This window comes from Peromyscus leucopus, chromosome X (genome assembly GCF_004664715.2).
Source record: "Peromyscus leucopus breed LL Stock chromosome X, UCI_PerLeu_2.1, whole genome shotgun sequence".
Taxonomy (NCBI): domain Eukaryota; kingdom Metazoa; phylum Chordata; class Mammalia; order Rodentia; family Cricetidae; genus Peromyscus; species Peromyscus leucopus.
In genome coordinates, this window is record NC_051083.1 from 25,087,405 (window position 1) to 26,240,837 (window position 1,153,433).

Consider the following 1,153,433-nt stretch of genomic DNA (forward strand, 5'->3'; position numbering starts at 1 on the left):
CCCCATCACCTGAAAAATATCAAAACATTTCCAAAAAGGTTCAAGGAAAAGCAAGAAAGATTCATTGGAAAAAAATCCCAGGAAGTTAATAGACAGCAATATCAAGGGGATTAAAACTGAGTGCAGAGTCTGAGTGACAGCAGTGTAAATTCAAAAGGGGAAAAATTAAAATGATTGCTTGGTATCATCAGAATTATTGTCTATGAAAAGCCAAAGAGTAAGTAGTTTGATCTGTGTAGGCTTTCCAGTCTCTGCTCACGAGCTCAAATCTGGAACTCTTATTGTAGATAATACATGAAGGAATAAGGATGCTGAACCCACAGTGGTGGATCATAGTCTGTCAAATCCAAAACAGTATGCCTTGTGTCCTCAATTTGCAGTTTTCTTCTGTCTTGTCTTGGCACATCTATGAAGAGGCTGAAAATAATAACAAAAACATTGACCATAGTAATTTAAAACAAAGCCCAGCAATCTGGGAATGCTGGATAAGAATGGGTCTTTATTTTTTTCTAGACAGAGGAGTAAGCATTACTTTGGAGTTTAACTAAATAACTTGTTTATAATTGATTTCCCTAACTATTATACACTCATTTGGAAGTTAGACTTTAGAAGTACTTCATATGAAGGATTTTTGAGATGGTTTGATCCAAACTGACTACAATCCACTGTTATTAAATGGCCTCTTAACTTGGAATTTTATGATATGAGTAATTTGAACCAAGTTCTTGCTTTAAATTATTTCAGTAAGTTGAAGTAAAGGAAACACTAACATTCTCTCCATCCTTTGATTCATCTCTGGCCTGCCGTTTTGTGTAATGTTCTCCTTAAACATTATACCTTTGAAATATAAGCTTTTAAAGTATAACGGTGGCTAAATAGAAGAGGATGAACCAGAGGAGGACTTCAAATAATTTAACTCTAGGAGGGTTAAAATATATATAAAATGTTAAACTAACCCTTTTGAGAGTGAAGTATCAGTTCTATTTTTCTTTTACCCTCTGGGCTTTCCTTGAATCTTTGAAATCCTTTCACTAGAACTGGAATCCCTGTGAAGATATGTCTGTGTATTTATTCTCAAGTAGCAAAAAAACACTTTAGAATTCTTTGTTAACTTAATATGATATTATACAATTTTAACAAACTTGGAAGTTTTATAGTTGCAAACAAAATGCAAGATAGGCAAAAATGTGGGGCCATTAACTAGAGGGAATAAAAAGAGAAAAATAATTGAATATTTTTAGTTTCCACAATGTCCTATCAGGTGTCTAGAAATTCAGTTTCAACCCATGCCACACTTTGTATAGATGTGATTTGAAGTAAGAGAATCAATTTCAGTAAAATATCAAATAGCTGCTTTCATATCTTATATTTCATCAGAGTAAATATTGGTATAAGACATACAGGATCCATGTCTTTTGCAATATTGGAATCGAAATACTAACTAAATTGTTTTTCACCTAAGAATTTTGTCAGCAATTTGCTTTTACCTCATGAGAAACAAAATATTCTCAGCACCAAACAGGAAACAGACTAGAGACTCATTCTAATGATCATATTCATGCATTCCTTTGGGTAGAAACGAAGTAAGCCACAGGCCAGATTTGGAGACTGACCACAGCAAACCTCATGGTTCAGCAAATGTGGTTGGAAGTTGTGGCTTTACTGAAAAATATTCACCACTAAGCAATTTGAGGACTTCTAAGGATTCGGTTTAAAAACTTGGACTTTTCAATAGATAAGCAGTGGGATCACCTCCATATTGGCTTTGGGGAACAGAGATATTGAGTTGTCTTAAGTAAACCATTGTGTGAATCAACAAAGTTTTCCAAATTATAAGATTTTTGCTAATCTGTGAGTCATAGGCTGAGAAAGTTTTTAGCATATACAGTGAGTGGGTTTCCATTTTGTTTTGCTGACTTTTTCTAAGGTGGTATTTGGAGTGAAATCCAGGGTCATTTGCCTACTAGACAAGTACTATGCCACTGTGGTACAATTGCATTCTTTTTTTTTTAAAGTAGTTTCACTATGTCGTCTAGGATGACCTCAAACTTGAGATCTCCATGTTTCAGTCTCCTGGGTACGGAAATAACAGGAATGGTTCATTGCTGCATATATTAAAAAGCCTTAATGAGAAGGCATTCATGTTGAAAAAATGCTTAATGTTTGAGTATATCATTTGAATAATGTATTGTGTGGTAAGAAATATGTGTATTTTCTGATCTATACCAAAGCTTCCCACTCTTAATTTCTTGGTTGTAAGGGAAAGTGATTTTTCAGAGTTCCATTATTACAAGAAAAAAAAAAAGATAAACCTGAAAAATGCTGACATTTATTCAGTGATTTTGAAAATTGTAGTAGTGGAATGTATAAAATCTGTTAGGTTGTCATATTACAATCTATCATTTCCCTTAAATGGAGATGCAGTGCTGAAGAAATTAGCATAACTAAAAGTTGCAAAGAAAATATCAGAAGCAAGATGGAAGCACTGTGTCTTCAGGGTGTGCCGCTTCCTGAGACAGGAGCTAACTCTAGCTGGCTGAAGCAACCACAGATCTCCTGAGTGGTGTCACTTTCAGATTTATACTCTTGTGGAGTGCTCACAATATTGATTCCTGGTTTTATTCATTAGGGCTCTTTGGTTGCCAACTCACGGTATTTATTTTTTAATGTTTCTATTTACTTTTCATATTATTGAAAATGAAAATATGAAACCCACTTTACTTACTCATATAGACAAATGAGTGAAGACTAGGATGAACAGAAGTCTTATTTCCACCGTGTAGGAGTTATCTCTGTTTCTTCATTAGATTCTAAGCTCTTTGAGGAACATTATTATCAGCATTACTATCATTATTTGCACATAAGTTAGGAACTCAGTAAGCATTTTAGTTTGATTGATTTAATCTTGGGCTATCAGCTCCTATTCATGGTGTTTCTTCTCCTTATTATCAGTTGACATTCCCAAGGTCACACAGCAGAACAAGAGAATTGAGAATGGAACCCATGGCTTTTTATTAAAAATTTATAATCTTGCTTTTATCAGTTCTTTGAAGGAATGTCCACAGGAAATGAATAAGCTCAAAGTCATTTCTTAGTAAATAAAATAAAATAATAAAACGTTCTGGTTCTCTCTGTCTCTTTCTCTTCCCCCATCTCTCACCAAGATATTTACCATAGGAATCCTTCCCTTGATCACAGAAAACCAGAAGTTTTGAAATTCATTGTTTCTTTCAATTTTGAAGGAGCAGAAAAGGCCCCTGAATCCCCAGGTCAGTATTTTCCCAATCATGTTCCTGGTTGGAACATAGACAGTGAATTTGGAACCTGGAGCCCATTTCCTGTCTAAAATGGGCTTCATTCCTTGATACAAACACTTGTTTTTTATTGAAAAGTTGTTTATAAAGCTAAACTTCTGGAATGGATTTTTTTTAATGAACAAAAGAGTGATGGAATATTTAGCTGGAAGGAATTCACAGAGAGTTGCATGCAACTAGCAAATACTTTTAAGATTAAAAAATTTCAGCTTCAGTGCAGGCTCTGATTCCAAACTGGAAGAACATGCAGGTAAAATCTTCTAATGAAATCATTGAAAATTTTGAAAAGAAACTTGGCAATCTCTTTCAACTATGTTGCTTGCTCTTATCCCCAAGAATCATTCACTCAGTAAGTACTAATGGATATAAACTCTGGGCTACATGCTTCAAGACACAAAGTTAACTAACATGGATCCCAAACAAAAAATAAATGTTATATTGTACTTTCATAAAGTGGTAAATAACTGTTAATAATTTTATTTACATTTTATTGATATGTATTAACTATACCAGTTAATTAAAGTCACTCCATTTCCATACCTGCATAGGTTAACTGTGTGCATCTCACCTTCTTATACACAATGCTCTTTCCTCCAACACCCTTCTCAGTCCCTATTAGTCCTTTTTAATTTCTTTCTGTATCTTTACCTTTCCCTGTCTCAAATTCAGCATAATATTGTCCAGCTCCATCCATGCTGCTCTAAATTTTAAGATTTCCTTTTTCCCTAAGGCTGAATAATATCCGTGTGTGTGTGTGTGTGTGTGTGTGTGTGTGTGTGTGTGTGTGTGTGTTTGGTGATAGGCATTCTATCTGGTATATGATAATATCTCATTGTAGTTCTGGTTTCCATTTCATTCATGATTAGTGAAATTAAGCACTGATTCATATATTTGGTGGCCATTTTTATATGTTCTTTTGAGATGCCTCTATTTAATGCTTTAGCCTATTTTCAAAGCTGGATTTTGTTCTTTGAGGGGCATTATTTGGAATTCTTTACATTTCTGAATGCACTAACTTGTTTGGTGTGCCATTTGCAGGTATTTTCTCTCCTTCTGCAGACTGTGTATTAATTCTCTCGAGTGTTTCCTTTGCTATGGAGAGGCTTCTTAGTTTGAGCAATTCCATTTGTCTACTTGGATTTTGTTGCCTTTGCCAATGCCTTGAAGTGTGTCATACTTTCATGTTTGAGGTTTAGATCTTAGATCAAATTTGAGTTTTTAATGTATGCTGAAAGTGGTTGGTCTAGTTTCATTCTTCTGCAGGTCCATATTTACTTTTGTCAGTACCATTTTTGCCAAGACTCTTTCCTTCACAATGTTTTCTGGGAGCCTTTATTAAAAATCAGATGGCTGGATGAGCATGGATGAATTTCTAGACTCTCTACTTAGTTTCATTGGTCTGAGTGTTTGTTGTTATAGCGATAGCATGCTGTTTCAATAACTATACCTTTGTAGTAGGTTCTGAAGTTAGGTTATTATGATGCCCCCACTCTTTACTATTTGTTGTTTGCTCAGGATCTCTTTGGCTACTGTGTCCCTTTAGTGGTTTTCTCTCAATTTTAAGAAAATCAATGTCATTTTAGGGGAATTAGATTGGATCTAGCGATTGTTTTGAGTACTATGGTTACTTTAACAATATTTATACTTCTGATCCATGAACATTGATTATATTTCTACTTCTGTGTACCCTATAATATATTTCATCCAGTTTTGTAGCTTTTACTATATAGTATTTTCATTTTCTTGGTGAAATTTTTCCTAAATATTTTTAGATTTTTAGTTACTATGAACATGATTGGTTTCATTTCTTTTCCAAAAACTCCATTACTTGTGTAGAAATATGCTACTGTTTTTGTGTGTTGATTTTCTATCCAGCTATGTTCTGTAATTTGTTTATAAGTTCTAAAGATTTGTGGATGGAATAGGAAGGCTTTCCTATATAGAGAATTGCATCATTTGTGAATATGGATAATTTACTGTCAACCTTTACTACTATACTTCTTTATTTGCTAAGACTTGCAATGCTATATTAAATAAGTGGTGAAAGTGAACATTTTCTTCTTATTTCCAATTATAAAGGAGACATTTTCTGTTTTTTTTTTCCATGCACCATGATATTTTCTGTGTAGTCGTCATTTACAGCCTTTATTATTATGAGCATAATTTTTTTCTATACCTAATTCATTGAGAGTTTCTATCATAACATGATGTTGAGCCTTATCAGATATTTTTCTGAACTGACTGAAATGTCCTTCATTCTAAATGTTTATATTTGTATCACATTAATTGATTTACATATGGCAAACCATTGTTATAGCACTAAGATAAATCCTACCTGATCATGGTATATGATCTACTTGATATCCTGTTAAATTCATTTGCATCATGTGGGTGCTGGGAACCAAACACAGGTCCTCTGCAAAAGCAACGTGCGCTCTTAATTACTGAGCCACCTCTCCAGTCTCTTAATGATTATTCATTTCTTTACATTTTATTGAAAATAGATTCTGGTCTAATACAATATATCCTGATTAGAATTTCCCCTCCCTCTACTCCTCCCAGAGAGACACATGTCTGTAGCTGTGTATTTTATTGTGTCTATGCCTGGTTTGGGTTATCAGAGTAATGCCTCATAAAAGTTTTTCAAGGTTCCTTCCATTTCAATTACAAGAAGAATTGAGATTACTTCTTGATTCTCTTTTTAAATGTTTCATTGTATTTATTTATTTGGGGTTTGTGTGTTTGACACAGGCCATGGCACGTGTTTGGAAATCAGAGGACAACTTACAGGAGTCAGTTTTCTCTTTCTACCATGTGAATTCTGAGGATCAAACTCTAGTCATCTGGCATGGCTGTAAGCATCATTACACCGTAGGTTAGCTTGCTAATTCTCCACCAATTGTAAAGCCACCAGATTCTGATTATTTTTTATGTCAAAGCATTTTTTTAAAATTTAGTCTTCTACAATTTCACACATGTAATGTTCTTTGATCAAAATCCTTCCTAAATTGTCCTCTAGCATTCCCTTCCACCCCCACCCAAATCCCCTTCTTTTCCTAGTCTCTCTTCTGTTTTTGTGATGCCCCTGTGTGTAATTGGGTTGTGTCTACACAGCATGGGTAGGGTTTATTTACTTGAATGAGGAATGATTCCCCTCCCCCACAAACCTTTAACTGTTGCTAGCTTCTCAGGGAGGGGTGGAGTCTCATGGTCTCCATCCCCACCCACAGTATTGTATTGATGGTCCAAGTCTAGTGCAGGTCTTGGGCAGGTAGCCACTGCTGTGTGAGTTCATTGGTGCAACATGTGTGCTATGTCCAGAAGAGATCATTTTACAGCATTCCTTCCCATCCTCCAACTCTTACATTTTTTTCAGTCCCCTTTCCACGATGCTCCTTGAGCCTTGGAATGGTGACATAATTGTCCCATTTAGGGATGAGATCTTAACAGACACTTGCTTTCAGCATAGTGACCAGGTATTAGTCTCTGCGTGAACTGTCATTCCTTATAAACAGAAGCTTCTCTGAACAAGGCTGAGAGCGGCACCAACCTATGGTTATAAGCATATGTATTTAGAGAGCAATATAAGAATAGTAGCTTCCCAAATATGGCCTATGACCTCCCTGCTATGAGCTTTATGTTTTTTTTTTAATTGGGTTACAAGACAAAAAGACTCTTTATGACTTTTTCATGCATCATGTGATTCGGTTAACCCTTTCTCCTCACTCTCTCATCTCCCCTATTCTCCTATCCTTTCCATTCCCCCATATTTTCTGTCTCTACTTTCGTGTTAGTTACATTCTGGGTGAGGTCACTTGAAGCGCCATCCTAATCAGTCTTATTAAATAAAAAACCCGGAGTCAGATATTAAGGTGAAAGCTGAAAGATCAGAGAAGCAGAACAGCCAGCCACTAGGGATTTCTTACCTCTATGAAATCCCAGACCAAATGGGGCGAGATCCTGTCTCTACGAATCCTCAGACTGAATGGACAGCCGAGATCCTGTCTTCACTCACCTTATATTCCTGTTTCGACCTCCTTAGTGCTGGGATTAAAGGCTTGACCATCCCAAGTGCTGGGATTAAAGGTGTGTGCCACCACTGCCTTGCCCTATTGTTAACGAGTGGCTAGCTCCACTCTCTGATCTCCAGGCAAGCTTTATTTGTCAGAACATAAACAAAATACCATATAGCAGTCACTCAGGAACAGATATAACAAATGTTGCATGCTCTTTCTCTTTGTGGATTTCTACTTTTCAAAACTCTAATTTTGTGTGTTCCATTTGTAGTAAATGTAGAAGGGAGGAAACTACAAAGAAACCATGGAGAATAGATGCCATAAGGTAGGGTATATAGTGGAATGGAGGTTAAATGAAAGCAGGTTTTTAGTTCAAAGATTTCTGACTTGTTCCTCTTATGATTTTATTTGTTTGTTTTGAGGCAGAGTCTCACCATGTAGCCTTGGCTAACCTGATACTCCCTATGTAAGACCAGGCTGGAACTCGGAGAGATCTGCCTGTCTCTTTCTGAATGCTAGGAATAAAGGTGTGTTCCCTTAATTTATGATTTGTACCTCTTTGGTGAGTTTCTGATTTATACCCTTCACTAATTTTCTGATTTATTTGTATTATTTATCTGAATTATCTTACATCTCACTGTGTTTCTTTAGGATCACTGATTCAAATTACTTCTCAAGTGTCTCATAGGTTCCCTTTGAACTAGGGTTTAAGCCGGGCGGTGGTGGCGCACGCCTTTAATCCCAGCACTCGGGAGGCAGAGCCAGGAGGATCTCTGTGAGTTCGAGGCCAGCCTGGGCTACCAAGTGAGCTCCAGGAAAGGTGCAAAGCTACGCAGAGAGAAAAAAAAAATGAACTAAGGTTTTAATTCTGAAGAATTATTGCATTAAATGGCCTTCACCTGATCCTCATGGGCAAACTAGAGTGATGCCAGGGCTTCAGGAGTTCCAAGATTGGTGAGAACCTGCTAATTACGTGCAAGTGTCATTAAGGGTTGTGGCTCCCGGTTATTGCATTTGTACAGCTATGGAGATGGGTCATCAGTCCTTTCAGCTCCTGATACATGAACAAAGATCTTACTGCAGTGGCCACTGTCCTGAGGCTGGAGATGCAGGGAATTACTTCTCTTAGGCTACACCAGTAAAGAGAGCTACTTCCGAATCACTGATTTTAAACAGAAATATCTTCTCATCCCCTGCAAACCTCAGACTGGGCTTTCTGTTCCTCTCTTACCAAGATTTCCTTTTGGTTTCATATTCGATTTTTGTATGATTATAAAATTTAATTTTGCCTGGGTAAGTACCTAAAAGTGATACTGTTGCACTGCATAAATAATTTTCTATTTGAATTTATAAGAAACTGCTAAAATAAGGGGCGCTTGGCTCAATCTGGGAGGAGGGGACTGGACCTGCGTGGACTGAGTCTATCAGGTCGATCTCAGTCCTCCAGGGAGGCTTTACCCTGGATGAGGTGGGAATGGGGGGTGGACTGGGGGAAGGGGAGAGGGGCAGGGGAGGGGGCAGGAAGGGGGGAGAACAAGGGAATCTGTGGCTGTTATGTAGAACTGAATGGTATTGTAAAATAAAATTAAATTTAAAAAAGGAAAAATAAAAAAAGAAACTGCTAAAATAGTTTTAAAGATGCCCCACTACTTTGCATCTTCAATAACAATATTTAAGAGTTCCAAGTGTGTTGCATCCTTGCTGATATTTAATATCAGGTTCTGTAGAGATCCCTTGTTTTAGGGATATAGGTATTCTGTTTTTGTTTTTTGTTTGTTTTTTTGTTTTTTTGAGACAAGGTTTCTCTGTGCAGCTCTGGCTGTCCTGGAACTCACTTTGTAGACCAGGTCGGCTTTGAACTCACAGAGACCCACCTGCCTCTGCCTTCCCAATGCAGTTAAAAGTGTGTGCCACCGCCACCTGGATATTCTGTATGATAGCATGCTATTATGATTTCTTTAATATTTTTAGGTTACATTTTATTTATTTATTTATTTGATTATTTCTCTCTCTCTCTCTCTCTCTCTCTCTCTCTCTCTCTCTCTGTGTGTGTGTGTGTGTGTGTGTATGTACATGTCATAAGTGTGGAGGTCAGAGGAAAACTTGTGGGAATTGGCTATCTCCTTCCACTATATAAGTCCCAGGGACAGAACTCGCATTGTCGTACTTGGTGGCAAGTACTTTACAGACTACATCTCAATGCCAACTCTCCCTTTATGTTTTAATTACACAAACTATTGTAGATTGTTTTATCCTTGTACTTTCTTTCTAGAAAATAATCTAAGTTGATATTATTGTTATTTTAAAAACATATGCAGAAATAGGAATATATAATTAGTCAATGTGAGCTGACCAGTTTAAATAATTGTCAATATTAATCAATTTATTTCATCAATCATCTCTATCTGTTATTGTTTTTGTTTTTGTTTTTACTGGAATCCTTTAAAGCATATCTTGGTCTAGGAGTGTAGCTCAGTAGTAAAGCACTTGTCTAGTATGTACCAGCTCTTAGGTTCAACCCCTAGCACCACAACATATACATAAATATCCTACTTTGTTTAGTTTCATTAGTAAATGATTCAGGGTGAATCCACAAAGGACTTTAAAGAAAATTTAATCACATATAAGAAAGCTAATAATCATTTGTTAGTGTCCTCTGGTATTGTGTCCAAATATCTCCAATGACAAAAACAGGATCTTTTAAAATATTGCTTTGTTTAAATTTAATTTGCTTATAACATGAAGTGAAAGCTAAAATTCCAAGGTTCTACTTTTCTCAAATCATTGTGGTTACACTCAATTTTCAGAAATGGTTTGAAGTTAATTCAGATTTTACTCAAGCTATGGTTTATCTATCACAAATTATATTTTTATTACACAACAGCATTTGAGGATTATAAGGCAGATATTAAGAATACTGAGTTGGCATATCATCTAACCCACAAGTCAAAATACGTAAAAGATGTCTGTTACAATTGGACAGTGTAGCCAATTGATTCTGTTGGCAGTAAATGCATGGCTTGGCACTACCAGCCTCGAGTAGCAGGGAGAGGACAAATTCAGTGGTGGAGGACAGAGGAAGGAATTCTTTTTGTATTACCAGACAGAAGGACTTACTTCTTCTATTTGGCATCCTTTCCAACATATATTCTTCATAGTAGCTCTCCAACACAACTATAAAATGGATAAAACATGCTATCAAGTGTTGTGCTTGTCTCTCTGTGTGCTGTATGAGGGACTCCAGCCTAATGGAATTTGAAGTTTATTTTACTTAAAGGATTTCTTTCGCAGCAGTTTCATTTCACTGTAGTTAGGAGGAAGATGAGATTTTATTTCAAAGTGGCTCTCATCTTTATACATTAGCTAATTCATAGTTAAGTCACACAAGCACCATGAAATTAATCTTCAGGTTTGAAGATCAGCAGATTGATGTTTTCTAATTTTTCAAATTGATTGTTCAGTTTAAATTTCTGCTTGAACAAGACTTTTCTTTAGTCTAAAACTTAGTTGTGTGTTACATGGATCCCTCTAGCTTCTGGGCTAATTTTCAACATTGGCAAAAATGTATTTGCTTGCTCTATAACCACTGAGTGCAGATAACAAGGCTCAAGCAAATGCGGACTGCACAATAAGAGTATAATCATTGTTGAAAATCAACTTCAGAGCGGGTCAACATGGCATAATCTGCTGTCCATATGATCTGTAATTTGCCTCTAGATAATCATCTTGGCCCTGGAGTAGTTTAAAACGTAGTAGCTGCCAAAAATTGTTAACCATTAAACAAAGATTTGCTTTTCTTTTATGTGGCAGGAACAAAGGTGCACTTCTAAGTCTGTGTCTGAAAAATACATTGGTTTTCAATTCAGTCCTCTTTATACACCTTGCTTTTGGTTTCCAGGGAGATATTTTTAAGTGGGTTTGGATGAAGGGGTGGCATCTTTTGGTGCATGCTGTTGTTGTCTTTGTTTTGTTTCTGCTTTCATTGGATGACTTGTGCCAAAGAACATGAGTTTTATTCCTGGAGGTAAAGTTGATATAAAGAAAACTTGGAAAATGCAGAGTCCTAAAAGGACAGTGCATAATCAAAGTGTAGCCCATCCATTAAGAGAGTATTTATGAACAATGCATCATCATGGAGAGTAGCCCTTTACTGAGGGAACTGGTATGTTTTTACCAAAGAATATGCCAATCTCCTATTGAACCATGGTGCAATTTAACAATGCTCATATTTGACTTTTAGAGAAGCTGAAAGGGATGGTACATTAGCATTTCTTGCTCCTTCCTAATTTTACAAAGTTGTTTTCTGCATTGCTTCAAGCCTCACAGAATCCTGTACTTTTATTTTTCAGGCAACCTCAGAAAATGCAGCATGTTAAACATCAGGGGACTCAAGATACATATACACCAAGCTTTTCATGGATTAAATTAGGTACCATCAGGAGCTGAAGGTCCACGATTCTATTTAGATATCTGTTCTCAAGGCAGGCTTCTCCCAAGGCAGTGGGTCTTTTCATAATTACATTGTGTCTCTGCCAAGTTCTCCTTTTGGGATTCAAAATGTCTATTTCAACCTTTATTGGTGAAAGGACAATGCCAGGTTTTTCATTAGAGTAATGAACCCATATGCCAAAGCCAATGAAATATCATGTTGCTTGTCAAATTCTTTGGAGTAAACATGTTGGCATAATCGCTGCCTTCTTCTAATTATTAGTGCTTTCCTATCAGATGAAAGAGAAAAATATACATAAGTAATTCTTTCCCTTCTTTCTTTTCCTCCTTCCCTGCTATCCTTCCATTTCTTTCAGTTTACATTTGAGTCTGTGTCTTGCTGCATATCCTAGGTGAGCCTGGAACTTGCTAAATATTGTAGGCTGATTTGAAATTTATGATTTTCCTTCCTATGCCTCTTGAGTGATAGCATTACAGGTGTGTACAACCATGTCCTACTGAAATGATGTTTTTCATAAATAGAGTTTTTCACCAAAACACTCTGAACATTTTGGAGCTATAAAATTATTTGCTGTAAGGGGGACATCCTGTTTGTTATAGGCTGTTTAGTGTCATCTCTGGCCTCTAATACCTACATGCCATAGAGACTACCAAATCACAGAAACCACAAATGTCTTCAGACATTGTCAAGTGTCCCTTGGATGTCAAATTTTCTGTCTTCTGAGAAGTATTTTATGAACAGCAAATCAGGTATTCATGTAAATGCATTTATTAATATATTAACAAGTATTGTAAAACAAGTGGTACTTGACATGTTAGATATGACCTTTGGGCTTAAGGTGTGCTCAGTGGTAAAGCAGATATTTATCATGCATGTGGCTCTGGGGTTCCTTCCCAAGCAATACACACACACACACACACACACACACACACACACACACACACACACACAGGCTCTGTTAGTACATGTATGCACACTGAATTTCTAGATAGGATCCCTACACAATGCTTGTCCTCACAGAGCTTAACCTGAAAACTCACAACCTAACCTTCACTTAGAATGTCTCTAGCAAAATTACTGAACTGGGTCAATATAGGTGAGGACACGTTCTATGAACTCCCATCTTGTCTTGGCTCATGATCTCTCTATTTTTCCACAAATCTCAAAACAAGAGTTCCTATATGGCTTCATTCAAAGCTTCTTGAGGAGTGATCTGACTGTTTTGAGCACTTTAGGGATACTGGACTTGTGTTTTTGATAGTCTATTTCCTAGTTTATAGATACTAATGCATGGTGTATCATTTTCATCTTTCTAATAACCTTTTGAGAAAAGATGCCTGGATGGCTGCCTGGATGGTTGGTTGGGTTGATTATTGTGGAATAATTTGGCACCATACTAAAAGTGTTTGGAGACATTTTAAAATATGAGCATGATACAGTTGATTACTAAGTAATGTTATTCATGATTCATTGTCCCGGGAAGACTTGGATAATGGAAAAACTGAAGCCAAAGAGATTATTTTATATTGTTCCTAAGGATAAACAAAATATAATACCAGAACAGTGACAATGTTGATGAGAAACAAAAGAATAAAAGGGAGAATCATTTCAGAGAAATAATAAGCAAGATTTTGAAAGAGGAAAAAACCATCACAGAGTATTGTAAAGTTAAAGGGACTCTTAAGTTTAGAGTGAAAGGATTGATAAATATGGTTTTCCCATTATATACAAATAGACATATGGACATGAGTCACAAATGTTCTAGTATACTGAGGTTATCATTCCTCATGCAACTTTCTTCACTTGAAAATAATATTCCTATGGTCTTTTTACTCTAACATTGAGTTCACCATCCACAGGGGTAGAATCAATCACTTTTGGATAAATAGTACAGGTAAAAAGAATAAATAAAGCAATAAAATATGAGTGAAAGAAGCTGAGACTCACAGTTCATATAACTTGGATCCCCAGATGATCTGTGTAAAGCCTTACGTGACATTATTCACCTCTCCACACTGAAAAAAAAAAAAAAAACTGCCGACTTATCAGAAGTGCTCCTTAAGATGTAATAATTTTTACAAAATTCTATTATACTGTTGTATCTCCATTATCGATATTCAAATAATGATTTATGGTGCAGAATCATTAGACACTAATTTTAAGTAAATGAATAGTGAATGAGTGTCCAAAACATTTCTTAGGCCCTAGGAATACAGTGGCTAATGAAGTAAAGCCCTTGACCTTATCTTCATGGAGTGTGCATTCTGATAGGAATGATAATAAACAGATGAAGGAATGAGTATGTGATGTGTCACGTAGCTGTGAGTGCAATGAAGAAAACTGGAGCACCCTAATAGGACTGGGGGCAACTGAAGTGCTATTTTCAATCAAATAAATGACATGCGAGTAGAGATAAGAACGAGGTTAGGAAGCTGTTCATACAAGTGACCTGAAGAAGATCACTCTGCACAAAACAATCCCAGCAGGTACAAGGGACCATTTGGCCTATTAGGGAAGTGTATGAGAGGCCAGGTGGCTACAGCAGTATGAATGACAGAGGGAAAAAATGAAGTCAAGAAGAAATAAAATCTGTTGAGGGTTTTGTAAACCATGGGATAAACAAGTTTTTTTTTTTTTCTAAATGTGATTTTAAAACAGATATTGGAGGATTTTGAGCACTTCATTCAAAGAAATTCAGCCGCTTGTCATTACTCTAGTTTTATATAAAAGCATACCAATTTAGCTTTACAGGCTCTGTAATATTGGAAGGTAAGCTAGAGGGGTCTAAAATGAGTGTTAAATAATTCAGCTTGCTGTGCTGGCCTCGAAGGGGCATTAAGGTACAGTTGGTATTTGCATTTCTGTTGAGAGGACCTACAGAAAGAAAAGGGATAGTTGATGGGATGACTCCTGAGGCATCTCAATATTTAGAGATCCAGTAAGGAGATTAAAAGGGGGGTGGGTAGAAAAGTGTCCTAGAAGTCAAACCAGAAATGTGTTCCAGGGATTAATTGACCAACTTTATTGAATGCTGGTGTTAGATCAATTGAGAATACAAAACTAACCATTAACCAATGAATTTGAAAATAACGAAGTCATTAAACCTTGTAAGTTCAATGAAATTAGTAGGATGGGTGCAGCAGACTTCAGGAGAGAGTGAAGTAGAGACCTTAAATACAAAAGGAAAAAAGATGTGGTCTGGGGAGTAGGAGATGAGAATAAAGAAAACCTTTTTCTCAAATGTGACATGATCATCAGATGTCTGTCACTGTAACAAGGGTACCTGAGATAAATCAACTCACAGAAATAAAAATTTCCTGTGCTTTATGATTTCAGAGATTTCAGCCCAGTGTTCCTTGTCTTCATTTTTTACCTGGATTTATGCTGAGGCATTACATAGTGAAGAAGATACAATGGCCCAGAGGAAATGAGAAAAAGGAAGGGACAGGACTTCAATATATCTTCAAAGGAATAGATAGCCCCAGTGACTTCTTCCTCCAATTAGGCCCTACCTCCTAACTTTCTACCACCTACTAACCATTAAACTAGAATATATAAATGGTTTAATTCACAGATGAAGTCAAAGCCATCATGATGCAATTATTTTCCAAAAGTCTCATTCTGAACACTGCTGTATTTGGATCTAACCCACAAGAGGGAGAAATTTTAAATTAATATGTGTAGGGGTGGGGGAAAAATAAAATAAAATTAATATGTGAAAATTAAACATTAAGAGAAGGGTATAACAAAGCCATGTTTTCAATCAACTTAAGTTATATTTTTAAAATTCTTTTTTTTCACATAAGTTGGTTGGTTTCCTGATCTTTGCAAATATTGTGGTCTTAAACATTGGCTCCAATCATTTGAAAGGTCCTCATGGGGATCGTCAAGGGATTTCTGGTTATGAACTCATTTGACCTCTGTACAACACAAAGATAATCATCCTTTTGCAACTAAGTCCTCTGATCCTTTTCAACCTTCTCCTGAAATTGACCTGATTTTAGCTTTGTCTACCTTTGATAAACAAGCCTCATCAGAAAGTACACTCTGTTATCCATAAGAGCTCACCACAGAAAGTCCTTGAATATGAACTTGCTTTAATAACATGTTTCATTGCCCACTGAAACACAACTACAATGAAAGGAGAATGAATTAACTACTTTTACTCACCTCTCCCTACTGTACCTAAAGGGATATATTTGGAAGATTGCATGATTTGGTCACATTTAATACATTTTCATTTCCATGATACTTGACAATTCATGTACAATCAATTCTTTATGTCTTCCATTAGGCACCTCTATCTTTTCAGTAAATATTTTTAGTTACATTATCTTGCCTATAGAGACTAGGTTTATTGCTATAATATAACAGAGAAGATTTTAAAACATTACAGTGGTTTAGCAATTTTAGGAGTATTCACTCATATCTTTAAATATCAAATGGACCAGAAGAGTTATTTGGGTTGCTTCCCTCAAATTTTTGGGTAGTAACCCTGTATTAGATACATGGCTTGCAAATCTCCCCTTTCCTTTTCTAAGTTTTGTTGCACTTCATGGATGGGTTTCCTTTGCTGTGAAGAAGCTATATAGTTGGATGTACTCCCCCATCCTTATTGTTATTTGAATTGTTTGTGTTTCTGGTATCATGACTGAAAACCATTACCAATATCAAGTCAAAGGAGTTTTCTCCTATGTTTTCTAGGGTCTTATGATGCCATGTCTTGCATGTACATGAATTGTTTTCGTTATGGTAGAGCCAAATTTCATTCTTTTGTATATGAACATCAGATTTTTCACCACCATATATTGAAAATACTATCTATTCTCTCTTATTATCTATTTGTGGAGGCCCACAAAGTTTTCCTAGTGAGATCTGAGCTTGCTTTACCCAGCAGAACTGCATTAGATGATTGCTTGACCATGTGCTCGGTTACTAGGTTATTGGAAGGGTCTACACTTGGCTGAACTAGGGGGAAGCCATTTGCTCCACCCCCTTGGCATTGCTATAAATAGCTTTTTAGAAGAGAAAGAAGGGATGGGTGGATAAGGATCCAGGCCCTCCCGAGGCTATCCTGTATTTTTATTTGTTTCTCTCCTCTCTATCCTTCTATCTAGCATCTCTTATCCCTCTCTCCTCAAGAGTACCCTGTTGTAAAATGTGGAAGCTGGTCTCCCAGCTGGGCTCTCACATCTATTCTTGACAATTTTGTCAAATATGAATTGACCATCATGGGTTTATTTTCTGTCCCAGATTTTGTTTTATTGGCATATATGTATATTTTATACCATAATAATACTATTTTGATTCTAGTTTTATAATATATTTTAAATTAGGAAGTATGGTCCCTCCAGCTTAATGCTTTTCTCTTCCTATTTGAGATCTATTATGGTTTCATAGGATTATTTTTTTTATTTCCAAGAAAAGTGCCACTGGAATCTTGTAAGAAACTGCACTGACTCTACAGATCACTTTGAGTAGTTATGTGTTCTTTTGTAATGTTAATTCTTCTGTTTTTTTAACAAAGGATATCTTGTAGATGTAACCAACCGTCTTATTAAAATAAGAAACACAGAACCAATGTAAAAGAGAAAGCCTAGAGGTCAGAGCTCAGAGCTAAAATCTTACCTCCTGCAGTGCTCCTAGCTTCCCCGAGAGAGAGCTACTTCCTGTTTGTCTGTGTTTAAATAGTCATTCTGTTCTGTCTTCTCATTGGTTGTAAACCCAACCACATGACTGCCTCATCACTGCCTGTAAGTACCGCCCTCCAGGTCTTAAAGGCATATGTCTCCAATGCTGGCTCTATCCCTGAACACAGAGAAATCTACCTAGCTCTTCTACCAAGTGCTGGGATTAAAGGCATGCACCACCACCACCACCACCACCACCACCACCACCACCACCACCACGTTCTTGCTATGGCTCTAATAGCTCTGATCCGCAGGGCAACTTTATTTATTAACATACAATTAAAATCACATTTCAGTACAAATAAAATACCACCATAATATCTCTTCCTTTTTTGCTTTCAATTTCCTTTTAATTTCTTTTTAGTTCTTAGTACACATATTTCCACTTCTTGAGCACAGTTTACTTCTAAATACTTTATTATGTTTATGGTATTATAAGTTGGATTTTTAATTTTTCATTCTCTCTTATAGTGCTGGCACTTAAACCCAGGGCCTTTCGTATGCTAAGCAAATAGTATACTACTGAACTACGTCCTGGGATCTGTTTTATTCTACTTTCAGATAATTTGTTATATATAGAAATGCAGTGGGTGTTAGTTTTATGCAGCACTGTTTACCCTGCGAGAAAAAGTCACAAGGCACAACAAAACCCATCATAAGAATTTATTTGGAGAAGGAAAGGAGAGGAAAGGATGTGCTTTGGCCTACTGGGAAGACATGTGCAGAAGAGGGAGGAGGAGGAAGAAGAGGAAGAAGAGGAGGAGGAGGAGGAGGAGGGAGGAGTCAGTGATTGCTTTTATTGGATTCCCCTGCACACACGCATATGGATTTATATAGCTATGCCACGCATGCACATAGATTATGTGATCTCGCTGCTTGCAAATTACGTGATCACACAGTGCATGGATTATGTAGGATGTAAGGGATGACTAAGCCTCTTGCTTGGTTACTGGATAGTGTATGTGCAGTCATGTAGCAACAGAGGGTATATGGATGTTGCTTTTGTATTCATCAACTTCACTGTAATCATTTATTTTATCAGTTTGGGGGTTAGAATCTTTAAGGTTTTTCTACATATAAAATAATTTCACCTGCAACAGACTAATTTCTTTCTTTATAACCTGGATATTTTCATTCTCTCTCTCTCTAAATTGTTCAGACTAGGATTTTCAATAATATGTTGAAGAGAAGTTGACAGTAGGTTTTATTTCCATCTTCAGAAGAAAAGCTTTCAGTTATCTGCCATTGTGCCTTAGGTGAAAGATGGGCTGGTCGTACAGAGCTTTTACTATTTTGATGTATACTATTACTGTTATTTTGTATATATTTTCAATTCTATTGCATTTGTTGAGACTAATTTTATGGCCCAGAGTAAAGTCTGTAAGTATTGTTTATCATTTACTATATAAGCATATGATCAATTTCTTTTTTTAACTTTTATTGATACTTGTGGATTGCATTCTGATCCCACTTACCTCCCTGACCCTTCGAATTCGCCCTCTGGCCTTGCCAACCCTCCAAACAAAACCAAATTTAAAAGAAAAAACAAAAACCAAAAACCAAACAAAATAAACAAGAGAGAGAGAGAGAGAGAGAGAGAGAGAGAGAGAGAGAGAGAGAGAGAATGAGAGAGAGAATGAGAGAGAGAAGCTGATGTTGTGGAAGCTGAGTTGAGTCAAACAGTTTACCTTTTAGTCCATTCATCTTTACTTGCAAGTGTTCTTTGCTATTGGTCATTGGTCTGGCTCAAGGCCCCTGGCTTCTACTATGCCACTGATGAAGGACTCTCACTAGAACTCCTCTTGGAGATCCTGTTATTCTGTGTCCTAGAGATCCTGCTGTTTTGAATCTGTAGGTTCATCCCCTTCACATACTCTAACAGTTCATAGATAAGGTGGATATTGAGATGGGCCAACTCTTAGCACTGGTTCTGGGTCTGGGTGGTAGTTAGAATGGTCAGTCTGCCAGCTTTCCCTCATCATCACTACCCAATCAAGCTCACCAGCACCACCTCAGCTAGCTGAACCCAATGCAACCTGCAGCAAGGAGTGGTGGATCCAGTTCTCCTGCTCTCAGGTCCTTAAATCTGGCTCACCCACACTCAAAACACCAGGTCCAGCACCACTGTTTTTCTCAGATGAGGTGCAGGGCTCTCTCTCCTAATTGCTGTGGGGGACATACAAGGAGGAGTCAGCTCTCCTGCTCTCATGCCCTCAGGACTGGCTCACCTGCACAGTGGACAACAGGGTCAGCTCTACTCTGCTGCCCAAATGGGGTGCATGAACAGTTTTCTTGTGTGCTGCAGCTGGTGTCAGTCTAGCTCTCCAACTCTTGTGACTCTGGGGCCAGCTCTCTCACCTGGCAAAATCTTGAGCTACTACTGACTTCATTATGGACTTTGTATTATACATAGTACAGGCATGATATAACATCCCCAAGGTCAGAGCAATGGTGACTTCTAAAATACACATGATTCTGATGAGAAAAAGAGATGTAATTTGTTTAAGGATAGGGATCTTGATTCTCTATTCTCATCATACTTTCTAGGTTATCAGACAAGGAGGTGGATGAGGGAGGAGTCAGTCCATCCTCAGTGAACCTCCTGCTTCTCTGGTAACCAAGAAAGGGAGTCTTCTCAATTGTACCCTTAATATTTTGATTGCCATGTGAAAAGGTTTTGAGCCTCTGTTGAGGCCCATTAAGGGAAAGCTACTTCGTCCTACTCAAGAGAATAGAGTTTGAGTTCTATATCTGGCCAAAAGTGGAAACATGACATACTGATCTACTCCAAAGAGTAGAATATTACATACTATTGTCTCCCTCCTTAAGAGTTAATTTAGCTAGACTTGTCTATTGCCTGGCCAGGAGACCACCCCACAAAAAAAGGTGATTCAACTGAAGACATGCTAAGAAGATGGGATGAACAATTATCCCCTAAATGATTTCTAACTAAAAAACAAAAACAAATTCCAAACTGTAATTTTTATCTTTTTTACTTCTTTTGGATATTAGAACTTAAGTTCCTTGACACTCTGGACTTTCCTCACTCATTCTCTGATGCCCTCCTCTTGCCATGCAGCTGCTTGTTGATCTTCATTGCTGATTCTATCAGTTTGCTTGTCTCCTTACTCAAAAGGAATGATTTTCTCTCTTCCTCTTCTCTATCCCCGCCCCTGCCCCCAGCAGCTGCAGAGATTTACAGTTTGCCTGTCTTGTTGGTTTTCTCTCAAATTCTGCTGCTAAAATGGTCCTGGAACTTCCTTCTAATTATGTTTCTATTTTTTTTTATTAATGAAACTAAGAATTCAAAAAGTAACTCCAATTTCCCTGAAGCTTCAGAGCTTTGAAATAAGAGTCCTTGGTTTTCTTATTATCTTTGTGATCTGGAATATGTTATATAGCCTTTAGATAGTCAACAACACAAAAACACATACATTTAAGACTTTCATGGGAGATGTGGAGGTTTGAATGAAAATGGTCCCCTTAGTCTCATAGAGAGTGGCACTATTAGGAGATGTGGTCTTATTGGGGTGAACATGGCCTTGTTGGAAGAAGTGTGCCACTGGGGGTGGGCTTTGAGGTCTCAGAAGCTCAAGCCAGGAGCACTGCTCTTCCTGCTGTGTGCCAATCCAGATGTAGAAGAACTCTCAGCTCCTTCTCCAACACCTATATGCTGCCATGCTTCCTGCCATGATGACAATGAACCAGACCTCTGAATCTGTAAGCCAGCCCCAATTAACAAATGTTTTCCTTTATAAGAGTTGCCATGGTTATGGTGTCTCTTCAAAGCAATAGAAACTCTAACTAGGAACAGAGAACTTACAGACTTTAATGAATATTTTCATGGACTATGAGGTTTGTGGTTTCTAAATGAACAATGATCAATTTATAACATAGTAATGTTGATTTTTCTATGGTTATAGCTGTTTTCCTCAACAAAGATGTCCTTTGAAATGCTATACTAGTTATCAGGCAAGCTTGGTTGGCACTTTATGTGTGTGCGGGTGTAGGGGGTATGATCAGAACTGTCAAAAGTAATTTTCCTGGCTTACTGTGATGATTACCAAAAATTTCATGGAAATCCTTGAGGGCATAGCAAATATCAGTTTCATTTATATCAGAACCCTCTTGCTTATGGCAATCCCGTAATTGTCTGTTGAAACTAAGAAAATTTGTTATTGAAACAAGAAAAGTTGGCAGTTTTAGAAGAACTTTTACTAACACTATTCTGATATTTTTGGTAATGAACAAGAGGCTCATTTAAATGCCCTTATAATTATAAACATTAGCTCACACTTAAAATAATATTAATTTTTATAAAAAAATATTTAGTGAAAATGATCCATCAGGGAGTTTTTATTCTACTGAAAGGAGGAAATGCCTCACAATTAGTTATTAGGAGTTATACCAATATATTTTATAGAGATTGTGAAGGTCAGTCAAATCTTCATGTAGGAAAAAGGCAAGAAATTGAGAGAAAATAGGCAAATTTGTGATATAATTTAAGTATTTTAGTCACAAGAATTTGTGGGAGCCAAAGGTCTCAAGGGAAACAGCATAGATCTAAAAAAAAAAAAGTTGATATCACAACTACTCTGTACATTTTCAATTTCTAGTTGCTCAGAATCTAAGATATTCACCTTATTTCAACAACATAATTGAGAAATTCACTTAATAATGAGGACAGCAACTGTTGGTGGAACCATAGGTTGAAACCAGTAACTTGATTGACTCCATCTTGATGAAGTTTGAGCCAAGAGTTTCACTTTGATGTCATCAAAAAGAATGTTACAAGTGACTCTTAATTGAGTATTGATGATGTGCTGCTTCTCCTCAGGACTCAGGGTGGACTTCATGCTAAGTGAAAAAAGTGATGTGGTTAGGCTTTGAAGTTGAATTGCATGATAGCTTTGGATTTCTGTTAATAAAGAAAATATATAGGAAGCTATACCCAGGACTAGTAACATATAGAAGCCTCATTTCATGGAGCTCTGTGCAATATATAGAACAGGTGTCAGTTCCTCCATTATTATGATGCTTCCTACCCACATCTTTGAAATCACGGGAAGGTGTTATCTGGAAAGTTTACAGGGCTGATATCGTATTTTTGACTGGGCACTTACTTTATTTTGTATTTCACCTAAGTTTTAAAAACAGCAACAATGACTACAACAGCACTTTCAAAGAATCTGTTAGTAAATCCAGCCCTTCGTCAGATATGTGACATAAAAAACCTATTCTAGCTGGGCAGTGGTGGCTGCACTCAGGAGGCAGAAGCAGGCAGATCTCTGTGAGTTCGAGGCCAGCCTGGTCTACAGAGTGAGATCCAGGAAAGGCACAAAACTACACAGAGAAACCCTGACTCGAAAAACCAAAAAAAAAAAAAACCTGTTCTGAGAATCTACTTATTTCAAATTTAAGAAACATGTTTACTGCTCTGCCTCATTTTCCTTCTCTAGATGGAATACATGGCTGAGGCAGAATGGAGGTTTGGTTGACTAAATGGTAGGTATGCATATTATGCTTTAAAGAGGGCAATAGGCCAAGTTAGTGTTAGAGGCAGTCACGAGAAAAATTCTTATGTCCCATGAGAAAACAACCTGAGCATGATTCTGCCCTGTGCTGACTGCTCTTGGTTGCAGTAAGTGGCCACTTCTAGTGAAAGCAAAAATCACCTCCCCCAAATGAACTGTGCACCTGAAAGCTCTGGAAAGTGCTCTTTATTGCCTTTTTCTTCAAAACCTACAGCCGGTTGGCCAGGTAAAATAATAGAACATATGGTCTTCGTTTAGTTCTTCCGTGCTCACCGCCAAGACTAAGAGCAGGGTGAAGAGTGAAGATCTCTTGGCTGTCTCCGTTGCTTTCCTTTAATCTTACTTTATTTACTAAGAGCTAATAAAAATCTGAAGTGCTTAACTCTCAAGTGTTGCTTTTCTTCTGGGCATTAGTGTTTGATTTGTTCCTTGGCTTCAGCCCCATCCCCCTTTTACTATCAAACGTGCCATTGTTAACAAATATCCCTTTTAATGTTATAACGTTATGGGCATTCATTCTCTCTCTCTCTCTCTCTCTCTCTCTCTCTCTCTCTCTCTCTCTCTCTCTCTCTCCTCTCTCCTCTCTCCTCTCTCCACTTCTTGTTTTTATATCGGTTTGTAATTTGTTTTTTAAACAGTATTTTTTATATTCATTTTTTACATGTATACAGTGTATTTTGATTACATCTACCCACCACTCCCCACCCCCCACTCTAACTCCCCTGGGACCCGCTAACCATAATATCTCCCTCCCCACTTCATGTCTTCTTTTATTTTTATTATACAAATAGTGCTTTCCATATGTATGTGGGTGTAGGGCCATGCACTGGAGAATGGATAATCTATCAGTGGTCACATCCCCGTACTGCCTTGCCAAAATGATTTCCCTTCCCCCAGCAACATCAACTGCTAATGCCACTCAGAGAGAGGTCTGGCCTCATGAACATCTTCCTTTCTATTGCAGAATTTTGACTGAATTGATCTTGTCCAAGTCTTATGAGTTCATGAGTATAATGACCACTTGTCATATCCAGGAGACAGTGTTTCATAGAATTCCTCCCCTCCTTCTGGCTCTTAAATTCTTTCTGTCCACTCTTTCATGAAGTTCTTTGAACCTTAGAAGGGAGATTAATATCGCTGTCCCATTTAGGCCTGATCATTTGAAATCACTCATTCTCAGTACCTTTACCAGTTATGAGTCTGCATTAACTGCAGCTCACTGTAAAAAGAAACTTCTCTGATCAAGGATGAGAGCAGAAGAGATCTTTCCCAATTCTTTTGTCCACTATCATTTCTTGAGTATTTTTTAACTTTTGAGAGCTGATGTCCTTTTTCTTTGTGGTTTAAATCATGCTTATTTTACAACACAATTACACTGGATTTATAAAAGTGAAATCATTTAATTATAAAAGTAATAAGTCATAGTTTTGGAAAAGAGAGAGAGATTTCTGATCTTATCACTGCTTGCAGCAGCTCTTTATTCTCCTTTAATATGTTACATATTCCATTTTGATAGTGTTCATAGAATTTCACTGAAACTGTCTTTGACCCACATTATCCTATCAATATGAATGCCAGTTCACCAACATGCCTTTGTAATTATTAGATTTGATGCTCCAGTCAGTGGCATTGCCTCAGTTTACTTAACCAACTTGCTGTCAATGTGGCATTTAGACAGGTAGTATCTCCATGTAAAACTCTGCTAACACAAACAGGAATTTTGTAAAGCAATCAGATTTGTACATAATTCACATGTAAAGGCTAACAATTAATTAGTCTTTGAATATGATAATGACAAATTGAAAAAAAAAACTTTGGTGGCATACAATCCACCTGAAAATGACTCTCCTTGATCCTTTTCCAGACACCAAATAGTAAGTAGATCAAGGAAGTGAGCATGGACATAATAATAGTATCAGCATTCTTTTAAAGATATTATGAATATTACCATGCATACTCATGAAATTTATTTGCTGCCATATGTTCTCCGTAATGTATCCTTGAAAGTACATTAAATCTCCATGTCAAACTCATTATCTCTTTATCAAAACTTTTAATTTTTGTACAAGATAAATGTTTTCTTGTAAAATGCTTAATGACAGCAGGGAGCTTGATGTGAGATTGTGTATCTTAGTAATGTCAGAAGCAATATTCACAAAGTCTCACCAACATGACCTCTTAGACAAGAAATAACAATTAGGGGGAATGCTGTAATTATAATCTGAAAAAAGTAAAAGAAATAATTAAAAATGCTTAATGAAAAGCCTTTTCAATGTATCTCTACAGTCTAATACCCATACAATATAGTGTTGTATTTGGAGTTTTCTAAGCTTTAATTTCTATTTTAAAAGTTTACATTTCTGTGTAGACACTCCTAACATGAAAATCAAAGATGAATAAACCTGGGGGCTTTGTTATTATCAATCGTAAAAACCTTTCTTTTATTATAATCAGGAAACTGCAAAAAATACAAAAGCATGCTTTTCATCATTTGTATGTTATCCACTGCACTCCTCATTTAAAATATTATGCTTTTTACTTAGTCTGAATAGCATTATTCTTTGTGTTCAAGATTCTGATAACTTGTTAGCAAATCCTTGAACTGTATAGAAATCCTTGAGACTCTTGGTGCAGTCATCTTCAAGTCAAGCACATCTAACACCCACACCCTTTAATGATTTTAGGAAATGGTTCCCTTTTCCTTATTCATTATTTTATTTTCCCTTTTAATATAGTTTCCTTCAATTTGTTGTCATTCATTAACATCCCTCTTTTAGCAAATGGATCCTCCTCTGGCTATCTTTGTACAGCCTTTTATTCTAAAATATTTTCTTCATTTTGTTTTGGGTACTTGTCTTCTGTGTAGCATATAGACCACTTTTATTATTTTTATTCCACAAATGTAACAAATTTTTGCATTATTTTTACTTCTAATATGTTGTTTGCACCATCTTTGTCTCTTAACTTTTATTTTATTATATTGTGTGTTGGTACTTTCCTGCATATATGTTTTCATACCACGTACATCCAGTGGCTAGAAGAGAGTGTCAGACCCATAAAACTGGAGTTACATATTGTTGTGATCCACCATGTGGGTGCTGGGAATCTAACCCAGATCCTGTGGAAGAGAAGTCAATGCTCTTAACTACAGAGCCATCTCTCTAGTCCCACATTTTTTCCTCTTTACCATTTTTCTGTATTATTACTCTTGTTTTATTTTCCTGGTTTTTGTAGGGTTGTTAACTTTTAAAACGATCATTTTAAAGAGATAAAATTTTACTTATAGTACTTTAGCAGATACTCATACATGCTAGTATATATACAAATCTTAAATGTTTCTAACCTCTATTATTCTGTATAATTAGTGTTCATTAATAAAGCAAAAAATAGTCAGAGAATGAATTTCTTATAAACAACATCAAGGTTATTTTATAGCACCATCTTTCTCTAGACTATGGGAAGTACTTAATTCTTTAACTCTCTAGAAACTTCTACTTCCTCTCTTATCAGTATCTATAATTCTACTTTCATTTCTTTAATAAAATTTATTTTTGTCACAGTTATATTTATTTCCTTTACTTTTTGTAATGATGGAAACATATATGCTAAGCAAGTGCTCTGCCACTGAGGTATACATCCAGCCACTATTTTCATATTTATTAGCCTTATATTTCCTATTGTTTCTTGTATATTCATGGGTCACAAGCATATTTCCTTTATCATGAGCTCTTTTCTATGTTTTCTGTTCCTCACTGCTATGTTGACAGTAGACACTCTATTCTAAAGTGAACTTTCTGGGTAATCTTAATGGAAAATTTAAACATCTTTGGAAACACAGGAAATAGCTTATAGAACATAATGAGCTGCAAAACCTCAAATTGGCTCAGATCAAGTTAATTTCATAATAAAACCAGCTTTAGGGTAATATCATCTATTTAGTAGACATTTTGAGTGTGTGTGTGTGTGTGTGTGTGTGTGTGTGTGTGTGTGTGTAATTATGTAGTTTTCTTATATCCTCCTTCACCTAAGTCATCATTCAAGTACAGGTGGAGTATAACCTTGTGTTAATTGTTATACAGTATTATTGGGCAAATGTAAACTAAATGTATGCTATGATTAAACTAATTTTCTTGTAAGCTGGTCACTGTTTCATTTTCTTTTGCTTAGTTGTCTTTATTCTTATTGTTAATTCTTCTTGTAATCTACAGTACGACAAGGTAAAGGTAATCCATCCAATCAAATCTCCCAGTTCATACATCAGTCACCCTTTTCTTCTCCAACTTCTTCCCTAATATCCTCCGTCTTCATGTTCCATGAAGGCAAGTTGGTTTTCTTGAATCTTTAATTGTTGCTTTTTAAAAGCTTTTCTTTACCATTAATTTGGGGGAATTCTTCCTTCTGTGTTTGATCTATTATTTCAAAACATTATTTATTTCTTGATTTACTATAGTGTGGCTCATGCTCCAGGCACTTTCTAAGGAAAAATATAGGAAATGTGAAAGAAAAAAAGCCCTTATTTCACTCTTACTCTCAGTGAGTAGGATATCTTATAAAGGAGTATAGTTGGAAATTCTTTTCCTGTATAGTGTTTGGAAGGCACTGTTCCACCTCCTTCCAGATACAGAGTTGCTAAAAATGGTTTTATCCTTTTTTGGATATCTCATATTGGACTTGACTTTGTTCCCTGGACAATGTTAGAATTTTTTCCTAACTATCTAAAATCTGTGATTTTGTAATCATACATCATAATGTAGGTTACTTTTATTATTTGAATCATGTTCTCTGGAGATCTTCTTGACTCATGTGGCAGAGACAGCTTAACTCCCATTGAAATTTATTTTCTCCTTCCTGAGAGAGTGTAGTCCCTCAGACCCTACTCCTTGGACCCAGTTAAGCAAGATGGTATCTTCTCACAAACAGGTTAGCAGAAACAATATGTGTCATTTTGGTCTAAGGCAATGAGGAAATGAGTGAATTGCTCTTTCTTCCCCTTTCTGGATAAATTCATGAATGCCCACATGCAGGGATGGTAGAAAAGCATAGATTAGAAAGGTGATGGCTCCCTTAGTCATATGAAAAGGAGCTTTATGAACTGAGAAATTGCAACTGTCTATAACCACAAGAATTACGTGCTACGTAAGAATGAGCAGAATCAACTTATATTAGACTGGGGATGTTTAGCCCTTCCTTGTAAACTTCTATCAGGAATGTGAGCAGTAAGAAATGATGTTGCATTTTGGTAGCTATAGTGATTTTCCTTATTTGACCACTATGTATCTTCTACCCTCCCTCACTCTGACAGATCGTATTTCCAAAATTAAACAGAAATGTGATGAAGAATGGAACAGCCCCAAATATCTTGATACAGGCTGTAAGAAACTTTTTTCCAGCACTCATATGACCTGAATCATGTTATCATTCTGTGTGGCCTTTCTTCTTCACATTATGCATTGTGCCATTACTTCCTGCAGAATGCCTTCAGGCCTCCATGTTATTGTATTTTTCTTCTCTCTTTCCCCTTTCAAGTACACTTCCTGTCCATATCATAATATCTGAGATGTGTTAGGTTCATGTCTGTATCTCCAGAATCTAGAATATTTTCTGGTATATAGTGGAATTTAATGTTGAGTGAATTAAGTTGTTTGTGTGTTTACATAAAACATCTGACAGATGTACACAAAATAAGATAGAGATTTCATGCAGGTGTTTGTGTATATGGAATCGCATGTGTATGTGTGGGTGTGCTTTTATGCACATGTGTGTATATGTGCATGGAGGCCAGAGATCAGCAACTGTAGATGTCCTGTCTCTGGCATGGACCACCTTGCCTTTTAAAAAGAGAGTTTCTTCTTCACCTTAAAGTTGCCAACTAGGCTAGGTTGGCTAGCAAGCAAGCCCCATGAACCCACCTATCTTAACTTCCCAATAGTGCCTGCCAACACACCTGGATTTTGTTATGTGTATTCTGGGGATTGAACTCATGTCCTAGTGTTTGGAAGGCACTTTACTAACTGAACTACCTCTTCAACTTTATAGAACGAAATGACAAGGTCTTAAAACTATCCTGAAATTTTTAGGATTTTTGATGACCATGAAGAATATATCACTTACGGAAATATTTCTCAAAGTGTGATCTGTAAAGCAGTATGATCACCCTGGGAGTTTGTTGAAAACATAAATGATCTGCCTAGCATACAGCCCCACTCAGAAACTATGATGAGGGGGCTGAGCATCTGTATTTTATAAACCATTCAGGTCATGATCAAGTTTAAGGATCACCATTCCAATATTTGAAATGCTTCCCCCAACCCTGCAAAGTGCTTAAGTTATTTTTGGGAGAAGATGATAGATATATCAGTTAAACATGCCAGAAAATTAAAACCTATATGGCCCCATTCTCCTTAATGCCATTCAAGCAAACCATCCAAAACTAAAGACTGTCCAACACAGTCCATTACAAGTGGACTCAGCTGGATAGGATTACAAATGAACACTATTGTCAACATCTACAAACGGTCTCCAGGTGTGTGCATCTGGTAATCCTGTCTAGGAAATCACAGGATTACTCGCTTCATTTAGTTTTACTTTTTAACAGTCTGACATTTTTAACTGCATGGCTGGATTTTTAATCAGATAGACTGATTTCTGTTCCTATCTTTGTACAATTTACGTTGTGGGAGAGTTGAATTAGCAAGTGTTAAGCCCGAAGTGTGAACAAGGAGAGAGGAAGTGACAGTTAACATGTATGGTCAATCCACATGGGACCTGAGATCAGAGTCTCTGGTTAGACAAAGATAGTGAAGATCCATACAGAAATTAACAAGAAACTTCAACTAGTATTTGTTGGTCCCTTCGCCCATGGAAGTGATATATTCTTAAATTTCTATAAACTAAAGAAGAAGGGACATCTTAGACCACAAGACATCTATTTTGTCCATTAGCTTCACCAACAGGACCTAGCAGACAGACCAAAAACACAGGAGAAAAATATAGTTTTTGATTAAGGTAAACAAGATAGACAAAAAAATAAAAGGAACCAGTCAAAACAGGACCCAGTAGACAGATTAAAAAAACATGGGAGAAAAACAGTTTTTTTGATTAAAGAAAATAACAACATAGACAAAAAACAAAACAAAACAAAATGAAAAAACAAGAGGAGCCAGTCAGCTAGGTGAACAAAATTTCTAAATAATAAACCAATTTAAAATACCAGCCACGATGGAGGGGAGGAATGAAGAATGGTGGATAAAAGTGCCCATCACCTAGGTGTCAAAGGCATCTGTTCATCCTTGGAGAAACTCTGTCCAATAAGGAAGCTGCTAGCTACATGAGGATACTGAAATCAAAATAAATGAAAATTTCATAAAATTAAATTTCCAGTGCTCAAACCAAATTTTAATTGCTAAATGGCCGGCCACATGTGGCTTCCATATGGAATAGAGTAGTTTCAAACATTCTCATCATTGTAGAAAACATTACTGGATTGTGCTGCTCTAGGATCAAATATACTTTTCTGTACAATTCCAAGGATACTTACATTCATAGCATATGGACAATCAAAAGGCCAATGGTCAGTGTGCACATAATTTTCCTTGTTTATAAATTACAATCCCCATGAAATTCAATGCAATTATGCCCTCTTTTCTATATTTACACATTTCTCAAGCACATATTCAACAGAAATGTTAAGTTACATGACTGCTCAGGGAAGACACTCATCCGAGGCCATGTACGCCTAAAGAGTAAAGACATAGACTGTATTCTTTAGGGACACATTTGTTATATCCTAAAAGACCAAGACAAAATGAAATTATGAAATGAGAAAAATCGGCATGTTAAGAGATGTATAAATTAAGGCACATGTCTCCAGTTTTAATCTCTATATAATTGCATGGGCATAAAGTCCCACCACTATCAAAGGAGCTAAAGCCAATTGATAGCTGATGGTATAGAGAGAGTCGATTTTCTTTAAGAGTGTAGGCCCTGATAAATTGATCACACTTCATTGAAAGGCCATACATAAAAGTATATATGGGCAGCACAAATTGGACTTGATGGATATTAAAAAAAGAAGAAAGAGGTTATAAAGTTGGATGAATATTAAAAGAGGATGGATTTGGGAGGAGCTGGGGGAAGGGATGAATATGGTTAAAACACGTTGCACAAAATTCTCAAAGAACTAATGCAGTCTTTTAATTTAAAAAAAATACAGATATTCCAACTCTTTATCCAGGCAAGTGTATTTGTTAGCTTTACAGGAGGCTTCTAGCATCAGGCTTATACATCTTTCATAAAGGCATATACTTGCAAGGTGTCTGCTAGATATGAAAACAAAGAGCAGTATAAGCGAATGAGGACTGGTATGAAGGTCAAGAGAGGGGAGATTTATAAACTAGCTTGGTTAAAAAAAAAGTGTGTTGCCGATCAAACTACTTCATTCTCTTAAGCAGCAGCTCTTATAAAATAGCTGGTTGTATTCTAGCACAGAAGGAGAGATGGATTCATTAGCCTCTTTCCCTACCTGAGGAGCTATGGACAGGTAATGACTTCTGGGAGAGAAGGAGATGGTTTTCTTTAAGGGTGTGGTCCAGAAGAATAGGGGCAGCACAAATAGGACTAAGTATTCAAATAATGAGGACCTGAAATCAGGAGAGGTGGGTACATGAGGGTGGATCTGGAAAGAATGGGAGTGAATATGATCAGAACACATTGTATGAAATTCTCAAAGAAATAATAAAAACATTTTATCACAAAAGGAAATTGCTGGCTGTTATTTCCTTTAAAATTCTCAGGTTCCAAAATAATAAGGCATTGGTAGGAAAATAAACTCAGGAGTGAGTGAGATCTCAATTGAATTAACTGAGAAACCAAGTCTAAAGTCATTAGTGTCATTCAAAGGCCTAAAGCCAAATTAGATAACAATATTGAGAATTTTTTGAGGATACATGAGTCATTTATTAGACATTTTAATCTATTAATCAAAAAATCGAAAGAGTCATTAAGGCAAAGACATAGTATTTATAGGTAGAACAACTTTGGAATACAATATAAGGCTGGCAGTTGCTGGAAAAATTATATCCCAAGATGCTGCATTTATTAGTTAACAATATATCAGCAGTCTGAAGCTATGAATAACTTCCTAATCTCACACTGTCAATATTATCTCCTATGTTATCTCTTTGCACATGACTAATTGACTTTGGCCAGTATCATATGCATTTTTTCTGAGAAAAGTCAGAGAAATTGGCACTAAATTTATAGTTGGCATCAATAACACTGTATCCTAAAAACACTTAAATATTAAAATCTGAACTAAATTCTCTAGTTTCTTTCTGTTTTTCATTATTTGTGTGTGTGTGTGTGTGTGTGTGTGCATGTGTGTGTGTGTGTGTGTGTGTTTATTCCAGGATATTACAGCATTTCTCTCTTTACCTCCCTTCCTTGCTCTCTCCCTCCCAACTCCTCCTTCTTTTGTGTGAGTGTATGTGTGTGTGTATGTGTACACACACATTTGTGTTTGTATTTGCATGTGTGTATTGTATGCATGTGTGTGCATGATACATGGTGGATGCATGTGTGCATATAAAATGCATTTTTAAAATTGGGGTAAGGAAGATAATGCTGTTCTAATTTCCTCTGTATTTCTGTTTTGTTCACCACAATCAGAATACCTTCTCCAACGACAAACAATTTCCTCCTGTTCCAGATTCCAAAACATTAATCCTCAGGAAGGGCCAGCAAATGTTAGATTGGTACGTTATATGCAGTTTTCTAAGGAATTTTTATTGAGTTTTAGTGGATATGCAGGCTAAAATGCCATTTCTGTCTTTTATTACACACTAAAAGTCTGTATTTCAACCAACTCAGCAAAGAAAAATTTAGTTGCAACACACAGCAGATGGGAGGAAGGCTATCATGTAAGACCATGTCAGTGGTACAATATACAATTACAAAAGGCATCTACAAAGCCTTGGATGTGATCAGTATCTCCTAGAGTTGTATTACTCAACTACTCATGACCATCATAAGAAAAATCTTTCTATATAATTGTTTCATGTTATTTGTTCATGCAAATAAGTATTTATTGGGCGCTGATCATAGGTCAGGCTCTGTGCAAGAGGATGGTAAGTTATAGTGATGAAGTTTCTGTCCTCATGGAGTTAAGACTATATTAGAAGGTAAAAAACAGTAAAGCAAACACTCATGCTAAAACACACTAGGAATGATGACCCGACAAATATAGAATGAAATGAAGTACAGAGGCAGGGAGTTTCACTTGGAAAGGAGCCAGGTGAGATTCCTAAAGGAATTGATGGTTAATTTGAAATACTAGAAATGAATGGGGTTAGGTTAGTTAACTGATACAGTGGGCATGGGGAGGAGGTATAGGGAGGGAAGGTGATACTGTTCCAGTCAGAACCTTGTTCTTGACAAAGACTCAACTGTGCTTGAAGCATCAATTTATCAGTTATTTCCTGACATGCTTTTGTTGTATCCCAGTATATTTGTATCAGTGCCCATGTCAGAGTCACTCCTGGGTCATACTTGGAAAAGATGACATCTTTATGTGGAACATGGGTGGTTGTACTTTGCATTTGCTTGGTGACAACTGTCCCTAATATTATGCTTTGTTCCAAAGTAATTGGAGTATTTTATATCCCACTCAATGGTGGGTGGGAGCCCAGTTAAAACAGAAGGTGTCTTTTATGTTGTCTTTGAATGTGGCAGGTATCCAAAACTATTGATAGGAAATAATGGATAATAAGTCATCTATCATAAGCTAAATTAATGTAAGATAAGATCTTGAGGTTTTTCCCTTTTTCTAACCTTTCAATAAATTAAATCAACATGGATTTCCAAGCCAGGCAGAGTTTGAGACTTCTTTTTCTTGATTGATCAATGACAATAACCATTGCCTTGACCCTATGGAAGTATCTTTTGTGAAATTTCATAAAATATCTTCATATCCCCACTGAAATGTTTCCAATGAGAGTGGAGGGAGTTCTTATTATTAAACTCAGTTTAAGCTTTTTGTGTGTGGTTGTTAAAATAGATTTCATGAAGACAAACCTGGCCAGGAACTAACTATGTAGCCAAGGATGGCCTTGAAATCCTGATCCTATGTTAGGATTAAAAGTGTGCACTACCATACATGGTTCATGCACCTGTTTTATGTGGTGCTAAGGACTGAACTCGGGGCTTCATCTATGCTAAGTGTGCACTCTACCAACTCAGCTACATCCTCAGCCCTTAAATAGGCTGCTATGGACAGGGAAGCTTTTTTTGTGGTGGTATTGATGGCTGCGGACTCATAATTGAGAATGAGAAACATTAAAGGCTTCTGTGACAACCCACCCATCCCCACTCAAAAAAGAAAGTTGAGACAGAAAACTATTGAAGAGAGACCTTAAAATTGTGATAAAGACACTAAAGTGTAGCTCTTCACAGTTGATGGTTTCAGGCGATGAGTAGGGGGCGGGGAAGGACTCAGTTTTCTTTAAGGGGCTGGCCACTGAGAGTTTTAACAAGCTCCAATGAGTATATGGGCAGCACAAACTATACTTGGTGGGTCTTGGGGAGTGTGGCACAAGGATGGGAGAGTGGACCTGGGAAGAATGAGAAGTGAGTGTGATTGGGAGTATACTGTATGAAATCCCCAAAAATTAATAAAAATATTTTGGGAAAAATGCAATTTAACCCACTAAGCAATTTTAGTCCTCATAGGTCTTCCTGGATCTTTCACATGTTAGACCAGTATCCAAAAGTAGTCATCTCAGTTGATGTCCCCATTCTCCAGGCCACATACATGTTACCATGAAGCTTCAAATTAAATTCCTTCTCTCCCAGGACCGAACCACCACATTTCATACAAAATTCCTTTAGCACTCACCTGAAGTCCTTCAGTGTCTAGACTCAACTTTGATCTCCAGTGGGAAGATTTAAGGATATCTAGATTAATCTCCAGAACATCATTTCATATCTTTGGGCTGCCACTTTGATTCTGAACTCATTTCTAGATCTTATAATTACATTTCTTCTCTGTGCCTAGTATGGCTACCTCAACTATTACTCTCCAAGATCATCTTGTTTGCAGTACTCCAGAATCAACTCAGCCTCTTAAGAACTATGTATTCTTCATCCAGCCAACAACCTTCAACCAATCTCCTGCCATCCTGTTAGTGAGAATGCTAAATGCCTCACAGGCACTAGCACCCTTTGCTAACATTTCCCCCATTTTTATACGTTCCAGCATATCACCATCTGTACTCCTGTTTTCTCTAGCTACCGTGCTTGTTATCTATTGTTATTTATTGTTATCTATATCTGTGTTAGTTCGAATTCTCTCAGAAACAGAATGAAGTGTGTGAGAACTAAAGGAGCACATCTAAACAAACATAACTAGAATTGGAAATGGAAAAGACTGGGAGTAAGTTCAGTTGTAATGCACTCTGACTTCCAAAGGAAAAGAGGGAGAAATTATGCCCCAAATCCACTAGGATAAGTAAAAATAATCCATTAAAAGGATACTACGTGTCTCAGGGATAAGAATCCCCCATTACATTTAGGCATTGTTAGGGAATATACTCTGGGAAGCAGGTCTGGTGAAAACTCAGAAATGAACATCAGAGTGCAGGGGATCCTCAGTCAGTTATGCACCCAAATGCAGCAAATTTGCCAGTATATGCACATGGCTTTCATAACATACCAAGCGTTCTTCAAAAAAATCGGGATCTAAACCCACAACAGCTTACTCTGCCCATCAAATGAGATGGTTTGTCTCCAGATTCCAGTCTCTCTGTCTTGCCTTATCTAGTAAAGTCAGCAGACAATACCACAAATAGTATTTTCAGCCTCCCGACACATCTCGTCATTTATATGTAGCTTTTAAAATTATTTTTGTACTGCTAGGGATCATAACCAAGGGTTGTTTGTTGGTCAATACTTCACCAATGAAGCATCACACCAGCGATATGCAGTTAAATTCTGGGAAAAATAAACCTAGACATCCAGGAAATGAGAAAAGCTGATATAATTCTCTCCTGCAAATTAAAACAGAAAAGTCTACATAGACACAGATCAGATTTGGAGGAAGCTACTGACACAAAGCCAAAAAAGCAAGAGCAGGAAACTCTGACATAGAGAATCAAAGATCAAGGTCAAGATTTCTGAATCAGGACAGAAGTTCAAAAAAAGTGATCATGAGTTAATCAGTCAGCCTTGCTCACAGCTGGTGCCATGTTACATGAATGAGTTCATTACAAATAAAAGGAATCTTAGAAAGTTTATATGCCTAGTATTCTTTACTCAATGTCAATGTGCTGACCAGTTGGTTTCTGGTGAATTTTGTCTTCATGCCTTGCAGATGGGCAAATTTGTGCTGTGGCCTCACATAGTGGGGAGGGAGGGAAGGAAAAAGAAGAGAGGGAGAGAGTGAGCTAGTTTTTTTTAAAATCTTTTCTTAACACAGCACTCGTCCCGCCATGAGGACCCCACCCTATGACCTCATCTTAGCTAATTACCTCCCAAGAGCTCACTAAATAACCATAGCATGAAGGTTAAGACTACAACATGTAAATTTGAGAGAGATCCAAAGACTCAGCCCTGAACATCCAACTCTCCAGAGACCACAACAGCTCAGAGAAGAAGAAAAAAATCCCAGCCCAATTAGGGAAAAGTGACTGAACAGTTTCCACCCCCTCTCCTTAGTACTTCTTATTCCTCTGCATACATAAATAGTAGTATCTCCATGGAAGCCCCTCTCTGAGACTGGGGTAGCAAGTCATGAGGGGGCCACAGATTCCCTTGTTTTGAGAGCAGGTTTTGTACAAGGATTTCACAGCCTGAAATTGCATCTGGCCAGGATGTCTTGTGAGTCCCTCTTTCATTTTATAGAAGTAAGATATTTGAGCTTCCACCAGTCTTAATAATTTACATGCTCAGATCACACATTAAGCAAGGGCTAGACCTATTTTTTTTCAAGATATAATACACATACTGTAAAATTCAGCCTTCTGAAGTATACACTTCAGTGGTTTTTAATATAGTCACAAAGTTCTATGACAGAACATTTACATCACCCCCAATAGAACCTCATACTCATTATCAATCACTCCCTGTCCCCTTATGTCCAAACTGATGGCGACTAATATACTTTTGCCTTTATGGAATTGTTTGTTTAGGTATATTTTGTATAAATTAAATTATACAATATTTGATCTTTTGTGCACTTAGCATTATATTCAAAGTTCATTCATGTTGTAGCATGAATCACTACTTCATTCCTGCATATGGTTGAATAATATTCCATTGTATGATGAATATATCACATCCCACTTGTCCATTCATCAATAGATAGTCATTCGGATTATTTCAATCATCTTGGCTCTTATGAAAAATGTACTTGTACTGCCACTTTGGAAATCAGTATGGTGGTTTCTCAGAAAATTGGAAATCAATCTTCCTCAAAATCCAGTTATACCACTCTTGGGAATATATCTAAGGAATGCTCAATAATACCACAAGGACATATGCTCAACTATGTTCATAGCAGCATTATTTGTAATAACCAGAACCTGGAAACAACCTTGATGCTCCTCAACTGAAGAATGATAAAGAAAATGTGGTACATATATATACAACGAGTACTACTCATCAGAGAAAAAACAATGACATCATGAAATTTGCAGGCAAATGGATGGAACTAGAAAATATCATCCTGAGTGAGGCAACCCACACTCAGAAAGACAAACACGGTATGTACTCACTCATAAGTGGATACTAGATATAAAGCAAAGGATAACCAGACTGCAACCCACAGCTCCAGGGAGGCTACCTAGCAGGAAGGACCCTAGGACGGTCACATTTATCGCCCCGCGAAGGAGAAATAGGTGAGATCTACATGAGCAAACTGGGGGTGGGAGGGTAATGGAGGGCAAGGAATAGGGGATGAGAACATAGGGGAATGGGAGGTTCGAACTAGAACAGGGACAGAGTGGGAGAGCAAGGAAAGAGATACCATGATAAATGAAGACATCAGGGGAATAGGGAGAAACAGAGTGCTAAAGTTCCCAGGAATTGACAAGGATGACCCTACCTTAGACTACTGGCAATAGTCGAGAGGGTGCCTGAACTGGCCTACTCTGGTGATCAGATGGCTGAATACCCTAACTGTCATCATAGAGCCCTCATCCAGTGACTGATGGAAGCAGATGCAGAGATCCATGGCCAGGCACCAGGCTGAGCTCCAGAAGTCCAATCGATGAGAGAGAGGAGGGATTCTATTAGCAAGAGACATGGAGATCATGATGAGAAAATGCACAGAGAAGGCCAGCCAAACTAGTGGAAACACATGAACTGTGGACCAATAGCTGAGAAGCCCCCATAATTCTGGACTAGGCCCTCTGGATAGGCAAGACAGTTGTTTAGCTTGAACTGTTTAGGAGGGCCCCACACAGTGGGATCAGACCTGTCCCTGGTGCATGAGCAGCTTTTTGGAGCCCAGTGCCTATGGTGGGACACTTTGTGCAGCCTTGGTGCAGGGAGGAGGGACTTGGACCTGCCTCAACTGAATGTATCAGGCTCTGCTGACTCCCAATGGGAGACCTTGCTTTGGAGGAGGTGGGAATGGGGGATGGGTTGGGGGGAAAGGCTAGAGGGGCTGGAGGAGGCAGGAGAGGAGCATCTGTGCTTGGTATGCAAATAGGGCTCAAGCATAGGCATCTCAAAGCTCAGAACAGATTCTACAGGGAAGCCAAGGATAAGAACACCTATAATCCCAGCCCTCAGAAGCCTGAGGCAGGGTGACTGACAAGAGGTTGAAGTTAGACAGGGCTATATATTGAGTTTCTGGGTAGAGACACTGCTTCAGAAAGAATGAGTGGAGAGGATAGCTCATGGTAGAAAGGTAACTGCCATTGAGCCTGGTAATCTGATCTTGATTCCAAGAATCCATATGGTGGAAGGACAGAACCAACTCCTGCAAGTTGTATTCTGACTTTCACATACACTCTATGGTACATGTACATGTGCAATTGTACACACACACACACACACATACACACACACACACACACACACACAATTGTATTCACATACAATAAATAAATCAAAATTTAATAAATAAAAATTTAAAAACACAAAAAGAAAATGAAAAAGATGCATCTCATTTTGCTTTACGCATTTCAGCTCTGTGGATCTTTCAGCTGAGCTTGGAAAAGACAAGTTCCCAGCTAACAGAGACTGTGTAAGTTTTAGTTCTCTCTTGGCCACATTATATTTTAATGAAGTAAGAGATTCACAGGCACATTATGGAGCATTAGAGTTATCTCTGAAGCATGATGAAAACACAATCTGCCAGAAGCCCCTTGTTGACTCATGTACATCCCTAGAGGTAAGTGCTCATTCTTTTTCTTGACTTAATGTCATAAAATTATTGAAAGACATTATCATGTGCTCATAACTCTCTAAACTAATAATAACCATGACCCATATTTTATAGACAAAAGCATAAAATCTTGGAGAGTTTCATAACCTTTTTCAACATCCTCAAGTGTAGAGGTTAGATTCAAATATCATCTAGCACCAATCTTAACTCATCTGTGATATTCATTCATTTCCAGTATCTAAATTCCCATGGTCTGAATATAGATTAGGCAAGGTTCCTATATTAGCAACTTGTTCTACAATGTGGGAATTATGGAAAGTTTAAGAGGTATAGCTAAATAAGATGTCCTTAGGTTTTTGGGAGTACTGCCCTAAGAATGGAATTCTTTTCTCTGCAAGTGAGTTCTCATAATGGCAACTTGGCATATCTAAGCCTGACCCCTGAATCCTTTTGTAGCTTATTAGCCAAGGGTTCTCTCTCTCCAGCATATGCTCCTTCCCAACATCAGAGCTGAGCTTATGATGTTATCATGTTTTTGACCCTCCAAAACTGTAAACAAAATAAATTTCTATTCTTAATGAAGTTAGCCTATCTCAAGTGTTTTGTTATAGTGATATGAATGAACTGATATGCAACTTTAACAATGAAAGCAAACATTTCATCTTAATTACTACAAAAGTATCACAAAACACAGTCCTCTAATTAACCAAAACACTGATAAAAACTGAACTAAATAATTCAACTGAACCAAATAAGTTCAAATTTGACTAAAGGCATTAAAAATAACTAATAGTAATATAAGACGATTTAAGATGCTCTGGACATCAAGTTATACTTGGGATATGAACCTACAGAATTGGATGTATTTTGTCTGTATCAACTATGGACATATTTAGTATATGATATGTGTTCTGAGTATTCTGATTATAATAGTGTGTCATACATGATAGCATAGCCCTTTCTGAGTCTAGGAGGAGTTTTGAAAGTTGTAAAGCTTACTAAATTTGTCCATCAGTGTGTGGACTGCTTTGCCATCTCCTTCCACAACCAAACCATATCAGTTTCAAAACCATTCTTCTTGGTTGCCTATGCTTTTATTTAATTTACTCCTCTTGGAATTGATAAGCTCTTGAGTAGCTTTCACATTCTTTTACTTCTTTATAATTTCCATATTGTCTTTCAGCTGTTGTCTCTTTAAAAGTTTCTAGTGATTCCTAGAAAAAAACTACCTTAAGAGTTTTATCCATATAATGCCATGAAAACATGTAGTCAAACATAGATATATATCCTTACTTGGGAATATCATTTGGGTCTATACATTCACTCTGGGAGTCAGGGCAGACAACAGGATGCTGTAAAACAATGAAAACATAATGATATATCTTTTAGCTGGTACAATCTAAACTTATGACTAATGCCTCTTGCATATACTATAGACTTCAAGAAGGAAATTGTATTGTAGCTTGTGTGATTTGAAATGCAAAGAAGGAGGAGGAGGAGGAAGAGGAGGAGGAGAAGGAGAAGGAGAAGGAGAAGGAGAAGGAGAAGGAGAAGGAGAAGGAGAAGGAGAAGGAGAAGGAGAAGGAGAAGGAGAAGAAAGCATTCCAAGAGGCAGGTGGTTATCCGCCAAGGTGTCAGATTATTCGGGCATAGATTATTTTTTTTCTGACATGGACTGATGACACATAAAAATGACTAGTCCTTATATGGTCTAACTATGTGCAATTTAAAGGGTTGTTTTTTGTAATAATACCCACTAATCTTCTCAGTCCCTGGGAGGTATGGATTACAATTTACTCACTCAAGAGGTGAGGAAACTAAGGAAGAATGAATGCTCAACAAGGTATGCAACTAGGGATTCAAACCCAGGCAACCTTCAGCTAAAGTCAACAATTTAATTCCACCAAGGTGGCACAGAGAATATACATTAGATTGGGAATAACATTGCAGTTCATCCTAGTCAAGCATTCATTTGTTTATTCATTCAGTCCATTTGTACTCACTGACATAGAGGACAAAACAGATCCTTAAATTCTATCTTCATGCAGTGGTATAGATAGGGCATGGGTGATTCATCATTTGATTAAGATGCAAACAGAATACATTCACCCCCTCTTCGCGGTGCTCAAAGTCTAACAAGAAAGAATCCTGGAAGCATAGGAAGTATTCCAGCAAATCAGTTCATACAAAATTATGGAAAGAAATTTAAGTCTTACCATTGATTCTAATAAAGAAAATTTCACAATGTATAAGTGGACTAAAATTGGGAAAAAATGTTTTGCATAAAGAAGAAGAAGGAATGAAGTTCAAAGATGGCTGGTGTAATGCTTTGGGATGTTCTATATGCTGTGAATCTATGTTGTTCTGATTGGTTGATAAATAAAATGCTGATTGGCTAGTAGCCAGGCAGGAAGTATAAGCAGGATCAGCAGACAAGGAGAATTCTGAGAAGAAAAAGGCTGAGTAAGGAGATGCCAGCCTGCCGTCCAGGGAGCAGCATGTAATGACACACAGGTAACATGGTAACATATAGATTAACAAAAATTGGCTGAATTTAAGTGTAAGAGCTAGTCAGTAGAAAGCCTGAACTAATGGCCGAGCAGTTTTAATTAATATAAGCCTTTGTGTGTTTACTTGGGTCTGAGCAGCTGCAGACCTGGCAGACACAGGAAAACTTTCAGCTACAGTGTAATAGTAAAGGGAATGTGATTTGCCACTAAGAATTATTCAGGATGAACAGCAGGGCGAGCTTGCTAGACTAAAAAATGGCACCCAAAGTACCAAGAACACTTGAGTCTCTGTCTAAATCCATCATGGCTTCTCCTGAAGTATCTGAGGATGCTGCCAACACATACTAACATCTGGAGGCCAGGCTTGAAATCTTCTCCTTTCTGGATGACCAATGAAAGTACTGACCTAATGGAATATAATAATGAATTCCCTCATGAACGTACCCAATTCTTATACTCTGGCCTCAAATGATAATGATTTCAGCAGACTAGGAAGAAAACATGTGATCTCATCAATGCCTGACAGACTAACTTGATTCCAAATGAACCTTCTATGACCTCCCCTTCCTCCTCTCCAACTTACCAATGACAAAATAGAGGAAACTACTAAGTTTCTCTAAAATAAAATTAAAAAGAAAATGAAAGTAAGGAAGAAAGGGAAAGGGAGAAAGAAAATGTTTCTAAAGCTCCTTTCTGAACTCAAGCTGCGACAACACTTTGAGAAACTATTTCCAAAGCAATTTTTTTTCCTGCTTGACCAAAGGTATAATTTTTCCTCCAGGAAGTTAAGGCACCTCATGCTGGTGTAATTGAGTTTCCCCTGGAAGAAGCTGCTGCCCCCTGGGTGGTCACTGCTGTTGAAAAATTAAAAGCAGATGTTTGGCAGGTTGACTCCCCATGCATCACACTCTATGTTTTTCCTATTTTAGATGGAGAAAGTGGATTCAGGACACCCTTAATGCTAGGCCTCCATACTCATCAGTGGCATGTCCATACAATGTGTTTTTATTGAAGCTTAGAAAACAAACTGCTCAAAGAACCTTTCAGTCATTATCTTACTGTTTATCCTTTCTTCTTGCCATTGATATAACCAAGGTACACAACAGTCTTACTTGAAGGATTTTCAGGAAAAAACACAAATTGGTCAAATGAAGCTTTTCAAGGAAGTGTTCATATGTATACATTAGAAAACAAATATCTATGATTTTAATCTTTCATATAAAGAGAGGAAACCAAAGATGATCCTTGTTTCCTTCACATGGTACTATTAGGTGGGGATGATGTATGTTGATGTGTTAGTGCATTCATCTACTATAGTGCTTAAAAAACTATACTTTGAAAAGGAGTAGGCTAACATTTTACAACTCAGCTTTACACATATATTACTATTTCTTCTAACTTTAAAATACATATTTACTATAATTTCCCTCTAGTTACCACATCTTGGTTTCTAGTCATTTATAACAAAACTCTTCTAAAGAATTGTCAGTGTTCCCTGGCTCAAGTTCTTTCTTTGTATTTTAGAGCTCCTTGAATTTCCTTATCTTATAATAAACCCATTTGCAAACTAAACCTTCATTCTACAACAAAAATATTAATGCATTGTCAGCTAGTATTTGTAAGCAGCAATATTTCCCAACATCAACAAGCCTGTCTACATAGGGTACTTTGTCAAGAAAACACATCATAATGCACAATTAAAATAATGTGTTTCTTCCCATTTTACTAAGGGTTAATAAATACAGTGCATGTTCATTTGTGTTCTATATACATGTTAAGTACGAAAATGTCACTTGATCATCTTGTGAGTCTATAATTATGCTCACTTAATGTCTTGCTTCCTTAAATAATAATTGTAGTCTAGGTGATGGATTGATTTGAAAGAATATTCAGTCTTCAATGTTAAACTCTGATAGCAACATTTGACTAATTATGGGATGTGGAGAGGAATAACCCAAAGCTTTGAAATCATATTCAAAACTTGAAATTATTTTGCTCCTTATTCTCTCCTTCTCCAGATCCTTTGGTATCTTTCTAATTCCATTTACAAGACTTCTTGCCAGTGTCCTCCCTGCTTCCTGTTTCCAGTTTTGATCTTTTCAGGTTGCCTCAGTCAGTCTCAATAGAAGCTGTTCTAATAAGGGTCCATTCACATACACATTACTAAACCCAATGTTGATTTTTTAGCCCCTTTTTGTCATGTGTAGCTCATTGAAAACATTTTTACAAAGCTCTTCTTGTCATCACTAAAACACACTATATACCTTGCTGCCAGGATACCATGCCATCAAAATTTTTTTCTGTCCCTCTTATTGCTGTTTTTGGGGCTCATCATCTTCCTGAATTACTCTTTCTGTTTTATTTCCAACCCTACTCTAGTAGATTTCTTTTCAAAATATTAATATCATATGAATATATTTTATCACTTATATTTTATTATATATAACATGTATTGTTATATATATTATACATTTTATATAATATATAATATAATTTATTATACATCATATAATATAATAATATATACATATCCATGTATATATATATCTACATTAGATCTCTGTTCTAAAACACATACTCATATCTGACTGCATTCTTGGTATTTATTGGTAAATAAAGGGTAAATTTTAAAAGTTGAGATCTTGTTCTATGCTCAGGCTGACCTTGAATGCCTGGACTCAAATTAACTTCTCATCTCATTCTCCCCAGTAGTTGGAATTATAGACATTCACCACCACACCCAGTTTCAAAAATGGAATTTATATTAGTTACTGTTCTGGTGTTTTGCTAAAACATAATGACTAAAGGCAATGCAAAAAGTAGTTTATTTTAACATATGGTTCAAAGGGCTAGCTGTCCATAATGGTGGGAAAACCATGACAGCAGGAGCATTACACTGGGAGATTACATGCCTATCCACACTTAGTCACTGCTCTATTGCTGTGCAGAGACACCATGACCAAGGCAACTCTTATAAGAAAAAGCATTGAATAGTTTCAAAGGATTAGTCCATAATTATGGCAGGGAGCATGGTGGCATGGTGACAGTCATAGTTGTAGAGAAGTTGTGGAGAGATACATCCTGATCTGCAGGCAGAGAGAGAGAGAGAGAGAGAGAGAGAGAGAGAGAGAGAGAGAGAGAGAGAGAGAGAGAGAGAGAGAGATGGGTGGTGGTAGGGAGAAATAATAACTGGGTCTAGCATGGGCTTTTGAAAGCTGAAAACCCACCTCCAGTGACACACTTCCTTCAATAACACCACACCTAATGCAACAAGGCCACAACTCTGAATCCTTTTCAAACAATGCCACTCCCTAATGACTAAGCATTTAAATATATGAACCCATGCAAACCAACACACTCAAGAAATCAAGAGAGTAAACTAGATATAAGAGAAGGCTATAAAAATCTCAAATCCTGCCCCCAGTGACATACTTTCTTCAGCAAGGCCACATATCCTAACAGTTCTATACTTATCCCAAGTAGTACCATGACCTGCGAGTCAAGTGTTCACATTCATGAGCCTAGAAGGATATTTCTTTTAAAACTATATTATTATTTTCCATATTCTCCCCACTTGCCATTGGCTGCCATTCCTTTTCCTCCTGCACTTCTCTGTTGAAGTTCATGACACCTTTCATTTAACCAGTTTCTTCAGCTGAAGAACTTGGAGACATCCTGGACTTGTCCCATATTTACATTTGATCCATTGAAAATTCTGTCATCTATGCTCATAACCTTCTCTCATCACTCTGTTCTAAAGTACAATGCCTCTATTTAGATGATCACAGTGGTTCCAACTGGTCTCTCTGATTCTGCCAAGGATCACAACAAACAAACAAAACAACAACAACAACACAAAAAGAAATCAGATATACTTTACACCCAAACATGATCTACTCTGGACCTTATCTTTTTTAGATATTTTAACAACTGTTATCTTGCATCATATCATAAAAATTTTCTTACACGAAAGTATTATTATGACCTTTCAGGAAAGATTTATTACATTATCAGTTGTTAGAACTTCTCTTCCCAAATGAAGTGAGTGTGAAAGAACTGACTTTGATTTATTTATTTATATTTATTTATTTATTTGTTTGTTTGTTTTTCGAGACAGGGTTTCTCTGTGTAGCTTTGTGCCTTTCCTGGAACTCACTTGGTAGCCCAGGCTGGCCTTGAACTCACAGAGATCCGCCTGCCTCTGCCTCCCAAGTGCTGGGATTAAAGGCGTGCGCCACCACCGCCCGGCTGATTTATTTATTTTTAAATGCACTTGTTTTCTGCCTTTATGTTCCTTGCTTCTAATACTATAGGGGGAAAGCCCCACGTAAATTAAGCTCCCTTGGTCTACTCCAAGGGAAAGGAGCAAATTCTTTTGTCTAATCTTGATTGTAATCTTCCCCCAACTGTTTTAATTTATGGACTAACTCCTAATTCCCTGTCTAGCTTCTATTCCACATTTACAAAATGATTCCATGTTGTCTAAATATTTTAAAAAGTAATAACTTAATGTTACTAACCCCACTCACGAATAGAGTTAAAAATGTCAGCACTGAAAACGTAAGTCAGAGTTCAATTAGCAATTAGCAACAATTTCTCTTGTCAAATGTATGATTATACCATCATTATATTCAAGAAAATAGAAATCATGATGTAATATCATTGCCAAATTTACCTTGCCATGAAACAGTGATTTTTGAATGGGTGGGGCGGGGGAGGGACAGGGGGCAATTCTGCCTACTAGTGACATTTGGCAATATATAGATACATGTTTTTATATGTCAAGATGAGTCTTGTTCTACTGGAATCTAGTGTATAGAAACTAGGAATGTTGCTAACTATCCTATAGTATGTAGGACAGCATAACAACAAAACTAAATTACCTAGTCCCAAATGTCAAAAACATCAAGGTTGAAAAACTCTTAATAATATGTTTATCAATCTATGGGCCCATAGATGATAATATAACCCTTATTAAAAATTTTTAAATTTTATAGACTTTTGGATGTTTACATTGAAGGTGCAGCTTTTTTCTTATTTCTGAAAATATTTTATGTATTAAAATATGTCATTTAAATGACATCCAGGCAGCACTAATTTGACTTTTAGAACTACTCTGACAAAAAATTAGTGGCAACTAAATTCTTCTACCATCAAGCAGATATCCTAGAGATAAATCTTAAAGCATGAAGCAAAGTGCATTGCACCTAGGATGTATGGACAAACAATGTATAATGACTTAATAACTCCAACTCAAAGTATGATTGTGGTATGGTTTCTAAATGGTTTGTTAATGCTTATTTTTAGCAGTATGTTTCTCAACTTGATGTATTCTAATCCTTTTTGTGTCTAGTGGGGTCCTATAATTTCTATAATTAAAGTTGATGTGAGATAACTTAAAAAGCTTTTATTCCCACATACTCCAATCTCAAGGGTTGGAAGTATATTTAAGTTTTGGCTCTCTGATAGAACACTTGCCTGGCATGGATAAAGCTCTGGATATGATATTCAGTACTATATCCAAAACTGTCTCTTTCTGACCTTGTGTTGCATATATAAGCAAAAGATTTAGTGTAATCTGTAGCCAGTGGGGGCCATATCAAATTAGAAATCCCACATGTATTGTAGTCTCCATTTTAAGAGGCTAAACAAAATATTAGCTCCACAAAACATGGATATTTGGACTTTAATGAGTATCTACTTCAACCATTCCCTTTCTATTGCAAATGAGGAAAGAGGGTTTCCCTGAGGACATGAGACTTTTCCAAGGCCACAGAGCTGGTTAGCGGCCAATCCTGGACAACAGCTCTGTTTTTCAGTTAGAGTATTCTGGGATTTTTCCAGCAGACTAATCTTTCTTTGCTAGAGTTATTTGGAGTCAGTCTTTCCAAAACTGCCGTGTAAAGTTGTGTTGGCTAATTTATTATGGGTATATAAAATTGGCCTAATTCCCTGAGCAAGTTATTTACTTCCATTCTTTTGTCTCAAAGTCTTTCCATTAAGCAAACAGTACAATGCTCTCTAAGGTAAGCTGAAGAGTATTTATACTATAGACTTTAAAAGAATAGTATATAACACATAATATTTAATATATAATACTGTGTAGTTAATAACTTTTGTCATAACAATTTTCAAAAAGTTATATTGTTTTTTTGTACAATTTGCTTTTCTCCCCAGAATATGAAAACATCCATTTTAAAACACAATAAATATCATAAGAAGTGATTTGTCAAATTTAGGCAAACACGTACTTGCTAATTTTACTTTATATAATTTTGGTCAAAGAGTTCAATGATATGGAACAAGTTTCATGTATACTATGTTTGAATGAACCTAAAGAATCTTGCCAAGCAAAAGGGATGAAGATGCTGATGGCTGTTGACCACATGTACAGTTTCTTTATTTTGAAATATAATCACATTTAACTTTAATGTTTACCTCAGAACATATTTCTGTGTTATAACCTTGTTGAGAATAATGCAGCCATGAGCCCTAAATGATGAAAATTTGGAAACAAAAATAGGCTAGCAAAAATAAATATCACAACAAAGCTGTATAACATTATATTTTTGTTTCAAAGTCCATATTATTCATCTATTTAGTATACATTTAATCTAGTTAATGGAATTTAGCTTTAATTAAATAATTTTTAGGAATGAATTAATGAAAGTAACATTGGGTTTTCATCTTATAGTTTAGTAGCCATGTGCCCTCCATACTTAAATTCTATGAGTTACCCCTGCTTGGACCTCTGTAGAACTAATTATTAGAACTTTGGATTCCAGATCTTTCCTTATTGTATTTTCCTATCTTCTCTTTGTATCTTTTCTTGTGAGCTAGACACTGAAACATTGTAACAGATACTTCAAAAATGCCTGGAGTCAGGCATGCAACTTTATTAGAAGACTCTGGCTCAAGCTTTTTGCAATGAAAACCAAATAATTCTGTGTTCAAATGGAAATGGAAATATTTCATCTTGAATTATCTTTACAAGATGATTCCAGCTCTTACATATGAAAATAACAGTTGAGATTTTATCTGTGAATTTCTCAGGAGCTCCATTTTCAGACTATGTGGTCTATTTTAAACACACCATATGGATTATGTACTCTAAGAACTACTTTCAACTAAAAAAAAAAAACTGTGCAAACACAAACCACCCAGCTCTAAAGTCCCAGCTGGCACTTCTGTTACCCATAAGTGCTCTTTTGTGTTTATGTTTCTTACACCCACATGTATATATGTTTGCAGTTGGAATCCTTCACCCTTGTCTCTTAAAAATTCCTAGAGCAACAAGGCAGTCCAGAGCAGGACTTTGTTCCATATCTTGAATCACTGAAAGGGCCAGCACTACAGAGAGAGGGCTACTGTGAGAATCAAGTTCAGCACTTTCTCTTCCTCCTTTTCTATCTGAATTTCTCTCACTTCTGTTTTGTTTCCTTAAAGCTGAACTCTTCTTTTACAGACGCCATTTTGTGCAATATACCAGAATTTCCCCCAAATACAAGTTCTTTACTGGCCTTCAAGAAAAGGTCCTATGGAAAGACTTCCATGGATTAAGTGCGAGGAGTCAAAATTTCTTTAAAATGTTTATGAACAGAACTCTCCATGTTAAGGTACATTGTAAATATGTTAATTGAGAAAGTATAATTTATTTCTTCATTAATGTATTTAATCCTAAAACCTCCTATTTTTCTTCTGAGCTTCCACTAGAGAGAATATGTCACAGGATTCATTTGTAAAGCTACTAATAATGCTAATGTCATAAAATACATTTCACCAATAATATAACATCATCCAGTTATGGTATCTTTAGTATGATTTTCTGGTTTCCCAGATAGTCCACTCAGGAGGCTTTTTATTTATTTATTTTTTATAATTTTATTTTTACCTCATCCATCATCCCACCCACAGCCCTCTCTCCCAAGCCACCTTACATCCCCACATTCCCAAAATCAAGGTCTCCCATGGTGAGTCAGCTGAGCCCAGCATACTGAACCTAGGCAGGTCCAAGCCCCTTCCCACTGCACCAAGGCTAAGCAAGGCGTCACACCACAGGCACTGGATTTCTGAAAGCCCCTCCCACCCCCCATGTACCAGGGATAGATCCCGATCCCCTGCCTGGGTGGCCCCCAAACAGTTTGAGCCAAACAACAGTTCCGTGGGAGCTCCACAGCTAGTAGTCTACAGTTCATGGGCTTCCACTAGTGTGGCCGGTCATCTCTGCACGTCCCCTGCCTGCAGAATCCCTCCTCTCTCCCATGGATTGGACTCCCGGAGCTCAGCCTGGTGCCTGGCTGTGGACTTCTGCATCTGCATTCAGGAGGCTTTTTAATTAAGGAGAGTGATTAGCAGGGGTGATGGCCAATTTCACCTCTGATAATGGACTCTTCCTTGGCATAGTCACATTGTCACACATCTAGGAACAGAAATAATAATTTTTAGGATAATGAACTACATGACAGACAATGCAGAAAACAGATGGAACTTTTAGTGGTATCATTTAGTGTTAATGAATTGCAAAAGAAAAATTATTTTGCTCTTTGTTTTCCCACCACATGATCCATCATCCTGAGAACAAGGACCACACTGTCCCTTGCTATTGCCCTTGGCTGTAATTCAGAGGGGGCATATGTGTGCACTCAGTGAAAATTCTGTAATGATACAGTGAATTGGTGATCCTCAGATTTGGGCACTGCATTCAATTTCCAAGTTTTTCTCTTCCTTTCTGCAATTTCAATAAGTAGTTTCAGAGATGACGATAGGAATCTGTAGTTATAAGACCCCATAAAAACATCTGGTTGGTTGCATGGCACTCACTACTCTGAAAGCTGCCTATATTAAACATTAGTTAATGATCATCTCTTTTACTTTTAAAATCTCCAGTCAAAATGGCTTCAAAACATCCTTAGTATCCCATTCCCAAGCTAAAGGACACACACTAGCAGAAAAATCATCATTAATCACAATTTCTACCTTGTGCAACTGTTCAAAGTCAATTGAAAGATGGTAGCTACTTCTCTGGATGCATCAAGACTAAAGAGCCATAAATACTTGGGCAAAAACATCAAAGAACAAGTTGTTGTTGATATATGAACAGACAAAAGAAATTCACTGAAGTCTCATTTCTGATCTCACTTTAAGATATATATGTGTTACTGGAAGAAAAACACAGCATCTTCAACAAATGGTTCTGGTCAATCTGCATGACTGCATGTAAAAGAATGCAAATGGAGCCATACTTATCACTTTGAACAAAACTCAACTCTAAAGGAATCAAAGCCCTCAACATAAAACAATATAAACTGAACCTGATTGAAGAGAAAGTGGGAAATAACCTTGAGCTCATTGGCATAGGAAGAGACTTCCTGAACAGAACACCATTAATGTAGGCACTAAGATCAACAATTAATAAATAGGACCTCATGAAACTGAGAAGCTTCTGCACAGCAAATAACACTGTTGTTGTGACAAAGTGACAGCCTACAGAATGGGAAAAGTTTATTTTTTGCTTGTTTTATTTTTTATTTTTTTATTTTTTTTACCAACTAACATCTGATATCAGGCTAATATCCAAAATATATAAAAACTCAAAAAAACTAGATATCAAGAAAATAAATAAGCTAACTAAAAATGGGATACAGATCTTAAACAAAGAATTATTAATAGAGGAAACACAGATGAATGAGAAACACTTAAAGAAATTTGCAACATCCATAGCCATCAGGGAAATGCAAATCAAAATTACTTTGACATTTCATCCTTAAACCTGTCAGGATGGCTAATATCAACAAAACAAGTGAAAGCTCATGCTGGCAAGAATGAGGAGTAAGAGAAACACTCATACATTGATGGTAGGAGTGCAAATTTATACAGTCACTATGGAAATCAGTGTGGTGGTTCCTCAGGAAGATGGAAATCTGTCTCAAGATCCAGCTATACCACTCTTGGGTATATACTCAAAGGATTCTTCATCCTACCACAGAGAAACTTGCTCAACAATGTTCATTGCTGCTCTATTCATAATAGCCAGAATTTGGCAACAATCTACATGTCCCTCAAGAGAAGAATAGATAATGAAAATGTGTAATTTACACAATGGATTATTACTCAGCCATTAAAAATATGACACTATGAAATCTTCAGGCAAATGGATAGAACTAGAAAAAAAGTATCCTGAGTGAGGTATCCTTGATTCAGAAAGATGAATATGGTATGTATTTACTTATATGTGGATATTAGCTGTGAAGGCAATTATAACCAAGCTACAATCCATAGAATCACAGAGGGTAGTCCTAGAGTAAGGGACCAGAGGGAACACACAGATCCCATTAGGAAAGGGAAATAGAATATATAGCTATGGATAGATGGCCGGGAAAGGGGCGGGGGTGGCTGGAATAGGAGGGTCAAGTGGGGAGGGGGAAGATGGAGGGGTTGTGGGAGGGAATAGAGGGAAAGACAGCTAAAATTAGAGGACATTTGAAGGGTAGTAGGAAACCTAATACAGTAGAACCTTACTAAAATATATACATATATGAAGGTGATCTAAATAAAATCAATAAATAATGGGGAAGACAGAGTCCCCAATGGAAATAACTTGTCACTAAATGAAGCTTCCAATACTAGGATTGGGTTACATCTAATTGAATTGTTGGCTAAAGGGGCCCCACAGGAATCCCCAAACACCCAGGCTGTTGCCAAAACTATAGGTTGCTCTCCACAAACTGACAGCGAGGCCTCATTGCTGAAGACAACACTTACACAACTCATTGAACATGGAGATGTCAAGTAGGTGCCTACATAAATCCTTTAACCCTATGTTCCAGCGTCCTTGGCACAGGAAGGTACTCTGCATGATCTCAAAAGAGAAACATAAACACCAAGCCAGCCATGAACCCTTTATCTACAATGGCGTACTTCCTGCAAGATAGGCTAGTGCCATGGTGACACAAAGCCTGTAGGAGTACCCAACCAATAACTGACTTGACTTAAGGCACGTTCCACGAGGTGGAACCCAGACCTGACACTGCTTGAGTGACCAAGAACCTGAGACTAGATCGCTCAGGGACCTAGGGTAAAACTATGTAATAGTGATCTAAAAAAAAAAAAAAAGAAAGAAAGAAAGAAAGAAAAGAAAAAAAAAGCTTAGTGCTAAAACGACTCCTAATGATATTCTGCTGTACTCGTAGATCAGTGCCATCATAAGAGAAGTTTTCTCCTTCAGCCGATGGGAACAAATACAGAAACCCGAATCTGGACATTATGCAGAGACTGACAGACCTTGGAACACTCAGCCCTAAATGGGATGTCTCCATCAAATCTCTCCCCTCAAAGCTCAGGGAACCCTGCAAAAGAGGAGGCACAAAGAGTGTAAGAGCCAGAGGACCCCAAGAAAACAAGGCCCTGTAAATCAACATGAGCAAATTTTATATAAACTCAAAGAGATTGAGGCAGCACTCAAAGCACCTGCAAGGGTCTGCACCAGGTCCTCTGCATATATATAATGTCTTGTAGTTTCGTGTTGTAATGGGATTCCAGAGTGTTCAAATGAGGGGAATCTCTGATTCTTGTGCCTTTTCTTGGGCCCTTTTACTTTTGTTGGTTTGTCTTGCCTAACTTCAAAGTGACAATTTTGTTTTATAATATATTTTATTTTGTTATATTTGTTATATATATTCATGTATGCATGCATGAATGAATGAAAACTTAGCCACAGTACAGTAATGGTTAACAACTGAACTCTCACTTATACCTGCTGGGAGAGGGAAAATCAGTTTTCTCCAATAGGATGACACTAGGTACATCAACTACTCCAGGACAGGCCTCATGTTCACGGGGTAGCTGACTAGCATATAATTGGACAGCACAGTTTATGTGTGTGTGCTTTTATTTGGTTACAGATTGGTGGGTGTTGTTGTTGTTGCTTTTCTTTTTGGATGAGATTTTATTTTGTTTTCTTGGTTTTTTTGGGGGGGGTATTTTATTGGATTTTTTTTATTTTTTGAGAAAGAACTTAAAGTTGGGTGGGTATGGAGGGGCAGAGCAACTGGAGGGACGTGGGGAGGGGAAGAATATGATCAAAATATATTTGAATTTGAAGATGTTTTAAATAATGAAAATATAATAATAACAAGAAAAAATAATGTGTATGAATGTGCTATGTCATTGTTGAATCATATAGCCTTATGAGTTTAGTCATATTGTCCTCTTGTTCTATAAACTTTGCTCATTTTGTTGCTCAGTGAATTAGATATACACTGTTTCTTAAATGATGCTCAGATCCATTGGACCTTCTCCAAATTATTACATTAGTTCCTGCCTTCATTTTCTCTTATACATTAGGAAACAAACCATTGTAGGTATGTTTCCAAAGTCTCTATCCAGTATCTGCATGGTACTTTGTAACTGCTAAAGTATTTCCCCATATATAATATAATATCTGTAACAATTCATTGACTAGGCATATATATATATATATATATATATATATATATATATATATATATGAGGTTGTAATGAATGGTAAACAGTGAACTCAATACTCTACTGCTAGTACTTTCGCTGTCAACTGATTATGCTTCTCTCTATAGTCCTTTCAGATATTTTTAAGGTAAATTTTAAAGAATGACTCAAGAGAAAGAGATAAACTTTGTCTATATCATTAGTAAAGTCACATATATTCACTAATACTTATTGACAGTTGAGATCTGCAAAAATAAGCATATACTGTTTAAAAGTATAAGTTCATCCTATTTAAAAACAGTTAATTCACATTATGAAAAATTATGCATTCTCTAATTACTAAGGGCATGTTAAAAGCAATACATTTCCATGAAAAGATTCTGATTTCCTAATGCCTTGGATTGACTTGTAGGTCTTACCAACAACAAATGCCTCCTGGGTGCAAATAATATATTTGTCCATGATTTTCCCTCAGGATATGATGGTATTTTCTAGTATCTCAACTTGATAAACCCTGTCCAACCTACATGCCTCCATTCATTCGCCCTTTCCCTGTAGCCTGCTGTTAGATTTCAAAAGGATTCAACTAATTTTATCCTAAATTATGGCTATCTAAATACATACCACATACTCTTAGAAAATCATTCATTCATTCACCAAGTTAACAAATAAGCTTTCAGCATTGCTATCATACTGAGCACAATTCTTGGCTACAAAGTAATAAGAAATAAATCTTGGGCTGGAGAGATGGCTCAGAGCTTAAGAGCACTGACTGCTCTTCCAGAGGTCCTGAGTTCAATTCCCAGCAACCACATGGTGGCTCACAACCATCTGTAATGAGATCTGGTGCCCTCTTCTGTATCCATAATAAATCAAATAAATAAATCTTTTTTTAAAAAAAAAAGAAAGAAAGAAATCTTGCATCAAGAGTATGATCTTCCCGGGCAGTGGTGGGGCATGCCTTTAATCCCAGCACTCAGGAGGCAGAGCCAGATGGATTTTTGTGAGTTCGAGGCCAGCCTGGTCTACAAAGCAAGATCCAGGGCAGGCAACAAAACTACATAGAAACCCTGTCTCGAAAAACAAAACAAAAACAAAACAAACAAACAAAAAAAGAGTACAATCTTAGACAAGAAGCTACCATGTTGTTATGTCAAGTACAGAAATGAACAGTGTACTGTACCTGGTCAGGCACATCTGATTGCAAACTCCAGTTTAGACAGTGCTATTTACTCTTTCAGTTCACTAGTATAGCCAGAAAGAAGCCTAGCATTTCAGTTTTGCATGTAGAATCTAATAGCAAAATATGCTTTAGAGTGATGCTTCTGCTGAGAAAAAGATAGGGCCAGCCCCACATAAACCAAGAAAAGAAAGAGTTATTCATATATGCCACACACTCTTAATTTCTTCCCTTAATTATGAAGCTCAAAGTAATGATATTAGTGGAGAAATGTGTCACAGGCAAAGTTCTCTTTCACTCACAAAATAATTTATATTTTAATTTATGTATGAGAATGAGCTAATTTCACAAGTACAACAATTGATTGAAGATAAGACATGTCCATGTCATCCTTAACAATTCAAAGCAATTGTTCGGGTGTTTGGTGTTAATTCTTATTGTAATTTATGATTTATGTACCAAAGTTTTAGAGTTTGTTTCCAAACTCATCACAAACCAGCATGCTAACAGTTGAGCAAAGAGCAAAACAATTTATAAGCAGACTTAACACTAAAAACTCTAGCATTACTTTATGTTTTGTCCAGTTTTTTCAAAGTGCAATTTGAGACATCTTACAAGTGAAAAATATATTTTAAATAAACCAAAACAGTGATTATAGAATAAAGTATAGAGAAAATGTGTACAATACTTTTAATGAAACTATAAACAAGAAGTTTAATGTAGAGCTTCCAGTTGGCCGAAGCAAGAAGAGTCATTCCTAGTAATTGAGATTTTAGTATAAAGGACCTCATTTATGTGTTTTCTCTTGGAAATTGTATGAGGATTTACTCATCTAAGGGGCTAGGGAGATGTCTCAGTGGCTAACAACTGAGTGCCCCTCCAGAGGACCCAGGTTCAAGTCCTAGCACCCATATGGCAGCTCATCTTTGCCTCTTCCCTTATGAACTGGATCTCTCTTTCCAAATAGAAGTTGAGGATGTTACAATGTTACAAATTTACCATTGTAATTGCAGATAGTATTGTGTTTGTAGCTAACAACAGTGGTGTCTGTCTCACCTCTTGATCCTTGTAATTCCTACTTTGGAGAAAAAAGGTCTATCCTCACAAACACATCAGAGCAGTTCTCTTCCACACTCATCCTCCTCCCAAGACTTTTCATTGCACTTTACATAAATTATAGACTCCTGTACCCTGTCCCACCGGACTCACAGTATCTGGTCTCTGACTTACTATCCATCTCTCTAAACTTTTGTTCAATTCTGCTTTAAACACTGTAGACATTTATTGTTTTGGGGAACACACTAGCTTATTTTTTCCTGTAGGTCTTATCTCTTGCTCCCTCTTCTACCTAGAACACTGCTGATTTTCATACAACTTCCCTTTCATATGTTCAGATGTACTGCAAATGTTCACTCTAAAAGTACTCTCCTGAATACAATAGGACCATTCCATGCATCACTTTTTATCACACCACTGGTTTTACTTTCTCCACCTTACCATCTGGAGTGATTTGATTCCTGTCTTTGTTTGCTACTTTGTCAGTATTATGACCCTATCATAGAAACCCAAAGAAAAGTCATGTACTCTTTCTCCTTGTATTTCCCTCCAGAGCTGTTCACGGCATATGGTATATCAAATAAATTAATAATTAATGCTATTATATAAAAACTGATTTTAATTTAAAATGTACAAAATGAAAGAGAAGTATAAATCCATCCTAGTTAATTCCCTTATCACACTATATGGTTAATGTACAAATCTATGTATTCATTTAGCAAACTTCCTGTAAAAGCTTAGAGAGTAAATATGCCAGACTCTGTGCACCATATGGTCTTGTTCTTGACTATTCAATTCTGTCCTAGCACAAAGCAAGAACTCACATATGCTGTAAACACATAGGTGTGTCTATGCTTCAAAACAACGTTCATTTTTTTAAATCAGCTTTTGTATTTGGTTTGCATGTCATAGTTTATCAGCTGGTAATGTAACATGTGCATCACAGTTTGTATTAGTAAAATGATAGTTGCTGTTAAAGGAAAAATCAAAGTCACAAAAATGTCAGCAGTTTTAAAGAAGTCTGGAACACAGGTATTCCTCCCTTATAAGCCCTCCCACTCTTCAAAGTTATTTCTTGCTATTCCTTAATAAATCTATGTTTACTCTGATAAAAAAAAATAATTCAGTATGGCACAGTGACGTAAAACTTTATGTATAGAAAAAAAGAAACAATGATAAGAATAATAAAATGAAAAGCAAATAGCAACAATGTCAATAGTGACATCTTTAGTTAGACCACACTCATAAGCTTAATTGTTAATTGTATGGAGTTGAGGAAGTTACTCTCACTCTGGTAGATGCTCTTGAAATCACACTTAAAAAATATAGACAGGTCAAGCCACTTCAATGAAGAAAAATGTAAAAAACATGCCCTGCCACCTGAAATGTATTCATGGTCAGTAGAATGTGTTCAGAGGCACATAGCCAGGAAGCCAACAGGTTGAAGAATGATTTAAAACACCCCAAGGAGGGCTATGGGTGTAGCTCAGTCTTCAGAAAGACTGCGTGACGTGCTAGTGAAAAAATCCTATAATTTAAGCACTTGGAAGATGGAGGAAGGAGGATCAGAGGTTCAAGGTCATAGTCAAACATAGTGAGTTCAAAATCAGCTTCGGATACATGAGACCATATCTCAAACACACACACCACCCCAAGATATGCAAAAGTATACACTAAATGAAGATGACAAAAGACATGAAGGTATTTGTATAAGAGTATTGTACACACCATAAAACTCAATATACATGCTATTAATTTTATGTGAATATTTAGAAATATTAAATGAATAAAACTTGAAAAACAGATACCTAATCCAAGTTTTCTTTCCATAGTTTAGGGTAAACCTGATAATATCTGTTCATTTAAATATTTTCATTTGAGTCCTGAAAAAGTTCACAAGAATATATTTACATTTATTTATTCTTGGTGGTTTTTCTTTTCTGAGACAAGTTTCTCTGTATAACAGCCCTAGCTGTCCTGGAACTCACTCTGTAGATGAGCCTGGCCTTGAATTCACAGAGATCCTCCTGCTTCTGCCTCCTGAGTGCTGGCATTAAAGGCATTTGCCACCACCCCGGCATTTCTTGGTGGTTTTACAGTATATTTGAACAACCCATCTCAATTTGCTCATTGAAACAGATAAGAAAAAAATTGTTACACTCATTTTAGTATTTGTGGGGAGGTGCTTAAATTTTATGAGAATTTCATACATGCATATAATGTATTTTGATCAAATATACTCCCATTCCTTGTCCTCCAATTTCTTTCCTATCCCCATCTACTTTGCCCTCCCAACTTCATATGCTGTCATTTTTCAAAACCCAGTGAATCCACTTAGTGCCATCTACAGTGAATCTGTGTAGGACCATCTACTGAAGCTTGGGTATCCTTTCAGGGGCTATATCCCTACAGAAAATGGACTCTCCCTCATCCACAATTGCTAATAGCTTTCAGAAGGGTGGGACTTCCTGAGCCTCTTCCTGAGTCACGCTAGGATTTGGGCTAGTTTGATCTTGTGCATGTCTATTATCTTTGTTTTACAAATGAAGAAACATGGGATCATGGGAGTGTAGTAAATAGGCTGGTAAGTAGTGGTAATGAGCCTGGGTTTTGGAATTGAGTAGATCTGGGTTCAAGTTGTGATTTGGCTATCAATTAGCTTAAGAAAGATCTTTCCCTGATCACACACACACATCCTCCTAGCCTCAAATAATAATACTTTCAGAATTTCTGCTCTACATAAGATTTTTCTGAATTACTTAGAAAAAAAAAGACTGCCAGGACTCTGCCTCAGACCAATTAAATAAAGATTTCTGGATATGGAACTTGGAAATGATCAATTTTTATATATTCTAAGTTACCAGACTTAGGAATAGAATGGTTCCAATACAAGATTTGGCAATCTGTCCTTCAACCCTTCCCCAGGCCCCAACCCCAGCAGACTTCTGCCATTGAGCCCCAGACAACACCAGCCAGAATGGGTGAGTGACCTGCCTACCACCGGAACTGTACCCTTTCCCCATGTCTGCCCTGGCTACTCTGCTGGGCCCTCCCCACAATCCCAGAAGACTTCTGCCAAATAGGCCCAAGCTACATCATCCAATTAAGAACACGTGAGTGACCCAGATGCCAGTGGAACTGCTCCCTTCCCTGGACTTTGTCCCCCTTGATGCTTCCCCAGGCCTATACCATCCCAGATGTCCCTGGCCCTGCAACTGCTGGGTCCTGCCCCTAACCCCAGCAGACTTCCACCCCTGAAGCACAGACCACACCAGCCACAATCAATGAGTGACCCTCTTGTCCTGTGACCTGCCTCCTCCCATCTCAGTACCAGCACCACTGGTGATCAAGTGGATACCAATTGGAAAAGAAGTCAAAGCATCACTATTTGCAGATGACATGATAGTATACATAAATGACCCTTAAAATTCTACCGGGGAACTCCTGCAGCTGATAAACACCTTTAGTGAAGTGAATGGATGCAAGATTAACTGGAAAAAAATCAATAGAATCAATAGCCCTCTTACATACAATAATAAAAGGACTAAGACGGAAGTCAAGGAAACAACACACTTCGCAATACTCTCAAATAAGACAAAATATCTTGGGGTAACTCTAAACAAGTGAAGTACCTTGAAGCAAGCAAAAGTCTTTATGACAAGAACTTCAAGTCTTTGAAGAAAGAAATTGGAGAAGATATCAGAAGATGGAAATATCTTCCATGCTCATGGACATGGATCTGTAGGATTAACAGTAAAATAGCCATGCTACCAAAAGCAATACACAGATTCAATGCAATCCCCATCAAAATTCCAATACAATTCTTTACAGACCTTGAAAGAATAATACTCAACTTCATATGGAAAAAAAAAACAGAATAGCTAAAACAGTTCTGTATAATAAAAGCACTGTTGGAGGTATCACCATCCCTGACTTCAAGCTCTACTATGGAGCTGTAGTAACAAAAACAGCATGATATTAGCATAAAAACAGACAAGAGGATCAATGGAATTGAATTGAAGATCCTGACATTAACCTACACACCTATGGACACCTGATTTTTGACAAAGAAGCCAAAATTATACAATGGAAAAAAGAAAGCATCTTCAACAAATGGTACTGGTCTAACTGGATGTTGGCATGTAGAAGAATACAAATAGATTCATATCTGTAACCCTGCACAAAACTCAAGTCCAAGTGGATCAAAGGCCTCAACATAAATCCAGATACACTGAACCTGATAGAAGAGAAAGTGCGAAATAGCCTGGAACACATTGGCACAGGAAACAACTTCCTGAATAGAACACCAGTAGCACAGACACTAAGATTGACCATTAATAACTGGGACCTTATGAAACTAAAAAGCTTTTATAAGGCAAAGGACACTGTTAAAAGGATAAAATGACAGCCTACAGAATGGGAAAAGATCTTCACCAACCCTGCATCCACAGAGGATTGATCTCTAAAATATATAAAGAACTCAAGAAACTAGACATCAAAAAAAACCCAAATAATCTTATTTTAAAATGGGGTACAGACCTAAACAGAGAATTCTCAACAGAAGAATCTCAAATTGCAGAAAAACACCTAAAGAAATGTTCAACATTCTTAGTTATCAGGGAAATACAAATCAAAACGACTCTGAGATTCCATCTTATACCTGTCAAAATGCCTATGATCAAAAACACAAATGACAGGAGCTGGCTTTTTGGAGCCCATTCCCTATAGTGAGATACCATGCTCAGCCTTGAGGTAAAGGGGAGGGCTTAGTCCTGCCTCAACTTGGTATGACAACCTTTGTTGACTCCCCAAGGGAGGCCTTACCCTCTCTGAGGAGTGGATGGGGGAGGAATGGGAAGGAGATAGGGAGAAGGTAGAGGGGAGTGGGAGAATGGGAGGGAGAAGGAACTGTGGTTGGTATGTAAAATGAAAAAAATAGAGAAAAAAGGAAAAAACAAAGCACAAATGACAGCTTATGCTAGAGAGGATTTGGAGTAAAGGTAACACTTATCCATTGCTGGTGGGAGTGCAAACTTATACAGCCACTTTGGAAATCAATATGGTGATTTTTCAGAAAATTGGAAATCAATCTACCTCAAGATCTAGCTTTGCCACTCTTTGGCATGTACCCAAAGGATGCTCAATCATACTACAATGATACTTGTCAAATATGTTCCATAGCAGCTTTATTTGTAATAGCCAAAACCGGAAAACAACCGTAGATACCCCTCAACTGAAGAATGGATAAAGAAATGTGGCAATTTACACAATGGAGTATTATTCAGCTGTTACAAAAAAAAAAAAAAAGAAAAAAAGAAAAACGAAAAACAATGACATCAGGAAATTTAAAGGCAAATGGATTGTGGGAGCCCGTTCTGGGGTTCCTCGTGGCTTTAACGCCCACCCAGCAGGTCCGAATAGAGGATGATCACAGAGACACACGGGCCTGAGATGCAGTGTGATCTGAGATGGCCTGCAACTTGGCTGTGCTGGGGGAAGCAGAGAGTCTTTTGCTCCAACCCCTTGGACTGTCTCTATAATAGAAAAAACCCTGGAACCAGAGATGACAGTCCGGGCTCCGCGTTGGAATATAGGTATTCCAGAGGCCCCATCTCGAGGCTATCCTTTATTATTTTCTTATCTGTTTTATCTCCACAAGAGTTCTCAGCGTGCTATATAAATTCCTTCTATCTAATATTTCCTGCTGCTCGCACTCAAGAAAACTCTGGGAAGCTGTGGGGGTGGTGGGTAAACGCCCCACATCCAATGAAAGAAACAAATTTATTAGACAGGCAGTGGTGGTGTACACCTTTAATCCAGCACTTGGGATGGCAGAGGAAGGAGGATCTCTGTGAGATCGAGGTCAGCCTGGGCTACAAAGCGAGTTCCAGGACTATACAGAGAAAATCTGTCTCAAAAAGCAAAAAGAAGGAAAGAAACAAATTTATGGCTTTAAAAATAATACAGATTATAAATTATTTCTCTCATCTTAACATTTGAACTTCCTGTATTCATTCACTCCACAAATACTGAGCTTGTACTATGTGTTGAATATATACAATACAGAAATAAATTCAAAATCAGTCCCTTAAGAGGATCAGAGGCCATCTCCCCATAGGAACACTGGGATTACATACAGGAGTATGCTACCTACCATGCCTTGATTTATGTGGCTTCTGGCAATTCCCACTCATGTCCTCACACTTGCATGACAAGGACTTTATCTACTGAGCTATCTTTCCAGCCTGCATTTAGTTTTAATGGGCTGCATTTTATTTATTTTTTATTATTTTTAATGAACAATTTTGATTAATATAGTAATCGTTCACATTTATGGGGTATAGTGCAATAGTCAATACCTGTATTCAATATATACTGAGAAAGTTTGGTAATTAAATTTTCTGTCTTATCATTACCTTGTATTTAGAGTATTTATTCTCCTCTTTTCTGGTGAACTATAAAACATATAACACAGGGCTAGGGATATGGTTCAGTGTAAAGAATGCTTCCTATTCTTTAAGAGGATCTGAGTTATGTGCCCATATTTGATAGCTCACATAAGCAAAAACAAATATTTCAAAGTATTTATATATAATAGGCTATTAAGAACTCTAGTCCCCCACTGGGCACATAACAACTATAAATTTAAGTCTGAACTTAAATAGCTACATGTGCCTATGGCCCACCATGTTGGATCATGTAAGTCTGGTTGGTAAAGGAGACAAGAAAATCAAAAGTGATGATATACTGTGATTAGCACCACAAAATGAAATATTCATGCTCTTCAAAGTAGGACTAGTAAAATGGCAGCTACGTAATTCTGTCTGGGGCTAGAAATCAAGATTAGAAAACACATCTGAAGAAAGTAAGACTGGATCTAGTACCAAAGCATTGGAGAAGTTGATCACTAAGTCCAATTTCTGTCTCCCTAACATTAAAAACAAAATTGTAAGAAGGTGTAGCAGTATAGCACTCTGGATCCTAATGGAGGACTGAGTTCAAGGCTAGTCTAAGATACATATTTGAGTCTTTCTCACTTTTCATTGTCATGAAAATAGTATATTCATTTTCTTTCATTCACTAATTAACTTCATGCATTCATCTATTTGCACCCAGTGTATTCATTGCATACTAGCATAAGAGAGTTTTCAAATCACTCACTCCACATTTGATCTAGAAAGATTTTATATTCAACATATTTAAATTAAATACATGTGTGAAAGACACATGCTAGTTTAAACTGTAAGTTTAAACAGTAGGTATCTGCTGACTTTCTGCCAAGTGAATAACTAATACTTCCAAAATAATTTTATTTGAGCCTGATCAATGCACATTTCCCTGTCTATTCTAAGCATGAAATTTCAAATTACTGTTCAAAATGTATATTTGAAAAATCATGTGTCTAGTAAGAAATATTAAGTGTCCTACATTCTTTAAGACCCCTTAGCTCTTTCTGAAACCATGAAGCCTACTTTCCTATAAATCAGCACAGGAGTGGTGATCTCCATGAGTTGATTCCAGGTAGTAGGTCCTATCATGCTCTTATGAGAATCTTGAGTGAGGGGTGGTCATCTGGTGACAATCTAGAGTTTATTCAGTGGGAAGGAAAAAGAATTGTTCATCCTGGAAAGAAGATCCATTCAAACAGGAAAGTGAAATGACAGTTGGAGAGTGAGGGGCCACTGAAAGACTGTGGCAGTTAGATATCTTAGACAGGTAGTAAAACAAGCCCAGGGTCCCTGACAAAAAAAAACCAAAAAAAACAACCAGTTACAGATTTGAGACCAAGAAGCCAAAATGGCAGCAGTCATTGCCCTGAGAGTTAGAGATCCTGATAGTCTCAGACACAAAGTAACTGCTACAGATCTCAAGCAGGAACACTAAAGTAGGGGCCACCAGCCCCAGAGTAGAAGTAGAGAGCCTTTGGGTCCCAGATACAAAGTTACATTTCAGATCTGAGACCAGAAGAGAACATTACAACCTCCCACAGTGAAAGTAGACATCCTGAGGGACTGAACACAAATTTATAGATGAACAGGAAAAGAAATATGAGTCATAGAGAGAACAAAAGGACAAACTATTAGAACAAATAGCTCTTATTAAGGGGTTGGGAAGGGCTCCATAGGTAGGAGTTCCTCTGGGGCCTCTGGGAGTGACTATTTACAGGCTCCTGGGAGCCCTGCACACTCCTGACTTCCTCTCATTCCTGATTGATTGGTCCTGCCCTGGGAATTCTCTCTCACATAGGCTCTTTTAACCCTACCCAACAACGTTTTGGAATAAAGTTGCAATTGGGGAGGGGCACCTGAGCAAGGAGCTGCCCTTTGTTAAGCGACCAACCTTTGTTCCTAGATCAGCCCGAGATCCCCTTCAATGCCTTCCATGGTTCCTAAGTACTTATCTTGTGTCTCCCCCCAAAAAAGGTGCTAAGAAATAGTTGAGTTTCTAAGTAAAATGAACTTCAAAGGCTAATATGTGTGGAGTAGGGAGAAAGAATATAAATAGGAGCGCTGGAGACAGGAGAGTTAGGGGGAGGTCCTCATAAGTGCTGGAACTCAGTAGAATGAAAAGGCATGGGGCAAAGATGAGGACATGATTAGAGGTAGCATTATCAATTGGAGATATGGAATTATGTAAGACAGACAATATTTAAGTTTTAGAGTAGATACTGGAGAGGGCGTGTGTTCATTACTATAAAACTACTTTTTAAAGGTATGGTGTGATTTTGCCAGATTTGAAATGTAGTGAGCTATGAGAATGCAAATGTGGACGTCAGTGACAAAGAATTTAGAGACTGCTTTGAAAAGGGCAATACAGACAGATGGATAGAAGAAAATAAGGTGTAAGACACAACAGAGAGGGTAACCATGCAAAAAAACTGAATTTATGCTCTTAGGAATATCTATGGATTACAACAGAGGTTCTCCCACCAACAGTCACCGAGTGTTCCCCTTGTTCCACATCCTCTCCAACATAAACTGTATTCAGTGTTTTTGATCTTAGCCATTCTGACAGGTGTAAGATGGTGTCTCAGAGTTGTTTTGATTTGTATTTCCCTGATGACTAAGGATGTTGAGCAAATTCTTAAATGTCTTTCAGTCATTTAAGGTCCTTCCATTGAGAAATCTCTATTTAGCTCTGTAGCCCATTTTTTAATTGGATTGTTCATTATTTTGATGTTTAGTTTCTTGAGTTCTTTATATATTTTGGAGATCAGCCTTCTGTCAGATGTGGGGTTGAAGATCTTTTCCCATTCTGTAGGCTGTCATTTTGTCTTATTTACCATGTCCTTCGCCTTATAGAAGCTTCCCAGTTTCAGGATGTCCAATTTATTAATTGTTGCTCTCGGGATCTGTGCTACATGTGGTACATACACAAAATGGGGTACTACTCAGCAGTAAAAAAACAATGACATCATGAAATTTGCAGGCAAATGAATGGAACTAGAAAATATCATTCTGAGCGAAGTAATCCAGACTCAGAAAGACAAACATGGTATGTCCTCACTCATAAGTGGATACCAGATATAAAGCAAAGGATAACCAGACTACAACCCACAGCTTCAGAGAAGCTAGACAACAGGGAGCACCCTCGGAGGGATGCATGGATCACCCTGGGAAGGGGAAATAGATGAGATCTCCTGAGTAAACTGGGGATGAGGGGCACAATAGAGGGTAGGCGATGGGGGATGAGAACATAAGGGAACAGGATGGTCGAGCTGGAACATGGACAGAGTGGGAGAGCAATGAAAGAGATACCATGATTGAGGGAGAAATCATGGAGATAGGGAGAAACCTGATGCTAGGGAAGTTCCCAGGAATCCACAAGGATGACCCCAACTTAGACTACTAGCAATAGAGGAAAGGGTGCCTGAACTGGCCTACCCTGGTAATCAGATTGGTGAATACCCTGTCATCATAGAGCCTTCATCCAGCAACTGGTGGAAACAGATGCAGAGATCCACAGTCAAGCACCAGGCTGTGCACCAGAAGTCCAGCTGAAGAGAGGGAGGAGGGATTCTATGAGCAAGGGTCATCAAGATCATGATGAGGAAACTTACAGATACAATTGAACCAAGCTAGTGGGAACTCATGAACTTTAGATCAACTGCTGTGGAGCCTGCATGGGACTGGACTAGGCCCTCTGCATAAGCGAGACAGTTGTATAGTTTTGTTTAAGGGACCCCTGGCAGTGGGATCGGGATCTATCCCTGGTGTATGAGAGGGCTTCTTGGAGCCCATTCCTTATGGTGGGATGCCTTGCTCAGCCTTGATGCAGCAGGGAGGGACTTTGGCCTGCCTCAACTGAATGTACCAGGCTTTGCTGACTCCCCATAGGAGGTCTTACCTTTTTTGAGTAAGGGATGGGGGATGTGCTGGGGGTAATGCTGCAGGGGAGTAGAAGGAGTGGAAGTGTAAAATGAATAAAAACTTCTTTTATTAAAAAAAGAAAAAAATAACAGTTTCTCAATCTGGGTTGAACAACCCTTTCACAAGAGACACCTAATACCAACAGAAAAAGATATTTACATTACGCTTCATAACAGTAGTAAAATTATAGTTATGAAGTAGTAATGAAAATAATTTTATGGTGGGGGTAACTGTATTAAAGAGTTGCAGCATTGAAGGTTGAAAACCACTGTCTTAGAAGAACCAATGAGACCTGGATGAAAGCACTGAATGAGTCATTTGGGTTAAGGGGAGAGCTGAAATAGGGATGGATGAGAAATCTCAGTTCTGAGTTTCCCAATGCAAAACTGGAGGCTATAATTCTGGAACACCCTCTCCAAGTAGAGGAGCATGAAGCAAAGGCTAAAAGCACAGCCAGTTAAATCCCTTTGGGATTCTATCTCTGCTTTTTCCTGGCTATGTGACCTTAAAGATGGCACTTCTTCATCTTTCTGTTCCTCAGTTTCCTCATCTCTAAAAGAGCTCTAGCAATTACATTCCATGAATGAAGTGAATTAATATTTATAATACACGGAAGAGTTGGTAAATGGGACAGAAAAGGAGAAATGATCTTTCACAGCTGGAGATTTGAAAGCTCAAATGATTTATTTAAAATGCCAAAGAGCCACACATAGGGCATGAAGATCAGCCCTGCTGTGTGACTTTTCCTAGGGAGATATAAACAAACAATTATTCACTCCAGATAGGGCATTGACAACAGACCAAAGAAACAATTCCACCCAATTTTAGCTTGGTGATCTGACAAGTTTATCAGGGTTACTTACAGGACTCTAGATAGCAGATAAGTATGGGTGACACAAAGGCAGCCGTGTCACCTAAAAGCCCACTGCAGCTTGGGTGGATGACTCATGAAAACCACATCCATGGAGTTTACTATCTAGCATTCAGGCAGCTCCACTGAAGAACATTCTCTCCTTTAGCAGTTGTTTCCTGATTATAGCAATTTGGGGAGGGAACTTGCTAATCTTGTAACTTTTTGAGCTTCTCATGGCTTGTACATTTTGTGATCTTCCTGAGCCTTATCAATCACCTTCCTTCCTCACTCTAGGAAGTAATGTTTTCATTCCAGGGAAATAATTGCACCAGGACCTAAGCAGCTAGGCTTGGTGATGTCAGTGGAGAAATGGGAATTTGAAACTGTAGTTTGAACCTCCAAAGTGGAGTCTTTGTTGAGCCATGATGACAATGCCAACAGGATGGCAAGAAAGCATGCAGAAAAGAATAATGTACACAATGTAAGGATTTTCACTGTTGCTTTATGTATCAAAATCCTAAAAGAGAACCTAGTAGTTTGCATGCATCTCTTTTATTATTGCAGTTTTTCATTGAACTGGGAAAACTCTTTGCTTTGAGGAAAGGATAGAATTATCTTTCTGATTTGCTTTAGTCTGGCAGTATTTAATATACTCTAATTTCCTAGCTTAAATTAATTCCCCATGTAATATTTCCATATTCATCTTGGAATGTACAGAATGATATACCTACCTCCTTCCTAACAACATGTCCTTTGTGATATATGGATTTCATCCCATTAGCAATTGGAAAATTAATTTCTGGAAACCAGCCTCTTAGCAATTGAGGTGCTATTTTTTATCCATTAAAGAGAATATCCATGAATTCACTAAGAATTGCAGCTGTAAAGTGTTTGGTAATGAACTCTGGTTACTTGTCAAGTAGCATTTCTGTCTGAACATGAAAATATAACATTAATATGATTTGTAACCATTCTACTGGTTCCTAATTTCTTCCAGCAACACAGAATTATTTTTGCCTCATGTCTAAATTTTATTATAGGTACTGACTGCATTTGGTCTCTTCAGGAGGTACATCTTCTAAGTCTGACAAAGGAAAGGTAAAAACTAAAATGACCCAAGTAATCCCTCCAACTCCACCATCTTTTAACTCTGATTGATTCCAAAGCTGAAAACATCCATCATTCTTTGAGCTAAAGTAAACTAATTCTTGTGACATATAATTAAATTACTGACAGAAATAAAATCTAAAATTTCCCCAGAGTAGTTCACATAAACATTAGCAGAATAATTGAGTTGAGGTAAAAATTTTTCACTGAAAGGCCAAAAAAAGTCATCTGTAGGAATTTTCCCCTAATCTCAGACATCATTTAATTTGCCTCATGATAATTTACAGAAAAAATCTTTTCATGTAAAATACTCTTTTCTTTTAAGCTATTCTTTACCACCCTTCTTTTTCCATATCTTTACCAGAATGAGAAATAAAGCAGTAAGGAAAGGTTTAAACCTTTGCCTTACAGCTTCTCAAAATCTCACTAAACTTTAGTGACTAAAGGAAAAAAATATCTCTATCTATTCGTTATTCACAATAGCTAAGTTGAGATTCTAGAAAGGGCATAATGTACTATTTCCATTTTGTCCATCTGAATTTCCATTTAGTTGGCTAAAGAACGGATTCAATTATACCATGTACTTCAAATGAGTCTGTCAGATATGCTAAGCCTATAGGCTGAAGATGATGCCCCAACACTGCAGAGAAACCTCTGGTGACTGTCCAGGCAGCTGGCTGTTTCTGTCAACTCACAAGTTTTTTGGAAGTTGCTTGCATGTACTTCCTGTTTTTATTTTTTATTAGGTAATATTATTTTCCTTCTTGGATCTCTGAGGGAGTTGAAGATTAGTTAGTTATAGTTGAAGATTAATTAGAATAGAAAGTGAATTAGATACATTTTGGACTTACCAAAATAAGGATAGATAATGGAATTATTTTCTCTGAATTTGTCAAATACAAATGGACTAGACATTGTTTAGGTATTTATTACATATATATATATATATATAATATATATATATATATATATAGTTATTGTACTTTTGTATATAGTTTTTCTTATGTTAGTTATATGCTGGCAATGTGCAAAGAGTGAGAATGCTCAGTCCTAAATATGAGGAATTCTGCCTTAAGGTAAGGATCATCATCCCAGTAAATTGGTGACTCAATAATATTCTAATCATTGTTTAATTTTATCACATTGTTTCCCATTTGGAAACAATTATATTGCTGACACTAACATATGCTTGCCATAGGCTTCAGAAAACCTTACATTTTTAGTTTTAACCATTTTTTATGGTAGTTTAAGTCCCTAGATGAAGATAAAGAGGCATACAAATAAAAGAAATTTTATGCATACATATACATGTACATGTACACAATGCACATATGCACACACACACATATATATATAAATATATGTAATGTATAGATAACTGATATATGGATGTTAAAAATATAAACATTCTTTTAAACTGCTTATTTTAAAATGTCAAATATTACTTTAGACAATGTCAAATATTATTTTAGGAAAATAAAGAATTTCTTGCAGAAATATAATCCTTGTAGAAAATAGACATAATTTTTATATCACTGTTTTCTCTTTGTTTAAATTAGTTTCTATGTATACCAAATGCATACACACTATATTTTAAAGTGTATTAAATATACTAAACCTCTCAAAATTTTTATTTTCAATCTATAAACTTAAATATATGTGGAATATGTAGTATATTTCAGTGATACTATCAGAGTACATTTAAACTCCCAATTGATGAAAATATAGTAAATAACTTATAAAGACTTTTAAATAAGAGAAGTAATACAGATTAGTAAAAAGAATGCATGTGGAGCTCGGTGATGGTGGCACATGCCTTCAATCCCAGCACTCTGGAGACAGAGGCAGAACTTACAGAACTCTATGAGTTCCAGAACAGCCTGGTTTACAAAGCAAGTTTCAGCACAGCCAGGGCTACACAGAGACACCTTGTCTCAACAAAACAAACAAACAAACAAAAATCCATGTGTTTGAGGCAAGACAGTTTGGATTTGAATTTTTATAACTTTCTATGTAATATTTAAGAAGGTCAAGCCCATTAACACCAAAACTTGTATAGATTGTTATAATTCTCATTTTCTCTACATATTTTGAGGGCTTAAGTCAGCCACAGTTTCTCCAAAAACATATTTACCTTCTTATTTCTATGCAAGGACTGTGTCTAAATGCTTTTTTTCCAAAAAGTGCAAAAAATAATACTTTGAACAAAACAGACATTCAATAAATGTTTGCTGAGTAAATCAATGTCTTCAAAAATCACCTGGTAATGTACATTTTATACTTTCGTTCACACTGAAGAGCACTCCAAATCAATAGAATTATTTATTTCCTTCACCTAAGACATGTACCTCAATAAAAAAAAAAACTTTGTTTTTAATTTCTTTTAAATTATTTGTCTTCTATGGCACTCCTCAAACATGTCGCTTAAAAGAAAAGCCACCCTATTTAAGGGGAATATACTCCATTTTAGCTGTGCTGCTGCTGCACAAAGTGTCATACACTTGAACTTACATGAGCATGCTATCTGTCCAAAGAATTACTTATGATTCTATTTTAGCATGGTTTTTCTGAGACCAGAAGCAGCTCATGAGAAGAATCCACTGGGGAAGTGAAACCAGACAATTTGCACCCTTTCTCCTTGGTTCTATTTATTTCCATGGAAGAACTGCATTATTGGTGTTCTTTGAGACCTTCCCCTGGAATATGGGGAGAAAGTCAGGAGGGCAGAACAGTTCCATGTACTGTAGGCAGATCATGTATGGTGCATAAATTACACTTGTTGTAAATAGTCTAGTCTGTGCCTAATCTTTACAATTTGGGTGATGTGAGGATATGAATTATGGAATCTGACTGAACCTCAAATGTGTTTCTTCTGTAAAAGGGAGGTGGAGTTTCCAGAAAGGATATTTGAAAGGATAAAATCAACCACTAATCTACTTTCCATCTGTATGGGTTTAGCTATTGAATATTATTCATATAAATACATTCATATAATGTGTGATCTTTTGGGACTGGCTTCTTTCACTTAGCATAACATTTTTAAAGTTTACCCGTGTCACAGCTTGTATCAGTACTTTGTTCCTTTTATGGCTAAACAATACTCATTATAAGAGAAATATTTTAAAACATTATACTACTTAACAAAAGCTAGGGTCATAAAGTTCAAATGTCTTTTTGCATTGAATATATAAATCAAAACACCAAAAATTTTAGCTCTAAGATTGGATTAAAAAATATGTAAGCCTTAATTATTTGAACCCACCTCCTAACATCATTATCACTGGATTTAGGATTTAACATAAAAGTCTGGATATATAAGCATTTAGCCTTTAGCAATTTAAGAAAGGGAAGGTGAAGAGATTCTAAAGGTAAGAGGGACTCAATCATATAGAAGAAGGTCACAGAATAGTGACTCTCAACCTGTGTGTTGCCAACTCCTTTGGCAAACCTCTATTCCAAAAATATTTATATTACAATTCATAACAGTAGCAAAATTACAATTATGAAGTAGTAATGAAAAATAATTTTATGTTTGGAGTCACCACAACATGAAGAACTGTATTAAAGGGCTACAACATGAGGAAGGATGAAAACCACTAACTTAGAGAAAAATGAAAAAAAAACACAGGCAGTTTCTGGGAGCAGAGGATGGTCTGACTTGATACCCGCTAAGAAAAGAGGGCTGAGGGCCTCCAAACACAAGGAGCTGAATTGAACAACAACTCAAATAAGCTTGGAAGTAGATCCTTCTAAGCCTTCCCGAGGAGAACCCAGTTAAAAGACCTTGATTTCAGCTTTGTCGTCTGCTGAGCAGGAAAAGCAGACATGCTGACTTCCACTTCTTTCCTGTAGAGCTGGAGATGTTTGTGCTACTCTAGTCAATGTGCATGGCAACACATTCCAGGAGCAATGGAAAAGCAATAACTGTATGAGTATCTTAGTGATGTTTACTTTTATAACAGATAGATTTAAAGCTAGTGACAATCCAAATAGACTACATTAAGGTAGTTGAAAATAAGGTTTACTGGTGGAATGATTATGTAACAAAAAATTCCTACAAGTTTTGTTTTGTGTACCTACACGTAAATAATTTAACTGTGAAAACTGTAATTTTGACAAAAATCCCCTGGGTAGAAAGGCTATCTGTTAAAACCTGAATGACAATCTTATTTTCCTAATTGCCCCTGTCCCATAAACCCAAAGCCTTCACTATATACAAAAGATATCTGGATATCAACATGATTTCTTTAACTCACATAAAGTTAGTTAAAAGTGACAACATTGAAATTGATGAGCTCTAAACAGACAGATATTTGGATTAAAGGAGAATGTTTGCCTTGACTAACTCAAATGTCTGAAGGTTAACTGTGCACTCTGTCTAACCTTTAACCACACAATTCTTTCTTTGGTATTTGGCTTGGTCCAGGGTTTTCTAATGAATTTATTGCTCTTACACGGAAAAAAAGTAAAACAAACGTTCTTTAATACAGAAATAAGATGAAAGTTCTAAGGACAGCAGTTATTTTCATTATAATTTATCTTTTACTAGCCAAACAATTATATGAAACAAAAATCTTCTAAAGATGACTGTCTTCTGTTAAAAAAAAAAAAGACAGAAGAAGAGATCTCCTTCCTAATTAGTTAGCAAACTTAAAATAATTGTGTTTATTAATGTGGGGGAGATCCTACCAATTAAAATCATTGCTGGGTAAAATATATTTAATTTCAAGCCATCTCTTCTAAGTCCCCTTCTTGGTCCCCTTTGCTCATCAATATCTATTAGAATAGTTCTTGGATGGGGGAAAGTTTTCCCTCTCTGGAATATGATATTGTTTGGAGACATTTTTGGTTGCCACAACAGCTAATTTGCTATTGATGTCATTGTACACAGAGGTTAGCACCCAAATACCAGTATTACCAAAGCTGAGAAACCCTTGTCTAAAAAGATCTAGACATAGATAAGCAATGAACAAAGACATGGGTTCTATATTTAGGGGAAGTAGTAAATGTTATATTAGCACAAAAATCTCTGGGAGTTGGGGAAAGGACAATGAAAGGCAAAAGAACTGTGAAAAAAGAGGAGGCAAAACTAACTAACCAAGAAAATTGTAAGAGAAAGGTGATTGTCACAAAAATAAGGAGGGAGACAGTTTTGTTTTGTTGAGATGGAGTTTCTCTGTGTAGCTGTGGCTGTCCTAGAACTCACTTTGTAGACCAGGCTGTCCTCAAACTCACAGAGATCCACTTGCCTCTGTCTCCTGAGTGCTGGGATTAAAGGAATGTGCCACCACCACTGGGATAAAAGAGACACTTTTAAACAGGATTTGGCCAACAAAGTATACTGTCCTGGGGCAGGAATATGGAGTGAGAAAGAAAAGGCAATGCTGTGGGTGATCCCTGAATAAAAGCTTTAAGTGAACTGATATTAGAGAAAATTTTATGTCTTGAAGTACTAGAAATAAAAGGCTACTTTTTGTTGCTACATTTAATTTGCTTTCTTTTTAAGTCTACAGCAAAAAATATGGAACCTATGACTACTAATCAGGCCCTAAAACATCATGTCCAACCTTCTCTGAAATAACAAGAATTTCTTTAGTAATTTCAAATGTGTATGCTTTAAACAATTTTAACATTTAAATAGGCTTTTTCAAGTACCCTAGTTAGCTAGCCTTACATTGCTGTGACAAAATACCCAGCAAAATCAACTTTAAAGGAAGAAAGATTTTCTTTGGTTCACAGTTTCAAAACTCTTAGTCCATTGGCTCCATTGCTTCTTGGCTGTGGCAAAGCAGAACACCATAGAAGGGAGAATGTGGTAGAATAAAACTGCTTATCTCCTGATAACTAGGAAGCAAAGAAAAAAGGAATGAGCCAGGGTCAAAATATAGGCCCCAAACATATTCCTAAAAATCCATTCCCTTTAAATGAGTCCTCACCTCTTAACTTTGCACTGAACTATAAATTCATCATTTGATGCACCATAATTATCCAATACTCTTCTAAAGGTTCTATCTTTGAAAATTGTTATGGGGACCAAGACTTACATATATGACTCTTTTGGGGACATTCCAAACCCAAAGCACAACATTATTTAAAGTAAGGTATGACCCATAGATACGTGTAGTCTTAACAAGGAAATTTCTCTTTGCAACAGACAAAGACCAGTCCAGATGGTACCACAACCAATCAAAATGCAAAGTTGTGGAGCCCACTTCCAATGAAGACATCTACAAAGCACTTCCACACCTAAGGCTCAGGGAACATTGCAGAAGATGGGGCAGAAAGAGTGGAAGAGCCAGAGGATCCCGGAGTGTGCTGTGAGAGTGTGCCTTTTAGAAATATCAGAAACTACATGACTGCTGAAATGTGATCTGAACAAGGATGACACCAATGGACATACCAAATTAAATGGGGAAAAGTTCCTTAGGCCTCCAACCTACATGAAGTACTACAGGCAACTGATAAAAACTGGGAGTGGGAGAGAGGGTCTTCCTCAGGGAAGAGTGCAACAATTGGTTGTCCAGTACCAAACAGCTCTGAAAATATACATGTAAGTAACATTATATGGACCAAGCAGGTTATATTTAATAATATATATGTTGCCTGGTGGTGGTGGCACACACCTTTAATCCCAGCACTCGGGAGGTAGAGCCAGGCATATCTTTGTGAGTTCAAGGCCAGCCTGGTCTACAGAGCGAGATCCAGGAAAGGTACAAAGCTACACAGGGAAACTCTGTCTCAAAAAAAAAAAAGAAGAAGGAGGAGGAGGGAGAAGAGGAGGAGGAGGAGAAGAAGAAGAAGGAGGAGGAGAAGGAGGAGGAGAGTAGGTAGAGATATACCTAAGGTAGGTAGAGATATAATTAAACTATAATCTCAAAAATAATCTCAAAAATAAATAAGGAGAAGGAGGAGGAGGAGGAGAGTAGGTAGAGATAAATGGGATGGTTTGGGGAGGAAAGGGAAGGGAGAAATACTGTAATTAAACTATAATCTGAAAAATAAATAAATAGAGTCAATTGAGGAAGAAAAAATAAGAAAAATAAAATAAGGTGTGAATTATTCAGTAAAAAGAGGGGGCAATGGAGATAGCTTAGTAAGTAAGTGTGTTTGTCCTACAGGCATAAAGATATGAGTTGAAATATTCAGCCCCATGTAAAAATCCATACATGTTTGCCCACACCTGTAATCCTAGCACTGGAGGAAGAGACAGGCAAATCTAAGACCTCAGTAGCTAGCCAGCCTACTGAAAAGACAAGATTTTGGTACACTGAGAGACCCTGTCTCAAAGCAATAAGGCAGTAATTAATAGAAGGAGGTACTCAGCATTCATGTCTGGCCATCTGCATATGTGTGGGCACCCACACACTCATATTTATACAGGGAGGAGGGATATAAATTAAATACTCTCCTCTCCCCCTATTTCCCTTCTACCAAGTTATAAAATCCAGTTCATGCATTATCCATAAAACAAACGCCAATTACATTTCAACAATTAGCCAAGTGAGATGAAGGGAATGCAAAAAGAAAGAAAGATCATTGGTTATATTGGTGCTTAGCCTGAAAAGACCCAACTGTCAAGCTGTCTTTTTTCACACTCTAGCTGTTTTGTTTTTGGTTTTTTGGTGTTTTTGTTTGTTTGTTTGTTTTTTGTCTGAATGATATAGAGAGTTTAACTCTGATTCTCCCAGTGGAACCTTACATTTGACATTACAATGAATTCTTTGCATAAAGCACAAAAAGTAATTCATTTAGCTACCTGTTTCCTCCATGTTGAATTGCAAACTAGAATGCCAACTATTAAGCCAAGCTTGAAAAGTTGTTTCTTTACAAAACCCAAGCATGCTCCCTTGGGCCCTAGCAGTCCCCTTGTAGGATTTTTGTGTTAGTAATTTTTCTTATTGTGTGACAGACCACCTGACAGAAACAAGTTGAGGAATGAAGGGTTTGTTTCGGCTCATAGTTCAGGGCATACAGGCTATCATGTTGGGGAAGGCATGGTGGTAGCTTATGACAGTGGGAACATGCCTCTACCTAGGAAGCAAAGCCTGCTCAGGAAGTGTAACCATCTATAACCCTCAAGCTCTGTCCCTAGCAGCCTTATGTCTGCAATCTAAGATCCAACCAAGTTTAAACTGTTGGACAACTTCCTCAAAGTGCCATTGGCTAGGGACTAATACATGAGCCCATGGGGGAAATTTCTCAATCAAACCATTACAAGGGTCATTTTCTATGACAGCTCCCTGGAATGGATCTATGAGCTGGCAAGTCACTATGAGGCAGCAGACATAAGTTACTGAAGTAAAATCTTTTCCGTTTGGGGGAGTGCAACTACAGAAATCAATGATCATTTTTCTATTTTGATGTGGGCAAGATGCACCCCTCATCTATTTTCTACAGGTGAATGATTTTTGCCTAACCTTTGAGACAATTTGGATCCAGAATATCTTACCTTTGGGTGATATAATCTAGTGGAGTGAAAAACAGCATGTAACATGATATAGACTCTCCCTAAAAATCTCTATTATATCTGTTTGGGGCTACATGTATGTATTTCAATCCTTATAGTTTGATTGATTTCTTCCTGTATCATATCATAGTGTCTTATCCTAAACAGGTGTACATGAAGAAGTGTGCTAAGAAAAGTATTTTTGCCAGGCCTGGTGCCGCATGCCTTTAATCCCAGCACTCAGGAGACAGAGGCATGTAGATCTCTGAGTTCCAAGACAGCCTGGTCTACAGAGAGTTCCAGGGTAGCCAGAGCTACACAGAGAAACCCTGTCTTGAAAAACCAAAACCAAAGAAGAAAAAAAATATTTTCATGGAAATTATTGGAAGATAAAGTATATACCATTTGTAGTATGAAGTCTGCAGCACCTTCCATGGAAGGAGAGATTGTTCTATTATTCTTTGTCAACACAGAGAATATTCACATGAACACCTCTAGTAACAATCCATTAGCACTGGTGCAGGTTGTTCCCAGCATGCAACACTCCCTCACTGGCCATGCCTATCCACAATCAAGTCTGATCATTCTTTAACTTTATATGCACTTCTGTTTCTCCCCTTTTCCCATCTACCACCTAATTCAACACTTTACAAAGACACAGTGGGATCTTGGCATTTAGCTTGTAGAAAGTCACCAGGCCTAACTGTATCAATGGCCATGCTGAATGCTCATACAAACAAATGATAGCTTAGTGCATAAACCCCTATTGCCTTTATAAATACTGTGATAACACTCATTACATCAGCATGGAGCAAGAGAAAGGCATTCAGACTTAATCCACTTTAATCTCAGGTATTTCCTAATATAAAAACTGAGCCTTTTCACATTCTTTAGAAGGATTAGCAAAGGCCAACATGAATAACAAATTGACATTTCTGAAGTTTTGGAAGAGCCAAAAGCAATACAAAAGGAAGGCAAACAGATCAAATTTCTGAACAGAATTATTTTTCTAAGCAAAGTTTAAAAGTTAACATTAGGAACAAATGTTAAACAGTTCTGTGTGGTTATTTTGCTTTACCTGGAACATATTTTGCCAATCAGTTAAATCGACAATATATAAAGACATATTTTGATGTTATAGAGACAAAAGCACTTCTTGTATGTAGCAGTCTTGGTAAGAGATTAAAGAAATAAAACTCCATAACTTACATAATTGTTTTTACATTATTTTACTCATTATTCTGTCTGAAATATCCTGAAAGTAATGGTATTAATTTTTCTAAAGTGAAGAATATGTTGGCGTCTGTCAAGTAATTGTATAATGACATTGAAAAGATTTTGAAATAAGTGACTTTGGCCACTCCCATTGTGAATGAGGAAAGTCAGATCAAAAAAGTTTTCCAGAATCCTATGTCATCGAGTCAGAAATTCACAGAAGTTCAGGACTGATTTTCTGATGTCTCATCCAGTTGTGCTTTTTTTTTTTCCAGTCTGTGTATGAATGTGTTTGTGTATATGTGGGTACACCTGTGTGTGTGTTTCTATATATTTCTGTGTGCATACATGTGTACAGGCCAGATGAAAAACCATGGGTTCCATTCTCAAAAATGCCACTATCTCTTTTGAGACAGGGTCTCTCACTGGCCTGGAGCTTACCAATTAGGTCATGGAAGTCCTGCAAACCCCATAAACCGACCTATGCCTGTTTCCCCAGCACATGGACCCCCATGCCTGGTTTTTCTTATATGAGTTCTGTGTATTGAACTCAGGTCCTCATACTTGCAAGCAAGCACTTTACTCATTGAACTATTGCCCCAGTCCCAGTAATCTTTTAATGTACCATTCTCCCTCCTCTGGAGCATATTATATTTTCTTGCTGTACAATATTACTAGCCTGCTTCTCTGTTATAACTCCACTCTAGTTTTTCTTTTCATGTCTTGAATACTGTGAGTTATGGGTTAACCCAAGCCCTTTGACAGTAAGCCTTATCTAAAATGAAAATATCTCCAAGAAAAGGTTCATGTGAGGATTCTAGATGCGCATACATTCTAAAGTCACACTTAGTCCTAAACAAAGGGTTTGGTCTAGATTTCTTAATATGAATACTATTGAATTCAGGGCTAGATTATTCTTTGGGTTGAGAGCTAACCTGTTCATTTAAGGTGCTTGGCAACATCCCTGGCTTCTACCCACTAGATTCCAGTACTACCTTACTCCTTATTATGTAGGGCCAAATCATCCAAGATTAAGAACCACTGGCAAAACCCTTCAGTGTCTACATAAACCTTAACACAAAATAGGAGAAAACAGCCACAAAAGGGGAGAGACAAACTCACTAACACCTCATATACCATGGGGTGAATGGGTCAAATTTCAAAATGATCTAGTGAGTCCACTTCAAACATCAAATTTTCCTCCTCTTCATTTCCTTCCTTAGCTAGAAGTTGGGGGAAGGGAAGGAATGAAAGAAGAGTGATTTGTGTCCTCAGCTCTGACTTTATCCTGATGCTTGCTCTCAGTACAGACATTTAAAGACTTCAGCATCTGTAAAACAAACTTTCCAAAACTGCTTTCTCTCTTTTCTGTATCATTGGCTCAGTGCTTTTACCCAGAAGAAATAGGAACAAACATCAAACCAAACCCGAAAAAGAATGGTGAAGACTCAACAATATCGGTGATCACAAAGAATGGAAAAACAGTTAACAATCACTTCTTAATCAAGAAGAGCTATGAGGAGGACTTGAGTTGGATTCCCACAACCCACTTGAAAAAAAAAAAAAGCCAGGAGTGGTGGTGTTCACTTAGAATCCCAGTGCTGGGGAAGTGGAAACAGGCTGATCCCTGGAGCTCACTGGCCAACCAGCCATCCTAGATTAACTTGCCATGTTCCTGGCCAATGCAGGATCCTGGCGCGCGCGCGTGCGCGCACACACACACACACATACACACACACACACACAAAGGTGGCAGTTCCTGAGGATTGGCATTCAAGGTTATGCTCTGGCACATGTGACATACATACATACAAAATTATGGGTTGGCTGGGACATGGAGGTACATACCTGTAATTATAGCACCCAGAATGCTAAAGCAGGAGGATTTCTGTGAGTTGGAGCCATCTTGGGCTACATACAGTGTAAGGTCAGCCAGGGTTACATAGCAAGATCCCGTCTCAGAGACAAAGAAAAAAAGGACTTCTAATTGTAGCTTTGTCATAGTTTCTGCTACTTCCTTGAATATAGCTATGGTTACCACACCATAAAAAATTTAACAGAAATGCTTAATGGATGCAATTCTTGTATAATTTCTTCTCTAGAATTTTATATACTAAGATACAATGTTAAGATAAAATGCTCAAATCTGAACTATAAAGCTTTATGGATTTTTACATGTGCATACATTTGTGCTACTGTCTCCCAGATGAATATATTAAATATTCTCGTTACCGTTGAAAAGTTTTCCTTGTACCTCCAAGCTAGCTAATAACACTTCCTTCACTCAAGGCAAACAATTCTATGATTTCTGCAAAGAGGATTAGTTTGTTCTGTTTCTTAGTCTATAATTAAATTGCACAACACATACTCTTTGTACATTTTTATCATACATACAATGTTGCTAAAGTTCATACATGCACTTTCATATAAGTGATTTGTTCTTTTATGTTGACATTTTGCATTGCTTCATGTAGTGGGTAGCTATTCCAGCTTGGTTCTAGAAGTTCCAACCCCCATTGAGACTCTGGCAACTGTCACGCCTACGAGGCGGGGCCAAGGGAGGTGTCTGGAGACCCAAGACCTGGATGGGCAAGCGCTCTCTCTGTTCTGGGACCCTGGACGGTGGAGGTTGACTGAGCAGAGCTCCAGAGAACACCGCTGGATTGCGATACACCTTCCCCAGACCCCCGCAACCTATCTATTCCTTCATTTGTAAGTCACCCACTAAATAAATCTTCCTTTTAACTACGTGGAGTGGCCTTTATAATTTCCCCAATAGCTTCATACATCACAGACCTTTGTCAATAGATACTTGTATGCATGGGCTATTATGAATAAAACTACAAAGAAAAACATTGTACAAATCATTGTATGAACATATGTAGCTGTTTCTCCTAGCTATATAAACAAGAGTGAAATTCTAATACTGAATAACAATAACAACTACCAAATTGAATTTTTTGTGTTTGTAGAAAGATTTGAAGGAGACAGTGATCTTTTCTCATTTATTTTATACACAAAAGAACAAGAGATAGATGAGCTGATGAATTATTAACATGTCATTAGAGCTTAGCATTAAGTCAAAAGTAGAATTTCTCTTGAAATTGGGGAGACTTTCATATAGAAAGTGGTACTTTTAATCTTTACACTGGAACCATTTAATTTGGACTTTGCTGAGAAAACTGGTTCTTCGAGGTACTCAAGAAAATTCTGGCTGAGAAGATGGGAGCTGGGGCCATATATCTAATCCCAACTTCAGTATTAAATTGTTTTTTGACCTTGGCCAAATTGTTTAAACTCTTGTCTTCTATCGTGACATTGGTCAGAGTCTTCTCCACTGAAATTTTATAGGGGTTCCATAAATGGCAAGTCATAAATTCCAAGATTGCAAGCTAATAAAACTGTCAAGGAAGGATTGAGAGCTGGAGTACAGACTTCAGAGTTGAGATGTATGCTTACAAGAGCCAGGCTATACCTGCATCTAAAGTGCCACCAAGTTAATTTATGAGGTTCTCTCTCCCCTTTCATTTTCTCTTCCAGTTCTGAATACATATTGACTTAAAATAAGTCTCAGCTAGGCACATATGCTCGATGTTATTTCATGAAAAAGAAGTGAGCTGCAAATTACATCAGCGATGGTGACACATTTGGCAATATCTTTCTTCTTCATGCTTCAGTCACTGGACTTGCTGTATGATGAGAATCCCAGAAGCCTAGTGCGACAGTCCTTGAAATTTTCTCTGGGTCAACTACCATGAAATTATTTCGTATTGCTGAATCTCAACATTGAGTGGACTTCACCAAAGCCATTTTTCTTAAGTTTCTCATGTGGGAGAACATTTTTTTTTATTCCTGCCATATTTAAAAGCTTGAAAACAAGATATGACAATAAGCCTAAAGCTGAAATGCCTTTGGAACAGGAAGACTGATAGATTTTGAAAGCATTTAAAGTAATATTCATCACTAACCTGGGGAAGTAAATTAGTGTCTCTTGAAGAGAAAACAACATACATTGTCCATTTTACCACATTCTGGCACCATTTATTGAAATATTTAATTGTACATGAATGGTCAACTTAAGTGAACAAAGGATAAGCTGCTACTCAGGATAGTGATTCCTACTGCAACCATCCCATATGAATTCACTAGGAGCCATACTATATCACACAATCATAGGTTAAAATAGAGACTAGAGCTATAGTATAAAATTTGAAAACTACTATAATATTTATAACATGAATTTTATGGAGAAACACTTGTTTTATAAAACTGTCATCACTACAATGTTAAATTCACCTCTTCAAACAAAGTGTAAACACTTTGGGATGGATCTATACCATCTGGATAATATTTAAGAATTAACTAATGTGGTAACATTTTATATTTTAAAAATCTACATCCATACTAATATGCAGTCCAGTAATCACACTTTTGGCCAGTCATCTCAAAAAAATGGAAATGAAGGTCTACATAGACATCTTTTTATTTGTACCAGTTAAAAAAATGAAAACAGCTTCTCCATGCATCACCTGATAAACAGATAAAGTGTGACATATCAATACTATGGAATATATCTGTGCAATTAACAAACTCTTAATGCCAATAGCAATTTGAATAGATATCCACGGAAATATGAGTATAAAAAAAGCTCATTTGAAAGGTCATGCATGATATGATTTCATTTCTAGGGAGCATTTTAGTGCATTTATTCTACTATTACAAAATTACTGGCATTAGGAAATTTATAAAGAACAGACAGTTTTGATCAAAGCATTAGCAGGGTTGGTGTCTGGTAAAATCTCCGGTCTCTATTTACAAGGTTTTCCTTGAACACTGTATACTTACTTGGAAGAAGAATGGAAAGGACAAAAACTGTTTTCATGTGGAACATGAGCCCATTCCCCAAATTCCTTCTACAAGGTTCCTAATCCCTTATGTGAGCGTTCTGACTTAATTATCTTCTAAAGGCCCCACCTCTTGATTCTACCATGGTAGCAATAAAATTGCAGTTCAAGAACTTGGGAAAACCCATTCTAACAGTAGCATAAAGTGATCAAACTAACAAAATGTAATATAGAGGACAAGTTAGTGATCATCAAGGACTTGAGACCATATTATATGGCTTATGGGTATGGTTATAAAGATGAAGCATAAAAAGTTTTATAATAGAAAAGTTTTATATGTTGACTATAGTAGTAATTACACCTTTACATGTGATAAAATAGAAATAAATATATTGTACCAGTATCAATTTCCTGACTTTTGATCACATTTTGTGTAAAATAGAAATTAAGAGGAAAGAGGGAATGCTAGAGTACACGGTATCTCTCTAGTATTTTTACAACTGCCTACATATCTACAATTATTTTAAATATTTTAAGGATCACATATCTTTATCAGTCTCTAAACACATACACACATATCACACAGACACACAAATATACATACACAAGAAAGCAACATCCTATTTTTATTTTACTTTTATTTTTTTTGGGGGGGTGCAAAGTCTCACTATGTAGCCTTGGATGGTCTAGGTCTGGTATTCACCCTGTAGACGAGACTGACCTCAAATTCACAGAGATATGCCTACCTCTGCCTCCCAAGTGTTGGGATTAAAGTTGCATGCCACCATGTCTGGCTTCCCACTATTTATTGAAAGTCATTACCTTCTGAATAAATATCCTTCATAAGATGATGAATTTTCATAAGTAAAATATAAAATCACTGTTAATATCAAAGGGAAGAGGTTTTTTTTTTGGTGGTGGTGTTTTTTTTAACAAGTAGCAGCCATTCACATTAACATGAAACTAGTGATGTCAATATTTGTAGGTAAGTACCCATGTGTTTATGTATACATGTGTATGTTGGTGCATTTATATGTGTGTGTACATGCATGTATAGGCCAGAGTTTGACATTAGGTATCTGCTTCAGTATTCTACATTCATTTTTGAGGCAGAGTCTTTCACTGATTCAGAAGGGTTAGCCACCCAAGGAGCTTCAGCACCTTCCTGTCTTTGCTTCTCCAGCAGTAAGATTATAGATATGTGCCACTACATGACTTTTTACATGAGTGGTAGGGATCCAAACTCAATTCCTCATGCTTGCAAATTTAATACAAGTTGTTATAACAAAACAAGAAAATGGCACTCTGTTTAATCACCAACATGGATATATTTTTGTGTATGTACCATGTTATTAATCTGGAAGTTAAGTATCATATACTGAATAAGCCTATGCTATAATGCATGCATTTGATCTTCAATAATTAATGACTGCCTATTTAAATAAAAGTAAAAAACAACAATAAAATGATCTATGATAAACATGCAAATGGTGCCTAAGGTCATAATTGTTCCAAACTAGCTAACACAAAATTCTGTTGAAAGAAGGGATAAGGAGGGCTATGAAACCAACGATTACTCTAATAGAAACATTAGCCATTCATATTTTTGTGCCATCAGATAAGCACTCAAAATTCCTTTTTACCCATCCTCCACTAAACTCAAGCCATCAAGACTAACTTGTTCTTCTCTAGTGTTCTTTAAAGACAGCTCAGCAGACACAAGAATGCTGTCTGCAGAGAATGGTGAGGATCTGATCAAAGATGAGGTGAATTTTGAAGCTGTTCCACATTAAGAGGTGTCTAGATAAGGCAATAGCATACAGGAACAAAAATATACTGTTTTACTTGGAGCAAAAGGATCGCTCTCTGTTTAAACACATGCGTCCATGTGTGCTATGATGCATCTAATCACAGTTATCAAGTGCTGCCATGATATTGGCTGAGCTAAGAGAGCTGTTGTCATTGGGAGGAAGTAAAGCTAATGTAAAGGATGTAACACTTCCTTTGATACACAAATTTCATCTCACCAGGACAAGTCTTTTCAAAATCTCCAAGAAATGGCAAAGTAAGAAAAAGGTGAGGGAAACAGGAAACCCAGGGCTAAGATGTCACAATAACTTCAGATAAAAGTTCAAACCCATGGAGGATGGGGATGAAAGAGGATCAATAACAGGCAGGCTCTTAAATGGTCCTCTCTCCATTTTTCTGACTAAGGAGGGAAGAATGAAGAAAAGAAAGGCACTAGGGTACCATCTGTTCATTCACAGAGATTCCTGACAGTCAACTCCATCTGGCCCACCTCTCATTCTGCAGTCTTTCACTTTCATTCACACTTAAGCACCGATCTCTGCACCCTCTTCTGAAAAAAGCCAGGTATCGATATGACAAATGTAACTATAGTATGTGGTAAGCATTAGTGGAGCAGAGTGGAGTAGAGGAGTCATCTTGGTGAGATGCTTTGGACTGGAATTCTTCAATCAGTGGTTTTCAAGCAGGGGCAATTTGATCACTAGGCAATACAGGATAGTGTGTGGTTTAGGCTGTCACAACTCAGCAAAAGTGGGGGGAGATGTCACTGGCTTCTAATAACTAGAAACCCTGATCTTAAAAAAAAAAAAAAACAATAATTCCAGTTGAGCATGGTGGTATGTGCTTGTAATCCTAGCTTTCAGGATGTGGGGGAAGGAATACCAGAAGTTTAAGGACATCCTCACTTCCACAGTAAGTTCAAGGCCTGCCTGGGCTGCATGAGACCCTGCCCTAAGAAAATAAAATAAGCAATTCCTGAAGGTCAGCCTAATGATACAGCTCAAGCCTAATTATGTAACCAAGAAGTACCAAGTAAGGTTTGGGGACATTTCTGGGCTACAGAAAGAGTTCTAAATGAATGTATACATCGAACAAAAAGTCAGAAACATCAAAGGCTTCACAGTCAGAACCCAGAATGCACCTCTAATCAGCAGCATGAGATCAGCCAACTACTTAACATTTCCCTTTCTTAATATCTATACCAACAAGGCTGGAATCCTAATATCAGAACAACAAGAATTTTTAAGGACTAAAGAAGATATTGACCATGAAACATTTGTCACTAGTGATGCAAATATCAAGCAGTCCCAGGACTCCCAAAGAATTTTCCTTCACTTCCCATGCTCTTTATAACCTCTTCAATGAAAACCATATAGGCAGAGAAAATAAGGGATTAACTGATCTTCCCACAGCTCAACATTTTCCAGGCTCCTTGATCCTTTTTTGCCTTCTTTTAATTTTCTTTCTGCTGCAGAAGTGAGACTTCCTATCCATCAGTAGTCATGGACTTTGAAAAGGGCTTGAAATAACACTTTTTTCACATGGTTACCCTCAAAAGATAGAGTACAATAATGCCACCAAGAATCTGTGAACTTAAGGACTTAAAGAAACTCTTGGGACATTGTTTACTCTGTGAAGACAAAGGGTCAACAGGAAATGTATACTTCAAACAGCAGCCAGCCTTTAAAGATAAGAGTCATTCTAAGCACACCATAAATCTTGTCTTTAGAACTTCTCTTTCAGTCACATCAAATCACTCTTAAGTCTTTGCAGAAGGAAGCATTAATAAATAAATAGCCATAAAACCCTAATATTTGTTCTGAAAACTCCCAAAGGCTAATGAAAGGCAAAAATCAGCAGATACATACTTATGGGAAAGGAGCTACTGACATTAGTGGAAGCATAGGTAAGTACGGCCCCAACATCACTTTGGTGACCAGACTAATGGTATGGTGGACTCTGTTCATCTCATATTCTTCATAAGGAACACTGACTACAACTACAGCCGCAACATCCACAAGAAACTCCAGCCGTGGAAGTAGTTCATTTGCGGGCATTAAAAGCAAGCAAATTCCTCCTAACAAAGGCCCAGAGAATGGGAGGAGAGAGATGGCATGTGGCTCACACGCCCACAGCACCGAGAGAAAAGATAGTAAGAATATAGGAGCTATGTTCCAGGAATTTCCAATACTATGCAGAAACAACGTGAATAGTGGAGACAAAATAGCTAGAGAAATACTTTTTAGGTCATTGTTTGACACTTCTTATTTAAATAAGTATAACCAAGGTTACATTATAAAGAGTGAACAGCTGTTATCCCCAAATGTCCCATAGGTCTACTTCTGTGTTGCCACAAAATATGACACTGGGCTTCAACAGTAATGATGGGACATTTGTTAAGTCCATAGAGTCATTTATATTCTGAAGAGCCTAAACCTAACTTGCAAACCGTTGACAGGCTAGTCCCACCGTAGTGCTGGGTGGTCTTGAAGGTAGGGCACAAAGGAGTTACTATCCTACCAGCTTTATTGACCCCATTGATGTTTCTGTTACTGCATCCTTGCTTCCTTACTTCAGTTAAGAAAACTTATCAAGTCCAGACCTTTCTGCTTTGGACACAAAAAACTGAGGCCATTCAACATGCTTACAAGGTGCTAGAAGGCATGTACTAACATGTCTTGCTCACCTCATCCCTGATGCTCATGGTTTCCCATCAAATAACACAGCATGGAATATACACAGTGTAAATAAAGATCTAAAGAGACATAAGCCCTGGATTTCTGCCATATTTCTGTTGAATGCAAAATATTAGACCTAAGACTTTCATGCTGAGATGCCCATATCCATTTATTCTGAGCTGGAGCGCCTTTTGGTGTATATGTTTGTGTGTGTGTGTATGTGTGTGTGTGTGTGTGTGTGTGTGTGTGTGTGTGTGTCCTTGCAGACAAATATTTATCCTGAAACAAGATTGCAAAGCTAAACCAAATAAAATACATTCATTCTCAGCAAACAGATTTAAAATTCAAGAATCTGTCTTTTTATTGACTTTCTGTTCTGCCTTCTCATTGGCTCTAAGCCCAGCCACATCATTTCCTCATCACTGCCTGTCTATACAGACCTCCAGGTCTCCATGGTTGGTACTGGGATTAAAGGCATGTATCACCAGCTTGGCTGTGTCCTTGACCACACAGAAACTCTGTCTGCCATGTGATCAGATTAAGGGCATGTGCTACCACCACCTAACTTCTATTTATGGCTTGCTATAACATCTGATCTAAAGGCAAACATTATTTATTAACATACAAATAAAATATCACATTTCAGCACAAATAAAATATCACCACAGGCATTCTCTCCCCTATTATTTGGTAATTCCATTTAGATCCATTCAATATATGTATGTATTTTAGGAAGCTTCTGCAGTTGTAGGTTTTTTTTTAATAGCCTTTAGTGTTAGTTGTTCCTTCCTGTAGTCCCTTCTTTATCCTTCTCTCCCATCCTCTTCCCATTTTAGTCCTCTTATTCTAATTTCCCCCTCTTTCTTCATCACTCTATATTCTATTTCCACCTCCTTGAGAGATCCTCTCCCTTTCCCCAAGTCCTTTAGTAAATACCTAACCTCTAGTTATTTAGAAAACTTTAAAAGCTAACATCCATATACAAGATAAAACATACAATATTTTTCTGTTGGGGTCTATGTTACTTCACTCGGGGTGTTTGTTTTTTTTTCCCCCTAGCTCTACCCATTTATCTGAAAATTTCATAACTTAATTTTTTTAGTTGATGAATAATATTTCATTGTGTAAATATACCACATTTTCATTATCCATTCATCACTTGGACATCTAGGCTGTTTCTAATATTTGACTATTGTGAATAGAGCAACAATGAACAGGATGAGCAAGTACCTTTGTAGTAGGATGTAGAATCCTTTGGGCATATGGCCAAGAGTGGTATAGTTGGATCTTGAAATAGATCTATTCCCAGCCTCCTGAGAAAGCACCTCATTGATTTTCATAGTGGCTGTACCAGTTTTCACTTCCACCATCAATGAATAAGTGTTCTCCTTTCCATGCCAGTGTATGTAGTCATTTGTTTGATTGATCTTGTCCATTTTGACTGGTGTAACATGAAATCTCATAAGGGTTTAAATTTGCATTTCCCTAATGACCAAGGACGTTGAACACTTCCTTAAGTATTTCTTAGCCAATTGTGTTTCATCTTTTGAGAACTCTCGGCTTAGCTATGTACTCCATTTTTTAAGTGGCTTATTTTCTTGATGTTTAGTTTTTTCTAGTACTTTATATATTTTAGGTACTTATCTTCTATCAGATGTATAATTGGCAAAGATCTTTTCCCACTATGTAGGCTGTCACTTTGCACAAATGATGATATCTTTTGCCATACAGAAGATTTTCATCTTCATAAGATACAATTTATTAATTATTGATGCTTATGATATTGGTGTCCTGTTCAGAAAATACTTTCCAATACACTCTCATTAAAAAAAATTACATCTTGGCCGGGCAGTGGCGGTGCATGCCTTTGATCTCAGCACTTGGGAGGCAGAGACAGGCAGATCTCTGTGAGTTCTAGGCCAGTTTGGTCTATAGAGTGAGTTTCAGGACAGCCAGAACTGTTTCACAGAGAAACACTGTCTCAAAAAGCCAAAAAAATTACATCTTCAGTAACACTGTTTAGTTTGAACAAAAAATATTTAAAATGTATTATGAATTTTCATATATTATGGAGTATGAATAAATTGGTTCTAACTTTACAGAGGAAAATTTGGAAATATGTATCAAAATTAACATTCTTTTCTAGTAAAATATTCTTCTTCTAAATATCTTACAAAATAATGTGGGTGAAATAATGAATGCTCAATAACCATTGAACCATTATAATATTGCAAGCCACATTACATGCCCATCAATATATGACTAATAAAAAAGAGACATGCAGTAGAATTCTGTATAGTTATTTTTTTGTTGTTGTTGGGTTTTTTTCCTTTTTTTGTTTTGGTTTTGGTTTTTGGGTTTTTTGTTTGTTTGTTTTTTCAAGACAGGGTTTCTCTATGTAGTTTTGGTGCCTGTCCTGGATCTCACTCTGTAGACCAGGCTGGCCTCGAACTCACAGAGATCCACGTGGCTCTGCCTCCTGAGTGCTGGGATTAAAGGTGTGTGCCACCACTGCCCAGCTCTGTGCAGTTATTTTTAAAAGGTTTTTACATTTATTTATCTTGTGTGTATAAATGTTTACTGCATGTATATATGTGTACCACATGTGTGCCTTGTGCCCTTGGAAGCCATAAAAGGGTGTCATATTGCCTGGAACTGGAGATACTGATAGTTATGATCCAGCATGTGGATGCTTGGAATTGAACACAGGTCTTCTACAAGAGCAACAGGGGGTCTTAATCACTGAGCCATATCTCTAGCCCCAGCATAGTAGTTATATTTAAATGAACAGTTCTATGTAGAATGAGTTCACAAATATAATGACAAGTTTAAAAACACAGTGTATAAACTGTGAATGGGAAAAGGCACGCATGTGTATTTCAAAATGTCTCCTAAGACATGGATATTAAATAGGAAAATAAAAGTATGTGACTTGGGAGCCAGGGATTTTGACCATGGCCTAGATATACCATATCCATTACCCACCAGGATCTGATAGTCTGTTTCTACATGGGCACTCCAAGTTTTCAATATAGTGAGAGACCTGCCTTAAACAGCTAAGAGAGAAGCCTTCATGTCATCACTTCTCTTTTCCCAAATTGTCTGCACTGGCCTTCTTTAAAACCTCCATCCTTTGTCACTAAATACTGACTAAATTATGGCAGCTCCCATACAAAACCTTCATTTTTCTTGTATCCTGGAGTATCAAGGAATGGTCTACTACTGCCATTCTCTTCTGAAACAAGGATCTCTAAGACAAGATCAAAACACCTAGCATAAGGCAAGACTACTACTCCGGGAAGCATAAGAATCTCATTACTGCTAAGCTTAGTGGCACATGCCTGTAATCCTAGCACTCAAGAAGATAAGACAGACTGATCACAAGTTCAGGGTCAGACTGGTCTACATAGCAAAATCCTGTCTTTAAAAATAACAAATAAAAAATATAATCTTTATTATTAAGCTTATTAATCTTAATCTTATTGTTAATTTGGTCAAATAATTATTAAAATGCTGCATATAATTGCAGATTTATAATACAAGCACACTATCATAATAAAGACTGAAAAGAGCTCTGCATTATAAGCAAATCATTACCTTCTGTTTCTTCAGTAGTCACTGGAGATTATTTAACTATTATTTTACAATACCATTCAGTTCTACATATCAGCCATGGGTTCCCCTATTCTCCCCCTCCCACCCCCTCCCCTTACCCCCAGCCTACCCCCCATTCCCACCTCCTCCAGGACAAGTCCTCCCCGAGGACTGCGATCAACCTGGTAGACTCAGTCCAGGCAGGTCCAGTCCCTTCCTCCCAGACTGAGCCAAGAATTCTACTTTTGTTTAACATCTATAAGCACTGTAAAAACTCCTGTATTCTAGTGTGTAAAAAAAACTTGGGAAAATGATTCTAGCCCATTAGGATCCATCCTTTTCTTTTTTAATTTAATTTTATTTTATTTTACAATATAATTTAATTCTACATATCAGCCATGGATTCCCTTGTTCTCCCCCCTCCCGCCGCCCTCCCCTTCCCCCCAGCCCATCCCCCATTCCCATCTTATCCAGGGCAAAGATTCCTGCCCCCCCCAGGATTGAGATCAACCTGGTAGACTCAGTCCAGGCAGGTCCAGTACCCTCCTCCCAGGTTGAGCCAAGCGTCCCTGCATAAGCCCCAGGTTTCAAACAGGCAACTCATGCACTGAGTACAGGACCTGGTCCCAGTGCCTGGATGCCTCCCAAACAGATCAAGCCAATCAACTGTCTCAACTATTCAGAGGGCCTGATCCAGTTGGGGGCCCCTCAGCCATTGGTTCATAGTTCATGTGTTTCCATTTGTTTGGCTATTTGTCCCTGTGCTTTATCCAACCTTGGTCTCAACAATTCTCGCTCATATACACCCTCCTCTTTCTCGCCAATTGGACTCCTGGAGCTCCACCAGGGGCCTAGCCATGGATCTCTGCATCCAGTTCCCTCAGTCATTGGATGGGGTTTCTAGCACGACAATTAGGGTGTTTGACCATCCTATCACCAGAGTAGGTCAGTTCAGGCTGTCTCTCGACCATTGCCAGCAGTCTATTTTGGGGGTATCTTTGTGGATTTCTGTGGGCCTCTCTAGCACTTTGCTTCTTCCTATTCTCATGTTGTCTTCATTTACCATAGTCTCTTATTCCTTGTTCTCCCTCTTTGTTCTTGATCCAGCTGGGAACTCCCGCTCCCCCAAGCTCTCTTTCCCTCGACCCTTGCCCTTCATTACCCCCACTCATGTCCAGGCTGTTCATGTAGATCTCAGCCATTTCTCCATCATTGGGTGACCCCCGTGGGGTCCTGTTTTCCAGGTAGCCTCCCTGGTGATGTGAGTAGCAGTGCAATCATCCTTGTTCCACATCTAGGATCCTCGTATGAGTGAGTACATACCATGTTTGCCTTTCTGAGTCTGGGTTACCTCACTCAGGATGATTTTTTTCTAGATCCATCCATTTGCTTTTGTAGAGCAAAGGACACGGTCAACAAGACAAAGCGACAGCTTACAGAATGGAAAAAGATCTTCACCAATCCCACATCTGACAGAGGACTGATATCCCGAATACATAAGGAACTCAAGAAATTAGACATCAAAATGCCCAACAGTCCAATTAAGAAATGGGCTATAGAACTAAACAGAGAATTCTCAACAGAGGAAGCTCAAATGGCTGAAAGACATTTAAGGAATTGCTCAACATCCCTAATCATCAGGGAAATGCAAATCAAAACAACTCTGAGATACCACCTTACCCCTGTCAGAATAGCTAAGATCAAAAACACTGAAGACACCTTATGCTGGAGAGGATGTGGAGCTAGGGGAACTCTTCTCCACTGCTGGTGGGAATGCAAGCTTGTACAACCACTTTGGAAATCAATATGGTGCTTTCTTAGAAAATTGGGAATTAATCTCCCCCAAGATCCAGCTATACCACTGTTGGGCATATACCCAAGGAAAGCTCAATTATACCACAAAGGCACTTGCTTAGCTATGTTCATATCAGCATTGTTTATAATAGCCAGAACCTGGAAACAACCTAGATGCCCTTCAATTGAAGAATGGATACATAAAATGTGGTACATATACACAATGGAATACTACTCAGCAGAGAAAAACAATGACATCATGAGGTTTGCAGGCAAATGGATGGATCTAGAAAAAATCATCCATCCTTTTCTTTATGGAAGAGGCTCCAGTAATCCCAAACAAGGCTGCAAATATGACCATTCATAAAATGCAAGCTCTAAATGGGAGAAGGAAAGAAACCCAGTAAGGAGGCAAAATTTAAAATTTCATTTCTTATTCTATGAGTTGATGGAGATTTTCACTTCATATGGAGAAAATGGGCTCAATCACAGAAATCAATAAACCATCCAATACAAGGCCATAGAAGCAATGGTAGGAGGCTGTTGTAGAATAATATTTTAAGATGTATTATCTTTGTTTATGTTGTGGAACATTTGTTTAATGATGCAATGATATGTTGCATTCTTTTTATGTTGCATTTGTTTAACTCTGTGAAGCTGTGTTACTTTGCCTGTCTAAAACACCTGATTGGCCTAAAAGTTGAATGGCCAATAGTGAGACAGAAGAAAGGATAGGTGAGGCTAGCAGGCAGAGAGAATAAATAGAAGGAGAAATCTGGAAAGAAAAAGATCAGGGAGCAAGAAAAGAATGGGCTAGCCACCCAGCTACACAGTTCTGTTCTCTAGTCTTCAGACAAATTTTATTAGGGTATACAATATATCACCACATACATGTCTACAATTTATTTAGGAGATGGGTAGCAGACCCCGCAAAAAAGCCAAAAGAATAAAAAACTAACAACCGGAGGCCAGTTCTTGAATTCAGATGACCTGCTTTCTACATGTAGCACCAATGGACATTTGGCTTTCTGCAACTTTCTGGTACTGAATGTTCTCATTCAGCTAAATGAAATGTGGTTTTAACTGATGTTTCAGTTTTTTGGCTATGTTATGTACTTCTTTACCTCTGGCTTTACACACATGTTATTGCTTTTACTTGGAATCCTTGAATTTCCATATCCTTCATAAATACCAAATCTTCTGGAAGGTTTTTACTTTTACCTTGACTAGGTCTTTTCTAGAGCATTTCTGTGTACTGTACTCCATCTACCATGAAAATTCACAAAAGATTTCACTGGAGTCACTTATTTTAAGGTTTATTTGTCCCACTAGCCTTTGAATAATAAGAGGGCTGGAAACATTTCTATGTCGTTCAGAGATCTGTCTCTGCTTATACAAAAGGATCTCATTATCTGTTAGGAGAAGCCATCAATGATCTCAAAGTATATATGGAAATCAGTGAGTCTCAGTTTCCATGAATGATCTCAAGGTGTATATGGAAATCAGTAAGTCTCAGTTTCTATAAATGATCTCAAAGTGTATATGGAAATCAGTGAGTCTCAATTTCCATGAGTGATCTCAAGGTGTATATGGAAACCAGTAAGTCTCAGTTTCTATGAATGATATCAAAGTGTATATGGAAATCAGTGAATCTCAGTTTCCGTGAATGATCTGAAGGTGTATATGGGAATCAGTAGGTGAGTCTCAGTTTTGAGATTTTTCTGGATTTTGTATACTACTTCATATAAGTTTATCAAAATTAACAAGATCCACTTATCTCCTGCTTTTAAAAAGCTCAATATTTGAATTGTCACTTCTTATCTCTACATATTTCTCTAAAATGAAAGTGCTATACAGCTATAAATATATTTCTTCAAAGCTATGCATGTTTTTAATATGTAAAAAGTAATTTCCATTTTAATTGTACTCAGTAAATCAAAGAGAATGGAGCCATAAGCAACCTTCTTTCCAATATACCTATTTAATAAATTCTGACAAATTAGAATAATGTTACCTTCAAAGAATGTGATCTTGATATTAAAAGTGGAAAGGAGGGGCAAGCTATCTGATTATTGATGTAAAACTGCCTTGATCGTTTCTTTCAGTGATAAAATGGAGATAAAGAACACCAGAGGTATTATTTATATGGATGCCAATAAGATCAGAAGGAATTCTCACAGCCTTGGTGAGAGTCTTCTGGTTTCCTGACCTTGTGTGTGGCAGTCATGTCTTGGGAGATCAGAATAGATCCTGTGGTACTAGAAGGGAGTAGACAGATTAGACCATTTAAATATGACAAAGAGCAGGGACAGACTTTAGGGAGAAACAGCATATGTCCCTGTAGGAGGGAGAAGTCACTCTGTGGGCGGCAAGAGCTTCAGCAAATAAAGCTGGAGCACAAACTCTAAACCTGGATGCCCTGAGCTCTAGCCCTACCTCTTGCTATGTGGGAAGTCTTAGGGAAATTAGCTTTCTGAGGCCCTAATTCCCTCATCTGCAACATCAGGAGAGTGGACTACAGTTGATGACTGTCCTACAAACAGAACAAAGTCATACTTTCAAGCACTTACAGAAACACTTAATCGATACCTGATTTTCAATTGTTTTTAGCTCCATATTCAGGGGCAGGGAAGAAGTTGTGTTTGAAAAGCATACTGTACACAAGGATTCTCTAATCTAGCTCGAGGCAACTGGCAAAACTAGTGAAATTGTGAAATTCCTTTGGGTGGGGTAGCCAAAAGAGCTGTTTAGCTGAGGTTACTTAAAGGCCAGACTATAATCCCTTAGGGATTCTCCAAATCCTCTGACTTTGATGCAGGCAGAGGCAGTAAGAGACAAGAGAAAGCAGGGTGAAGGCAGCAGTTAACACAGTCAGGGTGGCACAAAGAGGAGACAGCAGCAGGCAGGCAGGGAGCAGATGTGGAAAATGTCACGTGACGACCCTAAGAGTCCCTCTCAAATGACTGTCAGGCTTTCCTTTCAGCTGTCTCCTAGAGAACAGAATGAGAAGTGCCTCACAGGAAGAAGAAGCGTCTAGAACCCCAAGCCTGGAGAGTTGTCCAATATTTCTTTAACTCGATGAAGAAAATCCCCTTGGAAAATTTAAAATGATCCAAACAGCCTTTCTCCCAATAGTGCTTCCTAGAATTGTGCAACACAAGCCCTGAGCTGGGAGACCATAAACTGTAGTTCTACATCAGTCAGTGGATTTTGAGCCTGTTATTCGCACTTCGTTAATTCTGTTTCTTGTCACTAAATAGTAGAAACTAACTTTCATCTGAAAAGTCCTAACACCTTTGACTCATCACTAAATTCTCAGAAGGAATGTCTACATAAAGCCCTCTAAAGCCATTTAGAGGAAGAAGACATGAATACTGACATCATTTATAACGGTTGATCTAGCCCAGTGTTTGTTCTTCTCACAACCATCCAGAACATTGTTGAAACTTGTCATGAAGTCACTTGGCAGAGGCTCTATCTCGGAATTTTGACTGGCAATGGCTTCTTACTGCCCCGCTTTCTCATGCATCTCCACAAGCTGTAACCTAACTTTGTGACTGGGCTTGCATATGTAATTTGAGTTGTGTCTCTCTGCCAGGTGGTTTCTCCCTCCTCAGTTAATTAGTCCAGATTTCCCTTTAAGGCATGTAGGAACTATCAGTTAACTTAAAAGAACACAATAGGTCGGTGATGTCAGTTTTTGAAACTACTGATTGCTTTCCTTATTATATCATATGGTCGTGAGGATTATTCTACACATATGGGTAAATTATTCAGTTACTCATTAACTCAGTTCAGACATATCAAGGCTTGTCCTGGTTTAACTAACCTTTTAAGCCATGTGACATGGAAAAAGCACATTCTTCTCAATAAGGTGTTAAATTGGTATACTAAAACCTAACTATCCAAGTAGTTTTTCTAATAATTTTGTTCACAATTTAACAGTTCCAAAATGAGGGTTTGAAACAAAAATTATGGTACTTGAGGTCATGTTTTAACTATAATATTGGTCCATCTTTCACAGTTTTTAACAGGGGGACAATGACAGATTCAATCAGCTTTTTGAGAGTAATGGGGGTTGCTCCAACACTTCAACACTCCTACAGATTTGATGGAGACCTTAGTAGAAGGACTAACAGCTTCAGATGTTGGGCATTGGGGCATTTGTTATTTCCTCCTTTAAAAAAAAAAACTGTGGTCCAGAGAAAACAGCATCAATATTGCTTAGAAGCTGGTGAGGCAGATTTGTATGGCTTACCTCAGAAACACCAAATCAGAAACTGTGCGGGGGTGGGGGGTGGGTTGGGGCTTGGGGAGGTGGTCAGCAAGCTGAGCTTTAAAAACTGTGTAGCTGATTCTGGTTCATCTCCATCTATTGCTAAGCATATGTCCAAATGGATATGAGCAAAGCCTGTACGCACATATTTCAACTAAATCCTTAAGGCTGAGCCCATTATCAAGAATCTCAGATCACAGAAAATGGTGTTAGGATCATTGCTACTTCTGTGAAGGAAAGAACGAAGGAAAAAAAATGCATCAATTTCCTGGTAAATTTCCCCAATGGTTTTAACAATCTTTACCATATGCAAAATATAATGTTCTCAAAGATTAAATACCACTCCTGGGACTTAAAGAAAAGAGGAATAGAAGACCATACCTGGGAAAAGAAATCTCTTTCCTGCTATGGAAGAAATATAACACTTATTATTGGGTCATTCCAAAATCTGTTACATTGATTTTCAGACAAAGAAACTTTGTAGACAGAGTGGCTAAGATAAATGAGAATACCTTTCGCAGTGACTTTCCCAGTGTTGACACACAACTTTAACAAGAAATTTTCCTTGAAGAGAATAACCTAATCACTAAAGTTCTCTTTACTTCAGCCACAAAGGGGAATGAAGTTCAGGTGAAAATGCCTTGAAATCAGAGTCCCAGACTCTCGCACATTCTTGACATTCATGGAATTCCTGAGACCATCGGAAGACCACCCCTTAGACAGAGAAAAAAAGGTTGACTGCAGGAAGCTCAGGCACCAATTATCAACTCCTTTTCCAGGTGCCTAGCCCAAGGAAACACTTGGCTTCACAGTCACCAAGTAGCACTAAAGATAAGTGAGAGTCTGCCAACCAATGGATACAGGAGAACTGAGTTAGCCTCTTTTTCAACTTATCTGCAGGAAGGGCTGAAGATGCCTGGGCACTGATGTCACCAAAACTCTAGTGGCCACCCTACTGGCCCCATCCTCTCTAAACTAAAATGCTTATTTGAATTAGCTCTGCCACTTTGTGATGCTTGGAGGAAATCAAAATAATTTTATGTGTTAAGCGAAATTATATGACCAGGACTAGCCAGATAATTTAACTTGGAGGTACAGGCATGAGTCCAACGAAAAATATTATCACCAACTTATTACTAGAAGACTCTTGAGAGAAATGCATAAGAATTGTTAAGTTTTGCTCTACCACATTTTGGGGGTGAATTTTTATTCTTAAGAATAAATTAGAAATAATCTATATTTTAATCCCTTCTTCAAGAAACCACCAAGCCAGTAAGCAAACATTACATTTTGCTTAACATCAAATATTCAAAAGAGAACAATCAGGGCTAAGGAGATAGTTTAGTGGGTAACTGCTGTGTAAGCATGAGGACATGGAAATGATCCCCAGAACCCATATCAAATAAGAACTGTAAAGCAAACATGGTAGTATGCACTTGTAATGCTAATGCAGGAAGGCAGAAACAGGAAGTCCCTGGGGCTCACTGGCCAGTCAGCCTAACCTAACAATGGAGTGTCAGGTCTCAGTGAGGGACTCCTTTTCTAAAAAACAGATAGAGGGACAGCTCCTGAAAAACAACATTCTAAGGATGGAACTCCATCTGCGTGCGCGCGCGTGCGTGCGCGCGCGTGCGTGCGCGCGCGCGCACACACACACACACACACACACACAGACACACACACATCTGCACATAGACATGTGCACTCATGAGCACATACTGGCATCTGCACATGAATGTACACTCATGAGTACATATATATACACATACACAAACACAATGAGTGAAAAAGTCCTCTGCTGTTAACAGAAACATTTGATTTGCTTAATCTCCTGGTGTGTGTGTGTGTGTGTGTGTGTGTGCGCGCGCGGCGCGCGCGCGCGCGTCTGTCTGTCTGTCTGTTTGTCTTTCTCTCTCTCTCTCTCTCTCTCTCTCTCTCTCTCTCTCTCTCTCTGTGTGTGTGTGTGTGTGTGTATAGGAACCAATAATTTAAGGTAACGCAAAAGGCTGAATTGTCTACAGCTCCTGGGTATCTGAGAAATGTGAGATGAGTGAAAGTGACATTAAAAACTATTAACATTGAAACAATTAGAATAAATATTTTATAGCTCCTTTATAAATTTTATAAGCCAAGATTTCAAAGGTGAAAGTCACAGATTCAGTGACATAGATGCCATGTTCTTGGTCAGCAAGACAGCCCTGCACTCACCCTTTACCTATTAATGGCATTTTTTCAGCTCCCACTGATCCTTTCCCCAAGAAGCACCAGTCCTTCAGGCTTGTCCAGCTGAGGCTGCTGTGCTAGGGCCCAGGGGCAGGCCAATTAAGATTCATTATGTCACATCAAGGAAAGAATTCCAAACGCTGGCCCTCTACCAAGAATGTAGCATCCTCACCCTTCCACTTCAAGTCCTGAGATGTTCTCAGTAAAAATAACCTTAGCTAATCATAACTGCTGGGGAGGATAGAGATAATCTCTATGAGGTCACAAAGAGCTAAAAAAAAAAAGTCTTTAGAGATCAAACAACTCTTACTAAGAAAAGGTCAGAAAATTCAGGATATGATCACTCATCCTTTTTCTGAGCCTCAGACAGAGATGCTGAGATGCTGGGATGGAGTGTCTGTCATAAAGATGAAGCAGCATGTTCAACCAATTCCTAGTTCCACACTGACTAAAACTCTCATTTTAGAGTCCTGGGTAAATGAGTAGTATGCATCTAAATAACTCAAAACAGACAGTCATCGTAGTGACAGACTTGTAAAAGGCAGTTGCAGGAAATTGCACAAAATATGCAGAATAAAATATTTCTGGAGAGAATTGGATGTTTTATCCAACAACCACCTGACAGCCCAACTTTCTTTCAAATTTTACTTTTTCTCCCCCTCTCTTCTTAACCAGATGAATGTACTTCCAGCTGGATTTAGGAGAGGCAACGGTGTCAACCAATGACTCGTTAAGAAATACACACCTGTCATAAATGCAAGAGTCTCTCAAGGGATATATTGAATTGCGTTCTCTGCTTCCTATGAAAAGGTGCAATGAAAAAAATGAATTAACTATCAACTACCAGATGTTTCTAGCATCTCTATTAGTTTGAGTAAGATGAAACAAATGCTACATTGTACAGATGTTAGCTCACATAAACATAAGTATTTAGGATGTGGGAGGAAGGCTCAACTAAATGTGTCTTGAGAATAATTGATATATTTCTTTTTGGCAATGATTTATAATGAGAGGAAGAATTCCTTCTTTCACTGACATATTGTAGCAACACATGTAAGAATAAGTGGGCATATATTTAAGGGTGCAAACTTGAGGATATGCACTTTTAGTTTGATGTTGCTTGATGGCATTCACTATACTTATCTCAAACTTCCTAGTGATACTCATATATGTACACCTCAGGATTCAAAAGCATTCTGGTTACAGAAAGTTCTAAATATTGCAAGCCATATTCTGCAGACAAGACTGGAGTCTAGTAAAGAGACATGATACAGCAATGATATACAGAAGGACAGAGCTGCTGGCACTCTAAAAATATTAAGAGGAAATATGGACAAAATGTTTGGGTTACTCCTGGCCTTGTAATAAAATGCCTGATGTTCAAGTGTATAGAACACTCACCAACATAGCAAGACTTCTTAAGCTTTTTATCCTGAAGATTCCTTTCTGCCTGATAAATTTTTATAGAACCCCAGGTACATAAAATAGAAACAAAAATCAAATATTTACTGATAACAAATCATAAGGAAATTGACTTAAAATGTTATTTGGTATAAGTTTATCATTTACTAAAAGCAAAACAGACTTGCATATTAATGGATGTGCTCATTTATTTTGACCATTTTGTATAAATGCATAGTATAAAATGGTAGAAGTATGTTTAAGGCTATTACAAAAATTGTTGAAAATTCTGTCCTAGTTACAATCCAAAAATTCCTTTAATGATTTTTTTATGCAATTCAACTGAGCAACTCATATAGCAAATTTTAAAACAAACATGCTAATGCAATGCAATCCAAAAACATATTAATTGGATACTTACATGATGATGAATGACAATGGGAAAATATTAAAACTAGTCTCCATAATTAAATTATGTTTTTGTGTAAAAGTAGAAAAATGGTATGTACAGTAAAAAAAAACATTGCAATGCATGATATCCAATAGTCTTGAGTGTGACCGAGGTGTTTTAGGCAGCATGCATTTGCAGTGTGTGGTGTGACAGTATGAGCAGTTCAAAGTGTGCTCAAAGGCAAGGTTTCAGAGAAGTAGCACAACACAACAGAGACAAGCTCTGAAAGAAACACCTTGAGTTCATTACCCATTTGGTTTTGCATTCATATTTGGTCACTGTACATCCAGAAAAGATCTACAGTGTAAGGAACTATGCTGTATAACAGAAAGAGCCTCAGATGAGTGGAGATTGGATTCAGCTCTCTCATCTCAACATCAGAGAGAACCCTAGAACGGAAGGTGAAGGGAAGACACCATTTTGTGTTTTGTCATATAGGCCTCATAAACAGGGTTTCACTCCCATGCTACATCTGATGAGTTTTCCCCTAGGGGCTCCTGAGAACATTCTGGAGGATTCTGAGAGATTATATCTAGGATTGTGCATAAAGAAGGCTGAAGTCTATTAACAACATTTGCTAGTATTCCACAGAGAGATAACTCAGCTCACATGCAAGAATACTTCAGCCTGAAGCTCTACTAAGAGAATGAGCTCTTTGGTTAAGTAGACTGAGATTCAAATACTATAACTTCATAGCTTACAATCCCTTTTACACTAGGGAATTTGTTCAGCTTCCTTAAGATTCTATTTCTTCTCTCTCTCTTCGTAAAAGGCTGAAGAATATTCACCCAGAATATAACAAATGAAATAAATACATGGAAAGAGGTACATTTATTTTATAGCACTGACTAAGAGCCACACGAATGACAACTATGACTATCACAAATAGTAATAACAATAAAATACAGCTTCATTAACTAACTATCTGCTTTAAAGACATAGACCTGCAATTTTCCTTGTGTGGTTAGAGATGAACAATAATGAGAAGATATATTGAGGGAAATGAGAAGGAGGAAGAAATGGAGAGAGAGAGGGGAGAGGGAAAGTGAGAAGGAGAGGGAGGGGGAGGGAGGAAAGGAGAGAGGGGAGAGAGAGAGAGAAAGAGAGAGAGAGAGAGAGAGAAAGAGAGAGAGAGAGAGAGAGAGAGAGAGAGAGAGAGAGAGAGAGAGAGAGAGAGAATGATCTGAGTTTATTCTTATTAACCAAGTAAAGTGGAACCAGAAGCACTGGAGTTTATAGCCCAAAGTTCTTTGGTTGAGTAAGTTCTTTGGTTGAGTGACTTCTTCAGCCCCTGAGCCCTTTCTTAATTTCTCTTAGTATAGCAGGAGCTGCATCTATTTCTGTGACATTTAGTGATAAAGAAAGTGCCCTGACCTCTCCAAGTAACATATGAGCAAAGAAACAGATGAAGCAATAAAATATAGTCAAGGAGTACTGAAAATCTTTAAAAGGTAAAGGAAAAACAATGGAGTGATAGAAAACATATCTTATTCTCTCTGATTCTGGCACTATGACCCCACATCCTGAAGGGTATCCAAAAGGTATGTATCCTGTAGCTTAAAGAATTCAGTCTGCGTGTGTGTGTGTGTGTGTGTGTGTGTGTGTGTGTGTGTGTGTGTGTGTGTAAGAAAGGAATTGATGAGCACTCAGATGCTGAGAACAGAGGTGATGACTCTGTTCCCTATGGATACTGAGGCCACCAATTACAAAAGAGGAGATTATAGAGGATCACCAATGATGCATGCTTTAGAAAGACTTGTGCTCCAGGAAACTATAGTTCAAATGGCTAGCTTCCAGATCAATAGTGGGGGGGGCATTTTCAGAGGGAGGAGAGGAAAAGAATTTTAAAGAGCATTGCTCATGGAATAATAAAAGAATAACAGCTATAGATCATGGACTTTTATTCCTGGAATAAACCTTCAAGATCATTTAATCCAACCTCATTACTTACAGATGAAGAAATGTACATCTTATGAATAACAGACCTGAGGAAGTAACCTATTAAAACCAGGAGTTATTGTACTATAGAGAGCGAGAGAGTCCAGAATTGGATGTGCAGACTGAGGAGTAATTGAAATCCTATATGATGATATAACTGAATCTAGTAGAGTGAACAGTTGCACTTAAGCTTCCAAGCAAAGCTGGTAGAGAGTGATACACCCATAATAAAAGGGTCAAATGGTTATCACCCAAAAGTAGAGTACTATATATTTCAAACCGTGTGGATAAATGGAACTAGCATTTATATTTCAAGTTTTTTGCATATCAAACTTAATTATTTTAATAATTAATTACTATTTTCCATTGGGATGAATCCCCCCACAACACTGTTAAGGAAATAAAGCAAGTTTAATGTGTGAGGCTATTCGGTTTAAGTTGTTGTAATATAAAGAACAAAAAAAATTAGAGAGAATTAAAAGATCTGGTGACGAACATCAATCCTTAAATACATGATGAGTTAAATACTTAATATTATATTTCATAATGAAAACAAACAACAATTTTAAATTAAAACTATATGAGTTAAAGATAGACTTTAAAATGACATAACCCTACAATCTCAGATGACACCAATAAAAATCATGAAATGCGCATATCAGGTGTGTGTGGAGTACATGAAACAAAAAGTTCATGATTTCATCTTCCATGGAATTTATCTTTGTAACTGACAAGTAGCAATACATAAGCAGCATATGTTTTTTAATTTGATAATAACCATTTAATAAAAAAAAATCAGCATTTCTAGAGGCAAAACAGACCAGGAAATGACTAATAACAGTTATGAGAACCTACTATGTTCTAGGCACATTCAAAATGTCTTTCACAGAGCCCTTTCAATTATCCTGTGTCATGGAGACTATTTTTAGCCCAGTTTTCAAATTTTATAAGGAAGGACCCGTAGGCACAAAGAATTTAACAGTTCCTGATTCTTAACACGCTCAAATGGGATCTGTGCCCAAGCAGGCATATGCTTGAACTTATGGTTTTAACTAATATTCTACACATGGATCAGAAGATGAAAACCCAGTGCAACAATACGAAAATCGTTTTAAAAACCATAGATCAGGACATCAAAAGATCAAACATATTACAATGAAAATAAACATGAATTTATTAAACTCATTTTAAAAATAGTTCAGTAATAGATTCACATATTATTTATAAGAAACAATAAAATAGACAAAATTATTGAAAAGTATTAAAAGGGCTGGAGTGCCAGGAATGAAGGTATATGCCTTAAATCTCAGAATTTAAGAAGCAGAAACCAGAGATCTCTGTGAGTTCAAGGTTGGTATGATCTACATGAGTTCTAGATCAGCCAGGGCTACATATTAAGACCCTGTCTTAAAAAAAAAAAGCAAGACCTGGGAGATTACTTGGTGATCAAAGCACTCCTTGGACAACCCTGATGACCTCAGTTCAGGTCCCCAGAACCTAGGTAAAAGCACAAGGCAAAAGCAATACTGATACAAATAAAAACAGGAAATGGAAGTACCTTGATGAAAAACACGAGACTGTGAAATATTTATTAACATAATGTAACAAATGTCACAGTTATCATTGAAGGAATGTTGGAAATAATCTTAATATGGGGTGTAGGTAAATCATTAAAATAGATTATAAGATAAATATTTGAAAACATAAAAGGCATTCTGGTTTCTGAGATAGAATATTTAGTTGGTAAAATATTAATTATTCCCCAATAAGATTATAATTCCAGTTAAAATAGCATCAGAACACATGAAAAGTCTTTAACAAATGACCCAAATCATATGAAGATTAAATAATATTTTAAAAGAAGATATCCAAAAACTAAGAGAAAATATCCACCTGATATTAATTATATTATAATGTGTATATATATTAATATATATACAAACTGATTTTGTAATTATTTTAAATTTAATTTATTGTATATCATGACACATTAATGACAAAGTGAAACATCCATTAAATAGTACTGATAAATTATAAATTATATTATATTATAAAACATAAATTATAGCTTCTTGACATATATATTCTCAACTTATATGTGTTCATATGCAAATTATATAGATGTATGATTTGAGTATCAGGCTAGGAACATGGCTGAGTCAGCTAAGTGCTTTGTCTTATAAGCATGGGGACTGGAATCCAATCGTCAGTACCCACATAAAAATGCTGGAGGTGGTAGCATGCACTTTTAATCACAGCGCTGGAAAATAGAAAATGGGAGCACCTCTCAGGTTTGCTGGCTAACTAGTTTAGCCTAATTGAACTCTAGGCCAATGCACACAGGTGTATTTGTACACACACACACACATATACTTATACACACACAGTATCCATACATGTACATATCTAGTTCAAATGAAGTTATCCCACTTTGGCTGACAATACTCCTTACAAGAACCTTAGGCTATTTAAAGAAAAACAAAACAAACAAAAAGTCCCAAAACCCTAACACCAGGCATGGGAAATTTCTTCTTGAGTTGTTGGTCAAGGGGGTCTAGGGGACTCTGAAAACAATACCGGTTATTGTTGTTGCCTTTGGTTGACTCCCAGAAGATCTGAGCTATATCTGACTTGAAAACCTCCTCTCTGAAGACACATTTTATGGTGCCAGAAGGTTCTATGCAAGCTTCCAAAGGAGGGAAGCAACCAATAGTCTTATATTGCTGCAATGCTTATGAACCACAATTTATGACCAGCATGCCAAGAATACCCTATGGGTACAATATTGTCCCTCCTATCTTGGTGGTAACCAACATCAGTTTAATTGAACTAGAGGCATGATGAAGAGGAGGAAGATCATGCCTGATATTGGGAAATCTAGCCAAAACCTAGGAATAAGAAATGGGAATGAAAACTTCTCAAAGTTATCGGTCTGCAGAGACTGATAGGCTGATTAGAATTTCAGGACTGTGGAAAGACTAGAATGTTGCAGGTCCAGAGGCTAATTCCCTTATCTTGGGCTAAATTTTGGTCCTCCTCTGTGCCAAAACTAACAATAGATTAAAGCCCTTTTGGAATCTATTAACTTAGCCTACCACTTGTTTCTACAAACCCAAAAGCTAAGAATGTCATCAGATAGCACCTCAGGCCTATAAAAAAAGTTCCATACATCTCTCTATACCCACTGTACCTCCCTTATGTACCCACCAATGCATTTTTAAATTTATTTTTATTTATTTTCTTGTTTTTACATCCTAACCAAAGCTTCCCTTCCCTCCCCTCTTCCAACTCCCCCTCCCTGAAGAGGGGAAGGAAGGATTATTGGACCCAGTGGTATCAAGGGAACCACAAGAAAACCCACAGAACCAGCTAACCTGGGCTCATAGGGGCTCACGGAGACTGAACCCATGAAGCCTGCATGGGACCTACCTAGGTCCTCTGCATATGTTACAGTTGTGTAACTTGGTCTTCATGTGCAATTCCTAGCAGTGAGAGCAAAGGCTGTCTCTGACTCTGTTGCCTGCTTTTGGGACCCATTCCTCCTCCTGGATTGCCTCATCCAACCTTGGTTGAGGAGGGGAAGTCTGGTTACCAATGCATTTTAAACTTGTTTTGATTTATTACTTTCTTTGTTCTGCAAAACTATAAAAACTTCATGAAACTGCTTACATGTTGGAACGTGGAATTTAGGGTAACCTAAATCTGTACTCCTGGGCCATGGTCACTGAAAATAGCTCCAGAATAACTATCTATTGTTTTCCTTTAAGACGAGAGCTATGGTTTGTCTCAGTTTACAGAGGTCATGGATTTCATAGGAGAACCTACTATACTATACTAAACCAACACAATTTCCAATGGCCTTCTAAATAGCCTTATATCCATAGATAAGTGTAGCTCTTAAGCCTCATCAAAGAAACTTCTTATTGCAACAGAATGAGAGCATTACAGCAAACCACAACTGGACAAGATACAGATAACAAGTGATAGTGTTGTTACATCTACAGCATAACTCCTACACCTGAGGCTAGAGAACATCATGGAAGGAGGGGGCAGAAAGATTATGAAAGCCAAAGTACCAGGAAAGCTGCTATGAGATTGTGTCTCCTTGAAGTGACAAGGAAGCTTCACCCATGATAGCTCAACAATATGGCTACCTGAAGACCTAAAGAAGTACAAACAGATATGCTAGCATGAAAGGGGGACTATCATGGGGCTTCAACTCTTTTAAAAAAGAAAAAAGAAAAAAAAAACTACAAGCAAGTAAGGAATGCTGAGAGTGGGAGAAATAGTTTTCCCAGGGATGAGTCTCCTAATTGGTTATCCAATACAGAGTGGTCAGTCCTAAAATCACACACATATATGTACACACACATATTGCACACAAGTAATACCAAATGGACTGAGCAGATTGTATTTACAAATTTAGGTGCCTGTACACAAACAAGCATTTTAAAAAATTTATTAATTTATTTATTTTACATCCAGACCACAGCCTCCCCTCCCTCCTCTCCTTCCACTCCCTCCCCGCTCCTCCGTCCACCCCTCTCAGTAACCACTCCTAAAGGAGCAGGCCTCCCATGGACTTCAGCAAAGCATGGAATATCAAGCTACCATAAAACCAAGCACCTCCCCCTGTATTCAGGCTGGGCAAGGCAATCCATCATGAGGAATTGGCTCCCAAGAGCCAGCCAAAGCACCAGGGACAGCCCCTGCTTCTGTTACCAGGAGTCCCACAAATAGACCAAGCTACACAACTGCCTCATATATGCAGAGGGCCTAGGTCAGTCCCATGGAGGCACCCTGGTTGTTGGTTCAGACTCTGTGAGTTCCCATGAGCCAGGCTAGCTGTTTTTTGGATTTTCCTGTGATGCCCCTTACCTCATCCCCACCCCTCCCACCCCTGGTTCCTAAGTCCCTCCTCCATCTCCACAGCAGGACTTCCTGAGTTTAGCCCAATGTTTGGCCATGAATGTGCCTCTATCAGTCACTGGATGAAGGCTCTCCGATGACAACTGGGGTAGTCACTAATCTGGTCATAGGGGATGGCCAGTTCAGGCTATGCATCCACTGCTGCCAGGAGTCTTAGCTGGGGCCATCCTTATAGACTCGTGGGAGTTTCCCTTGCATCAGGCTTCTACCTCATCCCATAAAGTCTCCCTCTCCAGTCATCTCTATCAGCACTGCCCCCTCATTCTACCGCCAAACTGATTCCTCAAGTTCCCATGCCCACCTGCCCCCAATCCACCTAGAAGATCTCCTCTATTTCCCTTTTCCAGGTAGATCCAAGTGTCTTCCCTTGGGACGTCTGTGGATTGTAGCATGGTCATCCTTTACTTTACAGCTAATATCCACTTATGAGTGAGTATATACCATGTTTATCTTTCTGGATCTGGGTTACCTCACTCAGGATGATTTTTTTTTCTAGTTCCATCCATTTGCCTATAATGGTCATTTTCATGATGTCATTGTACAAACAAGCTTTTCTGTGTGTGTGCACGTGTGTGTGCACGTGTGTGTGTGTGTGTGTTGTGTGTGTGCGTACACAAACATGAGTGCATGTATGTATGTGTTTGTACAAGTACATGTTGGTATCAATAACAACTAAAGAAAAAGTTGCCATTATTTCAAGAGGGAGAAAGGGGAAGGGTACATGGGAGTGAGTAAAGGCAAGGGGAAAACTGACAAATCATATTTTCATTTATTTTTTTTTTTAAAAAAAGATTAAAGTATAGCCAGGCCAGGTAGTGGTGCTGTACGCCTTTAATCCCAGCACTCGGGAGGCAGATGCAGGCAGATCTCTGTGAGGTAAAGGCCAGCCTGGTCTACAGAGTGGGTTCCAGAACAGCTAGGACTACACAGAGAAACTCTGTCTCAAAAACAAAACAAAACAAAACAAAACAAAACAAAACAAAAAGGATTTAAGTACATAAACAAACAAACAAACAAACAAAACCAAAAAACTTCTGGCTATGGTAGTATCAAAGTGGTATACTTATTCATAGATAAATGATGAACATTCAAAACCAACTTTGAAAGAAAAGAATGGAAGAAAGAAGGGAAAGAAAAAGAATCTTCAGGTAACAGGCAAAAAGGAGAACAACGTTAAAGTAAACTGAGAGCAGACAACCTCAAGAAAACATAGACCATATTAGGAACCAGAGTAGGATCTGGCCAACCTTGTCTGCCACTCTGTAAGATGTCCTTCATTAGGTCCAAATACAAAGGGTCCAACCAACCATGGATGGAAACGGAAGAAAAATAAACCTTTCCTCATAACTTGATTATTTTTTGTCACGTTAACAGAAAGTTAATTAATGCCATCTAGAATCAGGATACATGAAAAGCAGTCTGTGGCATCTTTGTATCAATAGGCAACCAACTTCCCTTTGTTGCCATACATCTTTGTATCAACAGTTCTAGAAATGCTCTGCTATTTAAAAATTACAAGGCACTAAACTGTACATTCAGAAAGATTAAACGCTAAGCTAAAGCCAGTTACAATTTCAGCATGGCTAGGGGAAAGCTCCCAGAGGCCCCACCTCTACTGAAGCAGTTCTTGGCAGTTGACAGCTGCTGAGGAAGGGTCACTATTGGGGGGTTTGGCCACTGGTGGGTTACCCATGTGCATTTAGGCAGCACTAACTGGGCTAAAATGGTTATTAATAACAAAAAAACATAATACAAAGAGAACATGAAACTGGGTGGGAAATGGAGTAGGAGGCACCAGAGCAAGTTTGAGGGAGGTAGTAGTGGCTAGATATGATCAATAAACTTTGTATAAATGTATGGAACTTTCAAAGAATACAAATTATTTAAATTTTTGTTATGTATATTTTACCACAAAATTTTAAAAATGGCCTGGCAAAATGGATCAGAAGGTAAATGTTCCATCTTACATAGTGAAAGGAGAAACCTAACTTCCACAAGTTGTCTACTGGCCTCCATATATATATACTGTGGCACATATACTCCCCACATGTATACATGCACACACAATTAATTATTTAATAGCTAAATAAATGTTAAAAATTAAGGTAAGATTGTTAGGGAACTATTATAAAGTCAAACATTTAAACTGTTCCCATTCTTTAAAAAAAGAACAAATAAAAAAAAGCTAAGCCATTTAACATTTCCAACTATGTATGTACTTATATACACACATCTGAAAGCACATATGTGTAGGTTTTTAGTCAATATTGAACATTGTGTCCATACTTCACATCAATCTAAAGTACACAAGATTTCATGTGGTTAATCATGTGGCTGTATGTGGTAACTTGGGCTATAATTTTACTTAAAATGCCTTTAAGTTTATAGTATTCACAATTATAATTAACCTAGCATCATTTGCCTTACAATTATATGGCCCAGCATAAATTACTAATGTACAGACATTAAACATAAAAATAGGAGCACTTGGGTGGTCTTAGGAGCTTTGCATCCTCTAAGTAGAATGTTCCAGGATGTTAACTTTACAATTGCATATGTTTAGAATACAAATCAATGAAAGAATGTGTCCTATGGTTTTCTCTGATGAATGACTCTCCTTATCTTTCTCCTGTCCTGCTATTATCCTTTTATCTGGTTGGAAGCAAACTAGAAAAAGTTATCTTCAAACCCATCTCAACCCTGAAAGAGGGCTGGCATTACATCAACAGTTGGTGGGGATGTATCTATTTATGGCCTTTAAGTAGAAGATTTTATGAGCCTCCCTGATAACACAGGTCCCTGCTGACAATCTCCTGCTCTTAAGTAATCAAAGTCCTTCACTCTTTCTTTTACTTTTCTTTCTTTCTTTTTTTTTTTTGGCTTGGACTTAAATGGAAAAAGAAACAATTGAAATCTGTGTCTTAGGTTCCAACCATTGTTTAATTTTGTCATTAAAGAAATATGTTTAAACCAATTAAAGCTTAAAAACTATTATCTCATAAGCACCATTATTCTATTTCTGTGAAATTCTAGAGAAGGCAAAATTTCAGTTGCAGTAAGAAGACCAGCAGTTGTCTGGAGGCATGGAGAGGAGATTCACCTTGAAATGCCACATGGTAAAATTTTCAGTGGAAGTTGTGGTAACAGATTTTATATATAATATTACAATTCTCCATAATTATACACTTGAAAATGGGTGAATATTATTTTGTAATCTTCAAAATTGCCATTTTCAGAGTATACCTAAGGTTCAATTAAGTGACAGGAATTATTTCAGGGTAAGAATGTTTCACCATTTGCAGAGGGTTAGTCACACTTGCTGTCAGCAATTATTTCATTATTTCAATATATAAATGTTACCGAGGAGAATTTTTTATCCCTTCCAAAATTCAAAACTGTTTGGAGATACATTTCCAGAAAGATAATATTAGACTAAAGGATACAGGCATTTTTAATGCTCTTGCCAAAGTGGATTCTTATAAAAAATTTATACTAATTTACATTGTCTCTAGAATTACTTAATGTCATTTTCATGTCTCTAGAATTGAGTATTACTGCCTTTTTTCTCAATGACTTCATAATGACCTTTCCTTATGGCCTTCAACATCCTCCAATTTTCGTGTGTCAAGCTTTTAAAACCTATCCTTTTATTGTCTTTTTTTATCCCGTTTTCCATTCCCTATTCTCTGTCTCTGTCTCTGTCTCTGTCTCTGTCTCTCTCTCCTCATTTCAACTACCCTAGATTTTTTCTTCTTTATCAGGAGGAGCATCTACTAACTATATTCATTTTTTGAAGGGAGGTTTCCCTTTGATTCAAGCAGGTAGAACTCAGGGCAGTGGAATAACAGTACTCTTTTCTGAAACATAGTAGGTGAAAGAGGGCATTGCATTTTGGAGACTAGAGCTTCTGAGACTAGAAATGTGATGGTCTTAGAAACAGTGAGCCTGCAAAGAAAACATAGATCTGAACAGTGGAGAACGAAGATTGTCAAAGCCAATGGCTGCTGTGACAGGGCAAGACAATGAAAAGGTTCCTCCATCTTGGATTTTTGCTGATGAAGAATCCCATGGGAAATTACCCAGCCCTATTCTAGGAACCAAAGGTCAGGATGTCCTAGCTAACTTATCTTAGCATCTATTAAACTGCTGTTTTGTATGGACACCCCTCCAACTGTTTATCTTAGCTTCTGTTAAAAATGCCTATTTGTATGAAGCCCCTAACCCCCCTCCAACTAACCACTTATCTAAGCTTCTGTTAAAACTGCTTGCTTCAAAATGCTTACTTTTTTGAAGTCCCCTATACAGCTGCAGAGTGAAATTCCAGGATGTGGTTTCTGCCTTTAAAAACCCGTGTTCTGAACACTCAGTGCTATACCCAGGTCTTGAATACTTGCTTGGGTGTGGTTCCAGTCAGCAGGAACAAAGAATTCAATTGGCTAGAAATTGTCCCTGAGTGGTCATCTCTACTGGGCTACTCATAACACTACATCCCTATTTTAGTTTTGACCTGAAGACCTTCCTTTAGTAGCTCTTACATACATTACACACATTAACTTCTCTGGACCTCTGTCTCCTTGTCTATGAAATACTTTCTTGTCCTTATTTCTTTGAAGAAAGCAAAAGCTTGAGGAAGGAGGAGAATCTGACCTTGACAGAAAACAGAAATACAATAATCAACTAATGGAAGAAACTTAGTTTCTCCTCATAATTTGGACTACAGAGTCAATCATTTCAGTGGCTCTCCCAGAATGCTTCAATTTGTCCCCTCTGACCTCTCCTGCCAAGCTCTAACTGGTAGTCATTATTTACACTGTCCACTAGTAATGTGAAGTAGAACCAAAATTAGTTCTATATTTTCCTTCCTCATTACCGTATTCAATGTCATAATGCCCTACTGATCAAATAATACTCATTAAAATTCTCGAAAAATCCATTTCCCAGTGCCAGTCACACTCCATTGTCTTCACTATCACTGCCTTGCTAAGCTCTCCATTATCTTTCAAATGGATGTGGTAGCAACCTGCAAAAGGTCTCTTCACCATGAGGCCCACTTCACTTGCACCATCTTCCCACTTGAGAATACAAACTGCACCTTTCCCATGGAAAAACCTTCTAAGGGTTCCTCATTGTTTATGAAGTAAAGTGTAGACAGTTTAGAACTGCCTCCTACTGACTCCTGAACCTGAGACTTTCTTTCATCTCACCTCCTTATATCACTCCTTACTTATTGGCCATATCAAAAGCATCACTATTATGCAGCAAATTTACTCCACTTCTTTAGCCCCTGTTTTCTTTTCATATATTCTTTACTCTGCCTAATTCAGATCACAATACCTCCATATTTCTATCAGTCAAGACCCTATGGTCCAAATTATGTCCACCTAAGGCGCCATTAAAGGACATCAGTGGCTCATACAATATTCTGAATGGTAATGGGGGAATCTATGAAATCTCCAGAAGATCCATGAACCAGCTTATATACTTTCTTCCCAGGAAAACTACAGAAGTACTCTTTCCTCCACGATAGGACTCCAGTGTTGCAGCTTTTCCCACCCCTGCATCCCTCACTGTAAAGCTCTGCCTCTAACATCAGAAGGCAAAACTCACAATCTGCTACCTATGTGGCTCTTTTGCACATCAGTGTTTCTTGGGGGAGGCTCTTACTGCAGGAATCTAGGCCACAGAGAAGCATTGAGCTATAAGTGACACTGGAGAAGAACAACTTAAAGGCTCAGTACTAGGGAGTAAAAGAAATTTCCCAGTGACTTCAAGAGAATCAACCCTGAGTCTAGGCAGCTAGAAAATTTGTCAGCCATCTACTACATTCTTGTATTTTGTAAAAATGTTGTTTCTGAGACAGTCTTAAGATGTAGCCCAGGCTGTCCTTGAGCTTCTTGTCTTCCTGTCTCTGCTCTTTAGTGCTGGGGTTATAAGCATGTTTTTTTTTTCCTCTTTGTGGACTACATTCATAATTTTCCTTTAAAGCTTGTCACTGTTTTCCCAAGCATTTGGCTCCCAATTTCATGGAGAATATTCCTACTATTGCTGTGGGATGGTCTGTATGTCAAATTGCTCTGATTGGTCAATAAATAAAACACTGATTGGCCAGTGGCCAGGCAGGAAGTAGGTGGGACAAAGAGAGAGGAGAATTCTGGGAAGCGGAAGGCTGAGGCAGAGAGACACTGCCAGTTGCCGCCTTGATAAACAGCATGTGAAGACTCCGGTAAGCCACAAGCCACATGGCAAGGTATAGATTTATATAAATGGATTAATTTAAGATATAAGAACAGTTAGCAAGAAGCCTGCCATGGCCATACAGTTTGTAAGCAATATAAGTCTCTGTGTTTACTTGGTTGGGTCTGAGCGGCTATGGGACTGGCAGGTGACAAAGATTTTTCCTGACTGTGGGCAAAGCAGGAAAACTCTAGCTACATACTATAGTCCTTAAGATACTCTGATACAATTCTGCATTTCCTTCATAAACTCCATAAAACCCTTGATTATCATGGCTGCGTCTAGTTTTTCCTCTGCATTATTCTCTTACCTCATGTAGCCAATGCCTGGCACATGGCACAGAATTAATAAATGTTCTTTGAGGGGTGGATGAGTAATGCTTAAGGAAGCACTAATTTAAATTATCTTTATCTATAAGTATTTTAGTAATGTAAGTTTACCTGAAATGATTTTTCCCATATCTCCCAAATCAAGGGAAACATTAACTTCTATTCTAATAATACAACAATGTATAGAGTACTTAACCAATATTAAAAGGTTTTTAAATAGTATGTAGTTCTCTAGAATAAGCAAGAGAAATTAGAGCTCTAACATGAGTCTTCCCAAGATTTATTAAAACATCAGGATTCCCTGATGAAGTTAACAAAGATGTAACTTTGAAATGGAACAGAATAGTAGAGAAGACATCAGAGTAGAGACCTCAACTGTAAAAGTAATTTTAAATGAATTCTGTACATTTTGTTAATAACCATGGGATTCATATTGATATTATTTCCTTTTACTTTGCCATCATAAAGTGGTCTCCATGGATTTGCTGACAGCTTCATGAGCTGATTGTGACAATAGTCTATGTCCAATGAAAAGGAATAGGCAAGTAGGGAATACATATCTTTTAACATGAACACAAAGAGTACAGTCAATAATTAAGTTCCCCTTCAATCTTAGAAAAATGTATGTTTAACTTATTGAAAGAGCATTTGGTCATCCAAAGCCAATTCGAAGTATTTAACATCTATCTTTGCTAGCCATTCAGAATAGAGCTTTTAAAAAAGATTTTCCACTAGTGGGCTGGCAGAATGGTTCATAGGGTAAGAGTGCTTACTTATTGGTAATCCTGATGACCTAAGTTCGATTACCAGGTCTCAAATGGTAGAAGGAGAAAGCTAACTCCCACAAGTAATCTTCTAATTTCCAAATGTGCACATACACAAAATACACAAAATAAATAAAATAACTGTATTATTAAATTTTAAAAATTTTTTCTACTGTTTACCTCCCTCTCAACTAAGGTACTTTTATACATAGATGGGTACACAGATACATAAAGTAGATATGTTTTTAAAACTACCAGTAATGAATCATAAAAAAAATTAATTTTAAAACAATCACAACTATACAGATAATTTTACCACATTTTAAAAAGTAAGGCAAATTTGTATACCATTGATGTTTATTTACAAAAAGAAAAAAAATTGTGTCTGAATGCTTGCTAATGAAAGTCATAGAGCATCTCCACTGTTTTTCAAATTTGACTAATATTTTGATTTTAGAACCATCAATACGGAGAATACTACTTTGTATAAATACCAAGCATGAAATGACAAAAATATATTGAAAGCCATTTCAGAAAATATTAGAAATTCTGTCCTGAACCATTTTTTTTGCATGTGCACCTAAAGTTAGCAAGCTTTAAAACAAAACATTCCAATACAATTCAACCCACAGACATATCAATTAGATATTTGCATGCAGAGAAATAATGGTATTCAAAAATTAAAATTCTTTTCTCCATAATTAAAGCACTATGCTCTCATAAGCACAACAATCATTGTATATACAATAAAAGCAGTGCAATTGATAATGTACACTTACCTCAGATCCAAGCCACAGTATTTTATACAGCATTCATTCCAGTTGTATGCTATGATAGTCTCTCAGTTCCTTTTCTGTTGTTGTGATAAAATACCCACAACACCAACCACGGGAGAACGGGTATATTCTAGCTCATAGTTCCAGTCCATCATGATAAGGAAGATAGGCATCAGGAGTTTGGTGGTCACATGATGTCCACAAAGAAATGAATACATGCCTGATAGCAATCAGCTTGCTTTTCCTACTTTTACACAATCCAGGTTCCCCTGCTCAGGGAACGCCCCCCACCCCCTGCATTTAAGATGGAGCTTCCCACATCAATTAACATGATAAAGACAATCTCTCCCTCATAGATATTCTTAGATGTTAATCTTAATCTAGATAACTCCTCACAGATATGCACGGAGGCTTGACTCCTAGGTCTCAAGATGACAGCTAGTACTGCTCATAACAGACAGCCTATGGCATCCATGTGTGTCTTGTGTGTTCAAAACTCAGCATGCAGTAGTGTCATGCAATGCAACAGGGATGAGTAGTGCCAGAAACACATTCGATTAATTATACATTTGATTTTGAGTTTAATTTGGCATTTTTGTACATTGAGAAATATTTTACTACTGTCCAATTTTTTGTGACACTTCAGCTCCAGTCCAAAGACCCACAGATTAATTAACTGGGGCTTAGAAAATAATGGAGGTAGATTCTTTAATTCTATGAGGACAACTTACATGGAGCCTGAGTAATAAGCCCTGCTCACCATGGTCCTAGCAGTCCTTGTCCATGCAGTCTTAGAGAGAAGACAGTGAATGGGAGTGAAGCAGAGAAGGAATAACAGGAAAATGTCAAGTTTATTAGAAAATACTGGCTTGAGAAAAATACATTTTGGCTACAAACTGATTATAGATAAAATGGTAGATTATTCTATTCTTCCTTCCACATTTTAAAGAATGTAACAATTAAAAGAAAATGAAAAACTTGATGCTGAACCTAGATCATCCATTTCCTCTCAAGTAATGAACCTTCTATAACTTAAGGGAAGTCATATGAACTTCCCCAGGCTAAGGCATTTACTATATTCATGAGTTTCTCATTAAAGAGCAGAAAAGAATCCCGTTTAAAATTCTTGCAGTGGTAAGTTTAATGTTGCAGGTAGTATGCAGAGCTACTTTAAACATATGGAGAGTGTTGCATTACAATAGAGATCACTTAGTTTCCAATTATGAAAGCTTCGGTTTGATTTCATAGAAGACTTGGCTAGTGAGGAAGAATGAACTAGCATTCATTGGTGGTCTCAGTACAGTTCTTCATGTAATTTCACTAAGGACAAGCTATAAAGGATCATTAATTAAAATCTGAAAGGCAATACAGAAGATGGTTGTTTATTTAAACTACTATTTTCACTGCCTGTCATCACAGTGTTTAAATGAGGATATTTCCATTAATTGAAGGAAAGAACACTTTATAAATATCTGTGCTTCCAAATATTAAGCTGAAATTCAAGCATTTCTTATCAAATTTGACAATGTTTATATGTTCATTTAAAAAATAGTCACTTACATATTTTTCATTCTAAAATGACTAATCTGCTAATGCCTTGAGGCTTTGGCATATAAGCAGAGGTTCAAGCTTATGCATACTTACAATCTCTGTTTTCCAACAATATATCAATATGAGATGTCTCTTTTTCATCCTTTCATCCAACAATCACCTTGTCCTATGTATCTTCCTTTTCTCTTTCCCTTCCCTCCTCTGTCTCTATTATCAACTTTAGTAATTTGTTTCTATTTATAAATTACCTTACACCATATATGATAAAAATAACAATATTGCTAACTTCATACAAGGCTTATAATTCAATAAGAACTAGATGCAGTCAGTTTTTCATAGACATGGAATATTCATCTGCAGATTCAACTCATATTGTATGAAAATTATTTTTTTATCTGCATTTAGGGCTGGGATGATAGACCAGTCAGTAAATGCTTGGCACCTGAGGTTGGGTTCCCAGAATCCATGTAAAAAGGCAAGCAGAGCACTGGGAAAGTAGAGATAGGAGGATCCTGGGATTTGCTGGCCAGCCAGTCTAGTAAAATCAGAGGTCTCCTGAGTCAGTGTGAGACTCTCAAATAATAAATTGGAACTTTGACCAAAGGACATAGAGAAATCAAGTTGGTACTGATCAGGAAGATTCCTACCTACTAGCTAGCTCACATAGCATCAGCGGGTATTATGCGGGCTGCTGCAGGGTGGGAAATCAACAGTCTTATTCAGCTGTGAATTGTTTGAATTATAACAATGACCAATATGGCAAGATATGCCTATGTGGGCAATAATGGTATAAAAGCTATAGGAGTAACAAATCATTTTATGAGTATATTGAAGACCCACTCCACAAGTAGAAGAGCATGACTGGTACTGCAAATGTGGCTAAGAATCTATGGGTGTAGATCTCATAGGTCCCAGGAGTGAGCATACTATTCTCCTTCTATAAGGGCACAGGGTCAAACTGCCCTCTAAATTTATATCTCTTTACTCATAGTTTAGTGTAGATCTTAGACTTCATCAGAGAAGTTTCTTTGTGCAATGGATGGTGACTAATGCAACAACTGGTCAAAGTGTAGAAAGTAGTAAGTAAGGAGTGTTCAGCCACTAGTGGGAAATCTGTATCACATTCCTTCCCCAAGCTCTGGGACAACTGAGGAAGAGGGTGTGGAGAAATTGTAAAAGCCAAAGATCAAGGAGAACCAGAGTAAAATAGTAACTTTCGGACATGACAGGGCTTCTGTGCTCCTGAATTCACAGCAACTATAGTTTTCTGTACAAGACCTACACAAGATCAAGCCATTCAACAATGTAGCATGATGTGGGAATGGAGCCATGAGCTCACATGAATAATTGAGGAGATATTGGAAACTGATAGTTTCTAGGGGAAGGAGAGTCAGTTTTCTTGAAGGATGTGGCTCCTGGTCGGTTGACCATGCTCTGGCGGAGGGCTCTATATGCAGAAATATATGGGCAGCACAAGTTAGAGTCAATGAGTTATTAAAGTATTTTTAAGAAGAGGACATGGAGTTGTGGGGGTAGAGAAGTGGGTGTGGATCTGGGGAGAATATAAGGGAGGAGTTGGGGGCAAATATGATAAGAATACATTAGATAAATACTTAAAGAATAAAACTATTTTAAAACAAACATTGAATTTAATGTTAAGGCATGGAATTTATATGTAATATCAAATATTTCTTCCAAAAAGTATTTGTTGAACATCTAGTACAGCATCAATATTAAGCAATAAGGATATAACAGAAGATAAGTGCATTTGGTGTCCTTTTTATATGAACCAACTAAGAAGATTATTATATAATTTAATAGGTTGTGATACAACAAGTACAATGTTATCAACATATATCTAGTACCAGCACACATCTAGGAATTTGCTAGTAAATGGTGAATTTTTTCTAGAAATAAGATATTAACATTACAAGAGAAAGAAGTGGAAATGATTCTTAAAAGGTGCGAGTATACTAGATTCTTAGACCCTCCCTCTACTAAAGAAACTTGGAGCTATTACTTAAAGCAGAAGCTTTAATTCATTGAACTGCCAACAATGGAATAGACAATTTTAAATTCAGGGAACTGGAATAGAACCACAGAAATATAAGCACATTATCTGGATGCTTTTTCTTTAGTCATGTGGAAAATAAGTGAACATCCACATGTTGAGAAACTGGGCAAAACCTTTGATAGTGTCCTACAGCTAAGAGAATGGAATTGACAGTGGAAGATCACTAAAATGACAAGTCTGGTAGCCATGCCATCTCTGGAAGAGACTTTGAATTTGCCTAAAAAGTTTCAGAGTGAACTGGTAACAACCTCCGCAGGTATTGTAATAAATGTTGCAGGTATATGTGATATATAATAAATACTTGAATAACAGGTTAAATGATCAGGAGATGGTGGAACATAGCTCAGTGGGAGAACCCTTTCCTAGTCTGCACAAATACTTTGATTCCACCCCTAGAATCATACATATGCTCTTGCACACACAAAGAAGCTCAACTGACTAAATGATCCTATCTGTGAATCAATGGGCTCAAGGCCCCTCTTTTGGCCAGCTGCCCATTTAGGAATACATAGTGGCTGGGTAGTAATATGGCAAAGGCAACTGGATGCCAAGGCTCAAAATAATGTTAATCTGTGAAGGCAACTGGATGCCAAGGCTCAAAATAATGTTAATCTGTAAAGTTCTCAAGTGGATAAACTAGGGAAGAACAGAAAGAGAGTGGGAAGGCAATGCAGCTAAGCCAATCACTTCTGACCACTTCTGCCCTTTTTCATAATGCATAAACAAAGAGAAGGGGGAGAGAGAAGAAAGTGGGAGCAAAGGAGGCAGGGGAGGGAAAGAACCAAGTTAAAAAATGAGGGGAAGTCCCCCCTATTATACATCAATCACAGTTTCCTACACTTATGGGAGAAATGTGTTGTCAATGATGATATTAACTAATTATATTTATATCAATTTTGCTTGGTATTATATTAGAACTGATTTTGTTTGAAATGTAGTTTATGGGGATTGCTGATCTCCCTCAATTTCCAATCTCTTTCTAGATCCTCATTATTTAATTAGTTAGATTATTTCTTCATATTGTTGAAATTGCTTTCTGAATCATAAAAAGTGAAGGTGTCATATTGATCTCCCAGAAAAAAAAAAAGAGTTCTTTAAATACAAGCATATGTGTGCTGGAAAAAAATTGAGTTGTAAGTGAACAAAGAGCCAAGTTTTTATTCTGTGCTGAATGATAAATGAGGTGATCATAGCACAGCTTTTATATATACCAAAGTTTTGTCTTTCTCTTCCTTTCATCAAACTTAAAAGAACAAACTCACTTCCCTAAAAAGCATATTTATTCAAGCAACAGACCTGGAAATATTGAACTGTGTTCTGCAGATGCCATGTATTTATACATATTCTAATCTTTGTTTTCTTTTCCTCTTTCAAGGAGATATTTTGTGTGGTGTACATCAATGCAAAATTGTTTGAGGGGTGAGAAGCACAAAGTCAGGAAATGCCTCATTAAGGATCTTAGAAGCAGGGAGAACATGGCCACACTACATACCCTGGGAAAATTGTGACACAGTTTTTATCACATAAACAGAATTGCATTGAAGGTATAAATTCAGTAATGAAAAAAAGCAATAGAAAAATTACATTCAAGCAATAGCCGACATTATTATGCTGTATAGCCTTTGGAACTTCCTGACAACTGAAGTTTCTGAAGTTTAGGCTTAGCACAGACATTGTGGTGGCATGATGTTTACTTTTAATTTTCATCAGTTAAAGAAATCAATTAAAATTCCATAACCTGAACATCCTTTAGTCATGTGTCTACATGGGATTGCAATGGAATAAAACCAATCAAAACAAAAGGTTAATGTAGCTAGAGTTTTCCTGCCTTGCCCACAGTCAGGACAAATCTTTGTCACCCGCCAGTCCCACAGCCGCTCAGACCCAACCAAGTAAACACAGAGACTTATATTGCATACAAACTGTATAGCCATGGCAGGCTTCTTGCTAACTGTTCTTATAGCTTAAATTAATCCATTTCCATAAATCTATACCTTGCCACGTGGCTGGTGGCTTACCGGCATCTTCACATGCTGCTGGTCATGGCGGCGGCTGCAGTGTCTCTCCACTTCAGCCTTCCGCTTCCCAGAATTCTCCTCTCTCCTTGTCCCACCTACTTCCTGCCTGGCCACTGGCCAACCAGTGTTTTATTTATTGACCAATCAGAGCAATTTGACATACAGACCGTCCCACAGCACTTCCCCTTTCTTTTTTTTTAAAAGGAAGGTTTTAACTTTTACACATCTCCAAAGTCAGCTTGGTATATTTGGGAATTTGGGCGTAGCTTCTCTTACTACTTCCTGCTGGAGGGGGGCGCTCTATCTTATGGGGACACAAAGAAAATTTTAGGATCATGGAGCAGTCCGTGAGACCGTATCGTCTGAGCCAGTTGCCTTGAAACGATTCTGGATGTTGGATCATCTGGGCCATGGTGTCATTGGAGACCTTTCAGGTGGTCTTGGCTGGTCAAACCTGATGTATCTTAATCTGGAACAAATCCATAGCCTCTGGCTTTCTGTGGAAACAAAAGCAGAGCCTCCTTTCCAAAGCAACATATCCTTACATCCAAATTTTGAAGTTAAGGTACCTTTAAAATACACATTTTGGCATAATTCAACAGCTTTTGCAATCAAATGTTTCTCTTCAGTTACGAATATCAAAGAGAACATAATCCAGATTCTCTGTGTGGTAGCCATCTTTATGTGGCTTATGTTTTATATTACCTTGAGCCTATTGCTTTAAACTGCAGCCTTCTAAGCCTGAAATGGCGCTATGGCTGCTGGCTCCTCCCACTTCAGCTTCCCAACATGGAGGTGGTAAGTTTTCCGCCAGCTCTGGGAGCCATCGTGGGTCTATGCTTTTATCCAAGCAGCGTGTAGCCCAGAAACCTCTTTTTGTTTTGTACTAGCAAAGGCTAAATCCACCATGCAGCTTAATGTGCCAATTGCAGAGGCCTCATTCCTGCCATACTGCAGATCAAGCGCACACGCCAGGAACCCGCCAGTAACTCAAACCGGCAGCTGCTGCTCATTTGAGAGAGACAATTAGGAAGCTGTTTTTAGCTCCGTTTTAGAATCTTTTCTCAGGTTTTAGGTGGAAACTCTTGCCCTCTCGTTGGGCGCCATTTGTAGCTAGAGTTTTCCTGCCTTGCCCACAGTCAGGACAAATCTTTGTCACCCGCCAGTCCCACAGCCGCTCAGACCCAACCAAGTAAACACAGAGACTTATATTGCATACAAACTGTATAGCCATGGCAGGCTTCTTGCTAACTGTTCTTATAGCTTAAATTAATCCATTTCCATAAATCTATACCTTGCCACGTGGCTGGTGGCTTACTGGCATCTTCACATGCTGCTGGTCATGGCGGCGGCTGCAGTGTCTCTCCACCTCAGCCTTCTGCTTCCCAGAATTCTCCTCTCTCCTTGTCCCACCTACTTCCTGCCTGGCCACTGGCCAACCAGTGTTTTATTTATTGACCAATCAGAGCAATTTGACATACAGACCGTCCCACAGCAGGTTAATATGTTGCTATAGGATTTTATTATTTACCTTAAAAGAAGGATTTAATGTTTTTCTACATTTTGCATGCATGCACATGTGTTTGTGGTGTGTGTGTGTGTGTGTGTGTGTGTGTGTGTGTGTGTGTGTGTGTGCTCACATCTCTGGAATCCAGAAGAGAGTGCTGAATCCAGAAGAGGGTGTTGGACGTTGTGGAGATGGAATTACAGGTGGTTGTGAGCTGGGTGGTATTGATACCAAAAACTGAACTTCAGTCCTCTGCTAGGACAGCAAGTGCTCTTATTTTATTTTTAATTACATTTTTATGCAATATATTTTGATCATATTTTTCCTGTCCCCAAATCTTCCCAGATCCTCCCCATTTCCCTATCCACCCAAATATATGTTCTCTTATTTTCTCTCTCTATCTCTGTCTTTCTCTGTCTCTCTCTCCTCTTCTCCCTATATCTCTATCTCAAGAAAAAAAACCAAACAAAAAAGAAAATCAAAACAAATAAAACCCAGTAAGAAGAAAAATTCTATAACAAAAGCTCCTAAAGTAAACAAAAACAAACAAACAAAAGAACATAGAGTTTCTTTTGTGTTCTCCAACTACTCCTGACAATAAGGCCTGCCCTAGAGTGTGGTTGTTATACCCAGTGAGACTCCAAAAAACCCTGATTTTCTCTTTGCTAACAGATATCAATTGCACACAGCTTTTGTTTAGGGGTGGGAATCCATGACCACTTCCCTCTCTCAGTGCTGTGATTTTTGTCTGGTTTGAACCTGTGAAAAAGATCTTGTGTGTAACAGCAAGCACTCTTAACCACTGACCACTCACTGTGGCTATTTATTCTTTACTTAACTTTTTTTCCCCTGAGCAATTGATAAGCATGCTATTCAAATAAAACATTAATATTTCACTCTTTGGAAATCCAAAAACAAAAGAATCTCTACTTTCAAAAGAAGTTTTGAGCAAGAAATACATAGCAAAGATGGGGACTGGTGAGTTCAGTTGCCCAGTACTCATATAAAAGCCAACAACAGTGCCAAATCTATAATCCTGGACACAGAGGCAGGTAGATTTCTGGAACTCACTGTCCAGACAGCCTAGCAGAATTGTCAAGCTCCAGATTCTGGGAGAGCTCTACTCCAAAACAATAAGGTGGAAAGCTGTCAAAGACATCCAGTCTTAACCTCTAACCTCCACTAGCACACACATACAGGTGCGTGTGCCCCTGCATGTACACTTGAATACACCCACAAAATCATGTACCTATACTTCAACACACACACACACACACAACACACACACACACACACACACACACACACACACGAGGGGTTGCATAAGTAAAGCTGGAGGGGAAGAGTCTGAACTATGGAACCATCATTACACTCTTTTTTTTTCTCCCCTTAATCAAAGTCTAAATAATAAATGAACTAAGTATGCACAAAAGTTGATCTTAAGTATGCCCCCTTATTCTGCAGTTGCAAGTAATAACCATGTGTGTCAATATAGTGTTCAAGATAAAGTTAAATGAAATGTCTGCTGAGAGAGAATTAGAAATCATTGGCTACCGATATATAATTTCTCTATTAATTTCCTGAAAAGCTTGGGATTTTAGATACAATTTTTAGTGAAATTCTAAGCTTAAAAATTATATTTTCATAGCTGTATATACATGGCATAAAATTATCTTCTTAATTACAGATTCAGATAGTTAAGAAAAGAAAATGTAAATTACTTGCTTTACAAGTTTAATTTAGTATAAGACAAATAGTGGAAACTTTAACTATTTAACATTTGGACTGGATAAGAAAATTTAAAGTGGAAAATTAAAAAACCATGTTTAAAATAGAATTTTGCTTTTAAACTTATCAAGGATGAGTGCAAATGCTTAGAACTAGTGACATTTTTGTGAGTGAGAGTAGTAGCTAATGCTTGTTGACATGTCACTTTGTGTTAGTTACTGTAGTTAGCTTTTTGTTGTTTTTGTTTTTTGTTTGAGACAGGGTTTCTCTCTGTAGTTTTGGTGCCTGTCCTGGATCTTGCTCTGTAGACCAGGCTGGCCACCACCACCCTGCTTGCAGTTAGCTTTTTACCTTTTTTTCAAGCTCCTCAAAAGTCCTGAGTTAGAGAAGCTAGAGCTCTTTTTGATGAAAATAGCATTAACTGCCTAACAAGGTTTAAGAACATGCATAATAAATTTGTATAATGTCAAGAGGTACACACTGCATCTCTTCACTGTCCTCTGGCATATTATTAGAAATATTATTTAGGCCAGGTGGTGGTGGCGCACGCCTTAAATCCCAGCACTCACAAGGCAGAGTCAGACGGATCTTTATGAGTTCGAGGCCAGCCTGGTCTACAGAGTGAGACCCAGGACAGGCTCCAAAGCTACACAGAGAAACCCTGTCTCGAAAAACAAAATAAAACAAAAAAGAGTTGGAAAACTAGTCTTCTCCAGGGACTAGACCCCTGATAGGTTATCTAATCCCAAACTGTCAGCCCTAAACACGTGAACAAAAAAGCAACTATAAATGAACATATCAAGTTGTATTTGTGTGTGTGTGTGTGTGTGTGTGTGTGTGTGTGTGTGTGTGTGTGTGTGTGTAACAACAATAATTAAATAAGAGGTCATGAATTTGAGAGGGAGTTGGGGGCACAGGAGTTGGAAAGGGAGAGTGCGGAATGGAAATGATGTAAATATGAAGTTCATACGCATGTATGAACTTCTCAAAATGATAAAATAAATGTTAACAAATGGACACAGTCATGAGACAAAATCCTATTTGAATGACAGCATCTGGGGATAATAATGTATGATAAAAGTTCACTTTATATGCCAGCTACTCCAAATAAGAAGTTGGTTGTTGAAGAAACACTGAACATTTCGGTCGTTCACTGAGGGTTGCTAATATGGCGAAACTATTTAATTACTCTCATGGACTTGGGCAAGCAGAAACCACACACTCACTTTAGAATGTGCTAAAAACTTAAAAATGGCAGTACTTGTTTACTTGATAAGGTTATTTCCTGAAGGTCATTTTTTCCATGAAACTTATTTTTTAAGTGACTTGGACTAAGAAAAGGAAATTCTTTTCTTTTGTGTCATGTGTTCATACATGGAATAAGCTAAATGAATCTTACAGTATATAATCTTGTTAATTTATAAACAGTGAATAATGTTTGAAAATATGACTAAATGAAAATGTCACCTCAAGAATTAATCTTCAGTATATTTAGTTTAAATATACTTAATCGATTGAACTTTGAATTCATTCACCTCATTTAAATTACTTACATGTTCATGGGGTGTATTATTATTACTGGCCTGTGTATGAGAGAGACACAGAGAAAAAAGAGAGATGAGGGAGGGAGGGAGGAGAAAGGAGAGAGGGGGAGAGGGAGAGAGAGAGATTGTGTGCATGCATGGTGCTTGTGTAGAGGTCAGAGGAAATATTGTGGAATCACTTCTCTCTTTGGACCTTCTCATGGGTTTTTGGGGTCAAATTCAGCTTACCATGCTTGAACGGCAATTGCCTTGACTCACTGAATGATCTTGCCAGCCCTCGAATTCATATATCTTAAAGAGTCAAGTACTACAAACTTATAACAAGAAATGAAGGCTACCTGATTCCCTAATTTGAACATTTCCCTCCCTAGAGACACGACAGAAATATATCACTTGTTCTAAATCTTTCCATACAAGTAAGTATCCATCCCTCTGTGTATAAAGATGAAGACGTTCTCCCAATTTCTCTGCCCTCATGCACACCTCCCATCTCCATCTTCCCATTCATTATGTAATTTTGCTTTCTCTGTCATTTGGTTTTTACATTATAATGACACAGTAAATCCTATTCCTGGGGATGCATAATTTTGCTTTTCTTACAGTTAGCCATGGTCCTGTATTTGATTGCTCAGCTTTGGTATTCTTGCTAAACTAACCTATTTCCCAATTGTCTTCAAGTTGTGTGTGTTTCTCAAGACATTAAAACAATTTTAGAAGTCTGGATAAATTCCTTCACAGTTTCCTGAGCTGCTGCAATCTGGCTCATTAGCCATCCACACCTACATTAGCAATCTATTGTCATAATTTAGGGCCTTAAAACAGCACATATTGATTATCTCACAATTTTCCCCAGGCAGGAATCCAGGCACAGCAGAGTTGAATTTCCAATTCAGAATCTCACTGGGAAGAAATCAACAAGCTAACCAGGGCTCAGTTCTCATCTGAAGCCCATGTCTTCTGCCAAGTTCTCCGGTTCTTGGAGGGATTCAGTTCCTTCCGTTGTGATTGTAGAACTGAGATCTATAGACCACTACCCTATATTCCCTGACGTATACTGCTAACCATGTGAGTGACTGTCTCCTTCCTGAAGTGAAGAGGACGATATCTTTGATACCTCCAACTTCTTCCTTTATCATCCTTTTTTAAAAAGATTCATTTGATTGGGTCAGACCTCAGAAAAGATAATCTATCCTTGAAGAAACATAGAATCAATTTACTCCAGACTTACATTTGAAAAATCTCATCATTACTGTATAACACAATTATGGAAGTAATATCCTATAATATTCACAGGCCCCACCCATACTTAGGGAGGGTATTATACAACCATATATATCAGGCGTGGAATATTGGAATTCATTTTAGCCACTATACCTAATAACAAGAAGCCATCAAGGAACCCCTCTCCACTATTATTATGGGTATTTTCTCAGTCTTTCTCTGAAATCGGATTCCTAGTTCCTAGAATCCATGCTTATTTTCTTGGTTCACTACATGAGGTTGTATAGCATGTCTTCAAATGGTTTCCTAAAATGGTCTATGTGTGGTTTATTAGACATTGAATAGGGAACTGTTGGTTTGAAGTTGTTTTTTCCTCAGAATTCTGAACACTTCATTGCCCACTAGCCTTTACTAAGTGATAATAAATCTGTTGTAATCTAATCCTTGATGCTTTTCATGAAACTAGGTTTTGCCCCCTGAGAGTTTATAGAATATATTTATCTGCCCCCAGCTTTGTGAATTCTTGTGATAATTTGCCTTGGAGTTTGTCTACTTTATCTATTGTTCTTAGTACCCAGTAACTCCTTTCACTCAGATCATTTGTGTTCTTCATAAATTCTAGGAAAAAAAATTAGAATTATTTTATTACTGATTTTCTTCCCTGGATATTCTCTGTCCTCTATTCATAAGACTTTTAATTAATTTGCATTCTACATAGATCTCTTATTTTGAAATGATATAATTCTATTTTCTACTCTGTCTTATATATGGGGGATTCTATCTTTTATTTTTTAATAAATTTTTGTTTTGGTTTTGGTTTTTTGAGACAGGGCCTCACTATATAGCTCTGGATGTCCTGAAACTCACTATGTAGAGAACAGGCTTGTCTCCAACTCACAGAGATCCACCTGCCTCTGCCTCCTGAGTGCTGGGGGATGTATTTCTGTATGCTGTAAATGTATGTTGTTCCTATTGGTTAATAAATAAGCTGATTTGGCCTATGACAAGGCAGCTTAGAGGCAGGCAGTAAATCCAGGGAGAGAAAACAGGAAAGAGAAAGGCAGAGTGAGAGAGACCCCAGCTGCCGCCTAAGGAGCAGCAAGATGCCAGCAGACTGTGAATGCCATGGCCTCATGGCAACTTATAGGTTAATAGAAATGGGTTAAGTTATAAGAGCTAGCTAGCAAGAAGCCTGATATCAGCCTTACAATTGGTAATTAATATAAGCCTCTGAATGATTATTTTAGAAGTGGTCATGGGACTGCAGGGTAGAGTGAGACCAGAGAAATGCGGGACCAGGGGGCCGGGCAGGACCAGAGAAACATTCCAGCTACACCTGAGTGCAGAGATTAAAGGTGTGTGCCACAACACTGGCCCTATTTTTGGAAAATTGTTAATCTTTGAGAATTTCATACATGTATACAGTGAAATATGTCACATCCACTTCTCATTTTCTCCTTCCAATTCCTCAATGTCACTTCAATATATCCTCTAGTATAGTGGGTCTCAACCTGAGGGTCAAGCAACTCTTTCATAGGAGTCACATATCAGATATCCTGCATATCAGCTATTTACATTATGATTCATAACAGTAACAAAATTATAGTTATGAAATAGCAATGAAAATAATCTTATAGTTTGGATCACCACAACATGAGGAACTATATTAAAGGGTGGTAGCATTATTATTTCAATTTCTAAGGTTTTGTGTTCACTGTCTCTTTTCAATATATTATTTTATTCTGTGTATATAAGTGAGTGCCTACATACCCATGTGTGCACCATGTGTGTATCTGGTGCCTATAGAGTCCAGAAGAGGACTTTGTATCCTCAGGAGCTGGAGTTACAGATGGTTGTGGAACACCTGATATGGGAACTGAACTCGGGTCCTCTGGAAGAGCAAGTATTCTTTAAATGCCTAGTCATCTCTATAGCCCTTTGACCAAATGCTTCTGTTTTGTAGCTGCTCCTTCTTGCTTCAGATTCCTATTTGCTCTGTTCATTATGAAGTTTTTCTTCCCATTTCTATTGACATTTCATGTTAGATTTTTCCCCCCAAATCCCAGGTGTCCTTGGGTATGTGCTTAGGTATGGAGCTCTTAGGAGATGACATGAGTTTGGGGATAGTACTGTTCTCTTTGGGATGATATGTGAAAAGCCTCTGATCAGAGTGCCTAGAGCTCATTTATTCTAGAAATCAGATTCTCTAGTGAAGATGCTTTTGACATCATGTATAGAAAGTACATCTCTTAACTGACAACATTCTTGAGCCATATGAAAAAAAAAAAAAGATGGCTGAAGATCTCAAGTACTATATAGAAGGTTCATGTTAGTCCTCATGTCTTTTTTGGTGCCTCTGTTTAGCTGAGCCCAGTATTGCTGTACTCAGAGATGATCTTACCATGTTTATGGAATAAACTTCAAGTCTCCTGTTAGAATGGTGGATGAATATCTGTTCACATGTCTAAATCTGGAACGGAGATGGGAGGAACTGAATTCTAAAACAGATTTTCAACCACTTCTTCTGCCTGTCAAATTCTTTCCTTTTGGAATGTTCTGCACACTAGGTTTAGTTCTCCCTTTCCCCAACTTTTAAATGAAGATTTAGTTTTCTTCAGCCCGTTGAGTCATTTAACTCCCACATATTTACCTACTAGTAGTCAAAATATTTATTAGATTTTAAAATTAGTTTACAAAGTAATGACTTTCATTATGCCATTGTGAAATATTGTTTTTATTGGTCCTTCTTCCTCATTCTCCTATCCCTCTGCCAGTTGTTTTCATCATTCCCAATAGCTGTCTTCCTGAACTCATGTCACATATCCATCAACTGCCCCCTTAAGATCTTTTGCTCTTCTTCTCTCATAGTTCCATTTCTAGCATCATGACAAAATTTTGTCATTGTTATCTCTTATCTTGTACTTTGTCTTTGTGTATTTATGCCATTCTTTTTAGATGAGGCATCACAATGCAATCTTAGAATTCACTATGTAGCCCAAGCTGGCCTCAAAAGCACAATAATTATCCTACCTCAGCTTCTGAGTATTGGGATTACAGTTGTGAGCCAATATATTTATGTCTTTTTTTAAAAGATTTATTTATTTATTACATATACAGCATGTTTGCCTGCAGGCCAGAAGAGGGCATCATTACAGATGGTTGTGAGCCACCATATGGGTGCTGGGAATTGAACTCAGGACCTCTGAAAGAGCAGCCAGTGTTCTTAACCTCTGAGCCATCCCTCCAGCCCTATTTATGTCTTTTGAAAGCATGTTTTGTCATGAAGTAGACTACTTGAAGAAAGAGGAACCATTTGTGTGTTCTTTCTACCATTCTTAGCTATTTATAGGGCAGACAATGCCAATCCAAGGGAGAAACTCAACAAATGATTTAAAAGCCTGTCTGCAATAACACACTTGATAAAAAGCTAAGTTCTGTAAAAAAATTCATAAACTTGACCCTATAATATCTCATACTATATATTAAATATATAATCACTAAAATTAAATCATATTGGCAGTTGCAAACAGATTAGTGGAATAAAACAGAGAAAAATAAATACATAAAATATTTAACATAAAATAACAAAATAATTCAAGTTAGTAAAAAAATGACTAATATGTTATTTATCTCACCAGTAAATAATAATAGATTAAATAGCTAAATATTTTGAATATATGCTTATAGGTTTATCAGAAAAAAGTCTAAGGGTCATTAATATCTAAAATAAGACAAGAGTTAAATTTGCACATTTAACAACAACAACCCCTATTTTACTCAGAAACCTGGGGCTGCTTAAAGGCTGAGGACTGGTGTCTTAGGGTCACTATTGCTGTGATGACACACCATGACCAAAGAAACTTGGGGAGAAAAGGGTTTATTTGACTTATACTTCTATATCACTGTTCATCATTGATGGAAGTCAGGACAGGAATTAAAAACAAGGCAGGAACCTGGAAGCAGGAGCTGATGCAGAGGCCACGGAGGGGTGCTGCTTACTGGCTTGCTTTTCATGGCTTGCTCAGCCTACTTTCTTATAGAACCCAGGGGTGGCATCATTCACAATGGTCCCTCTCACATCAGTCACTAATTAAGAAAACGTTTTACAGCTGGATCTTATATAAGAGTTTTCTAAATTGAGGTTCCTTGTAGCACAAATCCTAATTGGTCTTAATAAAAACCCAGAGCCAGATATCGGGGTAAATGCTGAAAGATCAGAGAGAAAAAGGAACAATCCACAGCCACCTCTTACCTCACCAACTCCTCAGCTTAAAAGACTGAGTTCCTTTCTCCACCCGCCTTGTATTCCTCTCTCTGCCCAGACATATCACTTCCTGTCTCAACTCCCAAGTGCTAGGATTAAAGGCATGTGTGCCTCCCAAATACTGGGAGCAAAGGCATGAGATCCCAAGTGCTGGGATTAAAGGTGTGTGTCACCACTGCCTGGCTCTGTTTCTCTTTTAGACTGGATCAATCTTGTGCACCCTAGGGTGGCCTTGAACTCACAGAGATCCTTCTGCCTCTGCTTTCTAAGTGCTGGGATTAAAGGTGTGTGCCACCACTGCCTGGCCTCTATGGCTAACTAGTGGCTGGCTTTGCCCTTTGATCTTCAGCCAAGCTTTATTTGTTAGAGCATACACAAAATATCACAGTTCCTCCATTCAGATGACTTTAGCTTGTGTCAAGTTGACATAAAACTAGCCAGGACAACTGGAATATGAAATTATTTAAAGTCTAGCTCAGTAATAGTATTGGTGGCTGAGGCTGGCTGTCAGTAAGAGGCTCTCAGTCACAGCATATCTGGTCTTCTGGTGTAGCTGAGGTTTCCTCGGTTTTTAGTAATGAGTGTTCCCAAAATAAAGAGCTAAGCAAAGGACAATCATTTCACATTGGATGCTTTTTGTTGAATGAGTCCCAAAGTACCACTGAGGTTCAAGGGAGAAGACATGGATAATGTCTCTTGATGGGAGTGTGGTGTGGTTCTGGTAGAACCTGTGGGACAGGATAAATTGCTGTGGCAGGTATTTGAAACTACAATCTACCACACTTGTTTTTCTACATGAATAAGAAGAGTAAAGACAATTGAAAAGGCTCAGTGGGTAAAACACTTGACACACAAACCCAATGGCTTGAATGTGATCCCCAGATACCATGGTGAAAGGAGAATCAACTCCTCCAAATTATCCAAATTGTTCTTTGACCTCCACACAGGCACCTTAGCATGTGTCTTTGCCCCACAATTACAACAACAATAATAATGAAGGAGGAGGAGGAGGAGGAGGAGGAGGAGGAGGGTGAAAGAGGGACAGGAGGAGCTTTCTATTATTTTTGTGTAAAACCAAACCCCAGAACAACAATGGAAGAGGAGAAGGAGAAGAAGAAGATATAGCTAATCTCTTGGTCAGAGAACCCTGCCCGTATGGCTTTATAGTTGAAAGACAAATGCTAATGAAACCACTGCTTTATCAATTAACTCTGATTTGCTTTAAGGTGATAGATGAAATCCCCAAGTCTAGACAATCACCAACAAAGTCAACCAGACACCATCTTCCCATCACCACCAAAATAAAAAGAATGGTTGCTGCAAATACATTTCCACTAGCATATGGAAATACTACTAAAAGTAAATCAGTAACATATCCTGTGGCAAATTTACAAACAAAACAAAATGAGGCAATCCATAAACATATAAGTGATAGGACAGAATATTAATTTGCTTTCTCTTCAAACAAATCATTTAACATTACTTCTCTATTGAAGCAATTTATAGAAGACTAGTTCATTCTTTGTTTATAACTAAACACAAGCCACATTAAGATGCACCATTATTTGTCTCTCAGCTATACTGACCTATATATTTTTGGGGGCACTTTGATTTTTCTATCATTATCATACTTAAAAAAATTATATTCATAAACATTTAGCAATTGCATGTCATATTTTTTCCATCAGAAACTTGGAAGTCTGCTTAGGGAATACCGACACATAGATTAACTACAGTTCCATTAGATATTATGCGATACACATTTGATAACCCAAGTCAAATTCTAGGTTACTTTTAGTAAACTGTATGTCAGAGATAGTGTAAGAGTAGTTTCTAAGCTTCATGGGTGATACATTCGCATCTAAGGTTGGAAGAAAGAGGTAGAAGCAAATGTTGCATGACAGATGGCTTCCTGAAAGGGTAACTTAGAGCTTCGCCTGTTCCAAGGATTTCAACTAAGTAAACAAAATTTGTACAATCAATTGAAAGTGGTTTTTCCCTTAAGAAAATAATTTAGTGATATCCTCACATCTATTGGGAATCAGAAACATGGCACATTTAATTCTAAAATCTGGCTCTGCCTAATGAAATTCCCTGGAAGATTTATTAGAAAAAGCAGTTCCCAGAGCTCCTCTTAAAAATGTGAAAGGTCGAGAGACCGGCCCCCAGCTCCCATCCTGCCCCGGACTTCCCTTCTGGACAAGAGACCCCCCCCCCAGACCCTGCAATCTCCAAGCCCTGCCCCCATGCCCATCCGCCCTAGACCCCAGCCACTTCCTGAGACTTAGAGACCAGTCCCCAGCTCCCATCCTGCCCCCGGACTTCCCTTCTGTACCAGAGGTGAGTATCCGTGCCCAACCCGGACCCCATCCCTGGGCACCAGCCACTCTGGGAAGACCTGCCCAACTTGGCCCCAGGTTCTGGCCACCAGGCAGGTTCCCTTCTAGCCCTACTGTGAAGGCTCCCCTTCTCCAAGATCCCCGGCAGACCCTCAATCTCCACGCCCTGCCCCCACGCCCATCTGCCCAAGACCCCAGCCACTTCCTGAGACTTAGAGACCAGCCCCCAGCTCCCATCCTACCCCCAACTTCCCTTCTGGACAAGAGAGCTCCCATCTGGACAAGAGAGAGAGACTTCCTGAATCTGTCAGCTCTGTCTGGACCAAGTGCGCTGATAAGACCAAGAACGAACAACAAGGAGATGGGCAAACACCAAGGCAGAAGTACATACAACAAAATGAAGAGCAATACAGCATCACCAGAACCTAGCCCTCCTCCAACATCTAGACCTGAACATCAAAAATTGGAAGAAGCAGAAGAAAACAGCCTTATGAATAACATCATGAAGATGGTAGAGGCTTATATAGAGGAAAAGACAAACAAAAAAATGGGAAGAACGCTATAAAAAACTAGAGGAAAGGACAAATAAAGTAGAAGAAAACAATAAAGCCCTGAAGAAAACAATAAAGCCCTGAAAGAAAATCATGAAAAAGCAATAAAACAGAAGAAGGAAACAGTCCAAGACCTAAAAAGGGAAATAGAAAAAATGAAGGAGACACAAACAGAGGGAATGCTGGAAATAGAAAATCTGAGTAAATGAACAGGAAACACAGATTCAAGCATAACCAGCAGAATACAAGAGATGGAAGAGATAATCTCTGGTGTAGAGGATACAATAGAGGAAGTGGATTCGTCACTCAAAGAAAATACCAGAGCCAAAAAAGTCACAACACAAAATGTCCAAGAAATTTGGGACACCAAACTTAAGAATAATAGGGGTAGAGGAAGGAGAAGAATACCAATTCAAAGGTACAGAAAATATATCAACAAGGTCATAGAAGAAAACTTTCCCAACATAAATAAGGAAATACCTATGGAAGATACAAGAAGCCTATAGAACATCAAACAGACTAGATCCCCCCCCAAAAGTCTCCTTGCCACATAATAATTAAACAACTAAACCTACAAAATAAAGAAAGAATATTAAGAGCAGCAAAGGAAAAAGGCCAAGTGACTTATAAAGGCAAACCAAAGAGAATAACACCCGATTTCTCAATGGAGACTTTGAAAGCCAGAAGGACCTGGACAGATGTAATGCAGACACTAAGAGACCATGGATGCCAACCTAGACTGATATACCCAGCAAAACTTTCAATCATCATAGATGGAGTGAACAAGACATTTTAAGACAAAGTCAGATTTAAACAATACTTATCCACAAACCCAGACCTACAGAAAGCACTAGAAGGAAAGTTCCAACCTAAGGAAGTCAGATACACCATCAAAAACACAGGCAATAGATAAAGCCACAGCAGTAAACCCCAAAGAAGAGAAGTACACACACACTACCACCAAAAATAGTAGGAATGAACAATCACTGGTCATTAATATCCCTTAATATCAATGGACTTAATTCACCTATAAAAAGACCTAGGCTTACAGAATGGATATGAAAGCAGGACCCATCTTTCTGCTGCATACAAGAAACACATCTCAAATTCAAAGACAGACACTACTTAAGAATAAAATGTTGGGAAAAGACTTTCCAATCAAATGGTCTTAAGAAACAAGCGGGTGTAGCCATCCTGATATCCAGCAAAATAGACTTCAAACTAAAAACAATCAAAAGAGATCAAGAAGGGCATTATATACTCATCACAGGAAAGATCTACCAAGATGAAGTTTCAATTCTGACCATTTATGCCCCAAACACAAGGGTACCCACATATGTAAAAGAAACATTACTAAAGCTTAAACCACATATAACCCCCCCGCACATTAATAGTGGGAGATCGCAACACCCCACTTTCACCACTGGACCGATCTCCCAAATCAAAACTTAGCAGAGAAATAAAGGACTTAACTGATGTCATGACACAATTGGACCTAATAGATATCTACAAAACATTCCATCCTAACAAAAAAGAATATACCTTCTTCTCAGCACCCCATGGAACTTTCTCTAAAATCTACCAAATACTTGGCCACAAAGCAAATCTCAACAGATACAAAACAATTGGAATAATCTCCTGTGTTCTATCAGACCACCATGGTTTAAAGTTAGAGTTCAACAACAACAAAAACTACAGAAAACCTACAATCTCATGGAAACTGAATAATGCTCAACTGAATCACCAATGGGTTAAGGAAGAAATAAAGAAAGAAATTAAAGACTTCCTAGAGATCAACAAAAATGAAGACACCACATACCCAAACTTATGGGACACTATGAAAGCAGTGCTAAGAGGGAAATTCATAGCACTAAATGCCCACATAAAGAAGTTGGAGAAATCTCACACTAGTGACTTAACACCACACCTGAAAGCTCTAGAACAAGAGAAGCAAAGTCTCCCAGGAAGAATAGATGCCAGGAAATTATCAAAGTGAGAGCTGAAATCAATAAAATAGAAACAAAGAGAACAATACAAAAAATTAATGAAACAAAGAGTTGGTTTTTTGAGAAAATCAACAAGATAGACAAGCCCTTATCCAAACTAACCACAAGACAGAGAGAGAGCATCCAGATTAACAATATCAGAAATGAAAAGGGGGAAATAAAAACAGACATTGAGGAAATCCAGAGAATCCTCAGGTCATACTTCAAAAACCTCTACTCCACAAAACTGGAAAATCTAAAAGAAATGGATAATTTTCTGAATAGGTACCACATACCTAAGTTAAATTAAGACCAGATAAACTATTTAAATAGTCCAATAACCCCTAAGGAATTAGAAACAGTCATTAAAAGTCTCCCAAACAAACAAACAAAAAAAGCCCAGGACCAGATGGTTTCAGGGTAGAATTCTACCAGATCTTCAAAGAAGAGTTAATACCAATACTCTCTAAATTGTTCCACACAATAGAAACAGAAGGAACATTACCAAACCCCTTCTATGAGACTACAATTACCCTGATTCCTAAACCAAACAAGGATACAACAAAGAAAGAGAACTACCGATCTCCCTCATGAACATTAATGCAAAATACTCAATAAAATACTGGCAAACAGACTCCAAGAACACATCAAACAAATTATCCACCATGATCAAGTAGGCTTTATCCCAGGGATGCAAGGGTGGTTCAACATACGGAAGTCTGTCAATATAATACACCATATAAACAAACTGAAAGAAAAAAAAAACCACATGACCATCTCATTAGATGCAGAAAAGGCATTTGACAAAATCCAACACCCCTTTATGATAAAGGTCTTGGAGTGATCAGGAATACAGGGAACATACCTAAACAAAATAAAGGCAATTTACAGCAAGTCAACAGCCAACATCAAATTAAATGGAGAGAAACTCAAAGCAATTCCACTAAAATCAGGAATGAGGCAAGGCTGTCTGCTCTCCCCATACTTATTGAATATAGTACTTGAAGTTCTAGCCAGAGCAATAAGACAACATAAGGAGATAAAGGAATACAAATTGGAAAGGAAGAATTCAAGCTTTCCCTATTTGCAGATGACATGATAGTATACTTGAGTGACCCCAAAGATTCAACCAAGGAACTGATAAAGCTTATAAACACCTTCAGCAACATAGCAAGATACAAGATCAACTCAAAAAAATCAGTAGCCCTCCTATATACAATTGACAAACAGGCTGAGAAGGAAATCAGAGATACATCATCCTTTACAATAGCCACAAATGACATAAAATACCTTGGGGGTAACACTAACCAAGCAAGTGAAGGACCTATATGACAAGAACTTTAAGTCCCTGAAAAAAGAAATTGAAGAAGATTCTAATTGTATTTATACCATTCATTTAACAATGTAATGCAAATTTCTGATCCTTGAATATTATTACCAATTATTAGGATATAAAGAAATGAAAGTTAGTAGTTAGACATTACAATAGAACTTGTAGTCATATTAGATATGTTTTAAAAATTGAGCAGAGACGTTTTAGACAGGTCATCTTCAAACCCTTCAGAGATCTACAGAATATGGCATTTAAAATGTTTTAATAACTTAGAAAATTTTTCTTTTTTGTGACATGTCGGCTCCTGGCAGTACCAATCTACTTCAGAGAAAATACGGGCATTGAAGAAACTGCATATGGAGTCAACTTTCATTGTGGCAAAAATTAGCCACTGGACAACAAAGAATCCTCAAATCAACAGGACAAAATCGACAGACAGAACACGAAACAAAGGACTACTGATTCTTGCCAAAACAAGTGTGGTTATGGCTTTGTCAAAAGGCATCTTCTGAGGCCAGGACAATATGGCTCCATCCCTGAAGTGGCCTTCGAAATCCAGAAAAGGTACAGTGCCCTTTTCTTTGAAGGCAGCTTAACAGGCAGAGGGCCGATGGCTTCTGTTGTGCAATGGAACAGCAGCTGAAAGCTCACGCCTCTCGATAGTAGACTGGCATTTAATAGAGGAATGTGGAGAAGAAGGGGATGTTGAGATGAAGCCATATATACACAGCCAAGAAGAATGGAAAGCTGAATTAAAAAACTGTCAACAATTTCCAGAATTTAAAATCCTGAATCATGACAGGACACTAGTGGAATTCAGGTGTTTCTGGTACATGGACTGCTCTCACCCAATGTGAGGTTGAACTGTTGACCTTGTGTACATCCTACTTCACAAATGAGTCTGTCAGATACACTAAGCCTATAGGCTGAAGATGATGCCCCAACACTGCGGAGAAACCTCAGGTGACTGCCCAGGCAACTGACTGTTTCTGTCAACTCACAAAATTTTTTGGAAGTTGCTTGCATGCACTTCCTGTTTTTATTTTTGTTAGCTAATATTATTTCCTTCTTGGGTCTCTGAGGGAGTTGAAGATTAGTTAGTTATGGTTGAAAATTAGTTAGTTATAGTTGAAAATTATTAGGATAGAAAGTGCATTAGATACATCTTGGATTTACCAAAATAAGATAGATAATGGATTTATTTTCTCTGATTTGTCAAATACCTGTTTAGGTATTTATTACTTGTATATATTGTATATAGTTATTATACTTTTGTATATAGTTTTTATTTTGTTAGTTATAACCTTTTGCTTTTTTTTCTTTTTATTAAAATAGAAAAGGGGAAATGTGGTGGTATTCTAATTGTACTGAAATGTGATTTTGATTGAATGTTAATAAATAAAGTTGCCCGGGGGTCAGAGCTATTAGAGCCATAGATAGAGTGTGGCGGTGGTGGCACATGCCTTTAATCCCATAGATCTCTGTGTGTTCAGGGATACAGCCAGCATTGGAGACATATGCCTTTAAGACCTAGGGGGCTGTACATTCAGACAGTGACGAGGCAGTCACGTGTTTGGATTTACAACCAATGAGAAGGCAGAATGACTGGAAAATTGATTTACACACAGGAAATAGCTCTCTTTTCGAGAAGCTGGGACACAGAGGAGGAAAGGTGAGATTTTAGCTCTGAGCTCTGATCTCTTGGCTTTCCCTTTTACATTGTTTCTGTGTTTCTTATTTAATAAGACGATTGGTTACACCTACAGAAGATGTCAGAAAATGGAAAGATCTCCCATGCTCATGGATAGGCAGGACTAACATAGTAAAAATGGCAATTTTACCAAAAGCAGTCCACAGATTCAATGCAATCCCCATCAAAATACCAACACAATTCTTCACAGACCTGGAAAGAATAATACTCAACTTCATATGGAAAAAAAAAAACCCCAGGATAGCCAAAAGAATCCTGTACAATAAAACAACTTCTGGAGGCATCACCATCCCTGACTTCAAGCTCTACTATAGAGCTACAGTAATAAAAACAGCTTGGTATTGGCATAAAAACAGACATGTGGACCAATGGAATTGAATTGGAGACCCTGACATTAACCTGCACACCTATGAACATATAATTTTTGACAAAGAAGCCAAAAGTGTACAATGGAAAAAAGAAAGCATCTTCAACAAATGGTGCTGGCATAACTGGATATCAACGTGTAGAAGGCTGCAAATAGATTCATATCTATCACCATGCACAAAACTTAAGTCCAAGTGGATCAAAGACCTCAACATAAATCCAGCTACTCTGAACCTGCTAGAAGAGAAAGTAGGAAGTACTCTTGAACGCATTGGCTCTGGAGATCACTTCCTAAATATAACACCAGTAGCTCAGACACTGAGAAAAACAATCAATCAATGGGACCTCTTGAAACTGAGAAGCTTTGGAGAGCAAAGGATACGGTCAACAAGGCAAGGTGACAGCCTACAGAAAAAGATGGGAAAAGATCTTCAACAACCCTACATCTGACAGAGGACTGATATCCTGAATACATAAGGAACTCAAGAAATTAGACATCAAAATGCCCAACAGTCCAATTAAGAAATGGGCTATAGAACTAAACAGAGAATTTTCAACTGAGGAAACTCAAATGGCTGAAAGACATTTATGGAATTGCTCAACATCCCTAATTATCAGGGAAATGCAAATCAAAACAACTCTGAGATACCACCTTACACCTGTCAGAATGACTAAGATCAAAAACACTGAAGGCACCTTATGCTGGAGAGGATGTGGAGCTAGGGGAACTCTTCTCCACTGCTGGTGGGAATGCAAGCTTGTACAACCACTTTGGAAATCAATATGGCACTTTCTTAGAAAACTGGGAATCAATCTCCCCCAAGATCCAGCTATAACACTCTTGGGCATATACCCAAGGAAAGGTCAGTCATACCACAAGGGCACTTGCTCAGCTATGCTCATATTAGCATTGTTTGTAATAGCCAGGACCTGGAAACAACCTAGATGCCCTTCAACTGAAGAATGGATAAATAAAATGTGGTACATATACACAATGGAATACTACTCAGCAGAGAAAAACAATGACATCATGAGGTTTGCAGGCAAATGGATGGATCTAGGAAAAAATCATCCTGAGTGAGGTAACACAGACTCAGAAAGGCAAACATGGTATGTACTCATTCATACGAGGATCCTAGATGTGGAACAAGGATGACTGCACTGCTACATTTCTGCAGGTATAATCACTGTCTAGAACCAAACCAGTATCTTTCCCCAATGGAAATTGTCTTATAGTACAAGTTCTCCACAAGCACCATTGGGAACCTTCCAATGATACACATGTAGCTGGTACTACCCCTCTCCCATTGGCTCTTGCCAAATTTGTACCTGGGTAATGGATGTCATTTTCTACAGACCCACAGCTAATGTTAGGGAAGAGTTCTATAAGGGCTCATCATCTACTACCATAAAGATTATCATTTCAGTGCCTATCACTCTGACTCAGCAACCAGTCCACATTTCTGCAGGTATAATCACTGTCTAGAACCAAACCAGTATCTTTCTTAGGCTTGATGCCCTCAACTTCATACTTCAGAGTACACATATCCAGCAATAAGATAAACTGTTTCACAGGGGTACTTTATGGAGACAATTCTATACCCTAGTAACTAGAAACAAGTTGATATTTCACATAACTATACTTAAAACTTACCTGACCCAATATTATCTTTTCTTTTTTTCTCTGGAGATGAGAACAAGTTCCAACTAAAAGTAAAAAAAAAAATTAGCTTACATAGAAATAATTTATGATGTATTTGAATTACACATTTTCAACTTTTCCCTTAAATACATTGCATCTGTCAGATCTCACAAGCTGGCTTTGGAAGTTTAACTCCACAAACTGACTTTATATAAAATATTGATAAACATTAGAGATGTGTTACTGAAGGAAAATTCATGACAGCCCTACTCTGCTCATCACAAGTTGCATTAGGAAAGCAGGACCCATTCTTAGTTGTTAGTATGAAATATGAATAGGTAACAGGTGAAGTTTTTCATTCTTAGATACTTGGCTCATACAAAATTAATTGGATATTGTATGTTTTCTTTTATTTTTTTCTGCATAATTATATGGATGCACCATAGAAAATATCATAAAGAATGTCAATTATTCATTATTACAAATAAAAATTTGAAGAGAAAGTTAATTTGTCAAGATCCTATGATGAAAGAGTGGAAAATATTATCATCCATGGAATTGGAACTATAGGCACAAATTAAGCTTTACATGTTCAAGTTACTTAGCTTTTCACAGCTGAGTACAAGTGCATGCTCTTATTTCCAATAGAGAAAATAACATATAAATAAGACTCACTAAAGAAGGTGGTTTGTTTAAAATATGCTTTGAATCTTACAAAGGAATGAAGCAGGTGCATACTATGTGGCTTTCTCCAAATGTCTGACTTTATTTTGGAATCCAGGGCATCTGATAAGCTTAATTGGGTGGTTTTAGTATTTGTTATTGTGTCAGGTGAGCAAAATGGAGACTGGCTTTGCTATGGATGTTAAATGATTACACATGTTTGGTTTAACTTGTTTCTCCCTCCTTGCCATACTCCATCAAGAAGTCAAAGGGAGATGACTAGGTGTCGTGGGTATGAGTTACAAACTGAAACAATTGGCTCCACTGAAATGAACCATGTAACTTAGAGAACTACAGATGTGGACCTCAGAAGCACAGCAGGAATGATAAATTTGTTATATAAAAGAATCAAGGGCAAATACTCTAGTGGCGAAAGTTAGAATGACAAAAGTAAGGATCATAGTAGGGAGTAAATTTGGAATAATCAACTTCTCTCTTTGTTCTTGAGCGATAAGCTCTCTCGTAAGCTCACATATTCTCACTTTATTTATATCTACTCAAGCAATTGACATTTGGTCAAAGGTCAACAGAAAAAAAAACCTGGCCACCCAAACCCAAGACCTTTGTATCGATCCTTCCCTTGTCAGCTCAGACAGTCTGAGCTGAGAATAGACCAACTTTCCCTTCCAGAAGTCTTGCAGGACAGACTTGTTTTTACTTCCTGTTGGTCCATTTCTGCACTAGTTCCCCTTTCCTTCCTCAAGCTTTTAAATGAGGGCAAACCTTTCAGCATAACTGAGTCCTAATATCTTGATTTTTCTTTTTTATTTCCTTGGGGTTTTTTCTTTCTTTTTTCTTTTCCTTCCTTCCTTCCTTTCTTCCTTCCTTCCTTCCTTCCTTCCTTCCTCCCTTCTTTCCTTCCTTCCTTCCTTCCTTCCTTCCTTCCTTTATTTATTTATTTTATTTTTTTTGGCTTCCTTGTTGTCCTGGAACTTACTTTGTAGACTAAATCACTGAGATCTGCCTGCCTCTGCCTCCCAAGCACTGGGATTAAAGGCGTGCGCCACCACCGCCCGGCCAAGCACTAATTTCTTAATATTCATGTGTTTATAGTTAGTTATTTTACTACTCTTGCTCCTATTTTTCTGCTTCAAACTTTGATCAACTTCTCTATCATGCTTCAAATTTATAAATTCCTTATGTACACATATTTCCACTTACCCATGAAGTGACACATCAGGCTTCCTTTTTGTTGTCTGACTTAACCCCAAAATATCAACCCAGTTTATATCACTTAAGATGCAGGTTCCCAAACTTAAGATTTCCTCTGATATTTTCTTGTCATTCACCATCACGCAGGTGCTAAATGCTATAGATTCTGCCCCTTGAGGACAAATATGTCTGTGCCATTCATCTAGTCCTCCACTCACCCCACCTGTTTCTTGCCACCAAGACCTCATGCCTGGAACGAATATATCCCAAGAGAAATACAAGCCAAGCGAGCTAGGATGTCAGAATACACTGTTTATTCGTGAACAGATTAGTCACATACATGTTCCAGATAGCACAAGCTATACCACTCTGTAGAAAATCACCTCAAAAGATGCCAGAAGACTAAAATGAATGTTGTATCTTAAATAGAAGCTAATTCATATGGAAAGAGTGGTAGTTACATGGATGGGGCTCTTTTTAAAAATAGAAAAAAAATCAAAAGGAAAACCCCACAACTTTCCCCCCTCTTTTAACTAGTCAATATATGATAACAATGTGATAGCAGCATAAGCTTGTACACAGCAAAAGAAATAACTAGAAAAATGCATCACAATGTTAAATAATGTTAAACAAGTGTTTTTGATACTTGTCTATATTTTCAAATATTTCTGTAGTGATATAATAAAAATAATGTATGTTTTTAAAGCAAAGTTCTCTCCCCCACCCCTCTTTCTCTCTCTCTCTGGATTAATCTGTCAGGTACTGAGATAAATTATTCCAAATAATTAATAAAAATCCATAAAAGGAGAAGATATTGAGACAGAATTTTTCCATATATTTTGAAAACTACTATTGAACTCAAGGGGAACCTAAATAATCTAATGGCTTTTTTTCTTCAATGAGTTTTCAAAATTCCAGATGTGTAGGAAAAAGATAATAAAATTATAATACCATTGTTCTAAAAAAAAAAAAACCCTTGAGTTCTCTTGCTAATAGTTAAGAATACTGATTTATTTAAAACATAACATGTTTCTGCTTCATAACAACATCTGTATTATTTTACATTTTTATTGGCAACTTTCACTGTACCCTGGTGATTTCTAGAAATCCTCATACTTCCCTCTTGGTCAGAGTTTCCAAAAAATAATAAACAAATGATTATTAACTATGATCTTTTTATTCTATGACCATGTACTCCATAAGAAGCATTTGAAAAGGCTGAGCTATTAATTTGGGGGGAAATTAGGTCCATACACCAGATCTCAACTGCAGAGATATTTTGTGAGGTAGACAGACCATCTAGCACAGATAGTTAAACACCCACCACAAATATATTGTACCCAAGAGAGAGCTTCAGCATCTGGACTTCCACTAACATTATACATACTCCTTGTGGAATGTCCATTGTTCACAGAGAAGCTGCTGTTGTGGGCGGTGTTGCCTGCTGCTAAAAGACACATCCAGGCTTTCTCAGCTCAGGTTGATTTAGATTCCCAGGAGATACAGTAATGACTAGAGATAGTTTTGGCTATCGCATCTTGAAGATTATATAGTGAGTAGAGCTAAAAAATTCTATTAAAAATAATACAAAGCACCCTTCACCAAGGAATTTTAATGTCCAAAATGTCAGTAGTTCCCAGGTCAAGAAGCACTGAATGAAATTCATAGTTTCATAAGTTGATGCCTGGGCACTACTGACATTTTGCACATAAATGTCTATCTTATAGTCTTTTCTCTGGAGAATTAAGACTACAAATGGGAAAAAATCCATGATGGTAGCCTTCAGGAAGTATCTGGTTAAGGAATTTTTAAATAGTCCCTTTGAACGGTTGGCAGCTCAAGTCACTACAGATAGGGAAAGAATAACAGTACTTTCTTTTACTTTACCCTGTACTATCCCTCTCAACTGATCCCCACTGGCACCTCATATTCCTGGGGTGTTTTACCACAAACCCTAACAAGACTTGCTTCCAAAGCCTTCATCCACATAGTAGTTTATATGATTCCTAATATATTTTTTTTTTTTAAAAAAAACTGTTACCTAATAGGCAAAGGATTTTTTTTTTCATTTAACCTTGATTTAAGCTGGAACAAAGAATCAGCTTGTCATTGGAGAATGTTTGGGAGTATTAGGGACCTTCATGGTGCCATAGCAGGTCCAAACGTATGTCCTTGTAGGATCAATGTTATAAATGTCTTGGCCTCCTCTTTGATGCAAGCAGGTCATATCACTGATTTTGTTCTACAAGATGTACATCTATCTATCTTGTATTCTTAGGTATAGTTCTTAACATTTCCCTTCACAGTTCTTCATATACCTTTTTCTCCTTTTCCTGTTGGTTACATATGATGCAATTAAATTCTGAAGCCTCAAGTATAGGGTCATAATACGAAGGGTGCAGGTTGCCTAAAAGGCTGAATGCAGTGTGGCTTTTCTCCACAGCATACCAACATCACTTACCTTATTTCACAAAGATTTTAGTATCCTTTGGCATTTAGAATAATAATGCCTACCTTAATGTATTGAATCCAGCTGCATTTAAATGTAGCCATATGAACAAGATTTATTAGAAATTTCCTATACGGTTTAGGATCTCTGACTTTGTGAAACTACATATAACAGTATCCTAGAGAATTTGGGAAAGAGAAAGGACTTCTATGCTCTTAGAGGCATAGCAAGTGGAGATAATTTAATCAAAGGCATAACCACTTGCAAACAACTGGCATCCTGTATTTAGCTATGGAAGCTATAAATGGGTCGTGTAATTGTATTCACCCATACATATTATACACACCATTGATTGTGTGTTAATGTGTTTAATTTTTGTTTTAAAAACAAAATATACTGCCAGAATGCTCTGGGTAAACAGATTCTTAGCCAAAATGATGAACATTGTCTGAGAGGAGAGAAAGAAAACTTAAGCAAGATACAACAATATTTTCACTTGAAAGCAAAAAAATCCAAAAGCTATAAGGTTGGTTAGAATAGAGAAATTATACAGACCTGAATCTTAAGAAATGTGTATTATAAAGGCCAACACAAGCCAAACATGCTGAATATTACCTTGCTTTCCAGATGCGTCTATTCCATATTTGGAAATGAAAGCCATGAAGTGAAACAGGATGAAGTTGCTTTTTGCTGTTAAGTGATTTTTTTTTCTGTGTTGAGGGATTTGGCTATGCTTCAGTTCTCTGGAGAAACTCTATTAAAAGAAAACAACATTTTTAAAAAAATCTTTGAAACCACAAAGGGCTGAAACTTGAAGTAGTAAGAAACTTTAGTTTCAAACCTAGAAACGCATCTGATTTTGTTTTATTTTAAATTTTATCCTCAAGGAGCATATTACACGTTTTAAGACATTCTTGAAGGCGGCTTCCAAAAATCCTTCAGTTCATAGGAGTATTTGTTAGAATGCAACATTTTCATCCACTTACTAATGTCTGAATGCCACCAGCACTTATGGCTAATTCAATCCACTGTGTGTTGTCTTCTCTTTGGGTCATTTTGCTACATCAAACACAGCTTTATATACCTTTTGTATGTATGAAGTTCCCCATTATATCAGGGCAGAAGTACATTAGATAGGCTAACACTCAATCTGTCACTATTTAAGCAGCTACACAGTACACTCGAAATTGTGGTAGTAGATGTATGTGTTCTATAAACACGACATATTGGTATATTCTTTTCTCTTGGTTTCTATGAAAATGCAAAAATATGATGAATTTATTAGTGTACTTGTAGCATTGTCAAGTATGCTTCCACTGGAGATGACTGTGACTTTAAATAGGTATCAATATGAAACAAATTTAGTAAAATAATTTTACAGTTCTAATAGCTGGAAAAATTGTATATAAGCTAGATTCTGGCCTCATAAATTTTAAATCTTATTTGCCCTTACTATCTACAAATACCATCAGGAATTATCATGGGGCATACTTATGTATCAGTACAAGCTCTGGTCCTGTGCCTTCCACCATAACACAAGATTTCTCATCACAAATAGTAGCATTCCTGGAATTTTTTCTCACCCTAGATAAAACAACAAATGAAAACATATGTGATGAGTTAAAAAAAATGAGTGAATTTTGTGGGTGTCAAAATGTACTTCCTTGCTAGGAATTTTGAACTAGTATCTTTCATTTGTGAGCAAAGGTAAATGAAAGCATTTACATCCTGAACTTAGTTTGCCCTCAGCCATATCCACTCCTCCCCAAAGCCTGGGGTATCTCAAAATTCTCCTACCACAAAAGGAAGTGAAATGGAGGAAGAAATTTTGAATGGAAAGCAAAAGTAATCTTAATTAAACTTTGGTTGAATTATCTAATTTTTGAAATTTTACAAAAATATTTGAAGTCTTTTCCCAGTACTCTGGAAGGAACCTGTTGAATAGCAGGTCCTCAAGTTTAAGCTCCATCACAGTTAAGGTGTTTCTACATTTATATGTTGATTTCCTTTGTTGGTGAAATTAATTCTTTCATGGCAATTTTCTAACATGTTCCTTTGTTGGTGAAATTAATTCTTTCATGGCAATTTTCTAACATGTAGAAGTTAGAACATGAAAAATTCACTATGTACTCATATGGTGTCAACATCTATCAACAAGAGCTTTGTCTAATTTCCTCCATATTCTTATTATTTCTTCCATCTTCTCTCTAACCCTAGGGAATATTTTTAAGCAAACTGTAAATGTACTTTTTCACCAATAATTCGAATACACACATGTCTATGCTTATGCTTGTATTTCCTTTTTAGAAAATCTTTAGACAGAGTATCGCTCTGTTGCTCAGGCTGACCTGGTACTTCCTATTTAGCCCAGACTTGCCTTGAACTTGCAGTCCCAGCTTCCTAAATATTGGGAACAAAGTCATGAGATACTACGTGCAGATCTAAGTTTTCATTTCTTTCTCTCTTTCTTTCTTTTTTTTTTTTTTAAAGTTTTTCGAGACAGGGTTTCTCTGTGTAGTTTTGGTATCTGTCCTGGATCTCACTCTGTAGACCAGGATGGCCTCAAATTCACAGAAATCTGCCTGGCTCTACCTCCCAAATGCTAGGATTAAAGGTGTGTGTCACCACTGCCCTGCATCTAAGTTTACATTTCTAGCACAAGATTTTATGCCAAATTTATCAGTAGCCATAATTAAAAATGAAAGTTTGTTTTGATTTCTGCAAAAAATCTTGCATTTGTCTTCACTGTTTTCATAACAGAGACCGAGTCTATTCCATGCCATTCATTTTTATTATTTGCAAGAGAAATGATATTTTGTGTGCACTGACAATGACCCACTTTGTGTGCAATAGAGCTGTGAAGAAACTTCTACTCCATGAACTCACATGCTATATTTTTCTAATTGTTAATAATAGTTATTAATTTATCCTCATACATACTTGCATATAAATACACACAGAAAGAAAGATGTGAATCTTTTTCTTATATCTCATCATCCCAGCCTAAACCAAACTGGAATTTTCAATCATGAAAAAAATCTGTCTATAAGGCATGAAGGAAATAACTAAGAAAATACATAAAAAAAAAAAAATCATCTAACGTGCTACCTGATAAGGGAACCCAAGTCATACCCATTCCATAAGGAATGCCTAAAATAAAAGTGCTTGAAAATCTCATCGCTGCTAGCACCTTAGTTGAAATTGAGAGAGAATTTAAGTTTAGTGTCTTTTGTTCAAGGAGAAATTTATAAGATTTTACTAATCTCATTAGGAAAACAAAGCCTGTTGAGATAGTCTTCCTCAGGGAATTTTCTTTTAGAGCCATAAATGTTTTAGCAGCATAGGGTGAAAAAAAGTAGTATATTAGTGAGAGTGTAGATACGTGCCTTGGCTTAGGAATTGCTGTAATGTTAAACAATATGATAAATTCCTTTATAACTGGAAAGTCCACTCTGGGCTAGAATCCAAGGGTTCTGGAATGAACCTATCCTCACAGAGCTTGGGATCTATGAAATAAACAGCTGTATAAGGAGACACAACATGATACTATTTTTTTTTGAGACAGGGTTTCTCTGTATAACAGTCCTGGCTGCCCTGAAACTTGCTTTGTAGACCAGGCTGGCCTCCAACTCACTGAGACCCAACTACCTCTGCCTCCTAGTTGCTGGGATTAAAGGCATGCACTACCACAGCCTGGCTGATACTATTTTTATTACAACTGAGAACTTACAGTGGCTTTCATAGGATAGAGCAGTGGTTTTCAACCTGGGAGTCACAAAGACCACCAGAAAACATAGCTATTTACATAACAATTCATATCAGTAGCAAAATTACAGTTATAAAATAGCAACAAAAATTTTATGGTTAGGGGTCAGCACAACATGAGGAACTGTATTAAAGGGCTACACCATTAGAAAGGTTGAGAACCACTGATGTAAAGTAAAATAGGGTGAAAGCAGAACAACCTGGGACATGATAATTGCAGTGAGATACACTATCCTTCTTGGTGTGATTTCGCTGTATTAAAGATATGGCTCTGAGAAGTATGGAGAGCCTGGGAGGAAAAACAATAAGCAGGCATACACTTTGAGGGCAAGAGATGTTAGCACCTTGAATCAGGGTAATAGCTAAGAGAATGGTTAGCTGTGCACAGATTCAGAACGTGTTTTAGAATTAGGATCCATTGGGGTTCAGTGATGGACTGATCTGTGGTGAAAGAAAACATGAAGAACAAATTCTATATCTCACACTGAAAGATGTTAATATTGGGAAATTGACAAGATACATGAAGAGGCAAGGCTCTGTGCATATCTGTGAAGGATTGACTAGATAAGTTTATTTGGAGTAGGAAGAACCACCTTAAATGTGAGCAATACCATTCCACACTACCAGTCTTTGGGATCTAGACTGAACAATGTGAGCTGAGAACTAGTCAATCATTTTCATTTTTTACCCATTTCTTCCCATTCTGTTATATATCCTCTCTTGTCTTTTCTTCTCTTCTCTCACCCCTGGCTCTTTCTCCCATGACTGGCCCCACTTCTGACTATAGATGTAATATGACCAGATGTTTCATTGTTCTGCTGACATGACATTCCCTGCCATGAAGGATTGACCCTTGTTGTGGAATATTAGTTTAAGATGTGTTACATTCATTTATGCTGTGGAACATTTAATGATGCAAAGATGTGTTTTTATGTTGCATTTGTTTAACTCTGTAAATCTGTGTTACTTCACCTGTCTAAAACACCTGATTGGTCTAATAAAGAGCTGAATGGTCAATAGCTAGGTAGGAGAGAGAGATAGTTGGAGATGGTGGGCAGAGAGAATAAATGGGAGAAGAAATCTAGAGAAGTGGGGAGTGAGAAAGGGAGAAGGAGAGGAGGACTCCAGGGGCCAGCCACCCAGCCAGCCATGGAGTAAAAAGAGAAGAAAGATATATAGAATAAAGAAAGGTAAAAAGCCCAGAGTTAAAACATAGAAAAAGAGAAATGGGATAATTTAAGCTAGAAACAAATCAAGCTAAGGCTGGGCATTGTAAGTAAGAATAAGTCTCTGTGTATTTATTTGGGAGCTGAGTGGCAGGTCCCCAAAGAGTAAAACAAAACTACAGACCCCCTTAAGTAAACCCATCCTTCTTCAAGATACTTTTGTCAGGTATTTGGTCAAAGCAATGAAACAGCTAAGACAGAATGAAAGGTGGTATTTTTTTAAGATTATTTATTTATTATGTATACAGTATTCTGTCTGCATGTTTTGCCTGCAGGCTAGAAGAGGTCATCAGATCTCATTATAGATGGTTGTGAGCCACCATGTGGTTGCTGGGAATTGAACTCAGGAGCTTTGGAAGAACAGCCAGTGCTCTTAACCACGGAGCCATCTCTCCAACCCGAAAGGTGGTATTAACAATGGCTTGTGAATTTGGAAAATGAGTTTAGCTATTTGGTTTCTAGATTTTTCTAATTCAATTCATGGTCTAGGACAGACAAATACCTCCAATTAGAGATTGCCCTCACAGTTCATGAAATTCTTAAGAAGATGATGCTGTGGACTAATCACTCCTATAATTTAATGTTACTGTTTGTTGACTTATTACTGAGATACAAATACAGTTTTGCATACTCAGATTGTTAGCTGAATTACCTATGACTTCGTCTATGTTCTTAGAGTACAAACTCTTAATCCAGGCAAAAGCAATCACCACACTTAACTACCTTTTTGCTATAAGCAAGGATTTTTATACCAAAAATAAACAGAGGCATACAGACCTAAATCTATAAATTATGTGGGCTACTACTTTAAAGAGCCACATATCTGCTCAAGTACCAGTAGAGCTTGCCTAAAAGAGAATGGGAATTCTCTCTGAAAGTGATTTATTTTTGTCAACATCCTCTTTCAGTTTAAACACATTCATTTATATATTTAAATTTCTTCAGATACTTGACTTTAAAGTTTTACTTCTGATGTACAGAGTCAATATCTTTAGTAAAACGGCAATAAAATACATTAAGACAACTTTCTTCTTTGAATCTACATTTCTCATACAAATCTCACTCTAAATGTTAAAATATTCTCTGGTAACATTTCTTTTGAGGTATTTTCTAAAGCATTTACAAGTATGAAGTATGTGAGATATATATAGTTATAGTTATCTATTGGAATGTCTGGTTTACTTTAAATGTGTTTCCTTTCAAAATAGTCTTTAACTTGTTGACAATGTAGGATTTTCTAAATTAAGTTTATTTTTGTGATGATGAAGTTTAACCTCAGGCCTTGAGCATAAAGAAAGCTATACCACTGAGCTACATCCCAGATACATATACAGCCCCCTTTGACAACTATTTTATTTTATTTTTTATTATTATTAAGAAACTTTCTATTCATTTTACATGCCAACCACAGATTCCCCCTCCTCCCTCCTCCTGCCCTCCATCCTCCTCTCCCCCAACCTACTCCCCATTCCCACCTTCTCCAAGGCAAGGCCTCCCATGGAGAATCAGCAGAGCCTGGTACATTCAGTTGAGGCAGGTCCAAGTCCCTCCCTCTGCACCAAGGCTGTGTAAAGTGTCACGCCTTAGGCACTGAGCTCTGAAAAGCCCGCTCATGCACCAGGGACGGATCCTGATCCCTCTGCCAGGGAGCCCCTTAAGCAGATCAAGCTATACAACTGCCTTGCCTAGGCAGAGGGCCTAGTCCAGTCCCATGGAGGCTCCACAGTTGTTGGTCCACAGTTCATGAGTTCCCACTAGTTTGGTTTGGTTTTGACAACTATTTTAAATATCTAATTTCTGAAGGTGGACATGCTAGTGTATATCAATGCATATTATTGCAGAAGTAAAATTTCAAAAAATAACACAGCTGAAAAATAATGATATTACATATCCTCAAAGCCACAAATACAAACAGATATATTACCTTTCTGGTTTACTAAGTGGACAACTAAAAGTGAAAACAACCTTTTACAAAGTTTGGTCTCTGGTGAACCATAGCAAGAATTGTCCATTCTCAAGCCTTTGCTATCCATTCTCCACATATCCATAATTATCATCCTTAACAAATAGAAATTGTACCCAGTCAATAGCATAATTCAGGTTATTTCACATCCCAGGCTGTTACTGAGTACCCAGAAAGTCTCACATTATTTATATTTCTGTAAAATAATCTTGAGTTCCCAGTAGGAAACAACTTTGTATTAAATGATGTAACTGAACTTTGGGACATAGATCCTATTAGTATGTATCATATTAGTTTATTATCTCTGATATGAAAATCTCATCTGTTAGTTTAATTGAAAGCTTTACATTCTGCTCACTTATTACTTAGAAAAAGACATGTTGAACAAGTTAGTTATGTCAATACATGTCTGTTAAACCCATTCATTACATTCCAAAAGGACTGAAAGAATTTTTTAAATGCTCTACTTACACTGCTGCTCTGTTAGGATCACTGATCCAATTAAAAACATGCATAGACAGAGCTGTAACCCTCTGTGTGATTTAAATGACACGTGCACAGAAAGGGGCCATGTTAGGTGTTTGGATGTTTTAGGAGTGATCTCTTCACTTAAGAGTATGTGTAATTCTCTGACTCTGAGTGATTCATCTGGAAGACCTGGCCTGAAAACTCCTAAGAATGAAAAAGGTAATGAACATATGCCTTTTCTAGAAGGAAGTACATTTCTGTGTAGTTGTCCTGCAAGCTTGGAGCTAACAACTCTTACTCATTCCTATAAATGACCTTGGGATTTTCAATTGGCAGCCTATCACCTACCAAAGAGCCATACTCCAAAAGACAGTACTTTGGCTTTCCTTTTACTATCCAGAGAAACACCAAAGGAAGATCCACTTACTGAGTTTGTTGTTTGGTTCCTGTCCCATCCATTCCTTTCCTTGCCTTCCGTCTTCTTGGCCCTACTTTCTGTCTCCTGCATCCAGTCTAATACCTGTACTTTGAACACACCTGGCCCCTAGGATACCTATTACTCTGTCTTAAATATAACTGGAACTCACTCTCTTGCTTTCATACCTGGATCTGCCCCTCCACACAGACTTTTGGGCTTCATGAGTTCTCTGCTTAGCCAGTGCACCCACCTGACCGTACTTTGTGTCCAGAGTAGAGCAACAGTCAAGTCTGTGCCCTGAAGGCACTCTATGCCAGCTGCGGATGTTTAACTCATCAATGGCTACAAATCGAAGCTTTCATTATAGCTGATTCTACACATCCACCATAGATACCCTGGACTGCTCCAAAGTGCCTTTACCTACAGGCGTCTCCTGTTGGAACATCACTGGCTGACAGACAAGAAGAAAGTGTGACATATTGTAAATCAACACTTAGAGCTTTGCCTGCAAGAGGTAGTCACATTTCATGACTCATCACAAGTCACATGACCACGCTTCTTGTCAAGGGGACACAGGGCACAATACCACTCAATTACTTGTAAAAAAAAAAAAAAAAAAAAAAAAAAGACATTCCTAAATAGTATCAACAATTCACTGACACAAACTACAAATCCTAATTCTCTGAGCTTTTTTGTTCATGACTTTGGCTGTTGACTACAATATTGGTCTATATCTGTTATTACTGACCAATATTTGGAAAAAGGTTTAATTTTAAGTTAGACATAAAATTGGCTGAGAAGTAATAGATAAACATTGTCTGCAAGAAATACTGTCAACAATAATAATATATCTATCAATAATAGCTAATGTTTCATTCATGAGGCATTTTTTATATACCAATCATACCTCTAAATGCTTTGCCTATATTAATTCATTGAACCATCCAGAAACACAATGATACAAATAATGTTTTCTTTCCATTTATAGACAAGGAAAATTAGGTACCATGTTTATAAAGGCAAAAGTTCTCATTGTTTGCTTATTTATACCAACCCTTAAGTTGTTTTTTTTCCTCTGACTCTGTTGTTCACTTTATTTTTATCTTTTTATAGAATATTTCAAGGTAGAGATCTTATTATTATTATTCATTATTATTCAGGAAGTGATTCACAAACACTTTCTGCAAACCTATAGCTTGTCCTTTCATTCTTTGAACAATGACTATGGATGAACAAAGTATTTTAATTTTTATTAAAGTCATGCTTTCAATATAACATTTATCAGATTTATGAATATATTTGTATTTTCCTCAAGGTTTTCAAGGGTTAGTTCTTGCATGTATTTCTATAATCAGCTATGCAGTAATTTTTGTATAAGTATATAAGTTAAGTGGTTTCTTTTTCTTTCTTTTTTTTTTTTTTGCCCAACAGTAGGTGGCCAACAGAAAATAAACTCAATGGCATCTTTGGAAGTATGTTGTCTCATAATATCGAAGGCCTTTTCTTTCTTTCCCTTTTTAATTTTATTTTTTACCCTTTAAGTTATTATTATAAAAATATAATACAATTGGTTCTTCTGGTAACTCAGGGCTTCTGTTAGGTTATTGTGGACTTTTTGGTCTGTTATATTTAAATACGTAACTCTGTGTAGGCTTAGGTAAGCACCACTTTGAGAACAGCTCAGAAAGAAAAAAAAGGTGCTAGAAATATGCTAGACTTCTGCTTTTTGTTAGAATACGAGCTGTGAAGAGAAAAAAGCGATTGTCACCTAACCACAGACACAATCTAGAAAAGCTACAAAGTCCAAGTTTTACAAAACCCATGTGAGAAGGGAGGACCCCCCTCCCCCCCAAGATGAACTATATTCCAGAAGCGCAGCAAGCCATCAGAGGGACGAAAAGAGCCTCACCTGTCCTAGTTAAGAGCATAATGATGGATGGGAAGGAAATCTACAATGGAAGAGCTGAAGGAGAAAGTACAGAAACTCTAGTGACCATTCAGTGGTCATGTGTGGTGTGGCATGACCAATAAAAAAATACTAAGGAGAGCTGGAGAGATAGCTCAGTCAATAAAGTGTTTGGTGTGCAAAAAGCATGGGATCTGAGCTTACACCTTCAGAATCCATATTTAAAAAATTCCCTGTATTGGTAGCATGCTCCTGCAATTCCATGCTGGGGAGATCAGAAAGGCTGACCCTTGAGGCTTGCTGGTCAGCCAGCCTAGCCTACTTGGCAAGTTTCAGGCCAGTGAGAGACCCTGTCTCAAAAAACAAGGTGGACAGATATGAGTAATAACACTTCAGACTGACTTCTGTTTTCTATGTGTGTCTGTGTGCGAGCATTTATGGGTTGTCACTAAGTATGAGGAATTGTGCCAAAGGGAGTTATGGGCAGAAAAGGATTTTCTCTTTGGATAATTGGGGTCTTTCCCATGTTCAAGTTTCTCCAACAGCAGAACTGAAAAAAAAAATGTAACTAAGGCACACTGGGCCCTGAGGCACTGCAGGCCTGTGGCTTGTCACATAAGCTTACAAAAACCTGTCTGTAACCCTCCTAAAACCAACAGTAGAAAATAGGCACTAACACAGCTTTCACAAATATAGATTGCATGGAACACAGTTAAGTATACACTTAATCTCCTACTTCATTAGTTACAAGGGAAATGCAAATTTAACAAAAAAAGCTTAAAGGTCAACATTATCAAATATTGTTAAGACATTAAAAATAACTAGAACTTTCAAACATTTTAAGTCAGAGTGTGAAGTAAGGCAAGCACTTTCTTTTTAAAAAATTATTTATTTAACATTCTGGCCACAGTTTCCCCTCCCTCCTTTCTTCCCATCTTTCCCTCCCATCCTCCCTCTGTTCCCACCCCCCAATACACTTCTCTTTCATTCCTGTTTAGGAAAGGGCAGGTCTCCCATGAGTATCAATTAAACATGGCATATCAAGTTGCAGTAAGACCAAGCAACTCCCCATGTATTAAGGCTGGGCAGGACATCCCAGTAAGAGGAATAGGGTCCCAAAAACCTGTAAAAGGGTCAGAGACAGCCCCTGTTCCCATTATTAGGAGTCCCACAAGAAACCAAACTACGAAACTGTAACATATATGCAGAGTAAGACAAGCACTTTCAAGAATTCTTGGGCAGTTTTCTAATTGTTAAGCATTCAAATTTCCTCTGACTCAGAGATTTCACCCTTAGGTAATTATTTAAGATGAATGAAGAACACATGCTCACAAAACAAATTGCTTGTAAATGATCAGAAAGTCATATCTTATTCACCATATTTCAACACAGATCACCTATATATGCTCAGAAATGTGGACTTGAATAAAATTTTGTTGGTTCATATAATCAATTACTAGTCACACATTAAAAATATGACATGTCTTGAAGCATGGATATTCTCAGTAACACTATGCTGAGTAAAAGAAGAATAGAGGAGTACATATCGATGATCCATTTATATGAAGCACTGAAATGGGCAAAATTATGTATGATATGAAAATCAAAACAGTAGTTGAAATGACCAGAAAGGAGCACAAGGGAGCTTTCTGAAATGATAGAAATAACATTTTATTTTATTTTTGGTGGATAACACACACAATTGTCCAAACATATTTGAGACAAAGATCTGGGTAATTTTTTGTAGCTGAATGATACCTCAGTGTAAAATTACAGGATCACATATCACTAAGTCAGAATATTGAAAATGACTCAGCTCTAATTTTAGATCATGATACAAAGTTAGAAGCCAGGTCCTGCAGACCACCCAATATTAATATTAACAAAATAAAATCACAGTTCATTAAATTTAACTGTTGAGTGAAGACATGACAAGGCTGGATATTACTAAGGTACAATCCCACACCCATCAAGAGATCCTCTCCTTTTATCTGTCTCTACAGTGTTATCTCATACTGATTCACTCAAACCTGCTGATGTGTCACTGCCATAATCTCTCAGTGTCAGACATAATTGCTTAGGGTCAGCACTTAGAGCTTCGGAGACCCTCGTCCATTGCACTGAGCTTATCAATTGCAAGACTTGCTAAAGCTGTACCAGGAACTGCTCAATTCGTTCATTATTACTGAATGCTAATATTATGGTCTCTCTGAGAGTCTCTGCAAACATTTTCTCATAAGATTCCTTTTGGAATTTCAACGAAGCCACTATGGATGACTAAGTGGAAAAAGAACAAATCTTCTAATGTTAACATTGAAATAGCACTCCTCACACTTTAATGTGCATACAAATGACCAAGGAATCTTGTCGAAACTCAGCTTGTGATTCAGAGCTCAGGGTTCTATGTTTTTTGTTTGTTTGTTTGTTTGTTTTTTGGTTTGTTTTTTTTTTTTGTTTTTTTGAGACAGGGTTTCTCTGTGTAGTTTTGGTGCCTGTCCTGGATCTTGCTCTGTAGACCAAGCTGGCCTCGAATTCACAGAGATCCTCCTGGCTCTGCCTCCCGCGTGCTGGAATTAAAGGCGTGTGCCACCGCTGCCCAGCTGGGTTCTGTGTTTTTAAGAGACTCCCAAGTTATAATGAGAAGTTGCTATTCCTTGGAGCATACTGTGAATTCTACAAAATGAATTTTGTTTTCTTTATGACTATATGCTTTGTATCCAGAAATCACCTTTCTCTGTGTGTAAACATATAAACACTTGACAGTTTCAGTGTCAAAACATACAAGCTGGGGTCTCAGCAGTGGGCAGAGGATCTTCATAGTCAACTTCACCAAATTTAGAATCAGAGAAGTAAGAGACACATCTCTGGATATGTCTATATGTTTCCAGAGAGGTTCAGTTAAAGAGATAAGATGTACTCTGGAGTTGCAGACTGAAGAAATGGGGAAAAGGAAAGCGGGAGCTGAGCACCAGCATTCATCTGTTTCTTTCTTTCTATATTGTATGTGTGTTTGTGGTTTTGCCTGCATGTATGCACACAGATGCCTGCTGAAGCCAGAAGAGGGTGTCAGGTCCTCTGGAACTGAAGTTACAGAGAGTTGTGAACCACCTTGTAGTTGCTGAGAACTGAACTCAGGTCTTCTGGAAGAGCAGCAGTGCTCTTAACCACTAAGTCATTTCTCCAGTTCTCATTTCTGTTTCTTTTTATTCTTTAAAGATGTATTTATTTTTGTTTTTTATATATGAGTGTTTAGCCTGCATGTAAATGTACTACATACTTGCCTAGTGCCCATAAAGGTCAGAAAAGGGTACCAGATACTGGAAAAATAGAGTTACAGTTATAAGCCACGGTGCAGGTACTGGGAACCAAGCCTGCATCCTTTACAAGGGCAGCAAGTACTCAGAACCACATAGCCATGTCTCTAGCTGCTCATCTCTGCATCTTGACTACCAATACAATGTGACCCACTTTCTGTCATGCCTTCCCACCATAGTGAACAGTATTCCTTCAAGCCATGAACCAAAATAAACTCTTCATTCCTTAAGTTGCTTTCATCAGTCACTTGGTCAGAGCAACAAGAGAAGTAATTAACCCAGTATTTGAGGATGAAAATTAGCATTTTGGAAATCCAGTCTAGATTTTACCAAGTCAATATCAGCACATCTATGCTCTGTGTCCATCAGTTTGTGGATTACCACTGAACAACCCATGAAGGACAGATTGTTGACTTTCCAGAATGATCTGAGACCAGAGCAATTGAACATCAGCCCACATGGGCAAGCAGGAACAAAGTGAGTGGCAGACAAGGAATAAATGCAGGCCAAGAAGACCTTGTCCAGAACAGCAAAAGTGTTTATTTCCTAAGGTCTCTGCTAGGTGCAGTGTTGTTCCTTTAAACGATATCAGAAAAGAAGATATTTTCCCGAAACTGACTTTTTGTACTATAGCACTATAAAAATGATTGGATTATCATTGGGCAGTGGTGGCACACACCTTTAATGCCAGCACTTGGGAGGCAGTAGCAGGCAGATCTCCAGGTTTGAGGCCAGTCTGGTTTACATAGTGAGTTTCAGGACAATCAGGGCTACACAGAGAAACTCTATCTGGAAAAATAAAAAAAAAGTAAAAGTAAAAAGAAAAGCTAGGATTATAATGACAGTATGACATGGATACCTTATAGGGAAATACTGTGAATGATGGCTCTTTCTGTAAATTTTCAATAAACTAAAAATACTATATGCAAAAACTAGAACTTTGTCTCAAGAAAATGCACTTTAATCCTTGAATATAAGTAATTTAGAATATTCATAACCCAACCATTTTAAGCATTTATCACTTAAGATTTAATTTATCATTCACAGTGAAACTTTGTGGAAAGAAAAAATACCATATAAATGTATAAAAGTATAGAAAATAGTATAATAATATGATACTAACAGATAATGGTGACTTCTTTTTGGAGAAGAAAGTAGGATAGAGTGTAGCTAGAAGTTTTCCTGTGTCCCGCCAGGTCCGGTAGCTGCTCAGACCCAAGTAAACACACAGAAGCTTATATCAATTACAAATTACATGGCCATAGTCTATGGTTCAATTTTCTCGCTAGCTAGCTCTTATAACTAGACTCAGCCCATTTTTATTAATCTTTGTTTTGCCACGTGTTCTGTGGTTTATGAGTCTGCTGGCATGTTGTTGTTCCTTTGGCAGCAGCTGGCATCTCCTTTGCTTCTCCTTTCTCCTTTCACTATCTTCCTTGAATTTTTCCCACCTGGCTCCATCCTGCCCTGCCATAGGCCAATGCAGCTTTATTTATCAACCAATCAGATCAACATATATTCACAGCAGAAAGACATCCCACAGAATAGAGTGATTCATGGAGAAATGTGGCCTTGTGCATTTTTGCCAGGAGAATGTGCCCATTATAAATTTACAGGAAACAAACCAAGATACCTGTTACTTGTGACAATCTAGTCTAAAATATTTAAAATATCTTGTAGCTAGAGGTAATTTTTCTCATTGCTTTAACCAATATCAGAAAAGAAGTAACTTAAAGAAGTAAGATTTATTTAGGATCACAGTCTGAGAAGATACAGTCCATCAAGGCAGGGTGGCTGGAGTATAATACAATTTGGCTTCTGCAGTCAGGAAGCAAAGAGATGAATGTTTGTGGTCAGCTCACTTTCTCCTGTTTATTCAGATGTAGACCCTAGCCCATGGGATAACAGCATTCCCATTCAGGGCAGATCATGCCCACTTAGTTCATTCTCTCTGGAAATGGATTCTCTTACACACACACACACACACACACACACACACACACACACACACACACGTGAGCTTCCTAGGTGATTCTAACTCAAGTCAGAAATGATGATAAACCACTAAATTATGCATACTATAATGTTATTTACAAAGACTTTCATATTTCTGCTGGTCACTTTCCTGGAACTTTGAATTCCATGCACTGGTGGTAAGAAAATTTTATTTATTTTTCCCACTGAAATTTAAATACAGTTTAAATACTCAATTTTTCAAGCAATATTAGTTTCAAAGAAATACTAAAAAGAAGTTGCCCTGAAAAATGATTTTGTTGGAGGGAACAAAGGGAACCAATGTGAGTATGTGAGAGAACATACTAGGAGAATGTTTACCATTGGTTGAAATTGGATTCTGATCCTTACCCTGTTGCTTAAACATATGTATCCTCAACATGCATATTTTCATTATCAAGACACAAGATGATTAAGTTTTATTAATACACAAAATTGGAAATCTAGACTGAAACACAAAAAGATCTCTCTTGATTTTTTCTTGTTGGTTGCAAGATAGGGTCTGCAATTCTAACCAAACACCATATCATGATGAGACAGCAGTCCAAACTGATGAGGACTTTTTTATTTATGCAGGTATATATCAAGAAGGATAATTTTCCCAGCAGCCTCTACAAATTTCCTCCAACACTGGATGGACAAGATCCAGATTACATATGTACTATCAAATCAGTCACTAGAAAAGATGTGGAAAATGAGGTTCATTTACACTCAATCATATTACAAACTCTGGGTCTGGGCCTCCTTCCCTGAACACAGAAAAGCCAGATTCCAAGACAACAAAAGAAGAAAAAATAAAATTGCCAAACAACTAAATTTGCTATAATTAATAAGTAAAGATACAAATTACAAATAGGATCAAGTGACCTGCCTTCATAATTACTTTCCATATAAAATGAGACCACCAGTGTCAAACACAGGCTTACCCTTACTGTTCAATGAATACCAGATTTCTGTTTTATCTTTCTCTTCAATAACTGAAGCATATTTCAATCAGGAGGAATCATACTAGGAAGAAGAGGAAAAATGTTCAGATGTGGAGTTTTCTCCATTCAACTAGATAGATCCACCTGAAAGAGTGGTTCCCAATCTTAAGTGTGGATCCCAGTACCTGTAGTGCTTGGCAAGTCACAGATTTCTGGGCCCCACCCCTAACAGGTCTGAAGTAGACTGCAAAATCATGCAATTCTAACAAGCTCCCCAGTGTGCTGAGGGTGTTATTTCAAATCACTCTTCCAGAACCACTGCCCCAGAGTAATGCATAAGCCATGAGAGCAATGCAGGAGCCCTGAGAGCAATGCATGAGCCATGAGTATTATGCATGAGCTATGAGCATAATGTATGAACCATAGGCTGAAGTGATGGAATCATTTGCTTTCTGAATGCCCACCAGCGAACTTAGTCTCAGTCCAGCCAAATGACCTCAAAGAGAAGAGCTCCGAAATATACAGCATTTCTGAAGTTTCACATTGTTTCCTGGTTTCAGAGCCTCAGACAAGAAAGCTTCATTCAGAGATAGATCCTCACAGGTTAAGTCTGAGAGAACAGGAAGGCCAGCCACTCCAAGTAACTAGCTACCATTATCTCACCTGCCAACTCAGCAACAAAGGGAAAGTGAAATAGCAGGCATTCAAATTTGAAATGCTTTTAAGGGCTTAGAAGTATTACAAGTAAACCATCTTTCCTTTCTCCTGTGCCTGATAAAACCATTTAAACAGAGACCTCAAGTATTTAGAGCTCTTTTACTTCTTTGCCAAAGGACAATTCTCCTTGATTGGGCTCTATCACAAAATCCAGAGCATGGCCCAGACAAACTGGCTAGACAAGTCTGCTGTCAACTGCTTTGCCAACAGTGGACCAAAGAACTGGATTGGAAACTTTTTTTCTGTAATTCGATGCAACAAATTTCTCAAAACAATATTTTAATTTGCATACCAAGCCAAATTCTCTCTCAGAGGAGGGATAGAACACATTCCATTGTGTAAGACAATACTCACTCATTCCCACATAGTGATGTCAGTGCTCAGCAAGCAATGCTCTTTCTGACATTCTTTGTCTGGCTTGTAAAGTTCCTATTATAAAATGTGAACCATTTTAGAATCAAGCAAGATGTTGCAAATACTTCTGTTATCATTTTTCTAAAACCCAAAGAGACAAGGCTGTCACCAACTGCCTCGTGCACAATTATTTAATGACTTTTCCCTCCTGGTATGAATAGGATTTCTGAAATCTATCTTAACATCCCAGGACTTTCTTCTCACAGGAATTCTGATTTGGACAGTTTATTTTTGCCAGCTTTTAACAGCCATGGAGCAATCTCATTGTTTACTAAGATAAGAGGAGGCATGTCAAAGTTGTAGGGCTGAATGTTGGGAGGGATTTTGAGGTTAATGGGAAACACACTGGGTATTTTGTTAGGAGTACAAGGAAGATCAACAACAAAACACACTCCAACACATAAATGGTGGAAGATGTCACAGTACAGCACAGCATGGACTTTTTGACAAGAGCTTATTTTAAATATTTCTCAAAAGCAATAAAATATCTTATTGATCTTTATCTACCTGTATACATAGACACTATGAAAATTTAAGAATAAAGAATAGAGGCCATGGATAGTAGCATAACCTTTAATCCTAGCACTCAGGAGTCAGAGGCAGGTGAATCTTTATGAGTTTGAGGCCAACCTGGTCTACACAGCAAGTTAGAAGACAGACAGAGCTACATAATAGAGAGACTCTGTCTCAAAAATAGAAGATATAAAAAAACAAGTGAAAAGAATAAAGAATAATTGAATTTCCATTGAACTACAATCATGTGCTAATTTGTTCACTGTAAAGAGTTTTAAACACTGGAAAGAACAATACTCAACTTCATATGGAAAAACAAAAAACCCAGGATAGCCAAAAGAATCCTGTACAATAAAACAACCTCTGGAGGCATCACCATCCCTGACTTCAAGATCTACTATAGAGCTACAGTATAAAAACAGCTTGGTACTGGCATAAAAACCGACATGTGGACCAATGGAATTGAATTGAAGACTCTGACATTAATCTGCACACCTATGAACATATAATTTTTGACAAAGAAGCCAAAAGTGTACAATGGAAAAAAGAAAGCATCATCAACAAATGGTGCTGGCATAACTGGATATCAACGTGTAGAAGGCTGCAAATAAATCCATATCTATCACCATGCACAAAACTTAAGTCCAAGTGGATCAAAGACCTCAACATAAATCCAGCTACTCTGAACCTGCTAGAAGAGAAAGTAGGAAGTACTCTTGAACGCATTGTCTCTGGAGATCACTTCCTAAATATAACACCAGTAGCACAGACACTGAGAGAACAATTAATCAATGGGACCTCTTGAAACCGAGAAGCTTTTGTAGAGCAAAGGACACGATCAACAAGACTAAGTGGCAGCCTATAGAATGGGAAAAGATCTTCACCAACCCCACATCTGACAGAGGGATGATATCCAGAATATATAAAGAACTCAAGAAATTAGACATCAAAATGCCCAACAGTCCAATTAAGAAATGGGCTATAGAGCTAAAGAGAGAATTCTCAACAGAGGAAGCTCAAATGACTGAAAGACATTTAAGGAAATGCTCAACATCTCTAATCATCAAGGAAATGCAAATCAAAATGACTCTGAGATACCACCTTACACCTATCAGAATGACTAAGATCAAAAACACTGAAGACAGCTTATGGTGGAGAGGATGTGTAGCAAGGGGAACTTTCCTCCACTGTTGGTGGGAATGCAAGCTTGTACAGCCACTTTGGAAATCAATATGGCACTTTCTTAGAAAATTGGGAATCAATCTCCCCCAAGACCCAGCTATACCACTCTTGGGCATATTCCCAAGGAATGCTCAATCATACCACAAGAGCACATGCCCAGCTATGTTCATAGCAGCATTATTTGTAATATCCAGAACCTGGAAACAACCTAGATGCCCCTCAACTGGAGAATGGATAAAGAAAATGTGGTACATATACACAATGGAGTACAACTCAGCAGAGAAAAACAATGACATCATGAGGTTTGCAGGCAAATGGATGGATCTAGAAAAAATCATTCTGAGTGAGGTAACCCAGACTCAGAAGGACAAACATGGTATGTACTCATTCATAGGTGGATACTAGATGTAAAACAAAGGATGACTAGACTGCTACTCACAACTCCAGGGAGGCTACCTAGTAAAGAGGACCCTAAGAAAGATACAGAAATCACCCAACGACAGAGAAATTGATGAGATCTACATGAGCAAACTGGATGGGGGCGGTGATGAAGGGCAAGGGTCAAGGGAAAGACAGCTTAGGCAAGCGGGAGATCCCAGCTGGATCAAGAACAGAGAGGGAGACCAAGGAAAGAGAGACCACAATAAATGAAGACCCTATGGGAATAGAAAGAAGCAAAGTGCTAGAGAGGTCCCCAGAAATCCACAAAGATACCTCCACAATAGACTACTGGCAATGGTCAAGAGAAAGCCCGAATTGACCTACTCTGGTGCTCGGATGGCCAAACACCCTAACTGTCATGGTAGAACTCTCATCCAAGGACTGATGGAAGCGGATGCAGAGAGCCACAGCCAGGCCCCTGGTGGAGCTCCGGGAGTCCAATTGGCAAGAAAGAGAAGAAAGAGGAGGGATTGTATGAGCAAGAATTGTTGAGACCATGATTGGAAAAATCACAGGAACAAATAGCCAAACGAATGGAAACACATGAACTATGAACCAATAGTTGAGGAGCCCCCATCTGTATCAGGCCCTCTGGATAAGTGAGGCAGTCAATTTGCTTGAACTGTTTGGGAGGCTCCCCAGGCAGTGGGACCAGGATCTGTCCTTAGTGCATTAGCTGGCTGTTTGGAGCCTAGGGCCTAGGCAGGGACACTTTGCTAAGCCTGGGTGAAGGGAGGAGGGGACTGGACCTGGCTCATCTGAATCTACCAGGCTGAGCTGAATCCCCAGGGGAGTCCTTGTCCTGGAGGAGATGGGAATGGGGGGTGGCTTAGAGGGGAGTTGGGGCAGCGGGAGGAGGGAGGACAGGGGAAGCCGTGGCTGACATGTAAAATTAAATTAAATTATAAAATAAAATTTTAAAAAGAGTGTTTTAAAAACAGAACAGTAAAGAAAATACAACCCAGCCTGCCTAAATTAACAACTGTTCACATTTAATCACTTTGATTTAGCAAATTTTAAATTAAAATAAAAATATAACAGCACAACAAAATTGAAATCCCTTCAGTTTTTCCATGTCCATTTTCCTCCTTACTACTTAATATTTAGATAATCTTCTAATTATTTTATGATTTTGTTTAATATATACATATCTCCAACATTATAGAAATATTCTTGTGTATTTTCTAATAACTGCATAATGCTGTTGCAAAGTACTTGCAGTGCTATAGTTTGTTTGCATTGAATGCTATATTTGGAGCCTATCTACCTAGAAACATATAGTTCTAGAGTGTTTTTAATGTTCTAATGGTGGTATAGCATTTCATTGTAAGAAAACATTACAATTTATCTTTTAGTCCGTTGACTAAGCCTTTGGATGTTTCCTGTTTTTTTTCTCAGGCTCACAAATAGACTGGAAAGAAGAGCCATGGTCATGCTTATTGAGGCATTAATTGAAAAGTTTTTCTTGGGACTATATTAAGGGCTGTGTAGTTCTAACATCTGCACATTTTCATCCCTGTGAGATATCCTCAAAGTGCTCTCAGCAGAGGATAGCAATTAGGGCTCCAAATAGGAAAAAATGTTTTCTGTAATCCTTGCCAAAACTTCAACTCTACCTTTCCTAAGCCATTCCTCTCCTCTAAGCATCCCTTAAAAAACATCCAAGATGAAAATTTTGCATACGCATATAATGATACTGTACTGGTTGCCCTTTTGCCCACCAGCATCCCCATTTCTTGAAACACTGCATCTATTTACCATGGAAAACAGTCCTATTACACAACAGTGTCGTGAGTCCTATTACACAACAGTGTCGTGAGTCACACGTGAGTTTCACTCTGGTTTTAATGCTCAGTTCAGAGTATGAGATCAGAACATGACCAAACAGAATTCTTTTCGGGGGCAATACAGCTAAAGGAGAGAAAAATATCGCTTTTCTCTAATGAGAAATGAGAGCCAAGTTGTATTTGCCTGCTGAGAATGAAGCCATGGAGAGAAAAAAAATCAAGATTTATAGACATTCTACTTCTAGGGATACACACCAAAGAACAAAAAACTTCGACAGCTATTTGTGCATTGATGTCCAGTTCAATATAATTCACTTACATATTTTTCCTGTTGCTATTATAAAATACCCTGACAAAAGCAGCCCAAACAAGAAAGGAAGGAAAGAAAGGAGAGAAGGAAAGAGAGGGGAAGAGAGAGAGGACAGAAAAGTTGGTCTATTTGGGCTCAGAGTTTGAAAGCACAGTGTGTCATGATAGTAAAATCTTGGTGAAGGGCACTTGAGGCAGCTGGTAAGCAGACAGGGATGAATGCTGCTGCTCAACTCACTCCTCCTTATTCAGTCTGGGGACCCAATCACAGAGAATCATACCACGCACATTTAGGGTGGGTTCTCCTACCTCGATCTAGTCAAGATTAGCCCTCACAGGCATCAAAAGAGACTTATCCTCTAAGTGAGTCTAAATCTTTTCAATATTAACCATCACATCTACAATAGCCATAGGATAAAAACTACAAATGCCCAATGGTAGATGAACAGGTTCACAAAAAGTCCTATATACATATAACAGAATGTTGTTCAGCCAAAGAAATAAAATACTGGTACCTTCTATAGTGTGGATGAATCTTAAAAACATTTATGCTACCTGAAATAAGAAAGGTTAAGCATAGCAAATGCTGTACATTTTCTCTTTGATGAAATGTCTAGAATAGGAAATCAAAAAAAAATATATTAGACTTATCAGTTACTATTCAATGGGCATAGTTTTTGTATTTTGTGACTTGGGCACAAATGTTATTGAAAAAATTTTGAAAATAGTAGTGATATTTCTACATCATTACAATGCAATTAATAATATTGACTTACACCTAAAATTATTTAAATGACATCTTGGTATATATTCATCACAGTAAAAACTGGAAAACAACTATTTTCATCAGAGATGCTTCCTGCAGCAACTGATGGAAATAGAATCAGAGATCCACAGTCAAACATTAGGCCAAGCCTGAGGAATCCTGCTGAAGAGAGGGAGAAAGGATTGTAAGAGCTAGAGGGGTTAAGGACATCACCAGAAAACCCACAGAATGAACTAACCTGTGCTCATAGAAGCTCATAGAGACAGAACCAACAACCAGGGAGCCTGCGTGGGACTGACCTAGACCCTCAACATATATGTGACAGTTGTATGTCTTGGTCTACTTGTGGGACTCCTAAAAGTGGGAGCAAGAGCTGTCTCTAAGTCTCTTACTGGCTTTTGAGTCCCTATTCCTCATACTAGGTTGCCTTGCCCATCCTTAATATGAGGGGAGGTGCTTAGTCTTACTGTAACTTGATATGTCATGTCTTTTGATATCCATGGGAAGCCTGCCCTTTTCTGAACAGAAACACAGGAGGAGGGGTGGTTGGGGTTAGGGTAGGGGGCAGGGGGAGGGACTTGGAGGAGAGAAGGAAGGGGAAACTGTGGTCATGATGTAAAATAAATAAATAAAATTAATAAAAATATAAAAGAAAAAGAAAATGCAAAGAGAGAAAAAAAGAAAATAAAGAGAGAGGAAAAAAGAAAGAAAGGAAGGAAGGAAGGAAGAAAGGAAGAAAGGCAGAAAGGAAGAAAAGAGAAAAAGAAAGGTAGGCAGGAAGGAAGGAAAGAAAGGAAGGGAAGAAAAAAGGAAGGGAGGGAAGGAAAGGAGAGAGGGAGGAGGGAGGGAGGAGGGAGGAAGGAAGGAAGGAAGGAAGGAAGGAAGGAAGGAAGGAAGGAAGGAAGGAAGGAAGGAAGGAAGGAAGGGAGGGAGACAACAACAACAAAAAGGCAGAGGGCTGTTAAGATGATTCAACTGTTAAAAATGCTTGCCACCAGGTCTAATGACCAGAGTTTAATCCCTATAATCGAAAACACATGGTAGAGAGTACTGACTTCCACAAGTTGTCCTTTGGCCTACAGACATGTGGTGTGGCACATGTGCACCTGCACACACACACACACACACACACACACACACACACACACACACACTTCCTAATTTCATTCCCTGGATCCCACTATACATGAAACCAGTACTGGCTGTCTTGTCTTCAGTTATATAACCCAATGCATTCTAGTTCTTCCTCAGTTTGAATTAGCTTTCTGTCATGAGGAACTGAAATAATTCTAAGTCATATATATTCAGACATAATTGCTTCCTGTTAGGAAGGAAAATAATATAATCCTGGCACCTAGTTAAGGTGTAAACTTTGAAACTCCCAGTGCTTTCAGAGAATCAACCAAATCTTATTATAATCCACTGGAGGGGGTTAGTAAAAGGTTGCAAATATCTTGAATGAATATGATGATTCCCTAAGTTCCCTTAACTGTTTGTTAAAGGTCTATTCTAGCCAAAACTGTCAGCTTTAGGTTACTGTGTTAAGAATTGAGTGAGATGCACAAGAAGATAGATGTGAAAGAGGATCCAAAATGATGAGAAGATAGACAGTAAGAGTGATTCATTCATTCTAATACCAAATAGTAAAAGAAATTATCCAGCTGGGTTGTGGTGGCACACGCCTTTAATCCCAGCACTTAGGAGGCAGAGCCAGGTGGATCTCTGTGAGTTTGAGGCCAGCCTGGTCTACAGAGCCAGACCCAGGACAGGCACCAAAACTGCACAGAGAAGCCCTGTCTCAAAAAAAAAAAAGAAAGAAAGAAAGAAAGAAAGAAAGAAAGAAAGAAAGAAAGAAAGAAAGAAAGAAAGAAAGAGAGAAATTATCCAAACTCCTAAAATAAATATGATTCTCACATTTTAAGCACTAATATTGATCTGGAGTATGATGCTCCCTTCCAAGAGTCATTATTTCTTTTCAGACGAAATAGAAATTCCTTTCTTTTTTATTTTTTAATAAAGGAATATTTACTGCTGCTCTATTCACAATAGCTAGGAAATGGAAACAACCTAAATGCCTATCAACTAATGAATGGCTAATGAAAATGTGGTACTATGGAATACTATTCAGCTGTAAAAACATGAAATCATGAGATTCACAGGTAAGTGAATGGAACTAGAAAAATGTTACAGTGAGTAAGGTGACCCAGACAAACATAGACAAACCCTACACACTCTCTCTTATATGTGGATCCTGGTTCAGAACCTTTAGCGAACCTGGAGTAACTGCAGACACCGGGAAAGTAACAGGGAATCATGGTTGGTAGGGATGGAGCTCTAGAGAGGGAACTAGCTAGATACGGGTACTATAAAGGTGAAAATGAGAAAAACAAGGGGAAGGAGGATAGATAAAAAAAAAAATGAAGGATGTTTGAAAAAGCCATTGAGAAACATTAGTTTGTCTTTATTTGAAAATATATAATATATAAATAGTTTTGTATGTACATATAGATTAAATGAAGCTATATCATATGAAATAATAATGCATCCTATGAGTGCTATAGACTGTCTAACTAAAACCACAGTGTCAGACATGGAAAATCTGTCTTTGAGTTGTTGATCAAAGGAGTTCAAGAGACTCCTGAAACAATATAAGCTACTGCAATTGTCCTTGGTTGCCTCTCAAAATTTGAAGGCAATACCCTATTGCTAGAGTCACGACACACTTCAAACACATGACTTGGAGGAATGAAGCAAGAAATGACCTGGAAGCCATGAGAAAAAGATCTCATATTTAAAAATGTTATGCAAGTTGACAAGTGGACAAAGCAATTAAAAGTCCTACTTCCCTGTAAAGCCTATGAATCACAATGACCAACATAGTAAAATATTCCCAAGTGGGCAATAGTGATACTCATGTCTTGATCACTTGGATTAAGGCCCACTCAATAGGAATTCAAGCCTGCTACTGCAAATCTATCCAACTACCTGTAGCTTGTCACGCCATGAAATAAAAGAGAGCCAATTACTGCCACTTTCCTAAACAATATAATTCACAACTACATTTTAAATATATATATAGGTGTAGCCCTCACTCCTCATCAAAGAAACCTCATTTTTGGCAGCAGACAGAGATCATCACAAAAATCCACAAATGTTCAAAATGTAGACAATTGCCCCTAGGATGCCTATCAGCAACGGACACATCTACAACACTCAGGGAACATCTCAGAAGAGGGGGCAGAAAGATTTTAAAATCCAGAGGACTAGAACATCTGCTACGGGATAGTGTCTTCTGTATACTACAGAAAGGCTGCACCCATGAACTCTTAACAACATGGTCACCTAAAAAAGCCCTGCACAATGAATGGCAACCAAGTTGGTATGCCAACATGGATAGGGGAAATCTCACAAGGCCCCACCCATAGATGATGAGCTACAGGCAATTAATGGCCGCTAAGAGAGCTAGAATCAGTCTTCTTTAAGGAAAGATTCCCAATGGGTTGTCCAGTCCTAAGTGTTAGACCTAAGCACAGGTACATATGAGCAACACTAAATGGACCCAATGAATTACATTTACACATAATATAATAATTAAAAAAAGAAGAGGCCTTGAACTGTAGTGAGAGTAGAGGGGCAAAGGAAGAGTTGAAGCAGAGGAACTGGGTGGAAATGATGTAAAAATATAGTACTAACACATTAAATTCTAAAAAAAATAAGTTTAACAAAAAATAAACAAAGGCAGACAATGATTCATATCTTGAGAATCTCATCTCACATTCCTTTTACTAGCATGGCCCCAGTGGGGTGAGAGAAGAGCCTGGGGAGAAGAGAAAGGAAGAGAACTCCTTCCTGACTTTCCTCTTCCGAAGTTTGACATTTCTATCTTCAGATAAATTTAGCAAGAAATAACTAAAATGTTGACAGGTTAAAGAATCTAGAAGAGTTATGAAGTTAGATGGGCAATTTTATTCTTTACTATGTTAATGAGAACAATCATAATTTGAATCCAATAGTCTTCCCTTTCTTGGAAATTACACATATGCTACACCCAGCTAACTGGCCTATAATCTTTCTCATGTTATGATTTAGAATGAAACAAAAACTAAATTAAGTCCCTTTTCAAAGAGACAAGCCATATGTTTAAAAATATTTGTTGAAAAGTTTCCTTAAGGATTTAAGTATGGGAAGTGGACATCAAAATAGTAAAAGATCCAAGAATAATAAGGTTATCGAAAGAAATGCAGGTAGCAGAGAACAGACTCGGGTGAATACAATGGGAAAAATATCATCACTATTTATTTAAGTAACTCTTGGCAATGTTTCCAGGGTGATCAAATTCGAAAGCAGATTAGGCAGAATAAAATAAAAATCAAGTCTTTGTTCCACGTGAAAAGAAAGTTGCAAAGAGAAGGCAGGAAATAAATACTGCCATATCATGAAAGTGGAAGTACTTCCCCATGTTTCTTTTGGTTGACTCTGCAATAGCTCTATAGGGGCTGTAAGGAAAGGAGGATAAAGGAACTGGGGATCTCCCAGAAAAATAGCATTCACAACACTCATATATGTTTAGTCGTTTAGTTCTTTTGCATTTCTCAAATTGCTGATGTGGGTACTTTTCATGCTTCATTCTCATAAGCAAAACATTATGAACTATGCAACATTGTACTAATAACAGGGTGAGGAGATACACCACACAGAAGAGCTCACATTCAAATATTATGGCAAGGAGCTTCTTCCTGAATTGTTAACATTTCAGGTTCTGAGAAGGAACAGCTGGGTTCATGTGCCATTGCTATCAAAGGCCTTGCCAAAGGAGACGACACAAACGGACTCAAATGTACAGTCTATTTCTGGTTATAACACAATTAGGAAATGAGCTGATGCTTCCATTTCACACACTATGTGGGTTTTCAGTATGTTTCACAAATTGAATGAATAATGCCATCGTTAGAGGGGAAGATTATTTGGCAGAAACAAGGGAGGAAGAGAAGAGGAATAATTGACACAGAAAGTAATATGATATTATCAGTTAAGCTCCAGCGTTGGGGTTTTGAGGGAAAAAAAATCCCGACATTGGTTTGGAAAGTGTTTCTCCAATCTGTGTTCTACTTTTATGGCATTCCGAATTATAAACACTTTCTTCAAGCTGAAGTCCCTGCAAATTGGCAAAAACTGCAGCTTAATTGAATTAAAGAATATTCGACTAATATTGAAGAGGTGACGTTTGTTCTGAAAATTTTGAAGGAAAATCTATTCTGATTTAGTAAAAAATAAATAAGCCATAGATGTGAATAGCTCATTGTACAAGGCAGTTCTGTAATGTTCTTGAACGTTCATCTACATACTGTCATTTCCATTGTAATTTGGGATATAATAATTAAAGATGTCATTGGAAGCTGGATTTTTAAAAATCAAATACCCTTTTGTTCAGCTGGTCCTGATGGTGTATGTCTGTGCTCAGCACTCAGGAGGCTGAGGCAGGAGGGCTTAAGAGTTTGATGTCAGCCTGGGCTACAGGGTGAGACCCTGTCTAAAAAAGTGAAAGGAGTTGTCTTTTTTATTTTTTTTCATTTGTTTTTCAAGACAGGGTTTTTCTCAGTAGCCCTGGCTGTCCTGGAATTCACTCTGTAGACCAAGCTGGCTTTGAACTCAGAGATTCACCTGCCTCTGCCCCCTGAGTGCTGGGATTAAAGGTGTTTGTCACTATCCCAACAAGTGGATGCATTTTTTAAGTTAATGTCTTTTGCATTCACTTCTGACACTTGTTTCCTCCTCACTGAAGTAAGGGCTTCATCTTTATTCTGTTCATTGGCACACTGTTCAGAAGCACAGAACCATGAAATTCTTTTTTTAGGGGGGGGGGGCGGTATCGAGACAGGGTTTCTCCATGTAGTTTTGGTGCCTATCCTGGATCTCGCTCTTTAGACCAGGCTGGCCTCGAACTCACAGAGATCCTCCTGGCTCTGCCTCCCGAGTGCTGGGAGTAAAGGCATGTGCCACCACCACCTGGCTTGAGAGCCATGAATTTTTACAAACCTGTTTCAGTAACTATCATTTAGCAAACTGACACTAACTATTACATATATTACTGAGTTTAATTCTCAAGGCAATGTTTTTATCTCTATTTCTGAAATAAGAAAGCAAGAGTCTGAGGTGTAGACTAGCTTGGTATAGGTTATGTTTAGACCTATAAATAATAGATACCACAGCATTCTTCCCTTTGTGGAGTCTTCCATATGTTATGCAAGCTCTACCTGAAAGACTCTGGCATACCATCATAAAGGGGTCTATATCCAACTGCCAACTAAATATTCATGAAGGATGAATAGAACGCTTAATATTAGGCAAAAATTATTACTCTAAAATATCACTTACAAATGCTTTTAAAATAATATTCTAAAACTATTCAACCTTAATCCTAAATTACACACTTCAATTTGTTATCGCTATTCACTTGTTGGGTATTTCTTTTGTAGCTCCTACTTAAGCCCTTGTTGTCATTTTACTTCTTCTAACTTTTTGGTAAGCATACAAAGCAATGGGTTTGTATTAAAGTATTTTAATACATATGTGGAATTATACTTTGATCCCCACCCCAACTGTACCCCCATTCCCTTTGTCTCCTTGTTATCTAAATGAGTACAGTGGCTAGTACTCAAAAGTCCAAAGCATATACAAATTTTAATTTTTCATGCATCTATTGAATGTGTATACTATTATACATAAGAAAGTGGACCACATCCTTTTTATTATCCTTGTATGTTTCTCTCCTTACTCATAAAAAAGACTTAGTAATTTATTATTTGACAAACTGAGAAAAAAAGAAGGGGTGAAATCATCCAGAGAATAATCACTTCACCACTGCTGTTTAGAAGCTCCATTATATTTCAGAGAAGATGCTGTGGTTATTTTAGTTGTGCTTTGTAATACTATATGGCCAACTTGTAAATGCTGAGTAAGTCACATCATACTTCACAGGTATGAAAAGTGAAACTGAGACATAGTTAGACCATACTTGAAAATGAGATGAAGACTTGCGTATCAACTTAAAAACCTGAGCCAGGCGGTGGTGGCACACGCCTTTAATCCCAGCACTCGGGAGGCAGAGATAGGCGGATCTCCACGAGTTTGAGGCCAGCCTGGTCTCCAAAGCAAGTTCCAGGAAAGGTGCAAAGCTACACAGAGAAACCCTGTCTCAAAAAAAAAAAAAAACTGAAAAGAATATTGGGATAGGGAAATAGAAAAAATATAAGTGAATATTTTATGTGTCTGAAATCTCAACTGATACATAATACAATATGGTGTCTTTTGTCAGATATTAACACATATTTGAAAGAAGGTTGTCAGATATCATTATGACTTACATAATTCTAAGAAGACAATTTTGTTGAGGATTATATTGTGTATATCTCCCCTTCTCAAAATATAATACAAAAGACTTTATTATGTACATTTTAAATCCACTCTTTCATTTTTGAAAATATTTTACTACATCTTTTAAGAATATAAAATGAGGTAATATATTGTAAGAAATATGATATTAAAGTGTAAGTATAAAATATTCCAATACCTTTGAAATCCTACAGTTTTTCTCAGCAATTGTTATAAATTTTTATACAGTCTTTCTAGACTCATTGTGTATTTTATTTTTAAAAATAGGGCTATATTACTGGATAATTTGCTTTTATCATATACTAATAAGTCATTCACATTCTTCTGATTAATACATGATGGCATTATAGTACTTATTGATTAAATGTTTCATAGTATAATAGTTTGAACAGAAATTTCTATTTTCATAACTATCTTACCCATTTCTAATAATTTTCTCTTAAAATGATATAACAACAACCATTCCTCTTCTTTTTGCACTGGTAGATTTGTTTCTCTAGAATCATTTCTCTAAATTAGGATCAAGAATAGATGCCCATGTTTAAACTGAATATTTCCCAAATCAATATCATTTTATGCTTAGTTTAATGTAGATATGCATATTCATAAATGAAAATATTTATATAGATACACACAGTTTTTTTTAATAACTGAGGGAGTCCAGTAGCACTAAGCCTAACTAGCACCTAGGGGTAGGTTTCTAATACTATCTCCCAATAAAAAGATACAGGGAGTCTTTGGTGTGCAGGTAGGACAATTACAGAAAGATCCTTGAATACTTATCATGATGAGAGTAAGAAAGTACTAGGAGACCAGTCATAATCATAAGAACATATCACAGGGATATGGATAATAATGGAAAGACCACCAAGTATCCAAAGGTAAAATAATTGAAGCAACAATGTACAGAAAGCAGTTTTGGATTATAACTCAAAGTATAAAGTATCTATGACTCCACAGTGATGTGAGTAAATAATTGACTGAAGAGTAAGATAGCACAAATCTTTTCTATGTAGAAAAATTCCAAATAATTCATGTACATCAGTCATACCATCCTTTTTTAGCAATAGAGAATAATACCTCACTTCTTAAATGTGATCTGTGTTTATAACTCCCTTCTCAACAGTATGTGGAGAGATGCAGAAAGAGTACCTTTATAGTGGAGAAACTTGACAAACACAATATAACCTTGTGGCCAAGCTCAACATCAACAGTGAAAGTCATATTGGTGATACTTATCACTGAGAACTGATTGTGTTCCAGGCTTTAGTATAAGAATTTGACCTAGACAGGCATTTAATCTTTATCACAACTATGAGTTTGGTATTTTTCAATAGTAGTTTTCTGTTATTGTTAGCATTTATTCCACTGTTTAGTTTTGTTATTGAAAGACCCTAACCCTTCAGGCTTACACCCCCCAAGCCCCAGGAGAATAAGGAACTAAAAAGAAAACCAGTTCCAAGGGCAACCTGACTCAGCCATTATTCAACCACCCCTGCCACAATGTAACAATGTAAAGAGATCTCTGTTAAGAGATGCGCTCAACTGTGACTGGGATAGTTGCAAGTGTTCCAGGAAGGAACACTGTGACCTTTGTGTAAACTCCACTTCTGCCCTGATACCCCCCTTGAGGTTTGGGAAGAATGTACATGCGGACGTGACTGTACCCCCTCTGTGATCAGACCATGATCTTGTGAAACAAAATTGTATGGGAATTGTAATCTTATGGCTTTTGTGGGGTTTTCCTTTAAAAGTACCCATGTGATTGCAATAGACGCAACTCTTGCTCTTTGGAGCAGAGGAGCCTGACTGTACAGCCACATTAATAAACACCTCTTGCTGTTGCATCAACTGGATGGGAGTCTGGGTTCTTGGGGCGCCCCCTCGAGAAGGTAGTACCCTGGGTCTGGGGTCTATCAGTTATAATACCTATACTACTGTTATGAAATACTTCATTTTGTAATATAAAACAAAGAAGTAATGATGCTAATGGTGTTATAAAAAGATTTTCTAAGAAAAATAAAGTTGTAATTAGAAAATGTAAATAATAAGCAGATATTGTTTGACTTAGTGATATTTATTTCATAAGATTTAAAAATATACACCTTATAATTGTTAACTAATTAGTAATGACTTTTCAGCAGAAATAAATGCTCAAGTCCCTAAATTTTGGCATGTAAGTCAATTTTCACAATGCAAATCATCACAGTTCCTTGAAGAGTTGGCCAGTTCCAGGTCTGGTACAGGGCTCTGTGAGGCTATGTAAGGGTAAAAGAAAAGCAAACCATCAAAGACAAATAAGGTGACTTCAAAGGTCTTTAGTATATAAAAACACAAGCATTCATGAGCATAGCTGCAGTTAAAGATCCTCATTTCAGAAGTAATCATTTCAAAAGAAAGAGGGGCTGGAGAGATGGCTTAGTGGTTAAGAGCATTGATCTGCTATTCCAGAGGTCCTGAGTTCAGTTACCAGCAACCACATGGTAGCTCACAACTATCTGTAATAGGATCAGATTCCTTATTCTGGTGTATATATAAAATATATGAGTAAATAAATCTTGAAAGAAAGAAAGGAAGGGAGAGAGAGGGAGATAGATATAGATATAGATAGATAGATAGATAGAGAGAGAGAGAGAGAGAGAGAGAGAGAGAGAAGGAAGGAAGGAAGGAAGGAAGGAAGGAAGGAAGGAAGGAAGGAAGGAAGGAAGGAAGGAAGAAAGGAAGAAAGTGTTGTGGTTTGAATGAAAATGGCCCCCACAGACTCATAGAGAGTGGCATTATTAGGTGGTGGTGGCCTTGTTGGAGTAGGTGTGGCCTTGTTGAAGGAAGTGTGTCACTGGGAATAGGCTTTGAGGTTTCAGAATCTCAAGTCAGGTCCAGTGGCTCTCTCACACTTCCTGCAGTCTGCTGATTCAGCTACCTCTCCAGCATGATGTCTGCCTTTATGCTGCCATGCTTCCCACCATGATGATAATGGACTGAACCTCTGAACTATATGCCAGCCTCAATTAAATTTTTTCCGTATAAGAGTGGTTATGGTCATAATGTCTCTTCACAGCAATATAAAACCTAACTAAGACAGAAAAAAGACAGAGAGAGAGAGAAAGAGGAAGAGAGAGGGAGGAAGGAAGAAAGAAAGATTGCAAATGTCAGAGAAATGTCAATGATTTTTATTTTTTTATTTAAATATTTTTTTAAGTAAGAGGTTTTCTATTAACTTTACATACCAACCACAGATTCCCCTGTCCTCCCTCCTCCCGCCCCCAGCCTTCCTTGGCAACCCACCCCTCATTCCCACCTCCTCCAAGGCAAGGTCTCCCATGGGGAGTCAGCAGAGCCTGGTACATTCAATTGAGGCAAGTCTAAGCCCCTCCTTCCTGCACCAAGACTGCACAAAGTGTCCCACTATAGGCACTAGGCTCCAAAAAGCCGGCTCATGCACTAGGGACAGGTCTCGATCCCACTGCCTGGGCGACTCCTATACAGTTCAAGCCGAACAACTGTCTCACCTATCCAGAGGGCCCAGTCCAGTACCATGGAGGCTCCTCAGCTATTGGTCCACAGTTCATGTGTTTCCACTAGTTTGGCTAGTTGTGGAACAAGGAGAACACTCCTCCACTGTTGATGGGAATGCAAACTTGTTCAGCCACTTTGGAAATCAGTATGGTGGTTTCTTAGCAAATTGGAAATCAATCTTCTTTAAGACACACCTATGCTACTCTTGGGCATATACCCAAGGAATGCTCAATCATACCTCAAGGACATATGCTCAACTATGTTCATAGCAGCATTATTTGTAATAGACAGAACCTGGAAACAACCTAGATGCCCCTCAACTGAAGAATGGATAAAGAAAATGTGATACATATACATAATGGATTACTACTTAGCAGAGAAAAACAATGACATCATGAGGTTTGCAGGCAAATGGATGGAACTAGAAAATATCATCCTGAGTGAGGTAACCCAGACTCAGAAGGACAAACATGGTATGTACTCACTCATAAGTGGATACTAAATATAAAGCAAAGGATAACCAGACTGCAACCCATAGCTCCAGGGAGGCTAGTTAGTAAGGAGGACCCTAGGAAGGATGCATGGATTGCCCAGTGATGGAGAAATAGATGAGATCTACATGAGCAAACTGGGGGTGAGAGGGAGTAATGGAGGGCAAGGGATGGGGGAATGAGAGCTTAGGGGAGCAGGAGGTTTGAGCTGGAATGGGAACAGAGTGGGAAAGTAAGGAAAGAGATACCATGATAAATGAAGACACCATGGGAACAGGGAGAAACAGAGTGATGGGGGGAGGTTCCCAGGAATCCACAGGGATAACTCCACCATAGACTACTGGCAATGGTTGATTGGGTGCCTGAGCTGACATACTCTGGTGATCAGATGGCTGAATACCCTGACTGTCATCATGGAGCCCTCATCCAGTGACTGATGGAAGTAGATGCAGAGATCCACGACTGGGTCCCAGGCGGAGCTCCAGGAGTCCAATCAAGAGAAAGGAGGGATTCTATGAGCAAGGGACATCAAGATAATGATGGCAAAATGTACAGAGAAATGTCAATGTTTTTTTTTTCAAAGTAATTTAGCATATAAGCTGTCAGGTCCTTGTTGATTTCAAACCAATGAGTCTACCATGCATGACACTTCCTAAGGGAAGCAATATTTAACTGAAGTAAAAAAAAAAAAAAAAAAAAAAAAAGAACAGAAGAGGAGAATAGAAAAGTCATATAGAAACATACTTCCTACTACTGGAGAGAGAGAACAATAAGGATGGAGAAAGAAAGGGGGAAGGGAGTGGAGAGAGAGAGTTGAGTGAGAGAGCAAGAGCAAGAGAGTAAGATAGAGAGAATGAAAGAGGATGAAAGAAAGAAAATGAAGTTACCTTATAATGAGATGATGATGTTCCTAGTAGACACCATAGGCTAACAAATAAAAGTCCAGTGCCAGGAATCAACTACCTCTTTTTAGAATTGCCCAGTATGATCCCATAGACTCTCAAACATTACAGAATATTGCCAATGCTCTTGGATACCCTCCAGAACTTGACAGTAAGATCCTGTTGCTGAAGAAAACATGTACTTGAGTCACATAGATATATCAAGCTGGTACTAATCTGGAAGTTTCATTCTTACTAGCTAGATTTCATAGTGCTGGAAGGTGCTGTGTGTGCCACTAGAGAAGAAAAGGAATCATTAATCTTACCCAGCTCTAAGTCTTATAATGTACAATAACATCTTGCCTGGCAAGACATGCTTGCTTGTACAATAATGGCATAAATATCATGGAAGTAACCAAACACTTTTTTATTGGATTTAAGTACCACTCCACAAGATTAAACCTATACCTCACACCACTGTCAGGCCAAAAACCTGAGGCTTGACAGGTCATAGGCTCTATGGAGAGACCATACTACTATAATTCTGATAAATGGGCATAGCATTAAATCAACTGCTAATGATTTATTATTATACCCATACATTAATGCAACCCTTATCAGAAAATCTTCTACTTGCAGTAGATGATGTTAATACAAAGAGCTACAACTGGCCAAGGAGCAGAAAATAATAGCCTACAAAATTCTTAGCTCTAAATGGGGGCATTTAAATCATATTTTCCCATCCCAAGGCTCAGGAAATATTTCACAAGAGAGGTGGGAAGACTGTAAGAGCCAGAAGTGGTGGTGGATGATTACAAGGAAACAGTAGCCTCCAGAACACAATAGGGCATCTATACATACGAACTCACTTACAATAGCTGTAGCAGATAGATAGAATGACCTATTAGAGAACCCAGCCATGTCCCCTCTTGGTACTAATATCCAGACATCCCAAGTGCTCTTATTTGTGTGTTTGTGTGTGTACTAGTTTGCGCATGCACACATGTGCAGGTGTTGGATTCCGCTGCAACTGGAGCAATAGGCAATTGTGAGCCACCTGCCACAGGTGCTTGGAATTGAACTCAGGTCCACTGGAGGAAGTACATGTTCATAACCTGTTAATCATCTCTCTGTCCCCTAAGTGCTTTCACTTTTTGGTAGAACTTTCCCTTAACATCCTAGACATGCATAAATTTATGCTCGATGCCATAATATGTTCTCCTCATCAGGTATATCTAATAAAGATCTTGTTGACTATTCTTTAAGTTGGCCCTGGTGCCCTTGTAATAAAAATGCCCTGAGATAAAAGTGCTTTTCTGTCTTGTAACTGTCATCAGCAAGCTGCAACAACGCTTTTCAGTTTGACTGCCTAGAGGAGCATGAGTCTTCCATGACATCATGGCACAGAGCCCTGCCAATGGCCAGATTTTATCCATAGTCTATACACCATATGAGGTTAGAAACCAAAGAATTGTATTGCAGAAGGAAAAAAAAAACCTAACAATGGCCACCATGTTGTAGAATTGAGTCTCCCCATCCTGTTACCCACTCATCCTGGTAAAATTTTTGGGCCTTGTCTTCCCCAAGAGGAAACTTGAAACCTTGAAAGAGGAAACTAGCCTTAAGCTTTCTGTTGGAAGGATGCAGCTCTAGCCTATATGGAAAAAATTATTTTGTAGATGGTTATAGTCATGGGTTACCTTTATCATCACTGCCCAACTATCACTAAAGGGCAGTCATCCTCAAAGGATATTCAAGCATCTATCTCCACCAACAAAATAAACCACAGAAGTTCAACACTAGTATGTCATTTTTCTCCCGAGGCTCATATATCCCAGGACTAATTTCTGTAATTAAGAGCCAGGGTTAAAATTCCAACGATTCCTTTCATCCTGATTTAGAAGTCTCAGTGAAAGGCAAGCTGTCCCCAAGCATGTGACCTATGATGAACAGATCACCCTTGATATGGAAAGAGGGGAGAATAAGGGAAGCAACCAAACATGATATCCTTTGCATTTCCAAAGCAAACACCAAGGGATAGGTTACACTCCAACTCCTGCTACCCATTCAAATTGTTCAATTTGACCTGAGAGTTCCATTTTATCCTGTGTTTCATCTTGAAAGCTTAGAAGGCACACTGATGTACTGTGACCTCAGGGTAGGGTAAAATATAGACAGGCAAGGTATTCTCAGTTCTCATCTGAAAAAAAAAAAATCTAATTTCCTCTAGCCATCACAGGCTGCCTGCTAGCTTACTGTTTGTGTAAGATAGACAGTTCACTCTTTCTCTCTCCCCTATTTCTTCCTCCCCCTCCTTTCTGTCTCCTAGTCTGCCCATCTGCCTAATGTTAACTTCAGCTTTAACTTGAACCAGGACTCAATCAAGGAGAGGCTTTGTTCATTTCTGTCTCTCTCATAGGACTGGCCCCTGTCCCTGAAGTATGTATGTGGACCACCTTCTATCTATCCTCATATGCAGTGTCCTCAGCTGACATCAGAGGCAGTGAAGAGAGTGAGAGTAAACTGGAGATTTCCCCAGTATCCTTGCTTCAGGGTTGTTTCCATCAGGCTCCATTGTTGAACAAAGGACCCATCCTGGTTAACTGGCAATCCTGACTCAGTTCTCTTCATCCTAGGTCCTAGAAGCTGACCTTTAGGTTGGAGAGGTTAACATCTGTTCTCCCAACCTGTGATAATATACCTCTTTTTGAGGTTTACACACCTTTATAACTAGAAGCATTAGCTAAGTCTCTTTAAATTATTCAGAATATATCAGTGATTTTCATGTACACCTTGACTCATACAAGTGCTTATAAAAGTTCTAAATTAAGGCACACTGTTACAAGGATTTACACTTCCCCATATGGCTGACTTCTTGGAGCAGGTTCCCCTGTACTTCAAGATCCCTCTGGATTCTCAGGCAGCAATATCTGTGACACAACAAGGCCTTTCATCTGATTGACTATTCCCTGATGATCTTAGACAGCTGTAGAAAAGGGATGAGCTAGGAACACATTCTTTCAGTCTTTTGTCTTTTGAAATTTTATTCTCTGTACATGAAGATGATCACATTTTATGGGATTATAATTTTGACCATTTTGAAGCATCATCTTATTATTTCATCAATCTTTGGCAGCATCAAATCTAGGAAACCATGGGTAAACTACTTTGTGTTTTTGCCACCATTAACTTACAATCATTTCTAGTGGTTGACATTGTTACCTTTCCTTTTCAAACCTGGTCCTGTCTGTAGTTTTTCTACTTAGACACTCTGCATTTGCTTCTAGAATCAGAGAAGAAACAGGATATAATCTAAGGAAGATGGCCAATACCATCCCCATTCTGTCCTTACCTTGTATCCAAAATTCTCCCCTAAGGCCTTGGAAAATAATCCTCATTCTAGCTCTGTCTCTAGCTCCCTCAAAGCTTTCTGGATTCCTTTTCTCTGCCTCTAGATCCCTGAGGAAAAACTGACCATTTCCCTACCCTGCTGCTTATTAAAGGATTCATTATACAGTTAGCCCACATGTCTAGGGAAATCTGTTTCCTTCATTAACACTACTCCATTTTAAGGGAAATCCCCATGTCCTTATACTCCAAATGAGAACAGTGCTAAGATCAGAACAGAGGTGCTCAACAGACAACTACTGAAAGAACAAATGACTTCACTGTGAAAGTTGGCATTATTTCACAGCCTAAATGAACTCAGCCAAGATTTTATGCTGGACGCTCCTTCTTCTGGTTGAATAAAACATTTTGTCTAAAAGTGCGCTGGGATATATCATTAGTTTATGCTACCTCGATTATTCAATGGCCCATATATGATAAATGTCTTGGATATACAACCCTAGCACACAGCAACAAGCTCTTTCTGAAAACATACCTCAACAAGGAAGGATAGCCAGTAAGACCCTGGCAGCTACAGACGATAATTCCGTTATGCTTCATAGCCTCCAAATTCCTATCTTGCTTCTAAGTGATGAGGAATTTCAAGTCTCCAAGGAAAGCATATAACATGAGAAAACTGTTTCAGGAAACTACAGGGCCCTGGGGCCAGAGTTTAGAAAACACTTATGCAGGTGAGGCCATTTTCAAGAAGTTTTGACTATATAAATTCCTCTTTGTCAGAGTTACCACATATTAGTCCAAGACAGTTATTACATTTTCTTCTCATAAGCATGCATGGTGTTCTGCATCTGGTACATTTGCCAAATTGTAGATTTATTCTTATTTCTATACATCTGTTAAAAGAATGTGTGTTCCATCTCATCAGGGAATTACTTGAAGTCACAGGTTGCTAATTCCAAATGAATAGAAACAGTGATTAATCTGAGAGATATCACTATTCATGTAACAGATGTCCATTATGATGAGTTACACATTTGTTCCATGTTTACACTAGAATATAAAAAAGAAGATTCAAGTATTCTGTAAAAGAAAAGAAAAAGAAAAATGGGGTAGGAAGGTAGGGAGTTACAAATACTTGAAAATGTTTATTCAGGTGCCAAGTTAGATGTGACCAAGACTTGTAGTATGTCTGGAGGGTGGCAGGTAAAGAGTTGAGAGAAGGTCGAGAGCTAGGCGAGAGGGGGAGTTGCAAGAATCTCTATTCTGGCTTCATTTCAGGGTGTGGATATTAACTCAGTCCATCTCACTTGGCTGACAGAAGCACTAATGCCAAAACCGGCAATTTCATCAGCATCAGTTACACAGAAGATGGGATTTCAGAGGAAGGCACGAGAAAAGGGAGAATGATGCATGTGATTCTATTCAAATAATTAAAAACAAAGTTGGCAGTCTATCTTCCTGTCAAGAATAATAAATATCAGACTATGGACTTGGAAGGAGAAGTGCAAGTGGCTTCCTGCAGCTCCATATTAACTTTGGTCCAATACAAACTTCAGAGTTGACTCTTCACACACAAAAAATCGGTTTTAAAAGATCCTCATATATGTTTTTCTAGTTACTCTGTTAGGAGAACAATAGATGAAGAGGCTATCAGCTCAATGTAAGGGGAGAAGAGGACATGTCTGGGCCACACTAAAGCTATATTCACTCAAGCAGTAAAAATAAAAGTGTACACCTGGGTTATTTCTTCATAACTGATGAAAGGTTTCTAAAATTCTTTTTATATCTTATTATTTGCAACTGGTTCTCATAAGCTCATAAACAAAAGCAACCTTTACAAATAGATGTTAGACAGACCAGATGCATGCATATACAGAAAAAAATTTTAATGAGTGAAAATGGGCTAGAATCAATGAACGAGATGTTCACCGAGATAGATAATATTAACCAATGGGTCCACTATCCTGTGTATATGCTGTATTCGTAGTCAGTTTTTATGATCACTGTGACCAAATACCTTATATAATAAAGAAGCAAAAATCTGTTTTGTCTCACAGTTTCAGTAGACTCAGTACATGAGTAATTCCCCTATGCACTTGGACACAACATCACAGTACACAGGATACATACAGAAACTAGGACTGGGGATAAAGTATAACTTTTAAGATATATCCCCAGTGACTGACTTCTTCTATCTAGGCCTCGTCACCTAAAATTTGCACTACCTTCTAAGAAAATGACACAAGTCGGTAACCAATCATTCAATATACAAGCCTGTAGGACATGTTTATATTCACACCATAACATTCTGTCCTGGGTCTTAAAAGGCTCATGGCCATCTCAGTGCAAAATGTATTTAGTATGCCTGTAAGAGTTCCCAAAGTCTTAACCATTCCAACATTGTTCAAAAGCTGAAGTCCAGTCCGCACTGAGACTCAAGGCAAACCTCTAGTTGTAAGGCTCCATTAAAATCCCAAACAAGTTAAATACTCTAATGAAAGAGAAAAAACTACCACTACCAAAGAACGGAATAAGAAAGCAAAAAGATGCCGGCGGTGGTGGCACACGCCTTTAATCCCAGCACTCGGGAGGCAGAGCCAGGCGGAACTCTGTGAGTTCGAGGCCAGCCTGGGCTACCAAGTGAGCTCCAGGAAAGGCGCAAAGCTACACAGAGAAACCCTGTCTCGAAAAACCAAAAAAGAAAAAAAAAAGAAAGAAAGAAAAAGAAAGCAAAAAGAGGGTTTGGTCCCATAGAAGAGTTTTGGCTTGCATACATACTGGAATGGCATAGGGTTCATAACTACGGTTACCAACAATTGGAAAGGTAAATGCTGCTGTGGATGTAGCACAACAATGGGGATTGGTGATCAAAAGCAGTACAGAAAACTGCTCCAATTTGCAAACGTCTCTATTTCACCAAGAGTTTTAGTAGGCATGAGCAGAGGTGCTTTCTCGAAGCCTCTCTGAAAAGCCTCCTACCCCACATGTAATTGTGGGTAAATCTGAGCATAGGACTTCATTTCTCACTTGAAAAGAATAGTTTGTGTTGTTCTCTTTAGAAAACACAAGGCCACAGAGGGAAGGAGACTGAAGACATACAGTAGCCCCATTCTCCTCTCTAATACATAAACCTTGGAAGCAGATAGTAGTGATATCTGGTTGACAGTGGATAATAGAATAAACAATAGTTCACCCTTTGTCCAGACAACATTCATGGATAGCCCTTCATTTTAAACTTGCTTATAAAGTGAATAGTATCACACTTCTGTCCTACTTGGTCTATTTCTCATACATCCAGAATTTATTCTTCCCCCACCACAAGCAAAACCACAAAACCCTATTGTTATTTTTCCTATAACTTGTTAGCGTTATTTGCCTTCCAGCTCATCACAATAATTATTTGTTATCCTTCAATTTAACTGTTAAAATATTGGGTTAACCCACCCCTTATAATGTATAATTAGCAAAAGTAAGGAGAAGAAATCTTATGAATATAAATATGTATGTCCTTATGCAAACAAGTAAGAAAATATAACATGAATACCTCCACCCACATTTCTACAATGGATTGTGTGGCAATGCTTTCTGTTCATAACTTTCTTGTCAAGTATGCATAGAGATTAAAAACAACCACAATACCCAAGTAGGGTCATCATCCATTTAGAACACCAAACTCAGATCTACCACCATCATCACTAAGTCAGCCCTTCTGTATACTTTTCCAGTTCAGGATTCTCTAATATAGTGAATTCATCGCAAAGGCCAAAGCTATTCAAATCACCCACTACTTGGCATCCTCTTTGACTCAAGAGAGGCATACAGATTAGATACTGGGAGTGTCAAGGAGGGGAGCAAAGCCCATCCATGTTACGTTTTCTTATTTGTGTATTTTTTTAACTTTTCTTTTATTTTTAAAGATTTATTTATTTACTATGGATACAGTATTCTGCCTGTATGTATGCCTGCAGGCCAGAAGAGGGCACCAGATCTTATTACCGATGGTTGTGAGCCACCATGTGGGTGTTGGGAATTGACCTTTGGAAGAGCAGCCAGTTCTCTTAACCTCTGAGCCATCTCTCCAGCCCTTATTTGTGTGTTCTTTCCATTTCCCACTCATTCCATATTTTAACTTTTAAAACTAAATCCCAGACATTCTGGTGGGCATAAAATTTAACTTTACCTTCAACTGATAACTCTTTTCTTTTTTCTCTCTGCTTCATTCTCTCTCTCTCTCTCTCTCTCTCTCTCTCTCTCTCTCTCTCTCTCTCTGCCTGTCTTTCTGTATTTTTCTCTCTCCCTCCCTCTCTCTCTTTCCCTTCCTTTATCCCCCTCCCTCCCTCTCTTCTTCCTTCCCTCTCTCTCCCTCACTCCCTCCCTTCCTTACCCCTCTTCCAATAGAGTTTTCAAAGAATATCTTCATTTAAATTATACCTAAAAGGCATGCATTAACTTTCTTTGATCTAAGCTGGGTAGCTCAGTTGATTACAGACTAGGGTTGGTGGATTTAGGGTCTTCACGAGCACATTTTGTTTTGGACCGAGGAAAAGCCTATTTTCAGGACTTCAAAGTCTAGCCCCTCCCAGCCAGCCAGTTCTCAATGTGTGGTGCTTGTCAATGACAAGTATAATATGTATGATGGTTCAGTGCAATCTTTGCCCTATTCCTAAGAAAACAATGGAGAGAACATTTCTCCTTTAATGACAGTCTTTAATGGGTAAATGAACATGAATTTCTTTTTTATTATAAAGAGAAAATATGATCAAGATGTTAATATAGTTTATATAAGTTTAATTAAAACAACAATATTAAAACTTTCTAGAAAGTGCTAACCACCTTGTATTTTTCCTATCTTGCATGAAGGTACACATATCCTACACACACACACACACACACACACACACACACACACACACACACACATTTCTTAACCTCAATGCAATGAAGATCTCAGGATACTATTGTCAAGATCATTGGAATATCAAGTAAAGCATTTAGGAGTCAATGTTCTTCAGACTCTTTTAATGATAACAAACATCAGTGACATTTGTTTTAATAATATTAAATATATTGTGATATATATTTAATATAGTCTATATATATATATATATATATATATATATATATATATAAATTTTACATGCATTCTGGGGAAATTTTGACTTGGTCGGAAGGAAGGAGGTAAAAGCTTCTATGGGAAGCTTTAGGAAAAAAGACAGATTTCTGGCCCCCCAAGGCAGACATATCAACTTTCTGTGAGTGGGTTCAGGAGACTGGGGGTCTAAAATGTTCTTTGGGGGTATAAAAAAATTTAAACCAACCAATTTAGAGTCTGCCCTTGGAGAAGAAGCCAAAATTTCCAGATCAGTTGTTAGATTCTAGGATTAATAAGCAAAAAGTCACTGGAAATTCAAGTGGAGTTTGTGTTTTTCAGTAGATAAAAACCACAATGAAGGAAAGATAAAGAAAATCTTCAGTCAGACATAAGATGATTCACTTTCCTTATTTTTTTAATCTTCTACTCTTCTCTCCAAGCTGGCTATAGTCCTATTGAATTATCCAAGTAATCAACTAGAGCTTCAAACACTTCCCTTCACCCAATTAGCCAGCTATTTACTTCTCCTGGATACGTCTCTTTCAATTTTTTAAGATAAACATGACATTTTTCTCTTGATATTTGATTTTGACTTTCCAAATTTCAGAAAATTTACAGGAATGGTAAAATAAAATCCCATATGCCCAAATTCTGCCTTTGCTAATATTTTGTCTCTCCCCCAACTCTTCCTTTTGCTCTCTTTCATATTTTCAAGTAAGGTGAGGCTGATATCACTGTTCTCTACCCTAAGCAGGCATCTCTTATGAATGTACCTCATGATCATTGTCAAAACAAAGAATTTGATACTAACAAATCCAACAGTATTTAATGTTATGTTAAATATCAAATGTTATTTTAATGTTAAATGTTTCAGTGCCATACTGTTAAATACAAATCTATAAGCCAAATTCTGTCCTTTATAGCTGTTTTTTTTTTTAATCACCCAGGGTTCAATAAAGGGTTACTTCCCTTTTGACACTAAGGGAAGGAACCTTAGAGGTCATCTTAGTATTCTGCTTATCACAAAGGACATGTCTCTCCCTGGTAATACTCTGCCATGAAATCTATTTCGTCTGAGATAAATGTTGTCACTCCAGCTTTCTTTTGATTAGTTTTGTTTTTCATCCATACAATTTGATACTCCTTAAAACCTTTAGATTTGGCCAGGCGGTGGTGGCGCACACCTTTAATCCCAGCACTAGGCGGGCAGAGCCAGGCTGATCTCTATGAGTTCAAGGCCAGCCTGGGCTACAGAGTGAGTTCAGGAAAGTCGCAAAGCTACACAGAGAAACCTTATCTCAACAAACAAACAAACAAAAACAAAAACAAACCAACAAAACCAAAAAACTTTAGATTTAAAGTAAGTCAATTCCAGGTAGCATGTAGTTGAATTTTGCATTTATATCCACTCCATTAATCTCTGATGTTTTCCTGAGTATACATCAATAGATAGATGGGTAAAAATATAATATTAAATCTCTGCTTTAGGGATCATGTACTGTTCTTGCAGAGGACCTGCATTTGGCTCCCAGTAACCCTGCCAGTGGCTCACAACTATGTGGGGAGCAGAGGAAACCCTGAGTGTGTGAAGTCCTAGGTGAATATGTTTATTGCTAACATGGACCAGCCATGTTAAGTGCCCTAGCCTCAGACCCATGGGAAAATGGCAAAGCCTCCCCATTCCTAAAGGGTGAAGCTCAGATGGATGGTAAAGCCTTCCTTTGATCTGAATGAGAATGTTGACTTTGTGTGCAAAAAATGTCTTCCATAGCTTTCTCCTCCTGAATATTTATGGCCTGAAGACTACTACTGTACAGAGACAACTTCTACTGAGATTAGCTAAACTTGCCTTCTTGTTCATCTGTATAGAATAACCCTGCCTCTTTGTTAAGCTGTATATAATAGCCCTACTTCCTTGTTTATATGTATGCAACAACTCTACCTTTCTGCTCTACTGTATATAATAAACACACTGAGCTTACAAGTGCTGCAGTTTCTTCTTCACAGAAGCCAGTCTACTCAACCGCAGTGTAGATGTAATCACCTTATTAAGTAAGAAACACAGAGCCAATGCAAAGATGAAAGCCCAAGAGGTCAGATGGATAGCTAAGAGCTAAAAACCTTACCCTTCACTGCCGCTGCTATCTTCCTTAGTAAGAGACCTACTTCCTGTCTGTTTGTCTTTTTTGTAGACTTTATTTTGTCTTTTCATTGGTTGTAAACCCAACCACATGACCTCTTCATCACTGCCTGTCTGTACAGACCTCCAGGTCTTCTGTGGTTGGTATTGAGATTAAAGGCACGTGTCTCCATGCTGGCTGTATCCTTGAACACACAGAGATCCACTTAGCTCTGCCTCCCAAGAGCTGGGAGTGGTGTACCACCACCGCCCAGTTTCTGCTATGGCTTGCTATTAGCTCTGACCTCCAGGCAACTTCATTTATTAACATACAAATAAAATCACATTTTAGTACAATTAAAATATCACTATATTTCCCCTTTTCTATTTTAATAAAAAGAAAAAAGGGAAAAGGTTATAACTAACATAAGAAAAACTATATAGAAAAGTACAATAACTATAGAAGTGCTGTGGGAAGTTCTGTATGGCAAATATGTTAATAAATAAAACACTGATTGGCCAGTAGCCAGACAGGAAGTATAGGCGGGACTAACAGAGAGGAAAATTAAGGGAACAGGAAGAGAGGGGAAGACTGCCTGGAGCTGCCGCTAGGACAAGGAAGATGTAAGGTACCAGTAAGACATGAGCCACGTGGCAAAGTATAGATTAATAGAAATGGGCTAAATATAAGAGTAAGAGCTAGACAATGATAGGCCTGAGCTAATGGCCAAGCAGTTTAAATATTGTAAGAGTCTGTGTGTTTATTTTATAAGTGGGCTCCGGGACAGGCGAGACTTGATGGGAGCAGGAGAGAAATTCTCCAGCTACACTGCAGCTTTTCTGTATCTGTCATGTCTTCATTCCCTCACTGTCCCCAGTCAGATCCATCCCTGGAGCTGTACTGTATGTAGCATAACTCCCTGTAACTCCAGTTCCAGGGTATCTGACACTTTGCTCTCACCTCTACAGGCAACTTTACTCACATACTTATATCCACACACAGGCACACACACAGAGATACATAATTAAAAATAAAATAAAGTCTCTGCTTTTCAGTTAAACTATTTAGACCATTTATGCTGAATATGATTATTAGTGTGATTTGGTTGAAACATATCATCTTGCTATTTTGGTTATTTGTTGTGATTTTATTTTATCTCCTTAATTGGCATATTAACTAAAACACTTTGCTTTAAGATTTCTATGGTCCATTTGCAAACAGTCTAATCTAAGACGTATTATATATTTTCTTTCTTGTACAGCATAAAATTTCCATTAGTACATTTCCATTTCTTCCATTGAAACTCTTGAACTAACAATGTGATTCATTTATTTTTCCTGTAATACACACTTAGCATTGTAACTATTTTTGTCTAAATATTCAATGATCTCTAAAGTTACATAAATAGTAAGAAAAACATATATTTATCCATATAGTGATAATTTCCAATGGCATTTTCTTTAGTACATTTGTTATTCCAATTGTGATAAGCTTCCTTCTGCCTGAAAGATTTTAACTTTTATTATGGTGTAAAGACACTGGAGATAAGTTCTACCAGACTTTGTAATTTTGAAAAATTATTTTTTGAAAATTCTCATTGGGTATAGATTTCAAAGTTGACAAGTTCTTTGTTTCTTTGGTCCTTTATAGACTGAAGATCCACTACTTTATTGCTCACATTGTTCCAAGTAAAAGATTCATCATCTTTAGTTTTGTTCCTGTGTATGTCTCAATTTCTCTAGAAGCATTCACGAATTTCTTTATGATATAGATGGCACATCTTAGTGTCATTGTTTTTGGATATGTATAATTATTGTTTCATCAAAATTGGAAATATTTTTGGCCATTTTTATTGAAATGCTTCCCCTGCAATCTCTCTTTTTCAGGAACTCCAGTTACACATAGGTGAGACTACATGTATTAACCCAGATCATTGAGATTCTGTTCACTGAAAATAGTTTTTCCTCCATATATTATTTTATATAAATTCTATCATTATGTCTTCACATTCACTAATCTTCATTCTACAGTATCTACTGTCATTGTTCTCAGCAGTCTATTTTTGGCACAAATATTGTAACTTTACTCTCAAGGTGTTTTAATGAAGCCTTTTTCTATGTACTAAGTTTCTGCTTAATCTCTCAACTTTTTTGTCTTGGGCTTGAGATCTGTTAGGCAGGGCCAGAGCTGTATTTAATTTAGGAATATTTCTACACCACTGCTGAGGCAAGACCTTTCTGAATATTGTATCCAATATTCCATGAAGAATGAGGTTTTCCAGGTTTTCATGATTTAAGCAGGCCTCATTCCCATCCTTGTGTTAAGTGCTGCCTGTTTCTTTCTGTACCTTTCCAGACGATTCTTCCTCTGGTTCTGGGTAGCTTCCTCTGGTGCACACTGATTAATACTGTGCTGGAATGTTCTACAGATCTCCAGTGTTCTTTCTTCCCTCTCAGGATTGTCAGCACCACTACCTCAATCCAAACACTTCACTGGGGTTCTACCTTGAGTTTCCTCCCTGTATGGTGGCCTGGAAACTCTCTCCAAGCAGTAAGCTTGAGAAATCATAGGGCTTCCACAAGTCAGTTCCCATCTCTCAAGGATCACTGTCTTATATTGTCTGATATCAGTTTTTTTTATAAATCAGTACTTCATATTTTATGCAGTTTTTTTTTATATTTATGACAAGAATGTAAGTCTGATCCAGGTTAGTCTATATTAGTCTGAAGTGTGAGTCTGTTTCTTATCTTGTTTTATTAAACAATAAACACAGTAAGTTCTTGATGACCCTTAGTGCACAATCATGTTTTAACCTATTTAATATTGACCAGTATTCTTTTAAATAAACCCTTAAGTACCTGTTAAAATGTGTATTAGTCATATTATTATTGTTGAGTGTGTCTTTCATTAATTAGTCAAAATGGTGCCATTTTACTATAATACTTCACATAAGCCCATGCTGAATTGAGAAATAATATCTTGATAAAGCAAGAGTGAATTACAAATAAATCATACACATGTATTACAACATTGTACACAATAAAGTATCATGACACTGTGAACTAATTCTGTATTCAAAATCCCCAGATTTAATAGCCTACTACCCACATAACTTTCGGTGTCTATTTCAAAAGAGGTTGAATTTACTACAAATAGCATCAAATTGAAGAGGTGGATACTAAATTAATTCAAGTATTTGTGGCTCTTTCGCAGCTTTCTTCCCTCAAGCATCTTCAAGTCACTGCTGCCAAAGTCAATCCCCCTCCTTCATTTTTAGCCTAAGACATGTCTTGCTTAGAGTCTACCTTCAGCACAACTTCCTACACTCTTCCTTATTCACCCCTCCTTACGGTCTAGTTTGCTTGCAAACAATGAGCTAATCCCCTAGTATAAGCATGTTTATGCAAGTAAATAAAACACAATGAAATTCACAATCAGCCAAAAATGTACTGTAACTGATGCCATCTTACAATAATAATTATACATTGAAGGTTTTTGTCCATCTCAAATGCTGGTCTGTTTTTATTTAAGCAGTGTGAAGTCCATAGAAACACACAAATAAAATGTTATGAGACAGAACAATATGGATTTTTAGATAGTATAAGGGAGTGACTGAAGTTAAGCATTAGAAGAACATGGGTTTCCCTTTTGCTCTGTGGTTCTGTGATATCCTTATTATGTTATTTACCATCTGGAAGCATCAATTTCCTCATTAGTAAAATGTAGATAATTAAAACTTTATTAAGAACAATTATCCAAATTTGGAATAAAGTACAACCGTGTGATCATTAAAAATCTTGCCAAGGCAGTACTGGCATACCTAAAAATTATTTCATTATCTAGAATATAGACCCATGATATGACTTTCTGTTGTAGGTTTAATTAGAATTCAGATGTTCTGGATCAATATAAATTCATAGATTTCTAACTGGTAGAAAAGCAAATTCCAAATACTGTCATTTCATTGCCATGACAGATATTAATAAATTTTGACTGCTTCTTCAAAATCTTTTTCTAAAACTTTTATTCATCAAAATGCCTAAAGTACCAAATTCCTCAAAATGCTCCTGGAATTAGTTTAATCCCTCATGGTTCTCATCATTAATGAGCTGGATAAATGTCTGACACGTATTTGTGTTCAATTTGTATTTGTATGATATTTATATTTTTAATTCTTTCCTCAATATCTATAGGGTTCAGTATCTATAAATTTGACCAACTAGGACTTTAAAAAAAAATTGAAAAAAATGCACATGTACTGAAAACACATGGACATTTTGTCACTAGGCTCTAAATAATGCAGTTTATATAAAAATATCTGCATAATATTTTTATTTTAAGGTATTATAAGTAATGGGGAGATGGTTGAAAATGTACGGGAGGATGTATGTTTGCTGCATGCAATGTGACACCATTTGATATTAGAAATGAGCATCTACAGATTTTGACATCCATGGGGGTTCTGGAAACAATCTCCCACGACTATAGAGAAATGTATTCACATACATATGGAGTTGTCTGGAAGCATAAGTATGTCTGAGAACATCAAAAACATTTCTGAACCCCACGTATTATTTCTTGATTTTTTAAAAAAATTCATCTTACTCTCCTTTGGTTCCCTGGGACTAAACAACAGCTCAGTGTATTTAATCTGAATTTACGTCCCTACATTCTTTTGTTTGCTTTTTCAAATGAGTATAATAGGTTCCTGCATTGTACTTCAACGTTTGAGACATTTCAAAACTATTTGATGATCCAGGCTTTCTGTGGTTTTGTGTACTGTGTAGAATAAAACCAAGTCCCACTTAGTTCTCTTGTACATGGAAAGTTTGAGCCCCAGTACTTGTGTGTCTTTCTGTGGATGCTTTTAAAAAAGAATTATTTTCAGACATTGGTGTGGAAAGGAATTGCTTCTGAAATGCTGTTTCGACATTTATTCAATTATTCAATTGATTCCTCTGTGCCGAAGCTTATTTTACTCCTTTGCTAGTTTTTATAAAACAAGCTCGGGAAAAGAAAATCTAAAATCTACTGAGTTCTTTTTGAGCAACTTTCCTAATACTGCAATCATTTAATACAGTTTTTTTTGTTTTGTTTTTGTTTTTCCAGACAGGGTTTCTCTGTGTAGCTTTGAGCTTTTCCTGGAACTCACTCTGTAGCCCAGGCTGGCCTCAAACTCATAGAGATGCTACTGGCTCTGCCTCCTGAGTGCTGGTATTAAAGGTGTGCACCACCACTGCCTGACTTAATACAGTTTTTCATGTGGTGACCCCCAACCATAAAATTATTTTTATTGCTACTTCATAACTGTAATTTTGCTACTGTTATTAATCTTAATGTAAATATCTGATATGCATGATGTCTGATATATGACCCCAAGGGATCATGCACCACTGGTTGAGAACCATTGCTTTGAGGATTTATAAACTGAAAAGTTATTTGAACATAAACAGCACCAAAATCCTAATGAGATTAGACACACTGGTCACACTTCTTCCTTATTGTCCTTCAGTTTCTTTCAGGGGGTGGGTTTTCAAAAAATATTTATGGATTTAATTTTGTGTAAATGCATGTGAGCCTGGATCAGGCAGCAGATCTCTTGGAATGGAGTTACAAACAGTTGTGAACTGCCATGTTTGTGCTGGGACCTGATCCTGGATCCTCTAGCAAGAGCAATGGGCACTCTTAACCACTGAGCCATCTCTCCAACCAGAGCAGTTTTTTTTTTTTTTGAGGAAAATCATCACTGTTTTCAGTAGTTATTCAGATTACATGAAGTAAAATAGCAAGGATATAATTTATTAAAATTTTTGTAACAGAATAACAGGAAATAAAACACTGAAATCCTAAAAAAATAAGATGAAACAGTAAAAAGACACATTTTTACATTTCAAGTTCAAATTTAAAAATTAATATTCAATTTAGCTATCAGAGTACTTTTAAACATATTTGGAACAGTTTGGACATAGGGCTATAAATACAGATCAAATATTTCTGGTCAAAATTTAGCATCCTAATTTTAAACATACTATAATTGTAAAATGTATACCAGATCTTAAAGACAGTATGAAAACCATTTAGGTAAACTATACCACTGAAACTTTATTGTGACTATAGGTTAAATGATAATGCCACTCATATTGGGTTATGTCTTAAAATCCATGTACTTCCCTTTTATTTAAAAAAAAATGTGAAAAAAATGTGACAGACTGCTAGAAAATTATGGCTCCTATGTTTACTGGGCAATGTTATTTTTTGATGCATGGTTATCAAAACACAAAATGATTACCCAGGTTCCATTCGCAAAGTCGCTGTTGAACTCATCTTGAGCACCCCAATTAGGGTTGGAACACTGTGATTTTTAAATTCTCTTTTGTGATCTCTCAAATGTTGACAACCACCTTATGCTAATACAGATCCATAAAGATCAACTAGTCAACATTGGTCTCCTTAGGATTTGATAACTTTGGGAGAGACTATCAATGCACAATATTTTAGTGGAATTCCACCTTTAGTGGAATTAGACAAACAGTGTTCTCTTTTGGTGGTTGTTTTTGTTTGTTTGTTTTGTCTGAGACAAGATCTTAGTATGTAGTCCCTGACTGGCCTGGAACTCTCTTTGTAGTCCAGGCTAGCCTCCAATTTGTGTGAATTCTCCTGCCTCAGCCTCCCAAGTTCTGGGATTATGGGTGTGTGCCACTACACAGGAAGAACAATGGTACTTTTCTTAATGAAAGAATAAGAAGCATGATGGCAATAAAATCACTCCTAATGACATATTGCTATACCCACAGATCAGTGCATTACTGAACTCTCCTCAGAGAAGCTTCTTACAATAGATGGGAAGGAACACAGAGATCCATAACTGGACAATGTGCATAGAATGAGAGACCCGGGAGCTCTCAGTCCTAACTGGGATGTTTTTTATCAAACTCCTTCGCTCAAGGCTCAGGTATCTACGTAGAAGAGGAAGCAAAAAAAAAAAAAAAAAAATAAGAGTCAGAGGTGATGGATGACTCCAAGGAAACAGTGTTTTCCATATACAATAGGACTAGTACATATGTGAACTCACAGACTACATCAGCATGCACAAGCTCTGCACAAGTAAAGTCGGACAAAATCCCAGCATTGAGGGTGGAAGAGGACACAAATCCAACCCCTAAACAAGAAGTTATTTGCAATTGATACCCGTTAGGGAAGGAAAATCAGTTTTCTCCAGTGAAGTGACACTTGGTATATCAATCATACTCTCAGGCAGGTCCCACTCCCAGGAGCAATTGACCAACAGAAAATAAATCCCATGATTTTGTGGGCTTTTTATTTTGTTGGTTTGTTTTGTCTTTTGGGCTTTTTGTTTGTTTGCTTGCTTGTTTGTTTGTGTTTTCAATTTTGAGGGGTTTGTGGGGGAGGGAAGAGAAGAAGAATGTGAAGTTGGGTTGGTAGGGACGTGGGGAGGATCTAGGAGGTATAAGGGAAGGGATAAAACATGATCAAGATATATTGACAAAAAAAATTTTAATAAGAAAGTATCTAGCTAGTGTTATCTGGCAAAAGTCTGGGGTGTTATAGTATTCTTCCTCAGCTTCAGGCAGAATCAAACACACCAAACCACCTAACCCAAATGAAAGCTGACCTCCAGAAACCGGTTCCAGTTCCTTCAACAATGAATCTCCTTACCTGACATGGTGGATCTTAGTCATCTGCATATTTAGAATAGTCTCTTTCGTAGTTGATTTAAAAGAAGATTGTTCAGCCCTAGCAAGTCACACAATGAGGTAATTAACTGTCCTGGTTTGCTCAACACTGTTATAGTTTGGATTTTAACACAAAATAATCCTGTAAATTGGGCAGGTGGCCATCCTATTTGAGGAAACTGCATTTCTTTTTTTTTCTTTTCCTTTCTTTTTCTTTTTTCATTCTTTTTTTTTTTTCAAAACAGGGTTTCTCTGTGTAGTACTAGCTGTCCTCGAACTTGCTCTGTACACCAGGCTGGTCTTGAACTCACAGAGCTCTACCTACCTCTGCCTCCCAAGTGCTGGGATTAAAGACATGTGCCACCACTGCCCAGGGGGAAGTGCATTTCTAACAAGTAATCCAAGTGACACTTGAACGTAGTCATAGGAACACTCCCTGTGACATATGCTCTCAAATATTTTTTAGTGACAGTCTTCCTCCCAGGGTGGGACTGGTGGACTGCATTTGACATGCATATGGGATAGCCTGAGATACATCACCAGTGTTGCAAAATAACAAAGCAACAATTTAAAAAAATAACAAAATAGTTATTGCTTGAAACATATCCATAACACTAATGTAAGTAATTAACAAATAAGGAAAAAGAATGTGTGGGAGTATATGTGGACTATCTGTGTATCTGCATCTTTTCTGTAAATCTAAAACTGTTATGCAACCAAAAGCTTTCACAAAAATAAAATGCTTTAAATAGTAATGCCCAGCCCAGAACTACAAAGTTAATGTGTTAGGATTGTTGTAAACTGCACATTACAGTCAACACTAATAGGAAGAACATCATATTAATTCATTGATTCAAGATGTTCAGGACATGCTGGGAGCTTGAAAGCCAGAGAGTTTAGAGGGGAGGAAAGAGACTGGAAGGGAAGGTGAGGGAGGTTTGCTGGCTCTTCCTTTGTCTGAAGCCTGCAAGCCGGTTAGTTTGTCAGTACGCTTCCTAGCATTATTCATATTCTGTACTGATTTTATTCATTTGGAGTTCTCTGCTTAGAGCCCAAATTTTCCTGCCATTGATCTAACACATCAGCTCCCTGGTAGTATAAATGTCATTTGTTGTTGTCATTTCTTTATCCATCTTACTTGCTCACAGTACTGGCATCACATAGAAACTATGTAAATTTACCAACTGAATTTACCAAATGACCAGTAAAGCTTAGAGAGAAAACACTCTACTTGAAATAGAGTTGGAATCCTTTCTTGTTAGTGTCATCTGTAATGTATGTTTGCTCTCATCCTGGTCTTTTCCAAGTTTCCCTGCCTCTTAAAACAAAACAAAACAAACAAACAAAAAAAAAACTAAAAAAAAAAAAAAAAAAAACTAAAAGAAAAATAGAAGCAAGCAAGCAAGCAAATAAACACATCCAAAACTTGATGACCAAATAACACCTCTTAGCAGAAAAGAGACTACATCACTTAGATCCAGGCCTGCTGTCCTCCATGGTAGCCAATATTTGCAATATGAGATATAGCTTAAGTAGAAATAGCTTAGTAATTATTTCTACTGTATCACTCCACATGCTTTCCATTTACTTTAAGCCTTGGAATTTTGTTATTAAGGCAGGGCAGCTGAATTTGTTTGTTTATTTTTGTTTTGTTTTATCTCCATTTGAAGAATTTTTTAAGAAGAAAAAATAAAAAAGAAAGGATTTGGGTGGCATCAGAGTCCACACAGCTAATGGAGGATTGCATTAATTTGCAGGAGTTGCTAAAACCAAGTGCCAAAGTGGGTCATTTCAAGAGTTGTAGAGGCTCAAAGTCCAAGAAGAAGGTGTAAGAAAGGTTGCTTTCTAGTGAAGGCTGTCTCTTCAGCTCACCATGTCCTTATATGGCCTTTTCTCTATGTGTGTAGAGAGCAACAGACACAAAGAATGGAAGGAAGCACATGCTCTGGCATCTCTTCCTCTTCTGAGTACAGCACTCCTATGGCCTCATTTAACCTAAATTAACTACTTAAAGGTCGAGTCCAAGTCCAGTCACTTTAAGAGTGAGGCCTTTGGTATGTAAAGCGGGAGGGATAGGGACACAGGGCAGCCATTTCTAGGAATGTTCTCTGACAAGGGGCAAGAAGGTTAAACTGATGAGAAGAGCTAAGCAGTAAACAAAGGCCCGCAAACTATAACCTCCTGACCAAATGTACCGGCTGTTTTTATTTGCAAATAGACTTTCATTAAAGCACAACCATATCTTTTTACTATGTGCTATTCTATGACTGTTTTCCTGCTACCATGATAGAATTGGGTAGCTTCCTCAGAGATAATGGCCCACAAAGCTCAAAACATTAACTTGCCCTTCAGAGGAAAAGGGCAATGGGGAGGGGCAATTTCTGAGGTAAATCAAAGTATGATTGTCTCTTTTATCTTCAAGACAGTGTCATGAACTCAGTGTTCTGATCACTTCACTGATAAGGAACAATGTAATTAATATCCACATCCACACAGCTGGCAGGAGGAAAGAGTGCCCTTCACGGCCCTTCACACAAGACCTAGGGCTTTTCTCCTAGGCCTCTGAATTGTATGTGTATGCAGCTGCCAGGCCTGAAGCCTACATCTGCTCTACATGAAAGCTTCTTACAATATCTTAGCCTTGAAGGTCAACTACTGTCACTCAGGCCAGAACATCCCACTGGCACCTTCACACATTATCACATTCACACCTTTATCAGCAGGACCTATAATTATTACAGGTCCTAAATTTCTTGAAAATTTGTTGCATTTCCTTTTGTGCTTAATGCCAGGGCATGTGTTTTATATGACTAGGATTTACACAGAAATCAGAGTACTTCCATTAAGTGAGCCTTGCAAATAATTACGTAGACCTTAAGGGATTTCCAGGGATCAGTCTGAGACTCTTAATCCCAAATGTGATTGTTGGTCCTTTTCATTATTGCATAGCAAGTTCCCTTCTTAGTACTCAGTATTGAAATAAGGATACTTTTCCTAGTGTGGGGATAAAAGTGGCATGTGGCCACAATGTAGGTTTCTATTTATAAGCAGTTGTTAACAAAAGAATCTTTCCAAGACCCTTTTTAGATTACTAGAGGCATTTCTCAAATTATTTACATAAGAATCCAGAACCTTCTAATTAGGCCTATAATAGAATCCAAGGAAGCAAAATTAAAATTTTACTATTGACCAATAGATTGCTTATTAGACAGCAAGTTTATCTACCTGTCTATACAGACCAGAGTGGTTAATCTTGATTGTCATCCTGTTTGGATTGGGAGGCACCTAGGAGATTAGTAAAACACATGTCTGGATGTGTCATTTTCAGAGAGTATTAACTAGTGTGAGAAGAGCAGGCCTGAATGTGGGCAGCACCATTCTATAAACTGGGGCCCAGATGAACGAAAAAGGGGAAAGGGGAAATACAGCTGGCAAAAGCATCTTCCTGCTGCTTCCTGGCAGCTATGATTTGAGCTGCTCTGTTTCTACCATGCCTTCCTCACTATTATGAACAGAAACCTCTGAAACCATAAGCCAAAATAAAGCCTTCCTCTTTGAAGTCATTTTTAAAGGTATTTCATCCTATCAACAAAATCCCCAACACTGTGACAAGGTATTTGCCTGTGGATTCCAGGTGCTCCAGACTAGCTGGCATCACTTCCTCTGAGGAACAACATCCTCTCTGTCATTTCATGTAACACGAGATGTGTTATCAATACAATAGTAATATAATTTTGCTAATTATATTACTCTTTGTTCCATAAACACAGTAACTGATCCGGTAAGGGAAAAGAAAGTGACATAAACAGTGAAGCCTCCAGAATGCTTAAAATGCTGGGAGAGAGTCCCGCCTGTAGTGTGGCATTGAGTGGATGCAGGCAAAGCTGCATTCAGCCTATCTTCAAGTGTTGCCCACCCCTAGACTGTCAGGGATATGAACAGAAAATTCCCTTTTTCGGTTGAAAGTTATCCAAGCTGGATTCCTCACTCAAACCCAAAATGTCTTCACTTAGCTGACATACCTGGGGGTTTTATGAGTTTCTCTTAGCAATATGTATCAACAAGTTCCAGAAGACATACAATAATAAGCACAAGATCCATAGGCCCTCATCTTAGATGCAATCTTTGAATCCTTGGTTCACCCCGTGGCAGGAGGACAATAAGAAATGCAGAGCCTGGGCTGCACAGGACACACCATGATATCTTGGATGTATGTATGCCTTTTCTCAGGTACAATAGGAACCCTAGACTTTATTCCATATCTGCCTATCCTTTTTCCTTCTTGGAGTGGAATCAGGACAAATCTTTGTGCTTATGACATTTTCTTCATCAAAGTCTTAAAAAAGAAAAGAAGATCAAGTAGAACTATTGATTGGCCTTCTGACACTAATGTTTCATGGAGTGTGCAGGCCAAATTCTGGTGCCAGGGCCGACTCCAATTCTGATACCAATTCCCATACCACTGAGTAAATTCAGAAGGTGAAATATAAGTTCTCAGAATTGCATCAAGTGACCACAAAAATTATTCTTGCAGTAAGATGCCAATTTTAAAGATATTTTATTTATGTGTGTGTGAGCCTGAATGATTGCTCGTCACGATATGCAGATGAAGGCCAGAGGACAACTTGTAAGAATTGGATCTTGTCTTCTATCTTGTAGGTCCTAGGGACTGAATGCAGGTTGTTGGGCTTGGCAGCAAGTGCCTTTAACCACTGAACCATCTCAGCAGCTCCCTAATTTTTTCTTTGTTTTCCATAGGGTACTTTTCGAGGTTGCCTAAATTCCCCTGTTTGGAATTTTTTTTTTTTTTCGAGACAGGGTTTCTCTGTGTAGCTTTGCGCCTTTCCTGCCTTATTGGAATTTTTGATTGTCCCTTTAAGTGTTAACTATCACTCAGAATTCCTTACGATAAACCCTGCCACTTTCCTATCTTCCCCAACAAAGTTACCAAATGAGGTCCACTCACAGCAGCCAAGGCCCTGATCCAAGTGGCTCAGAGATAGCTTAAAGTCATTTAAACTGAACTCAGCATGTGTTTTCAAGTAATTGTAAATAAGCACCCTTCTGTGTTCTCTCACTTCTTTGCAGTTGAACATGACTTCCCTTGTTTCATACTGAAGATAATTGAAAGAAATTCTTAGGACGCTCTGGGAAGGCAACGTTTTTTTTGTGTTGAAGGTGGTCTGCCAAGGTGCTAATTCTAGCCCTGGTACGCCTCCACCCCACCCCCCAAACCCCCATCCCCGCCCCAGGACTCTGTTTCTCATCCAGGAATTGCCGTGAGCGTGGTGGTTCACACGTCCAAATTCCAACTTTGAATAAATAAACCAGCTGAAGTGCTTGGCTGCCTCGAGATTAGCAGGGCAGTTTCTGAACTTCCATCGCCCCCCAGTGGCTGTTGGAGATTTTTTTAATTGCTAAAGTTTAGCTTTCGGTTCTCTCTAAACGTGCCTTTTCTCTTTCTTTCTAATTCTCACACATGACATGATGAAGTGTTTCTGTGGAGGTGTGTTAGTAATGTGGAATGAACATCTGTTGACTCATGGGTGGATCGCATGTGGTATCTACTTTCATGGTTTGCAATATGAAAACTTTTTGTTTTGTTTTTTGTTTTTTGAGACAGCCTTTCTCTGTGTAGCTTTGGAGCCTGTCCTGGAACTCACTCTGTAGCCTAGGCTGGCCTTGAACTCACAGAGATCCGCCTGCCTCTGCCTCCCGAGTGCTGGGATTAAAGGTGTGCGCCACCACCGCCCGGCATCAATATGAAAGATTTTTAATCTGATCTCTATTGTGAGATCCAAGCCTCAGAAAAGGGTCTAATAACCAAATCATTAAACCCTTAAAACTCTCATTAGTGGCATCAAGGGAACCTATAAAGCCAAGATGCATAGAGTAGAAATGTTAAGTCTGTCTTCCATAGCTGCTATTCAGTATCTTCTTTGAAAGACAAAACACATCCTTTAGGAATTCCAAAAAATGTGTGTGTTCTTGTGAACTACCCATAAAACACTTCTATGGCATGAAAAATTCACAAATCCATGTTAAAAATAAAAAACAAAAAACAATCAATGAGTTTTTGTAGTATTTAGGCAAACAAATCCAGAATACAAGGCTTATCAACTTCAAAAATTGAGAGTGCCCACCATCCAGCCCACAAATAGGGTTGATATTTAAGGTTATTTTTTCCGATACAGTAAATCCCCTTGGTTCATCACCTGCTACAGCTCTACTCCCACACCCCGCTTACAGCCCAAGCTTGTAGTCTTCCAAATACTTCTAACCAAGCTCTAAACATTCGCCTACACACCAAGTATTTCTGCCAATGCTAAATCCCAAGAGGAAGCATGTGTCTTTTACCTTCCTCTATTTCAATCTTGATGCTTTTCCTGTTCGAACATTCTGCCTCTGAGGCTGCCTACTCTCCTCCTCTTTGGAAATCATTTTTTGCCTCCGTTGTTGCTGAGATGGAATCTCACTACATCATCCCAGCTTGCCTCAAGTGATCCTCCTGCCTCAGCATTCTAAGTGGTCAGGGCCACAAGCACAGACAACCAAGCCCAGATTTGAAGACAACTTTGATTAAAATCTCTTGTGTTCCTCCTCCACTGTTGGTGGGAATGTAAACTTGTACAACCACTGTGGAAATCAGTATGGCGGTTTCTCAGAAAATTAGGAATCGAACTACCTCAAGACCCAGCCATCCCACTCTTGGGCATATACCCAAGGAATGCTGATTCGTACCATAAAGATACATGCTCAGCTATGTTCATAGCAGCACTATTTGTAATAGCCAGAACCTGGAAACAACCTAGATGCCAATCAACAGAAGAATGGATGAAAAAAAAAAATGTGGTACATATACACAATGGAGTACTACTCAGCAGAGAAAAACAATGAAAGCATGAAATTTGCAGGCAAATGGATGGAACTAGAAAAAATCATCCTGAGTGAGGTAACCCAAACCCAGAAAGACAGTTATGGTATGTACTCACTCATAGGTGGATTCTAGTTATAAAATAAAGAACAATCAGACCACAACCCATAGAACCATGGAGGCTATATATATAGCAGGGGGGACCCTAGGATGACTGTGGCATATAATAAATTTCAGTTTTACTCAATTATTGAAAAAAAATTGCCAAGCGAATGGAAACACATGAACTATGAACCAAAGGCTGAGGGGCCCCCAGCTGGATCAGGCCCTCTGAATAGGTGAGACAGTTGATTGGCTTGATCAGTTTGGGAGGCAACTAGGCAGTGGGACCAAGTCCTGTGCTCATTGCATGAGTTGGCTGTTTGAAACCTGGAGCTTATGCAGGGACACTTGGCTCAGTCTGAGGAGGAAGGGACTGGACCTCCCTGGACTGAGTCTATCAGGTTGATCGCAGTCCTCGGGGGAGGACTTGTCCTGGAGGAGGTGGGAATGGAGGGTAGGCTGGGGTAAGGGAAGGGGGTGGGAGGGGGAGAATAGGGGAATCCATGGCTGATATGTAGAACTGAATGGTATTGTAAAATAAAATATATATATATATAATAAAAATAAATAAATAAATAAATAAAATTTTTAAAAAAAAATCTCTTGTGTTCAAGAATTATAAACCTCAGTGACCTGGATCCTCAATATCATGGCCAAAGTAGGTCTTTCTCTGTCGGTGTGTGTGTAGCATAATAGCTTACAAATGGTAGAGACTCAGAAGAAGCAAAGGAGAGGAGAAAGCAAAGATAGGAAGATGGAAAGAAAGAAAAAGAAGACAAAAAGCAAAAGAGGGGATAAATAGAAAAATGGGGCCGGGCGGCGGTGGTGCACGCATTTAATCCCAGCACCCAGGAGGCAGAGCCTGGAGAATATCTGTGAGTTCGAGGCCAGCCTGGTCTACAGAGTGAGATCCAGGACAGGCACCAAAACTACACAGAGAAACCCTGTCTCGAAAAAACGAAAGAAAGGAAGGAAGGAAGGAAGGAAGGAAGGAAGGAAGGAAGGAAGGAAGGAAGAAAAAGAAAGAAAGAAAGAAAGAAAGAAAGAAAGAAAGAAAAGAAAAGAAAAGAAAAGAAAAGAAAGAGCTGAAGAAAAATGTTTTTTCCCAAGGACCTAGTAGTCCCTAATAAATACTAACAGTGAAATACTCATTTTTTTCTTCCTTAACAAATGTCCAAAATACATTTCTAAAGCTCTTTGTCAAGATTTTTATTAAACAAATATATGTAACCTATTGTGGTCAAAGTCTCTCACAGTAGTTCCTATGATACTCTGTGAGTTTGGCAGAATGGTTTCCCCACTTAAAATACTAGTCTCCCCATGATTAAAATCATCAATTATCAGAAAGATGTAAATGAAATCACAATGGGATATCCCTTAATACCTGTTAAAAATGAGTATCACAAGAAAGTCAAAAGACAAAAAATGTTATGAACAGAAAAGGAAAACTTGGTGTACTGTTAGAGTATAAATTAATATAACCATGATGAAAAATAGAAGTTCCTCAAAAATGATGTAATCATATTAATTTACAAAAAATTAAAAAGAAAAAATAAAAACATAATTGTCATATGATCCAGCAATTTCATTACTAGATGTATAGTCAAACTAAATAAAGTTAATATTTCAAAAAAAATCTACTTCCCTATATTCACTGAAGTGTTGGCCACAACAACCAAGACAAGGATATGACCCATGTATTCATTAAGATGCATATATAAGGAAGTCATGGTTTATGTACACAGCAGAATACTGTTAAGCTTTTAAAATAAAAAAAAAAAAACCTGTAATTTGTTTCAACTCAGATGAAACCGAAGGACATTATGGCAAGTGTAATAGGTATGACAAGATAAATACTGCATGATCTCACGTAGGTGAAGAATCTCTCCACCCCACCCCCCAAAAAATATGAAGAGTAAAAGGGTGATTATCTGAAGTCAAAGGATAAATGAAATGGGGAGATCTGGTCAAATGATATAAACTCTCAATTATAAGAGGGATATGTAGCTAGGAGTGATAGTACATGTCTATAATGCCAGCGCTCTAAAAATGAGGCAGGAGGATTGCTTCAAATTCATGGCCAGCCTGGTATATAACCACTTCCAGGTCATCCATTTGCAACATAGTGAAAACCTTCCTCCTGCCAAAAACTGTCCAGGGAATTTAATGCATAGCATTATGACTAATTTATCTTAATATGTGGTATATTTGAAAAGAAACTATGTGAGGTGATGGATATATTAAATATATTATCATGGTAATCATCTCACAGTGTATGCATATATCAATCATCTTTTGTAATCCTAAAATAGAGTCTTGTTCTATTAGTCCTCAGTAAACCTGAGAAAAGCCATAACAAAAAGGAAACATTTAAATGTATAACAAAATACCAACATAAAAAAAAAACTTGTTCCTCTTGAGCCAATCATCTCAATTCAAAGTATTACACACATATGCTGACATAGTATGAGTGTTGTTAGTACATTAACCATTGTACTATTGTTTATAATAGGAAGATACTGGAAGTGCATTAGTAAGAGGCCAGCTATGAAACTATAATAATTATAATAATCTATAACTTGCATGGCATGCATTTTTTAAATACAAATGAAAGGGAACAACATATGTACTAATATGGAAGATATTTTAAGTGAAGAAAAGCAATGCTAAAATGCTGTCATTTGTGTTTTTACAAAGTGAATCCAGGGAGACAGCAGCTGTTCTATAGCATCTAGAAATGTTTACTATACAGGAATAACCCCTGCACTACCCTGCAAAACTCAATTCATTGCAATATTCATATAATACTGTGGATGTAACTTAGAGCTATAGAACTGTTCAACCATAATGGTTAAAACTATAAAATAAAAATGCAAATTCTGGTTTGGAGAGATGGATCTATGGTTAAGAGCACTAGTTACTCTTGCAGAGGATCCGTGTTCAATTTCCAGCACGCACAGCTATGTATAACTCCAGTAATAGGGGGTACGACACCCTCTTCTGGCTTCCCTAGGCATGAGGCATGTACTTGTTGTGCATGTGAGTGCGTATGCGCACACACACACACACACACACACACACACACACACACACAAAGTCAAAAGATCCATACACATAAAAAAAGATAGTTTAAATCAAATTCAAATTCATCTAGAACAGGGTAAAGATACACAGTACCTTTTCTTTAGTCTCTACCATATTTTTATAAATTAACTACAATAAATGAAAGTATGTGACACTGTGTCTGTCTTGCTACCCGGAGTATTGATGAGCATCAGGGACTATCATGCATGCACGCCCTGGCTTCAGAGAATAGCACCACATCTAGCACATCAGGAACTCAGGAGATGTTTGTCTGAAAACCTCTCCCTACAGGTGTTACACTTGCCAGCCCCCATAATGGCTTGAGCCAATCCCTACAATTTATTTTAAAATATATTCATGCACACATGCATGTGCACACATAAGCATACCTACAGACAAATGGTTAAAAAGAGCCCTGAAACAGTTGATAAGACAGAGATCTGGAGACAAGAGAGTGTTCCTATGATAACCCCATGGACGATACTTCCCAATAACACGGTTACCTCTTCTTCAGAAGTATCTAGACAAGAACTATTGGCAAATTGACAGAAAGCTTCCAGAACAGAGGGGAACTGGGATGTCTTAGCATTTCTTGTAACCATTTCATATAGTATAATTTACAAAGGATTAGTTTGGATATAAAGTGTTATATTACTATTGCTACAGTATGTATGTATGGGGGCTGGGAAGAGAGAAATAAAGACAGAGAAAGAGAGGACATTTACTATATTTTGATTCTGTTTTCCAAATACTTGTACCAATAACTTTTCACTTAAATATTGCACATCTTTGTGTTTTACTGCATAGAGAATCTACACAATAGAATGGTATCATAAACATCTGTGCCTACAAAGATTTAAGACTTAAGATATGAATTTCAATATCCTCCAAAGTTCATTTCTTGGGAAACCACATTTCATGTGGTGGTGGTGGTAGAGAATGGCTTGTCATCTTGTCTTCTGTGTCTTTAATCCTCCGATCCCACTTTAAAGTGACTCCAAACCACTTGGGCGCCTTCTCCTCTTCCCTCTATAGCAAATTCTACCTCACCTTCTCGATTTTCCTTCCACTTTAACTTCTCTTCTTTCCAATTTATTAATTCACAAAGCTTATAATAAGAAATAAAACCACCAAAGAAAAAGGAATATATTTAGGTTGGCTAGTGATACATTTTCTTCCTAGTAGGAAAACCAAACTAAAGTCACGAGGTTCTTTGGTAAATATGGAATGAAAACAAAGAAGACCAAAAGCCTTGAAGGGTGGTGCCATCCATTTTTGTGGCTTTAGCATCCAACCATATCTGATGAGTTACGTTTCCTTATCTGCAACCAGCTGTGTTTCTTGAGTTCCAAAAGATATTCTGAACTGTGCTTAGTATTTCTCTGCAGCAACTACTGTTACAAATTTCATGTAATACTCAAACCTGAACTCATCTCACATAAAAATCTATACGGTTCTCAAAGTTAGCAGTCAATTACTTTGCTCCTTTCATCTTATTCCACCTTAACGCTCTCATCTTACAAGTAAGATTATAACTCCAGGCAACTGTAGTATATCATGGCTCAAAAGAATAAGTGAGCATACTGGGAGGTAGCCACTGGAAATTCACACCCCCAAGGTTGTCCCTCTTCTCTTTATCATCATTGAGTACTAACAAACTTGACCCAGCACTAACCATATCCTGGGGGGGGGGGATAGAATCTCTACTCCTCTAGGCAAAACTCTACTGCTATTGTCCACTTGGGGCAAGGGGAGCTTTAGTGACTCTATGGGGTTCTCTCCCAAGCAATGCTTAACTACATTCACTTTTACCAGTCCTTCTAACACATTTTCCTGCTCATACTATTAAATGCAGCTACCCATAAAAAGCCCAATGCAGCAACAAATGGGCTATCAGCTTCATCATAATAACATCAATATTAATAAACTTATTACTAATCTACATAGTGTTTGTTGCCCATTTCAGCTTCATGATGACAGTTACAATAGAAATAAGTTAAATTATCCCAATGCAGTTACTTAGTGTCTCTCTCTCTCTCTCTCTCTCTCTCTCTCTCTCTCTCTCTCTCTCTCTCTCTCTCTCCAAACTGTGGAGGTCTATACTTCAGCTGTCAGTTATCAGTGAGACTCAGTTTGGGCCCATGAATTTCTGAATATAGTGTTTCTCCACACTGACACTGTTGACATTGGACAGACAAGGGCACTTTTAAGACAGTGAAGGCCTTTTTTTAGCAGAGTATCTGTAGGAAGGAGTCTCTGTAAGAATTAGAGCTTGCTATCTGCTTATCAGCTGTGCCAGTTATAGGGCAGAAAGGAGGGCTGGGAAGAAAAGAGGTTGTTTCTTTTTTTGGCCACAGTTGGCCATTGCTAGGAATCACCACAAAATAAACAGTTAAAGAATGTTAGGTGATCCATAAACATCTATTTTTTTTTTTTGAGATGAGATTCTCATTATGTAGCCATGGTCTGTTTGGAACTCACTATATAAACCAGACCAAACTGGCCTTGAACTCACAGAGATCCATATACCTTTGCCTCCTGTATGCTGGGATTAAAGCCTGGCTCTCACCACACCAGGCAATAAATATTTCTTATCAAGTGTCCTTCCCAGGGGTCAGGAATCTAGGAAAACAAGTTATAGCAAGTTATGTAGTTCTGGGATGATAATTAAATTACTGTGGTTTCAGAAACTGCCATCATTCAACAAACTTCTCAAAGTAGCATGGTTATGGCTAATAAACACATAAAAGCGGGTACTTCTTTGTTACCAGAGCTTTTCTGTGTGTTTCAAGGTGTTCAAAAGTATCCCTGGTTTCTTCCCACTTGATGCTACTACCAACCTCTGTCACTTGTACGACAACTTAAAATGTCTCCAAATACAACCAAATGCCCCTACAAGAGAGCAGCAAAATCACCTTCAACTGAGAAGCCCTACCTTAAAGAGAAGCAGAGCTTTGCTTCCTATAAGCCTCATACATGTAGATTACAAAAAAGATGTTGGGTCACTCCTTGTCATTTATCAGAAAACAGCCTTCAGGATGGACCTGAGTGTAAGAACATTAACATTGATGGCTATCCACTTTTAAGGCAGACCTGAATTCAACAAATCTGTGGTGGGGCCTGATATTCTAAATTTGAAATAGCTTCAAACAGATAGAAATCTCATCTCCATAGATCAAATTTCAATAGCGTTGTCTCCTCTCAATCTTTGTCAAATAATGTTTCAAATCAAATGCATGATTTGAAATTATGTCTCTTTAGATGTATTGTATTGTTACTTAGTTGATCTATAAGTTACTTGAATATAAATTCCTGAAGAACAAAGCCTTTGCTCAGCATTTTTGTATTTCTATCAATTTTTACAGTACTTGGTATGTTATATGTTCTCCATGACTATTATTGAATTAGTGACATTGTTTAAGATTTATTGACTTTATACTTTTAGATAATAAACTTAGTTACTGGTCCCCATTTAGGTAGGCAAGTTGTACTAGATCAAAGCTTGCTATATCACTAAACCCTTACTTGAGATGACATGTTTCATAGCAATATTTTTGTGATGAAAAATGTAATAATTTCAGGTGTAAGTTCCTCATCTCATATGAGGCTGATCAGAGAGTGTAAACTAGCATCCGCTGGTGGGACATACTTTAAATATAATTGACAGATTGTAAAACTTAATAAGGATATATATTCTAACTTCAGTTAACCCATATGTAGATAGGAAAAAAAACATTTAACTGGGCAGTGGTGGTGCATGCCTTTAATCCCAGCACTTGGGAGGCAGAGGCAGGAGGATCTCTGTGAGTTCAAAGCCAGCCTGGTCTACAGAGTGAGTTCCAGGACAGCCAAGGCTACACAGAGAAACCCTGTCTCAAAAAAAAAAAAAAAAAGGAAAAGGAAAAGACAAATACACTTAAATATAAAACTCAAGAGCTATTATAACCGGGGCATGCTCCTGTTTCTGTGCTCTTCCTCATAGACATAACTTTCTTTGTTATGTTCTCATACCCAGGCCATACCAGTTTTTCTGTTCTCTGGCCATGATCCTGGGTGAGGCCTCCTACTGCCTCTGATCTTGGAAAATTCTGGAAGTTCAGGACCCAGGAACATTAGAGTCTTGAAATAAATTGTAAAATAAAAGTGAGAACTGTGGGAGATAACAGAAAATAGTTGTGAGAAGCTGTGTGAGAGAAGGCAGAATGTAAGAGAAGAGAGAATTGTGGGACAGAATGGATTATTGTGATACAACAAAGAATTTCCAGTAGGAATGTGGAATTTAGGAAGAGACTAGGGACCTGGGGAAAAGAATAATATATCCTGAAAATGGGAAACTGACAAAGTATAGAGTGAGAAAAGAAAGAATGGTAGAACATATGGGAAATTTTAAAAAATATATAAATGTATGTTATACAAACAAATATATAATATATATTATCCAATACAACATGGTTAGACCTGAAACCATTTACACACAAACATCAAAAACAGATTTGGTGGGCTGGATTTTATATACACACCTTAGAACAATGGTTCTCAGCCTGTGTGTTGTGACCCCACAGGGGTTGCATATCAAATATTTACATTATGATTCATAACAGAGCAAACTTACAGTTATGAAGTATCAATGACCATAACTGTATGATTGAGGGATCACCACATCTTGAGGAACTGTATTAAAGGATTACAGCATTAGGAAGATCAAGAAGCACTGCCTTAAAGAAGCTGTGCCACTTACGCTGACAACGCTTCCCACAAGAACCAAATACTAACAAAAAATCCCAGTACCTGAAACAAGAAACAAGAAACCAACTTTCCAAAGGGTTGGTTTGAGTAGTCCAAGGGACTTGTAAAAAAATATAGGTTGTCAATATAGCCCTTGGTTACCTCTCGGGGGTTAAGTGTGTGCCCCTATTTGAAAACACCACATAGTTAGGACACAGGACTCAGATGATTTGAGCTAGATCTTCCTGAGGTCTGGCTTCCATGGTACCAACAAATACTACTTAATCTGCCAAGAAAGGGAAGCAGTTAAATAGTTCTAGCCAGCTACAATGCCTATGAACCACAACAATTACTAATATAGCAAAATGTATATAAAGGTGCAATGAGTGGACCTCGCATGTTGGTGACAACCAACAACTGTCTAGTTTTCCTATTGGCTAGAAAATTAAAAGAAAGAGAACAGTTCTAAAGGAAGAGGCCTATATTTTGCTAGTGAGGCTTGTAAGTCTGGAGTAAGGCACCTGGGACTGGTCCTAATTTTGCCACTCATTAGACATTATCATAAACAACTTTTTACATGCAAATGTAAAAATATTTGCATATTTTTACAAAGTTTTGCGTTGATAATGGCTAGTTCCCCAGGGAAATATATTGTAGGCTGATATAATATTTTTTGTTTGTTTGTTTTTGTTTTTTGAGACAGGGTTTCTCTGTGTGTCCCTGGCTGTCCTGGAACTCACTCTGTAGACCAGACTGGCCTCAAACTCACAGAGATTACCTGCCTCTGCCTCCTGAGTGCTGGGATTAAAGGCTGCACCACCACTGCCCAGCAATATATTTTTAAATGTAATTTTGATACAATTTCAAGGCCTGGTCTAGAAGACAGACAGTTCCCATTCCTGAGCAACTTGGTTAATTAAGTCTCCTCTCTAAACACTTCCTTTATTAGACTGTCATATTCTGGACCACTATACACCTGTCCCAGTCATCTCATGGTTGGATACTAGACTACTAAAGACAGCTCCAGGGCAGGCTGAAAATATCTAAATTAGCCAATACAAAACCTGCTGACACTGTCTCATCTCGTCTTTGCACAGAAACCAAAATAGAAGCTCTTATGCACAGACACTTTCTGTCCCCTTGCCTTGTGATCAATCCTGAAACTTCCACATGCAGCTCTCTCCTGCCATGGCTTAGTGTTTATTTCCTCTCTTGAGATCTATGAGTATAATACATTATCAATTTTATGATAACTACTATGGTTTGCTTATTTTTTTTTTTGAGATAGGGTTTCTCTGTGTAGCTTTGGAGCCTATCCTGGAACTCACTTTGTAGACCAGGCTGGCCTTGAACTCACAGAGATCCACCTGCCTCAGCCTTCTGAGTGCTGGGATTTAAAACATGGGCCACCATTGCCAGCTTGATTTGCTTTCTATTGCTGTGATAAGCAAGTTAGGGAAGAAAGGAATTTGAAGGGAAGTCAGGGCAGGAACTCAAGGTAGGAACCTGAAGGCTCTTAGGAACTGAATCAAAAGCCATGGAGGCCATGAAAGTACACTGCATACTGGCTTGTTTGCTCTCCATGGTTCACTTAGCTTGATTTCTTATACAAGCCTACAGTACCACCTTCCCATGAGTAGCACCATCCACAGTTAAACAAGAAAATGCCCACACAGGCCAATCTGATGGAGGCAATGACTCTAGCTTGTGTCAAGTTAACAAAAATCCAACCAGAGCAATAACCATCTCCCATCTGCCGGTTTACCATACACACATAATATGGAAACTTATTTTATTTTATATGAAATATAATACTTATATTATATGAAAGCTGCAATTCTATGATTGCATGGAGTACACGCACAACAGCTGCCAGAGTCCTGAAAGGACTAGCCAAAGGAAGTTTAAATGCATGCACTGAATTATAGTATTTTATTCCATAAATAAGCACTTTTCACTTTTTTTTGTTTGTTTTCTGAGACAGGATTTCTCTGTGTAGCTTTGCGCCTTTTCTGGAACTCACTCTGTAGACCAGGCTGGCCTCGAACTCAGAGATCCACCTGCCTCTGCCTCCAGAGTGCTGGGATTAAAGGCGTGCGCCACCACGCCCGGCATAAGCACAACTATTACGTGCTCATTAAAAAACACAAACTGTCCAGGTGGTGGTGGCGGAGATCGAGGCCAGCCTGGGCTACAGAGTGAGTTCCAGGAAAGGTGTAAAGCTACACGGAGAAACCCTGTGTCGAAAAACAAAAACAAGAAAACAAACAAGCAAAAAAAAAAAAAAAAAAAACCTCTAACAAAACAAAAAAACCACAAATTGGCCTTCCAAGAACCTAAAGAAATGACATTTAAAAAAAAAAAGCACCACAGCAATTTGACAACTCCAAAGCCTCACACAGGGCCTGCACTCCGGCCCACGCGGCTTGCAGAGTTGAAAACACCGCCCAGACCATAGAGGCGGGGCCAGAGAGAAGGCCCCGGCGGCTATTGGCCTCGGAACGGAAGGGGTGGGACCCAACCTCCCTGACTGACAGGGATTCCTCTCCTCAGCCTGCGGCCGGCCTCCGCGCTCCCGGAAGTCCCGCCCTTGGAAAAGGAAGTTAACGGCGCCGGAGAACGCCGGCTGTGACCCGAGCGTTCGCGGTGACCCGCTGTGAGGAGAAGCGGCGGCCTTGGTCGCTGCCGCGAGTGTTCGGCTTGGCGGTTGGACGCGGGCCCGGCCTCCCGGGACAGTCCGTGGGGAGAGTCAGGTACGGAAGGGCGTGCAGGTTAGACTGAAGCCGTTGGGCTGTGGGGGCCGCGGACTGGTGCGTGGTGGGGGACGCGCGTAGACGGGCCGGCCAGACTGGCGGCGCCCTGCCCTTCCCAGGTGCTTCTTGGTCCCCCATTTTGGTGACACCCCCTCTTTTGAAGCACCCTATCCTCTCTGAGGCCCCGGGCCTCCGGGGGCAGGGGGTTCGAGTCCGGTTCTGTAGGCTTTCCCTCCGGACCCAGGTCACGAGGCCGGTTCAGTAGTCTTCCTCCCTCGGGCCCGCGTCACGCCCTAGGACCCCGCCACCATATTTACACGCGTCTCCACGATGTGGTTTCTTTCACCTTACGCGTTTCCAGTCTCTCAGAGACCTGTCCCCAAATGGTGGCATAGCTGTCACGGTATTTTCCCAAAGGGGGCAGTATTTAAAACTGTCCCCGGGGCCGGGCGGCGGCGGCGGCAGCGCACGCCCTTAATCCCAGCACTCGGGAGGCGGAGGCAGGCGGATCTCCGTGAGTTCAAGGCCAGCCTGGTCTACAGAGCGAGGTCCAGGACAGCCAGGGCTACACAGAGAAACCCTGTCTCGAAACAAACAAACAAAAAAACCAAAAAAACCTGTGCCCAAACAAGTGCCCTACCTCGTACTTTGCCATGGGATGGGGAGGGAGAATGAGGGCCAGCCACCTTCAGAATAACAAGGGGATGGCCTGGTTGTTAAGCCTCTGCGTTTAAATGGGACTCCTTGCTTTGGCAGTTGGAAATTGTAGCTTGGGAGTCCTCCCTGTGATTCCAGCCATGGGTTCCTCAGTATCTACTCCTGCTGCTGCAGCAAACCCCTCAAATGCTTCAGATCATCAGCCGCCTTCACAGTGTCCCATGCATGAAGGGAAGAAGAAAGGTAATTTTCCTATTGGCTAGAAAATTAAAGAGAATGGTTCTAAAGGGAGAGGCCTATATTTTGCTAGTGAGGCTTGTAAGCCTGGGAGTAAGGCACCCTGGGACTGGTCCTAATTTTGCCACTCGTTAGACATTATCATGAACAACTTCTTTATGTCTCAGTTTGTCATCTATAAGTGTAATACAATAATTTTCACAGGATTATGATGGTGATTATCTGAAACCATGCATGAAAACCTAGCAGTTGCTCCATAAATTAGCCTCATCTCTCCAGAGTTTACTTGTGCCTACATCAGTGGTTCTCAGCCATGGATGAAGAGACAGGACAGCTACTGATACATATTTTGAGTTGTCACAACTGAGAGGCAACGATTCTGCTGACATTTAGTGAGGTGGGACCAAAGATGCTACTAAACATCCTACAGCATCAGACATGGATGGAGTCTTTGGTCCCTAAATAATAAGAATGCCAGAGCTGAGAAACCTCAGTCTAGTGGTGTTTCAATAAACTACTCCTGTATCTGTTGTAGTCTTCTTTTAGGTCAAAATAAGCCTTCACCAAATGAATTTATAGACCATTATGTCAGTGCAAGGTTGGAAACAAAAAAGTTCTTTAATTGGTGCACATCTGCTTTAGATAGTTCACATTGGGGCAGTATGCTGTGCTTACTCTATGTTCATGTTTACTGCATGCTCATGCTTCAGTGTCGTCATCATCCCACTCCAAGAGGTCAGCACTTACTCTGTGACAAGCACTGCTGGGTTTTGTTTTTTGACAGAGAGAAATAGCAAAGCACACAGTAGACAAAAATCCTTTGTCTGATAAGGATTACATTCTCACCTTTATGGGAGATTAATTATCTACTTGTTTTGTAGTCAAGGAAACTAAAGCTCAGAGAAACTAACTTATGTACTCCAAGTCATTTAGCTAGCAAGTGGCGAGGTTGATGAAATTCAGTGACCTTGGACAAGGACAGATCCCATGTTCCAGTATTTCTGCTTCTGGATATTGAGACAAAGCAGACAAAGCAAGTGTGCCTTTGCTCTGAGCATCTGTTCTCTCATAGTCCTCTTTATGATTTTCTCTATTACACAGAGTTATCATGCTGGTTTATTTCCATTAGTGAAGAGAATTTAAATATTTGTAGGAGGCTAAAGGGCCTCTAGGTTATATAATGTGAAAAGTATAGCACTATTTTCCTTCTAATATCCACCTGGGACCAATGCCCTGGGAAGACTGGTATTTTAATGATACAAAGGAAGGTATTGCAGTTCGGTTTTCACCCCTAAAGTGAACAACTAACTGCTTGAGGTCTTGGAAAATGAAGGCCTGGGAGGAGAAGCCAAGGAAGTAAAAATAAACTTTTTTTTTTTTTCTCTCGAGACAGGGTTTCTCTGTGTAGTTATGGTGCCTGTCCTGGATCTCACACTCTGTAGACCAGGCTGGCCTCGAACTCACAGAGATCTGCCTGGCTCTGCCTCCTGAATACTGAGATTAAAGGCGTGCACCGTGCACCGTCTTTTCTATATATGACATCCAGCATTCTCTATTTTCCTACTGGTGCCTGGAACAAGGGAGGATTCCATGACAGAAGCAACTGTCATTCAGGGACACAGATCTTTAAATACTTTGCTATTTACCTGATGTTTAGACAAGCTTCTCAGTCCCCACAACTGCCTGGATCTAGGAGCTTGGGCATTGACTGCTACTTGTGCTGCTCTGTTCGTTCATAAGACTCAGAAGCACGAGTGTATCATGGGACGTTTTCTTAAAAATCTACCCTTTCTTGGTAAGCTTTTATTATCTGCTGACAAGGACTAGCACCTCAGATGAGTGGTATATTTCTGTGGCTTACTTGAGTCTTAGAACAAACATGATCAGAGTGGCATTTACATTATTCTTTGGGTCCCTGTAATATCTGCTCATTTTCTGCTCCTGTACCCAATATTTGAAGGAGTGTGTCAACAATAGATGCTTAGATAGTGGCTGCTACTTCATTGAAGTCAGACTTATCTGGAATTAATGGCTGGAAGTCAGAGAGAGTCAAGTATGGCCAGCCCTCACCCAAGTTCCTCTGTCAGCTCCCAGCTGCTGGTCCAGGTAGGACCTTGTAGGACGTTACTAATAACATGTAATGGGCAACACCCACTGCTGAATCTGCAGAATGGTTTTTTATTTTTGCTGGGGGCATGACAGAATTGAAGAATGTATGTATTTTTCTTTTAAAGTGAAAATACATTTGTAGCATCTTGTCATCTTTAGGTATTGGAAAGTTAACTGGCTTAGTTCTTGGCACCTTTAAGTAGAAGAAACTTAGTTTTTCAACTGTGTTGGTCAGAATTTTAGCCCTTTAAGGTCCCAACTAAGAGAACTCCCTTCCACTGTTGGTGTGGTATGTTAATAGTAACAATGTTTTAATATTCGATTATTTCAGGCTGTCCAGCGAGTGCAGTGGCATCTGATACATCCAGTGAGAGCAAAGGACACTCTGTGCCTGCCCACCAAGATCGGGCCTATGAGTACGTGGAATGCCCTGTTACTGGTGCTAAGAATAAGGAGAACCTTGATCCTTCAAACCTGGTAATCTGCCCTCATCTCTTCCCAGGACATTTTATGTACCCATGCGTTCTCTACCACAGTCAACCATGTCTCCTCAAACTATGAGCTAGAATAAATCTTTCCTAAGTTTCTTCTTGCTGGTTATTTCATCACAGCAACAACAAAAAAGGTAGTATGAGGAAAATAAATCAGAGGTTTGGTACACTGATGTTGCTGTTTTAATGGGAACTTGTACCTCTTGTATGGTGAATAACTTTCAAGGGTGTACTGATTTTTTTTTTTTGGTTTATATCATAGTGCTGAAATTCAGACACAATCCACTGATTTTCTTTAGATGCCACCACCTAATCAGACCCCATCCCCAGATCAGCCATTTGCTTTGTCTACCTCAAGAGAGGAGTCATCTATTCCAAGAGCAGACTCTGAGAAAAAGTGGGTTTACCCTTCTGAACAGATGTTCTGGAATGCCATGCTACGAAAAGGGTGAGTGAACATATTATTTAGGAGAATATTTGCTTGCCATACTTATCTCAGAATTAAATGTTACGGATTTTTTTAGCCTCTAAAAATACAGTAATTTTTAGTGAGTTAATCTATAATAGAATCTATAATAGAATTTTCAGAGTTATCAAAAAGTACAAAGCCAGTAATCAAGGTAGGTTTTTTTTTTTTTTTTTTTTTTTTTTTTTTTTTTAAGAAAAACAGAACTAACAGGGCAAGAGGCTGGTGGAGTGGGGGTGTGGTGGTCTAGAAGATATTTGTTATAAGGAAGTGGTCCCCATTATCATGGAAACCAGCAGCAAGTCCCAAGATCTGCTACCAGGTAGTGGGATACCTGGGAAAGCCAGTAATGTAGTTAGTCAGCCAGACGTCCTGAGAACTGGGGAATTGGGGGTGGGGATGGGAGGGTGGCAGGGGGCTGAGAATAGAAGTTCTCATCTGAAAATTGGGAAGCTTGAAATCCAGAAATACCTGATATTTAAGTTCAGGTTGAAAATCAGGTAAAGCCTAATTAATGTTGTAGTTCAAGCATACATGCAGGAATTCCTGCTTACTTATGGAAAGCACTGCAGCCTTTGTGTTATACTTAAACCTGTAACTGATTGAATGTGATCTACCTGAGCAGGACAATCTGTTTTACTCATATCACAGCAATCAATCACCTTTTTAGAAATATAAAGAGAAACACTGTTATAGAAAATGCCTAGGAAAAGGTTGGTAAATCATTTATTAATGGTACTAAATGAATAATACCACCATAAAAATAGATGGTTCTGCTAGTATGCTTTTGGGAATTCCATGAAATAAGATTAAGATGAACCTTCAATCTTTGGTTTCAGTGTATAAAAAGTATAAACCATTTTATGAATACATGGAGTAACTTTTGGCTTTATCAATAGCATTTGTTAAAACTTAACATGTTTTTTTCTTAGGTGGAAGTGGAAGGATGATGATATTAGTCAGAAAGATATGTATAATATCATTAGAATCCACAATCAGAATAATGAGCAAGCTTGGAAGGAGATTTTGAAGTGGGAAGCCCTTCATGCTCAGTAAGTGTATAAAATTAAAAAAAAAAAAAAAACTTTCCTGCTTTTTTTTTTTACTTCATATCAGCCTTTCTACAGTGTTAACTTTGAAATAATTTGTTATTCATTTGTGTAACAGTGATCATCCTTATAGGACATACCACACTTTCTTACTCCCTAAGCTTTAAGTTTGTAGAGAATTTGAAGCAAAGATAGCTCAGCTCTGCTCCATGCTGGCTTAGGCCTCCGATGATCAGGCTGTCAGAAATGGCTGCTGCAGAGCTGTGGGCTAGAGTTTCCTGAAGGCATGACCATGTGCCCATCTGGCAAAGGGGTACCTGCTCACAGCCTCTAAATGGGACTGTTTCAGCTGCCTTACATCACAGTGGCTAGGTTCCAGAAACTGAGCTCTCAAAAGCACCAGACAGAAGCCAAATCTCCGTTTCTGGTGTAGCTAAAAAGACTCAGGTATCCCAAGCCTGACCAGATTCAAAGGGGAGATGGAGATTCCATCTCTCAGTGAAAAAAGTATCATAGGTCAGTCATTGAAAGCAGAGCAGAGCACGTTGGAAATGAGACGAAATTGTGATTCAGGGCATGTGGGAAAGAACTTTTTGTTCCTTCAGCAGTATTTGGAATCCTTGTAAGGACTGACCTTAAAGATGTGTCTACACATGGGCTCCTTTTCTCAGAGATAATAGGTCAGTTGAAGGAGCAGTGGTTCTCCATATCACCTGGAAGGTTTGTTGCAACTCTACAAACTGGGCTGGCTTGCGGGTGTCTGACCCAGTCCAGAATGGGTCATAGGCTTGATGTTTATAGAATGATGTGATATTGCTGGTTTGAGAGCCCACCTCCAGAAGTGGAGGGATGGGGAATATCTTCACAAAGAACTAGGTCCTGTTATAATCTGGCTTACATTTCAAATTCCTTCCAAAGCATGATTAATAATTTTCATAGAGAAAAGCCACTTGCTGCCTTATTTTTAAGGTAGTTTCTTTGGTTTTGGCATTTACAGTGAGCATTTCAGTATTAGCACGATGTGGGTGTTGGCTAGCTGGATGCCAGGTGGGTAGACTTTCCTGGTGGTAACCCATGACCTAAAGGAAAGAGCTGGCTGGCTAACTCAGATGCAAGTAACTGTCATAACCTAGGTAAAAAATGTACACTAATTAAAGCCACCTGTTCACTACTTACTTGCAGCATGATTTTAAAAGCAAAGAAATAGAAGCAGAAGGAATTTCAGCTTGTCAGTTCCATCACCTCTAGTCATTTTACATATTTCTGGCAAAAGTAGCTAGGCCATAAAAGCACCCTCTAATGTCTCAAAAGAAAAGTTACATAGATTGAGTTTACTGCTTTGCCTGTTAGCCTCTTGAGAAGAGATACTAGAAAGTCAGTAGCTCACAGTCAGGCTTTGTTGTACTCTGGATATGGATTCTTTTCTCCTTTACATGGTAGGAATATAGCTTGTCTTATCAATAGGATCAACTACCAAGATAAGTGGCTCCTGTCTTAATGGACCAGTCCTCCAACCCCCATCAGGGGATCAGGTTTGTGTCTTTTAAGGGGAGGATCTTGTATATCCTCTGTACCAGTAAAGGACAGACACTTAAGGGAACTCAGCCAAGGTCTCTAATTAGGATGCTACCAGTGGTCAGGTTACTTAAAAAACAGGTTCAGCAGTACTTACAGCTAGTTCCTGGAAGTCAGCCTCCATTCTTTTTTGCTTCAAAAACTCTTTTTTTTTTTTTGGTTTTTCGAGACAGGGTTTCTCTGTGTAGCTTTGCGCCTTTCCTGGAACTCACTTGGTAGCCCAGGCTGGCCTCGAACTCACAAAGATCCGCCTGCCTCTGCCTCCCGAGTGCTGGGATTAAAGGCGTGTGCCACCACTGCCCGGCTCAAAAACTCTTTTAATTGGTTGAAATGAAACAATGAAGCTCCTCCCCCCCAATATTCTTGGATTGGTTCCAGGACATCCAAGGATAACAAAAGCCATGGAAGCTGAAAGTCCCTTTTAATTTCATTGCACTTTCATACAGTATGTGTACATTTTCCTTCATATTTAGATAGTCATTTTATAATTGACTAAAGTAATGTAAATGTATAAATAGTCTGTTTTATTTAAGGTATGATGAAAAGGAATAAAAATCAGATATGCTTAGTGCAGGTGCCGAGTTTTATATTTATTACTGTTTTGTTTGTTTTTGAGATAGTCTCATGTGGCCCAGGCAGACCTCTGTGTAACCTAAGGATAACCTTGAATTTGTGATCCTCTTTACCTTCACTTCCTGAGTGCTGAAATTACAAGTATACATCATAATATCTGATTTATGTGGTACTGAGCATTGAACTCAGAGCTTTATGCATGGTAGGCAAGTACTGTATCAACTGAGCTATATCCCCAGTCCTCAGACACAGTGTTTTTCCAAGTATTTTTAGTGTACAGTTGGTTGAATCTGTGAAAAGGAGCCCATAGACCCAAAGGGCTGACTGTAGAGAGCAGTTTCTGTTGTTTCTCTGAAGAAACCCTAGCTGCGCTATACCAAAGAGAAAGAATATACACAATACATAGCACTTTTTTCTGAGAGTGTGCCTGTGCTCTTGTCCCAGATGAGAAGGTCCTGTCTCCTGAATCTGGCAGGAAAGCCAAGCAGATGCCTAGAGAGGGACATACAGAATCCAAAAGGAAAGAGAAATGTTTGCAACAAATAGAGCCAATTTATTTGAATTCTGTTAGAAGTTACTGTTTTCTGTAAATGTGATAGTATAGCAAATAAATACAGAAAAAAAGACATTACCACAAAACTGGGACATCATCCTGTCAAAGGAAAGAAAATATTTTTAATAGACTATTCTTATTTGGACATTTTCAGTGAGTGTCCTTGTGGCCCATCATTGGTCCGATTTGGAGGCAAAGCCAAAGAATATTCACCAAGGGCAAGAATTCGTTCCTGGTTGGGGTAAGTGTCAGTGTGGAGCTGCTATTGACATTTCTCAAACCATCGTCCACATTCTCACCACCAAAATCAGAGTGAGAAAAGTGCTTCCCTCTTCTAAAACTTCATATCCAGCCTATATTTCTTTATCTCCTTGAGTTTACTCAGAAATGGACAGAATTATGAGGGGGAGTGGCTAGCTTTCTATTTCATTCTCCAAGGATTGAAATATGCTTTTTATTTTTATTTTATTTTATATGCACTGGTGTGAAGGTGTCAGATCCTGGAGATCTGAAATTACGGACAGCTGTGAGCTGCCATGTGGGTGCTGGGAATTGAATCCGTGTCTTCTGGAAGAGCAGCCAGTGCTCTTAACCATTGAGCCATCTCTCCAGCCCCGAAATGTGCTTTTTTTTTTCAAGATCCTTAGAATTGTCCTTTTACTCTTGTGTTTATCTTGCCTCTTTTCTCCAGCCTCCTCGCCTGAGTCTCTCTCCCATGAACTTTTTTCCTTTATGGACAGATGGTCTGACTCATCATATTTTTCAATACCACATTTTCTAAGCACCATAGATTGATTGCTCAAGTCCCATCTCCCCTGCTAGGTGTTTGCATGCGAGAACGGCATCTGAACATGTGCTGTTTTCCAGTCTGTCTTTCTGCTTACACCAAAACTGAATGCAAACCAGCATTTAACATTCACTATTGTGTTTTCATTCCAGGTATGAGTTGCCTTTCGACAGGCATGACTGGATCATCAACCGTTGTGGCACAGAAGTTAGGTATGTGATTGATTACTATGATGGCGGTGAGGTCAACAAGGACTACCAGTTCACCGTCCTGGATGTACGTCCTGCCTTCGATTCGTTCTCAGCAGTATGGGACAGAATGAAGGTTGCTTGGTGGCGCTGGACTTCGTAACCAGTTTTGTTTGTTAGGAAAAAACTGAAACTTTTTTTTTTTCTGAGAAAGATGTTAAACTTTTCCCCAAACTAAATGCACTCATAGTGTCACCATGGGACTTTTCAAGTGTGTAATCAAACTTGATCTTTCATGCAAAGATGCCATGCTCCATTAAATTTTGAGTCACATTTTCCATTAGAGTTGATGGGTCATTTAAATTTTTTTTCCATTTGGTGTAAGTGGGAAGTAGTCCCTTAATTTTCCCATTAACTGCAGTATTTCGTGTTTTCTATAAACAGTCTGAAAAAGGAGCTTTTAAAAAAGCATAGAAAGCTGTTCTTCTCCTTACTGTTTTCTTGGGAGTATTTGAAAGTGTGATGCTTTTACCTGCCAAATATTTTAACTATATTCATTATAAAAGAAGCACTTACTCTTGTTTTAAAAGTAAGCAATATTTCTTAAATCCCTACAGTCTAAGTAGCAACCCTGAACAAAATGCAAAAGTATGTACTGAATGTACTCGGCAAGACTAATACATGTTCAAGTGTATTTTTCAGACTTGACCTTGATAGAAGGTTCAACTCGATGATATATGCAAATTTCAAAATACTTTGCTCTCATTTCTGTTCTAATATGTGACTATTAATGAAAAGCTGGTCTCACTGTCCTGGAAAGTTGACAGATTATTTTAAGTTATTACATCCCAGTTCATTCTCCCATCAGGAGGTTTTCCACAGTAACCTAATGTAAACCTTGAAAGCCTGGCTCCAGTTAGAGGGCCAGCAGTGTCCCTTTGAAAAATAAGATTATATTGGCTAATTGTTAGAATTCACAAGATGTGTTTTTTTCCTCAGACGTGGAATGTTTGCATCAATTCACCATCCGTTTTATATTTATTTTAAGCAAGCACTAAGTTTGCTGCTGGAAACTGGCTGTTTTAATTTCAATTATAGCAGCATGTTAGAAATAACTTGTTTTCTGAAGTGTTGATACAATGAAAATTTTTAATTTATCCTAAATACTGTATTGTTAAATTAGTGGATGGAGTTGGTGTCTTTGAGTTACTAATTTGATGTAGATATCTTTGTTGTATGATGCTTCAAAAAATCCAACATTTAAAAATATTCGTATTTTTTAAATAAAGCTGACAGTGAAAAGGTTCTGAAACTTCTCAGAGTGATTTTTTTTTTTTTTTTGGTTTTTCCGAGACAGGGTTTCTCTGTGTAGCTTTGCGCCTTTCCTGGGACTCACTTGGTAGTCCAGGCTGGCCTCGAACTCACAGAGATCCGCCTGGCTCTGCCTCCCGAGTGCTGGGATTAAAGGCGTGCTGCGCCACCGCCGCCGCCGCCGCCACCACCACCACCGCCTGGCTCTTAGAGTGATTTTATAGTTACTATTTTTTCTAGGCACAAACTTCACTAAATGCAACAGTGGTCTCATCTGTTAATCACATAATTTTAAACTTCATAAGAATATAATCACTGTTGGCCCTTTTCACAGCTGCTATTGATGGAGTATAGGATGAAGTATATTGAGAAACAGCATTATGACTGGAAACTGAAAATTAAGCTGCATGCAAGGGTTCTCGCTGTAATGGTGATAAGGTATTGTGAAAGTCAGCTGTCAAGTAAACTCAGTTACATGATAAACAGTTTTATATACTCTTTCACCACTTCTAGGGAAGACACTCTGCTGAATACTCAGAGTTGCTTTGTGGCTAGATTACACTTGAGTCTGTCTAGGGAATAGAACTCTGCTCTGATAGTTTTTATATAACTTGAGATTCATTTTGGTTCTTCTCCAACATTTTAAACATCTTTTGTCTGTGGAAATGTCATCATTTAGAATCAGAACATACTAGTGCATGTCAGGCAAAGTATTAACAGAAAAGGTAGGTTCAAACTAGGTTACATATTAGCATTTAGTATTCCTATGAATTCACTAGCTGTCATTTATGTGATATTGATGTCCACTCTGCATCACACCCAGGACACAAAATTGCAAAAGATATATTCACTACCTACAGAAACTCAATCTTTCAGAGCTCAGTATATAACCACAATCATGGTATTGTACAATTCTTAAAGAATTCACTGTGGTACTAATGGGGTTAGGGATACACATAAGTACTTTTTTTTTTTTTTTTGGTTTTTTCGAGACAGGGTTTCTCTGTGTAGCTTTGTGCCTTTCCTGGAGCTCACTTGGTAGCCCAGGCTGGCCTCGAACTCACAAAGATCCGCCTGCCTCTGCCTCCCAAGTGCTGGGATTAAAGGCGTGCGCCACCACGCCCGGCTCTCATAAGTACTTTTTAATATGTTTAGTTACTGTGATAATTAGTATAGTCAAGTTGACAAAATTTAGAATCACCTGGGAAAATGGGACTCCAGGCATGCCTGTGGGGGGCTGTCTTGATTACATTAATTGAGGTGGGAATATGCAGCCATCATGGCCTGCACCATTGCTCCATTAGTATCCTGCACTACATAAAATGAAGAAAGTGAGCTGAACACTAGCAACTATGCTTTCATTTGTTTCTGGATTGTGGGCACAAGGTGACCAGCTGCTTTAGGCTTTTGCTGCTTTGACTTCCCTACCATGATGGGAGTACCGTGAACTGTGAGCTAAAACCCTTACTCAAGTTCCTTTTATTGAGCTGTTTATCACAGCAACAGGAACGGAAACCAAGACAGTTAACAATTTCTTTGGTCCCGGATGTGTTTACCTTCTAGCAGAGTTATTGCTCCCTATTGAAAGTGAAGCACTCTGTGTTTATTTCCTTTCTAATTAATCCTTCTCGTGCCTGTCAAAACCATGTTCAGTCATTTGTGTTGCTATAGGCTTGAGGCTCCTTGTGATTAAGAGGGCATACCCTGAAGGTGGGTGGCTTGTTGGAGTGCTCTCCTCTTTACTTGCTCTGTGACATTTCTGTCTCTGGGCGTCAGTTTTCATGGCTACAAAATGAGCATTCAGAATTGTTTGGTAAGTTCTGTGAGGCGTTTGAGTGCTCTTGGAGCAGAGCCCTGGATGGAGAGAGCTCAGTACCAGCCATCCCCACAGTTGACAGAAACAAATAAGGGAGGAGTCAAGCTAGGCTTGACTTAAGCAAGACTAGCCTGAGTCAAGGTACTGAGACACTCCACAGGAAGAATCTGGCAAGATCAGGAGGCTCTTCTGATTTGTGCCAATAGGTGTAGATACATAGATGCTTAATCTAAGCAACCTCATATTATTTAAAGTGGCTAAAGGAATATCCTTTTCATAATACATAGACATAAGGAGATACTTGGTTAACTTAATATGCAAGTCCCACACAGGCAAGCATGACTAAGCTGAATTTCCTAATCTAAAATGTAACAATGTAAACATAAACCAGCTTCATAAATAGAAATGAAGTAAAACCTACGAGAGAGCAACCAGGAATACTGCCATGAAGCTGGGAAGGACTGGGAAAATAATGAGAGAAATTCAAATTCTTTCACATCTTTGCAGTTTTTTCTTAAAATCCCTGCTACAGAAGTGAACTGGAATAGTAGATGATGTATTGTGTATATGGGTCATGTAAGGAATAAATGATTGCTGGCACATATCACCCAGAAGATCCACTGGCCTTTGCTCCTTGCAGAAGGACTAGTGAATGATGCTGTTTATAGACTTTCAGATAAAATCTAACATGTAATCATTTTATAATTTGATTTTTATCTGTTTTTGAAGTGTGGCATGAAATTATTTAAGCAAAGTAGTATATGAGGGCATTATTTGAGATTTTGCTGCCTCGCCCATTTCTCTTTCTTGTGTACTTTGCCTAGCCAGGCTGTTCTCAAACTTCTGCAGATCAGAATTCCTTGGAAGGCTTGTTAGAATGCATGTGCCTGGGCTCCCACCCAGGGTCCTTCATCTTGTAGACATGGGACAGCTGAAAATTTACCTTGGTAACATCCTTCCAACAGACTGATGCTATTGGTCCAGGCACCATGTGGACCTCATTTTTCCCTGGCATTTTTGGGGCTTCCACCTACTACCAACTTTGCAACTGTTTCTAATTGTTGCATATTCCCATGGTCATGGACCGAAGTTCACAAGTAGGAGATGTGAAAGCCAAGGTTAAGTGGAAATATCCATTTCCCATTTTACTTAATCACCATTCCTTCCTTCCCCAAAGCCCCTCTTGTTCTCAGTTCTGAATTTTACTGAGTTCTATTTGAATAACAAAAACTTTTCCTTGGAAAGTTCATCTCCTGTGACTTGTAGGTGATCACGGTGAGCCAGGGTTGCAGTGGAATGAAGACAGTGCTCCACACTGACTCAGAAAGCCCTTGTACTCTGTGCTGGGGTGAAGGCAGTGCTCCACACTGACTCAGAAAGCCCTTGTACTCTGTGCTGGGGTGAAGGCAGTGCTCCACACTGACTCAGAAAGCCCTTGTACTCTGTGCTGGGGTGAAGGCAGTGCTCCACACTGATTCAGAAAGTCCTTGTACTCTGTGCTGCTTCTGTGTGAATTGATGATGGCCACTCCCTTGAGCAGGTGAGATGTTTGCTCTTGCTCTGAGTTGTCTCTGATACATGACCTTTGCTCACCATCTTAGCTTGCCAGGTAGCTATAACTAAGGCTACAGATGGAGCAGCTTAAACAACAGAATTTTATCCTCAGTTCTGAACGCCAAAAACACAAAGCTAAGAGTTTTGTTCCCTCTAGCAAAAGATTTGATCCTTATTTGGCTTTTAGCTTCTGGCTATTCCTTGGCTTGAGGAAGGGTAACACCTGTCTTCGTGTCTCTCTCTCTCTCTCTCTCTCTCTCTCTCTCTCTCTCTCTCTCTCTCTCTCTCTCTCTCCCCCTCTCCCCCTTTGCCCCTCGCTCCACTCCTTCATCCCCCTCCCTCCCTGTCCCTGTCTTGTGCTCACTTGTTCACTTACATTCCCTGTCTGCCTCCCCTCTCTAGTGCTTGATTGCTCACTTGCACTCTTTCCCTCTCACCCCCTCACTCATTGCTCACCCTGACTGCCTCTCTCCCTCCCTCCCTCCCTCCCTCTTTCTCTCCCCTTACACTCTCTCACTCCCCTCACTTGGTGTACCTCAATTACCCTTTTTATTAGGACAGCAGTTCTAGTGGAGTGAAGCCTCCTCCAAATGGCCTCATCCTCACTTGATCATCTGCAAAGACCCTGTTTGCAAGTGGGTTTCCATTTGTAGCTCCTAGGGTGCTAGTACAAGACCATCTTGGGGGAGGACAACACAATCCAGTCCAAATACTTTTGACAAAATTTACTCCTGACATGTAAGCACTGCCACTTCTGATTGCTGCAGTGTGTTAGTTTGAATACTTGGCTCAGCCATGATATTGTGAACCATTGCTCCTTGGCAAGCTTTACCCTTCTGCCTAGCTAGGTGTGCCCCTGGTCACCCCAACTTCTGTATCTATACAAACAGGATAACCAGCTCATGTGTAACAGAGATGGAAATTTTTTTTTTTTTTGGTTTTTCGAGACAAGGTTTCTCTGTAGCTTTGTACCTTTCCTGAAACTCGCTTTTTGGAGATCAGGTTGGCCTCGAACTCACAGAGATCCGCCTGCCTCTGCCTCTCGAGTGCTGGGATTAAAGGTGTATGCCACCACCGCCTGGCTTTTTTTAAAGTGGGAGGTAACAGAAAGTAAGATCCACAAGGCACCTGGAAGGTAAAAACTAAATGGCTTGCCTGCCCTTGGGTATTACACTGAGTTGAGGTCAAGGAGGCACTGGAAACAGATTCTCCATGTTTCCTTCCCACAAGAAAAAAAAAAAAAACTTTCTAAGTCCACTCTTAATTTGATTTACCCTCTAACAGAATAGATTAATCTCCTTTGTGTGGAAACACAGCAGCTTTGCCCCCACCCCTAATGGTAATGTCTGAGGGTTCTGAAGACCATTTCACTGATTATCCCACACCCAGAGAAAGTTCACTCCCCAACTGTATAGAAACCAACACCATAGCACCTGGTCGCAGAAGGGAAGAGCTTTGGACTAAGGCTGTTATAGCTCAGTTGGGAGTGTGTTTGTTTAACAAGGATGAAGCCCTAGGTTATGTGTCTAGCACTGCATAAACTTGGCATGGTGTTACAAGCCTGTAATTCCTTCACTTGGGAGATGAGAGCAGAAAGATCAATTAAGGTCATCCTTAGGTACATATCAAGGTTCAGATCAGCCTGGGATACCCTAGACCCTGTGATAGAGATAAAAATGGACAGGGAGAATCCACTTCAATGAAGACTAACTGACAGACAGGCATGTTCAAATTGCTCACATTTGGTCGGTAGCAAGGGAACTGAAGTGGCCAGTTAAGCTGTTGACTGTATCTAGGTGGCACTTAAGGATGATTCTGATCTGTTTCATAATTGTTCACACTCTTATTTCTATTACAGATCCCCAAAGCCCCTATTATGGTTTCAGTCTACTCATCAAAGACTTTGGTTTCACAAGACTATTGAGGTCATCATTTTAGGTCAAGTCCTGGTATTCTGTGCCTATCCCCTAAAAAATAGCTGAAGTGGTTTTTAGGAGTAGGGGAGTTACCATTTTATGGTTCAGTTTCAACACTGCACTTTGGTCTCTGAATTAGGTGAGTGCCTTATTCTGTTCATGCATCGTGGATGGGGGAACCTCATACCACAGACATTGAGTTTTGCCAATTCTGGAGGCTGTCAAGTAGGAGATCAAGGTGAGTATGATTCAGTGGCTGGTAAGGACCTTCCGTTTCATGGGTGACAGTTCTTATGATTCTCAAATATAGGAGCAAAGGAAAACTGGGGTGCTCTCTGTTGTTATGATCTAACCACCTCTCAAAAGTTCCATAACCGCTGACGAGATAACTCCCCAGTGCGAGTCCACATTAGAGCCCACATTAAAGGGACCAAGAACCTGTGGCTTGAAAAGTCATAAGTTCTAGGGCAGTGGTTCTCAACTTTCCTAATGCTGTGACCCTTTAATTCAATTCCTCAAGTTGTGGTGACTCCCAACCATAAAATTATTTTTGTTGCTACTTTATTATAACTGATTTTGCTACTGTTATGAATGAAGAACCATAATGTAAATATATGTGTTTTCTGATAGTCTTAGGCAACCCCTGTGAAAGAGCCATTTGACCCCACACAGGGTTGTAACCCACAGGTTAAGAACTGCTACTCTGGGAGCAAACCCAATATTATAATTCTGTTAAATGGACATAGTATTAACATGACTCCTAATGATTTGTTGATATACCCATAGATGAAAACACCTCTTACCCCCATCAGAGAAGCTTTTCAGTGCAGTAGATTGCAATTAACACAGAGACCTTCAACTGGTCATGTGCTGAGAATAAGGGACCATGGAGTGCTCAGCCCTAAATGGGACATACATATCATTCCCCTTTCCACAAGGATCAGAGATCTTTTCAAAAGGGGGAACAGAAAGATTCTAAGTGTCACCGGTGGTAAATAAAATCAAGAAAAGTTTTTCTCAGACACAACAGGGAAGCTGAACATAGGAACTCACAATGATTATGACAGCATACATAAGACCTGAGCAAGCTCCAGCCAGACAAAATCCCAGCACACAGTGGGGAAGGTGGGCAGGGATCCCACCCTTAGCTGGGGGGTCTCAGTGTTTGATGGCTGTTAGAAGAGAGAGAGCCCTGGTAGGCTGACCACACACAAGATCAGTCCTCAATCCCAAGACTAGCTGGCAACAAACAAGGCTTGATGGGGAAACAAAAACAGAAAAGGAAGTAATCTCAAAGGAGGGTAGAAATAAAGTGTGGAGAGGCTGCTTATGGGAGAATTGGAGGAAGGTAAATATTATCAAAATACATTGTATGAAATTCTCGAAGAATCAATAAAAATATTGTTTAAAGCCGCCACCGCCACCAGCGCAGTTGTGCCAGAGCCGCGAGGAGACCGGCTGCCGCCCCCCCCCCCTCGGATTTGTTCCAACAATCTGCTAAAACATGGTGGATTACTATGAAGTTCTGGGCGTGCAGAGACATGCCTCACCCGAGGACATTAAAAAGGCATATCGGAACAGGCACTTTAAATGGCATCCGGACTAGAATCCTGAAAATAAAGAAACAGCAGAGCGGAAATTCAAACAAGTAGCTGGGGCATATGAGGTGTTATCGGATGCAAAAAAGCGGGATATCTATGACAAATACGGCAAAGAAGGATTAAATGGTGGCGGAGGAGGAAGAGGAGAAGGAGGTGGAAGCCATTTTGAAAGTCCGTTTGAGTTTGGCTTCACATTCCAGAATCCAGATGATGTCTTAAGGGAATTTTTTGTGTGGAAGGGACCCGTTTTCATTTGACCTCTTCGAAGACCCATTTGATGACTTTTTTGGGAACCCAAGGGGTCCCCGAGGAAGCAGAAACTGGGGTGCAGTCTCGTTTTTCTCTGCATTCCGTGGATTTCCTCCTTTGGGGGGTGGATTTTCTGCTTTTTTGTTGTTGTTGTTTGTTTCTTCAAGACAGGGTTTCTCTGTGTAGCTTTGTGCCTTTCCTAGAACTTGCTTTGGAGACCAGGCTGGCCTCGAACTCACAGAGATCCACCTGCCTCTGCCTCCCGAGTGCTGGGATTAAAGGCGTGCGCCATTACTGCCCAACTGGATTTCCTGCTTTTGATACAGGATTCACTCCATTCGGCTCACTAGGGCATAGGGGTATCACTTCCTTCTCTTCAGCATCATTTGGCGGTAGCGGAATGGGCAACTTCAAATCAATATCAACTTCTACTAAGATAGTTAATGGCAAAAAAAATTACTACAAAGAATTGTGGAGAATGGTCGAGAAAGAGTTGAAGTTGAAGACGACGGACAGTTAAAGTCCTTGACAATAAATGGTGTGCCTGATGAGCACGTCCTTGCCGAAGAATGCCAGCGGAGAGGCCAACACACAGCAGTTCTGGCCTCTGGCCCGGCCCAGCATCAGTTCGGGCGCCCTACCCGGCCCGGCCCAGGCCCCAGCTCCAGCCCAGACTCCAGCCCCTTCTGTCAGCACCCGCCCACAGAAGCCACCTAAGCCTGTCTGGACGGTCAAACTTGTGTCCAAAGCAACTGGGAAGATGAAGAGCAGGACAGGCAGCAGGTTTCTGGCCCATGACCTCAGCAGGGCTCAAGAAAGGTGGCAAGAGGAAGAAGCAGAAGCAGAAAGAGGACTCGAAGACGAAGTCGACCAAAGGGAACCACTAGGCTGGACTTGGCGGCAGCCGCAACAGCTGTTCTCCTGTGTGGTGCACATGCACACGGCCCTGGGCCACTTCGCTTAGCAGGTTTATGGATGTGTGCCCACGGATCGGATCTGTAGGTAGGATCAGGGCTGTTGGAGATGGAGGTGACAATGCCGGGTGGCCTGTATAGTATAAGCTGGTGACACAGCCTCAGCTTTGTAACTTTGCTTTTACCCAACACTAAAATCTGTAGCCTTTTCCTCTTGTTGTAAGGATCTGCCTTGTTCTTTTTAGCAGTCCAATCCCTGCTCCAAGCACTGAAGTATTTGTAGCTGTAGGAGTCCAGTAGGGTTCAGTAGGGAGCTAGGTATGTGTTCATGACAGACTGTCTCCTGGCGGTGGTCCAGTGTGCAGTTTTAGTACAGCGGAACTTACAGGTAATGTAAGGTGCGCCTTGAGCCATGGCTGTTAGGGTGCTTTGAATTCAGCTCTCTGGCAACAAGAGGCCATCATGAGCCACTTCAGATGTAGAGTCTTTCCTTATATTTATTGTTCAATTCTTAATCTTCTCCAGATGTCAGAATTGACACCAAATATAGTTGATTTTTTGGGGGGAAATCTCATCTTTTCTTCTTGGAGAAATATTTGTCCTTCAGTCAAAAGGTTTTGCCTATCAACACCATTTCTAGCTTTCATAGGTCCATGCCACTGGCTACTTACACCAGCACGGGACACACACAGGTATATGCAGAATAATCAGCTATCAAGCAAGAAGCTTGACCTTAGTTCGTCCTGTTGCAAGTACTGGCCCCTTCACAAGCACCATCCTGTCAAATCCATGGCATGCGGCCACCTAACCTGCCCTTTGCACTGAGCACCAAGTAGTTCTGATGCCGCCTCACTTCTGGGCTGCACGTGCCTCTTGGGGATGTGTTCCTTCCTCTTGGCCACGGGCATCTGTTACTCGAACTTTGTCTCCTTAGAAGGGAGGGCATTATAAAAAGTGTTGGTGGACTTGAGATGCCAGCAGTTGGGTCCAGCATTGTAGCTAGGAGCCTGGGACAGGGTCACGTTAGGTTTGAGGGCACAACCATGAAGTGTTTGCTTGGTTTTGATGGGAGGTGGTGTGGGCAGTTACGTGGAGTGTGGATTGGTATTAATGTGTGTTGTGGAAATGTGACCCACAAGGCATAATGTATTTTAGTGCTACCGATGTAAATAAAATGTAAACATCACTGAGTCCAGCTCTCTTATGGTCATTCCTTGCCTGTAAGTTAAACTGTTACTATGAAGAATAAAAGCAAGTCTTGTATGTTTTTTTAAAAAATATATTGTTTAAAAATCCTTAGAGGTTATGAGATTTTGAACAGATACAAACCACAGGCTGTAGTGTGGTGATATGTTTGTAATCTAGGAAATGAAGCTTGTCTGAATATCAGAGGGCAGAGCCTGCCACAGAGTTAAACACAGAGGTCAGGCAGTGGTGGCACACACCTTTAATCCTAGCACTTGGGAGGCAGAGGCAGAGATCTGTCTGGATTTCTGTGAGTTCAAGGCCACACTGGGCTACATGAGATTAATCCAGTCTAAAAGAGAAACAGCCAGGCAGTAGTGGCACACACCTTTAATTCCAGCACTTGGGATCTCATGCCTTTAATCCCAGCACTAGGAAGGTTGAAACAGGAAGTGATATGGCTGGGCAAAGAAAGGACTATAAGGTGGGAGGGGACAGGAACTCGGCTCGCTCTTGCACGCTGAGGAGTTGGTGAGGTAAGAGGTGGTGGCTGTGGCTTGCTCTGCTTCTCTGATTTTTCAACATTCACCCTGATATCTGGCTCTGGGTTTTTACTAAGACCAATTAGGATTCATGCAACACTGTAGTAGCAAGAAAACCACACATTAAAATTAACAGAGAAACTGGGACTCCAAAGTAAGTAGGCAAAAATATGGCAAGGCTAGAAATGGGAAGGATGAAGACTGGAAGGATGTAGGTAGGATGGCTTTTGTATATCAGAAGTAATACGTGCACCCTGGAATGGAATAGAGTAGTTTTTTAGCTTGGCTTTCAGATGGGAAAGTGTCCTGAGGAAGAGTCAGGAGCTTGGGCTCCCACCCTTTCCTCAGTACTGGCCTGGGAAACAGTCTCAGGTCAAGGCCTTTTTCCCTCCCTGGCTCCAGGATTGTTTATATACCAAATGGCTGCTCTTCTGAAATTGGGTCCTTCTCTTTATTCAACAGAGTATGTGACAACTTGGAGAGTCCAGTGAAAAGTCCACAGTGGAAGTTAGGGCTTGTTGAAAAGAACTAACATTTCAAGGAAGCAGTATGACAGCACCCAAATTAGTTAACTGGAAGACTGCAAAGCCACAGAGCACACGCTGATCGTAGACATAATATCCCTTATTTTTGACCAGTTCTCCCAGATATTTGTTCCACTTCCAGGAACACTCTTGACTGCAGAGGCTTTGGAACGCAGGCAACATTTTGTCATAGTTATGTCTCTCTGACTTTTCACTCTGGAAAAGATAGGTGAATAGGTGGATGAATTCACCAATTCAGTCTTTTTTTTTTTTCAACAATTGAAAAAAGAGTGGCTTTGTCTTGATTGAGAGATCCTTGAAGGTGTATCTAGACTTCAAACCCAGGAGCCTGGGACTGGAATTGGTGATCAATAAGCCCCAGTAAAGATAGATTGCCTATAGATCATTAAGTGAAGCCATCAACCAATCATTTGATCCGCTGAAGTGATCACAGTGCCATCATACTTTGAAGTAAAAAAAAAAAATCCAAAGATGCTGCTTGCTTATCAGCAAGTCATTCTATCTGTTGCAGGGAACTCTGTTCTTAGGGAGATATAAACAAATGTCTATGCCCTCCTTATAAGTTCCCAGTGACAAAGTGCAGTTCCACAGAAGGCCAGACTATTAGGTGAACCAAAGAGTTCACTGGGCCTACAGGGCATGGCTGAGGGGTTATTTATAGGGTATAGGTGGCCCCCCCTCAAACAACTGTACCACCGGAAAGTCTCATTTTAGTGTTGATAATTTCCTCAGAGCTGTGCAGATGTAGTTACCCACTTAGCCATCTCTCATCATCCCTTAATATTTCAATCAGAAACAGAGAGACAGCATGGGTTGGTTCTTCACTGTCCCATACAACACAGAGATAGGGTGCCAAGAGTCTTTGTAGGGCAGTGATGTTTAAAAGATAGCATCTCCATGCTTGTCAATCCCTTCTCAAACCTTTTTCTATAGAAATTGCACCTGTTGTCTGCATTTTCAAGGAGCTGATGGCCTTCTGTGGTTTCCCATTGTACATAACAAGTTACTTGATTAAAAGCAACATGCCTATGTTCAGAATGCATTCATCAAACATATCCCAAATAGGTGTCACATCTCTCTGCCCAGTATAAAAGGTACAAAATCCACAAAGCTACCATCCGGAGATAAAGAGCCTTTAGATAAAGCTACAGACAGTGATGCTGATGGGTAGTGATGCTTATCAAGGTGGCTAAATCCTATGCAAAGAGCCAGAAGGAACTTCTATTGCTGTATTTGTATAAAGGGAAATTTTAAGCTAATTCTGTTCAAAAAATGATGTACAAGTGAACAGGATAGTTGAGGAAGAACAGTTGGGCTCTATGGAACAGAAATGTGACCTTGTGTCCTGTCTGTAAAAATGGGGAGTTTCCTGCACATAACTACAGTATGGGTTTCTACATTGCAAAGAGGTGAGAATCTGCAGATAGATACTGTAGAGGGTTGTTGTGGGATATTTGTACACTGTGTGAAAATGTATTGCTGTGATTAGTGTAACAAAAAGCTGAATGGCCAATAGCTAGGTAAGAAGAGGGACAGAGAGGACTCGGGGAAGAAGAAAGGTGGAATCACCAGCCAAATGCAGAGGAAGCAGGATGAGCAGAGAGTAAAGGTAACTGAGCCATGTAAACGAATGCAGATTAAAATATATGGGTTAATTTAAATTATGAAAACTAGTTAGCAACAAGCCTAAGCTAAGGCCAAGCTTTCACAATTACTAAAAAGCCTTCTTGTCATTATTTGGGAACTGGCTGGCAGGAAAGAAAAAGTCTTATTACAGAGGGTGCTGTTATGGAGTAGATTTTTGTCTGTAAACCAGAGGAGAAGGCGAGTCCTCACTAGCAGGGACTGCCTTTGTCAGAACTATAAATGGTGATAGTGGGGGGGGTGTGAGAGGGTATGGAGAGATGCCAGGCTAGTACAGTTCTAAGAGGGAGGGGAATATGAATCAGAGTAAGATGCTGGGCAGGGTGGCACCCATCTTTAATTCTAGCACTCTAGAGGCAGAGACAGGCAGATCAGAGGCAGGCAGGTATCTCTGAGTTCAAGGCCAGCAGGGTCTACAGAGTGAGTTCCACGACAGCCAGGGCTGTTACACAGAGAAACCCTGTCTCGAAAAACAAACAAATAAACACAAAAGAATCAGCATAAGACATTGAGGATGGATCTACAGGATGCATGAGAAGGAAAATAAGACTAGGGTATTTTCGATGTCAGTTTGTCTAGGTGAAAGATGTAAACGACATGAAGGGAAACAGGAGTGTTTAACTGGAGTTAGAATAACACAGGACAGTGGCTCTCAACCTATGGCTTGTGACCCATTTCGGGGGGTGGTGGCAAATGATCCTTTCACAGGGGTTGCATATCAGATATCCTGCATATCGGAGATTTACATTACGATTCATAACAGTAGCAAAATGACAGGAAATAGCAACGAAAATAATTTTGTGGTTGGGGGGGTCACAATAGCATGAGGAACTGTATTAAAAAGTCAAAGCCTTAGTAAGGTTGAGAGCCACTGGTCTAGGAGATGGTTAGGCACACCTCTGGGCATGTCTTTGAGGGCACTACCAGAATTAATTGAAAGTAAAGACCTACCCTGAATGTGAGTACCACCAGATCATGAACTGGGAGACCCAGGCAGAATAAAAGGAGGAAAAGGAGAAAGCTAGTAGAGTGCCAGCATTCCTGATACTGGTGCCAAGGTGTGAGGAGTTCCATCCACATACTCTTCAGATTACTCTCTATGCCATGCCTTCCCACCATCGTGGCGTGTTCCCACTGAAACCATGAACTCAAATAAGTCTTTTCTCCCTTGAATTGTGTCTGTTGGGAATTTGGCTCAATGATGACCAATACACCAGGTGAGGCTTCGGGTACACAGAATAAAGAAGCTCCCTAGCCAAAGATGTGGGGTGATACAAAGTGAAATTGGGATTCAGGGTAGCAGTAGAGACATAGAGCTGGCCCTTCAGAACTGTTGAGGTGCTGTGGGACATTCATTGAGAATTTCAAGCAGGGCATTGACAGCCAGGTGTGATATGAAGGCTAGAGATTAGGATTGCCAGATTTAGCAATACATGTCAGATAGACATAGACTTTCTTTTTAATATAAGTATATCCCATATAAAACTTCAGGGGATGAACAATTATTTGAGTATAAGTGTATCCCAGATTTTACATGGGACATACTGAGACTAATATGTGATCTGTTGTTAAGCCTTCAAATTGAGTAGACACTGGATCTTATTTGGTAATTGTACTTGAGAAGTACCATGGTCAAGTGTCCTATATCCTCAGCCCAACTGTCTCTACCCGGATAGGAAAGAGCAAGGGCTTGTGCTTGGGTGTGGGACCTTCCGTTGCTAAACATGAAACAGCTACAGCAAACTAGGATGGATTGGTCTCTGTAAAATAAAGGGCTCTTAGCTACCTGAACATTGCTTGACTGACCTTCTACCCCTTGGCAGATTGAGGGCTGTGTTAGGTGGGGTTTGTGAATGCCAGCTCAGAGTCTCGAGGCTGCCATCCTTGAGGAGAACTTTCCTTTGGTTTGTAGGTTGTTGTCTTTTTGTCCTGAAGAACACTTGCTGCTGTTTTACAATTCTGTCTGGTCAAGACATCCTGTTTTCATCTCTGTGTGACTCTTCTGCAGACAAATCCTTTCTTCTTAGTTCAGTAAAATCTACCTCCTGCTGTTTGCTTATCAGACCAGCAGACAGCACAGGCCTCCACTTTGTTCTAGTATCTCTTTATATTCAATCCCAGCACTGTTTCTCTGCCAAGCAGATGTGTATTAAAATGTGCATAAGAAAAGAAGCAAGCTGGATTTATTTATAAATTTCCTCTATTTGCACACCCCCCGTTGGCATCAGATGGTTGTTTTTGCTATCAAAACCCACAACAAACATATGTTAATAGCTACTTAGAGGGATCAAGACAAATGTGTGGTTGGCTATTTCTATCATCACCATTCTGGCCTCTTTGCCAGAGACACAAAAACAAAGTGATTGAGTACTCATAGACATGGAGGCATCTGTGGCCCATGGCAGCTTTCTTCTTGCCCATAGAATCCCTGTCCTCATGAGGAATGAGTGACGTGAACATCCTAGTCAAAGTGTTTTGTCCAACTTGACATTTGTTTTTCTCGTCAGGCATCATATCACACGTTATACAGTATGAGAAACAGCCTCAATTTCTACACAGTTTTGGGGTCTCATATGTGTTTTAAAAGATTGTATCTATGATGTCTGTAATGGCGCGTGCATGTTGGGGTGTGTGTGTGCAGGTCACAGCTCATATAGCAAGGTCAGAGGACCACTGGGGGTGTCAGTCCTTGTCACCCACCTTGTTGGAGATAGGGTCTCTCTTGTCATTCACTCCTGTATAGTCCACATTAGCTGGCCCATGTCCTTTCACGAATTCTCCTGTTTGTACCTCTCATGTCCTATAGGAATACTGGACTAGAGACACCTGTGCTACTGTGTTCAGCTTTGATGTGGGTTCTGGCACTTTACTTACTGAGCCATCTTGGGAGGCCTCATGTATCTTTTAAAAGTGGCATATTTGCAATGAGATAAAGGCATCTGAGAAACAAACTCTCATCAAAGAAGTGAACGATGTGGGCACAGAACATAAGTGGGCAAAGAAATAGTGTAGTGTCTTCTACACTGTCAAATTTAGATCTAGTAACTGATAGATATACCTTCCATTCATATATATATATATATATATATATATATATATAATTTGATTCATTTGATTTAAAAGATTTAAGTAACACAACTTTGACAGTATAAACATGGTGAGAGGGAGGTTCATTAAAGGAGAAAGAATTTGTCAGGCCATGATCAAATTCAAAGGATTGGGAGAAAGGTTAGTGACATAGAAAAGCCCCTAGAGTACTACAATCAAATAGCATTTGCTGTGAGGTATGTATTTTTGGTCTGAATGGGGTCTGGAAGGAATAACTGAGGTCTTCAGACAAATCTTCTGTGTTCTGAGACAATAGCAGAAGTGCTGAGCCCAGTGACTGGGCCCAAAGATCATTCAACTCATCGCCAAGCCACTGCAGTCCATATCTAGAACTAATCAGGCATCTGAGACCTATGGAGCAGACACAACTTTCAACAGCTGTGTTGAGTTACACCTGCCCAAGAGGCATGAAACCCAAGTGTCAGTCAGGTATGAAATCACTTTCTCAGTGACAAGAAAACCAGACTTTAATTACAACAGATCATTGTAGATTTCTACATCTTTCCGTATCACTGATTGATGTCCCCAAGCTACCAGCTATTTTGAAAACTAGCTTTCTAACTGTATGCATGTATTTATCGAATTGCCAACATGTAATATACTTGAACTTGTGAGTAGTGAATTATCTATCTGGAATGGGGCGTGAGTTCCTTCATTAGATTTAAAGGCTGGTAACGAATCTTTGCTTAACTTTTTATTTATCATGGCACAAGATAGAATTTTAAGAAACACCACTGAAAAATTTCATTGCCAACATGAAAATTAAGAGTAGCACGTTATATATATATAACCCTCTTTGTATATAGTACACTGTCCCTTCTGATGTGAAAAAAAGTCAGAAAATACTGAAGCAAACTGCCACCTGCTGGTCAAAAGTGGTTTTGCAGTTGTAACACTTCAAATTGTTGAAGTAAGGTAGTAGTAGTAACACATACATTACAATACACATAAAATTACCGAAGACACGTTTCCTCAGCCTTTGGCAAATGTAAGCGCAAAGATGTAGCTGATTTTTGCCCCCCCCCAGATAGGATTTACTTTACAAGGAATTGCTTGTAATTGGGCTAATATTGATAACTGGGCAGAGGGGGGAATGGTGTTGTATAATGTGAATGTGTATTCATTTGGATTTTAAAACTTTTTATAGTTGGATTCCAGTTTGTAGTTTTGAAAAATACATAAAAGTTACACATTATAAATATATAAGTGTCCTATATAAAACTGAATTTAACCTAGAATGGGATGGACATGTTCTTAAGTACGGTTAGGCACCGCCTTTTTCTCCTATGATTTGCTGAGTCCTTTCTAAACAGTTTCTAAAAATATATTCCAAAACATAGCAAATTGAATATTTCCTTAAAACTTGTTCACTATGAAAAAGCATTCAGTGACTATAACTTCTGCTTCTCAACACTGTATAAAAATATGGCTTCTCACATTCTGTTTTGTTTGGTTAGTATTTTTCTTAGGCATTGAAGGGAGGGCTGTCCCCGTGAAAAAGCGATGGCAAAAAGCACAGAAACCCGCTTGTGCATATTCTAGAATATTCTATAGAATTTTGTTGCTTAATATATCTCATGGTGTAATATAAGTGCAGTGATTTTTTAAAATTGTTCCGTCTTCTCTGTGAATATTATCATATTGATTATCATACATAATCTGTTACAGAATATACAATAGTCAAAATTGAAGACACATAAATACAATTAAGCTATACCAAAGCAAGAGTTTGGTTTTATATAGAGCCAATGTGGGTAGTTTTGAGATAGGGTATTGTCATGTTTGGGATTTTTTTTCCCCTAAGGCTGGCTACGCAATAGAATGTTATCATAAATGGCAAGGGTAGGAGTGTCTCTCTGTAAGTGGACTGACTTTCTCTTGTGTTGATTTTTCAAAGTGTGGAAAAACGAAAAGAAAAATAAAAATGAATAATTGTCCAATTGTCCATCGGCAAGTTTTCCGGGTCTGGGCCGGAAGAGGATGTTTTTTTTTTTTTTTTTTGGGAGGGTGGGCTCCAGCTGCTGGCGGGCAGGCTCATACTAGGGTTTCCGGGAGGGCGTCGGGGTTGTCAGTTGACAGGAGCTCCCAGATCTGCCACCGCTCTCGCTGCCAGTCGAGCCAGCTGGCCTCCCCCAAGTTCTGCCTGTCCTGCTCGCAGGCTGAGAGGGAGTAGGCGCTGCTCAGTTTTTTTGGCCTGGCTGGATGTTCTCCTGAGGCTTGCTGGCCTCCTTCTTCTGCAGCTGTTCCCGAACCTTCTTCATGCCTCTGGAGCCTCCACAGGGGAGGCTCCTGGGGCTGCTGGGCCGAGGAGGCCATGGCAGGCTTCCCTGACCCCGGGTAAGGAGGCGGGGGGCGCCTGTCATCTCTGCCACTTTCCTGAGGTTTTTGGTACACAGGCTGGGCCTGGCTTTGCAGCCAGGCCTCTTCCACCTCACCCTCGGCCAGGTCTTCCGTACTGTTTAGGGACAAAAATGGCTCAGACCTGGCTGCAGGCTGCCTGGACCCCCTGCCGCCGCCCTGGATGTGGGGAGTGCTGCAGACACGCGACACGGGAAGGTGGACACTGCACTGTGCCACGGTGGTCGCCGTCTGAGTCCTCCGAATGACCTGAGTCCCACTGTCCAGCCCTGTGGGGCTCCCTTGACACCGAGGCCAATTCAGGGATAGGTTCCCTTGAGAAAGGGAACAGGGCCTCGGTCGCAGGGAGCTGCTTTCAAAAATGTCACCATAGGAACCTGGAACCAGAAAGGCAAGAACTGGGGTTAGTTTGGACAATTGCCTTGAGGCTTGGTGGCTTAATCTTTTCTTTTTCACTGCTGTCTCTATTGCTGAAAACGTACAGCACACTCTCAGCTATTGTTACCTGAAAAGAAATTCTGCCTAGCAAGACCAATGGCAGGTTCTTGTTGAGAGTGGCGCCGTTTTTGTGGCCACTCCATGCATATTCCTAGACTCTCACAGGCTTAGCTGAGCTGCCCAACTACCTAAACTGCCTTGTGGACAACTTAGGCTACAAGAAAAGAAGAGCAATGAATTACTGTCCAAGCTTAGCAAGTGGGGTGGAAAGCCCACGGAGAGATTTTTTTTTTTTTTGGTCCCCTTTCCCCTCTCATTTCAGCATTTTCTGAATAATGGTTGGCAGGCAGTTAACCACGAGAATAGCAAGTAAGAACTGGAGGAAAATCCATTTTTAAAGTTAATGCAAGGAAGTTTAAAAATGGCACTTCACCTGTCATTCCTGGGTCTTTGGATCCACTTTTTAATGTTGAATGCCAAGTTCCCCAGATATTGAAAGGCTCCTCTGACATATCTAGGAAAGAGGATAAAAGGGTCCACAACAGAAAAAATTAAGAATGAAACCAATACATAATAGCATTTCATTTTTGGCACGAAATATCATATTAAAGGTTGTACTACATGCAAAACAATACTATTTGGAATTGCCTTCCAAGAAGTTTGTTCTGTTGGAGATGGACAAAAATGCTCTTTCCATGTGTTTCCGGTAAACAGAATTGATGTTCACTACTGAAATCTGTATCCTAACCCCCAGAACCTCTAAAGATAAACTTTGCATATCCCCCTGGTTCTTGAGGTTAAGCGACTCTCCTGGAGGACCTGAGCAGCTCGGATATCATCAAAAGGGTCCCTATAAGAGGGAAGCAATAGAGAGGATGTTGTTATGTCAGTGGCTTCAGACATGGAAGAAACAGACATGAGATTAGGTCTACAGAATCGAGAAGAGGGCAGGAAACAGACTGTTCCTCAGGTCCTCCAGAACCGAAGGCAGCAGCCCTGTGCACCAGTTCGATTTCTGACACCCCAAATCATAAGAGGGCTGATCTGGGTGTTGCTTTCATTGTGGGTGATAACAATAATAATAAACTCATACCAGGGGGCAGTTGGTGATTGCCACATGGGCTCTGGCCACAGGAACAAGCATGCAGGGACAATAGTACTGGTTTCTGAACTCTCCTCAGGGACACTGTCCTGGCATGAGCAGATTTATTCCTGTGTTTGTCTCTTTCTCCTCCCTTCTCCCCTCAATGGGAGCATATGTATCTATGTAGCAAGATGCTATAGTAGATGTATTCAGCTCAAGTTTCCCTCCCTCCAAGCCTGTGCTGAAACCATCATTATGACTTGGAATCAGAGGTCTTCCAGATGTCTCCAAACGTTTGTTAGTTTCTGGGAAGTATACCTTCCTTCATTCCTTAGAGGGTATCAGGAGATCATGAGACAGACCAGATATACAGTAACAAGAGATCAGAAGTGCCTACAAGGTTACACATCATAGATTAGCCAGGGCTTAGTCCATGCTTAGTGTTGCCATAACAACTGCATGTAGATTCACTAATGAAATCCAATATATGAGACATCAGTACCATTCTTAGTTATCTTATCAGTAGTCCATAGGCCTCTGTGGAGATCAATGATTCCTTTGAGATCCTGCAAGCTGAAAGTTGCAGGATTTATTCTGACTCTAGTCTAGTGTTTTTGTCACTGTCTAGTTCTGGCACACTGCCTTGTTGTGTGATAAGTTCAGAACCGTTCCTTTATGAAAATGACAGAAGTAGTTGAGTGGCATCAGACTATCAAATATGCAATCCAAATCCACTAGCAGGGACAAAGACTTCCCTGGATGTGAAAAGGAAAAGGTCAATTGGGAAAATGAGTGGTTCCTTTGAGCATTTGCTCACTTCACAGATATTCGAGAATCAGAAGTTGTAAGACCCTTCTATGACAACAACCATTCTTTTCTTCTATCTCGAACATTGAGCAGACACTCAGTAAATGTTCTTTGAATTGAAGAAATATTCAACAAAGGGCCTGATGAGGATAGTCCAAAATAACCCCATCTAACATACCTCAAGAGGGGAGATACTTTATTAGGTTGTCACAGCCAAGCTTCAGTTACCTTTTCCAAGCCTTGGTCCAGGAGAACTTTCTCTTGACTTCGACTTTGGCGATGGCAAGTGGCCCACCAGTGTATACTGCTCTGGCACCTTATAAAGTTTCTCCGAGCCCCCCCGGGCCCTGTCCTCTTGCATAGCCAGCAGGGAGCGCTCAGACAGCACTGGGGAGTTGTTGTCATAAGGGGAGATGTCTCCACTGGAGGCCTTGTTGGAGTCTGTAGATGAATGCCTCCCTCCCATGGAAAAGGAAACTTCCGACTGCAGCATGTCAGGGCTCCTGGTATAAGACAATTATAGGTGTTTAAGTATGATCAGATTCAAACATTAGACAGTGAGTGGTCAATGGCAGATTTCAAGTACATGGATATGGAGGCTGAAACAAAAATACCTTTTGAGCAATGTTCCAACACATCGCCATCAGTAATGTGAAAGCGTTTCCATAAAATGATCACAAGATGGCAGTAAAACACAACAAACGCAACAAGAAATGTGGGCCTGCAAAGGAGGCAAAGGATGAAATAACAATCTGCTGTAGTTGCCAAAGTTCAACCAGCAGAGGGAAGTGAAAGCTAACAAATGGTATAAAACAAAGGTCAACTAGAAGGGTGGAGACACACATGCCTGTGTTCGCCAACGCTGCCTGCTGGCGGAGAGCAATAAAACTTAGCAGATTTAACAAAAACAGGACATAAACAGAGATGGAGCCCTGTCATCACCTTGCACCGATGAAGTGCCCAACGGAGTGATGGAGTGATGCCTGATTAAATGAAAAAGTTAAACCCTGGGGGTCACTATTGATTAAGCAAGGAAAAAAAAAAAGCAACAACCCAGATGACACTTTTTTGCTTTCCTTAATCTCCTGAATTAAAAATAATCCAGGCTTAGAGTTCATTGTGGCTTTAAGGAAAACTTCTTTTCTTTTCCTGTAGCATACTTAGAAAATAAATATATTCTTCCTGTGATGGAGACAATGATACTAGTGGTGGGAATATGTGTTTATGGCTAAAAAGATAAATGCATGGCAGTGTATTGTATATGAATACACAGAACATGATTTTGCAAGGCACTAGTACATCTGCAGCACAATCTATGGCATTATCTCACATAGTATTAACATATGCACGAATGAGTTGTCATAGCAACAGAAATAACAGTGAAGATGTAAATGGAACAGGAAAAGGAGAATACCAGGAACATGGGGACAGGGCAAAGCCTTACCTGGAACAATCTTTATTTTCTACCTTCCTCAAAACAGTGGCCCTGACATCTTAAAGGGAAAAATGATCAAAGATTGATTAAAAGTTTCACAGTGTGCTTCTGTCTTCCCTCATCCCTACCCTATTTGCTTCTTTTTACTGGTCTTTGCTTTCTGTTTGTTGCAGTTTTCAAAACAAATCCTTTGTGGTCTTAAAGAAGGTAAACACACACAGAGCCATCCTCTCCTAGCCAAAATTGTTTTTAGCATGCAAAATGAAGGAAGTGGATTCATAGGGACCCTAGCTTTATCTCAGGTTTCCAGCAAGGTTAAGTACCCAGGGGAAAAACATCCTGGCATCTGCGATATGCCATGCTTGTCACCCGAGGCAGCCAGGGCTCTGGCACTTTTGCTGAGGACATTTCCTACCCACATAGAATAAATAAGACCTCTGCTTGCCTCCTCTTTGAACTGATATCACACAATCTTATGGGCAGGAGCCAAAGGATAGCCATGAGCCTGATTTTCCAGACTTGTGGGCCTCCAGTGAATTTGAAGGGAAAAACCATCAAGAAGAACTTAACTGTTTGCTGGGAAACGGGAGGGAAACAACAACTGCATATAATTAAAAGAGAAAACCCTCTCCTTAGTTCTAGGCAGGGGAACATGAATTCAGACAAACTGTTGCCTATTACCATGGGATGTGGCTCTTCTTAGGAGAGGTTTGCTATAAACACAAGAAGAAGTGAATGCATTAAACTAACACAGACTTCAATTCCGAATCAGAAGGGCGATAGATCATATTATTTGGCTGACTTCATTAGTTTCCATTGCTTAGGTGACATTTCCTTTTCAGTCATTAATGAGAATGTCTTAGCTCTATTTGATAAGAATAAGTCATGGTTGTGTACCTAATAGTGGGAACTCATAGCCTTGTTTTATGGGATATTTTAAGGAGAGTCTAAGTCATTGCCCAATTCATGAGCCCAACTGAAACAACGTACAATTTGGATTTTGCCTCCTCTTAATTTAGAAGAGAGTTTTGGGAGTGGTCACATTTAGTGGAACTAAGGTTCACAGACACCACAAGAAATTGGCTCAAGTCTTACACATCATCTTACCAAAACTGCAGACGAGAAACATCCAGGGCAATGGTCTAAATGTACATTCAGCCAGGAGTTATGAGTATAAATGAGAGACATCAGGGAAGTAATTTCTCTCAAGTCATCACATTGGGAGCATTTAAGGTTTCCACAGAAGGAGTGGGTTTTTATTTTTACCCTGTGTTACCATGAGGTATTAATAAATAATGCATTTCTGTCTGCTATGAGGGCTAAAAGGCTCAGAGCACATGGAGCCCTGTGCAAGTGGCTGCATGGACCCCTACAGAGCATCTGTATATTTTACACCACAAACTAAACTTGTTTTCCTTCTTGCCACCTCTCAGATTACTTCCTTTGACACTGTTCCACTATACATACTGTTTCAAGATGCTTCAGACACTTGTAATGGACCTGGTGGTGTACAGACAGGAATTATACTTACATTGGTGGTTGGGGAAGTGCAGAACAGGCAATACCATGCTTAATGGTTTGGTGAAAAGAAAACAAAACAAGGGGGATCAAGAATAATTACAACATTAGCTCCTGTTGCTCTACAATGTTTCTTCCATTTTCATTGTTTTCATTGGATCTGACCAGATCGAGGAAAGAGTGGCCTTGTCCCTTTCCTCTTTCCTTTAAGTGGTCTTTGCAAAAGTTCATTTAGTAGCTGTGAAATGAGGACATATTCTCCCTGTAGGGCTGTATCTGTATTAGTTGGAAATATGCATTTGCAAGCTCCATTGTAGGCCTTCTAACAGAATGGGCTGAATCCATCATGGAACCCACCACAAACTAAGCACGTGGGACACCACGCTAAAAAACATGAAAGGTTTCAAGATGGCAACAGGAGGTGGCTACAACAAAGAGGAGCTCCTTCAGAGTGCCATGCTGTTGCCCAGGAAGCCAGCTTTGCCTATTGAAATGGAAGCCCTGGCATAAGGCTAGCAGATTGTATTTACAAAAGATTTGGATACATGAAGATGATTAAGGGTCTCATAACAAAGCACTCCTTCCCATCTCAATCCATACATGTGACAGTGAGCTAAAGATTTGCTAAGAGCCAAATCAAGAGAGAGATCACCAATGAGGGACCAAGCTATAGTGTTGGCTCAACTAGAAGTGAATATGTGACCCTGCTCTTGGGATGACTGGACCTCAGGTAGAGAAAGTGGGGTAGTATGCCCATCCCAGCCGATGCTTAAGCCTCCTCCAGCCTCTATGTGCAGGGCTCAGATAATGGAATGAAGTCTGACTGTGGGACAGTAGGGCTGAAGATAAATCCTGGATATAGAGGCAGACAGACTGTCTTACAGTAGACAGGGCTCTAGGTAGCTGGTGTCACAGCCAGTGCCATCCAGTGACATAATGCTTTCCCTTTTTGGTTTACCCCTATTGGTATATTCAAGTCATGGAATTGGGTACAATATAGGAAGTGGGTACATGTGAAAGGCACCTTGAAAAATATATGGCATGCTGCTTTGGACTGTAATAAGAGTAACATCCATTAGAGTTCATTATATGGTAGGCCTTGCTCTAAGCTACTCTCGACTGTTTTTGTTCCTGATCTAAGACCAAAAATGACCAATAGAAACAGGTAGTTGATAAAATATCTTGTCTGTCTAGTAGTCCAGGCAGTAAGGTTTGAAGTCCCTGTAAAATTTATTAAACTCATGTACTTGCTGTTGCAAATTAATAATAAAAGGCTATATTTTATATTTATAGTTAATTACCATTTTAAATGTTTAAAAATATCCCCTTCATTTAATTTTTCTCAGCAGAGATGAGGGAGCTGTAACCAAATTTGCTTAACAGCCATCAAAAGAATTCCCAGATTGAGACAAACACCCTCCTCTTTGGAATCTCTGAAAAAATGAAACAGCCTCAAATGTCTTCTCTCTGATTTGTACATAGGAGATCCACCTTTAAGATGACTGTTCTAAGTAAACATTAAGATATTTGTGTATTTGCTTATGGAAAAGACTTGCTTTGATGAGGGTTACAGTTGCTAAGACATTGTCTTTAAAACATGATGTGGCCTTTCTATGTTTTTGGATCTTAACAGACTGTTGGCTGGATAAGTTGCTAAGTGATGTGGTTTCCAATCCAAATGTGTCCAGCTCTTTTACTTTTTATAGCTAGTGTACAGCAGATTGAGGTTAGGGGCTTTGAATAGATAGGCTGTCAGACAACATGGGTTTGTCTCAAAGCTGGGAGAGTAATCTGTTAGATACTTAAGCCCCAGGACCATCCCCAGCATGCATGGCCAGTCCTAGCTAACCAAACATGAGATGGACATGGAGAGTGAATCAACATTCTCACCCTTGGCTGGTCCCTCCAGGTCAGGGTGTAAACACGCTGGCAGGGTACTGTGAGGAAGCCTGCACTGCAGCCGGAAATACAGAACTGGTTCTGTGAATAAATGAAGAACTCCAGTTCAACCCTCAGTGTGGCTGGCCCAGCCCATTGCTGAGCTAATTAGCTGAGAAACACAGAGATTTCAAATGTGTGTTTTCTTCATCCTTGGTTCAATCGTTCAATCAGTAAACTTCAGTCTGCTGGAATGCAAAGCTTGTATTCATCTCAGAAATTATTAATTACACCAGGAAATAATCCATTGTCACAGCAGTCCTGGAATTATGGAGATTCCCCCATTAACTGTGCACAGGGCTGCAAAGCTTCCCTTGGGATAAAAACACCTCTCTAAAGAGGTGCTGATGTGAATCTCACTTCTCTAGCAGATGGTAAAGCCAGAACTGGACAATAAATACCAGGGCTTTTGGGGATACTTCTCCCTTCATTTTAAGTCCTTATTAATTTCCTCTGCATGATGTTATAGTGCATTAGTGACAGGTGAAGGTAAAATAATGCTGTCTATATTCCTTTTAGTTATATCATGCCTGACAAAAGCATCTTTGAATAAATATTTTTCCAAAGTATAAAAAGGCTATAGATTACAGTAAAGACACTGGAATTCTGGGAGGATGGGGTACAACCTTCCTCCATCCCAGATTGTTCTACCTATGACAATTACTTCTAGTTTTTCAAATCCTTCATTGTGGAATTCCATATTGCACTTAATTAAAGTTTTCCCTAAAACTCTGCCTGATATGTGTGGGAAAAAAAGGCTTAATGCTTCATAATTTCCAGGGTACTAGAATGAAAGGAACATTGAAGTCACCAGCAACTGCTAGCCAATAGGATTCTTTGCTGTTATGCCATAGGTAAAGTCAGATTTTGGAGCATCCTGATTCAGCAAATCATAGCAACAAGAAGGCAGAAATTATAACCTATTACATAACAGCCCACAGACTGGTAAAAGATGCCTTTAATTGTGAACATTGATAGATTAAAATGAATGATCTCCGTGGTACTGTTTTGGTAAGCTCAACAAAATACCACAAACTACAAGAAAACCCATCACTCTTTCATGCTGCAGAAAGTGGGTTTATGATGGGGTGGACTTCCATCTTACAGTTCCTAACTATTGCCTTTTGGAATGAATGTTGGTTTTCATTCATGGTTTTGATGAACTGGTCACGATTTTTTAATTTCAATAACAACTTTGTGAAGGTCACTAACAAAATTAATCACACTGAAATTTAAAGATAGATACGTATAAGCTTGGTTCATTTGTGTCTACTTTCTACCAAAGTACAATTAAGTTGGGCTTACTTTTCTCTTGTTTCACATGTGCGTAGGAACGAGTGCTCTGTCTAGTTTGGTTGAATTACTGTTATATTTCTGGGACACCTATGAGGATTGATAGATTGAAAGAAAAAAATTCTTTACTGTTTTTGTTTGCTTATTGTTTTGAGACAAGTTCTCATGTAATCTGTGGTGGTCTGAAACTTACTACCTAGACAAGACTAGCCTCAAAGCTCCTGATCCTCATGAGTGCTGAGATTACATGCCTAGCTCCTTCGATTTTCTGAAGCCTGCATTTGAAAATGACAAGAACTATTATTAGAATTAGTTTTCATGCCATAGATAATCCTGAGCTCCATTGGGCTCTCTCTCCTGAGCTGTAGATTTACAGGCCATGTTCACAGTGATTTATGGTCAGTTCTACCAAGCATTCCTTATGCAGAGATCCAGGGGTCCGAAGCACCTCAGTGAAAAACAGAACTGTGCACTTTGATATAAATAATTTTATGTAAAGTTCATTTCTCTCCCTAGAATATTAGAGAAGTAAAGATAATACTAAAAAAATGAAAAATAGGTATATTGGAACCCTTAACACTGAATTAAGCTTCAATACATCATTTATTCCAAACAATGTTATCATTATTCAGTCTCAGGTTAATTTAACTAAAAATCATTTCAGATTGTCACTTTGTCAATAGCAACTGTCACACTTAGTAACTGTCTCAGTTAAGAAGAGACAAAGAAAGGGGAGGTTGTGAAAATATGATTTAGGCCAGGCCCACTTGTTTTACTATCAACTTGGCATGTTGGGTGGCTAAGTATGACACTGGTCTTTAGAAAATGTTGCTCTTTTGCCTTTTCATTGTCTGGGGGCAGGGAATCAAATTTGATTTTATAAAATATTATATTACAATATAGTGTTCATGACTGAGTTCTTATTTCCTTAAATTTTGTGCCCAGATAGGTGCCTCCTTTTCTTCATCCTAGCCCTGACCCGACTACATCACCTTTGTTTTGCTTTAGAGGTCCTCATTCAACCTACATTTAGATTACCTTTCTCCCATCTTCCCCTATATTGTCACGTTCCTGAATCAAAGAGAGGCTGGTCTGTTTTAAGGACTTCTGAAGAAAAGAGCACATAATTCTAGCAAGTACAGCAGACAAGCTGTGAAAAACTCATAAGCCTGGCAACTCTGGTACTGAAAATCTCTTCTAATCCCCCTCTGGCATGCCCCTTTGGTGAAAGCTAAACCCTGAAGTGGATGAGCACATGAAAAGATAATAAATTCTCTCTGCACTCACCCAATTATGATGTTGCACACAGAAGAGAAAAACACAAATCATAACAAAACACCAAGTTCCCAAATATCACGAAATGTCTGCTCTTTCAAAACAGAAATAATAATACATTTTTTCTCATTCTGGGTTTTACACTCTTTTGAAAATTTATTTTGTTTCCCCTCCGAATTAAATCTTGTGGTGTTTCCACTTGGCCTCACAGGAATCTAAAGCTTTACTTAGGTATGTGAACTGGGGAATGGAGGCTTCAGGGGAAAGAAATTCAAAAGTCTCCAGTGCATAAAGAACTTTGCTTTTAGACCCAATGCTATCTTGTTCTCATGGGCCATATTTTGTGTCCATCTGCTATCTTACAGATGTCAAGGGACACAGTCATAGTGCCTCATACACAATAACTCTCTGGTAAGTAGTTGTAAATGGTGAACCATATGGTGAAATTCAGAATAAACCCAGAGTAACTGTTTAATTTCCAACTAACAGATGAGAAAACTGAGTCAGAGAGTCATCGAGGAACGTACCCCATAGCATAAAACAAGTGGCAATAAGGTTGAAGTGGGGCGTGGGAGATCTCAATCTCAACTTGAAGCTTGAAAGCAGGGTCATAAATTACACAGACACAACTGATAGGTGGTTAATTGTTGTGGATACTACTGTAGCCAGCACCATCTGTCACTTTGGGGTACTATAATTTATAGTCTCTATAATTTATAATTACAGGGATATTTTGTCACTGTATTCCTTTATCACTACTTTCTGATTTCAATGTCAACCCCAACACACTGCAGCATTTTATTTTAGGACATCTACCTAACTTCATTATTCTGTCCCCAGACAGATGGCAACTTTGTTGTTTTGACCAAACCCAGGACTCCCTATCTGAACACCTAGAACCAGTTACATCTTCGCTCAGCTTCCAAGTGCACTAACTACAACCTCTTCCTTCCCGCAGAAGCCATTAGGAGACGGAAAAATCACATCGCCCTCTTTTCTACAAACTCCAAATGGACTTATAAGCCAGAACATTTGTTCTGCTCCTTTATCAACACAAGGACACATGTTAAAGGTCAAAACTCACCCCACCCAAGTCCCCATGGTATTTTAAATATAGAGAATCCAAATGGTAGATCTGAGTCAGTTCTTTGGAGTTTGGGCTGCTTATTAGAATCATGTGGAGAACTTTGAAAATCCCAAAGTCTGGACTGCAAGCCAGAACAAATGAACAAACACCATGGTTACAGGGGAGACTCACAGCTGTTCTTTACAATCCCCAGGTATTGGGAATGGACAGGTGAGTCTGAAAACCTGCCGTTTTGCATTCTGTTATATAATGAATAATACACCTCTCCCATAAGGTCTGAATGCACATAAAGTTAAGAAAATGCCTTGGCATTTCAAGCTTTCTCTACTCCAAATGTGAATCATGGACCAGTAACAACAGTACTACAGGGAGCTTGTTGGAAATACAGAATCTCAGCCCACTTCTCCAATCCTACTGACTCAGAAGAAGCAACCTCCCAAGATTTGAAGAGCTCCATAAACACCAGGAGTTTGGGAAGCATACGTTTATGGCCCAAAGTGACCGCCTACAGCTCAAGCCTCAGAAGGCCACTTATAACAAAAAAAGTTTTTCACAAATATCTATAGTTTACATCATGGCATTATTAGTGACCTTCTGGACTGTTCTTTGCCTGTACCTAGAGGAAAACAAACAAAAAGAAAAACAAAACTAATCCTCTTCTCTTCCCTAAAGAGTCACTCATACAAGGATAGCAACAAAAGAAGCTAGAACAATTGCACAGCTTGGCGTGGGCTTAATATGTGCACTTTGTCCTTCTTAAGAGTAGAGAAAGAAAGGTTCTGTTCTTACCTTGGCATTTATATACCAAAAGCATGCTTGGAAACCACATTGCATTCCTGTCAATGGTCTTTTGAAAATAAAATGAACCTATCTAAATAATGTCACACAAAATAAGAAATTTGGACAGTAAAAATTCCATGTTATTTTTCTCTTTGTGTATATGTTTTCTAGATTTTCTACCATATACCAACAAAATGTTATAAACAAAATTAATGAGGGATTTACAAATAGAAACATCACTGTATTTCTTGCCCACAGGAGAGACACAAGCAAGATTATAAAAATTCTCAAAGCACATGATTGGTTGGGGAGAAATTTATGAGAATTTATAACTTGATGAGAGTTAGAAATATAGGAAAAAATTAAGTGCAGTTCCAATTCCCTGATATGAAAACAAGACCATGAAATGCAGGTCCATTTGTATTTTTATACATATTTACATTTATTTGTGTTTCTTAAAACTTGAATCCAAGCAGAGTATCTTGCTTGAACCAGAAATTGCCTTGATATTGATTGGCATACAAATAGTCTTTTCTTAAAAGACTATTGAAAAGGCGATCTGATTACAAGACCTTCCCTGGACTACTGGAATGGGAGGAGAACTGCATTCAGCAGGGGTCTTAATGTACTGGCCTGTTAAGAAGGGGATTAAACAATGTGGAATTCCTTTTCATTCAATTTCCCTAAATAGTATACTTTTATTATCATCTGAAATAATTTGAAATGAAAAGTAATCAAATTTGGTATTAGTCTATAGAAATAACTGAACATGTCTTTTTCTAAGTTACATCTAAATAAGCCCTGTCTTTAAAAAAAAATCTATGACTGAAAAAGAAAATAAAATGCTACGAGGCCGGGTGGAGGTGGCACATGCCTTTAATCCCATGCTCCGGAGGCAGAGCCAGGCGAATCTCTGTGAGTTCAAGGCCAGCCTGGTCTACAGAGCGAGATCCAGGACAGGCACCAAAAGTACACAGAGAAACCCTGTCTTGAAAAATAACAACAACATCAACAACAAATGCTCTGAATTAGGCTAAGGCATGTCATTGGTTTTAGGATCAATCTCACTTTTGAAGTCACTAGAACATGAGCAAATGTGTCCTAGACTTAAGGATTGAAAGCACAGTACAATGATACTCTCAAGAGAGAACAGCATCAACAATTCCTATCCCAAATTTATGGTTGGGTATTTATGTGGTGATGGTGCTCCTGGGTAATGTGGCAATGTGGCAATGCCATCCCTCTACCTGGCTTTTCCAAATATTATAGCACCTTCATACACTCCGCCTCTATTAGCAGCTGCTGGGATTAAACATAAAATCTGAACAACAAAATACTCTGTGCTCCTTTTAGGGCAAAATGGTGGCAAGCTGTAACTTAAATCATGCCTTGCATTTGCCTCCTTGCAGACTTGGATAGTGTGCATTTTCATCAAGACAATACAAGATATACGTAATGACAGAGTTGGGAAAATACACACTTCTCATTGCAAATGGGCACTTAGGTCTCAGCAAAGGTTGCTCTTGTGGTTTAGAAATGGATTGCTCCCACCTGTAAAATTGCACCAGGAAGATGATCCCCTCACCCCAATGCAGCCTACAGGGCATTAAGTGTTTACCAAGGCTCTTAACAGACATGCCTAGACTTTTAACACTGGGACACAATATTGTCACTGACAAAGTTGATGATCAAGAACTGTACAACTGAGTTATAAAGACAAAATTTTGTAACATTTTCATTAAGTTTGTCATTTTGTGTTGGGCTGAATTCTTAGCTATTGTGAGGCACATGTGGCCTGTGGGCCACAGGTTGGTTATGTCTGCTAGACTCATTTATGAACATTTTACTCCTTTGAGCTTCTTGTCAGTGGTTTAGAATATTTTTTATCCCCTGTGAACATAAGTCGGAAGTTCCTGAAGATTCTAGAGAAAGTTGAGAACAAACAAGAAACATCTGGGAAAGTGACTTTGACTTTGGTAAGTTGATAAGACTGAAATAATTTTTGCTTAGGTGGATTGATCAGAATTGCCTCAAAGTTGTCAACATTCCTGTTGTGTCACTCTGCATGTAAATATAGCTACCATTCATATTCTTTAGAAATGGAACTAAAGAGGAACATCACGAACGAACATGACTCCACAAGCTGGAAAATGGGCATACTCACGAGGATTGGGAAGCCTTTCTTCGGAGCAAGTAGTCCACGACATCCGGATCTGTCTCCAGAAGGCTGATGAGCACTTCGTTCTGAAGATCAGGGGGAACCTGCAAGAGCCAAAGGTTGAGACCTAAACAAAACTCCCTGTCAAAAGATGTAAAGCATAGCCTCAGCCACATTAAGTCAGTATATGTCAAGCCTCTGAAACCTTAAGGATGCAGACTAACTTATTAGTTCAAATCAAACCTATACCAACCCATATACCATGTTTAATTCTCAGGACAAACTAGAGATTATCAGATAATCACATTCCCTTCAAAATCATATACCTGGAAATCTTGTCTAGTCATTTGGATGCCTCTGTTGCATACATTGAATTTTCCTTGGCTTTGAGTGAGCAAATGGTCATGGGTAAGAGGAATGGTGTTCATAATTTGTATCCAAATGAGGACACTTTCTAGAGTCCATATTTTGAATTATGCTGAATGAATGGGCATAAATTATGATTGTCTGGAGATGTTCTGGAACATTCAATCAGCTGATTTAAGTGCTCATGTCCTTGAGGCACAGTCCTTAAATTCTAGGTCCATTATTTTAGTTGTGAGACTCTTAACACGGTACATTAAGAAGGATTTGTTGGTCTCAGTTTCCCCATCTGTAAATTGGGAATAACAGTAATATCGCAAAGAGTTGCTAAGGTGAATAAATGACTCATTTTGTTGTTGTTTTTTGTTTTTTCAAGACAGAGTTCCTCTGTGTAACAGTTCTGGCTGTCCTGGAACTTGCTTTGTAGACCAGACTGGCCCCGAACTCACAGAGATCTGCCTGCTTCTGCCTCCTGAGTGCTAGGATTAAAGGCATGCGCCACCACTGCCCAGATAAATGACTCATTTTGTGTTGAGAATTTGCAATAGTACCTGGTGATAAACACCACCCCCCAAAAAAAAAACCCAAAACAAAACAAAACAAAAATGATGCTGATACCTCTCTGCACAGGCTATGATGATTCAATATCTATCCTTCTTTATTTCTTATGTCCACCAAATCCTACTAGATTTTTCTTGCTTCATAATTCCATGGGCACTAACAGGGACATTATACATGAGTACTTCACTTTTCCCAGTCTAATCCATAATTCATTCAAAGATAGTCTTAAGTCAGTCATGCAGAAATGTTCCCAGGGAGAAGATTGAACCCAGCTCTGACAGTTTTCTACTCCATAGTCCCTGCTAGCTCAAGCAAAAGCAATGCAGAGTGCTGGGAGAAAATAAATGTTCTCACACGTAAGTTCCAAGAGAAGAGTTTGCAAAACCACAGAGACAAGTCTTCTGAGAATAAGTGGTTGGTGGAAGAATTTGCCTTCTGCCTCTTGCAGTACTCAATTGTTCTTGAGTTTGAGAAGCTGGAAACAATCTTATTAACAAAAACGGGGATGAGAAAGCAAGAGACTGCCTTTCTTCTCTCATAAATGTGTTCCTCCTACTTCATTCTTCATGAATGACATTGGCAAATTCTAGCCACATAGCTCCAAATCTGCAAGGTGAATCCAAGCCTATGTCCTGTCTACTTCCAGTCCAAGCCAGGAGGTCAGCTTGACTTCCTCTGTTTGGTACTTCTTCCCTTTCCTTCCATTCCAACTGCAGTGTCTGAAGTTCAAGCCTTCATTACTCCTTTGTAGAGCTCATATGTTAGCCATTATCACCCTCCATTCCCCTCTTCTTAGAAAAGTTCTATCCTAACTCCTCTCTGCAGAACCAGTTATTCTCCAAACCCTTGGCTCAAGGGTGAAGTGGACCTTAATTGAAGTGGACTAATCATTCCATTCCCAGAGCAGCACACATCTGCCTGGGAAACAGGCAAGTGGCTCTACTAGCATTGACCCAAACCATGATACTGTCTGAAAGGCTTCAGAGAGAGACCGGAGACAGATCCTACAACCACATACAGCCTGAGCATTCCGGTGACACTTTGAACAAATAATAGCAGGGGCAGTAGATAGATCTTGATAGCATTTGAGTTCTGGGTTAAGCTATACACAAAGTCACACTCAACTTTCAACTATCCAGTCATCTGAACCCTCAAATTCCTTAAACTAGTTTGTGTTTGTAGAGGAAAAGGAATATATACACTTGGTGGCCCTTTCATGTGGTAGCTCACTAACTTGAACCCTATTTCCTTAAAATACGCATCAAAATTCTCTACATGGTTGGAAGATATTCACTCAAAACTCTTTTTATTCCCACAGATGAAGCCACATCTTGCTGGCTTTCCTCAGCATGTAGTTCCCGTCTTCTCCTCTAGAAGTGGTTCAGATATCCTTATTCCAGCACCACTGTTATTCTTTCTGGCATTTTCCAAGGTCCATTCTTTTCATTCATCACATTGATATTTGGTCAGTGCTTACAGAATATCAGGAAAGGAATTTAGGGATTCAGCTACAAACCAGACAGACATGAATATTTGTATTTGTGGATATGGCAACAAACATAGGAAGATGGGCATTTAAAAAATACACAAGGAAGCCGGGTGGTGGTGGCGCATGCCTTTAATCCCAGCACTTGGGAGGCAGAGCCAGGTGGATCTCTGTGAGTTTGAGGCCAGCCTGGTCCTCAGAGTGAGATCCAGGACAGGCTTCAAAACTACACAGAGAAACCCTGTCTCAAACAAACAAACAAACAAACAAACAAACAAACAAAAAATACACAAGGAAAGCACAATGTGAGTCCTATAGAGAAAAGCAAACAAGGTGAGAAGAAATGCTGAAAGAGGTGAAGTATTAAATGGGATGATCATGTCATGAGAAAATGACATTTGAGAAAAAAGTCAAAGTTAGAGAATATCACACCAGGAAGAAGGAAGAAAGTAATGTTAACAATCTTGAGTCCAGAACAGTGAGAGTCTAGCAAGACTGTAAGAAAGTGAGGAAGCAGTGGGTGGTAGGAGGGAAGCAGGTACCCAGGGCCAGATGTTGTAGAGTCATGTAGGATCATGATTCAGACTTCTGTTCTTGTTCAAAGTGAGTAGGGAGGCATTAGAGATGTTGAGCTGATGACTAACACATTTTTTTTTGAGACAGAACTTCTCTGTGTAGTTTTGGTGCTTGTCCTGGATCTCACTCTGTAGACCAGGCTGGCCTCAAACTCACAGAGATCCTCCTGCCTCTGCCTCCCAAGTGCTGGGATTAAAGGCATGCGCCACCACCGCCCGGACTAACACAATTGTTATCACTCTGGCTTCTCAGTGGAGAGTAAGTATATCGAAAGGAAAGCCAGGGTTGAATCAAGGAACCCTAACAGGGGCAACTGATGGGTTCCAACCATAAATGGTGGTGTTGAAGCAGGACATCAAGATAATGGGAAATGTTTAGATCTCAAATACAGTGAAGACACTAGTAACAATTTAAGTTAATTTTTTAGAAAGAGAGGAAGAATACGAGAGGCAGAAAGAGAAAAGATGGTTTTAACTATTGTTGCTTGGGTAATGAGGATGGAGAAGCTATTGATTGACTTTGAGATGCTAATGGAAGAGAAGGCTGAGTGAAGTTCAGGAGTTAGGCTTTGATATGATAATGTTGACAGGTCTGTGAGACATCCAAGTGGAAGTATCTAGTACACAGCCAGAAATGAGGACTTGGAATTCAGTTTATCGATCTAGGCTGGGCATAGAAATGTGGAAGACACATATAGATAGCATTTAAAGCTCTATGATAAAAACAATGATCTAAGAATTAATAGGGAAAGAGAAGAAAAAGTGTGGAAATTTTAGAATGACAGATTGCATTCTCTATATTAGATAAATTAAGCAATTAAAAACCCATCATTTTAACTGCATGACCATAATCAAATAGACATACATAATTACATCTATTTTTAAGCAATATATAAATCATGAAATGAGAAATAGTTTTATTTATTGCATTTTTATATATTTAGTTATTTAATGTGTGTGGGCATACATGTGGAGATCAGAGGACAAGTTGTGGGAGTTGGTTGTCTTCTTTCACTATGTGGCTAATGAGATTTGTGTTATAAGCAGCTTTACTCATTGAGACATCCTGTTGGCCCTAAGAGAGAGACTGGACATTGCGACATATATCTGTAACCCTAGTTCTTGGGAGGATGAGGCAGAAGGCATAAGTATGAGGCCAAAATGTGGGCTACAGAGTAAGACCCTTTGTCAAAGAAGCAAGGGATGGGGAAATTCAATGGAAGAGTGCTTGCTTTGCAGGGTAAGGCCCTAAGTTTGATTCCCAGCACTGAAAAAAAGTTGAGCAAAGCAAAACTAATATAAGCCAAAAATGTATATCTTGAATTAATTTATTATTATTATTTTTTAAATTTTATAATCTAATTTAATTTTACATATCAGCCACGGATTCCCCTGTCCTCCCTCCTCCCACCCCCATTAATTTTGTATAAGAAACATCTAGGGGCAAATTAGGAAAATGCTTGCATATTCATATAGTTAATTCAATTTTAAAATTTGTTATGCTTAGATATGTAATACAAGTTTTGCTCCAAGCACCAATCTGTTCCCACTGAAAACTAAATAAGAGTGCATGTCCTTTGGAGTGATACAAGTACTGCAGTCCTAATTCCATGGCTATATTGTTTATCTAATGATAAATTATCGATGTGGAGAATCAGAATAACTTGCGTTATTACAATAGGTTACAGGAAGTGTCATTGTTTAAAAGATAAGTTGCTGTAATTTGGTTGAACTATTCTGCATTTTTAAGTTTTTACTCATTCAACTAGGCTTGACCGCCAAGAAATTAAAGTTGTTGAGGGTTATCTTATGTAGTATACGTGACTTTTACTTGGTAACAAATGCACATAAAATGGGCCAGGGCTATGAATCTATATATAATTTCTTTGTGAAGATTCCATGACAGCATTTGGGCTTGGAGAAATGATTTATATATACCAACAATGATATAGTTAAGAATGTGGCTCCACAACTAAAAGGAATATTCTCTTATGTATTCTGACAATATTCTCCCATGTATTCTGCAAAACTAACTTGCACACAGATTCATTAACTATATTATTTCCTTTAAATACCATTTTTGTTACAGAGTGATTTAAAGAACCTTCTATAATTCATATGATAATACCACATTTTTTGTTCCTCAGAAAAAAATGAATCCAGTGGGGAAAAGTGCTAAGGAGGTAGAAGTGATGTACTGAACTGATTTTCAAATATTCACATCACAAGCTGGAACTAGCCTTCTTTCCAGAGAATCCTCATTTTCTATATTACCTTTCATTAGCTATTATTTAATAAAAATATTTAAACTACAGGCTCAATTCAATCGGATAAACATTAATTTGCTATTAATTTAGGGACTCAATAAGAAATCAAAAGCCCAGTAAATAAACTAACAGCCAGCAGCAGCCTAAAAGAACAGTGTGATACCCAGCCTCCTTACTCTTGGAAAGGTACACACAAGTCAGTGCCATTTTCTACCAATTTATTTGCTGGGCTTTAGTTTATCTATTATGTCCCTAAATTAATAGCAAACTAACATTCATTCAAGCTAGTCACGTCTGCCCATTTGCACGGGGGTGGAGTTGCTGTCTAAGAAGTATCTAACTCCACAGCACTTGAGGTCTAGCTCTTTCTGAGCTGCTTATAATTAAGGCAAACTGGGACGTGTCAACCGCCTTCTTTAGGATCCTGTGCTTGCATCTGCAAATGAGCTATGCATGCTCACCATACTTATCCTGTTTTCCTTTAGGAACAAGTTATCACAAAGGCTAACGCATCTGAAAACACCATATTCATTGAAAGGAAGGCTAGTAGTGAAAAGGTTTTGGTAGAAATACATGAAATAAGCTAAGCAGTATATGAAAAGGTACATGCTGGTATCATGAAAAAGAGTAACATTTGTTCTGACATTGTCTTTCACTGTCACGTGTGCGTGTGCGTGTATGCCAGAGGACCATCTCAGGAGTAATTCCTTAGGAGCTGTCTACTTTGTTTTGTGAGACAGGATTTCTAATTGTCCTGGAGTTCATTAAGCAGGCTAAGCTGGCTGGTCAGAAAACCCTAAGGGTTTTCCTGTCTCTGCCTCCCTAGCTCTCTAATTACAAATGTGTGTTTGCACTTGACCTTTTTCTTATTTAACATGGTTTCTAAGGATTGATCTCATGTACCTCATGCTCCCACTATAAATACTTTATCGATTGAGCAATCTCATCAGCTCCTACCTCTTTAGTTTTGACTAACAACTATGAATTTGTCTGTGTTTCTCCACTGGTCCACATAGAAGAATCCCTCTCTTATCTGCTTAACTAAGTTAGGAGACTTTCGTGGAACTTTTACGATTCCAGTCTGTGACCCACAACCCCACAATGGCAGTGATCTTGAAGCACGTACTTGTATTCTCCCCAATATGTTGCTCCTCTTCCATCAGACAATGTCTTAGTTAGCAGACAATGTCTACTACTGTAGTAAAACCACATAAACAACATAACCAAATCCAATATGGGGAGGAATACAACTCTCAGGTCACAGTCATCACTGAGGGAAGTTAGGGCAGGGATTCATGGTAGGAACCTAGAGGCAGGAACTGAAGCAGAAGCCATGGAGGAGTGCTGCTTACTGACTTCTTCAGTCAGCTTTCTTGCATAACTCAGGCCTACCTGCCCATGAATGGTACTATTCCCAGTGGACTGAGGCCTCTCAGATCAATTGTTAATCAAGAAAATGACCCACAGGCCATCCCACAGGCCAATTTTGTGGGGGACATTTACTCAATGAGGTTTCTTTTTTGCAAGTGACTCTAACATGTTTCAAGTGAACCAAAACTAGCCAGAACAGACCTCAAAACTTTCTGCTGGGACATCCTGAGAAGGTGGGTCTCCTGATGGCAGGGATTGTCTCAGATATAGACTTGTACTGAGGCAGGCTCTGTTGGTTACTCTTGCTTAGCATTAGGGAAAGATCAGGTGTACAATCCTGACTAAGCTCCCCAAACCACCAGCTCTGGGAAAGGTTTTCCTTTATATTGAAAAGTGATACACGAGAAAAAAAAGTTTGTCTTCATCAAACAATTCTATATGTTGAAATGAAAAACAACAACAACAAAAAACAAAAACCAAACAAATAAACAAACAAAAAACCAACCAGTCTAAAATTGGTTTACTTAATTCATTGTTTGCCATCAAAATCTCAATTGGATTTTAGTCAAGGATTTGGTAATTTTAGACATTTTCTAGGGGTACCATTTATGGTTGTGTTTATCTGGCTACTCAACTCCTTAGATTTTAATGTGTTCTCTCAAAGCATAATGTTATTCCAAAAATCAAAAGAACTTTGTACTCCCTTGCTTCAGAGAAAGAAATGTAAACACCACACATATGAAGGAATAAAACTGTCACAATTAAAATCTACCCTATCAAATTAAAAATGAAACTTTGAATGATTGCCTAGAGTGTAACTGCTATGAGGTAGTTTATTCCATAAACCGCCAAAAGGGAAAAAATGGTACAAGTTTTCTCCATAACAAACCATTAGGTGCTCCCTGAACAGCAGTTCCCAGGACCCAGCCCTTCCATATATGTCAGTGGGCGTTCCACAGCAATCCACCACTTTGCACTTGACCAAAAAGAATGCTTTGGCATTTCAAATTCGCAACACTCCCCAGCAAAAGTAAATGCCACTGGAAATCATGATGCTACATTTCATTAACACGCTGAAAGGAATCACTTCGGCTGCTAAGGGTTGCAAAAGCTCAAACAAGGTCAAAATCAACCTGAAACCTTTTTGTGGCTCTGTCGTGACAGGAGGTTCATTATTTTGGGAGGATCTGGGTGTATGTGGAGGTTCAAGAGAAATTCAATTTGGTAAATATTTCTTTGATTTTTATTTTTTAAGACAGGTTCTCAGGCTCTATGTAACTTAGACTGGCCTAGAACTCACCATGTAGCCCAAGGTGGCCTCAAACTCACAGGAATCATCCTGATGCAGTCTCCTGAATGCTGGTATTAAAAGTATGATCCACAATGCCTTGATGTCAGTGAGTATTTCTTTAAGTTTGGGGGGTGGTAATTGAAGAACTTTAGTGAACAAATACAGTGGAAGATCCAAAGGGTTTCTTTGAGAATGACTTAAGCAAAAAAAGAAAAAAAAAGAAAAAAAAGAAAGAAAGAAAAATGAGCAGTGCTCCATGGCAATAGGTGAAACAAACAGCTCAGGAGCAATGTCCTTTTGCTCTTTCCCACCTGTATGTGATCCCAATGGAAAGGTGTTGTGTCTTTGCAGACAAGGACAAGCGAGCAAAACACCAGCAGGAACTTAGACTAGCTGTTGGCTTCAACAATAAGTTGGGAAGATGCTTTAACTAGTTTAGAGGTATGGAAATTGTTAAAGGTCTCCTGACTCCCCACTGTCTCTTTCTTTGTCCACAGTTGGCCTCCCTGTAGGAGATACTGCATCCAAGTACTTCTGTGACTTTTTCCCTATGGGGATGCATTATGCTTTAGAAATAAGCTACTTAGGCATGGCCTTGCTTGGGCACACAAACTTGTCTTACTCCTCACAGGTGGCCATATCTAGAGAAGCTGATGTTGTGCATAGTGCCAAACTTAACCTGTGGCACATAAACAGTGGTTGTTTTTTACTCTATTGACATGAAAATGAAAAGCATATCCAATTAGAGGGATGCATTCCTCAGGGTGGTTTCTTGTTTGATGACTTGAATGACTGCTTGACCCTCTTTGAATGGCATACAAAAGAGATTCTAAAGAAATGCAATCCACACTGGGGAATGAAGAGAACACAAAGCAAAATTTGCCTCCCAGCTGAGTTTGTGGAAATCTCACCATAGCTTCTGATCTTTTTTTTTTTTTTTATTAATTTTTAAAATTTATTTTGCATATTGACCAGTTTCCTCTCCCTCATCTCCTTCCCTTCCATCCCTTCACCTTTTTTCTAGCCCCACATCCATCCTTCCTCCATCTCCATTCAGAAAGCTGAACTTTTTCTTAAAAGTAAATTATTTTCATACAATATATTTCAAAAAATATGGATCACTTCACAAATTTCCATGTCTTCTGACCTTTGCTGCCAGTAGTGTTCATTTGACATTTCTCAAGTGCCCTTAGTGGATCTCCAGCTCAGGCTGACAATAAATGCAATGAGAATGTGCTTCCTTCCCACATCTCCACCACACTCAGGACTTCTCCACTACTTTCAAATGGTGTCTTCTCTTCCTTGCTCTTTCCGAAAAAGCCATGCTATGGAACATGCTATATCAGCCCTTAGCATAAGCTGACAGCTTTCTCCACTCCACTCTGAAACTCTCATTAATTCCAAGGGTAAGGGGTTATTTTCCCTCCATCACTCACAGAAGAGACAGCTTGCAGACCAATTAGCACCTCAGTGATTTCCACAGTGAATGCTTTGTACTTGGGAGACCAATCTACAAACAAATGATTCTTACCTTCTATTTCTGGTGTTTTCAGAAAGTGCCAGTTTATGTCAACCAGTTTTAAAATAGTTGTTGACAGAAATGGAGGGTCATAATTTAGAAGTATAGGAATTGTAGAGGTATAGGTGCTGAACCAACCAAAACAGCAACAAAAATACATTTTTTTTTTTTCTGGCAGTATAGAGCCACAGTATTCAAGACATAATTACTGAACGTTATCTTCTGCCAAGTACTTTCTAGATGCTGTGGGTGTCAGTGTGTAAAACAACCAAAAATCTCTCTTTTCATCGGGTGCAATAGTGCATGCCTTCATTCTTAGCACTGGAAAGGATGGCACAGAAGGAATGTGAGCTTCAGGCTAGCCCAGAGTATATAGGGATACCATGTCTCAACAAGCAAACAAAACCCACTGACATTATAAGATTTGTATTCTACTTAGTTAATCATGGAATGAGTTAAAGGTTATCAGTACTATGGAAAGGGAAAAAAAAGAAGAGTGGGGAGGGGACTAGGAATATGTGCACATGCTAGCTGATGACAGTATCATTCACAATGGCCAGAGTGGGCTTTTGTTCCAAGGCAGCACCTGAATGTGTTTGATAAAACAGGTACCATATTACTTGAGCTTCATGACAGCAGCAGTTTGATTTTTGTGCACAGTATATGTCAGTCTTATGCTATATACCTTTTCTAAATGACATGGTATTTCTAAGTTTCAAAACAGTCATATAAAGTAGGTCCTTTAATCTCATTTTTTTACAGAAGAAAACTAGGGCTTAGAGAAGATAAACATAGGGTCATAGGTCATATTACAAATAAATACCTTAGAGGGGATCAGGATTTTGATAACTAATTCCAAAGCTCATGGTCTTTCCACCCAATCTGTATTTCCTAATATGTGGTTTCCCTAGGCATGACAGGAATCTAGTTAAAGCTCCTAAAGGGATTCAATAGAAAGTGCTGATTCCTGGGCCCTGTGCTATTCAGTTCAATCTCTGGAGAGTAACATAGGAATCTGAATGTCTAACAAGTTTCCTTGCAAACTCTGCTGCACAATGAAGCTTGAGAACTACGATTATCATCTTTTGCCTTGGTCTTTTTGAGGAGGTTGAGATAGAGTCTTAAACTGTAGCCCAGGCCTACCTGAATTCACTCTGTAACTCAAGCTGGCCTCTAGTTCTTGAGATTGTCTTACCTCAGTCTCCTAAGTAGTTGGATTATAAACATAAGCTACTACATCACAATTACCTTTGCCTATGACCATGAAGGTTGTCATCAGGATCTATTTCCAGTTCAAGGACTTCCAAACAAATGCCTAATCTGACTCCTTAAAAATAACAACAACCAGTTCTCATAGTTGAGGGGATAGAATCCAAGACCTCATACAAACAGGGTAAGAACTGTATCACTTAGATATATCCCCAGATGCTAGTCCTATTCTTGAATCATGTTATCCTCTGAGTTTAGGTGCTTCTTGAATACTGGGCCAAAGCCAGGTTATTTCTTGCCTTTTCCTATTTTTCATTAACTCAGATTATGGTCACAGAGGAGTCATTCTCAACATTAGAAAATGAAGTACATTAAGAACAATGTTTAGATCATTGCCAGGCTTCTTGGTATTTCTAGATCCTTTCCACCAGTTCTTTTGTGGAATGACTGCTTCCAGGGTGCCTTATGCTTTTAAGGAAAAGCTCACAGCCATTGCTGCTAATAAGTCTTCATTTGTAGTGTCTTTCAATGGTAGCAGTTTATCCCTTTTCCAGCTCATAAACCTTCCTAGGGACTATGAAGAGACACAGTGGCTAACTACTTTTAGTCAGCTGGCAGGTTCTGTCATTTGAAGCATCTGAAAAATGAAAATACTAAACAAACTTTTACACACACAGCTGAATTCTTATCCACCCATAGGCATGCTCTCCCATGATACTTGGTATAACAGAAAAGATTCGGAAAGGCCAAGCATGCCAAGAGAATAAAAAATTGTGATGAAATTAAGTTTTTATATGCTTTTAAGAAACATAAAAGAAGAAGTCAGTTCTGGAGCACTCAGCCACACAGATGTCAGACCTAAAAAGGATCTTGGATAGCATTCATTTAAGACTATTCTATGATAACTAAAGAAATAAACATCAAAGATGAGGTCATGTAACTAACATAGCAGAGACAGACTGCAGTCAAGTTTTCTGGTTCTACTTTATTTTTACAGACCCTGGTTTAGGATTTCTGTCTTTCTTTCCTTCAATTTCTTCCACTGTTCCTTTCTTTTTCAGTATAGTTCCCACACTCCATCAAAGGAGATCAGACATGAATACACCAATAGTTAACTTGATTGCTAAGAAAAGTATATTTAATTCTTGCATGCCTGAACTTTCCCCACATGTAAGAGTCAGGACTTGAGAGACAGAAATCATACATTACACAGCTACTATCAAGTCACTCATCAATCTAACCAATGTTTATCTTGTTTCTACCATACCATTGGCACAGCAGTAATAAATGCATCAACCAGAAAATATTACATTTTGGTGAGGAGAAACACAACTGAAAAGAAAAATTAGCAAAATTTTCTATTATTAGTGGTTACTTCTAAGGAGAAAAAGAACAGAGTGTGAATATGAAGTCAGTGTGTGGTGTGGTGTGGTGTGGTGTGGTGTGGTGGTGGTGGTGGTGTGTGTGTGTGTGTGTGTGTGTGTGTGTGTGTGTGTGTGTGTTTTGCTGGTAGTAGAAGTCATAGAAGGAATAGTAGAGTGAGGGTGGAGGCATTAGATTTTAGACAAAGTCATCAAGATGGACTTCTTTAAGAAACACAAACCATAACTTGTGCACATAAATATTTGTTAATGCCCAAGAAAATCTCAACATCAGTCCCTGCAGAGAATGATAAAAATAAAGTCACGTTTGGAAACCATCACAAGAGATGGAATACTGATGTTTTGCTGCTGTCCTAACTATTCCAGGTGGCAGGAAGTAGAGAGAAGAGGGATGACATAATTACAATGACCTCCGCCTTTCAAGGAGATCAGGAAGCATTTTGTTAGTATCTGAAGTGAAAAGAAATTCCTGATGGTTTGTGGTTTCATATAAAGGAAAACTTTGCTTAGAATACAGAATCTAGAGAATAGAATTAAGATTGATGAGAGATATTTTGTTAAAAAGTCCAGAGAACATGAAGTAATGCCAAGACAACTTGGCAAGATGATATGTGACTTAAAACTTGGTGAAAATATTGAAAAGTTCAGACATTTGATTCATCCAAATATGTAATTAATTATGAGGATTTGGACTGAAGTGTGAAATTTATATAGTTGATGACTAATTCAACATTTTTGAAAGTTTTCCATGTGCAGCACAGGGACAATGCTTTCGAGACACAATAGGGAGCAAGATGCCACTGTTATTCACTGTGGTAAATGCATTTCCTCTTCCATTTGGGCATCTAGCCAGTTACAACTCCCAGCCTCTCTTGCAGTTAAATATGATCTGTGGGTAAGTTCTGGCCAATAGAATTTAGTGCATATGATGGACATTCTTTTTAGGTATACAGTAAAAGCCCAGGGATAACAGAATCTTACAGTATGTGGATCTGAGGTTCTGAAGTCACCACCTATGAGGTAGTCTACCAAATATTGGATAAAACACCATGATTCTTGTGTTTCTAGTATTAAAATATAGAAATTCAAGGCAGCCCATGTTGTCAAACTAATATAATTATTAATTAACACTTGGTCAGATATTTACAGTCTGTATAAATACTCTTTCTCATAGCAAATGATTCTGGTTGTAACTTTAAGAACTAGGTAATTTTTTTCATTTTACATAAGTCAAATTCATGCTTATGGGGTATTGAATTACTTAATCACAATAATATAGGTAAGATGCATGGAGAAGCTATTCCAAATCATTGACATTTGAATATCCAAAATAAATGCATGTAGGACAAGTACGGCAATAAATACACTATAAAGTATTTGATAAGTGTAGAAAACTATGAAGGATATTCAGAAGAGGTAGCATTCTAGGTTGAAGGAGCCACAGAATACCCCAGTGGAAAAGGAAATTTATTGCATTTAAAAATGATAAGAGAACAGCAAAACATGGGGAACATTCCTGTAAAAATTGACATGCAATCTGAGAAGAGACCACTAATAGAAGAAAAGAAAATTGGCATTTGTTCTAATGTTTCAAGGGAAGTTTGAGCAAGCAATGCAGTTTTATGAAGAAAAACAGGAACTGGTAATTCAATACAAATCAAAAAAATATTTACTGAGGGCCTACCAGATGAAGGACCTTCCAAAAGTGCACGAAGGATACAGAGAAGCGATAACAAGGACACAGTCCTTGCTTTAAATGCATTTATAATCTACTAGAGGAAATGGCCATGCATGACTACAGCACAATGCTGAGCAAGATAAACATAAATAAGAATGGTAATGGGCTTCAGGAGATAGATAAGTGGCATGGGAAATGACAAGGGAAGGGCAAGGGACAAAAAGGTGAAATTTTATACAGGAGGTGTAATGTCAAGATTGACCTTGGAGAAACCATGTCACCATTGTTGGTTAATGAACATGTGAATTCACAAAGATAATAGAACTCCAAAAAGAGGTGTTTTATTAATATTTTGAGCAAGAACTACTGCTCCATGGGTAACTGAATCCTCACATGTGATTATTATTTAAGGGACAACAAAATGAAGTTTATATTTCTGATATGATGGTTAAAACATGGAAACAAACTTTTGTAGTGACACCAGAGTAATGGAAATTTCTATTTGAGCAAAACTGCCTGACTGCCAATGGGTTCACTCATGACTAGAACAGCAAACCAGAAAGTGACAAATTTGAGTTTCATTATACCGCCAGAGGCAACCAACAAGAAAATCACTGAGATGTGTCACCACTGAAGGGCCACTTACCATGAACAGGGCTTCATAGTTTTCAATCATCTTCTGGACCACAGCTATGATGGCTGTGCTCTCTTCAGCTCTGGCTGAGCTCTGGACAGAATATTCTTTGTCTGATGACTTCTGTTTGTGGAGCAAGTTGGGTCCAAATATAGTGGCCAAGTTCAGAGATGTCATTTTGTTCCCGGTGACCTATGGGAGAAAAAAAAAAAACACAACGAATATTCTTATGTTGCTTTTTTAATTGCTGGATCTTCAATAAGCCATGAAATATTTTCATTAGTAATTTTTCATTGCATGGAAAACATCACCTTTGTCAGAATCTAAGAGGACATGGTAATATGCCTTTGCTTCATATTTTGGATTGAAGATCAAAATTCAGTGATCATCTCAATAGTACATGGAATAAAATGTTGCAATTCTGAAGTGTTTATTGTCAAACTCTTACTATTCAACATCTCCCAAACCATTTGTACTTAAAAAATATTGATGCTCAGTAATCCATCTATCAATGTGTCTCTTCATCTGTCCCATTAATCCGTAACATCTCCCATTAATCCATAACATCTCCACTGATCCATCCACTCAGCATATTACTACCCTAAGCTTGACATTTTTCATGGGTCAAAATTATTTTTAACATTTCCAACAACAATCATCACAGCACAGTCATTATTTTAAAAGGCTCCCATTCTAGGAAGGAAATACACTTCTCATTCCCAGGTAGTGAGTACAAAAAAAAAAAAAAATAATAAGACCTTATCAACTCCAAAGACTCCAGAATTTGGAGATAGTAATATTGACAAAAAAAAATCAAGAAAGAAGGAAATCATTACTTCTGATGAAAAGCAGAGTCTCTGGGTAAGGAACATTTTCACATTGGAGCACAAAAAAGCACGAGAAACATATGTGGGACATCAGAGCAAGAGGATTTTGTATGGAGAAGGGAGGATTTGCCTGTTTTAAAGAGCAATCTATGGCCCCAGAAACAGCAGTGGTGTGACAACACATGGGGCATGGCACCACAGTCTAGGTTTCAGGAGCCGGCTCCTGAACTACAACAGAAGAAATAAGGGTAAAGTATAGTTTGCAATTGTCATGTAGATTGCCAATGTACAGAATAAGGATGCCATACTGGGGGTGAGGATTTTTTGTTTAAATGAAAGTAACAGAAACCGATTGTGAACTGGTGAGGAGTATAGAGGGTTTAGGTGGGGTCCTTCAGACTTAAACACCCTGAAGGAGTAGCTGATAAAACAGACCAAGAAGGACATTTAGAGAATAGAAGAAACATGTGCTGGGAAGGAATGCTAGGGGAGTCTCAAGTGTGTGATATCCCGTGACAGATGTTCACCACGACATTCTATTCATTCCCCTCTGGATTGGATTGGAGGGTGGTTCTGATGGTCTGGAACAGAGCCTTTGTAGGGTTGCAGCAGGCAGTGAGAACAGTGAGTGCAGATGCTTCTTCGAACACTGTCACAAGCAGGGACAAAAAAGAAAGACAGTTGGGTAGGCAGGGCGTGGCACTATCAGGAAGCACAGAATGAAGGCAGCAAAGTACTCTTTAGGTGAAAATATTAAAAACACACACACATTCAATATGTTAATAAATAGAAGCATGGGCACACATGTAGAAACAAAATAGCTTTTATCTACCACTCCCCAGATCCATTTGTCCAAATGGTTTCTATCTTCTATCTTTTTTGTTGTTGTTTTTGAGGCAGGGTTTCTCTGTGTGACAGCCCAGGCTGTCCTGGAACTCACTCTGTAGACCAGGCTGGTCTTGAACTTACAGAGATCTGCCTGCCTCTGCCTCCTGAGAGCAGAGATTAAAGGAGTGTTCCATCACCGCCTAGCTCAAATTCTTTCTTAAGTGCCAATTTGCACAGAAAACCGTGGTACAGTTTTTTTTCCTCCTGAAAGCTAGAGTCTCACTCCATATCTTACTTTGTAATTTGCTTGTTGTCTCTTACCAACATGTTGCATTCATCTCCCAATTTCAAACATTTCTTTACTTTTTCTTGGCCGTTAGAAGCCAATGGCATAAACTGATGATCATGATTTGCTTTAAGCACAGCCAAGTGATATGCATTTGTGCCATTTTCAGTCTACTGTTGCTATAAATAATGTACAGAAATATCTACACAAAGGCATTTTATGTGCTTGGCTGAGCACTGTCTTGGGAGTCATTTCTCCAAGTTAAATTGTTATAATAAGGACTATGAGCATTTTTAAAAGCTCAGTAATCGTTTTACTTACTTGCCTTTTTCACACGGGAAGGAAAGTCTGGCTAAATAATTCTAATCCAGTGTCTATCATGGTAGTAGTGAGATTTGTAGCAGACTATTCTTTGCTGCAGGGACTGTCCCATGCAGGGTAGGATATTAAGTGGCCTTAGATCATTAAAGTCTAGTAGCACCCTTTCACATCCATTTGTGCCAACTACAGGTGTTTCCACATGAGGCTCTGTGTACCTTGTAGGGCAAAATTTTCCTCAGCGAGAGCTATTGGTCTGTGTGAACTTTGATTTCTCTTGTTAACATTAGCCAAGAATGCTGAGGACTGTCAGGGTAAAGATATACCCCCAACCCAAGGAAGATCCACACTATAGTTGAGACAGTATGTAGTGGTCTCACAATGGACTCAGGAATCTTCACAGAACAGTCAAGTTGAAGGCCTTTACCATGTGAAGTTCAGAACTGGTGGGTGTTTTGTTCTGTAAGCTTGCTATGGAAACCCAGGTTGCGTTTTGTTGTTGTTGTTAAAGGATGAGACTATTTTCAGATAAACAAGTCACCACTAAAGCAAAGTATTATTTTGTATAGTAAGATTTCCAAATATAAAGAGACAGTGCATTTTCTCTGGGACCTTTAGCTACTCGCTCTTTGTTTTATTTTGTTGACATGAAGCTCTGTAAGTTTTCATTCTATTTTTCAATCCTCTTCCTGGAAATTCATGGTTAAGAAGAAAATAAAGTATGTGTCATTTTCCCATTCTTCCTTTCAGAACTTGGAGGCATCTGGAAAGCTTCCTCAGCCCCCTTTAAAGTAAAATTGGAGTTTTCTCCTTTTTTTTTCAAGCATGAAGAAACCAAAGATTTTGTTTTCACTTAAAAGAATGTTTAGTACAAGGACAATCCAGAGCTCTGTTTCCGCTCTCTCCTTCTCTGGTTGCTATTCTGGGAATGCAATACTATCCGTCTGTAAGATTGCACATGGATTCCAGCTGCAGCCCAGGCTGCTGCACGTTGTTCCCATTTTATGTTTTGTTTTGCTGTTTATTAAATTTTGAAGAAGTTTTATTCCTGGACATCTCCTACCTTTGCTCCCCATGTTTTAATACATACATATATGGACTTTAATTAATTAGTTAGTTAATTAGTTAGTTAGTTAGTTAAGTATATACGGTCTGTCTAGGTAACAGGAGCACTCAAAACCAGGCCATTACTGCATGATTTAGTTAGCCAGCTAATTCCAGGAAATCTTCTATCTTCACTAAGTAAGCATCCCAGATAATTTCTAAGCACTGTATAAATAGCATGTATTAAAAGTCCAGAGTTTCCAGACATCAACTAGGGGCTTTCCAAAGACTTTTTCAGTCTTTTCTCTAGATAAGCTTATGTGGAAAGCAGCTGCTCCCATGGTCATTATTTTATAGATAGTGGGGCAAGAAGGCCCAGAGCCAGGAGGAGGCAGTACAGTGAGTAGGAAGTGAAGCCATACAGCTGTGCTGGTGCCAGCTTTTTGTACATTTCATTATATGTGTATACCTCCTCCTGTTTGCCCTTGGTCGGCAGACCCTATAAGAGCATGGGGAGATGGGGAAATGAGCTTTAAAGTAAGGCTTGAGGAGGCTGAGGCAAGGGAGGCAGAATCTTTACCACATCTAACTTACCATATCTTAGAAGCAAGTACCTCCTCAAAGGTCAGAAAGCATGGCTCCACATTGGGTCTTTGGTGCTTCTTATATAGTTCCTTTAAGAGTTGATGGCAGCTACAGCCTCTCTCATGAAACAAATGCCTGGTCACAACATATTTTCTGTGCAACATCAACAGAGTCTTAAACTCTGGAAAACCACCCTCAGGAGGTTTGGGTTATATCCTACTATAATCTTTTTTGTTGTTGTTAAAAAAGAGGAAATGGAATGTTTCTTAAACCTGGAAATTTCTTTTTTCTCTAAATAGCAAAGCAAATAGCAAGGTAAAATAGAACAAAACAAAATTAACATAAGACAAAAAATTCAATAAGATACCACAATTTCCCCCAAAACACCACCAATGGGTTGACCTCAACATATACATATACTTTTCTGATATATCTTCATGATCTTACCAATGAAGAGTGCACTGAGTTTTAAGCACATATTAGAAAGGACATGAAGTTTTCATTTTGCAGATGAGGAAGTGTAGGCCTTTCCTGGCCCTGACTCTGCTCTCCCTTCTCTTCCTCTTTCAAAGAGACAACACTCTGGCAAGAATTTGTGAGCTTCCAGGCTTTTTATAAAACTAATCTGAGTCAGTGTTCTTCCATGCTGCAATCCATAAAGAAGTGATGACCTAACAAATGCCTTACAAAATAACAAATAGGTTGGAGAAGAATTGGAGAAATGCTCTGTTATTTGTCCGCAATTTACTATGTAGTATTTTGCCTTTCTCCATTCTTCTGTTCATTCTGTGTTTCCTACCTGTTCATGCAACTAAACAATTCTAAGCAAAGAACCTCTTCTTTGTTTCTCTACCTCTACCCTTAGCTTTTATTAGAGGGGTTTAGCTAACTCCTATTCCTATTCTATACTTATGTGGTCCATCTACTCAACCCCCTACAAGGTTTGTATTTAGTATTCTCCATGGAGCTATTTGCAGGTCTTCTAGCTCATGTCTATCCCTTCTCTGAATGTCTGTTTGCCTTCTGTCTTCATCTCCTCCATTTCTAGACTCCTGTTTTCTCTACTGCTATTGATACAAAAGCTTCCTAACACATATTCTCTCTGTCTCTCTCCTTCTCTGTCTCTGTCTCCCTCTCTGTGTAATTAATCTACAGCATAGATTATATTATCTGTTTCCCAGTGCTCCCAAAGTTCATATCTTAGCAGGTTGGAGAATCTACCTGCAGAAGCATTCAGTAACCTATGAACATGCCCCAGTTTCCTGCCATCCCCTCAGTACTACTCTGCTCTGTAGCCTTAATCCAACATGCTGCTTGCTTATAGTCACTTCTAACCTGTCCAAGGAAGTGATGCTGTCCTTCCATTTTCCCTGCTGTTTTAACTAAGTAACTTAGACTGGTTGAAGTCTGAAGGACAGCTGGACATTCACTACTTGCAGAATCCATCTGATCACCAGCCAGTATGATGATATGTATGGATTGATGAAAGAGACCCATCTGCAACAGCTTTTTACTGTTACTTACATGGATACTGTCCTACTGACGTTGCAAATCTACAGTGAAGAGGGTATATGGTACTTCTCCAGAGTGGTAAACTGCTGTGGATATCGCTCTGTATAAATAAACACTGATTGGCCGGTAGCCAGACAGGAAGTATAGGCAGGACTAACAGAGAAGAGAATTGAGGGAACAGGAAGGTAGGGGGAGAGACTGTGGTAAACTGTATAAACATGCCAGTTATATTGCCATAAGTGGAAGCTCCCTGGCTGACATGTGCTAAGTTACCTAACCACTCTCCCTCAGTTTCTACCCATGAAAAGTGGGCACAATGATATTTTTCTTGCCTATTCAAAGGATTAGGAACTATGGCAGAAAGTCAACATATGATAGAAGGAATCATAGATGGTAGCTAGGATCCTAGCAGGCTAAGATGAATCTATATTTTTACCTAGGAAGAGTGTCTTATTTGGGGCATGAGTAATGGAGTCTTGTTGAGCTTTGAACTAAAAACTGAGTGTCTGAAAATTATTCTCCAAAGACAATATGGTAGCAAGTTGGACTGAACTTTTTGCTTTCCTCAGTGCCTTTTTAATCACCCAAGACTCAGCTTTCTCCTTCTCACATAGTACTTAAGGAACACCAGAGAGGCAATTGGCATACCTTCCAATCAGGGCTATGTTTCCACTCAGTCACTAGACTCTACAGCTTCTATTATCTCTGTAGTCCATAAAGGCTGACACCCAGACGGATAATGGAACTATGCAACAATTATGAGAATTATAGTCTATCCATGGAAGAGCTGTGTATGTTGAAATAAGGTGTCAGGACCATATGATGAAACCTGAAGTCAGTGGGGGTTTCACTAATTATAACTCCTACAGAGAAAAATGGCTACCTTGGGAAAGTTCAAGTTCCGTTCTCACACTCCTGGTGGGAAGGAGGAGGAGAAATGCAGAATTGCTTTTCTCAACTATGGTAAAAAAAATTACATATGTCCATGCCCTGTGGGAACCAAATCTGACAAGCATAGAAGCCCATCATACAGCTGAGCTCTGCTTAATAATTTAAATAACAGCATTTGTGGTTATGTAAGATTGGAACTGTGGTTAAGTAAGATTGGAACATCTCAGGCTCCCTTTTGTTGATTTATGGTACATGCTAACCTATTAATGGCTCTGAGGCCTCTTGGGAAAACTAACATCAGAGAGAAGTATGACTATGTGAAATCAAAGAAGGAAATGGGGTCCACTATGAGTGTGAAGATTTAATAGGGTATCAGCTAGCAGGTTGTGTCTTTTGACCAATGACAAAACTGTAAAATGCTTCAAAGTATGAGTGTGACCAAAGAGAACCATAGCCTCAAATCTCATATGGGAGGAGGGATCATACTAGCCCTGAACTGGGAGCAGTTTCAACTAGAAAATGTTTAAATGGTCTATGAAACTTGTGCAAAAGTGCCTTTAACAATTGACCTTAAGTGGCACTGCTATATAATAATAAAAATCAGAACCTCCAATACAGTCCATACTTGACTTAAAAGCAGAATAGCTCCATCTCATTCAGCAAATACCTGTTTTGGAGAAGTAATTTAGGGAATGAAAGGACCTCTCTATACAAATGCAGATGAGATAAGGGTATATGTGTGTCACATTTTGATTCCAAGCCAGCAAAACAGATTTAGCCAGTTACAAGAATGGTACCCTTCTTGCACTCCCACATTTCATTTTTACACATTTTCAAAACCCTTCTGTAGCCAATTATTTATCTTCCTCTCACAAATGGAAGGTTAGGCTTGAGTAAACATCTTTGTGGAAAATAGGAGCCTCATTTTGAGGCATCATTGAAATGTCAAGGAGGTCAACAGTTTTCATGAAACTGAGCCCCCCAGAGAAGGCCTTGGGAGGGTAACACTATTACATAAGCATCTAGGTCAGAGGACTTGTGATTGGATTTATAATAGGCATTAAAAAAATCTTTCAGCATGTCAGTGATGTGTAATCTACATTAGATGGAGATGGGAAGACCCACTCTAAATGTGGGTGATGTCATTCCCTGGGCTGGGGTCCCTATTGAATAAAAAGGAGAAAGTAAGCTGACTGTCAGCAGACATCTCTCCCCTCTTTCTCACTACAGACACAGTGTGACCACTTGCTGCTTGTTCCTGTCGGCATGACTTGCTTGTTAGGACAAACAAAGCCCTCCTTCCTTCTTTCGGTGGCTTTTGTCAGGTATTTTGCTGATGTAATGAGATAAGTAACTAATGCTGATGGTGAGGTGTCATGTTTTCCAATTGAAATGTGTGGCCATATTGATGGTTTGTGCTTTAACAGCTAGAACAACAGATGAACAATAGAAAAGAAGTCACTCTATTTATGGCAGCATACCTCTTGTCCATCTTTGCTGACATTATCATCTGCATGCCTGGCCACAATGGAGAGGAACTGTAGGAGGCGGTGGAGGGTGTCGCAGTTGCAGGGAGGTAGAAGGTAGATGAGGAGTTGCAAGGTGCCCAGTTGTTCTTCTGGTTCCAACACTACACAAGGCGGAGAGACATTTTGAGTAAGACCGGAGGGACTGACACCGTTTGGACACTGAGGTTAGGTTTCATCTACGCAACCATAAGAACAAAGTTACCCAGGCCAGGTCTACTATGTAACTTAACCCATTTTCCCACTACTTTAGTAGCTTAGCTACAAAACCCTATGAAAGGTATAGAGAACAGTTGGACGGCCAGAGAAATCATGAGAAAGGCAACTCCATCTCCCTTATTAAGCCTCCTTTCTCTTACTCATTACTCAGACTGACTTAATGGGTTTTAGTACACACTGATAACGGACAGTGGCTGGGAATTGATGAATGCTCTGAAATTTTTATAATGTGTTTAAGGACCTTTTCTCTTGAACAATATACCAGGTATAGACTTTTTGTTGGCAATATCCAAGATATGTGACAAAAACACTGTCTTCTTTCTCAGCCACAATTCCACTGGAATTGCTGCTTTGCAGGAAGAAATGTGTGCAGGCTGGTACATCTCTGACATTTCCCTTCTCCTCCTCCCTAACCTTTCTCCTTCTCTGAGGTCTGTGTGCTAGACACAGCTCCTTTGAAAGCACTGGTACTGGGCTATGCCATTTTGCTTCCACTGAGAAAGTTGTTTGCCCTCTTTCTTACTCTGGGTTCTTTGGCTTCCTTCTTCCTCATATCAGAAGCCAGGATTCATTTTTAGGCACAGACTCAATGCAAGCTCTTGCCAGCACTTCAAAGCATCAACTTATAGCACTTTCTACTTTCCTGGGGTCATTTGAAAACATCTGAAATTCTTCTTGGCTTTTCCCATTCACTTTAGCCCAGCTTTCTTCTTGATAGTTTCCCCCAGGGTATATCTCAGAAAATCCCCCAAATAGCCCATTCATTAGAGACCAATAAAGGCAAAAGCAGTTATTGGAAAACACATGCATAAGATTTTCATGAGTGAGCCGGACATCCTGCAATTTCAAGGATATGTTCCCGCAAATCTGGCTTTGTTACGTACAGAGAGTGTTGATGAATGCTGTGTATAGCTCCCTAGTGAGAAGCGGGTCAGGCATGTCCCTGAGGAACTCCTTCAACAAGGCTGCCACATCATGAACACTGTGCTCCTCTTCCAGACAGACATCAATCCCACGGTCAAATTCCTCACGCAACTGGAAAATTAACGGTTCAAGTATCAGTTACATAAGACTCAGGGTTAATTTGACAAGAAGCTTCATATAGTCAGTGACACCTTAGAACCATCTAACCTCAGTGTTTAGTGCTCACCCCCCAAAAAATGTTTTGATGGACAAAATCTGGTCTTAAGTTTGCACATATCACAAGAATGAAAAAAAAAAGAAACAATATGTCACTTTGAGCTACAGACTCTACACATACTAATTATGAATGCACACACACATATTTGAATGCGTTATTACAAAACTAGTTGTGGATTTGTTGTTAATTGTGTACACAGAGGGACTAGATAACAAGAATCAAGAAGTTGGGAGTAAGGGCTAAGAGTTAGAAGAGAATTTAGGTCAAGTGTAAATGTGTGAGAACTATTATACAACACTTGTGCATGTCACCAAACACATCACATTGGAATTTTGATAGTTGACTAGAACACCAAAAAAAAAAAAAAAAAAAAAAAAAACATTTGACAAATCACAAAACTAAAAATGTGGATGAGATATAGTATGATGAAGGCTTAAAAGATGATATATTGAATGAAAGTTATCTTTAATTTGTCAGAGTAGCCTTATGAGCAATTACTAGAAAGCATCTCAGACTTAATAATTATACAAAGCCTACTAACAAAGATAGCAGAAGGAAAACATGATAAGATGGCAGAGATAATATGCCTTGATCTTGTTCTCTGTTGTATAAATTATTATGCAAGTCCATGCATAGACAGTATAATAAACTACTGTAAGACTTCTTTAGTTCATTCATTCATTTATTCATCCATTCATTCAACAAAGACTCATCACATTATCCTGGGTCTCAGCCCCTATTATAGACTCTCAATGTATGCAAGTACACCAGTAAATAGAGAGACAAAGTCCGTAAGCCAACTTCATCCCTTAGAAGTAGAGATACAAGGTAGATAAGTAGGTAACACCACAAATGACAAGTTCTTATTTCATAAATATTCATATTTCTCCTCCTCTCTCTGTGGGTGCAGGATGTATGTGAACATGTGTGTGCAGGTATACAAATATGGAGGCTAGGTTATGATGCTGAGTGTTTTCCTTTATCACTGGACTTTATATGGCCATGAGACAAGATCATTTACTGAATTGAACCTGGAGTTTTCCATTTCTTGAGTAGGCTGGAGGCCATAAAGCTCCAGGGATTCTGTTATCTCTGCTTGCCTTCTCTCACCCCTAGTGCTGACTTTATAGCTATGTGGTCATACTAGGCTTTTTATGTGGGTGCTGGGGACCAGAACTCATGCTTACACACCAAGAGCCATCTCCCCAGCCCTAGCTCTTATTTTTTGAAGAAAAAGTACAGGTATGTAAAAGTTACATAAAAACATAAAATAGTGTGTTAATCATCCATCCATTTATTTCATGCTTGGATTTATTCCTAAGTTACCACTAATTACATCTTATTGAGTGAGTAATCCTTAAGTAAATCCCTATGCAAAAAAAAAAAATCTCCCTTCTTTATGGATCCAAAAATGTCAAGGAATAATTGCTGGCACTCATCATCTGTCCACTTGATTGAAAATACCAATCACTGCCCTCAATTGCTCACTGATTCCCGACAATTTTCCATTAGCATTTCCAAGACAGCCAGAATGAGGAGTGCATCCATAGCATTACTGCAATCAAGCTAGTTCAGATACAGCATGATTTTTTTCCTAAACACACACATACGGCATAGACACACACACACACACACACACACACACACACACACACACACACACAAACACACACACGGGGAGAGAGAGAGAGAGAGAGAGAGAGAGAGAGAGAGAGAGAGAGAGAGAGAGAGAGAGAGAGAGATACAGACAGACAGAGACAGAGAGAGGTGGACCATGAAAGGAGCTTGTTTAATCACATGATCTTGAATTGAATTTCTAAATTTCTATAATCCTAAGAAAAAGGGGGTGAAGGGGACTGAAGCTGAAGGGATGATTCAATAAGACATTATTAATAATGGTATTCCTTAATTTTACATTGGTGTGAGGCCTAGAAGACAGTTTTATATTTTATAAGTGTCATGGTGATATGGTAAGTGTTATTCACTCATCTTGGGTAATCATTAAAAATACAAATAAACTAGACCAAAAGAGACACATGATAAGGTATTTACTTCAACATACAAACAGTTCTTTAACTTCAACTAAAATTTCTACCCTGGATTAACTTTTAAACTGTAGAGTTCTTTATTTTCTTCTGTTTCAACCAATAGGAGAACAAAACATTGTAAGCGTCTTTTGCTAACAAATGAGTTCTGTTTGTTAAAGGATGGTTTGCCTTTTAGGAAGCCATCACAACCCCCAAAACCTATCTGATCAAAAGAAAGTAGCCTTGACAATCTAATATCAAATTTCTGCCAGGAGAATGTAGTGTAATGCTGGAAAAAAAAAAAAAAAAACAACAAGGAACACAATTTTTCATGAGAAATGAATCAGGAACCAATAGCTCCATAGAAACTTATAAAGCATCTATTTTTCATCAGATTAGATGAGAGTACGTATGGCATTTTCCTAGTACATTTGGGTAAAACCAGCCACTACTAAATTATGTTCTATTTGGGCATGTCTAGAAATATTCCTTCAGTGTTTTCACCCCAACTCTACTTTTCTAAGCTTCTGAGTTGTGTTTCATCTCCTGGAATTTCATTATACCATAATTGGATGGAAGGTTGGGAAAAGATAGTCAGAGGGAATTTACATAATCTTGAACTTTCCACCTAGTAATTCAATGAAATGTCAAGGGAAACGGACAATATAACCTTCAGTTTTTACTTACTTGTCTCACTCTCTTTTTTGAGCTTCCAACTCGAAATATCCCCACTGTCTGGAGGCCTGTAAATAAGCAAACAAAATCAACAGTTGTTTTTTTATGACTGAGACTCTGAATGAAAGCAGTGTAGAAACAGTGTAGAATGCTTGTACAGAGCTGTGACATGCAGAACAGCAGCAGTGACTTCACAGTGTTCAATGGCACTTCCATATGTCACACTATTCACCTTCTCCAGATACATAGTTGGCTCTTTAAACATCAGAATTATTTTACCTTAAATGTTTGGGGATGGAGAATTTTTTCCTGTGTGACTATTGATGTTATAAGTCAGAGAGATCTTTTTTATAGGCATTTTTTTATTGGCATTCTATATCTAGGGCATGATTCTAAGATGATCAAAAATGTGAACAAAGACAGCTAGCTACACAGAGAAGGTCAGAGTAGGACCATTTATAAGAGAAAAACAAGCTGTGTATTTGGAGCTAACTTGGGTCCACTCATATGACAGACTATTGTACATCCTTTTTAAATGACATTTATAAGAAATTTTTATAAACATGAAAACTCTGTGTCCTATCATCAAGTGAGAGTAGTGGCATTCTCTTCATGTATATATCTATATATACATCTACACCTACATCTATATCTATGTATATTTATAGATATAAATATTATATGTACCTATATATGTATAGATATAGATTTATGTATACATACACATATGTATGTATATATGTATTATTATTTGAACTAAGTGATAGATGTATATATTTTTTCAGGGAGTTTTAAAGGCTAAATAGAAATAAACTGAAATTTTAAAATGATTGCTTTTTTTTTTAGATGGGGTTTCACTGCAGAGCCCTGGCTGTTATAGAACTCGATCTGTAGACCAGGCTGGCTTTGAACTCACAGATATCAACCTGTCTCTGCCTCTCAAGTGCTGCGATTAAAGGTGTGCACCATCACTGTCTAGCTATGATTGTTTAACTGTTTAAATGTTCTACATTTTATAGATTTTTATTTAAAAGTATGTTTTCCTTATGAATAGAAAAAAATCGATTTCAAATTTGATAAAGAGCCAAAGTTCCTATAAATTTCATGTTTAAAAAATATTTAGAATAATGAAATAAGTTATAATATTTTATTTCTTGTGGGGAAATTGAAGCTGAAGAAATGGCTTGGTAGTTAAGAGCACTTGCTGTTCTTCCATAGAACCCAGGTTTGTTTCCTAGCACCCACATGGCAGCTTGCAAACCTTTGCAACTCCACTTCTAGGAAATTCAACATCCTCTTTGGTCTCTGAAGATAGCTGCATGCATGTGGTGTACAACATTAACCTTAGACCCACACACAGACATAAAATAAGTATTCAAAAAATTGGTCTTTAAATATAGCAAACACTCTTACTACCACATATTGGAAATTTTAACAAGAGTTATTTAATGACACTGACTTTTATGTCAATACCCTCATAAGGGTTGCAAATTGTGAGTCAATGTGGTTTTTAATGTCTTAATCTGCATTTTCATCTTCCTCTATTTTTTTTCTGTCTCCCTACACACTTGATTTGGTAAAGAAATAGCATTAAGTTCCCACTGTAAATATCTCCACTGACTAGATTTGGGTATTCTATGATGTCATTTATATGATTCCCCTCTACATTTAATCTCCCAATAACATAAGAGTTAAAGCATAAGGTTTTTATGGCCAAGTGTAATTATCAGTGGTAATAATATTATAAAATATATACTGTATTCTTCCTTCAGAAGACACAGATGTTTATCCATTTTCTTTCCTTTTGAGACAGTCTCACTATGTGAACCAGGCTGATCTGTCATTCACAAAGGTCTACCTGTCTTTGCCCCCTGAATGCTGGGATTAAAAGCATGTGATACCATACATGGTTTCCATTTTCTTGAGAATCCTGCATCATCACTACTGAGGAGCATTATCTATATCTTTTACATTTTTTTCACTGTTAGCTCACTTCTCTTCATAATCAAGTATGAGAATGGTGCTAGATTGGAGGTGATAGTGACCATTTGAAACCGAATATAGTTATCGAGAGTAAAGCCAGTAAACAGAGAATCCTCATAGTATTTTTTGAATCTTGCATTCAGACTCCCAGCATATAAATAAGGATTATAGGGTATTAAAAGAGGTAGGGGGCATTCTCCTTAATCTGCTTTCATCTAAGTTTCTTTCTTCTGTGACTGAAAGAATTCTGACTAGTGCAATACATCATTAATTGGAAAGAATTGAAAACTTTATAGCATTACTTCTTTCTATCCAGAAACAACAAAGCAAAGGCTTGCAGTTCTCTTCACAGGGCCTTTATATTATAGGCAATCATGTGTATCTTTTGCATTAGTATTAATTATTTCATTATTATATGGTATCAATCATTCTTGATTTATCTCAAAATAATATTTTTTTTTTACATTTTGATATTAAGTACTAACACCTTTATTTTATGAGTATATTTTGCCTGCATGTATATATTGCACCATATCCCTGATGCCTATGAAGGCCAGAGGAGGGAGTTAGATCTTCTAAACCTGGAGCTAAGAATGGTTATGAGCTACTTTGTGGGGTCTAGCAACTTATGCCGTGTCTTCTGCTGTAGCAGCAAATGCTCTTAGCTACCGATTTATCTCTCCTGTCCCAAATGTTAACACTTTTTAGTTGGGGTTTCAAAGGGTTTTATTTTTTTTGTTAGAAAATTCAATAGAATAAACATCCCATTTATCAGTTCTGTTTTTCAAAAGTGTTATCCTGAAGTTCCAGATGATTTGAGAGAATTGTAGTGGGAGATTGGTTATTGCTGATTTGCATTTGTATGCATGGATGCTTTATTTGGGGGTAACCTCCTTTTTATGACTGTTAATTTGCTTCCTAAATGAGACCAAATCCCAACCTAATTTATGGTTTCTACTTCTTTGGTAAGCTTAAAATATGAGATTCAGTTTAGAGTAGGATACAGAATTATATTTCTTCCTCTGTAAAGTGATCTTAAGCACCTGCTTCAAAATGTATGTACTGATTCTATTAATCAGAGCATATAGAATACTTAGAATAATATTTGATATGTGCTATTATTTAGAGAGAGACAAGCCATGAATTGGTTTGATGAGTCTTCTATATGCAATGTAAAAAAACCAAATAACATGACATCTTAGAAATATGGTATTTTGCTAAGTTTATATTTTCTTATTCTTAGATGGCTTCTGAATACTCAAAATTTCAACAAAATAAAGATATCAGAAGGGAATTTTTACAAGAGTAGAACTATTCATTTGGATAAATTTTTCTAAGCTGTTCAGAAACGCCATTAGATAAATTCTTCATTCATTGCAGTTTTTCACTGGGTATTAATTCTGATACATCTCAATCAACTCTAATATATTTTGGTTTTGAATTGGATTTATTTTTTTAAGGTAGAACAAATGACAGTCTTTGGATCAACAATGCCTTTTTCTGACATAACTTCACAGTGATTTTCCTCAGAGACAAAGCAAGTACAGTTTAGTCATTCAATAACCAGAACTTAAGGCAGTATAAAAGTATACACTGAAAAGACATTGATCTCAAAAAGAACTTGGCTGAGTCTTGTCCCTGAAACTGATGTGATCAGCTCTCTCCCCTTTTCATCAAAACCTGCAATGGACACCAGACCCAGAAGCGCCTGAATCTCAGTCCTAGAGAAATGAGGACAAGCATTATAAGCAATAGATCCCACTCTAAACTCAACCTCAATCCCAGAAGCATCCTTTGACTCTCTGCTAGCCTTTTGTCTGACTTTTGTAGCTTCTGGAAATTTGAGGTGCTTAAGGAATTTTGACTTAAGAATAGAGAAGGCATTTGAAATGATATATAAGAGAGGAAGGGCTGAGTACATGAATATTGATGAAGCCAATAAAAAATTTCAAGAACAATTTTGGAGAGGGTAGAAAAAGCGTCTCTGATAAATACTTAAAAGACTAAAGTGATACATGTCCTCTACTACTCATTTCCAAAAACAGGCAAAACAAGTATTAGGTAAGAAATACTCTTGCTATTGTTTGTCTCACATAATGTGACCCTGTCTCAAAGTAAAGCAAGGCAAAAAAAAAAAAAAAAAAAAAAAAAAAAAACCATCTAAGACAATTTATTTTTTGAAGCTTTGAAGTTTGGGGGTCACAAATGTGATATCATGAAAATCAGATATTTATATTACAATTCATAGCAGTAGCAAAATAAAGTTATGAGATAGCAATGAAAATAATTTTATAGTTGGGGGTGGGGATCACCACAACATGAAGGAACTGTATTTAAGTGTCACAGCATTAGGAAGGTTGAGAACCACTAGTTTAGAATATTCAATATCTATTTGAATTTGAATGTATATCCTATTATTCTGGAATCATAGCTATGATAGAAATGCTATGGATACTTGAATACATCAGGACCTTGAATAGTTGATCAGCTTAAGTCTTGCCTTTAGGTCCAAACTATGCAGTAAATATTCTGTGCTGAAAACAAAACCTGAGATTTAAATACATTTATTTATCAAGTCATTCCATTATCCAATGATTTTTATACAAAATGAATTAATTAAGCAATTTTAATGCATACTTAGTATTTTTTCCACCAAATTCGGTTTTTGTAATTAGAAAATAAATAACAATGTTCACAGTTTATTTTATCCTTACTTTCTCTCCTATTTTTTTCTTTCTTTCTTGTAGGACTGACTATTTAACCTAGGACATTATGCATTCTAAGCAAATGCCACACCACTAAAATGCATGCCTAACTCTTGTTTTAGTTTTCATTTTGAGACAGGGTCCCACAATGTTACCCAGGTTGGCCTTGAACTTACTCTGTAACACAGGAAGACCTTGAACTTGAAATCTTCCTGCCCAGCCTTTTAACTAGCTGGGATAGAATGAATACACTGATAGGACCAACAATTTCTTGTTGTTTTTGCTTTAAAAAATTGTAATGAAATCCCATAACTCAGGAGGCAGAGGCAGACAATCTCTGAGTTCAAGGCCAGCCTGTTCTACAGAGCAAGTTCCAGGACAGCCAGGAATACACAGAGAAACCCTGTCTCAAAAAACGAAACAAAACAAAGAAGTATATTGAACATATTCTCTTTATAGTGAAAAAGCAATTAAGGAAGTTTCCCCAAATCCATAAAAGTGTGTGATAAATCTATAGCAAATAAACATATGTGATAGATATGGCATTTTATGAGACAAATATCTAAATTTCAGAAAAGAACTATCCATCATATTAAAGTCATCATGTTAATAGGAATTGAGCTGCAAAGGGATGGCTGGAGACATTTAGAGTAGATATTTCCCAAAAAGCAAACTTTTGTCAAAAGAAATGTTGTAAGGAACCTTAATATATAAACACATCCAAGGAACTTGGCTCTATTTGAAGGGGGTATATTCCAACACAAGTGATCCTTCCCTAAAATGTTTGGTCAGAGCCCCTTGGGAATACTCTTGTGATCTGAGGACTCCAGATAGCATCACACCTATTTAGCCTTGTTGATCCCAGTAGCTTCTTAAGTCAACATTTATATTGGTGCACTTTATTCACCAAAGGAAGTTTGGTCCAGCCCTTGCTCAAAGAAATGCAGAATTGAAACTGGGTGCATAGAGGAATGATAACTTGGATCATTGGTGGCTGATGACAAATCTACTTACCATGTTTTTCCAGATGCTGGCAGCAGCTGTCCACCAGCCTGGGGACCTGCCTGTAAATGGGATTCAGACTCAGCTTCTTATCTCTGGCCTTTTCTTTTTTATTCTGAGCCTCAGCAGGCAAGGAGAGTTGTAAAGCTTCTAGGAGTCGAGACTGGTTGTCATCCAGATCCGTGATGGAATCCACTGACATGGCACCCTGCAAGTGAATTGTAGATTTGAAAAAGATCACAGGCAGCAGAAAGAAAAGCGGCTGCTTGCAGAGGCCTCCCAATAAAATTTATGGAGAACTATCACTCTTAAAAGATACTACTGTTTTATTTTGTTATTTACATATTTGTTTATTGCTGACATATCAAGGAAAAACTAACAACAAATATCATTAGTTATGATTTCGATACACAGACTTTTCTAAATAGAAGACAAAAAGTTAGAAACATATAATTAAAACAATTTGTTTCAACTACTTAAATTTTGAAACAAAAATGCATACTCAATGAATAAGGTAAAGTCATAGAACTCTTGTGAATAAAAAAATTCTCAACTATAGCACTAGGAAGTAGATTTTAAACATAGGAAGATTTAAACTGGGCATGATGGCACATGCCCCAGCATGCAGGAGGTTATAGCCATCCATCCTGGATGAAGTGTGTGCTGAGAAGTCAACTATTGGAGTCCTGGTAGGGCCTGGACAGAGAAAGGGACATTTAGGAAGTCTACTGCCTAGGTCCTAGATTCCCAGAAAGCTCAAATTTAGAGTTTTGGTTTTACTGTTATTTGGATTTATAAACAGTCTATGATAATTACAGGCTTAGAAGAACAAATTCATCTTGAAATACAAATATTCCATAGTTTTGTCTTTTTTTCCACTTTGAATCATAGTTAATACCATAAAAAATAACAGGGCTTTAGGTCTTGCTATATCTTGGAAGAAGTCCTGAATGTTGAAAGCTAAAAAAAAAATGTGAGTTATAAATGGAAGTTTGGTTGTGTATTTAACTAGGACAGCCTTTAATGGCTGGATTGACAAAGATTTCCAGCCTAAAGTTTAGAGAAAAGGGAAAGAACTTTCAGGAACATAGGAAGCCTTAATGATGCTTTGAAGTGATTATGCTGATTAGCATCTGGGTGGTCTGAGAAACTCAGCTTTCTAGATTTGCAATGTGGCATGCAAATAGCACAGAGCCTAGAACATAGTGCCCACTCCATCACTGGCATCATACTGATATAGCATGGATTTGAAAGAGACTGCATATAGGACTGTACATCTCTATTTAAAGAATGACAAACTCCATTGATAAGAAAAAAACTAACTCCCTCATTGATTTTGAACAGCTATGGCTAATTCACTGATCCAGGTACATTCTAAGAATGGAATTGACAAAAATGAACAGAAACACTGAATGTTGGCCTCAAGACTCTACTTCTAGCATAGGAGTGTCTAACCTGCAGCCCATGTGTGCAATATATATATATATAATATATATTATATATATGTATATATATATATATATATATATAGTGTATGTGACATTGTGACAGTAGAATGCCATCTATAAAGTTCATGCTCAAGAACTAAACAACTGAGTTACAAAACAAAATGACCAAAATAATTCTCACAATGTTTTAAATAAGTTTATGGATTTGTGTTTTGGTATATCCATAGCTATCTTGTTATGTATGTGGTCCATAGGTTGAAGGTTGGGCTTGTCTGATTAAGCGGGAAGTCTATCAAGATGGCAGGAGATAACAAAAGACATGCATCAATGACAGCAGTGCAGAACATCTGGGGACCAAGTTAATCAGGAGGGAAATGTGGAGGGAATGTTAGCTGCCACATTCACAGTACTGGTTATTGCTGAATGGAAGAGATATCTACCAATGTGTCTGGTTTTCATGTTAATAGAGACTCAAAGGACAACCTTACTCATTTTCAGTGTTCTCAGAGTCAGAGGAGATCCTGGCTAACTCACCCTTCTCCTGGCCCGAGGAGCCGGTTCTGGAGTGTTCGGGGATGTGGACTCATTTGGTGTTTCTGAGGTTGAGCTGAGAGATGAGTTACTGCTTGAGAGTTCTTTGTTCTGTTTCTTATTCCCAAACGGGAGGAGGGAAGACACAAAATCAGATGCGTCCTTTTGCTCCTCCCTCTGCAAGTCTTGCTTTAGTTTATATGCCCGGTCATTGGCAATGACTTGGGATAAGGGCATTCCAAATGCCTGTGGGATAAATTCTGCAAGGAAAAAAAGATATTTATATTCAGGGAAGGTCCAAACAGGAGAGGATGCTCATTCACATCACATCCATAAAAGCAGGCATAGTCAAATTATTGATTCAAAGAATTGATTCATCAATCAGCATACTGAGGTGGTTTTGTTTGGTTGGACAAATGTCCTAAGTTTCAATTACAATTAAGGAAGCTAGTAGGTACAAATATACATTTTAGAAATGTACGTCTCTAATCTTTCCCCATCTGCTCAAGTCTGTTTTAAAGGAAATAACTTTGTAAAGAAGTATGACATTTGGACAGACTATAAATAATATTTTATGCCCATGATCACACATCTTTATAAACCATTACTCTTCAATTTATAAACTTTATAAGTCTTTGAAGGAATGAGGAAACCATATATATCCGTTCACTCAACAAACATTTATTGAACACCTACTACTTGTCACGTCAGCTTTTACAATGGAGGGGGTATAAAAGATCTCAAGTCCTTTCTCCTGAGGGGTTCTGAAATAGGGTGAAGATGTGCAGAATCAGACATGTAAATAATTATAACAGAGTGACTCTCATCTGAATAATAGAAAGATGAATGAATCCAAGGTTGAAATTCAATTGATACACTTTAAGGATCCTAATAAAAGAGGCAGTATGGGAAGTAATAAACTATACTCATGCTTTCTGATGACCACATGCAGAAGTAGACTTGACCATGATATAGCTTGTGGGAAGCCCAGGATATTTTTGTTATTTTTTTCTTTAGCTAGGGACCATTTGAGGAAGAGACTGAGTATAGAACTTTTTGGCTTCATTTGGCAATATATATATATATATATATATATATATATATATATATATAGTTTCTGCATTATTGTGGTAAATTCATGTGTGTTCATATATATTAGCTCCTCAGAGATAGACATTTTAGTAGCATTTTATATTTATGCTGAAAGTATTAATAATTCAATTAAGCACATTATTCTTGTTAGATTCAAAATTACATCTCTTAGCAGCCATAGCATTTAGAGTCTAGGTGAGCCCTTGTTTTTACAGGTCCTGTTAATGAAACCGAAATGATCAAGGGAAAATAACGCTAAGGTTATTTGTTCTTTGAACAAAAAAGCCAACATTAAACCAGGTGGAAAGAGGCTTTGAAAGGTTTTCCTGCTTGACTCATGGTAACATTTTAAACTAGGCTAATAGCCAAGTCTCCATTAAGAGCAGAAATGGTATTTTAAAGGCATATACCTCTGGTCCCATCAAAAGATGCAAGTTGTTTTGAAGTAAAAAGTCCTAAGTTCATCTGAGGATTTTTCAGAGGTGCTTGCTCTATCAGTGAACTATGGAATATATGGCAATCAAAGGGCTATGCCTTTCTCTTTTGAGGTAAGACTAATACTGCAAAGAGCAGTTCCAGGCCATAGGCTGTGCACTTGGAGAATTTCGTGTAAGAAGCAGGACATAATCAGATATTCTTCAAAAAGTTTGGACATACACATGCTAAGACTGACACCCACATAGAATGTACAGACATGGATGGGGATAGTCACAACAGAGAGGACTTTGAAATACATCATGTGGCATGGGTCTGTTAATGTAGGCACATGCATGGCAGGCCTTGCTCTAAAATGAGGGCTCTTCAATCATCCCATAGCCATTTTTCCATATAAGCAAACCCAGTCAGACTTATTTAGAGATTTCTAGTCTCTCTGGGAAAAAAACAAGAAAGACAGTTTCTTTGAAGACTATAATTAAAAAAAAATTATCTTTATGGGTAGGTGTGTGTCTCTTTGTAGGTGCATGGATGTGTTTGCAAGTGCCCAAGGAGGTCAGAAGAGGGTGTTGGATCCTTTAGGGCTGGATTTACAGGTGGCTGTAAGCCACCATGTGGGACCTGGGAACTGGAATTGAGTCCTCTGCAAGAGCAGTTCATGAGCTATCTCTCCAGCTCCCCCTAATCTAGCATTTCTGATACCTTAAAGTCCATCACTATGTTTGTAAATTGTAATGACTGAATACAAATTAAACAGCAATCATATGAATTTATTCTCTCCTGATATTTAGTCTTCTTTTAATTTTATTCAAAAGATGTTTCCACTAAGAATGGGTTTTTATTTCTCTTTGGTATGGTAGGCTTCTGTTAGGGCTGAGCTTATTATTTCAATGCTAGAGTTTTTATGTGGGCTCCTTAGTTTCTTGCTACTTTTCTCAAAGACTCTTATAAGCTTTACAAAGTAGAGCTCTTTAAGCTCAAAACTGTGAGATGTTGTCTTGAGGTTTTTGCAATATTCTAGGAAGGATCCTTGAATATTCTTTCTCCTTAAAAATACAGCTATTGTGAAATCAAAAACTCATCAAAATTCTATTGGGCAAATTTGTCATTTATGTGACAATCAAGCATTGGGTGCACATGCCTATCTTTGAGTTCAACACTTTTCTGTGAGGAGGTCATAGAAACCTGAAGATTCTTCACAAAGACAGAAGCTAATAAACTTGATAATAGGATTTTTTAAATGACAAAGATATTATCTAAGGCTCTCTGTGCTGTGGCTAGGGACAGCTAGTATTATGTTCTAATCTGAGCCATGTGTTCCACCAGGATATTAGCAGTGGTTGTCTTTGCCTCCTCGTGAAACATGGGGTCAAAAGGTGATGGATTTTCCTCTTTGCTCCCAACTGTTCCCTTTAGAGCCCCACCCTCCCACCTGTGACGGAAGCTTACCATCACAGGCTTGTCCTTGTCCTTTACTCTTTGTTGTTTTCTACTATTATTGGCTTTGATTCACCATTAAACCACCAATCTCGCATAAAATTTGGTGACTTGCCAGTCCACCTTAATGGCTCACATGATTCTCTGTTCTCATGTTTACTTGTCCCCCTTTTTCTCTTCTAACTTTTGGCTGTATACCATCTTTGTCATCCATTTCTTTAGTCCCATGCTGGACCTCGTTTTCCCCAGAATTTATGCTTCATTTCCATCTTCAGCTTTCACTTGTCCTCCAAGCACAAGCCACTTCTTGTTCCTTTATTGCATGTCTCACTCGCAGTTTTTTCTTACTAGACCTTGCTTGGATTGCTAGGGGTGTCTGCTCTTTATAGAGGTAAATATAACTTTAGAAAGTCATACACTAATACTTCTTTTTATGCCTCATTTCTATTCCATCATCTTGCCATTCTAACTTTACTTTATCTTCTGTTTTTAATCTACTTCTCTCCACCTCTACCACAATCTTCATTCCATGATACCATTGCTTTGCTCCTGAATTTTATAGCTTTCAAATTGCCCTTCCTCCATTCCTTTGTGCTGATGTCAGCTCCACTCCAAGTTCATGTAATACAATGTAGCATGATAGAGTATTTTAAAACACTATGAAGTTATCCCTTAGTATATTTTGATGATGTCTCAATGCTGTTATCATGTAGACTAAAAGTTGTGTTGTAGTCCACAATGTCCTCTGTGAGATAACCCTAGCTTCTTCCTACTTTTCTCTGGAACTACATACATGCTGGTCATTCTCTTCTCTAGTAATGGTTTGTGTGCGCGTGCGTGCGTGCGTGCGTGCGTGAGTGCGTGCGTGCGTGCGTGCGTGCGTGTGTGTGTGTGTGTGTGTGTGTGTGTGTGTGTGTGTGTGTATGGCTGTGTGTATTTTGTGTACATGTTCATGCTGAGGTGTTCTTGAGGGTTTGGATTTCCATATACACACAAGGAGGTCAGAAAACCTTATTTTTTATCCTCAGATATTTACCACCTTTTATTTGAGACCAGATATCTCACTGGCTTGAAACTTTGCCAAGTTTTCCAGGCTAGATGAGCAGTAAGCTTTCAGGGATCGACCTGTCTCCACCTCCCATTTCATCCTTTCTGGGCTTATAGGCACATCCCACCAAATCTGTTTTTTTAATGCGGGCTCTAGGGGTCTAATTCAGGTTCTCACACTTGTGTGGTAACTACTTTGCCTACTGAGTGATGTTCTTAATCCCCAAAGGATGGCTTTTAATGACAACTTTGAATCTATTTTCTTAGATAATTTCTACATGTAATTAATTCTTAATTTTTTCTACTACTACTTAATGTGAAGCAAAACTAGAAGTTGAGGCAATTAGTCTTTTGTAGGTTTTACTTCACAGATCACATATAGTGACTTAGACAGTGAGTAACCATAAGGCATGACACAATGGGGTTTTGGTACATAAAAGTTACCACAATTGAACTAATCTTCTTTTCATGTTCTGTCAGAGTCCCGGTGGACAGTTACTCCATAGTAACACATAGTCCCCATGTGCCTTGATTAAGGAAGCCCTGGAACTGGATCAAAGTAGTTTTTTCAAATATTTATTTATTTATTTATTTATTTATTTATTTACTTATTCATTCATTTATTTATATTTTCCACAAAATCTGGGTTCTTTTTGAGTCAAGAAAGAAACTGTCTGAATTTCTGAAAGTTACTTTTATTTGCCAAATAATTAAACTACAAGGGACTAGGAACTTGAAAATCTTCTGTTTGAAAATATGCTTTGCAAACCAATGTCAATCTTGAATTAGTTTCCATATGGCAACCAAAACTTAGATGGGCTTTAAGTAGCACCCTGAATGCAAGAATGTCATATGATTTGTTGTATATTTTTATATGAAGGAATTAAATATCACTCAGGACATGATTCATGCTGATGGAATCAATTAATATAGTAGCATATCAAATATTTGTGAATCACTTTTTTTTTATTGGGATAGCAGGTCAACCATGAAGAGCTGCTCCCCTTTATTTTTAGATGGCCTAACCCAAGAGGTCATTCAGAGTTTCCTGTTTTCCTTCTTTCCCTCTTGGATTTCAGTGATGATCATTTTTCACATGTGTGTCTGTTATGAACCCAAACACTAATATCCAAAGGGAAGTGAACTGATTCCAAATGTGCCACACCAGTACACAGCCACCCCCAGGTTCTGGTTCCCAAGATAGCCAGGTAATGGCTCCCAGTGTTGACATAGACAAAGCTTTATGTTTTGAAGAGCTGTCAAGAAGTAACTCTTCAATTAAGCTTAGAACACTTTCTTTTTTAAACACCAAAGCTAATCCATAAAGAGCAAACTTCACATAGTGAAGCTTTGTACTTCTCTCCTTAGATGGATGGATGATCTGCCTTTTCATTAGAACCATCAAGAGCTTACTTTCTTTCTCTACTCTTCTCTTATGTCAATAAAGAATACTGCCAAGATTTTACTGGTCTACATTAATATGATTTGGTCTGAAAAATATCTAAAGTCCCAGTGGACACTAATCAGTTCCTTACTTGATGACCCTTACTTTCCTATTCACTCATGTTCTTTCTTTCTGCTTTCTTTATATACAATATAAGTGCACACACACACATCAATTTAGGGAATGCAAACATTAAACTCTCCCTGCAAAAAAAAAAAAAAAACCCTCATTTTTCTTAGCATAGTCTGAATGGGTACTTTCTAAAGAATCACCTAACATCTTCATTGTGTTTTAATCCCAACACCAATATCATTATCCTAGAGTAAAGCAACTTCAAGCAGTAATTTATTACTCATGTAGTTGTCTTCACTTTTCAGTTACAGTAAATTGCAATAAAATTAAATGGAAAATTAACAAATAAGAAAGTCGTATGTTTTAAATGGTTTCTATCACAGCATATAGTAATTGGCTTATTGTTAGTTATTTTGGTTCGTCTTCTACTGTGCCTAATTTTTAAGTTATACTTTACCATATGTATGCATGTATACACAGGGAAGTATACTGCACATAGGTTTGCTATTAGCCAAAATTTGAGTCATCAGTGGAAAGTTTTTGGAATGTATCTCCCATAGATAAGTGGAGGAATAGTGTAGTTAAGTGCCCACCCATAAATGAGTAATCTATTCTGTCCCCTCTAAAGCCTAGGGGGCACTGAGGAAGATGGAGTGGAAAGAGTGTAAGATCTAGATGCTGGGGTATAATTCTGTTAGATGTGGTCTTCTGCACATGACATGTCCATTGCACTCATGAACACAGCATCTGTGTTTACCTGCATAGGACATGCACAAATAAAAGAAAGGAAAGTAGGAAGGGGACTAGTTAGGAAGAAGAAGGGGTCAGCAGGAGAGGGTAAAAGGAGGTAAGAGGGGGTGGACATGATCACAATATAATATACTATATACTATACTATACTAATATATGACAACAATATAATTTGCTATAATATATTCATGAAATTGTCAAAGATATAACAAAAAATAAGAGCAATAAAACATCAAACATATACATATAATAAAATTTATCAGATAGGGGATATCTAGCTAGCCTACCCTTTATCTTCATCATTCTAGTAACAAATTCTGCTGAGGTTGTTCATATCCTGCTGAGTATTCTGGTGAATATGATCACAGCTCTCATGTTAAAATGAATACATTGGAAGTTTTTTTTTTTCAAGAAAGCAACACCTCATTCACTGCAGTGAGTATCTGGCCATTAGTTGTGCTTTTGTTTGTATTTTTCGGGGGTGCTGGGCACAAAACAATTGGTCTTCTGCATGCTAGACAAGTACTCTATCCCTGAGCTATATTCCTCAGCTCTTGGGCCTTAGGACATTTAAATATTACAGCCATGATTCTTTCTCGCAGCTAAAAGTATGGATTCTTAACACTTTTATCTCTTTTTTGCCCAGCTTGTGGTACACATCTAGAAGGCTGAGCACAGTCTGCCTAGAGGCAGTGCTACTGGCACTTAGCAGAGGCCAAGGATGCTGCTAAACTAGAGGCGGTGCTACTGGTGCTTAGTTAGCAGAGGCCAAGGATGCTGCTAAACATCTCACACCTCAAAGCACAACATATGCCACAAAATTTTTTCAGTCTACATTACTACTAGCACCAAGGGAGATAAAACCCACTGTAAGGGAAGCAAAATAGTGAATTACTATTCCTTAGGATTCTTTCTATCCAAATACCATGAACTTTAAGGCACACTTTCAGCTATGCATATGTAGACTGCTATCAGTGTTAGAATAAGGCTTGTCCAGTGCAATATGTAATGCATTTAATTTTAAAGCCATTGCTTTCCACTACAAGCATAAATGCAGTTACTATATATGGGAACTCCAAAGTGAGACAAATGTCTTTCCTCATTCAACACTTATTCATTGTGGCACATAAAATGAACATATAATCACTCAATGACACCATTCAACAATCAGTTCATATAACACAATGAGAACAAGTCATAAAATTTAGACTGTTCTAATGGGGTCCTGGTGACCTTTACAACTGAAGAATACAAACTTAAATTGACAACAAATGTCTCTGAAAGAGTGGCTCAAGTGTCATTTCCCTAAATAGCCATAGAAATGGACACAAATCAGTATGATGAAAGCCAGTAATTGCGGAAAACATATGGTGCCTAAACCAAGCATTCTGTGATCTAACAAAATTGCTGACGATGGTCTATCTTTAGTAAGCCTTGAGATGAAGATTGTTTCTTTTCTGTAGTCATAGTAGATGAATGCAAACTCTTTCTCATTTAATTAGTCCTGCTTAATTGTCTGCATTTGCCAAACAGCTGGTTAGTATTAGGCATGCTGGCCATGACTACTCAACCCAGGTCCTCTTTAGACGTAGCTGATTGGACAGAGTAATTGGAACCACAACCGTGGCTGTAGTCACCCACTGCTCAAAACAGCTGAACTCATCAGTTCAACATAGGGATACTCAAACACAGAAAAGTAGACCCAAATGGCTCTCAATGACATTCCATTACAGAAATGTAGCTTACATAATAGAACCCAACCAGATAAACTGATGCAATTTGAAATCTCCACCCAATCCAAGCAGCATGCCTCCTGCAAGATGCATTGGCTTTAGTTATTTGGCCCTTTACCTTTGTCTTTGTTCTTTTCCTTCCCTAGGGAATCCAGTTTCTTTCTCAAAGATTTCTTTCTCTTTTGTCCATCTGTAAATATTAAAGGAATAAGCCATTGTAAAAAAAATAAGTATACAAATGATTTTCACATTACAAACAATTACAGTTGACTAATAACTTCACTCATAGAATTCAACATTGTAAACAGAGAAATAGCTCTGAGAAAACTGGAAAAATCCCTGACATATAGCACATGAAGCCAGCCTTGAAATGCACTCTGAAATGTTCTTCCAATCATGGGAAGAGCTAGAAACAGCCCTCATTCATATGTAATTCAGTTTTGACATCCAGATGTGTTTGTTTTTACTATTACATAAGGCTTTCCCTATTCTCCATGGTTATACGAGTCATTGTTCATTTTGAACAAAATCTCCATGACAGAATCAACTATATACACATTTAGCTTTGACATTCATAAGCTACTACAAGTGTAACTGGAAAGGGAAATGGATTTGACGTCCCACAGAATTCAGACCTTACTACTACCATAACATGTATAACTTGCAGGGCTTTGGTTAAGTCTCAGTGCTCTTATCTAAACAGTGAGAATTCCATGGTTTTGTTGTGGGAATTAAATGAAACAATGTATATAAAATGCTTAATATGCAACTGGTGCAAGTCCATAAATTCAGATCTACTATCTCCCTGGGGCTTGCATGTCATTCTACAGAATGGCTGTCCCATAATTTAATTATTCACCCACTGATGGATATTGGAGTTGTTTCAGATGTGTCACTAGAAGTGGGGAATATTCTTTTTTAGCATCTGATACTTCTAACAAATGTAATTAGTATTTTGCTTAACTCACCAAATAGTAAAGATACCATTCATATCGGTTGGCAGCTCCAATCAAATTCCTGGGATGTCATCATAAAATATTGGCATTTATCATTGCCAGAACATGCTTTGGAATTATTTAGCTTAACACATAGGGGGTGTAGATCAGGAATCCACACTGGTTCCAAATAGAGAAAATGTAGTTCATACCCAAGGGAACTGTTTAAAAAGTGGATTAAGAATTGTCTTGCAGGACATACTAAAACATGTCATAAAAAGGAGATACCACCAAATAAAATTTATAAAACAAGACTCTGACAGCAGGAAATGACAGAGTAAAACCTCTGGATGTAATGAGCATTCCTGAGATCCTCTAGGGCTTCAGATGTTCCCAAATCCTTCTCTGCCGTGAAGTGTTAGAAATGCAGGAACATCACAATATAGGTAACAGACACATTTAATACCTTTCCCTTCCAATATCCTGCCCAAAACACTTTCTTCCCACAAAATGAAAATAGTAGGATTTTTCACCTTTGGAGTCATGAGATTTGTAAAATGAGAAAACCATGTAAATCTATGGTGGCCAAGAGCCATTAATCTCTTTCATCCCTGGTGTGTTCATATCTTAAACCTCTAAGAGTTGATCTAGCTATTAGGGACTGTTGTGACTTATTATATATACACAGATGATAAAACACACTAACTACATAAGATTCTAATCTGTTCTCCAAATAAGATTGATGGTGCTTTTACTTTGTAATGCTTTCTTTATTGCCAGTTCATATCACCAAATGTGTTTGGTCAGTAACAATATTTCCTACTAAAAAATCCTCTAATTCTTTAATTTACATATTTGACTGCACAGAATTACTAAACAACATATCTATTAAAGCCTAAGAGATTTTTCTGTGGTGCTAGGGACCTTGCAAATGCCAACCAAGTGTTCTATCACTGAGTTCATCATGAGAAGTCACAAGTCTTTGTCTTTAATTTTTGTATTTTTTTGGTTAGTATATAACCTAATGAATATCATTATGATGTTTTTATACATATGTTTCATTACACTTTGTTTTCAATCATTCTCCTCTCCCATTGCTCTATCCTCATGAACACAATCCTTCTGGATGGCTGTCTTCCTGTCTCATTATGGGCATCTGTGATCTGCTCTAAAGCATATTCCTCAGAATAACCCTTACTTGGAAAGCGGAGAAATTTGACTTTGAATCCAAGCTCCACCACCTGTGGCTTGGGGAATTTTGTGCTTTAACTTTTTGATTCTCAGTTCTGGCAATTGTAAGATGAATAGATTTTCTGTGGATTACGTGTTGATGCATATTAGAGTCTATTACAAAATATGAATTGTCACATCAATGATGACTCATGCTAGTCTTCATGACTGTTTAGAGGTTAAGATTGTTGTATACTCCCTCCCCCCACTTCTCTAATTTTGAATTACCTTGGGCATGTCTCACAGGCACATCCCTCAGATAGGGACTATATATCCTTCCCCTACCACCTAGGCAGACGTGTAGAGTACTAGCTTTGACATTAGTCCTGTAAAACAGGTTTGGAATTTATCACCCCCCACAGAAAAGTTACTTAATCTCTTCAAACCTCAGTCTCCTCATCTATAAAATAGGAGACATAAATAGTCATGACTGTAAGGACTATTGCATAGATAGAATAAGGTTATAAATACCCTATACTTAGATTATAGCACATGCTCAATAAGTACTGATTATTCATTGATCTATGTACAGAGTAGAGGTGGAAAGATGAGACCACAGGTATTCAGATATTCAGAAAAGGGAAACAGGCAAGAACTATCTTCCCTACACCTTTCTTGTTGAACTTTCAGCCTCAATCAGTTCATCTTTTCTGAGAACATTAATGAAGACTTTCATCCACAATGCCTGCTGAAAGGAAGATGCATAGAAGCCAATCCTAAAGCACTCATTCCAAAATGCCTTTGATGGGGACATGTTCCCCAAGTTCCTTCTCTAAGACAGCATACACACCAGAAGTGTAGCCCTGCCATTGTTTCCATCACACCATAAAAACATTCTTATAGATAAGTATAATTGGGAGGTTTTATTTTTCTAAAATCCTGCTGAGGTTTGATTGGGTCTTGCTCCAAAAGTATGTGTTTGGAAACTTAGTTCTCATTACAACAGTGTGGGAAAGTGTAGGCTTAATGGAAGGACATGAAATCATGCATGCACCCTTGTGGACTAATTAATGCTAATTAGAAAGGTCTTGAAGCTATTCTTTCTCTTTCTCTCTCTATAGTACCTTCCACCATGTTATGAAACATGAAGGCCCTCTCTAGATGTGCCCTTCGATCTTAGACTTACCAAATTACCAGCTCCATATAAACTCCCATTGTTTATAAATTATCCAGTGGTATATATATTTAAGGGATTGAACAAACTAAAACATACCTTCATCTCCACCTCTCTGCTTGGAATGGTGCAAGCCAACTTGTCTACTACATGCTCCCTACTATGAAGGTCTACATCTTCATATATAAAGTCAATCTACAGTTGGAAACCTCTGAAATTGTGTGCCTCTTTTAAGTATTTTCCTTTGATATTTAAAAAAATATTTATTTTGTTCTCTTTCATACATATTAGTGTTTTCCTTGAATGTATGTATATGTACTGTGTACAATGCATGATGCCTGCAGAAGAAGGTGTCTGATCCTTTGGAACTGTAGTTATATATGGTTGCAAGCCACTGTGAGACTGTGGGAACTGAATCTGGGTCCCATTCATAAATAAAAAGTGCTCTGAAATGTGGAGCTGTCTCTCCTGCTCCCTCTTGGGTATTTGGTAACAGTGATGAAAACTGATTAATACAAGAGAAGTGTTTACATACACTTAATGATGAAATGAAGGCAAAGAAAGAATTAGTAGGCACCTGCTGCCAGGGCCAGAGGTCTCCTTTGGTCCTGTTACAGACATAAGCAAGAATATAGCTCAGTGGGCACAAAACAGGCACATCTAGTCCACTACTGTTCATGTGAAGATCAATGTACAATGATCTTTAACAGTTGAGAGCTGATGTAAAATATTGGTTATTTCTCACACAGATATGAAGTTTTATCCTCTCAAGAAAGGCAGAAAATCTCTGTCTCACATTCCTCACACTTACCTTAAGTCAGCATAGGGACCTAATTCTGAGCCATTACACTCGTTTATAGTATCTGGCAGGCACTGAAATTTGCAAACCCATTCGAGCCTAAAAGGGAGGTTCTAGCTTGTTCAATCCTTTAAAACAATTCCTGCTGAGAAAAATTTGGCAGGATGATTTTGGCACTGCCTCCCCTGTTTCCCAGCCATAGCTGCCTCACTATTTAGTTGAACCAGAACAATAGACTCCCAGAGAAAGTAAACCAAAGGAATTCATAGGCAATGTGGAGAACTTAGTGGAAAAAGTGAGGATAAATATAAAAAGAGACTTGTGGGGTGGTAGAGTAGGAATTGACCCTTTAGAAACTACACATAGTCTATGTTATGGGTTCTCAGTCGGAGCGCTAGTGACATATGAAGCCATGTAATTCTTATTTATTTATTTTTTTAACGTTTTTTTTTTTTTACATATCAATCCCAGTTCCCCCTCCTCCCCATCTCCAGCCCTCACCTTCCCCTATCCAGCCCCCCATCCACTCCTCAGAGATAGTAAAAGCCTCCCTTGGGGAGTCAGCAAAGTCTGGCATACTAAGTTGAGGCAGGACCAAGCCCCTCTACCCTGTGTCAAGGCTAAGCATGGTAATTCTTTATCATGGTCAACTACCTTATGTATTATAGGCTACATAGCCACATCCCTTGCTTTTATTTACTTAGCTGCCAGAGCATATGCTCATATTTTGTTGCAACTGCCAATGATGTTTCTGAGCATGACCAAATATCCACAGGAAGCACAACTCCTGTGGTTGAGAACCACTGCTTTCTGCATAATTCTATGTAGAGAACACAGCAATGCACACAGGCAATGTAAAGAAAACCTTCATGCTCTCCCTTCCAATTGATACCCAGCTTCCACTTTTGTTTTAGACAGAACCACATCAAAGTATTTACAAATTATTGAGACTTTTAACTATTGGGTTGAATTTCAGGAAGAAGAACAATTCCCTTCAATTTATAAAGAAATGAGAGTCTGCCTATAGTTAGTGATCTTTGTACCAAATGATCAAGACTATAGGTTTTAGGATTAAAATAAGCCCCTGGAGTAAAAAGCCTTCTGTTTCCCCACTGTAAGGTTTTCTTCCTTACTTGTGTGGCAAGATGAGGTGTGAAAGAACATATGTGTTGAATGGTAGTCTGAATGGATGCCACTCAGCTCCCAAGAAAGTTACCATAATGCTTTCTTTTTAACCAGGTCATGCTATTTACAGAAACTATGTGGATTGGGAAAAGTTGTTTATTTAAAAAGAAGAAAAGAAAAGATGCTCAACTTAATGTAATGCAGAGTTTTGGATGGGATCCTAAAACAAAGGGAGGATGCTAACAGAAAACTGATGCAAATATGAATCAAGCCTATTATCTTGCTGATGGCAATATATCAAGGTTGCTACAATATTACTAAGGGAAATAAGCAGAGGCTCAAAATGAAATGCTCTATAATTTCTGTAACTTTTTAGTATATGAAAAATTATTCAAAAATTAAAAATGACCTTTAAAAGTGTTTTCTGCCAGGTACCAACTGTTTTGAGTAAGGTTTTTGAGTAAAGGTTGAAAATTTATTTGGTAAGTGTGAGAAAATGGAGGTCTGGTCTGCCTCTTGAAGTGTTTCACAGAACTGGTAACAAATCTCTGGCAAGAAGGGAGATGACTCACAAAGCCATAGTTTCTGACCTGGTTGAAACTATGGAAATAATCGGCTATTGCCATCTCCCTCATCTGAAGAAAAACACGTGCCCAAACTGACACAAAACATTGATTGTGGCTACTATTTTGGTAGAACATAGTTGCTAAAAAGGAAGTGGCCAGCGAAGAGCCTTAGCCAGTTTTATTTTTATGGCCCTTGTGATGGTTTCATAGGTGGCTGATTGAATTGTCTGAGAGTCCTGGACTCTCTAAATCCTTTTCTTCATAAATTACTCAAACCTTATCTTTTGACTTGCTTCTGAGAACTCCAATTTCTACAGAAATATATTTGTAATCATCTCACATCCATGCTGATAAACCAAATTATTGCTTTAAATATATATACATATATATATATATATATATATATCACATACATTTATGTGTAACTACAAGTCAAGTGAGTTGTATAAATACAAATATCTTACAAAAATATTTAACACAGGCTGTGGGTGGTCATGCATCCCTTTAGTCTCAGAACTTCAGAGTAGAGGGAGGTAGAGCTCTGTGAGTTTGAGGCCAGCCTGGTCTATACAGTAAGATCTGTCTCAAAATAATTGTTTAACACTGTTTTATTCCTTACTAAAGTGAAAACTCATTATTTCTTTTCCTCATGCTGTAGATCTCCCAAAATAACGTGAGGCAAAGACTAAATGCTGTATTTTAATTTTAGTTTGGAACAGCAGTATTGTTAAAGAAGTAGTTATATTATTAATGGTCCCAGGGATCCATTCATCATATCCATGTTTAACATCTGCTACTTTCCAATGATTAACCTTATCCATGTAAGTTAAATTTGCCTGGTAAGTCCACCCTGGAAAACAGATAGGGGCTGATAGGAGAAGGGCAGCCAAAATCCCAGTGAAAGCCAGAAAAAAAGGAGATATTGGAATGAATTCCAAACTGCCCCTTGTACTTTGAGTTGACTGCTCTGTATTTAAAGTTTATCCAAAGACTCGGAAGGAGAGCACCTCTGGCCGCAAAGGGGAAGTAGCTGCCCATGGATGGGAGATGCATGGGACCACTGCAAAGCTGTGATCCAAGACATGGCTTGGGGTGAAGTCTAGATATTTAGGATAAGAGCTAACATAGAGGTGTCTTTTCCATTTTAACACAAAGGTTTTTTGTTTGTTTTAAATTTTCTCCAGATTTATTGTATCATAGCATATGCTTACTCTCCTTAGCTTGGGAATATTATTTATAGTATAATATTTATATGTTTACATATCATCTTCTCTCTAGAAAGTGAATTCATCATCCATCCTTTTAGTCACCCATCCATTCATCCATCTGTCTATTCAACACTGATTAGTTACACATTGTTGGAGAGACTGAGCGATGAGCTTTAAACTTAGATGAACAGACACTATCTGTTCTTCTGAGGGACTCAAGAGTTTAGTATTAGAGAGAGATCTGGGAAAACCTGACTAAAACCAAACAAGGAAATGCCTTTGTGAACATTTTACTAGGTGTTGGGACAGATGAGTGAAGGATGACCCTACGTATGCTTGCAAAGGCTAATGTTTAGTTCAGTCCTCAGGGGATAAAGTTACTCTTCTCGGGACCCTTTGAATTTTGGTGGTGTTTTTCTCAATAAATCACATGGTGACTACAGGGTTTAGGAAATCCTTTCTGTTTGGCTCTTCTACTCTCTGAATGTTTTAGTTTTTGTAATATAACCCTTTTTGCTATGGTTCTCAACCTTCCTAATGCTGCAACCCTTTAATACAGTTTCTCATGCTATGGTGACTCCCAACCATAAAATTATTTTCATTGCTACTTCATAACTGTAATTTTGCTATTGTTATGAATCATAATGTAAATAGTTTATATTCAGGATATCTTATATGCAACCCACATGAAAGGTTCGTTTGACCCCAAAGAAGTCACGACCCGCAGGTTGAGAACCACTGCGTTTTTGGATAGGCATTCCACTGGTGAACAAACATGACAATAAAACAGATTTCAGAGTGGAGTAATAGCTCCTTCAGTGGAAGCAGAGTTCCAGAAAGTGAAAATTCTTGAAAAGAAGAACAACCTATACTAAAAATCTGAAAACAATAATTTAAGCCCAACATAGTCCCACCATGTATTCAACAATTGTTCATATTTTTATGTGCACAGGAGTGTCATCATCAAGAAATGTTATTCCACCCAATTCACAAGACGTCTATTTCTCTATCATCCTATCTCCAGAAGTTCTTCCATCAATTATAATTTAAGTAGAAGAAGGCATGTTGGAATATGGGCACCATGTCATTTCTCTTGACACAAATTCCACTGAATTAGACTTTGTTTCTCCATCCTTATAGCACCATGTGGACTCAGATTTCTGGAATCTATTTTCAAAGTGTCTGCATTTCCCTGGAGAAGGAAGTGTTTTATGGTATTCTTAAGCAATAGAGATGCTTCTTCTTAGAGTACAGGCTCCCCCAAAGTCCTTGTGAAATGTACTAATCCTCATAGTTTACATGCTGAAGTGGTGGTAAAGTTAACAAAGCTGTGCTCACAAAATGAGAACGTTCTGTGAGTTTCTTACTGCTGTAATGAGACTCAACTGTTGGAGGTCACCATGCTTTTAGCTCAATTAAACACTAACAAAAAAAGAAAGAAAGAAAGAGAGAAATCCTTTCCTGTTTTGTGTAAATTATTTTGTCAGGGCAATTAGTTCTAAAAATTTTCTTTATGATATTCAAGAGGGACAAATAACTCCCACAGATTCTTGGATCTCAAAGCAAGTGTTTTCCTATTTCACAAAATCGTTAAGATATTTGATTTATTAAGCATGCCTCCTCATTCGGTCACAATGTGAGGTAGGGAAGCTGATCCTCGGGTTTGAATGTCAGCTTAAAAGGCCAGCTATGGTTTTTCCTTAACGAGGCGTTCTTTGTAATCACTCCTTGCTTCAACAAGTGGTCGTGATCAAATTATACCCTAGAAGGATCTTTTTCCCACTGTCAGTTTTTCCACATTTAAGTTCTATGAGTTTAAAAAAGGGTATTTAAAAACAAACAAACAAACAAATAAACAAAACCATCATAAGCACATGTCCAAAAGGAGCAGGCTTACTGCTGTCTTTTCCAAAGCTGGGACTTAGTCTATTCTTCCAGGCCTCCCAATTTGCAGCTTTCCTCTCACTACCCTTAACAGAAAAAAATGATGCTTATTAACTTAGTCTAATCAGACAGTTTTCAGATAGAAAGTTTCTAAACATCAAACCAGAAACAAACTTTTTTTTAATCAAATCATTTCTTTTGGCTTTATTTCTTTTCTGGACTTTAAAAGAAAGGAAGTAGGAAGAAGAACACAAGTTAAAAATATCACACTCACCAAAAACAAAGAAACAAACAAACAAAAACATCTTGAATTTTTAACCCAAGAGAATAAAATCCAAGGATAGGAACTGGGGATGCAGCTCAGTTGGTGGCTAGGATTCGTGAAGCCCTGGGTTGATTTCCAGTAAATAAAAAACTAGAGGTGTTGACATACACCTGTAATTCTAGTACTTGGAAGTAAATAAAGGAAGATTCAAGGTCATCCTTGGTTACATAGGGAGAGAGGTAAGCTTGGGCTACATAAGATCCTATATTAAAAAAGAAATAAACTCTAAAAAGAAAGAAATCCCCAAGTTATAGAATTTCATCATTATTTGTACACAAAGCCTGTATACATTATTTGTATAGAAAGCCAAAGCCTGTCTTTCACAATAAGATGGAGTCCGACAGTTGTGCCTGTTTGGAGTGGGATTTATTTTTAACCTATGTAAGGAACTAATTCCACCTACTTTGCTTTTGTTTTATAATGGACAAGCCAATCTGATATCCTTAAGCCATGAACTTTAAATCTTGGCAACCCCTAAGAATTTCTGCCAGTTGCTCCCATAAAAATAGTTCTCTTAGATACAGTAACTGGAAAGATGACACAATTGGATGAAAACTTAAGACTATTTTCTTCCCCATCACCTGTATGCAGAGCTAGATGATGACATTACCAAGGCCATGTCCACTGTCTTTCCTCCACTCACTCTATTTCATCCTTGTCCCATTTTGTTACTTCTTGCCTCCTGGGATGATCCTTCACTCCAGCCTCGGCGGCAATGCACTCTATAAATTCAAGCTAATCCCTATGATATAGTCCTGATTGCCAGTACCCAGTAAGGAACCAGTAGGCATTTCAATTCTAGGTAGTGAAAAGGGAGAGAAATCTGCTAGGAGACAACAGTGGAAATGTTTCTCCCCTCTTACAAAACTACTCACTGGGAAGTTAGTACTCTTTCTGATCTCTTGATGCTACTATAAGCATAACAATGCCAGAGGTTACTGCAGCCATTCCATGATGATGAGGAAAGCCAGCCAAACAGCAAGAGGCTCCACTGATAACAGCAAAGAAAGCTAGAAAGTCACTGAAGACATGGAAGTACCTTATTCCTGCACTCTTCATGAAGTTAAATACTATTTTAAGCCATTTTGAATTAACTTCTAGTAAATGTATCTTAATAGTGGAAGAGCTAAAACTGCTTCATGATTTTCTACTTTTAGGTCCATCAGACATGTCATGCCAAGCATACTTACATAGACGTTTTGAATCTATATGTGTTTAAGAAATGATAAGTAGAAGGAGGGAGGTCAGATTGCCAAAAACTAAATCTATAAATAAATAACTCTTTATAGATAGAAGTTTCTAAATTGTTAGTCATCAAACCAGACAGTGCTAATAAAATTATAATTAATCCATACTGGAGATTATCTTATTATTAAAATCGTCTATTCAACATACTACTTGTATATCTACAAATATATGGTTCACTACTTATGTATCTATGAGTATATGGTGACATTAGTTGTTTAAGAAATTCATAAAACATTGCTTATCTTTTGTGTTTAGTTCTACCAAAGAAGTAACTATCTCACTTTGGAAAAAATATTTATTCACCTGTGTAAGCACTAAAATATGAAAATTATAAAGTTCTGACAATTCAAAAGCACCCAATTACAACATAAAATTCAAACAATGAAGAACTTTAGCTGAATAGCATAGTATAGTTGAACTACATGGATAATAGCTATGAATTACTGTTTTAAATTAATAATAACAATTTAAATCAAGGGTTGTCAAGCTTTTTCTATGAAGGTCAAAATAGGAAATAAATGTTTTTTTAAACTCTATGAACCACCTAGTCCCTGTTGAACCTACTTAACTCTATCATTATAGCCTTACAATGAAGTCACAGACAATAAAGAAATGAATGGACATGGCTGGGTTTTAATAATAAAACTTTATTTATAAAAACAAGCATTGAGCTGGTGACTCATGAGCTATAGTTTGCTACTCTTAAGTGAAGAGTTTTTAAATTTACTGTTCCAGAGCTTTCCATTTGTAAACATCTTATAAATACTAAGTGAAACTTTAAATAGTCTGGAGGAAAGCCTAATTAGTTTAAAAAACAGCAATTAATTTCAATGGATAATTATATACTTTTATTTTACCCATAGAGAAACCAAGAACTCCCCATAAATATGGATGATTCTGATCATATTTCAAGGATGGAGCATTGTTTGCAATTATCAAGCTTACTTTAGGCAGTGATTACAATGGAGATAACAGAGCATTCTTAAAATCTTTGGAAGATGCCAGAATATTTTAGAAACTTCAGCAATGAGAGTTTTGTTCAAGATTTCAAGGCCTTGTGCAATAGTAGGTGGTGCTCCAACACACATATATAAATGTGTGTCATTGTGATTAGTAGAGACAAGACCTTGGGTAGAAAAATATATTGTCTCAGAACATGAAAAACTATTTGAGAACACTAAAGCACAAAGCATGTGACTTAAACAATCAGGCACCTGCTCTGTACTTGTACTGAGTCATACAGAAGCACACACTTGAGAACTATACATGACACGACACTAGTCCTCAGCTCTAATGAAGAGCAGCCAAGAAGAAAGTTACAAAAACGCCTTCAAGAAATTATCTGTCAATCTTGGCCTTTACTGGAGTAGATAGATGAGGCAACTTCTTTCTAAAAGGGCCTTTAAAGGCAACTTGATCAGATTTAGTCTTTTAATATACTTTACATATTTGTATTTTCTCTGTTGAGTGACCTAAAACACTTAGATGACATGGATTGCTTTTCACATGGCTAGCCATATAGAGATATGAAAATAAACCTAAGGCTAGAACTGTACCCTAACCATCTAGGGCCAATATGTGGGAGTGACCCCCCCCCCAGAGAGTTTTCTATATTGCTTCACTGCTCTCTTTAGTAATACTAAGTTTTCTATGCTGTTCACAAGAGATCGGTAAAGCCAACAGGGAAAGATATCTTTTATCCTCCTTATCTTAAACACACACACACACACACACACACACACACATTTCAAATACCAAATACACATAGATCTAAAACTTTTGAGAATACCTTTTCATATATATACTGGGCATTACATGACATGTCTGATGGACATAAAAGTAGAAAGATACACCTTAGGGTAGATGCATTTAACTAAAAATTATGGAAGTTCAATAAAAATGGCTTAAATATGAATTCTTCATTTTGCTTTATAGGTAATTTAGAAATAGGCTAGTTCTATGGCTTGTTTATTCTGTGAATTTTCATCTTTTCTCTCTCTATCTTCACTGGGTTACATATTGATCTCCCTTGGGCTATGTATCAAGCTTGTTATTACTAAAGAGAGTAGGGAAGCCATATAGAATGCTTCCCAGGTGTCGCTCCCTCTGAGGGCACAGTTCTAGCCCTAGCTTCATTACTTAGCCCTACAGAAATAAAATGTTCCTCCTGGCTTACCAAGTCCCAGCAAAGAACAATTAAAAGTTACTCATATTGATATTTTTGTTATTTTCCTCCTGATTCCCTGTTTTCCATTCTATTTACTTTCCAGGAATATGTAGTGATCAAATTGTAGAGCATAAATCTACCATTGAACCAGGAAAATGTAGTAGGTCATGCAAAAGTGTTTTAGGAAGAGACACACAATTAAAGAGAAGTGGATATTCAAGAATGCTATGGGAAGTATTTAAATTTATTTCCAATAAAGAGAGCACTGTTTGGTTCATGTGTTTCCCAGGCTGAGATATAAAGTACATTTATTTCTCAATGTAAACTTGGCCTTTACTGGAGTAGATAGATGAGATAAATGTTAAAAACCTGCTTTTCCAAGATCATAAACTTAAATCTTTAGTGCATCATCATAATAGAATATTTATTAATTAAATGGATTTCTTTTATATAAAATAGTATTATAAATCATTTTAACAGTAAGATAAGTAGGCATCAGGAAGCTTTGAGATTTTTTTCCCCAATAAAATAGAAGCTTCATGGTTGATAATTACTTGGGTGGTTATAGGTGTGATAGACAAAACAGTGGAGAAATCCTGAATTAAAGAAAGCAAATAGAGGTTCATGACTATAATTAAGATGAGATATAGGGTTGAGGGCAGATGCATGACAAAGTGATATAGCAATGATGGCAATGATAATTATCATGTTGATGGAAATGGATAGCTTTTATAGAGAATGTATGAGATGTCAGTAGATGCTTTAAACTCATTATGGTTGTTACTACATTTAAACCTTACATTAACCCATGAGACCATCAATTAAAGTTGGAAAATGAGTACAGGGTGAAGCTACAGGAAATCATTAAGGTAACTTCAAAACCATTCCTGGAGATATTGGGGAAGAAGAGAGAAAGAAGGTTGACCAATGCTTTTTGCAAGGGTAGGAAAGCTTAACTTTAAAGAAGCATATACATGTGTTCATTCACTCCCCACAGACTTACCGGTGTACTGAGTCCTATACCTGGTGTTCTAGATCCAAAGGCAAATGATACATAGTCCTGTCCCATAAGAAGTAATGATCCTCTGTGGGAGGACCAAGGAAAGGGTGGTGGAAACAAAGAAGGCACCATTAGTTCCAGAACACCTTGCAGCAGAGACTCTCTCTGAGGCCTTCCAAGCCTAGAAGCCATACATATTTGGTAGTGTTGGATTCTGTTGGCATTTTTAGCAGATTGTGGATTCTGGTCCATATTTCAGCTTGATTTTTATGCACACCAAAGGTTTCTACAAACAGATTGTGCACACTACAGCTGGATGTTTCCAGCAAGGATAGCATAAACACAGGACAGGGATCTTTGCTATCCAGATTACTACTTCTCAACCTAAACCAGTGGTTCTCAACCTTCCTAATGCTGCGGCCCTTTAATACCGTTCCTCATGTTGTGGTGACCTCCAACCATGAAATTATTTTTGTTGCTACTTCATAACTGTAATTTTGCTACTGATATGAATTGTAATGTAAATACCTGTGTTTCCTGATGGTCTTAGGTGACCCTTGCGAAAGGGTTGTTAGATCCCCCACAAAGGGGTCACGCCCCATAGCTTGAGAAGCACTGAACTAAGTTTGCCTCTCTTGTCTACTGGGTTACTCTTTCTAAATCAACATCTAAGGCACAAACTGAAAGCAGCTGCAGTGTTCTTGGCATACTAGGCACACCCAGTTTTGTTGTTTTGTTGAGTTGCTGATTTGGGTTTTAGTAAAGGATAATGACAAAGGCCTGCTTTATAAGGAGGCCACATAATTGAGCAATTTTGAGGTGTCAGGTGCTTTTTTTTTAAAATCAGGGCACTCTCTACTAGAGCACTGTCTGCAGCTTCCTAAACCATCAACTAATATCATTTTCAAAACTCATAAGCAAAATCTTTCTCAATTCTTATATTGGAAATTAACTGAAACAAGAAGGAAAAGAAATAAAAGTCATAAATTAAACAAATTAATTAAGGAAAATGAATGTCATTTTTTCTTATGAAATGATTTGGCTTTAAAAACTTAAATATAATGAGGTTAAGCCACCCCACCTACAGTAATATTCTATACTAATTGTGGAAAAAGTCAGCTACTTCCTTTCATTTTACCTTAAACTAGGCATCAGTATTTTTTCCTACAAAGGGCAAAATAGTCATTATTGTTGCATATAAGATATACTGTTGTTTGCTAATAGTATAGTTTACCTATACAAAATAAGGGGTTTCATTATGCTACTTCCATACAAGTATATTTTATACTTCAATCATACTTATCACCTCTATTATATTAGTTTTATTTTATTGGGCATTTTTCAGCTTGGTTTTATTTTATTTTATTTTATTTTATTTTATTTTATTTTATTTTATTTTCGAGACAGGGTTTCTCTGTGTAGTTTTGCGCCTTTCCTGGGACTCACTTGGTAGCCCAGGCTGGCCTCGAACTCACAGAGATCTGCCTGCCTCTGCCTCCCGAGTGCTGGGATTAAAGGCGTGCGCCACCACCGCCCGGCTTGGTTTTATTTTTAATTAATTTATTTATTTTACATCCCAACCGCAGTTTTCCCTCTGTCCTCTCTTCCCAGTACCTCCCTACCACTTCCCCTTTGTTCCCCCACATCCACTCCTCCTCCACTCCCATTCAGAAAAGGGCAGGACTCCCATAGATGTCAGCAAAAGATGGCATATCAAAGTTTCAGTAACACTAAACTTTACCTCTCCTCGTATTAAGGCTGGACAAGGCAACCCAATATGAGGAATAGGTTCCCAAAAGCCAGCAAGAGATTCAAAGGCAGCCCCTGCTCCGACTGTTGGCAGTCCCATAAGAAGACCAAGCTACACAATTGTCACAAATACATGTGCTTTGTGAGTGTATGCCACTTGTGTGTGTGTGCCCACAGAGTCCATAACAGTGGTCAGATCCCCTGGGGCTGGAGTTGGAGGCAGTTGTGAGGCACCTGGCATAGGTGCTGGAAACTGAACTCAGGTCCTCTCGAAAAGTAGTAAGCACTCTTAGCCACAGAGTTATCTCTTCAGCTTTTATCATAACCTCTCAACTATGATGTGTAGTAAAAACACCTATGCATGCTATACAAATTAATGAACATGTCTATTTTCCAACATAACTTAATTTACAAACCTGAGCTGTTATTTAGTTTGGACCCACTAGTTCATTTGTTAACTCCTGTCTTTGACCACTACTATTAAGAAGCTATCAAATATTCATTAAATTTAACACATTACATGATATTTAAGATCTTTCCCCATGTGTTGCCTGGTTCTGGTAGTAACATCTGTGTTATTTACAGACTACTTTGTCTGATTTAAAGAGACCCTGCAAATGTAGCAATCTGAACAGTCAAATCATCCCTGGTTGTTTCCATAGGAGCAATCCCTCTATGTCTGACAGGGAGAAATCTGATAAATGTCACTCCTGATAGAAACCATCTGATGAGAGCCACTGAATATTTCTTTATGTTCTCTAGGATTTTTAAAAGCTGCTGCATCTTAAATCTTAAGTTGAGAAGCTGCAACCTCATTTTTATTAAGTTGATGAAAATGTTTATTGGTTATTTAGTATTTTTAATCACCTGGATCAGTAAATATAAGGAAGGGACAGGCCTCAGGATACAAGAAGTCTGCATTTGTGTAGCTGCGTGGAACAGAATCAACCTTTCTTTTTACTTTGACCAATCTGCATTGAATGATGCTTGAGAAACAAAGACATTTTTTTCTAAGGCATCAAGCTGTTAGCCTAGCTTAACTAATTCAGCAAGTATATTAGATATGACAAATGTCAGAAGAATTCGTGGGCCATTTCAAATTAGCAATAGTTTACATCCCTATCAACAGTATATGAAAAAAACATTCATTTTCCTATGAAATATATTATCCAACTTTTTGGATCTGTGACAGTCTGAAAGAAAAAAATCTTATTGTTGAACTTGTGCATCTCCAATAAATATAATGGTGGCCTTAAAATTTTTATATTTATATTTATTGCATTTTACTGTGAGTTGTCTGTAATTTGTTTACATTTTATCTAGACTTTTTTTCTTCCTTTTATGATCTAAGTCAACATCTCATTGGTCAAAATGTGTGATAAAAACTGTATGTATTTATTTGGCACACAAATGATTCTATTTTTGTGCATGTGTAGTTCTGTATGCATATATGTGTACTTGTATGTAGAGGTTCGAGGTCAGCATTGATCATCTTCCTTAATAACTCTCATCCTTAATTTACTTTTTTAAATACAGGGTCTCCCACTGAACCTGGAGCTCATCAATTTGCCTAGATTGGCTCACCAGAAAGCTCCTAGGATCTTCTTGTCTATGCCTCCTCGACACCATGCCCGGCTTTTATGTGGGTACTAGGGATCAAATCCAGGTCTTCATGCTTTTGTGACAAATACTTTACCTCATGAGCCATCTCCCTAGCCCTATGTTTTTTTGTATTGTGGAATTTGTTCCTCTTTATGTTTTCTGAGTGGTGCCTTTATAATACAGTGACATACCCTAATGTTTTTCTTCTCCATTAATACCTTCATTTTTAATCTTCAAGTCTTTCTTTTACATCAACTTATTTTTATGTAAGAAGTCAGAATTCAACGTTTTTCTTCAGTGATTGTCTCATTGACTTAAAAGTAACAATATTCCATAAGTTCCCCTGATAATGAAAATAATACATGCTAGTCATATAATAGATTCTCATACATACTTTGGTTCATTTTTAACTTATCTCCTACTTACTTACCTCTCTATTGTACATCAGTGCAATATGTTTTTAATTGATTGAGTTTCATGGTGCACTTTAATAAATGAGCAAGGATAGTCTCTGTTAGGTTGATTATATACCCCCTGATTGTATTCATACAATTAGTGGCTTAAATTATTTTTAGACCAATTTTGTGAAAGTTCTAAAATTTACATTGGTGCTATTATTTGGAATCACATTCAGTTTATAGATTATTAATAGCATAGTTGGCATCTTTATATTATTCATTTTTTTACTGAAAAATATGTTTGCTATTCCCCCTATTTTGATTCAGGAGCCTCCGATGTAGCTCAAGGTGGCCTTGAACTCCATCTTCCCACCTCAGACTTCTGAGTATTGGGATTACCAACTACAACAAGCACCCTAACTTCCATTCATATCCAACTTAAACCCCATTGTCTTTCATTTTAATGATTCCCTTGGATAATATTTTGGTTTCCTAACACTGCTATAACAAATGACCCCAAACTTAGAAATAAACAACTCTAATTTATTGCTTTGCAATGCTGGATGTAAAAGTCTGAAATGGATCTCAGTGAGCTAAACTCAAGGTGTCAGAAGGACTGTGCCCTTTGGGGCACTTTGGGAGAGAATCTCTTCCATTGACGTTCCCATCTCCCAGGGACACATATATCCCTGTTATTAGGGCTCATTTGTTTCATCTTCAAAGCCAACAGCACTGTATCCCTCTGACAATCCTTCCATAATCCCTTCCTTCCTGACTATGACTGGGAAGTTTCTTCATTTACAACCACTCATGTGATTAGTCTGGGCCCTTTCAGACAATGTAGGATAATTGCCCTATGTCAAAAATATTACTGTATTACATTTGCAAGATTTTTTTCTGTCCTATGAGCTAATGTGTTAATCATAGGATTAAGATGTGGCCATGTTTCGAGTGTCATCATTCTGCAGAGTATGGACACATTTTAAATTAGTTATGAACCTTTCCCTTTTCATTAAACTTCATTCTAATAATAATTGAAGGAGATTTTGAAAATGAGGGCGAAGGAATTTAAAGTAAAAATGAAGTGTATTTGTTTTAACAATGTTTAACCACCAGGAAGCTTATTATACATTCTAAATTTTCAGCTACTAATTCCAGATGGATCTTCAACTTCCCTAATCCAGAATTATTGCTGGTCCATTAGATCCCATGTCTTCCATTTCTCTTTCTCTTTCTCAGACTTCTAAGACCTCCCCCCATCTTTACTCCTAAATAAAACTACATCTTACTTCCCTGAAAGTGCAGAAGCAATTTGAACTGAAATTCCACATGGTTCCCTCCCATCTTCTAACTCACCTGAATCTTTGCCCATACAATCAATGTCTAGTCATTACAGCTCCAGCCAAGATAAAATTCTCCACTGTTATTCATTCTAGAGAATTATCTCAGTGACTTCCCAACTACCTGAGCCTCAATTCTTCCCTCTCTCTGATGAATTTTGAAGCTATGGAGTATGCCAGAGTATCTTTATTCAAGACCAGGAAGCTCCAGTATCCACAAATGAGCTCGTACAATCATCCCCAAGTGACAGGAAATGGAAATATGAGTTTGAATGGGTTTTCATGTCCAATGTGTCTCCTGTCTTATCAGGAATGGTGTTATTTCTTTAGGTTCTAGACACTGGATGCTGTGTTTATTTTCCTTGGGGAATTATTCACATAATGAATCTGACACTGTTTAGAACTAAGTGGACACATCCATCCTATAGATGCTGTCATAGCATTTGGCACTGGTCACACATTCAAAGGAGTTCAGTTGCTATTCCATGTCTATAAATCACCTACCCCAAACAATACTTCCAGAAATTCTTGTCTGACAGCTGACTTTTCCTACTCAGTCACTTCTTTCTTCCATAAATAATACAACTTATTTTTAAGCCACTAATTTTCACTTTGATAGAAAATATGAAAATATCCCTCATGGCCTGGTAACATTTTGTAACAACTCAATAGCATGAATCATTCCTTGAAGGTGTTTGGAACCACACAGTTGTAGACAGAGCCTCTAGCAGACAAGTTTTATAGCAGTTCTATTTGCTAATGGCTATTTTCTTTTATGGCCTCTTCCAAAACCATGAACAAAGAGAAACACCAAATTAACTAGATTTTAAAGTAGTGCTACAAACAATAATCTCTTTCCTGATAGCTTATCTCATATGCATTAAATTCAAAGATCTTTCAAAGTTATAATGCCCTTCAGTATAAACTGCATTTTGCGAAAACTTCCACTTTTTTTTAGGAATGCCAAGAATGTTTGTGCTCATGAAAAGGAGAAAGTATCATTGATGGTGGTTACATAGGCCACTTGTGAGCAAAGTGGGTGGGAAGGACAAGTTTCTCCTACACTTTATAAGCAAAGCAAGGCCAGGCAAGGCAGGAAAGCCTGTAAGTGAAATGGTAGTGTGACCTGATAGTTGCTGTAGTACAGTTTCCAAAACTGCATGAGAACATTATATCTGGGCTGAGGATATCTACGTGTGAGATTCACATGAACTGGAACAACAGAGAATAGGGATGGCAGAGGTGACTTCGGTTATCATGACAAGAAAGCCAAAGTGACATGGCTTCTGTTATTGGCATACATGCCTCACCAGCCCATAGCTATACCCTATCTTGATTCTGAACTCTATAGCCCAAAACAGAGTACCAGATGTCAGCCTAAAGAAAAAGCAAGGCACGGCCCTAAGACTTACCATCCAATTGCAAATTCTGTACTCAGAAATCTTTTTTTATAGTAGGGAAATTTTTTTTTTATTGAAAGTCAAAACCTGATAAAATGCCAAGTAACAGAAAATACAAAGTGTTATCTTTAAATAGTAATATTAAAATTTTGTACTGCCACTATTTTGCATAATATTTTGATAGCATTCAACTCATATATTCCTATCAATAATGTCAAAATTACCATAATCCTAATTACACAAACTATTTTGTTATAGCCACTATTTCCAACGATACCAAGAAAATATAATTTATTTGTACCTTCCATTTTTTCTTTTTTTAAAGAAAAATTTTTCATTCATTTTACACATCAATCAAAGATCCCCCTCTTCCCTCCTCCCACCCCCGGCCATCTCCCCATTTCTCCCCACAAGAAGGCAAGGCCTCTCGTGGGGAGGCACATCCAGTAGAGGCAAGTCCAAGCCCTTCCCCCTGCCTCAAGGCTGCAAGAGGTGTCCCATCTTAGGTAGTGGGCTCCAAAAAGCCCCCTCATGCACCAGGGATGGATTCTGATTCTACCACCAGCCCCCCCCCAGCAGATCAAGCTACACAATTGTCTTGCCATACAGTAGGCCTACTCCAGTCCCATGCAGGCTCTACAGACATTGATCCAACTTTCCTGAGTTCCCACTAGTTTGGTTTGGTCGTCTTTGCAGGTTTCCCCATCATGATCCTGATGCACTTGCTCATAGAATCCCTCTCCTCTCACTCCTACTGGACTCCTGGATCTCTGCCTGGTGTTTGGTTGTGGATCTCTGCATCTGCTTCCATCAGTCACTGGAGTAAAGTTCTGTGATGACAGGATATTCACTGATCTTATCACTGGAGTAAGCCAGTTCAGTTCAGGTACCCTCTCCACTATTTCTAGTAGTCTAAGTTGGGGTCATCATTGGGGATTCCAGGGAACTTCTGAAGCACCTGTTTTCTCTATATCCCCGTGATATCTCCCTCCATCATGGCATCTCTCTCATTGCTTTCCCACTCCATCCCTGTTCCAGCTCGAGCATCCCATTTCCTTATGCTCTCATCCCCCATCCCCTACCCTCCATTGCTCACCCCTCATCCTCAGTTTACTCACAGAGATCTCATCTATTTTCCCTTTCCATGGCAATCTTAGGGTCCTCCTTGTTAGCTAGCGTCTCTGTAGCTGTGGGTTGCAGTCTGGTTATCCTTTGCTTTACATCTAGTATCCACTTATGAGTGAGTACATACCATGTTTGTCTTTCTGAGTCTGGGTTACCTCACTCAAGATCATATTTTCTAGTTCCATCCATTTGCCTGTAAATTTCATGATGTCACTGTTTTTTCTGCTGAGTAGTACTCCATTGTGTACATGTACTACATTTTTTTAATCAATTCTTCACCTGAGGGACATCTAGGTTATTTCCAGGTTCTAGCTACTATGAATAATGCTGCTATGAGCATAGTTGAGCATGTGTCCCTGTGGTATGATTGATCAGTCTTCAGGTATATGCCCAAGAATAGTATAGCTGGGTCTTGAGGAAGATTGATTCCCAATTGTCTGTATGCAGAATTTTGTGTTACTGCTTGTAAAATCAAGAACTAACTCTCCTATTGCAAAGGTGAATCATCTAAGTCCATATGACTAGTGTGTCAGTGGGGGGAATGAAAAAATAAGTTTCTAAATTCTAGCCTATAGACTCCTCAACTAGTACAGCCCTGTCTAGAAGCAAAACAAAAACAAAAGACAGACCTATCAGCACCATGAATAGAAGAAGGGAGCATATGTTTGTATGTAAGGTAAAGTGGCTCAGCCTTGGCCCTTGAATATTTGAGACCTGATAATAACTATTGAGGAAGGTTGTCACATGTATTATAGGTGATTTAGCAGTATTTCTGGCTTGAACGCACTTGATGCCAGTAGAACCTTCTCTCAAAGTATGATAACCAAATGCATGGCCAGAAACTGGCAGATGTCCTCTGGGAGACAGGAGGCAAAATCATCTCTACTTTAGAACTACATCACACACACACACACACACACACACACACACACACACACACACACACACACACACGATACATTGTGCTAGTTAGTTTTTTTTCTCTGTGTGGCTGCCACTAAATACCTGAGGTAAACATCTGAAAAGGAACAAATACATATGGTGCTATAGGTTTCAGTCCATGGTAACTTGGATCCCCTGTGTCTACACCTATTTTAAGGCAGAACATCATAAGATTGTGGTAGGACAGAACTGCACAGTTCATGATGGCAAGGAGGCATACAGAGAGGAGGCCTTGCTTGGACCAGACCTACTTTCATATGCATGCTCTAATGACCTACCCCATCCCCCTTACTTCTATCTCTTGCAGTTTTCACCACCTCCTCATAATCGATTCACTCATGATTTTTGTCATTGGGTTAACCTATTGATAAATGTCAGAGCCCTCATGAGCTAATCACATTCCTAAAGCCATACCCCAGCAATAGGGATAAAGCCTTCAACACATGAATTTCTGGGGAATTTTGAGATAAACTACAACACACATGTATTTATGGACTTAATATTTGATAGATAAATATTCATAACATGTCTACATTTCAGAAGCTTGCTGTCCCTATTCTACTTTTTTTTTTTAATTTCAAGAGTATTGGTCAATTTTTTTATGAACATGTTTACTATAATCTTCATAATGGATTATGGTTTTCCATTCTGCCTCAAGTGAATTTTTTGCTTTATGCAAATATTAAAACTGCCTTTACAGATTACAATGACTGTTCAGAGACAGGCTTCTATGGACTAAAAGAATTCAGGTGCCCCCTTCTCAGCTTTATGGAAATCAGGTCCTGTGTCAAAGCACCAGGCAAGCAGGTGTGTCTGGGCTCAAGTGTCATAGTAGCAAAGCACTACCCAGCTACATCAGGAAAAACTGGCTACAAATGGAGTTCATGGCCATAACATTCTCAGTTTGCATGAAATCAAACCTGCAAGCTTAACAGATCTGAGGCACTCTTCGAAGATGTTGACTTTGAAATCAAATTGAGACAGGCCCAGCTTGTCTTCCAACCCTTTTTTTTTCTTTATAATTTTTCTTTCTTTATTTTTTTAATTAAGAAATTTTCCATTCATCCTACATATCACTCACAGATTGTCTTCCAAACCTTTTAGTTGACCTCTCTGTATGCTTTCTCCTTGATTGATGTGAAGCCATGAAGACTTTTAAGATATTCTTGGCTTTCCTTTGAAAGACTACCAGTTAACCATTTTGTTGGTTTGTCTGTTTTAATTAGCTGGCGTGTACACTGTCCTGCTTGGACATGTCTTTCAAAATAGACAGGGATACCAGCCACCCACCAAGAAGTTACAGTTTCCATTCTGCATTAATGCCAGGCGTGAGAAGAATCTGCAGCCTGTGGCTTTGGCAGAACAGGTGGTTGACTGGCAGAACCCCCACAGAAAGGCAGAACGTGCGAACAGGGACTTACCTTTGGGGATGGTGATCTGACAGCCCAGGTCACAGTCCTGCTGCAACTGATAAAAAGCCACTTCCTGCAGCCGTGCCCGCTCCAGCTCCGAGAGGCTCTGGATGGGGACTGACCTCAGACGCACACTGCGGCCAGACATGCTGTTCCAGGTGAAGTCACCCTGCAGGCCAAGGGAAAAACATGAAGTGTTACACAGTTCACCCATTTGTCACAAACTTCCTTCTCTCTTAGGTGGTAAAAAAGGCAAACAAATCTTCACACTTGTGTTCCATAGCTGACTCTCTAGTCCCCAAACCAAATTCTGTCTTAGTTTAGCATGAATTTTCTCACATGGTTGCAAAAATTCAATTGGCTAAAGTGACTGCTGGGTCAAAAACTCACTGATGATGCATACATAAACCAAAGAAAACCGAGTGGAAACAAGTCGCCAGGGTCTTACTTCTTCTTGTAGGTATATATAGAAAATATTTTTTGTGTGTATCTTCATAACAGGAAAAACTATGCTGTTACATGTTATCGTGTACATCTCATATAGGGGACATATGTGTTTTGAGAGAGTGCTGTGTGTCATTGTTTGTGCGATGTGCTTTTTAATCTATCTAGCAACCCATTGAAGTGGCCAACAATTTTTTAACCTTATTAATAACATAATGGCAACATTGAAATAAATGATATTGCTAAATTGTACTATATAATAATATAATTTTTACTTAGTATATGGGGGCATCTCTTGCAGTAGTCCCTGTGGTTATTCAAATATATAGGTGTTCAAGACTTTTATTTTAAACTCTCAGTATTGTCACATATATCCTCTTGTATGCTTTGAATAATTTCTACATTTCTTTTACTACCTAGTACAGTTTAGATACTGTATAAATGATTGTTATAATGCCTCATTTAGAGAATAATGGCAGAGGAGAAAGATCTGTACATGTTCAGTACAAATGCAACATTTTCATGTTTGTTTGCTTCATGGTCAGTTTTATCTGTGCATGTAGAACACAACACTTAGCACCAGATATTATTTCAACTCTGAACACACACACACACACACACACACACACACACACACACACACACACATATATATATAATATGCTTAAGGTACATTATATTACTCTGGTAATATAGTATCAGCAATTATGATGGTATAGTACTGGAGATGAACCTGTATCTTGGCGAGGTTGAGTAATTTTCACCAAATCCTAAGGGCCAAGCTAAAAACGTATGGCTTTAAAGTCGATGGCAAAATAGTAACTACTGTTTCTACTTACAGCACTTTTTTTTTGAATCTTGAATATTCATAAAGGCATTTAAAAACCTTCTGCTGCTATGCTACAACCTAATATTTTTTCATTTTTCTTTAATAAGAAAATTTCTACTCACTCCACATACTATCCACAAACCCCCCTCCTTCTCCCCCCCCCCCCCCCCGCCCTCTTGGGAAAGAGGGCTTACAGCACTTTCATGAGCCATTTTTAACAAAATACGAAAAGACGGATGATCAGTAATCATTCAAATTTATAGAGATATGATTTTAAAGTGCTATATATCAGTAAATCTAAGCATATCTTCCTACAACTGTAAGAGTACGTTTATGTGTATGCATACACACCTCTGTTGTCCACAGAGAGTGCTGGCTCCAAGCACATTGAAGACTGGGAGAATGTGATGACCCATGAAATACTACTTCCCACTCCTCTGAAACTCACCATCCCTTGCTTCTGAAGAGGCCATTCTACAAATGATAGATAACAGACACAGTGCCATGGATTCAAAGAGGCAGCATTCCCTCCACAATCAAGAGGGAATTTTGTTGGTAGTGGTCTTATATGAATTAACATCCAGTGATTAGTAAGCACTCACATGTTCTTAGTAGGCTCTGGGAGGGTAATGTGGGGAGAGTAGGCTGCTGCTATACTTGGTCAACTGAAGAAAAGTCCAAGACTAGTACATTTTTTTCCTTTGATTTGTCTAATGGAGCAAGCTCAAGTTTAAGCACTTAAGATCTGGAGACTCAGGTCTTGGCTGTGCTGCTAATTCACATCCCTGGAGACTAGTATTCAATACGTTATGTTGTCTGTGATTTGCATTCCCCAGATGAGAAATCTTAGATGAGTTTGTGACCTTAAATTTTTTTTCACAATTGTTTATTGGTGTGTGTGTGTGTGTGTGTGTGTGTGTGTGTGTGTGTGTGTGTGTGTATGCGTGCAGGCACAGGCATGTCAATGAATATGTGTGGAGGTCAGAGGACAACTTAGGTCAATCAATTTTTTTCTTCCATTCTGGGATTCGTTATATTGAACTCATGTCCCCAAGATCAGTATTAAGTGCATTTGCCCTCTGAGCCATCTTGCTAGCCTATATTTGTGTCTTTTAGATATGAAGTTTGGATATCTAAGGAAACTGATTTTTATCTAAATGTCACAATGAAGCCACATACCCTTTTTTAAAAAAAGTATTTGAAAATGTGACCTGTAGAGGACTCAATTACCTATTAGCTGGGATTGGCAACCCTATTCTGTCAAGAGTCAGACAGTAAATATTTCATGTTTTGTAGGCCATCTTGATCTGTCTGAACAACTTAACTGCCTCTGGGGCATTCAAGTAGCCATAGATAATTCATAAAAGAATGCATTGTGGCATAGTTCCATAAAACTTCATTTACAAAATCAGATATGCAGGCTGCATTTGGCTCGTGGCCTATATATGGTCTCCCAATCTCTGAACTATGGTTTAAAATGAAATTAACTGATTCCTACCATACTATTTTGTTTTTATTTACTCTATGCTCCTGGTAAATTCAAACAATATTCAGGAGTATGTGTTACATGGCAAGCACTGTAGTCAGCTTGAATTTATTTAGATGGCTGCACAGCCTTTGTCTTCAAAGAGTTAACTTTCATATAGGAAGAACCCAGTCTAGAAAGTACATAGATTGTGGTGCTAGAAATAAACATCACATCAAATGCAATGTGTGCTGAGAAGACAGAGCCGTACCATATGTCTGCAGATCAAAGAAGGATTTGTAGCTAAGGTACTGTTTTGATGGAGACTTGAAAGTTGACTAAGAGGGATAAGGGTTTTCCCAGCAGAAACTCAAATTTGAAGTAAACACTAGGTGCCAAGGTAATGAATTTGAGGACACAAGCTTATTATAGACATCCATAAGGATGGAAATAGCAGTGGGTAAAGGGAGGCAGAAGACAGGACCTAAAAACTATCTGAAGCTTTTTGAGTAAGCAATGCAAAGTAGATTCATTTTTTTTTCTCAATAGGTCAAGGTCAGTGGAACATTGACTAAAAGAGGAACACAATCAGATCTTCAAAGGAAAGGAGGGTGAAAAGAAATTCCTTAAAGAAATCAAGGAGAGAACAAATCAAAGATGAAAAGATAAGAAATGCAGTGATGTTGGGCACCAGGGCATGGTGGTGCATACATGTGAGCTCAGTACTGGGGACATAGAGCCTAGAGGATCTTGAGATTGAAGACAGCTTGGGCTACGTAGAAACTATCCCTGAAAGCCAAAAACACACACACAGGGGGGAGGATGAGAGAGAGAGAGAGAGAGAGAGAGAGAGAGAGAGAGAGAGAGAGAGAGAGAGAGAGAGAGAGAGAGAGACAAACTAAGCATTTTGATTCAAACTTGAAAAGATATTTTAATGAGCCAAACAGAATTGTTAGTATACAAGTATAAAAAATGTGATTACATGTGATCCAGGAAAGACATAATCTACTCATCAAATTTCATGTAAAAGGTAAGACATAAACACAGAAGTCAGTGATAGCAGAAAATTACAAAATCATTCCCAGAAAGAGCACCAAAGCCCACCAGCACAGCCTAGAGTGTGTTCTGGAGGCATCTCAATTCTCAAATGTGTGTTCCAGGTCAGCATTTTTTCTTAGTGACCGTTTAGCTCATAAATGAATGATTCATTCATTGTTGGGCTCTTGGAACCCATTTTTAACCCTCTCCCTCCACTGAACCCAGTGTTTTGATTAATCATCATACCATACTTTGAAAGGATTGATAACATCTTCTGTCTTCTATTAGTTGCCTTTTGCCAATGACAGAAGACATTTTGGTCATCCCAATTGAAGGGGAGGGAGATTATCGTGTGTGTGTGTGTGTGTGTGTGTGTGTGTGTGTGTGTGTGTGTGATACCTGGGGGAATAAGCCAGAGACATTAAAAATTTTATAATGCATGAAATATTTTGCTATAGTAAATGCCTATCTGATTCAAAATACTAATAGTTCAGAGGATGAGCAACCGTGACTGAATATACAGAAAATACCCTTAAAATCATGGTGTCAGGAAATCTTAACAATCACTTATATATTTTGTTTATCCTCAGAGACATGAACTATATTTCATGCATATTATGTAGGGTTCTGTATATTATGCACATAAACAAAACTGTAGTACCTATTTTTGAATTAGCCTTAAGAAATGCAAATGCCACTAAACAATTTATAAAAAGCAAACAAAATTCTCAACGAAATATAATTTTGATTAACTGAAGAACAACTCACCAACAGTATTAACTAGGGAGATATCTTTCTCATCAGAAGTGTATGTATCCACATTTAGGCAAAAGAATCAAAAAGCAAACTCAAAACCCAGTATCTATGTTTTATTCAGAAAGTTCATTCTTTTGAGCTGGTCTGTGTGTCTTTACAAACAGACTTGATTTTTCCATGAAATAAAATTGATTGAAATAATTTTGGTTTGAGCCTACACCACACTGTTTTGTTTTGTGTTTGGGGCTGGACTCTAATTGGAGTATCTCTTTAACCACACAAGAATAAACTGCCCTGACCAAGAGGGCCGGCAAAGGATTGATGTAGGCCTGCTCAAAATATTTTCTATGGATCCAGTACATTAGAATCACAGTCAGAGATTATCACTATCAAACAGACAAGTTCTTCAGTTTTAAAGCAGGCTTCAAAATTTAAGTTACCAAGCCTCAGGGCTAACTATATGTGAACTTTTTGACAAGATTCTGATCTTCGAGCCTCAGCTTTCTCAATAGTATTGAGGAAAGAGGAAGAATTAACTCTCAGGCATGTGTGGATCACACAAGACAATGCAAATGAATTTCTTGTGGAGGGCTTATTAGCTCCTGACAGGCTGTGAATAACTGGTAATTTAAGTTATAATTAATATTAATCATCATTCTAAATTTGCATCTTCATCTGAAGCCTGGCAATTTTAGTGATATGAAAAACTCTTACAGAAACATATACTGAATTTCTGAATAAATAGTTCCACTATTTGTTGGAGTGGATTTTTTTTTTCTAGGTGCCAGTTGGATTATGGTTTCTTGAAGGCAAGATGCACAAAATAAACTAGGAACTAAAGAAGGGTCTGTCATTTAGATCATATAATACACAAGTAAATCTTTTCCAATTGTTTCCTAAGGTGGCCAGCATTGTGTAATAATAATTAGTAAAGGCACTCTTCCCACATAATCAAAGTGCACCACTGAAGCATAGCATAAACTGAAATACCAAGCCCTACAATCAAACACTTCTGAAAAGGTCTGCCTTGATCTTTATAACTCCAAAATAAACACGTCGCAATGACAGGAAACTTCCTTCTTTGTGAACACCTTGGGAAAGATGAGAGAGTTTGTATGGTTGTTACACCCCTGGCTGGACTCCCTGAAGAGACTGCTCTTTTATGCACTCAACAGGAAACCATTTTTCAATTGTCCTCTCTTGACTCTTTAGTTACTCTGCAACACACTTTTCTTTATGGGGATTTAATACCTCTACTATACCACATACTTTTAAAAATGCATTGAATCTGGACTTTTTTAATTAAAAATTCTATTTTATTTTGATTAGGGATTTTAGAAAGTTAAAAACAATTTATAAGAACAGTAGTCTACTTTGAACTTTTGCCTTCATATATTACTGTTACTTCAGAAGTGTCCAAGTCTAAACATGCAAAAGCTTATCTTGCTGGTTCAGCAAGCACTTGATGGAGGAATTCTATAGGCCAGGAACTCTTCAAGGTACTTAAGACTCATTAGTGAACAAAATAAAAAGCAGATAAACACACACAATGACTGAGTAACTCACAGGAAGTTACAAGATGATAAGCACTAGAGAAGCAGGTAGGGCAGGGCAGAGGAAGTAGGATTAATGTGTGAGCTTTCTGAACATCTTGACTGGGAACACTATTTGAGTAGGCCCTTATGTAAATGATTAAATGAATCAGGCACAATTCAGGAGCCAAGCATTCAATTGGTTGTCATGGAGTAGTTGCTAAAAGCAATACCTTTCTAGATTTGGGCCCCAGTTCCACTGTTTACCAGCCATGTGGGTTCTTAGCAAGCTACTTACATGTCCTGTCCTTCACTTTCCTCATCTGTAAAATGGGAATGATAAGTATTTTGATTATAATAAGTTGACTAGCCAGGAATCAATAATCCACACATAGCAAACTGCTGCCCATGAGTCAAATCTTGAAGTTTTAGTGGGGCACAGCTACACTCCCTCACTCAGGTACAGCCTATGGCAGTGTCCACGCTTCAGTGCTAGAGCTAAATAGCTTGTAACAGAGACTGCCAGGCCCACAGAGCTGAACAATTTTATTATCGAGCCCGTCCAGAAAACATTTGCTGACCACTTCACCAATTTAAAAGTATTAAGGCACATTTATGTTTAGAATTAGCCTTTTGGAGCAACATTTTCTAACTCCAAGATTGTACTTCTTTGGAAGAGATCCCAAACAGCCCACAAAGAAATCATACAAGATGGCAATAATTGAGATGCTGGAAACATATAAATGGTAGGGTGAAATTCAAGTGGTTTTCTAAAGCCATTAGCTGGTGAGATAGCTCAGTGGGAAAAGGCACTTGTTGCCAAGCCTGAAGACATGAGCTCAATCATTCTGAAGCCCACATGGTATAAGGAGAGAACCAACTCCAGCTGCATGTCCTTGAACCTCCACAGGCATGCTATGCCATGTACAAGAGCACATGTGTGCACACATCTATAAATAAATATGTGAATGAAATTAAAAAAATGGTCATGTGAAAATGGCTTGTTTATGTGTGTATTTTATTGATAAACCCAAAAGAAAGAAATGAGCATTGTCAAACCTGGAACTGTGCTAACACCATCTGGGAAAATAAATGTCATGTACATATTTTCTTGTAGGGAAAGCCTTGCTAATGGTTAACCCAGAGGAGACAAATCCACATATTCGATGTCCTTAAGCAAAAAGATGTCAGACTGAAAGGCCATTTTCACTTCTGAATCTCTCCACTTGAGTCGTGAACTTTTCTAGTACCGATAAATTCAATTCTTAGCTTTAAAAGCTTTGCTCAAATCATGGAGGCAAAATAGCCTGCATGGAGCACAGGCTGTAGAAGGTAGAAATAACCTGCATGGATTAGAAATGTCTCAACAACAAGGCTAACCTTCAACAGTTCTTGCCTTTCCACAATTTAATCACAGTTAGAACAATTGACCTTTAACAATGGATTAGTCCCTGAAAGTTCTGCTCACAGTAGAAATGGTTGATTGGCTACTAAGATCTTTATTTACATTATTTCATGTAATGTCCCTTGGTGGACAATGACACCCTTATTATCTTTGTATTTGCAGATGGAGAAACTGAGGCACAAACATTATGCAAACTTGCCTAGATAATAAAATGAATAAATATCTGAGTTGGGATTTGAAGCCAGACTTCAGGCTGTAGAATTTTGTCTGATAACCACTACTATATATGCATGCCATCATCTCTCAAGAGAAACTAGCCTAAACCTGTAACCTTACAAATAAGTAAAGCAACAGCTAATAGTAAAGTTAGTCTTACAGAGGCAAAGTAGGACCCTGAACATGAGAGTTAAGTTGTCCTTCTTTCTACCACCAAGCCATGTCAACGTTACATTCTTTAGTTTGTTTGTTTTGTTTTCAAGACAGGGTTTCTCTATGTAGCCCTGACTATCCTGGAATTCCCTATGTAGACCAGGCTGGCCTTGAACTCACCAAGATCCACCTACCTCTGCCTCCTGAGTGCTGGGATTAAAGGCATGCACTACCACTGGCTGGCTAGATTCATTATAGTTAGCAAAACCAATGTTTACAGTGTTTGCAAATCCAGTACCTTAAGATCTTTCCTTTGGTAAAGTAACATGCTGATTTAGCATTAGCCTTATCTTCAGTATAAGTTGTTCTCCAAAGCCTGTATCTGTCCCTGCCACCACAGGTAACATGTTGCAGCACATGCAAGAAGTTGAAAGAGGAAGGTAAAACCTTTGGCTGGGAGACCTCCAAGCAACCGGTGCCGGAGTCTTGCAGCAATCACACTAATGATGCTGCTCCCGTTAATTGCAGAGCACTCCTTCCTGCTGCAGTTCGCATATTTCCTGCTGCTTCAGCATCATCAATCAGTCTGGAAATGAGCTATGCTCATAAATCTCTATCGGCGCAAAGCAGTTTTTAGCAGCCACACATCTCACATGCTGATCACCCATTTTTCTTCCCAAATCACACGCTAGGAATGACAGAATCACATATCTTATCATAATCATCTTCTGCAAAATAAATAGGAGTATAGAAATATAGATTTGGTGCTTACCCATGAATTCTACTCTCGGCGTTCTTGCTGTCCTCTCTAATGTAACAGAACTTAGCTTGGACTAGGAACTTGACTCTGCTTTTTTTTTTTTTTTTTGGTGAAAAATGAATCTTGTGACAGAAGATCTTATCAAGTGTGAGAGAAATCGTCCAGCTGGCCCTGCTATGACTTCGGGATACTTTTTTGTTACCAGATATATCCACTACCCAGTGAATCTTGGAAGAAAAAAAAGCAATCTTTTCACCAGATCAGTGAGAAGTTCCAGTCCCTTTTGAGCACAGATAGGCTGTGTCACTGAGTGAGTAAGTGAGATTAAGAAAAAAGTAAGGAGGAAAGGAGGGAGGTTAGGAGGGAGGAAGGAAGAGAGGGAGAAAGAGAGAGAGAGTGTGTATACACGCTGGGGAGGAAGTGGGAGGGCAGGACAAAAAGAGAAATTGAAACTGAATTTCTCTACTTCTTATTTGAATAAGACTATTTTGAAAAAAATACACTGGAATTAAGAGAGGGCTCCATTTAAAAAATCCCCTGACCATAAGGATCTACAAATGGTAATTGAATTGTAACTGCAAAGTGTCCTTATTAGGAATCCATCAAAGAATGTTGGATGCCTCTGGGAAACCCCCATGAGCACAATGCAGCCCATAGGATACTTTCTCAGCTTAGAAAAATTTCTCAGTTGTCAAACTGTACTTTAAAACCCTGATTTTTCCCCACAAACATTAAAAACCAGAACAGATTTATTCTCCTTTATAATGAAGCATAACACATACTTCCTTGTTTTATTCTTTGTGGAAACAAAGCTCCTTGAGAAGTTGTTCATTTTCAGAGCAGAAGAGGTAGAGGTCCAAGTAAATGTACCCACTCGACTATGTTTAAGAGGGTATGGGAGCAGGTAGAGGTGAAGTGTGAAAGTCATGGAGGGCAGAGAGAAAATAAAAGACTAAAACATATTTTTTGCACATATACATATAACAACTATCAATTTTAAAAGAGGCCATAAATTTAAAAGAGAACATGCAAAGGTACACGGGAGTGTTTGGGAAGGGAAGGGAAGGGAAAAATGATATAATTATATTAATCTCAAAAAGAAAATAAAAAATTCCTTGTCACTCATTATCTTCATCTCTATGAATTCTACATGGCACCAAACCAAACACAATTCAAAAATGCATCTTTGTTTCCCTGTTGATATGAAGTTATAATTCTCTCATGGTTTCAAGTGAATTTTAACAAAATAATTGCTGTTGTTGTATTGGACTGAGCAATGATTTTATGGAAGATCTTACTGATTCAAATGCAGGGATTCAGTGTGATTTTACTGGAATTCTGTGACATTCATTATGGAAGGCACACATAGTCTATTTTGGCGTTATTTATTTAGCATGGGGAGAGAATTGATAAAAACAATAAAATGTCACATGGTGTGCCTTACTAGAATGATTAAAGTTGAGAGAAAACCAGAGTAAAAGCTACCTGTTCCTGCATATACAGCCACCTCCATCAACATCAATCGTCCCATGTTGAAAGTGTTTATAATTCTGACAGATGACCAATATGGTTCAAACAATGCTAGATAATCATCCATAGATGTTAGATGTATATTTAAAGTTATTTGATATTATTACTGCACATGAAGATAATAAATCTGCAATTTCATTTTTCATCATTACTTACTTTATGAATACATGACAACATTTAATGTAGATTGTGTCATGCACTGTCCTAAGCATTTTATGGGTACTGAGTCATTTACTTGTGAAAAAAAATCTAAGAAGTTACTGACACCTTTATTTCCCTACCACAGACATAAAAAGAATCTTTGAGACATTAAGTAATTTGCCCAAAGATTCACAACTCTTGAGTGATGCAGCTGTGATCCTAATCCCTATGGAGCTTACAAATTAATCAGAAGACAAAGTTCCTGTCCATAATGATCACCAGTAGAAGCTGTTTTGTAAGTGTTCAGTAAGAAATAGTGATTAAGATCCAGCACTTAAGGCCAGAGTGGTCTTTTAATTTATTATTATTATTATTATTATTATTATTATTATTATTATAGATTCACTTTTATTTTATATGTATGAATATTTGCATTAATGTATTTGTGTGCACCACATACATGCAGTGCCCATAGAAGCCAGAAGTGGGTATATGACCTTCTGGAGCTGCAGTTATAGGCAGTTGTAAAGGCCATGTGGGTGCTGGAAACTAAACCTAGATCATCTGCAAGAGTAGGAAGTGTTCTTAACCACTGAGCCATCTCCTCGGGTCTCATTATTTATCATCATCACCATCATTATCATTGTCATCATCATCATTATGAAACAGAGTCTCACTGTGTAGCCATGGTTGCCCTTGACATCACTATAGAGAACAGACTGGCTTCAAACTCATAGACATCTACCTGCTCCTGCCTCCAAAGAGCTGGTGTTACTCACCACACCACTATGCCTCCCCAATAGTGAAATCAGAAAAAAGAGGTTTATTCAGTGTGGGATAAAGTTACCCAACTGCATCCTCCAGCCAAGTCCATGTTCATAGCCCTAACAAGAAGTTATTTTTAAATATGTATATTGTAATGTCAGTGAATATGTCATGAGAAAGTGACTACTTCTTTAAGTGAATAATCTCAATATCAAGAAATAATGTGTTGTGAAATGAAAGTTTATGGGTAGAACCAAATCAAGCTTTCAAAGGAAATACAGAAATGGTGGGAAAGCTGGGTACTTGGCATTCTTTAGAAAATATGTTTAAGCCAGAAAAACAAAAAGTGAAGATAAGGAGTCCTCTTTAAGATTTAAATATCAGCCCTTTGAGTAGAACCAGTAAAAGGCCCCAAATCCTCCAAACAGCCTTGTAACTAAAAATCAGAAAACAAGTAAAAGCTTTGATTTATGGGTATTTTGCTAATCAGAAAAAAATGCTGAGAACACAACAGTCTTCTTCCACTTAGTCTTTCATTGTGAATGGTGTCAAGTAATTATTTATAGCCTTGGAGTCCATGCATTAGCATTCACACTACCTTCTAGGCTTTGCTTCTGTTTATACAATTGGTGATATTTTACACATTTATGACAAAATATTATAGAAACACTTTCTCAAGCTTTTTGAGTGAGTATGTTTCTGATTATATCAGTCTTTGGCTTCAACTAAGTTCTTTATCGTGATAGCCAATACAATGTATGTTGACTTAAATAGAATAAAAAAAAAAAAACAAATAGTCACTGCATAATAGTGAGTAACCATTATGATAGTAGAAATTAACTGAGCATAAATATGTGCTAGCAATTTATGTGTATCACACATTCCCTTACTTACACAATTCCACTGGAGAGAAGAGGTGATGGAAATTCAGATACAAAAATTCTCTACAATGAGAAAAGGCCTGGCTGCTCACAAAAATCTGTAGCCTATAATCCATGGGCATTCCATTCGACTTCGCTTTCCAGGCTTGCTTGTGGTTAATGGTTAGGCATATAATGGGCTACAGCAGTGGAATGTTGGAGAAAGTGGCCTGTGGCTTTATTTTTAGTCCTGGTTCATAAAAACCTGGGCAATCCTCTACAGCATGTGCGGAACTCCCAGGTATGGGCCACACCTCACACACAGTAAGCATGCTTATTATACCTCTTTGCCCTTCAGTCCTTGTTGGCCTTGAGGTTTTAACTACCTAGATATGGTAGAAGGTGGTTCTGTGACAAGTCTGAGCCTAAGACATAAGAATTCCCAACAACTACCTCTCCTTTCTTGGGTCCCTTAAGTCTCCATAACATAAATCTAATTACTGTGTTGGAGAGATTATCGAAAGAGCCATGAGGAGACCACATGGAAAACAGCAAAGGCTTGCTTGTCCCAGTGTCTCAACTAAACCCAACCTTAACTAATCTCTGAAATGAATGAAGTCTTCTAAGTGAACATTGTCAAGTTCAGAAGGACTATCTACTTGAAGTCATGTTACAGAACCAATGGTGGCTGCTTTAATCCACTAAGGTTTAGAGTGGTTTATTTGTTGCACATTCCTATGTAACCAAATCAGAAATGTCTTGTGTTGAAAATGGTAGAGCCCATCTTTGTCTTTAGATCTTTTCATCCCACTAATCATGGTTACTTTTATAACTGAAAGGAGGAATAAACTTTCATTGGGAGATCTATATATGTGCCTGATGGATCTACTACTATCCATGCTGTCCTATGTCCTCATAAATAACAGGTTTCACCAATCTGAATCGCAGCAACCCCTCCCCATATATCTTCCCATGGGACTATAATGTAGCTCGTTCCTTTTCTTTTCATATTTCCTTGGAAAGAGAGGTAGGTGATCAAGCAGATAGTGAACTTTCTGTATTGCTTTACAGAGCATGTGGGGAATTTTTCAACGATAGAGCAGATAAATGTATGTTGGCATCCTTCAAGGTTTAAGCAACATAAATTCAATTATTAGAAATATATAATGCTTTTATTTTTCAGAACTATAACTGAATCCCAAAATGGTATGGTGAAATTTATTTAGATTACAACCATTACTGCTAGATCTTTTTTTGGTCTGCTTAACCTCCATTGGTGGGGAGCATTCAGCTGCCACTTAGTTTAAGACTATACCTAAACTATAAATTGTGAAGGATATTTCCATTTATCTATTCCTTTAAAGAGCTCAGTGAAAATGTGGCATCTTTTCGGTTAATTCTTGGGATTGCTGAGAATGTCCAGAGGCTTTGTGACCAGCCAGAGAGCCGGAAGATTCTGCTTTCTCTCACTGCTGACACTTGCTTCTTGAATTGTACCTGCTTGTCTTCTCATTCCAGGCATCCTGACTTTGATCCTATTTCTAGTATCCTCCTGTGGCTCTTGTGACTTATCTACAGGAAGAATAATGGTTAGCTGTTTCAGATATAAAATATGCCATTAAAGTAAACCAATAGGTAGCTAGAACATGAATCTCAAAGTCAAAACCACAAGAAAGCAACCCTAACATTTACTGAATGTTTACCACCTCCTTGAATAGTTTTGACTGGTGGCAATGATCAAGCAGGCAAACCAAGGGGGTGATTTCTTCATAAGAAGGCTTTTTTTCCCCAAGTAACTTTTGGATCTTAGAAAATCAGAGTGGCTTGTTACATTGCTTCATTTGAAAAAAAAAATTTCAAATGAGAAATTTTTTTCAAAGAGAAAAATAATTGACTTATTTTTAGTTCAAGGTTAATAGTTAACTTATTAAATCCTTCTTGGCAGAGCAAATGAACAAGTAAGCACTAGAAGTGAAAATGTAATGTAGCTACCTTTCTAAACTTTAGAGAAGTCTAGCTTTTTCACAAACTCCACTTGCTTATATTACGTGATGGGTACTTTGTCTGCATGTATGTCTGTGCACCATGTGTGTGCCTTGTGCCCACAGAGGCCAGAAGAGAACATTAGATCCCCTAGAACTGGAGTGACAGGTGTTTGTGAGCCATCATGTGGGTGCTAGGAAAGGAACACAGGCCCTTTTGATACTCTTAACCACTGAGCCATCTCTTTAGCCCCAAAGTCTAGCTTTAAGAATGCTTTCAAAAGAAACACTGAAGCAAAATTAGTTGAGCCAAAAATAGTGACACATTTTCAGAAGGAATAAGAAATGCACATTTTGTTTTATGTACCTGAGAGGGTATACCTAAATAAGGTCATTGCCTTCTGGTTCTCACAGAGAAACTTTCATGTGATACCATTTGTTCTGATAAGTTATAGAGAAGGACATTTCTTCTATAGGTACTGTTTCTGACCCTTACTTCCATAACAAACACTTTTTGGATTCTACAAGTTTCTTGGGAGGCTGCTGCTCAATGAAAGGACACTCATTATGAGTATGATGCCATGTGAACTTTCTACAGGGCAGGGCATTTATTATTCCAATATGGGTAGCTTCATTTCTCACTGAACAGCGAATAAGTTTGGAAAAAGACTAAGAAATGCAAAGATGCTGAAATTATGTTACTTTAAACTGAAGAAATCAATCACAAAGCAGATATTTACAAATCAGCATGCAATTAAACAGGCCCTAAGCATAGATCAATTATCATATCTGGAAAACAAAACTTTACCCTTAAAATTCTTAAGTGAAACAAAATAGGCTAAAGCCAAAAAAAAAAAAAAAAAAAAAAAAAAAGCCACCGAAGTGGATTCTTTCCAACCCCTTGTATTTAAGTGCAACATTTGATCACATTTTGCTTTGTCAAAAGCCTCCTTCTATAATATAGAGTGAACAACTTCTCCAAATTTACATAAGATTTAATGAACTCACTCCATCAACAAGTTAATTACAAGTATCACCAGAAATACAAATTTCTATCAGTTCTAATTTGTTGCCTAAAATGTGATCTATGGACAATATGTGTCTTAGTTTTGGTTTAAAATCATTTATCTTATTAAATGCTCTTAATTAATTTACAACCAGCATAAATGGTAACACTTTATTTGAAGTAAGAACAGGCAACACTTTCAGTCAAAGACTGACAGTTAATTGATCTAAACTTCCACTTGTGGAGCAATTGACCAAGGGACCTTTCAAAAAAATCATAATTTTTTATTGATACTTTGGAAATTTCACATCATGCACCCCAATCCCACTCATTTTCCAGTCCTTCCATATTGGTTCTCCACCCTTGTAACAACCCCCAAAAAAGAAAATAAAAAATTAAATTAAAAACAAAACAACAAACAAACAAACAACATCTCGTTGACCCCTCTGGGTAATAACATGTTCCTCTAGCCAACATAGACTTCTCTCATACCAATCACAACTGTCTCATGTCTTGTTCCTCTGAACTTGTACCACTCTGTACTTGTACCACTCTGCTCCTCCATCTTTCTCCTCCATCTTTCTCCATCACATGTTCATTCATTGTACTGGCATTGGAAGCTATGGTGTATCACACAGTACACCCTTTGGCCCAAACAGCTTTACTTGCATATATTCATCGCAATGAGTCGTTGATCTGGTTCAAGCCCTCTGCTGTCTGTTACACCATCAATGCTGGACTCTCACTGAGATTCCTTTCAGGTATCCTGTTGCTGTCCTGTGTCATGGAGATCCTGTGACTATTGTGCCACAGGACTGGTCCCTTTACATGCCCCAGCATCTCATAGTTGGGGTAGATTTTGGGGTAGGCCAACTGAAGGCCCTGGATCTGGGACTGGGTGGTAGCTGAGTTGGTTAGCCCAGGTCTCTGCCTGCCCCCCCACCAATGAGGGGCAGGGACAGCTCTCCTGCACCCTTGCCACTAGGGCCAGCTCTCCCATGATGTCCCAGAAAAGGGTGGGGTCAAGGGAGCTTTTCTATTTATTAATAAGTTAGTTCTTTGACAGCTTCAAAAAGTGTATATAATACATGCATTGCTTTCTTCCTCCCATCCTCCTTTATCTTCCTTTCACTGCTATCAACACCTTTCTCCTCCTTACCTGTCTCTTTCCTAGATTCATGACTTTTGGTTTTCTTGTGTAATCCATTTGGTTTAACCAAGGCCATCTGTATGACCACTGAATTGGGACTATCCTTTGGAGCCTGATGAGGTCATGGCTAGGTGCATCACTAAAGTGACTTCTCTATCAGTGAGGGGGAGGGCCCTTTGAGCCCTTCCTTCATCCATGCTTGGTAGTTGATGGTCTCATGCAAGACCAGTGTATATTTCCACAGTTATTAATAGCACATTATTGTAATATCTGTGTTTTGCCCAAGAATCACCTTTCACAGACATTCTCCTTATCATTAGGCTCATGTCTACATGACCCTGTTCCGTCCTTCAGAATATTGTAGTCTATTAGAACTTTATATGTTTATGGAAATATTTGTTATACCTACTGTCTGACAAGGTAACCACTGGCCACTCATGGCTGACATTCATTTGAGACTTGACTAGTAAAAATTATTAACTAAATTTAAATTTTTACTTAAACTTAATTGCTTTTTAATCTAAATAGGTACAAGTAGCTTGTGGCTACTGTGTTGGACAACACAGATATAGGTCAAACCAACAAGAGTCCTTGGAGTTGGGGATCAGGCAGTAACAGGTATATAAAGCTCTCTTCTAATGGGCAATCTAAGTTGAAAACCAGTGGAAAGGCTTGGATAATCACAATACTATTGAAGGAAGTGAATTCCTTAAACTTTTTTCTGGGAGATGTAACTTGTTTTCTAGATTTCATCAATTATTTGTTCTGAACTTAAGCTTTTCTCTGTCCAGCCTATCCTACTAGCTGCTTGTACCCTTCCACTCTCATATGATGCATGACCTGTCTCTATGCATTCACTGACTGATTTGGGAAATCTCTCCCATGCTGCAGGCATAATATGACTGACCTCACTTTGAACTTGAAAGCTAGATACTCTTTCATCTCCTCCACAGGGAGCAGAAATAATCTAATAATGCTACTAATTAAGACAAGTCTATACACTTGCATACTCTTAATTTAAAATTCTTTTTTACGTATACAGGATTGCTGTAGATGTCCTACGATGAAGACCATGTCTAGTGGTATCAGTTAAGCACCTGCCATTTAATTTGCTCCTTTTAATTCTTTTTTTCTTTCTTTCAAAATGGTGCTGGGTTGGTTAAACCCAGGCCCTTGTACATTAGGGCAAGTACTGTGCTACTGAGTGTAGTGCAGCTTTCATTTTCTCCTTCTGTGGTTGTTATTTGAACATGGGACTTATTTGTAGAACATGTTGCAAAGAGGGCTCTGAGGTCCCAGTGCCAAGTTTTGAATTTCAACTCAGTCTTTTCTGATTTTCCATCATTCTAAGGGTCAGTTACTTACTACATATAATGGAGCTAAAAATAGAAAAATGCACACATTTTTTATGGTAAGTGAAATGAGCCACATATTCTCCTGAGCCCAGATTTTTATGTCTCTCTCATATACACATAAATGAATAAATAAATGTATGTAATTTAAAAAATTTAAAAAAATAGTAAGACTCAGAATCTAGAATTTAAGCATAACGATTGCTATTTAGGCACGCCATCATTTTATTGACATATTGAAAACCCCAACTGTTACCACCTAACATGTCCCCATGGTTACTACTGATTTGTGCCTGTGCACATTCTCTACAGTGACATTTGCTGCTTTTTTCCTTGTTAACAAGTTTTTCCTGTAAAGAACCATAACATGACAAACCATTAGTGCCATGAGAGTTTGAAGACAGCACGGCTATTCATAGTACACAGCGAGGATTGCTCATCAGTGACTCACAGCAAGGATAAAATAAGTGGAGGGCTGTGTATACTCCCATAGGGTTGAGATTTCTGGGGAAATAACAAACATCTTGCAGACAAAGCATATACCCACTGTTATCCCTAGCTTTAATCACAAATCTATTTTACAAGGTGAAGTCTATTAACATTTTTTAACAGATGAAAAAAAAATCCAAGGTAAGGGCAGATAAAGTTACCTGTCCCCAGACAGACTGCTTGAGGCTTGGCTAGGATTCACATGAAGGGACCTTATACCACTATTCTGTACTGCCTTTCTATGCTTTCCTCTTCTACTCAAGACAGTTCTTCAGAATGACTAAAAACAAAAAGGTGTGAGGGCAGCCCTATGTTCACCTCCAAATCTGTCTCATTTGGTTTTCTTGTAAAGTCAAATTCTAAAGTTTTGTGACTTAACCTCTATCATCAGAAATACTTCTAGCATATAGACTGAAGCATTCCTTGACCTTGGGGTGGCAAGTGTTCTTCAGTTAGAGAACTACAATCCTGGCCCTCTTCAGCCCAAAGGTTTTTGGGTTTTTGTTGTTGTTGTAAATCAAGCCTTATTGGAATACAAACACACCCACTCATGTCTATATTATCTGTGGCTGTTTTCCCAATATAATTGCAGCATTCAGTACACAATAAAGCCTGTCCAACTTGCAACACTTTTGCTGACCTTTTACTGAAAAACCATCTAAAATCACCAGATATATGATAGAGGAGATGGATATTCACACTGGATAGATTGTTTCGCTATTCTAAAAGCAAAAGAAACTCATCTTTTAAAATGCTTAGGAATCATTGGCTTTCATGAGTGGTCACCTATGTTAGAGTGGGTTTTTCAGTGACACAATTGCTTTTGTTACCAATGTTATTATAAATAACCCCAAATAAACAGAATTGTTCCCCAAGCTCAACTTGGAAAGAATAATTTCATTAGCATATTATCAGTGCTTTTTAGCTCAGATAAACATACATCTGTTTATGCCTCTCATGAACAGTCATATAATATCCCCTATATAGGGACATTACAAATGAAACAGAACCAAGCATCAAATAAAGAAGCAAACAATACCGTCTAGAATACAATGATATGTTTGCTATAGATGCTATAAGGAATGAGTAAAAATATGGCCAGGGGGAATCTACTTTTGTGTTAAAGAAGGTAAACTTGGTTCTTTGAAGGTCTCAGATAATAGGTCTCAAACCTAGACAAGACATACGTAGGCAATCACTTGAGGTGTCTAACTGAGGGAGGAAAGTGGAGGGTTGGGGATGTTTAAGTGTCAGCTCTTTTCCCAGAAGACTCTAACGTCATAGACCTCCTATGCAACCATCGCATTCACTCTCCATCTCTCCCGTTTCAGCTATTTGCTTGACTCTTTCCAAGGCCAGACACAATGCCCAGAAGAGAACAGCTTTTATATTTTGTGCTTTTGCATATCTGTTGGTTGAAAGGTAGTTTGGAGGAGAGCAGCAATTCTACCATCTAGACAGAAAACTATTTGTCCCTGTTATGTGGAAACAAGGCCAGCAGGGAATATTTATATTGGGGACATTTGTTTTAAAGTAGCTAAAACCACTTCCAGTAAAAAATGAAAAAAAAAAAAACTTGCTTCCCAGCTTCTCCTATTAAATGTCAAACATGTAAAAGGGGAAATTGAAAAGAGAGAAAGCAATTTACAGAGTCACACCAAACTCCAGGTAAGACATAAAAACAAACTGGCTGTTTTTTTCAGTTGCTGTTTTTCTGGGATGTTTTTTTCTCAATATACTATTTTTGAAACAATAAATTAAAATGTGTTTCACAGAGCTCCCTAAGCACTTCTGTTTTGATATATAATGTATCCTCTGGGCAATGAAATATATTGAATCTTAGGTTTTAAAAAGAAAAATGTAGCAAAATAATAAAGGGACTGGATGAGTTGTAATTAAACTAATGAAAATAATTTCTTGAGGCAAAAATATACCACTTTTAAGTTGTGCAATTTACTGTTTTGCTAGGCATATTTAAAGATATATGTGATCAGTATCAATTCTGGAGCTCCTTCATCACCTTAGAAAGTCCATACCTGTTGTTAATCACTACTGATGCTTCTCTCACTCCAGCACTTGAAAAACACTAATGTACTCTCTGTCATTATGCACTTGCCTAATTTTGGCATTGAATATAGATGAAATCATACAATATGTGCCCCATTTATGTCTGGTTTCTTTCATATAGCGTAGTTTGAGATCTGTCACTGCTGTAGCATTTATCAGCCCTCAAATCGTTTCTTATGGTGAAAAAGCATAGATAGATCACATCTTATCATTTGTTTGTTAGTTAAGGAGCTTTTCAGCTGTTTCTACTCTTTGGCTATTATGAATAAAGCTATTGTGAACACTCATAAACAATTTCCAGTGTGAGCATTGTCTTGATTCTCTTGGATTTTTTGATTATCTAAAGGTGGCATTGTTGGATCATACAGTAACTGTATATACACCAAAAACCAAAATGGGAAAAAAAAAACCTTAAACAATACAACTCAAACATCAAGAATTAGAAATACATTTTCTACGTCATTGCTTGAGATATAGATATCATTAATAATGAGAAAATCCATAACATCTGTATTTCGTGTGTATTGGCCACTAGAGCTCTAGCCAAGCTAAGAGAATGAACAAAATCTTTGTTTCCTTTTGTTTTCATACACTACTGATCATGAATGAGTTATAATTTTAAAATATTTCTAGTGTCCATTTTTTTAAAAAGTGAGCTACATAATGGGTACATGAAAACGGCAGGTAAACTACTTATATTTTAATACCAATGAGTTGTTGATATCTAGCACAGAAATTATATATGTTAAAATACAATTCAGCTCTAGCTGAGATATTATTCCCTATATTGAAAGATATGCTAAAAATAAAATGCTGCATAGAACAGTTCAATAACTTTGTTTTGTTTACTTTCATGCTCTTTGACTTTATTGGTCTTTGAATGAAGCCAGAACTTAATATCACTTACAAAATAATCATTCCATACAGTGAAGGCTGATAGGAAGAGTTAAACAGCAAAGGTAATCATTGAATGTCTTTCTGGATCTGTGGAGTATCACCAATGTTAAGAAATGTCAAAAACCCAATGAAACAAATAGCATAGAAGATATCCATGTGTGAATTCTCAGAACCTAGGAATCTAGGAATGTGTTACGGTGAATGGCAAAAGGGACTTTGCATATGTCATTACACTTGCAACCTTGACATGTAGAGAATATACTAGATTATCCAGGTGAGCTCACTCTAACCACATGAGTTCTTAACATAGACAAACCTTTTCCAGCAGAACACAGAGAAGATGTGAATACCGAGGAAGAGTCAGAGAGACATATTATAGGCTTTGAAGATGAAAGAAGTAGTCTACAAGTCAGGGAATGGAGGCTACAGAAGCCACCCACATTACTTGGTGCCTGATCTTATGTAAGTTAGACCTCTAGTGGGAGAATAGGGTAACAGGTAAGCTACATCCCAACAAAACTAAAGGCAACATTTTCCATTCAACAATATAAAAATATGGTTTCTTCAGCATTGAATATAAGTTATTATTCAAAGTGAAAGTGTTTGGCCAACTCTTTATTAACTTCATATTATTAGCAAGAGTAATACAGTAAAGTATTTCTTAGAATGATTGAGACTCTTCCAGAAACCGCCTAGTTCTGCTACAGAACACCTTTTTCTACTACTGCTTGTTTCTATAAATTCTATTGTGGGAAAAAAATGATAGACACAATCAAATGCTGCAGTCTGCCTTTGGAGCACCCAATAATGCTTCATTCATACCCTCCCACATACACACTGGATATCTGAAGAGTTCTGAGAATATTGTCCTTTGGATATTTTTGGACACACATTTCCAAATCATTTTCTCTAATACGTGAGTATATATTAACTCCTCAGTCTCTTAATAATAATAATAATAAGGATAAATATCACAACTAATAGAGCTAACAATTTTATATATTTATTTAATGCTAGACCATGCTAAGTGCTAAATCTCATACAGGCATTTAGGAATATATATGTATATATGCATATGTATATAACAACAATTAATTTTAAAATGAGGCTTTGGATTTGAAAGAGCAAGGAAGTTATATGAGAGGGTTTGGAGGGATGAAAAGGAAGAGAGAAATGTGATTATAATCTCAAAAAATAAAAGAAATATTTATCTTAATGGATCTCATTTATGGGCTGGACCACAGGACCTGGGTTCAATTCCCAGCACCCACATGGTGGCTCATAACTCCCTGTAACTCCAGGTCCAACACCAGTTGCCATCCAAAAGTAGACAGGGGAAATCTTATGACTCCATACCCTTAGATGAATAGCTACAAGCAATTAACACTGCCTATAGAGGGATCACTAATCTTATCCAGGGATGAGCTCCCACCCCCGACTAGTTATCTAATATCAAGTAGTTGACCCTAAAACTATATACATATAATCAGCACTGCATGGATTCATCAGGTTGTATTTATATATTTATTTTTATAAGTATATGTAACAACAGTGGCTAAAGAAAAGGAGGGTGTAAATATAGGACAGAATGGGAGGCATGTATAGGAGTAATGGGATGGAGAAAAGGGATGGGAAAATGATATAATTATATTTTAATATAATAAAAAAGAAAAATAGGCTGGCCATTTTATCCTATGCCATGGCATCCTAGATGGACCATTAGGTTTTTCTGCCTTTTAGAACACCTGAGAAAGGCACTAGTTCATTAGAGAATGTCTGAAAAGTCACATAAAGAAGAATGTGATTTTCCTTAGCCTAGCCTGGTACTTCAGAAGGCACACAAAAGCACCTGTACCACAGACCATTTCAAAATCAAAGGAACAAAGCTATTGTTAGAGCTACAGGCCTACCTTAAAATTTAAGTTATTTTCAGGTAGCAATTCTGCTATAGTTACTCAAAATGTAACTCTGCACTGTTTCAGCTTCCTGAGCACGGGGCTCTCTGTGTCCATAGACCTAGTGAGGCTTAAGCCAAGCTCCCGGCGAGATCACCTAAAAAGGCAAATGTACCAACTTGCATGCCAAGAAAGACATAACTAATCAATCTCTGTCCTGTGCAGCCCAGCCAAGGCCTTTCAACACACTCCTGGTGCCAATTAGGAGTAGCTGAAATTACATGTGTTCACCATCACATGCACCAATTGTTAAGTATTCAAGTTATAAGACTGCTTATAAAATATACAAGATGCATTCATGAGATATTCACTTCAGAGCCAGCAAGATGGCTCAGAGGGTTAAAGCACTTATTGCCCATTTCTAACAACCTGAGTTTGATGCCATTATTCTACAGTGGAAGGGTAGAAATGACTCCCAAAAGTTGTCCTCTGACACACACATGAACTGTGCCCAAATTCACAGATGCATCACACACAAAAAAAAGAAAGAAAAAGTAGATATTAACTAGAACAGCATCTTCAATAGTGAAAATACCAACAATTCCAATCCCAGTATGAAAAAGATAGACCCAAGAACATCACTAATTACATCCCTCTAAAACCCTCCTCTCCTTTGGATACTTAGTGAGGTGTTGCAACAACAACAACAACAAAACAGAAAACCCCACTCTTAAAATCAACAGAAATGTGCGCACATATTCACCACAAGATGCATGGCCTAATGCTCATAGCGTCATTATTCACAATAGCCTCAAACCATAAACTAGTAAAATGTCCATCAAAGTAGAAAGGATAAATTGTGGTTTATCCACATAATGGAAAGCTACATGGTAATGAAAATGAAAAAACAACTTCAACCACTTAAACGAATACACATGAATCCCACAGATATCATGTTGACACCAATGACAGCATGTGATCCCATCAATGCAAAGTCTCAAAATAGGAGAAATCAATCTAATGTGTGAAAAGACAGAATAGAGGTTATTTTTGGGGCAGAGTGACTGGAAAACTTTAGGGTCTTAGATTGCCTCTTCATCTGGCACACTCTGGTTCATTATTTAGCTTGTAAACTTGCAAAACATGCGTACTTTATTATGGGCACATTAAACTTTACCAATATCTAACATACAGTATTAATACAGGTCATAATATAAATAACTATGTTGTATTTTAATTACATGTTGACAGACATCAGCAACCTAAGTGTCTATCAAGGGGCAATTAACTAAATAAACTCTGGGATATCTATTCAACGTAATTCCGTACAGGTATGAAGGAAAAATGAAGTGGCTGTTCCTGTATCAACTTGAGGAGATTTCAACTTTATATAAAGTTAACAAAATTGTAGAACAATATAACGTGTCTAGTATAATTCCTCAGAAAGATCAGGAATTATCTTCTCAGATATTAACAGTGGCTATGACTTGACAGAGATTCTTTAGGGCATTATGCCTAATGCTTTTCTATATTATGGAGAGTCTATTTACAATCATGAATCATGTTTGTACTAAGAAATAAAACCATACAAAAATTAAGAACAAAAAATGGCCTAAGTTTGAGTTTCTTATTGTCTCATTTGTGAGGATTGGGGCTTTTGATGGATGGAGGAAATGATAATGGAATAAACACAGTGCCTTGCCTTCAGGGTCGCTAAGTGAACCCAGGGATAGAGGTCACATTGGTTGGTTGCTGGCAATCTTAACAATTGATTCAAATTAGCACTTGTTTGCTCTACATTCAAATCTAGTTGTGGTGTGGTCACCGCAAACAGGATTCCTGGCCACACAAAGAATGTGTCTACAAAATGGCAAAACAACTGGATTTGTTTGATTAAATGAACAAAACCATATACTCAGAGGGAGGGAACAAAAATCAAAACAGCTACACCCAAAGTAACTCAGTCAGATGGGTGGTTCACCAAATGCACCATTTCATTGAATCAACATGTTAGCAGCCTCTCATGGACTCTGAGAAACCCAGTTTCAAATGAAATACTTGTAATAAACCAAGAGGTCATGAAAGAAACACATTCCCTATTATCAGCAAATGCTCTCTGAGTGTTTCTTGAGGATCTGCCATTGTGTTTATGGTCTGAAGATAAGATACTACTTTCATAATCATCAATGATGTTTTTGTTAGACGCTCTTAATGTAACCTATTGCACTAAATGATAATCTACATTGGCTTGGGCAAAATTGATAAAAACCTAGCTTTCCATGTGAAGTAAAGGTTTAACAGATAGATAGAACAGCTTGTTCACAATAAGTTGCCTTTATGTATCTCAACTCTGACTGCACACTATATTCAACAGAAACAAAAGTTCCAGAAATAGCACCTAGTCATCAATATTTTTTTTCAAGCTTCTCTGGTTACTGAAAGTCACAATAACAGATGAAAGCTTTGCTTGGTCTAATTAAATGAGAAATTGGGTGGAATGAAACCAAGACATAAAGGTCTTCAAAAACTCACCAAATGGTTCTTAAATGTAATGAGCATTGAATATCACTACTTCTAAATTATATTAGAAGTCAAGTGTAATCCTTCAAGAAGTGCTTTGTAGAGACCCAGTGATACCAACTATTCCTCTGTGTCCAGTTTTGCTAGATATTCAACCATGCTATAATTTCATGTATTATGCAAATTACATATGGATGCTTTACAACCTAAAATGGGGTTATATTCTCTTAAGCTTATCATAGCATGAAAGTATCATAAATAAAAACATAGCCTAGACCATCCTACCTTAAACATGTTTTAAACATCATCTGTAGCTGAAGACTACTAGTCCATTTTATTCTCATGCATGATTTTAAGGGTATGTATGACTACTGGGGCTGTTCAGTGATAGAGCTCTTATATAGCATGTTTGAGGCCCTAGGTTCTGTCCCTAGCACTGTGACAGAAAAAAAAAGGAGAGGAAGAAATGAAGGGAAATGGAGCAAAAGAAAAGGGTAAAAAAAAGGAAAGGGATGGAGGGAATAGTAGGGTAGTGGGTGAGGAGCAGAAGGGAGAAAAGAGGAGGGGGAGGAGAAGTCAATAAAAAAATGAGGCATGTTCACACATGGATTTTCTGAAGTTTCTATGGCCCAAGTACTTCCTGTCTTGCCTCCATTCCTGAAACTAAGTTAGATTAGTAGGATATGATCAACAGTGATTTCCCACTTGTTTTCATTAGCCACGGTATAAATCAAATCTCATGCTTCCTTTTGCTGTTCAAGGAGTGTTTATAGACCAGAGAATGATTTTAAAGCTGACTTAAGTTAAGTTCCAGGAGAAATTGTACAGCCACTTTGGAAATCAATATTTGGAATTCTCAGAAAATTGGGAATCAATCTTCCTCAAGACTCAGCAATACCACTCTTCGGCATATACCCAAGGAATGCTCAATCATACCACAAGGACACATGCTCAACTATGTTCATAGCAGCATTATTCATATAGCCAGAACCTAGAAACAACCTAGATGCCCCTGAAGAATGGATAAAGAAAAAGTAGCACATATACACAATGGATCACTACTCAGCGGTAAATAATAATAATAATAATAATAATAATAATAATAATAATAATATCATGAAATTTGTAGGCAAATGGATGGAACTAGAAAAAATCATCCTGAGTGAGGTAACCCAGATTCAGAAGGACAAATATGGTATGTACTCACTCATAAGTGGATACTAGATATAAGCAAAAGATAACCAGACTACAATCCACAGCTCCAGAGAAGCTAGCTAACAAGAAGGACCCAAGGTGGGATGCATGGATTGCTCTGGGAAGGGAAATAGATGATATCTCCATGAGTGAACTGCAGATGAGGGGCGGGCAATGGAGGGTAAGGGGTAGGGAATGAGAACATAAGAGAACTATCAACATATTCTTACAGTTGTAGCATAGGAAAGCTCAAATTCAAATTTAGAGATTTTTTTTTTATGTTATTGACACCACAGTGCCAGCCGTTTAAATGAAGATTAAAAACCACTGGCATAGATCACAAATTAATTTTATTTTAAAACAACAATTTAAATGTATAATTTATTCATTTAAAATTGTATAAGACTTTTGTTTATTGTTTGATTTTGTGTGTGCATGGATGAAGAGTGTGTCACAGTACATGGGTGAGGTCAGAGGACAACTTGTGGAAGTTAGTACTGCTTCCCAACATGTGGGTCTTGGGGATGCAACCCAGGTCATCAGAATTGGTCAAGTGCTTTTACCTGATCAGCCATCTTACCAGCCCCAATTTATTAATTTTAATTGACTCTTTTACTTTTTTCCTGTTTATAACTTTTAAAAATTAATTAATATTTGACAATTTCATACACACATAATGAAATCTGATCACTTTCATGTCTCAACCTTCCTTATATCCCTCCCATCCCTACTAATCCCTAAACCCTCTGCCTAACAATTTCCCTATTTTTTTTTTCAGCAAACTGAATATTAGATGATTTTATCTTCCAGGTAGTTTTGATCTTTTATCTCCCAGGCAGTTTTCATTTAAATAATTCTTTAATTGCTTTTCCCCATTCACCTTTTCATTTCTATTTTAAATGATAGAGAATTTTTTATTTATTTTTTAACAACTTCATACATGGGTACTATTGATCCATTTTTTTTAAAAAAAGGAATCAGAATTTTGAAAATGAAGGTGGAAAGTGTGGAGTTTCCAGGATCCTGAGATATTGGTCTCTCTCTTTTTTTTAATAATTATTTTTTTCATTTTACATGCCAACCACAGTTCCCCCTCCCTCCCTCCCTCCTTCTCCCCACCCCACCTGCCAACTACTCCTCAGAGGGGATAAGGCCTCCCCTGGGAAGTCAACACAGGCTGTCATACCAAATTGAAGCGGGACCAAGCCGCTCCCCGCTGCATCCAAGGCTGAGCAAGGTATCCCACCTTAGGGAATGGGCTCCAAAAGGCCATTTCATGCATCTGGGGTAAGTCCTGGTCCCACTGCCAAGGGTCCCACAAACAGATTAAGCCACACAACTGTTACCCACAATCAGAGGGCCTAGTTCAGTCCCATGCAGGTCTCCAGCTGTCAGTCCAGAGTCTGTGAGCTCCCACTAGCTTGGTTTGGTTGTCTCTGTGGCTTTCCCCATCATGATCTTGTCCTCCCTTCCTCATATAATCCCTCTTCCCTCTCTTCCTAGGACTCTAGCTAACTTCATACCAGCTCAGTTCATAGGCACAGTAGGGCCACAACTCCTTACTCAGGACAATTATCCTCTTTTGGACATGTGACATGTCTGGAGATAGTTTTAGTTTGTCATATTTTGGTGGCAGGGAGTGGGATGAAGTGGGATGTTGCTTCTGGAATATAGGGAGAAGAGGCCAGGGATACTGAACATACCACAGCAAAGGATTTGATATCTCCAAATGTCAAGTGTGTCAGAGGTTGTCAGAGATCTGTTTCTCAAACATGCATTGTATGACACCATAAGAAATATTAAAAACAGGAAAATCCAAAAATCTATAGAGGCTGAAAATCCACAGAGACTGAAAGTACGGAGCTGTCTGGGGTCAGGAGTGGAGACACCTAAGATTGACTGCTAATCACTATTTCCAGGTAATTAAAATGTTTGAAAATTAGATTATGTTGATGGTTAGAAACTGTGTCAAGATACAAAGACTATTAGAAACCATTCAATTGCACATTCTGAGGGTAATTTCATGGTATGTAAATTATATATGAATAAAACCATTTCGATCATTTTTATATGTTTCATTTGATTTTGTTCCTTACTAAACAAGAACTCGTTTTATAGAGTAATATCTAGTTGACTTTGAACAATAATCTCTGGCAACAGATCTCATATGTAGCCCTATATTTCATATGAAAGTTATTAACTAAGTCCTTTACTTTTTAAACACATATGTTATCACTTTGGCTAGGAGCCTGAGATATTCAAAGTGTATATAATATATCATTTCTGTCCAAGAACAATGGAGGAAAACCCTATATATTAGAAGATGAGTGATAATGTCCAACCTTTTGACTATTTTTCCCTTTGTTTTATTGAATTTTCTCCCTTTCCTTCACCTGCAACTACTAAAATTGTCATTCTAGAACAGGTCATCATGGTGCAGGCTTTTTTTAATCCTAGCATCAGAGAGGTAAAGGCTGAGGAATAGGTCTGAGGCTAACTATAACTATGTATCAAGTGCCAGTCTATCCAGTAGGTACTACATGGTAAGACCCCATCTCAAGAAAACAAAGAAAAAATGTCACTCTTACTTTTGCAAAACATATTTAAGATTGAATTTTATTAGAACCCCCTTACTTAGGAATGCCCATTTCCCCAGTATTATGGCAAATGTGCAAAGGAGTCAAGTACATGAGCCAAGGTCAGACACAAGGGATCAATGACCCAAGTGTAATTTTGCCCTAGTCTGTCCTCTGCCAAAGAGCAAAATTCTCGCTTTCTTTGACAGCATAGAAACTAGTGGTCAGTGTGTGTGTGTGTGTGTGTGTGTGTGTGTGTGTGTGTGTGTGTACACAAGTAGGAAAGTAAAATGTATTTTGGTTTATTCTGTCCAATAAACAGAAAGAAAATCACTTGTTTTTACATTACTATGTTACCTCTGTTAACACAGGTATAACATTTTCACTCCTGACAATTACCAGCTAATTATAACCCAAACAACACATTGCCATGTGCATATAATTTCCTTCATTGAAAGTTGTTCCACCAGATACTTAGCAAATGCCTGCAGACTTTCCAAATTACAAGCTATATGAATTCTTTCTGTGAATATTTATATTATTAAGGTATTATCTATATATAATCACAAAGGCCTTTCTCACTTTAAAAGTACTGTGATTTTATCTGAACTTTTTTTATTCAACCTTCCTCCACTCCAAGGGAACATTGAATAAACCTGGGGTCTATGAAAATTTGGACATATCTTGTACTTATCAATCCTGCTGAACATGAATGAAAAAATACTGTGCTCCAATTGTCCTATATTTCACCTGGGTTTATTGAATTACAGATTACTTTAAAGGGTGAAATGAAATACTGGCTACTCAGAGGTGTTCAGAAATGAGTTCCTTACATAACTGTTTGTATTTTGGTAAACATCTGCACAAATTGAGATTAAAAAGGAAGGGAGAGAGGAAGGGAGGAAGAGAGGAAGGGGTTTGGAGACAGGAGATCTTTCCTAGGTAGTCAAGTACCTCACCTAAATTACTGCTGTTGCTGGCTAGCTCAGTCGGTAGAGCATGAGACTCTTAATCTCAGGGTCGTGGGTTCGGGCCCCACGTTGGGCGCCATTTGTTGCTGGAGGGCTTCTCTCCAGGTTCCCCAAGCCCCGCAGTCCCACAATCCACTTATAAAATAATCACTCAGACGCTTATATCACTTATAAACTGTATGGCCGTGGCAGGCTTCTTGCTAACTGTTCTTTTATCTTAAATTAACCCATTTTTATAAATCTATAGCTTGCCACGTGGCTGGTGGCTTACCGGCGTCTCTACATGCTCTTCTCCTGGCGGTGGCTGCAGTGTCTCCCTTCCTTCTTCCTGTTTCCCCAATTCTCCTCTCTCTTTGTCCCGCCTATACTTCCTGCCTGGTCACTGGCCATCAGTGTTTATTTATATAGAGTGATATCCACAGCATACTGCAGTCTTTTTTCTATATTTTCACAATATCATGGATAATTTTGACATTTTCACCAATCAGCCATCTAGCAACTACTTTGTATACATTGCCAAACATACCTTAAAGGAAGTATAAGACACAATACATTCCAAGGGTTTCAACTGGGCAAAAGTAACCAATGTTTGTTAGAATCAGTAAGGGCTGACATGTCTAAGTTCTGACAAGGGCACTACTCCAAGTATATTCCAGAAAATATTCATGCTAGCAAATGATATTTTCTATTTTCTTGGAAAATAATTTTTGAAGATTTTTTTTTACATGTGTACGTTGTATTTGGATCTTTTCTACCCCATCCCTCTCCCAACTTGTGTTCCCCCAGTGACATGCTCTTCAGTTCATGACTTTATTAATCCAGTATTTTCATGAGTTTAAGGTTGACTCCTTAGGATTGGGGTTATGCCTTTTTTCAAAAGGAGAAAAAAACTGGTTTACTTCCTTAACAGCTATCGTCATTGTAGCTCTTCACTTAGGGGTGGGATCTTGTGAAATTTTCCTCTATCCACGTGGGAATTGCATTTTCTTATGAGTCAATGTCTACAACCAGAGAATTTAAAAGCTAACTTTAGTTTTAATTACACAAAAGTAGTTAATTTGGAATGATTCTAGAATATTAGACAATTCTGTGTCTGCTTTAAGAGAAGGCATGAGAACTGAAGTACTATATAGCTGATATGAAAGGGTTGCAGTATTCATAATCCCCACTTTTCCAACAACCACTCTCAAATCAAAAGTGGCTGAGGCTCAAGAAGTAAGCTAGAAGACTGAATTGCAAAGCAACAATAGAAAACATGCCCCCACCAGAAACCATCATCAAATGCTATAAAACTGAATCTCTTGAGCAGTTCTCACAGGTGACCCCCCGCCCCACCCCATGAGCAGATCATGTGGGCTTTGAGTGTTCCTTTGCTTAAAGATGACACACATCTCTAACTAACTTATATGTATGGCTTTTCAGCAAACCATAAATCAGAATCAGCTAATTAAAAGGGAGAAACTTGCTAGCATAAGCATCCCGGGAACAGCAAAATGTGAGGGTTTGCAAGTCAAATAAAACACTCACAACTACCTAGAATAACAAAAGAATTATTATAATTCAGAAGGGTATTTACACTATTCACCTATCACTTTCAAGGACAGTGTTTAGAAGTAGTAATAAATTCACATTTTTTATTGTATATTAACAAGAATAGCCTGCAGTTCTTAATGTAGTTAGCACACATACATGCACACACAGATATCTGAGACAAAAGTGGGAGCAGATAAAGACATATTTGGGATCCATATCATTACACTTGTCTTAGAGATCTAACAAGACATAAAAATATTTTATGCTTAAAATTGTTTTAAATACTGATTTGAAAGAATAAAGAAACACTCAACTTCAAAAAGCAAGAGAAACAAAAATATTCTGGAAATGTTATAGAACCCATATAACAAAATTTAAAAAATTTATTAAGTGTGGTTTCCAAAGTCAACTTATACAAAAATAAAATAATTACATATAGGCAAAGTATCAATTGAAATTTTCTTTTTTCCTAAAACACTCAGTAATTTTTAATGTATTTTGAATAACCTGTATTATTATGCATATTATTGGAGTATAGTGTAATATTCAGTACTATACGATCAGTTAATTAGCAATTTCTTCTCTTAATAATATCTTCATGTCTGTAGTCTTTTCGATCCTCTCCCCAAGTCCACAGCACATATAATAGGTAATATGAACTATAACAATAACACAGTACTGTGAAACAACAGAATTTTATTCCCTCTATCAAATTGTGTTTTGGTATCTGTTATCCAACTTCCTCATCCCTGCTCAGCTTCTAGGAATCACTATTCTACATTTAGTTTGGCATTTATAGCTTCTACTATAGTAGGCTAATTTCACTTAACATGATTTCACTTAATTGTCTCTAGTCCTATCTTCTTTTTTTTTTTCTGGAAATGATAATATTTCACTCTTCATTATAGTACAATAAAACAAGATTGTGTAGATATACACTTTATTTATCCATTCATCTGTTGATGAGCATCAATGTTGATTCTGTATCTTAGATATTGTAAACAGTGCCACAATAAAGTGGGAATACAGATGTATCTTTGAAGTAATAAATTAATTTTCTTTTGATATATATATATATATATATATATATATATATATATATATATATATATATTTCTATGGAACAAGCCATCAGTGTCTGATCAATTGATGTTCACAGTGAATACACAGTAATTATTTCAGTCCCAGAAAAATAAGTATTATAATAAGAACACATCTGTTGATCACTGTGACTAAATCTATTATCACTCTTTCATTCTTGAAAGATAAAAAACAGTAATGAGATACACTGAATGCAGCTGTAAGGCCAAAAGCAATTCATAAGTGGTTTTATTAACTAGGTATTATTATCCACAGTTTTGTAGAAGAAACTATGTCGCAAATCCTTTCAGGCACCCCAATACACATAATTAAATAAAATGAGTAAAAGACTGAAGGGAAATATAAGATCCACATTTTCCTTCCTCTCTTCTTTACTACAATGGGGTACACCTCTACCAAATCCTAAAATCTTTTTTACAACTTCCTTCAGAGAGAATACGTCTTGCTTCATATATATATATATATATATATATATATATATATATATATATATATGATTCAGCAATAAACATTCATAAATAAGCACAAATCTTGGACATATTATTTTAGAGCCCTATTATGTGTTCATTTTCTTGTATACATTTGGCTTACTATGTCCTTCCACTTCCTGTACTGCCATCTTTCTTTTCCAAACTGAATAATCACTTTTCATCATGATGTGCAGTTGTCCTTATTAATTCATTCTCAAAGATAAACTTAGATCTTCGAACACCTTAAATCTTAGGTATTATTAGCATCCTTTCAACACTCACCATTTTCCAGGTCATAGGAGTAGAATGGGCACATTCCATTGTTTCCCTGCGTCTGTCTCTCACCTAATTTTTTACAATAATATTCTTAGATTATATTATTGTACCCATCCTACATATGAGGAAGCTGTGACTCAACAATCTGTGATTAATTTCTCAATGTTCCCTCAATCTGTAGTGAAGCAGGAGTCAGGATTAACATTGCCTAAATTCAATATTGTCATGAATACTATACATTACATACTTTTATGACTATTTTCTCCTTGTAATAATTTATCAGTTTGAAGAATCTGTAGAACTTATGTATATTTGTAGCTATAGAAAAATGCATATATGTGTGGAAGTTTAAAAACTCTGTTGAAGTATTTGAAAGATCTGACTACAATACAATAGTATTGGACATGATTTAATACTGATGCAAACACCATTAGTTCCCGTCTTTAGTTATAAATTTATTTCTTAAATGGTGAGATTGTAGAATAAAGTAAAACCAAGCCATGTTTTGTTAAGGCAGAGAAGTAAAATAAATGTAAATTTGATAGCTAAATCAGAAGTCCTCTTACAAAGTGAACGGATTTAGTTAATGTTGTTTAAGTAAAGGAGAGAGTATTGAAAACATGGAGGCAATGCCACTAGAGGGACAGTTAATAAGTGCTGAAAAAGAGATAGCAATTTGTTTCCAATACGAAGAATCGGGCTTGGTAAGGGCTGGAAAAGACTAGAGCAGTGGTTTTCATCCTTCCCAGTGCTGCGACCTTTTAATACAGTTGTGGTGATCCCTCAACCACAATTTTTTTCGTTGCTACTTCATAAATGTAATTTTGCTACTGTTACAAATCATAATGCAAATATCCATGTTTTCCAATGGTCTTAGGCAACCCCTGTGAAAGGATCATTTCAATCACAAAGGGGTCATGTCCCACAGGTTGAGAACCACTGGAAGAGAGCTGCCAACTGGCTCTGTAGTAGAACCAGGGCAATACCTGTTCACATGTTTGTAAGTACTCAAGTAGATTTCCAAGTACATTGGTATGTGATATGTGCCTACTTTGTCCCTCAGGCAGGGCATTAGAATAAGTGTTGTGGCTGTAATAGTCTTGAGGTCATGGGAGTTTGCATGGCAGGTGGTTTTCTGGAAAAAGCCAAGAAAAAAGGCCTTGGTCTCTTCTTTTGGTGGCCACCAGAACGGTGATAAAGGACACATGGGACAGAGCGGATACTTTTAATAGAAGCAGGGAAAAAACACTGGCATTTGTGGATTCTGGAAGAGCTTTGGATTTCTTACCAGAATGGGATTTGAATCTATGCATCCTGATATGAAAAGTCTGGAGAACCTTAAGTGGCTATTTTGAGTACACTGGAGAACCTTGACCATTCAGTTTTCTAAAAAAGGATAATGTTAACTGCAAGAACTGAGAAGTAGACAATGGAATAGAACTTTCTTAAAAATGAATTTGAATGTATCAGCATATGCAGTAAACTAATTTGCTGACTTGAAGACAGCCTCCCAAACCTACTATTGCCTGTAATGAAAGACTATCTGCACTAATCACAACATGCAACCTTAACAGTGCTCAAAGCATCTCAAAAATCATGATACAGGGATTTTTCTTTAGACTCAACACATTTTTCTTTCAGAAACCTGATTGGCTGTTCTAGATGCTCTGCATAGTATAAATTCAGGCTCAGAGTTGGAAGAAGTCAAAGGATCAAGCATCCCTGAGCTTCAGACAGAAGTCACTCAGAACACATTCAAAGGTATGTGGATTTCATTCATAATTTACCATCTTTATTGTGGTCATTTCTTTCTCTGAATTTCATGTTTCGAATATATTGCACATTTTTATGACTCTGTGCCATCCACACCATATGTGCTTTTTCAGTTTTACTATGATTAAATTTTAGCCTCTGATAATTGAATCTTTAACTTTATAGTACAGTAATGTGTTTGTGTGCATGTCTATGAGATTCAGGTCAAGCATTCCAAAGCTTTTGGGGAGCTATATTTCACACCAGAATGTTTCTTTGCTTTTTAATTAAGATAGTGCTTTAATAGGCTATGACCTACTTCTTTACAAAACTTTAATTATATCAAGTGTAAGTGCTTTTTTTTTATTAAGGTAACCTCTGAAAAAATAGACCTAGAAGGTAGAAAATCTCAAAGTACTTTTCATAGCCAGCACCATTACATGTTACATTCATATCCTAAATATACTTCAAGGTGTTGTCATAAAACAATGTGCATGTTTTGGGATGGCCAGTGCTTGCTTCATGTTTCAAGGACCTTAATATGTAGAAGAATTTCAGTGTAGTTGACATGCAAAAAGAGGATACTACTGACTGAAGATAGAATTTTTTTTAGGTAGAATTCATTCCAGAACCATTAAAGAAGCATCGAATGTTAGCACTGTTCCCTCTCTTTGGTTTAACTATATCTTTTGCTTCACACCTGGAGCTCAAAGGTGTTATGAGAGATTCTTGCCTAAAATTCTACAGATGGTGACATCTGGACCTAAACCCACTCCTCCATCAATCTATCCTGGAAAATTATTCAATATTTTCTCAAATAATTAGTTTATGCTTTTAACAGTAGCAATGCTCAAGTGGGCTGTACCCAAAAAGAACATTTCTGTCTCTTACAAAACTATAAAATTACATTCACTAGATTATCTACCAAACCCTTCTATTTGACTCTATTCTTTTAATCATTATTTATAGATTCCATTTAGCTTCCATGAGTCTACAAGCCGTATAGGTACAGAAAAATGGTATACAAAATCATTTTGGTAGATCACTTGTGTTCCTATAACTTGTTAACCTTCAGCTTAGTTGAAAAGCCCCTTTATCATTTTCATAACTTCAGAAGCAATTATATGAGTTGAAAAATGGGAATCACACATGAATGAAGTCCTTTGCCAAGAAGGACTCCACCTTCTTTGTTATTAGCAACACACTAATGTGGACTGTATATATATATATATATGAAACATAATTATGTTCATGCCTACAAAAATATTTTTAAAAATGGCTGGTGTTGATTTACATTTCAGAACCATCAAGAAATGGGGACCTGGATTTTGTTTGCCTGCCTCCTGGGAGCAGCTTTTGCTATGCCCGTGAGTAAAACACTCCTTTTATTGACTGTATCCAATTTCATAAGCTTAGAAATATAAATCTGTCCCCCTGGTTGGTAAATTTCAGGGTTTAATACAGCACAAGATCTGATATCCCCGAGTGTCTAAGTGTTGAAGAAACCCTTAAGGAGCTTGTTAAATAGAAAATCATGAATATCTCCACCACCGATTGTGATTCAGTACAGCTGAAGGGAGGCCAAGCACTCAGCATTTTAACAAGCATTTTACCCCCAGAAGACCCTGCCATAACAATTAGCTTGTAAACACCACTGCCCATCTCTATGAGGAGTTATCTATTTGAAGGAATTCTTGAAAGGCTTCCAGAGAAAGTGTTTACTCAGCCTTAGGCAAATGCAACATCCAAACAATCTCTAAGACTCAATTCCTCAAAAGTTTCAAAATTTCTTCTTGCCCTCCAAATACCACTGCTGTTACCCTTAAGGAGGTAATATTTTTACATTAGAAATTCCTTCTTGCACCACCTCACTGTTAAAAGCCCTCCCCCTTACTCCTTAGGTAGGACTCAGCCTTAGCAAGGTTCTGGAATCCTGCCTATGCCAAATGCTTTGAAAACAAAAATATATAGTACAAACTCTGTTCTGTACCATTCAAATGTCCCAAAGACCGGGAGGTCTGGCCCACTCTCTAGACACAGGCAGAAGGCTACTGCCACATGCCAGCAAAGATTTTGGTGATTAAAAGAACATTTGATACTACAGAAGCCAGTAAGTTTGTAGACCTTGTGCTCTGTATTCTTGAAATCCTGCATTTTGATGATTCTTTATCCTCTGAGGAGCTCTGACATTTACAAATTCAGTCCTTTATAACACCTTAGTCTCAGAGAGCTTATATCAAGACAATATAGGGAAGACAGCTACCTAACTAAAGTTCATTTACATTCAGACGAGAGTGAATAAATCCAATTGCAAAACACATGCATTTTGGAAGAGCAGATTTGAACTGACCCTTAAGTAGCTTTGTGTCTGAGGGAGGTTTTCCGCTTTAATCTCACACCTTTCTGTCTCCTGCCCCCACTGCCTTGGGCCATCCAGAACTCTATAAGTCAGGTATTAGTCAGCTGGCCCCCACTTTGGGAAGTACAGAGAGTTCTGGTTTAGAAAATTGTTCAGGTTGCTTTTTATGTGGAACTTCTAAATTTCTGTCATAAACCATTGACACAATAATAAAAAGGGTTGGCCTTGAACTTCAATAAATCAATTATTTTCTTGTTCAGGGGATATATTTAGAATGTTTATAGTTTATTATTCTCATCTTGTTCTCACATTGAACAATAGAGTTGGTGTGTTATTTATTTACTTTGCATGTTAATTACTAGGAATCCCTTTGATACTTGAACACTTAATCAACTGATATATAAAGGGACCCTTTGTGAAACAATTCCTTGCTTCTTATTGTTTTTAAATTGTGTAACAGAAACATACCTCTGTTCCTAACACAGAGGGAGTTTGATCAACCAGTAAGTGGGTGGGTAGAAGCGGGTAGGATTCTTTGATGGTTGATTTTAATCCAAAGATCCCTGGAGGACAAATGTATTCTGCATTCTGCTTCCAGGTCTCCCCTGGGAAAGTCATTCAGCTAGTTAGAGCCTCTTTTAAGTGAGAAGGCTCCTCCTCCACAGCATACACACTCAGATTAAAAGTAGCCCTCAAATTCATTCTGTACTATGCATATATTTTTTTTAAATGTAGCATTAGACACGCTTAATGTGAACAATTGTGTATTGACTTAATTTCTTTCTTTCTCTTCCTCTTTCTCCCTCCCCCTTTGTTTCTCCCTCCTTTTTTCTTTCAATTTGCCTTATCCCTTTTCTGAAAAAGCTACCACCTCATCCGGGGAGCCCTGGTTATATCAACTTAAGCTATGAGGTAATTTTTCTATTTACTAATTTTGACCATTATCTGAGTTAAAGATGTCCTGAGATCTGTAAAGAGTGCTGTATTGATTCTTCATTCAAGATGTTTCTCAAATGGTCACACTTTTTCAGTTCCCACCAGCAGCTTGAAGCCCCGACTGATGGCCTCAAGCCTGCATTTCCCAGCACCCTCCTACCTGGTCACTCTGACTCAGCCTCTACTTTTAAACCTAATTATAAATGTATCCACCATGAACTACCACTCAGGAAGGCTCCATGATAGGGCAGAAACTGAACTCGGCTTCAACAGTCTTGTTCTATGCCAGCCTATAAAATTCGAGGAGTAAGTAAGATGTTAAAATCTTTTCTAGCTGGGAAAGAATTGCTGATTCAAAGATATCCACACACCGTGTGTGTTTCTCATTGGCTATGCTAAGTGATCAATGAAAAGTGGTTTATAAGAGTCTCTTCAGAGTGATGGAAAGCAGAAGAGTTCTAGAAACAGGGTTTGGGGTTCTCCTCAACCACAAGCAAACTATACAACATTGGGAAGATCTGTTTTTCCTTCGGGAACTCTGTTTTCCTCATCTAGAGAAGGGAAACAATGATAACTGCATTTCAAAAATATTATTCAGGGACTAATAAAGGGCATGAAAAGTGCTATGTCACTCATAGCTTGAGGGGAGGTTAATAGTTTTTTTGTGGTATTGATTAAATGGTGTACTATATGAGTCTAATTAATAAGACTATACTGTCCAGAAAGGGATGAAACTCTATTTATCTCACAGGTTCAGATAAAGTCCGTTTAGTCATATAAACTGAAGAAAAATGCTAATAAGAATCTGAGGCAAATTTTACTGTTTTATCTTAAAATGTTGATATATTTGACCAAGAAACCTATGTCTTAAGGATGAAAGACAATGTTTACACCTCCTCTCTCCATTGTGATATCAAATAAGAAAGAACTAAATGAATATTATATCACATCGTTGGGTCATAAGTTTTTAATTGTTTGTTTTGCTCTTTCAATGAAGAGCAGGAACTGTGGAATTAAATCGATTACTACTTTCGTAACTTCAGCTGAGTGAATGAACCTACCTGAGTTTTCATAACGTTACCTATAAAAGTGAGGGTGATACCTGCCTCAGGTCATGGAAGAAAACATGAAAAGTGGATGGGATGGATATAACACAGTACCTGACACATAGGAAACATCCAACAAATGTTTACCTTCTTCTTTCTTTTGTAGAAGTCACATTCTCAGGCTATCAATACTGACAGGACTGCATTAGTGAGTCTATATTTCATACTGCATTAGTGAGTTTAGTATTTAGTTCATATGTACTTAAACTTAATCAAATGCATTCTAATATCTCTTTCTCTTAAGGTGCTTACCCCTTTGAAGTGGTACCAGAGCATGATAAGGCAGCCGGTATGTACACATTTTGTTCTTCATTCCCTTAAGAGAATAGGCATGCATTTAAATTCCCTTTTTAACTGAAATATGTCTACTCCACCTACAAACACTAATGGGAATTTTAGTTTGTAAAAGGTCATATCTTTACACTGTTAGAAATTCTTGCAAAGGAAAAAATGACTAAAATATTCATAAGGTCATAATAACAAACACTACTGCTACTTCTCCAGTTAGAGGTCAACTGAGCCAATGGTAAACCTGACTCTTTGTTTCTCACCAGTATCCTTCCTATGGTTACGAACCCATGGGTGGATGGCTGCACCACCAAATCATCCCTGTGCTGTCTCAACAGCATCCCCCGAGTCACACCCTTCAGCCTCATCACCACCTCCCAGTGGTGCCAGCTCAACAGCCAGTGGCCCCCCAGCAGCCAATGATGCCAGTTCCTGGCCACCACTCCATGACTCCAACCCAACACCACCAGCCAAACATCCCTCCATCTGCCCAGCAGCCCTTCCAGCAGCCCTTCCAGCCCCAGGCCATTCCACCCCAGTCTCATCAGCCCATGCAGCCCCAGTCACCTCTGCACCCCATGCAGCCCCTGGCACCACAGCCACCTCTGCCTCCACTGTTCTCCATGCAGCCCCTGTCCCCCATTCTTCCTGAGCTGCCTCTGGAAGCTTGGCCAGCGACAGACAAGACCAAGCGGGAAGAAGTGGTGAGTATACCTTGAAGCCAGAAAAAGACAACAGAACTGGTCCCAGTGTTCTAAGTTTCAAAACAAATCAGAACCCAGAGATGCAGACACTATAGGTCTTTGCTTCTGTTTAGTCCAAGCATATATTGTATCTTTTTTTTCTTTTTTACAAATGAATTTGTTGACATGGCTTGGTAATTAACACCATGGGTTTTATGGTGTATTTAAATTCTAATTATTGAATTTTCACCAGAATATGTATTACTGAAATGTACCCATTTTAATAGTAACATAACAGGTGAATATCATTTTTTTTAATATTTCAAAGGTTTGACTAGTTTGAATGGGCTAAACTTCAGGAAGAATATAAAAAAGGAGTAATTTTTGAGAATGAGGAGGGCAAATATTTGAACAAGTTGAAAGAGGTAGATAGGAATTATCTTTCAGGACATACAGGAAAATTGTCAGTATAAAGTGATCATTCAACTTGAAAGTGGCTAAATTAATGAGACTGTTAGGTTCTTCTTCAGTACTAGGACTCCACAGACTAAGCGTTTGATAAGAGGTTGTCACAATTTAGCATTAAATGTTCCTGTGTTACAGAAAGCTCTTACAAACAAATCAGAATAGTTAATAAAATGATCCTTATGCACACACATAAGTTACATATATGAAATGATGTGATATACTATGCACATGGATCCAAATGTGATTCCAACTCATAAGTGCTATGAATGATTTGCTACTAAGAATCAAAGAGGAGCAAGGCAGGAGTAACCTTGATTGGGAGTTAAGACACCTGGATTCTAGCCCTAGCTTTTCCCTCAAAAGAAGAGGTGGTAGGGTACCAAGTTACTTCCATTTGGGGGGTGTTTCACTTCTTTAAAACAGGAAAGGAAAAAAAGATAACTTTTAACTCTAAATATTAATGCTACAGTTTCCTTATAAAATAATGCCATGCATGTCTTCACAATTGTAAGCCTGTTTATGGAAATGAGGTAGAATTTATAGAAACAGGCTGGAATTGAATAACCTGGTAGCTATCACTGATTATCCTAGACTAAGGTATATGCTCTCTGTTTGCATGCAAAGTGGGTTTATTTGTGTCTTTATTAATGATTAACACTGCGGATTTGATCATGTGTTTCTATCTTGCCCAAACTATTTGTGGAAAGGTGACTTTGGGGAGGTATTTTGAACTTTTAAACTCAGTACTCCCCTGTTTAAAATTAGAGTAAAAATACTAATGATTACCTTATGGAAAATGAAGATTACAGCAGGTAACGCTTGATGCAAGGTGGCAGCTACTATTATATCATTAAATAATGTCTTAGTGCCCTGAATAGGGAACTTCTATTTAATGACAAGATAAGAAACTTCAGAAATTACGAAATAAAACTCAATGGTTGTACATTGTTTTGACAAAACAGAAGCCATAACTTATTATTGTAAATAGTATTCACTAGGAATGTTTGTAAATTATGTTAATTGTTCCTTTTGCTATATTTTTTCAGGATTAAAAAATTCAGAAAATGAGAGAACCGAAGTGGATACTTCGGTTGTTTTTAGGAATAACTCAAGAACACAATGATTTGTGCCTACAATCACTTAGTAAATTCTGTAACTAAAAATAAGTATCATTAGCAGATAATAAAATGTTTTAAAAATCATTCATGTCTTTGTGTTGAATTAAATTTAAAATTTCCTATCACTTGAGAGAACTTATAAGTGAATATTTGTGAATAACATAAGGACTGGTCATTTGCTCCTACAGATTGACCATTTAGCAGGCAAATAATGACTATATGTCTTCTTAGAGAACCTTTATATTATCTCAAATCTTTTCTTAAAATAGAATTTTGTACATCATTAAGAATAGCTGAGAAAGTTAAAAAATGTTCAGCATGGATAGTCACTGAACCTGATCCAAATGAAAGCAAGTTTAGAAGAAAAATTCTTTACATTGAAAAAGATAAACTTTAAGAAATGTTTATATTCTATATCAAATTAAGCCTTGGAACTCTAGCTTTATTCTTCACACCACATTACTAATCAAAATCTGGTCTTTTGAACTCATTCTACAGCAAAAAATATTTTCAGTGAAATTATGTGATATGTAGAGTAATTCACTGAATTTGAAATTATTGAAGCAATTATTTTGCCTAAGAAAAATTTAATAATGGAACTTCAAGCAGAGAATTGCAGTGATTTTATACACAAGTCATTTCTTTCACTTCATAATCTTTAAGCTGATGAAGTCTACCGCATGGTCTTCAAAATGTTAACAGATGCATAAAATGGACTCAAAACAAGTTTTCTTTCCCACTCATATTTATATTTGAATCATTTTTTCCTCTTACACCCACACAAAGTTGTAAACAGTCTTTTCAGGGTTTATATTACACAGCACCCTCAGTAACTTTATTCCAGTACCTTCATGATTAAGGTCCCTTAATCATTTTCTGGAATGAATAAACATAGCTTTACTGGGAAGGTATCGATATGCAAAGAAATAAGCTGATTTTAAAGAACGAAATGCAATAAGAAAGGTAAGAAAGCAATTAGTCAATTAGCATAGGCTACTTTTAATCAACTGAGCAAATATTTTTCAAGCACTAAGAAAACTAGGCACTACTGTATGTAATAGTGAAAACGGTAGTCCCCAATCCTTAGGGCTCTAGAATCTAGGAAAGGGATGCAATAAGCTATTGGCAACAGTAAAGGATGCCCAAATGGCATTAATCCTATGGCAGAAATACAGTCAAAATTCTATGGCACATAGCAGTCACAAGCTGTTCATCAGCTTGCTCACAACTCATTTCTCATTGGCAGAGCTGGAACTGATCCCAGAATATGGCCTTCCTCCTACTTGGGAGAGAGATGTGTCCTCTCTACTGCCCAGGGAGAGAAGGTCCATTCATCCACACCAACTATGACATCAGTTACCATAGTTTTATACTGCTTGTCTCTTCTTAGTTGAGGGATAGGTTGTGGTGGACCATGAGTATATAATGAGGGCAAAGGGCAAGTGTCCTGGGAAAGAAAGAACTCTTAGGGATTAGCTTTCTCTTTTATTAAAGGACGTATAGATACACTCTAGGGGGAAAAAGGGTTCTTTTCTTTTGATCATTTGTTTGAAGTTGTGATTCATGAGCTGCGTCTGCTGTATTGTGATCAAAAGTTGGAAGGAGAAAAATAAAATTTCCTGAGGATATTTGTGGCATCATTGTGTCCTGAAATTGCCCATCCCTAGGACCACCTACAGCTACATGCTTTGCTATTTCAATGACGAGCATGAGCCATGGAGCTTAAACAGAATTACCATTTTGGTAGCCCTGTTGCATAAATTGACTCTAACTCTTCATGACTATCTCTAAAAGATGAGTGTGATCATACTTGCCCCAGATCATGGACAACAACTTGCAGAATGTGCTGGATTGCTAGTAACATAATACTTGACATAGGAGCACTGGACATGTATTTAGCTTCTTTCTTTTGTAGAAGTCACATTCTCAGGCTATCAATACTGACAGGACTGCATTAGTGAGTATATATTTCATACTGAATTAGTGAGTTTAGTATTTAGTTTATATGAAACTAAATTAAATCAACTGCATTCTAATGTCTCCTTCTCTTAAGGTATTTTCTCCTAAGAAGTGGTACCAGAGCATGACAAGGCATCCGGTATGTAGACATTTTGTTTATTACTTTAAGTTAACAGGCATGCATTTTTAAATCTCCTTTTTTATTCAAATATATGCACTCTGATGTATACATATAGGGCTAACACTGATGAAATTCTGTTGGAGGTTAACTGGCTTCAAAGGACGTGGAGGTCACAGGCATATTACAATGTTTATGTGATGATAAACCTTTAAAACTTGAGGTTTTACTATAATTTTATATTAGATAACATTCCAATTTTAATAAATGCCTAATCTATTGCACACATGAACCTCACAAACTTTACTTTTGTTTCTTGAATGTTTTATAATATTGGGTTTGTACCATATTGAAAAATTCAGCTTCAATAAATAATATAATTAGTAAAATGCTCATAGTTCACATATTAGAAGAGAACATGAGAAATATAATGTAACAATCTAATTTCAATCTGTATGTCTACAAATATCCATCTTAGTAGCAAATACTGAGGATGGATGTTTAAAAAAAACTGGAAGTAATTATTAATTATCAAAGAAAATAATGGTTGCCATACTACCCAAATCAAAAGATAGATACATAGGATTACAATGCAATGGGATGAAAAACTATAGTTTGAAACATGCCATCACATTGTAATCATATGTATCATATATATATATGTAATTACATTTTATACCTGTGTCATACAACACATTAGTCATATGTGTGCATTTACAATTAAATGAATTAACAAAGAATAAAATTTAAAATATAGTTTCTTGGCCATAGTTGATATATTCTAAATGCTTAGCACCCACACTGGGCAAATGACTACCATATTGGGAAACCCAGATCTAAGACACTGTTAATAGAACTGACAATTTTATCAGTGTTCCTCTATTAACAACTTTCTGAGGCAGAATAAGCATATTTATTAATTCCAAGATTTGAAACAAAAGATGACACAAAACAGATTGACTTGATAAAATTGAAAAGTTGCAGTTCTCCCTAAGAAGCCATTTCCTACGCATATCAGTGATCATAATCTTGAAAGAGGATTTTCTAAGAACTAGAGGATTCTTTTTCTTTCTTTTGTCAAACCATATACACCATGATGGTTTCTCCTCTAGTTTTCTTTCAAAACAGACATATCTGGAATTGAAATAAATTCATTTCCCTGCTTGTAATAGAATTATTTTGGCACCAAAGGAATGGTGTTTCAGACCTTGAACCAGCCACATCTGGACTGGATGTAGGTTATGTCTGCCCTTGACCTAGAGCTTCACTGGGAAGAGATGAAAGTTTAAGCTGATTAAAAACTGAAACCAAGAAAAGTATTTTGTTCAATTCTGAAAGAAATTTATTGACTGTAAACACCAGAAAAATTTGCATTCTCCTTTGTTTTATGATTCAAAAATTACAGTGTTATTAGGGCACACACATGTATATACATAAACATGTGCATTAGATTGACCTATAGTAAAAGGACACATGTGAAGACATGTACCATTTGAGCAACTTACTATTTTAAATAAACTTCTCCCCATTCCAACCACCTAGAGAATATATATTGATGGCATTCGCCATTACTATGAAGGGACATTACAGTTTATCCAATAAAAATTGAAGAAAAATACTTGCTCATTTTCTTTTCAAGAAACAGGTGTATATCTCCTTTCCTAAACCATACAAAATAAACTATAGACTTTCCCTGAAGCCGGATGTTTGCTCCTTGGTAGTAAACAGTAGTAGAAAATAACAAGAATGAGTTTAAGCACCAAACACAGAAAGTTATGTGAAATAGCAAATAATTGTGTTGACTTTTAAAGTAATATGATGTTCTACTTATCTTAACAGCTTAACATGGAAAGCACACCAGAAAAATGATTTCAAACTGTCTCCTACCTTTCCAGAACATAATGGCATGTAGTAGTGTTCAATATTGCTTTAATAAAATTCTCATCGGCTTACATTTGTTGCAATATTCTTGTTACTTGTAGTTTTTCATTTGGGGAAATTTGTTTGCTAACCCTGTCCTTTATCAGTAGGGATCATTGGCTCAAATTTAGTTATTCAAAAATGCTTTCTGGGAAGATTCCACAATATGAAATACCTGACACTTATAAAAGATAAAAAATAATTGGGAACTGTGGGAGGGAAGTGGTAAGGGGTAAAGAAAATGAAAAAAAAAAAAACCAGTCATTTTGGCCCCCAAACATTCACCACAGTAAATAGTGGTGAATTTATTTACAAAATCACAATTAATAATCCTGTCTCTTAATGGAAAGAAAAAGGAAATGAGGGAATGGAGAGATAGTGAGAGAGGGAAAAAAATACCACAGGGTTAAATATTTATCTTTTTCTTATGAGTTAAAAATACCTCAAACAGCATTAAATTACCTCAATGCCATAAAACATCCAAATTCTATATTTGGGTGTGGAATGTGGGTGCACTGAGGCCAGTTGACTGTCCCCAAGTGTCCACATGATTTCCTGTGTTGTGAGTACAGTTGGGGGTATTCAGACTTTTACAAACAGAGCTTCTGGTTCATAATCATGACCACAGGTGTGGAAATTTCTACACGTTTCTCATCCTCCCTATGTCTCAATTTTCTCACCTATAAAATGTAGTGGCATCTTTTTTTGAGTATTTTTTTCAAATTGAAAACAGATTCTTCTCTCATACAATATGTCCTGACCACAGTTCCTCTCATTCCACTACCCTCTGCTGCCCCTCCAACCTCCCCTATCCCCCCACTCCCATCCGCTCCCCCTCCATTTCTCTTCAGAAAAGAGCAGGCCTCTAAGAGACAACAACCAACATGACAAAACAAGATGCAAGAAGACAAGGAAAATGCCCCCATATCTAGGCTAGACAAGGCAACCCAATAGGAGGAAAAGAGTTCTAAGAGCAGGCAAAAGTCAGAGACACACCTGTTCCCACTATTCGGAATCCCACAAAAACACCGAGCTAGCAGCCATAATGGCTCCTAAATTTAATCCCTGTTGGATGCTATTATTTGTAGATGTTCAGGTGTGTGTGTGTGTGTGTGTGTGTGTGTGTGTGTGTGTGTGTGTGTGTGTGTGCTGCATGTACATGTTTGAATGTGTACACATTTAGATACATGTGTGTGCATTCACACATCTGTAGGCCAGACACTGATATCTTCATATACTGCTTTCCACATTGTTTTTCTTTGAGACAAGGTTCCTCACCAATTCTTAAAGACTAGCTGGCCAGCAAGGTCCAGTGATCCACCAGTGATCCACCTGTCTCCACCCTCCCCCAGTACTAGAGATTCTGGATACACACTCTCATATCTTTTTGTGTGGGTATTGTGTATCTGAATTCAGATTCTAATGGTGCCTGGCAAGCACTTGGTAAACTGAGCCATGTCCCAGACCCAAGATACAATTTTTATATTCACTAATGGGGGTAATCTGATTGTATAACTCAAAGGGAATGCTACACAGTTTGAAGTAAAATTGACTTTAAGTTGTTTTGTTTTTGTTTTTTTTGCATAACCCAAAAGTTTTCATCGCCAAAGGCTCCAATGTGAAGCATGGTTAGTATTTATTAATCTGTAATTTCTGACATATTGACACCTAAAACAGTTTCCTTACTCACTATGATCCTGCATGATCTCTATCACTTCCCACCTGATATTCCAGATGCTATAAAATGGCTACCCCCAATACCAACCTCAATCTCTGTTCCCCACCCTAGGGATACCAGGGGTATAAATTCACCATTGTGCAGTGGCCAATCTCTGAGTATTTTTCTATGTCTACCCAGAGGAACTTATCATGTAGTGGGAAGACCATAGTATTTGTTTGATATAGAAATATTCACAACACATCTTGGGAAAACTCTCAGCAGAGAACTGAAGCTCACATGGATGAATGAGAGAGGGCCCCTGGAAAAGATCACATGAGCTAATAATGCACAATGATGGCTGCTCTCGTGATACAGGGTACATGGAGACAAGTGGCTAGGGTGTTAAATTCACTTTCAGGAGTATCTTTAGTTATGGACAGGCCCCTGTCTTTTTTGGTTCCAGTGGTTAAACTGAAAACAAGTGCAAGAACAATTCTCAGAGGAAATGTAAGGAATGGTCTTTCTCTCATTGGTTAGTTCTGCAAAAGCTACAGTGTGAAATCGTTATGCCATTTTGAAAACATATCCTTTCCCCTTCCCAGTCTTCCTTCTGTGGGCACATGAAACACATACTTAGAGGCTTCTAAGTCATTATCTGAAATTCACTTGGATGACCATCATGAAAATACCATTGAAACGTCCCTAGCATGATATTGAATCATAACTAATTGGTCTATATACTCTCTCTCCCTGGAATTTAAGTGCTAGATAAAACAAATGAAAAGGTTCAAAGATTTAAGAAACACACACACACACACACACACACACACACACACACACACAGGCTTAGACCTTGCTTCCTGCTTTGCAGCCTCTACAAATGTTAGCTACTGAGGCAGCAGTCCAAACTGGCTGCTTCTACAGGGTTCTGACTGGAGAAGGGAAGAGGAAATGTTTGCAAATTTACACAGCTGCATGCAATAACAAATCCAGGCTCTACAGGTTTACAAAATCCCATTTTTGGCCTGTGATGAGGAACTTGGCCTCAACCTGGTTTCTACAAATGATTTTTCACATCCAAAAATAGGTACAACAGAAAACTTCAATATCTATTTCCTTTTTTTTAAAAAAAAAGACAGCACTCAGTTTTCACATACTTAGAAAATATTTCTGCTAAAAGGTGCAGTTTCTGTCCACAGGATTTACAGAAATGTTAGAAAAGAAAAACATTTTTTGCCTTTGTGGCTCATTCAGGTAGAAAACAAATGTTTCCAATGAATAATAATAGGTAAGCAGGAACTAAATTGACGAGTTGATTCAGTTGATGGTTGTTATTATAAGTAATCAGAAACATAATAGAAAACCTTCCCTGGCAGATGGAATCATTCAACAAATTGCAAAAGATCAGAATCTAAGTGCAGTAAATTTTCTTCAGAAACAACTTGTCACGTAATAACCTGTTTTGTACATATTTAAAGCATGCATATAGCATAGTGGCCTGTGCACATGATAGAGAAAGAGAATTCTATGAAAATCATGTGAAATGAAATGCTCACATTCTTTGAAATCTTACATAGCCAATATTTAGAAAACCTTGTGATTTCACCATGATGGTGTTAAAAAAGTCACCAAACAAACTAATATTGACTGTTACTTCAGGAAAGAATCAAAGAACCTTTTACATATAGATATGTGCTAACAGCAAGAAGCTTAGCTTTGTGAACATTTGGGTAATATTCAAAACTAAGAAAACATTAATTTTTGAGATTTTCTATGAAGTCAGAAAAATAAGACATATGAAAATGAGGCATAGTAAGGTATGTTCCAAAGGCTGCCTTTATCATCTGCAAACAACAAATGCAAGGTTTTCTGAACTGCTCATCTGCTTTCCTTCATGGAGTAGCCACAAGGAAGGTGACAGGCCTCATTTTGTGGTTCTGCACCAGTATATAAGGAAAGCTCATGCTGTTGCAAAATCAACAGCGTCTGTGGCAACACTCTTTTATTGCCTGTTGTCATTATATAGTACTCAAAGCATGAAACTCAAAAATGCCTCAGCAGCAATGACACTTAGTATCACTTCTGTTATGGACTATTCAGGTAACACTGCCAAAGTCTTATCCACCAAGACTCTGTTTCCTTAATTGTGACACAAAAACAATAAGCTAGAAGACTACGGGGCATTCATAACATTATTTAGCCATGTGTATTTGAAAGTCAAGTTTCAAATGCTGAAGAAATAACTCAGAGGAGAGGTGATGGGTCCTTCTTAAGACTTCCTTCTAGTTTTCAACAAAAACATGCATGGTTTTGGCAACGACATTGCCTTCCAGTTAGCCTTCCTTGATGGTCCCAACCCTTCAAGAGCAGAAGTTCACAACCTGTGGGTCAAGACTCCCTTTGAGGGAGGTCAAACGATCCTTTCACAGGGGCTGCCTATCAGATATTTACATTATAATTTCTAACAGTAGCAAAATTACAGTTATGAAGTAGCAATGAAAATAATTTTATGATTGGGGGTCACCACAACATGAGCAACTATATTAAAAGTTGCAGAGTTAGGAAGGTTGAGAAACACTGTTCTAGAATAACAGAATAACAGGAGAGACATCTTAACAGCCATCCAAACCTTCTGAACTTAGAATTTGAAGGAGATACAAATGCAGGTTGGAGTGAACTGAGTGAAGACAACCCTTCTAGTATGATTGCATCTCTTCTTCTCCACTGTGTCCCCTTCTTTCTACAGGTTCCTTAATTTCTGAAGCCTTCCATATCATGCTCACAAGAGTTACAACACACAGATCCTGAAACACACATATAATATCTTCTTACCTCTCTGGGGCCCTTACATCTCAGCAGCAACAGCAGCTCCAGACACAACTGACCCCCCATACCTCCTGCTCAGTGTGGATACAGAGAAGAAAACAGGAGGCAAGGGTATCGCTCAGCGCTAAAGGAGCCAGCCAGCTAGGCTCCCCAGCTGGAATGCATGGCAAGAGGCCCTGGGGGGGAGAAGGCCTTGGGTCACTGTGATCCTCTGAGTCAGAAACCCTGGGGATCTCTCCACTCTGAAAGGCCTTCGTAGCAATAGCAAGTCAAGAGATCTAGAGTGCTCTTTTAGGGAAGAACATCTAAAAGTTAAAATCTTGAGCTAAGTGGTTCTATAGACATATGCCTGTTTGGAGAAAACACTAGAAAAGCAATATGAATGCTGGACAAGGAACCAACCATTTAGAAGAAACACTCGCACACATACCTGTTAAGGGATTCCTATCCACAATATATAAAATCACTCTTCCAACTCAATGGTAAAGAGTAAAAGAGCTCAAGAAAAATGGGTGAAGGACCTGAACTGGCATTCCTCTGAAGAAAATACATGAGTAGCCAATGAGCTTAGGAAGAGGTGTTCAGCATCGCCAGCTATTGGGCTATGCAAATCAAAATCATGGGAGCTAAGCATCACATATTGAACTAACTTACAAAAACTGTGGTGAGGATGAGGCCCCGTCAGACTGCACTGCTTAATGGAAATGGAAAATGCTTTAGAAAACAGTTTGGTGCTTTCTCAAAATGTTCGGCAGAGTTCTATGACTCAACAGTTCAGCTCTAGGATATAACCTCAACAGAACTGAGAGTGTAGATTTGTATCAAAATGTGCAGGTGCATGAACAGACAACATGATGCTGACTGAAAGGTGGCAGGCCCCAACAACCAGATTGTATGATACCATTTCCAAGAAATGTTTAAGACAGGCGTATTTATAGTGACAGGTCGGTGGTTTCCCGGGATTCAGGGAATGGGCAGGAGACAGCAATGATGAAGAGAGGCCACTCTGTTTTAGGAGGGATGAAATGGTCTACAACAGAGTATGAGAGTGGCCTCATGGATATACCATTGAGTTATTCAGTCTAAATGGGTAAATCGTGTGATATGTGAATTTCATTTTGATAGAGCTGCTTCATTAAAAAAAAAAGAATGAAATACTGATTCTTTTTTTTCCTTTTATTTTATTTTACAATTCAGTTCTACATATTAGCCACGGATTCCCTCGTTCTCCTCCCCTCCTGCTCCCCTCCCCTTCCCCCCAGCACACCCCCCATTCCCACCTCCTCCAGGGCAAAGCCTCCCCTGAGGACTGCGATCAACCTGGTAGACTCAGTCCAGGCAGGTCCAGTCCCCTCCTCCCAGGCTGAGACAAGCATCCCTGCATAAGCCCCAGGTTTCAAACAGCCAGCTCATGCACTGAGCACAGGACCCGATACCACTGCCTAGATGCCTCCCAAACAGATCAAGCCAATCAAATACTCATTCTTATTCCCTCTCAAGAACCCTTGCCTAATGATGGAAGGCTCTTCTGAATTTTCCATTACTCCTACAAATTTAAGGACCACAATGTAATCAGGCTTCTATTTGAGAATAGAACTAGGACCACGGTCCACCAGAAGTAGGACTTGGGGACCTTTTTCTCAGTCACAGAGAGTAAGGATTCTGCTCAAGCACCATGGTGCAGCCCTGCTCCTTCCTAAATGCCTCAAATGCTGAACAGCAGCTCCCATCTCTGCATGCTCCCAGCTTCATCTATGACATCCCTTTAGAACATAAAATCACTCTTGAATTGCACTTAATCTATGAATTCAATGCCATTTAGTTCTAACAGAACAGCTCAGTGTATTCCTTCTAGTTGAAATTTAGCAACTCGTTGTTGCCCTTTACATTTTATTTATTCATTTATTAGAGAGGAAAGAATCTACTTAAAAATTGCTATATACATATGCGAGCACATGTAGGTGAGAGGACACCTTGTGGAAGTCAATTCTTTCCTTCCATTACATGGGTCCCTTGGCTCAAACTCAGATCATCAGTCTTGGCAGTAAGCAACTTTATCTGCTGAGCTATCTCACAAACCTCAAGAATCTACTCTTTCAAGCACTGTTTAAAGTTAGACCATGGGCCCTAGGGGCCAGCGTTATTTTCACAAGTATAAATAGAAATGAAACTAGCAAGAGGTGACAATGAAGAGTGGTTGGTCACTGAATTCAGAAAAACCCCAGCGTTTTTATCTGTCATCCACTATAATAACTGCAGTTGAGTTTATGACACATTTATTAAAATTATATTAATTTCATTATGTTTATTAATATTACTTGTTTGCTTTCCATTATCCATCTCTTCAAATGATTCTTGGATATACAGGATCACTGAGTTTATTAAATATGAGTTTACTAGTGCTACTATGTGCATTCTACCTTGCACTTAAGATTTTGGTTTAAAATAGTGCCTTATGCTAATAGGGCTAATGCTTCCAAGGAATGATTTGCTAGTCACTTCAGTAAAGTACAAGGCACGGCTTCTGCTATTTATTATATTCATGCAATAGCACTAATATAGAACTTTCATTTATTCTGGGTTTGTGTTAAATGTTTCCACCATAAAGGCACTTTGGTATTATCTGACATTTTAAAGATGATGCCATCACCTTCTAAAAGATATTGGTTGGTGTGAGAAGTAGGTTGTTCCTGAGGAAGGCTATCAAACTATGTTTTTCCTGAAGCAACCATATAGGCTTTTTTTCAAGCAAGCCAGGGTGCTGTGTAATAGATACTGAACAATGGAACTCTGAGGCACATGCTATCTTACTTTTTAAGGGAAAATAGGGGAAAATCAAAGGGTTTAACAATTTTATTCATTGGCATACATTCAGCGACTCTGAAATTTGGCCAGTACTCGGGTTTGCAAATTTTTATGGAAAATGAGCTGTGTTTGGCAAGCTTCACGAAATATGAGACTGATAAAAATGTTTCATGCTTTCTCAAGACCTTATGCCACTAACTGTGTGGGATTGGAAAAATATTGTTTAAATGTCCATTTAAACACCGTCAATAAACAATTTTCTTTATCCATCTAAATTAATGAAATTCTGTTGATTTCAAAGCATAACTTGAACTAAGCTTCTTTGAACTTTGATTAGGAGCTGGTGTTTCATAGACACCACAGACATAGATCCACCAGGTTCAACCGAGTTCAATTCAAAGCCCAAAATATTGATAGAGTACTTTATTTTACATTGTGGAGAACTAACTGGAAATTCCATTGATACTTAGGTTGTTAGGAAGCAGGTCTTGAACTCAGAAGAAAAGATTAAACCAAAAGAGATAAAAATATTATTGTAACATCCCAAGCCATTATATAAAAGAACATGATGATGAATTCCACTGCAAAGTTCATGACTCTCAAATATTATCATCTCTAAGCCAATCGTCTCTGATTTTTTTTATGGTGTTTTCTATCCAACTGCCTTTTTGACCCTCTCACCTGCTATCTCAGGTCATATCAAACTTCACTTATCCAATATTAAACTCTTTGCTTCTCATTTTGGCAAATGTCTTTGTACCCCACCCTCCTACAACTTGAGAAGTGTTGATTGTTGATAAAGCATTTGTCATTATGTCTGGCTTGCAGTACCCTCTCAAGAACTGTTATTGTTGTTGATGATTATGAAGATCACTGAAGATAAAAGCATGATTATCTTTTCCACGGAGTTTGTCCAGTCAGAAACTAAATAGTACTTCTTTATTCTTTTCTTGAACTTGAGTCCCAGGTCTAGTCTATTCTAGAGTTCTGTTGATTCTAACTCTAAAACAATTCAGACACCTGAGCCTCCTCTCTAGGTCCACTTTCACCATCACCCCATCTAGCCTCCATTAAACCAACGTAACAATCTATTCTTGCTCTTGTTTAACTAAGTTTTCAGAAGAGAAATCAGAATGTTCTCAAAGACAAGCCTTCTTTTTATGGTATACACATTATGTGTGGTGTTTATATTAAATATGCTAAAGCACATTACTAGGAGATACACTTCCATTTTCTAGGTGAGTAACTAAGCAAAGCAAGGTTGGAAAATGTTGAAGATAATTCTAACTTAACTCACACCCCATTCATCTGGTTTCAGAGCTGTGTTCAACTGCTACATAAAGGAATATGCTATTCTCAAGCTTTTATAACATAACAACAGGCAATCAAGAAGCGAGTCAATGGGTTTCCATTGTACTTAGAACAAAATTCATCCATACAGGGCCTCCCTGTAGCAAAACATCTGGCTAACCTCCTCAACTTATCCTCTCTCCTGCTCATCTTTCCCCTTATTCTCCAAACACATAGGGCCAAGGCAAGCTCTGGCCTGCTTAGGGATTTCCTCTTGCCTTGTTTCCTGTGCCTGAGCTGTTCTTCCAGGGCATTTTCCCATGGCTGGCTCCTCCTTCATTAGGTCTCTGCTTAAATCTTATTCGCTCAAGAAAGCATTCCCTGACCTTCCCAATCTGAAGTCAATGCTCCCTGGCTTTTCGATCTCAACCTTCTGTTCATTTCTTCCTAGCACTTATCTCAACTTGTAATTGCTTTTTATGATTGTGCATTTGTTTATTGCTATCCCATTGGCTTGGAAGCTTCACAGTGAAAAAGAGTCTCATCTCACTGTATTTCTACCCTGTAACACCCTGCTTTGCAAAGAGTTGGTGCTGAGAATTTTGAGAAGCAACTGAATGAAGAGAAGAATATTTTGGTAATGGGAAATATCCACATAGACTCAAGGTTCTGCAAGGGTAGACACAGCATCAGACTCAGTCAACTGGATAAAGATCTTTATCTCTGAGCTATGCAATTATTTTGGAAGCCTATCACTTTGTCTCCTCAAATATTTTTACAATTTTGGTTGTGAGATGATTTGGCAAGTAATTTGTAGGATTCTAGATTAGTCATGACTTTTAAGTAGCCAATGTGCATGTGCAGGAATACTGGCTAATAGAACAGAATGTACATAACTCATAGATTTTTAAAATGCTAGCAACAGTGAAATTGATACATACTATGATTTTAAATATGTAGGTACACATTTACATCAATTAAAAGTGAAGACAAGAAGTATCTTCCCAGCTTGATAAAAAGACGCTGTTTTGTTTTTGTTTTCTCTTTTAGGGAAGTAATCCCCATTCCTGAATATGAAAGAAGAGCTTAAATTAAAAGCAAAGCAACAAGAAAAGCAGCAGCCATCTTTCTGAAGTCAAGTAAATAAATGTATCACTTACCCATGCTCCTGCCCAAAGAGCAAAGCAATCTAATGAGAACTTGCTGTGTATCCACCTCTCCCATATGCTCTCTTAGCCTCCCTAGCATCTGCAGAACTTTCACTCTGAGTCACTAAGACAAATTCTTCTATTGTTTGTTGTTGTGTTCCTGTCGATTAATGCTTTGTTTAAAAGTTGCTGTTTCTCCTGTTTGAATATGATTTTCTTTGTGAAAGAATATTTTGATTATTAATAAGCCACTTGAGTAAAAAATTTTTTAATCTGTGAAAGTCTTGAGGCAGATAAAACAGAAAAATGCAGGAGCAGAAGGGCTATTCAAAATCCCACAGGAAGGACTTAAAATGCTAATCAACAGGGTGTTTATTCTTCAGTGGTTAACAACACTGCTAATGATGCCTGAATTCTCCTTTCTCACTCATAAAGAAAGTAGTATGAGTATACAATGGTCATTTGCTGTTCTTGTTGACAGAGTATAGAGGAGTTACACCCCAGGCATTTGGGAACTAAGTAAGCTAATCTTGGAAATATTGCCTCTTTTGCCCACAACTAATCCTCAAACCCAGGCATAATGCCATCAGACCTCCTTGAGTCACTTGGGGCAAGCAGCTCACAGGGAAATGATGGTTGGAGGTTTCTAGAAAATGTTTCCTTAAACCTAAGCAATAAATACAGAAAATGACAAATTTCTTTTTCTCTGTCAGTATCCTCCAACCTCTCCACTATGCATGTTTGCAGTTTGAGGGTTTTCCTATGCACTGTAGAATGTTTACAAGCATCTCAGTGCTCAAACACCAGATTACATTAACATCTCCATTAGTTGCAAAATGAAAAGTATCTCCCAGTATTTGCTAGATATCTCATGTTAGAATTACCTCCACTTCACAATTGCTGATCTGGACATGGACATATTTATGTTCAAATTGCCTCACCTTCTCTTGCTACTAGCCTAGAGACAACATTTAGAAGAATATTTTAAAAAATGAAAAAAAAATGGGAAAAGTTATGTGTTTTCAATAGCATAAGCCTCTAAATCCTTAATTAAGCTAGTTTCATTTTTTTATTTTTGTTATTATCAGCCAGGGGCATCCAAGTGATACAGGTCATACCATCGCAACTCACATGTGAGCATTCCAGAGCTTAGAGAGAAATGATTGAGGAAGACCATCTTAAGGAATGTTTTTGGTGAAGATACTAAAAAAAAGTAGTTCTTTTTCATTTGATAATTATTGATCCATGCCTATTTAAGATTTTCAGATTTTTAGAGCCAGAAGGAATTGTATAGAAAAAAAAAATAAAGTCACTGGCTATGTTTATCGTCAAAAACAAAGAGGCCTTCAAAAGTGTCTCAAGCCTCATGCCTCTAAATATTAGGAAAACTGTCATTATCCACCCCTAAACACTTCCTGAGGGTGATAAATTACCATAATCATGGGTTAAAATAAAGAGAAATATTTCCTTAAAGCTATAAACTCTTATACAGTTCCTCTTCCCTAAAAAGGAATTCTATGTGGTCGAATGTCAATCATCTATTTGCAGTAGGCTTGCGCTCCCCCCAAAGGTGAGGTTCACCTTTAATTTTATCACCAAGAAATAGCGTTTTTTTCATGTGAAAACTGGTGAAAAGAGAATCACCATAACAGGTAGACAAGGAAATTTGGGATACAGTGTGAAAATATAGAAAATAATTTATAATCCATTTATTTTATTGTCTTTATCATTTCATAGTTCTTAGTTTGTACTGTCATTGTTTATTGCAAGGGCCATACAAGCAAAATGATGCATCAGCCTTAATCTCAGAATCAAACTGAAAATTTTTTTGAGTTTTGAAATTTCTTTCTAAATAGTATCATATTACTTTGTGATGTACTATAACATGCTGTATTTAAATGTGCCTTACATTAGGTATTTAGCAGTATCTAATTCATCTCCATTATAAATAGTGCTATATATGAGTGGTAGGATGAAAATAAATTATACATGCTTAAAAACTAACATTGTACCAGGCAGTGGTGGCGCATGCCTTTAATCCCAGCACTCAGGGGGCAGAGGCAGATGGATCTCTGTGAGTGTGGACATTGAAGGGGTGGGAGACACCAACACAAAGGCATTCAAACAGCATGAACCAAGCAGTAAGACATTGCTTCCAAATCCTATATATCCAGTCATCAAAACCGCCAGACCAACCAACAGATGGGACAAAGACATGGAACAGCATTGGTTACTGGGACAAAAGTCAAAACGACCAGTCTTTTGGTGACAGAAACTATCCCAGTAGTAAACTTGATGGGCAAACACTTTAGATGAGCTTAATTGGGAGGCGATCAACAAATAAATCCTAAGCCTATCTTCTCAGTTTATAAGTCATAAATCCATTGCCTAGAGAAAAAAATAAGTTTTATCTAATCATACAATAAGTTCACAAAGTAATTTGTTCCTCTACAAAAGTCCTGCAGTAGCAATTCTAAATATCTATCTAGCTACAAGTCTATATCTACATTTACATCTGTATTTATACATGTAACTGTTCCTACATATCCACCTCTACCTGACCATCCATCCTTTCACCTACTCTCACCTATTCAACTGTTCATCCATTCATTCATATTGAAGTGATTCTCAAATAGGAATGTGCATCCAAATCCTCTAGAGGGCTTTTAAAAACCTAAGACCTATCCCAGAATTTCTGATTCAATAGGTTCCTCAAAAGACACAAGCATTTTAAATGTATTTGCAAGTGATACAGATACTGCTCATTCAGGAATTACACTTTGAAAATCGTTGCTTATACTTGTACCTGCAACTTTGTCATCAGTTTCCATTTCTCTTTGAATAAGACAAGCTTCCATCACATCATCTATTGGTAGTATTATATACCATAGAGTTACATGGTACAGAAAATCAATATTACAACCCTTTGAATTTTCTCCTCTCAAAAATAAAAAGATGAAAAAATTGTAATCATATATTTTTCACTCAGGACAATAAGTTAAAATTTGGAGCATTTTTTAATTTTACTTGGTTTTCATTGCCATTTGCTTTTCAGTTGATGCATTTATGTTTTAACCACTCAGATTTATTTTCCAAACACTAACATGAAACAGGGACAACTCAAAGGCAGCTTCATTTTGAAATTGGCTAGGCTTTTGTAAACAAGCTTTTGACAGAGCAATTTATGATTCTCTAAACAGCTGTGGGGGATATCACACAGCAAAGCAGATGTTAGTCTTCTAGCATCTATGCTTGGGGGTCTACAATTATTGTCTACAGCATTGCATTCACTGCATCACTTCATGTAAATGTTAGTTTTTCTATGTTTCAACCACATTACCCATCTGGGGAATCCAGGTCAGAGAACAAAGCTTCTCAGAGACAGCTCTGTGGCTTGTTTTCTCATGTTAGTTTGACAGCACTTGATTTAAAGGCTGTGCTGGTTCATATTTGCAGTGTGTAATAGGAATACAGTTCCACAGATGGTGACTTTAACCTAAATAAAAGCTAGAGTCAAGTTAACAAATATGGGCTGTACTGTCTCAGACTTTAGTGGGCTCCAATCTTTAATAGACAAGACATGAACGCAAGGGGATGTTATCAGTGATTTTAATGGATAAACAGCTAGACTATTGGGTAGGGGGTAAAAAAGTTTGCATGGTGCAATTGGAGAAAACGTCATAGTCAATTTGTTCAAATCTTGAAGAACTAAAATCGTTTCTCTAGAAAGCAGAGTAGACACTGAAATCAAAAATATATGATTACAAATGAGGTGAAAACAAAGACTATTTGGAACGTTGATATATAACTAGAAAGGGAATGATCATGGATGATCAACTGCACTACTGAAATGGATTATAAATTACAGCTTCCTGCAACCCATTGTGAAGCAAATTGCTTTCATTGTATCAGAATGGAAGAGGGAGGGTTATGGAAAGAACAAAAGCAAAACAAAACAAAACAAACAAACAAACAACCCTGCTGCTGGAGAAAGGGAAACTTTATGCTTTGACCAATTCAAGGAAAATTTCTCCTTCCTCTTTTAGTATGTACTCTACATTCATAGAGAACATGGATGAATTTATGGAATATTTTCAATTTATATATAAGCTCCTCTTGTTCACAGAAAAATTAAAAACTACTACTAAGTGCAAGCATTTCAGCTAATGACATTGAATGAATGATAAATATTGAAATAAGGCTTTCCCTTTAAAGACTCACAGAACAGAAAAATATGTTGGCATCATTTAAAAACATCAGCATTTAAATATCTATAGATATTTCAATAATTAATATTTAAATATATGCATATGGTCATAGCATGCAGTGTTTTTGTGTGTTAAGTATACATCTAATATTTATCAAGTTTTTTTCAAATTGTGCCACAAAGAGAACTTATTGTAAAGCAATGTAATAGGGTAAATCAACACTTTGGACTGAGATTCTAAGCAGTTTAAGGTTTTCTTTAATTAGAGCTAGGTGTGGTGTCTCAAACCTGTAATCTTAAATACCAGGAAGATAAGGCATGGCCATCACTGTGAGTTTGAAGCCTGCTGAGCTACATAGTAATTTCCAAGCCAGCCTGGGATGAAGAGTGAGACCATGTCTAAAGAAGTGGAGGAGGAGGAGGAGGAGGAGGAAGAGGAGGAGGAGGAGGAGGAGGAAGAGGAGGAGGAGGAGGAATAACAGGAAAATGTTCAGTTGGACACAGATTCAATTGCAAAATTGAAATCTGATGTAAAGTAGTATAAATGTAAGAAAAGTAAACTCAAAATAAGTATCTTTTCTTTTTTAAAAAATGTTAAAAAGAAAAGTCAACTCACGTGTAGCTTCTTAATAAAATGACTAAACAAAAGAATACACTTAAATCTGTTAGCTGCTAGAATTTGAATGGACACTACGTGTATGTACATACATAAATCCACATGTGCATTTTCAAATTCAATACAATCCTGTTAAAAGAGGTCATAGCAGTCTAACATGCCTAAAATGGATAGTTTAACTATACCCAGAATAGTACTTTCCATAGGGCTCATCATAAATTAAAGGCACAAATAAAGGCAGCAACAGTCATTTGAAAATATTTGCATAAAATTCAGAAACAGGAATACCACAGGAATGAAGTCTACCTTTTTACTTTCATTGTCAATCAAAATTGACCATAAATATTCTATGTCCTAATATCCCAGAGAAATTTTTAAAAATAAATTGTACCTGAACTGAGATAAGGGGGCAATTAAGAGACCATATTTTTCTTTGTGCTATGGTAAGACATATACGTGAGTAAGATGGTTGACATACCACTGACATGACATATCACATAACATGACAGTTGCAAAATGGCCTAGGTCCAAGGAGCATCTCAAGAACAGAACAGCAGAATAAAAAAATATTTATAATGAATCTTCTCTATAGTAAAGGAAATCTCAGCCTTGGCAATCTTGGTATTTGGAGTAAGAACATTGTTGGTTGCAGGGATTGTGCTGCACTCTATAGGATATTTAGCATCATCCCTGGCTTCTATTAACTAGTTGTGAGTAACAAGGCACCTTCTTTCAAATGTGACCGTGTACACCTTTCTAGTATTGTCATATGTCAATTGGTATGAAAACATAGACAACACACAATTACATATTATTTGGTGTGATAAACATCAACAAACTGCCTACACTTATTCCCATACAGAGTTGATTCTGTGAACTTTGTCGAAAGTTTTCATACAATTCTTATGTCTAAGTCCAACGTTTTGAGAAATCTGAATGACTGCTTCTTAGGTAATTTTTTTTTTCTGAGACAAGGTTTCGCTATGTAGCCTTAGCTGTCCTGGAATTCACTCTGCAGAGTTTCACATAATTTTATAGCATGCGCCCCATTTTTAGAAGTCCTTACTGAGAGGAGGACACAGAGCCACAAGAGGGAAAGAGATTACCATGAGGTCAGACTGCAAAAGACACACAGGAAGGGCCCAGAAATCCATCATTCTTCCCTTTATATAATTTATGGTTTGTAACTTAAACTATTATCACTGCTTTTCATGATGTTACATACATTATATTTTAAATGGACAAGAACAACCTATTCATGCTATTTAAACGTAATCTTCGTGTAATATTGCTAAACATAGTATGCTCCCAGATTCTGAAGTATGATTTTAGCTATCTGAATTATCTAGTTAAATATTGGCATTTTATATTAATTACTCAGGAAGTAACTGGAAAACTTCTTTGTGGGTATTCTAGTTTCTTATCTGTTTTTGTGATAAAGTACCTTGACAAAAGGCCACTTATGGGAAAAAGTTTACTTTAGTTCCCAATTCCATCACTGAGGGGAAGTCAAAGCCAGGAACTTGAAGCAGCAAGTCATATCATATCCTCTGTCAAGGGCAGAAACTGTCAAGGGCAGAAAAAAGAAATATATGCATACCTACTACTACCTAGCTTACTTTTCCCATTCTTATACCACTAAGGGTCCAGCCCAGGAAACAATGCTGCCCACATTCAAGGTGGATCTTTCCACCTCAATTAATCATTAAGAAAAATCTCTCATAGGCAAGCCTAGGCCACCTGATGTAAATAATCTCTTATGGAGTCTCTCTTTCCACATGATTCTAAGTTATGGCAAGTTGACAATGAAAACTATCACATGAGGAGAACTGATAATAATATAAAATATTACAAAGCACCAATTACAATAGCAATATCACCAAATACAATTAAGTGAAATTATTGCCCTTACAATTTAGGAAAACTTGCTAGTAAACATAGCAAAGATAAAGTGTGTAAAGCACAAAGGTGGATGACTGGTCTTACAATTTTGGATTTTTGAAACAGTTCCCTTTCTGTTCCAAGGTGATTTAGAACTCACCATCCATGGGCAGTGGTGGGGTATGCCTTTAATCCCAGCACTCAGGAGGGAGAGGCAGGGAGATCTCTGAGTTGGAGGCCAGCCTGGTCTACAGAGCAAGAATGCACCATCCAGCTGACTCAGACTCTGGTCTGGTAGTATAACAGGTGTACACCTTCATGTGGGAACACCTACAATTTTAATATCTAAAATATTAAACCTCCAAAAGGAAAATAGGCACACTTTATCTGTTGTTTACTTTGAAATGTGACTACATTGTTTAAAGATAATAAAACTGGGGCTCAAGTGCTTACAAATAACTATGAAAATTACAGTGCATTTACTGACAATACAGAGGAATTACTCAAATTACCCAAGAAATGTTAAATTTTTCAGACTAATTATTGAGCAAGTCAAATGGGAGCAGCATTCTTCTTAAATAATACAGAGTCCAATATGAAAACTATTATTATTTTTCTGAATTGTTCACTCTTTTATACAATTGTCTAATAAAGATGATTCATTTATCACTAAATATAATCATATTATCACATCACTAAGAGACATTTCATAGAAGTAAACACACAAACCACAAAAAATACCTTTGTTATTCTATAAATGATACAAATAATTATTTCAAAAAATAATGCCACTATGTTATTTACACTCCTTTGCAGATAACTATATGAGAACTAAGATTTTTGGCGTCTGCAAATTATTTGACATTTAGTATTGAAATTTTAATGATCTCAAATATGCATCATTTGAAAAAGAAATGTATTCTACATCAAAGTCCTTTGTAAAAGTTATGCTTTCCTTGACAGATTACTTGTTCACAACTAGGGGTGACTCTGCAACTAGTGGGAAGCTTAAAGATACCTGGAGATATTTTCAGTTGTCATTACTGGCATTGAGTCAGTGATTATGACTAGTACTAGAACCGTGGTTAATAGTCCTGCAATCTCCACAACAGAAAAGAATGATCAGGATCCAAATGTCAATAGAGATGATTTCGAGAAAACTTCTTGTAGGTTAAAAAGATGCACGCACCCTCGTTAAATATGTGTAATAAGAAACATCCAATTCCAAATAGTACAGAAAAATCATCCATTTAGAAAGCAGATATTTTATCTAAGTGATGTTTCTTCTTCCATGGCAAGTGGAATTTAAAAGTACTCCTTCTTGTTCTTTTTGGCAGTTCACTGAACAAGAAATACAATGGAAGGCTGAGGCATAATGCGTTGCTTTGATATTGAATCAAAGTAACACCTTTACTGCAAAACAGCAATCACTTGACATGCTATGAAAAACCCATCATAGGAATCAATACAGCTAAAGTTAGAGCAACAAGGTTGACTAATTCTTCTTTTTCCCTCTGATGTCAAACACAAAGGATGTTCTGTATTGCTTAGGAGTCACTATTAAAATCAGAGTTTTAAAAGGGAATTAAGTAAACACATTCATTTTCCATAAAACTAAGTCATGGTAGGGTAATGATCACTTGCAACTGCAAATGCCTTTTTTTTTTCAATTAACAGAGTTGTTAAACTTGGATTAGATTTCTCTTCAGTGACTTCCAGTATCTTTTCCAAGCATGGCTTTTTACCTATTTTATTAAATAAAGCCATAATAGATCACTTTATTTAAGATCATTGTAGTCAGGTAACATGCTTGACACAAATAACATGTGAATCATATGGTAATTACACATCAGGCAAAACCCACATTACTTAATATAAATTGCATTATATTTTCTTACAAGGGACTAGCACTGTGCAAATTACTCATGCTTTACTAAACCTGAAAATAAAGTTGAAAACTTTATGCCAGGAAAGAAAAAAATACTGTTTCCTGTGTATTTGATTCTCCGATTGTCTATACATGAGTTTCTTTACATTATATACTATCAACGTTTCAGAAGAGAAACATCAAGTTTCTAGAGGGGAGCACACTTACAGATGTGCTGGGGGGAAAGCCAGACTCAGACTCACTCTCCCTCCCTCCCTCCCTCCCTCCCTCCCTCCCTCCCTTCCTTCCTTCCATTCATTTTGAGATGGCCCTTACTATGTAGCCCTGGCTAACATGGAATTCTCAAAGATCTGCCTGCTTCTGCCTCCTGAGTGCAGGGATTAATTAAGGCATGGGCACCTGACCAAAACTTAAATTCTAATCTTGTTATGTTATTTATTAAACAATGTGTGGGAGCAAGCTATCTGTTTGGTAAAAGTAAAATTCTGACTATAGCTCTTACTTTTATGAGGACTAAGTTCTATGTGAATTCGTGCAGAGTTCTTAGAAACAAATAACAGTGCATAATTGGGATGCCAGTGTCTGGGAACTACCACTCTTTCCTATCAAGCGCCATGGTGCTGTGTCCAGTTGGCTAAAATCTAATGGATGTTCAACATTTTAGTCAATGGTTAATGATATGCAAGTGCCTGATCCATAGAACTCCTAGTCTCTCTTCACTATTCTTGAGTATTTTTTTGAGAAAAACTTCATTTCTATAGTTTGCTTTGTGATATTTTATTTCTTTACCTCTAAGGAATTTTCACAAATTTATGTCTAGGTCTACAGTAGTGGTTCTCAACCTTCCTAACACTGTGACCCTTTAATGTATTTCCTCATGTGTGGTAATCCCCAACCATAAAATTATTTCATTGTTACTTCATAAATGTCATTTTGCTACTGTTATTAATTATGATGTAAAAAATCTGATATGCAGTATATCTGATATGCAAGCCCTATGAAAGGGTCTTTCAGTCCCCAAAGGAGTCATGATCCACAGGTTGAGAACTGCTGGTCTAGAGGTATATTAATGCCCCAAAGTTACTAAAAGTCATCTGAGACATTGGGATATGAAATTCTAACTTCAATTCAATTTTCAACACACTGAGTTCTAAGAATATTATCTGCCATAGGCTGATTATTCAAGAGCTAAGTGTAAAGATTTAAAATTTCCAGTGTTATGAAATAGCAAATTTTATAATCATAGAGGCATTGCAGTGACTCATTAGAAGAGGCAATTGTTAGAAATGAGCTTTCCCTCTAAATGCCAGTTCCATCATCTTTATCATTCTGCTGATCCCATTACACCTACGTGGGAACAGATCCCAAACTTTAATAAGTAATGAACTTCATGGAGGCTGAGAAACCTGGGACATATGAGCCCCAGGATTATGAGATCATTACGGCAAGTTCCTGGAGCTAATGATCAGGAGTGATTCACTGGCTCTCTGAAAGATGGTAAAATTATATGGATTGACCCTAACATAGTTATCTTTTGATATTTGGAATGTTTGAATCAAGTATTGCATAATTAAACATTATGAGTAGCAGGAACTACATTTTAGTGCAGAAAAATACATAAGAAAGCTACAAAATTTCAAATCAATTTTCCCCTCAGTGAGATAAAATTAAGAAGTAAAAACATGGTAGCTGCTTCAGTAAGTTAACTCTAGTGATTAATTAATTAAACTAGCCAACTCTATGTCTGTCACCAACCCCCAACTCCTTCCAACAAGTTCAAGAACCACATTTCTGTTAAAGAGTATTTACAAGCAGACCCTGACCATCATTTTATAGTAACAGTACAACCTCAACCACAGCCTCCAAAATGAAAGGTGACAATTATTCAGAACTTGTTAAGTGCAAGCTATTGCTCTACATACATCCCAGAGTGCTCCATTGCTCTGGTTAATGTGGGGCTAGAGGATGAGGATGGTGCAGCCAAACAGCAGAGCCTCGGAGTTTTATACAGATCTGTAGCCTAGTGTAGTAAATATAGCTAGTGACTGTATTTCAAAACCAGGAAGAGTAAATTTCAGCATTTTCATCACAAAAGGTTAAATATTTGAGGTAATCAGTATGTTCACTACCTTAATTTCATCATTCCCCATTGTATTCAAACTTGTCCCATCAACTTGCGCACCACCCATGTATCCAACTATAATTTGCCAATGTGTGATTTTTAGAAAAGCTCCTAGTGAATATACTAGCTTCTTTTCTCATCTTCATGCTCCAAATATCTAAGCATAAACAATTTGTGGCAGAGGATGGCGGTATTTTGGCTCACAGTTTAGAGGGATAAGGCCCATCATAGTAGGAGAGGCATTGCAGTGGGTGACTGAATGAATTCAGGAGTATGTGGTGGCTTGCTGACATTCCAGTAGATCAAGAAGCAGAGAGAGAGGAATGCTGACAACAGGCTCACATTCCATCCAAGTACCATGTCCATGCAATGATGTCACAATCGAGGTGGCTCTTTCTTCTCAGTCAGTCCTCTCTGAAGTGCCCTTATGATACTCTGAGAGGTGCGCCCCAATCTCCTAGGTGATCCTCAATCCAGTCCAGATGACAATAATAATTAAGCATTACAGAACAACTACCATATTTCATGTTGTTATACCATGGTTAAAGAGATGCCTTATTAGTCTTAGAATGCTTGCCCTTTTCACATTTCTGAAATGGGTGACCTCAAATTGAAAATCAAATAAACCTGTTCCTTTACGTAATCTCCAAATACTAATGAGGAGGTCTTCTTGGTATCAGGTACAGAGTTCTGTGCTCTATATGTACCTACTCATTATATCTTCATAGAAGCACTGTCATTTCCATTTGATAATGAAGAAGGTGGAGAAATCTGCCTACAGAGCCACAACAAGATGGCAGGTTAAAAATGGAGACTTGAGACTTAGGCAATCATTCTGATTCATGCAAAGAACAATGGCACCATCCAGGCATCTAACCAGAAAGCTACAGAAGCCTACCTCCCCTTTGGTTCCCTCTGCAGTCCTGTCCAACTCTCTTGAAGGGATTTTTCCTTATTTTTTTTCTATTCTCATAGCCTTGCCTTGGCCTAAGCCCACACAAGCTTTAAAAGTAAATTGAATGAATCAAATTCACCTAACACAAAACTAACCATTTTAAGAAGGGCAAGTCAGTGGTGTTTAGTTCGACCCCACAGGGCAAGTCAGTGGTGTTTAGTTCGACCCCACTGCTACACAATCACTGCTTCCATCTAATTCCAGAATAGTCTATCATCTTAAAAGGGATCCTAGAGAGGCAGAGCCAGACGGATCTCTGTGAGTTCGAGGCCAGCCTGGGCTACCAAGCGAGTTCCAGGAAAGGTGCAAAGCTAGACAGAGAAACCCTGTCTCGAAACCCCCCCCCCAAAAAAAAAAAGGGATCCTAGATCCCATTAATCAGTCTTTACCCAGTCAGTCTCTGCCCCCAGTTCTTAGTAATCACTAACTTACGTTTTGTCTCTACAAATTTGCCTGTTCTGGGTGTTTCTTACAAATGGAATAAGTGAACTTTAGTGTCTGACTTCTTTTGGGTAGTAGAATGTATTTGGGGGTCTGTGCAAGATATATTGATATCCTATTGTCAAGTAGTATTTCACTGTACGGGCAGATCATATTTTGATTAGGCATTATTCCATTGGTGGACATATAGGCCGCTTTCAATTTCTAGCTTATAACCAACAAAAACCAGAAATTAACATTCACATAGAAGCACTTTCTGATTACTTGTTTTCAGGTGCAATTGAAGGAGAATTGCTTCTTTTAAGTATATGCTCAGCGGTGAGATTGTTGGGCCATGTGATATCTTCTTGCTTCATTTTTTTTTTGTGTGTGTGTGTGGGGTGATAGATAAAATCCAGGACCTCATGCACAGCAGGGAGACACTTGACCACTGATTTACACCTCTAAACATATACTTAGTTTTCTGAGAAAATCTTTGTAAGGTTTTTCAAAGACCCATGTGTTAAACTGATTTCTTGCCCAAAATCTTCCCTTCTCCATTCACTACTATACTCTGCCAAGATCATCTTTTTTAATGAGAATTTCATGATGCCATTTCACTAGCTATAAACTTGTAGACGTTCCTTGGTGTGCACAAGGACTCTAAAACAAACAAATAAACAAACAAACAACAACAACAAAACTCCACAGGGTTTCACAGAGCTCCATGGATTTAGCGTGATCTCCCTCAGGATACATCTCTTTCCCCAAGACTCTTTCTTCTTCTCTGCCTTTGTTCCCATCTGATCCACTGCCCTACTCTCGAATTTTAGATCACATACTCTTGCAGGAATAGATACTAATTAGGCCAACTAACTGTGACTTCCTCCCACATCTTAGCACTGCCCCTCTTGAGTCCATTCCAATACCATTCCTTGAAGCTATCATTCCCCAGTACTCTTGTCCTTTCCCTAGCTGGAGAAAAGTCCTCCTTTGTTTGCTCTTCCCTAAATGTTTTATTTGTGCCACTTTGGGCATATTTGCCTCCTTTGTGTACAGTTCTCATCTTTCCCGTACCGTGTATTTTACTTACTTGAGTATTTGTGTCTTCTGTCATGATGTGTTAACCATGGTTTCCACTTAAAAATTTTTGCTAAAAGGATGTAGGGAAGGCATGAAGCCAGTTGATAGTGTCACTATGTTAGATGCACCCTCTTTGTTTTCTGACTCAGCTTTGCCAAATAGGTCTCTCTTTCCAGTCCTAGCCAAACACAACAGAATATATCACAACAGAAAAACTGCTGACTGCAAACTGATCTTGAAAGGACTTTGGGAAAGGAGCACATCCTTTCTGAATCTTGGCTTCCTAACCTGTAAACTATAACCAATACAGGTTTGTTCTGAGGATAAAATTGAGCTAACACTAAAGTTCCAATATGCGGCTCTTAGAATAATTCCTGGCACTTGTTCTGCATTTATAAAGTTATTAAATAAAACAAGTAAAAGAAATTAACTGATTGCTCAGAATAAATGAGTAAATCTGTGCTTAAGATATGCAAAAGAAATTCATGACTCTACAAACTGCAACATCATGGCATCTAGTCAGGTACTATGATGGTTAATTTTCATGGACAACTTGATTGGACTGAGATAGACCTCTCTCTCTCTCTCTCTCTCTCTCTCTCTCTCTCTCTCTCTCTCTCTCTCTCTCTGTGCGTGTGTGTGTGTGTGTGTGTGTGTGTGTGTGTGTGTGTGTGTGTGTGTAGAGCATTAACTGAAGGGAGAAGGCCAACCTTGAATGAGCAGAGGTCCTAGAATGAATAAAACAGGGAAAAGGAGAAAGCTAATGAGCACCTACATTCACCTATCTGTTTTGTTTCCTGATCCACCTGGATGTGAGCAGGTAGCTACATACTGCTCCTGTCATAGCCACAAGCCTCCATAGATACTATGCCTTTCCAGCCATAAAGAACAGTATCTCTTCAAATCATGAGCCAAAATGAATTCCTCTTCCCATAAAAAAGTTACTTCTTGCCCAGCATTTTGTTACAATGATGGCATATGCCATAAGGGATCACTAAAATCTTCCATGAGAAGTCAGTATTTCTGTTACTGATTAACTGTATGCATTTACTATATATTACTCTTCTGCTATGTTATCTTGGAAGGAGGCTATTTCAGTCTAATGCTGGCATCTCACTTCGATGCTGCCATGGGTAAAAAAACTCATAAATTATTTGTTGATTTTGGCTTCCCTGGGCAAGTACAACTGAATAGAGAAATCATAGCCTTAACCTTCTCTGCATATTTAAAAATTAACCATAAACTATGTGTAAGCAACTAACCAAACTGAGCCAATTGCTCAACCTAAGGAAGGGGAGTATCTAAAAATGAGAGTATTTTCAAGTAATGCATTTATGGTCTCACCCTAATCTCTTCACTTCACTTCCTTTATTAAAGTTTAAAAATTTCGCTATAGTGCTTTTCAGGAATGAAACTCCTTGCTCATACTCAGTCACCCTTATTATGCTACTTCCATTTTCACGAAAATGCTCCTCTTAGCCGGATGGTGGTGGTGCATGCCTTTAATCCCAGCACTCGGGAGGCAGAGGCAGACTGATCTTTGTGAGTTCAAGGCCAGCCTGGTCTACAGAGCGAGATCCAGGAAAGGCGCAAAATTACACAGAGAAACCCTGTCTCAAAAAACAAAATAAAACAAAACAAAATGCTCCTTTCAGGTCTATCTCTTAGAAACATGCCTTCTTCGAATAAACTCAAATTATCCAGTTCTCTTTTTGTATATTCCGTTCACAGCTTCCCATGACATTTATTTTAGTACTCATGAGTCTTAGATGTAAGGATATATTTATTCATCTCCATTTGCAACATTTTCCTGCTGCTAACAAACATAAGGCAAGGGAACAAAATGTAGACAGTGTGGAATTATGCTATAAGAAGCTCATGAGTGGACCAACAGCAGAAAGCCACTGATAACCTATGTGGTTGGGCTTATGGCAACACTGGCAGTGTTTTCCACCCTTGTACCTCCTTATGAGTGTGTCATTCACCTAAATATTCAACCTTGGGCTATTTAAACTCCAAGTTAACATGACAATTATCTAAGAAAATAATTTTACAATTTTGTTTAGAACACAAAATACCTCCATGTGAAGAAAGTAATGATAATTGAATGTAACCACTGATCATAATTATTAGAATTATATCTTCTGGATATTACCTCCCTTGAAATTTGTGTAAGAATTCAAACAAACTGAATTTTTGGCAAAGGACCCTAATGCTTTGTCTGCATTTCACAGCTTCCTCTGCACCTGGGAGTAGATATTTTGGGACTGTCTAGACAATTACCCCAGCTTCAAAGGTCTTTTCCTTTCTCTTTCAATAGTAACTGAGCATGGGAGATGAAAATTAGATGATGTTGGCACTCTCTTGTCCAAGATACTGTTCAAACACAGACAGAAATAAGAATAAGAATATTTTATCTATCACAAAATTAAGAGGGCTTAAAGGATATCCCCACACTTGCAGATTTTTCAAGTTGCAAACCACCAGGAAACTCTTTCACCAGCCATTCATCTGTAAAGGTTTCACCAGCCATTCATCTGTAAAGGTTGATAGGCGACCACACTTTTTTTTTTTTTGAACTGAGTTGAAACGCTTACTATGACCATTTTGAACAGATTTAAAAAAAAAATGGTAGCCTGAAATGATTCCACCCAAGAGGATTAGGGAGAAAACTTGGGGTAGTCTGTTTCCATTTCCCTATTCCAGCTTCCAGCCAGGAAGCATTCATTTGAGCTACAACAATGATTGTCAAGAGTGACTGTCCTCAGCCGAGCCAAGCAATTGCCATCTTAGGGTTGTGCTCCCTTTCAAAAGATCAACCTAGCTGGGGTTGTTTACAGTTTATTCCTCACATAGATAGATGAACTAAGGCATAATATTCTCATCTGAGTATCCAGCTGCCCCTTACCACCTGGCAACTCTGCACGCTGCCTGGGGGAGGAGCTAGGGTACATATAGGCAAGGGAAGACTAGAGCTGGTACTCAATTTATGCTACTGGGAAGTCCTTATCCCTGCTGGATAAACCTTTCAGGGTGTACGGTTCTATAAGGAAGGATTATCCATTGTGCTTGGCTTGTAGTTTTCTACTTCTAATATAACATTTAAAATTTATTTCTTTTCCAGCTCCACAGTTGTTGTCCAAACCCAATCCTCCATTAATACTGAATTCAATGATTTGCATTCATTCTGGGTTCCCTATATTGGAGTTTTCTGCACTGATATGGATTGGGTATGGATACTGTTCTGTAAAACCTGTGAAGGAAATATTTAGATCCTAGTTGGAGAGGCAGTATTAATGAGTGCAATGAACCTGTAAGAGGTGAAGGTCATTTGGTCATAGGGGCTATGTCTTCAAGAGGGATTGCCAGACTGAAATCTCTTTCTTTTGTGCTCCAGTTCCAGATGTGAGCAGTTTTGCTTTGCTTTACTATATCTACTATACTGTAAATAGTAAATACATACAGTAACATTGAGAGGAGATGACCATACTCCTGTCATTGTGTGCCAGCCTTGGTAGGCCAAAGAAATAAGGAATCCAATCCTGGACTTGAACTCCCAGAACTATGAACCAAATTAAGCAATTCTACTTTAAGTAGTCTGTATCATGTATTTTATGACAATGTTTCAAAATTACTAATTTATACAAATATCTAAAAATACCCATCAAGTCATCCCAATTAAATGCTCATCTGAATTCAATATAATGATCTTCCTGCAACAACATAATTATATACACACCTTACATATTCTGTGCCCATCTGTCCACAACACCTAATGCCATTGTCCTCATCTCTCAAGAGAATTCTGTCTCTGTTTTTCTTTCTGTTTCCTCTACCTGCAACGATTGTTCATGCTGTCAACTTCTCATGTTGGTTCCTTACCATCCTTTGGTTCTCTGGTTAAAGGACACTCTAGAGTAACTACTTCTAATACCTTCTAAATTAGAGTTTGCCTTCTAATATTTTCTCACAGGAATCTGCCTGATTTTTATACATCCTTTACTACAATTTGGAACTACTGATTTAATTTGGTTTGTTATCCTATTTCTTGATAGAAAGCCACATTTCATTTTGTTTACCATTTCTCCCTAGACCTGCATATAGTAGAGTATCAATGACTAGCAATTACATGAATGAGTTCAGTGGAGAAAGTAGTTAAAACTATTTTAAGATCATTCTAACAGCTCAGTGATTGCCAGGGGCCCAAAAGGAGTGAGGGGGTGACAATAAAAAAGCATCATGAGGGAATTTGGAGTCTATGATAGAACCCTCATGTATCCTTGACCCGTGGTGGTGAGTAGTACCAATTTTATGTATTTATTAAAAATCATAGAATGGAGCTGGGCGGTGGTGGCACATGCCTTTAATCCCAGTACTCAGGAGGCAGAGACAGGCGGATCTCTGTGAGTTGGAAGCCAGCCTAGTCTACAAAGCAAGTTCCAGGAAAGGTGCAAAGCTACACAGAGAAACCCCGTCTCAAAAAACAAAAAACAAACAAACAAAAAATCATAGAATGGAGACAGTAAGATGCTTCAGCAATTGCTTCCAAGCCAGACAAACTGGTAGAAGGAGAGAACCATATCACACAAGATGTTTTTTAACCTTTCACATCTACCATGGTGTACACATACACATGCATATATACACACAAAAATGAATGTAGTAAAAATTTCTTTCAAAATCATGGGATTGTACTCTATAAAAGGCTCAATTTTAAAAACAAATAAATAAAATTTTTATGTGCTGAAACTCATGTCAACCCCAAATAAACCTAGAATCTATCTTCATAGGTTTAGCTTTTGTACGTTTTGGGGGAAGGAGGACAGGGTGGGGGTGGATTCAGTTAACTTCCTGTATTCGTGGTCAAGTACTGACTCAAACCTTACTTCCCCATTTTTTCATTTATCGGTTAAAAGAAAGGAAATGGGAAACAAAATAAAGATGTGGAAGATAAACAATGTAAGAAAAGACACAGTGGTAAAATAATAATGAAAATCGCCATGTGATAAAATGTCAGCATTTATTTGTGACATTTGGCTGTTTGTGTTGGATCACCTCACTGCTGCAGTGGCTGATGGTTGATTTCATAACGGTGCCTCCCACAGATACACCCACAGCTGACCTCTGCTTTGTGCGGTTGCTAATGACTAAACTTCACATAGTATGCTGGCAAAATCTATCCCTTCCCTGGAGGGCTGTTACACATAGGGAATTAGAGTTTCATAGCCAAACAGTGTTGTTGTTGTTGTTGTTTTTCTCAAAATGCATCATGATCAGCTTTCATTAGAACAAAGTTATATGGGCTGATAAATTGCTGTCCTTTGCCAAAGTATTACTCATCACTGTACATTCGCCCAACATATGCCACAGAGAAACCCCATCCTATCAGGAGAAAGAAGGATGCAGAGACATTATTAGATTCTTTAAACACAAGTTGCATTGTCTCTGGCAAGCACATGATATACACATTTCATCTTACGATTCTCCCTCACCCACCCCCACCACTGACTTTCATCCATTAGAACATGTTGATGGATATACCATTTCAAAATGAAATATTTGGATATCTCACTCTGATTTAGGGAAAGGGAAATGGTGAGCTAATTTCCTCTTTTGTCAAGCTGAATCACTCAGTTCACTCTGTTGCCATGCACGCAGAAGTAATACCATAGCAACCTCTGGGCTTACACTTAAACACACAATAGTAGAACTGCATTCACAGGCACTTGCTTTTTTTTTTTTTATTCTAAGATTTAGCTTCTCTGAGCAGTTTAAATTTTATACTATATTTTTACAATATAGGATCATTTAGTTCTTCTTTGGAAGACTTCTTGATGACTGTCATCTATATCATCAACACAACAGAAAGGCTTAGTTAGGTGTCAAAATTCTCTTGGTAGTTTATTTTTTTTATTCTCAACCCCTAAACTCAGAGCTACAAGTTTGCACAGTGGGTAGTATAATTTGGATTATCTCTATAATGATGCTAACTTTATTATTTTTTTTTCTACTCTGGTGATAGGATGGCCAAACACCCTAATTGTCATGCTAGAAACCTCATCCAATGACGGAGGGTACCGGATGCAGACATCCACGGCTAGGCCCCAGGTGGAGCTCCAGGAGTCTAATTAGCGAGAAAGAGGAGGGTTTGTATGAGCGAGAATTGTTGAGACCAAGATTGGTAAAAGCACAGGGACAAGTAGCCAAACGAATGGAAACACATGAACTATGAACCAATAGCTGAGGAGCCCCCAACTGGATCAGGCCCTCTGGATAAGTGAGACAGTTGATTAGCTTGATCTGTTTGGGAGGCATCCAGACAGTGGGACCTGGACCTGTGCTCATTGCATGAGCTGGCTGTTTGGAACCTGGGGCTTATGCAGGGACGCTTGGCTCAATCTGGGAGGAGGGGACTGGACCTGCCTGGACTGAGTCTACCAGGTTGAACTCAATCCTCAGGGGAGTCTTTGCCCTGGAGGAGATGAGAATGGGGGATGGGCTGGGGGGAAGGTGGGGGAGGGGGCAGAAGGGGGAAGAACAAGGGAATCTGTGACTGATATGTAAAATTAAATTAAATTATAAAATATAATTAAAAAATAACTTTATTTTTATTAATTTAAAAATATTTATTTCTGTGTGTTTCTTTTTTTATTACTTCTTTTATTTTGAGAATATAATATAATTACAACATGTCTTCTCTTTCCTCCCTCCCAAATCTCCTATACATTTCTCCTTGCTCTCTTTCAAATTCTTGGCCTCTTTTTTCACTAATTGTTGTTACATGTATATATGTATATGCCAATATATTCCTAAATATAATCTACTTGGTCTGTAAGTATTTGCAAATGCACACACACACACACACACACACACACACACACACACACACGCACGCACACACACACACAATGTATTCAGGGCTGAACATTTGGTATTGGATGGTTAATTGTTGTGCTCTTCCCTAGGGAAGACTATTTTTCTCACTTTTGGCATTCCTTAGTTGCCTGTAGTTCTTTGAGGCCTAGTGATCTTTTTATTTATTTTATATATATGAGTGTTTTACTAGCATGTATGTATGTGCCTAATGCCTGTGAAGGTAAAAATTGGTGCTAGGTACTCTGCAAGTGAAGTTAAGGATGATTGTGAACTAACATGTGGGTGCTGGGAATTAAATGTGTGTCCTCAGGAAAAGCAACAAGTGCTCTTAACCCCTGAGCTGCCTCTCCAGCTCCTGATCCTAACTTTAAATGGGAATGTAATATATGATTTCAAATTCATGGACTGTAGAACTACATAGACTTAGTATTTATCTCTAGTTAGTGCCTTTTCTGTTTCTATGACACGATACCCAGAACAGGGTAATTTATAATGAATGAGATTTATTTCACTCATGATTATAATTGCAAGAGTTTTGGTTCAGCTGACACCTTTTGTTTTCTTCTTGTAAAGACATTAATGCTATCACTGTTACTACAGCTTCAAATAACATTGACACACAAATGTGAGATTTAAATTTCTAATTCATGAACTTTTATAAGACTCAAACCATAGCAGTTATTTAAGTAGGTTCTGACAAAATACAATTATTATTTGATATTGATTAAGAAATGTAAAGTTGTAAAAGGGAGTGACAAAACTGTTATTACTGGGGTATTTTGAAAACATTTCAGAATGGTGGCGCACGCCTTTAATCCCAGCACTCGGGAGGCAGAGCCAGGCGGATCTCTGTGAGTTCGAGGCCGGCCTGGTCTCCAAAGCGAGTTCCAGGAAAGGCGCAAAGCTACACAGAGAAACCCTGTCTCAAAAAAAAAAAAACAACAACAATAAATAAATAAATAAATAAATAAATAAATAAATAAAAAACTACAGTTTTCCCCATAATCTTCTTACTTTAGGAATAATGGGCGGGTACTAATTTACTGGATAATTACCTAGAAGATACCTCTAGCTGTGTCTATAAGTCTGTTTCGGAAACGTTTAACTGAGGAGGAAAGATGCAGGTGCTTCCATGCCATATTCTGGAGTCTCAGATTGAACAAATAGTAGAAATATCATCATTTACTTCGTGCTGCTGCCACCTCACCTAAAGCCACACTTACCACCTCTCCACTATGAGAGACTGTACCCTCAAACTGTGAGCCAAAGAAAGCCATTCCTTTCTAAACCATCTTATATGAGTTATTGTGTCACAGCAATGAGAAAAGTAACTGGTGCAAAAAGACCAAAATATGAGGACACTAACTCCCTTTCACAAAACACCATCACAGTCACTATTGTCTGTTACTTGTCATTGGCCAATTGACTTGTTTTTGAAATGCCGGACACAAGTTTCAAACTTCATGTTTTACTATTATTCATCTGCCTTAGCCAACAATTCAATTCATTGGAAATTTGATATGTTTAAAAGAGGTAAAGCATTTCACTGAAAGTTAGATGTACCATCTATCATTTGACAGCCATATGTTAATCAATTCAAAGCTTAGGCAGGTTTTTTGTGGATCATTTCTTAATTGAGTATCTACTTATAGTATGCACAATACCTATTCAGTACTGTAAAATATAACATCTTTCTCATTAAACTGCAAGTGTCTCATTAAGCTAGCATCTTCCCATTTCTGATGAGGTGGGAAGCCATCCATTTTCAATAGTGGACTTGTTCTTCACAAAACTTCTAATTGGCAACTCAAGTTGTTCTTAGACATCAGAGCAAAGGGCTTGATACCAAGTGATTGTTCTGATTACAATTCCACCATTTCAGAGCCCTTTGTACACCCCTTTGAAGAATCATATTTCAAGTTGTTCCTGTACTATGATAATCAAAGTTTTGTATTGTATTAACTTGCAGTGTTCACAAATGCTTCTTGGGGTTAATGTCTCCTGAAAAATCTACCATGGATACATTCTCCATATCACTGATTCTCAAAGTGTGGTCTCCAAGGCAGGACATATCTAGAAAGTATAAAAATACATATGCTTGAAATCCAACCCAGGTTCACTGACTGGATGTTCAGGATGGGGCCAGTAGGCAGTGGTTTCCACAAGCCCTGCAGGAGCTTTCAATGGAATTTTTTAAAAGAGTCGTGTGTGTGTGTGTGTGTGTGTGTGTGTGTGTGTGTGTGTGTGTGTATAGAGAGAGAATGAGAACTTTTCTTCTTGATATTGCTGCCTTTGTTTTGTTGTTTTATGTCACTTTTAATAGTTGGACGAGGGTAACAAAAATATTTAATATGCAAATATCTGGTAATCATCCTATGGTTATAACAATATCACATGAGTACTGGTAAACTGAAGTCACTGTACATATTTTAGATTTGAAGAGCAACCTGCTTATAAAATTCATTTCATTAGCAGTATCAAAAGATCATAACTAATTTGCATATAGAGTTGTAAAAATTCAGTTTATCACTTATCAGCCAAATTAGAGTTCCTCAGCTGCAGCATCCTTGAGTCTTGGGTCCAGATAATTTAATGATGCCATAGGGTGTTGTGGAATATTATTTTAACTAGACAAAGATGTGTTACATTTGTTTATGCTGGGAAATATTACTTTAACTGTGTAAAGGTGTGTTGCATTTGTTTATGCTGCATTTGTTTAATAATGTAAGAATGTGTGTTTAATTATGTAAAGATGTGTTGCATTTGTTTCACCTTGCCTGCCTAAGGCACCTGATTGGTCTAATAAAGAGCTGAACAGCTAGTAGCTAGGCAGGAGAAAGGATAGGCAGGGCTAGAGAATGAATAGGAGGAGGAATCTAGAAGAATGAAAAAAGAAGAACAAGAGAAGAGAATGAGAGGGAAAGAGAGAAAGATGCCCGAGGCCAGAAACCAGGCAGTCACACTGGAGGAAGCAGTGAAAGTAAGATACACAGAAGGAAAGAAAAGTTAAAAGCCCTGAGGTAAAAGGAAGATAAAGAGAAACAGGTTAATTTAAAAGAGGTTTCCAGAAATGAGCCTAAGCTAGGCTGAGCATTCAAAAGTAATAAGTCTCCATGTCATGATTTGGGAGCTGGTTGGTAGCCCAAAACAAAAAGCCTGGTACAATAGTGTACTTATCAGCATCCCTGGCTTCTCCCTAATAGATGTCTGTAGCTCCCTTCTATCATTTGTGACAATCAAAAATGTTCAATTTTTTTATTCCTGGGACAAGTAGCCTCCAGTTGAGTGGTTTGGACAAGGGTCTACTAATTCATTGGGAGGACTTCAACCTTGGCTTCACAGTAGAATCATTTAAAAATACTGATGCTCATGGTCTGTCTCAGCACAGTTGATTTGTATCAACTCTCTGTGGAGCTTAAGAATAGTACTTTTGTGAAGCTCATTGGGAGGTGCAAAGGTGAATTTAAGATTGACAAGAACTGTACTGACACCATAGTGCTCTAATTTCCTTACGTGGGAGATAGTTGTAATACCACTTGTTCTAACCACCATGCAGGATGAATAGAGACAACATTCTGGAAAGCACCTGAATAACAAACTAATGACTGTGTTAAAGGTAGCAGAGAAAAGAATGCATCATTTTAAAGTTGCCATGGAAATTTTTAAAAAGCTGTATTTAGCCCTTTATTATGAATTAGGATGATTTGTATTCACTCTGTCATAAAAGAACATGCCATCCCAATATGGAGGAGATACGGGGCATTTTCAAAGGCTCTCTTGAGTGTGAGGTCATGGTAATAGTTAAACCTTGATGAAAGAAAGTCATGCAAATAATATCAAATCAGCTACACTAAACAACAAAAATATTCTGGATATATAAAGTATGAAATATAATTAATTATTATCTTTTGGTTCTCAACAATTCATGCTAGTAAGTGGAGAAGACAAGAAATAGACTGAATAAATTATTATAATAGGAAAACTTCTGACATATCAATGGTTTCATCTGTGTCTCTAATATACTTATATTTTTTTACAAAAGCATGAAAATACCCAAGGCAAACAATAGCAAATGTTAATCATGATTCAGTCTGAGTAACCAATGCACAGATTTTTTTATATTAGTTTTCCTATATTTTTTTCTCTTGTAATATTTGATTAAAACTTAGGATATTGAAATCAGCTTGAATAAAACACAAGAGACTAGACCACAGGAAGAAGTAATTCCTCATTTGTTTGAAGTGACCATAGGTCCCTATAGGAATGGAGAGTTCATGGGAGCAAAGCTATTCCATAATATTTTCTTCAATTTATGCTGTGGGCTTACATAGGAAGGGCACTGGGCCCTTGACACCCAAGAACTGTTCTAACTTTCCCCTCTTTAAAGGAAATCTTACAATTAGATTTTTCATATATTCTAACAGCTTTTCAATGAAGAACCTTGTGAAATATCTGAATTTCTACTTAATAAGTCAAGAAAGTGCACAACCCCAGCATTTTTCTCCATTAGAAAGCATTATGGTATCAAATGGAACATTTTCCACAAAAGGCAATGTGAGAAGATAGTCTTTCAGGCACAAGTTTTCAAAAAATCCATTTGCTTAAAGCCCTACACTTCTATGAAGGGAAGGGGGTATGGGCAGATTAAGCAAACCAACTACCATCATCTAGCCCCAACTAGCCATGTCTTGTCACCAAATGAAGCTTCCAATCCCAGGATTAGATTACATCTAATTGAGTTGTTGGCCAAAAGGTTCCCCTAGGAATCTCCAAAAAACCCAGGCTGTTTCAAAGACTATAGGTTGCTTTCCACAAACTGATGGCAAGGCCCCATTGCTAAAGACAACATCTACACAACTCACTGGACATGGAGAAATTGAGCCAGTGTGTACAAATAGCCTTCACTCCTGTGATCTCATGTCTTTAGTACAGGAAGGTACTCTGCATGCTCTTGAAAGAGAAATGTAAACATCAACCCAACTACAGACTATTGGATCAATAATGGTGTCCATCCTGAAAGATATGCTAGGCACAAAGCTTGTGGGAGCAATCAAGAAATATCTGATTTGACTTAAGGCCCATTCCACAGATAGAACCCATACTTAACACTGCTTGGGTGACCAAAATCCTGATACCAGATACTCAGGAACCTAAGGTAAAACAAAATGCCACTGTTCTTTAAAAAACAAAACAATATAGCAATAAAATTACTCCTAATGATATTCTGCTCTACTCATAAATCAGTGGCTTATTCAGCCATCATCAGAGAAGTTTCCTCCTACAGCAGATGGGAACAAATACCGAGACCCACAGCCAGAGAGTATGGAGAGAATGAGAGACCGTGGAACACTCAATTCTGAAGGAGTTGTCTCCATCCAATCCCTCCCCTATAGGACTCTATAGGACTATAGGAACTATAGGAACCCAACAGAAGAGGAAATAGAAAGTAGGAGCCAGAGGGGATGGAGGACACCAGGAGAGTAAGGCCCTTTAAATCAACATGAGCAAAGTTCATATGAATTCAGAGAGACTGAAGTAGCATGCACAGGCCCTGCACAGGTCTGCAGCAGTTCCTCTGCATACATATTACGGCCTCTACTTCAGTGATTTTATGGGATTCCTGAGTGTGTAAACCAAACGAGTGGGTCTCTGTTTCTTGTGCCTTCTCTTGGGCTCTTTCTCTTCTGCTTGTTTCTTTTGTCCAATTCCAATGTGTTAGTTTTTATTTTATTCTGTTAAATTGTATTATTTAGCTCATTATCCCTTAGAAGCCTATTTGTTTTCTTTAAAAAAAAATAATTTTATTTGATTTATTTATTTTACATCCCAGCTGCTTGTTTGTTTCTAATGAGAAACAGAAAGGGAGTGGTCCCCAATGGGAGGGCAGGTGGGGTGGAACTGGGAGCAGTAGAAGGAGGGGAAACCGTAATCAGGATAAATGTGAGATAAAAGTCTGTTTTTAACAAAAGAAAAATTAAAAATAATTTTTTAAAAGATGGTATTTTTAGTACTCAATCCCAAATTTGTTTTTTGTTTGTTTATTTTTTTCTATTACTTTAAAGACTGTAAAGCCTTCAGGAGTTGGGAGCTAGATGATAGAAGTTGGTCAGTAGGGAAAACCCTTGAAAGTTACATCCACTCTGTATTTTGTTTTGTTTTGTTTTTTAGCATGCTGTCTATCTGCCTTACATGCACACTGCCATGGACAGAGTTTCTTCCACTACATACCCTCCTTGCCATGATGGACTGTGACCCTCTGAAGCCAGGAGCCAAAATAACTCTTTCTGGGCCTTTAATCCCAGTACTCAGGAGGCAGAGGCAGGTGGCTCTCTGTGAGTTCAAAGCCAGTCTGGTCTACAGATCAGGTCCCAGGATAGCCAAGGCTGTTACACAGACTTGTTACACAGGTCTCAAAAAACCAAAATAAATAAATAAATAAATAAATAAATAAATAAATAAATAAATAAATAAATAAAAATAAAAATAAATCTTTTTCCCCTTAAGTTATTTATATCAGTTATTTTGGTCCCAGTGATGAGAAAAGTAACTAACATAGAAAATAATATTTAAATATCACTGACAATCTAGCAACCTAGTACTTTTCTTTTGGGTATACATATATTTTTGAGAAACTGTATTATAAACAAAAGTACTTACAAAATTTACTGACCAAAAATCTTTCCCACTTTAAAGAACAATAAAGTCCTTATTTGTATGTCCAAGAAAATATAAATAAATAAATATGTATAAATATAAGATAAATATAAATAAATATCTTTTGGTAGTCTTTAAAAACTAACTAACTCTATAGTTAGCAAGAACATTTAGCCTATTTTACTTCACTTCTTATATCTGAAAGTTCCAGTATTTCAAGAAAATTTAAGAAAAGGAGATGGTTTTATAACTATAAAAAAATTGTATCATTCCCAGCTGCCTCAATACATCATAATTTGAAAGTGATACTTTAATGATATTTTCCCCTTTGTTTCTCCTTCAAATGATACTAAAATAAGAAAACAGTAAGTAATAAAACAAAGCAAGTGCAGAGCTATGGTTGCTAAGGTAACCATAATCATATTTCCTTTAAACTCTGGTAGAGCAGCTACTGCAGTTCAATTCAAGTTCATGATTCCTTAGGAATCTTATATATGTTCAATGTCCTTCTTGTACACACCAGTATCACCCTTATCAAGCAGGTGAAAATGGAGGTGAAAACAAAGTACCTACAACATTCAGATTATGGAAGAGATATGGGGAAATAATGCCTAGAGGCTCCAGGGGAAAAAAAAAACTGATACCTGCCTTTATGGCAACTGTGTTAACTATAGCACTAATGAGTTCTGCCCAGAGATCATGCAGTAAACACAGGTCAAATGGATTGCAATCTTCTGATAAAGACCTTGGCCTCAGAATAATAACAATTCAGTATGGGCACTCTATGAACTATCATTTTTGTGAATAAAATGGTGACTATTTATGACCTGAAGAAAAGATCATTTTTCATACAAATTTGAAGAAGTCTCTTCATTAATTTGTATCATTTCATGCTACCTGCAGGACTGAAGGGACTTCCCTCCTACTCTCAACCACAGGAACTGGTTAATATCTTGAAGATTGGTAGGAAAGGTAGTCATACTGAGCCCTAAATGATTTTTGCTAACTCAGTAACTCCTCCATTCTAAAAGTGTGTAAAGATGGTTCAATAGTGGAGAGTCCATGCACATTTTCCCACAGAAACAACATGTGGTGGTTTGGGTTCCCAGGCCAGTTCATGTAGCCCCATTTAAATGGAAAGCATGAAGAGGGCAAGTATAAACATAAATGAGAACTACATTCTCACCCTTCTGAGATCCTGGAAAAGAGAGGAGACTCCCAGTCATGGGGTAGGGGAATAAATGTTGGGTTAGCGTCAAAGATTCTGAATCAGTTTCTTCTGGAAGCTCCTAGACCAGAAATTGTCATGGGAGGCTCTGCAGAGTCTCTTCTATTCACCTCAGTAGCTTGACTCAGCATAGGAACGTAATACATCATTTGTTGAACCAATGAAATACCAAGCCTGAGGGTCTGGGAGGTAATTTCAGTATTTCTGACACTCTACCACCTCCTGTGGCTGAAATATTTGGGAACAACAGACCAAGTGCTTTGTTTTGTGCTCTCATTTATTGCCCTTAGATCCACGTGGAACTCCTCGTATTCCTGTTTTGTTTAGTATAATAGGGATAACACAGGGCTCAAAAGAATGGTGTGGGAGGCAGGGTTGAAGAAATAAAGTGTTTTAAAGACAAATTTAATTTCGTGCTGATGGTCCTTTTGTGTTTATGACTATGTCCCAAAATAGAGTCCTAGAAAAGAACGTGTATTTTAGAAACATGAAGAGAACTCTAAACAAGTCAGCACTTTAGGTGATGTTGTATATTTTAAATTCATTATTCATTTATAAATTCCTGCATTTTTATTTCCCTAGATAGGATTAATTCCACAATGCATAACTCATGAAAACAGGAAAAATATTTCATTATTATGCACCCTATAAAGCAACTTTAATGCAGCTCTTACATTACAGAGGAATTTATTTGTAATTAGTCTAAAATAATTTGCTAGTTGCCACTTTAAAAAAATATTTTTTATAGAATTTTAAGGACAAATAAAAGACCTACTGAGGTTGGGGATGTGGCACAGTGGTAGAGTACTTGTCTAGCATGTGTGAGTCCCCAGCACCACTAAAGTCAAAATAAAAATGAAGAGTTCCTTGAAAAGAAAAATCTTTTCATTCTCATTCTCCTTTATACATAGTTTAAAATATTTCTATATGAATAGGTAAAAAGAAATTATCTCCCAAGTACAAATACAATTTTTAACTTATAAAAGCATATCTTGATGTGAACAGCACATCTCAGAGAGAAAATGAAGAGAGGGAAGGAGGGAGGGAGGGGGAAGGGAGGGAGAGAGAGAGAGGAGGCAGGGAGGGAAGAGAGAGAGAGAGAGAGAGAGAGAGAGAGAGAGAGAGAGAGAGAGAGAGAGAGAGAAAACACCACCCACTTGTCCAAGTTCCTCCCACATAAGGAGAATATGCACACCCTTTCTATTTGCACAAAAATAATAGTGTTAAACCATTAAAGAATCACAAGAGCAATTTAAGCTGAAATGAATCAAAATGAATTTTAAAAATCTAAAACAACACCAGACTTAAATTCTAGTATATATGTATATGTATATATAATAAATCTAGTAAATATATACATATATACATATACATACATATATATTGCCTAAACAAAGAGATACTATTGTAAAGTAAACATCCATACCACATAATTATATACAGGTGACCTAGAAACACCCAACTTACAAATGTCCTGTACATGGGAACAGTCAATCCAACACAATCAGATCAGACTTCAGGTTGAGAGAAGGATTCCCCTAGGAGCCATTCTGGTCTCTTCCCACTGGATACTGGAGTTGGTCATGATTAGAGTGAAAACGAAAAATGGGAAGTCATGGTCCTCACTTCCCACCATTCTCACCAAGGAATCTATTTCCCATAAATGTTACAAAGACTGCCTTGGTTCCCAGGCCGGCACATCAGAAGTCCACTGGGCCCGCAGTTCAGCTGGAACTGTGCTATTAATACTAGGCAGACTTCCCACTTGGAAACTAGCTCTAGCCCTGACAGTGTTGGTCAGCTCTGTTATGGTTAAATGGATTTGTGGGCGGTCCTGGGAGCCTGCCAGTTAGAATATCCTTTCTGTGGGAAAATTCCTTTCAAGGCCCAAACAACTCACTGTCAAACATGGTTTTCAGCCACAAGTTGGGAAGGGCCTCAGGCATTGACAAATCAATCTTCACCTTTCTTTTCTGGAAATGTTTGGGTAATCATTACAGCAAAATAACACAGACAAGCATAAAGCAACCTGAAACTCAACACAACAATACGTTCCATGGCAAAGAATGGGTATATTTTACTTACGTTAATGTATCAATAGATTGGCTACACACACACACACAAACACTTCATCATATGATGCCTCATGCAAATGTGTTGTCATTAATGGAGAATTGCTTTCTTTTGTTGTTAAAAAAAAATCAACTATGACCTAGGCCCCACTTCTGTGCTTTAACTTTTATTCTCTTCTGGAGGTTGATTTATACTCATTGAGCTACATTCTCAATTGGTTCTTCTCAGACTCAAAAGACATCTGTGCAATAACCTGATAAAATTTGGAGGTGTTCAGCCACAGGGCAGGAAGTGAAAAAGTTGTAACCAGCATTGGTCTGGGGCCTCAGGAACATAATATTTAAATCAGCCAAGAGACTAATCTGATGTAAAAGTCTTCCTTATTGCATGGGATGAATGTGTACAAAGAATATTGTTCTCATCAATAGCAAATAGGTTGTTTAGTACAAGGTGGTGAACTACAGATTCCAATAGTTTTCACGCACAAACAATAATAATAATAATAATAATAACTCAGAGATGATACTAATTTAACAGTAGCAGATTATAATTCTGTAGAAAACTGAAAATGGCACTGTTAATTAATTAAGGCAAATCAAGCAATGAACATAGTGAATTAGTCACATGTAGGAAATCTTCAGTGCATTCGGCAGAAGCAGGACAAAGTCACCCATATTAATTTAAAGACAACACAATAATTGCTAGAGCCTAGAGTACTGAATCACTGACACTTTAGCTTTGTGTTCTAACTTTCTTACTAAATCATTCCCAAATATAAAATAGTTCAGGACTCATAGGAAACCTGAAATGAAGTGATAGAAGATTTAAGAGATTCCTTAAAATAAATGCCTGAGGATGATCTTTCAATTGGCCTATAAAATATAGACTCACACATAGAAAGACTGGATCATCTACACATAATTGTAAGAATGTGGTAATTTCAACCCCACCTTGCATTAAAGAGACAGACTAAATTAGTGATGTCAGAAAAAAGAACATTTCTGCAAAAAACATTTTTCCATTTGGGAATGTATAATTACTCAGTTTACCCAAGAGAAGAAGAGATTTCATTAAACCATAAGAGAGAAAGGAAATTATGGTTAATTGGCATATTAGTCCTGTAAATTATACTGCAGTCCTAGAAAGACTGAAGGTAACCCAAACTGTTTTTGCTTTGCTTATACATTTTGTCAATATCTTTTTTAATCTAGAATAAGATTTATGAACATATATATCAGTATCAAGTTTCTTATCACTATATCCCAATTCAGAAGTTCTGATTAAATTAGCATAATTTATGTTAAACGGTGCATTTCTATATTGTGTTGACTTCCCACTTAAAAATACATCCCCTTCCTTGTTCCTAATATGGCCCTCCATGGATTTTACAGGCCTCAGATTTGTCTTCTTTCTCTTGCTTCCTTCAGCATCCATGAAACTGTTCTGTGAAATTCAGTTGGCTATTTACCATTCAGACACATGGATATTATTTGCCATTGAATTCTATACATATATATATATATATGTGCATATATATGTGCATATATATATATATATATATGATAGAGGCATCGTTTCCCTTGGATATCTTACTTAAAGACCTTGGTGAAACAAGAAAAATTGAAACCAAGAAAAATTGAAACAGAGAATTTTCCATCCCTGTTAGCGTGATTTTAATTAGTTTTTTTAAAGGTATGTGTATGTATGTATATGTCTTGGTATATGTATGTGAGGGCAGTGTCCATGGAGGGCAGAAGAGGAGCCCTTGGAGCTGGAATTATAAATTATAGGTCATTATAAATTACCCAACATTGGTGCTAGGAATTGAACTCATATCCTTTGGAAGAACAGTATGTCCTACTAATTAATGAGCCATCTCTGCAGCCCAGTGTTTGCTTTTCTGAGATGGCTACGAAGTTCTACAATAATGAGGCCAATCAAAGTGCAGCCAACATGCTGAGCCCTATCTTCTAAAGGAGCCACAGTATGTAAAGGGAAGTGAAACTTCTAGGGTCAGCACCCATATGATTAACAAGAAAACCCACATGCATGTTGCACTACGGTTTGTTTAGGAGACTGGCCCCTGTTGGGGCAAATGCATGCTATTTCAATTTTTAGCTCATACAAACATTAGCAAAGCAAATTTTCTCACATCATTACCCATAGCCAAATAAATAACTTTGAGATGGCTTTCTCTCCACTCTTTATTCAAAGTGAGGGTAACATTTATGTAAAGAATTCTTGCCAAATAGAAGAAGCCACTAGCCATTTGCATGTTGGGATGAAGGAATTAATGAAGCAATACATGTATGATAGTTGGATTATTATCACACACACCTGACTTGGAATAATTTTCTACCCATAAATATCTCTATCACCTCTATGAAAACTAACTTTATGAATAGCCTCAGTCTGTTGTTCACTGTAGGCTCTTGCCTTTCCATCCTCCTTCCAGATTTCTGATGCCTGGCTAGTCAGTCTTCCCCTGTTGTCAAGAGTAAATGATCCATCCTAGCTCTAAAACTAGAGTTTCATCATTTTTAATTGGTGGTTATATCATTCAATATGCTTTAAATGCATTTCAGACTAAGGTTGGTTGCATGACATTTAGGAAAAGGGCAACAAATCAAACACAACAATGGTTTTTAAATCAGACGCAAGTAAAATTCACTGTTGGATAAAGAATCCAGGTGTTCTGCAATCTGGGACACTGTGATGCATGAGAGAAGAAGTTTCCAATAGCCTATGCTTCTTCCATTTGAGGGGTGGGGTTCTCAGTGTCAATACCATCGCTAAAGCTTCAGACAGACTTATCTGTACTTTAGGCAGCAGGAATTACACACTGATGGAGATTTAGTCTCAAGCTATCTAGAAGACAGTAAAAAGTATGCATGGAGAAGAGAAGGCAAGTAGCAGTCACTGCCAGAGTCTATTTCCCAGCCACAATCAAAGGAAGGTAAAGAAGCTTGCAGAAAAGAAAGAAAAAAGGAAGGGATGGCCTGTACATCTTCCTCTGCTCACTGTCACATCTCAGTGTTGTTGTTTGAAACTAACACAGCCCATCTTGTCACCAGCCAGAAAGTAGATTGAACAGCATACAGAACAGGATGGATTCTGGAAGGAGGCCTATATATGGATCTTCTGACATGCTGGACTTTCTTTTATGTTACATTACAATTACGAGGCTGCTTAATCTCTCAAGAGGGAGGAATGTTCTCTTGCTTGCAGCCAAATAGCTTCTAATTCATTTGACCCATCTAATCAACCTTCCAAAAATTTCCCCCTTGGTATAGGCTTCTACAAGTTAATTTTATTAGAATCCTGAAAGACCAACCAATATTTTTATTTTATTTTATTTATTGTGTGCATGCATGCATGTGTGCGTGTATGCATATGTGTGTGTGTGTATATGTGTGTGTGTGTGTGTGTGTGTGTGTGTGTAAGTGCAGGGTACATGTGGGCTACAGTATACTCTTGGAGGTCACAGGACAAGTTTTTGGAGTCAGTTCTCTCCTTCCACCATGGATTTCCAGGGATCAAACTCAGATTGTTAGGCTTGCACAGCAAGCACTTTTACCTAATGGGAGCACCTCACTAGCTCCCAATTATTAATTTATTCATTATACTCAAAACAAACCTCAACGACTATCTTTGGAATATTAAGCAATGGGTATTACTAAAGTGATATATTGTCATCCTCCATTCCCAAATAAAAAAGTAGAAAAATAATTACAAAATTCATTGCATATATTGCGCTCACAAGCACTAAAAGACAATTGTTCATTTACATTGAATGCAAAAAGCCACATTACATTTGTTCATTAGGTATCCAAAATAAATGATAACAATGGTTTTTGATGCCTGGTTTTGACACCCACTGGAACTGTGAAATAAAGCAAGCAATTCACTTTGAACAAAACAGCTTCTTTTTATATTAGGAGTAAGAAACTGGATAGATAACTCAGTAGTTGAGAGCACATACTGCTGTTGTAGAAGACTCAAGATTGGTTCCCAGCACCCATACTGGGTAGCTCAAAACCACCTGCAGTGTCAGCTCAGAAAGATCTGATGCTTCTGGCCTCTCTGGACAATTCACTCATATATACATACCCACACATAGATAGACACACCTACACATAATTAAAAATACAGTATTGAAAAAGTAGAAATATAATAAAGAAGGAAATATACCCTTTGCCTAAATCTTCTTAGGCTGCCACAACAAAATAACATTGAATGACTGGTTTGGCTTAAGTAGCAGACATTGATTTCTCAGAGTTCTATAAACTTGAAACCTGAGATCAGATATCAGCTTAGTCTAGTTCTGGTGAAGACACTTCCTGATTTGTAGATGGCTACCTTTTCTCTGTATCTTCACATGGTAGAATAAACCCTGCTTTCTTCTAACAACACTCAACTCATCATGGTCCCACCCTCCTTACCTCAGCTAAACTGAATCACCTGCCCAAGGCCCCATCTAAAATGCCATCACATTCAGGGACAGAATTCCACACAGAAACCCAGGAAGATGCACAAGCATTTAGTTCCTAACATCATCTTTTATAAGGGGTATGTCAAGGTTAAAGACTATGTAAATTGTGTAATGGTAGAAGTTACAACATTTTACTCAATAACTGGCAGTGGTTGTGTTACTAGCAACCATTGAGAACACAAAGAAGAAGTCAAAGTATATGGCTGAAATGTTCATTCATCATTTCATTTAGATATATACATAAGGCTCCTAATTTCAAAACTACTAAAGGCAAAATGGAAAGCTATAGTGGACTTCTAAGCTAGAGAATAAAGGGTACATACCATATAAAGCAGAAACCAAGACAAAACAGATGACATAACTGAACAGAAGCCATGAAATAAAGTGGAAAAGTAGACTAGAGTGAAGTCAGAGGGGAGAGATTTAAAAAGTTGTGTCTATAGCCAGGTACTGTGAAAGAGTTCTATTTTGTAGTTATTGGTGCCTTGGAGTACTGCATGCAATGGTATTTCAGTTTTCACAAAGGCTAAAATGTGATTCTCCTCTTACATTCTTTCCCTTGTAATTTTTACAATGATGTTGGTCTGCCTGAAATAAGAAAGCTTGACTATAGTATTGAAGCTGTAGTCAATCACAGGGTGAAATGAATGAATCTACAGTGACAAGAGAGGAGGTTTGTGATGTAAATGTGCTTAAGGAACAGATGAGAGATCCAAGACTTCCAGGGAAGAGCAAGACATAGTGTTTAGAGCACCTCTGGGAGTTGCATATCAGGTATCCTACATATCAGATATTTACATTACAATTCATAACAGTAGTAAAATTACAGTTATAAAGTAGCAATGAAATAATTTATAGTTGGAGTCACAACATGAAGAACTGCATTAAAGGGTCACAGCATTAGGAAGGGTGAGAATCACCAACAAGAGTAGAAATACAAAGGAGCTGTGGAGATAAAAATCTAAAAGAGGTCAAATGCAGCCAGAACTCACCTTATGGATTTAGAGGTGATGGCTCATGTAAACTATAGACAAAAGAGACTTGGAAGAGTGATTGGATAGATGCTACTTGGCAGAAGGTTGAGGAATAGACAGAGGTGAGTATATGACCCATCCTCATTGGATTTTTAGCTGTAAACGGGAATGGCTTTTAGAAGCATTCTTGCCAAGGCAGAGACTTAACATGAGATAACTGTACAGAAAAACAAATTCAAAGCAATGAGTGTAGTTGGATGCCATACTTTGCAGTGACCCCAAAATGAATAGTACTATTTGAAATTTGGATAAAAAAAGATAGGTTTGCCTCTGAGATAGGAAAAAATGAGATCTATGGTGCCTGTAATTGATTCATGCATGATAAATATTTTAGCAAAAGGATAAGCTGACCCCGTATGTTCATGTGCAACTAAAAGAATGTTATAGTAAGGCTTTAAATAAGCTTGCCTTAACTTTACAAAAATGTGTGTACCGAGATGATTATGATTATTATTTATAATTTGCTATGAGTTTTGCTCTCTCTGGATCTTGAACCCATTATCACAAGAGCATTGATAGGGCTGAGCTTCTGGAAGTGATTGACAGATCTTATACTCATGACTGGTTAATGAATCACCCAGGAAACATGAGAGACCAGGATGTTACCTCCTCCAGACCATGGGGTTTCCAGGCATCTTCCCTATCAAGCAGGCACATCTGCTTCTCCACATGAAGGAAACAAAGCCAAAATAGAGGGTCGGCTGGCAACGCCACAAGGTCAAGCCTTGGCCTCTCCTTCCTGGCTTCCTGCAGAGACCTGGACTGAGCTACATGACCTGACTTGTAGCGATTCTGCACACCGCAGAAAGAACTAAAGCAGGAGCCAATGGGAGTTCCTCTTTCTAAACCTCCAGAATGCCCTCTGATTCATTCACTCACAAACTTTAACTGGTCTCCTCCTGTGTGTTAGACACTGCCTGAGCTCTGAAGAAAGTGTAGTGGTGACAGAGAACCTATTCCATGTAGTGCCAATGCCACAGTTCTTACATGGGACTAATTATTAGTAAGGAGTAAGGCCTCTTACTGTTTATCTAAACGGATGCATCTGTAAATCTTGCTCAGCATATTGGATTACTGTTTACAGAGGGTGAGGTTGCTGTTTATTTCTCAGCATGGAAGATGCACATGTTGTACTTTTCATTTACGAGGTACAGCTCAGAGGAAACAAAGCCTCAGAATAAATACTTCATTCTAAAATCCACAAAGGGTGATGAGTGCCCAAACTAACATGTGTTCCAATTTTTACTATGCCCATTTGGTTCAGGCTTCCAAACCTGTCAGAAGATCCAAGTGCAATATAAGAGAGGACAAATATATTGTGACATTGCTTCAAATTTACATTCTCATCCCTTCATTATTAACTTTCCAATTTGTCTTGTTACCATATTAGAATACATCTGGGAATTTATTTAACGTCGTCTTAAAGTTTGTACATTTTACTAGAAGTGCAATCAGGTTATTACCCTAAGAACATGGTTCTTAACACTGGCTTTAATATTTCTGGTTTTAAGCTAAATATGTTGGGATTTCTTCGGTAATTATAGAACAAAGTATGTTAATATTTTATTTATTGAATTGACATAATGAATTTCAGAATCATTTACAGATATTATATACAATACTTTATTTTACATTATGAACTTTTACCCATGTAGATGTCTCTGTGCTTTTTTAAAAAATACCTCTGAAGCACATGGATTAAACAGTTCTCTGTAGCTTGTATGTACAGATTGCTTTTTATGCCTTATTTTTTAAGTGTTATATTAAAAGCAACAACATACATGTATTTTACACACTAGTGGAAAGCCATAAGAAGTAAATTGCCTACAATAATATAAATCAACCGTAAGTTTTTTCTTTGTCCTTGCTTTTATTAGTGTGGTACTACCTACCGATCATGGAATTATTTCTATAATTTAAAATAAGGGCTGAGTAGCTATTTCTCAATTCAAGTGTACAAAATATGAAGCAAATGACTTCCTTAAAGTCTTAGACATTAAAACTTGATACAAATAAATATAGACAGAATTCTTTACTTCAAAAAGTTTGTACATTTAAAAATATTATGTCATTTCCAATGACACAGGATACAAATAGAACCCAGATGACCACATGATGTATGGTTTCCATTAGGTTAACTACTGTTCTGTAATAATGTTTCCTAACACATGTTGGGCATTGCTATTCAGAAAATCTTAAATCACAGAATTCTCTGGGCTTTTAAAAGTTTCTGTAAATACTCCCAAATATGGAAACCTCTGAAATCTATACTGTCAGACAAGACATGTGTAACCTACTTTGCTTGAACTTATACTTCTATATTCTAACCTGTCTATCTCTGTCCTTGTACCCTATAAAATACATAGCAAAGAAGGAAAGGTTTTAGTGAATATTTGTATAGTAAAATAACAAAATGTTTTAGGGAGGTGGTGGTGCATGTCTTTAATCCCAGAACTTGAGAGGCAGAGGCAAGTGAAACTCTGTGAGTTCGAGGCCAGCCTGCTCTACAAAGTGAGCTCCAGAACAAGCTCCAAAAGCTACACAGAGAAACCCTGTCTTGAAAAACCAAAAAAAAAACCCTAAAAAACAAACAAAAATAAACAAAAAATAACAAAATGTAATTGTCACCCTTTAAAATTTGTAAGCTTTTGAGTTCCCATCTATCTACTTTCAGAGTTTTTACAGACTACTGAATCCTGTTCTTTGATAAATTTTCAGCAAATAGGACTTCATTATCACTTCCTGCCCAAATCTCTCCACCAAGTTTGAAATATGGATTTCAGGAGTAGGGAAATCCTTCTTATCTATAGAGCATTGTGATAGTTCCTGTTTATCTTGCTTCCCAGTCTTCTTTATGATGAAAAACTGTTTCTATGTCTCTTCAGATGACTTACCAGGAAATCTAGAATTGTGCTTTTTAAATCCCAATGTGCTTATGGTGCCAAGAGAAATTCCTTTTCTGTTCAGCAGGTCTGGAATGAAGAACTGCTGCAGCTATCTCAGGGCCACACATTGAGTAGTGTCTGTATGTTCTCTGACTTAGCCATGTCTTCGATCCCACGCATCATGATGTACTATCCCTCAAACACTAAGTGACTTGAAGTCTCATCATTGAGGTCAAAACTTAATGTCATCGGTTATTTTCAGTACAAACTTTAAGGAATCGAAACAAAAACATCTATCTCAATTTTATGATGTAAGGATTAAATGAGATACTAAATATAAAATACTACTTTCCCCATCCACCGTAAATAATTTTTTAAATGATGGTAGTTGAAATTGCCATCATCCTAATCTCTGGAGTGCATTTTGAGTTCTCTTTTCCATTTGATCCCATACATCCCTGCCATTTTCCGATTTTCTTTAAAGCTGAATGTAAATGAGTACCTATTTAGATAAATACCACAGAGAAGTGAGTAGAGACACATTATGATACGTACCTTAAAATAGCACTTGAATGTGATAATTGTAAAGTGTTAGGTACGTGTAGAAATGACCATCAAAGTTGGGGCAGATCCATAGGCAAAACAAGCGCAAGCCTTTTGCCTGAGAATTGGTGACAAACACCTGACTGTTCACAGATGTTTAATTATCTCTTAGCCAGATTAAATTCTATGGGCCAAGGCTGTGCCCCATACTATGCATTTGTCAGTTTTAATTGCCAAAAGCAATTCAACTGCATTTACTATTATAAAATACCATGCTACCTGTAGAAAAATCAGGATAAGTATTAGGAAATAGGAAGAGCTTGAATAGTGCCTCTTCTTTTCTAAATTGAGTGTATTTCAATGTTATTTTAATTCCTTCAACCTTTCAGAAGGACCTTTGTTTCAATTTACATAAAATTACAGTATTTAAACACCATTTTATAAAGAATAGTGAGAATTAAATCTACAGGGTCAAAATCATTACTATGATTATTGAAACTGTAATCTTCTTCCTCATGATAAAAAAGATTTCAAAATATAATATTTCTCTTTCTTGTGATGTCAGTTTTACCAGGTCAGTGCTCTAACCCTTGAGCTATGAAGCCAACCATGTGATGTCAATTTTAATGTCAGATCTGAGTTGTTCCTCTAAGTATAGTTAATAGAAAAGGAAAGGTGAGATCAGAAACTTGGAAATTTTTCTTACTAGCAAATTAATAACAGGGACTGGAAAATGATTAAGTTGTTAAAGTTCTAGCTTCATAAACACAAGGACCTGAGTTCAGATCCCTAGCACTCACACAAATGCCTGGGTGTGCACATACCTGTACTCACAGCTTTGGGGAAGCAAGAGAGGAGAATCTCTGGGGTTTACTGGCTAGCCAGCCTAGCCTATTCCATGAGCTCCAAATATTGAAAGGCCCTGTCCCTCAAAATAAAGGTGGATGTAGAGCAATAAAGGAAGACACTTGATGTCAATCTTTGACATCCACATATACACACAAAGAGAAAAGCAGTCTCTGACTACTTAGCCATTATAAAATCGGATACTGTATTTGAAGTGACAACGCATTTTATGTTGATTTCCATAATTCAAAGTTCACAACAGATTAAAATTTCTATTGACACTTCCACTGAGTTATATATAAACACCTGCTTAGACTGCAGTACTTACAGCAACTAATATAAGAAAATGGATCTCTTAAATGAGAGTTCAAGGAACTATTGGAGAATGTCTCCCCACACTCAACATGAGCTACAGATGACTGACTATGGCTCCACTTTGCATTAAATATGGTAACATTTGTATTTTTATTATACTAGGGCTGCTTCTGGCACTGGCATATTTTATTTGGTAGATAAATCTCAAAATTCCTTAGCAAGGGAGAGAAATCACAAGCACATTACATTACCTGATTGGAGTGGTGGCTGTTTTCTAGAAAATAGGCAGTCAAGACATGGGCAGCAATGAAATGAACCTGCTCCCTCATGTGTATCTTGCATCAAACTGGTTCAACCAGTACACAGTCATTTATCCTCTAAGCCAGGGGTCAGTAAACTATAACCCACAAAACAAATTCAACACATCTCCTGTTAGTGTAAGCAAAGTTTTAATGGAATCAATCACACACATTCATTCATATATCATATATGCGTATGTGCAGAGGGTTGACATAAACCATCTACTTGGAAAAGCCTAAAACATTTTACTATCCAATCTAAATGAGCTAAAATGTACATAGCACACACACACACAAACCCACCCCCACAAAAGCAAACACAAGAAAATACACTTGCCTTGAAATTTAACTAATTTGTTTTGAAATTTTCATAATCTTGTAGTAATATAGAATTATTATAAACCTTAAGAGTGACTGTATGGAGTTGGCATAAAGAGATTACTACTGAAAATTTCTAAATTCTCTTTAGTACATGGCTAATCTGTGACAAATTAATTAAACTTTATCTATCAGGAAGAGAATTCTTGATTTTATGCATGTAAGCAGTGAAAGATAGAATAAATAAACATAGGGATGCTATGCTTCCTATTTCTATAAGTGTATCATCAAGAAAATGGCAGCACTCCTGCTTATGCTCAACTCTCAAATGTCTACATAATAATTAGGAATAAGTTAACTGAACCACAAGAAATGTCTCCATAAAGGTATATTATAATCTTGATTTAGATTTAATATATCTCAATATATATTTTTAAGCAATAAAAGCATGTATTTATTTGAAGACTTACGTTTAAATTGGGAAGAGACTCATCTTTGTGTTCTGCTCTAGTTGATTTTAAGATGGGAATATTTACATTACTAAAACGAAAAGACAAACCATCTGTTGTGACCAGTTGTGCAACTTTCCAATATAGAACCTCTTTTCTCCTTCAGAGGCTTTTTTTAAAGATTTATTTATTTATTTATTTATTTATTTATTTATTTATTTATTTATTTATTTATTATGAACACAGAAGATGGTGCCAGATCTCATTTCAGATGGTTGTGAGCCACCATGTGGGTGCTGGGAATTGAACTCAGGACCTCTGGAAGAGCAGTCAGTGCTCTTAACCTCTGAGCCATCTCTTCAGAGGCTTTTAAGAATCTTCTTTGGTTTTATTACTAGAATGTAGGGACACATGTAATGATAATCAAATGTCAAATTCAACAAGATAATCTTAATGCTTATATTTCCCTATTTCATATTAATATGTAAAAGAAGGCATTTCATCATTACAAATATTTATTATGAATGATTCACTATATATCAAGTGGATAAGGGATGATTGCATTTTAAACAAAACTTCATGTTATATTTAGTACTTTGAGCTCAGATTCTTCATTTCCTGTACATTTTAAATGATAGTTAAAAAAAATAATTAATGACTTAATTGGGACAACAGTTTGCCATTTCTACTATGCTTAAAAGTCAAAAATTATTTTAGAAATTCAAAAGCCAAACTATTACTAAAGGAATACTTATCATGGGTAAATTTAAAAAAAATATGTAGCTGTAATGAAACTATAGGTTCTAATCATCCTGAAATGCTTAACATCAACTTTAAAAAAGTTCAACTTTATTTTACATATGTGGATGTTGTCTGCATAACTGCCTGTCACCACACAGACCAGAAGAGAAGGTTGGATCCCCCGGAACTGGAGATACAGACAGTTGTGAGCTGCCATGTTGGTACCGGGAATTGAACCCAAGTCCTTTGCAAGAACTGCAAGTGCCCTTAACCACTGAGAAATCCCTTCAATTCAAAATCTTCTAATTTTTGATATTCATTTTTTTTTTACTGAAGAAATGTTTTGGAATATTTCATACATGTATGTACTGTGTTCTTATTGCCCTCCCTCCCACCTTCTCTTTTCTTCTCCCCACCCCAGTTAGCACCCCTCCGTCCTTAGAAGTCCCCTTTTCCACATTCATGTCTTTTTATTTTGTTCTGTGACCCACTGATTTTTAACTAGTGCTGTCTGTGTGACGGTGGAGCCAAGTGAGCTCACTCAAGTGTGTACACAACTAAAGACAATGATAGTTCCTCCCTCAACATCTATCAGTAGCCTATAATTCAGGAGAAAGGAGTAGGGCGGGCCCCTTGAGCCCTTTCCAGATCCGTGATTAGCTTTTAACAGTCTCACTCCTTTTCAGGCCCACTACAGCCAACTACAGTTGTTATAATATCATGGTTGCAATGCCTGCATCCTTTCCTGAAAACATCTCACAGCCCTTCTTCCTATCTTCTGGCTCTTTCCACTTCTTCTTCTGCAATATTCCCTGAGCCTTTAAAGGAAGTTGTTTAAATGTTCTGCTGAGGTTTTTTTGTTTTGTTTTGTTTTTCATTTCTTCATAAACGTTAGGATCTAAACCTCTACCTATCTTTATTAGTCTTTTTAAAAGCTTATTGAACTCAATCCCCAGGGGAGTCTTTGCCCTGGAGGAGATGGGAATTGGGGTGGGCTGGGGGGTAGGCGGTGGTGGGGGGTGGGGGGAGTGGGGGCAAGGGAATCTGTGGCTTATATGTAAAATTAAATTAAATTATAAAATAAAATTTTTAAAAAAGGAAAAAAAAAGCTTATTTTTGTCAATACTCAATTCAAGAATACACAGATGGAAGCACGTGAGACAAAAGCCCAACAAAGTCCTGTATGATGAGTCCAGTGAAAAATAAATCATGAAGCAAGAAATTTTGTTTTCTCCACTCTGGGAAAAAACAATCCTCTCAAATTCATAATAAACACAGGGAAGACCAGAGCAAAAGGAGGAGAAGGGGGGAATGGAGGGGAGGAGAGGGAGGCGAGGAGAAGAGAGGAGAGGGAAGGGGGAGGGTAGGGGGAGAGAGGAAAAGAGGTCAAGATTTACTCAGATTTTTTTTTTTACTGAAGATCTTCCTAACTTAAAAATCATTGCCTATATGTATTTGGAAAAATGGGAGGTCTACATTTCAAGCATATAAATATCACACAGGAAGTATCTTCTGTTGTGGAATAAACTTTTTGTATACTGTGAATATGTGTCACTCTGATTGGTTTAATAAAAAGCTAAACAGCCAATAGCTAGGCAGGATTTTGGGGGCAGAGAGAATGCTGGCAAGAAGAAGGGCAGAGTCATAAGGACTCAGAGAAAGCAGCATGGGCAATACAGAGTAAAGGTAATAAAGCCATGAGATGAAAAGTAGATTGATAAAAATATGTTAATTCAAGTTGTAAGAGCTAATTAGTAATAAGACTAAGCTATTGGCCGAGTTTTTATAATTAGTAAGTCTCTGTGTCATTTATTTGGTGCTAGCTAGCAGTACAGAGAAAGACTAGTAACAATCTTCAGTTTGCAAAATGATTCACATCCAAAAAGGTTAACATTTTAATGGTCATACTTTCAGGATGGAAGTTTAGCAAAGCAATAAAGCTTACCCAGCTGTCCTTACTTGGACCTCACTAGATTGGAATTATTGAAAAAGTGTGAACACCTAGGTAACATGGGCACAGGAGGTATTAGGGAAGTCAATTTGACTTGTGATTTTATTTCCCTTGGGACTCTAGGTGCTAAAAAATATAAAACATGTTGCTTATAATCAAATGTGTTCAAAATTGGATTTAACTTATCATTGTTGTACACAAATATCAGCAACCGTCCATCCAGTTAGCACTCCAATATGGAAGCTGTTTCTTATTGCGATCAATAAATTATCACCCTTTTGGCTATAAAACATTAAAACAGTGTTATTACCAATAATTTATGGAAATAATCTTAAGATACAAACACAACCTAAAGAGACAACTGTACAGCTAGGTCTGATGAATTAAAGGACTCAAGTTCTTAAGCACAGGGCCTTCTTTCCTGGAGTGAGCACTGATATACAGCTGTGCTCTCTCTTGGAGTAGGCCTGCAGTGGTTCTGGCATAGAGTGTCTTGAAAATTCATAATAATATTCAGTAAGGCTATAAATGACTTGTCCAGGTACATGGAAACCACAATTGAAACAAGTTTGGAACTTCTGGGATAAAATCGAGGCCTAGCTTATCACTGTCACTGAGCCATAGTCCCATCGTAATTTAGATCATAAGGAAGCCTTAGATGGTCATCCTTTCACTGGTGGTAGGCTCTAGCGTAGAGATTCAGTCTTTGGTTCTTGGAGTATTCAAACAATAGCAGCTTGGTGGTCATAAAGAAAAATCTCAACTCTGGCCAGGGAATCATATCAGTACCTTACTCAGCCATCATCAGAGAAGCTTCCTCCTGAAGCAGATGGGAACAAATGCTGAGACCCACAGCCAGACAGTATGTAGAGAGTGAGAGACCTGGAACACTCAGCCCTAAAGGGGATGTCTCTATCAAATCCTTCCCCTGAGGAATCAGGGAACCCTGAAGAAGAAAAGGCAGGAATATAAGAGCCACAGGGGATAGAGGACACCAAGAAAACAAGGCCCTCAAACTTAACAGGATTGTCAAATATATGAACTCACAGAGACTGAGGCAGTATGCACAGGGCCTGCACAGGTCTGCACCAGATGGTGTCCTAGAGCTGAAAGGAGAAGTGGACACATTCTAACCAAGAGGCTATTTCCAATTCATAACCACTTGCAAATAAAACTTTAGTTTTCTCTGAGGGAGTCGCACTGTGGAAACAAACTACTCTTAAGGGTAGGCTGCATGCCCAGCAGTACATGACCAACAGAAAATAAACTCAAGCATCTTTGAAGGTTCCTTGTCTCATAATGTCATGTCAGAGTTTTCCCTTTTATTTGTTTTTAAACTTATCTTATTTTTAATAATTTTATTTATGTATTTTATCTCTTTTTACCCTACAGGTCCTTTGTGCATATATTATGGCTTCCAGTGTGGTATTTTTATGGGATTCCCGAGTGTGCAAACAAGTGGGTCGTTGCTTCTATGTGTTTTCATTGGGCTCTTTTCCTTCTGTTTTTTTTTTAGTCCTATTCCAATGTGTTAGTTTTTGTTTTATCTTATTGCATGTTATATTATATTATATCATCATATTATATTATATTATATTATATTATATTATATTATATTATATTATATTATATTATAATCACTTAGAAGCCTGATGGTTTTCTAATGAGAAACAGGAAAGGGGCAGATCCAGATGGGAAAGGAGGTGGGAAGGAACTGGGAGAAATAGAGGGAGGGGAAACCATAATCAGGATATAGTATGTGAGGGAAAAAAATCTGTTTTCAATAAAAGGGATAAAAAAAATTAGGATTTAAAAAAGAAAAATCTCAGAGGAATATTAATAAAGGACAAATTATTTATTAAGTATCTCTAGCATCATGAAATTTCAAGTTCAGCAATGCTGTATAGTTAGACCCTATAAAAATTTAAGACATTAGCATTTTACAAAATTTTCTTTTTTAAAAGTAGATCTGCAATCATTTTTTTCTCTTAATTTCTTAGGTATGGGCAATCTAATACCACTTTTAGAGCTTCTATTTTAATAGATAATTGTATGTTTGTTTAGTCCAATTGGAAAAACAAATAAATCTGTAAGAGTTTGTGTTCCCTACAGTGTGCTAATTTCTAATTACTTTTGGCTATGTACAAGAACTTACACTAAAAGCAAACCAGCTCTTCACATTAACCGACAAAAGGGTTTTGTCTGACTATCTAAATTGACTTCCCACACAGGAACCTAAGTGATAGCAAGCTGTTAACAATAGTTGACTCATCCTTTAAATATCAGCTTCCTGCTTAAGTCATATCTCTGATGAAATGTCACCTCCGAGAAAGCTTCCTAACAACTGAACCAACTCCCCTGCATCATTATAGCCTCCTATCTTGTTTATTGCCAGCTGAAATATTACACATCCATCAGTTTGGGATACTCCCTATTCTACAGGATGATTTATTTCAAAAGAACTATTTCTTTTTTTCACCAAATGCACCTACCATGTCTAGAACAGTATCTCTATTTTATTAGCTTCATATTTTCTCTGTAAATGCTTCTAGGATAAATTTATAAAGAAAACATTCAAATGCTAGGTGCCATATTTTACACACACACACACACACACACACGCATGCACGCACGCACGCACGCACGCACGCACACATGCGTGTTTTTTGAGAAGAAAATGGACTAAATCTTATTGTGAACATATTAGGTCTGTGACCTAAAAAAAATGAAAAACCCAAGTTATACACAAATGTAACTCATTTTATGTCATTATCAATAAGCTTATTCCTGCAAAGTTCCTAAGTGAAAATTCTGTGGTAATAATCATTAAAATTCTGATATAATACCCCCTTTATTAGAACCATAGAACATATATACATATATGTGTATGTATATATATATGTGTGTGTGTGTGTGTGTGTGTGTGTGTGTGTGTGTGTGTGTGTGTATAGGAAAGCAAGAGGTAGAGTACTTACATTTTAAATGCTTGGATATTAGCAACTGTTGTTGTGTACCAGAAAATTAACACCAAAAGACTTCATTCACACTAGATCATCTAGATTACTCCAAACTGTATTCTGAGCTTTTTTATTGAAGATACATTTGAGATTATATAGGTATGATAAATGATCACATACCTTTCGGGTTTTAAGGCTACCTGATGAGATGTTAGTGAGGGTTCCAAAGAGCTAAAGCTTGGTTAAAGAGCACAGAGCCTCCTCAGCTGGACCTGTACACGAATGGCTGTGATTCTCAGTACCAGTGGCTTTGTTCTGCTATGTCTGCTACCACAGCTCCTCTGCTTGCCAAACTATTAACTGCACAGTCAAGGCTGAAGGAACCACAAAAGTTAAACAATGTGTGCCTGGAGAGATAAGAATTCTGGATGAGAGTGAGGGTTAAAAGGGGAAGAAGCTAGCTGGGAAAGGACAGAAAAAGACATTGGTCAATGCTGGGTAAAAAACAGGGCTCAAGTGAGCTCAAAGGAAAGTGATAAGCAAATTGAATTAGAGAGAAAAGAACAGGAAGACAGAAAGAAGTTCAAAACAGCTCCCAAATGCCAACTAATGTGGGATACAAAGAAAATGCGAATGAGGAAAAAGAATTATAATGATAAAAAGGAAAAGGAAAGGTATAAACCAGGCAATATCATAAAAACATAAAACAAATTGGGGATATAAATATAGGAGAGAGAAAATACAGACATAATCATGTACTTACAAACAGAGTGGGGTTCAGTGGGGGAGAATAATACCCCAAACTTGTGTATTGACAACCATGGTGTGGTAGGCACAATAATGGTCCCCAAAGATATCCACATGCCAATCCACAGAACCTATCACAATGTTACCATGTGTTGTAGTAGAAGCTTTACATATGAAACTTATTGAATGGTCCTTAAAGGGAGGGTGCTCTGAACTCTCCAGGTGGGACCAATCTAACCCAATGTTTCTTTAAAAGAGAGAAAGCCCAGCTCAGATCTGTCAGAGAGGTAGAAAGAGATACACAAAGACCTATAGAGATGCAGCCCAATGGCTGAGTACACACACACACACACACACACACACACACACACACACACACACACACCACTTTTATTGCTAAATAAGCTTCTTGCTCAAAGATAATATTGATATAACTCAGCTTTCTTTCATTTCCTTTGTCATTGGATGAGAATTCATCTACAAAGTTTCAACTCCACAATTCTCATGGGAACAAAAATCTCTTGGTGTGTTTCTTTCAAGATTTGTCACATATCTGACATTATTTTTCTCCCAAAGAGTCATTGACTTATCTCTCTCCTCCCACCCTGTGTCCTTTCTCTCTCTTAAACATGCTTTGTAGACACTTTATATCTAAAGAGATGATTCTGTAAAAACATATGTTTTAAATTCCTAGAGTTAATGTTTACAAGCAATTGTGTTTTTATTCTCTTTAGCTATCATGAGAAGCAGATTGTTTCCTATATTAAAATATGATATTAAGACAAAATAAAGGATAAAGATGATGAGGAAAATAATCTTAAAGAAAGGTTAATAACAATTTTATTGTTGTTACTAGTATTTGTCATCATTGTGATGATAACTAAATCAGTTGAATGATTAAGAATTTTTAAAGGTGAATCAGTTATAAAAATTAGTATTTCTAAGTCAAAATTGCAGAGTAGATACATGCATTTACCATCCTTCTTTCCCAAGACCATGTACTATCAATGATCAAAAACACATTTTCAGGAAGGGTGAAATCAGAAGACCAGGAATCCCAAGAAGATAGAACATTGGCCATGTTTAAAGATGAAGTCACAGAACCCAGAGAGGTTCAATGGGTTTCAAAAGGAAGATAGGAAGAGACTGCAATGATGCAACTGACCAGCACCAAGACAAGAGATGGGCCTGGAGCAACTTGAGGAGTTGAGAATGAATTACATTCTGAAGAGCTGAGACACTCCTATGTCTTCTCTCCATTCTCCTGTGTATACAAAGCATCTTGAAGTATTAGCTATGATGTGAAGATAAAGCTCTTGACTTGTTAAATGTGGGCATTGGAGTCTTAATGAAAAGAAATGGGTATCAGACTGTTGTCAAGACAATAGGTAGCTGTCCACCAACTGATAATAAAGGTCTCATTGCTGATGACAACACCCACACAACTCATTGAACATGGAGAAGTCAAGATGCATATTCTAGTGTCTATCACACCGAAAGGTACTCTGTAGCCTATCAAAAGAGAAAAATAAACACCAACCCAACCACAAAATCTTTTATCTACAATCTGTTCCGTCTGCAAAATATACTAGGGCAATGGTGGCAAAAACCTTGTGGGAGTAACCAATTAATGTTTGACTTGACTTATGGCCCATTTCACAAGATGGAACCCATACCTGACATTGCTTTGATGACCAAGAACCAGAGTCTAGATAGCCCAGAGACCTAATAATGGTTTAAAAAATGCAACAATTAAATTACTCCTAAAGGTTACTCTGTTATACTCATAGATTGGCATCTTATTCATCCATAATCAGAAATGCTTCCTCCTACAGCAGATGGGAACAAATACAGACCCACAGTCAGACATTACAGAGAGAGAGAGAGAGAGAGAGAGAGAGAGAGAGAGAGAGAGAGAGAGAGAGAGAGAGAGATATCTTGGAACACACAGCTCTAAATGGGATGTCTCTATCATATCCCTCCCCTTGGAGCTCAAGGAACCTGTGGAAGAGAAGACAGAAAGAGTGGGCAGGAGATAAGCAAAGCTTACATGAACTCACAGAGATTGAAGCAGCAATCACAGGGTCTACACGGGTCTACAACAGTTCCTCTGCATATATACTATTGTTTTCAGTGAGCACTTTTATGAGACTCCTAGTATGTGAATGAGTGGATCTCTGATTTTTGTGCCTTCTCTTGAGGCTCTTTTATTTTTTTCTGTTGTCTTGTCTTGTCCAACTTTGACATCATGGTTTTCATTTTATCTTATTATATTTTATTTTGTTATGTTTTGTTGTTAAATCTTAGAAGCTTATTCTCTTCTGCTGAGAGACAGAAAGGGAGTAGATTTGAATGGGAGAGGAGGTGGTGAGTACCGAAGAGAAGTAGAAAGAGGCGAAACTGTATACAGATTATACTGTATGAGAAAACAATCTATGGTTAATAAAAGAGGAAAAACAATACTTTTTCAGAAAATCAAAGTAATTAAAAGGTACATTCTTCACGTTGGATAATGGTAGTATTTTCATCCATTCAAAGATATTTTTACTTTTAAATTTTTTGTATAAGTATATGTAATGTATCTGTGCTTATGAATGTGAGTGTCAATACATTCTTTTGTCATTAAAAAAAGATCTGGGTATGAAGCAACTAGCCTGAAAAGAAATTGATAGAAACACACACACACACACACACACACACACACACACACACACAACACACACAGAGAGAGAGAGAGAGAGAGAGAGAGAGAGAGAGAGAGAGAGAGAGAGAGAGAGAGAGAGAGAATGAATTAGATTTATCTCCCTTAAATGATACATCATTTAGTGGCTCATATTTACCCTGCATGGCAGACATGGCTATTGGTATATTCACCCACAATTCCATATGATTTCTGGTAGAGGGCTGCTCTTGCAAGAAACAGAAGGCAAAGAAAGCTGTAGCAGTAGGAGAAATCCATCAGGCACTGGAATGTAGGTGCTGTGGTTACAGTTGCTGTGGACACTAAAGTTGAGGTAGAGAGTATTGATGGGGAGTCAGTAGCTTCTGCTCCCATCTTCAATTAAAAGGCTCCAAAGCCTGATAGATAATAGTAGTGGCTTTGTGGATAAATGAACTGAGCTTCAAACTTCATTATCTCTATTTCTAATTTGCTATTGACCTCAGCGTGTCACTCAACTTTTGATCTACTGTTTCCTCATATAGAAAATACAGTGAAATATATCCAACCCCAAATCATATTGGAATATCAAAGAAGACTTTGACAATGAAATACTGTAACCCAGTGTCTGGCACTTTAGTAAAACCATTCATGTCACAGAAACTTATCAACACCACACTCCTTTCAGTCTGATTCCATATGTTCATGTGTTACATTCACTTGTGTGCCATTCTTCTAAGTTAAATTCACCTGGGAACCCCAAATGGATGTTATCTTCCATTTCTGTGATGCCTTCAACCTTAATGTTTGCCTCATGCAAGTAAGTCTTCAACCCCTAGAACTAAATAATGTTAAGGCTGTCCTTGCTTAAGAATGAAAAGAAGGAAACATTATATATGTCAGAAATCTTTAATATAGCAGTAAAAGATGGCTAGTTGGCAAAATAGTGTTGCCAGGAGTGATGATCTGAGTTTGAATCCCTAGAACCCATGCGAAAAACAAGGTATGATGGCACACATCTGCAATCCTAGTGCCGGGGGAATTAGCAACCAGAGAATATCTGAAGCTCCACGGCCAACTAGTCTTACCGAGTAGGGTACATTCGATATTTAATAAGAATCCATGTATCACCAGGCGGCGGCGGCGGCGGCGGCGGCGGCGGCGGCGGCGGCGGCGCACACCTTTAATCCCAGCACTCGGGAGGGAGCCAGGCGGATTTCTGTGAGTTCGAGGCCAGCCTGGTCTACAGAGTGAGATACAGGACAGGCACCAAAACTACACAGAGAAACCCTGTCTCAAAAAACCAAAAAAAAAAAAAAAAAGAGAGAGAATTCATGTCTCAAAAATAAGGTGGAGAGAAATGGAGGAAAGCATGTAGGCCAATCTTTGGCCTTCACATACACAAGTATGTGTAGGTGTAGGTGCACATGTACACACACACACACACACACACACACACACACACACACACACACCATTAACATCTGTCAATAAAATTAAAAGAACATTAAAGCTGACTTTTTTTAAGGTTTTAGAAAGTGAAGATAAAAAGTGAATTAAAGACCTTCCTTCTTACGGTGGTTTTTTTTTTATCTCCTCTACTGACTAGTGTTATAAATGGCTCCATCTCACAAAGTAGAAATAGTTTACCTGTCAAGCAAGTAGGGTATATATACAGCCCTTCCTTGTACAAAGTAAAATCTTGCCACTAATCACTGGGTCTAATTCAGTGACTGGTCTTCTATTCACTTAACTGAATAAAACGTTCTGTTGCTGAAAGCCAGGTGGTGGTGGCGCACGCCTTTAATCCCAGCACTTGGGAGTCAGAGGCAGGCGGATCTCTGTGAGTTCGAGGCCAGCCTGGGCTACCAAGTGAGTTCCAGGAAAGGCGCAAAGCTACATAGAGAAACCCTGTCTCGAAAAACCAAAAAAAAAAAAAAAAAAAAAAATGTTCTGCTGCTGAAATAATAAAACCTCTAGCATGATTAAAACCTCTAGCATGATGCAGGAGTTTAATCCCTTCACAATAGGAAATGAGTAAGTTGGTTGCTACACTCAGCTTTATTATCCAGAGACAGTGTCTGTAGACAGAGACCTTTACTATAGATCAATAACCATTATTTATGATTAAACACTGCTTTTCCTGCCCCTTAAACTACAAAATGAGTTGCTGATCTCCAGTGAATTATTTGAGGAAAAATATGTCCTTTAAAAATCAAAGCCAATGATCATTTTTATAGAAATAAGAAGACATCCAGCTATCTTTCTTTGAAAATGTGCATTTCCATCAATTATCTTTCTTAAAACATGCCCTATCTGAGTAGAAATGACCTGAAAACAATGGCCCTGTCACGGTGCACATGATAAATTCCATTCTGCATGCACACAGAGTTTGAACGTAAGAGTGAATGTAAGAGATATATAGAAGTACCATTTCATTAGCACAATTTCTTATATTCAATGTGTTGTTTTTGTACTGAAATCTTCTGTATTTTTCTCTATTTAGCCATTTGGGTTCCCTTGCATTGTTCCCTGGTCACTGTTGAATTTGGCATTGAAAAAGATAAAGTGTTCCAGAAGCTGGAATCTACCCTTCAAAGATGACAAGAAGGAATCTGCAAACAAATTATGTTCTCGGGAGTGTGGAATTCTATGAACTCACACCAGCTATAAAAATATGTGCCATCAGATTTCACAAATAAAATCCTTTAGCAACAAATGGCAGTATTTATATTTTGAAGCCCTTTAAAAGTTGGGACAGAAATGCCTCCACTTATTCATTTTTCTGTTTTTTAGTGAATTTAAGTATCCAGAACATGGTCTTAAAACCAGAAGTAACACTAAAATTTTCTCATGAACTTTCTTCTCAAGATAGGGAGGTTCTGGGACCCCCCTCGGGCCACAGTTGATGGGCTTCAAGTTGTGTTTATAACTAAGGTTACTTAATGATCTGGTTATTTGGTTTCCTGTGGTAGCCTTCAATTTTGCCTTCAGTTAGAGCCAAGCAGCAAGAATCTGGGATGGAGGACTATGATAGATAGGGAAAAAAAGAATGTCACCATGTAACTAGGACTGGGCAAACATTCCCTCACACCTCTAGGCTCTGTAAAAGTCTCCTCATTCAGCAGAGTTTTGCTAAGTAACCTCCCCAACTGTTGAGGCTCAAATGCAGAGAAAGAGCGCTCCATCTGGATTCAAAATTAGAAAGGCTGTTGTGGATCCTGAGTCCTTGAACTCATACAGATTGAGTTCTGCCCCTAGGGGTCTGCAAAGCTTATGGATCAGGCTCATTGGCAGAATGTAAGCCTCTCAAATACTAGAAGTAGGTTTCAGCCTTGGCTGTATCCAACCCTGAGGTAGATGTGCAATTATTATTTCTTAAATTGATACTTCACTTCACGTGAAGTATGCTTTCAGATTCCTGTGCTAACAATTTTGAGGAAGATGGAAGAACAGGAAAGTTGGTGTAGCCATTTTTCTAGTAGTTCCTTCTCTCTGCAGGATCATTCTGGATCCCATTTCCTGGATTATTCCTGTTTCCAGATTCTCAGCCTTTGAAGTGATCTGGCTCTTCTGATTTCACCTAACAGATTCGTAGCACCATGTACAGAGGTGAATAAGCAGAATTTCTGCATATAGTTTACTGACTTCTGATTACTTAGCAGAATGAAATACTTACAGAAAAGTTCTGCCATAAAGTGATGATGTCATAATCAAGATGCATCCATTTAATTAATTCTCCGATATTAAAAAAGTTATTGATACTGGGCTAAACTTGGAGTTTTGAAAACTAGCATTTCTGTGCATCCCAGCAATTTGGGATCCCAGCAGAAAGTGTTGTGAAGTCCATCCCTCCTTGAGAGACCATTGGATGTTAGTAGTTGTTGTGGCGGGGAGGTTGTCATTTTCTTCAATGATGTAGACATAGACTGTCCTTGCTCCAGTAAATAATCTCCCACACTCAGGTAAGGAATGAATTGAACTCCATGAGTGGGCCACATACAAAGAAAAGACATGAAAGTAGGAGGGAGGAGGAGAGGGGGGAAGGGAATGTGAAATGACTAAAATTCAATTATATAAACATGTGACACCATCAACAATAAAATATTTAAAACCTGCACAAATACAGAAGACCTCTTTGGGCGCTGTTGATAAATCAGAAAATCAATGTGACTTTCAAATTTAATATTCTGTGTCCCTATCTTCTTCTGGGACTTTATTAAATTCAATATTAAGGTTAATTTTTGAGAAAAATCCAAACCAACCTGTGTACATGTTGAAATTTTTGAGCCTAGATTGAGTTTCTAAGACTTCCTTACTTACAGTGGAAAAAAAACAAGAGGAAAAAGATTTGCCTTCCTAGATTTTCAGTGGGGCGTGGTTCCTGGATTTATAATTACACTGATTTCCCCATGAGTCACACTTGTTCCTAACATATGCCAGACTTTCCCCTCTTGGATCCTTGAAGAGAAACTTCTATGCAATAATGGAACACAGGAAAGTGATGAGGAAACCATCAAGGGTGTCGAGGTCAATCAGACACAAGCCAGTCTGGTGTTTTAGAGTAGAGATTCTCCTGTGTGCATGCATGAGAAGGACCCAAGGGTCTTGTAAGATATGTGTTCCCAGCCATTCTGTCAATGGGCCTTTCCCAGAGTTGTGGACTCACTGGGGTTTTGATGGGGCCTTGTTTTCAATATGTGTTGCAGATGCTGCTGTTCCATAGACGGCATTGGCAGCAGCATTGGCCTCTCTGCCTCAGCTACTGACTTTTGCACTCAGGGAAGTCTTCATTCCAGGGTATTCAGTAGAATCCCCTGTCCTCAAAATACTAGAGGCTTTAAGCATGTCCCTTCAAAATGTTTCCACACATGGTCAAATGTCTCCTGGGAACTAAATCATTTTCATTGAGAGCTGCTGGCTCACTGGCTTAGAGTACAGGCTCAAAAAAAAAAAAAAAAAAAAAAAAAAAAGGCATCTAAAGTAGAATGTGTGATAACCATTCTGCTACCCATGTGATTCTGAGAAGCAGGGCACCCCTGTTGTTAGAGTAAGGGTGTTATTGTTCATTTCACATAGAGCTATTGGAAGCATGGATTAAATGGGGATGTATTTGAACATGTGACATCGGCTCTGCCCCCCCCCCCAAATCAGCACTAGGTAAAGATTTGTGAGTGTTGAGTCAAAAAGACAGTCCTTGCTTGAGTCAACACCATCTAGATTCTTTGACTACAGGTAAATTTCTAGCTACTGGTTAAAATAAAACAAAAAAAAAATACCAAAAAAAAAAAAAAAAAAAAAAAAAAAAAAACCACGAGCATGTATTTAGAATTCCAGTCAGAGGCAGTAAGATAAACCCAGTATGTATTTTTTTTTATTATCACAAATTCTAAAGCCTACTTTCATGACTAACATGTAGAACATGTGATTATACTGAAACTATCTTAATTTTTAGGACATAGATGTATTTCTCCGTTGTCCCTAATGCCATGTGCTATGCCAATTTTTCAAATCTCTTTCATCACAACCACCCTAGATGATAAGAATCATCTGTATTCAGAGAACAAAGGCAATCAAAGAGGCAATGAAATTTCACAAGAAAGTGGCCAAAAGGTTAAGGCAACATTCATCCCACATCTTACCAATACCCTCCCTTAAGGAGCATGGCTGTTAGTTTGACATTGCACCACCAGGGGGGGCACAAAACTTTCACACACAGGCAGAAGCATTTATCAGCTGGGAGCTACAGAGGCTGGCTGACTAGAATTGAATAAACCTTTTAGTTACTTCCTAACAGGATAAAAATATCTGCTGGCGTGAATTCAGGAGCAAAGGCTGTACGAATCACTTCTGTATACAAAGTTCTCTTAAGCTTTTTTATTCCAAACACTGCAGCAACAGCTATTTTTGATTCTGGAAGACAACAGATGACCAAGTTAACTGTCTCGTGATTTTAAGATGAAGCATTAGAAATAAGACAAGTAAAAATTAATGTTGTGTAAGATAATGGTCTGAGATTTGGACACTACAAAACTACATGACCAGTGACCAATAGGTTTTTGTTACAAGGAAGAGGACAGGCAGGAGTTCCTTGAAAGAATAGAAAGAAGTCTCTATTTAGCTTCTTGAAATAAGGCATTGAATGATGACAAGAAAAATGAAAATGATGGCAATGACAGTGACAGTTGATGAAATGTAGGAGTTGGTTGGAGTAGTGATGGCAATCATGAAGATGGTGATGAGGAAGAAGAGTTTAGCTTAATCAAATCCTACCACAATAAAACAGATCCTAGATTATACTGTTTGCAGTTAATAAGATTCTCACCTTCACCATAGGAAGAAAATATATAGATATTCTTCATTTAATTCCAAAGGTGGAATTTTGGATGTTCTGACTGGTCTCAAAAACCTTTCAATGTTTATCAAGGCAAAGATAAGTAAATAGATATGCTTTTGTTAAAAAAGATACTAATGTTTATTTCATAGAGAATGCTTTTATGATCAGACACAACTCCAAAGAGCTTTATTTGTGGAAGATGCCTCTATATTTTATGAGTTTTGTTCATTTTCATTGACATCTGGAGAAAATAAGCAAGAACACACATACTATATGGATGATGTCATGTCATATAGTAGGGAATTTTCATTATTATTGTTTACTACTTATAATTCTTTCTATAGTTGCAACAATTTCACAACGAACAATCTAGTTTTGTCATGTTAGAAAAGAAAATATGGCTGCTCAGGACATGCTCAGAATAAATACCATCCACATGTATGAGTTTGCAACATGAAGTCTATATTTGTTAAATTAGTAAATTTCCAGAGTCACTGAGATCTGACCCAAACAAGTCAAAATACAAAGGAGACAATGACCAACAAAACCCAAAAAAAGAAAATGCACCTATACTGAAAAACTAGTGATACCAAAGCAGCTTATATTGATATCACATATCCCTTACATTCACTGGCTAGAAATATACCTGAATGAAGAATTGTTTGTTGGGTCTTCAGTCACATTACTAATAGGAATAATTTTGGTGTCTTGATATGTAAACTCCACATTGTTTATTATATATCATGTTTTTTCTTCATGAAAATCACTCTGAGCCTTGAGCCAAAGTCTCCTCCACATAAATGACATCAATCAGAATGGCATTCACCAGAACATTCCAAAATCAATAAGGCATGTCATTTTAAGAGCCTTTTTGCAGGCTATCTTTAGATCAGCCAATGAATTTCTAAGGAGCAGAACTGGGAGTCCCACAAGGAATCATAAGGCTTCATGGTTCTCTGTGGAGAAAAAAATCTGAAAACTCTCAAGAGGATCTGATTCTTGCTCTAAAGTGACTTTAAAGGCCCAGAAGCTAGCCAGCCAGTTGGCTGCATGGGTAAAGGCATTTGCCATGCAAGCCTGACTACTTGACTTCCATCCTTATGACCCACAGTCAAAAGAAGGAATGGAATCCCAAATGTTGTTCTCTGATTTTTCCTTGCCTGATGTGGCACATGCATGACTGAATGTTTGTGCACGCGCACACACATGCACACACACCCATGCCTGCACAGACACAGTAATAATACTTAATTAAACAACAAGAAGAACAACTCAGGATCCCAAAGAGGAACAGTCCTGGGATTGCAAGGGCTTGTCTGACGTGTTTTTAAAATTGGGAGCTCTAATTATGAAGAGTGAGATCAATGATCAAGCTGAAAAGGACTGTGAAGGAAACTGCCTGATTAGCTATGATGCCTTGTTTTTCTCATCCATAATCTTTCTCTGCACACCAGTTGAGGAGAAACATAAAACTTACAAAGAGTAATCTTTATTACACAGGTTATATTTTTGAGTCTTGGCCTATGCTACTTGCCATAAGTAGCTTTCCTATTTGGATCCCAATTTCTGATCCAGGCGCTGAATCTTACACAAAAATTTTCAACCAGTATAATAGTGGGGAAGCTGTTTCTTTTCAAACCTTTCACCTCTTTTAAAATGGTATCAAAGTAGCCACTTCCTCTTCTTTCACTTTGTGTATAAAATTCAGTTGGTTATGGTTTATGAAGCAAGAGGCTAAGGAGTGATGATGACACTTCAAAAATATGAGGACGAGAGGATGGCAAAATGAAACAGAGTTGGGGCTTGAAAAATAGAACAGGATGTTTCCACTTGCTTTTGAACATAAACTAGAACATATTAACACATAAACTGTATTCATGTAGTTATCCTATTTCACAGTTGAATGGGGCAAAGGGTAAATAAAGGGATAATGATATTTTAATGATTAGAAAAAGTGCAAGGAATAGGTCAATATCAATTTTTTAAAGGACAAAAACTATAGGAAGAACAAGATGCATAAAATTATGTGAGTGAATTCAATTCATAATCTTGCAGCCAAGATAATGAATCCAAGTTCTCCCTACTACCAACAACCCGATGTGTCTCCCCTTTTCTTACATGCACAGCCAAAATGTGTGGATGTAAATAAAATTTTCTCAACTAAAGAGAACAAGGAATCCCCGGAAATCATTTTGTAATTATTGTAATACCCAATATGGGAGAAAATGGCATAGGCTTGAGTAATGATTTTTCCCTTGGATAAATTTGCCAGAAGAAACAAGATTTCCCTGGTGTGGCATCACAGAAATACACACAAGGACACCATGGGTTCAAAGGGTACTGGAAACACAGGCTTAGGGAGAGGCCAGCTAGGTAGTTAGAGGGCAGGTGAGTAGCCCATCTTGTGGGAAGGGAAAAGGTGAATCCAGACGTGATGAGATGCCAGAGGCCTAGGCTTGTTTGCCACGCCCAGATCCACTGACCATAATAGGAACCTTGGAGCCCTGCAGACATGAGGTGTCACATGGTAATACTGAGGTTTGGCCACAGGGCCATTTTAAATAACACACAAACCAAGTACACTGTTCCAAAGAGAAAAATAACACGCAGGTGAGGACCAAAAAAAGCAAACAGATCATGGTCAAGGAAATAAAATGGACTCTCCCACTATCTCGAAACACTTAAGAATTTGCAAAATGTGAGCACGTCATCTAAGGATGGAAAAAATCAATAAGAAGAAGCACAAGAAAAAGAAAATCTATAAATAGCAATAAGGAAAAAATAGAGGCCAGTGGTGACGGGAAACATAGATGGGAACTGAGGATAATGATCTGCTGGCAGAGTAATACATACCCATTCAAAAACAATCAAAGTTTTTTTCAGGTGGAATAAGGTTAATAGTTGCCATGAAGGCAACAATCAAAAGAAGATCATGAATGAAATGGACTAGATTGCACCAGCAGCTTCCTTACAAGCTTGCATCTATCCAAAAGAAACACACTTGGAGAAAACATTTGGTTAAAAACCGTAAGAAGTGATAGGCTAGAGTTTGATGAACATGTTGCTGAAGAAAGCAGGCAGAAAGGGAAGGGGGAAAATGATCAATGAAAGCCAAATGCACTAAGGCCAGACAGAATCCAGAAGTGCAAGCCTGGTTGCACCCCAAAGCTCTGTATTTACCAGGGCCCAACACCGCACAATTAAGCTGGGTTCTCTGGGGCCTGGGCTTAAGAACTAGGTCACTTATAGCCCCACACGATTTCAATGTACAGCCAGGGCTTCACATAACCCACTGCTTTGTATATTCAGAAGGAAAACTTGAAATGATATATCAGTAAAATACTAGACCTAAGCAGCCACTTCCACATTAAGAGCCTCCAATCACTACAGCCAGCAATTTCCTTATTTTACCTTGGTAGATAAATGGCTCATTTTTTTTTTTCACCTGGCTTAAAGAGTTTTACAATTCAGGAAGAAGAACACTTTCTTAACTCAGAAAGAAAAGGGAGAAATATGTTTGTGTGGCTTGTAAAGAAGCAATTATTTTAAACTGTCTCTAAATAGAAATCCAATGTACCAATGCTTTTCCCACTCACCAATTCCCACAGACACAAAGGAAAAGTGACTGACAATGGAAGCTGTGACCACTTGGATGGGAACTGTCCCCAGGGGCTCACATGTTGCAATACTTGGTGCATAGCTAGTAGAGTCCTTTGGGGAAGCTGAAGAACATTTGTGGGATAGGGTCTACCTGGCAGGAACAGGTCCCTAAAACAGGCCTTGAAGGCTGTATCTGCCTCTGTTTCTGGGCTGTGCTTGTCTGTACCAGTCTTGTGAAGACCCCTAGCCACATGTTTCCACTGCCATGGATAAGCTGCTCTGTCACCATGCCTTCCTTGTCATGGTGAAATAAAATCCTAACAAATCATGATCTGAAAGAAGTTTTTCCTCCAAATGAGCTGTTCTGCCAGGCATTTTGTCATGGTAACAAGAATTGCAGAAAAACTGAGTGTCGTACTTAGGCTGTAAAATGTGGACGGGTTCATTTTCTGTTTCTATCTATTCTCAAGATCAGTGACAATCAACTGGAGGCAATTTTGTTCTCTCAAAGGACATGCGACAATATCTCAGACATTTTCTATTGTTATAAATGGGGGCTTATACTGGCGCCTAATGGGTAGAAGCCAGGGACATACTAAATAAACATCGTACAATACCACAGACTATGCCTCAAAACAAATAATTATCTAGCTCAAAATGTTAATGGTACCTTGGATGATAAACCCTGCTCTAGATAATATGGTTAATGTTTCTGAAGATAATAGTAGATACTCCCTGCCTTTCATTTGAAACATGAATAAAATAAGCCTCTGTGTATACAATTTATATTCTGAGTTAAGAAAAAGGAAAATGTCTCTTGATGAAAACAAAATCACTAAGAACATTTACTTCTGGGTTTGCAAAAATTCAAAATTGAGGACTTCACAATTAGAATCTTGGACTGCCAACATACTACAGTGAAGATTGCATTTGAAATTTTATTAAATTATTGGAATAATGCTTATCTAAGATAAATTGGGAATTCTTTAAAGGAAGACATCTAAAGACATTATCATCAACATTTAATAAATAGTGTTAAAGTAAAAATTCATATTAAATACTATATCTTAAACTTCCTTAACCATACATTTCTAGGAATAATAAGGTCTTTGCAAATTATCCAATTATATTCATTTCTTCTAAGCCACTTAGTTTCCACACTTTATAGAAATCCAATTAATTGTGGGATATTAAGATGTTTTTCAGCATTGTCATGCAAGTGTATGTAAAGAATAATAGAACTCTCAGTATGACAGCATGGATGAGTTAGGGCTCCACCAAGAGTCTTATCTGGTTTAGAAAGACAAAGAAAACTAATCATCTAAACACTTGATCTGTGATGAGTCATCTTAAATAGGTACTAGAGAACAATTTTAGGGAAATATTTACACATTATTGAGACTATTAATTCCAAATCAGGTAACAGAAATATGAGTGAAGTTTCTAAAACAGCAATTTAAACAATTGTTTTCTACATGTTTGATAGTTATCAGTGTGACTATGTGCCTAAGAATGGGAACAAACAAGCCACTGAACAAGAAACTTGGCTGTATGTTCTTACTAATTAATAACAACAACATCAAAGTTATGCCTAGGCTTCTTCCCAGACCAAATAAATAAAAATTTCTAGAAATAAGCCTGATCCTTGGCCCAATACTATATGACATGCTTTAAATTGCAGGTGGGCTACCTTGGGGTCTTGTCTCAAATTTGGATTCAGATTGAGCAGTTCTGGGATTTTCCTGTGTTCCACATTGCTGGATTCAGCAGTAATGGTCTAAAGACCATAATTTGAATAGTGAGGTATGAAAAATGACTGGATGATTCTAATGTGCAGTTAGCTTTGAGAAACAACAATGTCTGAACGCCTGTTTGGGGGTAAGGGATATGTGGGCATAGGAACAAAATAGAAAATATAAAGAAATATTCCTCAAGTAAGGTATTACTCAACCCTAAATCACTGGCATGCAGTCCCCATATCTTTGGTCAGGTTTTTCTAATAGGACCCCATTTAAGCCTGGTAACTCATTGGGTATTGGTCTTCCATTTGATCTTTTATCAGTGAGGCCAGTACAGCGTGGCCTTAGCCTTTACTGTTACCTTCTCTGTAAGATTTGTTCAACAGAGCTCTATCATGGCTGGCGACTTCTGATCATTCAGGGCTCTTCTTGTGCTACCACTCCCAACACCCCTCTGTCACTTCTGTTTCTTTAGCTTAGGTTTTTCATCTCATCACTACTTAATTTATTGATAACAGTGAGTGACTAGTGAGTTCATCAAAACCTACTTGACTTTCAGGAGAGAAATCAGAAGGGGGTAAGTTGTAGGAAATTATTGTAATAAAGATCATATTGACTGACATTTAGGAAATTCTTTACATTCTGAGACTAATCTCACATCAGTTATCTCATTTGACAATCCAAGGTAAAATTAATAAGGTACAATGACAAATGCCCCCATTCTAAGGCAGGAAAATTGAGTTTTTAAGTACAAAATTAATAGAAGTAAAATGGAAGGCAGACCTCTGGATCCAATGTCTAACGTTTCTCAAGTTTTTCTAGCAGCTTTCTTTATTTTTACAATATACTCTTAGAAACCAAGAAAAACATCCCTAGAATACACATACACTTGACCTTGATCTTCAGAGAGAAAGTTGAACGCATCACACTCTACAATGGGAAAATAAAGGTCTACAAGACTTTGGTGTGTTTGTTTCAGTTGTATTCCTAAGTTTGTCTGTGTGCTTTTTTAGGGTAGGCTCTTTACCATTGTATGGATAGGCAGCACCAAGAATATTCTTTAAAAGACACAGCCAAATTTAAGAATAAATTAGTTTATAAAATTTGTTATTGATTAAGCAATTTTTAAAGGAAATAAGTTTAATTTTTATTTATTCTAAGAATTATGAAATACCAGTCTACAAGGTTATTTAATAATGATTACAAATCTACTAAGTTAAAATTAGAAGTACTATATTTGAAGAAAAAGAAATAAAACAGATAAAAAATGACACTAATTATCACTGGTTGTTGATTATCTGCTGTTATACCTAGAAAACTCTCCACTCTCAACCAAAGAGCTCAAAGAAATGATATCAGTGAAGAAGCTGAATTTAAAAGCCATGCATTAAATTTGCTGAGAAAGAAATCAGGACAACAATCCTATTCCTGATATCCTTTAAAGATAAAACACCTGGGAACAAACTTAAACAAGATAATTTTTCCATAGTGAAAACTATAGCACAATGAGGGAGAAAGCTAAAGGTACAAGACATTTGAAAGACCTCCATGTTCAAGGACTGGCAAAGTTAATATGATGATGTGATTATATCAGCAAAAATAATGATCACGATATAAAGGAGAATAATGGAATAGGGAGGTTAAAAGGGGAGGAGAATGGAGGCAAATGGGAAAGGACGGAATACTGGGAGGAATAAATAGCAATAAAGACTCTGTGAAAGAACTACTAATGCAGAAGCTTCCTTAAATATAAGAACATACATATATAAAAGGAGTTTAAATGGAGTTACCCTATAATGGGACAACAATGTCCCTACCGGACACCACAGGCTATCAAATAAAAAGACCAAAGTCAGGAATGGGTTACCTCTATTGGAGTTGTATGCCAGTTATGTCCCAGAGACCCCTTAAATATTTCAATCTATTGCCACTATTCTTGATTACCAACCTGAATTTGATGGTAAGACCCTATTCAGAAGGTATCAAATACTTGGCTCATAAAACATGGAAAAATCAAGTTGGTATTGACCTGGTAGCTTCATCTTTACTGGCTTGCTTTCACAGTGTTGGAAGGTGCTACACATATTACTGGAGGAGAAAAGTAATCATTCATCTTACACAGCTGTGAACCCTGTAAGCTCTATAATAATGACCTGCCTGTCGGGACTTGCCCACTGGTGCAATAGTGGCATGAAGATTAGCCTATATAACCTCTATTTAAAAAATTTTGCCTTCATCAAAGACGTTTCTTTGTGCAGTGGACAGTGGTTGGTGCAGAAACTCACAACTGATCAAAATGCAGAGCAAGTGAGACATCTCTATCACACCTCTGCTGTGGATATCACTCTATATAAATAAAACACTGATGGCCAGTGACCAGGCAGGAAGTATAGGCGGGACAAAGAGAGAGGAGAATTGGGGAAACAGGAAGAAGGAGGAGGGACACTGCAGCGTCCGCCAGGACAAGCAGCATGTAAAGACTCTGGTAAGCCACCAGCCACGTGGCAAGGTATAGATTTATAAAAATGGGTTAATTTAAGATAAAAGAACAGTTAGCAAGAAGCCTGTCACGGCCATACAGTTTATAAGTGATATAAGCGTCTGAGTGATTATTTTATAAGTGGATTGTAGGACTGCGGGGCTTGGGGAACCTGGAGAGAAGCCCTCCAGCAACACACCTCCCAAGGCTTGGGCACCACTGACAAAAAGGGAGCACAAAGAATATAAGAGCCAGAAGTCAAGGAGGACTGGAGAGGTACAGCATCTTCTGGACATGACACGATCACTGCACTCATGAGCTCATCTGTTGTTGTGGTTGCATGAATAAGCTCAAATCTGTCAGTATTCTTGTTAGGAGGAAGACAGGTTCATAAGAACCCACTCCTAAACAAGGAGCCATTGATAGATGATGGCATTTAAGGCAAGGAGACTTGATTTTCTTTAAGTGTGCGGTCTTGGTAGATTAAACACACTCCAGTAGATGAGCATACTCCCATGAGTATAAGGGCAGCACAGATTGTATTTAGTGAGTTATTTAAACAAAAAGATCAGGTGGGAATGTGGAGGTGGATCTTGGAGGAGTCAGGGGAAGTGATGGAGGAGGAATATCATCAAAATACATTGTATGAAATTTTCAAAGAATTAATATCTTCTACTGAAATTGTTCTATGACATTTTCATACATGTGTATAGTGCATTCTGATTACTCCCCACCACCATCTTTTATCTCCCTTCTTTTCCTATCATCCCCAATTTCTTCCCTACAGATAGCTTTCCCACATTCATGACATTTTGTCGTTTTGTTTAATGTCACACTGAGGTTGACCCTAGCCATCTGGGCGATCATTGGCTTGGAACTATCGACTGGAGCCTGGTGGCTCACCAGCAGATACAGAATGCAACACCTCACCTCCCCATCTCCTGGAATCTGTTAGTTGCAATAGTTAAACAGTACACAATAGGGCCCCATGAGTCCCACCTCTAGGCACAGATGACTGTTCACCAGGCTAGTCTTGTGTAGGCCCTGTGCCAGGAGGTACAATTACTATGAGTTCAGTTGCCATGACTATGTCTTACTTAGAAGATGGCATGTCACAGTTCTTCTCTCTAACTTCAGGCTCTTACATTCTTTCTGTCTCCTCTTCTGAAACTCTCTCTCAGTCTTAATGGCTAGACAAACCTAGTCCTAAAAGCAATAGCTCTCTAAGCAAAATCTCCAATGCCAAGTGAAAAATAACATCATAGAAGTTATTGCTCAGGGAGGTCACAGAGGTCCCCAACCAATTCAGACTCTTGGCATTACTCTCTTGCTGATCAGGATTAGTTGATAAGACCTGTTGCTGAAGAGTCCACATATATTGGATGTGTGATACTTTTTAAGTCATATATTAAGCTGGGAATGTAGCTCAGTGATAGAGTGTGTAATATGTTTACACACTGATTTCAATTCCCAGTACCATAAAATTATAAACCAAGTATGCATTCATAAGACAATAAAAAAGTGCTTACTTGTAAGTATAGGATTAAAATACAATCAGACTTAAATATGTCTAACATTATAACTTTTTCTTCTTATGCTGATTCCTTGAAGAAATAAAATATAAAGAATGAGAAAAGACATCATCTTTCAAGTACTAATTCAGAATTCCCTGTGATCTGAGCAAGTACCCATCTGTGGTTAATATATCAACATCCCACTGATCTAAAAACCAGACTTCCAAAACATTCAACTTTCTAAAATCAAAAGAAAGAAAGACATCTGAATAACAATCAGAATTGGCAAGAGAGCTTGGGGTTGGATCCCTAAGAAAAAGGAACAGACATAACCTCAGGCCCAACAAAAATTAAGAAGTTTGGATGGTGATAGCTGAGCAAATGCACATGTTAACTTTCCACGAAACTGGCAGCTGAAGTAGCTGTCACAAAGTTTCTGACTATGGCCATGAACTTTATAAAAAAACAAAACAAAACAAAAAAAACCAAATGTATTCTCTACAAGAGTAGTTGTGTGCTGACAAATTGTTTTAAATACAGTTGTCTAGAGGAAAGCCACAATTTAGAGTATTTGTTAATTTCCATGGTATAAATACTCTTATTATGGCAGATTTTGAGGTACCAAGATAGAACATAGACCATGGGCCTTTGAGGAGATTTATACAGTTGACTCTCCAGGCAGTGCAAGCTGAAATGGGGAAAACATTAGTTGCTACAGGAAATACAAGGCAGGCCTGAGGCCCAGGAGAAGGAATAAAATTCTCCTATAAAACATTTTGTTCCAAGGATTAACAAAGACAGAAGGTAGCTGTTTCTATGTGCTAAAATAAGATATTAATTCCAGTGGCAAAATCATCTTGGATAATCCAAAATTGAGTACATAACTATTTCCCTTGTCATTTCCTTCCAAAAATAATTACTTGAGTGATTTCACTATTAAAGACCACATGTTTAAACAGCAACCATTTGTAAAAATATAAAAAATTAAAAACCCTGAAAACTGTGCCAGTGATATATTTTTTTTAAAAAATTATTATTTGTTTTTAAAATGGAAGGCATGGCCAAGTAAAAATATTTCCTTTCTCCTTTCCTCATGGTTTAGCCTATGAGTCATCCTGTAGGAGTGTTATCATCACAGAAAGCTGGAAACCTTATTCTTCACAGTAGAAGCAAAAGACTTCAGTGAAGGTTCTATTGCTTTCGATAGAAAGGAACATACATGTTAAAATGTAATTGTTTCAGATCATCACAGGAGAGGCTGAGAAACCCCTAACCTAAAGAACAGCTCCCATATCATTTTGAAACCTCTCAAAAGTGAAGCAGCCAAGCAAATTCTTGCTATCATCATGACACTATGCAAGAGACTTCCTGGATGTTCTCTAAAGTAGCAGACATCTTGTTTCCACAGTCTGGTATCAATTTCAGAATGCCTCTTCAATAATCCTTCTTTTACCTAGAGGCAATATAAAGAAATTTGAAATGACTGTGCACTCATTCCCTACTCTGAAACGGGTAAAAGGTAGTTACCTTTCTGCACTACTTGATAAAAATGTAATCAACCATTATCTTTTTCTTTTTTCCAAAGTATTTTTTAAGTGCTTACTATTTCCAAGACTATTTATTGTATCATTCTTGCTAAGTATGAAACCTAATTCTGACCTAGTACTTGGTGATACAGTGACTACATCATAGCTTGTTTATAAATAAGTTCTATAATGAATTCAAGATAAGATCCATTATCTTAAATGAAGACTATATAATGTTGATTATCCTTGTTACACTTGTTTGATATAAGTTTATCCTTTTAACAAATATCACAGAGCCTGTTTGGAGATGTTTAATTTGAAGCCAGTGTATTTTCCGACATTATAGCTTGCTGGTACAAGCATATACAATGTCCTACTGAATTTAAAATACTCTAGTCAAGGACGTCTAGAAATTTAATAGCATTCACTATTTTATCCCATTAAACATACACATAAACACACACATGAACATTCAAGTATACACACACACACACACACACACAAATGATATCATTATCAAAAAAACTGTCACTGCTACAATGGACTTGGAGGATGGCTTAGTTGCTAAAGTGCTTACTATGCACGCATGAGGACCCAAGTTTCATTCCCAACACCTACAGAAAAACACACATGTCAGGTGCTGTGGTGGGAATCTGTAATCTGTGCTAGGGAAATGGAGACAATCAGATCCCTGGAGTTTGCTAGCCAGCCAGTTAGCTGCACTAGATTCGATGAGAAACCCTGTCTCAAAAAGAAAAAAAAAAAGTTTAAGAGTGATTGAGAAAGATGCCCAACATTGGCATCTGGCATCTACAGGCACAATACAACACACATGCACACACATGGAGAGAGAGAGAGAGGGAGAGAGAGAGAGAGAGAGAGAGAGAGAGAGAGAGAGAGAGAGAGAGAGAGAGGGAAAGGAAACAAAATGAAATGAAACTACTATAGGATGGCCTCACCCACAACAATTTTAATGGGAAATTTCATTTAGCATAAGCTGCTGTTGACACAGAGAAGCCAGTGTCAGGATACAAAGCTATGGATACATCTGAGGCCTTTGGGTCTTTCTTCCATGAACCATCAATGGTATTTGGAGACAGCTTTATACTGTTAGCCTTTCAATATCTGTCTCACCAAGAAAGAAGAATAATAACTTTCTGGAAAGCTAATAGCTTTGCAGTTCCTGGAAATCAGAGACAGGAGCAGCAAGCATTAAATTATTCAAGCTATAGAAAAGCATAGTAACAATAAAGCATTTATATACAATATATGAATATAAGTGGATATATGTATAACATATAGTACTACTATCATAATATGAAAACATTATGTAAAGTTATGATCTATAATACATAATATTATGGCATAGATAAACCATTGTGTAGACCAGCAGTTCTCAACCTGTGGGTTGCAACCCCTTTGGGGATCAAATGATCCTTTCACAGGGGTCCCATATCAGATATTCTGAATATCAGATATTTAAATTACAATTCATAACAGTAGCAAAATTCCAGTTATAAAGCAGTGATGAAAATAATTTTATAGTTGGGAGTCACCACAATATGAGAAACTGTACTAAAGGGTCGCAAGATTAGGAAGGTTGAGAACCACTGACAGAGACGATAGAGCATGTAGGATATAGTGTGTACTGTTACTATCCACATTAATTTCACTGATGTCCTAGGCTGTGGGAAAGCCCTGCAGCCAAATTCCTTCTGAAATTTGAAATACTATCAGGCCTTCAGTACCCTACATTGGTCTAAATTCAAAGATTTCTTTCTTTGAGAGAGACAAGAGCAGTCATTCTGTCACCAAATGACATGTGGTTACACTCATGTCCTTGTTGACTTCAGGTAAATAACTATAACACTCAGGTTCTTAATTTTCATAATGAGAATAGTAGTTGTACATGTCTGCTAGGACAATGGTGCATGTTCAAGGAGTCAAGATTGGTAAAATTTAAAACCCACTGCTGAGTAAACCGCAAGTTCTGGGTAAGTGCTGTGAAAGAAATGACACGGGAGCACCCTGTTGTTCAACATTCTCCGGAGTAGTAAGGCTTCCTTCCTCTCCATCTAATATGAACACAACTCATTTTCAGTTTTTCTTTAACATAAGCTTCTTTACAAAGTGCAAGCAAACCACAGAACTCTTAAGTAGTTGTCAAATTTGACGTGATTTGCAAACTGGAATTAAAAAACATACCACTCTCTTCCCTCAATCATATAAGGTGATCAATGATTTTCTTCCCTAAATATAAGAAACTCTTATACACACCTGCTTTAAGGTGGAAAATGTTGACAGTTTTATGTTAAGTAGTTAAGTACTCAGATGAAAACAATTTAATGCTATTGTTAAATCACTTAAAAAGAAGAACATAAGGCATGTTAATGATCATATTCCTACATTTACATGATTATATCTTCATGTGGTATAACAAGGCTTTCATTACAACAGTTTGTAGCTCGACTCCTTTTATTCTTGACATTGCATCATTTCTCAATAACACTGACTGGGAATTACAGAAAGATAAATATAAAATGAAGTCACCTGGAGATGAATACAGCATATGGACAGTTTATTTTTGAATCCTTGAAATTAAAATTTAAGACGTGCATGTTCTCTGTTAGCCTAGAGTCTCAAACAGGTTTTCAATCTACAAATCAAAAGATTAGCATCCTTGATGACTCATTGCTTCAGAGTAATTCCAAATGTAAGTTCAAAGTTACTGTTCAAAATATTGCCGCCATTTATTTCCTTAAGAATATCTGTTAAGTGGTATTGAAACACAAAAGCTCAAGAAAAATCAGAGCTTCTACATTCGGACTAAAAGGAGGACACACACAGAGATCTGTTCTTTCTCTAAAGTAGGATTTACTAAATAGTAGGCTTGAGTGGTGTTTGTAAGTACAGCATTGTGGGAGGGAGACAATCAATATGAATCATGGGAAGCAATGGCTGTACCTTGAATAGGCTGTTATTGCACCTGCCACTCACAAATAGGCTGCTGTGAACTGCATGCACCTCCCCCGCTTAATGGAGCGTTTTTCATATTCATAGACTTGACACTTTGTAAGTTTGCCATAGAGTAGGCGATCAAGAAACATACTAAAATAAAAAGCAAATAAATGGATCATTGTCCTAAGTTGTTTACGGGCTAAATTGAGTGGTAAGGCTAGCATATGTGGGATAATTAATGTTCAGGACAATAGTGATATCAACAGTCTCGTGCAGAACAAAATGTCAAAGAAGATGTAGAAAAACAGAAACCTTTGTACACCACTTGGAGAAATGTAAAATGGTACAATCACTTTGGAAAGAGTCTACAAGCCCTCAAAATGTTAAACATGAAGTTACTATGTGAGCCAGCAATTCTAGTTTTACATATACTTTATTTCATGAGAAATAAAAAGTGTGTCCATATAGAAATTCATACATGAGTGTTCACAATAGCATTACTCATAAGGTTCAAACATTGATAGAAGCCTAGATGTCTAATAACCAATGAGTGCATCAACCAAATATGGAATTGTATACAATGGAAAATCATTAGGCACCAAAGAAAACAGAAGAATGAAGTCCTAATAGTGGCTGTAGTGTAGATGAACCTTGAAATAGTTTTACAAAGTGAAAAACAGAAATAGATCAAAGTGTCACAAATCAAATTAACTTTCCACTAAAGGCAAACCTGTGGAGACAGAAAGTATTTAATGATTGGCACGTGTACTGAAGAGAAATAGGGATGACTCCTAATGAATACTTTTTTTTTAGATGGGATCGCTCTCTTCTAGATTATGTGGTGATAGCTGCAATTACTCTGTGAGCATACTAAAACCACTAAATGGTCTACTTTAAAATGGAAAATGTAGTGTATGTAAATTGCATCTCAATTAAAGTCACATACCAAAGAGGAGTCATTTCAGTGGGTCTCTGGAAAGATAATGATTAATTATTAATAAATTTAGAAGACGTTTAGAGACTTCCAAAAAGAGGTGAGAACTGAAATAGGTTTTCAGTGGTGTGCTGGGTTTGTTCGTGAGGAGGAAAAGTGTTTCAGCTGTAAGAAAGATGACAAAGTGAGTGGGATTGCAGTGCCAATCATACAGAGGACCCACCTAAGCTGAAATGAGATTGTCAATGAAGCATGATTGTCTGCCTCTACTTCACATAGAATTCACAGCTAAAGAGCAAGCAACCAAACTGCAAATCATCCCAGATTGTACTATTTTCCAGCGATGACTTACCATTTTATCTTTAAAGTAACAACTTTCTGAGTTCCATCCCACCAGACAACACTGAGAGAAATCCCACATAGCCCAACATTTATCCAGAGACTTGACCTCCACTGTAGAGAAAGTGATGCTTATCTCATGACCGTACAGGATCTTATTTGATGCTATGAGTTTCAAGAAGAGGGTTGACTGTGTAGCTAGAGGAATATGAAATAACTGTAGGAGATTTGAGCCCTGTGACTTGTCTGGAAATTACTAGTGCTGTTTCTCTTGTTGAGGTTTTAATAGCTTACTATGTGATGTTATACATCATGTCTCCATTTGGAGCCAGCTCCATTCAGGAGATAGTTTCATGATGTTGCACAGCAGAATGCTATTTAAAAATAACATTTTCAGCACATGCATCAACATTCCAAGAATAATCTGCTTGGCTCTGATGGTAGGATCTGAGAAAAGACTATCTTTGTTAGATATTTTGAGGGTATCTTTGCTGAAACACTGTTCTAATGAAAAAGAATGGAAGCATAGGCTTCCTGGAATTAGAAGGACATCCAAGAGTGATTAATTCACCCACCAACTTGATAATCAAATTCCCTCTGACATTCCTCACTAGGACTTTAATATTTACAGCTTTATGTCCAACCAGCTTATGACTGGACAGTTTTTATCTCAACAGAACTCATGGCTTGGCCAAAACCACAAATGAAAACAGATACCACAAACCCTAAAAAATGCATACTATCAAGAGCATGCTTCTCACCCCAACATTATAAACATCTGGGGCTGGATAACTTTCTGCTATAGGGGTATCTTGTGCACTGTAGGACATGTAATAACATTCCTGGCTTCCATCCACTAGATACCACTAGCACTCTATTCTACTTGTGTCAACCAAAATCGTCCCTAGACATTTCCCAGTGTCCCTGGGAAACATGCATAGAGGAGAATAAGAGTACCTCCAGTAGAGGCATACAATTTTAAGAGTAACAAGAAGAAATATATCACTTAACTGTAAATTGGCAAAAATGTACTATTCATGCCCCACAACAAGTTCTTTGTCATTACCTAAATTAATCAAATGTTTGACAACTTGAATAAATAGATGATGGTGCCTATTTCCTGTTTTAGAATGAGAATAATTAAGTTAAACAGTTATGGCATTACATATTATATATATATAGGAAATATATAAACACTGGTATGTAATTGGAAGGCACCTGAAAACATGTTAAAGTTTAGAACAGAAATGCTGTTTAGTCAGGCTTTCCTTTATTACAAGCACTTTATCTACACTGTCCTACTTCATTCTGACTTCAGCTCAGTGAGGTAGGTTTGCTGGTGTGATTATGAGATGATAACACTGAGGTTCACAAAGAATTGGTTGAAAGTTTCTCTGTTAATCAGTAGCCAAGACAGGAGATCCTGCTTGATTCCAAAAGCAAAGCACAGCAGTGCCTTGAAACTGCGGGCTTGATCACCAAGCACTTAGGCAAAGGAGTATATGGTACATGATTATCCTACATCTGTCTCATCTTAAAGAATTATAAATATGAATGAGAACAACTCAAATACACAGGAAATTATTTTCATCCATTTTGGATCCACCTTCACTGGATATTTTCAAAACACAAAAGACTGTGAGTGAATCACCCTTTGAGCCCATGCCTAATTTAAGCAAAACTGCATCACAAGTTAATTAACAAAGTACAAAGTTGCCCTGTGTTTCACATGGAGAACAGCATAGTAGCTTGTGTTGACAAGCTTCATCATGCAAGAGTCACTTATCTTCAAGGCTGGCTTTGGCTATAATTTTGCTCATATGGAGAAGTCTACAAATCACTACTTCTTGTAGTTAAGCAAGGTACTGTGCTGACAGTATTAAAGCATGTTTGTGGTGCAACAAACTTTGCGCATAGAAGCAAAAAGAGCCTTCCCCCTAAATGCATGGGAACAATGTTTGAAATATCTACTCCACATTTGCCTTCTACGTCTCTCTTCCCTGAGCCCTGTTACATAAAGGTTTAGGTGTTCTGGGGAATAATTGGGCATCAAGTGTGGCAGGGTGTGGGAGGATACTTAGTTACCTCCATTATTACACACTTTATTTAGGAGGTGGGCAATTTCTATTTTTATCACCTCAGATGAAGATACACCCCTGCAATTTGGGAGGGGGGAGAGCACCAAAACAAGTGGGTAATTTTACTTGAACACCTTGTACTAAGTACAAATCTGATTAGTTCCTTCATCTTCTTAGAAAGGAACAGATAGCACTGCAAACAATAGTTTGTGTTAGCTGCTAAGAGTGAGACAGCTAAGGGGTTAAAATTTAAAGCTGAGTAGAACACCAACAGAGAATAGCAAGTCAATTACGCCATGCAATGTCATCACGTGGCCGCACGCTTAACCCACGTATGAAGATGTAGCAGCGTATTCTAGAAGGAAACAAAAGAGTAGTACTGGGTGCCCAGGACTAGGGAGAACATACAGATAGACTGGTAAGCATCTCACTAATTGATATGGAAACTCTCCTAATATATAAAATATGTCTTTTTGTTTTGTTTCTAATTCAATACTCTAAAGCCTTGGTGTCAAATCCAGCATGACTATTGAGTACCAGACATATAGCTAGTTAAAACTGAGACATATTATAAAAGGAAAATACATGCTTGTATTTCAAATACTTGGTAAGTAAACAATATGTGTAATGCATGTTTTCACTAAACGTTATAATGCTTAGGTATCAAAGTAATATTTCAGAAACATCAGGTGAAATTAAACATTATGTTCCTTTTTACAGCTTTAATATCATTTAAACATGGCTATTAGAAAGTTTTAATATGTGTATATATTACATATTATTGCATAATGTATATTATACATTAATTTTATATACATATACATATATATATATTTTCTACTGGATGACCCTTTTCTGAAGACTGAAAGTTACTTTAGGGCATGATTTATGTTGAACTTGAAGGTACTTCCATGCAAAAGTGTTGCTTGACTGAACTTGGCTCCTGAACTACAAATGTTAACTGCAAACATACTTGAAACTGAAATTTCATTCACTGCCTTCTTAGCAAAATCTTTTAGATAAACAAATCTTCTATGCTTTTGAGACATGAAAATGTAACTATTTTTCTCCCTTTGCAGATTTTCTTAAACCATGTTAAAGTCAAGATGAAACAGGCTCTAATACTGAAATGGACTCATAATTAGGTGCTAAGGTCTACACTCCTGTAATGATTTTAAAAGACACATGGATGGAGAAAGGCTAGGACTGCACGAGATGGGAGAGAGAACATTGCCTATAAGAACACACACATGCTGCAGATACCTAACTTTGACCACCCTGTGCTTTCGTGATGCTGTTATTTGTATCCTGGTTTTCGTATTTCATCTCCATGCTCACTACTGTCACCTGACTGCTTCACATCTGAGTTACAATGCTAACACCACCCTTCTCACCACTCTGCAGAGCTGTCTGCACTCTCTGCATCTCCAATTGCTAATTTGTCTTAGACCTTACTGCTGAAGCTCATTCTGAACATTTGACTCCAAATGTATCACAGCAGCCACCAGCCTTCAGATTTACGTTAAGGTCAGCCTTGCATTAAAGTTTTAAAATTCGATGCTATCTATGACAGTTAAGCAATCAAGTCTGGAGATGAGGATGAGAATTATCCGTGATCAGCTCTGCCAAGCTATTCAAGTCAACTCTCAGTCCTTACATTGCAAAATACAAGTTAAAAGTTTAAAAACAGAAGCTGATACTGGGCATAAGAAAAACAAACAAATTAAAATGAAACAATAAATTTTGAAGCTAATATTTTCCATTGCTTTTCTTGATCCATCTAAAAATTATTCCATGTTCTTAGAACTCAACAGAAGCAACAATGTCTGCCAACAGAGACCAAGTTTTCTTTTTCAGTTCATAAGCTTTGTGCCCCCTTTGCCTCATCTTAAGAAGTGTTGTGCTTGTGGGTGGTTATGGATTTTTTTATGATCTAGAGCTCAAAGAAAGTAAGGTCAAAGAATACTGCTGTGGGTAACCTCAGGAAGGAAAAATGTCTACAAAAATATTAAAAAGAAAAGAGCAGGTCATTCCTCTTAAGGCAGGCCCAGTACAGTAAATCCTCCACCATTTGGGAATGAGTCACTCTAGATAAGCACACATCCTGCTCAACCCAGGGTTAATTCTCTAACCATCTTCTATAAGAGTTTCAACTCTTTAACAGAGACTCATCCATGACTTTTTTTTGAAACCGCTGAACCAGTACATCTTATAGCTATAATTGCAATTGAAACACAGATCAAACAAAGATACGAGTGAGTTTACAATATTACCACATGAAGTAGATTTGTCTCCATGCAGCAACACCGACAATTCATTAGGATCTATATGACTTTTCAATAAAATACTTGGTGTCCTGATAGTCTAGTTGTGACTTCTGGCTACCTCTCCAGAAAAGGTTAAAGGAGTTCCTGATTCTCAGTGTTCTCTTTCCCACTGGCAACAGTATGGGCAGATCACTGTACCTCTATAGAATCTGTTATCAAATCCCAGAGTCCCAGAGCACCTAAATGCTATGTCCACTGCCAATGTGCTCATTTGTGCTTTCCACACATATTCTCCTTCTCAAAATAAGCTCATGTGTCTATCATGTGTCTCCTTCTATAAGACACAAGTTTGATGAAAGAAAGACCTGGACGAAAAGCATATCTGGATTTCAATTCTATATCTAAGGAGAATTCCCTGTTTTCTTTAATAATAATAATAATAATAATAATAATAATAATAGAGAAACCACTATTCATTTCCATCAACTATAATCATACATTCTAAAGTTCTACCATATGGTTATTATGTTATCAAAATATGTACAATGTTTTTAAAATTTTAAATGCTGAATCACTGACACAGAAATTAGAAATCCTTCATTGCTGAATTGTTGCACAATCAAATCCTAGTCAAATGAGAATGTCTGCTTCCCTTTTCATTAACAATTAAATTGAAATCATAGCAAAGAGTAAATTTTACCAAAGTTGGTAAATTCTCCTTGGGAAGATGACAAAAAGCTTAATATGATGGATTCTAAAGAAAGTCTTTGGAATCAAATGTCATGTGTTCCAAACACAATCCCAACACTTACAATCACTGTGACCTTAAGGAAGTTGCTTAGCCTCTACAAGCCTCAGTTTCCTCAACAGGAAAATAGAATGAATGGATTCCACTAGAAAGCTGCTGTAAGGATTAACTAGTATGCATATAATGTATTGAGTAAAATATTTGATACAGAGTGAGTGAGAGAACTTCTTTTACCCAAATTCCTGATCTTTTGGCAAGAGAAAACATTGAGCTTCATCTAGGTAAAGCAATCTCTGAATAATTGAAAGCATTCAAGAATCCACTTTCCAAGATATTGATCTTTTTTTTTTCCTTTTTGAAGTTCATAGCATTATTTTGCCTAAAGCAATCTGACTAAGCTAGCAGTAAACACACACACACACACACACACACACACACACACACACACAGAGAGAGAGAGAGAGAGAGAGAGAGAGAGAGAGTCAGAGACAGAGACAGAGACAGAGAAACAGAGAGAGACAGAAAGAGACAGAGAGAGGGAGAGACAGATCCATACCACACAACCACCAGTACTAGGACTAAAATCACCACAGCAGCCACCATTACCACAGCAGCCACCATGACTACTAGCTAGTTAAATAGATCATTGTACACTTGCTTACAAATCCCCGTGCAAAATGCATCCTCGCTTCCTGTGGTTAGCAGTTGTGGCTGTTCCTAGCATACTGGCCCTGATTAATGTGTGGGATATGTGGGTTTGGGGACATTAAAATATATCCCAGACTCCAGCAAAAGACTAGACTATACTCACTTAAATAACCATTGCTCATTCTGTTTTGGTTTCCCAGGACATAAAATAAACTGGCTGTCAAATCCATATTGTAAGTAAACTGAAAGTTTTCTTAGGTACATATATGGTAAAGCATCACATAACAAGGTAACTGGGGAGCTTTTGTTTCATAAGTAAATGTGCATAGCCAGATTATTACCTTATATAAAAGAGACCATTCAACTCTATCATTGGTTGAATTTATATTTTACAACTAGTTTATTGATATATAATTTACCTACTATAAAACTTACACATTTCAGGTGTCAGTTCACTGGCTGCTTATATATTCAGAGTTGTGCAAATCTCACCACAACCAATTTCAGAATACAGTTTCAACTCGAGAAGAAACTCTATATTCATTTATTAACAGTTATTCTTTATTTTCTCCCACTTCACCCCTAGCCTCAGTCTTGAGGAAGCACCAGTCTACCTTCTGTATCAGTTAGATTTGTCTACTCTGGACCCACTATAAAAACAGAATTTTATATCATGTGTCTTTTCATATGATATAAATTCACTTCTTTCACTTAGTATACTATTTTCAAGGCTTACCCATGTTGTGGAATACACTAGTACTTCAATTATTTTATCGATGAATAATGTTCCCTTTTGGGATTAGACCACACTTTATCTATTCATCAGTTGATGGATAATTAGGTTGTTTTTAATTTTTACCATTAAGAGTAATGCATATATATTCATACACATTTTTCTCTTGTTTATGTCCCTAGGAGTAGTACTAGGAGCTCATATAGTAACTCCATGTTTAAGCTATTATGAAGCTGACAGACTATTTTCCAAACTGGCTACATCATTTCAAATTCCCACCAGCAGTTTGTGAGGGTTCTAATTTCTTCACATCCTAGCCAATAATTTTTATTATCTTTTTCATTATTGGCAGTCTAGTAGTTAAAAACTAGTATTTCCTGTGATTTTCATTTACATTTCCCTAATGAATAATAATTTGATTTTGTGCATGTTTACATGCCCTGTTGGTGAGCTTTATGTTTTTAAAAGCTTATTGGTCATCTGGAGGCCAATGGGGAGGAGCTATTGCAGAATTCAACAGAGTAGTGAAGGAACCAGATCTAGGAATGACATTTTATAGCTGAATACTTCTGTTCTGCTAACACAGTGAACACAATGAACACCCTAAAGGACTTCTGAATAGTTTTAATATCGTGAGTGGACTTTGTGAGCTATCAGCCACTTACCTAAAATATGATAGTATTATCTTCCAAAAAAAAAAAAAACCACCAAAAATAGAATTATACGCTACAAGTTCATTGGTCAAAGGTTTTATCACTGGCTTCTGGGTGAAAAATTAAGAATGTATCCTGGCAGCCTATTAAGTAGAAAATGATGTGTGCATATTTGTAGGTAGCTGGAAACAGGGAGAACAGGATGTTTTAATAACAAAAATGGCAACCAGGTTCCCAATGCATGGTATGTGACAAGTATTGTTGTAAACAGGCAAGAATTGTGTAATTTTCAGCAAAAATATCTACCATTCTCTTCATAGTTCTGCAGGGGTCTCTTTTATTACTGTTCTTGGTGGAAGTTTGTTTTTCTGTAACAGAGAAAGGAGACAAAGTCCTTTCCACAACCATGGTCACCCTCTGTTATGGTGAGCAGCAAAGGAGACTCCTTAAACATAAAACTCCACCTTGGTATTTATTATAAAACCATTGCAAGTGTTGGATATGTTGGATAATTGTCCCTGGGATGGCTCAAAAGTAATCCAATAGTCTCCAACTGACAGGGTTCTATAAGGAGATATGATGACAGAATTTGGTCAGCAGGGATGCTGTTGGTCAAATTGAAAATAGGATCCTCTTTTGGCCAGCTAACTGGCAGATGTCAAAACTGCTGTTCAGTAAGCAGAGGTAGCTAAGAGCAGAGGCAGCTAAGAGCAGAGGCAAGCAGGTTTACAGGAAGTAGTATCTCACAATATGTATCCATTAATTTTCTGATCACGGTTGAGTAGATAACCAAAGTTGGAGATGGTATGGAAATCCTAGCAATATAAAGACATCCTATTACTGAGTGTCTTTAACTTCATTGTCTTTTAATAATATGAAAAAATTGATCAACACACACACACACACACACACACACACACACACCATACTTGACACCATATTTCATATCTTCCCTTTGTTCCTAGATCTTAATCTTCATCCTGTGAGCCATCTAAGACTATCATTCTTCTTACCCACACCAACCCATCTCTCCAAAGGCCTCTCAGGATACCTACTCCTTCACTCAATGTGCTACTTTTTCTACTTACTTTCTTCCATCTTCTGTGTCTTTTGGTTCTTTGGTTGTTCTTCTCCCAAATTTCTTCCTAGAGAGCATTCCTTGTCTTCACCCATCTACTGTCTCTTAGGTTAGGCAGAGACATTACTTTTCTAAGTATAACAGATACAATGAGGACCATTGAAGTTGAAGGGACTATGGCCCTGCAGAGAAGTGGGTGGAATTGCCTCAGGATGTATCCCATGATTCGGTGGCTATGCCAAGTGTTAACTCAAGAGCACAAGTCAGAGCCTGTGTCCACATGCCTTCTGACCTCACAGAATATTTCTGCTACGCACTGGAACAGAACTCTTGACATAGGGGCCTTTGCCACTATCTCATAAGTGATATGAAGGTACACAGGGAATCCATGTTCAGGGATACATGTTCCCATATTTGAACAGGAGGAAAGGAAGAGTGTGCCATTTACTTTGTGAAATGGATAGTGCTAGAACATATGCAAACTCCAGTGATCTACTTTTAAGATGAGGATTCTGTTTTTAAGTACATGGGTAGTTTAACAATTTTTAAAAAGAGCAACACAGGAAATAGGGCTGTAAACCATATGATCTCCTTCTAATGTGCCTTTGCCTCCAGAGAGAAATCAAGATGAAACGGGGAAAAAAAAATTGTCCACAAACAAACAACTAGGATGCCTAGGATCAAAAAGACAAAGAGTCAGCACCTGTTGATGAGAATGTGAAAAAACTGGACATGTTGAGGATGTGTAAAATTATGTAGTCAGTTTCAGAAAACAGTCTGACAGCTCCTCAAATGAGTGAATGGAGTCCCCATGATGACCCAGAAAGTCTACTCCTAGGGATATTCCTGAGAAATGAAAACATGCATTTACACAAAACACATAAACGTTCATAGCAGCAAGAAAGAATGTGGAAGCAAACCAAAAGTCTGTTATCTGATGAAGGAATAAACAAAATATGTCTATAAAATGGAAGATTAGGGTTAAGGATATGACTCAGTCTGTAGAGTGCTTCCCTAGCATGCACTTAAGCACTGAGTTCCATCCTCAGTGCCACATAAAATCAGGTAGGATGGCACACACCTGTAATCCCTATCACTCAGGTCACGGAGGCTGGACAATCAGAATTTCAAGGTCATCATCACCTACATAATGAGTTCAAGGCCAGCTATACACACATGCATATATATATATATATATATATATATATATATATATATATATACATATGCTTGTGTATGTATGTGTGTGTGATGTATATGTGTGTGTATTTTTGATGACTATAGACACATACACACACACATACACATATACACACACAGTTATTTAATAGAAAATTACCTGGCTATAAAAAGGAATTACTTTCTGATAACATGTTCCAACACGTATATACCTTGAAAGCATGTTAAGTGAAAGAAGTCAATAGGAAAGGATCATATATTATATTGGCCCATTTATACAAAAATTCCATATTAAGCAGTTGAGAGGCAAAAAGTAAATTATTAACTTTCAATGGCCTGAAGTGCTAGTTGTCATGGAGATGAATGAAGAATGGGTGCTAATAATATGGAGTTACTTTGAGGAAGGCAAAAGCACACTAAACTTTGTCAATTGATATAATTGACCACTCCCCACAAAACCAAAATCCATTAGCGTGCTTATTCCTTCTTTTCTTTGTACATCAAACTTCTCAGTAGGTTTACTATCCCTGAAATTTGTACCACAGGCTACATTGAACAAAGGAAATTTCTCACATGACATTCTGTTCCACAGCTTTTCAAGGACCCTAGAAAATTTCCTAGACAGCAAACACTCTTTAAAGGTACTCTGGAATTGTGTCTCACTAGTCAAAAAGCCACGAGTATTCTTAGCAACCTCATACTAATGCACATTTTCAACTATATTTAACAACTTTATAAATAGATAAAGATATTAAAAGCTGTTATTTTTAAGGAACAGCAATTAATTAAGATTTTTTCATTGAATTAATGAGGGGATAATATGTAGCTTCCACAAAATAGCTCTTTTGCCTCTTAACAATCTGTAGAGAAAATTCTTGTAAAGGTAAATTGGAAGTTATTCACCATTCCATATTCTCGCTCTTTCTCCTCTCTCTCTCTCCCTCCCTCCCCTCAACAAACATCATATTTCTCAAGAAAAGAAAATACTGCTTTTGAATTGTCTTTCTATAACAAAGAACTAACCACTGATCAGCATGACATGACACAAAACTGAGTCATTTCCACATTCCTGTGTAGCACAGCACAACTGTGAAAGGAGATAAGTGTATTTCAGTTCAAGTTTGCACCACCCAATTACTTTCCTAAAACCAAATCCTATCTAGACCAATCCACAGACTTCTGACAGTGGCCTTCACAAGCCACAGGTTGCCAGTTTCTAAGTGGAGCATGCTATGGTTCTCACAAGGGTGCTGACCTGGTTTCTATTTTCAACTGGAATTTCCTCCTCTAGGGTCATTTGATCCCCGCCCTCAGGGACATTTTTCTAGTTCCCTGTTCCCACCCCACCTAGCCCCTTACTTTGGAATCAAAGAGAATTCCAAGCTCAGACTCCAGTACAGTCCAATGGTAAGACTCATGGTCATTATGCTCAAACTCTTAGGGGAGCTAAGACTGTGAGCCTATGGAAATCCTCTTAGAAGAAAGACACCAAGGTGACTTTTACTCAGGAAGCTGCAGAGATCTAAGGCAAGACCTGCAGGAAATGATAGCAGGAGGCCATTTTGTAGAGCAAAAGCTGTTAAGACGTCTCCATTCAAAGGGTCACAGGAATGTGAAAAAGTCAGCCAAAAGAAACATCAGAGAGTGGAAGACCAGGCCACATCCCTTGGCAAAACACGGCTGCACTGGCAAGACCACAAGCTCACTTACACACACATCCAGCTCTGTGGCAAAGTTGCTCTGTAAGCTAACTATGCAGAGTTGAAATCACAGAACAGTTGCGTGTTTATAGTGAGCCTTTAGAAGCTTTTTAGAATCTCTCCTTTAGAGGGGAGCTCTGGCTACAGTGATGTTAAACCTCAAATGTATAAACAAAAAGACCCAGCACTCTAAATCAATAAAAGAATGACAGCTTTCACAGTTTAATTGTCCTCTTTGACAAGATAAAAACAGCAACCCTTAAAACATTATTCTGCCTATAATATTTACCTAATAAGCTACGAAAAATTCCCATACTCCCATTTATTTTTAACATCATTTTTTTCTGTGAAGTTGTACTTTTTTCTTAACATGGCAATACTTAATGTAATAGATGTTATCCTAAAGGGATAGGGAAAGTATCACAAGTTCAGCAAACACATTTATCTGCTAGTCAGTTTCTTTATTAATCAAATCTGATTTAAATTTCGAGAAACATCACTATTTAAGGAGTCTTTAGTATACAGTATTACAAACGAACAATATAGCTATAATGTACATAATTCAAGTACAGTATTTATAAAACACCGTGTCTCTAGGATTTCAGTCCAAAAAGAGTTGTACTTTGAAGTATCTAAAGATTTATAAAGTTTTGTATGTTTTTAATGTTATAATGTATCTTTTACAATTTTTATTTTTAATTAAGTGTATATGTGTGTTTCTGTGTGGGTGCTTGCACATCATGGGGTCCAGTGTACATAGGGGCCAGAAGATGGCATTGGAGCCTCTGGATCTATATTTACAGGCAGTTGTGAGCCAACTTGGGTACCAAAATCTAGATTCATGTCCTCTGGGAGAGCAGATGCATTCTTAACCACTGAATCATCTGCCCAGTCCCCAAAGGTAAGGGGTTTTCTATGTTTTTCTTGAGACACAGTCTCACTGTGTAGCCCTGACTGGCCTTGAACTCTCTGTAGATCAGGCTGGCCTTGAAATTCATAAAGATTTGCCTGCCTCAACCTACTGAGTGCTGAGATAAAATGTGTGTGCTACCATGGCAGGCCTTGATTTCAGTTTTTAAAATTACTATTTATATCTTAAACCCAAAGAATTTTCCAGTGTTGTAGAAATTGGGAAAAAGAGATCAGCTGCACGCACTCCAACCTGTATACATATATGCATTACATTTATGTGAGAGTTTATCTTATTTTGTACCTTGTACTTACATAACACTAGACCTGTCTACAGTCTATGGTCGTTTGAGACAAAATTTTAGACTAGAAATAAATTTTTGCAGTAAAGAGCTAGACAGCAAAGCTGTACCATCTTTTGCAAATATTTGATTTTGCTATTGCATCCATAGACAACTGAATGGATGTGAATGTGTTTTAATAAAACTTTATGTACCCAAAATATAATTCTATATAATTTTTGCATGACCTGAAACATCACGATTTTTTTTCAACCATCTAACAATGTAAAACTTGGGCTGGAGAGATGACTCAATGATGAAGAGCACTGGCTGCTCCTATGGAGGACCCAGGTTGAATTCCCAGCACCCACATGTAAGCTCAGAACTGTCTGTAACTCTAGTTCCAGGGGATCTGTCACAATCTTTTTACTTCCTTGAGCACCAGGCATAAACATAGTGCACAGATATACATGCAGACAAAACACACATACATACAAAAGGGTAAATAAATAAAAATGTAAAAGTTATTCATAGTTCTCAATACATATATGAAGGAGGCAGTGGTCTAGACTGTCCCATGGACCACAGTTTGCTGATTCTTGATTTAATAACTAATGCTGCAGTATCAGATATTTGATAGAACAGACTAGAAGAAAAAGCATGAAATGGCAGCTATGAAATTAAGTTGATATAATGAAGGAAAACAAAGCAATATTTTTTAAACTTCAAAGACAAGAGATTTTATGTATCTATTTTATTTTTAATTCACCTTATTTATTTACATGTCAAGGTGGATAATAAATTAGTCTTTAAAAATAATACTTTTCCAACTGTAAATCACCTCATTTGTAATTGCTTCTAGGTTTTAAAATAGGCACCAAGGTTATAAAAACTGTTAAGCAACACTAATAAATAGAAGTAAATATAAAAATCTTCGGGGAGTTGTTGGTCAAAGGACACAAATTTTCAGTTAAACAAGAGGAGAGCTTAATTTTTTATTGTTAGTACTAAGTGACTAAGAAAACTATTATATATTTGAAAACTGCTAACAGATAACATGCAATGCTTTTACCACAAGACAAGTGTAGGAGGTTATAACTCAGTTAGTTACCTTCATTTATGCATTCCAGAATGCACACATGCTTAAAAACATATTCCATATCATAAGCACAAACATTTTTGACAATTAAGAATAAACTTTGAGGTGCTGGAGAGATTGCTTAGTGCTGAAGAGCTCTTCTGGATACAAAGGGACAGGGAAATGAATGAGATGGAGATGCATGATGTGAAAGACACAAAGAATAAATTGAAAATTTATAATAAAAAGGAGTTCTTCTGGAGGACCCAGGATCAATTTCCAGCACCCAGTGTTGAATGCATTGGTACCGGAGATCACTTCCTAAATATAACACCAGTATCATAGACACTGAGAGAAACAATTAATAAATGGGAACTCTTGAAACTAAGAAGCTTTTGTAGATCAAAGGACATGGTCAATAAGACAAAATGACAGCCTACAGAACGGGAAAAGATCTTCACCAACCCCACATCTGATAGAGGGCTGATATCCAAAATTATAAAGAACTCAAGAAATTAGACATCAAATTTAAAAATGGACTATACAGCTAAAAAGAGAATTATCAACAGAAGAATCTCAAGTGGCTGAAAGACATTTAAGGAATTGCTCAACATCCTTAGTCATCAGGGAAATGCAAATCAAAACGATTCTGAGATGCCTCCTTAGACCCGTCAGAATGGCTAAGATCAATACCACTGAAGACAGCTTATGTTGGAGAGGTTGTGCAGCAAGGGGAACACTCCTCCACTGTTGGTGGGAATGCAAACTTGTACAGCTACTTTGGAAATCAGTATGGTGCTTTCTTAAAAATTGGGAATCAATCACCCTCAAGATCCAGCTATAACACTCTTGGGCATATACCCAAGGAATGCTCAATCATATCACAAGGACACATGTTCAACTATGTTCATAGCAGCATTATTTGTAATAGCCAGAACCTGGAAACAATCCAGATGCCCTTCAACTGAAGAATGGATAAATAAAATGTGGTATATATACACAATGGAGTACTACTCAGTAGAGAAAAACAATGACATCATGAGGACTGCAGGCAAATGGATGGAACTAGAAAAATATCATCCTGAGTGAAGTAACCCAGACTCAGAAAGACAAACATGGTAAGTAGATGTAAAGCAAAGGATAACCAGACTGCAACTCACAACTCCAGGGAGGCTACCTAGTAAAGAGAACTCTAAGAAAGACACAGGGATAGCCCAGCAACAGAAAAATGGATGAGATCTACATGAGCAAACTGAGGGTGGGGGGGCAAGGGTCGGGGGAAAGTGAGCTTAGGGGAGCTGGAGGTCCTAGCTGGATCAGGAACAGAGTGGGAGAACAAGGAAAGAGACACCATGATAAATGAAGACCCCATGGGAATAGGAAGAAGCAGAGTGCTAGAGAGGTCCCAGAAATCCACAAAGATACAACTACTGGCAATGTTCAAGAGAGTGCCTGAACTGACCTACTCTGGTGATCAGATGGCTGAACACCCAAACTGTCATGATAGAACTCTCATCCAGTGACTGGAGGAAGCAGATGCAGAGATCCAAGGCCAAACCCCAGGTGGAGGAGCTCCAGGAGTCACATCAACAAGAGAGAGGAGGGATTATATGAGCAAGAGATATTGAGACCATGATTGGAAAAAGCACAGGGACAAATAGCTAAACTAGTAACAAATGAACTCTGAACCAATAGCTGAGGAGCCCCAATGGAACTGGACCAGGCCCTCTGGATAAGTGAGAGAGCTGATGAGCTTGAACTGTTTAGGAGGCTCACAGGCAGTGGGACTGGGACTTGTCCTTGTGCATGAGCTGAATTTTTGGAACCTAGGGCCTATGCTGAGACACTGTGCTCAGCCTTGGAGCAGGGAGGAGGGAACTGGACCTGCCTTAACTGAATGTACCAGGCTGGGCTGACTCCCCAGGGGAGACCTTGCCTTGGAGGAGGTGGGAATGGGGGAAAATTGGGGGGGGGAGGCTGGAGGGTAGGAGGAGGGAGAACAGGGGAATCCATGGCTGATATGTAAAATGACTAGAAAATCTCTTATATAAAATAAAATGAAATAATAATAATAATAATAATAATAATAATAATAATAATAGCCTCTAACTCCAGTTCCAGGGGATCTGACACCCTCTCCTGGCCTCCACGGGCACTATGCACATGCTACACAGACATGCATGCAAGGAAAACACAAATACACATAAAATAAAAATAAATCTATGTATAAAACCAAGAAATCTTGAGCCATCTGTGCTAGTGCACATCTGTAATTACAGTACTGAAGAGGCAGGGGAACAGAAATATTATGAGTTTGGGAGCAGCCTAAGACAGTGAATTCCAGTACATTTTAGGCTACAGACTGAGTTCTCATTTCATAGATCATAGAAAAATTATAGGGTAGATGAATAGATAGATGGTAGATGATAGATAGATAGATAGATAGATAGATAGATAGATAGATAGATAGATAGATGATAGAGAGATAGATGATATATTGATAGACAGACTAGATAGATGATAGATAGATAGGTGATGGATGGATAGATAGATAGATAAACAGATAGAGAGATAGATTTTTTTGAAGTCTCTAAAGCAATTATGAATGCCTCCCTTTTGCTACTTTGAGGAACTAGAGCTGCTAAAGACAAAGAGACCAGGAAAGACTGTGGCAATTCTGCTAAACATGAACATCATTTCTATAATATTTTTAAAAATGTATTATTATCCTGTTACTGTGAGCATGGGGTAAATGACACTAGTGTAAGCAAACCCAAATTCTACCTCTGTTGTATAATTAGGTAATGATGAAATACATAGATTTTTCACTACAGAACGAATTCACTGACCGAGTGGAAAGAAAAAAATGGGACAGATAGATTTCTATTTGTTTTGTTTGTTTGTTTGTTTTCTTTTGAGACAGGATTTCTCTGTGTAGCTTTGGAGCCTTTCCTGGAACTGGCAGAGATCCACCTGCCTCTGCCTCCCTAGTGCTGGGATTAAAGGCGTGTGCCACCACAGCCCTGCTACATTTCTATATTCTTAAAAACATTAGTGCTCTCAACAATTTGGTTAAACATTGTGTGTGTGTGTGTGTGTGTGTGTGTGTGTGTGTGTGTGTGTGTGTGTGTGTGATGAGTGCATTCCTGCATTTCTTAACTTCTTCCTCCACTCACCTCTTCTGCAGCCCCATCTTGAAAGGAAAGCATTTCCCTACCTATTACAATAGTCTCATAAATGTGATTTGCTCTGGCCAGTGGCAGGTAAGAGCAGACAGCAATGTTCTAGATACCTGTATATAACTTAAGAGTACTTGGTTGATTCTATTTGCTTTCTTGTGCTCCTAACTCTATGTGCTTTCCTAGGCAGACATTATCCTATGAGCCTGAACTCCAGAATAAATACACATTGAGCAGAACTGTCAAAAGAGCCACACTTTCTGGGACTGACTTCTGGACCTCCAGTTAAACAGCTGAGTTCTAACTAGGTAAGCCAGCACAACTGACCTACTGATCCATGAAGATAGGTGATGTCTGTTTTATTTCACTAAATGACAGAGTAGTCTGTCACATGGCATTAACTTGATAATAGCTAACTGATACAAACACAACTATAAAGTAAGCATTGGTTCTATGTTCCAATGCTTTATAATGATGCTGCATTATATAGAAAATTGCATCTTAGTACAGAGACCACCTAGAACAGTGATTCCCAACCTTTGGGTCACAATCCCTTTGAGGGTGAGTGACCCATGCACAGGGGTCACCAAAGACCATTGGAAAACACAGATGTTTAAATTATGATTCACAATAATAGCAAAATTGAAGTTATGAAGTAGCAACAAAAACAATTTTATTGTTGGGTGTAGCTCAAATTTCTAAAGGTCTTATAATAAAAAACCTGGAGCCAGATATTGGGGTAAATGTCAGAGAGACAAAGGAAAAACCACTTCCTCATCCTACCTCTAGGACTCCTCAGCCTGAAAAGTCCTCAGCCGATAGGCCTGTAGCCAAATGAGCTTCCTCAGCTGAAAAGGCTTCAGCTGAAAAAGCCTCTAGCTGAAAGGGATACTTCTGCTGAAAAGCCTTTATTTAGTTCCTTTCTCCTCAGGCCTTATATACCTTTCTCTGCCCAGCCATCACTTCCTGGGATTAAAGGCATTTGTGCTTCCCAAGCAAAGGCATGAGATCTCAAGTACCGGGATTAAAGATGTGCCATCGCTACCTGGCTCTGTTTCTCTCCTAGACTGAGTCAATCTCATGTAGTCCAGGGTGGCTTTGAACTCACAGAGATCCAAACAGATCTCTGCCTCCTGAGTGCTAGGATTAAAGGTATGTGCTACCACTGCCTGGCTTCTATGTTTAATCTAGTGGCTTGTTCTGTTCTCTGATCTTCAGACAAATTTTATTAGGGTATACAATATATCACCACAGTTGGGGCACACCACAACACGAGGAACTACATTAAAGGGCCACAGCATTAAGAAGGTTGAGAACCACTGTGTTAAAGGAAGATCCCACAGTTCTTCAAATCAAAGCTGTCCTTAGACTCCCTAGAAGAGCCTAGGTTCTTTTACAAATGTTTGCGATGAGTGATGATAAGAGTTCTAGCAATGTAGTGTTAGCTGCCTACCGTACTGAAAGGAGGAGGCTTGGTTCCATATGTCTAAGTTGTAAAAATACTCTCCCTTTCCAATATATATCAAAGCACAATCATAATGAAACATCCTAACTGAAGTCTGCAGTAAAAGTGTTAATCTTATGTTTGCAGACTGGGACAGTATCAGCACTTGTGACACTTTTTTTCTAAATGTTGGGAACCAAATAAATGCAGGAAGTCTTTATAGCTGTATCCTAATGATAAGATTTCACTCTGAAGCCACCCTGAAAGAAAAAAAAAAACAGCAATTATAGGGTTTTTTAACCAGTTGATCTTGATAAGGATCAATCTTTTCCCCAAGAGAGGCCTATGAATTACCACTCCCTTTAAAATTAATGAGTAAGAACGCATGTTTGCAATGAATGCCAAGATTTACATAACCACTGTTCTGCCCAGAGTCACTGCAAATACATGAGGGGCTTGTGTTTATCCTTGTTCATAAATACTTTTGGAAAACTTTGATAAAGGAAGACTGCCAGCTCACGTGTACCTTTTCCAGGTGGCTGAGAGTTCAACCATGTGGTATCATTCATGAAACGAATGCTCCATTAGAATAGTCATGTAAAGAATACAAGAGAAGCATTCAAGCAGGGTTAAATTCTGCCATGTTTCAATCAAAATCACTTTACTAGTGAGAATTATAAAGTCATAACAATCAACTGAAAATATCAAGCAGGGTGTTCAGTGGTGGTGGTGGTGGTGGTGGTGGTGGTGGTGGTGGTGGTGGTGGTGGTGGTGGTAGCATATGTGTTGTTAACAGAACACCAAAATCCTTCTGATCTCTTTATCAGTTTACCTAAATTTCTCCTAGTATTTCTGATCAATGATCAGTGCTGTCAAGGACATTCCCAGTGTGGGAAAGATGGAGAGAATAGCTAGATTATAGAAGTATCTTTTTTAAGGGTTAAGTGAAATGATTTGTGTAGGCTATTCATGTCTTCATGAAAAGTACTCAACAAATATTGCCTATTATTATTACTACTGTCAAACTAAATATTTCTAAAAGATCAAGAATTTTAAATCATTGATTAATCCTTTGACAGTAATGCATCAGGCACATGCTACAAGTGGCTAAGTACGCAAAGTCATGATATGGTTCATGGTTTTGGCCTCTATCCTTTAGTACTTTCCAATGTTTCCTGCATATTGTCTTCAAAGAAACAATTAGAAATAAAATAGACATCTTGAAAATAGATATACTTGTGTTTTAAACTATATGGATTCTAAGTTGGGCTGACACATACTTATATAGACATTTGCCTGCAAATGTTATTATTTTGCTTTTTGTGACTGCATAAAATTCTATTGTGTATGTGTATTTTATTTTCTTTATCCATTTTCAACTTCTGGACAAGTATGCTGAATCCACTTTCTGGCTATTGTGAATAGTGCAACAATAAACATAGGCATGCAAGTGTCTCCTTGATATGTCGACTTAACTCCTTTGGTTTATTCCTAGAAGTAGTATAGCTGGGCCGTATTGTGGCTTGTTTTTAAAGCTCCACACAGATTTCCACAGTGGCTGCACCAGTTTGGTTTCCCACCTGCAGTGCATAAGGGTTGCTCCTTCCTCACATCCTCACCAATATTTGTTGGCACTTGTTCTCTCTGTTGTTTGTTGTTCTGATGATAGCCATTCTGAATGTGGTAAGGTAGAATTTCAAAGCAATTTTCATTTTCATTTCCCTGATAGCTAAGGATATTGACCACCCTCCTTACCTTTTTGAACATTTATTGATCATTTGTATTTTTCTTCTTCTGAGAACTATTAAGTTCATTAGCCAAATTACTGATTGAATGATTTGGTGGTTAATTTTACAGTCTTCATATAACCTGAATATCAGTACCCTGTCTGATACATAGTTGGCAAAAACTATCTTGCACAGTAAAGGAAATAATCACCAGTGAAGAGCTAGCTCATAAGAATGGGCTGAAAGATCTTTGAAATGGTAATTTTCTCTTTGCCAAATTAGCTGAGTTACAAGGATATTCAATTGCAGTGTTTGGCTGAAACCAGTTCTTAACCAGAAGAAATAAATAACAATACTTTTGTACTAAAAGCTGAAACTATACTTATCAATCAGAAAAAGCTAAATTAATTCTTTGTTTTTCATTGTTTAGAAAACGAAATACATTAGACTATTCTCATGAGCTTAGAGGGAATAGTATCCACTGTAGTTTTCATTTATAGTAATAAATTTTGATCGGAGCACTCAACAGTGTTCTTCTAAGATACATATATAATTATATATACACATATAAATATAATGATATAATGTAAGTGAAGATTAGATCCTTTAATGAATACATAATATGAATATCCTTACTGGAATATATAGTACACATGGGTGGAGTTTGCATAATACATAAAGAGTTTAAATATGCTAATTAATCACTTTAAGCAATTTGGAAGCCCTCTAAAAAAATATAGGGTCTTTCATTAATAAGCAAACCCCAAGACTGCATACACTGAGGTTGGTACTGTTTGGTGATATCCTCCACTCAGGTTAGTACTGTATATTTGTCAACATCTTCCCCTCCACACACACAATGAAAGGAAACAAAGTATCTGTCTGCCCTTCTATGTGCTGGGCTCTGCCTTACTCACTAGAATGTCTGGGCTTAGTTCAAGAAGGAGATGGGAAAATTAAAAAAAAAAAAAACCAAGATGCCAGGGGATGGATTGTTGCAGTCTACTTTTGCATCTCCAGATTTTGCCCTCTGGACACATTGCTAATATCCCTTCCAGTCAATGCTGAGGGTCACTGGGTTGTCATACTATTGCTCTTTCCATGACAAGAGTTCCACATAGCTGATCACTGAGTCCCTTGCCACCCTTCATTGCTTCCCTTACATCTGTCAACATGTCAGAAATCGCTTACTCCTCAAGTTAAGCATTTTGAGTACCTTTTCTGTTTGTATCTTAACACTATGATTTCCTCTATGATTCAATAGCTTAAAGTAAGAGAATGGCCTATCTTTTGAGACAAAAGTCAAGATGTTTTGTTCAGACCACCATTTTACACTTTGTTTAGATCATCAAGACCAACATCATAACACCTGGTAGAGAACTGAAAGTCATATGCATATATACAGAAATAACACTGAATGTTACCATTTCAAATTATTCTGCAAACTCAACATGCCATCCCTTCACTACAGTTTTTTTATTCTGTGGTTTTAACTAAAGTGGTACAGGGATCTGCAGTATTGTCCAGGGCTCTGTGCCTGTATGAACCCACCCAACATAAGGTTGCTCAGAGAACAGAGCTGGCCACTCTCCATGCCAAAAATGTGCCTTCAGTTAGTTTATTACTCATACTGACTTAGGCAATTTCTTTACCAGATACTTTGGTCAGCTGTATAAAGGGGCCATCTAAAAAAATATTGTTAAAATCAATCTTCAAAAGTTTGTGTTCCCATAGCAACTTTCCTCCAAATTCCTCTGAAAATTCTTTTCAGAAATCTAGTTTAGTTGACACCCCAACAGCTCACATTTTATTATAATTTTTAATTAGAAAGTACTAAGAATATATCAGTCATGATGGAAAGGAAATCCTAATGGATTTTCATTTCAAAGGGTCACAACATCTTTTAAGGAAAGTAGAAGTAAAACCATATTTAAGTGAACAATGATCACATTTAAACTTATGGTCAAATTCCTGGTACTACATCATATCCCTTGTTCACATCAATTGTTATGGATGTAACTCAGTGGGTGGAGTGCCAGCCTACCATATTCAAAGCAAAGTAGCCTGCCTCAATCTATATAGAGAAAGCAGTACCATGTAAGTAGTGATGACAGCCCTTGTTCCTTTTGTCCTTTTGTGTAAAAGAGAAGGTGTGTGTTTGGGAAAACTGGTGACTATTGTCCAAAATCCAGCAAGTTGCTCCTAACTCTATTTGCTCCTTGGCTATCATTTTGGAGCTTACATTCTAAAACAACTCATGCTAACTGTCATTAAGTGAGATGGCCAGAGGTTTAGAAAAGGCTCCTACAATCATGTCAATGGAAGAAAAGATAAACCACTAACTACAGGCTAGCATGTGCTTGTCCATATGGGATTGAGGAAGAAGAGTTGAGAGACACAGTCTCCTTCCTCCTTCCTTTTGTTCCTTTCAGTGTCTTGGCTCATAGCAAAGAGTCTATATCACATCCCCAGCCAATGGAACAAAAGAACACATCCTCACTTCTTGCTGTCAGACTGTTGAAAATCTGTTGTTCACTCATGAAGGTTTTCTGAGAATGCTTCACATCCTCTTTTTAGAATTATACCTTCAAGTTTTAGACACAGACTTATCAGATTTGAGCAACTGACACACCTGCTAAGTCCAATCAGAGGAAGCACACCAGGTAAGGCTGTGCGATGTTAATGCATAAAGAAGGAAACATTTTTAATCCCAGGATTTGGTAGAATGGTACTGAGGAATCAAGAAGCAAAAGTCCCAAGGTGTCAAAACGTCTATAATGGCAATATCCTTTGAAGTTTAAATATGCTATATTATTGTGTCTTAAAATATGCTGTATTATTGTGCCCCACATCTACCCAAGTGTATTTCTCATTTTGTCAATGCCATCTCTTAAAAGGCTGAGAAATGTGTATGATATGTTTTGAGGTATGTCATGCAAAATGGTTCTCCAAACAGTAAAGATTTTGATTTCTATATAAAAACATCTCAGCTGTGGCTTTGGGTCCTCAGCATAATTGACACTTAGAACTAGGCAATTCCTCATTGGGCATGCTATATATTGTAGGATGCATACCTGCACCTTAGGTCTCTATATACAAAATGACAGGCACAACTCCTGCCAGTAATGACTATCAAAAAACCTCCTTGAGACATTGTCAAATGCCCCCTCTTAGAGAACTACTGACTTAAATTAAAAATGAAAGTTGAGGGACATATTGGCAGCCCACAATATGGAGACAAAGAAGCATTTATATGTCTCCAATGTCCTTCAATGGTTTGTCTGAAATAAACACTAACCTCTAAAACCAAGGACCTCTGAAAATCTGTACTCTATTCTTTTGAAGTCACATGAATTATAACATTGTACTATCTAGAGATGCTTTGCTGTTGATTCTTAGCTTTTTAATAGATTTGGTTCCTTGCTTGCTTCAGTACTAAGGAGTGAGCTAAGTAAGTCAGTATCAAATTTTTCCAAACATGGCTGATATCAGAATCACCCACAAAAAGTTTTTCAGGTTACTGGTTTCTATTCTGGTCCTTGGAGATGCTCATTTAGTAAGAATTGTGTGAAAAAGATGAAAGCAGCATCTTTACGGTGCCCACTCTTCCTCTAACCCACCAAATAATCAATGAAGAGTTAACTTTGAAAACTCCTGTTATATGCTATGTAAAAACAGAATCTAACTTGTGCCACTGACTACTCTAGGCAGTGGAGATAGATGGAAATGCATTGTTGAATACCTGTCTTGAACAAGCTTCCACATCAGTTTGGAGAATTGAGCATTAAATATAAAATATGATAACAAACCCAATTAAAGCAGAAGTTCATGAGGTATGATCAATAGTAACTGAGTGAGGTCAGAAACACTTTGAAGAAAGCCATCCTGGAAGGCAACACGTTTTCCCTCTATAATGTGAAGGCTGCAGAAGAGTGTGTCATACAACGATTGTTCTCAGCATAAAGGGCAGGTAAAAAGGCTCCTCAGGGATGAAGTGGTCAATTTTATAGATCAGAAAATAGTGTGACCAGTCTAGAGAAGGGTTATAAAAAGCAAGAAGCAAAGAATATCATGTAAGAGGGCTTAGAGGGTCATGGTCAAGGATGAATACTATTCTACATATAATAGGAACAAACCAAAGTGCTTTAAGCACTAAATGTCACTGTATCATTTTATTATTAAAAGGTTCTTCTCAATACATGGCCTCCACCTGTTTTCTGAGATGGTAGAGTCTAGAAAGTATCAAAGGGGAAATGAGGAACCAAGAGTACAGCAAAGAATTGTTATGATTGGACCATACTCTCACAACCAAGTTGAAAATCAAATTCATCTAGTGTAGGGTTATCATAGTATGGTGGAAGAAGTTCATACCCAGAAAAAAGCAAAATAAAATTAAGCAACATGTAGAATATGTTTCCAAATGATTGGCTGATATCTTTAGTATACAGCACCCAGGAAGAATCTGATTATCCAGTAAGTGATGCTTAATGAATAATTTGAAAGATGTGAGGTGTGCCTTCTTTAAACAGTAGGGTTTCCAGTCGAAAGAGGCTTCATTCAAGAAAGAATAAAACAGAAAAAAAATTACTAAGCTGGGAGGATGGGAGGTTAGGAAAGGTGTTTATAATGAATAGAGGTGTTCATCAAGAGGATTCAATAACCTCCCATTTATTTATTTATTTATTTATTTATTTATTTATTTATTTTATTTATTTATTTTTTTTGTTTTTCGAGACAGGGTTTCTCTGCGTAGCTTTGCGCCTTTCCTGGAGCTCACTTAGTAGCCCAGGCTGGCCTCGAACTCACAGAGATCCGCCTGGCTCTGCCTCCTGAGTGCTGGGATTAAAGGCGTGCGCCACTACCGCCCGCCCCATTTATTTATTTTTATTTTTGCTGTTTTTTTTTTGTTTTTGTTTTGTTTTGTTTTTCACTTTTATCAGGAGACAGATGCAAAGCAAACAGTAATATCTGTTCCATTTCTTACCTGCCCCCACCAGCAGCACTTATGGATGACAAGTGATTCCTATCTGCACAGCCCTGCAGCAGAGCCCAGCTTTTAGTATCTTCAGAATTTCCAAAGAGTACCCTGTATTCAACAATACTGAATCATGAAGCAACATTAATGACTTCAAAGTCTATGGAAAGTGAGTGCTTCTGGAGGTACCATGTGGAAGGTTTTGTACTACAATCTCTGCCATTCTGTGTGAAGAGAAGGCTCACTTTCAAGAGGAAGGGCTTAATCCTTCGGGTGGGCTCCTTAGGACAGGGTTAAGTGGAGCTGGGTGTAGTCAACATCTGATTACAATGTTGTGGTCTAAAGTACAGATGGCAGAGCAAACATACCCAACAGAAAGTGAGGTCAGCAACAGAGCTCTTAAGAAGTCTGCTGAGCACAGCGACAAATAGCCAAACAAATGGAAACACATGAACTATGAACCAATAGCTGAGGAGCCCCCATGGAACTGGATCAGGCCCTCTGGATAAGTGAGACAGTTGATCAGCTTGAACTGTTTGGGAGGCATCCAGGCAGTGGGACCGGGACCTGTCTTCAGTGCATGAGCTGGCTGTTTGGAACCTGGGGCTTATACAGGGATACTTTGCTCAGCCTGGGTGGAGGGCACTGGACCTGCCTGGACTGAATCTACCAGGCTGAACTCAATCCCCAGGGGAGTCTTTGCCCTGGATGAGATGGGAATGGGGGTTGGGCTGGGGGGAAGGCGGGGGGGGGGGGGGAGGACAAGGGAATCCGTGGCTGATATGTAAAATTAAATTAAATTATAAAATAAAAAAATTATAAAAAAAACTAAAATTCATTTTAGAATAATATTATTAATTAAAAGTTTCATATATCCATATAAAAAAAGAAGTCATCTGAGTGAAATGGAAGAGAGTGAACAGCTTAGAACAACCAAAATTAGGTCTCATTCACTGGATTCATGCAGCCTAGCCATCAACACATGTTCAACAAGCACCTCCTAGGCTCCCAGCACTTTGCTAGATACTGGTATGATGACAGGGACGAGACACACCCATTACTCACTCCACAGAGTTTCTATCTACCAATAAAACAGAAGTGAACACTCTCATTCCAGTGGCTTTTCATGTTGACTATCATGAGCATGTCATCTGCCTTTCTTTGTCCAGCTCAAAGAGAGCACAGGTCGAGGGCTCAAAAGAGAACAGTAAACTTAGAGAGAACTCCATGAAGTCATAGTGCAAATTTTCAAATCTAAATCTTTTTCTAATGTTTACTTGGGAAAGTCAAGAGGCTATGACATTGAACTTCTTAGATATTTAAAATTTGGAAGTTTGACTCTACTAGGCAAATTAAGGAGGTATTTGGCCATGTGACTTGAAAATATGAATGAACATATTAAATCACTAGAAGCCTCATATTTTGTTGCTGGATCTTTATTGTGACAGAGGATATGGGAAGAGTAATAATTTGGTTTAACTGTTTTAATCATATTAATGACAGAATTCTGGGTAATGTTCTTGGTTCTTTCACCAACTATTTCTTTCTTTTTTTTTTTAAGTTTTTTGAGACAGGGTTTCTTTGTGTAGCTTTGTGCCTTTCCTGGATCTCACGCTGTAGACCAGGCTGGCCTCGAACTCACAGAAATCCGCCTGGCTCTGCCTCCCGAGTGCTGGGATTAAAGGCGTGTGCCACCAACACCCGGCTCACCAACTATTTCTGCACTACCTTCAATTTTCCTGCTCTTCCTTTTGATTTATTTTCCTAGGATGGAAAATTCTGCATAATCTACCAGTTGAATTTGAGTCTGAAATTGACCCAGATTATTTACAATCACTTTGAAATTTGAATAAAGTCTGATAATGTTATGATAGCCTAGAGTTTCTCCAGAAGTGTAGCCAAAAACCATTGGTTCATTCATTACAACCTTGTTACTTATACTCTATTCCCTGTATACCCCATCCAAACTAAGTCTGGTGGGTTTGATTTCCTAAGTTCCTCTCAAACATGTCAACTGCTTACTACATCCTTCCTAGCTATTGTAAAACACAGGTCATCTTCTCCCATCTCTGTGAGAAGATAGGATATATTACAGATACACCTTATTCTTGCTTCAATTTGGAGCCAGAGCAGATATCCCAAAATCCGATCAAGTTCCCAAGAGGTATGAAGGACAATATCCAGCTGTAATGATGGGATGACCATAAACTGGATGTGAGAAAACCATGGAGAGAACACTTTAAACAAGAACACAAGCTGCTATCATACAGTCTGATGTGAAGATAAATAAAAGAATCAGTTACTTTTTCAAAGTACCATACTTTGAAAAAGTAACTGATACTATAAATGTTTGGAGCTCTTATCACTTACGCATTTTTCTCAGTGATGTTTAAAGTGGATCTTAAGAGGTGAATGAAGTGTCCTGTGTCTGGGAAATTGTTCAAATACCTAACACAATAGATACTCCACATAAGGTTTTTGAGAGAATAAATGGTAAGCACTTATTTAGTACATGTAGTCTTGCTTTGGACAGGAAATAAAAAGCTCTGAAGGAAGAATATTAACTATTTATCCCTGGGTTTTATTTCAGGGGAGTGAAAAAGTACTAAAGACTCATAAAGGGAATTCTTCTCCAGGAAGACCATAGTGCAGCCAAACCACATAGAGCTATGCAAGTGTATTATTTGTGCTGAAGAACAACACAAGCCCAGAATTATTAAAAACCCAAATGATTGAGGTAGACAGAGTTCAACACTGAATCTTAATCCCTGAAAGGTCTTGCTAATGTGAAAAGCAACAGGTTGTACTTTGAATCCTACCTTTGATGCTGCTGAACACACCTGCTTTATCATTATAAAGGATATATAGAAATATTCAGAAAGTCCAGGTGATTTCTTTCAGAAAATCTCTCTAAAATGTTCCCTTTTCCAGTCTTAATGCAAAAATATATGTGCATGATGGCCTAATCTAATACAAAGAGCTGTTTACCAGAGCCTAGGAGGATACATTACCATCAACTTGACCATGAATGTATTATTTTAGGAGAGAGATAAATTAAAATAACAATATAAAATTCTTGGGCTGTATCGATATATTTGTATATGGAGGTAATAATCATTCATTAAATGCACACATAGGTTTTGAAGTAAGGAGCCAGTATTCAGCTTTCCTCCCCCACCTGCTTTCTCAGGAGGTGCTCAAAAGGACCTGTAATCACAAACCAAAAGGCACCAGGACACAGCTTCTGTAAAATATGGCGAAGGCAGCTGATGAGAGAGCACAAATAGCACAGACCAGCAACCATTGCAGAAACCTGATTACCCTTAAGACCACTTTAAAAGGTCAATCCCGGAGCTACCAGTGTCTACGCAGAAATGAACCAGCGTCAGTAACTGTGCAAGTCTCACTTGACTTTTCCAGACAAACAACTATGGCTAAACCAGAGAAAGAGCTGTTTCTTGTTCCTTGAACATCAGCCTAGGAAAGAAACTTAACAGTTTCCTAGCTCACAGCTTCACCTTTCCAGCAGAAGAAAGTGACATTTAAGAGGTGCTCAATTTGCCCCAGTGGCTGATCCAGAATCAACCCGGGCAGCTCCTGGACCTCTGAGCCGGCCACTCCGGCCCATATCAAATCCTCCCTGGAAACAAAAAATACAGTTTTCATGTAGGGAGGGGATTGGGAGAATGTGAATTCCAGACAGCTTTTGCCTTACTATAAATATTGATTTTTTTTTCCTGTCAGCTCTTTGTCTTGTCTGTTTCTCTTCAGTTTTTTTTTTCAACTTGGCAGTCAGAATGCTCCATCTCACCAGTGAAAAGCACGTCAAAGAAAGCTCAGTAAACTAACAGACAACGGAACAACAGTGATGTCTCATCTCAAAACTACACATCTTCAAAGCTGAAAATAAAATGTCCCAAGCCAGCTGCCTGTCCCTCTCCTGACAGTCTTCAAAAGTAGTGCTCATTCCTCAAATATCTTTCTTTTCTCCCTTGTTGCCTTCTTCTTGTTCTTCTTCTTGTTCTTCTTCTTCCTCCTCCTTCTGTCTCTGTCTCTCTGTCTCTGTCTATCTCTGTCTCTGTCTCTCTTTCTCTCTCTCTCAAAAAAAAAAAAATAAACTTAATCTAGAATCTTGTTTGGTTAGCCATTAACGTGAAACCTTGACACCTTCAAAGGACACAAGTTCCATGAGCTTTCTGTATACTGCATATGTTCAGTGGGTACCTGCAGTGCCTAGCACAATGTCCAGCACAAAATAAATCCCCAATAAATATTTGTGGGACATTGAAAACAACAAAGAGAGAAGAGGTCACCATGAGGTAAGGAAGGGTCCAAAAGAGGACTCCCTGGCAACCCCTTGAATTAAGCAGATAGTTGGCAACCTTCTATCCCTTTGCAAACTCCTAGGGAAATGTACAAATTCCTTCCAAAGAATAAACTCAAAGCTCCCTGCGACATTTCTCCAGCAACTCCGCTGGCCACACATCCAGATCGGTGGGTAGCCTTCATTTCTACTACCTCAATTCTAGTCTTTCCATTATATCTGACCAAAAGCTTGCCAAGCCCCAAAAGTCCTCTATCTTAGCCCTAAGCATCAAGGTAGCAATGGGGTCCAGCCCCCGTAGTGACCACTACTCAAGTCAAGAAAACAGAGATACTGAGAGCACGGACTCCTTCACTCAGGGATTTCGAAGGGGCATGGCTGAGTTCTGGAGCAGGTGGCTCTCCCGGGTGAGGTACTTGACACACCCGATTCCCCAGCCAAAAGACCTCTTAGAGAGCCAAGGATCCCATCACCTCCAGGCAGTCCCGTTCTTCGCCAGCCAAGTGGCGCCCCCTTTCGTCTCCCCGCCTGCCGGGACACTCACTTACCGCGTAGTGCAGTCGCGGCTTTTCGCTGTAGGACGGGTCCCCCATGTCTCCGCCTGGAGGAACAGCAGGCTCTACAGCTCAGCCTAGGGTCGCAGTGTCTCTCAAAGGTCCCCTTACTTCACTGCCATCTCAGAGCAAGCTCTGGGCGTCAGCCCTGCTGTGCTCTGTGCGCTCTGAGCCCGAGCTTGGCTCCGAGAGTCCCTGGCACCAAGTCCCGAGGCAGAGCCTGTGGGGACTGGTAGGAGGAGGCAGCGAGCAGGGGGAGGGCGAGGAGGAGGAGGGAGCGGCCAAGTCTGATGAGATGGGCGGGCGTTTAATTCCTTCCGCTCCTGGCGGGTCCCTGCTGAGGCAGTGGCTACTGCCAGCTGTTGGAGGCTGCAGCCACTGAGGTCACCCAAGACAGGTGTCAGGCTGGCCAATGTTCCGCCTCCTAGCACTTGGCTCCTCCCCCGGCCCCCTGGACCTGACATTTAAGGCTGGGGCTTCAACACCTGAGCAGAGAAGAACTTAGGTTTTCAAGAGAGATTTTGATTAACTTTGAAAGAGCTGGGAGCCTGTTGCTGGAAGGCGATTCCCATCAGTCTCAAAGGAGTTGAGGGTTTTGGAAAGCCTTGATCTGAGTCTCAAAATGCTGGGACCCTCAGAGATCTCAAGCACCTGAGAAGGATCTAAGCAATACTGTCTCTGGGACCTGTTGAAGCTAGGAGGATGACTTGGAGGTTGGACCAGAAAGGCTAAGGGAGTTTGCACTAGCCAGGCAGTGTAGGGAAGCCCGAAGAGCAAGTCCAAGAGAATTTGTTAGAACAGGAGTGAGTTTCCACCCCGACTGGATCCGAGCATACACTGCAGTATAAGGGGCAGTTGATTCTTAGGTACAACAGAGAAAACAGATCTACAAAGATTTGGAAATGAAAGAGGAACACTAATGGCAAACACTGCCAGGTAAATCAACTCGTTTTTAGCTCACACTGGAACTGCACAATAACTCATACAATTGGCTTCTGCTCTTAAATCCCACCATGGAAAGTTGTCTTTTAAAACATCTCGGGTTTTTTGTTTTGTTTTGTTTTGTTTTTGTTTGTTTGTTTGTTTTTAAGGCACCAAGTTTCCTCAGAGAGAAATTCAGACAAGGCAGGAGGTGGGGGCAGTTTGGGGATTAGAGACTCCAGACTCACGAAACCAACAAATTCGGGCCCCAGATTGGTAGCTGTAATGTGGAAAGTGGATTTGGGGATGACTTATGTAGAAACACCTTCTGCCACATCTATGTCAGGGGCAAAGAGAGGAAAGTAGGATGTGGCCTCTATTGAATTCATCTGGACAGGCCTGTTTACCACCATACATATACTTATTTGAAAGCAATTGACAGCATATTTATAACAAACAGTAGAAGTGTGAGCACAAACGTGTAGGAATCCTGGAGACTCTACCACTATCTGGAAAACTGTAGTTATACCAAATCTGACTGCATGCCTACCTTCTCATCCAACAATTGTACTTGTGCATATATATATATATATATATATATATGGAATAATTTAAATGACCACACCACATACAATAGTGTTCATAATATTTTCAGGCATATTTCACACAAATAATCCTGACATTTGTAAACTGATGCATATAAATCATCTGCACGCTATATACCCAGTAGAATACTACTCAGAAATAGTCTGATGTGATCCATGGTGACAGAAGTCAGAACAGCAATTATCGCAATGGAGAAAGTGGAATAGACTAGGAAGGAAGCTCAAAGGAATTTGTGTTCTGGGGTGATAAAGATGGTTTGTGTTTTGATCTGTAAGACAGTTACTAGAGCATATTTGTGTGTAAACAGCCATTGCACTACAGAGTTCAGCAAACTGGTGCCACTTATACCCTTCACTCTGTGTTCTTTACACTGTCATAAAACATACAAAATAAATTTAAAGTCAAGCCTCTTCTCAAACAGAAATCTGCAGCCAGAATGTTGCCTATCTTATGAGCAAGACATTCAGATGTTTGTCTGCATCTATTGTTCTCCCTGCAGTCTGGATTGCTCAAGTCCCCTACTCCTTTGCTATAAAGGGGGGACAGACTCAACCCATTCAATTTAGAGGCCTTCCTGCTCAAACATGTCTGGGCAGGACTGGGAAAATGACCCACTAAAGTCCTCTCCTTTTACTTTCATTCTCATCTGTGGCTGAAAAATAACCTTTAGAAAGAAGTCTTCAAAGAAAGTAGAGAACTGCTGCTCACTTTACAACCTTCCACCCTTCAGAGACTCACAACTGCCACAGCCTTCGGAGGATGTGTGGATACAAATGGGAAACGAGATGGACTAACCGGGATAGGCCTGGTTTAGGGACTTTTGCTTCACTGCTTTCTACCCAGATGAACTCTCAAGCAGGACATCATGGCTCATGCTTGTTAATCTCAGCTTTTGGGAGGCTGAGGTAGGAGGATTGCCATGAATTTGAGGTCACACAGTGAGGCCCTGTTTCAAACAAGCAAGATGAACTCTCTGAATAGGAATTTTTCTTTTGTCATATAAGTTTGTAGTTTTAATTAAGCACTTTTTTTTTTTGGAACGCTACATTACCAACGCATATAAACAAGAAAGTTGAGTTTCTGTTTGATAAAAACCCTTCACCGCCGGGCGGTGGTGGCGCACGCCTTTAATCCCAGCACTCGGGAGGCAGAGCCAGGTGGATCTCTGTGCGTTTGAGGCCAGCCTGGGCTACAAAGTGAGTCCCAGGAAAGGTGCAAAGCTACACAGGGAAACCCTGTCTCGAAAAACCAAAAAAAAAAAAAAAAAAACCTTCACCAGAGTCTTTTGATCATTACTTTTGAGCAAGCCACTTCTTAAAATTGGGTTGTCCCTGAATTTGCTTGCATTATAACCTTGAAAATGTAGCAGTAAAAGAATCTGTGCTTCCCAATCTATGTGCTTACCTTTTAGACAGGACTTCTGTCTTCTAGAATATTTCTTTCTAAAGTGCTATTATTAAGTTGCCATGAGATTTTCAAGTGTGATGGCTCCCACACCCCGTGGTAGAAGGGTTTTGTGGTGTAGGGCAAGCATTGAAGAAGATGAATGATTAGTCCCCTAGGAAATAAAATAATCATCTGCTCATTTAAATCTCAGCACATGTGCTTAAGGCTCAAGTCACAAAAAGGGACCTTAAAGATTGTGCATAGCACTAAGAGGTCTGTTCAGTTGAAAATAATTTAAATTCACAAATTATTTCTATGTAAGTACATTTCAAGGTCTACTCTTGAGTCTCCACTTGTGAGTATCTTCCCTCATTGTTCACATTTCCAAATGCAATTGTTTCTTCCATGAATTCAGTGCATTAGTCTGTATGTTCTGGTACCTCTCTGGGTGAGCTGAACTGTATCTTATTGTGGCACAAGGTTTCAACATTCATATTTGATCCTTTAGGATAATGGGGGAGACTAGAGGGAACAAGAAACTTTTCTGCTGGGCTCAAACTTCAATTCACTCATTAGTTAAGGGCTGTGAGGCTAATACTCCCTTTTCTTCTTTTATTTTGCCACTAGAATGGAACCCAGGGCTTCATGCATGGTAGGCAAGTACATTTTTCCCCAGAGCTATATCCCCAGGCCTGCTTCCATTTAAAAATAAATTTCTCTATTTTATAGCTCTCCCCAGAGGAGGCTCAAAAATAATCTCTGAGTTACTCTAGCAGCAGCATCTCCGGGATAAAATGTGTGTGCCACGTTAGTGGTAGAGTGCTTGTGCATCCCTGCCCCCAAACATCATGGTGCTGTGAATACTGAATCTTGTGGCCCAGAACATTCAACCTAAAATGGAGTCTGCCTGCCTATACATTAAGCGACAATTTTCCATAACTAGTGAAAACTCAAGGGTAATTGATTACTGCTACTCCTAAAAACATTAATTACATTCGTGGAAGCAAATTAAACTGTGGAGTTTTGAAGGAGCCAAGAACATACCTGAGTGTGCTTAGATCCATCACTGCTATTGGAATGGTTATGGGATCTTGATGCTTGAGTAGGGTATTTCTGCCCCAAATCCAATGTTTGTACTACTCCATCCTATTATTCTGAAAACCCAGCCCTTTAAAGAAGTTTATCATTTTGAAACAGAAAAACAGATACCCTACGAGGTGCAACTTAACTAATTTTTACAGAACATTTCTGCATCTAGCTTTCATCCAAGCTAAAGAATAGAATGCTGCTAACTCCAGATCCCCAGCCCCTTGGATTCCATAACCACAGCCTCTTCCTAGAATGGAAAACATCCTCTTATTTTCTATGATTTGTATTTTTGTTTATATGTATAGGTGTTTTGCCTGCATGTATGTCTATACAACATGTGTGTACAGTGCTTGTGGTGGCCAGAAGTTGTATGATAACATGGAACTGGAGTTACAGACAGTTGTAATTTGCCATGGGGGTGCTGTGAAACAAGTGTTCTTGACCATTGAGCCATCTCTCCAGCCCCAACACTGTCCTATTTTTAATTGACTTCATTTTCTGGCTTCCTTTTTACACCATAGTTCCTCAAATCCAGTGCCACTGACTCTGGGGGACTCACAATTCTTTGTTGTGGAGTATCCCTGTGTCCTATAGCATGTTAGCAATACCCCTGATCTTTACCAGTATTGTCCTTCTCCAATTACAACAACCAAAACTGTCTCTAAATTTTGCCAAATATTCCTTGGTACAGGAGGACACAAAATCACACCTGATGGAAAGCAGACATATTTTAGGAAGCTAAGCACCTCAAAACGTTAGAGTCATTTCCTAACTTTACAAATACATACATACTTGTATAAATATGCTTTTATTACATCCAGCCTCTTTTGTTCAATACCATATTTGAAGGTTCACCTATATTGTTGAATGTCACTGTAGCCTGTCATTCCCATTGCTGTGTGGATTTCATTACATGGGGTTACCATTGTTTATATTTTTGACTGCTAATGAACATTTATGGTCATTCCAATTTAGGACTAGTGAAAACTACATAGCTTGAGTATCTTTATACATATCCACATGTACACACATGCATGCCATTTTACAGGGAGGAAACTAGAAATAGAGTTGCTGGGCTATAAGCATGTCTGAGTTTAATGTTACTGGATAGTGCCCTACAGTTTCCCAAATGGATTATATTAATTAAAAGCTTTATTTACTCTACCATATAAATAGACTGAACATAGTTTATATAAAGGCTGAACATAGTTTAGAGTTGACTCTCTTTTAGGTTTTCTCACAGAACTACAGAAATGAAATTAAAGAAACCAAACCTCAGAATAAGGAAGGAGAGCTAGGAAGTAGCTCCATGCCCCCCTTTTCCAAAATCATGTCTCCTGGAATTAAAAGAGCACCTTCCAGCTCTGCTGGGGCCCTGGCATCAACAATGTCATTGCTGATTCCACCCACTCGCAGACAGGAACAAATGAGACACTTGGTATGCTTTAGATGGAGGACGTTCATTTAGGAGAAGTTCAACTTACTTGGAGGGGTGGCAATCTCAAAGAGCAAATTGTAAACATATATGCCACTCCAGGAATGATCATTTTTCCCTATAGTCACAATTCCTTACTTCACTTCCTAAATCCCTAGGAGTGATTCAAGGAAGAACAAAAGGCCCTTGTTCCTTTCTCCAACTCAGTTAAAGATATAACCCTCAGCCTGAAAGCAGATCTGGGACCAGGACTAGTGCCTGAAGAATTCCTGATGGTCCCAAGAATAATGCCTGGAGCTGCAATCACACGGGAGAGATTAGAGAAAGGGATATGGCTTTGACACAGCCTCATTGCTGTCTGTCGTCTCAATTGCCAGCACAAAGAACATCACAGAGTTATGTGTCGATTAGACAGGAACACGATAACCTGCGAATGCAGGGGAGAAGGCAAGCAAGGCAGAGTTGGGGTAAAGCAACTATTTCAATAGGTTCCATTAAGGTACCATTGGTTCTACCGTACTTGCTATCTGATATGTTCACTGAGGAATTGCTACTCAGTGCCAAGGATCCCGGGAGAATGCCCTTTAAAAGAACCCACAGAAAGATGGTTCTAAAATAAATGTTCTATTCAAGGGTCATTAATCAGAAAAGGAGAGAACACAATCCCTCTGGCTATGACTTTCCAAACTTCAGCTTGAGAATCAAGAAATGACATGGCCATTGCACTCTTGAACTAACAGCAGCTTCAATTACCTGCCCATGATCTGCATAAGACTGTGTGTGCCAACACCCTGTCATAGAGAGGGGAGGGACTAATGAGGCCCAAACCCTCCCTGAGCATCTATAGGTAGTTAATGGTTCCTGGGAGAGAGAGAGAGAGAGAGAGAGAGAGAGAGAGAGAGAGAGAGAGAGAGAGAGAGAGAGAGAGTTTCTTCAGTGGCATGGCCACTGATAAGTTGCTCATGCTCTTTTATTTATTTTTTCTTCTTCTATAATATTTTAGTTTTAATTTTTAAATTTATAATATAATTACATCATTCCCCCCTTCGCTTTCCTCCCTCCAAACCCTCCTGTGTTGTTCTTTCTCAAATTCATGTCCTCTCTCTTTAATTTATATATATATATATATATATATATATATATATATATATGTATATGTATATATATATTCCTAAATGCATAAATATAACCAGCTCAGACTTCATAATGTTACTTATATGTACATTCCCAGGACTGACACTATTTAGTATTGGATAACTAGTTTGTGTGGTCTTCCTAAAGAACACTATTTCTCCCACTCTCAGCAATCCTTGTTCTTTGTCTAAGGCTGAGGTCTGGTGAGCTTCCCACTACTCTGTTATCATACTCTTTTAAATAACCCATCACCTACACTCAAATAAAAAACTCGAATTCAACCCATTGGGTACAAAAAAGAAGAAAAAGAAGAAGAAAAGAAGAGGAGGGGGAAAAGAAAGAAAAACCAAAAGCAGAAAAAAAAACCAGATATGAAAGTAGAAAGAGAAATGAGATGAGCAGGAGTGAAAGGGGGAAAACAGAAGGGTGCTGTGATTAAAATGCTTTAAGTACTTGTATGAAAAGTCACAATGAAACCTGCTGTTATATGTAATTAATATCAGGTGATGAAAAGCAAATGACTTTTCATTTACAGCCAAAATCAATGGTATTATATTCCTTCCTCTAATCCTAAACTTTCTTCATCTGCATTGTGGCTCAAGTGTCTAAATTCTGCAGAATATCTAAGACTGTGACATCACTATAAGTGACAGAATGATTATTCTAAATAATATTGATTCCACTGTTTATTGAGCATCTGAATCATAGGTTCTGTGGAAGCAAGTAGGATCTTCATTACACTGATGTGAGGAAAACACAATTCATTCCATTCAAGAGGAGAGTTATTGTGTGCACATAATACATGGTATAGTTGAAATGTAAATAGAAAGTTGGACACAAAACAATTTGCACAATAATCAAGCAGGTTTCAAAGTAATGGTTACTTTTTATGATTAATCATACTCATTCATTGAATTACCAGTACCTCTCCCCGTATCTCTTTGGTCAGTGATTCCCAACTGAAGATGATTTTGCTCCCAAGGGGATATTTGGCAAAGCCTAGAGCTACCATGGCCTGTTACAACTTGGAAGAAATGCCAAAGAATAGAAGGAAACTCCCACCACCAAGAATGATCTGGTGCATAATACCAAGATTGCTGAAGTTGTGAAACTTCTGTAGCCATAAGAAAGTCACTCTTGAAGAATTTCTACATAAGAATAGTGTATCTCCTACCAAGAACATTGTTCCTCCTAGTAAAGTATATATTGTGCCACCCAAGGATAAAGATCAACCTTGCAAAGGAGTATAACTGAGCTGACACTTGGGAACCACACAATATGGCAAATTGTTGGAACGCCCGCAGATTGGTTGGCCATTTGTGGCACCCTTTTAGAGCATTTGGCTACTTGTCCAAATAAACCAATTTGTAACCTCAAAAAATGCCTTATTTTCTAGGCCCAACAGTAGTACAAAAGGTGACACTGTGTTACTGTGGTGACTATAGTTTTCAAAACATTTTCACATGTAGTGGTACTCCCCCAATAAATCTATCTTGCAATATATCTGTTTTATGATAATGAGGAGAACATATGAGACTAATCTTAAAATTTTGTTGTCAGGTATCTAATAAAACGAGGAGAATGAAACAAAATGCCCATCTCCTGCCAAGACACTTAACCTATCTGGAGCCCATTAATCCAACAAATACGATGAGCCAGAACATTCCAGAATCCTGAGGAATGTTTAATACTCAAGGTCAGAGCACCAACAGTTTAGCAGTTTCTTGCCATGTAGTACAACAAAAACCAAACAAAGGAAACAAACATTTCTTGAGTTTTTTCTTGGGGACTATATTTTATAAGTGTGGTTCCCAACAGGAGTGAATTAGTACACACCCCCTGGGCACATTCGGTAATATGGAGAAGCAGCTAGGGTTGCTGTGAACTGAATGCAGGGAGGGCTGCTACTGGTATCTAGTGTGCAGAGGCATGTTGTTCAGTATGCTATTGTGAATATATGAGACAGCTTCACACATATAGCAAAACCTGGTCTGGCCACGAATGTCCATAGCACATAGGTTGAGAAATTCTAGTTTATATAGAAATTGTTCTGGTGAAAGGAACTCTAATAAACCGGGATCTAGACTAGAATTTTTTATTTATTTTGATTTTGGTTGTCGTTTTTTTTTTTTACACACAGTACAGATGAAAAAGAATATGACATGAAGATATAGTATTTTCTTCCCTTTCAGCAGAAGATAGAACAAGAGGAAAAACTCCAAGCAGAAATGGCTAATTAGTAGTCAAAATTAGCCACAGGCATCAGCACACATTTGGATGTAGGTTTTTAAATTATTATTGTAAAGAAAGTCCTCCAAACACACTGATCAGAATCACTTTAAGCACCAGCTTAGAACTGACATTTTAAACAAGATCTCTATGTACAACACTATTTGAGAACCACTGAAATGGTAAGGAGATGCAGAAAAATGATGCTTACAAAGGCTTGTCCTTGGTCAAGAGACTTGTGCAAGGTCAAGCAGGTAATATGAGACAATACTGGAAGTTATCCTAAGCCCTGGATATCGTATTTTAAAAGATGTAAAAATATACTTAGGTATATGACTAACCATCAAGAATCAGATCCACTGATAGCTACTGAATAGCAATGAATATTACATTTAACCCAGTTCAGTAGAACTCTGAGCCTACTAAATAACTGGCTTTAGTTCCCTGCGACATCATCAAGTTTTCTGCCTATTGTCTTCAGGCCACATAATTTCTTCAAAGTTCTCAAGATACATTGTTTTTCTTTTTCAGAAACAAAGATTTGTTTTCACATCAACATGTTAAGATGTGACAAATGTATGTATGAAATTGACCAGTCCTTGTGATTTTCCAAAGGGATAACCCAGTTAGCATCGATTGAAGAGTTTTCTTACTCAGAAAGTGATTTTTCCCTCTCATCTTGGAAAATTAATAATAATCCATGACTAGTTTGCTGTTGTTGATGAGAAACCATTAGCTTTGGAACAAAAGCAAGCTGTTTTGTACATCATAACAGATATTGTAACAACTTCAAAGTTCACTATTTTTATTCCTGTCAGTATCATCTCTGCATTGGAATGATTAGAAGAACAGAAGAGAGTCAATCTGTAAAAGTTGAAGATAATGAATGATTTGAAGGGATGTCATGTGTAAGAAAGAAAAAGTCTTTGTTCATTTTTCTAGAGAAGCTTGGACAAAAACCAAAGGTGGAAATTATGAAGACTTTTGTTTTGGCTGTAGATAAGAAAGAAATCTTTGCATCTGCACTATCAATTCTAAGTATATAACCAAGAGAAATTAAAATGTATATCCACATAAAGGCTTATACAAAAATTGTCATAGCAGAATTATTCCCAATAGTCAGAACAACTCAAATGCTCCCCAGCTGATGACTAGACAACGAAAATCAGTCTACTAGATAGAAGGTTACTTGGCTATAAAAGGGATGAAGTGTTGTTACATGATACAATCTGAATACACCTTGAGATAATGATGGTGATTGAAAGAAGCCCAACAGAAAACATCACATACTATATGATTCTATTTATATGAAATATGCAAGCAAGTAAATCAACACAGACCAAGAGTTCATTTGTGGCTGCTGAGGACTGGACACTCGAATGGTTAATAAGTTAATAAGCTCTAGGGTACCATGCTCTTCTCAGTGCTCATGAAAATGTTCTAAAATGGACTGTAGAGATTTTTTTCTTTACTTTAAATGAGTGAGTTTTATGACATACGAATTCTGTGGAAGGAAGGAAGGTAAACTGAGCTTGGAAGATCTATAGCTGTAGATATTTCACTACACCACAATTTCCCTAGAGGATTGGACATTCTTTCATTTACTCTTTCCATAATAACTGAAGGCAAGATCTTGTGCTATTCCTTTATTTTACATATGCCATTGCTTATTGCCTTAGGTAGAGATCCACAGAAACATGATAGGACAAGGGCTGACATGGGGGTGATTTTCAAAGAATGCTCCCAAGAGAAACTTATAAGGATAGAAACAGGGAAGGAGTCAATTACGGGAAGAGTATCTAGTGTTATCCCAACCTCAGTCTGATCTTGAGGGAGAGATCTGGAATATAAAGAAATCCCAGAGTTTGTTTCTCTTCAAGCCAAGGGACCTCTGACTTCATAGTTTTGCTACCACCAGCCATGGTCTACGGGATGCCCCAGGATGACAGAAACTCCCAGGAATTTCCTGTTCCTTGTGTGAACAGGGAAACTACTCCAGAACCCATAGGAAATCCTTTGGAGACATTCAAATGTTGTTCACAAGAAGGTGAAGAATGACACAGAGAATTGTGTGTGTATGCTGTTGTGTTTATGTCTGAGGGCATATATGCATGTGGGGAAACAGGCACATATGTGCATGTGTGTGTAGAAACCAGAGGTTAACAACATTCGGTGTCTTCCTGATGTGCCCTCTGACTTGGGTTTTGACACAGGGTCTAAGCTGGCTGGCCACAGAACTCTAGTGATCTGCCCGTCTACCTCCCCAGCACCAGAATTACAGGCATACACAGTCAAACCTGACTTATTACATGAGTACTGGGTGTCTGAACTCTGGTCTTCATGCTTATACATTAAGCCCAATGTAAAATAAAAAAACAAACAAAAAACAATAGAAGCACCATCCCACTCAGGAAGGAATCAGTTCAAATAAAAAGATCTGAGACATTCTGAGCAGTACTCCAAAAAGGATCAGTACAGGATGGCCTGAAGTATTCAAGTTGTTAAAAAAAAAAAAAACTATAAAGACTGTTTATTATTCTGTGCCTATACCATGTCCTGAACATGGTAGAAGCCTGCAACATCTAGATACATTTCCAGATTATGTGGCTCAAGCTTCTCAGGTTTGGCCTCTGCATTTCTGCCGTTCTTGCTGATGAATGCTTTATCTGGCATCTTTGCCCACATCACACTTGTTCCATTTCAGAGGCTGGAAATCTTCTGAAGTATCAGAGCTGCTGGCTCACACTGCAGGAATTTCTCAGCAGCTTCAGCAACCTTATTTACCATTTCACCACTTAGTTTAAGGTCAGACATGTTCCAAACCCATAGAAACATCTATGACTGGCTTGATTTCTCCTGAATTAACACAAATAGGCCTCATATACTGATCATCCCACAACACATACAAAGACTCTTTGATTCATCAATTTGTCAATCATCACATTTGGGGTGGTACTGAGAATTTGATTCAGAGCCTCAAGCATGCCAGACAAGCACTCCACTAGCGAGCTATATTCTTAGCCTAACATTATTTTGGTAGCGTTTAAGATAGTGTTTGCTGTATGTATATCTAGAAACTCCCACACATTTCCTGCTCCTTCTGTGTACAGAATAACAGCTCAGAATCCCATAGGACATCCTTTGCAAAAGTCTAAATGCTATTCACAGAAGCTGCACAATGATACAGATGTAGAATTGGTGTGTGTGGTAGGGGTGTGGGTATATGGTCTATGTTGTATAGGTACAGATGGTCCTTGATTTACAATGGTTTGACTTGCTGTTTTCCTACTTCATTATAGTTCAAAAGTGAACAGGGATGGCACCAATTGCCATGCCAATGTGGACAGGGGAAAGCCTATGAGACTTCAACCTTACACAAAGAAATACACACAAGTAAGGAATGCTGAGAATGGGAGAAATAGTCTTCCTCAAGGAAGAGCATGACAATTGGTTGTCCAGTGCCAAATGGTCAGCCCTAAAAACATACATATAAGTAACCCTATACAGACTGAGCATGTTGTATTTAGGAATGTGTGTGTGTGTGTGTGTGTGTGCACGCGCACATCTGTATATGTACATAATAACAATTAATGAAAAAAGAGGCCATGAATCTGAAAGAGAGCAATGAGGGGGATATGGGAAGGTTTAGAGGGAGGAGAGGGAAGGATAAGTGATATAATTATAATCTCAAAAATAAAAGAAGAAAGTGATATTCATTAAGTTGAAATGATCCATTCAGCTTCAAAGTTTTTTCCTTGACTGGAAATATATAGTACAAAAATTTCTTAAGGTCAGGCAGAAGCAGCCAGCTACAGCTCCTGCTCAATCTTGTGGTCATGGGAAGAAATGAGCAATACTGTACTTAGCTAGAGGGACTAGCGGGTTAAATATATTGGATGCATAAATGAATATTTGACTTGTGGCATTTTCAATCTCTGATAGATTTATTGAGATGTAACCTCATTATAATTCAAGTAACACCTATACTTTTAAATATATGTTGAAAACACTACCAGGTACATATAAATTCTCTCTAGAAGCCCTTTTATTAGCAGCATGTACCTTCTCACAAGTTGCACGACAGCATCTTTGCCCTGAAAATTGTTCTCTCAACAGACCTGATAGGTTTTCTGAGGTATCTCAATATTTACAAGTTGTTTCCACTTTTTGTTGCTCCTTACTGCACTTTTTCCTCTTCTCATGTCCCATGAGATTTTCACACAAGAAGAGGTTTAAGCAGAAATGCAGTAAATATCTGAAGGATTGAATAAATGAGAAATCAAAGACATGAGGGAACAGAAATAAAAAGAACTCCCAGAAGCTCTTGATGCATATTTGGGTGGCAAGGAGTGAGCCAGAGGGCTTTGCTCCAGAGTCTGCTTTTGTTTGTATCTATGAAAGTGCACGAGTTGAAATTCCATAAATAGAGGAGCTTCTGTACCACGTCCTATTGCTAATATTTTCTTTTCCTCTGACGTCTGTCCTCAGCATTTCAGTTCACGGTGAGTGCTTAATAAATGCATGACGACTGGTGTTGGAAAGTGTCACAGGCACAAAAAGCATTTCAGAGAAACCTAGGAAAATACCAAAGGGGGGAAAATCATCATTCAATAAATTCTCCCAAACTTAAAAGGGCAAGGACGTTGCTTTTCAACCAGGAGTGTCTGAAAGAACAAATTTGTGAGGAGATGTTTGTCTCAAATTTAGTACACGAATGAGTTCATTTTTCAAATGGTTTGGAAAAAAATCAAAGGACTGCTATTACATGACGTGTAAAAATTATTTGAAATTCAAATTCTTGCCCCTGTAAATAAAGACTTCTTAGAGCTCAATCCTGCCCATCCAGTTAAGTATTTGTCTATGCTACTTTCTCCTTAAACGGGGAATGCTGAGCAGCTGTTACAAGGAGTCATTAAAAGGGCCAGAAAACCTACAGGATCTGGCCCTTTACCAAAAATGTTCACTGACCCTCAGATTTAAAAAATGAAATGACATCTTCTTTCCTTTATTTCTCTGTTTTTCCCACTTTGAGCTCTCATTTTCTCCCTCCTGGGACTCTACAAATCCCAAGAAAGGATTCTATCTTCCATATATTCATTTCTATGTTTATATCAGACTTAATCAAATAGAGCACCTTGAGCCCCATTTCTTTTAGAACAATATAAATCACAACCAACTGCATAAAACAAACATTTAAATGATGCCTTGTTGTGTTTATATTTCTAATCTCAACCATTTGTCAGAGTCTTCTCCTCACTGGATGGTGTTTTAGTGTTTTAAGCTTTGCCGGTGCCGCTTTTTTTCTTGAAACATTCATTCTACTTTTGAACACATGTTGGTCCCTTAGTGTTGAAGCAGGCTTGCTATTTATCTGTGCTGGATTGACGAGCCATGTGCTTTGAGACTAGAAAAGCAGAAGATTGGAAAGAAAGCACACATGTCCTTACTTAGTCCCCAGAGTTCTATGATTCTACCTTATCATGTAAACCCTAGGACACTTACAAGAATCAACCAATCAATCTCATTTTCTAAAACTTATTTTTATGTTATAAAGTTTTTAATAGACTGTGACTTTAGAGGAAAGATACACTGTGTGTGTGTGTGTGTGTGTGTGTGTGTGTGTGTGTTCAAAAGTTCAGACAAGTCAAGATTCTGGGGGAGGTATTCAGAAATCCAGCTCACTTTCCATAACTGACACAGTGTATATAGCATCCTCACTATGTTATGAATATTCCACAGTGCAGTCATGTATCCTCTTGGTTTTTCACATTCTGCAGTTCAAGGTCACATATTAAACAAGGTTCCTTGTATACAAGAGGGAATTTCTCTGCTTATTGTGCCCTCTTCCACCATTGCATCAATCACCTCTCTTCAATTCCACTTCTTCCATTTCCCCTTGGATACTAAAACTCCTAATAGCTTCTCTGGAGTTCCTGGAGGGACAATTCCTGCCTCACATTACCACACTCCTATAAGAGGCTCTGCAGCCTTCTTGCTGGCATCTCAGTTAGAATACCTGTCTTATTTGTTTTATTTGATATATCTTCCCAAACAATGTTCTTCTTAAAAAACAGAGCTATCATATTAACCTTTTATCCAGAAGCCCAATACCCTTCCTTCTGTATAGAAATAACTTCAGAACATTTGTTGAACACATTTTAGCGATGACTACTGGAGATGAGAACAAATACTGTGAGTGTTTATAGGTCCAACAAATCTGTAATGAGTCTGAACCAGAATTAACTGCAACTACAATTGTTCCTTGGGGTAGCCTGGCGATGATTACAACAGAAGCATTCCTTGGGCCCGGACTTGATGGACACACATATGGTTTGATCATTGTAGATAGCTAGCAACGCTCTTTCAGAGACTGGGATGTGGTGTTTCAAAAGAAAAACCTTCTAAAATCAGAATTATGTCCCTTCAGAAATAATAAATCACTTATTCAGAAAAGGAAATCACAGGACCTTTGTTATCTCAGAGCTACAAGTTTTGGTTATGAAATGTATTAAAGGATCTCCCACAAAGGAATTCAATGGGTGCTGCTTCCCACCTACATGCTAATCTCTGCAGAGTTAAAAAATTAAGACTTCTTAATTTGACTGCCCACTGAAACAGTATAATCTATGAAACCCCTTTCCAAAGGGTACTTGGTAACTCTGAGTTCTGTGCTTTGGTGTTTGGGAGTCTTATTTGTACCTTCTGCCCTGTGCAACTCTGTCATCAGAAATTAAGATGTAAGTTCCTACAATTCCATGACATGAGGCCACAAATGGGCAGAGTAACTTCAGATAACATTATCCACATGCTTTCATTCACAAACCAAGAATTCCACTTAGCCTTAGAGCATAGGAACTTGGCAACAAGATCATTGTTCCAATAGCCTCAATTTCACCAAATCCATTCTGTTTTCATGAGGGAAAAAGAAGAAACCTGGATGCAATTTTTCTAATAAGATGTCCATGGAAACAACAGTAACCCAAACACTGCGAACAGCTATTACTTCATATGCTATTACTAGAGCTCAATATTCACAAAAATATAAACCATGCAGTTTTCTCCTAAACTAATTGTATTTCTTTAAATACACGGTCCTTTGAGGTGCTGTAACTGTTCTGAGAGGCTGAATGAATGTCATCTAAATCTTCTGAGAGTCTAAGAAACAATCAGATGCAGTTTTTCTCATCATTTTGCAGGTAGCTTAGAGAATAGCAGTTCTAAAAATCATATGCATGTCTATATATACACATTATATACACCTATGTATATAATGTACACATATATATATGTGCGTATGAACATGTGTGTAATATACAGATACTCAGTAAAAATGTTTTTAAATGAAATATTTTGAATAATCAAAATGTTAGTACATATTACATATATACCAAACTTTTATATTGAGTATCTATTTTTATTTACAGTTACTTAATTTTAGTTTATGACAGTGTTATTTTTAAGAATTTCCATCAATCACTGTAATGCCTGGGATATTACTTCCCCCATTCACTTTTAGAATTTAATGTTGTTCTTTCTTTTATAACTCCTGACTTGCATCCATGGGAGGAGATGAATTTAACTCAATATGTCGGCCAATTATTTGAGTGACTCTTTTTAAACACCAAGCTATTTCTTCTGGCCTTCTCCTTAAAAAAACAAAAAGAAAAACAAAAACAAAAACAAAAAAATGCCTTAAATTTCTCCTTGGGGAATAACAACACTTAAATCCTTTTGTAATATCTAGATTTTTTTTTTGAGAAGTGCACACATTCTATTTGGACTCTCACAAAAGACTGGGAAGTCAGCCAAAATTCAAGAGGGCATTTGAGGCAGACAACATTCTGCATACAAACAGCTCCCCCAGTCTCTAGCATCGCCTTAAAATTTCACCAGGTTAAGACTAAACAGAAGTGGAAAGATGCTATGCTATCCTTACAAATTTCCTTCTCAGGCTCTATAAAATCCCACCATGCAGCTCTTCCTGGAGCCTTCAGTGTCTCCTTTGGGTTAGCAAGCCTATAGGCATGAGGTGTGCTGAGGTAATGCATCACCTATAGTTAGAACTCCACCTTCTTAGGTTTGCCATGGGATACTTGAGCTGGGAAGACCTGGTCTTCCATACTTAAGTGGCGGAGACAATCTAATGCAAATAAGTAATCTATTTGCCAAAACACAGTCCCAAGTACAGGTCCAGGCCCATTGTTGTTGTGTAGTCCCACATGGTTATTTTATGAGGTATATGCCAGAAGTAACTGTAGTCGTAGTAAACTGACTGGGTGCAGTGCTACAAGTTCCCCATCATTAAAAAGATGGGTGTTCTTTCCCTTGCCTTTAGTTCTGTATTTAAAACTTTATTTCAACCTAGTACACAAGCAGATAAGTGCTGAAGTAGGAAGCACATACATCAATGCATTTTCTTAAAGTGACTACCACTGTCCAATGTCCTTCTGGGTCATGTAGGTCTTTTCCCATTCTCAACCCCCAAAAGTTACCATATCCTGACTTCCAGTCCCATTGGAAGCTCAAGAGAATCATACAGTACACAGTAGACAATCACCTTACCCGTGTTTTTCTCATCCATACTACATATTGTGGCATGTAATCATACTTCATATTTGCTGCTGAGTGGTATTCTGTAGTATGAAAAAAACATGGCTCTTTTCCTTCCTGCCTGTCAATAGATGTCGGGTTGTTACCAGCTTTGGATGAACTCTAGCACATGCCTTTTGGCTACCATTTTAGGTGTTTCTGTTGGATGTATAGCTGAGAGTGGAATTGTTCCTCCTCAGAGAATACCCATCTACCTCCTTAGTAGGTACTGACCACCAGATTTCCATATTATTATACCAACTTACACAGCCACCAACATACACACATATAATAAATAAACACAAATAATATATAAATAGTGAAGAACATCTTTCTTTGAGCAAAATTACATGTGTTAGACTAGAAAGATAGTTAAAGTGGCAACATAAGAGTAGGGGTATATAGGCAAAAGATGAAACTGGGCCACATCTTCAGTAGAGTATTATAAAACTAGTACTTGAAATTTTGGAATTGTATACCAATACCCCCAGGAATATCTAGCATCTTTGCATATTTTGGCACACTAATGAGATACTGATTGATCTGACATTTTGAGTATGTTTATGATTAAGGTTCAGGTGGTATTACAATGTTCTGTCTTACAAAACAGAGTAAAGGGATAATGTTTCTTGATTCTTTGCAGTTATATAGAATTGGCCCTTTGGCTTCTTAAAATGCTGCTTGTTAAGATACTATTCTAGATAACTGAAAACTATGAAATATTCTTCCTAAAGCATGATCCAGTTCAATAATTTAAAAACGGCCACTTCTTAAATATTCTCTATAGCCTACCTACTAATTTTTTGAGCCAATGACAATTTTGGAGTCAATTGTTTCATTAGAAAAAACCTGGACAGGGACCATAGAGAAATAGCACATTGACTTAACTCCTATTGCAAAGCCAAATGAAAGAGCAACCAGAAATGAGGATGACATTGAGAAAACACTTCAAGATACATATATAGGTAAGGATAATCTGAATAGCTAAGGAAATAGTACCAAGAATTCACCAATAGAATCTCATGAAGTTAAAAATTTCTACTATTGACAATTCACAGCTGCAAGGAGAGAGAGGGAGAGGGAGGTGGACCTGATGACTACAGGCTAGTAAATGGATGCCCACACATCTAAAGTATATGGATTTAATGGGTTAAAAAATTGGATTTGATGGGTGAAAAAAAAGGAGGACACAAAGTTTTGTGGGTCAGATAGGGGAATGTACCTGGGAGGAAATAGAGCATGTGTATGATCAAAAATATATTGTATGAAATTCTCACAGAATTAATTAAAAGCTTAATAGTAAAAAGGTTTCTGCCCAGCAAAGAAACCCAAACAATTAAAAAGAGTGTAGAAGACAGCAGTCAGAAGGTGAGAAAATCTTCACTGGGTATTTATCTGTCCTAGGGTTTCTATTGCTGTGATAAAAATACCATGACAAAGTCAACTTGGGGGAGTTATCGCCGTTTATTATTGAAGGAAGTCAGGAAAAGAACTCAAACAAGGTGAGAAGCTAGAAACAAGAACTGGTGCAGAGGCCATGGAGAAGTGCTGCTTATTTGTTTGCTCATTATGGCTGTCTCAGTCTGCTTTTTTATAGAAGCCAGGACCACCAGCCGGTGGTGGCTCTACCCACAATACACTGGGCCCTCCCTCATCAAGCACTAATTAAGAAAATATTCTACAGCTGGACCTTATGGAAACCAAACATTTTTCACCTGACTCCTATCAAAATGGTTATCAGTAAGAAAAAGATGATGACAGATGCTGGTGATGATGTAGGGTTGGGGGTAGGAACCACTCACTACACATATTTGGCAGGAATGTAAATTAGTCAGTCACTGTGGAAATTAGTATGGAGGTTCTACAAAAAGGTAAATAGAGCTATCATACATATGACCTAGCCATTTTACTATTGGATATACACCTGAAAGAATCTATGGCAGCATGGCACAGAGATACTTGCATACTCATGTGCATTGCTGCACTATTTGCAAATAGCCAGGAATCAATGCAATCAGCCTAAAAGTCTACCAACAGATGATTGGACAAAGAAAAAACGTAACACACACACACACACACACACACACAGAGAGAGAGAGAGAGAGAGAGAGAGAGAGAGAGAGAGAGAGAGAGAGAGAGAGAGAGAAAGAGAGATTAATCCACTGTAGAGAAGAGCAAAATTATGTCATTTGCAGGGAAATGGTTAGAACTGGATATTTTGAGTGAAGTGAGATAAACAAGACTCACAGAGATAAATATCATATATATTCTCTCATATGCAGAAATCCAGATTTAAACATATTTGTACATACTTATGACATGAAATAAATGGGTATTATTTTGAAAGAGGGCCAGCAAAAGGAGGAAAGCGATAAGAGAGGTGATGGGGGATGAAATATGAGTAAAGGAAAAAAAAAACAATACCTGGAAGATCCTCTAAAACCATATGATGGTAAAGACTTAAACTTGAGGAGGCTTTTAAAGATAGCATATATCATTGGTGCCCTGCCATGTGATCGCAGGGAGAAAACATCACAATGTGAAGGAAAAGAGATTGGGGCAAAGACTTAGCGGTGGAGGCAGCCAGCTGGCCTTGATTTTTCTGAAAGGGATCTTCAACTTCAGTTCTCAAAACCAGGGCTTTGTGTGAGTTAAAGAGCAGGAAAAGGTTTACAACTGCTGACAAAGAAAATGGTGGCAAAGATGGTAGGTTGCACACCCAACTTTTTCAAATGGATTCCACGAATTCCTATTACTTTAAAAGCCAAATATGAGACAGTCACTGAGCTGTAAATATAGAAATTAATTCCAGCTCTTTGCACAGGATAGGCCCTTAGATTATATTAGCTTTTCTCCAGGCTGAACAACATCTTGCCTTCACATTTCCAAGTGAGGGGTTGATTCTGATTAGAGGTTCAAGTGCATATTACTACCTGGAGAATTTTTTTGTATGCAGATTTTCATAAAAGTACATGCCAGGGAGCAACACAATGCAAATGTCCACTCCGAGCTTTAATGAGCAGTCTTTACAGCATATGACAGGATTTAATGAGAAGGGAAAACATTTTCCCCCTATTCTTAAGACCAAAAGAAAATGATTGTTTTTCAAACTACCACCTGGTTTCTTCAGCTCACTTGTCATGCAGCCTAATCTGTTCTAAACATTTAAAATTTTTCCAAGCAGGAAGCCTGGGCCCAGTAATAACGTAATTGCAAAAGCAAATATAAGAGCCATCAGAAACTCCACAGTGATTTTTTTCTTACTTAGAATTTTTGAATCTTTTTTTTAATTGGGCAAAGATCATTTATTTAAAAATACCGTTCTTTTCCTTTTTGTCTAAGTTCATTCTGTCTACTTAGAACAAAAACTAAAACCTCCAGGAAAGTGTTAAGGCTCAGAATTTGTGTATGTAGTCCCTCCAGGCATAGAATGGTTCAATTTCCAGGCTTTTATTGCAAGAGAGGATGATGTCTATAACTTCTGCTGAGTAAAAGAAGGGCTCACTGAGATTGTAGGATTCCGTCAAAATTTTCCCTATTCCCCAAAGCTAAAAGTGGGCTAGATAAATTTCATTCTTCCCTGGTCACCCTCTAGGGTTGTTCATAATTATATTAGGATGACAGGCACAAACAAGGTTGTTCTAGACAAAGCTAAAAGTCTGGGCACTCTATACATGTTACCTCTTTTTCTCCATACTGGATACAAAGCTGAGATCAAGTACACAGGGAGAATCCTAGAGGGGAAAAATGTGGTTATAGCCAATGGTTTCCCAAGATACTAGTTAAAGAACATCAAACCTAGTACTGAAGTAGCTAGAGAACTAGCTTCAGCTAAGGTGATTCTGTCCAGGGGCACTGAGCAACATCTGGAGGCATTTTGGTTGTATGACTCTAAGTTAGGGAAAGAGACACTATTGACATCTAGTTGGTATAGCTCAGGAATACTACTAAACAGCCTACTGTGAGGACAGTACTCACAAACAAGAATTATCCAGCCACAAATATCAACAATTCTAGGGCTGAGAAACCCTGAATGAGAGCAAGCAGAAAATATAGCAATAAGTAGGATGGTTCATTTCCATTTCAAAGTTCATTTGTATGGTACCTATACTTGATGAGTGAAGCAAAAGAGATTCAGTTTCACAAGTTGGGCAAAGTTAACATCCCATCACACCCCAGTTGCCATATACAGAGAGAACAGAAATGAGTATGAGACTCTTATTACTGTATATGTTCAAGTTACATTTCTAAATGGTCTGGATGATTTCATTCTGTGACTCATTACTTTCAACAAACTCTCAGAGTTAATGATGTAAATCTGGAAGAGAAGGAGCAGTTTGACAATACTTCTTAGTGTCATCCTATCTGACGACTCTGAAGAGCATTTCTACTTCCAGAGTGAGAAAAGTAAGTCATAACTTCTGATATATCCATTCAAAGAGTGACCTAAATAAAGCCTATCCCATCCAGACACGTTTCAAAGGAAAAGATTAGGAACTCGCCTCTCCAATGAAAAAAGATGACTGGTAATGCTACTTACAACTCACTCATTTTCGAATATGCACTGACAGATGCAAGAAGCTTTGTTTATCCTCTACAGTTGTTTTCACTTGATCCTTTCTTCAGATAAATTGTCTATGTGACTCAGGTTGAAGAGAGAAAAAAATTGAGAAACTTTCTTGGAGCCAGAAGGGTTGTTGGCAGAAAGCTAACATTCCATTCCATTCCTCGTTGACCAACGTACACACATTTAACTCCAAAGAATGACTGAATTAAAAAAACTCTCCCAGCCCTGAATGAAGCATCAAACCATCTCAGAGTGGCAGCTTAGATAGTATATATTTAATAAGCTTTGATCATAAATATATAAATCAGGGTACATCAAAACCATATAATTTTGATTTGACATTTTAAGGCATGTCTATTTTATTTGAAAATAAGTATCTTCCCACTTCAGTATGACATCTAAATCATAAAAACAACATTGATTCTTTACTTCTTGTCAAAGATTATTTTGGTCAGGGCATATTTTTTTAACCATAAAAAGTTATATACAAATTGAAATCTGGGAATGAATTTTTCAAACCAATATTAGTTTTCCTAGGATGCACTGAATTTTCATCAAGAAACTCTTTTATCTGTCAATTACACAGCTGAAGAAAACATAAGATACTCTTCCTTGATTCCAGACTAGAGAGGAAATATGTAGATCATCAGGGAAAAAGTTAAGATGACAAGCTGATGCCTATGAATTCAGACCATCAGCACCTCTTAGGAATTCTAAATCTCATCGGGAATTAGAAACATCCATGTGTCATCATCATTTACATGTTACTTAAAAGCCAAAATTGAAAAGGCAAGTTTATTAAAATGTGAACTTGACTTTCCTGAAAAAATGATATAGTCCATTAGAATATATTTTATTATCTTACATGAGGGGTCAATATTCTGCACCCTTTGGGCCAAATCCAACCTGTAGTGGATATCTGTTGTATGACCCTGAAGCATATCCCTAGAGATGTAGCAGGTAACTGCTCAATTTGCCTATTACCAACCATTGCCCCTTTTTGATAAATAAAGTTTTATTGGCATACAGCCACAACTCATTCATGTATTATCTATCTTCTTTCAACCTATAAAAGTAGAGTTGAGTAGCTATGGCAGATTCTGTAGTCTGAAAAGCTGAAACTATTTATTCTTTGAACCTTAATAGAAACAGTTTATTGACCCTTGCCTTAGATCCATGGGCTTCTTCTTCTTCTTTTTTTTTTTTTTGGTTTTCTGAGACAGGGTTTCTCTGTGTAGTTTTGGTGCCTGTCCTGCAACTCACTTTGTAGCCCAGGCTGGCCTCGAACTCTCAGAGATCTGCCTGCCTCTGCCTCCCGAGTGCTGGGATCAAAGGCATGCACCACCACCGCCCAGCTCCATGGGCCTCTTCTAATGGGCATTTTTACACAGGAGCATTTGTATAATTAATAATCAGAAAGAAAGTATGCTCTTTACATACATAGCAACAAAATATGCAAACAATAAAAAAGCAGGAACTCAGTTCTAGCAAAAAAAAAATTCTAAAAGATGCTGACTCTACAAAGTATTAGCTTAATCCAATGCAACTTGCATAGATAACCTGCATTTGCTATAAAGATTTTTAGATGGTATATATACTTCTTGATGCAAGGGTGTTTTGATTTGCTATGGTTAAAGTTTGTAAACAATGGAGATAAAATATACTATATAGTCATGATAAAATACTCTAAATCTTTGTTAATAGCCTTCATGTCAAAGAAATTGTCTATAACCAAAGTAGACTGCCAAAAGAAAGTAATACAAGAAGAAGGAGTACCTGTTTCTCTACATTTATTATTACAGATCAATTGGAATGCCTTTGATCTTCAAGCCAATTTGGACAGTCTCTCACATGTGTCTACTCTTATTTTGAAATCTTCAACTCAAATATTCTAGTCTATGAATATAACTTTCAACCTTTTTTGCCTTGATTATCTTCCAGATAATCAGCTCTGTCTTGAATCTTATGCCTTTCTATCTAACCTAGATGCCATGGTTAGCTACAGAAACCATTCTAGCCATCTGTTGTTGGCAATGACTCAACAACGTCTATTGCTAATTAACATCAGATAACACTCGCCTCCCTCATGATGGATGTGAAGTACTGGCAAAAAAAATGCACAAATATGCAGACTGGACACAGTCACAGAGGGACTTTCAGGAACTTCAGCTTTTAGCTTAGGTTCCTCTTCCTAAATCCCTTTTTCTATTTACACCACTTGATGCTACCTCCTCTCCCACAGAGGAACCAGCTCAAGTTCCCAGGAATTCTTCTTTATCTACCTTCATGGGTCTGCTGCTATTGGTCTACAGGCCAATGGGAGTTTAACCCACAGAGGCATTCTATAAGTTTCTCAAATTTACCATGTGAATTACCAAACACTGTCTATACTACCAATTTACTATCTAAAGCACCCTTTTCCTGAAATTTCTAATATTTATCCAAGTTTTTAACCCAGGAGCCAGCTGATGACTCCAGAATTTGACATGCAGTCTTTTGGAGATACAAAACTAGGGAACAGATTAGTTTGAGTTTGTTTCTATGCTTATCTTGGGTGATGAGGAACATGATGATTATGAAAATTTTAAGAAATTGGATCCTCCACCAACCTTCCTTTGCTTCTGTTGGTCAACACATCAGCATTGTGACCTAGTCCAAAAAGGCACAACATCAATGGGTCTATGCCAGCAGTCTCCCAAATCAATCACTTCCCTTTTGTCACTGCCAGCAATCTCTTCACCGGTCATCCTGGCCTCCATACTCCATCTCCTCCAACCAAGCACAATCCATGCATTCTCTCTCCACAATAGAACCACCCTCTCTCAAACGATGTTTCAGTTAAATACATCTCATCAGAAATGGAATGTTGACAGCATGACAGCCTCAGTGTTGTTTGTGGGTCCCTGGAAAACCCCACATTAGCCAATGTTTGCATGTATAAATCCCTCTTCTTTTGCTTTCTTGGTCATACTTGCCTTTATGGGTGAGCACTGAAGTGACATCTCTTCGAGTGATGCCTACCCTAATACCCAGAATCCAATGTGCACTGCCAGCCTTGCGTAGCCTCTGGATGTGTCTGTTCTTGGATAAAACATTATCATTTGCTTCGCACATGTATCTCCTCCCTTCGCTTGGTTCTTCTGAAACAGCAGAAGCAACTTCCTGAATTATAGAGCTACAGCTATTGCCATAGGGTACAGCACACAGCAGACAGTGCAGGAACATGTTTTCATGATCAGAGCATGAAAATCTAAGGATTCAGATTTCAGGATGGTTTATCTCTGGTTGACATGAGAGGGCACTGGTGCCTTGGGAAAATCTGTGAGAAAACATTTGTAGGTCAACATGGCACAAAGCCTTGGTTTAGAGAGAAAAAAAAACCTGACAGGTTGTCAAGTTCCACAGTGTCACTGGGAAACATTGGAAGAAATGTACACAATTGTGATATCATTTCCTTATGACAGGTTAGGAATTCACCCTGACAGCAATAGCTGGTGAATGAGCATATTCCAGACCTGTGTAGTCTCACAGTTGTCATCAGAATGGCCTCCAGATACTAAGAAGGCAGTTTGTTCTTGTTCCTTTGTAAGAGATCTTTCTAGAATAATAAAAAAAAAGTGTGCCAATATGTAGCTGGTATTTCCATAGAAAATGGCAAATGATCTATACTTAAAGTACTATTTCTAGAACAAATAGTAAATTTGTGTATGTGTTTTCTCTTGCTGTCTCTTATATATTTAATCCCAAGGTGATTATAAGGATGGATTCTACCTTTATAAAAAGGCTTATTGGTCTAGCAGTCTTGTTAACATATAATACTCAAACTAAGTACAAGTATACCATTTAGACATGCTCTGGTAACCTAGGCCAAATACTAAACAAGTACTATAAAGTGAAGCAAGAGGTATTTCTTCCTGAAATCGAGGCCCTGAACCTGATAAAATTCTGATTCATCATACTTGCAAAATGGTCCCTTCCTGGCCAAGATCTTGCCCCGTGGGCCCTTTGTAAACCACATTCTTCCAAGATGGACTGTCTTTGAAAATTCCTCAGAAATCACAGAAAAAAAAAAACTGAAGAAATCCCTTTTACAGTATCATATTCATACACAACTCTGCTATTACTTCCTGAATGTCAGCCATTCCAAAACATGAAATCATGGTCCAAATCCTTTTTCTTAGTCTCAGCACTATGAACTTTGGGGGCTGATAACTAAATGGTGGAACACATTCTATGCATTACAAGGTTAGTGGCATACCTGGCCTCCACCTGCTCAATATCATTTGCCCTCCCCATGACAGTTGTGACAACCAAAAACATCTAAAAGCATTACAGATGCTCCATAGGGAGACAAAATCCTCCTCTGCCTTTTCACTTCATGATGAGAACCACTGGTCCAAAAGATGGAATTTCACTGGAAGCCCAGGAAGAAACTCAAGCATCCCCACTGGTGGACTTGAATGTATAACAGAGTGCACCCAATAAAGATCACCTACCCCAACCAACACACACCCTGTATTCCGCACACATCAAATGTAGTTTTATAGCCAAGGTCATGTGGAGTCTCAAGGAAGATTTATCACAGTAGCTGCGGCTTCCAAGAGGTTGTCAACCAGAAGGGCAAAAACCATGACACTGCTTTCATTTCTTTCTCCTTTTTGTTCGTAATTATCCAAATGGAAAGCAAGCGTAACTATCCTGGAACCACTTGTTGCTATAGCAACAGAGCCAGAGTGTATTTCCTCTACCCTTGTGAGTTCACAGTGCAGGCTCCTGGTGCCACCCGACTTAATTTTCTAATTGCTTGAACAGAGGAATCCAAGCGTTCAAGCACTGAAGTTAAAGAAAACCTTGATCATTAATTATGATAAGCTTCAAATACACACATACTCTTCAAACTAAAACAGGGCTTTGTATTTCAAAAATGTCTCAAGGGGGATACATGAACCCTGGAGGTCCTTTGTAGATTGCTGTTGTCACTTCAGAATGAAAGCAGGTAAAGCAATACAAGTAAAAGTTACAAAAAGTGAAATGCAGGTAACTTACAACTCCACTCATCTGGACTCTCAGATTTTACAATTCCCTCTGTCTGTAGTATCTTTCACACCTTGTGCCCATGTTACCTCTCTGATTCCCTTTCTCTATGACCCCCTACCACCTTGTTAATCATTTGCTCCACTGTAATGACATTATTTTACATATCTAAGTGTGTTGCTAGACTGGAGATTCCAGTCAACTGAACCCAGAAAACCACTTCCAATTGAATTGAGAGGATTTTTTTCACTTGACACTTAAAAGAAGAAAAAAGTATAACAGAAGAAACTCACACAAAAATTTGGGGAAAAAAAGAAAGTAGAAATTATCTCCAAACCCAGACTTTTTAGGAGGATATTGAGAGTTGGTATAAACAAGGTCTGAAGTCCTACATGTTCCATGGATATGTTTCAAGTGCCTATGACATTCATTCATTAAAGAAATACTGCCTACTCTGTGCTAGGCATATGGCAAGCTAGAGCAACACATCATGTTTCTGTAATGTTTGATAGTCTATTCAATAATTTTATATACATAAGCTAATAAAAGAAATATCCAGAAATTTGTTCAGGGGTTAAATGCCCTCAGCTATAAAAGTGACAGATCTGACTTTTATTCTGGATGTGATATTTATGGATATTTTACAACTACTTCCATTCAGAAAGATACCTCAGAAGAATACATGCTTCGAAACAACAAATCATTTAAAATTCCAGTTTTTAAATGTTGGATGTTGTACTCATCCAAGAAGCATGCTAATGAATCAGAGTTTTGCTCTAGGGAGATTTTGTCATGGAAGCAGGCATTTCCACATAAGAACACCCCCCCCACCATGACTAGTCAATTGGTGCCTGTCCAAGTCAGGAAGCCCACTGAGTTGTTAAGAGAAAGAGCAAAGCAAACGACACAGAAGCTAAATGAGTTTGACAATTAGTTCTTTGCAAAGTTGCCCTGCCAAGATCTCCAAAGTTACTCCTCACTGGTGCACTCCAAAGATTAGGTTAGAGACGCTTCTAAGTAAGCCTTGGCAAAGCCTCTGTGCAAAATAAGTTCACACCAGTAGATTTTTAAAAGAGTAGGAACAAGTTACATTTGGGACATGTAGACCATAGTAGGAAAGCTCCAAGTTCATGTTGGATGTCCTCAACTTACATGCAATAACTTTGTGTGTGTGTGTGTGTGTGTGTGTGCGCACGCACGTGCGTGCGCACGCGCCCGTGCATTCCTGCATGTGTTTTACAAATTTTAAGGGTGCCCCTAGATATTCCCCTTTCCAGAATAGTAAACATCTTTTTTTTTTTTCTTTTTTTTTTTTTTTTTTTTTTTGGCTCGCCCAGCTTCAGTATGCTCTGGCTTCCATGGGGAACTCAGCCACGCAAAACTGGTTCTTGAGATGTCTGAGTACTTGAGAGATGCCTGGGATCTGGTCATGGAGTTTGGGGGTAGTACATGGGAGCAGAAAGCAAACACTGCATGCAGTTTTTGAACATTTTGCTATCCTGAAGAAGTTCGTGTAGAAGACTTGATTTGTTTCAAAATTGCTTCTGGTGTAGCTAATAGTAGTTTTCAACTCTTCAAAACTAAGCTACATGAGTTACATGATAAACTCCAATCCCTTTAAAAGTATACTGCTCAAAAATCTTCTTGTTTTGTATTTCAGGGAAGAGGAAGCAAAGTTATATGTCAGCTCTTATTTTTGGTAATGTTTATATTTCAAGACAGGTTAATAGTAAGTATATCTTCGGAGAAATCTCTTGTGGTGCTTGCACTCCAGGTGTTATTTCATCTTCTTTTGTTGGCTCTGTTTCATGCTGTCCCAGAAACTAAGAGTCCTTTCTTGAAGGTTCATTTCAGAAATTACCAGTCTCACATGGAGCCTTCCAGAATGAAGCTCATTTTCTATAAAAGCACTTGTGAAATGGAAGCTTTAAAACCCTTTCCTTGGAGCAGTAGCACTAGAGCAAAAAGACAAGGGACATCTAATTTTTTTTTTACTTCAAATAAAAAGAGAGTATCATTTTGTTTTCTAAAGAAAATTACTACCTGAATAAGAAAAAGTATTTTTCCCCCTTGAGGAGGCTTTCCAACAATCTGGTATTTGAACTCATTAGAGGCTTTCTATAGTGAGTTTCCACGTGGGCTTGCACTGGCAAGAATCAAGGAATGCGGTTTTCAGTTTTTGGAGTTGATTAGGCTTATGCTGTTTCATTTACTGATGGGATAGCCACTCACAGCTGGAAGTCCTACTTGCAAATCTTCAATTTCCATTTCCATGTGAAACAGATGGTTCTCTGGAGGAGTAATCTGGAAAGGGAGCATTTCTCAGTCTACCTTGCCATGGGAAGGACCTCATGACACAGGTTAGAAATTATGTAAAATGTTTTTTATTCAGAATGTAGCCCTCTATCCACTTTTTTCTCGTGCTTGGAACCATTTCAGGTCATGGGTCAATAGTGAAATACCTTAGTTGGAGTAGAAACTGATTGTCTTCTTATGCACTTTTTTTTTCATCACAACATTGAGATTCATCAGATCTTTATTATAAACATAGAAAACAACACTTGCTTTCACATGACTTTCCTGGACTATATTCCCTGATTTCCAACTAGGCAAAATCCAACATATTGACTGGACATTGAAGATGAACCACATTCTCCAAGGTGGTGAAAGAAATTTCTATGTTTATCAAATGGAAATTCCATCATTTTCTTTCCAGGTCATCTTTTGAAAATAACTGCAGAAAGAAATGGAATATACTCTTCCTGGTTCCCAACTCTAAAGTACTTTAGCAGATTCTGCAGAATGAAGACAAAAGAAATTGTGCTCTTCCACTGGAAATGATGGCTGCTATAAACAGGACTAGACTTTTTGATGATCTACTTATCATCCTGTAAATATTGTGAGACATATAGGATGATTACTGATACCACTTCCTACAGCTTACAAAGTAACCACCCGAAACAGTAGCAGGTGATTTGATCACACTCATATAAATAGAGCCAATGACTTCCTTACCTCAGTAGCATGGGGACAAAAATGAGATAGTAAAGATTATAAACATAACAATTATATGGAAACTTGCAACCTGGAAAAATGAAAAATGAAAAAAAAGCATTTATAAGTCCCTATGGCTAATAAATCAAGACTTGGCTGATTTAAACTATTTTGATGTTCACATGGCAACTGGAATTGTTTTCTTCTTTTCCATCTACCCTCATGATACTGGCATCTCTCTGATTATAGTTTTCACCTCCTTTTTAAGGATAGTGATTTTAGGAGACAGAAGGCTATGTGAATAGGAAAAACCTAGATTTTTCTACATAAATCTTTCAGCGTATATGACAGGTCATGTGGCTATTTCTTGTTATGGAAGAATCAGATGGTATAATATATGTGAAACTCTTTGAGAATCCTAACCTGTAGTCATGATCTACAGATAGTACTGAAGTTAACATTTGAGTTCAGTTGTTTCAATACACAAAACCAAATTGAATTTCTATAAACTTGCGGCCAGCAGTAGTAAACTATAATATTAGAAATTATGCCTTATATAATTGTAGAATCATATATAAATTTTTTAGATATCAAAATATGCAAGACTTTTAAGTAGGAAATTTAGACATTTTTAACTGTTAAAAGATACCCAGGCTGAGCAGTGGTGGTGCAGCCTTTAATCCTAGCACCCAGGAGGCAGAGGCAGGTGAATCTCTGAGTTAGAGGCCAGCTTGGTCTACAGAGTGAGTTCCAGGACAGCCAGAGCTTCACAGGGAACCCCTGTCTCAAAAAATACAACACCAAAAAAAAAGATACCCAGGAAACAAAGTGAGAAAACTACTTTGTTCCTGCATATGAATACCAAAATAATGATGATGATTATGATGATGATGATGATGATGATGCCAATTCTTCTGAACTTTGGTGGATTTCATACAATTTTAATAAATTCCCAATTGATTATTGGCCATGGAAGTTAATTAGAAAAAGGCCAAGAATGGCCAGGATTTTCTTGAAAGCAAACAAAAAGAGGTAGAGAGAATTGTACTACTTAGTAGCATTAAGTACTGTGACAAAGACAGTGGAAAGGACAAAGAAAACTTCAAAGCAGGTCAGAATTTAGCTATAGACCTTAACATCTTAGAATGAAGAACTTCAATTACCCAGTCAAGTTGACTAGTGCAGAGACTAGGGTGGAAAAAGTCCAAAAACCTAGAGTCAAATAACCTTTTTGTTTGTTTGTTGGGTTTTTGTTATTGTTGTTGTTGTTGGTTTTTTGTTTTTTGGAGACAGGGTTTCTCTGTGTAGTTTTGGTGCCTGTCCTGGATCTGCCTTCTGAGTGCTGGGATTAAAGGCGTGCACCACCACCGCCAGCCCGGCCCAAACAACCTTTCATTGCATGCCACAGAGCATAAAAGCACTGCTTGAAAACGGAAACATAGCCATTGTCTTGGTATGTTTCCGAAAACCTATACTGAGACAAATAAATGGATCCATGCTCAATTTCTAGTGTTCATGACTGACATTTTTACTATGTGATAGATAGACTTTGCCCCAATGAAGGCAGGAAATAATATTTGGCATGAAACATTTTAGTATGAAAACACAAACATTAAAATCCTATTACAAATTAAAACCTAAATATTTCCAAAATATTTAGCATAATTTAATAAAAAATAATAATATCTATGTTCACCATCTAATGAATATGTTACATCTCAAAACTGAAAAGCTTTCTGGAGCTTGAAAAAAAGTGAAAGACAGAATGAGTATTCAATGAACAATAAATGGGTATGTGAAATAAGCTACCCCTCCCCCAATGTTTTGTTCTCTTCATTCTTAAAACAGGGCTGGTAGTACCTAGCAGAATTCAATGATAAGCTTTGGTGTTCAATCAAACATATAGGAGGACACAGAGATTTGACACTGCTACTCTTATTAATAAGGAGAAACAATGGCACTATAATAAGCATTGCTTGAAACCCATCCACAGCCGCTGGGTCTGCCCTGGGTGTCTCCCAAAGCTGTGAAAGGTCTGAGATTTCACCCTACTTGAGAGCCAACAAGTCATCCTGTCATAGTTTCACAGATACTGGCAAAAGACATGAGACACCTGAATCAGAGACGAAAGGACAGTTATTCACGCAATAGCAAAAGTCAGAGTTTCATCATTTTCTCCATTCCCTACAAGGTGGCCTAAAGATCTGGCAAAGTCTGCTCACATGCTCGTGGATTTCATTACAAGTGATGAATCCTGACGTTAGGGAACTGAAATCTTATAACAGGTGGTAACCCTGCCTAACCTTTGTTCCCAAGGGAGACATTCTCTTTTATTAAACTGGATAGCAAACAAACCTACCTCAAGTCTTCTTCAGTGTGGTGTCTGGCCAAAGAAGCATGCTAGATTCCATGCACAAAGTAGGCTAGAAGTGCAGGGCACAGAAAAGATTAGAGATGGTGGCGTAAATGCCCCTGCCTTATCATTTCTCACTGATATATTTTCAGCATACATTTTATGCAGACTCAGAAGAACCGAGTCCCAGTTAGCCACAGAGCACTAACTCACTAATGCCCTTATTGGCTTTCCTCCTGTGCCTGTCTCATCTCCATATTCCTTCAGTGTATTACTAGGATTGTCTCCCAAACAAAATACCTGCATCCAATTCCTGTTGTCATGCATCGTTTTGGAAAACCTGTACCAAGACAGATAAAGAAATAAATTCATGCTGAATTTCCAGTGCCTATGACTGAAATTTTATTATGTGAGAGGTGAGCTTGGCCTCCAAAAATAGAAGAAAATCATATTCGATATGAGATATTTTAGTATGAAAGCATCATCTTGGGCTGGCAAGATAGCTCAGAAGGTGAAGAGATTGCCGCCAAGCCTGAAGATCTGAGTTCCATCCCCCAAACAGACATGCTGGAAGGAAAGAACTGACTCAATGCAAACTGTTATTATCTGACCTCCATGTATGAGCATGCCCACAGACACACACAGACACACCACACAGTAAATAAATAAATTTTAACTGAAAAATGTTAACAAAAAGTAAACACAGTCTTTCCTCTAACAGGATGGTGTCTGATTCAGTGTTATTTTGATGACCCAATTCTTGATTCTTCTGGTTTCTTAGTTGGCTTAAAACAAGATAATCATAAACTTGATGGAGTCCAACCTTCTGCAATACATACAATAGATTTATTGAAGACTTTAGCAAGGCTGGAGGCCAGGAAATGAGCTCATCCTTCAGAAATATGACTCTGCATCCTGCCACTCTCATACTTTGAAATGCAACAGGGCAAAATAGGGAATTGGCTTGGCATCAGCCAATAAATCAAAACCCCAATGTGGGTAAACATACAAATTGCTTGTGTGTTACTAGTGCTGGGCAGTAATTCCTAGCTCAGAAAATCTGCCCATGGAAGGCCCCATATCGAATCCTATAGACTACAGTGTATGTTTTGGAGTGGTATCAACTATCTATCTTTTGGCAAGCTACAACGTGTCTAAGATTTGCTTTATTCCTTCCTTTATTGAATGATAGTGATACTATCTATATTTCATGATTTTGTTGTAAGGATTATGTATGGTTGTACATATAAGTCTTATGCCACAGGTAGAGATTTCTTTCTTTAAGCAAGTATTTACTGAGCATTGGTTATATGCTATACTTTGTTCTGAGAGTCCAAGTTACAACCACAATATTACATAAAAATTCCTAGGCCCATGGATATTACATGATGATAAAAGGAAATAGATAATTAAGAGTAAGTGTGATATGTAAATATTTTGGATGTCAGACAGTGATAAACTAATGGAAAATACAAAGTGGAGCAGGATGTTGAAGCATCAAGAGGGAGGGATGAAGAGAGTCATAACAAATGGCACCAAATAAAGTCATCAGAGTAGGTCTCAATGAGGTTGAGATCAAAGAACATATAGACATATCCGAGAGTTATAATGGCTTCTATTCCCAATCATTGAAATCAAGTAAATATAATGGTAAAGTCAATCGTGATTTTTAAAATTTTCCCAGTGCACATAAAACTTGGAGTTGTAATATAATCTAGTCTATTATGGGCTGATAGCATTATGTATAAAACAACAATGTACACACCCAATTTTAAAGGCATTATTGGTTTAAAAGAAAAGAATGCCAATGATCATCTGAGCTGTGGGAGAAATGATACTTGTTCAACCTTAGATTGCCACAGTCCTTCAATTTGAAAAAGAAAAAAAAACATAGCATGTTCAAAGCAAGATCAAGTAAAATATAAGCCATGAGATGCAGATAAACCAATATAGTTTCACATATATTAAGTGTCTACCAGTAGTCATCTTCAAAGTTGCTTTGTAATTTGGTTAAACTGCACAGAACATAAAAAGAAGATTGTGTCAAGGACCGTTTAGGTATATATATATATATATATATATATATATATATATATATATATATATATATTATTTTAAATTATGTGTAGGTGTGTGTGTCTGCATGTGGGTAGGTGCACATGAGTGCAGGTACTTGTGGAGGGCAGAGGTATCGTATCTCCTGGAGTTGGATTTACAGGCTGTTGTGAGCCAATTAACACACATGATGGGAAGTGAACTTGGGTCCTCTAGTTAAAGCAGTAAGTGCTCTTAACCAAGGAACCATCTCTCCAGACCCTAGGTTTATTGTATTTTAATTAAATTGAATTTCAAAGACATTTTTGAAATATGTTCTATCTTGTTTTTAAAATGACAAAACTGAAATAAAGAGAAATTAGTAAATGACCAACCCATTATTTTATGTGTTGCATGTGTATAATGAAATTACATGCTATATTTGACTTTCTTTTTTAATTATAGATTAGTGGGGGGCTGTTAACATACAAAATAATGAGTTCATTGTGAAATTTTCATACCTTTATCATTGTACTCTCCCCAGTCTCCCCTAGCTGGTCTCCATTCTCTCCTCCAAATAATTCCCCTTCTGATTTCATGTCACATGTAAGTCTGCACACATGTATGTTTATTAAAATCACCTAGATTCTACAAATAGAATAAAATTTTGATCTTTGTCTTCCTCCCCCAAGTATCCTCTGTCACCTCCTTTTAGACCTCTTCCTTCATAATCCTCCTTCTATTTTCATGTAATATATATATATATATATTTTTATATTTAAATACAGATTCTTTGTACAAGAGAAACTATGCTATTTTTTATTCTAGGTATGGCTTATTTTGCTTAAAATGATTATCTCCAGCTCCATCTATTTTATTATAAATGACAGGTTTTTGTTATACTTCATGTCTAGTGTAACTAGAGTTTTCCTTCTTGGCCCACAGTCAGGACAAATCTCTGTCACCCGCCAGTCCCACAGCCGCTCAGACCCAACCAAGTAAACACAGAGACTTTATATTGCATACAAACTGTATGGTCGTGGCAGGCTTCTTGCTAACTGTTCTTATAGCTTAAATTAATCCGTTTCAATAAATCTATACCTTGCTACGTGGCTCGTGGCTTACCAGAATCTTCACACGCTGCTTGTCATGGCAGTGGCTGGCAGTGTCTCCTTCCGCCTTCCTGTTCTTTCTTTTCTCCTCTGTTAGTCCCGCCTATACTTCCTGCATAGCCACTGGCCAATCAGTGTTTTATTTATTGACCAGTCAGAGCAATTTGTCATACAGACCATTCCACAGCAGTCTAGTTTTAGTTTTCCAAGAAACCTCCATTACTAGTGGTTGGAGGAATTTGCATTCCCACCAGTATTATGCAGACTCCTTCCCCTACCCCAATCCTCACTAACTTTTGTCTTTTTGTCATTGTTGTTTGTTTGCTTTGTTTGTTTTCTTTGGTTAATATTTCTTTATTTATTATGTATACAGTGTTCTGTCTACATTTCTGTCTTCACACCAGAAGGTTACAGATGGCTGTGAGCCACCATGTGATTGCTGGGAATTGAAGTCAGGACCTCTGGAAGAACCACAGTTCTTAACCTCTGGACCATCTCTCTAGCCCTTGCTTGTTTTCTTAATGATAGGCATTCTGGCCAAAGGGAGATGGAATCCCAAATCAGTTTGGGTTTGTATTTACCTGTTGGCTAATGGCATTGAACACATTTTTATATAGTGGTCATTCTATTTCATCTTTTGAGAACTCTGTTCATTTCTTTTGCTCATTTATTGATTGTATTATTTTGTATTTTTCTGTATCAGAATCTTTATATATTATAGATATTATTCTTTGGTCAGATGCATATCTAGTAAAAATTTTCTTCTATTCTATAGGCTGATTCTTTGTTCTCTGTTGCCTCATTTACTGTTCAAAACCTTTTCGTTTCATGCAATTCCATCTATCATTTCTTATTTCCCTACTGTTGGAAATATTTCCAGAAAGTTCTTGCCTGTACCTATATCTTGAAGTGCTTTTTATGTCTTCTTGGAGCAATTTTAACATTTCAGGCCTAATGTTAAAGTCATTGATTCATTTTCAAGTGATTTTTGTATAAGGTAAGAAGCAGGAATCTATTTTCATTCTTTAAGATGTGGGGATTCAGTTTTCCTAACACCACTTGTTAAAAATATTGTCTTTTCTCTAATGCAGGTTGTTCATACCTTTATTAAAAATCAATTGGCTCTATTGGTGTGGGTTTATTTTTGAGTCTTTTATCCCAGTGTTCTCCATGTCCTTTCTTGGGCTAGCATAAACAAAAATCAGTAACTTTTCTATATACTAAAAATGAGAAAGGGATCAGAAAACAACCACATTCCCAAGAGCTTCAAAAGTCAAACCCATAGGAATAAATCTAACCAAAGAGCCAAATACCTTTACAATGAAAACCTTAAAACACTAAAGGAGACACCAGGATGGAGATGCCCCATGCTCATAAATTGGCAGAATTAATATTATGAAAATGGGTATATTATCTAAAGTGATCTACATAATCAAATGTAATCCCCATAAAAATTCCATTGACAATCCTCACAGAAGTAGGAAAAGAATCCTAAATTTCATATGGAAGTATCAAAGACCTCAAATATGCCAAACAATCCCAAATAAAGAGAATAAAGCAGGAAGTGTCATAAACCTAATTTCAATCTGTACATCTGCTTATACTTAACCATGCTCCAATTCGTGGTAACCAAGATTTTTGTGATTTTTTTCCCTCACTTTTCCTTGACACATGACTTACATAGAGCATTCAATTTGTCCCTTCACAGACTTCAAGTCTGGTTCTAAATTAAATAAGTGAACAGCTAATGAATTTGATTAACCACAAGGTATAACAGTTTTTCTTTGTTCTCTGGTTGTGGTGAGCAGAATTATAAGAGGACCCACAAGATCTCCTCCCCTTAGTATACTGGTATCAGCTCTTTTCCAGAATGGGAGTAGGCCATGGAATAAACAGGGCAGACTCTCCCTTAACTGAGTTACCTTATATGGCCCAAGTTATGGGATGCCATTCCCATAATAATGTCATATTATACAAAAATGAGTGTGACCTAAGAGAGTCTCTTATTGGGTTGGGAGAAGTAAAGTTCTACATTGTGAGAGCAACTGTGAGATAGCCACATGACAATGAACTTTGAGGTCCTCTAGAGGCTTAATAAAGTCCCTAGCTCACAATCAGTAGGAAAGGGGGCCTTAGGAAAAGGAGCCTTAGCGTAAGTTCTACAATGGCAAAGAACTAAATTCAGTCAGTGGTATATTCTTGCAAAAGGATTCTGGCCTCAAGTTCTCAATGATGCTGTCTTCATGAGCTGGCTTTTTGGAGCCCATTCCCTATTGTAGGATGCCTTGCTCAGCCTTGATGCAGAAGGGAGGGGCTTGGTCCTACCTCATCTGAATGTATCAGGCTTTGTTGACTCCCCATGGGTGGCCTTAGGAGAAAATGGAGGGGGGTGAATGAGGGGGAAAGGCTAGGAGGAGGAGGGATGGGAGGGGGGACTGTGGGTACCATGTAAAATGAAAAAAAAAGTTCAAATTTAAAAAAAAAAAAAATGGAGTGGAGAATCCAGTTAGGTATGCCTGAATTCCTGGCCAAGAAACTGCCATTTTATTCCACAGACTGTGGTACTCTGCTGTACAGCCATGGAAACCGAATATATACTACCAACTTTTATTGAGATTATGCTGTATGTATCACCACAGAGAAGCTTCCCCATACTGAAAGTTTTCACTGTACCTCCTTTGGTTTAATCCAATTATTTTACATGTTTCCCATGTGTGTTTCCCATGCAATTTACTATGGGGATTAGCACAGAATCCTAGGAGCTAGATTACGGGAACTTGACTCTCAGTGCTGCTGCTCACTAGCTGTGGAACTATCAGTGAGTCATTACTTCCAGGTGCCTCAATGCCCTCATTTCTAAAATGGTTTTAGTAGTCTCTACTCAATCCAAATGAGTCTTTTAACTGGGGTTGGGAGGATTCTGCTTCTTTTGGTTGTTCATGCACTGCCATTGATGGAGAGTAGTTCAAATTAATATGTCTCATATAGCACTTAAACAAATCTGGACAGTCAATTACCACCTTGGCCAAGAAGGGATATACATAGCTGCCTCTTAAACATTGCATTGCAAAACTGATCACATGATCCTATCTAATTCACATGAGTAGGAAACACACAGAGAGGAAACTGCTGTGTGGAAGTCTCCCAAGTTACCAGTCATCGAATTCCGAGGAAGAAATAAGCAACATATTCAAGGAAGAATGACTTCAAGTGGAATAGCTGGGGATGAGTAAATATAAGAGTTGTAGAAAAAAATATCAGAGAAGTAGAGTGGGTAATGGTCATGAACTGAGAGAGACAGAAAGTAGTGTCTGCGCTGTTCTCTGCTTATTACATGGGTGAATGCAGGGCATACCTGTGCTTTCTACATCTGCATCCTGAATGAGTAGCACATTTTCCAGGCACATAGCAGCAGTTCAAAGATGCCTTGTTTATTAAATGCTGTGATATTAATGAGATGATGGGGTGGGCAGTCTTGTCTCACTAAATGTTCTTTCCCCAGACCTTTCCAAAGTACAGATTGCTTCTTTAATATCACAGGCAGGCTTTGGAAGTACATTTCAAGGATGATGAAACAAACAAATTATCTTGTGTACAGAACAGCTCAGCAGAACCTTATCGAAAGAAACAACATTCCTGTCTCACAGGTGAGGGATGAAGCTGAAAGATGTGATTAGAGTTTAGATTCCTGCAGTCACCAAAGGTTCCTTGATGCAGGCTGTGTTGGACAAGAACCAGAAACCACTATCAAAAAGAAATAGATCAGGTCTGACCAGAAAGAGCCAGAAAAGACATCCTTCAGACAGGGAATAGCTGAGGGCCAGGAGGGAGGTTGGAGGTGAGACAGTAGCATCCCTGGATGTCAAAATATTTTCTCTACTCTGTTGTCAACTTGCCAGGAAGGAAATTAACACAAAGCTACTTTCTTAATTTAGGGTGAATATTTTCCAAGAAATCTTTTAATTATGACACACAAAAGGAACTAGGGTCATACAGAAAGTAGCAGTGTCTCCTGGCCTTTTAGCACATGGGAGGTAGAACGTTTCCTTCTTGTGCTTTTAGAAATTGGTTGTTGTTGCTTTTAAAAACACTCCAACTTTTCAAATTGCACACATCTTATACTTTCTGAGGTTTGAGGACAAGAGGTGTGACCTGAGCTGAGTCACATCTGGGGCAAAGGGAGCTTCTGTGTCTCTCCAACCTCCACAGCAATGCTTTCTCCATAAAAAAAAAAAATATCCAACTGTGTTTGTCCCAGATTAACATCAAGCCTTGGGATGATGTGGGAAAATGACCTTTGCTTTATTTGTACAGAGCAGTAATGGCATCCTTGTGTTTCGTTCTTCCCAACCTCTGAACTCACTTTCCAAATTTATCTCAGCCGTGATAAAGGACCAAAACACGAAGAATATCGCAGTAATTCTGTAGCGTAGTGACTTAATCAAGAAGAAAACATTACAGCTGTGGTGTTTAATGATCTAGGACAAATGGATCAGCAGGGTTTTTCTAATCAGAATGAGCAGACACAGATCTCAAATCAACTACAAAGTTCACAATAGTGTGGGATTCATATTTGCAAGCCATGCGAGAAGAGTTCTGTGATGCATTTACTCCCAAGTTTTACATTTGGACTGATGTGTATTCACTGCACAAAATAATGGATTTCATTAAGGCATTCTTAACCAAATGTATGTTCTTTGACCATATTACCATTCTGTACTCTCCCATTTCTCCCCATTGTACTAGATTCTTTCCTTCCCACCAAACAATCTCACTTCTGATTTCACTACACATACATGTGTATGTGTGTATATACATATATATTTGTATATATTTATAAAATCAAGGATCCATTAATGAGAGAAAATATGAACTGTTTGTCTTTCTGAGTCTGATTTAATTTGTTAATATAATAATGCCCAGTTTTTCCCATTTACCAGAAAATGAGATAATTTCTTTCTTCTCTGTTTGCACAGAACGCCATTTTGTATATATACCGCATTTTCTCTAACCATTCATCTGCTGATGGACACCAAAGCTGGTTTTGAATCTTGGCTATTGTGAAGAGTGCTACATTAAGCATTAAGTGTGTACAAGTATCTCTGTGGTGTGCTGATTCAGAGTCCTTCAGGCCAGAAGTTACATAGCTTGGTCTTATGATAGCACTAGTTTCAATTTGTCTGAGAAACCTCCATGCTAATTTCCACAATATCTGGACTAATTTACTTTCCTACCAACTGTGTACAAGGATTCCTCTTTCCCCTCACCAGAATTTGTTATTTATTTCCATAATGATAGCCACTCTAATTATGGCTAAGATACAATCTCAAAATAGTTTTAATTTGCACTTCCCAGATAGCTAAGGGTGTTACACATTTTCCATATGTTTTTTGTTCGTTAGTACTTTATCTTTTAGCAAATGTTGACTGTATTACTTGTTTGGGTAATTGGGATTTCGTTACTTTGTATATTCTAGATGTTAACCTGTGTAGGATGTAATGTCTCCTCCACTGTAGGCTTTCAGTCCACTCATTGTTTCCTTGTTGTGCAGAAGCATTTTAACTTCATGTAACATCACTTGTTAATTCCTGGCTTGATTTCTTTAGCTGTTGGAGTCCTTTTCAGAAAGCCCTTGTTGGTTCCTACATCTTTCAGTGTTTCCCCTATATTTTCCTTAAATCATTTGTGTATTTCAGGACGTAAACTAAAATCTTTGATACATTTTCAATTGATTTTTGTACAAGATGGGAGATGGGGTTGCTTCCATTTTCCTTTAAAACAAAATGTGTATGATACCATGGATAGCACCAGCAAAAGTTAGACCCCTCTTCGTGCTTTGCTAGACTCTCCTAGTTACTTCCACTAAAGTCCTGGATGGCTGAAACCACTTTTACAGTGCAAAAGAGAAGTCCATGGCAATTTATGAGACTGTTCTTCCACTACTTTCCTCTTCTCTGTCCTCACCATTAGCTCAAGGTACTAAGATTAACAATTAATAAATGGGACCTCATGAAACTGAGAAGGTTTTGTATTGTAAAGGACATGGTCAATCAGACAAAGTGACAGCCTACAGAATGGGAAAAGATTTTCACCAACTCCACATCTGATAAAGGGCTAATATCCAACATATATAAAGAACTCAACAAACTAGATATTATGAAAACAAATAACTCAATTAAAAATGGGGTATAGCTCTAAACAGACATTTGTCAAAACAGGAATCTCAAATGGCTGAGAAGCACTTAAATTAATGTTCAACATCCTTAGCCATCAGGGAAATGGGAATCAAAACTACTTTGACATTCCATCTTATACCTCTTGGAATGGCTAAAATCAAAAAACACAAATGACAGCTTATGCTGGAGAGGATGTGGAACAAAGGGAACACTCCTCCATTGCTGGTGGGAGTGGAAACTTGTATAGCCACTTTGGAAATCAATATGGTGGTTTCTCAGAAAATTGGGAAGTAACCTATGGCAAGATCCAGCTATACCACTACACTAATTGGGTATATACTCAAGGTGCTTCATCCTACCACAGAGATACTTGTTCAGCTATGTTCACTGATGCTCTATTCATAATAGCTAGAAATTGGAAACAACCTAGATGTTCCTCAACAGAAGAAAGGATAAAGTCAATGTGGTCCATTTACACAATGGAGTGTAACTCAGCCCTTTAAAAAGTGACATCATGAAATTTGCAGGTAAATGGTTAGGACCAGAAAAAGTTATCCTGAAGTATCCCAGACTCACAAAGACAAATGTGGCATATATTGGTTTATTTGTGGATATTAGCTGTTGAGTCAATGATAACCAAGCTACAATCCATAGAACCACAGAGGGTAGGTATAGCATAAGGGAGTAGAGGGTATAAATCTCATTTAGATAGGGAAATGGAATAGTTGTGGATAGATGGGGGAGGATGAAATGCAAATATCAAGTGGGGAGAGAGAAGGGAAAGGAATACACAGAGAGACAGCTAAAATTAAGGGATATTTAAGAAACAGTATGGAAACCTAATTACTAAAATATATACATATATGAAGTCAATCTAAATGAAATTTCAAAATAATGGGGAGACAGAGTTCCAAATGGCCATCTCTTATCACCAAATGAAGCTTCCGGTGCCAGGATTATGTTATATCTATTTGAGGTGTTGGCTAAAGGTGTACCATGGGAATCCCCAAACAACCCAAGCTGTTGCCCAGACTATAGGTTGCTCTCTACAAATTGACAGAAAATCCTCATTACTAAAGATAACACCTATACAACTCATTGATTATGGAGATGTCAATTTGGTGCCTACATAGAAACTTCGCCCCTACATTCCAGTGTGTTTGGTATAGGAACATACTCGGCACACTCTCAAAAGAGAAAGGTAAATGCCAAGCCAGTCACAAACCCTTTATCTACCATCTGTCCTGCCTGCAAGATATGCTAGGACATTGCACAAAACTTACGGGAGTAACTAACCAATGACTGATTTGACTTAAGGCTCACTCTAGGAGATGGAACCCATACCCTATACTACTTTGGTGATGGAGAACATGAGACTAAGTAGCCCTGGGACCTAGGACAAAAACCAAATAATATTGGTCTAAAAAAAGAAAAAAAATGTAGTGATAAAATTACTCCTAACAATATTCTGCTATACTCATAGATCAGTGCCTTTCAGTCATCATCAGAGAAGCTTCCTCCTATAGCAGATGGGAACAAATATAGAGACCCACAGCTAGACATTATTCAGAGAGTGAGAGACCTTGTGACACTAATGCCTCAATGGGATGTCTCCATCAAATCCCTCCCCTCTAGGAACAGGGAACCCTGTAGAAAAAGAGGTAGAAAGAGTGTAAGAGCCAGAGAAGATGGAGAACACCAAGAAAACAAGGGTCTCTAAATAAACATGAGCAAATCTCATGTGAACTCACCAAGACTAAAGTAGCATGCACAGGACCTGCATGGGTCTGCACCAGGTTTCTGTGTATATATTATGGCTTCCAGTTTAGTGTTTTTATGGGATTCATCAGTGTGGGTGTTGGGCCCTGGCCTTCCATTTTTGGGTAACTGTTGCCCTGCTTGCTGACTTTGACCAGATGTCGTCCATATGCTAATTCCCTGCCTGTTTCCTTCCTCCTGAATGCTCACCACAGGTTCTTTGTTTGTGTATCCTGCATTTGGCGTAAACAGCTAGAATGCAAGTATGTAAAACATTCTTAGTGAACTTCTGCCCTCCGGGGTTCTCCCATTGTGCTTTGAGCCTGTATTTAAAGCCTCCTCCCTCCTTCAATAAATGGCATTCAGCAATCTGCTGAGACGAATGACCCGCTGTCTTGTCTCTGTTCTTTAATCCTCAACCCCTCCCTCAGACATGGTGAACAGGTGGTGGTATACATGTGGGAACAAGTGGATCTCTGATTCTTATGCCTTCTCTTGGGCACTTTTTCTTCTGCTGGTTTGTCTTGTCCAGCTTCAGTGTGATAGTTTTTTATCTTATTATATTTTATTTTGTTAGATTAAAAAATGAATGTACGAAAACCTAGCCACTACAGTAAAGATTAACATCTGAACTCATTTATACCTACTGGAAAAGGGAAAATCATTTGTCTCCAGTAGAGGGACACTGGGTATATCAACCACTCCAAGAAAGGCCTCGTGTTCAGGAGTAGTTGACCAGCATATAATATACTCCAGGGGTGGGTTTTTTGTTGTTGTTATTGTTTTGTGTGTGTGTGTGGTTTCAATTTGTTGGGTTTTGTTTTTCTTTCTTTTGGGGTGTTGTTTTATTTTGTTTTCTTCATTTTAGAGGGTTTTGTTGCTGTATTTTTGTTGTTGTTGTTGGTTGTTGTTGTTGTTGTTTGAGAACCTAAAATTGGTTGGGTAGGATGGGGAGAGAATCTGGAAGGACTTGGGGGAGGGCAATAATATGATCAAAATACATTTAAATTTAAAAATTTTTTTCAAATAATTAAAAAAAATATTATCTGGGTCCGGAGAGATGGCTCAGTGGTGGAGTATACTGGCTGCTCTTCCAGAGGTTCTCGTTTCAATTCCCAGCACCCATGTATCCCAGCCTTTGTAATTCCAGTTGCAGAGGATCTGATGCCCACTTTTGGCCTCTGTGAGCTCTGAACACACAAGTGGTGCACAGACATACAGACACATAAAAATAAAAATAGATAAATCTTTTTTAAAAAAGAAAGAAATGCATTGGGCATAATGACACATACCCTTAATCTCAGCACTTGGGAGGCAGAGGCAGGCAGATCTCTGTGAGTTCAAGGTTAGCCTGGCCTGCAGAGTGAGTTCCAGGACAGTCAGAACTACAAAGTGAAGCTCTGTCTTGAAAAAACAAAACCCTCAAATTAAAAAAAAATGCATCATTGGAACATAGTCCAAGAATGGAGCCATGTGAGGAGAATTCTGAAAGCTTGTAAGAAAACTCCCAGAAAATAAGACAAGAGCCTTGTGAACTCAGTTTCTAAGAAAACACAGAATTGGTCTTGGAATGTGCTTTTATACCCTTCCCAGGTGTAGCAGATAGGAGTGAGTTTTCAACAGATTATTCATTACAACTGGCTATTATTATTTTTATATGCATCTATGGAAAAACATGGTTTTGCCACATGCAGCTTGCCCAACACATGTGACTTATCCTTGTAATTGGACACTTTACTCATGTGACTCTTAACCTTTGGAGTATAAATTATCTGATGCTCTGAATACATTTGCTATTGCACAAGACTTTAGTCTGCCTTATTTTGGGGCTCCACTTTCCCAGGTTCACATCACCAGCTAGAGTGGTCAACAATGCACCATCTGTCTCAGCCTGAAATCCAGACATCCATCTTGATATTGAACAATGGTGGTAATTTGAGAACCTGCCATCTTTGGCATTGGTGGATTTCTGTCTTCTTGTGTTTAGTTCATGACTATATTATCTATAGGACCTCAGTCCTATAGAGAGGATCTGAGTAGTGTGGAAGGTAGCATTGGGGAGTGTGATGACCCAAGCAATAGCAGAGTTATGCAATGTGCAAATATATCTGCCTTGAATTCATTTATGGGTGCTTAGGAAAAGGAAGCTGGTGAGCAGGTGCATGAAAAGGGGATCCCCAAATAGTGCAGAGACATCCTATGATAAAGTACAATCATTACTTAAGTATCAATTCCACAATATAAACTGCATACCATCATGCCTCCTCTGGATCCCAGTGGATATTTGCCTCAAAGACAGTTACAGGAGTCTGCACACCACTCTTCCATTAGTACAAAGGATTGATCCCGTTTACTCTGTTTCTGCCTCTGTGTGCCTCCCACAAAGCATCCTCTCTCAAGCTGAACTGGATATGCCATTCAAATTCAACCCTCTTTTAAAACAACATTGCCAACCATTCATGCAGTGCTAAAACAAAAACCCAGAGATTAGCTTCATGGACGCACAATGAACCAATAGAGTGTTGGGAAGTACAGGAAATGGAAAATCCCATCTTAGTTGGGCAGAGTAGGAGTAAGCTATAAGTGGACTGAACATCTAACTTTGGGTTCAAATGAAACTGAGCAGTTGCTCAGAAAAATAAAATGACCAGCAGCCATGTGGGCAGAGTATGTATTCAGGGTGATCAGCTGCATATGCTGTTTATATAGAACTATTGCTTGTTCACTGTCACTATTTGTTTCATGGTTAGAGAATCCCACTGTCATTTGGGGAAGACATCATGTTTAGTCAAAGTATATTCACTTTGAAAATTCTCTTTCCTCTAGTGTCTTAGTGTTTCTATTATTGTGATTAAACACCATGACCAAAAGCAACTTGGGGAGGAAAGGGTTTATTTGGCTTGCACTTCCATATCACCCTCCTCGATTAGTCACTAATTAAGAAAATGCTCTCCAGCCTAGACTATAGCTGATGTTATGGAGGTGTTTCCTTAATTGAGGTTCTCTACTCTCAGATGACTTTAATTTGCTTCAAGTTGACATAAAACTATTCAGTACATCCAGTTAATGAAATGTCACTAGGTTCTGGTCAGTAAATCATTAGCAACAATGTGAGTGAATTTCTGAAAAGGATCCTATGCTGACCCTTTAAGGAAGCTTCTCAGAAATCCAGCAATATAAACATTGCCTCTAGAATGGCTATAATGGCTGTCATAGCAACAGCCATCTTGGATGAGAATGGTGTGTTCTAGGAAGAGGAGGGAATTTCATCCCAAAGCAGATACTTGCAAAGCTCCAAGTCAGCAGGAAGTATTAAAACTTCTCTTTATTTAAAAACAAACTGCCATGCATCTAATACAAATGCAACTTGCTGAGCTTTTCCTGTTCAGCATATTAAGATCATGGGATTAATTTTACTGCCAGTCTAAAGCACACAGATGTGAAAACCGAAATTAGATCACAAGTATCTAAATAAGATGTACACATAACAACAGATCGAATGGCTAAAGAAACAGATGTTGGAAACCTCAAGCAAGTACCCACAAACTCTAATTAGCGAGGAAAAGGCACAGGCTGTTCTTACCTGTTTATAAAATGAACAACTCTTGGCCAAAGACTCCTTATTTCTTATCTTCAGTAATTGCCAAACAAGTTCAATTGCAAAGCCAAAGAATTTTCATCTCTTTCCCAATTCTGATTCTCTTTTTCTTTACTGTTCATTTTCTTTATTATTTCTTTAGGAGTTTCTTAGACTTATCTTTAGAAAATTGCCCATTTTTCTGTAACCACAAAAAGGATTGTGTACAGAAAAACACCAACATTTATGAGCAATTTATCTTCCACTTCTTTCTTTCAAACCCCAAAATTGGCTGAAAAGAATTGAAGCAACCATCTCTTTTCAGATATGTGATTCTGGTGAAGCAGAAAAAAGGCATAACAGTAAACAGGCTTCACATCTGAAGCCAGTCTATGAGAAAGAGCACAGTTAGAAACTGCCAACCTTAGACCAGTTCTTTGGTTGAATACTCCCAGTGTTCACCTGTCTTCTTTCTCCTTTCTCAATCCTGTTTGCCAGTGCACCACAGAACATTTTTACAATTCAGCAATTGTTAGGTCTGTAATTCTTATAACCATCTCTGCTATTTATTGTTGTATAAGTCAGCCAAACATATGGTCTCTATCCTTTTTCTGCACAGCTGTTTTTATGCCTTTAAATATAAGTATCAATATGTAGTTACTGATCTATTTCTTATTGAGCTAGTGGGAGCTTTACATGCAACTCTAATATTATCCTGTCAACACCTGGATAGAGTGAGAGCCATAGGAAATAAGGAAACTTTAGCTGAGAGCTGGGAGCAAAAATTTCCCAAGATACCCTCACTGTATGCTCCAAATTTGTCTCTAGGGTATCACTGTCCAATAGAAGTATGATACAAGTCACATGTATAATTTAAAATGTTCCCTCAACCAAACTGAAAATGTAAAAATAAGGAGGTGTGTATTTCATTTAACTCAAATATCCCAGCTAGTATCATTTTGATATAAAATCAATGTAAAAAACTACACACTGGGAATATATTTTGCATTGGTATAGCATATTTCAATTGAGGCAATCAATTTTCATTAGAAATACTTCATCTCGTCTTTCTTGGTTTTTTGGCTAAAAACAAGTATATAAATACGTGATCTTGATTTAGGTTTCACAAAATGTATGGTTGAAAACATAGATTCACACAGTCAATAATTTCTGAAAAAGGAACATAGTTTCCACATTTAAATTTTCCCTTATTACAACTGCATAAACTAAAATAAGTTCAACAGTTGTAATTCAGGAGCCATGTGTTCAGTAGTCACATGGAGTCAGGGATGGCCATGTTTGATGATAATTGTCTGTATCTATGAATGGAGCTTGCAAACAAACTCAACCTCTTCTATGAAATCAGGCAATGAGCATGGCTCCACTTCATTCTTCATGAAAATAGCTGATTGCTGCCCATCTGCCAGAAACCATCTCAGATGTCTCTTCCCACACTGAGCTTTTCCTGAGCCACATTAAAGGAAGGCAACTTCTCTAGTTCTGAACTTGTGCAACACTTTCTCTGGGCCTCTCGAATGCTAGCAATCAAATTTTTCTTTGTACAATAGACATCTTTTTTCACCAACACTTTGTCCTGCACTCCCATTGTTGGAAAGCTATAAAGGCCTACCTCAACCCTGTATTAAAAACTAGCTCCTCAAAAATACTTCACATGAGTCACCCAAGATGATTTCTGGGAGAAGAAGAATTGAAAAAAAAAAATCAAGTCTATTTTTTAAATAAACTATTGACTCTCCACAAACAAAACAAGAAGAAAACTATTTTTGTAAAAATTATCATCTCAACAATATGATTGCTTAAAAAAGGTCTGCATAATGACATGCCAATGTGGATTGTGGAAATTTCACAGGACTCCACCCCCAGATGAAGAGCAACAAGCAATCAATAGCTGCTGAGAGAGGGAGAGTCTGTTCTGTCTAAGGTAAGATAACTAATCCAAAGTGGTCAGCCCCAAATACATGTGCATACAAGCAATGCTAAACGGTTTCAATATGTTGTAACAACAACAATTATAGGTCATGAGTTTGTGAGAAACTCGGGGGGAATGAGTTGAAGGGAATAGAGGGATAGATGAGAATTATGTAAATACAGTACCCATGCATGAAATTCTAAAAACATAAAAAACGAATATGGAGGAATAAATATTAGCATGACTCATTTTGATAAGTTGTATAATAGACACATGGGTCTCACTGATGAATAAGCATTTTATTAACATTGCATGCTCATATAGGTTTCAGAGAGACAGAATAAATAACCAGACTAATCTTCAATGGAAAACAACTAGGAATGTTAGCATATTTTACAATTCTGTTGTAGTTACACATGAGTGGGTAAGAGAATTAAGAAACACCTAGGTCTCAAAATATTCAGAAAGGACATTGTAGCCCTACAGCCAATGCTTGCTTTGCAGTCATTTACTGCACCTAGTGACCTGGAGTCGAGCTTTCCTGGCATAATAGGACTAGTGAGGACAAAATAGAAATATCAAGTTTATCCACAGTGGCAAACTGAATAGGTCATTCCTTCCCTAATACTGAGACTCCAAGAATATACATCACTCTAGTAATGATATACACCCCACACTCCAACCAAAGTCTGGAAAATTTCTTACCTCAAACCCTGATTGTGGAAACAACTCTAAACTTTATCCACAGCAGAATGGGTATGTTGTGGGATGCACAGTGGCCAAAATGTCATAGTGCAACAAAAAGCAATACACATAAGTACAGCATTGGGTTGAAATTCCCTCAGCATGGTAAACAAAAGACGCAAGACAAAGTAACTCTCCATTTGTGGAAAGTACAAAAATGAGTAAAACTAATCTATAGTGACAGATGTTGGCATAATAGTTTGCCTTGGAGGGGAGGGGTTTAGATTTCAGTATTGGACTCTCAAGAAGCTTACAGAGTACCAGAATCTAATTCATCAGGATGATAGTCACACAAATGTTGCAATTTGATAAAAATTCATTAATCTATATGCATAATTTTAAGCTTTTGTGTAGATGATCTATTGTGGTAATAATACAAAATAAATGCAAAGAGCAAATAGACAGTTCAAAAAACAAATTGAGTGAGTATAGCTAAACCAGCCATCTGAAGGATGATTTGAAGAAATTATGCAAAATGCAGCTTATTTTCTGTTACTGTATTTCACATCAGTCTTCCAAAATTCTGCAGCCTTTCTCCTTTCATTGGCTCCTGACCCATCTTCTCCTTGAGTCTCAGTGTCTTCTCAAGCCCTACTCATGCTTTCTTCCTCTCTTAACCATGAATTTACTTGGTACCTTGTGAATATTTGGTAAAAGTATTACTTTGAAAAGACATTTATCTAGGATGGGCAGGTTTAGTTTTTTGTTTTTTTTTAAAAAAAAAAAAACCTACTAATCAAACTGTCCATATTGAATAGCAGAAATGCTCAAAAATCTAAAATGACCTTAGTAAACATTTTCAAATCATTATTTACTTCTCAATTTGAGGCTATTTCTCCCCAACAAAATCCCAAACACAGAACTGATGTGAATTATATCATGATGTTATTATGGATCATTCATTCTATAATCTGTGTCCCTTCAAAATCCATGTGTTGAAACTCCAATACACAACATGATGATATTTAAATGTGGGGCCTTTGGGATAGGGGGTGGCTGGACCCTGTGAGTGCAGCCTCATGGATGGTATTACAGCCTTTGTAAAAAGAGACAATAAGAGATGGTCATTTTCACAGGAGGGAGGGTTGCCATGGGAAAGTCAGGAGAAGTAGTCCCTTACTAGACACCCAAACTCTTGAAACTTCTCTCTTGGACTTTCCGGCCTCCAGAAGTGTGATAAAATGCAGGTAACTGCCGTGGAGGTATAACAGCTACAATTGTCCGAGACACAAGGGCAATTAAGCCTTCTAGAAAGTAGTGTTTTTTTTTTTAATGTGACTATATCATCATTCTTTGAAGAGGATCTGAATGTCCACAAGACTTACAGTTTTATTTTTCAGAAAAAAAGAATAAAATGTGATGATGTTAAGGATAAACAATTCAATGCAATTTTAAAGCAATTCTATATCTTAAAAACTTTTGAATTTTACTCTTCTGTTTTCTACATAAATCCAAACCAATTTGATAAAAAATACAAATATCACAATGTTTTGAAATGCATTTATATACCTGTGTATACATATCTAAAAATGTTGAAATAGTCATCTCAAGGGTTTCTCAACTAAAGTCTATTGCAGACATCTAACAACTTAAATGCACTAAAATACAGCCTAAATATCCAAGTGACAATTACCTCTTTGCATCTCAGGGACTAAGATCAAGAGTGGCAGGTGGAAAGTATCAGGTATCTGCATAATTGCACACAATGCCTATATACAAGGAATAAAATAAGTGCAGAATACAGTCTAAAATTCCAAGTGACAATTACCACTTTGCATCGGGGCCTAAGGTGGCCAATGTCCAAATACAGGGAATAAAATAAGTGCAGAATAAGGCTGTCGCAGTGACATTCTCATTGGTCACCTACCCATTTCTGTCAAGGAAAGTCAGTTCCTAGAAGTGAGCAGAGAACCATCTGTGACACAAAAGAGGCCGGAGAGGCAGATGAGTGCATTTCTTCTACCTGATCAGATGTTGTCCCACAGTTGAGCCAGTGTCTATATTACATATACAGAAGGATGTATTAACAGATCTAGTGCAGAAGGGAAAGTGGGTTATGTATAAATCATAGGCCCTAAAAGCATAGGTATCTGATTAGCACAGCCAAGCTAATACTATGAATGGACACTGTGCTATCAAATTTCAAAATGCAATCTGTTGCAGTTTGATAAGTAAGTGATGAATGAAGGTAAATCAATTCCCAGTTGTTTATTTTTCAGATACTTTCAAATTCCTAATATACCAATATTTGTCACAGCCGATTTCCTCACAGATACTTTTACAACCTCAACAGAAAAAATGACCCGCTGATGAGTTCCCTTGTGAAAGTGCTCCATTTGGACAAGTTAAGTGGGTTAACCTGGTTAAGAAAATACAGTCACCAAAAGCCTCTGGGCATAAGGTACAGATTCCAAGAGCCCAAGTATTCTTGGCTACTTTGAAGAATTACTGGAAGATGCTCAAAACAAACACTCTGTTTGCCCGATCTTTGGCAAAAAAAAAAAAAATCAGCCTGTATGAGCTAATGTGGATGCTATTTTAGAATTAGCTGTGCTGCCATTTCAGGGTAGCTAATACCATTGTCCTCAACTCAAAGTCTTATTAACTAAGATTTAGAAGGAGCCAAGTTGCAGAGTGTGTGACTTTGAGTGCTCTAGAAAAACTGACAGAAGAGAAGGTCTTGCCCAGTTGTACAGGAGAATTCTCTTAACTTACAGAATATTTGGACCATAGAAGAAGTTGAAACATAGGTAGGAACAGCAAGAGCATACTTCCCAGGCTGTGAAATTGAATCTCCCAGGATGTTGTACTTAAAGGGCTCCATGCTGTGTTCAATGTGCTGCTGCCACAATTTTGAAATTCTTAATAAACTTCAACAAAGATCTCTATGCTTCATTTTGCAATAAACCTCATGTGTTACATATCAAGTTTAGAAACATCAAAGTGTCTTTACTTCTAGCTAAGCCCAAGACATCTTTCCTTCTTGTCATTAGCAAATATCGGATTCTCTAATCATATTAAATTACAATTTTATCTGGTAGCAACTGAGTCTTAATGGAAGGTGTTGCCAACCAGAGGGATAAGAAAATGTCTCTAAAATAATAACATTAGAAGAAAAAAGAAACTAAGTGTGAGATTGACTTTGTCACTGTTCTATTGCTATAAAAAGACACCATGACCAAGGCAACTCTTATAAAAAGAAAGCATATAATTGGTGTCTTGCTTATAGTTTCAGAAGGTTAGTCCAGTATCATCATGGTTGGGAGCATGGTGGTAGGCAAGTTTGGTGCTGGAGAAATAGCCGAGAGCTACATCCTGATTCACAGGAAGAGTGGCAGAGAGAGACTAAGACTAGCATGGGCATTTGAACCCTCAAAGCTCACCTCAGTGACACACTTCCTCCAACAAGGCTGCACACACCTATTACAATAAGTCCACCCCTATATGAGCCTATGGAGGCCATTCTTATTCAAAACATCACAGAGATGTATAGTAATAGTACCTACAGAATCTTTGTAGCTTTTTAATAAATTAAAAATTATTAATAGGTGAAGAAACCAATTCATCTTCAATTGAAAAAATGTGTTCTTTAAAGAGACAACTATAAGATAACAAAAATTAAAATAAGTCTTACATATTTGAAAATTAAAAATAAAAAGGCAATTATATTCCAAAAAAAATCACTGGATAAAACAAAGTTTTAAAATAGAAATTCTAATCTTGACAATATAATTCTAGTGTTTTATTTTTAGACTACTAAAGGATTTAATTAACATATTAAGCTATTCTTTTGTGAGTACCAATCCTTGTTGGGAGATTTTTTTCTGGTGACCAGAGAAAGTGGTGAGCAGAACACAAGCCAGATTAAGTCTCTGCTTTCTTGGGATGTACATCAGAAAGAGAAGTATAACAATACAGAAAGAGAATACAACATAAATCAATAAATAAGGACACCCCAACCTGGATACTATTGATATTCAGAGCAGAATAATTCCTTGTTATGGGGACTATCCAGTGTATTATATGATGTTTAGCAGTGCCCTTGGTCTTTTTTTCCCACTTGATGTCAGTAACACACATATTTTAGTTATTATAACAAGAATATCTCTAGGAATGCCTAAATGTGCCCAATGGAGCAAAGATCACATAGATCACTCAATATTAAAAAAATCTTGATATAAATTAATTCAATTATTTCAGGTAGCAATTAATAAAATAAAGAAAATAAAATTGCACAAGAGATAAAAAGATGGAAAAAATACCAATTTAGATTGGAGCATTGCAGCAGATTGTTCCAAAGATGGAAGGCCAAGAGGCATGCATTGGTAAGTCAGGGAAGAGATTTCCAGGCTGTGCAAACAATAAGTGAAAAGGTCTAGAGGTGCCAAGGAATTTGATGTGTAAGAAGATCATGAAGAAAGCAGGATGCTTGAGGTGTGGTGGCACAGAGACTAGATCACATGACAATCTGTGGCTTTTAGTTGAAAAGATAGTTGACTTGTACTGTGGTGAATGAGGAGGGTGGTGTAATAGGAGGGGTAAAAGGAGGTTTAGTAGTTCAGAAAAGACATCATGGGAGCTGGAATAGTTTTTAGTTGAACAAATGGGAAGATTTTGAACAGATTGACCTCATAGTGATAGGAAGCTGACAGATCAGGACTGGATAAGTTCCTTTTCCCATCAAGATGGGCCCCACTTTTCAGATCCTGCTGGAAATCCAGCCTTGTCTCCACCTAGGCCAGACTTGCCACATTTCAGTTTGGACTCAACCTCAGACTCTTGGTTTCCCTTTGTACTCTCATCTTCTCCTAGGTCATCTGACCTTTGTCATAGTTAGCTCCATGACCAGTGGCTTCATCTTTTTTTAATCTCTCTACCATCCCCTTACATCCTCTTTCCCTCCAAGCACTATCAGAATTCTGCCATTCTGCCTATTTTGAAAATTGGAATTGAACATCCTGTTTTTATGAAAGTAGTAAGCCAGTATCTCCATTATGAATTCCAGAGAACAGGCCTAAGGGTTTCTCAGAGTCATCTTATGAACAAAATGCAATATAGATGTCTCAGAAGTACAGAAGTGACTCAGTCGGAGACTAGCATAGAATAGCCCAAGGAAGAATAAACAGTGACTTTTTTTGCAGCATGTAAGCTTGTAATGGGTTGCATTCTGATGCCCCAAAGGAAATATTCCAGTTCTAAGTCCTTGTACCTGTGCACATGACCTTATGTTGAAATAGGTTCTTTGAAAATGCAATTAAGATGGTAATGTCCAGTGATGGATACCCTTCAAATAAATGAAATGAACACAGGCCTAAGTGCAAACAGGAAAGTAGCATGTGTGACAATGGAGGCAGAGACTAAAGTAGCCAAGGACTATCAAGGATGCCAAAGAGCTACTAAAAGCTAGAACAGAGTGGAAAGGCGTCTCTACTCTAAACTTCAGAGGGAGCATGGTCCAACTCAGACCACCATTTTGGATATTTCGTCTCTATGATCAAAGAGCATAATATTCTCTTATTTTAAATCCACCAGTTTGTGGTCATTTGTTTTTGAATCCTTAGAAAATTAAAATAATACTCAGCTAGACATTTTAGCTGAATGTATATATCCTACTTATAATATGAATGTTCAGCTAAAAGCTGTAGCACAGAGAGCTTGAATGATGTAGTTTAATGAGAGGGAGAATGCGAGCTGTTTAACCCTCAGAAGTATCTTGGTTCCAGGCACATCAGCACCAATGATGCTGCCTTCTCAGCACTCCCTTTTGCTTCTCAACTGATTCAAAAGACCAAAGTTTTGGGGACCCACATTCTCCTGTGGATTCTTAGCTCAATGAAGGTCAATATGTAGTCTCTGCTTCTTAAATCCCAAGGGCAGTGGCTTTTGAGGCACAGGACTACCTGACAGAATCATTGCAGCTTCTGATAAGGCTTCCCTATGAGTGGCAAGTATGCACTGATCCAAAAAGACCTAACAAAGTCTTCTCCCATTATAATTGAGTCTGCCTCTGTCAAATGCCAGGAAGTATGCAATGGTTGAATCCTCAGGTTGAACTGGAGTGTTGCCTATGTGTGCTTCTTTAAGTCTACACACCTCCTTGAGAGACAAGAAATATTATCTATCTGCATATTCATTTAATGACCCAAATCATTGGTACTCCATTGATGGAATGCTGGACAGTGAGAGAACTATTGTGCACAGTGGTACTTCTCTGTTATTTTTCCAATTCCTAATTTCTTTTTTTTCTCTTTGAGATGGTGTCTCATAGAGCTGAGGCTGGCCTTGAGCTCCTGACCCTCTCCTTCTATCTCTCAGTATTGGAATTACATATTTATAGGCAAACACCACCACACTCAATTCAGGATGTCAATGCTTATATAAGGAACTACACGTTTGTTTACTTAGTCATACAGTAAAATAGGCATATGAAATTAAACTGACAATTATTTAGTAGAAAAGTACTGTGATTTTTTTAACTTTATTACATATTTGAATGTGTCTTCTGTCATCCTCAAAGGCATAAAGGTCCTCATTTGTTACATAGTCACATCTGTTGGTAATTTACCTCAAGGCTTCCTATTTCCTCACACTCCTCGTTCTTCTAAAGTCAAGGATTTTACATTTTCTTTCTTTGAAAACATGTTCATGAAAAAACAAATACAGATAAGCATTCTTATATGGGATATATTATAACCATTTTTGTGTCTGGAGAGAGGTCAAAAGACAATCAACTAAAAAGTTAGATTTTATAATTTGCCTTTCAAAAATATTCATGAACTATGCTAGTGAATAATCTTCAACATTATCTTCAGTGATTAGTTTTCCATGTCAGTGTTATTTGATAATTTAACCAGTTCACTCTTACACATTATTTCTATTTTTATTTCCTTTTATTTAAAAGAAAAAATAGAAGGCAGTGGTAACATATCCTTGAAGCTGAATTTGGCACAGAACTGATATTATTTCCATGGAATAACTTTTTGAATGTGTCCCTGTGGGACCTCAAGAATTCTTTTTAAAGCTTTCAATAGCTACTGCTTGGACTTCTACTGTTGTATTTCCCCACTACCCAAGCCAAAAAGCTGTATGCACGGGAATCTGTAGTGGCATATCTGTTTCTCATCCAATCCAGACACCAGAATTATAAATTAATTACACATTTTCAATGTTGCCAAATATACTCATGAAAATGGGAACAAGGCATGTGAATTAAAGAAACTGTATGTATACATGTGTGTATAAAGCTTTTTAAACGGTCATCTAATTGTAAAAGCTAAAGCTTAAGGCAATTCTAGAAAAAAAAAACAGAGGAAGTCATCTTGATTACTTTGGGCATAAAATTTGATAAACGACTCCATTTGATTTTTAAGAAGTCAACAACTGTCACTTAGGAAAAGGTATCATTACTAAAGTGAAAAGGGGATGAGGTGCCACAGACTGGAGAAATGTTTTAAAAAAACATGTACCCAAAAAGATTTGGATTCAGACATACTTTTAATATTCCTGCAAATAATGATATAGCTAGCAATATCAATGGAGAAAAGAGGGCACAAGCAGGCAATTTTCAACATCAAATACTAAATGACTGCAAACTTATAAAAAGTTGCTCAATAAAAATCCATATCCGAAGCCAGGCATAATGATACAAACCTTTAAACCCAGCACTTGACAGGTGGGTACAGGTGCATCTCTGTGAGTTCAAGGCTAGCCTGATTTACATAGAGAGTTCCAGGATAGCCAGAGCTATATCTTGGGACCCTGTCTCAGAAAAAAAGAAGGAGGAGAGAGGAAGAGGAAAAGAGGAGAAGGAAGAAAAGGAGGAGGCAAAAGAGAAAGAAAAGAAATTGGGAAGGGAAAACTTTGATCAAATGATGTTATATGAATTTTCAATCAAAAAGAGAGAAAGAATTCAAAGAACCATGTACATTTAGGTAACAGCAATTAAAAATGAAAAGAATTCCATATTGGGGATTGGGATTTGGTCACTGGTAGATCATTGCCTAGCAAGCTCAAGGCCCTAGTTTTGGGCAATGTTATATAGCAAGCAAAACATAAAAAGGATATGTACATCAGAACCAAAGAAGATAGACAAAATCTACCCCCCTACACATACAATCAGTTACTAATGATATATGAAGAAAATACGTAAATGTACACTCAAACTTTAATATAAGTGGATTTGGCAAAGTCTATAAAAAACAATTGCATTTCTATTTACTATTAATGAAGAAGTTGGAGAAGAAATTAGGAAAATAATAAAATCTACAATTTAATCAAAGCATATATATCACTCAGAGATAAATTTAACCAAATATATATCTGACCTCCAAACTGAATATATATATCCCAGGAAAAAGAAACAAGACAATCAAGCTACAACTCCAATCAAAATTCTACCACCAACTTTGCAGAAATTGACATTCTCTAAATTTATGAAAATGTAAAGAATGAATATTAGCCAACACTTTTTAAGTAAATAAATGTTACAGGACCTATACTACCTGAATACAACATTTACTATGAAGTAGCAGCCGTCAAAACAAGGTAATATTTACATTTTAAGAGACCTGGAATAGGAAGTTGGACAGATTGCTCAGTGGTTATGAGAACAAACTGCTCTTCCAAAGGACCTGAGTTTGGTTCCCAGCTCCAATGTCAGGAAGCTTACAACTATCTAATTGTAGCTCCAGAGGAATCAAGGCCCTCTTCTGGCTTCTAATGGCATCTGCATTCACATGTGAAAGTATGCATGCGCGCGCGCGCGCGCACACACACACACAGACACACACACACACACACACACACACACACTATTTATTATTTTTTATAATAAGACCTGAAATAGTTAAATACAATAAAGAATCCTCCAACTCCTATGATAGAGTCAATTGATTTCAACCATTGTGTAAAAGTAATTTAGTGAGTCAAGAATAAAACCTTAGGGATGGAGAGATGGCTCAGTGATTAAAAGTACTTGCTGCTCTTGCAGAGTACCTGAGTTCAGTTTCCAGCATGCACATGGCAGCACACAACCATCTGTAAATCTAGTCTCAGGAGATATAATGCCCTCATTTTGCCTGTGTGGGCACCAGACACATGTGGTACACAACCATACATGCAGGTAAATACTCATACACATAAAATAAAGAAAAGAAAATGTTTAAAAGGGAGAATGATTCTTTAAAAGATGACGCCGAAACAATGTATTTTTTCCAATGTGGTGCCTCACAACATATATAATAATAATTTCAAAATTGAATCATAGATCTAAATTGAGTTATTTAAATTATAAAACATTTTGAAGAAAGCAATTTTGTGACAAGAAGATATCTCAGAATACAAAAAAAAAAAAAAAGAAATATGCAGAAGTGATGATACCATGAATTGAACTCAAATTTAAAACTCACAATCTTTGGAAGCTATCATTCCAAAATAAAACCATAGATTAAGATGAAGTTTACAAAATACTTAAAATCTGATTTATTCTTAGGATATACATGATTCTTACAACTAAAAATAAAATAATGAGTAATCAGGGTTTTTTAATTAGCAAAAAAATTAATAATTATTAAAATAATTAATACTAAAATAAAAAAAATATGGGAGGTGTATGGTGTCTGATCAAAAGAGATAAACGAGGTGCTTCAAATGAGGTAGAAGGTAAGAACCCACACCACCTGAGCTTGCCTTCTGATCTCCAAATGCTTGCCCTGGTGTGCACATACCTGCCCTCACAAAATATATATTCATTTTTACAAATCATGCAAAACATAGTAAACATAAACTTATTGAGTGACTTCATCATTTTACTTCTAGGTGTTTAGCTAAGAAAACAGAAAATGTCCCCAATAGAACTAAACACAAATTTATACATATGAATATAGTCATATGTATATTAATATATGTGTGTATATGTATATTTATAACAACCACAAACTAGAAACAATTCAAATGTTCATCAATAGGTGAATAAGTAAGCAGATTTTGTGTGTGTGTGTGTAAGTGTGTGTGTATGTGTGTGTATGCAAAGAGAGATGAAATATGACTCAATGTAAAAGAAACAAACCAAATATAGGCCATTTGTAGATCTTAAGAAGCATGGATCGAACAAAATCAAGGACAGAAAGTTCACATATGATTTCAATTATAAGAAATTCTAGAAGAAGCAACACTAGCCTATGGGGTTAGAAAAGAGATCAATGGTTGCCTGGTACCAGGTACTGATGAAAAAAGCTGAAGCTGAGAAGAACGTCTTTGTGATAAGAAAATATCTGATATCATGATTGTATTTGCATGTACATATGCATATATGTACGTATGTATCCTCTACAAACTTCACAGTTAAAGCAAAATATTTTATTGTGGACTAATTATACTTTAATATAGATTTTTAAGAAACATTATAATAAAATAAAATTATAATAACTGGCAAGCCTAAGAACCAGTAAGGACATGAAATAACTAGAAGGCTTATACATTAATGGAAAACATTTTTGTGAGTTAAAAGTTAAATAAACCACTGTCCTATGATCCAATGATTTCACTCTTCACTTTATACCAATAGAAACAAACACATATGTCTAGCTAAAGACCTCTACAAAACTGTTCATGGGAGTTTATTTGTAGCCAAAGCCTAGATATTACCCAAGGGACCATAACAGGAAAACAGATAAACAGTTTGCAGCATGTTCTTGCAATGGGAAACTACTATGTAGCAAAGCAACAAACTAATGATGTTTACCACACAGATCTCAGGAATATTGTGTTAAGTGAAAGACACATAACAGTACACACAGGGTCAAAGAGATGGCTCAAAAAAAAAGGAGTATGCCTTTGATCCCAGCACTCGGGAGGCAGAGGCAGGCAGATCTTTGTGAGTTCGAGGCCAGCCTGGTCTACAGAGCGAGATCCAGGAAAGGCACAAAGCTACACAGAGAAACCCTATCTCGAAAAACCAAAAAAAAAAAAAAAAAAAGGAGAATGTTGGAGGGATATGAGGTGTGGTCGTTTAAATAAGAATGGACTTCATAAGCTCATATATTTCCTTAGTCACTAAGGAGTAGCACTATTTGAGAAGGTTTAGAAGAATTAGGAGGTGTGGCCTTGTTGGAGTACTTGTGGCCTTGAAGGAGGTGTGTCACTGGGGGTGGGCTTGAAGGTTTCAAAAAGGTTACTCCAGGCCCAGAGAGCCTATCTCTGTCCCTCTATCTGTCTCTCCTCCCCCAACTCTGCCTGAAGATCAGGATGTAGTGCTCTCATCTACTGCTCCAGTGTCTGTCTGCATGCCCTCATGTTCCCTGACAAGATGATAACATACTAAACCTCTGAAACTGTAGGTAAGCCCCCAATTAAATGCTTTCTTTTGTAAGAGTTGCCTTGGTCATGGTGTCTCTTCACAGCAGTAAAATATTGACTAAAACATGGGAGAAGTTAGAAGAGAAAAATACAAATTTCTTTTTATACATGTATGAAATTATCAAGAATAAAGAAAAATATGATTTAAAAAGATAATAAAATAATAAACAAAAACAGAATATATATATATATATATATATATATATATATATATATATATGTCAGAGAGGTGGGGTAGCAAGAAAAAGCACTTACTGTACAAGTCTAACTAGCTGAGTTCAAACACCAGATAGGAGAAAATTGACTATAGAAAATTATCCTCTGACCTACATATAAGCACCCAGATACATGCATGCCTATATTCATGCACACATATAAGAATAATAAATTCAAAAATAGGACTTACAGCATGATTGATTCCATTTAGAAGGATTTCAGAAATAGGCAGTACTATTCTCTATGGTTAGAAACCAAAATGGTGGTAGTGTAAGTAAAAAAAGAAATTTCTAGAATGATGAAAATGTTTTGCACCCTAATTGGAGTATTGGGCATGTACATTTCTAAGAATTCAACAAACTGTATACTTTGGTGAATTCCATGACATACACATGATCTCATGATAGAACACAGAAATGAAATTCAAAGCAGGAAGGTATGGGATGGAGAGTTATAATCCCTTGTGTTCATTTATACTTATATTCTCATTTTCCTAGATTTTTCAAGGATGCTAATTTTCAAAAATACCCTTTACCAACAACAAAATTCCTCCGAGAGCAAAGCGACATGGAGCTCCAGGCCTCTGAGGACACAAAGAAACAAAAACATGAGCCTGCTGAGATGTAGAAGCTCAAATTCTTTGAACTCACAGAAGACAAGAGTCTAAATTGGGAACTCAAATATTTTCTGTTTGCTAGCAGAAATGTTCATGCATACAACACTAAATGCAGGCAATGGGCTATTGAAATGGCAATCTGGCCATCACAGTTGTCTTAAGAAGCATTTGAATCCACTCATTTCCCACTTTAAACAAATGTGGCTTTCTCCCAGAGTTACTCATAACAAGTCATGTACCCTGTGGTCACAATTAATCTGACTTGCGGGGTCCTGGGCTTGAGGGCTGTATATGTCAGAAGGTTTCTCAAAGGCTTTTGAACAAACACTGCTTGCCACACAAGAAGCAATGCATCTCCCATAGCATTTTATTGTTGCCGTCGTCATAAAATTTGGAGTGGTGTTTGGGAGGACCCACCCAAACAAGGGCAACAACCCACTACAGCTCATCAGAATACAGCCTCAAAGAAATGTAATACTGGAGACACCAAGTGGCATGTTCGTTTCTGGAAAGTAGCATCCCTGTGACACATAGGTCACGGTGTCCATTCAGTTGCTTAGGAAGCATTTGAAGATATAGAAATTTGACTAAAGGTTGCTATGCTATGGAAGGTGTAATCTGGAAATTCACAAATGTCAAATTCTTTTCAGGGATCACACTCTGTGGATGAAACCGGTACAAAGGGTCTCTGTTTACATCTGTACTTGGTTGAATCCTCAGTCCTTACCATCATCTTGTAATTCTGTTTTTCAAAAGGAGTTTTCTGTTGTCTGTTTCCTACTAGGTTCTGCCAATTGTGTAGCCAGCCCTACTATGAACATTTTCCTTACTCATATTTTGAGATTTAAAAGGGAACTTTGGTTCTAATTGTTTGATAAAGAGTCAGTCTATATAATTATTTGGTTCTTAAATCATTGGAGGATGTCGGGATGGTGGAATTCACATGCTAGACTCCCCCTTCCCTTTGCATTGTGAAATCGACCAGGTACTAACTTTCCAATTTGGTTTGACAAAAAGCCTTACCTTGAAATACATGAACAAAGGTAGTAGCTAGATAGAGTAAAGAAGAACAGGAAGCTGGGGAAGAATGAAGTCAGAGTCATGAAGAAAGGAAGAGGAAATGTGCACATAAATGATCAGTTTCTGACTCCTGCTTAGCTTTCTGCATCTAGTCTGTGAGTGATTTCTCTGCCCTGTCTTTCCTCTCTATCCACCCATCCCCCACCTCACACAATGGTATTTCTAAAATGTAGATGTAAGAATGCCTCTCTCATCTGAAGTCCTCACAAAATTCTCCACTGGACCCAGATACAATGCTGATAATATTGCACACCAGGCCTCTTGCACATACCCTTCTGGTGTTCTGAGCCTCTTGTCTCTACCACTTCAGCCACACTGAATGCCTTCACACTGCAGGGACCAGCCAACCCACCACCACCACCACCCCATCCCCCCGCTGTCAAGGCTCCTTCTACATTTATATAAGAGAAAAGGACCTTCGTCCCACAAGTTCCTTATTTGTTGGCCTATGCAACTGTTCTTCAGAAATGATTCAGGCACCCACCCTGGCCCTGAGGAGTTCTTTCTGAATCTGTAGGCCACCATCTTTGACATAGGAACTGTGAGCCTCACTAATGGCAACATGTCAGATCTATTTATAGGGTTAACAGGTATATATTTTATTTGATATATACATCTATATATCCATTACATCTATAAATCCGTACTAAATGGCATAGAACTTCCTTCCTTCTTATGAAAATACCAACGCTAGATGGACAGATTTTTTGTAAGAGTCTCTGGGGTAGCAAAGTGGTTAAGGATAGGACCCAACACACATGGCTGGAGAGAGAAATTATATCAGTATTGATACAAGCTAACATTTTTGGAGGACTTACTCATGTTTCAGTCAATGAACTAAATACTTTGCACATCATAAATCATTTAATAATCATTTTAGTCCTATAAATAAAGTATTAATAAGGCTCCACTTGACAAAGGAAGACATTGAGGGCCAGAAAGATAAACCTACCATTAATGGGAAGTCCAAGCTTTCACATTAAGGTGATATCTGTCTCTAGAGTCCCACATTTAACTACTGGACAGTACCCCCTCCTGATGGGCAGAAGAGACTAGAACTTTTTTAAAGCCATTGATTTGGGGCTTATATTCAGAGTTAATGGAAAGAAAGTTGAATCTACCACTACTGCCATGCCTGAAACCAAGCTATTCTTAGCAATTGCCTCAGTGTCCAGTACAAGACAAGACTTTAGAATTTAATCACAGGAGAAACCAAATAATTGCTGGAGTTAGCACAAGGTTCCCACATATTGTCTACAGATACTCTTGGCAGGCCTAGCTTCAACAGAGATGGCGGAGATGACTGGGTGCAGAATATGAGGCAAAGCAAAATAAAATAATAATAAAGCAGGATGACAATGAAAGGAAAAAATAAAGACTTCCATCATTTGTAAGTTTTCCAGAATTCAAGCTTGATCTGAAACAGGGACTCAAAAGCCAATTGAGTTTGCAAAAACATAAACTGAAATTAACACATAGGTCCCTGCTTTTTGCATGCTGATGTATTGTTCTTAGGAAGTATTACGATAGACAGTGCCTTTGTCATTTGAGACCCACCATTAAATAATTTACCCCAGAGCATATTTGATGAAGTGACAGGGCAGAGATAATCTACCACCCTGCCCAACATGAGTACACTCATGTTAGTTGTACTCCCAGTTTCCAAACTGGGTGCTAGAACCTCCCTGGAAGTTCCCAGTGATGTGAACCAAACATGAGATTGAATAGAAAAATATGAACCAGCTGTCCCAATACTGCATAAATTTAGTCAAAGGAATGCACTTCATATAATAATCACAGAGATGTCTACAGCCCTGTATCCACTGCAGCACTATTTGCAATCTCCAAAAGAGGTGATAAACCAAGATGTCCACTGTTCAAGTGTCATTTCTGTTACTGTGATAAAACATCCTGACAGAGCATATCTTCATGAAGAAAGGTTTATTTACTTTACAATGCCATGTTACACTCCATCACTGCAAAAACGTTAAACTAAATGATTATGTCTAAATAAAGCAAGAACAACGTTGAAACAATAATTAAAATTGAGGGCTAGTGAAATGGCTCCGTTGGGTAAAGTAGTTCCTCATGTGCAAACATGAGGAATGAAATTCAGATCCCCAGCACCCACAGAAATGCTAGGTAGGCATTGTGGCCCACCTGTATTCACAGCTCACAGGAGACAGAGACAGAGACAGGTGATTCTCATAGCAAGTTGGCTAGGCTGACTAGGTAAAAGAGATGAGCTCTGGGTTCAGCAAGAAACCTCAATAAGGTGGCAAATGATTGAGGAAGACACCCCACATCAACTTTAGGCCTACATACCCACACCCACAGTCATGTATATGCACCTACACATGTGTATGCACACACACATACACACATGCACACCACACATATGCATATGCTAATATAACTATTATTACAGTTAAAGCATATTAGACTAGTTGTTTCCCACTACTATCCTCCATGTCTTTTAGATGAATGAACCATGATACGAAGGGAGAAATCAGCAATGTGCACATGCCTCCTTCTCCCTGGGCCACCAGACAACCAGCTGTACATGGCTTTGGGTTCGATGCTTCCGCTTGTATCTCTGTTGTCATTTTTCTTAGCTACCAAACATTCAACCACATCCTTTCTGCCACACAAACAGCAAATCTCAGAACAAAAACATCTTTTTTTTTCTTATTTGGTGGTTCGTTTTAATCAAACAACTCAAAATTCAATTGCTTTTTAAAGGCATATTAATAATCAACATCTTTTAGAAAAATCATCCTGGAGCTTAGCATGGCAGCTCAGACCTCTTATCCTAGCACGTGGCAGGCTGAGGCAAGTGAGTCATGTGTTCAAGGCCAACTTAGAACACAAAGTGAGAACTTATTTGAAAAAGAAAAAGAAAAGGTATCTAGTCAGTAGCCAGCACGGGGGCTAGAGATGGATCAGCAGGTAAGAGTGTGTGTAATACTTTTTCAGAGTCTGGTCCTCAGCTTACAGCCTCCAACTTCAGGGGTTCTGACATTCTTTTCTGGCATCTGCAGATACACACACAGACATGTACACAAATGAAAAAATAGGGGCTGGAGAAATAGCTCAGTAGTTAAGAATACTTGCTGCTCTTCTAAAGGACCTGAGACCGATTCCCAGCACCAACATGGTGGCTTGCAACTATCTATAACTCCAGTTCCATTGGATCTGATGCCCTCTTCTGACCTCTGCAGGCACCAAGTACACACATGGTACATATACATTCATGAGGGCAAAATATTCATACACATAAAATGAATCTTTTTTAAAATGAATAATATTTTAAAGTACAAACTACTAAGACATCTCCTGGGTGATTGGTTATTATTTCAGAAAAATTTCCTTGCCTCTAATATTTTCATACCTATGCTGACTGGAGGCTGTCAGAAGAAGGACTACTGTGGAATGCTGGAGAATTCCTTCCCCAGAATCTTTTGAAGCTGGATTACTCAGTTGTTCCATTTCCATGAGCTTCTATTCAGGGATAGTAATATTTTTTTTCTTACACACATACATACCCACACACAATTGCTTCAGACCTTAAGCCAAGATCATATGATGAACATTGGGAAGGAAGGCCACAAAGCTCAAGAAAGGAAAAGATGGGGAGCCATGGGAAGTAGCAGCAATGTTTACAGTGCTGTCATGGAAACAGACCAAGTTGTGAGGCTGTGGTGAGTGGTAAAAGCTAATCAGGCCACAGAGTGAGTATTCTGTGGTTGAGGGATAAACTGAGCACACCAGGACACTCCAGAATTTAGTCATGGCAGGCATTTCCATAATGAAGTCCCTAGAGAAAGAACACATTCCAAGCACTGCTGCCAAACAAACCACATGACAGTCAGTTAAAATCTAAATTTCAGATAAAAACAGGGATATTTTCATGGTATCTTTCTTAAATATTACACAGAACAGATTTATACTAAAAAATATAGTTTTTTCTGGAATTCAAAGTTAAATAGACACCATACATTTGTATTTGCAAGCCTAATTTCAAAAGAAGAAAGCCTCAACTGGGTGATGATAGCTGTGGTGGTTTGAATGAGAATGGCCTCCATAGGCTTATTTGAATATATTTGAATACTTGGTCCCCAGCTGGTACAACTGTTTGGGAAGGATTAAGAGGCATGGCTTTATTGGAGGAGGTGTGTCACAGGGGGCAGGCTTCGAGGTTTCAAAGTGTATTTTCTCACTCCTGCTTGTGATCTGAGATGTGAGCTCTCATTTGTTCCTGTTACCATGCCTTTGGTCTGCGACCATGGGCTCTATCCCTCTGGATCCATCAGGCCAATTAAATGCTTTCTTTTCTAAGTTGCCTTGGTAATATGTAGTGTTTTATCACAGCAATAGAAAGGTAACTAAGACAACAGGTAAATGTGAGAAAAAGAAGAAACAACATGTCCAATGTGCTGTTCTCTCCCCTAACATAGCAGAGAGATGGCACAAAGGCCAAATTCAAACTCAGTCAGTAAGTAACAAAGAATAAAAGAATTGTGCCTTATCTGATAAGTTTCCAGAAAGCTCATATGTTCCACAATGGGGAAAGTATTTCCTCCAGCTTAATAGATAAAAACCCAGAATTGAGAGTTGTAGGAGATTAGTGTTGTGAGCTAGTAGTTCTCAATCAGAAACAATTTTGAAAAGGCCTGTGGAACATCTGTCATAAGTGGTGTGTGTGTATATTAACATCAAATGGGTAGAAGCTATACTACTAACATTCTACATTATACAGTATAGTCATCTGCGAGGAAGGATAATATGTCCACAAATGTCAATAGTGCTTGGGTACAAAAGGGCTACATTCAGTTTAAGAGAGTTTGAAGAACCTAAAGGAAGAAATGAGGAGTTGCACTAGACGTCATCACCAACATATGGAGCAGCCCAGAAGTAGCTCTGTTAGAAGATATGACATTACAGAGTACTTGTGCAACTACCGTCTGTATGTAAAAATCCATCCCCATAATGAGTTAGGGGAACATGTGTGGGTATTAAGGGGAATGGTGTTCTGAGATGAGGAGCTCTTAGCATTCACCTTTCCACTGAGTGAATGGAATGTCCTTGGTGATTATATTGTCCTGGATTACTTAGCAGTCAACAAACCATGTTGACTCTTTCCCTGACTCTGGGGAAATGATGCAGGTCTGGGCCCTCATGGATCTAGTAATGAATTTCCTTAGAACTCTGCTTACCCTCTAAACCCTTCCCCAGTGTAATGATCAGTATCTACAAACAGCTAGGCATGGATCTCCTGGTTGGGGTACCAGACTCAGGTTTCTAAAACCACCTTTGCATATACACACAGTAGACCAGAAGTTACTGGAAGTTTATATCTCACCTTTGTCCCAAAATTATTGAAGAACAGCCCTGATGGGAAGGAATATCTGTAATTACAGGAATCTACATGGTCCTCAGGGGTTATCTGTGAGGTTGAGCTTAAGTTGCTCTCTAGGAGTGGAGGTCGGGAGGAATTTGAAACCTATAACCTTTGTGAAGCCTCCTTCCCCTTCTCATCACATGTCACCTTCTATTTCTTGTCTTGAGACTATTCCTTTTGCTGAGACCTGTTATATTAATCTTAGTCTTAGAAATAGAATCTTCATTTGGGGCACAACTGAGATAACTCATCTTACTGTGCTCAGCAAGTTTGAGGCATGAGCATGTGATCCAAATGGCTGGGGCAGACAGTGACTTACTTTATTAGCAACAATCTGCACATAGTCCCTCTCAGACTCTGTTCATCAAACATTTGATGTATTCATTCAGTAGACATAAAACTTCTGGTCTCAGAAAAAGCTGAGCCTTTCCTTAGCCTCAGAACCTGAGTCAGGGTGGCTTCCATCCACTCATAGTAACTGCATTATTCCTTACCAGTGACTTCTAGCATGAACATGTGGCTTTTCCTGGCCAATGTAGTATAAAGAAAAGTACACTGAGATTTTATTCAGTATAGATCTACTCACACATGCAAAAAGAGTATATGGATATTAGTTACTTTTCTATTCATGATAAAACATCACAATCAAAGCAACTTATAGAAGGAGTGGTTTGTTTGGGATTTTTTTGGCGTATGGTTCCAGAAGTATAAGAATGTCATGACAGGGAGACCTGGTGACAAGCAGCAAGCATGGTACTGGAGCAGAAGCTAAGAGTCATTTTTAAACTTAAGCACAAGACAGAGAGGGCATACTTAGAATGATGAAAGGCTTTGAAACACCAACGTCTTCCTCCAGTGACATAATTCCTCAAGCAAGATCACACCTTATAAAACTATCTAAATCAGGCCACCCATTGGAGACCATGTGTTTAAGCATCTGAGCGTATGGGAGACATTCCCATCCAAACTACCACATTGGAAAGAAAGATTTTTTTATCCTCCCTTCTTCTTTATGACAGTAAAGTGAAGAAGTGATGCCTTAGATAGAGAAGCAACAAACTGTCATAAGCATGATCACAAACTCAAGATGTTCATAATACACTGTCTAGCTCTTCTTATCACTAAGTAACCAAATCAACACAAGACACCCCTATGTCCAAAATTATAGATCAGTGAATTAATCTGAAGGTTTATTTTCACTTAAGACACTGATAGTCACTCTCCTACTTGCCAATGAAAATATCCTGAGATGCCTGCTAATCACAGCCCACCAAGGAAATTGCTTAGCAAATTGGATGCTGTGATAGGGAGGGTTTCACTTCTTTTGGAGCCATGGACTATACACATGGATGTTTCTATTAGCTATAATTATCTTCCATGACTAGGAGAAAGGCATCTGTAGTGGAATAAAGTCAACCTACCAGTGAAATAAACTGAGCTGAGAGACTACTTATATGATAATATTGTTTCTAAAGGTAACAATGGTCTTGAACGCCTTTTCAATAAGTGGGAATAACCATTCATACCATGCAGGACTGTTAGGATAATGGTTTGAAATAACACTTGTGAAGTACACTGGTTCTACTTCTCTTAAAGTTGAAAAGCTTAGAGAATGAGTTATCCCAGCCTTATCTGCTAAGACAGTTAATGTTGTGTTATTAGATGTTATTTGGGTTGCACACTAGAAAACAGTATGTCACAGCTTGAGAACTGGAGTCTTGTAAAAAGACTCTAGGGTCTGACCCAACTTTGCTCTGTATGCATGGTAGCTACATTAAGAGATGGCAAAATATAAAAGGAAGAGGGGAGATGGAAAAGAAGAGAGGATGAGAGAAAGAATTATAAGGAAAGGGGAAGATGATAAAGACAAGAGAAAATATGTGACCCTACCACTTAATTTGGAACCTGAGGCAGAAGAATTGGAAGTATGAAGCCAGCCTGGGAAATATAATGAGTTTAAGTCAGCCTGAGCTACAGAGTAAGATTTTGTCTCAAAAAGAAATGAAAGGAGAAACAGAAAAATAAAGAAATTAAAAATTGCCTATTTGATGGGAATTCCAAAAAGCATCATGGAATTTGCACTTCTCTATCGAATCCCCACTCCATTTCTGAAAAGTAGCTACAATGTCCTGGCTATTTACTGTCACAATGGAAGTCTGTTTAACAGTACGTTTGTGCTATTATGATTAACACTCAGAAAGAAAACAAACAAACATTAAATAGGATCTCTTATTATTTGTATTTTACATTTGAGAAAACAAAAGCTCAGCAAAATTAGATCAATTGCCCAGAGTGACCCCACGGATTGGGCAGGAACTCATCGCAGGCATGCCTAAGAACAGCAAGGTCCTGCTCTCAATGACAAATTTGCTTGCTTCAAATGAAAATATATATAGCACATGGTCCTGGGTGTCACAAGCTAAGCAGTGCAACATCCAAATTCTGTACATTTGAAATCTTTAGCATAGATACAAGCAAATGAAATGCATCATTCCTGTCTGAAAGTGCATAGTGGTTTATAGTGGAGACATAAACCAAAGGCCAACCATTGTTCTTTAAGAAACTCAGTGGAGGGGACTACATCAGACAGCATAGAAAAGATGTTCTTCATGCCTGTTTTCCCAGGATGAGTGAGACTTTATCAGACAGGAAAGAAAAGATTTCCTCCCCAGAGGTGTACCAGGCACAAGGCATTTTGAAAAAGGTGAACAGCTGAATGCATTAGAAGCAAAAGTGTAGGAAATGCCATTTAATTTCCCCAAATATTCAGAGCCTACATAATGTTCATCTCACTTCTCAGCCCCCATGGCAGTTCTGAGTCAAAGAGAGAGCTCTCATCCACTTTAATATCACTTCCACACACATAGCTGGGATGACCTTTAAAAGTGTGCAATATTTGGTAGCAATTACCTATGATTTTTTTTTAAATCAATTCTACTAAGTGCTAAATGAATGTGATTTTGTATTTCCCTGAGATACATTGCTCATTTTCCTTTTGACAACTGGAGAGGGCAGTGAGCATGGCTGCTATGTCCTCCCGATTTTCAGGGAGATTTTCTCCCAAGATTTTCAATACAAGGTGAAAGGATAAGAACACTGGGCCCTGGGGCAACTGGGTATCCAAGAGATTTTTCTCTCTGACTCATCCACACCAACTGCAGGAATGGTCCACAATTCCTTCTTTCATGTATGGAAGAATCTCTACTGAGCAGATATCTCATCTGATAGCCTAAGAAGCAGCTGCTTTTGATCTCAACCTATAGAAATCTCTGTCAGACATAGTATTAAATCTGCACAGGGGGTGGTGGCAGAAGCCTGGAAGGCATGAAATGCAGGCTCTACACAAACTCACAAGGTACTTCCTAATAAGGAGAAATGATGTTTTGGCCATTCTCTTACAAGGAAAAAAAGTCTGGGTTATAGTGACCTGAAAATAAACTTGTCTAGATGTCATGCTAGGTCAGGTAGAAAACTCAAAACAGCCATTGGGTACCAGGGACAAATTTTAGATTGAAAGTTGAATGAATTCCAGGGCAAAAAGAATAGAAGGTGTTAAGTTTTACTTTTGGAAATATAGATACTTGAGTTTTTCTATGCATTGTATTTGCCCATCTGTTTGTTCATTCACTCACTTATCCATTCATAGTTTATCTTTGAGTGCCTATTATAAGGAAGGCACTGCTCTGGTAATATACAGCAATTGAGCCAAGTCAAGAAAAGTAAAGAGACAATAGATAAATAAATCAAAACTTCCCCAGGGGAAAAGTACGTGAGTTCCTTCCTTCCTCTCCTGAACAATCCAGTCTAAGGGCCTGCAAAGGAGCTGTGACACATTGAAATAGTCTAAAGATACATAGTATGCTAACTAAAAGCAATTTCACCAACTTATACTGGGTCATTTTAATATAAAGAAGACTACTGAGAAAGCAGATGAATCCTAAATGGCATGCAGACTAGATGGCAGTCAATTAGTAATATTATTAATATCCCCACCTCAACCAAGTATATTAACTCACCCCTGTAATTCCAGCACCCCAGGATCTGACACAGAAGAATTGCTCCAAGTTCAAGAATTATTCTGGGCTGCAGAGTAAGGCCTCATTTCTAATGGACTTGATTGGTTTAATTTTTTTAAAACTACAAAACTATCTTTAAAAATGAAAACAATGAGAGGACTGAAAGCTGGATGGGTAGGGAAGTAAGGGTAGATCCAGGAAGAGGTGGAGGAAGATGATCAAAATATATTATATAAAATTATCCAATAATTATTGAAAATTTAAAGATTAAACAAATCTTGATATTGACCATTGTATTGGTGTCATTGTCTAGAGGAGTATAATGTTAGGCAATCATCATTAACAATAATATCAAATGAATGAAATACTTCACTTTAATAGCAAAGTCATTTTACACATGGACTTATCAACAGTCTCTACTTTCCATATGGCTTTGATCAGTTCAACCAAGATGCAAAGTGTACAATGCAATTCTTGTTTACAGTGATCTTTAATCTTTAATCTGTGGAAGATTTGTGGCTAATGTAGATTAAAAGGTAAGTATTAACCAGATAATTTATAATAAGTTCTAAATGAGGCATATACCTGAACCATGCAAAAACTGGGGAAAGTCTTTATGCTAAGTGTTTACTTTCAGCCTGTACAGCAAAGACTAGCTTCCATTGGAGAGCAGAAAGAAAGCCTACATTGAAGAGTTTCTGATGCTCAGACAATAGCGAACTACCAAAGGACTTTAAAGCAGGAAAAACCACCTAGCTGCTGGATCCCAGCTAGGGAATAGTTCTGTCAACTCAGATATGTGCAACAAGAGAGTTAACAAGGTGAACATTGGCAGAAAGAAATGAAGGTAAGGAATAGAGGTTGCCAGCATTTTAAATGAACAAAAAAGCTTTATCATCTTTACTCGAAAGCACAACCTGACACATGGAAAGATACTGAGTATTTTCAGTGTTACAGGTTAAGCAGTATCTTAGTCGGGGTTTCTATTGCTGTAAAGAGACACCATGACCACGGCAACACTTATCAAGGAAAAAACGTTTATTTGGAGTGGCTTACATTTTCAGAGATTTAGTTCATTATCATCATGATACAACATGATGGCATGCAGGCACACATGGTGCCAGAGAAGTAGCTAAGAGTCCTATGTCTTAACTCACAGGAAGTGGTCTGTCTCACTGGATGTGGCTTGAGCATATATGAGACCTCAAAGTCTGCCTCCGCAGTGACACACTTCCTCCAACAAGACCACACCTCCTAATAGTGACACTCCCTTTGGGGGTCATTTTCTTTCAAACCACCACAGACCAGACCGTCTCTATAGAAGCCACCCAATTCTGTTGCTACACTCTAAGAGAAGCCATAGAGGTCACTTAAATAACTATGACTGTACATCAAAGCAACTATATTCACAATAGCAGGCATGTGGATCAGATGTGACCCATGGATCAGAGTTTGTCCATCCTCACTTTAGGAAAGTTCAAGCTTGTTCTATGGTTTAGACTTCCAATGATGGGAATGTGCTGCTGAGTATAAAAGTTAACAGGCCCAGTATCATTTTTACACATGCTGCATTTGAGAAAGTTAAGGGATTGGTGGTTTGTCCATAAAGAAGATATAGAGAGATGCATTTTGTAGAAGTTTTTCAAATGTGGGGTACAGTTGGGCCTATCCCTGAACTCTGGAGTGCACAAACTTCGAAATGGCTCAGTTGTTCCAAGGGTTTTTTGATTTTCTGGTTGCTTTCTGAAGAGTGAGTGGATGGTGGAAAGAGACAATCCCAGACTTACTTAATGACAAGGTTGACTTTATGTGGATAATAAGATCTACTCCTAGTACAGCAGCATCAAGGCATCAGACAAAACCCTAGCCATTTTATAAAGAGAAGAATATGTTGACATTGTAATGCCAAAGATAACAGTCAAGAATGGGGATGAAACAGTTGAGAGGTCAGAAGTAAAATGGGCATCATATTATTCTTCACCCGTCCTCGCCTTTTCTGAGGAATGTCAACAGTGTAAAAGCAAGCCAGTAACAGACGGCAGAGGAATTTAGACTTGTCTCCAGTTCTTGGAAAACAGAACACAAGTTGCAGTGTATCATTTTAATTGCCCTTGTTATTTAACAGTGCAATAATAAACAGAACAAATCAACAAGTCCTTAATAGACAATTCAGGAGAATTACAAATCAAACATTCTGGATCTGGATATGAATTTCTATATTAGAAAAAAAGAATGTCTACAACAAAGAAGCACTAATTGGCCATTCAAAGAACATTAATGTATATTGATCAAGTCCTGTATATACCAAGCATTTAGCCAGCAGTTAAACAGACTGAAGGGTCCTAAAACACAACTTAAAAATATTTATACACTTGCCTTCTAAGAGTCAAGAATACATAACCATTGCATTGGAGTTGATATGGTGACTTTAAAAGAGGCATCTACCCTAATTGTCATCAAAGAGCCTTCATCCAGTAACCGATGGAAGCAGATGCAGAGATCCACAGCCAAGGACTGGGCTGAGCTCTGGAAGTCCTGTTAAAGTGAAGGAGGAGGAATTGTATGAGCCAGGGGGCGTCAAGGTCATGATGGAGGAACCCACAGAAACAGCTGACCTGAATTCATAGGAGCTTAACAACTCTGGACCAACAGCTAGGGAGCCTACATGGGACCGGCCCAGGCCCTCTACATGTGGGTGACAGTTGTATAGCTTGGTCTGTTTGTAAGTCTCCTAGCAGTGAGATCAGGACCTATCCCTGGAGCTTAAACTGGTTTTTGGGAACCTAGTCTCCATGCTGGGTTGCCTTGCCCAGTCCTGATGCAGGGGAGGAGCTTGGTCCTGCCTCAAGTTGATGTGCCATGCTTTGTTGATGCCCATAGGAAGCCGTGAATGGGGAGGGGGAGGAGGGAGGAGTGGGAGGGAATGGGAGGAGAGCAGGGAGGGAAAACTGTAGTCAGTATGTAAAATAAATGAAAACATTTAAATTAATAAAAAAGAGGTATCTTTATATCCAGTAACAAGGGTAGTATTCAAGGCAAAGAGATGTTTTGTATAGTATAGTTTTATTTTTGTATTTGGGAGCTACCAAACAATGAGGTATCCATCCACTAAAGTTTGTTCTTATAGACTAATTGCAAACTGCCTCTTGAAGACAGGTGTATATGTAAGTAAATTCTTCTCCAATCCTTTCCCTTAAGTCAAGATGAGTGCCTTCTTCAAGCTCTGTTAGATTTTTCTATGAGATGAAATGGTGGTCATCAGGTCACGGCCACCAGGCAGGACACGATACAAAAGAGAAACCGTCTCAATATTCTTTCCACCACTGAATTATGAGGTCTCTTACTGCAGCTTAGCAAGTTTAACTTATAGGTACATTATCAGAGAGAGAATATATCTCATGATATATGTGTCTATACATGCACTGAAAATTTTTGCACAGATATTCAACAAATTGTTCTGAGTTTTCTCTGGAGGATGAACATTCCAATGAAAAGTGAAAATTATCAGGTAGAGTAAACGAATAATAGTTATGAATCCCTTAGGCCTGAGTCCATACTGGTCACGGAAAACAGACTTTCCCAACTGGGTGCTCCTAAATAGCACTTTAAGATTGTTGGAATTATATAGGTGAGTGGAGAGATAGCAGAGGGCTTGGGAGTACTTGCTGTTCTTACAGAGGACCCAGGTTTCCTTCCCAGAGCCCACACTGGGTCACAACCATCTGTAACTCCAGCTCCAGAGGATTCTTTGCCATCTTCTGGCCGCTGTGGGTACTGCATGCACATGGAACCCATACATACATGCAGGTAAAACAGTACTGCACAAAAAGTAAAAAGAAATGAATTTTTAAAAAATAAAACTGATACATGGCATTATGAGGTATTCACCAAGGTTACAGTGGTGCTGAGAGTCTAGTAGGAGTTGTGACAAGTGTCCATACCTAATATCCCTGGGTATGACTGTGTTTGAGATTCCATCTGCCAGTGGTTAGGGGCATAGCAAACAGTGTCGCTTTCTTAGGACAACACAGAGCAGTGAGAACTTATTCGTTGTGTGACAATATCAGCAAAAGCCCAGAAATAGTTGTGACAAATGTCAACAGTTGTCTACCTATTGGTTGGTTGTGTTGGGTTCTCAGTTGCCACTGGCTTAGGATATGAAAATCAGGAGCAAATTACTGAAACTCGGAATCCCAGAAGGGTTGGCAGAGGGTTGTTCATCTGTAGGATCCAGAGACAATAACCAAAAGAATTACACAGTGGGGAAAAAAAGGACAAATGTGTGAAAATTTAGAAACATTTGGGCTTTACGTTCAAATAGAAATATATTAGAAAGTCCTATAAAATAAACAGAAAAGTTTGTATCTTCCATAAAAAACTGGATAGCAATTTTTACTATTCTTTGACAATTTCAGATACATATGCATATATACAAAATGAATTTTGGTAATGTTGTCCCCATTACCCTCTCTCATTCCTCTCCCATTGAAATTCTTCTTCTCAATAAGCCCCCTTCTACTGTGATATCCTTCCACTTTTTATTCCCCACTTAATTTAATTATAGTTGCTCATTTTCTTCAGTGGGGTGGTCACTGATAAGTTGTCCATGCTCCAAGGAATAATCACATCACGTATGCTCATAGATAGCATTTCCTAAATGTATGTTTCTGAACTTTTGAAATTGAATCATTGTTGTTGGAAGGATGACCTATATACTGTGAACTGTAGAGTATTTCTTGGCATCCATGGAGTGGATCCACTCTATGCTGGTGGTACACCCCTTGACTCCTTCACTATGACAACTAAAACCATCTCCAGATGTTGCCAGATGACCTGGGTAGGAAGGAAAACCTTCCCTTTCATCAAGTCAGTGAACCAATGCACTGAACAAATTTTTTTTAAATCACCACTTTCCCTCAAACTGATTTTCTTTTAAAATCCGACAAAATGATCAGACTGTTTGGGGTCATAACACAGCTTTGGTTCATTTGGTTGATGTACCTGACAGACTTTATAAACTTATGGTGAACACAGCGTGGAACATTACAGAATTAAAGGGGATTACAGAAACAAGGTTCAAGAGGTTGTGTCAAATGGACCTAATAAGATGCATTTGCAAAGACTAAATATTAGCTTACCCCCTTCCATCCAGACACCCATCAGCAAATTACAGGACGGGAGGTAGTAATTTCCCTCCTGCCAGTGAGAAAGAACTTCTTCAGGGACAAAACACAGTATGGCCGATTACAAGAGCAGGTCTGTTCAGATCGCTGTCACACTGAGACCTGGCAGTCAGTTAAAGCTATAGTGATTGGTAGTGGGTTCAGTTGGGGGAGTTGGTTTTCAGGCTTTGAAGAGTTTGAAGGGACAGCTGGAAGTCTCCTAGCCCAAGGCACCAAAGGGTGCAAGTTCCTTCTCTAATTACAGGGAGATGTTTTTTAAATCAATCCACCATCCTTTGAATACTTTCCTGGAAAATTTTTCTGAAATATTAAGGTCAATCAAATCCTGATACTAAAACTGATATTTATTTTCTTGACTACATTTGCATGTCTAAAGAAATAGATTAACTTGGAAGTTAATGGTCCATAAAAGAGCCAGTTTTTTTGTTATTGTTGTTTTATTTGTGAGACAGGATCTCTATATATAGCCCTGGCTATCCTGGAGCTCACTATGTACACAAGGCTCTCCTAAAACTCAGTGAGATCCACCTGTCTTTGACTCCCAAGTGCTGGGATTAAAGGCATGTGACATCTGGGCAATAGAGCCAGGTTTTCTTATTTAATGAAGCAGATAGATAGATAGATAGATAGATAGATAGATAGATAGATAGATAGATGATAGATGAAATTAGATGAAGAATTACAAATAAGAAATCTAAGGATTTCTTCTTCAGTATTGGAAATTAAACTTAGGGTCACATACATGATAGGCAAGCACTCTACCACTAAGCTACATGCACAGTCCTAGGCTAAGGGTATTTGGTTATTTTTTTTCAGTTTTGGAAATATCATATATGCACTCCCCACTACCTTCCTTCATCACTCCCACTGCTATCCAAGCCCATGTTCCCAACTAGTCCCTCTCTGAGCACATAAGCACTTTATGACTAGCATAATAACTTTATTTAGTAAATGTTGGAAGAAAATAATCACAATGATAGAGAATTTCAAAAAGCTTCAGGATCTAAGTTTGCATTTTGTACAAAAATATTTGAGTCACACAAAGACTCAATGATACAGCAGACTATATGAGTGCCCATCACAAGCAAGAAGAGAGACAGAATGCAGGGAATCAGCTACTGTGGAACACAGAGTGGATAGGCAGGCATTCCTGAAAAAAGTCCATCCCTTAGTTACCGGTGACTGTGTTGTATTTTTTCCCTGTGCAGTAAGTAAATTCCCAACCTCTGAACAATCCATACTCATTTTTCAATAACAATCCATACTCATTTTTCAATAACTCACAGGACTATTGATATGGCCACATGACCTGATTTTAACAAATAAGACCTGAATGGAGGTCTGTGAGAGTACATTTGAAAAAAGTTCCCATTTATTTATTTATTTATTTATTTATTTATTTATTTATTTATTTATTTATTCTCTCCTAGATTATATCCCAACTGCAGTTTCCCCTCCCTCCATTTCTCCCAGTCCCTCCACTCATTTCTCCTAACTCAGGTAAGCATACCCTCTTTTCTTCCCATGAGTACAGCTTTGTCTTCACATGGCACTTGACAGTACCAGAGACACTCCGAGTATAGAGGAAGACATCCCTGATCTAGATCAGAGAGACATGGACTTCATCTGGAGTTTAGTTCTAAACTGAACTGGGTTTGTGGCTACAGTATGTTGACTCTTAAGTGTCAGTGGCACCAAAGATTTCCCCCAACCCTGGTATCAATGGCTGGCCTTCCCTACTCCTTTGAATGTGAGCTAATCTATTCAGCACGTTTTTAATAAATAGACTACAGTCCGGGTGATAGGACATCACTTCAAACACGGCAACCTTTGACTTAGTAGCTGACCCTGCTATTGTCTCTTTAGCTTGCAGAGTTTGGCAAAGTAAGCTGCCATGTTGGAGAAGCCTATGTAGCAAGGTATGAAAGTAGTCTCCAGCAAACTTCCAGTGACAAAATGAGACCTTTTTGCCAAATGCCATTTGAATGATTAAATTCTGACAGGAACCAAAGTGAATACCTAAGTAGTGCTTTCTTTCTCTGGCCAATCTTCAGCCTCAGGCTTCCACCTTGATTGCAGCCTCATCTCCACCCTGAAGCATGGCAATCAATTAAACTGTGTTGGAACTCCTGAGCCACAGAAATTGTGAGATAACACATACCTCCACTTCAAAGTCAAAATACCAGTGATAATGTGTTGCATAGTAGTAGACAACTAAGGCAATGCCTACATGAGACCAAAGATTTCCTTACTACTGTAGGGACTCACAGTCATCTTTTTGGTTACATGCATCCAAAAGCAATCTAGCTGATGTATTGAAAGCTTTCTTGTATAAATAATGTCTTTTTGGACTGGCAATATTTAATTAGCATAACAATAACCCCCTGGTTATTATAAGATTTATTATCTTATGTATCTGCCATTATAATATTTCAGAGAGTGTTCTACAGTATTAACTTTATAAACAAAAGAATAAGAGAGATTCTGCAGAATTGCCATTAGCATTGACATTTGAGGGTGATTCATTTTGGTTAAATGAATCCTAATTATCTTGAACTAGCAAAAAAGAATTATTGTACTTATTAATAACATTTCTACAGCACTGAAATGCAAACAGACATTTCCTACATTTCATTTTCTTATTAAAATCAAAGCATAGAATTGTACAAAGTCTTTTTTTCAACCATAAATCCATCATTGGATTTTAGTAAAGCCAAATCAGTCATTAAATTGAGTTAATTTTGCTAATGTGCCGCTTTGCCCTGGCTATTGTAAATTCTGTTTGTTTTGAGTAATAGATTAGGCAGATGGTGGTTATAGTGAAGAAAACATCGTACAAAACCATTATCATCTAATAAATAAATCCTTCTGTCCTGTATTTGAGAGCACCACAGAGCTGCCTAATTGGAGAAGTTCCCTCCTACTTTGGACCTATAATTTCAAAAGACTACTTTGGGGACTATCTTTCCAAATGCATATTTGAAACATGTCTGTTCTCAGTGCTACAGCTACATAGATCTTATTGATGAATGATCACCAAGTTCTCTTTGTTCTACTTCAGCTTCAGCTTCTCTGAAGAATGACTTCACTTTGGGAACTTTCCCTAAGGGCCACCAATGTGAATTCCTGTGCCAAGAAGCCTGTATTCTGAGTCAGGTCATCATACACATAACTGTAATTTAATTCATCCAATTGTGTTGGTGTGAGTTTAACTGAAACCTAGCTGGTCATCTAGATAAATATTTTTTAATATAACAAGTTCATATCTAGTTTAATATTTAACTATAGTTCAGTAAGATTAGAATAAGTCAACATTGAGAGTATGCTTTGAATTTAATGTTTTTGTCCCTTCCCCCAAATCTATATGTTAATGTTCTACTGCAACCCTTCCATGTGATGATACTTGCATACAGTGACTTTGGAAAGTGATTAAGATTAGATAAGAACACTAGGATAAAGTGTGTGTGCTATACAGCCTTAAAAAAACAAAGAACAGAATGCTCACTTTTCTATCCCCAACCCTATGTGAGTCTACAGGGTGGCTGAAAGTTTTCCTGTTTTTTCCCAGCTCCCACAGCAGCCACTCAGACCCAAGTAAACATACAGAAAATAAAATATTAATTAAAACTGCTTGGCCATTAGCTCAGGCTTTCTACTGACTAGCTCTTACACTTAAACTCAGCCCATTTCTGTTAATGTATATGCCACCATGTATTCCGTGACTTTACCTGTGTGCCATTAAATGCTGCTCCCTGGATGGTGGACTGGCATTTGCTGACTCAGCCTCCTACTTCCCAGAATTCTCCTTGTCTGTTTATTCCACCTATACTTCCTGCCTGGCTACTGGCTAATCAGCTTTTTACTTATCAACCAATCAGAGCAACACATTCACAGCATACAGAGCAATATCCGCAGCACTATAGCAAGAAGGTGGCCATGTGTAGGTCATGATGAAAAGCTTCACCAGAAACCAAATCTGCAGCATCCTGATCTTGAACTCTCTAGCCTTTTTAACTATGAGAAATAAATTCCCTTCATTTAAACCAAAAAGTCAGTGGTATCTTGTTATAGCAGCTTGAGTTTTGTGTTCGTTTTGTTTTGTTTTGTTTCCAAGATAGGGTTTCTCTGTGTAGCACTGGCTGTCCTAGAACTCACTGTAGACCAGGCTGGCCTCAAACTCAGAGAGATCTACCTACATCTGCTTCCCAAGTGTGGCAATTTATTTTTTTAATAAAGCCGAGCTTATGAGAATTTCCCCTCACCATTGGCCATAATTTGAATAAACAAATTTAGAGTGATGATTCCTAACCTTCTGGTATTTTTTTATTCATTTCAACACATGAAACAATGATGGATGTCTCACCCCATATACATGCTTCCAATAAGAGACTATCTCCAAGGTCATACACAATCAGTTGTAACATTTTTATCTTGCAAGGAAGAAAACATATGAAAATATGCTAATGTGTCATTGTTGACAGAACTTTTAATATTCTTCTATTTAAATGTTAAATTTTATCAAAATTTGAGAATCATCCATTTGGCATAACTTAGCCTGCTTCACATATTTTTATCGAACAAGGTCATTCCATAAACAATTTGTCTATTCTTATATGAGGTAAGTTCTTTCTCATTTTCTTCTACTGCCAATAATGTGGCAATGAACATTTTCATGCAAGTAGGTGAGAATTCTCTAGAGTGAACAGTCAGTCTTTGGTATGAATGATGAATGGTGCAAGGACCCCCATCCTAGGGGATTTCAAAATCTGTGAAGGATCAAGTCCTTGAATATGATGGGATAGTAGTCACAAATTACCTATGTAGTATCTTTCTACATCTTCAAAGTAGTACTTTGTAAATAACTGCTCTTCTGTACCACTAGTGGAATAGCAAGAAAAAATTCTCTATAGATACAATTATTTACCATACTTTTTGTCTCACAGTTGGTTTAATCCTCAAATGGAAAACCTCTGTGTACAGAGAGCCAACTGTATATTCAGAAATGGAACTGATGATCCAAGAGCCTAGCACTGCTTTAACATTCCCAGGTATAACCACATTTGTGGTAACCAGAGGTGGTAACAATTTAATGCATACATCCAGTAGATTAGAATTTCCTTTGCATGGACAAAATAATACGGTTTATATAGGCTTTCTTTTATTCCAAAAGTGTACTTAGACCTCTTATTTCTACCTCATTTCACTCTTGTCATTTGTGTGTTCAATCTATCTGTCACTGAATAGACATTAATAGAGGACCTATAGTGTGCTCAGACCAATGAGGGGGCCAGAGAAGAAGACGCCTAAGGTCTGAATAAAGATTTGTGAATCCTCTTCCCTCTCCAAAACCTCAGATCACATCTATTTCACTTCTCTGAACTTCTGTTTCATTATAATCAAAGTAGGTTAACACTCATCTTCCTGGGTAAACAGTCAAAAGTTAACTAGAGTTTGATTATACTGAAACATTTTTATGGAGGAAGAATTTCTTAAAGGACAAGTAATAGCCAAATATTCAATAACACTTTCCCTGGACTAAAGCAATTATATCCATATACAGGAAGGGAAACCAATTTGTCTCGCCAGCCCATACTTTAAAACCATTTGGCAAAAGATCAATCTCTGTAAGCATTTTTATACTATAAATTCTTTTAGATTTGTTTATGTTATTTTCTGTGCAATTATTCACAAAACATGTACAAAGCATTAGCCATTATATTATGAAGGTGCTTTTGCCTGTGTGTATATATGTGCACCATATCTGTGCCTAATGCCCACAGAAGTCAGAAGAAGTCATGGTATGCCCCGAAACTGCAGTTAGGAGCCACCATATGGATGCTGAGAACCGAACCAAGGTTCTCTACAAGAACATTGAGTGCTCCTGACTACTGAGACATCCTGAGCCTCTCTCGCAACATTTTAACTCAAACAAAGCTTCATTTGATCAGGGTCTCTGGTAAGTTCCCCTAAAGAATTTAAAAACCAGGGGCATCCATGCAACTGAGTTATAGTGAGGAAAATACTTCAGTCTTTCCCTGCACCCCCATCACCAAAATACCATCCCTGAGCGAGTGTTTCTGTTGTTGTAATATTTTCTGGCTGTGTCTATGGAATGCCAAAACAAGTAAAAGCGAAAATGCAAAGGCAAACCAGGTACTTGGCACTTTGAGAAGTCTTTGTTTTATTGACTTAATCTTTGCTCCCCCTAATGCATTGAGTCAAGCTGACTTTTGTGTGTAGACATAACTTCAGTGTTTATAGTTAAATTGCAGGTCATTCATCTTTAGTCAGTCATGCGTTTGATCTGAAGATATTTGCAAAGTTTACATTTATGAAAATGTTTTTCTCCACTTCAGCAAGCAGAGTTTTTCTTCCTTCTAAACACATCACAGGACATTTTTCTATGAATTCATTTATCTTTCAAATAGTTGTCCTGTGGTCCTCTGCTCTCTCCTTTCATAAACAAAATGATGTCTCCTCATTCCTTCTCTCAATGTTCTTCCAGGGGCTTCTAAGATTCACAGATCTTCTGAGATTTTTGGTTCTCCAGTAATTTCTCTCTAGATAGCAAAGCTTTGTCTCACTTTCAGATGTTTCTAAAATGAGTTGTGTTCTCACACCTCCTTGCTACTCTAGGCTCCAGGTTGCCCGACTGCTACTTTCCCAGTGTTAGTATTCTCATTCACCACCCCCATCCTGCTTTTTCTGTCTAAAGGATGCATTCTCCTACTCTCTCCTAGGCAGTACTAGATTCAAATGGGAAGAGGAAAGAGCAGCACAGGGCTCTGCTTCTGGAGCAGTGCCATCTTTACATTCTGAAGCATCCCAACTTGCCAAGTGTGACTTCAGCTGGAAACTATCCTGAGGCAGGAAGAGTTACAGAGCTATATTCCTTGGTTTATGAGTGTTACAACAGCATTCTCCCCAAGCATAGCTTCAGGTTCCTAAGGATGTTGAAGACTGCTCTGTGTAGTGACTTGAGTTTTTATTGCTGTTTTCCAACAGTCTTTGGCACTGGAGGCTATGTAAGAAATGGGTACACTGCTTAACTATATGTACAAAAAATCTCTATATGTGATTCTATAAAATGAAAAAGCTAGAAAGAGTAATAAGAGTAAATCAGCCCACCTTTGTCTTTCTTGGTATCCAATTAGTGTCTACATAGGGAACCTTCATTTCTTTGGAACATACTTTCTGAGCTACTCCATTACCTATCCACCTCTTCTCTTTGACTCATACTCCATCAAGAATCAAATACACTTTCCCAAACACATTTCCAAAACTGTTTACTAAACCCTACCAACTCACACACAAAGCATATCAAAACACTTTTTTTTTCTAAAATGATGTTACTATTATAGACTGTCCACAACATGCAAAGGTTTAAGTTAGGACTTTTTTTTTTAACTTCCAAAAGGCAATATGTTACAAAGAATTCAGAAACACTTTAAGTTTCATATTTTATTTTTTCCATAGCCTGGTAATATGTGGTCAGATCTTTTATCACTACACTAGGTAGCTCCCAATTGGTCATCATGTGATCATAAGGAACAACAGATGTTCCACAGTGTGCCATATTGAATGTTAAGCAAAGATAATGAATTTAATGCATTTTAACTGAAGATGTATTCAACTTTTGACAGGTTTATTGGATGCATAACATTGTAAATTGAGAATAATATGCATACTATGTAGAAAATTGCATTAAAATAATCAAATTGCAGGGATAGCATGTAGCTCAGTGGTTGAACACTTTCTTAGCATGCACAAGACCTTGGGTTCCATCTCCTACGTTACTAAAAAGAAGCATCAAGTCTTATCAAAGAGAATGTTACCGAGTTTCATGTTGGGTACCACATGTAAACATAATAATGACAACTCTTCCTTACATGTCCAAATTCTGATGTACTAAAAATTTCCATGGGGAAATGTACATAGATAACATACCATGATGTGTGAAAGATCCACAAGAACACCCATAAAAATAGCTGAGGCAGCTGTTAAAAACAATGACACCAAGAAATTCAAAGGCAAATGGATGGAATGAGAAAAAAAAAATCATCCTGAGTGAAGTAACCCAGACCCAGAAAGACAAACACGATTGGTGCCTATCCTAATATTCATCAGAGAAGCTTTATCCAGCAACTGATGGAAACAGATGCACAGACCCCACCCAAACACATTAGGCCGAGCTCAGGGAATCCTGCTGCAAAAGGGAGAAAGGATTGTAGGAGTCAGAGGGGTCAAGGATATCACAAGAAAACCCACAAAATCAACGAACTAACCTGAGCTCATAGGAGCTCACAGAGAATGAACTGACAACCAGGAAGTCTGCATGAGACTGACCTAGACCCTCTGCATATATCTGACAGTTGTGTAGCTTGGTCTTCTTGTGGGACTTCTAACAGTGGGAGCAGGGGCTGTCTCTGACACTGATGCCTGCTTGTTGGACCCTATTTCTCATACTGGGTTGTCTTGTCCAGCTTTAATGCAAGGCTCTGAGGTGCTTAGTCTTATTGCAACTTGATAGGCCATGTTTTGTCAGTATCCATGGGAGGCCTGCCCTCTTCTGAATAGAAACAGAGAAGTGAAGAGGGGAGCAGAGGAGAGTGTCTGGGAGGAGAGGAGGGGGGGGACTGCATTCAGAATGTAAAATAAATAAATAAATCTTTTAAAAAGATTAGTTAGTTTATAAAAAAAAGAATAGCTGAAGTGCCACAGCAGGCAGCATGTATGAATGTTGACGAGGATTGTGAGATATCTTTAAAATTCTAACACAGGAATCTGCACCCAGGTTCTGTGAAGGGCTCGATTAGTAAATATTTTCAGCTGTTTAGGCCATACACTATCTTTTGCACCTACTCCATTCTGTCTTTGTCTCAGCAGAACAGACATAGAGGATAAATAAAATCTGTGTTCCATTGATACCACTTGTAAACACAGGCCTCATTCTGGACCATCACTTGCCAATTTCTGCCCTAATGCACTGTCAGCACGAAGGAAAAATTGTTCAAGCTAGTTGGAAAACTAAGGCTGAATTATGTGTATACATATGTGTTAATTAGCATGTACACCAAGTCTCAGCATCTCAATATCTAGCAAGATGATAGCAATATATAAATGACCTCATTAGGGAAATATGCAAAAGAATTCACATGTAGGACTTCCAATAGCCCCAAATTGGAAATAATATGCATATTCCTCAGTAATAGAATAGGTAAATTGTGGTATATTCTGAATATGAAGAACTTACAAGATAGATGAATTTTTGATGAAGGGGTAGTTATCATAGGGGCCAATGAGATGACTCAGATGGTGAAAGCACTTGCTGTCAAGCTTGATGACCTGAGTTCAAGTCCCAGAATCCTACAACTTGTCCCCAATCTCTACAAGTACACCATGACACACACACTAAATAAATGAAAATAAAATCATTCTCATAAAAAGTAATATCAAATTCAGGCAAAATCAATACATAACATTATTGCATCATCTAAAATTAAAAGAAATCTATGTGGGAAGAAATGGCTTTGGTTTCGTGTATTTCAGCAAATACATAATGAAGAAATGAGTGAAAATGGTTAACAGCCACCAATAATGTTGCAAAGAAAATGACTGAGAATTCTGGGTGGTATCTACAGAACATAGTTGGAAGGTTGACTAAATTTTCCCCTGTGAGGGACAGCATGTGAGGAATATCACAATGGAGTCAGTGAATACGATCACTATCAACCATCACACTTTCACCTACAAGTTCAAGTTGACCCTGAAACAGCCTAACTAGGTTGCATGACCTTTATTTCATACATGGCTAAAACAAATGTATCAGAGGCACAATCATGAACCTCTCATGAACATAAATTGTGCTATTTATGATTATAGAAGAGCTTAGATGGGAGTTACATTCATTCCTTAGCAACTCCAAAACCCAACTCCAAAAGGCCTCCTCCTCTCTGAGGTCTCCTGGGATTCCCCCAGCCTGTGTTCATTTGGCAGTATCTGGTTTCTCCTTCATCTTTCCTTAATGTTGCTTATCCCCCTGTGAACTTTTTCACCCTTCTCTGGAATGTAGTCTGTCAATTATCTTTATTTTGTATGCTGTTTTAATCAAGCACAGAGCCTTGTCAAATTAAAAAATATTGTTTAACTTAGTCTGATCTGATAATGTCTTAAGCCCCCAAGGGTTATTCAGTAGAAAGTGGGAGGGGTGGTGAAATCCTCATCTTCCAGGGAAAAGGAGTTCCCCCAAAATGTCTACAGGCTGTGGTTTCAAATGGGAACCCACAGATGTATTCTCGGGCAGAGGATGCCAACTAGTCCTTTACATGGTGAATCTTTTGCCTACACCTCCCACAACATGGTCTTAAAGTGGGAGGCAGCATGAACATGACAACACACACTGACAAGAAGCCACTAAATGGCATGACTGAATGAAAAGAATATTTATACCGGGACGCTCTGCTCAAGTGACGGGGGTATATCTCTTAGGCTTTGACTCTTTCTATGGCATGAAAAGATGCCTGTGTGTGTGTGTGTGTGTGTGTGTGTGTGTGTGTGTGTGTGTGTGTGTGTATGAATTCTCAATCCTTTTGAGTGCCCACATGTTAGAAATTCCACCTCTATTTTGTAAGAGAGAAAGTGAGGCTCAAGATGGAATGACCTTCCTGAAGTCGTTCAACCAGTTAAGAACCAGACAGCAGGCAATCTGATTCTTAGTGTAGGGCACGGTGTTTCAGGTCTCATGTAGGGACAACTGTGGCTCCCAGGTAGACACGCGGAAATGTCTGGACACAGATTTTGTTGTCACGATTTGGATGGAGGGTGCTACTAGCAGAGCTTAGGAATGTTGTGATACCATAATGGTACAAGGTAATTAATGCTAGAAGAGGTACCTGGATTCAAGGTATGTAAGTGATGAGATTGATCAAATGTTGAGCTTCTCTCTCTCTCTCTCTCTCTCTCTCTCTCTCTCTCTCTCTCTCTCTCTCTCTCTCTCTCTCTCTCACACACACACACACACACACACATATAGAACATCTATCTTTCCCCATCTAAGCCACATAGCACAATGATTTTACCTTGTGACCACATCATGAAGAGTCACCTAGAAGAGCTGCAAACTGATGTACATTCTGAGGATGTGTGAAGCCTAAGCCAACACAGGCCACTACACCCAGATGAGTGTGGAATGACAGGGGCTTTGATCAATAATTCTCTAAAAGGCCCTCAGGCCAAATTCTTTGACTATGGGTGAGTGGCCACTGATTTCCCAATCTTGGGATCTTTTGAATATGTAAAGTCATGAAGGTATCATTAGACAAATCTCAATGACTTACGTAAGAATCGTTTTCTCCCTTCCCCTATACTCATATTTGAAACTACCTTAGAACAATAATGGTTCAAGCTTCTGAATCCAGTACTTCTCTTTGTCTTCCTTTTTTTTTTTTTTTGGTTTTTAGAGACAGGGTTTCTCTGTGTAGCTTTGCGCCTTTCCTGGAACTCGCTCTTTAACCCAGGCTAGCCTCAAACTCACAGAGATCCACCTGACTCTGCCTCCCAAGTGCTGGGATTAAAGGCATGCACCACCACCGCCCGGCCCTTGTCTTCCCTTTAAAGAAGGCCTTTCTATTAAAGCATAACCGATGACAATTAATAGCATTATATTATTATTACATGCTTTATGAATAGCTCTTTCTTGACTAGTTGTAGAATAATCCACAAGAGATCCAGTTGTGCCATTTAAAACCTCCTAGAAGGGGAAGGTGTTTGCTGACTAAGTCTGTGCTGAGTATCTGATTCCTCCACAGCATAAGTTCCCAGGTAGCTCATCCTCTGCCAGTTCTTAACTTCCTGGGAGAAACAGGGAGATTTTCACTGAATCCCTCTACTCACATAAACAAATTACCACATAAACTCCAAATATGTCCACCTCTTTTTTGGTCAAATTTTGTTTACATGGGTAGGTGCAGTTAATAGCTTTCTTCATGCTTGTTTTTATTCTATTTACCAAACATGGGGTGCATGTGTGGTGGGTATCTGACAGGGCTCTGGATGTTTTACAAATGTTAGTTCACTGCAAATAACAACCTATTGAAGCACATGTGATGATGTCCCCATGTTTTACAGATGAGGCACAAAAAGATCAGGAAATTTTCCAGAGTCACACAGCCAAGGGAAGAAAGGCAGGGCTATGATGGGCCCAGGGTCTGGGGCCAGTCTCCCTTCTTTTTCAGCCACCACCTATTTTGCTACAAAACACATAACATGGAGAGCTAACATGGTTGTGGCTATAAATATTATAAAAATTATATTATAATTACAATATTATAAAAATTATCTAGATCAAAAAAAGAAAGTAAGTTTTTCTGCTAGGTATGTTCTAAGGGTGACACATCTATCCAGTATTGAGATCATGAAGATACTTATTAAAAAACACATTGCATAGTGCATTTAATTATGAGAATAATGATAAAGTTCGAAAATATCATTCTTGTCCAGGCCTGTTTGTCCCCTACTTCTTTACAGCTGCCTCTACTGACAAACCCTTTGGCCTTAATGGTACAGTTGAACTTGGGCCAGAAGCCTCAGAGATACCATCTAGTGGCTCGTGGAAAGCAGTTCCATTGTTAATAAAGCAGTATTTCCTCATTCAGCAAATAGTTCTTGAACACCAGCTACATTTTTTGCACATACTATGGTTGCTCATGGGGAAGTGAATTGTTAAATGAAAAAAATAACCCAAATAAATAAAGTTCATGAAGAAAAATGTAGAGTGCTTACCTAACATAAGTATAGGGTGAGTATGTGTTCTGTATTTGGTAATAAAATGCAGAAGATCCAGGTAAATTTGAATTTCATGTAAATAATACTATAAGTATAACCCATGTAATATATGGGATACACTGTGTTAACAGTAACAAAATTCTGGCTCATTTATCTGAATTAAATTTGACCCAACATCCTGCCAGGATTTGGTTATCCTGGGGAGGAGGGCAATGGATGTAGTTGCAGACATACAGGCATACCCCAACCTTATCCCCAACCCTTCATTCTGTGCCATCGACTATAGAGTCATCACTTCCTCTCTCATTTTTTTTTCTAATTTGCATGCTACTCAGCCTCTTAGCCCAATAAACTCACCCCCATTGGATCCAGGAGCCTTTGAGCCACGCAGGATTGAAGTTCTGGTACAGTAGGTCTCCTGGTGACTTTCTTTATGTACCTTCTGTGCATATCATAGCCCTTGAACTCAAAACCATGTCTGTAACAATCTGATACAGATATACCAAATGTCTGAGCCAATGTAAATTACACACACACACACACACACACACACACACACACACACACACACCTGCTATTTTTGTTTTGTTTTCCTCTTCTTTGCTTTATTTTTGAGATAATCAAAGCCCAAGATAACCTGAAACTTTCCACGTCGCTCAAGCTGGCTTCAAACTCATGATCCCCCCTCCTTAGCTCCCAAGTGCTGACATCACAGATGTGCCACCTGTTCGAGGATATTTTAAGCAAGATGTTTCACCCCCTTCAAGTCGCAGAGCTTATTGTAGTCTGAAATTTCCCTCCTATTCCTTGTTCACTATTCATGTTATGTTAAAAAGGCCCTCAAAAACTCATAGAATTCTTAAAAACTAAGGGAAATCAAGTTTGAGTATTTGGAGTGGAAGGATAGGAAGGAATGAGGATAGCCTTAGATTAAAAAGTTTCAACTTACACAGGAATGAAAGAAATATTTTAATTGAATCTCAACTTCTCTCCATAAATCTGTTTTTGTGCTCTTTTGTGGAACCTCAGGATCACTCAGCTTCTGAGTGTGGACTAGCTTTTACTTTTAGATGCACACCAGAGAGCTAATTTCCCTCCCTGCTGAATAGGTGGAACTTGCACCTTCCCTGGCTCCCTGATATTTTGCTGTACAAAGATAACTACTCACTGATTCATGGCTTTAGTGTACGCTTAGGGTCCATGCTTTAAAGAAAGGGTGCATTGTTTTGAGAAATGCCCTATGTCATAGGTCACATGTCTGAAATCCCAAAGGTTATCAGAAAAAAAGTCCAGAAAGTGAGACAAGATAGGTAAACATAAGACACTTTGTCTTGTGCTAAAAGTTGCATCAAGAAGGAGTCAATGGAAGGAATGTGGCTAAAGGCAAAAAAAAGCTATGTTAAACAGTCCTCGCTCAGTGACGTCGGAACAGCCATTGTCAGGAAAGGGTCCAGTAATCTCATTGACCTCACTTCCAGGAATAACTCCTCTCACATCTCTATGATCAGAATGAGAGAGCCTCTTGAGTAACAAGGAGCCTTCAGACTTCAAACAATGAATATTTACAGGCAGCAGTTGATGGCTCAAAATTCTCTAAAAAAAAATACTGAATTGACCTTTTAGTATATCAGACTAATCCATGGAATGTTCAGCGCACAACATACAATGTTCAATTTCCCATTCAAGAGCTATAGAATGAGAGAAGAGTTAGAAATGGTACTTTCCTGCAAATAAGTAGGAGTAATAGTCATGCAAGCAATTCTCTCTGGTAAGATGGATTTTCCATTCCCTCTTTTCTGTCTCTTAAAAAGTTTGGGGGAAAGATAAAATGGAAATCATTGTATCTTTCAATATAGAAAAGAGGTGAGGATTGTGGGTAGAACTAATGGCACCTATTCTTCATAATTTTCTGAAGACCTTAAAATACTAAAAAAGTAAAAGCAGAGGATCTGCAGATTTCTGAACGGGTAACACAAGCTGCCTGTTTTCTCATATTGTCCGGCATCCTCAAAGAAATTGTTTTCCCTGTGCTTTGGTGGATGATTTTGCATCTGGATACAATGACTGAAACAGGACAGAGGCATTTTTGCAATGTCTGTGACTCCAGCAGACTGGAAGTTGCCTCCCTCCCTTGCATTTGACTTCATACTGCCCTCAAAGAGGAGTTGACAGTCCATGGGTAAAAGTGCCTTCCTTAATCCCTGTCAACATATGGGTCATGCTTTGTCTAAGTTTCTTGTATAGTTCTAGAAAAATAGAAGGCACTTGAAAAACACATGCTGGCTGGCAATATGTCTGAAAGACAAAAGTTCTCTGGAAAGCAAGTACTGTGGTAAAGGAATGAGATACAGTGAAGGCCCTGATACTTTTAGTCCATTCTAGAGCATCATATGTAGCCCACTCCACTGATGGGTTATAGGTACATGGAGATGGTATTCATTTATTCTTCAAGCTAGACAGTAGGATATGGAGAGGCCAGGCCTCTCAACCAACAGCAGACTTGTCCTCCTACATTAATGCGTCACAATATGCCAATTCTATTTTGTATGTGTTACAATGAGAAATTTGTTAGGGTACACCTGGGCCAAGCTAAGTCGGGATTTAACTTACACAGAAATTAGAATAGTCTGACGGCTTTTTCTTAAATACAGAAAATGCACTATGGTTTTTAAATTAATTTTCTCTCTAAGTTAGTATGATAAAAAGTCACCTAAAATTATTCTATGATTGTTATTAATTGTCCAGGAGAAGAAAATGTTCAGAACTAAGTAAGTCAAGCTTAGCATCTTTTCTTTCCTTGTGTATGTAGGAACCTCCTTCCAAGTGGTGGTGGACTGATTTTATTGACGGAACCAATCAATACCTTTTGCCTGTCCACATTCTTTGAAAAGTAACTTTGCAATTTACTCTCATCAATTTGTCTGGGAGGGTAGCTTGAAGGAACTGGAGGATGAAAAGGGAGGCAAGAATGTGATTTCAACTAAAAACATTTAAGAAAATCAATCAATAAATAAATTCATGTTTGTCTGTTTCCCTATAGTTAAGTCAAAGCTGGTCTTGTACATTGCTTTGGTTATTAAATGATGACTTTGATTTTAATCCTGTACCTTAAAGGGTCAAGAATACTTCCCTTCTCTCTCACAGATCCTCATCTCTACCATAAGAAAATCTGAGGGAAACCTAATAAATAAGAAATCACAGCCAGAGAGCTGGCTCATTTGGTAAAGTGGTTGAGGCACAAGCATGGAGATCTGAGTTCAAATCCCCAACATCCACATAAAAAGCCAAGCCAAGCAGTATACACCTGTAGTCCCAGGGCTGAGGAGGCAGAGACAGGTCACTCTCTGGAATTCACTGTCCACCCAGCCTTACCTAATCAATGAAGTCCAGGTTCAGTGGGAGATCTGTCCTCAAGAAAGAAGGTGGAAAGATACGTAAAGTCAACCTCTGGCCTACACACACACACACACACACACACACACACACACACACACACACACACACACAATCAGAAACCATATGTAAATGAGCCCAGTTTTTTTCAGCCATTATCATTCTTACAAACATATGAGAAGTAGCCAAGATGAGCACAGTCAACTCCAGTGAGCACCCACAGCTGAGTGTGTATATATGAAAGAACCCAAACAAGATTGGAAACACAAAGAAGAAGACTTAAATACAGGCAATACTAAATGTCTATTTTTCGAAGTCACTAAGTTTCTGTTTGTTATACAGCAAATGAAAACTGATGCAGAGACATATAGGAAGCAGGTTTCTTCACACTTTACACTGTGATGAAATAGAAAATTATTTCTCTCATTTATACAATTATCCATTGATCTGTATATCCAAGAAAATGTTATTAATCGGTGCCAGGTATGATGAAACCTGAAACCCCAGGATGTGAGGCTGAGGCAGGAAAGACAGTGAGTGCAAGGCCAATCTGGGCTACATACAGCAGGAAACCCCATCAAGTAATGATTGCTTTTCAACAACACCTCCAACACTGTAGCCTTATCTAGTGGATTTTAGACCAGCTCTATTGGAATATTTATCATTACTGAAAACCTACCAATATTTCAAATCTTAAATTATCATTCTCCTACAGGAACCATACCCCCACCCCCCAAAAAACTTGATACCACTAACAACAAAAACATCCTACAAGTTTTGTTCTAAACTTAAGTCTTACAGATCCATACATTCTTTCATTAAAATGAGGGCCCAAATGAGCTGAGATTTCAAAGAAGTGTAACCCTCAAGGTCGCCTTCAAGGACCTTGACAGTTAGCCCATCAGACTTTCCATTATTTTACTTTCTAAATGAACTCCACTTTACTTTCTAAATGAACTCTCTCTCTAAGCCTGACGTTGTCTTTCCACATAACTTGCCCAAGTGCTGACAACTTCCCATTGCATTTTTTAACAGTTCCCTAGCTGACCCCTTGATCCTTACCATGACCCCTCATTATGTGGCACAGACTGGCTAAGTGTATCATCCCCAGTTCATCTTTGGGGATACAATGCTAAGCCATGTTTCCCAACTAAGTACCTTGCATCAAGGTGGAATCCTGGAACTAATTCATCTCAAAGGACTATGAGTGGAAAAGATACACCAATCATGGTCAAAAAGTGGGTAAGATCACGTTTGCCATCCTCACAAATTCACTGTCTTTCTCCTGTGTCTACTGCATTGTCAAGACACGAAAGATAGTGGCCTTACATGATGAAAGGAATCGCATGAATTTCAGCTTGGCTACTTGAAGGATAACTCCACCTGAAACACTCGTTTGGGTCTTTTCGAATGATTAATTTGTGTTAAGTCACTGAGATTTGGTGATTAGTCATTATAACCTTAGTGTGACAAACAGTTTTGATGAGATATTTCTCATTGTTGGAGATTTGTCTGTGCATCATAGCACAATTAGCAGCACTGCTGGCCTCCACCACCAGATATTAACAACAAACTCTGGCCTCACTTGTGGCCACAAAGAGTATCTTCTTCAGACATTGCCAAACATTCTCTCCAGGGCGAAATTGCCTCCATTTGAAGTTTGCTATCAAAGGATCACTAATCTACCTAGCACATTTCTAACTTATCTGGTATGACCAGGCATCTCTTGTTAAGCATGTGGAACAATTCTCTGCTCTCATTGTGGAAGAGTGTTATATGTCATTCTCCAGCTCTTCTTAATGTTGTTACCCTTTTCCAAAGTTCTTGATAATTACTCTCTAATATATTTACTAATCACCTCAGTTTATTTCTCCTATCAGTTTCCATAGCCACACAGATACCTACTGGGGTAGGGGGTGAACAATGGGTTTCAGCTGACAGAAAAAAACAACTTTTAGTAATTGACAGTGGCTGCTTGGAGCACTGAAAAGTTAAGGCTACATATTTACTCTGTAGTTTGTTGAAATGAGTAAGTAACCTCAGCTAGGGACTTGAAATAACATGGCATCGTCCACACCATCCTAGATACAGATTAGCTCACCTTGTACTGTGGACTTTTCTCAAGTCTGTTATAATTTCCTTAAAAGGAGGACCTGTATTTCTCTCTGAAAATAAATTGTCAATGTATAGGCAATTAAGGGCACAGAGAAATGTTTGAAATCTGTCCAATACCTGTTACTAATACACTAATCAAAAGCAAAAGTTGCCTCCTGATGCAGTTATTCCCATGGCCCCAGGTCAATTACACTGTCATATTTGCTTTCTTTCAATTATCAGTTTGAGTAGTAACTGGGGCATAAAATATCCCTCCCTCTTTTTTCAACAACCGAACTTCTCTTCAAAATTCTGAACTGGGCTTTAAAAACTATAGTCTGTGGAAATTTATGCTTTATAAAATGCCTTTTTGGATATTTGCCTCCTCAATGTTTCACTTTTTTTTCTTTTCAAACATATTAAAAGAACCAAATGTGTCATTGTCGTGGGCACATAATCATCTTGTTTATTACAAAGTGATTCATACAAATTAGTAATGGAAGAATTCTGTCCTCCTCAGAACAGTAAACAATCTGCACAAAACAGTTTCTAGAATCTAGTGGAGCTTTATCTCAGAACCTTATTCATCTTGAAAATGTATTTCCAGAGCAAAAACAAATGAAGATTAAAATCATGGGATGGAATCCAAAATCCCCATGAAATTGCCACATTGCCAAAGCACCCTTAAACATGAGATCTCCACTGGAGACTCACAACTTTCTTGTTGAAGTTGACTTGTTGGGTACACATAAGTCATCAGGGTTTCCTTTCAACTGAATGTGGCTCTTTCTTTTTCTAGGCACTCCTCTCAGCTCTCCGGACTTGATATTTTCATTTATAAAAACAGCTAAAGCTATGTCTCAGATCCAATATTACTGGTAGAGAAACTAGCCTTGTGTTTTTATTTCCAATGAGTTACATTTTACATAATTTCCTTTAATTCATTATCTTCTTTGTCTTTTCTGTTGTGTTTCTTTAATTAGAGCGGTGCTTCTCAACCTTCCTAATGCTGTGATCCTTTACTACAGTTCCTCATGTTGTGGTGACCCCCACCATAAAATATTCAATTGCTACTTCACAACTGTAATTTTGCTACTGCTTTGAATCATAATGTAAATATCTGATATGCAACCTCTGTTGGGGGGTCACGACCCACAGGTTGAAAACTGCTGAATTAGAGTGCCATCTATGGAACAGGAAAGCCACCATTTTAACGGTTTTTAAAAGTGCAGCATCAGTGGCATCGGCTGCATTTACATCGCTGTGTAGTCGTTAGAATGTTTTCGTAGTCCCCAAATGAAACTGTCCCCATTAAACAACAGCCCTCCACGTCTTCCTCTCCCAGTCATTGCCTGCCTATTTCTTTTCTCTTGAGAAGTACCCTTTTGTACTTAAAAGTCATCTCAAGTCTGAGCCAGAGGATGCAAGCAGTATTTGAGCCATTGTACTTCCTGATTTTTTAGTCAATAGCTGAGATCTATTGAGCACTCTGCTATACAACATTTAACATGTGCTGTAATAAATACACTTACAACTCAAAATAATACTTAACATAGGTCCCCCTCTCCTCCATTTTACAGTTGAGAAAACTGAGGCACAGGGAGTTTCAATATCTTAATAAGGCTACATTGCTTGTAAACGGTAAAGATGAGATTTAAACACAGGTTTTCCAGTTCCCAAGCCTATGGCCTCCTTTAGTTTTCCTGTACTATAGCTTTCTCTCTTTGTCATATTTTCCACTCTTCCTCAGAACTACAGATGTAAACACTTCCAGGTTAAACTCTCCATCAGGGCCCCTATTCTCTTTTACACTTCAGTTTCTACTCTCCGGGCTATAGTCTTCAATACATTTGTGCAGACTTCTCTCCCAAATTCAAAATTCATGACATAAAACAATATGAACTACAAAAAATCGTGACATTTCAGGGGCTCATCACACTAGAACAATGGGCATTAGGTTAGTTCATCTGTTTCCAAGTCGGCTGGGGCTAGCTGATCTAGGCTGGGCCATACTCCACATATTACTCATCCTCCACTCAAGAAAGTGAGTTAGTCCAGGCAATTCTTCCTTGGCAGGGTTTCAAGAGAACAAGCAGACTCCAAGCAAGGCCTCTTACGGCTTGGGCTTGAAACTATGGCATGCTGTCTCTTCTGCCTTATCTACCCGCCCGCCAAAGCAAGTCAAAGAGCTGCAAGTCAGAGGGCACGGAATTCCATACTGTTCTTATCAGGCATAGAAATTCAGGGCCTCCAAAGGTGTGGATCCAGCAAGGGTGAGGAATTTGAACCTATAGCACAGCTGAGGTCACCAATTTCTTTTCTTCTTCTCATCCCCCTTCCTGTATTTTGTCTTATCAGGAGTCCTATGCACCTCCTTATCTTCAAATGTCTCGATACATGAAGATGATATCCAAATGCATATCTTTAGTCCCTAGCTTGACATCATGTGAATAACCCTTCCCTCTGCTATCTTAACCTAACATTTTCAAATCTAAAACAGATGTCACCTGTCTCTCTTATGCACAACTAAACCAATTCTTCTTGCTATCAGAAAGTGTACTAAAGATATCTATTATGTAGGAGTCCTTCCAACTATCCCTCAGTACACAAGACACTTTCCAAACAACTCAGAATTATTCAGCCCCAAAAGTCATTGGCGCCATCTGCTCAAAATAGGGTAGGGAACCCCAGTTGTAGCAACCAAAGATGTTTCCACAAAGATGAGACACAGCACTGGTCTGTCCTGACCACAGACTCACATTTAGAGTTATTCACAGCTCTGAATGATCTCTTCCTCTTTCATGGGTAAGGGGGAATGACTAAGAAATCTTAATATATTGACATAGATCCATAATCTTGGATACCTTTCTTCTCTACATTTGACCCCTGGATCTTTTATTGGTCATTTGTATCAGAAATATTTATTGGTGCCGGGATTCTGAGAGGTCACTTGGTCCTTAAGGAAAATAGGGACCGAAAAACACTACAGGGTATACAGAAATCAGGACTTCCAGCCACTAATTTTCTACTCTGTAATTCCTGGCCTGAGACAGGATGGATACATTGTTCTGTTTAATTATTACATAACCTTCTCAGAAAATAAAATAATCCTATTTATCTTCCACAGTTTAGTTCAAGGAGAAGGACAAAAAATGCTGGGCAGAAAGCACTGAAGGACATCAATTACTCACCATGCACTGTACAGAAAAGAAAATATGTCAATTCTCTATTCACAATGTCTAAAATTTACAGGGGAAAAATCTGCATGAGAATAATTAATCAACGTCAAGCTCTATTTACCGTTGTTGTTAGTAACTAAATGGGGCCCTCTGTCCTTAACTGATATTACTCAGACTCACCAACCTGCTAGCTCTCCAAAGGCTGGGCTAATCTCAAGGCACAGAGCATCAGAAAAGGAACTGAAAGTTCACTGTTTCTAGTACTGGCATCCACGGTGGGGCACAAAATATAAAAGCCTTCCCAGTCCATATTTTACCATTGGCTTCTCTCAGAAGCAGATGGCAAATGTAGAATTCACCAGTAAACACTTTGAGAGGAGACCCAAAGAAGCAGTAGGAAAGGATGGAAATCCAACAAAGATCAGAGAAGAGCTAATTTGCAGTGCATCCAAGAGCAGGTGGATAGCTGGGGCTCAATCCTGTTAGTGACTTACAGGAGAGACTCAAGGGATAAGGAAGTTAGTTGTGTGAAATGCAACTACCTGGGTCCAACTCCCTGACATTATCAGATTGTTGTTCTGCTATGCTGCTAAGGACTGAATATGAGGATGACTAGGGAAAGGCAGCAGAGAAATCTCTGATTCATGAGGTTCACATGTTGGCCATACAAACAATACCTTTATGTGGAAGAGAAAACAGTCCCAAAAGTACCTTATGTGGTCCAAAGCAGAATCAATGGCCCTCCACATCCCTTGCTCTTGACTTCTCCCCAGCATCTATTTTCCTTTGAGCTTGTCTCTGCATCCAGGGAAAGGAAACTCCTTCATTTAGGTCTTCAGTGCTTCCGTATAAAGGTTCCCCACAAACAGTCTAAAGATGTTAGAGATCAGTGCTGCTTGGGGTCTCCTCACAAATCAATTCCTTTCACATGAATTCTCATCTCACCAGTTCCTCCTGGGAGAACTCAATGGTCAGACAGGTTTTTACACTTTTGAACCCTATTATAGATTCCAGTATCTGAAAATATGAACTCTCCTTTCTTCTTTTGATATCTAATACACTGAAAATGAACCCAGCACAGCAGGTGGGTGAGCCTAGTGGGAGTGAAAGAAACTTAACCTGCAGAAAAGAACCCTGAAATGTCCCTAAATCAGGAATCATTTTTTGATTATTTATCTCAATATATGTATTTTACTGTTTTTCATGTGATACTTTAATGCCATTGTGAAAATCATGTTAATTCTTTTTAAAGCATGTACTATGCTAATTCCTGTCATTATGTGGATTTTAGACAAGAGGCTACAACTAGTAAATTGATTCATGAGAGGTTAGAATGGGGGCCTCCATAACAAAAGGTTTAGGGACCATTAAAATGACTATTGTGCTGGGTAGTTTTTGTGTCATCTTGACACAGGCTAGAGTCATTTTGAAAGAGGGAGCCACCATTGGGAAAATGCTCAACAGACTGGCCTGTGTGTAAGCCTGAAGGGCATTTTCTGGACTGATGATTGATGTGGGAGTGCCCAGTTCACTGTGGGCAGTGACATCCTTAGGCTGATGGTCCTGGGTGCTATAAGAAAGCAGGCTGAGCAAGCCATGGTAAGCAAGCTAGTAAGTAACACTCCTCCATGGTCTCTGTATAAGCTCTTTCCTCCAGCTTCATGATTTGAGCATCTGTCCTGACTTCCCTCAGTGATGTACTTATGATTTGAGAAGTGCACAATGAAATAAACCCTTTCCTCCCCAAGTTACTTTTCGTCGTGGTGTTTTATCACAGCAATAGAAACCCAACTGTTATAAAACACAAAAGAAAATTAGCCCTAGTAATAATTTTATACAAGTGTGTGTGTGTTTGTGTGTGTGTGTGTGTGTGTGTGTGTGTGTGTGTTTCCTGTAGTTCATCTGCTTTTAAAGTATTCTGAAATGTCACATGGACTACTCTTTGCTATTTATTAAGCTATTCATTAAGCAAATTATGCTCTTAATAGATTAAGAATCTAGTTCCGTCTGAGGCTTATTTATATAAAGTATACCCATTAGCCACTCAGCACAGAGGGAACTGAATCCTTTTAAGTGAGGTGCAGCCTAAGTGGAGCAAGCTCACTTCCCATGCTATTCAGTCACACACAGGTTTTACTGGGATGCAAGCACACACTGATGCTCATGTTTCACTGCATAGGTTCTGGAAAGAGGGCTGCCTAGCAGGGCCCTTGGGGTTTTCTAACAAAACTAGAGAAGTACTTGTGTGGTGACAAGTTTCATGTCATTGTAGAGGAGAGAGCCTCAACTGAGAAAATGCCTCCATAAGATCAGGCTGAGAGCAAAACTGTGGCGCATATTTTTAACTAGTGATTGATATAGGAGGGCCCAACCCATTGTGGGTGGGACCATGCCCGGGCTGGTAGTCCTGGGTTCTATAAGAAAGCAGGCTGAGCAAGCCATGAAGAACAAGCCAGTAAGCAGCACCCATCCATGGCCTCTGCATCAGCTCCTGCCTCCAGGTTCTTGTCCTGACTTCCTTCAATGATGAATAATGATGTGTAAGCATAAATCAAATGAACCCTTTCTTGCCCAAGTTGCTTTGGTCATGGTGTTTCATCACAGAAATAGTAACCCTATCTAGGACAGGTTGTCTGTCCCTTTAATCACTAGAATGTTGTGAGCACAGATTCTTCAAATGCTTTGAAGAGGTCCTGATGGACAAGGAGGCTGTGAATTCCCAGGCTTCTAGCAAACATCTTTCCTGAGCCTCCCTAAAACAGAATCACTTTAGCAAGGTCTTCACACAACAGAGCTTGGGTCTGGAGCACCTTCTGGATTTATGTCTACACATTAGTCAAATGTGCCACGTTTTTCAAAGCCAAACATTCTATTTAGCTTTGTGGACAAGTAAGTGAACAAATAACCTGAAACTCTTCACCTCCCCTATACCCAGGTGGGTCAGATCGTTAGACCTTCCATTATCAAAACATTACAAAAAACAATCCTGTAATGAAAGAGAGTAAATATTCACATCAGCCAACTAGCAATGGAAGGGTTGGACCTGACAGTCCACAGAGACATATGCCTGGAAAGTGTGGGGCATAAACAGAGTCTCCTCACCCTAGTGGCTTGTGCTTTTCTCAGCATCTTCCTCTAGAGCATTGGTTCTCAACCTGTGGGTTGGCAACTCCTTTGGGATCAAATGACCTTTGCACAGGGGTCACCTAAGACCATTGGAAAACACAGATATTTACATTATGATTTGTCACAGTAGTAAAATTACAGTTGTGAACTAGCAAGGAAAATAATTATCATTGCAGGTCACCACAGCACAAGGAACTGAATAAAATGGTCATGGCATTAGGAAGGTTGAGAACCATTGCTCTAGGGGTTATCTGCTGAGTCCTTAGCATAATGTTTGGAACATAATAAGTGCTCAATCAATGTCAGCTGTCAACACTATCAACAGAGATTGTCACCTGAGGTGTGACTCCAAGTTGAGTGTTCCTGGACATGAGACTTTGAAGAACTGTCAAGACTGTCCAAATAAATCTTTCAAAAGGAAAATATAAACTCTCTCACTAGAATATAATTGATTTAATCAATATGTTAACAATATCTGGCTTTTTTCTTAATGAGATATTCTTCTGGTAATCCAAAACAATATATGAGACTTGAAAATTTGTCTAGTAATATTTTCCTCAGGAGATCGTTCAAATATTTAGGCAAATGTTCAAATCTGTATTTTCCATAGAACAGAGTGTCAACAAGTAGACTTGTCTGCTCAAGAAATAGAACGTATTTGTGTTAAAAATACCTTTGTAAGGGGCCTAGGACAATGATGACTCAGTCCGTAAAAGCCCTTTATTTGAAAGCATAAGAATCTCAGTTCAAATACCCAGTGCCCACATAAAAAACTGGGCACAACTGTGCATGCTTTAATACCAGCATTGGGTGGATCCCAATAGCTCTCTGGCTAGCCAGCATAGGCTAACTATAGCTAAGGTTTAGTGAGAGACTTTGACTCTAGGCAACATGGCAGAAAGCTATGATTGACATTTCTCTGGCCTCTGTGTGTGTGCACATGAATGTTCACCCCAAAACTCATGCATGCACCATACACATGCACACCCACACAGTGAAAAATAGTGACTTTTTGAATACTATCATGTGGGCCATGCAGATATGTATGGGAATTTTTTCTAGGCATGGAAAAGCAAAAGAAATCACAAAAAAGTGGGGCACTTGTTGAATACAGAAAAAAAAGCTGAGAGTTCTGCGTGATTAGAAAGAGGAAGAATGAAGGGATAGTGGGGGAGGAGAGCACAACAAGGCAGGACTGTCCTCAGGAAATGCAAATCAAGCCTTACTACCCACCATGCCATTCAACAGCACAGCCATCCTATGTTTAGTCAAGCGTTAATAGGCTATTGGAAAGATGGGTATGCGATTCTCATCCCTAGGTCTCTGCACTCAGCACTAGAACATACTTAGTGAATGGATGACCAAAGAATGAATGAAGGAGTCCACAACTTTCCCAAACATTTTCTATATTAATTCTTTGCCATGCTAAAAGATAAAGGCCTGACAGTATTGCATCAATGTCACAGATTTATCAATTTGCCTGTAGAGTGAATTGCAAGGGTATTCAAAATTCAGGATTTCTTTGACTCCTACTTTAGTCTTCTTTTCTATACAGCAAGCTTCCATCTTGATCAACAGTTAGCTAGGCTATTTGTTTTTAAGGGAAAGTGCAAACATGCCATTATGTGAGTCCTTGCTGCCCTCTGCTGGCAAATGGTGATGTAATAGAAAGCAAAAATGGTTTTCTGTAGTTACTGGCAGGAAATCTCTCCAGTCCTCTTCCCCATGCTGCTTCACTGTCCTTTCTATCTTGGATACACTTTCTTCTTCATCAGTTTTTCTTCATTACAAGAGTTCATGTATTTTTACCTATAAGATTTCTTTCTTAAACCTGAACTGCATGAGACACTGAATACTTGTATTTCAAATTTTCTCCTTTCAAATTTATTACAGGAGCCAGTGAGATGGCTCAGCAGATAAAAGGTACTTCTTGGAGAGTCTGACAAGCGGAGTTTAGCCTCCAGGACTCACACTGTGGAAAGAGAGAACCACTCCCTGATAGTTGTCCTCTGATCCCCACATATGTGCTGGTGTTCACAAGCACCAACATATATTGGTGTGCATTCACACACATATACACAATAAACAAAATATTTTAATTTTGGTTACAATCAATGCTATATTAAACTTTGAGCTTTAGCATAAGTTGCAATCATTAAAGCCATGTGTACCTAAGATGACAGATGGAAAAACTTGATCTTGGTCTAACTACCACAGTGCATGTGTATGTGTACACACACACACACACACACCACACATATATATATATATATATATATATATATATATATATATATATATATATATATATATATCCATTCCTGTGTGAGTCAGGCTGACCTAATACTCACTGCAATCCCTCTACCTTGACCTGCTGAGTACAGTATTCTAACTCTAAGTAGTCCCTGTGTGCTCCCTTGAGCAGCAAAAACAGAATCTGATACTAGATCTCCGCAGGACTGCTCTCCCTTGTGAAACTTAGTTCCAACCAAGGACATCACCGAGACAATAAGATCCTTTATCTAAATCATGTGAACACACAATCTCTCATACAGTTTACATGGTTTCTTCAAAAATCCAGTTCTGTTTGTTCACTATTTTACTCTCAATTACTGTCATTTCTCAGCCACATCCCTTTGTGACTTATAACTTAAACATGTTACTGAACATGTCTGTTTGAAAACGTTGTCTTTAAACTCAATACCTATAAACAGATTCTGAAGAGTACAGGTTTCTTGTAATGGCATCACCTAACCATGAATAAGTGAGATAGATTATAATGTGGAGCTTGCTTGTTGGGTAGTCCAGGCTGGCCTTGAAATCACTATATAGCCCAGGCTGGACTTGACCCTTCTCATCTTCCTGCCTCAGCCTCCCAAGAGCTGGGACTTCAGGCTTGTGCCACCACGCTCAACAGAAAACTGTACTTTGAAAGTCACGGTGCATACTTTAGGGGGGGACTGTGGCTGCACTGCTATGTGGTCACCAACCTTTTCTTTTCTTGCCTGACTGTAGTTCTAGCCAATGGTATGGAGTGTCTTTTCCAGGTTATGCCAGAAATTCCTCCTGATTCATTATTCAGCCAATTGTGATAAGGAAAGGATGCCAGATCTCAGGGTAGGAGAGGGCAATCCAGCCTGGATTCTAAGAATGATTTGTACAATTGAACAGTTGAAGAAAAGCTGAAGGGAAGGAAGTTTTATAAAAATCATATGAAACTCAGATCTTGGCATTCGAAACTCAAGTATTATAGGCACAAAACCACACTTACTCATTTACATATTGCTTACAGCTGTTTTTACACTATGCCAGCAGAGATGAAATAGTTGTAATAGAGACCAGATAGTCAACAGATACTGAAATATTTTCAGTCTGACCATTCAAAGAAAGTGATATGACCTTTGCCCTCAAAACTGGCTGCTCAGTAAGCTGGGAGAAGCCTGGGTCCCAGGGTCACTAAAAGGAAGGTCTTCCACAAGAGATACTCGTTGGGAGCTTATGTAGAGAAAGGAGCATTTTGTCCACGGCCATAGCATACAGACCACACCTGATCTAGAAAGCTAAGCAGGGTCGACCTATGGTTAGTACTTAGATGGGAGAAAGTGCCATTCCTATAAATTTACCAAGATTCCTATTATATGATGGCCAGAGTCAGGGGCAGAGTGATAAACTAAGTAAAGAATGTGTAAGAATATGTATATTTTAAAAAACACCATTTTGTATTCTGTATTCACAGTTTTTTTTTTTTTTAAATCAACCAAATTTCCAGTACCATGTTTTAAAATACATTGTGTGAAATAGCAGCTTATTGCCACCAGGTGGCGCAGAAGTGCAATTTTGCTATGCTGGAACTTCCCAAGACTATCAAGGTTCACTGTTTGTTAAGGAAAGTACCAGAGATGTAAATCAGAGACTTTCCAAAGAATTGATCATTTGTAGATTTAAAGCTAAAACATAACATAACATAACATAGCAAACATAACATACCTATTCCTATCTAACTTCCAAATGAAAATATTTTCATTTCACTAAACATATTGGTTTGATAATTATTTAAAGTTTGAGAAACGTGAGCCCTAACCTTTAACCAATAAGCTATCTCTCCAGCTCTTGATCCTTATTTAAACAGTACAAATTTGGTTCTACCTATATGATCATGGGTCCTGATCTACGTAAGCAAAATAAGATCATAAAATCTTGATTTACAGATGGAAACATCAACAGTTCTGCCCAGTCCTCAAGCAACTTTTCTACTTAATGACAGTCACTGACACATCTTGGAGTCATTTTGTGATTCTTACCCTACTTTGAGTAAAATAAGTCAGGTACCCTTAAGACAAATGTACTAACTGTGAATCAGAGAAAGAGTGATGAACGTATTCTGCAGTTATACACTAAATGGCCAAAGATTTGTGTGGTTTGGAAAGATTGATGTGGCATGGACAAAGAACTGGAGGATGGAGGCGATAAAAATGGGAATGACTTAAGTGGCCTGATTCAGAAGGAATGGACTCAGGAGACGTGGTGATGGCAACTCCCTCCTGTCTCTGTGGTAAATAAAGCTCATCTGTGGCACTACGATCAACTGACTTGCGTTTAAACACGTGATACGTTCAAGCTGAACAACAAAAACCTCAATTTGTCACTGTTGTTCTGAAGATCTTTTTTGAGCTAGAATTTAAACTGGGTGGCTATGGCTAGTTTCAATGAAATTCATTGTAAAATAGCTCCGTGTTTCTGTCAACATGTAAGTTTTCCTGGCTATCTAGTAGGAGAGATTTCTTCGTCATGTATTCATGTATGGCTTTTGCCCAGAGCCTTTTGAGCTCCTACTTCAGCTGCTTTTCCTTTGCCTATGTAATCTTTACCATCAGTTGAGGAAATGGACAGCAAGCTTGGTGAGTTACATTGGAGTGAGTGAAATGAGCTAATCACCAGTGTATAGGGTGGAGGGACACAGTAAGTGACTCTTCTATCCTTCCAGCACACAAAGTGCTAGTGCATCCCTATGCTTGCACAGAGGACAAGAATGAGAGAGGGGAGAGTGGAGATAGATAGATAGATAGATAGATAGATAGATAGATAGATAGATACATACATACATACATACATACATACATACATAGTTAGATACATAAATACATTGATACATAGAAACATAGATAGAGACAGAGATGAGAGACAGGCAGAGACAGAGAGACAAGAAGAGAGATAAGAGAGAGACGGAGAGAACAGACATGGAGAGCCACGCCTAAGGGCTTTTTCTTGGTCAGAGAACAAAAGGCAGGCCAGGAGTCCCAAGGAATTCTTGCCCATAGATACAGTCGGTCATGATCCAAAGGTACACAGGAGTTTAGGGAAATAAATATCTCAGCATCTTTGATTCCTGGAAGGGATTACTTTGCAGCCTGCTCTATCTATACTGGCTCTCAGGATCTCCTAAGGAGATGATAGCCCATTGCCTAAAGAGATGTGTGCCACAGTGACATCTGTTACTACACTTTCCCCTCCACTGCTCCATGCTGCTACTACTCTGTCTGTATCACCCAGATAAACTTCTTGTACTTGACTTCTGGACTCAGACCCACTGTAGGAAAGATCCTACCCATGCTAACATTTAGAGATAGATGTTTTCTTTCCTTTGTGAACAATGGATGTCAAGAAGGGTGATAAATCCTTAGTGAAAGTTGGAAAAACAGTTGATTTTGTTCTGGGACACTCTTTACCAAAGATACCCAGCATATTTATGAGCCCAAACGATGACTCTGAGAAAGCAAGAATCCTGTATAATTGTCTTCATATTTATTTTTGATATTTGAATTTTTAACAGTATGACATTTAGTGAGGATAAATTGTACATCAAAACTCTCTCAAACAATAGCACAATAGAATTTTGTGGGAAAAAATGAAATTACCAAATAAAACTCTTTGAGTGGAAGAGCCTCCAAATGTCCATACCTAGACATGTCAGTAAAATCCAATGACTCTTTCTGTTCTTCTAGAGTAGATAGAACGTTATCATCATCACAAATAGTTCGGAGATAGTTTCTCTTTTCCCAAGGAGATGCTCCCAAATCCCTGCTCTCCTGCTACAGAAACAGAACATCCTATTTTGGCTGGCATCAACCCACCACGAATAAATATTACATGGCTCAGTCTGTTTACAATTACAAACGACTATGTGACAAAATCCAGGACTGTGGCCTGGTACAAACAACAGGATCTGTCTTAAGAGATAGTCGCAACTGGGCTGTTTGCCATCAACAGGACGTTTGACAGTATCTTGATATATTTTTGGTTGTTGCAACTAGGGACTGCTACTGACATGAGGTGCAAGGAGTCCAGTGAGGTGGCTAAACACACTACAGTAAATAAGACAGACCTTCCACAAAGAATGTTCCTGACCCAAACAAACAGCATCACCACTGTGAAATGCCACATTCAACTCTGAAGTAAAAACAAAGATTGGGAAGCAATCACTCCTGTTTCTTTCAAGCTTTGGCTCAGAATCCAAGTGTCTTTTACTTCCCTGGTATCTACAGAGGAATATGCCAGCCTCGGGACCCCTTTCCTTACATTGAGTGATTCAAAGGCATGCATTTATGTAGTTTTATCTGTTGCTATTGATAGAATTAGGAATTAAAATAGAGTCTTTGTGTGTGTGTGTGCGCGTGTGTGTGTGTGTGTGTGTGTGTGTGTGTGTGTGTGTGTGTGTTTCTGCATATGGAGGGTATACATGTACATTGTGTGTGTATGTGGATATGAAGATAAGAGATGTATCACAGGTATCATTCCTCCGGTGCCAACCACCTGTTTTTTGAGACAACATCACTTTACTTGGCCTGGAATGTGCTGATCAAGCTATGCTGGCTGGCCAACAAGCCCCAGGAATCCACCTGTCTCTCATAGATCAGTGCCTTACTCAGCCATCATCAGAGAAGCTTCTTCCAGCAGCAGATGGGAACAAATACAGAGACATGCAGAGAGTGAGAGGCCTTGAAACACACAGCTCTAAATGGGATGTCTCCATCAAATCCCTCCCCTCAGTGCTCAGGGAACCCCATGGAAGAGGAGGTGGAAAGAGTGTAAGAGCCAGAGGGGGTAGAGGACACCAGGAGAACAAGGCCCTCTAAGTCAACATGATCAAAGCTCATATGAACTCACATAGACTGAAGCAGCATGCATGGGGCCTACACCGCTCTGCACCAGGTCCTCTGTATATACATATTTATTATGGCTTCCCATTTAGTATGTTTATGGTGTGTGAATGAGTGGGTAGCTGATTCTTGTAGCTTCTCTTGGGCGCTTTTCCTTCTGTTTGCTTGTTTTCTCCAATTCTGATGTATGTGTGTTCTTTTTTAATTTTATTTTACTATTTTCCCTTAGGAGCCTATTTCTTTATTAATGAGAGACAGAAAGGAGAAGGATCCAGATGGGAGAGAAGGTTGGGAAGAACTGGGAGTACAGGGGGAAGAATAGAGGATATATTGTGTGAGGGAAAATCTATTTTCAACAAAAGGGAAAAATAAAAATAAAAATTTTAAAGACTATTTAAAAACCCTGTCTCAAAATACCAAAAAAGGAGAATATTTTACAAATTAAAAAAAGAAGTGTGTACTATCATTCTCTGTTTTATTTTAACAAGGGTTCTGGGGATCAAACTCCAGTCCCCACACTTATGTGCAAGTATTTTAGCAACTAAGCTATCTCCCCAGCCCCCTATGACTATTTTGAAACCCAGAATGGCATTCCTACAGGTATCAACATGACATCATCACATACCAGCACATAGTCTCAGGAAAAATTCCACTGAGAGAACAAGAGTAGACAGCACACATGTTATTAGGGAAACAGTTTGGGGTTTTTAAAAGCAGGACTTTACTGTGTGCCCCAGGTGGGTCCAAGGTAGCCCTGAACTCAAAATTCTGGTTACTCAGCTTCTCAAGAGCTAGGATTACAAGGATGCACCACTATGCCCAACTGAAAAGAATCTTGACTTTAAGAAACTCCCAAGAACAACAAATCTTCACGAAGTTCCTCACACCACACTGGGAGAACTGCAGAACCACTTCTGCTGGATTAAAGGCCTGGCCATTAGGAGATATTCTGGTGCTCTTTGTGATTAAAAAAAGGGGGGGTCTCTTCTCTATAAATATAAATATGTACTCATTGCAGGGTATGTGTACTGGCTGGTTTTGAATCAACTTGACACAAGCTAGAGTCATCAGAGAGGAAGGAGCCTCAGTTGAGGAAATGCCTCCATCAGATCCGGTTGTATGGCATTTTCTCAATTAATGATCAATGGGAGAGGGCCCAGCCCACTGGTTCATCCCTGGGCTGATGGTCCTGGGCTCTATAAGAAAGCAAGCTGAGCAATCCATGAGGAATAAGTCAGTAAACAGCTCCCCTCCATGGCTTCAGCAAAAGCTCCTCCCTCCAGGATCCTGCCCTGTTTGAATCCTTCTCCTGACTTCCTTCAGTGATGAACAGTAATGTTGAAGTATAAGCTTAATAAACCCTTTCCTCCACAGCTTGCTTTTTGGTCAAGGTGTTTCATCACAGCAATAGAAACCCTAACTAAGAGAGTATGGTAGCTCAACTTGTAATCCCAGTACATGGGAGGCTGAAGCAGGAGTACATGAGTTCAAGGCCAGCCTGGGCTACCTGTCTCACACACAAACACACACACACACACACACACACACACACACACACACACACACACGCACGCACGCACGCACGCACGCACGCGCGCACACAGCATATATAAAATAATGTAGCAATGTTCTCTCATAGCTTCTCTACAGCACAAAATTCATACAAGTAATAAAAACAAAAATGTCTCTTATGAGAACACTGACTTTTTGATCTTTTAATACTGAATATGTGAGCTGAATCAGCATATTGATCCTGGAGATGATTTGAAAAAAGCTCTCATTCCCCTTTTCTTCTCATCCGAGACATTCATAGCTACCGGATGATATTGATCTAGTGTCTCCTGAGTACAAACCCAGTAAAACTGGCTAGAAAGGGGGCCTTTGACACCTTAAATGGTTTGCTTTCCCTTTCCCTTCACAGTTGGACACTTGCCAATGAAATTTCCATCTGGGAGAAGAGCAATAGAAGCTCTTCTCCCAAAACTCAATTGTCTAGTGAAGAGCAGCACAATGGCTTTGTTTGCTTTCCTGATGATTTCAGGAGCAACTCAGTATTTCTATAACTTTTCCTATGTTTGATAAAGAAACAAATACCAGAATATGTATAACAATAAGTCAATAGTGAAGGTCTCATCTGTAGAATTATTTAGTAGTGTAGAATATTACGCTTCAAGCATGACAGCCATCATCTTTTTCATCAAAGCAGCTGGGGTTGCTCACAGGCCAGCCTCAAGATGTTCCCTCTTGATGTTCCCACACAGGAGGAGAGAATACAGGGGTCATGAGTCTCTCAGCTAAGATTTCAGCCCCTCCCTTCCCCACCTCCTAGACAGCGCTATTGAATTTGTCGTAAGCCGTAAGTGGTGTTAGCAAGTGGTAGAGCATACAGAGCAGTGGTTCTCAACCTTAATCCTGTGACCCTTTAATGCAGTTCCTCATGTTGTGGTGATCTCCAAGTGTAAAATTATTTTCGTTGCCACTTTATAACTGTAAGTGTGTTACTGTCGTGAATCGTAATATAAATATATGATATGAAGGATATCTGATACGTGACTCCTGTGGAAGGGCCTAAAGGTTGAGAACCACTGATATACAGTGTAGGAGATTTATTGGAGGGGGATCCATCTGTGCAAGTATGGAGAAGCTGTCATCCATGCTGGCTGAAGTGAGACTTTCCAGTGATGCAGCTGTTTGGGGGTCACCCATGAGCCTGTAAGTAATCCCTCATCTATGCTCCTGTAAGTAAGTCTAATAAGCTCACCAGTTCACCAAGCTGAACTTGGGTGGAACTGTTTCTTTTGTCTGTCACTGGAGCCCTATTTGAGTTCACATTTGTTTACATCTCCCCAGGAAAAGTTCATGCAACAAGTATAGTCTCAGGATTAAATATTAGTAAGTGGAAGCCAGTGGGCTTTTCGGGGAAGGAGTCTATTTTTTAAATATTTGATATTTTAAATACTGAATGTTTCCAAGATCTTTTCCAACATCATTTTCTCTATTTACTAAATTTTGCACACCTAATTTTAGCAGGAAAGATCCCTTGAAGCTAATGGAGCTTGAATGAGAAGTGCCCAGTGCCCCCACAGGCTTACATGGTTAAACAAGAATTCTCCAGCAGCTGAAGGCTTTGAGCTGCAAAGCATGGCTGATGGCCCTTGGTCAATAGGAGTGTTCCTGTGAGCGTTATAGCCCGGTCCCTCTTGTGGCCTGAGCTCCTGTTTTCTGGTCCAGAGCATGTGTTGCAAGTTCACAAAAGAATTTGAAGTCATATTTTTCCCCCTGTGGGAAGTGGTCCTGTCCCTATCCCCCACTTTTTAGCCCCTAGTAGTTTGCTCCGAGTTGTGACAATCAAAATTGTTTGTAGTCTTTGCAAAATCAGCCTTGCTTGAGAATCACTGGTAGACCCATCAATTTATTATTCCACTATCTGACAAATTGGTTATGGAGGCAATGAATTTGGGAAGCACACTCTCTACGTTTGGGGCAGGACCTCATAATAGCTTCTTTCATTGTTAATCTTCAAATTTAAAACCGTTAGAAAAAATACAGAAAAGGCAACTTCCTTGACTGTGCATTGCTACCCATCAGGGACAGATACCAATCCCTTAGCCATCCATAAAGGCATCAGCTCAGATACTCCGGGGTAAGTATGTGTCCCCATCCTCTCAGGAAATTCTTTCCAGAGGCCCTGGATCAGAATTCCCACTTCTTAGCCAGAGTAAGCCATCTAACCTCAAGAAGTGCCCACACCAAAACCATTTTAGCCAAGGACCTAACCACAGCCTCACACTATTTTCAGGGTCCTGGGGATGGAAGAATAAAGGTGACTTTTTTTTTCTGAATGTGAAGAACACAGATCCCCTAATCCCAGTGACCCTTGCTCTGCACTTCCTCCCACTCCCTGGTCAGCTGTAACAGCTCCTTTGCAACTATGTAGAGGGAAACTCATTAAACTTCTTGGACAAAACTGACCAGGATAGATCAATTAGCTGTAAGCTTATTGGGGGAAAACTGCAATATCTAAAGTAATTACCTTTTAAAAGTTATCACAAGGGTTAATACTGTAGTTTCAGAGAGCAGTGAGTGTAGTGAGTAGAGGAGCAGGCTCTACATCAAGAAACCTCAAGTTTCCTCCCATTCTTTATTGTAGAATCTTCTTTTCAAGAAACGTGGCAAACTGTCACCTTGGAGAGGAAAGCTTACAAGCTAAAGTACCCTCTGGACAGATGACCGTCTTTCTTTGGTCCAGTACTAATTACTCGCACGTTAGTATGCTTTAGATAGGCTTCCAAACATGACGATCTCACCCACTATCACTGACTTCATGGCGGGAGATAGCCCATTAGCAGCACAATGACGTCAAGAAGATTCACAGGGAGTACTACAGAAGAACATCTTTTTAAAGAACAGCCCAGGGGCAAGTCACAGCTTACTTGGTAGAGTACCTGCTTAACGTGCAGAAAGCCCCAGCATCAAATAGGCCAGCTGTGCTATCCATCACTTGTAATCTCAGCATGTGGGAGGTATATGCAGGAGACTCAGAAATTCAAGGTCACATTTGACTCCATAGTGGGTTGAAGACTAGCCTGGGCTACATGAGCCCCTGCTTTTAAAAAAAAAAAAGTGGGAGTGAATAGGAACACAAAGATTTCACAAAGAAAGGATACAAGAAATGTGGTGTTGCAAGTGGTTCATAAGCAATGCTATTTAAGCAGTCTGACTTCTCTAGGTCACAATTTAAGGACAATTTACCAGTCATTGCACAGACTAGGCCACAAGGGAGCAAAACAGCTGTTTTGGACCAACCATGGCAAAAGAACTGTGTTTTGTGGCAGAGTGCAGCCCGGCCCTGAGCTGCTTAAAACAGTGTCTAGCTGAGGTCCTCAGCTGTGCACCTATGTGAAACTCTCTAGTAATGCAACTGTTTCTAAATATAGCTGTCGCTGTTACTCATGTCTGATCAGGCTAACAACCAATCAGCAGCCATCTGACTTTAAAAAGCTAGCTGGTGCTCCTAATTCCCTATAGGAGGGGGCATGCCATACCAAGTAAGACCGCAGGAGGACGCTAGAGAAAAACCAAGAGCAAGATGCTTTGTTGAGATTTCCCTGGAAAGGAATGGATCCTGGGTCTGAAAAGGTAAACAGGTTTAAGACTGTTTAATTGAACATTACAGAGGTGACCGGAGTGGAGGAGATGTTATCTATTGTCTGGTATGTGGCCTGGGGTGGTCAGGCAGAGGGGAAAGTGGCCTAGAGTTGGAGAGCTCCGTGAGAGTCCATGAATGAAGTGATTAGGGTTTGGCTAGCCCCAATATCTGATACAGGAAAGATAAGCCTTGAAGAGTTGTTGCCCATCTCTAGGAATTAGCTAGCTCTGAAAGAGCGTTTCCTCCGGAGTCAGCAAGTCTTTATATGGAACAACCAGAAATCCCCACTTCATCATGTGTCAACCATTGAGCCATCTGTCCCTCAAAATTGTCTTTTTTGCCCAGGGCTTAGCATACTTTTGTGATTTCTTGGTTTATTTATCTCTTCCTACATACTAGCAGCATACCATTCATTTAACTTCCATGCTTCCATTTCTTTCCCAGTGGAGGAGAATAGCAGAAACAATTTTTATAGTAATATAAGCCCCATGCAGTGGATATGGGGATCAAGGTGGTTAACATTTACAATACACATGGTAAGCACCATGTGAACATTTGGTTTTCCAAATGTCAACTTAATTCAAGAGACAGTAGTTACCACTGTCTTCTGGAATGGGAATAAAGAGCTTTTTGTGAATAAATAAATTCTGTCTTCTAAAGTTGAGTCTACTTGTTCTCCTATTTGGCATTGGAAGATGCACTTGTTTTTTACAGCTGTAGATAGTGGCTGGGTAAACCACAGCTTGATTTACATCTGTCCCCAAAGGGAGAAGACAATTCAGCTCAGTCAGTGGCAACCAGCAACATCAGGGACTCTTGTCCTGCCATTGGAATCAGAAGGATACTGAGGGAAAAGATATGAATAGAGAAACTTTCGATGGTTTATGGAAAGATCATGCCTATGTTCTTGTTCCCAGTCTCCTCAAGAAAGCCACCAAACTAACTACAAGTCCGAATTTGGGGGCAAGTCAGAAAAGTGTGGTGAAAGGCAAGAAAACTAAGACTGAGTTTTCTGACTCCTCATCCTCTCTCCCCACTACCTCAGACACATGCCATCAGCCACTTCTTGGATCCTGCTGGTGTAACAAGCCTCTTTGAAGCTCAGAGTCTGTGAGTTGAGATGCAAAGTGAGAAATCCCTTCCAGGCTTGATAAGTTAGCCAGGAGGCCAAAGCTATAGATCACCCATCACACATTAATCTTCTTAGCCACCAATTTATTAACAGGCAATCAACACACAGACTAATAAGGATACAGGGTTGGAAGAGCATCACCAGGTATGAAAGAAATGTCACAGTTGGGAATAACCAAAAGAGTGGCTTTCACAACTTGGGATTTCAGATGAGAGCTAGAGCAATGATCTGAGAAACAGAGTTGGGGGCATTTACATGGGGATGATTTCTTGTAGACACTAACAACTTTTGGAGAGCAATCAGTGCTGACAGGAGGCCCTCGGAGGATCCTGTAAGAGTCAGCTGTATGGAAATGCTCCGTTCAAATGTCCTCAAGGCCTAACTTATTCTCCACTTTCGCTTCAGAGTCTTAGTGTACCTGACAAACCCTTGTCTGTATCAAATAAAGGTGCTTACAGTTGTCCTCTAATTCACCACTCATCTGTCAATATGGGACTACACACACAATGGTGAAATAACGAATGATGATGATGTAGCCCCTTCATCAAGCACCATCAGACTCCACCTTCTATGATTTTAGAACCGTGGTCTTCAGCTGAATAGACTCTGAACCACAGGGAACATTTAGAAATATTTTGGGGCATTTTAGATTGCTATAACTTGGAGGTGGGGAGTCAGGTCAGGGGGTTTAGTCCAGAAGTGATGCTAGAAATCCTACAGTACAGAGGACACAGCCTCCCACAACAAAGAGTGACCCAGGCTCTGAAATATCCTGGTTTAGACTACACAAAAACATTTTGCTCTCATTATCTCACTATGATCTTAATAATTTTAGAAGGATTTACTTCCCTCTTGATATTAACTTGAGTGTAGAGGATGCCAGCCCTGAGTCTAAGCCTGACATTGATTCCATATGCCCTATGTGTGGCCCAGATGCCCTGTAAATTATCATATGTGTACCAATGAGATTATGTGTATGTAAGGAACAGGAGAGAGAGTTTTAAATGCTACTTCTAATTATTAAAATTCCTGTGCAACAGATCAATGCACTTAAGGACGTATTTCTATAAGGTTGCATTATTTTACTTTCAAAGATCATAAATACAAAAAAATCTCCTTAATATTAACATATTCATTTGATCTTTGGCTATTTAGATGGTGCTTTTACCCCATAAGAATCCATGTAGCATTCTCTCTTGGCTCTCATTCTCTCTCTCTCTCTCTCTCTCTCTCTCTCTCTCTCTCTCTCTCTCTGTCTGTCTCCCTTTTTGTTTCTCTCCCCTCTTCCTTTATTTAAGTTCTTAATTACTTTCCCTGTCTTTGTTTGTTTCTCTGAGACATGGAATGACTTTGAACTCAAGATCCTTCTGCCCCAGCTTCTCCAGTGCTGGGGTTATAGACATGTGGCCCCACACCTTGAGGCCAAGAGCATTTTTTTCTAGTTTCTAGGCTGTTTCAAAGGATATCGGCCATTTGGATAGTAGTTTGCAAGAGATAAAGACAAAACAGTAGTAAAAAAGATCAGTACGTGAATACAAGATATAAACAAATAGTGATTGTCTACTGGCCTAATATTTATTTAGCTGACACAATATGTTTGAAAGCTTAAAATTCATGCTATACCTTTTGCCTTTCTGTGACAAAAACAAAAACAAAAGTTTGACAGGAAACAATTTAAAGAAGAAAGGGTTTTTTTTTTTTTTTTTTTTTTTTTTTTTTTTTGGCTTGCAATTCCAGGGTATAGAGTTCATCACTATAGAAAAGATGTAGTGACAGGAACCAGAGACCACTGATCACACTGCAACCACAATCAGGAAGCAGAAAGCAAGAACCTGGAATGGGGCAAGGCTATAAGCTTTCAGAGCCTACCTCCAGTGGTGTCTTTTGCCAAGCTCCACCTCCTAAGGGTTCCATAACCTTCCCAAACAATGCCACCAGCTGGGAACCACATGAGACGATGGGGGACATTTCTCATTTGAACCACATGAGACTATGGGGGACATTTCTCATTTGAACCACAACATCCCCCTGTGCAGAAACATTTACTGGTCATTCCTTAGTGAAGAAGAGCTGCAGTTTTATTGTGTATTATTGTGTATGCAGTAAGCTGGCAAATGTTTAAACCATATGAGAAATCTGAATAGCTTTAAGAACCTGACCAAAATTCCAGTCAACCCTGAAGACTGGGTTATGACTAGCATTTTGAAATTAGTTTCATAATGATTTCATTTTTGAGGCTGAAAACTGTGGCACTCAACACAATTCACCTTTTCAGTCATTGTTATGTTTATTAACATCATATGTGGAAAAGAGTTTATTTGTTTCAAGTGAGGTCAATCCTAGGATCGTCAGTTCTCTGAATTTAATTTCAAACTGACGTCTTGGTCACTTGAAAACTGTGGTTTCTGGATTATAAATAAGTTGATTCTCTATTAGCCTTGCAGAACCCAGTCTGGTCTTATTCAGAGGTAAGGAGATCAGACATTTCAGCAAATAAATGATATTATAAATATACTAGACTCACATAATGCAACTTTCCCAACAGAATTGATGATATTTGGCAGAAATTAAAACATTATCCTCAACAAACAAAATATTGAAGAAATGATCTCATCATTCTAAACCTCCCTACCAAAAATATGTAGCTAGCTGAGAATTTTACTTAAGGTTCAGCTGGAGAGCCTTCACAGAGTGGCCTTGACCACACTCAGGTGGAATTCATCAGACAGCAAGTATCTATGTGAGCAGAGGCCAGCCCTTTCCTTATCTGATGGCCTTGGCTACAAAACAAAGGAGTTCCACTCACTCTTCCTCTGAGAAGAAAGTGGGTGAATCAGGCATTGTGTTGCAGGGCTCTGTGCCCTGGCGGGGCATTTGGGGTTTGGCCACACTGGGCACCACTTGTTAGCAATATCCAAGAGAGTCTGTTTAAGGGTATCAGGGATTTATTAAGATAAGAAAAGGGGAAACACACTCATGAATATAGGATATGGTAAATCCAGTTGCAGAGTTCTTGGAAAGCTGGAGGCTAATCCTACGCTACTTCATGCCCCCTGACTCAGTCTTTACCACCCATGAGAGCGTGACTCCCCTTTTAAGAGGTCACATAGGCAGACAAGAAGCACTGCCTCTATGGGGCCAGGTAGCCCAAGATCATTGGCAGAGCGGATACCCACTACAATAGAAACCACTATAGAATTCTCCAGAATTATGAGGGAAAACTATTTGACAAACAATGTTTAAATGTTAAAGAGATGTTCCATTTCTGCCAAGTACAAGTAAATTAATTTTAATCACCTTGGATCTAGAAACACAAAACTTCAGGTAGCTCTAGAATGATGTTTCTCAACCTGTGGGTTACAACCCAATATGGAGGTCACCTAAAACCATCAGAAAACAGAGATATTTACATTATGATTCATAACAGTAGCAAAATTACAGTTATAAAGTAGCAACAAAAATAATGTCATGGTTGGGGGAGTCACAACATGAGGAAGTGTATTAACAGGTAGCAGCATGAGGAAGGTTGAGAACCACTGCCTAGAGTGTACTTCCTTGAAAGTTTTATACAGCAGGGACTATTTCAGCTAATGCTATCTGCCTTCCCAAAAAGGACAGCAGAAACTAATGCATTTAAAGGGGCTGAGTGTTGGCCTAAGGAAACACCCCAAAATGTAGCCACGAAAAACCAATCATCATCTTACACTATGGTAAGATATCCTAGCAGTAGCAGCACATCTTCTACCAGTTAAAACGTGAGCTGGAACAAAATAAGTATGAATGTCCCCTTTTGTGAAAGGGCATTAAACGTCCCCCATTGGGAAGGTGAATGATAATGACACCTTGTGGATAAGGGAGAATGGGGCTGCTGAGATTTGCCTGGCCCTCAATCTTCTGCCCCCACCTCAGTTCTGCCTTAAAAATAATAGTAAAAAAAAAAAATGAAAAGGGACCTTCTGCCTAATGGAAGGATTAAGAAACCAAGCATGAGTTAATGATTGCTTTCTTGGTTTCAAAGTATTGCTTTCTCACTTTCTGCAGCATTCTTGACATTGAGAATGCTTTTGCTCTTGTATACTGGGGTATTATCATATTTATGTTTATATTCCTAATTCCTGGCACTTACTGGATTTGTAAGGAAAGATGGGTAATTGCGTACATAAACATCTTTCTCTATCCCATAAGCCATGTTTAATCATTATACTGAGGAAAATTTAATTATGTTAACAGGACTCTTAAAAGTCTACATCTTTAAAATACTACAAATATTGTAATAGAGGAAAGATTAGGGAAGTATTAAGCCTAAACTCATAGCTGTTCTTCCCCATATTCCATCTGAGTGTTGTAAAGTGAGCGATAAAGACACACATTTGAAAACCACTTTTGGTTAATTCTCGTGGATTTAAGTAATTTCATTCTCTATAGTGCTTTGTTCATTGAAGGAACATGTGTGTGTGTGTGTGTGTGTGTGTGTGTGTGTGTGTGTGTGTGTGTATGTGTGTGTGTTGCTGTTTAGTTTTTACATTTGCTCTTTCCAGCTCAATATACTGTCTTCAATGACTGCCTGCTTAGTTGGTAAGCACTTTCTGGTAGATTCGGAATTCCTCTAACAAAAAAAATGAAGAAACCTGGAGTTTGGGATGTAGCTCAGTGGTAGAATAATTGCCTCACATGCATGAGGCCCTAGGTTCAGTCCCCAGTACTGCCAATACATTAAAACCCACACCCACCATGTACATGTATTTACTCCCCATAAATACATTCATATGTATTTTCCTCATATACATATTTTCCTCACATATATTTTACACACACACACACACACACACACACACACACACACACACCAATCTCAATCATGTTATCCTATTTCCAGGTCTATGTTCCATATTTCTCCTCACCTCAAATTTCAAGGAAAGCTGGAGATGGAGATAACCATATGTTATACTTATTGAACCAATTTCAGAGTCTCTTCCTTTGATAGAAAAGTATTGGTAAATGTGATGTGTCCTTGCAAACAAGAAGGGAAAAGCACAACCTGCTTCTACATGGGACATAGAGGATACATGGCTTTCACCAGTTAGTATGAGCACAGCTGAGCTCAACAGTGGACCCCTAACACACTTTTGAGAAAAGCAAGAGTAATGAGAAAATCTGAGATGCATCAGCTACACGTTCTTTCAAATCATTTGGACAGTGGAAGTTTGGCCTGTCCAGACAATCTAAAAATAGTTTATGGCTCCACATGATGGCATGTAGGTACTGGGTTTCCAGTGGCACATGTCCCAACACTCACACTGTAGTGTGGAAATGATGTTTGAATGCCCAAGTGAAAAAGATTCCCAGACTCTCCCTGGCTTCCCTTTGTGGCAAATTTACCTTCCATGACAGCAGAAGGAAAACATGGGACTTAAAGTCTGCAAAAGAAAACTCTGTTTCTCTCAATTGCTTCTCAATCTTCAGTGTGCATAGCAATCGCCTGAACACACTGATGATTCGGCAGGTCTGGCTGGTGCCTGATTTCTGCATTTGTAATTATCTAAGTGGCTTTCTGATGCAGTAGTTGGCCCATGATTCATGCTTGAAATAAGATAATGGAGTGTATCCTATTTTAAAAAATACCACTATTGTTTGTGTGTCCATAAACTCACATGTCAGACCAGAGTACAACCACTTCTCTCTGTCCATCTTTACATGGAATTCATCTCAGGGCACAGAGTTGTGCAGCAAGTGCTTTGGCCTGATGACCCATTTCACCAGTCCCAAAAATGGGTTATTTCTAAATACAGCCTGGTCTCCAGTCCTTAGTCTTTGATTAGCCAATCTGAATTCACAAGAGCAGAAACTGAGACACTAATGAGTACACGTGAGTATATACAAGAATAGACCTCTCTTTCTGATAGTCCTCCTATGTCTCTGTTCTGCTGTTGTCTGGTTTGCAGGGAGCTACACAGCATAAGTTCCTCACATCTTCCCAGACTAGATGAATTTGTCAGGGCCATTTTAAGTCATAAGACAGGCTGGCAAAAGCAGTGTTTGCAGGCACATTCCTGCCACTAGGAAGAAAGGGTAAAGAAAGTATCACTGGTTAATGAGCAATGGGAGCCAGATGCACCCTTCTGTACTTCAGTGATGGCACAGTTGAAGGCATAGACCCTGAAACTATACCATGGAGCTGCACCATCCAATTTCATAAACTGTCATGAGACCAAAGGTGGAGAGCAATCCCTCTAAAACTGCCCATGAGACAATTGCTCAGACATGGTCAGAAATGCTAAGCAATCATCTCAGAACCTGAGATAATTTGAGCATTAGAACAATGGATGGGCTTGTCATTTCCCAGGCCTTCATAAATTCTGGACCGAGTGCTGGTTCTCCTTCTGCACTGTGCACCAAACACAGGTTTTCTGTGCTGAAAAACATCAGCAGTGATGTCTGCTCAAGGATTTTTAGTTTAATGTGTTGGCCCAGTTTGGACCTAGAATTATTTTTAACTAGCAACTTCTATTTTATTTTATTTTTTTAATTTTTTTTATTTTACAATACTATTCAGTTCTACATAACAGCTACAGATTCCCTTGTTCTCCCCCTTCCTGCCCCACTTCCCTTCCCCCCAGCCCACCCCCCATTCCCAACACCTCCAGATCAAGGCCACCCCAGAGGACTGAGATCGACCTGATAGACTCAGTCCAGGCAGGTCCAGTCCCCTCCTCCCAGATTGAGCCAAGCGTCCCTGTATAAGTCCCAGGTTTCAAACAGCTATCTCATGCAGCAACCCCAGGACCTGGTACCACTGCCTAGATGCCTCCCAAACAGATCAAGCCAATCAACTGTCTCACCTATTCAGAGGGCCTGATCCAGTTGGGGGCCCCTCAGCAACTTCTATTTTAATACACAGCTTCCTCTTAAGTAATCTCATCTAGTTTTCAGACTACTTTTAAGATTAGAACAGAAGTAAGCCAGAGGTGATATTACTTACCTATAATCCCTGTAGTTTACAGGCTAATGCAGGAGTATGAAAAGTTTGGAGCCAGCATGACCTATACAAAAGACTTTCTCTCAGAAAAATAAATAAAAATAATAAAGGGAAGAAGAAATATTCCACAGAAACTTGTTCATCAAAGTAAATGTTTTGAAATAATGAACACGGTCAAGCTTAGTACCACTTCCATCATCTCATACAGTTTTTAGAAAGGAACTAAGAACACCAAAGATCTATATTCACAGCAAATTTAAAATATACAACACTATATTATTGACCATAGTCACCTGGCTGTGTATTTGATCCCCAGACCTTACCCATATGGTACAGCTGAGAGCCTATTATTTTACAGACTTCTTCCCATTCCAATCCTAGCCCCAAGCAATAGCTCTTCTCCTCTATGTTCCAGTGAGTTGAATTTTTGAAAATTCCACATATAAGTGAAATCATGTAGAATCTGTCTTTTTGCATCTGACTTAGTTCACTCAGCACAATGGCCTGTTTCATCCTATTGTCTACAATGTCAAGATTGCCTTCTTCTCTAAAGGAGAATATTTGTGTATGAGTGTGATTTTTTTTAAGTTTAAATTTTTGACTATTTCATGCACAAAAGCAATAATTACAGTCCCCTTTATACCACCCATTTCTCACCCCCTCCAATTTCTGCAAACTCCCTTATTATTCCAAAATAGTTCCACTCCTGGCCTTATATCTCCCTCCCTCCCTCCCTCCCTCCCTCCCTCCCTCCCTTCCTTCCCTCCGTCCTCCCTCCCTCCCTCCTTTCTTCACACCTTCCATCCTTCCTTCCCTCCCTCCTTCCATCCTTCCTTGCTTCTTAGCTCTTTTGCCTTGTGCAGGTGGTCCCAGCTGCTCTATATTCATGATTGCATCACCTACATCATGTGCAGAAGGCAACTCTCCACACCACTTCTCCCTAATCATCTGGTTCCCACAGTCCTTTAACTCCATATCCTGAAATGGTCTCTAGGACTTGCAAAGGGTGTCATGGGTGTTCCATTTAAGGACGAGCATCCAATGGTCACTTATTCTCAGCACTTTGACTCATTGTGAGTTCGTGCTTTGCCAGTCCAAATGGCAGAATTTTAAAAACTCTCACATTGACTCCAATATGAGATGAAGAATAGTAGCCCCTGCCACAGAATGATGCTTCTTAGTCTGTCATATGCACAAAAATTGTCTGGAAATCTAATTAAAACATCAGTCATAATTCAGTAGACTTGGGGAAGGGTCTGAGTTCCTTCTTATTTTCAAAATTTTCTGCGGATGCCAATGCTGCTGGTTTTCAAACCCTACTTTGTCTGCCAAGGATCTGAAACAGAGGTGCTCAAAGTATTATTCATAGACCAATATGGTCTGAAAGGTACCCATTGTCACAGAGAAACTGACAACATTCATTTTGAAACTTTTACTGAACTCTGACCTTGCTGGGATGCCCACATGTGGAATTTTGTGGTTTATAAAAGTAAAACAGATTATAATAAAATACATCAGCACAGATAATCTATAAATCACTTGTGTAGAAGAACATTTTTGCCATAGACATGTGAATTTAAGAATAGGAAGCACATATTATGAACCAGGGAACGTCCAGTTCTGTGATGAAAGGATGTCTAGGAAGTATTGACTGAGTGAATGTCTAACAAGTCAGTCCAAAACTTTAACATTGCAATGCAATCTTGTCATCTACAAAGTTCACTGTCAAGAACTACATGATCACATGACCAAAAAAATCACACTTAAAAACTTCATGTTTTAAGTATGTTTTTAATGTTGTGCTGTATTCTTAGGACATTGGCTGGACATGCCTGAAACATTAACTGAAAGCTAAAGTAGGAGGATTGCCATGAATTTGGAGCCAGGTGGGCCACATAGTGAGTTGCAGGCCAGCCTGGGATACAGACTGAGATTTTGTATCAAAACAACAAGAAAACATTATCCATGTGATTATGGGTAAGGTTAAAATTGCAAAAGAGTTAGACTTAACCTTAAGTCAGCACACAGGAAAATCATGGAAAGTTAGGGAAGTTAAATTCCAACTTGGTTTCTAGCACTTGCTAAGACTTTCTACATTAAACTCTGGAGACATGAAGACAAACAAAATATGGTCCAGAACATTGGAAGCTCAGTACATCACTCTTCTATACAAAAGGCAAAGCAGGAGGATCACCAGTTGTTAGTAATGCAGCATCCTGTCTTGGTCCATACTGGCTGAAGCAGAATCTGCTCTTGAACAAGAAGATTGGTGATCTGAATAAGTGGTTCTCAATCCCAACTGAATATGTCACACTCCAGACCCATCACATTAGTGAGACCCAGGCAGCAACAGTGGGTATCTGTCCCTGGGTATTTCAGTGTGCATGCAAGGCTGAGAACCCTAAGATGGGGGATCTAACAGGTATATGAAGGTGAAATCATCCCAAGGAAGGTACTTGTTAAACAGGCAATGATGGAGGGAGGGCAACAAATTTCCTTCTCAGAATTACTCACTGGAAAGATGATTTGAAGAACTAGAGATTCATCACCCAGGGTAGGGACTAGCAATGGAAAGAGACACTTAAGAGGCTATCACAGTACTGATCAAAAGAAGACAATATCTTCTTTTGGTCAATTCACTCACTTTGTGAAGAGACTAAAGAGCTGGTGTGGAGAGTTATTGGCACTGGCAGCTGATGTCAAAGAGTCGCCTAAAATGTGAACCAGAGGGATCCAGTAAAGTTTATCTTAATTTTAAACAAATTCTTTTGCAGAACTAAATAGATAAATACAGAAGACAAATACAAATGTCCAAAAGTGGGTGATAGAAGCAAAATTTCTGGAACTGGAGGAGACCCAGACAAGTGCTTTAGACAACATCACAGTGTTGTGATTTTGCCATGCTAGGCAGCAGGTCCATGAAATACAATGTGGGTTCAGATGACAGTTTCAAAATTAGAAGAAAAACTAAAACTATATACATTTAAACATATACATATATGTATACATTATATATGAATATATACATTCTACTGGAAGATCCCCAGCCAATGTCTCACAATACCATTTGCATATTAACTGTGGGTAAATGAGGAAATTCTGTTAGGACTTTTCAACCTAACCAAAATAAGCATCACTATATCTAAAGACTCAAACTAAAGGATTTTGGAAGAAAGAAAATTTATTATTAAACCGTGTCAACAATTTTATAATGAAATACCATCTTATTAACCTCCAAGTTCCATGGTTCAGAGTATGAGTAAATCATGCCCCCTCAAGTCCCCAGAAATTCCAAATGTTACCTTATTTGGAAAAAAAAATGTCTATACGAAGGAAGTTAAACTGGGCTAAGATCATTAAGGTGCACCTTAAACCAAAATTACTGGCATCCTTATAAAATGTATAAACTTGGACACAGAATCTCCCCAAGGATGCAGAAAGAATGTCATATGAGGATGCAGGAATTGTTTAGGGAGATAGATTTTCAAGCTAGCTTTTACTGTCATCTATCAGAAAGAGAGAAAAGATATTGAATGCTAGTGAAGATGTGAAGCAAAGGACATACTTATAGTCCACTGGTGGAAAGGTGAATTAGTATAGTCATTATAGAAAATAGTGTGGAGAGTCCTCAAAAAATTAACTGCTATGTGATGGAGCAATCCTGTTGCTGGGAATATGCCCAAAGGAAAAGAAACCAGTATGCTTGTTACATTACTACTCACAAGAGTCAACATATGGAACCTACCTAAGCCTCCATCAGTTGATTAACATATGAAGAAAATGTGATGGATATACAAAATTGGGCACTACTAAACCCGAAAGAAAAAAAGGTATCTTAAAATGAAGGTGAATAACACAGAGGTCCAGAAGGCTTTTTTTTTTTTCAAAAGCTACAATGTTAGCATAGGAAACAAAATAAGTTGCCAAATGGGAATGCTGAAACACACACACACACACACACACACACACACACACACACACACACAGACAGGCACACACACTCATATGACTATACCTCACACACAAACATTCCAGACCAAGGCTATCTAGATAGAACCTTCCAGAGCAACTGGTAGAGATGTGGAGTCACTCCAGTGCTGTGGGATGATTTGTATGTCCTGTGGGAGCCCTTCTTGGGTTCTTTGTGGCGTTACCCAGCAGGTCCATATAGAGGATGATTAGGACCATGGGCCTGAGTGCAGGTGTTTGAGATGGTCTGCACTTGGCTGTGCTGGGGGATGGTCTGTATGTCAAGTTGTTCTGATTGGTCAATAAATAAAACCTGATCGGCCGTGGCTAGGCAGGAAAGATAGGCAGGACTAACAGAGAGGAGAAATAAAAGGACAGAAAGGCAGAAGGACTGTGCTGCAGCTGCCCCAATGACCAGAGACGCTGCAGCCGCCGCCATGACCAGCATGTGAAGACGCCGATAAGCCACCAGCCACGTGGTGAGGTATAGATTTATGGAAATGGATTAATTTAAGCTATAAGCACAGTTAGCAAGAAGCCTGCCACGGCCATACAGTTTGTATGCTATATAAGTCTCTGTGTTTACTTGGTTGGGTCTGAGCGGCTGTGGGACTGGCGGGTGACAGAGATTTGTCCTGACTGTGGGCAAGGCAGGAAAACTCTCAAGCTACACTCCAGAGTACCAGAAGATGACTTATAGCTCATTATTATACTAAAACACACACCCTAGAATAGAAATTTAGATGCTAAAAGGACACAGGCTATATGAAGTTATATGTGGAACTACACAAAACAGCATTTTCAAGAAAGCTGGTGTTAAGCAAATGATCCACAAAGCTTGGGTTATCTAACATAACAACCCAACTCTTCGCATAGCAGGAGCCTTGGAGCTACTAACCTTTCTCTCTTGGCGCCAGCTTTCTTCTTCCCTTTGAAATGTATCTTTTTTTCTGTTTTTTTTCAAATAAACTGACTCTGCTTCTTTTGAAAAAGTGTACTTCTGCTCCATTCTTTGTTCCAAGACACAAGATCCTGGAACCCCTCCAGAAATATCCACTGAACCCCCAGCATCAGTCCATATGAGGACATTAGTATGCAAAGTAAAATAAGACAGGGTAAGGACCTCACATATACATGGAATCCAAAAGGGTGATTTCACACAAGCAGAGAGCAGAAATGGTGATTACCAGTGCCTAAGAATACAGGGAGAATTTAGGAAATATTAATCAAAGGCTACACAATGTCAGACCTCTGTGTGAATAATTTCAAGATATTTATGGAGAATGCAGTGACTAGAGTTAATAGCAATGTATTATGTACTTGAAGACCTTGAGCTGAATAGATTTTAAATCTGCTTACCACAAAAAAACAACTATATGAAATAATATGAGCTAATTACCTTGATTTATTCATTCAGACATTAAAAAAATCCAAGGAAGCACATTTGTTATAAAATTAAGACACTGGTGATTAGTTGAGAATATATTCTGTGAAGAAGGCTTCAAGAAAGTGTTTGTTTAAAGTTTAGCCACAAAGAAGGATTTAAAGGTAGAAGGTCCAATCCTAAATGAATAAGAAAATACTTGCTTCAGATACTTTTGTTGTGGTAATGGTATGGCTTTTTGGGGGTGGGGATATTTGTTTAGCTTTTAAGACAAAGTCTCAAGGAGCCCCCATTGGCCTTGAAGTCACTCGGGCCTTAAAAGATCATCTTGGCTCCTCCTCTCCAGTTGCTGAGATTACAGGTATATACACAGAGCATGCCTGCTTTTACAGGCTGCTGGAGATTGAACCTAGGGCCTCTTGCATGCTAGGAAAGCACTCTACCAACTGAGCTAAATCCCCAGAGCTTGAATCTTCAGTTAAGAGTGAGATCCCAGAACCAAGAGCAACAATCCTTTCTCATTAGAAATGCAGAGCCAGCCGGGCGTTGGTGGCGCACGCCTTTAATCCCAGCACTCGGGAGGCAGAGCCAGGCGGATCTCTGTGAGTTCGAGGCCAGCCTGGGCTACCAAGTGAGCTCCAGGAAAGGCGCAAAGCTACACAGAGAAACCCTGTCTCGAAAAAACCAAAAAAAAAAAAAAAAAGAAAAAAAAAAAAAGAAATGCAGAGCCTTTACAAGCCTGCCGCAGTTCCCCACTACCTTACTGAAGCAGAAAATGGCTTCCCAAATTCCAAGGGGGAGGGGATAGAGGGAGTCAGTGTGGGGTGGGGAAAAGGAGGAAGGATCCAAATGGATGAATAAGGAAAGGAAGAAGAACAAGTAGATCAACATGTATTGTGCAACTAGTTCCTGAAAAAAATGTGTCAGCTAGCCCCAGGCCAGCTGCAACTGGCAAGAATTGGCCTCAGTCCTCTGGGTAAGGGAGGCTGTGACACTGAGCTGAAGGTGAATTATTAACATTCATTTCACCATTTCAGAAGATTCATCAAGAGCATCAAGTTCATAACATGTAGCATATTCAAACACTCCTACAAGCACATACTCTGAACCATAGCCTAACCAAAATAGCTTGAATGGACTCAACAAAAGGTTGCTTGCAAGAATTATTCTATTTGATCTTTTGAAGTTCAGGATTTGTTTCTTTTTATAGAGAACCTGCATTTCATCAAAAGTAGGGAAAATACTATCTGGCTTTAATATCCTTCTTGGTGCTTGGTTTTTGGTGTATTGGTACGAATAATACAAGGTTAACTTGCATTCTGTGAGGAGAGAAAGAATTACTTTCATGTATTCTTCCCAAAGATGCTAACACACAGGAAAGCATACTGTGTGATGTCATTCCAACAAAGCAAGATGGGAAATAAAGAGACTGAAAACTGGTGAGGCAGAGTGAAGAAGAAAAGCCATCCCCTTCAACTTTGCCTTTCAGATAAGATAGCAACAAACATGCATCCACTGAGCAACCACAGTGTGAGTGAGTCTGGGCTGGTCTCCACTGGGGAGAAGCATCTGATGGAATTTATGTTCCACATAGGCTATCTGATTCGCAGGTGAAGGAAGACAGGCAAGATTAGAAGGAAAACCCTTGGCAGTACAGTCAGTCCTGAAAGCAAGTCTCGTAAATGTATAAATAAGTCATTGGTCCCATTCAAAGTTGCATTTGTGTACCATGCTGTGTTCTAGGTTCTTGGAGAATAACTGAAGAAAAGGGGGGTTCCATCCTCTTTGTTTGTTTGTTGCATTTTAAGTGGGGAACACTGAGTGTTCACTGCATCTTCAGCCTTTTTGAAATCCTTGCCTCTGTGCTAAATACTAAGCACACAGAAGTAACAGGCAGACTCTGCCTTATTACTATTGTTATTATCATTAAGATTAGCAGCACCTGAGGCTGGAGAGATGGTTCAGCAGTTAAGAGGCCTGGCTGCTCTTCCAGAAAACCCAGGTTCAATTCCTAGCATCCGCAAGGCAGCTCACAACTATTTTCAACTCCAATTCCAGAAAATCTGACATCCTCCTCTGGCTTCCATGGACATGGCACACATGTGATGCACAGACATACACACAACCAAAACATCCACATGTGTATAAATAAATATTTTTAAAAGAACATTAGCAGCTATGTAAATACCATTATAATCATCATCACCACCAAGGTCTTCATGACTGTGTGAGTGAGTCTGGGCTGGTCTCCACTAGGGAGATGCATCTGATGGAATTTATGTTCATCATCACCATGACCATGCCAAAATGTTGCTATTTTCAACATGACCAACATGTTCAACATGTTCAGTTCAGTCTCCTGAGTAGTAAGCCATGATCCAAAGCCATTTTCTTCTAGGAAGAGCTGGGTATATGCAGTCAGAGTCAGGAGAACATCTAATTTCTGTGCAGCTGCCAGAGCTTGCAAGGCAACTTAACCTATGAGGACAAATGAACCGGCTAGGTCATTGTGTCAGATCAAATTGACAGACATATAGTATACCATAGCAAGACTGCTAACCAACTAACCAACACACACAATAGTTTAACTTCCTGTTCCAGACCCACTTTTTGTGTATGAGTTTCTTTACAAAATCAGCATCCCACTCTCAGAATTAGTCTCTATTCTGTGGCTCCTCATAAAGAAGTGGGTCTTTGAGGACTCCAGGGAAGGAGTTTTTCCCCAGATTCATAGATGTGTTCCCATTGGGTCAAGCAATCAGAGCTAATTATGTTATGGTCTGATGCTGTTTGTCCTTACTTTGGAGAATTTCATTTCAGAACCTGAAATTCCTCCTCAGAAATAAAAATAATTCTGTTTTCATTGTCTTTGGCACTTTTAGAGCATCCTGTTTATTGTAGCTGGATATGATAGTTCTGTTAGTAATATAAGTTAGGATAGAAAGTGAATCAGGCCGGGCGGTGGTGGTACACACCTTTAATCCCAGCACTCGGGAGGCAGAGCCAGGCGGATCTCTGTGAGTTTGAGGCCAGCCTGGGCTACCAAGTGAGTCCCAGGAAAGGCACAAAACTACACAGAGAAATCCTGTCTCGAAAAACAAAACAAAAAAAAAAAAAAAAAAAAAAAAAAAGAACGTGAATCAGGTACATTTTGGACTTACCAAAATAGGATAGATAATGGAATATTTTCTCTGAACTTGTCAAATGCAAAAATGCAAATGGACTAGACATTATTTATTGCTTGTATATATTGTATACAGTCATTGTACTTATTGTATATAGTTTTTCTTATATTAGTTATAATTTTTCTTTTTTCTTTTTATTAGAATAAAAGGGGTGCTATGGATGATTGATTGATAAATAAAGATGACTGTCCAGTAGCCAGTCAGGAAGTATAGGCAGCACAAGGAAAGTGGAGAATTCTGGGAAGTGGAAGGCTGAGGCAGAGAGACGCTGCCAGCTGCCACAATGAGAAGCAGATGTTAAGATACCAGTAAGCCACGAGCCACGTGGAAACTTATAGATTAATAGAAATGGGTTAAGATATAAGAACAGTTAGCAAGAAGCCTGCCACAGCCATACAGTTTATAAGTAACATAAGTCTCTGTGTGTTTACTCAGTTGGCTCTGAATGGCTGCGGGACTGGTGGATGAGAGAGATTTGTCCTGAATGTGGGCCAGGCGGGACTAGAAAAAAACTTCAGTTACAAGGGGGAAATATGGTGATATTTTATTTGTGCTGAAATTTGATTTTATTTGTATGTTAATAAATATAGTTGCCTGGGGATTAGAGCTAAAAGCAAGCCATTAGCAGAAGTCTGGTGGTGGTGGCACACACCCTTAATCCGATCACATGGCAGATAGAGTCTCTGTGTGGTCAAGGACACAGCCAAGTGGTGACACGAACTTTTAATTCCAGTACCAACCATAGAGACCTGGAGGTCTGCATAGACAGGAAGTGACAAGGAAGTCATGTGGTTGGGTTTAGAGCCAATGAGAAGACAGAGCAGAAAGGCAATAAAAAGACAGTAACACAGGAAGAAGATCTCTCTCTCTGGGGAAGCAATGGCAGTGAGTGGTAAGCTAAAGGCTATTTGCTAGTGCTCCAATCTCTTAGGATTTTAAGTATGTATTTGGCTCTGTATTTCTTATTTAATAAGACTGTTGAGAATTTCATCTACAGTTTATTGTTTCCTGTATGATTACCTCCCTTCTCTCTAGTTCTGAAACTCACAAGGACCGAGACAGTGTCTCATCCATATCTATACCCTCATAATTTGCTCACTAAATTCAATTCTCACTGAAATAAGCTGCTGTTTTCTGTTTCTCTTTCTTTGTATATATATATATATATATATTTACCATCAGGCATTGATGAGGAAAAGTACAAAGACAGTAATACTAAGGAAACATAAAGGTACTGAAAGTAGAGCTTTGGATCATTGACAAACAAGGAGGGAATGAGGAAGAGGAATCCTTAGTGACTGAAAAGTAGCTGTTCCAAGAATGTAATATCCATTATTCAGTTGACAATTGTCTCTATAAATCCTACCACCCATGTCAAAGTCCCTTCTGGAAGCTGATCAAAGTTTTTCAGGCAGCATTAGAGCTATGAATAGAACTCAGCATGAATGCCACATTACTCATGATGAGAAAGATAGCAGGCCCAACACGGCAACAGAAATAATATGCCAAGAGTTTATATGGGTTGCAAATGGCTTCAACAGCCTGTAAGATTAGCACAATCCCTCAAATTGCAAGTTTCTTTTTTATTTTTATTGAAAGTTTTTGTAAAGGGCACAATGAAAAATTCCATGAAAAAGAGGTATTATGGGAGCTAACTCAAGAACAGTATCATTTCAAAAGTAACCCTTCTAGAATATAAGGGGAGGTACTGCCTCTTTCCAATGATGAGCCTCATGAGTCATTTCAGCACTAATTATCATGAAAAACCCTGAAATCACAAGGAATTTGATCCAGCAACTATTCCCATGGTAAGAAGCATCATTCCAGCCCTACACAGAATAAATATTACAGACGCCACAACCTAAATGGGACATTGGGCTCAAATCACAAGAAAGGAAGCTTCTAACCTACAACCTGTTCACCAAACCCAGGCTTCCTTTGGAGCACATCCTAATCTCCAAATTATACTGAAAGCTAATATGACTTTTTTTTTTTTTTGGTTTTTGGAGACAGGGTTTCTCTGTGTAGCTTTGCGCCTTTTCCTAGAACTCATTCTGTAGCCCAGGCTGGCCTCGAGCTCACAGAGATCCACCTGCCTCTGCCTCCCGAGTGCTGGGATTAAAGGCTTGCGCCACCACCGCCTGGTTAATATGACTTCTAATGACATGTAAGAATGAAAAACAACCTAGGCCAGGGCTAGCCTTTGTAAATTACTCCAGACAGGAGAGAAGTGTAGACCCAACACATTACATGTTGAATGACCAAGTTAAAATCTGGATGGAGCTACCATTCACAAGCCCTCATGCTCTGTAACATTCAGTGCCAAAATTAAAATCCAAGCAATCTGCCTGGGAAATGATGAAACCTGACCGTCGTGGCAATTTAGAGGGGGCCCCAGCATGACCTTGAGGCATTATTTATTATTGGTGTTTGCTTACTTTCCCCCCAAAGCCTGTGGTTTATCCATAACATCTGGGCTTCATCATTGACTGGAAAGCCTGAGAGCCTTAGTGCAGAGTGAGGCAATGGAAACAGAAAAGGATGTCAGAAGATTGTCAACAGGCATTCAGGCATTGCCAAATGTCATGTTCTTTTCCAAGGAACATTCAGGATGCAAATAAAAATCATATAACACTTCTCTTTGGCAAAGGAATGGGCAAAATTTGCTTTTTGTTTTCTTTTCTCTTGGTTTGAACTCGAACTGGGCTGCAAAGGATCAGGAAGGCTTTATCAAATCTTGTTACTCTTCTAAGATAAAGGGATTGCGCTGGAGTTTGAAAACCAGAAGTATTATTCACTCTCATGAGGATGTTCCTCCTCCTCCTACCATGGAGCATTCTGAAAATACCATAAATCTCTCCACCTGAAGATCTCCCATTTGGGGATTTACTAGGGCCTGTCATTCTTGATCTATCAATTTGTCTGCTGACCCCAAAGGTAATCTTCAGCCTCCCTCTCTTCAAAGAGATCACTGATGCTACCATATTCTCCAGCAGCAGCAGCTACTACAAAACATCAGATTCCTGCATCCTGTCGCAACAGTCTCTAGCTCATGGGCCCCTGGTGCTCTCTACTTGGATGGAAGATAAGGTGATAACTACTTTCACCTCCCAAGTCCTCTCAGTCTCTCGTAAGGAAGCCCCATTATTTCTCTCTCACCTCTACTTCTATTGCCACAGTCTGTTTAAAGGGATTTAAGAGCTCAAAACCACTGTACCTTCAAAGTATACCCTCTGCCTACCCAGAATACTTTGTTTCTTTCTGTCCAACTTTTCCAAAACTTTCTTTTCCCTATCCTGGCAAGATGTAGTTGTCCCCCAACATAATGTTCTCCCATAACTGTCTCTCTCACCTCTCTCGCTCATTGTAATCACTGATTTATTTATCTGTGTCAACCACTGGCTGCCAAGTGCCTTTTTTTAACAGCAGGAAATTAAATGTCTTTGCTTTTGTACTTCTAGGCTTAAACATGACTGGTGTTCATTTACTGTCTTCTCAATGAACAATCTGTATTAGAAGTCAAAGCTATCCAACAACCATATGTGTTCTTTATATGCTAAGAGTTGGATAATTTTAAGATCATCATTTTGAAAATAATAATAGATACCACTTCCACAACTTCAGGAAAGAAGGCACCAAATCCCCAAAGTTAGAGAAAAAACACTATAATCTCTAAAGAGAGGATGGACAGATTTTTCTATAAAAGGTAAGGCAACAGATGTATTTGTTCATATGGGTTCTGTGATCTCTGTTTACTCAACAGTTCAAGTCAAATGTTGTACTCATGATTATGTTGAAAACAAAACGAAACAAACAAACAAACACAAAATTTGAATTCCCAAAACAAGCAGTGATGTAGATTCAGTTTCTGGAGTCTTAGTTTACTAATCTTCTAATGAAAACTTGAAACAATTCAAAATTGTCTCACTTAGTGTCTAATGAAAAGGGATGCCCTGTCCCCTGAAATCCAGGTCTCATAATAAGAGTCACAAGGAGGTAAAAACTTGAGTATGGCACTCTTCAGTGACTATCCAGGGGGAAATGCTCACCTTCAGGACTGTCAATTATTCAAAACTACATAAAACTAGAAGTGTGAGTTACCCAGTTTGATGGGAGAAACTGGCTTTATTGGTGAAACAGATGGGTCATAGGGCAGCTTAGAAAATTTCAAAGAGTGATAGTTGATGGAAGAACACAATTAGTACCATTAGTAATGATGCTCATCCTTGTTCCATTGTATAAACTCTTTCATCATTGTTTCCTTCACTCAAAAATGAAGTCAAAGAACTATCTCAAGATGAAATTTTAACACCAAAAAGTAGATTTCTCTTAAATCCAGGCATTCTTCATTTACTGCATTTTTTCATAGCAATATCTTTTCAAATCTCCTGTTGTTTGGTGTTATTTTTTCAGCAAATAGCCCATCAACTACTCAACAAGTATCTATTAATGCTAGTAGCTATGACAGTGCTTCTCAAAATTGTCTGATCATCCAAAGAGTGGCCATCTCTGAACTGCTGCCTGTTTGTGTAAATAACATTTGGTTGGCACACAGCCACATCCATTCATTTATGCATTATATGTGGCTACTTTCCATAGCCTGGAAAGCATCTAATATTTCACTATATAAAAATGTTTGGCAATGCTTGATATAAAGCAAAGAACCCTAAACACCATAAATATCAGTCAATAGGGGGCAAGTTACATGAATTAAGGAATAGCCATTGTACAATTCATTTCCATAAAATAGATTATTATGAAAGTCTTACATAAAAGGATGCACATACATGCCCAGGGATATGAAAATACTTTCAACCTGTGTTAATTGTGAGAAACTCTATGCACATAACTAATCGAAATGCAAAGAACAAGTGACCATGTGGTGCCCAGCCACAATCGATATATCTATAACACAGCTCCTGTACCTAAGGCTCAGAAATCATGGGGGAAGAGTGGCCAGAAAGGTTGCAAAAGCCAGAGAAACAGTTTTCAGTGAGACTTCATCTCCTAGAAATGTCAGAGAAGTGATACCATGAAGTCTTAACACCATGGCTACCCAAACAAGACCTGAGCAAGGATGATACCAATAGACATGCTAACATGGAAGAGGGAAAGCTCATGAGGCCTCAGTACTAAACAAAGAACTACATTCAACTAATAAATGTTGAGAGAAGCAGAAATAGTCTTCCCTAGGAAATAGTCCTCAAATTGGTTATCTAATACCAGGTGTTCAGGGCTAAACTTTATATATATATATATATATATATGTAATATTATATGGACTAAATAGGTTGTACTTATATATTTAAGAACACATGTGTTGAGTGTGTGTGTGTGTGTGTATAAAAATGAAGAAATAAAGACCATAAACTTGAGCAAGAGAGGTGTATGGGAAGGGTTTGGGGGGGAGGGGAAAGCAATATAATTTTATTTTAATTTCAAAAATAAAAATATCTTTAAAAGAAACTAGATACAGATTATACACTACATTTTATTAAAATGACATAGAAATAGACATAGAAGGCTAATGTACTATCCATCACATGACAGTAGATACAGACATAGATATAGTCTTGAATGTGTTTAAATACATATGCCATCACAAGAATGGACATGTATGCAAGATATTAGTATTACTTGTTCTCTCTGGGTAAGTAAAATCAGACCCCGAGGACTGAGATGGGAGAGACAGCTTTAAAAGAGTCATACATTTTTGAACCACTGTAATTTTTCATGATGATCTTTCATATATGATCTAATCTATATTAGTAAGTATATAATAATTTTAAAATCCATCCATTAAATAAAATTAAGTTTGGCTTTTGCCTCAAAGGAAATAAAATTCATGTGGCCAACTGAAGCTTTCTGACACCTCTGGACAAAAGTAGCCTAGCAATTTCCCTATCCAACACCATTTTTCATGTCAAAGAAGAGTAACATAGGTCTAGCACTGAAACCACTGCAACAGGTGACCCAAGGAGTCAGGGGGCACCTGAAGGAGGTGGTGTCTGTTTACCCAGCCACGTGAAAATCGTGCCTCTACCTTGACTTCAGAGGAATAGAAGAAAGCAAAGGCAACAGAGGCATTACTTCATCCCTAGACTGCCTTGGACACAGAGGATAATGATAAATAGCAACAAAACGAATACCAACCACATTAGGAAAACTAAAGAAAATAGTGTGTGTGTGTGTGTGTGTGTGTGTGTGTGTGTGTGTGTGTGTGTGTTTTAAAGTGCCAGAAAGTGTGTAAAATGAAAATGGACTTTCAAGCAGTCCATATGGCATAGTCATTTGGTGGATGGTCCTTGTATCTGCATTGTAGTCTATGAAACACCAGTCCAACATCTTATAATGGAAATGGCATTATCAATCCATGGAGATTTCAAGTATTTTTATTAAGTCTTTGAGAATTTCATACAATGTATTTTTGGTCATGTGACCCCTATTCCTGCCCCCCCAATTCCTCCTGGATCTATCCCTACTTCCCTAACCTCCCCCAATTTTGTGTCCTTCATTTTTCCTAAATAACCTACTGATCATGGAGAGATTTTTTTAAGACCTGTTATGTTATCACCAGTATCTACAACGTGCAACTAAAACACAATGATCTTGCGCCAACCAGGTCTTGTAATTACTGAGAGTCATTTCTTTTCCAAATGAGAACAACGTCATCATTTCTTGAATGTTAGGAAGACAAAAGCAACATTCAAAACCAAAATGCAGAAAGATTGAGACCATTCGGACTGCTTTTTACAAAGTAAATTTCCAAATCTAGGGCTATTTCACATTCATGTTTCCATAAAAGAAATGATCACTATGACATTAGCTAGAAATCTCCAAACAGAGTAGCAAGCTAGAAATCTCCAAACAGAGTAGCAAGCACTAGCCCTGACTGATTTCAAAGTGAAATCCCTTCTTTGTTGTCATTCCAATACCAAGAGCGACCTTCCCTCTGGCTCCCACCTTTGAAATGCAATGTCACTCAAGGTTCACTGGCTATTTTGAGAACAAGCAAATCTAATTAGCCAAGACTTTTGCAAACTCACGAAGCCCGGACAAGTTAACGCCTTTATGTTAATTCTAATCATTTCCTATTTTTGGCATTTCATTATTTTGAACATGTGCCAGCTGTTATATTTTTAATTTAATCACCTAGTTGTGAAAATTTCTATGCCATGTGTGTTGGACTTCTGCTTTGATGAGAAAATCCACAACAAATAAAATTATGGTTTAAAAGAACATTGAGCACTTGGGATAAATGCATAATTGTGATCACAGATTAATAACATTTTTAAAAAGCTTTGAGCTGCAGAAAGATGAGAAGAAAATTCAAACAAAAATAAAACCCTTGTTTGAGCCGGGGTGGTGGTGGCACATGCTAAATGATAGTTACTGAAACAGGTTTATAAAAATTTCATGGCTCTCAAGCCGAGCGGTGGTGGCACACACCTTTAATCCCAGCACTCGGGAGGCAGAGCCAGGCGGATCTCTGTGAGTTCGAGGCCAGCCTGGGCTACCAAGTAAGTCCCAGGAAAGGCGCAAAGCTATACAGAGAAACCCTGTCTCGAAAAACCAAAAAAAAAAAAAAAATCCTTGTTTGAAAATTCACAAAAAACCCAAAAATTATATTCAATGAATCCATTTGAAACAAGTAATATTTTCAACATTAAAACTCCTTGAATGCATAAACTATCAACTGTAATTATTGAGCTACATGTTGGAATATCCACTTGTGAAAAAACCATAAGGGAGCACAATTTAATAATGATTTTTTTAAGTTAATGTATACAAATAACTTGCACAATACAGTAGACATAATGAAAACATGACCTGAAAAAAACTGAATATGTTACTCTTTCTAGCTAATTTCAAATGATATGAAATTCCACACAATGTGCACTAGAGGAGTGTATGCCTTTCTCCCTTTTACATGCATTACACAACTATAAGGCTACATCCTTGGACTAGTCAGAAACATTCTTCATGGACCAAAAACACAAACTAGAAGAACACATTTATGAAAAGACAGGCAATATTCATAATAAGTAAGAGATTGATCATAACTAGCAATTCTCTTCACGATTGAGGCCTACAAGGAGTTGGCATGCTTTCGTGTTTCTGTTTGCATTTAAAATCAAGTCAAAGTTCATTTCTGGAGTACACATTGGTACTCCTTGTCTCTCCTAGAATGTGAAACATAATCCCCTTGATAAGATGTTGTTGATTAACAGAATGAGTTCATGTTGGCCTCACTTTCCATTATAGACTTTTTGTAGTAGTCTTATTTTCAATTTGTCATATTTTATTAGTCTGTAGTATTATGGTTTAAAAGTAATACAGGCACCAAATCTATTCTCTTATAAAGCATTTTGTTGGGAAATATAAAAAATGCATATGAAGTTAAAAAGTTTCTATACACTAGGAAAAAATGGAATGAGTGATAACCAGAATAGATGCTGAATTCAATGCAATGAAGTGATATTTACAGTATGTGGTCAATAGTGCTGCCAACTTGGGAATCTAGAATCACCTGGGAGATAGGCCTCTTCTCTGAGCATGCTTCTGTGGGATTATTTTGGGATTGATGAAGGAAGACCCACTGACTATCAGTGGCACCATTTCCTGATTGGGATCCTGGACAGTGTGAATGGAAAAGGGGAGGTGAGCAACAGTGCACAGTCATTGCTCTCTGCTTTTTTTTTGTTTTTGTTTTTTTGTTTTTTTGTTTTTTGAGACAGGGTTTCTCTGTGTAGCTTTGCGCCTTTCCTGGAACTCGCTTTGGAGACCAGGCTGGCCTCAAACTCACAGAGATCTGCCTGCCTCTGCCTCCTGAGTGCTGGGGTTAAAGGCGTGCGCCACCATCACCCGGCTTTGCTCTCTGCTTTCTAATAGTGCATGCAATGTGACCAGCTGCTTCAGGTTCCTGCCACCTTGACTTTCCCACAGTAATGCTCTGTATCCTTGAAGTGTGAACCAGAATAAATCCTTTCACCTTTATGTTGCTTCTGTCAGTATATTTTATCCCAACAACAGGAAAAGAAACTAAGGCAGTATATACATAAGGAAGATAGATAGTTAGCTGTATTTACTTTGGTAAATTATATATATTAAATTTTAATGCTTTCATTATTAGCTTGCTATGCTTTTCTGTTTGTTTATAAATATCCAAGAAACATAGTTTCAATATAAATGGTCTCTGAAATATTTCTCAATACATTTCTAAATCTTGAAAAATATATCAGTTATAATTCCTACTACTAGTTTCTTTGTTAATGAAGTAATAAGGAAATTTGACGTTATTAGTAGAATCTTATTGGATTAAATCCAAGGTCCATAAATATATAGGTTTAAGAGCTTTTATATAGCTTATCCAAGGGGACAATTTTTTTTTAGAGTTGACAGAAAGTTCCTAAGTCTGTCATAATCATATATATATTATTGGGAAAAAGGTAAGTAGTTCTTTAATATTTACTACTAATGAAATAAACAAGGTAAAATTTCTTCATAAAACCTACTAATGAATATGTGAAGGCTACTTTACCTCTTGATGAAATTGTTACTAACTTCTGCAATTTGATGAAAGATGAACCAGGTGAAACTTTTAAGATGCAGTAACATCATGAGGTCAATATCCATGTATGCTTTAAACTTCCATTCCTGTATCCTGGCCAAAAGCTCAGGCTTCTGGAAGTAAACACTGTCAATCAGATGGCAATTAGAAAATGCCACTGCAAACAGCCCTGACAATAGTTTTAGCTTTCCTGGCCAGGTCCCATGCCTAGTTTGGTAGAGCAGATGTCCAAAACTAACTTTGTGGGCAATCTTCACTGCCTCCTGAAGACTGTTTCCAAGTCTGTCTCTAGAGGAGCAGCCTTATCCCTTGGCCTACAGAAGTAGAGCAGATACCCAGCCAACAAACTCAAGCACTCACTATTTTTATTTTTTGAACCAATAAGAAAAATCTCAGAGCACAACTGTGCTATTATTATGCTTTAGATATGAAGTGACCTCCATAAGTCTCATGTGTTAGGAGCCTTGTCTTCAGGCAGTATCAGTAATTTGAGGTTTCAGAATGTTTGGGGGACAAGCATATGTCACACAGAAGGGGTCCATGGGGTCTGATATCTCAGGTCTGTTCCTCTCTGAATGTACCTCTCTCCCATTCTCCCTCTTGTAGTTGGAGAGCTTCTCTCTATGTCCCACCAAGCCCCCACAGTCCCACAACCCACATAATCACTCAGACGCTTATATTACTTATAAACTGTATGGCCGTGGCAGGCTTTTTGTTATCTATTTCTTCTATCTTAAATTAACATATTTCTATAAATCTATACCTTGCCATGTGGCTCGTGGCTTACCGACATCTTTACATGTTGCTTGTCATGGCAGCGGCTGGCAGTGTCTCTCTGACTCAGCCTTCCTGTTCCCAGAATTTTCCTCTCTCCTTGTCCTGCCTATACTTCCTGCCTGGCCACTGGCCAATCAGTGTTTTATTTATACAGAATGATATCCACAGCACCCTCTCTACTTCTTGTCTGTCATGAGATGAGTAACCTCAACTACAAGATCCTACCACCATGAGGTCAAGAATTATCAATTGAACCCTCAAAACCATTAGCCAAAATAACTCTTTTCTTCTTTAAGTTGTCGCCAATTTTGTCACAGTGATGAGAAAAGTATCTAGTTCAACTACTTATAGGAAAATCAGAGTTGCCTAATTTTCCTAGTAAATTTGTATATAGCAAAGGTCCTCGTCTCCTCCTATTTCATATCAACAACTAAAACTTTTAATAGATATCATTGCATCTATCTATTGCTACTAACAGAAACAGTCTAAGTTTTATCTTAATTTTTTCTACCCCCAGTTTCCATTTTTTCCTGATTTCTATCAGCAGTGTTCTTAGAAAACCCAATGTCCATCCATTTTTAATTGCTTGAGTACTCCAGTTTCAGATAATGTCTTAGTTACGTTTTTTCTGTTGCTGTGATAAAACATCATGACTAATGCCATTTATAAAAGAAAGTGTTTAATGTGGTGCTTATGGCTTCTGAGGATTAGGCTGTGAACATGATGGCTGGGAACATGACAGCAAAAACAGCTGAGAGCTTACATTTTTTAAAATATACAGCCCATCAGAACATAATAACAGATTCTTTCTTCATTGCCAATACCTCTCAGATCAAGGTTTCCCCGAGACCGGGTCGACCTGTAGACTCAGTCAGCAGGTCCAGTCCCCCCTCCAGACCGAGCCAAGCGTCCCTGCATAAGTCCCAGGATTCAAACAGCCACTCATGCAACGAGCTCAGACCCGCACCAACGCACAGCTGCCTCCCAAACAGATCAAACCAAAAGACTGTCTCACCATTCAGGGCCTGATCAGTTGGGGCCCTCAGCCTTGTTCATAGATCCTGTGCTTCCATTAATTTGTTATTTGTCCCTGTGCTTTATCAACCTTGCTCAGCAATTCTCGCTCATATAAACCCTCTTCTTCTCACTAATTAGACTCCCAGTGCTCCACCAGGGTCCAGCCGTGGATGTCTGCATCCAGATTCCTCAGTCCTGGATGGGTTATGGCACAACTATCAGGGTGTCTGCCATCCCATCACCAGAGTAGGTCAGTTCCTGCCGTCTCTCGACCATTGCCAGCAGTCTTTGCGGGTATCTTTGTGGATCTCGTGTGCCCTCCAGCTCTCTGCCTCCTTCTATTGTCTTCTTTACCATGTCTCCATCCTTCTCCCTCTCCATCACTGGATTACTTCTCCTCACCTAATTACTATCCTCCCAATACTTCCCAAACAGTTCCATGAACTAGGGACCAAATATTCAAGCATACGATTCTACAGGGACCATTCTCATTTAAACCAGCAGAGATAAATTACAGAGTTAGATGATGGCCTGAACTAACAGTATTCATGATCATGTACCTCAGGACCTAGGGAACTACATTTTCCATACTTTTTCTCATCATAGTTCAAGAAGAGGTCATATAAATGAGCAAACACTCACAGACAAAAGAGGATCCAAAGTGGGTACATGTGTTTTGGCAGATGGCTAATGGGAGGTGTACTTCAGTGGTGTGAAACACAACAGGTAGCTGAGGTATCACATAATGCTTTCCTGCTGCCTTCCTTATTTTCTGAATACTAATTTCTGTCCTTTTCCATTCCTCAGTAAACCTTGAACTCCTCTACTACATCTCTTTGTTCTTAAAATATGTACATTTTTGTCTTCCCAAATCACTCTTGTTCCATATAGAATATCTTAGTCATATCTCAGGCTTACTGTTGGTGGAAGAGCCAAAGATGATCATCTGGCATCCAAAGGAGCAGCTCAGTTGCCAAAGGCAGAGTGTTTGGGTTCAATATCAGGAATGGTAGCTGTCCATAGGACACTGACTCAGAGCCATATATTAAAGACAAGAAAAAAAAGCATGTTGGTAAACATCTGCAGTTCCAGCAGCTGGAAGTCTGAGGCAAGAAGGTCATGAGTTCAAGACCACTCTGGGCTACACAGCCTAATTACATGGCTTTAAGGGAACTGATCTTCCACTGGAGAGTACCAGCAGGAGTAAAGTAAAGTGCCTAGAATGAAAGCATGAAGAAATGCTGCTTTCATCCCTGACTCACAAGTGTTTATGATAGTAATAGTACTTAGAGTGTTTATTACTCTCTATTTTATAAGAATATGGTGGTGAATCAACAGATCTAAAATCAAGGAGGTCTGTAGCATTGATTCTCAAGCACCCCACACCCTACAGCTTAGTTAATACTTCCTTTGGAAATTACACTAGTCCTCTTTGTTCCTTTTGCAGAACTCTTGATCACCTAAATGAGACTTGTTTTACCATTTCTTTTTAATTAATATCATGATGAAAGTGCCAAAGAGAAAATTATTTAAATTTGCCAGAAGCTGGAAATGATGGCTTGTGCCTATAATCCCAGCTCTCAGGAGGTTCTCAAGATTGAGACTAGGCCAGGCTATATAAGGAGACTTTGTCTAAATACACACACATACAAACACACACACACACACACACACACACACACACACACACACACACACACATCTGAAAGAAAAATAAATAAATAAAATTAACTCCTAAGAACTCAGCTTCTTTTTTTATTCTTCTGTGATTATGTTTCAATTATTCTGTGAAGGGGATTTGTAAAGATTAAAATAACTAATATATATACAAGAGCTTCAGAATGTAAAGCATTAGCAGGAAAAAATCTACTACAATCATATACAACGAATGCCTATTAAATATTATGAAAAGCCATGCCCTATATGAATCCATGAGGGTCCTTTAGAAAAGGACCACAAGGCATTAGAAAAGCTGAAATTAAAAAAAATTGTTTGGTTTCTTGAAAAATAGCATCACTGGCTAAAACTAATTTTCAAAGCCATGATTTAGAGCATGTTCAATTTGTAAAGGGTACACACATATGTGGATCTTGCAGGAAAAAAAAATTTCTAAAAGCTTTACTCAGAAGAAACTCAAGAGGAATAACAATACCCACGTCATTACAGACATATGCATGAGTGCAAATATATATCATCCCAAAGGCACTCTGGCCCACCTAGAGTATAAGCCTTAGAATGATTGGTGACAAGGTCAATGAACATTTATTTCATGAACAAATCTTTGAGAATTATCTCAAGACTTCTCTAAGCATATCAGATATTAGATTTATATATTTGTAACATGCAGTCTTAGCTTGGGCTCTCCTACATCTTTACTCTGGGAAGAGAATTTACTTGTAGCTAGTTTACTGGGGAAATGAGACTGGAGGGAAACACACAAACAAATAAAAGGTATGTCACTTAAAAGTTATTTCCATGAGCAACTTGAGCTCAGTCCCAGTGAAGAGCACATACAGACTTACCTCAGAGTTACTTCAATAAAAAGACTAGAAAAATGGAACAGCTACTCACGATTCACCATACATCACTGACTGAGGGCTGCTTTCATGACCATTAATTACACTGCCCCAAGTATTTCCCATTGTCAGGGGAAAGAAACCCTGAGGGATGGAATTTTCTGGAGCACAGAGGATGTTAAGGAAACATGAGGAGACATTGTGTATGCCTTTTAGGCATACATATTGAAAATTAAATTCCAAGAAGTGTCCAGAAACAAAATCTATCGGTATCCGGCAAAATAACTTGAATCTATGACAAAAGTGATATGGTGTCAAAACATGCAGACACATGTTATATTCCTGGGTCTCTTAAAAGCTATTGTGGTCCAAAAGCATGTTTAGGATATTTAATTCATAAATGTACTCAACAGAGATGTGGATTTGCTCAGTTGGTAAAGTGCTTGCTGTATAAGCACAAGGACCTGAGATCAGATCCCTTATACCCACATAAAATCTGGGCTGTGGGAGCGCACAGATATATGAGTTTGCTTTATCCATCAGGGCTGCATAAGGGGATGACTTGACCACATGCATGGTTATTAGCTGTGTGGGAGCGTCTTCACTTGGCTGTGCGGTATGCTTTAATTTAGCAAGGGGGAGGTCTTTTGCCCCACCCCTTGGCACTGTAATGAAAAGCCCTTTTGAAGAGACAGAAGGGGCCAGTGTATTTTGATCCAGGTCCTCCCGAAGCTATCCTGTGTTTCTGTTGGTCTCATATCCTCTATTTTTCTATCTACAAATTCCTCATTCCTCTCTCCTTCTCATAGGGGCCCTGTAAAAGGTGGGAGCTGGCCTCCCACAGATGGTGCCAGAACTAGGGACTTGCTTGGGTGCAGAGGATAAATAAGTGAGAGTAGGGAACCCCATGGAAGCTGTTGAACATGTTCGGTTTTGTAGTAAAAGTGAAGGCATTGGTATTTTATTCTTTGGGAGCAAAAAAATGTATTTAGAAAGGATTAGGCTGCAGCAATATCTCTACTTGTCTAGGTTTCTTTCTTTCTCTCTTAATTTTTATCTATTAAAATTAGGTAAAAATATAGTGTTAAGTACAGGAATACAGTGTTGGGAAGAAACTTAGGGTAAGGTAGAAAAGCAACAAGTATAGAGGAGCTGTGTCCTTGGTTCTCCAGCTATGGGACTCTGAACACAGACTCCTGAGGGAAAAATGGAGTTGAAATGCAAAAATACTATGAAGAAAACAGGCCAGAAAAGATTCCTGTGGAAGCTTTCAGCCTGTGGGCATTAATTTGCAACAGCTTAAATCTAAGCCCTGAAGTGCAGGGGGGAATTTTCCCTGAGGCAGACACAGGTGAAGCAAAACCTTCCACTCCAGTGCCACTGGATGAAAATGTATAATCAGGGTCAGCTCTTCAGATCTCTTTTCCTTCTGTAGGGCCGGAATTACACTCACCTGAGGGAACCTCTACCAGAATGGGAAAGCCGCCCATAATTGCCCTAGCACAAAACACCCCTGGAGCATTGCAAGCCCTCAATGTTAGCACTGAGTCTCCTCTTCAAGCCAGCAATCAGGAAGCAACTAGCAGAGGACCAGGGAGCAGGCACCTCTGAGTTTGAGTGCGTTCTGGGGACACTAGGGTTCCAGCAGTCACCAGACAGCATCCCCAAAGGTGGAACAGCAGCAGAGGCAGTGTGGGCCCAGGGGAAAGCTGGTGGGATAAGCCCTGGAGTGGAGAGAGTGGTAGAAACTTTGAAATCCTCCCTGCAATGAAAAGAGCAGGGTCTAAGTCCCTAGCAGTATCTGCAGTGGCAGTACTGGAAAATCTGAGGCTGCATTTGGCTGTACAAAAAAGGCAGAAATGGGCATGTAATCCCCTACCCCCAGAACAGAAAATAGCTAGCAGAGAGCCTGAGCAGCACAATCAGGGATTCTGCATCTTGGGAAGAAAATAAGCAGAGTCAAAGGAGATCTATTGGGATGGAAATCTTTCTGAAAAGGCTCTTGTTTCAAGTACTCTCATTTTTTTTTCACTGATCTGGTGGGGGGGGTGGTGAGCCATGAGGGGATCCCACTTCTAATGCCAAGAGCCACTCCATGTGTGCATGCATGCACATAACCTGCTCCAGGGACAGTGCCAGGTTGGGAGTTTGATTGAGGTGATACACTTGTCAAACAGTATGATACACCTGTACTATGGCAAATTCAGGGATATCAAAAACCTCCTGTGGCAAAAGAGCAAAAGTTTGATCTTGATTTCAGTATGAATACAGACCATGAAAAAAGAGCCCTTTTGGCCCAGGGTGAGTCCAGACAAGGCTTTCAAATGTCTCTCATAATAGACAAGCAAGACACCCAGGGAAATATCATGAGAATGCATGTTCCAATTCCTTTTAAACAACTTAAGGAGTTAAAAATGCCACTTTTTTTCAGCCTAAAACACCATTTTTTCCCACAAGCTTTGTTAACCTTACCTCCTGGGAACTGGAGACAGACAAAAAAGCTTACCTATCAGGAGGCAATTAAAGTGCTAATGTCACTTGTCAAGACACTTTGAGACCCTTTACAAAACAAGGGAGAGCTTTCCTAACACCAGGAAGTTGCTTTGAGTGTGGAAAAAACTTAAGGGCAAAATAAGGAACCTGGGTTATGCCAGAAATGCAAAAGAGGTACTCATTGGGCTGAAATTTATCAAAGACAAGGCATCATAGAAAGACCTCATAGCAGTCTTAAGATGCACCTTTAAAAAACTGAGAAGGAGGAATTGTACCCTTAGTCACCAAATGAAGCTTGATGGCTGCCTGAGCACTTGGTATGATGCATGGAACAGAGGAAGGTCAGCTCTGATGACACCATAACTGCTAACAGAACCCATGTTCCTGATATTGATATCCCATCCTACAGTTGGGGGAAACAGGAAACTAAGGGGGCCCCCAGACTGCTTAGAAGGAGTTTGAGACAAAGGTTTTGTCACCATTTAGTAATTAAATGGAACCCGCAGCTACACCATTTCTGTTTAATAGCAGCAAATTTATGCATGGCCCCTTTAAGTGGCAGCTCCTGAGTCTTACCAGCTGAACAGAAAAGTGGCTCAGTTACTCTGGCAACCATCATCACTCAGAAGCAAGGTTCTTGGGGGAAGACTGTCATAAAGTGCTGCTATATTGGGGAGTGAAGTTTTCAGCAACATTTGTTTGAATTGTGGCACTCAGGGGAGCTACAATGAGTTTGGGTACATTCTGGAATGGCTGGAAGGGCCTGGTGGGATAGTTGGCTCTGGGAAAGTGACAGCATCATCCCAAATGTTACAGCCCCCTAGCAGTGGCACTCTCCAAATTCTGGGGTCGAGGAAGTTGGATTATAAAAACTCTCAAGCTGCTGACATGTTAGGCTCTGATTTCAAACTGTTAGTGGAACTTTAAGGATTTTATCAAAGCTGACTCTGAACTTCAAACCTCAGAAATGAAACAGTATTGAGTTCACCTGCAATTTTAACTATGGTGACTCACAATTCATGTACTCTGTCTTGTTGGAAGAAAATGTAAATAGTTCTGTTCAAAGATCTCTTATAGATGTTTGATAAAGTTTACAAAGTAGTCCTATAGAGAGGTTGCTTTTGAATGTAAGTTTGTAAGAAGCATCAACATATATAGTAATATTCATGCTAGTTGTAAATATGTATAGTAATGTTTATACTAGAATTATGGAAATTTGTTGATATTAATGCACCATGATTTGGTGAAGCTAAGGGAATCTTTAAGTTTGATGTAGTTTATTTGATCCACTTGCATCAAGATTTTGTTGATTTAAAAAGGGGCTTGGCACAGCTAAGGCTGTTATAGACATCTTAGACCCATTCAAGGAAGAACATTTCATCTTTATTATCCTCTATTTCTTTACTGGGGGTGTGGCAGCCCTAGGGATTGCTATGGTTGTTCCAACTGCTTGCAAGCTCTTAGTGGAGACCTGAGTCAAAGCTGAGTTGAGCTCTGTACCCCCTCCTGCCAGAGGCTGGTAGTCAGAGATGGGCAACATTCTTCTTGCTCGCTTCTGGCCTAAGACAATATGTTTGTCTAGCTGAAGAAAATGACCTAAGGCAGGCACAGTCTATCTGGGGCAGGGGGGTTGAGGCACCCTTTAATATATTAAGAAGGGGGACCTGTGGGAGACCACAGAGGTTTCCTAGTGAGATCTGAGCTTGCTTTACTCATCAGGGCTGCATAATAGGATGACTTGACCATGTGCATGGTTGCCAGCTGTGTGGAAGGGTCTGCACGTAGCTGTGCAGTATGCTTTGATGTAGCAAGGGGGAGGTCTTTTGCCCCATCCCTTGGCATTGTTATAAAAATCCCTTTTGAAGAGAAAGAAGGGGTTGGTGTATTTTAATCCAGGTCCTCCCAAAGCTATCCTGTGTTTCTGTCTGTCTTAGCTCTGCTATCCTTCTGTCTACAAATTCTTTATTCCTCTCTCCTCCTCATGGGAACCCTGTAAAAGGGAGGAGCTGACCTCCCATGTTGGGCCCTGTGGCATATATCTGTAATCTCAGTGTTGGGGATTCCAAGACTGGCTGACACCTGGAGTTTGCTGATCAGGCAATATATTCAAATTAGTGAGCCCCAGGTTCAGTAAGAGACCCTGTCTCAAAAATAAGATTGATAGGGACTGGATAAATGTCTCATTAGTTAAAAGTGCTTGCTACTATTGCCAATAACCAAGGATTGGTTCCCAGCACCCACATAGAGAATCATGACTTTCTATACCTGAAGTTCCAGGGGATTAAATGACCTCTTCTATCCTGTGTGCTTTCTGCATGAACATGGTGCACATATACTTAATACAGGCTCACACATATACACATTAAAAATACAAATAAATACATCTTTAAAAATGAGGTAGGGAGTGACATTGAGGCCTTGACTCTACGTGCATGTGCACACACATGAACACATATTCCCCCACATACACACACTAAATGAAGAAATGTATCTGCTACATGAATATTGTTGACTCTCCCGTACTTGTATGTTCTATACTCATGGATTCAATGTACCAAAAAAAAAAACACTTTTAAATAGCAGCTGTACTGAACGCTGAACTTTTTTTCTTATCATTATACCCTAATGAATATAATATAACCACTATTTACGCAGTATTAACACTACACAAGTCATTGAATGGTGGTCTAAAACACCAGGAAAACGTGTATAGGCTAGGTGCAAATACCACACCATTTTCTATGCAGGGCTTAGACACACATGTAATTTGGTGTCCATGAGGGTTCTAGAGTTAATTCACTACAGATATGAAGATAGAAGTTCCAACTGGAAATTCTCAGAAGACCAAAAGAAATTAAAACTCTTTGCGTGTTTATCCTTAATGGAGACTTAAAGATTTAGTCTCTTGGATCCTGAAGCAATTGAATAATAGTAAAATAGACACATACAAGTTTAAAACATACAATTGACCAGTCACATAAAATTATAGTTCTACTCATTGAATAAAAGCTGTTACTGAGCTAGTGGTTTGAAAAATACAGGAATAGAAATACTAGAGATATTTTGTTAATAAAATCAGAACTTTCCATAAATGTAACAAAATGATGACTTAGAAATGCAAGCTATAGCAAATACATAATTGGTAAACCTATGTCTAGTGTGAGGAGATGGGAGATGTCCAATGATAGAGCTTAAAACTAGATGGAATTTATCAACAAATTGTTTTGTACAGGGATCACTGAGCTGAGTTTTAAATGAAAAAACAAGTAGAGCATAGGACAGAGGTGATCTAGTTTTAGAGTGCAGACAATTCTGACCCTCAAATGCTGGACAATGCTGCAGATTTTTTTTTTTGATCCAGCTGAAAGTAGGCATTCTTACACCTAGTTAGAAGAGAAAAGGTTATTAAACAGTCTATAATAAACAGGAGAGAACTTAACACAAAGAATTTGTTGGTCTCTGTGATGGTTAATATTGTCAACTTAGAAGAATCTAGAACAGTGGTTCTGAACTTTCCTAATGCCGTGACCCTTCAATACAGTTCTTCATGTTGTGGCAACCCCAACTATAAAATTATTTTTGTTGCTACTCCGTAACTGTAATTTTGCTACTGTTATGAATGGTAAAATATTTGTGTTTTCTGATGATCTTACGTGACCCCTGTGAAAAGGCCATTCGGCCCCCCAAAGGGTCAAGATTGAGAACCACTGATCTAGACTCACTGAAGAGAGAAGCCTCTGGGCACATGAAGAAGTTTCTAGGATGGGGTAAATGAGGTGGGAAGATCCACCCTAAATATGGGCAGCAGCATCTCATGGGCTGGGGTCCTGGACTATATAAAAAGAAGAAATTGAGCTGAGAACCAGTATTTATCTCTCTCTACTTCTGACTACAGATGCAATGTGACCAGGCTGCCACCTCAACTCCTGCTGCCATGCATTCTCTGTCATGATGAGCCATACTCTCAAACCATGAGCCAAAATAAACCTTTACTTCATTAAGTTGCTATTACCTAGTATTGTCACAGCATCATATACAGTAAATAATATAGTCTTTAATGTCAGAAAGTTCTGCTGGACATGTTCAAAGTCGTATACATGTGTGAAAATTTCTTCATGAAACCCAATGCATACAGTGAATATATGCCAAGAATATACTCTTCCCTCTAATCTATGGTTTAATAACACATATGGTCCATGCAAGGTGATTAAAAAATCAAGAACAAAACTTCTAACTTTAATTTCAATTGAGCATTTATTGTTGACTTCTACAGAAGGTGGTGCTGGTGCAGATCTGAAGCAGATCTAACCATATAACTCCATCCTTATTAAGGTATAAGGAAGCCAACATTTTCTTGAGATTACACTGTTTAAAGGCAGTTGTGGAGGATGCCCTTGGTACCTCTGCCCTTTGTACCTCTTTATTTAAATTTCTGCTTAACTAACCTATGGCTCTTATGCTTCTTTCCACAGAGGACACAGCAGGCATGTTGGTTGGCTTCCACAAAGCCTTCCTTCCATGGCATTTCTTTTCCTCATACTTAAAAAGTTGGCTTACTAGAAACATAGGAATGTGGTGAAATGCAAAAAGAGAAAAGCTCTAAATAAAATGCAGAAGAAAAAAAACCCTAAAAATAAATTTCTGGTTAGCAGCAAACTTAAGTATGGAGGAAAAATGAAACATGTGTTAGAGATATTCTAATGCAGAAGGAGAAGAGAAACTGTAGAACAAGGCTCTATACGAGTGTCATGAGCAACACATGAAAATGAGACATGCCTACTTATTGAGTGAATTGAAAGCCTTCACGTTCCAGGAGAAGCAAAGAAAATGCACTCTCCTCATTTGTTACTGAGTCTCTCAAACAAAAAGTATGATATTTACTAATTCACAATTGAGATTTTAGAGGCTGATACAAGTTCAAAATGATATCAGAGGAAAAATTATGTCTGCTCACCTGATGAGTTAACATGATTTATCTTTAGCCTGTGTATAAAAAATTTTAAAATATTTGATCCTATGTTAGTAGGTAACAGGTATCTGGGCTGAGGATTGGAGATAATGACAACTGATGATGTTACTAATGATAGCAATGGGGCCTGTTAGCAAATACTGAATACTTTCAGTGATGCATGTGCTTGGAATTTGAGTACTTGGGAGGTTGAAGCAGGAAGATTGCCACAAACTGAAAATCTAGGGTGAGACTGTGATTTTATGCTCATCTGTATGATAAATAGATAGATATACCAATTGATAAATCAATAAATTGATAGATAAATAGATGCCAAGATATATATGTATAGAAAGATGGATGGATGGATAGATGGATGGATGGATGGATGAATGGATGGATGGACTGAACAGAGAAATAGTATATGTTCATAGTGATCAGATATTATGATAAAGGTTATCATTTTGCTCTCCTAATACAACTTTTACATAGTACAGAAGCTGAAATTTGGTAAATCAGAGTTTGTCTTCACAAATCATACTCATACAGTCTTTCTGGTGGTGGCATTTTAGAAAGAGCCAGCACAATTTTGATCCATAATTTGTAAATATTAAGTCTATAATTTTAAATACAACAGTTATTTAAATTATATGTCTTGCTATGAGTTGAATGTGTTGCCTTCAGGGTTCATGTTAAAACTTTGAAGTGGGGCCTTTTGTGGAAGGGTGAAGTCCTAAGAACAGAGTCATGGATTCCTGCCTTGTATAAGGGGTGAGGGGAATTTCTAAGCCACTTGTTGGCCCTTTAGTTCCTCCTACTATGTAAGGATGGAACAGAGACAGGGCCATAGGAGATACTAGCCTTGCTGGCACTTCCCAGCAGTAACTTTAACCTCCTGATCTTTAAAATTTGAGGAATACATTTCTGTGGTTTATAAATTACTTAGTATATGACATTTTCCTATAGTACTACAAATGGACTAATGAATCCATGCTTCCAGGTCAGGAACTAGGGTTGGCCTTTCCTTCCAGGAGAATGGTTCTCAACCTTCCTAATGCTGTGACCCTTTAATGCAATTCCTCATGTTGTGGTGACTCCCAACCATAAAATTATTTTGTTGCTACTTCATAACTGTAATTTTTGCTACTGTTGTGAATCATAATGTAAATTTCTGATATGCAGGATATTTGATATGTGACCCCAAAAGGGATTGTTACCCACAAGTTGAGAATCACTTCTCTAGGACATTTACTTGGGGTAAGTTCTATCACTCATTCTAGTAGATGAATAATCTGCTAGATGGAAAGAATAGATTGTGATGCCAGTTGAATCTGTGCTTTGATTCTCTATAGCTGCTTGCATTCAATTAACTTAGTTACTGTAGTTGCAGAATTCTTAGGGTAGCTTCCAAAGCTTCCTGTCCCATAGTTAATAAAGCAAGTAAGTGCTAATCAAAGTGCAGCCATTAAGGGATTTCACTGAGTTATTAAAGTTTCAAAATATGGAGAGTATCTAGTTTGGTCTTTAAATAGGAGGACATCAGACAGATTGAAAAGATGAGAATTATTTGACATACTATGGCTGTCTTTGATGATGGCAGTGCCATGAGGCAAAGAATATTGGTAGCCTCTCAAAGCTGAGAAAGACATGCAGCCAATTGCCAACAAGGAAAGAGGAAGAATATTTGTATAGCCATAAGGAACTCAGTCTTTCTGTCAACCTAAATGCACTTGGAGACAGACCTCTAACCACCACCACAAGAGCCTCCATCATAGACCATATACATTACACTTGTGGTGATTTTTTTTTTTTTTTTGGTTTTTTCGAGACAGGTTTTTTTGGCGTAGCTTTGCACCTTTCCTGGAGCTCACTTGGTAGCCCAGGCTGGCCTCGAACTCACAGAGATCCGCCTGGCTTTGCCTCCTGAGTGCTGGGATTAAAGGCGTGCGCCACCACCGCCCGGCTCTTGTGGTGATTTTTTACATTGGCAAATTAACAATCAAAACCAAACATATTTACCCTCTTTATGTCTGCTTCTCAATAAACAAAGAGAAATAACATACTAACCCTCTATATTAATCTATTTTTATATTTGAAGATTCAACCTGAAGAACCAAAGCTATTTTTAAATGGTATATATCCCAGGGATGAGGAGATGGCTCAGTGGGTAAAATGTTTACTGCACAAGCATGAAAACCTGAGTTTAAATCCCCAGCACCCACGGAAAACTTGATGCGTGATACCACATAACTGTAATCCCAATGATTGCAGGTGGAAATATGAGGATCCCTGGAGCTCATTGACCAGCCTGTCTAACCAGGCTCCAAAAAAGGGGTGGAGGGCAATAGAAAAGGATGCCTGACATCATTCTCTGGCCTCCACATATGCACACATGCATACAACACACAACACATATTTGCATTAAAATAATGGCTTCAAAATATGTACTGTCTGTTTCTGTCATTATTAAATAAACAATACTGTATACTACTTGCATAGCATTTATTTTCTATTAATGTTATAAGAGACCTATAATTGATCTAAAGCGTAAAGAGGGTATATGTAGTTTATAGGTAAATACTATGCCACTTTTATAAAGGATGCTACCATCTAAGGATTTGGTATCTTGAAAAATCCTGAGTTCAGTCTTTGATGGATATCAAAGGCTAACCATGCATTTTAAAGAAAGAATTAGCAAAGGATTAAAGTGAAGATGATTAAATGAAAATTCCTATGGTACATTTGTTTAACACAGAGAATGCTGCCCATTAACAACTTTGAAAACAAAGTTGAGGGCAATTTGTATTTTCAATACAGATATGAAATTAATATTAAAAATATAAAGTATAAATTAAGTCAAAGTGAACATGTTTTTATACCAAGCTTTTAAATAAGATCCAAAAGCTGATTTTAAGCTAGAGATATGAGTTGGAGAGATATAAGAGCAATGTTAAGACCAAGTGACACTGGGACTGGCAGTGCAGGCCTGTCATCACAAGTACTCAAGAGACTCTGGTAGGGAGATTGCATGTTCAAGGCCCGTATGGACTGGAGTACTCATGAGACTATGGTAGGAAGATTGCATATTCAAGGCCCGTATGGACTGGAGTACTCATGAGGCTATGGTAGGGAGATTGCATATTCAAGGCCTGTATGGACTAGAGTACTCAAGAGACTATGGCAGGGAGATTGCATGTTCAAGGCCTGTATGGACTACAGTACTCAAGAGACTATGGTAGAGAGATTGCATGTTCAAGGCCCGTATGGACTGGAGTACTCATGAGACTATGGTAGGAAGATTGCATATTCAAGGCCCGTATGGACTGGAGTACTCATGAGGCTATGGTAGGGAGATTGCATATTCAAGGCCTGTATGGACTAGAGTACTCAAGAGACTATGGCAGGGAGATTGCATGTTCAAGGCCTGTATGGACTACAGTACTCAAGAGACTATGGTAGAGAGATTGCATGTTCAAGGCCTGTATGGACTAGAGGGAGTTCATGGCTAATGTGGAGTAAATCAATGAGACTCTGTCTCAAAATAAAAAGGGAAAAGAGGCTTGGGGATATAACTCACTGGTAGCGTTCTTGCCTAGTTTATGCGAGACTCTGATTTTGATTCACAGTACTATAAGAAAGGATGAAGTTAATAGGAGGTAAGTGCAATAAATTAAGTACTAACATGAACTGTTAGAAGAAGTCAATGGTAGTGGGCAACAAAGTTTCTTTGAAGAAAACAATTCCTCCCATATAACTACACATTTTAAGCTAAAGAGAATTCTTGCATTTATTTTGCATTTTTAATCCACATAGTAGCATTTTGAATAAGCATGAAGAGGAAGAGAAGGTTGGATGATGACCAAGATATGATGCTAGGCTGAGATCTACCTTTCTCTGACTCCCTTGCAGTTAGGATGGGATTAGAAGATTGAATTCTGGTCAATGGAATAGTCAACATTCTGGTCAAAGGCAGGAGGGGTGAGTATCACATCCAGGTCAGACTCATGGGATCTGCATTTCTAGTGCCATTCCATAAAACATACATATTGAACCTAGAGGCTCCTCAAAATGGAAGAAACCTGAGTCCTTGAGTTTCTTACTGGAAGTGTACTCTATAAATTCCTGGCTAAAGTCCAGTATAACAAGAACTCAACTTGTATTATGTTAAGCTGCAGAAATGTCCATATTATTAGTATACATTTGCCCACCATCACAAAGATATTTGAACTTCAGAGTGAGTCTTTGTGATTGTCATGACCTAATAATATATTCAGAACTGATTAAGCCATCATATAACAAGTAGAGAAGGATTAGATGTTAGAGGATAGGTACCCAGATGATTCACTTTATGCAGCAATGAAGCACTTGCTAAAAGATTCACCTCTGATAACACAGAAGCAAATGCCTTTAGAATCAAAGAGGTGGCATGTGTTGGCTGCTGTTGACCATATTTAGCAAAGAATTGCAAGGAAGGGGAAGGAAGATTGGAGAAAATTTGGCCATTTTGCAATTGGAAGTGAAAGGAACAGATTCCAGAATTTGAGCTTAAAAGCTTGGCACAGCTTCCTATCCTAGATGCCCAAATGAAATAAAATCAAGAAAGGCTTGAGACTGCCCTGACATCCAGCAGCTGGTTGCCCTGAGAAGCTCCTGTGCCTTTTGTTGTGTAATGGTGGCAGTGGCAGTCCAGAGGAGTTACATTTTCGTCTGAGGGGACATGATTTTATGACGTGACAGACCTAGGATTTGAACTCATATCTTATGGATCTGACCTCAAATTTCTCTTAATATATTTCACAGCCAAATTTATGCATCACATTACCAGTTTTTCAAATTCGCTGATGGTCCAGGAGCTAAACAACAGAGAATTTCCTTGGGAACAAAATAAACTTTGCATGCTTTTTATGGGACTCTAGAAGGTAAAATCAGCTCTCCAGTTCCCTAAAAGGGTATCTCTGTATTGTGTTCTCTTCAAACTCCTTATTATCCATTTTTCTCACTGACAAAAAATGAACCTGGCATTTTAACAGATGATAATGTCATTGATTAAAAACTAAATTTGAGAACTAATTGAGAAAAAGTAAATTTGATTATTTATGATAAATAATACTGTGTTGACATCTTTGTTTGACATATATTGGCAAATATGATGCTCTCATCAAGTTTCACAGCATATACTAAGCCAATTTCTATATTTGACTATTGAAAATACAGAGCTCGACAGTATAATATACATGCTATAATATTTATGATATTTATTTTCTTCATGCAGGGAAGGGATGAATTCATTTATTCTTTATGACTATCTTTAGAGCAAGTATTACATAAAAATACAACAATTAGTTGCTTGTTCAACCTTTGGAAAACACTAGCATTTTACTGAAGATAGAAAAAGCATACACATCAGACATCAGACTGGGGAGTATCTTAATTTGGGTTCCCCCAGAAGCATATCATGAAGTAAAGATCTGTGAATACATTGTTTATTTAGGAGAAGTAGCAATTCCCTTATTACCACAAATTCAGTGCTTTAAACACACACACACACACACACACACACACACACACACACACACACACCACACCACACCACACCACACCACACAAGTAAGAATCTAAGTGGGTTAAAAATGTGGGCAAAGATGCATTCCTTTCAGAGGGTCTAAGAGACCCTTAGAGTTTTCTAGATTTTAGAATGCCCTGCATTGCATGGCTTGTGGCCCTTTCCTTCATCTTTGAAGTTAATAAAGTAGCATCTTCCAGTCTCTCTCTACATGTTTCTGTCTTCTTACATCCATCTCCAAATTGGCCTCCTCTGTGCTCTTCTGTTTAAGGACCCATGTGATCACTCATGGTCTACCTGAATTGCCTAGATTAATCTCCCCATTCCCAAATCATTAATTTAATCCCCATCTGCAAATTCCTCTTTACCATTTATGGTGACCACATCCATTGGCTCAAGGATTAAGAGGCTGCTTGCTACTCTGCAAAACACAGGAGATGGTAAGAGAAAACAACAATGAGTGAGTAGAGAAGTGATACAGGGAAAGAAAAGTCACCAATAAAGCACACACTAAAAAGGCAAATACTAATGAGGACAACTTGGGCATGAAGACTCTGGAAGACATGGTTGATATGTTGCAGAGTTATCTTGGAATTGATCACTGCTATGCATTCATCACCAAGTGATGGTTATTCCCAAGGTTCTTAACTGTCTTAAACTTCTGATCCTTACCTTATGATGGCAGAATGTGTGTGTGTGTGTGTGTGTGTGTGTGTGTGTGTGTGACCTAAAGAAAACACTAGAAAAAAGAGTTGCAGATGTTGTTAGTAGACACTTGCTGTCAGATGAATGTGATAAAGATATGTTGATGGCACCAACAACCTTTGCTGATGACAATGACTTAATGCACTCATCTTATTCAAGCTTATACCTTTTTGGAAGAGCAAACAGGGGTCCAAAATAGTGAAAGAAATGCTGACCTAGAATCATAAGACTAAAGGAACACATGAGAGTGAGTTAGCATGGTAGGCTGTTATGTATCATACCATGCATTGTACCAAAGGCTTTACAGGAGCTTGCAGTCCTTACAATTTGACAGAACCCAAATGAAACCCTTTCTCATTCTGTCTACAACTATACATTCTTCTTTATGGTCCCCAGCCAATGATTATGAAAGGGACCATGTCATAGTCATCACCTCAAGAGACTAGCGTTCCAATATCTGATGAATTTTCTAAGAAAGCAATCTACCATTGCTATATACCATGGCACACTCTCCAACATGGGTGAATGCAGCAATTAAGAAGGAAAGGAGAAAAGCAGAAAGGAAGCAAAGAAAACACTTTTACATTTGTTGTTTGTGTTGTTGCTGCTGCTGCTGCTGCTGCAGCTGTGAAACAGGTCTCACTGTGAAGCCCAGGCTAGTCTGAAAGTCACTATGAAGCACAAGATAGCCATGAACTCATAATCCTCCTGCTTCAGACTTTTGAGTGCTAAAATGAGAAGTAGACATCATCTGACCCAAATTGTGTGTGTGTGTGTGTGTGTGTGTGTGTGTGTGTGTGTGTGTGTATCCAAAATATGATAGAAATAGAGGCCCAGAGCAAAAATTATATAAAGCCATTAAGGCTATTCTCAGGAAAGGTGGAATCCCAGGGTCACAGTGTTTTAGGCACCTCCAATTCACTTCCTAAGGCCAGTGGACACAAAGCAGAGGTTTCCCAACCAGATTAATGGGATACCATTGCCCAATAGACTGTGTAGCTGGACTATTTGTTTTGCTTTCAAGACCAGAGAGACTACTTCTTCTATTCAAGGGAATTTTCCTTAAAGAACATTTAGGCCATTGTTAGGCCACTGGGAAAAAGAAAACAGTTTCAAGGGCAGATTAAAGAACATCTCTCTTTGCCTACTTTAAGAAGCATAGAGAAGGTAACAAATGCAACCTATAGTGTTTCCTGTGTCTATTACTACACTATTATTGTCCTATAATGCTATAAATAATAACTATTATTTAAGCAAAAAATAAGACCTTTATCCTTTGCTTCAAAGTAACTTTTTTCAGCTTTATCAATGACTGCATGATAAATGTGGACTATTAAAAGGTCTAAGAAGTTAAGATCTTGATAAAATGTCAATAAATCAATTTCCCTCTTACATTGAGATACAGTGAATTTTCCAAGGGCCATTTATTTGCAGTCAGAACTCTTTCACCTTGTCTAACTTCCAAAACTGCACAATCCAGAAAATTCCCAGTTGGTCTAGCTGCCTAAAAGGTATCTAAATGAATTATGGTGATTCTTCACAGCTTGTGAGTTTGCTGTATTTTCTGAGGGAAATCTCAAATTCCAAAAGGGATGACTTCATCTGGGCAAATATTTTACTGTAAAAGGTACAGGGCTCAGCACTTGTAAAACTCTCATTCAGAACTGCGTCAGGAGACAAAATCTCTGTTAGGAGGCGCAGAGGAGATGTTGACGGGCCCATTGTAAGCTGTAACCATGTATGTGCATCCCAGGAGAAATCATTTCTGGGTACATATTTTCCATTTTAATGTCTCAACAACAGACTTGAAAGCATCTCAAAATTATATCACCACCCACTGCAACTAGCATTAACTACTGTTATGTCTCATTAATTGTCAAGGAAAAATATCTCTTGAATATAAAACAGTCTCTGGAAATAATAACCACTGGATTTTATTGGGCTGTTTTCAGAACCACAGACACATACATTTATGACATACATGTTAGTCACTATTTCTACAAATCTAGCTAGTTCACCTGTAGTCTTATTCCATTTCTGCCTGTCTCACTTCAATGTAGATGCCCCCTGAGAGTACCTTAACAAACACACTAATTTTGATGGAACGTTGCTCTGTGACTAAAAGAAAACATGTCTTCTGTTTTGTGTTTTGAAAAAAACACAACAATACAAATATAATTAGTTTTTATCTACCAGAAATAATAATCCAGTAAAAAAAAATCATCACTGTTACAATTGATTATTGAGGAAACAACCAAATTTTTGAATGGTCAAAGGGTCTGCATAGATGTTTTCTTTAAAGATACACACACACACACACACACACACACACACACACACACACACACACGGTGAGCTGTCACCTGAGAAGATGATTGCTATCTTTTTAATCATCAAGGAAATACAAATTATAGCCTCAATAAAAATCACATTACACCTACGGGATTGTACATTAAAAAGATAGGTGATAATAAAGTTGGCAAAGGTGAGGAGATATTAAAATTTTCATGTTCTAATAGGAATGCCAAATGATGTTGTGGCTTTGGAAAGCTGTCTGATAGTTCAAGTGGAATATGGCCCAATGATTCCAGTCATCAATATATAGTCAAGAAAGATAAAATATGTTCCACCACAAGAAAAACCTTGTACATAATATTTATTGCATCACTATATATAATCTAAAGAGAGAAACATCCTGGAGGATGAATGTAAAAACAGATGTAATACATCCATATAGCAGAGTATTAGTCATACGTGAATCATTAATACATGCAACAAGAGGGATGAACCTTTAACACATGGAAGAAGCTGATTACAAATGGGCAAACACAGTATGACTGCATTTCCATGAAATGCCCAGAACTTGCTGAAAAATCCACAGAGACAGAAAGTAGACTTCTTGTAACTTAGGGTCAGCTAAGTGGATAAGAGGAAAAAGTATGAACTTTCTTTCTGAGGTGCCAAAAATGATGTACAATTATTTTGGTGGTGATGATGATGATGATGATGATGATGATGATGTGTGTAATTATATATGTAGCTATGTAGTTATAAAAAAACTACTGAATTGTTAAAAAGCAAAACACATGTACACAATAAACTCCTTCCAAAGCTTGCAGCTATGACATGGTTGCTGCTTTGCTTGTTATGAAGACTTACAAATTAGACCAATGAAACTTATTAACAACAAATGTTTTGTACTAAATGACACATTACTAATTGGATATTTTATGTGTTCAGGATTCTATATCAATCCTGCACAGAAATTTCCCCTAATACTTATCCCACCAAATGGTGCAATGATTCATGTTCTATGTCATTTTACAGATGATGGTAGTAGGTTGTTGGAAATATACCCAAGGTTCACCTGTCTAGTGAGCAGTGGTCAAGGTAGATCTGGCTCTAAAGACTCTAAGAACAACCGGCACAGTCTTCCTACCACAGAGTCATCTTGTTGCAATTTGGATAAAAATGGTTCCTCAAAAGTCTCATGTGGTCAAGGCTTGCACCTCAGCCTTCGAGTAGTTTTAATAAGTGGTGATTAGAACACAGGGCTACTCTACCGATGAATTCGTAGCTGATTGAGCTATTGAGAGGTGGTAGAAATGGAAGAAAATGAGGTCTAATTGTAAGAACTTGTTTACTGAAATGTATCTTTACATCTTGTCCTGCTACAACCCAGCCCCCCCCACTTGCGCGCGCGCGCACACACACACACACACACACACACACTTCCTGACTACAATGACATGTCAACCTTTTTCTAACATGTTCCCTGCCATGATGTTTCTGTCCTAACATAAGCCTGAAATCAAGTCTGAAACATTGAAACCATAAGCTAAAACAAATCTTTTCTCCTTACAAGTTGTTTATGTGGCACATTCTGTCACAATAAAGAAAAGATGACTGACACATGCTACAAGATAGTTTTGTGAATGAAAGGTACGTGTGTTTGAATATTTGGTCTCTAAAGAGTGGTTCTGTTTTGGGAGGCTCTGAAATCTTTTGTAAATGTGGCCTATTTGGCATACATTGGAGTCAGTAGGAGTAGGTTGTGTAGGTTTTGTCTGCTTCTAACAGAAGCCTGTGCTTCCAGGTCCAGCTACCATATGAGGGGATAAGACCATTTTCCCACTGTCATGGTCCTGCTCTGCCATGCCTTCCGCAGAAAGATGAACTGAAATCCATGTGAAACCATGACCCACATAAACTCTTCCTTCCTTAAGTAACTTGTCAGCATTTTGTCATGGCAATGAGAACATTCATTAAGTCAATACCAGAGAAATGGGGCTGTTGTTCAGATAAACCTGATCACATGGCTCACAGGCCTTCAGAACTGACTCATGAGAGAAATTTGGAAGGCTTTACAACTATGGGCTAGGGAATCCAAAGAATCCTCTAATGGGTCATTCCGATAGAAACGAGAATGCTATAATGCTGACAACACAGAGCACAGTAAAGACTGTGTCCAAGAATGTCCAGGGAACCATGAAGACCCTATCAGAAACTGGCCTAGAGGCCAGGTTAGAATCTGGCAAAGAATCTGACTACATTCTGCCCATGCCCTGAAAATTTGAATGGGGCTGAATTCATAAACAGTGAGTTAATAACATCTGGGGAAAGAATGTCAAGACATCATACCACTTCAGCTGTGGCATGGTCATTGATGGACAGATTCATAGTGAGAATACAGGACAAAAAGCTGAGCATATTCATAGGAAATGTACATTTTGGCAAGGAAAAGAGAGTAAGCCCATGTACAACTGCAGGCAAGGCAGGTGTGGGCAAAATGGCTGTGACTGTTAAAGAGATTAGTATAATTAAAGAAAAGTTGGGCACAATAGGGAAGGTACAATGAGGGCAAGACCCCATCTGTCAAAGACTCCAGGCTGTAAATTTGAGAAATTTACATTGGAAAAGAGTGCTGCCTGAGGTCCGTTCTGAGAAATAGCAGTCTAGGAAAATGTTTCCCCAATGACAATTACACGGGCAATTGGTGGTACAAGAGGACCCAGGTATATCTCAAGATAAGAGCATAACTTGGTGTCATGGAGTGCTGGTTATATATGCATAATTCAAGAGCTATGGGGTCCTGGGGGCTTTTTCCAAGGTTCGAGAAAAAAAAACCTATGAGGTGAAGCAATGTGTAATAGGCTCAGATGCCCTGCAGGGAAGCCCTGAGGGACCAATGCTTGCAGCTATGAAGATGAAGTCTAAGCTGCCACAGAAACTCTACTGTGTTGGAGATGCCAAGGACATGAAATATCTGCCAATGGAAGCTGAAGGCACTAAGTACAGACAATTAAAGAGAGAGGCTATGTGTGCAGAGTCCCAGGGGAAGGGATACTCAAACACACTGGAGCTCAGATTATGTCATCATGTGGCCTGGATGTAAGATATGGAACTCCAAGATGATATGTTTACCCTGCTAGGTTTTGGTCTAGCTTTAGCCTAATCTTTCCTTGCTACGCTATCATTTCTTCCTTTTGGAATGGCAGTTTTTGTCTGTATCATTGTATATTGGAGGTATGGGACTTGATTTCTCTAGTTTTACAAGGAGTTCAAGGCTAAGAGTCTGCCATGAGTCTCAAAAGAGAGTGTTGTATCTGTTAGGACTGTGAGGCAGTCTTGAAATTGAATGGAATGCATTTTGCATGGAGATGGCCATGAGCCTATGTGAGGGTGAGATCTAGAATCTTTGATTTGAATTTTTTTAAATACTCAATCTCCTATAGGTGATGCAGTTCTGAAAAACGGTGAGACCTCTGAGGCATGGGAGCTAGCTGAAGGAAGGTGGGTCACTAGAATGACAACCCAAAGATTATACCTGCTTTTGCTCTTCATTTGTAGTCTATTCCTAGTCTCTCTGCCATGTGAGGTGCTGTAACATATGCCAGGTCACTTGTGGGTTTATACCTACAAAGAACTACAAAAATGAACAAACTACATTCAAATAAAAATGTAAATAATTCACACATTTTATTTTTAAACTTTTTTTTTTTTTGGTTTTTCGAGACAGGGTTTCTCTGTGTAGCTTTGCGCCTTTTCCTGGAACTCACTTGGTAGTCCAGGCTGGCCTCGAACTCACAGAGATCTGCCTGCCTCTGCCTCCCAAGTGCTGGCATTAAAGGCGTGTGCCACCACCGCCTGGCTTATTTTTAAACTTTTAAAAATTTATTTTATTATTTTGTATATATGAGTGTTTTGTCTGCATATGTCTGTGTACCATGTGCATTCCTGGTGCTTGAAGAGGTGGTGAGACTCCATGTGGATACTGGGAATCAAACCCAGGTCCTTTGCAAGAACAAGTGCTCTTAACTACTGAGCCATCTCTCCAGCTCATCATTGAGCACAATTTTAATTGCCTTATATTTTCCCCCATTTAATGTTAATAATAATACATGAGGAACTTTAAATAGTATTTCTTAATGACAAAACCAAAAAAATTACAGTTTTCATGGCTAGTAATCATCAGTGCTGAGAAGTGAAACCACAGAGTTTATGTTCTCAACCACTACATCTTAGTAACTATTCTCTAGGAAGATCACTGGAAGAAAAGGCTACTACTGCCTGCATGACTAGAGATAACCCAGCAAAGATTAATGCAAGAGAGTCACATCAAATACATGTCACAATGCAACTATTCCCACAGGCCCCACAATGAATTTTAGCAGTAGTGATGTGTGTTGCCCCTTAGGGGATCTTGAACAGGTTGTTTAAATGCACAAAATAAGCCATGGGACTATACAATATTAAACACCAACTGAATTGCTAAAGAGATACTACCTACACATCTAGGAAACCATCTGTCTTTCTCTCTCTTAGGATTAAACTTTGTAGCTCATGTCGACATAGAATGGAATTATTTAGGAAAATGAACAGTATGACCAACTAGGTAATTTGTGTGACAAGTATTAATTTCAAACAACTTCAAGATTCATTAGATATTTTGATACACTCGGCCAATAAATTTTTTTTATGGAGCATGATTATAAGCTAAGTAAATAAAGAACTCCATAATAATGAATCATGATCAAGTAGGTTTAATCCCAAGAATTCAAGGAAGTTCAACATTAGGAAAGCTATTAATGGAATTCTCAGTGCATTTATACTAAAGGAAAGGGGGAAATGATCAATCATCCCAACAAATGTTAAGATGGATTTTACAAAGTTTTAAAAGGATGTCCAGATTGAAAGCAAAATAGAACTATTAGGAAGACACAACAGAAGGTAACTACTTTATCATGGTCAAGTTAAAAAGTGGTCCTTTTAAAAGATGATGATGTTTAATATCATCCCAGAAGTTTTCAATGACATGTAAGATAAGAAAATTCAGAAGATCCGTAGAAAAGGACTATGTCAAACCATGAATAGTATATAAATGACTTCCTGTCTACAAATTTAACCTTTTCGGCTTAGGATTTCTTAGAACTAATGCAAAAGTGATAAGATCACGGAAATAAGACCAATACACCAAAGTTAGTAGATGTACACAATCAATAACCACATGGAGAACATATTGCAATACTAAATTCCATGTAGCTAAGAAAAGAAAAAAAACAAGAAACAAACAAAAATCTGTATGGTACTGGGAAACAATGGACTATTCATATACTGTTATATGTTCAAGTATTATTTTTTTGTCTGTTTTTGTTTTTCAAGTATTATAAACTGATCTACTGTTTCAAACAATATAAGCACCTTCATTTATTGCAATGGTATCCATTCAAACCATTCTGCTACCAAAATGGCCATGCCAATTCTGTGTGTGTTCAGATTTTTAGCTCTAAAATGTTATGATTGTAATGAGTGCAGATATAACACAAAGCATAACATTTTGCATAAATTATAAATTAATATTTTAGTTATGCAAATGAATATTGCATGAATGTCAAAGGAAAAAGCAAGACCCTCAGTTTAAGTTGGATCACAGAATTCATCTGACTGGTTTAAGGGTTCCAAGAGTTAAGAATAGGATTGGTATAGAATGAAGGAAGATGGAAATTCAATTATATGGATAAATAACTACATAGTTCTAAGCCGTGTATTCTCTGTAATTTAAAGCAGGTTAAGATCCTGGGATGTTTGCAATAAGAATGGCTACTGCCAAGAAAACAAATAATTACAAATAGTGGCCAGAATGTGGACAAAAGAAACGCTTATTTATTGCTGGTATGAATGTAAACTAATCCAGCCACTCCTGAAATTAGTAAGGAGGCACTTCAAAAATATAAGTAGATATATCATATGATCCAGCTATGTAATTCATAAAAGGCTCATCGATCTAGCAGAGCACATCAATGTTTATTACAGCCTTTAGTTTTTACAATAGCCAAGTTCTAGAACCAGGTGATATGTCCAGCAACAGAGGAATGGCTAAAGAACGGAGTTTATTCAGCCTTAAAGAAGGGTGAAGTTATGTCATTTGCAGAAAACTGGGTGCATCTGGAGATCATCATATTAAGCAAATTAAGTCAATCTCAGAAAGTAAATGTTGCATTTTCTCTCATTTTGGAGTCCTAGACTTTTATATATGTACAGATGAGTTCAAAGCAGAAGCAAAACTGTCGAGAGGGAAGGGGCAACTAATGGAAGAGATGAGGGGGGAAGGAAGGGTAGAAAGGCCTGAGGGCAATGTGTGTAAAGTACTGTGCACAGTTTCATAAAAGTTGACCTATTTAAATTTCTATAATGAAAAGGTGTGTCTAGAGAGATGAATCATCAGATAAAATGTTTGTTGTGCAAGTCTGAAGACCTGAGTTCCATTCCCTAGACCCACACAAAGATGGAAAGAGACAATCCACTCCATGAAGTTATTCTCTAATCACAACCACAATACATGTGCCATAGTGAGTATGTGCATGTATGTGAACACACAAATCAATCAATCAATCAATATTCTAAAATACAATACTAGAGAAAAAAATCAAGGATGTTTGAACTCTAAAGATTGAACCATGATGCTGTCATAGGAATGACTCTTGGAAAAAAAGATTGCTAGAAATAATGACAGCAGGTTTGCTATGCTACTGAGGGATTAGTGATGTGAGCCTCTCAACAGAAATGGATTCAATGGAAGGAATTACCTAATTTGCTGCAAAATGGACAGCACTGCAAAAGTCTGTGACACACAGGATTCTTCACCTGCCACCAAAAGGGTGCAAAAGGGAAAATAACCTTAGTTAGTAGACTAAGTCCTTGTGTTAGCATAAGCTTCTCTGGTTTAGCTTTGTCTCATTTTTTGTTTGCTTGAGGTACTATGGATAGAACATGGAGCATTCTAACTGAGGACTATACCAAGGAGCCTACAACATCTCTAGATTCAGTGTTAGGTTTTCTATATATCAAAGCCTTTGCTCTGATTTCCAGAGTGATATGTAGCCACTGTAGAATGAATTGACATTTTCTATTGTTAAGAGCAAAAGTGTTATGCTTAAATATGGTTTATATAGCTATGGGTTTGCTCTTAGGGTTTGAAGAGTTTAAAGTAGGAACACTCATTACTGAGGTCCAAACACTCAATTTCCACCTCTGCCAATGTAAACTCATAAAGAATCTCAGAACTTCACTTCTAGAATGATGCAACCTTTTGAAAGAGATCAGCTTAGCTTATGAGAAGATTTTAACCTTTTTAGCCACACTTCTGACATACAAATATAGGCAATCATTACATTAAAAATTGCCTGAAGCCTGAAGTGATGGCTTCCAGCATTTGGGAGGCAGAGGCAGGAGGATCTCCAAGTTCAAGGCCAGCTTGGTTTACAGAGTGAGTTACAGGACAGCCAGGGCTACAAATAGAAACCCTGTCTCAAAAAACAAAAACGAAAACAAACAAACAAAAAAAAAAAAGGAAATTTGTCTGAGTTTCTCAAAAGCTTAAAATGGTAAAGTCATTATATGATCTGGCACAGGGGAAATCAAAACATACTTCTGTACCATTTTTCTTTTTTTAATCATATTTTATATTATTTATAACAATCCTTACATTTAAATATATTTTGATCATATTATTGCCCTCCCCCAAATCTTTCTAGATCCTTTCGAACTCACTGGCTACCCAATTTTAAGTTCATTCTAAAAAACAAAAACCCAATACAATGAATCCACCCCCAAACTAAGAAAACAAAATGAAACAACACCCATAGAGGAAAAAAAGTACCAAACTGTAATCAAATACAAGCACCCACAAAAAAACTGGAATCCAACTAAATGTTGATCAACTACTCCTGAACATGAGGCTTGCTCTGGAGTGTTCAATATACCCACTATCACTTCATTGAAGAACACTGATTTTCCCTCTCCAAGAGGTTATAAATGAAAGTTCGGTTGTTAAGTTTTACACTAGTGGCTGGGTTTTCATTCACTCATTCATTTTAAAAAGTATATACATAACAAAATAAAAGGAAATAAGATAAAAGGAAAACTATCTCATTGAAGTTGAACAGGGCAAACCAACAGAAGGAAAAGAGCCCAAGAGAAGGCACAAGAATCAAAGAAAGACCCACTCATTTGCACACTCATGAATCCCATAAAAACTCTAAACTAGAAGCCATAATACATAGGTAGAGGACCTGGTGCAGACCTCAGCAGGTCCTGTGAATGCTGCTTCAGTATCTGTGAGTTTTTATGATATTTGCTCATGTTGATTTAGAGGGCCTTGTTTTCTTGGTGTCCTCCATCCCCTCTGGCTCTTACACTCTTTTTTTTTTTTTTTTTTTTTTTTTTTTTTTTTTTTTCGAGACAGGGTTTCTCTGTGTAGCTTTGCGCCTTTCCTGGAGCTCACTTGGTAGCCCAGGCTGGCCTTGAACTCACAAAGACCCGCCTGCCTCTGCCTCCCAAGTGCTGGGATTAAAGGCGTGCACCACCACGCCCGGCGGCTCTTACACTCTTTATGCTTACTCTTCCATTGTGTTCCCTGAGCTCTGAGAAGAGATTTAATGGAAACATCCCATTTAGAGCCAAATGTTCCAACATCTCTCATTCTTTTTGTAATGTCTGGCTGTGGGGTCTCTGTATTTGTTCCCATCTACTGCAGGAGGAAGCTTCTCTGATAATGGTTCAATAAGACACTAAACTATGAGTATAGAAGAATGTCGTTAGGAGTCATTTTGCACTATCTTTTTTTCTTGTTCTTTTCAGAACAGCAGTATTTGGTTTTACTGTAGGTGCCTGGGCTATCTAGTCTCTGGTTCTTGGTCATCCAAGTGGTGTCATGTATGGGTTCCATCTCATGAAGTGGGCCTTAAGTCAAATCAATTATTTGCTGGTTACTCCCAAAAGCTTTGTGCCTTCATTGCCCTAGCACATCTTGTTGCAGGCAGTACACTATTGAAGAACAAAAGGTTTGTGGTATTTATGTTTTTCTTTTGGTAGTATACATAATACCTGTATGTACCATAGATACTGGAAAATAGGGGTGGAGGCTCTGTGTAGGCACCAGCTTGACATCTCCATGTTCAATGAGTGGTATAGGTATTATCTTCAGCAATGGGGCCTTGCTGTCAGTTTGTGGAGAGCAGCCTAGAGAATTGGCAACAGACTGATCTATACCAAAACTTGTGCATAAATTTCATAACAATATTATTTATATGAGCCAAATGGTAAAAAACAACTATCAGTGGAGGAAGGCATAAACAAAATGTAGAGTGTCCATACAACTGATTATTCTGCAACACAAGGAAATGAAACACCAACACTACTAGGTCTTAAAACATGATAAATAGAAGAAACCAGTCACAAAAGATCACAGGCTCCATGCTTTCATTTATGTCCAGAATAGGCAAATACAAAGACACAGAAAGTAGATTAGCAACTTTGAGGAGCTAAGAAGGATTGAAGGAATGATGAGGGAGGATAATGAGAATATTGCAGATCACATGAGATCAGCCACATTCAGGATGGTATGACCATAGATAAAATATTCCAAAAAGTATTCCTAATTAGATAGTGATATTAATTGAATAAAGTCATAAATACACTAAACTGTAAGTTATACAGTTTAAGAGACTGAACTGATGTTATGTAAATTATATAACTCAAAAGACTTACTGAAAATAATTCTTAGGTCTGAAGAGTTGGCTTATTGGTTTAGAGCCCTTACCATTCTTGTGGAAGACTGGGTATCATTCCTACCACCACAGGGTAGCTCACAACCATCTGTAAGTCCAGTTCCAGGAGCATCAACACCTTCTTCTGACTTCCACAAGCACAAGACAGACAATGGTGCTCAGACATACATGAGGCCAAAACATGTATACACATAAAATAAAAACAAATCTTATTTTAAAAGTCTCTATGCTATGAGTTTTTCTGTAAACCTACTGTTAATATCTCAATACAGAATAATGAAATACATTTGTCTGGTACAATAGTATTTAAATTGAGTGTTCAACAACACATTTTAATAATGAAGAACTTTTACCAATCAAATGTAACCATTTTGCATGTTCTCATACACAGAGGAGGTAGAAGACTGCATACCAAGAGATACACTGTGGTGCTAGAAGTTTGTGGAGTTGAGATTAAGCTATAAAAAGCCTGAGAAAATGAACTCACTTGGAAAGTGTGCCTTTCAGAACTCCTTCAGCAAGCTCTTCATGTTTTCTATAAAAACACGGCACTTTTCTAAGTGTAGGAAAGAAGGTGTTCAGTTACTATCTGCTGAAATGCTGAGTTGAACAAAATTATCTAGTGGAGAAACTGATAAGCTGGTTTGAAGGGAAAGGCTGATACAGAAGAGTGACAAAATCCAGACCAGCCCACTCATGTGGTGATGTTTCCTTAAGAGACTGGTGGAAGAAAATTGACCTCATTGCAAAAACTTTTGCCCACACTTCCCAAGTCTCCCTTCATCTGAGCGAGCTTATCGCTAGCCCAGAAGAACTGTGAAACTCAGCAATGCCACACATCCAATGCCTGCTCTTGTTTCCCTCCAACAGGCAAGTAGGCAGCTGGGAAGGAAAACAAAAAGGCCAAGACTAATTAGCCATGCTTTTAAACAGTTTTCTGTTTCCAGTAACAGAGGACTTGAGAAAGAGCAAAGAGTGATAAGAGCAGAAGAAAGAGAGAGAGAGAGAGAGAGAGAGAGAGAGAGAGAGAGAGAGAGAGAGAGAGAGAGAGAGAGAGAGAGAATGAGAATCAGTCTTCTCCAGGAATGAGCTCCTAAGCATATATACACTCAAGCAGAAATACTAAATGGACTCAGTATGTAGTATGGGGGAAATAAAGTAATACAGTTCACATCTATGAAATTCTAAACACACATACACACACATACAGGCACATATACAATCTAAATTTAAGAAAGAGGTAAGTAGGTATGTACTAGGGGAAAAGATATAGATCATTGGAAGAGACAGTGAGATAGCAATAGTTGTCACAAGTGAGTTTGTTATATAAGCCTGAGCCAGACTCCACTCAGCTTTCTCATTTCCTGAACTAAGATGAGATCATTTGATGTCACATTGCACCACCAATATCCTCCACAATGTGATACTATTGTGCTACTACACAGAACTGAACCAATGTAGACATCATATTTTTTCCAAAACGCCAAGTTAAATAAATCTCTTTTCATTATAAGGCTAACAACCTCTGCTCTTTCATTACAGAGATGAAGAGCTCACTAACACAATCATCTATCCAGCTCATTTCTGCTTCACTTCTCACAGCTGATCTCTGATGTCTATGTTCTACCATCCGAGAACATTAAGTTTATAGAATTTTCCACACTGACTGTGTCTCAGAGCCTTTGCATATACTTCATGATTTATGGAAAATTTTATTCTGATGAACCCACAACAAACTGAAAATATCCCCAGGTAAACATGGATTTAATCCACCTAACCTAACTGACATCGCAGCTTAGCAACACTGCATGTTGCAGGTTTTAGTGCACTTGGGGAATATTTAAAATATTATTTAATTTAAAATGAAAAAAAAATCTTTTAATGCAAAATGTGATTTGTTTATTCAAGTAAATCTGGACTTTGTGAAGTCATTTTATATAAAATAAAAAGACCTGAAGTTTCTTCACATACTTTTTCACATTGCTTATTGTATTATTATTATTATTATTATTATTATTATTATTATTATTTCTGATGTGTGCACACACATGGCAATTTATGTGTGGGGGGGTGTGAGGGCAGTTTTGTGGAATTGGTTATCTCCTTCCACCTCAAATGTAAATATTTTTACCCAGTGAGTCGTTTCACTAATCCATGTCCCATGCTGTAGCATGTTTATTGTCTAAAAAACATTTTATATTGTTTTGAAAGGTTTTTTAAGCCTGAGATGATGGTGTCTTTTTAAATTTTTATTTTCTTTTTTATGTGTTTTTTTATGTGTTGCCTGAATGTATATCTGTACACCACTTGTGTGCCTGGTACTTGAGGAGACCAGAAAAAGTTATTGAATTTCATGGGATTGGAGTTATAGACAGCTGGGAATTGAAACTGGATTCTAAGAACAACCAGTGCTCTTTTTTTAAATTTTTATTTTATTTTATTTTATAGTTTACAATACTATTCAGTTCTACATAATAGCCACAGATTCCCTTGTTCTCTCCCTTCCTGCCCCCCTCCCCTTCCCCCAGCCACCCCCTATTCCTACCTTCTCCAGATCAAGGCCTCCCCTGAGGACTGAGATCAACCTGATAGACTCAGTCCAGGCAGGTCCAGTCCCCTCCTCCCAGATTGAGCCAAGCGTCCCTGCATAAGCCCCAGGTTTCAAACAGCTAACTCATGCAACAAGCCCAGGACCTGGTACCACTGCCTAGATGCCTCCCAAACAGATACAACCAGTGCTCTTAAATGTTATGTTGTGCCCCCAGTCCAAATGATGCTGTCTATATGAACGCAGTTTCAGACATATGTCTTGGTTAGTTTAAAAATAAAAGATATAAGAAAGGAGAGGACTACTTCTATAAAGAAACATTTTGAAAAAGTTTATTTACTTGTATTTTATGTTTGTGAATGTTTTGCCTGTTTGTGTGTCTGTAAACAGTATATATATGCTCTCAGAGGCCAGAAGAGAGGGTCAGATCCTCAGAAATTGGAGTTAAGATCACTTGTTAGCATGCCGGTGCTATGCTAACTGAACTTCAGTCCCCTACAAGTAATAAGAACTCTTAACTGCTGGACTATCTGTCCAGCCTCTGAAAATAACATTATTATGATAATGCAATTATTATTAAACACGTCTAAAATTACCCCAAATAAGTAGCAAATCCATTGGGGAATAAAGCCTATCCACCAAGGTTGAAATCTGAATGGTGTTCAATTTTGTGCTTTTTGTAGCCTTTTGGTCATGTTTGAGGCGAGGTAATCTGTTGGTAGCACAGCACATCATCTTTGATCATGACGTTTTCCTAGCTTATAATTGTTTTTGATATCCCTTCTTTACTCATCTGATGACAGCATTTAATAAATGATTTTTGTTTAAAAAACAAATCTATGACATTTTTCATAAAACAATCCATGTTATTAACATTATCTAACTACTATGATCAACTAGTCCTAGTTTTCCTCAGCCTAGCTTCTGGCTTTCCTATTGAAAATCTTGTATGTTAGGACTCCCTACCCTCATCTTCAGTTGGGAGCACAGTGGGATGATTGCTCACCCTTTCCACTTGGACACAAATGATGAGCTTATCTGTGTCCTTCACAGGCTTGATACGGGGTTTTAAGTATAACATTTACTCAAAAGTACTTTGATTAATTTCAACTACATGCATTTTTTTGGTCACTGTACTTTTAAGCCATTTCCAAACCATGCTTTTCTGTGTATTCACCATAAAATCCAGGCACTGTTATAATTAGACAAAATGGTCTGTTGGTTCCTGGCAACCTAGACATGAAGAGAAAAATAAAAAAAAAATGTTCAAAGCCAAAATGTTAATAGCTTTTTTAAAAATACAGTAGAGCTAGAAAAATCCTTATGGACTGAGTTTATATATATCTGTAACCATGGAGGAATGAGTTTGGAGTTTATGGCCAGATGAATAGAAGTGATTAACATCTACTCTAACACCTTTTTTGCTTGGTGGTGATGGTCAGGCACCGAATCTGTCCTTTCTTACTTGTTAAATGCACTGCATTAAAAATGACTTGGAATCCCTATGAGGAAAGCAAATATCATTCTGTAAGCTGTGAGGAATTATGGAGTTTGTCATTGTTAATATAAAAGCAAAGCCAAAATCAACATTTTTAATCAAAAACCGACAGCAGGTCAGGGCTTGAACTTGGCTCTTGAAAAACACAAGCAATCAAGACTTCAATAATGTTCTAAACAGAGGGAAGAGCAAGAGCAAAGAAACAGTAGAAACGAAGAAGTGATTCAAGGAGCCGAAGAAGTTTTTTTTCCACTTGAAAGAATTTGAAGAGATGATAGATAACTGGGGTCATCGTCAAAGAAATGGGGCCCTGCAAGCAAGTGTAACAGTTTAGACTTGACTCTAACAGCAATGCCGAACCATCCAACATTTCATGTGAAAGTAAATGTTGGAGTTTAATTTTCCAAACGTCTCCTCAATAATAAAAGGAAAGTATTCATTCTTTACAGGTCAAATGGAAGGCAAAGAAGCTAGTCTTAAGGCTATAAAAAGTGACAATGTCATCTAGTAAGGAACACTGCAGGTGTGTCCAGAATGAAAGATGCCTCACTTGATTAGTTAGTAGTGTAGAGTGTGGAGACAAAAAAGCTAGAACTGAAATTCAGGTAGTTTCAGTAATCAGTGGAAGTAGTGTTCCCCTCCTTCACAAAGACAGGAACTCTGGATGAGAGATGAGTGGGTTTTAGGGAAGACAATCAACTCAACCATCTCATACATTGACCCACTAAATGATAAAAATCAAAAAGCACATGGCTTTCATTGGCATGCCTATAATTCACATAGTTTGTAGCTTCCTTCCTTTTCAGGCTAAGTAATATTCCATTGTATGTACAGGCCATACCATATTGATCCATTCATTCACCTGTGAGTATTTCTATGTCTTGGCTAAAGTGAACAATACTACACCAAACGTGAGAGTACAGGGACCCTTTGACAGCCTGTTATCAATTTTTTTGGATAAATACCAGGTAGCAAGATTTTTTTTTTGTGTTTTTTTTGTTTGTTTGTTTGTTTTGGTTTTTCGAGACAGGGTTTCTCTGTGTAGCTTTGTGCCTTTCCTGGGACTCACTTGGTAGTCCAGGCTGGCCTCGAACTCACAGAGATCCGCCTGGCTCTGCCTCCCGAGTGCTGGGATTAAAGGTGTGTGCCACCACCGCTCAGCTGCAAGATTTGTTTGTTAAGATAGTAAGTCTAGTTTCATTTTTTTTGAAGAATCAAATATTGAATGGGCTATTATACTTAGCAAAATTATTCAGACACAGAGACAATGATGATTATACATAGTATAATCAAATGTGCATTTCAAAATAAATGTCACCAGATATGCAACATAATGAATGCAGAGTAAATGGAACGACCATCCATTTGTAATAAAACTGGACTTTCAGTGATAAAATACCCAATGGTCTTTTTCTCACTTTTTTCTCACTCTTGTGACCAAATGTCTGGCAAAAAAAGCAACTTTAAAAAGAAGTTTACAGATGGGCAGTGGTGGTGCACAACTTTAATCCCAGCTCTTAGGAGGCAGAGGTAAGTGTATCACTGTGAGTTGGAGGCCAGCCTGCTCTACATAGTGAGTTCCAGAACAGCCATAGTCAGGACTATACAGAGAAACACTATCTCAAATAAAAGAGTTATTATTTCCCACTGCATCAGAAAAGGCATGGTGTCAGGGGCTTGAGGCAGCTGATCACAGCCAGGAAGCAGATAAAGAAGAAATAGGGGCAGGCTCTAAAAGCTCTGCAGTGATAATGAAGATGCCATCAGAAAATGTGCCCAGTGTGCATGGATTCCTGGGAAGCCAAAGCAACCTACAAGAAAATGGTTTCCAGGAAGAGTATTGTAAACCCAGCCTATATAGAACTCTAAGGGCCTATTTGGATGATAACAGACTAGCTCGACCAGATTATCCAGATTCAAATGGGGTGAAACAGTGCTGGAATTCTACTTCAAAGACTCCAAGCCTAGAAGCAAATAGGACAAAGGAAAGAAAGAAAGAAAGAAAGAAAGAAAGAAAGAAAGAAAGAAAGAAAGAAAGAAAGAAAGAAAGAGAGAGAAAGAAGCCCCCAGTTACTGTGATACAGCAACATCTTTTAGAAAATGAAACTGTACAGCAGATATTGTTGATGCCTCACCTTTGACCTTTATTTCTGCCTGTTGAAGCTTGCACACTGCAAATACCTGTAAAGCTCTGCCTAAGGGCTTTTTTTCATGGCTGAAGGAGCAACACGTCCTCATGCAGGGCTACTGAAAATACTAGAAATTTAATAACCCTGGAAGCAGCCCCTACCCATGACAAAAAAATTTAAATTGGGGGAAAATATACCAGCCTCCCCTCCCCTGGTTGGGATAGTTCTGAAGCCATATTTTATACTGTCCCAACCTGGTGGGATGGATCCCAGGCATCAGAAGTAGAGAAGGCTATGAGTGCATGCAGTTTAGTTTGGTGGTGTTCCCAGGAAATACTAGTAGAAGAGTGTGAGGTGAAACAGAGAAGGGAAGTAAGCCAGTAGCACAGATTACCAATATGGGCAACTGAGCTTTAAGTCTGCTGGGGTCCTTGGGAACCTATGAAGAACATGTCTCAGAGTTCTCTGTATTAAGTTAGGGAAGCTAGTTTATTTATGCACCCATGCCTGTTGGACATGGGCTATGGATTGATGGCTGGCAAATGAAAACTGATTGGCCAGACAATCCATAGACAAATTGAAAACAAGGGAAGAAGTGAAGAAGTCATTTCTCTCTTGAAGCACATAGCTCACGATAGTACAGTTTCTAGCAACCATAAATGTTGGCAGAACCATGGTAACTGACAAGACAGGTGCCCCTGGAGAGTGTAAGCATTGAAAATGGAAGAGCTTCACGCAACCACAGTCTTTCATGGACAACTGTGGGCACCCACAGAGCTTATTTAGTGAGAACTTACTCAAGGTCAGAGAATCTGAGCTTGCTTTATGCAGCAGGGCTGCATAAGGAGATGATTTGGCCACAGGTATGTTTACCAGGTGTTTGGAAGGTCTACACATGGCTGTATGGTGTGCTTTGACCTTGCAAGGGGGATATCTTTTGCCTCTCCCCTTGGCATATTATAAAAAGCCTTTCTGAATAACATTCTGGGAGACTAGGTATTGACTCAGGACCCTCCTGAAGTTATCCCGTGTCTCTCTTTCTCATAGTCTTTTTCTATCTTTCTAATATTTCCACATTCCTCCTCTACCGAAGAAGGCTTCAATAGGTGGGAGCAGGTTGGAGCTGGACTTCTACAGACTCCCACAGACAACTAGAAGGAATATTTAAAAAAAAATTAAAAACATGGCAAGAGAAATTTAAAAGAAACTTTTTTTGTTTTGGTTTTTTGAGAGAGGGTTTCTCTGTGTAACATCCCTGGCTGTCCTGGAACTCACTTTGTAGACCAGGCTGGCCTTGAACTCACTGAGCTCCACCTACCTCTGCCTCCCAAGTGCTAGGATTAAATGCATGAATTTAAGACTTAAGTTCGCTTAAGACTCAAATTAATCTAGAAGAAAAGATTAAAGATGAATAAAAAACTAAGGTTATTTATATCATCTGGGCATCATCATTATTCCCTACAACTAGAAAATAAAATATAAGTCTCAATTTGCTTCTTTCATAAATAGTTCTTGCTTGTTCCCTTGATTCTGCTATCTCAGTAAGAAAAGTGCTTTCATGTTTATCATATAAGATGTATCTCTGGGTACCTGCCAACGAGCTTGGTTGAAAGTAACAGAAATCTGATTCTAAGTTAAAATAATTGTAATGGATTAAAGAGATACAACATTCTCTAGCAGTTAGGCTTGGAAAACACACAAGGGTCAAGAGAGTAGAGCTAACCAAAGTGTACCTCTGGGATACCTGATACTGTCATGGGCCACAGAGTTCAAGTCCCCCTATCCACAGATCTCCAGACCTCTTTGTTTCTCTATCACACACTCAGGAGACCAAGATCAGGCAGAAATATCCCCGCCCATCCCACCTCATTAGTCTCCTACAGAGGAAGGTGGAATCTGCTTCTAATCCCAACTCACACAATGGAGAGGAGACAGGTCTTGTGCAAGACATTGAAAGGAACATGACCTTGGTTCTGAAATAAGCGGTTGAGTTCCTACCTTGGACAATAACCTTATGACAGGTGAAACTGCAAACTTTCTAATGCAATTCTCAGGCAGGTTGGTCTCCTCAGAAAATAAATTTTGTCTTTGGAAACAGCAAATACTCTTCAGATGAAGAGAGTGGATAGATGGGAACATTCTGGTCTTATTTTCTTAAAAGTTGTTTTCAATGAACAGAGCTTTAATAGCAAGGTCTCTTGCACCAAACATAAAACAAGGTACAAAATAATGTTCTAGAATGTGTGTGCTTTCCATAAGTTTCTGCTTTGACTTACAGGTCTATGGGTGAGTACATGTGTAATATTTATAGACATGGGATGTGTGCAGGAGATGGGGGAAGGCAGGGAATGTTTTTTAAAACATCAGATTGGAGACATCAAAGTGCTTGTGGCTTTTTGACTCTATTATTTCATATTGTTTGTAATTTGTTAATGGGATTTTTTTCCTTTATTCTTGTCATGGGAAAAGAAGGATTATATTTCTGAATATAGTTTACCAAAAAAAAAAAATGAAGCAGTTTTACACTACAAAAAGAAAATAAGATTGTGGGTAAAAGGACCTTTGGTTTACATATGAAGAACACAATCTTCTTAAAAGCACTCTTTTCTGGCTAGGAAGAAAGTTCAGTCAGTGAAGAACTTGCCACACAAGTACGGGGATCTGAGGTCAATCTCCAGCACCCATGTAAAACGCCAGGCATGGTGACACATGTATGCAATTCCAGGGGAAGAAGGTAATAATCCTGGAGTGGAGGAGCTTGCTGGCCAGTCAGCCTAGACAAATTGGTGAGCCTCAGATCCCAAGGCAAATAGCACCTAATGACAAACATATGATGGTGACCTCTGGCCTCCCAAGGTGCATGCCCATGCATGTACCACACATGTTCACATATACATACACACATAGAGAGGGAAAAATGTACTTTTCTAGTCTGTATCCATCTACTTCTAGCTTAATGAAAGGAAAGAATATAATAAATAAAAATAGAAATAAAAAAGAGTTCACAAATTGTTTTATGTGTGAAGCCTTTAAAAATGCTAATGCAAATTATTGACTCACTGCATCCAGCAGTGAACAGTCCCATTCAAATCTATTTAGTGGCTCTTTTTTTCAGGCTGAATTAATCTGTGGTTGTTTCTAGGCTTCAGTATGGTTCCTGGTTTGTTTCATAAGTCTGGGATGAAAGAAGAGAAACCTGAGGCATGCTCCAATCTTGGCAATTTTTGAAGACCAGAGCCTAAGCCTCACTATGTAAGCATAGAGAACATCTGTACTTGTATTGCAGATGTTAACTTTCCATTGGTTAGTAAGTCACATGGTCAACATGCATGACTGCGTGAAAATACTCCAGAGACTCTACCATACCAGATGATTCTTCTACGTGGGAGGAAGTAAGGAACTGAGAACACAATCAACCTATCACACCATACAAGGAGCCTGTTACTATGACCCCAAAAAAGTTCAGCTTGAGCACCCAAAGCACATTTGATGAATAATATCTTCATGTAGAAGATAGCTATGGTTCCTTTGTCACCGAATTAAATCACAAAGCAAGGCCATGTTGCATGTGAGAGTTAAGAGGCTAGATTCTCCAGACCTCTGGAAAGACACTAATAGCCACAAATTCTATGCAACAGACACCTGTTATTTGTTAAGTAACCAAACTCAAAACCTAACCCATTTGGAGTTTCTTCTAAGACCACCCTCTCCTCAAATAGCAGATTTATTGGATCTTAAATTAGGAAAAGTGACTGAGCCACAGAGTTTCATATAGAAGCTTTCTTAGACAATCTTCTAGAGAGGTAATCTTTGAGGCAATTAACAGGGAATGATAGGTACAAGGAAGGGTTGACCTGTCATTCAATTATAAAGGAAACTTCATCCGTTTCATCAGGTAGCTCTGGAGCTTTAGAGGTAAAGAGCAGACAAATACCCCTAAATCAGTCAGTCTAACCTTGGGAGAGTCAGTTCCTTGGTGCTGAGGACAATTCCAATGAAGAGCACAGTTGTTGGCCATCAGCAGATACCAATCCCAGTAGAGAGAGTTTAGCTGTTTGACCTAGACAGGGTGTGGACTGAACTACATAACATCCATGTACCTGCTTGAGAAACTTGACCACATAGATGGAAAGCATTACTCCATTTGCCTCCTGCCTCCTCATGTCCTGAGCGCCCATGTACACAACCATGAGGTTTGGTATGAGTTCTATGCTTAACCATCTGGTTTTCCATGAAAGACCCAGCATGTAAGCAGATTGAAGTTACAAAGCTGAACAGCTGTCACCATTCACCACTTCTATATAGAAGCCAGTAGCATGTAGAAGAACAGAAATTAGGGAACACCTGGTGATAGAGACAGCAGTAGTCTCCTAAAGAGAAGTGCTTGGATGAAATAGCCTTGAGAACAAAAACTAAGAGTTGATGTTATGGTTAGTTTGTCAACGCAAAATAGAATGACTTGGGAAGAGAGTATCAATGAGGGACTGTCAGGATGGCCTGTGGACACATCTGTCAGAGATGGCATTCTTAACTGATTTGAGAAGACCCATACTGAAATTGGGTATCACCATTCTCTGGTTTGCGACCTGGAGTGTATAAAAGTAGAGCAAGTGAAGTGAGTACTAGGCATGGGTGCACTTCCCTTGTCTCTTGGAATTCCTCCCTTGACTTCCCTGCCATGATGGGTGCTAATCTGGAACTGTAGACTAGCATAAACTCTTTGTCCCCTATTGCTTTCTGTCAGGGAATTTTATCAAGGCAACAGGGATGAAACTAGGATAGAGCAAAAAAAGGGTGAGCAGCAAGAGTCATGGCAACTAAACAGTCTGCACAACCCATGCAACACCTCTCTTCACGCCCTTCAAATGACGAGAGCACTTTTCAAAATCTCTTCCCATGCAGAGAGCACAGGTATGCAGGCACCTGGAGGCCAGATATTTTCTGTTAAATGCCTTAAGGTCATTTTGAAATTCAAGAGCATATCCTTGAATCCAGATAGCTCGTGAGTCATGAGAAATCTAAGATTCTGTCTCCCAGACATACTCCACGAAACGAATATGACAGAACAGACATAATAATAACATTTGAATATTTGCAGTTACCCCCCACCAGTCTCCAAGAAAATAGTCTCTCTATCTTTCTGTGTGTGTATCTTTCCCTCTCTCCCTCCAGTGCTGCAATTAAAACCAGACAGACCAGTGTCCTACTACCATTCTATAACTACAGGCTGGCAGGGGTCTCTTGATTGCAGAGTACACAGTCTAGCCTTTATTTGTATTATCTGCTAGTGACTGAAAAGGTGAACTGGAAAAGCCTAGAGAAGATAGAATCACTGCTATGAAGCCAAGAGCAACTGCACCTCAGGGAGAAAAGAACTGATCCAGAAAGGAAGCTGGGGAGGCAGTGTGGAGATAGACAAGATCATGAGTGGGCTAACTAGGGAGAAGAAATAGAAGAGAATGGAGGAAAGGAGAGAGCAAGAGAAAAGAAAGAAACTTTTGCAAATCCAGATCATGTAAGAGTTGCAGGGTGACTTTCTGTGTATTGTACAATCTGATCTTGCTTTAAAGAATTCTGCAACAAAGATTTAATTTTTCCTCAGCGTTGGAAGGTTACTGAATTTGTGATTGTTTTGCTGTGGCATTCACCTCATTAAGACAAGAAGTTAGCTAGCTTTCTCCAAGTTATACACAGGAAGAAAGGCAACCAATAAAGATTTGTCAGGTTAGAAACACTACAATGGTTTTCCTTGTGATAGATTCCAAAGGGCTGTCTCACATTCATATTAAGCTCTTTGCTGTGTTATCTATGTATACAAAACTCACAGGTTCTTTTTTCTTGCAGTGGCAGTTATTCATTCATATTATGTACATGGTTTATGACCTCTTTAAAGGCAAGGACTGTCCATGGAGATACTAAGGCCTTATCAGTCCATATAGAGCACAAGATCAATAAACAAAACCTTTGAGAATAAGAGTGGATCCTGATGGTGTCCCCGAATTAGCTAAAGTGAAAATGAAATCAATGGCATACTCCAGGGAACCCATATGGAAAACTCATAGGAACTATCTATGTAACATGGAAAACACAGTCCTTAAATTACTTTTGGATCTCTTGAGGCTCAGTTTTATTTTTGTCAGTCTGAAATCTCCTCTTGGACCCCAAAGGTAAGATTATTCATTGTTTAATGTAGGAACTATTTGTACTTTCAAATTAAACCTGTCAGGAGTAATTTAAAAGCTTAAATGGGAAGGAAGACCCCTTAGAGAATCCTTGCTCAAAATACAATGATTATAAGTGCTCCACTGAGAAACTACTAGCTGGGTGTGGTGGCACCTGCCTTTAATCGCAGCACTCCAGAGGCAAAAGCAGGTGGTGGATCTCTGTGAGCTCAAGGATGAATGGTCTACATAGTAAGTTCCAGGCCAGCCAGGTCTACACAGTCAGACCCCATTTCATATACAAACAAACCCACCTCATTCATTGCTTAATTCTCTCCAGTCTGTTTCTCATGTCCTTTGTGCAAATACTTCCCCAGTCTGGATTGTTTTCAGTAAGTGGAATTTTGTGCTTAGGGTTATTAATTCAGGAATTATATCCATAGTTCCTATTCATTTTTATGTAAAAAATACTGTGTCTTCATTATTATCTTTGCATACTTAGCAATTAAAATGGTAAATATAGGGGGCTAGCAAGATGACTCAATGGTTAAGAGCACATATTATTCTTGCAGAGGACTTGAGTTCAGTTCTCAGCACCTATGTCAGGAGGTTCATAATCACCAACCATCTGAAACTTGAACTTCATATGCACCTGCCTCACATGCATACACATAATTAAAAATAAAATGTCTTTAATATATGATAAGTATATTGGGTATCCAATACCAAATGGTCATCCCCATAAACGTATACATGCAGGTAATACTAAATTGACTCAGCAGATTCTATTCATGTATTTATGAATATGGATATGTAACACCAATAGCTAAAGAAGAGAGGCTGTGAGTTTGTAAAGGGTGCGTATGGGAAGGGTAAAAGGGAGAAGATGGAGGGGGAGTGATATAATTATATTTTAATTCAATAATAATAAGTTAGTTTTTAAAAGAGGGTAAAAATATAATAATCTATTCAAACCTGTTCCTGGTAGTTAATCGCCCCTTTCTATTTTTGCCTTTTTGCAGTTGGAACTATTGCCTTCTCTTTGCAGTCAATACTAGATTATGAAAAACTACTTCTTTTGTCAGGGTTTCTGTCCTTCCAGTGGTGGGAAGCATGCACATTCAATGGATAAAGTATAGGCAGCATTTTCCTGCCAGAGTTCCCTGAAGAAGCCAAATGTAGAACAAATGGCTATAAAAGTACTGGTCGTGCATGATGACAGCATAGTGGTTGATTCTACTCTTGTTTGTTTCATTAAAAGAAGGCCAAGAAGGTATTTTCACCCTTGTTTTCTGTTCAGATGCAGACAAAATGATCTGAGTTTTTCAGAGGGAGAACTCATGAAGCTAAGAGAATTACAGGCAAAGGAACTGAGAATTTGAGATGATGTAAAGGATTTTACAACTCTATTTTCAGGACCCAGATGGCTCAGGAAATAAGGCCAATAACCAATAAATAGGGCATCATTAAAGAGTTAAGGCGTTTCTGTACAGCAAAGACATTGAGTGAAAAGGCAGCCTACAGAATGGGAGAGAACCTTTGCTAGCCAAGCATCTGATAGGATAATATCTAGACTACACAAAGAACTAAAAAAACTCACCAACAAAAAATCAAACAGCCCAAAATGGAACATGCTGATGAATGAATACAAATCTCCACTAAACATATGGGAAAAAAATGTTTAACCTCACTAGCCATCAGAAGAATGTAAATCAAAACTATATTTAGATTCCATCTTACTGCCTGACTTTCAGTCTCTACATAGCAAGTTCCAGGACAGCCAGGGATACATAGAGAACCCCTGTCTTGAACAACAACAGCAACAAAAAAATAAATAAATAAGAAAGAAAAAGAAAAGAAAGAATGAAAGAAACAAAGGAACCCAAAACAAATGCTGGCAAGGATGAGGACAAAAAAGAACACTTCCACATTGCTGATGGGGAACCAAATGGAGTCCCAGAAGAACTACATTAACCTTTTCCAAGCACAGTGTCCTCAATGACTTAATTACCTTACATTAAGCTCTAGCACATAAAGGTACCAAATTCCAAAGTTGCTACACTGAGAACCAAACTGAAATTTGAAGACATATTTTAACCACATCAGCTCTAATTTGAAATGGCATCAAGTTACTATTGCTCAGTTCTCTCTTATTGTTATTTTATTTGATTTCTGATTTTTCAAGACAGGGTTTCTCTGTGTAACAGCCCTGAATGTCCTGGAGCTCACATTGTAGACCAGGCTGGTCTTAAACTCACAGAGATTTGCCTGCCTCTGACTCCTGAGAGATGGGATTAAAGGTTTGTGCTACCACCGCCCAGCCATCTTACTGTTACTTTAGCTTGTCTCAGTGACCTTGTACTCTACTTGACTTGTTTCATACATTGAAGTTTTAGTTTCATTTACCTCACAATATTTTTTCTTGTTTGAGAATTGAGAATTTTTTACAAGCATGCAATGCATTTTAGACAAATCCTTCACCCTTTCTCTCCCCTCCAATTCCTCCTCTATCCCCAGAAACACTTTTCCCTTCCAACTTCATGTGGTCTGTTTTTAAACCCACTGAGTTCACTTAGTGCTGTCTGTACATGCAAAGATATAGGTTCATCTACTAGAGAATGGGTAGTAATTTTTATTTCCAGCAAAATAACTAGGAAAACACATGGCTTGTATTCTGGCCTCTTTCAAAAACTATAAATGAACCCATGCAAAAACTTAATAGCATAGCAAACATTGGGAGATATTATGAAGAATAAGAGAAACAAACATATTTTGGGATCCTTTTAGAGTATTTGCTTCAAGGATACTGTTTTGAGAATTATGTTAATCTATGTAATTGTATCTATGGACATAACAATTATTTATGATAGTTTTGTTCTTTTTACTAGAAAAAAATAGATAAGCTTTGTTTCCATTAATCATCCTTTGAATATGAATTCATAAACACAGTTCAATCGTGTATAGTGTTTTTTCTTGGTACAATTTTGCATTATATAAACCTAGAGTGGTCCAGTAGGATTGTGTGAGTATAGAGGCTAAAATGATACTCAACCTTCAAATACAAGTAAATTAATAGAAATGTTATCAGTGAGAAAAATAATCATTCTGATACATTTTAGTGTTCAAAACGTTAAAAAAAAAGGGGGGGATCTTTTGTCTTTTTTGTGAAATTGGATTTCACATGTGTCCAATCTTAACATGAGATACACTGCACATTCCTAGGCATAAGATAAACATTTGGGAAACTTTGATCTCCAAAACCATAACCATCAGCATGAAGGATATCACCATCATCAACATCAGAACCACCACAGATAAATTGGAAGTTTTAAGAGATAGGTTCCAGCCTTTGAAGTGGGACAAGTCTGGCTCTGTGACACCAGCATGTGTCCTTTCAGCTATGTGGCCATCTTTGTTTCTTTTCTTGTTTCTATGATATAATACTATGATCAAAACAACTTAGTGGAGGAAAGGTTTATTTTGGCTCATAGCCCTAAAGGAATACAGTTTATTACCATGAGGAAAGCATGGTGGTGGGAGCAAGAACCTCGCTGGCTACACTGTAGTGTCTGCACTTAGTAAGCAGAGCATAAACAGGATATGTGTTCAGGGTATAAAACATATTCCTCCCTGCAGTGACCTACTTCCTCCAATAATGCCCTACCTCCTAAAGGTTCCACAACATTTCAAAACAGCTCCACCATCTAGGGACTATAGTGTTCAAACACATAAGTCTGTGGGGAACATTTCTCATTAAAACCATAGCAGTAGCATCTAACCACTTTCAGTTAACCACTAACTACACAATACCATGAATGGCAGATTCCATCATAATTAAGAAACTAACAACAGGCTGGTAATATCAGGCACTGCAATGTCAAGAAGATAGAATGTTCTATGGCCCTACAAAACCAAGGTACAAACCTAGCTCCATAATACGTCTATCGGCCCAGGTCAAGATCCCCAAGTTCTCCCAAACCTTGATTTTTCCACTGGAAACCCTCTATCTTAATTTGGGTTATATCAAAAGAAATCTCCTGGGAAGGAGGGATATATATAAAAATATATGTGGAAGAGATTATTCAGAGGTTCAAGGAAAAGATCAGGAAAATAAAGCAGAGAAGAAAAGTCAACAAAAATTTCATCAGTCAGAAGATTCCTGGTTTGGATAGGTAGGGCAATCCCTTTCCAGAATTTAGAAAAATCACAGAAAATACAACTCAGAATCACTCATTAAAATGGGGAGAAGCTATAGCATTTTTCTCTTTCCAATATTGATTGAGGGCTCTCCTTTGAGGTGTCAGTTGCATGAAATGTCCAGTAAATGAAGTCAGCTCCACAGCTGCAAGAAGAAACCCTCAGACACATTTTGTTTCACTTTTTTGTTTGTTTGAGATAAGGTTTCACTATGTAGCCCAGGCTAGCCTTGAATTTATTCTGTATCTCAGCTTCATTGGGGGATATTCGATCACCTTGTGAACATTGAGTTTGCATTTGTGTTAATTAAATAAAATAAACTTTGAGTCAGGAGGCTGAGTTAGCAACTAGTTGACAGGAAGTAATCATAGAGCATCAGAGGGCATCTGGAAGAGATAAGGAGACATACTGGTAGTAGTAGGGAGGAATTTTGAATGACACGGCTTTTTTTTGTTTTGTCAGAGTAGAAGGATGTGCTTTTTGGGAGACACCAGCAAGGAGAGAAGGTTAACTAATTGCTACTCAGCATCTCCGAGCTAGCAGGTTTTCACCCCAGCCTTTGAATCTCAACTCTTATTTATAAATATAATGATAGAGATTTAGTTAAAGCTACCTTTAGTGGCAGCAACAGAGCCAGTGCCTGTGGGAACAGAATTCCTACCAGACTGTGGCTTGAGCAGCTGGGCCACTGCCAGAGAAGTAGACTGGCAACTACAGAGTCACAATTGCTGGCTGAAATAGCAGTAGATTAAGGCTCAGCTACTGTGCTGAAGTTAAAAGAATACAGATTGGCTTCAGTTTTACAGTGATCCTCCTGCTGCAGACTCCAGGTGCTGAGATTACAGATGCAGGTCAGTATACTTTGCTTTTGATGTATATTTTAAGGACAAGGAATGTCAGAGGGAAGAAGAGAAGAAGAATATGTGTAGGAAAGAGGAGACAATGGTGGTGGTGGCACTTGCTATCACAAAGACAATGATGGCAGGCCCTTCCAGATGGAATCTATCAGTATACCAAAATCAGGTGAGTATCAGGATGCAGAACGGGCACCAGAAGTATCTGCTATGTTCAGGGATGCACTAGTCATCTTTCTGGGAGATTGCAACTATCAGCAAGGTAAAGCACCTTGTCCATAGCAAGCACTCAACAAATGTCACCAAAGATGTCCAAGGAGAAAAGCTGAACACCACTGAGCTCAGACACCTATTAGAACACATTCTGGCCAATCTACCAGTCTTGCTTGCCACCACATATAGGCAGATGGCCTGTCCTGCATAGATTCCATGCATGTTCATAAACTGTGTGAGGCATTGCATGAGGTTTCAGAGCCAACTGTGAAAGCAGAGAAGGCTACAATACAAGTCCAAGTTGTTTCAGATTTATTCTACCCAGAGGGGGAAAAAATGGCTTTGCCTTATTTTTGCATTTACCTCCATGGGCATGAGCTGCTGGGAAATCAAACATCTAAAATATACTGTCCATGCTAACATCTAATTGTCATACGTAGTTCATTTTAAACAAGAAGTCCAATGTTATGTGACAATATACTAGTATTTAAATAGCAATAGTTTGAGTGCTGTGATAAATAAAATATACACAATGCTGAACCTCTCTTGCAGTATATCTTCAGTTTACACAAGTTTTTATTTAAATTGTTTCTTTTGTGGCTCAAGTAGCCAAAGCAACAACTGACACATTTTAAAGAGAGTAAAAAACTATTTTGACAAGTTCAAATGGCTTCTTGAAGGTCACAATTAGAATGTATAAGGAATAGAATTCAAAACAAAACCTTTTATTCCCAGTGTGGTTCTCAATCAGGTACAACTCTGTCCCCCAAGGACACTGAATAATACCTAGAAAATTTTTCATTGTCATGAAGTGGGGCAGATGAAAGAGTTGCTACTGGCATCCAGTGTGTAGAAGCCAAAAGATGTTGCCAAACATCTTACAAAGCAGAGAACATCCTTCATCCAGAATTCTCTGGTTTAGAATGGCAATAATCCTGAGGTTTACAAACCCTGCTCTGAACCAAAGTTGCAGCCAACACATCATTGAACAGCCTAACTTATAATAAAATACTTGGCTAGGGTAAGGCCTGTAACTCAGTTGTTACAGTACTTACCTAGCATGCTTGTAGCCCTGGATTGAACCTCCAGTCCCTCATAAAGTGGGCATGGCAGTGCATATTTTTGATCCCAACACTCAGGAGGTGGAGGCAAGAGATACAGAAGTTTAATGGCATTCATCTTCAGCTGCATAGCAACTTAAAGGCCATCCTGAGATACCTGATGTCTTGTCTCAAAAAAAAAATGTAAAGCACTTTTGCTCTAATGCTGAGCAACTAGCTGTAGCACTTGAAATATTGGGTTGTGCCACAAATTTAGGAGACATTCTGGTCTTGAAAACACAGTACAAAATATGGACATCTGACTAATGTTTTATATTGACTATATGTTGACCAGATAATACTTTGTATCTACTGAATTTGAGTGAAATATAGAATTAAAGTGAATTTTGTCTGACTCCTTTTGCTAAGTAAATGTTGCTACTGGAAAATTTAAGTTTCTATATATGGGTCAATTTACAACTGGGATTATATTTCTATATACATAGATATCATAGAGATTGCTTCTGTAAGAAATATTTAGGGACAGCAAGATGACTGTTGTTGTGCAAGGCTTTGATATCCACAGAACAAACGAAAAGATGGAAAGAAAAAACCAATCCCACACCGTTTTCCTCTGACACCTGCATGAGTGCCATGGCATGCATATCCAGACCCACACACATCATGTACATGTACACATAATAATAACAGCCAAATCAATTTTACAAATATTCAAGTAGCATGTGTCCTTCCCATTATACAAACTAGAATGAGGACAGGTTATATTTTTTATTTAATTTTTTCATACATTATGTTGTGGTCATGTGTCGTCCCCCTCCCCAAACTCTTCCTGGATCCTCCCCACCTCCGTACTCAACCAACTTTATATTCTCTGTCTCTCTGTCTCAGTCTCAGTCTCTGTTTGTGTGTGTGTGTGTGTGTGTGTGTGTTTCTGTTTGTCTCTCTCTCAAAAACAATGACAAAGAAGAAAAACCACACAGAAAGGATTCTCAAGTAAAGGAGAATCATGATACAATCCACAGATCCAGAGAGGCTAAGTAACAAAGAGGGCTCAGTGAGGGGATGCATGGATCTCCCTAGGAAGGGGAAATAGAATCGAATTTGCAGGCAGACTGGGCGATGATGGGGATGGAAACAAGAGGGATCAGATGAAGGGTTTGGGGGAGAGAGTACTGGGAGAGGTGATTGGAACTGGAGGCATCTGGGGGCTGATATAGAAACCCAGTACGGTGGAAGCTCCCTGGAATCTACAAGAGTGACCATAGCAAAGGCTCCTAGCAATGGGGAATACAGAGCCAGAACCAGGCATCTTCTATCAGTCAAGGCTTCTAATCAGGTAAGGCTTCCAGCAGTGGGCCTGGGACACCAACCCAGCAAGAGAACCTTAGATCTACAATATGTTCTGACCTCAAGAAGTGCTGGGGTATTGGCATAGAATTTGTGGGAGTGGCACAACCGATGACTGGTCCAACAAAAGGGAGACCATGCCTAACACTGCCTAGAGGACCAAGAAACAGAGGCTGTTCAGCCCAGAGATCCAGGAAAGAATAACTATGACAGGCAAAAAAAATCAATGAAATTATTCCTAATGATATTCTGCTATACTCATAGATCAGTGCCTTGCCCAATTGTCACAAGAGAAGCTTAATCCAGTAAATGATAGGAACAGAAGCAGAGACCCACAAACAAACACTAGGAGAAGCCAGCGGGACATCAAAGAAGAGAGGGAGATTCTAGGAGGCAGAGGGGTCCAGGACACCGGAAGAGCATAGCCCACAGAATCAACTAAACAGGGCTCGTAAGGGCTCACAGAGACTGAACTATCACAGAGCCTTCATGGTCTTCACTAGGATCTCTGCATCTATGTTATGGTTGTGTAGTTTGGTGTTCTTGTGGGACTCCTAACAGCAGAAGTGGGGGGGTATTAGCACAGAATCAATCACTTGCTCTTGGGATCTTTTTCCTCCTACTGGATTGCCTCATCCAGCATTAATATATGGATTTGTGCCTAGCCATATTGCATCTTTTTTTTTAATTAAGGAATTTTTTTATTCATTTTACATACCAACCACAGATCCCCCTCTCTTCCCTCCTCCTGCGCCTCCAGCTTTCTCCCCCAACCAACCGCCATCCCCTCCTCCAACAAGGTAAAGCCTCCCATGGGAAGGCAGCAGAGCCTGGTCAGTAGAGGCAGATCCAAGCCCTTCCCCCTGAATCAAGGCTGTGCAAAGTGTCCCACCATGGGTAGTGGGCTCCAAAAAGCCAGCTCATGAACCAGGAATGGATGCTGATCTCACTGTCAGGGGGCCTCTCAAGTGGATCAAGCTATACAACTGTCTTGCTTATGCAGAGGGCCTAGTCCAGTCCCATGCAGGCTCCACAGCTGTAGGTCCAAAGTTAATGAGTTCTTGAATGAATTGGCACAGGAGACCACTTCCTAAATATAACACCAGTAGCACAGACACTGAGAGCAACAATTAATAAACAGGACCTCCTGAAACTGAGAAGCTTCTATAAGGCAAAGGACACAGTAAGTAAGACAAAATGACAGTCTACAGAATGGGAAAAGATGTTGAGCTCCACATCTGACAGTGGGCTGATCTCCAAAATATATAAAGAATTCAAGAAACTAGACATTAGAACACTAATCAATCCAATTAAAAAATGGGCTACAGTGCTTAACAGAGAATTCTCGACAGAAGAATCTCAAATGGCTGAAAAACATTTAATTCCTTAAAGGAATTGCTGGACATCTTTAGTCATCAGGGAAATGCAAATCAAAACAACTCTGAGATACCATCTTACACCTGTCAGAATGGCTAAGATCAAAAACACTGATGACAGCTTATGTTGGAGGGGATGCCAAGCAAAGGGAATACTCCTCCACTGTTAGTAGGAGTGCAAACTTGTACAGCCACTTTGGAAATCAGTATGGTGGTTTCTCAGAAAATTGGGAATCAATCTACCTCAAGACCCAGCTATATCACTCTTGGGCATATACCCAAGGAATGCTCAATCATACCACAAGGGCACTTAATAACTATGCTCATAGCAGCATTATTCATAATAGTCAGAACCTGGAAACAACCTAGATGCCCTTTATTGCATCTTGTTATGCCATGTTAGGTTGATATTTCTGAGAGGCCTGCTTTTGTTTATTTGTTTTTTGGAAGGGAAATGGAGGCAGAGTGGATCTGGGGGAGAGAGGAGGTTAGGGGAGGTAGGGGAAACTATAGTCAGAATGTAATATATGTAAAGAATAAAAATTAAAATTAAAAATGAAACTCAAACAGATAAAAACCAATAAAAATATTAAAACAAAATAAAAGGAAACAAAAGTCCTAAAAAATATCATTGAGTTTATTTGCATTAGCCATCCACTTCTGAGCATGGGGCCTATCCTGGAGTATGACTGATATACCCAGTGGCACTTCACTGGAGAGAACTGATTTTCCCTTTGCCAGCAGGCATCAATTGAACATAGCTTCTTGGCTAAGGGTGGAAGCTTGTATCCACTTCCCTCTCTCAGTGCTGGGACCCTGTCTGGCTTGAACCTGTGCAGGTCTTGTACACATTGCCACAGTATCTGTGGGTTCATGTGTACATCAGTTCTATTGGGTCTTGAAGATTCTGTTTCCTTGGAGCCATCCACCACTCTCTGCCTCTGACAATCTTTCCACCCCCTCTTCTGAGAGGGGATTGATGAAGACACCCCATTGAGGATTGAGTGCTCCAAAGTCTCTCACTCTCTGCACACGAGGATCGGCTATTTTCAAAACAGCCTCAGTCTCACAAATTCAAAAGATGACAACTTTCAAATCCATAGACTCTACCATCAAGAGAATGCTACACATGCAATTAAGTGTAGACTTTGAGTAGGAGAGATGGATCTTGATTATCTAGGTAGGCTTAATACCATCACAACAATCTTTATAAGTGGAATCAGGAACAGGAGGGTCAGAGGAGATGAGATTACAAGAGCAGTCCTGGAGAGAAGCTAGAAGGTGGGACACTGCTGGCTCTGAAAACAGACGAAAGGTGCACAGTCCACAGAAGAAAAGCAGCTTCCAGAAATAGCAAGAAACCAAGGGACAAGTTCTCTAGATTCTCCAGAAGAAAAACAGTAGTGCTAGCACCTCTACTCTAGCCTGGTAAGACCTTTTACACACATTAGATCTCCAGGAATGTAAAGCAATAAATTTGTGTTGTTCTTTTTTTGTGTTAATCTTTGATATCATAATATAATTAGAACATTTCTTTCCTTCCTTTTACCCAAATCTTCCCTTATACCCCTCCCCACTCTCCTTCAAATTCACAGCATCTTTTCACTGTTATTACATGCATATTTACACACACACACACACACACACACACACACACACACACACACACATAACATCCTCGTCATAGCCAACCAAAATAATATAAGAGAAGTGTAGTCTGTTTCTAGACTTGTACTGGTTGTGCTAAATTTTCATTAGAGCTGAGGGGTGGAGAACAGTATAAATCGATACATCTACAAAACCCTTCCATATTTTAGGCTCAGTGAACATTGTGGAAGAAGAGGTGGAAAGGTTATGAGAGCCAGAAGATCAGGGAGTTTTCTGTGAGACTGTTTCCTAGTAACATCAGAAGATACACCCCTAAAGTCTCACCAACATAACTTCCCAAATATGACCTGAATAATGATGATACCAATGGATATGCTAAAGTGGAAGGTATGGGTGTGGAGGGGGTAAGTTCATGAGGCCTCAACCACATACAAAGAACTATAGGCAAGTGAGGAAAGCCGCGAGTGGGAAAGGTGGTCTTCCCTATTGGTTGTCTAGAGCCAAACAGTAAGTCCTTTGTTTTTTGACGTGTTCATACTTATATACAATGTATTGTGATTATATTCACCCTCCATTATCCTATGGTATCCCCCTTCCTTTCCCTGTAATCCTTTTCTTCCCACCTAGTTCCCCAGTGACTAAACCATTAGAGAAAATAGCACCCTCTCCTCCAGCAGCCATTAACATTCATTAGCTTTGCAAAAGAGATGGCATCTCATGGGCACCTCCTCTATCCACGATGGAAAGTTGGAGGGCCCAATCTTGTACAGTTATCCACACCTGCTGTGTGCTCCTAGTTGCAATGGCAATGTTTCATCCATCCTCTTTCTCTAAAGTTATTTATGCTATGCCTTCTGTGATGTATCCTGTGTCTTTCTGGGAGGTGGTAGTGATATAGATGTCCTGTTTAAGGCTGATCCTATCCTTAGCCACTAAGCACACAATATTTTGATGTAGCAGAAACTGAGAATTAATACATATGCACATATCAATTATGGCGCCTACCACTTGTTCTTCAAAATTGAACACTATCAAATAAATATGACTCCATCTTAGCAAGTAGAAATGCCAATGATCATGATAAAAGGCACTCAGTGATAACTGGTCTGTTCTTAGGCCTAATCATTTCCGAGTTTATAATACAATAGCTTCCCTAAAAGATTTTCCCCAGTGAATCATTGCAAATTGGACTTGGCTCAACTGTATTTCACTGACTTGAACAAATAGAAATCACTAAAGAGAAGAAGAAGAGATTATGAGTAAAATACTGTCCTAATGTAACAGTTTTATCACACAGAATATCATGTTACATACATAGATAAATGGATGGTCATTGCCCAACCTATGCTATTGAGATACTAATATAGAGCAAGCTGCTATGTGTTAATGGTCACATTTATAGAGGAAAAACATTTTATTCAGCGTCAATAGTCACTTGAAGCCACTCTTCTTTGGTCTAATATTGAAAGTCAATTCCTGTCCTCAGTCTTCTGTGTTTTGAGTGCATAGCTGGCACTCAAAAGGTCTCTAAAGTTAATCCTTTAGAAATATCACCCTTCAAAAATGGTGGGTTTCCATTTTTAAAAAATGTTTTGAAGCATGCTTCAAAATATATGTTTCAAAAAAAGGTATGCTTCAAAAATGTTTGAAGGGAGATTAATAATACACTAATCTGCTTAATAACTGAAGTTAATTTATGAGAACTATAAATGTTAATCTATTTCCAACTTTAAAATGTGAGAACATAATATTTATAAGCAGATTAGTGTATTTATGGCTAGGTACCCAAATTAAAGTGGATTGCCTTCCAGGAAGAAGTAGCAAGGGCCAAGATTTAGCCCTGATCTGCATTGGAGGTGCTCTCCAGCCTTAAACAACTTCATTATATCCTCTGATATTCATTTTCTTCTCTGTAATATTAAAACTTTGAAGTCACTAGGGAAGTCTAAGGCCTTTTACAGCTTAAAACCAATCTATACTTAAGCTTGAGCTCAAGCTTGCTTTATTAATCTTATTTTGGTAACAATAAAAATCTAACTCACAAAGACATTTAAATCTTGTGTTATGTCTTTGACAAGTGGAGAGGAGTCGATGAAAAAGTGCAGAATGATTTGTCTTATAGTCTATTTAGCATTTAGAGATTGATGTCTTCACTTGGCTGGTAATGAAAATGTTGACATGGATTATTGGTCTCCAATAAAACTAATTTTCATTGCATTTGGCAAGAAACGTGTGTGTACCAAAGGGGTCCAAACAACAGACACACGTGTCAGCTTGTGCAGCATTGCCACCCCCCTGCCCTCCAGCAGTCCCCTCTCTCTTCCCTACCTCTGTCCAACATCATTAATCAAAACACAGGCTTAACTATAAATAGGCCCTGGCACTGACTTTAATATAGTGGGAAAGGTCTGGGGTAAGTTCCAGCTTGGCTGCATTTCACTTCATTCCTGAAGATTTTCCAGCAAGGTCTAAGCCTCCAGCTGCCCTCCTCTTCTCAGTAGTCACCATCCTTCACATTATGACTACAGGCAGCACCTTCCTTTGCTTTCACTATGGACAGTTCCCTCACTATTTTCAATGGCCACATGCAATGTCTGTGCTTGGTGCCAAAGGATGATAGAGTCATAAAGAGATATCTATAAATAGCGTTCAAAAGTACCTGGAGGTTTTAGTGTGATCAATATTACAAATATAGAATTTCACTAAGACAAAAACAGGTTTATAGAGATCTTTGTTATGTAAATACAAGAAGATAAATAGGTCAAGGAGGAAGAGAAAGAAGAGAGAGGAGAAAAAGAAAGATGATAAAAAAGGAGGGGGCACACAGAGGACAGTGGAGGAGCACATATGAGGAGGAAATGGAGGGAGGATTAGGAAAGGAGAAAAAGACAGAATGAGAAGTATGGACAGGACAGGAGAAAGGAGGAAGGAAAGAGGGAGAAATGCTAGTAAGAAAAGGATGAGATGAACTGAGGGAGAGTAGACAGCATGGGAGAAAATGGAAGAAGGAAGAAATGGGAGGAAGGAGGAAGAGATAAAAGAAGAAGAGGGGAGAGAATGTGAAGATGAAGCAGAGCAGGAGGAGGAGACAGGAAGTAGAAAAAAGGAAAAAGATGAAGAGGAGAAGAGGGAAGTAGGAGAGGAAGAAGAACCACTGTAAAGTCAGAAAGGAACAAGAAGACATTTAAAGGAGTCAAGAACAAGTTTCCATCTTCTGTAAAACTTCGGATTCATAGAGAGTTTTAAGCTTATGCGTCTTGTTCATTCTGCTCTAAACATGGAATACTAAAAGTACTATAATACTAACATTAGAATAAAAATTAATCCATATGTTTTTAAGGGTTTATAAGGACAGGAGTTCTGAGTCCCACAGAAGGCAGTGAGTGGGTCTCAAAATTTTCTTTCCATTGGGTGAGTTCCAGTCCTTTTTTAAAGACCTAATCTTAAATTTAGACTAGATTTATGACACTATACTTGTTAAAGGAAGCCAAAACAAGGCATTGGCAACTGATTGCATGATTTACAAATTTTCTCATTGCTTAATGAGTGGCAGGATATCATTTTATTTTCCAGAGAATCTTTTACAGTATCTAGAAGTATCATTGTTTTTCATAACTGTATGGAAGTTAATGGTAATCACATCTAGTGAGTAGATGCCAGGGATACAACTAAATACTCTATAGTATACAACATATACAACATGTGCCCCTATTGAGAAATCCTGAATTATGTGTGGCTGAGAACCCACAGATGGTAGAGGTTTCAATACAACATTTTTCTAGACAAAGATCAGACCCCAGCTGCTACTGGCTATATATTATTTCTAATTAACTATGGGGAAAGTACTACAAATATCACACTAAATATGGTGGTCTAGAAGTCAGCTGAAAAATTCCAGATGTGAAGAGATTCTAAAAGAGAGGGAAGGAAGATTGAAGGGAAGGAGAGAGAAGGGAGGGAAGAGGAGGGAAGGGAGAAGGAGACAGAATCAGAATGAATCAAAGTAGGAGGACAAGAAAGAGGGTGAGGTAGAAAAACAAACTGGCTGGGGACGAGTTTCTGGGTAAAGCACTTGCCATGCAAGTGTGAGGGTCTGAGTTTGAGTCCCCAGAACCTATGTAAGGCTGGACACTTAAGGGTGCATTTGTAATCTCAGTGCACAATGGAGACTAATTTTCTATAATCTCATGGGTCATCTAGACTTTCATATTTAACAGTGAATAACAAAATAAGGTAGAAGGCAAGGATCAATACCTAGGGGTGTTGTTGAACTTCTACTGCCCACTCTGGCATGTGCACACATACATCATATATGCACTCACATATGCATCATACACATACTCACACATACATATATACAATACACACATCCAATATCCACTATGCACACATATACATCATAAATACATATGTAATGTATTTACACATATATCATACACACTTATATAATATACACACATATGCATATACATCATATATAAACAAATTATATACATTGTACACACATACATATATACATATACATCATACACACATTTGCATATATGTCAAACACAAACAAATGTACACTGTACATACACATAAACATATAAATATACATCATGCACACATAAATGACATACACATATATAGCATACACATGCATATATATCATATGCACATATGCATATAAATCATACATAAACATATAATATATACTGTATCCACATATGCATATATATCATACATACATAAATTATACACACACATATATGTCATACACACATATGAATATACACCATACATAAACTTTATATTATACAAACACACACATATATACATATACATCATTCACATATATACAATATATATGCATATATACATATCCCTCACACACATATGCATATACATCATAGAGAAATAGACACACTGTATACACATATACACATGCATATACATCATATACATATATAATATACACATATGCATATACATTATCCAAACACATATACATACTATACATACACAAACTTTTAAAAAAGAAAAGAAAACCACAAATAAAAAAATCTACTTAAAATTAGCCTACATTAATGTAAATCTTCACCTTTTCCTCCATTCCTCCAAGTCCACTCCCTGTCTCATCCTCAGATCTGTGGCAGAACACTTTCAGAAGCCTCCCCACACACTTTATTCCTAGTGGACTCCATAGATCTTCCTCCCTAAACTCTCCCTTCCTGCTCCTTGCTTTATCCCAACCTCCAACTCCAATAGGCCTTCCCTAGGAAGCCACAGACCATTATGGGCATGGAAGCAGGTAGGCTAACTGCAAATATTCACTTCTTCTGCTCCTCCAGATCAAATTCCCCACTGCCAGTGGATCACACAGATCTTCCCCTCCAAACTTCTTTCTCCCCATCCATTACTACATCCAAGCCTCCAAATCAACGCATAGGCTACTCTAACCAGGGCAGCAAGTAGGCTAACTGTTGTGGAATATTATTTTAACTAAGCAAAGATGTGTTACATTTGTTTATGCTGCAGAATATCACTTTTACTGTGTGAAGGTTGTGTTACATTTGTTTATGCTGCATTTGTTTAATTATGTAAGGATGTGTTGCTGTTTCACCTTGCTTGACTAAGGCACCTGATTGGTCTAATAAAAAGCTGACTGGTCAATAGCTGGGCAGGAGAGGAATAGGCAGGACTGGCGAGCAGAGAGAATAAGTAGGAGGAGAAATCTAGGCTCAAGAGAAGGAAGCAGAAGAAAATGAGGAAGAAAAAGAGGGACATGCCCAGGCCCAGAAGCCAGGCAGCTGCCAGCCAGCCAGACACTGGAGGAAGAAGGAAAGTAAAATACATATAAAGAAAAAAATTAAAAAACATAAAAAGAGAAACAGATTAAGTTATAAGAGCTAGCAAGAAATAAGCATAAGGTAAGGTTGAGCATTTATAACTAATAAGTCTCTGTGTCATGATTGGGGAGCTGGTTAGTGGCCCAAATGAAAGCCTGATACAGCTAACTGTAGAGCTTTACCTCTCCCTCCAAATACAATCCTCCAGTCTCATTCCCAGCTCTGTAGCAGGTTGTCTGCTGTGGCCTCTCCTCACTCTCAGCCTCCATTCTCAGGGGACTAACTAAGCTGATTCTGGTGGATCACCCTATTTCCCCATTCCTGTGAAGCCCCTCCACAGCCCATAGCCCATCCCCATTCCTAAGTGTCAGGTCTCACTACCTGAAAACCCATTTTACCTGGAAGCTCCAGTGCCCACACCTATCAGTACCCCAGAAGATTTTCCTCACACTTTCCTAAGATCCAGAGAGGAAACAGAAACCAAAGAACAAAACACCTACTCAATAAAGACAGGACCAGATATCAGCACTTAGAATTACAATCTTCCCAAACACTGATGTTCAGATGCATAAAATTCAATCAGTAAGAGCTCAGACAATGTGCCTCTCCTAGAGCCCCCAGCAATCCCACGACAGCAGGCCCTAAGTGTGCTATCACAGCTGAAGCACAAGAAAATGACCTTAAAACATCCTTTATGAATATGAGAGAGGTACTTAAGAAATGAATAAATCCCTTAAAGAAATCTATGAAAACACAAACAAACAGTGAGAGGAAATGAATAAAACTGTTGAAGACATAAAAGCAGAAACTGAATCAATAAAGATAATTCAAACTGAGGGAATTCTGGAAATGAAAAATTTAGGAATTTGACCAGGAACTACAGAGGCAAGCTTCACAAACAGAATACAAGAGATGGAAGAGAGACTCTCATATGTGTTGAAGATATGATAGAAGAAATGAATACATCAGTCAAAGAAAATGTTATATCTAAAAATCTTCTGGCATAAAACATCCAGGAAATCTGGGACACTATGAAGAGACTAAATCTAAGAATAATAGGAATAGAAGAAAGAGAAGAAACCCAGGTCAAAGGCACAGAAAACAATATATAGAAAAAAGAGTCTCCAACTTAAAGAAGGATATGCCTATCAAGGTACAAGAAACATATAGAATATCAAAGAGATTGAACCAGAAAAGAAAGTCCCCTTGGCATATAATAATCAAAACACTAAACATATAAAACACACAAATACAATAAAAAGGAAAAGAAAAAGAAAGGAAAGAAACCCTGTGAGTTCATGTACTTATAAAAGCCCATATCCCATGTCTCTTACTCTACTGATAATGAGTCAATGTTTTATAAGGGAAAACTGGCATCATCATAAAAAAAATTATCCTAGAAGTCAAAATTCTAAAAACATGAAAAAAAATCACTGAAGAAGACGTACAATGATAACATTCTTTAAACTAACGTGATGAAATTTGAGTTTAAAACAATTACATTTAAAATGTTTACCAAGCCAAGGTGTGGTGGTACATGCCTTTGTCTGAGACAGGCAATTGCTGTGAGTTCAAGGCCAATCTAGGCTACATAGTGAGACCTTATCTCAACAATAAATAAGCAAACAAACAAATAAAATGTTTACCTAGCTAAAGGATGAAGTCACAGTTACAAAATAATTAAGACACAGAGTCAAGCGGCACTGTTAACAATGACTAAACTATACCACTCTCACAAATACTGGGTTCCCTAAGTCTTGAGTTAAGTCATCTTCAAATTTACTTTTTTTTAAAAGATTTATTTATTATGTACACAGTGTTCTGTCTGCATATTTGCCTGCAGGCCAGAAGAGGGCACCAGATCTCATTACAGATGGTTGTGAGCCACCATGTGGTTGCTGGGAATTGAACTCAGGAACTCTGGAAGAGCAGTCAGTGCTCTTAACCTCTGAGCCATCTCTCCAGCCCTCAAATTTACTTTTATAATTTCCATTTCACTTGTTTGGTTGGGTTTGTTGTTGTTGTTTTGTTTTCGCTGATTCAGAAACGCCCTGTATAGTTTACACTGACCTTGAACTTAAGATCCTTTATTTTCTTTAAATTATTTGTTTGAAATTTTTCAAAGGTAAGTACTATAATCACATCATTTCTACCTTTCCCTGACTCTTAAACTCATTCTGTATCACCTCCTTCTCAGACACATAACCACTTCTACAGTTAGTATTGTAATATTAATAATATACACACACAACCTACTGAATCCATTTAGCTTTGCTAGTAGACATGCATTAGGACAGCACCAATTGACATGATAATCATACCCCTAGATGAAAAGCTACTGTCTATCAAATGGCTGCTGAGAGTAGATGCTGTGGAGAGTTTTGTCCAGGGCTGAGGAGAAATTTATCCAATGTCAAGACCCTTCTAGTGAAGCCTTCCTCAAATTGGGATTATAGTTATTCACCACTATACTCATCATACTATTCTGCCTTTAGTTTTACTGTGGTGGAAAACTTTATTTTCACACCCAGAGGTTTTTTAAGTAGCAAACAAACAGATGAGGATCAACACAGATCTTCACAACTGACCAAGAACAAGAGACTACAGAATGCTCAGCCCTAGATGGAGAATATGAACCACCTCTACCACCACCACCACCACCCCGCACCAGAAGACTAAGGGTTCACTGGGAAAGAGAGGTCAGGAAGAGTATAGGAGCCAGAGGTTGGGTGGATGATGACAAGGAAATAGTGTCTTCTAGACACAACAGGGCAGCTGCACATTGCACAAGACCAGTACAAACTTAAGGCAGACCAAAGCCCAGGATGGAAAAGGGAGTTAGGTAGGACATCCCACTTCAACCCAGGAACTACTGACAATTGTTAGCTGCTAAGAGGGGAAGAGTCAGCTTTTTCTAACACTGTAGTCCCTGATGAGTAGTCCAGGCTCTAGTGTAAGGTCACACATCCAAGAATATTTGGTCAGCACAAACTGGCCTTGATAGGGGGAGAAATGACAGCAAGTTGGGTGAGAAGGGAAAGGAGTGTAGATCTGGGAAGAGTTGGGGGGATGATCAAAACTGCAGAAAATTCTCAAATAACTAGCAAAAATGTTTCTTTAAAAGTAACTAAGACAAACAAACACAAGGAGACTAATAGAAACTTTAAGTTACAGGAACAAAGCACCTGTACACAGTAACAAACCATGTACCAGAGACAGGGAAAGATTATTATTTAAAAAAAAAGTTATTTCCAGGTTTTGGCTATTACAAACAATGCTGATATAAACAGTTATCAAAACCCAGGAGAAATTGGTTAGGAAAAGGAAGAGGTTGGGATTATCCAGCAGTGAGAAGAGGAACATTGTATCTGGACTTGTTATGTCACAAAAAGACCACAATTGCCTTAACTGTTTAATCTACAAAAGAAGGACTTGGAGGAATTCATGTCTTTGATGCTTGAAGGAAGATGTTAGTTACTCTAAATGATGGCTAAGGTGTATTTAGTATATTATCCAGCAGTTGCAACTATAAAATCTTAGCCTTAAAATATGAAATATGGATTGAACTTTTAAGTTTTCTCAGAAAATATTTTGCATTTCTCCATGGCTTAAGTTCAGGTTCCTCAGAGTAGATGTTCAACAAAGACTGTGAAAACAAAATCAGAAAGTTATCAACAATCCAGGCAAAATCTTAATATTTATAAATCAGAGAAGCCTGTTGTATATTACCTTTAACATTTGTTGATAAAAATGCAAAAGAATCATTGAATCATTAATCCTGCAATTTCTAAAGTTTGATATTAGCTTTATGCCAAACTCTAAACAATGCCTGGCTTTTAATATATCGTCAACATATTTTCATGAATAAATAAAATAAAATTGTTAAAAAAGGAAAAAAAAACTGATGAAATAGAAAACAAAGTTTATAATGTTTTGCAAACAATATAACTAATAAAATGGTGAACCATATTCAAGATATGCCAAGAGAATATATGTATAATATTAAGAATGCAAAAATTCAATTACAGTCAATTATTATTCACAAAATGAAATACAAACACAATACAGTAACATTCTTTCCAAGAAGCATATAAATTATATTGTTTATGAGGCAGCATATGACCAGAAGAAATCAATAACTACCACAGAAATGTAGTTCGCAGTTTGAAGCCTGTCCTTCAAACTGGCAATCAGGCCCAGATGGTTTGTCAGTTTGCACAAACTATTTCAGAAGATGAGGCTGAAATGCCTGAAAGAATCTAGAATGTCTTTATACCAATTTGAAAAGTCCTAAAGGAGAATTTAACATTAAAGATCTACCCAACAATGAACAAAACCACCAAAGTCCAAAGGAAAACACAGTAGATTGGTTTCCCATCTGCTATGTATGTCAAGAACTCAAGGATTCAAAGATCATGAGTCTGTGGAGGTCCTAGAAGAGAAGAGGTTAATAAGAACTAGAAAAAGCCAGATGTGATGGTACACACGCCTTTAATCCCAGCACTTGGGAGGCGGAGGCAGGTGGAACTCTGAGTTTGAGGCCAGCCTGGTCAGATTCCAGGACAGCTAGGGCTGTTACTAGAGAAGCCCTGTCTCGGGGGAAAAAAGAGAAAAGAAAAGAAAAATAAAACAAAAGGAAGAAAGAAGACAAGACAAGATGAAAGGAGGGAGTAGTAAGACTGTATTATATATGGGTATAAAACTGTTAAATTGACTGAAAGTTTAAAAAGGGGTGCAGCGATGCTTCGAAGAAAAGAAACCTAAAACTGTAATATACCACAATAGTAATTTGAAGATGGAAAGCCATGCCTTCAAGTTTAGCCGAGACCTCCCTCCATCATGGACTGTAATCTGGAGTTGTAAGCTCAAGTAAGCCCTTTCCTCCCTTAAGGTGCTTTTGGTGAGAGTATTCTTTCCCAGAAACAGAACTGAAACTAGAAAATAAGACAAAATATCTTTTACTTTCATAACTCACTCAATGCCTGGCCTGAGAGGCAGTAACCTCCTGTTAAATGACTATTATGATGGTTTTCCTAGGAAGTATTTCCCTTATAGAGTTCAGAGACTATGGCATTTGTAATTTTCATGCACCATTCAGAATCGTATTGTCTCCACAAAACTCATAATTCATGGCTACTGTTCCATGTTACTTTTGCCTCTGTGTTTAGACTTGCAGGCAGATTTCATTCTCAATATCATAGGATAGTATATACTTAGCATCACTGTACATTGCAGGACAATGTGAAATAAATGTGAGGCATTTTATTCTCAACAGATCACTTCGCTAGCCAATTGCTTTCTGAGCTACAACTTTAAAAAAGGGTCTGTTTTGTGTAATATTTGATATTTTAGAGGAAAACAAAATGTACTAGGTGGAACCAACTGTCATCTAAAATGTTTGACAGAGGGAAATATTTATGATCATGCTGTCATGACTAGACTTCTGAAATAGAAATCATAAAATGATTTCACAGATGATTGTTTGGAAGCTACAGAGAAAATTGCATTGCTGTTATGCTTGAAAAGCCACTGACTCCCAACATCAACTTCTGATTTGGTAAAAATAGAAAAGAGCCTGAAAAAGAAGGATTGCATTATCCATGCCTAAGGAATTGAAGAATTTTTTTATTGAAAACCTAGTAGTCTCATTTGACCAAAACTTCACTCTTAAAAACAAAATTCTTTGTACATTTGCATCTGTGCCAACGGAAGTAAGACTATATTCTTCGCTGACATTTTCCAGCATGTTGGAATATGGGGACAGAAAAAAATTCCAACCATATAACAGTAGGCACTTCTATAATCTGGGATGACAATAAATAATAAATAATAATAATAATAATAATAATAATAATAATAATAAACCCTTCTTCCAGGGCTTCCCTGTAACCATCACAAACATTGCTCTATCAAAGCAAGATGGCAGTGAATAGACCATCTACTGTGTAGCTGTTTCCATAAAATGAATGTAAGAATAGTTCTGGAGAAGGGATGATTCAGGTGGGTAAAAGTGCTGTGCAAATCTGACAATCTGAATTCAGACCCTGGAACCCATGGAAAAGCTGGACAGAGTGGCATGCCCCTGTAGTCCCAACCCTCTTTGGGTGAGATGGAAAGCAGAGACAGGAAAATGGGCTAAGCTCCTGGAGCAAACAGTGCCATGACAGAGATAACAAGAGAAACCCTGCCTTAAAGCAAAGTAGGGAGAGAGAACGGATTTCTGAAAAATTATCCTCTGACTTCCACACAGGCATTGAGAGATGGTTCATTGTAAAGTGGTTGAGCCACAAGCATGAAGACCTGAGTTCAAATCCCCAACATCCACATAAAAAGCCAAGCCAAGCAGTATACACCTGTCATCCCAGGGCTGAGAAGGCAGAGACAAGTCACTCTCTGGAACTCACTGTCCACCCAGCCTCACCTAATCAATGAAGTCCAGGTTCAGTGGGAGATCTGGCCTCAAGAAAGAAGGTGAAAAGTGACTGAGAAAGATACCCAAAGTCAACCTGTGGCCTACACACACACACACACACACACACACACACACACACACACAAAGATATTGATTTTAAATAAAGAATAGTGGGCAACCAGTGAGATGGTTCAGTATGTGAAAGACATTTACCTCCAAGCCTGATGACTTGAGTTCCATCCCAGGAGCTCATATGGTAGAAGGAGAGAACCTACTCCCACAAGGTGCTCATATGTGGATCTCCATAATGCATGGCATGTTCCCCCCCACACACCACGCACAGATGAATAAAATATACATTAGTTTCTTCTCTGTTGCTGTGATAAAACACCATGACCAAGGCAACTTACAGAAGAAAGATCTTCTCTTGGATCATGGTTCTAGAGAGAGAAGAGTCCATCATGGAACGGAAGCACAGCAGCAAGAGGTAGGCATAGCAGTAGGAACAGAAAGCTGATAGCTCACCCCTTTGAACACAAGCATAAAGCAGAGAGCAAATAGTAAGTGACCCAGACTATCAAAACTCAAAGCCCACCCTCAGAGACATACTCCCTCCAATAAGGCTCCACCTCCCCAAAATTCCACAGCCTCACCGAATAGTACCACCAACTAGGGACTAAAAGTTTAAACATTATGGGGGACATTCCTCATACAAACCACCACAAATATAATATTTTTTTAAAAAAATGGCTTGGCAAAATTTTCTTCCTATTTCTAGCTAGTATAAATAGTTCCTTATTTGCTACTAGCAGGAAATAATTATGTGCACTGACTATCCCATTGCTTCTAATCCTAGCTAACTTTGGTTGTCTGTCTAGAAGACATGTTTCATCAGTACTGCCACTGCAGGACAAATCTTGCATATTTTCTAGATTCATGCATCTATACATAATTACCTATTTCATTTCAAGAGAGTGCTAGAAAAGGGGGGTCCTTTCCTACCTCAGTCCACTTTAAGGTCGTTCTTCTGCTGTGATCTTTGTTGACTTGGACAGTAGAGAATCTCATACCCTCCAAGCTCCACAAATTCCTCGGGCCCAGCAAACTTTCTACTTATTTCAATGCTGCTGTGAAGGAGTATGATCACCTCACAGTAGATACTTACCATCATTTGGAAGTACATGACCTAGAGAAATGTTCACTGATCACCAAGTCCTGGTCTTCAATGTAACATATGTCCTGGGTCTTCACAAAGCTGTTTTTTGTTGTTGTTGTTGTTGTTATTGTTGCCACTTTTAACTAATTCACTCAATAAATACGCATTTTTTTTATTTATGCCAAGGGCCGCACTTGAAACTGTGAGAAAAATAATGATCAAGGCCAATATGAGCACTGATCTAATAAAACCATTATGAATATGTATACTTTGTATATATATATATATATATATATATATATATATATATATATATAATATATATTCTATTTTCATTGTGAAGCTAAATCCTGATTCAGATTTTGCTGCAAGTTGCTCCAAACTCCTCAGAGCAGCAATTCATTTGTAAAGCACCATCCTCACAAACAGGATGGCAAAGGCATTCCTCTTGTGCCCAGGAATCAACTGTTCTGTTAAGTACCTCGTGGCTACAAGAAAGCTGGCCTGAGGCTTGCCTTCGAACACCCTGAAGGGCTCTCCGCCAAACCTGACCTCATGTTTCAACCGCAAGCACACAGCTAATAATAACTGCAGCTCTTAACTTACAAAATACAATTCTTAAAGGCAAGTTTTGAGAACCTGCCAGATATCTGAAAGACAAATTTACAAAGCCTAATGAGTAACTACTAGCAAAATAAAACTTCCCCCAGTGGGCACATGGCACTTCCAAGTTTCCCCAACGAAGTCGTCAGAAAAGAATCTTGAGCTCCCTAGCTAGTATGTGCATCTGTTCACCCTAAAGGTCAAGTCTATTAATTACCCTCTAGCCAGCTTCTGTTCTCTCAAAGCAATATGTGAGAGGTGAATATGTTCTGGTGCAAGATCAATCCAGAACATTTTACTATGTAAGCTGATAGCTTATGTACACATACAAATGTGTTTATATGTAGTTGTTAATGGAATTTGGCACTGAAAGTCAAATTTATATAAAATGTTAAATTCCATTTTTTAAATTTGTTGCCTTGCACATTTTTATCATTCGATTAAAATTTTGAATTCTAGAATCTCCCTTCTAATATCCAAACTGTAAAAGCAAAGTATTCAAGATGTCCAAGCCAACTGGCTTTCTAAAGGAAAAATGACAAAGCATGTAGACATCAATCCCCAAATATAATGATGATGGTCACAATCCTACAGGCACACAAAACTGAGGCTCTGTCTCTGGCAAGAGAAAAGTATACCAACATTCATTAGAGCGGGGACCATGTCTCTTCTACTCACAACTATATGCATATCGCTTATACTGTTGGCAGGATAAAGTGCTCAATAAACACCTGATATTTGTTTGAATCAATGGTGAAAAAGAAGAAAAGAGGATAGACAGATGGATAGATGGTAGGTGAATGACTAGATAGATGGACACACAGATGCACTGATGTTTTTTTCTATCTGGATGAGTAGAAGAGTATAGAGGTAGGCAGAGAATAGTAGATTACTTGGGAAACTATTTCTGAGCTGTTCCTATGACACCCTTCCTTTGCCACTAAGTCAAAATGCTTTAAGCAAAATCTTAAAGGTAGATGAAAGCCAGCATGGATGATCTCTGATGAGTAATGTAATGCTAATGTAAAAACTACCTTATCATTAAAATTGAAACACATTTGCAGCCTCAGTCACAAGGTGACTGAAATGGCAATGGAAGGAACAGTTTTAACACTGTTTTAAAAACACCACAATAAGGTGATTTGAAGCAAGTTGAAGGTTGTGTCTGCATTAAAGAGTGGTCACTTACAGCCAAGGATGGAAACAGTGCTTCAGATAATTCAGGATCCTGAAAGTGACTAATCACTTCAAATTTACCTATAGACCTTCTATGAGGTCTGTGACAAAGCAGCATGCCCTTAATTAAAATGCTAATCAGGCGAAGTGCCTGGCACTCACCTATGACCCCAGCCCTCAGGGGGCTGAAGCAGAAGGATCTTTGCAAGTTCAAGGCCAGCCTGAATATGTTAAAACTATGTCTCAAAAAAAAAAAAAAAAACCAACAACAACAACTGAAACAAAATAAACCTTAATCAACTCTTCCTTCAAAAGGTAAAATGGAATTTATTTTTCGTGTGTCTACAGTGGGATCTTCCATGTTTCAGGTGTCCTAATGGTATCTTAAAATATCAGAGAATTGGGCTGGTGGGATGGTGCAGCAGGTAAAGGCATTTGCTGTACAAACCTGACAATTTGATTTTAATCTCCAGATCTTATGGTAAAAGGAGAGAACTGACTCCTGAAAGTTGCACTCTGCCTACAAATACAATAGCACTTGCACACCCACATTCACACACACGCACACACACACACTTATAATAATAAATAAAACTGAAGTTTAAAACAAAATCACAAAATATGCACAACAAGAAGCACAAAATTTCAACACAGAGAATAGCAAACATTCTGTGAAGGATCCAATCAAATAGCTGGTTATTTTAGGATTTCAAAGTCTTGCAGTTTCTGTGACACCTACTCAAGTCAGGCCTTGTGCACTAAAGCAGTCAGATAACATGTAAATAAATGGTTAGACTGTGTTCTGACAAAACTGTATTTTTGAAATTTGAATTTCATGTAACTTTCACAGATCATGAGGGATCTTTAATTTATGTTGCATTTAAGCACTGAAAATTTATGAGATGCATTTCTACCTCATGATACAGATGAAAATGAATGAACAGTAGGAATAAACCCAAGGCGTCACCATCCCTAACCTAAAGCCAGTAGTTTCTTAAACACGTGTCACCAGCTAGCTGTGCCTTTAATAAAATGACTCTAAAGTGTTTGCCTTGACTGTGGGATATGTTGTTTCAAACCCAGGACAAATGGCTGAGGTGCCTATTTAACATAGCAAAGTGGACCTTGCCACCAGGTTCTCCAAGCATCCCTCAGTCCCTTCCTGTTACAGGGTATACCTATACCTCTACCCTGAACTCTCCAGTCCTATATAATCCAGATATTTTGCTTGCTAGCCCTTTTTGGACCTCTGGCCTCCTGGCTGCTACTCCTGGTTTCCCTCTCTCGCCTCTCCCTTCCCCTCCCCATCTTCCATATGGCCCAGCTCAGTCTGGTCATGTCCGATGTGAACTTTCCCAGATGTCCCTGCCTCTCCTTATGCTCTCTCTTTTATCTACACTAAACTTTCTCCTCCACCAAACCTAGAAGCAGTCATGTCCTTTTCTTTCCTTTTTATTTATTTCTTTTTTTAATTCAGTATATACATTAATTCAGCTATTGATCAAATAGCAAGAGTTAATAAGATCTTAAATGTTTTACTTAGAAATGAAGAACTGCTAGAGCAAGCTACTGCATTTACAAAGTTTGGGAGTACTTAGAACAGGTGGACACCTGCTACAGGGCATAGCTAAGGCCTCACCTGCTATTCCTAGCCAAGACATTAATTTGAAAACACAAAAGTAAGAAAACAGGATTTGCCTGTGCTTCCCATTTAATCAGTTGTGAAGTGCATTGAGAGATGACAACTGGAAAGGCATATTTCATTTCCTAATAACAAATAACAGCTCGCTATCCTGCTGCTAGAAAACCTTTGAGATTTCTATTTCTGTGATTTTATTATGGGGACAGAGAATTGAAATGCCATCTCTATAACTTAGCCATTTCCATTTGCTGGGCTCCAATTTGACTTGAACACTAATCCTGTAAATTAGAGACTTAGAAACATTTTTTGTATTTCCTTTTAGAAAATTGCATTCTTCAAAGTGACCTAATTCTAACTGCCATGGATTCTCATAAGTGATCACAGTGCAAAGAACTTAATATAGTCTAGACTTCTGTCTAGAACATTGTAACTAAGTAGGAACTGAGCAAGTGTCAAGTTAAAAAAAAAAAACTCCCCATTTCAAAGGTAACATGTTTTTTAAGCTATGTTACACATAGTCTAGGTGAGCATTGCTGATGCCCACCATGAATCCTATGATTCTTTTTACCAGCTTTGGTGTGCTTTGCTACCAGCATTTGGCACATATCTTCTTGGGTGCTGACACCAGAGGATCTCATCTTGGCCAGAAATGCCTGGGACACACAACCATTGACACTCTGGTATGGGGGTACAGACATCCAGTCCTGTACTTCATGATGGGACCAACTCTGATGTGTATTTTGCCCACCTGAGCACCAGGGAATCAGGCTATGCCTGAGATAGCTTAGTTTTTCCCCTGTTGCTGTGTTGAAATCCTCTGACAAAAGCAACATGGGGGAGAAAGGGTTTATTTTAGCTCACAGTTCAAGGGAATTTCGAATTCAAAGCAGCAGCCTGAAGCAACTTGTTGCATTTCACTTACCATCAAAAAGCAAGGAGCAATAATACATCTATTCTACTGCTCAAGTCCCCTTCTTCATTAATGCAGCTGAGGATCCCATGGAGGGAATGGTGGACACCTCCAGCTGGCAAGTCTTATGCCGCCTCAGTTAACACAATCAAGATAATTCTCTATAGGAATGTCTCCAGGCACGTCTCCCAGGTGTGTCGAGATTCAGTTAAGTTAACAATTAACACTATCACCAGTGTCTGCCAAAATTGTATCTTTGTCTGCATTCTTTCCTGGCCCTTCCTCTGTTCTGGATTCTTTCTGAGGCTCTTCCCTAGTAAACCATTAACATCTGAATCCTTGGCTTTCTGGAAACCTCAACTTAATGATAAGTGTATCTTTCTCAACCTTGCCAGTGACGACTGCAGTTACCTCAACAAATATATCTCACTCTTTTGAGAAACGGAGTGGATTCCTTCATAGTATTGGCAGTGTACCAGACCCCTTCTCTATCCAAATCCATGAATATCTTTGCAGAAACAGTTATCAGTTCATCAACGAATATGTTCTATTTAAACTTGTCCACACTCTCTTTGCTCTCCTCAATGCATTCTCCAAATCTTATTCCCATGGGTCTCATTACTGGGAGGCCTCCTGTGACCTTCCATTGTAGATCATTCTTAGCCTCACCATATTCATTCTTGCCAATTCACTGGCATTCTATCACATACTCAAATTGCATATTAAAATTACTTGGACTGCATCTAGCTTCCATTCACTGAGCATCTACTTTGTGTATTCAATCCTTACAGGATATATAATTGGAAGGGAATGGGGTCGACCAGCATCTGTGCTTTTAAACCACACTATGAAGCAGTTGCGTAACCACCAACTACTCACTAGAAATGGTACACTGAGTTTCATTTTTATGATCCATAATGAAGAAGTGACAAGATCTTTAGTGTTCATTGAACTAATCATACCCTTCATCTGATTTATTTCTCTTACATCAATAAATCTTTCTGGAATAAGATGTACACAGCAAACATAAATTATGAAGATGTTTGTTGTAATATTACTTATAGAAGTGAGTAATGAAAAATAGTCTAAATAACATGAGGTAAAACTAAGATATGACTTAATTCCAATAATATGATTATCTAAAGTTGCATCCATATGCCTACAAATCATAAAATTTCATTCCTTTTAAGACTGGAAAAATTCTACTGTGTATATAAACTACATTTTCCTCATCCAATTTTCTGTTGAATTGTTACCTAGTTTGGTTCTATAACTTAGCTATTGTGAATAGTGCCGCAAAAAAAAACACTGATGTACAAGTATCTCTGTTATACTTTGGTTTGGGAATCCTTCAGGTAAATACTCAGCTTTATCACATAGAAGATACATTTTTAATTTTTTAGAGAAACCCCATACTGATTTCCATAGAAATATTACATGTTTACTGTAATTTGTTATTCCAAGTTGTTATATCAATACATAAAACCTATATGTACGTACGACATATGTATGCCGTATTGAAGCAATGGGACAGAAAAGGTCTCAGCAGTTAAGAGCACTGTTTGCCCTCGTGGAGAACCCAGGTTTGATTCCTAGCACTCACATAACCTTTCATGACGGCCTGTAACTTCAGTTCTAGGAGGATATGATGCCCTCTACTCACCTCCATAGGGAGTGTATGCATATAGTGCACTTACATGCAGGCAAAACACTCATAAATGTAGAAATAAATATTTTTGAAAGAAAGAAGAAGCAGCAAAATTGTCTCAAAAAGCAAAGGGGAATAACAGGAAAGAGAATGAGCTGGAAATAGGAGGGAAGTGGGGGTGGGGGAAATATTATATACTTGTATGTAAAAGTTCTTATGCAAACTAGTACCATATGCAATGAAAATAAACCATAGAGCAAAACAATTAAGAAAACATTTAGAGCCAGCCTGGTCTACAGAGTGAGTTCCAGGACAGCCAGGGCTGTTACACAGAGAAACCCTATCTCAAAAATAAAAAAAAACAGAAAGAAAACATTTAGGGAAAAAAAAGCCTATACTTACTTGTGACCTTTACCCACCAGAAAAACTAGCACATTTTCAATAATTATTGACAACATAGACTTTTAAAGAGACTATTACATAAAAATATTTGAAAACCATAAATGAGATGTTCTTTAACTGTGTTAGTTACTTAGTGCTCTGTGATAAAATACTTTAAGGCTGGCAGACGAAATAACATACACTCGTTATCTCACGGGCTTTGTGAGTCAGGAATCAAGCTCAGCTTAGTTCTGTGTTCTGTTCAAGCTCTCACAGACGATGATCAAAGTATCACTGAAGCTGGGTCTCCTGTGGGGGCTTAACTAGATTAGGATTCCCTTCAACTTCACCCACATGGTCACTGGCAACCTTCAGTTCCTCAGAGGTTGTTGGACTTAGAGCTTGTGTTTCTTGCTGGCTGTTGACAAGAGTCCATCCTCACTTTTTGCCATGTGGACTCTCAGCTTTTATTATTTTTTTTGTCAAAACAGACAAGAAAGATTTAGCTACCAAATCCAAATTGACAATGTTTTGTGACCTAATCATCAGAGTGGCATCCTCTCAAAGTGGCTGTCCTGTATTTTGGTTCAAGCAAGTTATTCACAGCAAAGTGATTACATATGTGTATGGATTCCAGAAGCTAATGATCATAGTGACCATCTTAGAAATAGCCTACCATGTATGTACTCACTTATAAGTGGATATTAACTGTACAGTAAAGGATAACCATGCTACAATCCACAGACCCAGAAAAGCTAAGTAACAAGGAGGGATCAAGTGGGGGGTGGACATATGGATCTCCCTGGGAAGGGGAAATAGAATAGATTTTGAGGGTAGATTGGGGGCAGATGGGGATGGGTACAGGAAGGAACAGATGGCAGGGGAATGAAAACAGAGTACTGGGAGAGATGACTGAAATTGGAGGGGGCATTTTGGGGACAAGGCAGAAACTTAGCACAATAGAAACCCCCAGGAATATACAAGGATACCCTAGTGAAAACTCCTAGTAATGGGAGATACAGAGCCTGAACTGGCCATCTTCTTTGGAGGCAAGGCTCCCAGTAGAGGAATTGGGACACCAACCTAGCCATGAAACCTTCAACCTACAATTGTCCTGCCTGCAAGATATGCTGGGGTAAAGGTGTTGCAGAACTTATGGGAGTGGCCAATCAATGACTGAACCAGCTTGAGACCCATGCCATGAGAGGGAGTTCACCCCTGACACTACCTAGAGGTCCAGGAACCAGAGGCTGGATAGCCCATAGACTAGGATAGACCCAAACATTACTGGCAAAAAAAATATCAATGAAATGATTCCTAATAATATTCTGCTATACTTGTAGCCTAGCATAATCATCAACAGAGAGGCTTCACCCAAAAACTGATGGGAGCAGATGAAGAGACAGACCCACAGCCAAATAGTAAGAGGAGCTTGGGGTATGTATCCTTCAAAGACAAGGAGGAAGGATTATAGAAGACAGAGGGTTCAAGGACACCAAAAGAAAATCCACAGAACCAACTAATGAGGTTCACAGAAACTGAAATCAAAATCAAGGAGCCTGTATAGGTCTGAGCTAAGTTCTCAGTATATATGTTATGGTTCTGCAGCTTGGTGTTCTTGTGGGACACCTAACAGTTGAAGTCAGGGCTGTCTCTGACTCCTTTGCCTACTTTTGGGACCCTTTTCCTCCTACTGAGTTGCCTTGTCCAGCCTTGATATGAGAGTTTGTGCCTAGTCGAATTATAACTTGTTATATATTGCTTGGTTGATATTCCTGGGAGGCCTACTCTTTTCTAAGACAGACTCCCTGTGACCAAGATGGCTATATTCTAATTGGTAAGAGGATTCAAATATTACTCAAACAACATCACTCAAATGCTTCTTAGAAGTATAAGACACAGTCTTATATCACTGATGCCTTAATAATTCAGGTACAGGATGGCTAGTACTCTAGACATCCTTCTTGGAGGAGACTTGATCTGCTTTTTTGTTTTTTGTTGTTGTTTTTGTTGTTTATTTTTTCTGATGTAGGTGGCACTTCAATACTGTATGTGGCAGAGGAGAAGAAGGCATCATTATAGGTAAAGTTGGATAGGGACAATCCATGTTATGACTGTTATTCTATTAGAGTTATTAACAGTACCCATTTTTACTTTCCAAAGTGTTACAATTTTCATGATAATTTATAGGAACCCCCTAAGTAGTGGGCACTCATGTTCAATCAGTGGAATCAGCTACTCAGTGGGTATTAACTCGTGTCGGCATCAGCCAAAAACATTTGTTCATTCCAAATGTCTGTTCACTTATTTACCATGATCTTAAGTTGGAATGGTAAATTGCTATCATGTTTTGGATAGTACAGAGGAGAGCCAATCACAGTATTTAGAATACTTGGAATGTGTGTTAAAGCATTTTTTTTTGCATAGTTCTTTTTTCTTCTTAAAATTTGTTTGTTTGGTGTGTGTGCGCGCGTGCGCGCGCGTGCGCGCGCGCTCATGAACGTATGTAAATTGTGAATGTGGGAACATGGGGAGGTCAGAGGAGAGCTTCGCAGGAATCAGTTCTCCCATCCTTGGTTGTGAGGGAAAGCTCTCACTTGTGTTGACACTACTCTGTACGGTTTACTTGAGCTTCCAATCTCAGTTTTCCTGTCTCTGCCTCCATCTTGCCATGGGAGGGCTGGGATTAGAGATGAACGCCATTACAGCCACCTGCTTATGTGGATTCTGGAAATAAGACTCAAATTTTCAGGCATGTATAGGAATTGTTTTTAACTCTGAGCCCTTTGTGCTGCCCATCATTTTTCTACTATACAGCTATCTCGATAGTAGATGCAGTACCAAAAAGAATGCTAAAAACTCATAGTCACAGGCATATTCAGAGTTTATAGACTGAATGAAGGCCCTTGATGACTTGTGAAAGGTAGAATTCTCCAGAACTGAGAAGGAAATGGGGTATCTTCCCCAGATTTCTCCTAAGAAACAAAGCTTAAGGCTCAGAAAAATGAGATGACTTGCTTGTCAGAAGTCAACTGGAATTCTGGGTAAAAGCTGCCATCTCCAGGGTCATCAGGTCACACTTCAGTCGGGCATGTTCATTTCTCAGTACAATCTGAAACTGGAACCACTAAATCATACAAAACAGCTGGCACTAGATAAAAGCCACCAACATTCAGAATTCTTGCCATGACAAGAAAAGCACAACTTGTCAAAGAGAATTCACTGGAACCACAGGATATGAAAACCAAATTTTGGTCAGGCCAAATTTAACAACTTCAGTTGACCAAACATGTTGTAGTAAGTCTTAACTCATGATCAATTTCATAAAAAAAACAAATTGCACAATGTCACTTTGTACAAAGTGAAACTAAAATGCCCCTTCAAATTGAATTTCTCCTATAATGAAATGCGGCTTGCAGGTAAGTGACTTAGTCATAAACTTTTAAGCTGTAAATTTAAGCATAAAACTTGATCCAAAAGAGAATATAAACGCATTAACAAATGGACAACTTACAATTACAAAAGAAAGATTTATTTTGAGAGGATTTTTTTTTCGAAGATCCTGTCTCATAAAGGCCCACTTATTCACCAGCATATTGTAAGTTTTCTCATGGTCTGACTATGGACAGAAGACCTCACATATAAAGCTTGAAATGGCCAAATTAATGTTTGAGGCAATTCCAATAAAATCTGGCCACAGGAAACAATGGTATTTCACAAACAAGCCCTTCCTTTCCCCAAGACTGTGCTGATATCATATCAACTGACTGTAACCATTCCCCAACTTCCATAAAGCTCTGTTCTGTTAACGTGGTGTGATGATGCATGCTGGCAATTGCAGCCCTTGGAAAGTAGAGACAGAAAGATCAGAAGGGCCATCCTCTAGCTATAAATCTAGTTCTAGGCCACTCTGAGCTATATTAGATCCTGTCTCCAAAACAATGTTCTATTCTAAAATTTGTTTTACTTTGTTTCTATTTGGATTGTTCCTCTGACATTGAACAGAAGCAAAAACTCTCAGCCTAATTATTGCCCCCCCATTCTAGCCTATCACACTAATAGAAAACAAAGATAAAACTAGCTGTAAACAATAGTGCTGTAGAACAATCCTTTTCTATACTATGTATATGTATTACTCTCATTGGTTAACAAAAAGCTGACAGGCCAGTAGCTAGGCAGGAAGTAAGGTGGGAAAACTAAACTAAGAATGATGGGAAGAAGGAGGATGTAGTCAGGGGAGAGATGCCAGCCAGCCCCTGAACAAGCAGGACATGTAAAAAATGAGGTAACAAGCCATGAGTCATGTGGCAAAGCATAAATAGAAATGTGGGTTAATTTAAGTGTAAAAGTTAGCTAGTAGCAAGCCTGAGTGGCTGCCTAGTATTTGGGAGTTGCTAGCAGGACAGTAACTTCCAATTACACAATAGAGTTTGAACTTAAGTATATCTCAGTGAAAAGCACAAAGAGTCTCTTCAGTGTGTAAAATATTTTATGTCCCAATTTCTTCCCAACACTAATTAAATTTTTCAGCAATTGATTTTTTTCTTTCCTCTGAAGAGTCGGCTGTAATAAATGCAAATTTTGATAATGTTCTGTTGACATTTCAGAAATCTTTTTTTAATTACCAATGATTAGGTGGCTTAAATTAAAATAATTCTTGAGGGATTCTCTGAAATTAGTTTCTAAGTGGTTTGGTAGGTGTTCAGGTATTAAAAATAATGATGAGCTTCTCCTTGCAGAGAAGGAAAAGTGTTCTATGGGGAAGAGATGTGCTAGAATATGTACAGGATGTTTTCCTTTTAAACCAACATGGCCAAAGCCAAAATAATGACAAATTTTCAGAGGAATCTATTCTTATAATAAGTCCATTAGGGATGAAGGCAGAGACTTGGACAGATACTGGTGATAATCATCTATGTGGCATGGGTGGTGGGAGACAATTTGATGTCAGAATGCAAACAAGTTTCAGGAGAAGAAACAGACATGGGTTGAGTTTGTCCTTGGGAGTTTGGTATCTAGAAAAATTCGCTTCACTGTAAAATCAAATCTGAAAATTGTTTACATTTGCACCAAGAGAAATGGAAAATTCATGAAAAAACAAGGAGCCAGGAATGACGGTGCACGTCTGGAATCCCAGCGCTTGAGGAGGGGGATGCAGGAGGATCAAGAGTTCAAGCCTAGCTTCAGCGACATAGTGAGTTCAAGGCCTGGCTGGGCTACAGAAGACTGGCTCGAAGAATCAAAACAAAAAGAAGTGAAGAGATCCATACCTGGCACCATTATCGGGTCATAAGCCTTAGGGGAAAATCTACTACTATTAAATTGCTAAATAGGCATAGCATTAAATATAATATATAATTATAATGATATAATATGTGATGCCAGTCCAGATATATGGGTTGGGGTAAGGCAAATGGAATTACTTTTAAAAGTCCAAGTAAGGCTAATGTTGATAAAAAGAAGAATCAATGCAGGTTTAGTTTCCAGAGCTCAGGCTGAGTGACCTATATCTTTGAAAGTTGTCAGCATTTTGGCTCACATTCAAAAGCAGAGCTTGACAACTACTGAGTGCTGAGAGAGGGCTGAGCTCCCTAATTGGTTATCTAGTACCAAGTGCTCGGCCCTGAATCATGTACATACAAACAACACTAAACAGACTTAGGGGCTGTATTTATACATATACGTGTGTATATGTGTCTATACGTGTAACTATAATAATGAATGAAAAAGAGCCATACATGTGAGTGGGGGGCATGGAAGGGGTTGGAGGCAAAGGACAAAGAAGAAGTTGGAGAGAGAAAGGGGAAGGAGGAAAATTATTTATTTATATTTCAATTAAAATTCTTAAAAAAAATAGTTTAAAAAACAGTCTGAAGTAACTTAGGTATTAGGTTGAGCTCTCTACATGATATACAGATAATTTGACCAGCTGCTTTGCACATAGAGGTGATTGTTATCTAAAATTCATTTTATGCTCTTCATTAACATTTCTGTTTAGGGGCTGGCATGTAGTTCAGCAGGTGGAGTACTTACCTAGCACACATAAAGCCCTGGGCTCTATCCCTAGAATTATAAAAACTGGTCATGCTGCCACACTGTTGTAATCCCAATACTCCAGAAGTGGAGGCAGGAGGGTCAAAAGGTCAAAATCATCCTTGGCTACATAGCCAAGCTTGCAGCCATCCTGAGATACATGAGGCCCTACCTCAAGTTTTGTAAAAGCTCCATTTGTTTTCAGATATAATAGTAGTTCATCCTGGTGTTTGTCCTGAGAACAGGGAGTTAACAAGCATAGAGAAAAACAGCTAAACTAAAACTTGTTAGATTCAAGTTTTAATCACCAACCTAAAAGAAGAAAACACTCCTCTCTAGCACATAAAAAAACCAATATAAAGCCTAGAGCTATGTATTAATTTAAAAGTCATAGATTATGACAGTTTAAGGTTTGTTAGTTACTGAGAAAAAGTGGTACAAGTACTAAAGCTGTATCTCAAAGTAAGTAAGAGCTAGTGGATGAACTAAATGTTAGGCTGCGGAGGATGCCACACTTGTAAATAGGAAAGTTGATGATTTAGCTAATCAGAAAATTAGAGGTTTCAGAAAGCATGAATTGAGTCACATTTGAAGGGATGTCTCACTGCCAAAAGTCAAAAATGGAAACCCAGAGTCTAAGGGATATGAATGGCTAAGAGAGCAAGAAGCCATCCTTAAGGAGTGGGAGGGAGCAGGAACCTAACTCTGCTACAAACAAGGCACATTTGGGATCCATTACGAAAAGAGCTTTCAAAACTGTGGTTAATTATTCCTCTAAGACTAAACAACAGTACTGTGACTTCCTAATAGATTTCCATTCTCTCTCTCTCTCTCTCTCTCTCTCTCTCTCTCTCTCTCTCTCTCTCTCTCTCTCTCTCTCTCTCTCTCTCTCTCTGATAGATATACAAACATGGTTGCACACAGCTATAATCCCAGCACTTGAGAAGTAGAGGCAGGTGGATCTCTAGGAATTCAAGGTCAGCCTGGTCTGCATAGTAAGTTCCAGGTCAGTTAGAGCTTGGGACCTGTCTCAAGAACAAAGAGAGGGTGACACAGAGATGTCATTATACCAATCTGATTCCCACCAACTCCTAACCTCCACACCCCTGGCCATGTTGAACTTTTAAAAAATAAACAGAAAACAATTAACATTTTAAAGCCTCCTTTTAAGTTTTAGCCAATTTTTATTAAAATGGTAAGTGATTCTTAGTAAGCAAGCAGGTCATTCCACAGCTGTGATTTCATGCCCGAAATAGTATGTGTTGGGATGACTGCTGGCACAGAGAGAGAAAAGACCTTGCTCAACTATCTGCTTCAGTGTGTTTGCTCACAGTAGTGTTTGGATCAGTTTGCATTCTTGAAATCAAGTAAATTGCACCCGGGATGTAAGAACAATGTCCTTGGGAAAAGGGGGAACATGAACATTCTACCATCACCTCCAAATTATCCTCTAGTCAAGGTATCTGCTTTTCATTCAAGAATATAGAATTTGTGCATTTGCACTATTACCAAGGCTTGTTCTACATTTTGTCTCCCCTATGAAAATAACAAATGCCCTCAAAATTATTTTAAAATTTTTAAATAAACTAATAATATTTTATTAATATTTATTTTAAGAAAGAAAATAAAATCCTTTTTTTTTTTTTTACAATGAGTTAAAGAAGGAAATTTTCCTATCCTAGATTTGAGGGCTCATTCCAATTCTAACTTTGGATTGCTTTCGAAAGTCAAGGGCTTTTAGAATATCAAACCTATAAATCCAAACCTGGTGACGAAAGCACATAACTCACCTTTAAGGACCTTTAACTGTAAATTGTGGATTGGGACGAGAAAGGAAACCTCTCAGTGGCGTTGCTACTTTATCTGAGAACTGAGAAGACTCACACCTTTTCACCAATTGTCTCATCTTCCTTGGAGATTGTCACTAAGCTGCTTCTTTCTCAAACACATTGCTGGAGTTGCTTATCCAATCTCAAACATCTAGAAGAGACTCCATGTCACGTACAGACATTCTGTCTACTCTCAACACCAGCTCAGGGCCATCCTCTGATAAGGGATTCTATGACTATTGACAAGTTATCTTAATTCCTCCTGCTATCAGTATAAACAGAATTATCTCAGTCATCCCCATACAGTTTCACCCCAAGTTGAAACTGATATGTTAATCTGTGATTTTTGTTGTGCACTGCCTGATTAGAATGCTAAACTGGATGAAGGCTTGCTCAGCTGTATATCACAAATCTGTGAATAGACCCAAGAATGTTACTGGCACAGGGTGTGGTAGCACACACCTTTAATACCAGCACTCAGGAGACAAAGGCAAGGAGATCTATGTGAGTTAAAGGCCAGCCTGGTCCATATAGGGCATTCAAGACCAGCCAGAGCTACATAGTGAGACTCTAAAACAACTTTCAACTATACTGGTATGGGTAAGTGAAATAGCTCGTGAGTAAAGGTGCTTGCCACCAGCCCTGACAACCTTAGTTCAATTCCCAGAACTCACGTGGTAGAAAGAGAGAACAGCTTCCCATAGGTGGCTGTCTTCTGATCTACACACAAAAAAAGGGATAGAAAGATGGAGAGATAATGAGAAAAGCAAAGAGAGTGGGCCATGTAGAGGGAGGGGAGGGAGGGAGAGAGGGGGAAGATGAAGAGAGGGAGAGAGGGTGAGAGAGACAATAAGAATATATTTTTACTCGTACATGGACTGATAGATCAATAATTTTCCTGGCTGGTAAATGGGAGAAACTATAGGGAGAAGACTTGATTTTGGGAGAGGTGATCTCTTAACTACATGATTTACAAAAGGTTGCAGCATAAGCTTTGCTTTCTGCCTTGGGGAAAACAAGCATCAAATGTATCCCTTGGTTAGACCTGCATTGCATCCTGAGTCAGGGCAAGAAGATCATTCTCAGACGATACACACCAAGAGCCCACGAGCAAAGTCTATTCCCTTTATGGAGAAGCAGAGGCCTGGTCTGTTGTGTCTTTTGCTTTGTTCTGGTTTTAAGACAAAGTCTCAAAATTCAACATAGCCAAGAATGACCTTGATTTCCTGATCCCCCAGCCTCCACACCTCGAGTGCTGGGATTCCACTGCTAACCCAACAACTACATTTGATTTCTCTGGGATGGAACCCAGAACTTTATGAATGCTAGGCATAAGCCACATGCCCAGCCCAAGAGTCTACAAAGATTGTCCACATGGAAGAAAATGCCTCCCAATCACATTTATCTTGTCATTCGGCACAAGCAGCAAGTAGTTTGGGACTTGGCACACCAATTGTGGCAAATAGCTCAAAGCCTCAACATTTCAGAAAGAGGAAAACCTTTTCATTACAAACTGCTGAACTGTCATTTTCAGCCTGAAGAAGGTCACACCACATGTAACATCCCGAGCTAACAGATGATAGAATAAATTTGGTCATACAGACACTGAAAAATAAAACTTCCCAAAGAATGCATTATGTGAACAAACTGGTATGCATAGGATAAATAATACCACAATGTACTTAATGCAGCTCAGCATGGTAAATGTTTGTGTAGATGCAAATGGGGAGGCTGCAATATCTTCCTTGCCCCAAAGCCCTTCTGCTGAAAGAGCTGAACAGTCCCAGGAGAAGGAAGCATAGAATTTGTTTACAGTCATTCTAAGCATGGCCACATTGCTTCTGCTCAGCTGTGTGCAGTTATCGATCCTGTCATTCTGGAAAATGGTGGGCAATATCTCTTGCTTCCTCATCTTTTATTGTCATCATGTGTTCTCTCCCTATGAAAATGTGGTATTCTGAGAAACAACAACCAGATTCTCTCCACTGCTTGACTGAACAATGACTTCATCTTTCTTTTGGCTTATTTTCAGGGCACAGACTCATGTCATCTCTCTCTCTCTCTCTCTCTCTCTCTCTCTCTCTCTCTCTCTCTCTCTCTCTTATTTTTCTCGCTATGTTGTGCTTTCTTTCTCACTTTTCTCACTATGTACTTCTGGCTGTCTAGGAACTCACTATGTAGACCTGCCTGCCTAAGTCTTCAAGTGTTGATATTAAAGGCACATGCTATAATGACTGGGTTGTCATGTCATCTTTTCTAACTCACCTGCATATGCACATTCATACCAAGTATGAGTCATGTACCTTATGTTCAGTATAAATATAAGATATGGTTGTTTTGTGTCTGTAGACATCTTTGTATTAAGCAGCATTGCTCACACAATTCATCTAAATGTTGAATGGGTATTCCAACTTTGGAGCCATCATTTCAAGGCATCTATAGTATGACCTTTAGAGAACTCTTCCTAGGTGTTTGGGTTTTTGTTTGTTTGTTTGTTTGTTTGTTGGGTTGGTTGGTTCGGTTTTGATTTTTTATTTTGTTTTAGTTTTGGTTTTTGTTCTTGTTTGTTCATTTTGGGTTTTTTTGAAAGAGAATTTTTTTGTGCAACAAACCACCCTTACTGTCCTGGAACTCACTCTGTAAACTAGGCTGGCCTTGAATTCACAGAGATCTGCCTGCCTGTGCCTCCAAGTTACTGGGATTAAAAGTGAGTGCCACCACCGCTCAGGTCTTATGTGTTTGTTAATAACATGCCCGTATCCTGTACTTGTAAGATATTTAAGTCAAAAAATTAAATTGTCAGCAGAATTTTGATCAGAGTAGCCAATGAAGCCTAAGCAATAAATGTGTTTAAAATTAAGTGTACTAAGAAATTCTACATGTACTCATATACAGCAGTTCCCTTTGAACTATTTCATCTACAGTCCAAAATTATTAAATGGAAAATTCTAAGCTAGAGAGATGTCTCAGTGGTTAAGAGCACTGGATACTCTTCTAGAGGATCTGAGTTCAATCCCTAGTGCCCACATGACAACTCACAACTGTCTGTGACTCCAGTTCCAGGGGATTTGACACCCTCTTCTGACCTCCACAAGCACCAGATACTCATGTAGTGCACAAATACACATTCAGACAAGATACTCATGCACATAAAACATAAATACATCTTTTTTTAAATTAAGAAACGAACAATGCATGAATTTTAAGTTGTATTCTCTTTTCAGTGGTATGATGAAATCATGCACTGCCCCACTCCATCCCACCCAGTACATCATATTCACACTGCATATGGTACCTACCTATTATTCACATAGGAACTACCATGGTTATAAGACTGATTGCTGGTTATCAAATACTTGTGATAAAATAGCACTGATTTTACTTAACAATGGTCCTGATATGCAGGACAGTGATGCTGTCAGCTCACATAGGCCAAGTGAAGCTCTAAAAGTTTTCAACTTCATATATAAAGGGAAGTTGCTCTTTACCAAATACTATTTACAGATTCAGTGTAATCCCAACCAAAACTTCCATATCATTCTTCACATAAATAGGAAAAAACTATACTAAAATTCATATGGAACCACAAAAGACTCTAGATAGCCAAAATTATCCTGAGCCAAAAAAAAAAAATACTAGAGGAATAATTATTCCAGATTTCAAGATATATTACAGAGCCACTGTAATAAAACAGTATGGTATGAACACAAAACAGACATGTAGACCAAGGGAAGAAAATTAAAGATACAAACATAACTTTCTGTAACTTCAACCATTTAATGTTTGACAAATATGTCAAAAACATAAGCTCAAGTAAAGAATGAATCTTCAACAAAATGCTAGAAAAACTGATCATCTGCCTTCAGAAGAATGAGATTAGACCTGTATCTACCGTCTTGCACAAAATCTAACCCCAAATGGATCAAAGACCTAAGTGTGAAAGTCAAAACACTGACACTGCTGAGAAAAAACATAGGCAGTACTCTACATGTTACAGTTATAGGGAAGGACTTCCTGAATAAGACTCCATTTGACTAAGAATTAAGGCCAACAATGGACAAGTGAGACTTCCTAAAACTAAAAAGCTGGCACATAGATAAAGAAACAATCAAGCAGGTGAAGAAGAAGCCCCCAAAATGGGAGAGAATCTTTGCCAGCTATATATCTGACAAAAGATTAATATCTAGAATATGTAAAAAACCAAATGAAAAAAGAAAAAAAATACCATAAAAGAGCCCATGAGGCCACAACCCTACACAAAGAACTAGAGGCAGCTAAGGAACACCGAGAGTGAGAAATAGTCTTCCATCGGGAAGAGTACACTAATTGATTACCCAATACCAATTGGCCAGCCCTGAAAACGTATGTACAAGTAACATACAGACTAAGCACATTGTATTTATACATTTATGGAAAGATATATATATATTTTTCAATGAAAAAAAGAGGCCATCAATTTGAATTTGAAAGAAAATAAGAAATGGTATATGGGAGGGTTTTGATAGAGGAAAGGGAAAAATAAGTGATTATATTATGATCTCAAAAAATAAAAACATTTGAAAAAGAACAGTAGCCAATTAGATAATTTTGTCAATGGTCTAAAACAAAAAATTTCAAATTGGCTCTCTCACAACCTCATAATTAGCAGACATGATTGTCCTCAAGTATGTCACGATTTTCATTTTATCCTAAATCCTAAAAAATTCCCATATTTTTATTCTATATTTTATATCAAGGTTAAAATTGCTCTATGCAGACAAAATAAAATAAAATTGGATATGCTGAGGTATAGAATCATCCCAGGCAGCACTTCTGAAGTTTATTTATTGTAGTATTTCATGAAAAAAATACACAATTCACTCCCTAAGAATATTATGTGCTAAATCTTCTTCTGTTATACACCACAAAAGTATGCTAAGTGAAATAATTCAGATACAAAAGGTCACATATTATAAGATTCCATTTGTATGAAAAGGTGGAAATACATGAGCCATTAATCCAAAGTAGATTTGTGGTTGTCAGTAATTAGAGGCACGGAAGAATTAAATGGCATTGCCTATTAGGAAGGAGCTTGAGAGTTTTTGCTTATTTGTTTGTTTGTTTCATTGGTTTTTTTGAGTGATGAAAATTTTCTAAACTTAGGGCCAGCAAGACACATGCACACACACATGAATGTATAAACGCCACACATACATACATAAAATTAAAATACCATGAAGTAAGAGAGGGACTTGTTGAGAAGAAGAAGGGGTTCAGTGGGAGGGGGAAGAGGATGAGAGAGGATTAATAGGAGGAACAGAGTCAAAGTATATTATACATACATACATATATATATGAAATTATAAAAGAATAAATTTCTAAGAATTAATGAGAATATGCCTGTAAGAGAAATCTACTTAGCAAATTGATCTTCCTATAGTAGTTCTCACCTTTTTTTATGACATCATTTTTATTTTCTTTTACCCTTTCTTCAGTACTGGAATAGAACCCAGGGCCTCCCATGTGCTATGCATGCCCTGTAGATTGTGCTACATCCTAGATCACTACTTTTGTTTTGGTGAAGAACACATTTAAAGATTTCAGAGAGCACTGAGAAATAAAATAAGTTTTCTGTACCCATTGCCTTGGTTATGGCTCTACCACCCCACTATCAACAACCAAACAACCAAACACAAATGTCTACCATACAGAGTTCCTTTCTCCTGCTTGGGCCCAATCTTCCTAATTTAAAAAGATAACACTAGAATATTCTCTTATAGTCTTTCGTCTTTGGTTATTGTGAAAAATAATGCCAAAAGTACTGAATGTTTTATAAAAATTCATAATCTCCATCCCCATGTAGTACATTTTACAATTTATACCCCAATAGTCCAGACAAATTAATCTCCAAATATATTAAAATATACAAGTCTTGCCATTTGGGAAGAAATGTCATTACCTTCCATAAGCATGAAAAAAAAAAACAATGTCTCATCTAAACTTGTAAAATACTTTACTAACAGTTTGCAACCATTGGTTAGTTTACACAACTAATATCTGTTTATTGTGGAAGAACTAAAAGAATAAAAATGCAAAAGGGAGTTGAAGTTAATCCAAAGATACTCTAACTTAATAATTGGATATATTTCTTTCTGTATTCCCACTTCAAATATCCAAGTCACTTATATATGAAGAAAATTGCTTATGGAATTGGTCCCTGGTTGCTGTGGGAAGTTCTGTATGTCAAATTGCTCTGATTGGTCAATAAATAAAATACTGATTGGCCAGTGGCTAGGCAGGAAGTACAGGTGGGACTAACAGAGAGGAGAAAAGAGAGAATAGGAAGGCAGAAGGAGTCACTGCCAGCCGCCACCATGACAAGCCACATGTGAAGATGCCGGTAAGCCACGAGCCACGTGGCAAGGTATAGATTTATGGAAATGGATTAATTTAAGCTAATAAGAACAGTTAGCAAGAAGCCTGTCATGGCCATACAGTTTGTAAGCAATATAAGTCTCTATGTTTACTTGGTTGGGTCTGAGTGGCTGTGGGACTGGTGGGTGACAAAGGTTTGTCCTGACTGTGGGCAAGGCAGGAAAACTCTAGCTACACCTGGTAATGTGATGGAAATTTCTATTAGTAGGTAAAGTTTATTCCTGATCCCCTTTGAATTTGGACTAACCTCATGGTTTTATCAACAGACAATGAGATAATAATTGTGCAGTTCCCAGCCTGTGCCCAAAGTGGCTTAGAGAATCTTATTCCCTTCTTATAATCTTGCATCCACCATTAGTAGAGGCCTGGGCTTGCTTACTGGAGAATGAAGGACTACATGAAACCAAGATGCCAGGTGAGAACATGTGCATGAGCAAGTGTAGCAGAGATCAGCCCTTCTGCTAACACCATCTGAAGTATTCCTCCAACCTACAGATGCATATGCCTAAAAAGAAGCTGTATGAAGTCAAGCTTTGTTGTTGTGTCTTTTACACAGCTTTATTGATCTACATAGCTTTATTGAAGCCAAAGATAACTTTGTAGTGTATACTTTGTGTATACTTTGATGTTGTCACATAGCCTCATAGAAACTGACTCCAACTAGTGAAAACAAAGAGTTGAGATGATACTGGATAGCTAACAGGGCATCATGGAGAAGCTAGGAACCAAGTTTCCCACAATAATTTCTAAAACCATGTCATGGCTGTGAGCTGGTGATTAAGTTGAACTTGGTCCTCCCCAAGCTTCAGATTCTATAATTTATGTTGAATCCAAAACCTCAGCTTTATTACAACTAGATTGTCACTACATAGATGCCATTTTCATCAGAAACTCTGCCTTACTGTCAATACCACCCCCAAACTTTAAAAGCTCTGGACTCAGCCCTTGCTAGAAAATGAATAGTTTTGCTACACTCTTACATAGAGCAATCTAGGAAAAACTTTCTCTTACAAAAATTAAAGTGCATGTGACACAAGCAGGAGACCCAACTTCGGATCCTCAACACTCATGCCAAAACCAGGCACAGTGGCACATGTCTGTTAATCCCATCACTGGAGAGGTGGAAACAAGACTATCTTTGGAATTAATTGGCCAGATGACCTAATCAAATCAATGACTTCCAGGATCAGTGAGGACCCCTGGCTCAGTGAGAAAGCAGGCATGGTAACTCAGAAAGAAAGAACTAAAGAATGAAAAAAAGTAAGAGACAGAAAGGAGGAGGAAGGGAAAGGAGGGAGGGAGGGAGGGAGGGAGGGAGGAAGGGAGGGAGGGAGGGAGGAAGGGAGGGAGGGAGGAAGGAAGGGAGGGAGGGAGGAAGGAAGGGAGGGAGGGAGGAAGGAAGGAAACAGCACAACTGAAGAAGACATTCAAAATTGACCTCTTGCCTCTACACAAGCACATGCACACACATCTACACATACATCAACACACACACACACACACACACATGAATAGGTGCATAGGCCTCGTATACACACACATACACACAAATACTTAACTTGTATAATTAATACAATGGGTAGAGTATTTGAACAAACATTTCACCAAAGAGGAGCTAAAAACTGTAAATAAGCTCATGAAAGGGTGGTGTTCATCATTACTTATTGGCAAGCATGAAACAAAAATCTGATGAAATGCATCTACACACCACAGGACCAACAGAATAGAAAGCTGATGGCCCTTGATAACAAGGGTGCAGAGCAAGTGGAATTTGTAGTTATTGCTAATTGGAATGTAAAAGGGTTCAGCCACTTGGGAAAATGGCTTGACAGTTTTGTATGAAGTTATACATGCACACGCTATGATCCAGCTACCTCACTTCTGGGCTTTATTCCAGAGAAATGAAAATTCACATTTACACAGAAGCCTGTGAACATGTACTCATTTTCATTGATGAAAACTAGAACTAATTTTAATATGTTTTGAAAGATGAATGGATAAACAAACTATACTATATCTGCATCATGAAATTCACCAGTCAGAAATAAAAAGGAACAAACTGGATACTATGTTAAGAATCTGGATGTATCTCAAAACTTTACATTGAGCAAAAGAGGTTGCTTACTGGACAATTATATTCATATAAAATTCTTGAGAGAAAAAAAAAAACAAACTACAGTGACATAGGACAGATCTATGGTTGCCAGGAGGGAAGGGTGGGAATGTAATGAGACAGTTTCAGGGAGGGATGGTGTGGCGGGGAAATGGTTCAGTATCCTAATTGTAGTGGTGCCGACACAAATCCATAAACACGTTAAAGTACAAAGAACTCTATATCAAAAGTAAAAAGTCTGAACCTTATAGCTATTCCTGACAGTAATATTGACTATTCAATACCCCAAACATTTCATTCATAGCAGTTAAGGGCAGTGATGGCGAAATTACTTCATTTCTAAAGAAGAGCAGCTATGTTGCAAAAATATCATTAGATTTTTAAGGTCCTCAACAATTTCCAGTTGCCTGATTCTATAGATATCACTGTGTTTTACCTGTAAAACCAGTAATTCTCTAATGATATCAGACAAACCACAGTTATTTGACTTTATTCTAAGTCTTTATTCAAACAAAGGACATTGGTATTTTCCTTCCTTTGTTTTCAGAGCTTGGAAGACAATCACAAAAACAAAATGTGATCTCTGAAAAGTGCAAGGAAGAAGTTTGGCATTAGTGACAGTGACCAGGCAAGGTGTGCAATCAAAGACCTCCTGAGGAAGTATGGGCAAAATGGAGATGAGAGGCCTGAGTGACAGCCAAGATTGTTTCTTGATGGCAACAGGGACTTCACAACAGGAAATGAAATGATGATATTTGTGCTTCAGGAAGAGGAAGCATGGATGACAATAAACCTTCAGCCAGGAAACTATTTAGGAGGCTTAGCCTGAGAGGTGATGGTAAGTCCAGGGAGGACTAGTGAGAAAAGGCTGAATATGAACATACTGTTTAAAGGGAGGTCATTTATAGAAGGGCCAATACAGACTGTTAAAGAGGAGCAATTATTAAATATATTTTCAGGGTTCTGAGGCTATGAAAGCAATGGTTACAGAAAATAGAAAAGTTGAGAGAAAGACATGTTGGGTTCTTCAGTGATTTTCTCTTTATTGGAAGAAAGACTCATCAGTCATTTTAAAGAGTTAGTTTGAAGTGATGGTGGAACCTGTATTTTGTAGACACATAAAAAGATGTGATTCAACTGGGCTGAGACACAACAATTTGTACCTCTAAAGGACAGAAATGATAGTTGAAAGAAACTAAAACATGATCTTAAAGATAGAAGCCAGAAGAACAAATTTGTTGAGAAAATCCATTAGTTCCATTTGACTAAAAGTATTTTGACAAACATGAATATCTGATTCAACCCACAAATTCCTGCTATAAAAGTATATTATAACCATCTGTTTTGGTATCACTCCATCCTAAAAGAAACCTTATATTAGATATATCTTCTACAAGGTGTTTAGTTTGTGAGCATTATATAAAATGATGACATCAACTTTCGCCAACCAAGAGAAATATTGGTGTTAAATTTGAGCTTACAGGTAGCAACATCAATATAGTCAAAGAATGCAACAGAAGCCAGACCCATTTTCCCTTCTATTTGCAAAGCAGGTCCTACACTCCATAGTTTGTTCAGTAAGATACTAACATAACTGCTGATGATGCTAGCCAACAGTATTTTTTCCAGTGGTATTTATTATGAAACAATCCTGGCAAATGAAAGAAAACAGCACACAGTGCTAATATTTTGGTAGAATTATGTGTTTATTCTAGCACTGTTAACAAGAGAGAAGTAAGCATCCAACGAGCACAGAGGAATGCTGCTGATGTAAATGAATATTTACTCAACATCCAGTTCTTTCTTCCTTCCAATGGGGAAATGACAAAAAGCATTCTGATCTTGGAATTCAACCAGTTTAATGCACCAACAAATTGAACACCCTAAGGCATGTTATTGGGGGCTAAAGGTATCAAGGGAAGAGAAAGTGATGGATTTTCATGAAAAAAAAACTTTTAATTGAAACAGGGAGAAAGGGCATACAAATCTAGATTGAAAAGAAAGAATATTGACAAATGGTTACTGAAGTCAGCTGGTTGCAAGTGACATAGCTCCAAACTGTATTTTCCCCTGTCCTTTCTTTAGCAATGAAAGAAGACTCTGTGTCTTCAATACTACATCTTCCCAACAAGCATATGACCATACTACCAGGCAGACAGGGCAAGATGATGACTCTGATTGGGCTTTAAAAGCATCATCATTAACAGAAACATCAAATATTACTAAACTAGATAAACAGTGACACTGGTGTTGAAATGATGCCTTTGTGTATTCTTCCCATCATCCTATTCTAATCATGGGACAGAAAATCAGGAAAAACAGAATGAAAGGACATTCTTCCAAGCAGCCAGCTAATGCTGGTCAAGAGTGCCAAAATCATAAAAGACAAAGACTGATTGGAAGCGACTAAGAAGCCATGTGAATCAGCTGGAATCTGGGATTCAAGAATAGGTCCTGGAGAAGAAAAGGGACAGTAATGGGATGACTGGCAAAATCCAAGTAAACTCTGCATTTCAGTAACACACACACACACACACACACACACACACACCCAAAACACACACATAAAAAAAAAAAAAAAAAACACACACATACACACACCCCCCCCCCCCCCCGCCCACACACACACACACACACACACACGCACACACACACACACACACATCACACATACCTTTTAAAAGTATGGCTAGGGCAACCTCAGCAATAAATTTGTTACCAAGACTGATTCTCAGTTTCTAGGAACATTTCACAATTATGTAAGGTATTAAGATCTGGAGATCTGATGAATATGAAAGAACCCTCTGTACAGTCTTTACTGCTCTTCTGTTCATTAAAAATTATTTCAAAATTAAGAGTTTAAAAGTTGTTACAAGTTTGATGGTTGCTTGGGTTGCAGATTACCTCATGCAAATCAATCCCAAAATTCATGGTTCAAACTTCCAATCATACCAGACAACTTTAAGTATCTAACTGTGTCCTGCTTACTGATGCTTACATGCCTTTGCTCATTTTGTCCTCATGTGTCTCCTGTGTTTCCCAGAAACACACATACTTGGTGTTTTAACACTGTCCTCAAATGTGATTTCTCCTGGCTTCCCACGGCAGAATGAGACATTCCCTGTAACCAATTTTTAGATCCCCTTCTGCAAATACCTGCTTTAGATAAGATACTGAATACAGTCTATAAAAATTAGTGATTAAAAGCAAGAGGTCTAAAACAAGGCTATCAGGGTTGAAATCCCAGACCCAACTCATGTCAGTTGTATAATTTTAAGCAAATCACTAAATTCCCAAATTTTCTTCCTTTAGAAAATGGAACTAGTGATAACTCATGAGACTGTTATGAGAATTAAATAATTATGGCAAATAAAGTAATTCTCAGAGGGCCTGGCTCCTATAATTGGTCAATAATTATTAGCTATTATTATGGCAGTAACATGTCTTTAGACTGAGGGTGTCTGAACCAGGATCATACTTTTCTGGGTGAAAATTCCCAGATCTGAATTCAAACCTTACCTTTTCCATTCCTTGATTTTGGACTCACTTGGTTAGTTTTGGAGATCTCTAGCCCTTTAAAAACATCTAGTACGGTAACTGGAGCAAGGCAAGAATATTCAATAAATATTAGTTATTATCATGACTATTCAGCAAATCTTAGAGTTGGCACTTGCATGTTGAATTCTTTGATCAATGAATGAGTGAATTAATCAGTCAGAATTATGGGCTGTTACCAACTAATGACAGTGCAAACAGAATTTATCCCTCTGTCACCCATGTTCTGTAGCTTTGGTATGCCAATTTGAACTAAAGATGACTGCTTTTGCTGCTTTGTTTGGTTCACCTCCAGCCTTTTGGAAGCATCTGTAAGAAGTAGATGGAAACGTTCTAAAGACAAGTAGCATTTCACAACAATACTTTTATGGTAAATGAGCCTTGCCTGAGCTATAGGTACTGCCAAGTGAGGAATATGCTTAAATACTCCAAAAGACAAGATAAGTCAATAATGGCTCTCACTACATGATCTGGGAGAGGAGATACAGTCTTTTTTTTTAAAAAAAAATGTATGTCCATGTGAATGTGTGTGTGTGTGTGTGTGTGTGTGTGTGTGTGTGTGTGTGTGTGTGTGTAGGCCAGAAGAGGGCATCAGATCACATGTAGCTAGAGTTATGGGCAGTTGTGAGCCACTCAATATGGTGCTGGAAATGAACTTAGTCCTCTGAAAGAGCAGTCCCAGGGTGCAGAGTCTTAATAGTTCTTTGTTTTAACTCTGAAACTAAAGAACTTCTAATTTTGCCATTTATTCATGGACATATATGCTGTGGATATTGCTCTCTATAAATAAAACACTGATGGCCAGTGACCAGACAGGAAGTAGGTTGCCAGGCAGGAAGTAGGTGGGACAAGGAGAGAGGAGAATTCTGGGAAGCGGAAGGCTGAGGAGGGAGACACTGCAGCCACCGCCAGGACAAGCAGCATGTAAAGACTCTGGTAAGCCACCAGCCACGTGGCAAGGTATAGATTTATAGAAATGGGTTAATTTAAGATAAAAGAACAGTTAGCAAGAAGCCTGCCATGGCCATACAGTTTATAAGTGATATAAGCGTCTGAGTGATTATTTTATAAGTGGATTGTGGGACTGCGGGGCTTGGGGAACCTGGAGAGAAGCCCTCCAGCAACACATATATATGACAAAATCAGATAGCATTCATTTTAATACAACTAGAAATGCTGGACTCAAGCTTTAAAATTTAAATATAGAGGAAAAACTGCACTGTGTTGTAGTTCCTCAACTACTACATCTTTTCCAGCAATTTACAAAACCAAAATTGTATCTTACAAGAGTGATTTACATTTACCATAGCACTGTGGCTTTTTCACCCCAGAAATATGATGAAATCTACTTGTATCTTCCTACAAAAACGATTCAGAATAAATGATAGTAATTAAAACAGACACCTCTGTATAACCTCTCACACTCTGTGGTTCCCAACTATACTATCCGACTGATTTAATGATTTTCTACAAAGCTAGTGCTATTATATCCCCCTTGCACAGTTAATAGGTCGAAAGAACTGAAATTTAGCATTAACAGTGGCACTGGGATTTAATCCCAAGTTAGATATCTCTAAGGGCTCTGATTATTTTGTCTATTTGCTATGCTTTGGGCTAGTGAGGATTTTGAGTAACTACTTCTCGATGCTGTTACTTGTGAACCTAGGGTAACATATTTGGGCTTCTTCTATAAGTGTTCAGTGCAGCTTTGCACAAGTTCAGGCAGATCTTGTGCTGCTAGTGATCTGTCTCTGATGCACATTCTGTCACGTGCCCAAAGTGCAGGCTAGTCCAAACCCCAGTAGCAATCTCAACCCATGGCAGGAAGAAACCACTGGAGATATTCTCCAGCTTCACCTCCTTTAGCTTCCAGCAGATAAAAGAAGACCACAAATTATTTTTCATTCCCCCTATCAAATGGTAGAATCTATTTCCCTTGTCTGATCCTGTCACTCAGTTTGACCAAATATGAGGGATTAGTCATACAGTAAGAAAACCCAAAGCATATGGAGAAACATCCAGACACTAGACAGAAAATGAAGCCACAGTGAACTTTCCACGCCTCCCAGACCCAAGTAGAAAATAGGCAAGTGAATGAATCCAGCTGATGCCACTGAAAGCATAACTCCACAGCTGAGCCAGAAACTAATTTCTGACAGACACACATTCACACCACTCAGGTCTGGGCTGATTTGTAATGCAAAAGAGTCTGTCAAGGCAGTTCTCAACCTTCTTAATGCTGAGACTCTTTAATACAGTTCCTCATGCTGTGGTGACCCCTAACCATAAAATTATTTTCGTTGCTACTTCATAACTGTAAGTTTGCTTCTGTTATGAATCATAATGTAAATATCTGATATGCAGGATATCTGATATGTGACCCCCTGTGAAAGGGTCCTTTGACCCCTACGGGGGTTGTCACCCACAGGTTGAGAACCACTGGTCTACGGCCAGAACTAACTGAAATGCAGGAGGATCATCCCGAGAGGTATTCTCTACTTCCCGGTGGTCCTGGTGGAACTTCAGCCATCCCCTTGTCCACAGCCTCACCTGTGTGACACAGCTTCATGATGGCATTTCCTCCTTTTCTGTTTCAGTCTGTCTTCTTCCTTCCTGCTTCCTGATGTCACCTTCCAAATCAACCTCGTCCACCCACATCCTGTCTTTGAGGGAATTCAAACTAAGACACAGAACTTTGGCTCCTGTGTTTTTGTGCAAATTTTTGAAAATTTCTATCTTCGTGGAATAGGTTATTCCCATTGCATCCAGTATAACCAATTTTTTCATTTTTACTTCTAAGCCAAGATGCCACTGTGAAGTTAAAAAGTGTGCATATATTAAACAAAATGCTATTTTTAAAAAGTTACCCACTTATCTAAAAACAGAAATGATTCTGGCAAATTGTGACTCTAAACTCTGAACAATGTCTTTTCAAATAAAATGAAAATATTAAACTTTCTGTTGTAAAAACTATTTCATATACAGTCAATTAATTAATTGAAAGGAATCTTTGTGTACTAAGTTCATTTTCTTTTTAACTATCCAACTTTCTTGTTCAATGAATTTGTCTATATATTCACTTTATAGAATGGCTTTAGAGACAGTCAGTGAACATTCATATGAGCTATAATCTACCATTTCATTATATAAGTTAGAAAGCTAATGAGGAGAATGAGAGATACAGAGCAGAATTTTAAATATTTTTCTATAAAAAGTGCACTTCTACATGAGAAAAGACTAAACCATCATGACTCATTAACTCCCCTGCCTCCAGCTGCCACCAGGGAGAACCAAATTCACATTAATATTTAAAAGAGAAATGAACTATTCTGCTTTCTTTAAAAAAAAAAAAACCTCATCACTCTGAAAGATCAATTTCAAGTAATAAAACCCTGATCATGAACCTAAATACTTGATCATTTTTTCTGACACTTTCCAGCATATGAGAAAAAGTAATATTGGACTGGGGATGCATTTTCCTTAGTTGGTAGAATGCATGCCTGGCATTTGTGAAGCTCTGGGTTCAAATCCCAGCACTTCACAGGCCAGGTATGGTAGCTCATGCCTGTAATTCCAGTACTAGGGAGATATAAACAAGAGGATAAGAAGTTTAAGACCAAATGTTCAAGGTCATCCTTGGCAACATATAAAGTTCCAGAGCATCCTGGGATACAGGAAGTTATATGGGGAGAATGGATGGAGCAATATATTTCCAGATTAATCATAAGTTAAAAGGTTAGGGCTGGGATATACAAACTTCTTGCCTAATATGCATGAGGGCCTAGGTTCAATTGCAAGCACTGCAAATAATAAACAAAAGCAAACAGATTAAAGCACAGTTATTGCAGCAGAATAGCATTATATTTGCTAAATGCATGCCTCAGAGCTTCTGGAATCAGTCTTTACCTTCAAGTCTGAGGACCATCTCCATGTCACCTTTTGTCTGTTTTCTCAGTGTTTTGACAAACACTCAGTTTATTGATAGTATATTAGTGTTAAAACCAGACTCTGCACACCTCTTTAGAGGTTTGCTACAAGACCAAGAACAACAGAGTGCCGTATTTTTCACTGAGCCTTCATGAAAATCATTAAAAGAAGTCTAACTCATGGTGTTGACTCCAAGAACTTCAAAATACTTAATTTGGATCTTGCATTTCTATAAATAGTTCGCAAATTGTCTTTTGATCAGTAGTTTTCTTCAGTTTCAAGTTTTCTTCAATTCTGAATTAGATTCACAAAAGGAAACCATGACAAAACCTTTGTATGGGTGCTCACCAGTTTATATTTCCTAACAATAATACTAGATGGGTAGTTATTTGTAGAACAGGAGAGGTAGAATTTGTTTGTAGCACGATGAACGTCACAGGAACACTGTTGTGATAGTTTGGAAGAGAAATATCCCCCATAGGATCAGATATCGGAAAACTTGGTCCCCACTGGAGGGTGCTGTTTAGAGAGGTTATGGCAAAGTGCAGCCTTGCTTGAGGAAGTATGTTGCTCGAAGCAGGCTTTGAGAGATCAAGCCTCACCCCACTTCCAGTTCATTCTCTCTGCTTTGTGCTCATGGATGAAGATGTGATCACCTTCTGCTCTGCCTACCTGCTGACATGCCTCCTGCCATGATGAACTCTTATCCCTCTGAAACTGTAAGCCCAAGTAAACTCTTCCTTCCTTCTATAAGTTACTTTTGGTCAGTGTTCTATCACAGCAACAGAAAAATAACTAATATAATTGTCTTCTTCATATAATAGCAGGAAATATTTCTGTGTCCATTCCCACCTAATATAACAAGAGAAATACGAAGCTCTTCAGCTTGGTTGTAGATTATTGGGCATAAAGTTAACCTGCCATAAATGGGATTTAAGTATCACATAGGTGTCTGGACAGGATAGAAGACTTTTAAGAACTCCCCCACCAAGTATTCCATTTATTTATATTATAGGATACTAAACTCCATCTAGAAATTTAATAGGAATTACAGTCAGATTTTTTTTATAAATAAATCTCTTTGCATATGACATTTTTTAAAGACAAAAACACCTGGTAATAAGATATTGAAAACCTGTCAATATTCACACACCTGAAACTGATGGCCAAAATCAAGGCTCTCTGCTATAGTATTTAAGAATTTGATACCCAAGACCTTCTAAAACTTTAGATGAGTGTCCAATTAGCCTAGACTCATCCACTCTTTTTTATTTTAATTCTTCCCTCATAAATTACATCCCTACCACACCCCCTCCCTACTCTCCCCATGTCCCTGCCCTCCACCTCCTCTTCCCCAGATTCACTCCTCCTCTATTTCCCTTCATAAAAGAGCAAACTTGCCAGGATATCAACCAAGCCGGGCAAAACAAGTTACAATAAGACTAGACGCAAAGCCTCATGTCAGGGCTGGACAGGCAACCCAGCAGGAGGAGTTTAAGCAAAGCATCTGAGTATAGAGACACTGTCTCAGCTGAGTGAAACTGCCTTGTTATTCTAGAGAGATGCTAGTAAGATGAGCTACAAAAAAAAAATGTCAGCTTGGTCTCATGTGATCATAGCAGCATAAGGAAATGAGAACACAGTAGCCTTGAAGAGAAAAGCACACTGGCATTACTAGCTAGAGTTTCACTGATGATTTTCCACTTTCCAACTTTCGAAGTATCCTACAAAAAAATGTCCAATGAGATAAGATTTCTGTGTGTTGGAATGAAGGCTACCCCTTGACCTATTGGCACGTGTTGGGTTACACCAAATCCACAGTGCAAGTATGTCAGATTCCCATGTTCCAACTCACTGAGCCAAAATGCCTGGGGTGACAGCTTGTTGTTGTCCAGTGCTGACCATGAAAACTGTACCTTACTTACAAACTTGTGAAATAAATTTCCAATCACCTTCTGCAGTTGTCCCATGCAACTGCACCTACTCATTCTTGTGTTGATTATCACCCCTTCAACAGCCATGGTGGAAGATGAAATTCCCAGTGCATGCAAAAACATAAATGTTTTTGACTAAATCAACCCTTTAATTTTAGTCTTACAGTTTGTTGTTGATGTTGTTGTTTGGGGGAGGGCTTATTAATGTTTTGAATCCTAACTCTGTGAGTGGGCACATCTTCAATTTTATTTTATTTTGTCTTGTTTTCCTTCCTGTGTCCTGGTCACCTTACAAATAACTATGTCGTGGCATCCTCACAAAACATTTCTGAGCTAGGCATCTTAGTTAGTTTCATTTGGTAGGCAAAGAATCAGAGGCACTAAGAAGATCGCGCATTTTTTTTTTTCAGTCACAGGAGAGAGCAAGGATTTCAATTCAGGCTTTCTGGTTCCATCCACTTCATTCTTTTTTCCAACTAAATCCGATTACCTCTTAATCTGAGCCTCAGTGTCTTCATCTGGAACCTCAGCGCTGATACCATTACCATCCCCCAGAGTTTCCTCAATAACAACAAAAACTGCTGCACACTCTCTAAATACTACAAATACTAATTGCTCTTTCACTTAGAGTTAGCATTACACCTCAACTCCCATTCAACCAAAGTAAGCAAGGGCCCAATGGAAAGTTTCAACTGGAGAAGAATTGGACTTTGCTCAAAAACCAAAAACACCTGGCAACCAAGTCCAAGATTCCCCTAGCTCAAATGATTAGCTAAAGCAGATGTCTTATGTATTGAAGCTTAAGTTGACATAGCTATTGTCACCTAATGCTTCTCCTCTCCCTTCTCTTCTGCATTTTGTTCTCAGTGTACTAGCTGGCACAATTGAAATATGAAGTTATCAGAGTTACAAGCTAAGAACTGATCCAATTCACACTTCAGCTCTTGTTTCCATGAGTGGTCCAGAGCTACAGAGAGAAAACACATTATTTTCTTGTTCCATAAGGCAACAAAACTCAGTTCACTCCATCTCTCCAAAGACTTCTTGGGCTCAGCATTCTCCTCTTGGGCCCATCAACATTATCACTTAAGAAGTGACTGTTTCTTAAAGTCCTTTTTAGTTCTAATACTTCCTGAAGGCCTTTGACTAGTTAATGGCTCTGGTGAGTTATGGCTAGGTTAATTTTTTACAAGTGTAAGTAGTTGTGGCTCTTCTTTTGAATATCTGCCATTTCTAAAAAGCCATCATTTTAATAGCTTCTCTGTGATTGATTCCAAAGTTAATAAGAAGTGCATAGAATTTCCATGGTAACCAATCTTGGAAAATCCCAGAGGTAGCTGCTCACTCCTCTACTGAATCTTCCAAAGCTTAGTACTTTCTTTATGGCATCGTCAAAGAAAGCATGCAAAATATTGTTCTCCTACATTTGCATTTACTCTTATTACAAATATGACATAGCAGCAATGCTTGGTGTATTTTCTGAAAATAATGAGCATCATCCTTTTTCATTAGTTAACATTCAATTTGCAGATAAGACCATTAGATCTTCTAAAGTATACATTGGATGATTTTTAGTGCATCAACAAGGTTATATAACCATCATCCATATCTAGTTTGTGATCACTTTCATTGCCCTAAAAAATGATACCAATCAAACATCAATCTTCCTGTCAACTTCTACCAATTACTAATCTACTTTCTACCTCTATTTTCCTGTTGTGGATACTTCATCTACATGCAATCATACAACCAGTGGTCTTTTTGCAATGAACTCCTTCCTTTTAGCATAACATTTTCAAGACTCACTCGTGTATAGTATGCATCAGTACTTCATTTCCTTTGTTGCTGAATAATCTCCCTCTGTGTGGCTAGGCATGTTTTGTTTTCCATTCATCAGTTGATAAATGGTTGGGTTGGTTCCATCAGTCTGCTCACATGAATAATGCTGCTCTGACCCTTGTGCATATGTTTTGAAACAGACACATTTTCATTTCTCTTGGGTATGTAACCAGGAGCAGAATTGCTGAGTCATAGGGTAATGCTCTCTATGGGTTAAACAACTGTCAAATGGCTTTCAAACTACTGCGTCATTCTACATTTCTGCTAGTGGCATACGAGCATGCTAATTTTTTCACATCTTGTCAACACTTCCTGTTATTGCTCTTTTCAATTCTAGTTATCCTATGATATCTTATAATAGTCTTGATTTGCATCTCCCTAATGGCTAATGAAAACATCATTCTTTACCAGCTAACATAATAACTAATTTCAATTTTTACATACTACATTCCAGGTATTTCTTCCATATTGTGACATAGTTGCAATCATAATCCCACTCTATTTAACCAAGTAATGGTTTGGCACAGATGCAATAAACTTTAGAACAAGATGTTATGTTCCTAAAAGCATGTCTGCAGGATCTGGGAAAACAACTATCAACACATAGTCTTTCTTAATTCTTTAGCATATTCTGCTATGAAACATACTTTACTGTAAGTGAGAACCAGATTGTAAGAGTCAAGAGCTCACTGTGGAAAAATAAGTTCTTGGTTTTGCAAATCCTGACTGTATTTGCACCAGAGTGTAAATTTATTTATCTGATCATAATAACTACTTGAGCTATACAGCACAGATGTAGACTTCTAAGATAGACGTGGAACTAAGTCATCAAAAATCAAAGGGAATAAGATAGATATAATATCTATAGGGAACTTTCCATTAAGTGATGAAATCACACCATGGAGCTCCAAGTCCAGCCAGACCTATACTTCACCATCTTACCACTCTTATAATCCACTCTGAGTCCCTCAAACATACTAAGTTCACTCTTTTTATGCACCTGTGTGTAGATTCTTGTGTACACATGTGCATATACCTGTGGAAGCCAGAGGACAACCTTGGTGTCAGCATCAGGAATGCCATCCATCTTCTTTGACTCAGGGACTCTCACTGGCCTACAGTACACACCAATTAGGCTAACTTGACTATCCAGTGAACCCAGTCATCCTCCTGTCTCCATCTCCCCAGTGTTGGGATTAGAAGTACACACACACCCCATTCAGCATTTTCCCATGTGTTCTGTGAGATCAAACTGAGGTCCAGGTGCTTAAGAAGCAAGAATTTTATAGACCAACTAAGCTATCTCCCCAGTCCTATGTTCCCTCATAAACAGAGTCTTCTATAGAAGGGCTTTTCAAAAAAGTCTTTTTATCCACTAGTTTCACTTGATACCTTCCAGACTGCCTTAGACCTTGTGTCCATTTGGTAACACTGCTGTGACAAATTATCACAGACACAGTGATGGAAGACAACATATACCATTTCCAACATTTGGGGAGTCCACTGACCTAGGAGGATCAATGTGTCTTATGGAGTTGTGTGCTTGGGGCAGGGAGCTCCAGGGGCGTAACTGTTTCTTTGCCTTATCAATTTGCTCTGGAAACTGGTTCATTCCTTGGCTCATGTCTTCTTCCTCCATATTGAAAGCTAGCAGTGTAACATTTTCAAAATATCTCCTTCCTTTTCCCTCTTCTCCCCGGTTTCCCTCCCTCTCACCCGTTCTCCTATAATGCTCCCTTCTTATGAGGAACCTTGTGATTTCACTGGCCCCACCCATATAATCCACAATAGTCTCACATTAACAAAGTCTCTTTTGCCATATCAGGTGGAGTATTTACACATTTGGGGATTGGGATGTGGTCACAGAAATCTTTGGGAGTCATCATTTAGTCTGCCACAGTCCCCTTGTCATAATGGCTCATCACAGTAAACAAATGTAGAGACTCATTCACTGGACATCACAGCTTCCACAGGTGATAAGCACCTTACAGAGCAAAGCTTATGTGCTCCATGGATATTCCTAAGGTCCACTGCATAGCTGACACTGAATAAATATTTAATGAGGTCCTAAGTGACCAGATTGGTTTTGCTAGACCACAGGGGCTGAAGGAGAGGAAGAAAGCTAACACTACATCTTAAAATGCACTGAAATGACTAGCTAAGCAATTAGGATTGTCAGATGTTGTGGCACATTGTTTTAATACCAGCACATGGGAGGCAGAGGTGATAGATCTCTATGAGTTTTAGGCCATCCTGGTCTATCTATTGAGTTCCAAGCCAGCCAAGGCTACACAGTGAACGTTTGTCTCAAAAATAAAAACTTCATTCCATACACACTGTGCTCTGTCAAATGTGCTTCATGAGAGGTTAACATGATGGTAATTGTGTTATTGGAATATGAAACCAATATAAGAACAGATTCAACTGAAGGCAAGATGACCAAGCAGCAGGACATAGTAGCATGGGAGTTGTGTGCGTGAGGGGTGGGGGAGGAGAAAAAAAGAGGCAGGGACAATAAGAATGAAAAGCTGGAAAACGATGTAAGGAATCTCTTTAGACATTCTCATACATTTCCTTCAGATCCATGCTATAATGAAAGAAGTAAACATCATAAGATTTGAGAAGAAGAGAAGAGAAGAGAAGAGAAGAGAAGAGAAGAGAAGAGAAGAGAAGAGAAGAGAAGAGAAGAGAAGAGAAGAGAAGAGAAGAGAAGACAGAGGAGAGGGGAGGGGAGGAGAAGGGAGGGGAGAGGAGAGAGGGGAGGGTAGATGAGAAGAGTGTAGAAGAGAGAGAAGAGAAGAGAAGAGAAGAGAAGAGAAGAGAAGAGAAGAGAAGAGAAGAGAAGAGAAGAAAGAGGGGGAGGTACTAAATACCTCCTGGCCTGGTAACCATAAGCAACTAGGAGAATGTTAATAGCAACCAAAATAAACAACAGAGATAATAGACAATGTTCAAAGGAAGGGGAGTTTATCATTCTGCTTCAGATAAACAGAACCTGAGCCATCCAGTGGCCACCCTGAAAAGATTGCTACCAGGAAAAAAGAAAATATATGTCACTTGCTTGCAGTGATGAGCACCCCTGGGTGATCTAAAACTCTGAACACAGGCCAGATATTAAGAATATAAAGATGAATGGAGTTCTGCTTTCAGGTACTTCAACGGTTGCAAGAAAACAATGGATGCAAATGGAAAGTAGGAAATACAGAAGATTTATAGTAATGGCTATATGCCAGTTTGCATTTGTTTGTAGGATGCTTGGCATGGGAGCCCCATGTGCCCCCCTCCTGAGTACCTACTTCTGTTTGTTTTGTGATTCTAACAATGCTTCCCTAGATATCAATGTAATACCTCTAAAATATTTTTATTTGTGTTATACCCTCAGGATTCAAAATTCCCAAGTCCCCCCAATCTCCACAGTGAAGTTCCTCAGCTCTGGCACTATCTTTCCGTGATGATTCTTTGTCATGGGAATACCCTGAAAATTGCAGGGTGTTTAGCCATTTCTCTGGCCTCCCAACTAGATGTCACTAGCAGAACCCCCCACCCCCGCCCCGTGGTAGATAACAATATCCTGCCAACAATGCACATGCAGAAATTCCTGGAACTTCTTAGTACATCATAGAAAGGAGGAATTAAAGTTTCAAATGCAATTAAAGTTTGCTGATCAGATGTCCTTAAAATAGTGAGATTACCCTGGATTACCCGGATGATCCCAATGTAAGCATAAGTGTCTTGAAGAAAGTCAGATGGAGAAATGACTAGAGAAGAAGGATCAGAGAAGATAACAACATAGCTAGCTTTGAAGATAAAGGGAAATGTGCTTCTGGGAAAGGGAAGGCTGCAAATCTTAGCAGGCTTTGGAAGGAACACAGCCCCACTGGCATCTAAAATATAGCCTAGTGAGACTCACTGCAACTGCTGATCTTCAGAAAGAGAATAGATTTGGGTTGCTTTAAGCTACGAGGTTTGTGATCAGAAACTAATACACTACTAGCTGTAATATCCCAAAACATCTTCAAGATTTTCCAAATATCTCTTGAGGACAAACCCACTGTCAGGTTAAGAGTCCCTGGTTCTACAGAACAGAGTTCAAATTCCTCAGAATCCCATATTAGGGCTTTCTCTGATAAACACTACCCTGCCTGCTGAACAAGATCACCCAAGAGATAGTCAGATACCATCCTACATAACTTCTCGCTTCACAAATAGGCTACATCATCTCACCTCTCTACAGATGAGAAGAGACTCCTGGAGGATAGAGAGCGTGCTTTGACCCTCCTGTCATTTTTATCTATGCTTATAGGTATTCCTCCACAATGTGCCTGACTTCTGTTTTCAACACATCTCTATGTCAAAAGCCTTGTAGTTAGTTGTTGCATATAGTAGGTGAAAGGTATCCTAACTGCCCCATCTCAAACATATTATTTCACTTAACTCCTTGTCATTCTTCTTTGTTGAAACTCTAGTGTTACCAATGCCTCTGTGCCAATGCACACCCACTTTTTTTTCTCAGTGAGAAATAACCCCCAAGGGCTGAGGAGATGGCTTACCATGCAAGTATGAGGACCTGAGTTTGAATCCCCAGAACCCACATAAGTCTGGTCACAGTACCATACATCTGTAATCACAGTACTCATGCTTTAAGATAGAGACGGGAGACTCCAAAGCTTGCTCTCAGGCCAGCCTGACTCACTGGCTTTTGATACTTCAAACAACAAAGAGACCCTGTTTTAAACAAGGTGGAAGGTGAAAACGAACATCTTAGGTTGTTATCTGGCCTACACACACACACACACACACACACACCTCAGACAAACACACAAATATACACAAGAAATGACATGCCATCTCCTTGTGAGTGATCTTTAAGTCATACTTAAAGATCAAATTCAACCGTTCTCAAAACAGCGAAAAACCTCTAAACCCTGCTGAAAAGACTTGCTCAACTCTGGTCTCTCATAGTGCTAATCATTTTATACCATGCCCTCATTAACAACTCATCCCACATTGGGACATCTCTGCACTCATGGTACCTAGAGAAATAAATGCCTTAGATGGGAATGAAGAAAAGAATAGAAGCCACAGATCCAGAAATTAATGTGATTGTCAGGAACTCAAGCTGGCAAATGCCCAGTAGTATAAAGGCATAATTCCAGGTCTGGTTCCCAAGAATCAAGAAGATTCCAGTTTTGAAAGAACAGGTAGTATTCCATTATCAGAGTGAGGGGCAAAGCTTGGCTGCTAAAGAATACAAGTTGGTAAACATGTACTGATTGCATCATGATACTGTGTGTCCATGAATCTGACTTGGGAAAAGCAATCCTGAAACACATAGTAAGAGAATTTTAACAGAGTCATTCCTGACTTTGTCTAATACCTCCCAAGTTTAGGCCATAAAATAGCCATTCCTGAGCATCAAGTGAACCCAAGTAATAGAACTGTGAGCATTTATGAGAATCTTGAGGGTGGAAAATGTGTGACCAATTTTGTTTAAAATTACAGAGTCTGCTCAGAGAACTAAATGCAGATGGATATGATCCATCACTGATTAAACCTGAAAATTAATTCCCAAATATTCATATGGACTTATGGGAATAGATAGAAAAAATATGAAGAAAATTTAAGAGGTATGTGGGCTCTGCAAGAATGGCTCCAGAGGGATCTTCATGGGTTAAAAATCAGAGGAAAACAACAGTAACACATTAGTCCAGCTCACAATCCTTCTGTAGGCACTTGCTAGATACCCAGTCTGGGATACTACACTCCACATCACAAATGTGATGGTTCTCAGCTAGGGTGGGTCTATCTCTAGAAAGTATTTGGGAGTATCAACGGTTTTGTTGTGCTACTAGGATAAAGGGATGCTGTGCTGACTAGTTTTATGTCAACTTGACACAAGCTAGAGTTATCTGAAAAGAGAGAACCTCAATTGAGAAAATGCCTCCATGAGACCTGGCTGTAAAACATTTTCTTAACTAGTGACCCAGCTCATTGTGGGTGGTTCCAACTTTGGGCTGGTGGTCCTGGGTTCTATAAGAAAGCAGGCTGAGCAAGCCATGAGGGGCAAGCCAGTAAGCAGCACTCCTCTATGACCTCTGCATCAGCTCCTGCTTCCAGGTTCCTGCCCTGTTTGAGTTTTTGTCCTGACTTTTCTCTGTGATGGAAGTGTGAGCTGAAATAAACCCTCTCCTCTCTAACTTGCTTTTTGGTCATGGTGTTTCATCACAGCTAAATAGTACCCCAAACTAAGACAGGGGCTCCACGGGCATGTAGTGGGCAAAGGACAGGGCTACTCAACACTGCAACACCCATAGCAGAGAATCATTGGGCCCCAGATAGCAACAGTGCCAAGGTTGAGAAACCCTGAGGCAGAACAACCAGGAAAAGTTCAAGAAAAAAGTCTGTGTGAACCCAAGTGCACTTCCAAGGCCTCTGAGTAACCACACAGGGTGCTCACTTGCTGGGTTTTTGCAGCTATTAGTAACGGTTCTCTTGGGACAAAGGACACAGCCTGCTTGCAAGCAAGAAAGACAGGCAGTGTTCAATGGGATGAATTTTCCTGGGTTTTGAAAGCGTTCCAGGATATTCAACCTTTGAAAGGTAACCCAGACCATTAAACTCCAGTCCTAAGGGTTATATTAGGATAGGTTGGCCTCTACTGAAAAAAAAAAAAAAAAAAAAAAAAAAAAACTAGGACTGGACCTACATGCCAGGATTCCACCCAATCACCTCATATATGCCTCAAGCATAAAGGGATTCCCACCCCGGCCCACTTACACACATAAACCTTTTATGAGAAAATTTTGTTCTTTTGCTAGATGGCAATGTACTCAGTTTTAACCACTACAAAAGGGTGAAAGTCACAGTAGATGAGTCTTGTGCAGACTGTCTATACACTCTGAAATGGACAGAAGCCACCCAGTATTGCAGCAGCTCGAATTCTCATTCATTGAGTCTGAGATGTTAATGGCTAAGAATGTCAGCAACTATCAAATCTGAACAGTCAGCTTGCTTCTGGTATCTCTCCTCTCCCTCCTTCCTCCTCCTTCCCCTCCCTTCTTTAGATTAGTCTGTTAAGGTGTGTTTCTGAAACTGCGCAGGAATCTTGCTTCTCTCCTTCCCGACACCAAGCCAGTTGCTTTGGGTGTAATGTGGTATCTCTGCCTCAACTTTTCTTCTCACCGACTACATCCCCGATCCAGTTGGCAATGTTTTGGTCATTCTTTCATAATCTGCATACCATGCAGCAGCAGCAGCAGTGGTTACTCTAATTTAGTCACTAACATTAACACCAGGCGATGCTGTTATTTATGATCAATAATGCTGATTTTTGTTGAGTGGTCTATTAAAACAGAAATTTAACAGTTATCTCATGCTAACAGAGCTGAGAAGCTATTTTCAAACTGTTTGGCTTGGTTGTGTTTCCTTTATTTAGCCTAAATCTCCAGCAATTACATAGTATTTCATTTCATTTCTGTAATGCTAACTGTGCTTTAAGATATTTAATTACAATTGATGAGATCTCCCTTACTTTATGGAAACAGATCCCAGGCAAACCTATAGAGTTTGTGGACTAAACCAGGAAGGAGGTGGTCATTTTTCAACCAACTACTATTTATTCTCTAAAAGTATGCTGCTTTCCAAGTCCCCATCAACCACAGTTTCCCAATGGCTCTATTCTCCAGTCAGAACCAGAGAGCCAAATTTGAAGGAAATCAGATAGCTCCCTCTGAGTTCCCTATTTATTATTGATTCCTGATTCATGTCTATTCCAGTAACTACTAATTGTCCTTAGTGGAATTTGGGCGGATTTCCATGATATTTCAGACCCTTAAGCACAGAAAGTATTCAGTACCATAGATTTCTGAAATTACACCTTTGGGGAAAAGAAGAAATCAAAACTAGAGATTTATAGTAGTTATTCTACCTTGCCACCTAAACACACACACACACACACACACACACACACACACACACACACACAATCTTTCAGAATAGTGTCTGAATTCTGTTGTAGATGTATATCAAATTATATTTCCTCAGCTCATCGCAAAGAATTTAGCAATGAATCATTTTGAGTTCCTAAAATCATTCAGGTTGGGTGAAGAGATGAGATGACCCTTTGATTGACTGTAGCATCAAAAAGAAATCAGAACACCATCTTTTCCTCCAAGTCCTGTGACCACTCCCAAGTGAACCCTAGTACTCCTCCGGACACACTCATAAGATGGGCCCCTAGGGTGTTCCCATTCTAGCACCATCTAACCAGATTGAGTCAAGCAGCTAAGGCGGGTGCCTCACGCTGTAGATGGGATGAACTTAAAGACAGCCCCTGGAAATGCCTGGGGCATCCAGCTTTGGGCTGTGAGACACATGGCGCTGGTCCCTACCTCGGACCTCCACACGACATACGGGTGGCTACGACTGTTAGGTGACTGCTGGAACTTCCTCTGCTGGAGCCATCTCCTAGGAGAAGCGAAGATGCCATTGGGGCCTCCCCCAGAGGGCCAGAGGATGCTTGCGGAACTGCGGCCACTCGCGGAGCCGGCCAGGACAGAAGGCAGGTCCCAGGCCATGCTCTTCTTGAAACCACTGCGACTCAGTGGGACCTCGTAGTCAAAGTGGAAGCTGCCAGAAGGCGACTTTTCTTGAGGGGTACTGGGTGTGGAGAAAGACGAGCATAAAGGTCTGGGTGTCGGGAACCGGGTAGCCCGAGGGTGCTGACTTCGGGGAGAAGACGTGGAGCGGGAACCGAGACCCTCGGCTAGTTGCTGCGGAGAGTGGAGGCGGCTTACTGTGGAGCCCCGCAGGCCGCCCTCGGTGCCCATCTCGCTCCCGCAGCCACCGATCAGGGCTGGGTCCAGGCTGCGTGTCTGGCGCAGCTTCCTTTTGGAGAATCCCTTGGCCGAGGCCGTGCCGCCGGACGCGGGCGAAGAGCAGGAGAAGACACTGTGCAGCAGGCTCTGGGCTGACATCTCGGAGGGGCTGAGTCCCGAGGGCCACCTTCTCTTTTCCCTCCTAGATCGCTGGAGGCTGTGACCTGAGAAAACAAGTGGTTGGAGTAGGCTGGAGGAAAGCTGCCAGGCGGGGCTCGCCAAGGATGGTGGAGGGCAGTGCCCCGTTCACGCTCCACCAGCGCGCTCCAAGTGTCCTTGCGGAGGCAGAAACAGGAGCTCCACCCCCAGCCTTCTAGGAAAAAGAGGTACGAGTCCCTTTACCGCCTTTAGAACCTTCTCCCTGGAGCCCAAGTCTCAAAGAGACTAAGGAAGAGGAGGAAGAAGGTCAGTGGTTCGCTGAGATCTTAGCTCCAGCCCGCTTGCGCCACTCCCCCTTCCCAGCCGAAGGCGGGAGACTCTGCGCTCCTGCTCTCTGGCTCTGGACAGCCTCGAAGTCTCCAGCAAGCTCCTCCTCGTGGCCTAAGGACAGTCCTGAGGGTTCGGGAGGAGATTGCCTGAGAGTCCGCCCGGAGCACGTCCCTTGTGCTCCCGGCGCGGGGCGGTGAGAACTCCTCAGAGGCACCCGAGCTCAGTTGCCAGGTTGCGCCCCCATGCACCTTCTTAGTGACTTGGGGACAGCGGCTGCGCTTTGGGGATCAGCTGGGCTTCTGCTCCCTCCTTTCCTACTGGCGAGGCTCAAAGGTGTCTCCAAGTTCACATTCTCGCGCGGTCCCTGTGTTGCTTCAGTGGTCCACCCTGGCTGTTCCCCGGGCCTTCCAAAGAGCGAAGTGACAACGGTGGCAAAGAACTCCCGGCTGCGCTCAGCGCTACTCTGAAAGCGCTGAGCTCAGAAGACAGCCTCCGAAGCGGGTGTCCCTGTTCCTCTGTAGAGTGACACTTGATATTCGCTGCCCGCCTTGGTTGGGCCCAGAGCTGGCTCAGAGATTCTCAGCACTCTCACGCCAGAGGCAGCGGGAAAAGGGGTGGCCCGGGACGGATAAGGCCGAAGGAAGGCAGGGTCTGGAGCCTGGGCGGAGCCAGGGGCAGAAGAAAGCCGAACGTGAAGTTTTCCAGGCGCCAAACCTGGGAAGTAGTTCAGAGAGGCAGCGGCTGGTCTCTGATACCCGGCCTCTAGGGAGAAAGTCCGGAGGACGGAAGTGTGGACCTTCTCCCCCGACTCCCCTCCCCCAAACCCAGGGGCGCGCGCTGTCTCCACACTCGTTTCTGCAAAGGAAGGGGAGTGTCAGATTGCACCCCACCCACTGGTATCAGACCCGCAGCCCCGGACGGTTTTTCTGAATTTAGAGTTAAATCCCCTGCCTTCTCTCCTCCTACCCCCAACCCTGACGCTTTTTTTTTTTAAAGGAACGCTGACGATGCAATTCAAATGCTTGAGGCTTTAGGGACCTACCAAGAAAAGTGGAAGGGAGTGGGAAGTCCTCGCGTGTCAGGTTCCCAAGCACGTGTGTAGATGTGGTCTATTTAGGAGGAGAGGTGAACAGAGTCTGGTCTAGGTATAGATCTACCTTGACTAAAGTTAATTGGCCTCAAGGTCTGCCCCAGAACTCGCCTGGGCTCAGCTGCCAGGTCTTGGGTAACTGAAAAATACAGAAGTCGTAGTCTGTAATCTGGGCTTGCAAATAAACCCCGAGCAGCTTCTCCCACTTTCCCACTCATGGAATCTATAAAATGCCAAGCCTCAGCCGCCTCTTGTGGGGCTTTCTGATGTCACATTTAAGTTTTGCTCAGCATCTTACAATCACCTCTGCAGGGACTGCAGGGATTGGTCAGAACGGGGAAATAGTGATTGATTTCCACTTCTTGTGGTTCTGTGCGGTTAAAAAAAAACACGGGGAGGTGAAGAGAACTTACTACAAATAAAAACGAGAGTTTACCGTTTCTTTAAGAAAATAACTAAGTTATTAATACGGGTGTTCGACATAAGTATTTATTTGCCTTATGTAAATACCAGCCATTGTCCAATTTTGATTTTAGAAAACTTTATTCTTGTGACATTGGTTGCAGAGGTGGATTGCTTTATTGTGGCTTTTTACAATGCCGCCTTGATGTCCCTAGGTGTTTTACTATTTAGCAGGAGGCAGGTCATGAAATCTAATTAGCAGGAAAATTCTAGATTCCTCCTATAGCCTGTACTTCTCTTTGTAAATGCAGGAGAAGACACCCCTGGGAGAACTTGATTGGGAATGAGCTGCTGGGTGAAAATGGTTTGTTTTAGTTTTGATTGTTTGGGGCTTTATTTGTTTGTTTTGTTGGGGGTTTTGTGTTCTATGGATGGGCAGGTGGTTATCCTGGCTAGTTTTCTGTCAACTTGACTCAAGCTGGTGTCATCAGAGAGGAGGGAGCCTCAATTGAGAGCAACTGAAAAAAATGCCTCCATAAGATGGCTTGTGGAGCATTTTCTTAATTAGTGATTGATAGGGGGAATCCAACCCATTGTGGGTTGGGCCACACCTGGACTGGCGGTCCTGGGTTCTATAAGAAAGCAGGCTGAGCAAGCCATGAGGGGCAAGCCAGTAAGCAGCACCCCTTTGTGGCCTCTGAATCAGCTCCTGCTTCCAGGTTCCTGCCCTGTTTGAGTTCCTGTGATGACTTCCTTCAATTATGGATTATGATATGGAAGTGTAAACCAAATAAGCTCTTTCCTCCACATCTTGCTTTTAGTCATGGTGTTTTATTATAGCAATAGTAACCCTAACTAAGACAGTGGCTATTATTATACTAACTTTGGCCAGAGTCTCACTATGTAGCTCCAGCTGGTCCAAAATTTGCTATGAGTTCCAGGCTGACCTCAAACTTAAGAGATCCTCCTGCCTCTGTCTCCCTCACGCTGGAATTTAAGGTGTGAGCCACCATGACTGGCTCTACTAATAGAATGTGAGATTCCACATTCCTATCACTGTCTGCTGTCTCTTTCTGTTTACTTGGCATCTCCCAAGTATTTTCTGAGGTTGTCAGTCAGCTGTTTTGAGAGAGGTCACAACATTTAAAATCACTTGAAGGCCTACTTAACACTATACCATATCATCTTTGGGGGTCAGTTATCTTCCCTCCTCGAAGAATTTGCAGTAGAAGTAAATACAGATGTATCTTGTCTGTCCTTTCTTTGGTAACAATGCCTCATAACTTTTCACTCATGACCAAACACCTATTTGAATAGTCTCCAGTGTTAGGATACCACTTCATGGTTATGCATCATTACATGTTTATGCCTCATTGAGTCTTGGCATTCGGGGTAGATGTTTAACAGAGTCACACTTTATGGGACCACTTGTGACTCAAGGTGGCTGAGTAAATGTCGTTTCTAATTCATTTAAATGTTCTATTTATCGAAGCTCCTGTGATGTCCATGAGGTTGAAAATGCAACCCTGCTGGGATTGAGATGGTTAAATGGGAATGTCATACAGATGCAATGGCATTTCTGGTCACGGATGGAGAGCCAGCAAGCAGAATGACTCATCTATCAGCAGTCCTAGGGCTTGGAGCATATACGTGTCAGTAAATTCATCACCTTGCTTCCAACAGGTCCTGACCCAACATTACCCTGGAAGTTGCTTCACAGCTGGGAACAATGAGTAAATTCTTTTAAAATACATTCTTTTCTGGCATTCCAATGGACACGGTTTAAGGAGTATATTGTTAGTGATTTGTCACTGTATGGATATAATGGAATGTATACAAGCATAGTGCTATAGATCTGTCCCTTGAAGTGGTATCTTGAGGCAAACAAGAGATGTGACAAATTTGTGACATTTGAAGCTGCTACCAGTGTAACATGACATGCTGATTTACAGTAAACCTTTTACAGTGAAGTAACAATAAAAGAATAGTATAGTAAATGCATAGTCCCCTATAATTTGCAAGTACGGTATACTAATATACTGAACACAATATTGTACATTCTGCTGGGGATTTGGGGGTTTGTTTTTATTGGGGGCAGGATCACCCTCTGTAGCCCAAGCTAGCCTACAATCTTCAGTCCTCTGCTCTCTGCTTCCTAAGTGCTGAGATATACCACACATGACCATACACAATTGAATGAGGAATTGAACAGTAGCATCACCACAGCAATGAACTTTTTCAGCTCCATTAACATCTTATAGAATTTCATAGATAGGATCGATCCATCCTTGGCCATGACATCCTTGTCTGGTGAATGGCTATTATATTCATTAACCTCAGGCTCCGTGGGGAAAGTTAGCTAGTGTATTTATTTGCGCTTTTAAAACACAGGAACAAATGTAATGGTTCTTCTACAATGAAAGATTTTTGTAAGAAAACCATTTGAATTTTTTAATATTTAGAAAACTATTATATGGTGGTACTTACCACAAAAAAAGGAAGAAGAAAAACTATGACAGAATTGAAACAACCACCACCACCAACAACAACAACAACAAAATTAGCTTTATATCCTCTCCCAAAACTCATGTGTCTTTTTGCCTGTATTTGATCCAATACCCATCATCTAATATTACTTTTTCTTTGTCTCCTTCATAAATGTTATTACAATATGCACATAGTTGTTTACATGTAAACATGAATACTTTCTAGGCAAGCATCTGCATATGACGGAGAATGCATTTTTTTTCTTTCTGAGTTTAGGTCAACTCAATTAATGTGATACAGTTAGGTTCATTCATTTTCATGTAAATATTATTTAATTTTACTTAACAGCATAATATTCCATTTTGTAGATTTCCCACATTTTTATTACCACATTATAATCAATAAAAATATAATTAATAAAAAAGTAGAAAACCCTAAACAAAGCTTTCTGACTCCTGAATGGCCATTCTAATGATACAGAAGTTCACTGAAATGCAGAATTTGGGCAAGTGTTTGTTTGCATGGCAACTTTTATCTGTGTGATATTTTTATTTGCTAATTCAGTACAATGAAATGATTTAAAAAATAAATTGGCCATGGTATTCCACACATTTAATGCCAGCACTCAGGAGGCACAGGCAGGTGGATCTCTTTGGGTCCCAGGCCTGCTAGGGATACACAGTGAGACCCTGTCTCAATAATTATATTAATAAATACATTTATTAAAATAAAAATTTTAAATATGTACTTTTCCACCAGAATATTGTGTATATTACAGTCCTCATAACTTGTAGTATTACTCATTCTTACTAAGGACATCCTATTTTACTTTTTCCACTTACTCTTTTTGCTCATACAGACTCAACTCCTATTGACCACTCTGGTTGACTGCCAGGTTATGCTACCTTCAGTGAAGGAAGAGATGCTGGTCCATTTACCAATTTCATAAGCAGGTGACTGTGTTAAATTAATCCTCAGAAGCTTTCTTTTTTATTATTTTTCCTTTATTTTAGTTTCTGTGTATGAATGTTTTGCTTGCATGTACATCTGTGCACCTCATATAAGCAGTGCATGAGGAGGACAAATCCCCTAGAACTAGAGTTACAGTTGTGAGCTGCCCTGTGGGTGCTAGCAACCAAATCCTGGTCCTGTGGAAGAGCAGCTTCTTAACTGAACCATCTTTCCAACATTCATCAGCTAACTTTCAAGGAAAAAAAAAGTAGTGAGAAAAATGATTTTATATATATATATATATTTCAAATATATATATATTCAATATGTGTGTGTGTGTGTGTGTGTGCGTGCGTGGTGTGTGTGTGTGTGTGTAGTTTCAAATCAGATCTAAGACTTTGCTCCATACCCGCAATTGCTATTGAAAATGATATCATGCTTGATTGAGTTGTTTTTTTTTTCCTCATAGCCTTAATTAAAAGTTTTAAGATATATTTTATTAAGAACCAGAACAGTCTGTTCACTATTCATTCCCATTATAATTATCACAGAGATTTGGGATTTAAAAAAAATCAATGCTATCTATTTCATCTGGTCATAGCACAAGACTATTGTAGTGAAAGTTCTAAAATACTTGGTCTGACATTAAGGTATCTTCTTATCAAGGATCTCAGAAAATTTATCAGTGTTTTTTTTTCTATTTCCTTAAGAAATTTTTCTGAAAACACATTTTACTATCAAAGGACATATTCTGATGCTTAACCTAAATTTCCTTTTCTTTATCCTAACTTTATCCCTTGAAACTTTTCATGTCTCCAGCCAAAATTCCTCTTTACCCTTGGTGTTTAGCCCCTTGAGCTATTTGTAGATTTGTATCAGGCCCCTTGGGTCTGCCTCTGTGGTTTGGCTACACTAAAAAGTTCATATTTTGCTTGAAAACCATCCCTGTTGATGATCTCCTTTGGTTTCCTTCCAGTCACTTATTTCTTTTCACTCCCCAGCTCCAACATTCCAGGTTAGAGCATCCTATTTTGCCCTTGTTTGTTATATAATCCCATTTCTTAATAGTCCCAAATCACACTGAACATTCAGATTTTGTGTCATATGATATTTCAGACTTGTATCTGATTGGCTTCCAACTCTTAGTCAGCATTGCTGATTTTTTGTTACATCTTGCTCATATCTCCCAAACTAATTGTGATTCCTCTGATATCATATCCATATTCTTAGTGAGTGAACAGTTCATGTTATCTCATTCATCCATAGAAGTCAAGGGTTCTGCTTCTAAGGTCCTAAAACAGGAAGAAGGAGCATGATTTTAATCTGTGTGATGTGAAATACATGATAAATGTGTGGACAACTTTGACAGAATGTGAGAATGCTAATTGTAGTCTGTAGCCACACTGCCCTATGCCTAACCTACTTCTTGATTGGAAGCTATGAATATTTGTGCTAAAACTAATAATGTTTATGTAAATTCCTGTGTTTGTGAGTGTGTGTGTGTGTGTGTCTATGTATGTACCTCTTACTGTGTGTGTGTGTGTGTGTGTGTGTGTGTGTGTGTGTGTGTGTGTACCCTCATGTGCAGGTATACATGGAGGGTAGAGGTCAATGTCAGGTGTCTCCTCTATTACTCTCCACCTTATTAGGTGATCTTGAAGCCCACAAATGACTAGGCTAACTGCTCAGCACATTCCACATCCATTTGTTTCTGCCTCTTCAGTGTTGAGATTTCAGATGTTCATCACCATGCCTGTTTTCCCCTCATGGGTACTAGACATCGAAACCTAGGCCATCATTCTTGTGAAACAAGGACCTTACCCACCGAAATATTTCTTCAGGACCCCTTTTAGGTTCTTATTTAAGAATCTCATTGTATAACTACCGTCGAATTGAAATTATAAATGATGAATGTTTTTTGGAATCATTCTACAGTCTTTTACTACAGGAACAATTTTTGCCATCTATTACATTTATATACCAACATGAAAGCATTTGGGCTCAGTATCTTAGATCAATTTCACATTGCCCCAAAATTGGAATGATAAATCTTCCAGGCACCCAGTTGAGGTTCCCATATCCAACTAGTTGATGTCAAGACCTGTGACAACAGAGAAACACACAAAGGGGAAGGCTTAAGTATATAGCTCATTGGTCAAGTATGCTATTAGCATGTACAATGCAGCAGGAGAGGGGTGGAAATAGAAGAGGGAGGGAGAAAGAACAAAAGAGAGGAAAGGGAAGGAAGAAGAAAGAAAGGAGAAAAAAAGACCTAGCTGTGACGATTCCAAGTTCAAGCCAGGTAGAAGTCTGCCTTGCTTCTAGGATCCTATAGTACCCCAGATACATTCAGAGTGGGATAGCTACCTATGGAAACTGTTCTGACAGTACATTTTCACCCTTAAATACACACACACACACACACACACACACACACACACACACACAGAGAGAGAGAGAGAGAGAGAGAGAGAGAGAGAGAGAGAGAGAGAGAGAGAACTCCGTATAGCTACTATCACTTTCCCTCCCTCCTTTCCCAACTGTGACCTTAAAAGTTTCAACAAAGGGCCTGGAGAAATGGCTCAGCAGTTAACAGTGATCGCCTAAAGGATCTGGTTTGATTCCCAGCCACCTGTAATTCTAGTTCCATGGGACCCAACATCCTCTTCTGGCCTACCTGGGCACCAGGCATCCAGACATACATGCAATCAAAACACATAAACTAAACTAGTTTTTAAAAATTTCAGCAAAGAGGGAAAAAAATCCCCGTCACTATCAGCATTTGCATGGAATGCAAAACAAGAAACCATTTTGTTGCAACATTTTTCTCCCATTTTTTTATGTGGATATTAGCAACCTCTCCTATGTCTACTTGTGTTTCTTAGAAATTAGAAAGCAGGTGTTCACAATAAGCATATTTTTATTCATGTGATTGTCAGCCTGGTATGGGCATAATGCTTCTTTATATATAATATATTATGTATTATTATAAAACACATACGTATTTTTATTGAAAATTTTAAGTGTTAAGTAGAAAAATCAATAAAATCTCCTTCATTATGCAGAGCCTATCTTTGAACTCACAATCCTAGGTACCACCTTCCCACCTGGCTCAGTACAGCTCAGTTCCCAGAAGTTTCCTCAACTGCAGAAGTGTCGGAACACATGATCATCATCACATCAGCAACCATCCTGGAAGCCCATTCCTCTCACTGCCTTCCACCAAGGATGCCTGGACCAAAGAGGTGACAGCAAGCAAGAGAGTCTCAAACCCAACTTCTGACCAGATTCTTCCATCTGTGACACGTGCATGAGTATGTACCTGCTCTCAAACGCACTATATTTCTGAATGTCAAACATTCCAGTTTCATGCTACCCTGGCTAGCACAGAAGGTAGAAGATAAGGTTGTTTATGAGCCTTACATTAAGTTGTAATGTGAGTGTGCTTGGCAGAAACCCAGGGGTCACTCATTAAACAAACCACAATTTTGCTTGTTGTGCTGTTTGAAGCTCCCAACATCAAATCCTAAGCATTCCACGACTGTTACTTTTGTTTGTGGCTTTGAAGCTTGAGCTTAAGAAGATTTTGAGGAAACTAAATTGATTAACAACCAAATGCAGTATTGACTGGGAAAATTTTTTGAGCACAGACTTTGTCAGGGGCACTTTTTTCTTTGCTAGTTTTCTTTCTTCCTCCATTTTTGTGGATGAAGATATATTTAAAACATTTTAGGACTGGCAAGATGTTCAGTATGTCTTATGGTGCCTGCCATAAAGCCTGATCATCTGAATTTAATCAATCAGAACCCACATAATGAATGGAGAGAGAACCAATTCTACCTTCACACATACAGAGAGAGAGAGAGAGAGAGAGAGAGAGAGAGAGAGAGAGAGAGAGAGAGAGAGAGAGAGAGAGAGAGAGAGAGAATAATGTAAAGAATATTTTAAAGTCTGGGGAAGATAGCTCAGTGGTTCAGAACACTGACTGTTCTTCCAGAGGACCCAGGTTCATTTCCCAACACCTACATGGCAGCTAACAACTATCTATAACTCCAGTGTGAGAAGATATGACACTCTCTTCTGCCTTTCTCAGGTACCAGGAATGCAAAGGTAAAGATATATACATGCAGGAAAAATGTCCATACACATGAATAAAATTTTTAATTCTTTTATCACCCATGAGAGCTACAAAGCCTGTGATCTGCAATAGTGACCTACCTGCATGAATCATTGGTGTATAGTGGCACAAACTTTGTGGGAGTAACTAACCACTCTCTGATTTAAAGACTCCATGAGATGAAATCTATGCCAGACAAATGCTCAGGTGGCCAATAATCTGAGACTAGATAGAGCATGGGCCTAGGGGAAAACCAACAAAGCAAAGAAATGACTCCTAACAACATTCTGCTATACCCACAAATCAGTGTTGCATTCAGCGACCATCAGAGAAGCTTCCTATTGCAGTATGTGGGAACCAATACAAAGATGCATAAATGTACAATGTGCAGAGAGTAAGAGACTTTGGAACGCTCAATCCTAAATGGTATGTCCTCAACAAATGCCTCCCCTCAGGGCCCAGGGAGCTATGCAGAAGAGGAGGTGGAAAGATCTTAAGAGCCAGAGGGGAGGGATGGCACCACAGAAACAGTGTGTTCCAGACACAACAGGACTGACATGCATATGAACTCATAGAAACTGGCAGCATTCACAGGTTCTGCAGAGACTGAACCCAGACGAGATCCCAGTGCTGCGAGAGGAAGTAGACATGAGTTCCCATCTCTAAACAAAAAGCTATTTGCAATTGATATCTTGCAAAGAAAAAATAGATTTCTACAAGGTACTCTCACCGAATATATCAATGAGACTTAGAGGTAGACCACATTCCTAGCAGATGGCCAACACAAAATGAACTCAATGGTATTTTTTGTAAACTTTTTGTCTCATATTTCTTTGTTTGAGAATTTTTTTCTTACTGGTCTTTTGCTTGTATATTATGGTTTCTGTGTTTGTGTTTTTATAGGTTTGTGTGTGTGTGTGTGTTTGTGTGTGTGTGTGTGTGTGTGTGTGTGTTTCTTGCTGGTTTTGTTTTAATTATGGTTTGGTTGTTTTGTTTGTTTTCTAAAGAAAAGAAAGAAAAGAAGGACATGGAATTGGGTGGATGGGAAGGTGGGAATCTGGGAGGATTTGGGGAAGGGCAAATCATAATCAGAATATATTGTATGAAAAAAATAATTTAAATATTTTTAAAACTATTTCACATAATTAAAATACTAAATACATACAAATATGTTTGCCGAATCAAGTTTAAATATTTAAGAACATTCCAGAGGACAACCTTTGATAGCATCTTTTAGGAGTTCTTTTAAGGATGAAGAATCAATTGTTAATTATTCTACAATGTTCATAGTGTAAAAATTTTAATGTGTCCAACTTTTAAAAGTAATTAAATAATATGGAGTTTTTTCTTCTGAATTTTTTTCTTCCAAATATCTAACATTGAATAGAAATGGGATTATATAACCAGTGCTATTTTATGTGTGTGTGTCCTTATCAACTTTAGTGAGAAAACATTTATGTTTGTATATAATAAACTGAGTAGATGAATTTTGACAGTTGAATATATTCATGAAGCTACTATCACAATCAGTAAAGATGCAAAACACTCCATCTCCTCCTCTTACTAACATTTGATGAACACTGACAACTTAATTTTTATACTATGTACTGGTTGAATTATTATTCCAATCATTTTTGAAAAGGCTAAGGAAAGAAGACAGTGAAGAAGATAAGGTAAAACACAGAGCAAGCTGCCAGACATGGTGGCTCACATTTATAATCCCACCACTGGGAAAGTTGAGCCCAGAAGGTTATCATGAATTTGAAACTAGCCTGAATTACAATGTGACTTTCAGGGCTTGGGCTACAGAATAAAAGTTGTGTCTAAAAACAATATGGGGCTAAGGAGGTAGCTCAGTGTTTAACAGTGCTTGCTTTCCAAGAATGAAAACCTGGATTTGAATCACCAGTACCCACATTAATAGCCAGGCACAGACCTGGAGCAATGGCTCAGGGATTAGGAGCACGTTTTGCTTTTGCACAGGGCCCAAGTTTGGTTGACAACACCTACATTAGGTAGTTCGTATCCTCATGAAAATCCAGCTCTAGGGAATCCAGTATGCTCCTCTGGACTCTGAGGGCACCTGCATTTACATGTGTACACACATTTTACACATAATTAAAAATAAAATCAATATTAAAAAAACTGGAATGGTTGCATGTTCTTGTAATCTCAGTATTGAGTTAGGAAAGAAACAGAGACAAACTATTCTAGGATGTACCCTAAATCCAGTGACTTATATCTTTCTGAAAGAATAGAGAAGGCAATTAAGAACACAGACACACAGACACACACACACACACACACACACACACAAGGGTATGGGGGGGGGTGTCTGATGATTAGAAATTAGAATGATATAGATATCAGCCAAGAACCATCAAGGACTGCCAACAACCCCAGAAGCTGAGAAAGAATCCAAACACATCCTCCCCCAGAGCTTTAAAGAGGAATCAACTCTGCGGACACCTTGATTTCAGACTTCTGGCATCTAGAACCGTGATCCAATAAATGTCTGTTGTTTTAAGCCACCCACTTTGTAGTAATTTGTTAAGACAACCCTTAGGAAAATTACCCATTTCTAAAAAGCACGGCAGACCGCAGCTTGGTTTGCCTTCTTTCAAACAATTTAATGAAACCCAGAGCCAAGGAACTCATTGAGCAAAAAGGCAATTCCAAAGAATTTTTCAATTAGGCAGGAGCATGGTTAATGAATGAAAGCTCATTGGTGTTTCATTTTCAAAGAAAGAAGCATGATGTATTGGACACCCTGCCCTATGCTAAGCATGGTTTTATGCCGTGCTTCTGAGCTGTAATTTGGTCTCTTAACAGCTCTAGTTCTCACTGAAGTGGAATCCTCTTTTCCCTTGGGGAATTTCTGCCCTTTTAAACAGTTGTTTCCACAAAGGTGTTACAGGCTTGGTTTTTGTGATTTGTCAGCATTATGCAGAAGTCCAGTCTAGCTCTAGCCAGAAAGAGACAGTCACATCCAGAAGCAGCCTCAAGATGGCATAGCAGGTAAACATACCTGGGGTAATGATAATCTGAGTTCTCTCCTCAGCACTAAAGATAGAAGAGAACTAAACCCTGAAAGCAACCTGACTCCCAAAGTCATGCTGGGGCATGTATGCACCTATACACACACCACCCCGACACACGACACACACATAATAAAAGTTTCCATCTGCAGGGCTGTGGTGATCCTTTAGTTTGCCTTTTTTATGGTGTTTACTCCATCCCACATTAAAAGGCTCAAAGGCAAGAGAGGACGAGAAATACCTTTACACAGACAGCTAGGGGCTGCACAAACTCCTCAGCAAGAAAGGAATACTGAAGCCAAGGGAGGCTTCCTCTCCAGAGAAACTTCCAAGGATATACATGAAGCAGCAGAATGGTATAAGATCATAGCTGCACACTCTTCAATTGCCTCCTGTATGATTTATGAAGAATTCCTCAGGTATTTCTCACAGTTCATTGCTCTATTGTGTGACACAGATTAGAGACATACTGATGAGCTCCCACCCCAACCCCCTTTAAAGGCAGGGGAATGCAAATAAAGACTGAGACTGGAATAAGCAAGGTATGACTCAAAGTCAAATTCAAAGGGTCCCCTCCATTTAAATCAAAATGGCTTCAGAAAGTGATGTCATGTAAAAACAATGCCTCCATCAATAACCATCAATCAACATCTCAGCCCAGACTCCAGATCCTGTCTGTGGAATTATCCTCAGACATCAGTGGAAAGGGCTTCTGTTATAGCAAGACCAAAATGAGCAATAACAATATAGATAGGTGCCTATTAAACTGTTGATAATTGATGAGAACCCAGCATATCACGCTTGGTTGGACATCTCCAAGTTTGAGTTCTAAATGCAGGGGAGTGTGTGGGAAAGGAATACAAAGAAAAAAAGTGACAGACCAACCTAGTGACCTGAGGTAAAATTATTTAATTTTTCAGAGGGTTGGTTCTTCTTTTGATGTGTACAGCTAATAACTATGAAACAAAAATTATTAGCATAAATTAAAGAAACAAGACGTGTGCTGTGGCTTGTCTCAACTTCTCTATGTGTACATATTATCATAGTATTAAATTTCTAATAATAAATGCTAGCAAGGCCTTTATATGTATAAGACTCTATTCTAAATGCTTTAAGTGATTTATAATATTTAGTCCTCACAACTCCATGAAGTACATCTGATTATCTTCCTTGTCCAAAGACACTGAGTCAGCCAACTTTTCTAAGGTACCTAGAAAATAGTACAGTGGATATTTGCTTCTGTAAGTTGAGAGAGAGAGAAAATAGAACCATTGGAAGAACCCTAACACTATTCTGAACCAGATTTTAAGAATGTGTTTTCTATACAAAGCGTGTGACAAATAGAAAATCCATATTAATCTCCCCTATTTACATGATCTAAACCACATTGCGAATTGAGAGTGTGAGGTGGGGGACTGGGTATGGAGGGAAAGAGGAAGAAAATGTTATTGTTGCCCAAGTATCTACTCTGCACTAAGAACTTTCCATATATTTTTTCTACATAGCATTACTATGAGGTAAATATCATTATTTCAACTTCACAAGTCAGTTGTTCACACTCATATCTGTGGAATGTCAAAAACCCATCTGCTACCAATTACACTCCTTGAGTGTCCAATACCAAGGTCATCATAAACCGTGGCCCTGAACAGGAATGCCACACCCTATCTTGCCCTACTGCATTTTTATTGAAAGTAGGAATCAGCTGCAGTTTTGTTTCCCAAACATATTCTTACTTACTAAATGAATTCAAATCTTCTTTCCTGTCAAGTACATCTTGATTTTGCCCCCTGTGTCTCTGTTTAGTGTTTTCAAAATATTATTTGGGGCATTTTCCATGCACTGTACATTCTCTCTTCATTTCAAAGCCTTACATTGGACACAGTGCTCTTACTTGTGAGATATTCAGATTCTGTTTAGCATGTGTACATCAAATAAATTGTGTAAGGTGCTTTTATTCACCCTTTATACATTTGCCTGATGTCCTTATTCTTAGAGTGATGGTAAATAATTCTTCTACAGCTGTCTCTTGATATCCATGGGAAATCACTTCCACAGTCTTCAAGGATAGCAAAACCAATGCATTGATGCCCAAGTCCCTTACATAAAGTACTATAGTATTTGTATCCGGTTGCACACTTCAAATCCTCTCTTGATGATTTACAATACCGATTGTAACAGAAATTCTATGTAAATAGTCGTACTGTTTATAAAATAATGACAGGAAAAAATTCTGCACAGGTTCAACTTAAAAGCAATTCTTTTGCAAAGATTCTCTATCTGCTGTTGCTCGAGTCTACTGATGCAGAACTCTTACATCCAGAGAGTTGCATGTACATCAAAGTGTTGTTATCTATAAGCAGAGGGGAGGCCAATCCTGACAGACTGGGCTCCAAGGTTATGAGAAGGTACTTTGCTTAAATTCCCTTTTACTGTTGACAACAGTTCATTTTGCCCAAATGAATTGCAGTTAATGGGAAGTCAGTGTGCTTGTGTCAGATGATACTTGGATCCAGAGCCCTTCCAAACTGCCTGCTGGAGCAAATGGTGTCTCCAAACAGATTGGCCAGATAAAGCAGAAAGAATCAACAAGGATGTATTTTGCCAAAGCATATGACATAATTGTGATTATTAAGATTAAAAAAGGATGTTTAAAATTACTTGATAGCCTGAATTTAGGAAATACCTAAGTAACTTTGATTTTATTCCATAAATATTTTTATGTTTTTTCCTGAGGTAAGATTTCTCTGTGTAGTCCTGGTTGCCCTAGAATTCGCTCCATAGTCCAGGCTGGCCTTGAACTTGGAGAGCTGCTTGCCTCTGACTTCCAAGTGCTGGGATTAAAGGTGTACATCACCACTGCTCAGCTCTATAAATCTTTTTATTACATAAATCATTCATTCACAAGTCCAAAGTTTAAGTAGGATATAAGATCCTTTATTGACATACAGCATTCAAATACTAGCCTCTAGGGCTGTGTGGTGTGTAGTTATTTCTCAGCAACTGCCAAGGCAAGCTTTTCTGCATTCAGTATGTTCTGGAACCTATGCCTTTCAGACCTCATTGCTGGTACCTCCACAAGCAATGAAACTCATAAATGCAGAACAAACACAAATATAATGTCCGGTCTATTTTCTTAAGAGATGCTGAACACTATGGCACAGAAAAGGCGAGAAAAAGATAAATGGAGCTGAATGAGTTAATGTTACCTTTACAGTTCAGAATAATATTATGGACAAATTTCTGGAACAGGAATTATTCTCACCTGACACACTGTCCACAGTGTTACTTTGAATTTCACCTGTGCCAGCTAGCTTAACCGCATTCATTGTTTTGAACACCTTTATTAAGATCTATAATTGCTCTGTTTTCAGCTCAGTTTCTTTTCAATTGATGCAGTTGAGTCGTGCTTACAGATATGTTGTGAGACCAGGTGAATGTGCACAGCTCAAACAAATTTGAGGAGCCATTTCTTGGTTTATTTGTTTAATACATCTCTTGAGACCACTAACTGATGACTGAGGATTTTCCAAAATATATATTGGCTACAACTCATCGTGGCACAAGATCACCAGTGTTTTGAGTCAGCATCTTGTTATAAAGAAAGGCTTCCAGAGGGGAGTCACGGGATGCTGAGAAGGATGACCAGATGCAGACTTCTAAGGAGAAGCCAGATGGATTTATTATTACCGATTCTCAACAAGATAAAGCATTTGTTTTCACAGATTGCTTCAGTGTCCTGGTTTGACATTTGCTGTTGTTTTAAAAGGCAAATTAAAAACATTGGAAATGAGAGGGCCAGATAAAACATAACTCCAAAGTACCCTGGAGGGATGGAGTAATTGATAATGGTGACCTTAAGGCCCTTCTGTGGCCCCAGACACACCACACAGCCCTAGAGGCTAGTATTTGAATGCTGTATGTCTTCTTTTGAGATTATTTTTTCACAAATTGGAAAAATTTATTTAATCCTTTGTATGTGTTTTATTTGAGATTTTGGTTACAGACCCATGCACAATGTGTAAGCACACTGCCCTGGCAGATTAAACCAAACTATCCTGCCTATAAACTGAACAAACTAGGGTTTCCCAGGCAGTACGACATAAAACCCTAGTAAGAGAAAAGGGCCTAGAATGAGATAAAGCAAGGGCTGAGTGACTGTTCCCACCCTTCCCTGGCATGTTTCAATTATACTCAGGTCTTATCTTCTTCATGTAATGGTATTCATTTTTGTTTCTTTATTTTATATTTTGATCATCATATTCCCCTCCCCCAACTCTTCCTAGATTCTTGCCACGTCCATACCTATCCAATTTTATGCTCTTTCTCTTAAAAAACAAAAACAAAAACCCCACAGCCAGGTGGTGGTAGCACACTCCTTTAATCCCAGCACTCAGGAGGCAGAGCTGGGTAGATCTCTGTAAGTTCGAGGCCAGCCTGGTCTACAGAGTGGGTTCCAGGACAGGCACCAAAACTACACAGAGAAACCCTGTCTCGAAAAAAAATAAAATCTCACAAAAACAAAAATCAAAACAAACCAACAAAAAGCCAATAAGATAAAAGATGTCAAAATGCAACAAAAATCCACCCCCACACTCACAAACAAACATTGAATTCCTTTTGTGTTGGTCAACTACTCCTGGGCGTGGGACCTGCCCTGAAGTGTGTTTAATACAGATAGGGACACTCCCTTGTAGAAAACTGATTTTCCCCTTACCAAGGGTTATCAGCTGCAAATAGCTGCTTGGTTAGGAGTGGACCTAAGTAGACCCCATAGCCACTTAACTCTCTCAGTGCTGGAACTCTGTCTGGCTTCAAGCTGCTCAGTTCTTGTGTGTGCTGCCAAGTCTCTTGTGAGTTCACCTCTATATCAGTCCTATAATTTGAGAAGTTTGATACACAGTCACCTATCTTCTTTTTTAAAATGTTGTATTACATTTTGTGTGTGTGTGTGTGTGTGTGTGTGTGTGTGTGTGTGTGTGTGTGTACACGTATTGCCCATACCACAGCACCTAAATGAAGGTTATGGGACAACTTTGTGCTCTCTCCTATCATTTGGGTCCCAGGAAACAAATTCAAATTGTCAGAACCAAGGTCCTGTACCACTGAGCTTACCAGCCCTCAACTTTTTTTTCTGTTCTTTTTTTCTATTTCAGGAGTTCAAATTACTACTCAAATGCAAATCATCATTTTTTAAAGCTGAACATAGTGAGAGCTTCATTTGAAAAGAGTGCAAGTAAAAAGAGATTAAACTATGGGCAAGAAAGACATCAGTTTGTTATTTTTGGTCAACTATTTCAAGGAAACTAAGCTGTTGTGTGGTACCCCCCTCTTCGTCCTTGGAAATACTGATTTTCATGGGACATTTTCAGGAGAAAGAGAAAATTTAGCACAGGTCTCCTGGCTAACCTGATCCAAATCAGTTTTCAGTAGGTGAGCTTGAGACTCTGATTCCTCGTTAAAGCATCTCTCTAGATATTTCATCCCCCGCAGAGGAGTTATCACGGGTTTATGACATTGGTCAGACAGTCACCAAGTATTTATTAAGCAAGCACTTTCACTTGGAATTCTCTGAAGTCCTGGAATACAATGGCACATGAAGAAGACCCATTTGCCTTCTGCAAGTTCCCCCAGCGGTGAAGGCAGATAAATATGTACCAACTACAAAAGCAAGTTAATACACCAGTTCACAAAGAGGATGAATGCTAGGCAGCATAAGAAGAGGGGTTGCTTAGCAGTTGCAGCTACAGCAGTGGGGAAAGGACCTCTCTGAGATAGTAGTAGTCTGATTTCTGACTCCAAAGCCAGTTGAAGTAACCTGAAGTAGCCTGAGTAATCAGGAAAACCGAAAGTGAAAGCTTTACTGACCCTGAATCTCCCCCAAAGACTTGCTTCCCTACACTGCAAAAGGCCAAATAGGCCTTCTCTTTGGAGACCTAATTGAAGCTTTAAATGGCCAGCTGCCTTGGGGTCATGCATGGTTACTCTCTTAGGAAGCCAGGTATTCTGACTGAACCCACAGTTCTACAATTATCCAGCAAAGAGCATTTCTTCGATTAAAACAAAACTCTTCGTAAAAAAACACTCCACTTACCCTCAAAATACAGTTTCCAGAACTAAATTTAGTTTTGGCACAAATGCCACTGGCTGACTTCCTGCACCACGTTTGCCTTTCAGGGCATGTTTGCGTTCTGGTTCTCATGCATGCAGCCACTGCGGCCAGTTGAGTTCACAAGCCTGTAGGGGCAATGTTGAAATGACCCCTCATGTTTTCATTAATTCTTAAAAACCTTACCCAAACATTTCTCCTCGGATTGGCTTTTGCAAACCTTTGCCCTTGTGCACATTTTCTTCTTTCACAAAATCCTATATTTGGTGCTTAGGCTAATTTGACCTCGTAATATATCATCTTTTACATAAATACAAGACCTGACAAGACCCAGGGTCTGGTGCTAAAATGCAAGTCAGGATCCTTTCCAGTTTGCAGAGGCCAGGTCAGCAGAGCTACAGTTAACTCCACAACTCAAGGGGCAAATAGAATGTTCTATTTTAGGGAGGGAAAGTAAACAAACATTTAAGAGGAGAATCTATTTGCAGGGTGGGGGTGTTGATGACAGAGAGCTCTGTTAAGGGTTACGTCCCAGTCCTTTGTTCTATATTCTAGACTCTATTTTACCTTTGGCTATGAATTTCCGTCCCAAGGTGATGATTTCATGGTCATAAACATCCAAGCAAACTCAAATGATCAGCAGTAAATGGACTAATTAAACATGACTCCAAAATTCCAGGAACTATTCTTGACCCCCAACTAACAGATGGTTCCCTTGGTCCTATCTCTAAGTGACTGCAGCCCTTTAACTTTCTAGTCTGGTGGTGATAATGGTGATAAAAAGCCAAATGAAGCATGGCAGGCATCTCTGCTCACTCCCTAGCCTCCAGTGTAAGAATGCTATGTAAATGCGTAAGCCTTAGCAGCCCAACTGGTGGACTGCAGCTTTAAAAGAAATAAAAGAATAACTGTCTGTCCTATGAAGTAAGGCTTAAACCTAGAATTTGCATTACTTTTTAAGCTTTGAAGGATAATTTGTAGAACACAGTTTTTAAGGCTTTTACCTCATTATTTCCAAAGAAACCACAGGGGGAATTACATAGGAGAGATGAGCAGTTAGTTACATGACTAATCTACATGGAAACAGTACAGCTTTGCAAAGAATTTCCTGTATATCATAGCACTGTAGAAAGGGTAGAAGAATGCTCTTTAAAAATGGGACTGGGGGATGGAGAGATGGTTCAATGGTTAAAAGCACTTGCCGCTCTTCCAGAGGACCCGATTATGATTGCTAGCACCTACACAGCAGCTCACAATCATCATCTGTAAATTCCAGGGGATTATATGCCCTTTTTTGGCCTCCATGGGCACCAGGCATGCATGGGGTACACATACTTAGTTAGATGCAGGCAAAACACCCATACACATAAAAAGAAATAGGACTGAACCAAGAAAGATTAGTTAATAAAGAAATTAGTTTTTATAATTCATAACATTAATGTGCAGAGTAGAATTTTCTGCCCAATCATCTATGAGACTCGGGTAAGTAAATCCATAGTTCGGGAAACGTGACTGTTTTAGATATAGACTGAGAGCTTAGGGGAAAGGGAGAAACTCCATCAATCTAGACCGTTTTCTCTTTACTTAACCAGGCAACAAATATGACAGGAGTGGGGAGCAGGAGAGGATATGGGAGAGGAGATAAAGCAGGGAGAAGATCAGAAATCTACAGCTGGAAGATTGCAAAGGACTGTCACCCTCTCAGGAAGGAAGTGGACTGAGACACTGCTGGCTGTTGAATAGTGACTTGACACCTGGTTCCATCCCCATCAACTTTAACCTGCATAGCACATGTATATTATAGGAACTGAGGATGCTTTTCTCTGTGGAGAATTGGTCTGACTTTCATACCAGAGCTTACAAAGAAGCTATTTATAATTTTTTGAAAACTTTTCTAATGCATGGGATTGGTTTGTCAAGTGACATCCATTCAGGCTGTAGAAAACTTGCTCTATGAGAGACCAGGAAATTTCTCAAAAGTAAGCCAAAATCTTTAGATATTTCTCCACAAAGATGAGCAACAACAGTCTTAGAATATACAGGAAAGCGAGCTTTGCCCTCACTGCTTAGACCTACCCTTCTCAAGAACAATATAAAGATGCCATTAAACTTTTCTTTTGTGACTGGGCTGCCACAAGAATGTGAGTTGGGTTAACTAACTTTGTCCTTGGGATTTTCTTTAGCCTCGAGTCTGGTGGTCTTTGCTGGAGCCAGACTTCCTTTGTTAACTCAAAACTGCTTCTACAGAATATAAAATAGCTGTTTTATTGCTTCTCATGTTTTGGAAAAGATAGTTTCATACTAATGCTCCTCTTTCCATTTATTCTGTTTCTGATGCTACTTTGCATGATTCTCTGGCAACTCCAATTAGAATAGTCTATACGTGAATTACATTTGGTGAATTTTGCTTCCTCAAACATATTTTAAAGCCAGTATTTTCCCCAAAGAAAGTATTTTGAATGAGATCATACTAATTTTTGGCAAAGGGATGGAAAAAATTATTGTGTTATTAAATTAAGTTCATATATCTTGATAGCTTAAAGAAAATTTTCTGTGCTGAATAGTCATCTTAATGTGCCCTAAATGCTTTTCTGAGCATACATATATGTGAATATGTACATATAAATATATAGATATGTATACATATCTATCAAATCATTTTGTAGCCTTAACTGGCCTAGAACTTCCAACATTTTGGTTGGGAGCCTAGCCTTTAACATTTGAGCCATCTTTCAAGGCCTGGCCTGGACCTCTCTCTGTATTAAAATTTATGTCAAGCCTCCTGATTTTCTGAGTATTGTTGACATGTGCCACCACATCTAGTCCTTAGCATTTTTACTTTATTTAATGTCTTAATAATTTTAGGATTTATTTTTGTTATTTTAATTGTGTGTAGATGTGTATTTCTGCATGAACATGCCTCATACCAGTGAAGGCCAGAGGCATCAGATCCCTTGGAGTTGGATTTAGACATGGTTGTGAGCTAGCTACATGGCATGAGTGGTGGAAATCAAACTTAGGTCTTTTAGAAAAGCAACAAGTATTATTAACTACTGAACCATTTCTTCAGCACCTTAATAATGTTTTTTAAGGTACATAATTTCTTTTCAATGAATAGGAGCAAGTGGTTTAAGCATAGGAACCTTTAAAAGTTACACTTTAGGCTCTTTTATGAGGTATCTCGTGGGTAGTTGGCTGTGTTAAGATGAAGCTGAACATCTCCCTCCCAGCCACCAACTGTCAGAAACTCATTGAAGCAGATGATGAACACAAACCATGTCTGTCCTAAGAGAAGTAGCTGGTGATACTCTGGGTGAAGAGTGGAAGGGTTGTGTGATCCAAATCAGTGGTGGGAAACAGGGTTTTCCCATGGAGCAAGGTGTCTTGACCCTGGGCATGGTGTGCCTACTGTTAAGTAAGGGACATTCTTGTTAGAGACCAAGGAGAACTGGAGAGATAAAGGGCAATTCTGTTCAGGATGCATTGTGGATGCCAATATGAGTGTTATCCACTTGATTATTGTAAAAAAAAAAAACAAAAATAAAGGAGAGAAGGATATGTTACTGGACTGAACAGATATTACTATGCCTCTGTAGTTAGGGCTCAAAAGAGCTAGAATCTAAAAGTTTTTCAACCTCTCTAAAGATGATGATGTCCACCAATATGTTTTTGGAAAGCCCTTAAACAAAGATGGTAAGAAGCCCTTGAGCATCAAAGCGCCTTAAGTTCAATGTCTTGTTACTCCACGTGTCCTGTAACACAAATACGAACCTATTGCTCTGAAGAAACGACACACTAAGAATAAAGAGAATGAGGCTGCAGAATTATGTCAAACTTCTGGCCAAGAAAATGAAGGAAGTCAAAGAAAACCACCAGAAACAGATTGCCAAGAGAGGTATGCTGTCTTTTTTAAGCTTCTACTTCGAAGTCTGAGTCCAGGCAAAAACAAGTCTTTAAGAGCAGCTAATAGTAGCTGGGTGGTGGCTGTGCTTGCCTTTAATCCCAGCACTCAGAGGCAGGCAGATCTCTGTGAGTTCGAGGCCAGCTAGATCTTGAAAAACCACATATGTATGTATGTATGTATATGCGGTGGTAGCACACACCTTTAATCCCAGCCCTTGGGAAGCAGAGGACAGTCTTGTCTACAGACTTCCAGGACACCTATCTTGAAAGACCCCACCACCACCACCACAAAAAAAAAAAAAGAGTAACAAATAAATGATCAGAACTTCAAGAATAAGTTCACTTTTGGGTTCTCAGAATGAAGAAAGAATATCAAGTGATTGTTTCTAAAGGCCATAAGACATGAAAACAAGTTTTGATGTTTTTGGAAAATACAGTCTTCTTGGAAGACTGATATGAACACTGCAGATTAAGAAATCTGTGGCATCTCCACTCGCTAAATGCCCTTCTTCCTAGGGAAAGCACATTTGCTTGCCTACTAGGGGTTAAAGGTTGACTATTCTCCAGGCAACCCATCCTGCCTGGTGCTCATGGCCAATATCCTGGTGCAAGAAACCTAAGCAAGTCACACAGGGCCTGGACACTGAGGACCCTGGGATGTCCTTCCATGGCCATGACCAACAGCTTTCCTCAGCTGTCTTGTGGAAAACATTCCAAGAATCATTTCCCCATGGATCTCTTCATTTTCTTTGACTTTATGTTTATGGAATTCATTCAAATATTCCAAACTGCTTGCTTAGGGTGCAAGTTGATTGATTTCTATCTTAAATTTTGTCTGGATATGAAGTACATAGACTCTATATTTTTGTTATAGAGTTTGAACTGCTGATTACAGTGCACTATGAATCAGGGTTTTTCAAGGGTGCATCAAAATGTTAAGATATATTAAATTTAAGGTTATGTAGTGTGAGAAAAAATAAAAGGGAAAATCATTTGAATAGTGTTGAACAGGTACTGTTAGGCAACAGTATGTAAGTCAGTTGTGGGTCTAAGATCTAAATGATGAAATTCAAAACCTTTGAAAATGCCAGACAGTAGTTCATGTTCAATCTCATAAGTCAGTGGGACTACAGGGCAGCAGGAGCCTCGCTTTAGTGTATAATGTCTCATTCTGGCATGTGAAGACCAGCTGGAGAATCTCTTGCAAAGTCAATGATGTAGAACAGGCCAAGGAGCGGACAGAACACGCTAATGCCTGTTCTGTCTGGGAATCCCTGTGTGATCTCAACAGGACAGGCCACTCTCCTGGGCCTGGCATCCTTATCAGAATGTGACTGATAACATATCACTAAAGAGAGCTGTGAAAGGGAAGGGAGCAGGCAGGAGAGCCTGCACCGTGAGGATCGCTTCTTTCCCTCCCAATGGTAAATGTATCACACATGCACACACACACACACACACACACACACACACACACACACACACACACACACACGGGATTCTAGTTCACTGTGGAACACAGGTGCCTGCTACCCATTATCAGAAGTACACAGCCATTACATGGGAATTAGAAAGGGAGGAAGAAAGGAAGAGAAATTATTCACTCATTGAATCCACTTAACCTGTCAGCTGGATCTGTTGAAGCTCACTGAGCTACCTATATGCATGTGCTTAGATGTTCATCTCAATTTCTGGCTGTATGGCCACCACAACACAGACATTTCTGGACTCCCGTTTCATCTCTGGAGAATGATGCTGGATTACAATCAAATACCAGTTGGGATTCTCATTTCAAGAGAATTATAGCAAGATAGTCTCTTTACAGGAGAGAGTCCCTCTAAATTCCCAGTCCTCTTTGATGAGAAACTTGTTTTTTACTTTTATATATTGATTCTTTGTGGATTTCACATCATGTATCCCAATCCCACTCATTTCCCCATCCTTCTACTTCAGCCCTCTGCCAATGCAACCTCCCCACCCTCCAAACAAACAAAATTTAAAAACCAAAAACCAAACCAACCAAACAAAAACAGAAAGAGGAGAAGAATATCATCCTGGAAGCTGTAGTGTGGCCCGTTGAGTCACACAGTTTACCCTTTAGTCCATACATCTTTACTTGTAAATATTCATTGCTAGGAGTCATTGGTCTGACTGCAGGCCTCTGGCTTCTGCTGCACTATCGATAATGGGCTCGCTCTTGGACTCCTCTTGGATATCCTGTTGTTATCCTGTGTCGTGGAGATCCAGCAGTTTTGGATCAGCAGATTTGTCCTTTCCATATGCTCCAACAGTTCATAGACGTGGTGGACATTGGGGTGGGCTAACTCAGCCCTGATTCTAGGCCTGGGTGGTAGCTGAGTTGGTCAGCCTGCCAGCTTTCCCTCATCTTCATTACCTGGGTGAGCTCTCTAGCACTGCTGCCTTGGCTAGTTCACCCAATGCAGCCTGCAGCAAGGCGTGGGGCCAGTACTTCTGCTTTCAGATCCTCAGATACAGGTCATCTACTCTCATATTGCCAGGGCCAGCTCTTCTGTTTGCCCAGCCCCTCCCATCTCCCAACTGCTGCAGGGGATATAGAGGGGTGGGGGGTGGGGGTGATCAGCTCTCCAGCTCTCATGCCTTCAGGATAGCTCAGCTTCGCCCCAACAATAGGGTCAACTCTAGTGTGTTGTCCAGGCAGGGTGCTTTGCTGGGACCAAATGGAAAATTTACCTGCCCATATCATCTGCCAACATAAACAAGAAAAACTGTTATTCTCTTTTCTATGAAATAGTACATCTGAATTTGTCCAATCTTATTGCTGTTCTGACACAATTTACAGTGAGTATAACCTACAGGTTATACTGAAAGTAAACATTTATAAAATGTGGGAAATTAGTTTTTGTAAAGAACTGCAAAATTATTTGTTTCCAGACAAAAGGGAACTGTAATTTTTAATTATCCATTAATAGATTGATCTGCTACATGAAGGACATGAATACTTGCAAAATTACCCTCTTACACTAAGTGCTCTCCAGGGCTGTTACTGCTAACGGCCTCATTAATGAGTTTTATTCTTAAAAACTTAGCAGTATTGTTAAACTGTATGGTTGTTTTAAATTTTAGGTTTTCGTTGTAAACTGTATATACTTATGGAATACGTGATGTTATGATTTATTAATACAATGTGTAAATCTTAAATCAAGTTTAGTAACATGTCCATCCCTCAAATACTTAGGTTTGTCATATAGGGACTTTTAAATTTTTCACTTCCATTGATTTAAAAATATACAATACAAGCCATATCTAAGATAGCTGCAGGAAAAGAATATTGACCACTGAAGTTAAACTTAAATTAGAGTAAGACTTGATCAATATTAGAGTAGAACTTTGAACCCAAGCCTCTGAGTTAATATTAGAAACCTGAATTGGTCTTCTTGTTTTATGATACCAATTTGTCTACATAGGAATGTCAATCACCAGTTGAGATTTGTCCTATGGCAAAAGGCTGGTATGTGAGAACCACACTGAACAATTTAACCCATATGGAAAAACACAGGGACCAGGAAAAGGACTCAGTAGATAAGAGTGATTTCTGTCAATCCTGACAATGAGTTTGAGTCTCCAGGACTCACAAGGAGGAAAAAGAGAACCTACTCCTTCCAGTTGGCCTATGACATCCACATGCATCCTTATTACACAATGCAGGCACACACACACACACACACACACACACACACACACACAAATAAGTAACTTTAAATTTTATTTTTATGAAAAGATAAAGAAAAGCACTATTCTGGGAGCTATTGGCTGCATCATAAGGAACAGGGAATATAAATGATTGTCCCACCATTTATGCATATAGTGTTTAGGCAAATGTGTTTCTAGACTAAATGTACAATTATAAGATGCTCTCTGTTCATTTTTCTCTTTGATTGAAAATAGATTCTTTCCTCATATAATATATCCTGATTAGAGTATCCCCTTTCTTTACCCCTTCCAGTTTCTCCCCACCTCAGCTCCCATCTGAATCATTAGAAAACAGTTTTCCAGAGGATAATAGTAAAATAAAATAAGATAAGATAAAATATAGTATAATAAGATAAAACAAAAACTAACACATTGGAATTGGACAAAACAAACAGAAAGAAAGGAGCCTAAGAGAAGGCAGAAGAAACAGAGACTCACTCTCAGGAATCCCATAAAAACACTAAACTGGAAGTCATTATATTTATACAGAGGACCTGTAGGGTAGAAACAGAGAGGGAAAATATATGGTAAAATGAAAATTAAAAATAGTAAGATAATTTGTAGCAGGCTTTTTCTTTTGGGCCACCCCCCAGCTCCCAAGTCATGATACAGAGACTTATTATTAGTTTTGAATGCTGGGCCTTAGCTTAGCTCTTAGTTTAATTTCTTTCTCTTTATCTCCATTTTGCCTTGAGGCTTTTTACTTTTCTTTCTTTCTGTATCTTACTTTCCTGCTATCTCCATGTCTGGCTGGCAGCTGTCTAGATTCTGGTCCTGGGTATGTCCCCCTCTTTCTCGCCCATTCTTTGCTCCTTCTTCTCTCTTCCTATCCTAGATTTCTCCTCCTACTTATTCTCTCTGCCCACCATCCTTCCCTATCCATCTCATGCCTAGCTATTGGCCATTCAACTTTTTATTAGACCAATCAGGTGCTTTAGGCAGGCAAGGTGAGACAACTGCAACACATCTTTACATAATTAAACAAAAGCCGCATAATCACATGTAACACACCTTTACACAGTTACAGTAATATTCCACAACAATAATTTTTTAAAAAAGGAAAAGGGCTGACACAATATTAGGAGATACGGAACCTCCAAAGTTGTTGTTGAGTTTTTCTGTTGGTGATCTACTACTGGGCATGCAGACTACCCTTCAGAGTAGCAGTTTGTTTTCCCAATAAGACTCCCTTAAAGAAAACTAAATTTTCATTTGCATGTGGCTGTTAATTGGAGATTGCTTCTGGGTTAGGGATGGGGGGCATGTCTCTACGTCTCCTTTCCGCTCCAAGGACCCATGCAAGCCCTGTCTCTGCTCATTCTTTATGTGCACAGGCTTCATCAGACCATAAACTCCAAGTCATACTAAGTCAGTTTCCTTCTGCTCACTGTGAAAGGTTGCATCCTGATAGGAGAAAACAGTCTTGTACAGTGCAGCTTCAGGAATGGAAGTGGTGCCATAAATTCTGCTAGATATATCTGATGGTTTCAGGATCATTGACGTCATTCCTTGCCGACTGTTAGTATGAAGAATACTAAGCCTCCCATTACCAGTCTGTTCAGTTAAATTCATTCACAAGATATTTCCCTAATCTGGGAAAGCAAATGCTGGAAAAACTGAACATGAAGAAGACAGGGATTAATCATCTTATCAAAACATGGTGACTCTTTAATGGTTATCTGAGGTATGTGCACTTTCTTTAAAATCATTTGATGATTAAACTTTCAATAATAAAATAAAAGTAATTGTGAATGGTCTAGACCACTGCTACACTTTTTAAAACTTTTATTTATTATTATGTATTTTTCTATATCTTTATGTATAGGGTGTGTGTGTGTGTGTGTGTGTGTGTGTGTGTGTGTGTGTAGGCTCTGGAAGTCAGGGAAAATTTTGTGGAGTTGGTTTTCTCATTTCACCTTTACATTTTCCAAGGAGTGACTTGTAGAATATTATTTTAAGATATGTTACATTTGTTTATGCTGTGGAACAGTTGTATTAATGATGCAAAGATGTGTTGCATTCTTTTATGTTGTATTAATTTAACTCAATGAAGCTGTGTTACTTTGCCTGTCTAAACACCTGATTGTATAATAAAGAACTAAATGTCCAATAATGAGGAAGAGAAAAGATAGGCAGGGCTGGCAGGCAGAGAGAATATATATAACGAGAAATCTGGGAGGAAAAAAAGAAAAAAGAAGGAATGAGAGAGGAAGGAAGACACTAGGGGCCAGCCACCCAGCCAGCCATAGGATAGCAGTGAAAGTAAGATTACAGATGTAAGAAAAGGAAAAGGCCAGAGGCAAAAGGTAGATGGGATAATTTAAAGTTAGGAAAAGCTGGCTAGAAACAAGCCAAGCTAAGGCAGGGCATTCATAATTAAGAATAAGCCTCTGTGTGTAATTTATATGGCAGCTGGGTTGTGGTCTCCCAAAAAGAGAAAAGAGCAAAAGCAATCAAGTGACCTCAAGTCATCAGCCTTTCATTGCAAGCACTTCACCCACTGAGTCATCTTGCCAGCCCTTAGTTCTAGGTTTCATTGATCATAGATAAATATATTATTGGGGTTGGGGAGATGGTTCAGTCTGCTGTGCTAACATAAAGACCTGAGTTCAGATCCCCAGCAACCAAGTCCTTTGGAACACATTTGCAACTCCAGAGCTGGGGTGGGGGTGGAGCAGAGTTAAGCAGATCCCAGGAGCTCACTGGCCAGCCACCCTAGACAAAATGGTGAGTTCCAGGTTTCATTGGAGAGCCTATCTCACAGAACAAGGTGGAAAGCAACTAAAGAAGACACCTGACATCAAACTCTGGGCTCCACAGGCATCCACATGCATATGTGCATACACACACACACACACACACACACACACACACACACACACACACTTGAACAAATACATCACACACATATTTAAAAAGGAAATACACTCCTAAGGATATAAGCTATGTTTCCTTCAATGTATAAGAAATACTATATTCAAGATATTAAATATTAGTAAATAGCTACCATTTTGAAGCATAAAATAAATGAGTTCGATCATCTGTTTCTTCAATCTTCACCCCCCCCCCAAATCATCATACGTCGGGTATTTTCTTTTAAAAACATACCACAAAGCATGGGAGTGGGAGCATACTGACATAATCTTAGAACTCTTGAGACTGACGCAGGAGAATTACCAGGACTCTAAGGCCAGCTTGGTCAACGTACTGAGTTCTAGGCCACCCTGGTTTACATATTGAGTTCTATGCCAGCCTCGGCTACATAATAAGATCTTATCTCAAAACACAGAATGATAATGATAATAACAACAACAAAAATAAATCCTACCAACTGAATAAGTCTTCCATCATAACCATCTGTGGAAGAATTAGCCTTCTTAGTAGTTTGTTGTTATTCTTTAAATATCTGAAAGTTGTTTTAAAATTACTTTTATGTATATAGGTGTTTCCCCTGCATGTATGTCTATGCGCCATGTTCTTATCTGGTGCCTGACCAATCCAGAAGAGGGCATCAGTCCCTGAGAACTGGAGTTTCAGATGGTTATGAGCAACCATGTAGATTCTGGAAATCAAACTTGGGTCCTCTAGAAGAGCAGCTGGTGCTCTTAACAACTAAGCCATCTCTCCATCTCTTTAATACAAAGGGCCTTCCTTGATAGTTTACAACCAAACATGTATTTACTTGGAAGTTATACATTTTTGTTCAAAAAATGTATGATTTTTCATCTGTAGGCATCTTTCTGTGACTTTTACTTTAGACAAAATTTCTTCTCCAAAGCCAGCACCGCTATGCTAAGCATTGTTTCAGAAGGAGAGTTCCCAAGTGTTCAGGGCAAAGGCATCCTCTCTGGAAACCCAAATAACCCATACGTCTTTATCAAAGGGAATACTTGTCCTTTTCATGCAGTAGCAAAGTCGGGCAAGACTGCACATAAACCCTGAGTCACAGTGTCTACAGCACAGGCACTTGCCTCCTTAGTTCCTCTGGAGTCTTTTTACTCCCTATTCTCATTGACACATCTGAAAAACTGGCCTGTGTTTTCTCAGTGCTAAATCTATTCCAGGCCCCCTCTATTCTGATCAGTCTTGTATAAGAGCAATCCACATTCTGTTCAGTGGTTCTCATCTTGGAAATTTCTGGGACATCTGTGACTATATGTTTTCTTTCTACAAATGTTGATGTTTCATTTGGGTTGCTTGGTTTTTCTTCTCTGTTTTGAGTGTTTTAACGATTGTTTATTACCATTGTTAACTGTTTTCTTTTTTTCATTTTTTTTGTGTATGTGTGTGTGTGTGTGTGGTGTAAGCACACATGTGTAAGTGGCTGCATATACCTGCAAACTCACACAGAGGCCAGAGGAGGAAATCTGGGGTCCTACTCTATCATCCTCTGCCTTATTCCTTGAGACAGGGTCTATCATTAAACCTGGAGCTATGCTGGCAGCTCTCAAGCCCTGGTGACCCTGCTATTTCTACCTGTCACAACTCTGAGGATATAGATACATATGTACAGCCATGTACAGCTTTTGACTTGGGTGCTGAAGATTTGAACTCAGGTCCTTGTGCTTGCATCTCATACTAACATTACCTGAAGAATGGTATTTCGTAACCGTTTAAAAGTGTGCAGTATGTTTAGTTTCTGTTGTTTCATTTATTCTCAATTTTCAGTGTAGCTGTGATCAGAAAAAATGAGATATTTGAAAATAGATTTTTATACATTTTATGCATACATGAGATTTATTTCACTTCTAAAACGTAGTCAGATTTTAAATAGTCTAGCATGTGCTTCTGTCGTTTTATGCAATGTGTGTATGTACATGTACCTAAGTAATATGTTATCCTTAGACATGTACTTTTTAAAATTGTAATAATATTTTATTAGTAACTTTACATTATAAATCACATTTTTATTTCTTATGGCTTTGATATCATTCTATTTATTACTTTGAACATATTTTCATACAATATGTCTGATTACAGTTTCCCCTCCTCCCACTCCCCCCAGATCCTCTCCACCTCTCCACCCACCAACTCCATGCCATCTTTCCCTCTGTCTCTTTAGAAAAAAAATGGGCAAATTTAAAAAAAAAAAACAGATTTTTTTAAAAAGAAAAAGCATAGTGACACACAAACAAAACCCATGAAAACAAAAAGTAGGAAACCACCATATGCAAGCAAAAGCACAGTAAAATAAAAATAAATACCCAAACATAGAAATAGAAGACAGGAACCTACAAAAATGTCATTTTGTATTGGCCATGTACTGCTGGGCATGGGGCCTATCCTCAAGTGTGGTTTATATGCCTAATTAGGCTCCACTGGAGAAAACGGATTTTTCCATTGCAAGTGGTTTCTTGAACATACGTTTCACCTTCCAGGCTACTTCTTTACGGTACTATGGATAAGTCAAACTGTTTTCGATTAATATTAATGTGATACAACTTTTTCAATCATTTGACTTTTAAAATTTCTGTGCTATTTCATTTTAGATACTGCAGTTTAAACAATACCATTTATAATACTTTTAAAATTAAGGCTCAGATCATTGTTTTCTAGTTCTTATTTTATTTATTTCTTGAAACAATGTCTTATATTGTAGTTCAAGCTAGAATTATGTAGTTAAGCAAATTTCAAGCAAACCTCTTGTCTCAGCTTCCTGAAACCTCAGATTACAGACACACTAGGTTAGATTATTGTTGCTGTTTTAACTAGACAAGTTAAGAACAAAATTGTAATCATAAAACTAACTAGGTTCATTATTCCATTGGCCTTGTTTTGGTATTTCTCTGTGCTCTATTCCATTGTCTTTTAGATTGTTTAAGATTCATTTCTACATTTCATCTATCTGAGTTTTTGCTATTTGGACACTGCCCTGATATGTGACAGGGCATTTGCAGGCCCACACATTGGTTATTGTTTCTGTTTCTTCCCATTGAATTGTACCAACAGGCATGAGTTATGTCTGCTTGCACTGTGGCTTATATTTACATCAACTCTATGAAATAATGGAATTATCTGACATCAATTAATTTGCATTCATTCAAATGGCAGATCAGTCCCAATCAAGCCTTTCATTTGAGGATATAGCACAATTGAGTCTGTCATGAAGTAGGGAAGGGCTCATGAAATCTGACCCCTCTCTGAGGATGTGTACTCAATTACTAGTTGCTGGAAGGCAGAGAGAAGTTTTCTTCGGTGTTTTAGCCACTTGTAAACTGTCTGGGTTTTTCTAAATAACCTCTCAACCTTACATCTATAAGCCACCCTAATGAAAAGCACTCTGTTGTCTGAATCTTAGATGGTCTTTTAATAATTAAAAAAAAAACCTCAGAGTCAGATATCAGGGTGGAAGCTGAAATATCAGAGAAGCAAAACAGCCAGCCACTAGTACTTCCCTCTAGGAAATATTCAGCCTTAAGAGAGTGAGTTTTCGTTTCCTAACGCCTTATGTACCTTCCTCTGCCCAGACATCATTTCCTGAGTGATAGGATTAAGGGTGTGTGCCACCATTGCCTGATCTCTATCTCTAATCTACTGGCTGACTCTGTCCTCTGATCTTCAGGCAAGTTTATTAGGATACACAACATATCACTACATTTCCCCTTTTTGTCTAAAATAGTAAAAGGTTATAACTAACATAAGAAAAACCATATACAATAAGCATATACAATATATAGTCAATAATTACATTAACCATGTCCAGTCCATTAACATTGACCGATTAAGAAAATACTCCATTGTCCTATTTTGGTGAGTCCAAAATTTTATACCTAATTCACTTTCTCTCCTAACTTGTATTACCGACCAAAAAATATCTTTTGATGTCTTTCAAACTTATATACTTTACACATCTTTAGTGAGTTTCTTTTCTAAATTTCTTAACAAGGAAAACTATAACTGCCTAACCTTCCACTCCCTCAGAGCCTGAGAAGGAAATAACATTTACTGAGAAAGCAGGAAGTGCAAACAGATAGCTTACAAAATAAATGTGAGAAATGACAGAAACAGCTGGCTGCCTGGACAGTCACCCAAGGTTTCTATGCAACATTGGGGCATCCATCTTTGGCCTATAGCCTAGCATATCTGACAGGCTCATTTGGGAAGCAATAGTTTCTAAACGGCCTTCGAACCTTGTCTTGGCAAGGTTTGGCAGGCCTTTCTTTTGTGTTCTGCTTGTCCATTTGGACAGCATACTGTCAGCAGTCAAAGCAAGGGCATTTTCTTGCCCAGTTGCTAATTTGCCACAAAGAAATTCCACAAGGAGTTTCTTTGATGTCCATCATATTCTTTGAAGTATAATGGTCCTGCCAGGAGCAGACATGTCTCATTGTCATAAAAAAAGAATCTGTTATTAAAACACCTTAAATGCCTTATTCTGTAGATCTCTGAAGTGTTTGAAGTTGATCTGTCTATCAAAAATATATTTCTGTTTGACCTCATAAACATACCAAATATGACTACAAGTTCTATTGTAACAGGTGACTAAATACTAACATGCATTTCTTTATATCCTAATTAGTTGGTAATAATAACTTTCAAGAACTAGCAATTTGCATTGCATTGTTAATTGAGCTGTAGAGGTATAATACTTTGAACAAGATTAGAAATATATGTACAGTATTTTCTTTTTTTAATTTTATTTATTTTTTTATTTATTTTACAATACTATTCAATTCTACATAATAGCCACAGATTCCCTTGTTCTCTCCCTTCCTGCACCCATCCCCTTCCCCCCAGCACACCCCCAATTCCCACCTCCTCCAGATCAAGGTCTCCCCCAAGGACTGAGATCAACCTGATAGACTCAGTACAGGCAGGTCCAGTCCCCTCCTCCCAGATTGAGCCAAGCATCCCTGCATAAGTCCCAGGTTTCAAACAGCTAACTCATGCAACGAGCCCAGGATCTAGTACCACTGCCTAGATGCCTCCCAAACAGATCAAGCCAATAGACTGTCTCACCTATTCAGAGGGCCTGATCCAGTTGGGGGCCCCTCAGCCTTTGGTTCATAGTTCATGTGTTTCCATTCATTTGTTTATTTGTCCCTGTGCTTTATCTAACCTTAGTTTCAACAATTCTTGCTCATATAAACCCTCCTCTTTCTCACTAATTAGACTCCCAGCGCTCCACCAGGGGCCTAGCCGTGGATGTCTGCATCCAGAATCCTCAGTCCTTGGATGGGGTTTATGACACAACTATTAGAGTGTTTGGCCATCCCATCACCAGAGCAGGTCAGTCCCGGCTGTCTCTCGACCATTGCCAGCAGTCTTTTGTGGGGGTATCTTTGTGGATTTCTGTGGGCCTCTTTAGCTCTTTGTTTCTTCCTTTTCTCATGTGGTCTCATTTACCATGGTCTCCTATTCCTTGTTCTCCCTCTCTTTTCTTGATCCAGCTAGGATCTCCTGCTCTCTTTCTCTCGACCCTCGCCCTTCATTGCTCCCACTCATGTCCAGGCTGTTCATGTAGATCTCATCCATTTCTCCATGTCTTTCTTGGGGTCCCGTTTTCCAGGTAGCCTCACTGGTGATGTGAGTAGCAGTCCAGTCATCCTTGTTCCACATCTAGCATCTTCCTATGAGTGAGTACATACCATATTTGTCTTTCTGAGTCTCAACGTGTAGAAGGCTGCAAATAGATCCATATCTGTCACCATGCACAAAACTTAAGTCCAAGTGGATCAAGGACCTCAACATAAATCCAGCTACTCTGAACCTGCTAGAAGAGAAAGTAGGAAGTAGTCTTGAACGCATTGGCATAGGAGATCACTTCCTAAATATAACACCAGTAGCACAGACACTGAGACAAACAATCAATCAATGGGACCTCTTGAAACTGAGAAGCTTTTGTAGAGCAAAGGATACTGTCAACAAGGCAAAGGACAGTCTACAGAATGGGAAAAGATCTTCACCAACCCCACATGTGACAGAGGACTGATATCCAGAATATATAAGGAACTCAAGAAATTAGACATCAAAACGACCAACAGTCCAATTGAGAAATGGGCTTTAGAATTAAACAGAGAATTCTCAACAGAGGAAACTCAAATGGCTGAAAGACATTTAAGGAATTGCTCAACATCCCTAATCATCAGGGAAATGCAAATCAAAACAACTCTGAGATACCACCTTATGCCTGTCAGAATGGCTAAGATCAAAAACACTGAAGACACTTTATGCTGGAGAGGATGTGGAACTAGGGGAACTCTCCTCCACTGCTGGTGGGAATGCAAGCTTGTAAAACCACTTTGGAAATCAATATGGCACTTTCTTAGAAAATTGGGAATCAATCTCCCCCAAGATCCAGCTATACCACTCCTGGGCATATACCCAAGAAATGCTCAATCATACCACAAGAGCACTTGCTCAGCTATGTTCATGTCAGCATTGTTTGTAATAGCCAAAACCTGGAAACAACCTAGATGCCCTTCGACTGAAGAATGGATAAATAAATTGTGGCACATATACACAATGGAATACTACTCAGCAGAGAAAAACAATGACATCATGAGGTTTGCAGGCAAATGGATGGATCTAGAAAAAATCATCCTGAGTGAGGTAACCCAGACTCAGAAAGTATATACAGTATTTTCTAACAAAATCAATCTCAAACTTGTATCAATATATATAATTTGTAAACAATATACAAAATCCAATCCAATGTAAAATATTTTAAACTAGTAGTTGCTTTCTAAAAGTAGATTTAATGATCTACTTTTTATCTTATCATATCCATATTCTCTCTTTTTTATTTCCAGAGGAGATTCAATAATATACCTTTTATCTTATCATATCTATGTACTGTAGTGATGTATCCCCCAATATACTGTGTCTCCCAATAAAACTTGCCTGGAGATCAGAGGAAAAAGCCAGCCACTATATAGAAGTTAGCAATGGTAACACATGCCTTTAATCCTATCACTTGGCAGGCAGGGATCTTTCTGGATCTCTGTGAGTTCAAGGCCACACTGGGAACAGAGCCACATGCCTTAAATTTCAACACTAGTTAACCATGGAGGTCTGAAGGTCTGTACAGACAGACAGGAATTGACAGAGCTGGCCAGGAAGAGGAAGTGGTGTAGCTGGACAGAGAGAGCAAATCAGATGGCAGAACAGCAAGGCATATAGGCATGGGTAGACAGGAAGTAGCTTGCTTTTGGAAGCTGCAGAGTTGGTGAGATGAGGTTAGATGTGGCTTTCTATATTTCCTTGATCTCTCAAGTTTTCATCCCTATATCTGGCTCTGTATTTTTTATTTAATAAGATCATTTAGAAATTCACCTACATTACCCTCCTTTTTCTTTTCTGAGTAGATTCAATAATCTATCTTTTATCTTATATCAATCTCTTCTTTTTTTTTCAACAAGAACCCTAAAACTAATCTCCTTTACTTAGCCTCTTTCCTGACTATTAACAATAACAACTTGTAAATAACCATCCTCAACAATGACAATTATCCATAACCCATGTAACAACCCCAAACTACCCATCCTACCTCTTTGGAATGTGGGTGTCATGTTCTTAAAATTACTTCCTGCTGTCTGTGGGAGAAAGCATCTTTAGGGAATCCTGAAAAGAAGATTTTGGGTTTAATGTCAAGTCCTGGGAGAGTTAGCTGTATCATTTGTCCAGTCTCAACATAAAGTGCAGGGCTTGTCTCAAGTCCTTGCTCAAGTAGTCTGTGGGGCTGGATCATCTCAGCTAGCTATCTCAAAATTGTCCTGTGCAATTTGTAATCCAAAGCCGATCTTTGGGTGGTGTGTGTCAGCTTAGTGGTATTATCATCTTCCTGATGGAATCATTGTTGTGGGACTATTATCTTTTTGGAGACTTAAAAGTCATTGTTAGGCATGGTCATAGTTCACTGCAGAAAATCTTTTTTGGGACATTTTTTCTGAATGATTTGTCCATTTTCTTCAGATGTCTCATTTGTCCAGTGTTCTTTGGATTCCTTAGCCTTCATTCTCCTGAAAGATAAAAACAAAATTCTTTCCCAACCCTAACTTTGGGAAGGTTCCTTTTTGGCAAGTTATATCTGATCAATTGAAAAGCATTTGTTAGTGGTATAAGTTAGTTTAAATTGAATGGTCATGCTGGTTGATGAACTATCACCTCTTCTAATTAAGAAGTCTCTCTTGTTCAAATGGAACCTTTATCAAGTTTGATGGTATCCATTGCTTTTCTTCTCCTGTGGAAACAAAAGCAAAACCTCATCCAAAGTTTAACCCATATTCTGGTTTCCATTCTGAGGTCAGCACATCTTTAAAGCAAACAGGCTGATTTAATTCTGTATTTTTTCTATTATTCAGTGTCTCTTCACAGCTATTGTTCCTTTCTCATTAGCATTGAAAAAATTCAAACTTAATAAAGCATTAAGTAATCTATTTCTGGAAATTTGTGTTATCCTTTTCTGTTTATTTAGCATACCCTTTAGAGTTCAGTTTGATCTTTCTATGAAAGTGTGGCCTGTAGGATTGTGTGGTATAGCTGTAATATGCTTTATATTGTAATAAGCAAAAAAAAGTTTCATTTTACCAGAGACATATGCTGGAGCACTGTCAATTTTAGTTTATACAGCTATAACCATGATGGCCATAAATTCTAGCAAATGTGTGATTACAGAATCAGCCTTTTCAAACTCAGAACATTTGCCCATTGGAATTCTGAATAGGTGTCAATGGTGTGGTGTACATATTTCAGTTTTCCAAATTCTACAAAGTGAAATACATCCATCTGCCAGATTTCATTTCTCTGAATACCCTTTGGGTTATATCCTGCTGTTAATGGAGGTTGATTACATAAAGAACAAATAGGACATTTCCTTATAATTTCCTTAGCTTGTTGCCAGGTTATGGAAAAAATACTTTTTAAACCCAATTAACATGTTTTAATGAAATTCTGAGGCCTCCAGCATATTTTCTATCAATAGTTTATCAATCTTATCATTTCCTTGTGCTAGAGGTCCTGTAAGACCCATATGGCATCAGATGTGAGTTTTATATAAGGGATGATACATATTCCTGATTATTTCTTGTAACCAAATAAGTAACAAAGATAATTCTGACTCATCAGGGATAAATTCAGCAGTTTCAATATGCAGGACTTCTCTTTCAGCATACTGAGAGTCAGTAACTATATTGAGAGGTTTCATAAAATCCATTAATACCATCAGAATGGCATATAATTCTGATTTTTGGACAGGATTATAAGGACTTTGAACCACTTTACTTAAATTTTTTATTTTTAACCTGCCTTTTCTTGTTTGTTTGCATAGGTATAAAATATAAGGGCTCCAGATATTGGTGTTTCCCATACAATTTGAAGCAGGATCCAGTTAGCTCTCTATAAGTTGAATTCTATCATTTGGGGGATATTTGTTTTTAATCTCTCCCAAAAACATTACTGCAAGCTCTTGACCAAGATTCTCTTTACACCCATAATTTGTCAGTTTCATCATTAGTTAAAGGTACTACAGTTTCTGCTGGGTCTATTTCTGCTAAATGATGAAGTCTCAATTTTCCTTTTAAAATCAACTTAGAAATCTTTTCCACATAAGTTTTCAATTTTTTTTTACTCTGTTTATTCGGTAGAAATATTCATTCCAATATATCTTCCCTCTGCATTAAAACTCTTGTAGGATAATGCTACAAGAGGGTAAAATAACCACAATGCAATCAAGTTTTGGATCCAAATGATCCACATGTGCATCCTGTATTTTCTTTTCCATCAAAGCCAATTCTCAGCTTCAACTAATAATTCTCTTGGATGATTTAATTCCTTGTCACCCTCTAAGGTTTTGAACAAATTACTCAGTTCATTGTTTTTTACCTTGATAGTGGTCTGTAGATTGAAAATGTCTCCAAATAATCTTTGAAAGTCATTAGGAGTCTGTAATCAATCTCTCCTAATTTGCACCTTTTGGGGTCTAATTTTTTGTAGACCTATTTATATCCTAAATAATTAATATAATTCCCTCTTTGTATCTTTTCAGGAGCAATCTGTAAACCCCAACAAGGCAAAGTTTTCTTTACTTCTTCAAACATTATTTCTAAAGTATCTACATTTGAATCAGCTAGTAAAATGTTGTCCATGTAATGGTAAACTATAGATTGAGGAAATTGCTTTTTTATTACCTCTAATGGCTGTTTTGTAAAATACTGGCACAGGGTTGGCCTATTTAACATTCCCTATGGGAGAACCTTCCATTGATATCTCTTAACAGGCTGATAATTATAAGTAGGCACCAGGAAGGTAAATTTTTGTCTGTCATTTTCTTGTAAGGGTATTGAAAAGAAACAGTCTTTTAAATAAATAACTATAAGATTCCATTCTTAGGTGTAGAGACTCCAGCCCCATGCAGCTCAGGCCTGAGCTGGGGCCTGCAAAGCCACAGCTAAGCAGCATTTTTTTGTGAATTCGTGGTGTCCAACAGTTGGAAACCAAATGTTGTTTGAATCTTAGATTGTCTTTTAATAAGAAACCCAGAGGCAGATATCAGAATGAAAGCTGAAAGGTCAGCGAAACAGAACAGCTAGCCACTAGTTCTTACCTCTAGGAAATCCTTAGTCTAAAGAGAGTGAGTTCCTGTTTCCTCACACCTTATATACCTTTCTCTGGAATTAAAGGCATGTGTGCTTTCCAGTACTGGAATTAAAGGTGTGTACCACCACTGCCTGGCTCTATTTACAGTGTGGCCTTGAACTCACAGAGATCCAGGTGGATCTCTGCCTCCTGAGTGATAGGATTAAGGGTGAGTGCCATCACAGTCTGGCCTGTATGTCTAATTTAGTGGCTAGTTCTGTCCTCTGATCCTCAGGCAAGTTTATTAGGGTATATAATATATCACCATATACTGGGTTACCAAAACAAAATAAAACAAAACAAAACAACAGGCATAAAAGTAGGAGGTAGACTGGTTTAAAAGAGGAAGGGAATCAATGGATATTAGACAGTAGACAAGAGAGTGTCATGAGGGAAGTAAATGTATGATCAAAATACATTAGATAGGTGTATGGAAATATCATTATAAAGCTCTGTATGAATAATTAACATATACTAATAAAATATTTGATATAATTATATAGGTTTGGAAAATGTTAGCTGTTTTCACAGGATACAAAAGCACAAATGTTTATTCCTGCACTTAACCATTGGGAATGCTAATGAAGAAGTAGTGCAGTCCGTGTAGAAAACAGTGAACAAGAGTAAGATATTTACTTAAAGACTATGCTGCTGGCAGAAGGCTGTTCTGTGTGTGTTAAGAAATAGGTATTTTCTTAGTTTCTTCTCCTGGTGATGTCATAAAATATTATGACAAAAGTAACTTGAGGGAGAAAAGGTTTAATTTGGCTCACAGTTCAAAGATACAATCCAGCATAGTGGAGAAGTCAAAGCAGCAGGGACTTCCAACAGCTGGACACATCAAATTCACATTCAATATGCAGAGAGATATAAATGCTTGCTGATGTTCATATTGCTCTCTCTACTTTATACAGTCCAGGATCCCCTGCCTAGTAAATGGTCTTGCCCACAATTAAGATAGATCTTCCCACATCAATAAACCTAATCAAGAGAATCTCCCACAGATAAGTCCATTCCCAGGTACTTATATGTTGTGGAATATTAGTTTAAGATGTGTTACATTAATTTATGCTGGGGAATATTTGCTTAATGATGCAAATATATGTTGCATTCTTTTATTCTGCATTTGTTTAAGTCTGTAAAGCTGTGTTACTGTGCCTAACTAAAACACTTGATTGGTCTGATAGAGCTAAGTGGCCAATAGCTAGGCAGGAGAGAAGGATAGGCAGGGCTGTCAGGCAGAGATAATAAATAGGAGAAAGAGAAGAAGGGGGAAGAGAAAAGGAGAAAGAGAGGAGGATGCCAGGGGCCAGCTACATAGCCAGACACAGAACAAGAAGGAAAGATATACAGAATAAAGGAAGATAAAAAGCCCAGAGGCAAAACTTAAAGATAAATGGGATAATTTAATTTTAAAAAGCTGGATAGAAACAAGCCAAGCCTAGGCCAAACATTTATAAGAACAAGTCTCTGTGTATTTATTTGGGAGGTGCGTGGCAGGCCCCCAAAGAGTAAAAAAAAAAAAACTACACTTATGACTTCCATAAAGTTGACAATTACGATTGACTATCACAGTTATTATGAGGGTGGGAGGTAAAGAAAAGGATTCAAGAGGGATGTAGAAGCTGAAGCCACTGAGGAGCACATGAACAATATTTCATCCATTGCATAAAGCAGCAATCTATCTATGTGGATAACATCTCTTGTTCCACAGTACTGTTTGTTTGACAGGAATATGAATGCTCTAAGATTCTAGTTAATGGGAACGTTCTAGTTCTCTGGATCTGAAAAAGACCTGAGAGTTGGCATTTATACCAGGGGATAATTCTGCAGTTACTGCTGGTAGACAGGTAACATTCTGAGCAGGGGGGTGATACATCTTTAGTTAGTTCTCTGAGAAGGGAGCCCTGTTGCATTCACACTTAACTTCTTAAATCCTAGCATTGTGCCTGGCACAGAGTAGGCTTGATCTATGCTAAATAATGCTTAAAGATAAGGGGATTGCTAGATGAAGGACTTTGTTTGCTGTGCTTTCTATTTATTTACATATGCATGAGTGTGTACATGTGTGAGCATGTGTCTGTATTTGTGAATATGTTTGTATTTGTGTGTGCCTATGTGTGATGGCCAGAGGGACCATCAGGTGTTGCTCCTTAGTTTTTGAGACAGAGTCCCTTGCTGATTAGGCTAGGCTAGCTGGACAGCCACCCCAGGTATCTTCCTGCCTCCACCTCCCCAGCACTAGCATTACAAGTTCCTGCCACCATAGCTTTTTACATGAGTGCAGGGAACTGAATTTGGGTCCTGCTGCTTGTGTGTGGCAAGCGTTTTACCCATGAAGTTCTCTCTCTAGACTCTAAAGGATGTATTTTCTTAAGAAGGGCAACAGGAAAGGGCTAAATCAATGTCAGGAGGAAGGAGAAAGTGTTACTCTGGCAGATGTAGAGAACCGGGTCAATGAGAAGTAAATTCTATGAAAACTGAGTCTAGAATTTGCTATTGGAAGTCATGAAATATAGGACCAATAAAGACTTTGGAAGGAAGATCAGAGTGATGACAATGAATTTCAAAGATGATTTTTTAAATTAAAACATAAACCCTAGGAACATTTTCTGCAAATAACGGCAATGATTATTTATCAGATACTAATATTCTTGATTATAGGTTTTCTATAAGACATGTATTCATTCAGTAAACATTTATTTTTATGTATAACCAAGTCTTTACCTCCAGGGTTGATTTAAATGTTCTGTAGCTCATATTTTTCACTTGTAGAGACTCTCTTCTACATTATATAAAAAACATTAAAACAACTAGCATCCCCCAGGAAGCATAATTCATTACTGAACAACACATGGCCAAGATTCTGTAATTATAGTTTATGATATTTGTCTACAAGTAACTTTTGATTTATGAATTAGTTATAATTTCTCAGCAGCCACCATGCATGCACACCCTCATTAACAGAGTGAGAAAATACAACTTACAGATGGTTTTTTAAATGTAATGAAATGTTTACAGATATAAAACATTAATTATGGAAGCTGACAAAGTTGGGAATTTAATTAAACATTTATTGATTCCTATTTTACAGACTTCACTTTGTATTTCTAGATCCATAAATTTCCTTTCAAATCTCAATTATTTTTATGTTCCTGAAAAGCTCCTAAAGTCTTGATCAGACATTCACAGGCTTAATGAATTAATTGACCATACACCACCTCCTTCCCCTCCTAATTCTGCTTTAGGAATTAACCAATCACTTTCTAAATCTTAGCAACAATCAGCAAGGAGGATATCTATATTGTACAAGAAGAAACAAACCAATCCAGTAATTTTTCTAATAGAGAATGTGCTATTTTAAGTTCATAACATCAAGCATGAAGATATTTCTCATTTATGGAGTGTTGATACCCCTGTTTATCTGAAAATTATCTTTGCAGCTAGATGATTACTTAAGTTCAGACACTGACAGAATTTTTGGGTGCTTTGTTTTATCTTTTTTTCTTTTCTGTTCTTTTGCAACAGAAGCTTACTTACTATATTCTCCAGACTAGTCTCAAACCTGTGGATTCAATGATCCTCCTGTCTCAGCTCTCCAACTAATTTGGAATGCAGGCATGCACCACTACAACTGTTTTGATTTCCCTTTGGGACAGAGTCTCACTGTGTAGCTCTAATGTCCTGGCTGGCCTCAAACTCACAGAGATTTACCCATTTCTGCTGAGTGTTTGGATTAAAGGTGTATACCACCATCCCCAGCTTAGACTGTTTTCTATTGTCATAGGAAAATACTTGAGTCTGTTAAATTCTAAGGAATAGAAGTATTTTTGTCTGAAGATTCTAGAACTTGGCACCCACTTGGCATCTGGTTTGGACCCACTTGCTCACATCATACCATAGCAGAGAGCATCATATGATAGATAAGACAGGACAACCATGCCAGAAGGAAGCCACTTTAGTAACAAAGCCACTGCAGTAATGATCTATACATAAATACAGGAATGGCTTACCCTACTAATGAGAGCAGAGGCCTTATGGCCTAGTCACCTCTCACCACTATTTACTGAGGACCAAGTTTCCAGAACATAAAATTCAGAAGGTATATCTAACCTAGAGAAAAATGCAAGTATATTCTCAAATAATTGAAAACTTATTTTATTCTTGAACTTTAATTTGACTCTGTAGCATATGAATTTTGTTTCTCTCTCCCATTTCCACAGAATGTGTTCAACTTTCTTACAAGGAAATATGTTTATCTGTTTCCTTTCAAGAATTACTTGTGCAGTAATTATATTAGACATCTCATTTATTTGCTATTACTGAAATATATTAAAAAGATGTATGAATTCTTAAAATAGGAACTAGGGTTATTTTACTAAAATAATTCCTCCTTAGAATGCCCATTTCGAAAGTCTATTTTCGGCATGGCTTTTGAACTTAATTTTGTTCTGTGTTTACTGTGTATCACTAGTCTTCTATTTATAACCAAGGGATTAGCATTCCCATGTTCCCTTTGACCTATTATGCTTGACATCTCTTTCCTTCACTGAGGTGTAATTTAAATGTAAATTAAAGTATTTAATTTAGAAGACTGAACTACTTAAGTCAAGTAGCATGATCTGTGTTGACTATGAATATAAACATTAAGGATTTAAAAGCTGACTATATTAATTGAGAATTATATTTTGTGTAGTGATGAAGTATTAGTTAATACTTTGATTAACATCTTGTGTGGCATAAAATTTCTTATGTGACACAAAAACCATGAAAAGCAACAGATCCATTTGAGGTAGAAAGTAAATCTTCAAAGTGTTAGTCCATATTTGAGTGTATGTGAAAGGGGTAAGTGGAGCTTGGGATGTAGCTCAGCAGGTAGAGTGCTTGCCTGGCATGCATGAGGCTGTGGATTCAATCCTCAGTACTACATAAAATGAATATGATGGCACAATCCTATAATGCTAGCACTCTGGAGGTGGAGGCAGGAGGGTCAGAACTTCAAGATTATGTTCTTTAGAAGTTAAAAATCATCCTAGGTAATATGCTGAGTTTATTCCCAGCCTGGGATACATAATAGGAGAGGAAGGGAAAAGGAGAAAGGCAGAAAAGAAAGAAGGGAAGGTGGGACAGGGGGTGGGAGGGAAGGGAGGGAAGGAGTCAGTATCCTAGACAGAGCAGATCCTGCTGTTGTCTATTCAGTTCCCACTCTTCGCCTTGCCCATTAGCACTAAGACAATAAGGGCAACACCCACTGTTTTCAGGGGTTTTAAATAAACTCTCACTGTGCTAATTTTTAAAAGGTTGGCATGGGCCATATCCCCTGAATGTGGACCTGAGCTCTAAAACTACAGCTGCCACTTTGTGCCCATTCGCTGACAAGAGAATTGCAGCCAGATTGGTTTTACCAACACAGAACTATAAAACCTTTGTTCATGGTCATCTACCAGCTCTCTTGATGTATGAAAAGAAGATGCGCTAAGACTCTCTTAGACGATGCTCCATTTCACAGAGTGCAATGCTTTCTAACCGTGTACTTGGATTTTCTGAGATTTTCCTATTCAAAACATGGTCTATGAATCAAAGGCCTCAACCACAATGAGGAGATTGCTGGAAATGGAGAGCCTCAAGGCTACTTTGGATTTTCTGAATCCAAACCCACAGTTTAGCAGGATCCCCAAGTAATTTGTATGCAAATTAAAGTTTCTGAATCATGGTTCTCTAGAAACATGGAGCATAAAATATTCTATGTAGATATGGAATAAGAGTAATTTTCTAAGCAAGCAATTATAGGCAAATGGGGGTGGGGTGGGGTGGAGGCAGGAGCTTTAATTGCAGACACCGGTCATATTAGCTACAGTGTCTATCATTTTGTTTAAACTTCAGATATGGCTAAGCTTATACTTTGCCATTTGTCCATGTAATATAATCAAGGAAACAAGACTTCAAGAAATGAAGTGACACAAGAGACATTCAGGAAGAGCTGATTTCTTAACCTACTTCTTGCCAATTTCAAAGCCTACTTCTTGTGGATTATTTTGTTTCATTTTTCTTTCTTTCTTTTGTGCACATAGGTATGTGGGTGCATTTGTGTGGAGATCAGAGAAGAACCTGGAGGAGTTGATTTGTGTCTCTCCTTCCACCATGTGTGTCCAGGGATCAAACTCATGTCGTCGGGGCTTTTATCTGCTGAGCTAGCTGGCAGGCCTGGAAATCTCACTTCTTTCTTCTATACTACATTGGTTTTCTGACTCTAGGTCTTGAAAGGAGGTGAAAAGTAAACAAGAGTTGTGAAGGGAGGGAAGGGGTTCTCTGATGGTGAAGGATGAATGAAATGAACTGCCTTGGTCTGTGCCTCTTGGCAAAATTGAGATTAGAGAAAGCAAAGGCCACTGCAGTCCAAGCATGTAATGGAAAAAATACGGAGAAAACTGGAGTCTACATTTTGCCCAGCAAATTACAGGCACATCCATAATTTAGATGCACACCAAAGCTGTTAAATATAAAGAAGCAATCAACATTATGAAGTCAACATGCTTCCAAACACAGCTGGAATTCTCAGCTCACGCAGTTGTTTTCTGAGAAGTTTGGGAGATTAGGTCTTATCTGCAGCATTCATTTCTGTTCTGGCTTGTGAGACAGCTGAGTGGGCATCAAACCTGAGCACATGAGCTCACTATCTAGGACCCACATGATGGGAGGGAGATAACTGCTACCTCCAAGGTATTCAAAGACTTCCACATACGTGCTGTAGCCCAGGGTTCCTCGCCAAGATGTACACAATAAATAAAAACGAAAGAAAGGAAGAAGTAAAGAAAGAGAAAAAAACCTTTCCTGATGTTCTACATGCGACAGGAACTAACATGTTTTAAACTGGTTTTATATTTGTATCGAATTTTTCTTCTAGTTACTCATAAAATATATCAGAAGGTACTGTGAAGTTTGATCCCTACCAACAGGACCACTTACATCTTTACCAAAAAATTTTTGTCAGTGTTCTGGGACATGGAATTACTAACTATCCTGATTTGATCAATATCCAGTGTATATATGCATCAAGTAATGACACCATGACCCATACATTTATACAATTAGAAAAACTTTGAGACAGGGTCTTGTATCCCCAGGCTGCCCTGAACTCATTATGTAGTTGAGGATGACCTTGAATGACTGCTGAGATTGTAGGGTTATGTAACGATAATGGATTGTATGTGATGCTGGAGATCAAACCCAGGGTTTTGTGTATGCTAGGCAAGATCTCAGCTGGTTCACTTGCATCTCTAGCTCCTATAACTGAAAATCTCTATCATTAGGGAGACTACTAATTAATTTAGGAAAACAAACTTGAGGAAGTGTATCCAGAAAAGCTCTAGTCAGTAAATGTTTAATAAAACATTTAATAAGAGGAGAAAAGGCAAGGGGACTGTTTTTTCTCATCGTTGTATGAGTGTTTATTAAGCAAAGACAAATGTGACTTCCTATGGCATTGTTTTGATAGTGCTAGTTCCTTGCTTTATTAAAGAGAGAATGCATTTATAAGATGCCCTTAGCCTTTGGCTACTCTCTTTCTTACTGCCTTGCTCTATTATTTTCACCATGATTTTCATTATCCACAATCATCGTGTTCAGTTATTTGTGGCTTACTCCTTATTGTATTGTCAGTTCCTGGGAGTGGACCTAGAACCTCCATAAACACATAGTGAATGAGCTGATCCTCCATTGTAGGGAAAGGAAAGTCCAAATTTTTCCTTATCCTCAGATTAAGTTGCATGAACTGACCCCAACCTTATTTTCCCAGGCTTCTAGCCACCTCCTTTACGTACTCACCTGCCCCATCATTGTCCTCCAAATAGGAGGACCATCACACCATCATCACAGCAACTTACTGAGTATCTCCATGCCTGATGGCTTCTTCTCTGACCATCCACCACCCTATCCTATATGGCCTGTTGATATCTCTCCCTTTTGGTGAAACCCCCAGTATTGCTCTGGGCCATACAAACATGCTCTCTGCCCTTCACTGCACTCCCATGGCATATGGTTACCCCATGGGCTATATACTAGGAATATTCTGTCTATATTCCTTTTCTCCTCTAACATATTATTTTTAAATTTGAATTTTCATGTCTTACTATTTTGCTATACTATGTGTGTATGCATGTATGTGTGTGTGGTGATTGTCAATAGGACTGTCCCACATAGGCTCATGTATTTGATCCCCAGTTGGTGGTACTACTTAGGGAGGTTTAGGGTGTATGGTTTTGTTTGGGGATGGATACCAATGGAGGTCGGCTTTGAGAGTTTAAAGGACTCTAACAATTTCCAGTTTGTTCTCTCTGCTTAGTTCTGCTGGTTCAAGATCAGAAATATCAGCATCCTGTTCTTGTTAGCATGCTTGCCACCTGCTGCCATGCTGTCCCCACCATCATGGGCTCTAACCTTCTGGAAACATATAAATAAATAAACTTTTTCCATAAGTTGCTTTGGTGTGATGGCTATTCTTAGTTGTCAATTTGACTACATCTGGAATTAACTAAAACCAAAAAAGGGGGGCATACATGTAAGGGATTTTTGCTTAATTAGAAGTGGGAAGATTGACTTCTAATCCAGGTCTTTGAACTGGGAAAACCCACATCTAACATGGGTCATGCCTTCTTCTAGAAGCCTATATAAGGACATGGAGGAAGGAAAGTTTTGCTCTTAGCCTGCTTGCTCTTGCCTCACTAGCAAATCCATACCTTCACTGGCATTAGTCTACTTCTCTGGGATCCCAGTGAGTATTGAAGACCAGCTGAGATATCCAGCCTTTTTGATTGAACAACTACTGGATTCTTGTTCATAGGTAGCCATTGTTGAATTAGCTAGACCACAGCCTGTAAGTTATTCTAATAAATCAACATATGTATAAAGTTAAATATATATATGTATATGTATATATCTACACACACACACACACACACACGCATATATATATATATATAGTCATTATATAAATTCTATTACTCTAGAGAACCCTTACTAATACAGATTTGGTACCAGAAGTGATTCTAGGGCAACACAAGTATAAGGATAACTCTTTTATGTTTCTGGAATAGGCTTTCCAATTTGTTAACACCTACAATTACCAAAACCTACCCAGTAACTGAAGACTCTCCTGGAGCTCAGAGAGTACTGAAAGCCCATGCTGTGAACTATTTTACAAACACAAGGAGATAAATGCATTTGACTATCCCAATTCACCAATTGTGAATAGCAGCAGATTTGATGACTCTGTTTATAAAACTTTTGATGCTGGTCAGTTGCTCCTAGAATCTCTGGATAAATTGGCAAAGGAAAGGAATGAGTGCCATGATAAAAATTAACCAACTTCTAGCATCTCAGCTTACAGAGGACAACAATGAATTTAGCGATTAAAACTGACCAGCTCTAGATGCACATAAGTAACCTAAAGGAGTAGTTATCAACCTCCCTAATGTGTGGTAACCCCCAACCATTAAATTACTTCATAGCTGTAATTTTGCTACTGTTATGAATCATAATGTAAATATCTGACATTCATCCCCAACGGGGTTGTGATACAAGTTGTGAACCACTGCTACAGAGAGGATTGGGTGGTTTTCTGGCCTGTGTTCTTCCTCTAATGAAGACAAAACTCCCCCAATTGTTTTTGTGATTATGTTCACACAAGAGCTTATAGTTATTCTAACTCTTCTTTACCTCCAGAACCACCTAGAGTAGTAGTTCTCAACCTTCTCAATGTTGTGACCCTTTAATACAGTTCCTCATCTTGTGGTGACCGCCAATCATAAAATTATTTTCATTGCTACTTCATAACTGTAATTTTGCTACTGTTATGAATCCTAAGGTAAATATCTGTTTTCTGATGGTCTTAGGCAACCCCTGTGAAAGGGTTGTTTGACCCCCTCCCAAAGGGATTGCAGCCCACATGTTGAGAACTACTGGTCTAAATGTTTCTAAGTGTGCCCTGGAAGAGAATTTTATCCCCACCAAGTTCATGTTACAGAAAACCAAACTGAAGCCCTCATCATAAGGTTAGCTGAATTACAGCAAAAATTCAAATCCCAACCTCGGAATGTGTGGACAGTTAAAGAAAGTAAGTGAATTGGTATGAATAGGATCCAGTTTACTTGGGACGGGAATGTGTGGCTGGATGCTATTGAAGCTGAGAACTTTGAACCCTCAGATTATCAAGGGTTTATCTCACCTGAGGCAACAATCTCTACATTCTCAATAGAAGATATACTCAAACCCCATACCCTGAAACATTGCCCTTTTCATCTCTGACTGAAGAAATTAATGCTTCATTGTCTGCTAAACCATCAGTGACTTTCTCTGAAGAAGATGCCAGGCAAGACAATATTGATGCCCCTCAGGAGCTCCTAAAGGGGAGGTAGAAAGTATATATAGTCCATGTGGAGGTGTGCAACCCACTAAAGAGTTTAACTAAAGAGGTTAACGAGTTTGCTAATTCATTCAAGCAGAAGTCTGTGTCATATGTGTGGGAATGGATTGGTGTGGGATAATGGTGGCAGGAACACAAAACTAGATCAGGCTGAGTTTATTGATATGAACCCTCTGAGTGAAGAATCTAGGCATAATATGGTAGCTTGCACAGCTTTAAAAATAGGTTTGAATGGTTGGCTGAAGCATTTGTCAAAAGATGGCCTACTGAAAAGAAGTGGGAGATACCTAATATCCCTTGACTTAGCGTTGATGAAGGGATTATAAGGCTCAGGGAAATTACACTGCTACAGTGAATATGTTGTGTAAAACCTCTCCACCACAGGAAGACGTTATGGAATATTAGTTTAAGATGCTTTACATTTGTTTATGCTGTGGAATATTTGTTTAATGATGCAAATATGTGTTGCATTCTTTTATGTTGCATTTGTTTAACTCTGTGAAGCTATGTTACTTTGCCCCATCTAAAACACTTGATTGGTCTAATAAAGAGCTGAATGAATAGCTAGGCAAGAGAGAAATATAGGCTGGGCTACCAAGCAGAGAGAAAAATAAGAAGAGAAATCTAGAGAAGAGGGAGGAGTGAGAAAAGGAGGAGAGGAGGATACCAGGGGTCAGCCACCTAGTCACATAGCCAGCCACAGAGGAAGAAGGAAAGAAATATATATAGAATAAAGAAAGGTAAAAGGCCTAGAGGCAAAATGCAGTTTAAAAAAATGGGGCCGGGCGGTGGTGGGGCACGCCTTTAATCCCAGCACTCGGGAGGCAGAGTCAGGCAGATCTCTGTGAGTTTGAGGCCAGCCTGGACTACCAAGTGAGCTCCAGGAAAGGCACAAAACTACGCAGAGAAACCCTGTCTCGAGAAACAACAACAAAAAAAATGGGATAATTTAAGTTAGAAAAGCTGGCTAGAAACAAGCCAAGCTAAGGCTGGGCATTCATAAATAAGAATAAGTCTCGTATTTATTTGGGAGCTGGGTGGTGGTCCCCCAATGAATAATAATAAAAAAAAAACACTACAGGAAGGCCCAGAAGATATACCCTTCATTAATTCTATAAAAAGAAAAATGGTAAGAGGGACACCAGCATATCTCAAGAGCTTTGTTGTTGCCCCTTTCCCTGTGCCAGACCTCAATCAAGTAGTGACTCCAGTTGCAGCTGCCATACCAGATACAGTGTTCTTCCTTGAGCAGATTAACACATCTCCTGGTACATGGTATGCAGCTTGTAATCTAGAAAATGTCTTTTTCTCAGTTACTTTCCATTAAGACCACCAGAAGCAATTTGCTTTCAGTTGAAAAAGTCAGCAATATACCTTTACAGTTTTGCTTTAAAGGGATAAATTAACTCTCCAGCCCTATGTCATAACTTAGAAGGGATCCAGATCCTCTGTCTCTTCCACAAAGTATCACATTGGGACACTATACTGATGGCACTATGCTGGTTGGACCAAGTAAGAAGGAGGTAACAGACACTTTGACCTCATTTGTCATCAGACATCATCAGATCTGAAAAGGATAAATTAAAGCAGAAATGAGACAGCTTTCAGGCTGCCTAGGCAGCAATCCCGGGTTTTTCCATGGTCGTTGGGGACAGAAGTCCCAAGGCAGTTATCAGTCTTCAGCTGCCAAACCCAGAAGATCTGACAGAGTTTCCTGTGGAGTAGGAATAGACCAGCCTAATTTGTCTTGGCAAGGTGAGGCAATCAATTCCCCAGTGTCTTGCTTGTTCATAGTCTGGACAAGGTCTTGGCAGCAGTTAAGGTGTAAAGCAGTTTTCTGCTCTGTTGTATGATATTTTGTTTGCGTTCTGACAAATAAAGCTTGCCTGGAGATCAGAGAATGGAGCTAGCCACTAGTTAAACATAGAGGCCAAGCTGTGGTGGCACACACCTTTAATCCCAGAACTTGAGAGGAGGAAGCAGGAAGATCAGGAGTTCAAGGCCACCCTGAGCTACATAAGATTGAACCAGTCTAAAAGAGAAACAGAGTTGGGTGGTGGTGCACACCCTTAATCCCAACACGTGGGAGGCTCATGCCTTTAATCCCAACACTAGGAAGGATCGTGCCTTTGATCCCAGCACATTCTAGGCTCACACCTTCAATCCTAGTATTGGGAGGTGGAGGCAGGAATATAAGGCAGGTGGAGACAGGATCTCAGGCCCACTCAGCCTGAGGATTCATAGAGACAGGATTGCCCCCATTCAATCTGAGGATTCATAGAGATAAGAAGTTACAGCTGGTTGCTCTGCTTCTCTGATTTTTTAGCTTTCACACTTGATATCTGACTCCTAGTTTTTATTGTTAAGACTAATCAGGATCGTGTTTCACCACTCAGTGGCTGGCTTTGCTACAATTAAAGGAAGATCCAGATGGAAGTTCTTCTGTGGCCATTCATCTTTTTTGGAGGAGATACAGGATGCTGCCAGGAGCTGGCATGTCTGTATCATGAGAAGCGTTTTATTATTATTATTATTATTATTATTATTATTATTATTATTATTATTATTATTAAAATTTCACATTCTCAGGTCTCTGAAGCTTTTGAGGATCAGGGGATTATTATCTGTTAGGTATATCTAAACTAGACAAATGTTATTTAGGCTTTACTTTGAGAACATATATGTAAGCTAAATCTGAACATATCAAGGACGCTGATACCTTTATGAGGTAACTGATAGTTGACTTGCATGTCTTAGTACATTATAGGACATAACAGTTTTCTGTATGACTTAGTTGACCAAGTGAGCTACAGCTTACCAAAGTTAGTAAAAGCAAGAAGGTACATATTTTTAAATTGGTCATTGTTAGCCTGAATAGACCCTAGATGAGGGGAGATCCATTGTCAGACTGTTTAGGTTATAATTTTGCTGCATCAAAGAATAGGAATATCTCAGTCTCTGGTGTTTAGCTGTGGTCCTAAGACATAGAGCATAATCATAATCTTTGGAAGGCAAAACCAAGTTTTAACATTGTGAACAGTTTAGTGTTTTTAAAATCAATATCAAGGGGTTTACTCTTAGGTTATAAAATCTGGCTCCCAGCAAGATATATCCCTGTACATGAATGCATGGAGGTGTATCTTTAATACCTCAGTAAACCAGCATTGTTTTAAAGCCTATCTTTTATAAACTTTGTTTTAGGACAGGATAGGAATTATCAGTAGATACTTATTCTGGTTATGGATCCACCTTTCCTGCACATAATGCTTCCAAAACCATCATCTGTGGACTTACAGAATGCCTGATGCACTGACACGATATTCTACATATTATTGCTTCTGATCAAGGAACTCACTTCATGGTCAAAGGAATGCCACAGTAGACCCAGGATCATGGACTTTACTAGTCTCACTATGTTTCCCACCCTCCTGAAGCCCCCTGGCCTGATAAAAAGTTGGAATGGCCTTATGGAGACACAGTTACAGTGCCAATTAGGTGGAAGCAGCCTGGAGTGTTGGGACAGGCTTCTCCAGAGGTGGTATATGCTTTGAAATAGCATCCAAAAATATGGTACTGTTTTCCTATAGCCAGGATCCATGGGTCCAGGAATCAGGGGGTGGAAAAGGAAGTAGTTCCACTCAGTATCACCTCTAGTGACCCACCAGGAAATTTTTGCTTTCTGTGCCCACCACCTTAAGTTCTGCTGGCCTAGAAATTTTGGTTGCAGAAAAAGGAGTACTCCTGCTAAGAAGCCACAACAAACATTTCATTGAACTGGAAGCTCAGACTTCCCCAGGCCACTTTGAGCTTCTGATACCCTTAAGTCAATAGGCAAAGAAAAGAATAACAGTGTTAGAAAGGTGTGATTGATCCAAATTACCATGGGGAAACTGGATTGCTTCTTCACAATGGAGGTAAGAACTTTTATGGATTGAGTACAGGAGATCCTTCAAGGCATCTCTTGTTGCTGCCATGTCCTGCCATTAAAGTCAATAGGAAACTACAACAGCCTAATCCAGGCAGGATGACAAAGGGCACAGACCCTTCAGGAATGAAGGTATGAGTCACTCCTCCAGGAAAAGAGCTAAAGATTGCTGAGGTGCTTGCAGAAGGTGGAGGAAATACAGAATGGGCAGTAATAAATACCATCTAAGGCCACACGATCAGTTGCAGAAATGAGGATTATAATTGACGTGAGTACTTCTGTAATATTTTGTTAAGAATGCATTTGTAAAGATATTTGTGGGTTTTTTTACTCAATTTTCTTTATCACGTGATGAAACATCAATTAAGAGATAATTAGTCGTTATCATATTTAAGTGTGAGATACTAAGAGAATGTCTCTCAAGGGATTTTGCCACCTATTCTAAATTTGTACTGTGTTTGTGGTTTTATGAAGGATAGTTATATCATGTTAGGTCTAATCATGGCCTGGTTAAATGTATAATGTGTTTGTAATTGTACACTGGACAGTTATGTCATGTTTATTGTTTTAATTTGGAAATTAATCACCCATTAAGGATATATGATTTGTGTCAAGTTGACAAAGGGTAAACTTGTAATGGCTATTCTTGATTGTCAACCTGATTACATCTGGAATTAACTAAAAGCCAAAAATGAAGAACACACCTGTGAGGAGTTTTTACTTAGTTCAAAGTGGGAAGATCTGCCTCTAATCTGGATCTTTGACATAAGAAAATTCACCTTCAATCCAGATCTTTTGAGCTGGAAAAACCCACCTCTTGTCAGGGCTATGCCTTCTTCTGGAAGCCTATATAAGAACATGGAAGAGAGGAGCATTTGCTTTTGCCTGCTTGCCCTTATCTTGCTAGCAAGTCCATTCCTTCATTGGCATTAGAACCTACTTCTTCGTAATCCTGTCATATACTGAAGACCAACTGAGACATCCAGCCTCATGGACTGAATGACTGATGGATTCTTAGACCTGTTCATAGGCAGCCAATGCTGGATTAGCTGGACTATGGCCTGTAAGTCATTACAATATATCCCCTTTCTACAAATATAGGGAGATTTATTCTATAACTTCTGTTACTCTAGAGAACCCTGATTAATACACTCAGTCATGGTGTTTTATCACAGAAACAGAAAAGTAATAATGCATGCATACACACACACACACACACACACACACACATATATATATATATAAACATAACATGCTTTTGCAAGTTAAACATAGTTTTTCACATTATAGACCTCTTTAAGATACTGGTTGATTAATATATTAATTAGCTAACTAATGTTTAGAAAGTACACAAATAAGGAACTGAGGAGGAAGTTCTCTCTGATGTTAACAATGTTAAAAAGAGGAACTGTATGAAACACTGTCTGCCCATCACAACGCCATTACCATCCTGATGAGAGATGCTATGATTACTGAGAAAGCCCCTTAGATGCTCCAGTCTGTTGACATTTTCTCATAGCAGTAAGGGATGAGGAGGGTCATTAGATCCTCTCCTGAGATTATAGCCCCTCCATCCTGTGTCCTTCTACCAACTGGATTTAATTCTGCCCCAGCAACAGGTGGTCTCCAGAGTTACTAGAGAGAATGTACAGAATGTGTAAGGTTAAATAAAGGTGGGGGGACTCCATCTATATAGTCACATTCCTGTAAGTAACCTCTAACCCAGTTGTTCTCATATCACTTATCACATATCAGATATCTACATTACAATTTATAACTAGCAAAATTACAGTTATGAAGTAGCAATAAAAATAATAATAAAAATAATTTTATTGTTGGGAGTCACCACAGCACAAGGAACTGTATTGAAGGGTTGCAGCATTAGGAAGGTTGAGAATCACTGCTCTAACCCAGTAAGTAAGTCTAATAAATTCATCAGTTCACCAAGCTAGACTTGGGTGGGATCATTTCTCTGACCTGCTGTGTGTGCTCTATCTGCTGTGAGTAGATGCTTATCCACGTCTCCCCAGGAACAATATTGAAATCTGCAACTCAATAATACTGTCCCACCATAATTAAAACTCAACACAAAGTGTGATTGTCACCCCCATCTGCAGTGAATAAATTTTGTTCATGGAAATTTGCACAAGAGCAGTGAGAAGGAATTGTCTTGTAAATGGTGTTATCCTGTGTTCTAAGGAGAAGGAATAAACTTATTTTCAAAGACATACAGAAAAACACGTCTCAAAAAACAACTCCCAGGTCACAAGTGAAACAGTAGCATTAGTAATTCCATTTCAGAGTTAGGCCTGGGGGCAGAAGAGAGGCTCGGCTGTTATGGGAGTTTGCTGCTCTTTCAGAGAACTGGAGTTTGTGTCCCAGCACACACACCAGGTGGATCACAATCACCTGTAACTGCAGCCCCAGGGGCTCTGATTTCTCCAGGGGATGAGTTGCCTGCTTCTGGCCTCCGTGGTCACCCACACGTACATGCATGCTCACACACATATAGAAAAATAAGCCACAGTTAATTTTTAAATGAGATTAGTTTAGAGACTAGGAGCTAGCGTATAAAAGTAATAGATGCTGTCTTTGAGCCTTGAATCTTCCCAATCAGGTAGGTTGTAGTAGGTTCACCTGTGATCCTCTCCCCCACTTCCTCATCGGGAAATGGAGGTTTTACAGATTAAACTCTCAAAAGCCAGTTTTAGCTTGGAAAAAAAAAAAAAAAAAACAATGATAGTAACATACCAAATATTTTCACTGGTTATTTTTCCTGGTACCTCATCCGATGTAAGTTGCTTCTCACATTTTGGCCTTTCCTGTACAATGGGACACAATTTCTCAGTATGCAGGTGGGATAAAGGAAGTGCTGTCTAAAAGATGTGTAGAAAAGAGCAATCTGCTTACATACAACTTCTTGGCTCATTTTTCAAAGGTTGATGTTTGTATCACAACTTTGCTGCAGTCTGTGGGTGCATACAAAACTGCTCCCTTCCTTTCAAATGTAGGATTAATTGATTCCTTTGAACAACACTCCAAGCTTTTGTTTGCCAATCAATGGTGAGAGTAAAAATGAACTCCTTTTCTGTTTTGAACTTTATTCTGATGCTTAAATTACCAGGTCACTGTGGTCCATGAAAACATTTTGTCCTTGTTTCCAAAACATTCACACAAATCCTGTATAGCTATCAATAAAACATTAAAAAGTAAATTTGCTATGACAAAAATAGAGTTATTTTACTATTAAATATACAATTGCTAAATAAGATTGACAACATAGTTTAACTTTTAATAAACTTTAATAAGAAATATATCTTCATTTAAAATATTAAGAAATGAATTCTCTGTGTACATATTTGTAACTGCTACATAGTTTGATGCAAACTAAGTTTTCTGTATATTTTCTATGATTATTTAAGATCCTATAAAAGTGTCTTTGCCCCATTCATCTGGAAGTGGAAATAATTCAACCCACATAAATATGTGAGTTGTGTGGTCTTTATTGATATTTAGAAATTTAGCTGCATTGTCATATTTAAAAATCAGATGATGCAAAAGACTGATTAAATATGGCAACTATAGAAAAACAAGTTCAAATGCAGTGCCTACCATCCCCAAGATTCCAATATGAAAACATGTTCAGAGTATATCATTAAATGTAAACTGTGGGGCACTTAAGAGTATACATTGAATACTATCTTTTCTGGGGAAAAGATGGAATCAACCAGTTTGCATCTTTCTTATTATAATCCCTTTATTCTTGAGGATTTCATACATATATACGAGATATGATCATATCCATCAATATCCTCCCAACATATCCCATTCCCAACTTCATGGCTTTTTATACATCCCACTAGGTCCCTGATGCCTACATGTGCATGGCTATGGGCTATCCTCTGGAACATAGGAAAGCTAGCAGTGAGAACACCCTCAAAAGACAATGACTCTTCCTCCCCTAGTTTTATCAATTGCCAATAGCTCCTTGTGATGAGGTGCAAAGTGCATAATTGGTCAAAGTGCTAGAATCAGAGACTGGGGGCCCTGCCCTAAATGAGATATTTTTTATCAACACTCTCCACCCCCACCAACTCAGGAAACATCTTGGAAGAGGAGACAAAAAATGTAAAGGCCAAAGATGGGAGGAGCATGTCTCTTCTGGACATGACATAGCTATTGCAGTCGTGAACTCACAGTCTGTGTATTTTAATTGCAGAGTTATGAACATTGACACTTCGAGTTATTATCAAGAAATATGTGCTTACTCTTGCTATTTTGTCAATGAATTTCTTGTCTAGGTCTTCAATTGAATTCTGTATTTCCTTCATCTGTTTATTTGAATCCTTTCTGACATCACTAGACTTCTGAATTGTTTGTTATTTCAATCATTTCAATATTTCTAGTTTCAAGTCTTAAAATTTATGAACTTTTAGAAGAGTTCTATCGCCTTGAATTTTTGCTTGTATTATGTTTCTGTACTGTGATTTACACATCTATTTGATTGGATATCTCTTTCAGCTTTCTGAGAGTCTTCCTAGCCTCAATCCCCACTTCCAAAGGATAGAAAATGGATTACAGTAATTGCAATAATTAAAAACAAATCAGATATTTAAGCACAATATGAAACAGTTGGAAAGAATAACTGTATCCTCATATTGCTAGAAAGGAAAGGCACTAGAATACTGGTAGCACATACTGGGAATTTAAAAATTAGTGAAGGTTGACTTTCCACTGGCCTCGGAAGCAGATCGGTGTCTTGCTCAGCCATCATCAGAGAAACTTCCTCCTACAGTAGGTGGGGACAAATACAGAGACCCACAGCCATACAATGTGCAGAAAGTGAGAGACCTTGGAACACCCAGTCCTAGATGTGAAGTCTCCATCAAATCTCTGCCCTCAGGCCTCAGGAAACTCCGTGGAAGAAGAAGCAGAAAGATTGTAAAAGCCAGGGGGATGGAAGACACCAAGAAAACAATGCCTTCTAGATAAAACAGGACTGATGTACATATGAGTTCACAGAGATGATAGCAGCAGGTCTAATCCTGATGGGGTCCCAGATCCGGGTTGGGGGGTTGGGAAGGTAGACACATGCCCCATCCCTAACCAAGAAGCTATCTCCAATTGGCAACCACTACCAAGGGCAAAATTAATTTTCTCCAATGGAATCTCACTGGGGAAGCAAACCACACTCAAGGTCAGGCCCCATGCCCAGCAGTAGATGACCAACTCTAAACAAACTCAATGGTGTTTTTGAAGATTGTTTTTTGCCTCATAATTCTTTGACTGGGCATTTTTTACCTTACTGGTCTTTTTGTTTATATATTATGGATTCTGTTTTCTGTGTGTGTGCATGTGTCTCTCTCTGTGTGTATGTTCGTCTCATGCTTTTTTGTTGCTGTTGTTTTCTGTTTGCTTTGTTCTATTTTGGTTTGGGTTTGGTTTTTTTTTTTTTTGCCTGTTTTCTAAAAAGAGAGAGGAAGAAGACATAGAGTTGGATGGGTGGGGAGGCGGGGAGGATTTGGGTGGAAATGGGGGAACTGTGATCAGAATGTAATGTATAAAAAAATCAATTTTTAATTTTTTAAAAATAGTGAAGGTTAAAATATGAATAATTGCCGGGTGGTGGTGGCACACGCCTTTAATCCCAGCACTTGGGAGGCAGAGCCAGGCGGATCTCTGTGAGTTCGAGGCCAGCCTGGGCTACCAAGTGAGTTCTAGGAGAGGCGCAAAGCTACACAGAGAAACCCTGTCTCGAAAAACCAAAAAAATAAAAAAAATAAAAATAAATAAATCAAATAAAATATGAATAATTAAAAGTGAGAAAATGGGAAAGCATCAATAGAAAGAGAAAGAAGAGGAAAACACATGGGATGAAGGTATGAGAAATGATAATGAAGGAAAATGAAACAAATAGAGAGCAAGACAAAACAATTAGAAAAAGCAGTCAACCATTATTCCTTGCTGAGGATGGGAATACTTTGCTTCCCCACCCCCACCTCCAGGCTTGTCATTTGCAGTTTATTTAGAAAGAGAGCAGAGGGTCTGGAGTTTTTTTCTCTGTGAAGTCCAAACAGGCCAGACCAGAAAGGGCTGTTTGGAGGCTGGACCCCACCCTGCCTTTTCCTTTGCAATGAGATAGCAGCCATGGCTGCTGTTGGGTTGAATTCCTGCTAGTATTCTTCATACACTGGCCTAGCAATATAGTGAGTACAGGACCTATTGTCACATTTGACCTGTCAGCTGAAACCATGGACTGCCCACTTGGATACAGCTCCCACCAGAAGTACTCTGCTGGTCCAGAATGTGGGTATAGGAAATATCCAGCAGCAGTTGAATTTCCAGTTAATGTATGGGGATCTGTCTGTGGATTGCTGGCAGTATACAGTCAATCCAAAACAATGTGAACTTCAGGGTGAGGTATATGCCCTGAGGGATCCAGGCTATGTTAGACTCTGTCCTTGCCTATAACCCTACCACAGACACTCATATCCACACAGAATTGATCTCATTCTTTCTCCCAGGAATTAGACCACAGTTTGCAAATGTAAGCATCCTCCACTTCCTTCTGGAGGATGATGTGCCCCTCTCACCATGTAGACCTAGGTCAATAGATTGGCACCCTAGTCACAACTGGTTTTCTGGGCCCACAATGAATCTTGGGTTGGTTCCTTGGCATCTTCTTGCTGCATGAATCAAAGATCTCCCATCTTAAACTGTGTTTTTCAGAGTGGTAGACTATATACTTGGAAAACTTATGACATTGCATTTCTCTTCTGCTTAAAGTCCCATGGAGTGGGGTTATCTCCCTTCTCTATGATTTTGCACAGTACACTGTTAGATTCCATTGTTTGTTTAATAAATCTGAAGTTCAATATTTCTAGATTTCACCTGATGCTATCTACTGTTTACAGTTGCACTCCTGTGCCTTTCAACACAACCTACCCCATCTTGCAGCCATGTGCCTTATATTTTGCTTCAGAGTCATAGATGTCACATGCAGGAATGTGCTTGCTGTCTCTCATCTACCACCTTCCTCCTTGAACTCCATGATAATTTCTTTAAAAAAAAAATTCTTTCCAACATAGAGGTGAAAAGATAGTCATGGAAGAAAATTTGCCGAAATAGGAAAATTATTTGACAAGACTTCTTAAACACCTAGTGTATACAAAGTACAGGAGGAAAGTAATGTGAATATGTCCTCTGGAGGAACAATAGAGAAGGTGACACCAGGTATTTCTGAATTTCTCATTCAGTAATCGTTCTTTGTAATCAGTCTTTCATTGTGTCATCATTCCTTGCTTTTCACAGTTTCTTGGTGCTCACTGAGAGGGTTTCTTGTTTTGTTTTCTTTAATGCTGGACTACTTACCAGATCCTTTTCTTTGTCTCCATGGACATTGCTTTGTTTCATGACTTTATCATCATCAGTCTGTATAGAGATAGCTCCTCCCTGGGGTTTCACAGAGCTCTGTTTCTCTTCCTCATTGGTGCTCCAGAACCATTTCTCAAAAGCTCAGGCTAATTTGTGTCAACTCCTTGTTTCAAACCATATGATGGCTTTCTTTCAGTTACAATATAAATTCTGTTCCTTGCATGCCATAAGTTGTCTGGACTTCATCACAGCCTATCTCCTGAACAGTCACACACTCACCCTACTTCTGGAGCTGCCCACCAGATTACTTCCCCCAGAAAGTATCTCCCAAAACAGGACATACATTTCCCACATATGTCTCACTTCTCATATACATTGTTCCTATTTCAATACCTTCCCCGCCCCATCCATGTACATCTAGAACACTTATTTTCATTACAGAAGACCCAATTCGAATGTCCCTTTACCTCTGATGCCTTCCTTTAATAAAATATACTATCAAGGCAATACTTGATAAACAAGTATTACTTCATCTAATATTTATTTTTCTTTTATGTGCCTACATATATGCCTGTGTACCATATATGTGCTATGCCTGTGGAGACCAGAAGACACATTGGATCCTCTGGGACTGGAATTACAAGTGGTTGTGAGTTACCAAGTGGGTGTTAGGAACCAGATCATAGTCCTCTGCAAGTGCAACAGATACTCCTAATCCTTGAGCCATCTCTCCAGCTCCAAAGTTTAGTTTTTATAAGAATGATTAATTGACTAGACCAACCAAAAGAATGAACAACATGGGTGAAGACCAAAATTGAGAAAATGCTACTTTATTAGTTTTATTTTCAAAGTTGCTTGACAAAATTCCTGACAGGAAGCAATTTAAAAGAGAAAGAATTTATTTGAACTTACAGTTGAATGGAATCACTCTGTCATAACAGGAAAAGCACAGTGGCAGGAGCAGGAAGATGATGGTCATGTTGCCTCTCTAATCAAGAAGCAGAGGATGGTTAATGTCTTTACTTGCTCCCCTTTCTCTTGATTATTCAGTCTGGAGCCATATCCTATAGAATGGCGATAGTCACATTTAGTGTGAGTCTACCCACATCCATTAACCTAACCTAGAAAATCCCTCACAGACCTGTGTATAAATTTGTCTCCATGGTTATTCTAGATTGTGTGAAGTTGACAAGTAATATAAACCATCACAACTACCTTCAAACAGCAGTAAAGGAAAAATATAAGCAAGCAGAACTACAGCTTTGAGGAACTCTGGGATATGATCAAGAGACCAAACCTAAGAATCCATGGAGAAAAGAAAAGAGTGAGCAGAAATAAAAAAAATTAAAGGCATAGAAAGTGTATTCAATGAAATTAACAGAAAATTTCCCAAATCTAGGAAGGGAAATGGACACCAAAGCTCTGGAAGCACTTAGAGCCCAGGTAAACATGACCAGGGAAGAAACACTGTACAACACATGATTCTCAAGTTGGCAAAACTGCAAAGCAAGGAAACAATATTAAAGCTGTAAGAGAAATCTCCTATTGATTTGGTAGATCTGTCTTTATGTGTTCCTTGGTTCTCCTCTCCCACAACATTCGGGATTCTTTTTCTGTATACTTAGTCTTCTATCTATAATATGATAGAGGGAAGTTCTTCACTGTGCTTTCCTCAAACACAGTTTAAAATTATTTCTTTCATACATTATATTTTTTGCTCAAGATAAATAACTACTGTGATAAACTTGTATTAAAAGGTTTATGTTGGGGCTGGAGAGGTGGCTCAGTCATTAAGAACATTGGATGCTCTTCCAGATGACCCATCTTCTATTCCCAGCACTCACATGGCTGTTCCCAATCATCTGAAGCTCCAGGCCCAGAGAATCTGATGTCCTTTTCTAGCCTACACAGGCACTAAATGCATGTAGTACACAGACATACATGCAGGTAAAACATCCATTCCTATACATAATTTTTTAATTTAAAAAAGGCATATATTGTTAGCCAGAATCCATTTAGGAAAATGAAAATCATATGTTTGACCAAAAAGAATTTAATATAACAAATTAGTTGAATGAGTATGAAGGTACAAAAGCAAACTTCCTAATATTATAACCCTTTAATATACTTCCTCATGTTTGTGGTGACTCCCAAACATAAAATTATTTCATTGTTACTTCATAACTGTAATTTTGCTACTATTAATAGTAATGTAAATATCCAATATGCAGGATATCTGACAGGTGACCCCCAAAGGGGTTATGACCCACAGGTTAAGAACCACTGTAAAGTATATGAAGGGCCCACTGAGCTAAAGAAAGACACAGTGATGTCAAGAAGCAGCTGTGATCATAGATGTGAGAGAATAAGGGTGAGAGTTTGGGATGATCTGGGCCTAAGAGAACTGAGTGAGGGCTGCATGGAACTGAGACTCAGACCTCTGAAGGGAACACTGGTTGGCTTGTGCTGGCAGCTCTGAGAGGTATAATGTAGCTGGTTCTGGAAATCTGAAGAAAAGAAAGACCTGGAAATTTGCACTATTACTACCAAGTGACACCATTGCCATGACAACATCAAGAATGAGAAGCAAACAGTAAAGACCAGACCCCTCCTGCCTAAAATTCTCCATGCAACCCCCACTCCTCTTTTAAGTCAGACCTACTATGGAGTGAAATGAGTAGTGAAGTAAAATTTATAGACCTTTAGCTCCAAAGCCAAGAAAAATTTCTACATCAGAATACATGCTAACTTAAAGTACACAAAGTCATTGGTTTTTACAATTATAAACTATCCATAAATTGCAAAGTTTGTGTGTAAAATTCCTAGATTTGTGGACCTGGATCCTCTAACAGATAATTTGCAGTAACAGATGCTTTAAAACATCTAATTCAATTTGGGAATAAGATCAGTGTAGATGAAATGTGTATCTACTGAAAATACACTTCAAAGTTAGTGTTTGTGGCATCTACCCAAATGCTAGTAGTAACCCCATCTCCAAGTTATGATAACCAGAAGTTGCCTCTAAACATCTCCAAATGTCAACTGAAGGTCAACATTACCCTAATGGAACTTAAGGATAGGCTCATGCCCAGAAGCAGATGGCCAAAACAAAATGAACTCCATGGTATTCTTGCAGACTTGTCTCATATCACTTTGCTTGAGCATTTTTTTTTTTTGTCTTTCTGATTTTTGGTTTGTATAGTATGGTTTATGCTTTTGTGTTTTTATTGGTTTTGTTTTGGGGTGTGCATATGTCTGTGTTTTTATGTGCATGTGTATGTGTCTGTGTTTGTGTTTAAATAGTGATTTGTTTGTTTTGGTTGTCTGTTTTCTGAGAAAGAAAGGATGGAATGTAGAGTTAGGTGGGTGGGGGTGGGAAGATGTGGGAAGAGTTGGGAGAGGGGAATTGTGATCATAATATATTGTATAAAAACTTTTTTCAATAAAAAAATTATGCTGGTAGAGAATATTAACCTACCACCACATGTGAATAGGTGTTGATTAAGTGTTTTAATAATAATAAAGGAAAAACTAGAAATTAGACTCTTATTTTTAGCATTGTTAATCAGAATGTCCATTTGGTCACCTCAACATAAAATTTGTAATGGCTTCCAAAACCCTGTCAGCTTCACTTTGGAGAAGATGATTTCTTGTCTTTGGAGAGATCATGCCTAGATTTTTTTTTTTTTTTTTTTTGCTGAAATCTTTTAAACTGTCATTACAAGTAAATGAAGAAGATTCATTAATTCTACTGTATATTCCTACATTCATAATTAGAAAGCTCACACTAGTGATTTTTTTAATTATTCCATATTATTTTTCTTAGTTGTTTTGTGGTCAGAAGCCAAAGTTCTAAGATGACTAAGTTGGAAGATCTTTCAAACTTTAGTTTTAGAAAATGATAGATGAAAAACCATCAATAATCAGAATTTGGATTTGTTAGTAAAGGAAGAATTTACTACAAATGCTAAAAAAGGTTAAAGTATTTTTCTTCTTGTGCCCACAATTAACCTAAGAATGTTTGACATAGTTGTAGCTAATGTTTATTTATGTCTTTTATAAACTCAAGAGAAAATCCAACAGTAGCCAAAACAGCACAAAGAAAATTAAGTCTTCCAAAGAACATTTGGTCAAGTTTACTCAGATATGGAGGATCATTTATCCTATTACATCTGTACCACACAATCCATGAACAAAACCAAGGCGAACAGCCATAAATAGTTCAACTAAAGGCATATCTCCAATTTTGGTGTTAAAATAATAGGGACCCAAGAGATTGGGTTTCCCCTACTTTTCCTCCTTGTTACTCTTGAAATTCAAAAACATACACTCAATGTAGAAAATGTACACAATGACCCTAATGGTACTAAGGAGAGTCTTAATATCAAGAGACACTGAGTATATTTCATGTAGTAGTTCCCTCTTTCATATTCTTATTCATGTACTTATTTAAAAGCAATGAATCAGGATCATACTTCAGGTTTTACAGTTGACTTTTTCAATTAAATATTACACCAGGCACTTTTACTCCTATAACTAAATATTTTGAAAAAAAAAAATCACTCCTCACTACGTCATCACTGAAGTAAAAGAACTCCCAACCATGGAAAACAGTTTTTAGAGTGGCTGGCACCTCAACAGGTTTCAGTCAAAATTCGTCCTTATTATTCCCAGAATTCTCATGGTTACTGTTTGAAACTTCAGCTTTGACTCAGGAAGCAACTTCCCCAGAGTCCCTGAATTAGATTCTTTTCCCATGTTACTTTAGGTCATGATTTCTCGTGCTTTAGGAACTGGGAGATACTTTGGGGGAAGATGTATTAGTTACTTTCTCATTGCTACTACCCAATACCTGACAAGCAGCAACTTGGGGAAGAAGGTTCCATTTTAGTCATTAGTTCCTGGTGGGGTCAGCATGGTGGATTTAGCTGCAATGGGCACTTGACCTCATACTTCGTTATGATTCTGTGGGACAACAAGCAGACAGACAGGAAGCCAAGCTAGAAGAGAAACTTCAAGGCCCATCCCCAGAGATCCATTTCTGCCAGCTAGATCTCACTCTCTAAGAGTTCCACCACATCCCCCAAATAGTGCCAGGCACAAACTGGAGACCAACGTGTTGAAATACTTGAGCATGTGGAAAACAGTTAACATTGTGGCTATATCAATGAACTAAATTTTCCACTGTGAGATGCTGAGCAGTATCATTCCTCTCTCTTCTGTCTACACTGCCCATGAAAGAACATGCTATAGCTAAGAATAAGAAACCCTACTCACAGTGTAGTGACAGTCTCAATCAAAATCATTTCATGTCTGCTCCTAATCATATAATTATTTTTCTAAAATCTACTCTCTTATGGATGTGTGATGGTCACACTGTTAATCTACATCTCTCATCATAAAAAGAACCATATAAATTGCAATGTATAAAAAAAAGAACACAGTCTGTAACAAAACAGACAAAAATAAGTAAGCTGCATAATAGCTCAATTGTATGATTGCCTAACAAGCATGAAGCCTGATATACCTTAGCAATAAAAGCAAGATGTAGACAGGAGATCAAGTCATTCTTGGTTCTCAATGAAGAGTTAAACATGAGAAAACTAGAAAAAAAAAAAAAAAAAAAAAAAAAAAAAAAAAAAATAGAAACAGAAGTTCAGAAAACTACATCACTACAAATGTCAATTTGGATATTATTTGTCTTTGCTTTCCAGCTTCTCACTGACAGGTGCAAGCAGCTTCCTTCACATGCAATATTGTGTGTCACTCTTAAGCACCTATGAAGTCCACTATTCAGAGGATAGAAAGAATTAAAAGAAAAGCATAAATAGCATCAGTTTTTTTTTAATTGCATATACTTTATGTATTTTGTGTGTGCATGGGTGTGCACATAATAGTATGAGTGTGGAAGTCAGAGAACAACTTGCAGGAGTCAGCCCTCTCCTATTGTGTGGGTCCTGGGAATCAGGTCATCAGGATTGGCAGTGTCTTGACCAACTAACTGAGCTATCTCATTGTACTAGCATCAATTTCTTTGACAATCCAAGATGAACTGAGTAATCTCCATTTCATTGGCATATGATGGATGAGAAACAGCCTTGTGGATATACCTGTAATCAAGGGCAGCTGGGAAGTGTAGTGCTAGGTTGATCAGGTTCCTTCAGGTGCCCACTCTTCATAATGGAAGAGGAAAAAGTATATAGACTATATGCAGCCAAAATGAACAGCTTTCTTTAACTCAAAGCAGTTTAGAAAAATCAGGAATTATCATACATTGAATTTTGTCTCCCTACAACATATGATGGGCGTTCTATGTTCCAGACCTCAGGAACTAAATTTATTTGGAAATAGTATATAAGAATTAGAATTAAAGTGGCAATGGGGTGGGGTGGGCCCTTCCTCCAATCTGATTAGTGTGTTTGTAAAATAAAAAAGTAGAGACATAATGAGTGAAAATAGCCACATGACTGCACAGGCTTAGATCAGAAAGGTCCATGTATAAACCAAAGCTTGCTGGACACTGTAAGAAGCTACAAGAGGCATGGAAGGGTCCTCCTTTAGAGACATTGGGTGAAGCATGGCCCTATAGACACCTTCATTTTAGACTTCTGAACTTGAAAAGTGTGACATGATAAATATTTTCTTTTGAATGCCACCTGATACACACACTTCATTGTGGCTGTCCTAAGAAAGAAAAAGAGTAGTCACCAATAGTACAAAGTAACATGCCAATGCTTCATGGGCCTCATTTCCCATTTACCTTGAACTTCTGCATATCCTTGGATAACGTTGGCCAAAGGATATGTGGCTGATAATGGGGCCAATGTGAATGGAACAAGTTTGACAAATGTATCCTTCAATGATGATCTTGTTTTCATCCCAAATTTCTTCAAAGAGGCAGTTACATCTCTGTATCTTCCTCTATGATGCTAATCTTCCTGCCATGGTTCATCTTGATTATGAATTTGAGAGATGCTTAAGGAATAATAAAGCTTCTTTAGTAATGTCACACTTGTGACTATGTTGTGAGTGTGTATGTACAGACACAGGAGGCAAATGCCTGAGGGAGAAGTCCTGGCCTGAATATGGACAGCACAGTGCCATTGGCAGGGGGCCCAGCAGGAACAAAAGCTGAAGGTGAAAGAAGACTGGCCAGCATGTGCAAGCTCAAGTTTTCTTTTCTGTTTGTTTGTTTGTTTGTTTGTTTTTAAAGACAGAGTCTTTCTACATAGCCTAGGCTGGAATGAAATTCTTGATCCTCCTGCCTCAGCCTCCCAAGTTCTGGGATTACAGGCATATGCCACCTCACCCAGCTTTTGATTTATTTCTTTTGAATCAGTGTGTACATTGCTGCCCATGGAGATCAGACTATATTTTCCAATCTTTGAAAGTGGGCATATATCAGGGACTCTCTACAGGGATCTTCTAGCAGGGACTGCATCATTGGTTTTTCTTGTTCTGTTGAACAAGTATTATGACACTGTCTATTTTGTCTTCATGTGAGCCAATGAACTCTCTCAGTCTGTTGGTTCTGTTCTTCTAGCCCCTTGGTGTTTTTTTTTTTTTTTGAGACAGGGTTTCTCCATGTAGTTTTGGTTCCTGTCCTAGAGCTTGTTCTATAGACCAGGCTGGCCTTGAACTCACAGAGATCCACCTGGCTCTTCCTCCCCAGTGCTGGGATTAAAGGCATGTACTACCACTGCCCAGCGCCCCTTGGTGTTCTAAGAAGACCTCCTTTATACTCTTGAAATTATTTTAAGAAGAAAGTATGAAGATACAAAAAGTTGGTTTTATTTCTTTTAAAAACAGCTTTGGGCCTGGCCATATTACTCAGTTTGTAGAGTGCTTACATAATACACACAAGGTCCTTGATTCAATCCCTTGTACTGAATAAACTGGACTTGGTGGCACATAGTAACATTCAGGAGGTAGAGGCAGGATGATCAGAAGTTCAAGGTCATTTTTACTAATAAATCAAGTTCAAGGCCTGGCAAGGCTACATGAGAACTTGTTTCAAAGAAATAAAAGGAAACTTTATTCTTTGTTTGTTTCATACAAGCACCATTTGCAAAGCATTTATACCAAGTTCATCATATGAAACTAAGATTGAATGTCTAGAGTCCTACAAACAACACTCTGTAAACAGACTTTCTCTTCTGCTACCAGTCCCAAAATAATAACAGGGAGACTTCTTATTAATTACGAAAGCTTGTCCTTTAGCTTATGTTTATCTCAACTAGCTCCTATAACTTAAATTAACCTATTTATATTAATCTATGTTCTGTCATGTGGCATTAACTCTCTTTCATCTTATACTTCCTGTTTCTTCTCTGTCTGTCTGGCGACTCTGCCCTTCTTCCCCAAGCTCTCTCTGTCCAGAAGTCCTGCCTATACCTCCTTCTTAGATACTGGCCATTTAGCTTTTTATTACACCAATCACAGTGACACATCTTCATACAGTGTAAAGGAATATTCCACAACATTCCCCCCTTTTGTCTAAATAAAATAGAAAGGTTTTTAACTCTAACACAGTAAAACTATATACAATAAGAACAGCTATCAGGTAAGAATTACATTTACAATGTCCAGTTCTTTCGCATTTGGGAAATCTAGAAAAAATACTCCTTTATATATCCTATCTTAGTCCAAAGTATTATGTCTAAACAACTTTTTGTTATAACTTGTATTACCATCCTTAAAATATTCTTTTAGACCTTAAAAACATCTATTTAGATAAACAACTTAACCTTTTATGTTTCTCAACTTTATAAACTTTACATCTCTTATGTAAGTTTATTTTCTGAATTTGGTTACAAGGAAAACTGTAAAACTATAACTATCTAGTCTTCAATCCCCTTCAGAGACCCAAGAAGGACATACTATTACTTGAGTAAACAGGAAGTACAGAGAAAGCAACTTCCAAAATTATAGAAATGACAGAGACATTTGGCTGCCTGGACAGTCACACCAAGTTTCCTTTGCAATGTTGGGACATCCATCTTCAGCCTATGACCCTAAAATATCTGACAGACTTTTCTGTGAAGTGGGAATTTTGAATGACTGTCCTACCTTGTCTTAGGAAGGTTTGACAGTTGTCTTCTTTTGTGTCCTGATAGTCCAGTTTGGACAGCATACTGTTAGCCACTGAGGCAAGGGCAGTTTCTTTCCCAAATGGCTAGCTTTTACCACAAGGAAAGCAAACTCCTTATGGAGGTACTTTGATGCCCATCATCCTTTTTTGGAGTAAATTGGTGCTGCTAGAAGCAGACATATCTCACTGTCATGAAAAGCCTTATGTTATTAAAGCATTTTAAATGTCATATTTTGTAGGTCTTTGAAGTGTTTGAAGATCACCTATCTATATAAAATATATCTCTGCTTATCCTTGAAAATATATCTAACATGACTACAAGTTTGATTATTATAGATGACTAACTACTAACCTGGGTTTCTTAATTATCCTAAATAGCTTACAAGGACTAGAACTTTACATTGCATTTTTAAATGAGCTGCACTGGTACAATACCTTAAACAAGAATAGAAACATATATACAGTATAACAAAAATAACCTTAAATTTCTATCAGTATATAAAACTAGTTTAAACAAGATTATAAACATATATAGAGTATATTCTACTAAAAATAACCTTAAATTTGTATCAATATACACAAATCCACATCAATGTAAAATATTTGAGATTAATGGTTGTTCAAAAGTAAACTCAATAGTCCATCCCTTTATCCCATCATTTCTATATTTCATACTATATGCCCCCTTTTTCCCTTCAGAAAGAGATTCCGGAATCTAATCTCCTTGTTCACCTTTTTTCTGACCATGACCACTAACAGCTTGCCACCAACCACCCTAAACAATGACAAACACCCATAACCCACCAAATAAGCAAATCCATCCACACCCTACCTCTCTTTGGAATGTGGGTGTCATGTTCTCTAGACTGCTTCCTGTTGTCTGGCGGTGACAGCATCTTTAGGGGAACCTGAGAAAATTGGGATAATGGTCAAGTACTGGGAGAGCTAGCTGTACTATTTTTTTATTTGGTCTCTGAGTGATGAAAAAGTGTAGAGCTTATCTGAAGTCCTGGCTGGAGTAGTCTCTAAGGCTGGATCATCTCAGCTAGCAGCTTTGAAGATAGTCTGAATGCAAAATTTTGCAACAGAGGCATTCTGAGAGGTGGATCACCTGTGTTACATGTCTTTATTGATGTCTGGTACTTTTTTTCTGAAAACACATAAATTTTTAAAGGTAACACATATATCTTCATTAATACAAGTATAGAATGTGCAGTGTGCATGAGTCAATTAAAGTTTTTTTTTTTTGCTTTATGTTTTAGCAGGTAAAAGGCATTTGTCAATTTTATAATTCTGTTTGGACTGTATAACTAACCTTTATCCATGCCATATGAAAGGACGGCATGTAATAAGAAGTCATGATAGCCAGACAGTGGTAATGCATGCCTTTAATTCCAGCACTGGGGAGGCAGAGCCAGGTGGCTCTCTGTGAGTTCGAGGCCAGTCTGGTCTACAGAGCTAGATCCAGGACAGGCACCAAAACTACACAGAGAAACCCTGTCTCAAAAAACCAAATAATAATAATAATAATAATAATAATAATAATAATAATAATAAAATAGTGTCTTCCTGAAGCAGGAGTTTGTACTCAGTGCTGGCTGCTCAAGTGCTCAGTTATACAGCAGGGCCTCTTAAAATAGCCATGCTTCTGTATACTGAGCTTGCCCAAGAGACTGCTTTTCTCAGGCTCTATGTGGGTATTCAAGCCTCCATGTTGGTCGCCATATGTAGATGGATTTTTCTTTGGGCTGCCAGCTCACAAAAAATGACGCAGAGATTTATTAATTATGAAAGCTTGGCCTTTAGCTTAGGCTTGTCTCAACTAGCTCTTATAACTTAAATTAACCCATTTATATTAATCTATGTTCTGTCAAGCGCCATTACCTCTCTTTTCTCTTGCACTTCCTGTTTCCTCTCTGTTTGGCAACTCTGCCCTTCTTCCCTGAGCGCTCTCTGTCCAGAAGTCCTGCCCAAACCTCCTGCCTAGCTATTGACCATTTAGCTTTCTATTGAACCAATCACAGTGACATATATTATGCAGTGTAAAGGAATATTTCACAACGTTCATTTGAAAGCATCTTTTATCAGACCTTAACAGGAGTTGAGTATGTTTTGGAAGCATCTTTGAACATTATACTTAGAGGCTGGGGATATTGCTCAGTAGTAGAGTGCTTGCCTAGTCTACATAGTCTATGCACAAAGTCCTGGGTTTGATCCCCAGTCCTGCAGAAGAAAATGAATGTTATACTAAGAAAGGAGAAAGTATTTGGAAATATGAACATCTGGAAATCTCTACACTTAGCTCTACCACAAGAGGTGATGTAGCCTTTTGAATAGGCATACAGTTTGAAAACAGAGAATTAAAAAAACAGATCCACTACAAGTTCTTTTATTATCCTTAAAATTAAAAGACACTTCAACACTCAGGCTCTAGATTAGCCCCATCTGATTCAACCTAAGCCAATCCTACTAAAGTCTAGGATCTTGGTTCTAGGATGGCTCCTGTTGCTGTTGTATTTGGCATCTCATCACAGAGGCCCTCATTCTATCTAACTAACACTCCCAAACTATGGTCCAGCCACAGCATTTCTGAGAGAATTCTGCTTGAGGGTAATTCCATTTGAATGGAGCCTTGACTGCCCTTTCTGACCCTCTCCCTGACTGCTGGAATTTGAGACAGGGCTTACTGCACTCTTACCCATATGTCAGAACAGCTGCCCATGAAGTAGGCTCCAATGTCCATGTATTTGATTGGACTTGGTAATTTGATCAATCAGCTGCCCTTCCAATCAGACCCAGACAAAAGATAATTCCTAAGACAAGTATTTTAAAATCTGTCATCTTCAGATCATCTCCATCTTATTTTATTTCATGTTGCTATAATAAAAATACCTCAAGTCGAATACTATATAAAGAAAAGTTATTTAGCCCACTTCTTAAGGATCTAGAGCAGTGTTTCTCAATCTATGGGTCATAACCCCTTTTGGGGTTGCATATCAGATACTTGCATTAGGATCCATAACAGTAGCAAAATTACAATTATGAAGTAGCAATCAAAATAACTTTATGGTTGGGGTCACCACAACATGAGAAACTGTATTAAAGGGTCACAGCATTAGGAAGTTTGAGAACCACTGCTCTAGAGTGTGACATGGGTATGTCTTGGCTCCAGTGAAAGCCTCATGCAGGTGGCATCACGATGGTGGGAACATACCCGAGAGGAGCAGATTAGGTGGTAAATTAGACAAGAGGTGAAATAGCTGAACCAGCTTTACAGCAAACCATTTTCACTGAAAGAAACTCAGTACTGAAATAAGCACATCAGATCTCTGTGAGGGTGGTACTCTGTTCACCAAGCTTCTAGCACACAATCCTTTGAAGAACATGCTCAAATCCTACCCAAACTATAGCACCTACAACAGAGCCAAATGTAGTGCTACTTTTATAGAATGGAGTCTTGGGCCAGGGAATTGGCTCAGTGGATAAAGGCACTTGCCACCAAGCCTGAAGAGCTCAGTTGGATCCCGTGGACCCACATGATGGAAGAAGAGAACCAACCCCCCCACAAGTCACTCTCTGACCTCCATACAAGATGTTGTGTCATACATAGACAGCCCCTGCACAAAATTTAAAAATGTAAAAACAAATTTAAAAATTAATTTAATTGCAAAATGAAGTCTCAAGGTGATTTTGAAAAGACAGTTCTCTAACGCTACAGTTTGGTGTCTACCTTAATAGAAAGTGCATTCTTCTTTGTACGGTCTACTTTCGAGACCAAGCATAGATTGCTTACACCAGGGAAGCTTTCACTTGCGCCAAAGCTAAACTTTAAGCCTTAGCCTGTTTTACCAGCAAGGCTCTCCTGAGTTTGGCATTATTTAGCTCATCTTGACATGCATAACGCTGAAAGAGTTTTTAAATTACACACAAACTATATTCCTAAGTAGAGCGCTGGTATCATTGAAGCATCACCAGAGTCACCATCTGGTGGTCATGCTGGTGAATGACATATTTTGCCGAGAGGACAGAGAATTTTTTAAGTCCTTGTAATATTTTAAAGGATTGATAAGAATAACAGCCTTTCATTTGATCTTTCATTCTTTGACTTCTTATACCAGCAGAGAATTTTAACAAACATCCAAGGAGTGTACTTTCGTTTCCAAACCAGGAACGATTGCAATTAAATGACCGAGTAAAGTATTTCTTCAAAGGCCATACAGTAAACATTTTAGACTTTGTGAGCCATATGGTCTCTGTTGAATTACTAAACATTGCTTCTGGAGGATTGGAGTTCTATGTATACAACTAGGCTTGGTGTTCCCAAGGAAATCTTTGTTTATAGATGCTGAAATTTTTATTTCATGTCATTTTCACATGTCACAGTATGTTCATATTTGTTCCAACCACTTGAGACTATAAAAACCCAGGGGCTAAAGAGATAGCTCTGCAGTTAAGAGGGGATACTACCCTTACAGAGGACCTGAGTTCAGCTACTAGTAAGGAAGTTTACAACCTTCTGTTTAACTCTAGCTCCAGGAGATATGATGTTCTCTTCTAGTCTCCACAGGCACTGCACTCACATTCACATACCCAAACACACACACACACACACACACACACACACACACACACACACACACACACATTCACACAATTAAAATTCAAAAACAATCATTTAAAAATGTGAAAAATCCCCTCTTAGTTTATAGGCCTTGAAAAGCAGACAGCAGATTGGAGGTGGTCTCCAAGTCAAGGTTGATAGAATCTAAATGAACTTCCTTGCCTTCATTGTCCTCCTTCAGGATGATTGTGATATAAGTGTACCGCTCTCTGAACCTGGTAACTTCTCTTTGTGTCTCTGAAAAGTAATGTGGAGCTGTGAATATAATCATCTGATTGAGCAAAGTCAAACCCTGTAGGTCCATGACAAGGGTGACCCTGAAAGCAAATCATAGGGTGAAGAAAGGAGCCTTTTAGAAGACAGTTTTAAAGATGAGCTCACAAAGTTTGCAAAGCATAAGGGAAACAAAATGTCATGCCTAATTACAAAGAACTAGAAATAATCAACTAAACAGACTTGATCATTGAAGCAGAGGGATTACCAAGGGAGTTATATAATAGAGCAGACAGAGTTGTAGAGAGAATTGTGAACTGAGAGAACTCTAAAGGGAAAATCAAACTATAGGGCAGAAGGGGAAAAGAGTCATACATGCTAAACAGAAGTGAAGTATCCAAACATAAACTGTTTTTTAATGATAATTTATTACATATTTTAATAATAGTGGAATATAAATAATAAATTTCTAAGAGCACCGAGTAGCTTCTAATTGTTGAGTGATATTGTTATTTTTCACTTTGATCCTCTTTCCTGTTGCCAACTTTCTACTTACAATGTCTTCTTGAGACTTGTTGGGAAGAAGGAGAGGTTTGTTAGTGGAAATAGAATGGAACTGGAGGAGAAAATGACCGAAATACATAATACACATGAGTGAATTTGTCAAAGAATAAAAAGAAAGGATGACTCCTCTGAAAGCTGAGGAAATGGCTCAGTGGACAAAATGCTTGTCATGCATGAGGACCTGAGTTCAGATCCCCAGAATGTAAATAAAAGTCAGACAAAGTGACATGCATCTGTAATCCCAGCATTCCCATGGATGGGAGGCCCAGACAGAAAAATCTCCAGCAACCCATGGGCTAGCTAGCCTGGCATATGCACTGGCAATAAAGAAGCCCTGCCTTAAATGAGGTAGAAGGCAGGGACCAACAACTAAAGTTATCCTTTGATCTAAACACACACACACACACACACACACACATACATACACGCTCACACATACACACACGCTCACACACACTCACACATGCACACACTCACACACATGCATGATTTAAAAATAATAATTCCTTTGTAAAAGAGAAATCAATTAGAGTTTTCTAAAACATTAACTAGAAAACATAAATTTATGCGATAATAGTGTGATATTAGCTGATAATGGTGACATGAGTTTGTGTCAAAGGGAAACTAATATGACCTTTTGTTCATTATAGAACTTTCAAAGTAAAATTCAGTGGCTTTGGTAGCCTTAGACCACTTCCTGCTCTTACTTCTTTTGAATGTAGACTCTTTCAATGTTAAGTCCTAGGAAACATAGTCTCTGTGGTGGTTTGGAAGAAAATAGCCTCCCAAAAGAGTGGCACTATTAGGAAGTGTGGCCTTGTTGGAGTAGGTGTGGTGTTATTGGAGGAAGTGTGTCATTGTAGAGGTGGACCTTGAGGTCTCATATATGCTCAAGCCATACCCAGTGAGAAAGTTCACTTCCTGTTGCCTGCTCAAGATGTAGAACTCTCAGCTACCTCTCCAGCACCATGTCTGCCTGCATGCCACCATGTCCCACCATGATGATAATGGAATGAACCTCTGAACTGTAAGCCACTCAATTAAATGTTTTCCTTATAAGAGTTGCTGTGCCCTCACCCCTTGCCACCTGTGGCAGACTGGAGAACTGACAGCCTGTCACCAACTGCAGAACTAGGGAGAACAGGCCCTGAACCTTGCCTGGACAGCACAGTGGAGCTGACCCTGTTGACAGACACACAGGTGAGCCTTCTAGGAATATGATCATGGAAGATCCAGCCCCACCCCTCATCTGCTATAAGGTGGTATGAGCAGGGAGATGTCCACCACCCCCCCTGCCCCTCACCACCTGTGGCTGGTAGGAGAGCTGGCCCCGAGATCATGAGAACTGGTGAGCTGGCCCAGCACATAACCAGCTGCAACACTCAGGAAAGCAGGCCCAGTACCTCACCTGAACAACATAGTAATGCTGACCCTGCTGGCGGATGCACAGGTGAGTGTCCCTGAAGGTATGAAGGCTGGCGCCACCACTCAAGCAGTGGTGTGGGCAAGAGAGAGATGTCCCCCATCCTTCCCTTCACCCCTCACCACCTGTGGCAGGCAGAAGAGCAGGCACCTGGGTCATGAGAGTTGAAGAGTTGGCCCTGCCCTTCACCAGCTGCAGCCCTCAGAAGAGCAGGCCCTACATCTCACCTGGGCAGCACAGTAGTGCTGACCCTGCTGGGGTTGGGGTGCAGGTGAGAATGCCCTGAGATCATGAGAGTGGGAGAACTGGCCCAGAACACCTCGTCTGTCATGTGGTGGCTAAGGTGAGGGAAAGATGCCCTCCCACTCCCCACTAGCCACCTGCAGCAGACGAAAGAGCTGCCCCCTGCCCCTTACCAGCTGCAGCACTCTGGAGAGCCAGCCCTGCGCCTCACCTGGGCAGCACAGTAGAGCTGACTCTGTCAATGGGGATGCAGGTGAACTGGCCCAAAGAAGTAAGATGAGAGATGAGCATGAGAGATCTGGCCCCACCCTTCATCTGCCATATGGTGGCCTGAGCTAGGGAAAGATGCTCTCCACACCCCATCCTCCACCCCTCACGCCTATGGCAGGTGGGAGAGCTGGCCCTGAGGTCAGGAAAACAATAATGTTGGCTCTGACTCTGACCAGCACTCAGGAGAGCAGCCCCTGCACTTCACCTGGAAAACAGAGCAGTTGGCCCTCCCTCGTGGTGGTATAGGTGTAGGCAAACCAGCCCCGAGGGAGGGAATGAGGCAAAAGAACTGGCCCCATCTCTTGCTGCTTACTGCATAGTGTGAGCTAGCCTGGGTGGTGCTGGAGAGCTGATGCTGGTGTTGAGGATGACAGAGAGCTGGCGGGCTGACCAACCCAGCAACTGTCCAGGCCCAGAACCAGGGCTATGAGTTGGCCCATCCCAACATCTACCCCTTCTAAGAACTGGTGGAGCATGTGAAGAGGCCAGTCCTTCAGTCTCAAAGTTGCAAGATCTCCATGACACAGGACAACAGCAGGATATATAAGAAGAGTCCCAGTGAGTGCCCAGTGTTGATAATATAACAGAATCCAGAGACCTCAAACCAGACCAATGACTCATTGCAATGAACACTCATAAATAAAGATGTATGGACCAAAGGGTATACTGTGTGACTCACTACATCGCACTACAGCTTCCTTGACAAGATTTTTCTTTTCCTTCCTTTTAAATTTTATTTTGTTTTATCTTGCGGGGGAGGGGGGAGGTTGCAAGGGCAGAGGGTGATGAGAAGGGATAGGAAGATGAGTGGAATCAATATGCATGATGTGAAATCCACAAAGAATCAATAAAACATTTTTTAAAAGACCAGAAATTTGGGCAGTTGTGGTACACACCTTTAATCCCAGCACTCAGGAGGGAGAGCCAGGCAGATCTCTGTGAGTTTGAGGCCAGCCTAGTCTATAGATTGAGATCCAGGACAGGTAGCAAAACTACACAGAGAAACCCTGTCTTGAAAAACAAACAAACAAAAAACCAAAAGAAAATAAAAAAGACCAGAAACGAATCACAACTAATCAAACAAAACTGCCAACACAGTCATGTATCTGTGAATAAAGTAAGTTTGTTCCATTTTTTCTAATGGTCGTGGTGTCTCTTCACAGTAATAGAAATCCTAAGACAATCTCTGTTCTTGCACGTCAATCAGCAGAGGCCAAGAGAGATCAAGCAGTACCTTCCACTTGTCTTTATCTGCCCTTAGCTTTTCCTCTACTGTTGGAACACAGTCCAAGAGTGGAGTCGTGAGAAAACTCTAAGAAACCAAGACAAGAGCCTTGTGACCTCTGCTTCTTCAAAGACAGGAATTGTTCTTGGAATGTGCGTTTGTGCCTCTCCCAGGTGTAGCAGATAGGAGTGAGTTTACTTTGGATTATTCATTACAACTGGCTATTGTTACTTGTTTATATGCCTCTATGGAAAAACATGGTTTTGCCACACGTAGCTTGCCCAACACTTGTGGCTTATCCTTGTGAATGCACACTTTATTCATGTGTCCCCTCTTAATCCTCAGAGCATAAATTGTCTGATGCTCTGAAAAAAAAAGTTGGCTATTGCATGTGATTTTAGTCTGCCTCATTCATCGACTGCATTCTGCCAGATCCCACTACCTCTAGAGCAATAAACACTCTACTACTGTCCTCTTCTCTGAAGATAGTGCACTTAAGTGTTGTTACTTGTGAACATGTGTGTGTGTGTGTGTGTGTGTGTGTGTGTGTTCATGTATGTGTATGCATGTATGTGTGTGCAAGTATGGGTGTGGAGGCCAGAGGACAACTCACATGCAGTCTTCAGGAATGCCATCTACCTGTTTTGAAACAGAATCTTTCACCAGCCTAGAGCACATGATTAGGCTAGGCTGGCTATCCAGGGAGCCCTAGTGATCCTGTATCTCTTCATTTTCAACACTGAGATTAGAAATGCATGTTACCATGCTTGATACTTTTCTTTAGGGAATAAGTCAACATATTCTGGAGCCAAATACAAGTGACTATACCATAGGAACATGGATTTACGCAATTCCAAGTAGTATGTTCCAATATGGTAACAATTTCCCATGTTTTATAGTAAGAAAGTCATAAGCCAAGTGCTTTTAAAAATTCACTGGTGGGAACATCAAGTACCTGGGTTACAGAAGAGTGGGGGAATCTTGCTCCAGGCTTCAGATGCTATCTGGTGGCATTTTCAGCCTTTGGGTTGGTAGAAGCTAGTGGTTTGTTAGTACAAGTAAAAGGGTTTTATCTGATAGTCATGAGGCTGTTAGGTCAAACACAGAGATGGACAATGAATGGCTGTTGTGGGGGATAAAGATAACATGAGATAACTTTGCTCAGGACATGGAATATTCCAGCTCTCTCTAATCAGGCAGGCTTGTAGAATCTTTAACACAGGTGAGGACCTTTTATAAAGCCAGGACTTCAGTTCAAAGTCCCCTCTCTGGAAACTTGTTTTTTCTCTTGCTCTCTTGAAGTCTATGTCAATGAATTCTCTCTTTGTTTTCTGCTGGGGTCGTTTGAAGGAGAAATGTCCCATATAAGCTCATGTATTTGAACACATGACCTCCAAATAGGGGCACTGTTTGGGAAAGTTATGGAAACTTTAGGAGGTAGAACCTTGCTGAAAAAGTATGTCACTGGGGATAAGCCTTGAAAATTCATAACCCCATCCACCCTTGTTCACCTCCCTGCACCCATCTACTTCTTGTGAGCAGAAGAAATCTGATGTTTCTGCCTCCTGGGTGTTATGCTGGCTTCACACTCCTGCTGTTGGGCCTTCTCTGCCATGTTGGATTCTATCCCTTGGGAACTGTAAGGCCAAATTAGCCCCTTTCTTTTCTAAGTTGCTTTTGGAAATGACATTTTATCATAGCAATAGAAAAGTAATTAACACACTTGGCAAACTCTTTGTATTGGCAAGTCACAAGGCATTCGCGCACTGTTTTGTACTTTATTTCTCATGGCCACTTTTTCTCCAGTGCTTGTGGCAGTGGCAGCTGGATGAGTGATTCAAAGGCAGCTGAGAACCTCACACCCTAGTGTGGCCTGAAGGCTGTCTGGACAGAGACTTGCTGACGCTCATTAATGTATCAACTAAGGAATTGCTTTCCACATCTTGCAGAAGGTATTACTTTCCATTCACATCTATAAGTCTCTGTCGAAGGCAACTGTTTGGTAGGACAACTAACTTGAGATAATTCAGCTCAGGACTTAGAATATTCCAGCTCATCATAATCAAAGAAGATCTAGTCAGTCAGGCAACCTTGCAGGAAGGAGAGAACAGCTTGCTGTAGACTATCAGGGTAATGCACTACTATGAGGATCCTCTCAGTCTCAATGTGTGGCCTACTGAATATTTTCTTAGGAGGCCATTTATGGTTTGTTACATATTATAAGAGGCCCTCCTCTTTTTCTAGAGACACTTGATCAATCCCTGTCACCAAAGGCATCTGTAAAGGTTAAATGATTCATCATTGTGTTCTTGTTCCTTCCAACTTGCAAACTAAAGCATGAATTTTTCAATGATGAACTAGGATCATTAGGTAAAGAATAAGGGGGCTTAGCATACTGAACATGGGCCTTTAAATTAACACCATAACAAGTTGAAAATAAAATAGGAATAAAGAAATTGAATTAATCAAATTCAGATATTAATTAAAGTATGTCAGAGGGTATGTATGCATATTCATGAAAACATGTGCTTCTGTTGTGTGATAGACTTTTTCCGAGAAGATGCAACACACACACACACACACACACACACACACACACACACACACACACACACATCTACTCGCAGCACACCCACAACAGACCTAAGTAATCATTGCACCAATGTCTGAGTTGGTGAACCAATGGATTGTTTTATTGAGATTAGTAACAGGAGTATGGGTGAGGGGTTGCTTACAAGGAGCAGGGATAACTCAAAGGCAGCTGCACCACCAGAAAGCCCACCCCAACATGGGTGAGGGCTCCCCAAAATAGCAACTCTGGGGCTCTTTATACAGTAATTGGCAGGAAGCTGCACAGCCCGGACATTTTCTTCCAGTTGTCTGGTCATTGTCTCCACTCCTAGAAACTGTTTACTTCAGTTTACATTGTAGATAGGGGCCTTCAAAAACTTCCAAGCTGCTGTTCTTCCCGGATATGTGACCTTTTGTTTGCCTCCTGTTTATCACCTGAGGCTCTCGAGCCTTCCCACTCCTTCCTGCAGCAAATGTTTCAGCTTGGAGAGCATGTTGCAATTCTGAGGAACATGCCACACATCAGCATCTCATAAGAAAAGCAAATCAAAAAATAAATTTTATAGCAAACTAAGGTTCTTCTGCACAGCTAAAGAAAAAGTCCACAACATGAAAATACAATCTATAGAACAAAATATTTAGAAACAATTCATCGGATAGAAAGCTCATATTTAAAATGCATATGGAACTATGGAATTCAATTCAATATCAAGGAAACAGCACAATTAGTACATGGGTAAAGGATTTGAACAGACATTCTTTTCTTTTTGGGGTGAGTGAGAATGAGGTTGAGACAGGTTTCTCTATGTAACCTTGATTGCCCTGGAACTTGCTATGTAGACCAGGCTGCCCTAGAACTCACAATACATACATATACACATTCACACATACGTAAAAATAAAAAAGGAAATTCCTGTCATAAGCAACAGCATAACTAACTTTGGAAGAAAGAATGCTAAATGAAATGAGTCAAGCACAGAAAATCAAAAAGCATATGACCTCAATTATAAGATCTACAAAAGTTGAACTCATACTGGTGTACTATATTTTTGCTATCAAAGCATAACTTGAATGCTTTGAATGGTGAATATTCAGAATGTGTAGGAAAGTATAACATCTACCATATTATTTCAATTACCTAAAAACACAGTGAGTGCTGTGTTTCACACACAGGAACCAGAAGTATATGACGGACTGAATAAATTTTGGCTGTGGATGACTGTATTCTTTGCACTTTGTGGGTTTCATTTCCTGTAATGCACATGTGTATTAATTATTTTCTATTGCTCTGATAGAATACCCTGACAAAAAAAGCAAGTTTTGGAAGGGTATAGTATGGCTTACACTTCTAGAGGGACGGAGTTCATCAAGGCAGGGAAGGCATGGCAACAGGCAGGGATGATATGGTGTCAGGAGCAGGAAGCAAACTGATCACATTCCATTCCTATATAGGAAGCAGAAAGAGAGAACAGTAAGCGAGGCAAGGATAGAAAACCTCAAAGTGCCCCTCCTCCACCAGGTAAGTACTTCTTCCAGGAAAGCATCACCTCTTAAAAGTTCCATAACCTTGCCAAACACCACCACTAACTAGGGACCATGTGTGCAAATACTTGAATCTATAAGGGTCATTTCATTCAAACTACTACACATGTTAATTTAAAAACATAGTCTTCTCTTTTTAAAGTTAACCTGAAGTTAGGGATATAACTCAGTGATAGAGTGCCCCCATAGCATGCATGAAGCCCTAGGTTTGGCCCCACACACAATTCAATGTCATCCTTTGCTACACAATGAGTTTGAAGCTAACCTTGGCTATATGAGATAATGTTTTTGTTTTGTTTTGTTTTTTTTTAAAAAAAAAATCCTCAAAAAGGTGCTAACAGGATGACTCAGCAAATAAAGGCTCTTGCCTCAAGACTGACAATCTGATGGTGATCCTCAGAACCCACATAAAAAGAACTGACTCCTGAAATTTGCACTCTGACCTCCACACACATGCCATGATTCATGAACCCACATTTATATGTGCACAAATAAATATATGTAGAAAAATTAAGACTAAATAAATCATTGAAGCAACACAAGTAGAGAGTAAAGTGTTGAATGATGTAGGGCACTGCATTTTTACAAGTAACTCTGACTTTTAAGGAAAGTGTAAACCAAAGACGCTTCCTTTGTTGTCTAGTCTCAGAATTCCTTTCTCTGGCTTCTCTTGGCCTTCAAGGCCCTGCTCTGTTCTAGTCCATCTAAGGTTAATTAATCAGTTAGCAGAGTAAGCTGCTTAAGGAAGATTCTAGTATAAAATATTCATTTCACAACAGAAGACAAAACTTCATGGGGAAGAATCAGTAAGTGGAAATGATAGGCCATAGGGTTGACAGTAAAGACTGAGTTCCCCTATATAACCTATGAACCCACTACCTCATACACTCCTTCCAGGCCCCATTGACCTATTCCTAGAAATCAGTCACTGAAGGCTGGACTGATTTGATTTTAGTGCACCTCTAGGGAAATCTAATTATAAGAAATGCTTTCTTCTCTGAGTTATATGCCAGAAAGTAATAGAAAATAAGCAATCAGATATTTTAAATTTTTTCCATTATTTTTTCCCAATTACCTTCCTCAATCTCTAATTAAAGCCACTTTTTTTCCCTAAAAGAAAATGGCTTCTACAAGACTAGCCAGGATGAGCAGAGGCAAACATCTGGGAGCCAGATTGGAACTCATGGGGTTTTTTTGTTAATTTTTTTGTTTGTTTTTGTTTTTTATGGATTCTGTTGCAGCAATCTCCAGACTGGTCTATATTGGGGGATTTATTAAGGCAACTACACATAGTTGAAAAGGAGGTTCCTGTCCTTTACCCTGCATTTAAGATGTTTCTTATTACCTTTCATCTCCACTCAGGAGATGCCAGGACTACCCTCCTCCCAAAATATGACAACCCTTCCAAAAAAATTTCTCCAGGTATTACTAAATTTTCCAGGTAAAACATACCTCCCCATTAAGGTCTACTGATTTATAATAATATATATTTCTTAGTACCCCGAGGTTACAGTGACTATAATTAATTATAATATAAAGCTTTTTTCTAAGTCTCGAGCTGGATACTTTTATTCATAAGTCATCACTGATTTCATGTCATTTTCAGCATTTTTAACATTCTTCTAGTCATGTCAATACCTAGTTCTTATAACATTAAGGTGTTGTCATAGAAATGTCATATCACTGTCCAGCATTTTTCCATGTCTTCTGTTTTCCATCCAGTGTACCAGCCTATGTCACGATCATAATTGCAGCATCCATATTTTCTCCCTTGTTCTTGGAAAGTAACCCCATCTTCTATCTATTTTCCATTCTGTTTCATTCTCAACGTTTTGTTTTGTTCTCTAGCCAATCTCTTTTTTTCCCAGGGTTTCATCAAGAATCCCTGCTGTCTTTGGTTTAGGCAGCCTATTATATGGAACAGTATCAAAGGCTTTCTGAAAATTGAGATTATCCATGTTGCATGCATTACCATTCTCCAACATGTCTGTTAGCTGCTCCAAAGTATACAAAAGAACCAGTGAAGTTAGATAGCATCTTTCTGCAGAAACCCCCCTTGCCCTTATACTTCCTTAAGCCAAAAGACCAATCTGAATGGAAGAGATACTTGTTGAGCGTGTTTTTAATGCATTCCAAATATTTATATGTTTGGCATTCTGTCGATCCCCATCTGGCAGGCTGATAAAATTGTTCTTCTGGAAACCATGGAGATTTGTAGCCATAGCTTGTGTCTTCTCCAGATACTGTTGGCTTTGGCTAGTTCCAAGTTAACTACCATTTATTGAACCCTTACCAATAGCCTGTACATTGTATCTATTTGATCTATATGAGCACTGCATGAGGTATGAGGGATTTGTTTCTTTGATTTACAGATAAGAGAAATGGGTCTCAAAGGCTGGGGCCATAAAATAAGTGGCACACTCAAATTTAAATTTGGATGTTCTAACTTCTACTTTGGTCTCACTCCTCCACAACATCAGGAGAACAAAGAGTCCGGAGCCCAAGGCATGAGTTTCTCATTAACTAAGGCCATCTCATTGCTCAAAATGTGGGCCTTTGTAGCAATGTCAGTAACACCTGTTTTAGTTACTTTTCTGTCACTGTGATAAAACACCATGACCGAGGCAACTTATTTGGGCTCGTCCAGAGGGATATGACAGCAGGCATGGCGGCTACAGCAGAAAATTGAGAGCTTGCTCACATCTCAAAGCAGAGAGAGCAAACTACGAGGGCAAAACCTTAAACTCTCAATGCAGGCCCCCACTGACATGCTTCCTTTAGGAAGGCCATGTCTCCTAAACCTGCCAAACAGGACCACCAACTGGGTAATATGTATTCAAATGCCTGAGACTATGGAGACCTTCTCTTTCAAACCACCACAACACCCACGTTTTTGTTAGAAATATAGCGTCCTGAGTCCTTCCCAAGATATGATAAATCAGAACTGTATTTCAACAAGACCACTGATCATTTCCACATCCAGGAAATTGAAAAGCACTGCAGTTAGGTTGTATGCATATGGAAGAAAGGATTGTCCAACTGGTCATTATGTTACAGCCTCATCCTTTTGCCCCTGTTGACCCTTCTCCACTGTGGCGCAGCCTGATCAGGTATCTCTTTGACATTCTTCCTCATGTTATAGGCAAAAAAGGACTGAATATATGTTTCAACTTATTTGCCAACATGGATAAATCCACAGTTTTATTCTCTAGAGCTTTGTGTTGAGAATTATGACACTCTATTCGACCTAGGCTTTTAAGAGTTTGCCATGACTTAGGAGGAAAAGGAAAGTATGCATGCCTCAGGATAACATTCTTATTCTAGATATCCCTTTCTTGTCTCAGCATCTACACTATCTTGATACCAAAGTAAGTAAACAACTGCATAGAAAATTTGATGAGACAATTCTGGTGAGGGGCTAAGGAGATGGCTCAGCAGGTAAATATGCTTGCCATGTCTCTTAGTCAGGTTTCTGTTGCTGTGAAGCTACCATGATCATGGCAACTCTTATAAAGGAAAAATTTAATTGGGGCTGGCATACAGTTTCAGAGGTTTAGTCCACCATGATCATGGTGAGAAGCATGGCAGTGTGCAGGCAGACATGGTGCTAGAGAAGGAGCCAAGAGTTCTATATCTTGATACACTTCCTCCAACAAGGTCACACTTACTCCATCAAGGCCATACCTCCTAATAGTGCCACTCCCTATGGGCCAAGCATTTAAACACATGAGTCTATGGGGGCCATACCTATTCAAACCATCATGTGTCTTAGTTAGGGTTTCTTGTGCTGCAATTAAACACCATTTCCAAAAATCAAGTTGGGGAGGACAGGGTTCATTTGGCTTATATTTCCACATTACTGTTCATCACTGAAGGAAGTCAGGACAGGAACTCAAGCAGGGCAGGATCCTGGAGGCAGGAGCTGATGCAAAAGCCATAGAGGGGTGCTGCCTATTGGCTTGCTTCCCCTGAATTGCTCAGCCTGCTTTCTTATAGAACTCAGAACCACCAGCCCAGGGATGGCTCATCCACCATGGGCTGGGCACTCCCCCCACCAATCACTAATTGAAAAGATGCCTTACAGCTGGATCTCAAGGAGGTGCATCCTCAACTGAAGCCCCTTCTTCTCTGATGACTCTACCTTGTGTCAAGTTGATACACAAAACCAGCCAGTATACTATGTAAGCCTTACAACCCAACTTCCAACCCTAAAACCCATGTAAATATCTGGGTGTAGTATCCCACATCTGTAATCCCAGCACTTTTATGGCAAAATCAAAGATATGGGTATCAGCCTAAAGATCATGGGCCAGCTAGCCTGGATTGTGCAACAAAGCAGCAGAAGCAATAACTAAGAAGACCCCACCTCCATGATGTAGAAGACAAGAAGCAATACTCAAAACTTGCCCTCTGGCCTCAACACCTGTACTGTAGTAAGTGTGTGCGTGCATGCATGTGTGTAAGCACGTACATACGTACGTGCATGCATGCGCGCATGCGTGCGCGCACACACACACACACGAATAAATAAATTAAAATTTGTAAGATGATTAGGGCAGAAATTATTCTTTGAAAATCAAACTGAATCAGAGTTCTGATTCTTAAGGCTTTTTTCATCACAAAAAACTTAGGATCACAGTCAGCTAGTGGCCACATAAGAATTAACAGCAAAGGGTTCCTTGTCTGAGATTTGATAGACAAGTTCCTGTCCACCAACACCACCAAAGAGAAGTGAGATCCACTTAGAGGGACTAAAGTAGACAGCTGGATAGATATGGGTGACAACTGCTCCATTTCCAGAGTGGCCCAACCACAAATCATTCAGCAATTCAGTCATAGGTGCGAAAGGTAATGACAAGCCACACAGCACTGAATGACTGTAATTATAGCTCATACTTCCAGATAGTGCTGGCAGCATTTACTTTATCAGTTTGATTGAGACTCTGGGTTATTTTGTTAACCTTACTTATACTTTAAATAGTACCTTTTAGATTTTTTCCATAAATGTTTAAATTAGCAGTAGGATCAGGATGACCAAATGAATCTCTTTTTTTTTTTTAATAGGACAGGATGTCATGTAGCACAGGATGGTCTTGAACTATCTATGTAGGCAAGAATTGCCTTGAACTTCTGATCCCCCTGTCTCCACCTTCCAAGTGCTGGGACACTATCATGCCTGATTTATGTGGTGCTAAGGATCAACATCAGGGTAGGCAAGCACTCTAGCAACTGAGCTCCATCTTCAATCTTTTAAAGTGATTCTTTTAAGATAGGCTTTTGTGAAAACAAAGGATTCCTTAGGGATCTTGATTCTATACAATTCTATTAGTATGCAATAAATACACAGGAGCCATAGTGAGCATTAAAGGTCATGTAATATTTATACATCTGTGAAATTTTGAATATGTGAATTCTTCCATTGGAAGTTTAAACCCCCAATGGCACAGTGTTAAGAGGTGTGACTATTCCTTTTTCCACTTTCATGTGTACATGTGTGCATGTTTGCATGTTGTGGCCACACATATATGTGTATGCATGTGTAAGGTTATGTTGGGAATCATCCTTGATTTATCTTCTGCCTTCTTCATTGAGACAAGGTCTCTCATTTAAAGGCAGAGCTTGTCAATCTGACTAGTATAACTAGCCAGCACACTCTGTGGAGTCACTATTTCATCCCTGACTTCCAAGGCTGAGTACAGGTCAACATTGTATACCTGACATTTACATGTCATGCTGGTTAGTTTTTGTCAACTTAATACAAAACAGAGTTACCTAAGAAGAGAGAATCTCAATTGAGGAATTTCCTTCCCTGTATTAGACTGTAGGCATATCCATGGGGCATTTGCTTATATAATGAAATTGATGTGGGTGGGCACAGCCACTGTGAATGGTGCCACAAATGAGCAGGAGCTCCTGGGTTCTATTAAAAAAATAAACACTGAAAAGGCCCAGTAAGCAGTGCTTCTCCGTGTCTCTGCTTCAGTTCCTGCCTTGAGCTCTTGCCCTGACTTTCCCTGGATGATAGACTACTATAAGGTGTAAGATAAAATAAACCCTTCCCTCTCCAAATTGCTATTGGTCATGGTGTTTTATCACAGCAACAGAAAGGAAATTAGGGCATGTGGATTCTGGAGATCCAACCTAAGCTCCACACACTTTGTACAGCAAGTATTTTTTTAATTACTGAGCTATCATCTTAGTCCGAGAAGACCGAGTCATGAGAGCACTGTCCTTATGACCTCATGAATGGATTAAGAACACTATTTGGGGAGAGTTTGTTTAAAAGTCTGTTCTCTCTCTCAAGTCTTTCACTGCATTAGGATGCAGCAAGAAGGCCTCTGCAGGTTGCTGCCCTTCACTCTTCAACTTCCCAGTCTCTTTAACTAGGTGCCAAACACACTTCTATTGTCATCATTTACCCAGACTGTAAATTCTGTTATTGCTGTGGAAAATGGGATAACCCAGTTAGAGTTTCTTTTGCTGTGAATAGATATCATGACCACAGCAACTCTTATAAAGAAAAGCATTTAATTGGGGGGCAGAGGCTTACAGTTCAGAAGTTCAGTCCGTTATCATCAAGGTGGGGAGCATGGCGCCATGCAGGTAGACGTGGTGCTGGTTACAGCTTGATCAGAAGGCAATAGGAAGTGGACTGGGACACTGGTCAGTATCTTGAGCATAGGAAACCAAAAAGCCTGCCCCCACAATGACACACTTCCTCCAAAAAGACCATACCTACTCCAACAAAGCCATACCTCCTAATAGTGCCACTATGAGCTCATGGGGGGCAATTACATTCAAACTACCACATTCCATTCCCTGGCCCCCATAAGCTTGTACCAATATCATAATGCAAAATGCATTTAGTCCAACTTCAAAAGTCCCCAGAGTCTATCATAGTCTCAACAATGTTTAAAAGTCCAAAGTTCATAGTCTTTTCTAAGATTCATGAAATCTCTTAACTGCAACCCCCTATAAAATAAAAATAAAAAAATAGATCACACAATTCCAATATATAATATCACAGGACATACATTACTGTCCCAAAGCATAGGTAAGGTAGCATAGTGAGGAAATACTGGACCAAAGCAAAACTGAAAACCAGCTGGGCAAACTCCAAACTCTGCATCTCCATGTCTGATGTCAAAATGCTCTTCAGATCTACTGCATTCAGGTCTGTTGACTGCAACACACTTCTTTCTCTTGGGCTGTTTACACTCACTGTTAGCAGCTCTCCTTGGCAGGTATTCCATGAGTCTGGGATCTTTAACACCTTCAATTCTCCAAGGCAATCCAGGCTTCAATTTCACAGCTTAATGGTGGGGATCATGGTGGGATGCAGGCATATATGGTGCTGGCTACATCTTGATCAGAATGCAACAGGAAGTGGACTGAGTTACTGGGTGGTATCTTGAACAAAGGAGACCTCAAAGTCTACCCCTACAATGACACACTTCCTCCAACATGGCCAGACCTACTCCAACAATGCCACACCTCCTAATAGTGCCACTCCCTATGATCTTAGGGGGGCCAATTACACTCAAACTACCACATCCAGTAATTCCACTGGAGATATGTGGAAACTGAAATACTCACTTCCCATTTGTCCATCCACTTAGTCTATTATTCAGAATTATGCCCATCTCTAAGAGACAGCTAGGACCTGGAGAACAAAGATGAGTCATGGACCTTCTTCCTTCTGGAAATTCATGATGTGCCCTAATTATGTTCCACATTCATCTTTCATCATCTGGCCATCACATGTTTTCCTTCCTCTTCCTAAACCACATCTAGGCTGATCACAAAGGTCCATGGAAAGAGATTTCCTTCCTTTGTTCTGTTTTGGTTCATGAATAGCAATGTTCTGGTTTCTGACTTTCAAAGTTCATCAAGACTCAGCCTCAAAAGAGAGGAAGACATTTTCTTTGCATTCATTTAAGTACAGGATGACTGCATGAGTAAACACATTTTCCTTTGTTGAGCTCAGTTACAATTCTCTGAGTCTCTGAGATAGGCCTGGGTATGCTTCATGCTTCCTTAACTTTAGATATGGCTCTTGGCCCCTTTTCTCTTTGAGAATATCTTTTTTTATCCCCCTCCTCTCTATTTAAGAATTATAACAGTAAAGCCAGGCATAGTGGCATATGTCTTTAATCCCAGCACCTAGGATGAAGAAGCAGGTAGAACTATGTGAGTTCAAGGCCAGCCTTGACTACATAGCCAGTTTCAGGTCAGTCAGGGCTACATAGTGAGTCTTTGTCTCAAACAATAAAGACACACACACACACACACACAACACACACACACACACACACACACACACAGCAAGCAAACAAAGAAATATAGCAGTGCTAGAACTACACCAGTGTTTGCCTAAAGATGCTGATAGTCATAAAGGATAAAGAAAGTAAGGTTGTTGGTGGGACCTGGGGGTCACTGCTATGCATAAAACTCACCCTGTCTATCTCTTTCAAGAATGTTCCATTCTAAGCATATGCCGTGACCCACTGTCAAACATTAAGCAGAGTCCAAATTGGAGATCTCCATCAGGTCCCCACCCCTTGGAGCTCAAGGAACCACTTGGAAGAGAGGGAGGAGAAGGAGGAGCCAGAGGGTTGAGGACACTAGGATAGCATGGCCCAAAGAATCAGCTAAGTAGGGCTCACAGAGACTGAAGTGGCAGGCATGAAGCCTGCCTGGGTCTGCACTAGGTCTTCTGAATATACATTTTGTGTCTGCTTTAGGGACCCTTTTCCTCCCACTGGGTTGCCTTATCCAGCTTTGATATGAGAGTATGTGTCTAGTCTTATTGTAACTGGGAGGCCTGTTTTTTTTTTTTTTTTCCTCAAGGGAAAGGAGGAGTGGATTTGGGGAAGAGGATAAGTGAAGGGAATAAAAAAAGAGAATGCTCTATTCTACATATTTATCCCCATAAATTTGTGCTGCTCTCAGCCTTGGTCAAGGAAATGTCTTTTTCCAGTGGGCAGCAGTTAGTGAAGACATTTGTAAATAGTCAAAGTGCTGATAATAAGTTACTGTTGGGTGCTCATCCTTAAATGGGACATCTATATTACCCTCCATGGCTCAGGAAGCATCACTGATGAGGGGAACAGAAAGAACAAGGGAATGAGAAGGAGTGTTGTCAAATGCTGTCTTCTGGACATTACATGGCTATTGCACCCATGGACTCACAGAAACCTTGGATACCTGCACAAGACTGGGCCAATCAACATTCCATTGTGGACAGGAAAGGAGCTCATGAGGCCCCAACCCTCTTGAGGAGCTAGAAGCAGTTAACCATTGCTTGGGGAAGGAAGGGTTCATGTCCCTCAGCAGTGTAGCTACTGGTACATTGTTCCCTCTCAAGCAAACAATTCTCTGACCAATCTCGTGAATGAACCCTAATTAAATGTACTGGGACACAAAGACATGAAATTGTGGATAAGGGGTTCAGTGGGGGGGGGAGGCTGATAAGGGAATATAAAGAGGTAGATATAAAAATATGATCAAAGTACAGCATATATACACATATAATTATCAAAAATAACTTTTAAAACATGCTCCAGCTCCTTGTAGAGACATATTTCAGGTAACAGAAGATGACGTATAGATGAGCTGTTTGCTGACTTGAGACAGGCTTGGACATGGTAGTATCTGGACTCCCAGTTCCAGTTGTAATAACCATAGTGGCAATATAAAACTGCTATATTTATGACAGACTTTCTCACGCAGCTAGGATCTGTGACGTGGTTTAGATTTCCACACTGAGCAACACATGCATGAAATTCATATTAAAAAGAAACCTCATTCTGATGATTTGGAGTCTGGAAAGGAAAGTGAAGGACAGAAGAGCATTTGCAGCAGCAAGGCTCTGCAGTTCAGGGTCATAGCACTAGTTGAGCATGAGACACAGGTGTTGTGGTAGTAGAGACAGTACTACCAGCAGCTTTCTGATTTACCTGTCACAGCAATTATGGTATGGCTTTTAAACTATTTGCCAAGTGGCAACCCCCTGACTCCTGCTCATGAATTATTTCTAGTTTTTTATCTTTAAATACTTACATTCTTTTCTGCATGTAATCTTGCAGAGAGCAATATTTGGCACTAATATGGAGAATTGGGGCTATCTAACTTACCTGGTTCAATGACAGTGATGAACTCAATACCATATTTATTTATATCATCCCACCACATAGTATAAACAGAATGTAAACACTGACTACAACCTCATGACTAGCTTTGAAATTGAGGAATATAGTAGCTACATATAAATTCCTTATCATTTTATAGATCTGCCTTTATACATAAATAGTATTCCTCCTCTTTCTTTCTACAACGACTTCATACTACATTGTATAAATAGTAGTTATTTTTAACAGGTACTCCGTGGGTTACAGGGCATATAACATTACAATTGTGATTAAATGAGCAGCAAAAATAATCCAGAATGATAATGCACTCCGGTGTATGCCTGTAATTTCAGCACTCAGGAGGTGAAGCAGGAAAATCAGAAGTCTAAGGTCATCTTTGGCTAGTTCAAGACCAGCTTGGTTTGCATAAGACCCTGGTTCAGAAAAATAATAATATACAAAATAGCCAGATAAAGATCATGCAATTGATGGACCTGATTTCATCATTGGAAGAAGATTTTTCTATGTGTATAAAGGTCTAATTACATTTCATAAGGTGTGACCATGTCGGTGCTATTTCAGGGATGTTTATGACTCAGTATATTAAATAGGCAAAGGAGTGGACAGAATTGTTCAATCATCTATCAATATCCTTTTCCATGCTTCGGTCTGCTTTATGCGAGTTCTGCCATGAATTAGCTGCTCTTACAAAGAAAAATAAATCCATCTGCAAAGCATCTGGGATGATGTAAGACAGGGAAATTTGACATTTTGCAGGCTGCATACCAAGTTAGACAGGTAGATGTGAGTGTGTGGCTGTTGATTTCCATCATCCAGCATCTACTTACCAGCTTTGTGAATATGACACATAAGTGGCTCTTGTAGCCATGGCAACGGTAGCCTCTGGATCTCTGGATGACAGCTATAGTTATGCAACTTAGAAATCAGCAATTTCGTTATTTTTATTCCTTCATCTCTTTGAATTGCTTCATTTCATGTAATTTTCCTAAGCTCTTTATGGTGAAAATCAAATGAATTTCTACTTTATGTATTGAAATTAGGGTATATCCAGATGTAGGCATACTCTCCATGCACATGCACACAAAAGATGCAACTCTAGATGTATGTCTATGGAACAAATTACAGGACACATTATTAAGCAGTAAAAAGATAATATACACATATAGTTTTATACAGCATCTGGTGTGTGTATATATAGGACATCTCTGCAATGATATATAAGAAAATCATAACAGACAAAGCTCACAAAAGAGAAGTCAGGTGGCTAAAAGTTGAATGCAAAGGAAACTTTTCATTTGATACCTTTTATACTTTGGGAATTTTTACCAACAGAGCATATTATAGCAACAACAACAAAAAAGCATATGAAAAACATCTAAAAGAATCTTCTGATATAGGGTGAAAGGGAAAAAACCTGAAAGAAAACCCTAGGGACCATCAACACGTAATGGAAGAGGCATGTACAAAAGAAACCCAGCAAGATCCTTGGATAGCAGTAGCTGAGGGAGCAGTAGCCAAAGGAACAGAGTGTTTGGTAAGGAAAGAATCTCAACTGGGCAGATGCTAAGAGAGGATGACAAAGAGATGAAAACTCTGGTGTGGCTTAGTTTAGAAACATGGTCATCAGAGTTATTAAGGAAAGGAGTTTAATGGATTTCATATTGTACCCCTCAAAGGAAGATAGAGATTATTGGGCTGAGGGGAGGACACTATCTACTTTAGGAGAAAAGTTGTACTGCTTGGATGAAAGGTTGTAGTGCTAGCCCTGAGTCAACTCAGGTGTGCTTTTAAAGCTCAAGTTAGTCTTGAGACACCTACATATTGTTGGCTTGCACTAATAAACTGTTATGAAGTCTTTATATAGCTTTGCAGTGAAATTTGGTCACCAGGAACCTGCTATGGATAGGGCTCTGCATGTTGAATGTATTGCTCTGATTGGTTGATAAATAAAACGTTGATTGGCCAGTAGCCAGGCAGGAAGTATAGTGTAGGCAGGATAAGGAGAGAAGAGAAATCTGGGAACAGGAGGCTGAGTCAGGAGTTGCCAGCCAGACATAGAGGAAGCGAGATATAAAAGTACCAGTAAGCCACAAGCCATGTGGCAACTTATAGATTAATAGAAATCGGTTAATTTAGGACATAAGAACAGAGAGCAAGAAGCCTGCCATGGCCATACAGTTATAAGTAATATAAGTTTCTGTGTGTTTACTTGGGGGTGCTAGTAGGAGAGGTTTGTCCTGACTGCTGGCAGGCCAGAATACAGGAAAACTTCAGCTACAGGTACCAACTAGTATTACTTTCCAGAAAATAGTTACCCAGAAGGATCTGACTTTTTACTGGCAAATTATAAAAGTAGTAAAGATGAAGATTGTATCTACATCTTCTAATGGTTGATCAATGTCAATGGTTTAGAAGGTGATAGGCATGGCATATGGAAAATGAAAGCTCACAGATTAACGTGCTCCCAAGGCTAAAGGAAGTGTCATTAAGAAGACTAAAGCTTTGTGTGTTTTACATTTATTCAAGCATAATGTCTATCACTGAATTAATGAGAAGGGCTGCCATATTCATTTGTCTGCTAGAAAAATTAAAAACACAGAATAATCCATCAGTCACATTTTCCTCTGGAATTTAAAAATCTGATATAAATAACACTAATGTCGATATAAATTTATATAAATAATATAAATTTTTAGTTTAATATTTTTGAGAATTTCATACATGAGTATGATTTATATCATTTCTACCCCTCATTCTCCCTCATTCAACTCCTCCTGTGTTACCTCCACTCTCATGACCTCATCTTCATTTTTGTTACACACATATACACACACACAAATCACAACCTATTGAGTCCATTTAGTATTACTCACTGTACATGGGGAAATAGAATATATATATATATATATGTGTATATATATGTATATATATATGATAAACTTGTAATTAGTACTTAGTTTGAAGAACTATATAATTTGAATTATTTAAATCAGTATATCTCAATTTTAAATTATTATTCAAGTTGAAGATTTATATCTACACACATATAATTCTAAATGACTTATTATCCAGGATTATGAAAGCATTTAGAAATAAGAATATATATTTTGTAGTTTTGGGGTTCCATTGGGGGCATCTGTCCTGAGTTTCTAAGAGTCCATCTACAAACAACCAGTACTCATTTCATTATTTCATTGCCTGAAAATGTTGTGAAGCTAATAAAAAGGGAATTGATGTTTAGGTCTAGTTGAAGTGACACAGTTTAAATAGCAAGTTAAGAATGCCTGTCTTGTCCCAAGTAGAATCCTAAAAAAAATGTTTTGTAAACAGGGTTGGATGAAAATTTTTGAAAGATTTCCTAAAAAGGGAAATTTGATAGCACCAATCTATCTGGTTGGAAACAACAGTCATTATACAGAATCTCATCACTTTTTGTTTATTAAATTAATCCAATATTATTTGTATCTTTCCCTTGGGGATATAAACAAGGAGGGAAGGAGGCAAGGTTGGTATAGGAAACTATAAAGTTACCACATTCAATCTATTGATCTCAGTGAAAAGATCTAAGGTATGTTAAATATAAAGTAAGGGGCTTAAGTTAGTAACTATTTAGGAAACATGGCCAGTAGATGTGACATCCCAGAGTATATTTTTCACTTGTTGACTGTGATCAAAATGCCATATCAAACATTAGGCAAGTCCTGAATATCATTCAGATCTCTAAATTTCAGCCAAAGCAGCCTTAGTTCCAGGTTTCTAAGTCTTTATACATGCTTTTCCTATTTAACTCCATAAGCAATTTTTCCCCTCCAGCCCTTATTTTAGCACATCTTCTCTGGAAAAGTGTCCATCACCCTAGGACATGAAGTGGCATGCTTCGTGTATATGCTTCTCCAACACACCCTACTCCCGTTTTCATTACACATTTTTGTTTGTTGTTTGTAAATTCATCTTTCTACCCAACTAGATTTGATTTCTACCATTAGGGACCTCATCTTGGTGCTGTCAATTCTGCTTATCTCCTCCAGGGTGTAGCACCTACTCACTGCTTTTGGATGCATTAGTGACCCAAATGGCCACAGTCTATTACCCTTGATGTCCCCACAACACTGTTTTTCTCCTGATACACACACATCTTTTAAAATACAGAATTTATATCACTAGTTCATTGCAACGTAAACTTTTCTCCTTGGTGTGAACGTACTGCTGGGTGGAGAAAGTACACACTCTATAAGACTCTGAACACTAGAATTCTATCTAAAACCTTTTTATATAGGTCTGAGCATATGGGTTAAGATTAAGAGAGACATTCAGAAGAAAGTTAAGACATACCTGAGGGCATAGGTAAGGGCTTCTCAAAGAAGAGTCACAGAAAGTGGGACAACCAAGTGTGAGAATGAGCTCTTCAAGGGAGGCTGCCTTTATTTATTTATTTATTTATTTATTTATTTATTTATTTATTTATTTATTTATTTATTATTTACTTACTTACTTACTTACTTACTTACTTATCCATTCAATTATTTAGACAGGTTTTATGCAATCTAGGCTGGGCTTAAACTTGCTATGTAACTGAGGGTGACCTTGCACTTAGAATCCTCCTGCCTCCATCTCCCAAATTTTGGCATTACAGGCATGTGACACCACACTCAGGATATAGTATAGTGAGCACCATGGCAGACAAATACACACATGGGGATACACTATATGAGCAGTGGTTGACATTTACGAATGCTATGCCCAAAAGGTGATGCCTAGTTGAAGGATAAACAATTATGTAATAATTGGGCAAAGGGTAATAAAGGTAAACAATATTACTAAATAAGTGGCCAAGAAAACAAGACAAACTGCATCAAGTATTTACTGAACATTTTCAATGTCATGAAAGTCATTTTAGGCATAAGACACTAATATGTAATGAAGTAGCTCCTGTTCTACTGGGTAGCTTTCAATGGAGGAAAAGAGACAGTTACAAAACCATAGTTAATTCCTTTTACCTAGGTATCAGTTAAGCTATAAGTACATTCTTCTTTTTTATTTTTTTATTTTATTTTTTGGTTTTAAAAACAAAGTTTCTCTGTGTTGCTCTGGTTGTCCTGAAACTCACTCTGTAGATGAGGCTAGCTTTGAACTCAGAGATCTGTTTGCCTTTGCTTCCTAGTGCTGGGATTAAAGTCATGGGCTACCATGATGAGCTACAAACATATCCTTATAGTTTATACATTGATATGTTATTAACACCAAAATTAATATGTATTTGTAGAATTCTATCCTCTGAGTATGTCTTAACAGTTACTACCATTTTAAAAATTTATTTTATTTTTGTGTAGGAGTGTTTTATGGTATGTATTTATGCCACCTGCATGTCTGATGCCTGCAGAGGTCAGAAGAGGGGATTAGATCCCCTGAAATTAGAATTATAGATGGTTATGAGCCACCATGTAGGTGGTGGGATCTGAACCTGGGTTCCCTGCATCTTGCCATAACCTCTGAGCCATCTCTCCAGTCCCAATAGTTACCATCAGCATCAGATCAGCTGTGATTATACACAAGCTGTGCCCTCATAGAAGGAGGGGGCTGCAGAGGGTTATTGGAACTTAAGATGGATTGGATTCTAGGCATTCTTGACTTCATCTTCTCTCAGCTGTAAATGTGTCCCACCTGAATGTGGTTTCCAGAGGGTCTAGAGTATAATGAAGGGGGGAGGTTAACAGAAAGTTATTTCTCACCTATGCAGCTTTTAGGAGATTATCAGCCATGCTGGGGGTGGAACTTTTATCAGTGATTTGGCTGTTCTGGGATCACTCATATGCCAACAAGGAGCCCCTTAGCCATGTTCCTGTAAATAACCCCAACACAAGGTCTTTTATCAAAAGGATAAGGTGGAAATTGATAGAGCAGGACCCAGTCCCTGCATGCTCACATGGGTGCACATACCCACTGCGTGTAAACTTATACACCCCATTCACACATACACACACAAAAGGAAAAAGAATACATGGCCTAGAAGTAGGGTCAAAAGTAACTGGCCTAGCAGTAGGGTCGAAAGTGACAGTCATGGAGGTTGAGGCACATTCAGGAAGAAAAGCAATGGGTTACTTTATTTAGGTACTTTGTGTATTCTCTGGGTACAAGGCAGACACAGTGTGCAGATAAATAGAGTCTGACACTCAAGAGAAGCCTGGAGTGTGGACAAAGTCATGAGGAGTTGTCCATTTGTTGCCTGGTCCCAATGGCATGGTTAACAGGGAAGTCTGGGGGAAGCACCAGCAATAAGAACTAGTGTAACCTGTCTGTCCACCTCTTGCATTAGTGAAAACAGAGCACAGTTACTGAAAATGCAAATCAACAAAGTTCAACCTCTTTTTCAGCTGCATGTTTACATATATCCAATTACTCTTGTCTTCAAAACCTCTCCAAATTTAACCAGGGGAAAAATCAGTGCTTTTTAAATATCTATAATAAATGCATGTAATATATATAATACATCTCATCATGTCTTCCAGGCCAACCTAGAACTTTATTTCTATTTAGTCAAGGATGATCTTGAAGTCTCAATCCTCCTGCCTCTACCACCCAAGTGCTGAGATATAGACATGTGCCACCACACCCAGTTTATGTGGTGCTATGGATGGAACCCAGGGTTTTGGACATTCTAAACAAGCATTTTATTAACTGAGCAATATCCCTGACCTATAAAAATCACATTGAATATTTTATATATTAAATACACAGTAATTGAAAATCAAATTCACTAGTCACCATTTTCCTTCAATGGAGTGACACCAAATGTACATTAAAGAAAAATACATATAGTTACTTGAACATATTAGCTTCTTGTATAAGGCTTCCTGTCTGAGAAGTGGTCTTTTACAATCTTTTCTGGCCTCTAAATGGACTTCCCAACACGTAATCAACACAGCACATGTGAGGGACTTACGTGTGTCACTTTTAAAAGTGACCTGGAAACTCAGGATGGTATTAGCACCATCATCATAGATAATATTTATTTTATTCATTGACCCTTTTTAAACAAAAAGCCAGTACAATGAAAAGTTAAATTTGGGACAGATCTAGCTGGAAAGAATCCCCTTTACTTCAAGTCTTGATGTAAGAAAATATGTCTAAAATAACTTAGCCTAGGACTGGGGAGATGGTTCAGTGGGCAAAGTGCTTGATGCATAAGCATGGGGATCTGAGTTTAGATTCACAACACCCACATAAAAGCTGACTGTTATGACATATATATGTAACCCCAGTGGCAGGGGAGTGGAGACAGGCATAACCTAGGGGCTTCCTGGCCTAATGGCAAGCTCAGGTTCAATGAGACCCTGTCTCAGAAAATAAGGTAAAGAACATCAAAGGAGATTTCCTAACATCTAACATACACAAACTCTCTCTCTCTCTCTCTCTCTCTCTCTCTCTCTCTCTCTCTCTCTCTCTCTCTCTCTCTCACCCAATTTGGTTTATTGTACCACTTTGCATTAGAAGTGACCACATCAACAGGTACTCACAAGGTTGATTCTATTTATTCAGACTGTGGGATGCATGTGGCATCTGAACAGTGGTTGCTCTTTTTCCACCTGCGATGCTTTCCCCCTGAGTCCAAGAATGGGGTCTGATTCTAATTGGTTCCACATTCCATCATGATAATTATGTTTTTACCCAACCACCTTGGTAAAGAGGAAGGATTTTACTTTGGGCCAGTACTGTACCCAGCCTGTGGCCAGGAAATATTTGCTACCAGAATGAAGAACACAGAAAGTCTTGTTAGGAAAATGTGATTAGTTTTTGTTGTTGTTGTTTGTTTGTTTTTGTTTTTTCTTCAACTTGACATTTTAAACATATCTGGGAAGAGGGAATCTCAACTGAGGAATTTCCTCTATTAATATGGCATGTGGCCATATATATAAGACATTTTCTTAATTGCTACTTTGTGTAGGAGAACCCAGCCCACTGTGGGCTTTACAATCTCTAAGCAGGTTAGCCTAGGCTGTATAGGAAAGTAGCTGAGCAAGTCAAGGGAAGCAAACCAGTAAGCAGCATCCCTCCTAGGTCTCCAATTTAGTTCCTCCTTGGCTTCCTTTTTAGTTAGGGTTTCTATTCCTCTGGTAAAACACCATGACCAAAAGCAACATGGGGAGAAAAGGGTTTGTGTAGTTTTTTTCCTCCTGTTTGGGGGCCTGCCACCCAGTTCCCAAATAATTACACAGAGACTTATGAATGCCAGGCCTCAGCTTGGTTTGTTTCTGGACAGCTTTTCTAACTTAAATTATCCCATTTCTCTTTAACTACATTTTGCCTCTGAGCTTTTCACCTTTCTTATTCTATCTTTCTTTCCTTCTTACTCCATGGCTGGCTGTGTGACTGGGTGGCTGGGTGGCTGACCTCTGGAGTCCTCCTCTCCTTCTCCTTTTCTTGTTCCTCATTCCTCTTCTTTTTGTGAGCCTAGATTTCTCCTCCTATCCTTTTTCCTGCCTAGCAACTGGCCATTCAGCTCTTTATTAGACCAATCAGGTGTTTTAGAGAGTCAACGTAACACAGCTTTACAGAGTTAAACAGAAAACATTTAATTGAGGTGTCTCACAGTTCCAGAGGTTCAATCTATGATCATCACAGTGGAGAGCACAGTGACATGAGGCAGATATGGTGTTGGATACATCTCGATCAGAAGGCAACAGGTAGTAGATTCAGTGTCACACTAAGCAAAGTGTGACCAAAAAAAAAAAAAAAACTATTTAGCACAAGTTCCCTTTATCTACCTTTATCTATAAGTTAACAGAACCCCTTTCCTCCCCAAAGTTGTTTTTGGCCATGCTGTTTATTCACAACAGAAATATCAAACTAAGACAGCAGATAGTTATGGAATCTACTTTTGAAAAGGAACTACTTGTTTTAAATAAGATAAGTAATGAAGTTTTTTTTTTTGGTCTGAGTTTATCAGATGTTACTGGACTGGAGATTTTTAATATATATAATGGAGTTTTTATCTGAATCTGTCAAATGTTAATGGACTAGACATCGTTAATGTAATCTTGACTGTGTATATTGTATATACTTACTGGATATAATTTTTCTTGTATTAGTTATAAGCTTTTTTAATTTTAGACAAAAAAAGGGGAAATGTGGTGTTATTGTGTTCCCCAAAATATTGTGCACCCTAATAAACTTATCTGGGGTCAGAGACAGAACAACCACTAGATACAAAGGCTAGAAAATGGTGGCACTCACACCTTTAATCCAGCACTCCAGAGGTAGAAATCTCTCTGGATCTCTGTGAGTTCAAGGCCACATGGGAAACAGCCAGGCATGGTGACTCACGCCTTTAATCCCAGGGAGTGGTGGTAGAAAGCAGAAAGGTATATAAGGCATGAGGACCAGAAACTAGAAGCATTGGGCTAGAGGCATTTGGCCTGGTGAAGCATTCAGGCTTTTGAGCAGCAATTCAGCTGAGACCCATTCTGGATGAGGACTCAGAGGCCTCCAGTCTGAGCAAGCAAGACCAGCTGAGGATCCAGTGAGGTGAGATAACTGTGGCTTGTTCTGGCTCTCTGACCTTCCAGTGTTCACCCCAATAACTGGCCTCAGGTTTGATTTTATTAATAAGAACTTTTAAGATTCATGTTACAGATAGCATGTAATTTCCACTATCCAATATAATCCACATAGCAGTGATAACTAGAATCTAATACTTGGGATGGAGACTAAATTCTCTCACTGAACCACTCTGGAAATTTGTAGGTTTTGAAAATGTCATATTTGTGGGACCTATTAATCTTTGAATAAAAGACCATGGAAATCTTTCTCTGTTCTCTCTCTCTCTCTCTCTCTCTCTCTCTCTCTCTCTCTCTCTCTCTCTCTCTCTCTCTCTCTCCTCCCTCTCCCTCCCCACCCTGTGTGTGTGTGTGTGTGTGTGTGTGTGTGTGTGTGTGTTTACAGATGTGTGTTCATATGTGGAGGCCAGATGTCAATTGTGGCTGTCTCATTCTACTGATATCTACTTCATTTTTTTGAGACAGGGTCTCCTACTAAACCTAGAGCTCACTGATTAGGTCAGGATACTTGGCCAGTGACCCCTAAGGAATCTTTCTGTCTCACCCCACACTTCATGCTGTAATTATAGCTATTACCAATGTGTTCTGTCTGGCTTTTAAAGTGGGTGTTAGGGACCAGACTCAGGTCCTCATGCTTGTAGAATAAGTTCTTTACCTACTAAGTCATCTCTCAAGGCCCATTTTAAGTTCTTTATTGCCATTTTTTGGTATAGGTTTTACTATATGTTGTCCATGTATAATGAAGAGTAACCCAGGTCAATAATCTTTAATGACTGAGTTAAAAGTCTCATGATCACTAAATCACTTGGAAATTGCTTCAAGAGGTTTGATTTTCATCTCCTCCAAGGCTCAGGGAACATTACTGAAGAGGGGGAGAAAGAATATATGAGCCATAAGATAGGGAAAGGGGCTACAAGATGCTATCTTCTGGACATGCAATCATAAACTCCCAATAATTGCATATGACTGCAGGGGATCTGTACAAGAATGGGCCCATCAACAGCCAAGCATGGATGGAGGAGGGGATCAGGGAGCCCTCATTGTTGAACTATTTCTTACTGACAGATTCAGGGATTGGGCATCATTGCCTTCACTTGTATACATACTAGTGCCCCCCCTCCAACCCTCCAACCCTGCTCCAGTAGGTAATACAGATGTCCCTGGTTAGACTACATGGGTACCAAAACAAAACTAAAAGTCATGTGTCTGGTACAGTGACTGATAGAGTGGGGTGGGGTTGAAAGGGATGAATGAGGAGGGGTAAGAGAAAAATGGGAAGATATATATTAAACTATCAAAGAACTAACTCAATTTTTTAAAAGGAGATTCAGTTTTAAAAACAGCAGCATGGCATCTTATAAACATCCATTTATAGATTGGAATAAAATAGCAGCATACAAATAGCTGTGATTCCTAGGAGACAGAAAAGCCAATAATAAATCTTCAGTATAGCTTGATTCTCTTTATCACTCCTCCAGAAACTTAAAAAAATAAGTTCATGATAGGGACCCAAGAGACATGTTTCAAATATGCTTTAAAATGATAAAAAAAAAATCCTGTTTCTAAGATGCATTGACTGGAATAGAAACATTTTTATGATCAAGAAATCAACAACTCTCAGAATAAGGTTAACAACACAATTTCTAGATCGTGTATGTTTTGGTCCCCAATCAAAGTTCCCTGACAACTCAAAATTGTTTCATTTTTCTTATGGTGAGTCATTTTATATGAAATTACTCAAGGATACAGTCATCTTACTCAAAAACATCCTGTGAGTCTTCGGTGAGGCAAACTGCCTGTGAATAATACATGCAATGTTCCCTTTACGTTGCCTCCAGAAAATTCCAAGAACTCCCAGCCTTTGGTATTTGGAGATTGTCACAATTATTTCAACCATTAAAAAATGATTTCAGATTTTGTACCTTTCAGAAAATTATGTCCTGTAACTTTCTCTGGAAATCTAACAGTAAAGGCATTCCTCTAATTTGGCTTTTGATAGACTCTCAGTATCAAGAAGACTGAAATAATAGCATGATTACAATGTTAGTGTCCTTTTTATGCAAGTAATATGCTCCATGCCCATGCTAATTTGATATGACCCAGGTGTAGAGGCACAGATTATAGAGCAATCTGAAGACACTGCTATTTGAAACCTCTTTAGAGTTTAACAAGCCTCTTTCAAAGCTAGTAAAACTTGTTGGGATGCTCACGGGTAAACTGAGAAAGAAGGGCATGGGAATTTGAGTAGCTTGGAAAACACCTTACTGCTCTGATGTGTACTTGTGGGCCACTTTGGGAAAACTCCTTAATAGCTCTGACACTTAGCTTTCCTACTTTTAAATGGATACAAGATCTAACTTCAAGCTGGATATGGTGGCACACACCTGTAATCCCAGCACTGGGTGTGGGTGTGGGTCGGGGGGGAGGCAAGGGGATCGGGAGTTCAAAGTCATTTTTGGCTATATAGTGAGGCCAGCCTAGGACACATGAAACCCTGTCTCAGAACAAACTAATCTGCCTTTAAGGAGAGCTAGAGAAACAACCAATGTAAAGCATGGCCTGGAGGCACTTGTTTTGGTAGCTCAGAGTAGGTCGCCAACCCAAATATAGGAGGTTTAGGACCTAAAGTTAATTTTTAAAAAGTTATCACCAGGGACAAAATGGACTTTACTCAGACTTAGCAATGGATGTAAATAATCACTGGCACTGCTTTCTAAAGCACCAACTGACCTTACTAAGTAGAGTGTTGCAAGAGAATGTTTATGTGCCCCAGTTCTCAACACATCAGGACCAACTTTAGTTGGAGCATCTGCATTAATGTTTTTGGTCTTTAAACATAAACACATGGCAAGCAGCCCACAAAAAGAACAGTTGGTTAAGATTATATATAAAGCTTCCCATCTAGAGACACTGGACTTCACTCTGGCATTTCCATTTAGGAGATCTAGGTAGTTTCACAAAACTCCTTTGTTGGTTCAAATTTAGTTGTGTTAATGTGCTTTTGTTGTTACTAAAGGTTTAGTTCCCCAAGGGTTAATACATATCTTTCTACAGCATAATCTGAAAGGTTTCAAATGTAGGTGTGCTGGGAGAATTTGTTTCAGACTTATGATTGGCTTCTCGTCCAAGACAGACATTGCACATATGAATACTGTTTCTATTTATAAAGTGACAGCTATTTGACCCTGGAGTCTTGCTTCCCAAGCACAGCTGTGTGGTTTTGTCTTGTGGAGTGATTGGGAATGTCACAGTCAGCCTAAACTCACATGCCAACTTGGGATAAGTCAGTATTAGTTTCCGTATCTAATGAGAATGAGTGTAATACTGACAGAGGACAGGCAAGGGGTTCGAGATGAGGTAAGCAAGGAACACCGCAGCTGCCTCTTGGTAGCTTTGTGTTCTGATAGAATAGTCCTTTGCAGTTAAATATGCTTGAAGTTGCAGTTAAGTTGTTCCCGGTATACCAGAAACTAAGGCACATGTCTGCACCAAGGAAGGCCCTGTATCCTCAAAGGCCCTGATGTCATTACTATACCATTTACATTATGGGGTGGTTTTTGTTGCTGTTTCCATATGAATTTCTACAGTGACACACTAGAAAAATATTTTTTATCAAATTTTCAATTAGATTATTTATTTACTTATTTATTTATTTATTTATTTACCGGAGCCAGAATCTCACTATGTAGCCCAGATAGGCCTCAAACTGTCAAGAGAGTCTCCTGCCTCTGCCTCCGAAGCACCACCACATGCAGCTTCAGCTCCCTTTCTTATACAGCCACCTTTCTCATAGAGTGCAGGCCCACCTGCCCATAGACAGCACAGCCTACACTGGGGTAGGCCTTCCTACATCAATCACTGTCTCAGCTAGGTATTCTATTGCTGTAATAAAACACCATGACCAAAAGCATCTTGGGGAGGAAATGGTATAGTTTAGCTTACAGTTCCACACCACAGTCCATCACTGATGGAAAACAAGGCAGGCACCTGGAGGTGGGCACCTGGTGCAGAGGCCATGAAGGAGGCTTTCTCCCTTGCAGATTGCTCAGCCTGCTTTCTTATAGCCCCCAGGACCCCAGCCCAGGAGTGGCAACACCCACAGTGTGTGGGGTTCTCCTACATCAGTAAAGAAAATACCCCATGGGCTTACTCACAGGTCAATCTGGTAGTGGCGTTTTTCTCAATTGAGGGTCCCTCTTCACAAATGACTCCAGGATTGTGTCAAGTTAATGGAAAACAACCAGCACAATTATTAATCAAGAAAGACTGAAGGAGGCAATTCCTTACCTGAGGCTCCCTCTCCAATGTTCTCCACAATGGCCTTCCCTGGCCTCTCATAGCATCAAGCCTCAGCTGCTTTCTATCATTCCTTCAATCTTGCTGCCTGCATGCCATCAAAAAGAGCACCATGTGGGACTCTTACACATTACCAAGTTTGGCTGCCCGTTTTAGCTCCCAGCTTCTGTGTGCTGACTGCAGAAGATTTTGCCTCAGTGAGTCCTGCTCCCCCTACCAGTCAAAAATGGTTTCTTTTTTTTTACTGAAAAAAAAATGCATACAATAAATCCTGATCACAGTTTCCTCTTCCCCAGTTCCTCTCACATCCTCCCCACCAACCCAACTCCAAGACCTTTATTTCTCTATTTCTCTCACTCCCTTTAGAAAACAGGAAAACAAACAAAAAACAAACAAGAATTTTTTTTTCAAAAATGAAGAACACACACACACACACACACACACACACACACACACACACACACACACACTGGAAACCATAATATACAAGCAAAACACAAAGGCCAAAAAAAAAATCCCTAAACAAAGCAATATGAGACAAAAAGAAATCTACTGAAATAACATCAAATTTGTTTGGTATTTGTCCTCAACTGATGGGCATGGAGGGGTGGGGGTCTACCCTTAAGTGTGGTTAATATACCCAATTAGACACCACTGGAGAAAACTAATTTTTCCTTTGCAAGAGGGTGTCAACTGCAGATAGCTTCTTGGTTAGGGGTGGGAGCAGTGCTTCCTTCCTCCTCTCAGTGCTGGGGCCTCCTCTGCCTTGAACCTGGACAGGCCCTGTGAGTGCTGCATGAGGCTGGTCTCTTGTTAATCACAGCTGATTCAGCCCCTGCTAACCAGCTTCAATTGTCCCAGCAAAGCAAAGATTTCACTTCTACAGATTCTTAACCCAAAATATCACCAAAATGGCCCTGATGGAGATTTCGCTTCCCATTGAAACTTCACAAGCTAAGCCTCCAATTGTCTGCGCCTCTCTCAGCATTCCTATCTCCCAAGATCATTACGTTCTGAGCACTCAATGGCCCCTTTGAGCACAAAGCTCCAAAATCCTTCCACAATTCTTCCCAAAGCCAACGTGGCCAGGTGCATGACAATGCATTCCTGGTCCTGCCTTTTGCCCTATTTGCTTTTCCTTTTGCTGGGATAAGCACCATGACCAAAAGCAGGTTGAGAAGACAAGGGCTTGTTCGGCTTACAGGTTATAGTCCACCTTCTAGGGAAGCTAAGGCAGGAACTCAGGGCAAAAACTGAAGCAGAGCCCATGAGAGAATGCTAGCGACTGGCTTGCTCAGCTACCTGTCATATACAGCCCAGGGCCACTTGCCCATGGATGGCACAGCCCACTGTGAGTGCCCATCAATCATTAATCAAGAAGATGCCCCCCCACACACACCACAGATAGAGCCACAGACCAGCCCTATGGAGGCAATCATCCTTGGCCACATAGCAAGTGAGAGGTCAGCCTGGCCTACATGAGACCAGGGTGGGGTGGAGGTGGATGGGTACTGGGGGTGAGGGTTTCTCATTCTCAATTGAGGTTCCCTCTACTGGTGTGATTCTAGTTTGTGTGAAGTTGACACAAAATAACCAGCATACCTCTTGACTTGAGAAGTGGTCATAAAAACCAAACAAACCACTGAAACTTTTATAAAGGATCACTAAAACTTTACCAGAATATTCATTAAGTACAAAACACATTTTTTAGAGTATAGTTCTGCCTAATATTGTCCCTGACCAAAACATCTAGTTGAAAGTTTCTTCCATGGTTCTTAGTTTTATAAATGGATCTGCCTGGAGTTCCTTTCTGGGTGCCCCACCCCCACCTCCAGGGCCCATGTCATGTAGCCCAGGCTGACTTCTAACTTGCTATGTAGCCAATGATGACATTGAACTCCCGATCTTCCTGCTTCCACCTTCCAAATGCTGGGTTTACTTGTGTGAGACACCATGCCCGATTTACACCATGCTGAGGTAAAAACCAGAGTTTCCTATAGGCAACAAAAACATTTTACCATCTGAGTTAGATGCTTACTCGGCCCCGTAGACGCATGTTTCCAGAATAAAACAGACATTCCCACTGAAAGCACAAAAGTGGGTCATTAGTTTTCCTCTTTATTCCACCCCATCAATTTTTGTCTGTACAATCACAGGAAAGCACATGCTTACTATTGAAGGCCCGCCTCACGTTACTGTAACTGGCAGCGCAGATATGCTTGATGTAAAGAATGCTCACTTTAAAACAGCACATGAGGTGTGGTCAGGATGTTTTTAGCTACACCAGGGTTTATTATGCTACACAGCAAGAAGCCTGGAGTTAAGCACCACGTTGGTTAATTCAGGGAGTCGAAGCTTAACAATACATTAATGACACCGGACAGCATGCCAATGGGCTATCTCAAGCTAAGAGTCAGTGATGGTGATAAACTCCCTCATATCAAGATGACTATAGCAATTACCCACGTTCCAACGCAGACTAAACAGTGCCTAGAGAGAAAAGGGTTACTTTAAACCATGTGAAAGTCCTTCACCTGGGCTATAGGGGAATCCTTTTCCAGAAATATCCTCTTTAACTAGCTCTGATTCTACAAAAACTTCCTATTGGCCAAGAGTGGATCATATGGTCATGCCTAACCCAATCACTGCAAGAGAAAAAAAAAAAACATTGCAGGATTGGTTTAGATCTGTATTTCTCAGCCCTGCCTGTGTCTTGACGTCACCTGGAAGCCTTGGAAAGAAAATTACAATGCCTGGCAACAGTGTGTCTCCAATATTCCCTAGCCGTTCCAAATGTATCCCCAAATGTATCCCCGAAGTGAATGCTGCTGTATCAGCCTAATTAAGTTTCACCACTGCCTGCACCCTAGCGGGAGGTCCATTCTGTGCTGGAGGAAGAGCAAACATCAGGAAAAAAAAACCCACAAGGCTTTGACACTGAGAGTGCAAAACCGGGTCTGCAACCACAGCTACTTGGGAAACTGAGGCAAGAGGAACTCTCGAGTTCAAGAGTTCCAGACCAGCCTGGATAACACAGCAGGACTCCATCACAAAACAAAATTAAAGCAAAACAAAAAAAAATCTGATTGATAAGAATAGGGCTGGGATCTAACTGGTTAGATTGTCATGTGGAAGTACTTTGACACATTTCACTTTGCAAGGTTTTTCTGACAGTTAATTTTACCTCCTAGGTAAAAATAAGGACGTGTGCCACACTAGCTTTATGGTGGTATGCAGAAGGCTCCAACTTGCTTGCTTAGTGCTCTGCCATCCTGGAAGCCAGGAGTAATGTATATACTCAGCTTGATGTTTCTAACACCCAGGAGGCTCAATATTTATTGCACAAATGAATGAGAGACCAGGTGAATTAATAGGAAATACCTAATGTTAAGCATTTACCCAGCATTTATATACCAGGTACTAAATAAAGCCATGAACACTGAATGCTTTGCTTACTCCTTATAAAGTAGGACACCCTTATCTTTTGCTTAAGTATAACAAAACCATCTCACAGAGACTAATTACTTGTCCAAGGTCACACACCAGAAAGTAACATTCATGGGACTGGGACTCACAGAGAATAAATTACAGAGTACACTGAGTTCTTCATTTGGGCAGATCATTTGTGTAAGAGATGGAGAACTCTCCTGTGGATTCTAACCCAAAAGAGGGCTGCAAGAGGGCTACCATTCTCAGAATTACACACACACACACACACACACACACACACACACACAGAGAGAGAGAGAGAGAGAGAGAGAGAGAGAGAGAGAGAGAGAGAGAGAGAGAGAGAGAGAGAGAGATCATCCTTGGATCTTATAGAGGAGGGCAGAGAAAGAGACAGTGAGTGACCCATGACATAAGGATGGGAATGAATAGAAACAAAAGAATTCACTCCCACCCCCAAAGGTTAGAGCATGGAGTGGAACTTTCCGTTCATGAACAAGAAAAACCAAAATACTTCAGCTGTGGTTTACACGTGACAAGCAATTACCTGTGCTTCAGAGCTGCCCCTGCCATTTGCAGAGAACACTACCATCTACTGCCCACATCCCTGGAGAATCAGGGTTTCAATTCTGGCTTATGAACTATATTAGCTTAGATACAAGTCATCATTTGGCCATTTTCCTCAAACCTGTCCCTCCTTCCTAGCCCCTATCTGGCCAGTGGAGCTATCACTCACCCAGCTCCTTATGCTAGAAAACCTGGAGGTCTCCCAAGATTCCTCACTCCCTCCCCTCCTTCATATCCAATTGGCAACTGAGTTTTATGGATTCGACTTCATAAATCTGCAACCTGTTCATTCATTCATTAAATATTCATTGTGTGCCAGGAGTATACAATGATGAACTGGATGAGACACCCCCAACCTCCAGCTTCAAGCAGCTTACCATCTTAATGGGGCATCTTGCAAATGAACAACCCATTCTCCAGCAAAGCAGTAAAAGCAAGACACAGGTAAGTAAGTAGAGTGCTGGGAGGGAACACTGGAGGGGTGGGTATATGAATCCTCTCGGGAAGCCTGGGTGGGGGTTCTCTTGGAAGTGCCCATGTGGAAATGTGAAAGATGTATGCTCTGTACCAGGTGAAGAAAGGAGTGGGGGGTGTGTGCAAATTTCTGGAAGCAAGAACAGAATACAGTGGGAAACCAGGCAGTTCACTAAAACTGCCGAGATTAACCTCACTGCGTTTTGCTCTGCTCTCCAGCTGGGTCTTAATCCAGTAACTACTAAAGAAACCAAGCAGCACCGCCCTCCCCGTCGCTGACGGTCTATGCTGCAAATCTCCTATCCCCTGGCCATTCATTCAGGGAGTATTTACTGAACACCCCCTCTGTGCAGGTATCCTGTTAACAGCGGCCTCAATAGTACTTCCACTCTTCGGGAGGTTTTTGAGCCACTGAAGACAGACCGTGAGGGAGCAATTCAAGAGTGCTGGAAACTGACACATAAGAAGTTAAGGACCCTTTAAAGACCCATCTGCCTAGCTGCCCACTGCTCACTTGGGGCCTTCAGGCCTGCTGCTACCTGCTGGTCCTTTCGGAAGGATGACAGAATGTTCTATTCACTGCCGGGAATGTCTCCTCCCCTCGCCCAAGGCCACTGCCTGACTCCGGCCAGCTCCAACACCGCGTCCTTCTCGCGTGGCCACACACATCGGCGCGCGGCTCTGCCGAGGGGGCTGACGCGTGCGCGCGGCCAGGAGGCTCTAGGGGGCAGACGCCATCCAGCCTCCCCGGCGCCTGGTGACTACCCCAGAGCAGCCGTCTCCCTAAGAGACCCCTACGGCCCGGCCGGAGAGCGCGCGACCGGGGTGACCGCCCCGCGCACACGTGGGCGCAGCCTGGAAGCCTCGGGGACCCTAGCCCATGGGGACGAGAGGAGACGTTATGCAGGAAGACCTCGGTCGAGGGGTCTTGCTCCCCGCCCGCACCCCTCACGGAGCCCCAGAGGGGGCAGGCGGGGACGAGCCCTGGCGGGGACGCGCGCTTCCATCGCCACGGCCGAGGTCCCCGCAGTGGCGCGGGGTGGCCGGAGGAGGGGCCGAGGGCGGGGCGGTCATAGCCTCCGCCACTCCCGGGCCCCCCCGGTGGCGGAGCGCCGCCTCCCCGGCCGTCCTCCCCCACCGCGCGCGCTCCGCCCGCCCCGGAGCCTCGCCCTCCGCCACGATGAGCAAATGAGCGCGAGCGAGGGCATGAAATTTCAATTCCACTCTGGGGAGAAAGTGCTGTGCTTCGAGCCTGACCCCACCAAGGCGCGAGTGCTGTACGATGCCAAGGTGCCGCCGCGGGGGGGACAGGGAGGAGGCGCGGGTCTGGGCCCCGGGAATGGGAGGCAAAGGGGCCCGCGGAGGACAAGTGGCTCGGAGCCCTGGACAGCCACCAGGGTGCGCCTCGGCCTGCGTGGAGCAGCCCGTGACGGCAGGGGACGCTGGCGAGACGCGTTACGCGCTCAACTGCCCTAACTAGGAAGGACTCATGACGCTTCCGTTTCTGCTTCCGCTTCCGGTCGTGTCGTGTCGTGTGTCGTGTCGCGTCGCTTACGCGGTTGCTAGGCCTGGATGGCGCTTTGATCGCTGAGCGCCAATTCCGGCGCCTGATGTAGGAGGACTGTCGCCTGAGGCCTCTGCTTTTGCGATAAGTCTCTCCTTGTCCGATGCGGTTCAGCGCCGCGTGGGCTCCCTCGAGGACACCTAACCAACTGACCCACCCACATCCTCAACCCCTCAACCCTGGCCTCAGTTACTGTCAGCTGTCAGCTGGTGACATAATGGTCCCGGACTCGAGACGAGTTTAGGATCAGAGGCATTTAACTGTCACCCTGGGGGGAGGGAGGGGCCCAGGGTTGCTCAGTCGCTTTGACATTGGCAATTTCTGAAGGGTTTGTAGGGGACCGACAGAGCTAGGAAAGAATCCAGTGTGGCCTATATCCAGCTCAGTCAGCAGGGGCTGAGCTATAGCTTGTAGTTTTCAGTTTCTAAGTGGTGGGCTTGAGTGGGCACCTAAGTGCTCCGGAGCCCCCAAGAGGGTGAAAATCAGCGCGCTGGGGGTCGGGGCGAGCGTCAGTGTTTCCAGCCACCAAGGCGAAGTCCTTGGTGGCGGAGACAACTCGGAACAGCCCCAGGTGCGTCTTTAGCGATGTTTAAGTGGTGCTGTCCTGTGGGCCACCCCAAGATCTGGGCTGGGTTATGTACCTTTGGTCTCTCCTGCAACTCTTATCATTGTTTAAATCCTTCGGCCTTTCCTGCAGCTTGCGGCATCGCTAAGGGGAGGGAGGGATGTGCCGGTTTACTTGTACCAGATGTCCCCTCGGGGGATGCAGGGCTATTAGGGGGATGGGAGAGAGTTGTGGAAGTCTCTGGCTAGCTTGGCTGGACACTGGACAAGGCAAGGCCAGAGTGACTACAACTCCCAGAGGTCTCAGGGCTGCTCTTTCTAGTCTGGGTCCTCGCTAATGACAAATCTACCGACCAATGGCTTCAGAAGCTTCACCCCGGTCTCAAACTCAAGAGACCAATCGTGGGTTGGTTGGACGGATGTTTCCTATTTTGAGGCAACCACTCAGGCAAAGGAAAAAATATGTTGAAGAATGTTACAACCCTGCTCTCTAAAAAGGGAACGAATCTAAAAAGGGAATGAGTTCTTTCTTTTCCTTTAAAAAGGGACTATGATCTAGTTTTTTTTTTTAAACCTAACTTATAATTTTTGGATTGTTGGCCACTCGTGAGCAGTATTTCCTGGTTTCAGATCGTCGATGTTATTGTCGGGAAAGACGAAAAGGGAAGAAAGATTCCAGAATATCTGATACATTTTAATGGTTGGAACAGAAGGTGAGTGAACTTGTTACAATCAGACTAAATAGTAATCGGCTTTGTAGCATACTGATTTTGTAGCCTTACGTTTTAGAAACACTTGTAGAAAAGTTTAATTTCCTGCTTTTGCTTTGTTTGTAAAGCTTTCGTATTCTGAGGCATAATTACTTTAAAGTCTGTTATGTATGTTTGGATTACCTGTGAGTAATCATTGGAAATCCTAGTAAGTGTAACTGAGTTTCCTTTGTGCTTTCTTGATGCCCTCTTGGTGATTTTGAAGTCTTTATATGGCTTTCTAAAATGTAAGCAAGTCTGAGGCATTTCTTCACGATGCTTTTCAGAATTAATTTCATTTGTTTCAAAATACTGACTTACATCCTCTTCCTTTTCTCAACTAGTTGGGATAGATGGGCAGCCGAGGATCATGTGCTTCGTGATACAGATGAAAATCGGAGGTTACAGCGTAAATTGGCCAAAAAAGCAGTAGCTCGCCTGTAAGGATACAAAAACTTTGATGGAAGTGTTATTCAGTATGTTTTTTTACTGTGTTGGATTTTTATGATAAAAAAGTAATAAAATGACAGATTTCATTAATCTTACATATTTAAGGTAAATGAAGAATTTCTATAGTATTCTATAGAATCATAGATGTTTTACAGAATGATTGTTGTCCATCTGGTAGAGGGGATTGCCATTGCGTTTTGAAGTTTGATTTAAGAATTATTATTTATCATGTCCTCTGTGGAGTCCAACTCCTATACCAGTCTGAAATTTTATTTTAATTGTTTTTATCGTTTTCAGGAGAGGTACAGGAAGAAAGAAGAGGCGCTGTAGGTTGCCCGGTGTCGACTCTGTCTTAAAAACTGTGCCAATTAAAGAAAAAACTCAAAATGATGAAAACTGTGAGTGTCTTGACTTTATTTTCCTTAACTAAAACCATTTTCATGTAATCTCTTTAGACCTCCAAGATTGAGAGAAAGAGTCGTTGAAATTATAGAAAGGGAAATAGTGCAAACTCATAATATACAGATGTTCTCCAGTTTAAGATTTTGTTGACTTTATGATGGTATGAAAATATACTATTTTCTTGTTCCAATTTCAGTACAATATGCAATAAAATACATGAGATATTTAATACTCCCATAAGGTAAGCTTTGTTTCAATGAGTTTGCCCAATTGTCAGCTAATGTAAGTGTTCTGAGTACATTTAGAGTTGTCAGCTATGATATTCAGTAGGCTACCTGTATTTTCATCAATTTAGGTATAACTCCATCTTAAGGGAAGGAACATCCTTGTAACATGCACTCGGTTTATTTTAGACAATTACAGTAGCAGTCAATATGACCAGTCAGCATGTCAGTCTAAGACTCTGTGCGAGTCTTCCCAGTGACCACCTTCATCTCAGCCAGCAAGCCCGCACAGATCCTTTCTCACAGTCCATTTTCTTCTTGATACCTCCAGGGCCTTGCCACCACTTATGAATCCAACAGTGAACCATAGGATCCTAGCTGGTGAAACACTTTCAGATCATTAGCTCGTGTGATTTTTGTATCCATTGAAATTGGAGTTATATTTATCAAAATAAGTTTCTGTTCCGAAAGGTACAGTATTTGTGTTTAGGATTTAAAATGTATGCAGAACTGCAGACCATTCTTCTTAGTCAAGTGCATGCGCCACCTAAAAATTTGTAAATGTAAGGATTGTCAAAGTATGTAATGTGTGTTTGTCTGATGTTTTTGTTTTACATAGCAATAAGCAGTACCTGTCAAGAAAGCTGTGGAGAAAAGAATGAAGAAATAAAAGAACATCGTCAGCGTCGTATTAAAGTAAAGACTAAAGCGGTACTGAAGTTTTTATTGTAGAAACTTTGTCTTTGGTATACATGGTAGTGGCAAAATTTTCAGGGTTGGAACTCTTTTCAAAAGATACATCTTTCAGATGAATATTATGAATTTTCTATGACATTTAAAGAAAAGACAGCCTTTGTTTATAGTCACTGTGTGAGCATCATCTACTCTTTATACCCGCAGACATTTTCATAAACTATAATCTTTTTTTAAGTAAGATTGTGAACTAGATTTTATAATGATTAATTTTTAACTGTGCATACTAGAGATTGGCTTCTGCTTTCCTCCAAATTAGACATAAACCCCAATGGTAATCATAAATGAGGAAGGAACAAAAGTGACTTTGCAATCTAGTTAATGCTGTGAAAAGCACTTGAACACTTGGCATACCTATCTTTATGTCTTTGTGTTTTAATAGAGGACATGTGGCCTGATCTGACTGTTGTGAATAAACTAGCTTGGTTGCATAGCAGACTCTTATGTGGTAGCCGTTCCCGTTGTTCTCATTAATTAAAAATGGAATTGTGATATTGCAGAAAAAAAAAGTATTGTCGCTGCGCTCAAGAAAGGACATGGATGAAAGAACTATAACCATAGATATCCCTGAAGTTCTCAAGAAGCAGCTTGAAGATGACTGTTACTATATCAACAGGAGGAAACGGGTATGCTGGAGGAATGGATTGTTCAGGGTGCTTCTACTTGGCTGCATTTTGTGGTCACAGTGTCAAACACTAGGCAGTGTGGAGCGATGGTGGTTTCATTTCCAATTTTGTACTTGATCCAGTTCTAAACCTGACTACCAATGGTGTTGGATTCTTGCATAACTTAAGACTTGTATACCTTATGCTGTCCATTTGAGTCCTTCAAGGGGCTTTCCAGAATTCTGATACCTGGACTTCAACTAAGATTGGGATTTAAACCAGGAATGATGATGCACACCTTTAATCCAAGCACTCAGAAGGTAGAGGCAGGTAGACCTCTTGAGTTCAAGGCTAGCCTGCTCTAAATAGAGAGTTCCAGGACAGCCAGAGTGACACAACACACCCTGTTTCAAAAAGAGAGGTGATAAGATGCTGCGGGCTGCAGGGATATATCATAAGAACTCAGCTCGTTCTGGCAAAGTCACTACCTGGAGAGATCAAGGATTTCCTTCAGAGGAAGCCAAATTCCAAGGAGCTTTTGATGTTACTTGGCTTGTTATTTATCAGCTGTATTCTGTTATGAAAATCATGTATACCTTCATAATTTTCCCAATTGATTTTTCCCTAAGAAGGGCTAACAGTGTGGACTGATCACTCTTCTGGACATACACATTCCAGTTATTTGGAGAACAGCCTCAGGAAAGGCTTCCTCTGGAATCAGATATCTCCCTTAGCCACTTTCAAGGACTAGCAGTAATAACAGCCCACATTCAAGTCTACTGATTTAAGATAAATTCCACAAGGAGACACCACCTAGGTCAGGTGGATGTTAAGTAATAGCTTTACAAAATTTAGCTTGGACCCTCCTTTCTTACAGCCTTACTAATTTTATAGACCTCTAACTCCTTACCTAACAACTTCTAGGAATATTTAGATAACCTTCTGCACTAACAGCTATGCTCAGCCCAAACCCCAGTTCAAGCCTCCCTGTAATTATCACCATTGGCAGCATCCGGCCAGGTCCATCCCCAGACGGAGGGAAGTACCTTATCAGAGATACCTCTGTACTCTCTAAAAACAGACTTAAGCATCCAGGCTACCCGTTTGAGAAGGCCTGGCGGATGTGCCAATTAAGCTTAACTTCCTCCTTTCCCAAATCTTACCTTAGCTCCAGATCTCCCTCTAACTATCACCAGAGGCATCTAGCTGTACACACGTTGCCTAGCGACCGAGCACACTTCCCCCCACCCTGCAGAAAAACGGCAGATAGCTTGGACAGATAGGAGCCACAGGAAAAAAGAAGGCAGTTTTATTTTTTCCCATTGACCTAGCAACTTACAGTCTTAACATTTTTCTACCGATGACGTTTAAGACTATAGTGAGCACATAAGATCCCTCTTCCTAGATATTACCCAAATTTAGCCTTTAGTTAATTCATTTCCCCATTAGTCACTTCCCTTTTGGGTTGCAAATGATAATTAACAATTACTGCCTCTCTATGTGATTCTTATCACCCCTCCATTTGACCCTGGAAGCCTGGTGTGTGTATGTGTATATATATATACACACACACACACATACATATACATATATACATATACACATACATACACATACACACACACACACACACACATATATATATATATATCACACACACACACACACACACACACACACACATATATATATACTGGGACTTCCAGGGCACAAGGGGATGGAGAAGAGAAAAGAGAATGGAAGAACAAGATGGGTAAGAACTTGAGAGGAACAAACTGAGATGGGGAAGAACTACATTGAAGGGCTAGAAGAGAGGACTAGAGGAACAAGATGGAAAATGAGGAAGAGTCAGATGGGGAAATACTAGCTGGATAAGAACAAGGTGAAAAGGACCTAGATGAGGCAGAATTAAGACGAGAGAATTAAGATAGAACTTAGAGGGAGCAGTAGAAAAATATGAAGAGAAATTAGGCAAGAAAGGAGCCAGACATGAGAACAGAACTGAAGCTGTGTATAAAGGATGTTATGCCAGAGGAATTAAAGCAAGTGGACTATAGAGCTTGGTGTGCTGAGATTCTATTTCCCGAAAATAGTCCTCGCCGTTAGTAGTTCTCTCTCCTGAGCCCCTGGGATGTATAATATTAAGGCTGGTCCCTCTAATATTATACAAGAATAAGATTGATAGATTGGGATTTAATTGGTGGGATAGGGGCACCTCTCTTGGCTATACTTTGAGAGGTTTTTCCCAAATTTTTTAATAGAATGCTAAGCCTGAGGATCACTACTTCTATGTATTCAAAACAGTAAGACTAGAGTAGAATGCAAACATGCTCAGTGGAAGGAGGGATTATTAAAGAGCTTCAAGACGTATTTATTTAAGAAGTTCTTGAGCAGAACTGAGAACGTTCAACTGATAAAACCTTAGCTATTCCTGCTTGGAATATATGTCTGATTATAATGGAATGTGAGTATCAGATGATTATATTTTTCTTAACAGTTAGTGAAACTTCCATGCCAGACCAACATCATAACAATTTTGGAATCCTATGTGAAGCATTTTGCTATCAATGCAGCCTTTTCAGCCAATGAGAGGCCTCGTCACCATCATGCCATGATGCATACACACATGAATGTGCACTATGTCCCGGCAGAAAAGAAGTGAGTAGCTGGGGTATTGAGTCTTTGGAGTTTGTCTTTGGTTTTGGTTTTGTTGTTATTATTGTTAGGTGTTTTGTTTAGTTTTGGTTGTGTGTGTGTGTGTGTGTGTGTGTGTGTGTGTGTGTGTGTGTGGTACGGGGATTGACTTTACCCTCAAGCATGCTAGGCAAATGCCCTTCCACTCATCTATACCCTCAGCTTTTTTTCTGTATATTACAGTTTAGAACAGTGGATCCTTTTCTCTGTTCCATTTTATTGAATTCTTCTCTTATTTTGTAGCTGATTGGCTGATTATTCATTCAGTTGTCAGTGTAAGATGAAACTATTGTGATTTTTGTGAAGTGTTTGATAATTCCACATGAGACCTGGCTTGATTGTGCATTACCTTGTCACCAAGACCAAGATTTTCAGGGATACCACTTTGGACAAGAACTGTCTACGTGAGGAAGCAAAATGGGCAATGAGAACTGGATCAAAGGTTGCTTGTGACTGGTCATTTTTTTAAATTAATTTATGTATGTATGAGTTTGAGTGCAGGTGTGCCATGGCACACATCTGAAGGTCAGAAGGCAACCTCTGGTGTACGTCCTCACCTTCTGCCTTGGTTAGGACAGTCTCTGGTGGTGTTCACTGCTGGGTATACCACTCTGGCTAGTCTTTGAATTTCCAGAGATTTGCCTGTCTTGGTATCTTGCCTCCCCATAGGCACTCTGGGATTACAGAGTTGCGCACTACTGCATCTAGCTTTTAAGTAGATGTTGGGGATCCGAACTCAAGTTGTCAGGCTTGTACAGCAAGCACTTTTACCCGCTGAGCCACCTTCCCAGCCCCAAACAATGCTCTATTCTAGTCGAGTGGAGTTTCTCAAATCCCACTATACCCTCATGACTTGGCAGGACCATTGTTAGGGAGGTAGACTATTGCAGTTGAAACAGGAGCCAGGAGCACTGGGCTGCTGGGACGCCTCATGTTATATTAAACCTGTTCACTTGTGTTATATGGATACATTTAAGTTATTAGCATACTGCCTGCATTTTATATTAGGACCTATATTTCCCTATTTTTTCATTATTAGCATCTATAGATTGTTCATTCTTTCTATATGGTAGTGGATATATAAGGTTTTAAAAGTCTGCTCTCAGCTGAGTGGCACATGCCTTTAATCCTAGCACTCAGGAGGCAGAGGCAGAGGCAGGTAGAGCTCTGTGAGCTTGAGGCTAGCCTGATCCACATAGTGAGTTCCACGCCAGCCAGGGCTACATGGTGAGACCCTGCCTCAAAATAAATAAATAAATAAAAATGAAGGTAAGTCTGCTCTCTTAAAAAATGTACACCTTCATTGCAAAGTTTGGAAAATACCTGTGACTTTACTGAGTCTCTGACGACTTATCTTTTCTTTCTCAATCCTCCTAGTGTTGACCTTTGTAAGGAGATGGTGGATGGACTACGAATTACCTTTGATTATACTCTTCCGTTGGTTTTGCTCTACCCATATGAACAAGCTCAATATAAAAAGGTGACATCGTCTAAATTTTTTCTTCCTATTAAGGAAAGTACCACCACAACTAATAGGTGAGTTAGACAATGTGGAAGTGCGCCTTCCCCCTCAGGTGTCAGCATTGGCATGGCTAATGTCTTTTTGGAAGTATTTTATCTGCTGCTATGGGGGCTGGAATGTTTGGAGGAAGGGAAACATTGGGTGTTCTTTCTGGTACTTCCTTTTTATTCATGGGTAAGCTAGATCTTCACTCACATTCTCATGGTTGTGAAAGATTTTTCCCAAGTAAACACTCCAGGGTAGCCAAGCATGATGGCACGTGCCTGTCATCCTAGCATCCAAGAGGCTGAGGCAGGAGGACTGCTATGAATTTGGAGACAGATGGTCTCTAGAGGGAATTCCAGCTTAGTCAGGACTACATAGCAAGACCAGGACAGACAAAAGATTCCTGAGTAGATAGAACTTTGTCAATGGAGTCTGAGCAGCTGTCCCATCTTTCAGAAGACAGGGAAGAGGGTAGAAGCACCATGGGCCAGAAGGGTGGAAAGTGAAAGTGCAGCTGACATCCCTCACTTGCTGTTATGTGATTTGGGGCAGCTTTTCCTGAGCCTCTTGCCTTCACATCTGTAGTATGGAATGAATGTCCGTTTCCCTGGTGGGGAGCAGTTCCTGATATTGTTTGCAAGGGGCCAGCAACCTTTGGCCCTAAGTATAGCTTAGTTCCCTACTTTTCTTTCACTACTGCTTTTCTTCCTTCTGTGCCTAAGCAGGCTTTGTTCTCTGCTCGGGCAGTGGGTGTGAGGATGGATCCATCCTCACCTAAAGACTTTGCCCTTCTCTGTCTAAGGCATTCTGCCATGCCCTCTCTCTTCTCTTCCTGAATGTTGTGCACGAGAAGAAAAACCCATTCTTTTCAAGTCGAGCATGGAGAGTGAATGAGTTTAACTGGGGCTAGCTAGAGGAAGCTGTGCTACTTACAGGTAACTACACCACTGAAGAAGAGCCTTCCTCTCCCATTAACTGCTTAAGTATCCTCACAAAGGGGGAAGGCTCTGTGTGCCTTCTGAGCCCTACCGCCTTTCACAAGGGAATGTTAGTGGTTATGAGCATCTCATGGGGCTCATCACAGCTGCTCTGATTCCAAGAGGGCAGTGATCATGTCATGCCCAGAGGACTGAGTTTTCTAGCACTAAAGTAGCATCCCTCTATGTTAAACCACTCAGCATCTGCTCTTATCTACAGCTGTCATGCTAGACTCTCATTTCCCGTGCCCTGCATTGACTGCCTTTCTTCTCCCTGTCTCTGTCGCTGTCTCTTTCTCTGTGTGTCTCTTTCTTTCTCCCTCTCTTTTATGGTTCCTGACTCACTCTCTGCCCCTCTACTGTCTCTTTTTGGTGGCTTCTCTCTGTTCCTTTCCTCATGTCACTTTCACCTCAGGCAAGAGCCAGCAAAACTCACTGGGGCCCTGTGTTGAAGTCATAAATGGTCTACTTCACACCTGATGATTCCTAGAGTTCAGGGTAGACTTTGACATGCTTGTGCCATTTTCACATCCTGGCAGTTTTTACATTTTGATGACATTGTGTCCTGGGGCCCATCCTGTGTGATGTAGGACACTTAGCAGTAACTCTGTTCTCTATCCTCTAGATAACAATATACCTGCCCTCACTTGTGACAACCCTATAATATCACCAGACACTGGCAATTGTTTTCTGGGTTAGGGCCAACCCCCACCCCCAAAAGCTCTTGTTCTAAAACATATAGAAGAGGTATTCTAGTCTCTAATAACAGCATGCCTTGCAGAGTTATAGTAACCTCATCTATTTAGAGACTGTTTAAGAAAAATGTGTGTTGAGTGTATGTGAGGATACGTATTCGCTCCTCCCTCCGAGCTGGTTTGTGAATGTGCCTTTGGGAGGCCTTGCAGAAAACTTTAGAGGCCGCCAGTGACTCTGTCCTTCTTGCCCAGGAGCCAGGAGGAGCTGTCTCCTAGCCCGCCTTTGTTGAACCCATCCACACCACAGTCCACAGAGAGCCAGCCTCCGAGTGGTGAGCCAGCCACCCCCAAGAGGCGCAAAGCTGATCCAGAAGCCCTGCAGTCTCTGAGGCGGTCCACTCGCCACAGCACCAACTGTGACAGGCTCTCTGAGAGTAGCTCCTCACCTCAGCCCAAGCGCCGGCAGCAGGACACATCTGCCAACATGCCGAAGCTGTTTCTGCACTTGGAAAAGAGTGAGTTGCTCTAAGATCCCCAGGTTGGGGAAAGCTACCTTTTCCTTTGTTCCTAGGCTCCCTAAGTGGGTATTAAGTACGGGCTGTTCCTGGGACCACACCCAAGTGCTCTAACCTTTGAAGAAGAGTAGAACATCCATAGGAAGATAGGGAGGCAACTGGCCAGGATAGCTCTGCGGATTGGGGAGGCAGGACCGGGCTCTGTGTTTAAGGTTGCCTTTCACCCGCCCTCTCTGCTACTTCTTATAAGGTGGTGGAGTTATTGGAATCTTCAAGATGAATGGGGCTAGTAGAGTGTTACATTTCTCTTCCTGTTTCCAAAACTTACCTGTAAAACATCGGTTTGAATAAAATGTTCAAATCAGAGGCTGGTTTTAGCAGAGCTTGAGAGATATAACTCATATGCTGTAAAAATTCAAAGTGATTTTTTTTTTTTTTTGATTTTTCGAGACAGGGTTTCTCTGTGTAGCTTTGCGCCTTTCCTGGAGCTCACTTGGTAGCCCAGGCTGGCCTCGAACTCACAGAGATCCGCCTGGCTCTGCCTCCTGAGTGCTGGGATTAGATTTTTTTTTTTAGTATAGTTAGAATGGTGCAGCCATCTCCAAAATCAGTTCAGATATTTTCATCACAGAACAAAAGAAATCCTACATACATCAGCAACCATTCATTTGCCCTTCTCTACCTACCCTGGAAACTACCAATCTAGTTGGCACTTCGGAGTTGTTTATTTAGAACATTTTATGTAAATTGAATATGTAAAATGTATGTCCATGATTAATGAGTTGATGGAATGAAAACTGGGATGGTTTAACTAGGAAATAAGATGAATAATAAATAAATAAATAATGATAAAATGAAGTGATATTTCTCTGACTTCCATACTACTCCAGTTTGTTCTTGGCATTATTTATTTAGGTAAAATCACATATAAAGTTAACCATATTTTTAAGATTTATTTTTGTGGATAGATGTTTTGCCTGCATCTATGTCCATGTACCATGGGGATGCTTGGTGCCCTCAGAGGCCAAAAGAGGGTGTCCAATCTAACCTGGAACTAGAGTTAGAGAGAATTGTGAGCTGCCCTGTGGGTGCTGGCAATTGAAGAGGATCCAATGCTTGTAACCTCTGAGCTATCTTCCCCCATCCAAGTTAATCATTTTAAAGTGACTAATTTAGTGGCCCTACCTTACTGTTTCCCCAGCTAAAGTGTCCAATCCAGTGGCTTTTAATGTATTAACAGAGTTGTGCAACCATATCACAATCTGTTCCAAAACATGATCAGTTCTCCCCAAGAAACGCCATACCCATTAGCAGTCACCCCACCCACACCTCCTTAGAGCCATGAATCTCCTTTCTGTCCCTGGATTTTCCTATTCTGCATATTTCATATGAATGGAATCACAATACATGGCTCTGTGATGGGCCCCTTTCAGCTTACTTTTCAAGGTTGACTCATGTGCTAACATGTATCAGTAGCATGCTAAAAATGATATTCCACATGCTACTTTTTTGATAAGATGAGGATCATATTGCTAATGGTTTGTAGCTTTTGAGAACTGATTTAGATTTGTGGTCTAGTGTTTATCCGGGTCCTAATGAGTGTCTCTAGTTCAGTCACTCTGTGACTTTATGGGTAAATAATTGCGACTTTCTCTTTGGCAGAGACGCCTGTGCATAGCAGATCATCTTCCCCCATTCCTCTGACTCCAAGTAAGGAAGGAAGTGCTGTATTTGCTGGCTTCGAAGGGAGAAGAACCAATGAAATAAATGAGGTAGAGTGTTGGGCATTCAACTCCAAAGGTTCTTTTACCCTTTGTGGTTGTTTACAGTCCTAAGTTCTTGAAGTATTATGTTGCTTTACAAAAGAATAGCAGCACAAGGACAGAGAGGATTCAGTTTAATAGTCTGTTCTTGGTTTCAAATCTGAGGAAACTGCTGGGACTCCAGCTTTACAAGTATGACCTTTTACCCTAAAGATCATTCAGCTGTAGAAAGACTTGTATTTACGTTTTGTATAACATAGCAGTACTTTTATTCTTGAGTCTGAGAATACATAGTTTAGGTTTTGTGGGCCACGTGATGCCTATTAAGACTAATCAACTGCAAAGTAGCAAACAATATGTAAATGAGATAGATGTTCTGTGTTTCAATAAACCATTATTGTGGACACTGAAATATGAACAGTATATGATATGCAAGGGCTAAAAATATTCGTTTAGCTTTAAATCACTTAGAGGTAACCTAGACCAGTAGGTCATTCTTAGGTGGCGGGTCCTAAGAGAGAGGACCAGGAGATAAAGAGGATAGAATATGGAGAAAATAAGAATGTTTGGGGTTGGAAGGTCTTTCAAGGGCTGTGTGTTATACCACACACGCTCATTAAGAAGTATATATAGTAGGACAGAGTCAGCCGAAACGGTCATCCAGTGGACTAAGTTAGTGGGAAGCTAATCAAACAGTGTTGCACAAAGGGAATACAGGCTATCTCAAGAGCATCACAGACCGAGTACACAGTGGCCCCGAGACTGATAACCATAGTCCCCAGGGTGGGAAGAGCTGGCTTCTCAGGATCTTATTTTACCTTATTTTAGAGGAGAAACTGTCTTCCTTCTCCCTACATCAGGGTCTCAGGAAAAGGCTCCTAGTTGAGCAGTCCAGCCCTCAACAAAAAGCATAAACAGTTTTGGGGCAATATAGAAATAAGCATCAAACAATTGGATGAGATGTGAGCAGCAGGATGTAGTTGGTGACTCATTTTTGACATCCGATTCTCCTCCATGGATAGCAACCCTCATAGCTATCTCTTTGAAAGCATGCTGAATGCCAGCGTTGGGCTAGACTTTAAGCCCATTCATTATCTTGAATGCCTGAGAACAGCCTTGCCACTACAGGCTGTGTGTTTAAGGGAAATAGTAGTTCTTCCTTTTTTAAAAAAAAAATTTTTATTCCTTGCTCATATATTATATCCTGACCTGGCAGTTTCCCCTCCCTCCGCTCTTCAAACAAAAAAAGAGCAGTGAGGTAAAGACCATTTCCACTCAGGTCAGTGCTGCCATCTAGTGGTTAATGGTAGAGCAGACTGCTTTGTGGTAAACTGGCGTTCAGCAGGCTCTAGGGACTCAAGAATCCATAGTGACTTTAAGGACCTCAAGGACTTCTTCCATGGTGGGTTTTAACCAGGACTATTTCTCCAAATCCTTTATGTCCCTTTCTCCTATTACCAGCTGCCAATTGTGCTAGGGAAGGGGCTGGATGACAACGTTGCTGGTTAAGATGCACAGGTGGTTCTCATTACTAATTACAAATGCCTATCTGTGCCTTCTGATCTGCTGAAGCAGTTCTGAGTTTCCGCTGTGGGAACTGGGTTAGATGCTCGGTGGGTGTGAAGACAGATAGTACTGGCTGCCAAGGATGAGATAGGGAACCTACATGAAGGCCGTGAGGAGCTGAAGTGAAGCTGGGGCCTTCATTCTGGACTCCCACAGCACTTGTGAATGTCTCGTTTCTTTATTCGGGTCAACTGTGCCAGCGTTTCTAATGTTTTACGGGTTGGGACCCTGCTGCTTTTTCTCATAGAGGATTTCCTGCAACATTGTTTCTTCCGTGTTAATAGATTAGACATCCCCTATACTGAAAGCTGGTTTGTTGATTGAGAAGGTACTGCTGGGGAAACTCATCAGAGAGTTCTGAAAGACAGCTCTCGCTTTAAGCAAAGCCCCAAGTCCATCAGTAGTTCTGAACATCAGAGTAAAGGCAAAGAAACCAAGTACCAGGTTGGCACTCGGAGATGATTCAAGTTAGTTTCCATAATGACGTAGATAGCAAGGAAACAAGGACTCTTGATCCTCTTGCTAGTGTTTCCCCAGTGACTGTGGTGATATGGACGTGAACTGTCCCCCAGAGGCTTGTGTGTTTGAACGCTGGGTCCCCAGCTGGTAATGCTGTCTGGGAAGACTGTGGAACCTTCAGGAAGTGAAGCTTACTGAAGGAACCGGTCACCGGGCCAAGCCTTTAGTTCCCTGCTCTCTCTGCTTCCTGGCTTGACACAGTGTGAGCAGCTAGTCTTCTGATCCTGTCTGTATGCCTTCCCCACCGTTATGGAATATCTCCCCAGATGATGATAGATGCTGAGAAGTTTAAATTCCAGGATCTTCTTTATCTAATTTTACGTCCTTCTGGCCCTCACATTTATTTTTATAAGCTGGTGTTCATTAGGTAGCAATATGGTTTCATTCTTTCCTTGTGATTTACTGTCATAATATTTAGATATCTAGAAATATCTCCATTTGGAGTAAAGGAAGCATTCATATGGTGGTTTTTATTTTTTTTTTTTGGTAGGTCCTGTCTTGGAAACTTGTGCCTGACAATTATCCGCCAGGAGACCAGCCCCCTCCCCCTTCATACATTTATGGTGCACAGCATTTACTGAGATTATTTGGTAAGATTCCCTGTTCTTTATGTCTTCTTTCCAGTTTTCATTTTATTAGCATCTATTATTTACAATAGTGACTTTCACTATATTTTCATATGTGTATGGAATGCATGATGATCATAGTCACTACCCCATTACCTCTCTTGTCCCTACTATTCATCCTTCTGTTTGCATGGTGTGTGTGTGTGTGTGTGTGTGTGTGTGTGTGTGTGTGTGTGTGTGTGTGTACCCAACTAATGAGTTTCGTTACAGTTGTTTATAGGTGCATGGGTGAGGAAGGAAGCAAGAGCAGTTTCCCAGTGGCTTTGTCACTGATGAAAACGTCTCTCCCTCCTAACAACCATTCACATCCTATAAATTATGAAAGGGAAGTGGGGTCTCATGATGCTCTCAGCCTAGCAGCCTCATGTTGCTTGGCTCTTTTTTTAACCCTTGGTTATCTTATAAGCATCTCACTAATGTGGATAGTTGGTTTCCTCTTCAAAGAAAAGGCATTGGGTGTACTTTAAATTTCATAAAAGTTGGGCTTGTAATCCTTGACTTTCCACTCTACTTTGTTCAGTAACTTACTGTTTGTATATATAGGTGTCAATTTCAGTCCCGAAGGGGAAAGAGTAACCCAGGTGATCCCACAGTGAGTCCTGTCCATTGTAACCTTCTACTGACTACATATGCTTTTGTTTTTAATCCAGTAAAACTTCCAGAAATCCTTGGGAAGATGTCCTTCTCTGAGAAGAATCTGAAGGCTTTACTGAAGCACTTTGATCTCTTTCTGAGGTATTTTTATTACCTCGTCACACCTACCTCTGCCAGCAAATGTGACTTTTCTAGGCTTAACTTTAGCACGCACAGAAGGTAGCTCTGTGATATTTTCCATATTGGGTGGTGGTGGTGGTGGTGTGTACTGACTGATAGGGTAAGTAGGAAGGGATTTTTTAGTTTGTTTGCTTGTTAGTTTCATGTTTCTTTTAGCCTTCATGTCTCCACTTTCCGAGTCAAGGACACTGAGGTACATTTTCATGTCACTAGAAGAATCCAGCTGGATAACCCTGTAAGCAGAAAATGAATTTTCTGACGTAGAAGTACTTAAGATTTACATTAATTTACATTTTTTTTCTTTAGGAGTACCATAGCCAGTGGCCTTTTTTGTTGGGGGTACCTAAGTTAACTTGAATATCAGCCTAGAACTATAACAAATCACTCAAGTATGTGCTGATATTTATGAATTCAGAGAAAGGTGTTGATTTCTTCACCTAATATAGCTAGTCATTTTCTTATCTAGTAGAATATTTGACCTGTGGATCTGATGCCCATATTTATTCCATTGTCCAGTTAGTCCCACTGTTCCATCCAGATGTCTGTTAGCTATGTCCTTACTTTGTCCTTCAAGGCTGGTCTTCACCTTGCCTCACCCAGCTCAGCCTAGCTACTAGACCTTAAAAGGATATTCAAGTGTAGAGAGTACTGTACCCAGAGAAATTAGTCTTAAAGTTTGAAAAGGTATTTTCTTACAGGGATTATTGAATAGCATGTCCTTGAAAATAATTAGACTTTCCAACATTTTACTGAAAACAAGTTATAAAAATACTCTCTTCTCTCCCAAATGCCCCTTCAGACAAACCCACAATTCTATTTAACATAAAACTTTCTGCACTGGAAGCAAATGGTGTCTAGACTGCAAGTTAGTATAGGGAAGCATGCGGATTTTGAAGTATTCCTCATATAAAGCAGAAGTTAGGACTTTAGGAAATAACACAGGAAACACAATAAACATAGGAAAATGTTTTAAAAATGTATCCAAGCTATGAGAGGAGAGATTGGGGTTTGATGTGATCAAAGTCTGTTGCAGGAAATTGTCAAAGAGTAAATAAAAATCGTCTTTTAAAAAAAGTAGACAATGGCAGCAATTCAAATCAACGAACTAAACAATGACCTTCAAGAAGGTGCAAACATGGAAAAAAAGCACTTAGTTGTCAAGTAATTTTTGACAATGGCTTCTTATTTAGAAAGGTGTAACAGTTTTAGGAATCTGGGCAGGTGGGAGATAGCAGGGTAAGTCCTTCATGGTAGAACTCACAGCTGTCCAAATTTACTTGGAACGTGTTTTGTTTTCTATCTGGTGGGTTTGTTTGCTTTGTTTTATTGCTGTTTTGTTTTTTGAGATGGGGTATCACAAGGTAGTTCCAAGTGCTTAGATTATAGGCTTGAGCCACCAGGCATGCCTCTCACTTGGAATCCCATCATCAGCGTATTGCAGATTCTTAAGTGACTTGCCACTTTTTACCAGCCATCTGCAGACATACCAGTCTTTTGGGATGCTGTGGTACTGTCATCCAGACTTACAACTAACCTCTTGGTATGGCACATTAGTATCCAAAGGGCTGGTATTGGTAGTTTGTATAAGCTCTGTGAATTTCTTAAGTGACATTTATTGCATTTGCCATGTATTATTTTTAGAGTTTGAAAAACAGGAAATACTTATTGAGGTTATTTTTCACAGATGCATGTATGTAATCAGATTGCCACCTAATCAAGTTCAGGTTCTGTTTTCTGTTCTGTAACACTGATGATGAAGAGATTCAGATTCGTAGTGATTGACAGGAACTAGTTCAGTGGGTGCTGTGGAAGTAATCAAGTAGAAGCAAGACTAGAAGCATGTTTTCTTCCCAGTACACAAACAACGTGGAATGTGAAAGCGGATTGAAAGCTAATACTTAGCTTCAGGGTGTTCAGTTCTTTGTATGGTGCTCATTAGTGCCTTTCTTTTGCTTTCTCTAGGTTTTTAGCAGAATACCATGATGACTTCTTCCCGGAGTCAGCTTATGTTGCTGCCTGTGAGGCACACTACAGCACCAAGAACCCCAGGGCCATTTATTAAAGTTTTCCTTGTTCTGGAAAAAATAGCTGCACTATGTGGCTTTATATTTTAGGTTCCAGGTGAAGTGTTAATGAGATGGTGGACCTACCCCGGGGTTTCTCTGACAGGGGTAGGCTCTGTTGTTTGAGTTGCTCACATACTGTTATTTCTGTTAAGAATTACTTTCTGAGCTCAGCATGGTAGTCCATGCCTATCGGGGTCGATTTAATGAATGAATGAATGAATGAATGAATGAATGATTTTTTAATGTAATGATTACTTCCTGGGTGCCTGAACGTATTCCAAAGTAACACTGCTGCACAAGCTGTGTGTGCTAGCAGGATAAAAACAGCCATAGCTGTGTTCATAGGGAAACGTTCATGAACGTATACTTAGGTTCAACATTGTTCTGGTAGCCATTGCAGTTGGTTGTTCACAAGAAGCACATTGTTTGATTGTTTGTTAATGTTAAACAAAATGGTTTTGAAAACTTGTTTTCTGTTCAACAGATCTTAGCTTGTGCTTGGAAGCCACCAAGTATGCTCAAAGTATTTTAGGGGGGGAATTGATACTGATGGCAATGGAGAACTTGCAGCTGTGCCTCGCTTGTAGCAGTTCCCTATCTCAGAAACATTATTTTTCTTGCTCTAAATAAAGCATTGCCTGTCTTGTTTGAGATTTTACAGCCATACTCTGCTATGTAATGTTATAGTTCCTTTTCTATAAAATGTTATTTTGGGTGATCTAAATAAAGCTTTGCCAGTTTTGTTTGAAAGAAGCAAGAGAAGCTTTGCTCTGGCCTTCCCCGTTCTTTTTATTGCAGGGCAACAGTGGGGTAACCTTTGCTCACAACTTCTGTGTCCCTTTGTACCCTTTTGTCCCTCCCTTTTTTGCTTTGGCCTCTCTTTGCATCATGACTATTGGTGGAAGTCACTGTGACTCTGGGCCAACTTGTGGCTGTTTTGTGGTCCCTCATGGGCCCAACACAGATTTATCCTTCTCCAAGTTTACCAGCTCACATGCTCTGCAGTCATCCTTTTAATCTTCATTTTCCTCTTTTGCATACCTTCCCCCTCTGTGGTTTAGAGAGGTCTAAATGACTAGAAAGGATACCGATGTCACAAAAGCATTAAACATTAGCACTTGTCTTCTCTTATGGCTCAGCTCAGTTGACTTTAATTTTGAAAGGCCATTGTTCATGAAGAACAGGAGCCTCAAGGACTTTTAACTAGAAATGGTTCCATTAAAGTGCCTTGTGCATCACTGACTACTAAGATTCACTACCTCTAGATTGCCTGAGTGTAGACATCGTCCTTTCTGCAATTAGTTGCTAACAGATTCAGGTTTGTGGAGACTGATTGGAGCAGCCTCCAAGGTCTTGGTAGATATGATTTTTTTAATCTTAATTGCCACTGTGATGGATTTAGAATTACTGTGGAAACACACTTCTGGGTGTGTTTATGACACCATTTCAGAAAAGTTTTAACTGAAGAGAAAAGACCCATCTTGAATATGACCAACACCATGCAATGGACTGGGGTTCCCAATGCAGTGAAAAGGAGAAAGTAAGTGATACCCCAGCATTCATTTCTTTCTACTTCCTGACTCCACGTGTAATACATACGTATTGCCAGTAACTTCATGTTCCTGCTGCTGTGCCTTCTCTGCCGTAATGGACTGGACCATCAAACTGGGAGCCAAAGTCAATGCTTTTCTCAGGTACTTTGTCACAGCAAGCACAAACGTAGCTGATACAGGACACTGGAACTGAGAAGTGGCACTGTTGTGTTAAGCCTGACCATGTGGGTCTAGGCATTTGGAACGGGTTTAAAGCTAAGCGTTTGGAACTTTGAGCCAGAGAAGTCTTAGAGTGCTGTAAGCAGAATTTAATATGCTATTCTGGTGCTGTTTTTGAAAACTCAAATGCCAAGAAAAGCGTGGACAGTGGAGATCTGGCTCATGGGGTTTTGGAGAGGAAAAGAGACTCTGTTGAGAATTGAGCTTCAGGCTATTTGTGTGAGAATCTGGCAAAGAATCTGGTATCCGTCCATGTCATCGGTGACATGTCTTGGGAACTTGAGTGTGGCTAGATTCTATAGTAATGAGCTCCTTTGCTTGGTGGAAGGAATCTGAGGATAGGTTAACATTCGGGCTGTGTCTTGTTTACTGGTTTTTGCTGTCATCCAGGGCTCCAGTGAGGGAAAGCACAAATGAGACAAAAGAAGACAGATGTGTCAGCTTGGTGGGGAACAGAATGAGTTTAAAGGGACAGGCAGGATAGATGCAGAGAAAGCAGCTGGAGTTGTTAAAAGAGATTAGCAGCATTAAAGAGAAATCTTGTGCTCTGCATTAGACATTAGGGAAGGTATTCTGAAAGCAAGACCCCACCTAATAAACACTCCATTTTGTGAAAAAATGAATTCATTTGAAAGGAGAAATCCTAAACTAAGACTATTGCTGAAGGGATTTTCTACTTCTGGAAAGCTGTTACCCAGGGAAGCCTTTCCCCATGGTCTACACACAAAATGCCAATATACTAGTCTATGGAGGCCAGGTCACAGCAGAACTGTGTAATGTCACCCACATGGTACCAGCATACAGGTGTGAAAGATGCAAGACTGAAGGGGTCATAGAAACTTGCACTAGAGTTCCAGAAAGCACCAAGCCAGGCAATGTGTAGCCGGGTTGGAATCTCTGTAAGTGAGCCCTGAGAAGCCATTATGTGAAGATGTGAAAATGAAGTCCAAGCTTTAGTGTGGACACCAGGATGTTGGAGATGCCTGAACTGTGACTCCTTGCCTAAGGGAAGCTGCAAGACTGGAGTGGAGCCAGCCCAAGACAGAAGCTATGTGTGCTGCAAATGGCCGAGCTGGAGAGCTGGGACTACCAAAGCCCTTTGAAGCCCAGATGATTCCATCATGAGCTCCAGATGCTGGACATAGAGCTGCAGGATTTGGTGTTTGCTCTGCTAGGTGTTGGTCTTTTCTTTGGTCTCATCTTTCCTTGTCGTACTCCCCATTCTTCCTTTTGGGGATGGGGATGTTTATTCTTTGCCATTGTATGTTGAAACTTTGTAAGTTGTTGGTTTTATAGAAGTTTACAAGTAAGAGATTGCCTTGAGTCTCAGATAAGACTTTGGACTGTTTAACACTGCTGGGACTGTTAAAGACTATGGGCAGTTTTAGAGAAGGACTAAATGCATTTTGGAATATGAGATGAAAATGAGAATTTAGGGGCCAGAGGTGGAATGTTATGATGTAGTGATGTGTTCAGGTGTCAGGTTGGCCAGGGGTAGATTAGTGATGGTTAATCTTGATTGTCAACTTGGTTGGATTCAGAATCACCCTGGAAACACAACTGTGGATATGACTCTATGAAGATGCTTCCAAAGAAGTTTAACCGAAGAGAGAAGACCCACCCTAAATGTGGGTGGCACCATTCCATGAGTTGGGGGGTCTCAGACTGAATAAAAAGGACAGAGTGGAATACCAAAATTCATCTCTGCTTCCTGACTGCGAGCCTTGCTGCCATGACTTCCCCCACGGTGATGGACTGTGTCGCTTCAAACTGTAAGCCAAAATAAACTCTTCCTTCCTTAAGGTGCTTTTGTCAGGTCTTTTGTGACAGTCATGAGTGGGGGAGGCCTCTCAATAGGATTTCTCTTTATTTGGCTCATGTGGTGCTGGCCTGATGCCTGTGTACCTGCAGTGTGCCCACCATCTTCACTGCTGAACTATTTGTTACCGGTAGATCCAGCAAGGGGGAAGTCAGTGGCCTCAGTTGTATACCCACTTTTGACTGCGCCAGTTTCCAGTGGAAAGTCCTGAGCTAATTGTCACACAGATGGCCCCGATTAAAGTAAATGGGCCCCCAAACAAACTCAGAGGTCATGAATCTGGGAAAGGAATTGGTGTGTGTGTGTGTGTGTGTGTGTGTGTGTGTGTGTGTGTGTGTATGTGTGTGTGTGTATGTGTGTATGGTGTGTGACAGAAATGGGAGGTGGATAAGAAAAGGTGTATGGTAGAGGGTAATTAGAATATATTATCCTCATGTATGCAATTGTCAAATTACAAAATTAATTTTTTTTAAAGTGTAATCTAAGCACCCAGGAGGTGAAGAACGGAGGATCAGGAGTTCAAGGTTATCTTCAGCTATAGAGTGACTTCAAAGACAGCCTGTGTCTCAAGGGAGGAGAGTAGGCAATGTGAGGGCAGGGGAAATGGGCTATGCAAGTTAGAGTATGTAACAAGTCTTTTAAAAGTAAGAAGAGGGCTTGGGTGATAGGTCCGTCCGTGGTGGAATGCTTGCCTACCATGCATGTGTGTGCAGCCTCTTTCAGTGAATTACCGGCAAGATCTTGGATATGTTGCCTACCCAGCCTCATTCCCTCAGAACAGTGACAGGGCATCAACTGGGAGGTTGTCCTACATAATTTTATCCTGATTGCTCATGTGACCAACTTGCATCACGTGTGGAAAACCCACTGATTACATCTTCCATCACAAGGTGAGGAAAATGATGAGCAGAAGAAAGAGAAGGGAGGGGAGGGGAGATATGAAGAGGAGGGAATGGGGAAATGGCTCAGCCAATAAAGTTTCTGCTGCATAAGCATGATGATGTCAGTTCAGGTCCCTGAGCACTCCTATGAAAGCTGAGTGTAGTGTAGTGAGAGGCAGGTGTCTGTACCCATATGGAAAGTAGGCCCTAGAAAACTGACCAGCCAGGCTAGCCAATTGGTAAGCTAGGGGTCCAGTGCTTCAAAACATAAACTGGAAAGCAATCTAGAAAGACACCTGACTCAACATTTGGCTTCCATACACACATGCATGCACAAATGTGCACACACTGGGAAAGAAAGGAAAGGAGAGGAAGAAATGAAGGAGGGAGGAGGGGGAAGCAGTCTACCCCAGGAATCTTACAGCAAAGGTGCTCACACTTGGTTGTGTTACAATATGAGTTCAGACTGGGCAAGTAAGGTGGCGGGGCCCTAGACTCTGTACTTCTAAGGAGTGTCAGGGCTGCTGACACTGCTGGTCCTCAGCCCGCATCTTGAACAGGGTAGTTATCAAATGTTGTGGGAGGGGATGGGATGTGGGCTATCAAACAAGACTGGGAATGAGATTCAGATGTAGAAGGCTTTGTGCACATTCTTTCTGCATGCTATTTTTTTTTCCTCTCAGGACAGCTGCATAAGGAAGATATATTTTACATAATCAAGGAAATACATTAGTTAGGACACAAAGTAGAATTCACACTGAGATCTGTCTTGATGCTAAAATTATGGTTCCTCAATTGTTTCAACATGAGAAAACACAATAGTCAAGTTCTGTCAGTCAGAGGATAGTGGGGAGGCTGAAGGATAAATTCAGTCAATTTGCAGGCTTTTCACTTTCTCCTTCTTCTCCATCCTTCCCACGTGTCCTCCGTGTCCTCCAGGGTTCTTACTGTTTAAAACTGCCATCTGCTTGGCCATTTGCTTCATTCTGCTCTTAAAGAAATAGCACCTCTTTTTAAAGTTTAGGCTTTATTGTTTGCACAGTTAAAAAGCAAAATATCCTTATTCCAATTCTAAAATTGAAGGGCTGATTGCAAAAGAAATAGACTACATTTGTCTAGAATTTAACCACACTCCTGAGTTGTTTTTAAAAAATATTTTACATTTATTTGTGCCTGAGAAGAGAGAATATTTTATTTTTAATATTTTATGCCTATTTATATTGTGTATATGCATGAGTGCATGCGTGTGTGTGTGTGTGTGTGTGTGTGTGCGCGCGCGCGCGCATGGGGTCCCAGGACAACTTTTAGGAGTCTGTTCTCTTTCCGCCATGTGGACTCCAGGCATTGAATTTAGGTCATCAGGACTGGTAATGCCTTTGCCCCTCTGAGCTATCTCACCAAACCACATATTCAAGAATTTTATTAATATTTGCCTTCCTAGACAGTACCAGAATATCTCTGCATCCAAATCCTTTGTTACATGTGGTTTAGTAAGAACTGAGACATAAATGCTAAATGAACAGGGTTGTTATAGGTACATTAAAGAATGTTGGGAAGCCAGGTGGTGGTAGTGCACGCCTTTAATCCCAGCACTTGGGAGGCAGAGCAAGGCAGATCTTGTGAGTTCAAGGCCAGCTTGGTCTACAAAGCAAGTTCCAGGACAGGCTCCAAATCTACACAGAGAAACCTGTCTCAAAAAAAAAAATGTTGGAAAATGCATGCCTCAAGTCCAGCAGGTGGAACTCAAGTCACTGTTAGGAAATACTTCAAAACAGCTGATATCTCTGTAGTTCTGAGATTTTTTAATTTGTTTGTTGGTTTGCTTGTTTTTGAGTCACAGTCTCCTGTAGCTCAAGCTGACTTCAAACTTCCTATGTACATGAGGATGACCTTGAATTTCTGATCCTGCTGCTTCCACCTACTGAGTGCTTGGACTGTAGGCATGTACCACCATGCCTGGTTTATATGGTGTTGGGGGTCAATCCCAGAACATTGTACTTGCTAGACAAACACCCTACTTACTGACTGAGTCATATCTCCAGCCCCAAGGCTCCTGATTTCTGTCCATCATCAACCAACATGATCTATCTAAATGGGTCCAGTAGTGGAATCTTGCATATTTATTAAAGTATTTATTAATTTTGCTGAATGTAACAGTTACCAACAAACTTCTGAATACCAATTAATGTATTATCAGTGAATAGACACCATTTCTAAGGCCAAAGTTAATACTTCAAAGTAGTTATAGTTATCCAGAGCAGCACCATCCATTCATAAGTTGAGACTTGCTGACTGACTCATTGCCTCTGACTTTACTGTTCCAGCCACATGGACCTCCAGGCTCTTCCTCCAGGAAAGGCATGTATGCCTCTGCCTCAGGGACACAGTCTTGCCTGTCCTCTTAGCATGAATGTTCTTGCTCCAGACATCTACATGCCATACTCCCTTACTACATTCTGATTTTTGTTCAGATGTTACCATATTATCCTTCAACAGCCTCAGAGAGTGACTTAAGTCTGTGTTTTCTGAGACTCAGTTGGCTGCAGTATGGAGGTTTACTTTCTTTGATTCTAAATCGAGGTGGGGCTGTGGCTTCAGCTCTGTGATAGAGCACTTGCCTAGCAAACTTCAGGACCTGAGCTCAATCTCTGGCACCAAAAATAATAATGATGATGTCAGCAACTTTGGACTTAAACTTCATTCTTAAGCTGTGGGTCAAGAGTGAGGAGCTATCTCAGCACTTTAGGCTTGCCCACTGTCCTTCAGAGCCATTCTGGGCCATTGGTCACCTTCCAAATCATTAGCTTCAAAACCTGCCAATCATAGCAGCCTTCCAGTGTAGGATGATGATAATAGGAGTGCTTTATTCCATGCCACAGAGCCAAGGGTGACTGGAGCCTGCATGACAGTCAGGTTCTATAATCCTCCACAAAACCTCTCCAGAGCTGAGCTTCTATAGCACTTCTGGTTTTGATGCTGTGGGATTTTCTTTAAACCATTCTCTACTTCATTTCCATGAAGCAGGAGCTGACCACAAAGCAGCATGAAAATGGGGAAATGCTATTTACTGTATGAATCAGGAAAAAGAAAATACAGGTGTGTATCTTCCATGAGATGTCAGTATGCACAGTTCCCAGCTTACTGCAGTTTACCTTACAGTTTCTTAGTTTTCTCATGCTTGGAAAAAGTCATAGGAATTCAGTTGATGCTATATTTCAAAGTTTGTTCTTTTCCTGGCAGTATGAGTCTCTCCTTGGAGAACTCTGAGGACTTTGAGAACTGTGGGGTGGGATGTAGTCCTCAGCAGGCCCATGTTCATATTTTTAAGTTGTGTGTGTGTGTGTGTGTGTGTGTGTGTGTGTGTGTGTGTGTGTATTCATGCATAAGGGTGCAGGTGCCCACATGCCATGGTGCATGTGGTAGTCAAAAGACGACCTCTAGTATTGGTCTATGCCTAGCCCCTTGAGACAGAGCTCTTATTTACTGCTCCATATGCTAGGCTAACTTCCAGCAAGTCTCCTGTCTCTGCGTCTCATCTTCCGGTACTAGGATTATAGACACAGGCTACTATGTCTGCTTTATATGTGGCTTCTGGAGATCTGAAATTCTTGCCTTCATGCTTGCGAGGTGAGTGTTGTTTTCACTGAAGCATCTCCCCCACCTTGACACTTCTATTTATTTTAAAATTTAGATTTATTCATTTATCCTGGATGTGTGTGTTTTTACCTATATGTATATTTGTGTACCACATTCGTGCCTGGTGCCTGAGGAAGCCAGGAGAGGGTGTCAGATTCCCCTGGAACCGAAGTTACAGATGGTGGTGAGCTACCATTTCAGTGCTGGGAATCAGACCCAGATCAAGAGTGCAAGTGTTCTTAACGGCTGAGCCATCTCTCCAACCCCAAGGATGTTTCCTTTTATTAACTGATATCTGTGAAGTATACAGCTTGGAAAAGTACATAGGGAGCTGTGGCTAAGTAGGATGGCAGAGATTTCTGAAGAGGAGAGGAAGAGCAATGGGAACTGCTTCAGGAAAAGAAAAGGCTGGACAGGGGGGCTGAGCGTTTGTGCTGGATCAGCTTCCTCAGGAGACACGCCTTTACTTCCGCCCATGTCTGCCTCTAGCTCAGCACTCCTGATTTGTGCCAAGCTTCTGTGGTAGGGGGTTACTAGGTTGATGAGGAAAGAACAAGGATAGGTGAAGAACTGGTGACATCGGGCTCCTGCTTCTTCCACTCATCCAAAATCCAACAAAGGGAAACACGGTATATTGTGCAATTCCACTTATATGAAACATTCAGAACAAGTGAGTTAGTGGTTGTTAGTGGGTGGGAAAGGAGGAAACAGAGTAAGAGGCATACAGATTCTCTGGAATCTGAGAGTTGTTGTGGAATATTATTCTAACTAGGCAAAGATGTGTTACATTTGTTTATGCTGAGGACTGTTACTTTAACTGTGTAAAGGTATATTACTTTTATTTATGCTGCATGTGTTTAATGATGTAAGGATTTGTGTTTAATTATATAAAGATAATTTGCATCTGTTTCACCTTGCCTGCCTAAGGCACCCGATTGGTCTAATAATGAGTTGGACAGCCAATGTAAGGCAGAGAAAGGATAGGTGGAGCTAGCAAGCAGAAAGAACAAATAGGAGGAGAAATTTAGGCTCCAGAAGAAAGAAGAAGGAAGAAGAATGAGAGGAGAGAAAGAGGGTCCGTGCCCAGGGCAAGAAGCCAGGCAGATACTAGACCAACAGACATACAGAAGCAGTGAAAGGAACATATACAGAAGTAAGAAAGGTAATAAGCTGTAGCTAGAGTTTTCCTGCCTTGCCCACAGTCAGGACAAATCTTTGTCACCCGCCAGTCCCACAGCTGCTCAGACCCAACCAAGTAAACACAGAGACTTATATTGCTTACAAACTGTATGGCTGTGGCAGGCTTCTTGCTAACTGTTCTTATAGCTTAAATTAATCCATTTCCATAAATCTATACCTTGCCATGTGGCTGGTGGCTTACCGGCGTCTTCACATGCTGCTGGTCATGGCGGCGGCTGGCAGTGTCTCTCTGCCTCAGCCTTCCGCTTCCCAGAATTCTCCTCTCTCTTTGTCCCACCTACTTCCTGCCTGGCCACTGGCCAATCAGTGTTTTATTTATTGACTGGTCAAAACAATTTGACATACAAACCATCCCACAGCAATAAGCCCTGAGGCAAAATGTAGATGAAAAACTGGTTAAGTTATAAGAGCTAGCCAGAAAAGAGCTAAGCTAAGGCCAGGCATTCAAAACTAATAATAAGTCTCTGTGTCATGATTTGGGAGCTGGTTGGTGGCGCAACCCCCCACCAAAAAAAAAAAAAAAAAGAAAGAAAAAGCCTGGTACAGATAGTGCTGACTATTGTGTTGCTCTTGTGAATATTCTATGGAGTCATTTTGGTTCTGTTTTTGGTTTTGGTTTCGTGTGTGTGTGTATGTGTGTGTGTGTGTGTGTATGTAGTGGGACAGGCATGCTAGGTAAGTGCTCTACCACTGAGCTAAATCCCCAACCCCAGGCATGCGTTTTCTATGGTGCACAGTTTAAGGTCAGGGGACACCCCTAGGTGTCACAGTCTTTGCCTTTTATTTTCTTTGTTGTATGGCTACATACACTAGGATAGCTAGCTGGCCAGAGAACTTCCAGGGCTGGTCTTGTCTTTACCTCCTACCTCTTCATAGGAGCACTGGGATTACAGACATTCTACTACACACACTGCTTTCATGTGGGTTCAGGAGATTGGAACGCAGCTCCTCATACTTGTGTAGCAAGTACTCCACCACCGAACCATCTCCCCAGCCAGTGCATATTGTCGTGTGTAGATTATATATTGCTTAAATGTAAAACTGACATTTTTGCTCTGCACCAAATGTATGCAAAATGCACCATGAAAACCCACTTATACCTGGACGTTTCTTCCATACGTCACTCTCTAAGGAAGACTAGGGTTCTCTTCCCAGAGTTCACATGGCATCTGAAGGTCAGAAAGGCGAGCACTGCGTCTTCCTCCAATTCTTCCATGAACAAATGGGTGTTGTGCATACTTCATTGGCTTCCACAATCTTCTGCTGCACAGGCAGGATGTAAGCCGATACTGTGATATAAGCAAAAAAAGAAAATTTAATGCAGATAGAGGTTAGTGACATCTGAGATAAAATGAATGTTAAGAATAATGCAAGCCAGTTAATCTTTCCAAGCCTTCGTGTTAGGGATTTCTTTGCAGCATCTGTCTTCACTCCTCCAGAAGGTTGCAAAAATCACAGGCAGGAGAGTGTTCCAGTGTGTTTTCCTATTGATTTGTACTCTCCCCACTTAGATTTACAACTTTCCATGGGATTGTTTAATAAGTCTTTGTGGAAATATGCTTTGGTGCAGGGTAAATTATACCTGTCTACAGACTGTATTTACAGCTCAGTCTTCACTGTTACAAAGGGGACTTCAGAGGTAATTTCAGGTCACTAGCTTCTAATAGTTGTCCATTAGTATCCCGAAAATAATTTGAAGTGAGATAATTTGTGAGCTGTATGAAAATCCAGCTTTCTCACGGGACAAAGTTTTTTTATATGTGGTTTGGGCATTACATAAAACAAAGTCTGAAGCCAGATGTGGCAATGTACACCTGTAACTCCAGGCGGAAGGATCAGGAGTTCAGGGTCATCCTTGGCTATATAGTGAGTTTGAAGCCATCCTAGGACACATAAGACCCTCTTTATGAAATAAAATAGGGACAGTAAAGATGGCTTAACATACTGTTAAGCACATTGACCACTCTTCCAGAGGACCCAAGTTCAATTCTCAGTTCCCACGTGGCAGCTCACAACTGTCTGTAACTCCAGCTCCAGGGGATCTAACACACTCACATAGACATACATGCAGGCAAAATACCAATGCGCATAAAAAATTAAGTAAATCATTAAAAAGTACTTAAAAATAAATAAAATGCATCATAAAAATAAATAATGTAAACACTTTTGGAAAAAATGCCTAGTAAAGTTTTCTTAAATATATATTTTACCTGTTATATATTGAAGCATTTTATTGAAACCCTATAGAAAGTAATGGTATGGTAGATGAACAAAAAAGCTTTTCTAAAACTTTATACTGGCAATATTCTCACCACACTCACTTTCTTCCCAGATCTTTGTGACTTTGAAGTCTAATAAAGGAGGATTATCTATTTTCCTTAAATCTGTCTGGCTTTGTGAATTGCTGTGGCCAAGAAAAAAAATGACAGAAGGGACTCATTTCCATCACCTCCCTTGGAATCTTGCTGAGATATGAGCAAGTCCAGGGTAATCTGCCACGTGACAAAAACCAACTGCCTTGGCTGTTGGCACCACCTTAGCCAATAATCAGCTAACTGGCCAACATTTTAGTTTAGCCTGCCTTCAAGGCTATATCCATACATGAGCTAGCCACAATCAGTCGAGGCTAGCCCAGTTTAGCAGAACTCTTCAAGTGATTGTATACTATAGGTCAATAATAAATTCATATTGTTTTAAGCCACTGGGATTTGGAGTGATTACTCAAGCATCAGTCGCTAAGTTCACATTGTGCCTTTGGGCTGCTTATGTTTTATGATATAGCTCAGACTTCATTGCTTTGGTCAAAATGGCTGAAATTTTGGCATATTCAGAATCTACCAGCTACTCTAGGAACATATGCTAGCTATTGCTATTGCTCAGATAATAAGAGAGAAAGTGGATACGGGCAGAATCACACCTTGGTATTTTTGTAGTTAGCATGAGGTCTAGTGGGGAGGGGCATTAAGAGATTTTTAATTAATTAATTTCCAGAAAACTACATATTAGCTTCCCTCATAACTATGACAGAATGCCTGATGTAAAAACTTAAAGGGAGGAAATATTTATTTTAGTTCAAGATTTCACAACGTGTGGCCCATCCTGGCACAGAGGGTATGGAAGAATAGAGCATATCACACCACAGTGGTGGGAGCCAGCAGGAGAGGCTGTTTGTCTCACTGGAGACAGGTAATAGAAGAGACCAAGAAACTAACACAATCTTAGAAGGCAGGTCTCTAGAGACCTACTTCCTCCAGGTAGGCCCTGCTACCTCTCAAACTAACTATGGGCCAAGCAGTGAACACAAGAGCCTTCAGGTGACCTTTCCTATTCAGACCTTAAGAGCCAGGAAAGAGAACAGAAAACATATTTGTACCATTAGATGGTTACTATTCTGTAATATTTGTTTCCACTCACTATTTGAAATAAAAAAAACTTTTGTATTGAGCTAATGTTCTCTTTCATCCTTAGTTCATCCCCCCTGCCCTTCTCCCAAAATCAACATTAGCCTCAGTCTGCAGTAATGCGAGCTCAGATTGTGAACATAAAATGTGTTACTCTAACTTGTCATCATACTTTTGACATACATGTAGATATGTATTTCTACAGACATGCATCTGGATATATACATGCATGTGTTATATGTACACAAACATGATTTAATTATCCTGCCAGCTGTTATAAGACAACCTATGATCTGGATTCAATACCCTGTACTAATTCCTTTCCCCTTCTTTTCCACTAATTCAGCTGTACCGAACAACACTTTTACGGAGTCCTTCGTATTCAAATGTCAGTCTGTTTCCAGGTCACACACTCAGAAACTGGGATGGTTAGACAAATACCTTTTGCACTTTCTAGAGTTTCTTCATCAAAGGCCTGACTTTAGGAATTCTGGGTATTACACTTAAGGCTGATGTTTCTTGTGAGGTTTATTTAGTTATTATAATTTTTATTTAAAATTTTTTCTTTCCTTCTACATACCAACCCCTGTTCCCACTCCCTCCCCTTCTCCCGCTCCCCACCACCACCTACCCCCATCCCACACTCATCCCCTCCTCATAGAAGGTCAGGCCTCCCTTGGATAGGTGAGACCTATTTATAAACAGCAAGCTAAAAGAAAAACAAGTATATGAAAACTTGACATTTCTTTGAAACGTTTCCCAAGTTTCTTCATCTTTTCCATCTTACTCTTAGTGTTTTATGAACAATTCAATGTTCCTATTTTGATGTTCATATTGAAATTAGAAATAGTAACAACAAAAAACTGGAACAGTCGTAGCTTTACAGTGACAACAGGCAGGTTAGGAGCAATGGTCTGCTGCTTGCTCACTAACTGGTTTGCAGTTGAGTGGTCACCCAAGGAATACTGTCAATATTGTGCTGCAGAGGGCAAACACCACACTGGATCATTTCTGAGTGATCTGACATGCTATTCGGTGAGGCAAACCAGTTCTTTCCTGGCTGGATTCCTGAGTTGGAAGGTCAGATGTTAAAAACCTGTCCTGTAGGGTCTAGAAAGGTGGCTCTACAGTTAAGAGCATTTCCTGCTCTTGTAGAGAACCCAGGTTTAGTTCCTAGCACCTACATGGTGGCTCACAACCATCTGTAACTCCAGTTCCAGGGGCTCTGAAGCCCTCTTCTGTCTCCTGCACATACCACATACATGCAGGCAGAACATTCATACACATAAAATAATAATCTCAAAAATAACCATCAACAACACCACCAGCAAGAAGCCTGTATTCTACTGTGCTGAGATATTGTATAAAAACATACTATGGTACACTTTGGTAAAACACAACAAATTTCCCTCTTATAAATGAACAAATTTCTTTTGTGGCTTGAGCAATGAGTAGCTAAATGCTCTTAAATTTTGTACAGCCCTTGTCGAAAGTAAATTAGCATGAAAGAAGCCTGCCCTCATAATAAATGTTCTTTTCAACAAATGCATGTAGCCTCTGCCCTTTAGGTTGAGCGCAGAAGGACCGACCGAAGCAGGATGTCAGCATCACCCTTTGCTTTCAATTTGTAACCATATCTGAGAGCTGCCCTTGGCTTTTTCACTTATGCCAGGTTACATTACAGATCCTCTTAGTTCTCTCTCTCTCTCTCTCTCTCTCTCTCTCTCTCTCTCTCTCTCTCTCTCTCTCTCTCTCTCTTGGAGAGAGAGCGTTTCTCTGTGTAACAGCCCTAGCTGTCCTGGAACTCACTTTGTAGACCAGGCTGGCCTCAAACTCATAGAGTTCCACCTGCCTCGGCCTCCCTAGTGTTGGGATTAAAGGCGTGCGCCGCCGCCGCCGCCGCCGCCGCCGCCGCCGCCACCACCACCACCACCACCACCACCACCTGGCTAGTTTTAAATTCTGATAACTGTCTTTGCTGGTTTTCAGAATACTCCAGCCTGTATTTTGTACATAAAAGAGAGAGAAATTAAGCTACTGAAAAACTACACATTGTCCTTAAAACTCCCTAGCTAAACCTGAGACAAAAATCATAGTGAGCCTAAGAGCACAAACTGAACTCCATGGGGAAATAATTTCTTTTTTAAAAGAAGTAATCTCAAAGTTGGATAGGGAGAGATGGGAAGATGGAGAGGGTGGTAAGAGAACGAGGTGGGGAGGGGAATTGAGTATCTTCACAAATTTGAAAAAAGAAATATAATTGTTTAAAAACAAAACAAACAAACAAAAAAAAACCACACAACGTCTGGCATGATGGGGTATACCTTTAATCCCAGCACTAGGGAGGCAGGGGCAAGTAGATAGGCCATCCTAGCCTACATAAGGAATTCCAGGCCAGACTGAGTTACATGGCAAGACCTTAGCTCAAAAAACCCTAGCAACAACAACAACAAAATAAGAATAATAAATAAATAAATAAAGTGGTATTAATAAAGCAGATCTTCTCTGCTTCCAGAAGTCACTTAGGAAGGAAAATCTAATGGTAATTTCTTAGCTCTTGATTTTGGGGAATCAAGGCTCTAAATCTTAAACAGATGATATATTTTGTGCACTTGAGGAGTATTTTTTAATTAAAAATGACCATTTATTTATTGTGTGTACGCACACACCACTGCAGGTGTGAGGAGGTCAAATGACAACTTCCGGCCTCGCTTCTCTCCTTTCCCTGGCTTGACAGAAAGTACCTTATTCCCGGCAGAGCTATCTCACAGGCCCTCTTGAAGGGAATTTTATAGAGGTTTCAGGTGTTGCCATTCTTTCAGCGATGATCAAAGAGCTCACAATCTACAGCTTTCTGCAGTATTCCGGCTTCCTTGGGAACAGCACTCTTGTCTTTTTGGTTGTTAGCCTAGCCTTTAACGGCTGAGCCACCTCTCTAGCCCAGAATAGCTATCTTCAAAGTCCCTTTTCTCTTTGCGGATTGCCTGTCACTGCTTTCGGCTATAGCCCGCCAGTAGATGGCGGTAAAGAGGGACAGGAGGCCGGGTCGCGTCCTGATTGGCTTGCTTTCCAGCTGGCGGTCTCTAGGAGTTGCAGATGACAACTTTGAACACTTTCGGAAGTGTCTCCTTAGAGCTTGGAGCTTGGGCACTAAACAGAAGCAACACCTAAGTGCTCCTCCCTCAATGTGAGCCTTGGACTTGAGTCTCTCTCTTCAACCCTTGGTCCTGCAGCTCGCCTGCATGCTCTCTTCAACACGAAGACCAGTCTTTAAAGCCAAATTGCTTTCGGCACACGTTTTCCTTCAGCCCTCCTTCATAAATTCATGTTTATTAACTATCCATTGTCTTTACTGATTCTGACAGTTGACTCGGGAAACGCCTCTTCTTAAATACTAACTCCATACAGGTTGTGCCAGAATCATCAGGCTTTCTAAAATGAACTGCAAAAACTTTTCACGTTTTTTATTTCCAAACTTCTGAACGGTTGGCATGGGATCATTTAGAACCTAAAAGTTTGAACCAGATCAATTTTGAAATCCAGACCCTCCGCCCTTTTTGAAGATTTATGATTTTTCCAGTTCCCTCAAAGATTATGGGATTTCTCAAATCCTTTACTTCCCAAATTCTGGGAGTACAGGTTTTGGGCATGTGCCATCACCCCCAGCCTCTTGTTATGTCTTTTTTCCCCCAAGAAGTTTACTCTTGGGTTTACAAATAATGCTACACTTTTCTGTTTTCTAACATTTATTTTTATGCTTTAATTATTCCCTTCATCCTACTGAGACTTAGACATTTTTCTAAAAATGCAAAGATAATTATTATACTTTTAGCAAACCATTCTCCCTTTCTTTTAAAATCATAGGCAACTAGCATTTCGATTCAAAAAATAAAGGCAAGTTAAAAGGCAGACATATTAAAACGCAAACGAAACAGTAAAAGTCATGCATTATCTCGTGGCTATAGCTGGTCCCCAGAATCTGGTACTTTTCCTTAGAGTTTCCTATTTAAAAAGCAATTTAAAATTATTTTTATCGGTTACTGTAAAAAATATATTACATTCACCAGCTCAATTTTTTTTCTGTTTTTTTTTAATTCTTGGGTATATTTATTTATTTTACTTTATATGTACAAATGTTTTGCCTGCATGCTGGTTGGGTTCTCTGGAACTAGAATAAATGCATGTTGTAAGCTCCCATGCAGGTGCTGAGAATCAAACTCAGGTCCTCTGCAAGAACAATAAGTACTCTTAACTACTGAGACACCTCTCCATCCCCCTACCTCTTTGCTTGGTTTTATGAGATAGAGTCTCATATATCCCACACTGACCTCGAACGCACTATATTCTGGAAAATAATTTTGAACTTCTGATCACCTTGACTCTCCCTCCCAGGTGAATTATGGGCCTGTATCATCATGCCTGGCTTCACATTAAGTGTCTAATTAAAAAAATATTACTGTGTGTATGTGGGGACTGGGAGGGGTGCATACCATAACGCATGTCTGAAGATCAGAGATCAGAAAACTTTGTGATGGCAGTGGGTCTCTCTTTCCACCATGTGTGAGTTCCAGGAATCAAATTGAGCTTGTCAGGCTGGCATCCCTGCAAGTGTCTTTACCTACTGAACCATGTAACTAGCCTCCCCACTTGGCATTTTTAAGTGTTTAGTTAAGTGTATACAGCAAATTGCTAGAACTTTTTCCTTTAGCACATCTGAAAGTTTGTTCACAGAAACAAAAACATTTTATTTTCTATTTTTCCCAGCATTGGGCAACCACTATTGCCTTTTATCTTTATCAATCTGGCTATTCTATAGACCTTACATAAGTGGACTTATACAGTGTTTGTCTTTTTGTGTTTTGATTATTTCTCTTTGCACAATGTCCTTAAGAGTCACATATGCTGTAGCATGTGTCAGAATTTCCTTCCTTTTTAAAGGTTGAATAATATTCTACGTGTGGCCATTTTGTTTTCCATTCACTTGCCAGTTGATATTTAGGTTGGTTTGCTTCTTGGTTATCATTATTATGAGGCACACTGCAATAAACATTGGTGTGCAAATATCTTTTGAGATCCTTTTAGGTAGGTACTCAGTAGTAAGCCAGTCAGTCATTTTTTATTTCCACAGAGTCATTTCCTGGTTTGTTTGCTGTATAATAAGACAAATTGATTAGAGGGAAAAATGCTTTCTTCAAAGAAGTAATGTTAAAACCCATGACCACTAAGACAGTGAATTAAAGAGACTTTCCCCCAACATTTAGTTTATATTGTGCATCTTATTGTTGTTGCCAATTGATTTGGCCCTTTCTGAGATGATTCTCCACAGTTTATATCTCATTTAAGAGAGGCACCTTTCATCCAGTGGCTCACACTGCCATCCAAATATGGTGATGTTTCTTGCTTTTATGTTATAAAGATGATGGAGCTGTCTTGTCCTAGGACTACCTTTAAATAGCTTTTTTAAAGTTGAGCAATATTAAATGGGACATAAAAACCTTAAGGTGAGTTCCTTTATGGCTATGCAATAACAAACTTGGTGATTTAAGACAGCAGTGATTAATTCTCCTCACTCTGTCGGTTGCACAGGGAGTTCTACCACATATGGTGTTAGCTCTGGATGCTTCTGTGGCTGTATCCTAGCTGGGAGCTCATGTGGAGCTGTGACTTCCAAGATGACTTCATCAAAGACTGGCATCAGGCATGGACTGTCCAGGCCTGGCGAGGCTTCTCTCTAGCAGGAGGTAAAAACCTTTCCACAGGATGATTTGAGGTTCCAAGAGAAGGAATAGAAGTTTCCAGGCCTCTTCTAGTACCGTCTCGTGCCAAAGCAAGCCATAGGGCCACCCTAGATTTAAGGGATGGTGAAGTAAATTGATAGTGATAGTGGATTTCTTGGAATCTACTCCCAAACTAATCTCATTCACAGAAACAAAGCAACAGATACTGAAATTTTACACATGTCCATTGTGTGCCACAGTAGTGGGATAAATAATAAAATGTTAACTGTATCAGCAATTGTCTTCTGTGAAAAGCTGGATAGTATTTTAGGCCCTGTGAGCCACACAGTCCCTGCTCCAACTAGCCAACCTCTGCCATAGTGTGAAAGCAGATGTAAACAGTAGGGAAGCAACTGGATACAATAATGAGGCTTCACTGGAGCTGGAGCTCAGGTGACACAGTCCTTACACAGCATGCTCCAAGCTCTGGGTTCCAAACACCTGGGAAGTGGAGGCAGGAAAATCAAAAGTTCAAGACCATCTTCATATGCATATGCAAAGACATCCTGAGCTCTGTGAGATGTTGTCTCTAAATAAATAAATAAGTAGATAGATAAATAAATAAAGCTTTATTTGCAACAGCAGGTGTCAGGCAAGGTTTGTCCTGTGTGTTTTGCTGACATCTGGTCTAGAAAAATAGTGCTTTTGCTGCATTCTAAGTCGATTGAAAATTCATTATGTAGGATAGAGATTCCAGATTATAATAATACTACCATAAGCTATGCAAAACCAAGGTTAAGATGATAATGAACATATAATGGGCTTGTGTTTGTTATTTTTTGTGTCATCACCATGCCATACTAGCAGTGTGAGGCAGCCAGCATTCTATCTGCCTTTTTGTTTGTCTACCATTGCCATTTAGAGCTTGTGAAATCACTTAATGTCCTGGGAGAAAGGATAGTTAATAATGTGAAATCCTATTTGGGAAGCAAAGGCAGACAGTGGGATGGTTGCTATTTGCAAAATGCATTTACCAGCTTTATGTTCCCCTGACTCCAAATATTTGCTTTCTTGAGTTCTGAATAATGAATCAAAGGGAAAGACACAATTTCAAGCCCTTCTTGACCACTTTTTGGTAGTTATTGATTTTTTTTTGACCTCTGTACTTTTTTGAACTCTTAATATCTCGTATTTCATCCCTGAAACCTTAGCAGTGTATGAGATCATTTTTCCCTTGCAAATGAGACACCAGAATAGAAATTCTCTTTCAACTTGCTGCTTCATTCTTCTTAGGTGTTAAATGACAGATACTCACAGTGTGTCAGAACTAATGTGAAAATTCTGCCTTTGGTAGTAATGTCTTTGTATTTTCAGCCTGCCCCCTGGGCCAGGCTATCACCTCCAGCCTACAGAGGGAGGGACTTCAGGTCTCTAGCCTCTGTCTCCTAGGAGCACAGTTTTACAAAGTGTTTGTTTCGTATGTGTGAAGGGATTCAGTTCCCTTCCCCTGTGGATCCTGATCCTCAAAGCTTATACTAGAATTAAATAGCACTGGGCATTCACGGCCTCGAGCAAACAACTGTGAAGGGAAAATTTCTGCTTCATTCAATAGCAATGGTTGTCTAGGCTTCTCGTCCTGCTGCCTTACAAAGTTCTCTCAACTCCTGGGCCTGATGTGAAAGTCTCTCCAGGAACTGGCTTGAAATGAAAAGAAAAAGAGATAGAATCTAGTTCTAACAACTGTTGAAAGTAGGTTTTGCCCTCTCCTTAGATCCTTTGAAGTAGACAAATCTTCAGTATTTTCATTTTGTGAAAATGGAACATGCTCACTTGAAGGTTGGCTCCGCCTCTTCAACTGTCTGGGACCAGCCTTCCAGAGCCCATCACAGAGGTTGGTTGCCCAGACGTCACCGTTTTCTTTTTTGTTCTTCCTTGCAGAAACATTTCACAAGTACTTGCGGACTTTTTTGTTTCAACAAAAATTTTATAGTATGAAGTTACCATGTGCTAGGCTATTCTAAATGTTTTTCTTCTTTTCATGTGTGTGTATACTATGTGTATATATGTGTGTGTTAGCATGTATGTTGGCATACATGTGTGGGAGGGTGTTCATATATGTGTGTGGGAGTGAGTGTCCAGAATCTTCCTTGATCATTTGTCTGCCTTATTGTTTTGAGGCAGGGTTTCTTAAGCAAGCCCAGAGTCTGCCAATATTGCTACTCTTCTGGGGTAGTTTGAATAAGAATGACCCCCATAGGCTCATATATTTGAATGCCTGGACTCTAGTTGGTAGAACTTTTGGGAAAGGATTAGAACATACGGCCTTGTTGGAAGAGGTGTGTCACTGGGGATGGGCTTTGAGGTTTCAAGAACCCATGACTAGGCCTAGCCTCTCCCCACTCCTTCTGCCTCCAACTTATGGATCAGGATGTAAGTACTTATCTACTGCTCTAGTACCATGCCTGCCTGCCTGTTGCCATGCTACCTGCCATGATGGTCAAGGACTCATCCTCTGAAACTGTAAAAAAAAATATCCAAATGAAATGCTTTCTTTTATAAGTTGCCTTGGTCATGGTGTCTCTTCACAGCAATAGAAAAGTAACTAAGACATCTTCCTAAGCCACCTTGTTCTGGTTCTCTGCCTTTTCAGACAAGGAAATACCATAGCTATCCATCATTTACTGCCATTTACCTGAGTTCTGAAAAATCAAAGGGCAGTCATTTTGCTTGTACAGCCATTACTTCAACGGCTGAAACATCTCCCCAGGCCCTTGGTTTCATTTTTAAGCATCCTTCCAGAACTATCTCCTTGGATTCTCATCCTGGTCTAGTTTTCGTCATCTCATTGTATTTTTTAGAAAGTTATTTTGGTTTTGGTTGTCCATTGAGACAGAGTCTCATGTATCGCAGGCTGGATCAAACTTTGCTATATAGCCAAAGATGGACTTTGGTTTCTGATCCTCCTGTCGCTACCTGTTGAGTGCTAGCATTACAGGTGGGCACTACCACATCTGACTTGGGTTTTTGTTGGAGCCAAGTAGGTTTCCTAGTGGCTGTACCCAGCAGGACTACATGAGAGGTTAGTTGGATCATGGGCCTGAGTACCAGGTGTTTGACTATAACTAGCAAGGGGGAGATCTTTTGCTCCACCCCTTGGCATTGTTATAAATAGACTTTTGGAATAAAGTTCTGGGCTAGTGGATAAGGATCCAGGCTCACTGGAGGCTATCCTGTGTTTCTCTCTGTTTCTTTCCCTTCTTTATTTCTAACTAGGTCTCTTATCCCTCATTCCTCAAGAGTCCCTGGGGTAAATAAATGTAGGTGGCTGGTCCACCACAGGTTTTTTCTTTCTCTTTCTTTTTTTGGAGGAGTGGGGACAGGATCTCTTGTAGTTCATGATAGAATTAAATTCACTGTGTAGTAGAGCATGACCTTGAACTTCAGAACCACATGCCTCCACATCCTAATGCTGGGATTCCAGGCATGCACCACCAATCCCAGTTTATGTGGCACTGAAGACTGAACTGAAGGCTTTGTGTGTGTTAGGCAAGCACTCTACCAACTGAGTTACAGTTCTAGCCCCTCCACCATCTCTTAAAAGTTTGTGTTTTGCTGAAAGCTAAATCATGACATTAATTATGCTGGCTGATATTGGCAAGCCAAGCTAGAGAAGGCAGCCATGGATGAGCTGTGAGACTGAAAACCCCTTTTCCTATGATTTCTAAAGCACACAGAGTAATTTCAAAGTGCCAATAATGAGTTTGTTGAAGACTTAAAATGACAGTTATTTCATTTCGATTTGCTAGATTACTGTGTAAATTGCCTGCTCTGAAAGATCCAGGTCTTGGCAGTGAGAAAGTGAACAGCTTAAAACATGCCATTCACTTTTCAACCTACTTGCTTTCATCAAATCATGTATATCCTAACCTTGATCACTTCACAGTAAACATTTTTGAAAATGCATCCTCCTAGTAGACCTTCTAGATTGCTTTTTTTTTATCATAAATATCTCATTGGAAATGATAGTCTAAAGAAGGACACTTTTCCCCCTGAGGATAGTTTTCTGTTTCTCAGGTTTTCTGTATTAGACAAAGGGCTAACTTTAACATCTTTCATGTGATGTACTGCAAAATTGACTTTGCTCACAGGCCATGTACCAAGAATGATGTATTCAAGCTGCATTTTCAGTTTTGAAGACTGTGTTGTGTATTTCACTTAGATTAATCAAAGGGCCTCTGAACATATATTTTTTTGTCACCTTGGGCTATGACATGATTTAAGACAGTGGTCCACAGATGATTTGTAGTAATTAGTGGTATTTGCAATACTTTTCTGGGGGCTTGCTAACATCATGGTTTGGCTCCCAGTCAACTTGGGGACATGCTTCCAAAGCACTTTTGTTGCTCCTGATGGACTTTATGATGGCCAGGTTGACAAATAATCCATGCCAAGTCCCTGTGACTGCAGCACCATTTTTCATAGGTGCCTGCTCAGTAGTCAATTTGTCAAGATGTAGTCTGTTCCAAGTTGCATTATTAAGTGATTTAACTCCAGCGGTGTTATATGACTCTGTAATAAGTACAAGAGAACCCAGGCCCTCTGGGTAATCAGACTTTACACAGAGAGGTTTGCAAGTACAATAAGAACACACCTAGCTATGCTGCAGTCCAGGAGCGGAAGGCAACCTGACTGCTGTTCCATCTTTTTGTCACACAGTAACCAAGCCTCAATCCCCTACCCAGAGACAGGGTGACTTCTGTCACAATGTATAAGTTACTTATATCCTGCTCTCCTACCTTTACCAGGTCCCATTAACTTGGCCACTTCCCCAAAAAGTCTTAAAAAGTACAACTCTGATGACTTTCCCCAGGAGAGCCTGAAACTTTACTTCCGCCACCCCAATCCCAGGGCTACACCTCCAGGCTGTTTGTGTCCATAACTTTTGCCTGGCAGACATATGTCTCAGTACCCCTTCCCCTCTCCACTTCTCTACCTTTCTCTCTTTTCATAAAACCTAATAACACACATTGATGGGAAATGGTAATCCTCACTAAATGGACTCTAAACCCACAATGTGAAACAACCAAAGAAGGATGTATTCAAGTATCTCCGGAAGAAAGAAAGAAGAGAGAACACATCAACCCAATAAAAGGGATTTCATGTTTTGTAACAGAAAAAAATGGCATGATGATTTTTTTCCTCAAATGAAAAATAAAAAGATCAGTGGTTTTTCTCTTATAAAATTTGACTTAAATCTATACAAGTAATATAAAAGCATTTATTTTGAATCTTTTTAAGCTTTGGATATAGAAGCCATGGGTTCTTTCCTTAGCACCTCATATGCTAGGTGTGGTGGCTCATGCCTATAAACCCAGGATTTGGGAGATAGAGCCAGGAACATCAGCGGTTCAAGGACATCCTTGCCTACATCTTGTGTTCAAGGTCAGCGATTGTGGGTTACATGAGACTCTGTCTAAAAATTAAAGAAATAAATATATAAATAAAAATTTAAAATGCAAAACTTTTTTCATGAGAAATGCTAAATGTATGTACAAGTTAGCCCAGTAGGATATTGAGAGCTTATATTTAATGATTAATTTGTGTTATTGACTCTCAGCCAATTTTATTTCATCTTTATCTATACTTTTATTCACTGCTCATCCCACTCACATTTTGAAGTAAATTCCAAATGGCATCTTATGTAAAACTCCCTTTATAAACAGAAGCCTTCTCAAAAACTTGGGCAAAAAAGATGCATAACTAAAGTATTAGGTAATGGTACCTATGATGTCAACCTGACATAAGCAAATGGCATGAGGTCAAATGTTGACCTTGTGGCATAAAGTTAAACATTGGCAAAATTAGAAATTAAATATAAATGGAGAGTTACTTAAAGCAAAATATTGTCAGTGGTTGGTAAATACAAAGTGTCTTGGTGCTACAATGGTTTAACTTTGGATTTTTGACTTCACCATGGTGCCAAAGTGATACCGATTCACTGGAAGCTATCCTTAGGGTTTGAATTTGGATTTCTTCCTGGGTCTGTGTAACAAGAATTGCTACATGGTCTTATTAATAAGTAACCTGGAGCCAGATATTGGGGTGAAAGTCAAGAGATCAGAGGAATAGAATAAACCAAGCCACAAGTTCTCACCACTAGGAAATCCTCAGCCCAAGCAAGAGCTACTTCCTGTATACCCACACCTATATACCTTTCTGTGCCCTGCCATCTTACTTACTTTCTCTACCCAGTCACATTACTTCCTCTTTCTGCCCAGCTCTATCACTTCCTGTCTGTCTGTACAGACTTCCAGACCTCTATGGTTAACTAGTGGTGGGATTAAAGGCATGTGCCACCATGCCTGGCTCTGTTCCTAGTATGGCCTTGAACTTACAGAGATCTGAATGAATCTCTGCCTCCCGAATGCAAGGTGTGTGCTACCAATGCCTGACCTGTATATGTAATATAGTGGCTGGCTTTTTCCTCTGATCCCCAGGCAAGCTTTATTCGTTAGAGTACAAATAAAATATCACCACCGCCCTGTGCTATTCAGTTCTCCCTCATGATGCCAGACAACACAGTGCCCACTTAGACCACATGACCCTGGGTCAAATTGCTGACTCTATGGTAGGTTGAGCTGCTAAACTTAAGATATGTACTAAAAGCATTTCTTTTTTCTTTTTTTTTATAGTTTAATGTATTTTAATAGCAAATTACAGGAGCAGTACAGAAGACAGACAACATTGAAAACATGTACTTGCATGTAAGGCAACAGGAAAATTCAGTGAATGGACAGAATCCAGTATAGTATGGTAAATTCCACAAACATCATTCAGTTGTGGTCAATAAGAAATTTACTTATTTTTTTTTAAAGTCCAAATGCTGGCATTGTCCAGAAAAATTTGACATGTTTATTTGCAATTGCAGTAAAATTGAACTTTTGAAACCTGTCTACTAAAAACAGTTTGACTTACATTAACACTTTATATCCTGAATTTATATTAAATTTTCATACAAAAGTGAAAAATGGAAGACCTATAGGGCAGTGGTTTTCAACCTGTGGGTCATGATTCACAGGGGTCACATAAGACCATCAGAAAACACAGATATTTACATTATGATTCCTAACACTAGCAAAATTATAGTTATGAAGTAGCAATGAAAATAATTTTTATGGTTGGTGGTCACCACAATATGAGGAACTATATTAAAGAGTTGCAGCTTTAGAAAGGTTGAGAACCACTGCTGTAGGGCATGATGACACATGCCTTTAAGCCAAGCCCTTGGGAGACAGAGGCAAGTGGATCTCTGTAAGTTTGAGAGCAGTCTGGTCTGCACAGCAAGTTCCAAGACAACTAGAGCTACATAACAAGACTCTGTCTCAAAAAAAAAAAAAAGAAAGAAAGAAATTAAAAAAAAAAACTGCCGATATATGGTTTCTGTCCCATTTTTTCCAATAGAAATCATATACTTATGTACCTTTTGACCCTGTGGGAGGGGAGGTCAAAACATTCAGAACTATTGATAACAGGAGAAAAAGGGGAACTTTTTGGAAAATGAAATGCTTCCCCTTATAGTGGATTCTTAAGCCTGTTTCTCTATGTAAGCAGCCCACTGGCTGGATATCACTGAGCATCATCATTACCCGTTTGCCATGGACAAGATTGGTATCTTCAAATAGACCCATCTGATAGACCTCTCTTGCCTCCTGCAAAGCACCAGTAGTGGCACTCTGGAAACACAGATCTGTTTTGAAATCCTGAGCAATTTCTCGCACCAATCACCAGATGCTGGAAGGAGAGTTTGCTGATCAGAAGTTCAGCCAATTGTTTCCTGAGTGCTTTACCACCAGTAAATTTTCAGATAATCAGCTTTGCATAACCATGGTATAGACACCCTTTTTACTCTCTCCACCCACTGTCTCTTGGTTAGAGAGAGAGGCAGCATTAGTATAAAAGAACAGATGGCTGTGAACACAATTCTTAAGTTCATTTTCTACTTACATTAACTCTTTCAGCACATAACCCTGCACTATGGAGGAACATCTGTATTCATTTTGTAAATAGATGAATGTAATGACCTAAGCATGGTTCTTGAAAACTTTCTGCCTAGAGTCATCATATAACAGAAATTTCGTTCCAGGATGGGTATATATCCAAGAGAGCTAAAAGCATATCCATCCCCAAATCTGTTCACAAGTGCATACAGAAACATTTGTGACAATAGCCAAATAATGGAAACAATGAGAATGACTGTCACTCAAGGAATGTATTAACTAATGGTCTATCCGAGCAACAGGCTAGCATTTGGCCATAAAGGGGAACATTGATTCCACGTGTATACCCATCTGCTTAGTAACACTTTTCACAACTGACTTTTGCAGGTTGGGATTGAGATATATCAATTTGTCATTTAGTCTCTTTTGAATAATAGCTTTTACCCTCCTGTCTCTCTTTAAAATCCCCCTGCTGTGGAGTTCTTAAAGAAATTAAATCTTTCTCCTGTAAAATTGCTTGCCATCTTGATTAGCATTTATGTGGTATGATATTTGCACAATAATTGCATTTACATGAAATTGCATCTCATATTCCTTTGCCCTCTCTGATCCTTATACATTAAAATAGAGAGTGAGAGAGACTTAGCCAGACTCAAGGCTTCCCCTTCCCCCAAGATTGTCTCATGGCTGTTATTACTATTTAGGACAGTGGCATTTCATACACAATTGTTTCTCTTGTGGTGTCAACAACTACTGATGATTATGGCACAAATGCATTCATTGACTGATGGATGAAAATTGGCATTTGTCTCTTGTATAATATTAGGGGAACCAGCCTCAATATTATACATCCCAGGGGCTCAGGAGAGAGAACTACTAACAGCGAGGACTATTTTCAGGAAATAGAATCTCAGCACACCAAATTCTATAGTCCACTTGCTTTAATTCCTCTGGCATAACATCATTTATACACAGCTTCAGTTCTGTTCTCATGTCTAGCTCCTTTCTTGCCTGATTTCTCTCTATATTTATCTACTGTCCCCTCTAGGTTCTATCTTAATTCCTTCATCTAGTTCTGTCCCTTCTAGGTTCTCATCTATCTAGTTCTTTCCCCCTATCAGCGCCTCTCCCGTCTCCTTCTCTCTCATCTGGCTCTTCCTCATCTTGTTCTTCCCCATCTGGCTCTTCCTCATCTTCCATCTCGTTCCTCTCTTTTAGCCCTTCAATCTAGTTCTTACCCATCTCAGTTTGTTCCTCTCAAATTCTTACCCATCTAGTTCTTCCATTCTCTTTTCTATTCTCTCCCTTGCGCCCTGGAAGTCCTGGTATATAAAAAGGAGGGTCCAAGCTAAATTGTGTAAAGCTATTACTTAACATCCACTTCTCCTAGGCGGCAGTCTCCTTGTGGAATTTATCATAAGTCAGGAGATTTGCATGTGGGCTGTTATCATTGTTAGTCCACTTGGGACTAACAATGGGCACCCACCTGGGTGGTGTTTCCTGTAGTCCTTGAAAGTAGCCAAGGGAGATAATCTGATTCCAGAGAAAGCCTTTCCTGAGGCTGTTCTCCAAATACCTGGAATGTGTATGTCCAGAGAGTGATCAGTCTACACTGTTAGTCCTTCTTAGGGGAAAGTCAATTGGGAAAACTATGAAGGCACACATGATTTTCATAACAGAATACAGCTGATATATAACAAGCCAAGTAACACCAAAAATTCCTTGGGATTTGGCTTCCTCTGGAGGAATTCCCTGATTCCTCCAGGTAGTGACTTTGCCAGAACCAGCTGAGTTCTTATGATATATTCCTGCGGCCTGCAGCATTTGTCATGGTTAGCCTCGAAGATGGCTCCCAGAGCTCCTTGGTTCCTGGTACTCATTGGTTCATGTAAAGTTCTCTTGCCTTTCATCAGCTGTGTATTACCAATATATCTTGAAAGAGCTGGACATGGTGGTGCACACCCTTAATTCTAACACCCAGGAGGCAGAGGCAGGCAGATTTCTGAGTTTGAGGCTAGCCTGGTCTATAGAGTGAGGTCCAGGACATCTACAGGTTACATAGAGAAACCGGGTCTTGAAAATTTAAAAGAGGCAAAACAAAACATACAAACAAACAATATCATGAAAGAACTATGTCACATGTGAGGTCAAGTCATAAAAGACAGTGTGCCCACTTCCCTCCTCTCTCTTTAACCCCTCTGAGTCTAGCCAGCATTCATATCATGAGGTGTACGTCAAGTTTTCATATGGCTGCAGCTCCAACTGCTGTATTCAATGTGTTCCTAGAAAGCTCTTGAGCTCAACCTCTGCTAAATTCCTTACTCACACAAACTGTGTCATTGGACCTTTCTGTGTTCTAGGGTGATTTATTACCTACTGAAGATACTGATCCACTATTATTCTAACATGTGCCTCTGATCATCCTTTGTCTGGAATATCTCTATAAAGACAAATTTACATTTCCAAACTAGCCTCCAGCTCACTATGCAGCAGAGGATGACTTTGAACTTCTGATCCTAAGGCCTCTGTCCCCCCAAGTATTGAGAGTATAGGGCTGGACCTCCAAGTTGGTTTAGTGGTGTTGACCAAACTTGAAGCTTTCTGCATGCTGAACACTAGTACTCTACCAACTAAGCCATGTCCCCAGTCCCAGCAACTATGTGATTATAATATAGTATATATGTATATTATCATCTACATACTAAATATATAACATATAACACAGAATCATTTCATATGGGAAATAGTTTTAGGTTGATTTATGTTCATACTGTGTACATGTTTTGTGTACATATAAACACACAATGAATATTCCTGGTTGTATAGTATACCACTAAGCCTAATAAGCCATTCTGCTTTGTTAGAAATTTGATGTGTTTTCAGTTTTACTGTTAACAGTCAATAGATTAAAGATATATTTAGCAAATTTTAATGTCTTAAAATTACAAATTATTTATTTAAACCAAATTCTTAGAAACATCTAAGTTCAAACCTTAAACCTCTGTAGGTCAGGCTGGCCTTGAATTTGTAGCAATCCTCTTGTCTCATTCTCTGGAAGGCTGAGATTACAAGCATGATTCACAATGTGCAGCAAGTTATGGGCTTTAATTTTTTTGCACTTTATTTAGTGTGTGTGTGTGTGTGTGTGTGTGTGTGTGTGTGTGTGTGTGCTTCAATGCCACTGAACATGTTTGGAAGTCAGAGGACAATTTGCAGGAGTCAGTTCTCTCCTTCTACCATGTAGGTCCATGGATCCAATTCAGATCCTCAGGCTTTGTGGCATGTGCCTTTACCCACTGAGCCACCTCACTGGCCCACTTTTCAGGCCTGAAACACTCCGCTAAATTGCATTATAAAAATGAATAATACTTTTCTGCTGCCACCAGTGATGTCTTTGTGGCCATTTGACATTACTCTGTGTGCTCAGTCCATTCAACAACTATTCAACAGACACTTGTAAGGTGCTAACTGTCCACCTGGTACTGTTTATAAAACAGACAAAACTCTACGGTCTTTGTCTGGTCTAATAAGAATTCACAGTCCTTTGACCATTTTTAAATATCTACTTAGGATGCTCTTAGGAATCCATTTTTTCCCCTCCCAGGCAGGCAGACATTCATTTTTGTCCACTCACTGATACCAGCTTTGCAGTCTATTCTGAACCTTCTCACCCCATCCCTCCCCAATTTCATGTCTTTTATTCCCCACAGATTGAGAAGCCAGATAACCATGCTTGTTAGGCACATGAATTAAATAACATGACTTTGATTCATCTACTGCTGTTATCCATTCTCGTAAATGGAAGTGTAAATCCCTTTTCAGGCCATATTTTATTTAACTTGATTTATCATTTCTCCCAGGAAGAGCTTTCCCTAGAAGTCCTGAAGGGAATGGAACATTGTAAGGATATAACAAGACAGTTTCTAAGAAATAATCTTTCATATGGAGTCTGTTGTCTTCTAAATGGAGATGATAACAACTGTTAGGATGATAAATTGGTGCTAGAGATTAGATTTCTTTTAAAATCAGTGTCTCATAAATTCTATTGCTAAAGGAAACAGTGATTGATTCTGTCCCAAATTGGCAAGATGTATTTTTTTTGAGGAGCTACAATTTGGGTAGTCTCAAGTTCATTTTACATAATACCTGTGATGGTTAATCTCAGTTGTCAACTTGATGAGCTCTAGAATTACCTAGGAGATGAGTCTCTGTGCATGTCTAGAGGGATTATCTTGGTTACATGAAATGATGTGTGAAGACCCTACTTAATTGTGGGCAGAGAATTTTGGACTGCAGAGATGCTAGCCAATCAGCAGCATGCATTCATGTCCATTTCCTAACTGTAGAAGAGATATGACCAGCTACTTCAAGCTCCTGCTGCCTTGACCTCTCCACCATGATGGACTGTGTGGTAGTTTGAATGAAAATGGCCCATGTAGGATCATGTATTCAAATGATTGATGTAGTAGAAAATACAGAAGAGCCATTGTACCTGGAATTTACTTCAGAGTGTTGATGACATAGCAGCACACAAGCAGACATGGTGCTGGAGAGATAATTGAGAGTTCTACATCTAGATCAGCAGGCAATGGGAACACAGAGAGAGGCTGGGCCTGGATTGAGCATTTGAAACCCCAAAGCACATCACCAGTGACATACTTCCTCACCAAAGCCACACCTATTCCAACAAGGCCACATCTCCTAATCCTTCTCAAGTTGTGCCACTCCTTATGGAGCAAACATTCAAATTTATGAGCCTATGGGGTCATTCTTATTCAAACTGCCACACATAGTTTGGAATTGGGTTGTGGATGTTTGCAGAGCTGCCCAGAAATGCAACTGTCTTAGACAGGATTTTATTGAAGTGAAGAGACACCACAATCATGGCAGCACTTATAAAGGAAAACATTTAATTGGGGCTGGCTTACAGTTCAGAGGTTTAGTCCATTACCATCATGACAAGAAGCATAGCAAAGTATAGGCAGACATGCTGGAGAAGGAGCTAAGAGTTCTCTAGCCAGATGGGCAGGCAGCAGGAAGGGAACTGGCTTGAGCTTCTGAGACCCACCTCCATTGACACACTTCCTCCAACAAAGCCCCACCTACTCCTACAAAGCCACATGTCCTAACAGCTCCACTCCCTGTGGATCAAATATGAAACATGAGTCTTTGGGGGCCATTCCTATTCAAACCACAACAGCAACCAATCCAAGGATGTCAGACTCTACTCTGTCTCAGGAAAGGAGCCAATGTACCTATGGGCAGCTTCCGATAAGGCTCCCTCACTGAAAAGGAGAGAACCAACACCCACAAATTGTCCTCTGACCTCCACATACATGCTATGATACACACACACACACACACACACACACACACACACACACACACACACACACACAATGTTAAAAACACACACATTTGTAGCTAGAGTTTCCTGCCTTGCCCATAGTCAGGACAAATCTTTGTCACCTGCCAGTCCCACAGCCGCTCAGACCCAACCAAGTAAGCACAGAGACTTATATTGCTTACAAACTGTATGGCTGTGGCAGGATTCTTGCTAACTGTTCTTATAGTTTAAATTAATCTATTTCTATAAATCTATACCCTGCCACGTGGCTCGTGGCTTACCGGCATCTTTTCATGCTGCTTGTCATGGCGGCTAGCAGAGACTCCTTCTGCCTTCCTGTTCTTTCTTTTCTACTCTCTGTTAGTCCCGCCTATACTTCCTGCCTAGCCATGGGCCAATCAGTGTTTTATGTATTGACCAATCAAAGCAACTTGACATACAGACCATCCCACAACACAGCCAAGTGCAGACCATCTCAGACACCTGCACTCCGGCTTGTGGTCCTAATCATCCTCTATTCGGACCTGCTGGGTAAAGCCACAAGGAACCCAAGAACGGACTCCCACAGGACATACAGAACATCCCACAGCACACATTCATCACTTTACATATTTACTTCTTCATGGAAGAAATTTTAAAATTTTTAAAATCTCTTTTTCCAAAGTTTTTTTTTTTTTTTACATTTGTTTACCTACATCATGAAGATAATGGGGGTGTATGTCCGTGCCACTGTTCATGTGTAGAGGAGGTGGTTCTTTCCTTCTACCTTTACATAGGTTCCATGGATTAAACTCAGGTTGTCAGGCTTGGGGGAATATGCCTTTATTCATTGAGCAATCTTGTCAATCCTAAAATCTCTTTTAGAAATCAAGATGTGTTTATAATTCCGTTGGAACTTGAAAGCCATCCCAGCCATGGAAGCAGGTAGACTGATTACAGATGTGGACCTCTTCCTCTCCTCCTCTAAATCCAATGCCTTAGTCTCATCTCCAGCTGTGCAGCTTGCCAGCAAGCTGTGTGCTGTAGGCTACCCTACTCTCTGTGCCTATCGCTAGTGGATCACACAGATTTTTCCCTCCTAACTCCCCTACTCATTGCTTTATCCCAGGGTCCAACTCCAGCAGGCACTCCCTGGGAACCCACAGGGCACTCTGGCCAGGCAGGATAACTGTGCAGCTCTTCGCCTCTCTCTCCACTCCTCCAAATTCAATCCCTCAGTATCATCCCCAGCTCTGTAGCAGACCACCTGTTGTGGCCTCCCCTTCTTTCCTGCCACCATCTCCAGTGAATCACACAGATTTTCACCTCCTAATTTCCCCTTCTCCCATTCATTGCTTATCCCAGCCCCCAACTTCTGAAGGCTACTCCAGCCAGCAAAGCAGATAGGCTAACTGCAGATCTTCACCTTTGCCTCCATACCTCCAAATGCAATCCCCTATTTCCATCCCCAGCTCTGTAGAAGAACACCTGCTGTGGCCCCTCCTCACTCTCAGTCCCCATTCCCAGGGGACTTAGATGACTGATCCTGGTGAAACACCTTGCTTTCCTCCCTCCTGTGGACTCCCTCAGAGAAACCACTCCTAGCCTGTCTCCATTCATAAGTGTCAGCTCCCAATTCCCAGAAACACATTTTACCTGAAACCCCCAGTGCCCACACCTATCAGGATCCTGTAAGAATTTTCTATCAGGCTTCACAGCCACCACACTGTTCTAAGAATCAGAGGGGAAACAGAGATCAAGGAAGGGAACACAAACCAAACAGAGATACGACCAGATATCAGCACTTAGAATTACAATCTTCTCAAACCCAGATGTGTAGACACCAACAAAAAAGTGCAAACAAAACAGCCAGGACAATGTGTTTCTACTAGAGGCCCAGCAACCCTACGACAGCAGGCCCTGGGTATACCAATATAGCTAAAGCACAAGAAAAAGACCTTAAAACAGCCTTTGTGGACGGACATGATATAGGTCCTTAAAGAGGAAACAAATAAGTCCCTTAAAGAAATCTGTGAACACAAACATACAGTTGAAACAAATGTAGAAAACAGTTCAAGACCTTAAAGTGGAAACAGAATCAATAAAGAAAACCCAAACTGAAGAAAATCTGGAAATGAAAAAATGTAGGAACTCGAACAGGAACCTCAGAGGCAAGTTTCACCAACAGAGTATAAGAAATGGAAGAGAGAATCTCAGGTTTTGAAGACAAGACAGAAGAAATGGGTACATCAGTCAAGGAAAACATTAAATCTAAAAGAAGGAAATAAATAAATAAATAAATAAATAAATAAATCCTGGCACAAAACATCCAGGAAATCTGGGCACAGAAAATATTTTCAACAAAACCATAGAAGAAATTTCCCTAACTTGAAGGCAATGCCTATTAAGGTACAAGAAGAATACAGAACACCCCTTAGCACATAATGATAAAAACATTAAACATTTAAAACAATGGAAATTTAAAACAAAAGGAAAAATGTTAAAACTACAAGGGAAAAAGATCAAGTAACATATAGAGGCAGGCCTATTAGGATAGCATCTGATGTCTCAATGGAGACTTTAAAAGCCAGAAGGGCATGGACTGATGTTCTACAGAATCCAGAAGTCCACAGATTCTATTTCCTTTGATGAGGAAACTCAAATGGCTGAGAAACATTTAAAGTATGTTCAGCATCCTTAGTAATCCAGTGAAATGCAAATCAAAACTACTTTTAAATTTCACCTTACTCCCTCCAAATGGCTAAGTTCAAAAAGCAAATGACAGTTCATGCTGTGGAGTTCATGCAAGTGGAACAATGAAACGTTCATCCATTACTGGTTGTAGTGTAAATTTGTACAGCTACCATGGAAATCAGTGTAGTGCTTCTTCTAGAAGATGATAATTGATCTGCCTCAAGATCCAGCTATACCCACCAGGCCGAGCTCTGGAAGTTCAATCAAAGAGAGGGAAGAGGGATTCTATGAGCAAGGGGCATCAAGACCATGATGGGGAAACAACCAAACTAAGCTAGTGGGAACTCATGAACTTTGGACTGAAAGCTATGGAGACTGCATGGGACTGGACTGGGTCCTCTTCATGGGCAAGACAGTTGTGTAGCTTGGTCTGTTTGAGGGGCCTCTGACAGTGGGAATAGGATCTATCCTTGGTGTATGAACTGGCTTTTTGGAGCCCATTATCTATGGTGGGACATCTTGCACAGCCTTGATGCAGGGGGAGGGGCTTGGATCTGCCTCCTCTGAATGTGCAGGGCTTTGCTGACTCCCCATGGCAGGCCATGCCTTTTTGGAGGAGGGGAAGGGGGTAGACTGGGGGGGGGGTAAGGCTGGGAGGTGAGTGGGAGGAAGGATGAGGGGAGGTATGTTGTTGGTATGTGGAATGAATAAAAAATTTCTAATAAAAAATAAAATATAAAAAAGATTCAGCTATACCTAAAGGATGCTTCATTCTTCCACAAAGACACTTGTACAACCATGTTCATTGCTGCTCTATTCATAATAGGGAGAAATTGGAAACAACTTGAATGTGTCTCAATGGATAAAGAAAATGTGTCTATTTACACAATGGATTATTACTCAGCTGTTAAAAAGAAAATCATGAAATTCACAGATAAATGGATGGCACTAGAAAAAAAATCATCCTGAGTGAGGTAACCCAGACTCAGAAGGACATATATGGCATGTTTTCACTTATATGTTAAGCCAACGATAACCAAGCTACAATCAATAGAACCACAGAGGTTAGGTACAGAGTAAGGGACTAGGAGGGACAGATAGATCTCCCTAGGAAAGGGAAAAAGAGTGAATAGTGATGGATGGATGGATGGATGGATGGATGGATGGAGGAATGGATGCGGCTGGTGAACCAGAGGAGGGAGAAAATACAGGGAGAGACAGCTAAAATTAAGGGCTATTTGAGGGGTATTATGGAAACCTAAAACAGTAGAAACTTCCTAAAATATACACATATGTGAAGGTATTCTAAATTAGATTATCAAATAATGGAGGAGACAGAACCTCCACTCGCCATCTCTTGTCACCAATACCTGATTTGACCTACAGCTCACTCCATGAGATGGATCTCAACACTACTTGGTTGACCAAGAATCTGAGACTAGATATCCCATGGACATAGGGTAAAATCAAACACTACTGTTCTTTAAAAAAAGCAATAAAAAGACTCCTAGTGATATTCTGCTTTATTCATAGATCAGTGCCCTGTTCAACCATGGTCAGAGAAGCTTCCTCCTGCAGCAAATGGGAACAAATACAGAGACCAACAACCAGATATCAGGCAGAAAGAGAGAGCTTGTAACACTCAGCCCTAAAAGAACTGTCTCCATCAAATATCTCCCCTCAGAGCTCAGGAAACCTGTTGAAGAGGAGGCAGAAAGAGTGTAAGAGCCAGAGGGGATAGAGGACATCAAGAAAACAAGGCCCTGTAAATCAACATGACCAAATTTTATATAAACTCAAAGAGACTGAGGCAGCACTCAAAGCGCCTGCAAGGGTCTGCACCAGGTCCTCTGCATATATATATGTATATATATATATATATATTATATATTGTCTTATAGTTTAGTGTTTTAATCAAAGCTCATATGAACTCACAGAAACTGAAGGATGCGAATGAGCGAGTCTGTTTCTTGTGCCTTCTCTTGGGCTCTTTTTTGTTTGTTTGTTTTGTCCAATTCTAATGTGTTACTTTTTGTTTTATCTTATCTAATAACTATCTGTTAGAAGCCTGTTTGTTTTCTAATGAGAGACAGAAAAGGAGTGGATCCAGATGGGAGAGGTGGGAGGAACTGGGAGCAGTAGAGGGAGGGAAAGCTGTAATGAGAATATAGAAGGTGAAAAAATTATTTTCAATAAAAATTGACACAAAATGTATCTACTAAGATAATGTTCACCAAACATATTCATGTCTTCTCCATTATCAATCAAAAGATTTTCTATGTTGAGAAAATGTTTAAAAAATAAAATAAAAGTTTATCAGTGCAAAACAACACAACAAAGAATTATTTATACTAGTAGGGGCTGGGGAGTTGGCTCATTGGGAAAAGAGCTTGCTGTACAAGTTTAACAACCTGAGTCCAAATCCCAAGAAGCCACACAAAAGTCTGAAAGAGTAGCACAAACATCTGTCTCCCCATGCTTCCCTACAGGGAAATGGGAAGCTGAGACAGGAGAATCTCCAGAAGCTAGAGGGCCAGCTTGCCTGGCACAAGCAGGAGCAAAGAGATCCTCTCTCATACCAGGTGAAATGGTAAGAACTGACCCAAATATTTTCCTCTGAACTCCAAATGTGCACACTGGCAAGCATGTGCTTGTACCCACAATTGAACAAGTGTATATACAAGCAAATACTCACACAGAGGATGTAATAACCGGCTATGGTGGCACATACCTGTAATGCCAGCACTAGCTTTAATATGGAAAAAGCAAATGGGCATATGTGTGGGAGTATGGATGAATACATATATATATATATATATATGCAAGTTTATAATGTATTTTTCTAGCATTTATTCATTCATAAGAAGATAGCATCCTAAACAAGCTTGCTTCTTCCCCAGGTGATTCTGGGTAGAGTGAAATATTACACTTTTCTTATCATCCTTTAAGCAGATAATACATAATTTGACAAAGTAAGGGAGAATACTAATTCTCCATAAGAAATTTGAAAACTTTATATCATATACTAGGTGTTCAAGTACTGACTAGATACTGTCTCCCGTGATTTCTGTGTGCTCTGTGGCCTAGATTTTAATGTGTATCTTGTATTCTGTCACTTGTAATTTATATCCTTTTGGAAAGGTAGATCTTGGCTCTAAATATATTATTAGCATCACTTGAAAACATCTGTTTTGTAAACATCCCATCAATTTTGCTTCCAAGGTATGTTTATTGTCAAGTTGGAAGACACCAGAAGAAGCCAGGAAAGAGGGAATAAGGATGTTACAGCTTTCTAATACTCCGCCTGGTGTTAATTGAAAATGAAGGAACTATTATTTCCCTTGTCATTTTGATGTATCTCTGAATTTTTGTAAACGGATTTTCTTTTAAGCTTCAGAGACTACAAGCTGCGCGCTATTCCACCTCAGCTGCAATAATTGATTAGCCACATTGTCCATTCGAACAGCTCAGGGATAGGGTGAAATATAATAGATTAGAGTTGCCGTCTTCTAAACTGAACTTTAGTCTGTTGAGTTTCAGTTTGGGACAAAAGAATTGAGTGCCTCAGTTTCTCTTTGACACAGAATTTGCAAGTGTGATGCGTTCTGAGAGACAGACAGACAGATAGATATACAAAGAGAGGGAGGGAGGGAGGGAGGGAGGGAGGGAGGGAGAGAGAGAGAGAGAGAGAGAGAGAGAGAGAGAGAGAGACAGAGAGAGAGAGAGAGAGAGAGAGAGAGAGAGAGAGAGAGAGAGAGAGAGAGAGAGAGAGAGAGAGTGTGTTTCAGTTTACAAAAGCTGTGTTACTTGTATTTGGCTACAAACTTAAATTGGTTCTTATGCAGAGGGTCTAGTCTGGTCCCGTGCAGGTTCCACAGCTGTCAATCTACAGTTCTTAAGTTCCTTTGAGCTTGGTTCAGTTGTCTCTGTAGATTTCCCCATCATGATCTTGACCCCCCCTTAGGTCTGTTTGAGGGGCCCCTGGCAGTGTGATCAGGATCTATCCCTGGTGCATGAGCAGGTTTTCTGGATGCCATTACCTATGGTCAGACAACTTGCTCACCCCTGATGAATTGGGAAAGAGTTTCGTCCTGCCACAACTTAATGTACAAGGCTTAGCTGTTCCCCCATGGGAGGACTTACCCTGTTGGAGAAGGAGATGAGGAGTAGGTCGGGGTGGGGAGGAAGGTGAGGGTGGAGGGAGTGGGAAGAGGAATGAGAGAGGGATCTGTGATTAGTATGTAAAATGAATAAAAAGAAAAAGAAAAGAAAAAGAAAATAATGGTTCTTATACTCAGATAAGTAGGAGACTGGACTATGACCTCTTTATTTTATTTTATTTCCATTTTTGAAGCAGGGTGTCATGTAGTGAAAGCTGGCCTTGAATTTCCCACATAGCTGAAGGTGACTTTGAACTCCTAATCTTCCTACCCCACTTCTGAGTTCTAAGATTACAGATGTGCACTACTATAGCCAGATTTTATGCATTGCTGGGATGGAACCAAGCACTTCGTACATACTAGGCAAGAACTCTGAGCTACATTCCTAGCCCTCAAGGATTCTTTATTTTTAGAAAATATGTTAGTTCAGAGTCAAAAAAATATATGTATCTGAAAGAAAACATTTTTCCTCAGGTAATTGAAAAGCTTGCCATTTTCCTGATTTATGCTTTCATTTACGAAAATCTGTTAGTATCCCATAAGTCTCAGCATGTATGTTTATGTGCAATTATAGCATTTCATGGAAATTTCCATTCATGCTTATACTTTAAAATACCAAGATGAACAAATACAATTTTAATGCATCAAAATTCCATTATGACCTGTCTGCCCAAAGTTGTAAGGTAATGTTAATAAAATCAAAAGAATCACTTTATAAATTTGAGGTAATGTGGACATGTTAACCTCTTTTGTATCACTGTGGTACTACTGAGTATCATTTCTCAGTCTCTATGGGGAGCACTCATACCGTTAGTCAGTGAATGGTGGTGTTAGAAGCCTAGGTCAGCGGGGATGTACTTCAGCGAAGGAATGCTTGCCTGGCACGTATGAGGCCCTGAATTTTATTCTCGGTACTACAGAGAGCATGAGAGTGAGAGGAGAAAGATGGGCTGGCCTTGTTGGGTAACCTGCACTGAGGCATGGAAGCAGTAATGCGGAAAGGGGATGCTGGGAATTGTGTGGCCCATTAATGTCCAAGCCAAAGCTGAGTTCAAACACTTAGGGCTTCTCTTTTAAAACAGCAGGCTCAACGTCTTAGAGGGAGGTAAGACAAGGTTCAAGTAAGTGTAAGACTGGAAATTTGAGACAAGGCAAACTGGAGGAACAATTTTAACAATGGCTTCTGGAAGCTGAATGTGGAGGCATACACCTGTAAGCTCAGCACTTGGGAGAGGCTGAGGCAGGCTGATGAGTGTGAGTTTAAGGCCAGCTTGATCTACAAAGTGAGTTCTAGGCCACCCAAGGTGAAATAGTGAGATCCTACCAAACAAACACTTTGAATGCTCTCCCATTGTCCTCCTTTCCCAGTTCATGATCTTATGCCCTCATTCTAGAGAAGGGACTGAAGATTTGAGAATCGAGAACCTCTGCATATCCCCCAGGAAGGCTTGTTAGGGTTGGCTACAAAGGAGCCACAGAGCTAGCAATACTTTTAGAGGAGAACCATGTACAAAGTCCCACAGTAACCTACTGTAAGTAAGCCAGCTTTCAGGAAACAAAACAGGAGGAGAAGCCTGAAGTGTAAAGCCTGTGAAATTCCCATGAGTGTGAATTCCTGAAATACATAGGTGGACTGTCAAGGATGCTCTTTACTTCCCCCATGGCACTTTACCCCTGGGTATGCTCCATGCTATGACAGCCCACAACAACATAGTTTGAAATCTCAGTTTTCTATTGTTATATTTTACCTCTTCAGTAGAAAGTAAGTAGTCATAGTCATGGCTGTGGAAATAGCTCAGTTGTTAAGTTCTTGCCTTGCAGGAATGAAGGAATGAATTAGGTCTCCAGAGCCTGGTGTGGAGTGAAGGGTGGGAGAGTGGTATCCATTTGTCTGTCTGTGATGCCTGGGCTGGGAAGGCAGAGACAGGCAAATTCCTGGGGCTTGTCGACAGGCCAGCCTACTGTTCTGCAGTATTTCAGGCCACAGAGTGACCCTGTCTCAAAATCAAAAACAAAACAGAACAAAAAAGGTGGACAGTGCCCGAGGAAGCATACGCAAAGTTGCCACTATTTTGTGGTCCATGTTGTTTGCTCCCTGGCTCTGCTTGCAGCAAGGTCAAGATACTGTTCTCTGATTTCCTCAGTGAATTTTACAGATTTGGGTTTTGTAGTTAGGTCTATGAGCCTATGACAGAAGTTCTTCTTTGCTCTTTACATAAAAATTTGTCAAGGACAGGAAAACCAATTTGTAAAATACAACAGCTCTTTGTGAAAGCAATGGCATGCAAAACACATGTCCTAAAAATGAGTTATTCATAGTGGCCCATTAGATCGCAGCCATGTATTAGTCAGCCAGTGATTTAGAAAACGGGCTGCCTTTCATTCTGTTCAGAGAGCTCGCTGGTAAATGTACAACTTGCTTTTGTAATAACATGGCAAAGATTATCTGGCAGAATGCAGTTTTGTTAACAAAAGAATGTGCAGGTTTCCACATATATCTCTTTCTCACAGATGCATCTCCTCATTTGAAATTATTTCTTGTCAATGGAGTATTGTCTCTAGAAATAGTTCCGGTTTTGGAAATCTCTTTCCTCAGCTACTATGCAGAACAGCTCATCAATCCTTTTCTTTTCTGAGTGGCACATGGCAAACTCTGCAAGAGGTGCTGAGCAGGGGTCTTCAGTGGCAGCAAGGGCAGCTGTTACAGATCACCTCCCTCTTTAAGGCTAAGCAGGAGCTCTAGTCAAGCTGTTTGCTTATGGAAATGCCTGTCAGCATCAAAGGTTTATGAAGCACTTCTGATGTACCCAGGGTAGTACACATAGTGTACTATGGATACATCCTTTTTAAAATTTTTATTGTTTATTGTTTCAGTCATAGTCTTGTTGACTGATGCATGAGTCAAGTGCTCAGCATAGATTAACACATAGCAAACCTGTATTGTTTTCCTTTTGTCCAGTCTTGAACTCAGTCTATGCCTGAAGATGATCTTGAACTTCTGTTCAGTCTGCCTCTACCCCCCAAGTGCTGGGGTTACAGGAATGCACTACCCATCTAATTTATGTGGTACTGGGGATCAAACCTAGGTCTTCTTGCATGCTAAACAAACACCTAACCAACTAGCTATCTTGATCATTACATATAATTTTCATACAGACTTTTTAATCGATATTTAAATATATAAATGCCTGTCAGCTGGGATTCTCCCAGAGAAATTGAACAGATGAACTATCTCTGGGTATATTGGTGTGCAGGCAGATTGATTTCACAGATTTGGCTCACATGATTGTGGGGGTTAGGTTCCAGACCCTCTGGACTCCACTTCTCTCTCCTAAATGTGGCCAGGCTTCCCTGTGGCCTCTCTGCGGCCAGAGAGCTGATAAGCAGCACTTGCTGTGGTCCTGCGCTCAGGCTTCCTCTCTATGTGTTTGAAATGGATAGTATAGACTGGCAAGCTGGAAGCTCAGGCAGGGGTTTTCTGTTGAAGACTTGAGGCAAAATTTGCTTATCAAGCCTGGCATGGTGCCTTGCATCTGTAATCCCAGTACTCAGGGAGCAGAAGCAGGAGGGTCAGAAGTTCAAGGTCATCCCTAACTATATAAGGAGATGGAGACCAGTCTTTGCTACAGAAAACCTTCTTCTTCTTTTTAAAAAGACTTTATTTCTGGAAAACTTCACTTCTTGTTCTTATGATAGACCTCTTCAATTAAGGAAAGTCTTGTGGGTTTTTCTCATGTATTAATTGACTGTATTGAAATACAACTTACATAAACACACATATATTTCAAGGATTTATCAGTTTAGACAAATGCATACAGCAACTTAGTGCTACAATTGGACACAGAATGTTTCTTTTACCCTCACACTTTGCTCCTTGCCTCTTTGGGAAAAAATCTTTCAGTGCCAGGAAAGCTAGGCCTGTTCAAAGGGCAGATGATAGTCACAGGTATAAAATACCAGTCCCTATATGATTGTTGATCCATACTCTAGAAAAATTTCCACATGAATTTAACCTAGCATATAGGTTATTTTACATTATTAGGTCATTTGGAGCCAGTATCTTTTATAATAAAGGACAGCTCTTTGTTGGTGGTAGTGGTGGCATCATTTGTGGTCGTGGTTTTTTCAGGATATATGATCACACTGTGAACACTGAGTTTGTGTTTTTGTTAATTAAATAAAATTAACCTTGGATCAGGAGGCAAAGGTAGTTGACAGAAAGTAATCATAGAACGTCAGAGGGTATCCAAAAGGTGGATAGAGAGACGGACGCACAGGAAGTAGGAGGGAGGGACATTGACTGTGGAGGTCTTTTTTGGTTTGGAGCAATGGGAGAGATGCTCTTTTTCTGAGACATGGGTGAAGAGGGAAGGTCAGCTAATTGCTCCTCAACCTCTCTGAGCTAGCGCCACCCTCTGATTCTGAGTCTTTATTGATAAACAGAACAATAGAGATTTACTTAAAAATTACATTTAGCAGCAGCAGCAGGAGGCAGATCTGCTTCCTGAGAAGCGGGGCAGTAATTGCAAAACTGCAGTTACTGGCTGAAACAGCAGTAGATTCAGGTGCAGCAGCTGCTGGCAGAAAAACAGCTGCTGCTGCTGCTGCTGGTGGTGGTGGTGGTGGTGGTGGTGGTGGTGGTGGTGTGTGTATGTGTGAATGTATGTGTTCATGTGTTTGTGTGTGTATACATGTGTGTAGCAGCCAAAGGTCAACATTGAGTGCCTTCCTCCATCACTATCCACCTTATATGGGGGGATAGGGTCTCTCATTGAATCTAGTATTCACTGATTCGCTGAACTCCAGCCCCAGGGATCCTCCTTTTTTTTTTCTGGCTACCAGTTTGATTATAGGCACACACTTCAGTGGCTACCTTTTTAAAGTGGGGGTTGAGGATTAGAACTCAGATCCTAATGTTAGCACAGAAAATATTTTACTAATTGAACTCTTAAAGTTCTGTTTTTTTTTTTTTTCCAAAGCAATCCAAATGCTTTGTATACTGCAAATGTTAGTGCTACTGGAAGGCAAACAATGTCTACCAAAGGCACAAAGTTGTTGATTTATTTCAGTAAACGTAACAATGAGGTAGTTGAGTACATTTTCTTAATCCTGACAAAAAAGAATACTGTTGATATGAGAATATTGATAGTTTTGGGGTTTGACAGAGCCTTTGTGTGCTCAGCTTTGTGGCTAGCATCCTAAAAGCTCAATGACTGCCAAAGCTGCCCCAAGTCACTGGCTTTCAGGTTCTTGTCTCTCCAATTTGAAGAATACAATTCACAGATCATAGAGAGTGAGTTTTAGAGAGAAGTCTACTATAGAGTCATAGGTAGGTGTTTAAGAGGGAGAGAGAGTGAGAGCCTGCAAACTCCTGTGTAGTAAGAGTCCCTGGAAACAGGGTACCATTAAGCTGCTAGTCTACTGGGGTGAGCTATGAGGAGAGATATCAGCTAGTTTAGAAGGGATAACAAGGAAACAGGAACCCGAACTTTCTTCTGGCATTCCTGCTTCAGCAAAGACATTCTTGGAACTGGTGCTTTGGAGTCCCTACTCTACTGGAGTCCCTCATCATTTTCTAGCCTTTGTTCCCATCACTGTCAACCTAAATAATTTACAGAGAAAGGACCTCTAAAGCATGAGTCTACTTGGGAATGAGCAGGGTATTGTAATCTAAGATGTGTGAACTATGATAGAACATAGGCCTATCTTGGGAAGCTGAAGCAAGGAAAAACTTAGATTTGCTTAATTTGGACTTTAAAGACAGGATCACACTAATGGGAGTTAGGAACAAGGCAGCTCCCCCCTCCCCCTTTGTAGGCAGTTAGTTAACTGAGTTATAGGTCCAAAGAAAATGAAATGCCTAATGTCCTGGTGGAACTGATAAGCATCTCTGAGAATGAACATCACTGTGTCACAATAAACTCCATCTAATCAGTGGGCCAAAATCCAAAATGTCCTGACTTATCCAGATGTGGGCTAACCACCAGCCTTTGTTCTTCTTACTTCCTGGTTCTTCCTTTCACTTGGAACTTTTGGGTAGGCTTTTTTTCCTACTAGAAAACTTCTTAGAACTTGCATTTTTGCCTCACCCATCAGCCAGTCAGAATTCCCCACATATGTTCAAATAAACCAAGCTGGTTCATCCCAAATAGATGTCTAATTGACATTTGGGCAGGATATAAAATAACTTCCAATCCATACTGTTACTTAGGAACTTATTTTCTTATTTCTTGAATTTTTATTGAATTTATGCATGTGTTTGTATGTATGTATGTATTTGTTGGCACACATGCATCATGGCAGTCAAAAGACAATTTGTGGGAATCAGTTCTTTGCTTCTATTTTGTGGATCCCAAGGACTGAACTCAGGTCATCAGGCTATCTCCTGAGCCATCTTAATGGCCCCATAGACAACTCATTTTCAAGACCACTATAGGGAGCTGTTTCTTTACTTCTCAATAAACTGTTTGCCCTTCCTGTTATGTCAGCTTTCATCATTCTTTGCAATCATGAGACAAACTCAGCTCTGACCCAGGAAACTGGTGTCAACATATGTAGCCTAGGTTAACTTTGAACTCTTGGTGATATTTCCAAAGGAGAAGTCTTATTTAATTATTTTATTTTTGAGATTATAATTACAATATTTCTTCCTTCCCTTTCCTGCTTCCAAACCCTCCCATATATCCCTTCTTGTTTTCTTTCAAATTCATGTTCTCTTTTTTCATTAATTGTTGTTACATATACATATGTATTCCTAAATACAACAGACTCAGTCTGTAAAATGCTACCTGTATGTGTGTGTTCTGGGATGACCATCTGGTATTGGATAACCAATTGATGTACTCTTCCTTGGGGAAGACTATTTCTCCCCTTCTCAGCATTCCTTAGTTGCCTATAGTTCTTTGTGTAAGGTTGAGGCTTCATGGTCTTTCCCTGGTCCATTTCTGTATATTTCTTTTTGTTGCCTTTGTCCGACTCATGTTTAGGCAGTGGTATTTTGTGGATGTAGCTTCTGCCATCACTAGAACATGATCTGAAAGCAAACTCCTTGATTCTTTGTCTCTTACAGTCTTTCTGCTCCCTTTTTCACAATGTTCCTTGACACTTAGATGCAAGAGTTGTTTTGGGTGTGTATCCATTGGCATTGGGCTCCACAATTCTGCATTTTGATTGTCTATGGTTTTCTGTAGTGGTCTTGAAGGAGAAACTTTTAAAGGAAGTATAGAGAAGAGCATTCAGGTTGGTCTAAAACAGTATAGTTGATTCTAGGTGCTTATCTCAGGCAGAGACTGTGGGGGCGGGTTGTTGCTAAGAAAGGGTCTTCATAGAATATATCCAAACTACAGGTTAGCAAGGCATCCTTAAAATTGATTCTTTAATAATTTCATACACATATATTCTATACTTTGATCATAAATCTCCTTCCATTATCCTCTTATTCCTCTCTTGCTAAACCCTAAGTTCTTCCCCAAATCCTCCTCTTGCTTTCATGGTTTTGCTTTTGTGCCCCAACTGCATTTAGTTAGGATTACTTGCATGATTGTGAGTGGGAATTATTTACTTGAGCCTGGGCATCTTGTGAGTGGCTACACCATTGTGGTAAAGTATCCTTACTTGCCACATTGGGGTTTGGCAGAAACTCTTGTGATAATTTGTCTTATTAAGCAAATGTGAAGGAGGACCCTTCCAACAAGGATTCTCACCTCCATCTTATTAGGATTTAGCATATGTGAATCCATTTTCGGTGGTCATTTTCACGGTACCTGGTGCTGGATAATTTCCAATACTTGTTTATTCTTCAGGAACTAGAATTGAAGATTGGACTGCTAACTGAATGAAAAGCCAGACTTTTGCATTCTGTCTCTGTTCAAGCTCATTCTCCCCTTGGATTGTTCCCCCAGCCCCAGAGCTCCTCAAGCTTCTTTTCTTGTGAGACCACAAAATCATCCTTAAAAAAAATAAATTTCTCTAACAATAACTACCACCCTATGCGATGGCTAGAGACATGAGGGCTCTGTCCTGAATGCCTTTGTCTGCACTTACTCTCTAGGGACATTGCTCACACCCAAAGTTTCAATTCCTGTCTATATGCTGATGACTTGCAAATTTATGATTCCCATACAGACTTTTCACCAGCCTGGCAGGCTCAAATTTGTAATATTATATTGCTATTTGAGTGTGTGAAGGGATTCTCAAGCTTAATATCCCTTAAAGAAAATGATCAGAATTTTGCTTGAAACTTCTACTGAAGTTTTCTTTAGTCGGGAAAACAGTATCGTCAGCCACCTGGTTGCTGAAGCAAATGTCCAGACATTATGGCTAATTACATTTCCTCCTTCTGTAATGTGGTTAATAATGATTGTCAACTTGACCGGATCTAGAATCACCTATGAGACAAACTTTGGGCATGCCTCTGAGTATGCTGGTTAGTTTTTTTGTTGTTGTTTTGGTTTTTCGAGACAGAGTTTCTCTGTGTAGCTTTGTGCCTTTCCTAGAGCTCACTCTGTAGCCCAGGCTGGCCTTGAACTCACAAAGATCTGCCTACCTCTGCCTCCCAAGTACTGGGATTAAAGGCATGCGCCATCACTGCCTGGCTGCTGGTTAGTTTTAATAGTGTCACACAACCTAGAATCACCTGGGATAAAAGTCTTAATGAGTAATTATGTAAATCAAGTTGGCCTGTAGGCTTACCTTTGGGAGGTTGTTTTGACTGTTACCTGATGTAGGAAGACCCAGCACTTTGTGAGCAGTACCACTCCCTAGGCAGGGGTCCTGAACAGTATAGCTACATAAGAGCAAATAATCAAGGATCAATGCACTTATTCTTTTTCTGCTCTTGACTACAGATATGATGCTTTAAGTTTCTGCCTTGATTTCCTTACAATAATGGATTGTACTCTGGAATTGTGAGCTGAATTAACCCTAAGTTGTGTTTTGTCAGTATATTTTATCACAACAACAGAAATGAAATTAGAATAGCAGGGAAGCACCTACCTTGGGATTATTGAGGGAGGAAGATCCCCTTTGAGTGTGGGCAGCATCTCATGTCCTGGTGTACTGGGCTGAATAAAAGGGAGAAAACAAACTGAGCACTAGCATTCATTTCATTCTGCTTCCTAAGTGCAGATGCAATGTGACCAGCTGCCCCAAGCTCCAGCCATGAGGAAATCTCTGCGATGATGGACTGTACCTTCACAATTTGGACCCAAATAGGCTTTCCATACTTAAGTTGCTTTTATCAATTATTTAGTCACAGGAATGAGAAAAATAGCTAATATCCCTCCTCTGTTACTTTTCTGTTACTGTGATAAAACATCATGACCAAGGGAACTTATAAAAGGAAGGATGTATTTGGGCTTACAGTTCCAGAGAGATATGGGTACATGAGGGCAGAGTGGAGAGATGGAGGCTGGATCAGAAAGCTAAGGGCTCCACATTTTCAAACTGTAAGCCCAGGTAGAGAAAGCAAATAAGAAAGTGAGTCCTTAAGCTCTCAAAGCCTGCCCCAGTGTTATACTCCCTTGAATGAAACCACACCCCTTAAGCCTTCCCAAATGGCACTACCAACTAGGGACCAACTATTCCAATGCCTGAGACTATGGGGGACATTTCATTTAAACTACTACACCTCCCAATATAGGCAATCTTCCAACAAGTCCCACCTGTATTTCTTTTGCAACATACCCTAATCTGTTCCTAGTTCACTTCCAATTAACATTACTCTGGCCCTACCTACTAGCATGTGTCAGCTGGACTATTGAAATATGATACTGGATTGTTTTCCTGCTTCTGTTTTTGCCTCCTTAGTCTCGTTTACATTGCTGTAACAGTGTGGTGGTTTGAATGAAAATGGCCCAAATAGGCTCACAGGAAGTGCCGTTATTTAAAAGGATTCTGATGAGTGGCATTGTTAGCTTGGTGTGGTTTTGTTGGAAGAGGTTTGTCATTGGGAGTAGGCTTTCAGGTGTCAAAACCACCAGCCAGGCCCAGTGGCTCACTCTTCCTGCCGCTTGCAGATCTGGATATGAAACTCTCAGCTACCTCTTCAGCACTATGTTTGCCTGTGTGCTGCCATGCTTCCCTCTATGATGATAATGGACTAAACCTCTGAACCTGTAAGTAACCCAAATTAAGTGTTTTCCATAAAGGAGTTGCTGTGGTCATGTTATCTCTTCACAGCAATAGAAACCGTAACTAAGATAAGCAGGATGTCTGCATCCAGATTCCTCAGTCCTTGGATGGGGTTTCTGGCCCAACTATTAGGGTGTTTGGCCATCCCATCACCAGAGTAGGTCAGTCCCGGCTGTCTCGGCCATTGCCAGCAGTCTTTTGTGGGGGTTATACAGGGACGCTTGGCTCAGTCTGGGAGTAGGGGACTGGACCTGCCTGGACTGAGTCTATCAGGTCGATCTCAGTCCTCTGGGGTGGCCTTGATCTGGAGGTGGTGGGAATGGGGGGTGGGCTGGGGGAAAGGGGAGGGGGGCAGGAAGGGGGAGAACAAGGGAATCTGTGACTGTTATGTAGAACTGAATAGTATTGTAAAATAAAAGAAAAAAAAGAAAAAAATATATATATGAGCTTCTTAGGGCTCCTATAACAAAAGTACCACAAATCAAGCGGCTTAAACAATAAAAAAGTTTTGTCTCGCAAAAAAAAAAAAAAAAAAAAAAAAAAAAAAAAAAAAAAGATAAGCAGGATGTCTAAAACAGAGTAATTTATAATCACTATAAAATAATCAGATCATGGTTCTGGAAGCTAAGAAGTCCAAGATCAAGGAGCCAGCACCTGACAAGGGCCTTTCTTAATTCATTGACCTGTGATGGAATGGCAAAAAGAGAGTGAGAAAGACTGAACAACTGAAGTCTCAAGCTACTTTATGATTCATATTAGTGCATTCATGCAAGTGAAGCCCTCATGATCTAAAACACTGCATTAGACTCGACCAGATACTGTTTCCAACATAAGCTTATGGGGCACACTTTCAACCCATAAGACTTCCATAATCTATTTTCCAGTTGCTTGTTATTTTAATATGACAAGACTGTTAATTTCCTAGTTAGTAAGGCTCTAAAAAAGACTACAGAGCCTACTTGAGTTTCTAGGATTAGAGTAGAAGGAGGTCAGCCTTTTCACAGGACAAACAGCTTAAAAAGTTTATCTTTGACATTTGGAGAAGGGTCCAGGATTTCCCTTAGCAGAATCAAGAATTATATTTCATGGAGCTGAGGTGTGAGACTAGTATATTCAATAAGCATTAGTGTGTTAGCTAAAAAGTTAGCTTATGTGTCCCTTCAGGATTGTGTACACGAATCTTGTAGGGACTAAAGGACCACATGTAAGAGAATTTGGCCCATTAAAATAACTGCTTAGTTCAGAACGTGTGAGTGTGTGTGTATTTGAGACACAATCATGTAGGTTAGGCTGGCCTTGAACTTGCTGTGTAGATTAGGATGGCCTTGACCTAATAATCATGCCTTCTCCTCCCAGAGTGCTGAGATTACAAATGTGCACCACTATGCTCAGTTTTCTGCAGTATTGGGAAATGAGAACTTGGGCCACATTGGGTAGATGCTACATTGTGAGAGTTCAAGCTGTATATTTGACTTGCTGATGAAAACCTTTCATTTTTACTTGAAGTGTTATGAACTCAATCAGCAATATAAGGAAATTTAGTGAATCTTAAGTTTAACAACAATTTACTAATTCAATGCCTTAAATTTGTAAATACTACTTAAGTACTTAAGGAAGATTTATTACATAATTGAAACCTATAAAAAAGAAACAGAATCTATTAAACTTTTAAATGATGTTTAGTATACCAGAGAGTCTAATCAACTACACCGGTGATGGGAACAAATATTAATTAAAGACCCCTCAAAAGTGATATAAAAATTTGGTGGAATTATGAATACAATATGATTAGTGATTTGAATTTAGAAGCTTCCAAAGAACTAATTTCAGGGTAATAACTTTTTATGAAATTTTTGCTTTTTAAATAGCAAAAGTAACCAGATTTTTTAAAGTGTAGAAACTGGTAACAAAAGAGACAGAAAGCACCTGGTGACATTTAATATCAAACCTTACTGTTTTTGAGCAATCAGGAAGTGCTCCGATGATGATTAGGCTCTCCATACAACAGAGCTGATTGGCAGGACAATAATTATATCAGTCAGGAAAGCCAATCTCTCAAGTTCACTTCCAATCATCAAATATTCCAACTTCAGGGGCTGCATGCTCGAGTGTCCTATTACCCTCCCTGCCCTTCCTTAGCACCTCTTTCTCCCCTCTAGTGGTCTGCTTTCTAGCATCACAGTCTGTAGAGGGAATTAATGGGAGTGAGTGGAAGGGTACAAGAGGGTCAGGAAGATGAGGAAGAAGACTGGAGGAAGAGAATCAACAAAAACTAAATTTTATTTGAAAATGCCACAATTAAACCTAATATTGTATATATTAATTTTCAAATATTAAAATTTAGAACAAAAAAATCCCTAGAAGAAAACACACACACACACACATACACACACACACACACACACACACACACACACAAAGTCACAAAATAAAACAACCAAATAGCACCATACCCAGTTTTATACAGTAGCATAGGTGTCCTGCTATAGTACCAGGAAATATAGTCATGTCTGCTGTAATGATATACACTTTTAATCCCAACACTTGAGAGGCAAGAGTATGCAGATCACTGTGAGTCCAAGGTCAGACTGGTCTACAAAGCAATTCCAGGCTAGCTAGGCCTACATAGTGAGACTCTTTTGCAAAGAATTATAAAGAAATTTAAAAATAAGAACTACTATTTCCCCTCCAATCCTTGTACTTAGGAAGCAAAGCCGGGAGAATTGAAGATTCTAGGTTAACATAGTGAATATAACATAACATTGTGAGCATAAGACCAGCCAGGACTACATACCAAGATCATATTTCAAACAAACAAAAAAGGAAAGGAGACATTAAATTTTTGTGTGTTTGAGGGGGGCATTAAAACACTCAGTCCTAAATAGGAGGTCCCCATCAAATCTCACCCCTCAGAGACCAGGGAACCCTGTGGAAGAAGAGGTGGAAATAGTATAAGAGCTAGAGGAAATGAAGACTATTGGGAGACCAAGGCCCTCTAAACACAGCAGGACTGATACACACATGTACTCACAGAGACTGTGGCAACATGCACAGGGCCTTCACAGGGCTGGGCTAGATGGGAGTCCCAGCACTGAGAGGAGAAGTAGACACATTCTCCCATCCCTAACCCAGAAGAAGCTATCTCCAATTGACAACTGCTTGCAAAGAAAACTTAGCTTTTGTCAATAGAGTCTCACTGGGGAAACAAAACACCGTTAGGGGCAGGTCTCATGCCCAGCAGCAGATGGCCAACATAAAACAAACTCAATGCTATTTGGGGATGGTTTTTGTCTCATAATACTTTGTCTGGATATTTTTTTAACCTAACAGGTCTTTATGTATTTTGGTTTCTGAATTTGTGGTTTTATAGGATTTGTGTGCACAAAGGTGTGACTCTGCTTCTGTATGTGTTTCTTGTGCTTTTTTTTTTTTTTTTTTTTTTGCTGTTTTTTCCTCTTTGTTAGTTTGTTTTGTCCTACTTTGGTTTTATGGTATTTCTTTGTCTTGTTTTGTTTTTAGATGCTTGTTTGTTTTCTAATGAGAAAGAAAGAAAGGGTGTGGATTTGGGTGGGTGAGGAGGATCTGGAAGGAGTTGAAGGAAGGGAAACTGATCAGAATAGATTGTATGAAAAAAATCTATTTTCAATTTAAAAAAGAAGTAATTCTCTAATGGAGACCTGGTTATACATGCCTGTTTCTTATCTCTGATGAATGCCTTTCTCTTCACAACTCATTATTATGTGTGTGGGATGAGTGGGTAGGCCAAGTGCGTCGGTCAGAGAATGACTTTCAGGAAGCCCTTCTCCTTTCCACCGTTTCTTGGGTCCCATGGCTCAAACTCCTGTTGCCAGCCTTGTGCAAGCAAATGATGAGAAACAGGAGCTAGAAACTGCTCAGGTAGACTTGGGGTGGAGACCCAGAGAGTAGTAATTTTAGACACGGCCACAGTTTGGGGGGCCAGGGACACCAAAAGGGAGCTCTGCTTTCTTATCTCCTCTTAAATGAGTTGTGCTTTTGCCATTAGTGTTAAAATAATGACAGTCTTCAAGAAACAGACAGATAGGTGGGGACACATGTTCATAAACTCAATTTTTATCATTTGACTTTTTTCTGAAACCATTGCAGCCAGCTCTAAAGGCCTATTCCTGGATTCCCTGGCAGTTGTCAGAGTTGGGGAAGTTTGCTACCAGTTTCTCTAAAGGGGACTCTTCTCTGGCCTTACATGGTGGCTTACAAATCTGTACACAAGTTCTGACACTGCCCAAAAAGCACCAGTCATGTTTCTCTCCTTGAGTGTAGGCAATACTGAATGTGGCAGTTTGAATGGAATTGGCCTTCATAAACTCACAGGGAATGGCACTATTTGGAGGTGTGGCTTTTTTTTGAGTTTATATGACATTGTTGGAGGAAGATGGTCACTGTGGAGACAGGCTTTGAGGTCTCATTTATGTGAAAGCCACACCCAGTATCTAAGACCACTTCCTGTTGCCTACATATCAAGATGTAAAACTCTCAGCTACTTCTCCAGCACCGTGTCTGGCTGCATGCTGCCACGTTGCATGACAATGATAATGGACTAAACCTTTGAAACTGTAAGCCACCCCAATTAAATGTTTTTCTTTATAAGAGTTGTCATGGTCATTGTGTCTCTTCACAGCAATAGAAACCCTAACTGAATGACTTGTTTCCAAAAAGTAAAGTATGTAGAGGTAGTGATACACTGCTTCTGAAACTATGTCACAAAGGGCTCTTGGCTGCCTCCTTGTTTACTCTCAGATGGCTCACTTTGGAAGAAGGCAGCTGCCATATTTTATGGACACCCAGTGAAAAGGTCCATGCAGCAATAAATCCAAACTTGCTATCAATAGCCAACATTGTGTTGTCTGCCACAGGATCCTTCTTGGAAGGACATCTGGCCACAGTCAGGCAGTTAATGACTGTTGCCCAGAAAACTCTCCTGAGATCCTGGGCTAGACTCACTCAGCTGAGAGAGAAGCTTCCAATTTCTGCCCACTAGACCTATAAAGTTATCGAGGACTATGGGGGTCCAGCCCCTCGATAGTCCCCTCCCAGGGTCCGGGAAGATTCTACAACCAGCTGATAATTAATCTTTGATGAAATGAATCTATGTACACGAAACTCCTTAGTTCATATACTTTATTATTCTGTGACAGTTATAAGCTTATATTCTGCTCTCATATTTAGGTCATCTTTAGCCTGATTTCTCTCTACACTTGTCTGCGATCCCCTCTAAGTTCTATCTTAATTCCTTCATCTAGTTCTGTCCCTTCTAGTTTCTCATCTATCTAGTTCTTTCCCCTATCAGCTCCTCTCCCGGCTCCTTCTCTCTCATCTGGCTCTTCCTCATCTTCCATCTCGTTCCTCTAGTCCTCTCTTTTAGCTCTTCAATCTAGTTCTTCCCCATCTCAGTTCGTTCCTCTCAAGTTCTTACCCATCTAGTTCTTCCATTCTCTTCTCTCTTCTCTGTCCCCTCCTGCCCTGGGAGTTCTGGTATATATACACTTACAAGCAGTATTTCCTTAGCAGTGCAAAGCCAGGCTTCCAGGGTCAAATGGAGGGGTGATAAGAATAGGCTTAACTGACACATCCGCCAGCCCTTCTCAAACAGGTAACCTGGATGCTTAAGTCTGTTCTTAGAGAGTACAGAGGTATCTCTGATAAGGTACTTTCCTCCATCGGGTGATGGACCTGGCCGGATGCTACCAATAATGATAATTACAGGGAGGCTTGAACTGGGAGTTCTGGCTGAGCATAGCTGTTAGCACAGAAGGTTATCTAAATATTCCTAGAAGTGGTTGGGTAAGTAGTTAGAGGTCTATAAAGTTAGTAAGGCTGTAAGAAAGGAGGGGTCTGAACTAAATTGTGTAAAGCTATTACTTAATGTCTACCTGACCTAGGCGGTGTCCCCTTGTGGAATTTACCTTAAGTCAGGAGACTTGCCTGTGGGTTGTTATCACTGTTAATCCTCAGAAATTGGGTGACCACCTGGGTGATGTCTCCTTTAGTCCTTGAAAGTGGCTAGGGGAGATATCTGATTCCAGAGAAAGCCTTTCCTGAGGCTGTTCTCCAAATGCCTGGAATGTGTATTTCTAGGGAGTGATCAGTCCACATTGTTAGCCCTTCTTAGGGAAAAATCAATTGGGAAAACTATGAAGGCACACATGATTTTCATAACAGAATACAGCTGATATATAACAAGCCAAGTAACACCAAAAACTCCTTGGAATTTGGCTTCCTCTGGAGGAATTCCCTGATTCCTCCAGGTAGTGACTTTGCCATAACCAGCTGAGTTCTTATGATATATTCCTGCGGCCCGCAGCATAAAGTAATGTTTTCAGCTGCTAACTTTCAAAGATACTTGGGTTTTCGTTTGGTTTGTTTTTGAGATAGGGTCTTTCTACACAGCCCTGGCTGTCCTGGAACTCACTACATAGACCAGGCTGGCTTCGATCTCAGAGATCTGTTTGTCTCTGCCTCCCAAGTGTTGTGATTAAAGGTGTGTACAACCATGCCTGGCCTTCAAGGATATTTGTATTAATAGGTAGGTCTTTCTTGATTGAATCCCACTCTGTGTGTCTCCATATAACAACTAATGATAACATCCTAAGAATGTGTCTGGATTTTCTCATCACCTTTGTGTTAAAAAAATTCCCAGGCCACCAGGACCTACAAAGATAGGGCTGCAAACCCTGTAGGGTGGAAAATGAGTCTAGCCCCTCTGCCAACAGGATGCAAGACACCTTGACTGAAGCCCATTTGCCTATCCTTTTTCTCTGTGAGCCCATTTACCCAACCAATGTGTCTGTGAGCCCTAGCAGGTAGTCTAAGTCACAAATTCTCCATTGTACAGGTCGCATATCAATTATTCTTATGAAGCAGAATCGGCTCCCTCCCTTCTTGAAGAAATGGTTAAGAGTAGATATCTTCCTTTGTCTGGCAGGATTTAAGCCACTGTCTTCAGATCCAACATGCTGGGCTGCCTGTCAGTGGGATTAACAGAGCACTTGCCTGAAGGACAATTTGACTCAGTACCTTTCCTTTGAACCTACCCCTTCCTCTCTTCCTCTCCAAATCTAACAGTTTGAACATTTCAATTTCTCTTATGTCTTAGATTATTTTCAGTATCAACCCTGTATTTTCTTTTGATATCAAAACTTCACAAAATGAAGCATATTGTTGAATGCATATTCTCACCCCCTAGAAAGGAATTTTTATCCTTTTAGGGCTAGTTTTTTAAAATGATTTTATCATCATCATCATTATTATTATTTACATCCTGACAGCAGTTTCCCCTCTCTCCTCTCCTCCCAGTCTCCCCCACCTCCCCTTTGCCAAACCTCCATCCACCCTCCTTTTCTTTTCAGATATCAACCAAACATGGCATATCAAGTTGCAGTAAGAATATCCACCTCCCCTCGTATTAAGACTGGACAAGGAAACCCAATATGAGGATTAAGGTACCAAAACTCAGCAAAAGAGTCAGAGATAGTGCCTGCTCCCACTGTTTGAAGTCCTACAAGAAGACCAAGCTACATAACTGTAACATATATGCAGAGGGCATAGGTCAGTCCCATGCAGGCTCCCTGGTTGGTTGTTTAGTCTCTGTGAGCCCCTATTAGCCTGGGTTACTTGATTCTGTGGGTTTTCTTGTGGTGTTCTTGATCCCTCTGGCTCCTACAATCCTTCCCCCCACTTCTTCCCTTATAGGGCTAGTTTTAACATACTACACCAGTTCTACATTGTACTTCTGAAAGTGCTTACAGACATGAATTCCTTCTGATAAATCCACTTGGGTATGAAGAAGACACACCATTCTACTCTGTGACATTTTAACAGCCTAGACAGAAAGTCAATCAAGAGAACTCTTAAAAATTGTGATAAGGATGCTGAAGTGTAGCTCTCCACAATTGGTGGTTTCTGGTAGCAGTGCAGGTGATGAAGGATTCAGTTTTCCTTAAGGAGCTGGCCACTGGGAGTTTGACCATGCTCCAGTGAGTATATGGCCAGCACAAATTGGACTGGTTCTTCTTCTTCTTCTTCTTCTTCTTCTTCTTCTTCTTCTTCTTCTTCTTCTTCTTCTTCTTCTTCTTCTTCTTCTCCTCCTCCTCCTCCTCCTCCTCCTCCTCCTCCTCCTCCTCCTCCTCCTCTTCCTCCTCCTCCTTGGGGGTCGCAAGGGCTGGGGGTGGACCTGGGAGGACTAGGAAGTAAGGATGATTGGGGTGCATGATGTGAAATTTCCAAGTAATCAATAAAACATTATGTTGGAAAAAAAGGAGAAATATGATCTGATACATTATATGCTAACTCTAAAATTTAAATCAGTAGGGAGCTAAAAGAATGATTCAGTGCTTAAAGCATTTGCCTCACAATATTGAGGACTGGAGTTTGGATCCCCAGCAACCCATGTAAATGATGGGTGGGTGTGGTGGCACACCTGTAATTCCAACCCCAGAAGGTAGAAATAGGGGTCCCCAAAGGAAGCTGGCTAGCAAGATTAGGCATATTTGCAAACTCTGCTTTCGATTGAGAGAATCCTCTCCAATGACTAAATTACTCAATGAATAATCAAGGCTGATTCCCAACATCAACCATAAACCTCACATGTGCATGCACATTGATGTACACACACAGACTCACACATATGCAAAAAATGTGCATACATACGCATGCACACTATGTACAAACACACATACATGAAAATATAGAAAAAGGAAAAAATATAGTTATTTTTAGAGTTTTATAAGTTTTAAAATAGTTCTTAAATGAATTAACTTTTATGTGTATGGAAATTTTTCCTGATATATATATTGCCCATGGATACCAGAGTAGGGTGTTGGATTGACTGAAATTGAAGTTACAAATGGTCATGAGTACTGGGAATTGAACTGAGATCCTCTAGAAGAACAGTCAGTGCTATTAAGGAAGACTATCAATCCTGCCTCTCATCAATTGTCTGTAACCCTTGCTACTCTTTTAGAATTGCCTGGACAGCTTTACAAAACAAAACACAGAATATAAGTCTGTTGTGGCGGAAGCAGGAATCTATACAGTTAAGAAGGCCTGCATGTATCTGCACTTATCTCACTGTCTGGAAACAGGTTAAGGGCCACTTCTTTGGATACCACCAATAAAGAAACCACTTCAATATCTGCTACAAGAAAAGCATGGTGCTGGTAATTCTTCATTTTAGCTCTGTCATATGTTATGGTCACTTCATCTTTCTGGACACATTTTCTAAACTACAGCAGTGATTTGACATCTTGGCTAAGGTACTAGGGAACCTGAAAAATCCTGGATCCTCCTTCTATCTCACCCCCGAGTCTAGTGAAATTGTCTTGGAGTGCTTTCAGGACATCAGAAAAGCACCCTCTTGCTGATTTTCAACATGCAGTCAAGATTGAACACTAGTAAACAGATCATTGCTAAGCTCTGTGCCAGCTCTGTTCTTGTTTTGAATACTTGTGATTTGAATTGACACAAACCATGCTATCAACACATTTTACAGTCACAGGGAGAAGTAATTCTTAAGTGGCACAATTGACACTTGACACACATGGATCGTTATTCTTGAGTTCTTTGAAGTCATTTACTGAAAGGAGCATTGGAGTGGGAGGGTTAAAGTTGGAACATGTTACTTTTTCATAAAGTTAGGAGGTCAAGAAGGACAGTAGAGCAATGAGAAGGGTAAGTCTTCTGACAGCTACTTTTATGGATTGTACATGAACATAGACATTTCAGTACATTTTTCTGAAACTTGACATTGACCATGATTTTTCCATAGCTGCCTTTCTAATGACCTTATTGTCTTGATACTGCACCATATAACATCATTTTAAAATTTTATTCCCTGAATGATATGATGGAGGAGTAACTAGCTGTGTAACTAGCCTTTCTAGAAGCAGTAATAAAACGATGCTGTGGTTTGGTTTCTTTCTTCACAAATACCTAGTTCAAGGTGCTTTGACATTACATTCCAACAAAAGGTGCTTGTGGTAAGGTGATCTTTTGTCATTTTACCAGTAGGATGTCGCACAAGTGCTCACTAGGGTTAGATTATAAAAAAAGTATTATTTGTGGGGCTGGAGAGGTAGCTCAGCTGTTAATAACACTTGCTAATCTTGCAGATGACCTGACTTCTGTTCCTAGCATCTACATAGTAGTTCACAGCTCTCTATATCTCCAGATACAAAGTATCCAACACCCTCTTCTGACCTCCACAACATCCATGTTGTGCACAGACATCCACACAGGCAAAATACCTATACACAGAAAATAAAAATAAATAATAAATTTTAAAAAGTTATTATAAAGTATCTACTTTCTTTCTGAGTTATCTTACAGCTATCTCATCGAAGCAAACTAGAGAAGCCAGAATGGCAAGGAATTGAGTATTGCCTGCTGACAGCTGTGAGCCAGGACCTCAGTCACCCAAGCTTTGAAGAAGTAGATCTTGCTAATGATCACTGCCGGAACTTGGAAGTGGATCATTCCTCATAGGCCTCCAGATGACACTTACTTGATTTCAGCTTCATATGTAACTAATCCAAGCAGCAAGAGATAATGACTACAAAGGGCAGATATATATATATATATATATATAAAAAGACAAGGCTGGAGGAAGTGTTGGTGATGCTCCCTTTGAGACTCAGAGCTGAGGGTATCAGTTGATTTCCAGCATGGCTCGTCCACACAGAGATTTATTATACGCATCTTTGTGCTTTGATCTCCTATGGGATAGAGAAGACCCTAGGAGGGAATTCTAGTTGCCTAATGATTCTGGAGAAATGATTTGTCTCCAACAATCTGGCTTTACTCCTCCGAGTGTGAATAAATTCACATTCAGATAAATCTATAACTTGTGAATGAATTTCTAAACTGTCTTATTAAACAACAACAACAAAAAAAACCCATCAAGCCAGATATAGGGGTTAAAGCCTGAGAGAGATCAGAGGAATAGGAATAGCCACCAGCCAACCTTACCTCACCAACTTGGCAGCTTCCAAATGCGAGTTACTTCCTGTCTACCCATGCCTATATGCCTTGCTGTTCTGCCATCTGATTTGCTCTCTCTGTCCAGCTACATCACTTCCTCTTCCTGCCCAGCACTGTCACTTCCTGTCTGTACAGAACTCCATACCTCCATGGTTAACTAGTGTTGGAATTTAAGGTGTATGCCACCACACCTGGCTCTGTTCCCAGTGTGGCCTTGAACTCACATAGATCCAGACAGATCCCTGCCTCCCAAGGGATAGGATTAAAGGCCTCTGCTAACATTGCATGACTTCTTGGTTTACTTATAATGGCTGGCTTTTTCCTTTGATCTCCAGGCAAGCTTTGTTTATTAGAGCACAAATAAAATATCACCACAATAACTAGGGAAGTGAGACTTCTGAGAAAGCAAGACTGGACAGAAGGAAAACAATACAGGTTTGTTATGTGTTAATCTATGCTGAGCACTTGACTCATGCTTCAGTCCTAACTGGAAGACCAGCATAAATTTCCCATTTCATGAAGGAGGAAGCAGGCTCATTCAATGAAGTCACTTGTTGGTCTCCTAAGTTACATTTTCTGAGACACAATTCTTCTGCTCCATGATTCATCATTGTGCTATGTATGTGTTATTTATTCCCACTTACAACTGTTATTGCCAAGTATAAAAATTTATTCCCCAACACACACCAAGTTTGGCTAAATTATTTGTCATTGTCATCATCATGATTAGTATTTCCACAGAGAGACCAGTAAGTGATGCAGAATGTTTTTTTTTTTGGCTCCTATCTTGGTTGGAAATAGGTTTCATTTCTTTTGCCAATGGTAATTGATTGGTAGTGGTTTCTGGAACTGAATGTTAAGAAGGAGGATAAGGCCAAATCCAAGCTTAGTTTAAAAAAAAAAAAGATGTGATTAAAAAGAGCTTATTTTGGAATAGAGTACAGTTGTCTATGATCTCTGTTGTTTTCACTAATAAATGTTCATCCTGATAGAGCCAGGTACCTACATAGGACAATCAGCTTATTCTACTTTAATCTGGACCATTCTTAGAAAACTGACACATACCCCTCCAACTTCAGGCAAACTGGAAATGTTGGTTATTCTATAGCAGGGCATCTGAGAGCAGGTAGACTAGAAATTGGGTATATATGATCATTTTGATACTCAGATGTCATCCATGAAGTAGCAGCAGCAGCAGCAGCACTGGAAGCCTCTTTGAAATGCAGAGTCCCTGGCCCTGCCTCTGATCTACTGAATTGAAAGTTTCCCTTTGTACAAGATCCCCAGGTGATTTGCCTATATCAAAGCCAGAGAGGCTGCTGGAGAACCAATTTGGACCAGTGGCTCCCAACTCCCATGATTGATTAACAATAGTGCACATGTGACGTGATCCCATGGATACACCCTAAACTCTGCAGAAGTGTGTAGTTGAAGGTATGTCTTGTCTGACTTCCTTTCCTGCTGTAAAAGTCATATTAAGGATAAGGGAGTTAGTTCAGCATGTAAAGTGTGTGCCATAGAAACACGCAGACCTGAGTTCAATCCCTGGAATCCATCCATATAGAAAGCCAGGAGTGATAACATACACTTGTAATCCCAATGCTGATGTGACAGAGGAGGATTCCTGGGACCTGATGGCCAGCCATTCTAGGCAATTTGGTAAGCACCAGGCCGCCAAGCCAGTGACAGACTCTGTCTCATAAAACAAGGTGGCTGGCACCTGAGAAATGGCACCCAAGGCTCACCTCTGGCTTACACACACACATACACACACACACACACACACACACACACACACACACAAAGTCCACACTCCCACAGACATACACATACACACAAGAATCTCATGAAAACTAGCAGAGGAAGAGTGAAGCTAATCAATAACCTTGAACCTGCTCTCATATTTGTCAACATGAAGCATCCTAAGCTTTGGCATCTTAATTGCTTTCATCACAGCAGTGAAGAAGGATGCTATGGAAGAAAGCTTCTGGGAAAAAAAAAACAAAAAAAAAACAAAAAACAAAAAACTGTAGCTCCAGCCATAGGCAGCTCTGAGTAAGAGAATGGAGGCTTGTGTGTCTTTCCTGTTCCATGTTTATACTCTGCTTATGGGCCCAGTGAGAGTCTATCCCGGGTTGGGGTTGCCTTAAGTCAAAGTTCTCCTTCTAAATACTGTGTAGGGGCTAGGTGGTGGGGAGTAGGGTCTATAGACAAGCCTCAAAGACCTCTCCAGCTGCTCTGAAACTTTGAACATCAGACTCACCCAGAGAGTTTGTAAGAAAGCAGATTGAAGATCCTGCTCACATGGTTCCCTATTCTGTAGGTGGGAGGTAGAACACAAATACAAGTTCTCAGTTGATCTGTGCTGCTCAGAGAATGGTGAACAACAGTCCAGCAACAGCAGCAGCAACCCCTGGGAGCTTGCTAAGGAACGTTGACTCTCAAAGACTTTCAGGGCTGTCACAGCCTGTGTTCAAACATGATGCTATGTAATAGGAAATGTATTGTGGATCTGTAGCCCAACATTATCCAGCTGCTCTGAAACTTTGAGCACCAAGAATAATGTTGAATCTTTATCCTCCTGCTCCTATTTCTTAAGTGCTGTGATTTCAAATGATTGTGCCACCATGCCCAGTTTACAGAATTCTGAATCCAGAGCTTGGTGCATGCTAGGCAAGCATTCTGTCAACTGAGTCAAAAACCCCAGCTCTGAGAAGTTTTTTCTAACTTGTTGGAATTGACAGCTGCTTTTAAAGCTAGCTTCTCTCCTTGGCCTTCCACTTTGTTCTGCATTGTGCCTGCCAGTCTCTAACCTTCTCTATGCTGTTCCAACCTTGATATAACCCACTTGCTCTTGACCACACTTCTGTACACCCCAAAGGAAAATACTACTAAGCTGTACTTTCGAATATTGTTTTCTTTTGTGTGTGTGACAGGGCTTCTTGTAGATCTTGCCCCCTCTTTTAAGGTAAAGTCTTACTATGTAGCCTTCATTGGCCTGAAACTCTCTATGTAGACCAGGCTTGCGTCAAAACTCACAGAAATCCACCACCTTCTTCTCCTTCACTGGTGCTGGGATTAAGGTGTGTGCCACCACACCTGGCCCTGAACTTGGTTTCAAAGACTATTTATATGTTTGTTTGTGTGTCTCTCTGTGTGTGTACATGCATACATGCATGCATCCGTGTGCTTGCACACACTGTCAGAGAACAACTTTGTGGCAATCAGTTCTTTTCTTCTACCATGTGTATTCTGGAGATCTAAATCAAGTCACCAGTCTTGGTGGTCAGTTCCTTCTTCCTGCTGCGCCATCCTGCTAGCCTGTTTCTGACCCTCTTATCTCTATTTTCCCAATGCTGTTATTACAGGCATGTACACCTACACCTGGCTTTGCATGGTCCTGAGGATCAACCCAGGACTTAGTGAATGCCTGGCAAGCACTCTATCATCTAAGCTACATTCCCAGAACCCAAAATAGTGTTTCCAAAAATGTAAAGACTATGAATGCCTTTGTGCCTTTCTCTCTCTCTCTCTCTCTCTCTCTCTCTCTCTCTCTCTCTCTCTCTCTCTCTCTCTGTGTGTGTGTGTGTGTGCCTTAGTGCCTGTGTGAATGTGTGCAGAGGCCAGAGGAGGAAATCTGGAGTACTCTATCATTTTCTACTTCATTTTTGAGACAGGATATCTCACTGAACCTTTAGTTCACCACTTTATGTGGGTGGGCTGGTCCCTGAGCATCTGGGATCTGCCCATCTCCACCTGCAACGCTGGGTGACAGGCACATTTTTGAAATGGATACTAGGAATTTGAACTTATATTGTCTTGATTTTTCAGCAAGTATTCTTACCCACTGAGCCATCCCCCAAGCCTATTTTTAAAATGTAGATGGGTCTGCTTACACAACACAGTGCATTCAGTCAGTTCCTCACTGTGTCATTTCTGACTCCTTGTTCTCAGTATCCTATAGGACAATGCCCTTGCTTTTGCTCAGCACCGCTGCAGGGAGGCTCCAGGTATGTATCTAAGTGGCCAGGACAAGGAGTGGTTGTGATGGCGCCTGTGCCAGATAGGGTTGAGGATTGCTTGACAATAACTGGGTCACTACGGCACCTAGGAGGTCTCAGGCTAAGGAGGATCTAAAAATGTTCAGGAAAGAAACAAACAAGAATGCTAGAAAAGCAGTAGAACTTCACCTGCTAACTCAGCCCTGGGAGGCTGAAATTTAGAAATGCTTTCTCATGTTTGCCCATCTGCCTGCAGTCTTTCATCTGCAAAAGATGATGAAAATAATATGGCATCATGAAAGAGTGGGAAAATAGAATACAATACTTGTTCACCAATAGACTACCCTATATATATAACTGTTTTATTGTTTACTTTGCTGGTGTTCGCAGTGATGTGATCTGTGTGTATGTATAGCCATCCTGGCCTTGGACATGTGATTTTCCTGTCCTATGTCCTGAGTACTGGAATTTCATGTATGTGCCTCCACATCTATATCTATGGTTTGGCTTTTTTCCCCCATCTGTGTCCCTCAAAGATGGCAATGGCCTAGGCCTTGAAAGCTGGGGAAGTTTCATGAAAATGTGAAAATTAAGGTTGTAGTTGGAATGAAACTTTCTTCCCCACTGGCCTCATCTGAAGGAAAGCATGCTGGATTATCAGGGTGTGTTAATGCTCTGACACAATACAAAGCAAAAGAAACTTAAGAGTTTGTTTTAAGTCACAATTTGAGGGTAAGCTCCGTCATTGTTAGGGAAGGCATGTTAGCAGGAGATTGAGGTAGCAGGTCACATTGCATCCAGTCAGGAAGCAGAGAGAGAGAGATGAATGCCATTGCTCAGCTCACTTTCTCCTTTTCATTCAGTCTGTGACCCCAGCCCATGGGATGGTGACACCCATGATCATGGTATGTCTTTCCACCTCAATTAACCCAATTTAGAAAATCTCTCATAAACATGTCTACTTTGGTGATTCGGGATTCTGTCAAATTAGCCGTCACACTGGGTGAAGCCAATGTACCCAGAAAGGTCCTTAAAAGTGAAGTGGGGGTGGGGGAGAGACACAAAAGTAAAAGGCGACTATGGAGGGAGGTCCCTTTAGGAGTCACCAGAAGTTGCTGGAGGAAAGGGCCAATAACCAAGGAGTGTGGGCTCCCCCTAGAGGTTGAAAAGGGCAAGGAAACTCATTTTAGTGCCTCCAAACATGTGCCTTGATTTGAGCCCACTGAGACCTGTACTGAGCTTAAAACCTCCAGAATTATAAGATCATACTTTTATGATATTTAAGAAGTTAATTTTGTGGCAATTGTTACATCAGTAATAGAAATAGAAAACTAACACATTATTTTTTCACAGTTAGAGCATAGCTTATACCATTTTTTTTTGTTCCTGTAGTTTTCATATTTGGCCACATAGAATCATATTAATCTATGGAGTTGAAGTGCTGGATTTGCCTTAATTACACCTTATAAGTGTGTGAATATCTTCTGCCTTTTATTTTTGATATAAATTTGATTGTTTCCAGAGACAAACTAACAGAAATAAAACTTAGGCTTTGAGTTTCTTCCATTTCTTTTTCTATATTCATCTGAAGGAAGAATGTCCAACCCTCCCAGAATTTGACTTGATATATGACATAAGGTGGGAATGTCCTTTTCTTAAACCTACTTTGTTTCTCAACAACATATGTTAAATGACCTTTCCCCCTCTTTTCTATTTCTTTCCTTATTAAATATTCAGTTTTGTACAGAAACAAACTCATTTTTCCTGCTACCAGTTCTCTTCCATTAATTGATTTTTGTCTGTTCTTGAGCCAGTATTTTTGAATTTCTGCAATTGTATGTGTGTATATGTGTGTGTGTGTGTGATCTAGTCTTTTCTCTAATTATATTTTTGTTAAATTTTAATATTGATACTTCTCATCTGTATGTTAAAAATGCTCCTTCCAGCTCCCAGAAAAATTCCATTGAGAGTGTCCTGACAAATACTTGGAAAATTCTTAGCTTGGCACAGGAAAGCCCTCAATCACGTGATTCTATTTTTCCTACTCCTTTTTTTTTTTTTTTTTTTTTATAACCCTTACTATAGCTTTAGGGTACATTTTTGCTGCCTTCCTTAAGAACTATATTCTGGGATTTGTTTTTGTTTTTGTTTTGCTTTTTTGTTTTTTGTTTTTTTCAAGACAGGGTTTCTCTGTGTAGTTTTGCACCTTTCCTGGTACTTACTTGGTAGCCCAGGCTGACCTTGAACTCACAGAGATCCGCCTGGCTCTGCCTCCTGAGTGCTGGGATTAAAGGCATGTGCTACTACCACCCGGCCTATATTTTGTTTTTTAATAAATATTTTTCTAAATTCTTTGATTCATAATTCTTAATTCATACAATATATTTTGATGTATTCATCCCCAACTCTTCCTTTTAACTCTGCCCAGATCCACCTCCACCTCCCTACCCCCCAACTTTGCTGTAACTAGCAACTCTACTTTGGGTATGGGCAGCCACTGGTGAGTGGTCCACCTATCACTCACTGCCACTGTTTTATGAGTTTGCTCATTCTTTTCTCAGCCCAGACCACACCAGTACAATGATTTGTCTTTCAGGCTTTTTTGAATGAATTCCAGCTGTTTTTCTAGCCATGTGGCCTTGAATTCATCATTTCCCCTTCCTGAGGGCCACTTTCATCCTTAAGTTGAAGTCAGCTGTAACTCCCTTGCAGGGTTGTCATCTGGATAACAGTTAATTTAAAGGAAGAATCTAGCAAGATCACTTACACTTAGTAGAAAAAACAATGAATGGTCTTCATTACTGTGCTATCCTACCCCCATTAAGCCATAAACTCTTTAAAAGTAAGGACATGTTATTCTTAATATATGTCCTATTAAGCATAGGGTATAACAGTGATTAAGGCTGGATGCAGTGACATTATACTCATTTTAATATGGTGTCTTTCATTTATTCTTTGAGAGTTTCATACATGTATATGATGTATTTTCACCATATTCAGTCCACACTCACCACCTCCAGCTTCTCCCTGGTTCTCCCCCAACACATCTCCCTCCTAACTTCATGTCTTCTTTTTCTTTTCCTTTTCTCTCTTTTTAAAAATAACCAACTGAGTCCAACTAGTACTGCCCACATGTGGTTGAGTGTAGGGCATCTACTGGAGCATGGTCAACCTATTAAGTGACTACATCCTTAGACAAAACTGACTCATGCTCGAATCATCAGCACATATACTAAAAATTGTAGTGATCCAGAGAAGATTAGCATAGCATGGACCCTGTGCAAGGATGACATGCAAATGTGTGGAACGTTCCATATTTGTTTTAAAAAGAAAATTGACTCTCTCTTCCTTAGCAACCATCAACTGTGAACAGATCCTTAGCTTTTTTGTGGTGGGGGGGCTCATATCATACTCATTTTTGAAGTACAGAAATGAGGAAATAAAAACATCATATTTTCAAGCTGTAGAAACACAGAAATTAAATAGTGGAGCCAGGACTTTTATACCAATTTCCTTGCCTGCACCTTATAGCCCTGGAGTGAAATCTCCAATGCTTTATACACTGTCTCTGCTCTCATTTTCCTATTCATGCCTGGCCCCTCCTTCCATAAGAGCATACAGCCTCCTCCCAAGAACACCCTCACCTCTCTTTCAAACTGCAGATGATTATTTGATCCAAGTTTCAGACAGGCCAGAGAACCAGGAGTCAATATCCCTAGAAATACCCTTGACAATGATGGGTGAGTGTCAGTGACTAAATGCCCTAGCCTTCTCACCTGGTAAGGGGAACCTAGAGCTTTGAACAGTGATGATGAATGAATGGGGTTAAGATCTCTATCCATCTGGGATGTGATAAGTGGAGAATTCCAGAGATGGTATTTAAAAACTTCTGACAATTGAATGGAATGATTTAGTGTCTTTTGATCTAATAATTTTAAGATTTCTATTTTATATGTCCTTTGGTCAACTGGCATATAAAATGTATACATTTATGGGGTGCCAGGTAATGTGTTGATATACGCACTATGTAATAATGTTCATCTCATGGTAGGCATATCCACCTCTTAGAGCATCCATGCTTTCTTTATAATAAAAATACTCAAAATCTTTTCTTCTAGCTTTTTGAAGTATATAGCAAAAATAAAAATAAAAATAAAATACAGAAAGGGAAAAATCAAATCTTATCATTATACATTCATGTTGCTGTGGACTAGAATATACTATAATTGGGTTGGAAGCGTAGCTTTGCTCAACTATTTGCCTGGTATATATGAGGCCCTGTACTTGTTTCCTAACACAGCAATCAAATCAATAATGGACAAACCGAAACACCAGAGTGTCTTTCTCCCAACTTAGTACCTATTAACCAACCACTCCCTTCCATTCCTTCCTCATCCCAGCCTATGGTAAGCAACACTCTACTCTCAACTTCTCTGAGATTTGAGATCGACTGTATTATATTCTCTATATGAGTGAGATCATGTAGCATTTATAGTTCTGTTATTTCCCTTAACAGAATGAGCTCCAGTTCCAGCCATGCTGTTGTAGATGGCTGCAATTTATCTTTCTTTTTTTCCCCTCGGTGGTTGAATGGTGTTCTCTTGATCCATTCAACAGTTGGTGGACACATAGGTTGTTTCCACTTCTTGCCTAGTGAGAATAGTGCTGCAGTAAACATGGGGGTACAGATATGTCTTCCCCATACAGATTTCATTTTATGTGGCTGCATGGCCAGTAATGGCTGTCTTCTGTCCTCTTTCTCTCCCTTACCACCTCCCTCCTCTCTTGGGGCAGATCTCAATCTGTAGCCCAGACTGGCCACCTGCAACTCATTATGTAGCCCATTCTGACCTCAACTCGGCAATGCTACTGCTTCAGCCTTTCAAGTGCTAAGAGTACATGTGTGAGCCTCCATGTGGAGCTTAGTAGTTTCACTCTTAGGTTTTGTTTTGTTCTCCAAAAATTCCATACTGTTTTCCATAATGGCCATAGTTACATTGCCACTGCAGTGTTCAAATATTCCCTTCTTTCTACTTCTATGGGCATTTTAATTTATTTTATTTTATTGGTATTTTGCCTGGTTGTATGCCTGTAGACCATGTGTGTGGCGGTTTCCATAGAGACCAAAATAGGGCATCAGTTGGTCTTCCTTGGAATTAGAGTTAATGATGGTTGTGAGCAGCCATATGGATGCTGGGTATTGAATCTGGGTCCTCTGGAAGAGCAGCCAGTGTTCTTAAACCCTGACTTAACTCTCCAGCATGTATGATCACTTTTTAATCAACAATTTTCTTCTAGTTGACATTTTTATTGTATTGACAAAAGTCTTATTTTAATTGAATTGGATATGCTTTAAAGATTTATTGGTGCTTACTTATATGTGAGCGAATGCTACATGTATACAGGTGCCATTCCTTGTAGTTATAGGTTTTGGAGTTGGAGTTATAGGTGGTTGTGAGCTGCGTGAAGCAGGTGCTGGGGACTTCACTTGGGACCTCTGAACAATCTCTCCAGCCCCAAGGACATTTTTTAAAACTTTTTTCAACTATTATTAAAACAATTCAAATACTTTTACAATGCCTTATTGGAGGTTAGCTCACAACTGAGCCATCGTTTCTGGTGAGGAAGGAACTATGGTTACAGGTACATAGCTTAAGTTTGGCCATATGCCACCATAAATGCTCCAATGTCTCCAGAGACCAACAGTTCATCATGGGGACTCCTGCCCAAAACTCCTTAGGAAATTGGGCACAAATGGCAGGCCCTTCTTAAAGAAAGAACATTCCAGAGTTCAGTATTGCTGCCACTGGGGCACAGTAGTATCACCTCAAAGCTGCCCCTCCACAGCAACTGCACCCACAGCTCTGGGGCCTCCAGCTGAAGCACGTGGCCCAGGGCAGCATTACGGCATCCATAGATGTGTCAGGAGCTGAAGTACTCAGTACCGTGGTCATGTCCTCTGATTCTTCCAGGTTCCACAGTTTCTTTCTCTTGTCCCTATCACAACTGCCCAGCTTCAGCCCTCTAGTAGAAATTAGAAAATTGTGGGAGACAAAAAGAACATTGTTATAAGAGGCAAGTGTGGGAAGGCCCCAAACAGCTTTAACACACAACTGCCAGGACAGGCAACACTCAGATCCAGGAGAAGCCATGAGCTGACCTCACCCAGGGAGGGCCTGCATCTAAGGGGAAATACCTGACATTCCAAACATTCCCTATACCCCTAGACAAATGTCAGCCAGGGTTCTGAAGCCTGGAAATCCCCTCACCCCAACCTCTGCTATGATAAAAAAACAACCCACCCTGCCTGGGCTCTGGGCTCTCTGCTCTCACTGCTGCATCAAGTAGAATCCAAGCTCTGACCATGAAATAAAGGCTCTTTGCTTTTACATATGGCTTTCAGTCTCTGTGATGGTCTTTTGAGGGTCCCTGTGATCTGGGTATAACATTTAAGGGCTCGTCTAGGATACCCCAAGTCCAGCAGGACCACCACCTATAGAGCCTGAAGCTGGTCAGTACGTTTTCTCTGATGCTTTCTATGTTTACTTTCATTTGGATATCCTTTTGTAAATGGACTTTTGGGATATCCTTTTGGCCTGTTGGATATGCTTTTGTAAGTGAGCCCAAAATTTGTAAGTACCTGCAGAAATTCCTTGGGACAGGTTTGGATCCCTTTGGTTGATTTGTATTTGAATTTGGTTTGTATAGATGATGCAGGTTGCTTCCACGGGATTGGCATAAGGCTGGCGTCTTCCTTTTGATTTTGTCTCCAGGCAGCAGGAAAGCTGTATTGTTGTCTTATGTGTTCGAATTTTGTTCTTTTCCTGACTTACAAAAACTGTAGACTCTTATTTTGGATTTTTGAGTTGGTCAGCTGACACTGTTTCCCTGGGAAAATTGTTTGCCTTTCTGTTGGAATGTCCTGCCTTTATGAGTGTACGAATGTGTGAAAAATGTGGCCACAAGTATGGGTGTTTTATGCCTGAGCTTGTGTATGTGTTGTGACTCTTGATAGAAACTGTACACGGACAGCCTTTGGGCCAGATGGCCAGCAGAAGGAACAGAGGGTCCCTTTGATTGAACTAGGACAGAGTAAGAGTACTCCTACCCCCCCCCATTGCTTCCTTGCTCTCTGACCCAGAGCACACACAGTGTGGTAGGTGGGGCTGCACACTGTTGTGGTGCTGCACATTAGGTCAGTGGTGGCAGGGGCAGGGACTCAGGTCACCACTGAGCAGCAGGGTGCTGGGGTGGGCTATGAGCACTTCGGTGCCGCACACAACAGGTTCCAGTCCAGGCCCCTGCACAGGGAGCCAAGGGGTGGAAACTTTGCAGTGCAGAGCAGGCAGGAGCCGGTGGGGGCCTTGTGGAGCTCAGAGCATGCCTGACCCAGGCTCACAGTGGACTCTGGACTGCTGGAGAACAGCCTCTCCTGAGTCACAGCCCAGGAGTGGCCTACAGGGGCCCTCCCCTGGAAGGTCCCGGCTGGGACATGGTGTCCCTTCTAGTCTGCTGCTCTCATGCACTTGAGAATCTGGGCTTAACAACAATCTTTTCTCCCCATGCTGCAGGCGTCCTCCCCTCCCAAGCTGATGGGTAGGGCTCCCAAGATCTGCCCTGGGGGCTGCCTGCCAAACCTGACCAAGGTTTGGTTCCAAGGGCAGAATGGAATATTACTGCCTATGGTGGCTAAGCTATGGCAGCTATGTTATAATGTTGTAGCTGGGGCTGCTTTGATCATTCAGATCCAAAAGAAATATAAGTATTTGTCAACGTTTAGAGGGACTGATTACAAATTATTATTAGTTAAAAAAAGAAGAAGAAAAAACCTGCTGCTAGTTTCAGATGCTTCATCTTGATCCAGTGTTGATGCAAAGTCAGAGTTATACATGTTGTGGTATATGTGTATATTTCTGTTCGTGTTTAAAATATTGTAGCCATAAAATATATTCTAGACTACTGAGGAGAACCCTAAGAAAGGCTTTGGTATAAGTTTTTGTGTTTAAAAAATAAGAATTAAAGCAGGCGACTGGAATAATAAAGAAAAGGAAACGAAAAGAGGAATTTGTCTGAAGTAAATGTCTGAGGAATCAAAGGAATGGACTGAAGGTACATAGAAGGTTGTAGAAGGCCAGAGGGGATGTGAACTGTGTTGTGGTTTCTCATACCTGCAAATACTGAATTTGAAATTTGACTATATTAGGTTAATTCTGGTTGGTTTTCATTTTTAAAATAGCTGATGATTCTTCACTGCAAAATGTTTATGTTAAAAATGGAGGTATATACATGTGTATGTATATGGACACAAGTGACTTGGATTTAACTATATGTGTGAATGTAAGCTAGCTTTAACTCTATTTATGTGTATATAACTTGGATTCAATTGTGTGTATGTGTGCATGTAATTATTGTTTAGAAAAACATGTTTTAAACAGCAACCACATGGCTTTTGACAGCCATCTTTTACTAAGGTTATAAAGATCTATTCAGATTAACAAAAGCTAACTTAGAGCTAAGTACTTATGTCTTTGCCAAGTGTTCAATTGCAAGCTTCTAGAGAATTTAAATATATGGCTACATGTATTTAATAAATAAGGCATTTGATAAATATTAAAGCTACACATCAATACTTTTATACACAAGACTATACCTCGCTCTGGCAGCTACACTTTGTAATTTAGGAGTCACCCAGGTGATGATCACCAGAAGCACCAGCCACAATGAAATGGAGCAGGCTGAGAGATAGAAGGCAGGCTATGTATATGCTGCCAAGGGTAGAGCCCAAAAAATGATCCAAGCCTCGAAGAAAAAGAACCAAAAGGATTGTGAATGAATCCCAGATATTGAACTTTGAGATTGTTTGCACTCTGGAGCTTGGTTTTACTTTATACAGGTTGTGGTGATGCCATGTTTTCTCCCTCTTAAAGCAAAAGAGTGCACTTTATTTTTGATATTGCAGGAAGACATTTAAGAGATCTTAACCTTTTTAAGAACAGTTTTTTAAAACATTCAAGTTTATAAGGCTATGAAACATTTATGTTTATAAAATATTCTATATATATTTGGAACTAAAATAAAAGGCTAAAAATTAGGGTAACAGCCATAAGCACCAAATACTAACCAGAAACTGAGATTTTTATTTCTTGTGATGCAGCAAGACACTGACCTAAGCAGTCTGGGAAAGGGCTTGGAACAGCTTCTGCCTCCAAGAGACTTGACCCTTTGGGAGTTAAAAAAAACTTTTTACAGAGATAGCCTAGGAACATGTGCATGTCAAATGTTTGCATTGAGATTCATAACAAGGCAAAACTGCAGTTATGAAATAACAATGAAAAACATTTTGTAATGGGTGGGTACTACAACATGGGGAACTATATTGAAAGGTCAAAGCATTGGGAAAGTTGAGAACCAGTGGCTTGAAGAATGTTTCTCCTTACTCAAGGTCTGTTCAGGTTTAAGAATGTATGTCTAGCCTCTTTGTCTTTGCTAAATATGTTAAGCTTAAGCTATTTGGATAAACTGAGTCATATAAATCTTTTATATTGATACTAAAAAGAACTTCAATTGAGAAATTGCATTTTTAAGGCTCATACTTAACAGAGATAAAACTTAATAGGATAAGTCCTTTTCCTAAGGCTTCCATTCCCTCAGGGGCTTGGAGAAAGTTCCTGCTTGCTAAAAATGGACTCACCCTCCTTATCTCTGGCAAAAGGAACTTACAGCCCTTCCATTAACATATGGCTATTTTGTTTTGGTTTCTTTACTGAACCCATATTTGATCTAGAAGAGCTTCAATTCAAAATCATTGTTTTTAAGGCTACTCATTGTAGACTGTTAAAGAACACAAGTAAATATTCATCTTATAAATAATCAAGCTCTTTAACTGCAGTCATGCTAAGTGCTGATGTAGTAACAGAAATAAGCTTTACTTAGTCCCTTGTATATATTTTAGGGTTGAGCTTAAAAAAAGTAATTAGAAACAAAGTTTGTCTATTCAAATATACCTGGACAGCCCTCCTACTTCAGAGATCTGCAGAATATGGCATTTAAAATATTGACCTAAAAGCTTATTATATCAGACATTCTCCCAGATCCTAGCAGTGACCCAAGGTCACCAAAGAAGATTATGGGGCACCACAATGTCTTCAGCTGAATTAAGGCAATGCTGACCACAGGGTGAGATGCCCCAATGCAATACCTGCCACCAGGACCCAGCCGAGACTGTGGACAAGCAGCAGGACACTGGAGAATTGATTGCAACTCCTTTATCTAGATAAAGTAATATCAGTCTTCACCATGTTCCTCTTCCACAGGAAAAACACTCCTCTTATGATCTGGTGGCTGAAATTAATAGTGTTCTGATACTTCTGCCTCCAACACTATGGAGTCCTTCCTGTGTATGGGCTGGTCCCTATAGAACCAGAAGCTGTTTGATCTGCACTCAAATTTATCCTTCTTAGATCTCTGATAGTATTGAAAGCTAGGCTAGCTATAACTTTGTCAGCTTGGCAGTATCAGACAACCAGATCCTTCCACAAGGTTATAGCCTGCTTGTTAGCTCATTTGTAAAAAAAAAATGTTCTAAGATAGGAAAGTTTAAATAAGTCATAAAGGTTTAAATATGGGTCTAAAAAAAGGTCTGAGGATATAAAAGTCTATGCAAGTTTTAAGGGTCTAAGAATGTTTTAAGATATATAAAGTCTGAGGATATGAAAGCATATAAGCTTTGAGGATCTCAAAAAATGATTTAAGATATAAATGCAAGTTGTAAAGATATAAATAAATTGTTTAAATTATGAAAAATGTTTCAGACTGCTTTCCTCTTCTATGATATAAAAGTTCAGAGCTTAACATTTAATAGAGTTCTGATAAGCTGGTAGAGAAGTGACTATTTACTGATCAGTCACAAGTTCAACATTTTAGATTTAAGTTGTCATCTAAATAGAAACTTAAAAGTACTTCTCATTAGGCCTAAGAAATCTCTGTCCAATCTATACTTGGTTCTCTGGACAGAAGAAAAACACACATACTTTTAACTCGAATTTGTAATTCTTGCTAGGACTCAAAGATATGAGTCCATTTCTGCTGTTTTATAGATACCCATAACCTGCTTTGTCTATGATATGGATTTCAATACAGCTTGGTAACACTAATGTATTTAAAACTTTTATGTTATTTTGTAAGATAAAAATTTATATAGGCCTCAGAGGATTAAAAAAGCCATAAAACTTAGATATACTTCACAGATGTCAAAAGGACTCCACATAAGTACAGCTTAAATTTTCCCCACTTGTCTATTCCTAAGGATAGTATTTTTCTCTCCCATGGTCTTGGGCCTCTTACCCTTCCCAATTACTAAGACTATGGGCCTAAAAGTTCCAAATAAGTTCATAAACTTTAACTTCTGTTCCTAGTTTAAAATTGTCTCAACAGGTCTCCACTTGACTGACATATACCTTCAAGTTTCAGTTTCTGACTACAATGCTCCAGATGACTACAAGCTCTGGACTTGCTAAAAACTGATGTGGACCAGCCCAGCCAATGTGATCATTCCCTGTCTTTACAGCCAGGTCAGATAACCACATGCTTCTGACAGATGCCCCATTGCCCAGCCTTTAACTAGCCTTTCAACCTTTGACTAGCCTTTCAGCCTTTAACTAGCCTTTCAGCCTTTTTGAGGAGGGTCCTGACAACAATGCCCCAATGTCAGCTCAAAGCATTTCTAAAAAATACATCATCCCATGTCCCCTTTCCAAAATAGGTTGAAATGGTGGGTCAAACACACACACACACACACACACACACACACACACACACACACACACAAACACCAATACCAACAACAAAAAACAAAAAAAAACAAAAAACAAACAAACAAAAAAACCTTCCTGGCATAGGGGACAAAATGGCTAACAAAATGCCCATTGACATACCAGGAAAGTAGTTTCAGAGTTGTCAGTTGATAAATTTATTAACTAAAATGGTTCTGCAATAATTTAAGACACTTGACCTTCTTTGTGCAGAATCAAAGTGGTATTATATGGCCTTAAGAAATTATTATTTCTGTATAAAACATTCAAGATTATAATCTATTGTACTCAAACATAAGAACTACAGGCCCTTAGGAATGGCAATAGATACAGCTATTGTTGACCTAGAAAAATCTTTTAGCTAATGGTTCTTAGGTCCCAATACCCTGGGCAGATAGAACTCATGATTGAGTCCTGTCATTGGTACTTATGAAGAGGGGAATGTGGGGGACACAAAACAGCTTGACCACACAACTGCCATGACAGGCTTAATGGCCCAGACACAGCTTACTGGCAGGCAACATCCAGATCCAGGAGAAGCCATGAGCTGACCCTACCCTGGAAGGGCCTATATATCCATGTGTATATGAATATCACTAATTGAACTAATAGGATTATTAATAACAGAAACAAAATAAAAATAAATAAAAAGAAGATACAGAGTTGGGAAGGAGTTTTCTTGGTGGAAGGTACTATGGGAAGTTGGTGGGAGGTAGTGGTGAATGGATATGATCAATATACTTTGTATAAATGGATGTAACTTTCAAATAATAGAAAACACCATTTAAAAGAGAAGTCCACACTTCAGAGCCCATCATTAAGAAACTCTAGAAAATTAAAAGATACCAGTAGTGATGGCCAGTGAGTCTATGTTTTCCTGAAGCTGCAGAGCAGAGAGGATGAGAAGAAACTGGCAAGATGCATGCTATTATGGTCTAAAGGCCCCCCAGAGGGAACTATTACTATGTCTTACAGTCTCCCAGCAGGGAATTACTTTCCATGAGAACACACTGGCTCTGAAAGAGTCATCTTAAATACTCCTTGCTAAACAGCTGTGCAGGCTAGTTTTAGGTCAACTTGACACAAGCTAGGGTCATTTGGGAAGAGGGATTCTCAACTGAGAATGTGCCAATATATGATTGGTCTGTAGGAAACACTGTAGCAAGATTGTAGGATATTTTCATAATGAGTGATTAATGCGATAGGGTCCATCCCACTAGGTGGTGGTTCTGGGTGCTATAAAAAGCAGTCTGAGCAGGCCAGGAAGGAGCAAGCCAGTAAGCAAACCTCCTCCATGTTCTCTGTTTCAGTTCCTGTCTCCAGGTTCCTACTCTGTATGAGTTCCTGCCCTGATTTGCCTCAGCAATGTACTGTGCTATGGAGCTTTAGGCTGAAATATAACTTTTCCTCCCCAATTTGTTAATAGTCATGTTTTTTTTTATCATAGCAGTAGAAACCTTAACTAGGACAGAAATTGATACCAGGAATTGGGTATTTCTTGACAATGCTTTTGGGGGGGATTATTGAAGGACTTTGGAACTTTGGTCTAGAAAAGCCATTGAAGGTTTGGAGCTTAACTAGCTATTGGGAGAACTTATGAGATAATGCTTAGAGCATTGAAGACTGAAGATGCTGGAGGCCTGCCTGACTTTTGAAATTTCAGTGGGAAGTTTAGAGTCCCTTAAAGACTCTAGCAGGGCTGTTGAAATGATAGTTTCAATAAAGAATCTGTGTTCCTGGTCAGCTGGAGTTGAAGAACTGGCTGTGATTAACAAGAGACCTGAACCACTGGAGTGAAACTTTTGCTTTGCTGAGACAATTGATGCTAACTAGCTGGAGCTAAAAAGTTACCAATGATTAAAAAGCGACTTGCTGTAAGACAAATTGCTAAACTGTCTTATTAATAAAAAAAAAAAAAAAAAAAAAAAAAAAACCCGGAGCCAGATATTGGGGTGAAAGCTGAAAGATCAGAGGAATAGAATAAGCCACAGCCACAAGTTCTTACCCTAGGAAATCCTTAGCCCAAGACACGTACTTCCTGTATACTCATGCCTACATTCTTTCTGTTCCTGCCGTCTTACTTCCTCTCTCCGTCCAGCTACATCATTTTCTTTTTCTCCTCAGCTCTATCACCTCCTATCTGTCTATACCAATCTCCAGACCTCTATGCTTAACAAGCACTGAGACTAAAGGCATGTGCTACTACACCTGACTGTGTTCCTAGTGTGGCCTTTAACTCATAGAGATCCAGATGAATCTCTACCTCCCAGAATGCTAGGATTAAGGGCATGTGCTATCACTGTCTGACTTCTATGTTTAATATAGTGGCTGGTATTGGTGAAATTATTAAGGCCACTCCACGTAGTTAAAAGGAAGATTTATTTAGTGGGTAACTTACAAATGAAGGGATAAGTCGGTCGCGGGGTCTGGGGAAGGTGTATCACAGTCCAGCGGTGTTCTCTGGAACTCTGTTCGGTCAACCTCCATCATCTAGGGTCCAGGAACAGAGAGAGCACTGGCCCATCTCAATCTCGGGTCTCCAGGGTCCTCCCTTGGCCCCGCCTTGTAGGCGTGACAGTTGCCGAAGCCTTAATGGGGGTTGGAACTTCCAGATCAAAGCTGGAATGGCTACCCACTACTGGCTGGCTTTTTCCTGTGATCCTCAGATAAGCTTTACTAGGGTGCACAAATAAAATATCATCACAACTAGCCTCACTGTGAACCATAAATCTTGGAGTGTTTGCTCAGGATCAGTATATAGAAGTTGTAGTTCAGTGGGAGCTGAGGCTGCATCTCATGCTGCAGCTATACTTGGGAATGTAAGAATCACGCTAGTAGTACTGGTTTTGAAGGCACAAATGAGTCATGGAGAGCAGCTGAGGCTTGGCATTGTGTGGCAGGGCTGAAGTCCCTTGAAGAGAAGTCAGGAAAGGCTATTAAAGTGCAGACAAATTACAGCAGAAGACCCCAGCATTTGGAGATGCCAGTACTATCAGGTGGCCACCAAGGACAACAGTAGCTATGGAATGGGGTGTCTCAGTCTTAGAGATAAGCTGTGTGTATTGCAGAGATCAGAGCTAGTAAAGTGGCCTAAGCCTTTGGATGAACTTGAAAGACTTCATTTCATTTGCTTGTGCCCTTATTATTTCCACACAGAATAAGAAAGTTGTTGGTTTTGTTGTTGTTGTTTTATAGGAGCCCACAGTTGAAAGACTTTAAATCTTTGAGAGACATTTTGGTATTTTGAGGAAACTTTGGACTTTAAAAGAGACTTTAGATATTTTAAAGGAACTGAACTTTTAAAGTATTGAAATTTGGAAGACTGTCGAACTTATAGAGCTATACTATATTTCATATTGTAATATTAATATTAGCATACCATCATGGGGAAAATGATAAAGAAAGGGTTGTAGATGAATAGTTTTGTGAGTGTGGATTTGGATTAACTTGACTAGAGGTCAATTGGGCTGGCCAGTTTATGTCAAGTTGATATAAGCTAGAGTCATTTCAGAAGAGGGATTTTTTTTTAGGGTTTCAAAATTTATATTCCTTTTTGCTATTTAAAAAAATTAAATTTAACTATGTTTTGAACATATTTTTCCCTTCCACAAAGTCCTTCCAGATCCCCTCCTCCCCCTCCCTACTCATCCAACTTTAGGTTATTCCTCAAAAAAACAACAAAACAAAACAAAACCCCAATATGACATCATCCTCCAAAAACAAGAAAGCAAATACCCCTCCAAGAGATCCCATCAAACTATAACCAAATAAAAGCACACACGAAAAGACTGTGGAGTCCAATTAGATCTTTTTCAACTACTCCTGAACATGAGGCCTGTCCTGGAGCGGTTGACATATGCAGTGTCACTCTGTTGGAGAAAAATGATTTTTGCATCTCCCAGCAGGTATAAGTGACAGTTCCATTGTTGAGTTTTACCCTAGTGGCATAATTTTCTCTTCCTTTTTCTTTCTTTCTTTCTTCCTTTCTTCCTTCCTTCCTTCCTTTCTTTCTTTCTTTCTTTCTTTCTTTCTTTCTTTCTTTCTTTCTCTCTCTCTTCCTTCCTTCCTTCCTTCCTTCCTTTTTTTCTCTCTTTCCTCTCTCTTTCATTTAAAAAAAATATATATAACAAAATAAAACATAAAAACAACGGACAAGACAAATCAGCAGAAGGAAAAGAGCCCAAGGGAAGAGGGACCATCCATCCATTGAGAAAACTCCTTCATATGATTGATATGTAGGTGAGATTGTAGTATATTTTCTTAATTAGGGATTGGTATAGGAGGGCCCAGTCCATTGTAGGTATTGCCTTCCTCTGGGCTGGTGGTCTAGGGTGCTATAGGAAAGCAGACTGAGCAGGCAAGAGCAAGCCTGCCAGCAGCACTCCTCTATGGACTCTGCATCAGCTCCTGGCTCCAGGTTCCTGCCCTGTTTGAGTTCCTGCCTTGAGTTTCCTGAGCAATGTACTATGCTGTGGAACTGTAAGCTGAAATAATCTCATTCCTCCCCAGGATGTTTATAGTCATAGTATTTTATTCCAGCAGTTATAACACACTGGATTCGTCTTCCACTGGTAACTCCATCCTTCCTTTCTCATTTCCTCTCCATCACTCCACTTGTGTTTGTGTTTTGACATCACCAGGAATCCTAACAAGCAGCAAAGAGGCCCTTATCAGAGGACTTTTCATCTGTCTTTAGAGATAAGAAACATTGGTAAATATATAAAGTAAGGATATTTGGTAGGGCGGGTGTATAGCTTAAAACTCCCTGTAGACAATGTCCCCAGCTTTATGACCTGTACTACAAGCAGACCATGCACACCAGACCTTGCACACTGCCCTGCCAATCACCAGATCTGATAATGATTAGGCTAATCAATGCTATACTTCTTACAGCTTGAAATCACCATTTTCCTGGGGCGTTACTGGTTTCTTTTAGTAAGCTGTTATTTTGGGCTCTCTTGAGGCATTTAACTAGACTTTGTTACAAAGTGAAATGCAACAAACACTGGGAGGAGGTAGGGGTCCACTATATTCAATGCTGAGGCTGATACTGCTATATTTCAATTTTGATTCTTTTTTGTACTCATTATACTATCATTAATAATTTTGGAACCTATATTTGGACATTGGAATGTGTGTAATAGAGTAGCACAGGTTGGCAATAAACTTATTTTGGAGCTATATTGTCTTCAAGGAGAAGAAAAACATTCTGGAAAACATAAAAAAAAAAATCATGTTACTTGGTAGGGAAGATAGACGCTTCAAAAAACTCCTAAGGTCAATGTTATTTGTGGCCTGGCAGATCACAACCTCCCAGACCATGTTCCACCTAAAATATCTTATTGAAAAAGTCTAATCAGTGCTGCAGTTTTAAGTTCAAATTACCTCTGTTTTCCCTGGAATTGTACTGGCATTTTTAATAGGATGATATCTTGGGCTCCGCTGAGGCCTTTAAGTGGACTATGTCACAAAGTGTGATGCAACAAACACTTCAAGGAGGTAAGGGTCCACAGTGTCTGAGGACTGGTACTGCTGTCCACACACCTCACATCATGTAGTATCTCCTACCTGAACCCAGAAACCATTCCCCCAACCCTAGTCCCTGCCAAATACACATGGAAACATCAGCCCTTTCTGCTCCCACATCCTGCCCCATGAAATAAATCATCAGGAGCATGTTCATCCCTGTGGGTGCCAACATTGCAGATCCTTCAGCATCAGCTTACATGTATACCTGTTGTCAGGCTCCCAGACCTGTAGAAACCAATGTCCCTCTCTTACCAGACCATCTCCCCACCCTTCTTCCCAAGAGCCCACCACAGACCACAGGGAAACTCAACTGCTGACATCTGATTGCTTTTATTTTCAGTACCATAAGAGGGCTCTGTGGTAATGGTCAAGGTAACTGTCAATGTCCATGACTGGACATGACTCAGCACTAAGATCTCTTGACCATGCTGAGACCCTCAGCAGGTCTAGTCACTAGTGGAGACGCTAGTGCTCGGTGTGACCTCTTCTTCTTGCTCGGGAGCACTGGTAGACGGCTCCACGTTGAGCTGATTGGAGTCCTCAGGTGAGGGCTTTCTCCCATCTCTCGCAAAGGTTCTCAGAATCTTCCTGGAGGGTTTTCTCCTTCGCCTCCTAGGGCGCCGCCGGCGTCTGGTTCGCCGCAGAACAGTCTTTTGCACCTGCAAGGACGGCAGAGTGAGGAAACAGGGTCTTTGGTATGGGAGAGGATGGTAAGGTATTATGAGGCAAAGGTGTGGGTTGAGGAGGAAATGCGTGCCAGGCCAGGGAAAGACAAGATTCCCAGGGGAAGGGAAACTGATCAAGGAAGAAGAAAGGGTACTTAGCTCTGGTCCTCTCACCCTTGCAAATCTTCTTGAAACTGGCTGACCTGCGGCTTTGTCACCTGCAGGGAGACTGGCTTGGCAGGGAGTCGGGGCATTCGGTTGCTGGTTCTCTGAGGTTGAGGAGTTGAAATCTTTGCTAGGCTCCCCGGCGTCTTCACTCACCTCCATAACGGAGCCTTCCAGAGGTCTGACCCAGATCTCTCAGCACCCTACTGATATAGCCCTCAGAACAATGCAGGGCCACGCCCTTCAATCCTGATTGGTCAGCACAGCCTTGCCAGCTGTCTGACTTCATAAAGCACTGCCTCTGACCGCTCTGGACAGGGTTGAGGGGTGTCTTCAAGAGAAGGCAGGATGTACCTGAGAAATCAGAAAGTACCACCTTGATACCTCGGGGGAGGGGGACTATGGTGGTAAAGGAAAGAGAGTCTGTGAGGAGACAGGAGGCTCTTGGTGAGCTTCTCCAAGAGCTATTTCCCAAACCACCTTTCTTTCATGTAGTCAATCCTAATTACAGTGTAAAATGTGGCAGAAAGCCTCCTCCAAACTCGTCCCCATGTCACCCCTACTCCATGGATTAATGGATTATTCTGTTTTGTCTTTCCCTTATCCCTTAACTAGTATTTGGATGTTATTCCGAAAATATTTCCAAAAGTTATTTGACAGTATTTTAGACTCATTGGTAGGTGAATCACCTACAAAACACCAAAAAAAAAAAAAAAATTCCCATGAAAAACATCTCCTTATTCATTAAAACTTTCCACAGTGAAATAATCCCCCACAGTACAATCAGAAAGAAGTAAAAGAAGCTTTTTTTTGGGGGGGGGTTGTTTGTCACTCTGTAACACAGAATCTGAAGAGACATTCTATTAAATGTCAAGAAAATTGAGAATTATGCTCACTACCTGTTCAACTGTTTGGTGAGAAAGGAAAAGCAGCCAAAGTCTATGTTTGTAAGATTTTGTTTATTCAAGATCTGTAGATTCAAGGAAGGAGAAGGTTTCAAATCAGATGATTGATCAGCCTACAGCTGAACATGCTAAATACTTTCCTACTCTTTAGTACCTAGCATTGGAAAATCGTGTTGGAAGGAAAGCTTGGAAATATAGGCCAGAGTCTCAACTCTAGCACTGCAACAGAACACCAACTGTAGCCTCCATTCCCCCATGCCTACATCTCCTATGGCTCCCACAGACCATGCCCTTCTAACATCCCTCCCCCAACTTTGTGCTTGTCCCAGATGCTACATCCAGCAGGCACCCCCACTAACCCAAAGACAGCTACTCCCAAGCCAACAAGTAGGCTGAAAACAGACTCACAGCTCTACTCCTGCTCCTGAGATCTAAACTCTCCAGTCTCATCCCAGTTCTGTTATGGTCTCCCATTGCTCTCTGACCCCATCCCCAATGGATCACAAAGACCCCAGGTTGTGGAGTATTACTTTAACTAGGCAAAGATGTGTTACATTTGTTCATGTTGCAGAATATTACTTAAACTATGTAAAGTTATGTTACATTTGTTTATTATGTAAAACTGTATTGCTGTTTCACCTTACCTGCCTAAGGTACCTGATTGGTCTAATAAAAAGCTGAACAGCCAATAGCTAGGCAGTAGAGAAATGGGTGGCGCTGGGGGCAGGGAACAAGAATAAATAGGAGGCAGAATCTAGGCTTCACAGAAAAGAGGAGAGAATGAGGGAGAAAGAAAGAGAGATGCCCATGACCAGACAGACAGACATGGAGTAAGACATACAGAATGCAAGAAATATAAAAAGACCCATGGCAAAATGTATATGAAGAAGAACAGGTTAAATTAAGTTATAAGAGCTAGTGGGACAAGCATAAGATAAGGCTGAACATTCATAACTAACAATAAGTCTCCATGTCATGATTTGGGAGCTGGTTGGTGGCCCAAAAGAAAGCCTGCTACATTCTCCTCCAACCATCTTTCCCCCAGTGCATCCAACTTATGCCACCTCCAACACCAGCAGGGAACACACCAGCTGAGAAGGTCAGGAAAACAGGCAACATACAGAATCACTCTCTGAAAATCCAGAGAAGAGACAGAAACCAAGAAAAAAACCTACCCAATAAAGACAAGACCAGATACCAGCACCTAGAACTGCAATCTTCTCAAACCCAGATGCTGAGACATCAGCATAAATACACAATCAATAATAGCCAAGGCAGTATGTCTCCACTAGAGCCCAGCTATCCTATCACTATAGGCCCTGAATATCCCAGCATAGGTGACACACAAGAAAAAGACTTGGGGGCTGGAGAGATGATTCAGCAGTTAAGAGCACTGGCTGCTCTTTCAGAGAATCAGGGTTCAATTCCAGCACACACATGGCACCTCGAAACTGTCTGTAACTCCAGTTGCAGGGGATCTGACACCCTCTCACAGATATACATGCAAGCAAAATACCAATACACATAAAATAAAAATAAGTAAATTATTAAAAAAGAAAAGATTTTAAAACAGTCTTTATGAATATGATGGAGGTTCTTAAAGAGGAAATGAATTCCCTTAAGGAAATCCAGGAAAACACAAAAAGTGTAAATAAATAAATAAACTGTTCAAAACCTGGAATTGGAAATAGAATCAATAAATAAAACCTTTGGGAATTTTGGAAATGAAAAATTAGAATTAGGAATTAGAACAGAACTACAGAGGCAAGCTTCACCAACACATTATAAGAAATGGAAGTGCCGGGCAGTGGTGGCGCACGCCTTTAATCCCAGCACTTGGGAGGCAGAGCCAGGCGGATCTCTGTGAGTTCGAGGCCAGCCTGGGCTACCAAGTGAGTCCCAGGAAAGGCGCAAAGCTACACAGAGAAACCCTGTCTCGAAAAATCAAAAAAAAAAAAAAAAAAAAAAAGAAATGGAAGAAAGAATCTCAAGCATTGAAGATACAATAGAAGAAATGGATACACCAGTCAAACAAAAAATGTTAAATCTAAAAAGTTCCTTACAAAAACTTCCAGGAAATCTGGGACACAAACCTAGTACTAATAGAAATAGAATAACAGGAGAAGAGTCCCAGTCAAAAACCAAGAAAGTCTATTTAACAAAATCATAGAAGAAAATTTTCCTAATCTAAAGAAGATGTCTATCAAAGCACAAGAAGCTTACAGAATGCCAAATAGATTGGACCAGAAAAGAAAATCCCCTCACCATATAATAATAAAAACACTAAACATACAGAACAACAAAAGAATATTGAAAGCTGTAAGAGGAAAAGACCAAATAACATAGAAAGGGACACCTATTAGAATTATACCCTAATTCTCAATGGAGACTCTAAAAGCCAGAAGGGCTTGGACAGATGTGCTACAGACTCTAAGAGACCACAGATGCCAGCCCAGATTATTATACACAGTAAAGAAGATGTTGGAAATGATCTTTGGTAGGAAGCCATCATTCTCCTCAAGCCTGGAAGACAAAAATATTATAATAGTGTTGCCAGGGCCCAGATATGGGGCAGCCAGTAAATGGCTGAACCCATTTAAACTGTATAGAGAAAGGAGCATATCTGTGAAGGACATTGTTTTCTCCTGAAAGATTGTGCCCAGGAGGAGATCCAATCCTATGGAAGCTTTTAGAAGTTGATTTCTGGGAATTAGGATAATTCATAGCTTTGTATTTGCCAGCTCTCTTTAAAAAGAACATTATGGAGAAAATTATGACAAAAAACTTTATCTCAAAAATAACGTGTTTTTGTATGATATCCCTAGTTCTTGAGAAACCATAGGGCTCAGCTGACTCTTTAATCTAGATGACATTTTTATGATAATTAAAACACCAACCAAAGGAGGGTCTTTTTGCTTCACTGTCATTTTATTAGGCTGGTATTCGCTAACAAAGCAGAATGAAATTATACAACTCACATTATATTTAAAAGATTAATTTACGTTTATGTCTTTGCTCAGAATATACATTGGGTTTTGTTGTCAATGACACATAATTAATCATACAGGTCTTTAATATCTGATTATCATTTTTCTCTCAGTGCTTCTTTCTTTAAACCATATTTAACAAGATTCATTTTCTTCAAGATAATGAGAGTTTTAATGGCAACTGAACTCATTTTATGTGCTTAGGTCTGACCCTTGTCATAGTTGTACACAAATAAACCTAACTCCATCTAAAACAAACTTGCATGTCTTTTGCATTAGGGCTCCAGCTTTTGTGTCTTTTATTCCTTAGGGAGCTTTGAGCTATGGACTTACATAGCCATGAGGCCAGTGACTATAACACTTATAACTGTATGACTTTAAACAAGTTGCCTAAAATTTAAATGCATCTATTTCCTCATTTTATAAAACCAAATAAACACACAAGTATCAAGGATTAATCTCACTAAAGCATGCAGTCCAGTAGCTGACCCCTAGTAAATACTAAAGAATCAGTAATGGAGGAGAATAACAAGTGGTAGATGCTGAAAGCATCACAGGATCAGTCATGCCGAAGCTTGACTTCTCTTCACATGACCTGTGAAGTTGTCTGAATTTTCAACAAGCTGGGAGGAGTGTAGTCCAACACTGACCTGCCAAGTAAGAACGTTTGCATCCAATATGGACACAGTGCTGATGCTGGCAATCTGAACAAAATCATAAAGGCCACTTTCTATCACTTCCCAAAGTAGCAAGGATCTGGGTACCTGGGCTTCCAGATTAGCTGAAGAAGGATAGGTATCTGTACCCCCATAGATCTTGAACATTGTCCTGCTCATCATGTTCAACCATCGAGTTCCAGCAGAGATAGACCATCCCATGCCAGCACCCTCATAGGTTCCATGTAATAAAGTCAAGCTGCATTTGTTGCAAAAGCAATTTAAAAATAAAAAGAATAACTAGTTGTTTTATTTTCCCTGGAATTACTATTTTTTTTTCTAAAAATCTCCCTGCCCATTGATCTAATTTTCTTATCCACATTCATTATTTCTCAATATCAACCTTTCCATAGACATTCTTTCCTGATAAATGACATACTTAGGTGGTAATTTTTCAAGCAATTATTTTTCTTCCCACGAAGTTCTTTTTCTACCTAGTAGGCACAATGTCAGTTTTTTTTGGTGTACTACCATGAAATCAGACATCTTCAGGTGGTTCACTAGCTCTGCTATTTAGCTTTGTTTATGAATACAACCCCCACCCCAAATTTTAAAATATAATCTCAAACCCATACCTAGTCCCACTGAAGTGTAATACTCAAGGTCAAAGCCCTAGGACCTGTATTTTTCACAAATTCCCCTGGCAGTTATTATACACATGGCCCATGGTCATGAAGTTGACTCCAGTAGTAAGCAAGGTTTATAATCAGTGTGGCGATCCCCATACGTAATCCAGAAATGTTTCTCACATTTCTCTAGTTCATCTCAACTTCACATTTTCAGAGGGAAATATAAAATAAATATATAAAACCCAACAAAACACAAGAAAGACACTGTTCACATATTTTTAATGAGTACATTCAATTTTATTAATTTTCAGTCTAATATCGAGTTTTCTTGCCATTACAATTTTCAGGTGCAGGGTGGATTTAAAGTCAATATAAGCTAAAAGAAAATAGATCAAACAGCAGAGCCTCCTTAGATGTCACTGTCACTGAGATTGGAAGCCACTGACGTGACAGGGTTTGCGCATGTGTGTGTGGGGTGGCTATTCACATTCATTATTTCTCTTCAATACGAACCTTGCCATAGACATTCTTTGCAAATAAATGAAGTTCCTAGGTGGCAGTTTTCAAGCAATGCGACTTTTCATTTTTCTTCTTATAAAGTTCTTTTCTACCTAGAGGCACAGCAGCAATAGAAATTGTGCTCCAAAAAGTGATCGAACAAGGCGTATCACTAAACGCCTGTGTACACAGCCCAAAAGAAGACAAACAGCCATGTGTGTGGGACCAGCTGGAACTCACAAAAAGCAGCCTGTATTCACTACAAAGGGCTTGGCAGCTCTAATACCCCTTCTTGCTTAGCCATCTTGGTATTCCTAGGAGGTCAGACATAATGACAAAATCAAGGCACACTCCTTTTACTTCTCTGACTCCCACATTTTTACTTTATTCTGTCCCTTCAATGTTGAAGGGAAAGGCTCAGTCAGTTTTCCCAAGACAAGCAATAACAACACAACCATTCAGTGAGGATTTTACACTTTCTCTGTGTTATATTTAACAGTGATCCTAAAGTATAATATTACTGTTCCCCTTTAACCAATAAGAAAAAGTGAAATTAGTAAAAGGCCCAGAACTACAGGTGGAGGGGCCTCCTACAGGATACGAGGACTCTCAGCAGAGCCCATCTCCTGCAGGATACAGGACTCTCAGCAGAGCCCATCTCCTGCAGGATACAGGACTCTCAGCAGAGCCCACCTCCTACAGGATACAGGACTCTCAGCAGAGCCCATCTCCTGCAGGATACAGGACTCTCAGCAGAGCCCATCTCCTGCAGGATACAGGACTCTCAGCAGAGCCCATCTCCTGCAGGATACAGGACTCTCAGCAGAGCCCATCTTCTACAGGGCTGTTGCAAAACCAGGGAATGTGGAAACATTGACTTTGCCTGCCTTCTCATTGCTCAGATTCAAGAGTTAACCATTCTAAAATATTACTTAAAATTCTAAAAATTACTTACACTAATTTGTGGGGGAAGGATTCTTAGAATTTTTAAGGATACCAATTGAGTGTTTACAAAAAGAAGGGAAGAAAGAAGGACTAATAAAGGAGAGAATGAGAGAAAGACAAAACAAAGAATGAGGAAAAGAAGAAGGGATTGGGATGAAGGAAGAGAAGAAGTAAAGAAGGGTCAAAAAGAGAAAAGAAAAAAACAAAGAAGAGGAAAGGGGAAGAAAAATGGCAAGATGTTAGTTATGGGAACAGAGAAACCAGAGGGAACCTTGAACAGTAGAGCCATCCAAACATCCATCTGTGTGTTCCTTGCTTTAAAAGGCTGTCTTCTGTAAGAAAATATTTGATCTGCTTTTTTGAACCATAGCCAAGTTTCTGATGCCGTTCCTCTCCTAAGGATGGAGCATGTTCCAATATATTCATGGTAAATTGAGAATCTTATCAGAAATGCATTGAATATTCCTAACCTGTCAAACATTCCAGATAATAATCTACACATTGAACAGTATGAGTTGTTTCCTCTTGATGACCATGGGGCTGATTGGAATCTGTGGTTTGTAGCCATTTCTCGGCATCACAAGATATGAAGGATGTATGATCGACACACCAGTAGGGTCCAATTTCAAACTGCAAAGTGTAGTTTCTACTGAATATCAATCACTTTCACACCATTATGAAGTCACAAACACTGTAAATCAAACCATCCTCTGTTGGGGACCATGTGTATGCCTTATTTGTAGATTATAGAGATAGACAGGTAGATAGCTATGGATCATAAATACTTAGGTAATGTATAGATATCCTGAATACACATAAATAATTTGGAACCTGAAGCAAATAACTTATGTTCATTGTGTTAATAAGAAACTGATACAGGGACTAAGGTGTGGCTCAGTGGTAGACTCTTGCCTGGCATGCATGGCGCCTTGATATTGATCCTCAGAACCATAAAACAAAAAAGAAAACAAATTCATGTAAATGATTCACACAACCATCTTTTTCTTTTTTTTCAGATAGCTAAGTACTTAAAAAAAAAGCTTATTTATGGAGAATTTAAAATATATATACAGTATATTGTGAGCATATCCATCAACCACTCCCCTTTCCAATTCTTCCTGGATAGCCACCTCCTGTCCCCTTTCCAACTTCATCTAGTCATCACTTTTTTTAAAAAAAGGATGTATATGCATGGGTATTTTGCCAGCACATATGTCTGTGCACCATGTGCATGCCTGGTGCCTGTGGAAGCCAGAAGAGGTCATTAGATACCTCAGAACTGGAGTTATGGATAATTGTGAACAACTGGTAATCAAACCCAGTTCCTCTGGGAAAACTACCAGTATTCTTAACTTCCAAGCAATGTTTCCAGTCCCTAGTCATATGTTTTACTAATCTGCTGAAATTAACTTGTGGTGTGTGTGTGTGTGTGTGTGTGTGTGTGTGTGTGTGTGTGTGTGTGTGAAGGCCATTCACTGGACCATGGGCAACCCTAAGAGGGTCTACACCCTTGAAGAAAGCTGATTCTTTCTCCCCTAACAGCCACCAACTGCCAATAGATATTCAGTTAGGAGTAAGGCCCTGGAGTCCCTTTCCCATCCACACTAGAACGTTGACTGGCTTAATCCTGTGCCCGTATAGTGCAGTCAATCCCAGGTCCTGAGTTCATGAACACAACGGCCCTGTCATGTCCAGAGACATTATTTAACAGACACCCTCCCCAATCTCTAACTCCTACAGTCTCTTTGCCCTCTCTTCTCCAATGTTCCCTGAGCTTTGTAGGGAGTGGGTGTGTATTAGTAGCTTTACTTTGGCTGTGATGAAAAAAGGAAATGACCAAAAGAAACAGAGTCTATTTGACTTGTGGTTCCAGATGTATGAAAATCTATCATGGTGTGGTGGAGGCATGTCAGCAAGCAGCAGGAATGGTGACAAGATCAGTCATCTGAAAACCCACACCTGTCACAGCAAACACAAAGCCAGGAGTGAGCTGAAAGTGAAAGGTACGTTAAATTCTCAATGCCACACCTAGGTACGTACTCTCTCCAACAAGGCTCCACTTCATCATAACCTCTCCAGATAATGCCACCAACTGTGGACCAAGTGTTCAGAGGCCTACAAGTGACAGTTCTCATTCAAATCATCGATTTCCACTCCTGGGCCCACAGGATCTTCAACCCCTGCCCCCTGCCCCGGCCGCCATAGTCTTTCACAGTCTAGACAGTTATTGAAAGTCTAAAATATGTTCTGAGATGGTTTTCTTTTTTCATCTATCTTTGTTTTTCTTTTCTTTTCTTTTTTTTGTCAACTTGATGAAATCTGAGAAGAGGAACCTCAATTGAGAAAATACCTCCAACAAAAATTACAGAAAGTCTACAATCGCATGGAAACTGAATAATGCTCAACTGAATCACCACTGGGTCAAGGAAGAAATAAATAAATTAAAGATTTCCTAGAATTCAATGAAAATGAATATACCACATACCCAAACTTATGGGACACTATGAAAGCAGTGTTAATAGGAAAATTCATAGCACTAAATGCCCACATAAAGAAGTTGGAGAAATCTCACACTTGTGACTTAACAGCACACCTGAAAGCTCTAGAACAAAAAGAAGCAAAGTCACCCAGGAGGAATAGATTCCAGGAAATAATCAAATTGAGAACTAAAATCAATAAAATAGAAACAGAACAATACAAAGAATCAATGAAACAAAGAGTTGATTCTTTAAGAAAATCAACAAGATAGACAAACTCTTATCCAAACTAACCAAAAGGCATAGAGAGCATATCCAAATTAACAAAATCAAAACTGAAAAGGGAGACATACCAACACATAATAAGGAAATTCAAAGAATCATCAGGTCATATTTTAAAAACCTGTACTCTACAAAATTGGAAAATCTAAAAGAAATGGACAATTTTCTGGATAGGTACCACATACCAAAGTTAAATCAAGACCAAATAAACTATTGAAATAGACCAATAACCCCCAGGGAAATAAAAACAGTCATTAAAAGTCTCCCAACCAAAAAAAAAAAAAAAAAAAACCCAAACCCAGGATTAGATGGCTTCAGCACAGAATTCTACCAGATTTTCAAAGAAGAGATAATACTAATACTCTTTAAATTGTTCCACCCAATAGAAACAGAAGGAATGTTACCATACTCCTTTTATGAGGCTAGAGTTACTCAGATACCCAAACCACACAAAGAGGCAACAAAGAAAGAGAATTACAGACCAATATCCCTCATGAACATTGCTGCAAGAATACTCAATAAAATATTGACAAATAGAACACATAAAAAAATTATCCACCATGACCAAGTAGGCTTCATCCCAGAGATTCAAGGATGGTTCAACATATGAAAATCTATGAATGTAATACACCATATAAACAAACTGAAAGAAAAAAAAACATGATCATCTCACTAGATGCTTAAAAGGCCTTTGACAAAATCCAACACCCCTTCATGATAAAGGTCTTGGAGAGATCAGGAATACAAGGAACATACCTAAACCACCATAAAGGCAATTTACAGCAAGCCAACATCCAACATCAAATCAAATGGAAAGAAACTCAAAGCAATACCACTAAAAATCAGAAACAAGACAAGGCTTATCACTCTCCCCAAATTCATTCAATACAGTTCTTGAAGTTCTAGCTAGAGTAATAAGACAACAAAAGGAGATCAAGAGGATACAAATTGGAAAGGAAGAAGTCAAACTTTCACTATTTGCAGATGTTATGATATTATACATTAGTGACCCCAAAAAATTCTACCAGGGAACTCCTACAGCTGACCAACACCTTCAGTAATGTGACAGGATACAAGATTAACTAAAAAAAATCAGTAGCCCTCCTTTATACAAATGATAAGTGAGCTGAGAAAAAAAATCAGAGAAACATCAGCCTTTACAATAGTCACAAATAATATAAAATACCTTGGGGTAATTCTAACTAAGCAAGTGAAAGACCTGCATGACAAGAACTTCAAGTCTCTGAAAAAAGACATTGAAGAAGATATCCAAAAATTGAAAGATCTCCCATGCTCATGAGTAGATAGGATTAACATAGTAAAAATGGCGGTCTTACCAAGAGCAATCTACAGATCCAATGCAATCCCTATCATAATCCCAACATAATTCTTCACAGACCTGGAAAAAATAAACACTCAACTTCATATGAAAAAACAAAAAACCCAGGATAGCTAAAACAATCCTGTACAATAAAGCTACCTCTGGAGGCATCACCATCCCTTGACTTCAAGCTGTACTGTAGAGCTATAGTAATAAAAACAGTTCGGTATTGGCATAAAAAAAACAGACATGTGGACCAATGGAATGGAATTGAAGATTCTGACATTAACCCACACACTTATGAACACCTGATTTTTAACAAAGAAGTCAAATATGTACAGTGGAAAAAAGAAAGTATCTTCAAGAAATGGTGCTGGCATAGCTGGATGTCAACATGTAGAATATTGCAAACAGATTCATTTCTATCACCATGCACAAAACTCAAGTCTGAGTGGATCAAAGACCTAAATATAAAACCAGTTACATTGAACCTGATAGAAGAGAAAGTAGGAAGTAGTTTTGAATACAATGGCACAGGAGTCTACTTCCTAAATATAACATTAGTAGCACAGAAACTGAGAACAACAATTAATAAATGGGATCTACTGAAACTGAGAAGCTTCTGTAAGGCAAAGGGCACAGTAAATAAGACAAAACAACAGCCTACAGAATGGTAAAAGATCTTCATCAATCCCACATCTGACAGAAGACTGATCTTCAAAATAAAGAACTCAATGAACTAGACATCAAAATACCAAACAATCAATTAAAAAATAGGCTACAGATCTAAACAGAGAATTCTCAACAGAAGAATATCAAATGGCAGAGATACACTTAAAGAATTAATTGCTCAACATCCTTAGCCATCAGAGAAATGCAGTTCAAAACAACTCAGATACCATTGATGACAGCCTATCCTGGAGAGGAGGTAGAATAAGGGGAACACTCCTCCATTGCTGGTGGGAGTGCAAACTTGTATAGCCACTTTGGAAATCAGTATGGCGGTTTCTCAGAAAACTGGGAATCAATATACCTCATGATCTAGTAATACCACTTGAGGGCATATACCCAAAGGATTCATATTTATACCACAAGGACATTTGCTCATTCATTATAGCCAGAACCTGGAAACAACCTAGATGCTCTTCAACAGAAGAATGGATAAGAAAATGTGGTACATTTACACAATGGAGTATTATTCAGCTGTAGAAAACAATGGCATCATGAAATTTGCAGGGAGATGGATGGAACTAGAAACAACTATTATACTGAGTGAGGTAACCCAGACCCAGAAAGACAAACATGATATGTACTCACTCATAAATGGATATTAGACATAAAGCAAAGGATAACCAGGCTACAATACACAACCCCAGAGAAGCTAGGTAATAAGGAGGATCCTAAGACAGACATGCATGGATCCCTCTAGGAAGGGGAAATAGATAAGATCTCTTGAATAAATTGGGTGCATGACAGGGGTGAGGTGTAAGGGGAGATGGCAAAAGAACATGAGGGAACAGGATGGTCGAGTTGGGGGAGGGACAGAGAGGGAGAACATGGAAAGAGATATCTTGATAGAGGGAACCATTATGGGGTTAGGGAGGAACCTCGTGTTAGGGAAATTCCAAGGAATCCACAAGGATAACCCAGCTTAGACTACTAGCAATAGTGGAGAGGGTGCCTGAACTGGCCTTCTCCTGTAATCAGATTGGTGACTGCTTAATTGTCATCATAGAGCCTTCATCCAGTGACTGATGGAAGCAGATGCAGAGATCCACAGCTAAGTGCTGGGTGGAGCTCCTGGAGTCCAGTGGAAAAGAGAGAGGAGGGATTATATGAGCAAAGGGAGTCAAGATCATGATAGGGAAACCCACAGAGACAGCTGACCAGAGCTAGTTGGAGCTCATTAGAGCTCACTGAGTTTGGACTGACAGCTGAGGAACCTGTATGGGACTGAATTAGGCCTCTGAATGTGGGTGACAGTTATGTGGCTTGGGTAGTTTGTGGGGCCCCTGGCCATGAGACCAGGATTTATCCCTGGTGCTTGAACTGGCTTTTTGGAGCCCATTCCCTATGGAGGAATACCTTGCTCAGCCTTGATACAGGGGGGAGGGGCTTGGTCCTCCTCAGCTTGGTATGCCAGACTTCCTTGATTCTCCATGGGAGGCTTTACCCTCTCTGAGGAGTGTATGGGGAAAGATGGGGGGCAAGCAGCAGGAGGGGAAGGAGAGGGGAACTGCAGTTGGTATGTAAAATGAAAAAAAAAACCGTTTAAATATAAAAAACGAATGCTTGTGTAGAATGCACAAAGCCCTGGGTTCCATCCCTTGCACCATGTAAGACCAAGTATAGTGGTGCACTATGGTGGTATTTTATTTGTACTGAAATGTGATTTTAATTGTATATTAATAAATAAAGTTGCCCGGGGGTCAGAGCTATTAGAGCCATAGCAAGAGTGTGGCAGTGGTGGCACACGCCGTTAATCCCAGCACTTGGTAGAAGAGTTAGGTAGATCTCTGCATGTTCAGGGATACAGCCAGCATTGGAGACACACGCCTTTAAGACCAGGAGGGCTGTACATACAGGCAGTGATGAGGCAGTCATGTGTTTGGGTTTACAACCAATAAGAAGGCAGAACAGAAAGACTATGTAAAGACATACACACAGGAGTAGGTCTCTTTCAGAGAAGTAGGAGCACCGCAGGAGGAAGGGTAAGGTTTTAGCTCTGAGCTCTGACCACTTGGATTTCTCTTTTACATTGGTTCTGTGTTTCTTATTTAATAAGACAGTTGGTTACATCTACAGTGCACACCTTTAATCCCAACACTCATGAGGTAGAGACAGTGTGGTGGTTTGAATGAATGTGTCCCCATAAGCTGACACTTTGAACATTTGGCCTCCAGTTGGGGCAGGAAGATCAGAAGTTCAAGAATCTTCTCAGCTACATAGTAAGTTTGAGGCTGGCCTCAAGCAATAAATAAATAAGTAATAACTAACTAACTAACCAACTTACTAAAATATAAATAAATAGGCTCTTCCTTACAGGCAATTGAAAAACTATTCTATAGGAAAGGATTGACAACCCGTGTACAAGCCTTGTACAGTATGCCTGGTTTTGTAAATGTTTGATTGGAGCACAGCTATGTTCATTCTTCTGTCACTACTGGCTGATCTTTATAGTGACAGAATGAGTTGGGTGACAGAGACTGGCTGGCCTACAAAGATGAAGGTATTTACAGAGCAGCTAACTGAGGACGAAGGTTGTCAAGAAATGGTCCACTCTCCCTCCCTAGGTCCCCAGCTGGATTAGGCTGCAATAACCCTTAGTGCTAACTTGCTCTGGGACAAACCTTCCCCTTCCTTCTGTCCCTCCCCTCTCACTCTCACTTTTTGTCAGTGTTCCCTAGGCTTTTCACAGATCAAAGACGTGCTCACATTCTTGACCCACGATCAGCATCCACCTCCCGTCCTTGTCTGCCCCAGTCCTGATCCTACCACTCACTACATGGGCTGGCATGTCAATTCTACTCTCAGACCTGGCCCTTCCCTTTCTTCTAAGGCTCTGTGTGAAAATTCGACTTTATGAGTGTGAATTTTTCTGAGTCATTTCTTCTCTTACTAAACACCACCTCACACAAAAAACCCATCTTGCTCTACATTTGATGATTCAAAAAATAAATAAAAGCAAAACAAACAAACAAAGCAAACAATTAGCTTGTGGGTACCCCTATCCAACCCCAATGTATCTCAGCATCTGAGTCTCAGCCAGTTGGTTTTCACCTGCCTGTGGTCCTTTACAGTTTCATCTGCCATGGCGAGGCCACTGCCCATCTCAACCTTACTGCTGCTGCTTCCATTTCTTTCTGTCTATCCTTTCCTAATTACTTAGGTCACTTCAGACTTTAATTCTGTCTTCTAAAATGTAACACAGCAGTAATTAGGCCATATGTTAATTAGCAGAATGACGCCTTGTGCTTTGTCATTTGTGATGGATGTGGATCATCCCAGAAAGTGCCTCAGAAAGGGGAGTTCAGTGGGAAGAGGAAACCTGAAGTGGCTGGGAGTGACTCTTTGCACAGCACAAATTGCTTTAAAGATCAAGAGAAAATGGTTGTATGCAAGCGGAGGAAAGGATGGGGTCATATCAAGAAAAAGAGCTAAAGTTGACCTCTTTTCCACTCCAGGAATGAGCTGTAAGTCAGAAGGCAAGCCTGAGTCTGAGGATCCACTAGGGATGGAAGAATCCCCTGAAAGATTGGAGTTGGTGGCCAGGGCTGAGGTCAAGGTCATGAAGAAGGGCACAGACAAGGTAAGTGTGAGGGCCCCTGTGCCCCTATTTCTTAACCTTGGAAATTTGGGAGAGGCCAATCAAACATCAAAAGATTGGTCTCTGCCTCTTTGAAGACTATGAGTACCCTCTAGGGACTCTGAAAGACAGGGGTCTGATAGCTTGGGCTGTCATTTTATGCCAATGTCATGTTCACTCTCCTCCCACTTCCTGTTAACAAAACTTATTTTCCGTCATTCTTGACATCGGGCAGTTGAGCAGAAGATCAGGTTGATCACGACTGTTTCCCACTTCAGATATTGTCACCTGTATCATGGAGGAGAGAGTTTTGCAGGAAACTACTTACTAGGGGAATGTGACTAGGTGGGATGACATGTGAATTATAAAGATACTAACCTCTCTCCTATTTGCTATCAGCCCATAATGTGAGGGAAAAGTGTTCAATCATCATCAAACCAATGGCCAAAATGGACTAGACAGTCATTTTAAATTTGGAGTTATAGAAGGGGGCACAGCACACAGGTATTCTTAAAGCATACCTAAGTTTGCTCTAGTACTAGGTATTGTTGCACTATTGCTGCTAAGGTGTACTGAGTTTCTGCTATAGCACAGACTTTTATTGGCTTTCTTCTGGTCTGTCTAACAATCTTTCCAGGAAAATACCATCACTTCCATTTAACTAAAAGGTTATAGAAGTTGGATCACACTAAAAATCATACTGCTAATTGAAAGAACTCTTAAATCTGTCTTTATATATTCCTTTTCTTTTGATGAGATTGTTGATGATTTTGGTGCTGGGGGTTGAATCTGGGTCCTTGCACATGATATGTATGTTCTCTGCCTCTGAGACCTATCTTCCCTTTTTCTTTTACTTTTTCATTTCCTTTCTTTCTAATTCAGGGTCTCATATATCCAAGACTATCTTTGACCTAACTATGTACTCAAGGCTGTCCTGAATCTTCCTCTCCTCCTGCCTCTGCAATTACAAGAGTGTGCTACCACACTTAGTTTATGTGAGAATAGGGACCAAACCTAGGGATTCCTGCATGCTAGGAAGGCATTCCACCAACTGAGCAACATCACTAGCCCATTTTACCTTTTTTGAGGCAGGTTCTTATTATGTAGCCCTGGATGATCTGGAACTCAAAATCCTCCTGGCCCTGTCTTCCAAATGCTAAATTACAAACATATCACACTTATCCTGGGTCCTTTTCTTTCTTTTAATGTTTAATATTATTATTATTATTATGGGTGTTTTGTCTGCGTGTATGTATGTGCATCTCATGCATGCTGGATATCCTCAAAAGCCAAAATAAGGATTGGATCCCCTGGAACTGGAGTTACAGACAATTGTGAGCTACCACGTGGTTACTAGGAACAGGACCTGAATTCTCTGTAAGAGTGGCCAAGTTCTCTTAATCACTAAGCCATTTTTCCAGACTCTAGGTCCTTTTCTTTCTTTGTGTCTTGGTCAGCCTTATAGTGTATGTAACAACTACTAAAGGGAGCTGCTATAGTCTAGGACAGGTCACGAAAATACCTCAACAAATGAATGAGACCTATGCTGATGAGATGTAATTTACAGACACTGAAGTCCAGATTGATTATAATTTCAATGCATCATGAATTATTTGATTCCTACCAATTACTTAGAAATTGTAAAATCATTCTGTTAATAGGGCATATAAAAACAAATGGCAGCTCATGTGTTTGACCCACAGGCTATAATTTGTTTATCCTAGCACTACCCAAAACTGCCTTTCGAACAGCAACTTAGGAAAACAATGAGTTAAAGGTAACTGTGATATGGGTTTCACCCGAGGGAACTGTGACATCTGTGGGAAAGTTGCTATCTGGGAATCAGCATAAGTCCAGAATTCTCATACTGGGGCTACTATCACAGGTCACAGTAAATGGGTAGATTTAGTCTCTAGGAACTTTTTGGTTTTGATGTTATCCTGGCTTCCCAGATGAAGTTGATAACAGTTCCACCATTGCTTAATTCTGATCATTACAATATTTGCATGATATAGCTTCCATAAACTTGAAATATGAATCTGAGATGCTCACTGGGAGCTAGGGAGATGGTTCTCTCTATGTGTGCTTACCACACAAGCATGAAAACCAGAGTTCGGATCCCCACCATCCTGAAATTCCAGTGCTGGGGAAGTGGAAACAGGTTGTCTTAGTTAGGGTGACTATTGCTGTGATGAAACACCATGACCAAAAGCATCTTAGGGAGGAAAAGGTTTATTTCACTTACAGTTCCTCCTAACAGTACATCATCAAAAGCAGTGAGGGCAGGAACTGAAGCAGGTCAGTAACCTACAGGCAGGAGCTGACACAGAGGCTATGGAGGGCTACTGCTATACTGGCTTGCTCTTCATGTCTTGCTCAGCCTGCTTTCTTATAGAACTGAAGACCACCAGCCCAGGGATGGCACCACAAAGGGCTTGGCCCTTCCCCATCGATCACTAATTGAGAAAATATCTTATAACTGAATCTTTTTTTTCAAGACATGGTTTCTCTGTGTAGTTTTGGTGCCTGTCCTGGATCTCGCTTTGTGGACCAGGCTGGCCTTGAACTCACAGAGATCCTCCTGGCTCTGCCTCCCAAGTGCTGGGATTAAAGGCGTGTGCCACCACTGTCCAGCCTTACAGCTGAATCTTATAGAAGATATTTTTTCAACGGATAATGCTAGCGGTGTCAAGTTGGCATAAACTAGCCAGCACACAGGTATATCTTTGAGGCTCCATGAACAGCCAACCTAATCAAATAAGTGAGCTCCAGATTCAGTGAGAGAACTTGTCTCAAAAAAAAAAAAAGACAATAAGATGGAGAATGATTGAAGAAGACATCCAATATCAACATACAGCTTCAAAATCCATGTGAAACCTGTGCACACGTACATGCACACATACACATGAACATGGACACAGAAAGAGAGAGAGAGCTAATTGGATGGTATCATCAGCCATAGGATGGGGACATATTTATAGCATTGGAGATTAGTTTATGGATAATGTGAAGAGTTGAATTGTGACAGGCAAAATTTGAAGCATCTAATAGAAATAAGTAGAGTGACATATGAAGTAGAGGAATGTGAAGTTGGGAGAGAAGACTAGACTACAGAAATCAATTTAGGAGTCATGAGAACATACTCTGAATCTTAGTATATCATGAGTTGAATAAAACGTTTCAGGTCAAGATTTACTAATTTTAGCACCATTGCGATTTGGAGAGGGATAATTCTTTATTGTGGGGACTGCAATCTAGGATATTTATCTCTACCCACTAAAAACCAGTAGTGTCTTCCTCTAACTGTAATGACCAAAAAGGTCTCCCAATATTGTCAGGTGTCCCCTGCAGTGAAATCACCCTTTGTTGAAAAATCACTGTTTTAGGGGAAAGACTGAGGTTAGTCATCAATGATTCCAACTCTGGAAGTCAGAAAAAGAAGAAAGTGGGGAGAGACTGGGGCCAAAGTAAAAGAATGCCTTATAGATAAATGCTGAATGTTTAGGCTAGACTTGGTTTGATATTTGCTAAAAGGTAAACAAGGAGACAAGACAAGAAGTAATACCTCAACATTCAGGGCTGTGCCCCCATTGAGTGTTCCCATGTTTCCTTTGTGGGGTCTCCAGTGGTGACTGAGGAGAGGGGCACATGAAGTGATGCTCAAATATCAAATCCTTTCAAACTACATGGGACCTGCAGGTGGTACAGTGGACAGAGTGTTTCCTAGTAGGGAGCGATGTTTAAAATAAAAAGGTTAAAAATACCATTTAGAAATCAAAGATAGAGACCTTGATGTCTTTCTGATTTTATTTTTAGAAATAATCCTCATAGGATAAAACTGTTACAGTCTGGGTGTAGGAGGAAAAAAAAAGAGAGAGAGAGAGAATGGAAATAGTGTGGCTGTTTTGAGGACCAGCAAACAGAACTGAGGCTTTGCCATCAGACGCTGCAGCCTAGACCCTCACTGTTTTGTTGGTTGGGTTTTGTTAATCTTGTCATTCATTTTTTGATTAAAAAAAAACTGACTTTACTTCATGATTACTTATACTTCAAAAACATAGTGAGGGGCTGGAGAGATGGTGGTGTAGTGGGTATGACCACTTGCTGATCTCAAGGAAAACCCAGGTTCAGTTCCCAGCATTCAGCTCATAACTGTCTGTAACTCCAGTACCCAGAGATCCAACACCCTCTTCTGGCCTCATTGGGCAGGGAAAAAAAAAACCTCATATACATAACATAAAAATAAGTAAAATTAAAAAATAGATGTTGTGGATTATCTCTATAATACTTTCAAATTGAGGAGTTAACATTTGATAAAAAAAAACAACATAAATATTTAAAAACATGTAATCCTTCATATTGAAATTACTATGACTAGACCAGAATACCACTTAGTCTCATGCATAGTAATAAATGACCAGACAAAGAGGAAGTGTGTGCTGTGTCCTCTTTAAGCCTTCTAGCCTCCGAGTGAAGATAATAAACTTACTTCAAGAGGTTATCACATGGACATGCCTAGTTGTAGCAGTTACTTCTCTCATTGCTCTAGCTGGAAGGTTTCTCTGGTCCTGCTAGGCCACCACAGTCCTGTGGCCTACTTATAAAATAATCACTCAGGAGCTCAGGCTTAGTACTGAGTAGCTCTTACACTTAAATTAACCCATAATTCTTATCTATGTTTAGCCACGTGGCTTGGTACCTTTTCTCAGTTCTGCCTTGACATCTTGCTTCCTCTGTGTCTGGCTGGCGACTTCCCAGAATTCTCTTCATCTGCTTATCCCACCTATACTTCCTGCCTGGCTACTGGCCAATCAGCGTTTTATTTATCAACCAATCAGAGCAATACAGAATGACATCCCGTAGCACATTGCTGTAGCCAGTATCTGACAAAAGCAACTTAAAGAAGGAAGCATCTAATTTTGGCTTACAGTTTGAGAACATACAGTTCATCTTGGCATGGAAGGCATGACAACAACGGGAGCCTGAAGCAAATGATCACATTGCCTCTGCAGTGAGCTCAGCTGGATTTCTCTCTTTCTCTCTCTCCACTTTTTTTTTTCAATTTAGGACACTAGCTCATAGGATGGGGCAGTCTGTACTCAAAGTGGATCTTACCCTTCAGTTAATCCTCACTGGAATTGCCCTCACAGACACATCCAAAACTGTGGCTCATAAATACCATGGGGATTTGTGTGTGGTTGTGGTCTTTATATATATACATGTTGGCATGTCTATATATGTGGGTATGTTGGCTAGAGTTTGATCAAGGCATTTTTTTTAATCCAATCAAGTTGATAATTGAAATGAATATCATACTAGCAGTGTCTAATATATATCTGGAGTTCCATTAATTTTTTAAACAGATTAATTTTTGCTTTTCTGTGGTGGTAATTACATAATTCTAAGCAAGTAGGAGAAATTTCACAGAACTATATCCTGTTGTTGCCCCCCCCACCCCCTGCACAAAGTATGTGGAAAAAGTGAAATCCAAGTCAGATTATTATTTGAGTTAGCATTATTGTATCAGTACAGTAGTTACAATAAAAATATGTTCTCATGGGGCAGCTGGGTAAGGGCTACACAGAACTGTTATTTTTCCAATTCTTCTGAGGAAATATTTGTGTTTTGTTTTAATGTAGGTTCTCATGTATCCCAGGCTTTCTTGGTACATACTAACTATGAAGCTGATGAACTTGAAGGTCTTATCCTCCTTCGTCCACCTCCTGAGTGCATGTGCTATCCTGCCAATGGGGATCAAACCCAGAACTCCCTTCATGCTTGGGCATACTCTACCAATCGAACTAGATCCCCAGCATTGTAAAGAATTATTTTAGATAAAATATATAGTCATTATATTTGGTATTATGGTAAGCTTCTCCTTCATTTTTGTCTTAGTGGACAGTTGTATCATAAATAAACCACAATATCAGGTTTGATTTGTGTGTAACATAGAGTGTCTTATCCATTCATGTTTAAGCTGATGCAATACTTTATAATCCAAATAATGAACCAGAGTCACTCTTAATAAAAATATAGTCAAGACGGACTTGAGAGATGGCTCAGTGGTTAAGAGTATTTGTTGGAATTCGGTTTCCAGGGTTTAGTTTCCAGGAACCATATGCTGGTTCATAACCAGTGGTTTATAATCATTTTAACTCCAGTTCCAGGAGATATGGCACCTTCTTCTGACCTTTATGGGCACCATATATATATATATATATTCAGGTGAATACATAACAAATTTTAAAACTTGAAAAATATAATCATGAAGTCTAATGATAGTTGAAAGTCTGAAACTAAATAAGACTACCATTTACTCTTGGGCTTTAAAAAAATTGGGGTAGTCCAGAACTCAACTAAGTTTGCCAAAGATTGTGATTTTCACACAACACATCCTTAAATTCCTGGAGAAGTAGAAATCGGAAGTGGTTTGACTGTCTACGTTTTTAAGGTGAGAATTTCTACTTCAGCAGACTTTGGGTAGGCAAGCTGCCTCAATCTTGCTGATATGCCTAAGATGTGGTCTATTTATATTACAAAACATATGCAGATCCTGGCAAGCCCCTCTGCGAATGAGCTCATCGGCTCTGCCCTAAAGTGGGAGGTTGGAGGGGGTGCGGAGACACTGGGGCCTTTCACAGCCATTATGCCTCTTGGTGCTGATTAAACAGGAAGGATAAACAAAAATCTATGGTTTCTGAGAGCAAGGATAAATAATGAATACCTGTCAAGGAGAACTCAATGTTCTCCTTCGTTTGCTTCACAGCTCGTCAAAGTCAAGTTCTTAAGGACTTGAGTACTTTTAATGGATTTTCCCCTTTTTGTGTACTGTGCAATTTGTAAGTACAGGGTATTTCAGATATGTCTTGCTGATGAGTCTCCTTCAAAGTGTGATGAGCTTTATTCTAGAGCTTTATTCTCATCAACTAGTATTTGTAGTGTATTTATCCAGTGTTAAGTAATTAGATTTCTCTGTAAGGAAATAGAGAAGAGCAGTTGCTGACCTATGAAGCCTCCCAGACAAAGCAGAAAAGGACAGAAAATAGAATTGTACTACAAAATGCCAAGTGCATGGAGAGAGGCAAATACATGGCTCAGAGAAATGTGTAAAGTTGGAGGAGGAGTGCCATTAACTATTTTGGGCAGTGTGGCTTTTGTAAAAGGATATATTCTTGGTAGGTATTGAACTTGTCACAAAAGTTTTAAATTCATATGCTTTCCTTAGATGTGGCAACTCACACTTGTCACCCCAACACTCTGGATGCTGAAAGGAGTAGAGTCTTGCAAGTTTGAGGGACAGTTGGGCTACAAAGTGAATTTCAAGCCAGCCTGTCCTATACAAAACTTGCATTTTTATTTATATGGAAATTAGATGTACACATGTGTGCGTGTGTGTGTGTGTGTGTGTGTGTGTGTGTGTGTGTGTACACATGGATACATATATCCTCCTCCTCAATCATCTGAAGGAACCTATACCTTGTTGCCACATGGTTTTGTTACATCTGTACCAGGTCCAATGAGTGTTTGACTTTAATCTTAAAAGATTATTATTATTATTATTATTATTATTATTATTATTATTACTGTTGTTCTTAGACAGGCTTCAACATGACCCAGATTAGCCTCTAACTTTCTCAGTAACTGAGGATGACCTTGGATTTTTCCTCCTGCCTTTCCCTCCCAAGCGCTAGAATTGCAGGCTTTCTCCACTGTTCCCACGTCATTTGGTGCTGGGTATTGAGCCCAGGGTTTTGTTCATGCTAGACAAACACTCACCTATTGAACTACATAGTACATCTTTAATGAAGAATCGATTTTAACTTCTGTTCACAACTGGGTGGGATAAACATCATGTTTTCTGTACCTTTTAGGGAACCAGAAACCTATGACTTGTGACAAATGCTTTCTTCTATTCTAGGCCATGAGTAATGCAGTAGCAAATTTTAAACTTTATTGAGTAGGCCAGAACAGCTACAGATATATTGGCCTTCAATCAGTTAGAGCTTGTAGTCAACTGCAGGTAGCAAAAGCCCAGCATTGCAGTATACCTTTCTTTAGTCCACAGTGGGGAGTTCAGAATTGTCAGTGTGGTTACATGAACGGGGACTTTTTTTTTTTTTTTTTTTGGTTTTTTGAAACAGAGTTTCTCTGTGTAGTTTTGTGCCTTTCCTGGAACTTGTTTTGTAGACTAGGCTGGCCACGAACTCACAGAGATCCACCTGCCTCTGCCACCCGAGTGCTGGGATTAAAGGTGTGCGCCACCACCACCCTGCTATGAATGGGGAATTCTGCTCTCTGGTTCTGTTCCTCTTTGTCACCATTGAGTATGACCTAATTTTGTCTGTTCTCAAGGTGCTGATTAGAGTACTGCACATCATATTTCTTCTTCTTCTTCTTCTTCTTCTTCTTCTTCTTCTTCTTCTTCTTCTTCTTCTTCTTCTTCTTCTTCTTCTTCTCTCTCTCTCTCTCTCTCTCTCTCTCTCTCTCTCTCTCTCTCTCTCTCTCTCTCCCTTCCTCCCTCCCTCCCTCTCCCTCTCCCCCTTCCTTTTTCCTGCCTTCCTTTCTTTTTGAGAGATGGTCTCATGTAGTCCAGCTTGTCTGGAAGTTACTATATAGTTGGAGATTAGCTTGAACTTCTGATGCTCCTGACTCTACCTCCTGAATTCTGGGATTACAGGGTCTCACCACTATGATGGTTGATATTGGCTATCAGTCTGACAGGATCTAGAGTCACCTAGAGACAAAAGTCTGGGCATGTCTGTAAAGGGGTTTCTAGATTAGGTTAATTGAGTTGGGAAGACTCATCATAAATGTGGGTGGCTCCATCCCATGGGCAGGGGTCCTGTACTGAATAAAAAAAAAGAAAGTGATCCAAAGACTATCATTCATATCTCTCTGCTTCCTGACTGTGACCAGCTGCTTCCTGACTGTGACCAGCTGCCTCAAACTCCATCATGCCTTCCCCTCTCCCCACCATGATGAACTGTATCTTCAAACTGTGATCCAAACTAAATTCTTCTTTCCTTAAGCTGCTTTTTGTTGGGTATTTTGTCACAGCAATGAAACAAGTAACTGATGGACCTGATTTATATGATGCTGACAGTGGATCTCCAGGCTTCATACATGCTAGGCAAGCACTGATCCAACAGAGCTTTATCTCCATCCCTGAGTGTCATATTTTCATTCCAGATGTGAAGAAGGGGAAAACAAAAGGGAAAGAAGCATATATTCACTGTGTTACCTGACCTCAAATTGCCTTCCTGAATATCCCCTTCTGTGGTGTGCACACTTGCGGTGTGTGTGTGTGTGTGTGTGTGTGTGTGTGTGTGGGTGTGATTGGAAATAGGGTCTTACTGGGTAGCCCTCCTGGCTGGCCTGAAACTTACTATGTAGACCAGGCTGGCCTCAAACATGTTGTGATTCTCTTTCCCCTCTCTCTAATACCTAGATTACGTGTTTGCACCACCATTCCTGGCCCCTTTCTGAGACTTTGGCTAACATCTCAGTGGCCAGTAGTATCTCAAGTACTCCCACTTGTAAGAGAGACATGGCATTTTATTTGGAACTTAGAATCTCATGTTTAAACTTCACATAAAAGAAGACAGTTATTTGATAGACACCTAGTAGCCTCTGAGACATTGGGATATCACTGAGCATTTGATGAAACTTTAACACCTGCCTACTTCCATATTTTTTATGTGTGAGAAAAAGGACCTTCTGTTTGTCAAAGATAATACTGAAGTCTTGACTATTTACTCTTAAACAGAATCCTGTATGAGACAAAGTAGAAGCACAATATGTTGGTGGATGTGAATTGATTCATTGACAAGGCACCAGAAATTCAAATATGTACAGAACTAGATAGGTCATATGGGCGGTGCTGGCTGGCGATGAGAGTGCTAGAACAATGACAAGTATGTGCCCTTTGAAAATGGACAGGTGGATGCTGGAAAGATGGCTCAGTGGTTAAGACACATATTGTTCTTCCAGAGGGCCCCAGTTTTGCTTCCAGCATCCACAGCAGGCATCTCAAGCTACAACTGTTTGTAATATCATCTCCAGAGAGATCCAGTGTCTCTGTTCTTTAGCCTTATAGGCAACTGCACTCATGTGCACATGCCCACATGAACACACACACATACACACACACACACACACACACATATATATACACACACACATGCACGCACGCACGCACGCACGCATGCACTTCAAAATAAGGAAAAAATGAACCTTTAAAAAGTGGGTTGCTACTGAAAGGAGACAAGATTTTCCTGTACAGTTACTAGCCCACTGTTACAAGCTACAAAAATTCCAGACAGTGGGGAGATTGGGAATTCATTGTATATTGAATAGTCACAACATTCTTATCACATCATAATGCAGATATAAAGAAAAAGCATTTCACTGCTTTTAAAAAACTAATTGATAACATGAATCACATAATATGTGACTATTTGTGTTTGCCTTATTTGATTTTCATTCAAGAACTGTTGGGGTGGATGTGATGATGGATACCCTTCAGATCAGCACTTGGAAGGGAAAAGTAGGATGATCTCTGTGAGTCTGAGGCCAGCCTGATCTACATTGTGAGTTCTATGACTAGATAGAGAGAGCCTCTCTCAAAAGAGCAAATGACAACAAAAGAATTTTTGGGTTGATGATGTAGCTTGCCTACTATGCTTGAAATTGCATCAGTGGCACATGGTGGCAGATACATACATACATACATACATACATACACATATGCATACATACATATATACACTTAACACTCAGGTGGTGGTGATAAGAAGATCACAAATTCAAGGTCATCCTGGGCTACGGGATGAAGAACAACCTGGATTACTTGGGACCCTGTCTCAAAAAGAAAGAAATGTTTTAAGATTATGTAAAATATATCAGCATTTCATCCTTTTGGGGGCTGAATAATACTTATTTATGTGAATAGATCACATTTTGTTTATTCTTTCATCCTCTGAGGGACTTAGGTTGTTTTTGGGCTTTTGCCAGCAATACTGCTCACAAGGCTTTGTGTAAACATGTTTCAGTTCCATGAAGCATATACCTAGGAGTAGAATTTCTGGATTCTATGAGAACTCTCTTTAGATATCTGAGGAGCAGACACAGTGTTTCCCAAAGTCAGCACACCACTTTCCATTTCTGTCAGCAGGGCCTGAAGGCTCCAACTCCTCCAGCACCTTACCAGTCTTGTTATTATAGATAGACTATTTGCAATGCTGGGAATCAGGCCTAGGTCTGTGCACATGCTAGGCTGGTATTCTACCACTGAGCTATGTCTCCAGCCCTTTTTTATCCTTTTGATTTTAGTTAGTCTAGTGGATGTAAAGTGGCATCTCATTGGGGTTTGACTGTTTATTGGCCATTTGCATATAAACTTTTTTTTTTGTTTTTTGGCTTTTAGAGACAGGCTTTCTCCATGTGATTTTGGTGCCTGTCCTGGATCTCGCTCTGTAGACCAGGCTGGCATCGAACTCACAGAGATCAGCCTGCCTCTGCCTCCCAAGTGCTGGGATTAAAGGCGTGTGCTACCACCACACGGTGCATATAAACTTTTGAGAGATTGAGATGCCTTTTTATTGTTGAATTGTATGTGTGCTTAAAGTTTTCTCTTATTATAGATTTACTTATTTGTTTATTTGTATGTGTGTGGGGTACATGTGTAAAGATCAGAGGATGAATTTCAGTGGTCAGTTCTCTCCTTCCAACATGTAGTTCCTCAGGAATCAAACTCAGGTCCCTGGATATTGGAGATTTAGTGCATTGGTAGAGCACTCCCAAAAAAAATGACAAAATTACAAACTCTGGTCATTAGGGTTAGCAACAATGCCGTTATCCACTGAGCCATCTCATCAGTCCAAGTTGTATGTTTAGTTTTTCTATGTAAATTGAAACATATGATTGCCATTTCTGCAGTTAACAAATATTTAAAATTGGCAAGGAATATTGTTCACACTAACATACAAACACCAAGTATCATTTTTTTCCCCTTAGGAGAGGACTGAGTTTGTAGCATGAGGTAGCTTCATCTTGGAGTCCCATATCCTTGGTATTCTCTCTAATTTGTCCATCATCCACTCTTTCATCAGACACAGACTGAAGAGGAAATGTGAAAACCCACATGCCCACCTTGTCTCTTGCTTTTTTCTCTCCTCTATAAACCCTTAGATCAAAAGACAGTATAGGGTTGGTTTAGTGGTACAAACCTATAATCCCAGCACTCAGGAAGCAAAGGGAGGTGGATCTCCATGATTTTAAGGCCAGCATGGTCTAAAAAGCTAGTTCCAGGCCAACCAGAGCTACAAGGAAAGACTCTGCCTCAAAAACAAAACAACAACAACAACAACAAAGATCATAGGGAGGCTGGAGAGAGACTTAGTAGTTAAGAGCACTGGTTGCCCTCTATGTCCAATCTCCCAGTACCCACATAGTGGCTAACAACTGCCAGTAACTCAGGTTCCAGGGTATCTTAGCATTCTATTGATGGGAAGAGACACCATGACCATGGCAATTCTTATAAAGGAAAGTATTTAATTGGTGCTGGCTTACAGTTTCAGAGGTTTAGTCTGTTTTCATCATGGCAGGAAGCATGGAAGCACACAGGCAGACATGGTGCTAGAGAATTACCTGAGAGTTCCACATCCAGATCCTCAGGCATCAGGAAGAGAGAGCCACTGGGCCTGACTTGGGCTTGAAAACCTCAAAGCCCACCTTCACTGACATACTTCTTTCAACAAGTTCATACCTCCTAATCCTTTCAAATAGTGCTATTCCCTGATGACCAATCTATGAGCCTATGGGGGTCATTCTCATTTAAAACACAACCCAAAGGATCCAACACCCTCTTCTGACCTCCATAGATGGGTACTAGGCACACATGCAATGCACATACATGCATGCAGGAAAACCACTCATACACATAAAATTAAATTTTAAAAAAGAGAATATGGCAGATTTTGAAAATGTAGCTTAGTTGGTATAGTGCTACATAGTGTTCAGTGTCCAGGGTTTGATCCTCAGCAACACATAAACTGGGCATGGTCTTGGTGGTACATATATGTAATCTCAGAACTAAGGAAGTGGAGGCAGGAGGATCAGGAGTTCAAAATTCTCAGGTACATAGTGAGCTTGAGGCCAGCCTTAGATATGAGACAGTGGTGTCTATTAGTCAGGATTCTCTAAAAAAACAGAATCAAATAGATGAGTTGGTATGTAGACATTATAGAACATATAGACATCTATTACAAGGAATTGACTCAGACTATCATGCAAGTTAAACCTAAAATCTATAGAGCTGTTGGCAAAGCAAGAGACACAGAAAAGCTGTGGCTATAGATCCTGCCTGAAAATCAGCAGGCCTAAGACCCAAGAAGGGTTCATTTTGCAGTTCAGCTCCAAAAGTGTGAATAAATAAATGCCTCATTTAAAGTCATTCACCCAAGAGAGGTAGTTCTCTTGTGTAGGTGTGAGTCAGCCTTTATGCTTTATTTAGGCTTACAACTGGTTGTATGAGGTTCCCTCACCTTGGAGGCTTATCGGATCCATAGACTTAAATGTTAATTTCATCTGAAAATGCTCACAGAAACAGGCAAATGATCACATCACTTCTGAACAAACATTTAACCACATGGTAGCTTAGTCAACTTGTCACAAAATTGCTACTATAAGACTTTCTTTAGCTTTTAACTGTAAAAGTATATATCATTAAATATGGAACACATTTAATAGTGAAGGGAGACCCTGGATGGACCAGATATGTGGGGCACTTTAGAGATTAAATTTGTCTGAATAACAATCTAATGCATAATCCTTAAAGGCCATAGTACCAAGCTGGTAAAGGTGTACAATTTGACTGCCTGTTGCTTGGCAACAAATTCCTAAACCTTGGCTCCAGAGGAACATAGATGTCATGTAGAGAACTTTTCTCATCAAAATACCTAGTTTTAGACTGAAGAAAGGGTTCAGCAGTTAAGAGTACTAGCTGTTCTTCCAGAGGGTCAGGGTTCAATTCCTAGAACCCACATCGTGGCTCAAAATCATGTGTAACTCCAATTCCAGGGGATCTGATACCCTCTCTGGCCTCTACAGGAACCATGCATAAACATGGTATACAGACATACATGAAGATAACACATCTATACACAGAAAACTTTTAAAAATATAGCTAGTTTTGAAATATTTGTGTCCTACTTTATCAGTCTATTAAAAAAGCAACAAATATTACCCTAGATTTTTTATTTATTTTAATTTTTTACAAAGTCTCCCTATGTAGCCCTGGCTGGCATGGAACTCCTAGAGATCCCCCTGTATCTGCCTCCTAAGTGCTGGGATTAAATGTGCACACCATCATGTCTTGATCTTATTTTATATTTTCCCTGTAATGACTTCTAGTCTCTCCAGACAGCTGAGTGACTGAACATTCTGGGGCAAAGGTCAGATCATAGAGAAATCAAAGAGTAAAACACAAAATATTGAGAAAACAAAATCTTGGGGCTGGAGATCTGGCTCAGCAGTTAAGATCGTATTCCACTCTTGAAAAGGACCTGAGTTTTGTTCCTAGTACCCACATCAGACAGCCCACAACTGCTTATAACTCCAGCCTCAAAAGGATATGATGCCTCTGGCCTCCTGAGACATCTATGCTCACATGCACTTGCCTACACACAGACACAGGTGCATACACATAATTAAAAATATGTCTTTAAAAACATAACAAACCTTATTGTGGGTGAAAATTATTAAACATAAAGAGAAACTAAATTTATAAATTTGTGTTTAAATTGTACCAAACATGTTTGTCATGTTTTTTGACCCTTAGAGAACAAATCACAGGCAAATTTTATACTCCCTTCTGTTGCTGCGACAAAAAGCTGAGAGAAACCACTTGAAAAGGAGGAAGAATGAGTCAGGTGTGGTGGTTCGTGCCTATAATCCCAGCACTCAGCCTAGAGCAGGAGGATAAAGGATGGTGGATCACAGTTTGACCTACATAGTGCATTTCAGGACTGTATTAGGTTTTCTTTGGGGCTACCAACCACCTCCCAAATCATGACAAGGACACTTCTTATCAGTTATGAATTCTCTGCCTTATGCTTGTCCCACTAGCTCTTATAATTTATATTAACCTGTTTCTTTTTATCTATGTTTTGCCTCTGGACTTTTTACCTTTCTTTCCTTCCATATATCTTTTTTTTCAAAGATTTATTTATTTATTATGTATACAGTGTTCTGTCTGCATGTATCCCTGCACGCCAGAAGAGAGCACCAGATCTCATTACAGATGGTTGTGAGTCACAATGTAGGTGCTGGGAATTGAACTCAGGACCTCTGGAAGAACAGCCAGTGCTCTTAACCTCTGAGCCATCTCTCCAGCCCCATATATCTTACTTTTACTGTTTCTGTATCTGTCTGTCTGGAGGCTGCTTGGCTTCTGGCCCTGGGATTGTCCCTCTCTTTCTCCCTTCTCCTTTTCTTTTTCTACTCCCTTCCTCTCCTCCCTCTCCCTCCCTCCCCCTCCCCCTCTCTCACTCACTATATTTCTCCTCCTACTTATTCTTTCTGTCCTCCAGGCCCGCCTATCCCTCTCCTGCCTAACTATTGGCCATTTTGCTTTTTATTAAACCAATCAGGTGCCTTAGACAGCAAGGTGAAACAAATGCTACACATTAAACAAATACAGCCAAACAAATATAACACACTTTTATATCATTAACAAAGGCAGCATAAACAAATGTAACACACCTTCACATAGTTAAATTAAATATTCCACAGCATAAACAAGCGTAACACATCTTTAGCTAGTTAAAGTAATATTCTACATCACAGGGCAGCCAGGGCTCCACAACAAGACCCTTTCTAAAGTAAAAAAAAAGGATGGTGATGGAGAGATTGCTCATTGGTCAAGAGTGATTGCTATTCTATTGTGAAGACCAGAGGTCATGTCTCAATAGTTATGTTGGGTGATTAACACAAGCTTGTAACTCCAACTCCAAGGGATATAATATCCTCTTTTGGCCTCCAAGGGCACGCACATCTATATGGATGTGTGTACATGTACATGTGTGTGAGTGCACACACACAAATAAAAAATAAAATCTTTTTTTTATTAAAGAGGAAGGGTTTATTTTGTATCACAGTTTTAAAGGGTCCAGTCTGTTGTCAGTTTGTTCTATTTCTATGGGTCGGTAGTGAAGCAAAGCACCATGATGGAAGCAGTGAGCGGCCAAGAAGCAGAAAAGCAAGACAGTGAAGAGCTGTGACAAAGTATCCTCCAAGGGCACATCCACATGACCTATGTTCTCCGACTGGACCCCATACCTTAAAGAATCTGCAGATACCCAAAATGGTACTACCAGCTGGCCAACAAGCCTTCCACTTATTAGAGCCTGTAGAAGACATTTCATACTGATACCATCAGTTATAGAATCAGGCTAATGGGGACTGGGACAGATGGGTGGAGAGAAAATAATTAATTACTCCTTCCCTTAAAAAATAGAGGGCAAGAAACATCATCTATACCAAGCAAAACACAAAGTAGATCAGCAGAAATATCCTTAGAATGCTGAGGAATATCGTTAGAGGAAGGATAGATTGACTAAAATCTTGGTCTGGAGATATAAGTAGAATATACACCTGAGTATAAGTGAGTGGCCCTGGAATAAAAATTCAATGATAATTTTGCTAAATTTGAAGGTTGAAAATATCTTTTCTTTTTTCAATTTGAGATGATGCCATTTAGGACAAGAGTTGCAATGGCTAAATGTCTACCTATAATGTTTTAACTTAAACTTTAGTTAGAGCATGTGGTATGTAAACTGTACCATTACAAATTGCTTGGTTTTGCTCTTACATTTCATGGTGCAACTTACTTAAAACGCCACATGTTGTGCCTCATCACAAGATCCTGAGCAAGACCACCACAAAGCTGATATCTGATGCCAAACACAGGTGTTTATTGATAACAAGCAAGCCCTGGCTTGGTCCATGTCCAACACTCAACACAGTGGGTGGAGGAGGATGGTCCTGAGTTCTCAGGGTGAGGGGTTTTTAAAGGGAAAAACTACAAGCAGGGTGGTACAAGTCTTTGCATCATATAATTGGGTGAAGGTGTGTAACCTTTGAATTTACTGGTTGGGGGTTACAGTTATCATTTTTTGGGTAGACCTGGACAAGTCCTAAGCTCTATCCTTCAACTTCCATGGAGGCTGGCTGGCCTGACACGTTCACATTGACCCATGCATGTAGCTCTAAGTTGGTGAGTAAACAACTGGCTGAACCTTGAGCAATCAGAGTACATGCAGAAAGGGAGCTACTGCAAGGACAATGTCTTTTGTTCACAGCCCTCCCCGAAAATGCTTGCTCAAGTCTCAGGAAACTGAAATTGAGGCCTGACCTCTGAGAGAAGACTGAGCAGCCTGTTACAGCATCTGTTTGGTCCTTTCACCGCACATGCATTTTGTCACTCACTTCTCCTAGAGCTACTGTAAAACATGATGCTTTATTCCCTTTCTTGTTTGCAGTTCCCTTTGACTCTAAGTACAATGGCAACATTAAAAGTTGCATGCCAATTCTCATTCTCCTATTCCCAGTGAGGAGCACCACAATATAAGTGCCTATTCTCTTATTACATTTATTTGTGAGGTGTGTTGTGCTATGGTGTATGTGTGGTGGTCAGGTAACAACATATGGAGTTGATTCTCTACTTCCATCATGCAGGTCCTCATGCTTAGAGGCAGGTGCCTTTCTTTACTCACTGAGTCCAGCTCAACATAAGTGTTTAATGCATGGTATTGAAGTTTTTTAAAGGCTTGCATTCAGCTGCAGCCAGAAGTGCAGTTTGAAGTCATTTCTCCAGAAATAATGACTTAATCTATGTTCAAGTTAATTTTTTGTTTTACTTTCCTCCATCATGCCAAGTGACCTCTATAAGCATCCAAATCTAGCTTTGATTGAGGTCATCTCAGGTTAATGTGTCTTTTCCAAATAGTAATTTGTTGTTCAAAATTAAGTAATTGAGAAGCTGTCTTTAATATGGCAATCTTAATAAGGAATTTATTTTTGATGGGATAATTTTTTGGCAAAACTTTCTCTTATATTTGAGTACATGGAGGATTTTGGGGAAAGAAGTTATTAGAAATTTGAGAGTAAAGGAAGTGGGATAAATCTATATTAATAGTGACATAAAATTAAGAAAAACCATTTGATTTTGATAAACCAAGAAATCGTAGCATAATGTATACTGTGCAAAAATATTCAGGAAGCTACATACAGAGTTTGAGGGCAGCCTGGGCTATATGAAAATCATCCAAATGAGAGGTGAAGAACCATTTCAAGTGTAGTCAGTATGGAAGGAAGAAACAGATTTATAATTGTTTGGGGTTTGAGATAATAGAATTTCTTTTCTCAATTATGAGGATTCCAGGAAATGGACATATGCAGTATGGCTTCTAGTTGCCTAGCTTTGGAGAGTGAGTAAATACTGTGCTGTATTTTGTATAATAAGTGACTGAACCACAATGAAACCTATTGTGAGAACATATACTCTTGTTCTCTGTGGCCTGTTCAGGTAGGAAGAGTCTGGAGAAGAAAGAGGCTCATGGAATACAGTTGGAATTCATAAACATCTCCCACTGTTAATACCTACAGCTGTGGGAGTGAACAGATTTCAAAACAAAGCTGTTTCATGCAAGTTAACAAGGCTGGAATTGGGCTCTAAATATTTATTTATTTTATTTTTATGAGCATGTGCGTGTGTGCTAGCATGTACGTGCTTATGTGCCCAGTGCCAAGAGAGGTCAGAAGATGAAGTTACTGATGATTGTGAGCTACCATGGAGGTGCTGGGATTGAAGCTGGGTCTTCTGCAAGAGCAGTAAGTGCTCTTAATTAGTGAGCCATTGCTCTAGCCCTCAAAAGTGGTCTCCTCTTAAAAAATATTTTTTATTTTATGTGTGTAAGTGTTTTGCCTGCATATATACATGTGCAGCATAGAGTCCAGAAGAGGGTGGTGGATGGTCTGGAACTGGAGTTAAAGAATAGTTGTATGCCTTCATGGGGGTGCTGGGAGTTGAACCCAGGTCCCTGCAAAAGCAGCAAATTCTCTTAAGTGTTGATTCATCTCTCTGCCTCTGGGTTTTATCAATATCATCATTGTTAGAAGCGAGCCAAGAGAGAATCTATTGATGGAAATTGGATGAAGGTAGAGGAGGCTAAGTTAAGAAATGAGTAAGTATCACAGCAGAGGAAGTAGCCGTGCGAACTAGTGAAGGTCTTCCAAGTGCCACAAGCTTCTTCTCCAGGTTCTGAACTCCCCAGAAGATAGGACATTTTGACATAGTCAACACCCGTGAACATGACGATGACCCTGATACAAACAAATGAATATGCTCTTTACCCATATTTGTCCATGGCCCTAGTGTACAGCCTTTAACTGAGGCCCTGCTTTCGTCCTCCCTGCAGGACCTCAAGGTCACTCCCATTGCTTGCAGACTTCTGTGGATCTGTCAAGTTGTTACTAATACCTGCCTCATTTCTTCCAGTCTCCCCAACTCTAACTAGGCCTTCACATTTAGTGGTGGGTTTCTCTGTTGAACAGATAACAGACTTATCTGAAGATCCCTTTGTCTTTCCGATTACTATGGATCTAGCCAAGGGAAGGAGCTATGGAGACACAGATAGTTCAATGAGGGTACACATTTCAGATAAGGTTATTTAAGCAGTTTTGAAATAGTTAATGACAGTGACTGGGTATCTTTTCTTTGAAGTACACATAACCTTTCAATGGTTGTCCAGCAGAGAAAATAATCCATCCATTAGTTGACCCTTAAAACCCCTTCCTGCCCTAAGAGCCAGTGGTTTTTGGATACCCAATGGGGCATAGAAACCAGAAATATCAGGGTAATAAGGGACATGAAGAGATCATTTGCTTAGCTTCCTGACAAAGAAATATGTCTTTTCTACTACCTTATTGAAAAGAAACATTTCAGGGCTGAAGAGATGGCTCAGTGGTTAAGAGCACTGGCTTGCTCTTCCAGAGGACCCGAGTTCAATTCCCAGCAACCACATGACAGCTCATGTTTGTAACTTCAGTTCCTGGGGATCTGACACCCCCACACAGACATACATGCAGGCAAAACACCAGTGCACATAAAGTAAAAAATAAATCATTAAAAAAAAAGAAAAGGAACATTTCCGGATTCTTTTTATTATAACAAACAATAGTTGTTGTTAAGAAAGTTTACCTTTGGAGACATTTTAGGTTTCTAGCAACACTGAGTGGAAAGTGAAGAATTCCCATACACCCCTGACCCCCGTAAACAGGCACAGCTTCCTCCACAGTCAGCACTCCACACTTGAGAGGTCCATTCATCACAATAAGTGAACCTACTTTGACACATCATTATCACCCAGAGTCCATAATTTACAGTAGGATTTCACTCTTTCTGCTGTACACTCCATGGATTTTGACAAATGTATAATGGCATGTATCCACCATTGTAGAATAGTTTTGTTACAGAATAGTTTCAGCACCTTAAAAATTCTATGTGTTCTGCCTGTTCATCCCTTCTTCCCCATCATTGCCTAGCAACCACTAGTACTTTTATGGTCTCCATGTGTTTGCCAGTTTTCAGAATGTCTAATAGTCAGAATCATACAGTATGCAGCCTTTGCAAGTAGGCTTCTTTGATAGGATAACATTCATGTCAAGATAAAACTTCTTTCCAATGCTAGATAACATTTCCTTGTCTGGATGAACCACAGTGTCTTTTCCCATTCACCTACTGAAGGATATATTGATTGATTCCAACTTTTGGCAACTATGAATAAAACATTCTATAAACATATGTGTGCAGGTTTCTTTGTGGACATAAGTTGTTTTGTTTTGGTTCTTTATTTTTATTTTTGTGATTGGATCTTGTGTACTCCAGGCTGCCCCTGAACTCATTATGTAGCTAAGGATGACTCTTGCCTCCACCCCCTTACCTCCTCCAGTGCTGGGATTATAAGAATGTACTATCACTCCTGCTGTGGTGGTTTGAATGAGAAATGCCCCCCAGGCTCCAGTTTTTAACACTTATTCCCCATTTGGTAGCACTGTTTCAGGAAGCAGTGCTCCCCTGCTGGAGGAAGTCTCTTGAGAGCATATAGTCTGGCCCCACTTCCAATTTGCCCTTTCTGCTTTGTGCTTATGGTTGAGAATGGGAGCTCTCAGCCTCCTGCCCTAGCCGTCACACTTTCCACGTGCTGCGCTTCCCCGCTATGATGGGCTCTTATCCTTCTGGAGCCATAAAAAATCTTCTGCCATAATTTGCTTTTGGTCATGGTGTCTTATTACAGCAATGGGAAAGTAATTTACTGCAGATACCTTCATGCTCTTTAGGGGTGTGAACCCAGAACCGTGTGCATATTAGGCAAGTGTTCTACCAACTGAGCTACATCCTCAGTCCAGGCAAAAGTTGTCAGTTCTTTTGAGTAAATGCCAAAGAGCATGATTGTTCGGTCATATCATGGGAAGATGTCTAATTTTGTAAGAAGCTGCCAAACTGTCTTTCAAAATGGCTGTACCATCTTGCATCTCCTTCAGCAATGAATGAAAGTGTTTTGTGCTTTACAACCTTTTCATCACTTATTTTGTTTCCATTCCTTGGATATTCGCCATTCCTAGATTCTTTTTGAATGGTCAAACTATGATAATTCATTATGTCAGCAATTCAGTGCGTATTTAATGGCTAAGGAGAAGAGGACCTTGTAGGGAATAAAGCTGGGATAAGGAGTAATAAATGCTCTTCTACTTGGATGCAGAGTTCTGTCTGGCTCTGGACAGCACACTTTCCTGCCAGTACATGGAATTCTCATTTCCTCTAGTATAGTACCAGCCTCCCTTATAGGTAGTCTGGGGCTTATTTTAACTGGAAATCAGGGTCACCTTTTCTGGATTCTTAGTCTTGGGGATAAAATTATTTAAAAATGGACTCAAAGGAACCTTGGAGATCATTTTACTAGATTTTGAAAAAAAACAATAAGGCAGGCAAACTATATATATAGTCGCCGCTGTCCCCTTGTCGCCGCTTGCTGCAGCCACCATGGTCAACCCCACCGTGTTCTTCGACATCACGGCCGATGGCGAGCCCCTGGGCCGCGTCTCCTTCGAGTTATTTGCAGACAAAGTTCCAAAGACAGCAGAAAACTTCCGCGCCCTGAGCACTGGAGAGAAAGGATTTGGATATAAGGGTTCCTCCTTTCACAGGATTATCCCAGGATTTATGTGCCAGGGTGGTGACTTCACACGCCATAATGGCACTGGCGGCAGATCCATCTACGGAGAGAAATTTGAGGATGAGAACTTCGTCCTGAAGCATACAGGTCCTGGCATCTTGTCCATGGCAAATGCTGGACCAAACACAAATGGTTCCCAGTTTTTCATCTGCACCGCCAAGACTGAGTGGCTGGATGGCAAACACGTGGTCTTCGGGAATGTGAAAGAAGGCATGAACATCGTGGAAGCCATGGAGTGCTTTGGGTCCAGGAATGGCAAGACCAGCAAGAAGATCACCATTTCCGACTGTGGACAACTCTAATTATTTCGACTTGCGGGCTTCCTACCCACCAGACCATTCCTTCTGTAGCTCAGGAGAGCACCCCCACCCCATCTGCTCGCAGTACCCTGTAATCTCTGCTCTCACTGAAGTTCTCTGGGTTCCATATTCTCCTCATTCCCCTTTTATATATATAAAATCTGTAGCTGCTTGGAGGAGGGGGGCTAGAGAAGAGGAAGAAAGTTTTGTCTTTTGAGTTAGGATCCCAGAAAATAGGCAGGCTCGTTGATGAAGGTCTGTAAGTAGCTATATGGGGTTGGCGATTCTTCAGAGAGAGGAAGAATGCCCAGTGTGTTAGAGCAAGCAAGCTTGGAGTTTTGGCTAATATCTGAAACAAAGAAAGAGGAAAAAGAAAAGTTCCAGTTTTTGAGCTAGAACTCAGAAAAGAAGGCAAGGCTCAGTAGTAAAGATCTGTAAGCAGCTCGACCCACAGAGGGGCTTCTGGGGTCTACACATACCTCTCTCATTAAGGGGCAAGTTATCCCTCCTATCTCGTGTCTTCTGGCCTATCCGCTTTCCTGGGGGTTGGTCTCCTAGCTAGGTGCATTAGTCTGAATTACAGTCTGTGTTAGTTGGAATGGGGGTGGGGCTGTGGCACTAGAGCAGTGGTTCACAACATGCCTGTTGCTACCCCTTTGAGGGCAAACAGGCAAAGGGTAAATCTTCCTTTTTCCATGTCCTCTACTTAGGCTGTCAGCAGAAGATCTTTCTCTTCCTCAAAAGATCCAAATTAAAAGTAAAATTTCCTGAAGCTAGAAAGATGTCTCAGTGGCTAAGAGCACAGTCTTTTCTTCCAGAACAGCCGGGTTCAATTCCCAGCTCACAACTGTCTATAACTCCAGTTCCAGAGTACCCAACACCCTCATACAGATATACACACAGGCAAAACACCAATGCACACAAATAAACTAAAAAAAAAAAAAAATTAAAAAGAGATTTTAAAAAAGTGAACCTTCCCACTTCAAATACTTTAATTAAGAAAAATCCCTCACAGGTGTACCCAGCTGCTTGATTTCTAGTTAATTCCATATGTAGTCAAGTCAACAACCAAGAATAATATAGTTCCAGTTGGATCAGCTCTTAAGAGAGCAAACAGTAGAGGGCTGGCGAGGTGGCTCAGCACTTAAAATCACTTGCTGCTCCTGTAGAGGAGTTGGGTTTGCTTCTCTACACGCACAGGGTGACTCATAATTGTCTGTAGCATCAGTACTAGGAAATCTGACACCCTTTTCTCACTTCTGTGGATACTAGGCATGCTTGAGTCGAACATGCATATGTAAAGGCAAAACACTCATACACATAAAATAAAATCAAACAAATCCTAAAAAAAACAATAAAAGTGGAGGAACACAAAATAATGTCTATAAAACTGTCCTTTGCTAAGAAGAAATGGTTTTTCCTTTGGGGCCTCAACAAAGCTCCCCTTTTATATCCCTTTACATTTTTTTAAAGTTATTTTGTATGGATGAATGTTTTGCCTCCATGTAGGTCTGTGTACCACACTCATGCCTGGTTCCTGAGGAGGACAGAAGAAAGTGGAGGAACCTCTGGAACTGAAGTAATAGATAGATGTAAACCAACAGGAGTGCTGGAAATTGAATCTGGGTCCTCTGGAAGAGCAGCTAGACCTTCATATGGTACTTAAGGTCTGAGGAGAGGCACTTGTAATATTTCTTTTTATTGAAATTGGTGTTACCACATATGGTACTTTGAATGTAATTGGCCCCCATAAGATCATAGGGAGTGGCACTATTAGGGGGTATGGCTCTGTTGGAGTGGGTATGGCCTGGCTGGAGGAAGTGTGTCACTGTGGAGGTGGGCTTTCAGGTCTCATATATGTTCAAGACACACCCAGTATGTCAGACCACTTCCTGTTGCCTGTGGGTCAAGATGCAACACTTTCAGCCCCTTTTCCAGCACCAAGTCTGCCTGCACACCACCATGTCACACCATGATAATGGACCTAACCTCTGAAAATGTAAGTGAGCCACCACATTTAAATGTTTTTCTTTGTAAGAGTCTCCATGATCATGGTGTCTCTTCACAGCAATAGAAACTCTAACTAAGACACATGGAATCTCAAGGTAGAGTCTAAAGATGATCATGAAGGCAATGTTCTACCCTCAATGGCCTCCAAGCCCTGTCTAGCTACCTAACCTTGTGACTGAATTCTGGCCAATAGAAGTACAAACAGGAAAAGCTCAGTGTAGGTCTGAGACACTCAAGGTTCTATGTGCTTTCCTTCCTTTTTCTGTTTCACTGGGAGCACCCTGTAGTCTAGATGAAGCCCTACAACCTCCACCTTCCTCCTTTTTAACATGCTTTTAAAATTTTTGTACTAATTTATATGTGTGGGTGTTAGAAAAAGGAGATGGGCAGGCTAACAAAATTGCCATTTAGAAATGAACTTTATTAGGAGAGACAAACTTGTGAGCATAGGGGCCATGAATGGGTCTTAATGAAGGAAAGCATTATGAAAGACAATAAATAATTTTAGTGGCAATATGACAGAGCCTTAAAAGAAAAGAGAGATGTTCCTTTAAAACATAGAGAGGAGCCTCATTAAGGGGATAGCTTAAAATAAGAGTAAACCAGGGAACTGTCATGGATGATGACATGACATGGAGAGGCCCAGACAGGAGAGTCTTCAGGGAAATCGCTCCCAAAAGAAAATAATCTGACGTTTTTATTAAAATTATGTGACTAGTAGGAAATTTTGCACCACATGATTTAATTAAACACAGCATACATGACAGAGAGCCAGGTACTGACTAGGACTGTAAATTTAGTAGCTATTTGGCCCCAGCACAGCATGGCTTCTTAACTCGCTGAGATAGAGATAGAGATAGAGAGAGAGAGAGGGAGGGAGGGAGGGAGGGAGGGAGGGAGGGAGGGAGAGAGAGAGAGAGAGAGAGAGAGAGAGAGAGAGAGAGAGAGAGAGAGAGAGAACAAGTGCTTGAGCAAGGGGGGAGTGATCTGATTTTGTCAGGCTGTGAGAAGATCTGGCCTCTTAAAGCTAGGAGCATCTTTTTTTGTTGTTTGTTTTTGTTTTTGTTTTTCGAGACAGGGTTTCTCTGTGTAGCTTTGCACCTTTCCTGGATCTCGCTCTGTAGACCAGGCTGGCCTCAAACTCACAAAGATCCGCCTGCCTCTGCCTCCTGAGTGCTGGGATTAAAGGCATGCACCACCACCACCTGGCAAGCTAGGAGCATCTTAAAGGGGCAGGCTCATGATCTAACAAGTTGAATTCTAGGGTGACAGCATGTAAAGGAAAGATGTCAGAGCAGGCAGGCAGTCAAGTAGTCCATGACCACAGCAGGGTATTGAGATGAGCTTGAGTCAGTTCCAGGGACAGTCAGATAGTCCTCTGAATGTGGGTCCTTGATGCACATAACAGATAACAGATATGTTGGTGTGGGGCAATGAAATAACAGTGTTAAGTGTCACTTTTTGGTGTCTAGATGAGTCAAATTCTTACTTTGATATGGCATTTCCAATAAAGTCTTGAGCCTGATTTACCCTATATGCTTTTAATATACCCATTATACCCCCACAGTTTCAACTCACCCCAGTTGACATTTCCATGATAAATCATGTGTCAGTCTGTGCTGGATGGTGGTACTTGACAGATGGTATGGTTTGTGTGTCCATCCAGAGGCTGCAATCATCCTCCCTCAAAATGAAGTCAAAATCTGCTTGTAAAATGAAGTCTCCTAGGGCAATGCACAGCCTGAAAAACCACTGTTTTATACAATATGGGTTAATGTAGAGTAGGTAATAACCTCATCATAACATTCATTCTCATTCTCATTATCATGTAGTTCAGGTTGGCCTGGAACTCCAAATATAGCTGAGGCTAGTCTTGAGCTCCTGATCTTCCTGACTCCACCTCAGAGTGTGTCAGGACTTCTGGTTTCTGTTTCACGGGTTCGTATATAATTGGCTTTAGTTCCTTATTTATGAACAGCCTGAAAAACACTGCTTTATATAATATGGGCTAACCTAGAATATGGCATAGTCTGATCTCAACAGTTGTAGTAGGCCTTTTCCCCCTGCGTATGATGTGATTATCCCATTGCTATCTTGGAGTAGAGGTTACCTTGGTCTCATAGCCAGGGTACTGAAATACACAAAATAAACATGGAGATAGCTGGGTCTATGACAATGCCAATGGAGCTATTAACTCTCTCTTGTAACACAAATCTTAAAAGGTCTTATTAAATAAAAAACCCGGAGCCAGAAATTAAGGTGGAAAGCTGAGAGAGCAGAAAGAAGCCAGCCACATTCTTACCTGCTTGGAGATCCTCTGCCAAAGAGACCTACTTCCTGTATACCCACACCTATATGCCTTTCTGTTCTGCCGTCTCATTTCCTCTATGCCTAGCAACATCACTTCCTTTTCCTGCCCAGCTCTGTCACTTCCTGTCTGTCTGTACAGACCTCCAGACCTTTATGGTTAATTAGTGTTGGAATTTAAGGTGTGTGCCACCATGCCTGGCTCTATTCTCAATGTGGCCTTGAACTCACAGAGATCCAGACAGATCTGTGCTTCCTGAGTGATAGAATTAAAGGCATGTGCTACCACTGCCTGACCTCTATGTTTACTATAGTGGCTGACTTTTTCCTCTGATCCTCAGATAAAATTTATTGGGGACACAGATAAAATATCACCGTATTTCCTGTTTTTTGTCTAAATAAAAAAAAAAGTTATAACTAATATAAGAAAAACTATATACAATAAGTACAATTACTATATACAATATATACAAACAATAAATACATCAACAATATCTAGTCCATTTGCATTTGACAAATTCAGTGAAAATATTCCATTATCTATTCGATTTTGTTGAGTCCAAAATGTACCTAATTCACTTTCTATCCTATCTTGTATCACCAACAGAAAACTATCTTTTGGTGTCTTTCAAATTTATACATTTAACACCTCTTAGTGAGTTTCTTTTCTGAATTTCTTAACAAGGAAAACTGTAACTACAACTATCTAATCTTCAACTTCCTCAGAGCCCTGAGAAGGAAATAATATTACCTAGTAAAACAGGAAGTGCAAACAAGCAAATTCCAAAAAAATGTGACTTGACAGAAACAGCCAGCTGCCTCAAAGTCACCTGAGGATTCTCTCTAACATTGGGGCATCATCTTTGGCCTACAGGCTTAGCATATCTGACAGACTCATATGTGAAACAGGATTTTCTAAAGAGCCTTCCTATCTTTTCTTGGCAAGGATTGGCAGTCCTTTGTTTTGTGTCCTGTTTGTCCATTTTGGAGAGCATATTGTCAGCAGTCCATGAAAGGGCACTTTCTTGCCCAGGGGCTTTTACCACAGTGAAAGTAAACTCCATGTGGAGTTTCTTCAATGCTCATCATCTTCTCTGAAGTAGATTGGTGTTGCCAGGAGCAGACATGTCTCATAGTCATAAAAAAGGAAAAAAAAATCTATGTTATTAATACATCTTAAATACCATATTCTTCAGATCTCTGAAGGATTTGAAGATGACCTGTCTATCTATAATATATCTGCTTGACCTTGATAACATACCTAATATGACTACAAGTTCACTTGTAATGACTAACTACTAACTTTCATTTCTTTATATCCTAAATAGTTGATAATAACAATGTTCAAGGATTAGCAACTTGCTTTAGATTGTTAAATGTACTGTATAGGTACAATATCTTGAACAAGTTTAGAAATATATATATAATATATTCTAACAAAATCAATCTCAAATTGGTATCATATACATAATTTGTTTGCAATATACAAAAATCCAGTCCAATGTAAAATATATAAAACTAGTAGTTGATTCTAAAGGTAGATTTAATAATCTACCTTTTTATCTTATCATATCTATATCCTCTCCTTTTTCTTTCCAGAGTAGATTCAATAACCTACCCTTTATTCTATCATCTCTGTCTTTTTTGTCAGAGTAGATTCAATAATCTACCTCTTATCTAGATCCTCTTTTTTCTTTTCCTTTTTTTTAAAAAAAAAAAACAAGAACCTTAAATCTAATCTCCTTTGTTTAGCCTTTTTCCTGACCATTAACAATAACAACTTGTAACCAACCATCCTAAATGATGACAATTATCCTCAACCCATAAAAATACCAAAAACTACCCACCCCACCTCTTGGGAATGTGGGTGTCATATTCTTAAAATTACTTTCTGCTGTTTGGGGGCAAAGGCATCTTTAGGGGATCCTGAAAAGAAAAATTTTAGTTAATTGTCACGTCCTGGGAGAGGTAGCTGAATAATTTGTTGTCCATTCTCTGCATAATGTAAAAGTGCAGGGTTTATCTCAAGTCCTTGATTGAGTAGTCTGTGAGGCTGGGTCGTTTCAGTTAGTCATCTTAAATTGTCCTGAGCAGTTTGTAGTCCAAAGCTGATCTTTGGATGATGTTTGTCAGCTTAGTGGTATTTTTATTGTCTACGTGGAATCATCATTGTAGGGCCCTATCATCATTCTGGAGACTTCAAATTTGCTGTTAGACCTGGTCATGATTCCCTACAGAAAACAGATAGAGACTAAAACACAAAATCATGTACAGGCAGCTAAATGAAGCCTTTTTTATAGAATTAATTAGTATTCTATATGACAAGTAATATCATAACAAAAGTTAAAATATATGTATATATAAAAAATCTTATAAATTTTGATATAAAATTCATATCTTAACAAAAGTTTTAAAGAATCAAAATAGAACCTAAGAATTATGAGATTAGGGGCAATGGAATAGTCCTTTAAGTTTAGTTTTCTTCTGTCCCATATAAGATGGCTCTTCTGACATGATACAGAGATTTTGCATTTTCCTTTAACAAGCATGCTTGGGTTTAGAGAAGGAGTGAGCCGTGCTCCAACTCCAAAGCCAACTTTAAGTTTTTATTGAACCGGGACAATATAAAGACTATCACGTTAAGTGTCTGTAGAGAAGAGCATAAACAAACATCTAGGAAGACTTAGGAAATTTTATATGGGATATACCTGTAGACCAATTTGATCTTTTTCTTGGAACATTTTTTTTGGAATGATTTGTCCTTTTTCTTCAGATGTCTCATTTGTCCAGTGTTCTTCAGATCCCTTAGCCTTCATTCTCCTGAAAGACAAAACAAAAATCCTTCCCCAAGCCTAACTTTGGGGAGGTGCCCTTTTGGCAAGTTATATCTGATTAAGTGAAAAGCATTTGTTAGTGGTATAAGTTAATTTAAATTGGATGGTCATGCTGGTTGATGAACTATCACCTCTTCTAATAAAGAGATTTCTCTTATTCAAATCAAACATTTATCAATTTTGATGGTATCCATAGCTTTTCTTCTCCTGTAGAAACAAAAGCAAAACCTCATCCCCAATGTAATAAATATCCTGGTTTCTATTCTGAGGTCAGCACATCTTTAAAGTATATAGGCTTACTTAATTCTGTAGTTTTTTCTATTATCCAATGTCTCTCCACAGCTGTTGTTCCTCTCTCATTAGCTTTGAGAAAATTCAAAATTAATAGAGCATTATGTAATCTATTTCTGGGGGTTTGTGTTATCCCTTTCCATTTATTTAGCATATACTTTAGAGTTCAACTCGATCTTTCTATGACTGCTTGGCCCGTAGGATTATGTGGAATACCTGTAATATGCCTTATACTGTAATAAGCAAAAAATTGTTTCATTTTACCAGAGACATGCTGGAGCATTGTCAGTTTTGATTTGGGCAGGTATACCCATGATGGCCATAACTTCTACCAAGTGCATGATTACCGAATCAGCTTTTTCAGAACTTAGAGCAGTTGTCCTTTGAAATCCTGAATAAGTATCAATGGTATAGTGTACATATTTCAGATTTCCGAATTCTGCAAAGTGAAGCTTCCATCTGCCAGATTTCATTCCTCTAAGTACTCTTTGGGTTACATCCTGCTAGTAGTGGAGTCTGATTGTGAAAAGAACAAGTAGGACATTTCCTTGGCTTGTTGCCAGGTTATGGAAAAATCCTTTTTCAAACCCTTACTACTGACATGATTTTTTTTATGAAGTTCTGAGGCCTCCAGATCAATAGTTTATTGATCTCATCATTACGTTGTGTTAGAGGGCCTGTCACACCCTTATGGGATCAGATGTGAGTTATGTATAAGGGATGATTCCTATTCCTGATTACATCTTATAACTGAATAAATAACAAAGTTAATTCTGACTCAACAGAGACAAATGCTGCAGTCTCAATATGTAAGACCACTCTTTCAGCATACAGAGACATTAACTATGTTGAGAGGTACTGAAAAGTCCATTAATACCATCAGAATAGCATATGATTCCACTTTTTGAACAGAATTATAAGGTCTTTGAACCACTTTACTTGAATTTTCTGATTTGTAACCTGCCTTTCCTTGTTTATTTGCATCTGTATGAAATGTTGGGGTTCCAGATATTGGAGTTTCTTATACAATATGAGGCAGGATCCAATCAGCTCTTTTTGTAAGTTGAAGTCTATGGCTTTTAGGATGTTTGCTGTTAATATCTACCAAAAAATTACTGCAAGCTCTTTGCTAAGGTTCACTTTCTACCCATAATTTTTCAATTTCATCCTTAGTTGAAGGTACTACAATTTCTGCTGGGTCTATTCCTGCTAATTGATGGAGTTTCAGTTTTCTTTTTATAATCAACTCAGAGATCTCTTCTACATAAGTTTTTAATTTTTTACCCTGTTTATTTGGTAGAAATATCCATTCCAGTGTAATATATTCCCTCTGCATTAAAATTCCTGTAGGAGAATGCTTAGTGGATAAAATAACCAGAATGCAATCAAGCTTTGGATCCAGATGATTCACATGTGCATCCTGTACTTTCTTTTCTACCAAGGCCAATTCTCTATCAGCTCCAGATGATTATTCTCTTGGACTATTTAAGTCCTTGTTACCGTCTAAGGTTTTGAACAAATTATTCAGTTCATCATTTTTTACCCCAACAACAGTTCATAGATGGGAAATGTCTCCAAATAATCATTGAAAGTCATTAAGAGTCCATAATCAATCTCTCCTAATTTGTACCTTTTTGGGTCTAATTTTTTGTAGACCTATTTTATATCCTAAATAATTAATAGAATCCCCTCTTTGTATCTTTTCAGGAGCAATTTGTAATCTGCAACAAGGCAAAATTTTCTTTACTTTTTCAAACTTTCTAAAGTATCTGCATTTGAATCATCTAGTAAAATATCATCCATGTAATGATAAATTATAGATTTAGGAAATTATTTTCATATTATTTCCAATGGCTGTCATACAAAATATTGGCACAGGATTGGGCTATTTAACATTCATATGGGAGAACCTTCTATTGATACTATAACAGGGTATCATTTATATAGTAGAGTAGGCAAAGGAATTCCAGATTGTAGAGAGGTCATTTGCTGACTTACCTTGTTAATTGCTCTTAGGTTTGTTACCATTCCCTGTTTACCAGACTTCTTTTTAATAACAAATACAGGAGAATTCCAAGGGCTGGTTGATTCTTTAATATGCTGAGCATTTAACTGCTCTTATATCAGCTTTTCCAAGGCCTTCACTTTCTCTGTTTTTAAAGGCCATTGCTGAACACACACAGGCTTGTCTGTTAACCATTTTAAAAGTAGAGCTGTTGGTGTCTTTGAAAGATCAGCAGCTGTTGTGCCCTGGATGGACGATTACTATTCTTTATAATACCTCCTAATATTTATCTAAGAAATATGTTAGTTTATGGTTTGTTTCTGAGGTTGGAGGAATGTTAATCTGGGTATTCCATTGTTGTAATAGGTCACAACCCCATAAATTCATAGCTATATTAGCCACATGTGGCTTTAATTTTCCTCTCTGTCCTTCTGTCCCTATACATTCAACCCATCTTGCTCTCTTTCACTTGAGATAATGTTCCAATCCCTAAAAGCTGAACATTTACCTCCTGAGGAGGCCAATTTGGATGCCAAGATTCTGTTGCAATTATTGTGACATCCATACCTATATCTACAAGACTCTCCAAGAGAAGGTTGCCTATTTGTATTTTTAATTTTGGTCTTTGTTCATTCATAGGAGTTTGCCAAAAATTTTGTTTTATGGTTTCTCCTGAAGTTCCTGTTCTCTCTGCTATAGCTGTTCTATCACCCTGAGCAGTATGGTTTATTACAATAGGCATTTGATAATTTAATTGCTCTGAGAAGGGGTTTCTTCTATGATGGCAAGAAAAGACTGAACTGATTTGCTATGGGGGCCTGCAAGAGGCTGCTTAGGGGGCTTCCTAATGCAAGGCAAAGGATTACCTTTTCTGTCCCTTGTTGATCTGCATTCATTAGTCTAATGTTTACCTTTATCAAACCTTCTGCATAATCCAGAAGGGAGGGGTGTTCTGTTGCCATTGTTCCTTGAAGAAACATTGCTTCTAGGAATGCCCTATTTACAGTCCCTTTATAGGTGACCTTGTTTACTGCAACTAAAGCATCTGACATTATTATTTTTCTTCAAACCTCTTGAAATCATCTCTCCTATCCACCTATCATCATGGTCATGAGATTCAACATAATAATTGTGTTCCTGACCCAATCCTCCAAAGGTGCTGATGTCACCTTTAATGGTGTGATTACCTTTTTGCATGATGCATTATCGTTCTCAAAAGCCAAATATTCAATTATCTATCTTCTGAATTTGGTATCATTTTATTTACTGTTGAAGATAGCCTTTGTAACAAACCCATGAAGGTTTTTTGGGGCCCTGTATAACTTTCATAAATGATTCAATTTTCTTCCCTGCTTCCTCAATTCTGTCCCATGCATTCATGGCTGCCATGTGGCATAGAATTAGGATTTGGTTATCATATAAACATTGTCTTTGTATATCAGCATAATTGCCTTCTCAAAGAAGTTGATCATAGGAAACTTCCACATCTCTAGCCCTACATCTTTGTTCTATAGGTTTAGCCTCCTCTTCCCACCAGATTCTCCACTGTAACTGTGGACTGACCTCGAGGACAGCTGCAACAAATTCTTTCCAGACCTGAGGGATAATTCGATCACAAATTGACCACAATTTTAACATCTGCATTACAAATGGGGAATGCACACTGTATGATACTATAGCTTCTTTACATCTCCTCAAATCTAACATTTCCACTGGAGTCTAGTTAGCTTGTCCATACTCTTGAGCATTTGGCCGTTCCTGTAAGGTTACCAGGTAGATTAATGTTTGCTGTCTGGTAACCTGAGGCTGTTTCTCTGTAACTAACTGTATGATTCAATGCTGAGAGAGATTCATCTTTAAATTCTTCTGTCTGGGTCTGAATTTCTCTATAATTCATTTTAACAGCTTTTTCTAAAGCTTTTATCTTGGCACTCAAATTGACCAACCTTTATAGTGCTAAAATAAAATGATGAAACAAATAATATTCATAATTGATGTAAATACCATCAACATTAATTATCCCCTCATTTAATTGTTCCATTTTCAGACTGCCTAACGTGTTATCAAATAGAGACCAAATTCCTTCTATTGTAAAAATGTTTCCTATTTTTTAATGTGGGAAAAATATTCTCTTTTAACTAATTTCTCCCTTTAAGATATCTTAATTGACTTATCAAGTCTGTTGACTGTGTAGAACAGTAGAATTCCAAGGGAATTTCAAAGCAGCTACCTAGTGTAATAGCAGTCCAAGATGGGAATCCAGAGAGAGCCCACCACCCACCAGGAGAAAAAAAGCCGAAGGGACTCTAGTGCACATGAGGTGGAGATGTAGCTAGAGTTTTCCTGCCTTGCCCACAGTCAGGACAAATCTTTGTCACCCGCCAGTCCCACAGCTGCTCAGACCCAACCAAGTAAACACAGAGACTTATATTGCTTACAAACTGTATGGCCATGGCAGGCTTCTTGCTAACTGTTCTTATAGCTTAAATTAATCCATTTCCATAAATATATACCTTGCCATGTGGCTCGTGGCTTACTGGCATCTTCACATGTGGCTTGTCATGGTGGTGGCTGGCAGTGTCTCCTTCTGCCTTCCTGTTCTTTTATTTCTCCTCTCTGTTAGTCCTGCCTATACTTCCTGCCTAGCCACTGGCCAATCAGTATTTTATTTATTGACCAATCAGAGCAACACATTTGCCATACAGACCATCCCACAGCAGTGGAGATCTGGCCATGTGCAGCTTTGGCCTAAGCTGGGGATCTGTGAGGCCACAAGCAGCTTTTTAGTTCATTCTTGCCACAATCATTAGGTGACAAATGTAACACAAATCCTAAAAGGTCCTATTAAATAAAAAAATCTGTAGCTAGAAATTGGGGTGAAAAGCTTAGAGATCAGAAAAGCAGAAAGAAGCCAGCTATGTTCTTACCTGCTTGGAAATCCTCTGCCAAAGAGACCTACTTCCTGTATACCCACACCTATATGCCCTTCTGTTCTGCCGTCTCATTTCCTCTTTGCCAAGCTATGTCACTTCCTTTTCCTGTCTAGCTTTGTCATTTCTTGTCTGTCTGTACAGACCTCCAGACCTTTATGGTTAACTAGTGTTGGAATTTAAGGCGTGTGCCACCATGCCTGGCTCCGTTCCCAGTGTGGCCTTGAACTCACAGAGATCCAGACAGATCTGTGCCTTCTGAGTGATAGAATTAAAGGCATGTGTTACCACTGCCTGACCTCTATGTTTACTATAGTGGCTGGCTTTTTCCTCTGATACTCAGATAAGCTTTATTGGGGGACACAGATAAAATATCACCACAGTCTCTGGTAGAAGGAAACAGGGATGGGTCATAGGACATGCCCCTAGGATTATAGCCACTATTCCCTCCAGTCTCCTTCCCTCATCAGTAAGTGATCTTGGAAAATGCTAGAGTATATAGGAATTGATAACGGAAAGTGAGACTCTATTGTGCAGCTTTCATGAGGATATCTTTCATGGCATGTACCATGATACCCCATGACATGAAAAATGGCTTGTGCCTTGTACTCACTCAGCTGTTGTGGGACCTCTCCCATTCCTGTAAGTAAGCCCTCACTCAAACTTTTGTATGTAAACCCAGTCAACTTATTGGTTTGCCACACTAGACTTGATAGACTCTTTGCTTTGGTCTGTGATCAGTGCCTATCTGTGATGAGATGTTTGGTTTTCCTACTCAAGGAAAGTTAACACGACTTCATATAAGAAAGCCCATTTCTGTTTTAGAAGGGTCTGAGTAATAAATTTTTCTCTTAAGTGAACTTAATGAGCATAATTAAAATTATCTAATATTTATTTGGTCCATTTCTGTTTTCTAGAGTTGTGAAAATATATTTCCCTTCTTCTATGGGACAGACTTTCAGGCAATTGAAAATAGAAAACTGTCATTTTTTCCAAATTGCTTTGGACCTAGGCCATATATAGGTTGATGGTAAGAAAACAGAGTAATGAAAGGATGCAAATTTCATTATGCAATAATTATGGAAAATATTTTACATTTAACCTAAGAGGAATGAACTTATTCAGTAAACCACAAGCCATGCATAGGCTATATGATTAGATCTATAATCCATCTGCTTTTTATACAACTTCTAGTTTTCTTGGTATGATTTCACTTGGGGTTGAATCTTGGCAAAGCCTTAGTCTGACAGCAGTTTTTAAAATACAGAATGTGTGAAAAGGAGAAAAGGAGCTGCCGTGTTTCTCAACTACAAAAGAACAGGGCAAGGAAGAACTCCATTATCTTCCTTTTCTTTCCATGAGCCTGGGAAGTCAACAGGGGTGGGTTAGAAGAACACATACCTTTCAGTTAAAAAAAGTAAACCTTGGTCTAGATAACTAAATGAGAGAACTAATCAGTGACTTCCCAGAAGTCAAGGAGGCTGTTGTAGTTTAAAAATATGCCTAGAAGGGCTCCTTCTGCCATGTTATTCCCCTAGTGTCTGTTGTCTTCGAAAGCCAGAAGAACTATGTATTTCTTTGAAATTTCACAGGGGCTGTGTGAACTTGATGTGACATCTGCTTTGGATACCACTTAATCTTTATCCCTATAGGATTTCCCTCCATCTTGTTTCACATTTTTATTTATCAAAGCAGCCAGACAGCACCAAGGCATCAGGGCCAAAGGGCCAACAGGGTGGGGAGAACAGATCTGAGAACTAGGAGGGAACCTAAGGACTAGGAAAAGAGACGTGTCTATGTAGAAGTAACAAACCAATCCTGGCATTCATGGTTGTAGTGGTGGTGGTGTATGGGACTGTTGCAGAAATACAGTCTCTGAGAGCTTGAAAACGAATCATCCAGCAAAGCTGCATGTGGAGTGGAGGGTGAGGTGTCAGGGAACCTATTAGTTACTTTTATTATTACTGTATGAAAACACATGAGGAAAGCAATTTAAGGAAGGAAAGGCTTATTTCACCTTAACAGTTTGGGGATATACTCCATCATAACTGGTTCCATTGCATCTGCATTCAGAAAGCAGAGAAAGATGAAGCCTCTCTCTCTCAGTCCCTCTGTCTCTCAGTTTCTCTTCCTTCTTGTCTCCTTCTCCCTCCCTTTCTTCCCCCCTCCTTATTCATTCATATGGTGACCCCATTCCATGGGATGCTGGCTCCCACATTCAGAGTGGTTTTCCACTTCTCAGTTAAACTTCCCTGCATCTCCCAGCCCCATTCTGGCCTCTGCACATAGACACTCCCAGAGGCATGTCTCCTGGGTGTTTAAATACAGCCAAATTGTCCAAGAAGATCATCACAGGGGAGTGGCATTAAAGGTGCTATAGGGTCAGGTGGCCTTGTGAGAAGCTGGGTTTGGTGGCTGGTTCAACCACGTAATTGCTTTTTCTTTTGTTTGTATACTTCACCTGTATAATTTTGGTTTTCGCTTCTCTTCTTTCCCCTCAGCCATTTCCCCCTACCCTGATTATTATTATTAATCCTTTTCTCTGTAACTTCTGCTGCCTTCCAATTGTTGGATTGGGGGGAAAATGTTACATAGAGCAGGTCCAATGCTGCTAGCTTTAAAAAGCCCTTTTTCTTTCTTTCTTCTTCTTTTTATAGATTTATTTATGTGTATAAGTTTGTTTTTTCTCATATTTTTATTCACTTATTTTTATTTATTTTATATACCAACCACAGTTTCCTCTCCCTCTCCTCCCATTCCCTCATCCTTCCTCCTTTCTATCCACCCCCTATCTACTCCTCAGAAACAAAAAGCCCTTTATCAATTTGGGGATTTGCTGGGGTATGGGGCTGTTTCTGAAATAGCCTCTAAATGATAGGTAGTTTGTCTACCTGGGGCACTATAACTCTACTTCCTTGCAGGAGTCGAAACTTGGTCACTGTGCCTGCTTGGCAAAAGCCCACAGAAGCTCTGGACTCTAAAACTCAAACAGGAGTCAGTGGAAGAAATACTCCACAGGCATAGCTGAAGAGGGAGGATGTAGGAAACTGAACATGACTCCCCTTGGTGTGTTTTCTTTACGTGATTTTGTCATTAGCCATGAATCTGGGTACAATTGCTAGGCACTGAATGTGTGGGTGGGGCTAGACATGAGAGAAAATGATAAATGAAACATAGGGGTTATGCAACACAGATGTACAAGAAGGAAACAAACTAACCTAATTGCTACATGCGGAAGAAATTATATGACAAGTGTATGTCTTCAGAGCTGTGTGTTTGGGACTTTAAGCATTGTGCTGCAAAGTTTGGACTTTTTCTTCTTAACTCTCATTATTGCTGTACTTCCCTCTCAAAGGAATTACACATGAGAAAATCCAAAATTTCTATTTTTGTTCTCAATTCTTATTAGATTTTAAAATGTAAATGAAGTATATGTTTACAGTTAAAAAATACAAAGTTAAAAGTAAAAATCAACATGGCTTTTTCAACAATTTCCTCCATTCTGTTCTCCAGTGTGAATTGCTTGTCCATTTTTCTATTGTCTTCCTCACTCCCTAATACTAGGAATTAACCAATAAAAAGATATGAGCTCAACATTATCTAAAGTTAATCCTTAATCGTTTTCCTTATGACCTTTCTATGCAGAGACTAAACTTATTAACTATAGTCATGGAGGATTCAATTTGCATTTCTAGCTATAATCTATACTTTAGTTTTCATTTAAACTTAAGAAGAGTTCTATTGTAGTATGTATCCTCTATTATTATTATTATCATTATTATTTGTGTGTGTGTGTGTGTGTGTGTGTGTGTGTGTGTATGTGGTGTGTGATATGTGTGACGTGTAAGGAGGAGGTGCCTGTGTGCCAAAGGTTGTGCCTTTTAGGTAACAAAATGCTTTTGAGATTCATTCATGACATAATATGTATGTTCTGGTTTCATTTATCTGGCTTTGATAAGTATCCAAAAGAAAAGCAATTTAGGGAAGAAGAGGTTTGTTTGGCTTACACTTCAAGGGTATTGTCTATCATTGTGCAGAATTCAAGGCAGTCAAGAGCAGAAAGAAATGCATTCAGGTATTCTTACTATGTAACTCACATTCTCGCTTGTTATTTGATACAGGTCCCAAATCTGGGGAATGCTGCTGCCCACAGTGGGCTGGGTCTTCCCACATCAATAACTTATTAAGACAATTCTCCTAAGACATGCCCTCAGGCCAACCCAATATAGACAATCCCTCATTGAGACTTTCTTACCAGATGATTCTAGGTTGTGTCAAGTTAGCAATGAAAAGTAATCATCAAACTCTACTAATAGATTGTTGCTTTTTAATTCTGTCTATTGGGTTAAGTTTGAAATACATTGAGCTTATTTTCATTTTCTGATTACTGATAATACCGAGGTGGATACTGACATTAAAGTAAGTGATGGAGGAGATGACTCAGAGGGTAAAATGCTTCCCGTGCAACCCTGAGGACCTGAGTTCAGATTACCAGTACCTTCATAAAATGTCAGGTAAAGCTGTGTGTTTCTGTAGTCTTGGTACTGGGGAGGTGGAAATAGACAGCTTGTTGGAGCTCACTGGCCAGCCAGCCCATCCAAATGTATGAGCTTCAGCTCCAGTGAGAGATCCTGCCTCAAAAACTAAGAAAGTGTGCTGGTTGGTGTTTTTGTCATCTTGATACAAGCTAATGTGGTCTAGGAACCATCTGATGGGCCTGTAGACAAGCCTTTGAGACATTTTCTTTTTTGTTGATTGTTGTGTGAGGGCTCAGTTCACTGTGGGTGGTGCCACTCATGGGTTGGTAGTCCTGGGTTGTATAAAGATTCAAGCTGTGTGAGCCATGATAAGCAAGGCAGCAAGTAATATTCCTCCATGGTTCTGTTTCAGTTCCTGCCTTAAGTTCCTGCTTTGGCTTTCCTCAGTGATACCTTGTAAGCTATAATTCAATAAACCCTTTCTTCCCAAAGTTACTTTGAAAAATTTTTTATGTGTATCAGCATTTTGCTTGCATATATTTATGTGTGTATATGCATATATGCATATATGCATATATATGCATATATATATATATATATATATATATATATATATATATATATCCATGCACCACTTTGCTTGCTTGGTGCCCCACAGAAACTGGAGGTACATGTGGTTGTGAGCTCCTATGTGGATGCTGGGAATTGAACCTGTGTCCTCTGGAAAAGCAACCAATATTGTTAAACTTAACTGCTGAGCCATACATCCAGCCCCCAAGAGGCCAGAAGAGGGTATTGGGTCCCCAGGAACTGAAGTTATAGACAATGGTGAGTTACCAGGTGAGTTCTAGAAATTGAAACCAGGTCCTCTGAAAGAATAGCCAGTGCTCTTAACAACTGAATCATCTCTCCAGCATCCCAAGTTGTTTTGGTCATGGCATTTATCAAAGTAATAGAAAGCAAACTAGGATAAATGGAAAGTGATTGAAGAAGATACTAGAAGTAGACCTCTGACCCCACACACATATAGCTGTACTCTGCATACATATGTAGTCACACTCTGCACACACATAGACCCACCTACCCCACATACCAAAAGAAAAAGTTCATAGTGATACTAGGTGTCTTGTCAGTGTACTACTACTGTGAAGAAACACTGTGACCATGGCAACTCTTATAAAGGAAAACATTTAATTAGGGTTTGCCTACAGTTTCAGAGGTTAAAGTATATAATGGTGGCTTGCTTACAGTTTCAGATGTTTACTGTTGAGAAGCATAGGGAGAAGCATGGTGGGATGCAGGCAGACATCATGGTGCTGGAGAAGTTGAGAGTTCTACATCCCCATCTGCAGGCAGTGGGAAGAGAGTGACGCTGGGCTTGAACTGAGCATTTGAAAATCCAAAGCCTACCCACAGTGACACACTTTCTCCAGCAAAGCTATACCCACTCCAACAAAGCCACACCATCTAATGGTATGGCCTACAGGGGTCAAGTAGCACCCACCACTCTCTAATGACCAAGCACTCATATGAGCCTATGGAGGCCATTCCTATTCAAAACATCACATTACATTCCCTGACCCCCATAGGCTTATATCCATATCATAAAGCAAAAATGCACTCAGTCCACACAGTCTATCGCAGTTTAAAAGTCCAAAGTTCAAAGTCTCTTCTGAGACTCATGGCAATTTCTTAACCGAAATCCCTTGTAAAATCAAAATCAAAGAGCAGATTACATACTTCCAACATACAATGACACAGAATATACATTACTATTCCAAAAGGGAGGAAAAGGATCATAGTGAGAAAATACTGGTCCAAAACAAAACCCGAAACTAGTGGGGCCAACTCCAAACTCTGCATCTCCATGTCTAATGTCAAAGAACTCTTCAGATCTCCAATTCCTTTCAGCTTTGTTGACTGCAACACACTTCTCTCTGGTAGGCTGTTTCCACATACTGTTAGCAGCTTTCCTTGACAGGTAACCCACAGCTCTGGCATTTCCAACACATTGGGCTCTCCAAGGCAATCCAGGCTTCACCTTCACAGCTTCACATAATGGCCTCTCTGAGCTTCCATACAGGGACACATACCTGGCTTCAGTGGTTTTTCTTAGTCATGGAGGGAGATTTTATATCCCCTTTCTTGTATCCTTGAAGCTAAAGCCAAAATCACATGGCTGAAGCTGCCAAGTTCTGCTGCTTGTTGGGGCTGGAACATGGCCGCCTCCTTCAATTATATCTGCATCAATTTTCTGTTTTAGATGATATCTCTCACTGCCTATGCTTTTCTTTAATTCCTTTTCATGAGTTGGAAGCTTAGCTGGGTAAGGTCTTTCCCTGAGGTTTCCACCCCTTTATTCCATTTAGCATCAGGCTTTTTTTCTTTATTTGTTTATTTCCTTGAGCACAAGACTTAGCTCCATTACACTTCCTGTTGCTCATTTTCTCCTTAAATTGTACATTTTATATTTTTCCTTGCCTAGCTTGCTCCTTTTATTATAGATTTACATAAGCATGGCCACTAATAAGCAAGCAATACAGCCGACACTATGCTGTCTTGAAATCTTCTCTGTCAATGCTATTAAGCTAATCCTCTTAAGTTTAGCCTCAGGCAGATTTTTTGGACAAGGGCTGCTGTGGGATAATGCTCTTGTACAGTGGTTTAATAAAATGCTGATTGGCCAGTAGCCAGGCAGGAAGTATAGGTGGGGCGAGCAGACTTGGAGAATTCTCGGAAGAGGAAGGGCAGAGTCAAGAGTCTTCAAACAGACACAAAGGAAGCAAAATGACAAGGCAGAACTGAGAACAGGTACCAAGCTACATGGCTAAACATAGATAAGAATTATAGGTTAATTTAAGTGTAAGAGCTAGTCAGTAATAAGCCTGAGCTAATGGTCAAGCAGTTATAATTAATATAAGCTTCTGAGTGATTATTTTATAAGCAGCTGCAGACTGTGGAGCTGGTCAGGACTGGAGAAAACATGTGCTACAAGGGCAGAAAACAGCCAAATTCTTCACTCAAATATCACAAGAATGGTCCCTAAGGCACTTACTAATATTCTTCTCCTCTGAAACCTCTTGAACTGGGTCATAATCAAGATTGCTTTCAGTGTGACTGTCTTCCATTCTCCTATTAGTACGGCCTATTATGCCCTGCTTAAGATGTTCAACAGCTTTCCTAATCTAAAATCTCAAAGTCCACTTCCTATGAATAAGCAGCATGGTCAGGCCTGTCACTGCAGTACCCCACTTTCGGGTTCCAACTTTTGTCTTAGTCATTGTTCTTTTGCTGTGAAGAGTTACCCTGATCATTGGCAACTCTTATAAAGGAAAGTATTTAAGACGGACATCATGGTGCTGGAGAAGTTGAGAGTTCTACATCTGGATCAGTAGGCAGCAGGAAGAGAGTGACACTAGGCCTGGTTTGAGCATTTGGAACTCCAAAGCCCATCCCCAGTAACACATTTCCTTCAACAAGGCCTTACCCACTACAAAAAGGCCACACATCCTAATCCCTGTCAAGTAGCACCACTCCCTAATGACTAAACATTCAAATATATGATTCTGTGGGGGGCATTCCTTTTCAAACCACCACAGTATGTGTTCTGGATTCAAAGACAATGGCCCCCATAGGGAGTGGCACTGTTAGGAGGTGCGGCCTTGTAGTAAGTGTGGACTTGTTAGAGGAAGTGTGTCACTGTGGGGTGGGCTTTGAGGTCTCTTATGCTGTAGCCATGCCCAGTGGCACGGTTGCTTCTGCTGCCTGTGGATCAAGATGTAGAACTATATATCTATATCTATCTCTATATCTATATCTATATCTATCTCTATCTCTATCTCTATCTCTCTCTCTCTCTATATATATATATATATATATATATATATATATAGAGAGAGAGAGAGAGAGAAGGAATTTATTAGAATGATTTTACAGGCTGAGATCCAGACAGTCCAGCAATGGCTGGCTGTGAACAGAAAGTCCAAGAATCCAGTAGTTGTTCAGTCCACAAGGCTGGATGTCTTAGCTTGTCTTCAGTGGACACTGGAATCCTGAAGAAGTAGGCTCTAACAACAGTGAAGGAATGGACTTGCTATTAAGGTGAGGGCAAGCAGGCAAAGAGGAAAGTCTTCTTTCCTCCATGTCCTTATATAGACTTTTAGCAGAAGGCATGGCTCAGATTAGAGGCATGTGTCTTCCTACCTCAACATCCAGATTAAAGGTGTATCTTCCTACTTCAAAGATCTGAATTAGAAGTGAATCTACCTACTTCAAATTAAGCAAAAATCCCTCACAGGTGTGCCTGCCATTTTTAGATTTTAGTTAATTCCAGATGTAGTGAAGTTGAGAACCAAGACTATTCATCACATCATTTAAAAAATTTAAAAGTCTTTTTCTTACTGAATTTTAACAGTTATTTCTATCTTCAAATATATGATTTGTAATATTTTATCCTAGTCTGTGGTTTATCTTTTAATTTTCTTAATCACTTCTGTTGAAGTAAAAATTAATTTTAATAAATTCTGATTTCTAAAACTGAGATCATTAAGATTTTTTCTCTATTTTGTTCTAGAAGTTGTATAGTTTTAACTCTTCCATTACAGTCTGGGATACATTATACATTAATTTTGTATGCTGCATGAAGTAAGCATTTAAATAGTTTAATTCCTTTGCAAATGAATTTGTAGTTATCCCAGAATCATGCAGTGAAAAGGCTGTTCATTTTCTCATTGAATCATCTTAGTACTTTTGTTGAAAGTAAATTGACCATAAATGAAAGGATTTATTCCTGGCCTCTCATTGATCTCACAGTGTCTAATTCCTGTGGCTTTACAGTAAACATTGTAAACCTTCCAGTATTTGCTGGAAAGTACTTTTAAAAACCTCTTCCATGTCTTTTGAATTTCTGTACAAATTTTAAAATCAGTTTATCAATTTGTGCAAAATATCCTGCTTGGATTTTTATAGAGGTTATACTAAATTACATAGATCAGTTTGGGAAAGAAATGCCATTTTCATAATACTGAGTCTTTTACAGTTTATGGTTATGGAATTTTCTTTACCTGGTATATTTCTGCCCCACTCCCCATTTTTCTCAGCAATATTTTACAGTTTTCAATATATAACATATTGGACTTTTTTGTTAAATTTATTCCTGAACATTTTATTCTTTTATGTGATATTGGAGATAGTTTTTTAATTGTAATTTTCAATTTGTTTATTGTTGATAAACGATATATTATCAGTATATACAATGTATTATTTTTAATACATAGTAAAACTAGAGCATGCTGCCTGTCACTGTGAACTCAATATGCAGGGGTGAGAATTGATCTCCAAATTTCAATTTATTCAGAGAGCCAGCAATCTCAGAAGATAACATTCTAATATTCTGTCTTACATCTCCTTTTCAGCCAACAGATAAAATAAGAATTGGGAAAAAAAAGACAGCCAGTTATTTCAAAGTTTAGCCTTACCTCTCTGGTTAGGTGGTCATTCTCTCACCATCTTTCCATGTGTATGGGGCATGGGCACACATGCCAAGAATGCTGAGGTTCACATTTCTCCCAAATCACCATGTGGATTGTATCTAGGGTAAAGATGAACTCTGAACAAACAAACCATTAGCGTTGTGTGTGTGTGCTGGGCTATTTACAACATACATGCAGATTCATTTCAATAATAGGAGGGACAAGTGTGTATCAGCTAACTTGTGTCCTTGTTGTGACAAAATATTTGGCGAAATACACTTAAGGAGGGAAGGGTTAATTTTGGCTCACGATTGGAACATGCAGTCTATCATGGCAGACAGGGCCTAAAGGTAGGAGCAGGAAGCAGCTGCTCACATTGCAGCCATAGTCAGGAAACAGAGAGAAATGAATGTTGCTACTCAGCTCCCTTTCTCCTTTTTATTCTCTCTCAGCCCATGGGATGGCGCTGCCCACATTCAGGGTGTATCTTCCCACCCCAATTAATCTAATCTAGAAATTCCCTTAAAGACATGCCCAGAGATTTGTTTCCATAGTTGATTCTAAATCCCATTAAGCTGACAATCAAGATCAACCCCCACCGGCCCCAAACTCATCTCTTTCATGCCACATCACTAGTGATGACAATGACACAGCATAGAAAGACAGGGATTCCAGCACAATTAACATTTGCTGTGAAGACTGAAGACATTGAATTAAATGAATAATGCTCCCTTCATTTGTACATATTTGATATTAAAATAGTAACAAGCAAGCCTTAAGGCCTGAATCCATATGGCTCATCTTCTCCAGGACATTCTCTAAGAGTTCCAATAAAGACTACTAAGTTTGTTACAGTTAAGATACCCTAGCTGCTTGAATCCTGGTGACCTTATGCTTCTGTATCAACTGTAACCCTGTCGTTAGGAACCCACACCCATGTTCTTGGGTAGGTCTTATTTCCAGAGAGCCTCCCTCTCAACTCTCAAAATCCACACTAAAACAGCTTTAAGAAACGGCAACGCTGCTTTGCTTGGCACTTTCTAGTCCTGAAGTTGTTGTTGTTTTTCCTGCATTGAAGTCAAGGATCTAGTGTTACCTGTGTCCTGATTCCTAAAAGATTTAGGATGCTAGGTGTGATAGCATACAGTTATGTCACCATCTTTGCCACTGACAGTACTACAGTTGGTTTTTCTAAATTGACCATGTGTTTCGAAAAATTGCTAAACTTATTTACTAGTTCTAACAGTTTGTGGTGTGTGTGTGTGTGTGTGTGTGTGTGTGTGTGTGTGTGTGTATGTGTGTATTCCTGAATGTGTGCCCATCTGTGTGCATGAAGAGGGTAGAGGAATACTCATATATCTTCCACTATTACTCCTCACCTTATTTTGTAAGACGGTCTCTTACTTAAATTAAAACTTGACATTTTAGCTAGGCTGGCTCACCAGTGAGCTACTGGAATCCACCTTTCTCCACCTCCCAATTCACAGTACCCAGATACATAGATGTGATTCATAAGACTTGAACTCAGATACTCATGCTTGCACACAAAACAGTCATAGCCACTAAGCTGTTTCCACAGCCTCTCAGCTTTATTTATTTAAAGAAATTGTTACAGTCATTATGTTTATATGTGTATGTGAGAGAGAGAGAGAAAGAGAGAGGGGGAGGGAGAGAGAGAGATGGATAGAGAGAGATATCTTAGGTGTTCAGGGTGGCCTTGAAACTCAGTGTGTAGAAGATGATTTTGAATCCCCGGTTCTCTTGCCTCCACCTCTTGAGGGCTAGGATTACAAGTGTGTATTATATGCCTTGTTTATCTGATGCTGACCATTGAACTCAGGGCTTCCTGAATGGTAGGCAAACACTCTGAGCTATAGTCCCAGCCCCCACCTTTGTAGTTTTCAGTTTCAAATTGATCATTTTGGGATAGACTCTTAAGATACAAGGAACATTTTTGAGGATAATTAAAAAATAAACATAAGAACTATGCTAGAGCTGTAGAATTTCTCCATTAGTACAAAAAATAAAGAAACCCTTTTCCCCAAAATGTATTGGTCTTACCTTTCATGTTAGAAAGCAGATAATTATGATTGCTTTGTTTGGCAATTTTTTTGCTTTCCTATTTAAAAGAAAATTCTACTTTTTTTGGGGGGGGAGTGGAGGCACGGCATGTGCCTCACAGCACAAATGAAGACAACTCGTGGGAGTTGGTTTCATAGAGCTCAAATTCAATTCATCAGGGTTAGTGGCAAGTATCTTTACCCACTGAGACATCTATCTGGCCCAGCAATTACTACTGAGTTAAAAAAAGAAATCAGCCCCAGTGTGGTGGTGCATGACTTGAATTCCAGCACTCAAGAGTCAGAGGCAAGGGTATCTTTGTCAGTTCAAGACAAGCCTAGTCTACATAGTGAGTTCTAGGAGAGCCAGAGGTACATATAAAGACCCTATCTAAAAACAAAAACAAAAACAAACAACAACAACAAAATAAACACTGAAGTTCAAGGAAGTGTTTCCCCCACACACATTGTAGGCATTTGCTGTTTGGATTATCTGTACAATCTTGCTTCTGTTTCTCCAGTTACACAAACTGGTTTCACATAAGTTTGACCTGGAAGACCTCTCATAGCTCTCGCTTACTTGCCCTTACCCCATATTGGCTGTTACTGCCACTTCACAGGCACTTTCTTTCTCTTCCCCACTTGGTCATTCTCTCTCTTTGAAGTTATCTTTGTACAAACTGATGATGTGACAGCTCCATGGTATGGTTAAGGGGAAGGTTTTTACTGTAGATGTGAGAAAGAGAACAATCCAGAGGCATCTGGAAGAGTCTAGAGCACAGAGAGAAAAAAGTAGACTGAACATGGTGAATAGACTAGACATGACCAGGGCTATCTCAAGGAGGGGAGAATAGCAGGTGCTAGAGAATAGAAAAAAAAAAAACATAGTGAGAGAAGCAGGAGCAGAGCAGGGCGGGGCGGGCATATAGAGAATGGCAGGGTTATAAGGAGAATGAGTAGATAGCAGCAGGGAAGGAAGCCTGTGAACTGGAAGGAGTTTAGGGTAGGGGAGGAGGTGAGAAGAATTCCAGTGCATGGATGGATTTTGAAATGTGTATCAGGCACTTATGATACTAAAGGAGCCTGGTGCCACAGGTAGCCATGTGTTCCTTCTTCCAGAGGCAAGAGAAACGACACCTTCTTGGTAGATGAGAACTGGCTTCACAAGTTTCTGAGGAATTCTGACTTTTATCAACTGCCAGAAATCCTTCTATAGTCCAAATCAAGCTCATTTCTAGATATTTGGACTGCCTTTTGGGGTTTGGGGAGTTGAAGTTTCCTTTGGACCTAACAATATTCCTATTACTTGATACACCTGTCTTGTGGTTTCAACTGTCACTTTTACTAACTTTACTTAACTTTTCTTGTGTGTTGCCAATTCTCAAGAATGGTTGTTGACACAAGTGAGTTGAAGTATTGTTTTGATTGTTTATTTGTTGTCAACTTGAGACAAGCTAGCATTGTTTGTGAAGAAGAACGCCAAAACATGAAAATGCCTTCACCAGATTGCCTGTAAGTAAGTCTGTAGGGAATATTATTAATTACTGATTGATGTGCGAGGTCCCAGACTACTGACAGTGCTGCCACCCCTGGTGAAGTGCAAAGCGATAGTCAGCACCCCGCCATGGCCTCTGTATCAACTTTTGCCTCCATGTGTTCCTGCCCTGTTTTAGTTCTTGCCCCAACTTCCTTCAATGATGGACTACAATGCAGAAGTGTAAGCCAGATAAACCCTTTCCTCCCCAAGTTGCTTTTGGTCATGGCGTTTATCATAGCAATAAGACAAGTACCCATGAGGGTACTCTTTGGGACAGTATCCTCAGTACATGATACATTTGCTAGAATGGTTGTACTAGATAATCTGAAGTGTAGAATAATTGTTTTCTCCAAATGGGTTATTGTGTTTCCTGGTTATCTTGGCCCAAACACATTAATTACATATAGTCACAATCCCTGGGAGGGAGTCATTACCTTTGTGAGTGATGCACAAGCTTAGTAGCAGTTTGCTTGAGGAATTTGTGGGAGATGCTGGCCTTAAGTTTAGCTGCTTCCAGGGTGCATCTGTGCTATGTGATGACTAAGGTGACATTTGCAGTCCTGATTTATCCCTTGCCAAGAAGAATGGTGCTGCTGAGAAATTTCTATTGGTTCTCATCAACATTCCCTTTGCCTAGATAGACTGTTTTTCAAGGCAATGGAGTTGCCAACTTAGAGCCAGTTGGCACCTGTTTCCCTATTAGTGTTGTGTGCTTCTCCCTCTGGGTGTCAGCTCCTCTGGCATAGGGCCCTGTGCCAATCACACTTTAATGATATTTGAAGAGAATGAATTGTCTTGAGGAAAAATGTTTCTGCCTTGGAAGCAATTTATGAAGTTCTTGAAACCTGATTATAAATGAACTCAGGAATGAGACAAAAGTTTCAGAAGCCACTTTGGATTTTTCTTACACAAAGTTAGGACTAGATGGTTGCTTCATTGCTGAAATTGATGTGACGTATGTTTTAAGGGCTTTCTGTAAGATCCAAATTCTGTCTTATGGTGGGATATAAAGCTTGCTTACTTTTCATTTACCACTGGCTGTTCTTTCATTGAAAAGTTGACAAGATTTTTTCTGTTTACCTAAGAATGGAATTGACTTTGCAACTTGCTTTTTAGTGTAGCCTCTTAAATTCAGTTTGTGAAATTTGTTTGTGAAGTATTTATGTAAATAAATGGACTTAGCTGGGCAGCAGTGGTACATGCCTTTAATCACAACACTTGAGAGGCAGAGGCTGCTGGATAGAGCCCAAACCATAAACAAACAAACAAACAAATGTGCTGGGGAGGTGGCTCAGTGGTTAAGAGCCACTTTGCCACTCAGTGGTTAAGAGTGCATGCACACTCTTGCAGGATCCAAGTTCAATTCCCAGCACTCATGTTAGGCAGTTTACAACTGCCTGTAACTCCAGCTCCCCCATGCACAGAATATAAAAATAGATCCTAAATAAAAATAAAACGTTACTTTCTGTAATGGAACTCAAATAACTTTAAGGCGTTTTGTATGTGTCTTTCTTTATATCTAATACAGTGGTCAAGGGTGACCAGGAGTCAAATGCTCTCATAAGAAATTCCCTCTGAGATCTGACATAAGTGATATCTGAGAAAAAGCAAATAGAGAGCCAAAGAGTTATTATTAGGACTTAATGTTTAAATCCCTCTAAAAATAGTCATTTATTGGGTCAGTTTGCTGTGTCAGCTAATTATACTGGGTGACATTCTCTATGACAGCAGCAGTGGCGATGTCTCTTCCCTAGTCTATTTTTTCTTTCTTTCTTTCTTTCTTTCTTTTTTCTGGAATGTGAAGTTCTATACTACTTTGGATTTGATAGTTCTTGTTTATCTCATAAAAAATCAGTACAAAGACAAAAATAAACAAATAAGAAGTAAGGTTTTACTTTTAGTTTCTAGTATATAGTGTGCTCCAGGCCTGGGTCTGGGTTTGTTATGGAGATAAACTTAAACTTGTTACTGTAATGGGGATCCCTTGATTCTTATATTCACACAGAGATCATTTCAGCAAGACACACTGACTCAAAAGAACAGAAGTTATTAGAGTAAAGCAAAGTAGAGTGTATACCTAGGACTGGAGAGATGGCTCAGTCATTAAGAGCACTTGCTACTCTTTCAGAAGATCTGGGTTTTGCTCCCAGCATCCACATGACAGCTAACAACTATCTTTTAAATCCAGTTATAGGGGATCTGACACCCTCTTCTTGCTTCCTAGAGAGCTACATGCACATTGTACACATGCATATACACAGGCAAACACTAATATACATAAACTTAATAAATAAATCCTATCTGCATTTTAAGAGTGAACTGACCTGCCAAGCCCACAATCACATTGTACTAATAACTCCATCTTCACAAACCACCAATGGTACTTTAGCTCCAGAAATGCTCCAAATAGACTTTGTAGGGCAAACTGCAGTTGTCCCAGAGCACTAGCTGCTACCTTTTGGAGCCATTTTGGATCATGTTCCCATACCTCTAAACCTCAGGCACTCATTAGCATAGTGGTGATGCCAAGGAGTAGTATACCAGGAAACGAACTCTCCTATTGGTTTACCTTGATTCAAGAGCTTTTCAGTACATCCCTTAAACAGAAAGCTAAGATGCTGTCACCCAAAGTAAAGTGGAGCTTTCAACTCACTTAGCCTTGCCTACTCCATCCTTATTTCCTTTTTCACAGATAATTCTTTTTTAAAAAAAAATCCATATACATTTACTCTCATTATGATGTTTGTGTCTTAGTGGACCAGGACTCAGCAAGCAATTTTAATGAGTGTGTTTCTTCTTCTCATGGTGAGCAAATTTCTGACAAGCAGCACCTTAAGAGAGGAAGGCTTATGATGGCTCACAGTTTGAAGGCACAGTTGATTGTGGCAGCATGAGCCCTGGTTCCTGAGGCAGTTTAGGTGGAAGCCCTGCAGGCACCATATACCCAAGGAATCTGAGATGATTAGGTGGAAACTTCACCTCTCTCTCTCCCCGGACCCCACCCCTAAGAAAGCCCACCGAGAGTCAGCCACTCCCTGGGCTGCTCAAGACCATGCCTACAGGCTATTTAAGACCTGGTCACCATACCTGCCTTGTACTCTCCTGCTCTCTCCCCTGCCTTCCCGAGAGCCACCCAGGAGTTGTTTTGCTCTGCTCAGATTAAACCTGAATTTATTCATTCAGCTTGATTGCCTTATTACCTCAGTGGTGGCATTACCCACTACTGGGGGACTGAAACTTTTCAGTCACATTGCTTTTGCTGTCTTGAAGCAGATTGAAATGAATGTGAGTGCTCAGCTTGCTTTCTCTTTTTAAAAATCCAGTCTAGGACTGCAGCCCATGAAATGGTATCACCTACATTTGGGGCAGATCTTGTACCCTATTTAACCCAGTCTAGAAACTCCCTCATAGACATGCCCAGGGGTTTGTCTCTTAGGGGACTCAAGTTGGTAATCATCACTAATTATTACAGATAGCAATTTGACTGGAGGTACAGAGTAGGGAAATGCTGTGCAATTACCCTGGCTATCAAGGGTAACCAAATGCAAGGCCCTACATATAGGGTGGGGGCATGGGGCTATAGGAAAGCTAGACATATGGCTTTCCTTTGGATCACATGGATGCTGGAGAAGAACTGCAGGGGTGAGCAGTACTGGTAGAGATTTAGAGGGTCACAGCACTTCTTAGGCTACTCTGGGTGCTGGTTGTGGGTAGTGTAAGGCAGAGAAAACAAACAGATTCTATCTCAACATCTCAAGAAGCTGAGACTGCTTATCTGAACAGTGAGCCACAACCTTTCCTCTGGATGAAGGTTGAGCACATTTAGAAGCTGGGAAACATACATAGTTAGTTACCAGAAAGTTACAATTATTTTTGTGATTAGACTGGAGCATGGCAAGTTGTTTTCAACACCAAGGCATATTGTTTCTGCAAGTGGAGCAGCAGGTCAGTCTGGTTGAGGCTAAGCCATTCTTTATGGCTAAGGGCTATTGCCCTGTACAGCTTGACCCAGTTCCTCATGACCCAGGGCTATTACCCAACTGGAAGTCATTTAAGTTTTTGACTTATTACAAGAATCAATATGTTAAAGATATATAAGACTGCAGAAAACAGGTAATTTCAACACTAGTTAATTCAGAAGTTAATAAAATAATAATTTCTGCTTTTAGTTTAGTGCTTCTGATTTTGGAAGAACTGGTGTCTTAGTCAGTATTCTATTACTGTGAAGAGACACCAAGACCACAGCAACTCTTATAAAGGAAAAGATCTAATTGGGGATGGAAAGTATTTAATTGGGGCTTGCATACAGTTTCAGAGGTTTAGTCCCTTATTGTCATGTTGAGAAGCATGGTGGCATACAGGCAGACATGGTGCTGGAGAAGGAGCTGAGAGCTCTATGTCTTGATCCACAGGCAACAGAAAGAGACTGCCACACTAGGCCAAGCTTGAGCATATGTGATCTCAAAGCCCACCTGTACAGTGACACACTTCCTCCCACAAAGCCACACCTACTTCAACAAGGCTACATGTCCTAATATTTTCAAGAAAGGCCATTCCCTATGATCTTATGGGGGTCATTTTCATTCAAACTGCCACAACTGATGCCTCTTTTTTTTCACATAGGGTCTTCTGTAGACTATGATGGCTTTTAGTTCTCTATGTAGCCAAGGATGATCTTGAAATTATAAGCCTCCTGATTCCATTACCTACATATTAGGATTACCCAGTTCATGTGGTGCTGAGGACTCAAACCCCAGGCTTCGTAATTGCTAAGCATGCACTCTACCAACCCAGCAGTGGATCCTTAGCCCAGAACTGCTTAGATTAGAACTGTTAGCTTAGATTCTAGATGTCAGCTGAGAAAATCATTTCTAGCAGCACTCACGAGGTTAAGACAAGGGGATTGCTGTTGTGTTCAAGATCAACTTGGGCTACATACTAAGTACCAGGCCAGCCAGGAGTATGTATGTAAAAATAAATCCTGTCCAACACAAAAGCAGCAGCTTCCTTTTCTGAGTTTAGTTCTAATTCAATAGCATAATTTTCCCATTTACACTTTCTATCTTTTCTTTGGATACCAATAAAAATCCTAAGCATAAGCATGTATCCTCAACATTTAACATTCTCATTTTTTTTTCTGAAGGCCTCTCTACCCTTGCCAAACCTCTCCCACTCCCATCTTTCTTCTCTGTTCTGTTTCAAATATTTACAACAGTGGTTCTCAACCAGGTGTTGAATGACCCTTTCACAGGGGTCACTTAAGATCATCAGAAAACTCAGATATTTACATTACAGTTCATAACAATAGCAAAATTACAGTTAGAAGGTAGCAATGAAAGAAAATAATCTTATGGTTGGGGAGTCACCACAACATGAGGAACTGTATTAAAGTGTCACAGCATTAGGAAGGTTGTGAACCACTGCTTTGCACCTTGCCCAGTGATGTTTTTTTCCTAAGAGGATTCTTGTCTCCATTTTTATCCTATCTCAGTATTCTTTGACTGTATTTTATCAGGAATTATGGCAAGGACTTACAATTTAACTTACAATACTCTTTCTTTTTGTGTGAACTAATTATGTAAGAACTCAACCTAATTTGTATGACAACTCTTGACAGCCAGCCCTGTCTTTGACTCAGTTCACTATGAATAAAGATGTTTGCTGAAACACATACCTTAATTAGCCTTTTACTAAGCTTTTGTGGCTCCTGTTGAAGTTAATCAGCATATAGGACCTTGCAATTGGTTGCTTTGGATATCGAGGTAATGTCAAAGCCTTAAGCTATGACTTTGCTGCAGCTTTGAACAGGAGACAATAGGCTGCCAGGCAGAGGAAGGTGAAGATGAATTTCCATAATGGCTGTAGTCTTGGCATATGACACGTTGCATAGGTCTATGAAAACATCGTCTATGGAAATAGCTGCAAAAAAGAAAGATACTATTTGGAATGTTAGCAGAAGTGAAGGAATTGAGATGCAAGCATACTTGAGCCTTGTTGTGGTTAGACATGCGGAAGGGCAAAGTCAGAAGACAGCAGAGGAGCACCAGAGCCCAGAAGAGAAAATCCAGAAAGAATGCAGTGAATGGAAGGGAAGGGGGAATTGTTTGCTCCCTCCTGAGAGACTGAGCACTTTGCAAATGAAAGGGTAGTCAGATCCCCACATGTGAAACTAGCCTGCCAGGTGTTATGCAAGTGTTTTAGAGAACTGACATTCTGCTTCTTCAGTATGACTTCCACTCAGCTGCTTTTCCACCAAGAACAAAGATGCATTCCAAAATCGAAGTGTAATGGACACACTCCACTGACCTTTTAATTCTTCGATTTGTTGGCAATTCTTGAGTCTGATTATGGTAAAATGTGCTTTCCTCTGCAGCAAAAATAGGCTTTTCTCTAGTAAATGTAGAAAAGCCCATACAACTCTTCTTTGTCAGGAGTTTCATAAAGCGAGTCATTATATAAATGGAGGCAGTAGACAGAGATATCAGAAGACCATCCATGTTATTCTTGTGGAATAAATCTTGCAATTAGTAGATAAATGATAGTATTACTTCAAAATGTGTAACATTTTATTCAGAGATCATGAAAACTAAGTTTTATTTGTTTTATAGGCATATGGGAAAGAAATGAAGAGGAAAAAAAGCAATAATTTAATGACCTGGCTATAAGTTACAGAGTGAAATCAAGTACAAAATTCAAAACCCTGACCTTCTATTTCATCAGCGATTTTGGAAACACGGGCAAGTGCTTTTATTCATCCTGCGAGTTGACCTACTGACTAGGAAGCAGCCAATGGCCAAGGCAGCAATGCCACTTTGGCTTAGAAATTGATGGGAGCCGTCTCACAAGCGTAAGTAAATTCACATTATTTTCTTATTCCCCAACACATGTGTGAACTGATATGTTAAAGTATAAGGGGCTGAATGTCTAGATAAGTTGGTAGTGCTTGCCTACTGTGCACAAAGCCCTGGGATTGTTTCCAGGCATTATACAAACCAGATGTGGTGGTGCATGCCTGTAATGGAGGTGGAGATGGTAGGATCAAAAGTTCATGGACATCCTCAGCTATATAATGAGTTTAAGGTCAAGCTGGGCTACCTGAAACCCTATCTCAAAAATTAAAGAGGGGCCATAGTTCAGTTACTGGTACCCACTTCTAGTGGTTCCCAGCCACCTGTAACCCCTGACCCTAGTGATCCTACTCATTCAACCTTCACATACACAACACACCCATACATAATTAAAAATAATAAAAATAAATCTTTTAAAAATATGTACTTATGTATTCATGTGTGTGTGTGCCTGAGTGTATGTATGTGGACCATTTCCATGCTCGTCATGTAGCAGGTGGAGAGTCATAACATGATTGGCTGTGATGGATCAAGCCATTCTGCGTTCCTGAAGAGATTTGGAAAGTAATTATTAGTGGGCTATAAGCGGATGATTTGGTTACAGAGTAAAACAGAGATTTTCTGGGAATGTTGAGGACTAGGGAGGAAGAGAGACAGGAGAAATGGAGTGGGCCAGTGAGAGGAAGAGAGGATAGAATTGATTCAGGGTGACAGTGACTAGTCCCATTACCAGAACTGTTGCACCAAAATGAGCAAGCAAAAGTAACAGGGTGCTACAGAGCATCAAAGGAAGGGAAGAGGAGAAAATAGGGGACTAATGTAAAGAATTGTATCTGGCCCAGGTGAAAGGGATGAAGGTCCCTTTTAGCCATTTTCTCCACTGCATCTAAAGGCCTTTTTCTAATGTATGGGGGACAAATGGAGCTGTTGTGGGGTGAGAGCTACTGGGAGAGCTTGCATGGCGCAATTTGTTTGGGGGTAGAGTGAAGTTCTGTAAGTAAAACATTTAAAACACAGAGTAAAAACCTAAGTAGGAGGATAATAAGTAGGAAAGAACGAACAAGGGGAAGAGGCAAAGTGGGAGGGAACCAGACGGCATTTTTTTGCTCAGTGTTTGTGCTTTTAGGTGCCATTTCAAACCCGCTAGGATTTGTTGGCATGGAAGCAGCATTGTCTGAGTAGGGCACAAGTACCATCCTTAGCAGCAGTCAGAACTAGTCCTTTTAAACTTTGGAGTACTGCAGTGGTCAAGGAGTTGAGCTGGTCCTGAAGGATGTTAGCCTGATGTGAGCTCATGAGACAGAGATGCTAACTGATACAAAGAAAGTTTCAGCCCAGCTGTTTTAGTTCTGAGTCCCAAAAGAGTATCTAGAGTGGCAAGAATAGCGATGAGTTGGATGGTCCATGACCTACCCACTAGTCCCGTGAACTGCTTTTAGGGACTTTAGGCACCAATCTTTAATGTAACGTCTTCATGGCTGACAAAAAGGCAACAAAGAGAGCAGCAAGTAGAGTGCCCCAGAAAAGGTTCTAGCTAAGGGGCCATGACAAAACTTAACAGTTGGCAAAGATCCAGAACATAAGTCAGGAGGTAATAATTATACCGTTGTGGGGAACATTAAGAGACAAAGTTCTATGAGGAAAACTTTTACATCAAAAGTGACATCAGTCAATATAACATATGGTTAAATGTAATTGTACAGTTGGCTGGAGCATGTACCAGAGCTCTAAAGAAGGATAAGGTAACTGTAATTAGCTGTTTGTTTACATCCTATTTTTCAGAAGGACCAAGCAGCTTGAAGCTCTGTAAAAGAAGCCAGCCAGTTAAAGAAAATATTAAAGAATGAATCTGAACAGAAAGCATCTAAGTGATATTCCTTGCTTCCACATATGATGAACTTCATATATTTTAGTATATGTGCTGCCGAAGCAAGCACGAACTTCATATATTTGTTTCAAATACTAACAATGTCATCTCAAGTAAAATGCAACTTTTCATTAGAAACAATTTGATAAGGTAAAATTTTAAAAATTGACATCTTACATGATCATTTCTAGTATTTGAAAACATGACAATACATATTGTTCTTTCTTTTTTTTTATTTTTTGATACAGGGTTTCTCTGTGTAGCTTTGCGCCTTTCCTGGATCTCGCTCTGTAGACCAGGCTGGCCTTGAACTCACAAAGATCCGCCTGCCTCTGCCTCCCAAGTGCTGGGATTAAAGGCATGCACCACCACTGCCCGGCTACATATTTTTCTTAACATCAAATTGTTATACCTACATTCCAAGAGATAATTTAATTCTAAGTTGTATTTCTGAAAAATAAATGATTATCAATTTTCAATTAAAAAGAAATACATTCCCAGAGACATTGGCTCCTTTGCAAATGATTCATTTTACAAAGTTGACACTGAACAACCAGAAGATTTTTTTAATTAACCCTATTAACAGAAGCTTTTAAAAATCTCTACATTTGCATTCCATACGCTCGACTAACAACTGAAGGATGAAAGCAGTCAGTCATGTCAAATCTGTAATAAAAAACTTACATGAAACATAGACTAAATTGACAAAGAGAGCTAAGACCAGCTCTTTACTCCTGCCAATGGACAAGTTTCTAGGTCACTATATACCAACAGCAATAATATCATTTTATTTTAAAATAGATTGGTTATTTAGAGGCATAATTTATAAAGTGGGATAACCAAATAAGTGAGTTTTAATGAATAATGGCTTTTGGATTTCCTTAGAAAACATCTACAAGCATCACTGTCAAAGCTTGTATACTCCTTGTAGGCTTCAAGGCAAGAGTGCAGGCATAGCCCTGGACCACTGTATCTGGGTAGAGACCAGATTATATTCTCAAAGCATCATAGGTGAGCCTGGGTTGGAGGAAATACCCTTCATCTAAGTCACCTCCTCATGAAGAATCTAGGTCTTGGGGTATCACTTAATAGAATCATTTGTTAACTCTACAGATACAAAACCAACTGTCAAAGATACTGCTTGGATATTCTGAATAACTTTTCAAAGCTCTAAATTTGATGATAGAGTATCTAGCATCCTTCTTTGATGAGGGAACATGGGTAGTTAAGGTATACACCCTGAAATTAGCTTCTGCTAAGAGGAAGAACTGAATGTCAAGGTAAAGAGCATGACCAATTGAACTATTGTGCAGGCCCCATACCTGTTGGGTTGCAAGCTTATGTACAAGATTCTTCTGTTCCCAGTATCCTCATAAATCAGTTTGGAAGGCATTGACAGCAGAGTAATCGCTATTTGTCTCTCTGTTGTTTGAGACAAGTAGGATGTGGTTACAGACTCTAAGATCCTTCATTGGGCAAGAGAATCCATCTCCCTGTTATGTGAGACATGAGGAGTGATTCATCTTTTCTGTAGGTAAGGAGTTTTTTGTTTTTTTTTTCTTTTCTGGTTTGGCCTACATGGCTGGAGCTGGTCTGGCTAACACAATCAGAGGCAGTAGAAGCAGACTTCTGGTCGGTCTTATTTCCCATGCATACTTATCCTGTAATGAGACTAACATGCAAGCAACTTACACTGGTGGGATGGTGCTCCACCCAGTGGATCTTGTGCTGCATCCAAGGGAGCCATTTGAGCCTGGGGGTTTCCTGTCATGCAAATGTACTGTAAATTTAACCTATTTACTCAAGCAATCTTTATATACCTGATTTTGAATATTATTTTACATTAAACAAACTTTTTTTCTTTGGTTTTCTGAGATAGGGTTTCTCTGTATAACAGTCCTGGCTATCCTGGAAGTCGCTTTGTAGACTAGGCTGGTCTTGAACACACTGAGATCCACCTGCTTCTGCCTCCCAAGTATTAGGATTAAAGGCGTGCACCACCACTGCCCCGCACATTAAGCAAACTTTAAGTTTACTTTAAATTTGTTTAGACTTACTTGTTTCAGGCTTGACTTTGGCAACATTTACAGAATATTATATGATGGGAAATAAGAATTAGTATAACTAGCATGACTGACCATTAACTTGTATATCTTAATTATCTTGAACAGCTTACAATTAGTAAACAATTTTATGAGATTAAGATTTTATAATTTTATTCCTGTTAAGTATGGGCCTTAAAATTTATGATTCTTGAATTTAAAAATACTTCAGTATTAAACTTTAAACCATCAATATAGTCCACAGAGAGACTGTCCATTTTCAGTGTACCTTTACAAAATGCCACATTTTATATGACTCAGTTTATCCAGATAGCTAAAGCTGAACAGATAGCAAAAATATCATAGAATTTTGTATGATACAGTTTTAAAACAAACCATCTTAGAAGCCTGGTCTTCATCTTAGTCTCAAAAAGTGAATACAATGAAAAGTAGAGGGATACTATGTGATCACCTTGACTAAGATCATAGTAAAGTCATGTGACATGCTTCCATCCTGATGAGGTCACGAGTCAAGATAGTGGCAAGCCACATGGGTGTTATTTACTCCAAGGTGTGCCTAGGTCATCAGCCAAAATGGCGGCAAACCACAAGTTACTCCAAGGTCAACCCATTAGGCATACACTCTTTTCCTAAACAAGAGTTGAATTCAAGTTACATACAAGCATGCAATAGCAAATTAAGATTACCTATGTATAGGTTATTTTTAACTATCAACCCTTTCTGTTAGAAGTTTTAAGCTAACTTCTTGTAACAGATTTTATACTTCTATTAAATCACACTCAATAAACTTATAAATTCTACAACACGGGAAGTTAACATTGAACAAAAGCTTTAAAGATAGTAAACAAAATCAAGAAAAAAAGGAGGTAGGATTTACAGAGTTAAACACCATGCTAGATGTAAGCTATATGGGAAATAGTTTAATTTTTAGTTGTTCTCAAGCTCAAAGTATCTTTTCCTGTTTTATTCGCCTTCTCCCTATCACCAAGTCAGGTGGCCAGTCTGACCCAGGACATAGACTTAAGTAGAAACTTTTAAACAAACATATTTGGGTCTGGAGCAGATGGGCCAAATTCTAACTCCAGAGCCAACCTTCACAGTAGAATAGAACAGCACGAAAGAAGTTTTTCAATATGATCTGTACTCAAAAGACATTTGAATCTCTTTAAGATCTAGATGTCCATAACCAGTTTGTGTGTGTGTGTGCAGGTGGGAGCAGACCACCAGAAATGCTCTTACTATTTAGCTACAGAAGATACAAGCAGAATTTTTCAGGCCCAGGAGGCAAGAAGCACAGATAGGACAAAAGCACTATGTGAAAGAGTTCTATGTTATCTCAGGTAGGAACAGATACAAGTGTGGAGGCCCAGCAGAAACAGGCAGGAATTCTGTCTGGGGGTGTTTGCAGGCCAGAACCTTGAGAAAGATTGAAGTTAGCTGAGAGTTTTATGGGGAAAGAGGCTTTGGACTATGTTTCTATTATGCCCAGATCACGAGGAACCCCAAAAGACCACCACGGAGACTGAATCCCGCATGTAAAAGCAAAGAGCCTTTATTTTTAAGCTCCAGGGCTTGGTCTGTCTGTTCCATACAGCAGTGAGAGCAGAGATCCCTGAACTCAGGTGGGATGGGTTTGTATCATAGCAGAGGTTGGGGTGAAGGGATTTCCAGGGTTCAGGACCCTGATTGGCTGACATCTGTCTAGAGGTATCTATAAAATAAAAATAGGTGTGTGCTAGACTCAGAGACATCTGACCACCTTATCTAATGGTTGGAATGTTTGGGATGTTAGTTACTTCCCCATCCCTGGGTGGATCCCTGGGTGGTGTCAGCTTATGGCTTTTCTTGGATCTGGGTGTTGCTTGCCAGTAAGCCTGTCACAGAAGCTGTGTCTGGGCCCCTAAGCCTGTCATGGTGATTGTGTGGTCAAGCTTTTTGGGAGCACCTCCATATTTCCATTTGTGAGACCAAAATGAGCCATCTTAGAAATAAGACCAAAATGCTTTCACCCTAAAATTAAGGCCTAAGATTTCTCCTTTTGAGAACAGGCCAGAAGTTACTGAGACCAGTCAGTTCAGATTCCAGAAACCAGGAAGTGTAAAAGTACAGAGTCACAAGGTAGTCAGGAGGTAATGGCTGCCGGACTATGGAATGTCCTCTCCCTGGCCCCCTAGGCAACTGCTTGACCATAGAATGTCCCAACCCTAGTTTCCATAGTGACTGTGTAATCACCAGATGCCCCCATCTGGGGGCAGCCAATGAAAAATGGTGGTGGGCAACTACTTCCTTAGAAGGAAAACTGAATTGTGATTTCTGGAATTCCTAGACACAAGCCAACCAGAATTGTACCCGTACTAGCACCCCCTAAATGATGTAACCTTGTGACTTTTCCCTTTAAAAACTGAGCTTGCAGACAGGTGGGTACTTCCTCCAGCCTCCACTGCGTTGGATGTATTGGACGAAGTCCCTGCCTAGGCTTGTATTGCATTTGGATATCCACGATTAAACCTTGCTTTTGCATTCCGGCATGCTCGTCTTTGGTGGTCTCTCTGGGGGTCACAATCTGGGCACAACACATTCTGTCTTAGGGAATTATTTAAATTAGTCTACATATTAAAAGGTCAAAAGTTCTGAATTTGGGCCAGCAGTAGCCATTTCAATTATGGAGATCCAGTGAATCCCAGACCTAAGATCACAGGGCAAGTAGAAGGTTCGCAGAGTTTTGGGCTATGGGCCAGTGGAGAACTCCAGGAATTCTTGGCCAATCTTAGCCAGTGGAAAGCTCTTGGAATCTTTGATGGAGAAAGTGTCTCAGAGAAATTGGAATGGATGAGGGACAAAGGCAAAAAACAGAGGTCAATATCCAGTTGCTTAGAGCATCCTCTTGAAATGATCATATGCACCCAGGAAGTGATGGGGCACCCCCAACTGTTACAATTCCAGGGTTAAGCTATCACAGGGCCAGTGGAAGGTTCTCAGAGCCTTTGGTTGATCAAGTGGGTTTTGCAGCCAGTTGAAGGTCTCCAGTGCCTTTGACCAAGTGGGTCTTAAAGAAGAAAGTTCCAGTGAGCTCCCAGACCTAACTAGGGGGCTTCTCAGTTAGGTTCAATGGATTGCCTTGTCCCTTTGTTTTACTGTATTGCATGTGTGTTCTGGTCAAATGCAGTGTGGCCTCCCACCTATGTCAGACTGTTTCAGGAGGAGACAGTAAGGTAAGAGAGAAAGGGTAAAGACAGAGTCAAAACAAAAGGCTGCTTACAAAAATGGGTGGCCCTGCCAGGACCTCAGGTCTTAGAGTAAAAGCTTGGAGCTGCCTACTAGTGGTGGGTTCTAGATGCCTTCCCATGATTTGGCACTATTATGTTAGATTATTTAAGGCAGTTGTAAAGAGACAGAAGGCAGAAAGAGAGACTTGGTTTTGCCTTAGGTGGGAGCATGTCTATTTACTGTGAAAGGGCATCTTTCTCACCCATGTGTGAGTATGGCCAAAATATCTACAGAATAAGATAGGCTATGGTACCTTACAGGGGTAGACATGACTTCTGTAGTCTGCAAGGGAAGCTGAGAAGTATAATCTTTCATCAGGAAACTATTAGCATCTTCTTGAGAGAAAAAAATCTCAGATATTCTAGGCTGGCCTCAAACTTTCTATGTAGCTGAGGATGACTTTGGACTTATTCTTTTCAAAGATTAGTTAATTAGGTATTGAGACTGTAACTAAGTGGCAGTTAGGCAGAGTGTTTGCCTAGCATGCAGAAAGCCCTGGTTCCATTCCTAACACTGCATAAAGTGTGGTGGTGCATGCCTGTTTTCTGTTCACAATAGTAGTTAGTTTTTAAAAGTTAAAAAGCAGTGCTAGAGGGGAAGCAGGGCATGATGATGTGAGCCTGTGACCCACCTAGGAGATGTAGGCAGGAGGATCAGGAGTTCAAAGTCATCCCCAGCTACATAGTTCAAGGCAAGCCTGGGATACAGGAAAACCTATCTCAAAAAAATTAAGTTATGTATTAATTGTGTGTGCTGGTACTGATAGGGACATAAGCGTTCCCTTTTGCTGGTTCTCAGCTTCATTAATAAAAGAATTTAGAAGTGGACTTCAAAGGAATTCCTATAACAATTTTATTAGAGTTTGAAAGAAAATCAACAAAGAATGCAAGCTGTCAATCTCAGTAACTCAGAATAGGAGATGGATCTTCCCTCTCCTTAGCATGTTTCAGGGTGAATCAGATTTCCTGGGGGTGCTGGGTGGGTAGGCAAAGTGGTTTACAGATCTAGCTGGATTAACTCAAAAGAAAAAGAAAAAGACAATGATATGCAATGTTTTGGGTAGTTTAGAATGTCAAGTCTCCACCTAAGGCTAGAAGTAGAGCCAGGATTCCATTCATTTTACCTGGAGAAAGTAGATTTGTCTTAATAGACTCTAACAAAGTACCTCCATTTTTCAGATGATGGTTTAAATTCTATGGCTGAACAAAGCTGATGTTTACCTTTCTAGTGTTACCAGTGAAATGTGAGGGGGGATGCAAAGCCTCAATGACCTCTAAAGCTACAGTAATATTGGCACCCATGCCACAGTCTGAGGACAACTTTCCCGAGTTGTTTTTTTGCCTTCCACTTGATGGGGGGGGGTCTCTCTTGTTCCTTCTGCAGCTCAACATATTCCAGGTGTATAAACTGATGACATGAGCACTCCATGGTGTGGTTAAGGGGGAAGTTTTTATTGTAGACATGAAAGAAAGAACTACTAGAGGCATCTGGAAGAGTCCAGAGCCAAGAGAGAAAGTAGTTGACTGAGCATGACTGGATCTAGCCTGGAGAGAAGCAGGAGGAGACTAAAGAGATAAAGAGAGGGACATAGAGAGAGGGAGCACAGAGGATAACAGAAGGAGGAGGAAAAGAGAGGGAAAGAGAGAGAGAGAGAGAGAGAGAGAGAGAGAGAGAGAGAGAGAGAGAGAGAGAGAGAGGAGCACTGAAAATAGCAGTGAAAATGAGTAGCTGGGGTGTATGGAAGCCTGTGAACTAGGGAAGTTTAGTGTAGAGGATGATGTAAGAAAAACTAGGATGCTAGCATGGATTTTGGAACATGTAACAGGTACTTGTGATACTGAGGGATGGAGACCAACATATGCTTTGTTATGCTAGTAGGCACAACAGATATCCATTTGTCCCCTCTGCTTTTTGGAATTTGGAAAAATGGAGGTTCCTTTGGACCGGACACTAGGCTAATGTTTATCCCAAAGAAGGGAGGAGAAAGACCATTGACCCATATCATCATGGCCAAATTAATTAAAGCAAGCTTTTTTTTAAAAAAAAAAATTCACATACATGGGCTGCTTCCTCCTAAGGCAGAGTTCCAGAGATCAGCATTGGATGTAAGGAAGACAAGGCTTTTATAGCTCAGGGGCAGGGGTTTTCCAAATGGGGAATTTGGAGGACAAAATAGGTGGGGTTACAGAAGTAGAATATAAGCATAACTAGTTAGTCATAATGACCTCCTGAAACAAAGACACAGTTGCAAGGTAGGCATAACAAAGTAGTCATAATCATGAAATGGTTGTCAGTCATAGATGGTCATATAAACTTTTGGAACAAACATAGGGTTTCAAGATGGTTATACACAACTTTTTGAAACAAAGACGTGACTGCCATTCGTGGAACAGGTAGTAAAGAACAATTTATGGTTAAGGTTACAGGTGGGGTACATCCCAATCCTTGAGAAACAGGTTTAATCACAAACAAGAATGAGCCCAGTTTGTCTCTACTATGAGATGGCCCTTAAGCCTGAGACTGAGGCAGGCTGGTTCTTCATTATCTCATCCACAATCTTCTGGCTGGTCTTTCTATCTCTGCCTTCCATCTTACCATACAAGAACTAGGATTACAGATGTGATCCATCACATCTGGCTTTTTATGTGAGTTCCAAGGATTGAATTCAGATCATCAGGCTTGTATGATAAGTACTTTTACCCATTGAGGCATTACCCTTTCACCCAACCTTGAACTTCCTCCTGCCTCCAACTCACAAGTACTGGAATTTCAGGTAAGTATCCCCACAACCTCTTTTCTGACTTTATTATAGAACCCAGGAGTTCCTTCATGCCAAACAAGCACCAACTGAACCACATCTCATCTCCAGCACAATCAGTTGTTTAAAAGCTAATTAACCTCTTGCTAGCATAATGCGGTTTGGCTATTTTCTTTCTCCTCACTTCTTGGAATGTCAGCTTTTCCCAGGTTTTAGCTTAGGGATGTAAAACTTTCCTGTCAGTGACTGCATTTGAAGTTGGTCTCTTGAGACCTCTTATGGCAGCTCAGTTCAAATCAATGGACTCCCATGTATTTTATTTAATAAACTTCAGGTGAGAAAACACTGAGAACAATACATTTAAATGGTAGCATGAGAAACTAGGAGAAGATGCCCAAGTTCTTTATGTAGCGTTCTAGAAATTTACAACCTCTAGAGATCCAGGGTAGATGTTTTATGAGCAGTAGTAGTGACCTTTCAGATACTTGTTTACATACTAGCTCAGAAAGAAAAGAGAGATAGTGAGTTATGGGTATAGGCCAGCTGTCAAGTGTTTGCTGAGCATGCACAAAGCCCTGGCTTCTTCTATTGCTAGCTTTGTAAATAAGCAAAGAAAGAAAACAACAACAGCAACAAAATGATACAAACAGGATGTCCTTGTTTACCTGCAATTATATGTCTTTATAAATTGTATGCTTATATTACTTAGTTAATATATTACAAGATCTGATAAAAGGTTGCTTTTATGGGGACAGGTTGGGAAAAAGGTTTGAAACAAGCCAATAAATTTCAAGCTTTGTAAAACTGTGTAAAGTGAAGAAATGAAATTACCTTATTTTTTTTAATATCACTTAGAAGTATTTTAGTGGTTTATTTCCATAGGCTTGATGTTTAGTTTTTAAAATATATTTCAAATTGTGGTGACTTCATACTACCATTAGCCAAGTTCTAAGGGAGAAATACATTTTTGTGGTTAAATCAGTGGTTGGCAGTAATGGATATTAAACCATTTTACCATCTTAATTTTTTTTGTATATGCGTCTGGTTTCTCCTTCATGTGTTTCCAACTGTAAACCACAGTGATCTTTTAGTGGATTATAGTATTAATAATTAATGTTTTAAATATAAAGTGAAAGATCAAATGTTATAGTATATTCCTAGTGAGTATTGCTTGAAGAGCTCTTATTTCAGTTACAGGCCTTTATCTCGGTATATATTTACATATTAAATTATATCATGAGATGTGAGGAACACTGGAAAGAGCTAGGTGTGATGGCACATACCTGTAAGGCTAACACGCAGGAGACAGAGGCAAGACGATCTTTGTAAGTTTGAGGTCAATCTGGTCTACAGAGTGAGTTCCAGGCCAAGGTCCTGTCTCAAAATAAAAATCACAATTACCACTACTACAAAATCCTTTTGAAATTAGAAAGTAGGTCCTTTTTTTATTGCCCTTTTCATCAGAACCTCTAGTTGTTGATGCTAGGAGGAGAAATGTGTTATTTTCTTTGTGCTTGACATTGATTAGCATTACTTTCAGTCCTTGGTTTCTTTTTTCTTTCTTTTTTCTTTTTTTCTTTTGGTTTTTCTAGACAGGGTTTCTCCGTGTAGCTTTGCACCTTTCCTGGATCTTGCTCTGTAGACCAGGCCAGCCTCGAACTCACAAAGATCCTCATGGCTCTGCCTCCTGAGTGCTGGGATTAAAGGCGTGCACCACCACCGCCCAGCGAGTCCTTGGTTTCTTTATACAGAGCTGCTGTGCATATATATGTGTGTGCACATGCTTACATGGTTTGTGTTATATGGAGGATGGAGACCAGAGGGGCCTATTACTTTCTTGTGTATCTTTTGGGGTATGCTTGACTTTACTGTGAGGTCTGGAGACCCCAACTCAGGTTGTCACGCTTTTACTGATTGAGCTCTCTCCACAGCCTTCACAGAGCTTTTTAAACCATATGACTTTTGTATGGGGTTCACTTAATTACACCTAGAAAATGCAATCTGGAAACTCATTCACCGAGACACATACCTATGACAGAACGAAAATTTTATAATGCTTCCTCCTCATAGTTGCCATAACACATCTGTTCATGATCTTTAGATATCCTAACAAAGCATTCAGTTGTACTCTTTCTATGACCTCACTATGAAAGCTGAATTTCTTTCTTTGTTTTCATCTTTCCTTTCAGTGGGTTATCTTGGGCAGGGTCTGTAGAATGTATCTCTTACTTTGAAGACACTCTACCCAACATAACCATCCATGGCAGCTCCATTTGCCAACCTCTATTGCAAAAGGTCTGGCTTTCCTTCTTCCTTGTACCCATCTCCCTCTTCTGAGCTGTTGAGATTGGTGATTTTCTTGATTTGCTGTTTTTCTCTCAATCTCTAATAACATTGTCCTGTAGAGTTAAGGCTATTATGAAACCAAAACAGGCACTGCATTGTTGTTAAGGAGCCACATTGTCGTACATTGTTATTAAGTCTCCATACCTTACAAGGATACATTTCTGTTTTTTAAGCCTAATGTGTCATGCAAACCTTCAACCTAAGCTGAACTTTCGACCTCTTGATATATGCCCACCCCTTTGGCTTCCTAAACTCCTGCACCTGTGATATATGATTGCCCTTTTGCCTTTCAAAAATGTGTCTTCCCAGATACCTTGATGACTGTCCTTCCACATGATGGATTCTTGCACTTATTTACTCCACAGGCAGCCTTGAGCCCTGAGTCCCCCACTCTTCTGTCCAGGTGCTTCTATTACACTTATCTGCCCACAGGCAGCCTTAAACTCAGAGTCTCTAGCTCTTCTGTCCAGGTGCTAACAGCCAATCATGACTTTCCCCCAAAATACACTCCCTTAGAGTCCTTCTCTGATTATGTTTTTCTATGGAATCCCTTCTGTCTGTCTACAGCTCCCAAATATTTACTCCAACACCCTCTTTGGGTTTTTTGGTAAATAAATTGGGAAAAGATAAGAGGTGGTCCAAAGAGAGGTACTAATATGAATTGTCTTTCAGGTGAGAGCTTTTACTGGGGGAATTCTTTTTCTGTGCGCTTTCTTTTTTACATTTATTTAGTGTGCATGCCTGTTTGTATGTGTTTATGCTCCTGGGAGTTGGTTCTCTCCTTCAACTATATTGGGTCTGGTGGCCAAACTCAAGTTTAATGACATGTGCCTTTATCCCCGAATCATCTCACTGGACCTATCAGGGTTGCTATGAACACTTCATACATAATGGTGGGGCTCTGAAACAATAGAGCTCAGTCCCCCCACCAGAAAAAGCAATGTTCCTTCCCTCAAAGGGGAGTCTTGAGGAAAGGGGAGGTCTTATGCTACCACGTTGCAGGTGTGTTTCATAAATCACTCCTACTACAGTTAGCTTGCCTCTGAGTGTTGGGTGGCAGGAGAAACGGTGTGGCCCTTTGTGACTGCAGGGTCATAGCAGTCAGTTTCTTGCAGCAGGTTGGAGAGTAGAAAGGCTGCATGGGATGTTGCCAGATCTGTAAGGCCAGTGCTTCTCAACCTTCCTATTGTTGCAATCTTTAACACAGTTCCTCATGTTGTGGTCTGACCCCCAACGTAAAATTACTATGTTGCTACTTCTTAACTATAATTTTGCTACTGTTATGGATCATAATGTAAATATCTGTGTTTTCCCATGGTCTTAGATGACCCTTGTGAAAGGGTCATTCGATCCCCAAAGGGTTGTGAAACCCACAGGTTGAGAATTGCTGAGAACTATGTTAAGTAGTCCATGTTGCCTGTGATGCAGGAAACACCATGAATTGAATGCTTAAGCTCTTTTGTATAGAGTGTCAGCAATCAGAGAAGAGAGTGGATTAGATTCTAATGACCTGTCTATTATCTTCAGCCTGCTGATATATGGGAAAGAGAAACAAAGGCAGTCAACCATTTGGAAGTTTAGTCTCTCCTCTCTGGTCAGCTGGTCAGTCTTGACCAGAGATTTGTTGTGCTAGTGATTTTCTCCTTATCATTGACCCTCTCTCTGTATAGCAGGAAAAAGGTCCACTGAGGCCATCATTTGGATGATAGCTAGAGAGAAGCAGTGTATGTGGAGACTTCTTCCTACAGAATGAATGATGAGCAAATGTATTCTCATAATATACAATAGGCAATGCTCCTGTCAATAGTATCTGGGTTTGAGGTATGCTCGTATGTAGCTTAGGCTGACACTTGGGTTTGAGACATTCTCTTCTGTACCTCAGATTGACCTCAAACTTTCTACATAGCTGGCACGACCTTGAACTCTTTATTCTCCTGCTTCCCCACTGCAAGTGCTGAGATTTGGGGCATTATGCACCATTCCTAGCTTCCATTACGTTCTTTTGTTTGTTTATCCTTTTCACTGAATTGATTGCCATTTATCCCCTTCACCACATATTCTAAACTTATCTTTTTTGAGACACAGTATCAATATGAGCACAGGCTGGCCTCAAATTTACAGACATCTGCCTGCCTTCGCCTCTTAATTAAAGGTGTGCACCATCACGACTGGCCTAATCTCCTTAAATCCTTTTTGATCCCCAACTTAGCTCCCTAGTTCTTGTGATTCTCAAAGAATAAATTCACAGGAAATACACAGAGCATGGTGAAGACAATAGAGGTTATTACAGAGAAAATTGAGATACCCTCAAGAGAAGAGAGTGAGAATGGCTAAAGGGGCCACTGGCAAGGAAAACACTCATGGGATGAGAGTGGACAATGGCTACATAGACCATCGTGGCAGAAAACACTCTTAAGGAGTGACAGTGGATAAAGGGCAGAAAGACCATTGCGTCAACCCCAAGGTTTAAGTAGGTTTTATACTTCTTTTTATGTGTTTCTAGGACAGAGAGCTTCCTCGGCAGTGTTTTCCATCCAGATTACTGAAGCTTTTTGGAACACACTCATGCTCATTTGTCTAAATATTATCTTTCCCAGCATAGCATCAGGGCTGAATAGGTGAACTGGAGAATAAATAGCCCACAGAACCCAAGATGTTTCCTCTATGGCCCTTACAGTAAAAGTACCTTAGCCACAGTGCTAAGAGAAACTTATGCAAATTCTTTGGGCATTGATTTTACCATTAGTAAAATGAGTTAAATGGAGTTAATAGTACCTTAAATCCTCCACAGAGATCTCATTTGGACTCTCTAGAGCAGTGATTCTCAACCTGTTGGTTTTGACCCCTTTAGCGGGGCACATATCAGATATTTACATTATGATTCATAACAGTAGCAAAATTACCATTATGAAGTAGCAATGAAAAGAATTTTATGGTTGGGGGTCACCACATTAGGAACTGTATTAAAGGTCGTAGCATTAGGAAGGTTGAGAATCACTGCCCTAGAGTCTGAGACACTGTGTCTATAATCAAATTCAAGATGATACCAGCATAAGGTTATATTCACTTTTCAAAAAAGATGATTTGGAGAAATTATGTTCTTATTAAATGGACCTAAAAATTTTACCACATAGATCTCAAAGACACAAGGCATTCCAGATTGAGTATATTTCTGTGGTTTGGTATTTAAGCACTTGGAGTGATCAGCTTAGTATCTTCTGCCTGTGGTCCTCAGGGGCCTTGCTAGTTGTAAAGCAGCTCCGAGGACTCTAATAAATGACTTCTTTTACAACTTATAATGCTTTATGTGTGGGCAGGCATATTGAGCGAAAAGTAATGTTAATATGTCTTTAAAGTCCTAAATGAATTTTGTTGACTTACTGGGACAGATAAGAAAAATATTAGTTAATATCCAGAGAAAAATTAGCTTGTGGTAGAAAAATCTCTATTAAGTGACAATCAATGATACTGTGTTGATTGGTTTTCTTATTTTGATTTTCTGTTAGAAATGTTAATGTGAATAAAATCCTCACGATTAGATCTGCAAAAATTTTGTTCAGTTTATAAAATTTGTATTGGCTATTTTTTCTGTACTTGTCATTTTCTTCCATATTACTATTGACCGACCTTGTATCACAGGTCACAGATTATGATTATTCCCATTAAGTCATGTAGTCAAGGGTTATTCAGGAACTGTATGTAAAGAAGTAAAATACATTAAAATTTTATGTGGGGTTAAAATACTAAGTTATAAGTCAGGTACCCTGTTGTCTTAGTTACTTTTCTAATGCTGTGGCAAAATACAATGACCAAGGCAACTCAAAAAAGAATGTATTTAATCGGGTTTATGGTTTCAGAGGGATAGAGCCCATGATGGTGGAACAAAGGCTTGGTGGCAGGAGGAGCTGAGAGCTTGAGTCTTGATCCATGGCCGGAGGGATGGGGGGAATGAGGCTGATGTTGTATTGTGACAAAATAGCCTCTACATGCTAGAGGCTGGATTTCTAGTACATGCACTGCTCTGACCATCTCTGGTGCAACCAGGACACTAGGTTTTCTGCCCACAGTCAAAGATGTCTTTGTGGATAAACTCAGTGCCAGTTTAACCCATTGCTAGTTCAATACCCCACTCACAATCAAACTCACAGGTACTTTCCCTTACACGTGAAATGGTAGAAAGATGGGCCTATGAAATGTGAACGTTCTCTGCAAACCGTGTGTGTTCCAGTCAGGGTTCTTCAGAGAAATGGAATTCATAGAATGAAAATGTATCACAGAGGGAATTTACTAGAGTGACTTACGTGATTCTGGCTGTGGAGTCCAATGGTGACCATCTGAATCCTGGAGGGATTGTGAATATGGTAGCTGCTCAGTACACAAGGTTGGGTACCTCAGCAGTCCCATTCTGGTGATGAAGGCCTGAGCATTCCTGGATAGCTCTAAGTCTTCAGTCCATATTGGAAGCCCAAAGAAGCTGGGTTCTATTGTTAGCAAAGGATGACAGCAGTAGCAGCAATGAGGTAGATGTACTCATCAGCAGAGAGAGAACGAAGGCAGGCAAAAAGCAACATCCTTTCCTTTGGACTTCCTTATATCTGGCCTACTGCCAAAATGTGCCACCCACTCTTTACCCCTCAGTTAATTCTTCTAGGACATACTCCTATAGATCTGCCCAGTAGCTGATGCCATATCCAACCAAATTGTCAACTAATATTAACCATTACTGTTCCCTGGTGACCTGACAGTAGCAAAAATAGAATCTTAGATTTACAATGGGTGACTCTTTGTCTGGAGGAGAAACTTTCTTGACATGTAAGATAGGTTGGTCTGATATATGAAATAAGGGAACTGGATCACATTATCTTTGAAGTATTTTTTGTTTCCATTTATTTAATTTTATTATTACGTAGGCGTTTTGTCTGCATATATGTCTGTGCACCATTTGCCTGCCTGGTGCCTATGGAGCTTAAAGAAAGCATTGGATTCCCTGGACCTAGAGTTTCAGACAGTTTGTGAGCATGATGTTGGTGGGGGGGGGGGATCAAACCGGCGTCTTCAGGAAGAGAAGCCAGTGCTCTTAACTGCTGAGACAACTCTCCAGCCCCATATCTTTGAAGTTTCATTCCATTCTCACTTTCCTTGGTTTTAGACTTCTATGTGACTTTCAGATGATAATCAACTTATGCAAGGCTCATGCTCTAGAGATTTCATGGTTGCAGATGCTGTCATGGCAGTGTCTACTTCTATCCCCCTGGCACTCACCATCTCTTCTGGCTTCACTGCAAGCATGCATGACTGGGCCAGAGCCCTTCATCTGTTTCCAAGACATGCTTGGCTGGAAATGCAGGGGAGTCCAAATCCCTGAGCTCAACGCTTAAACAATACCACAACGTGAGTCGAAGAATGATATGCAGTATGCTATCCTTTGGGAGACACTTCTCTAGCTGCTTCTCACCCACCCACAGCAATAACTTGTTTGTTTCTGCAGTCTGTTGGCTCCCTTTTCTTCCTCCCCTCATGTCAGCTTGTAAATCACCCATTTGTACTCACATCTCTATCTCAGGCTTATACCCACGAAGTGCAATTGAAGACCAGGCCCTAGCAAATTCTCTCCAGATTCATCTAGTAGGGTTTACATTAATTCCCAGGGGCCAGTTTCTAAGGAACATGTTTTATATGTCCTTAGGAGGGTTACCAGATTTAGCAATAACAATAAAGGACTCTAGTTAAGTCCTTCATTTTTTATTGTATGTTCTGGAACTGGGATCTTGCTCTGGTTTCCCCTAAGTTTCTTTGCCAAGCACCCACAGCTGTGCCCTGTCTGTGTGATCTGAGGTGAGACACACAGGTACATAGGTGTAGTGTAGAGTTTATTCTAGAGCAAAGTGGGTAAGAGTGGACACTGGAACCACTGCAGAAGAAAGCACTTTCATGGGGGCGAGAATGAAAAGTGACCAGAAAGACCACTGTATAGGGCACACTCTTGAGGCATGAGGGTGGGCAGTAGCCAAAGAGATTGTTGTGGAAAAAACATTCTCAAGGGGTGAGAAAGGACAACTTCCAAAAAGACCATTGTCCCAACCTACATTTTTAAATAGGCTTTATGTTTTTTCTTAAAATTTTTCAAAGAAATTGCTTTTCTGATGGTTGTTTTCTTCCTGTTTAGGTGACTGAAGGCCCATTTGGATTAACTTCTTTGTGTGTGTGTGTGTGTGTGTGTGTGTGTGTGTGTGTGTGTATTGTCTACATATCAGTCTGTGTACCATACGCATGCAACATTCATGAAGGCCAGAAGACAGCATCATATCCCTGAAACTGCAATTACAGACAGTTGTGAGGCACTAGGTTGGTACTGGGAATTAAATCCTGGTCCTCTGTAAGAGCAATCACTGAGTCATCTCTTCAGACCCCATTTGGAATATCTCTTAAGGGAGGAGACAAAAGTCATATAATAGAATAAATGAAAAAAAAATTAATGGGCTCTGTCTCATGGCAACTGGGGCAGGGGAATAATACCTTCCTATGCCCCCCTCTGCCCATCAATGCTGGAGGCAGGTGAGAGAGATGGCCCTGTGTTCATAAGAGTGGGAGAGCCATTCCTGACCCCCACCAACTGCAACACTCAGGAGAGCAGGCCCTGCACCTCACCAGGGCAGCACAATAGAGCCAACACTGTTAGCACAGGTGTGGGTGAGCCAGTCCTGAAAGTGTGACCATGGGAGACCTGTCCCCATTACCCATCTGTCTTGTCGCAGCATGGGCAGGGGAGAAACGCACTCCTCCCGCACACTACCCATCAATGCTGGAGGCAGGTGGGAAAACTGGCCCTGTGGTCATAAGAGTGGGAGAGCCGTCCCTGACCAGGGTGCAGGTGTGGGTGAGCCCGCCAGAAATCATGAGCATGGGAGAGCTGTCCCCATTTCCCACCTGGCAGACCAACCCTACAGCTGCCCAGGCCCAGACCCAGGGTTGTGACTTGGCCTGCCCCAACATCCATCCCATCTATGATCTGCTGGAGCATGTGAAGGGACCTGACCCACAGACCCAAAGCTGCAGGATCTCCACAACACAGGGCAGCAGTGGGATGTTCAGGAAGAGTCCTAGTGGGGACCCAGCATCGACCGTGTAGGGGAGACCAGAGACTCAAACCAGACTGATGACTCCTTGCAATGAACACTTGCAAGTAGAGATGTAAGGACAAAGGGGTATATGGCGTGACTTACTGGGTCACAGTGCAGCTTCCATGACAAGATTTTTTTATTCTTTCCTTTTTTATTTTCTTCCTTTTTTGAGTTTTGTTTTATTGGGGAGGCTGCAGGGGCAGAGGGAGGGTGCAAAGGGTCGGGGAATGAATGTGATCAAGATACATGATGTGAAAAACACAGAGAATAATTTAAAAAATGAGATAAAAGGAATTAATGGGTTATAAAGGTGGCTCAGTTTATCCAAGAAGACCTCAGTTCAAATCCTTAGAACCCACATAGTATCCAGGGATGGGTTAAAAGGCTGGACAGATGGCTTAGTGGGTAAATCTCTTGCTGTGCAAGCATGAGGTTTGGAGTTCAACCTTCTGTATCTCATGTAAAAGTTGAGGATCATAGCACATGATTGTAATTCATACTTCCTACCATGAGGTTGGAAGCAGTGACAAGAAACTCCTTGGAAGTTTTGTAGGTCAGGTAGCCTGATTTAAGCAGCTGCAAAACAAGAGACTCTGTGTCAAACAAGGTGCCAGGTGAGGACCAACACCCGTGCTTGTTGTGGTGGTTTGAATGAGAGTGGCCCCACATGTTTTACTACTTAGTCCCTTGTTAGTGGAACTGTTTGGGAAGGATTAGTAAGTGTGGCCTTGTTTGAGAAGTGTGTCACTGGATATGAGGCTTTACAAGCCCAGGCCAGGTCCAGTCTCTCTGCCTGCTGTGTGCAGATCAGAATGTAAACCTCTTAGATACTGCTCCAGCAGCATACCTGTCTGCTTCTTGCCATGATAATCAAGTATTAACTCTATAAAACTGTAAGCAAGTCCCTGATTAAATGCTTTTTCTTATGAGAGTTACCTTTGTCATGGTTTCTTTTCACAATAGAATAGTAACAGAGATAGTTGTCTTCTGACCTTTACATATATTCTGTGGTACTCAGTTATCTGCACTCACACACAAGAACACATATATTTACACTTATATGCACATCGAATGCACACACAGACAAGATAAAAAGTAGAAAAATAGAAAAATGAAAATAATTCTATAAAAATAACTATGTATTAGGAGGCGGAAATAGCCTTCCCTTAATAGGCCTCAACAAAGCCCTGATACATGCACCTTTCTTTGGTGTGATCTGTAGCTATCTTTTGCAGGTAGACACACACATATATCCACCCCACCCAACCCTAACTCACTGCAGCATAAATGTCATGTGTGCCAGGTTGACAAGGGGATTGCCAAAAATAACCATTAATTGTTGGTCTTCCAGCCTCTACCTCTCAAGTGCTATGATAATAAGCATGCATAGATACACCTGGGGTAATTCCATGTTCCCAGGGTATCTTAGTTAGGGCTTGTATTGCTGTGAAGAGATACCATGACCACAGCAACACTTATAAAGGAAAACACTTAACTGAGGTGGCAGCTTACAGTTCAGAGGTTCAGTCCATTATCATCATAGCAGGAAGCATGGCAGCATGCAGGCAGATGTGCTGGAAGAGTAGCTGAGAGTCCTACATCTTGCACTCAACAGGAAGTCGACTGAGACACTGAGCGGTATCCTGAGCATAAGAACCCTCCAAGCCTGACCCCACAGTGACACACTTCCTCTAACAAGGCCATGCCCACTCCAACAAAACCACAGCTCCTAATAGTGCCAGTCCCTATGAGATTATGGGGGCCAATTACATTGAAACTACCACACAGGCTTCCATCATGCTAGGCAGGTACTGCACCAATTGAGCTATGTCCCCAGCCCTAGTGTTTTAAATTTTAAGGACAGGCAATTGTGATCTTTTTGGCCTTTTTCTTGGTGTTTTAAATTGTAAGCAGTGGTAGTTAGGACAATTCCTGCTTCCTTACTTCATTACCAAGAGTGTGTGTGTTAACAGGGACACAGGAGGTGGAAGCTTGAAGCTAATTGTGAAGGAGGTGTACATCAGTGATCCTCAAGCTACTACTTTCTAAATAACTTCTCAACATGCCCTATCCCAATATTGTGTGAGGTATACTAAAAATTCATTACTTGAAGTTTAAAGTGTAATGGAGAGGACATGTTGGTACCCTCATGTTTTCCTAAGACTACAGAGGCTGAGGCAGGAAGATTGAGAGGTTGAGTCCAGCCTGGGCTCTATAGTGGAGCCCCACTTCATGATAAAATAAGAAATATCAAAACAAAACCAAATATAATGAGATTCTGGCATTTCGTTTCTTGTTTTTTAATTCCAACTTCTTTTGAGAATAGTGGGCATTGCAGTGTGGCTGAATTCCACAGTGGGGGAAATGGACGATGAGCTGGGATTGGCTTAGAAGGTGCAGTGGGCAAAGCAAATCATTTCTAAACAAAAGCCCCAAGAAGCAAACAGTAGTTACTAGAGAAATGGCCCAGTGGTTAAGAGCCTCTTCCAGAGGACCAGGTTTCCATAACCTACATGGTAGCTCACCACCAAGCTCCAGTCCCAGCAGATCCCACACACTCCTCTGACTTCTGACCAAGCATGCATATGGTGCACATACATACATGAAGGCAAAACATCCATAAACTTGAAACAAAGAAACCCCAAAGAAACAAATAGTAGAGACAGCAATGTAGCTTAGTCTATAGAATGCTTACCTACTATGTGTAACACCCTACACTTCATATAACCAGGTATGGTAGTGAATACCTGGAATCACAATATTTGCAAGGAATAGAAGCAGTATTATAAGAAGTTTGAGGTCCTAGTATGCTTCTTAGCAAGTTCAAGACATGCCTGGGCTACATGTAACCCTGTACAAAACCAAAAAAAGGATAAATGATAGATGGGTTGGAAGATAAGGAAGATAAGATATTGGGTTTCAGTGGGTACTCACTGATATTTTCAGGTTATTATATCTCTGAACAAGGTTTGGACAGAGGTATGTAAATAGTTAGAAGAAGAAATAGTTTATTAAGAGACAAAGGCGTTTATGGGGTAAATGGGAGAGCTGGAGAAAGGCCAAAGACTCAATGGAGCCAGTGTCCAGTAGATTTGGAAATTTGTACAGTGGGTACTTCTGTTACATGTTCACTATGGTAGGTAAGAGTTTGTGTTCTGATTTCTTCTTTGTGTTCATTTTGACCTCACTGTTCAGCCACATCAGTTGCAAGAGATCAATAGGGGGCAAATGTCAGGTGTGCCCAAGCTATACAAAGCTCTAAGAAGCACATGGGAAGAGAGATGCTGCAGTTATGAACTTTGAACAGTCATCATTCACTTCTCTAGTCTTACTGTTTAGTACTGTGCCTGATTTGTTTTTGGTTTCTAGTAAACATCAAGTGAACCACAGGAAGGGAAGAATGACGGAGACACAAAATTATGTCATGCAGGTTTTATGGAAAATGGTGTCCGCTGAAAACTCATAGGGCCTTTCTGAGCAACAACTTGCTTCTGATTACAGATGCATAGAAAGTATGACTTGGTATATGAATTTTAAACAATGAGTTTTCCTAATACTGTCTTCATTTTTCATTGCAGGTACAATAGAACTTAAATCTTTTTTAGCTAAATGGGCTTTTGAACGCCACTTGTATGTTCAAAGCTAATTTATTTAATAGCCAACTTATCTGAACCTTGAACAAAAAAAATTCTGAAGCATGTAGATAGAAAGTTTAGTCGAAAAATTTCCTGTTCAATTTCAGAAGACTGTAATCAATTTTGTATTTTTAATGGCATGTCCTTTTCTCTCTCCCAGAAGCGGAAAGGGATAACATCTCATTCTATGTTCATTAATTCTAACTGTAACTTCAGAGTTGAAAAGATTGGTTTTATTCTCAGCATGTTAGGTGGTATTTTCCTTACTCTTTTAAAGTGAAAGTAAAGGGACATTGAAAGCAAATGACCATATGTAGATACAACCACAGTGTTTACAATCCCAAACTTTTGCTAATGCCAGATTTTATTGTTAACAGAGAAAAATGTCTTTACAAAACTGCAGTAATACTGCTCCCTAAACTGGTAGTTTCAATTTAAGATTATTTATTGTACAGATGTCATTAAAGTCCACACATTTATTTGGGTTAATACCAGCTGTTAACCATGTGAAAGGGTGACAATAGGTATCAGGGCAGGCTCTTATTATTCAGTCCAAATCTTGTGATATATACACAAATACATACATATTTCATTCAGTTCTTCAGTAAGTATATGATTGCAAAACTTAATAAAACACAAAAGTGCACAAAAAGTAAAACAATATGGCTTGGTGAAGCTATAGAAAAATTTTCAGCCACAATTGTGAACAGTTTGATGATTCCTCAAAATGCCAATCATTAAAATTCCTAGAAACAGTATTTCTGCATGTAGGTATATGCTTAAAAGCAGCCTCACTATTGCATGCTTTAAACCTTTTCCTTTAAATCAGTTTTCAATTCTTTGGATTATTTAAGAATGCTTCTCCCCTAAGATGAGAGATTTAGGCTTTTGCCACTTGTACGCAGCCATGGTTGGAGGGTTCTTGATATGAGCAAATGTTGGGGTTCAGTGGACACCCACCAAGATTTATAGGTTCTTGTGTTGCCAAGCAAAGAATTGGACAGATATATGAATGGCAGCAGAAGCAGGGGCAACTTATTAGAAAAAAACTACATTTCAAAGGAGGAAGCCGATTGTTCAGAAGAAAAGCATTTTTGAATGTGGTCTCTCTATGTGTTACATGGAGAGGGCAGGACTTTCTTATTTTTCTCTTTGCCAGTGGTTTCTTTTTCATATGCTAATTTTGTAACCTTTTTGTAAGGCTTCTGGCTCTCATTCTTCACTCTCTTGCCTCAGTTCTAATCCTTGTGTCAAGGCAAGAAAGAAAATGGGCTGGAATAAGAAAAAGCAATGTAGATTTCATTTGGACTTGATTGGATGACTCGTGTCAAAGACAAGTGAGTTTCTCAAAATTACAGACACAGGGTTACTATAGTGATGAACAGTCATAAATCAAATTAAAAGAATTACATCTGACAGTATCCTCATGAAATATGAAGTACTGCAAGTGGTGGTGGTGCACGTCTTTAATCACAGCACTTGGGAGGCAGAGGCAGGAGGATCTCTGTGAGTTCGAGGCCAGCCTGGTCTAAAGAGCAAATTCCAGGACAGTCAAGGCTACACAGAGAGACCCTGTCTTGAAGAACAAAACAAGACAAAAGAAATCTGAAATACTTAGGGATCAATTTAACAAATGATATACCACATCTCTACTTTGAACCCTACGAAATGTTATTGAGGGAAACTAAAGACCTGCACACACAAACAGATATACTACACATACTCTACCCATGAATCAGAAGGTTCTCTATTGTTTAGATGTCAATTACTATTAACTGGTTACAGATTCAGCACAATCTCAGTTATAATCCATCAGGCTCTTTTACGGAAATAAATAAGCTAATTGTAAACTTCATAAGGAAATATAAAGCATGTATAATAGTCAAAAACCAACTTTAAGAGAGCAACTGATTTTTAGGATATAGTTACCAGGTATTTCATGACTCTGGTAGCCTCCATCTGGATGCTATTAAAGCCTATTAAGGGAAAGTTGTTGCTACCCACAGTATAAGAGCTAATCAGTTAGACCACTCACTCACCTGGCTGTATGACTGCTCCTCAGAAAAGCAAACTGACCTAATGCCATGCTGAAAAGATAGGAATAATTATCTCCTTAATGAAATAATGGACTTTTCCTTCCCAGCATTCCTGCTCTGTGTACAGTTGTCATGGAGCTACCATGAGGTGGCTCTGTTAGGTCAGCCTGGCCTTCTGAGTTTCAGAAAGGTATAACATTTTCATTTTCTCCTTTTCATTCTGTTTCTTTTGGTTGCTGGCAAGAGTCTAAGTATGCTTTCTCTGGTACTTTGGCACTTTTTACCCTTTCTCTGAAGCCACCCCTTTTTTGCTATGAGGCTGCTTGCCTAATCTTTACACCCAACTTAAAAATGCCATGCTGGGCATGGTGGCATGCACCTTTCATCCCAGCACTCAGGAGGCAGAGGTAGACAGATCTCCACGAGTTCAAGTCCAGCCTCGTCTACATAGTGAGTTCCAAGACAGCCAGCACTACGTTGAGAAGCCCTGTCTCAAAACAACAACAAAATAAAAACAAACAAAAAGCCCGACATCCCCCCATCTCCCTCTTTCTTCCTCTTTTTCATTTCTCTCCTCCTGGCAGGTTGCCTGCCCAGTGTTTTAGTGTTTTTTTTTTCTTTGAAATTTTAACAAAATGAGTCCAGTCTTAAATTATTTTATTAACAACATCAAGAACCCAAAGAAAAGACCCACGAGTCCCTGGTAACACTGCGGCTAGTGGCTAGGTAGGCATATTGGGTTAATAGAATAAAACAAAGTTCCAACATAAACATACATATACATGATTAATTAACTTTTGGACACAAAGATGGCCAGGGAAATTCAATGTGGAAAGGACAATATCTTCAAAAATGAGACTGAACCAACTGAATAGCCATATTTAAGAAAATGGATCTCTATCAGTGCATGTACCAACCATGCACCAAATACAAAAAAAAAAAAAAAAAAAAGAAAAGAAAACCTCAGAAAGAAACATAGGCTGACACATGGATCTTATAGCTACAAAATTTCTGAAAGAAAATGTAGAAGAGACTAGGTATGGTGACATATGCTTCTAAATCCAACACTAGGGAGGCAGAGGAAGATGACTGCAGGTTTGAGGACTCTTTGATCTATACAACAAATTCATGCCAGCTAGGTCTGCATAGGGAGTTCCTATGTATTTCTCTACCATCCCCACCCCCACACATCAAAAAGAACAAGGAGGTGGGGAAGGAGGGGGGAGGAGAAGGAAGGAAAGAAGGAAACATAAGAGAAGCTTTTTTTTTATTTCTTTTGCTATGAAATTATTTCTTTTGCTAAGAAATTATTGAGGAGGAAAACCAGGTAAAATCAGATTTGATCAACATTTTCATAGTGGCGCTTCAAAAGATACTTGTGCAAATGAAAAGCAATTGGAAGGTAATATTTGCAAAACATGTACTCAACAAAAGAATTGTATCTTGATTATATAAAGGATTTTTATAATTCAGTTGACATGAGTACAACTCAATGAAAAAAAAGATGCTTTGTGAAGGAAAATCTATTGAGAGCAAATACACCCACGAAAAATAACAGAAGTAGTATGATAAACAGAGCAGAGAATTCAGGTGTGCTGGGAACAAGAACAAATTGCAAGGATGCTCCAAAACAGCACTTCTCAATCTGTGGGTTGCAACCCCTTTGGTAAACCTCTATCTCCAAAAATATTTACATTACAATTCATAACAGGAGCAAAATTACAGTTTTGAAGTAGCAATGAAATCTTTTTATGGTTGGGAGTCACCACAGCATGAGGAAGTGTATTAAAAGGTCACAGCATTGGGAAGGCTGAGAATCAGTGCTCCAAAGTCTGGTGTTTTTTAGTTAGACACTGCCTATAATAATGAGATTAAAACCCAAGTGGCACGGTATACTAACGTGTGGGACATAAGTCACCATAATTGGCCTTGGAGCTGGAGGTGGATGTTTTCCAGTTTTATGACCATTAGCCATGTAACAGATGAGTCTGTAAACTATCACTCCTGTTTTAGCTCTGAAAATGCACTTTCATCGCTTTCTCTGTTAGGGAAGGGTAACAGTAATCTTTCGTGTGTGTGTGTGTGTGTGTGTGTGTGTGTGTGTGTGTGTGTGTGTGTTCAAGTTCAGGGACAAATCACCATCAGTGGGGCTGGGGATGCAGCTCAGTTAGTAGAGTCTGAAACCCTAGGTTAGGTTACTAGCATGGCATAAACCAGAAGTGCTGGATCTCCCCAGCATGAGGATTACAAGCTCACCACTGCACCCAGCTTTTCTAAGGGTCCAAGGGCTCAAGCTCAGGTCTTCATGGACTGCGATCTCTCCCCTGCCTGATGTGATAGGTTTTGTTGTTTCTTTTCTTTTGTCTTTAAAGACTCTGTGCTCGAAGAAGACAGAAAGCAATTTACTTATTTCTGGATTTCTTGATTGAAAGCTTGCTATGGGGAAGTCCAGTGTTTTGGGTTATAATCGTGAACAAAGTAGGCAAAGTGGTACCCTCCCTGGGCACATACCTCGAAGATTGTATATTCTACCATGGAAATAGTTGCATGTCCATGCTTATTGCTGCAATATTCACAATGACAACAAGGAGGGGGCTTGAGAGATGGCTCAGTTGGTAAAATACTTGCCATGTAGGCATGAGGTTCTGAGTTTGGACCCCTAAAAGTGTGAAAAACACTGGATATGTTAGTACATACCTATAATCCTAGTACTATGGAGGCAGATACAGGAGGATCCTGGAGATTTCTGGTCAGCCAGTCTAGGCAACTCAATGAGTCTCAGGTTCAGTGAGAGACCCTGTCTGGAAACATAAGGTGGAGAGTGGTCGGGAAAGACACCAAGATTGAACTCTGGTCTCTAAAAAATCAAATAACAACACCAAAAACTGTAAGAAAAATGAAAAATAGTAAAGAAATGCAACCAGCATTTGTAAATGCAATCATGAACAGATGACTGTATAAAGCAGTGGTTCTCAACTTTCCTAATGCTGAAACACTTTAATACAGTTCCTCATATTGTGATGACCTCAACCATAAAATTATTTCCATTGCTACTTCATAACTGTAATTTTCTTGCTGTTATGAATCATAATGTTAATAGCTGTGTTTTCTGATTGTCTTAGGTGACCCCTCTGAAAGGGCCATTTGACCCCCAAAGGAGTTGTGACTCACAGGTTGAGAACCACTGGCATAAACAAATATGGTACAGATACCAGATTTCAGCAGCAAAGAAAAATGAAATTATATCATTTGCAGGACATACTTAGAAAGTGTTGCAGAAAGCAAAGTGACCCAGATGCAGAACAACAAAAATTGCTCATCCTCTCTCGTATGTGGATCTTCATTTTTAATGTTTATATGTATGTGTAAGTTGGTGGGAAGCTGGCAAGAGGCTGTGAAGGGAGAAGCAAAAGAACTTGGCAATAGGCTGTGAACACATGGAAGTAGAAAGGAGTACAAGGAGTCACAGGGTTGGGGGAGAAGAGACAGGAGAATCAACAAGGGTAACATTCTGAAAATTGCAGCAATGAAACCTAATACTTTGTATACTTATAAAGAAAACAACAATTCTTGCAGGGTGTGGTAGCACATGGCTTTTATCCCAGCCCTCTGAAGGCAAAGGCAAGCACATTTCTGTGAGTTCGAGACCAGTGTGGACTACAAAGAGAGTTCTGGGACAGCCAGGGCTGTTACACAGAGAAACCCTGTCTTGGAAAACAAGACAAAACACACACCAGAAAAACCATAAAAACAAAACAGAAAAACCATAAAAACAAAACAAAACAAAACAAACAAACAAACAAACAAACAAAAAACTCAACAACCCATCCCCTTCAAACAAACAAACATAAAACAAACCCACACAAAACCAAATCCAACAACTAAAACTTGTTATTCTCATTGGGCTTGTCCTCTCTCGGAAATGGTGGATAGAGAGAACTGTGATGGGAGGCAGAGTGTGACAGTGGCTTTTACTGAGGTGGGAAGTCCCTCAGGGGCACTGAGAAAGGAGGATGTGTTCCTTTGGAGGAAGTGGAAGGCATCATAGGAAGTGGACTCTCAATTAAGCAGAAGGAAAATGGCAGTCTAGGTGGGCGAGGGGATGAAAATCTACAAACATTGAGAGGTGGAAAGTCACGGCTGAGCTCCATGGTGGCCTCTGACGTGAGCAGAAGGCAGTGCTGACACAGCTGACCACCTGAGGAACTTGCCTTTAATTTGACCACCCCCATTCTTAAGAAAACTTTCACCCTGCATTGGTTCTCCCTTAGGCATACCATTCTTTATAATGAGGTGCCAGCACTGTGCGTGTTCACTGAAATGTGCTTTTGCTTGTGACACCATCCACTTAATTTTCACAGTGTAGATAGACTGCTGATAGTGTATTTAATTGAAAAGATTTTTTTTCTCCCAAACTCTTTGTGCAGGAATCTAAGGTTCTCAAGGAAACATCCCAACTGGGGTTGGTTAAGGGTTATGTAACTAAGCAGAGGATTTCTTTCCTCATTATCTGTGCTGTCATTTGCTTTGCTGTCAAAGATCAGCTAGGAAGAGTTCCCTGGAACAAGCCAGCTTTGCAGTGAGATGACTTCCACCAGGTAAAATAATGACTATAGAACTAAGGAGAAGTGAACACATTCCAGATCTGGTTTTCCACGCGATGATAGCAAGAGTTTTGGCAAATGTCATTGGAGAATGGAATTTTTTTTTCCATCATGTTAAATGTGTCTCTATTTTGACAAGTCTAATTAGCCACCTGCACTTGGACAGATGAGTCGTGTGTTTCACCCCAAGCTTTGACTGCTTGCCTACCATCTGCCTTTGACGCAAACCTATCTCAGATATAAGGCTCTCACAGTGACATTCTTCTTCCTTGGAACAAACTGAACCAGAGAAAGCAGGCTGGGCAGTGGCTTCATTAGAAGTTGATACTTCTCAGGGGCCGGTGGAGTGATTTGAAATGCCTATATCATTTTTGGTGTCACAAGCAGGGAGATGCTACTGTCATGTATTGAAGAGTGGGCAGGGATACTGCTGAACAGCCACTGTATAGGACAGCCTCACCACCGAGAGAGAGAGAAAGAGAGAGAGAGAGAGAGAGAGAGAGAGAGAGAGAGAGAGAGAGAGAGAGAGAGAGAGAGAGAATCCAGCCTACTCTGAATACTGCCAAGGGTAAGAGGTCTGGGTTCAGATAAAAGGAACCATTGCCTATCACCCAACAGAGTATGACTGAAATGTTTCCTCTTGTGAGAAGCTGGTACTTTCTAAATACTTCGTGGATCAGCATTTTCCCATGGAATTAAAATTACTGAGTAGGGTCTAGCATTCAAATTGGCAGCTTTCAAATTGCTCCAAGGTAGATGTGTTAAATCTCAAATTTGGATGAAGCTCAAGAATGCCAGAGGAGATGTGCAGCATCACTTGGAAATCGAGGAAGGATGTGAGAAATGTGTGCAGGTGGCTTCATTCCATCTTGGAGTGCCAAATACCCCATAGTGAATTTTCCCATGGGAAAGAGCAAGTATTCATTTTCATCTGAGGCAAATGCTGAAATTGCAGATTGGCCTCTTCAGACCTCCAGAAGCTGCCATTTCACTCTGAGTGTTACATCACTTGGATTTCAACTGCACAAGGCTGTCCTGATACAGAGAGGTCAGTGGCAGAACAGCCATCAGAGAGCTCCCCTCTTGAGCTTGTCCATGCCAACCCTGATGGCTTCTTTCTGAAAGGAGTGGCCTCTGTATCTTTGATCACGATCAGAGGAAAAAAAATCCTGTTAATAATTTACAAAAGGCAGAGCTGTTCCTCTTTTGTATCCTCACCCCTCTTAGAACATGTGATTGTTTATGCATATCTGGTTTCCAAGTAGCCAAGTGATGAAATATGATTGGCTAGCTAGTATTGATTGCCACCCCCCACCCCCGATAGCAGTTGTTTCTTATGAGACTGTCATTCTTCTTATGAAACACTAAAGAAGAGGACTCTTTCTTTCCATCCTCAGGAAAGGTGGGCTCTTTTGGCTTTCTACTATGGAGGAGGACCTTGAAGGAGAAAATTGGTCGAACTTCTCCATTCCCTGGGGCTTCGGCCAGGCAGCAGAGGATAATGGAGAACATGGTTGCCGGTGAGTAATGGTCTTCAGGTGGGACTGTCTGGAGTCTATCTCTGTTTTCTGAAATGTTTTTCAGTAGGATGAGTCTATATGAACAAGGATTGAAAGCCATGCCTCTAAATCATATGAGAATGATACCTTGAATAGAACGGGGCAGGGGTACTTGGCTCAGCTTGAGAAAAAATTGGAACTGTTAGCTAAAAATAGCAAGCAAAACAAAAACTCTTTTGACTGTTTTATTTCTTAAGAATAAATATCTGGAGGCACTTTTGGGAGAAGAGAAATTTAGCTGCTTGTTCTTATATATGGTATAATAATCAACTATAATTCACAGTAAACTTTTGACAGCACTTTTTACTGAGGAAATTGGCTTGCTCTCTTTATTTTGCTTTAAAAAACGGTGTCTTCTCAAGGACAAATGTACCTGTCAGGATGAAAAGTTTTGACATTTGAACAAGCAGTAAGATGCTGGCTATGCGAACTGGTTTGTATTTAATTGCTTCTTTCTGTTTTGTGGGCTTGTTAAATAAGTTTTTCTCCTTTGAAAGAAAAAATACACAGTTGTATAGAAAGTTCAGATGATTGCTGAGCGGCTTCTGATTTTTATAAACATGCATTTTTTTCTTATAGTTGTCTAACTTTCAAGTGTAAGAGACTCATCAGTAATGCATCCACTTGGGAATGCTGACTGGAAGGGTTCCAGTCACTCTGCTACTTAATGTTTTCTCATTAATCACTGGCACTGTATTGTAAGCCATTTATGAATTTGTTTAAATGAGATTCTTTCAGTGTGTTCTGTGACTATTGAGTGTTTAAACATTATAATAAGAACATTATGTGCAGGTCCAAGTGTGCAGGGACGTCCCCAACCTAAGAGAAGCTCTCCAGGTTCATAAAAATCATTTCCCTTGACTTTTGATACTTGCAAGCTTGAGCCAAATGTCCTTCAGAGTTGCCATAATTTTCCACGACAATAATTACATGGTGGCACTATTTGTTTAGAATCATTTTGAGATGAGAGGAAGTGAAACCTTTTTTTTTTTTTGCTATGCAGTTCAGTGTGTACAGAAAATTTAGAAACAGATGTTGTCTTTCTATGAGACTAAAATATGTGAATCTGACATTTTGGAACTTACTTGGGTTATCCCCCAAAACGACTGTTTTCCTGTGACATAATTTCATTGGCTAATTTTCCTTTCTAGTACCCTTTCTCTTCCTAATTTCACAGTTGAAGGGTGAAATAATTGGATACTGGGCTATGGAAAGTGATCACTTAAAACACGGGAGCCCGGCACATATACTTCTTATCTTGCCCAGCCAAAAATATTAAAAAAAAAAAATAGTTTGAGCTCTAAGCTCACTGAAGCATAGTTTTAATAGGTTTGGAGAAAAGTAGGTAACAAAAGCCCTAAGAACTATTTGAAATCAAATGATGAAGGCCAAAGCACTGAATTCCATTGCAGCGCTTTGTGGGCCACAGTTTTAACTGCCTGTGTCTACTGAAATATCTTGTTTCATCATGTTTTACTAGAGCTCTATTTGTTTCTTAAGTCTGAGTTCTTTGTTATACCTGCATGTGTTTAATTGTCCGTAGTTATTAGATGATGTAGGCTAGTATATTATTTATTTTAATTTAATTTTTGTTATTGTTGTTTGATTGGTTGAGGGTTTTTTTTTTTGTTGTTGTTGCTGTTTTTGCCTTGGAGGAGGGTCTCATGTAGCCCAGGCTATCTTTGCACTTTATATTGTGGGGAAGGATGACCTTGATCAGCTGATCTTCCTAGCTTTATCTCTCGCATGCCAAGATTACAGATATGCACCATAGTGCTTTGCTTTGTTTTTTACATGTAATATTCAACTCTATTGTTATGAAGCAGAATGGAAAGTTACTGGTAGCATAACTTCAGCTCGGGCTCCAGGGGAGGATGTTCTCAAGGATGCCAGCTTGCTCACTTGAGTCTCACTTGTGCTGATGGCTTCTTGAGAATAAGACCTGAAATCCTTAGCTGGTTTTCCTGTCAGGCAGTGCAGGGTTCCTAGACCAAATGTCCCAATGCTCCTCCATCCATGTGCCTCTTGGTTCATCTGAAGAAGTCACACCAACACCCATGAGAGACAAGGCTTTCTTTCCTGAAACTTTATACCTCCCCAGAATTAAAACATTTTGAGACTTAGTGGTGTTGGCATTGATTAAAGCAAGCAGCTAGTCCCTTTGCCCAGTCAATCAGCTGCATGAAATGATTATGAACAAGGTTCCGGGTATCACCCTGACTTGGGTGTGTAACCTGCTGCCTTACCATATTGGCTGTGTGACTTTGGGCAAGTGTGCCAGCATCATTAAATGTCAGGCTTGCCTTTGCACAGTGAGTTTGGAGGAATGAGTGACCTATAGGGACAGCTGCTGACACAATGCCTAGCTTACTCAATGTTGTGACTACTGACAGTGATTCTTGCTAATTCCAGTAACAGCAAGAGTGGAGTATTTCACAAACAATTTTGTCGACAGCCTTCAAATTCATTCAGTTGGTTCATATCAAATTTAGAGGTTATGTTGCTATAACCCTATTCTAATACGGTGGGTGATTCATTGAGAATGAGACTGTAAGATGGAGTCTAACACTTCTGTGTTTTGTGGTTTCTTTGCATTTTTTCTTAATGCAAATCTTACTGAAAGAATAATAAAAACTGAGCCCATTACTAGTGGATTTTGAAACAGAAGTAAGTGCTGGGATGCATACAGTGGTAGAGTATCTGGCTAGCAGGTGCAAAGACCTAATTTCAATCCTCAGTACTGCCACCATGGATAAAAAATAAAAACGGAACAAGACAGAAGTAAAAATGGGATGAGTTTATTTCAGTTCAGTACATATTTAGTGAGACTCTAACACTGAACAAAAGTACTGGAGTACAAATAAAAAGACACAATACCACATCTACTAGAACAGCTAAAATAAAAATATAGGCACTGTCAAGTGCTTACAGGGATGTAAAAAGATAAAAACTCTCATAGAGTGTCAGTATAATTTGCTGGCTAAATAGCAAAGCTACTTTTGAGGCTGTCTGGCAGTTTCTCATAATGTTAAACATACATTTTCTATAATATCCTAGTTGAGGTATGCTGCCTCACTCACACCTTTAATCCCTGCACCAGGGATACAGAAGCAGGTGGATCTTTGTGAGGTCAGAGGCCCGCCTGGTATACATACTAAGTTCTAGGTTAGCCTGATTTGTACAGTTAAGTTCTAGATCAGCCAAGGCTACACAGTGAGGTGCTGTCTCAAAACCAAACCAAACCAAAACAAAACAAAAGAACAGACAAACAAAAACATCCACATGTTTCCACTCTTGGAAATCTACTGGAGTAAATATAAAACATAATAGTAGTTAATTTTCCCATTGCTGTGACAAAAATGCATGTCTAAGGCAAATTAAAGAAAGGAAGGTTCGTTTCAGCTCACAGTCTCCATCCTGGTGGAGACGACATAGCAGGTGGAGCTCAAGGTGACTGCTCACATTGTTTCCACAGTCAGGAAGCACAGAGAGATGAATACTGGTACTCAGCTCCCCTCCCTTTTATTTGGTTCATAATCTCACCCCATGAAATGGTGCTATACAGTTAGGGTGAGTCTTCCTATCCCAGTGAATCCAATCTAGATAATTCCTCATAGACAAACCCAGACACTTGTCTCTTGGGTGATTCTAGAGCCTGTCAAGTTGACAATATTAACCACCACAAAACTCTGTCTAGAATGTTGTGGCAACTCTTACCTAAATTGACTTTAATTTTTTTTTCTGTTTTCTAAGACCTAAACTGTTTGGGAAAAGCTGGGTTAAATGAGTTCACTTAAGTACTTTCTTCATTCATTCATCAGTTTTTCATTTGAGAGGAGATGTACTACATGGTTCTCTAGGGTACCAAAGAAAGACTTCATTGTGGAGGCAACACATAGCTTGGAAGATAAAGGATGAGGAGAAGGAGGAAGCTACAGTAAAGAAAGTTTCTCAAGTGGCTGGAGAAACGGCTCAGCTGTTAAGAGCACTTGCTGATCTTGTAGCAGAACCACGATTGGTTTCCAGCATCCACATGGTAGTTCACAACCATCTACAATTCTAGTTTCAGGGGATCTGATGCCCTCTTTTGGCATCCATGGGTAATAGGCATGCATGCACACGGTATACATACATGCAAGCAAAACACTCATACACATAAAATAAAATAAATCTATTTTTAAAGCCCTATTTATTTATTTTTATTTTTTAATAATTAGGTTTTTTTTTTTTTTTGGTTTTTCGAGAGAGAGTTTCTCTGTGTAGCTTTGCACCTTTCCTGGAACTCGCTTTGGAGACCAGATTTTTATTTTTATTTTTATGTGAATGAATGTTTGCCTTCATGTGTGTATGTGCATGAAGTATATGCAGTGGCCAGAAGAGGAGGGCATTGGAAACCCTGGAACTGGAGTTGTAGATAAGTGTGAATCAGGATGAAGGTATTGGTAACAGATCTGTGTCCTTTTTTGAGACAGTTTATCACAGTGTAGCTCTAGATGGCCTAGTATAAGCTATGTAGACCAGGCTGGCCTTGAACTCATAGGAACTCTCCTGCCTCTGCCTTCCTAGTGTTGGGATTAAAAGGTGCACTACTATGCCAAACAAACCGTAAGTGCTCTTAATTACTGAGCCATTTCTTCAGCTTACCCCAAATAAATACATAAGTATGTGAATAAGTAAATAAACACACCTTTAAAAAAGTCTTCTCCAGGGAACAAGGAACATATTTCAGTAACTTATCTCCTTAAAAAGGCACAGAAAAGTAAAAAGAGTGGTATACAAGTTGGAAACTCTAGATTATTCAAGATCACAGAAACTGGGAAGTGGAGGCAGGAGAACTAGGAATCCAGTGCCAGCCTCAGCTATATAACAAATTTCAAGAGCAGTATGGGGTATGTTAGATCCTACCACAAAAAAGCAATAAAACAAAATCAAAATAACTAAAAGACATTCCATTTAGATGGTTCAATAGGTAAACATTTCAGTAGGAAGACATTTATAGACTGGGACCTTAGTATAAGGCTTGGAGCTCACATAAAAGGCAGGGTAGGGTGTTGTGGCTCTATATATGTAATCACAGCAAAGTGGAAACTGGAGGCAGGAGAATCTGCTGGAAGTTCATCCTCAGCACAGTGACACAAACCACAAGAGAGACCCTGTCTCTGAAACAAGGTGGATGGAGACAACTGACTCCTCAGAAGTTGTTCTTGGACCTCCACAGTTCACCATGGCAAGTACCTGTCTACTCCCTTTTCCCTCTGTCTCTGACTCTGTCTCAATTTCTTTCTCTGTCCTTTTCTCTCATACACTCCAAAAAAAAATTAATCTGAAAACAAACAAAAATAACCTACAAAAATAAATGTGGTATTGTGGACAGGTTTCCAGATGACAGTGACTTAGAAGCATTTCATTGTGTAATAATAGATTCCAAGCAAATTGAGAGGTGGGTAGAGATGAGACACCCAGAGACAGCCATTTGATCAAAGAGAGAGGATGTTGGAAGGAAGAGATAATGAGATGTGGTTTTATCTGATGCCTTAGTTATGGTTTCTATTGTTGAGAAGAGACACCATGACCAAAGCAACTCTTATCAAAGAAAACATTTAATTGGGTCTCACTTACAGTTTCAGAGGTTTAGTCCATTGTCATCATGGTGGGGAGCATGGCAGCATGCAGGCAGACATGGTGCTAGAGAAGTAGCTGAGAGTTCTACATCCAGTTCTCCAGGCAGAAGGAAAAGAGAGTGACACTGGCCTGGCTTGGTCTTTTGAAACCCTAACCCCAAGTGACACACCTTATTCAACAAGGCAACACCTCCTATTTCTTCTGGAGGAATGCCACTCCTGATGACTAAGCATTCAAATATATGAGCCCAAGTGGGGGCATCCTTATTCAAACCACCCCACCTGGCAAATGCTACAGAACTCTTTAACAGTTTGTGTGACATGAATGGAAGATTCTGCTTGTCTTTTTTCATTTTTCCATTATTTTTAATTGAAAAGATCACTATTCTCTTAACCTGGCAATCCAATAGAAAACAAAACAAAGATCCAGTGCCAACATTTTCAGGGATAAGTGAGAAATTTGGCTTGGGGAAATTTAGAGTGTAAATGACCTCTGAAACATCCATGTTAACAGCACCTGGTGGATGGCAGCTGTGAAGAGTGGCAGTCTATGCTGAAAATACAGATTAAGAGACTCTGGCTCAGGGATAGAAAACTATGCCTTAGAAGTCAGTTAACTAAGTTAATCTCTATCCCATCTCCAAAGAATGATTTGTCAACAGAGCTGGTCTTTCTAGGAGAAGAGATATGGATCAAGTCCATGCTATAATGTCAAGGGTGCTCATCTATTCACTTTTTTAAAAAAAATTATGTTTATTTACTTGTGTGTATATGTATGTGTGTATTTATGCATGCCTGCATGAGTTTATGTGCACCATGTGTATACAGATGCCATGGAGTCCAGAAGAGGGCCCTAGATCCCCTGGAACTGGAGTTACAGGTGGTTGTGAGCTGATGATGCTGGTAACCAAACCCAGGTTGTCTTCAAGAATAGTAATCATTCTTAATCTTTGAGACATTTCTCCAGACCTTCCTCCTTAAAAAAATGACATCCTTGTAATTAGCATTTTAATTTTTTAAGAGACTGTCTCAAAATTAACAAATGTTTCTGACATGCAGACCATTTCCTAAGTTCTAGTACAAGTGGGAAATATATGGTAGACCTGGTCCCTATCTAAAAATCATTTACAGAATCTATAAGAAATTATCAATTCTGAATACTTCATGAATGCCCATGGTACTTGAGAATAACCAAAAGGAAACAATCAGAAAATCTAGGCTTTTTAGAAAATACCATCTTCCTGCGTACATGCACAGGCAGTGCTCTAAAGCACTGGATAAGAACACTTTCCAAAGGAGCATGTCCTGAACCAGTTTGGGAAGATGTGTATCCACAACAACTTCCAATGACAAATGCCAAAGTCTTGAGTTTGACTTTGAAAAATGTAGATGGATCTATGATGTTTTGAAGAGTTTTTTTCAATGAAAAAATTTTGAACAGCTATGTTGTTAGAGATACTATAACTTAAGTAAGTATTATTTTATTAATTAAATTTGTTCTTTGATCAATTCATACAGGTATATAATGCATCCTAATTACTCTTAGTCTCCCACTCTCTCTTATTTTCCTACCATACCTATCAATCTTCTCTTGTCCCTATAAACCCCCTTTCCACATTCATGTGCCTTTGTTCTATTTTATGACCCACTGAATTCAACCAGGGCCATTTGTGTGACCATGGGTTTGGAAGTATCCAATGGAGTCTGGTGAGCTCATCAGTGGATACACAACTGAAGGCAATGACTCTACCTTATCCTAGAAATCAACCAGTACCTAGTGGTTCAGCTACTCCTCTATCCATGAATGATGGTTATTAGGGTCAATCTTATGCATGCCCATTGCAGGTAACCCTAGCTTCTGTGAGTTCATAACTACAATGTCCTTGTGTTGTTAACTGTTTTTTATTATTTACAGTGGCTGCCCCTTAAGCAATGGCTGTCCTAATCAGAGATTGTAATTCTGCTGCTACCAGCTGTGGTTTGGCTTCAAGGGCTGCAGCCTGAAAGGATTCCTTCCGCCACCAACTCTTTCAAAGCTACTAAGGGAAACTTTATCTAGATCTCTATCTCTCTAAAGAACTCATGATTCAAAGATTGATGTGGAATTCTGCTTGCTCAGAGAGGCTGAATAGCAAGTAGCTAATAGTCTCCTATTGCTGGAATCTTCCAAAAAGCCCAGCATCCTTCTTTCAGTCCCCACTTAAAAAACCGTAGCTACATGTGGTTCCTCCTTAACACTTCCTGTCAGCTACTTGCTGACTCAGCCTCCTGTCTCAGCTTAATTTTATATAATCAAACACATCTTTGAATTGTTAACAAAAACAGTAGGAAAAAATGCAACACACTTTAAAATGATATTCCACAACAGCCCTGTCATGACCAGAAGATAGCATTTTGTTCTGGCTCCCACATTCATTCCAATTCCCTCTTCTGTGAGGGGGTAGAACATATGTCTTGTTTAGGGATAAGCACTCAACCATCATTAAATAACTATTGTTGCCACCATTTTGAGGTAACCCAAAACACAAATCATTCAATTTCTGCCTTTTGGATTGGAAGTGTAGCTCACTTGCCTAGCAGGCTCAAGGCCCTGTATTTAATCCTCAGCACTATGAGCAAGCAAGCTAGTAAATGAGCAAGCAAGCAAGCAAGCGAGGTCACCAAAATGGCCCACTGGGTAAAAGCACTTATTTTGACAAGTCAAGTTGTCGGTTTACATGCAATTCATGTTAAAAATAAATAAAAGCTAGCTGTAATGTTATTCCAGCGTTCTATTTTCATTCTTGTGGTTTATTTGTTTGATAGGGTCTCACTATGTAGCCACAGCTGCCCTGGAACTTGGTATGTAGATCAGGTTGGCCTCAACATCACCTGCCTTTATTTCTTGGAGTGCTGGGATTGAAAGCATATACTACCATGCTTGTATATTCATAACACTCTTACAGGGAGAGGGGAAACATGTATAGGAGGTTCACCTGGAAGTCATAGAGCCATATAGCCTGGAATACATGGTTAGCAGAAACAATAAAAGAAACCCTACAAGAGAGCTGACTCCCAAAGGTTGACCTTTGGCTCCGCATAAGTGTACTCACACATATATAACATGTATCCACACACAATAAAAAAATAAAAATATATTCCAATTCTTCTGATAATAAGAAATTTTAACTTTAGTGTGTTTTCTGCATCTTAAGACCTCATATTCTCTGTAATGGAATTGGAACAAAGTGAGATTGAGAAGTGTTGGTACAGGGTAGGGTTGAGGAAACATCTGGTAGGCCAAGTACCCATGACAGGGAATAAAATGCTAACTTTTACCTTCCATTCTTAAAGGATTGTTCTATGCCAAATAATTGTTTATTCTTTCCAATGCCATAGAGATCTCAAATTAATAGTCTACACATCATGTTGATTAATTTCACCTTTAAAATGACCATGAATCTACTTGTTTATATTTAGTGAAGAATCACACTTATTATTTAAGTATTGAATGCTCAAAGCCTCAGATAGTATCAAAAGTACTGTGTATGTGTGTGTATGTATTCACTTATATATCTGTTATATCTGAAGTTCCCAAAAGGAGGGAGAGAGGTAGGTGCAGCCATGATAAAGATTCTACAAGGCCATGTGACTGAACTTCAACATTATGGAGGGTTAGAATGTTGCAGACCATAACCAAATTGTCTTGTCTAATTTTACCCTCTTTGAAGTCATACACTGGCCATACCTGTGTCTGATCTAACATTTTTCTAACTATCAAAATCTTCTTAATAGAAGATTTGGCCTTTTTAATACACCACTACCTTTCATCCACCCAAAAGCTATGAGTGCCATCTAAAACCTATAGCAGAGCTGTCTCTGCTTTGGTGTGAATTAACTACCTGTGGCCCTCACTAATATCTTTGGCAAACACTTTAATTTATACCTTTCTTTGTTCTGTAACTAATCAAATCTCATGTAACTACTTCCATTATGGGGCACAGTATTTGGGGAAACCTGAATCTATAGGTTCTCAGCCAAGCTCACTTATATTTGGCTCCAGAATTAACTATTTCTTATTTCCTTTGAAGTAAGATCTGTATTTTTTCATTGACAACGTGTGTGTTTTAGTAAAGTTTTAAGTTATTCATTAGACACAGTTAGAGATTAATAGCATTAATCCCTTTTATGAGACAATGGAGGGTATAGCCATCTCTACTGTTGTGAAGGCTTCTTCATTACACTCAGTTTCATTGGTTAGCATTCCACTAGTGTCTAGTGTGAAAGGGAAAAAGGAACTTTTGTGTCCTTATTCTCAGCTGCATACTGCATAGCGATTCTATTCTTCAGATACATCTCTATCAGTTCTTCACCAGAAAATATCCATTCATCAATATTCATATTATAAATTGTCTTTGAATTGGTAGTTTTAAGAGATAGTTGAGATACTCTCTGAGGTTTCATTTTAATAGACATTAAAAGAACCTTTATTGCCTTTTATTGTAAAATTAATTCATACTTGTAAAAATTCAAAAACGTTGTAATGACTAAAGAAGAAAGTGAAATCTGCATAATTGAGAAGTTAAGTATAGAATAAGGATCAAGGGTGTCTTCCATATGGGTGGCTTGGCAGTAAGATACCAATTTCACATATTTGTGAGGCCCTTTTGACAAGGGACATAACTCAGAACTGCTAAGTAGCTGAAACTGGAAAGAGATCATGGATAAGGGAGTCTGAAAAGATACTTATACATGAATATTCTTAGCAGCATTATTCAAAGTAGCCAAAAGCTGAAAGTAATCCAAGTGTCCATCAACAGGTGGATGGGGAAGCATGATGAGTTATATACACACAATGGATCAATCTTGTGGGCATTATGCTAAGTGAAAGAAGCCAATCACAAGAAACCAACTGCTGTATGATTCTACTTACATGAGGTATTTAATGTAGTCAGTTTAAAAGAAACAGAAAGAATGGTGATTTACAGGGACTGTGGGAGGGAAGGTGGAAATTACTAATTGTAATTTTCATTTCAATGGAACATTTCAGTTTTGTATGATGAAAATGTTATTGAGATCAGTTGCACAGCAATGCGAATAAACCTAACAGCACTGAACTTCTCACTAGAAAAATGGCTAAGACCTATTTTGTGTTGTTTTTTTTTTTTTTATTTTTGTTTGGTTGTTTTTTTAACCACAATATACTTTTAAAATATCTTCATTTTATCTGTGTGGTTTGCTTGCATGTATGTACGAATATGTACCGCATATATGCCTGGTGTCCTGGGAGGCCAGAAGGGGACACCAGATCTCCTGGATCTAGAGTTACAGGCAATTGTGAGCTGATGCTGTATGGGTGTTGGGAACCTAACTCTGGTCCTCTGTAAGAACAGTAAGTTCTTTTAACCATTGAGCCTTATTTCCCACCTCTACCACAATATATATTTTAAATATTTTTTTAAAAAACCATTGTATTAACATGCACTGCTTGTGTATAAAGATCAGAGTTGATGCTATTGTCATATTCTTTGCATTCTTTAAGGCAGGGAGCTCAATGGTAGATTGAAGGGATCTATCAATTCCTTGACACTTGTGGTGGTTTGAATAAGAACACTCCCCATAGGCTCATAAGTTTGAATACTTCATCATCAGGGAGCATCATTATTTGAGAAGATTAGGAGGTATAACCTTGGGGAGAAGTATGTCACTGGGGTTGGGCTGTGAGGTTTCAAAAGCCCATTCCAAGCCCAAAATCTCTCTCTTTTCCCACTGCCCATGGATCCAGACGTAGAACTCTCAGCTCTTTCTCCAGTACCATGTCTGCCTGAATGCTACCATGCTCTTTTGCCATGATGATAATGGACTAAACCTCTGAAACTTCAAAGAAGCCCCAATTAAATGCTTTCCTTGGTCATGGTGTCTCTTCATAGCAGTAAAATCCCAAGTAAGACAAAACTCAATACAAATTCTTTTCAAAAAATTTCCCCTTTATTTTTTGCCTGCATGTATTTCTGAGCACCATGTGTATGTCATGCCCATAGAGGCCAAAAGAGGGCATTAGAACCCTTGGGACTAGACTTACAGATGGTTATGAGCTGCCATGTGGATGCTGGTTATGAAACCCTGGATCCTCTGTAAGAGCAATGTTCTTAACCTCTGAACCATCTTTCCATTCCCCTTAATACAAATTCTTATCTATTAAAGCATTTTTTTCTTTTTCTGGTAGAAAGGGCTCATCACTTCAGTTTCTCAAAGAACCATGTGATCCCTCTTCCCTGACCCCATAAAATAGGCTTAGAAGTGTTGCCTAATAGATTGCTTCTATTCAGCAGACCATATTAAATTAACAGTGCATATAGACCTTATTAAATTAAATGCACATAAAAGCTATTATTTCCAGGGTTTGAGCTGAATATATACCCAAATAAAGGAAAATCTTATTAAGGCTCATTAATACTATCTATTATCCCATCTATATTTTCAGAAGCTGTTATTATTTCATAGGAAAATCCTTTCAAAAGCAAGGCAGCTTTTGGAGATGCCAATGTTAGATTGTGCCTTAATTCTGTAGGGGCTGTGCAAACCCCAGAGTAATGCTATTTGTTAGTTTCTCAGCTTTCCCCACACAAACCAAAAAGCTGTACCAATGGTGATTGATACTTCAAACTCCACCTACCACTGCTACTCATCAGTTTTCTATGATATGAACTCGAGTTTTCAGAAGAATTTTCAGATAGTTGCCTCAGTCACTGTTCTATTTCTGTGAAGAGACACCATGACCATAGCAACTCTTATAAAATAAAACATTTAATTTTGGGCTTTTTTGTGGTTTCAGAGGCTTAGTCCATTATAATCATGACAGGGAGCATGACAGCAGGCATGACAGGCATGGTGCTGGAGAAGTAGTTGAGAACTACATCCTGATCCTCAGTCAGGAGAGAGAGAGAGAGAGAGAGAGAGAGAGAGAGAAAGAGAGAGAGAGAGAGAGAGAGAGAGAGAGAGTGTGTCTGGGCCTGGCATGGGCTTTTAAAACCTTAAAGCCAACCTCTAGTGATACACTTCCTCCAAAAAGATCACATCTACTCAAACAAGGCCACACCTACTAATCCTTCTAATCCTTTCAAATAGTGCCACTCCTTGGTGACTAAGTATTCAAATAGATGAGCCTTTGGGAGCTATTTTTATTCACACCACACCATAGTAGTGATTGAGGAGGTTTCAGATGTTTTAATACATGTATTTTAGGGGCTGGAGAGATGGATCTGTGGTTAAGAGCATTTGCAATACTTGTAGAGTATTTACCACTCTTAAGGTGGTTGGAACCTGGGAGAATGGAGGCCCCAAAAAAAGGTGGACTAAAGTCTCATTGCCAACTTTATTCAGAGCATGAGACAATTTATACCATGAGGATTAAGAAAAGTCATCTGAGTAAAGTTCTCATGAGTTCAAACTGTGGCAAAAACATGTTTTTCCATAGAGGCATATAAACAAATAACAATAGCCAGTTGTATTGAATAATCTAAAGTAACTCATTCCTATTCGCTGCACCTGGGAGGGGCATATTCAAAGAACAATTCTGTGTTTTTGAGGAAACTAAGGTCACAAGACTCTTCTCTTGTTTTCTTAGAGTTTTCTCACAAGCACTCAGAATTCCTTTTGCATGACTCCATTCTTGGACTGTGTTCTGACAGTAGAGCACTAGTATTTGATTCCCAGCAGCCATTTTTGCTTTCCTTACAACAGCCTATAACTCCAATCACAAGGAATCCGTTGTTCTCTTCTGGTCTTGGAGGGCACCTGCTCATATGTACACACACACACACACACACACACACACACACACACACACACACACACAAAATCTTCTAAAAACATCAATAGTTTTCTGTGAGAAATAACTAGGAAATATAATGGAATTTGGAGATGAGATTGAGATCCATATAGACAGACCCTTTTCTCTTGTATCAAAGCCCAGACAAATGTGGTACTTTAGCTACGCAAACCTATATGTCAAGAAGTCTTTCCCCAGGCAATTTGATAACACCTTAAGTAACTCCTTTGTCAGTGACTGGGCTTTGTCCTGTCCTAGCCCATTCCCAACTGAAGAGTGGCATCTTGTGTTGGAGATAAGTGCTGATGGGACTGAACACAATCTTCCCATGGGACAGAAATTAATGGATTAGAAATTCTGTGTTTTTAATATATTTGCTGTGGAAGACCATCTTTTATCCCCACTTTGGAATTCAAAGCCCCAGTGCAAGAAATATACATATACAAAAACTGTCTCCAGGTATCACAATTTAATGGCCTCAAACTCACTATGTAGCAATCTATAGATAACTTTGAACTTCTGGTCTTCTTGTCTTCACTCTCCAGGTGCTGGGATTACAGTCATGGGCCACCATTCCTGGTTTAAGTGGTTTTTGGGATTGAACTCAGGGCTTCCTGTATGCTAGGCAAGCATTCTGCCAACTGAGCTACAACCTGCACTCTGATTTTTCATTTAGCTATATTTTATGCTATATCCTTTTTCTCCTTTATTGGATTACTTAGCTTTTATCTTGTATTTACATCTTAGTACCAACCCTGCTTCCCAAGCCAGGACTTTATGTGAACTGTTACATTTTCCTGGGATGTTCCCTTACTCTATCTGCTGCAATGTCTGTTTCTGGGAGGTACTTTTCTTGATCACATTTGCTAATACCTAGTGTATTTACTATCCTTTTGAGGCAGCTGTATCTCTCCAGCCTCCTAATCACCTTCAGACAGGAGTTTACTCCTGGAAGAAGTAAAGGCAAGGGTCCTTGGTAAATTATAAGATAATCACGTAACCAGAGCATAAAAAATAGTAATTACTAGATCAATAGCTTTCAAAATGAGTAGAATAAACTAAAAGAAAGGTCATACAAGAGTGAATACAATGTGTGACCACTCCCACAATGGAACAAGCAAATCATGATCACGTTCCATGCTTGGCTGAGGTGGGTATACAGACTGTGTTTAGGCCCTTTTTTCCAAGTTTCTTGGAAATATGCCTCCATTTTTTCACATTCCCATTAGCCTTAAGTAAATGTTTATCAAATCGAACTGAATATTAAAGAGAATTTCTCAATAAAAATTTATATAGATGGAAAAGTCATCTCTCTAGCTGATAGATACATTTTTTTTGAGACAGGGTTTCTCTGTGTATCCCTGACTGTCCTGGAACTCTCTCTGTAGACAAGGCTATCTTTGAACTCATAGAGACCCACTTTTCTCTGCTTTCTGAGTGCTGGGATTAAAGTGTGGGCCACCACCATCCAATGATACATTTATTTTTTTATTATTTATTTTATTTTATGGGTATGAGTGTTTTGACTACATATATTGTGTGTTTGTATACTACACCGGTTCAATGCCTGCAGAGGCTGAAAGAGGGAATTTGGGACCCTGGAACTGGAGTTACAGATGGTTTTGAGGTGCCATGTGAGTTCTGGGAATTATACAGGGTCCTCTGGAAAAGGAGTTAGTGCTATTAACTGCTAAACAATCTTTCTGGCCCCCAGATACACATTTCTTAATGAATCCTCTAAGTATTCTGGCTTTAATATTTTCTATTATATTTTATACTCTTTTCTTAGCATGTGTGGTGGTTTGAATGAAAATGGTCCCATAGGCTCATAGGGAGAGATGCTGTTAGGAGTTGTGGCCTTGTTAGAGAATGTGTGGCCTTACTGGAGGAAATGTGTTGCTGAGGGTGGACTTTGAGGTCTCAGAAGCTCAACCCATGTTTAGTGGCTCACAGTCTCTTCCCGCTACATGTGGATACAGATGTAGGACTCTCAACTCTCCTCCAGCACCATGATTGCCTGCATGCCACCATAGTTCCATGATGATAATAGACTACACTAGAAATGATCAAATAAAAAGGTAGATTATTGAATCCACTTTAAACTAAAAAGAAACTATTATTCTCAAATATTTTACATTGGTATGGATTTCTGTATATTGATGCAAATTTAAGATTATTTTTGTTATATCATACTGCATATATGTTTCTACTCTTGTTTAAAATATTGTACCTATGCAGTTAATTTAAAAATGTAAGGTAAAGTTCTAGTTCTTGAAAGCTATTATTATAAACCATTTAGGATAATTAAGAAATGCAGGTTAGTAGTTAGTCATCTATAACAATCAAACTTATGTTAGGTATATTTTCAAGATCATACAGAGATGTATTTTAGATAGATGGTCTTCAAACACTTCAAAGACCTACAGAATATGGCATTTAAGATGTTTGATAACCTAAGGCTTTTCATGATAGTGGGGCATGTCTGCTCCTGGCAGCATCAATCTACTTCATAAAAGGATGATCAAGGAACTTTATATGGAGTTTGCTTTCATTGGGGGAAAAGCTAGCTATTTGAGCAAGAAATTGCCCTTGCCTTGACTGCTGACAGTATGCTATACAAACTAGACATGTGAGACACAAAAGAAAAAAACTACTGAACTTTGCTAAAATAAGATGGGGTAGTCCTTCAAAATTCCTACTTTATAGAAAAGTCTGCTAGATCTTCTTGCCCCAACATTGCAGAGGGAACTTGGGTGACTATCCAGTCAGCCTGCTGTCTCTGTTATTTCTATAGTTTTAGAAGTTGCTTGCTCTGCACTTCCTGTTTACTCACATAATATTATGTCCTTCTAGGGTCTTTGATGGAGTTGAAGACGAGATAGTTATTGTTATAGTTTCCCTTAGTTATGATAGAAGGTAAATTAGGTACAACACTTTGGATCACTAAGATAGGATAGATAATAGAGTGATTTATCCAAATTTTCCAAATGCAAAGGGATATTATAAATGTAATTCTTACTTGATAACTTTTCTTTCTTTTTTTTTTTTTTCGAGACAGGGTTTCTTTGTGTAGCTTTGCGCCTTTTCTGGAACTCACTTGGTAGACCAGGCTGGCCTCGAACTCACAGAGATCTGCCTGCCTCTGCCTCCCAGTGCTCCAGTGCTGGGATTAAAGGCGTGTGCCACCACCGCCCGGCTAAACTTTTCTTATTGTATATAGTCTTACTATGTTAAAGTTAAAAACCTTCCTTTTTATTTAGAGAAAAGAGGGAAATGTTATGGAATATTACTTTAACTATGTAAAGGTATGCTGCATTTGTTTATGTTTCACTTGTTTAAATAGGCAAAGATGTGTTACATTTGTTTATGCTGTGTTTGTAAAGATGTGTTGCTTTTTTACCTTGCCTGCCTAAGGCACCCATTTGTTCTAATAAAAAGCTGAGCCGGTTGTGGTGGCGCGTACCGGTAGGATTTGCTGAAGGAGGCAGAGGCAGGAGGATCTTGAGTTCGAGGCCAGCCTGGACTACACATTTATCCGCCGGGCGGTGGTGGCGCACGCCTTTAATCCCAGCACTCGGGAGGCAGAGGCAGGCGGATCTTTGTGAGTTCGAGGCCAGCCTGGGCTACCAAGTGAGTTCCAGGAAAGGCGCAAAGCTACACAGAGAAACCCTGTCTCGAAAACAAAAAAAAAAAAAAAAAAAAAAAAAAGCTGAACAGCCAATGGCTGGGCAGTAGAGGGATAAGCAGAGCTGTCAGGCAGAGATAATAAATAGGAGGAGGAGAGAATGAGAGGAGAGAGAATGAGGGAGAAAAACAGGGAAACACCTGGGGCTAGGCAGCCAGGCAGCCACCAGCCAGCCAGACACGGGGGAAGCAGTAGGACATACAGAATGAAAGAAAGGTAAAAGACCCTGAGGCAAAACATAGATGAAGAAAAACAGGTTAAAATGAATTATAAGAGCTAGTGGGACAAGCATAAGACAAGGCCGAGCATTGATACTTAATAATAAGTCTACAGGTCATGATTTGGGAGCTGGTTTGTGCCCAAAAAGAAAGCCTGCTACACTAAACCTCTGAACTGTAAGCCACCACCTCAATTAAATGTTTTTCTTTGTAAGAGTTGCTGTGGTCATGGTGTCTCTTCACAACAGTAAAACCCTAACTCAGACAGCATGTATTATATAATAATGGGTTTCATTATGACATTTTCATACACATATAATTTGATCATATCCACTCCCCCATTATCCTATCCCCCACAACTATTATCTTTTATAAGTGGAATGTGTATACCAGCTATCAACTACAATGCTAAAAAGCTACCCCAAACACCATAACTTAAAGTGGTGATTTTTGACTTCTTAAAATTCTGTGAATTGGACCCAGGAGGATGATTCATCTACTCCAGGGGATCTTAGCTGAATTCTTGTGCATAGCAACATAAAGCTAGGTGGTACCTAGGTTGCAGTGTCTGAGATGGCTATGCTTACATGTCTGGCTCCTTAGCATCAGTGTCTGGCAGAATTGTGGCCTGACTGAGTCAGGCTTTTTATTCCTTTAAGTAGGCTAGGATAGGTGAATCAAAAAAGGAAAAAATAAATAAATAAATAAAAGAAAGTGTCCAGGCTTCCTAAGTACAAGGCCTGGAAGCCATACAGCTGGATGTCTGCCACAGCTTCCTTATCCACACAAGCTCTAGGACAACTCAGATGACTGTCCCTTCTCTGCTGGAGGAGCTACAGCTTCTCATTGCACAAGGACAGTGGAGTGGAAGGATCGGCAGCCGTTTTCTCTGTCAGATGATCTACCACAACATGGTAGCATGAAGAAAATGTGAAATGATTTAGACGAATTGAAAAACTTGCTTCAGAGAAAGCACAAGCTTGGAGAAGTGAAATGGCTTGCTCAGTATTCCACAGCTAGTTTCCTAAACCCCCCATCTACACAGTTCCCAGGCCAGTGAGATCTGCACCACTGGGAACTCATTTATAGGAACCCCTGAATCAGAATCTGCCTTCCTCAACATCCCCAGGGACTCAGCATGCACATTAATGTGTCATGTAAACGCCTGCACTGTTTTTACTCCTGAAACAATAGGAGGAAACTTACTGCCAACCAAAGAAAGTTCTGCTGCAGTCAGAGACTTGAGTTAGCAAGTAAAAGGCCTTACTTTCCTTATTCTTTATTACATTTGAAAGCACTGTTTTAAATCTACAAATGCTATTGAATTTACTCTTCATAACAAGTGTGAATAGTCGTGATAATAATTCTCTTTTCTTTTCTTTTTTCTTTCTTTATATATTTTTGTTCTTTGAGATAGGGTTTGATGTAGCCTCGGTCACCTGGTACTTGTTATATAGCCATGGATGACACTGATCTACTGATCCTCCTGCCTCCATCTCTCAAGTGCTGGGATTCTAGGTGGGTACCACCATGCCCAGTGTATGCAGTGCTGGGGATCAAAACCAGAGCCTTTGCATACTGGGTAAGCACTCTCTAACAGAGCCACATCCTCTGCCTTTTGTCTCTTCTTTTATCCTTCCTTTTTTCTCTTTCCTCTTTTTGAGAGTAGGTCTCTCTCTCTCTCTCTCTCTCTCTCTCTCTCTCTCTCTCTCTCTCTCTCTCTCTCTCTCTTAGTTTTTTGAGACAAGGTTTCTTTGTGTACCCTGGCTGGGCTGTCCTGAAAATCACTCTATCAACCAGGCAGGTTTTGAATTCACTGAGATCCACCTGCCTCAGCCTCCCCAGTGCTGGGTTTAAAGGCATGGGCCACCACTGTCCAGTAGATAGTAGGTCTCATAGTGCACATCAGATTTGCTGAGAACTCACTTGGTAGCCAAATCTGGCCTTGAATGTGTGACCGTCCTCCTCCTACTTTGGCCTCATGCATGAGTCATCACCTTTTCCATTTTCCAAAATAGGAAATGGCTGCTCAGACACAGGTCAAATAACTTATCTGGGTTACCTACACTTGTATAGAAAGACTGCGGACCTCAGTCTCATAGTTACTATATGGTTGCCATTAGCAACTGCCACTGGTCAAAGAATCTAAATGCTTGGAGGAAGAGACTGTCAGTGGGAAGCTGTGGCATGTGGCTGCCTTGGTGAGCTGTCACTTCCCTCCTGAAGCCTCCCACTCCTAACTTGCCTGAAGTGAAGAGGTTGGCACGGGTGTGCGACAGATGGCACAACCCCACTCTGCCGTATGTGTGCTGCTCCCTGTTCCTGGGTGCACAGCTGCTTGACACAGGCTGTGCCAGTTGGGCAGCTGCCTCTTGGGGTGTCTCCAAAGGCCATTGCTCAGAGAATTCAGTCCAACATTTTCCCTGCTTCCCCTTTGACAAAAATCTTCCCTCTACTTCTCAGGTCTCCACCTGGGCTACAGAGGCCTGGTTGTGCTCTGACAGGGAGCCAATGCCAACCCCTGAACTGCTCATAACAGGTGCCATGTGCATACAGCTTATTGAAAAACGCAGGAGCCAAAGGAAGGAGCAGGGGAGGCTCCTCCCAGACCCCCTCTTTTGGGAGAGCTTAGCACCCACCAGGATTTCCTTCTGACAGCTGTGTGTGGGCTGGAAAGGCAATTTCCTCCTTGCTGTTTCCTGTCCAGGGATGACAGAGGAAGAAATGAGGAACAAGGACCAAGTATAAGGCAAGGACATTCCTCTTCCCAGACCCAGAAGCTGTAGAGAGGTGTGTGTGTGTGTGGGGGGGGAGGCAGCAAGAAAGAATTCTTCTGCATCAGAAAGCAAGCAAGCAGTGTTTATGTTTGTTTTGGTCCAATCAGCACATTCAGCCAGCACAGTAGACATGAACAGTTGGCATCTTACACCGAGTGTGCGGTAATGCCAGCCCAGGTACTGCCGTTCCTCTCTCTGGATTAAAACTGTGGTTATCACTTTCTTTGGGTAAGTGACTTGAGCTTGCTAAGCTCTAGGGTTCTCATCTGGAAAATAGAAGCAATTTTATCTCCTTATAGGATTTCTGGGAGGAATAAATTGAATAATATATATAAAGGGATTACAGAACCCAATGCTGGCATTCAGTATATATTTGATCAATGTTAGTTACGGATGTTAGAGCTTTTGTGAAGGTAGGAACCTTGTCTTGTCCTCTCCAAAACTTAGTTCCTGGGACATAGTGAGACCCAATTATTTTGTGAATGAATAAATGAGTGAGGCTGTCAGTAAATGAGGTCTACACTGTGGTTTTTCTTGTGATTCCTCAGAGAATTGCTGGGTAGAGAGTTGAGCACTTAGGTAATTTGTACTAATGTGTAAGTTTAAGTAGAAAGTATGTATATAGGGGGTTAGAAAGACTGGTCAAAGAGCTGGAGAGCTGGCCCAGCAGTTAGGGGTGCTTGCTGTTCTTATAGAGGACATGAGTTCTGTAGCCAGCACCCACACCAGGCAATTCCCAAGTGCCTGTAACTCCAGTTTCAGGGTCTCAGGTTTGCAGGTACTTGCACACACTTGTACATATATACATATGCATGTGCATTCATGTAGGCACACAGATTAATAAAAATGAATCTTTGATAAAAAAGTTGAAATTTAGTCAGAGTTGCTTAGCTAGTCATAAATGATAAATCATTTTCCTCTACACCCTCCCTCTTCTTTTCTAGGTTCTTGTCTTTCTTTTCAAAATCCTGCTTTAAGTTTATCTAACTAGATCCTTTCCAGATTTAGAGTAAAGAGGAGGAATGTGGGTAGTTATATAAGGTCTTTTTGAAGTGAAATGGTACAGTCTTTTTCTTTGTAATTAAAAGATGTATTTATCTTATTTTATATTTATTCATGCTTTGCCTGCATGCTTGTTATAGACCACATGTATGTGTGGAACCCAAGGAGTTCAGAAGAAGGACTTGGATCCCACTGGACTTGTGGATGGTTGTCATGGGTGCTGGTAACTGAACCTCGGTCCTTTGCAAAAGCTACAATTATTCTTAACCTCTGAGCCATCTCTTTAGCCCCGGGTGCAGTCCTTCTGCTCTCGAGTCTAGAGATGGTTTTTCATCAATGAAGTTTGTTGTGTTTTAAAAAAGGTGCGGCGGCAGCCTTGAGGGGTGGAGCCAAGGGGCCCCAAGACAGGCGAGGGCGCCATGCAGAGAAGGCGGGCTGCGGCCAAAGGGGCACGGCAGAAAGTCACTCATAACCATGCAGACGGGGCACCCACATGGAAAGTTTTATTAAGGGGGAAAGATGGGGGGAAGAAAGAGAAAACGGGCTAGGTCTGAGGAGAGGAGAAGAAAAGGAAAAAGAGAAAAGGAAAGAAGAGGAAGGGAGGAGACGCGCACTACCTCATGGCAAGGGAGGAAGGAAGAGAGAGAGAGAGACAAGGGGAGGAATTTTCTCTTAGAGAGGAATTTACTAAGATGACGATGTCAGGGCACTGGGTGGCCCAGGGATGAGTTTGAATGCTAACACAGTTACTGTTGTGTTCAAATTGAGCATTGGGGCGATCATACCACAGTCTTTCTTGGGTGAGGGAGCAGTATTCCTTTTCAAATTAAAAAAAAATCTCAATTTTATCTATCTATCTATCTATCTATCTATCTATCTATCTATCTATCTATCTATCTATCTATCTATCTATCTATCTATCTATCCATCCATCCATCCATCTATCTATTTAGGAGAAAAGGTCTCTCTTTGTAGTCCTTGCTGTCCTGGAATTCAGTTTGTAGACCAGGCCGACCACAAACTCAGAGATCTTCCTGCCTCTGCCTCTCAAATGCTGGGATTAAAGGTTTGCACAACCATCCACGGAGAGAATAGTATTCTTGAGCAGTGTCTTATCATTCTCATCATCTTAGTTCATTCAAGGTCTTGAGGTGTGACAGCCAGGAAGTAGCCCCTTTGCTTTCACATATGGTAGAGGGAAGACCATGAACAGAGAGAAATAGGGATCGAACATAGAAGTCTGGTGAATGAAAGTGGAAGTAATTTCTCTTAATGACTGAGTTCTGCGATGGTGCCATGGGATTTTTCACAGTTGAAGAAAGCACAAAGAAACAAGGTACAGTGCCAATTGTTTACAATACCAGCACTTGGGAGGCAGGATTGAAGGCTGGTCTGAACCTGAGCTACATGGGGATTTCTTCTTTTTACTTTAAGAGAGGAGAGGAGAGGAGAGAGAGAGAGAGAGAGAGAGAGAGAGAGAGAGAGAGAGAGAGAGAGAGAGAGAGAGAGAGAGAGAGAGAGATTTTGATTTGATTTGTTATAGCTTCATTACGATTGCTGTAGGGCTGCATAGCACTATATTCTGTTGTTTCTCCTGGGTGTAGCTCATTGATAGATTACGTAGCACATGTAGTGCCTGGGTGAGGCAAAATTGCCTCCACTTGAGAACCTCTGAAGTAAGCTTCCTGTTAACATAGGGCTGTTTTGCTGAGTTCTAGACAGAGAATTCATGCAGACTGTTAGAGGGGTAAATAGCAGAGGCAGTCTCTGTTCTGTAGAACAGGAACACATGGTTAATGGGCAGAATGCCATGAAAGCAATAGGAGCTGCAGACTTGGCCCAGTGGTTAAAAGTACTGGATGCTCTTGTAGAGGACCTTGGTTTGATCCTTAGCACCAACAAGGTAGGGACCCTGTTCTGACCTCCTCAGGCACAAGGCATCCATGTGGTTCACATACACACATCCAAAACACAACATACACTTAAAAATTAAAATGGAAACAAAGAAAATGAGAATAAGCACTGGGGTCATCCAAGTGTAACAAGCTTATTAAAATCAGCCAAAAGCACTCTGCATTTTCTGCTGAAGGAGATGAAGCAGGGCTGCTATGCTGCTGACAAGAGCCTCACAGAGATGGGTAAGAAGCTTGATTTTGCAGTGTGTGCATTCCCTTTACACTGTGTGAAGACCCAGGGAGTCCCCTGCCTTTTAGTCTTCCATTAGCTGCCTACCCAGGGCCTATGTGCCTTGTTCTAGAAACCTGCCAACCGTGTAATAGGCAGAGCCCCACCTCATAGAAGTTGTTTTCTTCCAGCAGCTGGGGCAGTGTTTACACCTCTGATAGAGTTATGTGAGCCTCCTAAAACTTTAAGAGGAGGCGTCCTTTTAGCAGTTGTTATTTTTTTTCTCTGAATCTTTTGTCCTGCACTTTTAATCCCCCTTAATCAAGTTCCCCTTTTGGATTTTGATGAATACAGGAGGGCACAAGGATTCTTTTCTTTAAAAGGAACTACCCAATACCAATGCTATTGCATGGGGCATCTCCATTTCAGGCTTCCAGCTATGAGTTCTGAATGATTTCCCCTGTGTAATTGCACAGACACCCTTAAGCTCTTCAGGCTGCTGTAGTTTCAGGAAATCCAATTAGCTTTCCTCAATCTGAGAGTCATAGTGAAGTGTTTTAAAGAAGGAAATTTAAACATGACCCCATTAGTTGCTTCCTCCTTGGGGTTCCTTATCATTTTGCCTGTAGATCGAACTCCAGTATTTGCAAAGGTATTAAGCTTCCATGCTCTGAATGTTTGTGTCCCTCCAAAATTCAGATATTGAAAATCTATTCACCAATAGTATTAGAAGTTGAGGTTTGTGGAAGGTGATAAGATCATGATGTTGGATGCTTATACATGAGATTAGAGCCTTTAGACAAGGGATCTCAGAGACCTGCCTTGCCCTATCTATCTATAAGATGAGAACACAGCCCAATCCAAAAATTGCGATCCTCACCATTTTCTTAGAATTCCTAAGACTCCAAAACTGTGAAACATGAATTCCTGTTATTTATTGTTACAGAGTCCATGATCATCATGGTAGAGAACATGGCACCAAACAGGCAGTCATGGCTCTGAGAGCTTACATGTTGATTGATCTTCAAATAGGAGGCAGAAGGAGCTAAGTGGGAACAGTGTCAGATTTTGAAACCTCAAAGCTTTCCTCCAGTGATACACCTCCTCCAAAAAAACCACACTTCCTAGTCCTTCCCAAACAGTTCCACTGACTGGGAACCAAGTATTCAAGTATTCAAATGAACTATATGTGAGCCATTCTCATTGAAACAAGCATACCTGTTTTCCTGGAAAACCTGGATAATTACTGTTCAAGTTTTCTACTTTGCAATTCTGGTCTGAAACATAGGTTAATTCCAAAAACATTATAGATGGGATGATTCTATTTATGTGAAAAATGTTTTGCTTCTCTCTCTCTCTCTCTCTCTCTCTCTCTCTCTCTCTCTCTCTCTGTGTATTCTAGAGTGCTTGTGTTTGTTCATGTCTAGGTCAAGCTGAAGCATCAATCCTTAGGGGACATCCTCCTTGTTTTTTGAGACAAAGTCTCTCACCTGGAGCTTACCAAGTAGGCTAGAGTTGCTGACCAGCAAGCTCTGGCAATCTGCATGTCTCTCCTCCTATAGCACTAGGTTTAAAAAGATGCACAACGTGTCTTTTTGTTGTTAGTTTGTTTTTTGCTTCTGTTTTTAATGTGGGTTCTGGGGATTGAATTCAGCTTATTATAATTCCAAGACAAGTATATTATGTCCCCAGTCCTATTTTGTGAAAAGCTAAGATTGACCAGAAGTAGGGTAACAGAGTCCGATCAGTGGTTGGTTTGTGTTGGGGTTTGTGTTGATTATGGAGTTGTCTAAATTAATTAAGAGTGATAATGGTCCTTACTGATTAGAATCAATATGGGTATACTTACAAATAAATGATGTGAGTTCTGTGACTCACTTCAAAGTTATATCCCAGGGGGGAAAATGAATGTAACTACACCTAAAACAAAACTGTGTATTAATGATATTGAGTGTATTGGCTGGATATTGAGTGTGTGGCTTAAGCATACCATTCTCCACTTCTGCATATGCAAGAATACTTCTAGACCAAAACTGCAAGCAAATCAACTGGAGACAATTTTGACATTAATTTTTCTTGTAAAAGATTTAAGTGAGTGTCAGAGGAGATAGCGTGATCCAAGACTCTTTTGTTCATTAATATAATATAGATTATTTTTCACAATAGATATGCATCAAGGAATAAAAGTTCCAAACAGCCCTACAGTCATGATGAATGCACTGTAGAGTTAGAAGACAGATTGCCATAATGAGTAAATACAACACAATATTCAATAGAAATGCCAAGGAGGAGTAGAAGTAGCGAAGGTGAGACTTAGGGAGGCTTCTTGAGGTGTTGAGGACTCTAGGTGGGTCTTTGTGATAATTACTACTGATTGCTAACTTAACAGGACCTGGAATCACATAGGAGGCATACCACTGGGAATGTCTTTGAGAGACTTTCTGTATTGTTTTAATTGAGGTGGAAAGTCTGAATGTGAGCAGGACCATCTTGTCAGCTGGTGTGGTGGTTTGAATAGAAATGACCCCCATAGTCTCATGTGTTTGAATGTCTGGATCATAGAGAGTGGCACTATTAGGAGGTGTGACCTTATTGGAGTAGGTGTAGCCTTCTGGAGGAAGTGTGTCACTGTGGAGGAGGGCTTTGAGGTCTCATATATGCTCAAGCCATGCCCAGTGAGATAGACCACTTCCTGTTGCTTGAGCAAGATGTAGAATTCTAAGCTACCTCTTCAGCACCATGCATACCTGCATGATGCCATGTTCCCCATCACGATGATAATGGACTGAACCTATGGACTACAAATGAGCTAGCCCAGTTAAATGTTTTCTTTATAAGAGTTGCTGTGGTCATGGTGTCTCTTCACAGCAATAGAAACTCTAAGAAGTGTTCCCAGACTGAACAAAAAGTAGAAAGATTGCTGAGCACTGGCATTGATATGAGTGTGATTTCTCATTCCAGATACAATGTGACCAGCTGTTTCATGCTCTCAAGCAAAGTGACTAATGTGGTCTTCATGAAGGACCACACTAGTCCCTGTAGCAAACTGCGACTGAACATTTGTATTAGTCTTGTCTCAGTGACCACATACCTGGCAAAAAAGCAATTTAAGGTAGGAACTGTTCATTTTGGCATGCTGTTCTAAGGACTGCAACCCGATGTGAGAGGAAAGATACATCGATGTAAGGATAAGATGGCTGGTCACATTGTGTCTGCAGTTGAGTACTAGTGAGAGATGAATAATGGTGCTCAGCTCACTTTCTCCTTTTTATTCAGTCCAGGACCTCAGCTTATGGAGTGGTGCCACCCACATTCAGAGTGGGTCTTTCCTCTTCAGTTAAGCCTACCTGGAAATGCCTTCACAGACATGCTCAAAGATGTGTTTCCTACATGATTCCAAATCTTGCCAAGCTGACAGCATTTTAGCATTTTAGACACAGAATTGTTATCAGGAAGAAAGCTCCAAGCACAAGCAGTCCAAAGTTCCAACCAAAGGGAAGAAGGTATTGCTACCTTTGGGCCAGTACAGTATATATGGGCTATGAGAATTAGCAAAGACATAGGGTGCAGAAGGGTCTTGGTTATTGCATTGACCTTGGCTTTTGCATTGATCAGTGTGATGTAGCCTTTCTATTGGCTTGAGAACAGACTCTAGAGGGTGCAGCTGGAGGGAAGGGGACCACGTGGGCTGGTTACTGTGCTCATTTCATTTGTCTCTTGTGTTTCCCTCTCATGTACTGCATATGCATTTCTCCATACCTTTGTAGTTAAGGATACCCTCCTCATTTCTAGCTCACCCCTCCACTCAAAACATCTTCACTTTGAAATATTGTTCAAAGCCCTGTCACCCATGTGGTAGTTTGAATAATAATTGTCCCCATAGGCTCAAATATTTGAATATTTGGTTCCTATTTGGTATGCTGTTTTGAAAGGATTAGGAGGCATGGCCTTCTTTGAGGAGGTGTCACCGGGGGTGGGTTTTGAGGTTACAAAAGCCCACATCAGGTGCAATCTTGCTAGCTCTCTGCCTGAAATTTGTAGATGAGATATGAACTCTCAGCTACTGCTCCAGTGCCATGCTTGCTTGCTTTCTGTCCTGTTCCCTGCCATGATGTTCATGGACTAACCTTCTGAAACTAAGCAAGCTGGTAAGCAGCAATCTTTATGGCCTCTGCATTAGCTCCTGCCTCCAGGCTCCTGCTTTGTTTGAGTTCCTGTCCTGACTTTCCTCAATGGACTGTAACTCAGGATATGTAAGCTAAATGAACTCTTTCCTCCTGATGTTGCTTTTGGTTATGGTGTTTCGTTGCAGCAATAGTAACTCTAAATAGGACAGCAGCAGCAGCAGCAGCAGCAACAACAACAACTGGGAGGAACCTTATGTCTTCTCCATTGATAATCCAACCTAGACTTTAAGAAATGGCAGGTAAGTAGGTGATAGATGTACTCAATAGCTTTATTTATTTATTTGCTTGTTTGTTTATTGAGACAATGTCTCACTTTGTATCCCTGCCTGGCCTAGAATGCACTATGTGGAGCAGGCTGGCCTCTTACTTTCCCAGACCCCCACCTGCCTCTGCCTCCTGAGTGCTGCTGGAATTAAAGGTGTGCATCACCATACCCACCATACCACCTTCATTTTATCATTTCAAATTGTGTCATTGTAAGTGCGTTTAATACATATATAAAGAATTAATGTGCGACCATGAGAAAATATGGAAGCTGTGGAGGTGGGGAGATGATTCTATTTGGAAAGTGTAATTAGAAGATTTCTAGCAAATTGAAGGTAAGCTATGGAAGTGACAGAAAGTGAATGATGTCTCGAAGGCTTGGGGCCTTAGAAAATGGAAAGGTGGAGTTGCCTTTGATATGGGAAGACTGCTAAGGGTATCCAGGTGAGGATTTAAAGATGGGTTCATAAGCCCTCCTTTCTGCAGTGAATATACCATCAACTTCCTTAAAGCCAGGCATTATGGTCTATACAATAGCTTTCTAAAAACCATAAAATGGCTTTTCCATCAGATCAAATCTGAAAAGGTATTGAGAAATATAGGAAGGTGGAACAGTAAATTTGTAGGTCATTTTGTGTGATGTTGGCAGGTAATGACAATATGCTCTCCATTTTTCTCTATGGCATCCTAATTTTTCATGCCTAAGATGCACCTGGATGATTGAGAATATGTTTGCTTCTTTTCCAGCCTTGGCTGGTGGCTGTAGCAAGGGAGATGTTGCAGAGTAATTTGTTATTACAGCATAAAATGGTGGGAGAGTTTATTGTAACCTAAAACCTTGCATCCATCCTAATCTAATTTTCTCTTTCCATGACTTGGGAGTGATGTTGACTTTCTTCATAGCTTACACTTTGCACCTTCAGCTTCGAATCTTATTTATTTGCTTTTGCAGTTCACTGTCATTTTGTTAGCTTTTCTCCTCATCTTCTCATGAGAGATAAGGGCTATGATTTATAATTTAAATGATAGATAATAGAGTATGATAGTTTTGTTGGCACCAAATTATCTAAGAATACTTTCATATTATAAAAGTTATGAATAGAAGTACATGTTCAGTTACTTTGGTTATTAATCTGTAATAGTTTTTGTGGTCATCTACTGGGTTATTTTGTGCCAGCAGCAGAGAGAACAATTCCAAGTGTGCCGTATTTCTCCTTTTTAATAATTTTATTATTCACTATCAGTATCCCATTATACTTTCTTCCAGTCATTTTCTGCTATTATCATGGCCCCACAGCAATACAAAAGTATTGGGTATTAACAAATTATCCAAATATGTGGTTTTTGAAAAGAAAAAAAACAACTATTAGTGATTCAGAGGTCCAGCCTTCTAAACAATTTTCTGTAGTTTCTTTTGTGTCTATCAGGAGGTGAGTTATTTGTTCCTCTTTTGTGTTTTCATACAATTATAAGTAATTCTATATGAAAGATATGATAATTTGACAGACATTAAGTTGCTATTTTATTCAGTTTGGACTGGTGTAATAGAGATCATAGGCTGTGTGGTTTAAATGATATGTATTTCTCATATTTCTAGAGTCTTCAAGTACATGGGTCAGTATTACAGCATATTTGATTCATCGCTGTCCTGGATCTTAGACAGCCATCTCCTCATTCCCAACCCCATCATAGAAACCCGGCCTCATAACTTATTAATACTTTAACATATGAACTTGGTGGGGAGGCGTGTTATTCAGCCCTTAACAATCGCCTTTCAGTGATATTTGTTATGTAACTTTCATTTAAAAATTTCCTCTGTGGCTGTTGACATGAGAAATACAAGAAGCAGAAGTGAGGCCTGGAAGACTGAATTGGGGGGCTGGGACCTCTGAGCTGCCTGTGAGTTTGTAGGTTCTGGATCTGTTTTAAGTGGAGGCCTAATAAGATTTGTGGGTTCTATGAGTTACCTTTCTTGTTTCTGCAACAAAATTCCTGACCCACCTCCAAAACAAAAGCAAAAAACAAGACAAAAACCCACAAAAGAACCCAATAACAATGAAACAAAACCTAAAGGTGGAAAGTTTGTCACTGCAGCCTGTCATGGAGGGGAAGGCATGAGTAGCTGGTCACACAGTATCTGCAATAAGGAAGCAGAGAGCTGACTGGAAGTGGGGTGGGGACAGTGTCCCCAAGTGACTCATTTCCTCCAGCAGATCTCATAGATTCCATAGACTTCTAAAATGCCACCATCAGTCCACTGTGGAGCAAGTGTTCAAACCCCAGATCCTATGGGGAGATTTTTTTCCCCTTCAAACCACATCATTGCTAGATAACTATGGCATGGTAATCTTCACTGTCAACTTGGCTGGACTAGAAACCATGTAGGACACACACTTCTAGTTGTATTTTTCCAGAGAAATTCTATTCAGGAGGGAAGAACCACCCTGAACTTAGCCCCAGCACACTGACTGGATTCCAGAGTGAATAAGAGGAGGAAAAACCAGGTGAGTATTCCTCTATCTATGTTTACTAATAGTGTCACAATGTGATCTTCCACCTCATGCTCCTCCAGTCATGACTTCCTTACCATGAGGGGATGTTTCCTTTCAGACCCTGAGCCAGAATAAACCTTTTCTTCCCCAAGTGGCTTTTGTCAGGTATATTGTCATGTCAACCAGAAAGGTAGCTAGTTTAATAACTATAGATCACATACAACTGAAAGGATTTTAGCCTGAAATACAGGAAAAATGCAGGGTGCCTTCAGAAGGCTGTAGTAGGGATCATAAGAAAGCAGGATTCAGCAGAATGAAATGTCAGCAGGAGACAGACACCTTTTTCTGTCTTGTTCGCAGTCTGTCAGTCAGATGGCTAATCCAATCCACCACTGGATATTTTCCACATCTTTCTAGTAAATGAGTAATGCTGGAAAGGTGAAGTAGTATGTGCTTACATGTCAGTATGGAATATAGATTTCAACTCCCAGACAGACTATGTTGTTAAACTTTTCTAAATGGTAGTATTTCCAATTTTAATATTTATACTAATATACCTTAAGTGAAGATCAAATTATGTAAAACTTTGGTTTAAGTGTGAACTAAAGCAGCTGGAATTTGCATACAATGCAAAGTTCTTGAGCCAGATGATCAAAACATTCAGTACAGCTGTGCAACATTAATATAAAGCACAAAGAAATCCATTCTCAGCTCTTTCTAGTTCCTATCATCTTTTCCAATTTAAACCAAAATAACAAATCTATTTCTCTCAAATTCTGTCTTTTAAATACCATGCTTTCTTGTTTGCAGTCAAAATATTTTTAAATTAAAAAAATGTTAGAGTCACCAAGTTTATTAGAAACCTAACGCTTGAATCATAGGTGTAAATTTAGATTATGTATTCTCCAGTCAACACCCCCTAAAACTTTTCTTTGTAACTCTTTAGCTAAAAATAATTCCATCTCCTTCTCTCCATTCTTCCCCCTTCTTTAGTGACTATTATTTTAAAGCCTGTACTACTGCATTTTAACATGGTTTTGTGTCTGATTTTGAGAATATTATGTTAAACATCAGGATATTGTCAATTTACTGTGAAGGACCCACCCTCACAACTTTTCAAATCTTTTGCTTTCAAACAGGCAGTGCAAATGTTTACCATATAATTTAAGGCAGTTCTATCTTTATTTTTTTGGGGGGGGGGGCGAGTTTGAGACAGGGTTTCTCTGTTTAACAGCCTGGCTGTTCTGGAACTCATTCTGTAGACCAGGCTGGCTTTGAACTCACAGAGAACAGCCTGCTTCTGCCTTTCCAGTGCTGTGATTAAAGGCATGTGTCTCTCTCTCTGGATATAAGTGTGTATGGACAGACATGTGTACAAAAGAACTCATGCATCTCCCTCTATTAATCTTTGCTTGTTATTTTTTTTTGAGACAGGATCTCTCACTGAACCCAGAGCTATACAATTTACATATACTGGCTGGTAGTGAGCTTCAGGGATCTACTTTTGTCCAGCTCCCCAGATGTTGGGCTTACAGGTGTGCATCACTGCACTCAGATATTACATGGTTGCTAAAGAATCTTAACTGAGGTTCCCATGCCTACATGGAAATACTACTGGTGTGGAATATTAGTTTAAGATGTGTTACATTCATTTATGCTGTGGAGTATTTATTTAATGATGCAAAAATGCATTGCTTTCTTGCTTTCTTTTATGTTGCATTTGTTTAACTCTGGAAGCTGTTACTTTGCCTGCCTAAAACACCTGATTGGTCTAATAAGGAACTGAACAGCCAGTAGCTAGGCAGGAGAAATAGGTGGGGCTGGCAGGCAGAGAGAATAAATAAAATAAAATAAAATGTAGGCTTGAGAGAAGGGTGAAGAGAGAAGGGTGGGGTGTGAGAAAAGGAGAGGAGGACTCTAAGGCCAGCCACACAGCCAGCCACTGAGAAAGAAGGAAAGAAAGATATATAGAATAAAGAAAGGTAAAAGGTTCAGAGGCAAAATGTGGAAGAAGAGAAATGGGTTAATTTAAGTTAGAAAAGCTGGATAGAAACAAGCCAAGCTAAGGCTGGGCATTCAAAAGTAAGAATAAATCTCTGCATGTATTTGGGAGGTGGGTGGTGGGCCCACAAAGAGAAAAAAAAACTACTTCCTGGATATAACACAAGTAGTACAGACACTGAGATTGGCAATTAATAAATGGGACTTCCTGAAACTGAAAAGCTTCTGTAAGACAAAGGATATGATAAATAAGGTAAAACATCAGCCTATAGAATATGAAAAGAACTTCACCAATTTCATATCTGACAGAGGGCTGATCTACAAAATATATAAAGAAGTCAAGAAACTAGAAGTTAAAATATCCCATAATCCAATTAAAAATGGGGGACAGATCCAAAAAGATAATTCTCAACAGAAGAATCTCAAATGGTCAAAAAACATTTAAAGAATTAATTACTCAACATCCTTAGCCAGGGAAATACAAATCAAAACAACTCTGAGATACCATGTTACACCTGTCAGAATGGCTAAGATCAAAAACACCAATGACAGCTTATATTGGAGAGGATGTGGAGTAAGAAGAACACTCCTCCGCTGCTGGTGAGAGTGAAAACTTGTACAGCCACTTTGGAAATCAGTATGGTGGTTTCTCAGAAAGTTGTGAATCAATCTACCTCAAGATCCGTCTATACCAATCTTGGGCATATACCCAAAGGATGCGAAATCATACCACAAGAACACTTGCTCAACTACTTTCATAGCAGCATTTTTAGTAATAACCAGAATCTTGAAAGAACTTAGATGCTCCTCAACTGAAGAATAGATAAGAAAGTGTGGTACATTTACACAATGGAGTATTACTCAGCTGTAAAATAACAGTGACCTCATGAAATTTGCAGGCAAATGGATGAAACTAGAAAAAAATCATTCTGAGTGAGGTAACCCAGACTCACAAAGACAAACATGACATGGTATGTACTCACTCATAAGTATAGGATAACCAACCTACAATCCACAGCCCCAGAAAGACTAGATAACAAGGAGGGTCCAAAGAGGGATGCATGGATTTCCCTGGGGAAGGGAAATAGAAGAGATCTCCTGGGTTAACTGAGCAGGGGATGGAGGGATGGGAACTTGAGGGAGTGAATTGGGTGGGCTAGGTGCAGGAGGTGGATTGGGGGTGGGACAAAGGGGGAGAGTAAGGAAAGAGATATCTTGATGGGGAGGGCATTTTGGGGTTAGGGAGAAACCTGGCACCAGAGAAACCTCCAGGAATCCACAAGGATGACCCCAGCTAAGACTCGTAGCCATAGTGGAGAGGATACCTGAACTATAATCAGATTGGTGTCTACCCTAATTGTCATCATAGAACTATATCCAGTAACTGATGGAAACATTTTCAGAGATCCACAACCAAGCACTGGGCTGAGCTCCGTGAGTCTTGCTGAAGAAAGAGAGGAGGGACCCTATGGGTTGGGGGAGCGGTCTTGACGGAAACCCTCAGAGACAGTTGACCTGAGCTTGCGAGAGCTCATGGTCTCTGGACCAACAGCTATAGAGCCTCAATGGGACCAATCTAGGCCCTCTGCATGTATGCAGTTGTTGTGTGGCTTGGTCTCTTTGTAAGGCTCCTAGAAGTGAGATCAGGACCTGGCTCTAGCCCTTAGCTGGCTTTGGGAACCTGTTCCTCATGCTGAATTACCTTGCCCAGCCTTGATGCAGGGGGAGGAGCTCCATCTTGCCTCATCTTGATGTGCCATGCTCAAGCCCATGGAGGCCTGGCCCTTTCTCAATGGAGATGGAGGAGGAGTAGAAGGGGCACGAGGGCGGAGGGGAGATGGGAAGCTGGGGGTGGAGGGAGATGGGACCAGGGGGAGAGGAGGGAGTGGAAACTGTGGTCAGTATGTAAAACAAATGGAAAAGAAATATTATTTAAATAAAATTAAATTAAAAAACAAAAACAAACAAAACAACTATACACTACATACTTACCCATCTTTCCAGCCCCAGTGTCTATGTCAAGAAGAACTAGACAGAGTCCTCCCTGGTGAAGGTAGACTTCACAAAGTGTACCTTATTGGGTGAGCAACTGCCAGTGAGCTTAAGGATAAGGAGGGGCAGGCAGTATCTCCTTATTATACCTGCCTATTTGATCTTGATTCATGTTGGTTGAAGGGCAAGCAATATTATTAGAATCTTGGCTGTAAGTAGGTAAGAGCTTGATGTGGGTGTTCTCATTCCATCTTGTTCTGCCCCCACAGAGTCAAGTGGGTTTGCACAATTAACTCTAACAAATACTGAGTTTCATGTTTTCAAGAAGCAAGCCAGAATTGACTGTGCATCAGCCTGAACCTCAGAGTCCCATGGGAGGCCAATACTCATCAACTACCTTTTAGGATCAACAGTGGCCACACAAGGGCAAAATCATTATTGATCATTGGATGGCTTTTCTCACTTTAATGTTGAGACTAGGAAGTGTTGATACCATCTTGAACTTATATTTTAATTTATTATTTAAATAGATATGTATTAAATATATATATATATAATTTTGAAACACAGTCTTACTATGTAACCATGGCTGACCTAGAACTTGTCACACAGACCAGGCTGGCCTGGAATTCACAAAGATCCACCTGTCTCTGCTTCCTGAGTGCTGACATCAAAGGTGCGTGTCACCATGCCTGACTGAGTTTCCTTTTTAATGAGACAACAGTATTATTGTCTTGTAGAAAATAAATTTAGTTTGGGTGATAATGGAAATAACCCCCCAAATAGCAAGGCTATGTTTTTGTATTGCTTTTTGTAGTGGATTTGGTTGAATCCAGGATAACATTTCTACTTCTCTCTTGTCACCAGAGAAAGCTCAATTTTATGTAGGCAGTAATGTGTGCATCCCCAGGAGATGAATGTAAATCAATGTTCTAAACTGATACTTTAAGTCAATGTGTGACAATTCCATTTTCCTTTGAGAAATACTTCCTTTTTAGCCCTTCTTAAAAAGTAGGTAGCCACGTGACTCTTGGCCAATGAGATATAAGGGTAAGACTTTTGAGGAAAAGCCTGTAAGTAGACATTTTTTTCTTTTGTTCTTCCTGCCACTTTTTCATTTGTTCAGATTTTGTAATTCAGTTATCTAGCTCAAGTTTGCAAATTTGTGTGCTATATCAATTCTTCTGCTACTAGTAGTTCTCAACCTTCCTAATGCTGTGACCCTATAATTCAGTCCCCCATGTTGTGATGACCCCCAACCATAAAATTTTTGTTGCTACTTTGTAACTGTAATTTTGCTACCATTATGAACCATAACATGAATATTTTTTGTAGATAGAGGTTTGTCAAAGGGGTCCTAATCCATAGGTTGAGAACCAGTGAGTTTATGATTTCAGTTATTACACTTTCCAACATCAAAATTTTCATTTGTTCATTTTTAGTATAGTTTCTGTTATTATATTCATAGTCTCCATTCAGTCACAGTCATCATAGCTTTCTTTAAGTCTCAGAGAAACAGTTCCCCTTAATTTTTATTTATTGACTGGTTATTTTATTTTCTGTACATGGGTGTTTTGCTTGCATGTATGTCTGTGCACCACCCTCATGTCTGGTGCCTGGGGAGGCAAGAAGAGGGTGTTGGATCCTTTGCAACTAAAGTTACAGACACTATATGGGTCCTGTGGAAGATCGGGCACAGCTCTTGACCACTGAACCCATCTCTCCAGCCTTTTTCTTAAGTTTTTATACACATTTCTAATAACTGCCTTGAAGGCTGCTGAATCCATATACTAGATATGTTCAGAGCCAGTAATTTAGTTATTTCAAAACTCCTTTTCTTGATTGTTGAATTATACTTTTCTGCTATTTTGTATCATTTTGTTGTTGAAATCTAGTTTGAAAGTTGAATGTTTTCATTCTTGATCTTTGTTCAGTTTGCTGTAACAAAGCACAATAGACTCCATGAGTTACATATAATAAAATTTATTTCGACAGTTCTGGAAGGTGTAAGTCCATGCTAGATGGGAGTGCTAGCACAGTTGGGTTCTAGTGATGCCTATAGACTGACGTCTTTCCAGTCTTACATGAGAGAGAAAAAGTGATTTCGTGGAAGTGCTTTTTGGAGCTTGTTTTATAAGGGCTTTGTTCTATTCATGAGGACTTTACCACCATGTTATAATTATTTGCTGAAGGCCTAATCTACCTCTAAAAATGATCACATTGGCAGTTTGGATTTGATTGTTGTTTTTGATGATTTTTTTTCCCCCTGGTTTTGCTTGATAACTTGTTCTCCATCAGTCTGGGATCATTTCGACACTTTCCTCAGTCCCCAGTTTGGGGGCTGGGATGGCTCTGCTGTTTCATTTTTTGTTTATCTTCTTGTTTTGTTGCTAATGTGAGTTCCTATGATTTAACCTTTGATGTCCACCCATTCAGTGAGGATTTTATGATGGATTTGGGTGGAGCATAGAATCACCCTCCACCACTGAGAAGTTGTCATTTTCGAACTGTTTCCTGTACACTCAGGGTTTTCTTGAGTTTGCAACCCATCTCCCAGTTACACAAATCTTTATTGATAGTTTGGACTCTCTCCTGTTTGCTCTGTGCCCGTTCACATCCTCCTTATTAGCCAGGGGACTGTGTAGAGCCCCTCTCTGGATTTCCAATTCCCAGATCTACCTGTTACCTTTACGGCTTTCCAGCTGGTATACAAATCAAATCCCAGTGCAAATATAGAGCTGTGGACAGTCCCTTTCTGTTTCCTGTAGAATCTGCTATTTTTACTGGCAGCCCAAGTCACACAGAGGCCTTTTGCCTCTGCTCCCAGTCAATATAGCTCCATCTAGCGGCAAATCTGATTTTCCACCGTTAGCCCACTAGAATAAAATGCAGTACCACTTTCCTGATAATCTGGGTGGGCAGATGGGGCAGTGTGTGTGTGTGTGTGTGTGTGTGTGTGTGTGTGTGTGTGTGTGTGTGAGAGAGAGAGAGAGAGAGAGAGAGAGAGAGAGAGAGAGAGAGAGAGAGAGAGAGAATAAGGCCCCAGGATGTCACTATTTTACACCAGATTTACCGGTTCTTCATGAATAAATATATCTAAAGTTGTCTACCTCTGCTTTGTTTTGAGAGCCTTGAAATTGCAATTATTGGCAATTTTGTTCAGTTTTTTAATTGTTGGGGGAAGAGACTTCCTGACTGCTTTACTCTAGTATTATTGAAAGTCTCTCTTTTACAGTCCTTTTTTCTTTGCTATTAAATACTTCATCACTAGAATAATTGTACTTGGTTATGACACACAGTCCTGTTATGGGGTGTCATGTTTAATTAAATTAATTATTTTTATTTTATTTGTATTTTTGGGGCAAGGTCTCAAGTAGTACAGGCTAGGATGGAACTCACTATGTAGTCATGCTGCCCTGGAACACCTGATCTTCCCACTTCTACCTCCTAAGTAGTATAATTTACAGACCTATACAACCATACCCGGCATTATTGATTTATTTCTCTATTGACAATATATTCCTATGTAGTCCTGACTGTCCTTGACATCACTGGGTAGACCAGACAGCCTAAACTTGTAGCAGTCTTTCTACCTATGCCATCCCAGGACTGGAATGAGAGTCATGTGCCACCACAGCCAACATATTTCCCTATTTTCTTTGGTGACATTTTATCAAGTATTTACCTATATGTGTCCACAAGTGATGCTGGATTCTAGTTTTATTTTCTTATCATATCTTTGTTTTAGTATCTGAATAATGCTAATTTCATAAAATCAAGTGGACGTTATCCTCTTCAATTTTCTGGAAAACTCTGTATATAATTAGTGTAATTATTTTGTTGCTAGAATCCCCCATTTTCAATTCTACTTTAGAGTCCTGACAGCTTATTTTGGGCTTATTGCTGTTAGTCTAGTCCAGGGGTCAGCAAGCATTTTTTTTTGTACATGGCTAAATAATAAGGTAGGATGTGCAGTCTGGTTTCCAACTATTTGACTTTGCTATTGTATTGCAAAAGCAACCATAGACAGTATGTGACCCAGTCTAAACACTACTCTGTTTCAATAAAACTTTATTTATAAAAATATATGGTAGTTTTAATTTGGCCTGTGGGTTGTAACTTTAAGAAAAATGTTTCTGGAGCTGGGGAGATGGCTCAGTGTTTAAGGATGATCTGATACCCTCTTTAGGCCTCTGTGGGCACAAGGCATACATGTGATACACAGACATGCATGCAGGCAAAACACTCATACACATAAAAATAATCAACATTTTAAAATATTTTAATATTTCTTTTGCTTCTTACTTTGAAGTTTTAGTGATGTTGGGTTGGTCTGCCAGCTTTATATGTAGCTCAGCTTTGGGATGTGACCCTTGGAAACAGCAACTCACTCTTTTATCTTCCGTAGTGACCAAAGGAGAGATCATTTACTGAAGTATATTTTCCTCCCTGGCTTCCATCTAAATGATCGACACAATGAACAGACAATTTTAGCAAACTAGTGCTTTCATAAGTTAGCTAGCAAATGGTTTGTTGGGATAATAAACACATAAAAGAAACATAAAGGCTCAAATCTCTCTCAGGGCAAAAATGCCACTGACAGATGAGTCTGCTGGTCTCAAAAGCTTCTGAACTTCTCTCAGCCGGTGGAGAAAAAAAATATCCTATATGCGCATGGTGACAAAATAAGATTTGGAGCTTTGCCTGTGGGTGACCTTTTTGTCAAAACAGACAACGTTTAAAAGCCCCATCAATATGTCCAATTTTTTAAAATATGCAGAAGCACTTTGCTGTCTGACCACAATTGTAGGACATGAGAACTAATGGCTGCTTTCTTGATATTTATAGAAGAGTAAATGAGATTATTGGGGGGAGGGGCGAGTAGGGTGGTAGTTTTTTCCAGACAATAGAAAAATGGGGACCTGAATGTATAGACTGACAATTCTTCACCAGGGCACAGGGTTGAGGGTTGCAGTTTTATAACCTTGTTTTATTTCTTTTAATTCTGAGAGCAATGATGACTCTTCCTGGTATAGACACTAAGAAAGTATAACAAAACTGGACATGGTCATGAACTCTCATAGCCCTGGCAGTGGCAGCCAGTGTGTGGGGTGTGAGTAACAAAGGTCCAGGGGTTTAGGGTCATCCTAAGACATAGTAAGTTTGATGCTAGCCTTGGATACATGAGACTGTATGTCACAAAACAGCAGCAATAGCAAAAATCCTGTGGTGTATGCACATGCATGCATGTGGGGTGTGTGTGTGTGTGTGTGTGTGTGTGTGTGTGTGTGTGTGTTGTAGAAGGATGGGGGAGGCTGCAGAGATGGCTGAAGAGTTAAGAGTATATACTGCTCTTGCAGATGACCTGACTTTCGTTCTTATCACCCACATCAGTTGGCTCATAACCCCTTGTAACTCTAGCTGCATGGAGTCTGATATTCTCTTCTTTACTCAGCTGTTCCTGTGTACGTGTGTGTGTGTGTGTGTGTGTGTGTGTGTGTGTGTGTGTGTGTGTATACACATATATAATGAAATAAATATTTAAGCAAAAGGGGCAAGATGGCTTAGTGAGTAAAGAAGCTTGTTGCAAAAGCTTGAGGACCTGAGTTCAGTCATCTGAACTCAAATAAAGGTGGAAGGAGAGAGCCAGGCCATAAAGTTGTCCACTGGCCTCCATATATGCACTGTGGCATGTATGTGTTGATGCTTACACCATGCATGCATACATGTACATACACCTACTCACACACTCATACAATAATACTAAAGTTAAAAATGATCAGTTTTTAATTGACAAAATTTTTTCATATGATAAATTCTGATCACAGTTTTCCCTCCCCCAACTGTTGCAGATCCTCCCCACCCAACCACCACCAAACTACACAATGCTCTTTCTTTTGGCTTTAGAATAAATAAAAAAAAAAAACAGGCAAAAAAGAAGACACACAAACAGAGCAACAAAACCCATAGAAACACAAAATCATAAATCCTAATATACAAGCAAAAGACCAGTAAGATGAAAAAATGCCCAAGCAAAGCAAGATGAGACAAAAAGTCTACAAAAATACCATTGAATTCATTTTGTGTTGGACATCTACTGCTGGACATGGGGCCGACTCTTAAGTGCTGAACCTTTTTTTATGTATTTATTAGTCATTTGTGTCCCATCTTTTGAGAAATCTCTGTCTAGTTAAGTACCCCACTTTTAATTGGGTTGTTTCTTGATGTTCAAGATTTTTAAAGTTATTTATATAATTTGGATATTAGCCCTCTATCAGATAGGTAGGTTGTAAAAATGTTTTCCCATCCTGTAGGTTGCCACTTTGTCTGACCGATGGTGTCCTTTGCCTTACAGAAGCTTTTCAGTTCCATGAGGTCCCATTTATTAATTGTTGTTCTTAGTGCCTGCAGTGTTCTGTTCAGAAGGTCTTTTCCTATGCCCGTGGTTTCAAGGCCATTCTCTACTTCCTCTTCTGTCAGGGTCAGTGTATCTGGATTTATGTTCAAGTCTTTGATCCACTTGGACTTGAGTTTTGTGCAGGATGGTAAGTATGGATCTATTTGCATTCTTCTACATGCAATCACACAGTTTGACAAGCACCATTTGTTGAAGATGGTGCCTTCCTCCACCCCCAGTGTATATTTTTTGCTTCTTTGTAAAAAAAAAACAAAAACAAAAACAAAACACAGTTATCTAGAGGTGTGTAGAGTTATGTCTGGGACTTTATTTTGATTCCCTTCATAAATGTGTCTGTTTTTATGCTAATAACATGCTGTTTTTATTACTATAGCTCTGCAGTATAATTTGAGATCAGGGATAGTGATACCTCTAGCAGTCTTTTATTGTTCAGCATTGTTCTGTCTGTCTCTCTCTGTCTCTCTGTCTCTCTGTCTCTGTCTCTGTCTCTCTCTCTCCATGTGTGTGTGTTTCCATATAAACTTGAGAATTATCCCACTAATTTCTGTGGAGAATTTTGTTTGAATTTTGATGGGAATTGACTTGAATCTGTAGATTTCTTTTGGTAGGATGGACATTTTCACTATATTAATCCTACCCATCCATAAACATGGGAGATCTTTCCATCTTCTGATGTTTTCTTCATTTTGGATATTTCAATGTCTTGAATTTTTTATTATACAAGTCTTTTACTTGCTTGATTAGAATTATCCCAAGATATTTCTTCTTTTCTTTTTGAGGCTATTGTGAAAGGTATTGTTTCCCTGATTTCTTTCTCAGTCCATTTTTCATTTGTATATCTAAAAGCTACTGACTTTTGTGTGTTAATTTTGTATCCAGCTACATTGCTGAAAATGTTTATCAGTTATAGGAGTTTCCTGGTGGAATATTTAGGGTCATTTATGTATATTATCATATCACCTGCATATAAGGATACTTTGACTTCTTCTTTTCCAATTTGTTTCCCCTTGCTCTCTTTCAGTTGTCTTATTGCTTTAGCTAAGACTTCAAGTGCTATATTGAATAAGTATGAAGGGAGTAGAAACCTTGTCTTACTCCTGATTTTGGTGGGAATGCTTTGAGGTTTTTCTCCATTTAGGTTGATGTTGGCTGTGGGATTTCCATAAGTTGCATTTATTATGTTGAGGTATGTCTCTCCAGGACTATTTTAAAAACTTAACCAGTGTGTGGTGGCAGACTCCTTTAACTCCAGTACTGAGGCAGCATAGGCAGGCTCCATGAGTTGGAGGCCTACATAGTGAGTTCCAGGCCCCCCAGGGCTGTATAGCCAGACCCTGACTGAAAAAAAATTTAAAAACTCTTACAAAAGCACAAATTTTAAATTTAAAAACTCTTACAAAAGCACAGCTGGAGAGATGGCTCTGTGGTTAAGAGTACTAGCTGCTCTTAAAGAAGATCTGGTTTGTAGCTGGAGTTTTCTCTCCGGGTCCCACCAAGCCCCGGCAGTCCGACAACCCACTTATAAAATAAACACACAGATGCTTACATTATTTACAAACTGTATGGCCATGGCAGGCTTCTTGCTAACTGTTTCTATATCTTAAATTAACCCATGTCTATAAATCTATACCTTGCCACATGGCTCATGGCTTACTAGCATCTTCACATGCTACTTGTCATGGCTGCAGCTGGCAGTGTGTCCCTCACTGAGCCTTCCACTTCCCAAAATTCTCCTCTCTCCTTGTCCCTCCTACTTCCTGCCTGGCCACTGGCCAATGAGTGTTTTATTTATACAGAACAATATCCACAACACTGATTCAATTCTTAGCACCCACATGATGGCTGCCTGTAACTCCAGGGTCAAGGTATCTGTTGCCCTCTCTTTGCTTCTGTGGATGCTGCACACACATGCTGCACAGGTATACATGCAAGCGAAACACACAACACCAACACACATAAAATAAGTGTAAATAAATATTCAAAATAAAACAAATAAGAAATAAGGAAAGGAAGGGAGAGGAAAGAAGAGTGGAGGAAAGGAAAGGGAAGGTAAGAGAAGGAAAGATTGAAGGAAAGGGGGGTAGATTAAAGGAAATTTATAAATTGATTAAAAACAAGATTTCCTGATTTGTATATGTGTCTGTGTGAATATAGGCATGCACATGTGTAGGTGAGTGTGTTGGCTGTTCCCCTCTCACTCTCTACCTATTCCTTTGAGGCAAGACCTCTCCCTAAACTTAGAGGTCACAATTGCTTCTGTTGTGTTTTGCTCTTTTCATTTAAGCTATGCTGCAATCCTGCAACCCCAGGGATCCTTCTGTCTTTTCTCTAATCTGAGCTCTGGTTACAGTCATTCATAGGACACCCTGCTTGTTCTGTGAGTACTGGGAATGCAAACTCCAGTCCTCAATATTTCACAGCAAGTGATTTTAACCTTGGAGCCCTCTCTCCAGCTCCATCCAGAAAAGTGATGTATAAAGGATTCTACAGCTTCCAAGTGGCCTGATTTATATTCCTATGCTTATCTCTCTCCAAAGTCAGTCTTCCTTTCATATTCTATACTCTGTCTAGTGCATGGCTGTGTTTAGATCACTCACAGATCTCTGAGAGAACTGAGTAATATCTGGGTCTCAATCCTTAAAATCCTAGTGCAGCTGTTTTTCAGTGAACTAGGCGATCAATTCCCAGTATTCCAGGCATACTTTCTGGGTTTGATACCTAGCCCTACACAACGGTGCTAGTCTGGACCTGGATGTCTCCATGCTGGCATTCAGTGTATCACCTACAAGGTTGCCTATTACCAATATTCGACCTCTTGCCTCAAATTTTGTGCAGCAGAGTCCTATCACTAGTATTTGAATCTGAAATCCTATCTCTTGTAACACAGTTGATCTGATGGACAGAGGGTGTTATGAGTTTCTGGCTCCACTGGTTCTGGTCTCAGTGTCATAACTGAGTGGTAGAATGGTCACTTGCTCCCTTGAAGAAGTATGAACCTTCAGATCTCTTCTAGATAGATGATCTTATAAGAAAATTAGTTGACAACAGGAACTGTAGAATTGAAATTTGGAAAGTAACAATGAAATTCCATTTTCATAGAATCTGAGTTTGGTTTAGCACTTACATTAGAGTGGTCCAGAGTTTCTCTGAAGCTGGGCTGAGTGTGTAGCTTGACAGTGGAGTCCTTGCTTATCAGGTGTAAGGCTGTGGGGTCCATGTCTTCAATCACAAGGGCAAAACAAGACAAAAAATGACTTTTTCTTAAAACTATGAGGCCAAGTTGGGGAAGGGCATGAGGTGAAGATGTCAGTATGTGTTGAGGAATGGATTCTGCCCCTTGTCAAGCTTCCTGTTTCAGTGACAGAGCCAGAAAGCTGAAGAAAACAGAAAAGAAAGAGAATATTCGTGGTTTTAGATTTAATTGTAGTAGTCTTTTCATGAAGTTAGACAGTGGAGGTTGCCCGTATGTCCTGGAATTATTATTATTCAATGAGAATTCTGTAACTTGAAGAATGTACATGGTCTAAAGCTTACAAGCCTGTAAACATCTCTTGGATGAATTAATTCTAGATGAATGGAAACATGATAGATGCAGGAAATAAATTTGTCCTTCTTGTACAAAGACTCAATGGAAAACACATGGCATGTTGCATCCATCTGGTTAGTATTTGCACAGTGTCCTTCAATAATGATGTCATTTGAATGGTTACTTACTAGAATGGAGAATCATTGGAGTGCTCTGAGTTCTAATAGAATACTTCCTAAACAAGAGTTGAAAATTCAAATGCCAGCCAAGCTCTATGCTGGCGAACTAACTAGAAATGAATAGAAACAGATATAAGATATGAAGGAAGGGCTGGAAAGCTTTGCTTTACCAACTGTATGAAGACCTGATTTTTATCCCCACAACACATAAAAATGCTAGGCATAGTGATTCACATTTGTAATCCCAGACAGAGGATCCTTGGGGCTGGCTTTCTAGACAGCATAGGCTACTTGGCAAGACTGCATCAGAGAAATGACACCCAAGATTGACCTCTGGCCTCCACATGCATAAACACATGCATCTCTTTATCACTACAAAATAAAGAGAGATGGGCCCTATGAAAATTCTTGACATTAGAGAGTCTTGTTGGAAACTATTGAAACATACATTTTATTTTATTGGCTTTATTTTTTTCCAGTGCTGAAGGTAGAACCCAGGGCCTTTTGAATGCTACTACTGAATTATACCCCAGCCTCACACCTATATCCTTAAAAAATGTTGTTTAGGAAGAAGAAATACATCCAAGGACCACTAAAATCTTCGAGCATCCTGTTGCAGGATTGTATTATTTAGCTTTAAGGTTACAAACCCTTGAATTATTTGATAATTTGTCATTGCTTTTTTAAAAATGCTTCTTTGTTTCCAGGCTCATTTTTCCCCCTGAGAAAGAAAACAAACAAACAGCCTTTTAAACTGTGGCAGCCGTGGCTAAACATATGGGGAAATTATTTCTATGGCTATTACTATTCTCTGTGTACTGTCCCAGGTGGGAGGAAAAGAAACATTTTTTTTTTCATGTATATGTTAAATAACATGCTGTAGACACAAAATATGTTGTCTTTGTCACTTAGAGGATTTTGCATTGAGTTTTGAATACCATTCAGAAATTTAAATTAGTTTAACTTTTTGATACAGATATCTGCCAAAGTTTCTAGGGATAAATCTCCATAGGAAGTATACTTTTTAGAGTTAAAAGAAAAAACTTTCTAGTAACATAACATGAAGCAAAGAATTTTGTGGATGTACTTCCCTTGACTACAGTTGACATTTATTTCCTATTCCGTGGCTTAATACGCTGACCTTAGAAAGTTTATTGGATATGACCTTGTGAATATAAATAAGAATCATCAATAAGTGAAATTTTATTTCAGAATGTGGCGGTGAATTGTTTTAATAACAGAAAGAAAAATGTTGTTAAAGAAATGATTGTGTTTATTCATATAGCATATTTTAATCATATTCTTTCCTTTCCCAACTCCTCTCAGATCTTCTCCTACCTCTCCAATATTTTTTTGAGAAGCATTTTCAAGTAGAGTAGTTAAATCAAATTTCTAATAATAAGGATGGTTCAGCATGTGCTTCGAAGTGGTGATTCAGCAAAATAATGTTGCCCCTCAGTTAAAGTGGTAAGAAAGTAAATAAAACTGGCTATTTTAATTGAACCAACATGTAGGCTGGGTCCTGGAGATAACTGGTTTACAAGAAGTCCCTGTCCACCCACAGGGAAGCATATTGCATGGAAATACATTATTAAATGTGATGGTCACTAGTCACATATGGTTGATTAGATTACAAATCAATTAACTGGTTACATTAATAGTCAATTTATTAGGATTTAGAATCCAGTTTTTATCTGGGTATGGTGGCTCAGGCTTATAATCTCAGCACTGGCAAGGAGTGAGGTAGAAGGACTGTATGGAGTTGGAGGGCAGCCTGAGCCAATAGTGTAAGACCTTGTCTCAAAAACCAAACTAATAAATACTACCTCTGGTACAAACAAAAACAACAATAGTAGATGTGTTAGTCTGAATGCGAAGGGATCCCATAGGCCCCTAGAGAGTGGCACTATTAGAAGGTCTTGCTTGATTAGATGTGCCCTTGTGGAAGTATTTTACAGGGGCTGGGCTTTGAGGTTTCAGAAGCTCAAGCCAGGCGTAGTGACTCACTCTTCCTCCTGACTGCCGATCTGGATGTAGAACTCTAGGCAATCTCTCCAGCACCTTATCTGCCTGCATGCCACCCGGCTTCCTACTGTGACAATAATAAAGTAAACCTCTGAACTGTAAGCCACCCCCAATGAAATGTTTTCTTGTGTAAGAATCCCCATGGCCATGGAATCTCTCCACAGCAATAGAAACTAAGATAGTATAAAAGACAATTCAGTTCCTTAGTCACACTGGCCTCATGTCAGTTCTATATCCCAGGAAGTTCCAGTGGACAGGTCTGGGGTTCAACTCCCCTCTGGAGGTGGACTGATGGGGCTTAGATAGGTAATGTAGAACTTTCCACTTATGTGAGCTCAGAAGAGTTCCTTAAGATTACTTTGCCCAGTTTCCCTCTTCTGTCAAATGGGGATATTTCTTAGAGAGATGGTATGAAGCTTAAAGGGTTCACATAAAGAACTTTAAAGCTTACATAAAGAACGTAAAATATTTTTATTATTTGTGTGTGTGTGTGTGTGTGTGTGTGTGTGTGTGTGTGTGTGTACACATGCACATGTGCATATGAGTGCAGGTGCCTACAGAGTTATAAAAATGTGTTGGCTTCCCTGGAGCTGGAGTTACAGGCATTTGTGAGCTGCCTGACATGGGTGCCGGGAATAGAACTTCGGCCCTCTGCAAGAGCAGCGAGTACGCTTTAACCACTGTGATGCTTCTCCAACCCCCACATGAAGCACCTTTAAAAATGCCTGGCCCACAACGGGGTCAAGGTCATCACAAGGGAACCCGCAGAAACGACTAACCTGGGCTCATAGGGGCTCACAGACTCTGGACTGACAGCCACGGAGTCGGTATGGGATCAACGTAGGCCCTCTACATACGAGGAGTGACAACTGTGTAGCTTGATTTACTTGTGGGACTCCTAGTGGTGGGAGCAGGGCCTGACCCTAACACTTTGGCAGGCTTTCAGGAACTTATTCCTCATACTGGGTCAACTCATGCAGCCTTAATACAATGGGAGGAGCTTAGTCCTGCCTCAACTTGATATGCCAGCCTAAGGAGACAACTTTGGCTTTTGTAAAAACACAAAGACCTAGTGAAAGTTTCAGACACTGCAATATGGAAGTTTGGGAAAGAGCACCCTGGTGGTATTGTGGAAGATGGATTAAATGAATGTCCAGCAACCAAAAGGAAGGAGAGAGAAGAATGAATTATGTGTGGGGAAAGAGGAGTTTTGAAAATAACTCCTTGGGCTTCTAAGTTAGGTGAAGACTTCGGGAGAATGTTCCTTGTCCTCACTATATAGTGGCAACAACTCCTTGCTTTGTGTCTTGCCCTCTAGCTCTATACAGCAATGGCTACTAACCCTTATGCTAATGTGAGTCTCTCTGTGGTAGGTTGTAGGTTCCATGAGGAGAGGACCTGGCAGTCTCTGGCAGTATTCTATGAAGAGCAGACTACTAGGCCATGGCAACACTGACATGTGACTTTTTTTTTAAATTTATTTATTTCTTATGTATACAGTGTTCTGTTTGCATGTATCCCTGCAGGCCAGAAGAGGGAGCCAGATCTCATTACAGATGGTTGTGAGCCACAATGTGGGTGCTGGGAATTGAACTCAGGACCTCTGGAAGAGCAGCCAGTGGTCTTAACCTCTGAGCCATCTCTCCAGCCCCGACATGTGACTCCTTATAGACAACTTCACAGTCTTTTCTTTAAAGAAGGAGTTATTTATTAATTTTAAATTTATGTTGTATGCATGTGTGCCCATGTTATTTATGTGTACCACATGTAGCAATGCAGGTGCTGATGACTAAACCTAGGTTCTCTGAAAGAGCAGCAATCATCTTAACCACTGAGTGATCAATCTCTCCAGCTCATCTTCCTCTCTTCCTCCCTCTCCTCCCCCTCTTTCTCTCTTTCTTGTTTCTTTCTGTTAATTAAATCCATCAGTAGCCAATAGTTTAGCAGAGAGGAGCATAGATCCATGAGCATGTTCTTCCTCCACTCATGGCTGACTGTTGGTAAGTCCAGTCCATGTAGATGTTGTGAATCCATGCTGTTGTCTACGTCATGTCCAGTAGATAGCATCTCATAGCCCTAGTCCCTAACTTCTAGCTCTTACACTCTTTCTGTGCCCTCTTTCTCAATGTTTTCTGAGCCTTGGCAATTGAGGGGAGGAGTAAATGTCCTTACTAGGGCTGAACATTCAACCATCCCTTAGTCTCAGCACTTTGAAGAGCCATGGGTCTCTGCATTTACTGCCATTTATTGCATAGAAAAGCTTCTCTGATTAAGGGTAAACATCGTATTTGTCTGTGAGTATGAACACAAATGTCAAGAAGCAGTTTGATGCCATCATGTCCTCTTTCTTGTTAACAGTCCTCCACTAGCACTGAAGTGCAAAGTATCACTATTTCAAGCTTTCCTTGCATATAAGGAATGGATTCGGGGTTCTACTTGACTGATGTGAATGGAGGAACTGGTGGGGCTAGAGCTGGGCAGAGGATTGATCCCCTACCAGAAGAAGAACAGTAAGAGGAAGCTTCCTACCCTTCCTGCTTTAATACATGGTTCTGTGCAACTGGATCCATTTGAGACGTGGCTGCCATCTTGTCACAAATAAGGCAAAAGTGATGAGGTCCTAGAAGGGATTCAGCCCTGATGCTGTTGAGGCTCAGGACAGGATGAGGATCCATTCTTTGTGTCCTATGTTCCTCCCTTCACTCTGCAGCCCCCTTGGCTCTGGGTTCTCTTACCTCAGCTAAGGTCACCTTAACAAATGAAAGGATCATGTATCTAGTGCTTGCACTTTTGCAAGCATATTCCTTTGGTTGCTAAGATGCTTATCTGACTTCAGTTGTAAAAAATAGACTTACTAATTAGAAGTTGTGGATGCTCAGAGTGAAATGTTTGGCTTTGACTGGTTCATTATGTCTCTAAGATAAAGGCACATAGATGGAATGAAAGTGACTTTGGAGAGAAATCTACTGAATTGACAGCTTTGCGTGTTCTAGCCACTCCCACAATATATGCAAATCAATAATGCAGCAGTAGGAGCAGGTAAGGTCATCTAAGCAGTGCATGGGCAGGCCAATTATTTTTTAAATTTTATTTTACAATGCCATTCAGTTCTACATATCAGCCCTTGTTCTCCCCCCCTCCTTCCCCCTTCTTCTTCCCCCCAGTCCATCCCTCATTCCCACCTCCTCCAGGGCAAAGCCTCCCCTGAGGACTGAGATCAACCTGGTAGACTCAGTCCAGGCAGGTCCAGTCCCCTCCTCCCAGACTGAGCCAAGCATCCTGGGCAGGTCAATTTTAAAGAGGTTGGCCACAGAGTTTTTTTTTTTTTTTTTTTTTTTCAGAAAAGTGAAGACGGATAGTATTAAAATCAATATGACTTTAGTCATGAGGGAGTCACACTGAAAAAGATGGAAGCCGGAAAAATGACATTTGCAGAATGGGAAGGCAATGCAGGAAACCTGGGAAGGTTCTTCCTCTGTCCACATAGTGACCATGGATGTTTTCCTGGTGAATTCTTTCCCAGTGGCCTTTCTTCTTAAACGCCTGTTCTTTTTTTTTTTTTAACAAAGTTGATTAAATAGGAAACAGCATTTCTGCTACCTGCTATGGGATCCCACTACCCATCCTCATTAGAGTTTCCCAGGGCAGGCATTGGTGGCATTTTAGACTGCTTTGTACATGGTGGAGTGTTCAACAGCATCCATGTCTGCCTCCAGATATTTTACGACACCAAATATGTGCAGACACTGCTTAATATTATCCAGGAAGGCTGCCTTTAGTCAGGAACAATGTTTTGGGTCTGGAGATGTAGCTTGATTAGTAGAGTCCTTGTATGCAAGAAGACCAGGTTTTGATTCCCAGCACTATATGTACTGGTTATCTTGATACATACCTGTAATCCTAGCTCTTAAGAGGTGGAGACAGGAGGATTAGAAGTTCAAGGTCACTCTTGCCCTCTTAATGAGTTTGAGGCTAGCCTTTGGTTATGAAAGACCCTATTTCTAAACAAACAACATTTCTAGAGAAAGGCTTTAGTTATATGCTAAAATACAAAAAGAGCAAATTATATAACCACACCACTATCTGCTGTGACCTGCTACTGAGTCCTTTGGAACCTCATCTGTAGACTGGGTGGCACAGAGGACAGGGTGTGTGGGAGAAGTTGTCACATACAGGGATTATGAGGGCTGTGGGACAAGGACAAATCTTGTTAAACTACTTCCAGAAACTTCCACTGGTTATATAGGGCACAGAAGTTGCACTTGGTGATTAGCTTTGGGGGGATCCAATGACAATCCCTGCCCATTTATTTGATGGATGTTTGGGGGAAAGGCTCCCCAAGTCAAACAGGAGTCATATGGAGAAAAAGAGTTTCCCTTTCATACTCAAGCCTCTAAAACCTCCTCTCCTCTTCTCTCCTCTCCTCTCCTCCCCTCCTTGCTCCTCTTTCGAGTGTCAGTTTACATATGGCAAGGAGCTCAGGATCTGGGGCAGCACTGCTTGCTGTCTGATAGCTATGTATTAAACCATTCTGGAATTAGTAATGAATTGCTGAAGGACAATATGGCAGTGAAGAATAAGGGAATGGATATTTATTAGCGAGTAAATCTCTTTTTAGCCCTATAATTCCTGAATGAAAAACAACACAGCTGGTGTTCTTTTATGAAACACTAGACAAGCACACTAAATTCTCTTCCCTACCATCCTCTAAATTCTTGAAATAAGTTCCAAGATTGCTGCTCCCCCACTTTTTGCTTCTAGTAAACAGAGAGAGAGAATTTTTATTCGGAACCATCCAAAGTCTAGGGCCAATGAAATGAATGGTTCAGTGCGTAACGTCGCTTGTTGTGCATGCCTGACAACCAGAGGCCATTCTCTGAGTCCCAATGTAGAAGGAGAAAACTGATTCCCAAAACTTGTGTTCTAATGTCCACATGTCTGCTGTGGCATACATGTCCCACCCCCATAACATACACCACACACACACACACACACACACACACACACACACACACGAGAGAGAGAGAGAGAGAGAGAGAGAGAGAGAGAGAGAGAGAGAGAGAGAGAGAGAATAGTAGAAAGTAAAAAAAAATTAAAAGTTAAAGTGCTAAGACCAGGGGGAAAAATGAGAGAGAGAAAAAAATAAAATGAAATGTTCAGTGATTCTATAGCTTTTGCAGGAAATGTGGGGCTTTTAATAATGGGTGATTAACACTACCATCTTCATTTTAATGCCAACTTTTTTTTTGAGACAGGGTCTCACTGTCTATCTCTCAATGGCCTGAAACTTTCTATGCAGACTAGGCTAGTGCTGGGATTAAAGGCAAGTACTTCCACACCTGGTTTAATATCAGTGTTCCTATGTAAGTGAACTCCTGCTAGCTGTACTGCCAACCTGAACATGAGTGCAGCCAACTTTTCTTCCTGCACACAGCTTGGTCCTGATAATCAGGGGTTAGTTGGCATGGCTTGCAAGGTTCTAGAACAGAGAATGAAGCAAAGCCACGACTTCACTTCAGAATCAAATAGTTTATTAGGAAAAGGTAGACTTCTAAGGGCTCATGCGAAGAAAAACCTTGGTAGCTCAAATGGCCTACTGAATGAAAGATGGGTGCTTTTATGGCATATAGTGGGATTCCCCTCCACATAGCATGTCTTTCTTATGCATGCTATTACATGTAATCCTACGTATAATTTCATTCATTGCGTGTCTCATTAGCACCTGAAAATTTCCACATAAGGGTTATGTTTTCTTTTATAAATGAATCATAGGTCATCTTTAGGCATTCTAGAGTGACTTTGCATCTGTACCATGGTGGGACTTGGTGGTGGGGGTGTTTCTGGCTTACTCGTTACTAACTTCTAATAATATTTTTTTTAATTCTATATAATTAATTTTGGGCTCCAGACCCCACTCTTTTCTCTAGCAGCCTCTCTCCCCTCCCCATTCTGTGCAACTTACAGAATGGTAATCACTCTCTTTGGCATGCTAAGGTCTCCGAAGGATGGGTCCAGTTTGAGGTCTGACATTTGGAACCAAGGAGAAAAGCTCTCTCAGCATGACCAAAACATGAAACATGAAGCTGTAATTCCCTTCAGCAAGAATTTCTTCAGTTTCTAAAGAAGACTAGGAAGAAAGTGTAATCTGTCCATGCCACCTGACACATAGGCAAGTACTAGGAATTGGATCTTTAAACTGTGGTCCCCCACCCCACCCTGAGAAATGACAATCTGAAAAGATGGTAGATTAATATCCTAAAAACTGGTCTCCCATCTCATCTTTAGCTAGCAGATTCCATAGGAAGGGAAAAACAAGGCCGCCAATCCATTCAGTTTCATCTTGCCCTTCAGGCCAGGTGGTTGACCTCCTCTCTGAGCCTCTCTTTCCTCTTTTATTGTTATTTCATTTTATCAGGGAGGTGGACTCTCCTTTCTCTAAGTACCACTCCTTTGTGTAGCAGGGAAGCAGGATTCTACTTACACCAAGGTCAGAGTCTTGCCTTCCTCCTCAGTAGCTCAGAGAAATCCATTAGCAGAGTGAAGTATGAATATAGTCTTTGAGAATATGAAAAGCAAAACATCCTTAATGAAAACCTCCCACATGCCAGGACTTTCTTTCATTTATTATTTTTTTTAAACAACACTGAGAAGCTAGTGAGTTAAAACACAGAGTGAATGAAATTTGGCCAAGACTACAGTTCTGGTAAATGCTGAAACCTAGGCCCAAGGACAAAGTAATGGAGCTATGAAACATGTTTCTTCCTACTGGGGACAGCCATTGTTCATTCCATGAGCTCTCAAACTGGAAGTAGTCATGAACAGATGGACAAGAGGCCTCTTTTATCTTTGGTGTCCTCACCCTTGTGCCTTTTCTGCATGAGTCTTACTATGAACCTCTGAAAAGGCAAAATAAAGCTAGCTAGGAGCTTTAGCAAGAAGCCTCAGCTAACTGGTGTCAAACTGACCTCAGTCGTTTACCCTACTAAGGAAGAGGACTCTCATCCTTATCCGCTGCCATGTAGCCTGTCATGGTTCTTGTCTTAGTTGGGGTTTCTATTGCTGTGAAGAGACATCATGACCATAGCAACTCTTATAAGGAAAACATTCGATTGGGGGTGCCTTACAGTTTCAGAGGTTCAGTCCATTATCATCATGGTGGGACATGATGACATGCAGGCAGATACAGTGCTGGAGAAGTAACTGAGAGTTCTACACCTTTCAGGCAACAGTAAATGATTTCAGTGCTACACTGAGTGAAGTTTGAGCAAAAGAGACCCCAAAGCCTGCCCCCTACAGGGACACTCTTTCTCCAACAAGTCCACCCTTACTTTTCTTTCAAACCACAACACCTCTCCATGGTTGGGGGAGGAATTTACTAGGGCTATGACAACAACACGGCCAGAGAATGTATTGTGAGAGAAAACAATCTTATGAAGGTGAGAGTGGGCAATGGTCAGAGACCATGGTAGAGGACAACACTCTTAATTGAGACTGGGTTTTACTGTGTATCCCCTGGCTTGCCTGGGACTCCCTATGTAGGTCAGACATACCTACCTCTGCTTCTAAAAGGCAGGTGTTAAAGGTGTGTGACACCACGCTCAGGTGAAGACAGCACTCTTACAGAGTGAGAGTCTGCAATGGTCAGAAAAGCCATGGTGGAGAAAAATGTTCTTACAGAGTGAGAGTGGACAATGACTAGAGATACCATTGAGCCAACTGTTAAAAAACTGACACCTTCCAGGTTAACTAGGCACTAAGCAGTTTGGGCTGTGGGCACGTCGGGAAACTTAACTGCTGTCAAGCATTAACCATATCCTACTCCAAAATCTATCAAAAGTCTCTGTACCCCTGTCATGTAGCCTAAAGTCCTGCTCCTTTTATTATAGTAAAGAAAGGAATGTACCTCTTGAGGGAGACATTCCATTGTTTCCTCCCATGTGAGTTAATCCAGCTTGGAGGTCAATCATTTGGCCAAGGGGCCATCCCTAGGAAAGCAGGTTCACCTTAAGGCATGCTAAAAAAGGTAGGAGGAATATTTACCCCTATCACTTAAATAACAGAAGGTAATTTTCCTTCCCAGAATTCCCACCCTCCCAGTGAGGGTCCCTGTGAGATGTCATGAGGTTCTTGCCTTTCTGAGTCAGGTGTAACTTTTTTCTTTTCCATTTCGTCTGTCTTTCTTTCTGGATGCTGGTCAGTGGCTATGTGTACTTTCTCTGATACTTTGGAATTTCCCCTCTTTATCTATAGCTCTTCTCCCTAATTTGTGGCTGCTTATCTACCATAGGGTTGATCTACATGCCTAACTCAAACAGCCTCTCTCTCTCTCTCTCTCTCTCTCTCTCTCTCTCTCTCTCTCTCTCTCTCTCTCTCTCTCTCTCTCATGCTGTCTTAAGCTCCCACCTACCAGTCTGTTAGGTTTCAAACTCAGGACATATGGCTGAGGTGTCTATCTAACATACTAAAGCCCACCTGGCCTCCAGCTTCTCCCTGCATGCCTCAGTCCCTACCTATTATAAGGCCCTCCTGGCTGGCATATCCTGCCCCCTACCCTGAACTCTCCAGCCCAGGGAGCTGAGCTGCCCTTCCCTATATAATCCAGCCATTTTGATTACCTGCTCTCTTTGTACCTTTGAGACTTCTAGCTGCTGAACCTGATTCTCCTCTCTCCTGTCTCCATTGGCTTCCCTCCCTCTCCTTATATGGCCCAGCTCAGTCTGGTCACATTCACTCTGGACTCTCCCAGATGTCCCTGGCTCTGGCTATGCTCTCCCACATATCGACAATAAACTTTCTCCCCCACCATACCAGAAGCAGCCATGTTCCTTTCCTCTCCTTTTGTCATTCACAATCAATAATATACTTCTCTCTAAAACTCACCTTCTGAAGTCTGTGAATCGAATTTGAGAGACAAAAACGTGAAAGGCTTTGGTGGCTATCAAGTTTCCAGGACCCTAGCTCTTCAAGAAAGGTGTTCCTTCTCAGAGATACCCCAGTATTCCCACAGTGCTTGGTCCCTTAGTACAGGTCACATGTGAACCGAGCTTGCTTCTTTGTAGTACAGGACCTTCTCTTCCAGTGAAAGCCTTGAAGTTAGGACACTTTGTTTTGTTTCTTAGGCCTAAAACTCTCGGTTGCAGAGCTTCTGGTGCAGCTGACATTATTAAGGACCTTTGTGCCTGGTAAAGGATGTCTGTCTTCAAGTCTTCATTGACCCTCCACTTCTCTCCCTCCCTGAAAAGCCTAACATGGAACTAGACAGTTCAGTGAGCTTTTTTTTAAGTCTCTAGAAGAGGGCCAGCATGATAGGATCCCCCATAGTAGGAGATAAACCACTCCCACAAGGTGTCTCTGACTTACAAATGCACATACACGCTAAATAAATAATTAATTAAATACAAAAGAAAAAGTTGTTGGAGCAGAGACAGATTTTCTGAGGGGAGGTTTCCTGCCCAGATAGTTGACAAGTCCGTTTAAACAAACTCTTAAGGGAGGGGGGCAGTAGTATGTCTTTTTTTCTTTACCACACACTGTCCTTCCAGACAGTAATTGTATAATCTTCCTGGCGGGTCAGAAGGGCATGTCTTCACCCAGGGTAAGAGATACAGACTCAGATTCCATTCTTTTGACCAAAAATCATGGAACAGAGAAGATTATAATGAATGAAAGAAAGAAAAATAAGTGAAATCTGTAAAAATAGCCATGCTTGGGGATAAGTGAGGATGTCAGTTGGAGGAGTGTGGCTGAGCTGACAAAAGGCTTTGGAAGCTTCTACTCTGCTTGAGTGTGGCATCCATTGCATTTGCATGCATTCCCTGGCCTCACATTTGCACTATCATGCACACACACCATACACACACCACACACAGAGAGATGGGATTGATACGGTCTGTTTTGTACATCAGCAAGGCCACTTGGCTCAGTTGAGCAGTATGTAGGCCTTCTTTGGAGTTTCTAATAGTAGTAGTCTGATAATAGATGGCTCTGGGGGGTATTCTGGAAACTCTCTGGGACACTAGCGTGACTGTGGCTCTCTCCTTCTCCATGAAGTCCCAGTCATTCCACTCTCCATGTGAATTTCTCATGCTGTCCCTTCAGAAGGTAGTAGGACTCTTTACTTAGGCCTTAAATGTGAGCAACCAAAAAGAAAGTAGGTACAATCCTCTAGTACTCTGAAAAGCTAGCCCAGTGGCAGGACAGCCTTTACGTCTGCTGCATTCTATTGGATAGAGCAGTCACACCAAACAAACTTTAGTTTCTGGATGGGAAAGGACAAAGACTTGGCAGCCATCATTTGTCCATCTTGAGGCTAGTTTTGAACAGCTGCATTTCTGACATTATTCTTCAAGCAGAGCAAATATTATAGGCGTTCAATAAGCATTTGATGAATGGATTGAATGGATGCAGGCAGGCCAACCTGGCCAAGAGTCAACTGTGTTTTAGAAGTGCTAAGACCCTTCACAAAGAGAATGTGTTCAAGGAAGCACAAGGTACTACACTTGCCCAGTGACACTGTTGTGAAGTTAGAAAAGAGAAGGGAAGCTCCGAGGCTAATTAAGAGCTTAATGTCAGCCTGGTGTGGTGTTATTAAGTCATGCTATTAATCACGGAGTGTGTACATACTTCACAATGCTGAGCCCAGGAAGCCTCTGTGCTAATCCTCTCCTCTGTCACTTAGTGTGAAATCTTATTACAAAGAAATATTAACTATCATTTCTGTTGCAAAATTGATTGTGTATATCTGTGTGCATGGTATGTGTGTGTGCACACACACGTGCTCATGCGTGTATGCTTGTGCACCTGCACATATCCCGTGGCATACATGTGGAGGTCAGAGGACAGTTAGTGAGAGTCCATTCTCTTCTACCATGTGAGTCCCAAGGATTAGATCAAACATAGGTCATCAGGCTTGGTGACAAGTACCTTTACCTGCTGCCTCTGCCGGCTCTTTTGTTTTTATGAGTTGTAATAAAGCAAGCAGAGTCCTGTAGGTCTGAATGAAGATGAGATAATCATATAGAAATCACCTTAAATTAAAAGCTTTTAAGTCAATATTGTCAGTTCAGCTTTCATAAAGAACTCTTCACTCATAAGTTGCCTTGTTTATGTTGTTTAACTTTTCCTAACATTTGTTCTTCTAGCTTTCTTATGATAGGAATTCTGAAATTTACATACTTTCTAACTTAAGACACTATTTAGGATTTGAGGACTTAGCTCAGTGGTAGAGGCCTTGCTTAGCAAGCACAAGGCCCTGGGTTCAGTGCTCAGCACTAGAACAAAAGAAGATATTACTTAATATTCCAGCACTCTGGAGGCTGGGCAGGATTCCCTCAAGTTTGAATTCAAGCTTAGCCTGGGCTAACATTGCAATTACTAGACCAACAAGGGATATGTAGAGAGAGCCTACTCCACCCCCAAAGAAAATGAAAGGTCATGTGTATGTGAGCCCAATACTCAGGAGTCTGAGGCAGAAAGATTTCCAGGTCAGAGAGGGATATGAAACAAGATTCTGTCGCAATAACACCATAATATTGTAATTTGAATATTAAGCCAAACACTACCAGTTATACAAAAATCATATCAAAATTCTGAGGGTAAAGGCTAATCACTTTGGGGAAACCCTTTTCAAATTAAGAGCTTGGTCACCTGTCCAAATAACCATGTAATAAAAAGTATTGCTGGCAATACTGTAGTATGAATTATTCAACATTTATTTTGAGTTGAATGTGTCTAATAGTGTAGTAACAGGTGTGAAATGTTCAAAGTAAGTATTGTTCTCCTGTTTGAACTAAGGAACATTTTCCAAAGGACCTAAGAATGAAACAAGAAGCCTTCAAAATGCCTTGACAGATGTTTTTAGGTGGGATTTATTTTTATTTTTGATTTTTTTTATGTCTTAGGATTCAGGCTTCATGGAGTCAAGGCTGGCTTCAAACTTCCTACCTTGAACTACTGTTTGCCCTTGCTTCCCCTTCTCAAGTACTAAGAGTACAATCCTCTGCCACTATGTCCAGTTTTATGTGTTGCTGGGGATGGAACTCGGGAGTTCACAAGCAGTTGATAAATCTGGTACAAGTATGCAATAACCTTGCCCCTTCATTTATGTTTGCCTCTGTGCTAATTTTCTTTCCAAATTAAACCTTTCAGATGAGAGCAGAAGGTGTAAAATTTTTATTTCAGTTAAACGTCTTGGCTTTTTCATGGAATTGAACCAGCTCTCATTGCTCATGCTTTTCTTGCCCATCATACTTAAAAGTTTTATGCATTTATCATGATGGTTTGATAGTGAACACTAGGCCATCAGGGCACTACCTCATAATCTCAGGTTCAAAGAATTCCATGTGAGACATGTGGGTCTCCCATGCTGGGTAGGTAAATGGGAAGACCACTCTGTGCCTTTCGGTGCCAAGACTCAAAGCTGTTAAGAATTTGTCCATATTCCTGTCATACTGGGATCCCCTCTGCCCTAAAGAGGGAAGTATGCTTGAGTTACTTGTGTAAGCAGACTTTCAGAAACAGTCTCTCTACACAGAAATCAAAATAGAATGTGAGGTATGGAAAGGACACCTGGCTTCCATTCTCCCCAAGTACAGCACAAATATGGAGGCCATTGGAAAATAGAGGGCATTCCCTTGGCAACTTTGGGCAGTGATTCCTAGCCTATGCCACTGCCAGGTAAGTCTCTTTGGTGAGGGCACTCTATTGAACTCATCCATGAACACTGAGTTTCATGCTCAATGTAAAGACAGCACGTGGGGCAGTATACCCTGTCTCTACTTAGAGAACTGTGTGTTTTTATCAAAGGCAATTGGGAGCTACTTTGAATTTTGAGATGGTTACTTGAACAGGAGGCCCTGTCTTTTCTAAAACAATCACTTGCTTGTAATTAGTTGTCTATATTCCTTTGAGATTATAAACTCTGTAATGATCAGTGTCTATCTCTTCCACTTCCATATCTCTGAAACTCTCAATGATAAACATAGATTAAATGCTAACAAATAAAAGATATCCAAAAGTATAGAGGTTGAATGACAGATAAATGAATGCTATCCAATACTATATAGAGACATAATGCTGAGCATATGAACAGTAACAAGAACTATATGTAGATCAAATGATAAATGAACAACATCCAATTGTGTATGTTTAAGTCTAACACTGAACAAATAAATGCTATCCTTGAAGGTAGTGGAAGTTACTACCCCCAGATCATTTTTTTTGTTTGTTGTTTGATTTAACTTGCTTATAGAGAAAGAAATATTTGTCTCATATCACATGTACTATAAAAACACAAGTAATATAACAGAGGCAATTGGTGAATTCTTTGCCAGTTTGTCAGTTAACTGTGGCCATTCCAGACACTGAATTTCTACCAGGGCCATAAAATATTGGTGATTTTTTTTCTTAATTTTGTTTAGAAGTTTTAAGTGGTGACTATTACAAGAAATGCCATAATTTTACCTTTAGGTCATTGTGGTATTTGCTTGTAACTGCATTCTCCACAGTGGCCAGTGCTTGGTGAAATCTGGATCCATTCTGCCCCTTATTCCCCACAGTTAGACATATACCACCTAATCCCTGCAGGCTTACAGATGGCTGCCCCTTGGAGAAGAAAAACAGCTCTCATATATAATGGCTTATTCCGAAAGGAGGCACACAGACAGAGTTTCATTTGTTTAAGAAAAAAAAAATAGTTCCTTCTCAAGTATTTAAAAGCTTAAGGAAAGCAGTGTTTTTGCTGTGATAAATCAGCTGTTCAAAGTTTGAAGAAATCCATTCAGCTTCAAGCAAGCATGTAAATTTATCTTGTAGTTTAAAAGATTTAGACAAGAAAGACCGAAGCGTGGAAATAATTTTTTTGTGTTTGTGAAATCATGGAGGGACATGTTTTCCAGATCTGTAAGTGGGAAAGCTTTTTTTCTGCTGTGCTTAAAACATGAGGTTGTCTTCTTCCTTCCTAAAGAGACATGGATATCCAAGCCATGTATTTGGTAGCCTAGTAGAATGTCAGTTGTCCTTCATCAGATGTGAGCACCGGTGCCATGGAGACAGGAAGATATACTAGCCAGATGCATTTGAATGTTACCACTTTGAAGATGAACAAAAGTCTGAACATGACTGCAAATGTGGTTCGGTTTTATTTGTTCTGTGTTTGATTTTTGAGGTGGGGTTTTCCATGCAGCCCAGGTTGGCCTTGAAGCTTCTTTAAAATAATAATTGAAAAAAATGTGTTTATTTTACACGTATGAGTATTTTGCCTGCATGTATATGTATGCATCATGTCCGTGCCTATGTCTGCAAAGGTCAGAATCCTTGGATCCCCTGGTACTAGAGTCACTGATGGATGTGAGTCACTATGTGGGTAATGGGAACTCAACTCAGGTCCTCTGCAAGAGCAGCAAGTGTTCTTAAGCTCGGAGTCATCTCTCCAGCCCTTTCATCAGTCTTCTGCTTCACAGAAGTTTTAAACAGTCAGGGACTGCCAAGATGCCTCAGTAGATAAAGGTACCAGCCATCAAGCCCAATGACCTGAGTTTGATTCCCCAGGACCCCCAGGGTGGAAGGAAAGAACCAACTTTTATAAGTTATCCTTAGACCTCCATATATGTACCATGGTACTCATGTACCCATACCATAAACATTAAATAAACAATTGAATATAAAATTAATCAGTCAACCTTGTAAAACCTTGTGTGATTTTGTGTGTATGTGTGGTGTGTGTGTGTGTGTGTGTGTGTGTGTGTGTGTGTGAGAGAGAGAGAGAGAGAGAGAGAGAGAGAGAGAGAGAGAGAGAGAGAGAGAGAGAGAGATTGGATTTTTGAAACAGCATCTCACTGTGTAGCCCTGTCTAACCCAGAATTTACTATGTAGACCAGGCTGGCTTCAGACACACAGAGATCCACCTGTTTATGTCTTTCATTCAGTACACATGTAGAATATGTAAGATGAGTAAGGGTTTTCTTTCTTTTTTTTTCACAGTAGTGATTGGTGGAATGGTAACATTTGTGATATCATGTAAAATTAATGAAGCATAGATTTTAGTCATTGTGGTAGGTGTTTGATGCCGACTTGGAAAAATCTGGGGAGAAAAGCAGTCTGGCTATCAGGAGGTGACATTTTTGAATATCTGGAAATGATGTTTTGCTGACATCCACCTGGAACAGAGGTCCCCAAGAGCCATTGATAATCCTCAAATCCTGGACTACTTAGCACATTTGCAATAGGACACAAAAGGATTCTCAGTCAGTAGGTCCCACATATACATTAAAAAGAGTAGCATTACCATCCCAAAGCACAACTTGCTCCCAAACTTCCTCCCTTCCAAGCCTGGTGTGCCTTGGCTAGGGAAGCAGAACTGGGAAAATATAGTGATTTGAATGACAGTGTTCCTCCACAGGCTCTGGCATTTGAATGCTTGGTCCTCAGTTGGTGGCACTGTTTGGGGCAGCTTGGGACTTGGGCCTTGCTGGAGGAAGCATGCCACGGGGGGCTGGATTTGAAGTTTCAAAGTTGTAGTCATTCGCAGTGTACTCCCTCAGATGTGAATTCCTGGCTGTTCCTGCCATCATGACTGCTGCTCCTGCCATGATTGTCATACCACAGTGAAAACGAACTCTTTGGAACTATGAGCCCAAATAAACCTTTCTCCTGTAAGTTGCCTTGGTCGTGGCACAGCAACAGATAAACAACTAGCACTGCAGCTTTGCTTCCTTTGTTTTCAACTAGCAAAAGTGGGTCTGCTATTTAAGGAAATGCCATATCTTTTTGAGAGGACCTGAAAACTTTGGAAACTCTGAAAACTCTAGATGTCCGGGTCACACTTTAGTCAGTGTACATGGATTCTGCAAACACATTGCCCAGGCTGCATTATTCTTTCTTTCTTTCTTTCTTTCTTTCTTTCTTTCTTTCTTTCTTTCTTTCTTTCTTTCTTTCTTTCTTTCTTTCTTTCTTCCTCTCTCTCTCTCTCTCTCTCTCTCTTTCTTTCTTTCACTCTCTCTCTCTCTCTCTTTCTTTCTTTCTCTCTTTTTTTCTTTTTAAGAAATTTTTTTATTTATTTTATATACCGATCAAAGATCCCACTCTTCCCTCCTCTTGCCCCTCCAGGCTCCCTGTCCCAACCCACCCTCCCATTTCCTCCTACAAGAAGGTAAGGCCTCCCGTGGGGAGGTACATTTAGTAGAGGCAGGTCCAAGCACCACCCCCTGCCTCAAGGCTGTGCAAGGTGTCCCATCATAGATAGTGGGCTCCAAAAACCCTACTCATGCACCAGGGATAGATTCTGATCCTACTGCCAGGGGGTCCCTTAAGCAGATCAAGCTACACAACTGTCTTGCTTATGCAGAGGGCCTAGTCCAGTCCCATGGTGGCTCCACAGCTGTTGATCTAAATTTCATGAGTTTCCACTAGTTTGGTTTGATTGTCTCTGTAGGTTTCCCCATCATGATCTTCATGCCCTTGCTCATAGAACCCCTCTTCTCTCTCTTCAACTGGACTCCTGGAGCTTGGCCTGCTTTTTGGCTGTGGATCTCTGCATCTGCTTCCATCAGTTACTGGAGAAAGGCTCTATGATGACAGTTAGGGTATGCACCAATCTGATTACCAAGGTAAGCCAGTTCAGGCACCCTCTCCACTATTGCTAATAGTCTAAGGTGGGGTCATCCTTGTGGATTCCTGGGAACTTCTCTAGCACCCAGTTTCTCCCTATCCCCATGATGTCTCCATCTATCATGGTATCTCTTTTGTTGCTCTCCCACTCCATCCCTGTACCAACTCCACCATCCCGTTCCCTTATGTTCTCATCCTCCATACTCTACCCTCCATTGCCCACCTCTCATGCCCAGTTTACTCATGGAGATCTCATCTATTTCCCCTTCCCAGGGTGATCCTTGCATTCCTCTTTTGGTCCTCCTTGTTAGCTAGCTTCTCTGGAGCTGTGGGTTGTAGTCTGGTTATCCTTTGCTTTACATCTAGTATCCTCTTATGAGTGAGTACATACCATGTTTGTCTTTCTGAGTCTGAATTACCTCACTCAGGATTATATTTTCTAGTTCCATCCATTTGCCCAGGTAGCATTCTTAAGCTTCCAAGCGACTTATCTGCATACACGAGCAGGATGACACTTCCTATTTGAAAACAAACCTTACTTAGGCAGACTTTCTGTTGTCAGAAATAGTAATTGTTACCAGGCTGTAAAAGCTGGCAAGAACATCATCACTTAAGAAAATGAGGAAAGTGTAGAGTATAACTATGGTTCCAGAACATTAGAGATATAAAATATAAGCATATGAGAATGATACCATTTAATAAATGATAGCTCCAATTCAGAAATTATTTTATATATTTTCCATATATTATCTCACTGAATCATCATAGCCAATCCTTATAAGGGAAGTATTGTTTGTTATTTTAATATTTTTACTAAAAAAATGAAAGTTAGGTATGAAAGAGTTCATTTCTTTCTTTATTTTTACTTTGTGTGAATTGGTGTTTTGCCTGAATGTACATCTGTGTGAGGGTGCTGGATTCCCTGGAACTGGAGTTACAGACAATTGTGAGATGCCATGTGGATGTTAGAATTGAACTCTGGAAGAGCAGCAAGTGCTCGTAGTCACTGAGCCATCTCTCCAGCCCTCAAGAAGTTAATTTCTAAAATGAGAGAAAGGAACTAAATTGAAGAGCCAGTAGACTATCCATCCCCAGGTTTTCAGGTCATGGCTATAGTGCTTCTTCATTTAATTTTGCTGATGGCTGATGACTTAGTAGAAAAGAATTAAATTACAATAAGGTAGAGTAAAAACCTAAGTCTCTGAACATAATTCAAGCTCATATCCCCTTCCTGCAATGTGAGAATCCCAAACCTAGCCAGGAATGATGGTATATAGCTACAATCCAAGTATTCAGGAAGCTGAGATAAGAGACTTTTGAGTATAAACTAATCTTGGCTATATACCAAGTTCTAGGCCAGCCTAGGCTACTAAGTGAGACACTGTTTCAATAAATATACACATAAACTTGAAAGGTTTGGAAAACAGAATTTTATAAATTTGATCTCCAAATTCATTGGCCCGCAAACCTTAAAGGGAACCAATATGTGGCCATAGTAATCATTTTTTAACTCCCTGAGTATAAACATTAACTTACTGTATTGACTACTCTTTGTTGGGGTTGTGAAAATTTGAAGAGTTGTACAAAAATATTTCCAGCTTGTCAGGTTGCATTTCCCTTCCTCCTTTGAAGTTACCAATGATCATTCGATGACTGATTTGGCTAATGTTAGCAGACATGATATATGTCATCTTTTAATTTTTATTTTATTGGTGTTTTGCTTGTATGTATGTCTGTGTGAGCTTGTCAGATCTTCTGGAACTGGAGTTACAGACAATTATGAGCTGCCATGTGGGTGCTGGGAATTGAACCTGGGTCCTCTGGAAGGTCAGCCTGTGCTCTTAACTGCTGAGCCATCTCTTCAGCCCAGATACAGGTCATTTTAAAAGCATTATTTAAAAGATAGTTTGTAGTTAACTTGAGCTCACTTTCCCACTGGAATACTGGCTTGCAATGCTCCTGATGGTGTTTGTTTTGTGTGATGGCTAATTTTATGTGTCAATTTAACTGGGCAAAGGGATGCTCTAAAAGCTGGCAAAGTATTTCTGATTGTGTCTGAGTGTGTTCCCAGAAAAGACTGGTACTGGGATTAAGTGGCTGAATGAAAAAGGATCACCTCCCGTCTTATGAGGAATAAATTGCTGTGGCTTTTGCACTCGGGTTGTCTGGTCACTGCATATTGTTAGGGTACCTGGTAGCTGGGGTTCCCTTTTGTGGTTCTTAGTCTTGTTGATAAAATAATTTAGAAATGGAATCAGAAGGAAGAAGCTCAAGGAATGTTTTACTACAATTTGAAAGAAAACCTGCAGGACAGGCAAGCTGTAAATCCTAGCAGCTGTGGGGAGGAGGGAGATAGACAGAAGAAGAGAAAGTCATCCTTTTATTGTTTGTTTTTTTTTTCAAGACAAAGTTTCTATGTGTATCCCTGACTGTCCTAGAACTCGCTCTGTAGACCAGGCTGGCCTGAAATTCACAGAGATCCGCCTGCCTCTGCCTCCCAAATGCTGGGATTAAAGGCATGCACCAACACCACCACCACCACCCAGCCTAGAAAGCCTATTTTAAAAAATGTGTATTTTTTATTTAATTTTACATATCAGCCACGGATTCCCTTGTCCTCCCTCCTCCTCCCCGCCCTCCCCTCAATCCACCTCCCATTCCCACCTCCTCCAAGGCAAGGACTCCCCTGGGGATTTAGCTCAGCCTGGTACATTTAGTTGAGGCAGGTCCAGTCCCCTCCTCCCTTCACCTAGGCTGAGCAAAGTGTCCCAGCATAGGCCCTAGGTTCCAAATCTCATCCATTTCTCTGCCGTTGGGTGATCCTGTGTCTTTCTTAGGGTCCTCTTTACTAGGTAGCCTCCCTGGAATTGTGAGTAGCAGTCTAGTCATCCTTTGCTTTATATCTAGTATCCACCTATGAGTGAGTACATACTATGTTTGTCTTTCTGAGTCTGGGTTACCTCACTCAGGATGATTTTTTCTAGATCCATCCATTTGTCTGCAAACCTCATGATGTCATTGTTTTTCTCTGCTGAGTAGTACTCCATTGTGTATATGTACCACATTTTATTTATACATTCTTCAGTTGAAGGGCATCTAGGTTGTTTCCAGGTTCTGGCTATTACAAACAATGTTGCTATGAACATGGATGAACTCTACATGAGCAAACTGGACGTGAGTGTGGTGGTGGTAATGAAAGTCAAGGGTCAGGGGAAAGAGAGCTTAGGGAAGTGGGAGATCCCAGCTGGATCAAGAACAGAGAGGGAGAATAAGGAAAGAGATACCATGATAAATGAAGACCCCATGGGAATAGGAAGAAGCAAAGTGCTAGAGAGGTCCCCAGAAAAACACAAAAATGTATATTTTTATTACTTTAAAGTGGTGTGTGTGTGTGTGTGTGTGTGTGTGTGTGTGTGTGTGTGTGTGTGTGTTTAGGTATGCTTATGTGAGTGCTGGTGCCTGTAGATGCTTGAGATTATGGATGCTCTGGAACTGTTCTTATAGGCAGTTGTGGGCTGAGATGGGTGCTGGAAGACAAACTCTGGTCCTCTTCAAGAGAAGTATACCCTTTTAGCCACTGAGCCATCTCTGTCGTCTTCAGATCACTGCTTTTAGTTGGCATATAGCTATATAGAAAGGGTGGCTGGGGTGTCTTCAGAAAAACAATGACAAAGAACAGGGGGTCAGGGCAAGCGTACTTAGGATTTGGGTTGATATCCAAAGAAGAGATAAAAAGGGAGAAAAGAAAAGCTATGCTTTTTGAGTTAAAACCCAGGGCAGGAGTATGAGTTAGAAAACCAGGCAGGCTTAGCTTCTGGAAGCTTCTGGAGAGTGCATGTACATTATCTCATTAAGGGGATAATTCATCCCATCTCCTTAACAAGTATTCAAGTAAATTCCTTCCTGAGGGTTTTTCTTTTGGCAGGTGATTGACAGTCCCAGTTGGATTAGCTCTGAAGGGAGGGGATAACAGCAAGTAATGTTCTAATCTTTGGGGCAAATCATAATGCCATGTCTTCATCTAGGGCCAGAGGTAGAACTTGGATTTCATTCTTTGAACCAAGAACAAGTAATTTTCCATTAATGGGGCTCAAGAAGGCCCTGAAATCTCTGCCTTCTCATTTGGTATTTTATAGCTTAAGGAGAAGCAACTGTGACACTTTCCTTTGTACCAGGGAAATGGGAAGTGGGACCCAAAGTGGATTGTGAAGAAGGGGTCTACCTTCAAGGACCTCCTAGCTGGCTAATGTCTGTCTTGCTATCTAGCAGCAATAGTGACCCTAAGGTCCTAAGTGGCTATCATATACAGATTCCGAAGCACCCCCCTTTTACACCTTGAGTGAGGAATGTCAGACCTCTTGGTGAAATGTCAGTGTCAAGTCCTAAATCATCACCTAACTTGAACTCCTCCACTTAGGATTTGATTTCTTTCAATAAAAACAAACTTGAAAAGCACTGGATTAATATATTTTAGAGCGATCTTCAGCACCAAGAGTTAAAAATCAAGATATGTTGGGGAAGCAAGGTGACTAACTCAGTGGGTCTGAAGACCTAATGTTGACCTCCAGAACCCATATGATGGAAGGAGAGGACTGACTCCTGAAAGCTGCCCCCTGACTGCCACATGAATGCCTTGGCAGGAGAGCTGACACATACACAAAATGATGATGATGGTGATGATGATGAGGAGGAGGAGGAGGAGGAAGAGGAGGAGGAAGGGGGGAGGAGGAGGAGACAATAAACTCAAAATGTCAGAGGCCAAGTTATCAGATGTCTTTTCCCTAAACCATGATAAAAAGAATTTGTTTACTAGAACACAAAAATGAAAACATTCACCTACCCAAAACTACTCACGCTACTGATGACATGGCCAGTGATTCTTCACAGTCACCAAGCACAACTGGTGCAAAGACACGCAGGCAAATTGCCCATACATATAAAATCAAAATACATGTTTAAAAAATTCGCCCTGAAACATACTTAGACACACACACACACACACACACACACACACACACACACACACGACTATAATAAAGCAAATCATCGCATACATTAGTTCATTTGCATATTACGTTTTGTACTGCATTGTATGAGAGCACCTGAAATGTACTCTTAGCTAATTACCAGAATAAGATAGTGTTCTCTTTAGTCCTCGTGTTCTGCTGTACATTTCTGCACTTACCTGACATGACTGGCACTGTGTAATTCTGATCAACATGCTTGTATTTCGCTCTTAAAACTTGTTAAGAGTATTTATTTATTTTTTTGTGTATGGATTTTGTCTTAATTAGGGTTTTCATTGCTGTGATGAAACACCATAACCAAAAGCAAGTTGGAGAGGAGTTTACTTGGTTTACACTTCCAAAACATACTCCATCATTGAAGGAAGTCAGGAAAATAACTGAAACACAGCATGAGCCTGGAGACAGGAGCTGATACAGAGGTCATGGAGGGGTGCTGCTTACTGGCTTACTCCCCATGCTTTGCTCAGCTTGCTTTTTTATTTTAGGATTACCAGCCCAGGTATGTTCCCATCCACAATGGACTGGGCCCTCCCCCATTGATCACTGATTAAGAAAATGCCCTACAGGCTTGCCTACAGCCAACCTTCTTTTGTCTTTTTTTAATTAAAAAAAATTAAATTCATTTTACATACCAACCACAGATCCCCTTCTCATCCCTCCTCTCCTCTGGCTCCCCCTCTCACTCCCCCCCCATTGTCCCCTCCTCCAAAAGGGTAGGAGCTCCCATGGGGAGTCAGCAAAGCCTGGTCCATTCAGTGGAGGCAGGTCCAAGTCCCTCCCCACTGCATCAAGGTTGAGCAAGGTGTCCCAGCATAAGTAATGGGCTCAAAAAAGCCAGCTCATGCACCAGGGATAGATCCTGATCCCACTGCCAGGGGCTCCTCAAACAGACCAAGCTACACAACTTTCTCACTTAGGCAGAGGGCCTAGTTCAGTCCCATGCAGGTTCCACAGGTGTTAGTCTAAAGTTCATGAGTTCCCACGAGCTTGGTTCAGTTGTCTCTGTAGATTTCCCCATCATGATCTTGACCACCCGCCTTGCTCATAAAATTCCTATTCCCTCCCTTTGACTGGACTCCCAGAGCTCTGCCTTATGCTTGGCTGCTTACTTATGGAGCTATTTTCTCAATGGAGGCTCCTTCCTAACTGATGAGTCTAGCTCGTGTCAAGTTAACATAAAACTATCGAGCATGAGTATTTTACCTGCATGTATGTCTGTGTATCATGTGTGTGCCTGGTGCTGGAGGAAGCCAGAAGAAGGCATTGGATACCTTGGAATTGGAGTTACAGATGGTTGTGAGCAGCCATGTGGGTGCTGGGAACAGAACTTGGGTCCAGAACCTGGGTCTTCTGCAAGAGCAACAAGTGCATTTAACAACCAAGACATCTCTCCAGCCTTGATTTTATTTCCCTCTTTTAACTCCTGCAGACAATTTTCATGCTTTAAAAATGTTCAGGCACATGCCTTAATTCCTGGTTTTCAGGAAACAGAGACAGAAGGACCCTGTTGTCAGGAAATAGAAAGAAGAGAAACAAAACCTGAAGTGTAAGTTGAAGAGCATAAAATCCATCCACTTTAACAGTGTGCAGTTCCTTGGTGTTTAGCACAGGGTTACAAAGTCAGTCTCAGGCAAAACCGGCACTTTTATTTCTTTCTTGACATGGCAAAATGAGGAGAGTGGAATCTCCAGAGTTGTCTCAGGACATCATGGGTATCAGAGTAACCTCTTCCTTCAGTTTATCTCCAATGCTGCAGTTGGCATCTCAGGGGAGTAAAATCAATTGTGTCTTCCCCAGAGCTCAATCACAATCTTGAAAGATGGTGGAACCCGGCAGCTGCCAGGCAATGCCTGTCATCCCCTCCCTTCTCAGCAAGTAGATGCTTGAGACTGGAAATAGTGAGCTCTATTATTTACCTTTCTCCAAGATGCTAGGAAGGACAAAGGTCTCCCTGGGGATCCAATTTCAGCTATCACTCATCCCCTTATATATGTCTTATATATGTCTCCTCAAATATCTCCTTGTGGGATTGGCTTGACCTGGCCAGATATGGCTAGATAATGAGCAGATCTTCTCAGCTCAATCTTCAGCAACACCTGGCTTACCTAGTAACTTGTTAGAAATGTGCCCATGAGCTACCACCAAAATCAGAAGGGCTTAGGGGTTTGAAAAGTCCTCCAGGGGATTTGGCTGTGGTTACAATTTGTAGTTCATGGAGAAGACTCCTGATCAAGTAGGGCTGTTTCTAGAGTGGTTAGAGTCAGAGCCTGAGTCCTGTGAGTCCTGACAAGATAGGCTTCTCCACCCATTCTAAACAGGTCTATAAAAGAGACAAGAAATAGTGAAAAGCTGAGAGAGAAGAGACTTATTCAGTACGGCCACATTGTGAAGAGGAACACAAGAAGTCCAGTGAGTACACCCCCAAGTCCATCTTTGGGGTCCTGACAAGAGGCTTGGGTTTAAATAGAGGACAGGAAGTTTGTATAACTAAGTCTTCCTAGTCTAGGTGTGGTTCCATCCATCTCTGATCCATCATTGTGTGGCCTGTACTCTCTTTGACAAGGTGGTCTGACAAACTGGTATCAGTGTGCCTAATGTCTTTCTAGGAGAGGCATTCCTCTTGAGACCCTGGTTGGTATCTGGCTCCCTGCTTACTCCTCTTCCCAGCATGAAATTCTTCGGGAAATGTCAATTTCTCGGGGTCCATCGTTTGAGAGCCAAAGGGTGGAGCACAGGTGTCTCTGTAGAATATCTTCATCCCAACCAGAGTAGTTAGATTGCATAATGAAAGAGCGCTGAATGTTGGCTCTGAGTTCTAGTGATTCACCATCAGAGAGAGAGAAGCAGTCCAAACAAAACCCCCGAAGCTCATCTGGGTATTGCCTGAGATGCCCACAATTTGTAGCATCTTCATCCAGGCTGAAATAACTGCCTCCTGTCCTCAACCACCTACAGCTGCTTTATCCTTGGATAGTATCCTGCTCCCTTCAAGAAACTCTATGCAAATTTCACTGCAAATATATTTGATTCAGAAAAGATGAAAAAAATAGTGGGGAGAGGGTAAAGCGAATCTCTTTTAACCCTGCAAGTTGACCTAGAGTTAGAATTCTAATTTGATGACAAATCTCATTAACTATGTCCCATATCAGGCGTGGGATTTTCTGACAAGGGGGCAGAGAAGTTTAAAGTTCATGAATGTACACTGGCCCAGATCACCACTATGGAATAAAAAAGCAAACCAAGTTGAGCTAAGGAGGTAAGGAACCCTGTCTTTAGAGGCTTAATATGGTAAGGGCTGAGGGCAGCTGCAGTGGAGGAGGGAAGTTAGTGGCTGAAACTAGGCAGACCATAAGATTTGCAAGCATCGCAGAGGTTGGGCAGATGGAAAGGCTCTTTTTGAAGAAGTTAGTGAGCACGTAAAAAACACAGCTCTCACCTCAAAGGAAGTAAGAATTCGTTCTTGAGCCAAACATGCATGAGTATGGTCTGGGAACAAAGATTTAGATTACCCCAAATTTCATGTTTGACATGGTTTTAGCAGTTTTATGGAGTTTTTATAGTAAGAGAACAAAGAAAAGTCAGAAATCAACATACATTTCCAATACATTGGTGGAAGCACCAGGTGGTTAAGTTCCAGGGAAGCAGGGAAATCTCTGCTATGGGCCTCAGATGCTATCTGATGACATTCTTAGATTTGGGGTTGCTGGAGGCTAAGAGTCTCTTAAGTTGATGGATCCCAAAAGATTTCATGTGATAGTCATAAAGATGTTAGGTCAGACACAGAGGTGGGCGATGAATGGCTTTTGTGGGGCTAAAGATAGCTTGAAATAACTCAGGCCTAGAGCTGCCGCACTTCAACCTCGCCACAATCCCTTGACATTCTAATCAGTCAATTGGCCTTGGGAGACTATTCAGTGCAGGTTTGGCTCCTTTCTAGGAACCTTTGTTCACATTACCAAGGCTAGAAAGAACCAATTATGCAGAGCAGGGTGAGAAGGAAATGGCTTTGCTCATCACTAGCCAGTTCTCCAGATGGACACCCAAGGAGTTGCTTGCTGGGCACTTTGGTGGTGTTAATAGGTATTTGTCTAGAATGGTCAGTCAGTGGTTATAGCCAGACATTTCAGCTCAGCACTTATGATCACAAATGGAACTTTGAAAAGTCTGTAGCTGGCCTTGACTTACATGAACAAGGGCATGTGGTGTGTGTGGGGTGGGGTGGGGATGGGTGTATGTGCGAATGTGCACGTGCATACTCGAGTATTCACATGCTATCTGATGACATAATCTTTTGGGTCAATGATCTGCTAAGGTAATACATTGAAAAGGTTTCACCTGATAGTTGAAAGGGGTTTGTTAGATAAGACATAGAGGTGCAGACTAAATGATTCTTACGGGAAATAGCTCAAGATAAACTTGTCTGTCAATCAAAAACATTCTAACACTCCACAATCAGGAAGTCCTACTTTATTAGTCTGTAGAACCTTTCAACATAGGTGTGACTTACTCCAAACCACAGTCAGTGTTAAAACACATACTTTTCAGCATTTCTTTAATAAAGCAATTCTCTCTAATTACAAAACAAAGTTGTTGACTTTAATTTGATTAACCTATCTATTTTGTAATTAAAGAGAATTGACTTCATTAGTTAATTGCTAAACCTCTCTTTTAGGAAAATCATGACAAAGCAGCATTTATCACATACAAATGTGTGACAGATTTGAAAAGAAGAATTTCTTATTTGTGTTTATGTATATGTGCAAATATGTATGCAGGTACATGTATCTGTACATGTACAGAGACCAGAAGAGGGTATTGGACCAGAGCTGGAGCTAATAGGTGTTTGCAGGGAAAGTGGCTTGATATGTGGGTGCTGGGATTTGAACTTATGATTATGCAGCAAGCTCTTAACCACTGAACCATTTCTTGAGCACCCAGAAATTTTAAAATGATATTATTATTATTATTATTATTATTATTATAACAAACATACTTCAAGGATTGAATTGTGCAAACTACTTAAAGCTGAATGTAGGAGCTGCAACTGAAAAAGGTAAGTATTTTTTTCTCTGTGACTGTAAATCTAGTATGTACAATATGTTGAACTGGTAAGAGAATCATGAGCTATGAAGGTGCACACCAGTTGTTATTGTTAGTTCTCAGGCTGTCCAAATATCCAGAAATGATCCAAAAATGGACTGTAGGGGATTTCTGGTGGTTAGATAAAAGCCGGCATTCCTCCGAGCTTGGGAAACTGGTTCCCATCTGCCAAAAGGAGTCATTTCCCTTACCTCTGACAGAAGGGACATATGGCTCTATTGACAAATACCTGTGGCTGCAGATCAAAGCCCATGCTGGCCTCCAGGCTCCCTCAGTCCCTATTCACAAGTGCTTGTATACACCCCAAGGCTCCCATGCCAGTCTCCTGGCCTTTCCTTTGCCCCAGCTACTCACACTCGCCATAACCCACTATTCTCTACTATTCCTACACTTACTCTCTCTTGCTCGATCTCTTATCCTCTTACTTTTTCTCATTGTCTTTTCTCTATTTCCTAGCTCTTGCTTTTTCTCCTTTCTGTTTCAGATAGCCTTGGCCATATCCAGTTTGCTTCTTTCTCTCTCTGCTTTCTCTTATCTAAAATAAAAGCCTCAACCTTATCATGGAGGAGTCATGTTGGCAGTTTTTTTTACTACGTCCCTTCAAGTACAGTTAAGTTAGTACCCGCTAAAGAATCACCATGACTGAAGTGTTTTCCTTTTTTCCCATGCTGAAAGCATAATAGAAACAAAGCTACTAAGGACAGGGAAATTTTAAGTAGAGGTTAGAGAGAAAAAAGTTTAATTAAAAAAAAAGATTTACTGATTTTATTTTATTGCATGAGTGTTTTGCATACATCACGCATGTATGTATACCATGTGCATGTCTGTTGTCTGTGGAAGTCAGAAGAATGTGTCATAGCCCCTGAAAGAGGAGTTATAGATGGTTGTGAGCCATAATGTGTAATCTGAGAACTGAACCTGTGGCCTCTGCAAGTGCTCTTAATTGTTAAGCCAATTGTCGCACCCCACTTTTTAAAAAAATATGAAAAGGTTTAGTGCTGTGGTCCTCTGTGAAGGCCAGCAGACTTCATCTCTATAAAGTAATAAAATTACTTTCTAGAGGCTGGAGTGATGGCTCAGAGGTTAAGAGCACCGAATGCTGTTGTAGAGGACCCAGGTTTGATTCACAGTACCCACATGGCAGCTCATAACCACCTCTAGTGCCAGTTTCAGTAGATCCAATGCCCTCTTCTGGCCTCTTTGAACACTAGTTATACATATGGTACACAGACATAAATGCAGGAAAATACCCATACACATTGTCTTAGTTAGGATTTCTATTGTTGCAATGAAATATCATGACCAAAACACAAGTTGGGGAGGAAAGGATTTATTTGGCTTACACTTCCATATAGTTCATCACAGGAAGTCAGGACAGAACTTCCAATGGCAGGATCCTGGAGGCAGGAGCTGATGCAGAGGCCATAGAGGGGAGCTGCTTACTGGCTTGCTTCCCATGACTTGCTCAGTCTGCTTTATCATAGAACCCAGGGCCACTAGCCTAGGGATGACACCACCCACCATGGCCTGGGCCCTTGCTCATTGATCACTAATTGAGAAAATGCTTTACAGATGGATCTCTTGGGGGCATTTCAACTGAGGCTCCTTTCTCTGTGATGACTCTAGCTTGCATCAAATTGTCAGACAAAGCCAGCCAGTACACACATAAAAATAAATAAATGCCTTCTAATATTATCCTGGGATCTTGCTGCAGTGTTAGATAGTTTTGCACTACTATTCTTTATAATTTTGTCCTACACTATAGGACCACAAGTTGGTTATACAAACTACAAATTCTTTAGGAATGGTGTGCAGATTTGTGTACCTGTGTTTGCACGAGGAAGACATTGGGTATCATTCTCTACTGCTGTCTGCCTTGTTGCTTTGAGACAGGATCTCTCACTGAATCTGAAGTTCATCAAATTGGCAAGGCTAGCTAGCCAGCATGTTACCAGGATCTACCTGTCTTTACCTACCCAATGCTGGGATTACAGACATGTGTGAGCCATGCCCCGATTTTATATAGGTGATAAGGCTTTGAACTCAGGTCCTCATACTTGCATAGTAAGCACTCCTACCAACTGAGCCATCTCTATAGCCCCAATGTACCTTATTAGGTTGATTTTATTTAAGGTTAAATCTAATCATTTTAGGAAATGTCTAAAATGCACAGTGAACAATGGAGTCCTGTTTTACACAGACAGAATTCTGATTCCAGCATCTCTGAAGTATGGACTACATGATTTTGCCTTTTATTCTCATCTCTGCTAAGTTATGGAGTCAGTTCTGACATAGGTTGGCAAGCTGGTGGACAGGCAGGTAGGCAGGCAGGTGAGCAGGCAAGCAATCAGTCAAGAAAGCAGGTGGACAGGAAGGTAGGCAGGCAGGCAGGCGGGCAAGCAGGCAAGCAAGCAGGTGGACAGGCAGGCAAGCAAGCATGCAGGCAAGCAGAATAGTCCCTGGAAAACAGCTCTAAATTTCTTACCACTGTGTGCTTGATCTCTGATGTGTCCACCACAATGGTGTCTCTAAGTCTCACATCCCCACAGGGCTCTGACTTGGTCCTTGCATCTTCTGTTTCTCTATTGCATGCCTGGCCCTGGCTGGACATTACCATGACTCTCTCCACTGTGTTCTTGCTTTCCAAAAGGGAGCATTATGATCAAATCAGTTAACAATGTATCTGAAGATTGGCAAAGAGACCACTTCTTTATAGAACATGAGTTAGTCACATACATAAAACCAGTCATAAAAGAAACCAATACAATAATGAAGGTGCTCACACCACAGTCAGCATACAACTAGGTTACCCTTGCTGGGATTTTGGGTGCTATGATCCCATGATAAAGACATGCTCTTTAAAAATTAGCCTCTAGGGCTGGAACTGGACCTCAGTTGGAAGAGTGCTTGCCTATCATGCATGGGGCCCCGAGTTCCTTTACTGGCACAGCATACCAGGCATGGTAGCATACGTCTATGATCCCTGTACTGGAGAGGTGGAGGCAGAAGGACTTGGAATTTATGGATAGCTTTGAGAAAACTTGAATAAATGAATAACTAAAATGAGCCTTTAGAACTGCCTAATATTTTAGTGTTTGTTGGCAATTTCTGTGGCCTTCACATGCCTCTTGGCTTAGAGAATTCTTTGCAACATGCCTCTGCACTGGTTTTAAATAGCATCTTTATTCTTTCTCCTTTTCATCCTTGGCCTTTCACTAAATAAACTTAGAACATTTTCAGAGCATTAAGATTTTTTTTTCCACCTTAAAGTTAGAACTGAGATAGAATTTCACAGAAAGAAGGTTCAAGACGCCATTCGTGGCTCAACGTAACATATTGCTAGTCTCGCAGGGATGCGTCTTGCAGTACAAGGTATGCATGTCAGTGTGCTATTCTCTCTCTGGTCCCCCCTCTGCACCCCGTGTGTAGTGTGTGGCTGACTCATGTTGTGTAGATCGTGTGCTGTGTGTGATGTCGTGTTGTAGTATTGTTAGTCCTGTGCGTGTTGCTCTCTGATATTCCGTGTCAGCCCACAGTGTATGCAAGAGCACACAATTACCACATACCACAAAGAGAGAGTTTCTGGGCTCGTACTCTCACGAGTCAATCGATCTCTTTAGCAATGTCAGGTTATTGTTTATTGCCAAATCATATCGACACTTACTGGACTTATATAAACACGGCCAAAAAAACGGTGATAATGATACAAAGTCATTATTTTAGTAAACAATACTTGCTATAACTTGCATAGCCTACTCTTACCTATATCTAGAAAATGCTGCAGGGATTTGGCAATTGTGAGACTACCAGAAAGATCTAGACATGAATTCCAACTATAAGTAAATACATTGTACTGAAATGTATCTCTATGAATTATCACAAGCTATCCAGAAAGTAAAGTTAAAGAATACTTTTCTTAGTTCTTCTTTCGAAATTATATTAACCCATGTCCTCTTAAGAGCAGCAAGTGACATGTGTAAGAAAATCTCAAATCATACTAAGAGGAGTAGACTTAACTCAGGCAATGACCTATAGAGATCACAAATGATCCTTTTACTGTGTGCATACCCAAGTAGCATATCTAGTCGATGCTGGCGATGTGTTGCTATGTAGCTTTGCGGATTTTTAACTCCAAAAAAAACGCCCCATTGATACAGTTAAATACGATACAATCGCCTTGAACATGTCATTGTTAATAACCGTCAAGTTTAGTGGGATTGAACTCCATATTTTTAAAGCTATGTACCCATTCGATAGCTATATCAAATTCTGCGTACCTGAATCTGTTATTCCAGCCCCATAGTAAGATAAGAACTTTAAACAAAGTGTGCCTGGTGACTTTGCCAGTAAAGACAGTCGTGACATGCATGAGACTTCTAATGTTACCTCCAGACAGCAATAGACTCAAGATATTTGATGAAAGGCTCTATTAATCTAGGACATTATCTTCCACAGGCAGATTCAAAGTTAGGTATATACATCTCGCAAGCAGTTGGACTTCTGTTTGAACCGTAGACACGAATATGAATTGACCGCTCGAATTCTTATCGAAAAAGGGTGCGTCTAAGATGTACACCAGTGTGACGGTCCTGCTGCCCCAGAGCAGGTGTAATGTGCATATGACATCCCAGAAAGGGAATCTAGATTGAATGCTACCTATGACAATGCAATCTTTGGGTAACCAGTTGTGTTTAATTAAACAGGCCCCCAGTTTGGCTCGCTGCATTTCTGACAAGGAGGCTAGGCAGATCATCGCAAGTATGCCAATTAAAGGGATGAGAAATGGTGAAAAGCAGAGTGAAGTTTTATTCAATGTGGCTGCAGTGGGACAAACAAATAAAAGCGTTGGCATTGCAATTGACTCTACTCAAGTTTCTCCGTCTTACAATGGGGACTTACAAGAGCTCTATCACGCTCCTCATAATAGATCCGATAAGGATATTACTATATGGTCTCATTTTGAGGACGTCGAGGTCTGTACATTCCACATCAGACCATTACTCTCAAAATGCTGGGCCTCGGAGTAAATCCTCTTCCCCCTCCTAGCTCTTGTTCAGCTCGGAAGTGATCTAAGATCATTTATCCTAAGCCAGTAGTTGGAGAGGGGATTTGATCCGAGTTTCATGCTAAGAGGATTTGCAATTCAAAGTCACTGCCTCCGGGGCCGCAAGCACTTCTCGTCACTAAAGTACCAATTGACCTAAACCTACTGGTCGTTTGAGAAAGTGTTGGTACCTTTTGCGCGGCCAAGGTCCTCCCTGTTCACTCCTTGTATCCTATCTGTGAGAACTCAGCGTACAGGTTATATTTAGTCGTGTTAAAAGCAACACATAGGCATATAAACGATGTATTCTTTTGATGAGTATGTGGGTTAGACAGAAAGATGTCATCCATTAGATGCATGTTATGCAGTGTCTTGCAGCACCCTCTGCAGGCAGCGAATGTTTCTAACACAAGCGGTACAAGGAGACAGACCACCAACATCGAAAGCATTGATAGATGACTGTCTTACCCAATCATGTCTCTCTTAATAATAAACTTCGTTGTGAGGTACCATCGTGTGTGTCTAACCAAATAATGCAAAGACCTTTTTAGACAGAGAAGCCCAGCTTTCTTCTTGATTATAGAATATAATAAGATATATAGAGATGATACGATTAAAAAGCGAGTGCCCGCTTTAGGTTGTAGTCATGTATCATTAGAGCTAATTACTTGTCATTATGTAGTGTCCAAATCTCACCATCACAATTAACACAGACCAAAATGAGGCCTACTTTTTTTAAGATATATGGGCACCAGGACACACCAGAAATGCACTATCTTTTGCACTCTACCAAAGAGTGTTTTACGATATCGCTTGGTGTTTACTCACGATTTTATAAATGCGTTATGAAGCTATCGTTTAAAACATGTTTTATCTCCATCTGGACTGTGCTATCAAAACTTTTTTTAAGTTGATTGATACAAACTTACAAGGTATAATATTCTCTGCAAACTGTTAGACCACTCTCTTGTATAGCGCTTTATGGATTATGAATTATAATGATATATAGTATACATTTTTATAATTCTATAACTAGAGTTAGGGTATTTCTGCACTAGATTTCTAGTCTCTTGACATACAGATTTCGGTATTCATGGTGTTATGTTAGATACTCAATTCTATAAATTCTTATGTAATTAGTTCACTGAATACATTAAATAAATAGATTATATTATTATTCGTCAATCTTATTTGATAAATATCTATGTATTTTATGCTAACGCAAATTGTTAGGCTGTTTGTATAGTCTTGTTACTACAGGAGATATTACAATAAGAATAGTGTTCTAGCTCACAATGTTAAGACTAGTATCTTATAGGAGACACTTACAGAGTATTACAGAAACCTCATACAGAAATCCATTAATTGAGCCCCTGGTTCCCATTGGTATGCAGGTTTTAAAGAGATCGAGTTTATATAAAATATATTTAGTGACTTTCTGGAATTAGATAGTGTGTTATGACTATTAGTTAAAATAGATGCCTAGACTTTTTTATTAGAACAAGAAAGCCACATTTTAATAGAACATCCCCAGTTAGACTAATTAAGAAATAAACACATATTGGCACTCACTATCCTGCCCCATTGGCTATAGGTACCAGGTTATTATAGGACATCTCTCCATTTCTCAGTCTTTGTTTTTAGACAGGCCCTGGACACTTAACTATAGTTCACCTGAGCTATGTCCTAGCTTCGACTGTAGCTAAATGTAGACTCCAGGCTGCTTCCAATGATTCATAGAGATCTGCCCGTGCACTCCTCTCTCTCACATAACAACTCCAAGTGCTATGAGGATCGTCAGAGAGTTGTGATATACGTGTCACCACTGTTGACTCGCACAAAATAGTTCTTTTCTTGTGCGCGACATAGCAATACAATTCTCAACTGAGAACAGAACCATTTGTTGATATATATCATCTGAGTTCTGGCTATTCGTATATGGCGTACTGTTAACACACACACACACACACACACACACACACACACGCAACTACGACCCACACCATCCAGCACACATCCACACACACACACAACACACACTGCCGAACATCTAACAGCGTGTCATCTTCAGGTCCCCCACATCAGGAAAAGCAGACTTAACATACATACTCGTGACTTGCTCATTGACCCATAAAAAGTGTGTTACCAAAAACTGTTTCAAGGATCTCCTCCTACTCTATTACTTTGGCTAGTCATATGGTGACCAAAATGATGGGTTGTCCTTCACTGTGGTTCTGTACTTGTTGCTGGAACTTTGTACAGAGAGGTACATTAGTAGAGACACTCGCTGATATAGAGACAGGTGAGTCTAAGCGAGTCGTATACAGAGAAAGAACAGATGGAAAGCGTCAAGACTTTCAAAGCAGCTGGGAAGAGAGAGAGGCATACAGAGGCTTGAGGATAGCGGTCAGGTCTGAGATTAAACTTAACAAAACCACACTCCCAAGTTTGGACTTGAGAGATAAAAAAAAAAATATGATAACTCGTCATAAGAAGTGTTTCCACTAGCATACCAAATAGAAGGCCCAAAGGTTTATAATTCCCAGGGCATCACCTGAAGATATAACGGACTAACATGAGTGAGCGCATGACCTGTCTGATCTACGGCGGACCTAGGAACTGAGACGCAGGAGGCTAGGTCATTCTTTCCTCCAGACCGAAAACACATGCAGGTCAAAGAAAAAGGAGCCCTTCGATGCGCGAACAGTGGTAACAAGGAGTAATGAGGCTGCTACAGGAGTTTGACCTTGGTGACCAAACTCAATCATTATTAGGGAATGGTGAGAGGCAACTTGTCACTCAAGAGTGCTGTCAGTTCACACACTGTTGTGTACATGCTCTGCATCTATCCAGACATGAAATGTCAAAGGCAGTTTAGAAAAACAGAGACTCTCCAATGTTCAATTTGCTACTGTCGATTTTTCAAGAGTAATAGGTCAGTCCATGCTTGGCATCTGCTCCTGCTAGGTACTGCCTCGTGACATGCCGCGTGCTTTTCCCCGCCATCAAGAAAGAGCTCTAGCCAACTTTCGCAATCTGTAAGCGCCCACATATATACTGTCAAGCTATTGGATCCCTTGAATTGCTCTATTGGATCAGCAAGTAATATTTTTATATACCCTAGCTAGCAACATAAGACTAGCAGTCTCATTGTAGCAATGATGGATCAGCATTTTACACTCATGACCTTAAGTAAATATGCCATTAATTGCCTACAGTCTTTACATGTAGGACTCTCATAGTGTAGATGTTATAGATTAATGAGGACCATCTCCCCATTATAGCTTAATGAGTAATATATATGTAAACATTAATGCACCTGCACAAGGTTCGATATAAAGATAGAATAGGATAAATCTTCTTTAATATTGTAAACTGCTAATTCCTTGGCTTGGTGGTGCACACCTGCTACATCTCAGCAGAAGTCCCAAGACAGGAGGATACAAGAGTTGTCTATGTACGTTATTTCTATGTAGATATGTCATAGGTGACATTATGTGATCTATTAGCGTAATATAAGTCGGTCAAAACTCCAGTGTGAGACTACTCTTCTTAACAATATATATAGAGCAACGCAAAATCCATAATGCAAGAGAGAAACAAATGATAATCAGAAACATCAATGACATAAATAAATGACAATCTCCTTGGACAATCACTCTATATACAATAAAACACTTCACAAGTCCAGTTTTGTGCATCACTAACGCTGGGAACACCTCACTGAAACAGAACAAGAACAAAGCAGTGACAATCATTATTTGTAGTTGTATTCATTTCTTAAAAGGCGTATTTGTGACAGAGTAGAAATGAAGCTGCAGCATGTCTTTGAGGTTCCCATATATAGCCCACTGACCTTCCACAAAGGATACAAAAAGCTCTTTAATTGACATGCGGATTTTCTTGAAGGAGAAAAAAAATTAACAGCGGCGGAGGCAACACAAATAAGTCAAAGATGATGCCCAAGTGCAGCCCTACTGGGAGACACTCTCGAACGCTCGCATCTTAAATGCACACCGTCAGGTAAGAGGCAAACACCTCAGTTAGATAGGATATGAAGCAAGCACTCGCTCGCATCCTACAGAAGACACATACCGAAGCCAAAGGCAAATCAGCCATGGGCCACACGCCAGTGTGTAGTATAGACTTCAGTGTAAAAGTTAGATGTGTCGCCTTTCCCGAGCAGCCTGGGGTGTGTATCCAGTATAATATTATTTTGACCAGTATATTATGAGCGACACTCTAACTCTAACAAAGGATGAAAGCGTGCTGCCCATGAATTACACAGTGAGGGACTCCCATACTAGGTCGAATACATGTATATGACTAATGTCAATCTATAATTACCTCAGGCTGGCATGCAGCGTTTCCCTGGATTTCCCTCCACTTAGCTTTACTCTGCTGCCCCACCCCCACCCCAGCTTCCCGGTTGCCATGGTAGTGGACAGTGTGCTTGTTGTGTGTGTGTGGTGTGTGTGAGTCGCTTGGTGGTAGAGGGAAGCTGTGCTCGCTCGGTGTGCTCCGTTATGCCATGCACATGAAGTGAGTGATCTCGTTTGGATAATTTTAGGAAAGTCTGTCACAATAAATAACTGTCTCTATCTTGCACACTCTCTGCTGAGTCATGTGGCCAGCTTGACTGCTCCTTGCTCTTCTGTGAGCTGTGTCTCGTCTACATACTGCAGCGAGTGTACTGTCGGTAGTCCCTTCTGCGGACATCTACAGGTGTGAGTGTGGATGTAGTAACCAGATAGAGGAGCCCAAAGAGCAGGCCTGGAGCCCAAGAGGCAGTATGGATTACATATAACAAGAAGGTCTCGACCATTTTAACGATGATTGTCCAGTCCCTCCTTTCCTGGCACAACTTTCTAGAATACTCTTGGACTCAACAATAAAATTAAGAAGTTCAGTATCCACACACACTATTAGCTGACTAGATCTAAATTTATATGTATAAATTATATAGAAAATCACAAGGATGGATGGGGATTTCTCTCCTAGAATTATGGCATATGCCGTTCATTCTTCTATTGTTATCATCATCGTACGGAGTTTCTATATCTTTTTTATTTTATTATGGATTCCTCTCTTAGTTATGTGCAGAGCAAGAGAAATCACGGTGAGCCAGGCGTAGTTTTCAGAGATCTATTTACGCCGTGTGAGAAAGCTGAGGATGACTTGAGGACTTGTCTCCTTCTGCCTCTTCCTCGCTGCCCAAGTGCTTACGTACAGACAGGGCTCTCTAGTACCACACTTCACCTCATTTACAGTCGATTGGCCATTCATTTCTCATGCGAGTGAAGCTTTATAAACTTGGGTACACTATATGTGACCGCAGGGCTTTCCATGCAGGTGAGACCTTTACCAATTTTGAAGAGTCTAGCCCGCAGTCCAGGTTTTTCTTTATGAAGAGCCCTATTCTGTCTGAGCACTGTCCACTCATGTACTGCAGTGACATCTTGCGGGAGTTATCACATTCATGCACAGGTGCGGTTTACTTCCAAACTCTGTATCTGCTGCCTGCTTGTGGTGCCGCATCAGTTCTTTCATTTTGAGGCATTCTGCACGTCTGCATCACAGAATACTTGGGGGTACGGATAATTTGACTTGGATTGAATTCATTTCTTTCTCTCTAATGGGATAAGTCCAGACTCCTCAGCCAGTTACCAGAGGCGCTTTCTTTCTTGTTACGCTTATTTTCTGTGGCTGATTACGCTCGGCGTGTGATTGGCTAGTTCTGTAGGACCCAAAATGAGCTTACGCTTATGAATCATAGAGCGGCTAATTTTCTTCTTATGATCCTTGTGTGATATAGTTCTGTTCTGCGCGAGTCATATTATTTGCTCTGTTAGATGTCTGTGGAACCCAAAATGACTTACGCTATAGAATCATAGAGCAATTTTCTTTTATATCCTTTAAAGCTGTCCTGGAGTCATTTTCTGCTCTGTTAGAGTTTTCTAGCTGCTCTTTGGTACACATTTTCTGTAGCCACTTCGGGTTGCACCTTATAGTCTCAGTTCAGTAATTTAAGTGTCATATTGCAAAAGCCTATGCTGATAGGGGTGCTGAAGGCAGAGAAGGGGTGCCTGTGGTTGTTTAAGTGAGAAATGTCCCCCATAGGTTTACATATTGGAACACTTGGTCCCCAGTCAGCCATGCTGTTTTGGGGAAGTGGTGTGGCCTTGCTAGAGGAGGTACATCACTGAGATGGGCTTTGAGAGTTTATAGCCTCACTTCATTTCCAGTTCCCTCTCTCAGTTTGTGCTTATGGTTGAAGAGGTGATTCAACTTTCTGCTCCTGCTGGGATGTCTGCTGCTTGTTGCCACGCCTTCCAGCCATGATGGATTCTCCCCTGCCACACACACACACACACACACACACACACACACACAGCCCCGCCCCCAAGACAGGATCTCACTGTGTAGCTCTGGTTGTTCTAGAACTCTCTCTGTAGACCAGGCTGGCCTCGAACTCACAGAGATCCACCTGCCCCTGCCTCCCAAATGCTGGGATTAAAGTCCTGCGCCACCACTGACAGGGTTCAAAATGGATTCTTAGCTTTCTGAAACTGTAAGCCCTAATAAAGTCTTCCTTCTGTAAGTTGCCTTGGTCATGGTATTTTGTCACAGCACCAGAGAAGTACCTAATACAGTGCTGGAATAACTTTTCTTTTCATTCCTCTTATGGAGCTCCTCCTTCTATGTGAGTTTTCTCATTGATGTGACAAAATACCCAACAAGGAGGGTTTGAAGGAAGGAAGGAAGGGTTTACTCTGGTTTACAGTTAGAGGTGATTACTCCATCACAGAGGGGAAGGTGTGGTAAAAGCTGTGTGACAGCTAGGACCTCTTGCCTTTTCATACCTTGGCAAAACGGAAACAGAATAGATAGACAGCGGAGTCATTTCATAAAACCGGAGGTCCTACCCCCAATAATCTACTTCCTGTGGTGATGCCCTACCTCCTAACAGTTCCACGACTTTTAAAAACAGTGATACCAGCCAGGGACTAAGTGTTTAGAGGCTTGAGTATATGAGGGAGAAAACTTCCTTGAGTAGTATGGGTGCTGTGGGCTAGGCCTGGTGTCCTCACTTGGCAAGGATGCAAATTGATCCTGTAGCACACTGGCATTTTCACCTATTTGTGTTGGCCATTCCGTCCGTCCTCGGCCCCAAGGAATCTGGAAATGCTCCCAGTTTCTCTCTGATGACATCTGCTTGCCTCCTTGTTTCTCCTCTTGGAAGGAATTAGTGCATATGTCTGCAATTTTGGGACTCAGTATTAAGATGTCTCCCAAGAACGTTCAGATAATATTTGTGGCTTTGTAGCCCTTACCTGTAGCCTTACTGTAGGTCAAATACAGTGGGGTTCCCCACACCACCCCCAAGACCCTAAAGAGAATGAGGCTCTCCCTCAATTCTAACGGGCTGTGAAACAAATGGCCTGGTCTACCTGGCTCTAGGCAGTTATCATTCTAAGGACTTGTGTATCTCTGGCTGCATCTCATGTTTCTTTTTTACTGATGTTACAGCAAGCTACTATAAGTTTCGTGGGAAAAGTGTGTGCTGGGCTCTCAGGTGTTCTCAGCCTTCATTCTTCCTGCAGGCTGGGAAGAGAAGCACCCTTTCCTGCACTTCCCAGCCTTTCACGGGCAGCTCACATTCCTCAGTTTGAGCTTCCTTTTTCAGTCATGATGTCATCAATGGCAAGCTCAGCCCTACTCTTACTAGCATTTCCTGGGCCGTTTTCTGTCCCTCACTTTTGGTTCTCGGGACTGTTACAGTATGCTGGGCCTGCTCACAAAACTGAAGCTAATTTTCCTGTTGTAAGGTGAGCTGATTAGCCAGTCTAAGCTGTTAACAACTTTAACTCTCCCTTGCTTTGTGTAACACATTCATCATAGATTTGGGAGCCTAGGCCATCACTGGCTATACCTCTTGACCTGTTTTCCAAAATCAGATTTTTAAGACCACAGGGCAGCCTTTTTTTCCCCCTTTTAACTACGAAAGTACTTGGTTGCAGCAATTGTTCAATAATTAATTGCTGAATTGAATTGTTGAATGAGTGACTTTGGGCTAAAAGCTATGTGAAAGCATCTTTATTCCTTAGCTTTCTAAAAAGACTCCTTCATTTTCCTTGTTTCATACTTCAAAGCCATTTGAATTAGAAAGCTGACACACAAATTGACTTTGACTCATCTTCATGTACAAAAGCTATTCTTTCTGTTTATTTAAATCAATATACACACTGTGGTAGCCATTGCCCTCTGTTCCTCATTGTAAATGAACCACTACTTCCACAGTCCCTGCAATTTCTGGCAGAATACACATCCAAGAAAATCATCTTGCCGTTTCATTTCCCCACTCTTCCTGGGAATAGACAGCAACATTCTTCTGTCAGTAGGATGTGCTTCCTGTTTGTTGCATTCCATTATCTCAGCTTCTTAAATAGAAAAAAAAAATCAAAACAACCAATGACTGCAAAAGAAAACAGGATTCGCTATTTCCATCCAAGTATGGAACTTGAATAGATTCTTGATTTGATTGTTCTCAAGACTATATTCCATAATCTTGTGAGGCAAAAACTTCTTTTCCCTTCACAATGGGGAAAATAATGGTTTTCCTGTATTTCTCAGAGTGTTCCAATTCTTGCTGAACACTATTAGTGACTCAATCAAAGAGGTATTTATTAAATATCATGTTTGATAAAAGCCATTTACAAAATAAACCTTGCCTAGATAAGGCTGAAAATCTTGGGAAAATACATGAAAATATATTTGCAACTGGGATTCAGTCATGTTAAGCTGCTCTCCAAAGATAATGGAATGTAAGAACATGTATACAAAGTGTAGGATTGATGGGCTATAGAAAGCATTTGCAACTAATAATATGCTGTAGTTGGAATATTTCTGCCCCCTTATTCATATGTTAATATCTAATATTCATTGTGGTGGTGTTAAGTATAACCTTTGGTCAAGGATTAGGTCTATGTGGGCTTTGACCTCATAAACTGGATTAGTGCCCCCATTAAAGAACCCAGAGGAAATGTTAGGACAAAGCCAAAAATATCATCTTTGAAGCAAAGAGTGAGCTGTTACTAGACACAATCTGCTGGTGCCTTAATCCTGTACTCTGCAGCATTCACAACTGTGAACAATAATTTTCTGACATTTCTAGATTCGCTGCTCTCTCTGATATTCTGTTATAAGTTCCAAATGATTAAGATATCGTCTAGGTCCATTTTGTATCACTATACTAGAATTCCTGAGCCAGGTGATTTATAAAGAACAGAGATTTATTTCTCATACTTACGGATACTAGGAAGTCTAAAGTCTAGATGCCCATTGTTCCACGTGAAAGGCAAAAATAAAGTAGACATATATGAAGGATTAAGAGACAGAACTCAATCTCCAGATCATCAATCCATTCCTGAAGATAGAGCCCTCATGACCTGAGTACTTCCCATTAGGCTCTGCCTCTCAACACATCCGCTGGGGATTAAGTTTCCAGCCATATGCTCTAGCTGGATGTAATAATATTATAGCCTTAGCTATGATCTTCAATTTGCCACATCAATGTTTTAAAAGATAGCATAGTCATTTATAAAAGTCATCAGAGACTTCAAAGTGGTGTTTTAACCAAGATTTAAAAATTTCTCTCTAGTCTAATAAGGTTTAAAGCAAATCTGTAAGTAAATCCAATTTAATTGAATATCATTTTTTCTATATTTAACCTTTCTAGTATTGCCAATTGACAGGATTTTTTCTTTCTTTTCTTCTTTCTTTGCCTGCCTTCTTTTCTTTCTTCTCTCTCTCTTTCTCTCTCTCTCTCTCTCTCTCTCTCTCTCTCTCTCTCTCTCTCTCTCTCCCTTTCAAGAAAAGGTTTCTTTGTGCAGCCCTGGCTACCTGGGACTCACTCTGTAGACCAGTCTGGACTTGAACTCTTGAACTCACAGAGATCCACTTGCCTTTACTTTCGTCACCATGCCCAGTTTCAGGTTTTGGGTTTTTTTTTTGTTGTTGTTGTTTATACAGATTTTTACTTTGATCCCAAATTCTCCTGAATGCTTCGTCTCTTCAATCTGCAGTTTGTTTTATTTTTAAGAAACTAGGCTGTATGAATGCAACTGACTTTTTAAAACTATGCTGGCTACATGTATGTAGATAAAATTGGAGAATACTCTTTGAAATGTGCTGATTTTGGACTTCACCCTACCCTACCATCAGTCATCAATGGTTAGGAAATGACTTAATTTTTCTGGATTTTGTTCACACTTTTCATGGCAACAAGCAAAAGGGAAAATCCAGCTGCCTTCCCTGAGATTGAACTGTGCATATGCTTTAGATGTAAATATATACTAGGCATGCTGGAGCTTATGTCCCTAACTAGCTCTTCCACCTGCTATTACTGAGAACACAGACTGCAATGAACACCTATGCATGGATAACATGGTTCTTGGGTTATGTTTTGGGAGGTCCTGACCCATGCTTTTTCAAATTATTAAGTATCGGAGTTTCTATGATTGCCTCAGCTGGAACTATGCCTCCGCATCCCTGAGTAGCTTTGATTTGCACAGCGCATTTAGCATACTGTAGAAGTAACCATCTTATTCACTAAGAAACACAGAAGCAATGCAAAGATGAAAGCCCAAGAGGTCAGAGCTAAGAGCCTTACCCTTCACTCTGCAGCTAGCCTCTTCAGCCAAGAGAGCTGACCGCCTCGTCACTGCCTGTCTGTAGAGACCTCCAGGTCTTCTATGGTTGGTATTGATAGTAAAGGTGTACGTCTCCATGCTGGCTGTATCCTTGAACACACAGAGATCTGCCTATCTCTGCCTCCCAAGAGCTGGGATGAAAGGCATGCGCCACCACCGCCCAGTTTCTGTGATGACTTGCTATTAGCTCTGACCCCTAGGCAACTTTATTTATTAACATACAAATAAAATCACATTTCAATACAAATAAAATATCACCATAGCATACCTTGCTTTTGAATTTGTAAATGTTTGATGTTGTGAGCCCTTACTTACATCAGGGACTGATCATTTGCATTTTTACAATGACTGTCTGAGCTAGCGTTCTTCCTTGAGGATCCCAGCCTGACTCTGAAATGGAGGGGAAGCTCACCAGCTTCCTTCAGCTTGCAGAATTGGGATTAAACAGGAGCCTGGAAACACAAAGAAATCAACAACACAGAGATCCCCTTTGACTCTTTGTCCTTAAGCTCTCTGTGGAAACAATTTAAATGGCATACTCAGCACAGTAAAGAAGATAGGTAGACTTTATTACAGAATAGTGTGGAGGTTTTTTCTAAAAGTGACAATGAACAAAAGCAGAGACCACTGTGTCCATCTACATTTTAGGACCAGGTGACTGACGGGTCCATTTGGATTTACTTTCATGCTGTGTCCTTGTTCTTCATCACAATGCCTCCCTCTATTTACTACTCCAGTAAGTCTTAGACAATCATCTATGAATGGCCTTCCAGGTGTTGTAGTGTGTCATCTCCATCCATGGTCAGAGACAGTGCTTAGATTCCATTCTTTTGACCTGTAATTAGAGTCTGGAAGTTTCCATTCTCTGTTTTACAAGCCGTTGCTTATGAGGGAAGAATGTATCTCCAGTGACCTGCTGCTATCTAACTAGCAACCTAATGATTTGACCCTAGAGGCCTGCCACTTCTTTCCATTCTAACATCTCTTGGGCATGCATTCTCTTTTTCTATGAACAGCTAGGGGAATCTTTGACTTCTGACAGCATGAACAAATAGCATCTGGGACTCAGAGAAGGGTGGAGGCTATGGAGCTAAAGGCTGTTTGCAGGAGTTGCATAAAGCGAAAGATACAGGAATGTCAAGGGATGAAGTTCACACTTTCCCTGACACCAGCCCCTTGGTTGAATCTTGGATCTCCATCATAACAAAGCTGTTTCAGGGCCTGTGCTACAATTTGCAACTGCCCACTGTGAGGATGCTAGTGTTTCCCCCTCCTCTCTTTTCTCTAAGATAAGGCAATCCAGGCACTGACAAGTTAAATACTCTGTTTCCTATCACATATGGGTAATAGCTGGCAGAGAGACAATTCTAGGACAGTTATTCTGGCTCTAGCACCGGTATTCTCACCCAATAAGCTACAGTGTTACTCAACTATTCTGCACACCTATGCCATCCATCCTTCATAGCAGTAATAGTTCAATAGTTCAGAGAGATGATGGGGAAGTTTTTGTTTTTGTTTTTGTTTTTTTGTAGTGTCATGTGTTTCTCTTCCTGAGTCCCATTCTGTGATTGTCTCTTAGCTTTTTGCATTCTGTGATAGATGATTGCAGCCATTACCTCTGCATTCCCAAATGGAGTCAGTGGCTTGCCGTGCTGTTGGAAAATCTTTGGATTACCTTTTTCCTTTTCCATTGTCCAGTATCTATGTATCATGGTGAGGCTAAAGAGTCTCACAGACTCCATAGAGAAAAACAGGGGAAAGGGCTTGTTATGATTACTAGCAAACCATGTCTGAACCACACAAATCAACTCACAATGCTTCAAGACCAAATGAACTCAAGGATGTCACTGCCTTTCATCGATATATGCTATGTAAGAAGAGCCAGAGGGGCTGGCAAGGTGTCATAATAGATAAATTACTTGCTGTACAAGCATGAGGATCAGAGTTCAGATCCCCCAGAACCCCTGTAAAACTGGGCAAAGTAGAGCATGCCTGACTCCGGGTGCTTTCAATAGTGAGATGAAAGGCAGGGACAGGATTGTCTCTGGAAGCTTGTGGACCTCCTAGCCTGGTGTACAGGATTGTTGGCAAATAACAAAGAGATCCTGCCTGAAATAAGAAGGTCAGCACTGACACTCGAGGTGATCCCCTGCCATTTCCCAGGTGCAATGGCACGAATGTGGGTACACTTCACACATGTGCACATACACAAGATGGAAGAAGAAGGAAGAGGAAGAGGAAGAGAAAGAAGAGTCACATCTAGCTGAACAGAAAGTAGGTATTGAAGCCAGGGCGGGAATTACATTCTTGCTGACTGCAAATCCCTTCCACTATGCACAATGAATTTTCCTGGAAGCTTTTGGTACTTGCCTGAAGCACTTGCTGGTTTTGCTAATGGAGTCAGTTTGACCTCAGGTTCTGATGCAAATGCCTGTCGCTTAGCTCCTCCAACACACAGCTGAGGCAGAGAAATGTTTCCCACCCAAGAATCTCACAGAAGTTAATTGCCTTTTGATTAGGTTGCTCCCCGCCTTAAGCCACCCCCAAATAAATAAAGTATTAGGATGGTGGGTGGCCTCTGAAGCGGAGAGTTGTTTGTCCTCTCCTCAGGTCATTTTTGTGTGTCACCTGCTGGAAGGTGTCCCAGTTCAGTGGGAGATTTTCTATTGGATGTTCCAGATTTCTGTGGGTCATGATCTTATCTCTAGGGTTCCTTTATTTCCTGTCTTCCTGGAATCTGTTTGTCATTGAGTGTGTCCAAGCTGTAAGCTGGCCTGCCAGCCTTACTCTGTAACTGAGGGCTTGACCGCTGCCCTATATGCACCAGATTTTTCTATGGCCTTGCCATGTCCTGTGTTTGAGTATCATTTGATTATTATTTGTAGAGCCTTACTCAGAAACAATATCAACATTATAATTTTGTAGCCTATATCAAATTTACCAATTGAAATACAAGGAACATATGAGACGTTGAAGGGCAGGAGCTATGTCTCATTAATCATTTATGTTATAGCACCTTGAAAAGTACCAACTCCATAGCTGCCATCCATCCCACAACTGCTTTCATTAGTAAATAAAAAAGGAATGGCTTTTTACTATCAGACCCATGCAATTGGTATGTAGTCACTAATGTAAATAACACTTTTACTCTTTACTCTTTGCCTACCTTCTCCATAGGAAATAGCAGTATGCTATCTGGGACCATAGCTGGGGCCACTGTAGCTCTTGGGAGAGTTCCTGACTGGTTTAGGTCAGTAATCTTATAGGGAGACACCACAAAGGGCATACTGTTTTAGGGCACAGTAAGAATGAATGAGGAAAATTCAATCTGAGCATAGTGTCTTATGTTTGTGAGCCAGCCTGGTTACAGACACAGTTCCAGGACAGTCAGGGCTGTTACACAGAGAAACCTTGTCTTGAAAAACAAACAAACAAAAAAACAAAGAAGTCATTTTTAAGTATATGCCATACTTTGAAGAGATAGTCATCAGGTGGCCTTAGCCAGGTCAGCACAGAGGAAAAGATCAGTTTATGCGAAAGCACAGGTATAGAGGTTGGTAAGAAGGAAGCCTTCCTTATCAATAAAAGGAGCTAGAGAAGAGGATAGCAGAGCAACTAGATTTTAGTGTCCAGATGATGTAAAGTTCCATCTAGAGTTGGTCCAGGGCATCATTCTGAAACAAAAGCCTTGGTTTTGCCTCCCTCCTCCACCCGCTTTTCTGATCTTTCAGCAGTGGAATTGAGGAACTGCTTTTCTTTGCCTGGTTGCCCAGTAACCTCCACTTCAGCACTTCTTTCCAATCCACACCGTGTCCTTTCTTCTCCTTTAGCTAACAGAAGTAACTGTAGTAGAATATTTTAAGGTGTGTTACTTTTGTTCATATTGCATTTGTTTAACTCTGAAGCTGTGTTACTGTGCCTGTGTAAAACACCTGATGGTCTAATAAGGAACTGGCCAGTAGCAAGGCAGGAGAAAGGATAGGCGAGGCTGGCAGGCAGAGAGACTATATAGAAGGAGAAATCTGGGAGAAAAGGAGTTCTTGGATCTAGCAGCCACAGAAGGGGAGGATATCAGGGGCCAGCCATCCAGCTACACAACCAGCAAGTCATGGAGTAAGAGTAAGATTTATGGAAGTAAGAGAACGGAAAAAGCCCAGAGGCAAAAGGTAAATGGGATAAGTTAAGGTAAGGACAGCTAGCTAGAAGTAAGCCAAGCTAAGGCTGGGAATTCATAATTAAGAATAAGCTGCCATGGGTGATTTATTTGGGAGCTGGGTGGCAGGCCCCCCAAAAAGTAAAAACAGCAAGTAACTTGCTTGTTTAATTTGGGCTCTCTTCCATAACTATCAATACATAACTCATTGTTACATTAAAAGCATTTGGTTTTGCTTAAAAGTACTACAAAATGCTTTGCTCTCAAGAAAAGGACTCTGCACTGAATTAGATCCCAAGGCTAACCTAATCTTGGTTGGATTGCTTGAGAAGGAAGCCAGGAGGGCTGGGGAGATGGCTCAGTTTAGTAAAGTGCTTGCCATAGAAACATGAGGATGTGAGTTCAGATCTCCAGTATCTATGTAAAAAACCTGGTGTGGTGATGTATTTCTATAATCTCAGTACTGGGAAGGCAGTAACAGGTTTGCTGGCCAGCCAGTCTAACCTACTTAGTGAGCTCCACACCGAGAGACTTGTTTCAAAATACAAGGTGAAATTATTCAATGTATATGTCTTACCTCTGTATATGTTTTGTCTCTGTCACATGTATGCACACACATAAGTGTCTCAGTCACTTTTCTATTGCTGTGATATGATACCATGATTATTTATAAAAAGAAAGTGTTTAATTTGGGCTTATGGTTTTAGAAGTTTAGAGTCCATGATGTTCATCTATAATCACGAGGCAAAGATTGAGACATACTGGGAATGGCTTACGTCTTTTGAAGCCTCAAAGCCCACTACACTGACAAACCTCTTCCACCACGGTCATACTTCCTAATCCTTCCCAAACCGTTCTACCAATGGGCGATCAAGAATTAAATACATGACCCTGTGGGGGCCATTCTCATTCAAACCACCATACCAAGTGTATATTTATATGTCGGTAGCCATTGATATGGGACTTTGTTACTCATTTTGTAGATATGGTGGTAGTTTGTTTGCTTTTGTTTTTTATTTTTTGGTATTTTGAGACGGAGTCTCACTGTGTAGTTTTGGCTGTCCTAGAAATCACTATGTAGATAAGGCTGGATTCATCTACCTGCCTCTGCTTCCCAAGCACTGGAATTAAAGGCTTATATTTTTGGTTGTTTTTGCTCTCTTGGGGGGGCCGACCACCCAGCTCCCAAATAAATAAATAAATCACACAGGGAGGCTTATTCTTAATTATAAATGCCTGGCCTTAGATTGGCTTGTTTCTTGCCAGCTTTGCTTAACTTTAAATTAACAAGTCTATCTTTGGCCTCTGGGCTTTTACCTTTCTCTGTTTTTATAAACCTTTGTTACTCCACTGCTATTTGTGTAGCTGGGTGGCGGGCCCCTGATGCCCTCCTCCTTCTCTCACTCCTAGACCTCTCCTCTCCCAGATTTCTCCTTGTATTAATTCTTTCTGCCTGCCAGCCCCTCCCATCCTTTCTCCTGCCTTGCTATTGGCCATTCAGCTCTTTATTAGACTATCAGGTGTTCTAAACAGGCACAATAACACACCTTCACAGAGTTAAACAACTGCAACATAAACAAAAGTAACAAATCCTTAAACTAATATTTCCCAACAGGCTTGTGCCACTATAAACCTACATTGATATGGTGGTTTTAATGGGCTCAAATATTTGAATACTTGGTCATCAGTTGGTGGTGCTGTTGGGGTCCCAGGAAGTACGTCACTAGGCGTGGGGTTGGAGGTTTCAAAGTTTCACACCATTCCTAGTATGTTCTCTATAACTCACGCTTGCGGACTGAGATGTGAGCTATCAGCTTGTTCCTCCAGCCACAATACCTCCATGCTACCATGCCTCTCTACCACGACAGTGATGAAGGGACTCATCCCTCTGAGACTGCAAGCCTAAATATACACTTCTTTCTGTAACTTGCCTTGACCATGCTGTTTCATTATAGCAAAAGAAAGATAACTAATCGAGTAGACCTCACTGATGTTGCTGAACATCACCTGGGACCTTGCTGGGAATGCTAAATCTCAGCAGCCTTCTCTTTCTTCTATGGAAGCAGAATATGGTTTTTACAGGCCCCTTGAATAAGCTGTACAAATTTAAGGAGCCTGTCTCTCATTTGGACAAAGGTAGAGAGTTGACTGTAAAGCTCATCTTTTGATTGGAAGCAGAGCTTTGATTTTATGCTGATAAGTGTTCATTATTTGTTTTTTTTTTCTTTCTTTTGTCACTGGAAGCAAAGCAACCATTTACTAAGAGCAGAAGGAAAAAAGAGAGCCACTAGCAATAAGGGATGCTTGTAACTCTAGGAACAGGTAGGAAAAGATAGCTTCTGCCACAGAAGCTCAACGGCTGTATAGATGGCAGCTGATTAATTCTCCTCGATCTTGAGGAGAACCCGGATTAGATTCTGCAGCCATTGTCAGTGATCAAAGACTCCCTTGGGCCCTGGGATGAAAGGGAGCCAGGGATGACAGATGCAGGGCAAAGCTCAGGACTTGGCAGAGTGACTCCTAGGAAGAGCTAAACCTTTAAGTCAAGCTTGAGCTACAGAGCTGGAGAGCAGCACACTGCTTAACACTGGGTTGAGGAATAGGCCAAGAAAAGCTTTCAAAAGTATTGTAAAAGTCAAAAGCAGTGATCAGGAATCCGAAGGTTCCTGAGAGTTTCAGAGATAAAAACCAAAGGGCATCAACCCCAGAACCACTCTGCTGAGGAGAATGGCTCATTTCTCATTCAGGGAGGTGCTTTTCGTGGGTGTTTTCCATGTGGCTCACTGGGAATCTGAAGCAATTATGAAATGATTCCCAGGCTGGCATCTAGAGAGTGGGTCATTGGGAGAGGTGCCTATCTACGCAGAAGCTGTTGACTCAGACAACAGCTTAAAGAAGCTGGAGTGAGAAGGGTTAATGGAAAAGTGTCCTGGCTTCCCTGATATAGTTTGGGCAGGGGACCAGATGCACAGCTTCAGGACTTGGAGTTGACTGGGGGCGGTGAGGAAATGAAGAAATAATAAACAGACACATGAACACGGAAATGCTGGGGTCAGGCAGATGGGTCTCTCTGATGGAGAAACCGCAGCATCCTGGAAGCTCAGCATGTTTATTAAATAGAGTTGAATGGGGAAGTGGGGTTATTGCATACAGCTGAACAGGGAAGCAGGGCTATTACACAGGGATAAACAAGCAGGCAGGGTTTATGGTATACAGCTGGACCAGGAGGCAGGTTTAGCTAATTTTGATAGAAGCGGTCTCTGTTGGGGAGCAGTCTTTAGGCTGTAAACATGGAGATGGGGAGAAAACTATGGTGGACATTTTCTGCATGCACTATTAATGTCCACACATGGACTAGGGAGAAGCTTTGCTATTTCCCCATGGGTTTGAGGCTTTGGAGTCCTTAACATGGCCATGGCCATGTTAATAGCACACATTTTTTCAGAACTTCACTCATTCAGGGTTCCTGTACTCCCCACACAATTTCCAGACAACTGAGAAGGTCTAACGTCTTGCCAGGATTGTTGGCAAGGTTTAAAACACACAGAACATTTAACATAATAACTCCAAACACACATCAGGGACTTCACGAGATGCAACTAAATTATAAAGAAGAAAAATGAATCATGCTTTCTATCTGATCTCTCACTTTCTGTATGATGGGCTCATTGTGGAAATTGCATTATTCCTTTTGCATTTATTGCATGAAGATCCACATTCCATTTCTAGTGGGTAACAAATGAGGACAGATGTCTTTCTTTGTGAAGCACATTGTTAATGGAGAGAACCCTCTGTAGAAGCTCGACACACAGCGTACACTCTAGAATAACTCTTTTCCTGTCCACTTCCAAGTTAGTGGGCAGATCCCATGCTACCAAATAAGGACAGCTTCTTTCACTGTGGCCCTGAAAATCTATGTCTGCAAAGTGAGAGCAAACATTTCAGCTGAAATCAAAGAGCTGTTATTTATTTGGTGAATTATACATAAGGACAACTGCCATTGAAGTTAGTGGGTGGGGGCAAATTAGTAGCCAGCCCGGTCCAGACAAGATGTCAGCATTTTAACCAGGCTCTCCAGAAAGACCACTGTTCAAAGCTGTGACTCTTATAGTAGGATTATTTGATGCAATGGTAGGTCTATGGGAGAGAAGTTTGGGGACAGGGAGGTTTTATAATATCCCCATCCTTCCCTGCACTTGACATTCCTGGAAGAGCCCATTTTCTGTCTAGCTATTCCTGTACTTTTCTGCTATGGAGTGGGCAAGGGGGATTTGTCTCACCTGGACTTTTTGTGGTATAAGAGGCATTTTGGAGCTCACTACTTATGATGGGACACCTTGTGCATCCTTGAGGCAGGGGAAGGGCTTGGATTTGCCTCTACTGGATGTGTCTCACCATGAGAGGACTTGCCTTCTTGTGGAGGGGCGTGGGGGGGGGGTTGGGATGGGGAGGCTAGAGGTGGGAGGAGGGAAGAGGGGGATCTTTGATTGGTGTATAAAATGAATGAAAACAAAAAAAAAACAAAGCAAAAAAAGAGAGGCATTGGAATAATCTGTAGCTTAACTGGTCTGTTTGTCTGTCTCTGTCTCTGTCTCTGTCTCTGTCTCTGTCTCTGTCTGTCTCTCTCTCTCACACACACACAGACAAGTTAAAGACAAATTTCTCATGAAAGAATGAGAAGGCTCCACTGTCCTTTTGAGAGTGAATGGTACAATAGATAAAAGTGTTTTCACTAAAAGCTTTTCTTCTAAAAAAAAAAAAAGTCATGCAGCTTTGATGTTCTGGCACTACTTCTTTTGTTCAAAAAACCCCTTTTAAAATACAGCATTCTTGACTGCACACCTATTTCCAGGTAACCTGTGAGCTTTGGGCAACAGATTGATTTTTATTTAAATGGGATGGAAAGACTCCATTTTCCTGCAGGGACAATTCATCTGGTTGGACCGTTGAACATGATCGTGCCCATTGCCAAATGAATGGGAAGCTATAGTTTTAATAGCACATTAGTTGATCAGTCATAATGACATTTTACAGATCACACAGTTTTGTAATCAACAAACCCACTCTGGATAGATTATTGATTTACAGAGAATTAATGCCTTTACAAATTCCTGATGACTGGTCAATTGAAGAGATGAACCTTGCTCAGAGTGGCTGTGATTCAGAGGTCTTCATTAGATTTGATCCTTCATCCTTTCCTGTCATGACTCATCAGCTTTGATACAACGTTATGTGATCAGTTTCACTTTTTGCCCTTTGTTTGAAAAAAATTGCATTAGATGTTTTACTTTAATCTTCCTTTGTACGAGATAATATTTATTGTACAAAAACTTTCTTTTTTTGAGAAACAAAACAAAAAGTATGAAATTTGCTTCATGGAAATGGTATCTTTTCTCATGTACAATGAAAAACTGTTGCAAAAGCATTCGGGTCCATGCACATTGCTTGCTGCTTCTTATTAAGAAAGATAGTTGAAGCTGTTGCAAATAGACTGGGAGAAAATGTCTGGATTTCTGTTATTTTGCTGTTTAGAATGAATCCAACGTGGTTCTGGGTCTTAAAAACAGAATGTACTCAACATTGTTATGAATGACATCCATCAGGGCATGCATTTTGATTCTCTAATGCTCCCATGCATACTTGAAAGGATCTGATGTCACTGAGGCTTCACACTGGTTGTGTGTCCTGAAAAGCCCCAAGGTGGATGTCTTCCCCTGTGAGCCTGAAGGCACTGGCTACTCCTTTTCAGAAGAGAACCATAGCCAAGAATATCACAGCATGTCTGCTTTGGCAAGACTGAAACTGCTAGTGTGTTGGCCTGTTTAAAAAAAAAAAAACACAAAGCAAAATACATTTGGAAACCAATTCAAAGAATATATACTCCTCGTTGACTTAGGGGGAAGGAAAAGAAATCCTTCTGGTAATTACTGCAGAAGTCTAAACTGAATCACTAAAGTAATGAAATGCTTATTATGAGCGCTATAAGTCAGGGCTGCTAAGAAAATGGAATTTTAATGAGTAGACGCTTGGTAGAGAATAAATCACACGCCACAAATACAAAATTTTATTTTGAAGCAATTAGGAAATTAGAGGGTGGAAGAAAAGAACATCTTTAAGAACTTAATTCACATTAGGGTCACTGTTTTTTTTTTTTAAGTGTGTTCACAACTCATTATATGTAGAACTGGAACATTCTATTTTTCACTCTCCAACCACTGTCCCCAGTAACAGTGTCATCTAGCACAGTCCCTATTTATTCTCATAGTGCCCAACACTGATTCTCTGTAGTACTAAGTTTTTTGTCATTGTCTTTTTAAAGTAATTATGGTGAAATAAGTCAAATGTTCAAAAGAATCCATGTAACAGTGAAAATATAGGTATCATCTGTCCATTCTAAAGTTGACACAATTGTAAAAAGTTGATGTGCATTCATTCATGTGTATCTGTGTGTGTGTGTGTGTGTGTGTGTGTGTGTGTGTGTGTGTTTGTGCATGTGACTGTGTGTGTGGTATGTGTGTGAGACACAGAGGGTGTTTGATCCTAAATGGAAGTTCAAGCACCTGTGAGCAACTTAATGTGGCTATTGGGAACAGACACTGAGCCTTCTCTTCAGCCTCAGTCAACAAGCATTTGTTCCTCATTTGTATCCCTTTTAATGAGTTACTTTCTCTGAGCCCTTCTGCTCATCTTCTAGAGTACAGTTGCAAACTGTTCTAGTTTATACAAAACTGGTTGGGCACATACACAACCTAAGGCCAGATTGTATTACAAAGTAGCAACTGTTTCTGGAAATCCTCCTCTTTTGTAACGGCCTTAGTTAAATTCCATACATATTTCATTGATACATGTCATCATCTCAACTTTTCCTTCTCTTTCTCTCTCTCTCTTTTGCCAGTCTGGGAACACAAATGCTATTTCATGATGGTTTGCATCCTCCACCCCCATTGATTGCTTTTGGGGTAATCATATCCCAGTGTTTATATTTCAGTAGGAATTGCTTCTCTTAGAAATGCCTTTTCATATGTTATCTCTATTTTTCTAAGTAGTTGTCAATCGTGTTACTGATTTTGAAGATTTTCTTATAGATAATAAACTTGCATCTTCTAAATGTTGCACATGTCCACTTCTGGTTTATGGTTTGCATTTTCACTCTTCTTCCAGCGATTATTGTCAAATTAAAATTCTTAATGATTTTAATACAAGTATTCCTTTACAGTTTTAGATTTCATGTGTGAAATCTTTCAGAGCATGGTGGCACACTCCCAGCAGTTTGCAGGTTGAACCAGGAGGGCTGCCAGCTCAAGGTCAACCTGAAGTAAGCAGGGAGACCTTACCTCTTTGAAAGATCTTATGTAGCAGGAGTGAACGTAAATCTAATTAATCTTATCAATAAAAAACAGAAGTCAGATATTGGGGTAAAACCCGAAAGATCAGAGAAGCAGGAGAGCACTCACAGATGCTTCTTTCCTATTCCATTCCTCCAGTCCAAAAGTGCTGAGATCCTGTCTCTGCCCCACCCTATCACTTCCTGTTCCTCTCTGTACAGACCTCCAGACCTCTATGGTTCACTAGTGGCTAACTGCCCTCTGATTCCAAGTAAGCTTTGTTTGTCAGAACACAAACAAAATATCAAACAACACATGAGGATTCTTTATTAATTTTTTAAATTTTACAATCTATCCAAAAAAACTAAAAGTTCTATTGATCTTATTTTTGTTTTATTTTCTATTTCATAGAATCATTATAATTGCTTCCTTAAAAAATCATGTGTGTGTGTCTGTATATTTGCTAAATATGTTGTTATTCTTTTTTTGTTTTGTTTTTGTTTTTTTGTTTTTGTTGTTTTTTTGTTATTCTTTTTATTGAGGCATATACATAAGATGATGAAGACCTCATACCTTTATAACTGGGTGAAATATTTCACAGATGAACACACTCATTTCAGTATCAACTGAAACTCATCGCAAACATTTTATTTTGGAGGATTTCTAATTTTATACCATTTGAAATAGTTTGATTTTTATTGTAGCTTTTTTATTTTAAGAATCTTAAGTGAATTTACCTAAATATTTCCTTTCAAATAGCCTTGCTAATAATGGTATTCAAATGACTTATAATGCTGATTCTTTTGCCTGCTTGATCTATAATTAAGAAATGAATAGCTCTCACTATAATGTAATCTCCTTAACATTTTGCCAATTTTGCTTTCTATCTTTTGAGCTCAGGCTAACCTCATACTCCTGCCACAAGATATCCTCTTGCCACTGCCTCCCTAGTAGCTGGGACTACCAGTATGCATCCTCATTCTTCTGCCATTATAAGATGCATCATGCAACTTTTGTCCTTTCTTCCTTTCTCTTCCCTTCTCTCCTTCCTTCCCTCCCTCCCTCCCTCCTTCCTTCCCTTCTTCCTCTCTCCTTTCTCCTTCCTTCCCCCTCTACTTCTTTGTTTTACTCATTGGAGCTAACCCTTTGCAGTTGCACATACTCTGGGAGTACAACATTCCTCAATCAGGGTTAGGCACTCTGAACTGACTGATTCTCTCTCTCTCTCTCTCTCTCTCTCTCTCTCTCTCTCTCTCTCTCTCTCTCTCTCTCTCCCTCTCTCTCTCTCTCCCTCTCTCCCCCTCCCTCCCCCCTTCCCCCTCCCCCCTCTCTCTTTCACTCTGGAACTGACTCTCTCATTCTGGAAACTACTCTCTCTCTGCTTTCCAAGTTTCCTTTCTTTGTTACTGAAACTATTTTCCCATGGTCAATCCCGAATGGCTGTTATTCAACTACCCCTATTTATTTATTCTCTGGATATTTTACTGGTGTGTGGTCAGGTGTCATCTGCCGTGTTTGACCCCATTTGATGTGCTTTTAAACAATGTATGAGATTGATTTTTGATTTGGATCCTTCCTGACATATTTTGGTTCTTAACACACAAGTCTATATTTCCTTCATTTGCTGGAATTTGAATGTCTGATCTTTTTGGGTTCTTTTTAAATGCATGTATTTGTTCTGGAGTGTTTCTCCCCCTGCTATACATTCTTTTCTCTTACAGTGATATTTTTATTCTATACATTTTAAATATTTTTGCCCTCTATGAAACTTTAAGTTACGGGTTCTATGTTTATAGAAACTTATAGAAGTATATAGAAACTTATAGAACTTTTATAGAAAAAAAAACAGTGTCTTTACTATGTTAACATTGCAAATAACCAATGTCTTGGCAAAGTGCTCAAAACAAAATGGAATTTAGAAATCTTTTTTTAATCATTCCTCCCAATTTCTATGTCACAGTGTTTGGTATTTCAATCTATCTTCTAAACTCTCCAAATTAGAGGTCACTTTTAGATATATTCAATGTTTCATTACATTTCTTCATAAATATAGTATTCCTTATTTCTGTAGTTTAGATTTTCCATCCTTTCCTTTTCCCATAATATCTATGCTTTAGAGTATTTTTATTGAGTATTTGATGAGAACATATCCTCTTTATTTGTTTGCCTGCATGTACATGTATCTCACTGTATTGCTGAAAAGTAGTTTTGCTAGGTATACAATTCTAAGTGAAAACACTTTTCTTTCTTAGTGTCATTTGGATCCTGTTGCAGTTAATGAGGCATCCATCAGTCAAACTGCAGTTGTTAGCAAATGAGCTGTGTTTTCTGTTTTCTTTTAGATGTTCTCTACTTGCTATTACACATTTCCACAATGATTTTATTGTAATGAATTCCTTTTTGTTTATTCTCCTTGGAATTCATTCAAATTACTGCACTGCAGGGTTGAGATCTCTTTTTACATTTTTACTTTGTTTATATATGTACATATTTATTTGTGGGAAGGGGCTTCGTGTCCCATGGTACATGGGTAGAACTCAGAGAACAATTTGCCAAAGTCTGTTTTCTCCTTCTACCAGAGGCCTGAACTCAGGTAATCAGGCTTGATGACCAGCACTGTTACTTGCTGAGACATCTCACTGGTCCCCAGACTGAGATGTCTTTCACCAGTTCTATGAAATTCCAACCCTATAGTCATCTGCACTCATTCCTTCCAGATGATTCCCATTTAACCCAATTAGATGAATGAAATGCCTTAATGTTATCTATCATGCTTACTGACACTTTGACCTTTTCAACTCCTTATTTTCTGTACAATTTCTCAAATGTCCTCCAGATAGTTCTTGAGCTATGCCAAACTGGCTGTTTTATGTAGTAGGTATTTTCATCCATTCAGAAGGCCCTGGATTCCTTCCCCAGCACTATATAAACATAGGCATGGGTGGTTTATAGCTGTAATCCTAGGACTTGGGAGGTGAAGGCAGGAGAATAAGGAGTTCAAGGCCATCCTTAGTAAATTAGAAGTTTGCTTGGGCTACATGAAATCCTGGTGTGTGTGAAATAAAACTGTTATTTTTTATTTGGAGTTTGCTAATTGTAACATCTGATGTATTTGTGGTCCTGGGCCTGCTGCTGATTCTGGGTCATGTTTTGTCAATTTTATTGTTTTCACTAGAGTTCATGCACTTTGGAAGTTTATTTGTGCTCATTCTTTGATGTCTGGGTGAGATGAAGGTTCTGCAGAAAATATCCATGTTTGTTCTTGTTAGTCACCTAGGAGCACCTCCAACCTAGGGTCATCCTTAATTCAATTTCCAACCTAAAGCTTTTCACCTCACACTAGCAACATGAAATACAACAGCAAGCCCATGTTTGCCAACTGTATTGAACATACTTAGGGGAATTTATTTTTCCTAACACTAAAGTTAACAAGTATTTGATGACTTCTTATTTGTGGTGGGATTCTCTCTCTCTCTCTCTCTCTCTCTCTCTCTCTCTCTCTCTCTCTCTCTCTCTGTGTGTGTGTGTGTGTGTGTGTGTGTGTGTGTGTGTGTGTGTGTGTATTCGTGCAGGTGTGTTTTTGCACATACAGAGGTTGGAGGAAAACACCAGGTATCAGTTCCTTGCACTGACCACCCATTTGAGACCATCTCTTTCACTGACCTCAGGCTCATCACATAGATTGACTGACTGGTCAGCTAGCCAGAGGGACCTGCCTGTCTCTACTTCCCTGGCTCTGGGAATATAAACCTGCTCCACCATGCTCTGCTTTTTCTGTGAATGCTGGGGATCAAACTCGGTTCCTCATGATTGTGCAGCAAACACTATGCAAACCGAGCTATCTTAATTCATATACAACAGTGATTCTCAACCTTCCTGATGCTGCGGCCCTTTAACACAGTTCCTCATGTTGTGCTGACCCCCAACCATAAAATTACTTTTGTTGCTACTTCATAACTGTAATTTTGCTACTGTTACGAATCATAATGTAAATATCTGTGTTTTCCGATGGTCTTAGGGGACCCCTGTGAAAGAATCATTCAATCCCAACAGGGGTCATCATCTATAGGTTGAGGTAGGTAGGCTGATATGCACCAGAAGTGGTATGGGCACTTAGGGAAAGAACGGCCTGTATACTCTGTTTCATTGTTTATCTTGGAAGGGCTCTTGTCCTTCTTTTTACTGTACTTTGGTGGGATTTCTGAATCCTTTGTTTTCAGCATAAAGCTGAATCCTTTGGTTTCTTCCCTTCCTACTCTGCCTTGTTAGGTAGGTGAGGGCAGGGCCACCTCTAAATTTTCCACTGCTACTCCCAGAAAAATGCTTGGGACAAATCATAAACGTGTGAATACTTTTCTTGGCAGGACAGAATCTTTATTACCTGCATTCTAGACTCGATTAAAGAGAAATTTACTTTGAACTCAGGTAGTTGGGAGATTGTAAGCCATTGCTTTTGGTTGTTTTGTTGTTTTCTTCTAAACATCTAACCAGTTCCTGTCATGTTTGCTGAATAATGTTTTGTAAGTAGTATCATGGGCAAAACATGGATGAAGCCCTGTCCCTTCCTGTCTGCAACACTGGCTTCCTGCAGCCACAAGATTGATCTTCTGTTTCTTGGAACTGTGATAAGAACAGTTCTGCTGGTCAGTCCCTTGGCTTTTCATTGATTTGGATTTACTTTCAAGTTTGTAAAGTAAGAGACTACTAAACACTGGAATGTCAGTGATGGAACCATAAGATAGGAATTCAGTAAAATATAGTTTATGGGAAAAATCATTAAGGATTATGTTTGTACATAACCAGTGCTAGGGAGATTGCTCACTGGGTAAAAGTGCCTCATGTGCAAGGATAAGACCAGAAGATTGGGTCCCTAGAGTCAACAAAAAGCTGGCCATGGTCATGACTGCTTGTTATTCCAGCACTGTGGATATGTGTGTAGAGATAAGAGAATCACTGAGGCTTGCTGGCCACCAGCCCAGGAGAACAAAACTGCTTGCTTCCAGGTGCAGTGAGAGGCCTTGTCTCAAGTGGCTAAGGTGGAGAGCAATGGAAGTGGATTCCCAACATCCTCCCTGGCTTCCCATTTTTGTGTGGGCATGGCATCTGAATAGATGCATAAACTACCCACACTCATGCTATACACAGACATAAATACACCAGCCTATAAATTTTTAAGATTAAGTTTATTTCACATATCTGTTGTTCCCCAAGTCTCTGTGGAAATGGTCAATCCAGGGGAAAATTAGTGGTTACAAACCTTAAAATAAGCTAGTGATATCTCAGTTACTACTACAAGTTTCTTAAAGTCTTGCTAACCACCACTAACAAACCTTAACTTATATTTAATTAATCACATAGGCATCAGAACAAAAGCCATAAAGGAGCTAAATCAGCAAACATTAATCCTCATGAGCTTGGACTTGCCAAGGGATTCTTAGATACGAAATCAAAATCACATGCAAAAAGAGAAAGACTATATAAATTAGGCTTAATCACAATTAAAATATTCTGTATTATAGATTGTTATCAAGAAAGTAAAAACAGTCTACATAATAAGAGAAGACATTTATAAATCACATATCTGATAATGGTCCAGTAATCTTATAATACAAAATATAATTTAAAAAGAACTCTTACAACTCAACAATAAAAATGTACAGCTTCCCAAAGATATACAAATAGCCAACATACCAATGAAAACACACTAATTATTAATTATGTGTGCCTATAATTTCAGGGCTGTGGAGGGAAGGAGTAGAGACAGGAGGATTTCTGGGGCTTGCCAGCTGCCAGCAAAGCTTCAGGTTCAGTGAGAGACCCTGCCTCAAGTGAATAAGCAAAACTATAAAGCAAAACACCCAACCAACATCCTCCTCTGGCTTCTACAAGGGTATTCTGTTCCATACACATGCCACACTACACATTCACCACCTGCATACACACAAACACATACATACTTTAAAAAGAAAATAATTGAGACACTTATTCATACTGGTATGACTACTGTCAAAAATATGAAAATAAATGATAAATTTGGTGAAAATAAAATATTGTCCATTGATGGTGGGAATATGATTGGTATAGACTCTGTAGAAAATAATGCAAAGGGTCTTTAAAAATACAGAATATCAAAATATGCAATAATGTTATTCCTAAGTGTGTATTCCCCTAGGCTGGAAACATATACAAATAATTATATGTGCAAACATATTCAAAGTAACAGTATATACAAGCACCAAAAAGTAGAAGTATCCCAAATGTCCATCAGGATGGACAATGGATGGATTGTTCAGTGGATAACTAGATAAGTAAATTTTGGTATTTACTAAATACTGGTGATTTTCAAAAAAGTAGAATATTACTCAGCCACTGAAGACAATAGCATCTCAATACCACAATGAATAAACCATTAAAGCATTAGTAAGTAAAAGAAGCCAGACACAGATCACATTGCATGATTTAATTTCTGTGAAATAGCAAAAATAGGTAGATCCATAGGGACAGAGTAGATTAATAATTTTTCATGACTTCTTGGAGCAGGGAATGGGAATTGACTGTTCTGTGGGTACAGATCCCTTTTGGGAATGATGAAAATATTTTGGAACTAGATAAAGGTTCTGGCTATGCAATCATGTGAATGTACTAATCATACTGAATTGCTTACTTTAAAAAGGTTAGTTTATATAAATCTCACCTCAAATTAATGAAAAGTTTTAAAAATATAAGGGAATGTGGTTAAAATATAGAGCCTCCCCAAACTGACTAAACATTTGTACCACACCAGAAACCCTGAAACTAGTGAGATAACTCAGTGGGTAAGGGCACTTGCTACCAAGCTTGATGACCTGAGTTCAATCCCTAGAATATACAAGGTGGATAAAGAGAACCAACTATTGCAAGTTATCTGGCCTCCACACATGCACGGTGACATATGCACCCACCCACCCACCAAAAATAAATAAATAAATGTTAAAAAAAGAGAAAATAATACTAGGCTCATTTTCTGCAGGCACATATTTAGGAAACTTAAATTCTGATTTTTAAATCTTGGCCCACAGAACTTGGCTATCCTATTTAATGGTATTCTAGGTGTCTATACTAATTTCCTCTCACCAAGTAACAACTTGCAACTGAGTAGCTTAAAGCAAGATACATTTGTATGGTAGTTTGAATGTATTGGGCCCCCAATAAGCTCATAGGGAGTGGCACCATTAGGGGGTGTGGCTTTGTTGGAGTGGGGGTGGCCTTGTTGGAGGATGTGTGTCACTGTGGTGTTGGGTTTTGAGGTCTTTTTCTCAAACTTCACTCGGTGTGACAGTTAATTGACGTCCTGTTGCCTGCCTATCAAGATGTAAGGACTCTCAGCTCCAGCAACAAATCTGCCTGCCTGCCACCATGCTACCTGCCATGATGATAATGGTCTGAACCTATGCAACTGTAAGTGATCCACCCAAATGAAATGTTTTCTTTATAAGAATTGCCATGGTCATGGTGTCTCTGCACAACAATAAAAACTGTTACTAAGACAATTTGTCATTTCGGTTTCTATGGGCCAATAGTCTGAGCATGAAGGTGTTATATCCTCCATGCCATCTTAGCAAGTTGCAGTGAAAGTACTGGCTGGATGTATTCTCATCTGAAGGCATGGTTAGTGAAGACTTGCCTTTATTGACTGAATTGATCTCCACACCCATACAAGCACATGCTGCTATGGCATGCGTGGAGATTAAAGAACAATCTCAGGCGTTAGTCCTACCTTCCACTTTGTTAGAGACAGGATCTTTTGATTACTGGTGGATGAACCAAGCTAGCTAGCCTGTTAGCTTTCTGGTGTTCTGTCTCCTTGAAAGAGCTGGGATTACAGATGTGTGCTACCTTGCCTGACTCATGTGCATTCTGAACTCAGGTTTTTAAATTTGCAAGCAAATGCTTTAGCACTGAGCCCTCTCCCAGCCCAGATACTTCTGGTTTTCATTGGCAACTCCTAGGTTCTTCTGTTCATGCTGATTTGTATGAATGCCAAGAGGTAGGAATCATGGGGAAGGATCACTGTAGGGAATGTCTGCCTCAGGGTCC

At 39.1% G+C, this 1,153,433-nt stretch overlaps 6 protein-coding genes, 1 long non-coding RNA gene and 2 pseudogenes across 20 annotated transcripts in view; 8 read left to right on the forward strand and 1 right to left on the reverse strand.

Moving 5' to 3' along the window:
- The first annotated feature begins 216,827 nt into the window (after nucleotides 1-216,827).
- On the forward strand, nucleotides 216,828-226,982 carry LOC114704615 (cytochrome c-type heme lyase). Its single transcript, XM_028885947.2, has 7 exons — nucleotides 216,828-216,985; nucleotides 217,742-217,885; nucleotides 220,320-220,465; nucleotides 220,779-220,927; nucleotides 221,878-221,997; nucleotides 224,850-224,936; nucleotides 225,635-226,982. The coding sequence occupies exons 2-7, from the start codon at nucleotides 217,783-217,785 to the stop codon at nucleotides 225,831-225,833; spliced, it is 804 nt and encodes a 267-aa protein (XP_028741780.1). The 5' UTR covers nucleotides 216,828-216,985; nucleotides 217,742-217,782; the 3' UTR covers nucleotides 225,834-226,982.
- A 6,766-nt stretch (nucleotides 226,983-233,748) lies between these two features.
- Nucleotides 233,749-235,004, forward strand: LOC114704607 (annotated as a pseudogene).
- Nucleotides 235,005-244,007: 9,003 nt separating this feature from the next.
- On the reverse strand, nucleotides 244,008-731,923 carry Arhgap6 (Rho GTPase activating protein 6). 4 transcript variants are annotated; one of them, XM_028885949.2, is made up of 13 exons: nucleotides 730,224-731,923; nucleotides 323,699-323,858; nucleotides 300,239-300,310; nucleotides 292,114-292,370; nucleotides 290,144-290,339; nucleotides 284,454-284,509; nucleotides 281,483-281,633; nucleotides 280,335-280,483; nucleotides 272,575-272,754; nucleotides 258,233-258,330; nucleotides 246,971-247,245; nucleotides 245,285-245,365; nucleotides 244,008-244,790 (listed from the first exon to the last, which is right to left on the reverse strand). In XM_028885949.2, the coding sequence occupies exons 1-13, from the start codon at nucleotides 730,806-730,808 to the stop codon at nucleotides 244,090-244,092; spliced, it is 2,961 nt and encodes a 986-aa protein (XP_028741782.1). In that variant the 5' UTR covers nucleotides 730,809-731,923; the 3' UTR covers nucleotides 244,008-244,089. The 4 variants fall into 4 exon arrangements, with proteins under 4 accessions (XP_028741782.1, XP_028741783.1, XP_028741784.1 ...); XM_028885950.2 differs by lacking the exon at nucleotides 730,224-731,923 and adding an exon at nucleotides 480,713-481,105; XM_028885951.2 differs by lacking the exon at nucleotides 730,224-731,923 and adding an exon at nucleotides 408,896-409,972.
- On the forward strand, nucleotides 358,773-369,813 carry Amelx (amelogenin X-linked). Of its 7 annotated transcripts, none has more exons than XM_037198918.1 (8): nucleotides 358,773-358,823; nucleotides 360,116-360,181; nucleotides 362,038-362,085; nucleotides 363,322-363,363; nucleotides 363,460-363,504; nucleotides 363,770-364,207; nucleotides 367,826-367,870; nucleotides 369,689-369,813. In XM_037198918.1, exons 2-8 carry the CDS (start codon nucleotides 360,128-360,130, stop codon nucleotides 369,716-369,718), a joined length of 702 nt encoding a protein of 233 aa, XP_037054813.1. In that variant the 5' UTR covers nucleotides 358,773-358,823; nucleotides 360,116-360,127; the 3' UTR covers nucleotides 369,719-369,813. The 7 variants fall into 7 exon arrangements, with proteins under 7 accessions (XP_037054813.1, XP_037054815.1, XP_037054814.1 ...); XM_037198920.1 differs by having other exon boundaries at nucleotides 363,842-364,207; XM_037198919.1 differs by lacking the exon at nucleotides 363,322-363,363.
- A 111,722-nt stretch (nucleotides 731,924-843,645) lies between the features above and the next one.
- Nucleotides 843,646-865,100, forward strand: Msl3 (MSL complex subunit 3). Of its 2 annotated transcripts, XM_028885957.2 has the most exons (13): nucleotides 843,646-843,803; nucleotides 845,272-845,354; nucleotides 845,735-845,830; nucleotides 846,138-846,238; nucleotides 847,086-847,177; nucleotides 847,720-847,845; nucleotides 850,322-850,482; nucleotides 851,896-852,054; nucleotides 853,950-854,212; nucleotides 855,875-855,984; nucleotides 858,551-858,650; nucleotides 859,337-859,421; nucleotides 861,423-865,100. In XM_028885957.2, exons 1-13 carry the CDS (start codon nucleotides 843,702-843,704, stop codon nucleotides 861,520-861,522), a joined length of 1,578 nt encoding a protein of 525 aa, XP_028741790.1. In that variant the 5' UTR covers nucleotides 843,646-843,701; the 3' UTR covers nucleotides 861,523-865,100. The 2 variants fall into 2 exon arrangements, with proteins under 2 accessions (XP_028741790.1, XP_028741791.1); XM_028885958.2 differs by lacking the exons at nucleotides 843,646-843,803; nucleotides 845,272-845,354; nucleotides 845,735-845,830; nucleotides 846,138-846,238 and adding an exon at nucleotides 846,798-846,937 and having other exon boundaries at nucleotides 861,423-861,522.
- A 63,382-nt stretch (nucleotides 865,101-928,482) lies between these two features.
- On the forward strand, nucleotides 928,483-928,595 carry LOC114704641 (annotated as a pseudogene).
- A 51,918-nt stretch (nucleotides 928,596-980,513) lies between these two features.
- Nucleotides 980,514-981,183, forward strand: LOC114704621 (peptidyl-prolyl cis-trans isomerase A-like). Its single transcript, XM_028885960.2, has one exon. The coding sequence runs from the start codon at nucleotides 980,552-980,554 to the stop codon at nucleotides 981,044-981,046; it is 495 nt and encodes a 164-aa protein (XP_028741793.1). The 5' UTR covers nucleotides 980,514-980,551; the 3' UTR covers nucleotides 981,047-981,183.
- Nucleotides 981,184-1,013,578: 32,395 nt separating this feature from the next.
- Nucleotides 1,013,579-1,153,433, forward strand: part of Frmpd4 (FERM and PDZ domain containing 4) — a 937,357-nt gene continuing 797,502 nt past the window's right edge. For 2 of the 4 annotated variants that reach the window (XM_037199121.1, XM_037199124.1), the window contains exons 1-2: nucleotides 1,013,579-1,013,813; nucleotides 1,044,909-1,045,031. In XM_037199121.1, coding sequence (XP_037055016.1) covers nucleotides 1,013,794-1,013,813; nucleotides 1,044,909-1,045,031 — 143 coding nt within the window. In that variant the 5' untranslated portion in view covers nucleotides 1,013,579-1,013,793. Of the gene's footprint in view, nucleotides 1,013,814-1,044,456; nucleotides 1,044,560-1,044,908; nucleotides 1,045,032-1,153,433 lie in introns of those variants that run through there. The other 2 variants (XM_037199122.1, XM_037199123.1) reach the window with 2 other exon arrangements.
- On the forward strand, nucleotides 1,072,470-1,075,873 carry LOC119086641. Its single transcript, XR_005089982.1, has 2 exons — nucleotides 1,072,470-1,072,733; nucleotides 1,075,173-1,075,873. It is a non-coding gene; the product is annotated as an uncharacterized LOC119086641 (long non-coding RNA).

What these genes read in the sequence shown, in the direction of transcription:
- LOC114704615 (XM_028885947.2), top strand. Translation starts at nt 217,783, where the DNA reads ATGGGTTCCTCAGTATCTACTCCTGCTGCTGCAGCAAACCCCTCAAAT. An exon ending in AATGCCATGCTACGAAAAGG is followed by an intron (nt 220,928 to 221,877) that starts GTGAGTGAACAT and finishes TTTTTTTCTTAG; the next exon opens with GTGGAAGTGGAAGGATGATG. An exon ending in TGGGAAGCCCTTCATGCTCA is followed by an intron (nt 221,998 to 224,849) that starts GTAAGTGTATAA and finishes GGACATTTTCAG; the next exon opens with TGAGTGTCCTTGTGGCCCAT.
- Amelx (XM_037198918.1), top strand. Translation starts at nt 360,128, where the DNA reads ATGGGGACCTGGATTTTGTTTGCCTGCCTCCTGGGAGCAGCTTTTGCT. An exon ending in AGACCAAGCGGGAAGAAGTG is followed by an intron (nt 364,208 to 367,825) that starts GTGAGTATACCT and finishes CCTTCTCTTAAG; the next exon opens with GTATTTTCTCCTAAGAAGTG. An exon ending in AGAGCATGACAAGGCATCCG is followed by an intron (nt 367,871 to 369,688) that starts GTATGTAGACAT and finishes TTATCTTAACAG; the next exon opens with CTTAACATGGAAAGCACACC.
- Arhgap6 (XM_028885949.2), bottom strand. Translation starts at nt 730,808, where the DNA reads ATGTCAGCCCAGAGCCTGCTGCACAGTGTCTTCTCCTGCTCTTCGCCC. An exon ending in ATGTCGTGTGGAGGTCCGAG is followed by an intron (nt 323,859 to 730,223) that starts GTAGGGACCAGC and finishes CTTGGCCTGCAG; the next exon opens with GGTGACTTCACCTGGAACAG. An exon ending in CTCCTCGGGCCAGGAGAAGG is followed by an intron (nt 290,340 to 292,113) that starts GTGAGTTAGCCA and finishes ATTCACTTGCAG; the next exon opens with GGTGCCATGTCAGTGGATTC.
- Msl3 (XM_028885957.2), top strand. Translation starts at nt 843,702, where the DNA reads ATGAGCGCGAGCGAGGGCATGAAATTTCAATTCCACTCTGGGGAGAAA. An exon ending in ATATCAACAGGAGGAAACGG is followed by an intron (nt 847,846 to 850,321) that starts GTATGCTGGAGG and finishes TTTTCTTAACAG; the next exon opens with TTAGTGAAACTTCCATGCCA. An exon ending in GTTTCTGCACTTGGAAAAGA is followed by an intron (nt 854,213 to 855,874) that starts GTGAGTTGCTCT and finishes TCTCTTTGGCAG; the next exon opens with AGACGCCTGTGCATAGCAGA.
- LOC114704621 (XM_028885960.2), top strand. Translation starts at nt 980,552, where the DNA reads ATGGTCAACCCCACCGTGTTCTTCGACATCACGGCCGATGGCGAGCCC.